General features: G+C 38.5%; 3 protein-coding genes across 7 annotated transcripts; 2 read left to right on the top strand and 1 right to left on the bottom strand.

Moving 5' to 3' along the window:
• The first annotated feature begins 548 nt into the window (after positions 1-548).
• On the top strand, positions 549-41,372 carry EOGT (EGF domain specific O-linked N-acetylglucosamine transferase). Of its 4 annotated transcripts, none has more exons than XM_047778998.1 (17): positions 928-1,013; positions 1,815-2,038; positions 4,524-4,747; positions 6,122-6,222; positions 6,805-6,913; positions 9,909-10,003; positions 10,620-10,724; positions 16,101-16,207; positions 19,049-19,152; positions 25,863-25,955; positions 27,860-27,931; positions 28,075-28,161; positions 28,936-29,004; positions 34,165-34,226; positions 34,958-35,077; positions 38,758-38,860; positions 39,700-41,372. In XM_047778998.1, exons 3-17 carry the CDS (start codon positions 4,538-4,540, stop codon positions 39,844-39,846), a joined length of 1,584 nt encoding a protein of 527 aa, XP_047634954.1. In that variant the 5' UTR covers positions 928-1,013; positions 1,815-2,038; positions 4,524-4,537; the 3' UTR covers positions 39,847-41,372. The 4 variants fall into 4 exon arrangements, with proteins under 4 accessions (XP_047634937.1, XP_047634954.1, XP_047634945.1 ...); XM_047778989.1 differs by having other exon boundaries at positions 989-1,099; XM_047778981.1 differs by lacking the exon at positions 1,815-2,038 and having other exon boundaries at positions 549-1,013.
• A 43,903-nt stretch (positions 41,373-85,275) lies between these two features.
• On the top strand, positions 85,276-296,323 carry TAFA4 (TAFA chemokine like family member 4). The gene is made up of 6 exons (XM_047752009.1): positions 85,276-85,488; positions 138,159-138,294; positions 140,500-140,615; positions 268,135-268,290; positions 291,324-291,448; positions 296,288-296,323. The coding sequence occupies exons 2-6, from the start codon at positions 138,281-138,283 to the stop codon at positions 296,321-296,323; spliced, it is 447 nt and encodes a 148-aa protein (XP_047607965.1). The 5' UTR covers positions 85,276-85,488; positions 138,159-138,280.
• A 204,354-nt stretch (positions 296,324-500,677) lies between these two features.
• On the bottom strand, positions 500,678-1,033,492 carry TAFA1 (TAFA chemokine like family member 1). Of its 2 annotated transcripts, XM_047754482.1 has the most exons (5): positions 1,033,012-1,033,492; positions 1,030,955-1,031,075; positions 634,959-635,099; positions 507,339-507,463; positions 500,678-501,803 (listed from the first exon to the last, which is right to left on the bottom strand). In XM_047754482.1, exons 2-5 carry the CDS (start codon positions 1,031,070-1,031,072, stop codon positions 501,786-501,788), a joined length of 402 nt encoding a protein of 133 aa, XP_047610438.1. In that variant the 5' UTR covers positions 1,031,073-1,031,075; positions 1,033,012-1,033,492; the 3' UTR covers positions 500,678-501,785. The 2 variants fall into 2 exon arrangements, with proteins under 2 accessions (XP_047610438.1, XP_047610447.1); XM_047754491.1 differs by lacking the exon at positions 1,033,012-1,033,492 and having other exon boundaries at positions 1,030,955-1,031,416.
• Between the last annotated feature and the right edge of the window lie 20,393 nt (positions 1,033,493-1,053,885).

Here is a 1,053,885-nt window from a genome sequence, read left to right as displayed (position 1 = left end):
GTTCCTGTCGTGGCGCAGTGGTTAACGAATCCGACTAGGAACCATGGGGTTGAGGGTTCGGTCCCTGGCCTTCCTCAGTGTGTTAAGGATCCAGCGTTGCCATGAGCTGTGGTGTAAGTCACAGACGCGGCTCGGATCCCGCGTTGCTGTGGCTCTGGCGTAGGCCGGCGGCTACAGCTCCGATTAGACCCCTAGCCTGGGAACCTCCATATGCCCCGGGAGCCGCCCAAGAAATGGCAAAAAGACAAAAATAATAATAATAATAATAACAAATAAAAATAAGCAATTACAATTCAAATCGTTATAAAATACTCAAATGATAAAAACCAAATTCCACCAAGTGGCATTTGAGCTTGGTGAGTTTCCAGATAGTGACGGAGAAGCAAGACTACTAACCACAACATAAAATGAAAGGACTCCAAAGAATCCTCACCACCACCAGAAAGTGCCGCCAATGACGTCTAGGCCCAAATACGAAAGCTAGGGCGGCAACCTCTGCCTTAATTAAGAAAACCATTAAAAATCTGCCTCAGAGCAAGGCAATTCATAATGACGAAGGGAAGGAGAGTCAGGTTTTCAACCTAACTCGTCCCAATGTCCTTAAAGAGCCTTGTCGTTTTCTCCCCAAGAGGACAGGCCTGCTTCTTCTCCGTCCGCTCTTCTCCGGCTCTTCGGGGGCCGCTGGCTCAGAGGTTCTGACCCCAGCGGGAAGGCGCAGGGAACCGTAGGCGGTGCCTCTCGAGCCCGGTCTCCTCGGCCCCACAGCTGGCCCGGCGCGCTCAGCGCCCGCCCGGCTGCCGTGCCCAGGCCCCTGCCCCGCCGCCCTCTGCGGGGCCCGCCTCCTGGAGCAGGCCGGCCTAGGTGTCCCGGCGGCTCCCGGGCGCCCCCTGGCCCGGCTCCGGCGCCCGAGGTTTCCGGTGAGCTGCAGTCGCCGGTTATGACGACTCCCTCCTTCGGAGCAGCTGCCGCCGTCGCCGCCTCCTTCTCTGCAGCCCCGGCTTCCCCGGCTTCAGGTGGGATTCGCAGCGCGATCCGCGGAGCCTTCACCTGCCCACTTTTCTGCCGCGGCCGCGCTGCCAACCTCTTGGCTGTGAGCGTGGTGGGTGCTTCCGTCCTCTCCCCGCGCGGCTCCCCGGCGGGCTGGCGCCTTTCCACCGGTTCGCCTGCGCCTTTGCATCGCCAGAGGGCCGAGGTGGCGGGCGTGGGGAAGCTTACCCTGACCTCAGGGTCCCAAGCGCTCGGTCCCTTCACGGTGCCTGCAGCGGCGCGCAGCATCCCGGGGGACCCGCCGGGCACGGGGGAGGACGTTGGGTCTCCAGGCCCGCGCCCCCTTGACCGGGTTTCCCAGCCCGGGGCGGAGCCGCTCTCCAGGCCCCTCCCAGGCGCTCCGGGGACTGGGGCGGGGGTGGTGCAGAGTGGCGGGCGGCCTTCGGGAATCTCTGTGCCCCGAAACCCAGCGCTGCATCCTGACCGCGGAAGGGCGCTCACTGCTGACCCCGCCGCTCGGGTTCCGCGGACGTTCTCCCTGACAGCTGATAGACCTCACCTACGCATCTCAGGCAGCCAGGCCTTTTCTCGCCCCCTGCCTGGTACCGACCGCGAGACTTCTAGCACTAGTTGAGGGGAGCCCTTTAGCAGTTCTTTTGGGTCTCAGGTGCGTTTAACTTTTCATCTGTCCACTGCCTTCTTTAAAGTTTCCCAAGCTCTGTCACGGAGCATCTCCTCCTCTCACCCACCGTGCTCCCTGTGAGCGGCGGGGTTTCACTTCTGATCATCTTTCAGGCTTTTTCGTTTTTTTCTTCCCCCTTTCTTAGGCCTGTGAAATCCAGTCAAGGGATACAGAGTGGAGGAAGCCAGCTGCTTTGTGTTGAAAGAAAAAGTAGCTAAGCCTCTAACGCTTCCGTCTGCTGAACTGCGGCTGCCCTTCCCTGGAGGGCTCTCCTTGCGAGAGGATTCAACACCAGGAAGGCTGTTGGCCAGGCCCTGGGGTTGTGCTTTCATGCACCAGCAGCCTCCTCCTTCTAGTTTGTGCAAGTGGGTACGTGCCCTCTGCAAAAGCCAGGTGTCTGATCTGAGTCTTTAGATGTTTCCCTTGCCATCAGCTTTGCTCCTTCTCCATGGATCAGTGGGTTTTAGTTATGGCTAGAGCTCAGTCTACCACAGTGGACTTGGACCAAAGGTCGGGACTTGGTCATAGTAATGACCTTATTTCTGGCACGTATGTGTTAAAGGATAGGCTATTCTGTCTGTTACCCCGGAGGACCCAAATGGTAATAAGGCCCAGAGAGCAGTGTGATTGTGAGATTGGGACTGCTGCGGTAAGAACCAGGCAGATTATTTGTTCCCAGGAACATTTTATCTGCTGAGTGTCCTGTTGGTCTGTACCACTTGGTTCCTGTATAAAGTGAACTGTCTCGTTCCTGCTCACTGTGAGAATCTGGTCTGTTAAGTCTAGTCTGTGAAAGTCTACCTTTGCATCCTTTTAAGGTAATATGTTTCATTTCTGACAGGATTGAGATAACTGAAACATCACAACAGCTTCTGGGTGGTTCTGAGGGTTGAAGAGGAAATGTTTTCATTACAAAGAAGAGTCACTGTCACCATTAAAATGTTTTTTTTTTTTCCAGTTCTTTCTAATTTAAATTAAAAAAAAATTTAAAATATTTGATGGCTTAATCTGCAGCATGTGAAAGTTCCCTGGCCAGGGATTGAATCCGAGCCACAGCTTCAACTTACACTACAGCTTCAACAACTCCAAATCCTTTAACCTAGCTAGGCTGGAATCAAACACGCACGTCTGCAGTGACCCAAGCAGCTGCAGTTGGATTCTTAACCCACTGTGCCACAACGTGAACTCCAACAGGTATTTTTAGGTTTTGTGAAATAGCTATCAACTGACTTTTGGGTCAAAGTCCTAATTAAAAATATTAATTCAGATCACCTGTACAACAGATAACAATATACTCTTCAGAGTCACCTGAAAAAGCCAGTATGTTTACCACTCCAGAGGGGAAAAGGATTTCTTCCTGGTCTCCCCATTATTCAGTTACAATTCCCTTGGTTGGAACTTGAGGCCTGATTGAATATAGCAGTCTATTTCTAAAGACCTCATTTTTATCATTGATAGACAATGAAGACTGATTTTGTACGCTGGGTTTTCCAGTTTGTCCCACTGTGGGGAGTTGCTAATGTGAACTAGGGCTCTATCATCTGGTAGAAAAAGCACATTAAAAAAAATAGAGCAAAGAAACCTAAAGTGAACCCAAAATGGCACAATTATTATCTGTCAAGTAAAAGCAAAATCTGGTTTAAGATTTAATCCTTCTGGGTTTAGTTAGAAATGCAGTAAGGTCTGTGACCAGTGGCTCTTTTCACAGTACTAAGGCCAGACAGGGTAAGTTTAAGGGCACAGCTTCTGAGGCAGATTGCCTGGATTTCATTCCAGTAGAGTTCTTAGTCTTAGTTGCTAATATCATAGATTGTTATTATATCCACCAGAATATAAGCTTCACAAGGGTTTTCAACTGCATGTTGCTCGATGCATCCTTGGAGCTAGAAAAGTACCTGGCACGTAGCATGCTCTCATGTACTGTAGAGACTGCTAGTTTTTATTCAGCAGGTACACACTTGCTCAGAATAATTGCACTTCCTTTCTTCTCTCTACCTGGCATGTTTCCCTGTTCGTCCTGCAGATGTCAGCTCAGAGGTTACATAGCAACCACACCTCATCCCCTGGAGCTTTAAATATTTATTTAATAAACACTTAGCATAGCATTTAGTGTGCCAGGTACATCTAGGCATGTTACCAATATTTAACTCACAACAACCCTATGAGGGAGATTCTTTCTGATTTCTGCTTTACAGCTGGAGAAGCTGAGGCACAGAAAGGTTATATAACTTGCTCAAGGTCATACAGCTTAGGAAGCGGCCTCCGTGGCCTAGCTTCAAAGCCCATGTGCTCACTCAGCAGATGATGTTGTCTACCATAGTACCTTACTCAGGCATCAGCAAATAGGGTCTTGTCAAGATGCTCCTTCTATCTTTGTCAATGAAATTTTATTAGTACACCCTACCCCACATTCCTCTAGCATAGCCATGGCTGCTTTACTGACAAAGGCCCTGTTGAGGAGTTGTCATGCAGACTCTCTGGCCTGCAAAGCTAATGACATTTACTACCTGGCCCTTTCCAGAAAATGTTTGCCGGCCTCTGGTTTATTTGATTCAGAGCCCTTGTCATCATCTGAAGTTATTTATTTATTTGAGTGTTTATTTTATGTCCATTGACTTGATTGTAAACTGGATGAGAATAGGGGCCTTTCCCATTCTCTTCTCCCCTCTACGCAGTGTCTGGCCTATAACCAGTACACAATCAGTATTTGTTGAGTAAAGGAACATTATTCAGTGAGGTAGTGAAGTTCATTGTCATTGTGCTTAGTCCTTGATTTCTGTGAATTTTGAATGATATGTCTTTTTTTTTTTTTAAGGATCTGTCTTAACGAGGATGTTTTCCATTTGACCTTTAGGTTTGGAGGTTGCTATGTTAATGTTGCTTGTCTTTGGAGCATTGCTTCATGAGGTACCCCTGAGTGGCCAAGACAAGGCTCCTCCCCAGGCTGATGGCATTCTGGGTGCCCCTCTGTTCAACTATGCCAGCCTCCGCCTGCCGGAAGAGCATATTCCCTTCTTTTTGCACAATAACAGGCACATTGCCACAGTCTGCAAGAAGGACTCACATTGTCCTTATAAGGTAAATATGATTTCTTCTCTTCTTGTATATTTTTAAACAGATGCAATTTAGCCTGGCTTACCAGTTCCTCTATGACTTGAACCTGAAGGTTGACTTTTATCTCTTGGTTGTTAACTGTGGGTCAGTCAGTGTTTGTATTTCATCTAATGCTTCTCAGTAACTCAACCTGGCTTAGAATTAGGTCTTGGTCCCAAGACTGAGATTTAAAATCTAAGACACTAGTAAAATAAATAGGCAGCCTGTACTATTTGTAGACTCTGTAAATAAAGTATATTAGATTTGATGCAGAGAAGAATAAAGGTAACTAAAGAATCTTACATTTCTTCTTTCTTAAACTGCACTCAAAGGGGTCTCTTAGCAACTTAATTTGGTTACTAACACGGCCACCTCTGCCTCCTTAGAATTAAGACTGTTACTGTGGCCTTCCTTCTGTTTTTAGAGTTGTTGGAAAGGTTGCAAATTGGAGCCCATTAAGACATCTCGGAGGCCTCAGAGATCAAAGCTGGGCCATGTGAGACATTTCCTTTCCCATGGTGGGGGCACAGGAAGTGTATGGGGAGGGCAGACTGGGAATCCTCCCAGCACTGCTCCTGGGGCTTTGCAGACAGCATTCTGGGCTCCCTGGCTGGCAACTGCTGCATCCCCCGAGGTCTGCAGAGCTGTGACATCTTCTGGAGTCTCTGTTGATCTTGATTATCAGGTTCTGAGCCATTCAATTTAGTTCTGATTCTTGCTGGTGATAGACATTCCAATCTTTATGACTTTCTCAGGACTGATTTTAGAATCCATTTACTCACTGATTTCATTAAGCTTTTTCAAGAAATTCCAGTTCAGGGGCTCCCCTTGTGGATCAGTGGGTTAAGAATCTGACATCGTGTCTGTGAGGATGAGGGTTCGATCCCTGGCCTCGCTCCATGGGTTAAGGACACTGCGTCGCTCCAAGCTGTGGTGTGGGTCACAGATGTGGCTAGGATCCAGTATTGCCATGCATGTGGCATAGGTCTGCAGCTGCAGCTCTGATTCGACCTCTAGCCTGGGAACTTCCAAATGCTGCAGGTGCAGCTATTAAAAAAAAAAAAAAAAAAAAGGAAAAGTAATTCCAGTTCAGGTGGTCTGCGGTCGTCTCATTAAAACCCAGACTTTTGTTTAGTGGACAGACATGGTGAGGAAGGATGGTGATTAAGGGTAATTATTGTTAAGGATCCCAGAACTGCTTTTCTTAGAATTTACTTATTTCTATTACATGGGTATGTATTGCAAAATGGAAAAGTGAAAGTTCTATAAAGATTTGTTTTCTTCATGGGAAAAATCTGAGTCCTCTCTAAAAGTCAGAGGAAGGTAAATCCGCCTAAACAGACATCTCTTATGTTCCAGAAATACTTAGAAAATTTAAAGTACTGCTGGGGTTATGAGAAATCCTGCAAACCACAGTTCAGGTTTGGTTACCCTGTTTGCACCTACGTCGACATGGGATGGTAAGTTTCTAGGAGGAATTCCTCTTCCTCTGTCCTTGATCTTCTTTCTCTGCAGTGTATGCTACTGCCCCAATTCCCAGCAGTATTAGAAAGTAATTCCTTTAGATATAAATTTGCTTATCCAGTCATGAGTTCAAGTTGACTGTCTCCCTCTGGGGCAGGAATATCTATCATTTCCTCCCACAGAGGGAGAAAACAAAATGTTTTCCTCCAACATATGCTAAAAAGATAAATGGATGATTTCCTCTTGATTCTGGAGGGGAATGTTAAGTATAATCAGTATTTCCAAGATATTCACGGTTAACAGAGTAAAGAAAATACATTAATTAACAGTTCATTGTCTTCATTTCCAGGTTGATCCTAACTTCATATGTTTCCATCGTGAATTTATTATAAGCGGGTAGGGTATTTATTAACTTAGTTTGCTAACTTTATGTCCTGAGGGCTAGTTTTTAAAAACTATGATAGTTTACTTTGAAAAAATCATTGACTGATTTCTAGAAGTTTAACATTTAGAAAGGAATTTCCAGGTCCAGAAGAAGTAAAAAGAGGAATGTCACAGAATTTTTTATATGCCAACAGGACGGATACTCTTGAATCCGCTGAGGACATATTCTGGAAGCAGGCTGACTTTGGATATGCTGGAGAGCGGTTGGAGGAACTCCATGTGCTCTGCCAGGCGGAGGAGATGGTGAGGGTTTAGCCCCTTTAGCAGTGAATATGTTTATTTAAAATACATGCATCAGATAGATCATAATGAAAAACAAGGTAGTTGGCACAATGAGAGGAGTCCTTTACTCTTGTATATATTGAATGGCTTAACATTTTATTTAACTTCCAAAAACAAGAGGTTCTGTTCAGTTGGAAGCCATGTCCTCATTTCCACACATATCATCAGATGGTCATATTTTGAGGCAGTTAAAATGTTTCTGGGTTTAGAATTATTCCCCCCAACATATGCTAAAGAAGGTAAATTGATGAATTACATCTTTTTAAGAAAAAATTTTGGAGTTCCCTCTGTACTGCAGTGGATTGAGAATCTGACTGTGGGAGTTCCCGTCATGGCTCAATGGAAATGAATCTACTAGCATCCATGAGGACACAGGTTCAGTCCCTGGCCATGCTCATTGGGTTAAGGATCTGGCATTGCCATGAGCTGTGGTATAGATTGCAGATGCAGCTCGGGTCTGGCGTTGCTGTGGCTGTGGTGTGAGCCAGCAGCTGTAGCTCCGATTGGACCCCTAGCCTGGGAAACTCCATATGCCACAGGTGCGACCCTAAAAAGACGAAAAAAGAAAAAAAGAAAGAAAAAAGAATCTGATTGTGGCAGCTCAGGTTGCTGTGGAGGTGTGGGTTTGATTCCCAGCCCAGCACAGTGGGTTAAAGGATCAGGTGTTATCATAGCTGCAGTGTATGGCCCTAAAAAAATTTTTTTTTAATGTTTTAAAATGAAAGTATAGTTGATTTACAATGTTGTGCCAGTTTCTGCTGTATAGCAGAGTGACTTAGTAATACACATACATATGTTCTTTTAAATATTTTTTTCCATCATGGTCTATCCAAGGAGACTGAATATAGTTCCCTCTTCTCTAGAGTAGGACTTTATTGTTTATCCATTCTAAATGGAATAGTTTGTATCTACTGTGCATCTTTATCAACTCTCTTGCAAGTAGTTTGGGACAGGTAGTATACCCGCCCCCAATGCTGCTCTGTGTTTGCTAGTACTTTTTGTTAGTTTACAAAAAAGCTTTTCTGTATGTTAGCTGGTTTGATTCTGATCTGCTCTCTACCCTAGCAGATAGACAGGGGAGGTATTAGTAATGCCACTTGACTGGAGAGGAAAACAGGATCCTCAGAGAAGTTAAGCAACCTTTCTAAGACTACACAGCTACTAAGGAGAACATACACCTAGAATTATAATGCAGATCTTTTTCTGTGTGCTTTCACCCATAGCACATTGCGCTCAGTGTGTAAGACAAACACATTTTCCAGAGGCAGTTTTGGGGGAGTAAGTAGAAGAGCAGGTCCCCCAGATGGCAAGGTTCAAATCTTGACTCAGGAGCAGGGTACTCCACCTTTGTGAGTGTGAGTTTCTTCCGCTTTAAAATGTCGATGTAAAAAATATGCACAAACTAAAGGTTAAGAGTTAAGTTTTTTGTTTGTTTTCGTTTTTTCGTCTTTTTTTTTTTTTTTAGGGCCACACCCACAGCATATGGATGTTCCCAGGCTAGGGGTTGAATCCTAGCTGCATCTGTACCCTACACCACAGGTCATGGAAATGCCAGATCCTTAACCCACTGAGTGAGGCCAGAGATCGAACCCTCATCCTCATAGATGCTAGTCAGATTCGCGAACTGCTGAGCCACAACAGGAACTCCTAAGAGTTAAGTTTTATTTGGAGCAAAATGAGTACTATAGCCTGGGAGGCAGCATTTCAGAGAGTTCTGAAATACCGCTCCAAAGAGGCAGGGGAAAATGTCAGTGTATGTGTGATTTGGGTGAAGGGGGAGGTACATGCCACCAAACATGCATTTCACGGAAGGTTACTGCTAGTCTCATGAAGGTTACTGCTAGTCATGAGAAGCAGACAACACCATGAAGGATTTTAGTGCTTTTCTAGATAATAGGAGATGCAAGAACTGGGCTTATAAAATCTTTCCTGAATATATCTAACCCTCTGAAGGCCTGTTCTGCCACTTTTCCCAGAGCACAGCATACCTCACTCCTGATCTCCACTCTGAGCTCTTTCAGGGGGTGTTGAGGGGCAGCAGCTGTAGTGGCTCGTGAGTCAATCAGCCATAGAGGCAGATGGCAAGTGTTGATCTCCAGTTCACAACCCCACCTTGCACACCTCTTCCAAGGTCCTTGCTTTGTAGAATGCTTTCCCCCCTGAGATCTACCACGATAGGTTTTGTGCCATCAGAGTATGATGCCTTACCAAGTACAGATTCCAGAATACCACGCCGGTCAAGATTAATGGCCTTTAAGGGTCATTGGGAGTTATGGGAAAAGCAACGAAATGGCATTTAAATCTAGAAATCCAGCCCAGGGTAGATAAAAGTGTTTGAAGCCCCTGCTCTCTCAGCACAAAGTAGAATGGGGGAAGTAGAAACAGACTGTGGTAGTTGACTCTGAAACTCACATAAGTGATTTAGAAAACATTGCTCCCACATTGCGTTGAAACAGAGACTCCCACAAGTTTTAAGTCTTGCAGAAAGTACCTCTTACTCAAATTGGCAAATTGCCCTTCCTGCCTTGCACTGAATGTCTCTGACCTGTGCCTTCTTCCTTGTTTCCTTTGGCTGGTCTTTGGAAAGTATTTTTTTCTCATAGATGTGGGGGTTGTGAAGGTTCTGAGTACTATTTTTTTCTTCCCCAAGAGGATGAACTGAACCATATATTCAGCTCTTGGTTTCGTAAATTTTGAGGGTGATAGTAAGTTTAGGAGTTCTTCACAGCAACCTCCAAGTGTGCAAATTGCAAAAGGATGCTTGACCAAGGTCTCCCTGGAAGAAGAATCCTTAAACAAAACCAGGTCATCGGGAAGCAATTTGTATCACATCGTGTGGTTGGAACCTGAAGGCTACATGCCATCAGCATGATGTCTAGCAAGTCTGGGTGTGTCTTTGAAGTGCTAATACTCAGAGTTATTATTATTTTTTTCTTGTTTCTCAACGTTCTTTCAGAATGACTCAAGTTTGGTGTGTTCCCGTTACCTTCAGTACTGCAGAGCGACCAATATCTACCTTGATTTGAGAAACATCAAGAGAAACCATGACAGGTACTTCAGTGGTTGATGTTAAAATCTCAGGGAGATCATGAAATATTTTCCAGTCCAGGGAGACACCTTGAATTTGCTTCCTAGTGATGTGGCAGTGAGGTTGGGGGATGGATGGGTGATCCACACTGGCCATAATGAGTTGATTGTTATGAAGCTGGGCTATGGGTACATCAGATTCCTTATACTATTCTGCTACTTTTGTATACGTTTGAAATATTCTGTTATAGAAAGTTAACTTCTGGCGTTCCTACTATGGCTCAGTGGTAACGAATCCGACTAGTATCCATGAGGACACAGGTTCGATCCCTGGCCTTGCTCAGTGGGTTAAGGATCCGGCATTGCCATGAGCTAGGGTATAGGTTGCAGATGAGACTCAGATCCTGTGTTGCTATGGCTGTACCGTAAGCCTGCGGCTACAGTTCTGATTCTACCCTGAGCCTGGGAACTTCCATATGCCATGGGTTTAGCCCTAAAATGACAAAAAATAAAAAATAAAATAGAGTTAACTTCTAATGATGAATTGATTTTGGAAAATGGTAAACCACTTTAGTAACATCTTAAGTGACATGGGTCATGAAGAAATTTTCTGAACTCAGTTTAATTTGTTACCCACCAGATTTAAGGAAGATTTTTTCCAGAGTGGGGAAATTGGAGGACACTGTAAACTTGACATTCGTACATTGATGTCTGAAGGTCAGCGCAAAAGCCCTTTGCAGTCTTGGTAAGATTTTTTTTTGCAAAATATGCTTCTGAAATATTTTTCTTTACTTTTGGTACTTGAAGATTTTGGTAAGGACTCTCATATGGAAAATATTAAGTTCACTTGTAGATAATTTGGTATGAACCTTCAGGGAATGGTAGCTCCATAGTGAATTAAATATATGAGTTAAATATATGTTGATAAAATATTAGAAAGTATGATATAGTATGTGTTATCTGCTCATGAAGGGAAAAAATGAATTTTTAGGGAGTTCCCTGGTGGCTAATTAGGTTAATGATCTGGTGTCACTGCTGTGGCTTAGGTTGCTGCTGTGTCATGGGTTCATTCCCTGGCCTGAGAACTTATGCAGCCAAAAAAAAAAGTAAAAGAATTTTTATTAACTCTTCATAATTGCTGCATGTGTTTTGGGGAACACATTATAACACATATTTATTTATTGCTTTTTAGGGCCGCACCTGCAGCATATTGGAAGTTCTCAGGCTAGGGGTCTAATTGGAGCTACAACTGTCAGCCTATGCCACAGCGACACAGGATCTAAGCCATGTCTGTGACCTACACCACAACTCAAGGCAATGCCTGATCCCTGACCCAGTGAGTGAGGCCAGGGATCGAACCTGCATCCTTCATGGATACTAGTTGGATTTTTTTCCTCTGTGCCACAACAGGAACTGTTATAAACACATTTATTGAAGTACATAATAAGCATATAGAAGACATGTACAATTTGGCTTATGAAAAAGTGAAACCACTTGATTAACTCTTGCCCGTGTCAAAAACAGACCATCTTCCACCCAGGGTCCCTCCCAATTACAACTCCCATGTTCCTTTCTAGAGGTAAACACTATGTTGACTTTCAGTACCTTTAATAAGCTTTTTGAACTTTATGTAAAAATTGGGGAACACATTTTGATTTAAAACATTTTAAATGTCAAACTAGTTCTATCAAGAAATTTGCCATCTTAGAAAATTAAGAAATTAGGATACTTTAAAAAGCTTTTTTTTTAAAATAATTTGAGATTTGAAGACATTTAAAAATAGTTTAAAAACATTAGAGGGAGTTTCCATTGTACCCTTATCCCAGCTTCCTCTCATGATAACATCTTACATAACTATAGCACAGTGATCAAAACCAGAAAATTGACATTGGTACAATATTACTAACTAAACATTTGGATCTCATCAATAATCACCTGCATTTTGGGGGGAATGTCTGTCTCTGTAAAATTTATATCATATTTTCAGGTACACTACTCTAATCAGGATACAGGACTGTTCTATTATCCTAGAAACTGTCATGCTACCCCTTTGTGGTCACTTAGGTCGCTCATATAATGTTCGTTATTCTAATTGAGGTATAGTTGATGTACAATATTGTATAAGATTCAGGTGGTTGTGAATAGTGATTCATAATTTTTAAAGTTTATATTCCATTCACAGTTATTATGAAATATTGGCTGTTTCCTGTGTTGTATAACATATCCTTGTAGCTTATTTATTTTATACCTAATAATTTTTACCTCTTAATCCCCTACCCCTATCTTGCCCTTTCACACTTCCCTCTCCCCCTTGGTAACCATTAGTTTGTTCTTTATATCTGTGAGTCTGTTTCTCTTTTGTTACATTTACTAGTTCTAGTTTTTAGATTCTATGTATAGGTGATATCATATGGTATTTGTTTTTTTTTTTTTTTGTCTTTTTTGTCTTTTTTGCCATTTCTTGGGCTGCTCCCGAGGCATATGGAGGTTCCCAGGCTAGGGGTCCAATCGGAGCTGTAGCCACCGGCCTACGCCAGAGCCACAGCAACGCGGGATCCGAGCCACGTCTGCAACCTACACCACAGCTCACGGCAACGCCGGATCCTTTAACCCACTGAGCAAGGGCAGGGACCGAACCCGCAACCTCATGGTTCCTAGTCGGATTCGTTAACCACTGCGCCACGACGGGAACTCCGGTATTTGTCTTTTTCTGTTTGATTTGCTTCAAATAAATACCTTCCAGACCCATTCTTTTTTATGGCTGAGTAATATTCCTGTGTGTGTGTGTGTGTGTGTGTGTGTGTGTGTGTGTGTTTGAATGTGCTCACGTGTGTGTCATGTCTTCTTCATCCATATCTGTTAATGGACACCAAGATTGTTTTTGTACCTTGGCAATTGTGAAATATGCTGCAATGAACATTGGGGTGCATGTATCTTTTCAAATTAGTGGGGGTTTTTTTTGGATACATACCCATGACTGGAATTGCTGGGTCATATAATAGTTCTGTTTTCAATTTTTTGAGAAACTTCAATACTGTTTTCTATACTGGCTGCACCAATTTACATTCCCAATAACAGCAGATAAGTGTTCTCCTTTCTCCACATTCTTGCCAATTTTGTTACTTGTGTTCTCTTTGATGGTAGCCATTCTGACAGCTGTGAGGTGATAGCACATTATGGTTTTGATTTGCGTATCCCTGATGATTAGCAGTGTTGAGCATCTTTTCATGTGCTGTTGTCCATCTCTGTCCTGTCTTTGGAAAACACCTATTCAGATCTTCTCTCCATATTTAACTGGGTTGTTTGGTTTTTCAGTACTGAGTTGTATGAGCTATTTATATATTTTGGATATTAACCCCTTATTGGTCGTATTATTTGCAAATATATTTTCCCATTATGTAGGTTTTTTCCTTTTGTTACAGTTTCCCTTGCTGTGCAACAGGTTTAGATTTTAATTAGGTCCTATTTATTTTTGCTTTTATTTCCTTTGCTTTAGGAGACAGATCCAAAAAATACTGCTATGATTTATGTCAAAGAGTTCCTTTTTGAGGTCACACATTCATGCTAAGCAAACTATTTAGGTTAACATTCTGTCATATGCTTATATGGCATTTTACATTACACAATACAGGATCTTACTTGACTTAAAAGACTTTTGAGATAGGAATTCCTATTTTCTAGTGGGCATTTTAATTGCTGGTACCCTTTGACAGCTGAAATCAAAAATCAAATATTTGCTATTTGCTTCCTAGTACTTTTTGATATGATAGTTCCTAAGGTATTTTGTCTTAATTATTTATTGCTGTATAATAAATTGCTCAAACATTTAGCAGCTTAAAGCAATAAACACCTATTATCTCACAAAATTTCTGAGAGCCAGGATTTGGAGGCAGCTTAGCTGGATGGTTGTGATTCAGGCTCTTAGAGGAGGTTGCAGTCAAGCCCTTTCCTTTCCTTTCCTTTCCTTTTTTTCTGTCTTTTTAGGGCTGCACCCATGGCATATGGGTGCCAGATCCAAGCCACGTCTGTGACATATACCACAGCTCATGCCACAGGCAGATCCTTAATCCGCTGAGCGAGCCCAGGGATCAAACCCACGTCCTCATGCATAGTAGTCGGGTTTGTTACCACTGAACCACAACAAGAACTCCCAGTCAAGCTATTTTCAAGGGCTGTAGCCATCTTTAGGCTCACCTGGGCCTGCAGAATCGGCTTTCTGAGCTCACTTCGGTTATTGTAATCCTCAGGTTTTCTTCTCTGGCCATTGGCTAGAGGTGACATTTCTTACCATATGAGCTTCTCCCTAGTGCTATTGACAGCATCACAGCCAGGTTCCCCAAGAGCATGTTGTCAGAGAGAGAGAGAGATGGAGAGAGAGAACAGAAGTGGAGGAGAGAGAAAGAGAATGTATGAGCTCATGTCCCAGGATGGAGGCCTCAGTCTTTGTATACCCTAATCTAGGAAGTGATAACCATTGCTTCTACCATATTCTGTTCATTAGAAGTGAATCACTAATTAACACGGACCTACTGTATAGCATGAGGAACTCCACTCAATATTCTGTAATAACCTATGTGGGAAGAGAATTTTAAAAATAATAGATGTATGTATGTGTATAATGGAATCACTTTGCTGTATGCTTGATATGAACACAACATTATAAATCAAGAACATTCCACTAGAAAATTAAAATTAAATTGAAAATAAAAAAAAGAAGTAGATCTCTAAGTTCAGCCCACACTCTAGGGGAGGGAATTCACCCCACCTCTTGAAGAGAGAAGTACCAAAGAATTTGTGGACATATTTTTGAAATTACTGCAATAAATATTACAGCCTCATGTATGTTTTAAAAGGATATATCTGATATTTGTTTTACCTCAGAAGTGGTCTCAAATATGGAGATTTACAAACAATCTTTAACTTGTGTTTTTTTAAGTGGCTGCACCCACAGCATATAGAAGTTCTCGGGTTGGGGATTGAACCCAAGCTGCAGCTGTGGCACTGTCATATCTTTTTTACCCCCTGCGCTGGACTGGGGATCAAACCTGTGTCTCTGCAGCAACCCCAGCCTCTGCAGTCAGATTCTTAACCTATTGTACCACAGCAGGAACTCCTAGGTTAGCTTGGGATTGTCTTCTTTTGTATGGAAGAAAATCATACCAAAGAGCTTCCAAAGTTGTTTGCTGAGAAAAAGATTTTCCTTTTCTCAGGGAAGCATAGCTGTCTGCTGTTTTTTTCCAAGATACTCAATCATTCTTGGAATGCCATCTGTCTCAGAATCCAAGAAAGTTCTCTGGGTCATTGTTCACGTCTGAGGCTCATCAGACTGCAAGAACCTTTTTGAATCTTCCCACTTTACTGGTAAATTTTTTAGCCAACTCTCTGTAAATTTCTTCTTTGACAGGAAAGTTCCCTGTTGGTTTTGCACATTAGGCTGAAATTTAAAATCTTTTTGTTTCTTATCTCTCTCAACATTTTTTTTTTCTTTTTTTGGCCACCCTACAGCATATGGAGTTCCTAAGCCAGGGATCAGATGGAGCTGCCATTGTGACCTATACCACAATCACAGCAACACCAGATCCTTTAACCCACTGTGCTGGGCAGGGGATTGAACCTGTGTCCCAGGGCTCCAGAGACACCACCAGTCACCAGTTGCCATAGTGGAAACTCCTCTGGTCTCAACATTAAAATCGATATCAAGTTATGTAAGTGTAATATGTTTGAGGAAGTTCCACATATTTTATAAGAGTTTTCCTAGAGATAAAATCCCCTTAATGAACAGATCTTAAGTTATAATGTTGCAATAGGGATTCCAGCAGGATCTCTTTGAAAGCATCTCTGGATTCTTTTTTTTTTCCTGTCTTTTTAGGGCTGCACCCACGACATATGGAGGTTCCCAGGCTAGGGGTCAAATTTGAGCTGTAGCTGCCAGCCTATGCCACAGCCATAGCAACACCAGATCCGAGTGGTGTCTGCGACCTACACCACAGATCATGCTAATGCTGGATCCTTAGCCTGCTGACTGAGGCCAGAGATCAAATCTGTGTCCTCATAGATGCTAGTCAGATTAGTTTCTGTTGAGCCAAGAAGGGAATTCCCATCTCTGGATTCTTCATTCCAGGTTTGCTGAGCTACAAAGCTATACTCAGCTCAACTTCAGACCTATAGAAGATGCTGCGTGTGACATTGTTATTGAAAAACCAACCTACTTCATGAAATTAGATGCAGGTGAGAAGTTAATATGTCCATTAATTACTTAGTGGTTAGTGTGGCTTTGTTTCCTTTTGTGAGATATATATTTGTATAACTTTGGGGGAAGCAGTGTAACATTAAACATTAGATTTGCTTTTTGCTTTCTTCTCTGGAAGAAATGATCCGATTTGAACTTCTCACTATGTTACATTTTTGGCATTTTAGAAGAAACTTTCACTTTGATATATCACATGATTCAATCACAGTCAAAAGATGATAGGAGAGGAGTTCCCGTTGTGGCTCAACAGGTAATGAAACCAACTTGTATCCGTGAGGATGCAAGTTCCACCCTGGCCTCGCTCAGTGGGTTAAGGATCCGGCGTTGGTATGAACTGTAGTGAAGGTCACAGATGCGGCTTGACTCAGGTGTTGCCGTGGCTGTGTTGTAGGCCAGCAGCTGCAGCTCTGATTTGACCCCTAGCCTGGGAATTTGCATATGCCTCGGGTGTGGTCCTAAAAAAAAAAAATAAATAAAAATTAAAAAAAGAAAAAAGATGATAGGAGAAAGCCTAGGTGCACTTTCTGTGACTACATTTACCCCAACTGGTTTCTCTATTCATTTGATTTAGATTGTGCTTCTGGAGAACTTTTTAAAATTAAAAGCCATGTGTATAGTATAGGTGGGAAAGGAATGCCCATGACTTCCTCTGGCAAACTTTCTGATATTTTCTCCATAATAAAAGAGAACTTAAAAATTCTTGGGGAAGTCAGCTCTGCCATATATTCTTGAAAAAAAAAAGTTAAAATTAAAATTATTTTTTTCTATTTATGCTTATAGCTTCTAACTCCCCACCCACAAGCAGAGATTTTCCTTTGTGAACTCATTGCCCTGGAGAGGAGAAAGATTATCTCTCTCATTACAAGAGATGGAACTTCTATGCCATATCACATCCAAATTCACCAGAGGCCGGGCTCACAGTGAAACACAGAGAGCCCCCTTTCACAAGTATTTCAGCATTCCTCTAATTGATTGATCATATTTTTAGTATGCTCTGCTTTCTGGAGTCGTAATTCTTCTCTTACAAAGTATGGGGCTCAGAAATCAGGCAAATTTAGGTTTCAGAAATTAGAGCAGGTTAAAAAAAATGCTTTATTCAAGGTCCTGACTCATTTTTAAAATATGCATATTAAAAAGGGGTAAAGAAAACACAGATCTGCCTGGAAAAGGGTTGAACATGTGTGAACGGTTAAATTTATGCAGCTACTTAGGCAATAAAGTATGTAAATTAGGAATAATAGGTTAGGGTAGACAGGTGTCATTTCTTTCCTATATTCATAACTCTACCTTTTTCTGCTAACTTATACTGTCATCCAGCATTTCTTTTCTTATTAACACTTACCTTGAGAGAATGAGCATTCCAAGGAACAAGACTCATTGGGGGCCCATTTCTTGAGGATGGAGCCTGCATTTTCTCCCTTTTATAAATCCTCCTGGCACCAAGTACTGTTTTGTGCATTCGGCATCCCTCAGTAAACATTATGGACTTGCTGAATGATTCATGTGAGAGCTAATGGGTGCTCTGTGCTAACCTGGGGAAAGGGTATGTGTTGTCATAGAACTTCCTTTTCCTTGTTGATTTGAAACTATGCTCTTAGGCAAGATTTTTCTGGGTGAGAAAAAAAAAATCCCTCCAAACATTTTGCTCAGATACCCATCTAAAAATAAGGCAGTATTTTTTTCCTTTTTCTTATCTTTGCTAAGATGTAATTGACATCCAGCCCTGTGTAAGTTGAAGGTGTGTAGCATAATGACCTGATTTCATCAATGGAGTCCTTTTTACTCTTTTTTTTTTTTTTTTCTGGCACACATTTTTATTCACTGTGGGAATGAAGTTGGAATACTTTATGGTTTCTGCTTTTGAGAGTCACCTTTTTTTTCCCTTAACATTTTCCCTTCTTTTACGTCATGTTTTAGAAGCTCCCTGGTGGCTCAGCAGGTTAAGGATCTGGTGTTGTCACTGCTGTGGCATGGGTTTGATCCCTAGCGCAGGAACTTCTACATGTCAAGGGCGCAGACACCCCCCCCACACACACACACCCCACACAAAGATATGCAGGTTTCTGTACCTGAAAGAAACCAGAGAAATGTTCTCACCTGGCCTGAGAGCTTTCTCCTGATTTCTTTTACTATATAGCAGTGCCCTCTGGCCTAGAAAACGGACGGAGTAGTTAATTAATGCAACCTCGAACTTTGATAGGCAAGTACAGATGAATATAGAAAATAAACAACTTCATATGGAGATCAACATCATTTGCTTCTTAGTGTATCTGGGAAAATGCATTCCTAACTTCCTAATAGTCATTTTAAAAATGAATCTTTCTTTCCTCCCTCCCTCCCTCCCTTCCTTCCTTCTTTCTTTCTTTCTTTTTTTTTTTCTTTTTTATGGCCAACTTGTGGCATATGGAAGTTCCCAGGCTAGGGGTTGAATTAGAGCCACAGCTTCCCACCAACACCACAGCCACAGCAACACCAGATCCAAGTCGCATCTGCAACTTACACTGAAGCTTGAGGCAATGTTGGATCCTTAACCCACTGAGCGAGGCCAGGGATTGAACCCACATTCTCCTGGATACTAGCCGGGTTCTTAACCTACTGAACCACAATGGGAACTCTGAAAATGAATTTTTGAACAGAATCTGTCAACCGTGGACTACCTGCGTATTAATCGTTTCATGTTTAGAAAAGTTCTTATTTTTCTTCCCATATATTTCAGCTGAAAGTCTATCCTACTATAAACATATGGACTAGAATCAAAATCGTGTAATCATTTGTTCTTTGGGGTTAATTAACATAGATTTCTTTTTTTTGAATACTAGGTGTTAACATGTATCACCACTTCTGCGATTTTGTCAATCTTTATATTACTCAGCACGTTAATAATTCCTTCAGCACAGATGTGTATGTCGTCATGTGGGACACTGTAAGTAAGAAAGTGCTCTCTGCTTCAGTGCCATCTTTGCCTTGCTCAAAACCTGTGTGACTCAGATCCTGTGTAATGGAATTTTCTAAGATGCACATAAGTGAATATACATTCATACACATATACAGCCATACCTGTGCAGGTGGGTGTGAATGCGTCTGTGTGGATGAATTTAGGTGTGGTTAATACATATAGGCAAATACACGTGTATGTGTATACCTTTGGTCCTTGAATTTTAGAATGGCTTTGAGCAGGTAGAGCTCAGGGTTCCTCTGAGACAGGTATAAAGGACTGTCATTCACTCAGCCTCTGTGACCCCCCACATGACCCAGGGAGGGAGAGCTTGCCTCTGATTACAGTTTGGCCTCTTGGAATTACCATCAGTTTTGCTTCATGACAGCTTTCCTATTGTTTCCCACTTAATGGCAAATGGGGGTGTTTGTATCTGTCTTACACCTGCATGTAAATATACACGTCAAGTCACAACTGTTTGCTTATTTGTTTTTAGTGCTATCTTTCCTTCTCTTCCTTAGCCTGCCTTTCCTCCGTGTTTTCCCACTGCCGGCCCCTGCACTGGCCAAGGTAACCCTGAGTTTGCCCTGGAACTCTCATCTGTGAAATGGGATCATTATAGTATCTGCTGCTGTGTCATCCTGAGGATAAACCATATCACGCATGAACAGTCACAGTGCCTGACCCACAGCACGTGTGCTCTGAATGTTACCCATGACGGTGACAGCGGGAAGGAGGACACGTGGTGTGTAGTGTATGCGAGAGAGGCTACCCAACTTGGGACGTGGGGACACCCAGGTTCAGCAGACATTCCATCTCATAGGATGCTCCAAGGCCCCCCTCTTGTCCTGAGTCAAGGGTATTGCAGGGGAACCACAGGGCAGCATCAGGCATCGCTTCTGGGGTTATCCTAGCCAGCATAGCTCAGGTGCAAGGAGATCTTGGGGCAGGTATATATCCCACAGGGGTCAGTATCTTCTGGAGCAGCTGTGCTGGCCATGCCCCCAGGATCCCCACAGGAAACACAGCCAGTTACAAGAGTCCTTGTCCTCCTTCCAGTCCAGGTGCAACGTACCCAGCAGGTGTCCTTTAAAGTCATAAGCAGCAGCTTTCCCTGTTCTCTGTAATAACCTACATTGGGAAAAAGAGTACAGATATTTGTATATATATAACTGATTCACTTTGCCATATGCCATATGAAACTAATACAACATTGTAAGTCAACTCTAATAATTTTTTTTTCTTTTTAGGGTCATACCTGCGACATATGGAAGTTCCCAGGCTCGGGATTGAATCAGAGCTGCAGCTGCTGGCCTACGCCATAGCCACAGCAATATAGGATCTGAGCTGTGTCTATGACCTGTACCACAGCTCTCGGCAATGCTGGATCCCCAATCCGCTGAGCGAGGCCAGGGATCAAACCCTCGTCTTCATGGTTACTAGCTGGGTTTGTTACTCCTGAGCCACAATGGGAAACTCCAGCTCCAATAAAAATTTTAAAAAATAAAGTAAAATCTTAAGTAATGCCACCTAGAACATAGTGGAGACAGGCCGTTTCGTTTCCAGATAGCAGAGTTAGATGGTTTACCAAAGGTCAGATTCTTGTACAGAAGAGCAGCTGTTTTTTTTTTGTTTTGTTTTCTTTTTCTTTTTGTTTTCTGCCTTTTTAGGGCAGCACAGTGGCATCTGGAAGTTCCCAGGCTAGGCGTTGAATCAGAGCTGCAGCTGCAAGCCTACACCATAGCCACAGCCACAGCCACAGCAATGCCACATCCTTAACCCACTGAGTGAGGCCAGGAATCAAACCCGTGCCCTCATGGATGCTAGTTGGATTGATTACTGCTTAGCCACGATGGAAATCCAAGAGGAACTAGTTTTGCTAGCACTTTTTTCCGTGATACAAGGCTGGTGGCTGAGCTGTCTGGAAAGGGTTTATCATTGGGTCTCCATAGACCTGTAGTTTGAAGTCTGATGGGAATTAGTTATAACACTCCTGGCATGTTAATGATGCTTTTGGTTTTGCACATATTTTCCTGTCCATCTGTTTTCCAGTTTTGCTGCCACCACAGTTCTATTTCTTGGAAGTGTTTCTCCAGCAAAGGGATCCTTCTGTGTAGGATTGTGACTTGAAGGCCATGTTATTAGCTATCGGCAGCCCCAGATGATTAACTCAGTGTTGTTGTACTTTTGTAACTTATTTTTTTAAAATGACACCTGATGTTATCTGAGTTAATGCTCACAACGCTCTGTGAATGAGTGTTTTTATTATTCTGTTTTACAGATGAGGAAGCTCAGGCTCTGAGCGGCAGGCAGTGTCTAAGATGACACAGTCAGCGAGGAGTGGTGTCATGGGTTCCCGTGCAGGCAGCCTGCCCCCAGACCTGTGCCCTGAAACTACCGTGCTGTGTGGCTTCCTTGTAGTTCCCTGTAAAACCCATTAAGCTGATGGAAAAACCTCTAGACACCTTCCAGAAGCTTCCTTGTATCTTCTTGCATGCGCTCCTATGTCTTCTGCTAATAGACTAAGTTAAACTGAGCCTACTTCTTTAACCCTCCCCTTCTTTGTGTAGCCTGGGGTGGAGTAAGTAGGATGCATGGCCCCTACGAGGCTCCGTGGTTATTGGGTTCACTGGGCACGTGACGTCAGTGCAGCCTGACCTCGACCTGCATGGTCAGACAGGATGGATTTAGCTGAGTGGGTTGGCTTCTCTGGTGTGACCTTCCTCCTTTGCTGCTCTCTCTGTGTCCATTTTGAACCTGCGTTCTTAGAGTTCCTGTTGTGGCTCATCAGAAGAAGAACCTGACATTGTGTCCATGAGGATGCAGGTTTGATCTCTGGCCTCACTCAGTGGGTTAAGGATCTAGTGTTGCTGTGGCTGTGGTGTAGGCTGCAGTTCTGATTTGACCCCGGGCCTGAGAACTTCCATATGCTGTGGATGTGGCTGTAAAAAGAAAAAGAAAAACAAACAAACAAACAAAAATCCTACGTTCTTGGTCAGAGAGGCCTTTGCTAGTTGCTTAGTCAGGCTCTCAGGATAGGAATCGAGGCCCACAGAATCCTGTAGGTTGGACGGGCTGAGTGGCAAAGTGTGTGTGGCTGCTGACTGGTCCTCTCTTGCTGATAAAGCCTTGAATCAAGCAACTTGTGCCCCCAAGGCTGACTGTGACTTGAACCGCCCACAGTGGACAATATTTCCACAGAGCTTGTTGTGAAGGCCTCGGACGAGCTTGTGCCCAGGGGAAGAGCAGGGAAGTGGCTGTGGCTGCAGTTCAGACCCTAGTGACATTTTACAGACTGTCCCCACAAAAAGTCTCTGAGGCCGTTCCTCTCATCCTTAAGAAGCTCAGCAGTCTGGCCATCCTTCCAGCACATGGCTTCTTTGGCGAGATGGACAGGGCCACCAACTTGCAGAGATTCCTTGAGGGATGCTCCTGTAGACGCACTTCTGGGCACAGCAGGGCTGTTCTTACTAACACAAGGAACAGAAGGGCACAGAGTTCTCATTGTGGCTCAGTAGGTTAAGAGACTGACTAGTATCCATGAAGCTGCAGGTATGAACATTGGTCCTGCTCAGTCAGTTAAGGATCTGGCATTGCTGTGAGCTACAGCATAGATTGTAGGTGCAGCTCAGATCCAGTGTTGCTAATGGCAGTCATGCAGGCTGGCAGCTACAGCTCGCATTTGAGCCCTGGCCCAGGAACTTCTGTATGCTGCAAGTGCAGCCTTAACAAGAAAAAAAAAAGAGTAAGCCCTGCAGGGTTTCCAGACCTCCTTATGTTGAGAGGTAGTAGAGAAGTCATATAGCTTTATTATTACTAGTTTTTTTCTGACTGTGCCTGTGGCATGTAGAAGTTTCCTGGGCCAGGGGTGGAACCTGAGCCACAGCAGTGACAACACCAAATCCTTAACCGCTAGGCCACCAGGGAACTCCTACTAGTACTGCTTTTAATTACACAAGTAAGACCAGGTTATAATGAATTCAACAACACGGAAGTGCATATAGTAAAAAAAAAAAAGACAAAAAAACAGTCACCTGCTTTGTCTTCTCCAATTCCATTTCCTTTTAGGGTAACTGTAGTTAACAGGAGTCCCTGGCAGGACTTTGTTTTAATATGTAAATATATTCTCATATAATACTTTTATAAGGATTTGTATAAGGATACACACACACACAAGCACACACACACATATGTATGTTTGGTGGATGCCTTAAGGCACATATTTATCTGCTTCCATCCCAATCAGATTTAGTTTGTTTCCAATTATTTGCTCTTTACAGAAATGCTACCCTGAACATGCTTTTTGTATATATATGTCTTTACACACAGTCATTCTGTATTTCTTTTCTTTTCTTTTTTTTTTTGCTCTTTAGGGCTACACCCGCAGCATAGGGAAGTTCCCAGGCTAAGGGATCGAATTGGAGCTACAGCTGCTGGCCTACACTGCAACCACAGCAATGGGGGATCTGGGCTGAGTCTGCCACCTCTACTACAGCTCATGGCAATACTGGATTGCTGATCCATTGAGCAAGGGCAGGGATCGAACCCACATCCTCTGCAGCATGAAGGGAACTCTCATCCTAGCATTTCCGTAGGGCACATTGCTCTCAGTTGAATTTCTAAGTCATAGGTTATGTGCATGTTTAAGTTTGAGACATACACAGGAGACAATTTTATGTTGTCTTTAAGAATATCCAAATATTCTTCTACATAAGACTAGAAAAATCCCTCCTTCCCTTTTGGCAGATAATTTGAGTTTGAGGGACATGGAAAAAAAAAGAAGCTTCTAGAAGTGGTTATCGCTGAATAATACAAAATTTCTCAAGTGGGATCAGTCAGGATTACCGTGTTTTATCATTAAAATTTCCTTTCAAAGGTATCTTATTTTATCCAAGTATTTTTTCTCAGGAAACTGTCTAGGATCATTTCATTTAATTGTTCTTTATTTATTATTGAACCAGAACAGGGACATTTAATTTTCGATGGTATTGAGAAGGAGCTTTATTAGAACAGTGCTGGTGAAACATCGAAGGAAAGAATTTTTATTTTTTATCACCACATCTAACAGTTCTCAATAACTTTGAAATAACAGTAATATGTGCAACATAAAATTTTCAAAATCTGAAGAAAAGAATGTTGTAAAGATAAAAAGATAAGAACATAATGAACACAATGTATAACTAACTGCAGACCTTGAGTGTAACCCTACAAATATGTATTCCTTGTTTCTTTTGGTTGGGTTTCCCCATCAACCTTCTACCATTTCAACATAAATTGACCTTCTTCCTTTAGCTGAAGGAGCGTGTAATTAATTTCTATTTTTCAAAAATGAAATGCATCAGGTAAATGTACCAGAAAGAATTAATCCCCATGGAAAGGGAACTGCCATATAGAGGTTACAAGCCTGGAGTCTGGGACCAAAGAGACTGAATTTAATCCCAGCCCTGCAAACAAACCAGCTCTACAGTTGAGGCAAATGACTTAAACTTTGCCTCCAGTTTCCCTTATCTGTAAAATGGGAATAATAATATTCCCTTGCTCATTAATTTAGTGGGGTGGTCTTGTCTTTTTGTTTTGTTTCATTTTCATTTTTTGCCCCCAACCCCTTGCCCTGCCCTGAGGCATATGGAAGTTCTTGGGCCAGCGATCAGATCTGGCCAGCTACTGAAACACTGGATCCTTTAACCCACTGTGCTGGGCTGGGGATTGAACCTTTGTCCTGGTGCTGCAGAGACACTGCCCATCCCTTTGCACTACTAGAGGAACTCCCTAAGTTGGTGGGGGTGTTTTAATGTGTTGATAATGTCAAGGTTTTAGACCAGTGCCTGGGATATAGGAAGTATGTAAGAGGATATTGTTATTATTGTTATCATTATTACTCTTATTAATGTTAAAGGGGAACTATCACCTTACTCATTAGGCAATTGGGAGATCATTTCCTAGAGTTACATTCATCATATTTTTAGCGTTAAAACCTTCAAGGCATTTTATTTTATTTTATTTTATTTTATTTTATTTATTTATTTACTTTGCTTTTTAAAGCTGCACTCGCAGCATATGCAGGTTCCCAGGCTAGGGGTCTAATCGGAGCTGTAGCCACTGGCTTACGCCACAGCCACAGTAACGCCATGTCTGAGTCACGTCTGCAACCTACACCACAGCTGATGGCAATGCTGGATCCTTAACCGAGTGAGGCCAGGGATCGAACCGCAACCTCATGGTTCCTAATCAGGTTTGTTTCCACTGTGCCACCATGGGAACTCAAGGCATTTTCTTGCTTTCCCATTTCTTGCCAAAAATGTGTTCTGTCTACCTTGATGGGTTTTGCTCCCTGAGTGTATCACGGTGTGTACAAAAGGAAGAGTATGTGTGTGTTGTATGTAGCTGTGATTTGGTTAGAAAATTCACTGGCAAAAATTTCCACAGCAACTGCAGTTTCAAAGACATGAGAGTAAACAGGCTAGGAGGGAAAATCAAAACACTTTTAGCAGACCAGAATTGTGGAGATTATTTCTCATATTACATGAAATTAGGAACATGATCAGGTCCAAGCTGAAAATCCATTTTTCTTCTTTTATGACTTTGTTTCGGTTTATTGGTTCTTAACCCTAACAAGCTAATTCAGGTATTTCGATGCATTTTTGAAAAGCCATGTCATAGCCTTTTAATTCCCTAACTTATTTTGTTTCCGCTTTCAGAGCTCCTATGGATATGGTGACCTGTTCTCCGACACATGGAAAGCATTTACTGATTATGATGTTATCCATTTGAAAACTTATGATTCCAAAAGGGTACTGGAAACTTTGCTGAAATGTCTGTAAAAAATTGTCATTACAGAAAGACTTACTCATCAAATCAATTTTTTTTTTTTAAGGGCTACATTCATGACATATGAAAGTTCCCAAGCTAGGAGTTGAATCTGAGCTATAGCTGCCAGCCTATACCACGGCCACGACAATGCAGGATCTGAGCCACGTCTGTGACCTACACCACAGCTCATGGCAATGCCGGATCCCCAACCCACTGAGCAAGGCCAGGGATCAAACCCGAGTCTTCATGGATACTAGTCAGATTTGTTTCTGCTGAGCCATGACAGGAACGCCTCAAATCCATTTTTTTTTTTTTTTAAAGAGTTTCCATTTTTATTATTTAATGCCAGGGGAATTTTTTTTTAATTTTTTTTATTTTCCCACTGTACAGCAAGGGGGTCAGGTTATCCTTACATGTATACATTACAATTACATTTTTCCCCCAGCCTTTCTTCTGCTGCAACATGAGTATCTAGACAAAGTTCTCAATGCTATTCAGCAGGACCTCCTTGTAAATCTATTCTAAGTTGTGTCTAATAAGTCCAAGCTCCCAATCCCTCCCACTCCCTCCCCATCCCATCAGGCAGCCACAAGTCTCTTCTCCAAGTCTATGATTTTCTTTTCTGAGGAGATGTTCATTTGTGCTGGATATTAGATTCCAGTTATAAGTGATATCATATGGTATTTGTCTTTCTGGCTCATTTCACTCAGTATGAGATTCTCTAGCTCCATCCATGTTGCTGCAAATGGCATTATGTCATTCTTTTTTATGGCTGAGTAGTATTCCATTGTGTATATATACCACCTCTTCCGAATCCAATCATCTGTCGATGGACATTTGGGTTGTTTCCATGTCCTGGCTATTGTGAAGAGTGCTGCAATGAACATGCGGGTGCACGTGTCTCTTTTAAGTAGAGTTTTGTCTGGATAGATGCCCAAGAGTGGGATTGCGGGGTCATATGGAAGTTCTATGTATAGATTTCTAAGGTATCTCCAGACTGTTCTCCATAGTGGCTGTACCAGTTTACATTCCCACCAACAGTGTAGGAGGGTTCCCTTTTCTCCACAGCCCCTCCAGCACTTGTTATTTGTGGATTTATTAATGATGGCCATTCTGACTGGTGTGAGGTGGTAATGTCATGGTAGTTTTGATTTGCATTTCTCTTATAACCAGCGATGTTGAGCATTTTTTCATGTGTTTGTTGGCCATCTGTATATCTTCTTTGGAGAAATGTCTATTCAGGTCTTTTGCCCATTTTTCCACGGATTGATTGGCTTTTTTGCTGTTGGGTTGTATAAGTTGTTTATATATTCTAGAGATTAAGCCCTTGTCGGTTGCATCATTTGAAACTATTTTCTCCCATTCTGTAAGTTGTCTTTTTGTTTTTGGGTTTCCTCAAATCTATTTTTAATCTGAGTTTCTACGAGCTATTACCTTTGATTTCTGATTATATTTCTTTTTTTTTTTTAGAACTAGAGTCATCCTGTTTATTAACCATGTAGCATTTAAAAACGTTTTCCCATAGCTTTTGCAAAAATATGAAGGCCAGTTGAGTGAAATAATTGGCCATTCAAAATATTTCATTTTTTTCTTTTTTTCTTTTTTGACTACCCTGTGGCATATGGAGTTATCAGACCAGGGATTGGATCCAAGCCATAGTTGTGACCTAAGCTGCAGCTGCAGCAACATTGGATCCTTAAACAACTATGGCAGGTTGGGGATCGAACCTGAGTCCCAGTACTCCCAAGATGCCACCAATCGCATTGCACCACAGTGGAAACTCTCAAAATATTTTAATGAAAAATATATTAATTCATTCTTTTATGTTTTGGCATGAAGGGTGCAAATTGTATTCTCTTACCTTTTAAAATATCTTCATTCTTAGGTATGTTTTAAAGAAGCTATTTTTTCCTTACTTCCTCGGATGAGATATGGGCTGTTCTATAACACCCCTCTGGTAAGTCTGTCTGTGGTTTACATTCATATTCTTAGACTTTATTCTTGATAGATTTTAAGATAACATATATAACTTAAGAACATCTTAAATAGTAATGTGGAAATTATTCATTGTAATAGGAAATAATTGTTTTTTTATTTTAGATATCTGGCTGTCAAAATACTGGATTATTCAGGGCATTTTCCCAGCATGTATTACACAGACTGAATATCACACAACAGGGTCCCAAGGTAATGAATACATTATTGGCACTGAGGTGGGTTTGACATTTCACCCCAAATAAAAATCACTACCAGGCGTTCCCGTTGTGGCTCAGTGGAAATGAATGTGACTAGCACCCATGAGGACGCAGGTTCCATCCCTGGCCTTGCTCAGTCGGTTAAGGATCCAGTGTTGCTGTGAGCTGTGGTGTAGGTCACAGACTCGACTCAGCTCCTGAGCTGCTGTGGTTGTGGCTGTGGCTAGCAGCTACAGCTCCAATTCAACCCCTAGGCTGGGAACCTCCATATCCCACGGGTGCTGCCCTAAAAAAGACAAAAAAAAAAAAAAAAATCACTACCAGCGCTTCAGAAACGGGAGATCATCAGCAGACAGTGTTTTCTGGGTTAATGTTTTCTCACCTGGAGTGATCGGAAATCATGTCAGAAACCTAGGAAACTGCGATAAACTAAGAGACAATGGAAGAATGTGCTTTTTTCTCCTTTTATTTTCTTTTTTTTCTCCTTTCTCTATATCTCCCTGTCCTCCCCAAACCCTCTACCTCCTGCATATAACCTCTGCCCCCAAAGCCACCCAACCAACCAAAGAGATGTAGTGGAATGAACAGGTTTTCCTTTGTAGCTAAGGTGGATACATTTTTATTCCCTGAGAAAACTGAAGAAATCGGGCTAAAAAAATATGAGTCTCCTTTATTGAGTTTCATCTCTTGGTAAAAATCACATTTTAGGTTCAGGTCTTCATTTATCTGTTGAGGCATACATAGCATTATTTTGCCTTTTCCACAGGATGGAAAAATTCGAGTCACCATTCTTGCACGGAGCACAGAATACCGGAAAATACTCAACCAAAATGAGGTTAGTCTTTGGTGTGCATTTTCAGTATCATCATATTGACTTTAACTTCCTATGACTGAAGTGTTTTATTTTTTCACATCATTCTGAATGCATTGATTTGAAATTATTAATGTTTTGAAAACTGTGATGGCTGTGCCCAGTTCACTTAATTCGATTTCTCCTGGAAGTCATCAAATCACCCACTGCTAAGCGAGTTTGCCTTAGTGTTGACATTCATCTGCACCAACTCAGAGTGGAAACAGAAAAAACTGCCTCTGAGTCCTGCTTTTGCTGCCATGGATTGCCAAACATTTTGTCTCTGGACAAGCTAGCAGCCAAGCAATTGGGAGAGTATCTTTTGGGAGATTGTTAAGTGTGGTAATATGGTGGCATCAACAGCAGATTAAGTTGGAAAAGTCTCTATCCTTTTCATGTATCTTAGAAGTGGTTCATCTCTTAGGCTCCCTGACTCATTTCAACACTATCAATTCATAAATTATACTTAACCCCAATAAGATCACCTTGGAAGGCCCCTCCCTGTGACAGCATAGCTGAACAATGTCCTTGCATTAGTTAAGATTTATTCTGGGAGTTCCTGTCATGGCGCATCAGAAATGAATCCAACTAGGAACCGTGAGGTTGCGGGTTCAATTCCTGGCTTCACTCAGTGGGTTAAAGATCTGGCATTGCCGTGAGCTGTGGTGTAGGTCGCAGATGAGGCTCGGATCTTGTGTTGCTGTGGCTGTGGTATAGGCTGGCATCTGTAGCTGTGATTTGACCCCTAGCCCAGGAACCTACACATGCCGCTAGTGTGGCCCTAAAAAGCGGAAAAAAAAAAAAAAAAGATGTATTCTAACAGGGATGGCTCCTAGATGCTGGAAAAGGCAAACATCTCACCTAGAGACTCTTGAAGGAGGGCAATGCTGCTTACATCTTGATTACATCCCAGTGAGATTTCTAGCTCCCTGTGTCAGCCTGCTGTCCTCCAGAACTGCAAGAGGATAAATCGTGTTGTTTTAAGATGCTAAGTTTGTAGTAATTTGTCATAGCAGCAAACAGAAGATGAAGACATAGAAAGAGGCATGAGCTGACTTATTTATTTTTAAATTACTCTGGCTGCAAGAGTAGGAGCAGGGAGATTGATTAAGAGCTGTCACCTCGATCAGAGTTGAGATGAAGGGGATGACAGTGGGGATGACAAAAAAAAAAAAAATGGTTTCACGATCTGTCTTGGAGATAAAGCCTGTGATACTTACTGCGGGAGTGTACAGGTATCATGTCAGGTAAGACCAGGAGAGATATTGAGAATCAAGTGTGAACTCCTGGGCTTTTAGCTTGAGCAATTCAGTGGACTTGAGCCAGAAATAACTTAGTGGGAGGGAGGTGGGGGTGGGGTTTGATGGGTAAAATGTACATAAATTAGTTTGGATGCCTAGCAGGCTGATCCACATTATGTAATTAGCATCTCTTCTTGAGACCCATATGGATTATGGAGGAGTTAGACATATGGTGTAATGAGGCACTGATTGCAGGCAGTGTGGATGGAAGAAATGAACAGTGTGTGTGGGGGATGGGGTGGGGGAGGTTTAAAGACCTGGAAACAAAAATATATCAAGTAATGCAATGTTGGGGTATATGGATGGGAAGCCTCATTAGCAGGCCGATCAACAGTATTTACTGGCATACGTAACACGCATTGAGTGCAATTGTGGGCCAAGCGTGTTGCTCTGTGTCCCCCATACATGTCTTCCAACTCTTCCAGAAAACCTGGAATATAGGTATTTTATTATTATTCTCTATTTTATACAAGAACAATGAAGCTTAGAGATTAAAAAACATGCCCAAGGTCGTTGCCATAGCTGTGGCATAGGTCATAGTTGCAGCTCTGATTCATTCCCTGGCCTGGGAAGTTCTATATGTTGCAGGTGCAGCCGTAAAATTAAAAAAAAAAAAAAAAATTAAGGCGTTCCCATTGTGGCACAGTAATTAACGAACCTGACTGGCATCCATGAGGACTTGGGTTCGATCCCTGGCCATACTCAATGGGTTAATGATCTGGCATTGCCGTGAGCTGTGGTGTAGGTCACAGATGTGGCTCAGATCCCACTTTTCTGTGGTTCTGATGTAGGCCAGAGGCTACAGCTCCGATTGGACCCCTAGCCTGGGAACTCCATATGCTGAGGGTACGGCCCTAAAAAAGACAAAACAACAACAAAAAAAAAAACAAAAAATAAAATAAAATTGAAAAAACAAAAACAAAAAACATGCCCAAGGTCCCCTAGCTAGTGAGCAGAGTGATGGGGGGTGGACTCTGGTAGTCAGACTCTGAGCCTGCTTTCTTCTGTTTTTGGCCATGCCCATGGCATGCAGAAGTTTCCAGGCCAGCGATGGAACTTGAGCCACAGAGGTGACAACATTGAATCCTTAACCATCAGGGAACTCCCGAGCCTGCTTCTTCTTCTTCTTCTTTTTTGTTTTGGTCTTTTGGGGGCTGCACCCATGGTACCTGGAAGTTCCTAGGCTAGGGGTCAAGTTGGAGCTGCAGCTGCTGGCCTGCGCTACAGCCACAGCAACGTGGGATCTGAGCCACATCTGTGACCTACACCATGGTAGCTCTTGGCAATGCTGGATCCTTAACTCACTGAGTGAGGCCGGGGATCAAACCTGCGTCCTCCTGGATACTAGTTGCTGGATCCACAGTGGGAGCTCTCTGAGCCTGCTTAAGCAGAGTGCTCCACTGCTCTAACACAAGAGGACCTTGGAGGAGGCTGACCCTCCTGCTTCCCAGGCCATCGGGAAGGGGCAGGCTAAGGAATAGCATCAACCTCTGGAAAGAAGTCCATTAGAAAGGTAGCAACTGGAGTTCCCATTGTGGCTCAGCAGAAAGGAATCTGACTAGTATCCATGAGGATGCAGGTTCGATCCCTGGTCTCACTCAGTAGGTAAAGGATCTGGTGTTGCTATGAGCTGTGGTGTAGGTCACAGACACAGCTCAGATCTGGTATTGCTGTGGCTGTGATGTAGACCAGCGGCTACAGCTCCTATTCGACCCCTAGCCTGGGAACCTCCATGTGCCTCAAGTATGGCCCTAAAAAGCAAAAAAAAAGAAAAAAAAAAGAAAAAAGAAAAAAGAAAGGTAGCACCAGCGGATGCTACACTGCAGCCATTGACGTTTTTGGACCCACCTTCAGGTTGCCCACTTGGTGGGATTTGGTAATTCAGCTCCATCTCTGAGCCAAAGAGTGCCCACTCAGCTGCTTGCATCCCTGGATTGGCATCCCTGGGAACAGCTGCTCCCAATCAGAGAGGAAGGCACCTTGCCCTTGGCTTGTGAATAGCTAACAAAACTCAGGTACCGTCGTTAAATGGTGGGACATGCCATCCTGCCCAACCTCACAGCTAGAATAATCATGCCACACCTCTCAGGTGTGACTAGAAATTCTGAAGAAGAGCGTGTTTCCCGTGGGACCCACAGAAACACGTGATTCCTTTTCTGTGGGCCCATCTCATTGAAAGACCAGGCTCATGCCCCCTGATTAATTCTCCCCTGGAAAATGGAATTCTAGATTTCTCACTCCAACTTATTGATAGGAGGAGTGTGCCTGTGGAATTCCAGGGGTTGTCTAGTGAGAGAAACTTCCATTTTATGACTCTGTGTGTGTGTGTGAGAGAGAGAGAGAGAGAGGGAGAAAGAGACAGAGACAGAGAGACAGAGAGAGACACAGGGGTAGGGGACTGGATTTTGGCCACTGCCTTTTCCTTTTTTTTTTTTTTTTGCCTGTTGCTTTTTATAAGCAGGAGCATGGAATGTGCTGGTTAAGAACACAGGTTCTGGGGTCAGATGACCTAATTTTGGTTCTTCCTTTTGTTAGCTTGGAGATCCTGGGAAAGTTATTTAACTTCTCTAAGGTCTCATTACACCATCTGTGAAATGCACACAATGATCATACTTCCTTGATGGGATTTTTATGAGCATTAAGTGGCATGTACCAAAAGCACTTAGAAATGCTGACACAATTTATGTGTATACTCAGTGCCGCTTCTGAAACTATTGCTGTTGCAGTAATAGTGTGTATCTCGAGGCAACAGGATACAAACGCAGGATGTTTCTGAAAACAGTGATCCATGGTGTTGGGTTGAGACAGCTTAGGTGTGAGGGACACAGAGAACCATGGCGATGTATTTATGATGGATTAATCAGGCTTAGTTGCTTTCTCTTTGCTGAAAGAATAGTTGTTTTCCTATGAAGAAATGTTGAAAGTGTCTTTCTGCCAATAATTTAGGATCTTCAGTTGGTGAAGAAAAGCACTAGGAGTTTATCTGAAATGAGATAATGGGTACGAAGAAAATTCTGGAACAACATAGGTGCCCAACAAATATGTGTTGAAAGTTGAGGAGTTCCCGTCATGGCTCAGTGGTTAACAAATCTGACTAGGAACCATGAAGTTGTGGCTTCGATCCCTGGCCTTGCTCAGTGGGTTAAGGATCCCGCGTTGCTGTGGCTGTGGCACAGGCTGGTGGCTACAGCTCCAATTAGACCCCTAGTCTGGGAACCTCCATGTGCCATGGGAGCAGCCCTAGAAAAGGCAAAAAGACAAAAAAAAAAAAAAAGATGCACTTACAGTGCATTGGTGCCAAAGCCTTTGCTCTTAGGAGTTTTCTCCTTTCAGTCTTGCAGCAAGCCAGGGCAGTGCAATTTTAGGGAGGTAGCATGTACTCCTTAAAAGGAAGGGGTGGGGAGTTCCCGTCGTGGCTCAGTGGTTAACGAATCCGACTAAGAACCATGAGGCTGTGGGTTCGATCCCTGGCCTTTCTCAGTGGGTTAAGGATCCGGCGTTGCCGTGAGCTGTGGTGTAGGTCGAAGATGAGGCTTGGATCCCACATTGCTGTGGCTCTGGTGTAGGCCTGTAGCTGCAGCTCTGATTAGACCCCTAGCCTGGGAACCTCCATATGCCACGGGAGTGGCCCAAGAAGAGACAAAAAAAGACAAAAAAAAAAGTAGGGGTGGAACCTGCATTTGAACTCAGTTAAGCATTAAAACAATAGACTGGAAGGATATTTCACATGTGAAAAATATTTTATATCAAAAATAAGAAATTTGGAAACTCCAAGGTAAGTAAAACAGAAGAGAAGGAAGGGAAAGTAATTCTAAATGTTTCTGTTTTGTCCCCCCCCCGCCAGCTTGTTAATGCACTGAAGACGGTATCTACCTTTGAGGTCCGGATTGTCGATTATAAGTATAAGTAAGTAATAACCTACTCTTGGGCAGACCCTGTCATCTTTTGCTGGATGAGTTAATGGGGGAGAGTAAGAGCTTTTCAAATGGGAGTTGCTGGTAGTCATAGACCCCAAAGGGGACAAGGAGACGCCATCAGTGAGTGAAGTGGGTGGGTGAGGAGCCCAGGCACAGGGGCTAGAAGCCCTTTAGTTATAGGTGGACTGATGTTGCTACACTATCCTTTTTTTTTTTTTTTGGCCTAGGAGAAATTGTCTTATTTAATTAAATTTGTTTATTTATTTCAGAGTATCTTTTTTAAAAAATTGAAGTATATTTGATTTACACTGTCGTCTTAATTTCTGCTCTATAGCAAAGTGATTCAGTTATACATGTATATGTTCTTTTTTAAAGTATTCTTTTCCACTATGGTTTATCCTAGTAGAGTGAGCTGTGCTATACAACAGGACCTTGTTGTTTATCCCCTCCGTGTATCACCGCTTACATCTGCTAACCCCAACCTCCCACTCCATCCCTCTCCCAAACCTATCCCCCCCCCACCCTTGGCAACCACAAGTCTGTTAAGTTATTAAGCAATTAAGTTGTTAATTCCTGGTGTAGGCTTGAAATTGGCAAAAAACCACGGTGGAATGGGATTTAAGTTGGGAAAGACACTTGTATAAATGTTGACATCATGAGTCAAAAGCTTACTCAATACTTTTCTCCCCTTCTTTCTTTTGTTGTTCTTTATGTGTCCAGAGAACTTGCGTTTTTAGATCAGCTAAGGATCACACATAACACGGACATATTTATTGGAATGCACGGAGCTGGCCTTACCCACTTACTTTTCCTTCCAGATTGGGCTGCTGTATTTGAACTGTAAGTGTTTGGGGACAGTTTTACACAGAGGCAGCTGATAATGCATTTTATGCATGCTGAGACTTTTGTTCAGAGCCTCTGAAGGCTTAATATTTAATCATTACAAAGAAGTCACATCGTATAGGCGTCTAGGAAGAAAAAGAGACTTGAAAAATGTGAAGTCTGCAGCCTGCCATTGCACTTAGCAAGCAAATATCCCCTTCCTCCCTCATCTCAGCATCATGCAGGAGATGTGACTCTGTTGTTTCCTTCCTCTGAGTGCATTGCTTTGTGCTTCTCAAACTGAAAGCATTTCCCTGCAGTCAGTGTCATTATTATGTTAAAAGAGGAGCTGTGTGTTGTACACCCATGTTCATGGTAGTGTTATTCACAGTAGCCAAGGCGGAAGCAACCCAGGTGTCCATTGACCTCTGAATGGATAAGCACACACACTCAAACACACACCCAGACTTTCAAAGGAAAAAATTCTGGGAGTTTTCGTCATGGCACAGCGGAAACGAATCCCACTAGGAACCCTGAGGTTGCGGGTTTAATCCCTGGTCTCACTCAGTGGGTTAAGGATCTGGCATTGCTGTGGCTGTGCTATAGGCTGGCAGTTGTAGCTCTGATTTGACCACTAGCCTGGGAACCTCCAGATGCCATGGATGCAGCCCTAAAAAGCAAAAAATAAAAAAAATAAAATAAAAAAATAAAAAGGAAAAAAATTCTGTCTTATGCTATGAAAGGAATGACCCTTGAGGACATTATGGTAAGTGACATAAACTATTCTCATAAGCACAAATACTGTATGCTTTCACTTACATGAGCTACGCAGAGTAGTCAGATTTATAGAGAAAGTAGGTGGGCAACTGGCAAGACCTGAACAGGAACTTAAGTGTTTAATGGGGATGGTTTCACTTTTGTAAGATGAAAGTGTTGTGGAAATTGGTTACACAATAGCTGCACCGCACTCTTAACAAATCATTAAGATGGTCAAGTTTATGTGATGTGTTTTCTACAACAATTTAAAAAGAAAATCAACTATAATTTAAAAATTCAAAAAAATAAGAAATAAAGAGAGAATTTGGAGGTTTCTGGTGGCTCAGTGAGTTAAGGATTCAACGTTGTCACTGCTGTGGCTTGGGTTGCTGCTGTGGCATATGTTCAATCCCTAGCCCGACAATAGGAATGTTTTTGGTCTTGATCATGGCCAAAAAAAGAAAGAGAGAGAGGGAAGGAATTTGAGGACATGTACAATGTACATATTAGGTAGAGAACACCGTTCCAGAGCATAAGCTGATCCCTTTGCCTAGGACTCCCTGATTCCATACACAGGGAAACTGAGGCCTCCAGGCGAACTGACTTTCCTAGTGTTCCTTTAACTCAGTGGTTCGTTTTAGAGACAGGGCCTTCTCTCCCATAATAATTCTGCTCTGAAGACCAAGAGCATTTACTGTTACCTGATTCTTCCCCTTGCATCTAACTATCTTGATTTTGGGAGTTCCCGTCATGTCTCAGCAGAAATGAATCTGACTAGTATCCATGAGGGTGTGGGTTTGATTCTTGGACTCACTCACTGGGTCAGGGATCTGGCATTGCCATGAGCTGTGATGTAGTTCACAGACACGGCTCAGATCCCCTGTTGCTGTTGCTGTGGTGTAGGCCAGCAGCTGTAGCTCTGATTCGATCCCTAGCTTGGGAACTTCCATATGCCTCAGGTGTGGCCCTAAAAAGCAAAAATAAAATAAAAATCTTGGTTTTATGGTTGCACTTTAAAAATGATTTGACTTGGCATTTGCTTTTTTAACTTTTTTTCTTTTTTGGCCGCCCTGTGGCATATGAAGTTCCCCAGCCAGGGATCAGATCTGAGCTGCAGTTGCAACCTACACCACAGATGTGGCAATGCCAGATCCTTAACCCACTATGCCAGGCCAGTGATTGAACCTGCATCCCAATACTTCAGAGATACTGCCAATCCCACTGTGCCACAGTGGGAACTCTTTGACTTGGCATTTAAATGGGAGACTGTCAAGAACTTCCAACAACCTGAGAAAACATTTAAAAAATATGTATGTTAGGGAAATAGCTGGATTACTTGTGGATTCTCTTTCAATTCCTCTTTTCTCCTCAGAGAGAAGGGGGAGGAGGGAAGGAGGGAAGGAAAGAAATGTAATTGAAAAATGTCAGGTCTTTGCGGGATGTGCTACCTGCCCCAAGACCATGTCCATGTGCACAAAGACCAGGGTGTTAGAAGCTAACACCAAGTTTACAGCCCTCTTGATAAAGGTCCCTTCCCTTCCTTGATCTTCTTCTAATTTTTGGAAGTTAAAGTAATCTAGTTACAGTATTATTTAAAAAATAATTTCTCACTTTTTTTTTTTTTTTTTTTTTTTTTGCTTTTTAGGGGCACACCTGTGGCATATGGAAATTCCCAGGCTAGGGATTGAATCAGAGCTTCAGCTGCCAGCTTACCTCACAGTCACAGGAACACTGGATCTGAGCTGTGTCTGTAACCTATACACCATAGTTCACTGCAACGCCAGATCCTTAACCCACTCAGTGAGGCCAGGGATCGAACCTGCAACCTCATGAATACCAGTCAGTCAGATTCGTAACCTGCTGAGCCACAACAGGAACTCCCTCTCACTTTTTTTCTTTTTTAATGATTTTTATTTTTTCCATTATGGCTGGTTTACAGTTATCTGTCAATTTTCTACTATACAGTAAGGTGACCCAGTCACACATACATGTATACATTCTTTTTTCTCACATTATCATGCCCCATCCTGAGTGACTAGATATAGTTCCCAGTGCTATACAGCAGGATCTCATTGCTTATCCATTCCAAAGGCAGTAGTTTGCATCTATTAACCCCAAGTTCCCAATCCATATCACTCCCTCCCCCTCCCCCTTAGCAACCACAAGTCTGTTCTCCAAGTCCATGATTTTCTTTTCTGTGGAAAGGTTCATTTGTGCCATATATTAGATTCCAGATATAAGTGATATCAAATGGTATTTGTCTTTCTCTTTCTTACTTCACTTAGTATTAGAGTCTCTAGTTCCATCCATGTTGCTGTCTTTTTTTAATGTGTTTTTCTCTAAACAGTTTTATGGAGACATAATGACCATATCAGACAATTCATTCGTTTAAATTGTATAATTCATTGGTTTTAGAATATTGATAGGGTTGTGTAACCACCGCAATTTTATAATATTTTCATTACCCACCAAAAATCTCAGTACGCTGAGTTATTTCTTATTCCATCCTCCCCGTAGCCTCTGGAAACCACTCATCTACTTTGTCTCTTTAGATTTGCCTATTGGACATTTCCTGTAAATGGGGTCATACAATATAAGGGCTTTTCTGACTGGCATCTTTCACGTAGCGTCATGTTTTCAAGGTTCATCCTTGCTGTAGCATAACCAGGACTCATTCCTTTTTATTGTCAGCAGTTCTTCCTTGAATGGCTATACTATGCTTGATTTATCCATTCATCAGTTGATGGAGATCCAGGTTGTTTCCACCCTTTGGCTCTTGTGAACACTGCTGCCATGAATGTGAATCTCTTTGCTCTTCTTCACTGTTTATAATACCTTTTGCAAGGACATATTTGGGAGGTGCATTTGTTTCCCTAGAGAACTATGGATTGGCTAGAAATCCCAGGCAAAAGCCCCCTCTGGGGATGCCCTTGTATCCTTAGGTACAACTGTGGGGACGAACGCTGTTACTTGGACCTGGCCAGGCTGAGAGGTGTCCACTATATCACTTGGCGAAGGCAGAACAAAGTCTTTCCTCAAGATAAGGTAAAGTTCAATGACAAAATTCACCTTGTTTTGCTTTTTTTTTTTTTTGTCTTTTTAGGGCTGCACCCATGGCATATGGAGGTTCCCAGGCTAGGGGTTGAATTGGAGCTGCAGCTGCCGGCCTACACCACAGCCACAGCCACAGCAATGTGGGATCTGAGCCTACACCACAGCTCATGGCAACGCAGGAGCCTTAACCCACTGAGCGAAGCCAGGGATTGAACCTGTGTCTTGAAGGGTAATAAGTCGAGTTTGTTACCCCTGAGCCACAACAGGAACTCCCTATTGTTTTGCTTTTTAATTGATATAAGGTGTCTAGATAACATGACAAACTGCCTTTGAACTTGGAAGATAGACTGGTCTTCTCTGGAATTGTGAATTGTTATGTTTTCTATTCGAAAACCGGGGGAAAACGGAAATTAACTACTATCTTTACGTGGAAAAGACAACATTGTGACATCTGAGCCTAGAGAGATCTATTAAATTATTTAGAGGAGGGGGTCAGCAAACCATAGAGGAGGGAGCTAAATCTGGCCCACCACGTGTTTGTATAAATAAAGTTTTATTGGGACACAGTCCTGCTGCTCTTTTTATGTGTTATCTGGGGCTGCTTGAGCACTTCTGTGTCAGGGTTGACTAACTGTGGTGAAGACCATATATATGGTCCGCAGAGCAGAAAATACACGTTTTCTGGCCCATTAACGGAAAAAATGTGTCAACCTCCGAGATAGAGCATAAATTAAAATAGTTGCTTTGCCTGAAGCAAAATAATTGTCTTCTGGTTCAGAAAACTATGTCCTTAATGGCTTATGTATTTGTCTTTTGCTTTGGTTTTGCAGGGTCACCACCCAACTCTGGGGGAACATCCAAAATTTACCAACTACTCTTTTGATGTAGAAGAATTTATGTTCCTTGTCCTTCAGGCTGCAGACCATGTATTGCAACACCCAAAGTGGCCTTTTAAGAACAAACATGATGAGCTCTAAATGTGTTGAGTCTTTTTGCCAAAAGGGAGTATTTAAATGGTCCCCGACCCCACTCACCTTCCAGTAAAATCAGTAAACCAGGCTTTTATTTCCTAGCCCCAAATTACCTTTTTTTAAATACCAAAACATGCCTTCAGGATATTACTTATGTGTTTTATAGTCTTTAACTGTTTCATGTGATTTTTGTGTCATTACTATTTATCAAAATACTATTTTTGCACTGAAAACTGTAATTTGTATATAGTTCAGAAATTGAGCGTGGGCTCAAGATGTAATGGAGCCTTCTTAGGGGATACCAAAGTTGGCAACTTTCTTCACTTTACAATTTGTAAATGTTTTTAATCAAATAATCATGGGATCATCATTCTAGAGGCTTCCAACTTATTAATGATGTATTTGATGATGTATTTGAGTCAATTCACACACTCGTATATTTGCCAAGGTTTGTTCATAGCACTGTGTGTAGTAGAAAAGGAAAACATGCAAACACACACACACACACACACACACACACACACACACACACACGGTTGTGGTTCTCAGTACCAAGCTATAGGACCTTGTTATAGATCAAACAGTATTATAAACATATCTCTTTTACTCGATGAGTCCAAACTAACCTCCATTGAAATCTCTGCAATAATCTTTTTAGTCAAGCCAGGTTATATGCATCAAGAACCTGAATAAACCATGCTCTTGCATTAATTCATGTTCACACATTTCATATGCACATCATGTTTTCCCCAAATGTAACAACCACATATGATAAAAACAAATGAGAATGTGTTCTTTAGGACCGTTTGATGTACCTTTTAGCTGGTTCCTTCTTAGCCGTGAAGAGCATTTATTATCTCAAATAGTGGCTCCATTGCGCACATATTTGTAACTGTATTTGCCTGTGTGTATGCGTCTACCTCTTTTAGCGTGGAAGTATTTTAATCTTTGATTTCGCAAATATCAAATTAGCTGCCAGAAGATTATTTTTCCCTATAAAAGACAAAAAAAAAAAGGGTAAGGACACACGTAAATAATCTAATTCAACACAAAAAAGAAGCCATAGGAAAGTGCCAGTGATTAAAATGGCTATCTGAAATGCAGTCTCACTCTTTGGATGGAAATCATTTCTTACTGTTTATGAAATTTCAATTTAGTGGTTGGCAACCATGGATTTATTTTACTGCAAAATATGAAGTTTACATTTTATTAACACTTGAGTAGTCTAATTTAGAGACTAATGACTCCTATTTTTTTAAGTAGAGGACTAACAGTGTACAGCAGAGCTAATTTTTTTAATGTATTTTAAAGTTGTAAAAAAATGAAAAAGGGAGAATATGCAACAGAGAAGTGACACAAAAAACCTAAAATATTTATTATCTGGATCTTTACAGAACGTGTTTGCTGACTCTTGCATTAAAGGATTATGAAAAGTCTTCTAGAGTTTAGGAATCTTTATTAAAATACCTGTAAAGGAAATAGTTACTGTAGTGATAGCTTTGATTTGTGATCTTAATATTGTTTAAAAAGACTTATAACAGATTATTTTTTTTTTTGTCTTTTTAGGGCCACACCTGCAGCACATAGGGGTTCTCAGGCTAGAGGTCAAATCGGAGCCGTGGCTGCTGGCCTACACCATAGCCACAGCAACACCAGATCTGAGCCGCTTCTGCATACTACACCACAGCTCACAGCAATGGTGGATCCTTAACTCACTGAGCAAGGCAAGGGATGAACCTGCATTCTCATGGATGCTAGTAATATTCATTTCCACTGAGCCACAACATAAACTCCAACAGATGAATTTTGAAGTGAGTGGTATTGCTGCTTTTTTTGGTCCAGAATACTGAGTAAACACTAAGAAGACAATTCACTGGAAAGGAATTGTCAAGGCTGTGTTGTACTTTTAGTCAGAGAGGCATAAACATCTGAAAGTGGCCTGAAAAAAACCAGTCTCAACATTTATCTCCTTATCTCATTTTAAGAAGCAGGTGGCAGTGTGATTCTGTCCATGAGTGAGAGTTTCCCACATTGAGGATAATTTCATAATAAAGTACTACATTTGCATTTGCCTATTTTGCATTTAAAGAAAATACGTTTTATAGAAACGAGTAAATATGTTAGCCACTTTATTGGAATTGTTAGAAAATGTAAAATGTAATGATTGTGCTTTTTATTAAGTCTTTGAAACAGATGCATTTCACCATTTATACCTGTTGGGTATGGCTTTGGAATAAATCTTTTTATATTTTATTTGAACACTGGGCTGTTTTCAGGGTTTTTTGTGTCTGAATGTCAGAAGCTTTTTCTGGTAGTCTGGTAGCTGGAGGTTATACAAATTGAGTGGCTCACTGACGAAAAATTCTGTTTAAGGAAAAATGGTATCTTACAGTTATTTAGCAGTTTATGATCTGATGCTTTAATAAATGTTTATATTGCATAATTTATACAAAAACTATGTAAGAATTTTTTGTTTTTGTTTTTGTTTTGGCTGTGCCCGTGGCATGTGGAAGTTCCTGGGCTAGGGATGGAACCCTGCCATAGCAGTGACCTGAGCCACTGCAGTGACAACACCAGATCTTTAATGCATGGAGCCACCAGGGAACTCCAGAACTGTTCCCATTTGCATTTTTTGTTTATCTGTTTTTTCTTTTTTGTTTGCCCTATAGCATATGGCGTTCTCAGGTCAGGGATTAAATCTGAGCTGCAGTTGTGACCTACACCACAGTTATGGCAACACCAGATCCTTTAACCCACTGTGCTGGGTGGCGGATTGAACCTACATCCCAGTGCTGCAGAGATGCCACTGATCCCATTGTGCCACAGAGAATTGTTCCATTTTTAATATGAAGAAAGTCAGATTCTAATTTTATTTGTTTTAAAGACTACTTAGAGGTGATATTTATGTGATAGCAAGCTAGAGTGAGCCCTCTGGGCCATAAGTGTTCTCTGAAACATATTGGCTCCCCATCCTCACCCAACTCCCTGCCTAATCTTTTAAAAATGTGAAAAACCAGTCTTTGGGTGGGTTTTTTTTTGTTTGTTTGTTTTGTTTTGTTTTGTTTTGTTTTGCCATGCCTGCAACAGGAAGAAATTACAGGACCAGGGATTCAAGCTGCTGCAGTAACAATGCTGGATCCTTAACCCACTGAACTACAGGGGAACTCCTGGGATATTTAAACTCAAAGCCACACAGCCAGTAAGTAACAGATGAATTGGATATAGAGCTTTCTTTGTAAAGGAACTGAAACAGGGAAGGTAATGAAGGAAGGAGGGAGGGAAGGGAGAGTGGAAAAGAGAAGAGAGAGATTAGGGGGAGAAGAAAGGAGAGAAAATAGCCCTGGAGTTAAGACCTGTCTTACAGCTACGATATAGTTTTCTTGATATTCTCGTGGCTCAGTGGATTAAGAATCTGACTAGTATCTATGAGGATGTGGGTTCCATCCCTGGCCTCGATTGGTGGGTTAAGGATCTGGTGGTGTCAGGGCTGTGGTGTAGGCCAGCAGCTGCAGCTCCAATTCGACCCCTAGCCTGGGAACTTCCCATATGCTGCAGGTGTGGCCCTAAAAAGAAAAAAAGTATATATATATATATATATATATATATATTATATATATATATTATTTTCTTTGAAGCATAGTCAATGGTGAGAGAATTTGGCATACACTAGCTTTTTCAAAATTAGGAGTAGAGAAGCAAATCAACAGCTGCTTTGAAGGAACCAGTGGTTAAGGTAACCTATTCCCAGGAGTTGCGTTGTGGTGAAGGGGGTTAAGGATCAGCACTGTCACTGCAATGTCTAGGGGCGCTGCTGTGGCAAGGGTTCAATCCCTGGCCTGAGAACTTGCACATAACTTGGGTGCAGCCGAAAATATAATAAAATAACCTATTCCCGATCAAGGGCTATTGCCAGACACTTTAATATCACCTACCTCTTTTAGCTTTTTGGGGCACGGCGAAAGATGTCATGCGCACTGTTAGCATGGAAGAAGCTGTTTGCAGCAGGGTACGTGTTACGTAGGCTCTCGCTTTGGATGGTAATGCATATTTTTACCACAAGGTGGCAGCCAAGCCCTTCCAAATGGCCTCTTGGTGCCCCAAAGCCCAGGTTTAAGAAGTTCGTTGTAGATTCCAGACACCTGAGCGCTAGGAGTAAGGTCTTGCTTCTGCATGTGAAGGATTTTTTTTTCACCCCTGATTTGAGGAAAAGTGGGAAAATTATTGTGGACAGTTTTCAGGTTTAAGTGTGGGATTTCTTAGCAGCAGCCAATTCCCAAACCTGGTGTAATATCTCCTAGTCATCTTGTGCAAAGAGCATTCGGCCCTGGGAAGATGATTCCATGTGACATAAGCTGTTAAGTGGAATGTATTCTCATTGATGTGCAGAGGAATTTTCTTGGGATGACAAGAGATCTATTGTAGGGTCTATAGATAACTCATAGTTGCTCAATACTATTTAGGAACTAAATTCATTCTTATTTGGCTTTATAGGTTATTGCATATGCAATTGCTGTTATCATGTCATTTGAATAGCACCAAACTATAAGTGAAGCAGTTCACTGAGGTCTAAATGTCTGAGAATGGTGCCATGTTAATTAAGGGGGGCTTTTCAGCACAAAGAGGTGTTGAAATTAACCTGGGTCTTTACAGGGATCTGAGATAATACAGTGCTCCATGTATTTGCTGTTATTTATTTTTCATAATCATGAGTTGCAGAATTTGGGGATATTTTTGCTGAAAGTGACCTTGGATATTCTTCATGGCATTGTTCATTCTGCAGTGGGTTGTTAGTCAAACTGAAGTGCCTGTACCTGGTGGGAGAGAAGGTTCCTGGGAGAGGCATGCTGTGTATACCCAAGAATTCAGGAGGCCCTAATTCCTCAGCCTTGGCAGCACAGAAGTTGTGCAATCACGGGTTCATGGCTTAGCCTCATGAAGCTTCAATTTTCTTATAAATTGGTGGCAACATGTATTAGGCGCTCAGGCACGGTAGATTTAAGGATAAAGTAGGAACATAAAATCACACTTGTTTAGGGCCTGGCCCACAGCATGTGTTCAGTAAATGCTATTATTATACCATGAAACCATAGACTCATAAATACTTAAAGCTCTAGTACCTGGGGACTATTTAAATTCTAATCTCCAGACCTCTCCCCAGACCAAGTTAATTAGAATTTCAGGGATATAATCGTTGGCTGACTCTATTGGGTCAAATGTTCCCAGGTGTTCCAATGCATAGGCGTTGGGACCTGTGTCTGTAGGAGAGAGTGACAGCTGATGGCAGCTGACAGGCCATGAGGTCTAAGCCAGTACTTGTCAAAGTCTCTTCCACTGGGTATCCTTAAGACGTTACATTAAAAAATGGTTTACTAGGGGGAGTTCCCATTGTGGCAGAGCAGAAACAAATCCAACTAGTATCCATGAGGACATGACCTCCAGGACTTTGATCCCTGACCTTGATCAGTGGGTCAGGGATTCGGTGTTGCTGTGAGCTGTGGTGTAGGTTACAGATACAGCTCAGATCCCACCTTGCTGTGGCTGTGATATAGGCTGGCAGCTACAGCTCCTACAGGACCCCTAGCCCGAAAAAAAAAAAAAAAAAGGCCTCAAGCTAAATAGAATAGAGCTGTTTCTTGCAGGGTTTCTGCCCATCTTTGATATGCTAATGCACACTGTGAATCTCTAAAAAGGAAGAGGTAATAGAGGCCGTTTCCAAATTTATTTGAGTACCGGGTCTTTTTCTCAGTGAGCAGAAGGACCAGAGTGCAGAAACGCCCTTTAGAAAGGCTGCCATTAGTGCTGACCAGGGCTGTGTCCACCTTCTGGGTAATGGGTACCAGGCAGTGCTTTGGACATGAAGTTGCTCTGGCTGGTTGCATCTTTTTGTGAATTAAATCTACTGTGAAACCTGACCACAGCTGACTGGACCAGGAATATGGCTGAGCTGTGTTCTATCCAACTGGGACGTTGTAAGAGAAACAGTAAAGAAAAGCCCCAAGCAGAGCCCTTTAGCCTGACATCTGGACATGAAATGTACAGAGAATGTCAAGGTTCCTGGAACCAAGACACCAGATCTGAGCTACTGGTGCTTCTTCTGTGTCAAGTTCAATTATGAGCTACTCTTCAGTTATCCAAGAGGCCACTTGCACATTCACATCATGCAATGGAGTCCTTATTCCTTCCAGTCCAAAAACCTAACTAACACAGCCATGCCAGCACTCCGGCTCTGATTATCTCCGTGCTACACCATGGCCCTGGAAGGACTCGGACCCAGGCCTTCTTATTCCAAGTTTACTTGTTTTTATTTTTGGCTGCATCTGAGGCACATGGAAGTTCCTGCTCCAGGGATGGAACCTGCACCACAGAAATGACAACACTGGATCCTTAACCGGTTGGCCATGAGGGAACACCCAATTATTATTATTATTGTTATTATTATTATTTTGGCCATACCAGGCCAGGTATCGAACCCAAGACACATCAGTGACAACGCTTATTCCAAGTTTATTGCCACCCAGCTATCTTAACACTATGTTGCCTATCAAGTTTAGGTTACTCAACCAGCAGGACAAGTGGTGAAAAGTAATGGCTGGGGAGTTCCCACCGTGGCATAGTGGGTTAAGAGTCCAACTGAAGCAGCTTGGGTCGCTGTGGAGTCGTGGGTTCAATCCCCAGCCTAGTGCAGTGGGTTAAAGGATCCGGCATGGCTGCAGCTGTGGTGTAAGTCGAAGCTGCAGCCCTAGCCTGAGAATTTCCAAATGCGTGGATGTGGCCATTAAAAAAAAAAACAAGTAATAATTGTTTTCAGAAAATCAGCAAAGTAAATTGCAAGGCCACAAGTCTGTAGATGTACCTATGGTCTTAGGTAGAAATTGGAGCTGGCACAGGGTTAAGTACATGTGCCAGAGAAATCAGGCCACTTTGCTAGGAGACAACTGGATGAGGAATCATCAAGGAGGAGATGAAGTTAAAGGTGAAAGTTGCAAGTCCCAGAAGAAAACCCGCTCTTAAGGTGGAATAGACACACACATACAAGAAAAAATTATAACATAGGAAGATCCATTTTCTGCACAGAAACACAAGGAGGTCTGCCATGTTAGAAGTAAGAGGAGAGGCATAAGAATAAGCTTTGCATATAGGAATAAAAAGTGTATATAAAAAAAGTGGAACAGACAGTAAATAAAGCCAATGACTCCAGTGACGTAAGCAAGTATTAGACACATTGAACAGGCCAAAGGAAAGCAGGGGGAAGCCAGGATTAATACTATAAAAATTGCTGAAGGGGAGGTTGGGCAGGACAATGGAAAAGCCGATGAAACAAGTACACTCTAAGGGCAGTAACCACTCTAGGCCCTAAGGCCGGCAGAAAACAGGGACAAGAGCAAGGAAGCAGTGATTCACAGGAAGAGCAATTCTACGCTGATAGAAAAATGTAAATCCTCCAGAAATACCTTGGTCTATGTACCATTTTTCAAAAATGCAGCAAATATTCAGCACCTTTCAGGGAGAGAATTTACACAAAATGCTTTTAGAGAGTTTATGGTTCACTTGGTGGAAATGGGACTTGGACATTTTCCTCCTCCGGTTCACAAATATGTCAATACATCTACTTTCTTATAAAATTAAAAATAGGATGGGAGGGTGGAGCGTCCCATGGAGCCATCACCCAACCAAGACTTGGAGCAGAGACAGGAAGGACTAGGTTCTGCCTGGCAGGTGTCTCTGTGCCAATGAACTGCCTTTCAGAAACTGCCTGGTAACACTATCATATTTATCATATTTACTTTTTACTAGATGATATGTTCTTGGAGAGCCTAGCGTTTGCAATTCAAATAGCAATCTATTGAAAAGAAGAGTTTTATGGTGGCTGCTACTTGGTGCAGGCAATACATCTAGGGGACAAGGGAATAAAAATAATAGGCAGAAAATGCACCCCTTCTTTTATGGCTTTCCTTTCAGACTAGTGAAAAGGACTAGCAGCTGGGAAGGAACTTATTTTCTGCTTTTCTCTGTCCTTTGGCTTGTCCTTCCTCTTTAGTTCTCTTCCTCCTCCTCTTCCTCTCTCCTCTTTCCCCTTCTCCTCCTCCCTCTTCTTCCTTTTCCTTCCATTCCTCCCTCTCCTCTTCCCCCTCCCCCTCTTCCACCTTCTTCCTCTTCTTTTCCCTCCCCTTCCATGCCTCCCCCCCCAACTCCTGTGTTCCCTCTCCCAATATTAGCATGTAAAAGCCAGCTTTTTGGTGGAATAGCACCTATTGGCCAGGGATCCTGCAAAAACGTCTGGACTAGTTGGTTCCTAGTGGACAGCATCGTGGTCGAAGTGGTCCCCCATGACGTAAGACACTGTAGCCGATTCTGGACTCTGTTGGGCTGCGCCTTGGAAGAGGACCCATAGGACCCAGAGGACCCAAGGAGAAGTTCTTCTACAGCCACTCAGGCTTCCTGGGACCCACCAAAGGTCTTCTGCAGGGTTATGACGTGGGGCAAGCGCACACACGTGACATCTCACGAATTATTAGAGGGTTTTGCGGGGCCGTGATGAGGGGCAGTATGGCTGAGCGGGGAAGGGTGCAGGCTCTGGCCGGCCACCTACTGCCCAAGTGACCTAGGGCCAGCCACTGACACTCACAGAACCTCAATGTTCACACCTGTAAGTGGAGGCTATTCAGGACACCAAGCTGAAGGTTGTTGTGACGATGTATCTGGTTGGTCTATCTGTAAAGCACTTTGCCTGGCACACACTAGTGAGGACTAGAGGAGTCTGATCTTAACCAGATAATCACACAGGTGAGGGTAAGGAGGAACTGCGGGGGTGCCCGTAAGGGGAGGAGCGTGTTACCAAGGGAGACATCCTGGCCAGGGCCCTAGAGGGGCCGAGGCAGGTTATGTCCAGACAAATGGAAAATCACACCCCTAATGTCTCCCATACCTGGAGACCTCCGTGAGCAGGGAGGTGAGCTGGGAGATGAAGAAGGAAGAGGAAAGAGGAGGAAGAAGACACAGACACACGAGACCACGGTCTTAGGCCCAGGAGCACCAGAGAAATCTCTGTGTGAGGACGACCTTAGCCTGAAATGCTCCGAGGACAGTGGCCACGCTGGTCTGCAACCCTGGAATGCTCCATCCAGCCATAGGCTGGCAGGCTAAGAGGTGGAGGACCTCAGGGAGACCAGATGGTCCACGGACAAAAGTTGCAGAGGCTCTAGGGCTGTGGGATTTGAACCTTTGCTTCCCACCTGAGAACTTCACCCACCATAACGGCCTGGCCTCCGAGTTCTCAGCTGCTGTGCGAGGAGTTTGGACCCACGTCTAACCTCTGCTTCTGCTCATTACTGCTGTGATTGACCAGTGAGTGGTAAGTGATGTATGTACCTATGTGAATCCACCGGGCAGTTATGCAAGGTGGCCAAGGGGTGGCTGTGATGGGAGGGTGGTCTTCTGGGCCTCCTCCTAAAGTATTTTCTACAAAATGTGTGCCTTCTTAATCCTGGGGGGAAGGATGGATTTATTCATTTGCTAAAATGTTTAAGGATAGGCTAAGATTTAAAGAAATCCTGGGGACTTCCCGTCATGGCTCAGCAGAAACAAATCTGACTAGCATCCATGAGAAAGCAGGTTCAATCCCTGGCCTTGCTGCTCAGTGGCTTAAGGATCTGGCATTGCCGTGACCTGTGGTGTAGGTCGCAGACGCTGCTCGGATCCTGAGCATTGCGGTGGCTGTGGCTTAGGCTGGTGGCTACAGCTCCAATTTGACCCCTAGCCTGGGAACCTCCATATGTCACAGGCGTGGCCCTAAAAAAAAAAAAAAAAGAAAAATCCTGGTAGAGTCCAGAATTTTGTTATATATAGGAAAATAACTACTGGGGAACGGGGTGGGGGGGGGAACGAAAGTTGTGTGTGTGTGTGTTTATTTAAGAGATAAAATGAATTGCTGTCTGGTAGAGGGTGAAGGGAGCTCCCGAGGCACGTGTTATTAATGATGCTTAATGCTCAGGTCACGTGGTTGATTAGGCCTCTGCCTGGAAACTGGAGATTTGTGTCAATGAAGATCCAAGCCTGCCTTTTTCATTTTTTAAATTTTTAAATTTTGGGGGAAGTTCCTATGCCACAGCTATGGCAATGCCAGATCTTTAACCCAGTGTGCCATGGTGCGAACTCCCAAGCCTGCCCTTTTTAAAATTGAGGTGCAGTTGATTTACAATCATATAATTTTCAGGTGTACAACACAGTGTTTCACAATTTTAAAAGTTATATTCCATTCATAGTTATTAAAAATATTGGCTGTATTCTCTGTGATGTACAGTATATCCTTGCAGCTTATTTATTTTATGCATAATAGTGTGTACCTCTTAATCCTCTACCCCTATCTTGCCCCTCCTCGATTCCCTTTACCCACTGGTAACTGCTGGTTTGTTCTCCATATCTGTGAGTCTGTTTCATTTTTTTTATATTCACTAGTTTGTTCTGTTTTTTTAGATGCCACATATAAGTGATATCATCCAGTATTAGTCTTTTTCTATCACTTATTTCATTAAGTATTAATAGCCTCCAAGTCTGTCTGTCTGTCTGTCTACTTATCTATCTATTCCATGTCTTCTTTATCCATTTATCTGTTGATGGACACCTGGGTTACTTCCATATCTTGGCAATTGTAAATAAGGCTGCTGTGAACATTGGGTACATGCATTTTTTTAAATTAATGTTTTGATTTTCTTTGGATATATACCCAGGAGTGGACTTGCTGGGTCCTATGGTGGTTCTACTTTTAGCTTTTTGAGAAACCTCCATACTGTTTTCCACAGTGGCTGCACCAATTTACATTCCCACCAACAGCGGATAAAGGTTCCCCTTTCTCCATATCTTCACCAACATTTGTTATTTGTGTTCTTTTTCCATGATGGCCATTCTGACAGGTGTGAGTGATATCCCATCATGGTTTTGATTTGCGTTTCCCTGATGATTAGTGTTACCCAAATATCAGCTGCCTCTGTACATCAATGCAAAATAGAAACTCAGAGACAGAGTTGAAGGAAAAAGAAAAAGTAGCTTTAATTGCCAGGCAAAGAGGGGAACCCAGCGGGCACATGCCTCAATGACTCTGCCCCTCTTGGAGGGGGTGTGAGGAGACTTACAGTGTTCAAGAGGCAGGTGGTGATCAGCTCATGGACATTTTCCTGACTGGTGGGTAGTGAGGTAATTGGGAGTCAGCATCATCAACCTCCTAGTTCCAACTGGTCTGGCGTCTACATGCTTGTGGGCAGCACAGAGTTGACTTCTTTCACCAGGTGAGGGCTTTGGCACCTGCAAAACCTTCAAGGACATGACTTAGAATAGTATCTGCGGTCCTTGAAGAAGAACTAACTAAAGGTCCTTGACTTTGTTGAATGGCTAAACTATTACTATTCTGTCTTTCTTGACTGTTTTCCTTTTCCTCTGTATTTTTTTTCTCACTTCTCTGATTACATCAATTCTTCGACTAAACTTTTTCTAGGAGATCCTATAGTGGCTCAGTGGTTAACGAATCCAACTAGGAACCATGAAGTCGAGGGTTTGATCCCTGGCCTTGCTCAGTGGGTTAAGGATCTGGCGTTGCCGTGAGCTGTGGTGTAGGTCGCAGACGCGGCTGGGATCCCGCGTTGCTGGGGTCCTGGTGTAGGCCGGCGGCTACAGCTCCGATTCATCCCCTAGCCTGGGAACCTCCTTATGCCGCTGGTGCGGCCCTAGAGAAGGCAAAAAAAAATAAAATAAATAAAATAAAAATAAAGTTTTTCTATAGCTGAAAATTTAGGTGGAGGACATGAGCAGGGGTCCACTCTGGGAAGGCCTCACAGGCCTGCTCTACATTTGAGATGTTGAGCATCTTTTCACGTGCCTGTTGGCCTTCTGTATGTCATCTTTGGAAAAATAGCTATTCACGTCTTCTGCCCACCTTTTAACTGGGTTCTTTGGGTTTTTTTTTTTAATGTCGAATTGTATGAGATGTCGATAAATTTTGGAAGTTAACCCCTTGCCAGCATCTCATTTCAAATATGACAGAGAAACTAGAGCTGTGTCTCAGTGAAGGTCCAAGTCTGCCTTTCAAACACAGAAAAAAAGTTCTTGACATGAACAGGAAGTTCCTAACACATTACCACCTCTGTGGATGCTGGCCTTTGTCAGTGTTCAGCATTTTGTCCATCTCGTGCCTTATAATTATTAAGGACTCCTGCCAAGTCTGCTCAGTGGGTCTTCAAGCCTTCAGAAGGTGTTCCCTTGGCTCAAAAGTGTTAGATTTGGCCCAGCCTACAGATACAGAAGTGGTTGATACCTTAGGAAGAGGTTGTCCCGTGCTGAGGACAGCATCCACATGGTTTTGATCTGGTGGCCTTCTTTTGGCCTTGCTTGTCTCTGAGTGGGAGGAATTGAGTTTCTGAGTTGAATGCAGCAGCAGCACATAGGTTACAAGTCAGAAAGAAAAAAAAAAAAAAGAGAGAGAGAGAAAAAAAACATAAACCTTTCCCCTCTGCTGTGGCTCAGTGGTAACAAACCAGGGGTTTGGGATCTGGTGAAAACAACAGTAACCAAAAAAACCTTTCAGAGCAAGAAGCAGAATACTACTCAGAAGATGTTGTTTCACTGGAATCATGTGAAAATGTGGACTCATGTGTATTTTTAATTACAGAATGTAGAGGATATACCACCATCACGGCTGACCTTTACTGTGTCCCAATCCTCACTCCACTCTTCCCTCCATCCCTAAACCTCTGTCCCCTTCTTCAGCAAGTCCCTGCACCTGACTTCACCTTCCTGGTTTTATCCACCAGGGAAAGAATCGCAGTGTCATTCATCACCCTGAAAAATGCTACATGGAGCCCAAGGGTTGTGCGCGATGGTGATGTCAATGGGAACAATTCATTATTCCATCAAGCACTTGGCATGTCAGTCAATGAAAAAATATGTGCTTTAGAACTGACAGCTCAAAATAGTCTTTTCAGCAATTGGCATGCCAAGATCTTGATAGTATAATGAATTATTCTTTAAACCTCTGATTTCATGTCATCAATTTGGCCATGGAGGCTTTTCTTTCAGTGGGGGGAAAGAGGACAGGACTAAGTTATAAGTTATCTGAAATAGTGAGCAAAATAACTTTGCATCCAGGGAAGCAAGAACTGGAGCTATAAGAAGTAGAATTAGAAAGAATATTGGTCAGAAAAATAGTGAGGTAAACAGAATTATAGTGCATGAAAGTATGAGAAAAGTTACCTGATGTCAGATAACTTTTGGGCATGAAAAATAGTTCTTTCTCATTGACCACTTGTAGAATAACACTGAAATTTCATCCTAATTTTCCATAATAAGGCACTGGGAAAATATAATTTATGATTCTGTTTGCATTGTGATGTGAGTTTGCTGAACCGTATAGTTCCTGATTATTTAGATCATATGGGTGTTGAGGGTAGTCTTGTATTTTTTTTTTTTTTCTTTTTAGGGTCACACCCATGGCATATGGAGGTTCCCAGACTAGGGTCGAATCGGAGCTACAGCTGCTGGCCTACACCACAGCCACAGCAACGCCAGATCCAAGCCAAGTCTTAGACCTATGCCACAGCTCACAGTGACGCTGGATCCTTAACCCACTGAGCAAAGCCAGGGACTGAAGCTGCATCCTCATGGTTACTAGTCAGATTCATTTCCCCTGTGCCACGACAGGAACTCCTGGGTTGGGTTTTGAGTTAAATTGGAAGGTCATTTTCTTCCCAGTTAACCTTTGTACATAGATTCCTTTTCTCACACTTGATGTATTTTTTTTTAACACTCCTGTGGCTAATTAATTCCATTCATTCACAAGTCTGAGCTCTTCGAAGATAGGCACCCATCTCTTCTCCTCTGAGTATTTGGAAACCAGGGCTGAGGAATTACACAAACCAGTGACTTTATGGTGGATATTTAGGACCTTGGCATGCATTTTGGGTGACTTCTGAACATGGCACAAAGCACGTCGAGGTTTCAGCTGGTCAAATTGCTTTCATCCTAAAATGTCAGCTTTATTTCTAGGATCAGCAGCTGCTACAGACATTTTTTTTTTCACCCTCAAATATCTCCACTGAATTGCTTGATGTCAGTGGTTATTTTCTGTCCTGTTAAGTAATGTCCCATTGCTCCCGCGATGGTCATTTTAATGCCATCACAAATAACAGCAATGCCAATTTGTTTTCAGAATTGAGTCTTAATTGTTCACCATTGTTTGAAAATAGGGAACAGCCTCATTAATCCACAGCAGAATATTAAGCATTTCATTAAAATATTGCCCGGAAAGGAGAGTTACTTCAAAACCCCTTCATATGTCCTTCACGGGCAGCAAAATGATCTATTCTGCATTTTAACTCTCAACCTGGAGAAAAATCTGGGCATCCGTGACCTTTTAATTTGTGCTTCAAAGAAAACATTTCTTAATGTTATGTAATAAATCAATCATTACTTGCTTAATAATCTTAATGCATGTCTTTGAAGTCAGCAAACCACAAGAGAGGCTGGGATTTTTAAAAATTGACAACTCTCCGGTCATTTGATGTAAACTGTGTTTTATTGATTAGCAGTGGAATGGTACTTGATATCATCTGCACGTAAAGGCATGCGATTGTGGGGGAACAATGAAAAATGAAGACTAATTTATATATATGCATATTTATATGTCTCTGAAGTACATAGGAAATATGACTTTTTAATATTTTAGTGTTAGAAATTTGGCAGATAATACTGACTTCCCTTTAAGTCTATCTTATCTTTGTATGCCAACATACTAACATACACAGTATTTGTATATTTCATGGTTTGTATAATCTTGCAATGACAGTTTTTGCGACTGTATCTTTTAATACATGTTTGAGAGCCATTATTTAAAATGCAAATTTACCGATGTTCCTCTTTTATCTGTTTGCTTTGATTTCTTTTGTTACCTGAAGAATTTTTCACTTTAGACGTTTCTCAACTTAGAAGTAATATCCTGGTTAGTTATTATTACTCCTCTGTTTATCATCCAAAAAAAAAAAACCCAACACCCAACCCTGAATTTTTGTTTCATTTTGTAGATCATCTTCAAATAGCATAGTTGCAGATCTGCTGTTACTTTAATGACTAACTGCTGAATTATAAGTTTCCTGATTTGAAGTGTACTTAGAAAAAGCAACAAAATGCAATTAATCTGATAGTAATAGGAATGGAAGTTAATATTGGCCTGAAGCTAGACTGCTCATTGTAAACATCTAGCCTGAATAATTTACAGTCACAAAGGCTCACTTCTGGTTCCTGAAACAGTCCTCTCATTACTGCCTGTACAACTCAGCTTGACCTCATTCCTCTTCAGAGAATCCGACCCGGACATCACCAAGGTCCTGTCTTGGTGACTAACACAACAGTGACCATGCTTCTCTCTGAGCTGTCCTGGGTCCCTTTCCTCTCTCATGGAGATCCTCTGAAGCATAGTGGTAAAGGGCACACCTGGATTCATAACCTCAACTCCAGGCTTCCAGCTCCATGACCTTGAACGAGGCATGGAACCACCAGGGCCACCCTTTGGAAGAACCTACCCTGAGGGGTTGCTATAATGGTCAGCAGATAATGCTGGCTTATTCGAGGAGCTCCAAAGAGCTTTGACAGCCTAAAAAGGAAGAGAAAATATGTTAAAATATTTCCCTATTTTTTTTGGGGGGGAGGTGAGTCCCACTCCAAGCTTTGAATTGGTAACAATTGTGTATTCTTACCAATTGCAAGATAACTCTTCCCTTTTCTCTCTGCTCTTTTCCTCATTACCTTTTCCATTGTTTCTATTCAATAATTAATACTGAAAGGCTTTTCGTTATTGAGACTAGGCTCCCAAAAGGTTTTTAACATCTTCTCTGGGTTATTTCCTTTTATCTGAACTCTTGAACCACATTTAGACAGAATGTGTATTATCTGCTATTTTTGTTTACTTTTTCTTTTTTTTACCTAACTACTAATATTCATTGTAAAATATATGAAAATATAGATGGGGGAAAAACCACTTGAGGAAAACTCTAGTATTTATCAGTCCAGACCTAGGCTGTGTACACACCACCAACACTCCCTCAAACACACACACACACAAATTGTACACACATGTATAGATATAATTTATTCATGCTAAGCTATATATGCATATTCATGCTATGCATATTTCTGGGTAACCTACTATTTACTAACAGGATTTAAAGGACCCTCCCCCATAAAAATATTTACATGAACATTTTTAAAGTCTCCAGTTCATTTCATTAAGCCAATCTCATACTGTTGAACAATGAGACTCTTTCTAGCTACTTATTATTACTAAAGAAGGAAAAAAACCATGCTTTGACTATCCTTACACGTACATCTTTATGAATCTGTGAAATTATTTTCTTAGGATAAATTTCTAGATATGGCACTGCAAAATGCCAGGATATGCACATTTTCAGAGATTTAGCTACATACAGATCCATTTTCATCCAGAGTTGTGGTTCTTTTCATCTAACCCTTCAGCAGGTATCTGAGCATCCAAAAATCCTGCATGTTCACAATACTGGATATTGTAAGTTGGTGGCAGGGTTTTTAAGCAGAGTTGCAGAACAGCTTTTCCACAAAAAAGCTGAGAGAAGAGGACATATTAGATCAATCTGTGTTTCATATATTGAAACACTTCTCAACCCTCTGGTTAGCAAGACAAGTTGCAACACTGACGTTGTGACAAGAATCACAGCTGAATAGAAAGCATTACCAGCTCTGGAGAGCTAACTGGACCACACACCAGGAGCTATTGTTTTGATTGAATAGACCTGATGCAGGAACAGTGGAGAACATTATTTAGACAGGCCAAGTGGCTGTCACTTCTCAAACTAGGTTAAGTAAAAAAGGCTACACAGGTTAATTAAAAGATAACACCATGCAGTTGGACACAGCGCCGGGAGTAATTGTTTCTTCCAGTAAGAACAAGTATGCAATGAATATTACAGAGGTCTTGAAAAAAAATAAACTTGGGGGACAAAGATGAAACACTTGTATCTAAAGCTGGACTACTCTTCCCATATCCCCCCATATTAGGTATTTGTAAACCTGGGTGCATAATGGAACATTTTGAAAGTGTCTTCCAACATTGAATGGCTTGGGTTGTTTTTAACTGCATGGAAAAAAAATATGACATTTTAAAAGCCCAATGTTTGTTTGATAACTTTGAAATATTCACAGAAGTAGAATGAGTAGAACAGCCACATACCATTACCCACTTAAAATAATCATCAATTTGTGGCCACACTTGTTACATTTAAATCCTACCCATTCTGGCAAAGAATTTTTGACATCATATCACTTTACATATAAATATTTCAGTGTATAAAAAGGTGATTTGGTGTGATGAGTCCTAATCAATTGAATTTTCCCATGTAGCATTATCAAAATATCCTTGTAAAATGTTAATTAACTGTATGACTTCAGCAAAATGACTTCTCTGAGCCTCAGATTCCCCATCTGTAAAAGGGATACTAATAATACTTATTAGTGTTATTACTAGACATTGTAGCAGTATTGTGAGGATTATAGAAGATAGTGCAGAAAACAGAACATCAAAGTGATAAAAAAAATGTCAGCTAATCATCATTGCCAATATCATCACTGGAATTCAGGTCTTAAATGCAAATGACATAAGGAAGCTTTGGGAAACTGAGTGATGAGACGTAGGGGCCTAAGAGGCTGCTGGAAAAGGAGAAGAGGAAAATGTGGCAGATATGTCAGAAAAACATAAGGAAAGCAGGAGATCTGTGAAGAAGTAACATTATAGGAACACCCAGTTGCCCAGGCATAGGGGTCAGTGAGGTGGGGTTCTTCTGATGGTGTTGGCCACAAGTCTCTTCCTTTCTTGGCATCAGGATAGATCCTTGGAGAAGTGAAACATCAGTAGAATATGGACAAGGCAGAGACAGGTAACTTGAGTTCTTTAAAATGTTAAATTGTATTAAAGGTCAAGTCAAACAGTAGTAATAAATACTTTTACAATGTAGAGGTTGAACTATATAAGGAAATAATTTTTAAGTCTTACCTGATGGGTCCCTAATTTCCAGAAATGATTGATACTTCAAATTTATATGTGAACCATGCATATAAGTCATCCATGGAATTTATTTTGGGGGGATTTAATTGATTCTCTAATGATGCTAATCTTACCAAGTAAAGATGATTGGATGATTCCCCAGATAATTTTGAAATTTGGGATCAAAGGTGGCTGTCTCCACTCTTCCATTCATTGGACACCTGTTTTATTTTTTGACTAATATTGATTACTCTCTAATTTCTTCATCCAAAAGTGGCATGCAGGATAATTTCAGTGTACAGAGTCTCTCCAGATGCTCGAGTATTTTATGTATATGCGTAAGTTATTTTAACTGTTATGCATTAGAAATGGCTTCAAGCACTGACTTTGACAACCCTTGCCTTATTTCTTTTTTGTCTTTTTAGGGCCATACCCATGGCATATGGAAGTTCTCAGGCTAGGGGTCGAATCAGAGTGGCAGCTGCTGACCTGCACCACAGCTCATGACAATGCCAGATCCTTTAGCCCACTTAGCGAGGCCAAGGATTGAATCTGCATCCTCATGGATATTAATCGGGTTCTTAACCCATGGAGCCACAATGGGAACTCCCAACCCTTGCTTTTTCTCAAAACTTACCTATCCTGTGACCCATTCCCAAAGAATCGAATGGTCCCAGAGATACTTTGATGAATAAACCCCAGTAAAGGAGTTAATGGTTGATATGGGGTTAATTGGGGATACTCCTCTTAGATATACCAATTGCAATCAACAGACACGCCAAACCCTTTGACTAGAAGGAATAGGTCCTTGGGACCTTTTACTGGCAATGCCAATTTGAGAACAATTTTGGGGCAGGATAGCATTTGGATGTCTTCAAATTGAATTACACAGCACAGAATTTGTAAATCACATTAAAGAGTTTGGATTTTATCTTTAACAGTATATCTCCCATCTAAAATGGGAAGTGACATAATTGTATTTAGATTTTAGAAAGGTCAGCCTGGATTGTATGGAAGCAAGACAGGGGACATAGAAGAGAGGTATAGATAGGATTCTGTCCGTAGTGTCAGTGAGGGAGAAAGGAAGTGAGGATGAACTAGGACAGTGAGAGTGAGAATGGAGGGAAGTGGGCACATCTTAGGAGTTAGAATCCATAGTCCTTGATTTATCAATTTAATGAAGAAAATGAGGGTGAAGAGGTCACGGATGACCCTCAGGAGGCAGACTTGGAAAATAGGGTGGATGACTGTGGCACTTGGCGTAACGGTGAAGGTAGGGGGAGAGGCAGGCTTTGGAGGGAAGATGGTGAATTCCATTTTGGAGGTGTTAAGTTGGAGGTGCCTGTGAGGTAGAGGTACCCTTTGGGTCCAGGAGTCTTGGGAGCACAGATGCCCCTGGTGTAGCAACAGTGGATGAAGCCTTGGGAATGAATAGGATCAAAGGCAACAGCCAGGAGAGAGTACAAGCAAACACACAGGTGCTGAGCCCTGCTGGCATCAGCCCTCTCAGGTTTGGGGGGTGAAGCTGCCTTGAATCCTCTGACACAGCCAGCAGCTGAGTATCAGAGGAACACCTGCAATTCCAGTGAGTGCCATTGCTCAGCCAGGCTCCCCCTGGAGTCCTATCTCAGTACATTATGAAGTACAATGCAATAGTTACTGTTTAAGTCTCCAATTTTGGGAGTCTTTTAAGCCGTAGAAAACTGAAAGAGTTGTCTGTGCCATACTCACTCCTGATCCAACTTTGTAAAACATGATGCCATCAGTTGAATATTCTCTTGAGCCAAAGGATAAAGCCTGTGTTTTTACCTGTAAATCAAGGATGATAATATCTGCCACCTCTTCTCAGAAGAGGTGAAAAAAATATATGTGAATGCACTTCATAAATTATTAAGCACTCTACAAATATAGATGAATTTAAATCGAATTGTAAAGCACTCTATAAATGCAGTTGAAAGATTTTTATTATGCAAAGTTTTAAACTGATCTCACAAAAATTAAAAACAGTATTAAACATTCAATGTTAATGAATGTCCTTGTAATTTTTAGTTACATTAGGATCATCAGAATGACTCGGACTCTCCATAAATCGATCTGGAAGCTTTTTATCACGTCTCCCTGTCTGTTTAGTATTTTGGGTCTTTGTATAAGGATGGGGGTTGACTCTTGGCTCTTCTTTTGCCTTATGTGAGTCTGAAAGGTTCTTATATAAGGGAATTGAGCAAGTTCCTTTTGGTGGATAATAAGGAGTAGAGTTGGATCCAAATTGACACCCAGGAAGAAGAGACTTTGTTGCATAGCTTGGAACTGGTTGCAGTTGACTAACTTTTAAACATTTGTCACATTACCTCTTTAGTAAATTGAATTACCAAATGAGCATCAGTTGCTCAGCAATCTGGTGATTTGGTACCAGTGTTCTTCGGGGTAATTGAATTAATCTGTGTAATTTAAACGACCACCAGTCTTGCAGTTTTTCCATTACGGTGCCTCTGAGAATGTGGGTGGATGGGGAGTTCACTTTGGTGATCCTTAATAGAAATGTAGGGAAGGATGCTTTCTCAGGTTTGTCTTTAGTCATTTGACATATACCTATCATAGCCAATTCAATGTAAAAGCAAAATAATGTCAAATGTTGGGTGGGGGTCAGCTGGGGTGATTCCTATAGACCAGGGTTTCTTAACCTTGACACTACTGACCATTTGGGGCCAGCTAATTCTTTATTGGGGGGAGGGGCCCTGCTGTGCCTTGGAGGATGTTTAACAGCATCCCTGGCTGTTAAACACTCATTAGATGCTGTGGCCATTGCCATCCCTCAACCCAGTTGTGACAACCAAGAATGTCTACGGACATTGCCAAAGCTTGCCTAGGGGCCCAATTGCCCCTTGTAGATAATTATTGCTATAGATAGCAGAGTGTTTCTCATAGAAGGAAGCAAAAATATTTTGCCCCCAACTCTTCCATCCTTCCCATCCCCACAGCTTTGTGTATCACGCACATTTCTGTTTATTCAGCCCATCTGCAGGGGTGCTTTCCAGGGCAATGATCTCATGTTTACCTCCTGGCTGTTTGACAATGGACTGCTCTTCATCCGACTCGATTGGAAACTGACATCCACATTTGAAAGTGATTTTTTTTTTTTTTAAAGAAGCCATCCTTTAAAAGGCCATAAAACACTTGGCATTAGGTTCTTAGAGTGTGTGATGAATATTTTAATAGTTAAAAATGTAGCTAGGCAGCAAGGAAATGATTTAATGCTGTAAATAAATCTCTTTGTGGGATTTAATGTGCAAAAATGGACAGCTATGGCTTTAAAAAAATCATTCCCCAAATGATGGGATCTATACAATGGTACACTTTATATGTTGGATCCATATCTGGAGACTGTGTTCACTGTATCTTTCTTAGTTATTGCAGGAATACACTAAGATCATTTTCTCTCTTAGGACCCCTGCCTATTTTTCTCCAAAGGAGAAGCCCAGACGATCAACTTTCTGGGAAATAATACTGATAGGAGACCCCTGGAGTGTGTATTCTCTGTTGCATTAATCACATTCTGAGAGGTAATAGTCACACATCATAACATGGAAGTAGTGTTTATGATGTGTCAGGCATAGATCTAAGAGCTCTGTATGTGTTAATATTCTAACAACCCTGTGAGCAAATTCAAGAGTTGATGCGCTACGGCCCACAGACCACATTTGGCTGCTGCCTTTTTTTGTACAGCCTGTGAGCTAGGAATATCGTTTATACTTTTTAAAGGGGTTGGAACAATCAAAAGAATATTTCCTGACCCCCTAAAATTATGAGAGTCCTCTTTCACTGTCCCTGAATAAAGTTTTACTGGGACACAGCCATGCCCATTTGTTTGCATACTGTCTGGGGCTGCTTTGATAGAGCTAAGTGATTGTGACAGAGACCACACCATCCACAAAGCATAAAGGACTTAGTTTCTGGCCCTTGATGGAAAAAACTTGCTGACCCTGAGGTGGGTGCCAGAACTGCCCTCATCCTACAGAGGTGGAGCTGAAAGTACAGAGAAGTACTGTTCAAAGTGTGTTCAAAGTCAGGTATCAGGGAGTTCTCATCATGGCACAGCAGAAATGAATCTGATTAGTATCCATGAGAATGTAGGTTTGATCCCTGGCCTCACTTAGTGGGTCAGGGATCTGGCGTTGCTGTGAGCTCTGGTGTACGTCGCCGATGTGGCTCGGATCTGGCATTGCTGTGACTGTGGTATAGGCCGGCATCTGTAGCTCCACTTTGACCCCTAGCCTGGAAACTTCCATATACCACAGGGGCGGCCCCAAAAAGCAAAACAAAAACAAAAACAAAAAAAAAACAAAAAACAAAAACAAAAAAACAAAGTCAGGCATCAAGTATGTGACAGAGCCAAAATTTGAACTTGGACGGTCTGATACTGTTGTGGAAACTCGGCCTCTGTCCACGGGTGCTGAATACAAACTTGAAGACAGAGTTTGGGGTCAAGGAGAAAAAGATGGCTTTATTGCTTTGCCAGGCAAAGGGAGCCACAGCAGGCTAATGTCTTAAAGACTGTCTTCTCCCCCGCCCCACGCACCTTGGGGGAGATTGGGAGGTGGTTTAATAGTTTGGGAGTGAAAAATAGGGCCATTGATAAGGATCAGGGTAGTTGTGAACTTGCATTGTTTTTCGTTGGTGTCCAGGTGCTCCCAGGATTGGTTCTGATGATCCTTATTTTGGAATGAAGAATGCTTCATCGATGTCTTCCATTTGTTGGGGGGGGTTCAGTTCTGTGGAAGAACTCAAAGATAATGTTATATATATTTGTTATGTATATTCCTTGAGGAGGAACCGGGCCCTGTCCCAAGACTGTGCCATTTTCTCTTGACTCTTCAGGTAGGGACCTTCCCTGATTAGCAACTGTTTGAATCTGCTTTTTTTGGAACTCAGGGAAAGTCATGGAGGCTAAAGCCCATTTCCCAAAAATAAGAAATGGGGGACACAGAAAAGCTTGTGTGCCTAGGATCCCCACACATACGTGGATGGTTTCAGTACCACAGTGTAGTGACAATAAAACTTACAAGGTTAGAGCTCCTTGTTTTAAAAAACAAGCCAGCAGAGGAGTTCCCATTGTAACTCAGCGGGGTAGGACCAAGTGTAGTCTCCATGAGGATGTGGGTTTGATCTCTGGCCTTTCTCAGTGGGTTAAGTATCTGGCCTTGCTGCAGATGTGGCTTGGATCTGTTGTTGCCGAGGCTGTGGTATGGCCCCAAGTGCAGTTCCCATTCAACCCTTACTGCTGGAACTTCCACATGCCACAGGTGCCATAAAAGAAAAAAGAAAAAGTGCCATAAAAAGAAAAAGGAAAAACAACAACAGCAAAAAACAGGCCAGCAGAAACAACTTTGCATAATTTGGCTTTTTAAAAATTATCCTCTACAGTCTGTTCAGTTTCTGTACGTAGTTCCCCGAGCAGCAATACCCGAATGAAGCGAAGAGCACTTTGCCTCTTTAGGCTGTATCTGTACTAGAGTCCCTGCAAACTTTCTCAGAATGGGTGTTTATCATTCACCTTTTGTGTAACAGGCCCTCTGCTTTACAAGGAAGTGCCCCTGAGGGGCAGAATCCTGACTGAGGTCTGGGAATTGAGGTGGAGAACCGATTTTCTGCTATACAGAAACTTATGAGGAAGGAGGAAATGTCAAGGGCAGAAGGACAGCTTCTAGGTCTGCAGTAATCAAAGTTTTAATGTCTATGTAGAACAGTTAGGAACTTAAAAAAAAAAAAAAAAAGAAAGAATCTCGTCCAACAGTCTGGCCCAGAATTGGCCTTGCTTCATTCAATTTATCCATTTCAGAAGATCAAAGGCTGTGTCATCTGCCAGGATTTAGTGTCTAGTCCCAGGGAATCATTGTATTTCTAATCTGATGTTTGGGTCATGACGCCTTCCCCTTCTGCCTGCCGGTCAAGATCAGTTCCTTTTTTTTTTTGTTATATTGTTAAAAGGCCCTGGACGTGGACTGGTTTCAAACAGCATCTGGCTCCCTAGGGAACCAGGCTTTAGGTCATTGGTTTTGTTTCATTCCTTTTGGATTTTAGAGTGGAGTTCCCCCCAAGTAGCAGAGGGCTGCAATAATGCTCATATTTTAAAAACAGCCACTCGCAAAAAGGGTTAAGACTGGAGAACGTTCTAGATCTTGATTGGAGCAATGGTCCTCTGAGTGTATACATTTATCAAAGGGTATCCAACTGTATACTGAAGATCTGAGCATTTTAACCTCAACCAAAAGGGCATTAGAGGGAAAAAATATGGAAACCATATTAAAAGAAAAAAAAAAGAATAGTCAGTTATAGTACCTGTGTGAGGCTGGGTAAACCCAGAATCACTCTCTAGTAATCACTTCTAATTCTTTAGATTTCTTGAATCCTAGATCAAGGTATCTCCTTGCGGGAGGCTTAAATTCATTCCCTCTAATTTGTGTTCTGCATTCCTTTGAAGGCAGTCTTTCTGAGGCCTCGTAAGGATAACGGATATTTATCCCTATAAATAGTCAGTGTCAGAAAGGTAATCTTTACCTTTGAGTCTTTTTATTATGCCACACTGGATTTACAAATAAATAAAGATAGAAAATCTATCTGGGGTGGGGGCAATGAGAGTATTTAGGGCTTATTTCCTCCAGCTTGTGAGCAAAATGAAGTGTAAAGATAAGAAATATGACTTTAAAATAAAAAGTCTTTGGGTAGAATCATTCATCATGCCTCTGATACAGATTTCTAGTCTTAGATATAAATATTTCAGTATCAAGAAGCTTTCATCTTTCTCTGCCTTGCAAGAAAGGGGAGATTGGAAACAATCTTCCTGAAAGTAAGCAGCTTTAATCATTGTTTCTAAATCAACTGAACTGTGCTGAGAAAAAAAAAAAAAAAAAAAAGCAGAAGAAGAAGATGTAAGAATCCTATAATCCCTGGTTTAGTTGTAATGAAATTGTCCAGGCTGAGAGGGAACAGATGGATTTTGATTAATTTCTACTAAGACCAGCAAGTATCGGCCTCAATATTCTTTATAAACTTGTCAGGGTAAATGTCATATAGTCATAAGAGGATGAAGGAAAAAAAGACATAAAATAAACATGAACTTATAACTGGGTTATGAATAGTTAAGAGCAATGTACTTAAAAACACCATCCTCAGCAACACATCAAAATTGAGATTCATTGAATCAGGGTGATTTTTTTTTTTTTTCGGAGACCATTACAGATTTGATTCTGTAAAAATAAAATAGTTTTCTTAAAAAAATTTTATTTCATTTTTTCCAAGAGGGTATTTGTAGCTCAAGTATCCAGTCAAGTGGGCCATCACGTATCATGGGCTTAATAGTGAGAAGAATGCAAACAAGATTCAGAGAGCTGAGAAGCTGTACCTGAGATTTGACATTCATGAAACTAGGATGATAATTAAAAACAAAGATGAACTTTACCAAAACATCATTTAGAATGAAGTTAGACAATTCAGTTGCCACAGTTCATTAGTTTTATGGTTGATATCTAGGGTGCTGAGGGGCAAATGCTCAGCTTCCCCTATCCTTTTCAGGACCTTCTCACTCCTCTTGTACGTCAAGGAACCAACTGGCAAGGGGATGCAGAGAGATCTAGAGGCTTAGAGATTTCAGTTGGGAATTACCTTGAAATTAGAACTGAAGGTGGAAAGAAACAAAATAAACCTAAGGTGGCATTGGTTCTACATTCTCTTAGTGGATGAAGCGTTCACCTCCTATAGAAAATCAATCACTTTGCCTTAGATTTAGAAATATATCTGCTGTCTAGCAGATGTAAATACAATCTTCTTTCCAGCATAAAGAAGCAGCATCTAGCAGATGTAAAGACAATCTTCTTTCCAGCATCCTTGTACATTATCCATTTTCCTCTCCCTGGACTGTGAGGTGGCCAAGGACTGCAAGTTGCCTAAGCACATAGAATCCTAAATACAACCTTCACTATCATTAATACTTAACCAATGACCAATGAAAGGCCATGTGCATCATCAAAAAAATCCCAGTTCTCCCTTAAAGACAAAACAAAACAAACTCTGACCTTGCTCTTCACTCTTGGGAGACCTCAAAATTGGGGTCTTTGTGAGAACATGGAGAAAAAGTTCTCTCCTTCACACCTATAGAGTGATAGATTTACCTATAGGAAGGCGAGGTTTATTCATGAAGTCTCCGATTGTGGTGTCTTCAGTCGCTGGAATGTGGTGAGTAATAAATGAATTAGGAACGAATTCAACACTAGATACTCACTTTCTGTTACTATCTTGTCATTATAGCTATGACTTGGAAATAGGATCTGCTTAGGGACAAGGACTCTGGGTTTACTGTAATGGAATCAATATGTTGGGGAAATTTGATCCAAGGATCATGATTTTAACTTGATAGTAGCCTATCTACCTGGGAACTCTTATTCATTTTCTGTCTGTTAGGTAGACAGAAGAGATTGCATTTTCAAAATCCTGGCAGAAAACAATGAGGGCCAACTTAAACATAGCAAGCTCAGTGGCTGGGGCCCATCATATTTTACAAGCCCATGAAAATGTTTTAATTTCTTTGAAAACCAGAAGGAAAAAAGTGGCTATAATCCAGCCTGGATTATATTCATCATTTCATCATTATGTCATATAAAAATAAATATTTATAAAAATGTAAAATAAAAATTTCCAATTTTTTTTTTGTTTGTTTGTTTTGTTTTTTTTATGAAGGAAGAAATTCACCAAGGTGGAAATGCTGAGGGACTGTAGAAGTCATCACACGAACCTGGAAACTGATGGCAAACTCAAGGATTTGTCATTGAAGAGCATGGGGTGAAGGGGCTCTTTGCAAAGTTGTGGGTTAAGAAACCCTCTTACACTGTTGGTGGGAATGTGTACTGGTTCAAACACTATGGAAAACAGTATGGAGTTTCCTCAAAAAACCAAAAATAGAACTACCATTTGATCTAGCAATCCCATTCCTGGGCATCTCTTCAGAGAAAACCATAATTTGAAAAGATAGGTGCACCCCAGTGTTCATGGCAGAGCTATTTATAATAGCCAAGACATGGAAGCAACATAAATGTCCATCAACAGATAAATGGATAAAGAAGATGTGGTACAGAATACAGTGGAATATTACTCAGCCATAAAGAGAATGGAACAATGCCATTTGCAACAACATGGGTGGACCTAGAAACTATCATACTAAGTGAAATTAGTCAGACAGTGAAAGATAAACATCATATGATATCACCTATATGTGGAATCTAAAAAAAAAAGGGATACAAATGAACTTATTTGAGAACAGAAACAGATTCATACACTTTGAAAAACTTACGGTTACCAAAGGGGTGGTAGAAGGAATGGAGTGGGGGTCTGGGATTGGCATATGCACACTGAAGTACATGAAATGATTGGTCACCAGGGACCTGCTGTATAGCATAGAAAACTCTACCACATATTCTGTAATAATCTATGGGGGAAAAGTATCTGAGAGAGAATGGATATGTGTATCTGTATGATTGGGTCACTTTGGTATATAGCAGAAATTATTGCAGCCTTATAAATCAACTATACTTGAATAAAAATTTAAAAAAATGAAAAAAGTTTAGGAAAAAGAAAACCAACTAGAGGGGGTGAAGCACTCAAGAACTAGAAACCATGGTAACTGTCCCCACCTGTGGGCCTGAAGGGACATGGGCAGTGACCATTGGCCATACCCAGCTAGAGGTCAGAGGAAAAAGTAATCCAGAGTTCAGTGTACATAGGTCAGCCTCAGGGCACACAGATAAGGACAGGCAAGAGCAGAAAATAGACTGGGGATGGGAGATGAAATTGTCAGCAAAGAATAACCAATACTGGAACTCATATTCCAACCAGGTTCTGTCTCCAGAATTTTTAAGTGGGTGTAACTCCTGACTTTGTGTTGGATTGAGAGGATCCATGCATGAATTACAGGAAAAGGAGCTTATAGTATGCTTCAAAAAGAAAGGCATAGATCTGAAATGGGAACTTTCTTGCGCATTTGTTCTAACTTGAAGCACCTATCTTTAGGGTTCTTACCCCTTTGCACTTGGGGCTCAACCTCCTTTGAGCCTCCATTGAGGGGGCAGTTTGGAGAAGTGGTCAGGAAAAGACTTTTGAATCAGACTGCCTGGTCCAGCTTGGTGATTGAGTAGCTATCTGACTTCCCTGTGTCTCAGTTTTTTTTTCTTTTTCATTTTTTTTCTGCATATATGGCTTATGGAGGTCCTGGGGCCAGGGATTGAACCTGCACCACAGCAGTGACCTGTGCTGCAGTAGTGACAGTGCCAGATCTTTAACCTGTGGAACCACTTGGGAACTCCTCATTTTTTAGTTCTACAAAAGCAGGACACTAGTGGTACATGCTTCATAGAGTGGTGGGGAAGGTTAAATGAGATGATAGTAGCAAATATTTATACTCTGAGCCCATAGCTATTCTAACACTATTCAATGTATGTTAATTTATTCAACCACACAGAGAAAAGTAGAGCTTAAGGTATAAAGAGAGACAGATTTATGATGGCATTATTTAGGTATCAGAATACAGCTGTGCTTAAAACTAAACTGCCCCTGGATTTTGCATTTATGTGAATTGGCAAATATTCTCTAAACTTTTGGAGGGGTTCTTAGCCAGTGAAATTGAATTTCTGTCACTTGAAACCAAAGCAGTTCTAACAAAGGAGATGCTATATAGGTAGGTATGTGTATACATATCTATGTACGTTGTATGTGGGTTTATAGATACATAATTATATAAATGAGCTAAATAAATCAAGGAAGCAAAATGACACAATTCATAGGCATTGTCTGTAAACTTTTAGGGATGTTACTTTAGAGAATCTTCCATTAAGAGAATTGATGAAAGTGACTTCAAATTTGTTCCATATCTGTGGTGCCAAGTAACTGTGTGTATATTATTTGCAATAGTTATCACAACCACCCTAGGAGGACATTGTTAAAACTGTGTGCACTTTATGGAGGAAAACACAAAGCACCAGAAAGCTGGAGTAACTTTCTCAAAGTCACTTAGCTTGATGGGTTGATTGAACTAGGATTCAAACCTAAAGCCCATGCTCTTTTCTCATAATAGGCTCTCTCCCCCTGTTGGACTCAGAGCTCAGGAATGGCTGGACCAGGGGTTTGAGCCAGTGTAGTTTTTGGCATTGTCTTTTGTTCCATCAGGGAAGGCTGAGATAACCACAAGCTCAAGGCAAAGGAAGATGGGGTGAGAATTGTGGCAGTGAACACAGCTCATAATGAAAAATGAACACCAGGCATTAGCTTTGAAAAGGCAGTCATCTCTCCTACAGCATAATTGTACTTTTAGAGGCTTTCCCCTACCTGTGGCCATCCTGTACGTGCATTAATAATAGCACAGCTCTCTGTGTTTTCTTCTGCGGCAAACCGTCTTACTGTGTTATGTGCTTTGGCAACAACAGAAGAGTCTGAAGTGGTACCCACTGGCTCCGATCCAGAAGCTAATTCCTTCCTAATGATTTCCATTTGTTAACAATCTTCCTGCCTTTATGGAAACAAAAAGCTGGCCCTAATGGTGGGTGGACATGGGTGGGTGGCCAGGGGGAGTGGACGGCATTTCCTAGGTCCAGAGCCTGTAGCCCCTTTGCTTCCCCAGAGTGGGCCTGGGGGAGGGGTTTCGGGGGGCAGGGGCTAATGAGTCTTGAGGCTCCAGCCAGCCTTTCCCATGACCTCCAAGTCAGGAATAAAGAATGGACAGACATCCTCAGGCCTTTGGAAGCCCAAGATTGCCATCTCTTGGGACTAATACCCAATGATTGCCTGTCCAACTCTCTCTGATTTTCCTTAGCCCTAACTCCCTTCTCCTTCTGCTGTCCTTCTGTAACTCTAATAGGGCACTTATTATATTTTTCTCTCTTACTTTTTAATTAAAAAATTTCCTTCTCTTTATAATATAAAAAGTCATTATATTCTAGAGAACTACAAAAATATTTGTAATTCCATCATCTGAAAAGAATCATTCTTAACAGTTGTACTCTCTTCCTTTACTTTAAAAAATATTTTGTTTTCTAGTTAAAAGCTTGTGACTCCTGGAGGGCAGTAGTCTCTATATTTTGGGTAGCTAGGAGGTGCTGGGCAATATCTGCTGAATCTAGGTGAGAACAGATCCATTGTTGATGTTATCTTTAAAAAAATTTTTTTAAATTTTTTATGGTGGTATCTGCAGCCTATGGAAGTTCTTGGGCCACAGACTGGAGTCAAGCTGCAGCTGTGACCTACACCATAGCTGCACATCAACACTGGATCCATTAACCAACAGAGCTGGGCCAGCATCAAAACCACACCTCTGTGGCAACCTGAGCTGCTGCAGTTGGATTCTTAACTGGCTGTGTCACAGCAGGAATTCCTATCTTTTTTTTTTTTTAATTCTAATTAGTCACATCAGAGTTGTCTGGAAACCTTATCTACTTAGATCAATAAGAAGAGAAGCTTCTCCTTGTGACTGAGGTTCCAGTACCTCTCAGCCCCCCTGGGTCTTTTCTTCTGATTCCTTCTTTCTGTCTGCCTGTTTTGTTGTTGTTGTTTTTAAGCATTATTGAGATAAATTCATATATCATAAAATTCACCTATTGAAAGTATATGGTTCAGTGGTTTTAGTATATTGACAGAGCTATACAACCATCACCACTGCTTATTTATAGAACATTTTCGTCACCCTAAAAACAAAACCCTATATCCATTTAGCAGTCACTCTCTAATTCCTCTTCCACCAGGCCTTGGCTATTGGTCTGGTTTCTTTTTTTATGGATTTGCCTATTCTGAATATTTCATATCGAGAGAATCGTATACTACGTAGACTTTTGTAACTGGCTAGTTTTATTTATTTAATTATTATTTTTAAAAAATTAATTTTATTGAAGCATAGTTGACTTACAATGCTGTATTTGTTTCAGGTGTATGGCAAAGTGAATCAGCCATGTATATAAATAGATCCATTCTTTTCTCCCATTGAGCTTATTATAAATGATTGAGTAGATTTTCCTGTGCCATATAGGGGGTTCTCGTTATGGTTTCATTTAATAATAAAATCAAGCAATAGTCTTAAGGTTTATCCGTGTTATATGTATCAGTACTTCATCCCTGTTTATTGTCGATCTGCCTGCATTTTTTCCTGTTTGTTGGTTCCTCAGTTTCTTTGGGAGGTCCCTAATGGTTTATGTGCTCAGATGACTGCAGCTATTTGATATTTGCTTTTACCCAGGCAGTGTCACATCAAATGTATCCCTTTGTTCCAGACTCCAAGGATCAAGTAACGACCATGTTATAATTTGTCAGACTGTTCATTTCAGGTTTATATAGTGCACATTTACACAGTTGGGTGTCTTACTGTTAGAAAGGAAGTGTGTTGGAAGGTAATCATCTTAAACACAGAGAGAAACACAATCAGAAGAGCTCCAAGGACTAGATAGGCAACTGGGAAAAGTTAAATAACATATATGGATGAATGGGTTGAATACTTTGTATATGTGCTGCTAAAGTGAGTACAATCAGTTGAATACTTTGTTAAAAAAAGTACAACCTTGCAAAAGAATTGTAATTAGCTAAAGGGAGGATTGGCATCAACTAGGTTCCAGAAAAAAGAAAAGCTACATGATGTTCCAAATTGTGCTTATTTTCTAGGTATTGTTAGAACCGAAGAAAATTCAAGGTTTATCCGGAATTTTAACACTCAATTGATTGGGTGCCAGTTACCTCAACATATGCTGCCAAGAAGATCACTTATTATTAATGGTATTAATGATAGTGGAGTGAGTCACTGGGGTGGCAGGACAATTCTTCGTTGGAAGTTTGTCTCTGAGTGCCATTGAGCTGTTTTCCTGATTTTATTTCAGAGGTCTCAGATATTTCTGTATCTAATCAACTCATTCCTTTTTTTTTTTCTTCTGTATATTATTAAGGCATTTATTAGCCTTCAGTGGCACTGCATAAGTTGGCTTTGGTTTGAAATTGTGCCCATGGTAGAAGGAATGTTTCTGCAAACCACTTAAAACATTATTAAGCTGTACTCTTTTCTCCCTCAGAATTTATTTAATCTCATTAAACTTAAAAAATGACTAAGCAGTGGGTAGCATTTTCATTTCTTTCTTTTTTTTTTTGAGGATCAAAACATGAAAAAGAATGCAAACATTAAGGGGTAATGAACATTGGATGCACTCGGTAGTCTAACCATTCAGAGTTAAAGTAATATAAAATCCTTAGATGTCATTATCTCAAATACTTACGATGGGGTTGTTTTTCCTCGATAAGAAATTAATCGGTAATAAATCTGTGTCAGACTATAACTGGGAGTAAAAACAGACTGTACCAGCATAATCTGGCTTCAGGGATAAAAAGGAAACAGATGTTAGAATTAGCATCTTTAAATATTATCTAAGTCAGCACTGGGAGATGAGATTGGTTGTGGAATTTTGCATGAGAAGTGGTAAATTCACTCTTCTAAGGTTTCATGGCCTTGAGTATGTTTTGGGACCTCTAGAATCTATACAAAGTTGTGCTTAGAGACACAACTCATAACCAAGAATTATCTTAACATCCATGAGTGGGGAACATACTAATCACCCTGGATTACTTCACTTTTGGCAGTATGTACATTGCCAGTGTGAGCAGTAATGAAAACCCAGGGCTCAGATGAGATGGTGTTGTTCAGGTATTGCTAAATAATTGTGTTGCTGTGGGCCAGTCATTGAACTGCCATGAATACCAATTTTCTTATCAGTAAAAAGGGACAGCTGGTAGCTGCCTTGCATACTTGGCAAAATGGGAAGCACTGTGGAAAGGTAAAGACCCTAGAGGAATAGAAGGTTACATTTTAAATCAGCAAACTATAACTTAAAACAGTGAAATAGTAAAAATTGTAGACAGAACTGCCAAATAGCAGTTTTCACTAGTAGCAATATTCCTTAGGAATTTATCCTAAGAAAACAATCAAAGAAATATAGGAAGATGTTCCTCAGAGCATTACCGATGATGGTGAAATTCTAGGAGTAACCTAAATGTTCAGCAGTTTGGAATTGGCTGATTAGATTATGAGTGTGTTAAGGAATGCTATACCCCTCTGAAATTTCATAATATCTTGTTAAGTAAAAAGAAATCACAGGTTATATGACATATGGTAATAGGGCCCCACTTTTGGGTTATTTGGGAATAAATAAATATATATGAAAATTGTAGACAAAACATGAACAATAATGATTTCTGAGTGAATACAGTTAGCTAGTTTTGTGGAGGGTGATTTTTTTGTGTTCTTACAGTTTTCTGTATTAAGAACATGCAACTTTTTTTTTTAACTAGAAAGATATGTATGTGTATATAATCTCTCTCTCTCTTACTCTCATGCTTGCTCTATCTCATTGGTTCTCAACTCAGTAGAGTTTTGGCAACTTCTGGAGTTAATTGTGATAGTCAAAACTTGGAGGTACTATGAGCTTCTAGTAGGTGCAGGCCCGGGATGCTGCTAAACATACTACAATGCTGAGGGCAGCCCCCACAACAAAGAATTATCCAGTCAAAATATCAGTAATAACAAGGTTGAAGAGCCCTGTGCAATTCCATCCTGGTCAGACCTCTGGTCGACCTCATACAACTCAGGGGCAGCTATCCACAGTGGTGTCTCTCTGTAATGCTCACCCTCGTCTGGGTTTCTTCTTTTCAAACTATCTCTTCTATCCAGCCTATGAAATCTGGCCCTCAGCTGAAAGCTAGAGAGGAGGCTGTATTTTTCCCCAGTCTATTGTTCAGGGTATATGGTGGCCTTTTGATATTCAAAAAGCTGGCTCTGAGACTCAGAAACCCTTTAAAAGCTATTATCTCCGGCATGGGTTTCAGCGGCCTACTTTGAAACTCACAAGCCATGGCTTTGTCTCTTTGTTCTCTGAGTTTTGCTTTGGTGTATCTTTCCCTAGGGTTGTAAGCATATTTTCTAGCTTGCTCAAATTTGTTGTGGGTGCAGATGGAGAGCAGGGTCATAGAGTAAAAGGAAGCAAAGGGAATATTTTAAGAATCATCTCAGCACATTTATTTATCCCTTAAAATTTATGTCACTGTGTGCTAATAACCTTACAAAATAAAGCGCTGACACGATGAATCATAATTTATTTTGTATTGCTTTAAAAAAATCTTATTAAAATGCTAGAATATTCTAAATTCAGCATGGGCAAAATCAACTCAGTGTGGAACCTTGTTTTTTGAGATTGGGTGGATGTGTTTGCCTCGGAGGTTCTCCGTATTTGACCTGACACCTACTCCTAGACATGTCATCTCATTCTCTGCCATCTGGCTCTAAAGGCCTGTGCTCATTTGCAAGGTTTGTTTAGGAATTCATGTGTAAAAGGGAGATTCTCTTGAATTTTTTAGACTTGGCACAATGTGAGCATGAAACCACATAAGCATGTCAGAACAGTGACCCAGTCCTCCAAAAGAAGTTATTTGAAGTTCCTTTCGTCTTATGGCACCTAGAAGCATGACCACTGCCATCTCCCCCAGTTCTGCCTCAATCTCTTTTTTTTTCTGATTGAGTACGGAACATGCAGGACCTCAAGCATAGGGAGTGCACAAAAGATGAACTGTCACCTGCCTCACTCCTTTCCATGGCTTTAATGAGTATCACTAGGAGTCTAAGTAGGTGATTTCCAAATCCATCTCCCTAGGCCAGATATTTTTCTGCTACTCAAGCTTCTGAGGCAGCTTGGAATAGGGGAAAAACATTCTCAAGCTGGAGGCTTTCTAGATTGAAAAGTCACATGAAGAAAAGTCAGATAGGTTCTCTGAACTTTACTTTCTCATCTGAAAATGCAGACAATAAAACCTTTCTAATGGAGATGCTGCCATGAGATAAATGAAATAGGGTGAGTAAAAGCACTAAATGTGTTAGCCAGTTCTTACGTGGGTACCCTCCTTATATCACAAAATTTTCAGGCACTGAAACTCCCAATAAACTGAACTAGCAACTCCTGAACTTATCTTTTCACAGGGGATGTGGTCTCAGAGTCAGTGTTTCTCTCTGCTCTGATCTCCAGTTTCTCTAGGCTGGCTTCTTCAAAACTCAGTTGCGCATTGCCCATAATTGTCTGTCATGTCATTTAAAAGTTCAACTGCCTTACCTAAAGGCTTAGTCTCTTGGGCTCCCGTATTCAAATTCCAGGGAATAGTCCGATGGGTCCATGCAACCTTTTCAGCCAGACCACACAAGTCACGGGTATTGGATGGATGGACAGTTCTTGGTTTAGGAGCTCAAACTAATCTAATTAGCTATTGTCAGATGGATTGGTCATTCAGGGAAGCAGACAGGGCAGACTCCTGCCTGGACATTAGTTTTTATTATCCAGAACTCCTTCTTTTGGAAGAATTTATAGCTGTGTGATTATGGGACTCCTGTCTCCTATGCCCAACTTGGGCATGGAAATAGGCTAGTGAAACAAGCTAGGCTAAACTTCTTTTTGTTGTTGTTTTTTTTTTTTCTTTTTTATGGCCGTACCCCTCGTATACGGAAGTTCCCAGGCTAGGGGTCGAATTGGAGCTGAAGCTGCCAGCCTGCACCACAGCCACAGCAGTGCAGGATCTCAGTCTCATCTGTGACCTTCACCACAACTCATGGCAACGCTGGATCCCTAACCCTCTGAGTGAGGCCAGGGATTGAACCTGTATCCTTATGGTTTCTAGTTGGATTTGTTTCCGCTGTGCCATGACAGAAACTCCAAACTTCTTTAATTTGAAGCTAAAGAGGTATTCTTGTTGCATTTAGGGTCACTTGGCTGGAAAAATATTGAGCTGTTGAAGGATTTTTTCCCTACCTTTTGAAAGAAGCCTCTTTTGGTTGGAGAGAATAAGGCCAATCCATGCAAACAAACAAAGGAACAAACAAAACAAAGCCGAGGGATGGGGAAGATGTGGGTCCACATTCACATTCACATACACATGCCCTCCCTTAAGTATCAGTATCCAATGATACTTCTGGAGCATCTCAGTTAGATCAACAGACAGTGCCTATATCTGTCTGTTGTGTTGAGTTACTGTCACTTATAATCAAGGGTTCTGGCTAGAATGCTTTATCAAAAGGGGATGTTTGGCAGGCAGGCACATGTCTAGTCCTTTACTTTCTTAAAATCCATGAGATTTGAGGTCCACTGATAGATTTGGCTTCCCTGGTGGGTAAGTCCCTGATCCAGAGATTTCCAAATGTCAGATGTCCAAGTGAAGCCTTTTCAATCCTACTTTAACATTCATGACCTTTTACTAAATAATGTTCTTTCAAGGTAGAGGCAAAAAACCTTAAGTCCAAAATAGAAGTCAACTGGCATGTGGCTTTTGCGGCATGTATTAAAATAGGGTAGATGAAAAGAAAGTTGGAATAAAACCCAATACTTATTTTTCTGCTTTGCCTAAAACTTTGCACTAGAAGTCTAGGAGAGTAAATAGGACAGGTGAGGACTGGAAATGTGATTAATGTTTCCAGTGTAGTTTGCTGCAATATCAACTTGCGTGATACAAACTCAGCACGCTCAGAACCCAGGACTAAAGATATTTCACCATCTTCCATTCTTTACCACCATTGTCCTCTAGATTAAGTCTTTTCAGAGGAAGTTGAGTTGGTGAATGGGGAAGGAAGAGGTTCTTAGTACATGGTATCACCCAGTGTTATGTGGAGTGATTGTGTCTCAGAGTTGCAGAGTTAGAAAGGGAAGAGACCCTTAACAATGGAGGCAGGCTTGGCTGTGGTGGGATATACTGGTGACGATGAAACCTGTATTTCCTCAGAATATCATTCTCATCATCCTATCATTGATCAAGCATTTCTGCCAATAGAGCCACTCCTATTTTTACAAATGTCAGCTCTGTTTTTGATTTTGTTCCGCCTCACCTTCCTGATTTTACCATGTGCCTAAATTATTATTGTTATCATAACACTTTTCTTCAACTGGAGTCACTTTTTAATCTAACTTCATTCTTTTTTTTTTTTTGTCTTTTTGCCTTTTCTAGGGCTGCCCCCATGGCATATGGAGTTTCCCAGGCTAGGGGTCTAATCGGAGCTGTAGCTGCTGGTCTATACCACAGCCATAGCAATGTGGGATCCGAGCCGCGTCTGTGACCTACACCACAGCTCATGGCAACCCCAGATCCTTAACCCACTGAGTGAGGCCAGGGATCAAATCCGCAACCTCATGGTTCCTAGTCAGATTGGTTAACTGCTGAGCCACGATGGAAACTCCAAATCTAACCTCATTCTAAATAACAATTTTCCACAAAGTCACTGATGTGATATTATCATTTAACTTTTTTTGGTCTTTTTTTTAGGGCCACACCTACAGCATATGGAGGTTCTCATGCTAGGGGGTCCAATTGGAGCTGTAGCTGCCAGCCTACACCACAGCCACAGCAACGTGGTATCCAAGCCGCGTCCTAGACCTACACCACAGCTCACGGCAATGCCAGATCCTTAACCCACTGACTTAGGCCAGGAATCGAATCTGTGTCCTCATGGATGCTAGTCAGATTCATTTCTGCTGAGCCATGACGGGAACTCCATCATTTGACATTTTTTTCCTAATCTACACTAAAGTAACTTACAGCTGTTAATATAATTCTTCTGAGTTTTAGCTAAAATCATTTTGCAAACTATCTTTGGGATGCAAGCCACCTTTTGGAAGAAAAACAGTTTAGTATATTGTTTATATTACTGCACACATATGTTACAGATACGGGAGGGAACACAGTTAGAAGCTTTATGCCTGGATGTATTAGTAGACTTCATAAGGTCACTTTTTAGAGTCTAGGTAAGAACCAGTAAATTTTGGTGGGCAGAGAAGTCATAGAAACAATAATTTCATGTGTATTATCTTTTTCTCCTGCTAGATTGCAGCCCTTTAAGGATTGGTTCTGTATCTATTTTGTTCACCAGTGTATCTAAGCAGGTACCAGAGAGCCTATCCCATAGTAGATACTCAAAACATACTCATTGGAGGAAGAATGTGAACTGAATAAAGGATTCCCTCATGTCATCATGATGTTCTTTTCTTAAGTTTGTTGAAGTCAGGGATTATGAATGTCTTTCTTTTTTTAAATGATTTTAACTTTTTCCACTGTAGTTGGTTTACAGTGTTCTGTCAAATGAATGTCTTTTTACAGCTGCATCTCAAGTGCCTACTCCAATGATTAGCACACACATGCAAAAAAAACTTTAAAAAATGTTTTTTGTTAGAGTTCCCATTGTGGCGTAGTGGTTAACAAATCCGACTAGGAACCATGAGGTTTCGGGTTCAATCCCTGGCCTTGCTCAGTGGATTAAGGATCCGGCATTGCCGTGAGCTGTGGTGTAGGTTGTAGACGGATCCCAAGTTGCTGTGGCTCTGGCGTAGACGGGTGGCTACAGCTCCGATTAGACCCCTAGCCTGGGAATCTCTACATGCCGCAGGAACAGCCCCAAAAAAGACAAAAAAAAAAAAAAGTTTTTTGTTTACACAAAGTGTGTTTGATTTATATCTGCTAAGTCCTGATACAAATCAGATCCTATCTCATATTTTCAACTTTAACACTTTTCCATTTTAGGTTGATTTAGAAAATTTTCTGTTAGTTTTGAAAATTTTAAAAGGTTGTAGTAAAATATACATAAAATAAAATTTACTCACAACCATTTTAAAGGATAGTTCAGTGACACTAAGTACCTTCTCACTGGTGTGCCACCATTGCTACCATCCATCTCCTGAACTCTTTTCCACTTGGGAAACTGAAACGCTGTACCCATTAAACACTAACTCTCCATTCTCCACCCCTCACCCCTGTACCCCATTCTTTCTGTTGCTACAAATTTGGCTGTTACTCTCAGTATTTATAAAAGTATTTGGTTTTTTGTGACTGGCTTATTTCACTTAGCATAATGTCCTCAAGGGTCATACTTGAAGCATATGTAAGAATTTCCATTTATTTATTTATTCATTTTTAGGGCCACACCCTCGGCATATGGAGATTCCCAGGCTAGGGTCGAATCAGAGCTACAGCTGTTTGCTGGCCTACACCACAGCCACAGCAACGCAGGATCCAAGCCATGTCTTCGACCTACACAATAGCTCATGACAACATCCGATCCTTAACCCACTGTGCGAGGCCAGGGATTGAACCTGCAACCTCATGGTTCCTAGTCAGATTCATTTCTGTTGTGCCCTGACAGGAACTCCTTCCTTTTTTTTGAAGGCTGGATAATGTTACATTGTATGTCTGCACCACATTTTGTTTATTCATTCATGGACACCTGGTTTGCATCTGCATTTTGTTGTGCGTAATGGTGCTATGAATGTGAATGTACAAATACGTCTTTGACAAACAAAAATTTTATATAAATTAATAAAGGAATCAATAAAAGAATGAATTAATAAATGATAGCATCAGTTTTCCACATTGCTCGGGGCAATATGACTACTTTGGGAGATGTTGGGTGGAAGGGAGGAAGAAGAAAGTGTTCTAAAAGGAGCATCATTTCTTTGATGATTCTACCTGAGGCTGGTCCTGCTTGGGACCAGCTCATATTGTTCTGTGCAACAACTCTTGTGTGATCTCTAAAAAATAAATGCCTTCCCACTGTGGTTTCACAAATCCTTCTTATACTAATTTGCACCGAAGTGCTGTGCTTTTCCAGGGCATCAATTATTGAAGCAGTTGTGGTCAGTAAAGGGAAGGATAGTGAAACCCACCTGATCCTTCCAAAGTGAACGGCCAGACACCTTGTCTGAGTTCCAGAAGTTTAGAGCCAGCCTGAATGAGCCATCCCAGGCAGGAAGTCATTTAACTGCAAAAACGGCTGCCCCCTTTCTAAGTGAGGCAGGGGAATCTGGGATCCAATGAGAGATACCTCACATCTTTTCACCACTGGGATTTTCTCGGGCTTTCTCATGGACCGGGATTTTGAGGCAAGCTGTGAGAATAGAAAGTGATTCACAAAGACCAGCTGAAGCCATTTTTAGATCTTCACTCTCAGGCAGGAGGAGGATCTATCAGTATCCATGGGATGAGGTCCAGAGCTGCCATGGCATGTTGCACACAGCATTTGGACCGGCAGGGGGTGTGACGCTCCCTATGAGTTGAGTGAGGGGAGAGACCCCCTTTGAGATGGGGAGCTGTCAGTGTGTGAGATATGGATGTCTGTCAAAGGAGGCTGATCTCTAAGAAGCTTCACTCACATTTCCTTAGAAGATGCTGAAAAACCGACAGGCTGAAAACAAAAAAATATATCTGTCGTTTCATTTATCAAAGTTCTTGCACTTCCCGGTTTAAAGCAAGGGAAAGCCAAACATATATCTGGCTAGAAAAGTGAACTTGGAAGCTAGAGGGCTGGGGTAAATAAAAGAAAAAAGTTAGCAAAACTGTGCTTTGAACATTTTAAAGACAAATGCAAAACAATAGACAAATGCTTTTTGCTTGCCCACTCTAGCATAAGCCTCATGTTTGCCATTTAACAGTGATTTAAGCCCTGGCCCTATTACTTCACCTTTTTGAGCCCCAGTTTTCTCATGATCTTATAAAGAAGATAATTTACTTACCTTGTAGGGTTGTAGAAATAATAATCCATGGGAAACACTTAGCAGAATGAGCCACACACAAGCCCCCAATTAATGTTAACTGTTATTCTTATTAGTCTCCTAAGTAAAAATTACCTGCAGAGTACATGGGCATTGCAAAAATTTAAAATGAAAGCTTCACTGGATAATAAGAGGATTTTATAAACAGGCCTAGGAGAGTTGGTATGTTCCTTCGAAGGCATAGTTGCTCATCAGTGTATTGATTAAGCACCAGGACATGCCTGGAAGTGTTCTGGATGTTATGCAAATGAGGAAAATAAACATAATATCCAAGTCATGTGATGTCACTACATATAAACACAGAGGTGCATCACAGGATGTTTTGTGAATGTGTGTGTGCGTGCAAAACCTTCTCAGCATGACCTTCACAGGTTCTTGCATAAGAAGATAAATACTTCAACCCCATTTTTATGAAAAAGACATCTATTGATATTGTACCACCTCAAAGGATGCAAAATGAGTGGCAAAGAGAGAAAAGAAGGGTGTTATGGAATAGAAGCAGTGGTATTTTCTTATGAGAAGTATTGTTATCTCTACCTGTAACAATTTTTACTGTATCTTTGCTTGGATGGCCTTTTGCCATGGAATTTTTAGCTCAAATATCATCCCCTCATAGGGACTTTCCCTGGGCAGCCAATTGAAATTAAACCCATCCTTCCTACATTGTTGGTGGGAATGTAAATTGGTATAACCACTCTGGAGAACAGTATGGAGTTTCCTCAGAAAACTGAATATAGAACTACCATATGATCCAGCAATCCCACTCCTGGGCATATATCCAGACAAAGCTACAATTCAAAAATATTTATGCACCTGTATGTTCATAGCAGCACTATTCACAATAACTCAGACATGGAAGCAACCTACATATCCATCAGCAGATGAATGGATTATGAAGATGTGGTACATGTATACAATGAAATACCACTCGGCTATAAAATGAAATCACGCTATTTTCAGCAACATGAATGCAAGTAGAGGTTCTCATACTATAAAATGAAATCACGCCATTTGCAGCAACATGAATGCAAGTAGAGGTTCTCATACTAAGTAAAGTAAGTCAGAAAGAGAGAAACAAATACCATATGATATCAATTATATGCGGAATCTAAAATGTGGCACACATAAACCTATTTACCGAACAGAAACAGACTCCCAGACATAGAGAACAGACTTGTGATTGCAAAGGGGGATGGGGAGAGAGAGTGGGATGGACTGGGAGTCTGGGGTTAGTAGATGCAAACTATTACATTTAGAATGGATAAGCAATGAGGTCCTACTGTATAGCACAGGGAAATATATCTAATTTCTTGGCAAAGACCATGGTGGAATGGAAGAAAATATAAGAGGGGATATATATATATATATATATGTAAATATAAAACACCCCTGCCTCTATTCCATAACACCCTTCTTTTTTCTCTTTGCCACTCATTTGGCATCCATATATATATATATATGACTGGGTCACTTTGCTGTACAGAAGAAATTGGCACAACATTGTAAATCAACTGTACTTTAATAAAAAAGTAAAAAAATAAAATAAAATTAAAAAACCCCATCCCCCCATTCTTTTAAAACTTTAGCCTTATTTATTTATTTGTTTTTTTCCTTTTTATGGCTGCACCTGTGGCATATGCAACTTCCTGGGCTGTGGTCTAATTGGAGCTGCAGCTGCAGCCTACTCCACAGCCATGGCAACACCAGATCTTTAACCCACCAACCAAGGCCAGGGATTGAACCCTCATCTTCATGGACACTATGCTGGGTTCTTTACCCACTGAGTCACAATGGGAACTCCTCGCCTTACTTGGTTTTCCTGTAAATACTTATTTTGCTCTGAAATTATCTTGTTTATGTATTTGCTGATTTGTTTACCATCCAACTCTTCCCATAAAGATATATACAAGTCACATGAGAGCAGAGACCACATCTGCCTTGTCTGTCACCATCTCAGAGCATGGCATATAGCAGGCATTTAATAAATAGTTGTGGAAGAAATAATTGAATAATTGGGAATCCTTTGGCTTTATTTAAAAAAATACAATTTGCCTTTTCTTGTGGTGTTTTGCTTGGTAAATCTCACTTCAGATCATATTGGCTTCTTGTTCTTACACAAAGGACATCTGGTCATTGGAAATTTGTAGATGAATCACTAAACTGTACCATCTTATCTTAGAAACATACTTTTATTAGTTAGGCTAGCTGTGACAAAGTGCTACAAACTGGGTGGCCTAAGGAGCAGAAATCAATGATCTCACAGTTCTGCAGGTAGTCATCTGAGATGAAGAAGTAGGTAAGGTTGGCTCCTTCTGAGAGCTGAAAGAGAGAATGAATCTTTTCCATGCCTCTACCTTCTTCTGGTGGATGGCCCACCATCTTTGGCATTCTTTGCCTTGTAAAAGCAGCACCCCGATCTCTGTCTTCATCTTCACAAGATATTTTTCCCTTGGCACATTTCCTCTCTTTATAAGACTAGTCACATTGGATTAGGGTCCATCATAATAACCTCATTTTACCTTGACTACCTCTGTAAAGACCCTGTCTCCAAGTAAGGTTGAATTCTAAGGTATTGGGGTTTAGGACATTCACTTTTGCATTTTGGGGACACAACGCTCTAACAATCCTGAACATCCAGGATACGAAAATATGATAGTAGGTTGAGCCACACAAAAGTGCTTATATTTTCCCCCCTCAATAGGACAAGGAAACTTTAGTCCAGGTGAACTTGGACAGATGCAAAACAGCAGGGCTGAAGTAAACACAAAACCCATGCCAGAACCATGCTTGATACACAGTGCTCAATCAATATTTGGTGACTAAATGGGTATAGCGTTCTTCTAAATGACTTCGATTCCTCAGCTCTTCCAAGTCTTAGTTCAAAGGTTACCTTCTCAGCGAGAACTGGCCTAAATGCTACATTTAAAATCCCAACCTCCTGGAGCCTATTTTCCTTTCTGCACTTTATTTTTCTCTGTGACACACTTTCTGTCATGCTCTGTACTTCATTATGTATCATGTTAATTGTCTTTCTCCCCTTGCTAGAAGATAAGCTCCTCTGTAGGGGCAGGAGTTTTTGCTGTTTTTTCTTTGTTTATTTTGGTCTTTTTAGGGTCACACCCATGGCATATGGAAGTTCCTGGGCTAGGAGTTGAATTGGAGATACAGCTGCCAGCCTATGTCACAGCCACAGCAATGCCAGATCTGAGCCATGTCTACAACCTACACCACAGCTCACTGGAACGTCGGATCCCAACTCAGTGAGGCCAGGGATCAAACCCTCATCTTCATTGATACTAGTCAGATTTGTTTCATTTCACCACAAGGGGAACTCCAGTTTTTGCTCTTTTATTTGCTTCTGTGACTTCTGTCTATACCAGCACCCATTACAGTGCCTGACACAGAATATGCCCTCAGTTTCTTTAAGCGAATGAACATATGATGACAAGAGAAAACACTGGCATCTCCTATCATGTCATTTCAGGTTTTCCTTGGATCTGCCTGTGTCCTTAATAGAATCTCAGTGCTGAGCGTACTCCTCAGAAATTAAGTCTGTCTCTGATGCTTGAGCTCTGTCTTAGACTGGTGACAGCTTGATAAGATGACTGTCTTTCAGAGCCCCAGCTTTGGGAATAAAAGAGCAAAAACTTGAAGAGGTTAAATGATACATGAAATAGTATGATATGACAAACGTGCCATAGAACAAAGGCTATGGTAGGTCAAGCAGTAGGCTCACAGGAGGGCAAATATATTTTGGAATGCAAGCGGGACAAGATGGTGCATAATTATATGTCAACACAGAGTAAAAGGACCAGAAGAGGATAAGCAAACCAGTGACAGTGAATAGCACAGTGAAGCTCCTCAAACTTTAGGCAGTTACTAATAACCTGGGTATCTACAAGATTCTGATTCTGATTCTGGGTGGGGTCTGAAATTCTTCACTCTAAATGAGTCCTCAGGGGAAACCTCTTCTGGATTACACTTTGAATATCAAAAAACATGGGTTCTGCAACCAGACTTCCAGGGTTCGCATTACACACACTCAGCGCTGCTTAACTATGTGATCTTAAAGAAGTTATTTAACGTCTCTGTGCCTCAGTTTTCTTGCCCATAAAATGGAGCTCAGATGCAAAATGAATGATCTTTAAGTGTCAAGAGTTATTAGTGTTATTTCACTTGGGGAAGGTAGAGGGAGTAGGATTTGGTATGGGGTGCGAGGCAAAGAAATCTTAGCTGTACTTTCATAGTTTTTAAAATAAGAAAGTATTCAGGTAATGACTGTGTGTGGATTCCTCTCCTTTTCCTTGCATACAAGTTACATAAGAAACCGGATTAGCTATGCATATGTTACAGTCAGGCCAGCTAAGGAAGCTTGTTTGCAAGCTGCTTTCAGTCCTTAGATGGAGACATCATGCCTAGGAATTGTTTTCCATTGGGAGCCAAACACTTAAATTCCCCTTGGTAAGGCAGGGCTAAAGGAGGTTCTCAGCTATTCAGAAAGAAGACCTTTTCCACAGCTTACCTGCTGAGCTGTGGCCACAGCGAGGCGCCAGGGAGAGGCCGGAGGAGGCCGGCAGCTGTGCCAGCGAGAGGACAGAGTAGGGGAGCTGGGCGGGGAGAGGGCCGGCCCACGTGGACCACCGGGGGTGGGAAGTGGGGGTGGGGTGGGGAAAGGAGGCTGGTCTGGCCAATCAGCATGGCTGGCGGCGGCCTGGCCCCTCCCCGTGGGCGCGCTAGCCTAGCTCTGCTCGGCACTGCTGGCTGCGCACTGCTCTGGACGGGGCGAACCAACACGTTGCGCAACTGTCGCAGGACCCCAGGAATGGAGTTGCCAAGGCTGCTTCTGTAGACATCGGTTCTCTCAGTGCAGTTTCGGGCTTGTCTTTGGAGAGACTTGAAAGTTTCCTTTCACAGAGAGTCTACGGAGGTGATGGGCCACTCCCGGGGCGTCCTCTGGGAGGCAGCAAGGTGAGTGTTCCTCCGGGTAGAGTGCGGTATCGGTGCCTCGCTCTGGACGTGCGGTTCCGAGTTGACTGCTGGCTTTAGTTGAGTAGGGAGGGTTGAATGGGGAAGGAGAGGGCAGGCAGGCGAATTGGGGTGGCTTTGGACCCGGTGCTCTCAGTTTCTGTCTCGTGGGCAGCAGCTGCTTCTCGGGCTGATAGGGAGTTAACTCGACTCCAGGCAGCCCCTCTCATCATTTTGCTCTGGAGTGTGGGAGTCACCTCCTGTGCCGTACACCTCTCTTGCACACCGAAGTTAGAAGCCGCGCTGAGAAGTGGGCATGTACGGCTAGGGAGGAGCAGTGGCCGCTTCCAACTTAAGGGTTCCAGTCTGCATACAGAGATCCTGGGGGTGCTCTGTGGATACGGAAGAGGCCACTTGATGGACTGGTATGAGCAGGGAGAGGGCAAACTTGCCCTTGAGCTCTTATTTTGAAAAAGCCAGCTTTGGGGCTTCATTTCTCGGGTCTGAGCCAGGACCTTTATAGGAGCCTTCAAGAGGGAGCAGGTTAGCCTACACCTGAACTCCTGGTTTCAGGGCTCTTGATTGAAGGACGTTGCGTGCTCCCGCTTCCAGCTGTCAGCGCAAAGCTTCCTGCGCAAGTGGAGAACTGGAGCGGGTCTGCAAGTTCCATCTCTTCCTACATTGGGTACCATGGATTTGTCCACCAAGTCAGTCATCTTTACATTTCTTCCCCTCTTTTTCAATTTCGTCTCCTGCTTCCTCATTTGCCCTGTTAGTCTGCTCCTAAAAGGAAGGGCATCTTTAACCCTGAACCGTGAGCTCATCCTCAGGGAGGATGGGAAGAAGAAAGCCTGATATTCCGCACCTAGGGAGGCAGCCCAAGCCAGACGCGGTGCCACTGGTGTGTTTTTCTCCTGCATCATTATCGTTTAGTCTTTGGAGGCTCCACGGACCACTTAGCCAGCCTGTGAATCAACACCTCAGCGAGATGCACAAGTTCATGGTTACTCACTGAAAGCTACCCATGTCCCCCTACCCCCAGGATTTAAAGACCCCCCTCTCCCCATTGGTGAAGCGTCTGTATCCCTGTACTCCTTTCCCCTTTAACTTTTAAATGGCGTCCCTCTGAGAGGGTAAGGTTGATGTGATGTGACAGGCGATCCCTGAGTGTGGGAATGGACGTGTTGTAAGCCTTGGCTTGGTTCTTTCTGTAATATCCGTGGTCCGGGGATTTTTGCAACAACCCGAAGCTCATCACTGCACACATTGATGGGTTAGTGTTCTTATCATACTGCCCTCCTCCAGACCACTTGCTAAGAGATGAAGTGGGGCAATTTATTTGTGTGTCTTAGCCCCATTCAGGCAGTTCTTGAATTAAAAAAAAAAAAGCCAGAATAATTTTAGAGTATCCATTTCATGCTATAATCTGCATTTTGCATTCAGTCCTTTGAGGACGGATGTGTGACTTGAAGAATTCTTCAAAAGCTCACTGTGGGTTTTACAGTGAGAAGCATTTCTGCTAAAGTTTGTAGTCATAGATCAGTGTGTAAGCCTAACACTTCCTTTGGATTGGAAATACAGTTCTTAATAAGGCTGTGTGAGAGCAATTTTCAGAATTTTTATGACTAATGATGACTTATGTCCTCCCAAACTGACCTTATGAGTTGGCATTGCTCATTTGTACAAAAAGCATTCTTTATCTGTGTGGTTGTTTCTTGATCAATATTCTCCTAGCTGAAAGCTGGATTTCAAGGTTTTCTTCTTCAGTTGTTCTGTCTCATTGTTCAGCTTTGGATGATTTTGCTGTCTTCCTTCTGTAGCATCTTAATTGCCCCTTGACACTTTAAAATGTATTAACATTTTAAGTCATGGTTTGACGTGGCCCATTTTCCTTGTTAAAAGATAAGAAAGTTCTCTTCCCAGAAAAGCAGTGGCTGACAATTCACTTACTTTTGAATGACCATTTTTTTTTTATTTCTCCCCCAAACACATACCCTACAAAATCACACAAACCCTACAAATATCTCAGTTTGATTATGGAATATTTTTTATTGGAGGCAACCTTTCCTATTTCTAGTACTAGAATATTCTAGGTCACTTGAATTTCAATATTAATTTTTGGCTCTTTTTAGAGATGTGTATTGTTGGCTGACCTAGTTCCATTTAGTCACACATGCACACACACACAAAGATTCTTAGCTTTGTCCCCCTACCTCCTTTTCAGTGGCACATAGCCTTTCTCTAATAGCTGCTTTTATCTGCACAGCTCATTTGTTTGTACACTTAATATAATACTGTGTTAATGTAAATGATGGATGAGTGCATATGATATTAAAACTGCATCCACTGGAGATTAACCTGTGGGTATGACATCATTACCAGCCAATCCTCTATCTGATTTGAACATGCATTGACAAAAGTCACATTATCATACTGAACAAGGGTTTCTATATTGCCTGTGATGAATCAGAAAAAGAGGGATGTCCTTTGGCTCTTCCTAACTCTCAATTAGCTGCCCAGTTGGAGAGTTTTGGGGATTTCTCTACTAAGAAGCTTAGCTTAATAATAAAATTCTCAGATTGCAGTTTTATAGGTCTCTTTAGAATTTGCATAAGTATATTTCCCCCCTTATGCTTTCTTCCTCTTTGGGAGTTTTTCACCCTGTGTTTTGGTTCTCTTTCTATACAGATAGGGAGAGACATTATAGTAAACAGAATAACCTTTTGATTTTTTTTTTTTTGTCCTTGAGATAGATGGAGCATCTAGGTGATGGACTTACTTGTGTGCATTTCATCAGGTGTTGGATACAAATATTCTAGGATTAACAACATAATTACAAGCCCTGAAGCCAATCATGAATGTTTGGGAGATCATACAGTGTACTTTATCCTAATTTGTTAAGAAGATGCAGGGTTGAGGGTGGAGGAGAAACAGTAGGAAAAAGATGTCCATAAAGGGATTGGTAAAGTGATCTTGGCTACAGTAATGACTTCATAATTATTTGTTTTGAAAACATTATTAGAAAAAGCTCACATCCTTCTTAGGCTGCCCTTACAGACATAGGCTTGAATGGGTGTATGGAGTTGGGCTTTGTAATAACACTGACTCTGTGAACTCCAGCAGCCAACCTTTCACAAGGTAAGCTTAGCTTTGGTTTCCCATGTATTTAATATCTATTGAAAAAAATTAAAGTAACTCTTCCTGATTTACAGTGGCCATTCAAGTTAAATCCATTTTCCTCCCTAAAGTCAATGAGGATAGCTCTTGTATGTGTGTTTAAACATAAATTTAACTGTGCAGGGTGATTTAAGGAAAGATTCAAAGGCTCATTGAATTTTAAATCTGAAAAGTACCTCAGAGTTCAGTTTTCCAGAAGATCAAGGGTAGGAGGTGTTGTGACTTGCATCCAGTTTGGGCTTAGAATCCCATGGTCTTTACTCCTAGCATGCTGCCCTTGCCAATAAAGCCCTAGAGGGAACAGCTTTTTTTTTTTTTTTTTTTTTTTTTTTTTTTTCCTTTTTATGGCTGTACCCATGGCATAGGAAGTTCCCAGGCTAGGTGTCAAATTGGAGCTGTAGTTGCCAGTGTACATCACAGCCACAGCAACTCAGGATATGAGCCACATCTATGACTTACACCACAGTTCATGGATTCTTAACCCACAGAGGGATTGAACCCTCATCCTCATGGATACTGGTTGGGTTCATTACTGTTGAGTCATGATGGGAACTCTGGGAATAGCTATTGTGATGTGCTAGGACATCTCATTTCAGCTCTCTCTATGGGGTAGAACCACATCCACTTCTTGTGTTATCAAGGCTCAGTTAGTTAGAACATTATATTAATTGAACCCAGCTCAAATGTTTGATAATTGTATGCACCAGTAAGCTTGGGTCACTTCCTGGTCGCTGTCATAGTACCTGTAATTTTATAAGAGATATTTAACTGGGAGGTGGTGGTGGATGAGGATTGGATAGGGTGACTCAATTTGGACCTATTTGAGCTCATGAAGAGATACTGATGTTAAAATGATGCTGAGGCATAATTTAAGGTCTAAGAATTCAGAACATGTATTTATTGTGTAATAGTCTCTTCTTTCACACTTTGAGTTTCTAGTTGCTGTAAAACCGAACCAATAATTTGAAATAGAACTCTTTTTTCTAGCATGGTTGTGAATAATGATAACTGTATCCTGTCTTTGTTGAATAGTTAGTGTGTACCAGGTTTAGGGTTAATAAATGGCTTCCTCTGTCTGGATGAACTACTGATTTTCAAAGAGTCATGAATTTAAAGCCACGTTGAATTTTTTTGTCATTCTTTTTAATTCAGAAGATGTCAGGGTCTTGCAGTAGCAAGTCATTAGCATGAGCATAAATAATGTTAACTCAGAGATATGGTAGTATCAGATATTAGGAAGTTCTTGTTAATAAAATGGCAAATAAAAGGAAGATGCTGTATTTAAAAAGATAGTAAAGATGTAGATCATTTATCTCCTTTTATGAGCTTGTTCATAGTATCAGTGCAGAAGAGTACAATTTCCATTTTAGAAAGACATGAAGATATCTTTGTATTTCTTACAAAGTAAAAATAAAACACTAGCAATTTTTTAAAAATGAAACTACGACCTTCCAGAAAAATAACTTATGTTGGTTTTGTTAGTGCTGTAGGTTCATTACAAACAAGAAAGCAGTTGAACATTTCTGCAGTATTTCACTTGTCTTAATTGAAGCTGGAACTGTCAAAAAGTAGAGTTATTATTATTATTAGTTTTTAATGACCATTGTGTCTGCTTGAATTCTCTTAGTTTTACATTTATACCATGTGCCCTAAAGTTTTCTCTGAAAATTCATGGTTTTGAAATTCCCATTGTGGCTCAGTGGGTTAAGGACCCAACATAGTCTCTGTGAGGGTGCAGGTTTGACCCCCTAGCCTTGCTCAGTGGGTTAAGGATCCAGTGTTGCTGCAAGGTATGATGTAGGTTGCAAATGTGGCTTGGACCTGGTGTTGCTGTGGTGTAGGCTGCAGCTCTGATTTGACCCCTGTCTCAGGAAATTCCATATGCTGAGGGTGTGGCTGTAAAAAGAAAAAAGAAGAAAATTCATGGTTTTACTCTCTTATTCATTTTCATATCATCCTTTGCTTAATGAATTATTAAAATATTGATGTGTCCTTGGTATAACAGAGGTACTTCCCTATGTGTCATTGACCTAAAATCTTAGACTTTAGATATAGCTCCTAAAATAATCAAGGAAGGAAGGATTCCAGCAGGGAAGAAACTTAAAGTTTCTTAGAGTTTCTCAACTGAGGGCAGGTTTGCTTCCCAGGGGTCATTTATGGAGTCATTTTTGCTGTTAGAAGTTGGGGTGGGATTAAGTGGGTCTGAAATGGGTAGAGGTTGGGGATGTTGCTGAACATCCTATCCTTTGTAGCCTGTCTTTGTGGACAGCCCTAGCAGCTAGTCTCTAGCTAGCCCTAAATGTCAAAAGTGTCAAGGTTGAGAAACCCTGCTGTAGTACAACTTTTTGGGCCCAAAGTCATGAAATGGCTTATGCAATGTCCCCAGCTCCTTATTTCTGGCAGGGAACCTAGGTCCCTAAATGCATAAGCCAGGATTCTTTTCATCACTCTAGGCTTCTATTTGGTAGAGTTCTTTTTCTATTTCTCTCTTTCTTTCAAATAAGTTCACAAAGATAATTCCTATTTGGGGTAGGAAATTTCTAACTCTGTAGAAGGGTATAAAAAGTAAAGAAAAATGAACCCAACTCTGCCACTAAGACAGTTTCTTTTTAAATAAATTTTTTTTAAATTAGAGTTGATTTACAACGTGCCAATTTCTGCTGTACAGCAAAGTGACCCAGTCATATGTGTGTGTGTGTATGTGTGTAATGCATATGTGTATATGCATCCTTATATAATTTTCCATCATGGTCTATCACAAGGGATTGGACAGAATTCTCTGTGCTCTACAGCAGGACCTCGTTGCTTATCCATTCCAAATGCAACAGTTTGCATTTATGAACCCCAAACTCCCAGTCCATTCCACTCCCTCCCGCCTCACTCTTGGCAACCTCAAGTCTGTCTCCAGAGACAATTCCTTTTCCAGATCCCTCCTTCTTCTTTCATCCATATACCAATATTTAGACCAAATCATTTTAGATTAAATGGGATCCTACACCATGTAATTTCTGTCCTGTTTTGTTTACCTGGCAGAGGGCTACTGGAGGGCCTTTAGTGGACCCACAGCTGGGGAAGGAGGCTGACATCCATATGCTCAGCTGACATCCATGTGGTCAGGCAAAATCCCCTTGATTGTGGAGACCTCCTGTACAGTGGTGACCGTTTTACGTGCATTCACACGAGACTCAGATATGCTCTGGGGCCATTCAAGGAAGGATGGTGAATCAGTGAAAAGATTGAAAACCATCCTTTTTCACAGTTGTATGTTATTCTACTTCAAAATGCATCTTAATGCATTCCTCTTTGTCAAAGACAGCAAGTTTCATAATGTCAGTGCTGGGATAGTCCTTGAGTTCTACCTTTATTTTTCTTTTTCAGCTGCACCTGCACCATATGAAGTTCCCAGGCCAGGGACTGAATCTGAACTGGAGCTGTGATCTACAGAATGGCTGTAGCTATGCCAGGTCCTTAACCCACTGTGCTACAGTGGAAACTCCTAGCTTTTCTTTTTTTTTTAATTGGTTTAAGATTTTGAGTAACTTAAAAGCCAAAAATATTTTATTTTTTATTTTTTTTTTTTCAAAAAATTTTTTATTACTCAAATGAATTTATCACATCTGTAGTTATATAGTGATCATAACAATCCAATTTCACAGGATTTCCATCCCATAACCCAAGCACATCCCCCCACCCCCAAACTGTCTCCTCCAGAAACCATAAGTTTTTCAATATTTCCAAAAATATTTTAAACAAAGAGGTGTTAAATTGAGGCCATCTGAAGAAAATATCATTGAGGTGATTTCTCTGCATGTATCAGTGGGGGCAGCAAATCACTGGGGCCCTGCAATCTTGCCATCTTCGTCACTATTTAAATCATTTGGCAGCTCTTCCAGAAGCAGCCAGATTGTAATGTAAACATCTGTTACCTTTTCTCTGCTTTCAGAAATGATTATGCAACCCGGCCTCACATCAGAGACACACAGCTTTCTTCATCTATATTTTTGGATTAATTCCTTCACACACACACACACACACAGACACACACAGACACAAATCAAAAGAACCATAAAATTGGTTACCATGGGTCCAGTCCTCCCAAGATAAAACTCTCATCTTTTTTTGTGCTCCATTCTGCTCTTTGCAGACAGTTGGGTCAGCTCAGGAGCACAGAGTTCCATGAAACAAGCTGAGGATGGCTGTGAGTCTGTCCCTTGGTACTAGTCTCATTCTGCTTACGTGCTGAATTTTCACCACCTCAAAGCCTAGGGGCTGATGTGCAGCTGAGGAGATTGAGGAAACTAATTGGTTAATATTTAAGCATCCCCTTAAAGTAGCATATAGTGTAGGGGTGAGTGGGGATGGGCAGGGAGCTGTTTAAATGGAATTGGACATTGGCTAGCCAATGTCTCTTTCACTAGAGTTTTCTGCTGGTATTTTCCTTTTTTTACATTAGGGAATATTTGTTAAATGCTTGCTTTGTTGATCTTTCAAAAAATTATAGTGGCAACAACGGCTGTCATTTGTTGAATAAGGATGTTGCTGGCTACTGCACTAGACATTTACAGAATTGTGCTAAAATGCAAATAACGTAAAATTTACCTGTTTCAATGTGTTAAAGTATATAGTTCCATGGTATTAAGTACATTTGTAATGTTGTGCAACCGTCACTTCATCCATCCACAGAACTCTTCATCTTGCAAAACCGGAACTCTGTACCCATTAAACAACAAACAGCTCCCCCTTTCCCCTCCCTCCACTCTCTGGCAATTACCATTCTGTTTTGTATCTCTATGGATTTAGGTGCTCTGGAGTCATACAGTATTTGTCCTTGGGTGACTGGCTTATTTCACTGAGCACGATGCCTTCAAGGTTCATCCATGTTGTAGTTGTGTCAGAATTTCCTTCTTTTTTAAGATTGGATAGTATTCCACTGTGCATACAGAGTTCCCATTGTGGCTCAGCAGGTTAAAAACCTGACTGGTATCTATGAGGATGTGAGTTTGATCCCTGGCCTCGATCAGTGGATTAAAGATCTGGCATTGCTGCAAGCTATGGCATAGGTTGCAGATGTGGCTTGGATCTAGCATTGCTGTGGCTGTGGTGTAGGTGGCGGCTGCACCTCTGATTTGATCCCTAGACTGGGAACTTCCATATGCTGCACCTGTGGCCCTAAAAAGAAAAAAAAAAAAAATTCCAGTGTGTATATACACCACATTTTGTGTATCCATTCCTTTGTCCATGGATACTTGGGTAGTCTCCACCTTTCAGCTATTGTGAATAATGGTGCTGTGCACATGGGTGTACAAATATCTGAGTCTCTGCTTTTAATTCTTTTGGGTAAATACTCAGAAGTTGAATGGCTAGGTCATATGATATAATTTTTTTGGGGGGGGTCCTTTTGGGGCCACACCCATGGCGTATGGAGGTTCCCAGGCTATGGGTTGGGTTGGAGCTGCAGCCACTGGCCTATACCACAGCCACAGCAACACCAGATCCAAGCCATATCCGTGACCTATACCACAGCTCACGGCAATGCTGCATCCTAAATGCTGGATCTTTAATCCACTGAGCAAGGCCAGGGATTGAACCTGAGTCCCCGTGGTTACTAGTCAGATTCATTTCTGCTGAGTCACGATGGGAATGCCTGATAATTCTATTTTTAATTTTTTGAGGTCCCGCCACTTTGTTTTCATGGAGGCTGTATCATTTTACTACACTGAGTATATTTATGTACTGTCTCATTTAATCCTCCCCCCGTCTCTACAAGGTAGCTATAGCCATCATCTCCATCCTATGCATGAAGCCATCTAGGCAGCTTGTGAAAGGGCCATGATTTGAACCCAGGCAGTGAGGTAGAGCCAAATCTCTTAATAGAGTATCCATTCTTCCAATTCAGGAAGGATTAAACTCCTCCTATGTAAGGCCCAGGTTTGGTCAGGGGTAAGAGATAAGTAACCAGCATGTATTTCAAAGTAAAGCTCTAAAAGTCCTTGGCCAGACAAGCTTGAATGAGGCTTGGGTCAAAAACTCATTGAGAAATAATTGGTCTTTGGAGTTCCTGTTGTGGCTAAGTGGTTTATGAACCAGACTAGTATCCTTGAGGATGTGGGTTTGATCCCTGGCCCCATTCAGTGGCTTAAGGATCTCTCATTGCTGTGAGCTGTGGTGTAAGTCACAGATGTGGCTCAGATTTTGTGCTGCTGTGTGGCTGTGGTATAGGCCGGCAGCTACAGCTCCAATTTGACCCCATCCTGGGAACTTCCATATGTCATGGGTACAGCACCAGAAAGCAAAAAAAAAAAAAAAAAAAAAAAAAAAGAAAAAAGAAAGAAATTGGTCTTTGTTCAAAATAATAGGAGGCCAGTAGATACACACTGTGGTCATTTTTTTTGGCCTATGTCACAACCTCAACAATGCCAGATCCAGCCGTGTCTGTGACCTACACTCCAGCTCACAGCTACTCCGGATTGTTACTGTATTTTGCAGAGACAGTGAACAGAGGACATGGGCATTTCCACCCCCCAAACAGAGCTTAATGGAGTTATTGCAAAAGAAGGCATGTATAGTCACTTCAGAGAATTAACAATTGATCAGTTTTGTGGTTCCTGGGTCCTTTATAAGCACCCCATGTTTATTCATTTTTGTGATTACACAGTAGACACGGCTCTGCTTGATGTGATGATCAATATGTGAAAACATTTGAATATACTTGAAATTAATGTCTCATAAATAGGTATCTGACAGGATGTTCTGATTTGACTCTACAGGCCTAGAAATAAGCTTCTACCTAGGTTTGGGGGTTTGTCCTTCTGGACTCCTAAATTAGATGTGTGGAGTTCATCTGCAGGGTTTCTATGTTGTTAAAAAGGAAGATGGCAATTAGAACACATCAGCTCCACATTCTTCCTGAGGGAGTCAGGGGAGCAGAGATTACCTATATGGCCAAAGATATGGGGCTACTATCTTGGGTCACCCTATTATGATGGGGCAGCAAGCTCTAGTGTTCTTGGTAGAAGTGTGGAGCCAGGTAGTCCTGACATATGCATGATCACTGTACACTAATCATCTTACAGAAGTATTAATCAGGAAGGGAAGATACTCCTCAGGTCTGAAAGGTAAAGTCACCCTGAGACAAAGGACTGGCAAGATTCCTAGAAAACTCCTGTGTCTTCAAGATACTTTGATTCTGAATTGACTCTCTTCACATTTACAAACAACTTGGGATTCCAAGTGTAAACTCAGATTCTGGTTTGATGTGCAAATATTTCTGAACCACAGCATAAATAGACATGAACTTACAAGCAGTTGACTGTATCCATATACGAGTTTTACTGCTTCATTTACTTCGAGGTAAGTGAGGAGGGGAGATGAATATAGAGCTCATGTTGATTGCAAGATATTTTTTTTGTTCTTGTTTGTTTGGTCCTCTGCTAATTCTGGATTTTAAAAAATCAGTTTCATATTATCAACCTTGCTGAGCATGCATATCCCCCAATATTGAGATTCTTAATATTATCAATTATACCAGTACATTAAAAAAATAACCTGGAGGGCATTGTTCAAACACATTTCCAGGCCTCACCCCCAGAATTGTGGGTTCAAGAAGTCTGGGATAGAGCCTGAGAATTTGCATTTCTGGCAATTTTTCCCAGAGCCCTGATGCTACCATGCCTTGGACTATATTGGGCCTGACACTTCTTTTTACTGTTCATCTTTAAGAGTTGGCAATTTTTTTTTTTTTTCTTTTTAGGGCTGCACCTTCGGTATATGGAAGATCCCATGCTAGGGGTAGAATTGGAGTTGTACCTGTTGGCCGATGCTGCAGACACAGCAACTCAGGATCCGAGCCACATTTGTGACCTATACCACAGCTCACAGCAACATCAGATCCTTAACTCACTGAGCAAGGCCAGGGATCAAACCTATGTCCTCATGGATACTAGTTGGTTTCGTTACCACTGAGCCATGACAGAATCTCCCCAGAGTTGACATTTTTAATACAAAGATTTTCCAAAAACAAGGCTGTGTTGATAGGTTGTGGGTTTTGTGTTTTGTAAATTGATAAGCTTGTCTAAAATAGAATGATTCTGAAGTTTGGTTTAAATCCCAGAGCCAAAAATACAAAGTAGATAGATGTTGTCTGGATTGGTATTATGGATGAGAAACTGATGTTGATTATGTCCCTAAATTTCTAGTTTGTTTGTTTGTTTATTTCTTCCTTTCTTTCCTTCCTCCCTCCCTCCCTCCCTCTGTTCGTTCGTTCTTTCTTTCTTTCTTTTTTCTTCCTTCCTTCCTTTCTTCCTTTCTTCCTTCCTTCCTTCCTTCCTTCCTTCCTTCCTTCCTTCCTTCCTTCCTTCCTTCCTTCCTTCCCTCCTCCCTCCCTCCCTCCCTCCTTCCTTCCTTCCTTCCTTCCTTCCTTCCTTCCTTCCTTCCTTCCTTCCTTCCTTCCTTTTTTAGGGCTGCACCTGTAACATATGGAAGTTCCTGGGCTAGGAGTCAAATCAGAGCTGCAGCTGCTGGCCCACACCACAGCCACAGCAATACTGGATCTGAGCCACATCTGTGACCTGTGCTGCAGCCTGCAGAAACACCAGATCCTTTACCCAGTGAGTGAGGCCAGGGATCGAACCCGCATCCTCATGGACACTCTGTTGCGTTCTTAACTCACTGAGCCCCCTGAGTTTCTTTTAGAGCATAAGATGCATCCTCTGTAGTTGAGGGCTTTAAAACTAAGAATCAGTAGTTAAAACAGATGTTGAGGAAGTTATGCTGCACTGAGCATGTAGCCAGCATTTTGCCGCCTTCTGTCATCTGGCTGATGTTTGTATTGACCAGGAGAAAAAAAATATGGCTTCTTTGTCCATATACTTTTGAGTCTGATTTAAATTGTAATCCTGTCGGCAGGTGACATAAAGGAATTTCGTCTCTATTCCCGCAGAGTTAAGACTCAGCAGATGTTAAAAGCCGATGTGGATTTGAGATTTCATCCATCCTGAGAATAATTGAAGATTTAGTCAAGACCAGAAGATGAAGTTGTAGACAGAGTTATAGGACTTAAGGGGCTATGGAAAGTTTCTGGACAGATGCTTGGCTTCTTGTATTCTCCTGCCACTTTGGAGGAATAAATTATCTTCTCTGTTTGTTTAACTGAAAAGCTTTCGGTGGATTTGACTTTATCTTGCACTATTAAAAAAAGTGAAGTTTGCAAACTGAAGCCTCCTCTGAGTAGAAGACAAATGTAAAAAGCTTGGGGTTAGTGGATGCAAACTATTGCATTTGGAATGGATAAGCAATGAGACCCTGCTGTATAGCACAGGGAACTATATCTAAGCACTTGTGGTGAAGCGTGATGGAGGATTATTTGAAAAAAAGAATGTATATAAATGTAAAACTGGGCCACTTTGCTGTACAGAAGAAATTGACAGAACATTGTAAACAAACTATGATAAAAAATTTAAAAAATCTTTAGTCCTTTTTCAAAATTGGGATTTTGTGAGATTTTTTAGAGATAGCCAGATTTATAGAAATGTGTAGGTGCTGGCAGGATGGGTAGGGCTGGCAGCCACCAAGAAGAGTGGATGGGCTGGGTCAGAGGTATTTAACCTCCTCTGTCTCCAGAGCTGTGTTTTAATTACTTAGATGGCTTGTGGAATGGTGGTGCTTTCTTGAAGGCTGTGGAGCGTTGCGTATGACTAGGTTTGTACCAACATTTCCTTAGGACCCATCCGTCACTGTTGTCTCTTTGGCAGGTTTCTACTTTGGTCATCTCTGCTCAACTGTCAAGATGCTATGGCTCTCCTCCCTGGCCGCCTGCCACTTTGCCCTTTGTCCCCCTCCAGCATTCAACTCCAGACAGTTCAGAGATGAGGCTTCCAAGTTGAGTGGCAGATGAGGGCACAACAGAAGATAGCTTACATGGAAAACTAAGCAACAGAAGCATCCAAACAATGAAATTGCCTGATTTTTTCCCCTTAAGAACAAATATCCACTTAGGAAAAAGAACATGGCCTTTGATTTACTGTAGAGTCTGGTGCTAGTAGACCATATTTTCTGCTGGCTAGGAATGGCTGGTCAGTGTTGTTGCAGCTGCTAACATTACATCATGTGGACAAGGGTGCCGTTTGTCATAATACAGGGTCCCAGTGGCTTTGGGGAAGCTCCGCTGGTAACACATAAGTTCAAAAAAAGCAAAATTAAAATTAGAGTTAGATTAAAAAAATACACATCACTTTTAAATATCTCTCTAACCCATTCTAGTCTTTACCCCCTCCAAATTCTATTAAGAGTTTGGTTTAGGAGTTACTCTTGTGGCTCAGTGGGTTAAAAACCTGACTAGTATCCATGACGATGTGTGTTTGATCCTTGGCCTCACTCAGCGGGTTATGGATCCAGTGTTGCTGCAAGCTTCGGTGTAGGTCAAAGATGTGGCTCAGATCTGGTGCTACTGTGGCGTAGGCTGGCAGCTGCAGCTCTGATTCAACTCCTAGGCTAGGAACTTCCATGTGCTGTGGGTGTATCCCTAAAAGGAAAAAATAAACATAAAAAAGTTTGGCTTATATTTCTCTGCATATCTTTAAAATGTTTAATATGCATTATGTCTCAAAGATATCCAGATGTGAAGAGAAAGAATGTACTGATGGTGTCCTGATATGCTCTAACCATCTGAAGTTGATTTGTCAGTGCTCGCTGGTCAACAGAAATAGTAAGCATATCTGGCATTAAACTTTATTTAAAAAATGTAATGCAGAGAGTTCTCGTTGTGGTGCAGAGGAAACGAATCTGACTGGGAACCATGAGGTGGTGGGTTCAATCCCTGGCCTCAGTGGGTTAAGGATCTGGCATTGCCATGAGCTGTGGTGTAGGTCGCAGAAATGGCTCGGATCTGGCATTGGTGTGACTGTGGTGTAGGCCGGCAGCTATAGCAGTGATTAGACCCCTAGCCTGGGAACCTCCATATGCCACTGGTGGGGACCTAAAAAGAAAAATAAATAAATAAAATAAATGAAAAGTGTAATGTAGAAACATCAAAATAAATTAAACTGTTCTATTTTTTTATTTAAACACTAATCATATTGTGTGTGAATTTCTTTTCTTAAATAATAAAACACTATATATCTGTTCAATACTTTGCTACTCTTTTTTCTTTTGGCTGCACCCCTGGCATGCAGAAGTTCCTAGGCCAGGGATCAGACCCAAGCCACAGCAGTGACAGTGCTGGATACCTAAACCATTAGGGCACCAGGGAACACCTCTGTTTCAGTAATATGCATTATTCACTTACGATTGTCTTCAAGATTTATCCATATTGATACATGCATAGCTCTTGTCCAATTCGTTAACTGAATTAATGTTCTATTATTAATTATGTTCAATTATGAATGTACTGCATTTTAATTAGCTGTTACCCTATAGAAGGAATTGCTGTTTTCTCCATTTTTTTCTATCATAGAATACTATGAGGATATTCTTGAGCAAACTCATACCTGACACTGAGACCCAGGGTTCACTGTATAAGCCTTCTCGTAATTGCAGGCCTGTTTGTAGCCATGTGTGCCTTTTTCTAGAGTAGAAGTGGAATCACCCAGTCAGAGTAGGTTTGAGAGCATTAAGTTGCTTAAGAATGCGTCTGGAGAATGTGGGAACTCCAGAAGGCCTCCTTCATCATTAAGTTCTCATGGAATGAAGATGTACAAACTCCAGAGCACGTCAGGGGCTGGACATTATAGGTAAAAAATCTTATAATTCCCAAAAGAACTGTCTGTGATGAGGGAAATGTTCTAAAGTCTGTGGTGTTGGCTATCATAGCCACTAAGCCGCTTGTGACCGTTTAAGCACCCGAAATGTGGCTATAGTGACCAAGAATCAGAATTTTAAAATTTATTTAATTTTAATTACTTTAGCTTTAAATTGAAATAGCAATATGTGTGACTCTCATTTTGAACAGTGCAAATGGAAGGTAGGCAGCATCCTAGGAATATAGCTACTATTTTGCTTCTGTCCCAAAATGTTTCAGAAAGTGACTCATGCCAGGATAGAAGTGTCAGGTTTTGTTCAGTAAGAGGCCTTAAGACCTTTTGACTGAAAATAAAGAGATAAATAATCTAATGAGAACAAGATGCTGTCATTAAGATTTATCAGGTGTTTTCTTCCACTTGTTTAGAGACTTGTCGCTCTGCCTGGCTGGGCTGCCTGCTGGGAGCTGCACCTTTCTACTGGGACAGTTCTTTGTGAAGTGAATTGATGGCTATGTAAATACAGCCATTAACCTTATGCACCTCAGACAGCTCCTTGGGCACTGCAGTTCTCTTGCCCTTGAAAACGTTGGTTGATGGATGCTAGGATAAGAAAAAAAAAAATTTTTTTTTTCTTTCCTCTAACTGGTTGAAGCAGTGCAACTTGCAAGTTACTGGCCAAAGGAAGCAGTGAAATTGAGGGCCTACTAGGTATAAGTACTATGACAGGGATTGGGAGTTCTGTTCTCGAAGAGAGATATTTTGAAGGTTTACTCTTTCTTTTTTTTTTTTTCAACATGGGCCTCATATGGAAGTTCCCAGGCCAGGGACCGAACCTGAGTTGCATCTGTGACCCACATCGCAGCTGCAGCCATGCTAGATCCTTAACCACTGTGCCAAGAGGGGGGATTGAACTCTTGCCACTTCTGAGGCAGTGCCAGATCTTAACCCACTGCACCACAGTGGGAACTCCTTAAAGGTTTATTCTTGATATATAAAAAAATAGGATTCTGTGTATTTGTATGTACATCTGATTTTTAAAAATACACAAAATGAGGTTAAAGGATGTTTATGGAAAACCTTCTTTTAAGGCAAATGGTATTTTATAATTCTAGAATCTGTATATATTTTAAAATTAGGCAGAGAGTTCTGCCCTGGTTCAGCAGGTTTGGTATTGCCACTGCCTCAGCTCATTTTGCTGCTGGGTTCTGGGTTTGATCCCTGGCCTAAGAACTTTTGGCATGGCCAAAAAAAAAAAAAAAAAGCTAGACTTTGCCATTAAAACAATACTCCTTTCTTCTCTTTTTTTTTTCTGTCTTTTTAGAGCCGCACCTGTGGCATATGGAGGTTCCCAGGCTAGCGGTCTAATCAGAGCTATAGCTGCTGACCTACACTACAGCCACAGCAACAATCTGAGCCACATCTGTGACCCACACCACCGCTCATGGCAACCCCGCATCCTTAACCCACTGAGTGAGGCCAGGGATCAAACCTGCAACCTCACGATTCCTAGTCAGATTCATTTCCACTGTGCCATGACAGGAACTCCCTCCTTTCTTCTCTTTCAAAGCAGATTGAATGGGGATGGTGGAGACAGACAGTTGATAGATAAGATTCCCATGTTGAAAATGCATTCGGTGGCAGGAAAAACCTATGTTTTAGAAGTAGTGTCAAAACATGGTGGTTGCCAGTGTCTTGATTTTCTGTCTAATATCATCTGAGATCTCTCCCCACTTGCTTACTTTCCTGTAACCACACTAGCCATCCATCTTTTTTCTAAAATGTGGTAAACTCAATCCTCCTTTAGTGGCTCTATACTTGACGCTTTTTTTTTTTTGTCTTGGAAGGTACATCCTGTATTTTTTTTTCCCTTTTTTTCTCATCGGCTCCATCTCATCCTTTAAATGTCAAATGTTACCTTGAGTACTTACACCTCTTACCTACTTGGAGCAACAGCAATCTGTCCTCTATAAAGCATTGGTGGGAGTTTCAAGTTGTTGACTATTATGTGGGAATCCTTTGAAAACTACAGCTCAGGAGTTCCTGTCGTGGCTCAGCAGGTTAAGATCCATGAGGATACTAACTTGATCCCTGGCCTCCCTCCTGGGTTAAGGATCTGGAATTGCTGTGGCTGTGGCTGTGGCTGGCAGCTGCACCTCTGATTTGACCCCTAGCCTGGGAACTTCCATATGCCATGGGTGCAGCCCTAAAAAGACCAAAAAAAAAAAAAAAAAACAAAACCTAAAAAGTAAAAGCCTCTAAGAAAATAAAACTGCAGCTCAGGGTGTTAGGACACCTTGTTATTATTCCTGAGGTTCTGCCCGAGGCCACATTCCTTCTGCCAAGTCATAGTGATCTTCTATAAGAGTGGGCAATGGAGGGAGTTCCTGTTGTGGCTCAGTGGTTAATGAATCCGACGAGGAACCATGAGGTTGCGGGTTCGATCCCTGCCCTTGCTCGGTGGGTTAATGATCCAGCGTTGCCGTGAGCTGTGGTGTAGGTCGTAGACCCGGCTCGGATCCCGAGTTGCTGTGGCTCTGACGTATGCCGGCGGCTACAGCTCTGATTAGACCCCTAGCCTGGGAACCTCCCATATGCTGCGGGAGTGGCCCAAGAAATGACCAAAAAAAAAAAAAAGTGGGCAATGGAATGGAAACTCAGAGGTGTTGAATTCAGTTTGGACTTCTGCCTTCTCATCTCATCCTTAGTAAATGTTCATTTCTCTGAACTCTTAGTCCTTTTCCACATTGACACAGGTGATAGAAGGCTTTGATTCTGTTCTTGGGGTTGAATGAGATAGAAACACCCATGGTTTTATCAATAAATTTCACAGAAGGCAAAAACTAAAAATTTGATCCTTAGAACACCTTAGTCTCATGATAAGTGCAGCTGCGGTACTATTTACATCTAAAATCTGTTATTATGTTTATATGATAAGGAAGTGTTCAAGACTGACTAAGCTGAGAAGAAATACATGCAGTGATGAATGTTGCCTTCCAGAAAACATCCAGAATTCAATTTTCTGGGAGGTTCTCTGGGGTGATGAAAGGCACCATGTTGAAGAATCTACACTTCTTTTATTTATTTAACTGTTGATGGGCATCCATATGAAGTGGAAATATACAACACAGGATTGTGGAGGAGATACTAGATGTCTACCTCTTTCCCCTTCTTTTGTAGTGGAACACTGATTTCTAGCCAAGCGTGTGCTGCACGGAATCGGGACTGCGTTTTGCAGCCTCTCTTGCAATGTGAGATAAATGTAGAAGTGTCAGGTGGTATTTCTGGGGAGTCTACCTAAAATCAAGAATGGAGCCCTTTATGGATCTCTTGAATCCTCTTGGTGTTCCAGCAGCCATGTTCAAGTCTGAGGCCTCCTTGAGAATGAAAGGTAGATGGCAGAAGAGAAAAATGGAAGTAGCCTGAGGCCCTGATGTATGGAGCTGAGGTACCTGCTTTGGCCTGCCTACCATTTGACTTCATTTTTATAAAATATTGAGACTTTATTTTTTTATGTCATTGTTATATGCATCAAGGTGAAATGATACAGGCCTAATGTAAGGACAAGTAAGAACTACCCTTAATGAGTTTAATGTGGTGGAAGGATCTATAGTCTGTCAACCCAGAACACCCTTTCATGTGATATGTAGACAGAGCTTTGGTTCTGGAAAACCTGATTGATGGGAAGCCTACACTGTACAACAGACTTGGAATTGGAGGAATGACTCTTACACAGAAACATCCTGAGAGCCATTTCTGGGGAGAGTTAATTGGATATACTCTGTGGTTTGGAGGCAGGAAGTGAAGAAAACAGCCAATGCTATTAAAAGCCATCAGAGACTTCTCCAAATTGCCAGTATTGAAGTTAGTTACAACTCATTCTCAAATAAATTGAAGACTTAACCATTTGATGTGTTTTGACAGGAAATGTATATTTACTGCCCTAAATGACTCCAACTGCTGAGCCCTGAACCACTGTATCTCATAAATGATTAATACTAGACAGAGCCAGTAGGAACCTCACACCTTTTCTTAAATAGCATTCCACAAGAAAGAATTGCTCATAAGAGCAAGGTATTTACCCTATTTCCAAAAGTACACATTCATCTTGGTAGATTTGGAACTTGTCTGTCAAAAATAGTTCTTGCTTTTGCAGATAGAGATGTAGTCCCTTAAAATATAAGGAGGTGAGCAGATAAATTCAGCTTACTTTGACCAATTCAATATTAATTGAATGATAATAGGACTTTCTCTAAGAAGTGTCTTCCTTTCCGTATGTATTTTTCAGATACATATTTTATATAACATGGTGGGCCAGGTATGATTCTTTTATTTTTTTATTATTTTATTTTATTTTATTTATTTTATTTTATTTTATTTTATTTTATTTTATTTATTTTATTTTATTTTATTTTATTTTATTTTATTTTATTTTATTTTATTTTATTTTTTGTCTTTTTGCCTTTTCTAGGGCCGCTCCCACGGCATATAAAGGTTCCCAGGCTAGGGGTCTAATCGGGTCTACGCCAGAGCCATAGCAACTCGGGATCTTACACCACAGCTCAGGGAAACGCCAGATCCTTAACCCACTGAGCAAGGCCAGGGATCGAACCCACAACCTCATGCTTCCTAGTCGGATTCATTAACCACTGAGCCATGATGGGAACTCCTATTTTATTTCTTATTAGAGTGTAGTTGATTTACACTGTTGTGTCAATTTCTGTTGTATGGCATAGTGACCCAGTCATACATATGCACACATGCTTTTTCTCATACCATTTTCCGTCATGTTCTATCCCAAGAGGTTGGACTATGATTCTTGATTCTAACATGGATTTCATAGTCAGTGAGCTTTCAGTGTGGCAGAGGACATGTAACTTCAATGAAGCTAGGATGAAGGATGTTCCATGTGGAGGAAATAAGCCTACTCAAAGTTCAAAGGTGGGAAAATTCATTTTCCATCACCCTTGGACAGTTAAACTTTCTTGACAGCCAGTTAGCATCTCAATTATTTTCTTTTGGTACATTTTCAACAATAGCCTTAAATCTTTGTACTTTAATGATACACTAGTGGCTTGAAAACAAACAAAGACTCTACAGTTCGTTGGCTCATAAGGAAGAACTAACTGGAGGGTAGAGTAAACATTCCAGATTAAAAAAAAAAAGATAAAACAAGACTATCTTAAGGGTGATACAAGAAACTAAATTCTAAAATTTGCTCATGAAAGCTTGAGATTGTATTATCTTTTGTGGCTAGGATCTTCTCACAATGCTCTGGTTGTCAGGTTGTCGGTGGATCAGAACTCAGAGCTTTGACACATACCATGGTCATTATAAAGTCAGAATTTGGAGCAAAGGGGCTCATCATCGTTGAGTATTTGAGGACAGCTTCTCCATGAAGAAGGATTAGAAGAGTAGGTAACTTAGGGGCAGCATCAGTGGCTAAAATGGAAATTAGCTGCCAGAGCCAGAATCAGGAAACTTTTTCTGTACGTGGCCATGTAGTAAATATTTTAGGTTTTGTGGGCCACGTGGTCTCTGTACAGCTATTCAGCTCTGCTATTGTAGCAGGAATGGAGCCAGAGACAATATGTAAATGAGTGAGCAAGGCTATGTTCCAATAGCATTCTGTTTATGAAGACTGAAATTTGAATTTCATATAATTTTCATGTGTTAAGAAATATTATCCTTTTGATTTCCCTCAACCATTTAAAAATGTAAAAACCATTCTTAGTTTCCAGGTTATAGAAAAACAGACAATGGCTGGATTTGGTCTTTGGGTGTAGTTTTCTTTTTTTATTCTGGACTAGAATAAAGGCCCTTTTGACTTCCTTCCATAGCTAAGGTGTGTACTGCTCATAATCTAGTGATTTCCAAATTTCAGTCATTGTCACACTGCCTTCAAAGAGTTTGTTTTGTTTTCCCACATTTTTTCATGTTTTTATTGAAACAGAGTCTCATCTTAAAAAAATTAATGAGCTATTGCATTTGATCTTCTGAGTAAATACAGGCTAAATGCGTTACTACTTAAATAGTAATTACTAAAATGAAAAAAATTTAACTTTTTACCTAAAAGTGCATCATATACCATGCTGACTCATTTTTTGTTACTTTAAAAAATTGAGGTGTAACTTCTAATAAAGTACCCAAATCTTAACCACGAGAGCTTATTGAATTTGCGTATATGTACTGTTGGGCTACCTCATAAGTTGCTCAGCCTCGAGACCAATGAAAGAGCCTGGAGACAGTGACAGAGACATCAGTGGTTTATTGGACAGGATATCTTAAGCAAAATGTCCTGGAGTGATGCCCTACCATTAACCACTGGCAGGACATGGCAACCTTCTTGGCTACTCAGGGGAGAAGGCTACCATTCTTTGGGGAATTGACATCAGGTTGGCTCCTCAATTACCAGGGAAACGGGCAGGGGGCAGGCTTGTAGGCAGTTACTGATTAAGCATATGATTAAGAGGATTGGATAGTCATATAAGTGAGGCAGGGCCTGGTTGAGCGGAGGATGTCCAGAGAGCAGGAGGACAGCCATCCTGAGTGTCCTGACCATACATGCACCCATACATGAAACTACTGCTTAGATAGAATGCACAATTTCTAGCTTCCAGATGGGTCCCTTGTATCTGCTGCTAGACATTCCCACCCCTCTTGCATGACCACCTCTCCACCTCTGCCAACAGAGCTTAATTTTCCTCTCTTTTTAGCTTCATGTAATTGGAAATATATGGTATGTATTCTTTCCTATCTGAGTTTTTTGGTCAGCCTTATGTCTGCTATTGCATGTAGTGGTGGTTCTTCACTGCTATGCAACCTTTCATTGTATTAACAAGCCACTACTTAGCCATCTAGTGTTGAACAGTTGGGTTTTTTCCTAGGTTTTGGATGCTGTGCATTAGGCTTTTTTGAATGTTCTCATACATGTGTTTGGTTGATATACACTCTTGTCTCTATTGCATAGCCTTGTGTTTTTCAGATTGTTGGATATAGGGCTATTTCTTTCCAGAATTGTTAAATAAAAATAAAACAAAGCTAACACTCACATAGCATTTATCCTGTGCCAAACACTATTCTGAATCCTTTGGATATATCATCCCTTCTAGCTAGGGAGAGTAGGATTATTGTCTTCATTTTACAGATGAGGAAACTGAGGAACAAAGTGATGGGGATGGAACATTTGGTCAGGGTCGCTAGCTAGTAACTTACAGAACTTTAATTTCTTTCTTTCTTTGAAATTTCTAAGTGGTTCACTCTGCATGATTTTCTGTGACATTTTTTTTTTTTCTTTTTAGGTCTGCACTGGCAGCATTAGGAGGTTCCCAGGCTAGGGGTCCAATTGGAGCTGCAGCCACTGGCCTATGCTGCAGCCACTGGCCTATGCCACAGCCACAGCAACACAGGATCTGAGCTGTGCCTGGACCTACATCAGAGCTCACAGCAACACCAGATCCTTAACCTACTGAGCAAGGCCATGGATCGAACCGTGTCCTCATGGATACTAGTCAGATTTGTTTCCTCTGAGCCACAATGGGAACTCCGACGTGGTTTTTTTTTTTTGTCTTTTTGTCTTTTTTGTCTTTTTGTCTGTTGTTGTTGTTGTTGTTGTTGCTATTTCTTCGGCCGCTCCCGCGGCATATGGAGATTCCCAGGCTAGGGGTTGAATCGGAGCTGTAGCCACCGGCCTACGCCAGAGCCACAGCAACGCAGGATCCGAGCCGAGTCTGCAACCTACACCACAGCTCACGGCAACGCCGGATCGTTAACCCACTGAGCAAGGGCAGGGACCGAACCCGCAACCTCATGGTTCCTAGTCAGATTCGTTAACCACTGCACCACGACGGGAACTCCCCGACGTGTTTTTTAATTCAGTATTATGTCTATAGTATTTGTTTACTTTGCATATAATTTTAGATAATTCAGTTTCACTAATAAGTGGAATTCCATTCTATTAGCTTGTCAGAATTTATTACCCATTCTTGAATTAATGCACATTAGGTTTTTTTACCCCCCTAATTTTTTTTTTCTTTTTTGGCTGCCCTGAAGCATATGGAATTCCTGAGGAAGGGATCAGATCCATGCCACAGTCATGACCTAAACCATAGCTGCAGCAACGACTGTGCTGGGCTGGGGACTGAACCTGTGTCCCAGCTCCCAAGATGCTGTCAATTCTGTTGTGCCACAGCAGGAACTTCTTCAGTTTCTTTCTGACTCTCTCTGTCTTTCCACTTCTCTCTTTCTCTCATTGAAAATGTCTTTCGAGCGTTCCCATTGTGGCTCAGTGGGTTAAGAACCTGGCATAGTGTCTGTGAGGAAGTGAGTTCCATTCCTGGTCTTGCTCAGTGGTTTAAGAATCTGGCAGTGCTGCAAGCTTCAGCAAATGTGGCTCAGATTCGGTGTTGCTGTGGCTGTGGTGTAGTCCCCAGCTATGGTTCCAATTTGACTCCTAGCCTGGAAACATCCATATGCCACAGGTGTGGCCCTAAAAAAAAAAAAAAGAAAAAAAAAGAATAAAGAATAAAAAAGAATGTCTTACAAATATTGATCAGATTAATTAAAATAATTTCTTCAAATAGTTCCATTGTGTAGGACCCTGTGCTAGAGTGTGGGTGAGTGGGGAACAGCATCATAAATTGACCTCCAGGAGCTTGCAATATGGGCTGGAATTTGAACCCAGGACTTATGGCTCCAAAGGCACTGCTCTTAAATATTGTGCTAAATAAAACAAGCTTCAGCTTTGGCAGCTTTTTCCTGTCCCTTTCAACACACCTTCCTCCGTCTTCCTGGGCTCTTTGCCTCCCCATTGGGTAGGGCTGCCTTCCCCAGGCTCTCTGTTCTCTTTCTGATGGGGCAGCTTTGTTTTGCACCCCCACCCAACTAAGTGTGAAAGGGGCAGAAATGGGTGGCCTTTTCAAAACTGGGCTCTAGTATCACTTGCTTGGATTTAACCCTTGGCTTCATTCCTAACTGTGCAACCCTTTCAGGTGTCCTCATTCATTAAACAGAGCACATATCAGGTGAGAAGTAGATGGGAAATGCATATGCAGCTCACAGCCCAGTGTTTGACACACAGGAAGTTTTCATTAGATATAATCAGCCATTGTGTTTATTATTATTTATTTTGGTTGTTGTTATTCAAAATGAGTGTCACTAGGACCCTTTAATTAATTAATTAATTGTCTTTTTAGGGCTGCACCCGAGGCATATGGAAGTTTCCAGGCTAGGGATCAAATCGGAGCTGTAGCTGCTGGCCTACACCACAGCCACAGCAATGCAGGATCCAAGCCACATCTATGACCTACCCCACAGATCACAGCAATGCTGGATCCTTAAACCACTGAACCAGGCCAGGGGTCGAACCTGCATCCTCATGAATACTAGTCAGGTTCATTACCACTGACCATGATGGGAACTCCTCATTAGGGCTCTTTAAATGAATGACTGGGCAGCTGAAAGTCTTCCCTTGTTAATACCTCTAGGACAGAAAATTCCTTAATAACTCCAAGAGTTGATCTTTAATAGTATAACCAGGCTGTGGAAATATGTGGGGGCAGGGGTTCCTTTCCCCATTGCTTTCAGTTGCACCTTTGCCAGCAGCCAGCCTGCATTAGGAACTTGGGTAAATATCTTGAACCTCAAAGAGAGATCCTCAAGTGATTTAACATCCACCTAGAGGAAAATAACAGAGAGCCTAGCACCTTTTGCTTCAACTTTGTTAATCTCTAGTGGTTTTTTGAAGCCTAGAGAGGGTATTCGTAGGGCTTTCCAATATTCAGGCTGTAGCAGAAGAACAAGTGAGTTTGAGCTCTTGGGACTTAAAAGAACACCCACGAATCTGAGCACTTGAATGGGAGCCAGCAGTGCCTTGGTCCTCTGGTTTTCAGCCCAAGCCATTATTAATTCTCTCTGAATGCAGCGGCACACACAGATGAGTAAGACTTGATTAACAGCATCCTGCATGCTTGCTGGTCTGGTCCCAAACACTTTGAAAATGTAGTGGGATGGGGGTGGGGGAAAGCAGGGGTGTTTATTGTACAGAAAAAAGTAAAGACCTGATGTGGTGTTGTTCATCTCATTGCTCATTTAATGCTACTCTTTTGCATTTAATTAGCGGCCAGTAGTTAAATCAGGTATAGGTAACATTTTGGTTGTGTCCTTGAACTGCTCTAGCCTTTTAATCATGGCCATCCATCCCCCTTCTTTTGATGTACTATTCTGCAGGCAAATAAAAACACCCAGATTTGATTTGATGGGACTGGTGAAAGTGGGAGGGGGATTTTGCTTTGCAAGTCTTTCCCGATGTTTCATGATTAAAAGGGCCCTGGCAGGTGAAGAAAAGGAAATTGACTTGTATACCCTTTAGGAGAGGGCTTCTCTTTAATGTCTCAGGAAGTGGGAAACAGACAATGGGAAAAATAATAGAATGGCAATAATAGAATAAAGGTGTGGGAAATATTCTGTGAGCCTTGACCAAAAGGATGAAGGAGAAGGATCAGCGATTCGCTCGAATGTGGCAGATGAGACATTGATCCAGGGGAGCTTACAGGTGGGGGGGGTGGGGGGATGCCTCGGAGGTGAGGTGCAGAGAATTGAAATGATTTGAGAGCACTTGGCTGGTGAGCTGGGTGCTAAAGCCCTCTGCATGGGTAAGAAACCTCTTACTACGAAAAAGGGTTTTGCACCAAGGCAACCCCATCTGCTGATGCATACATCCCACATACATACACCCTCCCAAGGAAGGTCTATGGCATTTTACTTTTCTGTTTAACCTTGTCTGACATACTGCTTTAAATGAAGTTATCTTCCTTCCCTGTCCCTTACCTGCTACCCCAAGAAGGTGCGTTTCTGTGTCTCCCCTGTTTATTGATTCTGTGATTTCTTTATAAGCTGTATAGTGGGCAGTGGTGTCCAGCACATACAAGACTTTTAGATATTTGTTGAACGAATTATTGGTAATGGAGATTCTCCTGTGCTGAAGCCTTGTTCTATATTTAGGGGATCCTGTTCTATGGATCTAGCTTCCAGTTGCTGTTTGGGGAGTGTGTGTGTGTTTAGACAAACCATTTAACCTCTCCCACAGCTTCTGTTTCTCCAGCTGTAAAAACAGAGTTGATCATACCCATCACCTAGGCTGGATGTGAGGGACAAATGACCTAGCAGGGGATCTTGTCCAGCACAGTGCCTGACACATAATGTCATTGTTCCCTTTCTCTTTACTTTCTCAGTCTGAATGCCACAGGGAATATAAATCTTAAAAAAAAAGGAATTCTTGTTGTGGCTCATCGGTAACGAACCTGACTGGTATCCATGAGGATATGGGATAGATTCCTGGCCCGTCTCACTGGGTTAAAGATCTGGCATTGCTGTTGCTGTGAACTGTGGTGTAGGTCTCAGATTCAGCTTGGATCCCGCGTTGCTGTGGCTGTGAGCTCTGATTCGACCCTATCCTGGGATCCTCCATATGCCGCAGGTGTGGCCCTAAAAAGAAAAAAAAAAAAAGGAACATTTGGCTATAATTGGAGAGCATCTCTTAATTGCTGATGTTTTATCTTTGTCTTATGAGAAGGTGATAGAAGCATGGGCGAAAGCTGCAAGAAATCTCCAAATACGGGCTTCTATAGAGGAAAAAAAATGGATTACAGAGGATTAATCTTTACAGTTCATTTTATCGATTGGCTTGACGTAATTGCTCTTCTCTCAAACATCAGCTGCATCTTTGCTCTCGGCAGCAGGCTGCTTAGAATGTGAAGTGTCCTTACTGTGTTTCAGGGCTACTGTTATTGAAATGTAAATTCAGCAGAAGAGAAAGATACAGAGTTTGCCCCTCTTTTTGGGAATGTGAAATTAATCTGAGCAAATAGTTCAGGCAACATCTATCATCAAGCCTTCTGTACATGCTTAGTCATTTGTGAGAGAGAAAAGTTGATGTTCACCAAACAATTAGGTACCATGTGTTAAATTACCCTTTTAATGATGTTTTATTAGGAGCAACCTATGATGTTGGAGCAGTGGAATCTGATTGCATATGGGATTTGGTGCTTAATTAAATGTGTAAAAGAAGACTCGTGTATAGTCAGAATTACTCCCTGTATAATCCCATAAGATATTTTTGTATACAATCCTCTAAAAGAGTCGCTATCCCCAGGGCTTGAGAACCTCTGAGCTAGTCCATGGGAGGGAACAAAAGGTACGTCTCCATGCAGAAGTCTGGGCATTCAAATTTATTGAATACATGAATGTTGGATGAATTCTGCTTGTAACTATCAAAGTTCTATCGATGGGTGATGGGTTGAGAATTCTTAAGTATTTCTCTGACTTACAGTGTTGGCTTGCTTCTCTTTTAGTCTTCAGCCTTTTTAACCTAAATCTATCCTACTAGATTTGTTGTTGTGAGGTTTAAACACTATCGTGGAAACAAACCTAACCTTCGTTACATTCTAAAGTGTGTTGTACATTAAATGTGCCTCTAATGACTTCCTTGTGCTCTTAGGGGCCTCATTTTTATGGAGGAGAAGCTGGAGTGTGTTAAGTGACTTGCCAAGGTCATGCTCACAGACAGACACTAGGGTTGCTCTTCATGATCCCTGCCTCCCAGCATTCTGCCTCCCCTTGAATGTGGGTGGGACCTGACTTGCTTCTAACCAGAGCAATACAAAGGTGATGGGATGTTATCCCATTATGATTATGCTACATTTGTATACTCTGTTGGTGGCAGACTTGCTGTAGAGACTCTATGATGGCTCGGATCTGTAAATGGGCATGTTGGGAAAGACAGGTGGCAGAGAAATCCAGATGGCCTTTAGAAGCTGAGGGAAGCTCAGTCTGAGAGCCAGAAAACAGTCCTGAAGCCACGAGGATGAGGGAATGAATGTTGCCAACAGCCACTCGTGTGGGTAAATAGACTCTTTCCCGATTGAGCCTCAGGATAAGAACCCTGCCCTGGTTGACTTTTTGACTGCAGCTTCTTGAGACCCTAAGCAGAGTACTCAGCTAAGCTAAGAAACTGTGGGCTCATCCACATGTGCTGTTGGAACTCACTCAGTTGATAGTAGTCTGTCATCATGCAGTGATAGGTATCTAACACAGTCCCGTAAATAGTGAGTGTCAGGATTGGAACCCAGTCCCATCTGAGGGTAGACACGAGGCTCTTAGTAGATCTGGAGGGACCTTAAAGTCATCCTTTGCAGCTGCCTTTTGGTGGTTGCCTGGCTTTTGTACGTATCCCTGGCAAGTGGGCAGCCAGCTCCTGTGGGACTCCTCTAGACTGGTGTAATTAATTGTCTTTTGAGGCATTTGTGTTCCTTTTGGACAGCTTCCTATTTCATTGATCAATTGATTCATTTACTTATTCGATACAAATATTTCCTGAGAGCCTCCTTATTGCTAGGTACTGGGGAGTGAGTGCAATGGCCATGGATTCTGCCCTATAGAACTGACATTGTCATAATTATTAAACATTTACTTCTATATGGCCATGAATTTTATCTTACTCTAATTTCTCCAAGTCCTAGTTCTGCCCATTTGGCTCCAAAGAATATTTCTAATCTTTTTTTCCATGAAACCTCACTTCAGATAATAAACACTGTTGTCATTTTGTCCCGCTGAGTCATTTTTTCAGGGTTGCTAACCTCCCAGTCACTTCCACCTTTTGGCATATGACTTTGTCTAAAGTGGAACAGCCTAATATGGTAGCCATGAGCCAGAAGTGACTCCGTACATTTTGATTTATTAGAATTAAATAAAATTGGAAAAATTCAGTTTCTCAGCCATATTTGCCACATGTAAAGAGCTCAGTAGGCATGTTTGGGTAGTCAATGCTGTACTGAAATAGAACATTTCTTGATGGAAGGAAGTAGTCTGGGTCAGTCTTGGCTAGAATTTCTCCTCCATCCTGGACACAGATGCTGAATGAATACTGACATTCTTATATTGAACGGAATGCTATAATATCTTTCATTCTGGCCTAATTCAGAGTATAACTGAACTATATCCCTTCTCTAGTTTTAACTACTATGATTTTATTAATGAAACATAAGGTCAAAGTAAAAATTTTAGCAGTCATTTTATATTTCCCTTTTTTTCTTAATCTTTCTTATTTTGGCTACCCCATGACATATGGACTTCCCAGCTAGGGTCAGACACAGTTGCCACTGACACCTCAGCTATGGGAACACTGGATCCTTTAACCCACTGTGCTGGACCTAGGATTGAACTTGCATCCTGGTTCTGCAGAGATGCCACCGATCCTGTTGTGCCACAGCTGGACCTCCCTTATGTTCCTCATTTTAAATTCAAAGTCAGTAAGACTTTTACAAGAAATCTTTATCGGGGGTGATACTAGTGAGTATTGCTTCTGTTTTTAGACCGAAGCTTCATATTTTGCCTTTACTTCTAGAGAATTTAATTTTGTTAGCTTTCAATGGATTAGTCACTGTATTGGAATGTTTTTCAGTTTTCCTTCCAGTATTTCAGAATTGCAATTATCCTTCCAGGCTTCAGTTCATTCCCAGATTTGAGCATAATGCTGGCAACATTGACATCTAAGTTATTGATAAGAAGACGAACAGAATGGGGCTCTGGATGGAGCCTAAGTGTATATGCTATTAGAGATTGCATTCTAAATTGACAGAGAGGAGTTCCCATTGTGGTTCAGCAGGTTAAGAATCTGACATAGGATCCCTGAGAATGTGGGTTCCATCCCTGGCCTTGCTCAGTGGGTTAAGGATCCAGTGTTGCTGCACGCTCCAGTGTTGCTGCAAGCTGCAGTGTAGGTCACTGACGTGGCCTGTATCTGGCATTGTGGTGGCGGTGGCTTAGGCCCACACCTGTAGCTCCAATTTGACCCCTATCCTGGGAACTTCCATATTCCCCTAAAAATGGGAACAAATTGATAGAGATAATTAAGCAGTACTTTGAGAGGAAAGCATTTAGTGAGTTATTTACCGTACTTATTTCCATTATGTCTAGCCTATATATTTCTTTATATTTTTATATTGGAGTTTTATGAAAAACTTAGAATATTTTGCTGAATTCTTTTATGATCGTAACAGTCTCTTGATTATCACTTTCATTGAGTAAGGAGAAAGGGAATGAGCATTGCCTGGTATGAATTATTCTTGAATCCTTGCATATTCTAAGTAATCATTACTGTTCCATTCCTGCCCTCCCCCCACGCTAATAATGGTATTTGAAGATTTTTTTTGGATGAGACTGGCAGATGCTTACTGAATTATAATTGACAGAAACATTTATTATCCATTCCTTTTCATTCGTTGCCGTGTTTCCTATTCTTCAGTATTCTTCAGAGTTTGCCAGCGATGTTTTTGCCACCTGCCACCTCGTGCCATAAGTAGCATGGAGTTGAATTCATCAGGGCCAGGAACCTCAGACTCATTCAGAGGGAGCAGGCACTCTGACAATTGCAGCACCTTTTTTGGACACCCCAATTCCCCCTAACCAGGGTCCCCTGTATTCGTTATGGAAAGCATCTCATCTCTCCTGACAATACAGATGCAGACTGGAGCTTGGGTCATTCTGCTTTCTCTCACACATGAGTGTCACACCACCCTCTCTGAGCAAGAGACCGATGTCTTTGTGTTGTTCTCCTTGCCCTGAGCATAACAAAAATAGCCCTTTTGTAGTCCTGTGAATTTTCTGCTGGGCTCAGCTCATTCCAGCCTTTTGCCCTCCTGACAATCCTATCAGAAGCTGGAAGATTTTTCATTTGAGGATCAAGGCATCTTCCAAAGCAGATGACTTTACAAGAGCCTGCTAGATGGAAAACAATTATATTGAGAATGACAGTTGGTGCATATCTTTGCCTCCACCTTCTCTTTGAACAATGAGCATTAATTTCTTGGACTACTTTGGGTATTAGTGGAAGATCATTTTCTTCAAACCATCTCTCCTGTGGTGGCTTTTTTTTTTTCCCCCTCTCTCTCTTGGTTAAAATCACTTTATTGAGACCCTTTTAAGATGGGTGCAGTATGTTGTGGGAATTGGTTTTCAGGTAGCAGTGAGTTCTGATAAGACACAGGGTTTTTGCTGTAGAGGGTCTTCCCATACCTTCAAAACGCCATCATCTGGCCATGTCCGCTGTTCGGTTCCCACAAATTTAACAAAGCCTTAGAGCTTATGGTCAGGAGAGGGACTCTGGAGTCAGACCCTGATTAGTTGAAATCACAGCTTTCCTTCTTAACCATATGCCCTTGCTCAAATGTTTAACCTTGAAGTATTTGAATGTCCTCTGAGGAGGTCCCTACCTCATAAGATTATGGCAAGACTCTGAGTTAATGTTAAAAGCAACTTTTAAGCATTGTATTTGGCACATAGATCCTGCTAAATAAAAGCTCTCTTGTGGCCACAAGTATGATTTGCATACCAGATCTCCCAAGGCTAAAAGGCCCTGAATAATTGAAATTGAAGAGCAGTCATGTGGCAAGATCTTCAATTATGCCCAGAGAGGGACACGGGAAATCAATACCTGATTTTCTGTTACATCGATTGACGTCTCATCACCCAGGATGTGAGAAAGAACCTAGATGCAGAGCTGGCTTGGCCACTAAGAAGCCACATCCTGTTTCCTTACCTGGCCAACCGTGTATACAGAATGTTATTTCAGTCCATGGGTACTGATTCCTACTTCCTTCCTTATCTTCTTTTCCTGGAATGTGAAAGTATTTTATGGTTTACTGTTGTTCTGTTGTTTGCTAAATGCCCTGGGACTCCAGGCAGTTTGGGATTTTTCAACTTTGGCTCAAGTACTATGAAACTCCAAGTTCCGTAATCATGGATGAAAATGTGTTGAGGAAAAGAAAAAATAAAGGGGGGGGGGGGAGGAGAAAAGCTTTGGTTTCGCTGAAAGTCTGCCTAAAGAGAAGACCCCATGTATTGTTCAGAGCTCGTTGCCATCCGAAAGCAAATTTCCACACTCTGCTTGTTCTTTGACAGAGGAGAAACCCAGATAGTAATAACTGCCGCACCCCCACCCCCAGCCTTTGGGAACTTGAGCTGACTTGTGCTCTAACTGGCTTCTTTTCACCTCAGAGCCTTTGCTCGTGCTGTGCCCTCTATTTAAAAGCTCTTCCTTTGTATGTCTCAAGGGCTGATTCTTCATCTATCTGGGTCCAAATCAAAGTGACAATTTCTAGCTCCCCTTGCTAAGTTAACTTCTCTGCCCTCTCCCGTTTCCTCATCATTCTTTCTCCTACTATCTCCTTCTGTCAATTTCTGGAATACTCATTTCTCAGATGGCTGTTGTTGGAATATAGGGTGTAAGAGGGCGTAGACCTTGCCTCTCCTGTTCATTCCTCTGTCCCAGTGCCTGGAGGCAGTGCTTAGTGCATAGGTGGGGCTCAGAAATATTTGGTAAGTGAATGAAATTTAAAATTCAGTGCAGATATAGGTGAGGAAGATGAAGAGGTACAAACGTTCACTTACAAAATAAAGTCACAGAAATATACAGCATGAGGAATATAGTCAATAACTATGTAATCTTTGTATGGTGATATATAGTAATAGACATCATCATGATCATTTTGAAATGTATCGAATCATTCTCTGTATTCAAGGAACTAACAAGGGGTTGTAGATCAATTATAGTTCAGAAATAAAGAGACGCATAGAAAAAGAGGTCAGATTTGTGGTTACCAGAGGCAGGAGGTGCAGAGAGGGGGAATTGGAGGAAGGTGGTCGAAAGGTACAAACTTTAAATTATAGCATAAATAAGTACTAGGGAAGTAATGTACTACATGACAAAGATAATGAATACTGCTCTACGTTATGTAGGAAAGTGGTTAAAAGAGTAAATTTTATCCATCCAAGGAGAGGATGTTACTATTGTCAACATATATGCCCCAAATACAGGAGCACCCAGATACATACAACAAATATTAACAGACATAAAGGGAGATATTGATGAGAATACAATCATAGTAGGAGACCTTAATACCCCACACACCCCAATGGACAGATCCTCTAGACAGAAAACCAATAAAGCAAGAGATCCTAAAGGCAACAATAGAAAAGTTAGACTTCATTGATATCTTCAGGACACTACATCCCAAAAAAGCAGAATACACATTCTTCTCAAATGCTCATGGAACATTCTCAAGAATCGACCACATATTGGGACACAAAGCGAATCTCAATAAATTTAGGAGCATAGAAATTATCTCAAGTATCTTCTCTGACCACAATGCCATGAAATTAGAAATCAACCATCGGAAAAGGAAAGAGAAAAAACCTACTGCATGGAGACTAAACAACATGCTACTAAAAAACCAATGGGTCAATGAGGAAATCAAGAAGGAAATTAAAAACTACCTTGAAACAAATGATAATGAAGACACAACCACTCAAAATCTATGGGATGCTGCGAAAGCAGTGCTCAGAGGGAAATTTATAGCAATACAGGCCTTTCTCAAAAAAGAAGAAAGATCCCAAATGGACAACTTAACCCTCCATCTAAACGAATTAGAAAAACAAGAACAAAAAAGGCCTAAAGTCAGCAGAAGGAAGGAAATTATACAGATCAAAGAAGAAATCAATCAAATAGAGACTCAAAAAACAATAGAGAAAATTAATAAAACCAAGAGCTGGTTCTTTGAAAAGGTAAACAAAATGGACAAACCCCTGGCCAGACTCACTAAAAAGAAGAGAGAAAGAACCCAAATAATCAAAATTAGAAATGAAAAAGGAGAAATCACAACAGATACAGCAGAAATACAAAAAACCATAAGAGAATACTATGAACAACTACACGGCAACAAGTTTGACAATCTGGAAGAAATGGACAATTTTCTAGAATCTTAGATCCTGCCAAAACTGAATCAAGAAGAAACAGACCAACTGAACAGAATGATCACTAGAAATGAAATTGAAGAGGTCCTAAAATCACTCCCTACAAATAAAAGTCCAGGACCAGATGGCTTCACAGGTGAATTCTATCAAACATATAAAGAGGAATTGGTGCCCATCCCCCTTAAACTCTTTCAAAAGGTGGAAGAAGAAGGAATACTCCCAAAGACATTCTATGATGCCACCATCACCCTCATTCCAAAACCAGACAGAGATACCACCAAAAAAGAAAACTATCGCCCAATATCATTGATGAATATAGGTGCAAAAATTCTCAACAAAATCTTAGCCAACCGAATCCAACAACATACCAAAAAAATTATACACCATGACCAGGTGGGGTTCATCCCAGGTTCACAAGGATGGTTCAACATATGCAAATCAGCCAGCATCATACACCACATTAACAAAAAAAAAAGTCAAAAATCATATGATCATCTCAATAGACGCAGAAAAAGCATTTGACAAAGTCCAACATCCATTCATGATCAAGACCCTTGCCCAAGTGGGTATAGAGGGAACATTCCTGAAGATACTCAAAGCCATTTATGATAAACCCACAGCAAATATAATCCTCAATGGGGAAAAACTGAAAGCCTTCTCACTCAAATTGGGAACAAGACAGGGAAGCCCACTCTCACCACTGCTCTTCAACATAGTTTTGGAAGTCCTAGCCACAGCAATTAGACAAACAAAATAAATAAAAGGCATCCATATAGGAAGAGAAGAGATCAAACTGTCCCTGTATGCAGAGGACATGATACTATACATAGAAAACCCTAAGGACTCAACCCCAAAACGACTTGATCTGATTAATAAATTCAGCACAGGAGCAGGCTATAAGATTAACATTCAGAAGTCAGTTGCATTTCTGTATACCAGCAATGAAATATTAGAAAAGGAATACAAAAACACGATACCTTTTAAAATTGCACCTCACAAAATCAAATACCTTGGAATACACCTGACCAAGGAGGTCAAGGACCTATATGCCGAGAACTATAAAACTTTAATCAAAGAAATCAAAGAAGATGTAAAGAAATGGAAAGATAGTCCATGTTCCTGGATTGGGAAAATCAATATTGTAAAAATGGCCATGCTACCCAAAGCAATCTACAGATTCAATGCAATCCCTATCAAATGACCCAGGACATTTTTCACAGAACTAGAACAAACAATCCAAACATTTATATGGAACCACAAAAGACCCAGAATCGCCAAAGCAATCCTGAGAAACAAAAACCAAGCAGGGGGCATCACTCTCCCAGACTTCAAGAAATACTACAAAGCTACAGTCATCAACACAGTGTGGTACTGGTATCAAAACAGACAGACAGACCAATGGAACAGAATGGAGAACCCGGAAATAAACCCTGACACCTATGGTCAATTAATCTTTGACAAGGGAGGCAAGAACATCAAATGGGAAAAAGAAAGTCTATTCAGCAAGCATTGCTGGGAAACCTGGACGGCTGCATGCAAAGCAATGAAACTAGAACACACCCTCACATCATGCACCAAAATAAACTCAAATGGCTGAAAGACTTAAATATACGACAGGACGCCATCAAACTCCTAGAAGAAAACATAGGCAAAACACTCTCTGACATCAACCTCATGAATATTTGCTCAGGTCAGTCTCCCAGGGCAACAGAAATAAAAGCAAAAATAAGCCAGTGGGACCTCATCAAACTGAAAAGCTTTTGCACAGCAAAGGAAACCCAAAAGAAAACAAAAAGACAACGTTCAGAATGGGAGAAAATAGTTTCAAATGATGCAACCGACAAGGGCTTAATCTCTAGAATATATAATCAACTTATACAACCCAACAGCAAAAAAGCCAATCAATCAATGGAAAAATGGGCAAAAGACCTGAATAGACATTTCTCCAAAGAAGATATACAGATGGCCAACAAACACATGAAAAAATGCTCAACATCGCTGGTTATAAGAGAAATGCAAATCAAAACTACCATGAGATATCACCTCACACCAGTCAGAATGGCCATCATTAATAAATCCACAAATAACAAGTGCTGGAGGGGCTGTGGAGAAAAGGGAACCTTCCTGCACTGTTGGTGGGAATGTAAACTGGTACAGCCACTATGGAGAACAGTCTGGAGGTACCTTAGAAATCTATACATAGAACTTCCATATGACCCCACAATCCCACTCTTGGGCATCTATCCGGACAAAACTCTACTTAAAAGAGACACGTGCACCCGCATGTTCATTGCAGCACTCTTCACAATAGCCAAGACAGGGAAACAACCCAAATGTCCATCGACAGATGATTGGATTCGGAAGAGGTGGTATATATACACAATGGAATACTACTCAGCCATAAAAAAGAATGACATAATGCCATTTACAGCAACATGGATGGAACTAGAGAATCTCATACTGAGTGAAATGAGCCAGAAAGACAAAGACAAATACCATATGATATCACTTATAACTGGAATCTAACATCCAGCACAAATTAACATCTCCTCAGAAAAGAAAATCATGGACTTGGAGAAGAGACTTGTGGCTGCCTGATGGGAGGGGGAGGGAGTGGGAGGGATTGGGAGCTTGGGCTTATCAGACACAACTTAGAATAGATTTACAAGGAGATCCTGCTGAGTAGCATTGAGAACTTTGTCTAGATACTCATGTTGCAACAGAAGAAAGGCTGGGGGAAAAAATGTAATTGTAATGTATACATGTAAGGATAACCTGACCCCCTTGCTGTACAGTGGGAAAAAAAAAAAGATTAAATTTTAATAGCTTTCATCAGAAGGATAAATATTTTTTTTCTGTATCTTATCTTTGTATTTATACAAGATGATGTACATTCGTTGCCCTTATTGTGGTCATTTCATGATGTATATAAGTCAGACCATTATGCTCTGCATTTTAAATGTATATGGTGCTGTATTTAAGTTATGTCTCAATAAAACTAGAAGGAAAAAAAGAAAGAAAAGTTATTGAAGGGGAAGCTCCTGCGGAAGCGAAAAGCTTACATTCCTCCTTCGCTCTGGGTAGCAGCGAGCTCTGGTACCTTGTGTCCTAGCTCTCAGCTCCCCACAGCTACGGAGGACTGTCCTGTATACATTCATGGTAGCTCTGTGGGGAGCAGAGGAAATGGGGTAACAGCTGGGATGAGAGACTCATGTTTTGTCCCTTACATTTGCCAGACATCGTCTTATCTTCATGCTGGACCTTCCCTGATGCAATGATGTCCAAGCAAAGGGATCCCAGAAAACCTAGGAGTCATTGCTTTTGATGGCAACCTGATGTTCAAAACCACCTTCTGTCCTTGAGTGGCTGATTCTGGGAGCCATTCTCTACTCTTCTTGGGAGGCCCTGGGGGAACCCAGCCACCATTACTCACTCACATCAGCAACCTCAATCACATGCTCTTACCTTTTGTCCTTGTCTCAGTCTCTGCTTTGGGGAGGACTCACCCTGGGACTCCATTCACATTGACACCTTGACTTCGTTGTTGCCTGCCCTTCATCATAGGTAGTTACAGCATAAATCCGAAAAATTTTTGTACCTTTTTATGAATGTGTGCATGCTGATGGCTTTTATCTCTTTCAGCATGGCAGGGGTCTCTTTCCTCTGGGGCTTCTGAGACCTCTTATCCTCAAAGTCTAGAAACTTCATCTCCTTTTTCTTATAGCTGTTCCCTGAGCCAGCCACCAAATTCCCACTTTCCCAGATTTTTTATGAAGACACATTCACAGAATGCAGCTTGCTGTTGCTTTCCCAGGCCATGTGTATTTATAGCACCGGCTTTTAGACAGTGGGCCAACTTTCGGAGGTACTTGTTTTTTTGTTTGTTTTTTTTCTTTTTAGGGCTGCACCCGTGGCATATGGGAGTTCCCAGGCTAGGGGTTGAATCAGAGCTGCAACTGCCAACCTATGCCACAGCCACAGCAACTCAGGATCTGAGCCTCCTTTGTGACCTACACCACAGCTCACAGCAACTCCAGATCCTTAACCCATTGAGCAAGGCCGGGGATTGAACGCACATCCTCATGGATACTAGTCAGGTTCATTACACCTGAGCCACAATGGAACTTCTGAGTGTGCTTGCTTTGAATTAGACTTTCTGAAGGATCCTCTGTTGAGATAATGAGGCCATTTTTACATTTGCAAGTTGGAATACATTGCATATAGTGGTTGCAAGAAGTACTTGAAATGACAGTGCTTTCTCTACAGGACAGATTGTTTTTCTTTCTTTCTTTTTTTTTTTTTCCCCAAACCTTCCCCAAATTGTTCTGCAGCTGTTACCTGGTACTTCTTTGACTGGTTTATGCCCTTACATAGAAGTCATTACATCATCTGTCAGTTTTCTTTCAAACATTGTGTGTCAGTCCTGGCAGAATTGATGGATAAAAGGTTCAGTTTACATAGGGTGGGGGTGGGGGAAAAGGGACAAGGTAGCTGTGATATTGCACATGGAGATATGGTTTTACACATTAGTTTGCAAATCCTTTAACCTCTTCTTTGCCATGAGTCCTTTGGGAGGTTTGGTGAAGCCAGTGGATCCCGTCTCAAAATAATATTTTAAATCACCTAAAACAGAAGGATTATAAAAGAAGGCAACTCTACAGAAATGTAGTGATCAAAACATGATTTTGTGATGTAGAACACATGTGCTTCTGCATGAGTGCATTAAACAACACGATCTACAGGCCGATCCACTAACTATATACTTATGAGGTTGTGATGGGCACCTGTTTTGAGGTGTCTGCAACAAGCCGCGATGGTTTGAAAATGCCTGTGCTTTCTGTTTGGGACTGAGTCATAGGAACTGCTCAGTATCCCTCTGGTGTGTGGCTGACACGACTAATCAAAAGGAATGAGTTTCAAATAGGAGTTAGCAAAAATGAAGATGTCTTTTTACCCTCGTGCCAGTTCATGGACCCCTGAATTCTATCTGAGGGCCCCAGATTCAGAAGCCCCGTTCTCAGGATTGGCAGGCGCTTCTAGGCCTAGGCCGAAGCTCTTGTTTGCTGGATGAGTGGTAGTCTTTTGCTCCAGCATCTGCCTCACAAGAGATGCTTGGCGTATTTTGGTTGCAGGAAAGCATCATCTTGCACTGCACCTGCTGTTGTTACAGGTCAGGGAGTGTTAATGATGAGAGTAATGATTCTGGGATGTTATCTCAGGATTTATGTCTCTGCTTTTTTTTTTTTTTTGGTTCCTTTCATTTATTGTAGAAATGACCATTGATTGGGAGAACCAATGGTGAAAAAATTTCTTAGTAGACTGAAAATACTTTGGAAAGTTATTTTACTAACTTGGTTTGTCAAGTTTTTGCAAGCAGGATCTGTTCGCTTATTACTCCTCTGTAGAATGTCATAGAGTAAACAAGCCTGCTTTTTTTTTTTAATTAAAAAAATTTTTTTTTGTCTGTTATCTTTTTAGGGCTGCATTCTCTGCACATGGAGGCTCCCAGACTAGGGGTCTAATTGGAGCTGTAGCTGCTGGCCTACACCACAGCCACAGCAATGTGAAATCTGAGCCATATCTGTGATCTACACCACAGCTCATGGCAATACCAGATCCTTAACCCACTGAGCAAGGTCAGGGATCAAATCTGAGTCCTCATGGATCCTAGTTGGATTCATTAACCACTGAGCCATGACGGGTACTCCTCCCTGCTTTTTGTTTTGACATTTTGTGTGCAGTAAGCATCTCATACCTATATACAAAAATGTATACACATGAGATAAAAATATTAGAAGCAAAAGCCCATAAGACAAGATTATAACTGGATTGTGCATATATGAATTGAATTGTATAGGTATTAGCTGAAAAAATGGTGGTGGGTGTAAAAGGGAGGGAGGGGTACATGCCCATTTAAAAATTATTGAAGTGTGGTTGATTTACAGTGTTGTGCCAATTTCTGCTGTACAGCAAAGTGACCCACACATGCCCATTTTTAGATATTGGAAAGGTGGTGTACCCAGTAGTTGAGAGAGCAGCTTCTGGAACGTGGGCTAAGATTCCAGCTCTGCCACTTGGTCATTGACCTTGGGCAAGTCAAATTACTTCCCTGAATCCATATTTGCTTCTCTGTGAATGAGGATAATTATAGGAACTAAAAGCATGTGGAGAAGATGAAGTGAGTTAATGCATAGAAAACTCTTAGAATAGAGCCAGGCTTTATTTTTTATTAAAATTTTTTTTTTTTGGCTGTGCCCTTGGCATGCAGAAGATCCTGGGCCAGGGAGCGAACCTGAGCCACAGCAGTGACAACATTGGATCCTTAAGCCAGTGAGCTACCAGGGAGCTGCTAGAACAGAGCCAGGCATTAATATGGGTTCTGGAAGTGGTTGGACACTGCTGCTCTTAATCATGATAAAAACTCATGTTAATACAAGTGGGGTCCACAAAGCCTTCCCTGTACCAGGCCTCATTTGAATCCACAGTAACCCGAGTAGCTATTTTAACATCCATATTCAAGATGAAGAACTTGAGGTTCAGAGAGTTTCAATGATTTGTCTATTGAAAGGATTGGAAACTATGCAGACAAGAACCCAGACTTTGGCATGGCCAGACATCTCTCCACATTCCAGTGGGTACCACTTCATCTCTCTCTCTCTCTCTCTCTCTCTCTCTCTCTCTCTCTCTCTCTCTCTCTTTAGGGCTGCACTTGTGACATATGGAGGTTCCCAGGCTAGGGGTTGAATTGGAGCTGTAGCTGCCAGCCTGTGCCACAGCCACAGCAATGCCAGATCTGAGTCACGCCTGCGACCTACACCACAACTCATAGCAAACACAAGATACTTAACCCACTGAGTGGGGCCAGGAATTGAACCTGTATCCTCATGGATACTAGGTGGGTTCATTACCGATGAGCTATGATGGTGAATCTTCCCATTGCTGAAGTGAGCATCTGCAGTTCATTTCAGATTTTAGAAATTAAGAGAATTGTTGCGTCAGGTGCCTAGCACTGTCCCATGGAAATTTCTGCAATGGTGAGATGTTCTGTATCTGCTGCCACAGCAGTCATCACATGGAGCTACTGAACACTTGAACTGGAACTAGTGTCATTGATGAATTCAATTTTATTTTACTTTTTACATTTTAAAAATTACAGTTGATTTACAATGTTGTGCCAATTTCTGCTGTACAAAAAAGTGACCCAGTCGTACATGTATATGTATTCTTTTCTCATAATATCATTGATAATGGTCTATCCTAAGATACTGGATATAGTTCTCTGTGCTATACAGTAGGACATCATTGCTTATCCATTCTACATGTAATAGAATTTGCATCTACTAACCCCAAACTCCCCATCCATCCCACTCTCTCCCCCCTTCTTGGCAACCACAAGTCTGTTCTCTATGGATGAACTCAATTTCAAATGTGACTTCATTTAAGTTAGTTTAAATGGTGGCTTAGTAGCTGCCAATTGGACAGTACAGACAGAGTTACCCATGTTGGACGGCTGAAGTAGGAAGCCCAGCTCCACTACTGATTAGCTTTGCAGACTGGGGAAGGCAATTCCTGGCAGCTCAGTTTCCCTACCAATGAAATGGGACCATTTTCTTCGGATTCAATTAAAAATTCACTGCAGTGAGGCCAAAGATGAAACCTCTTATTATTTTAAAAAATAGAACAAAGGGTGGGGAAAAAATGTAATTGTAATGTATACATGTAGGGATAACTTGATCCCCTTGCCATACAGTGGGGAAAAAAAAATGTATATATAAAAAGAAAAAAAAATAAAAAACATTATAGCCATTCTTGTGGAATGCAATGAAAGGGGTGTAGACAGGCCAAGGAAAGGCTAAGAATAGAACAACCTTCAAGGACACGATTCTGCTCCCCTGGGTCATTTCTGCTCTTTGCGGATCTGTGAGATCTCATCTCTGGATGATGAGCTTCCTTTGTCTCCCCATGTATGTGATGAGAGAAGGATGGTCGTCCCATAGCACCCAAATGTCTATCTCCCTCCTTCCACAGCTTATTTCAGAATGATCAACTGTTTCTTAGTCTCAATTCTAAGGCTTAGAAAGAGGAAACTTCCCTTGGTTGATATTAGAACTTTATGGTTTCTGCTTCCCTGGCCCCAGATACCAAAAATACATTGACATTGACTATAATTGATGGGTTTTCAGGGGCCTCTGGTATTTTAATTAAAGGGTGAAGGTCCTGTGGGTCACAAGGATAAATCTGCATGGTGTGCATTTTTATGTTATGCAGCAGATTATGATAATCTTAGTTTTCACATTGCTCCCTTTGGGGGATTAAGAGTCCATTTATTATCTTGAGGGCCTCAACTCATATCTGGAAAGGGAGGTCATTCTTCCTGGCTTTGAAAGTCTTCTAAAGTGGAGTTCCTGCTGTTGCTCAGCAGGTTAAGAACCTAACTGTCTTCGATCTATACCACAGCTCTTGGCAATGCTGGATCCTCAACCCACTAAGGAAGGCCAGGGATCGAGTCCCCATCCTCATGGATACTAGTCGGGTTTGTTAACCACTGAGCCACGAGGGGAACAGCCTTACTCACTTTAAACCAAATCTTACTTAGTCCTCTGTTCCATTCGCTCATGTTCTGCTGTCTACCAAGAAAGCCATCAATGAATCCCAAAGTGGTTCGTCACCTCTTAGTTCCTATGCTATGTAGTCTAGGTAGCCTATTTCATTTTATTATTTGGAAATAATGCTTTTCCCTGAGGCAACCATGGCAAAGTGGGAGTTTTGAGTTTTGGTCTGGCAAGTTGAATGGGTGGATGAAAAGGAAGTGGATGAGGAGACAGGACAAGGTGAATTCTGATCTTGTTAAAGCTTATGGTGTCTTGTTTATATATTCACGTATTTGTACTTGCCCCATCCAAGCAGATTTGAGAAAGCCTTTAAAAATATTTTATTAAATTGGATAAAAGGGAAAATATGGACAACGAAGCAGAAGGTTAGTATATGAAATGCTTGGCAAAAGGTCCTTTTCACTTACTGAGGGTGGACTCTAAATTTGGCTCTGATAGCCAAAGGGAAGAGTAAAAATGTTATAGGGTGAAAAGTACTGTAAGATTAAGAACCAGTGTTCTTGGTACCAACACCAGAGACTTGAACCTTGTGAGTTAGTTCATTATTTGACCCTGATGGAGTGTCTCAGGGCGTGAGAATACATCTTAAAGGGGCCTGACTTTATCAGTGCTCTGCTTTGAAACATCTTGTCAAATTCATTCTCTTGTACTTCTAGGTTGAGACTAGACTGACTCCCCCCGATCCCCAGCAAACAGTTGATAAAATGTTTCACCAGTTTTTCTTTTCTTGAGGGCCTCCAGAAGGCAGTTAGTAATTACGTTGCACTTACGTGTAACAGAGTCTCCAGCCCTAGGCAGAATAGGGAGATTGCAAAATGGGACTTTTCTTGCTGGCAGACTTAAGCACTCACTCATTCATTCACATGTATTTATTTATTTTTATAATTTTATTTTTTATTGCAGTATAGCTGATTTACAATGTTGTGCCAATTTCTGTTGTACAGCAAAGTGAGATAGCCCATCATGTTCTATCCCAAGAGATTTGACGCAGTTCCTTGTGCTATGCGTAGGACCTAATTGCCCATCTATTCTAAATCCCATACATGAATTTACTAAACATCTGTTTTATGCTAGATAGTGTTTTAGGCTGGCATTGGAACATCAATTTTTCTTGGGCTCTTCTGTCACTGTCCTATTTCAGTCCATCCCTCTCTCTGGCTTGGACTGCTGTAGTAGTCTCCCATTTTCTACTTGTGCTCCCCAGATGGCTTTCTCCATCCAGCCGTTGGACAGATCATCTGCAGACCCACACCATGTTCTGTTTCTCTCCTGCCTACAACTCTCGTATCACAGTTGGCATCAAGTCCCAGCTCCACACTGTGACCTGCCAGCTCCAGTGTGATCTCTTCCCGGGACCCCCTTGACCTTTCTGTGCCTCACTCGCCTTCATTTAGCTGCTCTGACTGCCCCTTTGCTCCATGACCACACCCAGCTTGTTCTGGCTTTAGGCCTCTGCAGGACTGTGCCATTTCTCCACCTAGGACACTCTTCCCTTGGGAGTCCTCTCGATATCATTCATCATCAGGTTTAGAGTCACTTTCTCAGAGAGGCCTTCCCCGAACACCCCATCCTTGTAACCTCTCCTCCTCCAAACCCAGCCACACTCTTCAACTTTTGCTTTCTCTCTCACAGTTATCTCAACCTGCAGTTATCTTAATAATGCTTATGTACCTGTTGTCTTTCTTCTCATGCTACAGTGCAAACTCTGGAACACCTGGGACCCTATCCATCTTCTGGGCCCATCACCCAATACAGGGCCTGGTGCAGATGAGTTGCTCAAAAAATACTTGTTGAGGGAATCATGCAGAGGTGACTCTGCAGTGAGCATGGACAGAAGGTGGGAGGCTGCTCACCTGTTTTGTGTGACTTCCCCCCGTGGTCAGCCTGCCTTCCCTACTCTCTCCCTTCCCCCTTTCTCTGTGTGGTTTCCTTCAGAGGCCCTTCCACCTCCTCCACCAGATCAAATTAGAACAAAACAAAATAGACTCACATGCATATGCAGGTTTTTCCCCCTCAAGAAAAACCAACCAACTGACCAACCAAACAAAAATTAAAAAATTCCTGAACACATCTTTACTCTTTCCCCAAACACATTTTTTAAAATTAATTATTATTATTATTTTTTAATGGCTGCCCATTCCACATATGGAAGTTCCTGGGCTAGGAATCAAATCAGAGCTGCAGTTGCAGCCCTATGGCATAGCCACAGCCACACTGGATCTGAGCCAAATCTGCAACCTGTGCTGCAGCTTGCAGCAATGCTGGAAGCTTAACTCACAGATCGAGTCCAGGGATCGAACCCTCATCCTCACAGAGACAATTTGGGTCCTTAACCTGCTGAGCCACAGTGGGAACTCCCTCATAGACTTCTTTATTCCTTTTATTCCTCCATGTTGTTGCCTCTTCCGGGTAGTTTTCCTGGATTACAGGCATCCTCACTTATCTTACTCTTCTTAACATTGTCAAAGTCTTTCTTCTCATTATTCCAGAAAACAATGGCAAATACTAATGACCTATTCTCTTGGTTGCCGCAATTCCTTTTCCAATTAGTTTGTCACTTTTGCATAGACAGGAACAGGTCTTATTCTTAATTTCCCCAGCATGTCCTGGCATAAAGCATACCTGGTATGCTTTCAGTATGTATAGGCCGAGTGTTTAGAGCATCTTTAAATAGCTTGGGGAACTTTGATAGATAGTAGCATGGATTTATGTTAAAGAAGTAACAGGGAGAACCAATAAATACTGAATCCCATTATGCTTGTGCTTATTATATGTATGTATGTGTAATATATATGTGTATGTATGTTCCATATAAATAATTACCATTTCACTTGGAAGCTCTTATTGTATTTTGATTTAACTTTTTGTGATGCCATTTAGTGTGAAATTATTTAAATTATATAGTGTATTATGCTTATTTAAGGATAATTACATTCTATTTATGAATATTATTTTATTAAAAAATAAAACACATAATAAAAACATGTAAATTAGTTAACACGCTAGCACTGTCAAGAGATTTCCTTTGTGTTGCCACAGGAGGGCACTGTTGTCAAACGAAAGATAATTTTGAGGTCAGCAATTTAATAAAGGTTTAGATTAAGCTTTTAAGAAGCATTTATTCCACGAATGGATTAAAGTGGCCAATATTGCCTGCAGTAGTCATTGTCTTGCTATGTAATCCTGCTGCAGTTTAATTTACTGTGTATATATGTCCGTGAGCTAGCTGTAGACTATTAATAGCTGAATCTTACCGTATTTCCTAAAATGCTCTGGGAGTCATTGTTACAGTTGGAAATCACCTTGGTGATTGTCTTGTTGAACTATGTTAGTTTCCAGGTGAGGAATTAGGGGAGCATAGAAATGACATGACTGTTCATTTTGCAGTAAAAGTAGAGACTTACAGGTATTCACTTTTTAAACAAAACACACTTAACACCCATGGTGTACAGGGCATTATGTTTGAGATTAGGGTAAAGAGAATTAAGAGACCATCCTGCCCCTCAAGAGGTCTGCATTCTGTTTGTCAGTGAACAGACAACCCTCACCCCAGAAGTGTAACCATCAACATCCTAGACATGCTCTTATTGACATTTAGGTACAAATTATTTTTATGACTCTTATACAGTAGTTAGATCATATCACATAAAAACTTTGTAGATAAAACTTCAATTTTTGGCAACTTGTGGGTAACCTCCAAAATGGTATGCTGGTGATTATCCTAAATAAAATCCTTGGACACTGTTTTGATTCTTGGAAAAATTAGAAATGAGAGGAAAATTCCCAATTAAAAAACCAGTCTAATTAAAAGAAATAAACCCTTTGCAGGAAGGATAATTGGGCCTTAAGAGATTTATGGCTAAATTGCCATCACAGCTCATATTTGTTCAGTCCAAGACCTGGGCAGTGTCTCTTGGACAACAAGCTGTGGAGTCATACTGGGTGTCCCCGAAACTGGTGAGCACATTTTATTTTATGTAACTTGCAGGTTTGTTATCTCTGTTTTATGTATACTGGCTCTCCATGAACCATTATCAATTAGTAATGATTGCTTTTATATATTTCCTGGTCACTCTTAGGCTAGACTTTTCCTTCATTAACAAAAAGCACTGTTTGCCCACACTTCCATTAGAAAGGAATGTGTCACTGCACAGAAAGATGCTGTGTGTGGTTGTAAGGAATTTCTCAGTTCTTACAGCGACCGAGTATGAACCTTATAAAACCACAGCATGTCTATTTATTATCTTTCAGTCTTCTCTCCCCAGAAGAGCACTTTTGAAGAACTCTACCACCTAATTTAAATGAGATGGTGTTGGCAACACTTGAAATTAAAATGCCGTTTATAAAATTTTACACAATTCTTTACTATTTAATAGACACAGTTATTGTCTTTAATGGCTCACTGAGAACATGCTTTAGTATGTTGTAAAATGAAGGGCTAAATTCTTCATTGATGTTTTTAAGCAAGCAGTAAAAAAAGTAATCTCAGATGTTCGTTTTGGTGGACAAACCTGCTCGCTTTAATGTACGATAGTGAACATGCACTAAGACAAAGTAATTCCGTGCATCATGTGAGTTGTAATTGGTAGCTCAGCTGGGCATCAACAATGTATCAGTGCTTGAAATATATTCACAAAAGCGTCGATAACCTATTAAGTACATTTGCTTTCATCAGCTCCCTCTTAAATATAAGATGCTCATTAATACTTGTCTTGTTCCAGGATAAATTTGTCAAAAGAGAGGTTGCATTTGGATGGCATACTTTTGTGGAAAAGCTGTAAATTTCCAGAAGACAATTCAGTGTGGTTGTGTTACTTAGGCAACTAAAAATGGAAGCATCTTTCTTCCTTTCTCTCTGAAGAAATGATGAATTATTTTATGGAGGCAACTTCCGTTTCAAAATTTCCATTGGTTTTCAAGCTCTCACAGTGGGACCATCTTTTCATCCCCTTTCCACTCAGAACTCCCCAAACCCAAGTGCTCATTTAGGAAACATTCCTCTCTTCTATCATCTTCTGTCTTGATGGATTTGAAATTAATGTGGAAAAATAATTCACCATGATATCTAAACTCTTAAGGGCATCGACCTCTTACATCGTTAGCTGGAAGAATTATTTCCACCTCTGCCCTGATGCCTGAGGGGCTGAGAACTGCAGTTCCCAGGCCGTCCCAGTAGATCCCACCCCGGGAGGTGAGATGAACTGATGGTGAATCTGGAAGTAGCTAATTATTCGAATATTCCCCACTCCATGCGAGTGATGCAAGATGGGCTTGGAAACCTAGGTGAGTGGGGGCAGGCAGGAAAGGACAGTGCTGAGGAGTTGCTGGAGGACTCTTTGTTTTTAAACGAGACTCTGCTGTGCTGTATTCAAAATGCCTCTGAATTGGAGTTTGTCAGGAAGTGAGTCTGAGTGGATGCACTGACGAAAAATCCATTTTGTTTTTGTTTTGTTTTGTTTTATTTCGACGCTGAATGCCTTCATAGAAATCGACAGAAGTCATTTAGCCTTTGTGGGTTATGTTCTGGCTCTGCTATCTTCTCCCTGAAGTGTTTTCAAGGAGTTCTGATCTCAAGTGCCTTTGTTTTCCATCAGTTTGAAAAATGGCAGCCTGAATGCTCAAGGTCTTCAGAATTTTTGTATGTTTAGTCTTAATTTGGAAAATGACATTAAGCCTTCAATAAATCTGCAGCAAATCAGAATCACTGTTTTTCACCAGCTTTTCAGAGATGGGGAAAATTTTATTTAGGGGTTAATCTAAAATAGTTTAGGCTCCAAACCAGGGTCTGGTTGCTAATTCAGTCCAGTGGTCTACACATGTGGGTCTGCAGACAGAATTTTTATTTTTAAGTTGATCACAAATTCTTGAATTCCTGAAGAAAGGTAGCTTTATTTTCAGTCTATTTACTAAAGCATGCAAAAGGACTAATACTTTTTGAAAGTATTTTTACAAGAATTGAAACAGTAGGTACTTAGGTGCCGGAGGCTCGAGTTTGAATCTTGGCTGAGCCATTTGCCAGCTGAGTGACCTTGGGCAAGTCCTTTGTCCTCTGGATGCCTAATTTCCTCATTTCCACAGCAGGATATAAGTAAATCCTAAAGTTAGTACTTTAATGTGTTTAATGCAGTGCCTATCCCATATAAGCACTATGTAAGTACTTTTTAAGTAAAAACAAATAAACTCCATCTGGGCATTTGGGTGACTGTTAAGAGAGTCAAATTAGCCAGAACATTCCAATTGTCAATTCTCCTCTTGTTTAAGATTGATAGTAAGTTTTAAATCATTTTAGTATATGTAATAAGCTGAAGCCTTTTGACTTTTTTTTTTTAAACCAGTTTTTTCTTTTTTTTTGTCTTTTTAGGGCCACACCCACGGCATATGGAGGTTCCCAGGCTAGGGGTTGAATTGGAGCTGCAGCCCAGGTCTACACCACAGCCGCATCAGTGCCAGATCCGAGCCATGGGTATGACCTACACCACAGCTCACGGCAATGCTGGATCCTTAACCCACTGAGCAAAGGTAGGCATTGAACCTTGGTCCTCATGGATATAGTCAGATTTGTTTCTATTGAGCCATGACGGAACTCCTTGGCTATCTTTTTTTTTTTTTTTTTTTTGGGCCTTGCCTACAGCATGGGGAAGTTCTTAGGCCAAGGATCTAACTCATGCTGCAGCAGTGACAATGCCTAAGTCTTAACCTCTAGGCCCCCAGGGAATTCCAGCTGAATCCTTTTTAGTGAATATTTAATGTATTCTTTGGATATCATTTCTGACTTAATGAAAAGTTGAAAAACTAAAGAATTTCTATATATCCTTTACTTGGATTCACCAATTGCTTACATTTTGTTGGTTTGTTTTTATGTTCGTACATTCATTCATTCTTCCTTCCCTACTTTCCTTTCCTCTTGCCTTTTTTCCTCTCACTCTTCGCCTCAGAATCACTTGAAAATACATTGAAGACATTTGCCCTTTTATTTTTAAATATCCCAAGGAGTATTTTTAGTAACGAGGACATTCTCTTAACTATAGTGTAATGATGAAAATTAGGAAATTTAATGTTGATGTAGCACTGCAATTTAATCTCTAGGCTATATTTAGAAATTGTTAATTGTCCCAGCAATGTCCTTTATAGCTCTGTGTGTGTGTGTATGTGAGTGTGTATATGTGTATGAGGTATATGAGAATATGTTGTACAGTTCATTCTGAGAATGTGTGTAGTTTTCCTAGTTCAAGATCACAATTTCATTTTGTTGTCTTGTATTGCTCCTTTATTAGGAATAATTCCTCACATTTCTTTTTTGTCTTTCATAACCTTGACACTTTTTAAGAATACAGAGCAATTATGTTGCAGAATGTCTCTCAGATTTGAGTTGGTCTGCTTTTTCCTCCTGAGTAGGTTCAGGTTTAAGGTCATTGTGTCTTATGAGTTTAAAAGGAACTGTGTGGGGTTCTCATTGTGGCTCAGCGGTAATGAATCCGACTAGTATCCATGAGGATGTGGGTTCCATGCCTGGCCTTGCTCAGTGGGTTAAGGATCCGGCATTGCCGTGAGCTGTGGCATAGGTCACAGATGTGGCTCCTATCCTGTGTTGCTGTGGCTGCAGTGTAGGCTGGTGGCTACAACTCTGATTTGACCCCTAGCCTGGAGGCTTCCATAGGACATGGCTGTGGCCCTAAAAAGATGAAAATAAAATAAAATAAAAAATAAAAGGAACTATGCTCTTTTATCATTGTAGATTTTAGAATGAAAAGATGAGGAGTATGTTATGCTGTTCAGATTGACGTGTGTGCAATGAGATGGGTGTAACCAAATTGACCTCAGAGACTTTCTGAAGGTGCTTATCTATAATGAGTAAATAGCTGTATTTCCAAAGAATAATCCTTGTAAGGAATTCACCCTACTAATAGTAAGGGAATTAGGTTAAGAGAAAAGAAAGGTAGAGGTCGCTATTTCCATGGTAAGAAATCAAGCACAGGCAGAATTCTTTCTTGTGTACAACAGGAATAAAGTAAACATCTGGAGAATGGTCTCCTCTGCCTGCGAAGCTCCAGATTTCTTGGTATCGGGAAACATAAACAGGCATTCTGATCTTTTGTTGTAAAAGAACGATTCCACAAAATACCAACATTGTAAAGTGAAAGATGAAAAATGCAAGCTAGCATTCACATGCTGTCTTTGTTTTCATTCTGAGAATGACTAGACATGTTATTTTTTTTTTTTTAGTCCTGGGTATGAGCAATGTCTTTCATCATTGTAAACATCTAGACTCTTTAAAAACTGACGACGTTTAAAGCAGAGTGATAGAAAGGGTTGTGCTATTGTTGGGAAACAACCAAGAGGGAAATAAAGTGACTGGAAGTAAATGGTCTTGGTGTCATGCACAAAATTATTATTTGTTTAAATTTTTATGGCTGCACCTGTGGCAAATGAAAGTTCCTGGGCTAGGGGTCGAACTGGAGCTGCAGCTGCCAGTCTGCATCACAGCCATGGCAACAGTGGATTCCAGTCACATCTGTGACCTACACTGCAGCTTGTGGCAACACCAAATCCTTAACCCACTGAGCAAGGCCGGGATTTAAACCCACATCCTCATGGACACTATATTGGGTTCTTAACCCACTGAGTCATAATGGGAACTTCCACAAAATTATTGGTGGTCTTTCATGTACTGAAGTTAGGAAGTGACAAGAAAGAGTTAATTCTTTTAAGCAAGTGCCCAGGGTAAAGTTGGGGAAAATTTGATTGAATGCGTTACTGCTCGGCCTAAAATGAAACTCCCAACTTTTTGTCTGGTGTATAAACTATTAGATCACATTTCTTTTCATTGATGGATCCATTCTTTTTTAATGAATTGAAAAAAGAATCCCCAGTGGTTCCCTTTGTGTGAAGAACCCAAGATAAATATTAGCTATGAAAGGTCATTTTAGTTTCTAATATGTGGGGAGTTCATTATGATGGGTTCTGATAAATTATACTGTGTTCTTTCTTTCTGATAATAGAAGGTCACATTGTCCCCTTGGGTGGACATTAGGATAAACATATTTAATAAAGTTGGAGGATCTGGGAGATGAACATTTTCCAGTGGGTTTTTTCGAATAACTTATATTTATGTAGTTATTCAAAACCACTTCCCTCTCATAGAGCTAATCACTCAAGGCCTGTCACCTAAAGTATCCTCTAGACAAACATCTTTGGGGACATCTAAAGAAGAGAAAAATCTCAGTTGTGCTTTGTGGTGATTTGTAATGGGTACAACAGGATTCAATAGTAATTAGACTATATTGCAAAGATCATTTTTATGTTATATTTGCAACTTAAATATTTACTGATGCCTATCATTATTTCTCTCTGATCTCTACCCCAAGAGGGATGTATTTAACTTAACAATGTTAAAAATGGTTTAGTTTAGGAGTTCCCACTGTAGTGCAGTGGGTTAATGACCTGGCTTGTCTCTTTGGAAGCACTAGTTCAATCCTCAGCCTGGCACAGTGGGTTAAGCATCTGGCATTGCTGCAGCTGTGGCGTAGGTTGCAGCTCCAGCTCAGATTCCATCCCTAGCCAGGAATTTCCATATGCTTTGGGAGTAGCGGAAAAAGAAAAAAAAAGAATGATGTAGTTTTGTGTTCCTTTTTTTTTTTTTTTTCCTGAGATGTCTTTTGGTTTGAGTCATCTGAGTCCTTCTTGAAAAATGTTTTGATGAAGTAGGAAAGTCCTTTTAGGTCTGTGCATTAAAGGGGAGTGTTGGGTCTCAATTACAGCATTAGCACATTTTTGTGTGTGTGTTTGTTTTTGGTATGGTGTTTTATATTAGAAAGACTTTTGCCCTCTGCCTCCCATCAACATTTTTCAGAAAGTATCCTTGCACATTAGTTAGCATCATCTTCAGGTTTATATCACAAAAAGACAGGAACTCAGATATTCATGCAGGCTTTTCCTCTGCCTGTGAGCTTGGGCAGGTTATAGAACTCTTGCGATTTGGTCATCTCCAGTTTCATTTCTTCTCATGATTAATGAAGTGAGAGAGTGAAATTTTGCACCATGAATGGTTGGGGACTCACTGTCAAATGTGAGATGGCTTTGCTTCAGGAGGAACTTTTCCTTTAAAACTGTATTCTGTTAACTAATATATAGCTAGTTAATGAGTGCAGAATTTTGTAACCTTCCTCACCCCTGATCTATTAGGATATACTTTACAAATATGGACATGTTTGGCTGTCTACCACTTGCCTGAAGGTGGAAGTGTCATTGTAAAAAAAGCATTATTTTGCTACTGGAAATCTGTATCATTTTAACATTAAAATGCTAATGGCATCCTGTTTTTTTTGTTTGTTTGTTTTTTAAATAGGTCTTCCAAGTTAAGGTAATTTTTTGACATTGCCGAAATTGTTGATCCTAGCTACAAATGGGAATTTGGAGTCACTCTGAAATATATCCTGGAATAATTGTGTTAGACTGGAACTAAATCTTATGAAGTCTCCAAGGTAAGGTGATTTTAATACATACCTAGAGATGATACCTTTATGAAGCATGAAGAATTTAGCAAAACTGAGCATCTTAGAGCTGATGAGCCTTTATAAAAGCCTTCTTTTACATTGAATTTTTTGGAATTTAGGGAGTTTTAAAAATTTTAGCTCTTATCTTTGACGTTATTTCAGTTTGTATAGCAATGTTTTAGCTATTCAGCAGGGTAAAAGGTGAGATTTTTAAGATAAAACCAGTTTTGTTTTACATTTGTACAAAAATGTTGAATGTAGAAGAAATTTCAGTATCACAGTAGACATAGTACTGTGAAATCCTTTTACTGGGGATCTGGATTATTACGATTATTATTTTTTTTTGTCTTTTTAGGGCTGCACCTGTGGCACATGGAAGTTCCCAGTCTAGAGACTGAACTGGAGCTGTAGCTGCCGGCCTATACCGCAGCCATAGCAATGCCTGATCCTTAATCCACTGAGTGGGGCCAGGTATTGAACCTGCATCCTCATAGATACCGGTCGGGTCCATTTGTTTCTGCTGAGCCATGACGGGAACTCTGAGTCTGGATTATTGAATGAAATAAAGAATTATTGCTGAATATCTGCCTACTTCTCCATGGACATATTTCCAAGGAATGATAGCTATTGTTGAGTAAATACTTGCTGTAGGTCCTGGGAACTTGTAGCTATATTTGCCCTTGACCCTGGAATAGAATTGTCTGTAAAGAAGAAGTCAGATCAGGAATTACCCCTGAGATCTGGAACAGTGGCCCTTCAGACTTGTGATTTGGGATTTGTTGTTGGGATCCAGCCAGGGAAAGAAACCATTCTGATAATATGGAACAGAGGGAATTGAATTCAGGGCACTGGTTTCCCACGTGATGCACGAGTCAGAGATGGTCAGAGAGTCAGAGAAGATACAGAGGCAGCCCAGAGAACAGCAGCAGCAGGAAGCTTCTGCCATCCTGAAACTGGTGGGACAAAGGAAGGCAGTATTCCTTGCCAGTCTCAGTGGGAGCTGAAACCGTAGTGGGCCCTTCTGGTGGGAGTTGACGCCATGGAGGAGAAATGTCCACTCCATAGTCCCTGCCAGGACAGAGGAGGTGGGGAGAAATTCGCTTCCAGCCTCCAGGAACCAGCCAGTGTCTCCCATTGGTTAAATCCACCCTCCAGGACCCAGTTGGTGTCTCCTATTGGTTAAATCTACCCTCTGGGATTCTAATGGTATCTCCTGTTGGTTAAACTCAGATGATTCAGGAGCCTGGGAAATGCAGGGTGTAGGAATCAACCAGGACAAGGGGAAAGAATGGATCTGGGATAGGGTTTATATTTGAAGTCTCTTTCCATGAGATTTTAAGGAGCATGGCATGGGTGTTTTCATACCTCAGAGGATGGTCTTTTTCTTGAGACTGTTTCTCACAGCCCCACAAAGTAAATCATGCATATGTCCTGGAACATTCTAGTTGAAGCTGGACAGACAGGAGTAGACACTATGTGCATTTTCCAGACTATGATGTGGACATCAGGTCCCCAAGGCTGTGGTTTCCCTTAAGAATGGAGTCAGGGTTTTGGTTGCGGTGCAGTGGGGCTGCGAGTTGCAGGTTGTTAGACCCTTCCCTCCACAATTTCCTCAGAAGCTTTGCCTCTAGCATTACCCAAACAGGAACCCAACCCCATGGGCCTTGGCTTTATTGTTTGCCCATAAGTATTTATACATCTTGTATATATGAAAAGGGGGTCCCTTTGATCCACTGCTGTGGATCTATTATGATAGACATCATGAGACATGTGGCAGGCAGAACCTAGTATTATTGGAATTTCAAATGCTAAGACCTTTATTTGAGCAAACCCACATATCTTTTATTTGAATGCAGCTCTAAGTGTGTAGCTTTTCAAATTTCATGGTATCAAATAGTGTATAACCCTCATGTTTTATCAGGGTGATCCAAGTTATACCCTAGGGATTCAAAGACTTCTCAGCGAGGCTTGTAGCTAAGCTGGAGAACTTTTAATTATAGAAGATTTTTATTGAAAATTGAGTTAATGCACAGTGCAAATAAGGTTTGATTGGCCTTCAGTTTGCTTGGGGGAAAAAGAAGTCCATCATCTAGCATCTTCCTGCTTTCCCCACCTTCTCAGGGTTGTGTTTGCTGAAGAGCCTCGTGTCATGTCACTCAGCCCTCACTGACTTTTGCCCTGCTTTCTCTGCAGGATGAGAGTCTGGGCTAGGTCAGTTTTGCTGTCACACTGGCTCTTTCTGGCCTACGTGTTAATGGTGTGCTGTAAGCTGATGTCCGCCTCCAGCCAGCACCTCCGGGGACACACAGGTAAGCCCTTTAAGCTTGTTATTTGCCTCTGAGATCAATTAATAAAACGCTTTCAAATGTCAGAGTCCATATTTTAGACAAAGGTAACTGACAAGAGCTTTTGGTGGTGTGTAAATAACCAGAGGAAGCATGAAATACAGCAGAATAAAGCAGTTTAACAATTTGATGCTTAAAGAGTATTGCTCCAGATGTCTTTTTAGGATGTTCTCCAGGTTTTCCTTTTTTTCTTTTCCTTCCTAAGTACACTTGCATTTTTTTTTTGGTAATGATTTTCCTCAAAGAGTCCTGGAAAACCAGCAGCACTCTGTAATTATATACTCCAGCCTCCTTTGAGGAAAAACATCTTTATTGATAAACTTAAATGAACACTTCTAGAGCTATAGTGAAGGGAACTTTCAGACAATTTTATATCCTTTTATGAAAAGGTGGTGAATGGTTGAAAAAGAAGAAAGAAAAGGGGGAAAAAGCTGTGGTAATCTTTGTACAGAAACTAAAATGCAATGTGTCTGAAATTTTAGAGAATCATTCCAATAATTTCTAATGAGACCCATGGCTGTACTTTGCTTATTTCTAAAGAAAGATTAAAATACTCAGTTAAGTGTGTGTATGTGTTTCTTTTTTCCTTTCCTGGTTACATCTATGTTGAAAGTGACATAGACTTGGAAACTCCCCAGTGAATTGTGTTTTCCTGAATAATTCATATGTGTCAGCAGACTCATTGCCAAACAATTAATTTACTGTCTCTGCTTCAGTAATTGGAGGTGTGGCAGTGCCAGGCATGCTCTGACTTTCTAGTGAAACAGCGATGTTTGAACCCTAGACTATGTGTGAGTCAGAATTATAAAGTCTCTTGCCAAGAAAGTATTGTAGAGACGTTTGGTCAGTATCCTGACCCTTAGGTACACAGCAGGTCAAGCTTTCCACTTAGTTATTCTGCTAATTTAAGATTAAGACAAAATTTTAGGCTTAAGTTTTTAAACTCTCTCATGCCTCAATTTTCCTTAAGTGACAGTTTCAAGAAGACAGAAATAATGATTGAAAATGTAATGGATCAGCATAAAATTAGCACCATTTGGCTGTTGTGAAGATGCCCAGGGCTAGTTGGTTATTATTCTGTGTGTCTTTTGATGAGGTTAGTCTCAAGGATTGAGCATTTGAAGTCATTAGTCTTATCTGTTTAATATACATCTCTTTTCTTGGGTGCAGGTAGAGAGTCAGCTGGTAAAAATACAAAGCATTTCAGTGGTCCTGGTTATCCCCAGCACACATCCAGATTTCCAGGAACTAGATTTGAGGGATTATGACAAAAAGTGGTTAAAACTTGAAGGAAATGGGGGACATGACTGAACCTTCCATTTTTAATCTTCCTGACAAACTTCATTTTGTACCATAACCCTTTAAATTTGTAAAAGGTGGAACTGTAGAAGTAAATCTAAATTATTATTTGAATTGTGTACACAAGAGATGCAATATCTTATGTACAAGCAAATACTCAGCCGCGGCAGGGGAGGTGAGAAGTCGGATGGAAGCCTTGAGTGGGTAGTATGTAAACTGGATATTCTCCTCTACTGTAGTCTTTTTGGAACCACCATGAGCTTGCGGGTTTGATCCCTGGCCTCACTCAGTGGGTTAAGGATCCGGTGTTACCGTGAGCTGTAGTGTATGTAGTTCGCAAACTCGGCTCGGATCCCACCTTGCTGTGGCTATGGTGTAGGCCAGCGGCTACAGCTCCAATTAGACCTCTAGCCTGGAAACCTCCATATGCTGTGGGTGTGGCCTGAAAAGACAAAAGACAGAAAAAAAAAAGAGAGAGAGAGAGAGAATGCTGTGTACACTTGTTCTTTTGTGCTGTAGTGTAGTACCAAGGTGGCAAGTATATATTTGATATCAGGAATGACCTTGTAGGCAAAGCAGATGGCCAAATAGGGGAAATTTGAGAATTAAAAGGAACATTTCTTGTCCATCAATTTTATCATCTAGTAGAGATGCGTGAAAATTTGAATATTTATTATTTTGATTTATTTAAGGCTTTTCTACTTTAAAGTATGTTTTGTAAATGCAGAAAACATTTTTTCCTTTTTTAAAATGAAGTACAGTTGATGTACAATTAAAAACATTTTTCTGGAAAAAAAAAAAGAAAAGGTTCTACTACATTCAACCTGTGGTCTCCAAGATTGTTTTGGAGTCATCTCCATCCCCGCCAGCAGGAAGGAAAATGGGCTAGAGGGTACACCTGTGAGGCGTTGATGAACCGGGCTAGATGCTGCCATTGGCTGGAGCTGAGTCCCATGGTCACGCCTAGATGCTGCCATTGGCTGGAGCTGAGTCCCATGGCCACGCCTTACCGTAGGGGCTTCTAGGAAACATACCAGGAGATCGTGAGTTTTGGTGAGTGTCCTGCAGCGTCTGACGCAATGCAGTAAAGTTTTAATAGTGCAAAGTGCCCTCCAAAACTTCTGAACTTACTTCTACTTACATCGACAATAATGTTTCCCCAGTCTGTCATCAACTCTGGGTGCTGTCAGGTTTTACTGTTTTGTGGCTATGGTAATGAAAACTGCCTTCTAATTGTTTTGACTTGCATATCTTTTTGACTAAAGACTCTCCTAATGTGCTGGGGGGGAACTATTTGCATTTGTTTTTCTCTGCACTATCTTATCCTTTATCCATTTTTCTCTTGGCCTCTCTTGATTTTTTACTTGTCAATGTTCAAATGTTGTTTGTAAATTGAGGATACCTGAGTACTTTGTGTATTATTTTCTTGTTTCTTCCTGCTTTTTCTTTGCCCACTACTCTTGTTCTAGGGAGGCTGTCTAGTCCAGCAATGGTGTGTGTGTGTGTGGGGGTGGTGGGGTGGGGTGTGTGTGTGCGTGTGTGTGCGTGCGTGCGTGTGTGTGTGTGTGTGTGTGTGTGTGTGTGTGTGTGGTGTGTGGTGTGTGTGTGTTCAACGGAGAAGGGGCAGGGCAGGTGTTGCAAATTTTCTATGGGCCTTGCAGTAGCCCTGTGGCTTTTATTTCCAGAATAACACTCAGCTGGTGACAAAGTCAAGCATCAGACTTGAGAAACTCTGGTCAGGTTTTTGGGTGGATCCAAAACAGCCTGAGAGCAGGAGCAAGCTGCAATGAGTTAACTGCAGAAGCCTGTGTGCACTGTCCAGAAGGACTCCTGACACCGTCCCAAGAGACTTGTGGTTCGTGCTGGCCAATTAAAGGAACTACGGCCCTAGGAAACCCTAGTTGGAAGCTTATTAATGCTTTTAATGGCTTAGATTAGAAGAGTGGCTTATTGATGGTTGTGTATAAACAAGGAAATATTCTTACGATCCCATCTTCACTCATCCCTTTATGATAGAGACAGAGGAGAAGCTGGGACCCAACTGCTAATTAGGGGAGAATAGATGGGGTGCTAGGTGTGGTTTGAAGTTTCATTTTAACTTCCACGTTAAAAAACACAAAATAAAAATGCACCTCAGTTTCACAGGTTGGGTGGTGGGAATCTTTCTTTAAGGCAAATGGCATTGGTAATGTTCCACAAGAGTCTAGCAGTAGTATTTTTAAGGAATTAGAAAACACAAAAGGCTACCTTTGTTGTTTTAAAAATTCTACCTGACAGTAATTGAGGAGACCACATGGGCCTCTGTAGCCCCAAACCCCAGGTGCAGGGGCCAATTGGTAGGTCAGTTTCTTTTCAAAGGAAGCCAGAGTTGGAGTTCCCGTCCTGGCGCAGTGGTTAACGAATCCGACTAGGAACCATGAGGTTTCGGGTTCAATCCCTGCCCTTGCTCAGTGGGTTAAGGATCTGGCGTTGCTGTGAGCTGTGGTGTAGGTCGCAGACGCGGCTACAATCCGGCGTTGCTATGGCTCTGGCGTAGGCCGGTGGCTACAGCTCCAATTCGACCCCTAGCCTGGGAACCTCCATATGCCGCGGGAGCGGCAAAAGAAAAGGCAAAAAAGACAAAAAAAAATCTATATGTCAAAGGAAGCCAGAATTAACTCCTTTATTTCTTCAACTAGAGATTTGTTCTTTGTCCTTTTTTCCCCCCCGTATGCTGCGTTATTTCTCCACCAGAGGGCAGCAAATGTAACGTAGTGGAAGGATGCTGACAATTTCAGAAACCTGAGTCATTTGAAATGAACTATCTAGGGATCTTTGTGAAATTGTCATCAGATGTTCACATGATGAGTTTGGGACACAAAACAACTTGCATCCTGGAGACCTATCCCTGGGAATATTTGTCACTTCAAAAATGTGAATTTCCCCTTTGAAGACAGAATCATAGCTTCTTTTCCGATATAGCTGAAGAGGGTTGTGAACTTGGGTTGGTTTACAAGTTCGTTTTAATAGTTCTATTTTCCCAGAGAGCTTTAAGTATGATTTAGTTTGAGGTGTTTTCCAATATATATATATATATATTTTTGACCATGCTCATGGCATGTGGAAATTCCTCATAGATCAAACCTGAGCAGCAGTTGCATCCTGTGTCACAGCTGTGGCAACATGGGATCCTTAAGCCAATGTACCAAGTGGGAACTTTTATTTTTTTAAAAAATTTTTAATGAATTTTATTACATTTATAGTTGTACAATGATCATCACAACCTAATTTTATAGCATTTCCATCCCACGTGAGAACTTTTGTTTGGGGTGTTTTAATTCCAGCAAATGACATTGTGCCTAGCTACCATTTAATATACTCCATTCTAGTGTAAAGCCTCCTATTTAATATATTCTGAGTGTTAAGGCCCCGAGAAAATGGAGCACAACTGAGAAGGAGGCAGCAAAGGGTAGGGAATCTGGGGTCAAACATAACCCTGGTTCTGCCATATCCCTGCTGTATGACCCTGTCCAGGCCATGTAACCTCTCTGAACCAGCTTCATTATTTGTAAAAATAGGATGATATACTACCTTATGGGGTCGTTGGGAAATAACCAAATAATAGGAAAAAATAAGAAAGTAGTTGAAAGAATTTACTATGAATGTTTCATAGTAAACACTCAGTAAATGGTAGTTATATTCATGTTTAGAGGCATCCAGAATGAGGAGGAGTGTGGAAATTTTCAAGGAATGACTGAACACTCTGTAGCTCCAATATGTGTAGGGAGATAAGGTCAGTGGCTTAATATTTGAAGCTTTATCATGGACAGGGAAAAAAAGCTTGTTTTTCATTCTTTTGAAAGGCTGACTATAATGATGAGAATTTATAAAGACTGGGTTTTCAGCTCAACCTTAAGAAAAAAGAAGTTTCTAACAAACAATACTTCACCAAGCTGGGGACAGAGTGATCCAGGTGTACTGAGAGCCTTTTACCTGGTGGCCTTCAACTAGATCTTCTGTAGAGGGGGGACACCTCATGGATTGGGAGCTGGTGTCAAGAATCGTGTTGGGTCTCAGGTGTCACCTTACTTGCAAACCGACTGGGTTGTCTGTCAGTTTCCTGGATGCTAGCAGATGACATAAGATCCCTGGGTCAGAGACAAAGGATTTACTCCTCACTGCACAGTCAACAGCAGAAGTTGAGGTTAGTGTCCATTCTCCTTACTTACTTGGGGTGGATACAAAACCTCTTTGGGACTCAGTTTCTTCTTTTGTAAAGTGGGGAGAATAAACAGTAAAAGTCATCTTCATTGGGAGTTCCCATTGTGGTGCAGGGGAAATGAACCCAACTAGTATCCATGAAGATGTGGGTTTGATCCCTGACCTCGCTTAGTGGGTCAGGGATCCTGCATTGCCATGAGCTGAGGTATAGGTCACAGACTTGATTCAGATTCTGAGTGGCTGTAGCTGTGGCTGGCAGCTGTAGCTCTGATTCAACCACTAGCCTGGGAATTTCCATATGCTGCAGGTGTGGCCCTAAAAAGCAAAAAAAAAAAAAAAAAAGAAAAAAACCATCCTCATTGAGTCATAATGAAGAGTCAGTCAATGTCTGGCAAGTGTTAAGAATTGTGTTTGTATAATTTGTTTCAATAAATCTTATTCATCTTTATTGAGAACTTCCTTCCCCTTCAGAGCATAATCCATTTTACCGAAGTTCTGTAATGTTTATATAGTTTGTGAAATTTTATGTTTTTTCTTTTGTTATAAATGATAATGCAGAATATGAATGTAGAACTTGTGTGCTTGGGTGCCTTGTGTTGCTTTTAAAGTCAGTTAAATTGGCTTGAAGAGTAACTGCACTTAGGTTTGGGCCCATGTTTCTGTCCCCTTTAATGGGTGAAATTTTACAGCAACCGTATGGATGATTTTGATTGGGATGACTACTGAGCCCTAAATTTCCATAAGAAACTTCTATTTCTTTCAAAGATAATAGAGATGATTTTGAAAAATAATTTATCTGCATTGCCAGAGTTTTGACACTAGGGGGCAGGCAAAGCTTAGAAGAGCTAAATTCCAAGACTTAGGACTATAGACTAATGCAGCTGTGGTCTAACAGAAATAAGAGAGCCATATGTGTAATTTTAAATGCTCTATAACCACATTCAAAAAGTGAAGAAACCACTTGAGATTAATTTTAGTATTATATTTTATTTAATCAAATGTATCCAAATATGATCATTTCAACCTGTGGCCCAAGCCACATCCCAAGTGCTCAATAGCTACATGCAGACAGAGGCCAGTGTAGTCTGTTTAGTACAGGGTAATAAATTGGGTCTTAACATTAATTTCTGAAAGATTAGAATTATGAGTTATTTTCATGTGTCAATCCTAGGGCACAGTGTTTTATCTTCCTTTATTTCACTAATTTCTTTTCTTTTTTTTTCTTTTTGTCTTTTTAGGGCTGTACCTGCAGCACATGGAAGTTCCCAGGCTAGGGGTTGAATCAGAGTTGTAGCTGCAGGCCTACACTACAGCCACAGCAACATCAGATCCCTAACCTACTGAGTGAGGCCAGGGATTGAACCCGAGTCCCCATGAGTTGGGTTCTTCCCCTCAGCCACTACAGGAACACCATTTAAATTCTTTTTACGTTTTTTACTTTCAGCTCTTTTTTTTTTTTTCCCCCTAAGTGACCGCTTCTAAATTTACAGAAAGTGAAAGGGAAGTGGGGTATATAACCCTCATACAGGGTGGGGAGGGTGATTTCGTTTGCCGATGAACCACCCGTAGTATTGATCATTCTTTGCAAGAGCATTTCTTTAGGGAGAGAGAAGTGGCAGTATAATTGGAAATTGTGTGTGTATGTATGTCTTGGTGTGAGTGATGACTTCAGCCATTAATTCTTCGAGTTACTCTTTGGAAGCTTATTTTGATCTGTAATGGGCATTTATCTACTGGAGTGAAATCCGATGGTTTTCATATGGTTTCTTCCATAACTGTCCCTACCCTCCTGCTCCCCGCCAACCAAACAAAAGAAAGTTCACTTCTTTTACTTCTTTAACTGTATGGGTATATTCTCGTAGGCCACTCTACGGGAATACCCTGTAATTTATAAACATGGAAGAGGTTCTGGAATGATCAGAAAACCCGTGTGTGATGGTGAGGAGGGCATCTCTATGACCATGCTTCCTTGATTCTCTCTCTGGGGGCTTTTATACTAAGAAACATAAGAGGTCCCCAGCATAGCTGTATTGTATCTGAGTCTTGCAAGGTGGAGTGCAGGCAATGGTTTTACTTAATAGTTGCCTGGTGATTATCAGAACCACTGATTCAGAAGAAAAAAAAAATCATGAGTTCCCGGGTGGTTAAGGATCCAGCATTGTTGTCACTACTGTGGCCTGGGAACTTCCACCTGTCACAGGTACTGCCAAAAAAAAAAAAAAAAATTCCTGTTTTGGTTCAGTGGGTTAGGAACCTGACTAATAACCTTAAGAATATGGGGTCAATTCCTGGCCTTGCTCAGTGAGTTAAGGACATGGTGTTGCCATGAGCTGTGGTGTAGGTTGCAAATGTGGCTTGGATCTGGTGTGACTGTGGCATAGGCTGGTGGCTGTGGCTCCAATTCTACCCCTAGCCTGGGATCTTCCATATGTGTGGTCCTAAAATGGAAAAAAAAAAACCCAAACAAACAAAAATTGCAAGTTTGATTCGAGCTCTTGTCAAGCTACAGTTTGATCGCAGTGGCAAGGAATCCCCATTTCAGTCTCACTACATACAACTTGGCTCAGGAGAAGTCTGTTTTCTCCCTATAACAGTGACCTCCATCTCTACCTTTTTGGAAGGACTGTGAAAATAATCATTTTGCACTGGTGTGACTGTTCCTGATGCTAAGAGCTTGGAGCATGAAGGATTCCATTGACCTCTCTTGGACCCTACATCATTTTTCTCCAGTGCCATTTTGATGGGCTCATCCTAATATCAGTGTTTCATGAGAAGGGAAAGGAAAATATTATGTGAGGGGTTGCTAGTTGACTTCTCATCTCCTTGGCTGCAAGTTCAAGTCCTAATGCTACTGTCAAAGTCAGCCTTGCGAAATACCTGACAAATGAGTGTGCTTCATGTTCTTTTTCATGGGAAGGATGGTTTGCTGCATTGACAGAGAAATAAAGAATTTCAGTTCCTCAAATGTGTTTTTGAGTATCCTATGTGGCAGAGAAGGCTTTTTTCCCCCATCCCCCTGTCTCTTGTTGAGTCTTTGAGGCAGAAAAGGCAATGTGGCCTTTGAAGAGCTCTCTGGGTAGTTAGGAAAAAGATTTTCTTACCCTTGAGAAGAAAGTTCCTCTTTCTTCTTTCAAACTATGCACTTAAACTTGTCTAAACAAAGCCTACAATTTGGGGTTTAAAAGGCCAGGGGCCAATATCTCATCTACATGTCAGTGTTATCCAAGGACATCAGAATCTTCTGTCCCATATAAAGAAAATAAAATCTTTTGGTAAGAAGGAGCCAGAGGGGCAGAGATGGGGCTGGAAGAAAAAGGAGGTTTTGTGTTTGTCTCAGTGTGACTTGGATACTCAAAATATTTTTGCCCATGTGGTGGTCTCAGGATAGCACCTTGGAAGTAATGTAATTGAAGTAATATTATTGAAGGGATTAAAAAACCTATTAAAACATCTACTAACTCCTAACTACCAGTCTTTGAATGGATAAGCAGAAAGGTCCTACTGTATAGCACAGGGAACTATATTCAGTATCTTGGGATAGAACACAGTAGAAAATGATATAAGAAAGGGAATGTATGTATATGGATGACTGCGTCACTTTGCTGTATGGCAGAAATTGGCATGATGTTGTAAATGAACTATAATTAAAGTTGTAAAAGTTAAAAAAGCCTATTAAAACAGATTAATTCATTCTGAGAAGACTGTTTGTGCAATAGTTAAAAACTTTTCTACTCCCTCTGCTATGTGCCATCAATGCGTATGTTTTTGGGAAATCAGGTAAGAACTGTAACCACTTTAAACAGGACTAGGAGGGCCTGAAGGTGGTGGCATCTTGGACTAGGCTTTCTTTTCCTGTTTCTTCCCTGTTAGGGGGAGTGTAGTGGGGGAGTCACAAGGGGAAACATTAGGGAACTTTGTTTCAGGGGGAAAAATAATATAGATGCAACATGAAATAAATGAATAAATCCACCATTGGATCATTTTTCTTTAGTCTGTCACTGACCTTGCATACCTACCTTCTAAAAGGCTGCAGGTAAATACCAGTGATCCAGGAATGGGGCGACAGGGAGTGGGGGGCACTTGAACAGCTTGAACTTGGCACAAAGTTAAGATGTGTGTCTTCTTCCCCCAAAGCAAAAATAGTTATAAATTTTGCTATTGGGAGATCACTTGCAAGGAATGGTGGAAGTAATTTCTTGCAAAAGGAGCATTGAAAGGCTGGTTGGATGTGAGCCAGGGAAGTGAACATGTTGCTATTTTCTCTGCCTGCCGCCCCCTCCCCAGATGTCCCACAGTCATTTTATAGACTTCCAAGGAAGTGTCGACAGTGGAGGCCAGTGATTTCTAACTAGGGTTGTTCTGTGTATTTGAGCTGTTGCTGGTCAATCATACTTGATCGGAAATAATGACTGTATGTAAAGCAGAACAGTGACAATCAATACCTAATATTTTCCTAGTTAGTGTACATCTAGAAATTTGAAACATCCACAGAATGGCTAGTTAATCATTTTGATTGCCAGCTCTGTGTGTGTGTGTGTGTGTTCTGTGGAAGAAAAGATATGGAGTTTGATCTCCCCATATGGGAGCAAAAAGATTACTAGCCTATCTCTTCTACCCTGTGTTGGCTGATCTTGAGTTTGTTTTCCGATGAGCCTATCTTAGTGACTCTTGGGTGTGTAACACATCAGAACCTGGATTTCTCTTAGTCGCTGGAAACTTAAATTGAACCCTATTAATTTCAGAGTTTGTGATAATCCTGAAATTAGAGCGTTGACATTTACCCATGCACTGTCTATGAAAGGAGATTTGCTAAGCAAATAAATAGTGTAAATATGTTTGCCTGGGAGCTGTTGAAGTTATCTTAAAAAATTGTCAAGTGCTTTGGAAGCATTACCGTGAAATCAAAATCCTTGTGCCTTGGCTGTTGAGTCCTAGCTATGTGAGGTGTTGAATAACAAAGTTATTCCACCTCTCTGAGCCTCAGTCTCTTTTTCTTGGAAATGGGTATAAGAACACCCTCTATCTCAAAGTGTTTTTGTGAGGTTTAAATAAAATAGTTCAGATGAAGAGTTGGGTATTACATTACATTGGGAATTTCATGCCTTTTTAAAATTTTGGTTTTCTAAGACAGCTTTATTGAGATGAAAATGGTAGACAGTAAACCACATATTTACACTTGTAAAAATTTTTACACTTGTAAAAACTTTGATAAGTTTTAACATATATGCATATATATATATATACCTGCAAAACCATCTCTATGATCAAAATATGAGTTACTCATCACCCCTGAAAGTTTTCTCATGCCCTTTTGCAATCAATCCCTCATGCCCTTACCTCCAGCATCACCAGGCAACTCCTGATCTTTTTGTCATTATAGATGAGTTTGCATTTTCTAGCATCGTGTTTAAGTAAAATCATACAGGATGTATTCTTTTTTTGTTTCTTTCTGCATAGTTGCTTTAGGATTCAGCCATGGTGTCACACGTATAAGTAGATCATTTCTTTTAATTGCTGAATAGTATAGTCTGTCATGTGTTCCACAGTGTTTATCCATTCATGTGTTGATGGACTTTTGGGGTGTTTCCACTTTTGGCTATTCCAAGTAGAGGTGTTCTGAACATTTCTTACAGGGGCTTATATGACTACAGGAAAGAGAAAAAATACCTAGGAAAGAGAATTGCTGTCCATATGGTGGACATGTGATGGACTTTTCAAGAAACTGTCAAACTATTTTTCAGAGTACTTATATCAGTTCCCAACCTCACCAGCAGAGAGTGGAGACTCCTGGGAGAGTGTTAGTTCCTTCACATTCTTGTCAACACTTGCTATATGATCTGTATTTTCACTTTTAGTCATTTCGGTAGGCAAGTAGTGATAATTTGCATTTCTTCTGTGATGTTGTATATCTTTTCATTGGCTTTTCTGTAAATCTGTGGTGAAGATCACTCAAATCATTCCCCCATTTTTAAGAGTTGGGTTGTTTTCTTAATATTGAATTTTGAGTGTTCTTTTTATATTCTTGATACAGTTCTTTGGTCAGATAAAGAAATGGCAGGTAAGTTCTCCCAGCTTGTTCATTCTCTTACCAGTGTCTTTGAAAAGCAGAAGTTCCTTGTTTTGATGAAGTCACTTTTACCTCTGTTTTTTTGAGTACCAAACTTTTTTTTTTCTTAAAAAACAAAAAAAAAAAAAACAAAAAAAACCCAGCCACACCTGCTGCATGTGGAAGTCCCCAGGATAGGGGTTGAATCAGAGCTGCAGCTGCCAGCCTACACCACAGCCATAGCAACACCAAATCTGAGCCACACCTGTGACCTACACTGCAGCTTGTAGCAATGCTGGATTCTAAACCCACTGAGCTAGGCCAGGGATCAAACCCGTATCCTCATGGACACTGTGTCGGATTCTTAACCCGCTGAGCCACAATGGGAACTCCTTGTGTAGTGTACTTTTGATGTCTTAGAAGTATTTGCCTGTAACTCAAGGTCACAAAGCTTGTTTTCTAAGCAGTGTTTTAATTTTAGTCTTTACATTTAGGTCTGTGATCTATTTTTGAGGTAATTTCTGTATATGATGTACTTTAATGCATTTTGAGTAGGTAAGAAAATATTGCTCATTAGAAATTCTCTTGTTACCTGGGTGAAGTTGCTGAGAGTACTTGAAGATAATAAAATCATAGATTTATTTTTAAATGACTTTGACTTTTTAATGAGCCAGACTGATATTCCCACACTAATTAGTCTGAATTAGTGAGTTAAAATAAAGATGTGCACTAATTTAAATAATACAGCTTTTCAGGTAAGAATGTTTTCAACAGATGGAATTTGTGTAGCTCTGAACAGTGAGAAAACCACCAACCCAAAAGCCAGGAGACCAGCTCTTCTTCCAGACTTGGGTAATAACTGGGTGTTTAGACCATGACAAATGGTTTAATCTTTTGGCCTCAGTTTCTATAGCTGTCACACTGAGAAGTTAGATGAATTTTTTAAAATTTTATTTTATTTTTATTAAAGTATAGTTGATTTAGAGTGCAGTGTCAATTTATGCTATATAGCATAGTGATCCATTCACATACATATATATATATACATTCTTTTTCTCATTTTGTTGTTTTTTTTATGTTTTTAAAATTTTTTAAATTTTACATTATTTTTACTAAGGTATAATGGATTTACAGTGTTGTGTCAATTTTTCCTGTACTGGTTTTTACATTCACTGTGTATAGCTCTGTCCTCTAGATGTGGGTCAGATTCTTGGGTATCTTTACACTCATCTTGGACACAGTAAATGTCTAGATTGGACAGATCTCCACCAACTGTATATAGCTCATTCTTCTTTTTTAAAAATTTTATAGCATTTTTTATTACTCAGATACATTTATAGTTGTACAATGATCATCACAAGCAATTTTTTTTAATATTTTAATTTTTTATTACATTTTCTTTTTTTCAACTGTACAGCATGGGGACTCGGTTACACATACATGTATACATAATTTTTTCTCCCATTGTCGTGCTGTGTTGTAAGTGTCTAGACATGGTTCTCAGTGCTACACAGCAGGATCTCATTGTTAGTCCATTTGAAAAGCAATAGTTTGCATCCACTAACCCCAAGCTCCCAACCCCTGCCACTCCCACCCCCTCCCCCCCGGGGCACCCACAAGTCTATTCTCCAAGTCCATGATTTTCTTTTCTGTAGAAAGGTACATTTGTGCTGTATATTAGATACCAGATATGAGTGATATCCTATGGTATTTGTCTTTCTCTTTCTGACTTATTTCACTCAGTATGAGAGTCTCTAGTTCCATCCATGTTGCTGCAAATGGCATTATTTCATCCTTTTATATAGCTGAGTAGTATTCCATGGTGTATATATACCACAACTTCCTAATCCAATCATCTGTCAATGGACATTTGGGTTGTTTCCATGTCTTGGCTATTGTGAATAGTGCTGCAGTGTACATGCGGGTGCATGTGTCTTTTTTATTTTAATTTTAATTTAATTTTATTTTTGTCTTTTTGCCTTTTCTATGGCCGCTCCAGAGGCATATGGAGGTTCCCAGGCTAGGGGTCTAATCGGAGCTGTAGCTGCTGGCCTACGCCAGAGCCACAGCAATGCAGGATCTGAGCCGTGTCTGTAACCTACACCATAGCTCATGGCAATGTCAGATCCTTAACCCACTGAGCAAGGCCAAGGACTGAACCTGCAACCTCATGATTCCTAGTCAGATTTGTTAACCACTGCACCACCCACAACAGGAACTCCCTGTATGTGTCTCGTGTGTCTTTTTTAAGGAAATTTCTATTAGGATATATGCCCAGGAGTGGGATTGCTGGATCATATGGTAGTTCTATGTATAGATTTCTAAGGTACCTCCACACTGTTCTCCATAGTGGCTGTACATTCCCACCAACAGTGCAGGAGTGTTCCCTTTTTTCCACACCCCCTCCAGCACTTTGTATTTGTGGACTTATTAATGATGGCCATTGTGATTGGTGTGAGGTGGTATCTCATGGTAGTTTTAATTTGCATTTCTCTAATAATCAGGGATGTTGAGCATTTTTTCATGTGCTTGTTGGCCATCTGTATATCTTCCTTGGAGAAATGTCTATTCAGGTCTTTTGCCCATTTTTCAATTGGGTTGTTGGCTTTTTTGCTTTTGAGTTACATAAATTGCTTGTATATTCTAGAGATTAAGCCCTTGTCAGTCGCATCATTTATAACTATTTTCTCCCATTCTGTAAGCTGTCTTTTTGTTTTCTTTTTGGTTTCCTTTGCTGTGCAAAAGCTTGTAAGTTACAACCAAATTTAATAGCATTTCCATCCCAACCCTTAGTGCATGACCCACCCCCTAACCTATCTCATTTGGAAACCATAAGTTTTTCAAAGTCTGTGAGTCAGTATCTGTACTGCAAAGAAGTTCATTGTGTCCTTTTTCCAGATTCCCCATGTAAATGATAGCATTTGATGTTGGAGTCTCATTATCTGACTGACTCACTTAGCATGATAATTTCTAGGTCCATCCATGGACAAATGCCATTATCTATTTACTTTTAATGGCTGAGTAATGTTCCATTGTGTATATGTACCACATCTTCTTGATCCACTCCTCTGTCAATGGGCATTTAGGTTGTTTCCATGTCTTGGGTATTGTAAATAGTGCTGCAATGACCACTGGAGTACATGTGTCTTTGAGAGTCATGGTTTTCTCTGGATAGATGACCAGGAGTGGGATTGCTGGATCAAATGGCAGTTATATTTTTAGTTTTCTGAGGAATCTCCATACTGCTTTTCACAGTGGTTGCACCAATTTATAATCCCACCAACAGTGTACTAGGGTTCCTTTTTCTCTACACCCTCTCCAGCACTTACTGTTTGTAGACTTTTTGATGATGGCCATTCTGGCTGGTGTAAGGTGGTATCTCATAGTGGTTTTGATTTGCATTTCTCTAATAATGAGTGATGTTGAACATCTTTTCATGTGTTTTTTTTTTGCCATCTGTAGCCCATTTTTCAAGCAGGTGTTGATGGCATTTTGGTGAAGAAAATAGAAATGGACTTAAAAGGGCTTTGACTTCCTGTTAATGCTGTGTCTGTCTACATTTTCATAATCCAAGGATACAGCAATGCAGCCATATCTGATGCGGAATCCCCTGTGAAGTTTATTCTTACTTTAAATGTAATCTTTTTATAGCTAAGACACCTTCAGGTAAATGATCCGCTAAGGGTCTGCCAAGCTTTGAGGGGTAGCGAGGCCATGATGTATAGTGGTTTCAGCACTGATAAGGTGCTGCTTTGTTCCGATGGTTCCAGTCCCAGGTGAGTAGATGTCTCAGCTCTCCTCCCTGGGCCCTGACAATTCCTCACTCTGCTCCATCCACACCACTGATAGCTCAAAAGGTGGCGTGGGTGGTAGGTGGAGCAAGGTATTTCACTATTAGGGTATATATCGGAACCTTCTTGAAGGGCAGAGTTAGAACTTCTCTCTATGAATATCCTGTTATTTGTACCAGCTTGGAAATTTTTGGGAAATAGGTTAATTAAGAAGCATCCCTATAGAGACTGTCATGTGATCTATATGCTGCTATCTGCTTTTTTTGGCCGCCCTGCTGGCACATGGAGTTCTGGGCCAGGGATCAGATCTGAGCCACAGTTCCAACCTAAGCCACAACTGTGGCAACACTAGATCCTTAACCCACTGTGCCAGGTGGGGGAGAAAACCTGTGTCCCAGTGCTCCCAAGATGCTGACAATCCCACCGTGCCAAGGTGGGAACTCCTGTTACCTGCTCATTTTTCTTAATGGTTACATGGTTACATGTCTGTATACACATGTCATAAATGGTATTTACAAATTGCTTGGGTTCTTGGAGTATTTTAATATAACTGATTTCCTTCACCATCCTTGGAATTTTATTTTATGTGTTTACAATATGTGTTCTGAGAGGAAGTTTGTAGATTCACCATGGCACAAAAAAGAGGAGGAATTGCTGGGAGTGTTGACAGCTGTGTCTTAGCCTGCCTACCCTTGATAAGTCCCCTAAGGTGGGGAGGGTTGTGGGCAGCATAGGCCCCACTGGGCGTCGTCAGAGGACTCTTCCTCTGCCTCCCCCCCACCCCCCACGCCCCGCCAGGAAGGGGATTGTTGGTCATGTAAGGAGTTGCTTGGTCAGGACCTCAGATTTCCACAAAGATGAGCTGCTCCTCGGGCTATCAGGGAAAGGGGACAGCAGTGAGTACCAAATTGGAATGGTGGGCCATGGAGCTTGCCTGGTACTAATTTGTGGACATCAATGAAGTTTTTATTGTAGCACTGCCCTCCCCTGCCCCTCTTCCCCCATCAAGTGTCCAGTACTGAGTCTCCATTCCTGACATTTGTCGGCATCAATCTGCATTTCCAGCAAGAGGGGGTCAGGTACAGGTCACAGATAGCTTGGTCTTCTGGTGAGGCCTCATACCCCTTTCTTGTAGTGGATTGAGGAGGTAGCAAGTACTTGAACACCTCCAGGGCTATGGGATTTTCCCTGAGGCTGTGGAGTGGGGCCACACGGGAAGAAGGTGCTCCGCCCCTCCATGGTGAGTTCCAGCGGCTTGTTGTCCTCTCTGTGGGCGTCCTATGAGGGACCCAGCACCTCCAGAACGTTCCCTGCACCGGGTATACACGATTTATCATTAGGTCTAAGCATGATTTCTGTCTGTCTCCCTTTCAAGGCAAGAGTTCCTACAGGGTAGGCAGAGGGATCTTATTTTTGTTTCTCAAGGTACTTGGCACAATATAATTAAAACAATTAACAGAATGAGTGACTGTTGAATATAATAGGAAATTCTCTTTCCTTAAGTCAAATTTCTCAGGGCCTGTCATCTCAGATTTTCAGGATACCAGTGGGAAAGATTTTCCTGAGTTCCTTCCTGAGAGTGAGGAAAGAAAAGACCCAGATTCCAATTGCTATGGGTGTTCCGTTGTGAACGCCCATCACAGGTGAATTCTTCATTCTCTTAGCAATGGACAGTTAGATTGCTCCAGCCCTCCACTATCCCAAGACAGAAACAAAACAGGCAACAACAAAAAGTGCATTGGTGATAATCAGTGCAAAGGTCCCTGTGTGGACCTGTTCAGGAATTTTTGGGATATGAGGATGGATGGGAGGAATTACTGTGTTGCTGGGAAAGGGGGTGCATACTTAACATTACAAAATGGTAACAGGTGGCCAGCCACTGTGGCTACTCTCCTTTATAGTTCCAGAAGCTGTGTGTCAGATGTCTTCTTTGAAAGGAATTTTTTTTTTTTTTGCTCAGACAATGACCATATTTATTTGCTTCCATTTATATTATTAATTTAAATATTTTTAATTCATTTTTTAAAAAAATACACATTCACAGGGTTCAAAATTAAAAAGGGATAAATGGATACAAAGTTTAAAAAAAAAAATCTGTCCCCTACCCAGTTCCCCTTTGAAGAGGCAAATTTTATTACCAGTTTCTTTGGTATCTTTCCAGAGATCATCTTCAAATATAAAAACAAATATTTGGGAGTGCCTGCCCATCTCTTAATTTCACTGTAACAAAGCATTATCTTTGCTAATCTTATAGGATAACAAGTATTTCAGAGTTGTTCTAGTTGGCACATTAACTTTTTATGAGAGAAGTTGATTGTCTTTTTATGGTAGGGCTAGAAAGGAAGGATTTTGAAGGCAAAGATTTTAGAAAATATTTTCTCTGCTTTGCTTGATCAGTTTCAGGGTCATAGGCCACAGATGAGCATATTGTGATTAGCATTTTGGGTTGGGGACCTAAGTGCTACATGAGTGTGTGTGGACTTAAACTCTCAGAAAATTCTTTACAGCTATAGGATTCGGGCTTTCTACATATGCATGAGACATTCAATTTTAATTTCATAGTATTTAAGAAAATCTGGTTCTAGGAATGCCTAAAAGGTGGGTGTTGGCCACCTGTGATTGACATATTAGGTATTCTTTTTGTTTAGAGTTGCAAGTGTCCACACTGATTGGGGTGCTCTTGCCAAAGCTGTGTGATGGGCCGTCTTGGTGCAGCATTCACTGCTCAGATGCAGTGCAATTCAATGTGGTTGCCTGGTTGGGAAGTCCTCTGCCTAAATTATTTCCATTATTTCCCAAGTCTCAGTCCATTAACTAACTTAGTCAAAAGGCCAGGAAGAGAAATGGCATTCTCGAAATATTATTAGCATTTTGCGGTAAATGCTAACTACTGTACATTCATAGCCGATTAAGTTTTGCTCTCTCTATTTTATTATGGATTATGACAGGGATTTCGAGACTGAGTTCTGTTAAATAATAAATAGAACCAGCAAGGTCATTTTCTACCTGACCAGAGGTAAACTTTGCAGCACGAAGACTGAATGAAGAAACATGTCAAGGGGAGGGAGGGGATTCAAGATTCTCAGAAACAAAGAGAATCATACACCATGCCAAACAGCTACCTGCAATGAAATGTGACTGCTACCAATTATTTATTGCCAGTGATTTGATACATTTTTTTCTCACCAAAGTTTGATAAAGTTATAATTTGAAGCAGGTGTCTCAATTTGGTGGCCCACAGATGTGTTTTGTTTGGTCCAGATTATGTTTAAGAATTATTTTGAAAATTGGTTACATTGTTTGAAAATCACAGGATTTCAAGTAAAAAAATGCAGATTTGGGGCAACACTGGGTGTTTCTTTCTGCTTTGAAACAGTTTGCAATAGCTGACTGTGAGCTGCCCCCAGCAGACAGGGCATTCTTCATCCTCTTTGTCACCTGCTTCCCTCATTTCTGTTGACCCCGTTGACCTGGAAGTATAAGCAGTTGAATTGGAGAGCCTTGGCTCACGTGTTCCAGAATGAAGATTAAATAAATAAAAGATACATGTACCTCTATGTTCATTTCAGCACTATTCACAATAGCCAAGACATGGAAACAACCTAAATGTCCATCAATAGATGAATGGATTAAGAAGATATGGTATCTATACACAACAGAATACTACTCAGCCATAAAAAAACAACAAAATAATGCCATTTGCGGCAACATGGATGGAACTAGAAACTCTCATACTAAGTGAAGTAAGTCAGGAAGAGAAAGACAAATACCATATGATATCACTTATATCTGTAATCTAATGTGTGGCACAAATGAACCTATCTACAGAAAAGAAACAAACTCATGGACTTGGAGAACAGGCTTGTGGTTGCCAAGAGGGAGGGGCAGGGAGGAGGATGACCTGGGAGCTTGGGGTTAGTAGATGCAAACTATTGCATTGGAGTGGATAAGCAATGAGATCCTGCTGTATAGCACAGGGAACTATATCTAGTCATTTGTGATGGAAGATAATGTGAGAAAAAGAATGTATATGTGTATATATATATATATGTGTGTATATATATACACACACACACATATATATATGGGTAACTTTGCTGTACAGCAGAAATTGGCAGAACATTGTAAATAAACTGTAATAGGAAAAATAAAAATCTTAAAAAAATAAAAATAACCAGAAGATTTTGTTTCTGGTTCCAAGCATCTTTGTAATTTTATAGCCCAGTGGTTAAGAGTTTGGGCTCCGGAATTCAAATTGGGTGGAAGCAAGTGCTGACTTCTTACAGATTAGCTGTGTGACCTTAAAATGGTTATTTGACTTCTCTGAACACTTGTTTTTTTCACGTAAATAAGACAGTAGTTGTATCTGCCTTACAATGTTGCTGCAAAGATTCCATTTACATCTGTTTGGATGTGTAGCCATTAAACAGTAACATACTCAGATAAGCATACACTTAACACTTAGAATAGTGCCTTCTTCATGTTACCTCATCAAAAATGGGCATTTTTGGGGCTTTTTGGAGGCAAACTGTTATATTTGGAATGGATGGACAATGGAATGGATGGAGCACAGGAAAATGTTTGTGATTGGGTCACTTTGCTGTATGACAGAACTTGATGAAACTTTGTGAATCAACTATACTTTAATAATAATAAAAATAAATAAAAAAGAAAAAAAGAAAAGAAAATTTAATTGGCCAGTAAAAGGATAATTTGCATTTCCCATCAGCTGAAAAAGGCAAAAAGTGATATTTTTATGGCCTCATGTGATGTTTCTTAAGGGGCAGATATGCTGGGTTGACAGTATATTAACTCTATTCTAACTTAAGTACAAAAAAAGAAATTGTCAAAGCTGATGGACATTATCTTGCTCTTGGTATCCTTCCAGGCAATGAGACTTGCGGGGGTGGTACCTGCATAAAGGATGCCAAGCATTTCCATGAAACATTTTACTAGTGTTCATGAGCCTTGTTCCTTATGTGTGAATCAGTTCTCTTGAAATGACGGCCTCCACGCTCCACTCGAGGAGATGGAGATAATAATGCCAGGCGAATGTATAAAGCGAGCAGGACTGACAGTCTGCAGGGGAAAGAAAAGTAGGATCTCTCTTGCAGACCGCGTCTTGTGGTGGTGTTTGATAAGCAGATGGAGAATCAGAAATCAGATTTAAAATACTGGATGATGGAATGAGATGGAGATAAATTGGCCAGCTTTAGTCATTACATCCTCTCTTGACTAGAATCGGAGCTTAATATATTGTATTTCTTCAGCTAATATGGCTTTTCCCCACCTCCCTTCTTATTTTAAAAAATGACATAGGTTTCCAAAGTTATTTAGCTCTAAAACTAAGTACAATTTCTGTTTTTTTTTTTCCCTCTAAAGCTCTAACATTCATGGAAAATTAATAGCACTTATGTATAGTTTGTGTGTGTGTGTGTTTGTATATGGACTTTGTTTTACAGTGTACTTCTACATAACTTATTTTTAGGTAATGATAAATTGGTAAAGCAATCATAGTTTCTGAAATCCATTTTTAATTTCAATAATTTGAAATCATTTTGATGACAATTAGCATGATCTGGGTGATTAAACGTTTCCATCCATGTGTTCTAATTTGCTAACCTCTACCATTATTTCCTGTTTATCCTTCCTTCAAATTAGTTCCATACCTTAGGGTATAGCATTGTGTTTCCATCTTTACTCACTCTGTGTGTGCTTAATGTGCTTAGCTCATTGACAGGCCATGCTGTTCCTTTATTAAGAGGGACTTTATCCTTTATCTGTGCTATATTATTTAACAGTTGTGCCACCAATATATCTTTGAGTTCTCAGAAATAGCAATGTGGCTACATTTTGACAGTTGGCACAAAGTGGGAACCATCATTGAGTGCCATGACAAAAGGCAATCTGATTGCCACACTCTGAACATGTAACAGGTGCATGGAAGCTGATAACAAAGATGCTTGGGAACTTAAGTTTAATTCAGGAGAATGTTATGTACCTGCTGATGAGTTTAATTATACTAATACCTATCATGGTATTATTAACAGGCACTGGGGCAGATCCTCTACCCAGTGTGCATCCCCTTTGACTCATTTGCTATTCTAGAGGTCTGTGTTGTTATCCCCTCTTATCAGCCCTGAGGCTCAGACCAGTTCAGTGACTGACCCAACATCACACAGCCAGCAGGTGGTAGAGCTGGGGTTGGAACTGCACCAGTTTTCCCCCAGAGCCCATATCCTTCCCCTCCACACACGAGTGCTATACCAGTGACAGAGGTATGGTTCTCACCTGCACCTCTTTGAGATTGGGTGAGGTAGAATTACCGGTCCATCCATAGGAATACTGACAACTATATCATAGGTTGAGTGACTTTCCCAGAGTGCCAGCAGTGAAAAGTGGAACTGTGTTTGTTTCCTAGCTTAAGCTTCCTGCCTGAGTACCACTCATAGGAGTGGATTTGAAAATCATGTGAAGCTCACTGTTCCATAGCCTGAAAGTCTGTCACCCCAGGAGGGTGCCTAATGGGTTGAAAACACAGGTCAAAAGAAGTTTCCCCATGACTCTGGAAGAATATTCTAAGGAGGATTAGTCAGACAGGTTAGGCGTGTTTGGGAACATCTCATTCTTTGAAGAGGGATGTCCTGTAAGGCAGCCATAGTGGCTGTCTTATTCCACTGGGCCATATTATTCATGGACTCTCAGAATGATCATTTCCTCTATTATTATTTATTTTTTATTGAATTACAATTAACTTACAGTATTGTGTTAGTTTTAGGTATATAACATGTGATTTGATATTTTTATACATTACAAAGTATTCACTGCAGCAAGTCTAGTCACCATCTGTTATCTCTTTTTTAATTAAATATGACAGAAATAATACAGCATCATTATTTTAAAACATTTAAAAGGATAAAGCTGCCTTAGATCTCCCAATTCTCTCCTCCTGTTGTGTCCTGACCCAGTTTTCTCCTCAGCGTAACCACTGCTATTAGTTTGGTGTATGAATCAGGATTGTACTCATCTGCATGTAATCAATTAAACTTAAGAAATCAGTTTATTTTTGCCTCCTAACAAGAAGCCTGGGGTGCATAATCCTGTTGGTACAACTCTTCAAAGATCCAGCCTCCTCTCTTTCTGCCTCACCATCCTTAGTGTGTGACCCTTGTCAGGGTGGAAAGACGGCTGCTCTGTTCTGGACAGCCTGTGTGTGTGTTTTGGACTGGGCAAACAGAAACAAGTGCCTGGCAACAGATTCTGGTCTTTTTGTTAGGAAAACAATAGCTTTTCCAGAGACTGTGTGCAGTGAAATCTACTTACATTCATAGGTCTGAAGGTTGTCACATGACCACTTGGGAAAATAATCATGTTTCTCATTGTAAGGAAGATTGGGCAAAAGGATGTTGGCTTGGTGTTTACCAGTGCCTGCTTATCCATTCATTTTTTTTCCCCATTAATGGAGTACAGTTGAGTTACAATGTTGTGACAGCAAAGTGAATCAGTTGTGTATATATATATATCCATATAGGTTATATCCATTCCTTTTCAGATTCTTTTCCCATATAGGTTATTATACAGTATTGAGTAGATTTCCTTATGCTGTGCAGTAGATTCTTGTTATACATCTATTTTATGTATAGTTGTGTGTCTATGTTAATCTCAACCTCCTAATTTATCCCTCCCCTCCAGTGTTTCCCATTTGGTAACCATAAGTTTGATTTTTAAGTCTTGGAGTCTGTTTCTGGTTTGTGATTAAGTTCTTTCTATCATTTTTTTTTAAGATTCCACATATTAGTGCTTTCATATGATACTTGTCTTTCTCTGTCTAACCTACTTCACTTATCGTGATAATTTCTAGGTTCAGCCATGTTGCCACAAATAGCATTATTCCATTCCTTTTATGGCTGTGTAATATTCCACTGTGTGTGTATGTGTGTGTGTGTGGATACACATCTTCTTTATCTAGTCCTCTGTTGATGGACATTTAGGTTGCTTCCATGTCTTGGCTATTATAAATAGTGCTGCAGTGAATTTTGGAAACATTGAGATGCATGTTATCTTTTCAATTATGGTTTTCTCTGGTTAGATGGCCCAGGAATGGAGTTGCTGGATCATATGGTAACTCCATTTTTAGTTTTTTAAGGAATCCCCATACTGTTCACCATGGCGGCTACACAAATTTACATTCCCACCAACAATGTAGGAGAGTTCTCTTTTCTCTGCATCCTCTCCAGAATTTTTGTATGTAGACTTTTTGATATTGGCCATTCTGACCAGTGTGAGGTGATAACCTCATTGTAGTTTTGTTTTGCATTTCTCTAACAATTAGTGATGTTTAGTATCTTTTCATGGGCTTTTGGCCATATGTCTGTCTTCTTTGGAGAAACATCTATTTAGATCTTCTGACCGATTTTTAAATTGGGCATTCATTCTTTTTCAGTGAATTTATGTACCTACATAAGTACATATAAAATCTCTCTCTTTTAACATAATGGCATATACTCTAGATATTGTTCTGCAACTTATTTTCCCTACTTGTCAGTTTTTTTATTTTAGTAATTTATTGGGCTTTGTTATAGAAATCAAATTTTCTTCCCATTCTGTGTAAAGTACAGGAGTAAATCAAACTGTTTCTATCATATACCAAAACTGCTTAGTTTAACCATTTTGCTTAGAAATCCATCTAGATTTTATGGTTTGTTTTTTTGTAAATTAAAAGATACAGAAAATAATTGAATTCTTGGGTGTCACCTCCTTTAGAAACAGCTAGTTTTGAGTTTGGTGGGAGCACTGAGCACAGATCTCTTGCAATTTAAATTTTCTTTCTTACTTAGCTTTCGTAGAATCTTCTGTTATTTATCACTGTTGGTGTTCTGGCCCCTAAGAACTCCGCTATCCCCTAGTATGATTTTTGTTCTGCTGGAGGTTGGGGACCAAGGGTTTTAGGATTGTATGTTAACCAGAGGGTGAACCAGAGTAAAACAGATATTGTGTTGGGAAGTTATGATTGATTATTGGAGAACTCAGTGGACTGTTTCTTGTTTTGTTTTTCAAGAATGTTCAAAAAATTTAAGGTTGCTGGTAAATGGACTTTTGCGAAGGTGAAATTGTTCATCTTTCTCTGAAAGTTGGTTAGGAAAGCAGACGAACAAAGCAAACCCACCAAAACACAGAAACAGGGAGATAAACATACTTGGGGATTTAAAAAAAAACTGCATCAAATGAGAAGTGAAGACCATTTTAATTCACTGAGTAAGGCCAGGGATAGAACTCACATCCTCATGGATCCTAGTCTGGTTTGTTAACCACTGAGCCACAGAGAGAACTTCCAAAGTCTGTTCTTTCAAGCAGTCAGGCTTTAGTCACATATCTGTTCCTTACTCGATATAAACTGTCTGGGATCCCAAGCACCATAAAAAGACTTGGTGCCTGCTTGCAAGGAGCTCAGAGAACTCATAAGAGCAACTAGTGAATGTACAATGTTTTGACAATTAGTGAAAATGTGTGTGATTCTAGAATATTCTGCACATAGCAGATGATGTCATGCCCCTGACTTGTAACCCTTTAGCAACTTTTCATGAACCTTAGAGTAAAGCCATTGTCCTTCCTGTGACCTCCTAGGCCCATTTTGGCCAAAGCCCTGGGTACACCCTAGCATTATCTCCTGCCTTTTTCTTTCTTACTCGCTTTTTCAGCCACACTGGCCTCCTTGTTCTTCCTCAAAAGTCATTCTCATCTTGGGCTTGTGTTCACTCTGCCTTAAACCCTTGTTCATGGTCATTGTCCCATTTCACTGAGGACTTTGCTTAAATGTCATCTCTTTTGGAATCTCCTTTCCTGCTACCTCTCTCTCCCTTACCTGCTTTATCATTCTTTATGGAACTCATCATTATCTGACATGCTATTGTATCTTAATTTATTTTTTTACTGGTTATTGTTTTTAATCTCTCATAGAGAAAGAGAGTTTTCACGGTTACATCCCTCTCAATAGTGCCTGGCACATAGTAGGTGCTCAGTTAATCTTTGTTAAGTCAGTAAATGAGTTCTAAAATATGAAACAGGCCCTGTGCCCTATTGACTTCTGTATTCTCAGAGGCCGGAAATAGGCTTAGCAACAGTGATAATAGTAACAGTTAATGTTTACTGAGGCTTGCTATACTCCAGGCCCTGTTCCAACTGCTTTGCGAGTATTAAGGTATTTAAAGAGTCTTTGAGGGAGTTCCTGATGTGGCTCAGTGGGTTAAAAACCTGACACAGTATCCATGAGGATGTGGGTTCCATCCTTGGCCTTGCTCAGTGGGTTAAGAACCTGGCATTGCTGCACAGATGCAGCTCAGATCTTGTGTTGACATGTCTGTGGCATAAACCATAGCCACAGCTTTGATTCGACCCCTAGAGCAGGAACTTGCATATGCTGCAGGTGTAGCCTTAAAAAAAAATTCTTTGAGGTAAGTCAGACTCTTAGCTCTCTTTGTACAGATGAGGATGTGTGGGCATAGAGGATGAACAGCTCACCCAAAGTTATATGGGTGGTAAGGAGACATCCTTCTGGGATCTCTTAGCCACTTCGTGGTACTGTCTTTGCCTGCAGTAGGCATTCAATAAATACTTACTACATTGAAATGAATAATGTGCATATTATGGAAAATGAATGGTAAGAGATGGCAAAAGGAGCATGCAGAGAGATGCTAATTGTGTCATATAAATTAGAAGTAGGGTAGGAATTAGGAGTTCTCTAGCGGTTCAGGACTTGACATATTACTGCTATGGCTCAGGTTGCTGCTGTGGCTCAGCTTTGGTCCCTGGCCTCCTGGAACTTCTGCGTGTCATGGGTGTTGTCAAAAAAACAAAGTAGGATAGGAATTAGCAAAGGTAGGATCCGTGGAAAGGAACATCATGACCCAACCTCTTCCTCACCAACTCCCACCTCAAGGAGAGTTGAGTTTGGGCTTACGTGAATTTTAAGAACAAGTAGGTCTCTGGAGGGGGGAAGGTGGGCATTCCAGGGGAAATGAATAAAAATGATAAATCATGTGTTTAAAACATTACTTAGAGTAGACTGAAAGGTAATAGAAGGAAGATGGATATCATGGAGTCACACTCTCCTGTATTAAAAACACAACTGAGTCATATCTATTAACACCTGAAATTTTATTTTTAGAACACTAGCAAGGGAAAAAGTTTTTTTTCCTCAACACTGTAGTAGATAATGATAATAATTAAGCCTACTAGTTATATAAACATTGTGACAGTCCAACTTTATATCTTTTTGACATTGTAAATTAAGGTATAATTTGCTTATTCAGAAGTTACAGTGCTTCATACGTTCTTACCATGTTCTTGCGAAAGACTAAAGTGAGTCACAGTTGAGCCTTTGTGTTTCTGTGGAATCTAACAAATACAACAAACTAGTGGCTGTAACAAAAAAAGAGACTCAGAGATATCAAGAAGAAACTAGTGGTTACTAGTGTGTGTGTGGGGGGGGCAGTGTAGGGGTGGAAACCGCTGAGCAGGAGGTACAAGCCACTGGGTGTAAGATAGGCTCAAGATGTACTGTGCAACACAGGGCATAGAGCCAATATTTTGTGATAACTGTAAATGAAAAGTAACCTTTTAAGAACTGTATATAAAATTAAAAATTAAATAAATGAACTCACATAAAAAAAAAAAGAACCCTCAGTTTTCCTTTGAAGGGAGAAGAGCTTATTAAGGAGGAATTATTTCAGAACACTGTTGGGAAGCATGTAGGGATTTTAGATTAAAAAGGATTATTTAATGTGATCACGAATATGAGATGAGATGATTGGGGAGTTTTTTTGTTTGTTGTTTTGTTTTGTCCTCCCCACCCCCACCCTCTGGGCTCACAAGAACCAAGGGTCTCAGTCTTGCTGGTTGGCTTTTTTTCTAGTAGATGATGATGCTAAGTTGAGAATGGACTAATAGTTTTGGGGAATTTGGTTGACAAATTTCAATGACTAAGGATCCAGGCTTAGTAAATCTGAAAGGAAATTGGTGATGGGTGTGTATTGACTTTTGTAAGGAAGCTGAAGCTTTTCCAATTCAATTCAAAACTTGCGGTTGGAGTTTTGGGAGGCCTGGTGACTCACACCCACAGCCCTGGGTCTGAACTGGTTGAAAGGGAGCTACAGAGTCAGCACATGGAGATGAGCAGGTCACCTTGGGTGCCATTCAGCCGGTTGGAAAGTGTGCCTTCATGTCTGTAGCCAGAGGAGCTTGCTGATGCCTCTGCTGGAATTAGGCGGACTGGACTTCTCCACCCTGTTGCTGGAGGAGTCGCGGAACTACAAGCCCATGACGCAGGAATGACCCTGACCTGACTCAGAACTGACCCAGTACAAGTGTCCTGCGGGAACTTGAGCCCCAAAGTAGAAAAAGGAAGGAGCTGGGCTCAGTTTATTCTCCAAAACTTAGTATTGCAGTTAATTACTTCTATTCTTCTGCCTGGTTGCTCCTAATTTTATCTGGCATGAAACGTTACCTCCCTCTAAACGCCTCCCTTCCTCCTGATCGTCCTCGTCCTGCTTCTGCCTTGGCTTTACTCAGTCTTTTTTTTTTTTTTTTTTTTAATTTAATGGCTGTACCTCGGGCATATGGAAATTACCACATTAGGAGTTGAAGTAGAGCTGAAGCTGCCAGCCTACACCACAGCCACAGCAAGACCAGATTTGAGCTGCACCTGTGACCTATGCAATAGCTTGTGGTGAAGTTGGATCCTTAACCCACTGAGCAAGGCCAGGGGTTGAGTCTGCATCCTCACAGAGACAACGTCAGGTCCTCAACCTGCTGCGCCACAACTGGAATTCTGATTTTACTCAGTCTTGAGGCTTGAGACTCAGTGCTGATTCATCATTTCTTCTCATCTTTCTCACTTATCAAGTGCTAAGACCTGGAGCAGAGATTCTCCAAGAGTGGTCTGAGGCCAAAATATCAGAATCACATGTTGCTCTTAAAAATACACATTCCTGGGTTCCAACTCAGATGTTCTGAATCCGTCTCTTGGTATGAGCCTAGGAGTCTGAATTTTAAGACAGTCTCCTTGTCCTTCCGAGGCCTGCTGAAGCACGCCCAGTCCTATAGGTTCAACCTTAACACTACGTCTTGAAACTCCTCCCATTTCTCCTGCTACCATCTGAGGATCCAGCCTCATATATTTTTCCCCAGGTTGTTTCCCCATCTAGTCGTGCCTTTCTTTGCTCTTCCATACCCACTATGACTATATCAGTGAGTTTTGAAATCAGATAACCCAATTTCTAAAGCTGACCACCAAGTGTTTAGTATAAAAAAGAGTTGCATTTATTGGAAGGTATATGAACCCTTAGCAGATCAGATGGGATTTGAAGAGGAGGGCATGGATCTGGTTGTTTCACACTGCACGAGGCAGTTTTGTGGCCCAATGGTAAATGGCAACCAGCAAGCCAGACACCCTTTCGTGAGACTGAAGGATGGGGGATTTTCAATCAGATGAACCTGCTGAGGGTGGTGAGTGAGCTGTTCAGTAGTGGATCCCTTGGGAGAAGAAGGCAAGTGAGGCAACATGAATGGAAGCTGGGGTTTTTTGGAAGGACTGGTGTTCCAGTTATTTCATGCTACGTAAGTAATGACTCCACAACCTAGTGACTTCAAACAGCTTTTTGTCACATGTTGGGATTATGGATCGGGAATTCCAGACACTCTCTTAGGGCTTGGTTCTCCACATGGACTGGGTTGCTTGCTGATACTCAGATGACATCTGGCTAGTTCAAAGGATTCAGGATGCCTTCATTCATGTTTATGCCCCTTTGCTGAGCAGCTGAGAGACAGAACTCAGCTGGGCCCCTTTTCATGAGTCTTAGGCCCTCTCGACATGGTCTTCTGGGGTGGGGGGTTATGGTGCTTCTCAGTATTGGCCCCAGGCTCAAGAACCAACTTTTCAAAAGCCAAGGAGTGGGAGATGCCAGTATCTTAAGACCTGGGCCCAGAAACTGGTACAGTGCCCTTTCTGCCATATTCTGTTATTCAAAGTGGTTACAGAGCACGTCTTGTAATCTTCATGGGGACTCAGACCCAACCTCTCCCGCAGAGGAGCATCAAAGCATTTATGGCATCTTTAATCTGTCCCAGTGACTTTCTAGCCACCCCCTTTATTTTCTGCTTTTTATGGCTGCAAGTATGGCATATGGAAGTTCCCAGGCTAGGGCTCTAGTTGGAGCCACAGGTGCCAGCCTACACCACAGCCACAGCAACACCAAATGTGAGCCCCATCTATGACCTACACCACAGCTCCTGAAAACACCAGATCCTTAACCCAGGAGTTGAACCTGAATCCTCATAGGTACTAGTCAGGTTTGTGATAGGCTAAGCCACAGTGGGACCCCCCCCCCCCCCGCCAACCCCGTTTTGATGCATCTCTTGGCCAAAAAGAATTTAAGAGATCTGAGAAGAAGGAAAAAAGGGTTTTAAAGCAAGAATCCTACTTGCTTTAAAAGGTTAAGGAAAGCTACATACTAGAGAAACTGTATATGCATTACATTCATCATTGGTAGTTTTCATTGCTGTATGTCCCTGGGAGGATAGCTTGTGCTAAAGGTAGAAAATTTGTTTTGGAGAGAACTTTTAGAGGAGTGTTTGTGTTTTTATTTCCCTTCCTAGGTTTATTTATTTATTTTGAGTTGGCATTCTCCTTGGCAAACCATTCCAATGAATCAAGCTGATTTTTATTGGGAGCTAATGAGGTGGAAAGGAGCCAATCTGCCACATTCCATGTACTGTGAACTGTGTGTGTTCCTGTCCTAAAAAGGTCCTGCCTGAGAAAGTAGTAGAGGAGGTTAGGGACCTCAGTGGTCTTGGGGTAGGGAGTGATGTAGTGTGGCCTTGTTTCCTCTGGAGGTTGCAATAGAAATGATTGCCTGAGCCATTGGCATTTTTGATGTGGGGGGTGTTAAGAGGGCATGGCGGCAGTAATGACATTAAATATGCATGTCCATTTTAACCTTTCATCCAAGCTCCTGGTACCATTGACACCAAGATCACTTGACCAACTATAGTCCCTGGAAAAGCTGAGCAGTAGGATGAAAGGCTGTTGAAAGTTTCTACCTTATTGACCTAGGCTACTTGCTTCAGAGGGAAAAGGCATACGGGTCATAGGAAATGCCAGTTACATCTTGTGCCTAAAAAACTAAAAAATACAAGTGGAGACCATTATTTTTATTTGCTGAAAGGAGAGGATTCTGTCTTATTCATTATCTCTTGTCCAACATACAGAAATGGAGTCATATACAGGGTCAAGCCTCAGAAAATTCTGGACAGGTTAATTTTGTGTGTATTCCATTTAAATATGGAAAAGACAGGTATCCAGAGGTGTCAGAAGGTGGGATCATGGGGTAGTTAATGGCACAGGCCTTGGAGCCAGACTTCTTGTGTTCAGATCTTGGTTCTGCCATTTACGAGCTGTAGACATGAAGATTAGTTCCTCCATCTTTCTTTGCCTCAGTTTCCTCAGCTATAAAAGAAGGCTCACAATAGCATTGACCATTTAGTAGAGGAGGGAAGATATTACATATAAAGTGGAAAAGTGATAGCTATGAGCAGTAATAATGTTTATCTCCTCTAGAGCAATTGCTAGCATTAATTCTTGGCACAAAGTAGGGACTTCAGAATGTTAGATAAATTAATTCTGCATGTGTTTCACTTAACCCTTTGGAGGACCAGTTCTAAGTGGGAAGTGCAGGCAGAAGTAGTAAATGTCTCCTAAACATGCTGTACACGTGGGAAATTAATGCTGATTTTATAACCAAGTGATTTCCTACCTATGCTCAAATCTACTAATTTGTAACTGGTGGCCTTTGAGAAGCTCACTTTCTCCCAAACTCCTCTAGTAAATCAGTTGGAGGTGACATTGCATAAATTGTGTAGGGTAATAGTCATGCCTTGTGATTTAGCTCAGGGGCTGGTGGCCTTATGCTGTCAGGAAACAAAGGCAGGAGCAGTGCCAGGTGATTGTGGAACTACAGAGACCTAACGCAAATGAAAAGTTTTGTGGGTTTTTGTGTGTGTGTGTGTGTATGTGTGTGTGTGTGTGTGTTGGGGAGGGTGCACGGGCGCCTGGGCGTGTGTGTTTAAGATCACCTTCAATTTAGATTTATCAAGAAGTGATGAAAGCCTTTGAGTGGTATTAGGTTTTTTTTTTTTTTTTTTTTTTTTTTTTAACTGATTACATTGTTACTATCTTGACAGCAGAGGTGGGGAATGTGAGACAGGGCAAGTCCAGGATTAGAAAGAAACTCCACTTAGGGCAATATTTCAGGAAGTAACAGTAGCTGAAAGAAGAGTTATTCTAGCCATAGTTGGGGCAACGAGCCCAGTTGGGTGTCTGGTAGGCACAGTGGCACCCAGGGACAAGCTGTGAAATGCTCGTCACTCAGGAAGAGTGTTTGCTGCTAAGCCAATGTGGAACTATAATTTTTCCACATTGGGAAGGGGTAGGGCTCTATTTTCCCCTTTTCATTGCTGTATTGGGTCCACATAAAGGTCAACTGCCAGCTTCTCAGTTTCTGCCTTTGAGTATTGAAGGAAAATTTAAGAGCTTTAAATTAGGAGTTCTTGCTGTGGGATAAGGATCAAGTGTTGTCTCTGCAGGGATGCGAATTTGATCCTGGGCCCTGTTCAGGGGTTAAAGGATTTGGCATTGCTGCAGCTGTGGCATAGGGTGCAGCTGTGGCTTGGATTTCATCCCTGGCCTGGGAACTTCCATATAACATGGGTGTTGCCAAAGAGGTTTTTTTTTGGTTACACCTGCAGCATGCAAAAGTTCTGGGACCTGGGATCGAACCCACACCACAGCAGTTACAACACTGGATCCTTAACCCACTGATCCACCAGGGAATTCCTAGTTTAATTTTTAAAAGTTATGTGAGTTATATCTCTCCAGCACTTCTTGGAGAGATGACTGACCTAGTCTTAAAGATGGCTTTTGGAAACCCACTAAATGGCAAGACCTTGATTTTCAGTCAGGGAAGGTTTACTGATGCAGCCTATGTTTGCCACGAGAGCCTGTGAATCACAGTCTCCATCTTTTCTTCAGGCCGTTGCCTAAGGCAAAAAAGCATCTCTTTGGAGAAAAGATAGTGTCATATCACAGCTTCTTCCTGGAAGCCAAGGGTGGTGAAGAGAGTGTAAGAAAGCCTTCTGACTGTGGCCAGTGCTGTATTTTAGTGAGAGACCCAACGAGGGCCTCTCCCATTTTCCTCCTATCGCAGCCCAGTGTCTCTGTGACTACAGGTGATGACAGCTCTGAGACTTCCAGCAGCTTAAAGAGTTGCTCTCTTTAGATTTTCCCCCTTGATTGTAACTTCCAAGACCTGGTATCTCTTTTGCAACAAACTTCTGTGGTGAAGATTTACTGATCTCAAAGTTACACTTCTAATGGATTGATGGGAGGTTAGAAAGGAGAGCAGCAGGCCATAGGTTATGGAAAGGAGTAATTAGAATGGTTTTTTAAGAGGCAGGGGAACTGTTTCTCAGTCTGAAAAGATTGTGAATCCCATCTGGCTGGCAGTGAAGCTTGGTTGGTGCTAAATTTTCCAGGCCCTGTTTGAAACGTTTGCATTTACATCATGCAGTGAAAATTTCTCTTCCACCTTGTCTGTTCATATTTGTGGCCTGAAGCCCATCTCAGGATGAATAACTTCTGTTTGTTTTGGACATTGTTTCCACTGTTTGCAAATGGTGTTAATGTTATTCCCCACAATGATAATTTAAAACAATTATGGTGTGAGGTCTTAACCATAGTTGGAAGAGGAGTGACCTTCATTCAGATCTCTGCTTAAATGTCACCTTTCTTGGCTACTCTCTGGGAAAAGTTGTCTGCTGTCACTTTTTCCTTTTGTCTTTTTAAAATTTATTTATTTTTGTTTTTGGCCCACCCCACAGCATATGGAGTTCCTGGGCTAGGAATCAGATCCCAGCACAGTTGTGCCCAACATATGTGACAGCTGTTACCTACTTACACCATGGGTGTGACAACACTGGATCCCGAACCCACTGTGCCAGGCTGGGGATCAAATCTGTGTCTCAGGTTCCAGAGATATTGCTGATCCCATTGGGCCACAATGGGAACCCCTGCTGTCACTTTTTTTTTTTTAAGATTTTTATTTTTTCCATTATAGTTGATTTACAGTGTTCTGTCAATTTCTACTGTACAGCAAAATGACCTAGTCATATATATAAATATATATTCTTTCTCTCACATTATCTTCCGCCATGTTTCATCACAAGTAACTAGATATAGTTCCCTGTGCTATACGGCAGGATCTCATTGCTTATCCACTCCACATGCAATAGTTTGCATAGACTAACCCCAAACTCCCAGGCCATCCCCCTCTCTGCCCCTCTTTTTTGGCAACCACAAGCCTGTTCTCCAAGCCCATGAGTTTGTTTCTTTTCTGTAGATAGGTTCATTTGTGCCATACATTAGATTCCAAATATATGATATATGGTATTTGTCTTTCTCTTCCTGACTTACTTCACTTAGTATGAGAGTTTCTAGTCCCATCCATGTTGCTGCAAATGGTAGTATTCCATTGTGTATATACACACCATATCTTCTTAATCCATTCATCTATTGATGGACATTTAGGTTGTTTCCATGTCTTGGCTATTGTGAATAGTTCTGCAATGAACATAAGTGTGTATGTATCTTTCTCAATGAAAGTTTTATCTGGATATATGACCAAGAGTGGGGTTGCTGGGTCATATGGTAGTTCTAAACTTAGTTTTCTGAGGTACCTCTCTACTGTTTTCCATAGTGGTTGTACCAGTTTACATTCCCACTAACAGTGTAGAAGGGTTCCCCTTTCTTCATACCCTCTCCAACATTTATTATTTGTTGACTTGTTAATGACGGCCATTCTGACTGGTGTGATGTGGTACCTCATTGTAGTCTTAATTTGCATTTCTCTAATAATTAGTGATGGTGAGCATTTTTTCATGTGCTTGTTGACCATCTGTATATCTTCTTTGGAGAAATGTTTATTCAGGTCTTTTGCCCATTTTGCAGTTGGGTCTTTGGGGGTTTTTTTTTTGTTGTTTTTGTTGAGTTGTATAAGTTGTTTGTATAATTTAGAGATTAAACCATTATCAATTGCATCATTTGAAACTATTCTGTAGGTTGTCTTTTTTTTTTTTTATGGTTTCCTTTGCTGTGCAAAAGCTTGTCAGTTTGGTTATGTCTCATTGGTTTATTTTTGCTTTTACTTCTCCTGCCTTGGATGTCTGACCTAAGGAAACATTTGTACAGTTGATGTCAGAGAATATTTTGCCTATGTTCTCTTCTAGGTGTTTTAGGATATAAGTCTTTAAGCCAGTTTGAGTTTATTTTTGTGCATGGTATGAAGGTGTGTTCCACTTTCATTGATTTACATGCAGCTGTCCAGTTTTCCCAGCACCAATTACTGAAAAGACATTTTTTTTTCTCATTTTATAATCTTGGCTCCTTTGTTGAAGATTAATTGACTGTAGGTGTCTGGTTTTATTTCTGAGTTCTCTGTTCTGTTCCATTGGTCTGTATTGTCTGTTTTGGTACCACTACCACACTGTCTTGATGACTGTAGTTTTGTAATACTGTCTGAAGTCATTATCATTTGTCTGAAGGTATTTTTTAATTTCCTTCTTGATTTCCTCATTGACCCATTGGTTTTTTAGTAGCATGTTGTTTAGTCTCCATGTAGTCAGTTTTTTTCTCATTTCTTTTCCTGTGGTTGATTTCTAGTTTCATGCCATTGTGGCCAGAGAAGATACTTGAAATAATTTCTATACTCTTAAATTTGTTGAGATTATTTTTGTGCCCCAGTATGTGGTCAATCCTTGAGAAGGTTCCCTGTGCACTTGAGAAGAATGTATATTCTGATTTTTTTGGATGTAGTGTCCCGAAAATGTCAATTAAGTCTAACTTTTCTATTGTGTCATTTAGGATCTCTGTTGTCTTTATTGATTTCCTGTCTAGAGAATCTGTTCATTGATGTCAATGGATTATTTAAGTCTCCTACTATGATTGCATTCCTACTAATTTCTCCTTTCATGTCTGTTAATATTTGTTGTATGTATCTGGGTGCTCCTATATTAGGGGCATATATATTGTCGATTGTAATGTCCCTTTCTTGAGTGGATCCTTTTATCATTAAATAGTGACCTTCTTTGTCTTTCTTTATGGCCTTCATTTTAAAGTCTATTTTGTCTGATACGAGTATTACAACTCCTGCTTTCTTCTCTTTTCCATTGGTATGAAAGGTCTTTTCCCATCCCCTCATTTTCAATTTATATGTGTCCTTTGCCCTGAGGTGAGTCTCCTGTAGACAGCATATTGTAGGCTTTTGCTTTTTTGTCCAGTCTGCCACTCTCTTTTGATTGAAGCATTAAGTCCATTGACATTTAAGGTAATTATTGATAAATATATATTTATTGACACTTTAATACTTGTTTTCCAGTTGATTCTGTGTTTCTCCATTGTTCCTTTCTTTTTTGGCTGGATGATTTCCTTTTATTTTATGCTTATGTCCTTTTCTTTTTAGTTTTTGTGAATGTAATGTCTGGTTTTGATTTGTGGTTGCTCTGTTTTTTTAAGTATCTTAACCCCTTCCTATATCTGCTTGCCTTAGCCTCATGGTCATATATGCTCAAACACATTCTTAAAAAAAAAGTCTAGATTTTCTTACTTTCCTTCCCCACATTTATGATTTTGAAGTTCTTTTTTAACATCTTCATGTTTGTCCTTTTGCTGTTTCTTGTGTTATTGTTACTTTTACAATAGGTTTTTTTTTTCTTTCTTTAGATCTGTATACTGGCCTATGCAAGTGATTGCTTTCCAATTGTGGTTTTCTCCATCCTATTTCTTCTTACTTTTTTATTTAGAGAATAAATAAACCCATTTCTTTTGAATGGGTTTAGTATTGCTGTACACTTTTAGTTTTTGTTTGTTGGAGAAATTCTTTATTTCTCCTTCTATTTTAAATGCTGTTCTTGCTGGGTAGAGTATTCTAGGCTGCAGTTTTTTTCCCTTTTAGAACTTTGAATATATCTTACTACTCTCTTCTGTCCTATAGTGTTTCTGTAGAGAAATTAACTAATAGCCTTATGGGGGTTCCCTTATAATTAATACTTTGTTTTTCTCTTGCTGCCTCTAGAATCCTTTCTTTATCTTTAACTTTTGCCATTTTTATTGTAACATGTTTTGGTGTGGGCCTGTTTGGGGCCCTCTGTGATTCCTGTATCTTGATATCTGTTTTCTTTTTAGATTGAGAAAGTGTTCAGACAGTTTCTTCAAATATATTTTCAGTCCCCTTTTCTTTTTTTTTCTCCTTCTGGAATTCCTGTTATGCTTAGACTAGCCCATTTTATATTATCCTGTATATCTCTTATATTGCTTTCTTGTTTTTTTCATTTGGTTTTCTGTCTGCTGTCCTGATTGGGTGATTTCTATCTTCAAAGTCACTAATTCATTCCTCTGCATTATTCATTCTTCTTTTTAGTGCCTTTAACTCAGTTGCATCTCTGCAAATGAATTTTCCAGTTTTTTTTTGGTTCCTCCTTATATTTTTTAGTTCCTTTCTAAAGTAATGTGCATCACTGTTTATATCTGCTTTTAATTCCTTCAAATTCACCCTTAATTTCTTCAGTATTTTCACTATCTCCTTTTTGAACTCAGTGTCTATTAGACTGCAGAGGTCTGTTTCATTGTTTGCTGCTTCAGGTGGAGTCTCCTATTCTTTTAACTAGGAATGGTTCCTGAGCATCTTCATTTTCCTTATATTTTTCTTATTCTGTGAGTTTAGGGAATCCAACTCCTGTTGTCTTGGAGGGCTATTTCTATGCAAGGGCACCATTTTCTATTTTGTGGGGAGTTACTACTTATTTTTGGCATGGGAGTTTGAATATTTGCTGTCTCTTTCCTCAGGGTGAGCAGGCTATTATCCCCTTGATAGGGTTCTGTGTGTGTTTCCAGGGAGAAAGAGGCAGTGGGCAGGGCTAGTAGTCAGTGTCTGGTTGCTGGGCTCTTGACATTAGCAAGGACCCATGGGAAGGTGGCACAGGCTACACCTCATTGCAGGGCCCTGGGAAGTGGTAATGAGCCACGGGCAGATTTAGGCGGTTCCCAGAGCATTTGGCAGTGTCAGTGGCAGGGTGTGTGGGTTCCCAGGGGAGTGAGAGCAACAACGGGTGGTGTGTGGTCACAGTGCCCCCTTCTGTGGTGCCTTCTGAAGTGATTGTGGCTGCAAGTAGTGCTGGTTCACAGACACCTAGTGGTGGTGGGCCATGCCAACCTCTGAAGTCAAAGATAACTGGGGTGCTTTGCCCCTGCCACCTGTAGAAGCACCCTGTCCCCCTTAGTCCACACAGGAGGTTCTGCACAGGCTGCTTCTAGTTGGAGGGTCCTGGGAAGTAACAGTGATTGGGCATGTGTAGGCAGTGCTCCAAGCACTTGGCATTGGTGCAACAGGGTGGGTGCGTTCCCAGGGGAGTGATAGTAACAAAGGTGGTTGGTTGGTTGCAGTGACCTCTTTTTTGCCAACTTATGAGGTGACTGGGGCCACAGATGGAGCCTGTTCACAGACCACTAGTGGTGGCAGACCATGCCTCCCTCTGATTTCTGAGATTACTGCTGTGGTTTGTTCCCACTTCCTGTAGATAATGCAAGAAGTGCCGTGTTGTGCCTAGCCCCCCAATGCCCTTAGCCCACACATAAGGTGCCTGGCCACTTGTAGCCTGCATATCATCTAGGTAAAGACCTGAGGATAAGTGGCAGCAAGTCCTCCAGATGGGGCCACAGCATATTGAAGCTGTGAGAGAGGAGGGAAAGGAATAGAGTTCAGTGGAGTAAATACAGCACTTCCCACACTTGGATGGGGATGTAGATAGTATTTGGCCTCACAGGCCACTGTGAAGACTTTGGCTTCTACCCCAAATAAGATGTAAGGTCTTGTTTTGAGTAGGGGGAGACACCTCTGACTTGCACTTTAAAAGCGTCACTCTGGGGAGTTCCCTCATGGTCTAGTGGTTAGGATTCAGTGCTATTACTGCTGCAGCCCAGTTTCCATCCCTGCATTGGAAACTGAGATCTGACATCAAACTGCTGCACACAGCAGCCAAAAAAAAAAAAAAAAGAAAAAAAAGCATCACTCTGAAGGTGTGTTGATAAGTAGAAGGGCAAGAACAGAAACAGGGAGACCAGTTAGGAGGCAATTGAAATAATCCTTAGCAGGAAATGTGGGGGCCTTGGATAAGGGTAGTAGCAATAGAGATGGCAAGAACTGAGTAGAGTCTGAAAATGTTGTGAAATGGAGCAGCACAATTTTGCTGACAGGTAGAATGTTGTTTGTGAGAAAAAGCACAGGATCAAGGATTTGAGCCTGAGCAACCAGGAGGAAGCCCATGCCGTTTCTGAGATTAGGAAGTATAGGGGAGGAGCAGGGGGTGGGAGTGACCATCCGGAGTTTGATTTGGGGCATGTTAAGCTGAAATGCTTAAAGAAGATGTCAGGAAGGCACCTGGATGTGTAATGGTGAAGATGAGGTAGGTGGATTTGGAAGCTGATGGTGATGGTAGTGACAGCAGTTAGGATTGTGTGCCGATTAATTGGGTGGTATGAACACAGTAAAGACCATTCTTTTCCATGTATTTGAATTCATAACCGAATGATACATTAAAACAAAAACGCTACAGTTAGAGAATTGAAATTTCAACTTTATTGCTGTTAATGGCAGGATGAGAGAACGTGGCTTTTGATTTATGGCAAAGAGGACTTGCCTATACTTTACTCTTGCCTGCTTCTTTCTTAAACTTGCCAGTCAGTCAATTGCATAAGTCATTCTTACTCTGAGGAGGGTCTCCTGAGGTTTCCAGGAAGAAGCCAGGGTGAGCATTAATTCTACCTAATGGAGTATTAGGAGTTGGGAATATTTATCTCTGGCACCCATCTAGCTGAATGTTAGATGATTTACCATAATTGTGTAAAACACAATCTTATCACCATTTTACAGATGAGGCAACTCATGCTTGAAGATGTTACTTTATCTAAGGTTGTAAAGCTCAGGATGGAAAGACCTCTGGATGCAGTTAACATGGGTTTCTAATTTCTCTGCTATGTTTTATAAAGAAATGAATTACCGAAGGGGGTACTCATTTTATTTTTTAAACTCATACACACAAAAGCATTTGCTTTTGGTTATTGTTGATAGGATATTGGGAGTGGGATATCAGTTAAGAGAAATGTTTATTCACAGTCACAAAAGAACTAAGAAGAATAGTTTGAAAATATTGAATTAAATATTTGCATGCAATCTAACTAAAAAAGACTCTGGACTATCCATTCTCATTGGACTTATTTTTAGGAAAACTTTTTACTCTCAGTTTTATTCCCAAGTGCCTGAATGCTCTAGATATTTGAAATCATTTTTATATTGGCATTGTTTTGGGGGCTCCTTACAAAGACATGCTACTATAAATCTTGGTGCTATATTTTGTACAAAATCGGGTTTCATTTGTGGAAAGTTCTAGACCCAGGTTTCTGTATATCTGCTTAGTCTGTGATTATTCTATGGTCTTTTGAGGAACAGAGAACTTCCTTTAAAATGGAAATCTGAAATAATGCAAGACCTGTTATTTTTTCTCATACCTTGTTGCTCTTGTATTACTGAAAGAGGATGGAGTAGAAATATATTGAGTCTTCAGAAGGAAGGTGGGTTTTCCTTATTCTTGAGCCTCTGAAGACTGTACTGTGTCTCTTCTTCTCCTTCCTTCCAGATGATGTTCTTTTCCTGGGATCTTACCCTCCATTTCAGATGAACATTTACACAGACTTGCTTACATTATTTTATTATTTTTACAGAACACCCCTCTGAATTAACCTCTCTTGTCCCTTTTTATGGACGAGCAAACTTAGGATAATTAAATCTTTGTGGTTACAAAGGGCGTGGCAGAGCTAGTGCCTCAAACCCCAGTCTTCTGATCCCAGGTCCAGTGTTCCGTTCTGGTCTTATTTCCTGTCTTCAGCCCAAATAAAACTCTTCTCTGAGCCATGCCATGATTTATACCCAACAGCCCTCGCTCTTCCTCTTCCTTCTGCAGAGCGCTTGGATTTGATTTGTTCACTTATTAAAGCTGCTTTGTTATGTTCACCTGTAGTCTGGGTCACTGACCATGTCCCTCCCTGTTGCATGGTCTTTTTTGCATTGGTTGATTTCTACTCCCTCCCTTTGATATCCCACATGTGATAAACAGTTGGTGAGCAGGAATGGACACCTTTCTGTGTCCCCATCCCCAAATAGAATCCAGGATATCATCTTGCACCAGGGGGCACTTAATGGTCTTTGACTTGACCTGAGATTCCCCACATGAACTGAGAAGTTCATTGATGGATAAAGAAGCTTCTAGGTGAGCCTCTCCGTTTTGCTTCCCCCCTCTGCCAAAGTATGTGCATTAAGATAAAGTTAATAATGGATGAGTAAAGGTAAAATTCAGGGACTGAATGGGGGACATGCTGGTGAAGGTACCAGGCCTCCAAGAGACATGCAAGAAAGCATTAAACCTTGCATCCCAGTATCAATGAGTTAGTCTAGAGAGTATGGGACAGAAAGTCTGGTATTTTATTTCATTGCCTCATCATTGAAGGAGTTTCTAGATTTCAAATCGAGGTTAGTGGAATAAAAATTAACTTTTTTGGGGGGTTCCCATCGTGGCTCAGTGGGTTAAGAACGCAGCCAGTAACCATAAGAACGTGGGTTGGATCTCTGGCCTTGCTTAATGTGTCAAGGATCTGGCGTTGCCATGAGCTGTGGTGTAAGTTGCAGACTCAGCTCAGATCTGTCATTGCTGTGCCAGTGGTGTAGGCTGGCAGCTTCAGCTTTGATTCGACCCTAGCCCAGGAACTTCCATATACCACAGGTGCGGCCCTAAAAAAAAGAAAAAAATTAACTCTATTTTCTTCATCCTGGTTTATTCACCACGTTCCCTGACCCCAATTCTGACTGGACCCCCTTGAGGCCTGAAGGCCGCAGGAATGAATCCCTGGGAAGGGTACTGTGGAAAGACCACAAGGCAGTACAGTGAAACTTCAAGATCTTCATACTTACATCAAGAGGCAGTGTGTATTCTGTAAATCCTTGGGGATTGAAGGGGCCCTAGGTCTGTTAGGATAAGAAAATGACTGCTCTGTTTCATTTGGAAAAGGGCAAAGCCATTCTTGTAAACCAAATTGAATTTATTTGGGTTTCATGGTTGGAAACAGCATTTGTAAAGCTAACTTACCTGAAGAGAGGACCTATCAAATAAAGAGTTTTAGAGTAGGGTAGGGTGGTGAGAGTGAATGTAATTCCCTGTTAGCGAAGCATTAAACACAATGAAAGGAATGAATAGTGTTATAAGAATTTCAGTGAAGTTGCTCCTTAGAGGTCATTTTGGATAAATAACAGTGCTCAGGAAAATTTCCTTGACCAAAAATGAGTAAGAAGGTCCAGTCAATTGTCCTGACCATTGTCACTGAGAAACATCCACAAGTGAGCTTCAACCAGCTGTCCTAAGAGGAAGCACTCATTGGATAGCATATCAAATAGCTTATCTGGTGGGAGTTCTAGGCTTACATCGGCCACCTGCATTTGCACATATTAGGCATGCTCATGTTTGTCACATTGGTCTGACTCAAGAACACTTTACACCCTATTCACCATTTGGATTACATTTTTTAAAAAGTCCCTATTTGTTTGCACTGGATAATTTAGAAAGACAGCTATGGCAGCCACAAGTAAACAAGATCTGTCCACACCTGCCATATCACAAGAGTGAGCATAATACATTTTTATTTTGTTAACATAAGGCTCAATAGGATTGCAAAGTTAATAGCAGCAGAACTTTTCTGCAGGTGGTTTCCATTGCAGATTCTCTGGAGAAGGACCTGCCTGTATGTTTGCAAGTGATAGATTTTACAGCCACGGCTTAAAATAGAAGAGAGAGAGCTGTTAGGTACTTACCATAGTTTAAATGGTCAATATTTTCTCCTTTTTCTTTTGGAGAAAAAGTTACATAGGGGCAAAACAATCCAATGAAGTGTTGTTATAGGGAATGTGCCCTCATGGATTCACTCTTTGTGGCAAGGTTTAAAATTCAGCATGGCACTGAATCTGTTGTGAAGGATGATAACCCAAATAATTCATGTAATTCACGATGCATGATACATCCACAACTGACTTTCTCCTGGAAAAAAAAAATCAAACAGGGTTGTCTTTGTGGTCCTTAAATCTAACCCGTCATATCTTACCATTGCTTGGATGCTATGTTTATATCCTCAGTATTATCTCTAATAGCTTAGAGTTTGTAGTTAAATTAACAACATGGTGTATGTTGGCAGTGGTTCAAAAGTTATTGATTTTTGGCCATGTTTTTCAGCGTTGGTGAGTTATTATAGATTTTTAAAAAATTTTTAATTTCTAAGTATTTACTGTTAGAACAATGGCCACAAAAGTTAGTAAAATAATTTGCAGAATTGGTTTCCACAATGCTGAAGTCTGTGTATCTGCATACCAGCTAAATTGGCACCTTCATATGGTGTAGCACAAACTGATTATAGTTTCCACAGCTCACCAACTTTGAAATGAAATTCTTTACCTTTTGTTTAATTGTGAAGGTTTTACATTGTTTCTGATTTTGTACATAACGTGAGACTTTTTTAAAGATAAATTTTATTGGCGTATAGGTGACAGAATATTCTGTTAGTTTCAGATCTACAGCAAAGTGAATCAGCTATACACATACATGTACATCCATTCTTTCTCAAATTCTTTCCCCAAATAGGCTATCACAGAGTACTGATAGATTTCTCCAAGCTATATACTAGGTCCTTGTGAGACTTTAATAATATTTCATATCTTACTGTATCAAATTTGTATGTTTCAGAACTGCCAGAAAGAAGCAACCAAATTATGTTGGCAACTGGTTATATTTCTAGACAAATAATTCTAAGCTCTATACTGTTGTAATGAACATTAAATCCATGTCCAAATTATTTTGTTGTACTAGAATTTAATTGCATTGGTAAACTAAATTCACAAACTGGCAATCCAAGAGACATTATTGCTTGTGATTCGTACTCATCAACTGTGCTTTCAGGGTTTCAATGAATGTACAAATCCACTGCAATCATCATTTTAGAATAGAATACAGGCGTACCTCAGAGATGATGTAGGTTTTGTTCCAGAGCACTGCAATGAAGAAAACATTGCAATATTTTTGGCTTCCCAGCACATGTAAAAGTTGTACTTACACTATGCTCTAGATTATTAAGTGTGCTGTAAATAGCATTATGTCTAAAACATGTACATGCCTTAAAAAATACTTCACTGCTAAAAAATGCTAACCATCCTCTGAGCCTTCTTCAAGTCATAATCTTTTTGCAATAGTTGCATCAAAAATAGCGGACCACACATTTTTCCAAAGAAGACATATAGGTGGCCAGTAGGCACATGAAAAGATGCTTAACATCACTACTTATTAGAGAAATGCAAATTAAAACTACAGTGTTCTATCACCTCACACTGGGTCAGAATGACTGTCCTTAAAAAAATCTACAAATAATAAGTGCTGGAGAGGGTGTGGAGAATGGTGAACCTTCCTGCACTGTTGGTGGGAATAGGTTGGTGCAGCCACTATGGAAAACAGTATGCACATTTTTCAATAAACTAAAAATAGAATTACCGTATGATCCAGCAATCCCACTCTTGGCGTATATCCAGACAAAACTGTAATTCAAAATGATAATGACCTCTTTGTTCATAGCAATACTCTTCACAGTAGCCAAGATGTGGAAACAACCTAAATGCCCATCAACAGATGAGTAGGTAAAGAAGATGTATGTGGTACAGGGGAGTTCCCTTTGTGGCGCAGTGGTTAACGAATCCAACTAGGAACCATGAAGTTGCGGCTTTGATCCCTGGCCTTGCTCAGTGGGTTAAGGATCTGGCGTTGCCATGAGTTGTGATGTAGGCCACAGATGCGGCTTGGATCCCACGTTGCTGTGGCTCTGGCGTAGGCTGGCAGTTACAGCTCCGATTAGACCCCTAGCCTGGGAACCTCCCATATGCACAGGAGTGGCCCAAGAAATGGCAAAAAGACAAAAAAAAAAAAAAGATGTGGTACATACATACAATAAAATACTCCTCAGCCATAAAAAGAATGAAATATGTCATTTGTAGCAACATGGATACAAAGAGGGATTATCATACTAAGTGAAGTTAAGTCATACAGAGAAAGACAAAGACAATATGATATCAATTTATATGTGGAATATAACATATGACACAATGAACTTATCTATGAAATAGAAATAGACTCACTAACATAGAGAAGAGACTTGTGGTTGCCAAGGTGGGGAGAGGGATGGATAGGGAGTTTGGGGTTAGCAGACACAAACTAGTATATATGGAATAGATAAACAACAAGAACCTACTATATAGCACAAGGAACTATATTCAATATCCTGAGATGAATCATAATGGAAATAATATAAAAAAGAATGCATATATATATGTGTAACTGAATCCCTTCACTGTACAGCAGAAATTAACACAACATTGTAAATGAGCTATAATTAAAAAGAGGTGGGAAGATCACAGATCACTGTAACAAATACATAAATAATGAAGAAGTTTGAAATTTTGTGAGGATTACCAAAATGTGATCCAGAGACATGAAGTGAACAAATGCTATTGGAGAAATGGCACCTATAGTCTTGCTTGAGTCATGGTTACCACAAAGTTCAACTGTGTACAAAACCCAGCATCAGCATAGCACAATAAAGTGAGTTCTGCCTGTATCTACTAATGGCTTGTTGCCCACCTAGGAATTTGTACTGTACTCTAGAGATATGAGGGTATTCCTGCAAAGTGATCACTCACTATGCAAGTTGATTTATTTACTGCTGATTTTAATATTATGGAAAATATCTGCTGTCCCTCCCCTTCCTGTCTCATTGACATCAGGTTTGGCTATGTGGTTTTCTTCTGCTGATGAAATCTGAGTGAAGTGACATGTGTACTTTCTGCGCAAAGTTGAAGGGTTATTGGGGGTTCCCATCTTCTCTTTTCCTTCTGTCCTGATGAGCATCAGTAATTCCAGATAAGGACTTCTCCCTTAATGTGTGTCCTGGAATGGAGGTAATGTGGAGCCAGAAGCATCGTTGATCTGCACAGGGCATTGGACATAAGTGAGAAGTAAAACCTTGTAAGCCATGGAGATTTGGGGGGGCTGTTTGCTATTGTAGTGTAATTTACCCCTTCTGATTGCTGTACCACACTTAATTGCTCCCTCTAGGTTTTTAGAGGAAGAAATGATCACTTAGAGCTTCTATACATGGGATTCAAATTGAACCAGGAGGGGAAATGTAGAGTTTAGAATTAGAGGTGAGGCTGGGTTTTGTCATAGGGAAATTAGAGAGGGTTAAAGTGTGAAGACGGGATTTGGGATTGCTTGTGACTTATTTAGGGAAAAAAAGCAGAATAGGGTGGCTCACTAGGAGGCCTTGGGTAGGCAATACATTATTTGGAGAAGGTAGGTTGGGTCTAGACTGTGAACACTTTCAAGCAACTGGAACTTTGGGATGCTTTCAAATAAGAGGTCTTTACTAATGATGAATTTTAGGGTGACTGTTATGGCAGCAGGATGGGTAGAGGGATCATGAGATGGAGGTGAAAGCTGTTCCCAGTGGCCTCACCTAGGTGGGAGGGTCAAGGAGACAGGACCAGTTGGAACCTGTCATTGAAGAGCCATTTTCGGGTTCTTACTCATGAATGTGAACAGTCTGTCTTGTGGTATTCTGTTTTTCTTATATGTTCCTCCTCTCTTCTGATTGATTTCCTAACTCCTTTTTTTTTTCTTTCCCAGTAGTGTTCAACCCCATCAGATCCAAACCTCTTTTTTTTCCTGATGAATATTATGCAATACCTCCTTTGTTGTTCTAAGCCAAAATTCATGAATAATACAGTGCACTTATAAACCCATCCAGTGTGATGTCTTAATCTCTTATAAAGGAGAGGCAGAAGGGAAGTAATAAAATAATCTGTAGTTCAAGTGCTCAGACAGGACAACACTGGAGGACACAGAATATTAACAGATACTTTAGTTCTATGTAGAGTCTCTGAATGCAGCCATTTCAGATGCAGATCAGCGAGGCATGTTAGGTTGGAGAACTTAATACAGGGAAGTCTTGTATAGGTATGATAGAAATGAAATGGAGAGCATCTTGATGACAAATTGAGATTGTAATGGTGTTATCATGTTTCAGGCATACATAATGGGTTCAGTCAACCCTTGAGGATCTGGTCTCAGCAATGTCCCTGTACCACTGAGAGCTTGAATTTTGTGAACTGTACCAAAACCCAGGATTCTACCAGCCATTTTTAGAACAACATCCACCAGCTGAAACTTACAGTGTCTCAAGCTTCCCCTTTATAAGTCTGCAACAATTTTAGCCCCTAATGAATCCTTGCTTAACAAGCACTATTACTTCTTTGCGGCTTTAGTCAAAATAATAATTATTATTTTTTGGCCATGCCTGCAGCATGTGGAAATTCACAGGCCAGGGATCAAACCTGTGCCACAGCAGTGACCCAAGCTGCTCCAGTGACGACACTGGATCCTTAAACTACTGTACCACAGGAGAGCTCCTAGTTATTTTTCTTGATGAACAACTTATGTAACCAATGGTGGCCTTGCAGTTTTTGCCTTTATAAACTTCCTCCACTTTGTAGTCCAGTAAGATACTCTTCAGGTGCTTCTTTAATCTGTGTCTTGAGCTGCAGTCCTAACAGCCCCCAAATAATTGCGTCTTTATCTCAATCAGGTCTTCATCTCTGAAAATTTTGGTTAAAAATCTCTTGATAAAACTCTAAACCAGATAAAACAACCCTCCATAGATTTAAATGGTGGTGCACTCTACCTTCACGTGCAAAATAGAGTCAGGCTCTAAGCAGTGATAATTACAAATGGATTTTCACCTATGTGAATGTCCTAAAGGCATTAAAACACATGCAGGCTCCAGGACAGTTCTTCATTGTGCTGGAATTTAGTGCTCATGATGTCAAGCACTGTTGTCTACCCGTTTTTTGTGACCTGAGAGGCCCATATATTTCCAAAATGTCTACCTGTGGGCAGCCTGTCCCTGAGTTGGGAATTACTGTTTCTTTTCTTTTTTTAATTATAGTTGATTTACAGTGTTGTGCCAGTTTCTGCTATTCAGCAAAGTGACCCAGTCATACAAATATATGAATTCTTTTTGTCTTAGCATCTTAAATCATATTCTACCCCAAGAAATTGGACATAGTTCTCTGTGCTGTAGGACCCCATTTCTTATCCATTCCAAATGTGATAGTTTGCATCTTCTAACCCCAAACTCCCCATCCATCCCACTCCTGCCCACCTCCTCCTTGGCAGCTGTAAGTCTGTTCTCTATGTCCATGAGTTTGTTTTTGTTCTGTGCCATATTTTAGATTCCACATATAAATGATATCATATGGTATTTGCTTTCTCTTTCTGACTTCACTTAGGATGAGAATCTCTAGTTGTATCTATGTTGCTGCAAATGGCATTATTTTGTTCTTTTTTATGGCTGAGTAGTATTCCATTGTGTATATGTACCACATCTTCTTAATCCATTCATCTGTTGATGGACATTTAGGTTGTTTCTATGTCTTGCCTATTGTGAATAGTTCTGCTATGAACATACAGGTGCATGTATCTTTTTGAATTGTACTTTTGTCTGGATATATTGCTGGATCACATGTTTGTTCTATATTTAGTTTTCTTTTTTCTTTCTCTCTCTCTCTTTTTTATGCTTTTTAGGGCTGCTGCATATGGAAGTTCCCAGGCTAGGGCTTGACTCAGAGCTTCAGCTGCTGGTCTACATCACAGCCACAGCAACAAGGGATCCGAGCTGCATCTGTGACCTATACCACAGCTTCTGGCAATGCTAGATCCTTAACCCACTGAGCAAGGCCGGGGATTGAACCTTTGTCCTCATGGATACTAGTTGGGTTTTCTACTGCTGAGCCATAAAGGGAACCCCTATATTTAGTTTTCTCAAGTACCTCCATACTGTTTTCCATAGTGGTTGTACCAATTTACATTCCCTCCAACAGTGTTGGAGGGTTCCCTTTTCTCCACACACTCTCCAGCATTTTTTTATTTGTAGACTTATTAATGATGGCCATTCTGACTGGTATGAGGTGGTACCTCACTGTAGTTTTGATTTTTATTTCTCCAATAATTAGTGATGTTGAGCATTTTTTCATATACCTGTTGGCCATGTATGTCTTTGGAGAAATGTGTACTTAACGTATTCTGCCCATTTTTTGATTGGGTTATTTGTTGTTTTGTTTTGATTGGGTTATTTTTTGTTTTGTATATTTGTATATTTTGGAGATGCAGCCTTTGTAGATTGCATTGTTTGCAACTATTTTCTCCCATTCTGTAAGTTGTCTTTTTTTTTTTTTAATGGTTTCCTTTGCTATGCAAAACCTTGGGGAGTTATTGCTCTTCATTACTGCTTTTGTATGCTCACTGTTTCTGCTGCGTCTTAATATAAACTTTCATTTGCCTTATCAAAACCTCACTGTCTTCCCTATAGAAAGAAAGACATCAAGAACTATCAGCTTCAGCTGCCGTTGCTAAATACTTTTGTTTCTTGATAGTTTCTAGTTCAAATTCTAAGGGTAGAAGATGATAAACCCACCTTGGTATGTTTTTGTTTTTAATGCTAAACCAAAGGTCTTAGTCACTAGCCAGGCTACTGGTCAGCTGACCGAGACCAAGCAGCTGTCACAAACGATCAAGGTCATGGAAAACTGAACATGAGCAGAGAGCAGGTAAGCAGGTTATGACTGACCTGTCTGATGTTGTTCCCATCTTCCTGTCTGTCAGTAAAGAGCAAGCACATTGAGTGTAGGGACTTCATCTGGTTCCCTCTCTTATCCCCAGTTCCTAGAATTGTTTCTGATACATGTCAGTACTCAGTGAATGGCTATTGGATGAATATTGGTGACCTTTGTACATTATCAATGTCTTATATACTCTTAGCCAAGTCCTGGATGGTAAGCTTTTTGTAGTCAAAGTCTAACTACTGAATAAATAATACATGACCTAGATATGTAACATAGGATGGCCAATTAAATAGCGAGAGCTTATTTCTTCCTTAAAGATGTCACTTGAATTAAAACGGTTTTCTCTCTTGTTGCTTTTGACAATTTTTAAAGCAGGCAATTATAATGTGTAGAAAGCAGTAGAAGAATGTCTTCTACCCACTAGTGAATTTGAAGAAAACTCTTTTTCTCCTTACTTAGAGGGAAAATACATCTCAGACTTCAGTCATAGTCTTTTTCTCAGCCTCCCTTCTTCCCCACCCTGGTCACCAGGGCATAAACTATAAAATAAAATACTGCTCAGGTCATTGGCATATGCCTCTTATACAGTGTTCATATTACCTTGTGCTTAAAGTCATCCAAATCCAAGATACCTTGTACTCAATTTGTTGTTTGGGAGTTATTTTCTCATAATTATGTAGTATTTAATATGTAACTAAAGCATTTTATGTATTGACGTATACGAGGCCATGTTCTTGGATGTCTTGTGGTATAGACTGGTAGTTGCTTTAAAGGGTTGAATTGATGTTTCCTGAAGAAGTGGACCAGCCCTTGTTTTCTGCTCATGCTTTAATTATGTAAAAGACAAACAAAATGAAAACAAAACAAAATGAACACTGGTATATCGAATGACTGGACAGTTGGGATCTGCCGTATAGCACAGGGAAGTGTACCCAATATTCTGTAATAATCTATATGGGAAGAGAATCTAAAAAAGAATGGATGTATGTATATGTGTAACTGAATCATTTTGTTGTACAGCAGAAATGGTCACAACATTGTAAGTCAACTATACTTCAATAAAACTTAAAAAAAAAGAAAGCATCAGTGAAGATCCTGGGGAGCTCTGAGCTTGTTGGATTTTGAGAGATGTAATGAGTCAAACCCCTCTTTTTCCCCCTCACATACTGAACATATTGAAAAGCAAACACAGGCAGAGCAAAATCAAAATAACACCTTCATCTTTGATAAAACAGGGTTGAAGAATGAGGCTCAGATTTCTAGTCTCGATGGACTTCTTCATTCCTCCCTTCTCACCCCAAGTTTCCTCCCTGGGACTCACACATGGCAGGACAGACATATCCAGCAACCCATGTGCAGCATCATGGCGGATCATGCCTTTGTCATCCCCTTGAATGCAGAGACCACATCAGCAGGACACTTGTGGATAAATCAACCTTGCCCAGGACAGAATTATGGACCAGGGATTTTGGACTCTCATTATTTCATCAGTTAAATAAATTCCTCCTTTTCCCATTTGGAGGAGTGAGTGTGAGAAGGCTGCAGTTTCCAATCAATTCCGAAGCAACATAGGGAGAGGAGTATTGTTTTCTCTAAATTATTCATCTTTACATTTCTAGTTATCTGACAGCATGTAATAGGCATTAACAAATAGATGGCTGCATCTCACATGTATTTCTTTATTGAAGACTGGTAACTGCAAAATATTATGGCAGAAGCTGCCATAAATTCTAAATGGGCTAACTTTGTAAGTCATCAATGAAGGAAATTTTCTTTTTTCCTTTTTTTAATATTGTAAAAATTGAAGTGTAGTTAGTTGATTTACAACGTTGTGCCAATTTCTGCTGTACAGCAAAGTCACCCAGTCATATATATATTCCTTTTCGTATATTGTCTTCCATCATGCTCTATCCCAAGAGAATGGATATAGTTCTCTGGGCTATACAATAGGATCTCGTTGCTTATCCATTCTACATATAATAGTTTGCATCTACTAACCCCGAACTCTCCATCCATCCCACTACCTCCCACCCCCTTGGCAACCACGAGTCTGTTCTGTATGTCTGAGAGTCTGTTTCCGTTTTGTAGAATGAAGGGAATTTTCAATGAAAATCACTTAGGGTGACATATCAGGTTCCCAGTTAGGCAGAGGGGAACAAGGAAAAAAAATCACAGTGCCTTAGAGAAGGGTGGAAATTACACTTAAGCTGAAGCAAACCATCCTATTAAAGTTCTTCTTTGCCACGTACAACTCTTTGTCTTAATAGTAAGCTTTGATTTTTACAGCAAGTTTCCAAAGAAGAAAACAGTTGAAGTTCTATTTCAAATTCTGTTGTGAAAATGTGGTAATTTAAGGGAAAGAAAGGCTAACTTCCCTGCCATGGAATCTTTTAAAAATGGGGCTGCTCTAAGTGTTACTGCAGTGTGGGAAAGCTCAGTGACATCTCAGATGTTCTGCCGTGCTTAGAAATCTTACTGTACGTGGGGTGGGAGGAAGGATTTTCATTTTGCTCTAGGTGGCAGACGGTTCTCCCTGTGCTCTGTGTTGTTCAACATGGTTGCATTTTGGCTGGGCCTCAATGCAGAGCATTTCTGGGGCTTACATATTTATGATAACTTCAGGCCATCTGCTGCTTGACTACTATCAGAACGAAGAAGAATTTTCAACTTAAACATAGCCATATTCAGCACGCCAAAGCACTTTCCATAGTATTTATCTTCCAGTGCACTAGATTTTGTTGTGGCAAACTCATATTGAGTTAGGACTTGCTGCCTTTTTTTTTTTTTTTTGAATTATCCTTCCTGCAAAAAAAAAAAAGAAAAATCAACATGCTGCCTATTATTTCTGGGCCAGTGTGCAGGGCTCTAAATATGATAAAGATTCATTCTGACCTTGTGATTTAGCATGTAAATTAGGATACTTGAGGCAGAAGACTCAGTATTTTCTTCCAGTTCATGTGTAATGCCAACAGATTGGTATGAATCAAAATGGAACACTTAGAAGCAGATACCATTTATAAAATGTCAATTAGAGGAGACAAAAACTGCATTTAAAAGTTAACTGGCGATACCAATTAAAATAGTTTTTCCTGTTGCTTAATACCATTATTCATTTTGCATTCAATCAAAATATAATATAGTCTCCATCCTGTTATTTCAAAAAACCTCATGAACATACATGTGTGTCAGTATTCTTTAATTGCATTTACCTGGAAAAACCCCTGAGCTTGCAGGGATTGGTTTGCTCCTTATGCTTATACTCTATAGATTTCTGGGCTCCAGCGGGGGAAAAAGCTACATGGAATTTTATGTAAAGAATTTGAATGATTAAGGGAATAGTTCAAAATTCAAATTCCAGGTTCCACCCCCACCTCCCACCTATGAATAGGTTTCTTCTTTTTTTAGGGCTGCACCCATGGCATATGGAAGTTCCCAGGCTAGGGGTCTAATCAGAGCTACAGCTGCTGGCCCACACCACAGCCACAGCAACGCCAGATCCGAGCCACGTCTGCGACCTACACCACAGCTCATGCCGGATCCTTAACCCACTGAATGAGGCCAGGGATCCAACCCTCAACCTCATGGTTCCTTGTTGGATTTGTTTCCAATGCACCACAATGGGAACTCCCATATGAATGAGTTTTCTTAATTATCTAGATTAGAGCAAAGTATGGCATTTATGCTAACACTGACCCACTAAATCTTTCTGAATTCTTTACATTTTTTATTTTGGCCACCCCAGGGCATATGGCATTTCCAGGCCAGGGATCAGATCCATTCTGGTTATAACCTATGCCACAGCTGTGGCAAAGCTGGATCCACTGTGCTGGGGCCAGGGAGTAAACCTGTGTCCCAGTGCTACAGAGATGCTACAGCGAGAACTCTTATTCTTTACATTTTTAAACAGGTGCATTTCAAATTCTTATTTAGGCATTGATAAAATAGCCTTGATTTTGTTGGTTTGTCCTTAAAACTTAACATACTTACTCTTCGGTCTTTTAAAAAAAGTTCGCCAGCCTCTGTTCTAGATTATGGTGATGAGACTGCCTAACTGCATTGCTATGATAGAGATACATAGGCAAAAAATGCCTTTCTGGGCAAGTTCCTGTTGTGGCTCAGCGGAAACAAATCTGACTAGCATCCATGAGGATGCAGGTTCCATCCCTGGCCTCACCCAGTGGGTTAAGGGTCTGGCATTGCCATGAGCTGTGTTGTAGGTTTCAGATGTAACTCGGATCTGGTATTGCTGGTCTGTGGTGTAGGCCAGCAGCTACATCTCCAATTCGACCCCTAGCCTGGGAACCTCCATATGCCACAGGTATAGCCCTAAAAAGACAAGAAAAAAAATGCCTTTCTGGGCTCCATTCATGTTGTGGTCAACCGATATTTGTAGTAAGCAGAACACCACTGTAGTTGGTGCTGACAATGAAGAAACTTTTTTATTTTATATTTTTAAGATTTTAATTTTTTTGTTATAGTTGACTTACAAATTCAATTTGTCAATTTTCTACTATACAGAAAAGTGACCCAGTCATACATTTATATATATATATATTTTTTTTTCTTTTTTTCCCCCTCACATTATCTTCTATCACGCTCCATCACAAGGGACTAGATATAGTTCCCTGGGCTATATAGCAGGATCTCATTGCTTATCTACTCCAAATGCAATAGCTTGCATCTACTAACCCTAAACTCCCAGTCTATCCCCCTCCTTCCCCCTTCCTCTTGGCAGCCACAAGTCTGTACTACAAGTCCATGAGTTTGTTTCTTTTTTGTAGAAAGGTTCATTTGTGCCATATATTAGATTCCAGATATAAGTGATATCATATGGTATTTGTCTTTCTCTTTCTAACTTGACTTAGTATGAGAGTCTCTAGTTCCATCCTTGTTGCTACAAATGGCATTATTTTGTTCTTTTTTTATGGCTGAGTAATATTCCGTGTGTATTTACCACATCTTAATCCATTCATCTACTGATGGACATTTAGGTTGTTTCCATGTCTTGGCCATTGTGAATAGCTCTGAAATGAACATGTGCATGTATCTTTTCGAATGAAAGTTTTGTCTGGATATATGCCCAGGAGTGGGATTACTAGGTATATGGTAGTTCTATATTTAGTTTTCTGAGATACCTCCATACTGTTTTCCATAGTTGTTGTACTAGTTTATATTCCTACCAACAGTGTAACAGGGTTCCCTTTTTGGAGAAACTTGATAAACTAAGAAGCTACTTAATGCCACCTTTTCATAGAAGTCTCTGAACAGCCATCAGTGGAAAAGAGATGTGAGTGGTTCCCAGCCTGGATCTGCACATTACCTTCAAAGCCTGCCACAAAATCCATGGGGATTCTAGAGCCCGCTCAGAGTTACAGGGCAGTGGCCAATTAGGAAAAGACAGAATAAAACAGGTGTACCTCAGCAAAACACTAATTCTTCCTAATATTTTGGCCAGTGAGGACATGAGTGTAAGTTTCACCTAGAAATCTACATGCTGGTGACTAACTGAAAACAATGTTTATTAAACCCCCTCTTTCTATAAAGATAAAATTCATGACCTTGGTAGAGGGGTTGGGAACTTAAATCCAGAACAGATCTGGCTATGGAACTCTGGGTTTTGAGGGCTTGCTCATTAAAATTACTGGGGTGGGGGATGCTCCTCCATACCAGGCCACTGTGGCTATTTGACACTTGCAAGCCCATTTAGATTGGCAACTGTGGAAGGGCTGGCATCTGCTCTCTTCCCTTCGATTATTGCCACACGGCCATGGCTTTGGTGACATCCCGTTACTTTGATCTCATGGCTTTGACCTCTTCTTAGCCTTATTTCCAACTCTACGTCTTATTAATAATGATTCCATCTCATTACTTATTCTGGGTTCTCATTAAATGTGTGGAAGATGTACCTAGCAGAAGAACTTGGTTTTCTTTCTCCCTTTAAGTTTTGACAAGTCTTTCAAACGTGCCTTAATGCAATTCCTCAGAAGCAGCCTTTGCTTTCTTGTGCCAGGTCCTGGAGAGCACTAAACAAGAGTGGAACAAACCTGTTAGAGAGTTGAATGTGAGAGGAGAGCCAGAGATCTCACACTTTCTGTGTTTGGCAGGTTGCCTAGACCCTCCATGGCTCACTTTTTGTCATATAAGCCAAACTGAAGATCTGAACATGGACTCCATGTTTCCATCTGGTTTGAAAAGTTTGGTTCTGTAAGTAACACTAGGATACAGTGTCTGTAAGTAACACTAGGATACATTGTCTGTAAGAAAATTGGCTTTATGCCACAAACTTAACTGCTTAGAATAATACAGGTGTATCACTTTATAGCTCTAGAGAGGAGACCTAAAATCATGGTCAGTTTCCTTCTGGATGATCCAGGAGAGAATTCATTTCTTAGATCCTTCTAGCTATGAGGGGCTATCCTCATTCCTTGGTATGTGGTCTCTCAATCACCTTGCCTTTTTTTTTCCTTCTGTTTCCCTTGACACATTGCCCTCTTCCCAACTCAAAGCCTCCTACTTCCCTCTTATAAGAACTCTTGGGATTACTTAGAACCTACCAAAAGAATCCGTTTCAAGATCGTTAATTTAGTCACTGTTGCAAAGTGCCTTTGTCAGATAAGGTAATGTATTCACAGGTTCTGAGAATTAGGATGTGGACATTGTTGACTTAAAAAAAATGTATGTACAACTCAGAAGTTGAGAGTTAAATTTTATTTGGGGCCAAATGAGGACTATAGCCTGGGAGGCAGCATTTCAGATAGCTCTGAAATACTGCTCCAAAGGGGCAGGGGGAAATGTCAGTATGTATGTGATTTTGGTGAAGGGGGAGGTACATGCAACCAAGCACACATTTCACAGTAGGTTACTGCTATTCACAAGGAACAGACATCACCATGAAGGATGTTAGTGCTTTTCTAAATACCAGGAGATGTAACAATCAGGATCACAAATTCTCCTGAAAATATACAACTATCCAAAGGCCTGTTCTCCAAGTTTTCCTAGAACACAGACTGCCTCACTCCTGATTTCTACCCTGAGCTCTTTCAGGGGGTGCTGAGGATTGGCAGCTGCACTGGCTCATGATTCAATCCATGTAGAGGTAGACGGCAAATGTTGATCTCCAGTTCACAACATCCTGGGGATTGGGTGGGAGAGGGGGAGAGGTGGCTTTATTCTGTCCACCACATACTCCTAATATGCCTCTTTTTAAAAACCCTTCAATGATTCCCTGTTGCCTAGAGAGTATTTTCAAGACGCATGTGTCTTTTAAAAATAAAACAAGGACTGCAAGAGAACTGATGAGCAGCAAACTCAGTGACAAATTTAAACTTAATTACAATAACCATATGGAAATTTTTTTTTTTTGTCTTTTTAGGGTGGCACCCACAGCATATGGAGGTTTCTGGGCTAGGGGTTGAAACGGAGCTGTAGCTGCTAGCCTATGCCACAGCCACAGCAGCGCAGGATCTAAGCTTCATCTGCCGTCTACAACACAGCTCACGGCAAAGCTGAATCCTTAACCCACTGAGCAAGGCCAGGGGTCAAACCTGTGTCCTCATGGATGCTAGTCAGATTAATTTCCACCGAAACATGACGGAAACTCCCATCATGTGGAAATTTTAATTTGCATATTTTTTATTTTCCTTGGTCTTCTTTTATTTAATATAACTTAATTCTACTAGTTTTGCTTTTCTGTAAAAGGAAGTTGATGATTTTATTTTGGTATATGGAAACACTCTGTTTTCCATCTTTCTATATAGGGAAAAACCCAGTTCTTCCCTGGCATGTCTTTCTTCCCTGGCATGTCTTTCTTCCCTGTATGTCTCCCTGACCTTCACAGAGAACATTTCTGACACTTTCGGTCGCCAGATGTGTGGAGGATTTTCCTCACACCCAGCAATTCTCTGTGACACTAGCTGGGTGTCCTATAATATAACCCATTCTGACACTACCTTCCCAGAGATGGGTTCAGACATCACAATTAAGGACTTAGTTCCACAAGACTGCCCCTCGGGCTGCTCCCCTCCACCAGCTTCCACCTCCCTGCCCTTGCCAGACATCCATTGCAAGCCCAGGATATTGCCTGTATTTCTGTCTAACTGATAATAAGATGGAGGTTCCAGCAACCCCTCCTTGGGTTTTATTTGCTAGAGTGGCTCACAAAACTGAGGATGCAGATGCACAGCCACATGGAAGAGATGTGCAGGGCATAGTATGGGGTGGGTTGTCAAGTTTCCATGCCTTTTCCTGGCTGCCACTCTCCCAGCACCTCCATGTGTTCAACCAGAAGCTCTCCAAACTCAATCTTCTGGGCTTTTTATGGAGACTTCATTACAGAGGCAAGATGGATTAAATCATTGGCTATTGGTGATTGAACTCAATATCCAGCCCTTCTCAGAGGTTAGGGGAGGGTACTATAAGTTCTAACCTTCTAATCATATGGTTGGGTCCACTGGCAACAAGCCCCCATCCTACAGACAGTCCAGAAGTCACATCAGTAACGTAACAAAAGACACCTTATCTTGATCATTCTTAATTCTTGGGAAACTCCAGGGGTTTGGGGAGCTCTCTGCCAGAAGACTAAATATATGTTTCTTATTATAAATCACAATCATTTATAAAACAGAAAGAAACTAATAGATTTTAAAATCAATCTTATTATTATCATAAGTGAAACTGTTGGGGTAGAGAAGAATTGGGAGGCTGGGATTAGCACACACACATTACTGTATAAAATAGTTAATAAGAACCTACTGTATAGCACAGAAAACTCAATAGTTTGTAATAATGTACATGGGAAAAAAGAATGGATATATTTATATGTATGACCAATTCATTTTGCTGTACAACTGAAACTAATACAACATTGTGAGGTAACTATACTCCAATAAAATTAAATAAAAAATCACAGTATCACCATTCTATTTGTAGATTTTTAAAATATTCAGTAGCATCCCTATATTATTTTTGGAAGTCATAAATTATCTGAACTCTGTAATCTTTGCCTTTGCTTCTCTATAGTTTGGCCACAAAATTTTTATTTTTTTGAGCATCCCCTAGTCACCAACTTATAAATCTTCTTGGCAAGCAGCATGTGGTTTATTTAGGATCTGGAACTTTTATAAATTTGCTCATATAATTCCTTATCTTACTTAGGTCTTTTTCCAAGTGGCAGAAACTCATCCAATTTGTCTAAAGCAAAAGGAGAATATGGTGGTTTGTGTGAAGGCAGAGTTTGCTGTTTTAAGCTTGATTGACCATCAAGCAATAACTCAAAGATTCAGTTTTTCTCCATCTTTTGCCTCTGCTTTCCTCTGACTTTTCGTTTTATTTTTAGGGTCCAGGTGGTGGCAAGATAGTGGCATTAGCTCAAATCTTACATCCTTTTGAGTTTCATTTTCATGGGATAGAGCAGTATACTCCTAAGTTGGGTACAAGACTGGTTAGCTCTAACTGGGCCAGTTTGTGTAGACTTGAACTCATCACTAAGCCAATTATTGTTACGTGGGGGCAAATGCAAGACATTGACATCTTAGGTCCAGGTGAAAGGATCTTTAGCTGGAGCTAGGAGGTAGGGCTCCCACCTGAAAGACAGTATTGAAAATGGGAAAGGTCTTTTAACTGAAGGAAAATCAGGTTCTTAGTAGCATTGCAGTCGATAGATGAGTGGATGGCCCCAAATTAACAGCTGTTGAAACTGTCCCCATCTAGAATGTTTTCTGCCCTCTCTGTTATTAGTACCCACATCTGTTCTTTAATATATAGCTAAAATTTTACTTCTTCTTAGAGTCCACCTGCAGAATTCCTAGCACAAAATGATCTCAAATTTATCTGATCATTTATGGAATCTATCTGTTCATTTAACAAACATCTAGGGTATGTTCCTTTTTCAAACCCTGTGGGCTGAGCACACAAAGGTTGATTATTTCCTCTAAGGGACTTGTTATGTCATGGAGAAGACTGACATTTTACAGGTAATTGTAGGTGTGATGAATGTTACAGAAGAAGAAGTGGTAGGAGAGTTTAATGAGAATGTTTGGTCTGGGAGTTCTGAGAGGGCTTCCTTGAGGAGGTGTTATTTAATGTGAACCCTGGAATTAAGATGAGATGAATGGAATACTGTAGAGTGAAGGAAGTAGAGAGACCCAAAAACTGTTGTATACTTGGGGTCTCAAACTCCTGTGTCTAGGAGGATGAATAATTGAAAGAATCAGGCCAAGATTCAGACAATACATGTTGGCAGGATTGTGAATTGGTCATTTCAAATAGCTTTGTCCTCTTGGCTCGAATTTGGGTTGCTAGATCTTCTGAGTTTTCATTTCACTTTTGCCAATTCAGAAATCTCAGCAGTGGATTAAAATTTTACAAACACTACATGGGTGCAATAAAATTCTGCTGGCTGAAATGGTCCTGTGCCTAGTTTTCTGTCTCTGCTACACACGAATCTGTTCAAGTGGTTAAAACTTGTGATCTCTGGACTCTACTCCAAAGAGATCACTAGGATGAAGCTTTGCTATCCCATTTTTTTTTATGACTATACCCACAGTATAAGGAAATTCCCAGGCTAGGGATCAAAGTCGAGCTGCAAGTAGATCCTTTAACCCACTGCACTAGGCTGGGGATTAAACCTGCACCTCCAGAGTGGCCCAAGCTGATGCACTCAGATTTTTAATTGACTGTGCCACAGTGAGAACTCCTCTTATCCCAACCTTTAACCAGTATTTCTTCCATGAGATTCTTAGGCCACTGTTTTCAAGCCCATGCTTTGAGAGACACCATTAAAGGAAATGAAGGAAATTCAAAATGACTAGATTGCAAAACTTGAAAAGGAAAGAGAAGCAAAGTCTGGTTCCTACAGGCCTTGTAGGATATGGCAAGTAAACTTTTGATTTTATCCTGAGTTTAATGAGAAACTGTTGAAAGTATTAAGGACAGAAGAGAGAGTATTGTGCTATAGTTGCCCTGATATTGCCTTGTGAAAACAGTTCCTTTTTCAGAATTCTTGCGAGCAAGTGGTTAAACCATTGGTAGCTCGAAATCTGCTGCGGTGGGACTATTTATACCATGGAAATTGGCACATGCCACAAATCACTCTTCCTGCCCTTGAGATGGTTGTTAAAATATTTACTATGCTGGAAATGAAAATGTGATTAAAAAACTTCCAAAAGCAAAAGTGCAGGACTTGGTGGCTTCCCAGCTGAGTTCTACCAAACATTCAGAGAAGAGTTAATACCTCTTTTTCTGAAACTTTCCAGAAAATTGCAGAGGAAGAAACACTCCCAAACTCATTCTATGAAGCCACCATTACCCTGATACCAAAGCCAGACAAAGATACCACAAAAAAAGGAAATTAAAAGCCAATACCACTGATGAACATAGATGCAAAAATCCTCAACAAAATATTAGCAAACTGCATACAAATAATCCATTAAAAAGATCATATACTGTGATAAAGTAGGATTTATCCAGTGGATGCAAGGATTCTTCAGTATCCACAAATCTATCAATGTGATACACCACATCAACAAACTGAAGAATAAAAACCCTATGATCATCTCAATAGATGCAGAAAAGGCACTGGGACAAAATTCAACACCTGTTTCTGATAAAAACTCTCAGTGGGAATAGAGGGAACCTACTTCAAAATAATAAACATATATGAAAAACCCACAGCCAACATCATTCTCAATGGTGAAAAACTGAAAGCATTTCCACCAAGATCAGGAACAAGACAAAAATGTCCTCTTTCACCCATGTTATTCAACATAGTTTTGGAAGTCCTAGCCATGGCAATCAGAAAAGACAAAGAAATAAAAGGGATCCAAATTGGAAAAGAAGAAGTAAAACTATCACTGTTTGCAGATGAAATGGTTCTATACCTAGAAAATCCTAAAGACACTACCATAAATCTATTAGAATTCATCAATGAATTGGGTAAAGTCTCAGGATACAAAATTAATACACAGAAATCAGTTGCATTTCTATATACTAGCAATGAAAGATCAGAAAGAGAAATTAGGGAAACCATCCCATTTACCATTGCATCAAAAAGAATAAAATACCTAGGAATAAACCTACCTAAAGAGACAAAAGACTTGTACTCTGAAAACTGTAAGATGTTGATGAAAGAAATCAAAGAATACACAAATAGATGGAAAAATATACCATGCTCTTGGATTGGAAGAATCAATATAGTCAAAATGACAATAGTACCCAAGGAAATTTATAGATTCAATGCAATCCCTATCAAATTACTAATGACATTCTTTGCAGAACTAGAACAAAGTATTATAAAATTTCTATGGAAAGAAAAAAGACCTCTATTAGCCAATACAATATTGAAAAGGAAAAAAAGGAACTGGAGGAATCAGGCTCCCTGACTTCAGACTACTACAAAGGTACAGTCATCAAAACAGTATGATACGTGCACAAAAACAGAAATATAGATCATTGGAACAGGACAGAAAACCCAGAAATAAACCCAGACACATGCAGTCAATTAATCTATGACAAAGAAGGCAAGAACATACAGTGGAAGAAAGAGAGTGTCTTCAGTAAATGGTACTGGGAAAGCTTGACATCCCCATGTAAGAGAATGAAATTAGAACATTTTCTAACATTATACACAAAAATAAACTCAAAATGGATTCAAGACCTAAATGTAAGGCCAGAACAATGGGACCTAATCAAACTCAAAAGCTTTTGCACAGCAAAGGAAACCATTAAAAACAAAAAGACAACCCAAAGAATGGGAGAAAATTTTTGCAAATGACTCAACTTACAAAGGTTTAATTTCCAAAATATACAAACAACTCATACAACTCAACAACAAAAACCAGACAAACAAATTGAAAAATGGGCAAAAGACCTAAATAGACATTTCTCCAAAAAAAAAAGATATACAGATGGCTAAGAGGCAAATGAAAAAATGCTTAATATCACTAATTATTAGAGAAATGCAAATCAAAACAACAAGGTACCACCTCACACCAGTTAGAGTGGACACTATTAACAAGTCAACAAACAACAAATGCTGGAGAGAGGATGTATTGAAAAGGGAACCATCCTTCACTGTTGGTGGGAATATAAATTGGTACAACCACTATGGAAAACAGTATGGAGGTACCTCAGAAAACTAAATATAGCAACCTATGAATTGATTAGGAAGATGTGGTACATAAATATAGTGGAATACTACTCGGCCATAAGAAGGACAAAATAATGCCATTTGCAGCAAGGTTGATGGAACTAGAGACTCTCATACTGAGTGAAGTAAGTCAGAAAGAGAAAGAGACACCATATGATATCACTTATATGTGGAGTCTAAAATATGGCACACATGATTTATCTACAAAACAGAAAAGATCATGGACATGTAGGACAAACTTGTGTTTGCCGGGGGTGGGGGAAGGGGGGGATTGGGATGGATTAGGGGTCTGGGGTTAGTAAATTAATCTGTTGCATTTGGAGTGGATGGGCAATGGGATCCTGCTGTATAGCACAGGGAACTATGTATCTAATCACTTGCGTTGGAATATGATGGAGGCTAATATGAGAAAAAAAGCGTGGTTTAAAAGACAAATATCATACAATGTCATTTATATATGGAATCTAAAATATGATACAAATAAACTTATTTACAAACAGACAACTCACAGTCATAGGAAACAAATTTATAGTTACCAAAGGCAAAGGGGGTAGGGGAGGGATGAATTAGGAATTTGGGATTAGCACATAGAAACTACTATATATAAAACAGATAAACAACAAGCTTTTACTGTACAGCACAGGGAACTATATTCAATATCCTTCAATAAGCCCTAATGGAAAATGATATGAAAAAGATATATATGTAATATATAATATATATACATACACACATATATATAACTGAATCACTTTCCTGTACACCATAAACTTACATAACATTGTAAGTCAACTATACTTCAATCAAAAATTTAAGCAAATACTTACCACACCCCGTTGTGTTCATCAAATGCATATATGTTTGTGTGTGTGTATATATATATATATATTTGATAGAAATGTGCCTACATACTACATATACATATATATGTACACACATATGTATATATGATTTCAAAGATCAATCTGGCTGTATTGTGGAGAGTGGACTGGAGCAGGCAAGATGGAAGATGTGAGAAATGATGGTGACATAAGAAGGAGGTGAATAAATAGATAGATAAACTTTTGCCTCAAAACTTAGGGCTTAAAGCAACAGCATTTATTTAGATCACAGTTCTTCTAGACAGTTCTTTTGATTTATGGTAGGCTGTTGGTTTAAGTGGATTTGCTTATTTGTATCTGGTCATTTAGATAGTCAGTTGGGGGCTGACTGGTAAGGATGGTTCCCCTTACATATCTGAGGTAGACTGGTGGCTGGCTGGGTGAGAGGGTTTCAAGGTGTTTTTTGTCATCCAGAATTATCCAGGTCTTGTTCACATGGTAGCCAGTTGAAAGAGCAGCAAGAAAGCAAGTCTTAATGTACAAGTGCTTTTCAAATGCTTACTCATGTCCCATTGGCCAAAGCAAGTCACAATTCCAACTGTGGTTCAGGTTTAGGAAGAGACTCCACCTCTTAATGGGAGAAGCTAGGAGTTACATTGCAAGGGCATCCGTTAAGGGTGGGGGGGATGTTGCTCTTTGGCCATAGTTCCTGTGTGTGTGTGTGTGTATGTATGTGTACAGGTCAAAATGGTTTATAATTCTACTAATAATATACAGTGTAGTGATGTCCACTGTTAGGAGTTACATTGCAAGGGCATCCGTTAAGGGGGGAGGCAATCCACCATAATGGACTTAGGAGATAGTTAGGAAATGGTGTTGTCAGGACTACTGGTGATGGAATGTGGGAGGTGAGGGAGAAGTAAGAGTGACACATAATTAATTAACTTGTGTGTGCATGTCATCTGTGCTCAACCAGAATATAAACACAGGACAGAGAGCATTATAAAGTATAAGCAACTATTGCCCAAACCCTTGAGCAGTGATTTCTACCTCTTAGGTACATAGTTGTTGCCTAATTAAGTAAAGTCATCCTCTTCTCAATTTTGCCAGCTGCCTGAGTTTGAGCAAGTCACAGCACCAGTTTTGCCACACATGCAATATTATTCCATGTTCTTCATTTCCTTACAGATAAACTTTGTTCAAAATTTCCCTGTTCCAGGAGTTCCTTTTGTGGCTCAGCAGGTTAGGAACCCAAGTTATTGTCCATTGGGATGTGGATTCAATCTCTGGCTTTGCTCAATGTGTTGAGGATCCATCATTACTATGGCTGTGGTGTAGGCCTGCAGCTGCTGCTTGGATTCGACCCCTAGCCTGGGAACTTGTATGTGCTGCAGGTGCTGCCGTAAAAAGAAAAAAAAAAAATCAAAACTTCCCTGTTCCAGAAAGTCCTACCAGAAAAATAACAAGCTACATGCCCTGGTTCTTGTGATGCATTTGATAATTATGTATGTTGAGACGTTGCTCTTTGGCCATAGTTCCTATATGTGTGTGTGTGTATGTGTACAGGTCAAAATGGTTTATAATTCTACTAACAATATACAGTGTGGTGATGTCCACTGTTAGCTCAGATTCGTCCTGTGAATGGAGTAGAGAAGCACGTATGTTCCATGGGGATTGGACTCAGAGCTGTGTCCCTGGTACCTGCACAGTGTCTGATGCACAGTAGTCTGCAAATACCTATTTGTTGAAAGAGAGAGCCTTGAAATTTATTCTGAAGTTCATGGACTCATGTATGTGACTTTCTTCTCTAAATAAGAGATGTAAAAGCCTATCAGAAAACCGGCTTTCACTTGAAGGCTGCTTCCTTACTCTGATTCCTCAGGAAATTCCATGTCTGGGGAAACACTTTTGCCAGAAAAGTGTGTTTTATGCTTATTCTTTCTGTTATCTGTGGTGGTTATTGTCCAAATCACGATAAAGGTAAGTATGTTTTTAAGTGCTAGTAAATCAATTATAGATCTCTGAGTTTTTCAAACTTAATTGTGATTTCTTTATGAAAGCATAAACACTGTTCAAAAAATACAGGCTTAGTTTAGGCTTTATAGTTCTTGGTAGAGTATGTTTTTTTTTCATCTGTATTTATACTTAGTTCTTCAGTAGCTGTGTTTTTGTTCTTCTCTTTGTCTATTGGGGTCACTTCCTCATACTCTTTGCCCTAGCCGTGTTAAATAGATGATTATTAAAGATAATAAACGAATCCAAATCAATGGGCCACATTCAATAGAGGGGTCATGGGCTGCTTTCTGAGGTGTGGAGTGTTTATATAGCCCCACCCCCTGATTCCAGGTGATTAATAACAAAAACATCATCTTGGCTCTGTTATGCTGCTAACTGCAGGTAGACAAAGTGACTGGTGACATCAGTAGACAGGGTGGAATTTTGAAAAATGTGAAGAAAGGAAGGCACTGTGGAAAGCAGGAAGAAGTGGTATAGAAATGTAAGGAGGTGGGAGACCCCTTGTGGTCAATGGGGGGAGAAAAAAAAAAAAGTCATCTGAAAGCCAGAGCTGTCCCTGCTATTTTTATTTGAAAGTGAGGCCTTTATTTCAGGTCATCTTGAAACCGCAGAATACATTTTGGGAATCAGTAGAGCATAGGTTTTCAGGGCAGAAAGAATTCAGTGAGAGGCAGTGACAGGTAAGAAAAAATTTATTAGTTTAGGATGCTTGTGAAAGATACAAGTGGACAGGTGAGGGAATGCTGCCTCAAGAACTTACTGGGCTAGAGTTTTATAATCAAAGGAGAAGTGGGGATGAGGAGGAAGTTCATCTTGTTCCTCATTCTCGAGTATATGTCTAACTTCCATCATCAGCTCCTCCTCCGAGTGGGGCAGGGGAGTTTTATCATCCCCATATTGTCATGGTGCTATGGAAATGAGCAAAAATGTGGTAACATACACTAAAGTGTGGTAAATCATCTCAAGTTTCAGTATGATGTAACCTCTCTCTCTATATATATTTTTTTATTGTTTTGGGGCAGGTCTCAAACTTCTGTTGCATGGTTTAGTTGTTTAGCAAGCCTTTCTTTCTTTTTAAAAAAATTTAAAAAGTTTTTTTAAAATTATAGTTTATTTACAATGTTCTGTCAATTTCTGCTATACAGCAAAGTGACCCAGTTATATATATATATATATACATATATATATATATACATATATAAATATATTCCTTTTCTCATATTATCTTCCATCATATTCTTTCCCAATGATTGGACATAGTTCCCTGTGCTACACAGGAGGACCTCATTGCTTATCCAAATGCAGTAGTTTGCATCTACCATTCCCAAATTCCCAGTCCACCCCACTCCCTCCCCCTACCCCTTGGCAATCACAAGTCTGTTCTCTATGTCGAGTTTGTTTCTGTTCTGTAGACAGGTTCATTTGTGCCATATTTTAGATTCCACATATAAATGATATGATATGGTATTTGCCTTTCTCTTTATGACTTGCTTCACTTAGTATAAGAATCTCTAGTTCCATCCGTTACTGCAAATTCAAGCCTGCTTTCTCAAATGATCATTAACTTACAGAGGTCTCCTATATTTTCTTCTCCACTTACAATCCCCTAGTGTGATTAACTATTTAATCACCTGCTTTGTACCTTTACTTGGTCCCTATCAATCTCATGTTAGTTTGTGATAATGCAACATGTATTTACCCTGAGTCAAAATCAGTGATCTTTATATACACCTTATAGCTTTTCAAAATACAAAGGAAGAAAGGAAAGTAACATTGACCTTTAGAAAATTGACCTCCCCTAATCAACTCTACTTCAACTAAACTTTTAAAAATGGGGAAAATGGAAAGAATTTTATAGACTTAAAAAAATAGACCTCCCATGTTCACTATTAGTTCTCCAGGAAGGGCTAAGTTGAGGGAAAAAATAGGACACAAATTCGCAGGTGCCATCTTCCTTTAGCTTCATGGACACTGACTCCTTATGACATGAAATCTGTGTTCTCATCAGTGGCAAAATATATCATCATATGCCTAGCAAGTTCTGATAAAAAGATCCTAGAATTTTCAGGAACACCTTTTATTCCTAACAGAGGAGTTTGAAAAAATAAGAGATTGCATAGGTTGGAATCTTAGAAGATCCTTGAGGATAAAAGGTGCTTATGTCCCACTGATTTTGACAACTTCCCCACTTTTCAGTGAGTCCTTGGGGACAGGGTATAAGTGAAGTAACTTCGTGATTCCAGTTTCTTGACTTTTTTAAAATTATTAAACCATTAAACAGAGTAAGGGTACATCTTGAGATATTACATAGATTTGCAGGTAAAGAGATAGCGTTTTCCGAATTTCACTTTATCTGATTTGGAATCCCTCTTTATATGCCTGCATTTGATTCATTGTTACAGGGTGAATTAAACTTGCATACAAAATGTAGTTTTTAAAAACCATAACTCAAGCACAGCAATAAAAATGACAGCGCCCTTTTAAAAAAAAACTGGCTCAAAGTCGCTCTCATTCCTTTTGCAAAAGATCATAATTGTTACTCTCCATGAAGTTCAACTAACTATTACAGGAGAGTTTTGGTTCATGCTAAATGTTTTTTTTTATTTTTTATTTTCCCACTGTACAGCAAGGGGGTCAGGTTATCCTTACATGTATACATTACAATTACATTTTTCCCCCAGCCTTTCTTCTGTTGCAACATGAGTATCTAGACAAAGTTCTCAATGCTATTCAGCAGGATCTCCTTGTAAATCTATTCTAAGTTGTGTCTGATAAGCCCAATCTCCCGATTCCTCCCACTCCCTCCCCCTCCCATCAGGCAGCCACAAGTCTCTTCTCCAAGTCCATGATTTTCTTTTCTAAGGAGATGTTCATTTGTGCTGGATATTAGATTCCAGTTATAAGTGATAGCATATGGTATTTGTCTTTGTCTTTCTGGCTCATTTCACTCAGTATGAGATTCTCTAGCTCCATCCATGTTGCTGCAAATGGCATTATGTCATTCTTTTTTATGGCTGAGTAGTATTCCATTGTGTATATATACCACCTCTTCCGAATCCAATCATCTGTCGATGGACATTTGGGTTGTTTCCATGTCTTGGCTATTGTGAATAGTGCTGCAATGAACATGCGGGTGCACGTGTCTCTCTTAAGTAGAGTTTTGTCCGGATAGATGCCCAAGAGTGGGATTGCGGGGTCATATGGAAGTTCTATGTATAGATTTCTAAGGTATCTCCAAAGTGTTCTCCATAGTGGCTGTACCAGTTTACATTCCCACCAACAGTGCAGGAGGGTTCCCTTTTCTCCACATCCCCTCCAGCACTTGTTATTTGTGGACTTATTAATGATGATCATTCTGACTGGTGTGAGGTGGTATTTCATGGTAGTTTTAAATTGCATTTCTCTAATAATCAGTGATGTTGAGCATTTTTTCACGTGCTTGTTGGCCATCTGTATATCTTGCTTGGAGAAATGTCTGTTCAGGTCTTTTGCCCATTTTTCCATTGATTGATTGGCTTTTTTGCTGTTGGGTTGTATAAGTTGTTTATATATTCTAGAGATTAAGCCCTTGTCGGTTGCATCATTTGAAACGATTTTCTCCCATTCTGCAAGCTGTCTTTTTGTTTTCTTTTGGGTTTCCTTTGCTGTGCAAAAGCTTTTCAGTTTGATGAGGTCCCATGGGTTTATTTTTGCTTTTATTTCTGTTGCCCTGGGAGACTGACCTGAGCAAATATTCATGAGGTTGATGTCAGAGAGTGTTTTGCCTATGTTTTCTTCTAGGAGTTTGATGGTGTCCTGTCGTATATTTAAGTCTTTCAGCCATTTGGAGTTTATTTTTGTGCATGGTGTGAGGGTGTGTTCTAGTTTCATTGCTTTGCATGCAGCTGTCCAGGTTTCCCAGCAATGCTTGCTGAATAGACTTTCTTTTTTCCCATTGGATGTTCTTGCCTCCCTTGTCAAAGATTAATTGACCATAGGTGTCAGGGTTTCTTTCCGGGTTCTCTATTCTGTTCCATTGGTCTGTCTGTCTGTTTTGGTACCAGTGCCACACTGTTTTGATGACTGTGGCTTTGTAGTATTTCTTGAAGTCTGGGAGAGTGATGCCTCCTGCTTGGTTTTTGTTTCTCAGGATTGCTTTGTCAATTCTGGGTCTTTTGTGGTTCCATATAAATGTTTGGATTGTTTGTTCTAGTTCTGTGAAAAATGTCCTGGGTAATTGGATAGGGATTGCATTGAATCTGTAGCTTGCTTTGGGTAGCTTTGCCATTTTTACAATATTGATTTTTCCAATCCAGGAACATGGACTATCTTTCCATTTCTTTACATCTTCTTTGATTTCTTTGATTAAAGTTTTATAGTTCTCAGCATATAAGTCCTTTACCTCCTTGGTCAGGTGTATTCCAAGGTATTTGATTTTTTGGGGGGTGCAATTTTAAAAGGTATCGTGTTTTTGTATTCCTTTTCTAATATTTCATTGCTGGTATACAGAAATGCAACTGATTTCTGAATGTTAATCTTATATCCTGCTACTTTGCTGAATTTATGAATCAGTTCAAGGAGTTTTTGGGTTGAGTCCTTAGGGTTTTCCATGTATAGTATCATGTCCTCTGCATACAGGGACAGTTTGATCTCTTCTCTTCCTATATGGATGCCTTTTCTTTCTTTTGTTTGTCTAATTGCTGTGGCTAGGACTTCCAAAACTATGTTGAAGAGCAGTGGTGAGAGTGGGCATCCCTGTCTTGTTCCAGATTGGAGTGAGAAGGCTTTCAGTTTTTCCCCATTGAGGATTCTATTTGCTGTGGGTTTCTCATAAATGGCTTTGATTATGTTCAGGAATGTTCCCTCTATACCCACTTTGGCGAGGGTCTTGATCATGAATGGATGTTGGACTTTGTCAAATGCTTTTTCTGCGTCTATTGAGATGATCATATGATTTTTGACTTTTTTTTGGTTAATGTGGTGTATGATGCTGATTGATTTGCGTATGTTGAACCATCCTTGTGAACCTGGGATGAACCCCACCTGGTCATGGTGTATAATTTTTTTGATATGTTGTTGGATTCGGTTGGCTAAGATTTTGTTGAGAATTTTTGCACCTATATTCATCAATGATATTGGGCGATAGTTTTCTTTTTTGGTGGTATCTCTGTCTGGTTTTGGAATGAGGGTGATGGTGGCATCATAGAATGTCTTTGGGAGTATTCCTCCTTCTTCCACCTTTTGAAAGAGTTTAAGGAGGATGGGCACCAGATCCTCTTTATATGTTTGATAGAATTCACCTGTGAAGCCATCTGGTCCTGGACTTTTATTTGTAGGGAGTGATTTTAGGACCTCTTCCATTTCATTTCTAGTGATCAGTCTGTTCAGTTGGTCTGTTTCTTCTTGATTCAGTTTTGGCAGGCTGTAAGATTCTAGAAAATTGTCCATTTCTTCCAGATTGTCAAACTTTTTGCCATATAGTTGTTCATAGTATTCTCTTACAGTTTTATTTTTCTTTTGTATTTCTGCAGTATCCGTTGTGATTTCTCCTTTTTCATTTATAATTTTGGTTATTTGGGTTCTTTCTCTCCTCTTTTGAGTGAGTCTGGCCAGGGGTTTGTCAATTTTGTTTACCTTTTCAAAGAACCAGCTCTTGGTTTTATTAATTTTCTCTATTGTTTTTTGAGTCTCTATTTGATTGATTTCTTCTTTGATCTGTATAATTTCCTTCCTTCTGCTGACATTAGGCCTTTTTTGTTCTTGTTTTTCTAATTCATTTAGGTGGAGGGTTAAGTTGTCCATTTGGGATCTTTCTTCTTCTTTGAGAAAGGCCTGTATTGCTATAAATTTCCCTCTGAGCACTGCTTTTGTGGCATCCCATAGATTTTGAGCGGTTGTGTCTTCATTATCATTTGTTTCAAGGTAGTTTTTAATTTCCTTCTTGATTTCCTCATTGACCCATTGGTTTTTTAGTAGCATGTTGTTTAGTCTCCATGTGGTAGGTTTTTTCTCTTTCCTTTTCCCATGGTTGATTTCTAATTTCATGGCATTGTGGTCCGAGAAGATACTTGAGATAATTTCTATGCTCCTAAATTTATTGAGATTCGCTTTGTGTCCCAATATGTGGTCGATTCTTGAGAATGTTCCATGAGCATTTGAGAAGAATGTGTGTTCTGCTTTTTTTGGATGTAGTGTCCTGAAGATATCAATGAAGTCTAACTTTTCTATTGTTTCCTTTAGGATCTCTGTTGCTTTATTGGTTTTCTGTCTAGACGATCTGTCCATTGATGTGAGGGGGGTATTAAGGTCTCCTACTATGATTGTATTCTCATCAATATCTCCTTTTATGTCTGTTAATAATGTTGTATGTATCTGGTGCTCCTGTATTTGGGGCATATATGTTGACGATAGTAACATCCTCTCCTTGGATGGATCCCTTAATCATTAAGTAGTGTCCTTCTTTGTCTTTCTTTATGTCTTTTTTTTAAAGTCGATTTTGACTGATATGAGCGTTGTGACTCCTGCTTTTCTGTCATGTCTATTGGCATGAAATATTTTTCCCCACCCCTTCACTTTCAATCTATATGTGTCCTTTGTCCTAAGGTGAGTTCCTTGTAGGCAGCAGATTGCAGGTTTTTGCCTTTTTATCCACTCAGCCACTCTGTGTCTTTTGATTGGAGCAATCAGTCCATTGACATTTAAGGTGATAATTGATAGATGGTTATTTATTGCCATTTGAACCTCGTGTTCCAGTTGATTCTATGGTTCTCCATTCTTACTTTTTTTTTTTTTTGGTTGGATGGTCTGCTGTTATTATCTGCGTGAGTGTATTTTTTTTTCATTTTTTGCAAATGCAATATTTGGTTTTGTCTTGTGGTTGCCCTGTTTTTTAAGTATGCTAACCCCTTCCCATAATTGTGTGTTTTAGCCTGATGGTCCTGTAGGTTCAAACACTTCATTACTATATTAAAATTAAGAAGAGAAACATACAAACAAACAAAAAGGATTATTTACTTCCTAACATCCCTTGCCCACATTTTATGGTTTTGATGACTCTTTTTTATTTTTTTCTTTTTAATTTTATTTTGTTTGAGGCCTGTTCATGATTAAATCTGTATGCTGGCTTATTTGAGTGACTGCTCTCTGATTGCGGTTTCCTCAGTCCTAGTTCTTCCTCTTCTTCTTTTTGTTTTTTTTTTCTTTTCTTTTTTCTTCTCTTTCCTTCTAAATGTTTTTAATGTTCTCTTTCTCAAATATAAGCTCAAAATTAAAATGCCATTTTTTGCCATGTAGCTTTATGACTAATCATTGCATAACTGACAGTTGGATTTTCAAATTGGGCTGCCTAACCCTGAACCACCAAATCAGCAATCTGAACAGTTTGCTACAAAATCAAACCCCGAAACGAATTATAAGCAAGCAATTAAAACAGAGGGTGTTTTTCCATGGAGCAGTTTGAGTACAGTTATTGGCCAGATATTCTCTTAATTGTGCAATCTGCTTAGTGGAATTTAAAAATGGTAGTCCGCTCTGCTCTGCTATTTAATAAGTGTTGAGGTCATGCCCTTGGGCCATCTTCTTTTTCTGAATTGGCTCAGATGACCTCATTCGAAGATATGTCTCCCAGTGGGGGATTTGGGTAAGTCAGCTGCTACTTGCCTGAAATCAGAGAGAGATTAACTATCTGTATTTGCCTGCCAAAGTTGAGACACTTTGCAAAGTCAAGAATAATAAAAACAGATATATAGGAAAAATGTAATCCCACTATTAAGAGACAATATAACTCCTTGATCTCATGAAGCAGTAGCACAGCTGCTCAGGGATAATGAAGAGAATGAGGAGGCTTTTTCCCTGTATATAGATGGCCATCAATTTAATAGAAATATGAAAGATTCAAACTCATTTCATTTTAGTGTTTGAGATTATGCTTGAATTTAAGATGAAAGGGCTGAGTTTCATTAGGAAGGGAAGCAAAGTTGTATCTATCTTCAAAACACATTGTGTTCATAATAAGTGGCATTTCTTTTAATCTAGTTAATTTGAAAACATTTTAGATGAAAATTATTGCTGCATGAAGAACAATAGTTTTAAAATGACATGGGCAACTGTAGAGCAATTTGGGAACCTACAAGATTTTCATCAATCCAAATCAGGGCAAGAGACAGCATAAATCAATCTGATTTTTTTTTCTGAAACTTTGAAAGCTTTGAGGGGGATCATCTTTGAGGTTTGAGTGCATTATATTTTGAATTTTAAATAGAGAGTTTTCTCTCAGTGCTAGAAAAAGCCCTTCATTCTATTGCCTGTTGTAGAGGTTTGCAAACTTTGCTGCATGCTAGGATTATCAGCAGAGCTCTTAAAAATCCTGATGCCTAGGCCATAATCCCAGACCATGAAATCAGTATACGTGTCACTGAATTTGAAATTTCAGTTCTGTCTCTTCCAAAAAATTTCCTCGATTTGCTGAGGAAGAAAATGATTGTCAGTGGGTAAGTCTGCATAAGCAATTGCAGCTAATGTTCTCAACCAAAAAAAAAAAAAGAAATCAAAATAAGATTATAGATTATAATTGCTATTTTCTCTCCACTAGTGATGATGAGTTAAGGGTGGTTTTTTTTCATGATTAAACTTTATCTTTGATAAGAACTATTTAATGATGTAGTATCAGTCTGGCACTTCATTATATGAATAAGTGAAATGAGCTAGCAAGGATGGATGTCAAATGTATTTTTCTAAGAATAATTAAGATTGTTTAATACTTCAGAAACTCTAGACTAAACTAGTGAAATCCACTGGTAGGTTGTTAAATTTTGAAAGTACTGTGACTTTTCTGCTAGTCTCAGAATTTTGTTAGAATGAATCTCTTCCTTGGGTTGCAGGGGTATGATTGACAGGAAGGATTATAAACTGGTAGCTTGTGGCGTGTATTTGCCCATATATGTGCTGTGTTCAGCCTGCACAGTGTTTCAATGCAGGAGTCACATGTCACAATCCTAATTTCTGAAGTTCCCTTTGTGGCTCGGTGTTTACAATCCTGGCTAGTGTCCATTAGGATGCAGATTTGATCCCTGGCCTAGCTCGGTGGGTTGAGGATTTGACGTTGCCATGAGTTGTGGTGTGGGTTGCAGATATGGCTCAGATCCCACATTGCCATGGCTGTGGCATAGGGCACCAACTGCAGATCTGATCTGATGCCTAGCCTGGGAATTTCCATATGCCATAGGTGCAGCCCTAAAAAGCAAAGGAAAAGAAACAAACACCCCCTGCCCCAATTTTTAGTTTCTAACAAAATATTAGCATATCTTGTTAGATTAGGTGGACTTAGCAAATATATACAGAACATTCCCTCCAAAAGCAGCAGAATACATATTCTTCTCAAGTGCACATGGAATATTTTCCATGATATCTCATATGTTAGGCCACCAAACAAGTCATAGTAAAGACTGAAATCATATCAAGTATCTTTACTTTGTAGTCTTTGAGGCTTAAAACTGCTGCTTTATATGAGGCAGGGTATAGTTTTTTCTCTTGGGTTCTTCTGATGAAAACAAAGGCATATCTTTTATTTTCCCTCACGCCTTGCAAATGATGGTGTGTTCCAAAGAGAAATATCATCCTTTGCTGTATTAGTTTCCTAAGGCTGCCATAACAGAGTATCAGAAAATGAGTGGCTTTAAACAACAGCAATGTAGTCTATCATTTCCTGAGGCCAGAAATCAAAAAGTGAGGTGTTGACAGTGTCATGCTCACCTTGAACGCTCTAGGTGAGGATCCTTCCTTGCCTCTTCCAGCTCTGGGTAGTCCCAAAAGGGTTGTCCTTGGCTGGATGTTGTAACACTTTATAGTCTCTGCCTCCATCATCACATTCTGTGTGTCTCTTTCTTCAAAATGCATTTTCCTCTTCTTATTTATAAAGACACCCGTAATATTAGATTAGATCTCATCTTAGCTTGATTACATCTGCAAAAACCCTTATGTCCAAACATCGCCACACATACAGTTACTAGGGGTTAGGACTTCAACATGTCTTTTGGGGGGACACACATCAACACATACCACTTGTATTGAACAGAGAGCAGAACTAGCATGACCAAAAGTTCCTGGTAGTCAGGTGATCCATGTTGCTTAATATCAGTCTAGAGTAAGAAGATGACTCTAGCATCTTTTTTTTTCTTTGCCATGTTCTTTCCTGTTTCAGTCACGTCTCTCTAAGAGTCTCCATCTATATACATTGCCTTATCTTCTCATTAAGCCACTATACATATGGAGTGGGGTGGTTTGCCATTCTTCAAAAGGAAATCATTGTGCTGTTAGGGAGTGGGCATGGATGTCAGGGAGCCCAAAATTACCAAAGATTCCTAAGGCTTCCTTCTATCCATTAGTGCTGAGGTGATAAAAAAGGTAGGAGAGACCCTTTTCAATTTTTCACTGATTCAGGTTCTTTTTTCCCATTCTCCCCAACTCTCCAAATCCAATGATTTCAGCCATTGGCTTTATTACTGTGCCATTGTAATAGTTTGTTTCCTAGCTGTGATGTCTCTCCACTCATGTCTAATTTGAGGTCATTCACACAATTAATTCAGGGGACTCTCATTTCTCTGTAAATGTGACACTAGTTTTCCACCAGAGAATTTACTGTGTGATGCAAGTTACCTAGTATACTCAGCATTGTCTCTTTCTTCAACACATAAAGGGTTCTTTTGTTAAATTATGAATATTCCTGTTTTAGCTAATCTTATCATCTCTGTGATGTGTTTAGATCATTTATATATAATGTAATTATTGATATATTTGGACTTGGACCTACCATTTTGTTCTTTGTCTTCAGTCTGTAACTTTTGTTTTTTTTTTGTTGTTTGTTCATTTCATGTTCCCTTCACATGCCTTCTCATGTGAATAATTTTTAATGTTCTACATTAATTTATCTATTGGATTTTTGGCTCTGTCTCCTTGCATCTTTTTTAGGGGTGACTTTAGTGCTTAAAGGGAACATACCAATCTTTCACAGTTACCTTGGAATTAATATTTTGACACATTGAGCAAAATGTAGAAGCCTTACAAGCATGCAGGTCATTTATCCTCCTTTCTTTATGTATGTATTACAGGTGTAAATACATTGAAAACTCTAACAGATAATGTTTCAACTTTTGCTTTCAAAATTTATCCGTATTTGAAAAATTGAAGAGGAGAAAAATAGACTATATTTACCTAGATATTTACCATTTACCTGTTGCTATTCCTTCATTGATGAAGTTCCAGATTTCCCTCTGTTAGGATTTCCCTTCAGTGTGAAGAATGTCTTTTCATATATTCTTTTCTCTTAGGGAAAATCTATTCTGATAAATTGTACTCTCCTTTGAGAGATATGTAGTCACCATGGTTTCATTGATGTGTTTGAGTTTGTATTAAATGTGTGTTTTTCTTTTGTTTCCTGATGAGAAACAAAGTTAATTTGTTCAATGGAGATGTTTTTCCTCTTGCCTCTTGTGTGTCCAACACTGATATTCATCTGACAATTGATGATAGAGCAGTGAACAAAACAGAAAAATATCTTTGCTCTCTCAAGGCTTATGTCATATTTGGAGGGATATAGATGACAAATAAACAAATAAAGCACAGTGTATTACATGTCATGAGTTCTATGGGAAAAATAAAGCAGAGGTTAAAGATAGACCTTTTAAAAAGGGTGGTCAGAAGTTCCTGTTGTAACACAGTGGGTTAAGAATCCAACTGCAGTGGCTTGCATCATTGTGGAGTCATGGGTTTGATTACTGGCCTGGTACTGTAGGTTAAAGGATCGGCATCACCACAGGTACAGCATAGGCTGAAGCTATGACCTGGGTTTAGTCTCTGTTCCAGGAACTTCCATATGCTGCAAATATGAAATAAAATAAAATAATTAAATAAAATAAAATGTCAAAAGTTGCCTTGTCTGAGAAGGGAATGTAAGATTAAATACTCAAATCAGTTGAAAGACCCAGCCCTGATGATATCTGGGGGAAGAATGTTCCAGGTGAGGGAACATCAAGTACAGATGTCCTGAAACAGAGGTTGACTGGCAAGTGTGAGGAGCAGTGAGGAGGCCAATGTGGCCAGGGTAGTGAGTGAGTAGGGTGGTGAGGCATTCAGGAATAGGCCAGATAGGTGAAGCTGGGGTCTTAGAGATGGTGCTGTGAAAAAGAGGTAAGAAAGACCAACTATCTGTTACACCACAGATTGAGACTGATGTAGGGAAAACTGTATTTTATTTTCAATACTTTGCTCTTCTAGGGCTATAATAAGGGTCAAAAAACCTCACATATCTGTGGAATCTAAAATACAAAACTCAACACATTTACGAAACAAAAATAGACACACAGATATAGAGAAGAGACTGGTGGTTGTAAAGGGGTCGGGGGAGGGAAGAACTGAGGTGTCTGGGATTAGCATATGTAAACTAGTATGTATAGAATGGATAAACAACAAGGTCCTACTGTATAGCTCAGGGAACTATATTCACTATCCTGTGATAAACCTTAATGGAAAAGAATCTGAAAAAGAATGGATGTGTGTATATGTATAATGGAATCACTTTGCAGTGCAGCAGAAATCAATACCCCACTGTAAATCAACTATGCTTCAATAAAATTTTTTAAAAAATCCCCAAATACCTAAGATAGTATTGTCTCCTGTTGAAATATGCAAGTGTAGGTGTAGCATTGCAACCTTCCACATTTGCCAGACAAGCTGGATTTAGACCATTCATTTACTTCTCTTGACTTTTAAAGATTGACAACAAAAAAATATAATTATTTTGGAGCTCTGTGCAAAAACCAACAACCCCACTGGTCAGAATTGGGCTGCAAGCTATCTTTGTGTGAAAGCTGGCCTGGAAGCTTTATCATATAACAAACTTCTCCATTCTGTTACTTTTTAAGGAAAATAATAGTTTGTGCCCAGACTGTTTTTTTTTTTGCCTCAATGCTACTCAGCAGGATCTCCATGTAAATCCATTCCAAGTTGTATCTGATAACCCCAAGCTCCCAATCCCTCCCACTTCCTCCCTCTCTCTCTGGGCAGCCACAAGTCTATTCTCCAAGTCCATGATTTTCTTTTCTGTGGAAAGGTTCATTTGCGCTGTACATTAGATTCCAGTTATGTGATATCATATGGTATTTGTCTTTGTCTTTCTGACTCATTTCACTCAGTATGAGAGTCTCTAGTTCCATCCATGTTGCTATAAATGGCATTATGTCATTCTTTTTTATGGCTGAGTAGTATTCCATCGTGTATATATACCACCTGTTCCGAATCCAATCATCTGTCAATGGACATTTGGGTTGTTTCCATGTCTTGACTATTGTGAATAGTGCTGCAATGAACATGCGGGTGCACGTGTCTCTTTTAAGTAGAGTTTTGTCCGGATAGATGCTCAAGAGTGGGATTGTGGGGTCATATGGAAGTTCTATGTATAGGTTTCTAAGGTATCTCCAAACTGTTCTCCATAGTGGCTGTACCAGTTTACATTCCCACCAACAGTGCAGGAGGGTTCCCTTTTCTCCACATCCCCTACAGCACTTGTTATTTGTGGACTTATTAATGATGGCCATTCCGACTGGTGTGAGGTGGTATTTCATGGTAATTTTAAATTGCATTTCTCTAATAATCAGTGATGTTGAGCATTTTTTCACGTTCTTGTTGGCCATCTGTATATCTTGCTTGGAGAAATGTCTATTCAGGTCTTTTGCCCATTTTTCCATTGATTGATTGGCTTTTTCGCTTTTGAGTTGCTAAGTTGCTTGTATATTCTAGAGATTAAGCCGTTGTCAGTCACATCATTTGAAACTATTTTCTCCCATTCTGTAAGTTGTCTTTTTGTTTTCTTTTTGGCTTCCTTTGCTGTGCAAAAGCTTTTCAGTTTGATGAGGTCCCACTGGCTTATTTTTGCTTTTATTTCTGTTGCCCTGGGAGACTGACCTGAGAAAATATTCATGAGGTTGATGTCAGAGAGTGTTTTGCCTATGTTTTCTTCTAGGAGTTTGATGGTGTCCTGTCGTATATTTAAGTCTTTCAGCCATTTGGAGTTTATTTTTGTGCATGGTGTGAGGGTGTGTTCTAGTTTCATTGCTTTGCATGCAGCTGTCCAGGTTTCCCAGCAATGCTTGCTGAATAGACTTTCTTTTTTCCCATTGGATGTTCTTGCCTCCCTTGTCAAAGATTAATTGACCCTAGGTGTCAGGGTTTCTTTCCGGGTTCTCTATTCTGTTCCATTGGTCTGTCTGTCTGTTTTGGTACCAGTGCCACACTGTTTTGATGACTGTGGCTTTGTAGTATTTCTTGAAGTCTGGGAGAGTGATGCCTCCTGCTTGGTTTTTGTTTCTCAGGATTGCTTTGGCGGTCTTTTGTGGTTCCATACAAATGTTTGGATTGTCTGTTCTAGTTCTGTGAAAAATGCCATAGGTGATTTGATAGGGATTGCATTGAATCTGTAGCTTGCTTTGGGTAGCTTTGCCATTTTTACAATATTGATTTTTCCAATCCAGGAACATGGACTATCTTTCCATTTCTTTACATCTTCTTTGATTTCTTTGATTAAAGTTTTATAGTTCTCAGCATATAAGTCCTTTACCTCCTTGGTCAGGTGTATTCCAAGGTATTTGATTTTTTGGGGGGTGCAATTTTAAAAGGTATTGTATTTTTGTATTCCTTTTCTAATATTTCATTGCTGGTATACAGAAATGCAACTGATTTCTGAATATGTCTTATAGCCTGCTACTTTGCTGAATTTATGAATCAGTTCAAGGAGTTTTGGGGTTGAGTCCTTAGGGTTTTCTATGTATAGTATCATGTCATCTGCATACAGGGACAGTTTGATCTCTTCTCTTCCTATATGGATGCCTTTTACTTTTTTTGTTTGTCTAATTGCTGTGGCTAGGACTTCCAAAACTATGTTGAAGAGCAGTGGTGAGAGTGGGCATCCCTGTCTTGTTCCCAATTTGAGTGAGAAGGCTTTCAGTTTTTCCCCATTGAGGATTCTATTTGCTGTGGGTTTCTCATAAATGGCTTTGATTATGTTCAGGAATGTTCCCTCTATACCCACTTTGGCGAGGGTCTTGATCATGAATGGATGTTGGACTTTGTCAAATGCTTTTTCTGCGTCTATTGAGATGATCATATGATTTTTGACTTTTTTTTGGTTAATGTGGTGTATGATGCTGATTGATTTGCGTATGTTGAACCATCCTTGTGAACCTGGGATGAACCCCACCTGGTCATGGTGTATAATTTTTTTGGTATGTTGTTGGATTCGGTTGGCTAAGATTTTGTTGAGAATTTTTGCACCTATATTCATCAATGATATTGGGCGATAGTTTTCTTTTTTGGTGGTATCTCTGTCTGGTTTTGGAATGAGGGTGATGGTGGCATCATAGAATGTCTTTGGGAGTATTCCTTCTTCTTCCACCTTTTGAAAAAGTTTAAGGAGAATGAGCCCCAGATCCTCTTTATATGTTTGATAGAATTCACCTGTGAAGCCATCTGGTCCTGGACTTTTATTTGTAGGGAGTGTTTTTATGACCTCTTCAATTTCATTTCTAGTGATCAGTCTGTTCAGTTGGTCTGTTTCTTCTTGATTCAGTTTTGGCAGGCTGTAAGATTCTAGAAAATTGTCCATTTCTTCCAGATTGTCAAACTTGTTGCCATATAGTTGTTCATAGTATTCTCTTACAGTTTTTTTTTTTTTGTATTTCTGCAGTATCCGTTGTGATTTCTCCTTTTTCATTTATAATTTTGATTATTTGGGTTCTTTCTCTCCTCTTTTGAGTGAGTCTGGCCAGGGGTTTGTCAATTTTGTTTACCTTTTCAAAGAACCAGCTCTTGGTTTTATTAATTTTCTCTATTGTTTTTTGAGTCTCTATTTGATTGATTTCTTCTTTGATCTGTATAATTTCCTTCCTTCTGCTGACATTAGGCCTTTTTTGTTCTTGTTTTTCTAATTTGTTTAGATGGAGGGTTAAGTTGTCCATTTGGGATCTTTCTTCTTCTTTGAGAAAGGCCTGTATTGCTATAAATTTCCCTCTGAGCACTGCTTTTGTGGCATCCCATAGATTTTGAGCGGTTGTGTCTTCATTATCATTTGTTTCAAGGTAGTTTTTAATTTCCTTCTTGATTTCCTCATTGACCCATTGGTTTTTTAGTAGCATGTTGTTTAGTCTCCATGTAGTAGATTTTTTTCTCATTTCTTTTCCGGTGGTTGATTTCTAGTTTCATGGCATCGTGGTCAGAGAAGATGCTTGAAATAATTTCTGTGCTCCTAAATTTGTTGAGGTTAGCTTTGTGTCCCAATATGTGGTCGATTCTTGAGAATGTTCCATGCGCACTTGAGAAGAATGTGTATTCTGCTTTTTTTGGATGTAGTGTCCTGAAGATATCAATTAAGTCTAACTTTTCTATTGTTTCCTTTAGGCTCTCTGTTGCTTTATTGGTTTTCTGTCTAGAGGATCTGTCCATTGGGGTGTGTGGGGTATTAAAGTCTCCTACTATGATTGTATTTCCATCAGTTTCTCCTTTTATGTCTGTTAATAATGTTGTATGTATCTGGTGCTCCTGTATTTGGGGCATATATGTTGATGATAGTAATATCCTCTCCTTGGATGGATCCCTTAATCATTAAGTAGTGTCCTTCTTTGTCTTTCTTTATGTCTTTTTTTTAAAGTCGATTTTGTCTGATATGAGCGTTGTGACTCCTGCTTTTCTGTCATGTCTATTGGCATGAAATATTTTTCCCCACCCCTTCACTTTCAATCTATATGTGTCCTTTGTCCTGAGGTGAGTTCCTTGTAGGCAGCAGATTGCAGGTTTTTGCCTTTTTATCCACTCAGCCACTCTGTGTCTTTTGATTGGAGCAATCAGTCCATTGACATTTAAGGTGATAATTGATAGATGGTTATTTATTGCCATTTGAACCTCGTGTTCCAGTTGATTCTATGGTTCTCCATTCTTCCTTTCTTTTTTTGATTGGATGGTCTCTGATTATTATCTGCTTGAGTGTATTTTTTTTTTCATTTTTGTGAATGCAAAATTTGGTGTTGATTTGTGGTTGCCCTGTTTTTCAAGTATGGTAACCCCTTCCTATAATTGTGTGTTTTAATGTGATGGTCCTGTAGGTTCGAACACTTCGTTACTATACTAAAATTATGAAGAGAAAAAAAATTTTTTTAACAGAGTCTATTAATTTCCTTACTTCCCTTGCTGACATTTTGTGATTTTGATGACTCTTTTTTTCTTTTTCATTTTATTTTGTTTTAAATATGTTCATGATTAAATTTGTATGCTGGCTTATTTGAGTAACTGCTCTCTGATTGTGGTTTCCTCACTCATCATTTCTCTTTGGTTTAGAGAAGCCCTTTCAATATTTCTTTTAGCCTGGGTTTTGTATTGCTGTATTCCTTTAGGTTTTGTTCGAAAAATTTTTTATTTCTCCTTCTATTTCAAATGATATACTTGCTGGATAGAGTATTCTAGGTTGCATATTTTTTCCTTTTAGCACTTAAATATCTCTTGCCATTCCCTCCTGGCCTGTAGAGTTTCTGTAGAGAAATCAGCTGATAACCTTATGGGTATTCCCTTATAGGTAACATTTTGCTTTTCTCTTGCTGCCTTTAGGATCCTCTTTTTATCATTAACTTTTGCCATTTTTATTGTAATGTGTCTTGGTGTGGGTCTATTTGGGTTCAAATTGTTTGGGGCCCTCTGTGCTTCCCGTATCTTGAACTCAGTATCCTTTAGATTTGAGAAGTTCCCAGCGATAATTTCTTCAAATATATTTTCCATACCCGTATTTTTTCTACTCCTTCTGGAATTCCTATTGTGTGTAGATTGGCCCACTTTATATTATCCTATAGGTCTCTTATATTGCTTTCATGTTTTTTGATTTGGTTTTCTGCCTGTTGACCGGATTGGGTGATTTCCATTATTCTATCTTCCATATCACTGATTCGTTCTTCTGCATTATTCATTCTGGTTTTTACTGCCCTTAGCTCAGTTTGTATCTCTGCAAATGAATGTTCTAGTTTTTCTTGGCTGCTCCTTATATTTTCTAGTTCCTTTCTGAGGGCGTCTGCATTACTGTTTGTATCTTCTCTTAATTCCTTCAGTATTTTCACTATTTCCCTTTTGAACTCCAGGCCTGTCAGACTGCAGAGGTCTCTTTCATTGTTGACTGCTTTAGGTGAGTTCTCCTGTTGGTTTAACTGGGGGTGGTTTCTCAGCTTCTTCATCTTGCTTGTTGTTTTCTTTTTCTTGGTGGAGTTGTTCTCCCCGTGGCCGTGCAGGGTTTGCCTTGGCACCACTGTGGAATGTTTCCCATGGACTGGTGTTGTTGGTCGTTCTTCTTTGAGGCAGCGTGGCTTTTTATGAGGGTGGGTGGGGCTGACAGGGTCTCTCTGAAGCAAAGGAGGACTTCCTGAGGGCAGACAGGACTGGGAGGTCTGCACTGAGATGGAAGCAGATTTCACGCGTCTGGGCAGAGCTTACTCTGGTGTTTCTGAGCTTTGGGGCTGTTCCAGGGAACTGGTGGTGCTGGACAGCTGTTCCACAGGAGTGCAGCACTCCCTCCCCCAAGGGTGTGAGCAGCTAGCTGGGCCACTGAGAACCCAAGGCGCTCTTCCCCAGGGTAGCTGAATTGGGAGGACCACCTGGGGATGGAGGCAGATGTTGCATGGCTGGGCCGAGCTTGTTCTAGCTTTTTTGGGCTGCAGTCCTTTTCCAGGGGGCTGGCAGTGCTGGGTGCTGGTCCATGGGGGTGTAGCCCCTCCAGGGGGCAGGCAGGCCAGGGCAGAGAAAGCCCCTACGTTGGGCGACTTCCCACAAATGGTGAGGCCAGCCCTCCAGGATGGCAGGCAGTCTCAGGTCCTGCGAGCGAGCATGGGGTAGGGGGAGGAGGGGTGCATTGGGAAGCACAGCTTTCTGATAGCTGGTGGGAAGAGAGCTCGCTGTGCTGTGGGGAGTATTCTATGGCGGCCCACCCCTCCTCCTCCCCCCTCCCCAACACTGACGCCTTGTCTCTCCTGCAGTTCCAGCTCTTCTGCCAGGTTCCCTCTGATGAGGCTTTCAGCTCCTCAGCCCTTAGTGTATTGCTCCCTCCACCAGTGACGCTCCCGCTTTCTAGACTCCCAGGCAGTCTCTGCCCCGCCAATCCAAAAGACCACTTCCTAGACCCCAGGGGCAGTATCTTCCCTGAGAACCCGACCTACCAGTTCCTAGTTCCCCAAGCAGTCTCCACGCCATCCACCCCAGCCTGTTCCTGGGGACTAATCTCCAGAGCCAAGCCCCCCACCCAAGCGTCTCAGTTTTTGGTGACTGTGCCAGTAATTCGGATGATCTGTTCGGTTCTCACTCTCCTCTTCAGATCTCAGACTTAATGCTGCACTCTTCTCTGCATCTGGAGATCCCTCTGATTAGGTTGATCTTTCCATTGATTTGGTGACTTTCCAGCATGTGGGATCCCTTTCTCGTCCACACTTCCCTTTCAGGAATGCCCGTCCAGTCCCAATTCCCCGTGTCTCACTCTCCTCTTTTCTCTTGTTTTACCCAGTTATGTCTTGCCGTTATTGGAGTTTAGGTTCTTCTGCCAGTGATTTTTGCTGTTCTGTGTGAGTTGTTTCACCTGTAGATGCGTTTTTTTTTTTTTTTTTGTGGGAGAGGGTGAGCGTGTCCCCCTACTCTTCTGCCATCTTGTCTCTCCTGATCCTTGGTGGCTTCCAGACTGTTTTTTTTTAAATTTTTTATTATAGTTGATTAACAATGTTCTGTTGATTTCTACTTCACAGCAATGTGATCCAGTTATACATATATACACATTCTTTTTCGCGTAATATCTTCCATCATGTTCTATCACAAGGAATTGGGTATAGTTCCCTGAGTTATACAGCAGGACCTCATTGCTTATCCACTCTAGATGCAATAGTTTGCATCTACTAACCCCAAACTCCCAGTCCATCCCCCTTGGCAACCACAAGTCTGTTTTCTTATGTTTTCTTTTTCTGTTCTGTAGATAGGTTCATTTGTGCCATATTTGTCTTTCTTCTTCTGACTTATTTGACTTAGAGTCTCTAGGTCCATCCATGTTGCTGCAAATGGGATTATTTTGTTCTTTTTATGGCTGAGTGGTGTGCCGTCGTATATATACACCACATCTTCTTAATTCATCTGTTGATGGACATTTAGGTTGTTTCCATGTCTTGGCTATTGTGAATAGTGCTGCCTTGAACACAGGAGTGTATGTATCTTTTTGAATGAAAGTTTTGTCTTGGTATATGCCCAGGAGTGGAATTGCTGGGTAATATGGTAGTTCTATATTTAGTTTTTTGAGGTCCCTCCATTTTCCATAATGGTTGTACCAGTTTACATCCCCACCAGCAGTGTAGAAGGGTTCCCTTTTATCCACACCCTCTCCAGCATTTATTTGTAGACTTAGGAGTTCCCGTCATGGTGCAGTGGTTAACGAATCTGACTAGGAACCATGAGGTTGCGGGTTTGGTCCCTGTCCTTGCTCAGTGGGTTAACGATCTGGTGTTGCCGTGAGCTGTGGTGTAGGTTGCAGACGCGGCTCGGATCCTGCGTTGCTGTGGCTCTGGCATAGGCCGGTGGCTATAGCTCCGACTGGACCCCTAGCCTGGGAACCTCCATATGCCGTGGGAGCGGCCCAAGAAATAGCAAAAAGACAAAAAAAAATCTATTTGTAGACTTATTAATGATAGCCATTCTGACCAGTATGAGGTGGTACCTCATTGTAGTTTTGATTTGCATTTCTTTAATAATTAGTGATATTGAGCATTTTTTCATGTACTTGTTAGCCACCCATATGTCTTCTTTGGAGAAATGTCTATTTAGGTCTTCTGACCATTTTTCATTTTTTTTTTTCTGTTGAATTGTATAGGTTGTGTATATTTTGGTGATTAAGCCCTTGTTGGTTGCATTGTTTGCAACTATTTTCACCTGTTCTGTAGGTTGTCTTTTTTTTTTTATGGTTTCCTTTGCTGTGCAAAAATCTTGTCAAATTTTTAAGGTCTCATTGGTTTATTTTGTTTTTATTTCTATTACCTTGAGAGACTGACATAAGAAAACATTTGTATGGTTGATATCAGAGAATGTTTTGCCTACATTCTCTTCTAGGAGTTTTGGGGTGTCTTGTCTTACATTTAAGTCTTTAAGCCATTTTGAGTTTACTTTTGTGGATGGTGTAAGAGTGTGTTCTATTTTCATTGATTTACATGCAGCTGTCCAGTTTTCCCAGCACCACTTGCTGAAGAGACTTCCCCATTTTATATTCTTGCCTCCTTTGTCAAAGATTAATTGGCCATAGGTGTTTGGGCTTATTTCTGGGTTCTCTGTTCTATTCCATTCGTCTATCTGTTTTTGTACCAGTACCTTTCTGTCTTGATGGCTGTATCTTTGTAATAGTGTCTGAAGTCTGGGAGAGTTAATGCTTCCTGCTTGGTTTTTGTTCCTCAGGATTGCTTTGGCAATTCTGAGTCTTTTGTGGCTCCATATAAATTTTTGGGTTGTTTGTTCTAGTTCTGTGAAAAATGTCATGGGTCATTTGATAGGGATTGCATTGAATTTGTAGATTGCTTTGGGTAGTATGGCCATTTGTACAATATTTATTCTTCCAACCCAGGAGCATGGAATATCTTTCCATTTCTTTGAATACACTTTAATTTCCTTGATTAATGTTTTATAGTTCTTAGCATATAAGTCTTTCACCTCCTTGGTCAGGTTTATTCCTACGCATTTAATTTTTTTGAGGTGTGATTTTAAAAGATATTGTATTTTTGTATTCCTTTCCTAATATTTCATTGTTAGTGTACAGAAATGCAACTGATTTCTGAGTGTTAATCTTGTATCCTTCTGCTTTGCTGAATTTGTTGATCAGTTCCAGTACTTTTTGTGTGGATTTCTTAGGGTTTTCTATATGTAGTATCATGTGCTTTTATGCCCTCTTTTGTCTAATCTAATAGTCAAGGACTGTGTATCACAGAGTATAACTTGGTGCTAAATATTTTCTTTGCAGGTGTGGCTGCTTGTAGTGTAGATGAAGTATGACCCAGCGGGGTGGCTCACAGAGCTTTACTTTGTAAGTGGCTCAAGGACATGTGCCACGATGCTGCTGGACCTCACCCAGCCCTTCTTTCCTCCTTAGGTGGCAGAATTTGGACATTCATCTGACTTTATTGCCTAAGAGGTTTATTATACTTAGCACAGCTTTCTCCACAGCCTAGTGTTATAATTATAATTGTTGTCTTCTTATCTTTCCTCTCTCTCCCTTGCAGGAGATGAAAACCTCTGGTATAAATATGTGACAGTGAGGGCATGCATTTTTTTTTTCTTCTCAGCTTAATGGATGAACAGCTGGGAGTTAATGAGCTTTTAATAGTGAGTGTAGGGGGTTAGTTTGCTGCAATTTTAGTCTCTGCTGAATACTCTGAGGTCTCATTGTTTTTCTATTTCTCCTTAACATTAGCTTTATTGATACCTGCAAACACCTGTTAAAATTCACTCAGCATGGAGGGAACATATTTCTTTTTGGATCACCTTGGCCTCAACTGACTTTCCTTTAATTATAAGGCTCCTGTGGAACTTCACATACAATTTTTATCTTCATTTTTAAGGAATTCAAAAGTGTTATATAGGATTAAGTTTTTAGATAGCAGAGAATTGTGTTTTAAGTTCGTGAGCATTTGTATATATCTTTGATCTATTTTATTTTTCTGCTTTGACCTTAAAGGCCAACAAGACAAATACCTTTTTTCCACTAATATATTTTATAACAATGTTTTTAGCCTTTATTTCTCATTTGTCTTTTTCCTCTAAATTTTCCCCGTACCTATACATTGTAAATCCTGGGTCTTAAAATGATTTCTTAAGGCTAAAAAAATGATGGTTAGCAATTATACATAACTTTTATGCAGTTTATGCATCACTACATAAATGCTGGAGTCCAGCTCCAGCAGCCAGGGTACCCCTCTGGAGATGGACAATGTTGGCGAAGCACATGGAGACAGCCTCTTTGTCCCTTCTTTCAGGGCGCTGGACTACTCAAATTTTATTAGCATAGGTAACAGTTTATACAGACAGCTTAATTGTAACTTACACCACAGTGCTTAGATCATATTCTCAAAGGTTAAATTTTAGACTACATGGTACAGTAGATATACATTGTGTTCTAAGAATTTTAACTAAAACTAACAGATACAATGCATCATGTAAAATTATAATGGGTACAAAACATTATGTGGAAAAATCATTATATGAAAATAAGGCAATTTGGTATAAAATGTCTTGTGGTTACTCTTAGCAAGCGCCACCTGTTATTGTTTTAAGCTAATCTTTAACAACTAGAAAGGTCACAAGCACATGAATTTAACATTTACAAAAACTAACTTTTTAGATTAAAGCTTGGGGTACTAACTTCAAAGCATTATGGTCAGGGGACAGTATGAGAAAATACTTTTTATATCAAAGCAACTTAATTTCATAAAACTTAAAATCTCCCTACAAAACTTATTAAAAGCAAGATTATTATTTTTCCATCAAGAATGATGTATGTCTAACCTATTCTAACCTATTGTACACTCCACAATTACCTAACTCTAAAACCTATTCTTATTGTAACAAACCAATGAACACTGTTTTTGCTTACATTAGATCTGAATAAGGGGAATTTCACCAAGGTGAAACTCATTATTTTATTACTGTTGCAATTTTTGTTGTTCCAATTTTATTGAATCGCAAAACAATATCGAAAAATAACAGAAAAAGCTCAATAATAATAACAGGAAAGACTGAATTTTCCAAAAGGCAATTTTTATTCTTGCACTGTTGTGCAAAGCCTTCATTTTGTTATTGTTGCTGCTGTTGTTGGGTTAGCAGGTGAGCCTCATTATTTTTAGAACTTGCCCTCGGAACTGTGCCTCTGGGTAAGTCCTTTTCCCTATATCTAAACCTGTCCTTGGAACTGTGCCGGCAGGTAGGCTTTTTTTCCTCGGTTAGGAACCATGCCTTCGGGAATGTGCCGTCAGGCTGGTTCCCTTCCTTGGCCTCCTGTATCTCCTAGGGACATAAAGCTTACTAAAACACTTTCAAAACACTTTCAGTGCATGTGCATTTTCTCATTTAGTATTCATAGTTAACTTTTGAGGTGAGCTGGATAAATATTATTACCACTATATAAAGTAGAAGACCAAGGTTTTTGGTCAAGGTGAAATGGTAAAAGTTCATACATGTAAATGGTAAAATTTGAAATAGTACAAAGGATATACAAAAGTTTCCTTACCTAGAGGTAACAATGCTTAATCATTTTCCTACAATTCTTCCAATAGTTTTCCATCCATGTTCAAACTTGTGTCTACTTTTTAAAATTTTTTTATTTTTTAAATTTTCTATATTTATTTGTTTATTTATTTTTAGTGATTTTTTCCCCCATTATACCTGGTTTACAGTGTTCTGCCAATTTTCTACTGTACAGCAAGGTGACTTAGTCAAACATACATATATACATTCTTTTTCTCACATTATCATACTCCATCATAAGTGACTAGATATAGTTCCCAGTGCAATACAGCAGGATCTCATTGCTTATTCATTCCAAAGGCAATAGTTTGCATCTATTAACCCCAAATTCCCAGTCCATCCCACTCCCTCCCCCTCCCCCTTGGCAACCACACGTCTATTCTCCATGGCCATGATTTTCTTTTCTATGGAAAGATTCATTTGTGCTGTATATTATATTCCAGATATAAGTGATATCATATGGTATTTGTCTTTCTCTTTCTGACTTGCTTCACTCAGTATGAGAGTCTCTAGTTTCATTCATGTTGCTGCAAATGGCATTATGTCATTCTTTTTAATGGCTGAATAGTATTCCATTATGTATAGATACCCCATCTTCTTAATCCATTCATCTATCGATGGACACTTGGGTTGTTTCCATGTCTTGACTATTGTGAAGGGTGCTGCAATGAACATGCGGGTACATGTGTCTTTTTCAGGGAAAGTTTTGTCAGGGAATATGCCCAAGAGTGAGATTTATGGGTCATATGGAAGTTCTATGTACAGTTTTCTAAGGTATCTCCGTACTTTTCTCTATAGTGGTTGTACCAGTTGACATTCTCACCAACAGTGCAGGAGGGTTCGCTTTTCTCCACACCTTCTTCAGAATTTGTTATTTGTGGACTTATTAATGATAGCCATTCTGACTGGTATGAGGTAGTACCTCATAGTAGTTTTGATTTGCATTTCTCTAATAATCAGTGATGCTGAGCATCTTTTGATATGCTTGTTGGCCATCTGTATATATTCTTTGAAGAAATGTCTGTTCAGTTCTTTTGCCTATTTTTCAATTGGATTGTTGGCTTTTTTGCTATTGAGTTGTATAAGTTGTTTGTATATTTTAGAGATGAAGCCCTTGTCAGTTGCATCATTTGAAACTATTTTCTCCCATTCTGTTGTCTTTTTTTTTTTACGGTTTTCCTTTGCTGAGCAAAAGCTTGTCAGTTTGATTAAGTCCCATTTGTTTATTTTTGCTTTTATTTCTGTTGCCTTGCGAGACTGACCTGAGAACACATTTGTAAGGTTGATGTCAGAGAATGTTTTGCCTATGTTCTCTTCTAGGAATTTGATGGTGTCTTGTCTTACATTTAAGTCTTTAAGCCATTTTTTAAAAAATTTATTTTTTATTGTTATTTCCTCCAACATAGTTTTTTTTCCCCACTGTACAGCATAGGGACCCAGTTACACATACATGTATACATAAATTTTTCTCCCAGTGTCATGCTGCATTGTAAGTATCTAGACATAGATCTCAGTGCTACACAGCAGGATCTCATTGTAAATCCATTCCATGAGCAATAATTTGCATCCATTTACCCCAAGCTCCCAATCCCTGCCACTCCCTCCCCTCCCCCCAGGCAAACACAAGTCTATTCTCCAAGTCCATGATTTTCTTTTCTGTGAAAAGATTCATTTGTGCTGTATATTAGATGCCAGAGATGAACGATATCATGTGGTATTTGTCTTTCTCTTTCTGACTTATTTCACTCAGTATGAGAGTCTCTATTTAAATCCATGTTGCTGCAAATGGCATTATTTTCTCCTTTTTTATGGCTGAGTAGTATTCCATTGTGTATATATGCCATTTTGAGTTTATTTTTGTGCATGGTGTGAGGGTGTGTTCCAGTTTCATTGATTTACATGCAGCTCTCCAGTTTTCCCAGCACCAATTCATGAAAAGATTGCCTTTTTCCCATTTTATATTCTTGCCTCCAACAAATTCAACAAAGTAGCAGAATACAAGATTAACATTTAGAAATCAGTCACGTTTCTGTACATTAACAATGAAATATTGGGAAAGAAATACAAAAATACAGTACCTTTTAAAATTGCACCTCAAAAAATCAAATATCTGGGAATAAACCTGATCAAGGAGGTGAAAGACATATGCTAAGAAGTATAAAACATTAATCAAGGAAATTAAAGTGTATTCAAAGAAATGGAAGTGAAATATCTTTTCATTTCCATTTCCATGTTCCTGGGTTGGAAGAATAAATATCATAAAAATTGCCATATTACCCAAAGCAATCTACAAATTCAATGCAATCCCTATCAAATGACCCATGACATTTTTCACAGAACTAGAACAAACAACCCAAAAATTTATATGGAGCCACAAAAGACCCAGAATTGCCAAAGCAATCCTGAGAAACAAAAACCAAGCAGGAGGCATTAACTCTCCCAGACTTCAGACACTATTACAAAGATACAGTCATCAAGACAGCAGGGTACTGGTACAAAAACAGATAAATAGACGAATGGAATAGAACAGAGAACCCAGAATAAACCCAGACACCTACAGTGAATTAATTTTGACAAAGGAGGCAAGAATACATTTTTTTAAAAAAACACCAACAGATCATGTTCTCCGTGGTGTCCTGCAACTTGCTTTACTTAATTGTGTAGGTGGAAATTAAACATATGTAATAGCCAGCCCTGTAACTCTCCCTTCTACATTGTGGGAACTTACCATAGTTTATTTAACCAGTCCCCTATTGATGGACATTTAGGTTATTTCCAGTTTTTTAGGACAACAAAAGAGGATTGGTCTGAAGAGCCTTGTACATAATCTTTGCCTATTTATTGCAAATATGCCTGTTCCTAGACAAATTCTTAGGAATAGAATTGCTGTGTTATTTGGTAGATGCATTTAAAATTTCAATGCATATTTCTAAAAATGTCCTAATACTTCATTACATTATTTATATGTTATTTTCATGTAAATATAACAATTTACATGAAAGATTATGCCTTCCCTTACAACTAGTCTGATACCTTAAATCAAAAACTTTTTATTATTATAGTTGATTTACAATGTTTTTTCAAGTTCTGTTGTACAACACAGTGATGCAATCACACATTTTCCTGTGCTGTACAGTAGGATCCCATCTCCCATCCATTCCAGATGTGACAGTTTGCATCTCCAAAACCCCTAAAATGCCCATCCATCCCACTCCTCCCCTTTCCCCCTGCAGAGCCCCAAGTCTGCTCTTCTTATTCATATCTGTTTCTGTTTTTATTTGTATTTTTTTAATATTTTTAGATAGGATCATCTGTTCCTTATTTTAGATTCCACAAATAAGTGATATCATATGGTATTTGTCTTTTTCTTTCTGGCTTACTTAGTATGAGAGTCTCTAGATCCATCTATGTTTCTGCAAATTGTATTAGTTTTTTTTATGGATGAGTAATATTCCATTGTATATAATATATGTACTACATCTTCTTAATCCATTCATCTGTTGATAGACATTTAGGTTGTTTCCATGTCTTGGCTATTGTGAATAGTGCTGCATTGATCATAGGGGTGCATGTATCTTTTTCAATTAAAGTTTTGTCCAGATATATGCCTGGCAGGGAATTGCTGCTGGATCATATGGTAGCTCTATATTTAGTTTCCTGAAGTACCTCCATACTGTTTTCCATAGTGGTTGTACCAGTTTACATTCCCACCAACAGTGGAGGAGGGTACCCTTTTCTCCATACTCTCTCTAATATTTATTTGTTGACTTGTTAATGATGACCATTCTGACTGGTGTGATGTGGTACCTCATTGCAGTTTTGATTTGCATTTCTTTAATAATTAGTGATGTTGAGCATTTTTTCATGTCTGTTGGCCATCCCTATGTCTTCTTTGGCAAAATGTCTATTTATGTCTTCTGCCCATTTTTCAATAGGGTTCTTTGTGATTTTTTTGTTGTTGAGTTGCCTGAGTTGTTTGTATATTTTGGAGATTAGGGACTTGTCTGTTGCATCACTGGCAAAGATCTCCCATTCTGTAGGTTGTCTTTTTGTTTTTTTAATGGTTTCTTTTGCTTTGCAAAAGCTTTTGACTTTGATTAGGTCCCATTGGTTTATTTGTGTCTTTATTGCCATTATTCTAGGAGGTAGATCAAACAAGATGTTGCTGTGATTTATGTCAAAGAGCCTTCTTCCTATATTTTCCTTTAGAAGTTTTACAGTGTCTGGTCTTATATTTAGGTCTTTAATCCATTTTGAGTTTACTTTTGTATATGGTGTTAAATAGTATTCTACTTTCATTCTTTTTCATGTAGCTTTCCAGTTTTCCCAGAACCATTTATCAAAGAGGCTATCTCTCTTCCACCGTATGTTCTGTCCTCATTTGTCAAAGATTAGTTGCCCATAGGTACTTGGGTTCATATATGGGCTTTCTATTCTGTTCCATTAGTCTATTTCTGTTTTTGTGCCAGTACCATATTGTTTTAATGACTGTATCTTTGTAGTATTGTCTAAAGTCAGGAGGCTTGATTCCTCCATTTTTGTTTTTCTTTTTCAATATTGCTTTGGCTGTTTGGGGTCTCTTGTGTTTCCATAAAATTTTAAAATATTCTGTTCTAGTTCTATGAAGAATGTTTTTGGTAATTTGACAGGGATTGCATTGATTCAGATTGCCTTCAGTGGTAGTCATTTTGGCAATATTGATTCTTCCAATCCAAGGGCATGGTATATCTTTCTATTTGTTTGTGTCATCTTTGATTTCTTTCATCAGCGTTTTATAGTTTTCAGAGTATAGGTCTTTTGTCTCTTTAGGTAGGTTTGTTCCTAGGTATTTTATTTGTTTCGATGCAATTGTATAGTTTCTCTGATTTTTCTTTCTGATCTTTCATTATTAGTAAAAGAAAGGCAGTTGATTTCTGTATTAATTTTGTAGCCTGCAACTTTGTCAAATTCATTGATGAGTTCTAAGAGTTTTCTGGTGATGTCTTTAGAGTTTTGTAAGGATGTATCATATGGTATCATGCAAACAGTGACAGTTTTGCTTCTTATTTTCCAATTTGGATTCCTTTTATTTCTTTGTCTTTTCTGATTGCTGTGGCTAGGACTTCCAAAACTATGTTGAAGAGTAGTGGTGAGAGTGGACCCCCTTGTCTTGTTCCTGATCTTAGTGGGAATGTTTTCAATTTTTCACCATTGAGAATGATGTTGGCTGTGGGTTTTTCATATATATTTTTTATTATTTTGTTGTAAGCTCCCTCTATGCCACTCTCTGGAGAGTTTTTATCAGAAACAGATATTGAATTTTGTTAAAAGATTTTTTTTTTGCATCTATTGAGATGATCATAGGGTTTTTATTCTTCAGTTTGTTGATGTGGTGTATCATATTGATAGATTTGTGGATTCTGAAGAATCCTTGCATCCCTGGAACAAATCCTACTTGATTATGGTGTATGATCTTTTAAATGTATATTTGTATGTGGTTTGCTAATATTTTGTTGAGGATTTTTCATCTATGTTCATCAGTGATATTGGTCTGTAATTTTTCTTTTTTTTTGTGGTATCTTTGTCTGGTTTCAGTATCAGGGTGATGGTGGCCTCATAGAAAGAGATTGGGAGTGTTCCTTCCTCTACTATTTTTTGAAAGAGTTTCAGAAGAATAGGTGTTAACTCTTCTCGGAATGTTTGATAGAAATCACCTCTGTAACCATCTGGTCCTGGACTTTTGTTTTTTTAGAAGTTTTTAAATCACATATTCAATTTTGGTACTTGTGACCATTTTGTTTGTATTTTAAGTTTCTTCCTGGTTCAGTCTTGGTAGCTTGTACCTTTGTAAGAATATGTCCATTTCTTCTAGGTTGTCCATTTTATTTGCATAGTTTCTTAGAGTAACTTCTTATGATCCTTTGTATTTCTGTGGCATCAGTTGTAATTTCTCCTTTTAAATTTCTAATTTTATTGATTTTTGCCCTTTCCCTTTTTTTTGAAACTTGGTAGTGGTTCATGGTTCACAGGATTGCTTTCTTCGTGGTGGTGGGTGCTTTCTTTAACAGGGAGGTTCTAGGGATTTCTCTCTGTAGCTGGGATGGCAGGTGCCTTTCTGCAGTCACTCCATTTCTTTGTCCAGTCTAGGGGGCATTCTTTGTAGCTCCAGGGGCAGGAGCTGCCCCTTAACTGTTGCTAAAAGGCTTTCCCTGTAGCCGAAGGGCCTTACTGTTCCAGTGTCACTCTTTCTGCCAGGCTGGTGTTAGAGTGCTCCCTGTAGCTGTTGAGCTATAAAACCAGGCACCAGTACGCCCCTCTTGGTTCTTTGGCTAGATGTGCAAGATACTCTGCTTCCATGGTCTCCTGGCTGAATGTTGGCCAGGATTCTGGAGGTTATGCTTTTCCTGAGATCACTCTGCCCATACATTGTCTGGCAGACTGTCTGGCAATCTGTGTCTCCTGGGCTATGTGCATGGTTTCCAGGTTTACTTTGCCCCTTCACCAAGCCTTTCTGGGTTTTCCACATACCCTCCTGGGCTCTTTTGACTCACAGCATCCGTTTGTGCTGTTTCTAACTTCTCTTTCTCTGTCTCCTGTGTAGATTGTGGCTCTTTGCCTGCCCAATAGGCCTTTTGTATCCTCAGGACCTTTTGTGTTCTTGAAACAGCTTTACCAGTTCAGTGGGTTTTTCACAGCTCTCAACCCTCCTAGGAAGACTCTTGCAGATTTCCAGGATTCTCTGTGCTTCTTCTAAGATCAAAGCTTTTTTTTCAATTGAGTCTGAGTTGTTTTAATTTGCATCTCTTTAATTAATGAAGTTGAACATCTTTTCATATGGTTATAAGCAATTTGTATTTCATTTCCAGTTCTCTGTTTTATATTATTCATGTTCCTTTGGATTCTCAATAATCTTTTAAAATTGACTTTAGAAACTCTATGTATTGAAGAATGTATATCTGTCTGTCCTGTTGTAAATATTTTTCCCAGTTTGTCATCTGTGTTTTGACTTTTTTCACTGAAAAAACCAATTTGTATTGTAAGAGCACACATGGTCATTATAAGACTAAGTTGGGAAAATCTGAAAAACACAAAGAGGAAAATTAAAGTATCCCATATTTCTGTTAGTGACAACCACTTTGGCTATTTTGTTGTTATGTTTTCTTCTTCTTTCTAGTGTGTGTGATAATTGACTTTCAGTTTATTTTATCTTGTAATTTCTAGAGCCACCTGAAGTGTCAAAAAAAATAGGCAAGAAGCTCTAAAGTAGATCCATCAACTTGTTTGTATAACCTTCCTCTTTTCATTTTCTTTAGGAAGGAAAATACTTGGCAGTGCTTACCAAGATCCTTCTCTTGTTTCTTGTGGGAGGGGATAAATGGACCTCTCCCTCTTTGGTCTTTACTCACATTGCTGAAGATCCCTAGGTGAATGGAGCTCCTTTGTTAATATTTGTCTCTTGGACCCTGAGACAGTCTGCCTTTATTTTGGTTTGTTATTGGGGATGTAATTATTGGACTTGAGGATCAATCTTTCCCTCTCAGCCTACAGTATTTTATAGTCAGATTTATTAAGACATAACTTACATATACACAATTACCCCTTTTAAACATACAGTTTGAGTTTGATGAGTTTTGATAAATATATATAGTAAGTGTGCTTATCATAGTCAAATTGCAGGAAATTTCCATCAATACCTCAATTTCCTTGGGCACTTATGCAGTTTACCCTTTAACCCAATACCTAGCTCTGACTTACATCATTATAATTTTTTTATTTCTAATTGACATATAGATAAAGTCATACACTATGTGGAGTCTGAGTCTGGCTTCTTTACTAACATAATGCACATAAAATTCATCCATGTTCATAACAGAGAAAATAGACTTTAAAATGAAGAATATTTTAAGGGACAAAGAAGGTCATTACATAATGATCAAAGGATCAATCCAAGAAGAAGATAGAACAATTTTAAATATCTACGCACCCAACATAAGTTCACCACAATATATAAGACAACTGCTAACAACCTTAAAAGGACAAACTGACAACAACACAATCATAGTGGGGGACTTTAACACCTCACTTACAGCAATGGACAGATCATCCATACAGAAAATCAATAAGGAAACACAGGCCCTGAATTATGCATTAAACCAGATGGACTTGATAGATATTTATAGGACATTCTATCCAAAAGAAGCAGAATACACATTCTTCTCAAATGCTCATGGAACATTCTCTAAGATTGATCACATCCTGGGCTACAAATCAAGCCTCGGTAACTATAAGAAAAATTGAAATCATATCAAGCATCTTTTCTACCACAACGCTATATGACTGGAAATCAACAACAGGAAAAAAACTGCAAGAAACACAAACACGTGGAGACTAAACAACATGCTACTAAACAACCAATGGATCACTGTAGAAATCAAAGAGGAAGTTAAAAACTACTTAGAAGGAAATGACAACAAAGATACGACACTCCAAAACATAGTGGATGCAGCAAAAGCAGTTCTAAGAGAGCAGTGTATAGCAATACAAGCCTACCTCAGGAAACAAGAAAAAACTCAAATGAACAAGCTAACTTTATATCTAGAGCAGCTAGAGAGAGAAGAACAGACAAGACCTAAAGTTAATAGAAGGAAAGAAATCATAACGATCAGAGCAGAAATCAATGAAATAGAAATGAAGAAAACCACAGAAGAGATTAATGAAATGAAAAGCTGGTTCTTTGATAACATCAAAAAATTGATAAATCCCTAGCCAGACTTATCAAGAAAAAAAGAGGACTCAAATCAATAAAATTAGAAATGAAAAAGGAGAAGTAACAACAGACATCACAGAAATACAAAGGATCATAAGAGACTACTATTTGCAACTATATGGCAATAAAATGGAAAACCTAGAAGAAATGGACAAATTCTTAGAAAAGTACAACCTTCCAAAACTAAACCCAGATGAAATAGAAAAGATTAGTGGACCAATCACAAGAGCTGAAATTGAAACTGTGATTTAAAAACTTCCAACAAACAAAAGTCCATGACCAGATGGCTTCACAGGCGAATTCTATCAAATATTTAGAGAAGAGCTATCACCTATCCTTCTGAAACTATTCCAAAAAATTGCAGAAGAAGGGACACTCCCAAACTCATTCTATGAGGCCACAATCACCCTGATACCAAAACCAAAGATAGCACAAAGAAAGAAAACTACAGGCCAATTTCACTAGTGAACATCGATGTAAAAATCCTCAACAAAATACTAGTAAACCTCATCCAACAATACATTCAAAGGATTGTACATAATGAGCAAATGGGATTTATCCCAGGGATGGAAGGGTTCTTCAATATCCATCAGTGTGATATACCACATTAACAAACTGAAGAATAAAAACCACATGGTCCTCTCAATAGATGTAGAGAAAGCCTTTGACCAAATCCAACACCCATTTCTGATAAAAACCCTTCAGAAAGTGGGCATAGAGGGAACCTACCTCAACATGATAAAGGCCATATATGACAAACCCAGAGCTAACACCATTCTCAATAGTGAAAAGCTGAAAGAATTCCCACTGAGATCAGGAACAAGACAAGGATGTCCGCTCTCGCCAGTACTGGTCAACATAGTTTTGGAAGTCCTAGCCACAGCAATCAGAGACGTAAAAGAAATAAAAGGAACCCAAATTGGAAAGGAAGAAGTAAAACTATCACTATTTGCAGATGACATGATACTATACCTAGAGAATCCTAAAGACTCTACCAGAAAACTGTTAGAGCTCACCCACGAATTTGGCAAAGTCACAGGATACAAAATTAATGCACAGAAATAGATGGCATTTCTAACAATGAAAGGGCAGAAAGAGAAATTAGGGAAGCAATCCCATTTATCATTGCATCCAAAAGAATAAAATACTTAGGAGTAAACCTACCTAAAGAGACAAAAGACCTGTACTCTGAAAACTATAAGACATTCATGAAAGAAATCAAAGATGACACTGATAGATGGAAAGATATACCATGCTCATGGATTGGAAGAGTTACTATTATCAAAATGACTATACTACATAAGGCAACCTACAGAGTCAATGCAATCCCTAGCAAATTACCAAGGGCATTTTTCACAGAACATGAACAAAATATTTTAAAGTTTGTTTGGAAGCACAAAAGACCCAGAAGAGCCAAAGACATCCTGAAAAAGAAAAATGGAGCTGGAAGAATCAGGCTCTCGGACTTCAGACTATACTACAAAGCAACAATCATCAAAACCATATGGTACTGGCACAAGACAGAAATGTAGATCAGAGGAACAGGATAGAAAGCCTAGAATGAAACCCACGCACCTACAGCCAACTCATCTATGACAAAGGAGGCAAAGATGTACATTGGAGAAAGGACAGCTTGTTCAATAAGTGGTGCTGGGAAAACTGGACAGCCACATGGAAAAGAATGAAATTAGAACACTCTCTAACACCATATACAAAAATAAACTCCAAATGGATTAAAGACCTAAATATAAGACCAGACACCATAAAACTCTTAGAGGAAAACATAGGCCAAACACTCTCTTGACATAAACAATAGCAACATCTTCTCAGATCTCTTAGAGTATTGACAATAAAAACAAAAAAAAATCAAATGGGACCTAATCAAACTTAAAAGTTTCTGCATAGCAAAGGAAACCCTAAACAAAATGAAAAGACAACCCACAGAATGGGAGAAAATCTTTGCAAGTGAATCAACTGACAAGGGATTCATCTCCAAAATTTATAAACACCTTCTGCAGCTTAATACCAAAAAAACAAAAAACTCCATCAAAAAATGGGCAGAAGATCTAAACAGACAGTTCTCCAAAGAAGACATATGGATAGCCAAAAAACACATGAACGGATGTTCAACATCACTCATTATTAGAGAAGTGCAAATCAAAACCATTATGAGGTACCACCTTACACTGGCCAGAATGGCCATCATCAAAAAATCTACAAACGATAAGTGCTGGAGAGGTTGTGGAGAAAAAGGAACCCTGTTACACTCTTGGTGGGATTGTAAACTGGTGCAGCCACTGTGGAAAACAGTATGGAGATTCCTCAGAAAACTAAAAATAGAAGCAGTTGATCTAGCAATCCCACTCCTGGGCATCTATCCAGAGAAAAGCATGACTCGACGAGACACACGTACTCCGATGTTCATTGTGGCACTCTTTTCAATAGCCATGACATGAAAACAACCTAAATGCCCATTGACAGAGAAGTGGATAAAGAAATGGTACATATACACAATGAAATATTACTCAGACATTAAAAGGATTGAAATACTAGCATTTTTAGCAACATGGATGGACCTAGAAATTATCGTGCCAAGTGAAGTCAGACATACAATGAGACACCAACATCAAATCCTTTCACTGACATATGGAATCTGAAAAAAGGACAGCCTGAATTTCTTTGCAGAACAGATGCTGACTCACAGACATTGAAAAACTTATGGTCTCTGGAGGAGACAGTTTGTGGGGTGGGAGGATGTGCTTGGGTTGTGGGGTGGAAATACTGTGAAATTGGATTTTTATGATCATTATACAACTACAGATGTGATAAATTCATTTGAGTAATAAAAAAATTCATCCATGTTGTGCATGTGAGTAATTCATTTTTATTGTTCATTAGTAGTATTCCATTGTGTGGATATACCACAATTTATCTATTCACCAAGTGATGGATATTTGCAGTGTTTCTACTTTTTAACTATTGGGGGTAAAAACCCTGCTATAGCCATTCATATATAAGCCTTCATATAGAAATATATTTTCATTTTTCTGTGGTAAATACCTAGTATTTGGATTGCTGTGATGTCTGATAATTGCATGGTTAACTTCATAATGGGCTGCAAACTTATTTCCCACAGTGGCTCTACCATTTTGCATTCCTACCTTATAAGATAATTCTCATAATAATACATGAAAATTCTAGTTGGTCCTCGTTCTCACCAGCTGTTGGTTTTGTCACTTTTATGATTTTAGCCATTCTAATAGATATCTTACCATACTTTTAATTTGCATTCCTCTGATAATTGTGCATACTTTCATATGCTAAATTGCTCATCACAAATTTTCTTTGTTGAAGAGTCTCTTCAAGTGTTGTGCCTATTTGTCAGTGAGAGGAGGTGTTTATTTTTTTCTTTTGTTACTGAGTTGTGAGTGTTCTTTATATAGCCTGGTTAAAACCCCTTTGTTAGATATGTTTTCCAAATCATTTTTCCTAGTGCGTTTGTCCTAATTTAATTTTTAAATGTCTTTGAGGAGCAAAAGTTTGTAATTCTTACGAAGCCCATTTTATCTATTTTTGGTTTCTGGCTTATACTTTTGATTTCATATACATATCTAAGAATCCATTCCTAAATTGATGTCATGAAGATTTCCCCCTATGTTTTCCTGTAAGTTTTATAGTTTTAGCTCTTATTGATTTTCTTGATTTTGAACACACATCTACATCTATGTTTATGAGAAATACTGGTGAGTAATTTGCTTTGAATGTAATGTTTTTGTTTGGTTTTGGTATCAGGATAATGCTGGCCATATAAAATGAAGTAGTAAATGTTCCCTTATTTTCTGTTTCCTAGTAGAGTTTATGTAATATGGGCATTAACTCTTCCTTAGATGTTTCTAAAAATTCAGCAGTAAAATCAAGTAGCATCTGGTTTTCTGGAAGGTTTTAAAATTAAAATTCAGTCTTTTAATTAGGTGTAAGAATACTCAGCTTATCTATATCTTTTTGAATGACCTTTGGACATTTTGTGTTTTTCAGGCAGTTAGCAAATTTTGTAGCATGAAGTTGTTCATGATATTCACTTATCCTTTTAATGTCAGTTCAACCTATAGTGATATTTCTTCTTTCGTTATTGATATTTGTATTATTGGTATTTTTTTTCTCTTGTGTTCTTGATCATACTGCGGAAATTTAACGACTTAATTGGCCTTTTCACAGAGAAAACTTTTATTTTTTCACAGAGAAACTCCTAGTTTTTTCTTTGTTCTCTGTCATTACTATTTGCTCTTACTGTTATTTTCTTCCTTTTGCTTACTTTGGCTTTAATTTGCTTTCCTTTTTTTAATAGCTTCTTAATATAAAATCATAACTTTAAACTTGAGACCTTTCTTCTTTCTTTACACGAGCACCTTAGTTATTCAGGTTCACCTGAGTGAGCTGTGTCCCACAAGTTTTCTTCATGTTGTGTTTTCACTTTCATTCAATTCAAAATGTCTCTGAATTACCCTTCTGATTTATTTGACCAATTTAAAAAGTTACTTTAATTTCAGTAGTTGGGATTTTTTTCCAAATATGTTCCTATTATTTCTAGTTTAATTCCTTTGTGGTCACAGAACACATCCATATCCTTTTAAATTTTTGGAAATTTTTATGGCCTAGGATATAATTTATCTTGGTGAATATTCCATGTGCACTAAAAAATATGTGTGTTTTGGTGCAGAGTTGTTTTGTAAGTCTCTGTTTTGCTCGTTACTTGTTTACTGATTTATTCATTACTGAAAGTAGAGTTTTGAAGATTCTACTTGTAATTGTGAATTTTTTAATATATTTTCTGAGTTTCATGAGTTTTTGCCTTGTGTTTTTTGAAACTCTGGTATTGGATGCATATATTTAGGATTATTATATCCTCTTGTTATTTGTTGACTCTTATGATCATGAAGTTCCAGTTTTTACTTCTAGAAATGGTCCTCTCTCTGAAATTCATGTAATCTAATAACAATATTAACTACTCCAGCTTTGCTTTCATTAGTGTTTGCATGGTATGTTTTTTCCTCTAAGCAATCTCTAGGTATATATTTAAAGTAGACAGCATATAATTAGGTTTTGTTGTTCAGACATCCTTTTAATTGGTATATTTAATGGTTTATATTTAACATAATTATATAAATGACCAGGTTTAAGTCTATAACATTACAATATTTTCTCCTTTCATATGTTTTAAATTTCTTTTGTTTCTTTTTCTGCCTTTTGAACAAAATATTTTTCATGATTCTATTTTTTTTCTCTGTTATTACTATATGTTTGTTTGTTTGTTTGTTTGTTTTAAATACTGTTTTTTTAGTGGTTGTTTTTAACTGAGTCTGATCATTCTAGGGATCATTCTGGGGAAATTTAACAGTTTTTGATAGTGGGACTGCATCATCCAAAATCATAGGCACTCTCCATATATGGCCAGTTAAACTTAATTTTTTATTAATTAAAATTAAATACAATTAAAATTTCATATCTTTAGGGGAACCAACCTCATTCAAGTATGCAGTATTTACATGTGTCTGTGGTTATTGTGTTGGATAGGACAAATATGAAACATTTCCATCATCAAAGAATGTTTTCTTGAATAGTACTGCTCTAGCATTTAACATATATATTTTTAACTTCTCACAGTCTAACTTCACATAATGTACCACTTCATGTACAGTGTAAGAGCCTTACAGTAATGTCTTTTCATTCATTTGTCTTCTGTGTCAGTACATTACTATTTTGATTTAAGTGGTCAGTTTAATTCAAAGAGATTAAAAGTAAGAAAAATGTCTTTTGGGAGTTCCCACTGTGGCTTAGTAGGTTAAGACTCTGACTAGTATCCATGAGGACACTGGTTCGATCCCTGGCCTCACTCAGTGGGTTAAAGAGTTCATCATTGCCGTGAGCTGTGATGTAGGTCACAGATGCTGCTGGGATCCTGTGTGGCTGTGGCCGTGGCTGTGGCTGTGTCCTAGGCCAGCAGCTGCAGCTCTGATTTGACCCCTAGCTTGGGAACTTCCATATGCTGCAGGTGTGACCCTGAAAAGCAGAAAAAAAAAAAGAAAAGAAAAATATCTTTCTTATTGACTTATATTTCTACCATTTCCAATATACCTTATTTATCTGTGTGGATCTGAATTTCCATCTAGTGTTAAATTCCTTCTCCCTGAAGAAGTTACTTTATTATTCTGGTCTCTTGACCTACTGGCATTAATTTTGGCTTTTGTTTGTCTGATAAATTTTTTATTTTTGTCTTCTTTTTTATTATCATTCAGATAAAAATATGTACTCATTTCTTTCAAGATTTCCTTCTTGACTCAGTGATTATTTAGTAGTATGTTGCTTAATATCTAGTTTTACTGGTTATCTTAGTATTAACAGGTTTCCAGTTCAATGAAATTGTGTTCAGCTATTATGCTTTCTTATGATTTTAATAGTTCTCAATTGAGACTTATTATATGGCACATAATATGGCCTATTCTGGTAAACTTACTATATATGTCCAAAATGATGTATTTTCTGTTATTGAATAGAGTGTTCTTTAATTATTAAGTCAAGATGGTTGATAGAGGCTGTTCTGATTTTCTATGCCTTAGTTGTCATTCTAATAGTTGTTGAGAGAAGAGGGAGGAAATTTCTACTATGGATGTAGACATCTAATTTTTCTTTTATTCCATAACTTTGCTTCATGTACTTTTTATTTATTTATTTTTATTTTAACTTTTTTGTCTTTTAGGGCCACACCATTGGCATATGGAGGTTCTCAGGCTAGGGGCCAATTGGAGCTGTAGCCGCTGGCCTACACCAGAGCCACAGCAATGTGGTATCTGAGCCTCATCTGAGACCTACACCATGGCTCATGGCAACGCTAGATTCTTAACCCTCTGATCAAGGCCAGGGATCGAACCCATGTCCTCATGGATGCTAGTAAAGTTCGTTAACCACTGAGCCATGATGGGAACTCTGACATACTTTTTAAATATAAATTTTATTTGTGTATAGGTGACTTATGATATTGCGTTAGTTTCAGGTGTACAGAAAAGTGAATCAGCCATACATAAGCATGTATATTCATTATTTTTCAGATTCTTTCCCCATATAGGTTATTAAAGAGTATTGAATTGATTTCTTCAAGCTATATAGTAGGTCTTTGCTACAGATGATTTTGTATATAGTAGTGTGTATATGCCAATCCCAACCTCCCAATCCATCCCTCCCCCCAGTGTTTCCACTTTGGTAACCATAGTTTGATTTTGAAATCTTTAAGTCTGTTTCTGTTTTTTGTATAAGTTCCTTTGTTTCATTTTTCTTAGATTCCAGTATTAGTATCTCATATGATATTTGTGTTTCTCTGACTTACTTCACTTTGCATAATAATCTCAAAGTCCATCCATGTTGCTGCAAATGATATTATTTTGTTCTTTTTATGGCTGAGTAATATTCCATTATATATATGTACCATATCTTCTTTACCCAATCCTTTATTGATGGACATTAGGTTGCTTCCATGACATGGCTGTTGTAAATAGTGCTGTGATTATCTTGGCATACATGTATCTTTTCAAATTACAGTTTTCTCTGGATATATTCCAGAAGCAGAATTGTTGGATACTCTGGTAACTCTAGTTTTAGTTTTTTGTTTTGTTTTGTTTTTATTTTTTCTTTTTTGTCTTTTTGCCTTTTCTAGGGCTGCTCCTATGGCATATGGAGGTTCCCAGGCTAGGGGTCTGGAGCGGTAGCTGTCAGCCTACACCACAGCCACAGCAACGCGGGATCTGAGCCGTGTCTGAAACCTGCACCACAGCTCATGGCAATGCCGGATCCTTAACCCACTGAGCAAGGCCAGGGATTGAACCCTCAACCTCATGGTTCCTAGTCGGATTCGTTAACCACTGAGCCACGATGAGAACTCCTAGTTTTAGTTTTTTAAGGAACCTCCATACTATTCTCAATAGTGGCTGCACCAGCTTACATTCCCACCAATAGTAATAGAAGGGTTCCCTTTTCTCCATACCCTCTCCAGCATTTAGCGTTTATAAAATTTTTTTATGCTAACTGTTTTGACTGGTGTGAGGTGATATCTCATTATAGTTTTGATTAGCATTTCTCTAATAATTAGTGATGTTGAGCATCTTTTCATGTATTTTTTTGGCCATATGTAGTGTCATATATTTTAAGCTCTACTGTATACACATTAATTTTTTCATGTCTCTTTGTTAAATTTTCCTTTTTATTATAATGAAATGTCCCTCTTTATTCAGGGCAATGCATATTGTTTAGTAATATAACTTATATACTATTAGTAAAGTAATTTCAATCTTTTTATGCTTACTTTTTACATGATAAATCTTTTTTTTATTCAGTTTCTTTCTACCTTTCTGTTTCTTAAGGTGTGCCTCTTGTAGATAGCCTATATTCGGGCCTTGTTTTTATTTTGTCCATTCTAACAATCTCTGCCTTTTAACTGAATTCCATAGTCCTTTACCATTTACCGTAAGTATTGATATGTTTGGGTTTGAGTCTACTAGTTTATTTATTTTTTCTTGTTACTTCTCTTTTTATGTCCCTCCACTCCTCTTTCCTGATATTTTTGAATAATTTTAAAAAATTCTACTTTAATTTTCCTGTTGTATTTTGCCTTCAGTTTGGGACATGAAATTCTGCATTCTGGTTTTTCTCCCAGTACTTTCAAGATGTTGCTCTGTTGTCCTCTGGGTCATTTTTTTTTTAAATTTTCATTATTTAATTTTAATTTTTTAAAGTGTTTTTGCTTTTTATTTTTAAATGTTTTTGTTGTTTCAAAATACTTTATCATTTACTTATATATATATTTTCTACTGTACATTTTTTTGATTTCTTGTGTGAGTTTAATTTTTTTACTCAATGTAAGACAGTGTGAACAGAACAGGAGACTGAGATAAACATTTGTGAGCAGAAATAAGCCTTTCTCTACTATCAGGCAATGCGTCGAATCAGTCTAGTCTGTCAGCTGAGCTGGATTTTATTTTTGGTGTTGCCCTCATTACCCTCAGTGCCTCATAGCTGTCCTATACCTTCAGCAGTGGACCAATGCTACCTCATGCTTATGTGGGACCTGTATGACCAGAGTATTTTCTCCCCCATTGTTCCCACTTCACCCCCAGTCCGTCCCATACACCTGTGGCATGGAGGTGGCCTCCCCCTATGCTTTTGTCCCTTTCCAATGACCAGTGTTGCTCATTATTTTTGGTATGTCTTATAGGGAGCAGGGTTTCTTGTCTCTCCTACTTTAGCATCAGGTCTGTATACCTGAGCTTCAAGGGTGGGGCTCTTCTCAAAGCTCCTGCTCCTTCTTCCATGGTGGCTGAACTTTCCCTGGTATCTGTCAGGGAAGGTGACATGAGAAGTAGCAGGTTGCCTCTCTATATCCTCTGCCCCCTCTGACCAGTGGCTTTTATCATGATAGGATCCTGGGAATGAGTGGGTTTTCCCCGTTATCCCCTCCCCCAGTGGCGGGTGGCTTTCATCTAGTAGCAGTGTGGGCAAGGGCACTCAGGTTTTATTCCACTTTGATAGTGATCATTAACCTCTGGGACTGCACATAACTTCCACACAGTATGTGAGAAAGTTCTAGAACAATGAATTGTGTGTGTTCTTCAGTGACAGCTGAGGACCAATCTCACACCTGTACGGCCTAGGGAGTTTCTCTATCTCCTAGTCTGTTCCCAGACCTTCTCATGAGCTCCCAGTAGTAGATCTTGGAAAAGAGTGAGTTAAAGTTTCCCTTGTGCCTGGGGCTCTCTGCTTACATTTGATCTTTAGGAAATGGTTAAAATTTCAGTTCTTTTCTCATTGTCTGCTTCTATGGCAGCCACCTTTTTTCTCGTCTTTTCTGACAAAAGAAAAACAATTCATCTCCTCAGAGGTATTTTCCATCCTTTGGAATTCATTTCACCCATGTTATTTGTGACTCTTGGATCTGCTCAAAAAATTTTGATTCTATGGATTACTAGGCTTTTCATTTGTTATGGTGGGAGTGGCTTTCTTTTGCCATTTTCAGAAGCAAAGCCTTCTCCTCTGTTTAACTCTGTTTATTTTTGGTTTTGCCATATAATTTCATTTTTACACAAATATATAGTTTTTCTCTCTTACACCTCTGGATTTTATGTTTTGATTAGAAAGGGTGTCCTTACTACAAAATGGAAGAAAAAAAACCTCTCATGTTTTCTCACATACCTTTATGTTTTATTATTTTATGTTCAAATTTTTCATCCATCTTGAGTGTACGTTGCTGGGTAGCATTGCATATTAATTCAGATTGGTTTTTTTTTTCCACGTGGCTATCTCATTGACCTAATACCATTTGTTGATTAATTCATCTTTGATCTACTGCTTTCCACGTATGTGCTATTAAGGGGGGAATTCAGGTTGCGTGCTTTACTTTTGCTTGTATTCAATTTAATCACATTTTCTTCTTTTACTTTCTTATGTTTTTTGCTTGAGAGTGCAGAGCATGAAGAGTTTGTCTTTTCATAAGCAATGGCTTTGTGGTCATGGTCTTATCTTTCTTCCCTTCCAGTTCAAGAGCTATTTCAAAGGGGATGATGTGTATTAAATACTCAGTAAAGTGTAGTTTCCTAACAAAACAAGTAGTAATTAACACTTTCCTAATCTATGGGACGGAATGAAAGGATTCTGTAATACTAACAATACATTGTTAAGTGTTTGGCATTGTTTGTGAATTTCAGTGTTTTGTTGTTGAGTGAACATAGCGGGTATTTCTAGGAGTGAACTCTTCCTTTCAGAGGCTTCCTTTCCAAGTATTGGCACCCCTCCTAGTATTGGAGCTTGACAAGGGGACCCCTACAGTTTTTGCTAGCCTTCCCAATATCTACCCTAAGTCAGTGAGACTATTCTAGATTCATCTCCTAGAGGATGAAGCAAGGTTCTTTTATGTTTGGTTTTTCCCCCCAGTTGCTTTGTTCTGGCACAAAAATATTGTTTTTTGAAAACATATTGACAATACTTTCTTGTCTTAGTCCATTGTTGAGTCCTTAATCCATCTCTATCACTGGTTTTGTGTTCTTGCATCACTGTTAATTCATTTGTGCTTTCCTGTCCTCCTTACCTCTTCTTAAGCTCCTCTACTCTTAGTCTTTACTCAAAATTTCGTTAAAATTTGAATGACAGTGTCCCTATGACATAATTTTAATTTACCTGTTGTAGATAAATAAAGGATATATCTGGTCTTTTCCCTGATTCCTGGCACACAGTTTCAGAGACTCTTGGAATTTCCTGAGTGATAGGACTGCCATTGTTTTCCTAATGAGGGGGCTCATTGGGCCCCAACATAGCTCTAGGATGGAGACTGGTCATCAGAAATGCCTGGCATGTGATGAGAAGGTTGGAACATTTAGCTGCCCAACCTTTGGGTAGAGGAGGGGAGCTGGAGATTGAGTTCAGTTACATGGCCAGATTTAACCAATCATGAATGTACAATGGAATCCCAGTAAAAATTGGACACCAGAGTTCAGTGGAGCTTTTTGGTTGGTGAACTTACTGATGTGTCAGGAGGGTAACATGCTCTCTGAAGGAGAGGGTGTGGAAGCTCTTTGCCCAGGACACTTCTAGACCTTGCCCTATGTGCATTTTTTAAAATATGTAATAAAACTATAATTGTAGGTATCCTGAGTTCTGTGAGTAGTTTTGGAGAATTGTCAAAACTAAGGGGCTCTTGGGAACCCCTTGAATTTGTAGCCCAAGTTGGTCCAAAGTAGAAGGTGACCTGGTGTCTGAAGAGGGAGCAGTGCTGTAGAGTTTACCCTCAACTTGAGGGATTGCATTGTAGAATTGTATTAGAGTACAACTCAGTTGGGCTGGAAACTGAGTGCCTGGGACTCTTGCCTGTTATAGGATATACAGTGTACTCCTTGGGGAATGACTGGGCTGAATTTCTCTAAGTGACTTTCTCACTTAACCAAATAACTAAACAAATAACTAACCAAATAAGATTAGAAGACTGTAGATGCTTTCTTACCTAGGCGATTGAGACCAACAGTTGTTTGGTTAAGTGAGAAAGTCATTTAGAGAAGGAATTGTTAAAGAATATGTCTAAATATTTTAATTTAATACCTAAAAATATACATTCATTTAGAAATCATTTGATGTTAGATGAGGGTCTTTTCTTTGAGCATGTATCTAATATTCTGAATTCCATATTGTCTTGTTGTCATAAAGGTCACCTATGCTAAATCATTCCCGCATTCAAGTTTCTTTGTAAAAATGAACTAAGGACCTAAGATAAGTGTGCAGCCTTACAAAAATAAAAGAAAATCTCTGTTGCTTTCTTTTATATTTGTCTTGCCTACATCTTACTTGATTGCATTTTCACAGTTTGCCTTTGAACCTTTCCAAGCATTTGGTTTAATTTTGGAGAGGGAACAAGTCTTTCAGCTGATATTCAGTTGGGTTGCATAATTCCTAATTATATGACCAATGGTATAAGTGCATTTGGTAGGACAGAATTAATTTTGATGAGTATGCAGCTCAGTTGCTGCTCTCCCTGTGTGAGAGCATTCCATGTGCTGTGGCAATCTATGAGAATATTCTAGAAAGTCATCGAGTGGTATTGTCTTCACCCTTAGAACAAATGGGAACTTTATGCACATTTTAGGTTGACATTTAAAATTCTTCTTCATTAGTAAAATTTTATTGGAATTTCATCTGTAAATGAGATGAATGTTGGAGAGTAGACTTTGAATAACTCCACATTTAAAACTGTCCTTTTCTTAGGTATTAATCCAGAAATGTTTATCATAGTGAGACATGGGTCACCCAAAAGTTACTTCCTTTTTCAAGTTAGAGATAGTGAGGTAGTTCTGGAGAGCAGGTATGTGCCTCCATCATAGGCACATCCTATGTTTTTAGGTTAAAAAAAACTTTGGTGGATAGTCTAGAAATGGATTCCCCTCAAGTTGTATGTGGGTGTAGCCATTGGAAGGTCTTTGTCTATTTCTAAGCATTCATGTACCCTCATTAGAAAACTACTCCAGAACATTGGTTAAAAGAGCCTCTCTTCTTTATGGACTTCCATTGTAATAATTGCCTTTATTTTCTTTAATTATTAGAATAATTCCTTGCCCATTCTAAAACTTCTCTTTCTCCATCTCATTTCCTCAGAAAGAATCATTGTGATCAGTAGGGTTTATTGTATTCAATTTTTATGGCCATTTCATAACATGTTGTCATTAATTTTTCCTGAGTGGTCACAAGCTTTTCTACCCATACAGCATTTAAAATGCATTATCCCCCAGGTTAACCCTACTTTTTACCCCTATTTGGATATCATTCCTAAAGCCATCATGTTTTTAGGTGGGAGGCATTTTTGACAAAGTATTTTTACCTAGAGTTTCAATAAAAGCAAATGAAACAAATATCCCAAATGCAGGATATAAAAGGTTTGGAATTTGAATAAGTTTATATTTGGATTTTTAAAAATGAGTAAGAATCCTTAACTAGTCTAGAGAATGCACATATCCTCATGCAGGGAAATCTTCCCTGAGTTTTCATAACATAAATGTGCAAGTGGTTCAGGTTTGTAGTCCATCGATGAAGTTTTTACATAGCAGTTATCTCCTATTATTAGTTTAAACCATGTATGTAAAAGACCATTACTCCTTAATTCAAGAAGAACTTACTTCTTACTGTAGGGATCTGATCATGAATAAGGAAGTTGTGTTCCCTGACCTGATGAAGCTTACAGTTTAAGAGATGGTACCCAGGAAGAGATTAATGTCAATTAAATATTATTCTATACTCAATGGGATTTCCTCTTTTGTCTTGAAGGTTTTAACAATAGTTTTAAGTCGGTATTCATGTAAGGAATCATGTATGCATGTGGGTGTATGACTGCCAAGTAGATCTGAAAAATGCACATAAAATATTTTTTACCTAGAAATAGCTGTAGTAGTGTAGAAAAAATTTACAAAAATAGAAAACTTAGACAATTATCAAGTGCTAACAAGTCAATTAATGTATGTATGTGCATATACATGTATGTATGTGTGTGTGTATGTATGCATATAGGTATGTAAGGACTTAGCTTTGAATGTAAGATACTATGGCTTTGGAGTCATCTGGTTGGTTAGAATTTCAAAATACACTATTAAATTTATCAAAGTAATGCTTGTATATATTTGAAAATCAAGAGCTTCACCTCTCTGTCTCCGGTCTCTTTATCCAGCTATAATTACTGTTTTCTTTCTCGATATCTTTTTTTTTTGTCTTTTTTGCCATTTCTTGGGCCACTCCTTCAGCATATGGAGGTTCCCAGGCTAGGGGTCTAATTGGAGCTGTAGCCACCGGACTACGCCAGAGCCACAGCAACATGGGATCCAAGCCACTTCTGCGACCTATACCACAGCTCACGGCAACGCTGGATCCTTAACCCACTGAGCAAGGGCAGGGGTCGAACCCGCAACCTCATGGTTCCTAGTCAGATTCGTTAACCACTGCACCACGGTAGGAACTCTATTCTTTCTCTGTATCTTTGATTTTCTATTATTATCACATTTCAGAACACAATGAATATCCTGTGATTTATCAATTCATCAATTGTAGATCTTATATATTAACATTCTGTTATGCTAGATAAAGATTACATATCCTTTCTTGCATGGTTTTATTGTTTCCAACTGTTTGGTTAATTTGTATGCAGAAAGGTTTTCAGCTTATGCATCCCCAAATATTCCCTTTATTTCAAAGATCTCCATTTTGGCTTCTTTTTCTGTGGCTTTATTTGACCTGTCTTTTAAATTCAATTCCTTCCTTTCCCTTGTCTCTCTCTTTCTAACTTTACTCCTTTATTTTGCTACAGCATATCCTCCAGTAAATTCCTAAACCATTGGGTTCATGAAAATGAAAGTTTTGAGTCAATGTCTGAAATATTTTTGTCTACATTTTATCCATAGTTTTGTTGGGTATAGCAATATTTTCCCAAGAAACTATGAAAGCATGATTCATTTGCTTTTTGGCATATAGTGTTGCTTTTGAGAAATCTAATAGAATGGTTCTTTTTCCACAAGTTAGTATTTCTCCACGACTTCTCTAAGCTCTTACCCTTTTGTTTTGCTTTGTTTTGTTTTGCTGTGGTTGTTATTCTGAGATGTTTAAATTTCATGCCAATGTGTCTTGGTGTAGGTCACTCTTCATTCTGTGTTACTGGGTATTAACTGGATTCAAGTCCTTCTGATTTTGGACAGGTATTTCTTTGATGATATCCTCACTACATTTTTGGTTATTGTTGTTCTTTAACTCTAGAATAGGATATTGGGCCTTATGGGTTGTTGCTTTAAGTATTTACTGCTTGCTTTCATAATTTCCATCACTTAATCTTCATTTTTTTGAATTTTCTAAGAGATTTTCTTTGGGAAAAAAAAGGTTTCAGCTATTAAAAAATTCTCAAGAGTGCTTTATTATTATCAGATTGATTTTTTTTATCATAGCATTTGGCAGGGGCAGATTACCTGGATTTTAGATGTGGTTTGTTGTTATTTTTTGAATACTTGATAGATGGTCTTGTAAAGCTTTGTCTTATTCCCTTTCCATACTTATTGTCAAAGCTGTAATGATAATATATATATATATATATATATATATATATATATATATACATATATATGTTCTATAACTTTGAGATTTTATATATAAAATTGTAGGGATATATGTGTTTATTACATTAAATATTAATAAACAGAATATTTGGTACATCATAAGGGTTAATCCTATCTTTCTCCCCCTCTTCCTCCTCTTTTTCTTTTGGAGCCATGCTGCTACTATTGGTACTCTTAGGTCTTTGTTCCTTGCATTAACTCTGTATCCTCTAGCCTTATTTTGTCTATTTGTTTACCTTGGTTCTTTTCATTTTGGAGACTTTCTCTAAATGTTGCACCTCCTTTATGGGAGAGTGGAATCTCTAGGTAGGTGTAGGACTTGGTGACTGGTGGAATTTCTTTTTGAGTATGCTGGTGGTCAGCTAGGTCTCCTGCTTTGAGTCCCATCCCTTGAAGAACCTACTGAGGTCTTTGGAAGTGTGCCAGTCTCATCCCCCACTTCTGCTGTCTCAATCAGTCAATGCTAATCCATCTGCTTTCCATCTCCCAAAACAGCATTCAATGTTTCTCACTTGATGATGGTTCCACTTTTATTCTTGACTCCTGTGAGTGTGGATCTTTTGTCTTCCTTAACTGTAGCTATGTCTTAGGAAGGAGAGAAGACCAACATAGGTGGGTAACTTGCTATATTTAACTGGAATTAATAAATGAAAACATCTATTGAAAACTTCTTCTGCTAAGTTGCTATTAAGGAAAGGTTCATGGTGACATGTCAGTGTAGCATATTGGAATGCTATTTTAATTCTGGGCTTAGATACTTAGTGGCATGTATAATGTGTCAAAAGTTGTGTTTATAAGAGATAATTTAAATAAAATATTGTTTAGGTTATGATAAAAAACATTATGCAGCATATTCTCAAGTCTATTTTAGTTAGACGTAAATTAGAACAAAATTTCTTAAGGGAGAATGTTAAAAACTACATATATCCTTTTTATGTTTTAAATGTACAAGTTGATGCTTATTACCAATTTCTCTATGCACATAATTTTATTTATTTTTGTCCACTGAGATGGTTCTGCATATAAATTTGGTAGAATGATTCAGAAATCTATCCAACTGTGTAAAACCTTGTTGAAGTCACAGATACAGATATTGAAAGGAACTTGCAGGGACTAAAGCAAATCCTTTTGTTTATTTTTATCTTTTATTTTTCCATTTGGCTTCATTCTAACTTTAGCATGTATACACAGTAGTTGTGTAAGAGGTTCTTTGAAACTGAGCACAGCAATTACACTTCTCCTTCTATTTTCTTTTTCTTTCTTTCTTACAGTTAGCTGTTCCCCTGATTTGTTGGAGTGCTATGAAAGGGGGGAAAGTGTGTCAGGGGCTGAAAGGCAAGGGCCAGTGAATCATGGTATCATTTCTCTGCTTCATCAACTACCTCTATGGGAGAGGCTTTTTGCAATCTCTTTTCTGTCTCTGCAATTATGTTCCTCTTGCAGAGGAAAAAGGTACATCTGATCAACTGACCACGAGGAGCCACTTTATTTGATTTCCTGTCCCCAGTGGTCCTGACGAGTTCAAAACCTTTAAAAGTCCTAGGCAATAATGAAAGCAGGGGCCAGAGAAACAGAAACTGGGTGCCCAGTATATACAGTCCAGTGCAATGGGGATGGGAGTCATGACTTACAACATTGGAGATTCCCTAAATTTGGCAGCACCTGGCTTCTAAGAGGAGAGCTAAAGGTTTAAGGAAGCATTGAATGACTACCTCTGGTGAAATAAAAGAATTCATGCACCAGGTAGGGAAAAATTAAAAAAAAGATTGCTGATTATTTCAGGTCTTAAATTCAATATCAGTTGGTAAGGGGACGATTATGAGGTGGATGCTTCACTTTTAAAAGATATTTACAATTTCCTTATTCTGAGAAGTGTGATTTAAAAAAATGAACTGAAATAGGTTCTTTGCATTTCTTCCTAGATCTTACCAGTTTAATAGTTATTTAAATAGTCTATAATAATAATAACATAATGTTACTATCATACTTATTATTATTATCACTGCCAGTACTTATTTAGCACTTACTATACACCAGGCATCATTCTCACCACTTTAGCTATATTAATATTTATCCTCATATCAGACCTCTGAAGGTTTATTATTTTGCAGATATGGAAACTGAGGCAAAGAAAATTAAAGTCACTTATTTAAAACCTCCCAGAAGTAGAAAGAGGACAGAGTAGCTATTTCAGTAGAGGAACCTGGAATTTTTAATGACTCTAATGACTTCTAGTTATTTCTTGTAGTGTTAACCCCCCCCCACCAACTTCTTACTTACTTGCAAACCTCTCAAATCTAAAGATTGAATAAAAAGTACTTTATGTCCGTTATGTTATTTACCACCTTTTACATCCTATCATATTAGAACTGCCAATTAAAAATTTCTATGCCTATCTAACTGTTCTTTTTTTTCCCCTGAATTGTAACTGCATATATTTTCCAAGAAAAAGATCACTCTTCAGTATAGTTTGGTATTGTAATGAACTATGTTGCTATAAACTAAGGTGGATTATGAATTTGGCTTAAAAATTCAATTTACTGAAGTTCCTATTGTGGCCCAACAGGTTATGAAGCCAACTAGCATCCATGAGGATGCGGGTTTGATCCCTGGCCTTGCTCAGTGGGTTAAGGATCTGGCATTGCCATGAGCTTGGATGTGGTGGTGTGTGGCTTGGATCCAGTGTTGCTGGTGGCTGTGGTATAGGCTGGCAGCTGCAGCTCTGAATCAACCCCTAGCTTGGGAACTTCCATATGCCGTGGGTGTAGCCCTAAAAAGAAAAAAATCAATTTTCTGTACACATAGAAACAGAAATGTTTTCAGAAACGTGAATGATCCCAAAAGATTTATCTCATTCAACCATATTTCCACTGTGATACCCCTTGATGTGAAGCATGTCACCTTTTTCAGTCCATGGGGTTGGAATTAATGTGATAATGTGTGAGTCATCTCAGGCTGCCATAACAAATCACCACTCAGTGGGTGGTTTAAACAACAGAAATTTATTTTCTCACAGTTCTTGATGTTATAGTCCAAGATCAAGGTGCCAGCACATTCATTTCCTGTTGAGGTCTCTCTTCCTGGCTTGTAGGCAGCCCCCTTCTCAATGTGTCTTCATACAGCTTGTTCTGTGTACATGTGTGTATCTCTTCCTTTTCTTAAAAAACCGCTCATTCTTTTGGGTTAGGACGCTGCCCTTAAAGACATCATTTAACCTGAATTACTTCCCTAAAGTCTCTATATCAAATACTGTCACACTGAGGTCAGAGAGTCAATTTATAACAGCTTTTTTTTTGGGGGGGGGCATAATCCAGTCTGCAACAGACACTTTGAAGGAATACTTCTGAAATATGGGATGATTACTAAAAACTAAGTAGCATCTCAGTGTAACATGTGAATGTGTATATTACTAACTAAAGACAGCTTTTATATTATCATTAAACTGGAAACTATTTCTGGTTTATACATATATAAAATCAGAAATACTATATATATTATCCACAATATATTTGTCTAATGATGAGATCCTCTTAGAGCATTTTTGCTTATCTTCTATGTATATGTATCTTCTAGTTGATGGTATTCTTGACAAGGAATGGCAAAAAGATAGCATATTTGATTAAGAAAAGTGTGGAGGGAACATCTTTAGAGTGTATTATTTTGTGTAGTGAAAGAAAAAATATTTGGTTAAGATAAATTAGGAATGTCAAGCATGGGAAGTTTTCAGATATCCTAAAAACTAAGGGAAGAGACTAGGGTGTGTTGGATTAGAATGTAATGTTTTGTTTTGATTTCCAATCAGTTACTGAAAAATTATATATGTAATATCTATTAGAACAGAGTAATGGTAGTTTTTTTCCACAAAGACAGTGTTACAGGCAGCTGGACCATTTTCCTTGAAGAAAGTTGAGAATATGTTGTGTTTCTTGAATATAGTAGGGAGATCTTGAGGGGAAAAGGAAAAAGTAGCTGGGTTATCATTCTTGGATTAGATATGGCTAAGTTATATCTTTTCAGAGAAAATCCTTCATTTTATCATTGCCTTTTAAAAAACAATTTTATTGAAGTCTAGTTGATTTAAAATGTTGTGTTAATTTCTGCTGTACAGCAAAGTGTCTCACATATATATTTTCATATTCTTTTCCATTATGGTTTATCACAGTATATTGACTATAGTTCCCTGTGGTATACAGTAGGACTTTGTTGTGTATCCATCCAAATATTCTAGTTTGCACCTGCAAGCTATCATTACCTTTTGCCGCAGAATATTTTTTTTCTATTTAGGGGTGTACCTGTAGCATATGGAAGTTACCAGGCCAGGGGTCGAATCAGAGCTGTAGCTTGATTCTAACAGATTGCTCCCTCATCCTTTATTCCTTTGCCCACTGAGCCTCCAGAACACCACACATTCATCCTCACCTCTCTTTTTAGGTCACTTCCCACCCCTTCTCTTCTTCCAAACTCTTAACACAAATGATCCTTTTAGAAAAATTCTTAGACTGTGGTTATTTCCTTGGGGATTTTATTCCAGGCCGATGGCCTTTTTTTCTTTTCTTCTTTTTATGGCCAATTGTGGCACATGGAAGTTCTCAGGCTAAGGGGTGAATCTGAGCAATAGCTGCTGACCTATGCCACAGCCACAGCAACGCCAGATCTGAGTCAGGTCTGCCACCTACACCACAGCTCATGACAACACCAGATCCTTAACCCACTGAGCAGAGCCAGGGTTCAAACCTTCATCTCCATGGATAATAGTTGGGTTTGTTTCCACTGAGCCATAACGGGAACTTCAGGGCTGATGGCTTTAAATGCCATCCGCATATTCTAATGGTGAGCACATGTTCCTCTTAAAACTTTCTTCTCTCTTAAGCTCCAGACTCACATGTCTAATCTGACTGTATTTGACCTTCCTCAGTTAAATAGCTAGTCAGCACCTAAAACCTAACAAACAAGCTCCTGGTTTGCCCTCATTTATTTAAGGGACAACCCCACCCTTTTTGTTGTTCAAGGGAACAACTCTGGAGTCTGCATTGACTCCTCTTTTCCTTTTACATCATATGCTTAATCTATAAACACACTCTGTCACATCAACCACTAAATATATTCAGAGTCTGACCTTTTCTTATACCTCTGCTTCTACCACCTGGTCCAAGCCATCATCACCTCTCCCTGGATTATTGCGACAGGTGCCGTGTCCCTGCTTCCGTTCTTATTCCTTTTAGTCTGTTATCATCATAGTTGATCCTTTATAAATACTTGTCATATCAGGTCATTCTAAGTTCAGATACTTCAGGGGTTTCTCATTAGATGTTAAAAAAACCCTGAGCCCCCACAGTGACCTGTGAGGCTCCTGGTAAACTGCCTATTCACCCCCTGTTATCTTTCTAGCAACCTCTTCTATTAATCTTGCCTTCTCTCATATGGCTCCAGGTATCAGGGCCTCTTTCCCTGAGGTGTCTTAAAGAATTATTCTCTTACGTGCTTTAATTTCACACTGACATGTATGTTTCTTAGCCCCCCCATTCTATTTAATTTTTTATTATAGTTAATTTACAATGTTCTATCAATTTCTGCTATACAGCAAAGCGACCCAGTCATACATATATACACATTCTTTTTCTCATATTATCTTCCATCATGTTCTACCCCAAGAGATTGAATATAGTTCCCTGCTCTATATAGCAGGATCTCATTTCTTATGCGTACTAACTGTAATAGGTTTAATCTACTTAACCCGAAACTCACAGTCCATCTCATTCCCTCCCCCTCCCTCTTGGCAACCACAAGTCTGTTCTCCATGTCTGTGAGTCCATTTCTGTTCTGTAGGTAGATTCATTTATGCCACATTTTAGATTCCTCCTGTAAGTGTTATCATATGGTATTTGTCTTTCTCTTTCTGACAATTTCACTTAGTATGAGAATCTCAAGTTGCATCCATGTTGCTGCAAGTGGCATTATTTTTTCTTGTTTATGGTTGAGTAGTATTCTTTTGCATATATGTGCCCCATCTTCTTAATCCATTCATGTGTTGATGGACATTTAGCTTGTTTCCATGTCTTGGCTATTGTGAATAATGCTGCAATAAACATAGGGGTGCATGTATCTTTTTGAATTATAGTTTTGTAGACCCTCCTTATCTTAAATTGCATCTCCCCTGCTTTGTTTCTTTCATCACTAAAATAACAAACGCCCTTGAGGAAGAGAATTATTTTTTTTGCCCTGTTTTTTTTGAGTAGTATGTTTCCATGTACCTAGCACAGAGCAAGGGCTTCACAAATATTTATTGAATAAATATATAAACAAAAGCCTTAGAGTCATTAATGCAACATCTATGGTGTTTCCAGTAGCTCACCGTGTATTCATTAAGCACTTGAATGGAAACTTCATAACCGTCATGTGAGATACATAATATATTAGTTGTATATGACAAAAATGAGACTGAGTTACTTGGTTGAATTACCCAAGTCTGGGAGCTGGCATTCCAGCTCAGTGATTCTGACTCCAAGGCAAGGGCTCTCTTCTTAGTTACCTTGGTCTCCTTGGTAACCTTGGTTACCTCTCTTCTCTCCTTGATCGGAGAAGTCCATTTATTCCTTAGGAGAATTGTCAGATATTTTCATACAGTATCTCTACTTGTTTAGGCCAGAGGCATCTTTCTTCTTTGCTACTATGTTCTCAGCCCCAGCAGAGGGCCTGGTGCATAGTAGGGACTCAGAGCATATCAGTCTCTGCAACCAAGTTACCTTGTTTGTCCAACTGATGGTTGGCTCTAGGACAGGGGAAGAAGCTTGGGCATTGTAAAGGAAGCAAACCAGTAATTTTGGGCATGTTTCCCAAAAGCAAGTGATAAGCCATGGCCTCATTCTCTGCTCTCATTTCATGCAATCTTCTTTTCAGCCTTCTCTTTCCTCTGTTCTGCTCCCAAGGAGGAAAGGCTGAGAATGCTGTAGAGAAAACGTTGCTCAAATCAAATAAAAGTCTTCTAAGATCCCCGGAGTGTGAGGCTTACCTCTTAGGGTCTGTTTTCTTGTGCTAGGCTGGAGGAGGAAGGGGAAAAAGGATTGGAACAAAAGGAAAAGGATGAAAGGGAAATAATAGCCTAAAGAAAGTTGCCCCAATCTGATGCCTTCTGTCTCACTATGAGCTTTCAAATGGTTTGAGCCAAAGAACTTCTGGTGCAAGTGTGGTTTTGTATTTTATGCTTTTTACAATAGAAAAGTCCCAACTGCACTGGGGCAAACAGGTACTTACCCTGTTGTTTGCAACTTTTCTTAAAGGCATACTTAATAAGAATAAAAGGATGTGTATTTAAGCAGATAAGTTTAATCCATCCTCTGTAGCAATCCCAAAGCAATCCATTTTTTGTTGTAAGGATTGTTATAACACTTTTCACAATGTGTACATTGATTATTCAGGTGAATAAGGAACCAGGTATCTTAAAGTTTACCATTCTGCCAGTGTTCGAAGTTACCTTTTTTTGAAAAGAACACACGCAACCCTATTGCAAATTCATAAGTGTGGAAAGGACTAGTTTCAAGTTTCCCCACTTATAACATATATCTCCAGGAGCACTGAGAATGGTGTCTGGCACACAGTACACTATACGTAAGTACTGGTTAAATAAATAGAAATAAATATGCTTCCATCTACCTAACCAGAAAAAAACTGGAAGGGAAATGGCTCAGCAGCTGACAAGGATTAACGGCATATAAAGGATAGTTTTTTTTTTCCCCTCTTTGGCCAGTTTCTGGCCAGTGAAACTGGCAATACTTATGAATAACCCAGTCTTATCTATTCCAGTTCACACCTTGAAACTCTAAAGTAAACCTCAGAAGAGAAATGTCAACTACAACTTTTCACTTACTGCATAGCTGTTATGTGATAGGTATGTATGTAGCTGTAGTTTTCAAGACAGTTCCCCAACCAAAATGTTCCTCACTATTTAAGAGAGTAGATCCATTTTTGTTTTAAGTGAATTTATCTGAAGTGATCATTCTCTTGTACTAAGCTTATTTGAATAAGGCATCTTTCTTGTACCTTTTCAAAGAACTAAGTTTACCATGAAAGCAACTAGTTTCTTATTTATTCTCTGCTTTCATTATTTTTCCCCCATCCAGCAACTATACTGCCTAGCTGTATGATATTTATGATGCTCAAATTTATATGTTGGCTTGACTAGTGCGGTGACTAGATAGTTGGTTAAACATTATTCCGCATATGTGTGTGTGTTTGTGAGAGTGTTTTGGATAAGATTCGCATTTAAATATATAGATTGAGTAAAGCAGATTGCCCTCCCTTATGTGGGCAGGCCTCATCCAATCAGTCGAAGGCCTGGATAGAACAAAAATCCTGACCTTCCCCCGAGTAAGAGAGAATTCTTCCTGCTTTTCTTGCTTTTGGACTCCAAAGGCAACATCAGCTCTTGTTCAGTCTTGAGTCTGTCTACCTTTGAACTAGAATGACGCCAGTGTCTTTCCTGGTCTCAATGTTTTGAACTCAGACTAGAACTAAGCCACTAGTTCTCCTGCATTTCCAGCCTGCTAACTCACCCTGAAGATCTTGGGAATTGCCAGCTTCCGTAATCACAAGAGCTAGTTTCTTATAATAAATTTCTTTATATCTATGTACACACATCTCATTGGTTCCCTTTCTCTGGAGAACACTAATACAATGTGATAACACGAGCTGCTCATGCATGTGTAATCATTGATAGCCCACTGGATCTCTGCCTTTTGCCATCATTCCTTCAGCAATTTTAAGTATCTGTTTCTGAGAACCCATCTTCTGTGCCAGGAACAAAGATTACAAGGAAACAAGGTATATCATTATTCAAAGATTACTGTCTTATGTCAACAATACACACAATTGTTGAAAGATTGTCTAAGTGGAGCCACACAAACACTGTCATCAAGTAGAAAAGATGTTTTAAGTGGGAAACTGAGCCAGGTCTTGTGAGTTGCTGAGAGATACTATTTTGGCTCCACTTGGCAAAATATCACCTACCATGGCCACTATGTTTTCTGACATTCCGTGAGAGCATAGATACTGCAGAATGCCTCCTCTTTCCATTAGATAGTTGTATTAACTTGGGAAAATTAGTTTCTGAACATTTTGTTACCTCTAAAATAGGAATAAAAAGAGTACTTACGTTATGGCATTTTTTAAAGATTACATAGGATGATATTTGTAGAAAGTTTAGAACAGTGCCTGCAACCTACCATATTTATTAAATCTAAGAGGCTGTCAATTGTGAAATATACTGCTATTTTGTGTATTTCAAAGAAAAAAAGCAATGCCAATTATAATGGGAAGATGCTATCAGTTGTGACACCTCCTGACGTGTTAAAAGATGGAAAAAATATGTATCTTAAAATCAGTCAAGTACCATAGTCGATGCTTGATAAGAATAAAATCCTAGACCAGACAAACTGATTATTCGGAGACAAGATTGAATAGGAAAAAAATCTATTTGCATTCATGGATGGTTATCTAAATAGCAACAGAATTCTAAGCAAACTGTAATATTAATGAATGTTCAAATCACTTCTTGACTATTCCAAGAAAGTACTAACGCGTATTTCTTTTATTTTCTTAATGAGGTTTAGAGCTGCTTTCATTATAGACTCTCTAGGGCTATTTAAAATCTAATTAAGGCATGATGACTGTTATAGACCAAGTGTTTGTATATTGTGTTTCCCCTCCTCTGCCAGTTCATACGTTGAAGCCCCAACCCTGAAATGTGACTGTATTTGGAGATAGGGTCTCTGAGGAGGTGGTCAAGGTTAAATGAAGTCAATAAGGAGGGGCCCTAGTTTAACAGGGCTGGTGTCCTTAGGAAAGAAAAGGGACATCAGAGCACTCTCCCCCTCTCTCTCTCTGCTGTGTGAGGGCACTGTAAGAAGGTGGCTAAGCCAGGAAAAGAAGTCTTACCAGGAGTTGAATTGGCCAGCACTTTGATCTTGGAGTTCTGTCTTCTACAACTATGAGAAATAAATTTCTCTTGTTGAAGGCACCCAGTCTGTGGTAGCTGAGCAAACTGAGACAGTGACCATCAGGGAGGGCAGTCACTGAGAGGGCAGAGGCTGAATTCACCCTGTGCCTCCCCTGTCCTCCACTATAGCCCCCCTCCGCTCCCATGGCTAGCTATTACCTATCAAGGGGTGTTTGACCGGAAGGTGCTTATTTGCAGTTGGAAACAAGAGAAGGGTCTCCCCATGAACTCTTGCCAGTCTGCACTTTTCTGCTTACTCCCTGCTGAAATCCCATCTACTTGACCAACATTGTAATTACCCTTTATTTTAATTTCTTTCTTTCTTTACAATTGTATACAACTACCTGTGGGAAATAAACACTCTTCTTATGAACATTTAATTAGGTTTATAGTTTTAATTACTTCTTTCATATTTATGTTTTCTTCTGTAGTGGGTGGATTAAAAACATTCTCTCATGCTGGTTGCTTGACTCTCTGGGTATTCGTTTTGCTTTTATGGATTTTACAAATGAAACTTGGCCTCAGTACTTGTTCTCACCATTAATTGGCTTTTGCTTTCACATTTAGGATGGTATGACAGGGAAGGACCAGAAAAAAATTCAGCATATATAAAACCTATATTTTGTAGAAGGCCTACTTTTATGGATTAAAAATCTGAAATATGGAATTTTTAAAATGAGTTTTGTTATTTGAAGCACATACACCAAACAACAGAAACCAAGCAAAGCATGAGAATCCTTGGGGAAACCTGTTGTAATAAGTAGATGAGATTTCTTCTAATTCACAGAACAATTTACATGTAAATGGTGTATCTGAAAATTATGAGAGTACTCCAGGGTACATGAAAAGCTTGACTTTCATTAATAACTTCTAAACATTGCCTCTACAATCTTGTTTACATTTTTTTTATCAGAGTGAAGGTAAATCTTTCCATCCCTGTATATACTAGAGTTTGTGTACTGGTTATCTATTGCTGTGTAACAAATTAGCTTTAATTTTAAATGCTTAAAACATATAGTTGACCCTTGAGCAACACAGGTTTGAGCTGTGCAGGTCCTCTTATACTCTCATTTTTTCCACCGAATTATAGTACCATATGACCTGTGGTTAGTTGGTTGAATCCATGGATGTGTTACTATAGGTACGGAGGGCCAACCATATTATACTCGGTTTTCAACTGTGTGTGTAGGGATTGGTGTCTCCAATCCCCGCATTATGCAAAAGCCAACTGTATGTTACTTTACACAGTCTTTGAGCATCAGGAATCTGGGAATGGCTCATCTGGTTGGTCCTGACTCAGGGTTGTTGGGTTACAGTTGAACTGTTGTCTGGGATTGCATTCTTGGAAGACTAGACTAGGGCTATAGAATCCACTTCCAAACTCACTCTTGTGGCTGGTGGTAGTAGACTTTAAGTCCACAGGGGCCTCTTCACAGAAATGCATATAAGAGAGTTTCCTCCAGAGTGATTGGTGAGCAAGCAAGTACACCATTGTTTTTTATAAGCTAACTGTGGAAATGCTAAGCCATCACTTCTGATGTGTGCTGTTGGTATTAGCACATAGACCAATGCTGGCCCAATGTAGGAGGAAATGTACTTACAAAGTCACTTTCAGAGCTATTGGCAGGAGACTTCAGTTCCTTGCCACATGGGCTTTTCTACAGGGCTGTTTATGCCATAGTTTCCCTCAAATGAGTGGTCCAAGGGGCACAGAAAGAGTGGTCACCTAGTTTTGGAAGTGATATATCACTTCTGCTGCATGAGGTGGGTCATAAAGACCAGCCCTGTTACCACAGGAGAAGGAACTGCACAAAGGCATAGATAGTAGGAGGCTGGGATAATCGGGGACCATCTTAGCCTTGAACAGAATGACAGACAGGTTGAGTGGAATCATTTCCTCAGGTCTAGCCATGAGAATACGACTATTAAGCAAAGTTCTCTGGTGGGTCTGCAATCTCCTGATAATCCTTCAGTAAATTCTCTTTGGATTAATTGAGTTCAGATCAGTTTCCATTGTTATAACAAAAGATTCCTAACAGATAAAATAGACTTCAATACAAATTAAACTGCTTTCTGTTTGTTATAGGACTATGGAAATCAGATTTGTCATTGTTGGTGATGGGACATACAAATACAGAATTGATGCAAGAGTAGTGAGAACCTGTGGTGCTAGGTTGGAATTGGAGATACCAGTTTGGACTTATGCTGTGTACACACAGATACACACACACACACAGACAGAAGGCTAAAGAATTGTGACCTAAATCTAATGTAGTTCACAAATGGATCCTGAATTGGGGGATGAGGGAGAGGGTGGGAGAGTGGCCCTAAAGGACATTTTTGGGACAACTGGCAAAATTTGACTATAGATTATAGATTATGTAACAGCACTGTATTGGCGTCACATGTCCTGAATTTGTTAATTATGTCAGAGTGTCTTTATTCCTAGGAAATACACACGAAGTATTTAGGGATGAAGGAGTATCATGTCTGCAACTTTCAAATGGCTCAGAAAAATTTATGAAAGACAGTGGATGATAAAGTAAATAGGGTCATATGTTAAAAGTTAGGAATCTAGGTAAAAGTTCTTATATCAGTTTGCTATTGATGCTGTGACAAATTACATAAATTTAGCAGCTTTTGTATGTAGTTGAAATGTCTGGTATAGTGTAGCTGGTTTCTTTGGGTTAAAATCTGGGTTATCAGCAAGATGGCATTTCTTTATGGGGTCCCTGGGGAAGAATCTGCTTCCAAGCATGTCCAGATTTTTGGCAGAATTCATTTTCTTGCAGTTTTAGGACTACAGTCTTCATTTCCTCAATCTGTGGCCCAATGCTGCTTTGGGTCCTCTCTCGTTTTATTTTATTTATTTTATTTTTTGTCTTTTTTAGGGTTATACCTGCAGCAAATGGAAGTTCCCAGGCCAGAGGTCAAATCAGAGCTGCAGCTGTCGGCCTACGCCACAGCCACAGTGACGCTGGATCTGAGCTGCAGCTTGTGGCAATGCCAGATCTTTTAACCCACTGAGTGAGGCCAGGGATGGAAACTTCATCCTCATGGATACTAGTCGAATTTTTAACTCACTAAGCCACAATGAGATCTCCCTCCTAATGTTTTAAATCAGACTTCTCTTTCTGCTTCATCTCTCTGCTTTGAAAGCCTCGTGTAATCATACTGGCTCAGTGTGGATAATCCAGGATAATCTACCTCTCTTAAACTCAACCAATTATTAATCTTAATTTTATGTGCAAAATCTCTTTTGCCATGTAAATATCATTAACAGCCATGGGTGTGATACCAGGAGCTAACAGTTCTAGAAGCCAAATTTATGTCTATTTTAGTTATTCATAGGAAGTTTTTTTTTTTTGCTCTATCCTTGACACAAGTAAACTTAAAATTATATTAAAAAAAAGTTAGAAAGATTCATAAACACAGTATGTGGACTTGGAAAATGAAATCAAGGCATTGTTCAAGTTGTTGGTACTTTCATTTCTATCTAACAGCACTGGATCTCTTTTTATCCCCCATTATCTACCAGGTCACCACCAGATCAAGCAAGGGACCTGTGAGGTGGTCGCAGTGCACAGGTGCTGTAACAAGAACCGCATTGAGGAGCGATCACAAACGGTCAAGTGTTCTTGCTTCCCAGGACAGGTTGCTGGCACAACTCGGGCCCAGCCTTCTTGTGTTGAAGGTAAGATCCTTCTGGTCAATTTCTCCCAGATTTCAAAGGACCTAACACGACTAAGACTCTCCCTGCTGTCTTCACAATTCAGAGAAAACTCAGCTGCATCTAGGACAGTGTCATTTAAAAAATGAACAAAAATATAACTCCACACATTTCTTGATGAGTAAGGTCAGCTGTTAATGATGTCTTTAAGAGGTACTTGTGAGGATTTCTATTAGTGGACAATCAAGAAGATGTGTTTTGATTTCTTATTGCGGAACTGTCTTTCCAAATCTCACGCATCGAAGCAGCTGCTTTCCTGGACACGCTCTTCTTCCCGCTCTCAGACTCTCCTCAAAAAATGAGCAACCTGGTTTTCTCACCTCATGTTTCATGTTGCAGACTAATATTCTCTTTATTTCTAGTTTTCTCTTTCAAAAGACATTTATAAAACACCTTTGGAGAAAGTTCCCTGAGAATAGTTTGGGACTCTGCATCATTTAGTTGTTTTTTTCCAAATTCCCTAGCAGAGAACTGTCCCAGTTGTTAAAAAAAAAAAAAAAAAAAAAAAAAAAAAGAAGGAATGTTGATATGTTGATGTTTGTAGGTGCAGGCCTGGGATGGATTCCTTTTGATGCTTCTGGCTCCTTCCAACAGACATCTTGTTAGAAACAAGTATCAGTCCCCAGGGGAACAGATACATGAGGTTAAGCCTTGTAGCAATTTCTCTACAATGGTGTGAAACCTCCCTGAAAATGAACACTTCGTCTTATCTGATGCGTGTCTAAAGGTCATCGCACACACCACACATTTCTTTCCTCTGCAATCACACAATTGACAGTAATAGCTGACTTTTCCTACATCCTCCCTCCCCTACCAAAGACACAGATTTATGGGCTGTCTGGTATACATGTAGGGTAAACATACCAGTGGTGTGTATTTATATGATCTTAGCCATCTTTCAGGCTGGAAAGAGAATGCGGAAAATTTCCCATGTGCGGTTCCTCATCAGAAACTCTGGAGGCCAGATGTGTTGCTGAATTCAGATTTTGTCAGGTATTATCAAGGTGACTTAAAGTGTATGCCATCTATTACCTAGTGGACCTCATATCTTCTTTAGTTTCACCCAATCATCACAGATACTAATATTTATACAGTGAAATATATGAATATTCATGTGGGGTGGCATAAAGCAAAATGAAGATCCTCATGTTAATTCAAGTCAGGTTTTGCTGCCATCATAAAGAAATTCTTGTCATTTTCAGAGCTTACTGGATTTGGGGATTAGAGATAAAGGAGTGTGGACCTATAAAAAAAAATGAAGATTTTTAACATTAAAAAAATTTTGCTAAGTTTCTTATCTCTCAAGCTGGGACCGTTTAGTGTATATATCTTAATGATTGAAGCCAAAACATGCCCATTGTCTCCTTGCTGTCTCTCAAATCAGTCTACTTTTCTCTATCCCACTGTCACCTTCACAGTCTAGGTGCCTAATTACATTTTGCTGAGCTGACTACTCATAGTCTTCCAATTGTCAACTTGTAGCCAGAATGATCCTGCTACAGAAACAAAACTTACCACATCACTTCCATATTTAAAACCCCACTTCAGTGCCTTCCCACTATCTTTAAGATGAAATCCAAATTCCTTACCATGGCTTGGCTGATGGAGATCTGCCTAATCTGGTTCGAACTTTCTTTTCTATTCCAACTACCTTAACCCAGCCAAACTGGAGTCTTTTTTTGTTCCATTTCTCTACTCCTGTCTAAATCCTTTTCCAGAATCATTGCCCTCATCCCTCCAATGCAATGTAAGATCCTTCTGGTCAGTTTCTCCCAGATTTCAAAGGATGTAAGACGACTAAGACTTTCCCTGGTGTCCTCACAACTCAGAGAAAACTCAGCTACATCTAATGCCCACTCTCCTTTCATATCGTCTATATTTTCTCCTATCTCCTCACACTTCCAGTGCATGATGTGTTATCTTGTTTTGTTGTAAAAACCTGTTGAATGCATGCCTACCTGTAAGACTGCAAGTTGCTTGAGGATGGGAACTGGGTCTCCTATTTCCATCTACCTGTACTGGCTAGTGCATGGTTAAGTTTTACCACTGGAGAGAATGATTTCATCTTCACTAATTACAGATTGATTTCAAAAGGTAACAATGTTTGTTTTTCCCTGTAGATTTTAATTTTTTTAATTAAAATTGTAAAAATTTTTGTTTTTATTACAGTATCGGTGATATACAATATTATAGTAGTTTTAGGTGTAAAACATAGTGATTTGACATTGGCATACAGTAAAAATTGATCACTGTGATAAGTCCAGTAATGATCTGTTGCAGTACAAAGTTAATACAATATTATTGACTATATTCCCCATGCTGTATATTACATCCCCATGGCTTATTTTGTAAGTACTTCTTAATCCTTATTACCTGTTTTGTCCAGTCTCCCACACTTCTACGCTCTGGAGACCACCAATTTTATTTCTGTAGACATGAGCCTTTCTGTTTTATTTATTTGTCTTATTTTTATTTTTTGCTTTTTAGGGCTGCACCTGCAGAATATGGAAGTTCCCCGGTTAGGGGTCAAATTGGAGCTACAGCTGCTGGCCTACACTATAGCCACAGTGATGTGAGATCCAGGCCGCATCTGCAACCTACACCACAGCTCATGGCAATGCTGGATCCCCAACCCACTGAGTGAGACCAATTTAAATTCCCGCCAATACTGGAGGGTTTTTTATCCCACTGTTTTCTTACTTTTTCTTTCTGATAGTTTGTTATTAGTTTATAGAAATATAGTACAATTATATATATTGATTTTATATCTTGCAACTTGACTGAGTCCATTTATCAGTTCTAAGAGTCTTTTAAGATTTTCTTTACATAGGATCATGTCATCTGCAAATAGTGACAGTTTTACTTTTTTTTTTTTTTCTGGTTTGGATAACTTCTCTGCCTTGTGTGACTGCTGTGACTAGGACTTTCAATACTGTATTGAATGAAAGTGCTGATAGTAGGGATCCTTGTCTTGTTCCTGATCTTAGAGGAAAAGCTTTTGGTTTTTCACCACTGAGTGTGATGTAGGCTGTGGGTTTGTTGTATATGGCCTTTATTATGTTGAGGTATGGTCCCTCTATATTCACTTTGTTGAGAGTTTTTAATAATAAGCCGATGTTGAATTTTGTCAAGTGCCTTTATCTATTGAGATGATCAGGTGATTTTTCTCCTTTATTTTGTAAATGTAGTATATCATGTTGATTAATTTGCAGATACTGAACCATCCCTGAATCCCTGGAATAAATCTCACTTGTTCATGGCATAAGATCCTTTTCATGCATTGTTTAATTAGGTTTGCTAATATTTTGTTGAGGTTTTTTTGCATCTACTTTCATCTGGGATATTGGCCAGTAATTTCCTTTTTTTTTTTTTTTTTTTTTTGTAGAGTCTTGTCTATAGTTTTAGTGTAAGGATAATGAGTTTGAAAGCATTCCTTCCTCTTAAATTTTTTGGAATAATTTGAAAAATATAGGTATTAACTCTTCTTTAAGTGTTTTATAGAATTTACCTGGGAAGCCATCTGCTTCTAGACTTTCTTGTGAATTTTTTTGATTAGTAATTCAATTTTAAAACTAGCAATCATTTTGTTCAGATTTTCTACTTCTTCTTGATTGTCTTATAAGAATGTCTGTTTCTAGCAATTTATCTCTTCAAGGTTGTTGAATTTATTGGGGTATAATTGTTTGTACTAATATTAATCATTCTTCATATTTCTGTGGTGTCTATTGCTGCTTCTCCTTTTTCATTTCTGGTTTTATTTTGGCCCTTTTTTTTCCTTGATGAGTCTGGCTAAAGGTTTATCAATTGTGTTTTTCTTTTCAAAAAACCAGCTCTTAGATTCATTGATCTTGTATACTGTTTTTTAGTCTCTATGTATTTCATCTCTAATCTTTATTATTTCCTTCCTTCTGCTGATTTTGGGCTTTGTTCTTCTTTTTCTAATTTTCTTTAGATAGTAAGTTAGGTTTTTTGATATTTTTCTTGTTTCTTGAAGTAGGTCTGTGTCACTATAAACTACCCTCTTAGAACTGCATTTGCTGCCTCCTATAGGTTTTCAAAAGTTATATTTTTATTTCTTTTGAGCTATTTTCTATTTCTCTTTGATTTCTTTTATTGACTCACTGGTTTTTTAGCAGTATGTTGTTTAGTGTCCACATGTTATTTTTTCCCCAAGTTTCTTCTTGTAATTTGATTTCTAGTTTCATAACTGTCAGTTAGAAAAGATCCTTATTTCAGTCATCTTAAATTTATTGAGACTTGTTTTGTGGCATAATATGTGATCTGTCCTGGAGAATGTTTCATGTGTGCTTGAAGAGTGCACTTGAAGTGTATGTGTTTTTTCTGCTTTTTTGAGGTGACGTGTTCTGTATATAACTATTAAGGTCATCTGATCTAATGTGTCACTTAAATGTCAATGTTTTATTACTTGTTTTCTGTATGGATGATCTGTCTTTTGATGGAAGTGGGGTGTTAAAGTACCCTTATTTTATAATGGATGTTAAAATATACCTTTATATCTGTTAATATTTGATTTATGTGTTTAGTTGATCCTATGTTGGGTGTATAAATATTTACAAGCATTATACCTTGTTGGACGAATCCCTTTTTAATTAGGTAATGCCATTCTCTCTCTATTTACAGTTTTTGTTTTGAAGTCTGTTCTGTCAAGGATATCTGATGTTGATGGCCTTTAGTATATTTTTAATTTAAATTACTGCATTATTTAGTTCTTTTTAAAAAATAAATTATATTGGCATATAGTTGACTTAGAAAGTTAATTTCAGGTGTACAGCAAAGTAAATCAGTTATACATATATCCATTCCTTTTCAGATTGTTTTCTCATATAGCTTTATTATACAGTATTGAGTTGATCACTCTGTGCTATGCAGTAGGTCCTTGTTACCTATCTATTTTACATATAGTAGTGAATATATATCAATCCCAACCCCCTAATTTATCTCTCCCACCCCACATTTTCCTTTGGTAACCATAAGTCTGTTTTCAAAATCTTTGAATCTGTTTCTTCAAATTCTCATCTGTTGAGTTTGTTTCTGTTTTGTAAGTTCTTTGGTATCATTTTTTGTTAGATTCCACATATTAGTGATCTCATATAATATTTGTCTTTGACTTACTTTAGTATGATAATATCTAGGTCAATCTACATTGCTGCAAATGGCATTTCATTATTTTTTATGGCTGAATTATGTATATATGTACCACATCTTCTTTATCCAGTCTTCTGTTGATGGACATTTAGGTTGCTTCCATGTCTTGGCTATTGTAAATAGGGCTTCACTGTACACTGGGGTGCATATATCTTTTCAAATTAGGGTTTTCTCTGGATATACTGAGGAGTGGGATTGCTGGATCATATGGTAGTTCTATATTTTAAAGGAACCTCCAGGAGTTCCTGTCGTGGCTCAGTGGTTAACAAATCCGACTAGGAACCATGAGGTTGAGGGTTCGATCCCTGGCCTTGCTCAATGGGTTAAGGATCCGGCATTGCTGTGAGCTGTGATATAGGTCGTAGATGCGGCTTGGATCCCGCATTGCTGTGGCTCTGATTAGACCCCTAGCCTGGAACCTCCATATGCCACAGGTGTGGCCCTAGAAAAGACAAAAAAAAAAAAAAAGCTTAAAAAATATCATGATGCATGTAAAGTTAAATCACTATGTATGTGGTACACTTTAAACTTATACAGTGCTGTATGTCCATTATATCTCAATAAAACTGGAAGAAAAGAAGAAAAGGGGGAGAACCTCCATACTGTTCTCCATAGTGGTTTGCACCAGCTTACATTCCCACCAACAGTGTAGGAAGGTTCTTTTTTTCTTCACTTTGTAGGTTTTTTTAATGATGGCCATTCTGACTGGTGTAAGGTGATACCTCACTGTAGTCTTAATTTGCATTTCCCTAATAATTAGCAATGTTGAGCATCTTTTCATGTGTTTTTTGGCTATCTGTATGTCTTCTTTGGAGAAATGTCTATTTAAATGTCCTGCCCATTTTTAAATTGGGTTGTTTGGGGTTTTCATTTGCTATTGAGCTGCATGAGTTATTGGTGTATTTTGGAGATTAACCCCTTATCAGTTGCTTTATTTGCAAATATTTTGTCCCATTCCTTGGGTTGTCTTTTCTTTTTATTTATGGTTTCCTTTGCTGTGCAAGAATGTATTCTTTAGTTTTGATTGGTTCTTTTTTATATTTTCTATCCCTTTTTGGAAGTACTGAGTTCATCCATTCTTCTTCTGTAGTCAGTGAACACCTTTATGACTATTCATTTAAACTCTTTAGCTGGTAAGTTGCTTATCCCCTTTTCATTTAGTTTTTTTTTCTTTTTCCTGTGGTTCTGTCTTGCTTATTTCCATTTGGAAGGTATTTTTCTGTCCTCATTTTGGTTGTCTATATGAGGTAAATTTAACTCTCCCAGTCTTGAAAGAGTGGCCTTACATACAAGGTGCCCTGTAGGGCCCAGTGCTTCAGGCACTCTTGATCCTCAGAGCCAGCTGCTCCACGTGTCTCACCAGTGTGGTCTGCCTGCACCTCCTTTTATGGTTGGACCTCCATTGCTGTAGACACATTAGTGGTCTACACCCAAGCTGGCTGGTTCCTTGAGTTGGCCTTGACTATCCTGGGGCACACTGATATGTGAGACTGGTCTCTGGTACAGCTAGCTGTGAGGCCTAATCATGACTCTTGTGGGAGTGCTGATGTGTAGGGCTCCCTGAGTGGGATCTGGTTTTGAGGAACGCCAGTGTTGGCCAAGGTGGTCTGCTGGGTAGGATGGGGGGCAGAAACCATTTTGGAGGGGTGCTGGTAATGGCTGAGGTGGCCCACTAGGTAGGGTGGGGTCTACTTCAGAGATTCTGACCACAGTAGGATAAGGTCCTTGGGGAATGCCAGGGTGGGGCACACAGTGTCAGCTGGAGAGTCAGAGAGTTACAGAAATGGTGCACCTCATTACCAGGTCAGCTGAAAAAAAGGAGTTAAAAAGTTCCTGCCAGCACTTCTGTCCCAGGAGAGAGTTCCAGCAGATCCCTGCCCAATTCATAGGTGATGAATTTCCTTCTCATATGACACAGGCACTTTTCAAGCTGCTGGCTCTATACTGGGACACTTGCAGAAAGTTAGTTTGTGTGTGAGCTGTTCAAGAATGGAATCTTAGTTTTCTCCATTCCTCCAGCTAGACGTACACCCCACTGGTTTTCAGAGTCAGGTGTTGTAAGGTTTCATCTTCCTGTTGCAGGACTTCTGGGCTGCAGGGTTACTTTTGGCTTGAAGCCAGTGGGGACCATCATGGTCGTGACATCCCTCCTGATTGTGGGTCCCCGTACCAGGAATGTGGGTTCTGATCAGAGCACATCCCTATCCCTCCTACTTGTTTGAGTGTGGCCTTTTATTTATTTAGTTGTAGAAAATATGTTCTCCCAGTGTTTAGGTCATTCTCAGAAATAGTTGTTCTGAATCTATTTGTAGTTTTGGTATATCCTTAGGAGGAGGTAAGCTCAGGATCTTCCTACTCTGCCATTTTGATGTAGGTTTTAAACTTCTGTAGGTTTTAAACTTCTGCAGGAACTCATGAATCATAATATCAACTATATTTATTCTCAATCTAGCTTAGACCATTTGGATATAAAAATCTAAAATATCTAAATAATGTTTTATAATACTCAAAGCACTTTTATTTGTGCCTGAAAAATATAGATAGGGCGGAGGTTTCTCTTATTATCTGTCTTTTCATAAAGGAAATCTTAATACCTTACCATAAATGAGCTTGTTTTAAATTTTATATATGGGAAAAATCCCTTTTTGGCCTCTACTTTATGGATAACTACATAAACTATTTCATTAAATTTACATATATATTTAATACATATGTATATTTTCCATGTGTTTGTGCATTTAAGACAGGTCTCTAGTAGATTTCAGTATGAATGTGTGTTTTACACAAATGGTATCACACTGGATGTTTCTTAATCCTGTGTGCATTATTCCTGTCAATATTAGGTTGTGGAGATCCTTGTGTTCAAGTACGTATTGGCCTGTTTTTTTTTATTATAGTTGATTTACAATGTTCTGTAAATTTCTGCTTTATAGCAAAGAAACCCAATTATACAAATATATACATTCTTTTTCTTACATTATCCTCCATCTTGTTTCATCACAAGTGCTTAGATATAGTTCCCTGTGCTTATACAGCAGAATCCGATGGCTTATCCATTCTAAATGTAATAGTTTGCATCTACGAACCCCAAACTCTCACTTGCTGCATAGCATTCCATTATATGAATAAGTTATAATTTATTTAGCCATTCTTCTGTTGACAGGCATTTTGCTTGTGTCTATGGCAAGGAAAGGAGACTTATAGGGTAACTCAACAATTTCCCTAGTGCATAGGATAAGTAAGTGACAGATGCCAACTATCTGGTGTCAGAGCCATCTGTGCAGTAAAACTTCCTGTGATGATGCAAATGTTCTTTCTGTACATCTCCATATCTGTAATGGCATGATGTATATGTATGATTAGTAGCCACTAACTACATGTGGCTCTTGAGCATCTGAGATGTGACTAGTGTAAAGTTAAATGGGAATTGTGACTAGATGCTTCTTTATTGGACAGTGCAGGATAAGAAAGTCAAAAGAGAAAGACAGATACCATAATGATATCATTTATATGTGGAATCTAAAATGTAGACAAATGAACCTATCTCCAGAACAGAAACAGACTTACAGATGTAGAGAACAGAGTTGTGGTTGCCAAGTGTGAGAGAGGAGGGAGTAGGATGGACTGGGAGTTTGGGGTTCATAGATGCAAGCTATTACATTTATAACAGATAAGCAATGAGGTTCTGGTGTATAGCACAGGGAACTATATCCAGTCTCTGTTCTTTATGCATAGACCGTAATGGAAGATAGTAAAAGAAAGGGAATGTAGGATTTCCTGTCATGGCGCAGTGGAGATGGACCGACCAGTATCCATGAGGATGCGGGTTTGATCCCTGGCCTTGCTCAGTGGGTTAAGGATCCAGAGTTGGCATGGGCTGTGGTGTAGGTCACAGACGTGACTCAGATTCTTCGTTGTTGTGGCTGTGGCTGCGGCTGCAGCCAGCCACTGTAGCCTAACCTGGGAACTTCCATATGCTGTGGGTGCATCCCTAAAAAGCAAAAAAAAAAAAAAAAAAAAAAAAGCAGTTGGTGTCACTATGCCACCTTAAAAAGAAAACCAGGAATGTATACATATATATGGCTGGGTCGTTTTGCTGTGCAGCAGAAATTGGCATGACATTGTAAATCAACTCTACTTAAAAAAAAAAAAAAGAAAAAAATGCTCACAGGAAAAACATTAACTGGGAACTTGTGACTAGATGCTTCTTTATTGGACAGTGCAGGGTAGGCTTTATGTAAACATGTAACTTTAGTGCAACGTGGGTGGCCAGAGCATAGCAAAACTCTGAACGATGGGATTAGGACTGTACCTTCATATTTGTGTCCCCTCCACCCAGCACTTCCTGGTGAATATTTGGTATTCAATAAATGTTTATTGGCTCGAAGTCACAGAAGAGGTGTAGGAAGCTGTAGTTAAGGCTCTAGTTAGGATGTATATCTGTGTCATATCTCCTTGATCTCCTGTTCCTTATCTGGATATGTTTTGATTAGGGCTTTTTAGCTTTACCTGCTTAATCTTTATCCCATAATAATTATGCAGTATCATGCTGCTAATTGGCATGTGGGAAGACCTAATCTCTGCTGATATGTTCCTCTTATCTTATTTGTCAATAAGAATAGAGAGGATCTAAAATATAAAATTTACTTGAATTTACATTTAAATTAAAACAAATGCAGAAGACATGGGAGGGGGCTGCTAATTAATGTTGATATGGAAATTGGAATATCTTTATGCATTTTTATTAATCCATACCATACTTATCTAGTGTTTTCATTGCTTTTCCATAAAAATCATAGCTTTTACTCTTTAAAAAGGGAAAAAAATTAGCTTTTTCTCCTCTCAAGTTTTTTTTTTTTTTGTTATAATTAACTTGTGAAATCCTTCTGAGTTATTGAAATGTGTCTGTAATACATATTTGGGATTTGGGAGAAGGGATGCAGAATTATTTGATCAAAACTATTATTAGTTGGATCCTAAAACAGAAACTATTCAGATTTTAACATTCTTCCTTTTGAATCTTCTTCTGGCATATACAAGGCTATTTTGTGGTAGGAACTGTAATTTACAAATTTGTCAAAATACAGCTCTGTAGAGATAATGCTGAATAGCTTTCTGATAAAATGAGATAAATGTGTAGGACAGTGAAGCTTAATTTATTTTGTCAAAGTGAATGGTTTCTAAGACCTTAGGTTTGAAAAATGTTAACAAGGAGTTCCCCCTGTGGCATGGCAGAAATGAATCCAACTAGTATTCATGAGGCTATGGGTTTGATCCCTGGCCTTGCTCACTGGGTTACAGATCTGGCATTGCGGTGAGCTGTGGTGTAGGTCAAAGACATGGCTTGGATCCTGAGTTGCTGTGGCTGTGGAATAGGCTGGCAGCCACAGCTCTGATTTGACCCCCAGCCTGGGAACTTCCACATGCTGTGGGTGCAGCCCCCAAAAGCATAAATAAATAAGTAAATAAGGTTAATAAGACAAACGTGTTGGAATGGAAGACAGTTACTCTTTAAAGCTCTTTTTTCTTTCGATGATGCCTGAATGTCTTTTCTGAGAGGTCAGATTTTGCTTAGTTAAGGACAAGAGTTGCTGTATATACTGCCATCTTCTTTCATGGCTTTATGGATTGTGGGGCAGGGTGTAGGGTCTGGCTTTGAGATATGAGTTCACAGCATTTTGCAACTAGCTATGTTCTCCATGCCACTTGAAAGACACAGCACTTTTCTGAGTTTCTCTCAGTGGTGGTCAGCTGAATGACAGTGGGTGTCCTTTGAAAAACCCCTTTGGGAGTTGGGAAGGCATGCCTCTGGCCTATGTTGGCTGATTCATCAAGTTTTACCTTAGCCCCTTTCTCCCAGGCATGTCCTAGATGCTGGAGGATAGGACGATAATTAGACTCGGGTCCTGATTTGAAGGAGCCCAGAGTTTACCAGGCAAAATGGATAACTCTAGGAAATGAATGACTCATAGGGAAAGCAGAAGAGGTCAAGGATGGTGCCTGTGAGAAGCCATGGGTCTGACTTTCCCACGAAAGGGGGAACTAGGGAAGGGAGGAATATATAGCACCTGAGAATGAGCAGGGTGAACTTGGAATGTGGAAGCAGTTCATCTGGCTCAGAAATGGTAGAAGAAAAAGTTGGAGATGTAAAAAGAGCCTGTGATTTGGCCTTAGAGCAAATCAAACTTAGGACTTAATGCCTGCCTTCTGGGAATTTGTATTTTAGGAGAGTGGATACAGCAGATCTGCCAATAGGGAAGGGTATGAAGTGCTACTAACAAAGTGCATGTGAAATACCCTGAGATTTCTGAGAAGGAAAAATGTGACCTCCGACTGTAACAGGTCAAATGGATTGTCAGCATAGGTGTCATGGTGAGCCCAGGATTAGCCAGGATTTTTGTGTCTGTGGGGGTTGGGGAGTGGTGTGAGAGAGAGAGACAGAAACAGACACACTGAGAGACACATGCAAACATTAGAGTTGTGTAACAGTCCACAGTGGAGGCAGGAAGGAAGACAGGGATAGATGTGATGTGGTATATCCTGTGAACTAGCATTATTTCCCCAGCCAAGGCTTTGATGAGCCTGATGAACTGTCATGGCCTCTTGTTATGGTCTGAGTACATCCAAGTGGTCCCCATGGGTAACCATAGATCAATGTTTCTCAACCAGGAGTGATTTTCTCCACCTTGGGGACATTTGACAGTGTCTAGATACCCTCTTGGTTGTTAAACTGGGAGAAAGAGTCTAGCAAGTAGAAGCCAGGGATGCTGCTAAACATCTTAAAAATGAGCAGGATACATCCCTGCAATAAAGAATTATCTAGGCTGAAATGTCAGTAATGCCAAGATGGAGAAACTCTGCCTTGGAGTTCTCTGTACTTACTAATTAGTAGTACTTACTAGTCCAAATTCTTTTTTTGTTGTCTTTTTCGGGTTGCACCCGAAGCAATGTGGAGGTTCCCAGCCTAGGGGTCAAATCACAGCTGTGGCTGCCAGCCTACGCCACAGCCACAGCAACTCGGGATCTGAGCCACGTGTTCAACCTACACTACAGCTCCTGGCAACACCAGATCTTTAACCCACTGAGCAAGGCAGGGGATCGAACCCACATCCTCATGATGCTAACTGGATTTGTTAACCATTGAGACACAACAGGAACTCCCTAATCCAAATTCTTACTCTGAATTGTTCTGTAAGTAGGAAGACTGATGGGCACTGAGTGTACTTGAGTGAGAGGGCATTTTGCTAAGACAAACTAGATCACAAAAGATGACCCTTATGTATTCCTCCACAGCCTTGCTCTGCACTCTTTGTACTGGGTGGAAATAACAGTACTGTGTCATTTTTGAAATGTGTGAACAAGTAAAAGATTCTTAAAAAAAATCATGGTCCTCTCACTCCTGCTTTTATAAATGTTAGCTGGGTTAGATGGGAATGGGGAATGGCTTCCTTTCTTGAATAATAAGAAATATAAATGGGTAGGCCTTTCCACCTACATATCTTGAAAGGTAATAAATGGCTTAATTTTTAAAGAACATGGTGTCTTGAAATAACAGTAAGAACAAAATAGTTCAAAATAAAATACATTAAAAACTCAGAACATATTCTTGTGACTCCATTTTCTTGGTGATAAATATTCTAGGAAGATGTGTTTTTAATCTTTCTGTCCATAGTTTCAGTGTTAAAATACACTTTTCTTTAGAAAAGCCTTAACTCTGTGTAAATACAACCAAACTAAATCAGCAAAGGAGGCCAACTGTTGCCTGTTGAGAAGTGAGCCTGTTAGTTTTATTAGAAGGTGGGCTTATCGAAATAGCTATATAAATACATATTGTGTTTTATTTAATGAATGATATTTACTTGGGACAAAGGATAGAAACAAAAAACCTCCATCTATTTTATACAACAAGGAGTGAAGAAAATGAACCAGGACAAAATAGTTTCTTAGTTACATTATGGTTTCGTCTAAAAAACAACATTACGGGAAGTACTAGTCTCACTACCATAAAACCAAGGCTTCACTGTATTTTTTTAAATTTCCTTTCTGCATGAAACTAGAAATTTGTTACAGCTTGGCAGCTTGGAGCTAGGGATATTTTGTGTTTTCATAAGTCAGGAAGGCATGGGGCTTTTTAAAGAGTTTTATTTTAAAAATAGAAGTGACAAGACACTTTCTCATTTAAAGCATATCATGGTATTTTGTAACAGGAAAAAAAAGTATGTATGCCTCCTACAAACTTATTTTCCTGTAGAGACAAGACTGAGTTAAGTGGGCAGATGTTCTCAAGAGTTATTTTAACAGAATTCTATTTCAGAGTGCTTTGTCTCAGCTCATAGTCCTACTTAGTATGCACTCAATGCTTAAACTTTGGGGCTGTTTAATTTGTCTTCACTATCAGGTCAAACTCTTGGTTGGTTTTCACCCTAGCTGTGAGATGCTCAGTCCATCCTTAACTCATAAAGGGATGTGAAACTTGAAATTTGGCTACTGTGGCAGCCCTTATTTTGTTTCTCGTTTCTGAAAGAACACTTGCCATGAGGTCTTTGACAAAAGAAACTATCCTGGATAAAGCATCTGCTGACAGGGCCCCTCACTCAGCATATTCTATCAGATAGGTATGTGGTTTCTTTCCTACAAATAGAAATATTTTAATTTCCAGGGCAGCTTGCTATTTTCAGGAGCCTGTTAGGGATCTCTCTTTAAAAATGTCACTGCATATTTTCCAATAAAATGAAAGGACAGTGGTACATAATTTCATAAAGGCTTAATTGTGTATTCTTCCTTCTCTGATTGATTTAAATAAATTACATGTAAATTCTTACACAAAATACTAGGCAGTTCTGTAGCTAAGAACTGGCATATTTTTTCTTTTGTGATGACTGACTGTTTCATTTCTTTTCTTCCCTGTGAACTCCTTCTCTAGATTTGGCGTCAGAATTCTCTTGAATCCCCATGAGTCCAGTCAGGAAGTACTAGCATTTCTCTGCTGTGAAGTTGAGATAGTCTGATTACAGCTATCTCCTCTTCAGGTAGTTAATTCCCAGGTTTTTTGCCTCACTCACACAATTGGTCTTCTCTTTCAGACTCCTTTCTGTTCTAAATTCTCTCATCATCCCCTGCCAGACTCACTGTTCTGGGAACACAGGTGTTCCTGGATTATTACCTTGCTCAGAAACTTTCCATGGCTCCCTTCTGTTTAGAGAATCAAGTCTTGAGTTGGCCTTGACTGCCTCTAAAGTTTGCTTCCCAGTCCACCTTCCACCACTGAATGTCCACTGCTTCCTTGTTGAACCCTCACTTCAGCCACATGGGTCTACTGGCTTCCAGGTGGCCATTTACTGCTTCATTGCCCCTCCTGCCTTTACCTGGAAAGATTACTAACCATCTGGCAAGGCTTGTTTTAAATTATCCATGAAACAAAGAGGGCGGAGTAGAAGGACTTAAGCTCACTTTCTCTCATGAAAACATCAAAATTACAACTAACTGCTGAACAAGCATCAACAAAATAGAATTATCCACAGAGCTCTGATTCTCTGATGTCAAGAATCCATAGTTTTCCAGTGCTGAGTGGAAGAAAGTTTGTCTAAGGAACAGTCTTCAAGATTAAAAAAAAAAGTATTTCAAATTCAGCTTTAACTCTGTGTAAATATAAGCTCTGTCAACACATATATAACTTTTCCAGCTGCAGATGGTATTTCAAACTGAGGATTGGGACCTTATCTCTTATCTTTGTATCCACTTGGGTCCAGACTAAGGTATTCAGAAAATAATGAATGACTGGTCAGCACCATGAGTATGATCAATTCTGTAGAGTAATTACTAATTTAAACTCTTACTTTAGTAATAGTGTAAGTAGAAAGACTGGTGGGTACCGAGTCTAGATTCAAATACCTCCTCCCTAAGTTTACCTACTTTGTGGAAATCTCTGGTTTTTATGTCTGGAACTGTCTGCCTCCCCCCTTGCTTTTTTTAAATTTTTTTTTGTAACAGTGTGGAGTCAATTTCTGCTGTACAGCATAGTGACTTGGTCATAAATACACATTCTTTTTCACATTTTATCTCATTTATTTTCAAGTATGGTCTATCTCAAGAGACTAGATACATTTCCCTTTTCTGTACAGCAAGACCTCTTTACTTGTCCATTCTAAAGCTAGTAGTTTGTCCCAGGAACTTTCAGAAGCAAAAGGGAAGTTTGGGGTTGGTAGATACAGTCACAATAGGAATAGTATGAAAAAGTACTTTGAAAATGACACAGCTCCTTACAACTTTAAGAAGAAATCGTTGTGAAACAATGTAACTTTCCCAAACTTTGCCCCAGTGTGTCCACCCACTCAAGTTCAGTGTCAGTCTCTGGTACCATAAATAACGTATTGAGCTATATGTCTTTCTCAGAGTTGGCACCTTCTGACTTAAATAGCAAATGGTTAATCAAGATCACAAATCTGCCTTACTCTGGTATTATTGGCTTGGATGAGACTAAATGGATAGTGGCTCAGTATTTGCCCAGAATTTGGAACAGTGTCTGCATGTGGAGAAAACACAGCATCTGGTCACTTCAGCCACTAATGGGACGATCCTGTGCCCTCATCGTGCCTTATCATCGCATTTGCTTGACAGGAGAAGAATTTTGAATGCACTGGCTTGCTCTGTTACCTAATTCTGATATGGCCTTTAGTAGAGATCTCTGCTGTGAGAGAGTGGGTATATATGCAGCATTGGCATGTGGGCACCAGCATTAGATTTCCTCTGTTCAAATGCCACTTGCAAAATGTGTGACATTGGGCGAGTCACTTAATACCACCAGACCTCAGTTTTCTCTTCTCTATAAAATGCAGAAAAAAATAACCTCTTTGACTTTGAAATTTGAAGTTAGAAAATGCAAGAAAGACATCTGGCAATATGTCCTGCCTTTAAGAAAAAGTAGCTATTAGGGTTTATGATTTACCTCATTTTATTGTGCTTTGCAGATACCACTTTTTACAAATTGAAGATTGAGGCAATAGTGCATTGAGCAAGTCTAGTGGTGCCATTTTTCCGACCCCATTTACTCACTTTGTGTCTCACATTTGGTAATTCTCATGATATTTCAAACCTTCCATCAGCAAAAAGAATATGACTCACTAAAACCTCAGATGATGGTGAGCAATGAAATATTTTTACATTAAAGTAGCAATAAAATATTTTTAAATTAAAATATGTACACTGTTTTTTTTTTGATAGTGCTATTGCAGTCTTAATAGACTACAGTGTACTATAAATGTAACTTAAAAAAATTTACTGGGGTATAGCTGATTTACAGTGCTGTATTAGTTTAAGGTATAAAGCAAAGTGAATCAGTTATACATACACCTTTATCCATTCTTTTTCAGATTCTTTATGATTTAGGTTATTATGGAATATTGAGTAGATTTCCCTGTGCTATATAGTAGGTCCTTGGTATTTATCTATTTTATATATAGTAGTCTGTATGTGTTAATCCCATCTTCCCAATTTATCCCTCCTCCCCAAAGTTTCCCCTTTGGTAATCCTAAAATTGATTTCAGAAATCTGTGAGTTTGTTTCTGTTTTTATAAATAAGTTATTTTGTATCATTTTAAAATTAGATTCCACGTATAAGTGATTTCATATGATCTTTGTCTTCTCTGACTTACTTGACTTAGTATGATAATTTTTAGGTCCATCTATGTTGCTGCAAATGGCATTATTTCATTCTTTTTTTATGGCTAATGTTTCAAAGTATATATATACTACATCTTTATCCATTCCTCTCTCAGTGGACATTTAGATTGCTTCCATGTCTTAGCTATTGTAAATTGTGCTGCAGCGAACATTGTGCTGCATGTATCTTTTCAAATTATGGTGTTCTCTGGATAGATGCCAAGGAATGGGATTGCTGGATCAGGTGGTACTTCTATATTTAGTTTTTTAAGGAACCTCAATATTATTTTCCATAGTGGTTGCACCAATTTACATTCTCACCAACAGTGTAGGAGAGTTCCCTTTTCTCCACACCCCTTCCAGCATTTATTGTTTGTAGACTTTTTAAAAATACTAAATGATTTATTTTCATAATTTTTTGTTTAGCTTTCTCAGTTTATTATTTTCTTAAATTTAATTTTGTCAGAGTATAGTTGACTTACAATGTTAGTTTCAGATGTACAGCAAAGTGAATCAGTCATGCAATAAATATATCCATTCTTTTTTAATAGAGGTTATTACAAATTATTGAGTAGATTTTCCTGTGCTATTTAGTAGGTTCTTATTAATCATCTGTTTTACACAGTAGTTTGTAGACTTTTTGATGATGGTCATTCTGACTGGTATGAGGTGATAGCCTCATTGCAATTTTGATTTGCATTTCTCTGGTAATTAGTGATGTTGAGCCTCTTTTCAGTGCTTTTTGGTCTTCTGTTGTCTTTGGAGAAATGTCTGTTTAGATCTTCTGACCATTTTTAATTGTATTGTTAATTTTTTGATATAAAGTAGTATGAAATGTTTGCATATTTTTGAGATTAATCCCTTGTCAGTTGCTTTGTTTGCAAAGATTTTCACCCATTCTGTGGGTTGTCTCTCTTTTTTTAAATTTTTAAAAATTTTATTTATTTATTTATTTTCCTCAACTTTATTTTTCATTTTTTTATTGTTATTTCCCCCAACACACTTTTTTTTCCCCACTGTACAGCATGGGGTCCCAGTTACAAATATATGTATATATAATTTTTTCTCCCATTGTTGTGCTGCATTGTAAGTATCTAGACATAGTTCTCAGTGCTACACAGCAGGATCTCATTGTTAGTCCACTCCAAAAGCAATAGTTTGTATCCGTTAACCCCAAGATCCCAATCCCTCCTACTTCCTCCCCCTCCCCCCGGGCACCCACAAGTTTATTCTCCAAGTCCATGATTTTCTTTTCTGTGAAAAGGTTCATTTGTGCTGTATATTAGATACCAGAGATGAGCGATATCATGTGGTATTTGTCTTTCTCTCTTTTTGACTTACTTCACTCAGGATGAGAGTCTCTAGTTCCATCAACGTTGCTGCAAATGGCATTATGTCGTTCTTTTTTATGGCTGAGTGGTATTCCATTGTGTATATATATCACATCTTCCTAATCCAGTCATCTGTCGATAGACATTTGGGTTGTTTCCATGTCTTGGCTATTGTGAATAGTGCTGCAATGAACATGCAGGTGCATGCGTCTTTTTTAAGGAGAGTTTTGTCTGGATATATGCCCAAGAATGGGATTGCTAGATCACATGGTAGTTATATGTATAGATTTCTAAGGTACCTCCATACTGTTCTCCATAGTGGCTATACCAGTTGACATTCCCACCAACAGTGCAGGAGGGTTCCCTTTTCTCCACACCCCCTCCAGCACTTGTTATTTGTGGATTTATTAATGATAATCATTCTGACTGGTGTGAGGTGGTATCTCATGGTAGTTTTAAATTGCATTTCTCTAATAATCAGTGATGTTGAGCATTTTTTCTCGTGCTTGTTGGCCATCTGTATATCTTCCTTGGAGAAATGTCTATTCAGGTCTTTTGCCCATTTTTCCATTGATTGATTGGCTTTTTTGCTTTTGAGTTGCATAAGTTGCTTGTATATTCTAGAGATTAAGCCGTTGTCAGTCATATCATTTGAAACGATTTTCTCCCATTCTGAACGTTGTCTTTTTGTTTTCTTTTTGGTTTCCTTTGCTGTGCAAAAGGTTTTCAGTTTGATTAGGTCCCACTGGCTTATTTTGGCTTTTATTTCTGTTGCCCTGGGAGACTGACCTGAGAAAATATTCATGAGGTTGATGTCAGAGAGTGTTTTGCCTATGTTCTCTTCTAGGAGTTTGATGGTGTCTTGTCTTATATTTAAGTCTTTAAGCCATTTTGACATTATTTCTGTGCATGGTGTGAGTGTGTGTTCTAGTTTCATTGATTTGCATGCAGCTATCCAGGTTTCCCAGCAATGCTTGCTGAAGAGACTATTTCCCATTTTATGTTCTTGCCTCCTTTTTCAAAGATTGATTGACCATAGGTGTCAGGGTTTATTTCTTCATTCTCTATTCTGTTCCATTTTTTTTAATGATTGCTTATGTTATGCAAAAGCTTTTAAGTTTAATTACATCTCATTTGTTTATTTTTGTTTTGATTTTCATTCCTGTGGGAAGTGGATCCAAAAAGATATTGCTATGATTTCTGTCAGAGCGTATATTGCCTATGTATTTTTCTAGGAGTTTTATAGTATCCTGCCTTTCATTTAGGTTTTTAATCCACTTTGAGTTTATTTTTGTGTATGTTGTTAGAGAATGTTCGAATTTCATTTTTTTTACATGTAGCTGTCAAGTTTTCCCAAGTGTCAAGCACCACTTATGTAAGAGACTGTCTTTTTTCTTTCCCTCTTTCCCTCCTTTCTCCCTCCTGCCCTCTCTCTCTTTTCTTTCTCCCTTCTTCCCTCCCTCTCCCTGTTTCTTTTTTTCTCACTTTATTTCTCCCTCCCTTCTTTCTTTCCTTCCTCACCTGCAGCACTTAGAGGTTCCCTAGCCAGTGACTGTATCTGAGCAAAAGCTGCGACCAACTGCAGTGGGCTAGGGATGTAACCCATGCCTCTGCAGCAACCTGAGCCTCTGCAGTCACATTCTTAACTCACTGCACCACACCAGGAACTCCTGCCTTTTTTCCACTGTATATTCTTGTCTCCTCTGTCATAGATTAGTTGACCTATGTGTGTGGGTTTATCTCTTGGCTTTCTATGGTGTTTCACTGATCTGTATTTCTATTTTAGTGCCAGTACCACAGTTTTGATGACTGTAGCTTTGCAGTATAAAGTCTGGAGCCTGATTCCTCCAGCTCCATTTTGCCTTTTCAAGATTGCTTTGGCTATTTGAGGTCTTATGTGTTTCCATACAAATTAAAAATTCTTTTGGTTTTAGTTCTGTGAACAATGCCATTGGTAATTTGTTAGGGATTACATGGAATCTGTAGATTGCTTTGGCGAGGTAGTCATGTAGACAATGTTGATTCTCCTGATCTAAGAACATAGGTAGAGGTATTTTATTCTTTTTAATGTGATGGTAAATGCGATTGTTTCCTTAATTTCTTGCTCTGATCTTTTGCTGTTAGTGTATAGGAATGCAAGAGTTTTCTATGAATTAATTTTGTATCCTGCCACTTTACTAAATTCATTGATGAGCTCTAAGAGTTTTCTAGTAGCATCTTTAGGATTTTCTATGTACAGTATCATGTGATCTGCAATGACAGTTTTACATTTTACTTCTTCCTTTTCAATTTGGATCCCTTTTATTTCTTTTCCTTCTCTGAGACTAGGTTAGGGCTTCCAAAACTATTTAAATCAAAGTGGTGAGAGTGGACATCCTTGTCTTGTTCCTGATCTTATTCTTACAGCTTTTTACCATTCTTTTCACCATTAAGAATGATGTTAGCTTTGGGTTTGTCATACATGGCCTATATTATGTTGAAGTAGTTTCCCTCTATGCCTACTTTCTGGAGAGTGTTCATCATAAATTGGTGTTGAATTTTGTCAAAAGATTTTTCTGGATATTGAGATAATCATATGATCATTTTTATTCTTCAGTTTGTTAACGTGATGTATCACATTGATTTGCAAATAGTGAAGAATACTTTCATCCCTGGAGTAAATCCCACTTGATCATGGCATATGATTCTTTTAATGTATTGTTAGTCTCAGTTTGCTAGTATTTTGTTGAGGATTTTTGCATCTATATTCATCAGGGATATTGGCCTGTAATTTCCCTTTTTTTGTGATGTCTTTGTCTGGTTTTGATATTAGAGTGATGGTGGCCTCATAGAATGAACTTGGGGGTATTCTTTCCTCTGCAAGGTTTTTGTTTGTTTGTTTCAGAAGGATAGGTATTAACTCTCCTCTAAATGTTTGATTGAATTCACCTGTGAAGCCATATGGTCCTAGAGTTTTGTTAAGTTTCAATTTCAGTACTTTCAATTGGTCTATTCATATTTTTTTACTTCTGTCTTAGAATGTTGTGCCTTCTAAAAATGTGTTCATTCTTTTGAGGTTGTCCATTTATTGGCCTATAGTTGCTAGTAGTAGTCTTTTATGATCCTTTTTGCGGTATCTGTAGTGATTTTTCCTTTCTAATTTTATTGATTTGAGCCCTCTCCCTTTTTAAAATGAGTCTAGCTAAAGATTTATCAATTTTGTTGATCTTTTCAAAGAACCAGCTTTTAGTTTCATTGATCTTTTCTACTGTTTTCTTTGTGTCTATTTCATTTATTTCTGCTAGGCTCTTTGATTTTTCTTCTCCTCACTTTGGGTTTCATTTCTTCTTCTTTCTCTAGTTGCTTTAGATATAAATTTAGGTTGCTTATTTGAGATTTTTCTTGTTTTCTGAGGTAAGATTTTATTGCTATAAATTTCCCTCTTAGAATTGCTTTTGCTGCATCCCATAGATTTTGTATTGTCATGTTTTCATTGTCATTTGTCTCTAGGCATCCTTTTTATTTCCTCTTTGATTTCTTCAGTGATCCATTAGTTGTTTAATATTGTTTTGCCGCCACATGTTTGTGGGTTTTGTTGTTGCTGTTTTTTCTTGTAGTTTATTTCTAGTCTCAGCATTGTGGTTGGAAAAGATGATTGGTATGATTTCAATTTTCTCAAATTTACTGAAACTTGATTTGTAGCCAGAGATAACTCTTATATGCACTGGGAAGTCATAACATAGATGTGATTTACTTGATCATGGTGGTCTGGATTTTCCAAGCTAGGACTGTGTATGCATTTCTTAAACTTGTTTCAGATTTCTCATTCAGAAGTGGTAGTTGACATTAGATCCATTGGGGTATCTTTTAAAAAATGAAATTGTTACTGTTTAAACAAGTAAAACAAGATTAAACAACCCCATACCTGAATCCACACACCCTCAACTTCAACACTCTGTCCTATACTGTCTACTTGGTGGGTTCACCTTTAAAAATCAGTCACAATCCTTTTTGTCCTTTGAATCTATCAGAAGAATCAGTCAAGTTGATGGTGTTTTTCCTTAATTCTCTTCATGTTCCTGCAAACCTAGAGAACTGGGGTACTATTTTCTGCTTCATGGGCTTAACACATCAATCACTGTATTGGCAGACTGCTGTGGGGACTGTCAGATGAAGAGGAAAGGGGCTCACAGGTGAGTGACTAAGTCTAGAATGTAGGCATGTGAAGGGGTGCCAGGCCCTCCCATCTTCACTTGGTATCTCATAGTTAACTCAGGTGGAATGACATGGAGAGATGATCACCCTGTGTGATGAAAATGTTGACTGTTTCTAGTGTTTGTTATTGACAACAAAGAGCATCACAATGCAATAACTGCAATATCAGCATCCACCATTATTACCTGCAACCTAAGGTGGAGATCACAATAATAGCTAATATTTTCTGACAATTTAGTGATTGGCTCAAAGTCAGCCAGGACTTTCACATAAGTTGGCTTTATCCTCTTGCCGTATTTTGGTGAAGCTCCATTTTTATTCCCATTGTACAGATGAAGAAACTGAGACTGAGATTAAAATAGCTGGTCCAATTCATTTCAAAAAGGTAGCACAGCCAAATTCAAACACAGCAGGTATAGTGCACAGTGTGTGACCTCACTAACTACATCACAGTTAGCCAATTGCCAAAAAAAAGGAAATGGTTTTATTTTGTAAAGTATACAACTGATTGGATTTTTCATTTATGCTGAAATCTTACTAGCAATCTTTGAAACTAGTGTACTAATCTGTGTGGAGATTTATGTTATCCATAGTTGGAGGAACAAAATAGCATCACAAACATTATGTTTTATGGCTTTTGTTTTCCAGCTTCCATTGTGATTCAGAAATGGTGGTGTCACATGAATCCTTGTTTGGAAGGAGAGGATTGTAAAGTGCTGCCAGATTACTCAGGTTGGTCCTGTAGCAGTGGCAATAAAGTCAAAACTACAAAGGCAAGTATAGAAAAGTCACAACTGTAACTTACAATGCCAGTATATCATTACCTATGGGGTTTCTCCCTTCATTTCATCCTGACTTCAAGAGATCAGTGTTATTTTATGGTGATAAACTTGCTTGGGAAGTGTCCCCCCTATGACTTTGGCCTTTTGAAAAAAGTCCATTTCTCAGCATCATCCTTAGTGTCAGATTTTCTACAGCAGTGATATGCTGAGGGAACTCATTATTTTAGGTAGGGCCGCTGAGCTCATTTCAGCTCCTTCATGGGCCAATTTAAAATGAGGGCTTCAGAGTTGACAGTATTGTGTATCAAAACAGCAGGGCAAGAATCGACCTCCAGATGATTTACTAAAATAGAAATGCCTATGCCTGGGATGATATTTAATGGTTGAAGACTCTAATTCAAGCCTTATAAGTCAACAGTTTCCTCCCCAAATCATCCTCTTCTCAGTTCTGTCTCTGAAGGACTCCACTGTCTATTCTTTTTTTTTCCTTTTTTTTTTCTTTTGTCTTTTTTAGGGATGCACCCATGGCATATGGAGGTTTCCAGGCTAGGGGTCTAATTGGAGCTGTTGTCAGCTGTGACCTACACCACAGCTCATGGCAACACCAGATCCTTAACCCACTGAGCGAGGCCAGGGATTGAACCCGCAACCCCATGGTTCCTAGTCAGATTTGCTAACCACTGAGCCACGACGGCAACGCCCACTGTCTATTCTTGACCTAGAAATTTAACCTCGTCCTTTTCTCCCCCCTGTCCAGTCTCTTATTTTGTCTCTGGGACTATTACTCCCAAATCCCCTGCACAATTCTGTGTCACCATATTTATAACTGCTGTGCCATGCTGTCTGCCATCATGTTTCTTCCAGAGGACTGAGGTTGCTGCCTCACATCGGCTCTTGATCCCTTCCAGTCTGTTCTCCATAGGAGGACTACATTCATTTTTGTTAACTGCACATCTTCTAAGCTAGTCCACTCCCAAACTTTTCAGTGGCTTCATTCTTTAGTCAGCTAGCCATTGCTTGTCTGGCCCTTAATAAATAACCTCAAAGGCTACTGCTCTTCATTCTTTCTGTTCCAACCATCTTGGCCTTCTAATAGTCCTCACTGTGGTGCCTTTACAGTTGCAAAGGAACGTGCTTTCCTCTATTCTTTTCTAGTTAACCATTATTTCTTCAGGAATCTTTCACCAGTAGGATTCATGTTCCCTATATCTCTGAGCACGTATTCTGGCTACATTTTACATGGAGCTTTATCCTTACTGGTTTAATATTGACAGCTTTCTGTCTAGGAGGAGAGCTGTGGAGTCGGGGCCCCTTGCTGTCTTGATGATCCTCATACTCCCAGAGCCAGCTGAATGTCTCTGCAACTAGTTCTTGAATGAAAATGAATGAAAACAGGTCATTCTCAGAGTATAATGAGCTCAACACAGTGGAATAGAATGACTGTTTAGTTCTGGTTGCTGTGTCAGTTTTGGCCCCTGAGGAGGTATAATGTCTCTTGGATAGTTTCTCATCTTGCTTGCATTTTCCCTTTTATGACTATTTTGAATTACTCGAGTTCTCAGTCATCTTCAGCTACTGAGGTCAAGAGCAGGTGAGTTCTCCAGTGTGTGTACATGAGATATGATAATATGATTTTATAAAATAAATATTTAAATGTGATATCATTAATAAAAGATTAAAACACAAATTAAGATTTTATAATAAATGTTAAAAAAATATAAATTTAAGCTGACATTTATCATATCCCAAATTCCCAACAACATAGTTAATTGATTAGTTCCTTATTATTTAGGTAAAACAATTTCAAAATCAAAACACTTTAGCATTAATTACAATTATCAACTAACTTGTCCTTATTAGTGATACCATGACAGCTAGGTTAAAGAACCTGATATATGCTTTTGTATCTAGGGCAGTAGAAGTTCATAGAGTCATCTGTTGGTAGAGGAGGGAAATTAAGGCTCCTGTCGTTATTATCAGCTCCTCTTCTAAGCTATTCTCCATAAACTTCCCATCTGTGTAAACCCAAGTGTGTTTGTTAAGCAAATCCTGCCTTAAGACAATTCCACTATCCTTTCCCAAGGGGCCCTTTTCAGCCTTTCTTCCAGAATCTCCTCCTCCTCCTAAATCAAAATCTTGGAGTGGCCAATGAGCTTAGGGTCTTATGTCCATCAATGATAAATTTTTCCTGTCATTGTTTTTCCTGTAGACTAAGAAATAGCATTGTGGAAGATTATACTTGTATTGATTCTTACATACAAATATGAAATAAGAACATAAGCCCCAGCCAGCTGTTTTCCGGGAAAGAATGTGTTGAAGTAGTCTCTTGCTCTGGTAGCTCCCTCTCTATTTATGTACAGTTAGCAAGGGTGTTTGCAGGAGAAAACCTTGAGGGGCATCTTGGCTCTGTGTGCTGGGAATATGAGTTTGCTCTAGCTAAATCCTCAGTGGTAGTGACATTTCATTTAGCACTTTGGAAAGTTGTAGAAGTATTATACAGTTCCCCCAGCCATCATGATATGGAGCTACCCCCCCGCCTTTTTAGTGATATGGCACTGGAGAATAATCTCAAAGTCATAAAACTTTGTTTCCTTTATTAATCCAAGTCAGTGTGACTTGAACTGCATAAAACACTTTATGTCTTTTATGGATTTTATGCACACAGAGTAAATTCATTTGTGGAGCTGCGAAGAGCTTTGTGCCCACAGAAGCTCTATCTTTTTCTTAAAAATTGACACTGGCCCTTAGACCGCAGGTGACATAGCGATCCTGTAAAAGTAGAGCAATGATCTCCCTTGAGAGGGTATTATCTATATAAGAAAATAGTTTCCATTTTCCTTAACTGTTCATGCACAGCACCACAACACAGAAAGGCTCAAAAATGTGATTGTCTACAGTAAGTCACCTATGTCAGAATTTCGTTTTCCATTTAAATGCAAATGTGACAAAGTTAGCAGTCAACTTGAGATATTAATCACTTTAGATGAAGATCTGAACACAAGAGGGGACAGTTCCCTAACCAGGAAGGTTAGCACAGAGTTTATTCCTCTAGTATAATTTTCAGTATCCCCAGAGAGGGTGCAGCTAGTACTTTGTGGGAAAATAAAACCCTGTCATCCTGCCTCAATTTTCCTTAATTTAATTCTGATTTTTCCTACATACTTTGTGCTAAATAAGGTTCCTAACAAGTGTACAATGTCTTCTCAGCACCAAAGGCAATCATTTGCCAGGGCTGTTGTTGGTTCACAATAGAAGTAAATCACATTAAATTTCATGACATTTTGGGGTTTTACATATTCTTATTTTTAAAACATCTAACAAGGGTAAAAAGATATGCTTTTACAGCAGTAATTCTCAAGAAGAGGCAATTTTGTCCTCAAGGGGACACCTAGCAATGTCTGAGGACGTATCATGTTATCACACTTTAGGGAGGGGTTACTATGGGCATCTTGTGGGTAGAGGCCGGAGATGCTGCTTAGTTAGCATCCTAAAGTGTCCCCACAACAAAAAATCATGTAGCCCCAAATGTCTGAGGTTGAAAAACTCGGATGGACAGAATAGTATATTTTCTTTTCAGTAGCTATCTGCAAGCATTCCACCTGATTCTATCACTTCATTTTCTTCTTTTAAGTTTCTAACAAGTGTCAAAATGCTTCCCATATTTCATGTTGAAAACACTAGAGCTAGGAGTTAAGAGATTAACCAATAGGCGTTCTCTTCAAGACCTCCCTCACCCTCAAGATCTAAGATGATTAAGTCCTTCTAGCATCTTCCCCTTCCCCCCACCTCTAATTTATACGTTTCTCTCTGTCCCTTGGGTTGTCACTACGAGTCATCCTCATCCTAACACAATGTTATAATAATGTGAGGGTGTCAGTGGCTCTAGAAATAGTGGAAATGTGCTAAAAACACACTATTTTGAACCTCATTGTAAGATGTTCTGGGATAGGGCTTAGAAAACCAAACTTTAGAAAACTTGTTCTCAAGGTGATTCTGATGCACAAGCAGGATGTGGGAACCACTGGTTTTCTGAGTTCGCCACTTGTTCTCTGTTCTTGCCTTTAACTGGCCTAAACTCTGCTTTCTCTGCTATCAGGGTAAATGTACTGCCCACAGACCATCAATGGATCCCCTTTGGTGACTAATAGAAAATGAAGAGTGTAAGAACCCATGCCACTCACCAAATAGGGCATGTATTTCCATACCCCATTGCCTTCATCTTCATCTCCTCCCAATTCTAAGGTCTGGCTGAAATGACTTCTTTATTCTAGAATCTTAGCTCCCCTGATGCCTATACAGCCAGAGCCTGACTGGTTCAGGGTACCCTGTCATATGAGAGAGGAGCTAATTTAAACATGATAGCATCCTTTTATCCACCAAAATAACAATGACCCTTCCATGTACAATCAGTAAAACAAAAATCTATCCAAAGTTATCTTATCATTCATTGTTCAGTGGAGAATAGGCTCCAGAATGAGCTTCCTCAAATAGGATGCTTTTGAGAATTATATCCTAGGTGGAAATTGATACTGGGCTGGCTGTAAACACAACTGGATTTTAAACAGATGCAGGTACGATCTAGAAAGAGCTAACATGACAGTAGCTGCCATTTCCTGAGCAATGACCACATGACAGGTACCAGACCATGTACTTCACCCAAATCACTCTCTCTTCAATACAAGTGATGGGAGCAGGCACTACTGCTAAGAACCTTAGGCTTAGGGAGAGTCCTCCCATCTCAGAAAAAGACCAACTCCATCATCTGGATACTGTAGCCAAAGACCTTGGAGTTGTCCTTGATTCCTCTTTCTCTTATATCCTTTGTTACAGGTCCTGACAGCTTCCCCTGGGATCATTTCAGCCTAAGTGATGCCTTTAAGTTAACAGTGTGGCCATGCATTCCTTGTCTCATCTTTGTGCCTCAGTCAGAAGAGGGCCAAATTCTTTGCATTAGCCTGAAGACCCCTTGTGTTTACCTCTCCCTGCAAAGTTCTTCCCCAACACAGTCAGGGCTCCCTTCTTTTGGTCAACTATCTCTGCAAACATCTTCTTCCCTGACCACCCTCTATGAAACAGTAGTCTTCCCCCTCCCTGCTCCAGGATTTTTTTTCCATTGTATCACTTTACTTTTCTCCATAGCTCACATCACCTTTGAACATACTGTGTATTTACCTGGTTATACAGCTCTTTCCTCTAGAATAGGAATCAGCAAGCCTTAGCTCTCAAGCCATTAAAAGAACAAAGAATGAGTTTTACATTTTTAAATGGGTGAAAAAAAGCTAAAGTAATATATTTGATAACACATAAAAATTACATGAAATCCAAATTTCAATATCCATAAATAAAGTATTATTGAGATAAAGGAGTTCCCATTAATTTATGTATTGTCTGTGGCTGCTTTTGTGGTATGAAAGCTGGGCTGAGTAGTTATGATAGTGACTGTATGGCCTGCAAGACTGAAAATATTTTATTATTTGGTGTTTTACAGAGGTATGTCAACTCCTATCCTAGCTAAGTTTCATGAGGACAGGGTTTTTATCTAATTTATTTTAAAAGTATTTTCCAAGTCTTACGCTTTTATTAATTTTTTTCTAGCTGTATTGATCATCTAACTTATAAAATTGCTCATATGATGAAATCAAACTATCAAAAGTGCAGGGCTGTTTTCTTAGATCCTAAATAATGATCAGCCGCGATGCTTAAAAATGGAAGAAACAACAAACTTCTTAATGAAGGCACGTTTCCAATAAATACGGTAGTTTTATAAAACAACCTATTTTTAAAAATGAGAGTCAGCTACCCTTAACAAAAATAGCAAAGGCAACCTTCTGATCTTGACATGCACTGACTTAAATCAGCATTCATTTGAAAAAATTTTGGCACCATTAACAAAGCATGGTTAGCACGCATGAGTTAACTTGATGGGCAATGAATATACCTAATCTGATGGGATTGTTATAACCCTGTAAGATACAGAGCTAGGACGCATAACAAATACCATGTTGCAGAAAGCACTGGATGTATTTTTCTTTACAATCTAGGAGCAAGAAATGTAAAGAAGAACTTGAGTTGAACAGCTGATTTGGTGAGCGTGGTTATAGGTAAATGCACCAACTGTGAAACTCTGTATCTGTGATACAGACAGGGACTTAGGGGTCTGGTAACAGGAAGAATTATCTTTGGTGGGTATGGTGTTGTTGAATGCTCACTTTTCAAATTCATTTTAGGTAACACGGTAGCAAAGATGTGCTTCAACCCTAGAGGAGCAACAGGATGCAGAGCTCTCTTGTCTGGACTGCTTGTCTTGGCCTCTGTGGGAAATTGTCTTGGATTTCAGCAACATCCTATTTGGATATCCGGGCTGTGAAGAGTGGCATTCACTTAACTATCCCAGCCTTGTCTACTTCATGATTTTATTACAGGGAATTATAACTATGGGCTGCCACACAGTTGATAGGATAAATAAGGAACCCTGGAGGAACAAACTAGACACTTCATGATGGATCACCGCAGCATGAATATTGGGTCTTCTGTTTCCTTCTGCCTTTACAAAGGAGCAAGGACATGTTTCAGAGGATCCTCATTCTCTTCCTCTCTTGAACTTTTCCTTCAGTTCTTGTGTTAAAGTCCTTTGAAAGGGGGTCTAAATAGCCAAATATTTTGGCAAAACTTTTTTGCAGATGTACATCAATGAACTCTGATGAACTGGTGGTAGAAATTTATTTTATAAACCTTGATGAATAGAAGGACTAATTAATGTTACTGTGTATGCATTTCTATTATTGCTTTTGATGATTTTAAATCTTTGAATTTATAAGTTCTATTGGCAGATTACCAGAAATAAAACGGGAGCATTTTAACTTCGGTGCACCATTTTACCAAGTGCTGAGGAAGCATATTAACTCCAATATTTTATAACCAAAGCTCTATCATGACATACCCACAACTGAAGTAAAGCCTGTTGGGATTTTCATGGCTTTAGTGTAGTCAGAGAGGTAAATCATTAAAAATATAAAAGTCTCTGCTTAGATCAAGGGTGATTTCTTAGATTCAGTTTATGTCAATTATATTAAAATATTAAAACAAAAGTCTTTACATGCAGAATTTTTAGACTGTAACTGATTTATTCTGAGATGCTTCTCTACCTATTTGTCAGTCATCTCATTTATTTAAATGTAAATAAAATCTGAGTATTTTTTTTCTAATGATCTTGCAGCAGCCATGTCTCCACTTAGTCTCAGATGCTGTCACGCAGAAACATATTAGAGATGAAAAGTTACTGACCCAAATTTTAAATGGATAACATCAATCAAACACATATTGCTATAATAATATGGGATACATTTTATATATTAAAATGCCAAAAACATATTTTCTACATTGTTAATTATCCCTGTCTTTGCCCACTTATGGGGAAAATAATACTATCATGTTGTTTGTAGCAGTAACAGTTATGTCTATTTGATTTTATTTAATCTTATTCTTGCAGAAGGAATGCAAAGAGGTGCTAGCCATTTGTTTGCTAAATTTTGTTTGAATCTGACGAGATGCTTAGCAGAACTGTTACTCTCATATTAGTAAGTAAAAAAATCCATTCTACCGATGGTGTATGGCCTATATGTTTTTGTGATTATGTCATGCCTAAAGAGTTGCTTGATGTTAACATCTTAGGCTTGCAGATTTTTATCATAAATGTGAGGAACAACTTTATGTAAAGTTTATTGTTGGGGATGTTTACTCTATGGCAAACTCAGCATTTATATAGAGTACTATTTTGTTGCTTCTCCCAAACCTATATAGCAGCAAGGAGAATTTAAAATGTAGGGAGATTTAATTAAGTTGAGGCACATTTGAGGTGTTTTATGTGTATTCTGCTGCCGTTAGTGTAAGACCTTCCATTATGGGAAAGCCAGTTAAAAAAATAAGATTTTATGGTACATGAAAAAATGTCTTAGTTTTTCAGCCACACATCTCATCTTGTACCCCAAATAAGATCACATAAAAATGACACTGCTTCACCTTGAGGTTCGTTTCTAGGGTATAAACTACTTCCAGGGAATAAATCGTCCATTTGGGAAAATGGCAGGTATCAAAGCTGCCATTTCATCCATTATTGCTTCAAAGTGTACTTTTCACCTAGTCTACAAGTTAGCCCTGAAATGGAGCTTTCTCTGAGAAGCATTTTAATGTTATCATTCCTATTCTTTTCCCGTAGGGAAGTAGGTATATAGAAGACTCTCCTGTATTTTTACAGAACTTAAAGCAAGGATAGCAAAGGAAGATGCCAGTTGTGTCAGCCTCAGCCATCTCATTGTGGCATGTGGGGTCTCAACACCCAAGAGACCTTCACTTTTTATATCTTGGCATTTTCAGATGCTCAGCTAGGGCTGTGGACTCAGCCAGGGTCTCTCCAAAGGAACCAACAACTTCCTCAATTTTAGGGCGCTCCCTCAGGTTCACCATTTGCTGCTCTAAGCCATATACATCCTTTTAGCATCTGCCCTTGGAAAAATGGAACTCTGTTCACATGTTAAATTCAGTAGCACTCAATGAACCTTCCCAAAACACCTCAGAGTTGTTGCGGGGAAGTTATCCACACTTATACACACAGATCCATTTTTCCTACTCAACCTGGGATGTCTTTATGACTATTTCCATATTGTAGAGGAGAATATAGGCCCCAATAAAATTACATTTAATATTAAACTCATACAGCTAGTGACTCTGGAGAATTATGCAATGGAGAGTCATAAAAAGAGACAGGAAATTATAAATCTGCTTTTCTTTGCTTTTTTTTTTTTTAAATCTTCTTAGGGCCGCACTCGTGGCATATGGAGGTTCCCAGGCTAGGGGTTGAACCAGAGCTACAGCTATTGGCCTACACCACAGTCACAGCAACTCAGGGTACAAGCTGTGCCTGCTACCTACACCACAGCTCATAGTAATGCCGGATCCTTAACCTACTGAGCAAGGCCAGGGATTGAACCTGTGTCCTCATGGATGCTAGTCAGATTAGTTTCTGCTGAGCCATGGTGGGAACTCCTTCTTTGAGTTCTTTTAAAATAACATCTACTACTCTGTATTCCAGGTGTCAGACAGATGGCCTAGCCTTAGAATCTGGCTAGTATCTGACCCTGCTTTATCAGGGTCAGATGTGTTTGTGTCCTTCACTCTTTGTCACTCTCTTACAATGTGCCAATACACTGATGAAAAATGTCATACTCCTAATATTTCAAAAATTGGGTAAAAAATTCACTATTGAATATCAAGAAACCATTCTTTTTTATTTATTTAATAAAAGACTGTTGGACTGGGATAATATGAAAAAATTGACTATTCAGTAACTAGAAATAATCAGCCATAAGATTCCATATACTACTATGCACGTTGGCAGAACACTAGCCCTTCTCCATCTCATTTTTAGAGGCTGTATGGCAGCAGATATAGCCCCAGTATATGTTACACGGATTTTCAAGACTTCATGAAGAAAATGCAGCAACACTGAGGCCATAATCTTCCACATCAGTGCTATTGGCTGGAGTAGAGACAGTAGCCCCTTCGATGGGAGTGCCCCCACCCCAGTCCCAATACTGTGACTACTTGGCCAGCTCCTCTTGCTTCAAGTTTTGCTCATACTATGGAATTTTGCAAAGAATTCACTGGTGCACAAGGTTGAGAAGTGACTCCTGCAAATGTCAATGGAAATAATCTCACTGAAATACCTATGTACAGATAATTTTTCCAAGACTGGAAAATGCTTCTGCTGCAAATTCTTAGTGATGAGCTATTTAGGGACCCACTGACCAAGGATGAATCCAGTGCTAGTAACTACACCATTTTTGGTCTCTTTGAAATAGGCACAGCATTATTAAGAGTTGTACTGAAAGCATGTGGACTTTTTTGTTAGGGGTTGGCTAAATGTGGTCAAATCCAGCCTGCCCAGTTTTGTTAATAAAGATGTATTAGGACACAGCCAGGGCATCCATTTATGTAGCATCTCAGGCTTTGCCCTGTACAAGCAGAGCAGATTAGTTGTGACAAAGTTCACATGACCCACAAAGTCTAATGCATTTACTTTCTGCTCCTTTGTGGAAAAGGCTACCGAATTGTGTTCTACACAATGGAAGAAGATGATTTTTTTTTTTTTTTGTGAATTCATTGGAACACTGTAAGAGAGTGGCAAAGAGTTGAGGTACTGGAGGAAAACAAATCAGTTTGGATATAGGCTCTGCTACTCATTTTTCAGAGCTTTCTACTCCATACATTTCAATTTCTTTTTAAAATGGAAATAATGTACATACATCCTACAGAAGTTTTTTGATATGAATTTTAAATCAAACTGTTAGCATGGTGGTGAGCAAATAATAAACTCTTGACAAAGATGTGCTTCTGTTATAAGTAATTTGTAATCCAAGTAGTGACCTCATAGAAAAAGAGTACCAAACAGCACGGCCTGACTTCAAAACTGGGGTGTAAGATTTAAGTGGACACCACTGACAGAAAATTGGGGGCAGATAAGACTAGACTTTAAAGTATTTTCTCCTTGTTTCCAAGTCAGTGAGAACTCTGAGAAGGCAGAGCAAGGACAAATTCAGCAAACAATTCAAGGAACATTGCCTTCCCTTGACCTTGGCTGTCCGTTTGGCAGAGTATTGAAAATACTTATGCTTTCCCTCTGGACAAGTCAATGTCCTGAGACTATAACACCTATCTGGTGGAAGTTGGAGCACCAATGGAAAGAAAGATAGATCGCACGGGGATGCTGATTTGAATCTGCAACCCAAGATGACAGATGTAACAGATACACACAAACACCATTCTTTCAGGCTCATCTTGTAAAAAATTCCAGCCCTATCCAGAAGCCACATGAAAGGAAGCAATCCTTTCAAGTTACAGAGTAATCTTGTAAACATAAACTTTGAACAAAAGAGCCCCTTCAATAATTGATGAACAGTTACTGAAGCATGTTGGGCAGTCTTTGTAGTATTGATTTGGGCTGGGAACAAAGCGGGTCTCTGCATGCTCATGCTTAAGTCCTTTTCTCTCCTCTTTCGTGCTGTTAATATGCATAGCTTGCTTCCACGTGAGGGATGTGCAACGATATCTCTTTCATATCTCTTTCACTTGGGCCTTTGCTCTCTGTGGGTAGGGTCTCTGACCCATTCTTTAATTATCAGCTTTTATTCTCTTAATGAGGAGTTATCAAAATAGTTTAGGACACTGAATTATTAATTGAAGAACTGTAATTAATGATCAAAGAATGGAGGCAAGCAAATGAACTTTGGTTCTTTACTTCCAAATCTGAAATCCTCCTCTCGGGAGTTCAGTTTGCATCTCTGAACTTGCCTGCCCTCTTTTTGAATTGCATCTTCACCCTTGCGTTGCTACATATATTAAGTTCAACATTCAGTGTTTTATATTTTATAGACCATTCAAAGACACCATAGAAAATATAATCATGCCCTTACTATTTTAGCATTCCCATAACTGAAAAGAAAACATAAAAAAATAATCCATACTTTTTCTCTTCACACACAAATCAATAGAATGGACTGCTTAGGTCAGCTCAGTGGGGACATGGGTTGAAATAGGAATCAGGACAATACTTTAGAACATTTAAATATTTATGAGCGCTATCTATCTGACAGAGCACTGAAATGGATTCTTAATGCCACAGTAAAGAAAGGGGAGTAAAACCACTGAGTCTTAGCTTGAGAAAGTTAGTGACAACTCTTGAAACTGTCAAAGTCAGAAAAATTGGTATTTGATGCTGCTATATGCCATTTCAATCACTGTCTTCCCTGATTCACTACTAGAGCACAGATGAAGAATGAGGATAAGGGAGGGGATCTTTAAAAGATGCTCTATCTCATATTCTCAAGGGAAAGGGACTTCGCCTCTGGAAAGTCAGTGCAGATGGCTCTGATTTGGTGATGTCGGCACTTGTGCTGTGGCCAGAGAGAGTGAAGTAGCAAGGCACTGGAATATGGTTTTGGAGGGCTTGTATTTCACTTCTGATTAGACAAAAGATGGGTGTCAAAGATCTTCCCATGCTTTAAAGAGAGCTATGACATTTCAAACACAAAAAGGGGTCAGTAGTGTGTGTGTGTGGGGGTCCCTTCATGCCCAGAGTAGGACCTGGGAGGCAGATCCACTCAACAGGAAAAGATTTGTCAAAATTGATAGATTTGACTACATGAAAAGCAGAACCTTGTGTTGTTCATGGCTAAACCACATAAAACCAACTAAAAGTCCAACTGGGAAAAGTATTTACACCTTCTGTGGGCAGACAAAATTATGGATATCTACATATGCAAAACTTTTACAAACCTGTAAGCAAAAGATGAGCCTCTTGAGAAAAAAGCAAAAAAGGGTATAATAAATCACAAAGGAAGAAATATAAAAAGGGCCATATGATGTGCCATTTTTGCTGAGTAGGTGAGATTGAACAGTCTTTTGTATCAGTTTGGCTGATAGTAAAAAAACATAGAATATTTAACAGTAGTTGCAGGGGTGTGATGTTATCCTGTACATATTGCATCAAGGGCCTTAGCAGTGCAGTACTTCTTGACTTGAAGTTTCCACTTATAGACATGTAAGAAATTAATAAGAGGCCAACTGGCATGAGCAAGACTATGAATAAGAATTGTTCATAGGGAAAGCAATCAGAAATCCTACATCAGGACCGAGATCAAGATGGTGGAGTAGGAGGATGTGGAGCTCACTTCTTCACACCTATTCATCAAGAATACATCTACAAAAGGAACAGCCGTCGCAGGACATCTAATGAACACTGGCAGAACTCAAAACACCTGAAATGACAAGAGTGATTCTCTACTAACTGGGTAGAATGAAAGAGAAAAAAATAAAAGCACAAGGCAGAACTGGGTTGGGACCTGCACCCCAGGGAAGAAGCTGAAGGAGCAGAGAAGTTGCCATATGTTGGGGAGTCCCTCAGCAGCAGGGAGACAAGGTGGGACAGAAAAGGACTTTGGAGGTTCAGAGGAGGAATTCGCAGCAAGCTGGTCTGTGGCAGGCAGGGCAGAATGAGGCATACAGAGATGGTCTGTGCAACTTCCCTGTGTGTCCCAGCCTGAGATGTGCATCTGCAGATATTGGGAGCTGAGTGCCAGAGCATGGGGCTCAGAGAACAGACCTGGTGATAGGATGGCTGTTGGCTGTGTGAGACAGCCTGGAGGAGGGGGAGGGCAGAGCGCCACAACCAGGACAGGGAGGAGGCCAGGGCCACCATAGAGGCTAAGTGCCACTGTTAGATGGTGTGAGAGGGGCAGGGCTGCCATCACAGCCTTCTTAGCCACACAGGCCCCTGTCAATTCAGGCTCTGGGGGAGGCTCCCACCTACGATGGACAGTGCTTCCCCATCGCAGCTCCATTCCCTCCTACCCAGGGCAGGCACATGTGCACCCCAATAGCCACCCTGCCCCACTCTGTGCACTGATTGTATTGCAGTCACACCCTCTGTGTACCTGCTGCCTCAAAAGCAGTTTGTGGTGGGTTTCTGACATATAGAGGTGGAGCTGAAACCACAGTTGAACTCCAGGGGCCCTGCCACTAAGGGGGAAGAGCTGAAATCTCTCCTCCCAGCTGTACTAACCAGGGATTTACACCTACATTGTGGCCTTATAAATTCAGTGCTGGTGGAACATCTGAACAGATAACGAGTGTTCCCACAGCTGAAAGGAGGCTGGCTTTAGCAGTGGTGGCCTTTGTGTGTGTGCACACACAGGGCTTGGACCAGGCCAGAGTCTGGACTGACTCCATAGCTCCCATAGCAGGCCCAGGGGCATGAATACTACAGCCCCGTGTTCTGACCTCAGTGAATCTGCACTGGTGGCCAGGTGAAAACAATGCCTGAGAGACACCAGGACCAATTACCAACACATATATGGTCAAGGTAGGACCCAAAGCAGTGCCAACAGCAGTATACTTTGTGAACCCACAGAATGAGTGAAAGGTGACCCAACAAAACACACACACAGGTGGACAGCTCCAGTGGAAGAATACTTAGTGGCTCCTATCCCAGTGGGAGTGCTGTAATCCCTCCTACCTCACACCTCAGGTCAGTAAATAGTTCAGAAACAGATCTGGGGGCTTAAACTCCAACAGCTAGGGAGCAGACACTGCACCTTATAGGCCAGTGACAACCACAGATCAAATAAGAGGCCCTGTTCAATAGCCAGTACAGGCTTTGGTTACCACATATTCAGTCACATCTCCTGTCAGGAGATAATGGCCAGCACACACCGAGGGAAAAGGTAGCAGGCATCTAAACTAAAAACAGCCCTTGCATCAACAAAACATTAAACCCAGACAGGCTGCTTAAGTCATACTGAGCCAACAGCCACCTTTAAACACACCCCTTGACATAGCCCTGACCACCAGAGGGACAAGTTCCAGCTCAACCCACCAGTGGGAAGGCACCAATCCCTCCAACCAGGAAGCCTGCACAATCCCCTAGACCAATCTTACCCACCAGAGGATAGACACCAGGAAAAAGAGGAAATAATACCCTGTGGCTTGCAGTAAGGAGACCACAAACAGGAAGGTAGGCAAAATGAGATAATAGAGAAATAAGTGTCAGGCAAATGAACAAGATAAAACCCCACAAAAACAACTAAATGAAGAGGAGATAGGCAATCCACCAGAAAAAGAACTCAGAATAATGATAATAAGAATAATTCAAGATCTCAGAAAAAGAATGGATGCAGAGATCAAGAAATTATGAGAAATGTTTAACAAAGAACTGGAAGATTTAAACAGCAAATAAAGAAAAACAATACAATACAATATCTTAAATGAGAATACACTAGAAGGAATAAATACCAGAGTAACTGAGGAAGAGGAATGAATAACTGAGGTGAAAGAAAGAGTACTGGAAATCACTACCATGGGGAAAAAAAATAAAAAAGAATGAAATGAGGACAGTCTAAAAGACCTCTCAGACAACTTTAAATGTATCAACATTCACATCATAGGAGTCCTAGAAGGAGAGAGAGAAAGGTCCTGAGAAAATATTTGATGAGATTATAGCAGAAAACTTTCCTAATATGGGAAGGAAAGACTTACTCAAGTAGAAGAAGCACAGAGAGTCCTATAAAGGATAAACCAAGGGAAGAAATGCCAAGGCACATATTAATCAAACAGAAAAAATTAAATGCAAAGAAAAATAATAAAAGAAACTAGGGAGAAGCAATACATAGCATACAAGGGAACCCCCATTAAGGCTATTAGCTGATTTTTCAGCACAAACTCTACAGGCAAGAAGGGAGTGGCAAAATATATTTAAAGTGATCAAAGGAAAAATCCTTTAACCAAGGATATTCCAAAGAGCAAGTCTCTCATTCAGATTTGACAGAGAAATCAAAAGCTTTATAGACAAACATATGCCAATAGAATTCAGCACCACCAAACCAGCTTTACAACAAATGCTAAAGGAACATCTTTAGGTTGAAAAGAAAAGGCCACAACTAGAACATGAAAATTACTAATGGGAAAGCTCACCAGTAAAGGCAAATATAAAAAAGTGGAAAATCATCCATGGACAAATATGATATCAAAACCAGCAACTGTGAGGACAAATGCAGAATTTTGAAAATGTACTTGACATTAAGAGACAAGCAACTTAAGATAATTTTATATATATAGAGAGAATGCTATATCAAAACCTTGTGGGAATCACAATCCAAAAAGCTACAATACAAACACTCATAAAAAAGAAAAAGTGATTCAAGTATAACGTTAAAGGTAGTCATCAAATCACAATAAAAGAGAACAAATAAGAAAAATATCCAACAATAACAAATCCAAAACAATCAAGAAAATGGTAAAAAGTACATACATTTTGGTAATTATCTTGAACATAAACAGATTAAATGCTGCAATCAAAATACATAGGCTGGATGAATACAAAAACAAAACTAGTATATATGCTGTCTATAAGAGACCCATTTCAGATATAGAGACACTTACAGATAAAAATGAGGGGATGGGAGAAGATAGTCCACACAAATGAAAATGAAAAGAAAGCTGGTGTAGCAGTACTTATCAGACAAAAATAGAATTTAAAGAATATTACAAGACAAATAAGGACACTACCAAATGATTGAGGGATCAATCCAAGAAGAAGATAGGTATTTGTAAATATATATGCAGCTAACATAGGAGCACCACTATATAAGGGAACTACCAAAAGCCATAAAATGAGAAATCAACAATAACCCAGCTGGGGACTTTAACACTCCACTTACATCAATAGATTACCCAAACAGAAAATCAATAAAGAAATACAGGTCTTAAATGACACATTAGACCCTTCAGACTTAATTGGTATTTATCGAACATTTTATCCAAAAGCAGCAGAATGTATTTTCTTCTCAAGTGTACATGGAACATTCTCCAGGATAGATTACATCTTGTGCTGCATATCAAGCCTCAGTAAACTTAAGAAAATTAAAATCATAGCAATATTTTTTTCTGACCATAAAGTTGTGAGACTAGAAATCAAACACATGAAAAATACTGCAAACCCCACAAAAACGTCAGGGCTAAACAGTATGTTACTAAACAACTAATGGATCACTGAAAAAATCAGAAAGGAAATAAAAAAATACCTAGAGACAAATGGGAAATGAAGACATGATGATCCAAAACCTATGGGACATAGCAAAACAGTTCTAGGAGGGAGTTTATGGAATTACAATCTTACCTCCTCAAACAGGAAAAATCTCAAATAAACAACCTAAATTATACTTAAAGCAACTAGAGAAAGAACAAACAAATCCCAAAGTTAATAGAAGAAAAGAACTCATAAAAGGTCAGAGCAGAAATAAGTGAAATAGAAATGAAGCAAACAATAGTAAAGATCAATGAAACCAAAAATTTGTTCTTTGAAAAGATCAACAAAGCTGATAAATCTCTAGCCAGATTCATTAAGAAAAAAAGGGGATAGGGCTCAAACTGATAAAATTAGAGGGGAGTTCCCATTGTGTCATAGCAGAAATGAAGCTGACTAGTATCCATGAGGATGCAGGTTCGATTCCTGGCCTTGCTCATTGGGTCATGGATCCAGCACTGCTGTGAGCTGTGGTGTAGGTTTCAGACACGGCTTGGATTCCAAGTTTCTGTGGCTGTAGTGTAGGCTGGCAGCTGAAGCTCTCATTTAACCCCTAGCCTGGAAACTTCCGTGTGCCACAGGTGTGGCCCTAAAAAGAAAAGAAAGAAAGAAAGATAAAAGGATAAATTATAACAGATACCACAAAATTACAAAGGATCACAAGAGACTACTACAAGCAACTATAGGCCAATAAAATGGACAACCCAGAAAAAAATGGACAGATTCTTAGAAAGGTAAAACCTTCCAAGGAAGAAATAGACAATATGATTAGAGCAATCATAAGTACTGAATTGAAACTATGATGTTAAAACTTCCAACAGCAACAACAACAAAACTCCAGGACCAGATGCCTTCATAGGCTAAGTCTCTGAAACACTTAGAGTTAACATCTATTCTACTGAAACTATTCCAAAAAATTGCAGAGGAAGGGACACTCCCAAGCACATTCTATGAGGCCACCATCACTCTGATACCAAAACCAAAGACACCATAAACATACACACAAAATTAAAAGCCAGTATCACTGATGAACATGAATGCAAAAATCCTCAACAAATTATTGGCAAATCAAAAATTCTCAACAAATTATTGATCATACAACATGATCAATTGGGATTTACTCCAGGGATGCAAGTTTTCTTCACTATTTGCAAATCAACAAATGTGATACATCAAATTATCAAACTAAAGAATAAAAACCATATGAACATCTCAATATACATAAAAATGTTTTGACAAAATTCAACACATGTTTATGGTAACCCTCCAGAAAGTGGGCGTAGAGGGAAACTATATCAAAATAATAAAGGCCATACTTGACAAACACACAGCTAACATCAATCTCAATGCTGAAATGTGGGAAGTATTTCTGCTAAGATCAGGAATAAGACAATGATGTCCACTCTCACCAGTTTAATTCAACATAGTTTTGGAAGCCCTAGCTAACTGCAATCATAAAATAAATAAAAGGGATCCAAATTGGAAAGGAAGAAGTAAAACTGTCACTGTTTGCAGATGACATGATACTGTACATAGAAAGTCTTAAAAATTCTACTGGAAAAGTACTAGAACTTATCAATAAATTTAGTAAAGTTTTAGGATACAAAATTAATACACAGAAATATCTCACAATGCTATACACTAACAACAAAAAATCAGAGAGAAATCAAGGAAACAATCTCATTTATCATTGTATCAAAGAAAATAAAATACCTACCAATAAAACTACCTAAAGAGGCAAAAGACTGTACTCTGAAAACTCTGAGGCACTGATGAAATAAATAAAAGATGACACAAAGGGATGAAAAGATATGCCATGCTCTTGGATTGGAGGAATCAATATTGTTCAAAATGACTATACAATCCAAAGCAATCTACAGATTCTGTGAAATCTCTATTAAATTACTAATGGTATTTTTCACAGAACTAGAACTAAATTTTTAAAATATGTATGAAAACACAAAAGACCCCAAATACCCAAAGCAATCTTGAGAAAGAAAAATGGAACTGGAGGACTCAGGCTCCCTGGCCTCAGACTATTCTACAAAGCTACAGTCCTGAAAACAGTGTGGCACTAGCACAACAATGGGCATATAGATCTGTGGAACAGGATAGAAAGCCCAGTTATAAACCCAAGAACCTATTGGTCAATTAATATAACACAAGAATATATGATGGAAAAAACACAATCGCTTCAATAAGTGGTGCTGAGAAAACTGGACAGCTACATGTAAAAGAATGAAATTAGAACATTCTCTTACACCACAAACAAAAACAAACTCAAAATGGATTAAAGACCTAAATGTAATGCAAATGCTATAAAACTCCTAGAGGGAAACATAGGCAGAATACTCTTTGACATAAATTACAGCAATATCTTTTTGGATCTACCTCTTAGAAGAATGAAAAGTTAATAATAATAATAATCAACACATGAGACCTAATTAAATTTAAAAGCTTTCACACAGCAAAGAAAACCATAAAAAAGACAACCCAGAGAATGGGACAAAATATTTTCAAATGAAGTGACTATGGATTAACTCCAAAATATACACACAGCTCATACACTTTATATATATAATATATAAACCCAATAAAAAATAGTCAGATGATCTAAATAGACATTTCTCCAATGAAGACTGACGGATGGGCAAAAAACACATGAAAATAGGTTCAACATCATTAATTATTAAATAATTGCAAAATAGAAACTATGATGAGGTATCACCTCACATCTGTCATATAAAAATCTACAAACAATAAGTACTGGAGAGGTTGTGGAAAAAAGGGAACTCTCCTATACTATTGGTGAGAATGCAAATTGGTACAGCCACTATGGAGAGCAGTGTGGTGATTCCTTAAAAAACTAAATGTAAAACTACCATATGACCCAGCAATCCTACTCCTGGGTATGTTTCCAGAGAAAACCATCAATTTGAAAAAATACTTGCACCCCCATGTTCATTGCAGCACTAATTACAACAGCCAAAGCATGGAAGCAACCTAAATGTCCGTCAACAGAGGAATGGATAGAGAAGATGTGGTATATATATACAATGGAATATTACTTGGACATAAAAAAGAATGAAATAATGCCATTTTCAGCAATATTGATAGAACCAGAGATTATCATTATACACTGAGTCAGTCAGAGAAAGATATAATATGAGGTCACTAATATATGGAATAGAAGAAAAATGATACAAAATAACGTATTCACAAAACAGAAACAGCCTCAAAGCTTTCAGAATTACACTTACCATTTCCAAAAGGGAAATGTTGGGGAGAGGGATAAATTGGGAGATTGGGATTGACATATTCACCCTGCTGTATTTGGAATGGATGATTAGCAAGGATTTACTGTACAGCATAGGGAAATCTACTCAATACTCTGTAGTGACCTATATGGGAAAAGAATCTGAAAAGGAATGGATATATGTGTATGTATAACTGATTCACTTTGCTTTATACCTGAAACTAACACAACATTGTAAATCAACTATACTGCAATAAAATTTAAAAAATTAATCCTATATTACCACCAGAAAGGGCTGTACTTTATGATTCTGACCAAAGTGCATTCCATTTTACACCTGCTGATTTCAACAGTAATTCATGAACAAACCACATTCAAAACCTGGTAGTGTCAAGGATGGACGGCAGGCAGACTAGCTGGGGACCTTGGGACTCAACTGCCAATTGAAAAAATTGTCACTTACCATCTGATTCTTTAAGATTGAAGTCATTAGCCACTGCAATTGCCTAACCTTGAAAGGAGTTCAGGGCAGAGATCAGGAAAGAGGCACTCTGTGTTTTGGGAAAAACTGGCAGAATAAGCCTTCATAAAGTTGGATATTTTCAGGAGATTTTATGAGCCCAATTTCTGGCATCTTCTTGTATCTAGAAAACACTAAAATCATTAAGGGAAACATCTGCTCCTCATGACTAGCAGCAACCTTCTGCCAAAATGTGTGCTTAATTGCATGTATCCCCCTTCACCAAAATCACATATATACTGACCTACCCCCTTACCTCACCAGAGCAGTTCCTCAGAACTACTGGGAGGCTATCTCCTAGGCTCTAGTCCTCATTTTGCCCCCAATAAAACTTAACTTACAACTCTTTACTCTCACATTGAGGTTTTTTTTCCCCCAGTCAATACAAGGGGCAACTCAGCAATGAGGTTCTGGGCTTTTTTTCCCCCTTATGTTGTATGTAGCCCAGCTAGGGTGTTGGAAAAGCCTGGAATGGAGAAATGCCAAAGGGTGCTGAAAAAATATAGCACCTCCCCCTGCCAAAAATAAACCTATTTTCTTTCACACAAAAGATTGAGAAAAGGGATCCAACAGAACAAAAACCTTTAACCATATCTGCCTATTCGTGAGTGAACACCATGAAAAGCATCTGCAGCCACCCTCCCCCCAAATGGGTATGGCAGCTGGGGGGTCTTCAGGTGGAACTCTGACCTGCATTCCTGTCTCCCAGTGTTGAGTCTGTCCTTCCCATCAGGGGTGATGGATGAACTTAGACTTCCTTCACTCTCTTGTATTGTGGTCAGGAAGTGTGCCCCACTCCTATGTAGCCTACGGGCAAAGCCCTGCCTCTCACATTCCCTATGATAATCAGACAGTACTCCATCCCCACAGAGCCTGCTGGTAAAAATCTGATCCTATGGATTCTGCTCTAAATAAGAAGGCAACTCTCCTCTTTCATTAGCATATATCTGACTTGTAGCCTTACTTTACCACAACGGGAATGAGGAGATACTTTGGCTCTGTGGGCAAGATTGTGATTCAATTCTCTCTGCAGGACGAAGGTGACACACCCCCACCCCAAGTGTGTCAGCACATAACACTCTGTCCTCTTTCTCCATTTGGCAAGAATGAGACATGTCTCACCCCTTCCCACGTACACCCACAACTGAGGATACTTTAGGGCTGACTCCTGTCATCTCAGTAACATTCAAGTGGGGGAAAGAGAAAGGCACTACAGAGGCTTTATAAACTAAACTGGCATTTAATTCATGAACCACAGAGGAAACTGGAATATTTATATAGAACCTAATAGGCTGATTAGAAGATTTAAATAGGGACCAGAGTCTAATAGTATAATACTCAAAAGTCCATAATGCAGTCCAAAATTACTTATCATATTAAGCGAAAGGAAAATATTCCATGAGAAAATGTGATCAATAGATGCCAATACCGAGAAGACACAGATTTTGTAATTTTCTGATGTTTTCCAAGCAGCTGTCATAAAAATGCTGCAACAAGTAATTATAAACACTCATGAAGCAAGTTTAAAAATATCCTATTTCAACAATAAAATAGAAGATGTAAAGAAGAACCAAATTAAAATTTTAGAATTGAAAAATACATTAGATAAAAAAAATTTTTAAATATCATTGGATGGGTTTCATTGCGGAATTGAGATGAGACAGGAGACTCAGTGAATTTGAAGACCGGGGAATATAAATCATCTAATCTGAACAAGAGAGAGCAAATTGACTGAAATAAAATAAATTGAGCATCAGGTACTTGTGATGCACTAACAAGAGATTTAACATTCACATCCTCGGAGACCTATAAGGAAAGGAGAAAATATGGAACTAAAAAAAAACCCCTAAAATATGGCTGAAAATATCCCCAAATTTGGCAAGAAAATATAAAATGACAAATTCAAGGGTACATATGTGAATGTAAGTTTCTGTTTCTCTGGGATAAATACCCAGGAGTACAATTGCTTAGTTGTATGGTAAATGTATGTTTAACTTTATAGTGAAAACTGCCAAACTTTTTCAGAGTTTTGGTACCATCCTACATTTCCACCAGCAATGTGTGAGAGATTCAGTAACTCTATATCCAGGACTGTCCAGGTGACTCTGATTATTCATGGTAGGTCTGATTTACAATGTCACTAGGAACACTGAATTAATGAATGCTGAATCAATGCTCCTATGAGTGATATAACACTAAGTTCCTATGAGCCTCACACCACAGCATTTTCATCAAATGATCAATACAATGCCTTGCTTTACAAATATTTCTCTTTACGTACAACTCATGTGACACATTAAGATTGGTCGGTTAACATTAAACTCTTGGCCAACAGTACTATACCTTGTGCTTGAACAAAGCTTACTTAACAAACACGTTTTTTCCATAAGGCTTATCACAGCCTTCTTGTGTGTAGGAGCATGAGCCAGCACTTGAGCACTATGCTAGGGGGCCCTCAAACAGTGAATTAACCAACAACAAGCATAAGGATACAAGAGAATGTGGTGCTAAATGAAGTGAATAAAGGACACTTGTTTACAGTATGAGAGCTGAGACAAGAAGGCAGAGTGTCCCAATGTTCAATCTCTGCTATGAACATTTGGTTTGAACAACTAAAATTTTTCACCATTCTGTGCAGATCCATGTCCATTTGGACTGTGAAAGCATTAGGAGTACTACTGAGATGGGGTGACAATATTTAGCCAGTGGACAAATTCACAAATTTGAAAACTTCACTATTCAGAACCCATAAATACTTTCTGGCTTTGACATGGTATTATACTTATGTCAGACATCATTAGTGGAAGAATCTGGTTACAAGCTACACATAAACTCTACTATTTTTGATAAAAACAAAAATAAACAAATGGGACCTAATTAAACTTAAAAGCTTTTGCAAAGCAAAATGAAACCATAAAAGAAAAAATGGAAAAGACAAACCACAGTATGAGAGAAAATCTTTGCAATGTGACCAATAAAGGATTAATCTCCAGAATGTATGAACATCTCATACAATTTTATTTAAAAAAAACAAAACAGCCCAATCAAAAAATGGTCAGAAGATCTAAACAAACATTTCTCCAGTGAAGACAGACAGATGGCAAAAAAAACAAAAAACAAAAAAACAAAACGAACCAACCAAACAAAAAAAAAACCCACACGAAAAGAGTCTTAACAACATCACAAATTATTAGAGAAATGCAAATCAGAACTACAATGAAGTATTACCTCACACAATTTAGAATGGCCATCATCAAAAAGTCTACAAACAATAAATGCTGGAGAGGGTGTGGACAAAAGGGAACTCTCCTGCACTGTTGGTGGGAATGTATGTTGGTGCAACCACTATGGAGCATGTGGAGGTTCCTTAAAGAACTAAATGTAGAATCACTATATGCTCTAGCAATCCCACTCCTGGGTTATATCCGGAGAAAGCCATAATTTGAAAGGATACATGTACCCCAGTATTCACTGCAGCAGTATTTACAATAGCCAAAACATGGAAGCAACCTAAATGTCCATTAACAGAGGTTTATATAAAGAAGACATGGTACATATATACAATGGAATATTACTTGGCCATAAAAAAAGAACAAAATATTGCCATTTGCAGCAATATGCGTGAACCTAGAGATTATCATACTAAGTGAAGTAAGACAAAGACAAGTATCATATGCGATCACTAGCATGTGGAATCGAAGAAAAAATGGTCCAAAAGAACTTATTCACAAAACAGAAATAGACTCAAAGATTTCAAAACCAAACTTATGGTTACCAAAGGGGAAATGTTGAGAGAAGGGATAAATTGGGAGGTTGGGATTGGCATATGCACACTGTCATAGACAAAACTGATAGGTAATAAAGACCTACTGTATAGCTTGGGGAAATCTATTCAATATTCTTTGATAGCCTATATGGGGAAAGAATCTGAAAAAGAATGGATATATATGTACATGTATGGCTGATTCACTTTGCTGTATACCTAAAACTAACATAACATTGTAAATCACCTATACTCCAATAAAATTTATATATATAAAATTCTATTTTTGTGAGTCAAACCATTTCAAAATAAGAAATTATAGGAGTTCCCACTGTGGTGCAATAGAGTTGGTGGTATTTCTGGGACACTGGGACACAGGTTCAATCCCCAGCCTGGCACAGTGGTTTAAGAATCTGGCATTGCCATAGCTGTGGCATGAGTCTCAACTGTGGCTTGAATCTGATCCCTGGTCCAGGAACTCCAAGTGCCATGGGGTGGCCAAAAAGGAAAAAAAAAGTTATTATAAAGAAGGGGTGGCTAAATATGGTATCTCCAAATAATAAACATTGTAGAGCCATTAAAATGGTATTAATATATACTGAACTACCTATTATAATCCCAATTTATTAAAACATGCACCAGGATCTCACATATAAAATGCTCTAAGGGGGGATTTCCCATTGTGGCTTAGGTTAAGAACCCAATCACTGCTGTCTCTGTGAAGATGTAGGTTCGATCCCTGGCCTTGCTTGGTGGGTTAAGGAACCAGTGTTGCCACAAGCTGTGGCAAAGGTAACAGAAGCAGCTTGGATCTGGCATTGCCGTGGCTATGGCATAGCCCTGTAGATATAGCTCTGATTCAACCCCTGGCCTGGGAACACAGGTAAGGCCATAAAAAGATAAATTAAATTAAAAAATAAAAATAGAATGTCAAGGGGGGAATGAAGGGTGGTTTTAAGTTCTTTCTTCATATAATCTTTGATACAGGTTGACTAATACATTTACTCTCCAACTGGTATCCCTTCAGATATTCTGTTGGTTTACTGAGTCATTCTAACTTAAACTCAGTTATTATTCCATGGCAGGGAGAACAGTCTGGATAGCAAGAAATGACATCTTGTTTGACTGTCAAAACTCTCCAACAAGAGTGCTGCAACTTGATCTCTCAAATGTGAGTCTCACCAACCCAGAGATGTCATGTACCAGCATGTTCGGAAAGATATTTGTGTAGCCATCAGAATTCACCCATTACCTTTCTGTATGGTCCCTCACATTATAGATTTTGATGCAAGCCTAAAACATCTTTGGCTCCAGTGTACAGAAGTCCCTAGAGAGAGAAACAGAACTGGTATTTCTTGAACACCCAGTATGTGTAAAGCACAACACCGCAGTTCACCAGTATTTCTAAGTGAAAAGAATGAGTCTTAGGAAGAGTGAAAAGCTATCCTCAAGACAAAGTATCAAGCTGAGAATCACACTTTTGTCAACATCAACCCCAGGGAAGGCATGGTAAAAATAAAGCCACACCAGGGTGGTGAAAATAGAAATCAAAAGGAGAAAGATTTGGAGCCTAATGCTGTAATTAGTTTTGTAATTACATAAGACTGTCCAGAACTGGGAATGTGAGCTCTTAGAAAGTAAATAAATTTAAATGAGAAGTACTTAACTAAAAATTTTATAAGACACTAATTGATTTTAGTAAAAAGGCATTATGTAAAGTGTAGTCAGCGGGACTACTGAAATGGGGAAGTTCGCATCTTAGAGTTTAATGGAACATCATCCTAATTGCAGAAACCCAGTCTCAGCAGAAAATAGGAGCCAACAGTATGTGATTAGCTAGAAGGAGGTTGTTTTTCATGGCTGAGAGGAAGAGAAGGCAGGGCCTGGAGGAAGAAAATCTCTTCTGGTTTTGCAGCTACGCAAGTGATAACCAACTGATTTCTGACCAAACTCAAGAATTCCATAATCAGTCAAACATTTCTTGGTGTTAGAGAAAGGTATCCCTTCAATCTGGGCCACTGGTTCAAGCATTGGTCCAGAGAAGCAAGGACAAAGTCAAGACCTGGGAGAAAGTGAGGCATATTTTTACTTTTTCTCCTATGAAGACTTGAAGCCATATTTATTTTCCAATAAATATCCTCATTCTACTTTCTCACAATCTTTCTCTAACAAAGGATAATTCCCTGTTATCTTTTCATCTAAAAAGTTCCTCTCAAAAAGGTAGTAAAATTGTTGTGTTAACATGAGCAATACCAAGTCAGTTCTAATGATTGAGTTTGAAATGAAATATAGTTATTCAGAAGGACATATTACAAAGCCGAGCTCTGTTTTATGGTATCCCTAGGGAGAAACCCTAGTGGATATTGATTTAATGAGTCAAAGTAAAGGCTTTGTAGGTAAAATTGCCTAATGATATAATTAGGCATTTGATCAAATGTAATGTTTGAGTTCTCCTTTAGTATTGCAATGGACATGTAGAAACAATAGTAATTCTTTGGTTCTCAATTAAAAAACAGGATGGGTCAATAAACAAAAACGTTTCCTTTTGTTTTCTTCTGATCTTTAGAACATCTGTGATAAGGTATAGATCAATTACTAGAGATGCCTTTAGACCTGACGTGTGTTCAACAGGTACATTGATTTAATCATTCAGGATAATTCTGTGCTCACCTAGTGCAGGTTAGGATTCAGATTGATAGATACACACTACTAATAAATAATAGATGGGTAACAAGGACCTACTGTATAGCACAGGGGAATTTACTCAATTCTATGTAGTAACCTATATGGGAAAAGAATCTGAAAAGGAATGAAATATATCCATATATAATATATGGATACATATATACTCATCTATAATTTCCTTCACTCTGCCTGAAATTAAAACAACTTTGTAAGTCGACTGTATTTCAATAAAAAAATTTTAAAAAGATACTACAATCTTCATTCTTTCAGTTGCATCCGAAACTTAATTGTCTGGACAGCACCAAGATACCAAGGAGAAATGTACTCAATTTACCCATTAGACTCTGAGAGGTTTTGAGGGGTAGGCAGATTAAGCTCAGGAAACTTGACTCTTTGAATAATGGCGACAGTTGTTAGGAAAATTGTATGTTGACAATCTAGCCCCTCCAGGGTGATGAATGGTTTTCCTTTGGATTTATTTTTTAATTTATTTTTAAAATTTTTAATGATTTTTATTTTTTCCATTATAATAAGCAAACTATTTTTTAACTTTGAGATCATTACAGGGGTTACCAAGATAGCAGAGATCTGGGTCCCTTCTATCTTTTACCCAGATTATACACAGGTTCCATCTAACATCTCACACATCGAAAGCAGGAATTTCACATTGGCACAATGTCTGTGTGTGTGCACTGTGTTAGATAGAAAACTATTCAATTACCACAGATCTGCCACTCTCCATTCCTAATCCTTGACAGCTGCTAACTTCAAATTCCATCTCTATAAAAATTCAGCCTGATGCCCTTGAAATCTATCATGTGTCAACAGTTCAGGCAATTTTATTGCTGAGTAGTGTCCCATGTACAATGATACACAGTTTGTTTAGCCTATTTATCTATTAAGGTGTATTTGGATTGGCTGTTACAAATAAAATTGCTATGACCAGTCATGTACAAGTTTTTGTGTGAACATTTTTCCATTTGTATGTGACAAATGCCCAGGAGTACAATTGCTGGGTCACATGCTAAGGGTATGTATAATTTTTTTTTTCAAGAATGGTTACACCATTTTACAGGGTGAGTTTTGAGCGTTCTTTATGCATTATAGATATGAATCCTTTGATAGCTATGTACTTTGCAAATATTTTCTCCCCATCCGTAGCTTGTCTTTGCCTAACTGTATCTTTCACAGAGTACAGGTTTTAAATTTTGATGAAGTCCAATTTATCAATTTTTCTGTTTGATCATGCCTTTTGTGTCAGGTCTAGCAACGTTCCATCAAGCCCTAGGAGGTCCTAAAGATTTTCTCTCATGTTGTCTTCTATAAGGTTAATAGTTTCATGTTTTATATTTAAATATATAATCCATTTTGAGTTAATTTTTCTGTAATAATATGTGAGGTTTAAGGTTCATTTTTTTTTTGCCTATGGATGTCTAATTACTCCAGTACCTTGTGCTGAAAAGACTATACTTCCTCCACTGATTTGTTTTTGCACCTTTCTCAAAAATCATTTGGCTATAACTGTGTGAGTCTATTTTGGGATTCTATATTCTGTTCTGTTTATCCATGTGTCTATCCCTCCACCAAACATAAGTCCTGATTGGCATACGCATACTATGTTATATGGAATGATGGGTCAGCAGGGAACTTCTGAATAGCACAGGGAGGTCTACCCAATATTCTGTGGTGGTCTCTAAGAGAAAAGAATCTGAAAAAGAATGGATGTGTGTATATGTATAACTGAATCACTCTGTTGTTCAGTAGAAATTATCACAACATTGTAAATCAACTATACTTCAGTAAAGCTTAAAATGTTGTAATTACTACATAATCTTGAACATGATAAAGTGATTACTTCCACTTTATTGTTTTTTTCCAGAATTATTTTTAGTTATGTTAGTTGTGTTGCTTTTCCATGTAAATTTTATAGTTGTCTCTATCTACAAAACTATGATTTGTCAAATCTGTATGGTAATTCTAGGAGAGCTGGTTTTTACTAATGGGAGTCATATTCTGTGAACATGGAGTATTTCTCCGCTTATTCAGATTCTTTTGTAGCATTGTTTTTAGCTTACAAGTCCTATACCGGTTTTCATAGATTTACACATTAATTGTTTCAAGTTTTTGGAAATTGTAATTGGTATTGTATTTTAAATTTCATTTTCCATGTATTCATTGGTAGTATATAGACATATAATACAGTTAATTTTTGTGTGTTTATCATGTATTTAACACCTCATTAAACTTATTGCTATTAGGAGGTTTTGTGTTTGTTTTATAGATTCTCTGGGGTTATCTATGTAGAACATCATGCTTTCTACAGAAGAGACAGTTTTAGTTCTTCTTTTTTGATACATGTGCTTTTTCTTTTATTTCCTTATCAAGCTGGATAAAACTCCCTGTACCGTGGTGAAGAATAGTGGTGAGGGCAGTCATCTTTGTTTTCTTCCTGATTTTAAAGCACAAGCATTTAGTCTTTCACCATAAAGTACAATATTAACCTTAGTCGTTGTTGTTTTTGTAGATGTGCTTTATCAATTTGAGGGCATTCATCTCTATTCTTATTTTTCTGAGAGATATTTAAAATTATAAACAGGCACTGAATGTTGTCAGATGTTTTCTTCCTGCCCTGACTGATACGATCTTGTCATGTTTTCTTTCATCTGTTAATAGGGTAAGTTATATCAGCTGCTATCTGAGTATTTTGACAACCTTGCATCCCTGGAAGAAACTGCAATTGGTCATGACATATATTTCTTTTCATATATTACCGAAGCCTATTTGTAAATATTTTGTTAAGGAATCTTGGGTTTATGTCCATGAGGGATACTGCTGTATACTTGCTCTTTTATATCGCCTTTGTCTGGTGTGGATTTATAGTAACATTAGTTTCATAAAACGAATTGAGTAGTGTTCCCTTCTGTTTTGTGTCAGAGACTTTTTTTGTGTTGATATTAGTTCTTTTTAAAAATTTGGTAGGGGGAGATCCCGTAGTGGCTCAGTGGAAGTGAATCTGACCGGTGTCCATTAGGATGAAAGTTTGATCCCTGATCTTGCTCAGTGGGTTGGGGATCCGGTGTTTTTGCAAGCTGTTCTGTTGGTCACAAATGCAGCTCGGACCCTACATTGCTATGGCTATGGCATGGCCGGCAGCTGCAGTTCTGATTTGACCCCTATCCTGGGAACTTGGTGGGGCACTTTAAAGCAAAGAACAAAAACAAAAACAAAACAAACCCAAACAACAAAAAAAAAAAACCCAAAAAAACTTGTAGGCTTCTCTAGTGAAACAATGTGGGCCTTGCGATGTCCTTGTCTGCACCCATTGGTGTACCCAGCTTGCTGGCTTCTCCAACAGCCAGTATGAGATGTATGTGAGGCAGAGAGAAAATGCAGGGAACTCACTACCATATTCCTGGATCCCATGCTCCCTATTTTGTTTGCCTTCTTCTTTCTACTTTCTAGACTTTGGTTATATTTTCAGTTTTTATTTATACATATTGGGAGAAATAAGGAAAAGCATATATATTCCATCTTCCAAGAATTGGAAGTCTCCCACAGGATTTTAACCTGATGGGTATCCTAGAAGAAATATGTTTATAGTAAGAGGAACAATGTAAATTGTTCTGAATTATGTATAAATGGATGGTGAGGCTCCGAGTCCAATGATGAACAACTTTCTCCACCTGCTTTTTTTTCTAGTGAGATACAATTCATATACCATAAAATTCACCATTTTAAAGATGTAATTCAGGGTTTTTTTTTAGTATATTCAAAGGGTTCTATAACTACCATCACTATCTAATTCAGAACATTTTGTTACTGTAGAATGAAAACCCATATCCATTTATAGTTACTCCATATTCCTTCCTTCCCATACCCCCAAGTTACTTGCTATCTTCAGAATTGACTGTTCTGGACATTTCCTATATGTAGAATCATAAAACATGCCAGGGTTCTTTTATCTAGCATAATTTTTGAGGTTCATCCATCTTGTAACATAAATATTTTATTCTTTTCATGGCTAATTAATATTTCATTGGACAGATACTATTTATCTAGATTTTTGTTAATTCAATCAGTTGATGGACATCTACATTGTTTCTACTTTTGACCTGTTATGAATAATGCTGCTATGAAGATCTGTGTTCAAGTTTTTATTTGAACACATGCTTTCAGTTTTCATGGGTGTGTACCTAGCAGTGGAACTGTTGGGTCCTGTGGTAACTCTATTTTTGAATTTTTTGAGGAATTAGAAAAGTGTTTTCTAAAGTGACTTTATTATTTCGCATTCCCACCAGTAACAATGTATGCGGGATCCAATTTCTCTACACATTCTCATTTTCCTTTTTTTTTTTGATTATAGCCATACTCGTGGGAGCGAAGTGGTATCATCTGTAGTTTTATTTGCATTTCCCTAATGACTAATCATGCATTTTTTCATGTGCTTATTGGCCATGTGTATATTTTCTTTGGAGAAACATTAAATACTTTCAGCCATTTCAAAAAACAATTTTTTATTGAAGTATTGTTGCTGTACAATATTATGTAAATTACAGGTATATAATATTGTAATCCATAATTCCATTTTTAGTTATTATAAAATATTGGCTATATCACTTGTGTTTTACAGTATATTCCTCCACCTTGTTTTACACATAAGTGTTTGCACCTCTAAATATGCTACCTTTAAATTTCCCCTCCCTTCTTCCCTCTCCCCTTTGGTAACCACTAGTTTGTTCCTATATCTGTGAGTTTCTTTTTTGTTATATTTACTAGTTTGTTCTTTTTTATCCAGTATGGTGATATCATACAGTATTTGGCTTTATATTGCCACAAATGGCAAAATTTCCTATTTTTATGGCTTAGTACTATTCCACTGTATATACATAATACCTCTTATTTATCCATTAATCTGTTGATGGACAGATAAGATTGATGGACAAGATAAGTTTGCTTCCATATCTTGGCAATTATAAATAATGCTAGTATGAACACTGGGATCCATAAAATTTTTAATTGTGATGAAGTTCAAATGAAGTTCAATTTATTTTTCTTTTGCTGCTTGAGCTTTAGATGTCTTATCCAATAAACCATTACCTAATAAAAGGTCACCCAAATTTATGTCAGTGTTTTTTATTTATTTTTCTCTTGCTTTTTAGGGCCACACTTGCAGCATATGGAAGTTCCCAGGCTAGGGGACAAATGAGACCTACAGCTGCCAGGCTGTGCCACAGTCATAGCAAGGTTGGATCTGAGCCACGTCTGCAAACTACACCACAGATCATGGCAAAGCCGGGGCCATGACCCGCTGAGCAAGGCCGGGGATCAAACCTGCATCCTCATGGGTACTAGTTGGATTTGTTTCCACTGTACACAATGGGAACTCCCTATGTAAGTGTTTTGATTTAACTGCTAAATAGTCTGGACTTTTGTATTTTAGTGTTTGATCTATTTTGAGGTAATATTTGTACATGATGTAAGATAGGCCTAGTGGTTTCTTATGGCTTCTGTAACAAGTTATTACACTCTTGGTGGCTTAAAATAATAGACATTCTATCCAGAGTAAACTGTAAATTTGAAAAGATACCTGCACCCTAAAGTTCATGGCAGAGCTATTTATAAGAGCCAAGACAGGAGAGAGGACAAGATGGCAGAGGAGTAGGGGGACATGCTCGCCCTCTCCCACAAACACAACAAAAAAAGCACATCTACAGAATAAATGACTCACACAGAACAGCAACCAATCGCTGGCAGAGGAACCTAAACTCCAATAACGGCAAGAAGTTCGTGACATTACTGGGCAGATCGGGAGAAAAGAGGAGCGTGAGAGAAGGTGAATCCGAGTGGGACGGGCGCTCCCGAACGGGAACTGAGGAGGAGAAAGGGATCCCGCACCCTGGAAAGTCACCTACTCGGGGGAAAGATCAAATGAACTGGAGGAATCTCCAGATGCAGAGAAGAGTGTAGCAGTAAGTTGGAGTACTGAAAAGCTGATCAAGAACAGAACGGACCATCTGAACTATGGGCACAGTCACCAAAAATTGAGATGCCTGGGTGGGGGCTGGGCATCGAGACCTCGACTCCAGAGGTTAGTCCCCAGGAAAGGGCCTAGGGATGCCTGGGGGGGGGCGGGCAACAAGACCTTGGCGCCAGAGGTTAGTCCCAGAGAACCGGCTGGGGGGGCGGGGTGGAGCAGAGACTGCTTGGGAGGTCTAGAAACCGGTCTGTGACTTGATGGGGTAGAGACTGCCGGAGAGACTAGAAAACAAAGCTCTCGCCGAACCTGGGGCTGCCTGCCATCCAGGAGGGCTGGCCTCAACAATTGCCTGAAGCCTACCACTGCAGGGGCCGTCCCTGCACAGGCCTGCTTGCCCTTTGGAGGGGCTACACTTCCGCAGAGCAGCACCAAACACCACCAGCCTCCGAGAAAAGGCCTGCAGCCCAGAAAAGCTAGAACAAGCCTAGCCAGGCCGTGAATAGATCTGGCTACTTCTAGGACGGTTTTTCTGAGTCGGGCTGCCCTGGGGAGGAGCCTCCTGGGTTTTCAGCAGCCCTGCTACCTGCCCAAGACCCCAGGGGGTGCCAAGACCTAGTGGATCAGCTGCATAGGACTGCCAGCTCCAGGCAGGACCCCCTACAGCCCAGAAAAGATGCAACAAGCCTGGCTGAGTCAGGAAAAGATCTCAGACAGTCTCTCTGAGTCAGGCTGCCCTGGAGAGGAGCCTCCTGGGTTTCCAGTGGCCCTGCTACCCGCCGAAGCCCTCAGGGGGTGCCGAGACCTAGTGGATTAGCTGCATAGGACTGCCAGCTCCAGGCAGGACACCCTGAAGCCCAGAAAAGCTGCAACAAGCTTGGCTGAGCCGGAAAAAGATCTAAGACAGTCTTTCTGAGTCAGGCTGCCCTGGGGAGGAGTCTCTTGGGTTTTCAGCAGCCCTGCTAGCCACCCAAGTCCTCAGGGGTTGCCCCACTCCTGCAGAATATCTGCTCAGCACCACCAGCCCCCTAGAAGAGCCCCTGCAGCCCAGAAAAGCTGCAACAAGCTGGGCCAGACTGTGAAAATATCCGCCTACATTTGCAGGCCTTCCTTCTGAGTTGGGCTGCCCTAGGGAAGAGCCTCTTAGGTTCTCAGTGACCCAGATAGCTGCTCCAGCCCCCAGGGGGTGCTGCACTCCTGAGGAACAGCTGCCCAACACCGCCAACCCCCTGCAAGAACCCCACAGCCTAAAAACACCAGAGCAAGCTCTGCATGACCAAGTGAAATCTGCTACCATCGTGGTGTGGACCTCCCAGTCCTGTCTGCCCTCAGGAAGTCCTCCTGTGCTTCAAAGAAACACTGTTACCTCCATCAACACTCCAGAAAAGCCACACTGCCTCAAAAAAGACTGACCAACAACACCAGCCCTCAGGAAATATTCCACAGCAGTGACAAGGCAAACCCTGCCCAATAACGGAGAGTACAACTCCCTCGGGAGAAAGAAAACAACAAGCAAGATGAAGAAGCTGAGAAACCACCCCCAGTCAAACCAACAGGAGAACTCACCTAAAACAGTCAACAATGAAACAGATCCCTGCAGTCTGACAGACCTGGAGTTCAAAAGAGGAATAGTGAAAATACTGAAGGAATTAAGAGAAGATCTGAACAGTAATGCAGACGCCCTCAGAAAGGAACTAGAAAATATAAGGACGAGCCGAGAAAAACTAGAACATGCATTTGCAGAGATACAAACTGAACGAAGGGCAGTAAAAACCAGAATGAATAATGCAGAAGAATGACTCAGTGATATGGAAGATAGAATAATGGAAATCACCCAATCAGGTTAGCAGACAGAAAACTGAATCAAAAAACTGGAAAGCAATCTAAGAGACCTATGGGATAATATAAAGCGGGCCAATCTACGCATAATAGGAATTCCAGAAGGAGTAGAAAAAGATAAGGGGATGGAAAATGTATTTGAAGAAATTATCACTGGAAACTTCCCAAATCTAAAGGATACTGGGTTCAAGATACAAGAAGCACAGAGGGCCCCAAACAAACTGAACCCAAACAGACCCACACCAAGACACATCATAATAAAAATGGCAAAAGTTAGTGATAAAGAGAGGGTCCTAAAGGCAGCAAGAGAAAAGCAGAATGTTACCTACAAGGGAACCCCCATAAGAATATCAGATGATCTCTCTACAGAAACACTACAGGCCAGGAGGGAAAGGCAAGAGATATTTAAAGTGCTCAAAGGAAAAAATATGCAACCTAGAATACTCTATCCAGCAAGAATATCATTTCAAATAGAAAGGGAAATAAAATTTTTTTCCAGCAAACAAAAACTTAAAGAATACAGCAACACTAAACCCAGGTTAAAGAAAATAATGAAAGGGCTTCTCTAAACCAAGAAGGAAGGATGGAAAGGAAAGAAAAAAGAAAAGGAAAAAGAAGAAGAAGAGGAAGAACTAGGACTGAGGAAACCACAATCAGAGAGCAGTCACTCAAATAAGCCAGCATATAGATGTAGTCATGGACAGGCCTCAAACAAAATAAAATTAAAAAGAAAAAAATAAAAAAGAGTCATCAAAAGCATAAAATGTGGGCAAGGGATGTTAGGAAGTAAATAACCCTTTTTGTTTGTTTGTTTGTTTGTTTGTATGTTTCTCTTCTTAATTTTAATATAGTAATGAAGGGTTTGAACTTACAGGACCATCAGGCTAAAACACACAATTATGGGAAGGGGTTAGCATACTTAAAAAACAGGGCAACCACAAGCCAAAACCAAATATTGCATTCTCAAGAAATGAAAAAAAATTCACTCAAGCAGATAATAACAGGAGATCATCCAACCAAAAAAAAAAAAAAAAGAAAGAAAGGAAGAATGGAGAACCATAGAATCAACTGGAACACAAGGTTCAAATGGCAATAAATAATCATCTATCAATTACCACCTTAAATGTCAATGGACTGAACGCCCCAATCAAAAGACACAGACTGGCTGAGTGGATAAAAAGGCAAAAACCTTCAATATGCTGCCTACAAGAAACTCACCTTAGGACAAAAGATACATATAGATTGAAAGTGAAAGGGTGGGGAAAAATATTTCATGCCAATAGACATGACAGAAAAGCAGGAGTCGCAACGCTCATATCAGACAAAATAGACTTTAAAACAAAAGACATAAAGAAAGACAAAGAAGAACACTACTTAATGATTAAGGGATCCATCCAAGGAGAGGATGTTACTATCATCAACATATATGCCCCAAATATAGGAGCACACAGATACATACAACAAATATTAACAGGCATAAAGGGAGATATTGATGAGAATACAATCATAGTAGGAGACCTTAATACCCCACACACCCCAATGGACAGATCCTCTAGACAGAAAACCAATAAAGCAAGAGATCCTAAAGGAAACAATAGAAAAGTTAGACTTCATTGATATCTTCAGGACACTACATCCCAAAAAGGCAGAATGCACATTCTTCTCAAATGCTCATGGAACATTCTCAAGAATCGACCACATATTGGGACACAAAGTGAATCTCAATAAATTTAGGAGCATAGAAATTATCTCAAGTATCTTCTCGGACCACAATGCCATGAAATTAGAAACCAACCATGGGAAAAGGAAAGAGAAAAAACCTACTGCATGGAGACTAAACAACATGCTATTAAAAAACCAATGGGTCAATGAGGAAATCAAGAAGGAAATTAAAAACTACCTTGAAACAAATGATAATGAAGACACAACCGCTCAAAATCTATGGGATGCCACAAAAGCAGTGCTCAGAGGGAAATTTATAGCAATACAGGCCTTTCTCAAAAAAGAAGAAAGATCCCAAATTGACAACTTAACCCACCATTTAAACAAATTAGAAAAACAAGAACAAAAAAGGCCTAATGTCAGCAGAAGGAAGGAAATTATACAGATCAAAGAAGAAATCAATAAAATAGAGACTCAAAAAACAATAGAGAAAATTAATAAAACCAAGAGCTGGTTCTTTGAAAAGGTGAACAAAATGGACAAACCCCTGGCCAGACTCTCTAAAGGAGGAGAGAAAGAACCCAAATAATCAAAATTATAAATGAAAAAGGAGAAATCACAACGGATACAGCAGAAATCCAAAAAACCATAAGAGAATACTATGAACAACTACACGGCAACAAGTTTGACAATCTGGAAGAAATGGACAATTTTCTAGAATCTTACAGCCTGCCAAAACTGAATCAAGTAGAAACAGACCAACTGAACAGACCGATCACTAGAAATGAAATGGAAGAGGTCCTAAAATCACTCCCTACAAATAAAAGTCCAGGACCAGATGGCTTCACAGGTGAATTCTATCAAACATATAAAGAGGAATTGGTGCCCATCCTCCTGAAACTCTTTCAAAAGGTGGAAGAAGGAGGAATACTCCCAAAGACATTCTATTATGCCACCATCACCCTCATTCCAAAACCAGAGATACCACCAACAAAGAAAACTATCGCCCAATATCATTGATGAATATAGGTGCAAAAATTCTCAACAAAATCTTAGCCAACCGAATCCAACAACATACCAAAAAAATTATACACCATGACCAGGTGGGGTTCATCCCAGGTTCACAAGGATGGTTCAACATACACAAATCAATCAGCATCATACACCACATTAACAAACAAAAAGTCAAAAATCATATGATCATCTCAATAAATGCAGAAAAAGCATTTGACAAAGTCCAACATCCATTCATGATCAAAACTCTTGCCAAAGTGGGTATAGAGGGAACATTCCTGAAGATACTCAAAGCCATTTATGATAAACCCACAGCAAATATAATTCTCAATGGGGAAAAACTGAAAGCCTTCTCACTCAAATCTGGAACAAGACAGGGATGCCCACTCTCACCACTGCTCTTCAACATAGTTTTGGAAGTCCTAGCCACAGCAATTAGACAACCCAAAGAAATAAAAGGCATCCATATAGGAAGAGAAGACATAAAACTGTCCCTGTGTGCAGATGACATGATACTATACATGGAAAACCCTAAGGACTCAACCTCAAAACTACTTGAACTGATTAATAAATTCAGCAAAGTAGCAGGATATAAGATTAACATTCAGAAGTCAGTTGCATTTCTGTATACCAGCAATGAAATATTAGAAAAGGAATACAAAAATACAATACCTTTTAAAATTGCACCTCACAAAATCAAATACCTGGGAATACACCTGACCAAGGAGGTCAAGGACCTATATGCCAAGAATTATAAAACTTTAATCAAAGAAATCAAAGAAGATGTAAAGAAATGGAAAGATAGTCCATGTTCCTGGATTGGGAAAATCAATATTGTAAAAATGGCCATACTACCCAAAGCAATCTACAGATTCAATGCAATCCCTATCAAATGACCCAGGACATTTTTCACAGAACTAGAACAAACAATCCAAACATTTATATGGAACCACAAAAGACCCAGAATCGCCAAAGCAATGCTGAGAAACAAAAACCAAGCAGGAGGCATCACTCTCCCAGACTTCAAGAAATACTACAAAGCCACAGTCATCAAAACAGTGTGGTACTGGGATCAAAACAGACAGACAGACCAATGGAACAGAATAGAGAACCCGGAAATAAACCCTGACACCTAGGGTCAATTACTCTTTGACAATGGAGGCAAGAACATCAAATGGGAAAAAGAAAGTCTATTCAGCAAGCATTGCTGGGAAACCTGGACGGCTGCATGCAAAGCAATGAAACTAGAACACACCCTCACACCATGCACCAAAATACACTCAAAATGGCTGAAAGACTTAAATATATGACAGGACATCATCCAACTCCTAGAAGAAAACATAGGCAAAACACTCTCTGACATCAACCTCATGAATATTTTCTCAGGTCAGTCTCCCAAAGCAATAGAAATTAGAGCAAAAATAAACCCATGGGACCTCATCAAACTGAAAAGCTTTTGCACAGCAAAGGAAACCCAAAAGAAAACAAAAAGACAACTTACAGAATGGGAGAAAATAGTTTCAAATGATGCAACCGACAAGGGCTTAATCTCTAGAATATATAAACAACTTATACAACCCAACAGCAAAAAAGCCAATCAATCAATGGAAAAATGGGCAAAAGACCTGAATAGACATTTCTCCAAGGAAGATATACAGATGGCCAGCAAACACATGAGAAAATGCTCATCATCACTGGTTATAAGAGAAATGCAAATTAAAACTACCATGAGATACCACCTCACACCAGTCAGAATGGCCATCATTCTGGAGGGGCTGTGGAGAATAGGGAACCCTCCTGCACTGCTGGTGGGAATGTAAACTGTGCTGGAGGGGGTGTGGAGAATAGGGAACCCTCCTGCACTGGAGGGGGTCTGGAGAATAGGGAACCCTCCTGCACTGCTGGTGGGAATGTAAACTGGTACAGCCACTATGGAGAACTGTTTGGAGATACCTTAGAAATCTATACATAGAACTTCCATATGACCCCACAATCCCACTCTTGGGCATCTATCCGGACAAAACTCTACTTAAAAGAGACCCATGCACCTGCATGTTCATTGCAGCACTCTTCACAATAGCCAGGACATGGAAACAACCCAAATGTCCATCGACAGATGATTGGATTCGGACGGTGTGGTATATATACACAATGGAATACTACTCAGCCATAAAAAAGAATGACATAATGCCATTTGCAGCAACATGGATGGAAGTAGAGAATCTCATCCTGAGTGAAATGAGCCAGAAAGCCAAAGACAAATACCATATGCTATCACTTATAACTGGAATCTAATATCCAGCACAAATGAATATCTCCTCAGAAAAGAAAATCATGTACTTGGAGAAGAGACTTGTGGCTGCCTGATGGGAGGGGGAGGGAGTGGGAGGAATCGGGAGATTGGGCTTATCAGACACAACTTAGAATAGATTTACAAGGAGATCCTGCAGAATAGCATTTAGAACTTTGTCTAGATACTCATGTTGCAACAGAACAAGTGGTGGGGAAAAAAATGTAATTGTAATGTATACATGTAAGGATAACCTGACCCCTTTGCTCTACAGTGGGAAAATAAAAAAAGTTATAAAAAAAAAGAGCCAAGACAAAGAGGCAACCTAAATGTCTATCATTATAGGAATGGATATAAGATATGGTATATATATACAATGGAATATTACTCGGCCATAAAAATAATGAAGTGATGCCATTTGTAGCAACACAGATAGACCTAGAGATTATCATATTATGTAAAGTTAGTCATATTGTGAAAGATAAACAGTGTATTATATCACTTATACGTGGAATTTAAAAAAAGGATAGAAATGAACTTATTTGCATAACAGAAACAGACTTTTAAATCCTTATGGTCACCAAAGGGGACAGGCAGGGAGGGAGGGATGGACTGGGGGTTTGGGATTAGCATACACACATTGACGTATATGGAATGATTGGCCAATGGGGACCTGCTGTGTAGTACAGAGAATGCTACCCAACATTCTATGATAATCTATATGGGAAAAGAATTTGAAATGTGTGTTCATGTACAACTCAATTACTTTGTTGCACAGCGGAAATTATCACATTCTTGTTAATCAACTATACTTCAATCAAACTTTAAAAAATAAAAAAACACAGAAATTTATTCTCTTATTGTTCTTGAAGACAGATGCCTATAATCTGTTTTTCTGGGCCAGAATCAAGGTGTCACCATGTAGTGCTCTCTCTGGAAGCTCAAGGACAGAATTTCTTCCTTTCTCCACCTCTGGCATTTTTTGGTTTGTGACTGTGTCACTTCCATCTCCACCCTCATGGTTTCCTCCCTTCTACTCTTCTGAGGATGTCAAGCTTCCATCTGCTGCCTTTTTTTTTTTCCTTTTTAAGGCCACACCTGCGGCATGTGGAAATTCACAGGAATGCAGGATCCATTTGAACCACATTGCTGACACAGACCACAGTTCACAGCAACACTGGATTCTTAACCCACTGAGCAAGGCCATATCTTCATGGATAGTAGTTGGGTTGATAACCCCTGAGCCACAATGGAAAATCCCTCATTCTGTTGCCTTTTTATAAGGATATATGTGATTGCATTTTGGGCCACCCTGATAATTCATAATCTGCACATCTTAAAGTCCTAATCACACCTGCAAAGACCCCTTTCCCAAATAAATAACATTTCCAGATTCCTAGGAACAAGACTTGAATTCTTTGGGGGTCATTATTCAGCCTACTACAGTAGGGTCACTACTTCACTGTTTTTGCATGTGGATATCCAGTTGTCTTGGCATTTTTTTCCTTGTTGATTGCTTTGTCATGCTTATTGATAGCCAGTCAACTGTAAATATATGTTTATTTTTCTGATCCCTCAATTCTGTTATACTGATCTGTATGTCTCTCCTTATGCCCATACCACACTTGTCTTGACTATTACCTAGATTTTTATTAAATTTTGAAATATGCAACTGTGAGTCTTCCAATTTTGTTACTCTTTTTCAAGATTTTTTTTCCATTTTTTTAAGTCTTTTTCATTCCCTTATGAATTTTTGGATCAGCTTGTAAATTTATGTGAAACAGTCAGCTGAGATTTGATATACAAATTGAAAGCAGATCTGATTTGACCCCTGGCCCAGTAACTTTCATCTCCCACTCTTGTGGCTATAAAAAAAAAGAAAGGAAGAAGGGAAAAAATTGAATGCAATCTATCAGTTTGGGGAACATCATCACCTTATTATTAAGTCTTCTAATTCACAAATATGAGATCATTTTTCATTTTTTTAGGTCTTTTAAAATTTCTTTCAATGATTTTTTGTAGTATTCCATGTAAAAATCTTACACACTTCTTTTGCTAAATTTATTCCTAAGCATTTTTTTTCATTTTCATGCTGTTGTTAAGTGAAATAGTTAATTTCAATTTTTTATTGTTCATAACTAATGTATAGAAATACAACTGATTTTGAATAATGATCTTGTATCCTACAAACTTTGTTGAACTTGTTTATCAGCTATAACACTTTTTTTGTGTGGATTCCTTAGTATTTTCATTATTTAAGATTTTGCTAACTGCACACAAAGATAGCTTTACTTCTTTCTTTATAATCTGGATGCCTTTTATTTTCTTCCCTAATTGCTCTGGCTAGAGCTTCCAGGACAATGTTGAACAGAAGTGGAAAGAATAGACATCCATGTCTTGTTCCTGATGTTACGGGAAAGCTTTCAGAGTTTGATCACTGAGTACCATGTTGTGAATTTTTCACCTGTGGCCTTAATTAAGTTGTTTCCTTCTATTTCTAGTTTGAGATTTTTTACATCATGAAGCAATGTTGGAATTTATCAAATGTCTTTTACATATTGATTGAAATGATGATGTATTTTTATTGCTCATTCTATTAATATAGTATAATTACATTGATTAGCATATGTTAAAGCAATCCTGTATTCCTTGGGTAAATCCTGGTTGGTCATGGTATACAATCCTTTTTATATATTACTGGATTTGGTTTGCTAATGTTTTGTAAAGAATTTTTACATGTATATTCTTAAGAGATTTTGGCCTGTTAGTTTTAATTTCCTGTGTTGTCTTTGTCTAGTTTTAGTGTTAGGATAATTCTGACTCAAAGAATGCATTGGAAAGTGTTCTTGTCTTTTCTATCTTTGGAATAGTTTGAGAAGTGTTAATTATTCTTTAAATATGTGATAGAATTTACCACTGAAGCCACTTTCTCTTTGACTTTTTACTGTGGAAAGTTTCTGAATACTAATTCAATGTCCTTACTTGTTACAAGTCTATTCAGGTCTGTTTTCTGTTTCTTCTTGAGTTAGTTCCAATAGTATGTTTCTTTGTAGGATTTTTTAAAAAATTTCATGCAGGTTATCTAATATACTGGCATACAATTATTTATAGTATTCTGTTATAATCCTTTTTCTATAAATTTCATAGTGGTGGCCCTTCTTTTATTTATGAATTTAATAATTTCTTTTTTTTTCCCCTTAAAGCTATACCTGCAGCATATGGAAATTCCCAGGCCAGGGGTAGAATTGAAGCTGCAGCTGCCAGCCTATACCACAGGCATGGCAATGATGATCCAAGCTGAATCTGTAACACATGCTACAACTTGTAGCAATGTGGATTCTTAATCCTCACTCAAGGCCAGAGATCAAGCCCACATCCTCATAGACTCTTAGTTCTTAGCCCACTGAGCCACAGTGCAAACTTCTGAGTCTTTTTTTTTTCTTGGCCAGTCCAGAAAAGTATTTGTCCATTTTGTTGACCTTTTGGTCAATTCTTGGTTTTGTTGATTTCCTCTCTGTTTTATTCTACTCTCTATTTCATTTATTTTGGCTCTTATCTTTATTTTTCCTTCCTTATGTTTGTGTTGGGCATAGTTTGCTCTTCTTTTTCTATAATCATAATATGTAAGGTGAGGTTATTGACTGGAGATTTTTCTTTTTTAATATAGGTGTTTACAGCTATAAATCTCTCTGTTGAATTTCATAAGTTTTGGTACACCCTGCTTTTGTTTTTATTCATCTCAGGATATTTTCTCATTTCCCCTGTGATTTCTTGTAACCTCTTGGTTATTTAGGAGTATGCTGTATGCTGTCCACATATTTATGAAGTCCCTAAACTTTCTTCTGTTAATGATTTCCAATTTCATTCCATTGTGCTTTAAGAACATATTTTGCATGATTTCAATTATTTCAAATTTCTTAAGATCTATTTTATTGCCAAGCATATGGTCTATACTATACATTAGGCCTCATGTACACTTGAGAAAAATGAGTATTCTTTTCTTCTTGGTGAAATGTTCTATAGGTATCTCTTATCTTAGTTGGTTCATAGTGTTTTTTTCCAGTCTTCTATTTCCTTTTTCATTTTTTTTGCCATGGCATGGCATGCAAAAGTTCCCAGGTCAGGGATTGAACTTGAGCCACAGCAGTGACATTGGATCTTTAACCGCTAGGCCACCACAGAACTCCTCCTTGTTCATCTTTTGTCTAGTTGTTCTATCCATCCCTGAAAGTAGAATATTGAAGTCTCCATCTATTATTGTTGAATTTTGTCAGTTTTTGTTTCATATATTTTGGGACTCTGTTCTTAGTTCACCTGTCTCCTCTCAGCACCTCTTCTGTGGTAAATGACCCTGTTGTGGCTTAAATACAGATACTGCAATATTTAAATGTATTTTTATGTAATTATTTATACAAAGGTAATTTAATAACCAGTGTTCTAGATCAGGGGCCTGAAAAACCTTTTCAGTAAAGGACCAAATATTATTTTAAGTTCTGCCAGGCATATGGCTTCTGTCACAATTAACTCAACTCTGCGGTTGTAGTGAGAAAACAGCCATAGATAACATGAAAGCAAGTAAGTGTGATTATGTTCCAGTGAAAAATTAACAAAAACAGGCAGTGGGCTGAGCCATATTTACCACCCCCTGGTCTAGAGAAACAGTTTTTGGCAGCGTGATTTATTACCAGAGTCCTTTATCAATATCATTCTCTCTGTTATTTTGGGCTATTTCCTCTGCATAATTCCAGGAAGTAATTTGATTTTGTAAAATTTACTGAATTGCAGAGATTCTAACCTACCAATTAGTAGTGAATCTGTTTATAAGAACAATTCTTCCTTCTATAGTGTCTCCAGTTTTGAAACATGGATGTGAAAATACATTTCCATTTTCTTTGCAAGCCATGTCTATGTTACTGAAAATCTGCATATTGACGTTTGACATATAATGAATCTGAGACAACATAATATTCTCATCTCAAACCAAAACATCCTTATGTGTGGATTTGAATGAGTCGCATCTGTTTTCAGAACAAATCCCAGAAAATCAATTACAAAAGAGCATTCTAAGATGCAGCATATTTAGCTGAGAATGCATGAAATCATGTGTTAGAAAATATTTGGCAAGTACTGAGCCTTCAAGATTCCAAGAATACTCCTGAGGTTTCAGAGGTGCAAGGCAGGGGAAACTGTGCCCATTCCAACATACAGGTGTGACAACAGGAAAATTAAGTGCTAATTGATTACTTGCTGTTCAGCGGTAGGAAGCAGTCTGTAGCAGAGTCCAAATGAATAAATAATCAAATTCCACCTATCAAGTAATGGTATGATAGATTGCTCAGGAAGTTTCTGTTATCAAGTCATGTTAGAGCAGCAAGAATACCTTTATGCTTTGGGAGGAAACAAGAGACATGGATACTTAACACTACATGATTATCCCATGACATATTTTTTCCTTGAACTTTGATCTGCTGCCGCAAACTTCCTCAATGAAAGGAGGTGTAGGGAGAGGCTGTCTCAGTTTAACAGACTTGAAAATGAGAGCCCATGGAGCTTAGCGACACACTGGAGAGCTTATTCACTTCAGGTCTGGAGCACCTCCTGGGACAAAACCTGGCAGCTTTCCAAGCTACCTGCCTGCCTTATGTTACAGCAACAGGTATTTATCTGGCATTATCTGTGCCTGGTGTAAAGGGTAAGGAGGATGATGGCTGATACCAGTTGTTGCTTACCTGGTACCAGGTCCCGTGCTAAGGGCTTAGCTTACATTATCTCACTTGTTCCTGTATAGTGAAGAATAATGCTGTATAGTGATGAAAATGATCCCCATTTTAAAGATGAAGAGACTGAGGTTATGAACAATTAAAAGATTAGAGAATGTTGGAACTTTCTCTCAATTTCCAAATTCTTTCTGCATTTACCTCAGACAACACAGCAGTTTTGGTCTGCCTGGTGGTATTATTTTGTGCCAAAAGATAGTGATGTCATTCTTGCTTACTCTTGTGAGCCTGGGTAGCCTACATTCCACTTTCAGAGCCAAAGAGATGACTATATTATGTTGACCCAAATGGTACCCTGTGGCTTCTTATGACCCACATGAATGAACTTGTCTTTAGGGTTTAAGAGCTGCCCATTTGTTCTCTCTTTTCCCTTGAGTACTACTGTGGGAAGTTCTCAGATGCTAAGTGCTGTGTAAACTTAAAAGACTGAAAACTCAGGACAGGTAGAATTCTGCGATGGTACCACACCCCCAGGTGAGATTCCTGCACCTGGTACTGCATACCCGGTACAATCCTCTGCCTTTGCATAGAAGCAAGATCTGTGAATATGATGTAATGTCACTCCTGTAATTACCTTATGTGTCCAAAAAAAAAAAAAGAGAGAGAGAGATTTTACAGATGTAATCAAGGCCCTGATACAATTGGTCTTGAATTAATCAAAAGGGAGATTGCTCTGGCTGGGCCTGACTTAATCAGAGGAAAGAACTTAAAAGAGCTTCTGGCCTGTTCTGAAGAGACAGATTCTCCTGCTCATCTTGAAGAAGTAAGCTGGCATATTGTGAGAAGTTCACACAGCAGGGACTGCAGGCACTGAGGATTAGCCCTAGCTTACATCCATTAAGAGAATAGGGATCTCAGTCCTACAATCAAAAGGAACTGAATTCTGGCAACAAGCAAATGCACTTAGAAGAATACTCTGAGCTCCAGAAAAGAATGTAACTCTGTCAACACCTGAATTTCAGCTTGGTGAGACCCTGAACAGAGGACTCAGATAAGCCATCCTGGGACGCCTGACCCATTGAACCTGTGAAATCATAAATAAGGTTGTTTACAACCACCATGTTTGCATACTTTTGTCATGCAACAACAGAATATGAATACAGAAGACTTTTTGGATGAGAGGTGTATTAACCAAGGATCCCCAGAGAAAGTCCTATAATCTGCTGTTTTCAAGCGGGAGAACCAGGAAAGCAGGTGGTTCTCAGACTGAAGACTCAAGACAAGAAAGGCCATTGTCCCAGGGCAGGAACAGATGCACATCTCAGCTCACACAGAGGGCAACTCTGTCCTTCCTTCACCTTTTTGTTCTATTCAGGTCCTCAACAGATTAGATGACACCCACCCACATTAGTGACAGTGATTTTTATCCAGTCCACCAGTTCAAGTGCTAATCTGTTCTGGAAACACCCTCGCTGATGGCATCTGGAAATACTACTTTGCCAGCTATCTGGGCATCTCTTAGCTCAGTCATGTTAATACATAAAATTCACCACCACAATTGGCTTTCTCCCTTGTCTCTCTCTAAACCAAATGTTCAAGCATCGGCCAGAATGATGTTTCAAAAATGTACAAAACACCATTTCTCTCCTTACTTAAAACTCTTTAATGGCTTCCCCTTGATGAGAGTCAACTCTCAACTCTACACAGCTTATAACTCAGTGTACTACATGGACCTCTCTCCACCTGCATTCATAATGCCATCCCCTCTCTGGCAATTCCAACCTTCCAAGCCTTCCATAACTTCCTCTAAGGCACTACCAACTGCTCTCCTTCACACCAGTTCTACCCTTTGTCTAAAACATTTTTTATCTAACTCTGAACCACTCCATACTCATCATTCAGTTGTTTTCCCACACTTTCCTACTTCCCTAGCTAAACTATGGCCTTTATTTACAAGGCAGTTATTTTGTCCCAAAGATATGTAACCACACCTTTAGTGTGCATTTTTTATTTTTATTGGTTTTTTTATTGTTTGCACTTAGGGAAAAAGAAATCTGATTTATTACATAAAGGTAAACCATATCCAAAGACACAGAATCATATAGTCTGAATTAACAGTGACTATAACATACCATTGAAACTGTAATGAATAGCTTAAGAATGTAATAAAATTTCATTAAATTAATCACCCCCATTTTACTTACTCAATATAGAACTAGGATTTGAATCCAAGTCAGTCGGCTTCAAGAGCCCAGTCTCTTAATCACATTTAAAGCATGGTTAAGGAAGTTGTGTACTTTAAATGATCCTCTTGTCCTCTTTCCTGTATTTGACCCTAAGCTCCAGGAATGCTGGCTCATGTTTGTTTTACTTTGCACTGAATATCCAGAATGCTGAACAGTGGTGCTGTGTAATTCATGAGTGCTTTCCACTGATACTTTTGTTTCTCCTCCTCGAAGGGCAAGATGGAACAGCTCCGTCTCACCCCTGGAAACTAGATGTGGACATGGGTCTTTGGCATATTAATGTGAGACAGTGTGGCAATTATTACTTCTGAGTGGAAACGTTTAAGGACCAGAGTGTAAGTGTCCATGTTTCACTCTCCCATAGTATCACATGATGATTAACACCCACACTTGATAAAATAGTAGCCACTAGTCAATAGTAGCTGCTGAAATCATACTGAGTGATGTAATCCAGAGAAAGAAATATCATATGCTATTGCTTATATGTGGAATATAATAAAAATAATACAAAGGAACTAATTTAAGAAAAAGAAACAAGTTCACAGATTTCAAAACCAATCTGATGGTTACCATAGGTGAAACTGTTTGGGGGAGGGAAGAATTGGGAGGATGGGAATATCATATACATAGTATTGTATAAAATAGATTAACAAGAACCTACTACGTAGCACAGGAAAATCGACTCAATAGTTTGTAATAATCTATATTAGAAAAAAGAATGGATATATTTATATGTATAACTGATTCACTTTGCTGTATGCCCAAAACTAATACAACATTGTAAATCAAATATACTTCAATGAGATTAAATTAAAAAGTGAAATTAAAGTAAACAAAGTAAAACAAAAGTAAAATTCTGTTCTTCAGTCACATTAGTCACATTTCAAGTATTAAATTGCCACCTATGGCTAGTGGGTACCATTTTGGGCAGTACAGATAGAGATCATTCCCTTCATCACAGAAATATCTACAGAAAACAACTGCTACGGATACTGAAGACTGAGTTTCTGAGTGAGGAGGTCATGGAGCAGAGCCCCCAGCTTATTCTAATATACATTTTATATGAGTATGAAATAATCTGTCATCAGCCTCTTATATTTTGGGCTTGTTACTGCAGCAAAATCCAGCTTATTCTAACTGATAAATGTAGTTGTTAAAAAAGAGCACATTTACTAATTTGATTATTGCTTTTCTTCTGGGGGTTTTGGGAGAAGAAGGAAGGGACGTCAGCCACATAAGCAAAGGCTTGGATCTTGGAAATTAATAATAAGATGTCCAAGAGTAGCAGGGTTTATATGAAGAAGCTTCTGACAAGAGAGAAGTAGGGAAACTAAGAGTAAGAACTGGCACATAGAAAATGAGGAGAGGTAGACCCTCAAACTTGCATCTGACTTAGATCAATTGAGTAGTTATAATTTACTGAGCCTGCTACTTGAACCCAGTCTGACACTGCTTTGCTCATTTAACAGCTAGAATATAGACACCAGAGTGTGTTACCTCCCCAAACCACAGCATCTAATTATGACAACAAGCCTAGTTCATAAAGTTAGTATTTGCTGAGAAGAGCATATATAGAGAAACTGGATGATGCTTGGTACCTAGGAGACTGCCCTCATCATGCCAGCAGTATGACTAAAGCCCACAGCTGCAGAAGACTCTGGAAGTATATTATGTACTGAAGTCAGAATTGAAGAGAGCAGCTATTTCCATGCAGCACTTGCTTAAGGGCATTGTGGTGGAAGAAGTGCTCTTTTTCTCCACCTCCTCAGCTGTGTTACCCCCCTCTGTGAGACAGGTACAGCAAGAAGAGCTATTTCTGGGGGCAGTGGGGAGGGATAAATTAGGAGGATGGGATTAACAGATACACACTACTATGTATAAAATAGATAGCCAACAAGGATATACTGTACAACACAGGGAACTCTTCTCAATAGTTTGTAATAACCCATAAGGAAACAGAATCTGGAAAAAATAAATATATATGTATATATAACTGAATCACTTTGCTATACACCTTAAATTAAGACAACATTGTAAATCAACTACACTTCAATTAAAAAAGAAAAAAAAAAACACCAAAAAGCTATGGAAAACAGTATGGAGGCACCTTAGAAAACTGTACATAGAACTACCATATGACCCAGCAATCCCATTCTTGGGCATATATCCAGACAAAACTTTCCTTAAAAAAGACACACGCACCTGCATATTCATTGCAGCGCTATTCACAATAGCCAAGACATGGAAACAACCCAAATGTCCATCGACAGATGATTGGATTAGGAAGATGTGGTATATATATATACAATGGAATACTACTCAGCCACAAAAAAGAACAAAATAATGCCATTTGCCACCACATGAATGGAACTAGAGACTCTCATCCTGAATGAAGTAAGTCAGAAAGAGAAAGACAAATGCCATATGATACCACTTATATCTGGAATCTAATATATGGCACAAATGAAACTTTCTGCAGAAAAGAAAATCATGGACTTGGAGAATAGACTTGTAGTTGCCAAGGAGGAGAGAGGGGAGTGGGATGGCTTGGGAGCTTGGGGTTAATAGATGCAGACTATTGCCTTTAGAATGGATTAGCAATGAGATTCTGCTGTGTAGCACAGGGAACTATGTCTAGTCACTTATGATGGAGCATGATAATGGGAGAAAAAAGAATGTATACATGTATGTGTAACTGGGTCACCACGCTGTATAGCAGAAATTGACAGATCACTTTAAACCACCTATAATGGAAAAAAATAAAAATCATTATATATAAAATTTTTTTAAAAAAACCCACCAAAAAACCAAAACCACCAGAAACCTAAAACAACCAACAACAAAAACAATGGGGTTGTGGAATGGAAATCCCATAAAATTGGATTGTGATGATCATGGTACAGCTACAAATGTAATAAATTCACTGAGTAATAAAACAAAAAACAAACAAATAAAACAAAGGAACAAAAGAGAGCTAATACCTCTACGTTTCACCAGGGGTGGGTGGTGGAGAGTATTTCCTCTCTGTGGAGTAAAGAGACAGTCCTTCAGAAAAGCACTTTTAAAACTTTTGAACAAAAGAACTACTTTCTTTCTAGATTTGGGAGAGGTTCAAGACAGAAGTTTCTCTCCTAAGGCTGGTGAGATCAGGACTGGGACAAAAAGAAAAAAAGATGAACGACACTTTAAAGCAACCAGGACTGAATCTCCACACAAATCCCCAAGAGACTGCTAGAATAAGTAGAAAATAGCTCATATGTGTGGGATTCAGCTTAGATACTAAGGGAGATGTTACCCAGCTTGGAAATACTAGAAGAGGTTTTATACCTGCTCCTTGAAGGATACTATTAGGGGAAAAAAGTTTTCCCCTGAAAGTTACCCCAATAACTTGTGACTCTTCAATAAGCCAATTTATACTAGGGTGATGCTTGAAACATAGAAAGCCCTCAAGATATTTCCAGGTGCTGCTGCTGGAGAGATATTTAAAAAATTGGCTCTTGATGGCTCTTCACTCTCATACTTTAAGCTCTGAGTTGGTGAAACAAAGTTATTATTAAAGGAAAATGTGAGGGATACAATTTGATATTCTTAGAGTATTTCTAGTTTTATAATTAATTCATGGATGAGAGAGCCATTATCGGATAGCATCCAGAAATGAGGAAACTACTCGTTTCAGACAGACACCCCTGGTCCTGTTATAGGTTTTGATTAAAATGAAAACTTACCAAGTTTTATTTCTCAAAATATGATAGCTTCACGGGCAATTGGAATCAGCTAGTTCCATTGTTGGGTTTCTAATTCCAGGGCTTATAATAATATTTTTTGGAGTCAAACATGACATAATTGCTAGGACTCCTGGAGCTAGCAAAGATGATAAAATGTTTTAGCCTCAGCAGGTGCTCTGCAGAATCCTTTATTAAAAAGAGCTGCCACACACAGGCTCAGAGTGTGATGGATTGTATAGAAATTAGGAGTGACATGCTATGAATTTACAACATTAAATTTTTCCTCCTAATTAAAGCAACGGGAATGGCCTCCAAACAGAATCTGGCTGGAGCTGGACAAAGAATGATTGTATTCCCCAGGACTCTAGAGTAAGGATTCTTGACCCAGTGTTTTCACAATGAGTGCTTGAATTAAACTATGAGCTGACGGCAAAAGATAATGGACATTATTTAATTAAAATCCTTGCTTTTCTGTTATACCTTGACTTCTCTTTCCTTCTTGATATGTGGACATTTTCCTGTTTTTTTTTCATGTGTGTAATTATACTCAGTAATGTAGCTGTCCTGTTGACAGAGCAAACTCTCCTAACAGTAAGGGTGGCTGACTTCCAGACATCAGAAGGATTCACAGAGTAATTCAAACTGTGCCAGTGTGTGCATTAGCAGTGACTAAGAAAAGCGCCATGGTTGCTGGGGCTGGTGTTGCAAGACTTGGCTTCATTGGCATGTTTTTTCACAGAGGGAAATGAAGGTGTATGTATGTCCCTGGGAGAAGGTATTTAATGAGCTGCAACTATGATGCAAGAACAGACAAATGTACTTTTCAAAGGTTTTGGAAGAGGTACTTGTACCAGGTAGATCATGTCTGGTACAAAAGTTACTCAGAAACAATAACTTTATCCAAGAACAGACTGAGACTAACGAGCTTACTTCCCCTCTCAGTTGTGGATCTCCTAATTGTTTTTCCCAGACTGATGCATTTGGGGACACCAGAGTGTTTCCTTCATCCAGCAGATTTATAGTCTTTTTTTCTCTTCCTCAGAATTCTGAAAAGAGGATCACTAGGGAAACGCACTCTTAAAATCTTCCATCCACTCCCATCTACATACACAGTAGATTTTAATTTCTCACTGTTCCTTAAATACATCTATATTTCTCATCATGATAAATCATTTATTTAATTACCTTTCTCTACTAGGATGAACAGCATTATTATTCATAGCATGGATTTCAGGGCCAAGAATCTCCATGGTTTTCTAGCTAGATGATCTAAGGCAAGTTACCTAAGTCTCTTTTGCAAAGGAGGGATGCTAATAGTGACTATTTTCAAGGAGTTGATGAAATAAAGTTACACAGGTACACTGAACATGTGGCATGCACCCACTAAATGTTAGCCCTGAATATTTACCATTATTATAATTATTAATAAACTGAGACCTGAAATCTCTCAAACTAATAAAAAAATTACACAAGAGGGATGCTGAAATTGGTAATGAATTATAAAACTAGTTTAGGAAGATGAAGAGAGGCCTCTGACTTTATTCTTAGGCCTCTCTTTTCAGTAATTTCATTGTTAGGGATGGGTGATGAAAAGAGAAGACAAGAAAAATTAGAAGAAAGAAAAGGGGGAAAAATTGAGAAGATGACTTGGATAGGAAATTCCAGAATGTGGGGAATAAGATGTGGGAGTTTCTGCTATGGCACAGTGGGTTAAGAATCCAGTATTGTCTCTGTGGTGGTATGAGTTCAATCCCCAGCCTGGTGCAGTGGGTTAGAGATCCAGCATTGCCACAGCTGTGGTGTACATTACAGCTACAACTCAAATTTGATCCTTTGATCAATGTGCACCCCCTCCAAAGAAAGAAAACAGTGGGGGTACATAATTCTAAGACTACACTCTGATACTTTCTTCAAAACTGCAACTTCTCTGATTGGTCACTTATTTTAACAAAACCCCAGATTCTCACGCACATGCTTTTTAAATCTTCTCTGCATACATTCCATTAACTATCATTTTAAAGTGTCACTCTCAGACAAACAATATCCCTCTTGCTACCAAACCCACACCTACCCATTAGGCTAGTCTCTCCAAACCTCTATGACCTCTGCAGTCCAAGGATGGCAAAGAGAGTACATCTCAGATATGTTTTCCCATTGAGTGGTTATGGCCACTTGCATTGCTTTGTTGCAAAGATTTCTGAGTCCATGTCTGGGTACAGCAGGAAAGAGTAACATGACTCCTGTTTTGTCTGCCTCAGGCATGGGAGTGGGGAGTGAAGGTGACATTGTTAAGTATTATTGTCCCTCTTTTGACCCTTACCATCCATTGTTATCACCTTAATTGGTTATAAATCCCATCCTACCTTGAGCTTACTCTTAGGTAAGATCATTTCACCTATTTCTCAAACTTGGAAGAATTCAGAGAAGAGTTTTTCCTCCCTTGTATTGAGCTCCACATGAATGCTTTGCATGTTGTATTGAGCTCCACATGAATGCTTTGCATGTTGTAAATAGTTGGCAATTATACATTAGGTGATTGACACCCAGGAGCAGAAATAAGGTGTTTGAGAGAGGAGAGGCAGCCATATGACATCTATTCCTTTCCTCTAGAATTTGTTCTCTCTCAATACCCAGAATGTAAAACCTTACCAGCTCCCTTGGTGCTTTTCAAATGGAAGATACCTACCTCATACCTGGAAAGAAAGATATTTCTGCCACATTCTGCAGAATTAGTCTCTGGAACACAGAGTTACTGATTCTGAATAGTTCAGTGCTATTTTCTCTGTCCTGTAAGCCATCAGGAATGGCAGGGAGAAATGTAAATCTCCTTAAAGGGAAGTGACATACACTCATCTCCACAGGAACCACACTGAAAGGGTACTCAAAAGCGAGGGGTCCATGAGCGGAAGCTTGGCAAGAATCACAGCTAGCCTTGAAAACAAGCACCTTGTAGTTTCCCTATTCCCCAATGCTTCTCTCATTGGGTTCAATAAAAGTCACAACCAAAACCAAAGATACCACAAAAAAAGAAAACTACAGGCCAAGTTTACTGATGAACATCGATGCAAAAATACTAGCAAATCTTATCCAACAATACATTCAAAGGATTGTACATTATGATCATGTGGGATTTATCCCAGGGATGCAAGGGTTCTTCAGTATCCACAAATCCATCAGTGTGATACAACACATTAACAAACTGAAGAATAAAAACCATATGATTCTCTCAACACACACAGAAAAATCCTTTGACCAAATCCAACACCCATTTCTGATAAAAACCCTTCAGAAAGTGGGCATAGAGGGAACCGACCTCAACATGATAAAGGCCATATATGACAAACCCAGAGCTAACACCATTCTCAATAGTGAAAAGCTGAAAGAATTCCCACTGAGATCAGGAACAAGACAAGGATGTCCACTCTCACCACTACTCTTCAACATAGTTTTCAAAGGCCTAGCCACATAAAAGAAATAAAAGGAATCCAAATTGGAAAGGAAGAAGTAAAAGTATCACTATTTGCAGATGACATGATACTATACCTAGAGAATCCTAAAGACTCTACCAGAAAACTGTTAGAGCTCATCCACAAATTTGGCAAAGTTGCAGGATACAAAATTAATACACAGAAATCGACAGCATTTCTATACACTAACAATGAAAGGGCAGAAAGAGAAATTAGGGAAGTAATCCCATTTACCATCGCATCCAAAAGAATAAAATACCTAGGAGTAAACCTACCTAAAGAGACAAAAGACCTGTACTCTGAAAACTATAAGACACTCATGAAAGAAATCAAAGATGACACTGATAGATGGAAAGACATACCATGCTCATGGATTGGAAGAGTTAATATTCTCAAAATGACTACACTACCTAAGGCAACCTACAGAGTCAATGCAATCCCTATCAAATTACCAAGGACATTTTTCACAGAACATGAACAAAATATTTTAAAGTTTGTTTGGAAGCACAAAAGACCCAGAAGAGCCAAAGACATCCTGAAAAAGAAAAATGGAGCTGGAAGAATCAGGCTCCTGGACTTCAGACTATACTACAAAGCAACAATCATCAAAACCCTATGGTACTGGCACAAAGACAGCAATACATATCAGCAGAACAGGATAGAAAGCCAAGAATGAAACCCACACACCTACAGCCAACTCATCTATGACAAAGGAGGCAAGGATATACATTGGAGAAAGGACAGCTTGTTCAATAAGTGGTGCTGGGAAAACTGGACAGCCACATGGAAAAGAATGAAAGGAGAATACTCCCTAACATCATTCACAAAAATAAACTCAAAATGGATTAAAGACCTAGATATAAGACCAGACACCATAAAACTCTTAGAGGAAAACACAGGCCAAACACTCTCTTGACATAAACAATAGCAACATCTTCTCAGATCCACCTCTTAGAGTAATGACAGTAAAAACAAAAAAAAATTCAAATGGCACCTAATTAAACTTAAAAGTTTCTGCATAGCAAAGAAAACACTGAACAAAATGAAAAGACAACCCACAGAATGGGAGAAAATCTTTGCAAGTGAATCAACTGACAAGAGATTCATCTCCAAAATTTATAAACACCTCCTACCACTCAATACCAAAAAAAAAAACCCCATACTACCCCATTAAAAAATGGGCAGAAGATCTAAACAGACAGTTCTCCAAAGAAGACATACAGATGGCCAAAAAACACATGAAAAGATGTTCAACATCACTCATTATTAGAGAAATGTGAATCAAAACCTCTATGAGGTACCACCTTACACTGGCCAGAATGGCCATCATTAAAAAGTCTACAAACAGTAAGTGCTGGAGAGGGTGTGGAGAAAAAGGAACCTTAGTACACTGCTGGTGGGATTGTGAACTGGTTCAACCACTGTGGAAAGCAGTATGGAGATTCCTCAGAAAACTAAACATAGAACTACCATTTGATCCAGCAATTCCTCTCCTGGGCATCTATTCAGAGAAAACCATGACTCGACGAGACACATGTACTCCGATGTACATTGCAGCACTCTTTTCAATAGCCATGACATGGAAACAACCTAAATTCCCATTGACAGAGGAGTGGATTAAGAAGAAGTGGTACATATACACAATGGAATATTACTCAGTCATTAACAGGAATGAAATACCGGCATTGTTAGCAACATCAATGGACCTAGAAATTATCATGCTAAGTGAAGTCAGCCATACAATGAGACACCAACATCAAATGCTTTCACTGACATGTGGAATCTTAAAAAAAGACAGCCTGAATTTCTTTGCAGAACAGATGCTGACTCACAGACATTGAAAAACTTATGATCTCCAGAGGAGACAGTTTTGGAGGGTGGGGGGATGTGTTTGGGCTGTGGGATGGAAATCCTGTGAAATTAGATTGCTATGATCATTATACAACTACAGATGTGATAAATTTATTTGAGTAATAAAAAAAGAAAATTAAAAAAATAATTCACAATGAACCAACAAGGCAGGAGTGTGCCATCAGCAAGTCAGAATAATCGTAGCAACTTTTGGGCTGCCTGGATGTAGGTAAGAGAGATAGGCTCTATGATGGTGTTCAGTGTTTGTGTGTGTGCACGTGCACGCACATGTACCAGTGAAAGTATAGATTGGATCAGATCAACCACTTCTGTTTCTCAGGACATTGCTAATTTAGATCATGCCAGAGAGGGATGCACCATCCAATATGTAGCTGAGATGCTGCTTGGGTAGCTATGACAATGGGTAGTAGCTAGAGGAATATGGATGTCCACACTTCAAGTATATGAAGGAGATCTATATTCTTCAGATCAGACAGGGGTTTCTCATCCTTACTGCTACAGGTGGTTTTGGACAAAATTTTTTTGTTAGGGTGAGGAGCTGTCTGGTGCACTGTAGAATGATGAGCAATATTCCTGGTGCCTCTACTCAATGGATGCAGTAGTACCTACTCCTTAGCTGTGATAACCACAAGTGTCTCCAGATTTTGCAAAATGTTCCCTGGGGTAGAAAATCATCCCTGTTGAGAACAAGTGGACCAGTTCTCTTTTAGTTACCCAATAGGGAGAGAGACACCAAAGCAACACAGGTTCCTTGGTGATAATTTCATAAATTATATACCTCTAACTTGTATTTTACCACCCAGTACTGCCTTAGGAGAAATTTGAATCTGTTCCAAGCAGCAATTGCATTAAAAATGTCTTTAGCATATTAAATACCTGCAAAGGACATGACATTTTAATTTTAAAACATATCAGCCTACATTTATCAGAGCATTTTTTGTGCAGATAGAAATACATATCCCAAATACAGAAGTTATAACCATAAATCATGGGAAAGATGGCACTGTAACTAAATTGGAAATGAGTTTACAAAATAAATGAAAACACAAAAACATATTATAGAATAAGTGTGTCCCTTACTGCATTCTTTTTTGGGACTGTTATAAATTGGAAATAAAAGAGAAATGCTTACAGTGGGAGTTAGCTTACAGTACATTCCACCTGTCAAAACTTATTAACACAAATACATCTATAAGCAGTTGTAGCTAACTGCTGCTGTCATTAATCTGGATTTACAAACATCGTGACTTTCCTATGAAAAGGTGAATAAAAATAAGTGAAATCCTCATCAGTATTAGTTGAATGATAAAGCAATGTGACAGTTACACTATATTACAAACTTTCAATCAAAATCTTTCTCCCTTTCATTACTAGACATTCATTCAAGTTCTTTAAAGTTTGGCTATTATTAATTAACTTACTAGACAGGATGTAAAAAGAGGATGAACATAGGCAAATGACTTGAAGGAAGCTTTTTAGTTCGCTGATACATTTTCTCTAGTACAAAGATAAGCATTTAGTCAAACTGTTTTGCCAAGTAAATTGACTCTTAATTTAGCAGATTCAAGGCTTGGATAATGGTTGTTTCAAATGTAGTTCTTATCACTAGAAAAAAAAGGGAAACACACAAAGTCACCTGAACATTATGATGAAATTGGATAATTTAACTGAGTAACAATTCTATAAAATTCAATTTATATTGTTCTTTCCCATTCTAAAACTAAGGACATTTTAAAAATCTAAGTTGAATTTTTTTCTTAAACTCCCAACACCTCTTCTGTGCTCACAGTTTAAATCTTTAGTTTTTTTTTTCCATCATAGGAGAAAGGCTTCCCACTTTACCGGATTAAATTATAGACTGTTTTATTCTTGTGGTGTTTGGTATGTTGCTTGATAATCAGGCATCTGTAATTTAAGGAAATAATCCGTGTACTACACTGGTAATCTGTTTATGCTCTTATTATCCCATGTTTGCTGAAGTATCTCCTATGCCTCCATTCCAGTTATCAGTATGTGAAACTATTAACAAACTCTTCCCTTTTTCTAAGAATGCAGCCAGCTAGTCCAATTCAACTGCTAATGTACTTGTGAAATTTCATTTTATTTTGCTGACTGATGTAATGTCTTCCATGAGTCTTAGCACATGACCAAATGACTGGAGTTAGAAATGGAAGTAATCCCTCCAGACTGAGCTCAGAGAATACTGTCTCTACAAACCACCAGGGGCAGTGAGCTCATCCTCCCTCTCACTGTAGCATTTTGAATACAACTCCTGCTAGCATTTAGCTAATGGTATCAAGACTATTTATTTTCATGTCTATCTTCCCTAACAGGCTGTCAAGTCCTTGAAAGCAATGAATATATTTTATTCATGGGTGTATATCTCAGAAACTTCCTAATGGTTAACATGATTATGGTAATTTGTCTAGTGCCCCTCTTCTCTGCTGCACTATCACAAGATGGCAGATGCTGACAATAATAACTTACACTTATATGGTACTTAAAATGCGCTAGGCATTGCTAAAATATGTTGATACATTTAATTATATTCTATGTAATACAACATATGAGATAAATACTATAATCTTTGTGTTATTATTAAGAAATATGGACCCAAGTAATTAATTGACTTGCTTAAGGTAGTGCAGCTGCTAAGTGACAGGGCTAGGACTTGAACCCAAGCACTCTGGCTTCAGAGGAAACCGTGCATAATCATTGCATTATGCTACATACCAGGGTCCTCAACAATACTTGGGAAATGAATACAAGAAGCAAAAAGAAAGAAAGAAAATGAATAAATAAAGAACGGAGAAAGTGAATAGGAAACAGGTAGTTATTAAATCTTGGTTTACATACATTAAAAAGATCTTACAACATCATCAAGTAGCATTTATCTCGAGGATGCAAAGATTTCTCAATATCTACAAATGAATGTGATACACCACATTAACAAATGCAAGAATAAATGATCACATGATCATCTCAATATATGCAGAAAAGACGTGATAAAATTCAATACCCATTTATGATAAAAACCCTCCAGAAAGTAGGCATAGAGGAAACATACCTCAACATAATAAAAATCATACATGAAAAAACCACAGCTAATACCATACTCAATGCTGAAAGGCTGAAAGCATTTCCTCTAAGACCAGAAATAAGACAAGGATGCCCACTCTCATCACTTTCTTATTCAACATAATTTTGGGATAGGATTACAATGGCAGAATAGAAGGACTGGAGCTCAACATCTCTCCTAAAATCAACAAAATTACAACCAAAAGTTGAGCAACCTTCAACCAAACGGCCTGGAAACTTTCAAAAAGATATCCTACTCCAGAAGACAAAGAGGAGCCCACATCAGGAGGTATGAGGGGCAATTATGTGATATAAGCAACTCCATACCTCCTGGGTGGGAAGCTCCACAGACTGGAAACTAACTGTATCACAGAGACTCACCTACAGAAGTGAGAGGTCTGAGTCCCACATCAAATCCCCATGCCTGGGGATCTGGCATTGGAAGAAAGAGCCCCCAGAGCAACTGGCATTGAAGGCAAGTGGGGCTTGTGCACAGGAGCTCGATGGGACTGGGGGAAATGGAGATCTTGTTTTTGAAAGGTGCACACAGACTTTCCTGTGCACTGGGTCCCAGGGCAAAGAAAAGGCTCCATGGGAATGTGGGTGGGACCTGACTTCAGTTCTTGGATGATATCCTGGGAAAACAGGCAGTGACTGTGGCTTGTTTTGGGGGAAGGGCATTGGAGACAAAGCTTTTGGGAATATTCACCAGTGTACATTACTCTGGAGGTGGCCATTTTGGGAAAATCTGGCCCCACCCATCAGCACTGAGAAGCCCCAGGGCAAACAACCAACTAGGTGGAATCACAGTCCCACACATAAGTAAAAAGGCTGCCTAAAGAACCCCCCCCCCACACACACAGCTGCCTCTAATCTCACCCAGAGTCAAAGGCCAACCCACCAGAAGGATAGGAATCAGCCTCACCTAACAGTGGGCAGTCACCAGTCCCTCCCATCAGGAAGTCTACAGCAAGCCCCCATACTGACTTCAGCCACAAGGGGGAAGACACCAGAAGTAAGAGAGGCTACAACTCTATTATCTATAAAAAGGTCACCACACCAAACACCTATAAAAATGAAAAGACAGAGAACTATAACTCAGATGAGGGAGAAAGAAAAAACCCCAGCAAAACAGTTAAGTGATCAGGAGATTCTCAGCCTCCAAGAAAAAGACTTTAGGCTGTTGAAGATGATGCAAGACATCAGAAATAAACTGGAGGCAAAGATGGATAATTTATAGGAAACACTGAGCAAAGAGATACAGATATAAAACTTAAAGAAGAAGAGATGCAAAATATAATAACTGAAATTAAAAAAATCACTGGAAGCAGCCAACAGCAGAATACAGGAAGCAGAAGAACAAATAAGTGAGGTGGAGGACAGATTAGTGTAAATCACAATGCAGAACAGAAAAGAGAAAGAAGATTGAAAACAAATGAAGACAGTCTCAGAGAATTCTGGGACAATGTTAAATGCACCAACATTCATGTTATAGAGGTGCCAGAAGGAGAAGAGAGAGAGAAAGGGACAGAAATATTCAAGAGATAATAGCTGAAAATTTCCCTAACATGGGAAAGGAACCACTGACTCAAATCCATGAAGCGCAACAAGTACCATAAGAAATAAACCCAAGGAGGAATACACTGAGACACATATTAATCAAACTGACCAAAATTAAAGACAAAGAGAAAATCTTGAAAGCAGCTAGGGAAAAGAAACAACATACAAGGGGCCCCCAATAAGGTTATCAGCAGATTGTACAGCAGAAACTCTGCAGCCCAGAAGGGAGTGACATGATATACTTAATGTGATGAAAGGAAAAAAACTCCAAGATCACTTTGCCTAGCAAGGGTCTCATTCAGATTTGAAGGAGAAATTGAAAGCTTCACAGATAAGCAAAAGCTAAGAGAATTCAGCAACACTAAACCATCTTTACAACAAATACTAAAGGAACTTTCTAGGCAGGAAAGAAAAGGCCACAACCAGAAACAAAAATACCACAAATGACAAGGCTCAACTGTAAAGTCATATATACAGTAAAGATATGAAATCATCCATGCAAAATTATGCTACCAAAATCAGAAATCAAGAGAGGCAAGATGGCGGAAGAGTAGGGGGACACGCTCGCCCTTTCCCACAAACACACACACACAAAAACAACATCTACAGGATAAACGACTCACACAGAACAACAACCAATCGCTGGCAGAAGAACCTAAACTCCAACAATGGCAAGAATTCCATGACATTACTAGGAAAAACAAGAGAAAAGAGGAGAGTGAGGAGTTCCCGTCTTGGCGCAGTGGTTAACAAATCCGACTAGGAACCATGAGGTTGTGGGTTTGGTCCCTGCCCTTGCTCAGTGGGTTAACGATCCGGTGTTGCTGTGAGATGTGGTGTAGGTTGCAGACGCGGCTCGGATCCCACGTTGCTGTGGTTCTGGTGTAGGCCGGTGGCTACAGCTCCGATTCGACCCCTAGCCTGGAAACCTCCATTGCCGCGGGAGCAGCCCAAGAAATAGCAAAAAGACCAAAAAAAAAAAAAAAAGAAAAGAAAAGGGGAGAGTGAGAGAAGGTGAATCTGAGCTGGACGGGTGCTCCTGAAAGGGAACTGTGGAGGAGAAAGAGATCCCACACCCTGGAAAGTCACCTACTCAATGGAAAGATCAATCAAACCAGAGGAATCTCCAGATACAGAGAAGAGTGCAGCAATAAGTCTGAGATCTGAAAAGCAGAGTGAGAATTGAACAGATCATCTGAACTACTGGCATGGTCAACAAAAATTGAGACACCTGGGTGGGGGCTGGGCACTGAGACCTCAGTTTCGGAGGTTAGTCCCCAGGAAAGGGCTGGGGGTGCAGAGTGGAGAGGAGACTGCTTGGGAGGTCTATAAACTGGTCTGTCAAGCTTGACTTGGCAGAGACTGCCTGGGAGACTAGAAAACAGAGCATCGCAGCAGGAGGGAACAATATGTTAAGGGCGGGGAAGTGGAAAACCACATCAGAGGGAACCTGGGAGAAGAGCTGAGTCTGCACCAAGGTTGGGGAGGGGAGAGAAGACAGGGTGGGTCCCCATAGAATACTCCCCATGCCACAGCAAGCTTACTGGCCGGCTAGCTATTAGAAAGCTATGCTTCCCAGTGCATCCGCTCCCCCCGCCCCTGCCACCCCTTACACACACGCCGGACCTGGGGCTGCCTGCCATCCAGGAGGGCTGGCCTTAAAAATTTCTATAAGACTACCACTGCAGGTGCTGTCCCTGCCCTGGCCTGCTTGCCCTTTGGAGGGGCTACACCCCCACAGAGCAGCACCATACACCGCCAGCCCGCAGGAAAAGGCCTGCAGCCCAGAAAAACTAGAAAAAGCTTTACCGGGCATGAAAAGATCTGCCTAATTCTCGGAAAGTCCTTCCCAGTCTGGCTGCCCTGAGGAAGAGCCTCTTGAGTTCTCAGTGACTCAGCTAGCTGCTCCAGCCCTTGGAGGGTGCTGCACTCCTGTGGAAGAGCTGCCCAGCACCACCAGTTCCCTGGAAGAGCCCCACGGCCCCAAAACGCCAGAGCGAGCTCTGCCCGGCCGAGTGAAATCTGCTCCCATCGTGGTGTGGACCTCCCAGTCCTGTCTGCCCTCAGGAAGTCCTCCTGTGCTTCAAAGAGACCCTGTTAGCCCCACCAACACTCCAGAAAAGCCACACTGCCTCAAAAAAGATTGAACAACAACACCAGCCATCAGGAAACATTCCACAGCAGTGACAAGGCAAACACTGCCCAGCCGCAGAGTGGAAAATTCTACCAGGAAAAAGAAAACAACAAGCAAGATGAAGAAGCTGAGAAACCACCCCCAGTTAAACCAACAGGAGAACTCACCTAAAGCAGTCAACAATGAAAGAGACCTCTGCAGTCTGATAGACCTGGAGTTCAAAAGGGAAATAGTGAAAATACTGAAGGAATTAAGAGAAGATACAAACAGTAATGCAGACGCCCTCAGAAAGGAACTAGAAAATATAAGGAGGAGCCGAGAAAAACTAGAACATGCATTTGCAGAGATACAAACTGAGCTAAGGGCAGTAAAAAACAGAATGAATAATGCAGAAGAATGACTCAGTGATATGGAAGATAGAATAATGGAAATCACCCAATTAGGACAGCAGACAGAAAACCAAATCAAAAAACATGAAAGCAATATAAGAGACCTATGGGATAATATAAAGTGGGCCAATCTATGCATAATAGGAATTCCAGAAGGAGTAGAAAAATATAAGGGGATGGAAAATGTATTTGAAGAAATTATCACTGGAAACTTCCCAAATCTAAAGGATACTGGGTTCAAGATACAAGAAGCACAGAGGGCCCCAAACAAACTGAACCCAAACAGACCCACAGCAAGACACATCATAATAAAAATGGCAAAAGTTAGTGATAAAGAGAGGGTCCTAAAGGCAGCAAGAGAAAAGCAGAATGTTACCTACAAGGGAACCCCCATAAGGTTATCAGATGATCTCTCTACAGAAACACTACAGGCCAGGAGGGAAAGGCAAGAGATATTTAAAGTGCTCAAAGGAAAAAATATGCAACCTAGAATACTCTATCCAGCAAGAATATCATTTCAAATAGAAGGGGAAATAAAATTTTTTTCCAACAAAAGCTAAAAAAATACAGCAATACAAACCCAGGCTAAAAGACATATTGAAAGGGCTTCTCTAAACCAAAAACAAAGAAAAGAAAGAAAGGGAGGAAAAAAGAAAAAAAAAGAAGAGGAAGAACTAGGACTGAGGAAACCACAATCAGAGAGCAGTCACTCAAATAAGCCAGCATATAGATTTAAGTATGAACATGTTTCAAACAAAATAAAATTAAAAAGAAAAAAATGAGTCATCAAAATCATAAAATGTGGGCAAGGGATGTTAGGAAGTAAATAACCCTTTTTGTTTGTTTGTTTTGTTTGTTTCTCTTCTTAATTTTAGTATAGTGATGAAGTGTTTGAACCTATAGGACCATCATGTTAAAACACACAATTATAGGAAGGAGTTAGCATACTTGAAAAACAGGGCAACCTCAAGCCAAAACCAAACATTACATTCGCAAAAAATAAAAAAAAAAACCCACTCAAGCAGATAATAATCAGACACCATCCAACCAAAAAAAGAAAGGAAGAATGGAGAACCATAGAATCAACTGGAACACAAGGTTTAAAATGGCAATAAATAATCATCTATCAATTACCACCTTAAATGTCAATGGACTGAACGCCCCAATCAAAAGACACAGACTGGCTGAGTGGATAAAAAGGCAAAAACCTTCAATATGCTGCCTACAAGAAACTCACCTTAGGACAAAAGACACATATAGATTGAAAGTGAAAGGGTGGGGAAAAATATTTCATGCCAATAGACATGATACGAAAGCAGGAGTTGCAATACTCATATCAGACAAAATAGACTTTAAAACAAAAGACATAAAGAAAGACAAAGAAGGACACTACTTAATGATTAAGGGATCCATCCAAGGAGAGGATGTTACTATCGTCAACATATATGCCCCAAATACAGGAGCACCAGATACATACAACATTATTAACAGCCATAAAGGGAGAAAATGATGGCAATACAATCATAGTAGGTGACTTTAATACCCCCCTCACATCAATGGACAGATCCTCCAGACAGAAAACCAATAAAGCAACAGAGATCCTAAAGGAAACAATAGAAAAGCTAGACTTCATTGATATCTTCAGGACACTACATCCAAAAAAGCAGAATACACATTCTTCTCAAATGCTCATGGAACATTCTCAAGAATCGACCACATATTGGGACACAAAGCTAACCTCAACAAATTTGGGAGCATAGAAATTATCTCAAGTATCTTCTCGGACCACAATGCCATGAAATTAGAAATCAAGCATGGGAAAATAAATGAGAAAAAACCTAGTATATGGAGACTAAACAACATGTTACTAAAAAACCAATGGTCAATGAGGAAATCAAGAAGGAAATTAAAAAATACCTTGAGACAAACGATAATGAAGACACAACCTCTCAAAATGAATGGGATGCCACAAAAACATTGCTCAGAGGGAAATTCATAGCAATACAGGCCTTCCTCAAAAAAGAAGAAAGATCCCAAATGGACAACTTAACCCTCCATCTAAACAAATTAGAAAAAGAAGAACAAAAAAGGCCTAATGTCAGCAGAAGGAAGGAAATTATACAGATCAAAGAAGAAATCAATCAAATAGAGACTCAAAAAACAATAGAGAAAACTAGTAAAACCAAGAGCTGGTTCTTTGAAAAGGTAAACAAAATGGACAAACCCCTGGCCAGACTCACTCAAAAGAGGAGAGAAAGAACCCAAATAACCAAAATTAGAAATGAAAAAGGAGAAATCACAACGGATACTGCAGAAATACAAAAAACCATAAGAGAATACTATGAACAACTACACGGCAACAAGTTTGACAATCTGGAAGAAATGGACAATTTTCTAGAATCTTACAGCCTGCCAAATCTGAATCAAGAAGAAACAGACGAACTGAACAGAACGATCACTAGAAATGAAATTGAAAAGGTCATAAAAAAACTCCCTACAGACAAAAGTCCAGGACCAGATGGTTTCACAGGTGAATTCTACCAAACACACAAAGAGGAATTGGTGCCCACCCTCCTTAAACTTTTTGAAAAGGTTGAAGAAGAAGGAATACTCCCAAAGACATTCTATGATGCCACCATCACCCTCATTCCAAAACCAGACAGAGATACCACCAACAAAGAGAACTATCACCCAATATCTTTGATGAATATAGACGCAAAAATTCTCAACAAAATCTTAGCCAACCGAATCCAACAACATATCAAAAAAATTATACACCATGACCAGGTTGGGGTCATCCCAGGTTCACAAGGATGGTTCAACATATGCAAATCAATCAGCATCATACACCACATTAACAAACAAAAAGTCAAAAATCATATGATCATCTCAATAGATGCAGAAAAAGCATTTGACAAAGTCCAACATCCATTCATGATCAAGACCCTCGTCAAAGTGGGTATAGAGGGAACATTCCTGAAGATAATCAAAGCCATTTATGAGAAACCCACAGCAAATATAATCCTCAATGGGGAAAAACTGAAAGCCTTCTCACTCAAATTGGGAACAAGACAGGGATGCCCACTCTCACCACTGCTCTTCAACATAGTTTTGGAAGTCCTAGCCATAGCAATTAGACAAACCAAAGAAATAAAAAGCATCCATATAGGAAGAGAAGTGATAAAACTGCCACTGTATGCAGAGGACATGATACTATACATAGAAGGCCCTAAGGACTCAACCCCAAAACTCCTTGAACTGATTAATAAATTCAGCAAAGTAGCAGGATATAAGATTAACATTCAGAAGTCAGTTGCATTTCTGTGTACCAGCAATGAAATATTAGAAAAGGAATACAAAAACACAATACCTTTTAAAATTGCACCTAACAAAATCAAATACCTCAGAATACACCTGACCAAGGAGGTAAAAGACCTGTATGCCAAGAACTATAAAACTTTAATCAAAGAAATCAAAGAAGATGTAAAGAAATGGAAAGATATTCCACGTTCCTGATTGGGAAAATCAATATTGTAAAAATGGCCATGTTACCCAAAGCAATCTGCAGATTCAATGCAATCCCTATCAAATGACCCAGGACATTTTTCACAGAACTAGAACAAACAATCCAAACATTTATATGGAACCACAAAAGACCCAGAACTGCCAAAGCAATCCTGAGAAACAAAAACCAAGCAGGAGACATAACTCTCCCAGACTTCAAGAAATACTACAAAGCCACAGTCATCAAACAGTGTGGTACTGGTATCAAAACAGACAGACAGACCAATGGAACAGAATAGAGAACCCGGAAATAAACCCTGACACCTAGGGTCAATTAATCTTTGACAAGGGAGGCAAGAACATCAAATGGGAAAAAGAAAGGCGATTCAGCAAGCATTGCTGGGAAACCTGGACGGCTGCATGCAAAGCAATGAAACTAGAACACACCCTCACACCATGCACAAAAATACACTCCAAATGGCTGAAAGACTTAAATATATGACAGGACACCATCAAACTCCTAGAAGAAAACATAGGCAAAACACTCTCTGACATCAACATCATGAATAGTTCCTCCAGTCCGTCTCCCAAAGCAACAGAAATAAGAGCAAAATAAACCCATGGGACCTCATCAAACTGAAAAGATTTTGCACAGCCAAGGAAACCCAAAAGAAAACAAAAAGACACCTTACAGAATGGTAGAAAATAGTTTCAAATGATGCAACGGACAAGGATTTAATCTCCAGAATATACAAGCAACTTATACAATCCAACAGCAAAAAAGCCAATCAATCAATGGAAAAATGGGCCAAAGACCTGAATAGACATTTCTCCAAGGATGACAAGCAGATGGCCAGCAAACACATGAGAAAATGCACATCATCACTGATTATAAGAGAAATGCAAATCAAAACTACCATGAGATATCACCTCACACCAGTCAGAATGGCCATCATTAATAAATCCACAAATAACAAGTGCTGGAGGGGGTGTGGAGAAAAGGGAACCCTCCTGCACTGCTGGTGGGCATGTAAACTGGTACAGCCACTATGGAGAACAGTTTGGAGAGACCTTAGAAATCTATACATAGAACTTCCATATGACCCCACAATCCCACTCTTGGGCATATATCTGGAAAAAACTCTACTTTAAAGAGACACATGCACCTGCATGTTCATTGCAGCACTATTCACAATAGCCAGGACATGGAAACAACCCAAATGTCCATCGACAGAGGATTGGATTCGGAAGAGGTGGTATATATACACAATAGAATACTACTCAGCCATAAAAAGAATGACATAATGCCATTTGTAGCAACGTTGATGGAACTAGAGAATCTCATACTGAGTGAAGTAAGTCAGAAGGAAAGATAAATGCCATATGATATCACTTATAACTGGAATCTAATATCCAGCACAAATGAACATCTCCTCAGAAAAGAAAATCATGGACTTGGAAAATAGACTTGTGGCTGCCTGAAGGGAGAGGGAGGGAGTGGGAGGGATCGGGAGCTTGGGGTTATCAGACACAAGTTAGAACAGATTTACAAGGAGATCCTGCTGAGTAGCATTGAGAACTATGTCTAGATACTCATGTTGCAACAGAACAAAGGGTGGGGAAAAAATGTATACATGTAAGGATAACTTGATCCCCTTGCTGTACAGTGGGAAAATAAAATTAAAAAAAATCAGAAATCATGAGAAGAGGAGGGTACAAATCCAGGACACTGGAGATGCAATTGCAATTAAGAGAACAACTACTTAACACAATCTTGAATATATATAGACTCCTATATCAAAACTAAAGAGCAACTGCAATCCAAAAATCTACAACTGATACACAAACAAATAAGAAAAATCAACTGAAATACAACACTAAATATAGTCATCAAACCAAAAGAGGGGAGAAAAAGAGAAGAAGGGATGAAAAAAGAGCAACAAAAGCAAAACAAATTAATAAACAGTCAATAAAATGGCAATAATAACATACATCTCAATACTTACCTTGAATGTTAATGGACTAAATGCCCCAACCAAAAACAAGATCCATATTTACGCTATCTTCAAGAGACCCACTTCACTTCTAGGGACACATACAAATTGAAAGTGAGAGGATGGAAGAAAATATTCCATGCAAATGGGAATCAAAAGAAAGCTGGAGTAGCAATACACATATCAAACAAATAGAGTTTAAAATGAAGAATATTTTAAGAGACAAGTAAAGACACTACATTAATGATGAAAGGATTAATCCAAGAAGGAGATACAACAATTTTAAATATCGACTTCCCAACATAGGATCACCACAATATATAAGGCATCTGCTAACAACCTTAAAAGGAGAAATAACAAACCCTGCTTACAGCAATGGACAGATCATCCATACAGAAAATCAATAAGGAAACATAGGCCCTGAATGATGCATTAAACCAGATGGACTTAATAGATATCTATAGGACATTCCATTCAAAAGCAGCAGAATACACATTCTTCTCAAGTGCACACAGACATTTTCTAAGATTGACCACATCCTGGGCTACAAATCAAGCCTTGGCAACTTTAAGAAAATTGAAATCATATCAAGCATCTTTTCTACCACAACACTATACAACTGGACATCAACAACAAGAAAAAAACTACAACAAACACAAACACGTGGAGACTAAACATGCTACGAAACAACCAATGGATCACTGAAGAAATCAAAGAGGAAGTTAAAAACTACTTAGACGGAAATGACAACAAAGATATGACACTCCAAAACATAGTGGATGCAGCAAAAGCAGTTCTAAGAGAGCAGTGTATAGCAATACAAGCCTACCTCAGGAAACAAGAAAAAGCTCAAATGAACAAGCTAACTTTACATCTAGAGCAGCTAGAGAGAGAAGAACAGACAAGACCTAAAGTTAATAGAAGGAAAGAAATCATAAAGATCAGAGCAGAAATCAATGAAATAGAAATGAAGAAAACCATAGAAAAGGTCAATGAAATGAAAAGCTGGTTCTTTCAAAATATCAACAAAATTGATAAACCCTTTGTGAAACTTATCAAGAAAAAAAGAGAGAGGATTCAAATCAATAAAATTAGAAATGAAAAAGGAAAAGTAACAACAGACATCACAGAAATACAAAGGATCATAAGAGACTCCTACATGCAACTATATGCCAATAAAACAGAAAACCTAGAAGAAATGGACAAGTTCTTAGAAAAGCACAGTCTTCCAAGACTAAACCAAGATGAAATAGAAAAGATGAATGGACCAATCACAAGTACTGAAATTGAAAATGTCATTAAAAAACTTTCAACAAACACAAGTCCATGACCAGATGGCTTCACAGGCGAAGTCTATCAAACATTTAGAGAAGAGCTAACACCCATCCTTCTGAAACGATTTCAAAAAATTGCAGAGGAAAGGACACTCCCAAACTCATTATATGAAGCCACAATCACCCTGATACCAAAACCAGACAAATATACCACAAAAAAAGAAAACTACAGGCCAAGTTTACTGAAGAACATCAATGCAAAAATACTAGCAAATCTTATCCAACAATACATTCAAAGGATTGTACATCATGATCAAGTGGGATTTATCCCAGGGATGCAAGGGTTCTTCAGTATCCACAAATCCATCAGTGTGATACAACACATTAACAAACTGAAGAATAAAAACCATATGATTCTCTCAACACACACGGAAAAATCCTTTGACCAAATCCAACACCCATTTCTGATAAAAACCCTTCAGAAAGTGGGCATAGAGGGAACCTACCTCAACATGATAAAGGCCATATATGACAAACCCAGAGCTAACACCATTCTCAATAGTGAAAAGCTGAAAGAATTCCCACTGAGATCAGGAACAAGACAAGGATGTCCACTCTCACCACTACTCTTCAACATAGTTTTCGAAGTCCTAGCCACAGCAATCAGAGACATAAAAGAAATAAAAGGAACCCAAATTGGAAAGGAAGAAGTAAAACTATCCCTATTTGCAGATGACATGATACTATACCTAGAGAATCCTAAGGACTCTACCAGAATGTATGTATGTATGTATGGAGATTCCTTAGAAAACTAAACATAGAGCGACAATTTGATCCAGCAATTCCTCTCCTGGGCATCTATTCAGAGAAAACCATGACTCGACAAGACACATGTACTCCAATGTTCATTGCAGCACTCTTTTCAATAGCCATGACATGGAAACAACCTAAATGTCCGTTGACAGAGGAGTGGATTAAGAAGAAGTGGTACATATACACAATGGAATATTACTCAGTCATTAACAGGAATGAAATACCGGCATTGTTAGCAACATCAATGGACCTAGAAATTATCATGCTGAGTGAAATCAGTCAGAAAATGAGACACCAACAGCCATTGCTATCACTTACATATGGAATATAAAGAAAGGACAGACTGAACTTCTTTGCAGTAGAGACAGTGATCACAGATTTTGAAAAACTTGTGGTTTCTGAAGGAGACTGTTTGCGGGGTGGCAGGATGTGCTGAAGGTCTGGGATGGAAATAGTATAAAATTTGATATTGATGATCATTGTATAAATATAAATGTAATAAATTCATTGAATAATAAAGGAAACTTAAAATTAAAAGAAAATATATTTGAAGAAATAATTTCCAAAAACTTTCCAAATCTAAAGAAAACAAATATCAAGATAAAGGAAGCACAGAGGGCCCCAAACAAGTTGAACCCAAACATGCCCACACTAACATTAAAACTGGCAAAAGTTAAAGAGAGCATTCTAACAAACTGAAGAATTCAAAAAAATCAAATATTTTTCTAAATATAGTTTCTATATGTAAAAAAAGCTTTAGACAAAATTCAACTCCCATTTTTTATAAAATTCTCCAGAAAGTGAGCATAGAGGGAACAAACGTCCAAATAATAAAGGCCATATGTGATAGCTAACATCATTCTCAATGGTGAAAATCTGAAAGAATTTCTGCTAAGATCAGAAAAAAGACAAGGATGTCCACTCTCACCACCTTTATGCAACACAGTTTTAGAAGTCCTAGACATGGCAATAAGAGCAGAAAAAGAAAGAAAAGAAGCCAAATTGGAAAAGAAGTAAAATTGTCATCATTTGTAGACAACATGACACTATACATAGAAAATCATAAATATGCTATTAAAAAACTACTGGAGCTCATCAATGAATTCAGTAAATTCGCAGGACACAAAATTATTACACAGAAATCTCTTGCTTTTCCTATACACTAAGAATGAAAGATCAGTGAGAGAGACATTAAGGAAACAATCTCATTTACTATCTCATCAAAGAGAATAAAATACTTAGGAATAAATCTACCTAAAAAAAGCAAAAGATCTGTACTCCAAAACCTATAAGGAAATGATGAAGGAAACTGAAGGTGACACAAAAATATGCAAAGAATTACCACGCTGTTGGATTGGAAGAATCAATTTTGTCAAAATGACTACACTATCCAAGGCAATCTACAAGTTCAGTGCAACTACTGTCAAATTACCAATGACATTTTTCACAGAACTAGAACAAAAAATTTTAAAATTTGTATGGAGAACAGACTTGTGGCTGTCAAGCCAGAAGGGTGAGGGAGTGGGATGGATTGGGAGTTGGGGGTTAGTAAATGCAAACTATTACATTTGGAATGGATAAACAAGGTTCTACTATATATCACAGAGGACTATATATAATCTCCTGGTATATAAATGTGTAACTGAGTCACTTTGCTATAGAGCATAAATTGGTACTACATTGTAAATCAGCTATAGTTTCCTATAAAAAATCCAATTAAGAAATTAGGAGTTCTCATTGTGGCACAATGGGTTAAGAATCCAACTGCAGTGACTTGAAGCATGGTTTGATCCATGGTCTGGGAATATCCATATGCTGTGGGTGTGGCCATAACAAAAACAAATAACTAAAATTTTTATTTTTTATTTTAAAAATAATTATTATTTTTTCCATTTTAGTTGGTTTACAGTGTTCTTTCAATTTCTATGGGACAGCAAAGTGAGCCAGTCACACATATATATACATTCTTTTTCTCACATTATCTTCCATCAAAAGTGACTAGATATAGTTCCCTGTGCTATACAGTAGGATCTTATTACTTATCTACTCCAAATGCAATAGTTTGCATTTATTAACCCTAGACTCCCAGTCCATCCCACTCCCTCCCCCTCTCTCTTGGCAATCATTTAAAAAAAATTGTAAGGAAACACAAAAGACCCTGAAAAAAAAGAAATTACAGACCAATATAATTCAAGAACATATATGCAAAAATACTCAACAAAATATTATCAAACAAAATACAAACATATATTAAAAGGGTCATACACCATGATCCAGTGGGATTTATCCTGGGGATCCAACAATACTTTAATATTCAAAAATCGATCAATGTGATACACCACATCAAACTGAAAAATAAAAACCATATGAGCATCTAAGTAGATGCAGAAAAAGCTTTTTGACAAAATTCAACACCTGTTTCTGATAAAAACTCTCCAGAAAATGGGCATAGAGGGAACCTGCATCGATATAATAAAAGCTGTATATGACAAATTCACAGTTAGCATCATTTTCGGTGGTGAAAAACTGAAAGCATTTCTGTTAAGATCAGGAATATGACAAGGATGTTCACTTTCACCACTATTATTCAAAATAGTTTTGGAAGTCCTAGCAACAAAAATCAGAGAAGAAAAATAGATAAAAGGAGTCCAAATTGGAAAAAAAGAAGTAAAACTATTATTTTTGCAGATGACATGATACTATATCTAGAAAATCCTAAAGACACTAAGAAGAAAATTGTTAGAACTCATCAATGAATTTGGTAAAGTTGTAGGACACAAAATTAACACATAGAAATTGATTGCATTTCTATATACTAACAATGAAAGATCAGAAAGAGAAATTAGGGAAGCCATCCCATTTACCTTCACATCAAAAAGAATAAAGAACCTAGGAATAAACCTACCTAAAGAAGAGTTCTCACTGTGACTCGATGGTAATGACTCTGACTAGTATCCATAAGGATGTGGGTTCAATCCCTGGGCTCATCCACTATTAAGGATCTGGCATCTCCATGAGCTGTGGTATATGTCACAGAAGCAGCTCAGATCCCATGTTGCTGTGGCTTGGCATAGGCTGGCAGCTGCCATTCTGATTCAATCCAGCAAAGGAAACCATTAAAAAATGAAAAGACAACTCACAGAATGAGAGAAAATCTTTGCAAATTATGCCACAGGCAAGGGCCTAATATCCAAAATATGCAAATAGCTTATACAACTCAACAACAACAAGAATAACAATGACAACCCAATAAAAAAATGGGCAGTAGACCTAAATAGACATTTCCCCAAAGAAAACATGTGGTTAGCCAGCAGGCACATGCAAAAATGCTCAACATCACTAATTATTAGAGAAATGCAACTCAAAACTACAATGAGGTACCACCACACACCAGTATGAATGACCATCATTAAAAAGTCAACAAATAACAAATGCTGGAAAGGGTGTGGAAAAAAGGGAACCCTCCTTCACTGTTGATAAGAATGTAGACTGGCACAACTACTGTGGAAAGCAGTATGGAGGTACCTAAGAAAAGTAAATATAGAACTACCATATGATATAGCAATCCAATTCTTGGGCATATTTTCTGGACAAAACTTTTATTCAAAAAGATACATGAACCCCATGTTCATTGCAACAATAATCACAGTAGCCAAGACATTGAAACAGCCTAAATGTCCTTTGACAGATGAATGGATTAAGAAAATGTGGTACATATATATAATGGAATACTACTCGGCCATAAAAAAGACAAAACAATGCCATTTTCAGCAATATGGATGCAATTAGAGATTCTCATACTAAATGAAGTCAGAAACAGAAAGGCAAATACCATATGATATTATTTACATGTGGAATCTAAAATATGGCACAAGTGATCCTACCCACAAAACAGAATCTGATTACAGACATGGAGAGCAGACTTGTGGTGGTCAAGGAATAAGTGGGGAAGAAGTGGGATAGATGGGGAGTTTGGGGTTAGTAGATGCAAACTATTACATTTAGAATGAATACGCAATGGGATATTACTGCATAGCACAGGGAACTATATCCTATCTCTTGGGTTAGAAAATGATGGAATATTATATGAAAAAAAGAATGTATATATATGTGTGTGATTAGGTCACTATGCTGTATGGCAGAAACTGAAGGAGTAATTGTAAATCAACTATACTTTAATAAAAATTTAAAAAATCAAAGAACTAAAAATTAAAATTCTATGGAAACACAATATACCCCAAATAGCCCAAGCAATCCTGAGAAAGAAAAATGGAGCTGGAAGAATCAGGCTCCCTGACTTTATACTATACTGCAGAGCTGCAGTCATCAAAACAGTATGGCACTGGCCACAAAAAAGAAATATAGAACAATTGAAGAGGATAGAAAACTCAGAGATTAACCCAAGTACCTATGGTCAATTAATCTAAATCAAAGAAGGCAAGATTATAAATGGACAAAAGACAGTCTCTTCAATAAGCATTACTGGTAAAACTGAGCAGCTACATGTAAAAAATGAAATTAGAACATTCTCTTAAATGAACAAAAAAATTCAAAATGGACTGAAGACTTAAATGTAAGACTGGATAGTCTAAAACTTGGAGGAAAATTTAGGCAGAATACTCCTTGACATAAACTGCAGCAAGTATCTTTCAGATTCACTTCTCAGAGTAATGAAAATAAAGCAACTTATACAACTCAAAAGCAAAAAAGCCAACAACCCAATTGAAAAATGGGCAAAAGACCTGGATTGACATTTCTCTAAGGAAGATATACAGATGGCCAAAAAGCACATGAAAAAATGTTCAACATCACTGATTATTAGAGAAATGCAAATCAAAACTACCATGAGATACCACCTTACACCAGTCAGAATGGCCATCATTAATAAGTCCACAAATAACAAATGTTGGAGAGGGTGTAGAGAAAAGGGAACCCTCCGCACTGTTGGTGGGAATGTAAGCTGGTACAGCCACTATAGAGAACAGTATGGAGGTGCCTTAGAAATCTATACATAGAACTACCATATGACCCAGCAATCCCACTCTTAGGCATATATCTGGACAAAACTCTACTTAAAAGAGACACATGCACCTGCATATTCATTGCAGCACTATTCACAATAGCCAGGACATGAAAACCACCCAAATATCCATCGACAGATGATTGGATTAGGAAGATGTGGTATATATACACAATGGAATACTACTTAGCCACAAAAAAGAACAAAATAATGCCATTTATATCAACATGGATGGAACTAGAGACTCTCATCCTGAATGAAGTAAGTCAGAAAGAGAAAGATAATACCATAAGATATCACTTATATCTGGAATCTAATATATGGCACAAATGCACCTTTCCACAGAAAAGAAAATTGTGAACTTGGAGAATAGACTTGTGGTTGCCAAGGGGGATGGGGAGGGAGTGGGGTGGATTGGGAGCTTGGGGTTAATAGATGCAAACTATTGTCTTTGGAATAGCAATGAGATCCTTCTGTGTAATACTGGGAACTATGTCTAGTCACTTAGGATGGAGCATGATAATGTGAGAAAATAGAATGTGTACCTGTTGTGCAACTGGGTCACCATGTTGTACAGGAGGAAAAAAAATTGTATTGGGGAAATAACAATTTAAAATAAATAAATAAATAAAATAAAAAAGGAAGGCTATCCACAAAAAAACCCCCTGAAAACAAACAAACAAAAAAAACAAATGGGACCCAATTAAACTTAAAAAGGTTTGTACAGAAAGGAAAACCAAAAAGACAACCCAAAGAATGGGAGAGAACCTTTGCAAATGAAGTGACCAACAAGGGATTATCTCCAAAATATACAAGTATCTCATATAGCTTTATATTTAAAAAAAGCCCAATCAAAAAATATTAAAAGGTCTAAAAAGACATTTCTCTAAAGGAGACAGACAAGTGGCCTGAAAAAAGGCTTGACATCACCAATTATTAGAGAAATGAAAAACAAAACTATGATGAGGTTATCGCCTCACACCAGTCAGAATGGCCATCATTAAAAGGTCTACAGACCAAAAATGCTGGAGAGGGTGTGGAGAAAAGGGAACCCTCCTTCACTGTTAGTGGGAATGTAATTTTGTGCAGCCACTATGGAGAATAGTGCAGAGGTTCTGTAAAATACTAAATATAGAACTACCATATGATCAAGGAATCACACTCCTAGCATAAATCCAGAAAAAACCATAATTCAATAACATACACAAATGTTCATTGTAGCAGTATTTACAATAGCCACGGTGTGGAAGCAAACTAAATGTCCATTGACAGAAGAAAGGATAGAGAAGATGTGTTCCACATGTATGATGAAATATTACTTGGCCATATAAAGGATGAAACAATACTATTTACAGCCACACAGATGGATCTAGAGATTGTCATTCTAAGTAAAGTAAATCTGAGAGAAAAAGACGAATACCATGTGATATTGCTTACTGTGTGGAATACAAGAAAAAATGATACACAAGAACTATTCACAAAATAGAAACAGACTCAAAGATTTTGAAACCAAACCTATGGCTACTAAAGGGGAAACTTTTGGGGAAAGAAACAAATTGGAAGTTTGAGATTGGCATGTATATACTGCTATATACAAAACTGATATTGCTTTTGTAAAGCACAGGGAAACCCAATAAATACTCTCTATGTATATGTATGTATAACTTATAATAATAATCATTATATATAATAAATTATAATAATTATAATATGTATAGGTATAACTGATAGACTTTGCTCTAACATAACATTTTAAGTCAACTATACCCAATAACATTTTTAAAAACTCAAAATGATTACAGATCTAAATTTAAGACCAGTTACAATGAAACTCCTAGAAGAAAACATAGAATACTCTTTGACATAAATCATAGCAATTTTTTTAGATCCACCTCTAAAAGTAAAGAAAATAAAAGAGTAAATAAATGGAATCTATCTAAAAGCTTTTGCACAGCAAAGGAAACTGCTGACAAAACAAAAGGACAACCTACTAAATGTGAGAAAATATTTGCAGATGGTGCTACCAACAGGGGATTAATTTCCAAAATACACCAAATGCTCAAACAACTTAACATCGAAGAAATCCAACAACTTGATTAAAAAATGGACAGAACTGAATAGACGTTTTTCCAAAGAGGAATTGCAGATGGTCAAGAGGCACATGAAAAGATGCTCAACATGACTAATTATCATGGATCAGCAGATGAATGGATGAATAAGATGTGAGATATATATATAGATGACAAAATACTATCTAGTCATAAAAAGAATGACATTTTTGCCATTTGCTGCATTATGGATGGATTTGGAGGGCATTATGCTAAGTGAAATTGAAATAAGAGAAATACAAATACTCTATGATATCACTATATATATGTAATGTAAAAATACAACAAATTAGTAAATACATTAAAAAAGAAACAGACTTACAGATAGAGAACAAATTAATGGTTACCAGTGGGAAAAAGGGAAGGGTAAGGGCAATGTAAGGGGAGAGGATTAAGAGGCACAGATTATTAGGTATAAAATAAGCTACAAGGATATATTGTACAACAGAAGGAATATAGCCAATATTTTATAATAACTAAAAATGACTTTTAAAAATTGTGAATCACTATATTGTACACATGTAACATATAACATTATATAGCAACTGTACTTCAATAAAGAAGCCTATAAAATTCCTAAATTTCTATTAAGTAATGGATAATTAAATTATAGAATATTCCTTAATTAAATTGATATGAAGCTATTAACAATGTTGAACTAATTCTACAGACATCATCAGGGAAATTAATTGTTCTTCCTTCTAAGTTAAAAAAAAACAGGTTAACAAGTATTATCAACTTATTTATGAAACATACATCACATCTGCATACCAAGTCTAAAAGGAGATATTTCTCAAATATAAGAAATGTTTGGAGTTAGGAAAAATATCAATACAGCAATTATTTCTATGGCACTGTACTGTTTCCTTTTTTCTTGTATTTTCTGATTATTCTTTAATAAAGTTTATAGAAATTATTTTATATAAAAATCTGTTTTAACAGTAAGAAAGGCAGCAAAAAATGATGAAATATGCCCAGGAAATCAGTTATCTCAGAATATAGCAACCTTGTTAAATACACTCAGAATTCAGGCAAAATAAACAGATAAAAATGGGAGAAAAGGTTAGAAACATGGAGCAAGACATATGAGGATTCCCTGAAAACAAGAGAATTGGTGAGGCAGAATGAGTAACAAAGACAACAGTATGTAATTTTCCTGTCTTTAAGAAAGGCTTGAAGAAAAATTAATGAAAAGAGCAGAATGTCTAGGCTTAACCTGTGACATCTTTTGAATTTTGTAGATTTAATAAAGCATCTTATAAGTAACCAGGAAAAATGTCAGTTACAAAGGAATGAAATGGTAGCTGTATACAGACTCCATAATACTAACATTAGACAATAGGTGAATCACCTGCATTTGAGATAAACAATTCAAGAAATCTACTTCTGCTTAAATTATTTTTCATCTCTGAAGATAATAGCAAGATGGTCTTAGATATTTATGGGCTCAGGAAGTATACCCACACATACATCTTCATTTAAAACAATTACATATATATATACACACACACACACACACACACTGTATATATATATATATACACACACACACACATTTAAATTTAGATGTATATGTAAAATTTACACATATAGATGAAAACTTGAAATGAATTACTTATGGTATAGAAACAATTAGCACTGAAATAAAGCAGGAATGCTACATAACTAACCTTAATGTGGTCACAAAACAATGGAGTATTAAATATAAATCTTGAAAGAGAAGATGTATAGTATTTAAAAAATCAATTTAGTAGGTAGTAGATAAAGAGAAGATATAAAAGTATGCTTAGCGATACATTTCCATAGAGCCAGGGCTTTTTTTTCATTTCCAATACTGAAAAATTCATAGTAGCAACTTAAAATTTTTTTAATGTTAAAAGTAATAATTAGTCAGAGGGCAGGGCAGAGAATGAGGAATTTACATTAGGCCATAAAGAAAATGTTCACTGCAGCTTTATTTACAATAGCCTTGATATGGAAGCAACCTAAGTATTGAATGATGGATTAATGGATACAGTGTATACACACAATGGAACATTAGCCAAAGAAGAATGAAATCTTGTCATTTGCAACAACATGGATAGATCTAAAGGGTATTATGCTAAGTGAAATAATTCAGAGAAAGACAAATACTATGTGATCTCACTTATATGTGGTATCTAAAAAACAGATGAACTAAAAACAACAACAACAAAAAATAAAAACAGACTCATGGATACAGAGGACAAATGGGTGGTTGCCAGAGGGGAGAGGGATGAGGATGGGTGAAATAGGTGAAGAGAATTCAGAGGCACAAGCTTCCAGGTATAAAATAAATAAGTCCAGGGGATGTAATACACAGCATAAGGAATGTAGTCAATAAAACTATAGTAACTCTGCATGGGAACAGGTGGTTATGAGACTTACCATGGTGATCATTTTATAACATATTTAAATGTTATACATGTGAAACTAACATAATACTGTACATAAATTATATTTAAATCAATAAGTCAGTCATTTCCCAGAAGCTTTCTAAACACCTGTAACTACACAATAGATTTAATCCAACCAAATGGATGAATATTTATACTTTTCCTCCCACTAGTAATTAGAGTGGACTATAGTTTTTCCATCAGATTTATTAAGTGAGTTGAGAATATAGGGATTTTCCACCGACCACAAATGATGGAAATGATCTTACACACTCCATCATGGTTTATTAACAGTGAAACATCCAATGGGGAAACAAAAAAAAAGGTAGAAGACAAAATTGGGTGATTTGCTTAGCTGACCAGTTTTTCTTCCAAGGTCGACCCAAATTAAAGTTGTGTCTAGAGCATAATCACGAAAGAATGACATAAAGAATTATACATTTAAAACAACAATAAATCAAGAGGATGTCTGTATCAAGTTTTCTATTTCAGTCTCTTGAGGCCAAAGAGCAGGTATTTCTGAAATGGCTAAGTAAAAAATCCAGGGATGAAATTTCAGACAACTCTTCTCAAATTCCAAACCTTTTCAATGCCACAGTTGTTTAAGGGTAAGTAGTTTCTATCTCTACAGAAGTGAACTTCCCACAGACATTTTTTTTAAAATGCAGAGAACTATTATATTGAATTCACACAAATGGGAGCATCACTTAGAAAAGCAAGGCTTATACTTAAAGAATAAAGATCATTCCTAATTATCAGAATGCCAATTAAATACATTAGTGGTCTTATATAAATGAGAAAGGGCACTGATTTTAAGGATCTAAAATTTTTTGTATTTTGGAATTGCAAGCTCCAAGTCCTGGCCTGGGAGATTTGAAAGTCCCAGGGGTAGGAGTTCGAAGGCTGGCCTCAGTTTTGGGGCCGTCATTGGGTGGACATGAGAAAATTAAGTCACCTTTCAACACCCTGGTTCCCTAAATCCCTGTTATTGTCTGCTTTCCAAAAACTCCCAAAAGGACCAATGAACACCCATCAGTACATGGTACTGGATAAGAGATCAAGAATTTTGTTCAACAAGTTTAGTTCAAATCCCTTTTGACCACAGGGTAGCTGTGAGCCAAGAACAGTCATATAATTGATCTCTTTGCATTTCATTGCTCTTATTTGCAAAGACAGCCATCACCCCAATATTATCATTACATATGGAAAAAAGACAAATATTACACATTGTATAGATTGAAAGTTAGCTGTTTAATAATTTAGTCTCTATCAGAAGGAAAATATTCTTGAAATAAGAGAAAATCACTCATAAATTCTTTCTTATGTGTAGGCCAGGCACTTAATTATTACCTAAAAAAAAAAACCATTAAAAAGTTCTTATCATTTCCATTTTACTTATCACAAAACAGACTGGAGGGGATAAGAAACTTTCTCAAACAGTAAACAGAGGCACAGAGTTTCTATTCTACTCCATGGCTAACTTATTCCAGAGTTCAACTTTCAGTTACTACTATTTAATGTCTTAATAATTACGTATGTAAGATTTTTGCATACATTACACATTTTTACCTAAAATGACATTGCTGAAATAAAGGCTCAATTTTCCTTTCCTGATTTTAAATTGAGGCTGCTAGTTCAGTGGTATGCAAAGCTGGTTCCTTAGAGAGTTAGGACAATTATAAGCCTCTAAGGAATCAGTAAATTAAATTTGCCAAAAAGTAAAATTTTACAAAGGCAGTTGCTATTAATTTTTAAATAATTGCTGGGTCCTAGTTCCATCATCAAGCAGCTCCATATCTATTCTGCCTAATTTGATGGGGCTGAACTTCAAAAACAGATTAAGTCTCTTTGGTTTTTCACCTCAAAGATAATTAGCTTGAAATATAGGAGATGAGAATAAATCTCAGATACTGTTATTTCAAAGACATTTCCTTTCACTTGATCCTGATTTGCTTGACGTTTCCATGCCTGAAAAATAATGTTCCATCTGTAGGCAAGTTTTGCACATTTTGCTCACAAATACCATTCTTATATTTTAGCCCTAGATGGTAATCTCTAAGGTTCATCTCCTCTCATTTGACAGCTCTTCAGCAATTGCTTGGAATCTCAAGAGTATAAACATCCAGTAAGGAAATGTGGTACATCTGAGAAATATCAGGAGGTCAAAGATGAAGTCAGGGGCTTTTTCTCAATAAGCATGAGAGAAATAGTGCAATCTCCTTTCTGCATGGGAAGACCAGGAGCCATTCCCAAATCCTTCTCCTGTGGTCTGCTTGTGTCAGCCTGAACTCTCATTGGCCTAAAGGAAGTTCAAGAGGACATATATGTCTGCTTGAGAGTTTCAAACAAAATTTCCCCCAATATACCAGCAAGACATCTGGGCAGTGCTTGGAAATTGAAATGAACATTTTGTCAACAAAGCCCAAAGTGTGCCTTAAAGGACTACATTTTTCTTGGCTTATCTCATTTCTAGAAAAATCTCTGTTTTGAGATTATGTTTAGGGGCCCTAGACAAGTTCAAGTAAATTTTTCTTTGTCTCTTTGCATCATGCTCTCTCCTCACTGTTCACCACGTGTGAACAATTATTTTAGCCATTTCAAGAATTACTCTGAACATCCTTCGTGTATTTGATCCTAAGGATCACTGCCAATAACAAAATACCAAATGGAATAATTTTCTCAGTTTGTCATTCCAGTTGGACTTACCAGCCACATGCTTACAGAAGTGTTGATATTTGGTGGCAACAATGGACAAGAAGGGGAAAAAGTAGCATATATTTGCCTTGGAAAAATTATCCACCATTTTCCCAATCACAAACTGTTTGCCTGCCCTTTAATGCAACATTTCTAAACTTGACCAAACTGCTGCAAAGAAATCTGTAATAAAATCTTGCCTTTTGTATTTTTTCACCTCATTATTATGAGAAAAAGTGTCTTAGTGTCTGAACTCTCATCAGTTCTGGGAAATGTAGCTGCAGGCAGTTCATAAAATGGAAACTGGTAACTGGTTGGATTCCTTATTTGCATGTGTACCACACCGAGTATATAATTTGCATTGAATTTGCACACTTTGTGCTCAAATCTTATACATATGTACCGGGCTGCAGGGATGGGATTGGTTGGAGTTGATGGAAGGAGGGTTTTTTTTTTCCTTTTTTCTTTTTTTTTTAAGGCCACAGCCCCGGCACATGGAAGGTCCCAAGCTAGGTGTTGAATTGGAGCTGCAGCTGCTAGCCTACACCACAGCTACAGCAATGCCAGATCCGAGCTGTGTCTGCAACCTACACCACAGCTCATGGCAACGCTGGATTCTTAAACCACTGAGTGAGGCAAGGTATCAAACCCATGTCCTCATGGATACTGGTTGGGTTTGTTACCACTAAGCTACAATGGGAACTCTGGTGTATTTTAACATATAGTTTGAGAGTTGATTTGGTGTTGCATATACAATAGGCAAAAAACCAAAACATACGAAATATCCTACTATTCTTTTTTTTTTGTCTTTTGTCTTTTTGTTGTTGTTGTTGTTATTTCTTGGGCCGCTCCCGTGGCATATGGAGGTTCCCAGGCTAGGGGTCGAATCGGAGCTGTAGCCACTGGCCTACGCCAGAGCCACAGCAACGCGGGATCCGAGCCGCGTCTGCAACCTACACCACAGCTCAGGGCAATGCCGGACCGTTAACCCACTGAGCAAGGGCAGGGACCGAACCCGCAACCTCATGGTTCCTAGTCGGATTCGTTAACCACTGCGCCATGACGGGAACTCCCTACTATTCTAAAGTAATATCTTATGTGTCCTCTTCTTTTATCACTGGTAATTATATTCTAACTTCCCCAATTCATTTTAAGGCTGCGTTGAGTGGATTATTCCCCTGAGTGGATCAGATAAGGGAACTGTTGCCTAATTGCCTACTTGAAGTGTTAGGGTAGAAAAAAAATTGATCATGGTCAGAATGCTCTGCATAAATCATGGAGGCAACTCTAAACAACTCAGTTTTTTGCTTCTGTGTCAGAGCTCTAACCAGACAGGTAAGGCCAGGAAGACCTTCACAATTCTCTCTCTCTCCCTTTTTTTTTTTTCTTAGGGCTGTACCTGTGGCATATGGAAGTTCCTGGGCTGGGGTCGAATCAGAGCTGTAGCTGCAGGCCTATGCTACATCCGTGGCAATACCAGATCTGAGGCGCATCTGCAACCTGCACCACATCTTACACCAAAGATAAGCAAGGCCAGGGATCTAACCTGCATCCTCTCCGACACTATGTTGGGTTCTTAACCCACTGAGCCACAATGGGAACTTTCACAACTCTTGTAACACAAGGTATGTTCTTTTCTCAGCAAAGATTTTTCTATAGGATAGCAGATAGTCACTGTGGTATCTTTACTACCTCCTACATGGGACAGGCTTTGCAGAATGTTAAAATGATACACACACCTATATCCAAATATAAGCTTTGGCATTAGCTTTCCAAAAGGCCCAAGGTGGGGTGATTACCCTGACTTATGTTCTGGTAAGTAGGCCTGTATTACTATACCATCTCTGATAAATTCCAAGTGATTATGGAAGGTCTCAGGACATGGATGTGTTCTCCCATGGTTTCTATTCTTTGCTTGCAGACTTGTGGCCCTTCATCATATTGTTTGTCCCATCAGCAAAGTTGCAAGAGTTGCAATCAATCTAAGCTGTTGCCAATCACCAAAACTTAACATGTACTTGTACTAAGCTGGGGGTAACCTCATCCCCCTCAAGGGTGAGTGAAGAAGACACTGCATTGCCAACTTACTGACCAACTTACTGTAGAAGGATGGGGACAGGTGGCTCTGGGGGTTCAGGAGCCTGAGAGGCACAAAAAGTAGTAACTAGAGTTATTCGGGGCAGGCACTCATGTGTCCCCTAGATGCCTCCTTTGTGTGTTAGGGCAGCTCAGGAAGGTTCAGTATTATACCATAAGTGACGGTGACAGAGATAGGGAGCTCTGAGCAGCTGAGAACTTCATAGCAGATGAGAACAAGATGGATAAGTTGGTAATAAATTTCCCATTGAAGAAACTGGTGATTCGTTCCGCTATTTTTGCTTTGGTAAACCCTCAAAAGGAGAAAAATCTACCCTAGTGAAAAGACTTCTAAAATATTAGTATCGAGCTAATCACATTAAGGGGGTTGGGCCGGGTGGACTCATATTTTGGATGGACACCAATCTATCTCAATGTTTAGAAAGTATTTTTTCCTTTTCAATTTATTTATTGTTATATTTTTTTTTGATTAACTTCAACATAAGGTTCAGTAGTCTTGAGATTTTTTTTTTTCATTTTCCCACTGTACAGCAAGGGGGTCAGGTTATCCTTACATGTATACATTACAATTACATTTTCCCCCCAGCCTTTCTTCTGTTGCAACATGAGTATCTAGACAAAGTTCTCAATGCTATTCAGCAGGATCTCCTTGTAACTCTATTCTAAGTTGTGTCTGATAAGCCCAAGCTCCCGATTCCTCCCACTCCCTCCCCCTCCCCCTCCCATCAGGCAGCCACAAGTCTCTTCTCCAAGTCCATGATTTTCTTTTCTGAGGGGATGTTCATTTGTGCTGGATATTAGATTCCAGTTATGAGTGATAGCATATGGTATTTGTTTTTGGCTTTCAGGCTCATTTCACTCAGTATGAGATTCTCTAGTTCCATCCATGTTGCTGCAAATGGCATTATGTCATTCTTTTTATGGCTGAGTAGTATTCCATTGTGTATATATACCACCTCTTCCGAATCCAATCATCTGTCGATGGACATTTGGGTTGTTTCCATGTCCTGGCTATTGTGAATAGTGCTGCAATGAACATGCGGGTGCACGTGTCTCTTTTAAGTAGAGTTTTGTCCGGATAGATGCCCAAGAGTGGGATTGCAGGGTAGTATGGAAGTTCTATGTATAGATTTCTAAGGTCTCTCCAAACTGTTCTCCATAGTGGCTGCACCAGTTTACATGCCCACCAGCAGTGCAGGAGGGTTCCCTTTTCTCCACAGCCCCTCCAGCACTTGTTATTTGTGGATTTATGAATGATGGCCATTCTGACTGGTGTGAGGTGATATCTCATGGTAGTTTTGATTTGCATTTCTCTTATAATCAGCGATGTTGAGCATTTTTTCATGTGTTTGTTGGCCATCTGTATATCTTCTTTGGAGAAATGTCTATTCAGGTCTTTGGCCCATTTTTCCATTGATTATTTGGCTTTTTTGCTGTTGGGTTGTATAAATTGTTTATATATTCTAGAGATTAAGCCCTTGTCAGTTGCATCATTTGAAACTGTTTTCTCCCATTCTGAACGTTGTCTTTTTGCGTTCTTTTGAGTTTCCTTTGCTGTGCAAAAGCTTTTCAGTTTGATGAGGTCCCATGGGTTTATTTTTGCTCTAATTTCGATTGCTTTGGGAGACGGACTGGAGGAACTATCATGAGGTTGATGTCAGAGAGTGTTTTGCCTATGTTTTCTTCTAGGAGTTTGATGGTGTCCTGTCATATATTTAAGTCTTTCAGCCATTTGGAGTGTATTTTTGTGCATGGTGTGAGGGTGTGTTCTAGTTTCATTGCTTTGCATGCAGCCGTCCAGGTTTCCCAGCAATGCTTGCTGAATAGACTTTCTTTTTCCCATTTGATGTTCTTGCCTCCCTTGTCAAAGATTAACTGACCATAGGTGTCAGGGTTTATTTCCGGGTTCTCTATTCTGTTCCATTGGTCTGTCTGTCTGTTTTGATACCAGTACCACACTGTTTTGATGACTGTGGCTTTGTAGTATTTCTTGAAGTCTGGGAGAGTGATGCCTCCTGCTTGGTTTTTGTTTCTCAGGATTGCTTTGGCAGTTCTGGGTCTTTTGTGGTTCCATATAAATGTTTGGATTGTTTGTTCTAGTTCTGTGAAAAATGTCCTGGGTAATTGGATAGGGATTGCATTGAATCTGTAGATTGCTTTGGGTAACATGGCCATTTTTACAATATTGATTTTCCCAACCCAGGAGCATGGAATATCTTTCCATTTCTTTACATCTTCTTTGATTTCTTTGATTAAAGTTTTATAGTTCTTGGCATATAGGTCCTTTACCTCCTTGGTCAGGTGTATTCCCAGGTATTTGATTTTGTGAGGTGCAATTTTAAAAGGTATTGTATTTTTGTATTCCTTTTCTAATAGTTCATTGCTGGTATACAGAAATGCAACTGACTTCTGAGTGTTAATCTTATATCCTGCTACATTGCTGAATTTATGAATCAGTTCAAGTAGTTTTGAGGTTGAGTCCTTAGGGTTTTCTGTGTATAGTATCATGTCGCCTGCATACAGTGACAGTTTTATGTCTTCTCTTCCTCTATGGATGCCTTTTATTTCTTTTGTTTGTCTAATTGCTGTGGCTAGGACTTCCAAAACTATGTTGAAGAGCAGTGGTGAGAGTGGGCATCCCTGTCTTGTTCCCAATTTGAGTGAGAAGGCTTTCAGTTTTTCCCCATTGAGGATTATATTTGCTGTGGGTTTCTCATAAATGGCTTTGAGTATCTTCAGGAATGTTCCCTCTATACCCACTTTGACGAGGGTCTTGATCATGAATGGATGTTGGACTTTGTCAAATGCTTTTTCTGCGTTTATTGAGATGATCATATGATTTTTGACTTTTTTTTGTTAATGTGGTGTATGATGCTGATTGATTTGCGTATGTTGAACCATCCTTGTGAACCTGGGATGAACTCCACCTGGTCATGGTGTATAATTTTTTTGATATGTTGTTGGATTCGGTTGGCTAAGATTTTGTTGAGAATTTTTGCGTCTATATTCATCAATGATATTGGGCGATAGTTTTCTTTGTTGGTGGTATCTCTGTCTGGTTTTGGAATGAGGGTGATGGTGGCATCATAGAATGTCTTTGGGAGTATTCCTTCTTCTTCCACCTTTTGAAAGAGTTTAAGGGGGATGGGCACCAATTCCTCTTTATATGTTTGATAGAATTCACCTGTGAAGCCATCTGGTCCTGGACTTTTATTTGTAGGGAGTGATTTTAGGACCTCTTCAATTTCATTTCTAGTGATCGGTCTGTTCAGTTGGTCTGTTTCTACTTGATTCAGTTTTGGCAGGCTGTAAGATTCTAGAAAATTGTCCATTTCTTCCAGATTGTCAAACTTGTTGCCGTGTAGTTGTTCATAGTATTCTCTTATGGTTTTTTGGATTTCTGCTGTATCCGTTGTGATTTCTCCTTTTTCATTTCTAATTTTGGTTATTTGGGTTCTTTGTCTCCTCTTTTTAGTGAGTCTGGCCAGGGGTTTGTCAATTTTGTTTACCTTTTCAAAGAACCAGCTCTTGGTTTTATTAATTTTCTCTATTGTTTTTTGAGTCTCTATTTGATTGATTTCTTCTTTGATCTGTATAATTTCCTTCCTTCTGCTGACTTTAGGCCTTTTTTGTTCTTGTTTTTCTAATTCATTTAGGTGGAGGGTTAACTTGTCAATTTGGGATCTTTCTTCTTTTTTGAGAAAGGCCTGTATTGCTATAAATTTCCCTCTGAGCACTGCTTTCGCAGCATCCCATAGATTTTGAGTGGTTGTGTCTTCATTATCATTTGTTTCAAGGTAGTTTTTAATTTCCTTCTTGATTTCCTCATTGACCCATTGGTTTTTTAGTAGCAGGTTGTTTAGTCTCCATATACTAGGTTTTTTCTCATTTATTTTCCCATGCTTGATTTCTAATTTCATGGCATTGTGGTCCGAGAAGATACTTGAGATAATTTCTATGCTCCTAAATTTATTGAGATTAGCTTTGTGTCCCAATATGTGGTCGATTCTTGAGAATGTTCCATGAGCATTTGAGAAGAATGTGTATTCTGCTTTTTTTGGATGTAGTGTCCTGAAGATATCAATGAAGTCTAGCTTTTCTATTGTTTCCTTTAGGATCTCTGTTGCTTTATTGGTTTTCTGTCTGGAGGATCTGTCCATTGATGTGAGTGGGGTATTAAGGTCTCCTACTATGATTGTATTCTCATCAATATCTCCCTTTATGTCTGTTAATATTTGTTGTATGTATCTGGGTGCTCCGGTATTTGGGGCATTTATGTTGACGATAGTAACATCCTCTCCTTGGATGGATCCCTTAATCATTAAGTAGTGTCCTTCTTTGTCTTTCTTTATGTCTTTTGTTTTAAAGTCTATTTTGTCTGATATGAGCATTGTGACTCCTGCTTTTCTGTCATGTCTATTGGCATGAAATATTTTTCCCCACCCTTTCACTTTCAATCTATATGTATCTTTTGTCCTAAGGTGTTTCTTGTAGGCAGCATATTGAAGGTTTTTGCCTTTTTATCCACTCAGCCTCTCTGTGTCTTTTGATTGGGGCGTTCAGTCCAATGACATTTAAGGTGATAATTGATTGATGATTATTTATTGCCATTTGAACCTCATGTTCCAGTTGATTCTATGGTTCTCCATTCTTCCTTTCTTTTTTTTTTTTTTTTTTTGGTTGGATGATCTCCTGTTATTATCTGCTTCAGTGTATTTTTTTTTCATTTCTTGAGAATGCAATATTTGGTTTTGTCTTGTGGTTGCCCTGTTTTTTAAGTATGCTAACCCCTTCCCATAATTGTGTGTTTTAGCCTGATGGTCCTGTAAGTTCAAACCCTTCATTACTATATTAAAATTAAGAAGAGAAACATACAAACAAACAAATAAACAAAAAGGGTTATTTACTTCCTAACATCCCTTGCCCACATTTTATGCTTTTGATGACTCTTTTTTATTTTTTTCTTTTTAATTTTATTTTGTTTGAAGCATGTTCATGAGTAAAACTGTATGCTGGATTATTTGAGTGACTGCTCTCTGATTGCAGTTTCCTCAGTCCTAGTTCTTCCTCTTCTTCTTTTTTTTTTTCTTCTTTTCTTTTTTCATCCCTTTCCTTCCTTCCTTTTTGGTTTAGAGAAGCCCTTTCATTATTTCCTTTAACCTGGGTTTTGTGTTGCTGTATTCTTTAAGTTTTTGTTTGTTGGAAAAAAATTTTATTTCCCCTTCTATTTGAAATGATATTCTTGCTGGATAGAGTATTCTAGGTTGCATATTTTTTCCTTTGAGCACTTTCAATATCTCTTGCCATTCCCTCCTGGCCTGTAGTGTTTCTGTAGAGAAGTCAGCTGATATTCTTATGGGGGTTCCCTTGTAGGTAACATTCTGCTTTTCTCTTGCTGCCTTTAGGATCCTCTCTTTATCACTAACTTTTGCCATTTTTATTATGATGTGTCTTGCTGTGGGTCTGTTTGGGTTCAGTTTGTTTGGGGCCCTCTGTGCTTCTTGTATCTTGAACCCAGTATCCTTTAGATTTGGGAAGTTTCCAGTGATAATTTCTTCAAATATATTTTCCATCCCCTTATCTTTTTCTACTCCTTCTGGAATTCCTATTATGCGTAGATTGGCCCACTTTATATTATCCCATAGGTCTCTTATATTGCTTTCCAGTTTTTTGATTCAGTTTTCTGTCTGCTAACCTGATTGGGTGATTTCCATTATTCTATCTTCCATATCACTGATTCGTTCTTCTGCATTATTCATTCTGGTTTTTACTGCCCTTCGTTCAGTTTGCATCTCTGCAAATGAATGCTCTAGTTTTTCTTGGCTGCTCCTTATATTTTCTAGTTCCTTTCTGAGGGTATCTGCATTACTGTTCAGATCTTCTCTTAATTCCTTCAGTATTTTCACTATTCCTCTTTTGAACTCCAGGTCTGTCTGACTGCAGGGATCTGTTTCATTGTTGACTGTTTTAGGTGAGTTCTCCTGTTGGTTTGACTGGGGGTGGTTTCTCAGCTTCTTCATCTTGCTTGTTGTTTTCTTTCTCCTGAGGGAGTTGTACTCTCCGTTATCAGGCAGGGTTTGCCTTGTCACTGCTGTGGAATATTTCCTGAGGGCTGGTGTTGTTGTTCAATCTTTTTTGAGGCAGTGTGGCTTTTCTGGAGTGTTGATGGGGCTAACAGTGTTTCTTTGAAGCAAAGGAGGACTTCCTGAGGGCAGACAGGACTGGGAGGTCCACACCACAAAGGTAGCAGATTTCACTTGGTCATGCAGAGCTTGCTCTGGTGTTTTTAGGCTGTGGGGTTCTTGCAGGGGGTTGGCGGTGTTGGGCAGCTGTTCCTCAGGAGTGCAGCACCCCCTGGGGGCTGGAGCAGCTATCTGGGTCACTGAGAACCTAAGAGGTTCTTCCCTAGGGCAGCCCAACTCAGAAGGAAGGCCTGCAAATGTAGGCGGATCTTTTCACAGTCTGGCCAAGCTTGTTGAAGCTTTTCTGGGCTGCAGGGGTTCCTCCAGGGGGCTGGTGGTGCTGAGCAGCTATTCTGCAGGAGTGGGCACCCCCTGGGGGCTTGGGCGGGTTGCAGGGCTGCTGAAAACCCAAGAGGCTCCACCCTGGGGCAGCCCGACTCTGAAAGACCATTTGAGATCTTTTCCGGCTCAGCCAAGCTTGTTGCAGCTTTTCTGGGCTTCAGGGTGTCCTGCCTGGAGCTGGCAGTCCTATGCAGCTAATCCACTAGGTCTCGACACCCCCTGAGGGCTTGGGCAGGTAGCAGGGCCACTGAAAACCCAGGAGGCTCCTCCCCAGGGCAGCCCGACTCAGAAAGACCATCTGAGATCTTTACCAGCTCAGCCAAGCTTATTGCATCTTTTCTGGGCTGCAGGGGGTCCTGCCTGGAGCTGGTAGTCCTATGCAGCTGGTCCACTAGGTCTTGGCACCCCCTGGGGGCTTAGGCGGGTAGCAGGGCCATTGGAAACCCAAGAGGCTCCTCCCTGGGGCAGCCTGACTCAGAGAAACCGTCTGAGATCTTTTCCTGACTCTGCCAGGCTTGTTGCAGCTTTTCTGGGCTGTAGGGGGTCCTGCCTGGAGCTGGCAGTCCTATGCAGCTGATCCACTAGGGCACCCCCTGGGGGCTTGGGTGGGTAGCAGGCCCATTGGAAACCCAAGAGGCTCCTCCCCGGGGCAGCCCGATCCAGAAAAACTGTCTGAGATCTTTTCCCAACTCGGCCAGGCTTGTTGCAGCTTTTCTGGGCTGTAGGGGGTCCTGCCTGGAGCTGGCAGTCCTATGCAGCTGGTCCTCTATAGGTTGGCACCCCCTGGGGGCTTGGGCGGGTAGCAGGGCCGCTGGAAATCCTAGAGGATCCTCCCCGGGGCAGCCCGACTCAGAAAAACCATCCGAGAATTTGGCAGATCTATTCACGGCCTGGCTAGGCTTGTTCTAGCTTTTCTGGGCTGCAGGCATTTTCTCGGGGGCTGGTGGTGTTTGGTGCTGCTCTGCGGAAGTGTAGCCCCTCCAGAGGGCAAGCAGGCCTGTGCAGGGACAGCGCCTGCGGTGGCAGGCTTCAGACAATTGTTGAGGCCAGCCCTCCTGGATGGCAGGCTGCCCCACGTTCGGCGAGAGCGTAGTGGGTGGTGGGGGTGGGGGGAGGGGATGCACTGGGAAGCACAGCTTTCAGCTAGCTAGTGGGCCTGTAAGCTTGCTGTGGCATGGGGGTTATTCTATGGGGACCCACCCCTTCTTCTCTCCCCTCCCCAGCATGGGCGCAGACCAGGCTCTTCTCCCAGGTTCCCTCTGATGCGGCTTTCCACTTCTCCGCCCCTAGAGTATTGCTGCCTTCCTCTGCGACAGCTTTGTTTTCTAGTCTCCCAGGTAGTCTCTGCCCCGTCAAATGGTTTCTAGACCTCCCAAGCAGTTTCCGCTCCGCCCCGCCCCCCCCAGCCAGGGGAGTAACCTCTGGAGCCAAGGATTCGGTGCCCAGCCCCCACCCAGGCATCTCAATTTTTGGTGACTGTACCCATAGTTCAGATGGTCCGTTCGGTTCTTGATCGGCTTTTCCGTGCTCCAACTTCCTGCTACACTCTTCTCTGCATCTGGAGATTCCTCCAGTTTGTTTGATCTTTCCCCCGAGTAGGTGACTTTCCAGGGTGCAGGATCCCTTTCTCCTCCTCAGTTCCCGTTCGGGAGCGCCCGTCCCACTCGGATTCACCTTCTCTCACTCCTCTTTTCTCCCGTTCTGCCCAGTAATGTCACGAACTTCTTGCCGGTATTGGAGTTTAGGTTCTTCTGCCAGCGATTGGTTGCTGTTCTGTGTGAGTCATTTATTCTGTAGATGTGCTTTTTTTTGTTGTGTTTGTGGGAGAGGGCGAGCGTGTCCCCCTACTCCTCCGCCATCTTGTCCTCTCTCCATTCCCTTTCAATTTAATTCTGTCTTGCTTTTTCCCTCCTTGACAGAGAAATAAAATTTATTCTATTCCATATCCAATGAGCCCACAAGTACCACATGACAGAGCTTTCAGTGGATTAGCCTATTTACTCCAGAGAATACAAGATCATGATGCTCAAAGGGATGGATAGATGAATAAAGAAAAACTTGATACTCAGGAAACAATGAATTAGAGAATAATAATTATGATTTATGGGTATTTCCAGAGATAACTGCATTCTGGGGCAGTCAAAAAATATTTCATAGACTGTTGGGAATTGAGCTTTGAAAACTAAATAGAATTTAGGTAGGCATTTTATTGCTCTATTTTAACATCTGGCTGGCTCTACTGTAATTTACCTGGTAACACAGTAATTTACCAAGTTACATGTTTTTCACTCCTAGAAAAGTGACCCTCAAACTTTGAGTGTTAGGGTCATCTGAGGAATGGGTTAGAAGTACAGTATGGGGTACTCTGATATTGATGTGCCTTCTCATATTCAGAAGCATCTCTGAGCCTCTTCTTGAGTTATACTCTCTTAAGAAGACACAAAATATAAAGTAAAAATTTCTCCTCAACAGAAATACAAAAATATTAATGTATGTCTACCTACAACCAATGGATTGGAAATCTAGTATTCAGATAAAGATCCTGACTCTGGGTTGCTCATCTTGGGTAGCTGGTTCAAGGCTGGGCAGGGCTCTCTGGGTGGGTTGTTGCTGAGAGGGAGAGGAGATGTGCCAACTGTGAATAGATGGATCAGGGAGGGGAAAGGAAGGGCCTAAGGGAATTTGGTGGGACACATTTTTATTGGGAAGTGTCAATACTCAACTCTCTATGTGAATACAGACTGCCGCATCCTAGCCATGTGACCCTGTGCAAGCTCCTGAGCTTTTCTGGAAGGTAGTTCCTTCAAAAACTGGATTTCCATGCTGTTTCTCTGAAATTAGTATTAATATGAGCAACATTTCCTCAAAAGCCTTGTTGTGCCCATTAAATAATGTAGCATCTAGGAAGCTTGGTGGAATGAAAGTCAATTATATTTACTTTGTTTATTTAGTTCATTTAAAAATTTTCAAATAGTCTATATCAATGCTTTTTATTTCATTGTATTATTAAAAATGTTTATATGGCATGCAATAGATGTGTTCCGTTTTCAATAATTAAAAAAAATTTAAAGTAGGAAAAAGCAAGTTCAATTTCTTGTTGATAAAATATTTAGCAGCATCTCTGACCTCTGCCACTATATGCCAGTAGCACCCCCTCCAGTTTGATAACCAAAAATATTCCCATGTACCTCCTGGGGGTGAAAACATGCTGAGCTTAAGACCACTGTCCTAGACTGATGCACAGCAAAAGGGAAAAACCCCTAGCACAATGTGTGTCACCTAATAAACATTAAGCAAACACTGGCACCATTGCTCAAAACTATTTGGGATGTTGAATTACTGATGAATTGGAGGAAGCTCAGACTTGAACATTCCAAATGGAAATTGCTATGTGGTATTCTGCAAGCCTTCTTATAAGGTTATGTAATTATTTTATCCTTCAGACTGGTTATCTGAGTATGGTCATAAGAAAAAAATAATTTTATTTTGAGCATCCCTAGTGGATGTCTAGTCCTTTATTTAAAAAAAAATATTATGTTGTAATTTACCAGTGTGATTCTTATTAAGTCAGTGGGGAGTCAATGAATAAATCCATACACAAGACTTGAAAATGTAACCTCAGATGTGATCCACTTGTTATATTCATCAGAATTATAACTGATTGCCTGCATATGGACACCTGTTTCTCCACCTTCCCCTTTAAAAATTTAAAACCATACATGTTTTGCCAAAGGAATTCACTTGGTTAAGAAACACAAAATTGAAGTAGAAGAGATTAGTGTCATAAATATTTTCACTTCATTCTTAAAACATATGGCCACTCCAAGAGTTTCAACCAAACATACAAGTTTCCCTGGGGTCAGGGCAACTGACAGCTGAGGGTGTGATGTGAGCTTCAAGGAGGTGTGGCTTTGTTCTTGTCCGTCACAGGAGAACAATGGTGATTAGGATCCTTGTAGAAGCACACACGGACATGGATCTCAGAGAGAATTCTGCCTTAAAACTTTAGAGTTCAAAATAATGAATTTGAAACTCCAGTAAGACAGGTAAAATGCAAGAAACCCTCAACAGAGAATTGAGCCTGAGTTCTGCCCAAACTCTACCCCAAGAGGAGTGACTGCTAGAACTACAATGATATCCAAATGATATCAACAGCAACTGTGACATCAACAACCACCACCAACAATGCCTATTTCTCTTACAAGAGCTACCCCAGCACTATAAATTTCTCCACTACAACTGCTGTTACTAACACAATCACAACATGCACTATCATGACTGTAGAGCTGCAAAAGCAGCAGTTGCAATGACAACAATAACCACTCCTCTAAAATTGCTACTACTGTTTGACTACTGCTGGGGAAAAAAACCTATTGAGAGGCATTATATTCCATTCATGGCTGTTAAATAATACTGCGTTAAATACTGTAACTCCATTTTCCAAGACAGTCTTAAGAATTTGACTACTGAGCTCACAGAACTCAGTTAACCAGTGTCCTGGGGAGTCCAATCAAGAGGTGATCTTGGATCTTCAGTTCACAGAGGTGCTGCAGACTGGGGCAAGATGACTGCAATTTCCTGGAATGTGGTCATCTTGTTTATAAAATGCAAAGGATGGATGAGATGATGTGTTAGTAGTTTCCTCCTTTCTCTCAGGTTAACTGCATCACATCATGTGAGCTCAGAGCACATGGCATTACACAGCGACACAAAACTGCATGTTTAGCTGTGTCCCCCAGGTTGATCAGAGTCCCCCATGTCCATACCAAGGCTGTCTGTAGACCATTTTTATTTCAACTTTGAGAGTAAGTAATGATGACTATGGAAACATCATAGACACATTTCAAAAACATGTTGTCTCAAGAAGAAAGCCTAAAGGAGGATTGGAGAGTTGGAAGAGAAAGTGAAGGCCTGTTTGTAAATAACAGAATTGGGAATGACAGCAATATTCCTGGTAGGGTTGTTTATAATAGCAAAAAAAAAAAAAAAAAAGGATACCACTTAAGTGCCCATCATAAGGGGAATGGTTAAATTATGAATCTCTCAATACTGCACAGACATTAAAAATAATGTCTAGTTTTACATTTGACACAGAATGGTACTCATTTTACACAAACGACAAGAGCAATTATCGTAATAATTCCATTTACAAAGGAAAAGTCCTCATTTCATAAGGAGTATGAATAAGGAATAATTTGAAAAGATATACACCTGAATATAAATCACAGATCCCTCTTTGCAGTGGGAATACACTGGATTTTTATGTTTTCTGTATAAATTTTAAGTAAGCAGAAAAAAGAAAAGATATAAAACTATCTCTAACTAGGGGGAAATCTAGATGTCAAAGATTACAACTACATTTCAGTGATGATTTTCCATCATATCTCAATTGTTGTAGATTTAAGCCTTCATAGAGAACAGACTTGTGGCTGGCCAGGGTGAGAGAGTGGGATGGACTGGGAGTTTGGGGTTAGTAGATGAAAACTATTACATTTAGAATGGATAAGCAATGAGGCCCTGCTGGATAGCACAGGGAACTATATCCAGTCCGTTGGAATAGACCACGGTGGAAGATAATATAAGAAAGGGAATATATACATATGTATGACTGGGTTACTTTGCTGTATAGCAGAAATTGGCACAACAATGTAAATTAAGCATACTTAAATAAAAAAGAAGATATTAGTAAAATTATTCCCATACCCTTAAAAAAATAAAAAAGAAACCCTCTTTTCAAAATTTCAAATCTCCTAACTGATCAGCCATGTTATTTGCTAGCTTTGACTCTGAACAAGTGGCAGCTTCTCACTGACATCAAATCCCTCAAAAAAGGAAACATACTGTGAAGCTGAGAGGTACAAAATGATGTAACCTAGTAACCTATGTTATGACAACATCTTACATGACCATCACTCAAGTAATTGCTCAACTTCAAAGGCAACTACTTTGAAGGAAACAGCTTATTTGGATACATATATTACAAGGGGTGAGGTAAGAAAAGCATTCTTTTAAAGGACATAAGGAACACACAAAAAGATAGTCAGCTTTTTCAGCCCAAGTTTTATATGATTTTCAATCTCTAGTCTTGCCTCTCAGACCCGATTTGGTTTGCAGATCTATTTTCATCCATCAATTTTCTCTCTGACTACAGCGTGTTTGGGGCTTAGCTCTTAGAGGCCTGGAGGCATTTTAATAGGATGAGTCAACAAGTGAGCTTAATTGATCCTGTTGGGCCTTCCTTTATGCAAGGATGCTGAGAAGCTGCTGGCTTAGACCTGCTCTGAAAATGATAACTTTGGAAAAATGCATTTCCATGTCATTTTCTTTGCTGAAGGGAAAGTCATCTATTATTCAACACATATTGACCACTCGATTACAAGCATCTCCCACTTTAAAAGACAAGTTGCCCCAATCCTGTTGGTATTAATGCTGGAACAGCCCTTGGTGATGTACAGCAGTTGTTCTCCAAAGAGAGTCAATGGCATTCGCATCCCTTCCCACAGATACCCCTCAAGAAAATTTTGGCGTTGTGAGGGCAAGAAGGAAAACCTTATATCCCAGAGGATTAAGAAGTAGCCCAAGACCAATAGCAAACTTAGCCCATAGAGCAGAGCAGGATATGTATATATATATTTTTTTTTTCAGGGGCCTCCAATTCTAATTTTGCCTGCCAGTGTTTGCTCTCCCCACCATACTTTGCCAAAACTCAATGAATTACTTAGTGTGTCTGGAACGCATTCCTCAAACCAAAGCCCAGTACCAAAGCCTTTACCCTGTCCCTGCCTTATTCCCAACACAACCCATTAGGAAGTGACTCCATCACTTTCTTATTCTTTGACCCACCTTCTGGTGTTAAGCCATACTCCTGGCATTAGTACCACATCATTATCACTCCCAGTTGCCTCCTAACATCTCCCTTCTCAAAATGCTAACATCTCTGTCTGCTCATCATTCTTAGAAGATGACCTGGCTGTTTCCTCCTTTGAGAAAATTAACACAATAAGAATAGAACTTGCACAAACTCCCAGGGCCACAGGCACTCAACTTCAGTGTATTTCTTCTTGTCCTTGCAGGTAAATGTCCCATGCTCCTCTCCAAAAACAACACATTTCCTCCTGCACAGGAGCCCCGACCCTCTCTCCTGCTTGAAAATGCCGCTCCTGCGACTCCCTCCTCCCTCCCTTGTATGTCATCAGTGCGTCCCTTTTTACTAGATTGTTCCCAGCTGTGAAAACATGTGAACCTCTTTCCCACCTTAAAACAGTCTCGCTTGACACCATTTCTCCTTCCCCCTTCACTTTTCATCTCCCTTTAGCAAGCTTCCTCCAAGAACTGTTTCTGCTTATGGTCTTTACTTTCCCTCTCAACTTATTCAAACAGTTTTGCCAGGCTTTTGCCCAGATCAGACACTGAGAGCACTCTCAGTGAAGTCACCCATGAATTTCTTGTAACTCATAACCTCCTAACCCGTCTGGCTTTTCCCACTCTTGCCTCCCTTACAGTATTTTAAACTCAGCAACATGATGTTAAGTCATATCATGTCACACCGCTGCTCAAAACATGCTGCAGGCTTCTCATTGTATGTTGTCCATTTAATTTTATACAAGGTTCTATGTGATATTCTTCCTGCCCCACCAGTAACTCTCAGCCCTCATCCCCTCCTCTTCTCCCTCTTGCTCACTCTGCCTCAGCCATGACATCACCTTAATACTCCTTGAGTAGGTCAGGCACGCACTCACTGCAGGGTCTTTGCACTGGCTCTTTTCTGTCTGATCTGCTCTTTCCTATGGTGCATGGAATACTTCCTCAAATCCTCCAGGTGCCTGTTCTCATGTTACTCTCCTGTTGAGGTCACCCGTCTACTCCATTATCTCTACTCCTGGGATTCCTCTCTACCATCACTCCTGCCCCCCATTAGGTTTAATGTTTCTTCATATCACTTACCATATTTTATTATACTACATAATATATGTATTTATTAGGTTTATTGCCTGTCTCCTCCACTAGAATGAAAACTCACTGAAGGAAGTGATATGGGTATTTCTTCAGAACAATTCTTGGCACAGTACAAGCTCAGTAAATACATCTTGATTGGAGGAACTAGTGGCAAAATGCCCAATAGTGCTCTATAGAACTTGGTCTCAAAGTGCTTACAAAAAAGGCAAATTCACACATGACTACTGAATTATGGTCTCTGGAGGTGGACCCTGAGAATCTAATTGATTCTTATGCATCATGATTCCTTATAGTGATGCATCTAAGAAGATTAAAGATCCAGAGCTACAGGATTCTGAATGGCTATTTGGTAGTTAACCAAGGAGATGAAGGCCACTCAAATGGCTTGACTAGGCCAATGATTCTGAATCAGGGGCAATTTTGCCCCCTAGGAGACATTTGTCAATATCTAGAGACAATTTTAGTTGTCCAACTAAAAATGGGGGAGGTGGGAGGGGAAGACTACTGGCCTCTAGTCAGTAGAAAGTCTAAGGGCAGACCTATGAATAAGGCTTGACCAATGAGCATCTTATTCTGCTGACCACAGTGACTGAAACTAAGCCAATAGAAATCTTGGAATTTTTGCTGATGCTATTGGAATACTGAATCTTGCCTATTGCTGATGAAGCTGGGACCATGTGACACTGTGGCTGTCAGGTGTCTTCACATATCCGCCAGATAGGGAAGCAGAACCAGGAGACAAACTTAATCCTGATGACTTGTAACCAGTTAAGTCCTGCCTCTAATTTCCTTGATTATAAAATATAAAGAGGTAGATTTATACTGCACCTCAAAACTGATAGGATGCACTAAACTGGATTGAAGAGCCAGTAGAACTAATAGGATCACAGGCAAGTTGAGCTTTGGTCCTGAAGAAATGATGACCGGGGATCAATTTTGAGGCATAAGGTGGGGATTCAAAGACATCCCAGGATTCTACCCTTTGGTAATGGTTAAATTGGAAACAGAAGGGGCTCTTGTAATATACACAAAAATTAAAATTCAGGTGGTGAGGAAAGCCAATTCTGGCCTGTGAGAAGAATAGAGAAGGAAGGAGGAGAAGAAATACAAGAGTCAATTATTATTTAATGTGTGGTAGGCCAACTGGTGGTACTGGTAAGGAATCATGTATTACATACCTTCCATGATGGAGCCAGTGTGGAAAGATGGTTTATTGGCCCAGGGAGAAGACAGTCATAACTCAGAGCTATTAACAAGAAAAATAGGGCTGGGGCCCAGAGAAGATTTTCTTAGAATGCCTGCACACATTCTACCTAACCTAATTTAAGCAATGTCATGAGTCAGAACATATCTTCATCATGTCTGTCATGCTTGTCATAACACGGCATTTGAAAAGAAGACATCCCGTCCCAGGAGATATTCCTGCTAAGGAACTGTGTTATTTAATGGGGTTTAAAGACTCCTTTTAAATTTCAGGGTCTGTTTGTATGAATCTGTATTGGGAAAAAAAAAAAAAAGAAAATTTGGGCTGAACTCCACTTAAATGGAAACAAGATTTTTCCAGTCTAGGGTTCAGAGGGCAAGCTCCACAGCTCTAATGATGGCCAGGGAATGGAGCGTGGAAAGGAATAGGGGTTTTGGTTTGAATTTGGAATTATAGACATGGATTTTGAAAAGCTGCCATCTGTGATTCTGAATTACTTCCAAAATTACCCTGTGGTTATTAATTATGATGTTTGTATTTCCGGGTGTCGCCCATCTTGATGAGTTGACTAGATCAGAGGTGAATATCTAGCCCAGTTTGGGGCATCAGATTCTCTCAGGATTTGGAAATGAGACCCAAGGCATGCTGATCTGTTTAAGGTTATCATTTCTCGAACTTGAGACATACACATTTCAAGAGACATGGGCTGATGTTGGCTTCAGTCCTGCAATTCCATTTAGCTTGGAGGAAGGAACAGAATTAGCTTTGGAGCCTTTGCAGGAAGCCCTGGAAAAAGTAGAAAGGGTTCTAAAGAGAGAAGGTTCCAGTTACCCTTAGAAACCATAGTCTCTGGTTTCTAGACACATAGCAAATTACTTACTAGGTTAGCGATTTTGAAACTAGTCAGTGTTGAGGAAAAAGAGCCTGTCTAATGCTCAAACACACTTTATATTTTCACTTCAAAAAACACCCTTCCAAATTCTTTTTTTCTTTTTACGGCCACACCTGAGGCATATGGAAGTTCCAGCCACAGCTGTTACCTATGCTGCAGCTGCTGCAACGCCAGATCCTTTAACCCGCTGTGCCGGACAGAGATAGAACCTATGCCTCTGCAGCAACCCCAGCCACTGTAGTCAGATTCTTAATCCACGGTGCCACAGCAGGAACTCCCCACATTCTTTCTTTGCATTCCTATTGGCATAAAAATGATAGAATGTTTGGAGTTACTTAAGCAAAGAATTATGGAGGCATCTACATCTTACCCATCTTTCCTTCTTATCTAAACTTTTTGAAAGGATAGTTACTCACTCAGGACACACACACACACACACACACACACACACACACACATTTGCTTAAAATATAGATAAATTAACCAAAGTTGTACCTAAGTAAGAAATATTGCCAGAATAGTACAGCAGAATTCATCTGACATAATTCATTACATAATTCACAGAGAAGGGTATCCAGTCACAGAAAGGTAGACATTTATGGCTTGGTAGTCAATCCTGAACCCAAATATTGCTGATTCCTAAATACCTGCACTTACCCTGATGTCTTGGGCTGGGTCAGTATCCAAGTGATTCATTATTCCTATGGACATGTTTCTCAAAGTTTATCTGGTAGTTGAGTAACAAGATGAAGTTACACTTTTCACATCAGGAAAAGTACATGAATAAAATGAAACCTCTTCTTAGCAACTCTCTAAAGGCTATGTTGCCACATTTATCACAAATCACAGCAGCACATCCTGTAGACCCTATGCTCATACTTCTGCTTCCCTTGCTTGCTTTTCTGACCATTGTGTTATCTGTTTGTGTCATCTTTTCTGTCCATTGTTTAAACCTCTACGATTAGAAAAACTTTCAAATACTAAAATAGAAAAAGTGCTGGCTGGGCCTTCTGAAAGAGACGATGGTGGAGTAGAAGGGAGAAAAGTAGTAACCCCTACCGTTTCATGTTTGAGGGACTTCAGGCAGCAAATAATAGCTGGAATCTTTGTAGATAAATAAAATTATGCTATCTCTCCATCCTCTACTCAGTGTCACATGGAAGCAAGGAGACTTTTCCTTGTTTATTAGAAAGAATGCCTTAGCCTTAATAGTTTTGAGAGGGTCAGGGCATTGTTTGTCTGACAGTGAAACTTTACAACTAGCACTGAGACAGTGGCTGTGGATGGTTTCCCAGCCATATTAAGGTGGTAGTAGGAGCTCAGTCACTAGTACACACTCTCTACCAATTAGCCCTGGGGTGGTTCTAAGTGCATTTCAACAGGAGCTATAGAGTCTACTTTTGGCTGGGAAAAAAAATTTCCGAACACAGGTAATCTTGCCCCAAGATGAAATCCTGAAACACTTGTGGGGCAGTATATTTATCAGGAGGCTTTCTGTAGGGAGTGAGAGATAGCAAATTCATTCTGGCTTAAACCTAATTTGGTTCAAACCCCTGGGAGATCGAAGGACCATCAAGGCTTCAGGAACAGCTGGATCCAGGGGATTTGTTTCTATTAGTTTCTCCCCATCTCTCAGTTCTGCTTTCTTCTACCATGACTTTTAAGTTTTATACTAGTCTTCTTATCATGGTGGCCCCAACAACTCCAGGCTCATGCTGCAATTATAATGAGAAATCCCAGCAGAGAGAGATCTCCACCTCTTTTAAGAGTTCTAAAGGTTTTTTGGTAGTGTCTTAAGGATTTTCTAGGTGTGTTATCAAGTCATCTGCAAACGGCAGAAATTGGCACAACAGTGTAAAGCACCTTTAATAATAGATAAATAAATAAATAAATAAATTCTAACAGTATTCTTGAGATTGGTTCATTCTGGTCTGGTTTGGGTAATGATAAATAAACTTACTGGCCAGACTCAAGAAAGTGTTCTTTCCTGGAGTTAGGGGTGTGTGTGTGTGTGTGTGTGTGTGTGTGTGTGTGTGTGTGTGTATGAGAGAGAGAGAGATGGATGTCACCTTCACTGAAGCCCATAGACAGAGAATGAGTAAAAGGACTCTTTTCAATGGAGAATCAAGGTAAAATTACCAGGAGAATGGGGGCTAGAAAATGGATTTACAGAAGCAGTGTTTTCAGATATTAACCACAAGAAGACCCTTACAAGAACTACCCTTCATACCTGAGTACAGTAGAGTTGATAACTATCCAAATGAGGCATAAATTTTCAAAAATATGCTCATTCACATTCACATGGTAGCTAAACCTGCCTCATTTTGGTTTGACGTATTTTAAATTGACCAGGATGAGGCTAGGTGGAAGGGCAGCAGTCTTATCTTTACTGGCTGTCTATCACATGCCCATCACTTTCATACATATGATGTCATTCTCTTCTTATGATGCTCTTTCAAGGCAGGTGTTATTATTTCCATTTTAATATGGAAAACAAAAAGGGAAAACAACAAAGTGACCTGCCCATGTTCACACAGCTAGTGAGAATTTAGTCCACAACCTAGCACATTCTTCTCATGCTTACATAATTCAAAGAATGCAAGAAAAAGCCAGAGGTCTTATGTCTGGGAGTGATAGTATGGGTCCTGCCAAGAGACTCCAGTGGGTTGGTATCTTTCTAGTGCTTGATAAAATTTCTGTGGTTCGGTTGCTTATCTTAGTCTGCTCAGACTACTGTAACAAATAACAGAGAATGGGTGGCTTAAACAATAACATCTATTTACCACTGTTATGGAGGCTGGAAAGTATGCAACCAGGGTGCCAACATAGTTTGCTTCTTGGTGAGGGCTGTCTTCCTGGCTTGTAGGTGGTCAACTTTTTGTGGTGTCTTTGCTTGTTGGGGAGTGAGAGAGTGAGCTCTGGTCTCTTATAAGGACACTAACCCCATCATGGGGGTTCCACTCTCATGACCTCCTGAAAAGCTAATATCGCCCAAGGGCCACATTGCCACATACCATCACCTTGGGGGTTAAGTCTTCAACAGGAGCATTTTTGAGGGGATGCAAATATTCATCTATAACATCATTCTATGCTCCCATCCTAGCTGATCTTAACTCAGAGTCATTTATTCTCTTATCCTTTCCCCACTCCTGACTGACTTATCTCTACCAAACCTATCCATGGCACAATATGCATTTCTTTTGGAAAATGAATTATTTCTCCTTCTCTCTTTCCTGTATTCAGGCATTCTTTGGCAGGTATGTGAACCCAGATAAGGGAGAACTGGCTTTCTAGAGGCTGCTTCCTTCCCCATCCAATAAGGCCCGCACATACCTTGGAAGCAGGGGATGCACAGACCCCAACCTCTCCTTTACTCAGACTTTATCATGTTTCATCCCAATATATTTTGGGATTTTTGAACCAATAATAGTTATGAATTGGATTTCTGATTAACTGCCAGGAATAATGATGAGGGACACAAAGCCACTTCATTCAATTTGATAAAATGCTTCTGTTTGGCATTTACTGAGAGTAACAGGCTTAAAGTGTTAGCTGGCTGGACTGAGTAGATTAATAACTGACCTTGGGTTATCAGTGGAGTTTTATCCACCTAGAAATCCTGTCTGATCTCTTGGTACAAGCCATGAAATTATTCTATATAGTCTAGAGGCAAGGATTTTTTTCCCTTGTAATAGAGCAGCAAAATGACTGATTAAAGCATATTTTGTGTGTTTTAGAGTTTTGCTAATTTATAAATTAGGATCATGAGAGAATGATGGCTTGCTCACTCTCATTGGAAATTTTACAATCAAGAACAATAGGATCAAGCTAGAGCAGTGGTTCTCAGCCTGAGGGCAATTTTGCTGCTCTTCCTCTCCCCAGGGGGGCTTTGAAAATGTCTGATTGCCATGATTGACAGGAAGAGGTACTATTGTCATCTACTGGGTAGAAGCAGGGATATTGCTAAGCATCCTACAATACACAGGACAGCCCCTCAAGGAATTGTCCAGCCAGAATGTTAATAGCATTGAGGTTGAGGTGCTTGAGAACCCTAAGGTAAATCATAAATAACCCAGGATAATATTCAGGTTTCCAATCAGATAGAATATTTTCTGAAGCTTGTATCAGAAAATACCCTCCTCCTGCCCCCTTCCCGCCCTTGGGGTATTTTATCAGAGGCTGCTGATGAGGGACTTAGCTTTTTATATTAGTTAGTTTTTATATTAATTAGTTATTAGTTTTCTTTCCTTCCTTCCTTCCTTTCTTTTTCTTTCTTTTCTTCCTTCCTTCCTTCCCTCCTTTCTTCGTTCTGTCTTTTTAGGGCCGTACCCACGGCATATGGAGGTTCCCAGGCTAGGGGTTGAATCAGAGCTGTAGCTGCCAGTCTACACCACAGCCACTGCAGTGCCAGATCCCCGCCATGTCTGTGACCTATAGCATAGTTCACAGCAATGCTGGATCTTTAACCCACTGAGTGAGGCCAGGGATTGAACTCGTGTCCTCATGGATACTAGTCAGATTTGTTTACCCTGAGTCACAATACGAACTTCTTTGTTTTTTTTGGGGGGTGGGGAGAATTTTTTTAAAAAATTATTAGTGCATAGTTGATTTGCAATGTTGTGTCAATTTTTGCTGTACAGCATAGGGACCAGTCATACACATATATACATCTTTTTCTCATACTACCTTCCATCATGTTCTATCCCACGAGATTGGAAATAGTTCCCTGCCGTACAGTAGGACTTCATTGCTTTTCCATTCTAAATGTAATATTTTGTGTCTACTAAGCCCAAGCTCCCCATCCATCCCACTCCCCCCTACCCCTTGGCAATCACAAGTGTCTTCTCTATGTCCGTGAATCTGTTTCTGTTTTTTGTAGATAGGTTCATTTGTGCCAAATTTCAGATTATACATGTAAATGATATCATATGGTATTTTTCTTTTTCTTTCTGACTTACTTCACTTAGTAGGTGAATCCCTAGTTGCATCCACTTTACTGCAAATGGCCTTGTTTTGTTCCTTTTTGCTTGTCATAACAAATTACTACAAATCAGGCAGATTAAAGAATACATGCATTATGTTATGCTTGTGGGGGTCATAAGTCCCACTATTTTCCACCTGGAGGTTTCAGAGGAGAAACCGCCTCTTGGTTTCAGGGCTTCTCCATGCTGCTAGCATCCCTTGGCTTGTGACTCTCCTATCCTCCAATCTCATCTCTCTGACCTCTGCTCACATCACCTTCTCTAAAACCTTGCCTCTGTCTTAGAAGGATCCTTGTGATTGAGCCCATCTGGATAATCCAGGAAGATGTTCCCATTTCAAGACTGTTAACTTAATCATCTTAAATCTTTAAACATCTGAAAAATCCTGTTTGCCATGTAAAGGTAACATATTCACAGATTTAGGGGATTAAGACATACATATCTCTGAGGAACAATTAATTTGCTTACTTTTCTCCACTGCAAGAATCTATAAACAACCCCTGACTTTTCAGACACCTCTACCCCAAACCCTCCTATGTTACTAGAATCCTTTGATGACAGAAAAATGAAAAGAAGTTCTAGAAAAACAAAATCAAAACGACCACACTCCTAACCACAAAAAGGACAATTCTGTTATAGAAGTTTCTGGCCACTGGTCCAAGCTGCTAAGCCAATTCTACATAAGGGTGACTAGAACAATGATTATAATTTCAAGATTTCAAGATGATGGGAGAATTAAACCATTCTTTTGAGCTTCCACCATTTCTAATTTCTGTATATGGATTTGCGGTAAACAGAGTTTTGTTTTTGAAGTTTCAGTCTCTAGTCTTTATCCTCTCAATTCTGCTTCATCAAAATTGCCAAGAATTCAAGCCAACTGAGTGAAAGTTTATGGAGCATGTACTTTACACCAGCTTAGCATAAAACACTAGAATGTAAAGATAAATACACTGATGCTTCTCTTGAATTTAGTCCCCAAAGGGATTTTCCCTAATCTTTATCATTGGGTCCTCTTTTCTTAGGTATTTCCATAATAGCACGGCTTCGGTGTGTCCCTATCTCTAAAAAAATTACATCACTACCCAAATGTGACGTTGTGCAAAGAAAATCAAAAGCCATTTCCCCATAATCGGGGCTTCATATCCTAGACTTTCTCTTGTTGTCTCTTTTTAGAAAGGCAGCATGATGTGGTGGGCAGTGTGCTGGCTCTCACATACACAGACCCCAGTATGAACCCCACTTTGGCCTCTTACCAGGAAATAGGACCTTGGCAGGATCACTTACTATCTCTCAATACTAGTTTCCTCATTTGTAAAATGGGGTCCATAAGGGAACTAAAGCAATTTAGGAAGAACCAGAAAAGATGTTGGGAAGGACTTTACACAGAACTAGGCACACAGTGGGTAGTGGATGAGTAGTGACTAACCATCTCTGGTCACCAGACACACTGCTTACTTACATGCAGACTTAGCGAGTTTAAGTCAGGTGGCTTGCTTATCCTTCATGGCTTCTTCACCTCCCCATAGGCTTGGGAAGAGCTTAATATGAGGAATAGTAACAACTACTCACACTCCTCATTTCACATTTGAAATCACTTTTTTCAATACCTTTTAAACGTAACTCACTTGTCAGGTAACCGGACCCTATAAGGGCCTCCATTATTTTTTTTTATTACCAACTGAGTATTTTCTGAAAGTGCTGACTCTGCAGTTTTAAAAGCCTATTACTAATAGAGTCATTTTTCACTTTGAATACGAGCTCTCATTTTCATGGAGCACATAGGGTTGGCCTTATGGCCACCTGGGAACATTTACGATTCTCATTTCATTTATGCAGTGCTTCATGTGGGATTATTTTGTTTTGAGAAAAAAATGGTATTGGCATTTTGGATCCATCCTATGTTTCTAGAAAATTTCAACACCAACGTCTTCATTTTATGGTGCAATATTTGTGTGGTTTTCAGTTGTTGGGCAATTGAAAGCTTGGGGTCTGGAGTTAGGGAGGATGGAATTTGAACTCTAACTCTTTCACTTGCTAGTTGTGTGACTTTAGGCATAATGTTTACCCTTTATGTATCTCAGTTTACACATTTGCAGGATAGAGATTATAACAGAACTCACTAATAAGGTTTTGTCAGATTAGACATGTTACTATAGTGTTAAGTGCACAAATTATTGTTATTATTTTGGCCATATTATTAATACTTTTGTCATTATTGTTTATTATTACTATCACACTACTGTTTATGTTTGGAATAAAATTATCTGTTAAGTGTAAAGTGCTTAGTATAAAGTCTGACACAAAGTAAATTCTTACTAAAAGGCACATATTATAATTATTATTATTCATACTTACTCATTGAAGACTATAATAAACATTAACTTGTATAATCATTACCCTATGTGTATGTTCCATTATCCCCATTTCAAAGATGGATAAACTGAGGCATAGAATGGCTAAATATTTTCCTCAGAGTCACACAGGTATTAAGTGACAAAGTTAGGATTTGAACTCAGGCGGTTATTAAACAGAGATCCATTTTATTCACATGGCTACAAGATTCTGCTCCAAATAAGATCTCTCCGCTCATCATCACTAATTATTAGAGAAATACAAATCAAAACTACAATGAGCTACCTCCTCACACTGGTCAGAATGATTATTATTAAAACATTTATAAGTGATAAGTGTTGGAGAGGTGTAGAGAAAAGGGAACCTTCCTCTACTGTTGGTAGAAATGTAAATTGGTATAATCACTATGGAAAACAGTATGGAGGTTCCTCAAAAAACTAAAAATATAGTTGCATATCCAGCAATCCCACTCCTAGGCATATACCCAGACAAAACTATAGTTTGAAAATATACATGCATCCCTATGTTCATAGAGGCACTATTTGCAATAGGCAAGATATGGAAGCAACTTAAATGTCCACTGACAAATGAATGGATAAAGAAAATGTGGTACACATATACTATGAAATATTACCAGCCACAAAAAGAATGAAACAATGCCATTTACAGCAACATGGATGGAACTAGAGTTTATCATACTAAGTAAAGTAACTCAGGAAGAGAAAGACAGATACTATATGATATTATTTATAAGTGCAATTGAAAATATGACACAAAGACAAAACAGAAGCAGACTCACAGACATAGAGAACAGACTTGAGGTTGGCCAGGGGGGTGTGGGGGAGGGAATGATTGTGGGTTTGGGATTAGCGGAAGCAAACTAGTATTTATAGGATAGATAAATAACAAGGTCCTACTGTGTAGCATAAGGAAATATATTCAAATCCTGTGAGAAATATAATGGAAAAGAATATGAAAAAGAATATATATATGTCACTCTGTTGCACAGTAGAAATTAACACAACATTGTAAGTCAACTATACTTCAATACAATTAAGAAAAAACAAGATCTATTGGGAAAATGCCCCTAGTGCCTCACTTAAGTTGAGCTATGCTGAAGGGCCAGTTCAGTTATCTCGGGCCAGGCAAGAGAAATTGACCATAAAAATATTACTGGACTTAATGTGGTCCCTCTCCTTCCAGGGAAGCACACTGTACAGATGGCCTAGAGAAGACAGGATGTCATCATCCTTAAAAAGCTGGCACCCTCAGTGTGGAACAGCCATGAGTTAAGCATCCATGGAAATGAGTCAAACAGACCAGTTCCTTAGTAAGAACGACTCACCTTTTCATTTTTTTTTTCTTTCTAGGGCCGCACCTATGGCACCTGGAAGTTTCCCAGGCTAAGGTCGATTCTGAGCTGTGGCTGCCAGCGTACGCCACAACCACAGCCACAGCCACACCAGATCTGAGCCATGTCTATGACCTGTACCACAGCTCATGGCAATACTGGATCCTTAACCGACTGAGTGAGGCTAGGGGTTGAATCTGCATCCTCATGGGTACTAGTTGGATTTGCCTCCTCTGTGCCACAACAGGAACTCCCATCACCTTTTAATTGTTTTGATGGCAATTTTAAAAACACAAGCAATAGCAGCCTCACTTCCTTTAGAAGAAATATGTCCTTAAAGAGGCACATGAAGTTTAGGAACACAGCTTTTGATTGAAGCTGAGGAGAGAGATGACATCATGATGCTGATTGGAGACATCTTAGTGATAGTGATTGGCTGGGAGAATTCAGAGGGCTCCTGAAAATCAACAGGCTGGGTAACTCTGCAGGATGGAGATGCTGCTTCTCCCAGAACACTTCTTTGCTTGGTGTAATCTTCTGTGGGACCCTGCATTTTATTTTATTTTTGCCTTTTAAGGCCGCACCTGCAGCATATGGAGGCTCCCAGGCTGGGGGTCAAATCGGAGCTGCAGCAACGCCAAATCCTTAACCCACTGAGTGAGACCAGGGATCAAACCTATGTCCTCAAGGATACTAGTCAGCTTTGTTTCCACTGAACCATGACAGGAACTCCCTCTGCATTTTTCAGTGCAGTAGCAATGATTGATTTCACAATATTATTTGTAATGGACATCATTTAAAGAGTATTTACCAAATGCTTGGCCCTTTCTGTACTAATTCTCACTGAGCCCTCATACTAGGGACTTGAAGAGAGTAGGACTGTTTTTACCATCCCACAGAGGAAGAAATGGAGCCACAAAAGCTAGAACACTCCCATGTAGCAGAGTCAGGATACAAACCTAGGTGTGCCCGACACCATCACTTGCAGGTCTAATTATTACTCAGCTGCACAGGAGGCAAAATATGGCAGAAAGAGATCAGAATTTTAGCCTGCCAGGAGTTTTATGGGATGGTGCTTTGGTTTTCTCATCCCTACAAGAAGGAGTTTCTGTCATGAACATCTTTGCTCAGTCTGTCTGTTCTTCAGAGAGCTGTTCTGGGGAACAGAAATCACCATATAAGTCAATATGTTATGGAAATATAAAGAAGGATTCTATTTTTTTAATTTAATTACAGTTGATTTATAATATTTTGTCAATTTCTGCTGTACAGCAAAGTGATCCAGTCATAAATATATATACATGTATTTTTTTCTCATTATTTTCCATCTTGTTCTATCACAAGTAATTGGATATAGTTCCCTGTACTATACAGCAGGACCTCATTGCTTATCCATTCTAAGTATAATAGTTTGCATCTACTAACTCCAAACTTCCCAATGATCCCACTCCCTCCCCTTCTCCCCTCCTCCTTGGTAAACATAAGTCTATTATCTATGTCTGGGAGTCTTTTTCTGTTCTGTAGATAGGTTCATCTGTGCCATATATTTAGATTCCACATAGAAGTGATATCGTATGGTATTTTTCTTTCTTTTTCTGACTTACTTAGTATGAGAATCTCTAGTTGCAGAATTCTAATTAAGGCAACTTAGCTAATTTTCCAACTATTAGAACAAAATGATTAAAGTTAGAATGAGAAAAATAAGAACCAAATTTGGACCATCTTTACTAGGAAAGGCATAGGTGGGTTTGTACACTGAGGACCTTGGAATAATTGTACTTGAGTTGAAACAGCTGACTTCCCATTAGCATGCTCTATTGGCCAACAGCAGTGCTTCTCCAACTTTAGTATGCATCCGATCCCCAGAAGGCTAATTAAAATGTAGATTATAAATCCACAAAGAGTTCAGAGTCAGGAAGCCAGAAGTGGGTATCAAATAGTTTGCACTGTTAGACAAGTTCTCAGAGAAGGCTGACTTTGCTGGTCCAAGGACCGCATATGGGAAAGCACTCATTGAAAGACTGTAGTATATTCCAAGTGAGGTTTCATGCAAAGGCAGAGACAATGTCACCACCACCCAAATGTCTCTCCTTGGTCTGGCACTTCGCAGAAATTTCTTCACCTTTGGACTCTGCATTTGCCTTTAGCACCTTTTCATGCTAACCCTAACCCCAGCAGTGTTTCTATAGCAGAGCTTGATTCTACCTGCTCACACCTTATTTTATAGGGACTGAGAAAGCCAGGGTTGCTCATTCCCAGAAATACCCTTTCTCCCTCCAAAATACTTTCCTATATCTTGTTGGCTCTGATCTGGTCAGGTGCTCAAACTTGAGCCAATCCCTTGGGGGTTGGGGAGTTTATCTAGGCCAACCAGAGACTCTGATTAGAAATAAAGGTGTGAGGTGAAGCCCACCTAAAATAAGTGACTGAGAATGGCTGAGGGATAAAATCCCCAAAGAAAAATCAGAGACTTGATTTTTTGTGGAGTAGAGCAAGAACGGAGAGTGGAGAGACAAAAAATATATTCCCACAGTTTTATAACATGATGAGATCCCTTGACAAAGTCAGAGCTAGTCCTTGCCATGCAGGAATTCCATTAGGGAACACATTTGACTCTTCTTAGAACACTAGCTGTGCTCAGGTGGGATTCTGCTGCATTTTTATCACTTATTAACTGGGTATCACTGGCTCAAAATAAACCTTCTCTTTTCCTTATTACAAAGGTCCAGAGTACTAGAAAACAGAAAGAGATTTTCTGGCCAAAAGGTACAAATTTCTAGGTATAAGATAAATCCTGGGGATGTAATGTACCACATGGTGACCCTAGTTAATAATACTGTATTTTATATTTGAAAGATGTTAAGAGACTAGATCTTAAAAGTTCTTGTCACAAAATTAGTAGCCTAAAGAAACATATGTTCATTATCACATAGTATCTGTTGGTCAGGAATTTGGGAGCAGCTTAGCTGCAGATAAGGTAATGACCTGTGCTGCAGTAATCTGAAAGCCTTATAGTGAATGGAAGATCCATTTCTCAAATGACTCACTCACATGGTTATCAGCAGGAGGTCTCACTTCCTTGCCTGTCCATAGGGCTACTTGAGTTCCCTTCCAATATGGCAGTTGGCTTCCCCTAGGGTGAGTGAGCCGAGAAAGAGCAAGACAGAAACCTCGATGCTTTTTCTGATCTAGTCTCGGAAATCATACTTCATTCTTTCCGCAGTATCCATTGGCACATAGGTGGGCCCAATTCTCTGTGGGAAGGGACTACACAGCAGGGTCACTGGAGGTCATCTTAGAAGAGTGTCACCACATAGTATGAAACTACCTACAAGATAAGCTTTCAGCAAGTGGGAATGAATGGTAGGCAGAATATGTTGTCATTCGTTCTAATTTTATGGATACACATACATACATACCTGTACACACACGTGTCTAAAAAATCTCTCTGAAAAGACATCTAATAAATTAATAACAGAGGTCACCTCTGGAGTTGGACTTAGGGGAGCAAGGAATGTACATTAAAAGAGTAATACCTGGGAGTTCCCTTCATGGCTCAGTGGTTAATGAACCTGACTAGGATCCATGAGGATTCAGGCTTGATCCCTGGCCTCACTCATTTTGCGGTGAGTGGTGGTGTAGGTTTCAGATGCAGCTCAAATCCTGCATTGCTGTGGCTGTGGCACAGGCTCAGAGCTGTAGTTCAGACTCAACCCCTAGCCTGGGAACTTCCATATGCTGTGAGTGTGGCACAAAAAAAAAAAAAAAAGGAGTAATACTGATATACTGATTTTTTTCAAAAATATTTTTACTCTTGTGATTTTTACATGTACTTGATCATAATGAATATATTCTGAAAAACTCACTATCTTTTTCACTAAATATTTATAGACAGTGCACATATATAGATGTAGCTTATTCATTTTCAAAGATGTGTATTTGTTTATTTCTCTAATTGTGGACATTCCCAGGGTCTCAATTTTTTTTCCTATTATAATTTTCAAGGTTTAATGGCAAAATTTTCTTTAACTAACAAGTTCTTCTAGAGGCCTGGCATGACTTCAGCCAGTCACTTAAGCTAGATTTCCTTTAACTCAGTTTCTTCTTTGGAAAATTATTCATATGAACCATGTAGTGCTCCAGCAATTAGCTAATTGATTTTGCAAGTGTATTAGATTCTACTTCCCTCTATTTTAAGCAGAGAAGGGAAGGCCATATAGTCTCTTTTGTGACTATAGTTTCAATGACTTAATAACATTTTCCTATTCATAATAGTAATATCTTTCATAATATATAATTTTATACAATTGGATTGATGGATCTATTGACAATGTTTAGTGAAATGAAAACACTATTTTTATTAAAAAGCCAACCAAAAATAATCAAATAACAACAAAGCAACCAAAAACTGTCATCCAAACTTGAGTCCAAGATATAAGCATTCCTAAGGAAGCAAGCTAGTGTTAGAATTTGAGCTTGCTTGTTTTGGTTTTTTTCCTCAGACTAATAACTGAGTCAAATAGTATGTTATTTTTACCTAAAAAGCAGTTTCCCAAAGCAACAACTTCCTTGCAGAGTTAATATCTTTGCTGTAATGCACAAATAATTGAAAGTTGAAGTCGGAAGTGCAGGAAAATACACGGTGTCATCAATAGCAAATATGTTCAGTATGCAGATATAACTAAGAAACATAATGAAACTTTTAGAAGAACAACTTATTCTATGTCACCAAAGGCATTTAAAATGCTCTTAATTGATATGGTTTCCATCTTGAAACAAAGCAGCCCATGTCTACAGAATTGCAAAGTTATTTGCAAACAATGAACAAACTCTGTTCCCTGAGAGTTTATTTTAGATAGTGTTCTTCAAAAGAAAAAGGGAGATCTTGGAATTATGCATAATACTTAGTTTGCAGAAAGAATATCAATTCTTTGTTTAGGACCCAAGGGCTGGGTTATGTAAATAACTAGGGAAAATTCTGAGATGGCAAACTTTTTTTTCCCATCTGTGACAATTCACAGCCTGTTAGTCATGTCAGTCATCTCAGATGACCTCTGAAGTCAAAGTGTTTTAAAACTTTCCAATCCATGGTATGACCAGGGCCACAATTGACACACCAGATCAGTTCAACAACATCCAAACCAGCCTATTGCCTTTAAAAGAAAGTCCACTGACTACCTCCTCCAAGGCAATGGCAATGGCAATGTATAGATGCTGTGGAAGTTTCTAAAAGCTTAGTCTATTTCTATACTTATCATGTCCAAGACCTAATCAGACAGTTCATAAAAGGCATCTGTCACCAGGCCAGACACTATGTAAAAGTGAGCTAACTCACGGTTAAATGGCTGAGGGGTGATTTGGCCCAAACAACTTATGGTTGGATGTGTTATGTTTGTCTTCTACAAACTCTTGTAGGTTAAATTGCTTCCCCTGAAAAGATACAGTCAAGTCCTTACTTCCAGTACCAGTGAACAAGACAATTTGGAAATAGGGTCTTTGTAGCTATAATCAAGTTAAGATGAGGTCATAATGAATTGAGGTGGGCCCTATATCCAATGATGGGTGTCCTTATAATCAGAGAGATAAGAAGACAAAAGGAAACACAAGGACGAAAGCCAGGTGAAGGCAGAGGCAAAGAATGAACTGATGCAACAGCATCTCCAGGAACACCAGGAGAGCTTTTTATGGCCAAAAGAGTTTAAGTAAAAAATTAAAGATTTAATCTCCATAAAATTTCAGGGCTTTTTTTAAATTTATTTTTTATTTTCCCTCTGTACAGCAAGGGGATCAAGTTATCCTTACATGTATACATTACAATTACATTTTTTTCCCCACCCTTTGTTCTGTTGCAACATGAATATCTAGACAAAGTTCTCAATGCTACTCAGCAGGATCTCCTTGTAAATCTATTCTAAGTTGTGTCTGATAAGCCCAAGCTCCCGATTTCAGGGCTTTTTAACATAACATTAGCAGCTTCTGTTGACTAAATTCTCTCTTCTCAGAAGGTGTGTCACAAATGCTACGCATGTTAACTCATCTGATTGACCCTCTGAGGTTGTGGAATATGAATCTCCCCATTTTAGAGATGAGGAAAGTGAGGCACAGAATGGGAAGATGACTTACTTAACCACTGAGGGACGGTGGAGCCAAGATTCAAAGCCAGCAAGTCTGAGTCCAGAGTCTGGGCTATCCTGGCATGTAAGTGGCATTGGGTTTCCTATGGTGGTGGCAGAATCTTTTTATGTGTGTGTGCAGAAGATTCATAGGCTGAATGTTCAATGGGAAATAAATGCAGCCCTGTTACTGGATAAATGCTCTACTGCTGAAAGCATTCCAGGGATCAAGCAGTTTAGTATCTCTGGGAGACTAAGTGAGATGATTATCAATGGCTTCCAGTGGTGCAGACATATTAAAAGAGCTGAACAATTTATTTTTATATCTAAATATTCCTGTTTGGAATTAGCACTTTTTTTTTGTCTGCAGGATTTGGGAATCGAACAGGGAGGCACACCTTGGTTAGCAACAAGTACATCACGACAACAGCATAAGAAAAAAAAACCTGCTCTAACAAATGGAAGAAGGAGCTAAAGCAATGGACCATGAGAACTGGAGGAAAGTGACTCTGGTGTGAAGAAACAGCATGGGTATGAGTCATGCCACATTGTCAGCAGGTGAGCTCCTAAGAAAACATGAACGAGGCAAAAGAAAACAGGGAGACCCTGATGCCTGACCAGGAGGATACAACTACTGCAAAAGGGAAGTAAAGTGAGATGTGGCCAGTCTCAAACATTTCAAAATCTACCTGTTCACTGAGGAGTGAAGTTGGGGGGATGACTACAAAGGAGAAAAGGATGATACTCTTGGCATTAGAAGGTCAAGATCTTTTCCCCAGTCTCAGATGATGACCTTGCTACTTAATTCATTAAGCATAGCAGAGAAACCAGAAAACAAACCCCTCATGTTTCCACCACCAACTCTACCACCCACCTGCATCTGTACCTGTTTCCTTTCTTTCTCTCCTGATACATGGGGTAAACTGTACCTTCTCACATTCAGTCCTTCCATCTGTGCACTAGCTGTGGTTACTTTTCGCCCACCCTAGGACTTTCCTCCCATGATCTTTCTCTTTTCCTTTTGTGTCATTATTTTCCCACTGCCTGCAGGATCATACCTATCAATTTATAATCACACTGAAATTATTTCCTTCCTTCAAATGCTTTCCCTTAATGGAGTTCCCATTGAGGATCAGTGGGTTGAGAACCCAACATAGTGTCTGTGAGGATGCAGGTTCAATCCCCGGCCTTTCTCAGTGGGTTAAGGATCTGGCATTGCTGCAAGCTGTGGTGTATGTTGCACATGCAGCTTGGATCTGGTGTTCCCATGGCTGTGGCATAGGCTGGCAGCTGCAGCTCCGATTTGATCCCTAGCCTGGGAACTTCCATATGCCATGGGTGTAGCCATAAAAAGAAAAAAAAATGCTTTCCCTTAACTTTACTTCTCCTTCCAGCCACAACCCCACTCCTCTCCCTTCCTCTTTATAGCAAAGGAAAAGAATTCTTCCTACTCCCCTTTCCCACTTCTTTATATCCAGTCTATCTTGAAAACACTTAGACTAGGTTTTCTATCCAAACCATCCCCCTGAATCATTCTTGTCAGGTTGGCCATGATTCTGTATTGCCAAATCTAAGAATTACCTCTTGTTCTCATTGTACTCAAGCTCTCAGCACACCGAAATGGCTGATCACTTCTTTGAAACTATTTCTTTCTTGGATTTCTAAAATACCAAATGCAACCGGTTTTTCTTCTAATTCATTGGTTGCATCTTTTTGTTTCTTTTAAAAAATTTTATTGGAGTATATGTTGCTTCTTTTTCTTTTCTTTTCTTTTTTTTTTAAAAATTGGCATGTATGCACAGGTAGCTAATTGTGATTAAAAGGAAAGAGATCGCCTTAGATATAGATAGGCCTTGGGCAAAATTTGTTATAAGCTCCTTGCCAAACTTTTAAGTTATGTTTTTCTGTTCCCACAATTGTATTTTTTTTTTTTAATTTTCCCACTGTACAGCAAGGGGATCAAGTTATCCTTACATGTATACATTACAATTACATTTTTTTCCCCACCTTTTGTTCTGTTGCAACATGAGTATCTAGACAAAGTTCTCAATGCTATTCAGCAGGATCTCCTTGTAAATCTATTCTAAGTTGTGTCTGATAAGCCCAATCTCCCGATTCCTCCCACTCCCTCCCCCTCCCCCTCCCATCAGGCAGCCACAAGTCTCTTCTCCAAGTCCATGATTTTCTTTTCTGAGGAGATATTCATTTGTGCTGGATATTAGATTCCAGTTATAAGTGATATCATATGGTATTTGTTTTTGGCTTTCTGGCTCATTTCACTCAGTATGAGATTCTCTAGTTCCATCCATGTTGCTGCAAATGGCATTATGTCATTCTTTTTTATGGCTGAGTAGTATTCCATTGTGTATATATACCACCTCTTCCGAATCCAATCCTCTGTCGATGGACATTTGGGTTGTTTCCATGTCCTGGCTATTGTGAAGAGTGCTGCAATGAACATGCGGGTGCACGTGTCTCTTTTAAGTAGAGTTTTGTCCAGATAGATGCCCAAGAGTGGGATTGTGGGGTCATATGGAAGTTCTATGTATAGATTTCTAAGGTCTCTCCAAACTGTTCTCCATAGTGGCTGTACCAGTTGACATTCCCACCAGCAGTGCAGGAGGGTTCCCTTTTCTCCACAGCCCCTCCAGCACTTGTTATTTGTGGATTTATTAATGATGGCCATTCTGACTGGTGTGAGGTGATATCTCACGGTAGTTTTGATTTGCATTTCTCTTATAATCAGCGATGTTGAGCATTTTTTCATGTGTTTGTTGGCCATCTGTATATCTTCTTTGGAGAAATGTCTATTCAGGTCTTTTGCCCATTTTTCCATTGATTGATTGGCTTTTTTGCTGTTGGGTTGTATAAGTTGTTTGTATATTCTAGAGATTAAGCCCTTGTCGGTTGCATCATTTGAAACTATTTTCTCCCATTCTGTAAGTTGTCTTTTTGTTTTCCTTTTGGTTTCCTTTGCTGTGCAAAAGCTTTTCAGTTTGATGAGGTCCCATGGGTTTATTTTTGCTCTCATTTCGATTGCTTTGGGAGACTGACCTGAGAAACTATTCATGATGTTGATGTCAGAGAGTGTTTTGCCTATGTTTTCTTCTAGGAGATTGATGGTGTCCTGTCGTATATTTAAGTCTTTCAGCCATTTTGAGTTTATTTTTGTGCATGGTGTGAGTGTGTGTTCTAATTTCATTGCTTTGCACGCATGTTGCTTCTTTTTCAATCTCCTTAGTTGGATTCCCTTCCTTCTGACCTCTAAATGGTAGGGCTCAATCCTTAGAACTCTTTTCTTTGCTATCTATACTTACTCTGTAAGAGTTCTCATCTAGTCCCATGGCTTTAAATACCATCTATTAAGTTGTTGTTTTCCAAATTTGTTTCTCCAGCCTTGACCTTTCCCTTGAGCACCAGGCTCATATATAGAATTGCCTCCTTGGCCTCCCCCCACCCTCCAGCTGTCTAATAGATACTTTGCACATGTCCCACCTAAAACAGAACTCTTCGTTTTCCTCCCTCTCTGCCCTCAAACCAGCTCATACAGGTTGCATTCTCTGTGATGTTGAGATGGAGTTTGGTGAGCATGGTATTTATGAGGGATCCACGTCTGTGGGTGGGAAGGGAAAGAGGGTGAGAGAAGCATGATTGAAAAAATGGAGAAGTTATGCTGTGAGGCAGGCCCAACAAAGTCTCAGCCCATCTGGTATGGAGCTTTGGAATGCCTGAGACCCAGAGGCATTGTGCCAGGCTGGGCCAGGCCTTTATTCTCCCACTACATCCGTCACTGAAGGTCAGCTGCCCTCAGCTGCCTGTCCCTTTGGATGGGGCATCTCTCTGCAGGTGAGCAAAGCATGAAGATGATGACAGCTGCTACTTTGTATCTCTCACTCACTGTCTCTGTCATCACTAGAAACATTTTGGGTCACCTAACACTTTTCTAGAATATATCACCTTTGTAGCTTAGTTTAACAGGCAGCCCATGGACAATCCAGATACTTTGCTAATTTTGGATATTTTATCCCAAGCTATAAGAAGTCTTTGCATAACCTTAGGTCACTGCACTGACTACACTTGGGATTTCCTTAATACCACTACTATATTTTATTTTAAAGAGTTTTTTTTAAACAGATATATTTATGACACTGAAACTTTGTAATCATGAGGGACATACCTCCAGAAATACTCAATATGGGTATAAAGACAATCAGAAATTAAATGTAAGAAAGTAACCTTGCCTAGGGACTGCTATAAGATTCTTAAACTAGAAACAACTGAGTGTCTTTCAGGATAGGTTTTCACCAAGTTATACTTGGTTGCTTTTTTTTTTTAAAGCAATTTAGAAACATTGTGTGAACTTGTATTGTAGGGTGATTCCCTATTTTCTGAATGGTGAATTTTGAAGAAAATACCTTGCCTTATATTCAGGCACATATGTTATTTAAGGTTACATAAAAACCAGATAGATAGATCTGTCATAGTAGTTGAAGTAAACTTTATATACTGAAGTTGATTCCACAGACCCAAATAACAAAATCACTTTTCTTCAAAGCAGTACATCTGAAGAAAATCCTGCATTCCTGTTTCACCTCTATTTCATTTGCCACAGAAAGCCTCTCTTGAAAACACAGGCATCTCAGGGAACCAGTGACAGGCCCTTAATTCAAGGCCCAGATTTACTATTCCCGTAACACATGGGCCCAAGAAATGAATTTCATATTTTATAACCTGCTTTTAGAAAACTTTGTCTGTCTCTTCTCTTCTGGGGTTGGTCTCCTCATCTAGGACATTCAGGTTGTCTTCTGAAGTCAAGATATAATAATGAGAATGCTTGGGGTGGGGGGGAATTCCTAGCTTTAGCACAGGTCTCTGAAGCCCACACACAGTATACTTGGTTTCCCAGGGAAGTTATGAATATTTTTGCCACCATACTCTGCCATCTCACAATTTGTCAAGACCTCAGAAAGGGATGAATATAGAATCGAGAAATGAACATGTAGAGTAGATATGTTCCTGATTAGTAAGTTTTATTTTTAAAAAGTTCAACACATGAAGAACTTTTAAGCCATTCTCTGCTTTTTAAAGCTTTCTCCCAAAAGAAATAATGTTTTTAAGTGTCATTCCTGGACATACCCCGACTTCACTCTGCCTGCTGTTACTAAAAATTTAAAAAGTAACACCACACATAAGAATGGGTTATATGATGTAATTTATCACATGATTTCCCAGGATGGCCTGAGGTCACATGGACCACCATGATGCCTGACTGGGAGCTCACCACTGCCCAGCATCCTTTTCATATGAATTGTCTCCTATTTTATTTCTCTTCCATCACATCACTGGTTTTAAAAACAGAAACCAGTCATTTTTACAGAAGGATTGAAAGAATATCAGCTGTTATTTATTGACTATATGTTATGTCTCAGGGGGCTTTAGGTAAACTATTTCGTTGTGAAATGGATGCAATTATTAAGCCCATTTACCAGTAAGAAAACAAAGTCTTAAAGAAGTTAAGAAACTTCAAGACAAAGCTATTTAAGTTGGAAGGCTTGGCCTATCTGCCAAAATCCATGCTCTTCTGCTTATTGCTCTGTGCTCAGAACTAAAAGGCACCCAGCAAATCATCTATTCTAGCTGCCTCATTTTCAGGACAACAAAATGGAACCCCAGAGGGGTAGAATGTCTCATCTCTGGTTACATAATAGTAGATTCACACCATAGCCTGTATCTTTTTTAAGTCCAATGATCGAGGTACCATATGATGCTGCCTCCAGCATGGTTAGGATTCTGAAATAAGGGACTCATGGCTCACACTGGCTTGCGACTCAAAGAAAAAAAATGACTTGGAATTGTCATAGAGTTAAGTACAGGCAGACACTTAGGAAAGAAAGTAGTGACTATTCAGTTCTAGTGAATGTTAAGCTTCTTTTAGTTCATTCCCATTGTGAAATGGTAAAATGGTGCCCTGTGGTGATGCCTATATAAAGTGCTCTCACTGATTTAGTATCCTAACTGTGGATGTTTGGGGACAACTAGGAGGAAATTCCTTTTGCTCATCTCATCCCTTATGGTTTTGCTCCAACTTCATTCATTGTGCTTGTTCAGAAAGTGAGATAAGTGGAGTCACTAAAATGAATTTTTGATATATTTTATATGCTGCATCTTAATGCTAATTTTCCAAGGTTATATAAAGTGTTTTTTCCCTCCAAGCTTCATATCATGTCCATCCAATATCTATCTATCTATCCATCCATCCACCCATCTACTGATATATTTCCTAACCTATCTGTGTGTAATTATATTTATATTTCTGTGATGGCAAGATGAGAAAACAGATTCATATACAAGACCAAGTATGATTAAAAGAAAATTGGTTGTCTCATATAATTAATAGTTGGCTTTCTACACACTCTGATTCTCCTATGTTTTTGCTAGGCTTTTGCTGGAACATTTCACTAAGCACGATGCAGAATTTCAGAACCACTTGTGAGGTTGACTGCCAAGCCCACAAATTAATAAAATTAACAAGGACAGTGACTACATGCAGTGGTGGCACAAGAAAGGCAGTGTCACAATGTATGCCACAGATTTTCATCTGCAAAATGTTGCCTGGATGGAATTTCAATTCTTATTTGCCATAGTGTGAATGCATACTATTTTTCATGGATGAAAACAAATGATTGTGTTGAAGAATGATTTGCCATTTCAAGTGGAGTTTGATAGAACTATTCAAAGCCATGTGATCAATGAATTATTTATAAATGACAGCACTAACGTCTGATAGCAATGCTATTGTTAAGGGTCTCTCAGGCTTTCCAAAAGAGCTTGGCTTTATTTTATTTTTTTTCTCCTAGAGTGGGGATCACTTGCCCATTTTAAATTGTAACAAGGGGAATCTTGGTGGAGAGAATGATATTTTATAACAAAAATCACCAATGGCTCAAGAGATAGCAAAGAAAAATTGCCCCCCCATCACATTTAAATTCCCAGGCACACAATTTTTTGAGGTAAAGGAGTTGGAATAAGCACATATTTTCCTCAAAATAATACCAAGTTGGTTTATTATCAAGGAGAATGATGCAATATGTTTTTATATAAAATTTAAGGTAAGGTGAATATTCAAATAAAATTCCAGGCAAACTCATTCTCATGCTACTCTTTCCACATTTATAGGGATCATTGTCCCCTAACAGAGAGTCAGACCTACATCCTAACAGCCCCTTTTATGAACACCTTGAACTGCCCTTCTTTAGGAGGAGGAAAATGAGATGCCCATGGCCATGACAGACATCACTTATCAACTGCAGCACTATTACCACCTTTGCTGCTGAACATGGCTTGGCCAGAAGGTAATTAAGCTTTATCAGTTGTCTATGCACTGGTATTCACTGAAGATGCACTGCACTACTTCCATTTTATAAGAAGGGCAAACAAAAATTTAAAAGTTTTACAGCCAGGACTGGAAGCAATGTCTAAATCCTACTTTAAGTCAATTTAACAACTACCCTGGACACTGTGAAGATAGGCACTGTGGGGATTATGGGAGAAGAACAAGATATTATCCCAGTGCTCATTAGCACTACATTATTGTCTATATCTGAATCTCTACCTATATAGATATGGATACATATATAGACCTATTGTTTATGCTTGTATGTATGTGTGTATATATGTATGTATGTAGCTATCCATCCTACCTTTTTAGAGTAAAGCACCTAATTCCTGACCTTAAAATCTCAGATGCTCAAATAATAATAGGAATAAATAGGATTTGAACATAAAGGCCAGGCCCTGGGAGTCTGGTTTCAGAAAAGAGTAGCCAGGTATATTAAAATGAACTGAGTTTCCTTCATTCCTCCCCGAATTCTACCAAACCAACCATAATCTAGGCCATCATCATCTCCTACCTGGAATAATGCAATAGTATTATAACTCATGAATTCTTTTTCTTTTCAGTCAAACAATTTAATTTTTTAAATTTTATTTATTTTCACCTTCTCATCTATTTATTAGCTAGTCCCAGTAGAGATGTGCGTAATTCAAGGTCTTTTTAAAAATGATATCTTGATATTTTATTATTATTATTACTATTTTAACAAGATGACCTGTGGTTTCTTTTTTATTTTCCTGTTTCATTGAGATATAATTGGTATATAAAATTACTTTTGTCCAAGGTACACAGCATAAGTAATTGATGTATGTCTGCATTGGGCAATGACAACCACAATAAATTGAGGTAACATCAATCACTCATAATTATAGAAGGTTTTTCTTGTAATGAGATTTTTTTTTGGTCATGGCCATAGCCTATGAAAGTTTCTGGGCCAGGGATCAAACTCATGCCACAGCTGTGACTCAAGCCACTGCAGTGAGAATACTGGATCCTTAAGCTGATGTACACAAGAGAACTCCATTTCTTATAATAAGAACTTTTAAGATCTAATCTCTTAACAACTTTCAAATACATGATACAGTATTTTTTTAATTTTTAAGGTAATAATCTATGTATAATTATTGTAAAATATGAGCTATATTCCCTGTGTTGTAGAGTATGCCCTTGTAAGTTATTTTATACCAAATAGTTTGTAACTCTTAATTTCTCACTCTTATATTGTACCTCTCCTTTTCCTTCTCCCTGGTGGCAACTACTAGTTTGTTCTCTATATCAATGAATCTGCTTCTTTTTTTGTTACAGTCATTTGTTTGTTGTATCTTTTGGATCCCACATATAAGTGGTAGAATATAGTATTTGTCTTCCTTTATTTGACTTATTTTACTTAACATAATGCCCTCCAAGTCCATGTAGGTTGTATAAATGGAAAAATTTCATTTCTTTTATGGCTGAGTAGTATTTGAATTGCATATGTATATCACATGTTTTTTATCCATTCATCTGCTGATGGACACTTAGCTTGTTTCCATATCTTGGCAATTATATATAGCACTGCTATGAAAATTGGGGTGCATGTATCTTTTCAAATTAGTGTTTTCATTTCTTTTGGATATATTCTCAGGAGTGGAACTGTGGTGTCATATGGCAGTTCTATTTTGAGCTTTTTGAGAAACATCCACACTGTTTTCCACAGTAGTGGCACCAATTTATATTTTCGCCAACAGTGTCCACATCTTTGCCAGTATTTGTTCTTTGTCTAACTCATGGATTTTTAACCTAGGTTTATGCAGAGAATTCAGAAGGGAGCCCTTGAGCTTTAATGGAAAAAAAAACACATCTTCATTGTTACTAATTTCTAAGTGAAACTGAGTAACCCTTCTATCATGTCTCTAGATGGCAAACCACAGTACTATAGGTAGAATCTGTGATTCGCTATCAATAAAAAACACAGAAATTTTCATATGTTACATATGTTGAAGATCCCATGAAATAATTTTTATGTACATCATGTCTCTGAAGGTGTGGTAGACTCACCACCATATTCAGTTATTTAATGTCTTCATGAAGAGACATATATATTTCTCAATGGCAGTTTTAATATTTTGCTAACTTCATTTTGTAGAACAGTTTCCTTTGGGAGCCTATGTTTTGTTGTGTGTGTGTGTGTGTGTGTGTGTGTGTGTGTGTGTGTGTGTGTGTTTGGTCTTTTTAGAACTGCACCTGTGGCATATGGAAGTTCCCAGCTAGGGGCTGAATCAGAGCTGCAGTCGTCAGCCTACACCACAGCCACAGCAATGCAGGATACTTAACCCACTGAGAAGGGCCAGGGGTTGAACTCATGTTTCCATGGATACTAGTTGAATTTGTTACTGCCAAGGCAAGACAGGGACTCCTGAGCCTATATATTTTACAAACAAGTAAAAACATTTTTTTCTGAGAGCTCAGATGTCAAAGGGACACATAAAGTTCAGACCCTTGTTCTTAATGGTTTCCCTGTTGTCATCTCCCTTCTCTGTTGTTTATGCTCCATGCTGCAATCTTGGTGAATTATTGCAAAAAGTGAGCTACATCATATCTTTCCATTGCTTCTGTCTTCTAATGGCTTCCCACCAGAGAATGAAAGCTAGAATCCTTGCCATGGTCTACATGGGACCCTATGTGACCTACCCCCACCTTCCCATCTTCTCAGACTCCATCTACTGTGTCTTTTGCCCACAATAGCCACTCCACCTGAGATCCCCGCACTGACCCCTTAACTTTTCCTTTGTTCTTGCCTCCAGATGGAAACCTTGTCTCCTGGATATCCTCATGGCTCCCTCTCTATTTCCTTTAGATCTCTGCTCAAATATCTCTTTATCAGAGGGACTTCTCCTGACAATCTTATTTAAGGTTCTTTTGCCAGTGATTGGTTGCTGTTCTGTGTGAGTCATTTATCCTGTGTTTTTTTTTTGTTGTGTTTGTGGGAGAGGGCGAGCGTGTCCCCCTACTCTTCCACCATCTTGTCTCTGAAAAATCACAACCTTATTTAAAATAGCCCTTCCCACCCCATCACTATCTTTCCTCATCCTGCCTAATTTTCTTCATTGTTTTATCACCCCCAACATATTATGTATTCTTAGTCTCATCCACTGGATGCCAGGAACTCAACTTTATGTCAAAAAAAAAAAAATGAAATGGTAAATAATGTAGGGAAAATAAACAGGTCAGTAATGTACAGGTCAGACACAGCAATGGGATGCTCAAGGGCCAAGCAAAACAGTCTCACTATTTCTGTAGAGTGTCCTCCTGCCCAGGGGGAAATTCAGGTGATATGATGGTTCTACGACAGACCATTTTACCTCGGTCCTTGGTATGGGGAATTCTGAAAAGTCTGGGCTGGATGAGCATGTGGCCTGGGGAAGAACAAGGCTTAAAAATATTTACTGGGGGTGAAGTTATAAAACCTTTCAAAGGCCCTTTCTCTCAGTTGAAAAATGGGGATAATAACACTACCTAATCCTCTAGGGAGTCCAAAAGAGAGATAAGGCAGGTAAGAAGTTTAGCCTGGTGTCTGGCATGTGGCAGGTGCTCAGAAAAAGTTTAGTTGGAATTTTATTGTTGTTTTTATGAAGGAAATGAATAGTCTGTCTACTCCACTGTAAGCTTTAAATCAAGTATTCTTCACCCAGGAACCTGCAACAGGCTTCATAGAAGGTCACATACTTATGGCATGAGCATGTCTAGATTTATATAGATGGAGTTCCTGTTGTGGCTTAGTGGTAACGTACCCAGCTAGAATCCATGAGGACTAGGGGTTTGATCCCTGGCCTTGCTCAGTGGGTTGAGGATCTGGTGTTGCTGGAGATGTGGTGTAGGTCATCGACACATCTCAGATCCCATGTTGCTATGGCTGTGTCATAGACAGGCAGTTGCAGCTTCAATTTGACTCCTAGCCTGGGAACTTCCATATGCCACAGGTGCTGCCCATCCCTATTTTTTTAGACCAAAAAAATAGATTTACCTAGAAAAGAGAGTATAATAAACCTCTTACCTTTTCTGTCCTTTCCTGACCACTAGAAAGGTCCATAATCAAGGTGAAGGCATAGAGGGACTGTCAGGAATGCACAGTAAGTGATGCACAAAACTGCTGACTCAGAGAGTTCCTTGGTAGTCTGGTGGTCTAGTGGTTAGGTTTTGGTGCTTTCACTGCTGTGGGCTGAATTCCATCCCTGGTCTGGGAACTGAGATCCCACATCAAGCTGTTACACACAGCAGCCAAAAAGAAAAAGAAAAAAAAAAGAAAGAAAAGAAAAAAAAGCTACTGACTCAACGTAGCAGATGATCATCAATTTAACTAAAAGACTAAGAGAAAATACTTGTCTTTGATGTATCAAATATATTGTGGAATAGAAGGCTAAAAATACTCACTCCATAGAGAAAACACTAGAAGTCAAAGAAACTTCCTCTTGTAGAGCTTTAGAATGATGTGCCTATTTCCTCAGAGAGTAGAGCACCCCTCATGGTTGCTAAGGGGTGGTGATGATAGGTGCAACTGAATATAAGAGTGGGAGAAGTAACAAGGGTGCTTTGCATTTTATTATGCATCAAAATTTTCTGTGATATCCAGACATTCCAAATCAGTGGGTGAGAGGTGAGACCCAAGAATCTGCATTTGTAATAAGCACACTAGAGAATTCTGATACAGGTGGTCCAAGGTCCACTCTAATAAAGATGAGCTGGAAGGAAAGAGTTTATAAAGCAGGAGTCTCAGCATATCTCAGCTTATCAGAAACAGACACAAAAGAATTTAGGGCAAAATCCATAGGTAACAGTAAAGAGATGCATTTGCATGGAGTATCTTTTGTCTCTACAGTGTTGGAAATCTGTGCAGTGATGAGAGGCTAGGAGATCTTTACCCTCTCCTCAGTGGGGACCTAGCTCATATCCACTGCATTTATACAATTCATTTGTAGTCCTTTTTTTCCAGAATAACTTTTGCTCTGTGTAGTAATCCACAAGTAAGGTCTGAATTATTTCCCAGAATCCTGGATTTAGGATTCTAATTCTGAATTCTAGCATGCAGACGCTACCAAGGAAACAAAACAAAGTGTGGTAGATAAGGTTATTATTCAGCAGAAATCACTTGTTTTTACTCTTCACTGACCTCCATGAGAGTAGTATATTTCCCAGCCCTGTTTTGTTTTGTTTTGGACCATGCTTGAGGCAGGAAGAAGTTCCTGGGCCAGGGATCGAACCTGAGCCACAGCAGTGACAATGCTGAATCCTAAACTGCTAGACCACCAGGGAACTCTCAGCCCTGTTAATGCTGGGTTTGACTCAGGGACTTGATTTGGCTAAGACAAGGTAGGTAGATGTGATATGTGTGAATACCAAAGATATGCTCTAATATTTGGTATCTTTCTACTCATTTCTGTATGTATTAGTTTTCTCTGGTTGCAGTAATAAATAACCACAAACTGAGTGTCTTGAAACAAAAGGTTTTTGGTTTTTTTTTCCTTTCACTATTTTGGAGGTCAGAAGTCTGAAATCAAGGTATCAGAAGGGATAGCTCCTTCTCACGTTACTAAGGGAGAAGACTTCCGTGCCTCTTTCTTGGGGCCCCAGGCGTTCATTGACTTGTGGCTGCATCACTCCAGTTTCTCTCATCTTCACTTAGTCTTCTCTTTTGTGCCTGTGTCTTCTCCTTTCTTGTGTCTTATGAAAGGTTAGGACATGGACTTGTTGTTTTGGGGGCCACATTCAATTCACTATATGCTGGGAGCTTCTTATTTCTATGATGACTATGAGAATATGACTCAGTTCTCCTGTCTAGGCTTCAGGGGACTTTAACTTAACCTATAGTTGGAGTCAAAGCACACCAGATCTAGGAGTTCTTACTGTGGCTCAGCAGAAAAGAATCCAACTGGAATCCGTGAGGATGCAGGTTCAATCCCTGGCCTTGCTTAGTGGGATCCAGCATTGCTGCGAGCTGTGGTGGAGATCACAGATGTGGTTTGGATCCTGTGTTGCTGTGGCTGTGGCTGTGGACAGCAGCTTTAACTCTAATTTGACCCCTAGCCTGGGAACTTCCATATGCCCTGAGAATGACCCTAAAAACAAACAAACAAATAAACAAAAACCAAACAAAAACAAAGCACATCAGATCTGCTGAAACTGAAACAAGAGATAATTGCTAATTCTTGTGTGCCACTGAGACACTATGGTAACTTGTTATGCAGCAAAAGCTGACTAATACAGGAGGTATGAAAAATATAGCCACTTCTTTCTCTCTTGCCAACCCGGAATTTATAAATATGCCACGACATAAAAACAGTACAAAGTGACTTTGTGTCATGGACGTTATTAGGGAGCCTGGTTTTGGGCACCAATAATTTTTTTTTTTGCCGGATAATTTGCCCCCAAGGTGGCCTGAGAACATTTATTCTGCCTGAATATTCATGTAAGATGATATAACTGCCAATTTGGTGGGGGTGGTGAAGGAAGTTATTTTAGCACTCTTGCTTGCTTTGGCAAAAAGCTACGCTTAGGTACAAATAGTGATAAAGTCCCTTTGGATAATTCTTTACAGAGAGAGAAACTTGCCTTTGAAATCTGATTAAATGTGTTTTGCTTTTAGCTGAATATATACCAGTCCTCGTTCAGCCATAAGAAAGGAGTTATTAGTCAGATTAGGGAAAGTAATGGATGAGACTGTGAAAAATGTGTTTGCCAGCAAGCAAGCAGAAGACAATATATAGGAATAGTGGGGGCACTCAGCAGTGGACTAAAATTATAGCCCCACTTATTCACAATCCATGTTCTTTGCCCATGGACTGAATTGAATAAGATATTTACTCATTTTCATAGCAACTTGTATAAATAGCTGCTGCAGAGTCCATGAATTGAAAAAAGAAAACAGTTTTTTTTTAAAATTTGTCCCTAATACATGGCCTTGAGCCCGATACTAAATGTTTGCTCACTAAGCATTTTTCAAATAAACACATAGGAATCGAATGAACTTCTTAAAATATAAGACCTAATCTGTCTCTTTTCTGCTCAAAACCTTTTAGTGCCTTTCATCTCATCCATGGGGACTTTCAAAGCCCTGTGTGGTATGACCTTGAACTCCTATTCTAGGTTCATCAACTCATTCATTCTTCCCAAGACACACATTCCTACCCTGGTTTCTCAAACTCACCAAGCTTAATTCTGCTTCAGGAACTTGGTCCTTGCTACTTCTTCTACTGGAATTGCTCTTTCCTTAAATATGTGCATGGCTCACTTTCCTACCACCCTGACATCTTTGTCTTCCATTTGATCATCCATGGCCACCATGTATAAAATTGCAACTCCTGGCCTCACTTTCCAATACTTCCTGCTCCCATTGACTGCTTTGCTGTTTTTCCTTTTTTCTTACGCAATATAATAGATATTGATATTTATCTTTCTTTCTAGCTAAGTTGTAAGATTACCTAAATGAAGAAATATTTCTATTTTTTGGTTTATTGTTAGATCCTAAAACAGTCCTTGGCCTGGAACAGTCATACAATACATATTTGTTAAATGAGTGATAAAGTAGCAGTTTATGCCACAAGCTGGAGGTGATTCTGTGAGCAAATAATGCATCTTGGCAGTGAATTCTATTGCCTTAGCTGAGCAACAAGACTGTCTCTGCAGAACTCAATGTGAAAGGAATGCTAGCCATTTTGTTTGTTTTTGCCACAGCATGTGGAAGTTCTAGGGCTAGGGATTGAACCCATGCCAAAGTAGTGACCTAAGCCACACCAGTGACAAGGCCGGATCCTTAACCCACTAAGCCATGAGGGAACTCCAAAAGGAATGCTAATTTTAAGACAGGTGGAAGGTGTGTAATAGGTAGTTATTCAAATTGTATGTGATTATTGAACCCTGACAGCTGGAATAATAAACCAACTTGGTGCCAATGTGCAGTGTAGTGGCAGCAAGTGTGTTTTAGCTCAAATTACAGATCAGTCTACAACTTTGCACCAGTCAATGGGAAACAGCCAGGTGAATGTTGTGACTTATTAAATGAAATAGTTAATGCATTAGTATTTTCCCTCTCTGCTACCTGAGTTTTAGGAAGAAGAAATCCAGTGAGAAATAACCACATCCCTGCTCCAGATTTAATGAATTATCCTAAGATAGAGACTTTTGAAAAGCTGATTCTTTTCAGATGGAAAAAGTAGTTAGAGACACCCTAGAAATTCTGAGCTCTGTAAAAGATTGTGGTTATATCTTTGCTGTTATAAGAAGTTTTATAATAAGGCTCTTAGAACCGATGTTACTTTGCTGGATCTCTGAATGGAAAAGATGGAGACTCAGGTAAATGGTTCAGAAAATGCATTAATGTAGATTTCTCCAAGTCAAACCAAACCTGAGGGGAAGGGATCACAGAGCTTTGTTTACCATCAGTGTCTTCTATCAGTTTCATCTTTATATTTTTCTGTTACATATATATCCACACATTCCTTGAATTAGCTTTCTTGAATATTAGGATTAAAAAATGCTTCAGTCTGATAAAGCAAATTGATGGGCTAAAGAAAACTCAAAGACACTGTAAAGTAATTTTGAAATAAGCCAAATGATACAGTGTAAAATGAACAGTGATGTAGTATGCAAAGAGAAAATTCCAATCTATCAAATCCTGGATCATAGACAGGAGATTTCTCAAGAATTCAGGGGAAGTATCAGCACTTACATTTATTGAATATTGGCAATGTATGGGCCAGGTGCATTCAGCACTTTATCTAGCATAATTCTCTTTATTACAACCTCATTAAGGAGATAATATCATCTTAATTTATTGATAAACAACATAGGCTAATTATAACTTGACTAAGTTATTATAATCTTATTTTTTTTATCAATTAGTAAGCATTTGTAGTGAAGCCAGGTAATTTGTTAAAAGTCAAACAGTTGGAAGTGGCAGAGCCATGATATAAATCTGGGTCTTTCTCTTCTCACCTTCTTGTCACTATACCCCATCATTTCATGGCAACGTGAGAGGACTAACTTGACAGAAATTAAAAACAACAACAACAAAAAACCATTACATAGAAAATTGTCCATTATGAAACTCATCTTTTAAAAGCAACATTATTGGAAAGTTCAAAGTCTCAAAAAGTGTTCTGAATAAATTCAACATTTATCTACATCTTTGACCATGTGTCATATCTTATTTAAATCTCTAGCTGAATACTGTTCCCACAGGACTTACCATCTCTATGTCGCTGTATGGAAATTATTCTTTCACAAAGGATGCCTCAACCTTCAATCCAAAGGCTACATATTTTCCAAAACCCAGATAAAATGTCTGTTTTTGAAGCCGTCCTATATTTACTCAGGAACTTAGATACTTGCCTGTTGATATACCTGATTGAGACCCAGATTTCTTCCCCTGATTTATTGTTGTGCATAGTAGACACCAAGAACATGGTTATAATATGAATGTATGAAAACAGATGCAATACTATGCTGCAAAGAGAGATGAACCACAGCTGTTTTCGTGGACATTCCCCCTGATCAGAACCTTGGAGAGCAGCCAGAACTTTTGTGTGGACCCCTGGCTTCATCCCTATTTACATCTGTGCGTGCCCTTCTAAAAATTCTCTCATTTGTTATTAAGGAGGTACACATAAAATATTGACTATAATTTACAAAGTTTTTTTTCCCCACTGCAAAACATTGCATCTATTGATCAGTGTTTTTGTTGCCATGGTTTGGTTTACATCAACACATGAATCAGAATTCAGAGAAATGTTCTTCTCCTAGGAGAATGTGAAGAAATTTTGTAGAAGGGAAATAACACAGGTGTAGTAGTCAGGAGTTATAACTCCAGATATGCAAGTTTCAGCAATCATTTAATCTTACTAAACTCAATTTCCTCATTTGTAAACAAAATTAATCATAATTTTTTCCTGCCTACTTTAGAGGATGATTCCAGGAAGCTTATAAAAACTTATGTTTGTTATGCTCTGTATAAGCATAGTTTATTTTTTTGCCAAGTAATAAAACGCCATAACTCTTGTTAAGACAATCATGATCCTGTAAACGCCAACATGGATTGACAAGCCAGTCCATTAGACAGTTGGGATTGTGTGGGTGGAAAGAGAATAATTAAATCACAAATCAGACTTCTTTTAAATGAAGCACTGTCTTATTCCCAAAATTGTCTATTGCTAGTAATACTACAGCATTAAAATTCAAAGAGTTACTCTTTTTCTTTTTGTAAGTTTTACATATCTCACAGGTGAATTAAAAGGAAAAACAACTCCATGTTTAATGTAGTTTCCAAGCCAGCATTTAAGACCTTGTCTCAAATACTTCAATGGAAGGTGAAACTGTGCTAACTAGAATGTGGGAATTTAGTTATCTAAATGTAAGGATCCTTTCAGGAAAGGGAGATGCTTCCTTGGGAAGCTCTTCACTCAAGTGGGAGTGGAAAAAAATACATTGGGAAAGTAATAAAGTTTTACCGCCCTATGAAACTATATTTAGAAGGCACTATTTCCCCTTCTGCTTGAGGAAGATTTAAAGTTGTGACCAAGACTCTGAAGGATTTCTCAGGGGTCTGAAATCAATTGATAGTCCCCTATCCCTCAATCTGCTGTGTAACTCTTCCCTTATACACACACAGACACAGACAGACAGACACAGATGTCCCTCTGCAATGCCTTTGGATCTCATTTTCTCCATTAAGCCTGTGTGCATGAGGATAGCCCTGCATGTCATACAGAACTCATCAACCTTCTTTATCACCCTTTTTGTTGCTCCTCCCAAGAAAATGAAATACTCATTTTTTTTTGTCTTTTGTTTTACTAGGGCCGCATACATGGCATATGGAGGTTCCCAGGCTAGGGGTCTGATTGGAGCTGTAGCTGCTGGCCGGCACCACAGACACAGCAATGCATGATCCAAGCCTTGTTTGTGACCTACACCACAGCTCACGGCAACACTGGATCATTAACCCACTGAACAAGGCCAAGGATCAAACCCAAAACCTCATTGTTCCTAGTAGGACACGTTTCCTCAGTGCCATGATGGGAACTCCAAAATGGAATATTCATTTTATTGGTCAGATTCTAGATTATGTTAAGGAAATTTATCAGCAGATGGAGCTACTGCAAAATAAGAGGTTACACATATGATGCTGAGGAAAAGTAACAAAATTCTATCAAAATGGGTACCTGCTTTATAGCACAGGGAACTCTACTCAATATTCTGATAATCCGTATGGGAAAACAATCTGAAAAAGAATAGATGTGTGTATATGTACGGCTGAATCACTTAGTTGTGTAGCAGAAATTAGCACAATATTGTAAATCAATTGTACTTCAATAAAACCTTAAAAATAAAAAAATTATGAAAGTTCAATGTTAAAATAGACTTTGAATGAACTAAGGCAGATTCTAAATCTTGAATTCCTCCCATACTATTTCTCACATGTCTACAAAAGTGGATCCCTTATAGCAGCCAGATAATGGCAAAATCAGTTTTCTTGTTTTCCTTTCCTTCCCAGATAACTGAGTTTGATTTTCTCCATTATTCTTATTTTCAGTCCTGAGACTTAATTACAGGCCACTGTAAACAAGGGTTTAGGTATTAAATGTGAATATAAGTAAGTTTTCCTGCTTGAGGAATTTATTTTTATTATTTTATTTTATTTGCTTTTTTTTAGGGCCATACCTATAGCATGTGGAAGTTCCTGGGCTAGGGGTTGAATCAGACCTACAGCTGCCAGCCTACACCACAGCCACAGCAACACAAGATCCAAGCTGCATCTGCAACCTACACCACAGCTCACAACAATGCTGGATCCTTAACCCACTGAGTGAGGCCAAGGATTGAACCTACATCCTCATGGATACTAGTCAGATTCGTTTCTTCTGTGCCCCAACCAGAACTCAGAAAAATTTATATTTTTGAAGTTTTATTATTGGATTCCAAGGAGTTTACTCTTCTATCTTTGAAATATTAAGTGATAAGCTATCTCAGGCTTCCTCTTCTCATTCAGTCTTAGAGATGTGGGCATTTATAGTCTTTGGCTGAAGGAATTAGTGGGAACAAGTATGTTACTTGCTATCAATGCAGAGTTTATAAAATTCTTGTGAAAATCTTTATTTCAGAGTCAGCCTGGGACTGGGAATTTTCTTGACACTTATGATGCAGGATATGCCACTAGGAAGAGCAAAGTCCAACTCCTGCTAAACTCATGGTCTCTTTCTTAGGGACGTCGACTGGAGGGGAAAGGGTGGTACATGTGTTTCCTTAGACATGACAAGTGCTTGCAGCACTCTCTCTTGTTTTTTCTCTCTCTCCTCCTCCTCCCTCTCCTCCTTCTGTTCCTCCTTCTCCTTCTCCTCCTTCTTTTATCTTTGAATGGCCTCACCTGCAGCATATGGAAGTTCTGACAAATGAGAGCTACAGCTATGGCCTACGGCACAGCCACAGCCACACCAGACCTGAGCTGCATCTGCAAACTATGCCACAGCTTGAAGCAATGCTGGATACTTAACTCAATGAGTGAGGCCAGGGATCAAACCCACATCCTCACAGAGACAACATTGTGTCCTTAACCTGCTGAGCCACAAAGGGAACTCCTACTTTTCTCTCTCCTATATCTTACTCCTGAAATAAATATGTATACAATCACTGCAGGGATCTTGTTAAAATATAGGTACTGATTCAGGAGTTTTGTGGGGAGGAGAAGGATTCTGTATTTCTAACAGCCTCTCATGTGATGCAGATGCTACTCATCTGTGGACTACACATAAGAACAGCCCAAAGCTTCAGCTGAGCTTGCCAGGAAGTGCAGCTCTCTGCTAGGGTAGCAGGCACAAATTCACTGACCAGGAAGTTTGTATGCTTCTTTCTTCTGCTTCTATTCCTTGTATGTACAACTTGCTCAAGCTCTTTTTGTGATTGGGAAGGTAGGTAGGGCCTCCTGTTCTAAGTACTATACTGTACTTTCAGGATGTTACTACTCTTCTTGTACTTCACTATTACATTAAAAATACAGATATAAAACAGCAGTAGTGAAGTACTTACTATCCAGAGGATGATGGCCAATGGCCAGAAGGATGTCATTGTCACTTTTATTCTTTTTCACTTGATTTACATTTGTTTCTTAAGACATCCAGTCTCCATGGAAGCTATCATCAGTTAAGTTGCTGATATTTTTGGAGAATCCTATTCAAGGGCTAGTAAAGCCTTTTTCAAATTAATGGCACCTGAATGAAAATGACATTCACAAACACAGCTTTAAACAAAAATGGAAACTCAGCAAAGCTGTAGAGGCACATTAACCTGTTTAACTAGGTAGGTGGGGAGTTAGAAAATTATTCTCGTTGGACTGAGAATGTTAGCAACCTCCATCAAATGCATTTTCCTTGGTACCAGTAATAATAATGAATGCTATTTCTTTATGGGGTGGTTCTTTTCATAAACATTACTGAGATTTGCTTTGTGTCAGGACCACATGAAGTATTATGGGAGTGAAAAATATAAATAAGACAAGTACCTGGTTTTGAGAGATCTACATGTGGGCCAGAACTAACGTATTAATAACATGAGTTTTTAAAGGATTTAGTTGGACATGATTGTATTCATCTAATAGATGTTTATTAAGCCACTACCATGTGCCAGGACACATTAATTATCATCATGTCCCTTATTTTCCTTTATATTCTGAGATCAGGTCCTCTGAGGAAATGTGAGTTGAAGAAAGAGTTTTAGAGCATGTCCTCCAGTAAAGAGTGTGGGTTTTGGAAATGACTTAAAATACACAATACATTTTAAGCTATCCTTTTGGGTAAGAACAATGCACTAAGTGTTGGGGAACTTGAGTTCCCATTCTCATTCAACCATTTGTTCATTGTAACCTTGGGCAGAATACTTCTTTTTCTCATGTAAAAAGGAAAAATATTGAAATAGGTAATCTCCAAGGCCCTACTCAGCTATGAGTTTTTTCTGTGGAAATCAGCAAGAGGTTTGGAATCAGAGAACCTGATACTTCTGCTCACTAGCCTGTGACCTTGGCAAAGTGACCTGAGGTTCCTGAAACCAGGCTTCTCATCTAAAAACGAAGAGAGAATGACTCTATCTAGAATTGCAGACTCAGCGTTTTTGCACAATGCCTGGCACTAAGAACTACAAAGCTCTTTTCTTTTCAACAGATGGTTGCTTTTCCAGCTTGTGGAAATTAAATGAGATCATGAAAGTGAAAGAAGTTTGGAAACATTCTAGCACTGTTTCAATAATGGCCATATACTTATTATTAACTCAATTTACATTATTTATTTTTTAAAAAAACCTCTCTGTGTTCTGAGCTGAGCATGGCTCTTTATCCAGCATTATTTGCTAAAATGAGGGTGCATCTCCAAATTCCACAACACACATTAAAAGAGCAAAAAGTAAGGGTAGGAAAAAAATGACAGGCTTTGCCATTTAATGAGCTGCTAAACTTCCCATCAGAAAGCCAGAAACTCAGAGGGAGTCCAAAATAGCAACTTATGCATAACTAGCCAAATAATAAACTATATTTAAAAGCCAGCAATCCATTCTTAACATGTTTACAAGATAAATTAAACAGGAAAAAAAAAGCCAGCTTTGACTCAGAGAACTCCGTGTGAGGTAACTGTATTCATCACCTTTAACTCTTCCAATTTCCAGGCAATGGTTTCTTAATATGAACTTGCAGGTCTCATATGAGAATGACAAGAAGTTTAAGGTATGAACAGTCGTTTCTATTGCAGAGACTTTGTCTGAATGGAATTTCTCTGAAATAATGGTTTGAGTTCAGTCTGTCAGTGTTAGTTTAATGCTGGGGTAGTTTTATACTCTGGTCCCCACCCCCTATCCCACCACTCTAGTGTTTCAACTGCTGCTTTCGTCTTCTTGAAAGGTTTATAGGGGGAACCAGCTGCAGTTTGGTCTGGCTTTAATGTTCAGTAGACTTCCCATGTTTTCCATGAATGATTTCTCTCATCGAGGGTTGCTTTGAGCTTGAGGGAGAGTTGAATGGTCTCAGAAGACTAAAAAAAAAATTCCCTTAGGTATGTGTCATAAAGAAAGAACATTACCTCCTTATTTCTGCTCCAGTTCATCTATCTAGAAAGGCAAGCCAGTGGGAAGGCTGGAACAAAAGTTAGGCTAAATAAACACTGGTTCCAATATTCACTATTTATATATTGTACCAGGAAACCAGCTGGGGGCCTCATGGGGTGGGCTGGAAAGGAGAGAAGGCAAAGATGGCTGTGAGTAAAAAGGGCATAAGAGATAAGAGCTAATGTTTCCTCAGGGGGTAGTATGGGCTAGATATTTCACTGGTAAGAACAGCAGCAAAAATAGAAGCTACCCCAGTAACAACAAAGCAGCTACCATTTAACTGAGGGCCTACTATGAGTCAGGTACTATAACAAGATTGATTATGTACATTGGTTTCCTTATTCAAAAAAAATAAAAAAACATGAGATATTTTCACAGATGAGGAAATGGAGGTAAAAAGAGGTTAAGTGATTTGCTCCAAATTATGTAACTAGGATAATATAGAATTAGACCTCAAGCCAAAGTCCATCTAAGTCTATATAGCCCAGGGTCTTTCCATTTAATCATGCTCTAAATTATGAGGAAGGGTCTCTAAAACTTGTACAGTGGCCTTATCTTTCTCACGCCCTTGATTTCCAGGGCTTATGTGAGAGAGGAAGGAGTTGCCTTTTTGCTGACAGAATAAGAGAGCTTATATATTTTTTTCTTGTTTACAGCTGAAACTAATCTAAAAGATCAGATGTTAGCAAAAGGAAAGAGAAGTGGTAGTAAAAGTAGAGAGCATCTTGATGATGTTTGCAATATAGCAGCGAGTGCTAATATACCAAGTGTACATATGTTTAAAGGGGAGACACAAAGCCCGTGGGAGCATTAAAAGCACAGAAATAAATTATATCTGGTTAAGTGAAAGTTATGAACTACCAGAGGAAGGCAAGATGGCAGAAGAGTAGGGGGACACTCTCATCCTCTCCCACAAACAAAACAACAAAAACCACATTGACAGGTTAAATGACTCACACAGAACAGCAATTAATCGCTGGCAGAAAACCCTAAACTCCAATAACAGCAAGAATCTCGTGATAAATGGGTAAAACAAGAGAAAAAAGAGAGTGAGAGAAGGGGAATCGGGGCTGGATGGGTGCTGCGGAAAGGGAACTGTGGAGGAGAAAGGGATCCCACACCCTGGAAATCACCTACTCGACCAAAAGATCAACTGAATTGGAGGGATCTCCAGATGCAGAGAAGAGTGCAGCAATAAGTCTGAGATCTGAAGAGCAGAGTGAGAACCGAACAGATCATCCAAACTACTGGCACAGTCACCGAAAACGAAGATGCTTGGGTGGGGGCAGGGCACCGAGACCTCAGCTCTGGAGGTTAGTCCCTGGGAGCATGCTGGGGTGGGCAGTGTGGAGACTACTTGGGGGACTAGGAACCAGTGGTCAGGTTGGGTTGGCAGGGCAGAGAGCTCCCCAGGGGACTAGGAAGCAGTCTGTTGGGTCGGCGGGGCAGAGACTGCCTGGGAGACTAGAAAGTGGAGTGTCATGGGTGGAGGGAACAATACCCTAAGGGCTGGGGAGTGGAAAGCCACATCAGAGGGAACCTGGGAGAAGAGCTGGAACTGCAGGAGAGACAAGGCGTCAGTGTTGGGGAGGGGAGAGGAGGAGGGGTGGGCCACCATAGAATACTCTCCACAGCACAGTGAGCTCACCCACCAGCTATCAGAAAGCTGTGCTTCCCAGTGCATCCCCCTGCCTCTACCCTGTGCACGCCCTGGACCTGAGACTGCCTGCCATCCCTGAGGGCTGGCCTCACCATTTGTGGGAAGCTGACCACTTGTAGGGGCTTTCCCTGCCCTGGCCTTCCTGACCTCTGGAGGGGCTACACCTCTGCGGAGCAGCACCCAGCACTGCCAGGCCCCTGGAAAAGGACCTCAGCCCAGAAAAGCTAGAACAAGCTCGTCCCAGCCATGCAAAATATGCCCTCATTGCAAGGCAGTCCTGCCAATTCTGGCTGCCCTGGGGAAGAGCCCCTTGGGATCTCAGTGGCCCAGCTAGCTGCTTCCACCTTTGGGGGGTGCATCACTCCCGTGGAACAGCTGTACAGCACCACCAGCTCCCTGGAAAAGGAATGCAGCTCATAAAAGCTAGAACAAGCTCGGCCCAGCTGTTCAAAATCTGCCTCCATTGCGGGGCAGTCCTGCCAAGTTCAGCAGCCCTGGGGAAGAGCCCCTTGAGTTCTCAGCAGACCAGCTAGCCGGTCCCACACTGGGGGTTGCTGCACTCCTGTGGAACAGTTGCCAAACACTGCCAGCCCCCTGGAAAAGGAATGCAGCCCAGAAAAGCTAGAACAAGCTCAACCGGGCCATGCAAAATCTGCCTCCATTTCAGAGCGGTCCTGCCAATTCTGGCTGCCCTAGGGGTGAGCCCCTTGGGTTCTCAGTGGCCCAGCTAGCTGCTCCAGCTCTTGGGGGGTGCAGCACTCCCGTGGAACACCTGTCAGGCACCTCTAGCCCCCTGGAAGAGCCTCACAGCTCAGAAACACCAGAGCTAGCTCTGCCCGGCCACGTAAAATCTTCTTCCATCTCGGTGCAGACCTCCCAGTCCTGCCTTCCCTCAGGAAGTCCTACTGTGCTTCAGAGGGACTCTGTCAGCCCTGCCCACCCTCAGGAAAAGCCATGCTGCCTCAAAGAAGACTGACCAACAATGCAAGCCCTTGGGAAACATTCCATAGCAGTGCCAAGGCAAACCCTTCCTGGCCATGGGGAGAACAACTCCACCAAGAAAAAACAACAAGCAAGATGAAGAAGCTGAGAAACCACCCCCAGTCAAACCAACAGGAGAACTCATCTAAAGCAGTCAACAATGAAAGAGACCTCTGCAGTCTGACAGACCTGGAGTTCAAAAGAGAACTAGTGAAAATACGGAAGGAATTAAGAGAAGATATGAACAGTAATGCAGAAGCCCTCAGAAAGGAACTAGAAAATATAAGGAGGAGCCGAGAAAAACTAGAACATGCATTTGCAGAGATGCAAACTGAGCTAAGGGCAGTAAAAACCAGAATGAATAATGCAGAAGAATGAATTAGTGATGTGGAAGATAGAATAATGGAAATCACCCAATCAGGTCAGCAGACAGAAAACCAAATCAAAAAACATGAAAGCAATATGAGGCCTATGGGATAATATAAATCAGGCCAATCTACACACAATAGGAATTCCAGAAGGAGTAGAAAAAGATAAGGGGATGGAAAATGTATTTGAAGAAATTATCACTGGAAACTTCCCAAATCTAAAGGATACTGAGTTCAAGATACAGGAAGCACAGAGGGCCCCAAACAAGTTGAACCCAAATAGATCCACACCAAGACACATCATAATAAAAATGGCAAAAGTTAGTGATAAAGAGAGGGTCCTAAAGGCAGCAAGAGAAAAGCAGAATGTTACCTACAAGGGAACCCCCATAAGGTTATCACATGATCTCTCTACAGAAACACTACAGGCCAGGAGGGAAAGGCAAGAGATATTTAAAGTGCTAAAAGGAAAAAATATGCAACGTAGAATACTCTATCCAGCAAGAATATCATTTCAAATAGAAGGGGAAATAAAAATTTTTTCCAACAAAAGCTAAAAAAATACAGCAATACAAACCCAGGCTAAAAGACATATTGAAAGGGCTTCTCTAAACCAAAAACAGAGAAAAGAAAGAAAGGGAGGAAAAAAGAAAAAAAAAAGAAGAGGAAGAACTAGGATTGAGGAAACCACAATCAGAGAACAGTCACTCAAATAAGCCAGCGTATAGATTCAATTATGAACATGTTTAAAACAAAATAAAATTAAAAAGAAAAAAATGAGTCATCAAAATCATAAAATGGCAAGGGAAGTAAGGAAATAAATAGAGTCTTTTTAAAAAAAATTGTTCTTTTCTTTTTTTCCTCTCTCTCTCTCTTTTTTCTTTCTTTTTCTTTCCTTTTTTGGGTTTCTCTTCTTAATTTTAGTATAGTAATGAAGTGTTTCAACCTACAGGACCATCACGTTAAAACACACAATTTAGGAAGGGGTTAGCATACTTGAAAAACAGGGCAAGCACAAATCAACAACAAACATTACATTTGCAAAAAGAAGAGAAAACCAGTCAAGCAGAAAATAATCAGAGACCATCCAATCAAAAAAAGAAAGGAAGAATGGAGAACCATAGAATCAACTGGAACATGAGGTTTAAAATGGCAGTAATAATCATCTATTCAAGTATCACCTTAAATGCAATGGACTGAATGCTCCAATCAAAAGACACAGAGTGGCTGAGTGGCTGAAAAAGCAAAAACCTGCAATCTGCTGCCTACAAGGAACTCACCTTAGGACAAAGGACACATATAGATTGAAAGTGAAGGGGTGGGGAAAAATATTTCATTCCAGTAGACATGACAGGAAAGCAGGAGTTGCAATACTCATATCAGTCAAAATAGACTTTAAAACAAAAGACATAAAGAAAGACAAAGAAGGACACTACTTAATGATTAAGGGATCCATCCAAGGAGAGGATATTACTATCATCAACATATATGCCCCAAATACAGGAGCACCCAGATACATACAACAAATATTAACAGACATAAAGGGAGAAAATGATGGGAATACAATCATAGTAGGAGACTTTAATACCCCACTCACATCAATGGACAGATCCTCCAGACAGAAAACCAATAAAGCAACAGAGATCGAAAAGGAAACAATAGAAAAGTTAGACTTAATTGACATCTTCAGGACACTACATCCAAAAAAATCAGAATACATATTCTTCTTAAGTGCGCATGGAACATTCTCAAGAATCGACCACATATTGGGACACAAAGCTAACCTCAACAAATTTAGGAGCACAGAAATTATTTCAAGCATCTTCTCTGACCACAACGCCATGAAATTAGAAATCAAGCATGGGAAAATAAATGAGAAAAAACCTAGTACATGGAGACTAAACAACATGCTACTAAAAAACAAATGGTCAATGAGGAAATCAAGAAGGAAATTAAAAAATACCTAGAGACAAACGATAATGAAGACACAACCTCTCAAAATCTATGGGATGCCACAAAAACAGTGCTCAGAGGGAAATTCATAGAAATACAGGCCTTCCTCAAAAAAGAAGAAAGATCTCAAATTGACAACTTAACTCTCCACCTAAATGAATTAGAAAAAGAACAAAAAAGTCCTAAAGTCAGCAGAAGGAAGGAAATTATAAAGATCAAAGAGGAAATCAATAAAATAGAGACTCAAAAAACAATAGAGAAAATTAATAAAACCAAGAGCTGGTTCTTTGAAAAGGTAAACAAAATTGACAAATCCCTGGCTAGACTCACTAAAAAGAGGAGAGAAAGAACTCAAATAAACAAAATTAGAAATGAAAAAGGAGAAATCACAACAGATACAGCAGAAATACAAAAAAAAAAAACTGTAAGAGAATACTATGAACAACTATATGGCAACAAGTTTGACAATCTGGAAGAAATGGACAATTTTCTAGAATCTTACAGCCTGCCAAATCTGAATCAAGAAGAAACAAACCAGCTGAACAGACTGATCACTAGAAATGAAATTGAAGAGGTCATAAAAACACTCCCTACAAATAAAAGTCCAGGACCAGATGGCTTCACAGGTGAATTCTACCAAACACACAAAGAGGAATTGGTGCCCACCCTCCTTAAACTTTTTCAAAAGGTTGAAGAAAAAGGAACACTCCCAAAGACATTCTATGATGCCACCATCACCCTCATTCCAAAACCAGACAGAGATACCACCAAAAAAGAAAACTATCGCCCAATATCATTGATGAATATAGACGCAAAAATTCTCAACAAAATCTTAGCCAACTGAATCCAACAACAAATCAAAAAGATCATACACCAAGACCAGGTAGGGTTCATCCCAGGTATACAAGGATGGCTCAACATACGCAAATCAATCAACATCATACACCACATTAACAAAAATCAAAAAACATATGATCATCTCAATAGATGCAGAAAAAGCATTTGACAAAGTCCAACATCCATTCATGATCAAAACTCTTGCCAAAGTGGGTATAGAGGGAACATTCCTGTACGTATTCAAAGCCATTTATGACAAACCCACAGCAAATATAATCCTCAATGGGGAAAAACTGAAAGCCTTCTCACTCACATCTGGAATAAGACAGGGAAGCCCACTCTCACCACTGCTCTTCAACATAGTTTTGGAAGTCCTAGCCACAGCAATTAGACAAACAAAAGAAATAAAAGGAAGAGTAGAGATAAAACTGTCACTGTATGCAGGCGACATGATACTATACATAGAAAATCCTAAGGACTCAACCCCAAAACGACTTGATCTGATTAATAAATTCAGCAAGGTAGCAGGCTATAAGACTAACATTCAGAAATGAGTCGCATTTCTGTATACCAACAATGAAATGCTTGAAAAGGAATACAAAAATACAATACCTTTTAAAATTGCTCCCCCAAAAAGTCAAATACCTTGGAATACACCTGACCAAGGAGGTAAAGGACTTATATGCCGAGAACTATAAAACTTTAATCAAAGAAATCAAAGAAGATGTAAAGAAATGGAAAGATAGTCCATGTTCCTGGATTGGGAAAATCAATATTGTAAAAATGGCCATGTTACCCAAAGCAATCTACAGATTCAATGCAATCCCTATCAAATTACCCATGACATTTTTCACAGAACTAGAACAAACAATCTAAATATTTATATGGAACCACAAAAGACCCAGAATCGCCAAAGCAATCCTGAGAAACAAAAACCAAGCAGGGGGCATAACTTTCCCAGACTTAAAGCAATATCACAAAGCCACAGTCATCAACACAGTGTGGTACTGGTATCAAAACAGACAGACAGACCAATGGAACAGAATAGAGAACCCAGAAATAAACCCTGACACCTAGGGTCAATTAATCTTTGACAAGGGAGGCAAGAACATCAAATGGGAAAAAGAAAGTCTATTCAGCAAGCATTGCTGGGAAACCTGGACGGCTGCATGCAAAGCAATGAAACTAGAACACACCCTCACACCATGCACAAAAATAAACTTGAAATGGCTGAAAGACTTAAATATACGACAGGACACCATCCAACTCCTAGAAGAAAACATAGGCAAAACACTCTCTGACATCAACCTCATGAATAGTTTCTCAGGTCAGTCTCCCAAAGCAATCGAAATTAGAGCAAAAATAAACCCATGGGACCTCATCAAACTGAAAAGGTTTTGCACAGCAAAGGAAGCCAAAAAGAAAACAAAAAGACAACTTACAGAATGGGAGAAAATAGTTTCAAATGATGCAACTGACAAGGGCTTAATCTCTAGAATATATAAGCAACTTATACAACTCAACAGCAAAAAAGCCAATCAACCAATGGAAAAATGGGCAAAAGACATGAATAGACTGTTCTCCAAGGAAGATACTCAGATGGCCAACAAACACATGAAAAAATGCTCAACATCGCTTATTATAAGAGAAATGCAAATCAAAACTACCATGAGATACCACCTCACACCAATCAGAATGGCCATCATTAATAAGTTCACAAATAACAATTGCTGGAGGGGGTGTGCAGAATAGGGAACCCTCCTACACTGCTGGTGGGAATGCAAACTGGTACAGCCACTATGGAGAACAGTTTGGAGATACCTTAGAAATCTATACATAGAACTTCCATATGACCCTGCACTCCCATTCTTGGGCATACATCCAGTCAAAAGTTTCCTTGAAAAAGACAAGTGCACCCGCATGTTCATTGCAGCACTATTCACAATAGCCAAGACATGGAAATAACCCAAATGTCCATGGACAGATGCTTGGTTTAGGAAGGTGTGATATATATACACAATGGAATACTACTCAGTCATAAAAAATAACGACATGATGCCATTTATAGCAACATGGTTGGAACTAGAGAATCTCATCCTGAGTGAAATGAGCCAGAAAGACAAAGACAAATTCCATATGATATCACTTATAACTGGAATCTAATGTACAGCACAAATGAATATCTCCTCAGAAAAGAAAATCATGGACTTGGAAAATAGACTTTTGGCTGCCTGATGGGAGAGGGAGGGAATGGGAGGGATGGAGAGCTTGGGGTTATCAGATACAACTTGGAATGGATTTACAATGTGATCCTGCTGAGTAGCATTGAGAACTATGTCTAGATACTCATGTTGCAACAGAACAAAGGGTGGGGAAAAAATGTATACATTTAAGTGTAACTTGGTCCCCATGCTGTACAGTGGAAAATAAATAAATTAATTAAAAAATAAATAAATAAAGGAAAGTTATGAACTCTCAAAGAGCTTCATGGAGGAGGTATTATTTGAACTGTTCTTTGAATGGGAGGCCGAATTCTGGGAGGCAGAAATGGATGTATTCCCCAAATCTAATAATGGGACTATTAATTGCATCCCAAACAATAGAGTGATTTTAGGTAAGAGAAACTCATACCATTAAAGCAGTTTTTTTTTTCTCAACAAAAAGGTAGTCCTCAGCACCCTGAGCTCATCCTCCTTGCACTGCAGCTGAGCTGCATCTGGGCTAGGTGAGCACCCAGAAACTTACCATCCTTAGGCAGCAACTTTTCACAACCAGGCTGGTCAGGTGCCTCCAGCCTTACTCCTTCTATGCAGCCAGCAAGCCATTAGTGGGATGGGCAAGCAACTCAAACCCTGCCCTCTCCCTGTAGTGGCTGAGCTATAGCCAGACCAGACCAGTGCCCTGAGCCCCATCTGCCTTGTGCAGCAGCTACAGCCCTTTAAGCTGGTGGGCACACACAATGCACATGAGTGCCTAGCCCTGGTGGCCAGGGAAACTGTGCTTCTAGGCCACATGGAATAACTCTTACACAAGAAATGCTCACTGGTATCAGGAGAAGAATGAATGAATACAGAGAGAACTTCAATAAAGATAAAATATAAGAAAGTAGCACACAAAAATATAATTGAACTTAAAAATACTCTAGAGGTGTTCAATAAAAGAATAGAAGAAATAGAAGCATGAATCAGCAAGCTGGAAGACAAAGCAAAGGAAATCACTCAGAGCAGCAAAATTAAAAAAAAAAAAACAATAAAAGAATGAGGGTACCTTAAGGGATCTCTGGAACATTATCAAGTGGAATAATATAAACATTATAGGGATCCCAGAAAAAGAGAAGAGGCCAGAAAAACCATTTGAAGAAATAATGGCTGAAGAGATCCCTATTCTGGGAAAATAAACAAATAGCCAGGTTAAGGAACTCCAAGTGTTGCAAGTAAAATGATCCCCCCTGTCCCCCCCCACCAAAAGCAACAAAAAAATAAAATTACAGGGCAATATCCCTGATGAACACAGATGCCAAAATCCTCAACAAAATTTAAGAAAGTCAAGTTCAACAGTACATCGAAATGATCAGAACCATGATCGAGTGGGATTAATTCAAGGATGCAAAGATTTAACATCTGCAAGTTAATCAACATGATATACCACCACAACAAAAGATAAAAATCATATGATCATCTCAATAAATAAAAAAAGCATTTGACAAAATTCAATATCCGTTTCTGATAAAAAAAAAAAACCTCTTAACAAAATGGACATAAGGCAGGCACCTCAACAAAACAGCACACATGTGACAAATTCACAGCTAACATCATACTCGACAGTGAAAAGCTAAAAGCTTTTCCTCTAAGATCAGGAATAAGGTGAAGATGCCCACTCTCACTACTTTTATTCCACAAAGTACTTGAAATCCTAGCCATAGTTATCAAATGAGTAAAAGAAATAAAAGGAATCCAAGTTGGAAAGGAAGAAGTTAATCTATCACTATTTGCAGATGACATGGTACAATATTTAGAAAATGCTAAAGACTCCACCAATAAACTATTAGAACCAATAAATGAATTCAGTGAAGTTGAATACCAGCAGGATACCAAATTAGTGTGAGCTGCAGTGTAAGTCACAGATGCACCTTGGATCCATCGTTGCTATGGCTGTGGCATAGGCTGGCGGCTACAGCTCTGATTCTACCCTAGCCTGGGAACCTCCAATAGGCCATGGGTTCGGCCCTAAAAAGCAAAAAAAAAAAAGCAAAAAAAAAAAAATCCCACTGAAAGTATTTTTTGTGTGTGTGTGTGTGTGTGTGTGTACACGGATGTTTGCCACTTCTTGGGCCACTCATGCGGCACAGCCACAGCGACAGCTGCAGCAACACGGGATCTGAGCCACGTCTGCAACCTACACCACAGCTCAGGACAATGCCGGATCCTTAACCCACTGAGCAAGGCCAGGGATCGAACCCACAACCTCATGGTTCCTAGTTGGATTCGTTAACCACTGAGCCACGATGGGAACTCCTGAAAGTATTTTTTTAATGTGAGTAAATCTTTAGACTCTGGCACTGCACATGAAATGGAGCACTGAAAACAATGCAGGGGCATAGGGAACATGAATTGGAGTTATTTTATTTATTTTTTAAGTTTTTCTGTGTTTAGCAGGTAAGGTAGGAGTTATGGAAAGATGGAACATGCATGCATTTAATCTACAAGCTGAATTTTGATCTTTTTCCCAGCTCTACCTCCCCTTCCCCACCATAACCAGATTCTATTCTATAATCTCTTCAAATAGGTTAATGTTAGGTAGTTTTAGTGGGAAATTGGCTCAAACTTTCAACAATTAGGTGCATTTTAGTTTTTTTCCCCCACATATCTCACCTTCTGCTAAGGATTTTTTCTAGTAGTATTAAATGCTGAAGGGTTTGAATGTCCAGGGATCTACACAGAACCTTTTGTTTCTTCCATCAGGGGTTCTTGGATTTTAATAAGTATATAATTAGAGTGTGTCATCTAATATTCTTAACATCCAGATATGGCATCTGGAAGCACTCTCACTTTCATACTTGATTTTGCCTTGCTTTGAGCATTACAATTTTGGATGTGTTCATTAGTTTGGATTTCTAAAAAGTGTCATTCCAAGAATTTTATTCATAAGTCACAAACCTGTCTAGACACAATGGCTTAGGACCTAGACAGCTCTCAGAAAATATCAGCTCTCTTTGACTTTGTAAAATTGTGATCAAATGCTAGGTTGGGAGTTTTGTGCACCAATATTACAGTCTATGTGGTCTAATCCCAGAAGCAATAATTGCTGTTTGAAATCAAAATCAGGAGTCTGGTGACAGTCTTCACTTTAGAAGATATCAAAGGGATGTCATGAGATTACCAGTGTGCCTGACTCCTTCACCTGTTTGCCTTCAATTTTTTTTTTGTCTTTTTAGGGCCACACCCACAACATATGGAAATTCCCAGGCCAGGGGTCAAATTGGAGCTACAGTTGCCTGCCTATACCACAGCCACAGCAATGCATGATATGAGCCTCATCTGTGACCTACACCAAAGCTCACGGCAATGCCAGATCCTTAACCCACTGAGCGAGGCCAGAGATCGAACCTGCAACCTCATGGTTCCTAGTCAGATTCCTCTCCATTGGGCCACAATGTGAACTCCCCAAATTTTGGTCAGTATGTACAATTAATTTTGGGTACAAGTGATGGCTCACGTGCATATAGTGATTTCTGTCAGATATAAGGTTGTGATGAGTGAGACACTTAGGAAGCTTTTAAGTAGAGAAAACATGCTGACAGTCAGAAGAGGCTAATCATGATATCAAGTCAGCATGAAGAGAAGAGCTTGGGTTTCTTAGACTACTCAAGAATTTGTCTTCTGGGTCTATTAGGGACCTAAGTCAGGGAAGTAAACAGTCTGCATGAGGTGGAAGAACAATCAACAAAGAGGAAAAAGCAATGGTTATTTTGGTATACATTGAAATAATATTCTAATAGAACCACACTGTAATTATTACAGACATTGTTGTCTTCAATCTCTCTCTCTCTTTTTTTTTCATCTTTTTTTTTTGTCTTTTCTAGGGCTGCACCCACAGCATATGGAGGTTCCCAGGCTAGGGGTCTAATCAGAGCTATAGCTGCTGGCCTATGCCACAACCACAGCAATGCCAGATCCGAGCCGTGTCTGAGACCTACACCACACTCATGGCAATGCCGGATCTTTAACCCACTGAGTGAGGCCAGGGATCGAACCCACAACCTCATGGTTCCTTTTCGGACTCATTAACCACCGAGCCATGATGGGAACTCTCCTGTCTTCAATCTCTTAATTGCTTTAATATGTGGCCAGAATTTCTGGGATTTTAAAGGTTGAGAATCACTAACTCACTACCACAAAACCTTTTTCTTCAAAGACTGTAGAGAGTAGCTCAGTATTTACCCAGTGAATTGGGGATGTATGATTTTGGTGCTTATGTGTGGAATATTCCAGATTCTTAGGAGGGTTTAGGGTTTGAGGAAATGCAGAAGTACTGAGGAATGGCAAGTTTGGAAATTCCTTGTATTAAAAAGTTGGGAAAGTATGACAGGAAATCAACTGCTCAAAAACAATAGAAAATAATACATAACTAATCAAAATTTCTCCATGCAGGACTTTGAAGGGTCAGAATACCAATGGTATAATATGCAAAGAAATTAGTGAGTGTGTCAGTGAATAAATAAGCTTTACCATGTATTGTGTATTTCCTATGTACCTTACATGTGCATGATCTTACTTCAGGAGGGAGGTATTATTATGTTCTCTCTGCTGTCATTAAGAATGTAAGACAAGAAATTATGTAACTTGTCTAAGGTGAGCTAGTAAATGGTAGAACTTGGATCTGAACTCAGAACTGCTTAATCACCAAAACCTATTCTATCAAGCTATTACACATTCGGCATAAGCCAGAGATCTATTTACTACAGATCAGTTACAACTTATTAAAAAGATTAAACTGGATCATATCCTTCTCCCACTAAATGCCTATGATGATTTTCCATCATTTAGAGAATAAAACCCAAAACCTGATTGTGGCCGTGAAGGTCATCCACCTCTGGGTCCTCATTTTTTTTTTTCTCCGCATTGGATGCTTTTTGTTTTTCTAACCAATCAAGCTTGTTCCCACCCTCAGAGGGTTGCCTTTGTTGTCCTGTCTGTCTAGAATATTCTTCCCCCAAATCTTTTCAGATCACTGCATAAATGCCACCTCTTAGAAAGGCATTCTATGATTACCCTAATTGTACACTATATTTCTTTTTCACTGTATGAAATTAGGTGTTTTAATTTGCTTGTTTATTGTCTTTCACTTTTAGTGGTAAGTGATTTCCAAAGATTCCCTCAGTATTATCGCTGCAACTGTAGGGTCTAAAAATAACACCTGACATATAGTAGGTACTCAACTAATGGTATGCATTAAATGAATAATGAATTCATCCTCTCAAGCAAAGACTGAATGCTGGTTCTAGTCCTAAAGACATTTCTATTGTCTAGAAGATAGATAATATCTTGTAAGCTTAGGGAGGTGAAAAATAACGTCTGGGTAAAACACTGTCACTTTATGAAAGCACAAGATTGATCAAGGAACATAACTCCCCAGCCTGTAAGAACAAGGCAGCCAAAAGATGAAGTTGAAACACTGAATTGAAAAGGGTTGAAAATGTGTGGTTATATTCTCACCTGTCAGGTTAAACTTCATGACCTCAAAATGGTGCAAGTAAAAATGAATTTTGACCAAAGTTAGCTGATGACAAATTTGGCCACAGGTTCACAAGGCAGACATCATTTTAATGTAAACAACCTTCCTCAGAGATTGCAGTGTCCTATTTGTGAGTGTGATGCCAATGTAATATTTTAAGGAGGTGCAGCAATTTTGGCCGGACAGAACCATACATCTCTAGTTCAGTTGAAACCACTGCAGAATGTAGAATATGCCGTATGAGTGTCAATTTGTGAACTCTTAGCATTTATAAGTTTTAAAAGATGACAAATCAATTCCCATTCAGCTACCCATCCCAAGGTTAAGGGATCTCTGAGGCACGATGTCCAAGACTCAGATAGAGTTGGAATTTAACAGTTATTGTTTCAGGTTAGAGGTATAATCTAATGAAGTGTGCAGTAATATCCTGCGGTGAGCACCTGAACGTTAATCTGCTTGGAATAAGGCAGTGGGTCTCATCCGACCTTGTCATCTCTATTGAATTTAACACTCCCAATGAACACATTTTGAACAGCCCACCTCAAATGGATGCGATCTGTTTCGATTTTTATTCTTCCTCTTAATAGTTTAATACAGCTGAGCAACTCCTGGGGCCTTGGTACAAATCAGCAGTGTTGCTCCCTGCTGCCAGAGGCTGGTGCATGATGTAGCTAGAAATTGACCTTCATACAATACCTCTCTATTTCTGTCTCAGATCCTAATTCCAGGAGGTGATTGAAAAACCCAACAGATAATTTTCCCTCAAGGGTCTCCCCCCACCAGCCCGTGGAGGGTCTTGGCAAATGTAAGATGTGTGGGAGATAGGAACGGGCAACATCTGTTTCCTTTTATAATTAGAGAAAAAACTGCTTGGAGAAGGGGTTTAAAGCTGTGGGGTAACATTACACAGTAGTGTCTGCTTTCCGTATTTGGTAGAGCATAGAGAATAAGGTATAATTTAACACGGATCAATTTCATTTTCCTAGATGAGCTGGTTACTGCCAAAGGCTAAGACACAGCATTTACTTTTTCAGGATATTTGCATGCATTCTACAGGACAGACTCCATCCAAAGTGTGGGAATGATAGCTTTTTTCTACCTCCCATCCCTGTAATTATTAAAGAATTTTTAAACTAATCTTACTGCATAGGCCAACTGGAGAATTCAGGTCTCAAGAAAGAGGCTGCTTATATGAGTTTTGTTGAGAACAAATATCTTTTTTTTTGTCTTTTGTCTTTTTAGGGCCGAACCTGTGGCGTATGGAGGTTCCCAGGAGGGGGGTCAAATCAGAGTTGTAGGGGCCGGCCTACACCACAGCCAAAGCAACATGGGATCCGAGCCGTGTTTCCAACCTACACCATAGCTCATGGCAATGCCGGATCCGTAACCCACTGAGTGAGGCCAGGGATTGAATCCACGTCCTCATGGATACTGGTCGGGTTCATTAACCACTAAGCCATAATGGGAACTCTGAGAATGAATGTCTTAATCTAGAAAGTGGAATGGGTAACTTTGGCCAAAATTCCCTCTTGGGATTTTAAGGGGGATGTGCTAGTCTCTTTGTAAAAATTAAAGTGTATACATTAAAAAAACCCAAAAAAACAGAAAAACAAAAAAAAACCACTTTTCTTTCTGATATACATTACAAAGGTTTACTCTCTCAGGGAAAAGCTGTAATCTACTTACTCAAAAAGACAGCAAAAATGGGTTAAAAGGTCACCCTAATCATTTAGGGAGAAACTGTTTTGGGCTAAACTATGTTGGATATGACAGGGGAGAAGTCTAAGGCTGGGAAAGGTTAAATGACTGCCACAGTCTCATAGCTAGTCCCTGGTAACACTAGGATTTAAAGCCAAGTTCTTTCTGATGCTGAAGTCCAATATTTTCCCAATATCTATCTGCAATTGAGTTTTGGAGTTCTATCTACTAACCATGATCTGAATCCCTAAAAAGATAAGCTGTTTCTTAGGAGGGGCTCTGAAATTTCTTTCCCAGGTACTACTATCAGGTGCATTAGGCACTGAAATATTTTGAGAATAGTCTCTGTATACTCTTAATTTCCATTCAAATGGAACTCACATCTGTTTTACCCACTGTATATTCTTCGTGTCTGCCACATAGGAAGTGCTTACTAAATAAGAACTAAATAATTGTGTGCATGAGTAAACAAATGAATGAATAAACAAATGGTCCACACAAGCAGAGTTTAAATACCTCCCTAAGTAGGAAGAAGTTACATGATCAGATCTGGGTAAGGGGCACTCAAAGTCGAAAGTGAGAAGAAGTCAAGCATATCCTTAGATCAGGCTATTGGCTCTACCCAGATAATTGTACAAAACTTTGCATATCTTTACTTTTGTTTTTTATTTTTATTGTTTATAAACGGCTGCACCTGCAGCATATGGAAGCTCCTGGGCCAGGGGTTGAATTGGAGCTGCAGCTGCTGCCCTATGCCACAGCCAAAGCTAAGTGGGATCTGAGTCACATCTGTGACCTACACTGCAGCTCACAGCAATGCTGGATCCTTAACCCACTGAGCGGGGCCAAGGATTGAACAGGTATCCTCATGGATACTATGTTGGGTTCTTAATCTGCTGAGCCACAACGGGAACTCCAAACTTTGCATATTTGTCTTGTCCTCTCCCTTTAGAATGTATCTCTAATGCCATCTCCTCAGAGTTCCTTTCCTCAACTCTGTCTCCATGTTACCTCAAATTTAGTTGCTTGATGTACCCTGCCTGATTTACTTGCTTTAGAAAGCTCATCACCAGGTGTCTTTCCTTGATTATTGTTTTCCTACCTTAAGAAGACCAGCTACCATCGTGCTTGTTTTTATTACTTTATCTCCAGGGCCTAGGCACACAGTAGGAAATTAATAATTATTTCTTGAAAGAATGAAGCCAAATTCTGGGAAATGGGCTCAAATTTGAATTTCAGAGGTCCAAGAGAAGTGTTCATTTCCAAGACACTGAAGATTAGCTAATGCTGGAGTTCCTGTTGGGGCTCAGCAGTAACAAACCCGACTACTATCCATGAGGATGCAGGTTTGATCTGTGGCCTCACTCAGTGGGTTAGGGATCTGGTGCTGCTGTGAGCTGTAGTGTAGGTCGCAGATGTGGCTCAGATATGGCATTGCTGTGGCTGTGGCTGTGACTGGCAGCCATAGCTCCGATTCGACTCCTAACCTGGGAACTTGCATATGCTGCAGGTGTGGCCCTAAAAAGGAAAAAAAAAAAAAAGATTAGTTAATGCCTTCAAAGCCCTATACAGCAATCTCTCTGGGAGCTGGGGGACCTACGCTCCATCTCACACCCTCTTTTGGAGCTGACCTGCTCTCCAGCACCTCATCCCCACCAAGACTGCTTGGCCTAAACCATTTCCATCAGAGCCTTTCCAATTATTCCTCAGTAACTGAACACAGGGGTGTGAGAACAGATTTCACCCCATGACATCAGCATCTTCCTACATCAGTCCAAAAGGGATAAGGTCTCTCACTGGTCCCTGGCTGGAGAGAACTAAAGCTCTCTTAGCAGACTGTTGTTTTTGTGTTCCTGAACTTCAGGAGGTATCACCAGGATGGGTTCATCTAGAATCATCATCTCTGACCATTGTTGCCATTTTGGTATTTTTGTTTTCTCTTTATAAAAATCCCTTTTTTTATTCCCCACAATAACCCCCATTTTATACAGGGAGAAATGGAGACTCAGAGAGGGAGCAGAGCCTGGCTTACAGTCACCGGGAGGAGTTTGAAACCAAGTTAATCTAACTTTAAGAATCCTATTTTTCTACATCAACCTGTAGATTAAAGGCTTCCCAATTCTGTGATAATCTATGTGGGAAAAGAATCTGAAAAAGAGTGGATGTATAACTAAATCAGTTTGTCATATAGCATAAATGATCATCACATTGTAAATTAACCATAATTCAATAAAACTTAAAAAAATAAAAACAAAGCAATAAACCTGAAAACAGACAATGGGATGGGGACTGTATAAAACAAAAAATGCATAAAATAGACACTTTGAAAAAAGTATGTTATATATATATGTATTTGTACATATATATATTTAAAATATGTAAAGTATGTAATATATCTATAGTTAAAAGAAAAAGGCTGCCCAGTGCTGACCTTTCCACTTAGTCTGGTAGACTTCATCCTGCTTTATTCTATATCCTTTTTGAAAATGTAAATTGAATGGCTTTCTGTGTTTTCCTTAGCCCTAAACTCCCTAACAGTAGAAGTCATTACATATAACTAGTGTTGAGTCCAGGATGCTGAAAAGTGGGTGGTTAGATGACTAAATGTTCCAACACTGAGTAGTCAGAGGGTAGATGGGAGACATTTTCCAGGGGCTGAGCGACCTAACAGATCCCACATCAGGGCTGCCCTTCATGCAGTGGAGCCTGATCTTCTCACTTCCCCATCCTGACTCCTCAGCCAGATGGATGGCCTCATCTTCCACTTGTGTTACCATGCTGCCTTTCTCACCCTGGGATTCAATAAATGAGTCTAATCCAAAGAAATTTGATGCAGGATGGCTGGGCTGACTCAGTATTAGGGAAGCAAATGCCACCGTCGATCATTGTTTGGGCTTTTCTTGAGAAAGGCTGCAGGTTCGGGGGAGAGTTTTATCATTTTCTAAAAGGCACATTCTGTTCTTCAAGGAAAGAAGGCAGGTTTTTCTAAATCTGGTTTCCCCTCAAGATAGTTTTATATTCCTGGAGCCTGATGGTCTAGGAACAAATAGGACTGGTCCGTAGCGCATTAGTCATACAAGGTGAATTGATAATAATAATGATTGTGATTAGTGTTACCAGTGCTGATGTTTATCAAATGTTTATTAAATGCCAGACTGCACATTACATTACTTTATTCATTCTCAAACTGATCTTCTGAGGTAGGTATTATTGTCCCCACTTTTCAGAAGCTCAGAGATGCTAAGGAATTTTGTCAAGGTCACACAGTGGTAGATGTGAAACTTGATGTGAAATATGCTATAGCCATGGTTCTCAGCTTGGGACTCCTCTGCTTCCCATTGCAACATTTGGCAATATCTGGAGACATTTTTTTAATTAGTTTTTTTTTTTGTATTTTGTAATTGTTTCAAATTTGTAGAAAAGTTTCAGAAATAGTAAGAAATTCCCCATATATCTCATGCCCAGTTCCTCCTGTTAACAACATCTTTCATTTTAATAACAAGTATGGTACATTTGTAGCAGTTGATGAGTCAATATCAATACATTATTATTAAATAAATTCTATACTTTATTCAGATTCTCTTTGCTTTTATCTGATGTCCCTTTTTATTCCAGGATCCAATATTAGGTTTAATCACCTGTCTCCTCAGGCTCCTTTTGGCTCTGACAATCTCCCACAGAGATTGTCCTTGTTTGTGATGAACTTGGACAGATTTGAGGAGTACTAGAGAAACAGTTTGTAGGCTATCCCTCAATATGGATTTGTCTGTGTTTTTTCTCATGATGAGATGTGGGTTATGGACTTCAGAAGGAAGACAACAGAGGAAACATTCCATTCTCATCATATCCTATCAAAAGTGCATACAGTCAGCACGACTTATCACTGCTGATGTTGACCTTGATTCCCTGGCTGAGAGGTGCATGTCAGATTTCTTCACTGCAAAGTTACTCATTTTATCCTTCCTTTCTTTATTGTGCTCTTTGGAAGGAAGTCACTAAGCACAGCCCATACTTAATGAGGGTGGGAGTTACACACACCATCTTCTTGAGGACTTGAGGACGACCTAACTTATTTTATATATATACTCATGAAAATGAGTGTCAACATAAATTACTCAAAATTCTTCTGCAGAGGAGAGAGGACAAGATGGCGGAGGAGTAGGGGGACATGCTCGCCCTCTCCCACAAACACAACAAAAAAAGCACATCTACAGAATAAATGACTCACACAGAACAGCAACCAATCGCTGGCAGAGGAACCTAAACTCCAATAACAGCAAGAAGTTCATGACATTACTGGGCAGAATGGGAGAAAAGAGGAGAGTGAGAGAAGGTGAATCTGAGCGGGACGGGCGTTCCTGAAAGGGAACTGCAGAGGAGAAAGGGATCCCGCACCCTGGAAAGTCACCTACACGGGGGAAAGATCAAAGGAACCGGAGGAATCTCCAGATGCAGAGAAGAGTGTAGCAGTAAGTTGGAGCACGGAAAAGCTGATCAAGAACCGAACGGACCATCTGAACTATGGGCACAGTCACCAAAAATTGAGACGCCTGGGTGGGGGCTGGGCACCGAGTCCTAGGCTCCAGAGGTTAGTCCCGGAGAACGGGCTGGGGGGGGCGGGAGGTCTAGAAACCATTTGACGGGGCAGAGACTGCCTGGGAGACTAGAAAACAAAGCTGTCGCAGAGGAAGGGAGCAATACTCTAGGGGCGGGAAGTGGAAAGCGCATCAGAGGGAACCTGGGAGAAGAGCCTGGTCTGCGCCCTTGCTGGGGAGGGGAGAGAAGAAGGGGTGGGTCCCCATAGAATACCCCCCATGCCACAGCAAGCTTGCAGGCCCACTAGCTAGCTGAAAGCTGTGCTTCCCAGTGCATCCCCTCCCCCCACCCCCGCCACCCCCTATGCTCTCTCCGAACCTGTGGCTGCCTGCCATCCAGGAGGGCTGGCCTCAACAATTGCCTGAAGCCTACCACCGCAGGGGCTGTCCCTGCACAGGCTTGCTTGCCCTTTGGAGGGGCTACACTTCCACAGAGCAGCACCAAACACCACCAGCCCCCACGAAAAGGCCTACAGCCCAGAAAAGCTAGAACAAGCCTAGCCAGGCAGTGAATAGATCTGTCTAATTCTCGGATGGTTTTTCTGAGTCGGGCTGCCCCGGGGAGGAGCCTCTTGGGTTTACAACGGCCCTGCTACATGCCCAAGCCCCCAGGGGGTGCCCCACTCCCGCAGAATAGCTGCTCAGCACCACCAGCCCCCTGGAGGAACCCCTGCAGCCCAGAAAAGCTGCAACAAGCTTGGCCAGACTGTGAAAAGATCCGACTACATTCTCAGGCCATCCTTCTGAGTTGGGCTGCCCTAGGGAAGAGCCTCTTAGGTTCTCAGTGACCCAGATAGCTGCTCCAGCCCCCAGGGGGTGCTGCACTCCTGAGGAACAGCTGCCCAACACCGCCAACCCCCTGCAAGAACCCCACAGCCTAAAAACACCAGAGCAAGCTCTGCATGACCAAGTGAAATCTGCTACCATCGTGGTGTGGACCTCCCAGTCCTGTCTGCCCTCAGGAAGTCCTCCTGTGCTTCAAAGAAACACTGTTACCTCCATCAACACTCCAGAAAAGCCACACTGCCTCAAAAAAGATTGACCAACAACACCAGCCCTCAGGAAATATTCCACGGCAGTGACAAGGCAAACACTGCCTGATAACGGAGAGTATAACTCCCTCAGGAGAAAGAAAACAACAAGCAAGACGAAGAAGCTGAGAAACCACCCCCAGTTAAACCAACAGGAGAACTCACCTAAAACAGTCAACAATGAAACAGATCTCTGCAGTCAGACAGACCTGGAGTTCAAAAGGGAAATAGTGAAAATACTGAAGGAATTAAGAGAAGATCTGAACAGTAATGCAGACGCGCTCAGAAAGGAACTAGAAAATATAAGGAGGAGCCAAGAAAAACTAGAACATTCATTTGCAGAGATGCAAACTGAACGAAGGGCAGTAAAAACCAGAATGAATAATGCAGAAGAACGAATCAGTGATATGGAAGATAGAATAATGGAAATCACTCCATCCGGTCAACAGACAGAAAACCGAATCAAAAAACTGGAAAGCAATCTAAGAGACCTATGGGATAATATAAAGCAGGCCAATCTACACATAATAGGAATTCCAGAAGGAGTAGAAAAAAATAAGGGGATGGAAAATATATTTGAAGAAATTATCGCTGGAAACTTCCCAAATCTAAAGGATACTGGGTTCAAGATACAAGAAGCACAGAGGGCCCCAAACAAACTGAACCCAAACAGACCCACAGCAAGACACATCATAATAAAAATGGCAAAAGTTAGTGATAAAGAGAGGATCCTAAAGGCAGCAAGAGAAAAACAGAATGTTACCTACAAGGGAACCCCCATAAGGTTATCAGCTGACTTCTCTACAGAAACACTACAGGCCAGGAGGGAAAGGCAAGAGATATTTAAAGTGCTCAAAGGAAAAAATATGCAACCTAGAATACTCTATCCAGCAAGAATATCATTTAAAATAGAAGGGGAAATAAAAATTTTTTCCAACAAACAAAAACTTAAAGAATACAGCAACACAAAACCCAGGTTAAAGGAAATAATGAAAGGGCTTCTCTAAACCAAAAAGGAAGGAAGGAAAGGGAAGAAAAAAGAAAAGAAAAGGAAAAAAAAAAGAAGAAGAAGAGGAAGAACTAGGACTGAGGAAACCACAATCAGAGAGCAGTCACTCAAATAAGCCAGCATACAGATTTACTCATGAACAGGCCTCAAACAAAATAAAATTAAAAAGAAAAAAATAAAAAAGAGTCATCAAAAGCATAAAATGTGGGCAAGGGATGTTAGGAAGTAAATAACCCTTTTTGTTTGTTTGTTTGTTTGTATGTTTCTCTTCTTAATTTAATATAGTAATGAAGGGTTTGAACTTACAGGACCATCAGGCTAAAACACACAATTATGGGAAGGGGTTAGCATACTTAAAAAACAGGGCAACCACAAGCCAAAACCAAATATTGCATTCTCAAGAAATGAAAAAAAAATACACTGAAGCAGATAATAACAGGAGATCATCCAACCAAAAAAAAAAAAAAAAAAAGAAAGGAAGAATGGAGAACCATAGAATCAACTGGAACACAAGGTTCAAATGGCAATAAATAATCATCAATCAATTATCACCTTAAATGTCAATGGACTGAAAGCCCCAATCAAAAGACACAGAGTGGCTGAGTGGATAAAAAGGCAAAAACCTTCAATATGCTGCCTACAAGAAACTCACCTTAGGACAAAAGATACATATAGATTGAAAGTGAAAGGGTGGGGAAAAATATTTCACGCCAATAGACATGACAGAAAAGCAGGAGTCGCAACGCTCATATCAGACAAAATAGACTTTAAAACAAAAGACATAAAGAAAGACAAAGAAGGACACTACTTAATGATTAAGGGATCCATCCAAGGAGAGGATATTACTATCATCAACATATATGCCCCAAATACAGGAGCACACAGATACATACAACAAATATTAACAGACATAAAGGGAGATATTGATGAGAATACAATCATAGTAGGAGACCTTAATACCCCCTTCACATCAATGGACAGATCCTCTAGACAGAAAACCAATAAAGCAACAGAGATCCTAAAGGCAACAATAGAAAAGTTAGACTTCATTGACATCTTCAGGACACTACATCCCAAAAAGAGCAGAATACACATTCTTCTCAAATGCTCATGGAGCATTCTCAAGAATCGACCACATATTGGGACACAAAGCGAATCTCAATAAATTTAGGAGCATAGAAATTATCTCAAGTATCTTCTCGGACCACAATGCCATGAAATTAGAAATCAACCATGGGGACTAAACAACATGCTACTAAAAAACCAATGGGTCAATGAGGAAATCAAGAAGGAAATTAAAAAATACCTTGAAACAAATGATAATGAAGACAAAACCACTCAAAATCTATGGGATGCTGCGAAAGCAGTGCTCAGAGGGAAATTTATAGCAATACAGGCCTTTCTCAAAAAAGAAGAAAGATCCCAAATAGACAACTTAACCTTCCACCTAAATGAATTAGAAAAACAAGAACAAAAAAGTCCTAAAGTCAGCCGAAGGAAGGAAATTATAAAGATCAAAGAAGAAATCAATCAAATAGAGACTCAAAAAACAATAGAGAAAACTAGTAAAACCAAGAGCTGGTTCTTTGAAAAGGTGAACAAAATTGACAAACCCCTGGCCAGACTCACTAAAAAGAGGAGAGAAAGAACCCAAATAACCAAAATTAGAAATGAAAAAGGAGAAATCACAACGGATACAGCAGAAATCCAAAAAACCATAAGAGAATACTATGAACAACTACACGGCAACAAGTTTGACAATCTGGAAGAAATGGACAGTTTTCTAGCATCTTACAGCCTGCCAAAACTGAATCAAGTAGAAACAGACCAACTGAACATACTGATCACTAGAAATGAAATTGAAGAGGTCCTAAAATCACTCCCTACAAATAAAAGTCCAGGACCAGATGGCTTCACAGGTGAATTCTACCAAACACACAAAGAGGAGCTGGTGCCCATCCTCCTGAAACTCTTTCAAAAGGTGGAAGAAGAAGGAATACTCCCAAAGACATTCTATGATGCCACCATCACCCTCATTCCAAAACCAGACAGAGATACCACCAAAAAAGAAAACTATCGCCCAATATCATTGATGAATATAGATGCAAAAATTCTCAACAAAATCTTAGCCAACCGAATCCAACAACATATCAAAAAAATTATACACCATGACCAGGTGGGGTTCATCCCAGGTTCACAAGGATGGTTCAACATATGCAAATCAATCAGCATCATACACCACATTAACCAAAAAAAAGTCAAAAATCATATGATCATCTCAATAGACGCAGAAAAAGCATTTGACAAAGTCCAACATCCATTCATGATCAAAACTCTTGCCAAAGTGGGTATAGAGGGAACATTCCTGAATAGAATCAAAGCCATTTATGAAAAACCCACAGCTAATATAATCCTCAATGGGGAAAAATTGAAAGCCTTCTCACTCAAATCTGGAACAAGACAGGGATGCCCACTCTCACCACTGCTCTTCAACATAGTTTTGGAAGTCCTAGCCACAGCAATTAGACAAACAAAAAAAAATAAAAGGCATCCATATAGGAAGACAAGAGATCAAACTGTCCCTGCATGCAGATGACATGATACTATACATGGAAAACCCTAAGGACTCAACCCCAAAACTCCTTGAACTGATTCATAAATTCAGCAAAGTAGCAGGATATAAGATTAACATTCAGAAGTCAGTTGCATTTCTGTATACCAGCAATGAACTATTAGAAAAGGAATACAAAAACACGATACCTTTTAAAGTTGCACCTCACAAAATCAAATACCTTGGAATACACCTGACCAAGGAGGTAAAGGACTTATATGCCGAGAACTATAAAACTTTAATCAAAGAAATCAAAGAAGATGTAAAGAAATGGAAAGATAGTCCATGTTCCTGGATTGGAAAAATCAATATTGTAAAAATGGCCATACTACCCAAAGCAATCTACAGATTCAATGCAATCCCTATCAAATTACCCATGACATTTTTCACAGAACTAGAACAAACAATCCAAACATTTATATGGAACAACAAAAGACCCAGAATCGCCAAAGCAATCCTGAGAAACAAAAACCAAGCAGGAGTTATAACTCTCCCAGACTTCAACAAATACTACAAAGCCACAGTCATCAACACAGTGTGGTACTGGTATCAAAACAGACAGACAGACCAATGGAACAGAATAGAGAACCCGGAAATAAACCCTGACACCTATGGTCAATTCATCTTTGACAAGGGAGGCAAGAACATAAAATGGGAAAAAGAAAGTCGATTCAGCAAGCATTGCTGGGATACCTGGACAGCTGCATGCAAATCAATGAAACGAGAACACACCCTCACACCATGCACCAAAATACACTCAAAATGGCTGAAAGACTTAAATATATGACAGGACACCATCAATCTCCTAGAAGAAAACATAGGCAAAACACTCTCTGACATCAACATCATGAATAGTTTCTCAGGTCAGTCTCCCAAAGCAATAGAAATTAGAGCAAAATAAACCCATGGGACCTCATCAAACTGAAAAGCTTTTGCACAGCAAAGGAAACCCAAAAGAAAACAAAAAGACAACTTACAGAATGGGAGAAAACAGTTTCAAATGATGCAACTGACAAGGGCTTAATCTCTAGAATATATAAACAACTTATACAACCCAACAGCAAAAAAGCCAATCAACCAATGGAAAAATGGGCAAAAGACCTGAATAGACATTTCTCCAAAGAAGATATACAGATGGCCAACAAACACATGAAAAAATGCTCAACATTGCTGGTTATAAGAGAAATGCAAATCAAAACTACCATGAGATATCACCTCACACCAGTCAGAATGGCCATCATTCATAAATCCACAAATAACAAGTGCTGGAGGGGCTGTGGAGAAAAGGGAACCCTCCTGCCCTGTTGGTGGGAAAGTAAACTGGTACAGCCACTATGGAGAACTGTTTGGAGATACCTTAGAAATCTATACATAGAACTTCCATACGACCCCACAATCCCACTCTTGGGCATCTATCCGGACAAAACTCTACTTAAAAGAGACACGTGCACCCGCATGTTCATTGCAGCACTCTTCACAATAGCCAGGACATGGAAACAACCCAAATGTCCATCGACAGATGATTGGATTCGGAAGAGGTGGTATGTATACACAATGGAATACTACTCAGCCATAAAAAAGAATGACATAATGCCATTTGCAGCAACATGGATGGAGCTAGAGAATCTCATACTGAGTGAAATGAGCCAGAAAGCCAAAAACAAATACCATATGCTATCCCTTATAACTGGAGTCTAATATCCAGCACAAATGAACATCTCCTCAGAAAAGAGAATCATGGACTTGGAGAAGAGACTTGTGGCTGCCTGATGGGAGGGGGAGGGGGAGGGGGAGGGGGAGGGGGAGGGAGTGGGAGGGATCGGGAGCTTGGGCTTATCAGACACAACTTAGAATAGAGTTACAAGGAGATCCTGCTGAATAGCATTGAGAACTTTGTCTAGATACTCATGTTGCAACAGAAGAAAGGGTGGGGGAAAAAATGTAATTGTAATGTATACATGTAAGGATAACCTGACCCCCTTGCTGTACAGTGGGAAAATAAATAAAAAATGCTTCTGCAGAGGAGACTTATCCATTATCTCCATTTATGTAATTGTTCAATCATTTTTTTATATCAATATGGGTTTATGAATATTTATTTTATAATCTGGGTTATAACCCCATACTACTTTACTTTGTTGCTTATATTGTTCCAGCTTTGGCCCCTGAGAGCTCTGCTGTGTCCCTATGACATACCCTATCACTGATTTTGTGTGTGCATGTGGGTGTGTGTGTGTGTTTGTGTGTGTGTGTATTATTTTTTGGTTTTGTTTTTTGTTTTTTTCCTTTTTTTGTCTGTGTCCACAGCATGTGGAGGTTCCCAGGCCAGGGATTGAATTTGAGCCACAGAAGTGACAATGCTAGATCCTCAACTTGCTGCACCACCAGTGAACTCCATGTGTGTGTTTTGATAACTATCTTTTTTCCCCCTGATGCTATGAGATGCACTGGACTCAACATGTATATTCCTTTCCTGGCCATAGAATCACCCATTTCTGCAGAGGCATTTTTGATGGTCATGACTGAGAGGAGGGTGCTGTTGGCATCTTGTGGATGGAAGTCAGGGGTGGGTGGAAGCCTGTGTGTCTTGTGATACACAGGACAGCCCCCACAGTTAAAGAGTGATCTGGTGAACATGTCAAGAGTGTCAAACTGAGTAGCCCCAGTCTACTTCCAGAAATCAAAATGTATTGCATTGACAATTACTACCTACTCTATACAGTCCTTCTAAGTGAAAAGGCAGGAAAGGTGAGCATGTAATCCATGGACACCACACACTGTTCCAATGAAAAGGAAAACATCAGGCTGATTCAAAGATTTTTTTGTATTTGCATGGATTTTCCTTGCATTTCGGCTTGTCTTGAAGAGTGAGAATGTATCTGACAAAAGGAGAAAGGGTTTTCAAAGTAGAGCACATAAGACAGAAAGCACAATGAGGAATTCCCGTCGTGGCGCAGTGGTTAACGAATCTGAGTAGGAACCATGAGGTTGCGGGTTAGATCCCTGCCCTTGCTCAGTGGTTTAACAATCCGGCGTTGCCGTGAGCTGTGGTGTAGGTCGCAGACGCGGCTTGGATCCCGTGTTGCTGTGGCTCTGGCGTAGGCTGGTGTCAACAGCTCTGATTAGACCCCTAGCCTGGGACCCTCCATATGCCGCGGGAGCGGCCCAACAAATGGCAAAAGACAAAAAAAAAACCCCAAAAAAACAAAAAAACAAAACAAGAAAGCACAATGAATGGAAAGTGGATTTAGCATCTGCTAAATTAAAAATAAAGCTGTGTCCCTGGGCAGTTCTACTGCCTGTCCCTCTTTCCTTCTAAAAAATTCTCTCAAGTATGAAGAAGTAAGACTCCTCCCCAATCCTCCTCTGTAGGAGGATATTTTAGAATTTACTCTGGGGAAGTCAGATGGCTTGGAAAATACAACCCAGTTCATGGTAAGAGGAACAGACACATTGCTTTTCTGTGCCTTCTCTTGATGAAGTACCATTAATATAGAGTGAGCAATGATAACTTCTTTAGGTTTGCTTGTCACAAGTTCCTAACACTTGTTCATGTCAAATTTGTCTTTGTAATTGATTTTCAGGTCCTTACTTTTGGCTGATAGAGCTTATGAGTTCTCTCCTCTGTGTGCGTTCTCTCTCTCTCTATAGTACAGGATGGGTGCTCCATCGCTTTCTCCATCTTTCTCCTACCACTACTTCTACTTATAGAACATGAAAATTCTTGCAAAGAAAAGGACAGGAAACAAAACTACAAATGGAGACAAAGCTGGGTCATTCAGAGAAATCTCATGAAGTTCCATCACAGGGACTTCCACACGTGTCTATAGCAGATTGAAACAGATTCAGAGAGAACAAATTACCATCTAATGTGGATAATCCTTACCCTTCACCCTTACTCCAACACATGTGATGACTCGTGATTAGAAGCTGTCTATGTGGAGGGAAAGGTCCTGAATATAGACACATTTCTAATCCTGGCTCAGTCACTGCCTAACTAGTGACCCAGGGCCAGTCACTTAAACTCTTCAGCCCTCTGGATACTTATTGGTGACACTGAGCTAATTTTACCTACCTCATAGAATTGTGAGGATTCAAAGAAATTATTAATATATAGCACTTTTCATAGAGCTACACATGTAGATATTCTAATTTTATTTTTAATTTTTTGTTAAAGTATAGTTGATTTACAATGTTTCTTCAATTTCTATTGTATAGCAAAGTGACCCAATTATACACAGTTCCCTGAACTGATGATATATACATATATTTATATTTATATATATATTTCTATATGCACATTATATTATTATTGTGATTAACAGATGAATACACTTCTGAGAAAAAGTGAAGCTCAGACAAGTTAGTTCAAGGCTATTATCTTGGTTTCTTCATTTATCAAAGTCAGAGTGGGACAAGATGTTCTTTAAACTTCCAGAATTATTAAGATCCTATGATTCTATTAAATATGCACTGAAGTAATGAACATTAGCTACTTATGACTGATATATAAACATACATATATAATTATTATTTCTATTATTTATCATAGGGATATCCATAGATCTTACCCATCCTTATAGCTGCACCAAAAGAATGCATAATTCCAGCTCATATTTTCTCTTTACCACCCCCCTCTCCACTTGTGATCCACTCCTTGCCTTTCAGCCGGGAGACCTGGGGATAGAGATTCAGCAAAGGGCAGAGGAGGAAAGATCCAGAGGGGTTTGAGGGGGGAAGCAGAACTTGGTGAGAGGTTCAGTGAAATCATGACGGAAGCCTGGGTTTGCAGAGGGTGGGAAGAGGGTAGACAGTAAACAAACAAGAACTCCAAGGAATCTCAGGTGTGGGGAGAAAAGAAAACATGGGATATAGAAAATGTTGAAAGTTTTGGATTGGATCTCTTGAGTCTTATGGATTTAGGTACGGGCAAGGTCTCTCACTTTGAACTTCAAATAGTATATTTAGGAGCTCATTCTGTGGTGCAATAGGATCAGTGGTGTTTCTGGAGCAATGGGATGCAGGTTTGATCCCTGACCAGCATACAGTGAGTGAAGCATCCAGGGGTGCTGCAGCTGTGGTCTAGGTTGCAGCTGCAACCTGGATGTGATTCCTCCCTGGCCCAGGAACTCCATTTGCTATGGGGTGGCCAAAAAGGAGAGAGAGGGAGGGAGGGAGAGAGAGAGAGGGAGAGAGAAAGAGAGCGAGGAAAGCAAAACAAAAGAAGAAGAATATATAACGGTTTGTTCTACTGCCTTAATTCATTTGTGCTGCTATATCAAAATATAACAGACTGGGTAGTTTATAAACAGCAGAAATTTAGTTCTTACAATTCCAGAGGCTGAAGGTCCATCAAGGTGCAGATATGATAGCATTCTGGTCAGGGCCCTCCTCCTGGTTCATTGTCAGCACATTCTGGCCATATCCTTATTCAGTGGAAGGGGAAAAGGATCTCTGTGGGGTTTCTTTTATAAGAATGCTAATCCCCCAAAAAGCGAAAAAAAAAACCCACAAAAAAACTAATCCCATTCATAAGGGCTGCACCTTCATGATCTAATCCCTAAGGCTCTAGCTCCCAACATCATGACAATAGGCATTAAAATTTCACCATAGGAATTTGGGGGAGGAAGAAGCACAAATTTTTTTGTAGTTATTTTATTTTTTAATTTTTTATTTCATTGTATATATATTTTTTCTACTGCACAGCAAGGTGACCCATTTACACATACATGTATACATTCTTTTTTCTCACATGACATGTTCCATCATAATTGACTAGACAGAGTTCCCAATGCTACACAGCAAGATCCCATTGCTAATCCCTCCCAAAGGCAACATTCTGCATCTATTTACCCCAAGCTTCCAGTCCCTCCCAGTCCCCCCACCTTCGCCCTTGGCAACCACAAGTCTATTCTCCAAGTCCATGATTTTCTTTTCTGTGGAAAGGTTCCTTTGTGCCATATATTAGATTCCAGATATAAGTGATATCTTATGGTATTTATCTTTCTCTTTCTGACTTACTTCATTCAGGATGAGAGTCCCTAGTTTCACTGATGTTGCTACAAATGGCATTATTTTGTTCTTTTTTTATGGCCAAGTAGTATTCCATTGTGTATATATACCACATCTTCCTAATTCAATCATCTATCAGTGGACATTTGGGTTGATTCCATGTCTTGGCTATTGTGAATAGTGCTGCAATGAACATGTGGGTGCATGTGTCTTTTTTAAGGAGAGTTTTGTCCGGATATATGCCTAAGAGTGGGATTGCTGGGTCATATGGTACTTCTCTGTATAATTTTCTAAGGTACCTCCATACTGTTCTCCACAATGGCTGTATCAGCTTACATTCACATCAACAGTGCAAGAGGGGTCCCTTTTCTCCAAACTTTTGGACCTTTTGCCTCTACTTTGCCACTTGGGTGTCTAATAAACCTTTTAATATCATCTGTCCAAAACAGCCCCTATTCTTTCCCCTGAACCAGTTTTTCTCACCATGTTTCTTTTCTCAGTTGGGGGCAACTTAGGACAAAGTCTTAGAGTCCATCCTACTGTAATCATTCTTCCACAGTCACAGGTAATCAGGAAATTTACTCAGTGCTACTATCAAAAACCAACTTAATTATTGCTCAGAGTAATAAGAATCTGGTAATTTATCACCACCTCCACAGTTACCAACTTTGTCCACACCACCATTACCTCTTGCCTGGAAAACAGAAATAGCTTCATAGCTGGTCTCCTTATGTCTATGTTGGCTTACCAGTTAGAATGATGTGGTTAACACATAAAGCAAATTTTGTCATTTCACTGTTCAAAACCCTTTAATAGCTCTTTATCCCATGTAAAATGTGGTTTATTTGATGTGTCAATTTGACTGATTCACATGGTGCTTAGATATTTGGTCAAACATAATTCTGGCTGTTTGGTGATGGTATTTTTGGATGGGTTTCACATTTACATTGGTAGACTGAGTAAAGCAGATCATTGTCCTAAATGTGGGTGGGCCTTATCCAATCAGTTGATGGCCAGAATAGAATGTAAGGGCTGATCTCCCCTGAATGGAGGGAATTCCTCCTGTATGACAGCCTTCAAACTGGGTGAGACATCAGGCTTTCTCCTGCCTTTAGACTAACATTGAAACATTGAGTCTTTCTTCAGCTCAAGGCTGCTGGTCTTCAGACTGGAACTATATCCCTTGCTTTCCTGAGTTTCAGGCCTTTGGATTTGGTTTGGGGTGATACCATCAGCTCTCCTGGATCTTCGACTTGTCAACTGTAGATATGGGTACTTGTTATCTTCACACACACACACACACACACACACACACACACACACACACAAATCCTATTGGTTCTGTTGGTAAATTTATCTGGAGAAACTAACATACAAAGTAAAATCTAAAGTTATTACCATGATGTATATGGCCCTGCACATTCAAACCTCATTACCACCTACCTATAACTTTAGACTAAGGTCTGTTGTCTTTGGCAGTTTTCATACCACAGTGCTTGGGTTGAGGGATTATTATGGGGACTATATTGCCCTCAAAGCTGAAAATCTTTTACCATCTGGTTCTTTATAAAAAAGTTTGCTGATCCCTGCTCTAGTTGTGTATTAGCCTCCTTGCAGTTCCAAGAAAGGTCCAGCACTCTCCCACCTCAGGGCCTTTGCACTTGCCAGGTATCTACACGACTAGACTCACCCCTCACCTCCTTTGGGCTTTTGCTCAAAAATCATCATCTCAAAGAGGCCCTCCCCTCCCAGAACTCCTGAGTCATTTTTCTTGCTGTATTTTTCTACATATCACTTACCATCATCTAATTTATTACACATTTTATTTATTTTGACTATCACCTGTCTTTCCACACTCAATGAAAACTCTCTGAGGATATGATTTTTATTTAGTCTGTTTACAGTTGAATCATTAGTGCCAGGAACAGTGGCCTTCATAGAAGATGTTCAAGAGAAATGTGGCTGAATGAATGGAATCCATCTTAATCTATTTCTAGACTGATGAACTGTGACTGCTGAATAAGACACCATAGATTAAACCACATGGGTCACAGGTTATAAAGGGTTTCATACACTTAGCCTAAGTAAGCATGGATAAGCACAGAATCACATTGAATGAAATGGCAGTTCAAATAAAAATATAAAAGAAATGTACTCAATTTCCTGAGAGAACACACAAAAGGGGAAGTGTGTGCTCAAGGCATTATAAAAATTTTTCTTTTATCTTTTTTTCGACCCCATTACCACTCTCATAAGTGTGTGTCATCTTTTGCTTATTCCCTTGACTCTCTGACTTTCCCTGAAATGACTACATTTGGTTTTCCTGGTCTTATTATCTTCTGATCCTCTTCTATTTGTCCAGACCATCTCAACTCTAATCCTTTAATTCCATTCGGCAAATAGGAATGGAAAAATGAGAAAGATAAACCCCAAGCACAGAGGTTGTGGACAAAAATAAGTGCTCATGAGGAATAGATATTTATCTCTTTTATTAAACAGTTTCTGAGAGTCTGCGGGGCAACTTTGCACAGTTCCTTCTTTTCATGGAAGCAGGCATTGATGGGCTTTCGGTTGTGTATAGATGGAAGGATTGCAGAGATGTGTGACTTTTCTCTGAGCTCCCTCATTAATTATTATTTAACTCTTTGTGTACCATTAAAAACCAACATATTTATGTATCTCTTTCCAGGATGCAGCGCTGACCCCCTCCATATAGATATAAAAGCAGATAGAGATGCTATATAGGCTGTATCTATATCTAATACTGATGATACATGTGATCTATATTTGTATATCTATATCTATATATACTCTAAGGCATATTATATACCCCCAAATATTTATCAGACTATCTGATGAATCAATAGCAGTAGAAAATAAATGACAACTTCCCATGTGTTTTCTTTAGTCCTTGATTTATACGGTAAGAAGCTTGGCTCATGTTGATTTAAGCAGTTAGGAAATTTGTTGTCTTATGTTGCTAAAATGTCCATGAAATGACTTCAGGCACAGTGTGATTCAGAGGGGCAAACTGAGTCAAATAAGGCCCTGGTTTCTTCAGAAACCTAAGAAGGAGACTAATGAAATTCTATGGTAGGAAAAATGTAGATATTCCACCCAGTTCCCTATGGATCTTACATCAGTGCAATAAGCCCTGACTTCCACATTCCAGCATCTGTATCTCTTTGCTTGCATTCATCCCTTTGTGGCTGAAATAGACACTCTGTTAGTGCTCAGGGCAGGTCAGAAGACGTAGGGATGAACCCCTGAGGAGTAGCCCTCAACCAGTGACTCCTGGGGTTTGTATGCACACCTGTGGTGGGTTATCTCTGAGGCTCCTGTTCTACACTGGCTCTCAGGGTCTCCAGAAGAATGAAGCACCAGTCCCTTCAGTGGTGCCTTGCTGACATCAACCAGCATTTCCTAGGAGTACTTCTCAACAACAACAACAAAAAAAACCCAAACAACTTACACTCAAACCTTTGTCTCTGGGTCTGCTTTTGGAGAATTCCTCCTGGTTGAACACATCACATCCCTCACTCTGATTGGACAAGTTGGGACCACTTCCCCATCTCTGTAATAGTCACTGTGGTGAGGGGGATAGATGTGTTCCTTGGTTAGATTTGGATCATATTCTCTACCCATGAGGCCAAGAGTCCAATCCAAGCAAAAGCATGAGGGCTGAGAATGGTGTAATCATGGTTCCCAAAGGGCAGTAAGGAAAATAGATCCTAAGGAGGCAGTGAAACAAAACCAACACTGCCACTGTTACCTATGTCTGCTATATTCACCTATCAGTCAAGTACATGCTTCTGTCCACACTGTTATCTATGCCAGACCAATATACTTCGGTGCAGGTAAACAAGTCTAGAGGTCAGAGGTCAGCAAACTGACTTGTGAGCCAAGTCCAGCTACTGATTGTTTATATTTTGCTTTTTTTTCTGTATTTTTGGTAAATAACTTATTATTGGAACCCAGCCTTGCTCCTTTGTTTATACTGTCTATGGAAATTTTCATGTTGAGTAGTCGCAACAGAGGTCTTATGACTCACAAAGCCTAAAATATTTACTACCTGGCCTACTATGGTCTGAACATTTGTGTCTCCCCTCACCCCACCCCATCCAAATCCATATGTTGAAATTCCAACCCCCTTATGAAAGAGGCTCCTCAGAGCTCCCCAGCCTCTTTTGCCATATGAGGATATAAGAAGTTAACTGCTACCCAGAAGAAAGTCCTTACCCAACCACCACGGTGCTGGCACCTGATCTTGTACTTCAAGCCTCCTGAACCATTAGAAATAAATGTCTGTTGCTGACAAGCCACCGGTCTGGGATATTTTGTTACAGAATCTCAAACTGACAGAGACATGCCCCTTTGCAAAACAAAAAACAAAAAACAAACAAACAAAAAAATTGCCAATCTTTGAGCTACATAGTAACCACTTTGATTTCTAGGAGTTGTCTCCTAGGTTCCAGAGCAAGCACATGGACAATTGTTATTCTTGCCCTTTGTTTTCCTTTTCAGTTCCTTCAGACTGGCCTCCACCTGAGGAGAAACACTTGAACAAGAGGTGATTAATTTTCCAGATTCCACTTGTCATATTTCTCCAAGCAAAAACTATGCCTTAAGTTAACAAGCCCTAGTGAGTCTTTTCAATAACCCAGTACCTATGTACTGCTAATGGAATATACTGAATCAAAATGAAACCTGAATGCTTCTAAACACAGCTGTCACAAGTACAATTAATTCAGTGAAGCCCCCCATTTTTAGCCAGAGAAAATGAGTTGCAGAAAGGCAAATGTTGGTAGGTTATTCACCTGAGGTCATGATCTCAGGTGTGTAAAAATGAACTTTATTTAGACAAAAATTTCTCATTTTATGATTCAAGAATTCCCCAGTGAGAAAAATTAAACTAACCCTTCCCAGGGTTTTCTCAGGCCAGTCCACAGATTTTTATTTACATTACCTCAGGGTTAAAACTCAGGATCATTCAGAAAATCCCACTCAATCATCTTGAGGTTCTCTCATTCTCCTTCATTCAATACTGATATCTTTTTTCCCTCCCTTTTCACAGTTGCACCTCTGGAATATGGAAGTTCACAGGTTAGGGGTCAAATTGGAGTTGCAGCTGAGGTCTACGCCACAGCCATAGCAAACATGACCCAAACCGAATCTGTGACCCATGCTACAGCTTGAGGTGACACTGGATCCTTAAACCACTGAACGAGGCCAGGGATAAAACCCACACCCTCAGAGACAACGTTGGGTCCTTAACCTGCTGAACCATAATGGGAATTCGCAGTACTGATCTTAAATATCCCAGGGCTAAGACAATTGTTGTAAGATGCCAGATCTTAGACATATTCTATCTTGGTACTTTGTTAAGAGTTTTTAAATATGCAAAAATTTGAGTCCTGGGTGTGCTAGCCAGTGTATGATGACCTCCATAGCTTATGGTCATCGGCTTCTAGCAGCTCTATATTGAGATGGTCAAAGTTTGCGCTAGCTCTGATCCTTACCCTTTCAGGTCACTCTCCATTCTTCATGTCCATGACTCCAGAATCATTCATATTTTTCAGCCTAACCTCTGTCTTTTGGAATCTCTTCTAAAGGTTTAATGGTTGTCCTTTATCTTTTGGAGGTTCCCAGGAGATGGGAATTACTCTTTCCCTAACTTCCTTTTTCAAGTATTTGAGACAATTAATGACCTGAGTTTAGGACAGAATTGGTAGGTTGCCAATCCTCTCCATCCCAGATCCCAGATTAAAATACATTGTGAGGTTGGTTCCCCCCCTCCATCCTCAGGATTTGTTCCAGTGAGGGGAGACAGAGTAAATGGCATCTGCAAGGCCTCATCTCTCTTCTCATCCAAATTTTCTTCTCTATCTGCAGCTTACAGGAGGATCTTTTAAAGAATGGGGGGAGGAAGAAAACATCTTTTTCTGCTCCTTCCTCCCTTTGGAGGCTTAAGTAGTGGAATGTGTGTCTTCTATCACTGGTGTTCATCTGTTGGGCTCCTAACATGGATGGTCAGCAACTATACTGGAAAGTAGTAAGTAGTGCTTTGGTAAATACTTTGAAATTTTATTCTCTTATATTGAGTAATGACTTATTTTTAACATCTGAAAAAAGCAAAGGATTATCCTAAATGATAATTATAATTAGCATATCTTTGATGCAAAGAATATGCTAGATCTTAAGCTAAGCTCTTCATAAATCTCATCTAATTTTCATCAATCCCTGTGGGATAGGTGTGCTCCTAATTCCCATTTTCAGAAGGGAGGGTTTTTTAAAATTCAACTTCCTCTGGCACTTGTTTTGTTTAATAAAATACCAAAATGTCAAACAGATTTATAAAAATACATGTATCACTTGATAAATAGTAAACATAGATTATTCACAGGCAGATACGATGCAGAATAAAACAATCCGAATTGATATGATTTTTGTTTTCTTCCCCATTACAGAAGTAGTTAGTATTTGCTTATAAAGTTTAAAAATATATGTATTTTTCTTTTTTTGTCTTCTGTCCTTTTAGGGCTGCACCCACAGCACATGGAGGCTCCAAAGCTAGGGGTCAAATTGGAGCTGTTGCTGTCAGCCTACGCCAGAGCCACAGCAATGCCAGATCTGAGCCTCATCTGCGACCCACACCATAGCTCATGGCAACACTGGATCCTCAACCCGCTGAGCGAGGCCAGGGATCAAACCTGCGACCTCATGGTTCCTAGTCAGATTTGTCTCTGCTGAGCCATGATGGGAACTCAGTGTTTAAAATTTTATTTTCCAGGTTGATTAAGGTATAATTGGCAAACAAAAATTTTATGTATTTAAGGTGTATAACCTGACGTCTTGATACTCATGTGCATTGGGAAATAATCACTGCAATCAAGCTATTTGACATATCAATCTCTTTACATAGTTGTCATTTTCTTTTTTTTTTCTTTTTTTGTTGTGACAGCACTTAAGATCTACCTATGACACTGTTAGCAAATTTCATGTACGGGGTATAGTGTTGTCAGCTAGAGTCACACTGCTGTAGGTTAGGTCTCCCAAACTTATTCATTCTCTGCAAGTGAAATTGTGTGCCCTTGACCAACATGTCTTCATTCCCCCTGCTATACCTGGGAATCATCTTTCTACCCTTTGCTTCTATGAGTTTGACCAGTTTAGATTCCACACATAAGTGAGATCATGCAATATTTGACTATCTGCTTTTGGTATATTTTATTTAGCATAATGTCTTCTAGGTCTACCCATGGCACAGATGTCAGGATATCCTTATTTTTAAAGGGTGAATAATATTCCTCTGTGTGTGCGTGTGTGTGTGTGTGTGTGTGTGTGTGTCAGAGAGAGAGAGAGAGGTTTGAATACATTCATCTGTTGATGAACATTTAAGTTGTTTCCGTATCTTAGCTACTGTGAATAATGCTCACGTGAACATGGATGTGCAGATATCTTTTTGAGATAATAATTTCATTTCCTTTGGATAAATGAGGAGGATTTTGTGAACATTAAATTAGATCATTTAAACAAGACAGCATGACTCCTACGTGGCAGAGATAGGGCTTAATCCCAAAGCTCTGGCTTTCTAACAGGTGTACTTAACCACTAAATGGCACTACCTCCTCAGAGACACTAACAACGTGTAGTTCTTCCCTTCTTTATAGAAGCATGGCTTTTCAAAGAGCCTTCATGGATTCCAGAAAGACATGAAAAATTTTTCTTTCATTTATGAGAACAGCACCTATTACTTTTGATCAATTGCTGAGTTCATAAAACAGACAGCTCCTGAGTGGCAAAAATGTAATTTCTCTTATGGCCCTTGGACCTGACACACAGTAGGTAGATAACATTAGAGTGTTGCATGACTGAGAAAATCAAGCACTGGTAGGAAAAAGGCTCTATGACCTGCAATCATTCTTACCTCTTGCAGAACAGTGTTTACTCTTGGTGTGTTCAAACTGTGCAAACATCCTTTTAGTCACATTAATGCATTTGTTTAAAATGGCTATGGACACTATCATCTTTGAATTGGGATAGCAATAGTTTTCAAACATGTGATCTTTTACTCCACCCACACAACCTTCAGCAAATGCCTACCATTTACATGGTTCTGGACTGGGGGCTGAGAACATAAACCTTGCCCTTTAGAAGCTCTCATTTGATTTGTGGAGCTAGAAAGTAAAGAGAAATTTCAATGCAATATGATAAGGGCAAAGGAGAAGTATAAATTGAGGGTTATGGGAACCCAAGAAAGGAGCAGCTTCTTGTTCATGAAAATATTCATAGGAAAATTAAAGAAGGCAAATTTCCTGTAGAAAGTTGACAAAATAATACAGAAGTTAGGAGAAGTACTGAAGTGGGCTTCCCAAAGATGTCCATTTCTATTCTTCAGAACACGTGAATATGTTTCCTTATGTGGTAAAAGGGATTTTGCAGGTGTGATAATTTAAGAGATGAAGTGGGGAGAGTATCCTGGATTATCCAGTTGCACCCAATGTAATAACAAGGGTCCTTTTAAGAGAGAGGCAAGAATGTAGAAGTCACAAAAAGGGATGTGACCATGGAAGCAGCATCAGGGAGAGAGGGAGAGAAAGAGAGAGAGAGGGGTATGCTGGCTTTGAAGATGGAGGAGGTTATCGTGATTTCATGAGCCACAGACCCACAGGCAGTCTAGAATCTAGAAATGCCAGGGAAAAGGTTTCTCCCTTAGAGTTCCAGAAGGAATGTTAAGTGATGCTGTGTGCCTAGCACTAAGATGATCAGTAAAATCATCTTAACACAGTAAAACTCCCTTTGAACTTCTGCTCTGCAGAACTGTAAGATAACAAGTACATGTTTTTTTAAGCTACCTAAGTTTGAGGTACTTCTTACAGCAGCAATAGGAAACTAATACAGCTACTCTGGAGTCAGAATCTCTGATTTGAATTTTCACTGCCCCTTCCTGAACATCTTTCCTGGATGTGAATCACTTTGTTGGGTTCCATATTGCCAAGCCTCAGACACCTTCTTACACCTGATAATTGTACTACATCATAGAGTTGTTGATCATCTTAGTGCTGGGCACACAGCAGCACTTAACAAATATGAGCTAATAAGGTGACCCTTGATCAAATCTTTGAACCCTCTGCAGGAACATTCTAGGCAGAGAGAAGAGAATATAGAGGGCTTGATGAGCAAGTGGGGTACAGTGAAAAATTTTCTATGGCTGCAGTAAAACACTCAGGGTGGGAAGAATACAGATATGCAGCTGAAGAGGTGGGAGAGGAACAGACTGTAATGCATTGTATGGCAGCTTAAGGAATTTCAACTTTACTGGGTTGACTAGGAAGCCAGGAGTGATTTTTAGAGAGGGAAAGCCATGATGAACTTGGGTATGTATTTGGAGAGATGGCTCTTTTGTCCACAAAGGGTGTAGGTATGGAAGAGATTTGTCTGAGGGAAATAAGAATGTAAAATACCCTACAGTTTTACAAAAAATGATGATGGTAATGATCATCTGATGATGGTTTGTGTCACCATCATCATCAATATGCAAGTATTTCCTGAGGGCTTCCTCTGTGCCAGTCACTGTACTAATTGCTTTCTAAAGGTTATCTCATTTAAAGATTCCCAGCAATCCCAAAATTTGGTACATTATTACCCTCAATATACAGAAGGAGAAATGTATATTTAAAAAGATTAAGGAGTTCCTTTCATGGCTAAGTGGTTAATGTATCTGACTAGGAACCATGAGGTTGCAGGTTCGATCCCTGGCCTTGCTCAGTAGGTTAAGGATCCGGCGTTGCCGTGAGCTGTGGTGTAGGTCACAGATGGGGCTTGGACCCTGTGTTGCTGTGGCTCTGGTGTAGGCTGGCGGCTACAGCACCAATTGGACCCCTAGCCTGGGAACCTCCATATGCCGTGGGAGAGGCCCAAGAAATGGCAAAAAGATAAAATAAATAAATAAATAAATAAATAAATAAATAAATAGATTAAGTGATTTGCCTGAGGTCACCCAAGTAGCAAGGAATGGAGAGAGAATTCAAGTTCAAGTTTTCTGATGCCAAGGGTTATTATTTTGCCTGCTGTAAAATTTCACTTTTATCTCTGTGTAACACTATCCTAAATGGAACCATCTTTTGATGAAGTCCTTGGGTCCTTAAAAAGTAGATCAAGGCTCCATGAAGGACCCTCATTCTTTATATTGAATCCCATTCTTTTGAGAACAACACAAGAGCCAGGTTTCAGTGTAATAGTTTCTCTATGAGCTCATCCTTCAATCGAGCAGTCATACATTCTAGAGAATATTTAACCACTGCACACCTTTATTGCTGTGGATTTATGCCCTCCTCTGCATTCGGCAGATGAAATAACAGCCATTGATGAACCAGCAAAGCACTGCTGATGGTGGCATTCTAGAAATATAGCCAATTAAATTCATTGGGTATAAATGAATGCTATCATAACAGTTGATGGTGACAGAGACTGCTGTTTGTCTTAGTGTAGGAAATAAACATAATCAATTTTGGATTATAAAAGTGCATCAAAGATAGCATCTGCCCTTCTGGGTGCAGAAGATGCTGTGACAGCAACTTGGGATCTTTCCTTTGGTAGAATGGGTGAGACAGGAGATGAATGGAAGGCCCTTGGGTTATAGGGATCATATAAGATGCCATTTATTAGGGGTTATTAAAGATAACCTGCCCAACTTCCATCATATGGCCTTAAACAGTAAATGTACCAACCCCCAGATAATCAGAGGAAGAAATGACAGTTGGGAATCTGAGGTAACAAACTTAAGGCCTAAATATTGAAGAGTGACTTCAAAAACAAGGGAAGACACTTGTGGTTCATAATACCAAAACAGGTAGAATACATTGAAAAAAGAGAAATAGAAGAAAAGAGAGGGAAATATGGAGTCATGGACTTTAGAATTAGGAAGTTTGAGCTAATCCAGTCCAGGATTAGCAAATAGAGGACATTTGGTCCATCCAATGCAACTCTGCAGGGAGATTAATACTCTAACCTCATTTTTCTCCTTCCACTTTCCTGTTCATGCTGTTGGCTGAGCCAAAATGACTGCTAGAAATTAGGTAAATGTACAGGTCAGCCTTGAGGCAGAGATGTGGTAAAAAGTAGACAGGCAAAAGTGGGATATCTACAATACTGTAGTGGGAAATGAATCTCTACTCTAATGATTAGGATATATTCTTGAGCCCCTAGTATAGTGAAAGGGCTGTGTGAAGCCCTCTGATGACCTGTGTATCTCAGTTATGTAAGCTGGTCACACTAGGATGGATAGTCACCATTTTGGTAACATCTCCCTCCCCTTGTAGAGAAGCATGTAGCACTATGGTGCTTCTCTTTTATTAAGACATTCATCTTAATAAATAATTGGTGACCAAGATTTTACTGTTATTCATGAAATAGACCCAAAGTCTGACCCATGCTAAATAAGTTACAAAGCCTGCTTGCCTTGAAGAGTTGATAATTCAAGAGCTACAGACATTTAGTCCCTGTTTCCATCTCCCCTTAGCTCTACCTCTTAAAAATTTCCTCAATACATTTCTACCAAACTATTGTCTTCTTCAGGCTAAGCTGTGTAGCTGTTTTTGAACATAGAAAGCACTTCTTAAACTTATGGGAAGAAATGAAACCCTACCATATAATTTACAACTATGCATTTGTGAAATGTGTACATGGATGCATATGTATACATATTATGCCTCAATAAAAATTTTAAAATATTAACTTGAAGAAAGTGATGCTTCCACATAAAATGTATGTACACATTGTTCTAAACTTTAAATGTGGGTATTTTAATGTGGGTTATCTAACAGGATATACATCTGTTAGAATCAAGAAATATGGATATTAACTACTCATTGGTCATATTATTTGCAAATATATTTTCCCAATCAGTAAAATCAGTAAAAATGCCTTTTCATTTTGTTGATGATTTTCTTTGTTGTGCAAAAGCCTTTTAATTCAGTCCCATTGATTTATTTTTGCTGTTAGAACAGATAAAAAAAATATTGCTAGAATTTCTGCTGAAGAGCATTCTGCCCATGTTCTCTTCTAATTTTGTGGTTTCAGATTTTACATTTAGATCTTTAAACAATTTTGATTTTAGTATTGTATATAGTATGTGGAAATGTTCTAATCTCATTCTTTTGCAAATAACTGTTCAGTTTTCTCAGCACCACTTATTCTTGCCTCCTTTGTTGAAGATTAATTGACCACAGATGTATGAGTATATTTCTTGGTTTTCTATTCTGTTCCATTAATCTATGTGTCTGTTTTTGTGTCAGTACTATGCTATTTAGATTACTGTAGCTTGGTAGTATAGTTTGAAACCAGGGAGCATGATAGTTCCAGCTTTGTTCCTTTTTCTCAAGATTGCTTTGGCAATTTGGGGTCTTTTTTAGTTCCATTTAAATTTTAGGATTAATTTTTCTAGTTCTGTGAAAAATGGGTATTTTGACTGGGATTGCATTAAGTCTGAGATTTCTTTGGGTACTATGGACATTTTAACAATATTAATTTCTGGTTAAGTTTATTCCTAGTTTTTTTTTTTTTTTGATGTGATTTTAAAGGGGATTGTTTTTTGCCTTTTTCTTTCTTATAGCTCATCATTTGTATATAGAATTGTAACAGATAACATATTTTTATATTAATCTTGTATCCTAGAACCACACTATATACATTTATTAGTTCTATAATAGGGTTTTCTTTGTGGAAACAACTCAGTATAAAAAAACCAAACAACTCAATTAGAAAATGGGCAGAAGACCTGAATAGACAATTTTCTGAAGAAGACATACAGATGGCTAATAGTCACATGAAAAGATGTTCAACATCACTAATTATTAAAGAAATGCAAATCAAAACCACAATGAGTATCACCTAACACCTATAAGAATAATTATCATCAAAATGTCTATAAATAACAAAAGTCGGTGAGGATGTGAAGAAAAGAGAACCTGTGTACAAGGTTGGTGGGAATGTAAATTTACACAGCCACCATGGAAAACAGTATGGTGAGTTTTGGGTTGGTAGATGCAAACTATTACATTTAGAATGGGTAAGCAATGAGGTCCTACTGTACAGCACAGGGAACTATATCTAATGTCTGGGATAGAACACGATGGAAGATAGTACAAGACAAAGAATGTATATATACGTACGACTGGGTTACTATGCTGTAGAGCAGAAATTGATTGGCACAACACTATAAATCAACTATACTTAATAAAAAAGAAAAAAGAAAAAAAAGTATGGTTGTTTATGAAAAACCTAAAAATAGAAACACTGCATCATCCAGCAATTCCTGTTCGGATTATATATCTTAAAAAAAATGAAAACAATAATTCAAAAAGAAACATTCACCCCAAGGTTCATAGAAGCATTACTTACAATAGTCAAAATATGGAAGCAACTCAAGTGTCCATCAACTGATGAATGGATAAAGAGGAAATGGTATATGTACTTATGATGGAATATTACTCAGGCATAAAATATAATAAAAATTTTCCATTTATAACATCATGGTTGGACCTTGAAGATATTATGCTTAGTGAAATAATTCAGACACAGAAAGACAGCAAAATAGAAGTAGACTCACAGATATAGAAAATAAACTAGTGGTTCCCACTTGGGAGAGGGAAGGGGGAGGAGCAAGACAGAGTCATAGAATTAAGATATAGATACTACTATGCGTAAAATAGGTAGGAAACAAGAATATATTATATTGCACAGAGAACTATCACAATTATTTTTAATAACTTTAAATGAAATGTAATCTATAAAATATTGAATCTCTATGCTGTACACTTGAAACTAATATACTATTGTAAATCAACTACACTTCAATTAAAAAAAAGAAAGACAGTTATAGTGGACCCTTATGTTTTTGTCTTCTTAGTTCCACTTTCTTGTGGGACCATCCCTCTCTTTTTCTATGCAATTTTGTGTGTGGCTTCCTCTGTGTTCTGTGCCCAAGGATGACCATATTATCTAGTTCTGGACAGCACAACTTCTCCCTCTGACTGCAGTGACTGGTGTGGAGATAAATATACAACTTAAGTAGGCCGATAACATTTCTCCTTGGACATCTTTGCTGAACTTTGAAGAAGATGCATCCTCTTATGCAGGGATCACACATTGTAGAAATGAATGATCTACACCTAGGAATGCTGGGTGTCATCTATCCAATTATGTGATAGGAGAATAAAAATGAGGCCAATTCATATTGGAGGTAGAACTAGAGATGGAGAGACAAAGGCAAGTGCACATAATCTGAGCCCCTGGAATCGACTATCCCTAACATGTTAATATACTCTATGCCTATGTCCACTCCTTGACTTCAAAACTTAAATGAGTTAATACACTCTTTCTCTGAATTAGAGTCATTTATTTCATCAGTTTTAACCAAAAGAATCCCATCAATATACTGGTATCAGGAGTGTTACTGTACATAAACTTATTAGCTTTATCCCCCCAAAGTTTGAAATATATCTCGGGCCTCTACTTTTCCTTGGAAATAAAAATTAAATAATAATTGCCCCCATATCATCTAATCTCATTGTGCCTCACATTGAAAGGAGAATGATCTTAAATATATTAGCATAAACTAAGTCCAGTTTCCATACCCCAGCATCATTATTGTTTAAAGGTAGATAAAACCCTAACAAAAGCACAGAGCCTTTGGATTTCAGATTCCCTGCAATATTTTTGAGACTTTTGACTTAGAAATTGCCTCTGAGACCATGCCTCTCAGAAGCCATTCAACTCAGTATAACTTACCTCATCTTTCTGAATTTGTAGGGAGAAAGAGAAAGGAATACCCTTCAGTTGGAGAAAGAGAAGAATGCTTATAAGTGGCCTCCACTGACAGCATGAGGGAGTAAAGCCCCCAAGAGGAGAAGATGCATGAATGATCAGCAAAGATATCCCAATGTGTGGAAAAATCAACCCTTAGGATCTGACCAAGAGCCTTCATGACAACAGCTGGCTGTTTCCTTAGGCTCTTCCCTCACCTACTCATGTCTGCTCCAAAAATCCCTACTTTCTGGAAATCCCTTTGTTCTTTGGCCTACATTAAACCCTTAATTTTTCTATTTAAAAATTGCACATATTATTGGATTATTTCTTAGAATAATTGCAAAGAAAAACTTATTTCCTTCTCACAGTTTGACTGTTTTTACAACAGAGCCTACAAATAAATATCTAAGATGGCAGTTCATGAGAACATGGTTTTGATCTTAAAATAATTCATAAATCCTTATCTTAAGGGGTTTACCTATATAGAATGTGATTTCAGATATTAACATTTATTTTCTGACCTTGGCCTTTCTTTGAGATCTGTAGGTCTTCTTTTAACACATTTTCATCATTTTTGGAATAAGATGATGTTTCATATGGATTGGTATATTGGAGGAGTATCAAAACTGGTTTTATCCTCCTCTGGCTTTTTATAGCCTCTATTTCTTACTACCCTGTATTAATCAGTTTAGACTGCTGTAGCAAATTACCATAGACTGGGTGGCTTTAACAACAAACATTTATTTCTCTCAGTTTTGGAGGCTGAGAAGTCTAAGATTAAAATGCTGACAGATCTGGTGCTTGGTGAGGGCCCTCTTCTTAGTTTGAAGATGGCTGTCTTCTAATTGGATCTCCCATGGTAGAGAGCAGGGAGAGAAATCTTGCATCTCCTCATCTTTTTATAAGGATAATCATGCCATCATAAGGTCCCCATCCTTATGACCTAATCTAACCCTAATTACCTCCTAAAGCCCCTACCTCCAAATATCATCACTCTAAGGGCTAATATTTCAACATATGAATGTGGGGTTGGTGATATAAACATTTACTCCATAACACACCCCCACACCTACCCCTCTATTCTGGGCCAACATTCTATCTCACCTGGATTGGATCTTAATCTCCTAAGTGGTCTAACTGCTTCTATTCTTATTATTCTCCCCCTATAATCTCTTTTCAACAGTGAGACTAAAGTGATTTTGTCTTAAAGAAACTCAGGCAACATCACACTTCTGCTCATGACCTTTCCACAGCCTCCCTCTCACTTGGAGTAAAAACCCAAGTCCTCATTATAACCCACAGTTCACATATAATGAAGGTCCTCTTGGCCTTCTTGCTCTTTTTTTCCTTTTTCTTTTTTTGGCTACACTTGCAGCGTGTGGAAGTTCCTGGACCAGGGATCAAACCTGAGCCACTGTCACTGCAGTGACAAAAGCAGATCCTTAATCCTCTGAGCCACCAGGGAACTCCAGGTCCTCTTTAACTTCTAAATGCATCTGTGCTGCTCTTTTCCTTGTTCACTTTGCTTCTGCTACATAGATCTTCCTGCTACCTTTGATCTTGCTTAGACTTACCAAGTATACAGCCACCTCAGGGCCTTTTCACTTTGTACTCTCTCTATTCCAGCAAGTCTCCCTTCAGATGTTCTCAAGTCCAGCACCCTTATTTCCCACAGGTCTTTCCTCAAGGCTCTTTCTTCAAGAGTCACTGTCTCACTGAGGCCATCTACCACCAGATGATCTCAATTTCAAGCCCTACTATTTGACATTTCCTTCCTTGCTTCATATTATATTTCACTTGTTGGTTCTGTTTCTTCTACTAGAATGTAAGCTTTATGAAGCAGGAATTTTGAATTCATTCTTGAATCCTCAGGATTTAGAAGAGTACTCAATGTATAGCATGTGTCAAAAAGAATTTGTAGAGTGGATAAACAAATGGATGGATGTTGAAAATAGAAGACAAAGACAGACGGTTGAAAGCTAAACTAAGGACATGTGTGGGAGAGTCTTCAGAGAAGGTGTTGCTCTAAACTGAAGAGAAGGCAATGACTTTATAGATATGAGGGATAGAAAATATATATGAAATACTACTAGGAGTCAAAAAAGAAGTTGAGAAAATATATTGACTTAGAACAATCTTTAAGATATACTATTAAGTTTTAAAAAAGAAAGTTGCAGAGCAATGAACAAATACAACCTCATTTCTATAAATAGAAAAATGAAACGGTGTGTCCATTTGTGTCTTTATATGTCCACACACAGATACATACCTAGAGAAAGGTCTGGAAGTCTGTATCAGTAAGCAAATATATTTTGTTAAGGAACAGATAACTACTTTAGGCTTTTCAAGCCATCTAACAGTTTCTTTTGCATATTTTTATGTTTTTGTTTTTAAACAACTCTTTCAACATGTAAGAAAAATTCTTAGTTCAAGTAATATATACAAATAACATACTATGGGTTCACTGGTTGTTGACTTCCAATCTAGGTTTAGTTAGTTATGATGAGGGCAGTGGCATTGAAAAAAGTGAATGGAGATTCTATTTTTTTTCTTTTTTAATGAATTTTATTATGGTTGTAGTTGTACAACCAGCATCACAATCTAATTATCTTTTTTTTTCCTACCGTACAGCATGGTGACCCAGTTATACATACATGTATACAATGATGGAACATGAAGGGAGATTTTAGAGTTTTTTCCGTCATATGCTTTCTATTGTTTCAATTATTTTTTTTCAAGGAATATATTACTGAAATGCATGGGCAAAACTTATGTGCGATGAAATAAATGAATGGGGAAACGCTTGGTGTGTAGCAAGTATTCAAATAATATTTGCAAAAAAAGTGAATGAATTTTGAATGAATGAATAACTAAATGTTCACAGGAATAAATGAATTCATAGATTCATGTGTTTCTGGTTCCTTTGCTATTCTCTGTGTGGAAGCAAGGAAGTGGTATGTGAATGTCTTGGACTAAAAGAGCAGGCCTTAAGAAAAATCACACAAGATTTACAAGTCCAAGCTACCAACTTTACATTTTTCATCACTATCAGTTCTTCTACTATTAATATTGGAAAACCTGTTAAGTCAATTCTGTGTAATAAAAACCCTTTTACCTAATGCATTGCATTAACCTTTGATTTGCATCAAGTTTTGGTAAAAGACACCAGAGGAAATCTTATAATAAATAATATTTGGTTACTTTCACATTTTGTTCCAGGCTTAAGTGGGTATTGGTCCATGAATATTTATTCATATTAAACTCACCTGTCTAGGTATGAGCTGCTTTATAGGCTCAATATATCAAACATAGTGTAGAATAAACATTTAAACCTTAGATTTTTGCAAGAACCTGTTGTTCAACAGCCTTTTGCAAAGAAGCAAAGCAAATCACATACACATCTGTGTCCTTGTGGAGAGAGGAGTTTATCTTTATTTTCACTTTAAAATGCTGTTTAGATTTTAATAATAATATAAATTTAAAATTGTTCTTGAGATTAGTGTCTAAATTGCTCATAACTGTATAAAACATCCCTTTACCATGCTTTAGTATCTATTCCACATGGTTTCACAAAATGGCATATTTATCATTGTCAATATAAATCTAATTAAAAACACACATTAGGCACCCATCTGCACTGTTCCAGTACTGTACCCAAGGAATTTGGGCAAAAGAAAACCAATAATAAGTCTGGGGAGGCCTTTAAAAAAGTCACTATCAAGATTTATTTTATTTAATTAATTAATTTATTTATTTATTGTCTTTTTGCCTTTTTCTAGGGCCACTCCCACAGCATATGGAGGTTCCCAGACTAGGGGTCTAATCGGAGCTGTAGCCACTGGCTTATGCCAGAGCCACAGCAACGTGGGATCCGAGCCATATCAGCAACCTACACCACAGCTCATGGCAACAACGGATCCTCAACTCACTGGGCAAGGCCAGGGATCGAACCCACAACCTCATGGTTTCTAGTCGGATTCGCTAACCACTGAGCCACGATGGGAACTCCTCAAGATTTATTTTAATTTCTGAAGGATTTTAGTCTTTTAAATATATTTAGATCCCCCTCGCTCTACTGAGATATAATCGACATATTACATTGCATAAATCTGAGGTATATGATGTCATGATTTGAAAATTAAATACCTAGATTTTCTTTCCTATATTTGTACAGAGTTTTCACTTTCTATTCAGTTGAGTTCCTAATTTCATTTTTGAAAAAGTGTTTGAGCAAAGTCCACATTCCACTGTTTTAGGCTAGAAAGTTAGCATTGTCTTATGAGAGTTTCCTGTGGCTTTAACTGAAACTGCCAAATTTGATGCACTGAATTTCCCTCAAGATAAATGTTAAAACACAGTATTAACTATCTATGAAAAAATATCCTACTACAATATGTGAACTACTCAATATTTTCTTATCATACTAAAAAGTATGAATTAAATTATAATATAATGAGAAACTAACAATTTGTTGTAATTCCAAATGTGGCAAATCTTCACCAGTGCATAAACATTTTCAGTGACTGTGAAAAAGCAGAATGGTTTGAGCCTTGAAGCTTTCTCCCAACAACCAAAAAAGGACCCAAACAAGCAAGCATAGCTAAGCATTTCATCCTGGAAGCTGCTTACTGAATTAATAAGACAAGTCAATTAATGTAATACTCTGTTGCTTCTGGATAAAACATGAAAATGGAAAAATGTGGAACTGTTTACCATATTGAGATCAAGCCACCAGAAAGATTCTGAACAAAACATCCTCTTTTCTCTTAGTCTTAAATAAGAACTTAGCACGGCTTCTGCTATGGGCTGAAATGTTTTCCCAAAATTCATTTGTTAAAAGACTAACCCCCATTGTGACTGCATATGGAGATGGGGCCTCTGCAGAGTAATTAAGTTTATCTGAGGTCCTAAGAATGGGGCCCTGAACCCGTAGGATTAGCGTCCTTCTCAGAAGAGATACCAGGAATCTCATTCTCTCTATTGTCCATGTGAGGGCAGTGAGAAGGTGGTCTTCTACAAGCTAGAAGGCGGGTTCTTACCAGAAGTTGAATAGGTAGCATCATGATCTTGGACTTCCAGACAGAACTGTGAGAAAATAAATTTATATTATTTAAGTCACTCATTCTGTGACATTTTATTATGGAAGCACAAACTGACTAATACAGCTTCCTAAGGTCTTCTATTTAGTGCTTGGACAAGATGCTGTGGTACAGAACAGCTGAGGGTTCACCTAATGAGTTTCTTCTTGCCAGAATGGGACTGCATTTCCCAGCCTTCTTTGCAGGTAGGTGATCCATAAACAAGAGCTCTGCTTCATGGAATGTGGGCTGTTGCATTTTCTATCACTTCCAGGACTGTCCTGTGCTTACTCTCTCTTCCTGACAACTGGTGGGAAGCAGAAGCTCAAATGGGAGTTTCTGTGGGCCCAGAAATTCTCTCAAGAATTTTTAACCTTGAGTACATGGATATCTGATTTATAGATAAAATTCAAGAATACATGAGCTTGGCTAGAAAAACATTACATCTCTGTTTTCATGAAACCCTTAACTTAAATTTAGCATTGTTTCCTATTATGAATGTTGATAAATAACCCTAATGATTTAAACACTGACCATGACTTGGTCATCTCAAGAAAGCACAGATTTTTCATCTCATGTTGCAGTTGCTACAGACATTTCAAATTTTTTTACACTTATTACTGTTTTAAAATTATGATAGTTATTAAACCTGTGGATAGATTTTGTTACTTAATTCTTTAGTAGAGAAGAACATATATAATTGGCACATTTCAAAAATATTTAGATTATTGGATTATGGGATAATTTTCTTAAATCCTGTGTATTTTGTTTTATGTATTTAAAAACTATTATCTTGAAAAAGGGTTGACAGACTCCATCAGACTGCTCAAAGGGTCTGAAGCACAAAAAGTTTAAGAATCTTAGTGCCACATGGAAGGAACCTGTAACATTAGAGAGTGGTAAACATTTGTTGGGTTAACCCAATGAGACTTTGAAGTAGTTTATTACATTTGTTAGTCTTTTCACATAATAGCCTGCACCCTCCAAGATGAGGGTTGGCAAAGGTTTTCTGTAAACGGTCAGATAGTAAATATTCTGGGCAGTCCACACAGTTCCTGTTACAATGATTCAACTCTGCCCTCTCAGTATAAAGGCAATCACAGGCACTATATAAAAGAACAGGCATGGCTATTTTCAAAAAAATTTTATTTGTAGACACTGAAATTTGAAGTTCTTATAATTTTGATATGTGGCTAATATTTTTTTTTAGATTATAGTTGATTTACAATCTTCTGCCAATTTTTGCTATACATCAAAGTGACCCAGTCATACATATTTATATATACATTCTTTTTTTTCATATTATCTTCCATTATGTTCTATCCTAAGAGACTAGATATAGTTCCTTATGCTGTACAGTGGGACTTCATTGCTTACCCATTATAAATGGAATAGTTTGCATCTACTAACCCCAAACTCATGTTCCATCCCAGTCCCTCCTCCATCCCCCTTGGCAACTATAAATCTGGCCTCTATGTCTGTGAGTCTGCTTCCGTTTGTAGATATGTTCATTTGTGCCATATTTTAGATGCCAAATGTAAGTGATATCATATAGTATTTGTCTTTCTCTTTCTGACTTACTTCACTTAGTATGAAAATCTCTAGTTCCACCCATGGTGAAGTAAATGGCATTATTTCATTCTTTTTAATGGCTGAGTAGTATTCCATTGTGTATATGTACCACATATTCTTAATTCATTTATCTATTGACAGACATTTAGGTTGTTTCCATGTCTTGGCTATTGTAAATAGTGATGCTATGAATATACGGGTGCTTATATCTTTTTGAATTGTAGTTTTGTCCAGATTATGTTATTAATATCATTTTAAAAATTTTTTTCAGCCATTTAAGAAACCATTCCTAGATCCCAGGCCATACAAAAGCAGACAGTGGACTGTAGTTTGCTGACCCCTGATTTGAGACATGGGTCAGATGGCAATTTTGGGAAGGATTAGGGAGTGTAATTGTGTTAAGCACTGAACTTGCTGAATGATGCCTCTAAACAACATCTTATTATTGGAGACATCCCTGAATGGCAATCTGAAACAATTCTGCATTGCCTGCTCTTTGTAAACCTAAATATTCTCTTAATAGAACATTTGCCCCTAATGTTTAGATTAGTATTCTCTAACTTGGTTGTGCTTTTGAATAACATGGAGGGCATTAATGAAATCTAGAGGTCTGAGACTCACACTGGACCCATTATATCTGAATCTCTGAGCTCTGACTGCACAGTGAGGTTCTTACAAAACTCCCAGATGAGTCATACATGGCAAGGGAGAGAATACTATTATACATGCACTGAGGCTGAATTTCGATGTTAATGTCCACCATGGCGGGCATACACAAAAATGGAAAAAATCTCCCCCCAGGGTCTTGGTCTTCACTTTATTTCATTTCTAGGAGGTTGAAAACAGAACACATCAAGACATCTCTTTTCCAACACATACCTCGTCATCAGGCCAGTGCAATTGCCAAATATGAATGACTGGGCTGTAGCTCAAAGTTTGAAAACTGGTGGTTTAAGGAATGGTGGTGTTCACTTGTCTCCTTTTCATCTTTTTTTGTATTTTCCCCTTTCTCCCCCCCTCCCCCAACTCTCAGCCTCTCTGCCTTGATTCCTCTTTCCTTGTTGTTTTCCTCTACTTCCTGCCCTTTAAAGATGTATTTATTTAGAATCTATTCTGTTTCTAAGAGATACTTTTCTGGATGCCCTGAGGTTTGTTTGGGTTTGCCATTGCATTGTCTTAAAAATGTTTATTTTTCCAACATTTAAAAATAGGGAAATTCCACTGAACCATTAGAGGAGATGGAGACACTAGAAATTTCCACATGGTGACAGTCAGGTACAGCTGAATGACAGGGTCCCTTTCAAAGATTTTATACATACCTATGTCTCTTCCAAAGATTTTATACATACCTATGTCTCTTCGTATAGCTGAAAGTTTTCACCTTGTGGAAATTTGAGCTGTGACCTCCTACCTGAGCCACTTTAAAAAATTTCTATAATCTGCACCTTCTCACTCAATGAACTGCCAAATTCCCACATGAAAGCAAGATTTCTGTCATCATCTATATCAGAAGTCTGCCAACTATAGCTTGCACACCAAACCTAACCTGTCGCTTGCTTTTGTAAATAATTTTGGAAATCAATAATATCGGGATACAGCCCAGTCCTTTTGTTTATGCATTGTCTCTGCCTCCTTTCCTGCTCAGACAATTCAGTAACTGCCTGCAAAGTAATCTAAAATGATTACTTTTTGGCTCTTTACACAAAAAAGTGTGCTGACCCATGATCAAGCTATTTGGTGTGAACATTTTGTTTATCTAAACATCTGCTAAAACCTGGTTGCTTTCATTTTTAGCCTTTTCTATTTCATATTGTGTGATATCCACTTTTTTCCATGAAGCACATTAAGCAACCCAGAGGTCCCTGGTAGGAGATGCCAGCCTCACTCTCCCATTTATTAGGAGATGGTTTTAGTAATAGGGAATGAATGTGGAGAGACATCAGTAGCATTTGTTGTCATTCTTTTCCTGAACTACATTTTTGCCTTCATATTCATTTGTCACAGTTATTTTCTTCAGTCATTTGTTTCTTCAAAGAGTCATTAAAAGAAACATTTGATTTCATCTTATTATGTAAATGTTACTTTGCTAGAGGAACAAAATCATTGCTTGACTTGACAACAAATTCCCACTTACTCCCAAACTCGTCAAACCATACTGTGTAATAGGAACTGTGATGGAGGAAAAGAGCTAATGGTTGAAGAGCATTAGACCATTTTAAACACTAGGACAGCGGCTGATCTACTTGAAACACAGTTAAGATATTGTGCTTATTTTATATCTCCAGTCAGCAGGGAAAAATCCTGTTTATTGGGTTAGAGCAAAATGCTTGACACTGGTATGAGACCTATCACAGGGTTTAATCCTCTCCCAGAAACAGCTAGTCTGACCTAAAAAAATTAAAGTATTTTTTTTTATCATCTCCATCTTCTCTCTACCTCTGCTCAACCAAAAAGGGCTTGCGAAAAAATTATTTGTTCCCTATAAGTGCTGACTCAGTAACACATTCTCAATCTTCTTCCATCCTAGGGAATGGGCTTTTTGATGAACTTCATGGGTTGCGGTTCTAATTAAGAGAAAGTATAACAGGCTATAATCCACCATGTTCATTCACACCAACCCCCCACACCAATTAGTTTGAAGCAAATCACACCTTCAATCAATTGTCATGGATGTAATTCTTTGAATCTAGACTCAAGCAATTTAGTGAAAAATTAGAAGACAATCAGTAAAGGACAAATATTGATGATATTCGATTATTTTTTAATTTATTTTTTAAGGAAGGATTGCAATTTTATTTTCCTTTTTTGATTATATTTTTAACTTATTTTTTAAACTAAAGTATATAGTTGATTTACAATGATGTGCCAATTTCTGCTGTATGATGATATTAATAGCATTAATTGTTTATTAGTTTTGATAACCTTGTGATTGTTTTTTTAAAATAAATGCCTTATATAGAGTCTGATATAATTACAAATGAGATGATATGATTTGCTTCACAATAATCTGGGAGGAGGAGTTGGTGGGGATATGGCTGAAACAAGATAGGCCATGAAGCAGTATTTGTTAAAGCTGGATGGTAGGTAAACAAGTGCTCATTATTCAATCTTCCTTCGCTTATGCTTAAAATTCCTTCCTTCGCTTCCTTCGCTTATGCTTAAAATTTTCTGTAATAAAAAGTTAATATAGAAAAAGAGCTCTAAAATTGATTTTGAAATCTGTTTGGTTATCATAACTGCAACCATTGGGGAGAGGGAGGAATTGAGTGGGAATAACATATACACTCTGCTCTATAAAATAGATGATTAATGAGAGGTTACTGTGTAGCAAAAGAAAATCTACTCAATAGTTTGTAATAACCTATATGGGCATAAAGAATAGATATATTTATATGTACGATTGATTCACTTTGCTGTACACCTGAAACTAATACAGCATTGTAAATCAACTATACTCCAATAATTTTTTTTTTTAAAGACAGAAAAAGTTTCAGCATGGAACAAAATGGAACTAGATATCCTTCACCATATTCAGGGGCTTTGGCCTTAGAGATGGTAGTTTTAAGAGCATACAGGGTAAGGTAAGGACTTGAAAGACTCACTTTTTTCTTTTCTTTTTTTTTTTTTTTTTGCTTTTAGGGCCACACCCATGGCATATAGAAGTACCCAAGCTAGGGGTGAAATCTACAGCTGCCAGCCTACACCACAGCCACAGCAACGTGGGATCTGAGCAGCATCTGTGATTTACACCACAGCTCACAGCAACACCGGATCCCCAATCCACTGAGGACTGAAACAGCCCATCCTCATAGATGCTAGTCAGATTCGTTTTCACTGTGCCATGATGGGAACTCTGGAGAGACTCAATTTTTAATCAAATGCTTGATTTAGATTTTCAGTTGCCAAATCCAAAACACATGGAGTTTCCAAATCTCCTCTGTAAAATCCATGTACACATATTTCAGATGTCACTGAAATCTGTTAACTATCTCAGAAGTTATAAAATCCACATAACGATCACGGTTTTCTTACAAATTGAAAGACTCTCCCCAAGAGACCTTCAACCTATTTTGAAATTCTCTCAGAATGGGTTTGATCTGACCCAAATCTTTACTATTTCAGAAACATGGGGAAGGAAGTGGAATGGACAGGGAGTTTGGGTTTGGTAGATGCAAACTATAACATTTAGAATGGATATGCAATGGGGTCCTACTGTACAGCATAGGGAACTATGTTCAATCTCTTGGGTTAGAACATGTTGGATGAAAGTATGAAAAAAAAAGAATGTGTATATATATATATATGTGTATATATATATGTGTGTATATATATATATATATATATATGACTGGGTCACTTTGCTGTGTAGCAGAAATTGAAGGAAAAAATTAACCATAATAAAAATTTTTTTAAAAAAAGCAGTTCTCTTGAACAAATGTGAAATGCTGAATGAGCAATTTGAAAGCTAGATGTCACCTTATTCAAGGAGGTAATGAATTACATGGTCAGATTAAAATACTTAACAAAAATAGTTCTTATTTCCAGGTGTAGAATTCATAGTGCTTAGGTTAGGCACCCAAATGGAATTAGCATTGAAAAATACCAGTCTGGTTTCTAATCCTACTATGGAATTTAAAAATCCAATATATGTTTAGAAAGAGAATGACATTTTTGAATGCAATGCCTTCTTTTTTTCCCTCTTTGGAACTATAATCAATGTGTAAGCTGAATAAGAGTTTCATCAAAATCCCATCCCTCAAGTGGAAATGGTTCACAGGAAGCTGCATTCTCACAGTGATTTCAGTCAGTGGCCAGCAGGCTGGGATATTGCTTTTGAGAAAATCTGGGATACATTGCATTGCCCACCTCTTTTAAGTTTCTCTGGGGCATATTTTATTTTGAAAATGATTGCAAATGAAAATGAAATATTTTGAGAAATTTATTTTATTTTGTCTTTTTTTTCTTTTTTTTTTTTTCTTTTTTTTTTTTTTTAGAGCTGCACCCATGGCATATGGAAGTTCCCAGGCTAGGGGTCAAATTGGAGCTGCAGCTGCCAGCCTAAGCCACAGCCACAGCCACAGCAACACCAGATCTGAGCTGTGTCCATGACCTACACCACAGCTCTCTGTAATACTGGGTCCCTGACTTACCAAGCAAGGCTAGGAATCAAACACACATCCTCATGGATACTAGTCAGTTTGCTACCACTGAGCCACGATGGGAACTCCAAAATATTTTGAGAATTTGAGACTCTCCTTGAAACCATTGGAGATCTCCTTATGTGTCTCAAAACTTGGTTGGGAATTGAAATTGAAAGAATCTGACTTCAATCCTGATTTTAAGCCTTCAGCAATTGGAAGGGGCCAATTCATGAAACAAAAACCTGAAAAATTCTTTTCTTTGTGTGTGTGTGTGAGAGAGAGAGAGAGAGCGCAGAAGACTCTGGTGCTTCTTCATCTCTGCAAATAGATATAAATTCAGTTTCACAAGAAAAGCCCTTCCCATGCCTTGAGGCTCTCTTAACTGCTGGTTTAAATGCAAAATCAAGTAAGAATAAAAAATCTTAGAGAAACAAAAAAACACCCTAAATACCTGGGAAGCTTTGTTTTTTTATCCTTCTACCTCAAAGCACCATTGAACTATAAAGTTGCTGAGCACCTTCTTGAGAAACACAGCATCACTGAACTATAAAGAATGTTGCAAGTTCTGAGAAATACCACACATAATATTAATTTAGAAAAAAAAAACATACAGAATCTTGCAAAGTATTTCATGGATCACCTGGCTGGGGTATATTTGGGACTGCTGCCTTAAAAGTCAGAGGGAGAGTTCCCGCTGTGGCACAGAGGGTTAAGAATCCAACTGCAGCAGCTTGGTCACTGCAGAGGTGTGGGTTACATCCCCACCTGGTTCAGTGGATTAAAGGATCCAGCATTGCTACAGCTGTGGCAGAGGTTGTGACTGTAGTTCGGATTCCATCCCTGGCCCAGGAATTTCCATATGCTTTGGGCACAGCTATAAAAGGAAAAAAAAAGTCAGATGTAATGGGAAGGAGAGGCAGGTGAAAGGACCAACTAATACAGCTTGAATAGTCCTTGAAGTGATTTCTAAGTGATGGTGAATGATGACTGTCAGTTTGGAAACCCAGAAAGTCATACTGCAAATTATATGGTTTGATTATTTTGCCTGCTATTATGACTGTAGTTCTCATCCAGGACAGTACCTTACCCTCAAGGGACAAGTGGACATTTGTGCAGTGATTTTTTTGGGTGTCACAAGGGTTGTAGGCTGCCACTGATAAGAGGTGGTCAGGGAGAAATGCTGTATGCCCTGAAGTGGAAGAGATATTTCTGTTCACGATAGAATTACTGTCCCAATGAATTATTAGTGTTGCACTGAAGATTACTATCAGTGAAAAACCTGTTTATAATGATCTGAGCCCAGAACTGGACTCAGATGCAAAAAGGAATATTTTTGCATATTAAAGAAAATCAAGGCATAATTAGCATTCTATAAAATTCACTCTTTTAAAGCAGTGTACAAATCAATCGGTTTTTAGTATATGTACAATATTGTTCAACTATCACAGCTATGTAATTCCAGACCGCTTTCATCAACCTCATACCATCAGTTAGCAGTCATTCTCCCATCCTCCTTTCTCTCCATCCCCCGGAAACCAATCCACTTTCTGTCTATAGATTTGCCTCTTCTGGGCATTTCATAAAAATAGAATCATATAGTATGTGACCTATGTGTCTGGTTTCTTTCACTCAACATGATTTCCAAGTTCATCCATGTTGCACAGTAGTTCATTTCTTTTTACAGATGAACCGTATTCTACTGTATGATAAGCTACACTTTGTTACATCTCTTCATGAAGTGACGGACATTTTTGCTGGCATGATCTTGATATATACTAAAATTACTCAGAAGTGTGACTACCCTGTAAGTGAGGGAAAGACTGTTCTGTTTTGCTCTGAATTTTACTAGGAATTAGCCACCATTTTAGAAAAATCACATTACCAATAGGAACCTGGATTATGGATTTGAGTTGGTAATAACACTATCTGTTTCAATTTATATTTCTAGATGTTGTAGTCTTAGTTTAAGGTATGCAGACCTTTTCTTTTATTTAGTCTGTATTTAAAAGTAGATGTACACATCTGCTTTCACTTAGCCTGTATTTGAAATGTAGTATGTTGACAGTGTCTGGATAAATTTTACTTCTCTTGAGTCTAAACTTACTATGCTCAAATCTTTAAGCATTTCATTATGTCTTCTGATATTATATGTTAGAGCATTTACAAATTAAAAGAAATACTTTATTATAAATCGATTTTATTTCATTTCTATTATGTTTGTGCATTACATCATTTTGCATTTCCCACTATCCATACATCTTATTGCCTTTTAAAATCTAGTATGTAATTAGATGATCTCTATATTCTGATAAAACACTATAAAGGTAGTAGAGACAGTCTGGGCTAAAATATTCAGTGACTTTCTCAGTTTGACATTTTTAAATCAATTCCTGCCTGTAACCATTTTGTTTTTAACGTATTTGGTTTTGGTTTGCTTCTGTTCTTAACCTTCCAGCTGGTTCCTCCTTGCAGTTGTAAGTTTTACCTGACAACATCCCTGGAGTCTTCTGGCCAGTCTCCATAACAAGGACTGCTGATTTATTATAAAATTCCTATGACTTCAGCTCATTTCCATCAGCACCCCATTATTGCTCTGACTGATTCGTGTCGAAGCTGGCTTATTCTATGTGTGACCAGCTTGCTTTGCAGAAACAGATGCCACTGAAAGTGGGAAGGTGGACATTTTTTTTTTTTTTTTTTTTTGCTGGTGAGCCATGCTTCTGAGGCAGTTAAGGGACATCTGTACATCTAAACCAAGCAATATGCATGTAGGCAGTTTGAGCTACTCTTCAAAACTTAAGAATTTGTTACATCATATGTGTCTGACATTACAGAATATTGCTAATTCTATTTTCACTCTATTGATAAGAAATCAGACTCAGATAATCACAAATCCTGAGAAGTACAAGATTCCTTAGGCATGAATCCTTCCCCAATACCCTACAAGTTCTCCTGGTCTGTATTTGAATACCATTCCTAATAGGAAATGCATCACTTACTAAAGAAAGTCAACTGGGCAAATTGTTCTTAAACTGATATGTTTAGTTATAAATTCCACACATTCTCTAGAAACTAATTTATTCCCTCTTCTAAATGAAAGACCTTTAGTATTTAAATACAACTTCTCATTTTTGATCCATTATTTTTTTCCCATGAATGTAAGCATCAACTTCCTTCAACTGCTTCTAATCACCACAAATGCTTTTCTCTGTCTACTTGCTTAAACTTGATTTAACCATGCTAGGTCGTCAATGACCAGTTCAACTCTGGATCATCTGCAAAACTAGTCTACCTAATATGTCAATACTCTCTTTTACACAGTTGATAATAATACAATGCACAGAACACAGCCAGGACAGAACCTAGGATTCTGTGACTAGAAATCTTTCTCTAAGATACAATTATTCTATAAATTAAGAACATGTAAGTATGACTATTCATTATGGTTATGAGCTTACGCAATTTTTACTATCATCCAGCCTTCTCCAGAATACACAAGCAAAATATAAAGAACCAAATATAAATATTTTAGACTTTCTGAGCATAAGATCTCTGTTGCAGCCAATCAAATGCTTGTAGCACAAAAACAGCTATAGCCATTATGTAAACAAGTGACTGTATTACAAATAAAACTTCATTTACAAATCAGACAGCCTGCTAGACTTAGTGTAAGGGCCATAGTTTATTGGTCTTTAGCCTAGAATCACACCTTGCTAATGTCTAGCCATCATACATCTATTAATTTTTTAAAATAATAAATGCTGGAGAAGGTATGGAGAAAAGGGAACCTTCTTAGACTGTTTGTGGGAATGTACATTAGTGTAACCACTATGGAAAACAGCATGGAGTTTCCAAAAAAAACTGAAAATAGAACTACCATACAATCCAGCAGTCCTAGTCCTGGGCATCTATCCAGAGAAAACCATAATTCAAAAAGATACATGCAACCAGATGTTCATTGCAGCACTGTTTACAATAGCCAAGACATGGAAGCAACCTAAATATCCAGTGACAGAGGAATGGATAAAGAAAATGTGCTACGTATATTCAATGGAATATTACTCAGCCATAAAAAGAATGAAATAATGCCATTTGCAGCAGCATGGATGTACCTAGAAATATCATATTAAATGAAGTCAGACAGTGAAAGACAAACATCATATGATATCACCTTTTTTGCAGAAAAGAAATAAACAGACTCAGAGACTTTGAAAAACATATATTTACCAAAGCAGACAGGTGGGGGTGGGAAGGATGCCCCGGGGGTTTGGGATTGGCATATCCACACTAGGGTATATGGAACAATTGGCCAATGGGAACCTGCTGTGTAGCACGGAGAACTCTGCCCAGTATTCCATGATAATCTATGGGGGTAAAGAATCTGAGGGAGAATGGATGTGTGTATATGTATGACTGGGTCACTTTGTGGTATAGCAGAAATTAGCACAACCTTGTAAATTAACTATACTTCAATAAAGCTTAAAAAAAAACTAAAAAAAAAAAGTTTAGGCTAGTTAAAGAAAACAGTGAGGTTAATGAAAAAGTTGTCTGGCCTGATAGTTTTTCTCAGTGAATCCAAGTTGGCTCCTGGTGATCGTTGTTTTTCTAATTATCCGAACTCCCCAACCTCTCCAGCCTTTCCTTAAATGATCAGCTCTGGGATCTTTTTGCCCTAAGGTTGACTTCAGGCTTCCTGGTCTACAGTGTTCAGAATCCACTTTCTCTTTTTCACTATTGTAACTATACTAACCCATGCTAGATTTCTGGCATGTCTCACCCAGATAGTTCTCAGTTCCCTAGCACTATTGTGGTGATTTTTCTTTTTGGTCCTGAGGATGTGATTTCCTTTAGGCAGACAGTGATATGCTGAAGCTGGCCCTCACTAGCTTGTGATGGCCAATTACGTGATCGAAAGTTGGTAGCTTTCAATCAGTCATAGTGGGAGTATTTACAGCTCAGAAATCCTAAAGTGTACAAATCTGGGCTTTATTCCTTTTCCTGTCACTGCACCCAGGATGCTGGCATCACTAGGAGAATTAGATGCTGTCTTAAAAATCACAAATCTCTTCCCCATCACGAGTTTATTTTTCTCTCTTTTTGGCTGTGCCCAGAGCATGTGGAAGTTTCTGGGCCAGGGATCAAACCTGAGCCACGGTAGTGCCAACGTTAAATTCTTAATAGCTAGGCCACCAGGGAATTCCTATTTCCCTCTTAACTCTATCCCTTCCAGATATTTTAGCCAGAAGATACATTTTACTGACATAGAAAACAAAGACAACATACTTGCTTGAGAAAAATCTGAATTCTCTATAACCTATACATTATCAGCTTCACGCAATACATGTGTCCTCCTTGCTTTGAAAATAGCTACAAAAAGATTTTTATGCTTATGTTAACATTTCTGATAGTCAATTTAAGTCATAAGTCAATGTAACTGTCTAAATACTATATTCTTAGAGGTCTGTCACTTTTTTTTTTTTTTTTGGTCTTTTGAGGGCCGCACCTATGACATATGGAGGTTCTCAGGCTAGGGGTTGAACTGGAGCTGTAGCTACCAACCTACATCACAGCTACAGCAACGCCAGATCTGAGCCACGTCTGCAACCTAAACTGCAGCTCATGGCAATGCCAGATCCTTAACCCACTGAGCAAGGCCAGGGATTGAACCTGCGTCCTCGTGGATGCTAGTCGGGTTCGTTAACCACTGAGCCATGATGTGAACTCCCTCTGTCACTCTTACCCATAGTCTTTCCTGATTATTGCCTTTGTAAAATCCTTTGCCTATGTCCTTTAAAATTTCAAACTGGTTTAACTAGTTCACCTTTCCCCCTGTTGTGAGAATTTGCAGTTGCCTGCACACAATGCTATTTCTGAGAACCAGTTCAAAGTGTTTAAGTAATTTCCTAATTCATGGCTAGAGATCAGGGTTCTTTTAACACAATGCATTTTCTAGGATGCCACATGTGTTTTACAATGTGGTTTTTAGAAAATACTAGGATTAGAGACAAATGAAATTTTCTCCTTAATAATTCAATTTGAAATTTTTTCATTGGCAGTGATGCTAGGTATGTGGAAAGAAGCAGAATCAGAAGGGACTAAAGCTTTCCCACTATCACTTACTTCTAAGAGATACAGTACAGCCTTACTCTTATTTCATCCCGATGGCCTTGGAGGATTGGGTTGATGAAATGGCAATTGACTGATGTAGCTGAGACCTGAGTCTAAGCTATCAGCTCCTTCATGAGAGGAAAAGCATGATTCAGGGCTTTGTCCTTGGGTTCTGACAAGGAAGTCCTTCATATTTGTGTACTAAATACTATAAAAACCTGCTTAATGGCCCTCTCAGCTCCATGTATGTGTCCTGCCCATTTTTCTCCATTCTGGAAATAGAGTGGTCATGTTAAATTATTATGTTATGTGAGTCTCTTCCCAGGAAGGCCTTGAGACAGAGATTTCAATGTAAGTGGTGCATTTGAGAGGTGAATCCAGGCAGCACTGGTAAGGTGGCAAGGAAGTGAAACAGGAAATAAAAGGAAGCCAATACATCAAGTCCTATCTGCCAATGGTTGCTGGTGACTCTTCTAATTCCCTGCTACATCTAGTGTGATTATGGGCAGATGATGGTTTAGGGAAAGTAGGGCTCAGTCTCACTTGGTCCCTCTACAAGACAAAATAGAACTGTGTTGTCCAATAAGAAAGCCACCTAAATGCATCTGGCTATTAAGTTAATAAAACTAAATAAAAAGAAAAATCACTTATGTCACAGTTGACATACTCCAAGTGCTCAGTAGCTGCATATATCTAGTGGCTACCATGTTGGACAGCTCAGCTATAGAACATTTTCACTCCACGGTAAGTTCTACTGGACAGCCAGGGTATAGACCATGCCTAGCAGTGGGAGTTGTCCCACTTGGGAGCATGGAAGCTGGGCAATGTATACATCAAGTCTGATCTGCCAATGGTTGCTGGCGGCTCTTCTAATTCCCTGCTGTATCTAGTGTATGGGCCTACATGTATATGGGACCAAGGAGTGACTATGGGTGGACACTAACAGTGTTTGCTATAGGTATAAATCAGATTGTGTCTCTCCTTGTTTAAAAACCCTGTTTAGGGAGTTCCTGTTGTGGTTCAGTGGTAACAAACCTGACTAGTATCCATGAGGATGCGGGTTTGATCTCTGGCCTCGCTCACTGGGTTAAGGATCCAGTGTTGCTGTGAGTTGCAGTGTAGGTCACAAAAGTGGCTCGGATCTGACATTGCTGTGGCTTCAACTTAGGCTGGCAGCTGCAGCTCCGCTTTAGCCCCTAGCCTAGAAACTTCCACATGCCTCAGGTGTGGTCCTAAAAGGCAAAAAACAAAAACAAAAACAAAACAAAATCCCCCAAACCAAAAAAACCCAACCAACCAAAAAACAAACAAATGCCCTGTTTAGAGCTTTCTGCTAAAATTCAGACAAAACACACAAGTTTATCATGCTCTATGTTGTTCCATGACTCCAAGGTTATTTCTCCAATCTCAGGCCACACTGCTCTAATCACACTGCTTTGACAGTAAACTAAAAGAGACTTTCTCTCAGTCTGGAAAATACACTGCAGTCTTCATTGGCTAGGGTCTTGGCACATACTAAACTGTGGTCTGGCAACATGCTCACTTCATCACTCCCCATGCCCTCTTTACTCTCTGCATGGCTATTTCCTACTGTTCGCTTGTTTTCAGACTAAATGCCAATCCAAGAGATGTTCCCTGACTATCCTACATAAGATTCATGTCTCCCTCACAGTATTTACTTTCCTGGATCCCTTTGCATTTCTTTTATCATGATTTATGATTATTTGTTCCCTTTCATTTTTGCCTTATTCTCCTGGGATAAAGTCTGAAATCATTCCCCAATATCTAGTACTGTGCCCGACACATAGTAGGTGGTCAGCAGTGTTTGGTTATGGAATGAATGAGCAGGTGAATGAATGAAAATCATCTTTACCAGTAAGGTGGGTGTAAGATCTGGCATGAAAAGTCATACCTCTGTCCTGATAAGGTGAATTTGCATGGATATTTAGCCTGAATGACAAAAGGACTGGGAGTGGGAAAAGAGAGGCCTGGTGACGACATTGTATAATTGCCAAACATTGTCGTACATGCCAGATGGCTCAGGCCATTAGCAATTTGAGTTCTGAATAAACATTCTGGACACAAGCAGGGTGTCTTCTCCAACATGCAACTACTTGCCTGTGTCAGTGGAAATGCTCAAATATGGGTTATGTTGGCATTTTCTAGTGGTTGAAAAACATCAGCAATAGTAACAGCAAATGGAAAATTCTATAAACCAGAGCAAGGATCTGTCTAGTTTTTGAGCTTTCTAGAAAGAGAGTGTAAAATAATATTTGTGCAATTTCTTCTAAGTTTTTCTTTCTTTTTTTTTCTTTTTTCTTTTTTTGCTTGCCCCAGGTGAAGCTAGCACTGACAAAGGGAGCTTCTGGGTGACACATAGCAGGGGTATTCTGAGAATAATAATAATAATAATAATAATAATAATAATAACAATCAACTTACCTATTGCTTTATGTTTATTGAACATTTCTATTTTCTCTATTTTCCTAGTCTTCCCATAATGTTTATACTATGTACAATGATCTGCTTTTTTTTTTTTGTCTTTTGTCTTTTTAGGGTCACACCTGCGGCATATGGAGATTCCCAGGCTAGGGGTCTAATCAGAGCTGTAGTCACCAGCCTACACCAGAGCCACAGCAACATGGGATCTGAGCCGCATCTGTGACCTACACCACAGCTCACGGCAACTCCGGATTGTTAACCCACTGAGCAAGGCCAGGGATCGAACCTGCAACCTCATGGTTCCTAGTCAGATTCGCTAACCACTGCGCCACGACGGGAACTCCTGATCTGCACTTTACAAACATGAAAACTAAGAGAGAGTGGTTATAAGCTTTTCTATGTAAGTGGAAGGCAAAGACATGAATCTTTGGGTGGGGTAGTTGGGTTACAATTCTAGAACTCTTTTCAATAGGCATAGTCCTTTTCAGGCCTGCCATGTGAAAGGGAGAAGAGGAAATGGGACAAGGGGTAAGCTGAATGACACAGGTGAGATGGAAGGAAGAGAGGCCTGGGGAGCACTGACAATGAACCATCCTGAGGAAGATCCAGATCAGGGGACAAGAAATCAGGAATTCACATGAACAGGTGTGGGAGGGTATGTAGAATGAGGAAGGTCATTTGAAATGGGGAACAAGTACCAAGTTTGTTTTTTTTTTTAACTAGATGTACAAGTTCCTCAAGTCTTTAAGTAGCAGCTGGCCTTAAACACTTCTTCCTTCCAGTCCCTAAAATTGGCTCCCACACTGGATTGGTGACCCCAAGTGTAGAATCTATGGAAGATGAACCCACTTACTCTATTCTAGCAAAGTGGCTGACCTGTTTTTTGTGACATTGGTGTGACCCAATCAACCATTACTGCTATCAACTGCTGCATGCAGTGTTCCCAGTGGCCCAAAGTAGGAGAGATTGCAGATTATATGCAATGGATTAAAAATCAGCTCTACCTCTTTTGTTTTATTCTGGCCAACAGAGGAAGCACATGAGGATGCAAATCCATAAGAAAAATGTCTAGGAAACTGAACTTTGCTACTGCTGCATGGATCCTGAGTCCCCACATTCCTTAGGATGCCTTTTATCTTGTTTTCTTATATTTATAAACTAGACGGAAGTGGCTTGAGCCCTAGAATTTTCTAGACAATAAATCTTTTATTTAGAAGGTAGATAGCTCATGAAAACAAACATGACACACTTCTTTGTCAAGCAAACCTGGATAGAATTTGAAATGGGACTGTCAAATTTAATTAAAAGAGAACCTCATATTATGACACAATACAGAACCTTCTAGGAAGAAGTGCACATGCCCTGTACGTGAGGAAGGTGTGGATCTCCTCATATAAACAGCTTTTATACCCTCCATAACTTATTTTACCAGTGACAATGGCAGGATGGCAATAATATACTACACTATAAAATCACGATATTGCTTGGTGAACGTTACACTAGATTTGATCAGTAAAAGATGTGAACTGTGGGTTGGTGAAACCATTCTTCATCATTCTATGATGGAAAAAAACGATAGTAAACTTTGCAATGTGCTTTCCAAGTCCATTACCGAATACATGTAATTACATACAAAAAGTCAAAAAATAAGCTTTCCCTTACATAAAAATCTTTATCTTAAGAAATAAGCCATATTTATCTTTTTAACCAAGAGAAAGGCTCTGGATGAAACCCTTGGCATGTGCTGTAATTATGTTATAATATTATTCACCGTGCTTGACGCGAAAGCTCGAAATCAGTATTAGTCATACCACACTGAGCTCTTTATTAACTAGAAATACGTAATACAAGTTTTTAAACCATAAATGTTCAGATTCAATAGGCAGATGGTAGCTACTGAAAATTCCCTAAACTGGTGCACATTCAATTTAAACACAAGTTGATGGTTCACACATTTGTGTTAAGTGACTCGGATAACTCGAAACTGAATTTGATGACATTTACAAATATTTGCACAGTTTTATTGGATGGCTGCTTGATTCTCATGTGGGCTTTTTTCCTCTTCTCTCTTCTTTTGGGTCTTTCCAGGAAAGCTATTGCATCATGTGACCAAAAGGAAATGAACCAACAGACCTGGATTTCTAGACTAGCTCCTCCATTGACTTACAGGCTTTGCTTGCAGAAAATAAAAATCTGTAAGCCCCACATATGGTAAATTATAAGAATAGCCTATATGTTGAGGCCATAGAAGAGAGAATACCCTTTTTTCTTGTCATTGGATTTTTATTCAGGATCAACACTTTTCAAAGGGTATTCTGGAAAACACTCATCTCATAGAAAAGGCCACATAGTCAGGACATCTTGGGCAATAATAGCGCTTGCAGAGGTTTTTTTTTTTTTTAATGGAACTAATCTCATTTTGGTTAATCTTAAGGATGTTAGGATGTTTAATGTAAAAATCAAGATTTTTGATTCTCTTGAAAAAGTCAAGGCATGACAATGCAGTGAATAGATCCTCATACAGAAATAATACCTTTTTCTTTTGACTATTCCTGTGGCATATGGAAGTTCTTGAGCCAGGGATCCCCAAGCCAAAGCAATAATCCAAGCCACAGCAGTGACAATGCTGAGTCCTTAACTGCTAGGCCACCAGGAAACTCCCAAAAATAATTTCTTGCAGCTTCCCATTAGGCAGGCAATGAATTTTTCTATTAGTCAAGAAATCATCCAACATGCCTGGATTCTGGAAGTTTTTTACTAGGCTTCCCCTGATTTAGTCTTTCTTGAAGACACATAGGATATTTTGAAATATTAAAGGCTCTGAGAATCCCTCAGTAAATATTACTATTTTGCCTCCTAATATATTTTATTGTAAATTTTTTTCTTCTACATTTTAGGATGTATTTTTTTAGATAAGACTTTGGGTTTAATATTTCACTTTTGGAGTTCCTGCTGTGGCACAATGGGATCAGCAGTGTCTCTGCCACCAGGATGCAGGTTTGATCCCTGGCCCACAAGGATCCTGCATTGCCATAACTGCATCATAGGTCACAACTGCAGCTTGGATCTGATCCCTGGCCTAGACAACACCATATACCACAGGGAGGCCAAAAAAGAAAAAAAAAATGATTTCAATTTTTATTCTCAAATTTACAGATGAAAATCAATATTTAAAGTATTACTTGATACATGGATAAAGACCATAATATTTAATGAATTCTGGTTTGTTGATATGAATTTTACTGGCCTTTTGGCAAATATCTGTAAAAGTATTTGTGAAGCTCAGATTTTGCAATGAGGATTCCATTTCCATTTTTGGTTACTTTTGTAGGCATTCCAGATGCAGAATAAATCTACTTAGTGAGAATGTTTATACATTCAATCAGACTTCAAGGTATATTGATAGAGATGAAGGAGCTTCTGGATTTACCTGAAAGTTTAAGTTAAAAAAAATCCATCCTAAGGGACCCACTGAGCTGCTTGATCTAATAACAGCCCATAATAACATGTATTCTGGAGAAAAATATTTGGAGAACAAATCACATACACTTGCAATATGATAGGGTAAACAACAGGAATGTTTAGTACTATCACACTTTACTAGGTCAACTAGAACACTTTTAAGTAGATAGTTCCTTCTTATAAGCATCAGCTGAGTAGTGCTCATAAAAAGAAGATGGACACTTTTATTTTTTGGAAGGTGAGCCTAATGTATATCATCTAAGTGATCACTATAGAAGCCTGATAATAGGAGTTGACATTTCATCTTGCTGGCTGGAGACACTGAACTTATAGTAATGCATTTCTAGTTTTCAAATTATTAGAATTGCAAACACTGCTTGTAATAGTAGCAGTGACCTCATGCAAAATATTGTGGCAGACAGAGTGTTCCTAGGTGGGTGTTCTCTGGATCTGGCTAAAGTTGATTCAGGAAAAACAAATGGCAAATAAAGAGGACAAGTATATTTAGAAAGAAGTTATTTACCACTTTAATAGGGCTGTCCAACATTTGGTCACAGAGATCATTCTGAAACCTAATTGCTTTAATGGTCTTCCCATCTTACCAGAAGAGATCGGAAATAGTCTTAGAAAAAGCGAATCAAACATAGAAAGAGGTGCCATGAAAAGACTTGTTGCTACAGCACTATGTACTTAATGATGCCAGACTTTGGATTTAATCAGAGGACGTTTCTGCAGTCTATGACAGCTATACAAAGCCTTAAGACATTGTATTTACAAAACTTAATACAGGGATCCATATTCTACCATAACTCTGCCAGAGTCTCTATAGCATCGAGCGGCTCCCTCAAAAATCCTCATTTTTTTCTTATCTGTGGAAAAACTAGTAGTTCTAAAAATATTTTCCTGGAAGAGGTTAGAATGGTTATTATAGATCAATTGAATATAAAGGATGGTTATGTAAGCCAAGCTTGCATGCGGATATTGCACAGGGTAGAAAGCAATAAAACAGGATGATGTACTTCCTTGAGCCATCTGGTAGAAACAGAAGGACGCTCTTGATTCATATTGTTATGACGCCTCAGATTCCAGGAGTCCACCTGTAGCTGGCCTTCCCATGTGAGTGCCAAGTTGACCTCTCAAAAGGGCACATGTTTTCCTTGCTGATAGAAAAAGAAATGACAAGAAAACAAAACAAAACATCCCTAAACTCAAAGAGGTACACCAGCCGCCTCAAACTGTGGTACTGTTCATTTTTTGAAGAGAATATATAATATTTCAAAATATTATATATATACATATATTTCAAATGGTATAAAGTAACTATAGATCCAAATTAGAAGATAGTTGACCATTCTTCATAATCCCAAAAATTTGCATTGAGAAAATCCTTTTTTTTTTTTTTTAAACCTACTTTCCATGGTGTTGCCCCAAACTCTGGGTCTTCTCACTATAGGATACTTCGTGACACACAGTAAAAGCACTGTGATTATCTGGTAATCAGTCAAAGTGCAAATAAATCCATTTGGCTTCTAATGTATAAGATGTTTTAAATTCTTAAAATGTATTTTCCGCAGAGTTGGTTTTCCTTTGTTACTATAACAAATGCTTCTGTTAGGTTCTTGGGTGAATCTGAAACCAAAGAAAGAAAGAAATTTCAGGGAGAAAAGAACAAAATGAAGGCAGAGAGAAAGGTGATTAGGCAGAAAAAGAGGACGCCTTAAATTTTTAGGAGGCTGCTGCTTTCAAGTGAACTCAAGTAAAAAATATTTAAGTCTAGAGCATGAGTTCTCAAATGGTAATTAAAGCACATAGACAGGCCAACATATATTTTTATCAATTTGTTAAATTAATTTTTCCACAATTGAGGAGACAGACTCTTGGAGCAATGTCTAACCAGGACTGAGGTCATGGGCATGTGACCTACATAGTTGCAGGGAACCCTGTGCTGAAAAGGGTCCCACATTTGGTTCAATGATCAGTGGTCGTCATCTTGAAATTATTAGTAATTTTTGAACCTGTGTTTTAATTTTTCCCATCTTACCAGAAGAGATCGGAAATAGTCTTAGAAAAAGCGAATCAAACATAGAAAGAGGTGCCATGAAAAGACTTGTTTTAATTTTTCACTGGGCTCTCCCTGTAAATTATATAGTCTTTCCTATGTTTGTCTGATGAGAATTTCATGAGTAGAAAATTCCATGGCCTTGTCATGTTGGTCTCTTGGAAGATGTCGGGGGCAGCATAAGGTGAAGTCAATATCAAGGTAAGACCACATTTGTTGAGGAACATGAGACATTTGTAAAGTGAGAAACTTTTCCACTCAGACGATGACACAGTGTTGAAGGGCAATCAAGGGTATATTCCTATAACTATTGATGTTATTTAACCCATTCAAATATGGTGCCAAAGAGTCATATTCAGAAGGATGCATGCACAATCACTGGTTTAGAGCATGAATGATGGTTCTATAGAGTTGAAGGTTCTACTTTAGAGTTCTAGGACATAAGGCATTTTTCTTCATAATCTCAATTCTTTATAATCTTATTAGAAATTGAGTTTTCTGAGCCCAGGAGTGAAGTCCATTTTATAGCTTTCAGGGTTAGGTAGGAACAGAAATACATTCAAATTTTGCATTGAAAATTTGGTTGGGCCAAGAATGTATGAGAAATCTTCACACATTTATTTTTTTATTCTCTCTGTATAAATAACAGATCCTTCCAAATCTTGGTTTCCTATATTCCGATGGTGTTTATTGCATTTTGTTTTTATTGTCTTCATTTTCACCAAAAGGAGGAAAAAGTGACATTTCAAAAACTGAGCTGGAAATTGACTATCTTTTATTTGTACTGACTCTCCACATCCCCTGTCCCACCCAACCTTAGACCCTAGCCTCCAAGAAAGACCAGGGGCTATGTCCAGTCCACCATCACATTCCCAAGACTTTAACTCTAATAGTAGAGTTTTAATATTATTTATTAACTAAAGAAATGAATGAGCACACTTAGATCCAGGGGCAACTGTGAGAGCATAGTTTATTCTTTAAGATAGTTTACTTTTTCTTCCTGCAATCTCAATCTCTAAATTACCCCTAGATATCTCTCCCTCTCACTCTCAAAGGCATTTTGTATAAAATGAATGGACTAGAGATCCATATCATAAAGGCTCTCAGACCTGGTGGAATTTTGAGTGAAGAAGTTGGAATGTGTCAAAGCTGGTACTTTACCCTTTAGAAATATAAAACATAAAAAGCATAGCAGTGATTAGAATGGGCAGATATATATAATATCAGAGTTGCCATTAAGAAGATGGCCCAGGGAGCTGTGGACAAATGATTATGGTGAATTGTGTTAGGCTAACCACACAGAACACCAAATTTCACAAGATGGGTATTGTGGTTAGGCATGTAATCTGAGGTCTATAATTTACTCTTTTAGAGAATGAAACTTGACTCTGTGCACTAACTGTTGATTTTCCTCATTAGTCTGAAAGGTAAAAACATATTGGGTTGAAGGAAATCCCAAAATACTTGCTGCTTCGCCAGGTTTTGGACTAGATTATGTTCTGGTCTCTTAACCTGCTAATTTTTCTTTCCAAGTAACTTTGGTTTTCTCCTCATTTTATTTCCCTCCTCTTCCTGTTCTCAAATAACCCATGTTCACTTTTTACTTGTAAATTATTACAGCATTGAGAAATAACTTACTTCCTCTACAGGGAAGTCTATCTTTCTAAATTAAGTCATTGTTCCTACCTACACAGGGTATAGATTTGTTCCAGAATGCATGGAATATAACCTCCCTACCTTTGGAGGGAATATAGCCTCCCTACCTTATTTTTGATATATAAATTTAAAAAAAAAAACATATAAACCAATGGGTGACTAAAACTATAGGGAAAAATCTCTAGTCAGTATTTAGGTTAGTTAGTCTTGCTACAAACTACCGACAAAGCAATTTAATGAAATAATTAAAGCCATGGTCAAGTAGGACAGGGTTAAAATGTAGCCAAGAAACTTCACCCAAATGTACCAGGCTTCTCCCTGGAATGTATCTGTAACAAGCTTAATTATACCCCAGGTTGGGTTTTTGGGAAACCTCTCAAGCCTGTTTATTTTATCTCTGAAGGATGGCATTCAGAAAGCTTCCCTTTTCCCTATTATTTATTCTTCTGTATCTTCTGAAAAGGAAGCCCTTGCTTAATTCCACTTATCTTTTCTCCTTCCTTCTGAGTTATACCATTACTCAGGTCCAATTCCCCCAAGGCTTTCTCCTTCAGATTGTAGCCAGAGAGCCTGCCAGTTCACCTTGCAGAGCCTCTGGTTATTTAAATGAAACACTGAATTTCTACTCTCCTCCTTTCTTAAAAAAATGAGCATCATAACAATTTAAATTAGGCCACATTTTGAACCATCTTTGGTTTATCCACATTTCAAAGACTGCTGAGAATTTTGGCTTAGGGTGATTAGTTGGAAAGTAACCCATTATAACAGGAAGATTTTAGAAAAAACGACCTAGGGAGAGAGAATGACATCTTAGGAAATTTTCTAGCACATTTCTTGACATTGGAGTTATTTTTAAAAAATAACAGTGTGAAGGAAACTCCCAGTCAACATTAGCAATCTGGGCGTGTTTCTTCAGTTTTTGTTTTTGTTTCTGTTTTGTTTTTTTTTTTCCCTGAGAAAACTCTTTGACTCAGTCTTACACATAAGAAGAAAAGAGGTGATTTTCTTTATTTTTCCTTTTACTTTAATAAGATCTTAAGTTTTTTACCCTAAAGTCTACCTCTTAAAGAATAATGAAAACATATGATTTATAATTAAAGTACTCTGTGAACTAAACTGTTTTAAAAATTAAATTGCTAGAGTCCATATCCGAAGTGTGTGGGCATATTTTCACTCTGACAGGAAAAATACACAGGGCATACTAGAAACATTCATATAAAACCTATTTTTAGATCATATGACCTAAAGGCTGGTGTTGGCCATTTATATAGAATGGACCTCCTGAGTGTATCATAGGGACTCAATTAGTGCCTTTTGTATTTAAAAATGTTTATTTCATTGTGAATTTCTTTGTAAGGAAGTGGGGAGAGAATGTGAGTCAGTAGTAGCATTTGGGTTTTCCTCAAGGCTTAAAAAAATACAGATTTTTCCTTCTCTATAGAGAGGCGAGAATTCTTAATTGACTGATATGCCACTCACATAGCTGTAGAGTCCTCTCTTATTTCCTTGCCTGAAATATATTCACATGTCAGAACAGGTGCATCCTCTGCATTTAAACTGGCTGCAAGATTTACTTTTGCTCACTTAACTGTCTTGATTGTGTTCAGCCCACCCAGGGCTGTAGCAAACAGTGTGTATTGGCCTCTGTTACCATAATCAGATTCCTCACCATACTTCTATGATGCTGGAGAATGTCCAGGATATATTCACAACACACCTGATGGTTTGAAAACATACTCGACAAAGGCCAAATAAATAAAGTGACAGGGGTCACAAAAAAAAGGAGCATTGACAATTTCTGTGTTTCTTGTGTTTACTTTCTATCTACCACAGAGTCTTTGGAATTTTCTGTATCTAAATCCTGCAATATTTTGACTAGCATTATTGCTCTTTATGGAGTTTCAAGTCTGGAGGCACCGTTTTAGCAGGGCTGACCATCTATAAAAGGTGGTCAGTTATCATTTGGAATAGGGAATAGAGGTTTGTAGAGGATATGCCAGCAATGTCTTTAAAACAGTGGTGACTGGATTCCAATGATAATGCCCAAAATTCAGAGTAGCTTAAAACTAACTTGTGAGGATATCTTCCAATTATTTGGTAAAATCATCTTCAGGCAAAATATTACCAAAGGGAAATCTAAAATCCATATTCCACCAGCTAATTAAGGTGATTTCGGGGGGGCGGGGGGTAAAAAGCTCAAACTGGGCACATTTTTGAATACTCTCTTCTGTAGGTGTTTCATTGACATACAATAATCCAGGCTGAGCCACTAGGCACAAACAATTTACATGTTAACAAGCTAGAGTGGTTCAAGCTTCTCTCCTGGCTCCAAGCCAGGGGGGTATGGCCATTTACTGGCTAATGTGATCAATGCAGGCAACTACATTTGACACACAGAGTCTCCACTTATATGTGAAAAAAATGTTTAATGTTATGTTTTCTGCATCACAAAGATGCAAGAACCAGTGTTATTTTTTGAAAAGCCAATGGTGAGAAGAATGATCAAGTTAAAACTCATAACACAGGGGCTAGAAACAGAAATGCTCTTTTAAATTTGGCTCACCCTTTTAGAAGCCTCTAAGTTCAACATATTGGAATTTTAACCAGTGGATCTTGCTTTAAAAAATACCCAATACTTAAAACACATAGACATAACAGGGCTGATATTCACATGGTACATGTACATATCATCATATTAGTTGTTAAAATATTGATGTATTTTTGTATTAGTGAATAAAGAGTTCTCTCTGAAGGGCCCTGAGTAACCTCCCTGCATGTCCCCATTAGAGCTTCCAGACTTTCCTATGGTTCAGTATCCATAGGGTCAATGGCTGGCCTAGCTGGGCTTTGCCAACTTGTTCCAGCCTCATGACACCAATTCTAACAGGTTGGGTAGACTCCTATATATATTTTGTTATATATTTTGAAGCCAACTCTCAGTTTAACCACAGAAAGCAAGGGATGACTATTCACTTGAGAAAAATCTTTCACTTCCCTAAAAGAACATGAAAGTATTACTTTAAAGAATCTTTAAAAAAAAAAAGATGAGAAAAAAAAAGAATCTTTAGAAGATGACTGTACTTAAATGCAGAACTTTTCAGCAGACCATCTGGATGAACAGGCAAGACCCTTATTTAATATCTATTCTGAGCTCCATAGATGTTGGATGAATTATCCAAATTACTCCTCACTGCTCCTCTTCTATTTGGCTTTGGCAACCTAGCTTATTCATGAGTCAGTAACAGAAACACTAAACTCTTCAGTGTAGAAAAGTCAGGTTCAATCTTTAACTTCTCTTTGAAGGATAGATGCTGATCTAAATTATTAAGAATAGTTTCTGTTGGGGTAAAGGCTTCCTTTTCTTCTGTTTCTGGGTGCTGTTTGTACAACACAAAGGCAAACAGTACAGTTTGTAACATGCATGAGACATTTGAAAAAAATGGACTTACTCTTGTGGTCTTAATTTTATTGCCTGTAGCACACATCCATCCAGAATTATCAGGGAGTGTTTTGCATTCTTCTCCTTCTAGACAAGGCTCCATCTCACACCACCATTTCCCAATCACTATGGAGGCTGTGTCAAAACAGGAAACAGCTGTGTTTACAATTCATCCAAAACACCTGGGCACAAGGCTCTTTCCCCCTGGAGATGTTCACGTTCCTTGAAATACTTTAGGTCCTTTTTAACCTTTTATGATTGGCTAAGTACACTCAATGTAATAAATTCATTGAGTAATGAAAAAAAAAGAAAGTTAAAAAAAAAGATTTTTAACTTACACATCTACAGTGCAAATCTAATTATGCTGTTTGATTTCATCAAGGTATATTTTATCCCAAGTCTCTTTGTACGACAAAAACATACTGAATGGGGACACTTACTTTTTGAGAAACCTCTGAGCTCATTTTATAGATAAAGGACCTGGTACTTCCTTTTCAGTGAAAAGGACACAAGTGCTAAATGTTCTTCAGAACCACTGACTAAGCTATTCTTTTCAGAAAGGTAGTTTATCCACCCAGCATTATGGTTTATCTCCCAGTTTAGGGCCTTTGAGAATTTCAAAGGTCTACCAAAAGAAAAAATGAGTTGACTGCAAGGACAAAAGAAAGTCTGCAAAACAACCCAATAGTCATAATAAATGAAACTATTTGTTTATTGTCAAAAGTATATTAGATATGAGCTGTGATTTCCTTTTAATATGTTTGATGTGATATGAATGGAACTTTCAAAATTTGACCCTCTGATAAAACAGCCCTGCTTTTTAGGGTGATATTAAGGGTGACCCCATTAGAAACTGACAATGAATTGAGTGGATGTATTTACAGCATGCTGTTTTTGATATTGAGATTTTATAAAACTATTGACTAGATTAACCCAATACAGATAAAGCAATTCCACTTCTTCCTTAATGCCTTGCATGGACATTATTTCTACATAAGCACTGGTCACTTCTGAAGCTACCTAAGGCATTTGTTTTTCACAAATCCACCCTGGCTTTTTTGGCAAAATCTTCAACATGTCTGTGAGTGTTTTCTTCTGTGATACCTTCCAAATGGCTGCCATTACATGGGACTGGAAACCTAGTTCTTTAGATTGTCACCTTCCAAGCCCTCACATCTCAAAGATGAGTCTCTACCATGATGTTTAATTCTCACAACAACAAAGGACTCAAATGACCTCTCTTACCATCACTGAGGCTTGATATTAAAATGAAATGGAGTCCACGTTGTGGCGAAGCAGGAGTGCAATAAAATTCTCTATCTACTTGGCATTCACTAGAGGAATTAGATTACTACCTTAAAAGCAAGATGGTTTAAACATCCAGGTATCTGTATTCAGGCTTCTTCTTTTACAATTTTCTTATTTGTCTTTCTCTATTTTATTTATTATTATTATTATATTATTATTTTTTTTAATGGCTTCCCCCTCAGCATATGGAAGTGTCTGGTCCAGGGATTGTATCCAAGCTATGGCACAGCTGCGGCAATGCTGGATCCTTTAACTTACTGCACTGGGTCGGGGTAGAATCCACACCTCTGCAGTGACTCAAGCCACTGCAGTAGGCTTCTTAATCCACTGTACCATGGCAGGAACTCCTCTTTAGAATCCAGTCTTCCTTAAACTTTTTTTTGAATAAAAATTACTCTGCAGGACTATATATGCAAAACCATGTTCACTCTATTACATGGTCAATTTAAGGAAATTTTCAAGGGTAACTTTGCCTGTAACTGATGTCCACCTTTTATGTGGACCACACCAAATCACATAAAATGCAACTCCATTGGATAGGGCAAACACAGGAAGTAAAATCTTGCAAATAATCCTATCCATATGCAAGACAATGTCATATTTTGGTAAAACACAGACTAATAACAAAAAACACAAATCCTCCACAGGGCATGAGTATGAACTTTTTATTTTTTTATTGTTTCATTCTTGCATATGGAAGTTCCTGGGCCAGGGACTGAATCCGAGCCACAGCTATGACCTAGGACCTATGCCACAGCAGATCCTTTAACCCACTGTACCACAATGAGAACTCTGAGTAGGAATGTTTTGAATGATTTTCTTTGTAATAGCAGGGCTCAGGATCAGGACGTGGAGTAGAGAAGATTCTAGTCTTGAGTCAAGAGGCCTTATTTGTGTAAATGAAAAGGTGACGATACTAAATAGAGAAGCATATATTTGGACAGCAAGAAAAACATATGTAACACCAAAGGGGAACAAAGGTAAATGGCAAAGCTTCCAGTAATGTAAGGTACAGTCAGTGTTTGGCAGTGTTTACTGAGAGCCTCCAGTTTGAAGTTCCCTTCTGGCTAGAGCTCAGTTACAAACAAACCCATCGCATTTGCCATACTTGTCCCCTTAAAGCTCAATTGATATTTTGATATTGCTGTCCTGAATTTAGACCACCCAGAATGGAAACCCTCTGATCTTAGCTCCGAGGGGAAACTGCCTTTTCCAAGTTCTTGCATTTAGCATTTGTTCCTCTCTCTCTCTCTCTTTTTTTTTTTTTTCAGAGACACACAAGCAATGAACAACTGCTGGTAAGGTCAGGTGTTAGTATCTCTTTCTAAAGGACTCCGTTCCCTACTCTTTAGGCTGCTTTCTGCCCTCTCACAGCTGACCTGCTTTGCTGTAAGCCAACAAAGCAGTTCCTCTTCTTTCTCTCCAGAATTAATGTCTCCTAAATGAAAACATAAACAGTTGGGGAATTTCCCATTGTGGCTCAGGAGTAATGAGCCCTACTAGTATCCATAATGATGTGGGTTCAATCCCTGGCCTTGCTCACTGGGTTAAGGATCCAGCATTGCCATGAGCTGTGGTGTAGGTCCCATATACAGCTGGGATCTGACATTGCTGTGGCTGTGGCATAGGCTGGCAGTTGCAGCTCCAATTGGACCTCTAGCCTCGGAACTTCCATATGCTTCAGGTGCAGCCCTGTAAAGCAAAAAAACATCTCAAAGCCTGCCTATAACCTTTAATTCACATTTATAAAGACTCACTGGTTTAGGGGGAAAGAGAAAAGGCCTTCTAAGAATTGAAAGTGTCCCAGACCTGCCTTGAGTCTCTAAAAATTCATATCACTGTTGTCTTTCCTAAACAGAGTTTGAGGACTTGGTACTACCCTCTGACTTATTAGCCTCTAGTTCATTTTTCCAACGTTGGTTTTTCAAAGATGCTATTAGACCTACTTTGTTTCTGATTTGGGCATTACACATCCATCTTCATATACATTATTTTATGACCTGTAAAACTAGAGTCTCTTATCCTATTTTTTTTTCTTGTGCTCCTATTTCATGCAATATCTTTTTTAAAAATTCATGGAAAGCGGATTTAAAAATTGTTTCCTATTTTTCCAAATTGGAAGCTACTGAAAACTTTCTGATTATTGAGCAAGGATTGATCAATTGGATTTAATAAAAAAGAGCTAATATCAATGCTATTTAGTTGTTTTGTAAAATATTTTTTCTTACATGGATAATTATAATAAGAAAACTGTAAATACAAATAATTCTAAAATAATTGGAATTATAATGGTCAGTTCAATCCTGAAAATGGTAACTGACATTTCTGAAAATGCTTCTCATGTATTTCTGTATTAGGTATTTTTAAGTGTGTTATCTCAGTCTTCAAAGCAACACTATAAAGTTGATATTATGAGCCTTTTTTTTTTAGATGAAAAATCTAAAGCCCAAAACAGTTAAATAACTTTCCTAAGCTTACACAGGTAGGAAGCTTGGCAATTAACACAAAAACAGACTGCTTAATCAAAAAATCCATGTTTTCCAACATGATAGTTCTTCTAGCTTTGTGTTCAAAATTCACAGGTCTCTTTTAAATAACTATTTACTGCTGAGTGGACAAATTCTATCTGCTCTATTATTTTTGAAGATAAATTTCATGTCAACGCAAACATTCAGGAAAAATATAAACATTTAGTTTCTTATAAAATTAATTTTAAAAAATAATTCGGGCAAGAGACAATTGATCACACTCATTTCTTTCTAGTCTGAGTATTCATTGTAGCATTTTAAAATTCTCACCAGTGAACACTTTCTGAATCCATGAGATATTTTTGAGGTAGATGTATAACAGCTCAAAGAATTTTATACCTTAGAAAAAGATGAGTTAATTAAATGTCAGCTGCAAAACTCAACTCTCTCTTATCTGTAGTGATTATGAAAGAGGGTCTTAAAAGTTCCTTTTAACCCTGGATTCTGGGATTCACTCTATGAATGTACCGTGTTCAGGAAAATATCTGATCTTCAACTTTATCAAGAATGTTCATCTTTCTTGAGAGATTCTTAAAATCATGAGGACCACTTTAATCATGAGTCTTGATTTCGCCCTTATACAGGTCATTGCTGTCGAGCAGAAGAGAGACTGTAAAAGGAGAGTCAATCCATCTTCCAGTGATAAACCCTAAATTGAGCAGAAATCCTTTTTTTTTTTTTTTTTTTTGGCTGTTGTTCACTTTGAAGAAGTTTCCCATGGAAAGAGAACAAGATATAATAAGCAATGGGCTTAATAAACGTAGAAATAAATATCATATTGTCTAAGAACTTGTGGTCCTTTTTTTTATCATTTTAGTAGATAACATCTGAGATGCAGTTCAGCAAGTAGTTATTAAATGCTTTGCATAGTCAAAGCACAACCTGATTACTGAGAGGAATAAAATAATGACCATGACATTAGTTCCTGCACTCAGAGCTTACAATTTAGCTCAGGGTTTCTCAATATGTACTATTGGCATTTTGGCATGAATTATAGTAAAGAGATCTCAGTGAACAAAACGTGCTCATCTAGTAGTAAGTACATTACTGTGCTAGAAGAGCAGGCTAACAACAGAGATTAAGAAGAGAAACCCTTAATAAGACTGTAGAAATTCCTAAAAGCATGGACCTTGAGGTTCACAAATTTATTGTTAATTAATTTTTTAAAAAAGAAAAGTAATTTATTGAAGATTCTGTATTCTGGGCAAAGGGAGGATATGATGACAGAGGTAGCTGGGGAAGATGAATTTGGCAGTGATGTACCAAACGGAAGAAGGAAGAAGCAAGCACCTGAAATGCCACATAAGCACCACTGCATTTGAAAAGACAATGGGTAGGTCTTGAATTTTGGATGCCTGTTCTAGAATTGTGAAGAAGGGCAGAGCTGAAAGTGATATGAGAAACAATGGAGGAAATATTGTTGCCAACTCCTCAACTATATTCACTGTAACTCTAACCACGCTGAACTCAAATTATTAGCTTATTAGCCAGGTGCCTGCCTTCTCACTAAGTAGTGACCTCATCCAGGGCATAGATCATATTGCATTCATCTTTGAATGACATAGAGTAGCTCAAGACAGGTTTGCTTTTGGTAAATGAATGAATAATAAAAAGAGACAAGGAGTTCCCAGGTGGCTCAGTGGGTTATGGATCCAACATTGTCACCAAAGTGGCTGGCTTGGGTTGTTGCTATGGCAAGAATTCTATCCCTGGCCCTGAAACTCTTGTATGATGTGGATACAGCCAAAAAAATAAAAAAAAAAATAAAATAAAAAAATAAAATAAAATAAAGAAGAAACAAACAAACACAAGAAACAAAAAGACAAAGAAAAAATAGTGCCTCTATCAAAGTATTGTGAGGATCACACGAGAAAATTCATCTCATCACTTAGTAGAGTGTCTGGCACTCAGCAAATGTTTAATAGTTAATAAACATTAGCTATTATTGTCATCATCAGCATCATCACTTTTATTATTCTAAAGGTAAAGTCATTCCCAAAGAGAAAAGGCCATTCTTCACAATGTTTGTGAGTACACTATTTTTCTTTGATATTATAACAAACTCTCAGCTCACTTCTATGACTTATGAGTTTGAGCATAAATTAAATGATTGAACATATGATTGCATTCATATTCCCAGAAGTAGATTATAAGTACATCAATCAAGACAAATTTCCAGGCTCATTTTTGTGCAACTTGTCATGCAATTTAAAGCAGTGGCTGGATTTCCACAGAGGAATGGGACAGCTCTCCAGCCTCCCTTTTTGCATAGGTTTTTGGAACAGCTGTTTCCATGTTCTTCTTCAAAAGACCTGCAGCGACTCCTTGTGTGTGATTGTTTTTATCAAAACAAACAGAAAATTAAAGGCATTGAATAACATTGTCTGTAGAAATTCCAAACTCCCCTGTTCCTGTGAGCACACATTTAAGGATAGGATCTAGTTTGGAGGCATTGTGAAACAGTTAAGACCCTGAGCTCTTGGAGATGTGATAGAGGGAGCTAGGTTTGAATCTTAACTCTACCTCTCACTGGTAGAATGGCTTCAGAAAGTTCTTTGGTTCAAGTCTTGGGATTCTGAGTTATAAATGGAGTTAATAAAAATCAAAAGTGTTTTTTGCAAATTTTGGATGAAATAAGGGCACTAGCACAATACCTGATAAACTTTATAGTCAGCACATGACAATTATTCCTTCAGAGGGAGTACGTGCCTTATTTTTATTAGATGTATATCCTAGTTCTGGGATGTATAAATATATTTTTTAGCTGATTAAATATATTGTAAACCTTTGTAGGGTTTACAATATATTTCAGTATATATACACAATATATTAATTTAAGGAATCAATAGATGAGGATAAGGTTGATTAGTATGGATTCTTGTACAAATTCTATTCTAGTGCTTTTCAAACTGGGGCAATTATATCTTAGTGAGGGTGTAGGTGGGGATGTGGACTGTGAAATGGGTAGTACTTAAAGCCCCAAGATAAGTGTGGTACAATTTTCCTGAGTGATAGTTCTCCTTGAAGATATTTGAAACAACTATTCTCTTTTATTCATTCAAAAGCTATTCATTAACTACTGTGCAGGACATAAAAGAGGCACAGTTCCTACATGAAAGTAGCATACAATCTTTGGTGGGAGATAAACATTATATGCAATGATGGGATAATGTGTATTGACAAAGTGTGATCTGTAAAATGTAGGATGTGCTTTAAGGGAAAGTAAGTGGATCTGATTTAGGGTGTCAGGATGATGTCAGTAAAGAAGTCCTCAGTGAGGAAGTAATTTAACCACCAAGTAATCAGCCAAATTATTTTCATATTAAAACAAATAAGCATATATATTAATATTATGAGGTAAAGGGTAACTTCACATGAATTTTAAGATAAAACCCAAAACATAAAATAATATTTTACTTGTCCTGGGTTATCTTAATAGAAGGCAGGGTTACAGTTCCTACTGCTCTGATAAAAGCTGTGTGCTGGGTGAGGCAGAATTTCCAGACTTTTTGCCAACTTAAGGGAGCACTCTTTATTCTTGCCAACAACAAAATTCCTCTTTGTGTGCTGAACACTAGGGCTGGAGTCCCTGGCTTAATTTGCACATTTAATACGTGTTAATTCTATTCATGTGTCCACTCATAATTCAAACACTGGATATTGGTCTTGCTTTTACTAAATTGATGGTTTTATTTTAGAATTAAATTCAGGGTTTTTTTTTTTTTTGCTTTTGTGTACATACCTAATTAAAATATCTGTTTAAGAAGGGATGCAGATAATCACAGCTATTAGACAAATTTCCTACTGTCCATCCCTTGTATTTTCAAATTTAACATTCTATGTTAAAGAGTAACCCTAAAGTTTACAGTAGAAAGTAAGTGTAATTTTGTTGAGACAAAAATATTTTGATGTTCTTATTTTTGCCAACCACAGAAAACTTAACATTTTTCCTCCCATAATTTAAAAGTAATATATATTATTTTCCAAAATTCAAAGTACGTGGATAATTAGTGAAATAAAAATAAACATAATTGCATTAGGTAGAGGTAAACTGCTATATTTGGGTATGTTTTTCCCAGATTTTCTGATTATTCCTGACACAGCTTATAGAATGGTCTTTAAAATTGCAAATAATTTCATAGCACTCATTTGCTTAAAACTCTCCAACCATTTCCATCTTTCTATTTTATTCCATAGACTAAGTTTTTTTTATTTTTTATTTTTTTGGCTGTGCCTATAGAACTTCCCAGGCTAGGGAATTGAACCCACACCACAGCAGTTACAATGCCGAGTTCTTAACTGCTAGGCCACAAGGGAACCCCAGAATTCTTAATGATTTCAGTGATACATGAATTTGGCTTGTCTTTCCGAGGTGCAGAAACATGTTACTTGGCTAGTGAGCCCAGCTAAACAACAGCTTTCATATTCCAATTTGACTATCAAAATAGAGACCTACTATAGTGCAAAGGCCTCAGTTTCTTTGTGAATAATCCCTCCTCAAAGAAATCCAACTGAGAGAGCTGTCACAGAATAAAGAGAGAATAAAGAGGGCAGGTGAAGTGAAGGCTCTAAGACAAAACACTATGTGGTATTCCTTAGCTGTATTGATATTTCTTGGAGGTCCCTAATGAATGGTATGTACCTGCTATATACATGGATCTCTCAGGTTTAGTCAACTCAGTGTGGAGAATCTTGCTATTTCAGAATAAAGGCATTTATGTGCTTCTGGAATTCTGTATCCCTGTGGATGTAATTCTCTTCTGTCCATTTGCATTCATGGCAATAAAATGGGGAGGGGGTTAACCTTGATGTGAGTATAAAGAAGAACTCTAAAATGATTGTATATGTTATATTATATTATTAGTTTAGTTGATTTATAACATTGAGCCAATTTCTACAGTACAGCAAAGTGACCCAGTCATACATATATATGTTCCCTTTTTATGTTATCTTCCATCATGTGCTATCCCAAGAGATTGGATGTAGTTCCCTGTGCTACACAGTGGTACCTCAATGGTTATCCATTCTGCGTGTTAATGGTTTGTGTCTACAACCTCAAACTGCCAGTCCATCCCACTCCCTTGCCCCCTCCCCTTTGGCAACCACTTATCTGTTCTCTACGTCTGGGAGTCTGTTTTTGTTCTGTAGAAATGTTCATTTGTGCCATATTTTGGATTCCACATATACATGATATCATTGGCATTTGTCTTTCTCTTTCTGACTTATTTCACTTAGTATGAGAATCTCTAGTTGCATCCTAACTGTACAATTTAAAACAAAGGAAAAATCAAATTTTAAAATGATATTTACAAGCAACTTTTAAGCCACGTATCAATCCATCTATATACATTTTGGGTGCTAGCGCTCCATGTTCTTACAACTTCAGAAATGGCTCCTTTGAGGTATGTGTTTATATCCAAGTATTTTCTTAATTTGAATAAGCAACTTATAAGGTTATTATTAGATTCTACTATACAGTTTTTTTCCCCTATAATGGCTATAGATTTACCAGAATCAAATAATGTTAGTTAAGTACCTGTTTTTCTTTTCATGTAACAGGTAATCACTTTTATAGTTACTTATATATAATATCACTTGTGGTTGATTCATTTTGCAACCAATCCCAAGTATTAGATTAGATTATTTCCAGGAAATTCTTGGCATCAAGTGCCTTTGTGAAACCAATGCTCGCAATCTTGGCAGTAATGGGAAAGTTGTAAACTGATTTTGAGGTCTTTCATTTTAATCTTGCTTCCACTAGAGAAGATTGATATAAATAAAATTTAAATAGAAAAGACATTTCAGATGCCAGCAGTGAAAAAGACCTTGTCAGCCTAATGAAAAGGTATCAATTCTCTTGATTTTATTCCATAAATTGTGAGTCATTTTCTAAATGGATTAGATTAAAGGAAAGTTCAAACTCCCAGTGAGATGCTCTTGGTGCTGATGAAAACTAGACAAGGCAGAGAGAACAGGGCACATGGAACCTCTTGGGCCTCTTAAGATTTATAAAAATGGATGGCAAGTAGAAGAGAAGTGTCTCTAACCCTGAATTCACCTGCTGCCTTAGAAGCCAAATCCTGTGGAATTGAATGGAAACACTGTTTCTTTTATTTTATTGGGATGTCATGCAAGGTTGATCAAATTACAACTGAGAACATGGAAAATTTGGAAGGAGTGAGGTTTAGATGAAAATCCTGTGGTTCTCAGTGCCTTATATGCCTGTCTCACAGATGTTTGATAAAAATAAGACAAAAACACTCTACCATGCTACTATGCTCACAAAATCTTCCAGGAAGACTTTGATGCCTTCTGGTTAATTACAATTAATTTTAACTTTAGAAAATATGACCCAACTTTTATATGAGGAGGAAATGTGTAAACCTTGATCACAAGGCACGCTTGACTCTAATTTTATTTGGGTGTATGTGTTTGAAATGGAAAAATAATTAGATAATTGGTTACTTGCATAATTTGGCAAGAACTATCCAGGATCTTTTTGGCTTATGCCTTCACTCACTAATTTCTTGAGAAATGGAAAATAATAATTAAGTGCTTCCTTTATTTTCTCTTACACAATGTCATACAATTAGCATGGTTATTTCGGTGAAACTGTCTGGATGGTTTGGAAGAGTTCAACTTTACTTATTAGAAAGTATTATAAATGTTATCTGCTCCAGGCTTAGCACCACTTAATATAGGCAGTCTAAGTGACATAAAAGCACGTCAAAGCTTTCACATGAGTTTTAAAGCAGATGAGCAAATGAGAGATGATATAAAGTCCTTAAGTTTTAACACAATTTCTACAGCAGACAACTTTATTTAAACAACCAGATTGAGCCTTGAGAAGCTGCCAATATACATGGGAAAATTCACATTATTGGCACTTTGCAAACTATCTTGTTCATGTCAATGATGGGATCAGGGAAAGTAAGAAAATCAAAGAAAGCCAGGAACATAAATGTAACAATGTTTTCAATGCATCCAATTTTAAAAAGTTCAGTCGGAGTTCCCGTCATGGAGCAGTGGTTAACGAATCCGACTAGGAACCATGAGGTGCGGGTTCGATCCCTGCCCTTGCTCAGTGGGTTAAGGATCCGGCGTTGCCGTGAGCTGTGGTGTAGGTTGCAGACGCGGCTCGGATCCCGCGTTGCTGTGGCTCTGGCATAGGCTGGCAGCTACAGCTCCTATTAGACCGCTAGCCTGGGAACCTCCATATGCTGCGGGAGCAGCCCAAGAAATGGCAGAAAGACAAAATAAATAAATAAATAAATAAATAAATAAATAGTTCAGTCACAGTTCTACTGCCTCGAGACACATATTCCCTACTCTTGCAATTTAGCAAGAAATTTAGTTTCTTTCAATTTAGAAAAACTCTTAAGTTTAGCTAAATCAGAAGCAGGGTGTAATGCATTCCCAAAGTTCAACGGCAAAACCTAGAAACTAGAACTTCCCCATCTGAGGGCTTATTATCTCTGAAGAAGGAGAGGAGGATTATGGTTTCCATGGTAGTTTTAAAAGCTTTCTTAAATGGCAATAGTCCCTTTGTGATTCTGATTCAGTTTTATTTTTGTATTTTCCTTCTCTTTATGTCAAGTGATATTAAATTTTCATTTTCCAATATGGAAATGGTCATACATTCATCCTCTCCCTCTCTGTCCATACCTTGTAAAGTGACTTTGTCTTCATCAGGAAGTGAAGTCTATTTCCCCAGTCCTTCTATCTGGGTTTGGCCATGTGCTTTGTTTGACTAATTAGAAGTCAGCAGACATGACACAAAAAAAGGTTAGACAGTATGTTTGCTTGAGCTTGCTTCCCCTTGGAAACCTGAGCTGATCATGAAGAAAGTTCACATGGAATAGAGAGTAGTTAGCCCATCTGATGCCCTCCTGGACTAATTAGCCTGCCAACAATTACACACAGAGCTGAGGCCATCCTAGACTCCAGCTCTACAAAATTCATGCTAGCCTGCTCAATGTTCCCACTTCCTGTCTTGAATATTTATATGATAGCTGCAGTGTGAATGGCTATCATGAAGGGAAGTTCAGGAAAATGCCTGCAATCCTGCACTTAGGTTGTTAAATCAATGTCAACAACCCATACCTCTGGACTTCCTGTTATCCAAGAAAAATCAATTTCTATTACTTAAGCTATTACACTTGGGCATTCTATTACTTGCCACCTAATACAACCCAAAGTAAGACTGAAGATACTCAACAAATATTTGTGGACTAAATGAATGAAGGAATGAATCTACGTATTTGTACCAAGGCCATATCACTGCCATTTCTATCCAGTTAATACTAAATACTCAAGAAGGTTAAAGAGGAATTTTTTTTTTTTTTTTTGGCATTCAAGTCCAGAAATTCAACTGACCTATAGACAATTCTGAGAGTGGCTTCTGTCCTCATTATGTGTCTCTCCAATTTGCATGCGTAATCACACTGCACCAGATGTGGAAGATACAGAACTGTCATAGCTGTATGTAAATTAGGCATTTTCCCAGAGAATTTCAGTGTCAGTGGTAATGCCGAGTTTTCTTAATTACAATCCAGATATGCTCACAATGGAGTCATACTAACTGTTATGGTCTAGAGAAGCTAAATTCAATTTTACTAAACTATTAAGATTCATTTGGAAATACTGTTTGGGCAAGAATAGGATAGCATATAGAAATTGCTCTCATGGTGAAGCATTTTCTGAGGCTTGCTGTAGCAATGAAAGAAATTGGGAGAGGCCTGAAAATCAGCCATCAAAAGAGAAAGGGGAACAGAGCAACTAAAGCAAAGGCTTTTCATATTTATTTTTTGTTGATTTAAAATCATCTCTGTTCTACCTGCAGCAGCCTGAAATATATCTCTACCTGAGTCTGATCCATTGGGTCAGAGTCTGAAAATCTATTTGAATTGATATGATTTTGGGAAAAGACAGACCTCAAGAAATTTTTTTTTCTTACGCTCTGAGTTTTTAAGTTAGTTCTAGCCCAAGACCCAAGCTCAAAAACTATTTTTGTTCCACTCTCTGAGATGACAAGTTTTCTCAAAGAAAAAACCAATCACTGTAACAACATAGCTTAACATGAAATTTTGAGTAAAGGCGTATTGCTTTGTATTACAGGATTTTTTTTTTGGGTCATAAGAGCCCTTTTTCACAGGAAGGAATATACCAAAATTATCTCCTTTCAATTATTAATCTTTATTATGCAAACTTTCTTGAATAATTTCTCCCCTCAATTCAGAAAAGTAAAGCACATAGAGTACAGGCAAGCTGATATCAATTCATTTTTCAAATGCATCAGGCTATGCAAAGGAATGATACAAAACGATGAGGCAATCACTAATCTTCTAATTAGCCTTTTCCCATTTTGTAATTTAGAAGCTCAACATCTTGAAACATATAGACATGTATGAACTATTATTTGCTAGTTGAGAAGAATTATTGATATTCAGAAATTAAATTTAGTCTCATCATTTATATGTATTACTAAAGCTGTTACCATGTAAAGATCCAAGAAGCAGGCTTTATGGAAAAACAAAAATTCATCTGAAACCAGTGTTGTTTCTGTTATTTGGCCTCCTCAGCAATAATTCAACATTTTCCCCCCTGATAATGATGCTTGGGTTTACCGTAGGGGAAACAATGTTCTCTTGCTTTTTCAGTTCATGTGGTCATGCGACCTAGTTCCAACCTCTTCGCATATTCCCTCCTCTTTTGCCTCAGCAGCTGGTTCAGATGTGAATGAAGTTAGTCAATGAAGTGATTCTGGGACTTTGACTGGCCCTTTTGGGCAAAAGAAGCTCACTTTCCCGTAAGGTTGCTAAGCTAATAAGTCATAAATCAAAAGTGTACTGGACCCCCACTTAGAATGGTGCTACTTGAGAATAAAAACATACAGGAAATCACAGCCAAGAAATGGTGACTGTGAAACCAAGTATTGAGCTCTGCTTGATGGCCTGAGTGCAAATATACCTGAAGATATCTTGACATTTGGGCTTTTTAGTAGGAAGGCACTGAATTTCCTATTTTGCTTAAGACTGTCTGGTATCTCTGTAACTGACAAATGGAAAGAATCCAGACGAATATAATTAGGACATGCTTTTGATGCAAATAGTTGTATCACTGTGAGCCTCATTTAAAAGTTTATCTGAAAAGTTGACAACAATCTGTTACATATACTCACATAGACATCTATGTATTCTTTGAATTTCCTGAGTAGTAAATCATTAAATCCTAGTTGTTTAGAGTGAAATCTCTGGAATTAGATTCTCTTGCTTCAGATCCTGGCTCTACTGTGTAATCTTGGGAAAAACATTAACTTCTTTCTGCCTCAGGTTTTTAAATCTCTAGGATGGGGATAATAATAGAATCTAGGAGTTCCCGTCGTGGCGCAGTGGTTAACGAATCGGACTAGGAACCATGAGGTTGCGGGTTCGGTCCCTGCCCTTGCTCAGTGGGTTAACGATCCGGCGTTGCCGTGAGCTGTGGTGTAGGTTGCAGACGTGGCTCCGATCCCGCGTTGCTGTGGCTCTGGCGTAGGCCAGTGGCTACAGCTCCGATTGGACCCCTAGCCTGGGAATCTCCATATGCCGCGGGAGCGGCCCAAAGAAATAGCAAAAAGACAAAAAAAAAATAGAATCTAGCTTAAAGAGTTGTACAGTTGAAGGGTTTAATAAGGTGTCCCCCAGTATCCTTGGAAGATTTGTTCTAGGAATCCCCAGAGATAACAAATTTATAGATGCACAAGTCCCTTATATAAAATGTATATTCATGTAACCTACACATATCCTCCTGTATACTTTAAATCCTGCCTAGATTATTTATCCTAATACAGTGTAAATGCCATATAAATAGTTGTAAATACAATGTAAATACTACATAAATTCAATTCTTTCATCTTGAAACTTTCTGGAATTATTTTGCTGGAATATTTTTCATCTGTGGTTGGTTCAATCCATGGATATGGACTCCATGGATATGGAACCCATGGACATGAAGGGCCGAGAGTACACATAAAGTCACAAATCAATGCTGATAAAAAGTAAGTGCTCAGTATTTAAACATAAATATTTTGGATTCCTGGTAATATACTGGGGCTGAGGACAAAATGAATGTATCTCAGTTCATGCTGCTAAGGAGTTCTCAGTTTGATAAAAGATAGTATAACAATTGCAATCAATGTAGTCAGTACAGTGACAAAATACATATTTTGAAATCACAACATTTATGGAGAATTTACTGTAGGCCAGGCGCTGTGCACATTGAATTGTTTGGATTCTATAATTTAATCTCTGGGATGTGAACAATGTTATTATTCCATTCTAGAGAGGAGAAAATTAAATCAAGGAAAACTGACATAATTCACCTATGCTCACACAGTAAGGGGTAGAATTCTGAATCAAATGAAGCAACTTTCCCAGAGCTGATTAAGGGTTTGGGAAAGTGATGTCTGAGATAGGTACTGAAGGGTGAACACTAATTTTCAAAGTAAGCAAAGGAGAGATGGGTAATCTAAGTGGAGGCAAAGCTGTGTGCAACCCAGAAGCGTGAGCTAGAATGCTGAATTCCGGGGACTATTGGTGATCTAGCACTTCTTGGGTGAAAATGCATGTATGTTTGTGAGTGAGGGAGGGAAAGTGAAGCTGGGTTTGTTTTAGATAGTGCAGGATTTGATCAAGGTCTTCTTAATTAAGTTGGCTTTTCAAAAATGCAACTGTAGGATGTCATGAGGATAACGGAAAGGATCGATCACTTTTATCCAGAGCAAGCTCTCTCTCATTTTAGGTGATATTGTTTCACTGTCAGATGAATTTCTTCTCCTGGGTCATGGTTCTGCATTTGGAAAGTACAATTTAGTAGATGGCCCTGGGGATGAATTAATTCCTTTGGCAGAAACAAGCCCTCACCAAATATTTCCTTCAGTTCAGATCTCCATCAAGAGTAGCCTGGAGGATGTCTGTTCAGCATCTGTATCAGGCCTCCCATTTGAAGTCACATGACCCCAGGTTTCCACAGCTTCCCCTGTACCCAGGATGCAAAACAAACTGGATATCCTTGGATTATAAACAAGGAACCAGGAAAAAAAGTGCAGGAGGCCATGACCAAGTAAAGAGCTCTATCTGAGTTTTAAATCATAGGGTGTCACTTTTAGGAATTACTCCTTTTATTTGAATCTATATAAAAAGGGAAGTTTATTTACTTTCTATAAGTGGTAAATTGGTATCGTTTCTTTTAAGGTTAAAATATAGGCTCCCTTCTCCCCCCCACCCCCCTACTGCCAAAGAAGTTTACTGCATCCAGTTAGATACTACTGCTGACCTAAATGTCATGGTTCGTGCATGTAGGTTGGAAAAAGAATTTTCCAGCATGGCTGGGTAAAGAGAAAGAAGTTTATTGAGATAAGAGATGCTGCTTGTGCAGTCTTATGATTTCCTTATAATCAGGGAGAGCCAACCTGGGGCTCCTCGTTGTGTGTTTTTATAGCCCTGGGACAAGAAGAGGTCTTGCAATATACCTGCTAAACTTCTCCATTTGCTGGGGAAGGATGGGGTCTTCTGATACACTTGCTGGTTGGTTGGGGTGTATAAAGCCCCTATGGGGCAGGGTGAGGAGTGGGCCACATATCTTTTCTAGTAAAGGGCAGAAAGGAATAGGCCAGGTTGCTCAAGGTTGGGGAGAGGGGATTACAAAGAGATGGGTGAGGCAATGACAAGGGTATGGTAATTCTTGTCTTGGCCAGAGGCTTTGAGTTCTACCTCCTTGAAGGGGCCTTCAAGTCCACACTAAACTGAAGGCTTCAGTCTGCTTTTGAAAAATTCATGATGAGTCAATTTTAGAGAGGTGTTAAAGGCACATTACTACCAAACTGAGCTCTTCTCCTTCGAGATATCGGAGCAACAGAAAGAAACTGAAAAATGAGTACTAATTACACTTTCTTCATTTCTATTTAGTGCTGAATCTGTTGTTACCCAAAATGATATCATTTATCATCAGTGGTGTGACCCTTGTACACTGAACACAATGAAATAATCTCTGTCGCTCTATTTCAGTCTCTCCTCTTTTATTGCCTCTTTCAGTAGTAGGAAGGAGAAAGAACTCCTACTATTCTAAAATACCTTACAATATCCTGCTTTCTTTCAGTACAAGACCACTTTTATTTAGATCACATTCAAGAACTAGACACATTAATTAGAGAGAGAAATAAATGAAATTGTAAACCATGAAAGAGCTGCAACATAAATAGCTTAAGTTTTTCAGCTGACATTCACATTAAAAAATGGATTAACCAAGGCTAACATTTCTTGAAGGACAGCTCAGTTTCAGCCCTGTCTCCATGATGAAAAGTACCAGACTGAGAAGTCATTGGAATGGTATTTTAAGACACATTTAATCGCTGAATTTTGAAGACAGCTTCTACTACCAGAATGTCTAGGAAAAAATATTAATCAATCAAGTTTTATTAGTGATGACCAATAAAAGAGAAAAACTAAATTCAGCCTTAAAATTTCATTATTACAATGGGTTGAGTGGCCTCCGATATTTCTTAAAAGACTGATGACCTTGGATGCTTAGGATTCTGACAGAATGGATTTTGAGGATGAAATAGGAAATAGTATGTCACTGCAAAGATGCATAGAGTTACTCTCTCACATGAACAGAGACCAACCTGTATCTGCTTTTATTGATCAAAGTGAACAATGTGAATTAGATTTTGGAAAGTAATGGCTGATGTAGCCTGTAAGCAATGCTTTGTTTCTACACATTTGAAACTCCCTAGGCTACTGTAATCTACGCTACTCTCAAAGGGGGTACAAATTTCAATAGAAGCTCATGTCCGCAGTTGAAAAGATTTCATCAGAAAAGAAAAAGAAGGGATAACATTTGTTGAGTAAATATTAAGTACTTTTTACAAAACATTTCATCTAATGCTGGTAGAAACTATGGGGAAGTTGTTATGACCCACATTTTACAGATGAACAAGGTAAGATTCAGATTTTAGGCAATTATCCCACGGTAATGACTGGCCAAGTTATGACATAAATTCAGTCTTTTATGTGTCCCAACATTTGATGTAATTTTTAAATTCTAGAATATCTATTGAAATCACAGATTTGGTGGTTCCAACATCAATATGTGATAGAGCTTGTGTTTCTACAAACACAGCATTTGCTTCTCTGACTTCTGGCAAAAATAGCCTGATTTTCCTTAGGGAACTAGTCTCCTCACAATGTTAGTCTTCTGTTTCAGATGGAGCTGGCCCCACCCTTTGGAAACAGAGACGGCCCTTGACCAAGTTTGTCCAATCACATCACTCCACCTCATTGGAGGTTAAAGATTGCTGCAAAAAAATTAGCCACTTCTTTTATTGGGAAGTAAAGTATCATTTCCCTTCTGCTGAACCTAGGACGGCCTTAGTAACTTGCTTGACTAACCAAATGCGGTGGAAGTGACATTCTAGGATCTTATAAATTGGTCATAAAAAACCTTTTACATTCTATTTATATTTCTTGAATCTTGCGTCTCATGTCCTGAACCATCCTCTTAGAAGTTTGCCTACCCTGAGAATACATGTTGGAAAGGGCATAGACATCATGTTGCTAATCCCAGCTGAACCATCCTTCCAGTCATCCACTTCAAGCCACAGTAAATGAGCCATTTTGGAGCAGACCAGTCTAGTCTAGTCACCAGCTAAATGCCATGGAGTGACCTCTGTCATGCCATGTGAAACAGAAGAATCTACCTACTGGTACATCCAAATTATCAACTATTAAAATCATAAGAGGTAATAAAACTCTGATTGTCTTAAGCCACTAATTTTGGGGGTCATGATGCACCATTAGAAACAGTGTCTTTGGCCACAATGATTGGTTTGGAGATGAGCTGTGACCTAAGTCAACCAATGACATTAATTCCAGGAGTTTTGTTAATTCTATGGGGATAAAGATATTCTCTTTTCATTGTGAGGTGGTGATCTGGTAAGATATGAAAATGGGGCTTCTGGCAGGATTTTTATTACTATTGGAGCACCACTTATTTGAGACTGAGGCCAATATAGAAGAAAATGGTATGGAGAGAGACTGATGTCTGAAGAGAGTCACAGTCTGGACCTATTATTTCACAGCAAAATAAACTTTTGGTTTAACTCAGTTGAATTTCATTTCTTGCCACTGAAGAAGTTTCAACCAAGGAAAGCTGTACTGGGATACAGGCGAATGAAAGTGGGATACAGGCGAATGAAAAGGAAAGGTTGCCAACAAAGAAATGAAGGACCTCTGTGTGTACATTGGTTCACATATTTTAAAATTTATAGGAAGGGGGCATTCTCATTGTGGCTCAGCAGAAACAAAGCTGATTAACATCCATGAGTAGTGGGTTCGATCCCTGGCCTCGCTCAGTGGATAAAGTATCCAGCATTGCCGTGACCTGTGGTGTAAGTCTCAGACATGGCTTGGATCCAGTGTTGCTGTAGCTGTGCTGTAAGTCATCAGCTGCAGCTCTGATTCGACCCCTAGCCTGGGAACTTCCATGTGCCATGGGTGTGGCCCTAAAAAAATTAATGTGAGGTCAGAGTGTCAGAGGGGGAGTCATTTTGCCAGGCCTACATAGGAGGGCTCCCAGTTCAGAGGTCATTTTGATCTTTGCAATTGTACTCCTAAACAGAAAAATATAGATGCAATGTTTGATCAAAAGTTATTGGAGGAAAAATAAACAAGTGCAATAGTAGGATGGTGAAAGCCATTAGCCTATGTCTCAGTAGGCAAGTTACTTGGATGATCTACTCAGGCAGGATGGTTAAAGGATGTAACGGGACTTCAGATGGTGGGTAAAGAAAATTACAGACAGCTAATGATATGAGTATCTACTTTTTTATGAAGTACATTTTCTTAAGCTGCTTGCTGATTATGTTTCATGTTGATAAAAATCTCTACTTTTAAAAGTTAATGATTTTTTTAAAAAGTAAGTTTTTTTGGAAGTCCCTCAGTTCTATTCTCTAAGAAGTCCACTATATAACAAAAAGAACGGGATGAACTTTTAAAACAAATTGATATAGGTCACATGCTCTGTGGCAGCGTGTGAAGTGGTTGAAACTTTAACTGTGGAGTCAGTGAGGTCTAGGTTTACATAGGTTTACATAGGTCCAGGTTAAGTTATATGACTTCTATAAACCTTGATGTCCTCTTTCATTAAATGGAGATACTCTCAGTATTCTTACCTCATAGAATTATTTGAATGATTACATATTAAACAGTTAATATAAAAGAATTTAGAAGGAGCCCTGTCATATGTAAGTGCAATATATGTTATTAATTATAATGACCACCATAATGACTTATATTTCCTAGAACCATTTCTGGTGTATAACATGTGCCCAATTAAACAGTGGATATCACTTCCAATTATCTATCATAATTTTACAATAATATATTTGGTTTTAATTTGAATAAACCATATTGAGAGTTGTAATAAACATAGAAAAATGATTTCAGCAAGTTAAGTTTTTCTGTGGTAACTAAAATGACCAGGAAAAATTTAAAAGATTGTATATTTGGGCAAATATTAATCTATATTTAACTAATAATATTCTTTTAAAATTTGAAACCATGTATATTTTTACCATAAAATTCTTAACATCTATTTTCTTAGGGTAATTAAGAGAGTCCTGAGAACCATTCTGCAAGATGAAAATGCATATTTACCCAGGCCACACACCATTGCCTCTGTTAAATTGATTTAGATTTTAGTGTTCTGATAAAAGAAAAATGGTCACCTTTTTTTCGAGTATTTCTAAGCAAGTTCCAGAAGAAATAAGTAATTTCAATTTGTCTACTAGTAGAAATATATGGTTAGAAACTTAGCACAGCTATAAAGATAATTACACTAATAACATTTATGGCAGCTGCATTTGCTAATAGTATTATTTTTGCATTTGTTTTCATACCTATTCATGTTTAAATTTGTCATTGCAAGAGGCTGAGCCTTATTTCCATATTTATTGCCATTCAGATATTTATACTATATGTTTATTTAAAAAACAGCAATGGGCGTAATCTTGAATGTGCAAAGCAAATGAGATATGATTACAAAAGATCTAATGAGTTTTCTCCCCTTTCAGGGCCAGGAAATAGCTGTCAGGGTGGAGAAAAGCATTTGCATTTGAGTCTTCTTAATATATGTTCTGGAAAATCAATACTATAGATACCTGACCTTCCTCTTATTCTGAGTAAACAAGAATACAATGACATCAAAAGGTATAATAGCTTAAGGACTGCAATGAGCTGATTTACATCAGAGAGCAAATTTCTAATGTATATTTACGTGATAGCCAAAGAAGAATAATAACTTGCCTTTTTCTTCCCTTTACTCTCTTGTAGAGCTCAATAAATCCCTACATTTTTATTTTTGTTTTATTAATATTTTCTCTTTATAAGGCAAAATGATATAGTGGAAAGAATATTGACTTGGGAGTCAAAATTCCCCAGTGTAAGTCTATACGCTGTTGTTAATTAACTCTGTCACCTTGTTTGACTTACTCAACTTTTCAAAGTCTCCATTCCTTTATCCTAGAAGTGGGTGAATGTGAAATTTTAGATGTAGTATAAAATTCGGTAGCTTCATATGGATAGTTGGGTGCACAGATGCCCTGAAACACAGAAGTGGAACATGCAATTGTGCAGAAAGTCAATCATGTGTGGCTCTCTGGGTTAACAAGAAAGCAAGCTACTTATTAGGAGACAGGAGGATTAAATTGTGCTTCCTATAGCTCAAGGTGGCATGGCTTGGCCAGAATTTTCTCTTGAGAAGTCTCCACTTTCCGAATGGAAGGAAAAATAACAAAAAGGGTTATGTACATGTGTGTCTCTGTATTAGTATGTATGTGGTCAACTGATCACCTGAAAGCCTACTAGTACCAGGAAAATTATTAAGCACTGGGAATACAGTGTTGGTCAAAACACTGTTTTCTCCCTTTGAGTTCCTCAAAGTCTAATGGGGGACAGTCAAGTTAATGGACAATTGTGGTTTAGTGCAGTAAGTTCTACAGCAGAGTAATCAGGACAGATGAAGGGCACCAAACAGCCTTGGAGGGTGGTTATGGAAGATTTCCATTAGGAGATAGTTATGCAAAGGAGGAAAGGAAGGAGAACTAGAGGCAGAGGGACAACTTTCACATATGTTTGCATGTGAGAAGAAGCATGGAGCAAGGAGGTGAGTACAGATCATTAAGGATATGAAAAGGCAGGATATGGCATTGGACTTTATCCTAAGATAATATATGTCTTTCCCACTTTGAGTCCAGAAAGAACATAAACTAATTGTAATAGCCCTCAGAAGCCAAGTGCCTTGGCAAAATGGCTCTACTTCCTTTCTGTTTCATTTTATTCTCCCTTTCAAGACCCTATTTCCTTGTGGTTTATCTCCCATTCTGGGGACCTTTATTTGCTTTTCTTTTTATAGTTATCTGTCACTTTCTGAAAGGGAATGAACCAAGAAAATACTCTCGTGATAATGGCTGATACGTCTAGATAAGTCATATTTACAAGGTGCTTTGGGTTTTTAAAAGATACATGCACCCCAATGTTCCATTGCAGTACTATTTACAACAGCCAAGACATGGAAGCAACCTAAATATCAATTGAGAGAGGAACAGATAAAGAAGAAGTGGTATATATAATGGAATATTACACAACCTTAAAAAGGAAGAGGAATGGATAAAGATGTGATATATGTGCAATGGAATATTACACAGTCCTAAAAAAGAAACATTGCAGCAACATGGATGGACCTAGAGATTATCATACTAACTGAAGTTAAGATAGCAAATGACAAACATCACATGATTACCACTTACATTTGGGATCTAAAAAAAGGATACAAATGAAGTTATTTGTAGGAGAGAAACACATTCACAGACTTTGAAAACAAACTTATGGTTACTAAAGGGGACAGGTGGGTTGGGTGGAGGGATGGACTGGGAGTTTGGAATTGACATATGCACACTGTGGTATATGGAATGACTTGCCAAGGGGGACCTGCTATATAACACAGGGAACTCTATCCAGTATTCTGTGACGATCTATATGGGAAAAGAATCAAGAAGAATGGATGTGTGTACATGTATAACTGAATCACTTTGTGGTACAGCAGAACTTATCACAACACTATAAAACAACTATACTTCAATACAACTTTAAAATCAATGAAAAAATAAAGCAATGAGGATAACACCAGTGATGATTTTTTTTAAATGTCCCCTATTTTTCATAGTATCTATTAGTCTTTGTCCTTAAGTGTATCTAATTTTCACATGACTTAAATTGAAATTCATATAATTCTATGAATCTTTTCCTGTTTACCTAAAATTAGGAATGTTCTAATATTGTCTCACTAATGGCTTAACCTAGTGGAGAGTGAAATGTGAGATTCCAGGGAGGTATACCTGGATAGGACCGTGAGGGAAATCTGTCCAGTGGCCTTTGGTGAAATTTACAACTGCTTTTCCCACGACCTTGGAAAAGGGTAGAATGGGCATGACATGAGATTTAGTAAGGCTACATATACTGATGACATCTCACTGATTAACTTGTGTTTTTTTCTCTCCCCAGGACTATATAACACACTTTCCTCCAGGCTCTCCTGGAGACTTGTTTGTGAAAAATATGAAAGTGTATATAGAATACTTAGCACAGTATCTGACACATATTAGGTGCTCATTAAATCATGGTCATAGAATAGAGCCATGATATAATAGTCTAGAATCCTTATAAGAAGAGACACCAGAGAGCTCACTCTCTCTCTCTCCCTGGGCATGCATGGAGAAAGGTCATGTACAGATATAACAAGAAGGTGGCCATCCACAAGCCAAGGAGAGAGCCCTCAACAGAAATAAGAACCTTGAAATCAGTAGAGGGGTATCTCTGCCTCCACCCCATATCATCACTGTTTTCCATCAGGCTATCTGCTTCAGAGCAAATTTATCTTATCTTTAGTTTAACATAAGGCCCAGAGGTGGCTCTATAGTAATAAGGGTTAGGTGGTTGTCTAGTCAACAGGTGTCCAAGAGGCTTAAACTCAAGTTTTAATCCAGTCATTGCTAGTGGCTGCTGGGCCCACAATTTAAGACCCCAAAGGGGAGTCTAGACTTGAGGAAAAAGAGTCCTGTGATTATCAGTGTCTGCCATGGTGAGAAGGGCAGAAAGGAAGCAAATTCATAGCTCTGGATTGCCACGCATGTTCTACAATGTCAAATATCTGAGACCCTTCCTGGATCACAGGCCTTATGTGAGGCCTTAATAAACACCCTTCCAGCTCATAAAAATAAGGTAGAGTATTTTACTGCCACAGGAATATACAATTCTAATTCATTTGCAGAACAGCTGATTTTGAGAACAACTCAAATGAAAGGAACAGGCATATTTCAGTCACTTCTAAAGGACATTTTCAGAAACATTTCATCTGGAAAATTTACTAAAATGGTCATCATCAGTCACTAAGAACAACCTACAAAACTAACTTTTATGAACAATATTTGAAAACATACATTTTCTCAATCCAAGAGGAATTATTTTATCCCAAATTACTGGGCATTATCCAATCAATCAGATCATAGCCAGATACAGAGCAATGGAGCTCAGTGTTGCCCTTATTATGTCCACAGAGGGTTTACACCATTTATCAGCTGGTGGAAACTACCATGGAGTGTAAGCAGATACAGCATATTTGCTTTATGTGTGGTGTGTAGGGGACACACCTTAAGGTGACCGCTAATGATTCATGTCTTTGTGCAATCCCTTTTGCTTGAGTGTGGGCCCGACCTGAGACTTGGTTTTAAGAAATAGAATATCATGGCAAAAAAAAGGATTTGTATGCCACTTCTATGACTGTACTTAAATTTAAAGGACACTATTTTGGCAAACTGGAGAGAGAAATTCAATCCTGACCTGCCTATGGAATTGCCACATGGTAGGGAACTGCAATTAACTTTTAATATGCAAGAGTCACTTCCATGTGGTATCCATCAAGAGGATAGGTAGGTGGAGTTCCCATAGTGGCGCAGCGGAAATGAATATGACTAGGAACAATGAGGTTGCCAGGTCAATCCCTGGCCTCGCTCGGTGGGTTAAGGATACAGCGTTGCCGTGAGCTTTAAGGATCCAGCTTTTCTGTGAGCTGTGGTGTTGCTGTGGCTCTAGCATAGGCTGGCAGCTACAGCTCCGATTAGACCTCTAGCCTGGGAACCTACATATGCCTCAGGTGAGGCCCTAAAAATACATTTAAAAAAAAAAAGAGGCTAGGTAGGGTTCCCTGTTGGACAGCTGTAAGGAAATAAATTCTCTCAACAGCCTGAATAATCTTGGAAATGGATTCTTCCTTAGTTGAACCTCCTAATGAGAACAGAGGCCAATTAGCACTTTGATTGACCCTGATTAGACACTGAGCAGAAGATCCAGCTAAACCATGCCTGAACTCCTGACATAAAGAAATTTTGAGTTAATAAATGCATGCTAAGTTGCTAGATTGTTAGGCAGAAATAGACAATAACATAAGGTAATGGAGGTAAATTTAAAATGTAGTTCTTGTAGTTCACTTTGTGGTGCAGCAGAAATGAATCTGACTAGGAACCATGAGGTTTCGGGTTTGTTCCCTGGCCTTGCTCAGCAGATGAAGGATCCGGCGTTGCTGTGAACTGTTGTGTAGGTCACAGACACGGCTTGGATCTGGCATTGCTGTGGCTGTGGTATAAGCCAGCAGCTGTAGCTCCGATTGGACCCCTAGCCTAGGAACCTCCATATGCCACGGGTGCGGCCACCAAAAAGCAAAATAAAATAAAATTAAATAAATAATAAAAAATAAAATTCAGCTCTTGGCGTTCCTGTCATGGCTCAGTGGAAACGAACCCAACTAATATCCATGAGGATGTAGGTTCCATCCCTGGCCTTGCTCAGTGGGTTAAGGATCTGGCGTTGCTGTAAGCCGTGGTGTAGGTCAGAGATGTGGCTGGGATCCCGTGTTGCTGTGGCTGTGGTGTAGGCCAGCAGCTGTAGCTCCTAGCCTGGGAACTTCCATATGTAGCACATGTGGCCCTAAGAAGTGAAAAATACATAATGAAATTCAGTTCTTGAACTCGAAAAATGTGATTATAAGGTAATGGGTTAAGGTTGAATCAAAATGTCAGGGAACATGAGAGAACCTGTTAAAAAGTAAAAGACTCTGGAAGAATATACTTGCATCATGTGTAACTAACTTCTGGGCATAGGTTCTTAACTTTTTGTGTTTGCTAAACACTTTTAAACACTAGACATTTTGGTTAAACACTTGAAAGGATTAAACTGACTCTGCCTCTGCAGTTTTCTTATTTTCCTCTTGGGCATCCTCCAAAATCTTGTCAGTGTTTGGGTAAAGCCACTTGCTGCCCTGACTCCCCTCTCTCACATCCAAAGGAGGTGGATCTCCCATGTTTCAGGAAACACACTCTGACCTTTGGTGTATGCCTAACAGAATGTCACACTTATTTTTCTCTTGCAGCAAGATGCACTCTGTTCTTACCATTCCATACAACCCACACATTATGCAATATGACAACCCTTCTCATTGTCATCTGTGTTTTTGAGTATATATCCTCAGTTTTAGCAGGAATAACATTTGTATCTTGATTGTACATCAATTTTGAAGGGACTGTGATACACCTGTGTACCACAGCACAGGGTTCAAACTAGCATTCCTTGCCCCTTCTACCTTTGGAGAGACTTTTACTTTTACTGGCCTTTCATATTTTTGTTGATGAAGATGGGAAACATTTTAAAGCTCATTAGCTTAAACATTAAGAAATTGGAAGATAAATATGTAATAAAAAAAGAATTGGTAGCCACCAATCAGATTTGGTAGAGGATTTCCTTTTGCTTTTTTGGGGGGGAGGATTTGAATCAAAAATTTTTTTTATTAAAATATGATTGATTTACAACATTCTGTTGATTTACAATGTTCTGTCAATTTCTGCTGGACAGCTAGGTGACACAGTTATACACAAACATACATTTTTTCCCTCATATTGTCTTCCACCATGCCTCCATTATGTTCTATCACAAGAGATTGGATATAGTTCCCTGTGCTATACACTAGGAACTCAATGCTTATCCAATGCAAATGCAACAGTTTCCATCTACCAACCCCAAACTCTACTCCATACCCCTTATTCCTTCCTCCCCCTTGGCAACCACAAGTGTGTTCTCTATGTCTGTGAGTCTGTTTCTGTTTTGCAGATAGGTTCATTTGTGCTACATTTTAGATTCCTCATATAAGTGATATGATATGGTATCTGTCTTTCTCTTTCTGACTTGCTTCCCTTAATATGAGAGTCTCTAGGTTCATCCTTTTGCTTTTAAAGAGATTGAGTCAATCTGAAGACACTGATACATAGGTCTCTTGTGACTGTGCACTTAAACGGATTGGATAAAACTAATCAAGTCAGTTGAAAGTCCCAGTGGCAGACACTGCAAGACAATGTGGCTTCCATGCTTAGAATCCTGGTTACAATCCTAGCTAAGATGTTCCAGGAACACAACCTGAGTGCAGAGAGGTCCTTTGCATTGTGGTGGCAGACAAGCACATACGGCCTGCTCTATGAACAATCTGTGCTTAGAGCAACCCAGCTTAGGAGGGCAGCAAGGGAGCCCTGCTGGTTTTCAGAACAAAGACGTAGTATGCATTTTCTCTTCGGCTCAATGTAGAGAGCTGGGCAAGGAAAGCTTGGATGTATAAGAAAAAATCCTTATGGGAAGTTGCCTATGGCTGACTAAGAGGATATACAAACTCCATGACTAGAAAGATTTACCCTTTGCCTTTTATTTGGTTATACATAAATGAGACCTAAATATGACTATTCTTATTTTCCTTGTCCCTTCACCACAAATTTATGTTTTAAATATAGAACACTCAAAAAGAAAGGAGTCAATTAAGTATGCACTAAAATTCAGTTTGCTGGGAAGTGGATTACTTCGTTGTGTGATTATCAAGTTTATCCAGATTCTATGATGTTATAAAGATGATGATGATGACCACTGCCTTCGCTGTCATGGTGGTCAACATCATCATCAACTATTTACTTCATCACTCTTTCTACACGGAGCATTTAGTTCAAACACAAAAACAAATCCATTAGGGCAGTTTTACTGGCATCCTTTCCAAAATATGTATTATTAGAAAATGATGTCTCTTTCTGGGAAAATGGACACATATTAGTTTCTTGCTAGAAGGACCTCCCTAGCAGGAATGATTTTTTTAAATTCTTAGAGTAAAATTCACTTAACTAAAACACACCATTTTACAGTGGATTTTAGTGCACTGATAATGTACTTAACACCACTACCTAGTTCAAGAACATATTCAGGATTCCTAAAGGAAATCCTGTACCCATCAAGCATCATTTCCTATGCCCCTCTTACTGCAGCCCAGGACAACCCCTAGACTTTTTTCTGTCACTAGGGATTGCCTATTCTGGAAGATAAACAGAGTAGTACAATATATGGCCTTTTATGTGTGGATCTTTCAAAAAACTTTCAAAGTTCATCCATGCTCCCAAAGGTAATCCATGTTGTAGCATAAATCAGTACCTTATTCCCTTTTGTGGCTGAATTTATTCTAGGTTATATCACATTTGTTTATCTGTTCATCCATTGATGGACATTTGGGTTATTTCTACCTTCAGGCTATTATGAATAATTCTACTAGGAGCACTTGTGTAAGGAATTTGATTTGAATATATATCTTCAGCTCTTTTGGGTCTTAGAATGATTTTATGGTTTGATTTTGAGTATTTTATATAGTCAACACCAGTTTTGGGAACACTGACATTTTTTGCATGTTTATTTCTTTTTTTATTTCTATTTTTAAATTTTATTTATTTATTTTTTTCTTTTTATGGCCACACCTGTGGCATACGAAAGTTCCCAGGCTAGGGGTTGAATCTGAGCTGTAGCTGCAGGCCTATGCCGCAGTCATGGCAACAATGGATCTGAGCCACATCTGCAACCTACACCACAACTTGCAGCAATGCCAGGTCTTTATCCCACCAAAGGAGACCAGGAATCAAACCCACATCCTCTCAGAGACTATGTTGAGTTCTTAACTCATTGGGCCACAATGGGAACTTCACATGTTATATTTCTAAAAGGATCAAGAAACCCTCTTTGGACATAGGGAATGGACTTGTGGTTGCTGGGGGCTGGTGATACAAATTATTATATATAAAGTGGATAAACAACAAGGTCTTACTGTATAGCACAGAGAAATATATTCAGTATCCTGTCATAAACCATAACGGAAAATTAAAAAAAAAATAGATAATAGAGATAAAAAGGAGCTAAAGAAGCATTTGATTTGGCAGATTGAAGGTAGCAGGTGAAACTGAATGCAGAGGAGTCAGGAAAGGAGGGAGAAGCATGCAGAAAAAGGAGTCTGGGACCTTTATGAATAAATATAGTTTCTCATAATCTGCCATAGTTGTAGTATTTGAGGTAGTATCTACTTGCCTACGAGAATTAGTTTGACTGTCTATATTCATTTGTGTTTCCAGGAATGTGTTCTATTTTTATCCAGTTACTCAGTATTTAGTAATTCACCAGCAGTCTGAGATAATTAGAATTAATAATCACAAATTAGGATTTTAGGCACGGTAGCCTATGTTCCATTAACAATGATTTTCTGTTTGATGGCATTCTTGGTTGTATGTGTTCTAAAGCATAAGAAGACCCATGTTGATTTTTCCTAGCAGGCAATAAAAAGTGTAATTATAATACTTATTTGTAAGTGGAGTTTATAATAGGGTTAGTGTGAGGATTAAGTAACTTAAGACTTTTCACTTGAGACATTGTCTTTAATGAATCAACCATTATTATCATTATTATTACTCATTCAATACACAGCAATAAAAGTGATATTTTTAAAGTAAATCAAAGCATGTCATCCATTGGCTTAAAACCCTTCAATGCATTTCCAGTTTACTGAGTCAGTAAAGAATTTGCATGTACTAAAGAACTGCCTGAATGATTTGGCTTCTAACTTCTGAAATGTTTTTGGAGTACTTTTCTTCTTGCTTACTCTGCTCCAACCACACTGGCTTTATTTCCTAGAACAGATCAAGATTTCCCCCACCATGGGGACTTGGCGCCTGCCTCTTCCTCTGCTGGGAATATTTTTACTCTACTCATCTCTTGGCTAGTTGTTCCTTTTTCCATGGGACTTTGCCTCAATGCCATTTTCTCAAAGATGCCTTTTGCTAAAGGAGATCCTCCATTGTTAATCCCCATTTCTTCTCCCTTTTCCTATCATCAAATGATAGCCAAATTATAACCTGTAATTATTTTACTTAATTACCCACTGACTACACTTTTTGTTTGTCTTTCCAAACCTCTTAAAAGGATTAATATCTATCACAGTGTTTAGATATTCATGGTCTATATTTATTACATTTTTTTTCATTTTTAAAGGTTTTATTGAATTAGTTGATTTACAATATTGTGATAATTTCTGCTGTACAAGTTATTCAGTTATACATGTACATGCATCCATTCTCATGTATTTATTACTTAATTTCTAAATAAATAAAATCTCCAAATAGTTTTTATTTCTGTTTGTGGAAATTAGAGTTAAATAAGTACTTTCTAAGTATAATTACTTTACACATGGTGGGTCTCATCCCTTCTTTTATTATGATAATGTTATTTATTTATTCCTTGGCATATTTTATTCTTTTTCAACCCTCATAGGATTTGAGATGACAATTCCTTCCTCCCACCCCTCTTTCCCCCCTCCCTTCCTTCCTTCCTTCCTCTCTCTCTCTCTCTTTTTTCCATATCTGTGGCACATGTAAGTTCCCAGGCTAGGGGTTGAATCCCAGCTACAGCTGAGTCTAACCACAGCAATACTGAATTCAAACCACATCTGTGACCTATGCTGCAGCTTGCAGCAACTCCAGATCTTTAACCCACTTAGCAAGGCTAGAGATTGAACCTGCTTCCTCAGAGAGACTATGTCAGTTCCATAACCTGTTGAGTCACAACAGGAGCTCAACACAATTTACTTAAGGCATGTTTTGACTTTATAGTATTCATTTTTAAGCAGAATAAAAAAAGGAAGAAATTCAGGGTAAAAAGATATGAATTTCTGTAACAGATATTTGAAGGCACTTAGCTTCCTAGAATAATATTCCCATTCTTCATTTTGGCCATGTCCACAGCATACAAAAGTTTCCAGGCCAGGGACCAAACCTATACCATGGCAGTGACCCAAGCTGCTGAAGTGATAATAGATCTTTAATTTATTGAGCCACAAGGGAAGTCCAATATTCCCTTTTTTTCTGGGAGAATTTTCTTTGAAGAATCTTCCCATTGCTATTCCCCAGCCACATGCTTCAGGCAAGGGCATATAACTTTTTCTAGGCTGATCATTAATCATGGTCCTCTAGTCACAGTGACTGTTTAAAGTCAGAAAGAGGAATTAGGGAAGCAATCCCATTTACCGTCGCATCCAAAAGAATAAAATACCTAGGAGTAAACCTACCTAAAGAGACAAAAGACCAGTACTCTGAAAACTATAAGACACTCATGAAAGAAATCAAAGGTGACACAAATAGATGGAAAGATATACCATGCTCGTGGATTGGAAGAGTTAATATTCTCAAAATGACTATACTACCCAAGGCAATCTACAGAGTCAATGCAATCCCTATCAAATTACCAAGGACATTTTTCACAGAACTCAAAACAAAATATTTTAAAGTTTCATTGGAAGCACAAAAGACCCAGAAGAGCCAAAGACATCCGAAAAAGAAAAATGGAGATGGAAGAATCAGGCTTCCAGACTTCAGACTACACTACAAAGCAACAGTCATCAAAACCCTATGGTACTGGCACAAAGACAGCAATATAGATCAGCGGAACAGGATAGAAAGCCCAGAATGAAACCCACGCACCTAGAGCCAACTCATCTATGACAAAGGAGGCAAGGATATACATTGGAGAAAGGACAGCTTGTTCGATAAGTGGTGCTGGGAAAACTGGACAGCCACATGGAAAAGAATGGAAGGAGAACACTCCCTAACACCATACACACAAATAAACTCCAAATGGATTCAAGACCTAGATATAAGACCAGACACTATAAAACTCTTCGAGGAAAACATAGGCCAAACACTTTCTTGACATAAACGACAGCAACATCTTCTCAGATCCACCTCTTAGAGTATTGACAGTAAAACCAAAAATAAACAAATGGGACCTAATGAAACTTCAAAGTTTCTGCACAGCAAAGGAAACCCTAAACAAAATGAAAAGACAGCCCGCAGAATGGGAGAAAATCTTTGCAAGTGAATCAACTGACAAGGGATTCATTTCCAAAATTTACAAACACCTTCTGCAGCTCCATACCAAAAAAACAAACAACCTCATCCAAAAATGGGCAGAAGATCTAAACAGGCAGTTCTCCAAAGAAGACATACAGATGGCCAAAAAACACATGAAAAGATGTTCAACATCACTCATTATTAGCGAAATGCACATCAAAAGCACTATGAGGTACCACCTCACACCAGCCAGAATGGCCATCATCAAAAAGTCTGCAAACAGTAAGTGCTGGAGAGGCTATGGAGAAAAAGGAACCCTAGTTTACTGCTGGTGGGATTGTAAATTGGTGCAACCCCTGTGGAAAACAGTATGGAGATTCCTCAGAAAACTACACATAGAACTACCACTTGATCCAGCAATCCCACTCCTGGGCATCTATCCAGAGAAAACCAACCAAGACTTGCAAAGACACATGTACTCCGATGTTCATTGTGGCACTCTTTTCAATAGCCAAAACATGGAAACAACCTAAATGTCCATCGACAGAGGAGTGGATTAAGAAGAAGTGGTACATATATACACAATGGAATATTACTCAGCCAATCAAAAGAACGAAATACCAGCATTTTTAGCAACATGGATGGACCTAGAAATTATCATGCTAAGTGAAGTCAGCCATACAATGAGACACCAACATCAAATGCTTTCACTGACATGTGGAATCTGAAAAAAGGACAGACTGAACTGACTCACAGACATTGAAAAACTTATGGTCTCTGTAGGAGACAGTTTGGGGGGTGGGGGGATGTACTTGGGTTGTGGGATGGAAATCATGCGAAATTGGATTATTTTGATCATTGTACAACTACAGATGTGATAAATTCATTTGAGTAATTTTAAAAAATTAAACAAATAAAAAAATAAATAAAGTAGGACTTGGCAAACTTTTTTTTTTTCTGTAAAGGGCTGGATGGTAAATATTTTCCCCTTGCAATCTACACAGTCTTTGTCCATTTTCAACTCTATCATTGTATCGTAAAAGCAACCTGGACAATATGTAAAAAAAAGGGTATGGCTGTATTCTAATAAAACTTTATTAACAACTGGTAGGGGACCAGATTTAGTCTGTGGATTGCAGTTTGCTGGCTCCTGGCTGAGAGCACTGGTCCCTAAAGTGTGATGGTATGTTTCAAGTCTACAAGAAAATAAGTGCCAAAATTGAAAGTAAATGTTTAGAAAATTTTATGTAACTCTGGCAGAGTAATTCTGTTTGTGAAATCTAATAATAATTTGGGCTTATATTTTATGTCTATTTATGTTCCTTCTCTTTTCATGCTAATTCATTTTTAATTATATTTTATAAAATTATTGGTCCATGACATATTGACTGCTATAAAAAAACATAATAAAAAGTCCTTATGATGGCAAGTTTAAGAAGTACTGGCTTAGAACCCAACATAGCTTAAGCCAAACTCATCAGCCTGAACCAAGCTCATCCCAAGACTTAGATGAAGAGACTAATTTTCCCCCTTGGCACTTAAACCCAGAAAATGTGAGCCTAGAGCTGTCCAGGGCCACTTCAAAGAGCCAAGCAAGGAGGGAAAGATATTGGGAGACACAAACAATTTTCTATCCAGAAGTTGACCATGATGACATCATTTGAAACTTTGATAAAAACTGCAGTTTGTTACTGTTTACTTGTGCTTTGTCTGTTTTCCTAATAAGTTTTACCACTGAACATTACTTGTATATAAGCCAGTATATCCCTCCACCTCCTTAAAAAAAAGTAGCAGTTTTCATAGGGGTTTTGGTCGCTTGCTACCAAGAAAATTCTGCCAAATGTAAGTTTGCTTACCTTTCATTTCCATGAACTATGAGCTATTGGGAGAGTCACCTCCCTTATTCATTTTTTGTTTCCCCAACTATAAAAATAATATAATTTTACCAAGGTAGTTCTATGAGAACTCTAAGATATATTATCACATTTACATTTTTATGGTTAAAGTATTTATGGCCAAAATTTAATGTGTGAACTTAAGAATTTTGGTTTGTAGTGTGTATTCTAAGGAAAGACAAGGAAGGAGGAAGGAAGAAAGGAAGGAAGGAGGGAGGGAGGGAAGGAAGGGAAAAGGAATCAAGGAAGGACCTCAAAACAGTAAACAAGACAAAAATAAAAATAACCCCTTTCTGGAGAATTTAAGTTTCAGTTTAGTCATGTCATTTCCAAAATATATTAAGTAGATTTGAATGCTTCAATAAACAATAGCTTAAAAAATTAACATACAAAGTTTCCAGAGAAAATACTGCTCCAGATATTTGTTATTTCTCTCAGTTTAGCCCTAACAAGTAAAATGAATTTCTTGGTATAAGTGACAATTTCATGGATCTTAAAAAATATTTTAATATCCAGGCTGCTTTATGAGAGTTGGAAGAAAAATTTATCTCCTGGATAATGTCTCCAGTTCCATTTTAATGATACGACATTGACGATTTGGCTTCTACCTGGATAAAGGGGAAAGATTGTGGCAAAAGCAGGAGAGAGAAATTTACTTCTAGGCTCCAGCTAATATATGTCAAAAATCCCATTTGCTGGAGACAGGCTTTCAAGGCCCCAGTTCCCAAGAAATGTTAAAAAATATCTCCTGTACTCATGAAATTCCCTAAAGACCATTTCAAAGTCAATCACCCTGGCAGCTGACCTACTAGACTCAGGCTCAACTTCAAATGTTTCCTTCTCTATGGTGGCCACTAAAATAATTTTCTCTTAAAAAAAAAAAAGGCTACCAAAAAACTTTTGGAGGCATTTTATAATCCAAAATAGCCTTTTAAAAAATCCTCCTCTTTAAGCAGCTTTTGAAAGAAAACAATCTTCATGTCTTGACATCATCTCGCATTTCCAGTGACATCTTGGGCTTTGCAACTACCACGTTTTCTTAAAATAATAAACTCTGCCTTAGAGAGATGCAGCCTCTTGGACCTACATAGTTACAACGTGCTTTTCAAACTTGGTATTTCTGGCAAAGCTGAAGCAGTATTCTCGGCTCCCAGCACCATGCCTCCCTGTGATTTATAACCCCACATTTGTAGACTGTCAGCATCTTTGAGAGTGAAGACATGAACTAATTCATCTTTGAATCCCAGTGCCTGGCTCAAGATATAGAAGTAGAATGAATGATAATAAAATAATAATACTTATTATTGAAGATTCTCTCCATTCCAGGTGCTATTACAAATATTTTCCATATGTCTAATCTTCCCTGAAACCCCACTAGGTAGACACAATTCTTATTTATTTACAGATGAGGAAACAGGCACTGAAGTGATTTTTCCAAGGTCATATAACAACCAGTAATTGCTGAGCCAGGATTTAATGCTGACTCAAAATCTTTCAAACGTTTCATAATACCAAGGACTGAATTTCAAGCCATCATTAGTGATGAGTGTGCTTAGTACCAAGCAAGGGACTAGTAATCAGAATCACTAATAGGTGATGTTGTCTTGAGTAGCATCATATCCAAGTGGATCCTTTAGAAAAATTACATTAGTCGGCTACCAATTGGGGATAATTGTCCACTGGCAGGGGACTCCTAAGTATTTCTCTCTGCCCATGCCGACGCTTACTAGTCCAAGCTCTTATCCTCATCCTCCTGGGCTTCAGCTATTTCCTCTAGTATTTTCCCCTCCAGTCCTTTCTATATACAGGAACCAGAGCCATTAAAACACACAAACAACACACCATTCTAGATCACTTTCCTACTCTAAAAAATTCATTACAATGGACATACCCTTAGGAAAAAGTCAAAATCTTCATCTGAGTGTAAGAAGTCCTATGTTGAACGATGCTGTTTACTTCTCCAGGTTCCTCTCAAGCTTCTTTTCCTGTATTCAGTCACACTCTACTTTCATTTCCTGGAGGGAACACGCTCTTTCCTAGCTGAGGGTGATACTCAGGCTGCTTCTTCTGCCAGGCACACTACCACTCGATGCTTCTGTCTGCCCAACTCTGTCACCTTGACCTGCTCTCATATGTCTTTTCATCCTTCCTTTTGGTCTCAGCTTGGCCAGAAAGGACCAATCTTTTGATGCATTCCAACCTCAGGTCATATTACATTCCTCTAATTTGTAAAAGCACAGCTTTGTCTTACTTCTATTAAAAAAAAAAAAAAACTCATTATACCCTTATAGTTACTTGTTGATTATCTGCCCCCTTTCCTTTCCATATCTTCAGTATCTACCTTAAGGTCTACCATCTTGCTGATTCACGGTAGTTGTTAAATGAATTAATGAACATATATTAAATAATTAAACTGTGCCACTTCTAAGAATCATTGCCTTAGAGATGATAAAAGGTTTAAATACGTGTTGAAAATGTGAATATTTGGTAGAGTCCTGGATTGGTTTACCCAGGAACATTGACAATTAGAAAAGAGTGGTATTATAATAATGGCTACATATACCAAGCATTTACTATGTAAAAGTTACTCTTCCAAAAATTGAAGAAAATTGCCATTTTGGTTTGTGTTCTCACTGGCTTTTTGCTACAGACCAAGTCAGAGATCTCTTTTTCCTCCTAAAAGCTGGTAAGAAATGACAACGATATCAACAGTAGTGGTATGTTGTTAATAGTAAAGATGATGATGATGGTGGTGATAATGATTGTGTTACTGTTGGCATCTTCCAATATGATATGCTATGTTCTTTATATGCAGCATAATCATATGTAGTCCTAAGGATCACTTTGATATAGATAGTATTATTATCCACACCATAGAGATGAGGAAACTGAGACACAGCAAGGTTAAATAACTGTATTTACATAGATAATATGGGCAGAGTCAAGATTCACATCAACCCAGGATTCCCATAAACCCAACATTCACTTAGTAGCTGAAAGCAATGATGTGGTATTTCCATTTTGTGGGTTGACTGGGCCCAGCTGCATGGCTCTGGCTTAGTGTCTGTCATGAGGCTATAGTCAAGTGGGGTCTTCAGTCATCTAAAAGTCTTGACTGGACATACAGGATGGCTTATTGGGAGGACCAGCCGCTGATGCTACTGTTGGTTGGGAGTTGTCCTTGAGACAGTTGGCTGGAAGACCTACACAAGGCCTCTTCATGTGGCTTTGGCTTCTCACAACACTGAAGCTGGACTCAGACAGGGATCATCCCAGTAGGGGTATTCCATGACAGCAGGGAAAGCTGCAATATTTCTTATGACCTGGCCCTGCAAGTTCAGAACATGACTACTTTCATGTTCCATTGGCTAAGCACACACTAAGGAAACCCTAGGTTGAAGGGGAGAAGAATTAAACTCAACCTCAGAACATGAGGAGCAGCATAAGTGCCCAAAGAGGAAAGAAAGTGATGAAGACTGTCTTGGCAACTATCTACCTTAACATGCTATGGTTTTTCCTAATTTATTTACACTTAGTGCTGATAATCTTAAATACCAAACCTGTTGGATAAGAAGGCAGGCCTTTCTACCCTTCTTCCAGGTTTCACAGGAGAACAATTTCAGGCATCCTTTAGATGAACCATAGACAAAGTGGTATTTGATTTGAGAAGGTCTGTTGCCTTTTTTTTTTTTTTTTTGCTTGAGGGAAAGAAGTTTCATGATCATTCCATTTCAAGAGGCAAGTGGGAAAATCCTGCAGAACAAACAGGAGCCCTTCAAAGGATGCCTCTTAAACCACTGTTCACAGAGATCTCTTTTTCCTTTAAGCCTGTGAAGAAAGTTTGGCATTGCCTAACTTGCTTTGATGTAAATTGCTTTCTCAGTTTCCTTTATTTCTTGATCCACAAGGGAGCTCAGGGAGCATGTGTCTTTCTGAACCCTCGTCAACTGTGAGTTGCTTTAGATATCTGTCCTCGGGCAATGCCTGCAGCAGTGTGGACTCTGGATGGGACTGAAAAAATGTGCCCCCATTCAACATGATGGAGAATGGCAGTTAGTAAGTGGGATGAAAAATTCAGTGAAAGCTATAAATGGCAAGTTGATACACACACATCATATACATCTCTGTGTAACTCAACAAATTTGGAACTTATTTACCAACTTCAAAATGTAAAGCCAAGGATTTTCTGGGATTAAGAGTCCAGATTTCAAGGTTCCAAGGAGTCATTCTTGCATAAATTACATTTATTTTGCATCATCCTTGATGCCATTTTTGTTTTAACATAACAACTTAAGGCAGAACACAAGATACTTCCAAGTTTTTAAAAGTTTCCCATGTGCAAAAGGATAATGTTTCTCTTCAATGTCACTTTTCCAAAAATTATGTATTTTATATAAAATTCAATTATGTATTTCAGTAGCAAATGCAACAGGCATGAACAGATTTGGAAACACTGAATCTTGCTAAGTAAATAACTCATTTGGTGACAAAAGCAGTGCTCAGATGAGCTAGAAAGGGACCTGCTAGTCAGAAGTCTCACTGTGTTGCTGGTGTCGGTTGGGATTTTCAGAGAGGGAATGGAGAGTCTCCATTCACTTGGTGTTTGGGTTAGAAGTCAGTAAAGAGAGCTTCTGCAGTGTTCTTTTGTTTATCACTGTGGAATCAAGGCCTAGTTTAAGAAAAAATTTTCAGTTTCTAAAGCATGTCCTAGAAGTCCAATTTTGGCTCAGTGTAGAAAATCTGATTGCATCCATGAAGACTTGGGTTTGATCCCTGGCCTTGCTCAATGGGTTAAGGATCTGGCATTGCTGTGAAATGTGGTATAGGTCAAAGACTCAGTTGGATCTGGCATTGCTGTGTCTGTGGCTCTGATTTGATCCCTAGCTTGGGAATATCCATATACCTTGGACATGGCCCTTAAAAAAAAAAAAAAAAAAAAAGCATGTCCTATATGCTACTGTTCTAAGTGTTTCACATGCTTTATATAATTTTATCCTTACAAAAGCCCTGCATTAAACTCCTAGTGCAGGAATAACAGGGGCTGAAAAAGAAGTTTGGTTGTCTTGTAAGGAAAGTAACTTAAAACGTAAACAACCCAGGGCTTGGAATTAGGAATTCATTCATCATGGATGACTTCCATTTTCAAGATTATTGCATGAATCAAGATGAAAATTGGTATCTTACTATCTGTTTTCTGGCAGCAAATGGTAGAAGGGAGGACAGTCCTTTGGGAGAACTATCTAAGAGTTATCTACTATCTCTGTTGTACAGAGAAGGGAACTGAGGCTTATCAATTTAGATCTTGATCACCAAGGCAGTTAAGCGAAAGCCTGGATTTATACCAGGTGTGGTATTATATTTAATCCTTACCAACTTTGTGCGTTTGATAGTATCACCTCTAATTTTCAGGAAACCTAGCCTTAAAGAGGTTAAGTCCACAATTACATGCCAAATAAGATCAGAGATGAAAACAGAATCCTGGAGGATCAGATTCCAAAGTGGAACGCTAAACCATTATATTATACTAATACCATTGGGTGCTTTGGGGAAGAGTGAACAAAATTACCTGATACCATCTCATCCCTCTGTGCATGAAGCACCCCTGCCCCGAGCATGTTGCTCAGTGCAGGAAAATATTGTGCATTTACAACATGCAATTAGCAATCTGGTTCATTATCCTTAAATCTGTTTTCAAACTTTCCAATCACTCAATGTCCAAATTTCTCTGATCAAAAAAATCACCTGAAGTATTTTTTCAAAATATTAATTCCCAGTTCTTTTTCCGTAGAAATATAGTCAGTAGATCTGGGATACAGCCAAGAAATCTATATTCAAAAACTGCCCCAGCTCATCCATATGATCAGGCTAATGTGGGAAATAGAACTTTTACATGGTTTAATCAAATGCTTTCTCTTTTACTGCTATATCTCAGGAGCTTGAAGGTGAAAATGTCTTCCCAGAATAGATTTTTTTTAAGGCTTTCATTCCAACAAAAAGAAAATAGCAACAAAATGTTGTTTCTTCTTGATCCTCTGTTTTCTCTACAAAATAAAAATAAATATGGAAACAGCACAAGCAAACTGTCACTGAAACTCCAAAGTCCACTTATCTTGAAACTTCAGGATTAAAAAGTCATTCATGAATAAAGTCAAGAATGAGAGACTAGAGGGAAACAAAAGAGAACTTGAGAAAACACTCCTTTCTGATTCATTCATGGGTTTCTTCTTTCATTCATGGAGAGATCAGATGAATTCAGGGAGAAAGGAGGGAATACAGACTATCAGAAAAGCACCTTACTCTGAAATTCTCTGTGTAGTCTGGCTTCTCTTTGCTTTGTTGCCTTAACTTTTTATAAAACAGATTCTCAGTGACAGAGAAACCTCCTCTGACTGTTTTCAAAAAGGCTTGATGCAAAAAAGGGCATTGGTTGAAAAAGAACAGGGTCAGAAAGGGGCACAGCTTCTTAATTTATCAAGACTCAAGAGGAAAGGGAGTTTTTACAAATTCATTTATGGAGCAATGCAATTATAACTGGGCACCCACATGGATCAATCTCTATATAGAGCTGCAAAATACAGAACAGAAAACATCTCATTCTCTGATTTCTATTTTTGTGTGTGAATGTTTCAGTTTCTATCTGGCATTCATAAAACATTAGTACAGAAGTGCTATTCTATAGACTAGATAAATATATACATAAGTATACATAAATTGACAGCATGTCCTCAAACTTTTTTTTACTAATCAAGTAGGTGACCAACATGGTTTGATGCATAACAATGCTTCATCCAAAATGAGCTTCAGCATCACCTGAAAGTCTTGTTAAAATGCAAATTTCTGGAACTCACATCCAGAGATTCTAATTTACTAGGTCTAGGATAGGGCCTATGAAATTAAATTTTTAACAATTTCCTAGATGGTTCTGATGCTGCTCGTCCATAAACATTTTGAATAACACTATTCTAAAGTGGCAGTTATATGATTTGGTCTCAGGATATTTTCATATTCTTATAAATGGTTGGGAATCCCAAATAACTTTATCTACTGCTATTTATTCCTAGTTAATGAAATAGAAATGAAAACTGAGGAATTTAAAAATATATTAACTTCTTAATTCATTTAAACATAATAATAATATATTTCATGTTAAAATTTATTTTAATGAAAAATCACATTTTTCGACACAAAATAATTAGCAAGAAGAGTGGCTTGTTTGCCTACATTTTTTTTTTTAAGGATGTACCTGTGGCATATGAAAGTTCCCAGGCTAGGGGTTGAATCAGAGCTGCAGGGGCAAGCCTACGCCACAGTCATAGCCATACCAGATCTCAGCCACATCTGCCAAATATGCTATGGCTTGTGGCAATGTGGGAGCCTTAACCCGCTGAGCCAGGCCATGGATTGAACCTGCATCATTACAGACACTACAATGGTTTTTTAACTCACCAAGCCACAACGAGAACTCCAGTTTGCGAATCTTTTTAATGTCTGGCTTAGCAGAAGAAAGTTGTAATTTCCTATCTGCTTCCATACTCAATCTGTTGTGAAATGTTGTTCTGCTTGAAGCAGAAAAAGAAAATCTGGCTTCCCATAGATATGTAATAGGAAAGGGTGAGACAGGATATTATATAATACTATCGTAGCATCAGAGCCTTTAAAGATAGTATTGGATATCTTTGGATAATCAAAACTCAGAAAGCAGTTATTTCTTAAAGTTAAATTTCACTATAGCTCTGGAACTGTGTCATTGAACTTCCCATACACATGAACAGGCTCCTTCATCTATCTTTCACTTTGAATGATCTTACCCCCATGCAAGATTCAGTAGCAACATGAATTGTTTACGGGAATATATTCATTTACTGAGTTGAGAAGATTTTCCAAATGTTCCTGTATGTCTTTATGCTATATTTTAAAAATTGCATTTCTTAATAAAACTATCAATCCCACCAGTAAAGTCTTTAAATATTGGGAATCTGCCAAGATTAAGTTTTCCAAAATTTTAATTTTTCACCCTAAAACTTGAGCTTTAGCATTGGCAACAAATATTGTCAGTTGTTTTCCTTGAAAGTGACAGGCACATTTTTTTTTTTGAGAAAATATCTACCAAATATCAAATCTGAATGATCATAATTTGTCAACATTTTGAGTAAAAATATTGTTCCATAAAAAAGGTGATTAGTTCAGCTTGCTATCTGATCAATTACTTTAGTACTTTCCCTAAATAATTTTATATAAACTTACCATTTTATCACATGGAATATTTATTTATTTATTTATTTATTTATTTATTTATTTATTTATTGCCTTTTTAGGGCTGCACCTGTAGCTGTTCCCAGGCTAGGGGTATAATGAGCTGTAGCTGCCTGCCTATGCCACAGCCACAGCAATGTCAGATACAAGCTGAGTCTGTGACCTACACCACAGCTCACCGCAATTCCAGATCCTCAACCCATTGAGCAAGGCCAGGGATCGAACCTGCAATCTCATGGTTCCTAGGCAGGTTTCTTTCCACTGTGCCACAACAGGAACTCTAACATGGACTATTTAAAAGATATGTGCTCGGAGAGGACAAGATGGTGGAGGAGTAGGGGGACACACTCGCCCTCTCCCACAAACACAACAAAAAAAGCACACCTACAGAATAAATGACTCGCACAGAACAGCAACCAATCGCTGGCAGAGGAACCTAAACTCCAATAACGGCAAGAAGTTCGTGACATTACGGGGCAGAACAGGAGAAAAGAGGAGAGTGAGAGAAGGTGAATCTGAGCGGGATGGGTGCTCCCAAAAGGGAACTGTGGAGGAGAAAGGGATCCCTCACCCTGGAAAGTCACCTACACAGGGGAAAGATCAAACGAACCGGAGGAATCTCCAGATACAGAGAAGAGTGTAGCAGTAAGTTGGAATACGGAAAAGCTGATCAAGAACCGAACGGACCATCTGAACTATGGGCACATTCACCAAAAATTGAGATGCCTGGGTGGGGGCTGGGCACTGAGACCTAGGCTCCAGAGGATAGTCCCCTGGCTGGGGGGGCGGGGCAGAGCGGAAACTGCTTGGGAGGTCTAGAAACCATTTGAAGGGGCAGAGACTGCCTGGGAGACTAGAAAATAAAGCTGTCGCAGAGGAAGGGAGCAATACTCTAGGGGCGGGAAGTGGAAAGCCGCATCAGAGGGAACCTGGGAGAAGGTGCGCCCGTGTTGGGGAGGGGAGAGAAGAAGGGGTGGGTCCCCATAGAATACCCCACACGCCACAGCAAGCTTACAGGCCCGCTAGCTATCTGAAAGCTGTGCTTCCCAGTGCATCCCCTCCCCCAACCCCCACAACCCCCTACACTCTCGCCGAACCTGGGGCTGCCTGCCATCCAGGAGGGCTGGCCTCAACAATTGCCTGAAGCCTACTACCGCAGGGGCTGTCCCTGCACAGGCCTGCTTGCCCTTTGGAGGGGCTACACTTCCGCAGAGTAGCACCAAACACCACCAGCCCCCGAGAAAAGGCCTACAGCCCAGAAAAGCTAGAACAAGCCTAGCCAGGCAGTGAATAGATCTGCCAAATTCCCGGATGGTTTTTCTGAGTCGGGCTGCCCGGGGAGGAGCCTCTTGGGTTTCCAACGGCCCTGCTGCCCGCCCAAGCCCCCAGGGGGTGCCCTAGTGGATCAGCTGCATAGGACTGCCAGCTCCAGGCAGGACCCCCTACAGCCCAGAAAAGCTGCAACAAGCCTGGCCGAGTCGGGAAAAGATCTCAGATGGTTTTTCTGAGACAGGCTACCCCGGGGAGGAGCCTCTTCGGTTTCCAGTGGCCCTGCTACCCTCCCAAGACCCCAGGGGGTGCCCCACTCCTGCGGAATAGCTGCTCAGCACCACCAGCCCCCTGGAGGAGCCCCTGCAGCCCAGAAAAGCTGCAACAAGCTTGGCCAGAATGTGAAAAGATCCGCCTACATTCTCAGGCCATCCTTCTGAGTTGGGCTGCCCTAGGGAAGAGCCTCTTAGGTTCTCAGTGACCCAGATAGCTGCTCCAGCCCCCAGGGGGTGCTTCACTCCTGAGGAACAGCTGCCCAACACCGCCAACCCCCTGCAAGAACCCCACAGCCTAAAAACACCAGAGCAAGCTCTGCATGACCAAGTGAAATCTGCTACCATTGTGGTGTGGACCTCCCAGTCCTGTCTGCCCTCAGGAAGTCCTCCTTTGCTTCAAAGAAACACTGTTAGCTCCATCAACACTCCAGAAAAGCCATACTGCCTCAAAAAAGATTGACCACCAACGCCAGCCCTCAGGAAATATTCCACGGCAGTGACAAGGCAAACCCTGCCCGATCACGGAGAGTACAACTCCCTCAGGAGAAAGAAAACAACAAGCAAGATGAAGAAGCTGAGAAACCACCCCCAGTCAAACCAACAGGAGAACTCACCTAAGATAGTCAACAATGAAACAGATCCCTGCAGTCAGACAGACCTGGAGTTCAAAAGAGAAATAGTGAAAATACTGAAGGAATTAAGAGAAGATCTGAACAGTAATGCAGACGCCCTCAGAAAGGAACTAGAACACATAAGGAGGAGCCAAGAAAAACTAGAACATTCATTGGCAGAGATGCAAACTGAACTAAGGGCAGTAAAAACCAGAATGAATAATGCAGAAGAACGAATCAGTGATATGGAAGATAGAATAATGGAAATCACTCCATCTGGTCAACAGACAGAAAACCAAATCAAAAAACTGGAAAGCAATCTAAGAGACCTATGGGATAATATAAAGTGGGCCAATCTACGCATAATAGGAATTCCAGAAGGAGTAGAAAAAGATAAGGGGATGGAAAATATATTTGAAGAAATTATCACTGGAAACTTCCCAAATCTAAAGGATACTGGGTTCAAGATACAAGAAGCACAGAGGGCCCCAAACAAACTGAACCCAAACAGACCCACAGCAAGACACATCATAATAAAAATGGCAAAAGTTAGTGATAAAGAGAGGATGCTAAAGGCAGCAAGAGAAAAGCAGAATGTTACCTACAAGGGAACCCCCATAAGAATATCAGCTGACTTCTCTACAGAAACACTACAGGCCAGGAGGGAATGGCAAGAGATATTTAAAGTGCTCAAAGGAAAAAATATGCAACCTAGAATACTCTATCCAGCAAGAATATCATTTAAAATAGAAGGGGAAATAAAAATTTTTTCCAACAAACAAAAACTTAAAGAATACAGCAACACTAAACCCAGGTTAAAGGAAATATTGAAAGGGCTTCTCTAACCCAAAAAGGAAGGAAGGAAAGGGAAGAAAAAAGAAAAGAAAAGAAGAAAAAAGAAGAAGAAGAGGAAGAACTAGCACTGAGGAAACCACAATCAGAGAGCAGTCACTCAAATAAGCCAGCATAGAGATGTAATCATGAACAGGCCTCAAACAAAATAAAATTAAAAAGAAAAAAATAAAAAAAGAGTCATCAAAACCATAAAATGTGGGCAAGGGATGTTAGGAAGTAAATAATCCTTTTTGTTTGTTTGTATGTTTCTCTTCTTAATTTTAATATAGTAATGAAGGGTTTGAACTTACAGGACCATCAGGCTAAAACACACAATTATGGGAAGGGGTTAGCATACTTAAAAAACAGGGCAACCACAAGCCAAAACCAAATATTGCATTCGCAAAAAATGGAAAAAAAAAATACACTCGAGCAGATAATAACAGGAGATCATCCAACCAAAAAAAAAAAAAAAAAAAAAGGAAGAATGGAGAACCATAGAATCAACTGGAACACAAGGTTCACATGGCAATAAATAATCATCTATCAATTATCACCTTAAATGTCAATGGACTGAACACCCCAATCAAAAGACACAGACTGGCTGAGTGGATAAAAAGGCAAAAACCTTCAATATGCTGCCTACAAGAAATTCACCTTAGGACAAAAGATACATATAGATTGAAAGTGAAGGGGTGGGGAAAAATATTTCACGCCAATAGACATGACAGAAAAGCAGGAGTTGCAATACTCATATCAGACAAAATAGACTTTAAAACAAAAGACATAAAGAAAGACAAAGAAGGACACTACTTAATGATTAAGGGATCCATCCAAGGAGAGGATGTTACTATTGTCAACATATATGCCCCAAATACAGGAGCACCCAGATACATACAACAAATATTAACAGACATAAAGGGAGATATTGATGAGAATACAATCATAGTAGGAGACCTTAATACCCCCCTCACATCAATGGACAGATCCTCTAGACAGAAAACCAATAAAGCAACAGAGATCCTAAAGGAAACAATAGAAAAGTTAGACTTCATTGACATCTTCAGGACACTACATCCCAAAAAAGCAGAATACACATTCTTATCAAATGCTCATGGAGCATTCTCAAGAATCGACCACATATTGGGACACAAAGCAAATCTCAATAAATTTAGGAGCATAGAAATTATCTCAAGTATCTTCTCGGACCACAATGCCATGAAATTAGAAACCAACCATCGGAAAAGGAAAGAGAAAAAACCTACTGCATGGAGACTAAACAACATGCTACTAAAAAACCAATGGGTCAATGAGGAAATCAAGAAGGAAATTAAAAACTACCTTGGAGCAAATGATAATGAAGACACAACCGCTCAAAATCTATGGGATGCCGCAAAAACAGTGCTCAGAGGGAAATTTATAGCAATACAGGCCTTTCTCAAAAAAGAAGCAAGATCCCAAACTGACAACTTAACCCTCCACCTAAATGAATTAGAAAAAGAAGAACAAAAAAGGCCTAAAGTCAGCAGAAGGAAGGAAATTAAAAAGATCAAAGAAGAAATCAATAAAAATAGAGACTCAAAAAACAATAGAGAAAACTAGTAAAACCAAGAGCTGGTTCTTTGAAAAGGTGAACAAAATTGACAAACCCCTGGCCAGACTCACTAAAAAGAGGAGAGAAAGAACCCAAATAACCAAAATTAGAAATGAAAAAGGAGAAATCACAACGGATACAGCAGAAATCCAAAAAACCATAAGAGAATACTATGAACAACTACACGGCAACAAGTTTGACAATCTGGAAGAAATGGACAATTTTCTAGAATCTTACAGCCTGCCAAAACTGAATCAAGTAGAAACAGACCAACTGAACAGACCGATCACTAGAAATGAAATTGAAGAGGTCCTAAAATCACTCCCTACAAATAAAAGTCCAGGACCAGATGGCTTCACAGGTGAATTCTATCAAACATATAAAGAGGAGCTGGTGCCCATCCTCCTTAAACTCTTTCAAAAGGTGGAAGAAGAAGGAATACTCCCAAAGACATTCTATGATGCCACCATCACCCTCATTCCAAAACCAGACAGAGATACCACCAATAAAGAAAACTATCGCCCAATATCATTGATGAATAGAGATGCAAAAATTCTCAACAAAATCTTAGCCAACCGAATCCAACAACATACCAAAAAAATTATACACCATCCCAGGTTCACAAGGATGGTTCAACATACGCAAATCAATCAACATCATACACCACATGAACAAAAAGAAAGTCAAAAATCATATGATCATCTCAATAGACGCAGAAAATGCATTTGACAAAGTCCAACATCCATTCATGATCAAGACCCTCGCCCAAGTGGGTATAGAGGGAACATTCCTGAATAGAATCAAAGCCATTTATGAAAAACCCACAGCAAATATAATCCTCAATGGGGAAAAACTGAAAGCCTTCTCACTCACATCTGGAACAAGACAGGGATGCCCACTCTCACCACTGCTCTTCAACATAGTTTTGGAAGTCCTAGCCACAGCAATTAGACAAACCAAAGAAATAAAAGGCATCCATATAGGAAGAGAAGAGATCAAACTGTCACTGTATGCAGATGACATGATACTATACATAGAAAACCCTAAGGACTCAACCCCAAAACGACTTGATCTGATTAATAAATTCAGCAAAGTAGCAGGCTATAAGATTAACATTCAGAAGTCAGTTGCATTTCTGTATACCAGCAATGAACTATTAGAAAAGGAATACAAAAACACGATACCTTTTAAAATTGCACCTCACAAAATCAAATACCTCGGAATACACCTGACCAAGGAGGTCAAGGACCTATATGCCGAGAACTATAAAACTTTAATCAAAGAAATCAAAGAAGATGTGAAGAAATGGAAAGATAGTCCATGTTCCTGGATTGGGAAAATCAATATTGTAAAAATGGCCATACTACCCAAAGCAATCTACAGATTCAGTGCAATCCCTATCAAATTACCCATGACATTTTTCACAGAACTAGAACAAACAATCCAAACATTTATATGGAACCACAAAAGACCCAGAATCGCCAAAGCAATCCTGAGAAACAAAAACCAAGCAGGAGGCATCACTCTCCCAGACTTCAAGAAATACTACAAAGCCACAGTCATCAAAACAGTGTGGTACTGGTACCAAAACAGACAGACAGACCAATGGAACAGAATAGAGAACCCAGAAATAAACCCTGACACCTAGGGTCAATTAATCTTTGACAAGGGAGGCAAGAACATCAAATGGGAACAAGAAAGTCTATTCAGCAAGCATTGCTGGGAAACCTGGACGGCTGCATGCAAAGCAATGAAACGAGAACACACCCTCACACCATGCACCAAAATACACTCCAAATGGCTGAAAGACTTAAATATACGACAGGACACCATCCAACTCCTAGAAGAAAACACAGGCAAAACACTCTCTGACATCAACATCATGAATAGTTTCTCAGGTCAGTCTCCCAAAGCAATCAAAATTAGAGCAAAAATAAACCCATGGGACCTCATCAAACTGAAAAGCTTTTGCACAGCAAAGGAAGCCAAAAAGAAAACAAAAAGACAACTTACAGAATGGGAGAAAACAGTTTCAAATGATGCAACTGACAAGGGCTTAATCTCTAGAATATATAAACAACTTATACAACCCAACAGCAAAAAAGCCAATCAATCAATGGAAAAATGGGCAAAAGACCTGAATAGACATTTCTCCAAAGAAGATATACAGATGGCCAACAAACACATGAAAAAATGCTCAACATCGCTGGTTATAAGAGAAATGCAAATCTAAACTACCATGAGATACCACCTCACACCAGTCAGAATGGCCATCATTCATAAATCCACAAATAACAAGTGCTGGAGGGGCTGTGGAGAAAAGGGAACCCTCCTGCCCTGTTGGTGGGAATGTCAACTGGTACAGCCACTATGGAGAACACTTTGGAGATACCTTAGAAATCTATACATAGAACTTCCATATGACCCCACAATCCCACTCTTGGGCATCTATCCGGACAAAACTCTACTTAAAAGAGACACGTGGCACCCGCATGTTCATTGCAGCACTCTTCACAATAGCCAGGACATGGAAACAACCCAAATGTCCATCGACAGAGGATTGGATTCGGAAGAGGTGGTATATATACACAATGGAATACTACTCAGCCATAAAAAAGAATGACATAATGCCATTTGCAGCAACATGGATGGAGCTAGAGAATATCATACTGAGTGAAATGAGCCAGAAAGCCAAAAACAAATACCATATGCTATCACTCATAACTGGAATCTAATATCCAGCACAAGTGAACATCTCCTCAGAAAAAAAAATCATGGACTTGGAGAAGAGACTTGTGGCTGCCTGATGGGAGGGGGAGGGGGAGGGAGTGGGAGGGATCGGGAGCTTGGGCTTATCAGACACAATTTAGAATAGAGTTACAAGGAGATCCTGCTGAATAGCATTGAGAACTTTGTCTAGATACTCATGTTGCAACAGAAGAAAGGCTGGGGGAAAAATGTAATTGTAATGTATACATGTAAGGATAACCTGACCCCCTTGCTGTACAGTGGGAAAACAAAAAAAATACCATAGGTAGCTGAAAAAAAAAATCCTGGATACCTCATAAAAAAATTATGTTTTTGAACTTGTGTGATTGACTTACAGAGTCTCTTTGATTGCTGGATGTGATACTCAGTCTCAGATTCTGTGACAACAAAGCCATGAGCTCCTTAATATTCTCATAATCAGAATACCTGTCATGGCTCAGTGGAAATGAATATGACTTACATCCATGAGGATGCAGCTTTGATCCCTGGACTTGCTCAGTGGATTAAGGATCCAGCATTGCTATGAGCTGTGGTGTAGGTCGCAGATGCAACGTTGATCCTGCATTGCTGTGGCTGTGATGTAGGCTAGCAGCTACAGCTCCAATTCGACCCCAGCTAGGAACCTCCATAAGCCGCAGGTGCAGCCCTACAAAGCCAAAAAAAAAAAAAAAACAGATAAGCTCACCACCAGTCTTTGAATTCTGACTTTATCAAGGAAATCTACTGAGGTCTTATTATACCAATAATTATTGGGGAGGCTATAAGCAGTGGATGTTCTGATCAATCTTCCAAAGAACATTACCAGAAACAAGTTATGTATTGTTCAAAGTATTGAAACTAGTGTGGACTGGCATTCCCAGAGTCACTCAATTTGGAACTTAGATTTTTAGAAGAAAAATCTTTTGCATACCTCTTTTGGCCTTATCAACAATGCAATCTTTGGAGGCAGATTTTCACTCAGATCTAGATTTTATCCCACTTCACTTTGGCCAGTTACTAAAACTCTCTCCCTATCTCTAAAATTAGAATATTACTTTTTCTTTTTTTCCTTTTGCCTTTTCTAGGGCTGCTCCCGTGGCATATGGAAGTTCCCAGGCTAGGGGTCTAATCAGAGCTGTAGCCACCAGCCTATGCCAGAGCCACACCAACGCAGGATCAGAGCTGCATCTGTAACCTACACCACAGCTCATGGCGACGCCAGATCATTAACCCACTGAGCAAGGCCGAGGACTGAACCTGCAACCTCATGGTTCCTAGTCAGATTCGTTAACCACTGAACCATGACAGAAACTCCCTAAAATTAGACTATTCCTTAGCCCATGGATGTTTCAAGAGACTTTAAATTATTTGCTTACATAAAGCAAATACATGTGTCAAACACATAGGCAAATACCAATGAACAGCAGCTTTTTTCATTGGTCTAAGTTTTAGATCAAGAATTTAGAAAATTTGTTTCTATATGAGTGATAAATAAAGAGAATTTCTAGACATCAAGTTCCTTCAGCTCCTTTCCTACTGTCATGGCCCAGCTTCTCTCATCCCTTCTTCATCTCACTCTATAATTTATTAGTGGTCTTATAGCTACAATCTTGCCAAATTTACTGTGCAAGTCACTGCTAGAGTAATTCTCCTAAAATACAATCTTTGCACATATATGCCATAAGAAAAGAGTGGTTAAAGTACATATTTATAAATATCTTATCAGCATGTATTGGGCTCCTTCTGTATACTAAGCACTGTGTTTGGAAACTCTGGATACAAAGAGCAAAGTCCTGTTTCAAGAAGCTGGAAGCCCTTGCAGGAAACAGGCCAGTTAACTACTTATTACCATGAAGGGTGAGCAGTGCTGACACAGAGGAAAGCCCAGGGCCATAGGAGACTGGACTGGGTTTAGGACTCAGCTAGAACAGTGGTTAAAGACTTCATGAAAACACTCAAAAGAAGGTGATAGCATTTCCACTAAGACTTCAAAAACAACGTTCTTGATTATTGCCGCACAGTTTTCATTTCCTGCTTCCCCTGATTACACCATCCTGATATTTCCTCAGGAAGATCATCTCCCTACTCTCCCCCTTCAGGTAGAATGGGCCACAGACCTCAGTCAGCAGGTTGACAATTAACCTAGATTTGAGCCAATTAAAGAAATGCATTCTTTGTCCAGGAATGGGCACCAGGTCCAGACGTGGGCATATGGCTCAATTAGAACCAATTCAGAACACACTCCCTGGGACTTCTAGAACCTTATAGCTGTGGGAGCTCTCTGAAGCCTTTCTGCAACCACAAGAGGAAAACCTGCCTGAGATGAGAACCAACACACAGGAAGAAAAACACAGCAATTGAGAGAAAGAAACCAGCTCCTGTTGACATAGTTTAAACTCCTGGACCAGTTGGTGCCTCAAGTTACTCTTATTCCCAGACTGGTTAATGGAACCACTGAGTTCAACCTGTTTCTTAAACCAGTCAGAATCATTTCTGCTGCCTCTTGCAGCTAACATAGGACTTTACCAGATGTAGGGAAGAAAAATATTTCAGAAATGATTGGAAAGTTACACCTGGGGAGAGGATGGTGCATGTAGCCTCTGTGAGTGGTCTAGGTTGGATGCAGCATAGGATGGAAGAGAGGAAGTGACTTGAGAAGACACAGATGAGACAGAGCCAGCTCATAAAGGATCTTGTATTACTTTTAAAAATAGGTATTAGCAGTCAACATACATTATCTGAGCTAAATATAAAACTTCCATATGACCCAGCAATGCCACTCCTAGGCATCTACACAGAGATAACCATAATTCAAAACCATACATGCACCCCAATATTCATTGCAGCTCTATTTATAATAGCCAAGACAAGGAAGCAACCTAAATGTCCACCAGCAGAGGAATGGATAAAGAAGATGTGGTACATATATACAATGGAATACTACTCAATCATAGAAAAAAAAATGAAATAATGCCATTTGCAGCAACATGGATGGACCTAGAAATTATGATAAGTGAAGTAAGTCAGACCTAGAAAGACAAATATCATATAAAATCACTAATATGTGGACTTTGGCAAAACCTTATAAGAACTTACAAAACAGAGACATGCTCAAATATTTTGAAACCAAATTTATGGTTACCAAAGGGGAAATGTGTGTGTGTGGGGGGGGGGTGATAAATTGGGGGTTGGAATTGACATGTACACAATACTATGTATACAATAGATGGGTAACAAGAACCTACTGCATAGCACAGGGTAATCTACTCTATACTGTGTAATAATCTATATGGGAAAAGAATCTGAAAAGGAATCGATGTATGTATATGTGAAACTAACAGCACTAATAACCTGAACCTAGCTAGAACCTGGACTGGGACTTGAACCCACAAGCTGGGTCTTGAACACAGCCTAAACCCAGATTGGGACTTGAATCCACAGTTTTTAAACTAGAATCACTCACCTGGTTTCTGACTTAACTGTGGTTCAGGGTTCTTTGTGCCTCAGCACTGAAGGAATTCAGCAAGAGACAATGTGATAGGCAAGAAATAGATTTATTAAGACAGGATGCTTGTGAGAGATGCAAGCTGGCAGGAAAGAAGGCTCTGCCCTGAGGATCCGGTGGGGCTACAGTTTTATCATCCAAGGGGAGTGGGAGTGGGAAAAGACCATCTCTTCCTCTTTCTTTTAGTAGTAGCTCCTCCTTCATATCTTGTAAGAGAGTATTTGACCCTATGAGGTCAGACTAGGACTGTCACGGTGCTTATTCAAATCAATAGAAGGACAGTCCTTAAACTCCTGCCCTTGATCTGAATCTGAATGCAGGCCTCACTCCATCCCCGACCCAATGACCTAAGGTATATCTCACACCTTCATTAGTCAAGCAAGCCTGCCTTGTTCTGATGGCCCTCTTGAGCAGTTATTAACTTACAGTGATCTCCCAAAGTTCTCTAGGTTTCCCTCCCTATCTTATGGTCCCTTATTGGGACTTCTACAACTACCTGTGTCTACCCCATCCCTATCATATGTATAACTGATTTACTTTGCTGTATAGCTGAAACTAACACAACTTTCTAAGTCAACCATACTCTGGTAAAATTTATTTGAAAGTATATTTTGTAAAGGGCTAGATAGTGAATATTTTCAGTCCAAGAGGCCACACGTGGTCTTTTTCACAAGTAATAAACTCCCCTTGGCAGCAGGTGAGAATCCATTAAAGAATATGTAAACAGATGAGCTTGGCTAGAGGGGAACATGACAAGGTAGAGTTCACCTGTGGGTCATAATTTATCAACCCCTGATCTTCATAACACTTCATAGGGCACAAAGCACATTTACAAATGGTCCATTAATCCATTAAACTGAATATATTGTTGAACACTTTCTATACAACAGATTCTGTGTAGCCCTTAGCTGTGAAGGTACATTTATCACACACACTGTCCTGCTTTTTGTCCCAGTTTCCATGGGTTGTGGATGGGCTGGACTCTGGTTCATTTGACAGCAAACAAATGACCAACAAACTAGTTTGAGATAATGCTGATTGTTGTGAAGAAGGGCAAGCAGGGTGATATGATTGGAAGAGTCAAGGGCTTACTTTAGCTGAAATGGTTTGGAAAATTAACTCTCTGAAAAACAGTTCTTAGGGTTCAGACTGGTCAATGCCTGGGAGAGAAACCTTAAAAGTGGAGAGAATGGCAAGAAAACTTTACGAGAATATCTTTCACACATTTAAAAAGGAGGCAAGGATTTCCTGTCATGGCGCAGTGGTTAACGAATCCAACTAGGAACCATGAGGTTGTGGGTTCGATCCCTGGCCTTGATCAGTGGGTTAAGGATCTGGCGTTACTGTGAGCTGTGGTGTAGATCGCAGACTCGGCTTGGATCCTGTGTTGCTGTGGCTATGGTGTAGGCCGGCGGCTATAGCTCCAATTAAACCCCTAGCCTGGGAACCTCCATATGCTTTGGGAAGCGGCCCTAGAAAAGGCAAAAAGACCAAAAAAAGTAGTAATAATAATAGTAAATAAAATAAAAAGGAGGAAAAAGGCCAGTGTAACTAGGGCTGAGAGCTCATAGAGGGACAAAAGAGAAAGTCAACAGTCTGGTCACTTAGTGCTTTATAGATTGTGATATGGCTTGGAATTTTGAGCCATGGGAAGGCATTATAAGAACATGATCTATTTTTTTTTCTTTTTTAAGGCTGCACCTGCAATATATGGAGGTTCCCAGGCTAGGGGTCAAATCAGCTACAGCTGCCGGCCTACACTACAGCCACAGCAATGCCAGATCTGAGCTGTGTGTTCAACCTACACCACAGCTCAGGGTAATGCTGGATCCTTAACCCACTGAGTGAGGCCAGGGTTTGAACTCACAACCTCATGGTTCCTAGTCAGATTCATTTCTACTGCACCTCAGTGGGAACTCCTGATCTATTTTATTATGGTGTTATCCAATAGAAATATATGATTTTAAATTTTCTACTAGCCACAGGAAAAAGTAAAAAGAAACATGTGAAATTAACTTGAATAATATAGTTTATTATATGTTTTCCAAACATATCTGGAATATTAGAATTTCAACAAGTAATCAATATAAAAATCATTGAGATATTTTCCATTCTTTTTTTTCCCCTTGTACATATTCTCCATATTTCACACCTACAGCACATCCCATGTGGAACTAGCCGCATTTCTGGGGCTCGATGGCCACTTCTATGCATGGGTTACCATGTTGAATAGTACAGTTTTAGAGAGACCACTCTGACTGCTGGGCAGGGAATGGATTCTCAAGAGTCATAGGGGAAGGGCTCAGTTAGAAAGCTGTTACTCTGGTCCAGATGAAAGGGGAAAGGGGATGGTCCACCAGATGAAAGGGGAAAGGGGATGGTCCACCAGATGAAAGGGGAAAAGGGATGGTCCAGTGTTATAGCAGCAGAGAGATTAATTTGGGATGTGTAGTAGAGATAAGTTCTAAGGAACTGGATTTGGGGAGTAGGGTGAAGAGAGGAATCAAAAATGCTCTCTAGGGGTTGGTATAAACCACTAGGTAGTTGGGTCCATTTTCTTGAGTAAGCACAGCCAAGGAGAGAAAGAAGCTGGGCAGAAGTAGAATGAAGAATTTAGGCTTAGCTATATTAAGTTCCAGATGCCTATTAGGCTTCTAGGACAGCAGTTAAACAGAGTGGTTCTGTCCCAAAGATCCATCATTAATTTTAGAGGCAGAGGTGGTTTCTCATATTTCAAAAATCTCTGAGAAAGCAAGTTTTAATCTAGATATACTTGGCTCACCTTCTCCCCTTTTCCCTTTTCCTCCTCTTGTTCCTAAAGTGGCTGATTTCACTTTGCATGAGATTCTACAGTATTTTCCATTTAAATAGAAACCTCAAATAAATTGGATTTAAAAATCTTCTCAGAGGGAAAAAGGAAACAATTTGTTTGCCGGCAAGACTCATACCAGGTCTATTTTCACCCATCCCTTGATTGCCTTCCTTGGCAACTCATGCCCTCACTAAAGTAGAGGGATTATTGAAATTTCCAGGAGAAAGATGCAGTTGGATCTACCCACTGAAAGAAACCATAAAAGGCCTCTTTGGTTACAGTTCCCAGCCTCTAGGGCTTCTAATCCACCCAGAACAGATAACTGTCTTTTCTTAACGATTTCCACAGCTTCAGGCTACAAAATCTCTCTTGATAGTCAAGTCCACTATCTTATCACACAGAAGCCAGCTAGGGGAGAAGGGTAAAAGCTGTCAACCCACCAGCTGGTTTAACCAGATGTTTAACTGATCCCAGCCAGTTGTTTTCAAAATAACCACTTTTTAAAATTAAGTCACTCTAGCCCCAGACACACTGCCACTGTGTTTGTAACCATGGCCTAAATAAATCTCAACATGTTTTGTTTTGTTTTGTTTTCTGCTTGGCTACAGGGCTTCTGCTTGGCTAGAGAATTAGAAAAAGTCAATCCTTTTTCCCCCTACTGACAAAGCCAGGATTTAGATATTAAGACTGATGTACCTGGTGGAAATGTACTGAACTAGTCTTGATATTACATTTGAAACCCAGTCTATACTTACCATATTTATCAGGGAATATCTAAGATGTTTTCATTCTTTTCTGACACTCCAAATAATGCAGGCAAACTAGAACTATTGTAAAAGGATTTGTATCTCCCAGATAGAGAATTCATTATCAAGTCCATTAAATTTGAATGCCCAGTTATTCATTCATTAGTTGATTCAGGCCCCCTCTTTGGTCGCTTGCCTAGGGCAGTTCACCACTGATTAACACCTTGAGCTCTAATTTCCCTGGAAACTTTAAATACAGAAAGAGGCTTTTTGCTACAGTAAAAAAAAAAAAAAAAATTAGTGCAAGGGTTTAAGAAGAGAGCTCATTATCACTGACTCCACTCCTGGCACTGCTTTAAAAAGTTTAACCTACATTTCATTCAAATGTGGTGCAAGAAAACCTTTTATTCATTGCTAAATTCTTATTAAAATGGATTTCAGTTGCCTAAACAACTAGGTTAGGCTAAGTGAAAATTGCTAAATAAAAAAAGCAGCTCATATTTATGAGATTGTTTTGGCTTTGTTTTATCTACTTCAGAGCAACAAACTAAAGAACTAGGAAGATTAGGTTTTATTTTGCCTACAGAGTGATTTTACAAAATTCGGATTTGAAAGCTATTAGTCAATGTATGAAATCTCCAGTTCCTTAAAGTTCTGGCCATTCCCTGTAATTTGAAACATGACCATGTTCCCAACCAAGTTCAGGCCATCTGTTTGAACCATGAGAGCATTTCCATTGGCCGCACTTGAATTACACCATGCATTGACCCTAAGCAAATGCTGGGCGTTGAAATTGAATAGACACGGGTTCAAATCTAAGCCTTACCATTTACTAGCTCAGTGGTTTCTGCAAACTTTATTCATCTTTCTAAGCCTTAGTTTTCTCATCTATCAGTGGGGATCATAACTACCTTTTTTTAGCAGGAAGGTCATTGTTGTATGAGAGAGTACATTATTTTTACCCAATACGGGGCATGTAGCAAAGCGCCTAACAATGATGACCTCTCAAATCTGTGAAACAGATTCATGTTTAAGGCTGTCAATACAGCAATAATACTTTAGTGAATTAAGCATTCACTAAACATTTAGTGAATTACCCAGATGTCTTGACATCTGGGCATTTGGACAATTGAACTATCTATTTCTCATTTGGCTACTTGGCGTTTTGTCATCATAACCAGGGCTTTTTACAAGGTTTTTCAGAAGCTGTTTGGTCTTACCCTATGTGTTATTGGTATGCTTCTGAAAGCATTTACAACTAAATATGACTTTATCATAATGCTTTATTTCCAGTAAGTTTTGACAAGCAACCAAGGACAAAATGAAATAAAATACCAAAAAATTACAACCCTTTGGGATCCAATTAACCCAAGCAAAGCTATTGTTAAATTTATGAAAAGATGGAAATGTTATGATGGGTCAGAGAATATTTGCAAACTTCAGAATTTAACTGCAAATAAGAGAGAATGTCAGTTGCCCAGGAATGTGACCTAAATCCAAAATATTACAATGTCAGGAAAGGTTTTGGGAAATTTGATAGTACGTGACAACAGAGTTCAGGTGGTTGTAATTACAGATAGATCTTTTTATCATACTGTGAATTCCCTCCATTATTTATTTCACAAAAGCATCTTCATGGTTTTAATTTTTCACAGCCAATTAATTATGCATTGTTATATGATTCACAAACTGTGGCATATTTGTGAAGGTGGACGTGTGTGTGTTTATTTCTATAAATGTTGAAACTTCTGTCAGTGTCAAACTGTTCTCTCTACCAAAAAAGGTGATGCGATAAATTATAAATCTATCTTACTGGAACATGTAGTCTTTCAGATGTTTCTGCTTGCTCTTTTCATTGGTGTGTGTTGGAGAATTTCTATAGGAAAAAAAATCTCTGTGGATTGACTTCCACAAGCCTGCAGTAATTAGCACAGATTTCTTCCCTATAAGCACCCACAACATTGATCATCAGCTGACCAGTAGAGATGGATGCACGCTGGATAGATGGATATTTATTCAGCACATACCAGTGTAGAGCTCTTAAAAACAAAAACTTCAGAGCCCTGAGTTAACAACCAGGCTCTACTGTTGTTCTTGAGCAGATTCCTTAAATTCTCTGAGCCTCATTTTTTTTCCATCTGTATAATGGAATACCCTATCACAGGGTATTGTAAATATTAGCTGAAGAGTGCCCATTGTGGTTCAATGGGTTAAGACCCCAACATAGTGTCCTTGAGGACACAGGTTCCATTCCTGGCCTTGCTCAGTGGGTTAAGAATGTGACGTTGCTGCAAGCTGTGATGTAGGTCACAGATGTGGCTCAGAACCAGCATGGTGACTATGGCGTAGGCTGGCTGGTGCAGCTCAGATTCGAACCCTAGCCCAGGAACAGCCATATGCTGCAGGTATGGCCTTAAAAAAAGATTAGCTGAGATGATGGATATAATATAATTAGCATAATACCTGCTATATTGTTAGTGCTCACTTCTTGGCATTTATTCTCATCTGGTTTTTATGTCAGGAGTATTAGAGAGGTTCCTGGTTATTGACTGCCTTTCTGTGCCTTATCTTCCTCATCTCTAAAATGAGATCACATACCTTATAGGGTTCCTGTGAAGACTGAGTACATGGCTCTGTCATAATTGGTGCCACCAATAGAACTAAATTAAATTATGTGCTTATGGATTTGACAGACTCTGACCAAAATTCTTTACTTTCATAATTTCATTTATTCTCACAACTTTCACAGGATTATCCCCATTTGGAAGATAAAAAAAACTGAGACAAGAAAGACTGAGTTAACCTCACCAGTCACATAGGTAGTCCATAGAAAAACTGGGATTTTTAACTCTTGCATACACAACTACGAAGCTTTTGGTTTTTACCATTTTATCATAATACCTGGATTTACAGACTCAAACTGCTTTGTCACTCGGAAGGTAAATGTAATGAATGAAGTAAGTTGAGTGGGGATTATTGCAAATGGGAAGGAGCCTGCTACATGTAAAGTGGTACCCAATTCATTATCACCATGAAGGAATGAGGATCTAGTGCTATCAGGTCTGTGATCCTTCAAGAAAAGCCTTGAGCTCAAGTTTTGATATGAAATCTCCTGATTATTAAAAGCTTACAGACTATTTATATTATTTTTAAATACCATGATGGCCAAAGAAAATACATCTGCAGGCAAAATTCAATTTGCTATGTTGGCACTATATTACTTTCTAGAATGGTGATTCTCAAAGTATGATCTGCGAAGCTCCACTGATGGTCCCCTAGATCGTATTAGGGTGACTGCATGTTCCAAACTTCTTTCACAGTATCAGTAAAATATTTTTTCTATTGCATTTACATTTGCATTAATAGTACAAAAGAAATCATGGGTAAAATTGGTGTTGCCTTAGCATGAACTAAAATGATTTCAGCAGAACATATGAGTAACCATTGTTTTATTCACCAACATGCTCACAGTAAAATTTTGAAAATGCCAGTTTTGCTTAAAAATACCACTAGTAAAGTTGCAAAAAGCTATTTATTTATTTCAATCTAAACCCTTGAGCACATATCTTTTTTTTTTATAATTTTTTTTGATTTTCCCACTGTACAGCAAGGGGGTCAGGTTATCCTTACATGTATACATTACAATTACATTTTTCCCCCAGCCTTTCTTCTGCTGCAACATGAGTATCTAGACAAAGTTCTCAATGCTATTCAGCAGGATCTCCTTGTAACTCTATTCTAAATTGTGTCTGATAAGCCCAAGCTCCCGATCCCTCCCACTCCCTCCCCCTCCCCCTCCCATCAGGCAGCCACAAGTCTCTTCTCCAAGTCCATGATTTTTTTTTCTGAGGAGATGTTCACTTTGTGCTGGATATTAGATTCCAGTTATGAGTGATAGCATATGGTATTTGTTTTTGGCTTTCTGGCTCATTTCACTCAGTATGATATTCTCTAGCTCCATCCATGTTGCTGCAAATGGCATTATGTCATTCTTTTTTATGGCTGAGTAGTATTCCATTGTGTATATATACCACCTCTTCCGAATCCAATCCTCTGTCGATGGACATTTGGGTTGTTTCCATGTCCTGGCTATTGTGAAGAGTGCTGCAATGAACATGCGGGTGCACGTGTCTCTTTTAAGTAGAGTTTTGTCCGGATAGATGCCCAAGAGTGGGATTGTGGGGTCATATGGAAGTTCTATGTATAGATTTCTAAGGTATCTCCAAAGTGTTCTCCATAGTGGCTGTACCAGTTGACATTCCCACCAACAGGGCAGGAGGGTTCCCTTTTCTCCACAGCCCCTCCAGCACTTGTTATTTGTGGATTTATGAATGATGGCCATTCTGACTGGTGTGAGGTGGTATCTCATGGTAGTTTAGATTTGCATTTCTCTTATAACCAGCGATGTTGAGCATTTTTTCATGTGTTTGTTGGCCATCTGTATATCTTCTTTGGAGAAATGTCTATTCAGGTCTTTTGCCCATTTTTCCATTGATTGATTGGCTTTTTTGCTGTTGGGTTGTATAAGTTGTTTATATATTCTAGAGATTAAGCCCTTGTCAGTTGCATCATTTGAAACTGTTTTCTCCCATTCTGAACGTTGTCTTTTTGTTTTCTTTTTGGCTTCCTTTGCTGTGCAAAAGCTTTTCAGTTGATGAGGTCCCATGGGTTTATTTTTGCTCTAATTTTGATTGCTTTGGGAGACTGACCTGAGAAACTATTCATGATGTTGATGTCAGAGAGTGATTTGCCTGTGTTTTCTTCTAGGAGTTGGATGGTGTCCTGTCGTATATTTAAGTCTTTCAGCCATTTTGAGTGTATTTTGTGCATGGTGTGAGGGTGTGTTCTCGTTTCATTGCTTTGCATGCAGCCGTCCAGGTTTCCCAGCAATGCTTGCTGAATAGACTTTCTTGTTCCCATTTGATGTTCTTGCCTCCCTTGTCAAAGATTAATTGACCCTAGGTGTCAGGGTTTATTTCTGGGTTCTCTATTCTGTTCCATTGGTCTGTCTGTCTGTTTTGGTACCAGTACCACACTGTTTTGATGACTGTGGCTTTGTAGTATTTGTTGAAGTCTGGGAGAGTGATGCCTCCTGCTTGTTTTTGTTTCTCAGGATTGCTTTGGCGATTCTGGGTCTTTTGTGGTTCCATATAAATGTTTGGATTGTTTCTTCTAGTTCTGTGAAAAATGTCATGGGTAATTTGATAGGGATTGCACTGAATCTGTAGATTGCTTTGGGTAGTATGGCCATTTTTACAATATTGATTTTCCCAATCCAGGAACATGGACTATCTTTCCATTTCTTCACATCTTCTTTGATTTCTTTGATTAAAGTTTTATAGTTCTCGGCATATAGGTCCTTGACCTCCTTGGTCAGGTGTATTCCGAAGGTATTTGATTTTGTGAGGTGCAATTTTAAAAGGTATCGTGTTTTTGTATTCCTTTTCTAATATTTCATTGCTGGTATACAGAAATGCAACTGACTTCTGAATGTTAATCTTATAGCCTGCTACTTTGCTGAATTTATTAATCAGATCAAGTCATTTTGGGGTTGAGTCCTTAGGGTTTTCTATGTATAGTATCATGTCATCTGCATACAGTGACAGTTTGATCTCTTCTCTTCCTATATGGATGCCTTTTATTTCTTTGGTTTGTCTAATTGCTGTGGCTAGGACTTCCAAAACTATGTTGAAGAGCAGTGGTGAGAGTGGGCATCCCTGTCTTGTTCCAGATGTGAGTGAGAAGGCTTTCAGTTTTTCCCCATTGAGGATTATATTTGCTGTGGGTTTTATCATAAATGGCTTTGATTCTATTCAGGAATGTTCCCTCTATACCCACTTGGGCGAGGGTCTTGATCATGAATGGATGTTGGACTTTGTCAAATGCTTTTTCTGCGTCTATTGAGATGATCATATGATTTTTGACTTTCTTTTTGTTCATGTGGTGTATGATGCTGATTGATTTGCGTATGTTGAACCATCCTTGTGAACCTGGGATGGTGTATAATTTTTTTGGTATGTTGTTGGATTCGGTTGGCTAAGATTTTGTTGAGAATTTTTGCATCTCTATTCATCAATGATACTGGGCGATAGTTTTCTTTTTTGGTGGTATCTCTGTCTGGTTTTGGAATGAGGGTGATGGTGGCATCATAGAATGTCTTTGGGAGTATTCCTTCTTCTTCAACCTTTTGAAAGAGTTTCAGGAGGATGGGCACCAGCTCCTCTTTATATGTTTGATAGAATTCACCTGTGAAGCCATCTGGTCCTGGACTTTTATTTGTAGGGAGTGATTTTAGGACCTCTTCAATTTCATTTCTAGTGATCGGTCTGTTCAGTTGGTCTGTTTCTACTTGATTCAGTTTTGGCAGGCTGTAAGATTCTAGAAAATTGTCCATTTCTTCCAGATTGTCAAACTTGTTGCCGTGTAGTTGTTCATAGTATTCTCTTATGGTTTTTTGTATTTCTGCTGTATCCGTTGTGATTTCTCCTTTTTCATTTCTAATTTTGGTTATTTGGGTTCTTTCTCTCCTCTTTTTAGTGAGTCTGGCCAGGGGTTTGTCCATTTTGTTCACCTTTTCAAAGAACCAGCTCTTAGGTTTTACTAGTTTTCTCTATTGTTTTTTGAGTCTCTATTTTATTGATTTCTTCTTTGATCTTTATAATTTCCTTCCTTCTGCTGACTTTAGGCCTTTTTTGTTCTTCTTTTTCTAATTCATTTAGGCGGAGGGTTAAGTTGTCCATTTGGGATCTTGCTTCTTTTTTGAGAAAGGCCTGTATTGCTATAAATTTCCCTCTGAGCACTGCTTTTGCGGCATCCCATAGATTTTGAGCGGTTGTGTCTTCATTATCATTTGTTCCAAGGTAGTTTTTAATTTCCTTCTTGATTTCCTCATTGACCCATTGGTTTTTTAGTAGCATGTTGTTTAGTCTCCATGCAGTAGGTTTTTTCTCTTTCCTTTTCCGATGGTTGGTTTCTAATTTCATGGCATTGTGGTCCGAGAAGATACTTGAGATAATTTCTATGCTCCTAAATTTATTGAGATTCGCTTTGTGTCCCAATATGTGGTCGATTCTTGAGAATGTTCCATGAGCATTTGAGAAGAATGTGTATTCTGCTCTTTTTGGATGTAGGGTCCTGAAGATATCAATGAAGTCTAACTTTTCTATTGTTTCCTTTAGGATCTCTGTTGCTTTATTGGTTTTCTGTCTAGAGGATCTATCCATTGATGTGAGTGGGGTATTAAGGTCTCCTACTATGATTGTATTCTCATCAATATCTCCCTTTATGTCTGTTAATATTTGTTGTATGTATCTGGGTGCTCCTGTATTTGGGGCATATATGTTGACGATAGTAACATCCTCTCCTTGGATGGATCCCTTAATCATTAAGTAGTGTCCTTCTTTGTCTTTCTTTATGTCTTTTGTTTTAAAGTCTATTTTGTCTGATATGACCATTGCGACTCCTGCTTTTCTGTCATGTCTATTGGCATGAAATATTTTTCCCCACCCCTTCACTTTCAATCTATATGTATCTTTTGTCCTAAGGTGAATTTCTTGTAGGCAGCATATTGAAGGTTTTTGCCTTTTTATCCACTCAGCCAGTCTGTGTCTTTTGATTGGGGCATTCAGTCCATTGACATTTAAGGTGATAATTGATAGATGATTATTTATTGCCATGTGAACCTCGTGTTCCAGTTGATTCTATGGTTCTCCATTCTTCCTTTCTTTTTTTTTTTTTTTTTTGGTTGGATGATCTCCTGTTATTATCTGCTTGAGTGTATTTTTTTTTCCATTTTTTGCTGAATGCAATATTTGGTTTTGGCTTGTGGTTGCCCTGTTTTTTAAGTATGCTAACCCCTTCCCATAATTGTGTGTTTTAGCCTGATGGTCCTGTAAGTTCAAACCCTTCATTACTATATTAAAATTAAGAAGAGAAACATACAAACAAACAACAAAAAGGGATTATTTACTTCCTAACATCCCTTGCCCACATTTTATGGTTTTGATGACTCTTTTTTTATTTTTTTCTTTTTAATTTTATTTTGTTTGAGGCCTGTTCATGATTACATCTCTATGCTGGCTTATTTGAGTGACTGCTCTCTGATTGTGGTTTCCTCAGTCCTAGTTCTTCCTCTTCTTCTTCTTTTTCCTTTTCTTTTCTTTTTTCTTCCCTTTCCTTCCTTCCTTTTTGGTTTAGAGAAGCCCTTTCATTATTTCCTTTAACCTGGGTTTTGTGTTGCTGTATTCTTTAAGTTTTTGTTTGTTGGAAAAAATTTTTATTTCCCCTTCTATTTTAAATGATATTCTTGCTGGATAGAGTATTCTAGGTTGCATATTTTTTCCTTTGAGCACTTTAAATATCTCTTGCCATTCCCTCCTGGCCTGTAGTGTTTCTGTAGAGAAGTCAGCTGATATTCTTATGGGGGTTCCCTTGTAGGTAACATTCTGCTTTTCTCTTGCTGCCTTTAGCATCCTCTCTTTATCACTAACTTTTGCCATTTTTATTATGATGTGTCTTGGTGTGGGTCTGTTTGGGTTCAGTTTGTTTGGGGCCCTCTGTGCTTCTTGTATCTTGAACCCAGTATCCTTTAGATTTGGGAAGTTGCCATCGATAATTTCTTCAAATATATTTTCCATCCCCTTATCTTTTTCTACTCCTTCAGGAATTCCTATTATGCGTAGATTGGCCCACTTTATATTATCCCATAGGTCTCTTAGATTGCTTTCCAGTTTTTTGATTTGGTTTTCTGTCTGTTGACCGGATGGAGTGATTTCCATTATTCTATCTTCCATATCACTGATTCGTTCTTCTGCATTATTCATTCTGGTTTTTACTGCCCTTAGTTCAGTTTGCATCTCTGCCAATGAATGTTCTAGTTTTTCTTGGCTCCTCCTTATATGTTCTAGTTCCTTTCTGAGGGCGTCTGCATTACTGTTCAGATCTTCTCTTAATTCCTTCAGTATTTTCACTATTTCTCTTTTGAACTCCAGGTCTGTCTGACTGCAGGGATCTGTTTCATTGTTGACTATCTTAGGTGAGTTCTCCTGTTGGTTTGACTGGGGGTGGTTTCTCAGCTTCTTCATCTTGCTTGTTGTTTTCTTTCTCCTGAGGGAGTTGTACTCTCCGTGATCGGGCAGGGTTTGCCTTGTCACTGCCGTGGAATATTTCCTGAGGGCTGGCGTTGGTGGTCAATCTTTTTTGAGGCAGTATGGCTTTTCTGGAGTGTTGATGGAGCTAGCAGTGTTTCTTTGAAGCAAAGGAGGACTTCCTGAGGGCAGACAGGACTGGGAGGTCCACACCACGATGGTAGCAGATTTCACTTGGTCATGCAGAGCTTGCTCTGGTGTTTTTAGGCTGTGGGGTTCTTGCAGGGGGTTGGCGGTGTTGGGCAGCTGTTCCTCAGGAGTGAAGCACCCCCTGGGGGCTGGAGCAGCTATCTGGGTCACTGAGAACCTAAGAGGCTCTTCCCTAGGGCAGCCCAACTCAGAAGGAAGGCCTGCAAATGTAGGCAGATCTTTTCACAGTCTGGCCCAGCTTGTTGCAGCTTTTCTGGGCTGCAGGGGTTCCTCCAGGGGGCTGGTGGTGCTGAGCAGCTATTCCGCGGGAGTGGGGCACCCCCTGGGGGCTTGGGAGGGTAGCAGGGCCACTGGAAACCGAAGAGGCTCCTCCCCGGGGTAGCCTGTCTCAGAAAAACCATCTGAGATCTTTTCCCGACTCGGCCGATCTTGTTGCAGCTTTTCTGGGCTGTAGGGGGTCCTGCCTGGAGCTGGCAGTCCTATGCAGCTGATCCACTAGGGCACCCCCTGGGGGCTTGGGCGTGTAGCAGGGCCACTGGAAACTGAAGAGGCTCCTCCCTGGGGCAGTCCGACTCAGAAAAACCGTCTGAGATCTTTTTCCAACTCGGCCAGGCTTGTTGCAGCTTTTCTGGGCTGTAGGGGGTCCTGCCTGGAGCTGGCAGTCCTATGCAGCTGATCCACTAGGGCACCCCCTGGGGGCTTGGGCGGGCAGCAGGGCCGTTGGAAACCCAAGAGGCTCCTCCCCGGGCAGCCCGACTCAGAAAAACCATCCGGGAATTTGGCAGATCTATTCACTGCCTGGCTAGGCTTGTTCTAGCTTTTCTGGGCTGTAGGCCTTTTCTCGGGGGCTGGTGGTGTTTGGTGCTACTCTGCGGAAGTGTAGCCCCTCCAAAGGGCAAGCAGACCTGTGCAGGGACAGCCCCTGCGGTAGGTAGGCTTCAGGCAATTGTTGAGGCCAGCCCTCCTGGATGGCAGGCAGCCCCAGGTTCGGCGAGAGTGTAGGGGGTGGTGGGGGTTGGGGGAGGGGATGCACTGGGAAGCACAGCTTTCAGATATCTAGTAGGGCCTGTAAGCTTGCTGTGGCATGGGTGGTATTCTATGGGGACCCACCCCTTCTTCTCTCCCCTCCCCAGCACGGGCGCAGACCAGGCTCTTCTCCCAGGTTCCCTCTGCTGAGGCTTTCCACTTCCCCGCCCCTAGAGTATTGCTCCCTTCCTCTGCGACAGCTTTGTTTTCTAGTCTCCCAGGCAGTCTCTGCCCCGTCAAATGGTTTCTAGACCTCCCAAGCAGTTTCCGCTCCACCCCGCCCCCCAGCCTGGGGAGTAACCTCTGGAGCCTAGGTCTCAGTGCCCAGCCCCCACCCAGGCGTCCCCAGGCCCTTTCCCTGGGACTAACCTCTGGAGCCGAGGATTCGGTGCCCAGCCCCCACCCAGGCAGTCTCAATTTTTGGTGACTGTGCCCATAGTTCAGATGGTCCTTTCGGTTCTTGATCGGCTTTTCCGTACTCCAACTTACTGCTACACTCTTCTCTGTATCTGGAGATTCCTCCAGTTTGTTTGATCTTTCCCCCGTGTAGTTGACTTTTCAGGGTGCGGGATCCCTTTCTCCTCCGCAGTTCCCTTTTGGGAGCACCCGTCCCCCTCGGATTCACCTTCTCTCACTCTCTTCTTTTCTCCTGTTCTGCCCAGTAATGTCATGAACTTCTTGCTGTTATTGGAGTTTAGGTTCCTCTGCCAGCGATTGGTTGCTGTTCTGTGCGAGTCATTTATTCTGTAGATGTGCTTTTTTTGTTGTGTTTGTGGGAGAGGGCGAGCGTGTCCCCCTACTCCTCTGCCATCTTGTCCTCTCTCCAAGTTTTTATATTACATTTGCCTTCTTTATTTGCTATGTAAGGGCAATAGTTACTAACAATTAATGGGATTTCTGGCCCACTTCTTATTCTCATAAATCTTTTAATCTAAAAGGAAGGAAAGAGACTCTTCGGGTCTTGAAGATTTGAGAAGTTTATAGAACAGAAGAGCTGGAAAGTATTTTCCAGATCATTTAGGCCAATGATTCTCAGACATCAATGTTCTTACGAATGACCTCAGGATTTTGATGAAACACAGACTGAACCCCTGAGTTCTGACTCAGGTGGTCCTGAGCAGACCCTCCAAATTTATACTGCTAACAAGATTCCAAGTGATGCTAACGTTACTGGTATGCAGACCACTCTCTGAGAGCCACTGATTTAAGCTAAATTTCTCATTTTGTAAATGCGATAATCCAAGCCCTGAGAAGTCTAAGACTTGTCCCAAACTATGTTAGCTAATGTCACAGATGAAAATGATGCCAATGAAAATGTGTGCTCCTCTCTAACATGCAGATGTGTGTATATGAGTTTGTGTATGTGTGTGTGACAGTTTGAATATCAATGTACACATGTATATATGCATGTGCTTATTATTTTTTGGCCTATGAAATATCCATTAGTCCTTTTGGTCAAAACAATGCCTCTCATTCTCTTTATTCCTACAATTTGAGTGGAGCTGATATTATGCCCACCAGCATGTGAAGAAAGCCCGGAAATATCTCTAAAGTTCATGTAACTTCTGATAGAGTATGCAAGTTTTTCAAAATCTATTCTGAAAATAGTGTCATCCTATATAAAGATATCAAGTATAGAAGTTCATTAGAGCATTGTTTTAATAGGAAAAAAACAATAAAGATACAAATAGGTCCATCAAGAATAGTGTTCAGATGGATTATGACAGATGCCTGCAATGGAATCTTATGCAGCCACTTAAAAAATGAGACATGTACTGACACTGATTCCTAAAAGTCTTACAGAACTCTTATTTAGGGCATTAAAAGAGCTATAAGATCTAAGAGGTGAGAAAAAGCAAGATATAACAGTGCATAGAGCTATCATTTATACAGGGTATAGAAATACATGTATTCACATAAATACATAACATCTAAGTGTATATGTATGTATGGAGCTACAATTTTGTAGGGTAGAGCATACATATTCTGTTTTTTCTTTTTTCTTTTTTGTCTTTTTAGGGCTGCACTCATGGCACATGGAAGTTCTCAGGCTAGGGCTTGAATTGGAGCTGCAGCTGCCAACCCTACACCATAGCCACAACAACATGGGATCCAAACTGAATATGTGGCATACACGACAGCTCACGGCAACACTGGATTGTTAACCCACTGAGTGAGGTCAAGAATTAAATCACATCCTCATCGTTAATAGTTGGGTTCGTTACCGCTGAGCCACAATGGGAACTCCCATATTCTTATAAGCATTTTTATATGTATATGTATGTGTATGTATATATACACACACACACACACACATACTTATATAACATAATATTTGTGATTCATGTGACAATGTATTTCGTGAGTTAATTTTATTTCTGGAATCTCTTACAGAAGTACAGAGTTTGGTATTTGCATACCTGACATTTGCATGCATTTTTCATTTAATTATTCACTCATATATATAGTATTTTTAAGCTTTTTTATGCTAACATGTTAGAGTTCAGGGTGTCCTTCCGTTAGTGAAAAAAATGTACTGGTTGCTTCAAAGTGGAACAGAATTTGAGGACCACTTGTAATAATGCCTTAGAATTCCTAGGTTCAATCTACATAAACGCATATTTATTCATTATTTCTTATAGCTTATAAACTACCATAGCACAGAGATGATTCCAGAATTTGAGGAACGAATGATTATTTCAGCTTTTGGCATCTTATGGGAGGTGAATAAATATACATTGAGAAGAGTTCCGTGCTTTGCAGATTCTAAGCCTAACTGAAAATAATTTTCACTTGTCTTTTTTTCTCACTTCTCCTTCATGTCCTAGAAGTTGCTAGATTTTTTTTTCCTCAAAAAGATTGCTGAAAGTCTTCCAGATCTCTCATTTAGGAAGAGCCTGCTGACTTTCTTTCTGAGGAGCATTAGCAGACCAAATAAATATGCACAGGTGTCCTGAGCATATAATAAGCATCACTGAGAATTCTCCTGAACATTATTGTGAATGTGCCATGTTCTAATTTGTTAAACAAAGAAAGTGGCAAAGTTGGGAATACCTAAAGAGAAAGTTCCCCCAGTCACCTGTGAGAATCCAGGAATCACAGGGAGTGGGTTTACTCAGACCTCCAAGTACCAACTTCAATCTTCATCTCTGAGGTTCCTTCTAGCTCTAAAATTTCATTTTATGATTGAAAAATTCCCTCCCTTTTCTTGTGACTCAAGCACAAGATCCAAATCTCTAATAGACGAATGTTTCCTAAGCCATTTAGTAGAATGGCTTTTACATTACTGATGGTCCATGCACATCTTTCTAAACTCCAATTCTAAAACTCAAATTAAAATGACAATTGGATACTGTTATACATGAACAGTATGAATAATTCCTCCCAACCAAAGTGGTTAAAACCAAGTATTGGCAAGTATGTGGGGTAATTCGAACTCTCGTTTACTGCTGGTAGGACTACAAGTTGGCAAAAGCTCTTCAGAAAATTGTCTGGCAGTGTCTTTTATTTTTAAATTTTTTTTAATGACTGTACCCTTGGCATATGGAAGTTCCTGGGCCACACATTGAATATAGATCCTTTAACTCACTGTGCTGGGGTGGAATCAAACCAGCACCTCTGCACCTCTACAGCAACCTGAGCTGCTGAAGTTTGATTCTTAACTCACTGCACTATGGCAGAAACTCCAGGTAGTATCTTTCCAAGTTGAAAAAAAAAAGTGTGTTCTTTTACCCAGAAATTTCACTCTCGGGTTTATATCCAAAATAAATATTTACATATGTTTGCAAAAAGGCATGATTGTCTCTCAACGTGCTATTCATAATAGTCTCAAACTGAAAACTCCTTGAATGCCCAAACAAAAGTAGAATAAGTCATTAAAACATGGTATGCTCATTTTCTGGAATAATACTACAGAGCAACGAGAATTAAGACACAGTTACTCTCCCTAACATGGATGTATCTCACAAATTTAAAAAAAGACATAAAAGAATACATAACTTCATTCATATAAAATTTTAAAAAGAGTTAAAATTAAAGTATGATGTTAGAAATCAGGAGAGTAGATAGACTGGGGGAAGGAGAAGTTGAAAGGAGACACAGGAGGCTGATAATGTTCTGTTCTTCACTCTGGAAATATGGGTGTGTTCACTTCATGTAAATTATAGCCGCTTTTTAGTATGTATGTTATTAATTCAGATAACACAAAATGTACTCATTTCTAATAACCGTTAATAACATTGGTATGACATTTTTCAGGTTACAAACATGTTTTATATCTATAGCAAACATTTTTTTTAAATCCTGACCACCCCCCAAAAAAAACTTCCTATGAACTTTAAAGGACAGATATTAGGAAACAATCTACTCTCGGTTAATTTAGGTGAAGCACAGGTCATATCACATATTCTAGCCTGAATTCTGAACAAGAGTCAGGTATCTAACTATGAAGCCATCCTAAGCTAATTCAGAAAAATGGGATTTATTGGGTTTTCTCAATCATGTGAATATATTTATTCTTACTCCATACTTTCAGATATGTAGTGAATGGGAAATAGGTGTAAATTTTGAGATGGTTAAACTTGAATACTTGGCATATTTGCATTTCATCTTCAATTCTCTGATGCCTGGTCTCTATTTTAAAAGGCCAGTTGCCATTTGCAACAATGTGGATGGAACTTAAGGGTATTATGTTAGGGAAATAAGTCAGATAGAGAAATACAAATACTGTATAGTATCACTTATATGTGGAATCTGGAAAAAAAAAAGACTCATAGAAACAGAAAGGAGAAAAGTGGTTATATGGGCTGGGGAGGGGGAGGAAGAGGGGAAAGCGGTCAAAGGGTACAAACTTTCATTTATAAGATGAATAAATTCTGAAGGTCCAATCAATGTAAAACGTGGTGACTACAGTTAATAACATTGTATTATATAATTAAAATTCGCTAAGTGAATGGAACTTAAATATTCATACCACCAAAAAAGAGATATTTATGTATATCAAATTGCCACAACATTCACCTTAAATTTCTTACAATTTTATTTGTCAGTTATACTCAGTGAAGTTGGGGGAAAAGACTAGTTGAGTTCCACGCTTCTCTTTTATAACCTCTGTGCCAAACAGGACAGGTTCTAAGCACTTTCTTACTCTGTTGAATGGCTGCATGTTTGTGAAGACAGCAGTTATCTCAGACTTACAAGCTTATGGTTAGCCTTTTCAAATGAGAAACCAACATTGAAAAAGTGGCTCTAGCAGGTGGTACCAGAACCTTTTCACATTTGACCCTGAGCAAGAGAGATATTTCAATTTCAACATAAATAGTAAGTCAAAGGCACAGATAAGTGCCTTTATGATATGAAAGTAGAACCTTGGGTACATGGTTCATCAGATCACATCCTGGCTATGAGAAACTCTCCACATTTCTAATATTCAACAGGAAAAAAAAACAAAACACAGTCATGCAAACAAACAAACAAAACCCCACAGCCACACTAATGTGATAAACAAGATCTTTGTCCTAGGAGTCAGTTATTTTTGCTACTTATATTGCTTCTCTCTCTTGTGCTATTTCCGCCCCCCCTGCTAGAGACCCTATCTTAAAGATGATTTATTTGGCTCCTTTTGTCTTAATTTTTTGTGTGCCATTCTATGAATGACCCCTGTCTAAATTGGTTTTCCATGTGGATATAATATAAATGGTTTGAAATATAGTTAGGGAAAGAATCTTTAAGGATTTATGAAACTAAGATGCTCAACCTGCAATATGTCCATGTAAACTTGGTTCTCTGGACAACCACTGCTCCCTGGAAGCTGCATTTAACTATTTCTGATTAATGAAGACCAAGTTTGCACAGTGAGTTCATATCTTACTCAGCTTGACCCTGGTAGTGCCTATCAATGTCTAAAGCTTCTGAATGAGGATAAACTTCTGATATCTGGTTAGCTCTGAGGTCTGCCTATGGATGGTACAGACAACCACTGTTTCAGTTTTAGGACACAAGTGTGGAAATAAAAACTTAGACCAAACCTCCTATTCCAAATGGATGGCTGGACAAATATTTCATTCTTAATGCAATCCCTGTTTCTAGCCCCTCCGAGAAGTGATGCAGCTTGGAAAAATGGTGAAAATACAGGTTCTGGAAACATACAGACTCGTATGGTGAGTAATTTTAGTAATCTTGATTTATTTAATCTCCTTAACCTTTGTTATCTACATATGGGATCAATAATACCTACATAGTGGTACTATGATATTAGAAAACACCTGTGTAAAGTACCTAGGAAATGGTTAAGCACTTACATTGCAGTTAAGACTTATAATCATAGCTTGACATATTATTTATTTGGGTGGTACATTTTCTTGCCAGTGTACCACTTTATATTAGGCCGTCAGCCAATCCGCCTTGTCTATGGTGACTTTTCTTTATGCAACAAATATTTATCTTGTATCTCCTATGTTTCAGGTGTTCTAATCACTGGAGATTTAGATTAGAACAATTTAGAAAAGGTTACACCATTCATGGAAATTATATGTAAGGGAGGACCTGAAAACTCAACACACACATAAGTAAATAAAATGATTACAGATTGTGATAAGCTTAAGGAAGGGAATAAACAAAAATAAAAATTAAAACAAAAAACTATTGTATTTGATAGAGTAACTGTGTTGGGGAACTTAAATAGGGAGTCTTCTCTGTGCCTGTAGCAAATTGAAAGCCAGGTAATTAAGACTTGGAAAAACATTTTCTTTGCCTGAGGCTCTTTGCTTGCCCAGTTTACCATGGCAGGTAGATTATAACCCGAGGTTCCTTAACTCACTCAGATAATCATTCTACTTTTGACCAATTCCACTTGGGAAGGAGGCTAACCAAACAGGTAAGGCTATTGCTATGTGATGACAAATCTCATTATGGAAACAATGCCATCCACTAATAAGACCACTAGATCCTTGGTATCTGGTGATAAATTCTAAATATGAGAAGAGATTGGAAAGTAAACAATCCACTTACCAAGTTATGCCATTAGAGACATGGCAGAAAAGTCTTCATTTTCTATCTGTCCTAGACTTCCCGTCATTTATTGACATCACAATCATCATCACTATCATCATCATCATTGTTGTCCTTGCCTTTATTGTCATCACCATCAATTATCATCATCCCTTTCCACATTTCCTATTTGTCACTGGGAAGAAATTTAGAACACTATGTTTTAGAAGTTCACTTCCTATATGTGTTCTAATTAGTTACACTCAGTGAGAGGCATTTGAATGCATTTATGAAGGTGGAAGAGAAAGAGAAGCCATCATTGTCTGGCGGAAGTTTCAGACAGACAGTTCAGATCAACAGCTTTCCTAGGCTGCTGAGGATTCCCATGTAGCTGAGGTTTGCTTTATTAGCTATGGGTTCTTCTGAAAATCAACTACTTTATCTTGAAAGCAGATGTGATTATTGGCTTCAATTTGTTGCAAATATTTCATGATTTCTTGCAAGTGGTCTCCTAATCATTCCCTCAATCCCTGCCACATGTCCCTCATATCACTTGGGTAAGCCTAAAATTCCTGTTATTAAATGTCTAGCTAGTCAAAGTACCTAGAGCGGCTTCTATTTTTTTTCTTTCTTTCTTTTCTTTCTTTTTTTTTCTTTTTTTGTCTTTTTAGGACCACACCCATGGCATATGGAAGTTTCTAGGCTAGAGGTAGAATGGGCGCTGTAGCTACCAGCCTATGCCACAGCCACAGCAATGCAGGATCCGCACCACGTCTGTGACCTACACCACACAGGTCAAGGCAATGCTGGATCCTTAACCTACTGAGCGAGGCCAGGGATCGAACCCATTTTCTCATGAATGCTAGTCAGATTCATTCCCACTGAGCCATGATGGGAATGCCCTATTTTTTATTCAAAGCCTGACTGCTAGATAGATCATTCCTCATTATTTGCATTGTATCCCATACATGAAGTAATCTTAGTGAAAGTAATTCATTTGACAAGCAGACACTTGGCTTAAAAGTAGCTAACATTAACTGAGGACTTAGGAGGTTTCAGGCATTAAGCTAGTTACTTTATATGATTTTTATTACTTTTTAAATTATATAATTGTATATTTACATGCACTTTGTAAAAAAATAATTGAAAGAGATCCCATGTATCCACTATGCAATTTCCTCTAATAACAAACTACAGTACAATTTCACAAACAAGATATTGATGCTGATACAATCCATAGATCTTATTCAAAAATTCCTAGTTTTTACTTGTATGTGTGTACATACACATGTGCATTTACTCTAAGCAATTTCAGCATATGCTCTAGGCTTGGATATCCGCCACTAGAGTCAGGATAACAAACCATTATTTCCATCACTATGAGGACTTTATATGTACTTTCAAAGTTCAATCCTTATTGTGTACCTATAGATGCTCTTATTATCTCCACTTTTCAGGTAAGAAAACTGAAGCTTAGATACTGTAAGTCAATGGTCTAAGATTATATAAATAAAAAGTATTAGAACTGGAATTTGAATCCAAATTAACATCAGATCCAATAGGAGAGTGGAACTGCCTCTGTAAGACAGCCAGTGAAGCTCCTAATACCTCTCTGAACATCTGACTTCTCAAAGAAAACAAGAGAACCAGACTTGAAAGTGAGCAACAAGTGATGGGTGAATAAGGCTTCATGCTTCATGGTTAACATGCCTCTTTTCTATTTGGAGAGCAATTAAGTCTCCTGACTGTTCTTTAACAAAGATTTCCTTTCAACATCCTGTACTACCCAATCAAATCAAAATGAAACATAAAAATAACCCCAATATACTTTTTTCTCTGACTTCTTAAGCCTTTGCCAGCTTTGATCTTAACAACTGCTTGGTAAAGCATTTCATCTTGAGCTGTTGCGGTGTATTACTTATTTCATCTTCTTCTTTTCTTTCTGTAACTTTCCAATGAACCAACAACTTCGACAAGGAATAATTTGACACTTTGTGGAATTCATTTTTTACTAAAAATGATGTAGCTCTTGATGAGTTGGCAGTTTTCAAAGTCATGCAGGCAGCACACATATGTCTTTCTTAGAAACCGTATTTGAGGACAATAGAACTGTGCTGGTAATATGGGGCCCAGCCTGGGTGTAGCTAACCAGTGAGGAAGCATCATAAATCTCAACAATATTGCCAACTTTCAACTACTAATGGTAATAGGGGTCTAGGAGAGCACAAATACTGTAATTGAAATTCAGTGATAATCTAAAAACTTCATTTTATTCAATAGTTTCAGTGCCCTCTTGGGCCAAACTCTTGACAGGAATGGATAATAAGTAGTCAGAGTGACCGATTTGAGTTTCATCTTCTTCTTCTTGTCTTGGCATAACCTAGCAGAGGAAGTACTTAGCTGAAAAAAAATGCAAAAAGCAGGAAGAAGGGTCTAGTGTTGAGGGACTGGGAGCATAATTTGGCTCCTATCCTACAAGTACAAAAGTATCAAGAACCTTAATATCAACTTTTGAAAACATCTCTGAATAAATTTTTGTACACATAGTCACAATGTAGGATTGTAAGAAGAAGTAGGTTTTTTTGTACATATTTAAACTAATATGCCCTTTCCAGACCACCACCTCCCTAGTCTAAGTACCATGAATTAATGCTTTTTATATTTCCCATTATTATGGTGTGAAGAATACAATTATATTGAATTACTTTCATTTTGCATTTAAAGTTTAGATCATTAAATAAAAGTCTTTAGGGTATTCCAGAAATTCTGAAACTCTTTCTTAGTATCTATTTTTTCATGTGTCATAACAATCATAAGATAAAAGTGGCTTGTGACACTAGAAGAAAATTTAAGAGAATTTAAGAGTAACTGAAATAATTATTTCTTGGCATCACTGGAAGGTATATAGTTATCTTTGCTTTTCCAAAGATGGAGGCTACCCATTATATCTTACTATAATTAATGTAAGATTTATAAAACATGTGTCAACTACATGTTGGTTGGAGTGTCTGTTCCAACTCATTGTTGTTCATACTCTAATCATCAGACCAAACAGAGCAGCCATCCTCTAGGATAACTACCATGGCAGAGGAATATGCTCTCTGTATAATCTTACATCAGTAAATGGTGCCTTCTTAAGAAGTGAAGCATGTCACTTCAGGCATACCTTTCTCAACCTCAGAAGTGTGAGGAAGTTCATAAATCTACCATATGCCCAGAAATAGAGAGAGAAGTCAAATAATTGGCAGCCAGTTCAAGTACAGACAGATTCATCTATGGTAGCTATTACCATAACAGTTCCCCAATATAATCAGTTCTCAACATAGTGATAATTGCTAGCATTTGATACAGGTGTCTGTGGCAGAAAGACTGCCTGCTAGCCCCCTATTCCCTCAATATGCTATCTTATCCTTCCTTTTAAAATCAATTCTCCAAATATTACTTCAATACATAGCTTCCTAGCTAAAAGACAACATTTTCCAGCCTTTGCAGCTTCATGCGACTAAAGGCAAATCAGATGGAAATGGAAATGATTTCTCTTAAAGGTAAAGGCCATATCTTTTCTTTCTCTGTCTTCCCTCTTTTCTGAGAGTTGAAATATGGACCTGGTTTCTGCTGCTGGAGCAGATACCTTGTTCCACAGGTAACTTTGGAAGAGAGTTCACCAATGGTAGGAGAACAAGATAGAAAACCCACCATTTTAGCTTTGGAATATTTACATCTAGACTTTAAATCACAAGTAAACTGCTATATTTTTTAAATCACTACTCTCTGGGGCTTCACTGTTCCATTCACTGTCAATTATAAAGAACTGGACAGGGTTTAGAAAATTTACTCACAGATATACCAACTAGAAAGTATATGGCAGAGTGATGTAAGCATTAGAGCAGTGAGTTTTTCCTTTTTTCTCTCCCCTTTGATTTACAACTGCACATGCATAACCAAAAAACAAACAAACACGACCACAACAAAAAACCTGGTACAGCATATCAGGTCATTCAAGAGATCCATACATCTATGAACCTAAAAGTGGACCATGAAGGAGGCAGTGGAACAGGGGGAGTGGTGGCATAGCTGGAGGTAGCAAAGTTAACAGTGGCAGGTCCAGCAGTAGGAAAGTACAATCTTTCTGACAGAGGAGGTGGAATGTTAAGGCAGTGAATGGGGTCTATGTAGTCATATGCTTTGCAGCTGGAGGGACCTATTGCTATTTCTGCAGTAACTAGGGGGAGGAAAAAAAAAGAGAAAGAAACAAAGAGATCTAAAGTAAAATGTCTCTTGCTGTCTGCCCCAGCACTTGGGCCAATGGACTTCTGGGTTCTCCCCATCAGAGGATCCCCTGACTGGACAATCCTCCAGGTGCTAAATAACACCTTTCTCACTGTGCCACCACTCTTTATTTTTAAAGTGCACTCCCGCTCCCAACTTCAGCGGTAGGTCAGCTCTGGTAAGGAAAACCCCAAAATGTGCCATAGCACCATCTCCTATAAAATAATATAATATAATGATAACTCATCAGCAATCTGTCCAACTGTAAGAATCAAAGTAAACAAAACTTTGCCTAAATAAGAAAAGTGTTTATTACTTAAAAAACAAAGAGATACTTTTCATCAAATACCATGAAAAAAATTACAATAAAATATCACAAAAATAATTTTCCAGCAATTGAGCCCTAAAAGATGGAGTACTGCAATATTACTAATAAAGAATTTAAAATGTCTGTTATTAAGAAAATAGATGAGTTATAAGAAAAGTCAGAAAAGCAATGCAATGACCTCAGGAATAAAATTAATTAATAGGAGGAGATAGAAATTCTAAAAAAGAACCAATCAGAAATTCCGGAGCTGACAAACTCAATAAATGAGAAGAATGCAACAGAATGTATTGGAGATAGGGCAGATAACATGCAAGAGAGGATCAGCAAACTGGAGAATAGAAATCTAGAAATGCTTCATGAGGCAGAGGAGAAAGATCTGGGGATTTTAAAATAGCAAAGAAACCCCTCAGGAACAAACAGACTCCATTAGAAAAGTCAATACAAGAATAATGAGTATTCCAGGAGGAGAAGAGAGAGAGAAGACGTCAGAGAGTTTATTTTAAGAAACAGCATTTCTATACACTAACAATGAAAGAGCAGAAAGAGAAATTAGGGAAGCAATCCCATTTACCATCACATCCAAAAGAATAAAATACCTAGGAGTAAACCTACCTAAAGAGACAAAAGACCTGTACTCTGAAAACTATAAGACACTCATGAAAGAAATCAAAGATGACACTGATAGATGGAAAGACATACCATGCTCGTGGATTGGAAGAGTTAATATTCTCAAAATGACTATACTACCCAAGGCAATCTACAGAGTCAATGCAATCCCTATCAAATTACCAAGGACATTTTTCACAGAACTCAAAACAAAATATTTTAAAGTTTCATTGGAAGCACAAAAGACCCAGAAGAGCCAAAGACATCCGAAAAAGAAAAATGGAGATGGAAGAATCAGGCTTCCAGACTTCAGACTACACTACAAAGCAACAATCATCAAAACCCTATGGTACTGGCACAAAGACAGCAATATAGATCAGCGGAACAGGATAGAAAGCCCAGAATGAAACCCACGCACCTAGAGCCAACTCATCTATGACAAAGGAGGCAAGGATATACATTGGAGAAAGGACAGCTTGTTCGATAAGTGGTGCTGGGAAAACTGGACAGCCACATGGAAAAGAATGGAAGGAGAACACTCCCTAACACCATACACAAAAATAAACTCCAAATGGATTCAAGACCTAGATATAAGACCAGACACTATAAAACTCTTCGAGGAAAACATAGGCCAAACACTTTCTTGACATAAACGACAGCAACATCTTCTCAGATCCACCTCTTAGAGTATTGACAGTAAAACCAAAAATAAACAAATGGGACCTAATGAAACTTCAAAGTTTCTGCACAGCAAAGGAAACCCTAAACAAAATGAAAAGACAGCCCGCAGAATGGGAGAAAATCTTTGCAAGTGAATCAACTGACAAGGGATTCATTTCCAAAATTTACAAACACCTTCTGCAGCTCCATACCAAAAAAACAAACAACCTCATCCAAAAATGGGCAGAAGATCTAAACAGGCAGTTCTCCAAAGAAGACATACAGATGGCCAAAAAACACATGAAAAGATGTTCAACATCACTCATTATTAGCGAAATGCACATCAAAAGCACTATGAGGTACCACCTCACACCAGCCAGAATGGCCATCATCAAAAAGTCTGCAAACAGTAAGTGCTGGAGAGGCTATGGAGAAAAAGGAACCCTAGTTTACTGCTGGTGGGATTGTAAATTGGTGCAACCCCTGTGGAAAACAGTATGGAGATTCCTCAGAAAACTACACATAGAACTACCACTTGATCCAGCAATCCCACTCCTGGGCATCTATCCAGAGAAAACCAACCAAGACTCACAAAGACACATGTACTCCGATGTTCATTGTGGCACTCTTTTCAATAGCCAAAACATGGAAACAACCTAAATGTCCATCGACAGAGGAGTGGATTAAGAAGAAGTGGTACATATATACACAATGGAATATTACTCAGCCAATCAAAAGAACGAAATACCAGCATTTTTAGCAACATGGATGGACCTAGAAATTATCATGCTAAGTGAAGTCAGCCATACAATGAGACACCAACATCAAATGCTTTCACTGACATGTGGAATCTGAAAAAAGGACAGACTGAACTGACTCACAGACATTGAAAAACTTATGGTCTCTGTAGGAGATAGTTTGGGGGGTGGGGGGATGTGCTTGGGTTGTGGGATGGAAATTCTGTGAAATCACATTGTTATGATCATTATACAACTACAGATGTGATAAATTCATTTGAGTAATACAGAAAAATAAATAAACGAATAATAAAAAAAAAAGAAATAGTAGCTGAGAACTCCCCAAATCTGGGGAAGGAACAAAATATACACATCCCTGAAGCTAATAGAATGTATTACCTCAATGCAAAAAGACCTACTCCAAGACACCTTATATTAAAATTGTCCAAAATCAATAATACAAGACTTATTTATAATGGCAGCTCAGGAAAAAAAGACAGTAACCTATAAAGGGACCCACATTGGGCTACCAGCAGATTTCTCAGCAGAAACTCTATAGTCCAGGAGAAAGTGGAATGGCATATTCAAAATGCTGAAAATTTATTTAAAAAAATGCCAGCCAAGAATAATCTTATCTATGAAATTATCTTTCAGATGTGAAGGAAAGTCTGTTCTGAACAAAAAAATCTAAGGGATTTACCACCACTAGACTTGCCTTATAAGAAATGTTGAAAGGAGTTCTTTAGCTGAGATAAAAAGATGAAAATACACAAAACTCTTATTAAGGTGATATGGTTGGAATTAGAAAACTACGACTATTTTTTGGAGTAGTATATTAAACTCAACTATAGCATAAACATTAAAGGAAAACAGCATTAAAATAACTATAGCTAGTATAACTTGTTAATAAAATCACAGCTTAAAAAGAGAATTTTAGAAAACAAAAATATAAAGGGTAATGAGTAAAAGAATGGCAGCTTTACACATAAACAAAGGTAAATTGCTATCAGCAGTAAAAGGACTAGTCTACCTATAAATTTTCTTTTTCCTTTTTTTCTAGTTTTTTTCTTTTGGTAAACCTCATGGTAACCACAAAGAAAAAAATTTAGAAAGAGACATACAACACTGAAAAAAGGGGCAGATTGAGCAAATCACCATGGAAAACCACCAACTTACAAAGGAGGACAGAAACAGAAGAAACAACAAAGACGAAAAATAACCAGAAGGCAAAAGGTAAAATGGCAGTAGTAAATCCTTACATATCAATAATTACCCTAAATGTAAGTGGATTAAACTCACCAATCAAAACATATAGAATGGCTGGCTTTTTTTTTTTTAAAGCAAGATCCAAACCTATGCTGCCTACAGAAAACTCATCTCAGCTCTAAATATATACATAAGCTCAAAGTGAAAGGGTGAAAGATAATATTCAGAAAATATCCCAAAGAATGCTGTGTAGCCATACTTATCAGACAAAATAGGTTTCAATCCAAAAAGGGTAACAAAAGACAAAGAAGGTTTGGATATAGTGATAAAGGGGTCATCAAGAAAATATAACAACCATAAATATATATGTCCTCCAAACTTGAACATCAAAATATATTAAGCAATTAACAGATTTTAAGGGAAAAATAGACAACACAGTAATAGGAGAGGACTTCAATACACCACTATTAGCAATGGATATATCATCCAGACAGAAAATCAACAAGGAAATGTTGGAATTGAACCACAGTTTAGAACAAAGAGACTTCATAGAAATAAACATTTCCTCTAAAACAGCAGGTTACACATTCTTCTCAAATGAAACATGGAACATTCTCCAGGTAGAATCATATGATAGGCTACAAAAGAAATCTTAACAAATTTAAAAAGACTGAAATCATACCAACTATCCTCTCTGACTACAACAGTATGAAACTAAAAATAAAAAAAAAAATGGAAAGTGAGAGGATCTACAAATATGTGGAAACTAAAAAACACATTTCTAAATGACCACTGGGTGAAATAAGAAATCAAAAGGGAAAAAGATTATCTTAAAACAATTGAAAATGGAAATACAACATATTAAATACTGTGGGATGAAGAAAAAAACACTTCTGAGAGAAAAAATTATGGAAATAAACACAGATATTAAGAAATAAGAAAAAATATTAAATAAACAACTTTATACTTCAAAGAACTAGAAAAAGAACAAATTAAGTTCAAGCTTAGTGAAAGGAAAGAAAATTTTAAAATAAGAAAAAAAAATAAATGAAATAGAGACCACAAAATGATAGAAAAGATCAATAAGACTAAGGGCTAATTATTCAAAAATATAAACAAAATCGACAAACCTTTAGGTAGACTAAGAAAAAAAGAAAGAAGACTCAAATAAATAAAACTAGAAATTAAAGAGGTAACATTACAACTGATACTACAGAAGTACATGGAGCCATAAGAAATTACCATGAGCAGTTATATGCAATAAAGTACATGGACTAGAAGAAATGTGTGCATTTTTAGAAACACATGACCTAGTAAGATTGAAGCAGGAAGAAACAGAGAATTTGAACAGCTTGCTAATGATTAAAAAGATTGAATGAGTAATAAAAAAAAATTCCCAACACAGAAAACCCCAGGATTAGACAGCTTCACTGGAGAATTATATCAAACATTTTACCATCAATGTTTGCAGAATTAACGTCCTCCTCAAACCCTTCCAAATTATGGAAAAGTAGATAACACTTCAAAACTTATTCTAAAAAGATATCATTACTTTTATAACAAAACTAGATAAAGATAGATACTGAAAGAAAAATATAGACCAATATCCCTGAAAACAGATGCCAAAATTCTTAACAAAATATTGGCAAACTGAGTTCAAGAATACATTAAAAGGATTATACACCATGACCAAGTAATATTTATCCCTGGGATGCAAGGAAAGTCCAACATACACAAATCAATAAAGGTAATACATCACACTGATAAAATGAAAAACTGGAAATCTCAACAGGTGCAGAAAAGTAGTTGACAAAATACATCATTTCATGATTAAAAAATCCTTAATGGTTTGGGTATAGAAGGAATATACCTCAACATAATAAATGCTATACATGACCAACCCACAGCTAACATTACACCCAAGGAAGATCAATTTAAAAAATTTTCTGTAAGAGCAAGGAAAAAAAAAACCCACTCTCATCTCATTATTCATTATAGTACTGAAAGTCCTCATTGGAGTAATTAGGTAAGAAAAAGAAATAAAGGCACCAAAATTAGAGAAAGAAAGAAGTAAAATTGCCACTATTTGCTGAAGATATTATCTTAAATACAGACTATTCTAATGAATCAGTCAAAAAACTGCTGAAAGTAACAATTTATTAGAGTGGTAGGATACAAAATCAATATGCAAAAATAAACTGCATTCCTTTACACTAATGATGAAACATCTGAAAAATAAACAAAACTATCTCATTCACAATAGAATAAAAAGCAGTAAAATATTTAGAAATAAATTTTACCAAGAAGTGAAAAATCTATACAATGAAAACTACAAGACTTTGCTAAAAGGAAATGAAGAAGACACAAACAAATGGCTAGACATTCCATGTTCGTATGTTGGAAGAATTAATACTGTTAAAATGGCCACATTACCCAAAGCCGCCTACAGATTCAACTCAATCCCCCATTGAAATATCAAAGACATTCTTCAGAGAAATAGAATAAACAATCCTAAAATTTGTGTCAAACCAAAGCTATCTTGAGAACAAAGAACAAAGTTGGAGGTGTTATGCTTCTAGATTTCAAAAAATATTACAAAGCCTTATTAATAAAAACAATATGGTACTGGCACAAAAATACATCACTCAGTGGAACAGGAGAAAAACTCGAGAATTAAATCCCAGTATTTAGAGTCAAGTAACATTTAACAAGAGAACCAAGAATGTCTCATGGGGAAATGATAGTCTTTTCAGAAATGGTGGTGGGAAAATGGGAGAAGCAGAATGATCCATATTTCACATCATTGCACAAAAATTATCTTGAAATGGATCAAAGATTCGATTAAACATAAGACCTGATACCATGAATTCCTTGAAGAAAATGTAGGAAGAAATCTCATCAATATTAATTTTGGCAATGATTTTTTTGAACATGATGACAAAAGTACAAATAACAAAAGCAAAAATCAACAAATAGGAATACATCAAACTCAAAAGTTTTTCTACAGCAAAAGAAACAACAAAATGAAAAGATAACCTACAGAATAGGAGAAAATCATATATTAATAAGGGGTTAATATCTAAAATATATAGACAACTCAGTTAACAAAAAACACACACACCAATCTTATTTAAAAATGGACAAAAGAACTAAACACATTTTTCCTAAGAGGACCTCAAAGTGGCTTATAGACACAAGAAAGGATGATCATTATCGCTAACCATCAAGGCAATGCAAATCAAAATCACAATGACCTATCACCCCAAACCTGTTAGAGTGGATATCACCAAGAAGGCAAAAGACAATATATGCTGGCAAGGTTGTGGTGAAAGGGAATTCTTATATTTTGTTGATGGGAATGCAAACTGGTCCAACCATGATGAAAAACAGTATGGGATTTCCTCAAAATATTAAAAATAGATTTACTATCTGATCCAGCAATTATACTTCTAGGTATATACTGAAAAGAAGTGAAAACAGGACTTTTATGAGATATATGCATTCCCATATTTATCTTAACATTATGTCCAACAGCCAAGAAAGAGAAAAAACCCAAATGTTCATCAACAGATGGATAAAAAAGATGTACTTTTTAAGAAAACTCTTCAGCCAAGAGAAAGGAGGCTATCCTTCCATTTGAAATAACATATATGGACCTTGAGTATATTATTTTAAGTGAGACTAGAAAGAGAAAGACAGGGCTGTATATCACTTATATATGGAATTAAAAAAAGTTAAATCTGTAGAAAACAGAAAGCAAAATTGTGGTTACCAGGGAAGGGAGAAGAAGAGTGTTTACGGGCACAAACTGGTAACAAGTAGTAAATAAACTGTAGAAATCTAATGCATAGGGTAATTATATAGCTAATAATAGTGTACTTTTAGTAATATAATAAAATATTGCTAAAATGGCAATCATATTATAATATATACATGTATCAAAGTAACATGGTATACATTTTAAGCCTCTACAATGTTACATGTCAAATTTATTCAATACAATGAGTGAATGTATGAATGTATTTTGTTGCAAGTAATGCAACACTCAAATCAAAAATGACTTATATAAGAAAGATAATTAGAAGAGTCTGGATGTGGACAATTTCACAGTTTTGATGCTCCATGAATGCCAATTCTTTCTTTCTGATCTATGAGCCTCAACATTTGAGATTTGGTCACTGTATGGTTATAAGATGGTTGCTGCAATGGCAGTTATTTTTTAATAGTACTCAAGGCATAAAGAGGAAGGGGACCTCTTGTTACCCATATTTTCCAGGAAGCAGTATCCTTTACAGGAGTTTGTTACTGCTCTCTGCTCCTCTCCTTTCCACCTCACAGGAATCTGCTTTCATATTTAGAATGAAGCTACTTGGCTTCCTCTAAAACAATTATTAGCAAAGGGGACTGGAACTCCTCTATATGGCTTAGGGCATCATGACTCATCTCCCAGGCTGGAGAATGGATGCAGCTCCCTGAGCAGACAGATGTTCAAATGAAATAAGGATTCTCTAAACTAAGGCAGGGGGGGAAACTGCTGCCTCAGCAGTTAGAGAAGCTCTTTGATTTCTCCTCTCCTACACTTAACAAGTCATAGATCTATTGTTTTTATTTTTTCCAAATACAGAGAATGACAAGAGAAGACAGAGACTTAAGTTAGACTACCTCATTAGTGCACTGCCTTTCACCCATCCTCCTCCCTTTAACTTATTCTCAAACAGCAGGCATTAGTTACATTGGGGTTTTTTTTGGTTTTGTTTTTAAATCATATTATCTTACTGCCCTTGCTTAAAATCTACCTAAAACTTCCCATTTCCTGGATGAGAACAGCCTCACCTCTGTGTCCTCCAAGGTCCTACACCATGTGACCCTGGCTTCCCTCAATCCTATATCTCATGTTGCTCTCTCCTTCTCCCACTGTGCTCCAAACAGCAAGAACTTGTGATTGTACTTCAAAAGTTATGAACTCATTCCAACCCTGGAGACTACAAACCTGCTATCATACCTCCCCACAAACTTTTTACTGACTTCTTGTGAATTCACCTCTCACTTCAAATTAACTTCTCCAAGAGATCTTCTCTGGTCATTCAAGGTAAATTCTCTATGCCATAACATAGAGGCAGTGTTTTCTTCATGGTAATTTCAGGATTGGAAATAATATTAATTATTCACTTATAAATTGTTTTGCATTCTTACTTATTGTTCTATCCCCACCAGACTGCAAGCTAAGAGAAAGCCAGGGTGTGTTCAGTTTTCTTTACTTACATAACTCAAGCACGTAGACCATTCCCTTGTATGTGGTAGGTCCTCAACAAAATGAACAAAGGAATAACAATTTGGCTGCTAATGATGGTTTTCATAGATCATCCCTATCTGGCTAAAGAAAATTGTGTGCAACAGAGTTTCCTTTGCCTACACAAATGAATTGACACACCCTTATCAAGAGTGTGCTGACTCAAATCTATAAAGGGTTAGGTGAAGCACAGTGTTTTTTGTTTTGTTTTGTTTTGTTTTTTGTTGTTATTGTTTTGGTTTGGTTTATGGCAGTGCCTGCAGAATGTGGAAGTTCCCGGGCCAGGGATTGAACCCATGCCACAGCAGTGACCTGAGCCACAGCAGTAACAACACCAGATCCTCAACCTGCTGTGCCACCAGGGGATACTGAAGCATAGCTATTTTTGAAGTAAAGTGAAAATCATAAGCCTATCCATTCACTTAAGAATATTTTTAATACAGGTATCTCACTGAATTTGTTTTCAGCCCAATAATCTTTTAATTACTTATTTTTAATAGCAGATATCTTATTTATGATGGCCATTCAAGGGACTATGAGATTACTTGTTAAGCTATACCCCGTAATTCAGCAGGAATGGCTCAGGGAAAGGAAACCTGAATGCCAATTCCACAAATAAAAATGAAATAAGATTTTAACTTTACCAGATACCACCAAATACCAAGTGGCAGAGTGTATTCTTGGGTATATGGACATGCTCAGTATTTATATTGAGCTGTCCTTTTCTGTGTCAATATGGAACATAGGACACAGATTTAATGTGGAGCTGGAAAGAGAGACTACTTGGGACAAAGATGGAGAAGATAAGTGGTACAGTCCAGCAGGCAAGCATAACTGGGGGCAGCTCTGAGGAGAAAACTGATTATACAACTAGAATTTCCATTTGCTTGTCAAGAAAGGAGATAAATTAAAAAAACAACAACTAAAATGAAACTTTTTGATAAGAACCTGGTAAGTCACTGAATTTGAAATGCAAGTTGTTTGCATCAACTCTGAGATGAAACAGTGGTTTTTCCATTATGCTCCAGGAAATAGATGCTTGGTAAATAACTCCTTTAACTTTTCTCTGGCATTTATTGATTACATCCACAGAAATTAAGAAGAGAAGGCAATTAAGTTTAAAATTTAATGGTGTTCTGCTGCTGTTAATTTACTGGCTGACTCAATCAATGCGTCACCCTGGATAGAAATCTATGCCCCCTCCATGTACTGGAAAACTCTATGATGCCCTTTCAGCTAAAATTATAATAATCACAAGAAATCAAAGAACCAAGAAGCAGGTACCACATAAAGAGGTGAGAGAGTGACTACATTTGCTTACAATAGTTTAATCCATAGTTTTAAAGAGGCCAGTTAACTTCAAAATAACAAACCTTTGAGTGGTTTTGTTTACTTAAGTACCTGCCACTTTGGAATTCATGAAACAGTACCTCAGCTACACTCATAACAAAAGGTAAATTTTCTCTACCAAGGAGAGTTGAAATATATATGTGCCATGAAATTTCAATTTGCTTGTCAAGTAACAAAAAAGAGTCATGGGTGTATGTCATGATTTAATCTGGTAATGCATGGTTACTCTCAAAGGAGATTATTCTATTTATGAAAAGATATTAGCATATTAGATAAGCCCAAAGCTTAAACAATTCATTTTGTGAAATTAACTTTCCTCATGATGAAATTTAAGACAAAACTATTGGTAATTATAAATAACTAGAATATCTTACTTTCTACAATGTGAATCTATTATCTATTAGGTTTGCCTAAGTTTTATTTTCTACTTAATTATATTTTATCAAAAATCAAGTTTATGTTTCTATGTGTATATATTCATGAATATTCAAAAATATACAGAAAAAAGAAAAAAATCATCTAGTCTCCTAAGCTCCCCTTTTTACCTACCACTGCATTGAGAATTTTTCCTAAAGTCTTTAAAATTTTACCTTCCATGAGCCAAAATTTATTCTATTTTTTCAATGCCTCATAATCACTAACTTTTCTACTGCTGCACAGTGTGGTTTTTCCCATTTTTTCTTACCAGGAACTTCCTTATTGCAACCCAGAAAATGGCTCTAGGAACAACTGTTTCTTTTCTCCAAAGGCATTAACCCGTTATGCATTAATAGACGAATGTGCCCCCAAACCTCTGACTGTCAAGGGAAGAGCAGGCAGGCAACCAGCAGAGATGGATATATCTACTGTTCTGCTCTGAGTCACAGGACAGCACCACTGGAACTATCCATGATTCCATTGGAAGAAGGCAAACAGGACTATAAGGGCAGCTGCCTCCTGCTTGAGAACAGATGAACATAACAACCAAGAGAATTTTCATTCTTCACGACCTCATGCTGATATGTTGCCGTAGGTTTGTGCTCTGTCTAGCACCAGAGTTTCCACAAAAACCTTAGAGGCTATTGTTACTGAAGGGACATAGAAATAAAGTGAGGGAGGTAGATGGTTCAAGGCTTCAATCCCTCTTCAAACTGTCACCCCATTGAGATTTGGTATTCAGCAAGGACAACCAGGGAAGCTGACAGTTGGTTAGACTCCAGTGGGGGAAAAAAATAGACATAAAAACTAGGTCTCACAACACTAGCTAAAAATCTTTACATGGATGTGTACATATAAGTGGTGAAATTAGTGTAGAGCCTTGAGGACATCCTTGCCAGGTTATTTTTAATTCTTTTTTTTTTTTGTCTTTCCAAGGCTACATCTGTGGAATATGGATGTTTCCAGGCTAGGAATCAGAGCTGTAGCTGCCTGCCCACACCACAACAACAGCAACATGGTTGGAATCCAAGCATCTACACCAAAGCTCACGGCAATGCCAGATCCTTAGCCTACTGAGTGAGGCCAGGGATCAAACCTGCATTCTAATGGACACTAGTCTGGTTCGTTACCACTGAGCCACAGTGAGAACTCCCATACTCATTTTTTCCCCTCCTGTCTTGGACCCTGAAAGTAGATCTTTATCTGTTTTATACTTCGGGTTTTGGAGAAAGATTTCCCTTTAAGATATCTTTTTATTTTTAAATCTATCTTTAAATTATTTGGAGAATTTCTAATACACTGGTTCTGTGTGGTCTCAGGCTGGAAGCATCAGCATTGCCTGGGAACTCTTTGGAAATGCAAATCCTTGTTGGAAATGCAAATTCCAGCTTTTGGGGGAAACAGAAACTCTGGCAATGGGTCTCAGCAACTTGCCTGTTAACAAGCCCCTCAAAGTTGTGTCTTCCCTTGTCCCTGGCATCTCTGTGTGTTTCTGGGCTCCACTCTTAGACTCTTAGGAAAGAGCTTGGGATGCTTTGAATCCACAGCATAGAGGAGAGGAAGACATTCACACAGAGATCTCGCCTCTGAATGGAGCATCTAAAAATATAATTCAACTTCTTTTACTGTAATTGTTATGCTCCCACTGGCATCTACCTTGTACCTTATTATGTGAAAAAGTCAGCCTCTTCCCTGTGACAATGTTGAAAAATAAAAATCCCTTATTTGTGGAGGAACTAGACCCCAGAAAGTGAATCATGAGGGGAAAAAAAATCATCCTGCAATTCTTACAGTGATTTCTTCTGTGAAGTTATGAGGGAGAAGCCTAATGCATCAGATGGGCTCCAAGGTTTCCTTCCAAATCGGAAATTCTGAGATTTGAAAATGGACATTTTGTTTCTTTCCTTATTTAACTTCATCAAATCTACCACTAACCATTTACCATCTAAATTATTTTTTAAAACATTTTTATTAGACTATAGTTGATTTACAGTGTTGGATCAATTTCTGCTGTACACACAGTGACCCAGTCATACATACATATTCTTTTTCCCATACTATCATCCATCATGTTTCATCCCAAGAGACTGGATATAGTTTCCTGTGCTATAGAGTAGGACCACACTGCCCATCCATTCTAAAGGAAATAGTTTGCATGTACTAATATCAAACTCCCAGTCCATCCCACTTCCTCTCCCCTCCCCATTGGCAACCACAAGTACCTTCTCTATGTCTGTGAGTCTGTTTTGTAGGTAGGTTCATCTGTGTCGTATTTTATTTATTTGTTTATTTATTTATTTATTTACTTATTTACTTTTTATGGCCACACCTGTGGCATATGGAAGTTCCCAGGCGAGGGGTCAAATTGTAGCTGCAGCTGCTGGCCTATAGCACAGCCATAGCAACCCTGGACCCAAGCCACATCTGAGACCTATGCTGTAGCTCATTGCAACACTGGATCCCTAACCACTGAGTAAGGCCAGGGATCAAACCCATATCCTCATGAATACTACTTGGGTTCTTAATCTGCTGAGCCACAGTGGGAACTCCCTATGTCATATTTTACATACCACATATAAGTGATATCATATATTTGTCTTTCTCTTTCTGACTGACTTCACATAGTATGAGAATCTCTAGTTTCATCCATGTTGCTACAAATGGCATTATTTCATTCTTTTTATGGCTGAGTAGTATTCCATTGTATATATGTACCACATCTTCTTAATTCATTCATCTGTCGATGGACATTTAGGCTGTTTTCATGTCTTGTCTATTGTGAGTAGTGCTGCAATGAATATAGGGGTGCATATATTTTTTTAATGAAAATTTTGTGTGGATATATGCCCAGGAGTGGGATTCCTGGACCATATGATAGTTCTATATTTACTTTTCTGAGGAACCTCCATACCATTTTCCACACAGATTGTACCAGTTTACCTTTCTACCAACAGTGAAGGAGGATTCCCTTTTCTCCATACTGTCTCCAACATTTACGCTTCCACCTAAATTTTTGCTGTAGGTAGAAAAGGCATGAAAAATAAGATTCATTTCCCTTTCCTCTGAGACCTAAAAAAGTTATTTCTAGGAGTTCTCACTATGGCTCAGTGGGTTAAGGATATGATGTCTTGATGAGGATATGGGTACAATTCCTGGCCTCACTCAGTGGGTTAAAGATCCTGCATTGCTGCAAGTTGTGGCATAGGTTTCAAATGCAGCTAGGATCCAGTACTGGCATAGCTTTGGTGTAGACCTCATCTGCATCTCCTATTCAACCCCTGGTTCAGGAACTTCCATGTGTCACAAGTACAGCCATAAAAGGAAAGAAAAAATTCTAAACTGGCACAACATTGTAAATCAACTATACTTTAATTTTAAGAAAGTTATTTCTTAAACCCACTTTGAGATTGGGAGAAAGGCCCTGAAGTAATCCTTTCAGAGGTTATGGAAAATTTGTTCATTTCTCAAATGCCAATAAAGGGCCTTAAGTGCATTTGTTTACATAAATAACAAAGCAGGGGTTAATTACTGTGTGAATCTGAACAAACTAATTCTGAAAACACAGAGCAGGTTTAAAGATAATGAGTCTATCATAGCTTCATTATGTATTCCAGAGCTTCAGGTATTTCTGATTACACATGAGAAGTTCACCTTTATTTATCATTTTCTTTTATTTCATCGGGGATGATATTACTTCGTGAGCATTTGACTGGGGCATCTTCAAATCAAAGTCTTATATCGGCAAATAGGGAATTAGGGAAAAAGCAGCAGTGAGATTTCTTTGTATTGATCTTATCACTCATTTCAAAGATGAGATAATACTTTCTATCAACTGCAAACACTTTCATTTAGCTCCCATAAAACTAGTATTAGTTCCATTTATTTTGTCCTCAGAACTAGGATTTAGATATATTTATTCAATTTTCAGAACTTGTATTTGGCAAAAATGAACACTCAAAGCTGAACCATTGCTTACTTCTCCTAGTGCGTTAAAAGACAAAGAGAAAAACAAACACACAAAAACTCATGCCTTTGAAATTAGTCCCTGCTTAAAAATATGTATTTATTTTTCTCTAAGATGTAGATTCTGAACTCAAGATCAAAGTATAACATACAAATTTTTCAATAATTTCAAGGGCTCAATACTCTAAAACTTATCTATTATTTTTCTATTTAAATGTGGTTAATACTTACTGTTTAAAGATTAGGGACCTCTTACTTGGGGTGGATACTGGGCCTCAGATTCCCCCGCTCCAGACCAAGAGGTTCATTCACTTGGCTCCTGAGATGACTGAGAATTGCCCTTGGCTGAAGAGAGCTTCCTTACCCAAATTCATACTTCCTCCCAGGAGACAACCTACATTCAATGCCTGGCAAATAAAAGGGCCTGCCTGATTCCTTGCCTAAGAAAGTACACTTCGGAAGTGCTGTCCCTGTGGGTTGGCTAAGGCTTTACTATGGCTGTCTTGCCACCTAAGTGCTCCTTCTGCCAGTCCTGCTTCTTTACCCCACCTCTCCCACAGATGTTGATCCTGAGGACATTACTTCAAACACCTCTTGCAAGCAATTGTGTCTTAAAGTCTGTTTCCCAGGGACCCTACCTAAATTATTCCCAAATATAACATGATTTGCCTTTTCTTAGAGGGATAGGGATAGCATTTTGAAACAGTGAAAAACACTATTCAAATATGTCTCTACTGCAACCATATACAATTCTTACCTAAGAAGCTCTAAGTGACCTGCAGCTCTAAGTGACCTTCATCTCTCAGTTTGCATATAAAACATCTGGAAATGGCACAACATTTGCTATCATTATGTCAATAATTCCCAGTTGAGAATCTATAGAGCTTCTTAGGAAGACTGGTGTGGATGATAAACTTAGAAGCAAAGTTCTGGGTTCTGGTACTCAGAGACATAGAGGATAGACTTATGGTTGCCAAGGGGGAGGAGGGAGGGAGAAGGCTGCAGTGGGAGTTTGAGGTCAGCAGATGTCAACTATTATACATAGAAGGGATAGGCACAAAGTCCTACAGTATAGCACAGGGAACTATATTCAATATTCTGTAATAAACCATAATAGAAAAGCATATAAAAATGTATATTTATGTGTAACGGAATCACTTTGTTGTATAGCAGAAATTAACAGCATATTATGAATCAACTCTATTTCAACAAAAAATTAAAAAAAAAATTTTAAAAAACCAAAGTTCTGTCTCCTAGTATTAAATTGAGTTGATGCCTTTGGAGAGAATATTAAAGACTATTTAACTTTCCTGAGCTTTCTTAGAAATGATAAAACAGCAAAAATGTATATTATCCTTGGGAAAAACAAAACTATTCTAGCTTATCAAATATCCATTTATAATTCATATAATATGCTGCTATTGTAGAATAAGAACAGATGACTAAAATGTTTCATGGGTAGGAAGCCATAAGAGTGATAGGGTAAACTATTTCAAAGTATAGTCCACAGGAAAACTTGATCATAATCTTCCAGCGTGTTTGTTTAAAATGCATATTCTTAGATTGTGAGCCTACCGGATCACAATTTCTTGGTGGTTGTGCTAGGGAAATAGCATTTTAAGTAAACATTCTTGATGACTCTTAGGCAACCTGAAAATTTACAGAACAGGCGAAGGTGTCCTGGCTTAAGGAGGGAAAGAAGGTCAGAAACAACTATTAAGGATTAGCTACAAAAATAGCAAAGACTTGCCACTGAGAGCAGAAGTGAGGATAGATGAAATCCTTTTACATAGTGTCCAATGGGTTACTATATCAATAGGATACAGTGATAGAACTTAAATATGGGCTGCCAAGCTCATAGTTCTGGTGCAAGGCTGATGAAAATAGCTGATTCTGAGATTAAGACTGACCAATTGGGAGCTGATAGACTGGGGAAATCCAGAGGGGCCAAAGGGTCTCAGGAGTGGTAAAATCAAGTACAGTAGGAGTGACAAAGGAGATGAAAGGAACAGAAATTTAAAGCCAGAGGAGAATATCTAAGAGTCGAAATACATATGGCAAACACTACTTCTTATACACATGATGCTAGAAGACTGGAAAAGCTCCCACTTTTTTGTTGCAGTTCCTGGGTTAAGTAGATCTCACATTTTGAGGTTGCAGAATTCTCAATTTAAAACATGATTGCAGCCACCATTATAAATTTCCAAATTGCTACTGGTTCCCCGTTGTAACGAACATCTGTTAACCTGCTTCTACTTCCATGGGATGTGCGAAGAATTAATTTTTCATTTCAGTCCTTCTCCCTAAGCTTCATTTATTCAGATGCACCTGAGAGTTGGGTTCAGATTTCCAGCAGAGTGCCAAGGTGAGAAACCATAGAAATTATGGCATCTTTATGAAAAAAAAAAAAAAAGCAAGCAGAGGACCATGGGAAATGTGCACTCAATTGCAATGTAAACCTGGTGGCTAATTGTCATTTAAATCATGGGGTTGATGAATAACATCCCCAGAATAATGAGGATTCAGCTTGACAAACAGTTCTTTAAAAATTATCTAACACGGTTTTGGCATATTGCTGTTTGTCAAATTATTCCTGTGCCAGATGCTTACACAAAATCTGTTGCCTGTTGCCAAATGGCCTAGCTGCACATTTTCTCATTAGATAGCATTGATCGTCTATGTGGAGAATTTATCAAAATATAATTGAGGACAAAGAGATTTGTATTTGTATTTGATACTGACAATGCCTGTTGTCACTCTACCCCTGTACTCACCTGGGTGTTCCAGCACACAGCCCATCTTCTTCTCATTTGGGGCATCCAGAATGTACCAGTCAGTGTTATAGGACCATAGTGTGCATGTTTGATCAGAATGGGAGTGAAAAGTGGCTTGAAGAAGAAGTGTGTTTATAACGTGCACAATTTCTGTCATTTTTGAAACATGCTGTACTTTCTGATTGGAGATGTTTTCAGATCCTCATATAGGAGCTGTCACTCCCCAGCACAAATTACACAAGGGCAAAGCAGTCTGCAATGGCTTTCTTGTCAAGACAGAGGATTTGGGGCACTACTTCCGACCCAGTCAAACCCCATCGCTATTAGAAAGAATTTGAAAATCTTGAGTTGGGTAACTCTCAGGGTTAGCAAGCACTTAGGTCTCTCTAGAGATTAATTCATTTTTCCAATCTTGGTGAAATAAAGCAAAGCCATAGCAAGGAGGGGAAAAAATGAGTATCTGGCTACCAGAGTATTTCAAATGAATTTATATTATCATTCAGAGGTGAGTAGATGAGCCCATGATTGACAACTACAGTATTCAACATTTACATTTCTCTCTTCAGGGATATTCAGAATCAATTGAGAAGAATGTAATGTTTAGGAACTCCTCAGGGGTACTCTCAGTAAAATACTTTAAATAATGACTTCCCAAAGCTTGCTGGACACTTTGCAAATGTTAGAAACACATTAAATATGTTAAATGGGCATATTCAATATCTAGGAAAAACGCAAGTGATTTACAATCAATTTCACACTTGCCCAGGAATGGCTACTCAATACACAACAGGGGGCATTATCTGGAGAGTAAGATTTATGCTTTGGAACTGAATAAAATTCGAGCTTCAGTGCACCCTCCACAGCTAAGTAAGAATAGTAGTAGATACATTCCACTGAAGTAGGGTGTGAGAGAAAGTCACTTTCCCCCTTGGAGTTAAATTCCTATTCTCTGACCATAGAACCTTCTCCTTAGGGCTTTCTCAGGCTCGTCCTCTCACCATTCCTCCTATTCACCATCCTCAAGACACTTGGGTACTTGGTCCTTTTGTGTTTTCCAAGTCCATCATCCTTTCCTCTGGCTGCTTTTTTTTTTTTTCCTATTTCTTGGGCCGCTCCTGCGGCATATGGAGGTTCCCAGGCTAGGGGTCGAATCGGAGCTGTAGCCACTGGCCTACGCCAGAGCCACAGCAACGCTGGATCCGAGCTGCATCTGCAACCTACATCACAGCTCGTGGCAACGCCGGATTGTTAACCCACTGAGCAAGGGCAGGGACCGAACCCGCAACCTCATGGTTCCTAGTCCGTCAACCACTGCGCCACTACGGGAACTCCTCCTCTGGCTTCTTAATCTTTCTTGGGTGGTCATCTAAGCCACCCTATCATAAGCCATCTGGATTCCTTTGCAGTTCTAATCTACCATCACATGAAAAACCTTGATGCAGAAAAAGCATTCAACTCATCTTCTTACCCTAAAATATTTGGTTTCCCTCCCCAGGCCATCAGAACTGCCCTTCATCAGTAAACTCTCCATTTCATTTTGCAGTGGTCACTGACTATTCTTAACAACCCCTCTCTCTCCTCAAGCACATATGACTCTCTCTTGGCAAATGGCTCTAACCCCTTTCTCATGGAAAAAAAAAATGTAATTTATCAGTATGGTTTTCTTCAGCTTTCTTTCCTGTGTCTTCATATGTCTTTCCCTGTTTTACCTGTTGCATAAGTTGAGTTTTACTTCTTTTTGATGTTAAATCCAACCCCTCCATGCTTAGAATATTATAAGTACTCAACAAATATGTTTTGAATTTACAAACGAATGTACACATGGAGAGAGAAAAGTTCAGAGATAAAGGTCTAATAGCCTTTATTTTCTTTGTGATGTAAGACAGCCTTTGTCACCAACTCTTTCTCCCTTTGAGAGATCATGAATCAGTCACTCTCTGGTGTATTCTCACTAGTTTCTCCTCTACTGACAATTTCCTTTAAATCTTAATATGGTCAAGACTTTATCATTCTAGGTACCAATTTCTCTTCTCTTGTAATTGACATTTCTCACACATCGCTTTAACAAATGTTTCTCGAGAGCTGATGAACTGAGACGCAGCATGGTTTAAAGAGCCATCAAGGCTCACAACACTTATTTCCTGACTGCCCATTCATTTCATGAGTGATGTGACCAGATGTAATTTATCATCTCAATTTGGAGAGTGCTGCTTCTTAGATGGACAGCAGCCATAAACTGAGTCGCCCTATTTATTACCCACTGTGGTATGAAAAGATGGTTTAGTGATAGGGATGGAGTAAGATAGTTACACAGGTAGTTGTAGAAGTCCCAATAAGGGGCCATAAGATAGAGAGGGAAAACTAGGGAACTTGGGGAGATCACTGTAAGTTAATAACTGCTCAAGAGGCCATCAGAATGAGGCAGGCTTGCTTGATTAGTGGAGGCACAAGATGTGCCTCAGGTCATTGGATGGAGGATGGGGTGAGACCTGCATTCAGGTTCAGACCAAGGGCAGGAGTTTAAGGACCACCTTTCTGCTGATTTGAATAAGCACCATGTCAGTTCTAGCTTGAACTTATAGGTCAAATACTCTCCTACCAGATACCAAGGAGGAGCTAAGAGGAAGAGGCAGTCTTTCCCCACCGCCAACTCCCCTTGGATGATAAAACTGTAGCCCACCTAATCCTTGGGGCAGAGCCTCCCTGCCTGCCTGCTTGCATCTCTCACAAGTGTCTTATCTTAATAAATTTATTTCTTGCCTATCAGTTTGTTGCTAAAGTCCTTCTATGATGAGGTACAAAGAACCTGAACCTCAGTAAGCCCAGACACCGGTGGAGTGATTCTAATTTAAAAATTGTGGGTTCAATTTCCAATTTGGGTTTAGGCTGGGTTCAAGTCATAAGTGCTGTCAGTTTCAAAAGAACCTGGACTCTGGAGTTATACTACCTGAGTCTGAAACTTCACTTAGTTGTTGTTTCCTTAGAAAAATTACATAAACATCTCTGTCCCTCAGTTTCCTTGCTGTAACATGGGGATAACCATAGCACCTCATAAGCTTACTGTTTTAACTGGGTTAAAATGTAAAACACTTAGGACTCTGCCTGCCATGTATTAAGTGCTATGTAGTTATTGTTATCTGGCATTGTCATTGTAATGCCAATGAAATTGCTTTTGCTAAGATTAGCAAAGAACTCCAAATTTCCAAAATGAATGAATCATTTTCACTTCTTTTGGCATTTGACACTTCTTAAAAATCTACTTCCTTGGCCCCCTCAATATCCTCATGTCTTGATTCTTTTCGTTCCTTTTTTTTTTTTATCCTCTGGGTTTATTTTGTGGGTCCTTAAATATGAAGTTTCCTGGGTATGGGCCCACGAGCCATTCTTGAATCTCAGGCTCTCCCTGGCAGACAGAAATCACTCTTAAAGCTTCACCTACCCATAATCTGCTGCTAACTAGTTAAATCCAACCTTTAACCTGAACTCTCTGCTTATTTCATACTCATATATCTAACTTTCTACTCAATATCAGTACTGCGTGACCCAATTTACCTCCAACTCTATCTGTCAAAATGGATCTCATCTTCTTCACCCTAAATCTCTCTTTCCTTTCTTATTCCCTGAGTTAACTGAACCACCAACAACCTCAATGTACAAAGTAGAAACCAGAGAAATCATCCACTTTTCTCTTACCCTCAAAGCCAATGGATGATGAATCCTGTGATTACATCACCTGTGGATTTTGTTAAGCCGCACCTCCTTTTCAGGCTCAGCACCATAGTTTTAACTCTCTTATCATTCCTTGCCTGCATCATGGCCATCAGACAACTGTTCTCCTGTCTCCAGTTTTGTTTAATGAAATCCATCTTTGAATCCATCAGTCCACTCTGTCTTAGGGGCCGCAAACTCAAGTGTCAAGCTCAAAGGCAGGTACTGTGAGTGAGTGAAGCACACTAGGATAAGAAAGGAAACACTGTATCTCCCATATTTCTTGAAACTTATGTTCCTTTTGATCTATCTTTCACTTTCCCCCTGTTGACACAGACACGAGTATGGAAAAATATTTCTTTACTATAAGAAAAACATGCTGTAAGCCTGTTGACAAATGGCCTTACTTGTGTGGGCTCAGTGTTGGCAAGGATACAAAGACTGGTGGGAGCAACGCCACCTGGAGAGCCCATGTTCAGTCTAACTGTGACAGTTACTAGTTACCTAAGGTAAATAGATGCTGTATGGAATAGGAATTCAGGGATGTTGGATCTTTCTATTTTTTGGAGGGATGGTAGCCTTCTGGTTTTTAAGTATAAGAAGAATTTGAGGCAGTTCCCATCATGGCTCAGTGGTAATGAACCTGACTAGTATTCATGAGGATGTGGGTTCCATCTCTGGCCTCTGTCTGTGGGTTAAGGATCTGGTGTTGCTGTGAGGTGCAGTGTAGGTCACAGATGTGGCTCAGATCCTGCATTGCTGTGGCTGTGGAATAGCCCAGCAGCTGCAGACCCAATTCAACCCCTAGTCTGGGAAATTCCATATGCTGCACATGTGACCCTAAAAAGCCTAAAATAATAAAATAATAATAATAATAATAATAATAATAATGTTAATAATAATAAATTTGAAAAATTCAATACACTAAATTCATATGTAAACTAGATTTTTCCAGAGGGTTACCAATTTACAATCTCTTTCTAAAATGTAAATTTGACTATGTATTTCATTTATTCAGAAGACATTAGGGTATTCCATTCCCTACAGAACATGGTCTATGATCCTTAGCACATCAGGTAAAAACTTCCATGTTCTGATCTCAACCTCTAACCTCTTATTTCTCAAGAATATCTGACTAGAACTTTATGCTCTGGCAACAGCAAAATGAGTCTAACGTTCTGAATTCATAAGCACATCTTACTTCTGTGCTACTTTTTATGCTCTCCCTCTAACAGTTATGTCAATATCTCTTTTTTTTCCCCTAATTTCTATTCAATCTAAGTCTTGGTGCATTCCTCCTACAGGAAGCCTTCTCTGCCTTTTCTCTGTGCATTTCCTCCTCACTGCACTTTCTTCACTATTTAATGGAGATGTGTCTATATTTCCCTCAGTAGACACCGACCTCCTTGAAAACAATCTGTTTCATTCATTTGTACTTGAGCATGAAACTTAACCCAGTGTGGACACACAGTAGCCATCCAATTAAAACTCTTTTAAATTGTAAGAATGAAAGCTGCATAATAGGTAACTCAAATTCTTATACTACCTTGTAGTTGCTTCTCGAGTAATCATCAAGGTATCTTAGAATTAATAAAGGGATTTATACCTGATAGAGTCATTTTCAGCTATGTTTTTTTTCTTCACCACAGTCCTGTGAGAGAGGTTTATTCCCATTTTACAGTGAGAAAATGAAAACCCAGAGAGGTTAGGAGACTTATTCAGGTGATACAATTACAAAGAAGTTATTAAATTCTACTTCTTTTTCTCTTCATATTTGGTTTTCCTTTTATAGCATCAGAGCTACTCTTAATGTAGTTCAAAGTTTCAATGGATAAAATTTAGAGGGTCTGTGACCCTAAGTGGGAAAAAATGGTATCTTCACTTTCATTAAACTTTAACTGAAATTTAGCACCTCCTTAAATTATCTAAGAAGGAAACAAATCAAACTAGACTCAGCAGCCTATGACTTTGTTGCAAATGGAAAATCACAAAGACTTTCATATAGTACAGTTGTTGCAGATTCTTTGAGATACAGTTTTATGCTCTTCATTATTCCAACTATGGCTTCTATTAGATTCACTGATGGGTCCTGGAAGTAAATGCATTAATGACTCTTTCACAAATTTACTTCTTAAGATAAAATGTATGGAATGAAATAATGGCATTTGTAGCAACATGGATGGACCTGAAAATTACCATGCTAAGTGATGTTAGTCAGACAGTGAGACAAAAACATCTTATGCTATCACTTACGTGTGGAATCTAAAGAAAAGGATGCAATGAAGTTTTTTGCAGAACAGTAATGACTCACGGACTTTGAAAAACTTGTGGTTATCAAAGGAGACAGTTTGAAGGGATGGGGATGGGCTTGGGGTTTGGGATGGAAATTTTGTAAAACTGGGTTGTGATGATCATTATACAACTATACATATAATAAAATTTATTGAGTTAGGTGTAATGTGTGTTACTCTTTCACAAATTTACTTCTCAAGACATAATTCAATACCTGTATTTTAATATGTGCGACTTTCTTAGCTGCTCCCTGTGTTTTGTTTTATGCATTTAAAACATTATTCTGAGAAAGTGAACTGTGGGTCTTCCAAGATCATTCAGGGCTCCATGGCACAAAGCTGATTAGGAAAGCCTGAGCCTTCCTTCTTTTGTTCCCTCTTCATTATCAGGGTACAGCAGGGATGCATATCCCCCCACTCCCCACTCCCTCTGGCAGAAATGATCACACACTCCAGAGACTGCAGCAGAGTTTCTGGGCTCACAGCCCAGCTCTGCTACTTAATACGACTGAATTTGTGAACTGGGCAAATCATTTAACCTTGGTGCTTCAATTCTCTCATTTGTACCTATTTTATAGGATTGTTTAACGATTAACCAAGTGAATATGTTTAAAGTGTTTAGTCCCATACCTGGCAAGTTGTGTGTTATGTTTGATTCTTCTGATTACTAGTTATCCTGCTCTTTCCTTCCAAGCCAGACCATAGCTTCAGAATCCTTCTCAGTACAGCATTGCATCAGCCATGAACAATTGATCAGAGGTGACTGGAGAAGTAGAAATTACTTGTCAGCCTTGGAGTTACTCTGTTGGTAGGCCTGGCTATACTTCTCCAAATTTTTGAGTTCATATTTTCAGTCTATGAAAACACACACTTTTATAGTTTTCAACCACCATCTACACTCATCTACATACTACCTCCATCTTTGAAATGAACTGTTGGCTTATTAATGATCGAACCAGAAACTAGAGAGTTTAGGGGCAAAGGTGACAGGGGTCTGGGGCCAGATATTCCTGTAGAGTAGATAAGAGGCTCACTAGTACAACAAGGAGAACCAGAGAAAATAATGCATTGTGGGTGAATCTAGTTATCACATCCAGAATATACAGGGTTGGAAATTTTCAGTGGATAGAGCAGAACAGCTGTAACCAAGCAGGACCCTGTGGGGCTCCTGGGCACAAAAGTCATTCTGTTTCTCCCATTTCTTTTTAGGAAATAGGCCTTATCCTGCCTCCATGACCTTCCTTGAGTTCAAGAGCAGGTTCAAAGAGTTGCTAATCAGGGAAGGAAGGAGATGCAGAGACCAGGGAGCAGCAGTCAAGAAAAGATAGTGCAGACTTAGGGCAGGGTCCCAGTACCTCATCAAGGAATATACATAACAATATCTTTGCACTCTTCTGTAGAACTACAACCCCTAACAAATGGAAGATTTAACTACTTGATGAAGCATTCTTCATTCCAGAAAGAAGAAGGACCACCAAAACCAATCCTGGGGCCACTAAACACCATCTTCGAAAAATAACAAAAGCCTGCATCTACCCTGATCCTTATCTGCAGACCAATTTTCTACTTCCAAACTATGAAACCACTTCTTATTCCCTTCCAAAGGAAGGCACAGTCTTTAAGGCATTAACTGCCTCCTTAGCCTGGCAAAATAATAAGAAACATCTTTTTCTCCTTCACCCCAAAATCTGTCTCCTCATTTCCATTCGGCACTGGAGGACAGAGGCTGAGTTTTGGCAACACAGCCAATTGTTTTGTTGTTGTCAGTTTGTGGTTCATTCTGGCTCTGGCGTTCACTTGTGGGTGAACTTCAGGAAGTCCATTGAGCAATCTAAATCTCAGTTTTCCTTTCTATAGACTACAATAATAATTCTACAACAAATGCATCATGCGGCTGCCATGATGTGTGTTGGATTTGATATCCCAAGTACAAGAAGAGGACATGGCATATTTAGGGTTATTCAACCAATGCTTGTTTCCATTCCTACTCTTCACTTCAAAGCATGGACATAATTCCACATCATAAAATCCTCAATTTTTTTTTAAATTCAAATGTCAAGAGCAGATGAATTAATACCACCAAGAAGAATCTGATTCCTCAATGTTTACTGATAGACAATATAAAAAATGCAATGGACAGATATTTGATGTCTGTAGGTATGGCAATCAAAAGCCAAGAAGTCACCACAAGGAAAAAATACCTCCCTTTTTATTACCCACACCACCAAAGATAACCTCATAAAGTAGAGATTGGCAGATTACCTATTCTGTCCAATGGACACCTTGTTCTACTTCTTGCGCTTCAGCTAGAAATGAGCATGTGTGTCTAATCAACTCGTCATGGCAATGAACCATTTGTCATCTTGTTGGAGCCCCCTTGTCATTTCAGGAGGGAAATTCAACCACTGTGTCTTTTCCATAAGAGAAAGGATTGAAATGAAGGTTGACTTTGTGATTCTTTTTAGATGTCAGTTTTCAATCCATCTAGTAGAAATTGGGTACTGAAGTGTGTAATTCAATTCCCTTTAATTTTCCCTCCTTAATGACAGGCATATATAAATGATTTGTCCTTATAATTGACTGTGCTGCCAGAGAGCTTATAGATATTCCCTAAGTCAAGGCAATAAAGGGAACTTAAATGAACTGGAAATAAAGGGGCCAGGTCTCTCGCCATCTTCTTCTACACCCGCTCCTCTATTCTTTAGCCAGGGCCCAGCCAACATTCTGCAAAAGAACTGATATTAAACAGTTTTGGATTTGCAGACTGTATGCTCTCTGTTGTGACTATTCATCTCTGCCATTGTAGTGTGAAAACAGCCCTGGACACTGTGTAAACAAACAGGAGTGGCTGTATTCCAATAAAACTTTATTTACAAAAACAAGTGGTGGGTCACACTGTGGGTGTGAGATGTAGTTTGCTGACCTTGGCTTCAGACTAGTCTAGAGAGATCTCCAGAGCAGCAGAAGTAACATCACTTGAAGAATTTTTTAGAAATGTGCATTTCTGAGCCTAGATATTTAGAATCAGAAAATCTGAAGGTGAAGTCCAGCACCCTGTGTTTTAAGAAGCCACCTAGGTAATCCTAATGCACAAGAATTACTGCTTAAACCTAGAGAACCATAGATCTGATCCAGATTGAATCGCCTCTTATCCAGTTTACAGTGAGAATTCATTTCAAAAAATTTTCATGCTGAATGATAATTTTAATGTCTGTAACTGCATCAGTGTTTTTATATTTGTTCAATATAAATTATCCATGGAGAATTCCTCAGGGAAAATTAATTTGCCCACACTTCATTGCATAGAACATTTGTTCATTTGTTGACTGATTACAACAATAATCTTGTAAAGCAGATAATCCTTCAGTGCTAAATTTTACAAAGGTACACATCTTACCACCACACAAATTTGGACCAAATTATTCACTGGTGTGCAGTCAGAAGATTTTCTTCTAAGTGGCTTGGAGTAGTTCATACCACTTTCACAAAATGCAAAATTAAAAATGGCAGAAATAGACCATATATCATGCATAGTCTGCTGAACAGGTCTTAGTAAATCAGTTAGTTTTGCAGTAAAGGAAATAAAATACTCAAAATTAAAAGTTTATGAAACATGAAATACCTTAAAGTTATAAACAGCACATCAAAGTCTTGTCTAGTTATCATTGGGTTACTACAAAAACTAAACACAGATAGTGACTATAGTTATCAAGATAATGTCACATTCACTTAAAATTACTGGAAGTTACTTGTTAGATAAAGAGATCATTTTAATACATTACTCAATAAAACAACTTTTTAAAATATGTGATATTCAGAAAGGATAGAGTAAAGCTTAAGCTTTTAGGGCTTACAAATGGTAAATATGGAACTTGAACCCAGATTCATCTAATTGAAAGATGAGCTAGCAATAGTAGCATCTTCTATTACATGTACATCACAGAGTATTCTTATTCCTGCAAATATTCTTAGATATGGTTCATTGGTAGGCTCTTCATTGAAGATTTGTACTCCCCTCCATGGTGTAGCACTGTTACAAAAAAGCCCAGGCAAGGACAAATTTCCCAGGTTCCCTTCATTTACGAAGGGTCATGTGACTGCTCTTGGCCAATGGCATGTGAGTAAAAACAGCATGTGTCACAGGAGGGTGAGAGAGCAAAGAAATAAAGCAGACTTAAGAACTATTTCTGGGAACTAGCATTGGAAGTAGTCACTGGTGGGTAGATGTTACTGAATGAGGGGAAAGTATTGCCCCCAACAAGAGCAAGCTCAGACTAAAAAATAAATTTAATTGTTTGAATTTAAAACAATTCTTGGGCTCCCACATTAGTCTGAATAAGACGTATGCTATAAAAGCTGCAGAGCCCCAAGGAGAACATGTGGCCTGCCACTCCCTTCAGATAAAGCCATGGAGGATGATGGACAAAGAAAACCTGCCAGAGGGCAGGGGCAGGGCCATGGAGGAAAGGGACCAGGAGGTTTTCCCACACTCCCAAGGCAGGCGTCCCAACAATGCCCATTGGGCAAGATTTTAGATTATTAGGCAATAATGATTACCATTTTTTCTCCTTTATTTTATCCTCTGAAAGGGAGTTTTTAAACTAATTCTGCTCCTGCTCCAACATCTATATAGTTGGATGCGTGGTGGGGTGGGGTAAGGAGCAGGTCCCTGATGTTAGGGTTTCTAGGAGGCCAGCCAATAAAAGGCATCTCATTTAGACCTGATGAAGAAGCTACTCATGACTTGGAGACTCTGAACTTTGGGCTGTCTCTCTCGGTGAGAAGAAGGGTGTGCTGTGTATATGGGGAGACACTGGGTGGCTGGAGATAAATATTGTGAAAAACACAGACAGCTGCCTCCCAGAGCCCTTGTTCTTATTCCATAGTGGAGGGATGTGACTGAAAGAGACTGCCTTGCTGGGGACTCTATTTTCCAGCTGCCTTGTGGGATTATTCACCAAGGCAATATGAAGAGAAATGAGGTGGGTCATTTCTGGGCCAAGGTGGCTTAGAAGTTGGTTGGCCTTTTTCCTTGGTTGTCACTTGATATGGATGCCCCAGCAGCCACATGTGATAAAACCACAACGGGGACAGATGGAGGCTTCCGAATCTCCACGTGGCCAAGAATCACCTGTCGTTCAAGTACACATGAAACATAGACAACAGACTTGTGGTTGCCAAGGGGGTGGGGGTGGGAAAGGGATAGATAGGGAGTTAGGGGTTGGTAGATGCAAACGACGTTGTTTAGAATGGTAAGCAATGAGGTCCTACTACACAGCACAGGGAACTATATCCAATCTCTTGGATTAGAACATGATGGAAGATAGTATGAGAAAAAAATAAATATAGATGTATGTATGACTGGGTCACTATGCTGTACAGCAGAAATTGGCACAATACTGTAATCAACTATACTTTAAATAAAAAATACATTAATGGGAAATTTCACATGCCATGGGTATGGCCCTTAAAAACAAAACAAAACAAAACAAAACACTACATTAAAAAATACACATGAAGCAGGGGTGATGTGAGTGAGAAGTAAACTGCTATCACGTTAAGCCCATGAATTAAGCACCTGGAGTTGCACAGGAGTACAACATCTAATAACTGCCCCTCAACCCTTACTGGCTGCCTGGCAGAAAGTCTTGAGGGAAGTCTGTGGGAGACTTAATCTATTCCCTCTTCTAGGCATTCAAGTCTCTTTCTGGTTTCAGCCAGCCTAGCTGACTTCTGATGCCTGCACTGGGTCCTTTTGTGAACACAACCTGTCGAGAAATATTCTTATTGACCTGTGGGGGGCCATCAGCCCACTGAGGAATGTTGGCAAAACGTCCTTGAATGTTGTGATATATAGAATAGGTTCCCTCCCCCCTTTTCTTTCATATTCCTTTTATTCACTAAAAGTGTACTGGTAGCTTCCACGTATCATGCACTTTACTTTGCGGGTGGTGTTGGGATGTGATGGAGGTATTACTATTTTATACAGTATCCTCTTGATTTAAACCCAAGTGAGTTCTCTCCTGCATTGTTCCAGAAATAGCTGTTTCTCTCTTCAGCAATTGCCCGGATTAAGCTGGGAACCTTCTAAATCTTGTAAGCAATCTTGTTTCCCTCTTTGCACTGCCTGTTAGAAGTCTTCGTGCCAATTTGTGGCCCACTGCTGGCAGATTGATAGGTCCCTATGGCCTACTCTTCAGCATATTCACTTCCCTCAAGGCCTCCTCTTACATCTCCTACCCTCAGATTCCCTGCACCCTGACTGCTTTCACATTTGTATTACATTTTATCTCTCCCTGCTGTGCTGGGTGCATCCATCTTGGTCCCCTTTACTCTTATTCCCCCCTGCCCCCCGAAAGTTTATAAATGAAAAGGGAGAACAGTAACAATTTTCAGCACCATTTAGAGTTGCCGATGAAGTGGGCTGAGTCTGGACAACAGAAGTGGAGTAGGCTCTGTCTGTGAATGAGAGCTGAGGTGTCATGAAGATGAGCATCTGCCTTCCTGGGCACCAGGGATTGTGAATGCCCAGTGACTAGCTATTCAGTTTGGAAGCTCTTTGTTGACTTAATGTCAACTGTTCAGAGATTTCTGTTGGTTCTGCATTTGCATTATGGTCATATCAGAGCCCAAGTTTTGGAATGGACTCTGAAGAGTCCTTTAATTTATTCTATCTTGTAGTAGATACACCTACTTGCCTCCTATTTGGGGACTATGTTATTAGATGATCAATTTGTGAACACTTGGTCAAATTTAAACCTTAGCCTGGAACTCAAGAAAGCAATTTGGCCCCAACTTGCCATTCCAAATGTTTTTTTCCTATTACTCCCTGAGGCACCAGCCAAACTAATTGGTGTCCTTGGAACATGCCTTATGATATCCATCTCTCTGTCCTTGTTTCTCCTATTAACTGCATCTGGGTTAAGAACAATAGCTTACATTTATTGAGTACTTGTCTGCCAGATACTGTAAATTACTTTACTTGTTAACTCATTTAATCCTTGCCTTGACTCTCTCAGGTAGATGCTACTGTTTTACCCATTTTTACAGATGAGGAAAGAAAGGGCAGAGGGGGAAGAGCTCAATTCCTTGCATGTCTCTATTGCATTTTATAATATGTTGTGTTGGATATTTATATAAGCTACTTTTAACGTTTTATGGAATGTTTACAAATTAAGCAAATTAAAATTAGAAGAGCAAAAAAAATTGCATTTCCAGAAAGAGCTGGAATTCCAACTCACACTGCCTGCCTTCCCAGCCCATGTTCTTGGCCACTACATCTTTGATTCTCAACTCTGGTTATATCCCTCGCAGAGCTTTAGAAAAATACAAGGGACCTACTTGAGCTCAATTAAATAAAAATATCCAAGGATGTGGTCAAGACACTGATATTTTTAAGACCTTCTCTGGGTGATTGGAATGTGCAGCTGAGTGAATTCATTGCACTCTTCATCCTCGAAGCATGAAGAGTCTCCCTTTCCCATGGTTAAGACATCTTCATTCTAGTCCTTCTCACATTTCCTAAGTGGAATCAACTCTCTCCTTGGCATAGTGATTCTGCTGCATTATCAAAAGTTTTCCTGAAGAATTTTGGAATCTTTTACTAGACCATCTGAATATGCACAAGGTAGGGCTTTCCAGTCCTGCGACTAATTCGATGCTAAGAGTTTCTTCTGGGAGGCACATCCTCTTACATAATCTTCAGTCTGAGTTTTTGCCTGCAGATCTGATGTAGTTTGCTGACTGAGTGCTGACTTAAATGTCAGAATTGACCTGCCTTTTTTGGGCATTTCTTGGGTTTATTATCTCTGTTGCTTAGAAATATAAGCCTAAGTACAATGAATACCAGTTATAGCAGAACCAATTTCTTTAATTCCTTTGTTAGGCAATGATAAGCTCTGATTATGTTATTTTCCAGTTATGTTATTTATCCACACAAAGTGTTTTAGTGCCTAAGTCTATTGCTTTTGGACAGTTTTCCAACATCTCAAAGTAGCTACCAGGGTGCTGCATGAGCTCACCCTAAAGACTTTTCTGGTTTCACCTCTTCCAGATCTATCAAATGCTCTTCTCTCCTCAGGCACATTGAACATCTTTCAGTTCCTTGGACTCATCAGGCTCCTTGTTGACTCCAGACTTTTATATACACTACTCCTTCTGCCTTAAACGATCTACCATATCATTTTTTTTCCTTTGTATGGCTGTACCTGTGGCATATGGAAATTCCCAGGCTAGGGGTCGAATTGGAGCTGCAACTGCTGGTATATACCACACCCACAGCAATGCTGCAATCAAGTTGCATCCTCAATCTACACTGCAAGTTGCAGCAATGCCAGATCCTTAAGCCAAAGAATGAGGCCAGGGATCAAAGCCACATCTTCATGGATACTATTTCAGGTTCTTAACCCACTGAACCACAATGGGAATTCCTCTACTGCATCATCTTACCTGGATACTTAGGGTCTCTGTTTGGATGCTAATTCTGCTGGGAAGCCAGCCAGAGTCTTCCCCTGTGATGAATTAACACCCTCACAGCTGTGGTCAGATCATCCTGGGCTAATACTATGGTTTTAAGATCACCAATTTAATTGTCCTCTCCCCTGAATCTCATCATCATTAAAGCAAGGACAATATCTTGTTGGTCACTCTGTCTCTGAGGTTCAGCATCAAAGAAGATGAGTCAGTATTTGTGGAATGATTCTTCTGATTTGGGAGTTTTCTTAGGCCCTTTTTTATTTTTGGTTTAGACAGGAAGTAGTATTAGATATTTGCTATTGAATTCTACAGATCCTGCAAGATGACATCCTCAAAAGTGACAAGATATTGACAAATGCTGTTAACTCTGAAAGACAATCCAAAATTCTGCCTGTCAGTCAGCAGGCTGCAAGGCCATTTGTAGGGTTTACCCATCTGAACAATTGTTGAGGATATTGAATAATTCCACCTTTGATCAAAATTTCTGCCTAAGTTTTATCTTTGTATTTGTTTTGTCTCCACCCAGAACATCAAGAACAGTCAATGATGGAATATATTTCTGCTTGAGATCTTTTTTTTAAATTTGCTTTAAAATGTAATAAAAATTTTCAGCATAGGAATACAAGAAAAGCAGTAAATAATGTCACATTCCATAATGTCCTTTAAACAGCCATGTGAAGTTCAGGATCTGATGAGGTTCTATGGATGAATCTTTAATACACAATTTCTTTTAAGTAGTGGCCAAGAGAATATTTACACCATCTTCTAATGAGCTTATAATAATCTCATATCTAGAAGAGGCTGCATTTAGACAAATGCAGAAGCAAGGGATAGACAGACCTTCCACAGAAAAAATCCTCTAAAATTGCTGCAAAACTAGTCCACACTTACCCAAATTACCACAGCACACAACGCTAGCAACTTCAAAGTAACACAACATATAAACTCAAGTTTAATTTTATATTATACAAATATTTAAAAGAGTTTAAGTAAGGGTCAATTTAGTTTTGTTGATAGTGATTATTATCATCTCTACAATGTTAACAAAAAACACCTTGGCTTCACCCAGTACAAAGACTTGGTGTTTCCTCTGCTTTTACAAGGGAGAAAAATTAAAGGAGCAGAAGAATTCATTTGAATATGTACACTATTCAGGCCAAAAGAATGTCCTATATTGCATAAAGAGCATACCCTCAGCTATAAGTCTGGGAGTTGCTGTGTTGTTTTATCTTTCCATACTAAGAGTAGAGTGCCCCAGAGGTTGACCCCTAAATTTCTACCAACCAATCCTCTCAATTCTTAGAGCTACTATTTATTGAGAACTAATTTTTTTCATTTATAATGATTTTTATTTTTTCCATTAGAGCTGGTTTATAGTGTTCTGTCAATTTTCTTTATGTATATATTTTTTTCCCCTACTGCACAGCAAGGTGACCCAGTTACACATACATGTATACATTCTTATTTCTCACATTATCATGCTCCATCATAAATGACTAGACATAGTTCTCAGTGGTATAAAGCAGGATCTCATTGCTTATCCATTCCAAAGGCAATAGTCTGCATTTATTAATCCCAAATTCCCAATCCATCCCACTCCCTCCCCTTCCCCCTTGGCAACCACAAGTCTGTTCTCCATGATTTTCTTTTCTGTGGAAATGTTCAAATTGTGCCATATATTAGATTCCAGACATAAGTGATATCATAAGGTATTTGTCTTTCTCTTCCTGACTGACTAGACATTTCTCCAAAGAAGATATACCAGTGGCCAATAGGCACATGAAAAAATGCTCAACTGATTACTAGAGAAATGCAAATCAAAACTAGTATGAGGTACCAACTTACAACAGTCAGAATGGCCAGCATTGATAAATCCACAAATACCAAATGCTGGAGAGGATGTGGAGAAAAGAGAACCCTCCTGCACTGTTGGTGGGAATGTAAACTGGTACAACCACTATGGAAAATAGTATGGAGGCACCTTACAAAACTTATACATAGAACTACCATATGACCCAGCAATCCCACTCTTGGGCATATATCTGGACAAAATTTTACTTGAAAAAGACACACGCACCCAAATGTTCATTGCAGCACTATTCAAAATAGCCAGAACATGGAAATAACCTAAATGTCCATCAACAGGTGACTGCATTAAGAAGATGTGGTATATATATACAATGGAATACTACTGGGCCATAAAAAGAATGACATAATGCCATTTTCAGCACCATGGATGAAACTAGAGACTCTCATACTAAGTGAAGTAAATCAGAAAGAGAACTAATTCTATCTTAAGTGTTCTCCATGTATTTCCTCAAATAACCCCCATGATCATACCATGAAGTTATATTCTTTTGAATCCTGTTTTCAGATATAGAAACAGGTTTCAGATCATAGTAGAGCCAAGATTGGGACAGAAATCTGTCTGATTTTACTACCTAGGTGCAAAAAGGCATGAATTATTGGAGGATTTATGCCAGGCATTGTGTTAGGCACTGGAGTATAGCCATGAAAAAGACATTCGCATAGCGTCCATTGTACAGCAGTGAAGATAGCATTGAAATGTAATTTAAAGTAGGAATTACGTGACAAAAAGAAAAGGACAACACTTCATACATCAGGAGGAATTAGATTCCTTTCTAGAGGTCACATACAATAAAAAGTTTCAGGCAATAAGAAGGCAAATCTCTCAGTAATCACAGCGAGGGATGATAATGGCGTGAGCTTGGTTGTTGGAAATGGGGATGGAAAAAAAGAGAAAAGACTGGATAGATGTTTAGCCATGGAATCAAGGAAGTCTGATAGAATGGAGGTGTGCTATAAGGAAGTAAGAAAAGGCAAAGATGTTTCTCATGAAGATCACTTGAGCAAGGAGCTGGTGATCTTAGCCCTTTCAGGCTGCTATAAAAAATATCATAGATTGGGCATCTTATAATAGCAAAAATTTATCTCCCACAGTTCTAGAGGCTTGAAGTCCAAGTCCAGGGTAGAAGCATGGTCAGGTTCTTGTGAAGGTCTTCCTCCAGGATGCATTCTGCTGACTTGTCTTTTTATCTCATGTGGCAGAAGGGGTGAAGCTCCCTTTGGAGCCTCTTTTATAAGGAACCTAATTCCATTCATGAGGGTTCTGCTGTCATGACCTAATTGCCCACAAAAGACCCTGCCTCCTAATACCATCACCTTGGAGCTGAGGATTTCAACATATGAATTTTGGTGAGAGGACAAAAACATTCAGTCCATTGAAATACAGGTGCTAATGTGAGAATGATGAGTAGGTTACCAGGTTGATAAAAATATGTGCTCTATTTTGAATATCCTGAATATGGGTGTCTTTGTGACATCCAAATGGATATGTCTAATAATTGCCTGTACAAAGGACCTGGAGTTGGAAAAATGGATTAGATTAGATGGGAGCTGTTTGGGTCTCTGAAGCCATGAAAAATGAATGAATCAAGTCACCTAGGGACAGTGTCTATAGTGAGAAGAGAAAAGATAGCTATCCTGTGAGGACTGAGAGAAAACCAAAGGCAAGGGCAAGCCAGTCTATACCAAACGAACCTCGTCTCGATGAAATGCACCCTCCTTGTCCCTTTCTGAAATCCATCATGTATATGAGATTTTTTGATGTCAGAGATGCTTGGGTGTATCAATAGGCACTTGGAAAAATGAGTGTCTTCTTTCACTTGGATTGGGATTAGAAAAAGATGTCCTCAATATATTAACTTCTTTTTTCTTTTTATGGCTACACCTGTGGCAAATGGAAGTTCCTGGGCCAGGAGGTGAATCTGAGCTGCAGCTGCAGGCCTGCATCACAGCCACATCAATCAATACTAGATCTAAGCTGCATCTGAGACATAAGGCGGTTTATGGCACTCCACTGAGTGAGGCCAGGGATTTTACTTGCATCCTCACAGTGACAACATCAGGTCCTTAACATGATGAGCCATAAGAAGAATTCAAATTTTCAAATATTTTCCCTCCTTTTTTTTTTTTTTTTGGCTGTCAGGAATCACATCTGAACCACAGCTGTGGCAATGCTGGATCCTTAACCCACTCTGCTGGGCCTGGAAATCGAAACCTTGCCCCAGTGCTCCTAAAATGCTGCCAATCCCATTGTACCACAGTGGGAACTCCTAATGTCTTCACTTTTGAATGGAAAACAAGCATATGACACTCAGCTTGTCTTCTCTCGTCATGCTTCAATGGAGACAATGTAATATATTATGATCCAACCTGTTTTTGTATCCCTGCACACATTTTTAGATGTTTGAAAGCCTTGCTTATGGTTGCAGTATTCAAATGAGGAAGAGATAAGTAAGTAAAAGCGTTACAACAAAAACTGCCATTCTGACTCGTGGTTTCTTAGCTCCAAATCTAGATGTGCATGCATTAATGAAGACATCAATTTAATATTATTTTCTTAAAATAATCATGATTTCATTATGGCTAATTAAGGACTCACTATATGCCTGGAGATTGAATGACAGATTTGTAGTTTTTATGAATTATTTAATATTCCCATAGACTCTTTGACCTCACACTCTTTTCATTTCCTTTTTTTAGGTGAGGAAGCTATAGTTCCAGGGGAATAACTTCCTGAAGGACTAATGAGTGGCAAAACCAGGGTTGAAATCCCACTCTGTGTGTTCCAAGGTACAGTGACTCCATATTGCTGTAGAAATTTCCATCTGTCTATTTGGGAACAAATGCCATCTTAACATCTTCCATGGATGCTTCTAACAGACGTCCTAGTTTGAACCCTGGTGCTATGTTCTGGAGCTTTGTGACCATCAGCAAGCTCCTTCTCATTCAATTTCCTTATCAGTAACATGGTGCTAATACTCACAGAATCCATCTCATGTGTTGTAAAGATTAGATGTGAAAGGCTGGTAACATTCTCAGTGGGGTGCTTGAGACACACAGTGCTCCACAACTTTGAGTTCCTGTAGTCATTATCATTTTTCTATAAGAGATGTTAGTCCAGTAGAGAATTTTTATAGCATGGCTTTATTACATTGTTTCTTTCTTTTCTTTCTTTCTTTCTTTTTTTTTTTTTTAGGGCCTACACCACAGCCACAGCAACACAGGATCCAAGCAACTCCTGTGACCTACAATGCAGCTCATGGCAAAACTGGATCCTTAACCTACTGAGTGGGGCCAGGGATCAAACCTGCATGCTCATGTATACTAGTTGGGTTCATTACCACTGAGTCACAACAGGAAATCCATTACATTGTTTCTTAGCCACATGTGCTTGAGGAGTCTGAAGGGAGCAGGGCTTGGCAATGTGAAAAATAACCATTTTTCCATTATTTCCTTCACAAAATAGACTCATATAAAGCTGCCTACCCATCTGAATTTTACACAGTACCCTGGATTTCAGGAATGGGTTTGTCAAGCATCCTTAGGAACAGATGTTATGGAGGGTTTTTTTGTTTGTTTGTTTTTTCCCTGCATAGAACACGATATTGTCAGTTAATAAGGAAATGAATTGGGAGTCAAAGAAGATACATGTTTATCAGGAAGAAAACAAACTGACATGAACATGTAGTTATCAACCATGTTTAAATATACCTCAAGTTATCAGTCCTTTAACCTGATGCCCTTCACTCTATAATGAACCTAGTAGTTGAAACGTTATCTAAGGTCAGGCAGCAGAATTGAGAAGCAGTGACTGAAAATTTCTGTCAAAGAGTTTGGCTTGTTTGATTTGGGGGTGGGTGTGATCATTCTTTGCAGCAGTGTGAGTGGCTGAGCTTAGAGATAGCATGGGACATTTAGGTGACAGCAACCATGTGGATGGATAACAGTGTGTGTGGAAGGTGGTGATATCAAAAAGGCATTTTGATGTGCTTTGCCTTGGCATTGACTGAAGTGCTAGAGTAGGGGTTTTGAAATATGTTGTCAGACACTACACAGGGAGATTTTTGTCTGTGTAGAGGGCTCTCTATGCTCTAGCCTCACTCACAAAATTCCAAGTTGACCATCCCATTTCCCACAGCAGATTCCCACATTGCTACCTCCTCTAAGGACTTGATTAGCACATCTCACTTGCAAGAACCCTACTAGGAACTGGAGATGCACAGCTCAGTTCCAACACTATTGTTTGCTCCCTGCCTATGTTTTCAGCCTCTTCTGGTAGATTATTTCATTGTTCTTTGAGTTTCAGCCACCATAGTTTTCTCAAACTATTGATCAAAACCCAAGGCTTTTGCCTATGCTGATCTCTACCTGGAACACTTCACCCAAGTAGCTTAAGTCATACCTCACATCTTAGACCTCTTGGCACTTCTCCCCAGAAGTCTCAGCTTCCCGGCCTCCTTCAGAGTCTTTGTTATTACATCCTTTCCAAGGGCTGAATTCCTTTGCTTCAGAACATGTGGTTTCTACTTAAACAGTTTCACATATGATTAGAGTATGGTCTGTCTCCCTGGCTGAACTGTCAGCTCCAAGAGAGAGAAGGTCTAATTTTGTTCATCATTATGTGACCAAATGTTTGTCAGAATTCCTGGCACATGGTCAATTCTCTGAAAATACCTGCTGAATGAATGGGTGAGTCTCTCTAGTAGCGAAGGCCACAAGTCAACAGAAGATTACACTACATTAGGGTAAATTATTATAAATATTATACAGGCTGTGCCAGGGAGGTGGGGGGAGGGAGCATCTGTTCATTTTGAGTACAGAGGTTTGAAGGAGGACCTCTGGAGTGGGTGATGAAACTTGGTGAATGAAGTGGGAGTCAGATGGAGCAGGGAAGCAGGGTTGAGGGTGCATGTGAATCAGAGGGATTAATTATGGGCAAGAGAAGAGTCTGCATTGCAGCAGCATTAAAATTAGGAAATGATGAGAAAATGATGGATCTGAAATATATGGAATGTGAATGAGGATATGTTGCAGAGGATCCTTAAGTAAGAGTTAAGCATACCTGCATGGTAGTGTCATTCTCCAAGGAAGGGAAATACAAGAAGTGGCACATGTACTCTGAACATTTGCTACCAGTGTTTCTAATGCTACCTTGTACCCATCATTTCTAGCAGTTCTTCATTTGAGGTCTTAGATATCCTGATTAGATGATTTAACTTCTCTAAGGCATGAAGTTCTTCTTCCATAAAATGGAGATAAGAATAGTATCTATCTTATAAGGCTGCTGTTGTTAAAATTACGTAGAGGAATACATGTAATGCACCAGGTCTGGCACATAGAAAGGATTCAATTATAAACCAGTACAATTATTACTTTTAAACTAGTGCTATAACTAGTATCCCATGTACTTGAAAAGACCACTGTCAGCTGACATGGGCAGACTTAATCTCCCTCATTTTCAGATAGAAGAATGAGGCAGATATCAAGAAAGCACCCAAGCAGAAGGGTATATATCATCCATGACTACTACAATAATGAACACATATGGCCTAGGTCAATTTTAGCAGCTTATAGGTCTTTTATTGTGCACCCTCCACTCTTGGATACTGTGACCCCTGTGTATTATCATGACAACTTCTCTTTTCACTGGAGCCACTATTGAGAGGGTAGATGAGAATAGGTACCTAGTATAAAGTGCAGTTAGTATGTAGGCACTAAAGGAGATCATAAATTATCCTTTCTGAGTTGGCGCAAGTATGCCACTCTCAATTTGAAGACATGCGATTGTCCCAATTATTTAACCAGAATAAGTAATATTAACTGACACTGAATTTGAGTCCACTGAATTTTACCATTAAATTTTTAAAATGATCCAATCATGAAAATACTAAGCAGCGTCAGTAAAATAGATGGGTTGGGGAAGGTGAGAATGTTCTTCCAATGTCCTAGCTCAAGTAGAGATCTTGACTCCATCTGGTCTTGTTTATTTGGTACATAGAATTTCCTTTCTATGTCCATGACCCCATTAAGGAGCCCAGATTCCTCTTCTTACTTCCTGGACTTCTTAAGGATCTTAGAGGTCATCTACGCAGGATGGAAGGGTAAGGAGGCTTTAGGATAATGGTGGTTAGGACTCCTGATGGACAATCACTGTGCAATATGCTAGCTTCTATTCCTAGACAGTCTTCACTGGAAGACAACCAAAAGGATATAAAAAACATGTTGAGCTATTGTGTACAGGGCTCTCTTCCTGGCTGGAAGCAGGAGAGGTGGGTCCAGAAGTGGTAACACATGTCTGTGGTAGAAGCGGCAGATAGCCTTTGCTCAAGTGGACCATATTTTTTCCTACCCCTGTGGTCCTTCCTTTCTCCTTCTCCAGGCTCATGGCATCCATATGAGTTTGGGGGAAAAAAATCCTAATCCTTCCATTTTCTACCTCAGTGTCTAGATAGATTTTGAACTGACACACTAAATATTTGGGCCTTATATTCTTTGATTAGTGGGTAATTTCTGTCTTGTTGTTTGGTTGGGAATAGGCCCTCAAAAATTCAAGGAGCTTGAGAGGATAGAAGAATGCATTATTGCATTTTTAAAATATTATTCATCTGCATACATTTCTACACAGGCCTCAGAAGGGGACATAAGTTTTACCACTTCCTTAGATGAAGTTATCAAAATCTTCCACATCAAAATGGGCCAATATCCTCAGCAGCTTCTAAGGGCTGTTGCAGAAGGACAAGGCTATAGATTTTCCTAGAAGTGTGAAGTAATTCACAAGCCTTGCTCGTTATTCATATGGACAGCACATTAATAACACAGGGCCCCGAGATCTTGCCTTATCTAGGCTAGAGCCCAGCTAAAGGGATGAGGAGCTGACTCCTTAGATTTAGAACAACATTTTTCCCTCTTTCTGAAAAAAAAAATGATGAAAAGTGCTCTCATATCAGACAAGAACAGGTCTTTGAAAACACCTGAGCTCTTTGGAGATAAATGGAAACCAATAACTCTGAAGCTGTGTTAGGGAAATTTTCTTGTTGATGAATTTGGAGTTCTGTGTGACCAAGTCAAGATCAGTGACAAGGATTTGGGATGAGATGCACCATAATTAGACACACACACACACACACTCACTTACACTATATACACCATGATAAATGTTTGTGCACAGAGTTTTGTATGCTCAAGTAGCTACATAGACAGGTTTTAGAATGGAGCTTAATATATTTAGATGCAAGTATATGCACTAAATATACTTTTATATTTACTTTCCTCCCTGAAAAGGACATCGAAACCCTTAGAAGATTTCTTAGATAATATCCAGATTCACAAACCCAATCCTACTGAGGGAACACAGGGAATTATATGCCTAGAAAATGTGGCTAAATAAAGTCACTGTAAGGAGTTGTAATGCATGTGATTTGTTTTATGCTCCCCAAACATCCAGTCTCATTACAAAATCTCCAATTTATCTTCTTCCCTTTCGGTGAACCAAATAAAGAAAAGTGGCTAACTAATTGAGTTTGTAAGCCGTTTATCATCAAGTATGATTTATATGTAATTTTCCTCTCCACCCTCCTTAGTACTGGGTATTACCAAACTTTTCATCTCTGCATGTATTTGACTGATGAAACATTACATTTCAGGGTTTAATTTACATTTCTTCACTTGAGTGATGATGAGCAATTTTTTTTTCTGTGTTTACCAGCCATTCTTTCATGAAAACAGTGAAGTATATAAGATACTGCCTTATGCTGAAAAAAAATATAGGTTCAGAGCATTTTTTAATAAGCTGACATCATTTTGGCTTGTTGAGTTGTGTGTGTATGTCCATAGGCCTGCATGTGTAGATATTCTCTGTATGGCTGCACAGAAAGCTGGTAATGATGGTTCTCTCTGGCAATCAAGATGTGAGGATTAGTAGGAAAGGAGAGGAAAAGGAGGGTTGGCCTTATTCTCATCCTTTCTTTGCTATTTTGGCATTCATGTATTTCCATTTACAAGGGGTTATAACTTTTTTGAAGAGAAATTCTTTTTCAACAAATTAATTTGCTTATTAACTTGAGAAGAGTAGAAAAATGACTGTGTGAACCAAGAAACACACATGACACTGTCTCTAGGAATCAGGTAAGTGACATTGATGTTCCAGAGCCAGGTGTGTAAGGGAGTGGTGAGGCCTGCGGGAAACCGGACTTTTCCATCTTAAGAGCATGCAAAGTCAGTTTTTCCATTACTCTCCACCTAAGGAACAGGACTGAGGGTAGTTTCTGCCAGTGGGCTGTCAGTTGTAGCCTACTGCTTTAAATTGAAAAGAAAAAAAAATTACATCTCCTCAGAGGTATGGGAATATATGAAGACTGAACTCCCATTCTTTTCATCATGACAAGGAACAAAGAGAGACAGCCTTTTATTAGACAGTCTAAAAAGCTTTTCCAGTTCTTACAAATCCTTCTTCCTCTTACTAATGCAGACTTGGATGTCTTATGTACCTGGGTAAGAACAGGTGCCAAGTAGGGAAGCAAAAGAAAATTTACATATACTTCAGAAAAGATGCCTGAAATTCCACAATTTTACTAATGGTGCCATAGAAGATCTTCATCTAATAAGAACAATGGACTCTTAGCGATGCCTTGTGATGGAGCTGTTGAGCTCAGCATTCCATCTATTAAACAAGGTAGAGTTTGCCTTGAAAGAACAAGGTAAGTTTCAAATAGAGATGGTAATAAAGGGGCCACAGGCAGTTATTGTGGCATATGGCCCTAACTCACCATAGCAATTCATTATCTTGGTATTTTACTATATGTGGATGACTAGTAATAAATGGTAGAACCAAAACAGGTCATCTTCCCAGTCCCCTAAAACATTTAATATTTGTGAATAAAAAGGCATAAGCTTTTTCATACTACATTCCTCTGGAAGATCTCTGGATGATTTGCAAACTGCAGTTGCACCTGACCTTGCACTAAGATATTATAAATCACATTAGTACTGGGACCCATTGGGTAATGTTTGGTCAGCCAGTCTTAGGAAGAACACTGAGCTCTGGGCACAGGACTTACCAGTAGGTCTCAGAAGACCACTGGAAACAAAAAAATAAAACCAAAACAGAGTCCATATAGTCTACTATTAGCATAGCAAAGTCTGTTTCATGGAACAGTGGTTCTGCAGGATGTGAATATATGTTACATAAGAAAAGGTTCTATGGTCAAAAATGTTTGGAAAATATTGGACTAAAGTTCTGCAAGTTTCTTCTCAGAGAAACCACAGAACTTCTCAGAGCCTACAATATGCTATCATGATTTGAAGGCTAAGAGGGAGTTATTACATGCAATATTTCTCATACATAGTGCATGATATTCTATAGAAAACTGTTACTGATTTCAAATTTATTTCAATTCTTAGACCTTTTTGTCCACCGTGGCCATCTCTAGGGAATACAATGGTATGCAGTCAAGAAAATTTTATTATGTATTTTCCAAAGCAGCAATCTTCAGAAACAATTGTTGTAAAGACTCTGGTGCTAGAATGTCATACAATGCAACTTGAAAAAAAAATTCCAGTATCAATCTACCAAATACATTTTATTTTGCTAAAATTAATTATACACTATGAGACTGAATGTAGACAAGTTATCTGGAAAAATGAATAAAGTCATTTTATGGGCAAATGCTTTAATATTCCTGCTAAGGATCCATTGTTTTCTTGCTCTCTTTTATCCCTTTCTCTCTAGTTTCTCTTTCTCATGCCCTTCTTTGTATGTCCCTTTGTCTCACTGACTGTGGGTCTCCTTCCCTGTAATTCTGTCTGTCTTACTGGGTCTCTTTCTGTATCTTTCCTTTTGTTGCTTTTGTTCCTGTCTTGGAGACAAAGTAGGATAAGCCAGGAGCAAAATATCCTGGTGTATTGCAGGGGTTTATGTTCACATAAATATCCAGGAGTATGAAGACTTTTTCATTATATTAACTGTTTATTTATGGTTAAAAACAAAAAATCTAGGGTTTCTACAGCTGTGGAAGTTAGAAGGTTTTTGTGATATAAGCTGATCTCTTCTTGCTGCCCTCTCTGGCTGTTAATCCAGCATAAGAACACAAGAATATCAGGTAAAATTTCTAGGAATCAAAGTCATTGAGATGGACATTAAATTCTACTGAATGAGAAGGGAAGGCCTATCAGCTTATTATGGAGATTTTTCTTAATTAGACAAATGTTGAAAATCTACAGTGAATTAAAAGACCTCCTCTACTCAGCAGTAGTGGTAATGATTTTTTTTCACATATTTGTATAAGTTAGGCCTATACGTAAATTATATGAGAATGAAATCCTAAATAGATAAAACTGCATGAAAATTTCTCCAGCAAACTGTCATTTTATCCCCGAATGCCTTAAACAATGATACTACTGTCATTCTACAAAACTGAAATCATTATTTATAAAAATGATTCTAATTACTCAATGACAATGACTTTAGGAAGGGGAACCAATCAACATACTCTAAGACACAGAAAGGGAACAGGCAGGTATTGTCCAAAATACAGAATGTTTCCGTAAGTAGACACATGGGTGGACTTCCTTTCTCTTCTCACCTAATATATTGGCATCTTGCAAGAAAGCCTTTGGACTGGGAGTTCCCACCATGGCTCAGTGGTTAATGAACCTGACTAGGATCCATGAGGAGGGGGGTTCAATCCCTGGCCCTGCTCAGTGGGTTAAGGATCTGGTGTCACTGTGAGCTGTGGTGTAGTTTGCAGATCCAGCTCGGTTGCTGTGGTTGTGGCTGTGGCCGGCAGCTGTAGCACCTATTTGACCCCTAGGCTTAGAACCTCCATATGCCATGGTGTGGCCCCGAAAACCAAAAAATAAAAAATTAAAATTAAAAAAAATCTTTTGGACCACAGCATGCATTTATGTTAGAACTTGGTTTGCCTATGCTTGATAAATGGAGGCTTGGAGTCCACCCAGGTGAATCTTCCAGCTCTGCTATAAGATTTTAAGGAAGTTATCCCATCTCTATGCCTCAGTTTCTTGGAGAGCTAAAATGGAAATAAGACAGTGCTACATTTTATGGGGTTGGTCTTAGAATTAAGTGAATAAACAGACTTGAAGGACTTATAAAAGTGGTTTAAGGTAAGCCTTTAAGAAAATGTTAGTCATTATTTTACTACTGTTATCATTATGTTACTAATTATATTCCATTATTTTTAAAGCTGAGATGGATACTCTTTTGATGTTATCAAAGATCAGTTAGAACAATAAAACATCACTAACCCTAGAAATTTTTTATTTGTTTTACATCATCTGGCTTCGAAAAACTCTTCTCTTAAATAAATAATTATGTCTGAATCATCATCTTCTTATTTGTATTTTATTTTAAATGTGGGCCCTGGAATAATCAGAAATATGGAAAGACTGTACATGATATTCTTAGTTGGTATCAAAGATATTGAGTAAGATAGTCTCCCTTCTATTTTGAGTTATAGAATAAATAACAAAACACAACTTAATAAGAATTCAAGTATGACAACCTATATTCCCTCAGAATACTGCCAGGCACACCTCCAAGGGCAAAAACCTTTTTAAAATATTTGTAGATGACTACACCAAAAATTAAGTTGTTGTGATTTTTTTGGTATTTTCTGTTATTAGGTAACAGAATATCACTTTTAAACTAAACATCCACTACTTATGCATTTCTCCAAATATCATGTACTATAAGTTTCTAAGATTATACTTCAAAATATATGTCCCATCTGAAATAATCTAGTCCCAGATTTTGAATCTTAAAACAAGTCAACACAAGCTTTTTTAAAAAATCAAGCTGTTCTTCTGTTTTTGGAATCACTATAAAAGGCAACTGGCCTGCAATTTCAGAGGAAAGCAAATAACAGTAATTGGAAAACTTACTATGGCAAATGCAGTATATAGAACCAAATATATTTAGGACAAATGTGGTATATGGATTGTCAACTGCCGTCATGGAGAGAAACTGGTTTCTATATGTTCTTAATAGGAAAACGCATGAAAAGTCATAAATGTGTCAAACTGGAGAGGATAATTAGATAAATGAAATCCTATGTAGCAATTAACAATAATGTTCTTTAAGGGTATGTATTAAGTTGGAAAATGTTCGCCATGTATTAAAGGAAACAAGCTGTCTATAAAATAGTACTATAATATTTTGGTTTAGTAAAATACCTACTATGAGAATTTCTTTTCAACGATGGGTTAAACGTCGAAGGATGTAGATTGTTTTACGAAGCAATGATAATCTGAGCATAGTGATTTTAATGCATGGATGTATTTCTGTATTATTCAAAGTCCCTATAATGAATGCACATTCTTGAAGAAGATTACCATCATTACTGATTCCCAGGCTAATTAGTTAGAAGCAGTTCCAAGAAAAGATGGTGGATAAAATGCTACTGTATTGAATTCATAGGAGAAACAACTTCATAAAATAATGTCCGTGTCTAAGCATTACACATACTTATTATATTAGTGAGATAAAAAACTGTTACCATCATTTATTAAGCACTTGAGGAGAACTAGATACTATGCAAAAACACATTATAAACAAGGTTTCCTCCATCCTCACCACAACCTAATGAAGCAGAAACAATCATTATCCCCATTTTACAGATGAGGAAACAGGTTAGTGAGCAAATGTGACTTGCCCAAGGTCATTTTATTAGTAACTGGTACAGCTGGGATTCCACTCATATCTGTCTTATTTCACAGTTTGTGGTCTTAATAACTATGCTGGAATTGTTCATTTATATACCTACTTCATATTTAATTTGCATGTAGAGATCTAGGCCATTAAAAACAGTTTTGATCAAAGCAACACATAGACTTTTCCCACATGTGCCAATGGATTTCCAAGATTTTGGAGTAGAACGCTATGGAAATTATAAACAATCCACTTGAGACTACAGAATACTCTACACTTTATTGACTTTTGCCTGGAAGATTGACACTAATAGCTCTCATGCATACACCTGCCACACTAAGCGGCTCCGAGTTTGCAAAGTCAAACTTGTTCTGAGAGACAAAACGTTATCATTAGGTGGCTTAACTTCTCACAGGAACTTAGAGCCAGACACCATTTTCCCCCTCTGCCAGCATAGACAATGCATCACTCTCTGTGCCTTGCATCCAAATCCTGAAGGCAATTCTATTTCTAGATCATTAGTGATAAAAATGAACTGGAAATAAAATGGAGATTTATAGCTAACAGACTCAGTGCTTTCTTTGGCAGAGAATAGGAGAAATAATCATGGTTTTATAATGTTTATTCGCTTCTAGGGCCAAGAGTTTCCTCCTAAAAGATGGTGAAATGGCTTTTCTAGTCTAACCTGCCTTCCCCACAGTGGAAGTGCTTTATGGCACCAACTGTGACCTAGAATAAGTAAATAATTGTAGCGCAAGTTTCTCAACATCAGGTCCACTGACATTGGAGGCAGGACAATACTTTTTTGCAGGGCTGCCCTGCACATTGTAGGACATTTAGTAGCTTTTCTGGATTTTACACACCAGATGCCAAGAGCACCCCGCTTAGTTGTAGCAAATGTCTAGGCCGAAACTGACTCCAGACATTGCCAAATGATCCCTGAGAATTGCCCTGATTGAGAACTACTGATCACAGCATATTCCAGACATTGCCAAATGATCCCTGAGAATTGCCCTGATTGAGAACTACTGATCACAGTGTATTCCTAAACCTGGCTTTTTCACATTTTTCAGATGTATAAGTATGTATAAGTAACATACACTAACCGATTGGGGCACTGGAACTTCCACTGGTATAGAATACCCTAATCGGTTTGTCCCTCTGGCTGCAGCTGATTGAGCAAAGGTGAACCAATGTGACCCAAACTGGGTCAATCCTATTTAGTCTTTCAGGAGAAGGCATTGGAGATACAGGGAGTGAGTCAGATCTATTTGGGCTATACTGTACTGCTGAGTGAATTCCAAGTTGATACTACAAAACAAAAGCTTCACACACCAATTCCTAAGTTATGTGAGAGCAAAAGCTAAAATGCTTAAAGAGGGAACCCATCTACATGGAGGAGAATGAGGGCAAGAAAGATCAGAAACAGAAAACAAGACGGAAGCTGCCAGAATAGTTTATGAATTCAACGAGGTTTGACTGAATTTCCTGTAAATGGGTTCCCTAGGAATCTTCTTTGTTTTTTTTTAAAAAATAACTTCCTCCTTCCTTGGTCTAGCTTGAATGTGTTTCTTTTCTAACCACCTAATGATTCATAATAAAAATACATAACACAAGCCAATCTAGAAGATATCCTTCTCTTTCTATATCTAGAAGTAGAACCATGGACCCTCAGTCAAGAGATTTAGATTCTAATTCCTTCTGTGTGACTGACTGATCAAGTGACTCAATTCTCTGAGTCCTCATTTTCTTACCAAAGAATTTGAAAGTCAGCTCATATCTGGATCTGAAGTTACGAAAGATGAATTTGGGGAGAGATATTTGTTTTCCCTTTGAACCTTGGACTCTCTGTTTGACAGGGCATATAAAATTGTTTAAAGGTAGTAGTCAAGCCATGGTATTAGAGTCATTTACCTTCAACTCAGAGTTATTAGAGCTACAACTTAGCAGTCATGGGACCAATGGACTGAGCTTTTAAGCATCAGTTTCTTCATGTTCAAAATGGGAGGGAAACTGTACCTGCCCCAGTGATTCCTGTTTCCAGATTTTCAAGCCTTTATTATCCACTCCCATGCTGACTGATAGGGGTGACTTCAATAACCAATAAGACATTGTAGAAACAATGAAGGATAACTCCTGAGGTTGTATCAAAAAAGAAAAAGTCACTGTGGTGTCTACATTGTTCTACTGAACCACTCACTCTGGGGGAAGCCAGGCGCCATGTTGTGAGGACACAAATCTCCTTTGAAGAGGTCCATGTGGCAGGGCACTGATGCCACCTGCCAATAGCTATGTGCTTAAGCCATCTCAAAACCATCCTCCAGCAGCAGTCAAGCCTTCAGATCTTGACTGTACCACAGAAGGGACCCTAAGCCACAACCATTCGGATAAGCTGAAGTCCCGACCTATGGAATTTATGAGACAATATTTGCTGCTTAAAGTAGCTAATTTTGGGGGCAGAGCGTCAATTGGTATTGTTACACAACAAAAAATAACAAAGATGGGGTTGGGATGAATGCATAAAATAATGTATGAGAAAAGTATAGGACAGGGCTTGGCACATGGTGAACTCTCAGAGCACTTCTATCTGTTCGTGAATATATGTGAAGCCCTGGAGCAGTGCCTGGCACATAGTAAATGCTCATAAGCATCTATGGGATGAATATTAGATACCAGATCATCAGCATTATATACAAAATCAATTCAAAATCACTTCCCAAATGAGATGGCCTCTCAAATTTATTGACTTGAAAAAATTCCTTTACCTTATGTTTTCTAAAAAAAAAAAAAAAACACAAAATTTCACATACAGCTATTAGAAAATACCAAAGCCAGAAGAACAAGAATTCAAACCCTATGCAGAGGGCTGATATTTGTGTAACTTTCCAGCACTTTTGATGCACCTTCTTCATTATCTTGAACAACATTTAGATGAAACAAAGCATGCATATTATGCATGGTGAAGATGAAGATGAATCCTCAAAGAGAGGTGTGAGACCAGCTACTTACCATCAACACAGGAAGGTCGGTTTCTTGTTGTTCCAGCCACTTTCCCAGGTAGACAGGAACACTTGACTGTTTGTGACCGCTCCTCAATGCGATTCTTATTACAACATCTGTGTGCGGCAATCACTTCACATGTCCCTCCTTCTGGCAAGAGAGAAAAAAACAGGATGCTGATTAGAAATAATTCAGTGGCTGTTCAGGCCTGTAGGGGTATGTGTGGAGGGCTTGGGGAAAGGGAGTTGCAATTGCTATGGGATTCTCTCCTACAGCAGGTATATATACATGTATGTAAGATTACATACAATGGATGTGTAATCTCGAAGATAGGCATCACAGCACAAAACTTTAAATATAACAAAGAACCCCAAGGAAGAGCCCTCAAGAGGCAATACTTTTGGGCTATAAGTACTGAGAGACAGCAGAGCAGTCAATGCCTGGGGTTAATACAGAATAAAGATGCTACCAGATTTAAATGCACTATATTTGGGGAGCTCACCCCTGTGTTATCTTTGCATTTGGAATTCTCTGCGCTCCTGTTCATGACAAGCAACTGACACTCAAATGATACAAAACCTGCCGTGGCAAGGAAAATGCCCAGAAATGAGCTCTCCCTCCCAGCACCTGCTCAATCTCAAGGGGGTTGAAAAGAAAATCTAGTTGGGGAGTCATTTCCCAAAGCCAGATTTCATGCAAAAGTGAGAGAAGGAATCACTGGAGAAATTCCTATGTGCTTCCAGTGGAATCTCAAATGACAGACAGAGGCATTGAGCATCACTTAATTGTTAGAGGTCAGCCATGCATTCATCAGCATTTAGTGACAACCAAATGTATGCCACTTTCTGCTAGGTTCTTAACAGGTACTCTGCTGACTCTGTCCAAAGGCTGGTAAGAGCCAGGCAGGTCTTTCTGGCCTGCGGGACACCAGCTAAGCCAGTTCTCCAGGGACACAAGAGATGTTCCAAGTGGTCAGAAACCAGGAATTAACTTTCCCAACATCAAATTTTGCATTCAGGAAGGATATGTATAATTTGACAAGAATGGGTCATAACGCTTATGATTCATGTCATCCAAGAGTCAGTTGGCAGCAATTCCTCAAGCATTTGTCAGGCAACCACTGTCTGCAAGGGATTGTGTTATAAACTGTAAGGGATATGTATCCATTGAAAAAAAAAAAGAAGAGGGATGGAAGACAGGAAAGAGGGAAGAATTTAAATATAACTCCATTCCATCCTGAGAACTTAAGAGTGTTAACTCAGTGGTTCTCAATGCGGGGTACTGGATGAGGTGATTTTGTTGCCCTTCCCACCAATTACATGTGACAAAGTTGGAAGATATTTCTAATTGTCATAGCTGGTAGAGGGTGGGAACTAAGGGCATCCTGTAGGGTCGAAGTGAGGCAGAATATTAACTTAGGTAGGTAGTGTAGAAGCATGGCTTGGATACATTCTTTGATATGGATCTTGATTAACATTTGTGACTTAAGGGCTTGAGGGAGTAACACCTCCACAGGCCTTGTTTTATTATAGGAAATGCGCATTCCCCACAGGCTTTGTTTACTATAGGGAATTTGAATCTCTAGCCCACTCCTCAACTGATTAAAAGAAATGAGAGGAATGGTGACTTAATCTAAGGAAAGAAAAGGACAAAGAAACCATAAAACTTACAGGACATTTCCAACCCTAAAAACCTCTGTTGGACCAGGACTGATACAGGTAATTGAGCAAGGCCAATGGGAGAAAATTATATCTTTCCAGGCCCATGTTGGTGCCCCTCCCCAGCTTTAAGAGATAAAAATCCCTATAGGACAATAGAGAAGGGGGCTCTTCTCTCCATCCCAGCAGCCCTGGGAGCTATTTGCTATTCTTTAATAAAGACTTTGCTTGCTTGCTGCCTGTGTGTTCATGAACAAGAACCTGGATTCCGGCATCAGAGGGCATTTCACCAGGTATGCTCCAACATCCCACAATACACAGGACAGGCTCCACAATAAAGACTTTTCTGGATCCATATGTCAATAGTGCCAATAACCCTGGTTTAATATGAAGGGAACACTCATAAGAATCTCTGACTGAAGGCAGATTGACTGTGCATCCCTAAATAGGAGGAAAGAGCTTGGGCTTTCACACCAGCCTGTTCTAGTCTGAATCTCAGCTCTGTCACTATTTAAGTTCCTCAGTTTCCTTATCTGTAAAATGGAAAAAAAAATAACACTGCCTCCTTGGGTTGAGTGAGTGTAGACCAAGATAATACAAGTATAGGGATTAGAATTGAGCTTGACACACAGGGAGAGTCCACAATGCTACCTCTGATGATAATACCCAGTCACACTGATGTTATATTTCTCTGAGGGTGCATCCTTCTTTCTGCCTCAGAAATGGGCAAATAGGATTTTTCCTGGAATGCTCTCTCTTTCCTTCCAACCAACTACCCCCAACTCAAACACGTATACTTAGTTCTTCTTTGAACTGACAGCAAGTTTTTTCCTTAGAAAATATCCCCTAACTTCCACCATAGTTCATTCTCTTAGCACACTACACATTTCCTTGCACAATTGTAAACATGTGTCTATCACCCTAGGCAATCTGTAAGCTTGGTCAGGGTCAAGGTTGTTGCTTATCTCCTCACAGCCCTATTGTCAATAACTGGTATAGGTAGTCCAGAACTGCTGGTTAAATGAATGAAAGAATCAGTACATTAATGAAAATTAACACCGTACCATAAAGATCAAGTTCTTCAGACACAGAGGAAAGGAGAGATCCATTCATTTTCGAAGAATTATGAAGGTTTCTTAAGTTATGAGATGAAAGGTAGGGCTTCCACAGGGAGTGAGGAAGGGGAAGCATTTCATTCATGTGAGAGTGTGGGCATTATTTTAAAACAACTTTTTTTTTTTGTCTTTTTGCCATTTCTCAGGCCCTTCTTGCGGCATTTGGAGGTTCCCAGGCTAGGGGTCTAATCGGAGCTGTAGCCACTGGCCTACGCCAGAGCCACAGCAACGCGGGATCCGAGCCGTGTCTGCAACCTACTCCACAGCTCACGGCAACGCCGGATCCTTACCCCACTGAGCAAGGGCAGGGACCGAACCCACAACCTCATGGTTCCTAGTCGGATTCGTTAACCACTGCGCCACGATGGGAACTCCTAAAACAACATTTTAAACATGGAACAGTTTTAGATTTATAGAAAATTTGTGAGGATAACTCTAGGAATTTACATATATGCCGCACCCTATTATATAGTTCCTATTTTTATTCCCTTAATGTTAACATCATATGCTACATTTGTTACAATTAGTGAAATATTATTATTAAATAAAGTCTAGGCTTTATTCAGATTTTCTCAGCTTTTGCTTAATGTCCTTTTCTGTGCCAGGACCCCATTTCAGGATCCCACATTAATTTTAGTTATTTTTTCTACTTAGGCTCCTCTCAGCTATGACAGTCTCTCAGCCATTCCTTCCTTTTTGATAACTTTGACAGTTTTGAGCAGTGTTCATCAGGTATTTTAGAAAATGTCCCTCAATTGGGGTTTATCTGATGCTTTTCTCATGATTAGACTGAGGTTATGCTTTTGGAGGAAGACCATGGAAGTCAAGTACCATTCTCATCATATCTTATCAAGGGTACATACTATCAACATGAGTTATCACCCTTGATTTTGACTTGATCTCAAGGCTGAGGTAGTACTTCTCATATTTCTCCACCATAAAGTTACTCTCCTTCCTCATTCTCCATACTGTCCTCTTTGGAAGGAAGTCACACCCTTAGAGAACAGAGAGTTATGTTTCATCTCCATCTCTGTGAGGAAGCAGTATCTGCTAAAACATTTGGGAATTCTTCTGCATGGAATATTGGTCTCTACTCTCCTAATTATTTACTCATTCAGTCATTTATATCAATAGGGCCCATGACTCACTGATATTTATTTATACTTTGGGTTATAATCCTATACTGTGTTGTTTATTTTGTTGCTCAAAAAGGTACAGCTTTGGTCATTATGAGCTCTTTCAGTTGGTTTCTTTGTCTTTTTTTTTTAAAGCACGTCCTTACTTTCTGGTCCTTTAAGAGGGTCCTGACTCATCTTGTCTATTTCCTGCCTCAGTCCTAAAATCAGCTATTTCTCTGAGGAGCCAAGCCAGGGCATTTGAAAGAACACATTGGAATAGACAGAAGTTAGGACCTGACATAGGATTGAACAGAAGAGGGTTTCACTCTCAAGGGTGAGGCTGCAGTGTGATTCACAAGCATAAATGGGGATTGTGAAGCTAAGCACTGTTATATGGATATTGCTCTCGAGTGATGACTGTGTCCACTGCATACAGGAGGGTTCAGAGAGGGCAAAGCAGAAGAAACAAGAGACTGCAGCAAAATTCTGAGCAGAGGGTAAGCAGGCTTGAACTTGGATCATGGGCAGATATCTCCCTCTCACCACTTGCCCATCACTGAGATGACAGTTATGGAATGACAGGGCTAACTGCATATTTCACTCTGTAATCCAGACATCCACAAACAGGTCACCTTAGCTTATAATTATCAGCTACAAGTATCCCCAGTCAAGTCAGTAATAGCTGGTTCTATACTTCATGAAAATCTCTCCAATTTTAAAGTCACCACTTGGCTTTAATACAAGACAAGAGCAACATTTCTGATTGAAAATGGCATGAGGCATAAGAAATCTCCCTGGATGTAACTTGACTCTCATTTGATTTATAGTCAAGCCAGCTGACACAGAGACAGATATGCCAGATCATCTGAATTACTGACTGAGTTAAATAATTTGGAATATGAGGTGGCCACTGGTGGCCCAGAGTCAGTTCCTCACTGCACTATTGCAGATGACCATGAACAGTTCTGAGTCATCTCAGCCCTCACTGCCATTTTCTGAGTTCTGATTTGCATGTTGTACGTGGGCACTTTGCCTATATTAGCTGTAAACCTCCTAGAAATTGTACAAGGCATTTCCCCACTTTACAGATGAAAGGGAAGTTGAATAACCTGCCCAGAATCACACACGTGTGACCCACATCTACTGGACTCCAAACTCATACATTTTTTACACCTTGTCATAAGCAGTCATCCTTTGTTGATGCTGAACTTCCAAAAGGAAGTCTCATACTTTTCTTAGATAGATATCAAGGTTAAGTATCTAACCTGCCCCTTCTTCCCTAACTGTGCCTTTGACCTTGTTCTTCCACCTTTCTCTCCATTTCTCTGCTCCAGGGACAATGGTTGTGCAGGCTATTGCCTGAACATGGTAGGCAGGATTCCCCCTTGAGGGTTGCTCTAAACCAGGTTGCTCTAAATAACAGATTCATCTGGTTTCAATAAGGTGAACCATGTACCACCTAGGGTACCCTTCTAGTGGGTCTCTGGCTCATTCTCAACTCTTCCACATCTTTTCCCAATGTCATTTTATCACAGGCACATTTGACCACCCTACTGAAATCATAATTCCCTTAGTCAGCAGCCATGATTTCACTTTGTGCTGCCCCCATAACCCCACCCCCACAGTACCGTTAACTTTCAAATTTATTTATTTATTTATTTATTTATTTATTATACTTACTGTGTCTTCCTCACTGAAATGTAATTTCCCCAAAGGTAGGAATTCCTATTGTTTTCCATTAACATTACCTGGCATATTATAATGATTTCTGAAGTACTTTTAATACATATTTCATTTAAACTGCAAAATTATTTGAGGACAAAAAAAAGAGGACCACTATTATCTGTACTTTTTAGTGAGGATGAGGATTTAAAGCAGCCAAATGACAAAGCCATAAAACGAATGGTGCTAATAATAGTATTATAGGACTTAACCATTTGTTGAATATTCACCAAGTACTTAACATCATGGTAGATACTACATAAACCTTCATTTATTTTATGCTCACAAAAGCCCAATGAGATTGTAATTACCTTCATTTTACAGAGAAGGCAACTGAGATCAAGAGCCCCAAAAACACTTTCCCCCATTTTACTTAGCAAGTACCTGGCATTGTCGGGACCAGAACCCATATCCTCTGACCCCATATAAATGTTCCTTCTGCAGTTCCACCCTGGCATCCATACTGCCATTTCCCTGAAAGGGAGCCCAGTGACTGGGAATTTACGAGTGCTCCATTTTCATTAAAACCTTGTATATAAAGTCAATGACCCCATACCACATCTTCCTCAGGCTCATGGATGATGGATTTGCACACTGGAAGCCAGAGAGGTGGTGCTCTAAATAACAAGCTCATCTGGTCTTGACAAGTTGAACTATGGCTTCAATTACATCTTCCTCTCAGGTATACCAGTGTGGAGCCCAGAGCCTAGTCTTAGAGGACCACAGGACCCTGCCATTTAGAAAGTCTGATTGGCCCTGTCATACCCAAATCTCCTGATTCCCACGCTTTATACTTGTGACTGACCTAGTCATGGTCAATCAGAGAAATTGAATCTTTCAATTTATTCTAACTACAAAACCCTAGTCCACTGACATAATGACAAAGAAAAAAATAAAATAAATTAGAACTTTGATAGGAAGAATCTCATATATGTAGTCCTTTGATTAGCAATTTTCAAGTCCCTAGTGGGGCTTCACAGAGAGATAATCTATGACAGGGAGGGCTCAGTTACACCCACTGGAGGAAAGGAGAAAGCAACTCGAGATAATTTATTTTTGAGATTCAGTACAGGACTTGAACATTTTGTTTAAATATTTATTTAATATTCAGTATACTCCTTTCTCTATTTTCTTTTTAACACTCAGTATTATCCTTCAAAGGGATTCCTCACCTAAGGAAAAGTGAAAGCAACTATACTTAGCTAATGATCAGCTCTAAAGCTAATATCAAATGAAAGTACTTGTTGGATGGATGGATGATTGATCAAGATGGAGAAGGAATTACAAACTTATCGTAGATTATTGCATAATCAAATAACAATGAACACACTGTTTCTTGAGATGCTTAGATATCTAGTATAGTAGTGTATAGTAAGCTGGTACGATACACACTTCCTTTGCAATTTCCATGTGTTTTTTTGTTTTGTTTTGTTTTTGTTTTTACTTCTTGGTTTTATCAGAAGCATATATTTACTTTTGTCCACCCAAGACACTGGACTTCTATAATAACACAGGGATACAACTTTTCAAGGCCCTCTGGTACTGCCTATGATCTTACTTACCTATTGTCCTCAGTTACCTGGCTGCTTGAAAAGGGGACTAGAAATCAAAATAATCTAAGTTTTGCCCCCACAAAAGACAGGAGTTAGGTTGGTAACAAACAAAAGTTTTGCCACTCTTTCTGGGAACCAAGAAAGTGTTCCTATAAATCTATTTTATTTGCATTTTCAGAATTACCTAGTGAACTGTTCTTTCAAACCTGACTGTCAAGGTTACTGCAAAATCAGAATGATAATATTTGTCACGTAAATGCCTTTCAGTCTTTTCTTTGGTACCAATGCCTGTCCATTCCTAAATTTTATCTCATCCAAGTCAAAATCATTTCAAAGTGATTTATGGCCTCTCAAAGCAAAGTCAGTTAAGTGCTCAGAAAACTGAGCTTTCCTTTCCTGCTTATGGATTACCTGGAAACTCACATCTTTTCTGGATTTCACCCAGCATCTGTAGATATGGCAAAGATGACAAGAAGTAACATATTTGTTAATGGCAGAGAATGTGTCATAAATACAAGTCAGTATAGAATTTGTCTACTATTCAGTTTTCCAGACGGTTGTTTATATCTTCACTTTTCTTTGTCTATAGAAAACACACTTAAGGTAAAATATAAGAAATTACTCTTATACCCTAAATCTGTATATTAGACACTAAATCTATTCATTTTACCCTATAGTTATATATAATATCCTAAATCTCACCGTATAAGGGGACCCAGTATTCTTTCAGATTAGAAGGTAAATACAGATTACAAGGTAAATATAGATTTGAAGGTAATTATCTGGCAATAAGAGCCAGTCTAAAAAGTCAGATGTGTTTGATATCAATTTGACAGTTGTCCCTCCATCACAATTTTTTAAATGGTGGCCTTGCTTCCCACTCCCTTTGCCTGTGTCCCCAGGTGATGACAGGAGAGTGCCCTGCAGGGAAGGAAACTTTCCACTTCCCCTTTATGCTCTTTCTCTTGGATTTGTCAGAGCTCAGAGTATATTATCAAAACTTATTTTTAACAGAAAGAGAAAGTTTCTAATATTAAAAAAAAGACAGCATTTCAAGATTATTTCTGGCAGCAGCAACTCTCTGAGTTGAAGTTAAAAAAATGCCAAGCCCAGTATGCTCCCAGCCCTGATCCCCCCTTCCCACTTCAATGAATCACTGTCTTGCCCTGTGCAAGTGAGGAAATACAAAGAAGATGAATTACTAAGGATAATATTTCTTTTAAAAAAGAGTCCCCATGGATGACAATTATATGTCATGATGGAAAGGAAAGATGAGATGGGGATTGACTGGCAGGCAGATGGCTAAAAACTTGAAGACTGGCGTCGTAAAACAGTTTGGCCCACAAATGAACATCTCATAGAAATAGTTTATCCCAGCCAACGTGCTTGCTCTGAGCTGCAAACTGGGTCAACCATTTGAAAATGGACATTTGTGGGAGATTGCTCATATCTGCCATGGAATTTGGCATTTGGTAGTGTCTTTTGGTGTTGATAGTTTCATGTCCATGACCAAGCATAGCCAAGCAATTCAAAATTATCACAAAATTAGGTCTTCTAGGAAAGAAGATGCTAGGGTAGAATGTAAAGTTGAAATGGAAGAGAATTATCTCTTTTTTTAAAGTTAGCATGAGTCCAAACTTTGTATTTTTTGGGGGGTGGTGATGTTCCCTGTATTCACTATTCAGGTCTTCTTTTGGTGGTCCCTGTACTCGGGTCTTGCTTTGGTGGTCTCCTTGAATTAGACTGTAAGTTAGATTCCCCCTGCTATATAATCCTATGATCTCAAATAATTATTGCATAGTAATATTCACCATGCCTTATTTTGACATTTTTAAAAGAATGTGTCACTTTTCTTGTAGAGGGTAAGAAAAGAAAGTGCTCTGTTCCCCGATATTGAGTCTACATTTGCCCTATAAATATTTGTTGAACGAACTTTTTCCCTAAAGGATAGCTTTTGCCCCCCCGCCCCCGCTCCCGCCCCCCATATTCTCTCTTAAGTGAGCTAGAAATTTTGTTTCAGCATGTCTCCTAATTGGAATGACTGGTTCACTACCTTTCCATCTTGTTGGGCTGGATACTCCATGATGGCAGGGAGCACATCTTATTTACTTTTTTATCACTAGTGCCTGGTATACATTCACACACTTGCTAAATTACTGAAAAGTTATATGACTGGATAGAAGAAAGGGAAGAAGCAGAAGAAAGAAGGAAGGGAAGGAATGAGATGAGAGAAAGAAAGAGCAAAAAAAAAAAGAAAAGGGAAAAGAAGAGAAGAAAGATTAAGAATAAATTAGTCCTTTCTGGGGAAATTTTCCTGAGTATCCATTATGTGGTCTTTTCAGAAAAAGAACTCGAATGATAAATGTAGCTTTTGCAAAGAAGTGACCTTCTAATACACCTCAAAAAATCAACTTGGAACTTTGGTTTGGGGGAGAGCCAAAATGAACAAAGGAAAAGCTTTTTATTCTAAGTGAAATGACTGGAAAAATGAAATAGCAATTAAGAGTAACCATAAGGAAACTTCAGCCCTCATTAATAGTTAAGCCTATATATCTGCTTATAGTCAAGGCCAATTTTTGGAGGAAATGAATAAAATGTGATTACAGATTGTTAAGACTGACATGATTATTTGGATCCTTGCATTTTCACTTTATTGCAAATGGTTGCTTTCTGTAAAAGCTGTTAAGTGTAAGAAAAAGCACAGGTGCTTTTGAGATTCACTTTTATAGGACTTCTTGATCAAGGCCTTATAAAAAGCTCTCTTGGAATCTATTGTTAGCGGATGTCAGAAATGCATATTTAAGACTGTGTTAAAAATGCTTTATTGACCCGATGGACTGGAAGGAAGCTCCAAGTGTCTTTGTAAATCATTGACAAGAGAGACACTAATGGATCTTTAAACATGCCTTGGTGGAGGAGGGCAAAATGTCTACTTGATTTGTTTATGCTTGAGATTAAACAAATTATCATCTCCTCTGTCCTAAACATCTGGGGTATACAGAGGATAAACAAATGTTGGAAAAAGCAACAAATTCTAGGCTGGTGAGCCATGTTTGAGGCTATATAGCAAAATGAATTTTATATATATATATAATGTAGATTTGGGCCCCCAAGTTTCAAGTCCTAAATCATCTGCTTCCTCTTATTTTCCATCTGATATTCCAGGGTTCTCCTCTGTGAGGTGTGGAAAGTAATAGCATTAACTTATTAAAGTTGCTTTGAGGACTAAATGGGTCTGAGAATTAAGTGAGCACAGGTGAATTAACTATAAAAATACTTGTTTCAGAGTAGTACTAAAAGATATTCTGTTGTTCGTTATGCAATTGGGATCATTATATTTGACTAGACCAGGATTATTTGTGGGAAAAAAAAATTGGACTGTTCTAATTTTTCCCTTCTTTTGACCAATGTGGACCATTTCCTATATCCTACACCTTACTCTTACCCCAGGCCAGTCGGGGGAAACAACATTTAACCTCACTATTCCCCAGAGATAAGATTGCTAAAAGTAATGTATACTGCAATAAACTGAACACACATCCCCTAGATTTCTCCTTTATGGTTTTTGAAGAAGAAAATGGTTCAAGCATTGACTATGTTAACTCTACTGTAGAAATTATTTTTAATAACTGCTCTAACAACATGGAAGTATATTTTGCTCAAAGATATATTGATGAAGTTACAAGAACATTTCTTAATCATTACTGTTCTTGGTGTACTACAGAACTTTTACTTTTTTTCAGGAAGGATGCCTTAGGTAGTAAGGAGGGGAACCCAAGTAATGATTTGAGCATCTGACTGTCGATGTGCTAGTCTCAGGTCTACCTGAGATTTTTTGTTAAAATCACTGTGAAAATGTAATATCTCCTGTCTACTTTCTGGTCCCAAATTTGCTTGCCTGATCTGGATTTGCCTTTAATCCATTGCAAATTAATGCAATCATGGGAATGAATTGCTGCCCAGTAGGGAAAGCCATTGAAAGGCTGGGTGGCTGCTGAAATGAGTGAAGGGGAAGTTTTTACCTCAAATTCAGGCATTCACCCCAGATGGTGATGTAAGTTTATGGAAACTAAATCACAGTATTAGTGCCCTTCAGCTTCCCTGGGCCATGATTTAAAAGAATCATCAAGTTCTATTATTATGATTAGGGAAAGAGTTGGAATGAAATAAGGCTCAGAAAGATAGCTATGTCCACTATTCCCCTCTAAAGTAAAACATACTCAATCTAAATCCTGCTTGGATTTCTCCCAACATTATCCTTCAGCTGACATCATTGATCCAGCTGGGTGATAGTTTATCAGGTTTTCCTTCTCCATTGCTAGCCTTCAAGACTAAAAACAATAGGCAAACAATTTATTGGAAAGAAACAGGAAACTTTCTTTTATAGGAGACATAGCCCTGCCTATGTTAATTTCAAATTACCTGAAACACTAACATGAAAAGTTGATTATAATCATATTTAAGTGATATTTCCAATAATCAACATCACCCGAGTTACTAGCTGGGTAATTTGGAACACGATGTAATCTCTAAGCCATGGTAGCTTATGACTAAAATGCCTAATTTAAGGAATGTTGTGAGGATTAGAGATGGTATATTAATATTAACTAATACACTGAGGAGAACACAGTATATATAAGAGCTAACATTCTTCTTACTGTTAACATAAAAAATGAAACCCAGTTTTAAAGAAAATACCAGAGGCAATTACATGTGACATGAGTTTTGATGGAAGGCTAGAATTCTGAAAGGCTGGAAAATAGAGGCATTTACCTTTCAAGCTCCAGAACCCTTCTGTCAAATGTCTGAACTCTTTGTGCAATGGTGGGTGGTCTAACATGCTTTCCACTTTGCATCTTTTCCTCATCTGTTCTTATGTCTTTTTTCATTTTTATTCTGTGTTTCTCTATGATGTTTACTTAATGGCATACAAACAGGAATACACTCTGTGGAGGACTGTAATAATAACTATAAACTTTAAAAAATTCTCTTGAAATGAGATTCTCCTACTGTCCTTCATGGGTAAGTGTTGTGGATGTTAAAAGGAACATAGGTGATGTTAATACACAAACTCCATTATTAAAACCTAAAAGAACAGCAGGCAATGTGATAACTTGAAATCCATCATCTCTAAACCATAACTATTGTATGACATTTTCCCTTTGAGCTAAACCAAAATATACACCCATGGAACAGCATTCCTGAGTTGGCTTCGAAGGAAGCGAAGACAAAAAGATCAAGATACAATTTGAGATCATCAAGGGAGAAATGGCTGTAAAGTACTATTCCCTGAAAGAAATATTTTCACTTCAGGGTCTGAGGTGCCCTGGTGTGTTCTCTTGCTGAGTCTTCAACTGATCTTAAATTCTAACTCCCTTCTTGGATACCCATAAAGAACTGCATGAAAATCCACTGATAGCAACTTTTACTTCTGTCTATGGTCTAATTACTCCCAAACTCCTAAGTGAATTATTAAGTGTTATGGAAATCTGTTATACAAACACTAAAATAAATATTTTGTTTGTGTCTACTGAATTCTATAATTAAGGGTTTTATGAAGAAATTGTCTCCACAGAGGTCAATGGCTTGGACTTTTGTAGGTCCAAGAGGGTTCATGTGTGGGAGGAAGGTTGAGAGCTTAACATCTGAGATTGCGGCGTTCCGTCGTGGCACAGTGGTTAACCCATCCAACTAGGAACCATGAGGTTGTGGGTTCAATCCCTGGCCTCCCTCAGTGGGTTAAAGATCTGGCATTGCTGTGAGCAGACATGGCTCGGATCTGGCGTTGCTGTGGCTCTGGCACAGGCTGGCAGCAACAGCTCCAATTAGACCCCTAGCCTGGGAACCTCCATATGCCATGAATGTGGCCCTATAAAGACAAAAAAAGCCAAAAAAAAAAGAGTTTAACATCTGAGATTGGATTTTGGAGTCATAGTGAATGGATTTAAATACTGCCTCCGCCCTTTATGAGCTGTGTTATCTCAGGAAAATCATTTGAGTTTTCTAAATTTCCTCATCTGTAACATGGGGAAAATAACAGTCCTTTTATAATGAGGTTCCTCTGAGAGTCAATGAGTGAAAACTTACAATACACTTAGGACAGGGTCTGAATTCTAACAACAATTCAAGTATTTGCTATTAAATATGTTATTACAGACTCTATCTTTTGTAACCTGAGGGCTTCTCAATGATTATCTCTGGTTTCCTTCCTCCTGGCTTATGGTAGTTCTTAGTCCCTTTGGGGTGGGGGATATGTGACTATTACTTTGGTAAAGGAAGTGATGTGTCACCTTAATACCAAGCTTTTAATTCCTTGTGGAAGACTCTCAAGGACTCTCTTCCTGCCAGTGTGGCAACTAGAAGTATTTTCAATCAGGGATCAGCAAGCTTTTTCTATAAAGGTCCAGGTAGAAAATATTTTTGGCTTTGTTGGCCATCTCATCTCTGTGGCAACTACCAAACTCTGCTGTTGGAATATAACCATAAATAACATATAGACACAAAGTGTGACTATGTGCCAGTAAACTTTTATGTATGGAAACTGAATGTTGAATTTCATGTAATTTTTAGGTATCACGAAATATTCTACTGATTTTTTTCCAGGCAATGAAAAAGATCAAGATCATTCTTAGTTTATAAGCTATAAACAAACAGTGAAACAGATATGGCCTATGGACCATCATTTGCTCATCCCTATTTTGGATATCGGCTGCTTCAGCAGTTCTAATTCCTGGGTATCTTCTCCAAACAGAAACCCACTGATGAACCACAATGGGAATGCTGCTTGATGAAGAAATAAACCTTCATTGTTTTAAGCCAATAAGAGTTGGGAGTGGTTTGTCGTTAGAGCTTATTACAGTCTCATCAGACTAACATATTATTCTTTAAGGTGATAGGAATAAAAGATGTCTATTACACCTTTAAGAGTGGTTAAATAACTTCTGTAAATATGTTTAATGATAACAAGAGTGGAACTATTCCAAGACTTTTACCTGTGAAATACAATCTTTCAAATCGATGCCTTCCATGAAGAAGTGGAATGAGATATAGCTGATCAGCTCCCTCCTCTGTGCACATACCTCATCCAAACCAAGGATCTGGCCCTTGTCATCTTGGTATTTTATTGGTTTAGCTGAGAGGTAATCATGAAAGTATATATTTATTTATATCATGAGATTGTGCCTCTTATCCACAGTCAGGGAGACCAGAAAACACATATTTAGGGGAAAAGAAGGCAAACAGAAATGCTGATTTGTGTTACACATTGTAGAAGTCATTAACTATGACTCAGGTAGAAAAACATATTACTTCTCTTTTTTGACAGTGATGACAATTTAATAGTTTTGACTCTACTGAGTTACATAAAGCGTCCGGAGGCACTGAAAGGGACTGTTTATCAAGATGATAAACAAGGTTTCATTTCTTCCCTGGCTGCATGGATGTGATCAGAAGTCTAAGGGCATCCGAAATCACAGTCTGCCCACCAGACAGGAGCTAAACTACTTGGGGCCATCTACACTTGAAATGAGCTTCACTTAATGGACCTGCTCCATCAGGTCAGCACCAAGGGAGGTATATTTGCATGCATGCATGTAGGAGCACTGGGGCATTCAGTGTGGACCTGGGGGCAAGGGAAGGGTATTTGTCCTACTAAAACCTTGCTTTCCGGGAATCTCATACTCACTAATATGGAACCATAGAGCCAGTTTTATTTTCTGGGTTGGATAAAGTAGGCTCCATAAATTATCAGCATGCTAAGAATGTAGAGTGAGTTTCTATGGGTAAGTAATAAAAAACACATAAAATATTTTATTTATAATAAAAAAACACATACGTATTTGTTCTTAGTGTTATTGTTATTATTGGTATTAACTGTGGTAGTCATTAATGCCATTAGTTGTTTTTACTCTGTTGTAGGTCCCTGTTCTTTTCTTCTGCCCAGCAAACACTCCCACCTCTGTTGCTGACTGCTTCTTTGTTTTCCTCAGGGAGCAAGGGCCTTCTTCCCATTCTCAGCTCATGGAGTTTTAAAGTTGTTCATTCTACCCCTGATCCAGGAGAGGGCACAAGACTCAAGACTAGCTAAGTGAATTATGTGCTCTCTAGTGACCAAGTGATTGCTATATGGACCCAGTACCGAATTCAATCTGTACATAGTGAGATCCAATTGTAAAACATTTGTTCTTGGGAAAACAAAATTATTTTCTACAAGTGTTTCTGATGAAAAGATATAAATATGGAGCTTGCCACTAGCTTAGTACCATGACAGAAAAGTGTGCAAGTGAATGAAATCAACAGAAGGAAGCCAAGTTGAAAAGTGGAGAGCTTACTGCCACTATAATTAGTGCTACTTGATATAGCTATTCCTGAAGCTGGGAAATGAACTTTAGCCAAATAAATAAATAAAATAAAACTCTTTTTTTTAATTGAGTTTGAATTATTTTTCTACCACTTGAAATAGCCATGAAGTAGTTATACTAAAGGCATTAAAAATTTTTCTGCAATTATCCTTTCCTCTATTCTACAAATTTTATTATATGCAGAACATTATGGAAGGCACCAAAATTGAACTAGATATCACCCCATCTGAGTGCTACTTCCTGAGAGAAACATCCCTTTACTTCCCTTATTATGTCATTCACATATCATACTTCCCATCCTAGATTCTCAGAGCACTGTGTCCTTTCCCACTTCAGTACATTCACAATTGAAATTTTACATGTGTTTATTAAATACTTTTTATTATTGTCTATATCCTCTAAGAAGTAAAACGTTTTATGAGACAAAGATCATATGTACTGTCATTGATCATGTTACCCTAAGTTCCCAGAACAATACCTAACTGGGAACGTCACCTGAGGCATATGGAAATATCCAGGTCTACACCACAGCCACAGCAAATGGATCCGAACCTCATCTGCCACCTTCACCACAGTTTATAGCAATGCCAGATCCTTAACCCACTGAGCAAGGCCGAGCAGGGAACCCACATCCTCATGAATACTAGTCAGGTTCTTAAACCACCGAGCTACAACAGGAACTCTGAGAATAACAATTGTAATCAGAATGACCAATCACCCATACATTCAAAAATATCCTTTTCTTCCCCTTATAGATATGATGGACACAAGGCACAGTTCTTATCAATGGGATATAAATGAAAATATACTGAGACTATCTAGGAACACTTTGTTTTCTTTACATAATAACTGCTCCTTCCTACTTGCCATTTTTTGCTTCTTCCTACCTGAAACGCAGGCTGATGGCTGGAACACTCAGTAGCCACTTGGTGCCAATGAGAAAAGGAAGGTCAAAGAAAAAGGCCTCTAGCATTTTAGAGTTTGGGGCAACTGAGCCAAAATACCTCCAAACTGTCTATTTCATGAGAAAAAATAAATATCTGCCAATTTGCTTAATTCACCATTCAGTTGAGGTTTTCATTACTTGCAACCAAATGTAGTCCTGATATATGGGTACATGTTAGGATTTTGATAAATACCTTTAAAATATATGAGTAAATAAAAGGAAGGAAGAGTCCTGGGCTTCAAATATCTAGACAGAGAGTTAAGACAGAGAACAAAGATCTAATCAGAGATTTAAGACAGAGAGAAAATAAAACTCAATAATTCAACGTAGAAAGAAATAAATAAATGTTATGAGAGTATAGACTCTCTCCGTTATTGGAGATTTCTGAGGAATTAGAATATACTACCTTTATCCTAATATGTTAACTAAGACGTTGGGGTATAAGAATTTGATTCAGGTACTCTGTCTTTCAAAGACGATTTGTTCTTGAGGTGATGGGATATGGACTCTTTGGGTACAGAGAAAACTTTGATCAAATGCCCAAGGATTGAGCCTGTGACAGACTTTAGAGTGGTCTCCTGTTCATGCTCTGTCTAATCCCCTCCCCAGAGTGAGGAAGTGATAATTCAATTCTGTCATGAACTGCCTGGAGTTAGAGCAGACCCCATAGGTTGAAGGGATCAGTCCTACAACACTGACGTCACTTGAGACAAGAGATGCAAGTGGGGTGTCCAAATCACCTGCACTTGTGCCTACTTTGTGATAAACTCAGGAGTTACTAGGACATGCCAGATTCAATAACTTGCCAGAACAGTTCACAAAGCTCAAGAAGACAGTTTACTTATGCTTCCTGGTTTATTATAAAGGATTCAACTCAGGAAGAACCAAATGGAAGACATGCATAGGATAAGGTATGGTCCAGGGCAAGGGGGAGGTGGTAAGTGGAGTTTCTATACCTGTTCCAGGTGCTACTCCCTCCCAGCATCTCAATGTATTCAGCAACCAACAAGATCTCAACACTTCATTTTTTTTTTTTTTGTCATTTTAGGGCTATACCCTCTGCATATAGAGGTCCCCAGGCTGGGGGTAGAATCACAACTGCAGCTGCTGGCCAGCACCACAGCCATAGCCACATGGAATGTGAGCCACATTTGCAAACTACACCACAGCTCACGGCAACGCTGGATCCTTAACCGACTGCACAAGGCCAGGGATTAAACCAGCATCTTCATGGATATTAGTTGGGTTCATTTCCACTGAGACACAATGGGAATTCCCACCTCATTTTATAGAGTCTTTATTACATGGACATGATTAATTTCAATACCTGGCAATTGGTGATAAACTCAATCTCTAGCACTACTTTTCTCCAACACTATACTTAAGCCTTGATCTTTCTGGTGATCAGCTACTGTTCTGTACTATCTAGGGGTCCCCAATCACCAGTCATCTCATAAGTACAGAAAAGACATGACTTACTTTAGAGAATCCAAGGGCTTTAGCAGTTATGTGCCAGGAACCAAGTACAAAGGTAAAACATTTTTCTATAATAACCCAGGAATTATGTTTTAGGGTTCTAACATTCTAATTTATAGAATCCATGTAAAACAGAATTTTTAAAAACATACATAAAACATTTAGAACTGGGTCAATATGCTGTAATGGAGAAATTGACACAACATTGTAAATCAACTTTAATTTAAAAAAAATAAATTCCAAATAGCCGAGCCATGAAAGGCAAAATACTAGAGTGAGGACCCTCGGGCTCAAGAACCTGCCAAACACAAGTTCCAGTCCCAACTCTAAACTTACAGGTCTTTTAATGGATGCATTTCCTAAATTTTCTAAGCTTTGTAAAATGGGCTTTCAGAGCAACTTCATAAGATAATTGGGGAGAAAAAAAGGAGTAATAAATATGAACAGCTCAGTACAGTCTGATTCAAATTATAAAACTTCATAATCATCACTTTTTGATGTTTTAATTATATTGACTGACAAGAACACACTAGTGCAACTGTAAAGTGATGTAAATGAGACCTTAACATTTTTATAAGCAAACAATATTGATTAACTGTCATTTGAGCAATGTAGAAGAACCATGTAGAAATAGATTAATTTAGACTTTAAGTTATTTAGATTAAATGAGAGAGAAATTTTCCCACCTAATGTAAAAGAATGTCATCTTTTAGAGTCTTGACTTAGGTCTTTAGAGAAGTCGTATGTAAAGAATTAGTGACCTTGCAGTGAGAAACCTGTAAAAAAATCACCATTTTTTCTTTGGTTAGATGTCAATTTGTCAGCAAACATTTTATAAGTGATAATCTGAACAGTAGAATATGGTTATTGAAGTTTGGCGCTCCCTGAAGAAATAGCCATGTAAGGTAAGGATCATAATGAAATTAGGGAAAAGCTGGCCAAAAAGTACATAAATTTCAACCTAAGGCTAAAGTTTTCTTCTTCACAGCAAATTATATTCAGTTTAATGGGGTCAACATGGGAATTGAAGCTATTGAGGAGGCCTCAACAGCACATACTGAATTTCTGCTGCATTCAACAATGCATGAAAGATATTTGGAAGGAGATGCTTTCCAGATGGTGCATGTGTGAAAATGCAAAGTCTTCAGAGAAGAGACTTACAGAGGAATGTCTTTCTCCTTTTTCCCTCCATAGATTTGCTTAGACCTTTGTCTTAGCCTAGACTGTCTTCCTGTTCAATCATTCTTACCTTGCAATCTCCCTCCCACAAGCTCTCCACTTCACTTGGTCCTCTGTTCAATCCTTTGTCTTTGGATGCTTAGAGAAGAATTCTAAAATGGTAGCCAAGAGAACAGATTCTGACTATTTGAGGTGTTGTGTTATCCTCAGTCTGGGGATTAATTTAGCTAAGGAATCCTTGATAAACTACTCTAATGGTTAGTTTCCTGAACTGTTAAGAAAAAAGTTAATTTTAAAAGCACACAGAAGAATAGCCAAAAAGAATATTAGGTCAAAATTACCTTAGAAAATCATTAAACTGGACAGATGCTAACAGAGTAGGAGGCAAAAAGAACTAAGAAATAATCCCCTAGTATACAAAAAACTCATACAACTCAACAACAACCCAATTGGAAAATGGGCAGAAGATTAAATAGATTTCTCTGGAGAAGACATACAGATAACCACCAGGCATAAGAAAAAAATGCTCAACATCACTAATTATTAGAGCAATGCAAATCAGAACTACAATGGGGTACCACCTCATACCAGTCAGAGTAGCCATCAACAACAAGTCTACAAATAACAAATGCTGGAGAACGTGTGGAGAAAAGGGGACCATCCTACACTGGTGGTGGGAAGGTAAATTGATACAACCACTATGGAAAACAGTATGAAGGTTCCTCAGAAAACCAAATATAGAACTACCATATGATCTAGCAATCCCATTCCTGGGCATATATCCTGACAAATCTTTATTGAAAAAGATACATGCACCTCTATGTTCACCACAGCAGTATTCACAATAGCCAAGGCATAAAAACAACCTAAATGTCCACTGACATATGAATGGATAAAGAAGACATGGTATATATATATACCATATTATATATATACCATATATAATATATACCATTATATATATATTCCATATATATATAATGGAATATTAGTCTTAAAAAAGAATGAAATATTGCCATTTTTAGCAACATGAATGCAACTAGAGATTTTCAGACTAAGTAGAGTAAGTCAGAAAGAGAAAGACAAATGCCATATGATATCACTTATACAGGAAATCTAAAATAAGGCACAAATGAACCTATCTACAAAACAGGAACAGACTCCCAGACATAGAGAACAGACTTGTGGTTGCCAAGGGTGGTGGAGGGGCGTGGTAGAGAGAGTGGGATGGACTTGGAGTTTGGGGTTAGTAGATGCAAAATACTACATTTAGAATGGATAAGTAATGAGGTCCTACAGTACAGCATAGGGAACTCTATCCAATCTCTCAAGATAGAACATGGTGAAAGATAGTATGAGAAAAAGAATGCATCTATATCTATATCTATCTATATGTATGTATGCCTGGTCACTATGCCATACAGCAAAATTTGACACAACACTGTAAACCAACTATACTTTAATGAAAATAAAAAGAATAAGTGGAGAAGAGTAGACTCAGGCCTACCATCCCTTGACCACTCAAGGACATTCATTCCTGAAAATAATTCTAAGAGTGAGCACTACATAAATTGTTATTCATTTCTGTTGGCTCAAGTTCTTTTTCTTGATCAGATGTGATTGAACTGAGTTAAGTTCAGTGCATGTAGAGAGGCAGTGAGGCTATTTGTGTGGGAAAATTACAGAGAGAATCAGTTTTTCTCTTTCATTGTATTTTACATTTCTCCAATAAAGGTTTTGTGGAACTGTGGTTTCTCTTTACCACATTACTTAAACATCTACTTAACTATCCTCACTTTTGCTTTTGGCCCATAAAGCCTAAACTATTTTTATCTTGCCTTTGTAGGAGACAAAAACTTTCTCCTTCTTTCCTTATAGGTTTTTGGGCTAGTCTAACAATTAAATTGGCATAGGAAGATTAGGAGGAGAAAAACAAGTTTAATTTCATGTGTACAGGAGCTCATAGAAATGTGAGACTCAAAGGGCAACAAGGTAATTAAGGTTTACAAAACATCCTGAGCTAAGGAAAAGGGTAGGGATCTGGAGTTACAAAAGGAAGCTACAAAGGGCCAGTCACAGGACAAAGAGAGAAGTTGTTTTGAAGACAAAGCTCCAGCAGGTAAATTGTCTAGGTGAACAGGTCTCCCTGGTGACTGCTCTCTCCATGGTAAGGACCCCTTTCAATGTAAATTTAGGCAGTTAATGTTGAGGAGGTAATGAGCTGTTCCTGAATCTGCTGAGTTTTGATTGCCTTAGCTCAAAATAATCCTTATGCAAAGGTGATATATTTGGGAGTAGCCAAATCTAATCCTTTTTACTCATTACAAACAAAATTTTGCTGTTTCCTGTTCTAGGTGAATTCAAACTCAAAACTTTTCCTTAGGCATTGGATAACTGGAATATAGACAGAGGGAAATTATCATTTTTGCTGTGGAAAAAAACCACCAATCTGCCCTATTCTTCCTCCTTTCAAGGTGTGTGCCTGAAGCTAGGAGAGCAATGGTGACCACTAACACTGGTAGATGAGGGTGGTTTAACTATTCAGACTCTAATTCTTTTAATACTACAACAACCTGTAGACTTAGTTACTGTTACTATGTGTTTTGTAAATGGGAAAACTGTGACTCAGCAAGACCGACTCAAGGACACAGTCAAGATTAAAACTAGGATTTTAACCCAGTTCTTCTATCTACAGCCATAAACAGTAGTGAAGTGGTACAAAATTATCTCTTCACAGTGGTCTAAGATTTTTAGCACTTACTTTGTATGGGGTATATTATTACATTCGGTTTAGTGAGAGAGGGTTGGGAGCTACAGAGCATAGTGAGTAAGCAATGCTGGAGGGGAAAGTAAAATACAAGTGAATGCACATTGGAGTTCCCGTTATGGCTCAGTGGAAACAAATCTGACTAGGATCCATGAAGATGAAAGTTTGATCCCTGGCCTTGCTCAGTGGGCTAAGGATCCAGCATTGCCATGAGCTGTGGTATGGGTTGCAGAAACAGCTCAGATCTGACATTGCTGTGGCTGTGGTGTAGGCCAGTGGCTATAGCTCTGATTCTACCCCCAGCCTGGGAACCTCCATACGTCATGGGTATGGCTCTAAAAAGACAAAAGATCAAAAAAAAAAAAAAAAGAAAAGAAAAGAAAAGAAGAAGTGAATGCATAGAAAGAGGCACCCTGGAAATGTTTTCAGAAATTCAAGTAGAAAAATTAAGATGTTATAGGTCCTTATTTTATCCAGCAGTTCTAGGCACTGAGGCATGTAACTAATTTTTGCCTGTTCCTTTACACAACCATTCACTCAGTATGTTACAGCAGGAAGATAGTTAGTCATGAGGAGACAAGGTGGGCATGGGGCCAGGTGGCAGGAAACTGCATCATGCAAACTACAGTGTCCACGGGCAGACAAAGAAAAGCAGAAACGTCCAGACCGACAGGAAACTGCATATTTTGGAGTGATAAATGCCATAGAGGCAAAAAAAAAAAAAGGTGGAAAAGGGCATGAATCTCCAGAGTCCAAATGTAACCTGCTGCTCGTTATGCCCTCCTTATAATAAAATTATAATAAAATTAGCTATGCAGATAAGAAGCACCAATCATGCACTAACATGCATCATGACACTTCCAATAAAAGCTAAGTAAGGACAAAAATCCCTCCTTCCTTTGAGAAGGTGGAGCTAGGATAGAAATTAAGAAATATGATCTAATCCTCAAACTCCACCTTCCCAGTGAATATACCATCCATGCAGTTGGATGCCCCTCATAACTGGTGTGCCAGAAAAATACAGGACAACTGCTTACCGCTCTCCCATCTCTTTTTAAGAGGTGTATTTCTCAATTAAATAAATCCTCACTTTTCTTTTTCAATTTCCATCATGTCTCTGAATTCCTTCTGTGACAAGACAAGAACCTAGACTTTGGAAAAAATTCAACCACTATCTTGATGATAAGCTACTCTTTGCCCTCACTGTGCTAGGCAGGAGGATACAACAATATAAATATCTCCAAAGTATTTTTTTAGTTTAGGGGGAAATACAGACAAGGAAATCTAATATAGTCATCTAAATGCTATGAATGTGGTTATACCTGAGGGGAACCAATCTGTTGGTTGGAGAAAGACATTTACATATCTTAAGACCTAAAAGAAGAGCCAGAACTTCTAGGCAACAGGGTGAAAAAAAGAGATGAGAACTTCCTAGGAATGGTACCAAGTGAGGATTTTTGTCCTAGAAAATTGGTATGGCTGGAGATTAGAGTGCTGAGGTCAATATGAGGGAGGTGCTATCAGAGATGAAACTAAGGGAAGGGATGAAAAATTGACTTGGTATAAAATCCTTAAAAGCCTCGATAAAATGTTCTTAGTTTATTCTAAGGACAGTGAGTAAAATGACCTGATGGAAGTAGTGTTTCAACAGAATTGATTAAACTCCTGTGGAAAATTTTTATCTGTCTTCTAGGCATTATATGGGAAGAGAATTGGCTGCTCCAAAATATGCCTCTTTGGCATATGGATTGTTTTAAGAAGGTATTTTTAAGAAACTGGAGGCAAAGAAAAGTTCTGAAAACCAAGTAGAAATCACTTCATAAAAAAATAATTACAATTATAAGGGAAGTCTCCACTTGTGGGGGTGTCTCCCTTGCTGTACCAGGAAGGAGAAGATGACTCAATCTCTAAAAACTATCAGTGGAGAAGGCAAGAACTTGAATCAGTGGAGAAGGCAAGCACCCTTATCCTTGCTTATTGTGCTTTTCCTGGTAATCTCCCATATCTTTGCCCCCAACCCCAGTATCTTTTGTCTTTAGCTGAAGATGTTATGAATGTGATGGCTTTGGCCATCTTGGAAAATTAATCAGTTTTCCTGGGTCTCTCCCAGGTATACAGGAGGTACACATGTAATTAAACTCAACTTTTCTCCTGTTAATCTGTCTCAAGTCAGTATGGTTATTAGACCAGCCAAAGAACCTAGGAAGGCAGAAGGAAAATACTTCTTCCCCAATAGTATATACCCAAGGATAATTAATGCATCCATCCAAGAACTGTTCAAGAATGTTTATAGCAACTTTATTCATTATAGCCTCAAACTGAAATAACTTTAATGTTCATCAGCAGTAGAATTAAATTGTGATATATTTATACAGTAGAAGTGATCTCAGAGAGATGGCAGTGAGTGAGTGATGGCTTTAAGAGAGATCTTAATTCCCTGCTCAGGAATTGAACCTGGACAGCCTGGGTGAAAATTGAAATCCTAGCCACTAGACTACCAGAGGCTAGAGGCTAGAAGCAGAGTTGCCCTGATTTTTGCCCCCATTGAGATCAAGAATCATTCAAGGAGGCAAAGACTATAAAAACAGGTACAAAGTTTATTACTAGAGACATAATACAACATGTGGGAGAGTACACAGGGAAGCAGTTTAGAAGCAAAACAGGAGTATGGATGCTCCTGCTAGTGGGAAGCATGCCAAATTGGTGATTTAAGTCACTTATATAGGGGCAATTCTTCTGGGTCTTTGTTTTCCTTTGGTCAATCATCTTGCTCTGTTTCTCACACCTATTGAACCCAAGACCTTTCCTAAAATGCATGTGCATTTTTGGCCAAGATGGATTATAGAGCAAGGTCCTTTGGGAAGGTTACCAGGACCTATCATGGTCTGGTGCCCCCTATATTTTTGACCCCAAAGACTCTATGTGCACATGTGTAATTGGGGGTCTCCCTGACCCCAAGGATGAGAAATATGTGACCTCTTGATCTTAGCCCCTTTCTGCCCCTGCCATTACCACTATTTAAAGGGTCCACAGAAGGCAAATACCAGTTATTTACTTTGTGCCTATTGTTATTTCTATCTTGAAGTATAAACAGGTGGCTAGTTGTAAATGTATCCTGGAGCCCATCTATCTCCTGCTTCAGGAGAGTGCAGAGAAATGAGAATAAGCCATCTACCACTGCATGCAACAAAGTCAATGAAAGCAGCCAGACAGCAAAGAGAATGCAGTCTATTAAATGAATTTAAATTAAAAGTTTTTTTTTTTTTTTTTTAAAGACAGCACCTTTTGCTGTTAAAATTAGGAAAGTAGTTACCTTGGGAGAGGGAGAAGTGACTGGAAGGAGTCACTAGGGATGTTTGGGAATTGCCGGTAATGTTCTGTTTCTTCATGTGAATTGTTGTAAGCAGCTTTTGGTAGGAAAAGGCTCTCTACAGGGGAACCCCTTTTGTCTTGTCAGTCTTGTCACTAACCTTAAGCCAGGCACTAGTGCACCTTTCAAATCCTTTGATCAGAGAATATCTTGCCTAACATGTTGGTTCTTTTTATAGATCAAAGTAGAAAATGAGAATAAGTGAAGATCGCTTTTCAGGCTTCCCCTTCAGTAATCCCACGAACAAACTGTGTGAACAACATAGAATCTAAAGAAAGATTCACAAGGAGTTAACAAGTTTGCACACACGACTGCATGCAGTGGGGGACGGCAAGGACTCTGACTCTTCATCTCAGTGATTAACTGAGGTTACCTCCCTCCTTCCCTATAAAGCTTTCATGGTGGAGCAGAATATTTAGAGATGGTTTTGGGGGGAAGCTGAGTCCCCATCTCCCCATATGTGCTGGCATTCTGACTCAAGGCAACTTTCTGCCAACATTGTGAGCATTCGTTTTGTAAGCAGTGAGCATCAGGGCCCAATTCGACAATATTGTGGCATCATGGATGAATTCAGTTAATTAAAGTTCATTGAGCTGTTCACTGGTGACTTGAATGCTTTTCTTAATGTATAGTATGCTTCAATTAAAAAATTACTTTCAAAGGAAGCAAACGCTGGAGCCTTTTAGATTTCCTACTTATAAGACACCACACCATCTCAACAGAGTTTTTATTCTAAAATAAACAAAAATAAATAAATAAAAAAGATCCACACTTATAACAAGGAAACATAAAGATAGAAGTATTTTTTCCTAATCAGTTTCATAAAGACAATAAAGAAGGCTAATATCCAGACTATATGAACTTATGTAAAAATACATACTCTCAAACACAGCTACAGATTTATTAACAGACATTTTGTGGGTGATATTGACCAATATTTAAATGGACATACTCTTTGACCTCATTACATCAATTCTAAAAGTCTCTTCTACTGATAGACTTCCAAAAGTTTACAGAGCTCTATGTACAAAGTTATTCAATGTAGGCTTATTCATCATAGAAAAATGAATAGTGATTAAAGATGATATAAAAATGAAAAGAATTATGACAAGGCCAGGCTGATGAAAACTTTTTATGTGTTTCCTCTGGTAAAAAAAAAAATATGAGCTTAAGAAGCCCTGTCAAATATCTATTATGTTTAGGCACAGGTGGAATAATTAATAAATCAAGGCAAAACCAAACACAGACTTAAAACTATACCCAAGGTCTCCTTGATGCAAGTAGAGATCGTCCAGGCATACTTTGAAGGATACATACATACATACAAGTATAAACTTTAAAAATGTAGAACTGTCCTTATCAATATGGATTGCAGGCTAGTTGGTAGAATCCACAATGTTATTTTTTTTTATTTTTATTTTTTGTCTTTTTGTTGTTGTTCTTGCTATTTCTTGGGCCGCTCCCGCGGCATATGGAGGTTCCCAGGCTAGGGGTTGAATCGGAGCTGTAGCCACCGGCCTACGCCAGAGCCACAGCAACGCGGGATCCGAGCCGCGTCTGCAACCTACACCACAGCTCAGGGCAACGCTGGATCGTTAACCCACTGAGCAAGGGCAGGGACCGAACCCGCAACCTCATGGTTCCTAGTCGGATTCGTTAACCACTGTGCCACAACGGGAACTCCCACAATGTTATTTTTAATTAAAAAATTATTTGTATCTTTTGACTCCTGATCAGAAATCATTGTATTTTCATTATAGAAAAAAATTAATGTAAAAATGTAATTAAAATGACCTGTATTACAGTTCATTAACTTGCCCAATTGAAAAGCCTTTTCTAAACTACCAATGTGTAGTAACCCACTGGGCCAGTTTCCCAGATAAGTAAATATCACTTATCAATGCAAAAAAAACAATAACCCAATTTTCTACAAAACAGATTTTCTAAGTAAAGCTAAAGCATCGATGGATAATCACATGGAGATCTATATTCCACTGTGATAACATTGTTGGCTAATTATTAAGCTTTAGAAACACCATTCAAAAGGCCACTTTGGCCACTTAAATCTATATTCAAAAGATAACATATGGCCATAAACTCTAAAAAGGAGCATGTTTTTATTTATTAAAAATGGTTTTATCTAGTGGCATTTTTTGTCAATTTCACAGTTTGGGGATAAAGGCCCAAAGAAGTCCAGGACTTGATGTGATGAAGATCCAGTTGCCATACTATCTAAATCTGAAGATGATGGCCACCTATGAGGGGAAGCAAATAAATAGGATGCTGGTGGTAAGATTTGAAAAGAAACTCATAAGCGGGATGATGAGCTGAACATAGAAAGAAGAAGTGATATAGAAGAATGTTAGATACGACTGTGTTAGAAAAAAGGGTGTGCATATAAGGGGAAAGAGGCTTAGCAACACCCTTAAAAAGAGAGAGAGGTTTAAACTGACAGTGAATTAGAATGAGGTCTCTATGTTACATGGTTACTAAAGTTGCTAGTGTGCTTTTGGGCTCCATTAATGAAAGTTTAAGACCTAGACTAATGATTCCAACCACTTTTCCCCTTAAATTCATATTACCTTTTTAAGTCTAGTGATTCTAATATGCATTGATTCAGGGGCATATTTCCTGTGACCCCCCGAATCCCTTCTAAAAAAGATTTTTTTTTTGCTTATTTCTTCCAGCTAAGATTTATTTGACCCTAACTTTTTGTCAAGTTAAGACATTAGCAATTGTATTTGATTTGAAATAATTGTGCCTTTGAAAATTATATTGAATATACTTAATTTGTGATTAATGTTTACTCTTTTTGTTTTGTTTTGTTTTTTTTGTTGTTTAGGGCCTCAGGTATGGCATATGGAATTTCCCATGCTATAGGTCAGATTGAAGCTACAGCTGCCACAGCAATGTCAGATCCAAGCCTCTTCTGCTACCTACACCACAGCTCAAGGCAATGCTGGATCCTTAACCCACTAAGCGAAGCCAGGGATCAAACTTGCATCCTCATGGATACTGGTCAGGTTTGTCACTGCTGAGCCACAATGGGAACTTCCAATGATTACTCTTCATTAATAGAATAACACGAGTTTCTTTCATGGAATGAGGAAATGTTTTCTTAAATCTAAAGCATGAGTTTCAATGAAGGAGTCAGAGAGTGTGTAATACTTTAAGGAATATCCTAATTGTTTTGCATGAAAACCCAGAGCTGAAAGAGGTGCATATTATCAATAATGTTCCAAGGCCTGTGGTTTCAGAAAGCAACTGTTAAGCTCCTTCACTAAAAATAGCTTTGTTTTGTTTTGTTTTTTTAAGTTTTTTATATTACTGTCAAAAACTATGTGTGTTACTAATGACCGGGTCAAGGAATCCTTAACTAAGGAGGAGTCATAAAAAAAGTGGTTTTGAGGCAGGAGATAGCTGGGCTCCAGGCCAGATATTTACAACTAGCCACCTATCTATACTTTCTGATAGAAAGAACAACAGGCACAAGGCAAATAACTGGAATTTGCCTTCTGTGGACATGTGAAATAATGGTAATGGCAGGGGCAGAAAGATCAAGAGGTCACAAACTTCCTATTTTCAGGGTCAGGGAGGCCCCAAGTCCACATGTGCAGAAAGACCTGTCTAGGTCAGAAGGTGAGGGAATGCCAGACCATAATAAATCTAGTTAACCTTCCCACAATGCCTTGCTTTGGAATCCATCTTGACCAAAAGATGTGCACCCATATCAGGGAGGGCCCTAGGTCTCACCTGCTGTGAGAAATAAAACCAGGTAATTGGGCAAAGGAAGACCAAAGACCTGGAAGAACTGTCCTATATATGGTGAGCTCCTCATTCAGGAGGATGCATGCCCCATACTCCTCCTTTGGGAGTGTATTACTGCTTTGTTTCTGCCTCCCATATGTTACAATGTGTTTCCAACAATAAACTTTGTACCTGTTTTCACAGTCTTTGCCTCCTTGAAATATTCTTGCTTCCAAAAGGCAGCAAGAATCAGGGCAATTCTGCTTTATGTCTCTAGCTGGTCTAGTGGCTAGGATTCCTGATTTTCAACCAGGATGCCCAGGTTCAATTCCTGAGCAGAGAAATAAGATCTCGCTTCTAAGCCATCACTCACTGCTGTGTCTCTGAAATCAGTGCAAGTTTCAACTTTGTTACCTATCAGTTGTGTAAATGGTTATGATTTTACATAATAACTCTGAGCCTTGGCTTCTTCTTATGCAAAATAGGGATAACAATCCTAACCACCTAGTGTTATTAACAGAAAATATTTTTTATGCTGTGGAGATTAAATTTATTCAGTGCCTTGTTTATAGCAGAGGGCAGCAAGCTTTCTCTGTAAACAGCCAGCAGCCAGAGAGTAAATATTTTAGGCTTTAGGGTCCACGTGGTCCCTGTCCCAACTATTCAACCTGCTCCAAAGCAACAAGACAATACATACATGAATGGTGTGACTGTGTTCTCATAGAACTTTATGTACAAAAAGAGAAAGTAAGCTGGATTTGGCTCAGAGGCTTTAATTTGTAATATTAATAATAATATTATGAATAAAACTGATGATATCACATCTTTGAAATTACAGTATGCCACATGCTAAGTACTAATATGCTAAGTGCTTCACCAGGACTAATTCAGTTGTCATAAGGTAAAAACTATTACTGTCTCCAATTTGACAGGATGAAATAGGCCCAGAGATGTTAGGGAACCTGCTTAAAGTTATACAGGTAACAAGCTGAAAAGTCAGGGTGTGAACTCATATCCTCAGGCTTTGGTGTCTGTCCACTGTGACATTGACTGTTACCTAGTAACTCCTCTAATAGAATGCAATTAAATGCCAGGGAAAAAGCTAGTTTGTAATTGAAGTTCAAGCAAAACACTAATGTAGTTCAATTTTGAAAAAGTGCATCACCCATATTTATGATGATCAGGCAGGTGACTAATTTTGATGAATTTCAATTAGCTTTATCTTTGATTTCTACCACCATTACATAGTTTTTATGGGAAGGCAGTCTACCTGTAAGTCACTGTGTTTTTGCTCAATGCTGCAAAATTACTTAAAGGAAAATGAACTCATGATGATATTAATAAAGATGGAGAGGGCTAGTCCAAATTAAGCCAAAGAGAACTTTAAAATGATTTATTATAGAATATTTTCACTTGAATAAAACAATGTTTAATAGTTTAGAATTCATTTAAAAACACATAATAACATTTATTTACCAAGTGCTTGATTCTTTGACAAGGATTTATCCTAAAGAAACATGAGAGCTTTTACAGCCATTGGAAATGTTTCAAAATATAAAAGCAAAACATTCTCCCTTCTGTGGGCAAACAATGTGGAAGTTAGTTCTTTCTTTCTTTTTTTTTTTCCCTGCATCCACAGCATGGAGAAGTTCCTAGGTCAGGGATGGAACCCGCGCCACAGCAGTGACCCAAGCTGCATCAGTGACAATGCCAGATCCTTAACTCATTGAGCCACAAGGGAATTCCTCCTTGTTTTTCATAACAGCTTATGTGCACACATTATCTCATTTAATACTCAGGCTCTCTTATTATCTCCATTTCACAGATAAGGAACATGAAGTTCAGAGAGGTGAACTTGCCCAAGTTCACATAGTAAATTACAGTGCTGGGATATAACCCCAAGATACTGGGTTCCAAAGTTAAATGTTGAAGCACTTAAACTCCGCACTGAAGTGTCTCTTTTCAGTTCAAGAATTTCTTAATTGATAGAGATTGAGAATTTGCCACCTTCCACTTAAAACCAGAAGACAAATTAAAGATAGTTTGAAATGGAGCAAAAGATCAATGCGAAAACATCACCTCATTAAGACGGTGGTTCTTAAGCACTCACTGGGCAATGTCTCTGAGAGGCTTTAAACATATATTGATGCCTGGGCTACGTGGCCGGAGATTCTCATTTGTTTTGGACTGGGGTGGAGTTAAAAGCAGAAGATTCACCCTTGATGATACACTGGAATCATCTGGAGGATTTATGTATTTAATGTATACAAATGGGCTACCACAAAGGTCTCAAACCTGACCACACATTTGAATCACTTGTGTATGTAAAGTACTTGGCACAGAGCCTGATACATAGTGCTCAAAAAATATTAGTTAATATTGTTAATTAAAAAGGTTAAAAATGAGGAAGAAGATCTCATATCTGTTTTAATGAATCAAGTTAAACCAGGAAAAATAATTCATAGTTGTCCTTAGAAATTGCCTATAAGTTAACCTGATATTGACTATTTCCAGACAGGAGAGTTGACTGGACTTATTTATATATACAGAAGGTGTAGATTATGATTGCCTTAAGGTCAGGGACAACATCTGATTCAACTCCATTCTTTTTGCTCAATAACCTGTAAGGCATAAGTACACAGTACATACTCGTTGGGTTGATTCAAAATGTGCTTTATGTAGGGAAGCCAGAACCCAGGATTTTAATTAACTATATCAATCAAAATAGGTTTAGATATTATTTACAAGGTACGAGAAAGTCCTGTTAAGAGATTACCATCTAATAACATTGGTGTCTGGAGGAGCATACACAATGGAAAGCTGTCCTTTCTGGAACAAAAGGAAGCTCTCAGCTTAGATGATATTAGCTGATCAGAAAGAGAGTGAAAAACAGATGAGAAGCCTAGTATGTTGGGAGGATTAGAGATCAGCTGGGTGCACCTTTTGAAAAAAAAATCTGGTTGGTAGTGTCATGTCAAAAGAGGATCTTCCACAAAGATTCAGTTTTGATAAGATCAGCACCATATAAATTTATCCCTAAATACAATGATTCTGAAATGAGATTAGCTTGTGGAGTCGACTGAATCATCATGAGAATAAAAACGTGGTTGTAGATAAGTTTTTTTTCCTAAGCTTTTCTACTGAAGGGGGATGATTTTACAGGCAGAGAGATAAGGAGATGTTGAAAGTAACAAGATCCATCCCAAATATACAGAGACAGAGCTCCTGAGATCATAGAGAAAACACTAAAAGGCTGAGCTAGAATTCCTAGCAGGGTTAAAGACATTTATCTCACACAAAAGCATGGTAAGTAACATAACAACTAGGAGACCTGGAAGTAAGTGATTCTCATCAATACAAAACCCAAATGCATGCTTACTATGATCCTGACTCATTATGGTGATTCTTAGAAATAGATGAGGGGGAGTTATATATATGGTTGTGGAGGATTTTTAAATAGTTATTTTATATATCAAGGCTCACTAAATCCTAGAGTGTTCAAAGAGCCAATTTATCTTAATGAATATTAATCTGTAAAAATCTTTACAATCAGGAAACTCTCCGAGTTCCATTCTGTATTTGATTGGACATCGTACAGATATTTTTCTTTTTATAAGTGCATATAGATAACAGCACAGAGGGCAACAGAATTCACTCTCCCTCGCTCCCCTCCTTTCAAGCCCCAAGCCCCTTATTCTTCTACTCTATCCATAGGGTTACAGTGCAAGCAAACATATTCATAAAATATGACCTCTGTCTCCCCAGTTGATTGGCCAGGAATGGGCAATGGACCCAAATAGACCAAAGGGGAGATGGAATTCTTATATCCATATGGTTGGTCTCTTGAATAACTGGATTTAATCACAGAAGGTGTGGGTTGAGAAGCAGAGAAAGCTAGTTTATAGAGTAGAGAGATACAGAGAGGAGGGTGACCCCATCTTTATTCTATTTCTGAGTCTTAGATGCTTCCTGCCCTTGGGTTTGAGGAGACACTCTATTTCTTTATAATAAATTTCCTTCTTGTGTTTTATTCTTGCTCAAGTGGGTTTCTATTCCTATCAAGCAAGAGTCTGAATTAACACAGAAATGGGCTCTAGCTGTTTGCAGAAGTCATTCGTTTCTGCTCATGAAAGAGGGCCCTGAAAAAATGAATGTTTGCCAGGCAGAGTGACCCAGGTTTTCAGTTTGAATGCTGATAAGTATTTCCCTCATGCTAGAACAAGATTTGAAAATTCAGTTTCAAATTAAGATTGGCATATCTGGTCTTCCAGATGGTGGTTCGTGTCTTAATGTAAAATGAAATGACTTCTGTCTCTTATGGTAGCTCTGACATCAACATTTATTACACAGCCAGTGTTTGCTCATGGCTGATGTTTACAACATGCTAAAAAGGTACTGTTTGCTGGGATTTCCTTGAGGAAAACAAAGCAGCTACTGGGTCTAGGATTTAAAGGCAGATGGGTTAGAATAGATTACCTGGATTTAAGTCTTAGTCTCTTTCAATAGCTTAAGCCATCCCACCTAAGCTTATCTGAATGAAGCTGAACAGAATGGTGTAAAGAAGTATGCTTTTAGAGTTAGCAAGTCATTGGTTTGAATTGCACTTCTACCATTTACTAGTAGTCATGTGACTTGAATTCAGTCCCTCACACTTTCTTAGCCTCCTCTGTTGTCTGAAAATCATAATAAGAAACACAGGGGGATTTGGGCACGTAGTAGTTATTCATCACACAGTAGTTACCATTATTAGGCCAGATGGAGCTGTTGGATTTATTTTTTTAATTCATTTACTTATTCATTCCACAAGTTTGTTTTTTGTTTGTTTGTTTGTTTTTGTTTTTCTATACCCTCTATGTGTCAGGCCCTGTGTGAGTGGCTGGAATTGAATCAGTGAGTGAGAGCAACACCTGTGTCCTCTTGGTACTTAAAATCCAGGAGGCAATAGAGACATGAGATAAATGTAATGAAAAGTCAAACTGCTTGGTCTTTGGGGACCCCTATGAGATTCTGTCTGAGCAGCAGTGGTTTCCTTGTTTGCCAATTTTTTTTTTTTTATTTTAGTGAAGTATAGTTGATTTCCAATGTTGTGATAATTTCTGCCATACAACGAAGTGATACATGTACACACATCCATTCTTATTCAGATTCTTTCTCCATACAGATTATCACAGAATATTGGGTAGAATTCCCTGTGTTGCACAGGAGGTCCCTGTTGGCCAGTCATTTCATATACTACAATGCATATGCCAATCCCAAACCCCCAGTCCATCCCTCCCCACAACCTGTCCCATTTGGTAACCTTAAGTTTGTTTTGAAAGTCTGAGTCTGTTTCTGTTCTGGAGGTCTGTTCCTTTATATCCTTTTTAAAGATTCTACATATAAGTGAGATCATATATATTTGTCTTTCACTGTCTAACTTCACTTAGTATAATCTCTAGGTTCATCCATGTTCCTGCAAGTGGCATTATTTCATTCTTGTCATAATTTTAAAGGTCATGTGTACAAACTTTTTTTCCCTCATGCTCATTTTCAAGCACCTGCATGAGGGTTTAATCATTTGGATGATTTTCTCTTGGCTACAGTTGCAAGGCAAAAATCTGTATCTTCTTTGTAGGTAGCACCCTGTACTTAATAAATAGTAGTGGAAACTTGCAATTTAAAATGGGAAAGATACATTAACTGTGAACTTTACATATTGAGGGGCCAATTTCTTCCCACTGTGATGGAAGCCAAACAAATCCATTTCCATCCCTAGTGGGAGATTTGCCTGCCGACAAATTGGGGACCTTGCACACTCTGCTTCTTTTATAAACTTTGACAGTTTTTCAAATAAGTTTTGTATTTTCCAATATACAAACAGCATCCCTGGGTTTAGCTTCTCATTGTGGTTATTCCTTTGTGTCTTCCACTTTTTTTTTTTTCTAATCACCGATTTCTTCAGTGCTGTGTTTATTTTATTTTTTTCCTATCTGATTGGCTGTGCTATTTCATTTCCTTAATTCAACCTTTGTTTTGTGCAGGTCTTTGCAGTTTATTCCCAAGATTGTGTTTTTCTTGTTCAGCTTTGATCTGCCTCTATCTGACAAGGCTATCCTGTGTTATGCTCTCAAATCTCTCTGCCTGGCAATTTTGCATCACCTGCTGGTTCCACATGAGGCTATTCGTCATGTGATTAGCAATTAGTAAAAATGGCATTTTGAGCACATGCCCAGAGGAGCACCAAAGATTTGTAGTCCATCTGCAAATCCACCTGGCCCCCTTCATCAAAGTGCTCATTAGCTCACAGTTTGGGGTTCCAAGCTGTCAGATTCTGGGATTGACTATTTTTCATTTGTATCTAGATCAGCATCCATGACAATCTTGCTCTTTACTTGCATGTACATTTTCACCTGTGGTTGACCCATTACACTGCCACCAGAGTCTAGAGGATCCCCCAATACTGCAAAGTTATATTCTTCTATTGGGAGTTGGCCAGACCACAAACATTCCAACACTGCCCTCGTATTTCCAAAAGCAACAAACATCATTTAACTTGTTTGTATTTCTGGTCTCTTATTTTTAACATAGAGGGACATCTTAAATAACTTAAATATTTAGCTGATATTCAAATAAAAGTGAGAGAAATAAGGAGAAACTTTAATTAAATACCTTTTATGTTTTCAACCTCAGATCTCCAACTGCCTACATAAATTGGTCCATTAGATACTGGCTTGCTTTGACAGTTTTGAATGATTTGGTCACAATCTAATTTCACCTAAGAATCTAGATTTCAAGTTTCTCTAAAAAAATATCTGAATGTTTGCCAACCTTGGGCCATTATGCCCTCAGGGGAATCATTAGCTTGTGCTGAAGCTGACTAGCAGCCCCCTCCCAAAGAAAATTACCATGTGCTCTCTTGTTTGCCATAGTCTCTACCACTCCCTTCTGTCTTCCATTTGGCCACTGGGGTTACTTTTTAATTTTTTGCATTCTGTATGCATTTGAGGTGGCAATATCTGCATTAGGTAATTTCAAGCATTTCAACTTAGGCTCAGGGAGGATTTGTTTCTGAGAACAGTGGACTCATGCTTATTTATATTTTATCAATGGGGAGAGGAAAAAAATTACAATCTTTTCTTAACAGAAGAATCAATAAAGAAAAATAGCATGTTTTTGTCTTCCTTAGCCTGCTTATGTATATTATTCACCAATTTCTATATTATTATACTAGTTTAGTATTACTGTTACAGGAACAAATAACTAAGAATAGCTAAAGGAGGGAAAATGAAAAGGGCAGTTCTGGAAGATTATACCCACAAATATCTTCTTCAAACCAGAAGAGTCAATCACATGATGAGAGCCAATTAAGTTAATAGTTTTTTTTTTTTTCTCCCTCCACTGGGTCAGACCACTCTATTTATTTCCTTATTGGCTAGAAACTGGAACTGACTGAAAGGCATTTCAGCAAACTATATAAGAGGAATAGTGTTAGCCTCAGTTCTAAGTGTTCCCAGCCTTCTTCCAAGCATTCCATAACTTATCAGTGATCAGAAAATTCAGGCAATTAAACAAACACAAAAAAAGGAAGGAGGTTTCAAAGAGCCATATTCTCCAATTTCCTAAGAGAATTTTGGTGGTTCTTACATGTGGTTTTGTAAACACAATTCCTAATTCCTGTAAGGTTTTCGATATCACTTCCCTTCTCTCTCACACTTGAAAAAGAACTCCACTATCCTGTATATAACATCTATTTCCTTTAAGTAGTCAACAATTCATTTAGAGTTTTTGGTAAAGTTCAGCTATTTCTTTTACTTTGGTTAAATTCATACCACAAAGATTAAAAAAAAAAATGAATGGTATAGGAGTTCCTGTCATGGTTCAGTGGTTAACAAATCTGACTAGCATCCATGAAGATGCAAATTTGATCCCTGGCCTTGCTCAGTGGGTTAAGGATCTGGCCTTGTCATAAGCTGTGGTGTAGGTTGCAGACTTCAGATGCAGCTTGGATCCTATGTTGCTGAGGCTATGGTGTAGGCTGGCAGCTGCAGCTTCAATTTGACCCCTAGCCTGGGAACCTCCACTTGGCAGGAGTGCAGCCCTAAAAAGCCAAAAAAAAAAAAAAAAGAAAAAAAGAAGGTTCTATAATTTAAAACAAGTATGTATTCAGCCACTAAATCTCATGGGTGTTTTAAAAGCATGTGGGTGGTCTTTTCTTTTCTATCATCTTAAGGAAGGATTTCCTTTATCTTTTGAAGGCATGGCACTTGCAAATATTTTGAGAGGGAACCTAACTTGTTCTCAATAAGAATTCTAGAAACCGAAGCCCTTGTTTAACAAGAAGACTATTTGGAGAAACAATGCAAGAGGCAGAACCAATTTATATTGAGATTGAAAACAATGTGAGAGAGAGTGATGGAAAATCCCTAAGAAATTGAGGATTTAAATGGAACAAGAGCTATAAAAATAGAATCAGCCAAGGTACAAAGATCACTCAGAAACCAGATAGGACAATATCATCTTTGATCTGTGACTACTGTTTGGCTAATAACCAATGGCATAAAGATGTCGATGGTACTGATTTTTAAAATCGGATCTTATAAATATTTTTCCAATTTAAATAACTTGTTTAAATACTTATAATACCTTCACTGAAGGCATGATTTCTTTGCAAAGAATAAACAATTCCATTTATTTTTATACAATTGTGCAATTGTGTTGAACTTCATTAATGTATTGACATATAATGTGTGCCAATAATCACCTTTTTTCTCACAGCCACTATGAAAGAAATTCAGACTGAAGGATTTGTCAGAAGCTCATTAAAATGTTACAATGGCTGTTGATCTAAAAACTTTCCATTGCAAAACAATTTATATATCAGATGATTTATTTCTATTTTTTTGAGGGGCGCATATATGTGTGTGTGTGTGTCTGTCTCTCTGTGTGTGTTGTGTGCACACATGCATGCTATACTGATGTCCCAGAATGTCTTTCTCCAGATTACACATGCAGTTTTAGGATTACAAAACCTACTTTAAGAGAAGTGAAGGATTTGCCATAATAAAAGCTACATATTATACATGGTATCACAAGTTCGTATCAAGTAATAAAATAGCCATTTATGTATAAATGATGGCCTTGGTGTCTCCTACACCATATTTTTTTAGCTTTTAATAGAGCTTTTTTGAGATATATTTGGCATTAAAAACCATATATATTTAAGGTGAGGAATTTTATGTTTTTTTTACTTGCATAGTTTACAATTTTGTGCCAATTTCTGCTGTATAGCATATATATATATATATTCCTTTTCTTAGATTATCTTCCATCATGGTCTATCACAAGAGGCTGGGAATAGTTCCCTGTGCTAAAAAGCAAGACCTTGTTGTTTACCCATTCTAAATGTAATACTTTTCATCTACCAACTCCAAACTCCTGTCTATCCCACACTGTCACGAGACATGTTTCTACAATATTTTCTTAGCTTCTTTGCTGAAAACTCCATCTTGTCCTGCTTTACTTTACCCCATATTCCTGCTTGAAAAACAGTCGCAGTGCTGGTAAATGACTTAAGCTTAAGCACAAAGACCTAAAGGATAAGTTATTCATAGGGTCAGCTGAATGAGGACATAATGCATTGGTCTAGGCACGCTGGACCTGTGCAGATTGGCACACCGTTTGCACAGCATGATATGTCCTCTTAAGAATAAGAGAAAGAGGGACCTCATGGCCCCAAGTGTTTATGAGCGGTCATTAGCAGAATATACATTAGCAAAGAGAACCAAGGTGCAAACCTAGGCACGCAGGGTTGCTGCAGATAGGTATGCCTTTGCAGAAGCACTGTGATGATTCTCTGGAATGCTATGCATAGATAGCTAACCAAGCTTCCTCAAATGCTAATGACTGTTAAATGACTAAAGGTCAGAGTAAAAGCTTAACCATCTACCAGCTATATGACTTTTAAAATAATAAAAGAACTTATAAAATAACTAAAAAAACTATATCCTGCACCTAGAGCCCCCTCCTCACTTGAAGCAATCCTAAAGAGCACAATAAAAGCAGTGTGGTTTCTTGAGGTGGTGCTCTTGGTCCCTAAGACCTTGAGTCCCCCTGTTCCCACCTTTACTTAAGATAAATGTCTGTGTCTTTTTTTATGTGAATTTTTTTCCTTAAGTTATATAGCACCTGTTCTTCAGCCCCAACCTGCTGAGCTGGTCCCAGGACCACCCCCTCTCCCCACCCCCTGGGAAACCACAAGTCTGTTCTCTAGGTCTCCTACACAATAAATTAATTTTCCTCAGATACTTTTCTTAAGTCAGTTTGTAACTGTTCACCACACACATGTTCTGGATCTAATACAAAGTTACTCACAGGGGAAATATTAGAGAAGAATAGGTGTAAATCAAGAATTCAGAATACATTCATGCATAATGATGACTTCTAAATTTCAGCTGATGCCACTGATGTGTTGCCCCCCATTTCCATGGGTTTGAAAAAGGGTTTGTTGAGGAAGCTTCTTGTGGCACAGATGGAATAGATTACTAATTTGTGTTCTTCCATTTTTACCTGTGCAAATAAGTAGACCTAAAACTGATTCTGAGGAAATGAAGGAAGGAGTATAAAAGACAATCTAGAGTTCCAATTTTTCATTACAAAGAACACTAAAAATCTCAAGATGTTCTCAGATTATTCATCAGCTGGACATTCCAACTGTCCTTAGAAAGTTCTTTTTTTGACCTGTATAAAGGGGTTTTATTTCTTCAGACTATATCAAAAAAAGGAAGGATGTTTAACAAAGAGAAGAGCCATTCTTTAGGGGATACAGAAACATAAGGGCTTTAAGGCACAATGGAAATGATTTCAAGGTCTAGTAATGAGGTCATTGATACTTGTGACTCTAAATATTATTTCTCACTGGGAACTAAGAAACTTCTGCTCTTTTCATTGGACAAAATTCTGTAATATTCAGTGCTTCCCTAGACAGAAGGATAAGAAACTAGAGAAAAGCTATGTTAATGTTAATCTACTAGATTCATTTCATCTAATACATTTTTGGGGGGTAATAAATTATAAGAGGAGTTCCCGTCGTGGCACAGTGGTTAAGGAATCTGACTAGGAACCATGAGGTTGCGGGTTTGATCCCTGCCCTTGCTCAGTGGGTTTACCATCCGGCGTTGCCGTGAGCTGTGGTGTAGGTCTCAAATGCGGCTCGGATCCAGCGTTGCTGTGGCTGTGGCGTAGGCTGGCGGCTACAGCTTCGATTAGACCCCTAGTCTGGGAACCTCCACATGCCACGGGAGCGGCTCAAGAAAAGGCAAAAAGACAAAAAAAAAGAAAGAAATTATAAGAGACAATAATGAGGTTGAACACGTTTTCAAAGACTACCCAGGTTGTCTGTTACTTGGGGGGTAAAACTCTGAGCTGTTTCACTTGGGAATGTGGACAACATGAAAATTCCAAGCAATGAACCAGCAGAATTACACGACTATATTCACAGACAGGATGGCTTCTTTTTCATTGTAATTAGCTTTTAGAGCATCACTAGGGATTGAAATAAATGCATGGGAATGTGTACATGTAAATAAACTGTTTGCATTTGAGTTCATTTGCTTCACTATAAGACATAGTAGCTAAGTGAGCCATTAATGTTGAACATTTGTTTTACAGACAAGACAACCACTCCCTCCATCCAAGCAGTTTCCCTTTGTTGTTTTGTCTCTATCCTAGAATCTGCCTTACTAGGACTCATGTGTCCCAATTTGTAACTTTTTCTTAATCACTGAAAGCACCTGGGAGCTTTACAACAAATAAACAAAAAAACAAATGTAGGTCCTACCCCAGAGAGCCCTGTGTTTTGTTTGGGCTGTGGTTGGGCTATGGTATTTCTTAAAAAGCTTCTCAGGTGATTCTCATGTGTGTCTGAGGTAGTAGACCACAGAATCTCACTTTGAGTTTCATCAGATTTTAGAAACATCACCTTGACAAGCACAGTTCTTCCATTCTAGTCTCCTCACTTGGAGGTAACGTGTTGTCCTTGACCAGTTTATCCTTTGCCTCCTCATGGAGAAAAATCATAGCATATGAACTGAAGGACACTATAAGATATAACTATACTAGATGGTTAGAAGCTTGTTTGAGCTAATTTTTGTTTCCTTTGTCCCTATTTTAATCTAACCATTGCAACATAATTAAAGCTAAAAGAGATCATGCATGCTTGTTAAAACAACTGTACCCAGTTAAGCAAGGGGCTGCTCAATGGATTGTGATGACTCAGGATTGGCTCTAGTCATTTATGAGAATTTCCATTTACAAAGGGGGATCTATAAGACATTAGACTCTGAGAGACTTCTATGCCAGAAACATCCCATTTAAACTTCAGGTAGGACTTTAAAACAGACAACATGACCATTCACATGCTGGCATTGTCTAAAGTACTTTATATGTTATAACTAACTCAATATTTACAACACCCTCCAGAGGTAGATTGTCTCTGTTCTAATCCCTCTTTAAGAGGCAATGAAACCAAGGTTAATTTAGAAGAAGTAGAAGACATAGTAAGTTCTAAAAGTTTGGCTGAGTCGTGGTCAATGTTCAGGGGTAATAACTGACAGAGAGGTCAGAATATAAACACCCTTAAATATATCTGGCTTCCTAGTTTTCCCTTCTAAATCTTGCTGCTAATAATTACAGTGGGTCCTACTGGTTGAGCATGTACTATTCCTTAGGCACCATACTAAGCACTTCATATTCATTATTGTATTTACCTCCACAAATCCTAGATAAGTAGCATTATTCTTCTTAATTTACTGAAGAAAAAAATTTAGGTTTAGAAGAACCAAGTTACTTGTCCAAACTGCTCAGTTGGGTTTAAACTGTCTGGACTTGAAACTTGTATTTGGAAAATGCCACAGTCTTGTATTTTGAAACTGCTATAAAGGAAGGGACTAAATAGATCTGTATCCATTATATTTCACTATTTCCTGTGTCTTTACATTCCATCCTGTGAAGTCCTTATTTCCATTCTGAAAATGTCTGCTTAAGAAGAATCAATACAACATTGTTTAATAGTCTGAAAACAGGGGAATGATGTAAAGATGTTAAAAGAGGGCTGTTAATTTCTAGGTTTACACCCATGTCATAGGGCTTGTTACCTTTTTCTGGAAGTGAGGATTCAAGCCATTTTACTTCATGTTCAGTCCTGCAACTACTCTGTGAGGCTCAGCTACCAATGCCAGAGAGAGACTGGAAAGGACTCTGACCATCTTTATTTGAAATGCCCTGCATGGTAACTTACATCCTTGATATGCTGGGTCATTGTCCCCTCTCCCTCCTTCTACAACCCTCCCACGGCCAAAAGGTTTCCTATGTTGTTGATAGAGCATCAAAACCACACACCCTGCCTTCTTCTGTTATTTGGAAGTTCCACAAACTCATTCAGATATATAGATGCCCTTGGTAGCCATGGTCCTTGCATTAAAAGTCATGCATAACTCTTGTGTCTCAAATCTTTTCAGTGCCAGTATTAATTCCTTAAGAAGCAGCAATATAGTGTCTGAGAGAGCATGAACTTTGCAGTAAAACAGACCTATATTCAGAACCTGGATCTATCATGACTACCTGTGTGATCTGAGAAAATTTACTGAGGATCTTAGAAAAAAACAGTCTCAGTTTCCCCATCCGCAAAAGAGGCCTAAGCATACTTACTTCACTGGGTAATTCATAAGACAATGCATATGAAGTTGTTAAGTATAGTGCTTGTTTAGCATATTTTAGATGCTAAAACAAAAATGACTACAATTGTTATTATCCTCCCATCTCCACCACTAATAAATGCATCTTTTAGCTTTATGATCAAAATTAAAAGCATAAGATCCTTTATAAACAAGAGGATGATCATCCAAACTAAAAATTTTATGCGGCAGACTCCAGAGCTAGATGTCTGAGTTTCAATCTCTGCCCTGGTTCTATGTGACTTTTGTTTTTTTTGCTTTTTAGGGCCACACCCAAGGCATATAGAAGTTCCCAGGCAAGGGGTCAAGTTGGAGCTACAGCTGCCAGCCTCCACCACACCCACAGCAACACAGGATATGAATCGTATCTGTGACCTATACCACAGCTCACAGGCAATGTCCAGACTCTTAACCCACTGAGTGAGGCCAGGGATCAAACCCACGTCCTCCTGGATACTAGCTGGGTTTATTACCACTGAGCCATGATGTGTAACTCCCTCTCTGTGTAACTTTTGATAAGTTAATTAAATTCTCTGTACTTTAGTTTTATCATCTATTTAATGATAAAAATACTTACATCATACGGTTGTTCTAAAGATTCAAAACCTAATATGAAAATTAACAGGATTAAAGGCACATGAAAAAATGCTCAACATCACTAATTATTAGAGAAATGGAAATCAAAACTACTATGAGGTACCACCTTACACCAGTCAGAATGGCCATAATTAACAAGTCAACAAATAGCAAAGGCTGGAGAGGGTGTGGAGAAAAGGGAACACTTCACTGTTGTGGGAAGGTAAATTGGTACAATCACTGTGGAAAACAGTGTGGAGGAACCTCAGAAAACTAAATATAGAACTACCATATGACCCAGCAATCATACTCCTGAGCATATATCCAGACAAAAGTTTCATTTGAAAAAGGTACATGCACCCCTATGTTCATTGCAACACTATTCACAATAGCCAAGACATGGAAACAACCCAAATGTCCAACGACAGATGATTGGATTAAGATGTGGTGTATATACACAATGGAATACTACTCAGCCATAAAAAAGAACAAAATAATGCCATTTGCAGCAACATGGATGGAACTGGAGACTCTCATACCAAGTGAAATAAGACAGGAAGAGAAAGACAAATACCATATGATATCACTTATATCTGGAATCTAATATATGGCACAAATGAACATATCCACAGAAAAGAAAATCATGGACTTGGAGAATAGATTCATGGTTGCCAAGGGGGAGGGAGTGGGATGGCCTTGGCGTTTGGGGTTAGTAGATGCAATCTATTGCATTTGGAGTGGATAAGCAATGAGATCCTGCTGTATAGCACAGGGAACTATATCTAGTCACTTGTGATGGAATACAATGGATGATAATATGAGAAAAAGAATGTATTTATATGTACGACTGGGTCACTTTACTGTACAGTGGAAACTGACAGAACATTGTAAATCAACTATAATAAATTTTTTAAAAAAAGAAAATTAACATATGTGAAGTCCTTAGAATACTACCTGGCACATAGTAAGCCATATGTCAGTGTTAGCTATTTTTATTATTATTTCAGTTACTTTCACTCCAGATTTATACTGCAAGAGAGAATTGAAGAATATATAGTCTATGATATTCTTAGGTACATATCTAAGTTTCCCTAGAAACCTGTATGTTTGTAGGTTATAAACTTTTATGCCTATACATTTATAAGCTTAAAATTTCCCTAGAAATATTTTTCCCTTGAAATGCACCCTTTTCTTTATTATCCTTACCCACTTTAATTAAGTCTTTGTTCCAAATTATTCTTTAAGGTGCTCATCCCTGTCACTTGGTAACTTATTTTCTGAAATGTTGGAGATGTGCTCCAGGTGTCACACACAGGATTCAGCCTATGAAATGCATATTAATTTCCATGGATCATTGTCTCCTAAAATTATCTGTCAGGAATCATCAAAAATGCTGGTGTAGTCCTCAGATTACCTCATCTTTCCCTGGAATATCTGACCTCAACAAGTTCATGTTGGATCCCAGGATTTTTTTTGTATGTGTCTGACTTTTTAGGGCCACACTCCTGGCATATGGAAGTTCCCAGGCTAGCAGTCGAATATAAGCTACAGTTTCCAGCTTCCACCACAGCTATAGCAATATAGGATCCGAGGCGCATATATGACCCACTGAGCAAAGCCAGGGATCAAACCTGCGTCCTCATGGATACTAGTTGTATTTGTTACCACTGAGCCATGAGAAGTACTCCCCAGGAATCTGTATTATAAACAAATACCCCAGGATACATATTGCTAGATCTTTCTGTTGTTAACTGCTAACACAGAGCTGAAGTGGGAAATGGTGACGAGACCTCCAGTTAGAGTCAATCTCAATTCACTCTCTGTTATTACTCATCCCAGCCCCAATGGGTATATTTCTCAGCTTTTTTCTGTGAGCAATTACTCTCAAACACATTGTGCAATCTTCGTTTCTGAGCGTCTTAACCTCTGGTAGATCATGCTTTTGAGCCCCTCAAATCCATCAGGTGGAAACAGTTTTCTTGGCATGTTGAACAAGACTGAAACAATGTGACTCCCAAGACTACAGAGTGGAGGAAAAATAGGTAAAAGTCTTATGTTGGCATCATTGCAACCTTGACAAATCCAGCAAGTTTGCCTGTATCGAATTGGGTACCCATAAGGAAAAAAAGCTATCACTTGCCTTCTGTTCAGGTGCACTGGAAAATTTCATTGGTTATTCTAAGCAAGAAAAAAACAAAACAAAACAAAACAAAATAAGCTAGTGCTTTCAAGAGAAACAGGATAAGAACTGGAAGCAATCTTCTCAAGAAAATCAGTCAGAGGCATTTAAAAAATGGTGAAAAAAAATCTTTGTTTGTTTCCTTCAAATTGCCTTTTCTAATGAAATGATTGGAAGAGGCAAGGATTTCTTTGCCTTGCTCTGGGTAAGACAATTTAGCTTAGAGATCAAGAGAATGCCATGATTCTATGCATTAGCTATGAGAACTTAGAAAAGTCCCTTGGTTTCTCTGAGGATTGGTTTGCTCATCCACTAAGTTGGTACAGTATTATTTACCTCAGAAGATTTTGTTCAAATTGGATTTTGGATTTATACAAGTCTGCAGCTCACTATCTCTGCGCAAAATTCATGATCCTCTCAGAGACGACGTTTCATGTGTCAGATGAGAATAAGAAGACATACCTCACAAATGCTTTACATCACAAGTAAATGAAGTAATGTGCAAAATCATCCAACATAGTAGGTCACAAATTGTTCATGCTCATAAAATGTTGGCTCTTTTGCTCTTTTTCTTATGTCTTACCCAAGTCTGATGTGTTACAGTTTAAACCTGTTTATTCTGACCCAACACTTACTAGAGGCAACCAGTGGATCCGACAACTCTCCTACAATTATTTATATACTTGAAGACTGTTGGGAGATCATTCTTCAGAGATATTAGTATTAATTCAAGTTTCCAGGAAAAAGTATATTTTGCTGTATTCCTTTTTTAGCATAAAATTCTACCACACTTTTATCCATCATCACAATAGAAAAGATGGGAATCTTATTTCTTATGAACATTCAATGTAGTGATTTAAAAGACTTTCGCCGGCTCTTTCTACTATTCAATGAATAATAAACTGATATGAATAAATTTCAGTTTTCATGAGAGTACTATAAAATATTTTCAGGGTCGCACCAACATGTATGGTACAGTGATTTCTGATTTAGTGTAAAATGTAAGCATTTCCATATGAGTCAGTGATTAGAGCATTGTTGCATCTTCACATGAGGCCAAGCTGTGAATTTAGATAGTAGCATATGCCATACTTATGTGTACAGATAGTATTTCAAATGACTAACTGTGACAATATTAGTGGTACCCATTTGAAGTTTTCAACCCCAGTCAATATTTGTGAGTCAAAAAATCTACACTAAATGACAGCCAATGAGAAACTAATAGGATGAATTTTGCCCTTTTCCTTCCACTTACAGCTTCTTTCTCTGTAAGTGTATGTGGAGTTACAAGGGGAATTGGCATCCTACTCTGGAAGGAACACTGGAATTAGTGAGCTGACAATAGTCATGGGATGTCATGATGTCTAGCATGTTACAAATTATGACTGTACCTAGGAAGACAGATTTGGAGAAAGGATAAGCCTGATGTTCCACAAAGCATTTAAATTGTTAACCATATAAGATTTGCATTTACTGAAGTGGTTGTTCAAAAGGGCTACTTTTAGTTGTGCAGTCAACATTCTCTGGATGTTGTGGGCTTCAATGAGGATATGTTGAATAAACATTCTTTGGCAAATGACCATGTCAGTTAACATCAGAAGGCATGGAATTGAAGAGTCATTGAAGTGGTTATCCACTCATATCATTTAAGGAGGGAATCTGTACCAATATGCAGTCATAGCTGTGAATAATACAGTGGCATGGATTGAATTCTGAAAAATATAAACTGGGGTCTAAAAAACATACACTGCTACCAATAAGAATGGCAAACTCACAGTCTTGATGAAAGATTTCATAAGAGAGAGAAGACTCAAATCTTCTTGTTCAAGTTATGTTTTGTTCGTACATCTAATATCAAGGTCTCCACTAATGGGATCCAGAAAATGGCTCATTACAAAAACATAAAAATTCCTTGGCTTTGACAGTAAAAAAATTCCTTGGCTTTGACAGTAAAATAATGTTTAGCTCTTGTTATGGTCTGGTAATCTATGAAGGGGTTGTCTTACTTTTCTATTGCTATTGTGACAAAGTACTTCAAACCTGGGTGTTTAAAACAACATGAATTCATTATTCTACAGTTCTGAAGTTGAAGTCCACAATGGGTCTCACTGGGCTAAAATCAAGGGGTTGGCAGGGCTGTGTTCCTTCCCAAAGCCTCTAGGGGAGCATCTATTTCCTTATCTTTTCCAGCTGTTGGATGTTTCCTTATTCCTTGGCCCAAGGCCCCATTACTCTATCACCAAAACCAGCAGGCACACAGTGAGTCTTTCTTATATCCTATTACTCCCATCTTCTTTTCTGCCTCCTTTCTCTATTTTCAGGAACATCTGTGATTACATTGGTCCCACCCAGAAAATCTAGAATAATCTCCCTATCTTCAAGCCAGTTGATGAGCAACCTTAATTCTACCTGCAACCTTAGTTTCCCTTTGTTGTTTAAGGTAACATACTCACGGTTCCTAGGATGAGGAGGTGGACATTTTGAAGCGGAGGGCATTATTGGACCTACCACAGTGGGCAACCTAAGAATTACCAGAATCTCTTTGACAATTTCTGATAAGCATGATTTTTTGAGTATGCAGTTTTTTCCACAATACATAGGGAGAATTTCACATATATGCACCATTTGTGAACAATAAAAAAAGGGGATATCTTCATGGAGAAGGGTCCAATAATGGATATATATCTGGTCCAAAAGTCATCAGTGGTGCATTGGGCACAAGATTTATGTTGTCAACTGGATTCATGCAAGAAAAAGACTTCTTTAAAGCAATGAGACCCAGTTCTATTTCAGGGGTGGATTAGACACAACCTTTACAGAAGAGAATACCTGATTAATTCTGTATGTTAAAGGACCTTCTTCCTTAGGTGGGGTTAAAGGAAGACTAAAGTTGAGAAGAAGAAAAATCAATTCAACGAACTAAATGGGTACCAACAACTTAAAGTAATGATTGTGGAAGGATTCTCATTTTCTCCATTAATGCTCCTGTACGTTTTCTACATCTATTTCTAAGTAACATAACAATATCACTTAGCTATGTCACAGGGGCTGTAATTTTGAAGGCCATGAGATTTTATTTTAAAAGAAAAACAGCATTCATTTATCAGCAGTAACTGCTGTTCAGAGTGTGGGTGGCTGCACTGATGTGGGCAGAGACTGAAGTATAGAGTTGACTAGAGATTTAGGGGGTGGGAGATGAGGGCAATCGGGTGGGGAATGGGATTAGTCCAAATCATGGGGTGAATAATGAGACATCCATATATATGATGGAATAATATTCAAACACGTAAAAAGTAAAGCCATGTCCTATACTGTTTGACGGAGTCCATCAGTTACTAGATGTGTCTTTGAGCAAGTTACCCTACTATCTAAGCTTCAGTTTCCCAGACTGTAAAAGAGAGATGATAAAACTGGGATAATCCTCAGATGTACTAAAATGTTAATGAGATATTTGATGTACTTATCTCAGTACAGAATCTGACATATGGTATGTCCTTAATAATTACTGGTTGTTTTGGGCATTATAATTATGAATATTATTATTAGCTCAGTAAGAAGACACGAAAAGACACTCAGGATAGCAAAGAAACGTAATGTAAAGAACTAGAATAATTCTATTTTTTCTAAAAACAACTTAAAATTATGTATACACAAAGCTCATTTATGTATAGAAAAATGTCTGAAAATATACATACCTGTTAATAATAATCCTTGAAGTAGTGTTGGATACAGACATGTTTTTATTACCAATATAAGAATAAACAGCTTTGTTGAGTGCTAACTCCCTGAAAATATCACCAAAACAACATAGATAAGACAAATGTTTAACATGCACATAATACTTTTGTAAAAACAGTCACAAAGCACATAGACCAATATGTAAAGTATATCTAAAAAGTTTTGTGGAATATTTGAAGTCTTTTCAGAATCTGATATCCTTTTATCATCTTTCAAAGAAAAACCTCTCTTCAATTTACAGGATTCAAAATCTAAAACAAAATGGAGCACCTTCCTCATAATTCCTTGGGAACCAGAACAAATATAATTGGAAATCCACAAGTTGAAAGAACATTTGCATCTCCATCAAGGATATTAAAGTGCTTGGTCATCGCACCCTCAGGCTGCCTTTTGAACAGCAAACAAAAATCAGAATGCTTGGACAGAATGAAACTGCCAGCAGCCATTTTCTTCCCTTGTGTTCAGTCTGAGCAATGCCTCTTTAACTAGCCAATTGTGTAGTTTATGGCTGATTTAGCAAAGAAACTTGCACTGACTAGCTTGGAGAGATCTATTTTCACAATAGAAGGGGTAGAAATTGCCTAAAAGTAAACAAATGGCATCTAGTCTTTTTTTTTTTTTTTTAAGTCTTTTTAGGGCCACAGTCACAGCATATGGAAGTTCCCAGGCTAGGGGCTAGGGACTAGGGGTCGAATCAGAGCTATAGCTGCTGGCCCATACCACAGCCACGGCAATGGCAGATATACACCATGGCTCATGGCAATGCCAGATCCATAACCCACTGAGCGAGTCCAGGGATAGAACCCATGTCCTAATGGATGCTAGTTAAGTTGGTTACCGCTGAGCCACAACTGGTACTCCTGGCATCAGAGCTCTTTAAGGAATTAGACAACAGCAATAAAATAAAACAAAAAAAGTGCCACCAGGTCCTTTAAATGCTAGGTGTTTTCCTCCTTATACATAGCCCTAGTTTTCTTTCTGAGAACAGACCTTTCCACCTCGATGATAGGCATCTATCAACAATTAAAATAATAACAAATATACACATAATGAGTGCTGCTTTGCTGAATAAGAAACATTTCTTAGTAAATCTGTCCTTTTTTTGAGAATTTACCTGCATTTAACTAGGAAAATATTCAATTTGTGAATGTTCTGCAAAGTTCTGGGACACACTGATGAAACAAACGTTACATATATAATTCTAGTCTACCAAGAGTTTGCAGTACCATTGGGATGGACTTGGCATCTTTACCTCTGCATGACAAAGTCCAGAGATACATCGCCCTTAAAGATTTTTTTGCTCATTTATCTTAAAAACAAGGAGGTTAGGCTAGGGGCACAGTGGTTATACACCTGATACTAAAGAGATTTGGGTCCATATGCCAGCAGTGCCAGTTTCTCTATATAAATTGTTAGACAGGGTATTTACAACTCCAGAAAAAGAAAATTGCCTATAAAATAGCTAGAGGAACTAAGTGAGATGACACATTCACTGAGGTATATGGAATGATTAGCCAACAGGGACCTGCTGTATAGCACAGAGAATTCTACCCAATATTCTGTGAGAATCTATGTGGGAAAAGAACCTGAAAGAGGATGGATGTGTGTACATGTATAACTGAATCACCTTGTTTTACAGCAGAAATTATCACAACATTGGAAATCAACTAAACTATAATAAAACCTTAAAAAATGAAAAAAAGATGATGCAATAATATTCTTAGCACAGAATCTGTCATATGTAAAAATCTATGCATATATCTTGATAGTTATATATTGCAACCCCTTGAGTCAAAAAAATCCACATTTGAATTCTGTATCCAGAATTGGGTACATCACACAGCCTTGGGTAGATCAGATAATCTCTCTAAACTTCAGTTTCTTTAGTATGAGGATGGTATGATAGGCCACCTCACAGGGTGGTGTGGGGAATTCAGTGAAATAATAATATAACAAAGAATTTAGCTGTGAACCTGGTATGCACTGATGATAGCTAATGATTCTGGAAACATCTTGCTCTCTGGGAGGTTGGCACAAAGTGGCTGCTTTGCTGGACTTGAGATCACTGCCTCTACAGGATTCCTTCCCTTCAGCTAAGGAACAAAGGCGAGCATCTGTGTGTCTTGGTTGTGCCAGACGCCGAGTCTGACTTTTCTCCATTTACACTTATAACCACGCTCTGGGGCAAGTTTTAATTATACAGCTGGGGAAACTGAGACTCAAACAGTGCTTTACCCGGAGCCATGCACCAGTATGAAATCCAGGAGTCCATGAGCAAGTAAGCTTCATAGCACTCATGATCTCAATTCTTAAACCAAGCAGGGGCCCACGGGCTCCTGGGTGCACAAGCCTTTCTGTGTCCCCCATTTATTGTTTCTGGGGAATAAACTTCAGCCTTCATGACCTTTCCTGAGTTCCAAAGAGCAGGTTCAAACAGTTTCTAATTAGAGAAGGGAGGGAAGCAGAGACTTGGGAGGAGCAGTCAAGAAAAAATAGTGCAGCTTTGGGGCATGGTCCTGATGCCTCCTCAAGGAATAGAGATAACAATATCTTTGAGTTCTAAATAAGTAACCCTCCCCCTTGACAAATAGAAGATGTGAATGAAGTATTCTTTATTCCAGAAAGAAGACCACTGAACACCAGCTTTGAAAACAATGAAAGATTCTCTTTATCCTGAATCTTATCTGTGGCCCTATTTTTTCACTCCCCAAACTATAAGATCACCTCCCAATCACTCTGAGGATGGGGGTACAGTCTTTAAGACATTAGTCAGCTGTGACCCTCCTTTGCCTAGCAAAGCAATAAAGCTATTTTTTTCCTCCTTGGCCCCAAACTCTGTTTCCGAGTTTCTGTTCGGTGCTGGTGAGTAGAATCTGAGTTCTGGCAACAATTCTTTCTTTATTCCTCTTCCATGCTCCCTAAACTGACCTTTACCAAATTGACAATTTCAGAAATCCAGTGCAGGACATCCCTCTGAAATGTGCTGTTCCATGGAGCTTTCTGTGATCACGGAAATGCTCTATTTCAGTTCTACCCAATAAAGTAGCGACAAGCCACCCACAGCTATTTTTATTAGCACTCAAATGTAGTTATTATAATTGAGGAGCTGAATGTTTAATTTTATTTAGTTAAAATTTTTAATTTTATTCAATTTTAAACAACTAATTTAAATACGCAGATGTAGCTCCTGGCTACCAACTTGGAGAATAGATCCACAACATTCCTGGCAGACAATCATCCAGTCTGCTCAAACAGAATGAATGATGGGTTGTTCATCAGCCTGACAAAGAGCCCATTCAAGTGCTGTCTATCTATGAATGTAAGAAAGGCTTTTGTTGGGTTAAACCAACATCTGTTTCCCTCTAACTTTTACCTACTTGATCTGAATTTTCCCCTGGAGCTACATAAAGCATGCTCTATCAACTCTGCAAAATAGTAACCCCTAATACTCTTCACCATGTACATAACTTCATAATGACAAAGCATTCTGGGATCAGGACTTTTTATGGGGTTACTGTGGGGTTTCATCATCCTGGGATGAGGATGACATAATGAAGGTAATAATCATTACCATGTCCTAAGCACTTGGTAAATGCTGGCATTGATTTGATCCCTTTACATAGTTTAGCTCTTCCATTCTATTACAACAACCTTAGAGGCTAGGTCCTTTTTCTTAGCTCAATTTTAAAGAAAGGAAGTGAGGCAAAGAGAAGTTAAATAAAGTGACCAAAGTCATACCCCTTGGAAATGCTGAAGTCGGAATTTGAAACTGGGTAGTTTGAATTCAAAACCCATAGTCTCAACCACACTGCAATATGGCTTCTTGAGACCCAAGTTAAAGGAAGTAAAAGAATACAAAAATCACACTGTGGTGATTTAGGGCTTGGAACTCAAAAACTCCTATGTTCAGTAAGAGAGGGTTTAAAAAGAAAACATAGATTCAGTGTGCAGGAAACTTATATTTCCCCAAGAACTCTGGCCTGACTGAAAGCACTACTCTCTCAAATGGCCACAATGAAAGGAACTAGAAAAGTTTCATTTGCTCAGGGATTTCAAACCAAAATGCCTACAGAGGACAGGAAACTTGAGTACATGAGGGAAGTGGGTTGGTTATCTAAATGTGTCTTTATTTTTGTCATTTCATTTTTGTCATTCTTTTTTCTAGAATCAGGCTATCTTCTGAATTCTCACTTTTCATAGAGTTATGAGTACAATGAATGGTCCATAGCCTTTGATTATACTAAAACTGGAGGTGGCAACTGATGGTAATGGCTACTGTCACATAGCCCCATTGCTCTGGAGGCAACAGAGAGTAGAGTAGACTGTGGCAAACTAGAAGGCACATCCCCTGCCTACAGGGGCAGTGGCAATACTACTTTAGCTTATCATTTATATGATTAAGCTTATTAAACCTTCTGCACAGGCTCTTGACATTAGATCAACTGAGCCTTCAAGGGACGTGTGAAATCTGGATCTTTTATGTGAAATATTTCTTTTTTTTTTTCCTTTTTAGGGCCACACCTAAAGCATGTGGAAATTGTCAGGCTAGTGGTTGAATTGGGGTTGCAGCTGCAGTCCTACAACACAGCTATAGCAATTCAGGATCTGAGTCACATCTGGTGACCTATATCACAACAATATAGGATCTTTAACTCACTGAGTGAGGCCAGGGATCAAACCCATATCCTGATGGGCACTATGCTAGGTTCTTAACCAGCTGAACCACAACAGGAACTGTGAAATATTTCATTTTTAAATAGTGACAATTCCACTTAAAAAAACCACCCTGTTCTCACTGAATGCATTGTGGTAAACTAAACTAGATATTGGGATAGAGAAAGGACACTAGTAGAAAAAAAAAAGAAATTTGTATTAAGTCTGGAGTTTAATTTTTAAATACAATTAAACAACAACAACAAAAAGACCCTGTGGCCAAAACTTGAGGGTCACTGCATACATATGCAGCCCTTAGGCACTAATATGTCATCTCTAATCCAGTCCAAGTGCCACATTTAATGATGAGGAAGCTGAGGTCCAGAGATCAAAATACTTCACTCAAAGACACATGAATTAGCTGCAGTGTTTTGTCTAGAAACCCTATTTCATACTGCTCAGACCAGGCCTGATTAATTCTGGAATTGTAATAGAACCTTCTCTTTTTTATTCTACACTAGGTATAAACCAAGCCTTTTGCATTTCACTTGTGAAGTACTTCATGCAAGGTAAGACATTATGTGACCGAAATGTGGTGCAATTTTGCTATAGTTGAAGATGGTTCCTCCTCTTCCTTCCCCAGTGGCCTTCCTCCTCTGTTCTCCACCTCAGGCTTGATTTTTCTCTTTACTACAATTTTGTGAATATTTAAAATTTTCCTTCTATTGTTCCCTCTTTCCCTATAGCCACTGTTGCATGAAAAGCCAAATTATGCAGCAAATAGTAGCTATGAATACAAAACGATGTACTTATCCATAAACATAGTTCAGAAACACTCATTCCTTTAAAGCATCAAGAAATTTTCAAGCCACCAAGAATTATTACTAGAGTGCTTATGCTACAAGAGTCACAACATATGCCTAGGCAACTGAGTATAAAATGATAAGGTCGGGATCAGCTCTAAATGGTTAACAGATATATGCGCCTTCACTTAGGATAGAGAGGATTGCCTGCAACTCCATCTTGACAATGTGACTCCTAGGAAACAGAGAGGACTTCAGAATATAGACTTCTCATTTGCCCAAAGATGGAGCAGAGGCTGTGGTGAATTGCCCAAAGCAGGTGGGAGACAAGAGAGGGAAGATGCAGAGCCTGGGGTAAACGGCTTGATTTCAGTGGATAAGAGAAGCAAACTTATGGAGCCAGATGTTCTTCTCCACTGGGCACAATTCAAGAACAGAGAAGGGATGAGAGGATTAAGATGGCAGATTAAAAGGACTAGAACTCAATTTCTCTCCTAAAAACAACAAAACTCACAACTAAAGATGAGCAATCTCTACCCAAATGGACCGGAAACCTTAAAAAAGATATCCTACTCCAGAAGAAAAAGAGGAGCCCACATCAAGAGGTAGGAGGGGCAATTTCATGATATAAACAACCCCATACCTCCCAGGTAGGAAGCTCCACACACTGAAAACTAACCGGTTCACAGAGACTCACCTACAGCAGTGAGAGTTCTGAGCCCCACATCAAACCCTCATGTGCAGGGATCCAGCACTGGGAGAAAGAGCCCCTGGAGCATCTGGCATTGAAGGCCAGTGGGACTTGTGTGCAGGAGCTCCATAGGACTGGGGGAAATGAAGACCTCATTCTTAAAAGGTGCACACAGACTTTCATGTGCACTGGGTCCCAGGGCAGAGCAAGGTCTTCTTCATAGGAATGTGGGTCAAACCTAACTGCAGTTCTTGGAGGACCTCCTAGGAAAACAGGGGTGAATGTGGCTTGTTGTGAGGGACAGACATTGAAGGCAAAGCTCTTGGGAATATTCAGCAGTGTGCCTTTCTCTGGAGGTGGCCATTTTGGGAAAATCTGGCCCCACCTGTCAGTCAGCCCTGAGAAGCCCCAGGGCAAAGAAAAACACAGGTGGGAACACAGCCCCCCTCCTCAGTAAGCGGGCTACCTAAAGACCCCTCAGGCACACAGCTGCCTCTAATCCCATCCAGAGATAAAACCCCACCCAGCAGAGGAATTAGAATCAGCTCCACCCACCAGTGGGGAGGCATCAGTCCCTCCCATCAGCAAGCCTACAGCAAGCCCCCATTCTGGCTTCAGCCACAAGAGAGGCAGACACCAGAAGTAAGAGAGGCTACAACCCTATTATCTGTAAAAAGGTCACCACACCAAAAACCTATAAAAATGAAAATACAGAGAACTATAACTCAGATGAGGGAGAAAGGAAAAACCCCAGAAAATCAGCTAAGTGATGAGGAGATTCTCAGCCTCCAGGAAAAAGACTTTAGATTGTTGATGCTAAAGATGATGCAAGACATTGGAAATAAACTGGAGGCAAAGATGGATAACACAGGAAACACTGAATGAAGAGATACAAGACATAAAACTTAAACAAGAACAGATGCAAAATAAAATAACTGAAATAAAAAATTCGCTAGAGGCAGCTAACAGCAGAATACAGGAGGCAGAAGAACTAATAAGCGGGGTGGAGGAAAGATTAGTGGAAATTATGGATGCAGAACATAAAAGAGAAAGAAGATTGAAAACAAATGAAGAGAGTCTCAGAGAACTCTGGGACAATGTTAAATGCACCAACATCAGTATTATAGGGGTGCCAGAATGAGAAGAGAGAGAGAGAGAAGGGGACAGGAAAAATATTCCAGGGATAGTGGTTGAAAACTTCCCTCACTCACTCAAATCCAGGAAGCACAATGAGTACCATATAATATAAACCTAAGGAGGAATACACCGATATACATATTAATCAAACTGACCAAAATTAAAGACAAAGAGAAAATCTTGAAAGCAGCTAGGGAAAAGAAACAACATACAAGGGAACCCCAATAAGGTAATCAGCAGATTTTTCAGCAGAAACTCTGCAGGCCAGAAGGGAGTGGCATGAAATATACTTAACATGATGAGAGAAAAAAAACCTCCAACCAAGATTATTCTGCCCAGCAAGGCTCTCATTCAGATTTGAAGAAGAAATCAAAACCTTCACAGAGAAGCAAAGGCTGAGAGAATTCAGCAACACTAAACCAGCCTTACAGCAAATACTAAAGGAATTTCTCTACGCAGAAAAGACAAGACAGCAGCAGGAAACAAAAATTCCACAAATGACAAGGCTCACCAGTAAAGGTATAGATACAGTAAAGATACAAAATCATCCATGCACAATCATACCACCAAAATCAGGAATCCTGAGAAGAGGTGGGTACAAATGCAGGACACCGGAGATGAACTTGCAATTAAGAGAGCAACAACTTACAACAATCTCATATACATATAGACTCTTATATCAAAACTTCAGAATAACTGCAAACCAAAAATCTACAATTGATACACAAACAAGGAATCTCTCTCTGGAGAAGAAAGATATCTCATCGGAAATAAGTGCATAATCCACCATGAAGGGGGTCATTTGACATAATTCTTGGAATGCTGAAGTCTTCTTACATCTGATTCTGATTTCCTCTCCATCAAAGAATTTATGATAATTATAATTAAATAATGCAACTGTACAATTAAATAATACAGTTCTACAATTGTATTATGAATAACCATTTCTCTCCATGGTACAATGTAAGGTCTACAATGTCTTGTTTATCACATCACCTAGAATGGTGTAATGCCTATATTGAAGAATCAATAAGATGTAACAAATTGTGAGGACATATTTATATAGTTACACTGTTTTTTAACCAATTTATGCATTTTATATTTTACTTATTTTCAGTGGGTTATTATTTTTGTTATTCTTACCAGCTAAGTTATTCTTTTTATTATGCTACATAAAATATTTAATGGTATATAAGGCTTTCGTCTTCATAAATTTTAGTTGCATAATATACACAATTTTAATATAATGCTAATTTTTAAAGAAAAATTGAATGTAATAGATAATACTAAATAGTAAAGATGAAAACCATACAAAATGGGATAAAGTATAGAATAGATTTCCCATCTGTCTCAGCATATTTTCCATTCTACTTCTCTAGAGGGAGTCAATCTGTTTCTTAAGATCCATGATGCAATAATCTGTATGAATGTAATTATGTTTAAATATATGTATTTTATTCTGTAAAAAAATTAAAAATAAAATTTCAAAAAATAAAAAATAAAAAACATAAAAGTCAGCATTTTGACCTTTTTAAAGTGGAAAAAAAAAAAAAGAACAGGGAAGGTCATGAGGCAGGGGCTAGGTGGGCTCCAAGATAGACATTTATAACCAGCCACCTATTTTATACTTCGAAATAGAAACAACAACAGACACGAGGCAAATAATTAGTATTTGTCTTCTGTAGACATGTTATACAATGGTAATAAAAGGCTTGGAAGAGGGGCTGAGCCTGCTTGGACAAAAGACCAAGAGGTCACATACTCCCCAACCTCATTTTCAGGGAAACCCCAACTCTACATGTGCAGAGAGACCCCTCTGGGTCATAAAGTGAGTGGATGCCAGGTCATAATAAGTCTGGACAACCTTCCCACAAGGCCTTTCTTTGGAATCCATCTTGGCCAAAAGATGCACAGGCAGTTCATGGAGGCCACCGGGTCTCTTCAGATATGAAAAGATAAAACAGCATAATTGGACAAAGGAAAACAAAAACCTCGAACTGCCTCATATAAGTGGTTTAAATCACCTTGCTGGTGTGCTCCCTATTTAGAGGTTGAACATACCCCTACTCCTCCTTTGGGTGTGTATTACTGCTTTGCTTCTACCTTAGATAAATAGACTACTTCTCTCTGTGCTCTCCCACAGGTGGTACTGTTTCTAACAATAAGCTTTGTTCCTGTTTTCATAGCCTTTGCCTCCCTGAAACATTCTTGCTTTCAACAGGGGGCAAGAATCAGGCAATTCTCCTTTTAGCCTCTAGCTGGTCTAGTAGCTAGGATTCCTGGTTTTCAACCAGGCTGCCCAGGTTCAATACCTGAGCAGAGAATTAAGATTTCACTCCAAGCCATCACTCACTGCTGTCTCTCTGAAACCGGTAGTAACTTCATTTGTGAAAAGGAGTGAAGTTAGGGTGACAAAGAAGACATTTTCTAAGTGTGGTGGTTTAGTGCCATGTCACCTTGGTTGATCTGGAACTATATTTTCCAGATTCTCCTTTGCTTTTTGATTCTAAGTCACAGTTTGTCAGAACAGAAGTGTGAGTGAGATTCTGAAGCCATCATGGCTAGAGGTCATCAAAGACAGATGTGGACTCCTGGTTGTCCTTGCCCCCCCCTGCTGACCTGGATGGTCATCAGTGACTCCACCATGAGACTCTGGGACCACAGTCTTCCTTTCATGGGCTTCACCAGTGCTAAAGGAACCTGCCTTCCCATCTTCCCATGCAAGTGCCTCCTTGTCCAACTTCACAAGAGCTTCATAAGAACTGGTTAGTGACTTTTCTCAGGTCTTCCAACTCCTTCAAACCCTGACCTCTCCAGCTTCTCCCACAATTGTGCAGCCATATTCCTATTACACACCTCTTATTCTCTAATCCACAAAGCAGTTCTCCCTCTCACATTGAACTCTGCTTGATACACTAGTGAGAAATAAAATATTGCCTGTCCCTATAAGTAAACAAGGGATGTCACAGTCATTGGCAATTGCCATCCACCTCTGAACTGGTGAGCCTTGAGGGAATTCAGGAAGGAAACAAAGAATATCTGCCATCTACCAGACATCAAACGGCAGTCATTCCTTACAGGGAGACCGTAGGATGTGAAAAGTACAGGACACTGGCCCCAGAGAGCTGAGGTGCCTATCAAAGGAATGATTTCAGTGAGCCCAAACTTTTGCATCTTCCCATAGGTAGAAGAAAAGTGTTAAATTTCTTACCTTGAGATGTCTAGTTTGCTTTTATTAACAGTAACCTTTTGTTCCAACTACTTACCTAGCTCCCTGCCTTGCATTCTCAGAGCAGTTTCTTCAGGGTTGCTTGAGTTGCTGCCTCCTGACCTTGAGTCTTCAGTTTTGCCCACCAAATAAACCAAAACTCCCAACTTTTAGGTTGTGTATATATGTATATATATATATATATATATATATATATATATATATATGTATATATATATATTTTTTTTTGGTTGACACCAGACAATTCTCTGGATGATCCTTCCTCACATTCACTTGACCATAACAATCACTTCAGCTACTTGTTTATAACAGAGATTCCCAGGACCCATCCCCCACACAAGGGATTAGAATGTCCAGGACAGGGGTTTGTGTATTAAAAGCATCCCAGGTAACTCTTGTCATCAAATAACCTTTTGGCTGTACATTCAGTACCTTTGGCTGCACATTAAAACCACCAGAGGAGATTTACCAAGAAATATTGTTGCCTGGTTCCCCTGCCCAGTGATTTGGATTGAGCTGATCTGGAGCATGGCCTGGGCATCAGGATTTTAAAGCCCCTGTGTATGTCATTGTGAGGCCAAGGGTGAGAGCCCTGTTCTGCTAGAACAAAGGTGAGATACTTATTAAGAGGGAATCATTTTTTTCCAACTTTCTAGCAAAATATGACAGGCACCATATGCTCCAACATGGGATTTCTTTTATAGAATTTCAAATTCAGTACTCCAACTACACAGGGTCTCTGTGGTCATTTAGCAAAGCCCTCATTTCTGCCCTCAGGTTAGAATAGTGAGGACAGGGAGGTTAAGGGGCTGTTCCAAAGCCACACAGCTAGTTATTAAAAGACCCAGTGCAGAGATCTTTCTGCCACAGGTAAGCAATCTTTTCATCAATGCTTAATTGTGTCTGGAATAAATGTTCTTATATGTAATTGACTCTGTTCTGAGAAGTGCTCTACTGTTTTTCTGTTAAAAGTCAGTTTAAATTACATTTAATAAACAAACAGGAAGTACAGTACCTACATTTGTTTCATAGGAGCAGTTTTGTAAATCCTGCCACATATATAAAACACCTTGGGACTTTTCAAAAATGCAGATCTTGGAAAGTTCTTTTAGGAAATCTGTGTTGGGCCTAGGAATCCACAGTTCCTCTCCAACTATAAGCAAAACCTTCCCAACCTTCCTAATTCTGATGCAAATAGTCCAAGGGCCAGATTTGGAGAAGGTCTCTCCTGTCATTTGATTTCAAACACTGGTATAAAATACTTAAATAAAAAGAGCATCTATCTCATTATATATCATACAATAGTCAACTTTCTGTTTTGCCAAATTTGTGCAGAACGTTAAACTCTCAGCAATTCTAGATTTGACAATATAACCACAACTTCTAAAGTAATGCTTTATCAAACAAAACCAATTAAATCACTGAATGTGTATATATAAATTTCTCCCTAACTGCAGTTTTGCCATCATTTGTACTTTGGCTCACCAGCATTTTAAAATAATGTTTGCTATTTATATACCAGTATTTCTGCATATGCATGATTCAGTTTGCAACTTTTAAACCAGTCAGAGACTTCAAATTCTATGGAGGCCAGAGAAGCATTGCTAAGGAATCAAGCCAACTGGGTTGGGAGTTTCATAGGAAGTAGTGGGGACCGTGATAAATTTACAGCTCAGTTGTGTCTAAAATGAAGAGTTCATTGGCTCAGGGCTGTTATAGTACTATGGGAATACAGACCCAGAGGTGTTGATCTTTTAGTTTGTGCCCCCAAAAGAAGGTGATAATCTAAATTAAGAGTGTACAAACTCAGGTCTTAGAGCCAAATCTAATACTCCATCTTCATTTTTGAATAAAGTTGTATTGAAACACAGTCACACTCTTTTGTTTACATGGTGCCTATGGCTGTTTCCTCCCTCCAATGGCAGGGAGAAATATTTGTAGCTGAGAACTATGGCCCTCAAAACGTAAACTGTTTACTTTCTGGCCCTTTGCAGTTTTCTGATTCCTGACCTAGACTTTTTTGTGTGTGAAAGTTTTCAATGCCAGGTCAAATTCTAAAAACACTATATGGCCAAAGAAAATAGATAAAATAGATATGCTAAAGAACTAAATATAGGTGATCCTTAAACAATTTGGAGGTTGATTTACATATAACTTACAGTCATCACTTCAAATCAACACTTCCTCTGCATTCAAAAATTCAATCAGCCTCAGATGGTATAGTACTATAATATTTTCTATTGGAAAATATCCACATATAATTGGACTCATATAGTTCAAACCCATGTTGTTCAAGGGTCAACTTTAATACTTTTCATGAGAATGTAAATTGTTATATCCACTATGGAGAGTAGTATGGAGGTTTTGTAAAAAAGTTAAAACACACAGCAATTAGACAAACAAAAGAAATAAAAGGCATCCAAATAGGAAAAGAAGAGATAAAACTGTCACTGTATGCAGACGACATGATACTATACATAGAAAACCCTAAGGACTCAACCTAAAAAATACTTGAACTGATTAAAAAATTCAGCAAAGTAGCAGGATATAAGATTAACATTCAAAAATCAGTCATGTTTCTGTATATTAAAAATGAAATATTAGAAAAGGAATACAAAAATACAATACCTTTTAAAATTGCACCCCCAAAAAATCAAATACCTGGGAATACACCTGACCAAGGAGGTCAAGGTCTTATATGCTGAGAACTATAAAACATTAATCAAGGAAATTAGAGAAGATGTAAAGAAATGGAAAGATATTCCATATTCATGGATTGGAAAAATTAATATTGTAAAAATGGCCATACTACCCAAAGCAATCTACAGATTCAATGCAATCCCTATCAAATGAACCATGATATTTTTCACAGAACTAGAGTAAACAATCCAAAAATTTATATGGAATCACAAAAGACCCAGAATTGCCAAAGCAATCCTGAGAAACAAAAACCAAGCAGAATGCATAACTCTTCCAGACTTCAGGCAGTATTACAAAGCCATAGTCATCAAAACAGTGGTACTGGTACCAAAACAGACAGATAGAACAATGGAACAGAATAGAGAATGCAGAAATAAACACTGACACTTTTGGTCAACTAATCTTTGACAAAGGAGGCAAGAGCATAAAATGGGAAGAAGAAAGCCTATTCAGCAAGCATTGCTGGAAAACCTGGACAGCTGCATGCAAAGCAATGAAACTAGAACACACCCTCACACCATGCACAAAAATAAGACAAGACACCATCAAACTCCTCGAAGAGAACATAGGCAAAACATTCTCTGACATCAACCTTTTTAATATTTTCTCAGGTCATTCTCTCAAGGCAACAAAAATAAGCGCAAAAATAAACCAATAGGACCTAATCAAACTCATAAGCTTTTCACAGGAAAGGAAACAAAAAAAGAAAACAAAAAGACAACTTACAGAATGGGAGAAAATAGCTTCAAATGATGCAATGGACAAGGGCTTAATCTCTAGAATATACAAGCAATTTATACAATGCAACAGCTAAAAAGCCAATCAATCAATGGAAAAATGGACAAAAGACCTGAATAGACCTTTCCCTGAGGAAGATATACAGATGTGCAACAAGCACATAAAAAAATGCCCAATATCCCTTATTATTTGAGAAATGCAAATCAAAACTACCATCAGATACCACCTCACACCAGTCAGAATGGCCGTCATTAGTAAGTCCACAAATAACAAGTGCTAGAGGGGATGTGGAGAAAAGGGAACCCTCCTGTACTGTTGGTGGGAACATAAGCTGGTACAACCACTATGGAGAACAGTATGGAGGTACCTTAGAAATCTATACAGAGAACTACCATATGACCTAGCAGTCCCACTCTTGGGCATATATCCGGACAAAACTTTCCTTGAAAAAGACACATGCACCCGCATGTACATTGCAGCACTATTCACAATAGCCAAGACATGGAAACAACCCAAATATCCATCGACAGATGATTGGATTTGGAAGTTTTGGTGTATATACACAATGGAATACTACTCAGACACAAAAAAGAATGACATAATGCCATTTGCAACAACATGAATGGAACAAGAGACTCTCATACTGAGTGAAATGAGCCAGAAAGACAAAGACAAATACCATATGACATCACATATCTGGAATCTAATATATGGCACAAAGGAAACTTTCCACAGAAAAAAAAAATCATGGACTTGGAGAATAGACTTGTGGCTACCCAGGGGGAGAGGGAGGGAGTGGGAGGGATTGGGATTTTGTGGTTAATGGATGCAAACTATTGCTCTTGGAATGGACTAACAATGAGATCCTGCTGTGTAGCTTTGACAACTATGTCTAGATACTTACATCACAACACAACAATGGGAGGAAAAAGTATGTATACATATATATGTAACTTGGTCCCCATGCTGTACAGTGGAAAAATAATAAAAATAAAAACAGGGCTACCATATGATCCTGCAATCCCACTCCTGGGCATATACCCAGAGAAAGCTATAATTCAAAAAGACATATTCACCCCAATATTCACAGCAGCACTATTTACAATAGGCATGACATGGAAGCAACCCAAATATCCACTGAAGTATGACTAGATAAAGATATATATCACACACACCACACACACACATACACACAATGGAATATTAACCGGTCATAAAAAGAATGCAATAATGCCATTTGTGCAACATGGATAGACATAGAAATTATCATACTAAGTAAGACCAAGACAAATATCATGTGATTTTGCTTATATGTAGAATCTAAAAAAAAAAGATACAAATGAACTTATATACAAAACAGAAATATACCCACAAACACAGAAAAAAAATTTAAGATTATCAAAGGGAGAAGTGTTAAATTAGGAATTTGGGATTAAGATCTACACACCACTGTATATACAATAGATAACCAACAAGGACCCACTGTATAGCACAGGGAACAATACTCAATATATTTTTTAATAATCTATAAGGGAAAAGAATCTATATACATAAATATGTATAACTGAATCTCTTTGCTGTACACCTGAAACTAATAGAACATTGTAAATCAAGTCTACTTCAATTAAAAAAAAAGAAAAAAAGAATTAACTGTAATTATTATTCACCCTTCCCTTGTCTACATTTATTCAAATATGACTCTATAAGGTATAGCAAAGATAGTATATTTCTGTAACATCTTTTCATAAGATAGTGTCATGTCCAGAAAAATGGGCACTTAAGTACTATGCTATTTAGTGGAAAATTTTGGCAATTAGAAAACACTTTGCATGTGGAAACAAAGAAAAATCAAGTAAAAAGGACTTTGTGTTTGAAGGGAGTAATGACTGATTTAATAAAAAAATTAAAGAAAATGTCAATTTAAATAACAGAGCCTGTGGGAGAATTTACCTCAAATTTTATGATGCCTTAGGAAAATCGGCAAAATTTCCTGAATACATAAAAAATGATTCAGGAGAACTTTCCAGAAAGTAAAAAAAAAAAAAAAAGGAACAAGAACAGGTTGGTATCAGCCTTCTAATAAGATTTTAAAATATTTTTTCCAGTTTTATTGAGAAATAATTGACATACATCACTGTATATGTTTAAGGCATACAGCATGATGGTTTGATTTATATATTTTGTGAAATGATTACCAGTAATAAAGTTTAACATCAGAAATCCAGTCTGGTTTTAGACAGAAAAGCCTCCTGGAACTTTTATCAACCATGTTGTAAAATGATTAAAAGTTGTTCCTATTGCTTTACCCCCAACCTTCTATTTTATAAGAGTCCTTGATCTTTTCTGCTGCAGTTTTTCCACTCATGCTACTTTTCATGAAGGAACGTGATCCCTGTGGCTGGTGGGGGATTGCAGTGATTCATTCTTACATTTCATGTGGAGTTTTAAAAATTACTTTCAGAGGTTTTAAAGGTGGAGGAGAGAGGAAAGAAAACCAGGGTTATAAAGAAGCTCGGGTTGAACTATTTCTGAATTGTAGCAAGAAGAAAGTCCTTAATAATACTTTCCTGTTTCAGGATCCAAACTTAAAATTTAACTAATAGTTAAGGGAAAAAAAAGCCTAACTTAAGACTTATAGTCTTATGTCCCTCTCAAATATACCCAAGTTTAAAATTAGGAATAAAGATCCCAGGTAGCTTGAAACTAGTATTCCATTCCCTTAATTTCTAGCTCAAGAAAGCATTTGAATATGACAAAATAAGCCCTGTTATTCAAGAAGTCAAATATATTTGATGGTAGAAGATAAGTTAAGCAGCTGAAAGTATACCAGCTAGAAAAAATCTAAACAAGAGGAACACTGAGAAACATGTCAAAATCTGTTCTCTGACTTAGAAATTATGAAGCATTACATCATTATAAATAGAATGACAAATAAAAATAAGTTCTCTTAGACTTATTATGTATAAAGCTCTGCAATAAGCACTCTACATATGGTATCTCATTTAATTTTTACCAGATATTATCCTGTGTTATTGGCAATGACACTGAGGTCTAGAGAGGTAAAGTAACTTTCTCTAGGTACAGCTTGCAACAGGTAGAGGCCAGAATAAAACAAACAACAACAACAAAAAAAACCTCTTGCCCTTCATACCTTTACTTTTCCACTATCCTAAGAAGTATGTCTGTTTTACAGATAAAATATGCAAACACTCTGAGGCGTCAACATTGTGGAGTTTGTAAATGGCAGGACCAGGAATAGAACCTACGTCTTTTGACACTGGTACATTTTCCACAATACCACCCATTTCCCACCTGAAAATCTCGCAGGCAGCCATTCAAAACAGAGAGGGGTAGAGAGACAGAATTTCAACAGAAGATTAATTATTCAGAGACATGACCTGTGAAAAAGTTGCAGAGAAGGATAATACTGGAGATTCCAAAATAGACCCTTTCAAAAGGCAGATCATGATGTACTGTTGCTGGAATATATGTGATTAAAAAGTAAGACTCTTACACATACACACAAAATAATGCCAGAGTCAGTGATTCTAGAGAGGAGATCAGCAATCTGTAGTTCCATGAACCAAATCATCTCCATGGGCCAAATGAAGTTTCAGATCTGCTACTGTGAATAAAGTTTTATTGGAACACAGCCCAGAGCTGTTCATTTACATATTGTCTGTGGTTGCTGTCACATTACCACGACAGGGTTGTGCAATGGCAACAGAGAGCATATATCCTACACAACCTAAAATATTTCCTGTCTGATCCATTACAAAATAAGGCTACCATGCCCTGTCCTAGAGAAATTCTAAATGTGTCACACAGGAAGTGTAATGGTACTGCACCACAGGGAAACAGGAAGTGTTATGGTGCCATATTTCACAGGAACTGTTTTCAGCTTGGACTGAAGCCAGAAGTGAGGTCTCCTGCAAAGAGGAATGGAAGCAAAAACCTCACGTGCTAGTGCTGGAGCCATGGAAAGCACTCCGTCTTTGTAGGATGAGTGTGAAAGCAGAAGGGAGCATGCATGAGGCATTCCTATTAATTGGTAAACAGACAACTAGTATTTGCTGATTATGTTAAAAGAAAGCAAAACCTTTCATAAAGGCTCATAAAGTAAAGATTGTACTTTCTGCTAAAGTATAAGCACCAAGAACATTCTAGATGAATATGATACACAATGATGGCTGTAATTTTAGAACTGGACATCTCAGGGCAGGTGGCATGGGATAAGGGTAAGATCCCAGAACTCAGTGGGGAAAATAGACTGGAATACTGCAAAGAACCTTCTTTAGTTAAGGAATGATAGTTCTCCCTTGGAAGATCTGGGGATTTTTACCAGGATATTTTCTCATGCTCTCTATAGTCTAAAAGGTGACTCCATACTCACCTTTTTGTAGGTGAGTATGTAAAGTAAAATGTTTTCTGTTCTTCCCCCTCAACTCCCCACCCCAGCCTGAACTGAGAACTTGGAAATTTACATCACACAGATCTTTGTAATGATACTGATTTCATCAGCTTTTTTTTTTTTTTTCTTTTTAGGGCTGCACCTGTGGCATATGGAGGTTCCCAGGCTAGGGGTCTAATCGGAACTACAGCTGCTGGCCTACGCCACAGCCACAGCAACACCAGATCCTAGCCATGTCTGTAACCTACACCACAGCTCACAGCAACGCTGGATCCTTAACCCACTGAGCAAGGCCAGGAATCAAACCCGCAGCCTCATGGTTCCTAGTTGGATTCGCTTCCACTGCATGACGATGGGAACTCCCTCATCAGCCCTTTAAGCTGCCTTTATTAACTGAATGATTTTACCCTAACTTGTTATAAAACATATATAAATTATATAAACACACACAGATTATACAATTACATGTTTACAAATTATAAATATATAGATTATAATTTACATATAATAAAATGTAAAGTATATGTTTATAAATAAAAGTATATAATACAAATAAAATATGTAAATATATATTTTATATAATAAAATAAATAAATTGTACCAATATACATAAATATATCAGGGAAAGAAGTTGGGAAGCAGGTACGGCTCATAATTTAAGACAGCGGAACAACTCTGGTCAGAAAAGGTAAACCTGTGGCAGTTATTTTGTGGCTTGGAGCCTCTGAAGGCTGGCTTGGCATTTACATGAGATGATGTGTACCAAGCACTGAGTACAGCAATGGTCAGAAAACAAGGGTTGAAAAAATGTCAGCAATTGTTGTCAATCAACACATCTACTGTCTTCAGAAAATCGTGACTTAAAAGAATCTTGCCAAGGACTGTTGCTTGGAGATGTGTATGCTGAATGGCCCCTTTGTGTCCATGGTGGTAAGGATTCTGGGGCTCAGAGAAGAAAAATGTCAGGTAAAACAGCATCCCTGCTGAAGAGTGATAGATAAAATTAATCCCATTTTGGTGAGTTAACCATTCCTCTAGTTCTTTTAATTATTTTACCTTCTCAATTAGACAAATCTATGTGTAGCTAAAGAACCCAGAAACTGTGTGTAAAGAAGAGCAACTAAGCAGCCAGCCATTCCTTCTAAAACAATTCTAAGCAGATTTTTAGTTGGCTGGTAAAGCCAGATATGTAACGTAACAAGCTACTCTCTCTGGCCAATATTTCCCATCTTTGTCTCAAAGAAGGAAAATGTACATTTCATTATCTTCTAACTTACTTTTTCTTACTTCTACCCTCTTCCACCCCCACCTCTAAAAGTACAAATTTCCAACAGGATACCTCTAGTTTTCTCAAATCTTCATTAAAAAAAATTCCAACACAGTCATTTAGTAAACACACTTTTTGACTGAGACCTGTTTTTTCTTCTTTTCTTTTTCTTCCCCCCTCCTCCCCTGCTTTTTAGGACCACATCCACAGCATAGGGAAGTTCCCAGGCTAGAGGTCAAATAGGAGCTACAGCTGCAGGCCTATACCACAGCCACAGCAATGTGGGATCTGAGTCATGTCTGTGACCTGCAACACAGCTCATGACAGTGCCGGATCCCCAACCCACTGAGCGAGGCCAGGGATTGAACCCACATCCTCATGGATACTAGTTGGATTCGTTTCTGCTTCACCACAATGGGAACTCCTCTTTTCTTTAAAAAAATATTCCAGGAGTTCCCGTTGTGGCGCAGTGGTTAACGAATCCGACTAGGAACCATGAGGTTGCGGGTTCGGTCCCTGCACTTGCTCAGTGGGTTAACGATCCGGCGTTGCCGTGAGCTGTGGTGTAGGTTGCAGACGCGGCTCGGATCCCGCGTTGCTGTGGCTCTGGCGTAGGCCGGTGGCTACAGCTCCGATTTGACCCCTAGCCTGGGAACCTCCATATGCCACGGGAGCGGCCCAAGAAATAGCAACAACAACAACAACAAAAAAAAAGACAAAAGACAAAAAAAAATCAGCTGTAAGAGTATATTCCAGGACAGAACAAAAATTTGAAGGAGATGGTATCTCTCTGCATTAACGAAATGCTTGAACATGACCTCCTGGGTCTCCTTGTCAAGCATAGATGTCACTCTACCATTCTTGTCAATGTACGGCTGGTTTCTTACATCCTTCAGTTCTTCTCTGAATTCTTATCTCTGAGTGCTGTTAATCCCTTTTCTATTTTCTTTGAGTCTTAGGCTTTTCCTGCTTAAAAGAACAGCTCTCTTTCTATACCGTCTCAGTATGTAAGGAAATGTTGCAGTGATGAAAACTATAGGCAAATGGGAAACAGCTGTGATCACCTGGTCCTGGATTCAGACTTCTTCTAGGCTCTTTGTCTGACATCCAGCCCTGCTTGCCCTCCGTGTTCCAATCCATTGCAGCCTCCTGCCTGGATGACATGTCCATGGGGAAGCAGCAGGATGCACTGTCTTGAAAAGTCATCGCTTGGTCTCATCCAAAATGATGATCTCTTCCAGGCCCTAATACAGACTATAAGTAAAGCTAACATTTTATTAGACTCCATGTGCTATCAGTCTCCTGAGATCTAAATATTAATGAGGCACACGATTTTACTTTTTCATTTTAAAAACCATAAGGGAAGTTAAATCAAAATCAATTTATGTATCACTCTAATAGTCTGGGATTAAGAGCACATGTTCTGGTGTGGAAGAGCTTGTGTTAGCTATACCTCTCTATTTGCACGTGTGTGAAATAGGAATAATAAAAGAACCGAATTCAGGGATACTTGAAGATTAAACAGAAATAATGACACAAAGCATTTAGCAGAGAGCCTACCAGGTACAGGCACATAAGATGTTTATCACTCTACTCTTTCCTATCTCTGTTATTAACTAGGATAGACTCAACTATAACCTAAAAAGCAGAGAGGCTAAGTGACTTAGCCCAAGCCACACAGCTAGATAAGAGCGAAGTCAGGGCTAGAATCAAGGTTACTTGAAATTCAGTTCAATCTGACCATTTGTGGTAGATGGGGGAAATTCTTATGCTAATGGCCCCTCAGAGCCAGCTCATATACACACCTCTACTCTGGAAACCCTTGGTGAGATTATGATACTAAGAAGCACTGGCAGAGAGACAAAGCATGTAGAACTAGGTAGGCTCAAGTTCATACATCTTTTTCCACAAATTCATGCCTTAAACCAGAGGTTCTCAAATTTGTCAGGTCATGTGGTAGCCACAGTATCTTAATTGTTTCCCGACAATTCATGCTAGGTCCAAAGAATACTTAACATTTCCATTTGTAAGTAGTTAGACCAAACAACCTAACAGATGTTATGCCACAATGGCTTATCAATCATTTGAAAATATAATATTCATAATCAGAAGATAAATTATGAGGTGTTGCATTTTATATACAACAAAATAAGTATTTCATATATTTTAATATGTAAATATATAAATATACCCAAATTATCAAATATGTACACTATATGTAGTATGTGTACAATATTATAAATGTATATTATATAAATATGTAAATATTATAAAATGTAAAATAATATTGCTGCCTAATTTCTCAGATGTCAGAATCAGATTAGACCACATCACTTTTATTTCTTGTCCCACATTCATTTTCCCATGGTATGTGCTTTGCATTGTACCAACTACTGAAAACAGAGCTATACAAAGATCATCAAATATATGCAGCAAAATATACAAAAGATGAAGTTTGAAACAGAACTACCTTGAGCTGGCAGTTGGTTCAATATTCAAGAGATGTCAAGTATCACTGTATCTTTCTGGAAAACTTAAAATATCCTGCAGTGGCATTCCCTTGTGGCGCAGTGGAAATGAATCTGACTAGGAACCATGAGGTTGCAGGTTCAATCCCTGGCCTTGCTCAGTGGGTTAAGGATCTGGTGTTGCCATGAGCTGTGGTGTAGGTAGCAGACTAGGCTTGGATCCTCAGTTGCTATGGCTGTGGCATAGGCTGGCAGCTGTAGTTCTGATTTGACCCCTAGCCTGAGACCCTCCATATGCCGAGGGTGAGGTCCTAAAAAGCAATAAATAAATACATAAATAATAAAAAAACTAAAATTAAAATAAATAAAATAAAATATCCTGTAGAGTCTATGAGATCAGTTCAGTGCCCAAGGGTGACTTGGTACACAGTTTGCAAACCATGGACTTGAGCCGTTCTTGACCTCATTGTCCTTCCTATACAAATATGTGTGCATGTATTTGTGTGTATGTGTGTGTGTGTGTGTGTGTGTGTAGTGTTTGTGAAGATAAAATTAAATAATGAAACTGCCATGTACAGAAACTAGTGTGTCTCAGCTGTTAATGTGCCTAAGAATCCCAGGACTGCTTCTTTTTTTTTTTTTGTTAAAGTGAATTATTGGAGCTCTATCCCCAGAAATTCTGACTCACTGGGGTTGGGAGTGATGCCAGGAATCTGCATTTTTATTCTCACTAGGAGATCTCTGGGTAGGTGGTCTGAAGACTATGCTTTGCAGAAAAACTGGTTGAGATATCGCATTTATTTGGGATGCATGAAAATGCCAGCCACTTAAAGAAGAGAGTTAGCCGATGACATTTTCTTCTTAATGGGTAATGAGAAAGCTCAAAATGACTCCAGGGGCTTGCTAAGTAAGTTTCTTTCATCGCATTCCCCAGGTAATCAATCTATAGATTCTCACTCCCTTCTACATCATTCACCTGATAGCACTTTGTAAAAACAACTAACCTATAGGAAATTTGATCCGTGAATAAGAAAAGGCCTTGAAAGAAAAAAAAAAACACTTTGAGTGTGTGAAGAATCTACTATGAAATCTTAAAGGCTGCACTGCATAAAGCAAAATTATTGTTATTAAATTTGCCACAGATTACAAGGTAGCAGCGGCTCCCATTGTCAAAGCCAGATTGGGCCTTTGTGATGCCTAACACTTTAAGCACAAGGGAGGGGACTTGGCCTCTTGAAGGATATTTGCCTACAGCGTAATAGCAATAATGGAAATAATATCAGATCATATAAAGTTGAGGCTTTTATTCTCCGCAGAACTGAGAAATGATGAGAGAAGCTCTCTGGGAATTTTCCCTTTAGATTAAATATTTGAATCATGACTGTCTGAGACAATCACATTCAGTTTGAAAATTACTTTGCTATCTCAAGCATGCTGAGAATAAAAGATACTTTTGGTATCACAATTAAGACATGAAAATCTTATTTTCTACGGGATTTGTACAGTTAAGGAAAGAGGAAAAAAAAACTACTTGAGTGGTACTTAATGTTTTAGCTAAATTTAACTAGCTCTATCTTGCTGTTGTGATATGGGAATAAACAGGCTCGCAGGCTTTTGGAGGTGATTAAGGAGATTCTGCTGAAGCTCTTAGTTCTAAAGAGGATCAGACAAGAGAAACAAAGGCCAAAGGGTTAACTATTTTGCTTTTTCTGCATCAAGGTGGCAAAACTTAGATTTTCTAGCATCTTGTCATGTATACTCCCAAACTGGATTGGGTCTCCAACGCCGCTGATATTGCTACTGAGGCCATGGAGGGCTGGAGCAGCACTTACTTCCTGGGTTTATCCCCTTTGTCATATATATATATACATACGTAATACTTTTTTTGCCAAGGTCAGTTGACATTGCTTATAAAGACCAGTTGCCTTGCAGAAGAATTGGTCAAAAGGATAGAAACATTCCATCTATCCATCTGTAAGTGTGACTGGTTTTAGGACAAAGTGGTAACCATTTGATGATGTGATTTCTTTAGCAAGGTACATCCCCTTCCCAAATGCACCCTCACTCAACTATCAACCCTCAATGCACTCTGTTCCCAAATCACCTTGGTATTAAAGGTAGAACTTTAATTCCACATCTCCCCTTTGCCTTTAGGCTACAGCCAACTTGAATAAACAGAATTTCTTGGTCTTTACATGCTAGTCTCCCATCTCTGGACCTTTACCTCTCTGACTTTCTCTTTCGGAAGACAGTTGTTGTGCAGTGGCTTGATATGACTTCAAATTCCCTTGTTGATGACAAAAACCATGTCGTTTTTACAAGTAAAGTTGTTTTGATATAAAAGTGAAATTATTTTATCAGAATATCATCACCAACAGGTAAAGTTGCTGGTCAGCACTCGTTAGCTAAGCTGCTAAAAGGCACTGCTAGGGCCTTATCAATTAGAACACATGAAGAAGCAACCATGGTGAGAAGACACTGAAACTATAAATACTCAGAAGTTTTGAAGTCTATCTAGGAATGTTCAATCTTTGCAGATCTAGATAGCTCTCTGAACAACTTGGGGCACTAGCTCCTACCTGGGAAAGAACTGCCAGCTAGCAGTGAAAATGACACAAAAGCCCCCACAAATGACATCATCCTATCTTGCCCATCAACACATCTTTTTTCCCTAGAAACATGTTCTTAGCAATAGAGGGGCTTTTGCTTTTGCACTGCCAACTGGATGTCAGCTTTTGGGTGGCTAAGCTATCTCTCCTGAGAACCAACTCATAAAAAGGTACACCTCAAACCAAATTTGGACTTTATTCCTTCCATCTTCCTTGCCTGGAATAGGAGTGTAATTGATCTATCATTGGTTTAAAGTACATTACTTATTTATTGGCTTATTAAGAGACATTATCATTTATGCTATTAGCTTGTGAAATTTTTATAATTCCTGCAGTGAACCTGTATTAGACAAAACATTGGCAAAGACAATCTCAGTCTGTGAGCATAATTTGCGTTGAAACAAAGGTCATATCACAGTTCTGCAGCTTCTCTATGTTAACATCTTACCCATTATTAATGCTACCTCTTCCAGAAAGGCTTCTCTGACTCCCAACAACCCCATGATGAAGTCTCTGATTTCTTTGATCTGAACCCAGAGCCCTGATCTCAATGGGACCACTGCTTTCTTCTGGATATTATGGAAATATGGGTAGAGGTCAGATTTACACCTCCTCCATTGGATGATAAATTTCTCAAAGGTAGAATTCACTTTTGCATCTTTTCCAACAGATAAGACAGGGCATGCAGTATGCTATCAATAAGTGGTCAGTGAATTAATGAATTACAGAAAAGAACTGATCTGCAGTTACCCCTGGAAATCCTTCAAAGACTCTAATATACCCAAGCTATAAATGAGTGAGCTTTCCTGTTTCTGTGCAAGGAAATACTAATGGGAAGAGACTAGGAGGAGAATACAAAGAGTATGAGGCCAGAACTCAACACCAGGAAGTGTCTGTAGAAGGAAATTGTCATAGGGAGAATGTTTAAATGTTAAACTTAATCTAATTTAGTTCTTTTTCTTATCACCTGGCAAAGAAGTGATTATTTTCCCCCATTCCGATCTATGTCCGTTCACATAAAAAAAGGCAAGAAAGGCGTAGATATATATATCTATAATACTGACCACATCCCTCAATTTAATCAGCAGAATTAGTGATCTGGATTTCACATGGCCCATCTCAGATGTAAAAAGCAGGTAGAAAAGGAGAGATCCTCTTTTGGTCCCCTGAAACCTTGGCTACTCAAGTTCCAAGAGAACATTAGTTTCTTTCTTACACCATGAGGAACATGTACCAAATTTCATGCCACAATATTTTATAATTCTAAATTACCTTCTACCAGAGAATATATAATTTGCATGTATATCAAAAACATAGTGGCTTATTTGCAAGGCTTCAAGCACAATATTTCATACTGATTTTCAAAAATCACTTAAGCCCAATGCAGTATTTTGATGGTGTGTGGGAATAAACTCAGGAGATATGAAAGAATAATTAGAAAGAAATGAAAGAGATGAAAAAAATTGCTCAGTGGAATAAGTAGTATTATTTATAATAGGAGAGGTTTGTGAGCAGGTTGTTAAGTCATTGGCAAATTGAAAGCAGCCATAGTGAGAATATTTACACCATAGAAATTAGCAAACATTACATTTAAAAGTCTATTTTTAAAATTTTTTGGAGAGCTGGTTTACCATCTCTCCATCACTGAGTACAGGCTAGTAGAGTCATAGTTTGCAAAGAACAAAGTAGACAGATATTCTTACTGATGTTTTGTTTTCTCAGAAATCTCCATAAAGAACAGTGTCAGTGATTACATATTTAAGAATACTGACAATGCTTAATTAAGCAGAACTGTACACACTGCAAAAGTATGATTCTATTTAAAACAAGAGGATTATATCAGCTGTAACAAAATAAAGCATCAAAAGAGCTTTTAATAAAATTCCTTTTTTAGTACACAAATTTCCTATTTTTCTTGTTTTATATATATATATTCAAAAAAAGAATGAAACGTAAATTAACTTACCCTATCAAATTTAGTTAGCCATTATCATGCATATTGTCATCATCATCTTTGTGACAGTAATCATGGTAGATACCGAATTTCTGTTTCTAATAATACAATTCTTTATATCTTTGTAACTAAATTTTCTGTGGTAAAAATGCTATAAAATGATGATGGAATAACTTTAGTAAGAATCACAAAATAAAAATCCTATTATGCCTTATAGGCAAATACAGTTCTGGTAATGCTAGGCTCTTTAGAATCCAATCGCGTTTCTTGAACAGGGAGGAAAAAGAGGGAAGGGTCGTTCTGGTATATTTCCTTATTTCTGTGATTCTTTCAGACCTGCCCCTCTCCCAGTATTTACATTCATGTCCCTATTTCCCATCACTCTGATGTTGTTCTTGACCGTATTGAAGGAGGGAGCCCCGGTGGAGCTTACAGTGTGTTTCTTCTTAGTCCAAGCCCTCAAGAGCCATTGTGTATTTATCTTCTCTTCCTACCAATGACCATGAGAAGACTCTGCCTTTGGAAGCAGCCATCCTTTATCCTGAGCCCCGGAGTGAGAAACATGGCATAGACATAAATCCAACTGACAGCGTGGATCCAAGCTTAGACAAGCCTAGCTAAGATCAAGGAGACTTCAGGCAACTCCATGAGCTTTGAATGTCCAATAAATACTTATTTACAAAAATATTTATTTTAAGCAGATGAATTTTGAAGTAAAGTGTTATGTAATAGTGTCATACCAACAGCTGATTACTATAGTTACCAGACACTAGGTGGAAGTAAAAATTACTTGAACATTTTTTTTAATGACAGGTTATAGAAATCAGCTCTGTTCAGGTTTTGGAGGGCAAGGGAAAAGTTTTGGATCCTCGTTCAAATATTTATAGCTCTTCTAGCCTTTATTTTGTCATATTAAAAGAGGACAATAATACTTATTTTACAGGTTTCTGGAAAGGATGAATGGAGAATCCTCACCAAAAAATGATCCTTAATAAAGGGCTCAACATACAATATAGGACATAATAAAAGCTGAAAAAATTGAGAGCTGCTAAAGTATGATTTTTATTAAATAGCATTCATCAAACATTTACTATTTATAAAAGCACCAATAATAACTGAAATCTGGAAAAAAGCAAAAAGGATATTTTTGGTTTAGAGTCAGAAATCACTAATAAAAAAATCACCTACAAGGCAACATATTCCATATTGACTGTAGAACATGGCCAGAGGCAATTGCTTTGGAATTAAACACAGGTTTGGAACAGGAATTTATTTTTTGAACACTGCTAAGCACTGACCATATCAAAAAGTCTCTGTGAAATGTTATGGATGAGTTCCATTATATAAGTGAAAATTAAGGCATGGCCTTGTCTGAGTATTGTTAACAACAGGCACTAAAGATCCATAACAGGTAGCCCAGAGCTCACCAGGGGAAGAGAGTTTTCTGCACAAGCTGGTACAGCAAAAACAAATACCCACATCATTAAATGAACTCCAAGCCAAAGGACTTGAAGCTTTTTACTTGAACATAGACTAATCTAATTTGACAGAAACCCACTAGGTGATTAGAAAACCCAACCATGTGGTCTTCAGTGAATTAATGAAATTAGTCAGGAACTCCACATCTCAGACTTGCCCTAATGCTCTTTTTCAGATGGAGGAAAGAAAATACGTAAATAGGAAAGAATGTAAATTTAGGTGGATGCGTGCCTCATTTAGTAATGATTCTCCTTAAAAGCCGCAATGTCCCCTGTTCCTGTCTCCCAAATCCTGTTTTGTGATTACTTTTGAAGGGCAGAACTTCAACTAGTCTAAGCTGTCAAACAACAGAGGGCATAGGATCACCTGAAAGTTTATTTAAAATACACAGCCTGCCCAGCACCTGGGTATCCTGATTCAGTGGTCAGAGTTAAGTGAACTGGAGTGATGATGGGGACTTCCTTTTCTTGCCACATGTACCAGGTAACTGTCAAGCAGATAGTTTCAAGGCTGTTCTTCAAGGAGTACTGAACTAAACTTTATTGGGGGTCACAAACTAGAGGTCCATGAGCCTAAGTTGGTTTTTTTGTGCCCTACAGATCTGGTGTTTGTTTGTTTGTTTGTAATGGGTGCCAAAAAGTAGGAAATTTTACAAAAGCCTATTTCTGGCTTTTCTTTAAAAAATAAGGAGATATGGCAACTCTCAAGCCAGGTTTCTGCATAATAAATATACACTGAAGGTGAATAGTGACAAGGAGGTCAGCTGGGAAGGTACTGAAAGCGTAAAAATGAGAGACCAAAGGTACTGTCCTGCTATAGGATGTCAGGGTTGAAAGCCCAGATCACATGACACTAGAATAATAGCTACATTTAAAGATTGCATGCCATGAATTGGACCTTCTGCTACAGGGTTTATGTACATTGTTTCTAATCCTTACAACTGCCCTGGAAAACAGATATTACATTCTTTATTATAATATTAAAACTCAATCATCAGAGAGATTAAGTGTTTTACCTAAGGCCACACAGCTGGCAAAGGATGGTGCTGGCTAATCTGCCTAGATCCAAGACTCCCTTTTCTTAATGATCCATTGCTTCTCTAACTCAGTATATTAAGGAAGAAGATCAATGCAAACCAAATGTTGAAAGCATTAGGTTGGAATTTAGGAACTGCAAAAAAAGGTTCACAAATGAAAACTTGAAAAGGCAACTAGGAAATATTTTCTGTAACTAAATTTTGTTACAGTCATGTGATTTTCTTCCTTTCTACCAGCATTTCTGTTTAAGGAAATAAGTCAAAGACAGCTTGGTGCTCATTCTGGCTAGTGACGCCATCCATTATTATCATGCAATTTTTAGAATGAATGGAAGTTCTTAGAGTAAGTAGACTCAAAGTCCAGCCAAGCTTGGAATATGATTATGTGCCTTCTGATGCCATCATGTGTGTTTACCTGTGTGTGTGAAATCATTTGTTTAAATTCTTTTTTTTCTCTCTCTTTTTTGGCCACACTCACAGCATGCAGAATTTCCCAGGCCAGGGATTGACCTCTGTGCAACAGCAGCAACCTGAGCCACAATAGTGACAATGCCAAATCCTTAACCCACTGGGCCACCTGGGAACTCCCATATGTCTTAAATTTTGTAGGATATCCTCCAATTAGAAACAGTTAGTCCCATCATGCCAATAAACCATTGGAATGACCTGGAAATTTCAGTAATTCAGCATCTAAAGTCCATTTTAATTCAACTATTCTAAAATTAAAAGGGACACAAAGTTCTTTATAAGATCATGTGTTCTAACCACGAGTATGGAAAAGTTGGTCTCTGTTCATTCAATGCCACTGATCAGAGTTAAAATTGGTGAGAACTCAAATTGCCAAAGCAAACCTGAGGGAAAAAAATAAAGCAGGGGACCTAACTCTCCCAGACTTCAGACAATATTACAAAGCTACAGTAATAAAAACAGTGTGATATTTGTACAAAACATACATATGGTTCAATGGAATAGAGAGCCCAGAAATAAAACCCAGACACTTACAATCAATTAATCTTTGGCAAAGGAGGCAAGGATATAAAATGGGAATAAGACAGTCTCTTCAGCAAATGGTGCTGGGAAGACTGGATAGCTGCATGTAAATCAAAGAATTAAGAAGACACCATCACGCCATGCACAGAAATAAACTCAAAATGGCTTAAAGACTTAAACATAAGACATGACACCATAAAGCTCCTAGAAGAGAACATAGGCAAAACATTCTCTGACATAAATTATACAAATGTTTTCTTAGGTCAGTCTCCTGAGGCATTAGAAATAAAAACAAAAGTAAACAAATGGGAACTATTCAAACTTACAAGCTTTTTCATAGCAAAGGAAACTTTAAAAAAACCCTACAGAATGGGAGAAAATAGTTACAAATGATACAACTGACAAGGGTGTACTCTCCAAAATATACAATAACTCAAAAAAAAAAAAAAAAAAAGCAAACAACCACCCAACTGAAAACTGGGAAAAGGACCTAAATAGACATTTCTTCAAAGAAGATACATGGATGGCCAGAAGGCACATGAAAAAATGTTCAACACCACTAATTATTAGAGAAAAGCAAATCAAAACTATAATGAGGTATTACCTCACACAGTCAGAGTGGCCATCATTAACAAGTCTACAAATAACACATGCTGGAGAGGGTGTGGAGAAAAGGGAACTTTCCTACAGTGTTAGTGGGAATACAAGTTTGATATTTTTTTTCCTCTGTCCAGAGTCCCTTCCTTCTTTGATTACAGAAATCCTCTGCACAGTAAGAAATACATTTTATGTAGTTTGATGAGACTGGCCTCACACTCCAGTAAAAGGAATAAATACCTGAACAAGCTTGGCCAGTCCAGGTACTATCACATCAGGGAATGGCCAAGCTGAATGGGAGTCTTACATGAGCTTTTTTTTTTCATAAGGACTCTGGCAGAGAAAAGCATCTCTAGCATCTCCAACCAGAAGAAGAATGTAACATGTAACTTCTTTGGGTCATGTGACTATGCTGTATGGACAAAGCCAGTTATGAAAAGAAAGAATTAAGGCAACACACACTTACAAGCAGTACTGAAAGATGAAGTTGGAGAATCCATTTTTCAGAGTCCTGGAACCGACTATGACTAGCTATGCAATTAGACACTAAGAGATACCTCATTTACTTGAGTTTATGTACGCATGTATTTATTTATTTTAAGTCAGCTTGAATTGAGATTCTGTTACCTTGAACTTAAAAAGCCAAGACTAATGAAAATTTAATGCAGAAGCAGTAAATTAGCCTGTTAACATAATTCTAAATTCATGAAGAATGAGAAACCTGCTATCTCTCCATCTCTCTGCCCAGAGCATCATCATAAACTTGACAGTTCAGAGATCACTCACACACTGCCACAGCCTATGGTTCTCCTGTTTTCAGCTTTACAAATGTAAAAGTCTTCCAAAGTAAAGGGTGTAGCTGCAGCTAGTACTGAAGATTTGTGCCCAAGCCTTGTGGAAAGCCAGTGTCATCATGTGAGAATGAGGGCATTAAAACTAAAACAAAATAGCAAATATGCAGGAATTTTGGTTAAATGAAGAAGAAAAAAGATTTTGAAGGTCACTGTGGCTTCTGAGCTTTCAAGTCAGTCCTTTTATTTTATTATTTTTTTAAGTCTTTTGTCTTTTCAAGGCCACACCTGGGGCATATGGAGGTTCCCAGGCTAGGGATCAAGTTGAAATTGCTCCTGCCGGCCTTTGCCAGAGCCACAGCAACATGGAATCTGAGCCATGTCTTCAACCCACAACCAGTGTGATGCCAGATTCTTAACCTACTGAGTGAGGCTAGGGATCAAACCCACAACCTCATGGTTTCTAGTCGGATTCATTAACCGCTGAGCCACAACAGGAACTCTTTCAAGCCAGTCTTTAAAGCATCTATAGCCATCGCCACCTAGTGCAGACTTAGCCAGTGACAGGACCTGGTTTGAATGACTGTGCTGGTGCAGATTACCCACAGGGCAGAGTTTGGAAGGTGAGGCATCACACGTGGTAGATTAAACCTTAAAAATGGCCACAAGTGAAATTATGTTCTGTTTCTCCAAGAATAGCATCATACTATCTAGCAGCATCACAATGTTCTAGTTTTCCCTTTTTGCACAGCTTGGAACCAGCCTGCCATTTTGTTTTTGCCTTCCTACATGGTTTTTATTTCATTACATTCTGTCACCTCTTTGGTTTACCACTAACTCTCTTATTTATTGGCTTCCACACCATACCTTTGTTTCTTACCATTAAGTTCTAATTTCTATTTCAATTTTATAGAATCTGTAAGGCTATACACTCTTTCATTATATATAACAAACTTATTCTCTGAAATGAATGAAGAAATAAAAACTGCCCAGAAATCACTGTTATCTGTTAGTTGATGTTCAGGCCGAGAGAATTCCAAAGCAAGCTGCCCAATAAAAACTAGGTAATGTTAGCCTGCTGGTTTCTGCGAGTTCCTGGAAAATGCTCTAAACAATTTGTGATAATCCACCAAAGTTGAAATGTGCACAGGGCAGCCACACTGGTTTGTTACCTCTCAGCAAACAGCTGAAATGCTTCAACTAGCTTCCTGACCCAGCAGACACTTTCCTCAGGAATTTCAGCTCAAGGGGCTTCAAAGCTATGTAATAACTACTTTCCCCAAATACAAATCTGAAACTAAATAGGATCATCAAGAAAAAGAGACTGTCCTTCTGAAACTGGGTAGCAATTGCCATATTCAATAAAAATAGCATCTTACCCAACATCAAAAGCAATTTTATGAAATTGGTAATTTGAACACTCCACACAGCCCAGACCAGACACTGGGGAATATATTTGTGACCATGGCACAAAACCCCAGTTGATCACCAACCCGCTGATTTATGAAAATGAGGCATGTAGAAAAAAAAAGTTGAGGATAGATTTGCAGTTAACCCAGATAAGAAAACTGAAATCTTAAGCAGCAAAGGGTAGCATCTTTCCATACCAACAGAGTCATAGGTCAATAAACTATGTTAACCGAAATAAGTGGTGAATATGCCCTTGAAGACACCATATTTTTAAAAAGTTAACACTCTATAATCAGCTATTTCAATATCCAGATGTGGCCATTTAAAACTGTCCTCATATTGCAAAAAGCTAAAGTGATAGCTGTCAAGGATTTGAAGGATGTCTAGTTTGTAGGTTATCTTTGTCCATTTATTTTTCCTGATGGAGACTGTTAGTGGACTAAGGCAGCCTATGAATTGCTTTAAATGATACAATCTATTTTAAAAGAACTCTTCAATGAAAAGTCCTATCATTAATGAGAGGTTGGAGATTTTCATGCATTTTAGCTAATTACAAATAAATGATATCGAACTTTTCACAGAGCAATAACAACACTTCAGTTAATACCCTTTGTTGAGTACTTATTTTGTGGCCAGCATGGTGCCAAGGAATTACATGAATTAACCCATCTAATCTTCTCAACAAGCCTATGAAGTTAGTATTGATGTCTTCAGCTTACTGACAAGAGAGTTAAAGCCTGGTGATGTTAAGTATTCTGACCTGAGTTTTACGATGCTAATAAGTGGTAGAGCCAGTACTTGAACCTAGGATGGTCTAACAAAAAGCTTTTGTAAAATTTACTTCTAGCTAAGACCAAGTGGTAGTCCTCAAAGGCTTAAAATAGTTTCCCCTTTAATATCAAAATACTCTTGAGGAAGATGGCAATTTTGGCAACATATCCTCTGGTCTAACAATTGGAACGCTCTCTATTTTTTTTTTCATCTTTTTTTTGAGGGTCACACCCATAGCATATGGAGGTTCCCAGGTTAGGGGTTGAATAGGAACTGTAGCTGCTGGCCTATACCACAGTCACAGCAACAACAGGTCCGAGCTGTGTCTGCAACCTACACCATAGCTCACGGCAACGCTGGATCTTTAACCCACTGAGCAAGGCCAGGGCTCAAACCTGCGTCCTCATGGATGCTAGTCAGATTTGTTTCCACTGAGCCATGATGGGAACTCCTGGAACCCTATATTTGAAGTATGGTATACAAACTCTGTTTTAAGGTTTTAGGGTTTGTCACATAACGTCTCTCAGCCCTATGTCTTCATCGATTGAAAGGAAATGATAATACCTGCTTCCCAGAGTTGTGAGGATTAAATGAGATAATATTCATAAATATATCTGATAATGTGTGTATCTGGTAATAAGAAACTCTTTACATTTTAATTTTCTTTCCTTCTGCCATGGCCACTCCATGATTAAAAAGTTCACGTATCTTTTTAAACATCAGTTTCTGATGATTCGCTGGCCATGGACAGGGGGCAGTTAGCTAAAGGGTGGCATAGACTGAACAGATATACAGGGCAGCAGAAAGGGTATCTGCAACATAAACTCTCAAGTAATCTTACCCCAGGCTGATGTGAATATAAGGATAATTTGAATGGGAAATAACTATGTGGTACAGATAATATTAGTGAACCCAACAAAGTCCCAATTATTCTTATTCCTTCTATTCTGTTTTAATCCCTCCCTCTTCCCAGGCTTAATTTCCAAATGTGATTGTCAATGACATAAGCCAAGCATTGCAGCAACCAAAGCTCATTTAAAATAATGGAAAATACTTTTAAATTCAAGCATATAATACAAGAGGCACTTCACGAGTTGGTTTTATTCAACACTGGCATCAGCAAATGTGAAATCCAGTATTCTCTATCAGCCTGGAAATTTCAATTTCTAGTTTGTCACATGAAAATAAGAAAATAAGCAGCTTCAGAAAAACAGCATTTGGGATTTGGATGCACGATAAATTCTGCTAAAGCTTTTACTTATATTTTCTTTGAAATGGCCATTTTCTTGCATTCTCAGACACTTTAACTTGTCCTAAATCTATTTCAAGTGACCTTCTTCAATGCTATGACCAAAAAAGTCATATCAATTCCCCTGTAATGCAGCAGCATCATAGTCACAGAGGCATGATTGAGAGTATGGGATGTGAGTTCAAGACTCGTTTATCACTTGCAAGATGTACATCATTGGAAAGATTATTTAACTTCTTTCAAGTCTCAGCTTCTTCACTCAAGAAAGCAGGCTTAGAGGAGCCTTTGGGGTGCTCATAGAGTTATGAGGAAGGCATTAAAGAGATGATTGCAAAATATGTCAGATATTACACATGATTAATACAACTACGATATTAAAACCTCAACTAGTTCATCCTACAGCTCACTGCCATTGTAGCTTCCAGAGGGGAATTTGCTAGGCTGTCCAGCCCAGCACTTGAAACATAATAGGTGCACAATTAATAACTACAGTCATCTACATAATCACCATCGTAGTAGTAGATGCAAATGTATTCTGAGCCCTTAGTGCTAGGCACTGCTCTAAAACCTTTACCTAATCACCTAAAATCACCTAATTAAATCATCAAAACAATCCTTAGGAATAGACACTAATATTTTCATCAGTTTAGAGATGAGAAAGAGGTTAAAAACTAGTTCAAAGGTCACATAGTGTGTGGGGGTCAAGATTCAGTGTAAACAAGGGCTCTTCCTCACACTCTTAACTACAGGACTTTACAGGGAATAATATATCTTTAATTCAACTTCCTCCTACAACAGATGACATCTAGTGCCATTAAATAACTATCCTAAGATTACACATCTAGCAAGGGACAGAGAGAGACTCAAACCCATCACTTCTAAGATCAGACTTCTCTAAAGCAAAGTATCCCAAACTTGGATTTCATGAAAAGTTGTAATATTGAGAGTTGAGAAACAGACAAACAGAAAACCCTGGGTCATATTCACGTCAACTTGAATAGATCTAGCTCTAAGTGTTAGACTACATGGTTTTCCTGCTGAATATAAACAATTCCATGGAATACAAGCCAACATTGGGTAAATGTACTCTGTGACCATGAAGAACAAGAAAGAGTCCAGCCTCTCATCACACCTGATCACAGATGAAAACAAGAACATGATCTAAACAATTGTCATGGCCAAACCTGCCTTTGCCTGACCCATATGACTGCTATTTCTTTACTGACTACTACTTTAGCCCCACTTTGTTCCTCCCATCTACTTATGCAACTTGTCAGGATATCCAATCATAGAATGGCTTGTACATTCTGAATGGACCCAATCCAGAGCAAGGCCATGAAATATTCCCCAAATAAAATACCTAACAAGCCCAGTGTTAGGGCCAGCCCTTCTTCCCAATCCTGCTGCAATGCCCTGCACTTTCCCCAAGGTATGTGGTCTCCCAAGAAGCACAGGTTTTATTGCAATAGTATCCTGGTATCCTTGGGTGCTCTTTGGCTGTACTGACAGAAAATTTTGAAATAACAGTTGTCCCCTGGAATCGGTGATGGTACTGGCTCTAGGATACCCTGAGGATACCCAAATCCCCAGATGCTCAAATCCCTTATATAACGTGGCATGGTATTTGCATATACCTTAGGCACATTCTCCCTTACCTCTTAAATCCTTCTAGATTACTAATAATATCTAATACTAAATAAATGCTTCATAAATATTTGTAAATAAAATGTAAATTCTATGTAAACAGCTGCCAGCACATATCAAAATTATGCCTTTTGAAACTTTCTTGAATTTTTTTTCCCAAATATTTTCCCATCCATAGTTATTTGAATCCATGGATGTGGAACCCCTGGATAAAGAAGGCTAACTGCCTATTTTCTAATAGGTGAAGATAGGTTTAAACACCTTACATTTCCTATCTCTGATCCTAATTCCTAAAATAAAGCACATTTATCATCAAAACATAGTAAGCAAATACTGTCTGCCTGCCTCAATTAAAAACCACTACAAAATTATGGTTAATATTATTAGCATAGCTTGATGACAAGGTCTCTATATTGTTCTTAGTTTTTCCCATTTCTTACTGACAGAGCCAAATCCTTACCACAGACCAGCACTGTCAGGAAGGGATCTGGGTTTTCAGAAATCTAAAACTAAAATTTGGGGGTGGAGGGAACTCTTTAAGAAAAATACAAAATTAGACAAGAAGGGTGATGTTTACTGAGAATGAGAAAATAAGTACAAGAATTCCTGGGGTCTTGGAGATAGAAGTGCCCTTTTCCTGATATTCCTTTAGTCATTTCATCAAAGATGCTTAGATAGAAATTACTGCTGGTGGCAATGTGGCAACCCCTGCCCGACCTGGAACACAATACAGGGGTTTGTGCAAGCAGAGGTTCCAAAGCTAAAGTTTCATTTGTTTCATAGCAAATCCACCAAGTACTGGCATTTGGTAAACATTGCCTTATGTCATGCTGCTTTTGAGAATTATTTTTCAAGAAATGAATTCCAACTGATCTCACAGGCAAAAGAAATAAACAAATATCTGTACCATTTGATTCACTTTCAGTCTCAGATACTTGGCTTTTCTTTTCCCTTCCCTTTCAGCTTAAGACAACCATAGGCATTTCAGTCTTGAGAAATGATAATTTTGACAGCCCAAATTACCTAGTTTCATATACGAGGACAAGAAATTCAATAAATTTTGACCAGCAAACTGTCAATCACTGACCCATGGCTAACTTGGATGTTTTTGATTCTTTTCTTTGTAAAAGTCCACAAGATTTTATCTTGTTTGTTTTCTAACTGCCTGCAGTTTTTTTCATTGCATTTGTGTTGGCTCCTATTTCCTGTCTCTTCAACCTGTTTCCAAGTTCTGGCCACTTGAATCTATTCATTTCAGTGAATTTTACACAGCTGGGTAGGTCTGCAGGTGTCAGCTGATGTATTATACAGGTGGCTGCATAAATCCTGATTCATTTCATCTGGAGGAGACAGTGTCTCTCACTGGGATATGTTTAGTTCACTCAGATCTAGGGCAGACAGCTCTAGTCAGAGTGAAGCCAGTGTTTAAGGTGAGCTGAAACTTGGCAAAATTGCATTAGGATTTTATGTATAATTAATTTCTCAAAACAACTTTTCATAGCAGTACTAGTGATATTTCATATGAGTACCACTTACATTATATTTAATATAAATATCATTTCCCAGGCATTATCATGATTGATTATGGATTCCAACTGGTTCTGATTTTCCTTGAAGCAGAGAGGCTGTGTGATGTAATGGGAGAAACTTAGAACTTACTTAAGTCACTTAATGTACTTCACTCTTGTCCAAACTTTGTCTCTAGTCATACGAACTTGATTGGGCAAGCCACCTCACTTCTCCAAATCTGCAAATGCCAATAAAACAAAGACAATGGCACTGATATTTTAGGATTATAAAAAATTAACTGATATAATGTCTCTTTGGATTTCTTAAGGGAAGTGTGCCTTTCTAAAGGAATATGATGGTTTTGAGAAGAATAGGAAGACTTGGGTACAAACTCAGTAGAATCTTATTGAAGTATTAATTGTACTTAAAAATGGAGCTCTAGGTCATTTAATTAGTAGGTAGGTTGAAATCCTATTTGTGTACTAAAACAATTATTATCGAACTTGAAGCAAAATGTGAATGCTTTCGATAAATATACCTAGTAGGTAATTTGGGTTTATGGCCTCAGGCCCATGAAATTAGATAAGTAGCCTTCTCTGCCCTTAAGGCGTTATTTGCGATTTGTGTTTATAAGGTACTATGTGAGGTTCTGGAACAATCTTAATGTATACATGGCTGTGGAAAAAGATCTCTCTGCCTTTGATAATGGATAGAACTGAAATGCATGGGAACTCATTTTAAGATGGAAATATATTTTTTATGCTTGATATTACCCAAGGGGAGGAGAAAGTGATTATTCATATTTCGGGCTTTTCAGAAAATCTTGGAGTTTTCTGTAGGTTATTTCCTTTTAAATGACAAGTGACATCCTCTTGTGGTTTTCATAATCTCTAAGTCCTGATAAAGACTAGAGTGGCTGACAGAGGTAATAAACTTAGAAGACAGGTGGGAGGAGGTGATGGGGATGGATTAAAAATGGGGGAGAAATTGTGGGGGGAGGGTCAGAGAAGGAAGGACCTAGAGAGGAAAAGAGAATAGTATCAATAAATAGTAGCAACACAATATCTTCCTGTTAGTCAAATGCTTAGAAAATGTGCAGTTCCCTGGAAATCCATAGGATTTTTTATTTTATTCTTGTTTTACTATGATAGACCATTCTTACCTAATGATTCTCAGATAAACCAGGGATGCTTTCTTACACCTCCAATGTGAATGAATAAAAAGTGTTAAATATTCAATTCTTATGTATTTAAAATTTTAATTAATCAGTTAATTATTATTTTTTGCTTTTTAGGACTGCATGTGTGGCATATGGAAGTTCCTAGGTTTGGGATTGAATCAGAGCTGCAGCTGCTGGCCTACACCATAGCCATAGCAATGTGAGATCAAGCTGCATCTGCAACCTACACCACAGCTCACAGCAATGCTGAGCAGAGCCAGGGATCAAACCTGTGCCCTCATGGATACTAGTCAGGTTCATAACTGCTGAGCCATAACAGGAACTCTGTAAAATTTTAATTTATTTATTAACATACTTTTACTTTCCTATTTTTTCTCTTTACCATCAAGAGGAATATATAAATATTTTTTGTCTTTTAAGGGCCACACCCACAGCATATGGAAGTTCCCAGACCAGGGGTCAAATTGGAGCTGTAGCCTCCAGCCTATACCACAGCCACAGCAACTCAGGATCCAAGCTGTGTCTGCAACTTATACAACAGCTCACAGCAACACTGGATCCTTAACCCACTGAGAGGCCAGGGATCGAACCCACGTCCTCATGGATGCTAGTTGGGTTCATTAACCTCTGAGCCACGACAGGAACTCCAGGAGGCATACCGATTAAAGACATTCCCAATGAGGGGATAATAATAACAGCTCATTTACTGAGTACTCATTACGTGCCAGGCACATGCATTATCCCATTAAGTCTTATAAATAACCTATGAAATAGGTACTATTATCATCCCCATTTTACGGGTATGACCAAGATGGATACTAGTAGCTTATTTTATAGGGGGTTCCCATGTGCCAGGCAATGATCTAATTGCCATTGTGTAATAGATTATTAAATATCTTGAAATAATCCTGTGAAATAGACCATATTATTCCCTATTTTATAGAAAGAGACTGAAGTAAACAAAGATTAATTTACTTGTCTATATAACATAGCCAGTAAGAGGCAGGTCAGAAGTCTGAACCCAGATAGTCTAGATTTGGAGGTCATTCTTGTCTATGTCTTGACCATAGACTATGGTCTATGTTGTCCTCAAAGCAGAAGAAACATGCAAATTTCCAGCTCACTCTCTAGGAGGAGATCAATAGGGTAGAGCTTCTTCAGCTTCACCGTAGCACCTTCTCTCTTTGTCCATGCATGAAGAGGGGTTCTTATGTGATGGGAGAATCCAATCTGGGGTAAGAAAATGAGCAGGCACATTTCTTCTGGCTCCCAATGAGAAAGAGCCTGTTCTCAGGTTGTACACTTACTTTCTCTTTTCAAGATGCTGCCTCTGTGGGTGCAAACTTGAGATCTGGGTGAGTGTAAGTGAGAAGTTGTAGGTGAGTATAGGTCTGAGACAGTCTTTAGCACATGGCTTTTACCAGAAAACTGGTTAGAGAAGAGAGAGAAGATGTGTGCAGCTACAAGAGAGATGGGAACTGGAAGCAACAGGGAGTCCCCTCTGGTCTTGGGTCCAGAGAGTGAAAGGAAGTGCTTTTATGAGGGCTTGAGTTCCAAAAGCTCTCAGTGGCAGGTGGAACCATGCAGGTGTCTCCAGCAGGGTCTAGGGCTGTGGAAGGGAAAGAGCTGCTGGGGAAAATACTACAGAGGCAGAGAGGGAGAAACACCTTTGATTTTCTTTTCCCAGCACTTTCCAACCTCCTATCAATTGGATCCAGCTGGCCCAGGAGCCAGGTAAATGTATCCTCACTACACAGAGCAGAACAAGGGAAGGATGATGCACAGACCTGAGGGTAGAAAGAACCCGGACCCACACACTGGGCAAGTTTAACGGGGAAGGAAAGATGTAAAGAAGGCTGATTGTGGCCATGTACCTAAGATCCGTGTTCTGAATGTGGTTTTACCATTAATAAAGCTAAAGTAGTATGATTTTCATTTGTATAGCTTATTTCTCAACTGACTTGGAATTTAGGAGAGAAGAGATAGAGCTTAATTATTACTCTCCATCCCCAAACTTATGATTAAACTGTAAGCATTGAAGGATTTATTTTGCTCAAATACACACACACACACACACACACACACACACACACACACATCCAACCACACACACACACACACACATCCACACCACACACACACACATACATCCATATACACACACACACATATATACACATGTATATATATTTAAATTTGACATGAAGTATTTAGGTGAAATCATTTTAGAAGAAACACTGTTTTAGTAGTATTCTCATCACTTGCTTTATCAAAGCTAGCAACCATTCTAATGTCACTATGAAAATACCAATTATTTTTATGATAATGAAGAGTTTAAATAGCTCAGTAGGATAAATTGGATCCAAACTATGGCTTAGCTAGTTGCTTCCATCTTTGGAATGCTAAACTAGAATGAGGATTTAATCCTTCTAATATAGAAATGTCTCTTTTGAACTATAAAGAAAAGAAGAGCTACTTCTCATTCTGTTTTGAGGATGATGAATTCATTGTGAGATGGGAATGTGGAAAATTGGTTTTTACTTGAGGGACAAAACTCAGAAGGAATTTAACTTTGCCACACCCTCAGCGGCAATAATGACAGACATCACCAATGCATATCCAGGTGGTGTTGTTGGATACACTTTGACAGCCTTTTTATAAGCTACTCCTTGATGCCTCAGATGGAACCTCTAGGTCAGGGTTTCTCAACCTCACAGTAATAATAATAATAAAGTCATTGCATACTCCCCAGAGGCTGGAATGTGCTTTCTTGGTTCACAATTAGGTCCCCCAAAACTAGCATAGTAGCTGGGACATGCCAGATGCTCCATAAATACTTGTTGATGACACAGTCAGCTACATTTTCAATTGTTTGTGTTGCCTAATGCAAAATGAAAATGCAAGGCACTTTACTTCCAATCTGGGGGGTAAAACACCATTAGAGTTATGAAAATATAAAGTAATTTCCTTTCTCCCCACCTCTCTCTTTATCAATCTCTGACATGGTGTTTTTACCTGCTTTTTAATGTCAAGGTTACTCAGGCACAGGGATTATTGCTGGAAGTAACAGACTTGCACATGTGCCTGGGAGACCAAATCCATAACCAGAAACTGCTCAGTTCCCCTACCTACAGTATTTGACTTTGACTTTCATCTTACTGCTGAGGAACCAAAATCCACAGAAGTAAGAGTAATATATCTGCAGTCCTACTATAATGCTACGGATAGACTTGACAAGGATACAGTTCTCCTGACCATCTATCTAATGTTACACTGTTTTGACTTCTTATTCTGTTTTCCTTCCTACTGGAGTATTAAATTTGTTTCTTTTTATTTCCAATTTCCATTAGAAGTTACAGGAGAGAATAAATATTCTTTAAGCTATTTGAGAAATTTGCTTTACATGAAACCTAGTTCTTTGCACATCTGAAGAATATGCTTTTCCTTATGATTGCTTAATGGATTCTAAGTTAATCTGGTGTGTATAGGCTTATTTCTCCGAGAATTAATTGAATTTAAGCCTTTTGAATTACATCTTCCTCAATGGACATTCATCATGTAATGTGCCTACTAATAAAATAAATGAATCCAAACACTGAAACTCATAGCTAGGAAAGAAAACACATAACATGGATAAAAGTCCACTTTTGTGAGGAATTACTCCAATGGAACTATCTCAGAAGACAGCATTTTATTTGAATATTTCTCCTTCTCTTCCTTTTCCCTTACTACTTAAGCATCCTCAGCACATGCATACTTTTTACTTGAGGTACCTTGGGTACCATTAGGCACATTCAAACTAAAATTTTGGTCCACTTTAACAAATATGGGGTAATTATGAAAACATTTAATCCTACAAAGAGATTTGTTCCTTGGATAGTACATCTGTAATTGTAGAATCCAGTTCAACATGTAAGATTTTTCAAGCTAAAAGCTGAATTAATGCAACAGCCAACTATAACATGAATGAGATCACTATAAATACCTAGAACAGAAATTCTCAACTGGGGATTATTTTGCCCCAGTCCTACCACCCTCATGTCAGGAGACATTTAGCAATGTCTGGAGACAAGGTTGTCATGGCTGAATGGGGAATACTACTGTCATCTAGTGGGGAGAGGTCAGGGATACTGTGAAGGATCCTGTGTTACAAAGGCCAGCCCTCATGGCCAACGAATATCTATGTGACCCTGAAGTGTCAATACAGTGAGATTGATAAACAGTGACTTAGAGTTCTCCTGACACTCCTGGTCAAGATTTCTGATAAAGACATTCCTTCCATGCTGATGAGAAATTATGAAAATACATTATGGTAGACTGAATTACTAGCTTATCAAATACTCCATTTCCGTTTCTGTGTATCCCTCCCAGGAGCAGGAATATACTTCCTCTCCCTGATGAACTTAAAAGTGGCCATACAGCTTGCTTTGACTAATGAAATGTGGGCAAAAATGTTGTTGGTCACTTAGGGACACAGGCTTTAAGAGCCAGCACATAGTTCTCCAGGTCTCTTTTATTTCTGCTATGATGACTGGCAATATTCTTAAAAGGTGTGGTCCTTTATCCTGGGTCCTAAAGGGAAGAGACACAGAGCAAAGCTAGAGATGACATGTAACTTAATTGAAAAGAAAATCTTGGTCAAGGCAAGTAACTGAGATAAAAGGGTTATTGGTTAATGCAGCATAACCTAGCCTACTCTCACTCATCTATGGCATTTCACTCAGAGAGAAGAATCTCTATAAAACCCTCAGAGATTTAGCACAGAAAATGGGACCTCTAAACACATCAGGTCTCTACTATAGTAGAGAAAACAATAGTCTTTTGAGTAGAGCATTGAAATCCTTTTTTCCAAATAATCACTTCACATCAGTCATCTTTATAGGCATCTCTTTCCACACTTCGTCACCAAATTACTGATTCCTCAGTGGATATATATTTAGTTTATTTTTTTTCTTAGCTAGCACCATCTATTTCAAATGTTAATTTGACTCTGGGTCACACACATGCCACTGAGATGTTGTAATGGAAAAAATACCAAAGGAAATAAAGGAAGCATAAGGCTATTTTCCCATTAATCAAAATACTTGTGAAATGTTTATTTATTAACTATGTTCTCTCTACTTTTTTCTATGTCTTAAAAAAGCAGACCAATAATTGATTCAAGTTGTCAAATTCAAATAATGACAGAGTTCTACTTCACTGATTCATTCCATACATATCTACTGAGATCTACTATGCACCAGGCATTGATGTACACATTAAACACCCCAGCCCCACCCAGTGCCCAGTGCAGCATCATGTGTGCACAAAGCATCATGTGTGGTCAATAAATATTTGTTTAAAAACTGAGAACCGAATTAATTTTAGTATATAATTAAACCACCTCATGAAAACTAATAAGGTTTTTCAAGATGTTCTCTAGAAACCTTACTTTTCCTTGTCTGAAAAAAGACAACAAGAAACAGGAGAGAGAAAAGTCCAGAACATTGCAAGATAGTAACCTAAAAGGCAGAGCATTATGAAAAACCCAAACATTATGAACACATTATTCAGTGGAATATTTACATCTAAAGCAACATGAAAGAGCACTGGCAAATAATTAGTTTTGTTTCCTTTCCACCTGAGGGTAAATTGTGAGTTATTTTAGGGCAGGTGAATTTTCCAGGCCACTGTCATTTTATTTAATCATCTGGATTTTTTCTAAGGAAGAGCATTCTCTTTGGGGGATGGGGGGTAAATTGCTCCACCCCCAAGGAATTGTTCAGTTTTTTCAACTTTACAAGCCAAGCAGTGCAAGGCATATTTAAAATAAACCATCTTAAAATGTGCATTAGTATGGTGATGGAACAAAATAGTCTTTACTCAGCTTAGATTAGTGAATCCCTCATTTAATTACAACTGGAAAGGTTAGAGACTTTTTATCATACACACACATTCTCTGGGAATTATCTGGCTCTGAAATATAATTAATCATTCTCTGTCATCCTTTCACTATATGCACTAATCTCCAGAGCCATCGCTTTCTTCTTTCTTCATTCATATTCCTCTGACCCTCCTCCTCACTGTTACCACAGACCTCAGGTGAATTCTGTCAACAGCTCAGAAATGACTGGATATTGTTAAACCCATTTGTCAACCACATTATCAGCTCACCAACACGAGATTTCTGCATATGTTTAGCCTTTCCCATATAGAGCAGTCCAACTATTAACATGGATGGCATCTGTCAATGTTGACAAAAATTAAATTTTGAAACTACTGTAAATAATAAAGCAGTCATATAAAGATTATTTCTCTGGAGCATAAGCTACTAGTAAACACAATTTGCATATTGTGCTTACAGCTGTTTCAACACTAGCTGTTTGCTGTGGTTCATTAAAATGATTTGATTTGTCAGATTCAAGGAGAGGTGGAAGTTTGATGTGAAATTCTTTAAGGAAGTTCAGTGAAATTTTTGATTTTTAGAGCTGTTCACATCTGGCATAAGAAGAATAAAATGAACCAAGCAATGGATCTCAGGGAGAAATCATTAGAGTTTTAAGGCATGAAGATTCATTATTAACTTGATTCTGAAGTTTCAGGGAAAACCAGGCTCATCATTGTAGCAAAACTCATGCCCTTACCACACACAGTTCATGGAGTAGGATGGCTGAATTTTCCACTCTTACCTCAAGGTGAAAGGACACTTTGGCCTTTCAAACCAAGCACCAAACCTGAAAGAAGCAAACCTGTGTTTACCAACCTGGGAACCACATAAATTTTTCTCTGAGTGTTTTGTGTGAAACTGATTTAATGTGACAATTCTGTATCTCTCCTAATTCTTCACTTTCCAATTGGAAATCATAAACTCAAATTGCCCCCCGTAAGCAATAAAAGACATGTGGGTTGACATTCTCTTCCAGGAAGAACAGAACTAACTTTTTTAGAAAAGTGATTGAAAAGTCTGGTTCTCCTCATTTTCAGGGAAGAATATTCCATGGTTTCTTACTTACTGAAGTCCTCTTTAACAGAGAAGAAAGATTTTCTATGTCTAATGGATGATTTTCTTAATATATTTTATTGTCTTACTCAAATGTTGATATATATGTAGATGTATATAATTATCACTGACACTGTTTATTTAATTATCCTGAGACCCAAGAATAATCAGATTAAGTTTAGTTTTAGCCAACTGTTTCAAACTATGGACCTGAGTATATCTTTATTATTTGTGGTCTTCTTTAATTAGAAGATGTAAAGAAATGGAAAGATATTCCATGTTCCTGGATTGGAAAAATTAATATTGTAAAAATGGCCATACTACCCAAAGCAATCTATAGATTCAATGCAATCCCTATCAAATTACCCATGACATTTTTCACAGAACTGGAAAAAACAATCCAAACATTTATAGGGAACCACAAAAGACCCAGAATTGCCAAAGAAATCCTGAGGAACAAAAACCAAGCAGAAGGCACAACTCTTCCAGACTTCAGGCACTATTACAAAGCCACAGTCATCAAAACAGTGTGGTAGTGGTATCAAAACAAACATACAGACCAATGGAACAGAATAGAGAACCCAGAAATAAACCCTGACACCTATGGTCAATTAATCTTTGACAAGGGAGGCAAGAACATAAAATGGGAAAAAGAAAGTCTATTCAGCAAGCATTGCTGGAAAACCTGGACAGCTGCATGCAAATCAATGAAACTAGAACACACCCTCACACCATGCATTAAAATAAACTCAAAATGGCCGAAAGGCCTAAGTATAAGACAAGATACCATCAAACCCCTGGAAGAGAACACAGGCAAAACTTTCTCTGACATCAACCTTACAAATGTTTTCTCAGGTCAGTCTCCTCAAGCAACAGAAATAAAAGTGAAAATAAACCAATGGGACCTAATCAAATGGATAAGTTTTTGCATAGCAAAGGAAACCAAAAAGAAACCAAAAAACAACTTACAGAATAGGAGAAAATAATTTCAAATGATGCAACTGACAAGGTCTTACTCTCTAGAATATGCAAGCAACTTATACAACTCAACAACAAAAAAGCCCACAACCCAATTGAAAAAATGGGCAAAAGACCTGAATAGACATTTCTTCAAGAAAGATATACAGAGGACAAATGAGCACATGAGAAAAAGCTCAACATCTCTGATTATTAGAGAAATGCAAATCAAAACTACCATCAGATACCACCTCACAACAGTCAGAATGGCCATCATTAATACGTCCACAAATAACAAGTGCTGGAGAGGGTGCGGAGAAAAGGGAACCCTCCTGCACTGTAGGTGGGAATGTAAACTGGTACAATCACTATAGAGAACAGTATGGAGGTACCTTAGAAAACTATATAGAGAACTACCATATGACCCAACAATCCCACTCATGGGCATATATTTGGACAAAACCTTCCTTAAAAAAGACACATGAACCTACATGTTCATTGAAGCACTATTCACAATAGCCAAAACATGGAAACAACCCAAATGTCCATTGACAGATGATTGGATTTGGAAATTGTGGTGTATGTACACAATGGAATACTACTCAGCCATAAAAAAGAATGACATAATGGCATTTGCAGCCACATGGATGGAACTAGAGACTCTCATACTAAGTTAAGTAAGTCAGAAAGAGAAAGACAAATACAATATGATATCACTTGTATCTGGAATCTCATATATGGCACAAATTAACCTTTCCACAGAAAAGAAGATCATGGACTTGGAGAATAGACTTGTGGTTCCCAAAGGGGAGGGGGAGGGAGTGGGATGGATTGGGGGCTTGGTGTTAATAGATGCAGACTATTGCCTCTAGAATGTATTAGCAATGAGATCCTGCTGTGTAGCACAGGGAACTATGTCTAGTCACTTATGATTGATCATGATAATGTGAGAAAAAAGAATGTGTACATGTATGTGTAATTGGGTCACCATGCTGTACAGTAGAAAGAAAATAAATACAAGTTAAAAAAAAATATTATTTGTGGTCTTTTCTGTACTAAATCTTCTCCTGTTTCATTAAGAAGAAGAAGACAGGCTGAAGACTTTTATTATAGATCATGCATTTAAAAAGAATATTAATATTTTGAATATAAAAGCACTTGATAAACACATTGGCAAATGAAGTAACTAATATTAGTGACAAAATGACTGTCATTAATTGACTAGTAGTGACCTAAATAGCGACTTTATGTGTGCACAGCCTCCTACTTACGTGCACTGCAATGCTTTCTCTTATAAAAATTGATCTCATCAAAAGAAAAACTTAGCAACATTTTCTTAACAAATATTATATAATTTTACTTGTAGACATTAATTTATGGGACACTAATAGCAGGAGAATCAGAGGACAAAGGACGGAGGAAGTTGCAGGAATGGTTAGGTGTGGACAGGATGAGTTTGCTGTAACTCTACTCTAAAAAGGCAGATATTGATTTCTTTTATGAATTAAAGTATCCAAATAAAACTCAGCTCTGAACACAGGACCAACTCCTATGTGAACAGGAACAGGTGTTTCTATTTGAATTTTATAAAGAAACATGTATTTGCCTACTTACCCACATGTCAACTAAAGCTATCTAATTGGACCAGGTGTTCAATGTACAGGGTCATTTCTTCCTAAAGATCTTTCAGAGGCTATCATGGGAAAAACAATGCTCCAACAACAAACTAAACAAAACCCTCAAGTCTAGGAAAATAAAAAAGAAGAACTAGAATCATTTTAATTCCATGCAGGGAGACTCAGAACTAATAGAGTGGAAATTGTGGTTTTACTTCATGTCGAAAAATGATTCCTTCCTCATTTCTACTTATTTTTGTCATCAAAGGTGCAAGGCACATTTATTATTTCTGCAGGCTAATATTTATGTCCCTTTCTTAAAATGAGACCATCCCTCTACTCCTAGGCCTTGGGCTTCTACTAAAACTGACAATGACTCCAAACAGAGTAGAGACAAGGGATATCACAAGAGTCCATGCCCCAGCCTTAGGGATTGATTTATGCAACTGACCCAAATCAGCTAACTGGGGCCAAAGAGATTGAGTTGGGGGGCCTTTTCTGCACTAATTTAAGGGCAGTTGTATACACTTACCCAGGCTGTGCAATGAAGAAGGACATTAGATCTGAGGGGGTACCATTTATATTGATACATCTTCTTTAGTTTGACTTTAGATAGTATTTTATCCTAACTTTGTTAACTTCAGCGTAAGTGATTTACATATTTATTTTAAAAATTTGTGAGGGCAGATGGTACTAGGATGCCTTGTTCTAAGAAAAGTAGCATATTAGGGTAATTTTTGAACAGATCAAAGTAAGACTACAGTTCCAAGGGTGTAGATATAGATCATTATGCTTTGACTTATGAAGGATAAGCAAGTATGAGAATTAAAAGACTACAAATCTAGCATCAGCAAAAATAATGTGTGATTCTAATCAAGGAAGAATAGATTTAAAAAAAGATAGATTTGGGGATGTAAGACAACACCGTACTGGAGTTCCCTTAGTGGCACAGTGGAAATGAGTCTGACTAGGATCCGTAAGATTGTGGGTTCAATCCATAGCCTTGCTCAGTGGATTAAGGATCTGGTGTGGCCATGAGCTATGGCATAGGTGGCAAATGTGGCTTGGATCCCACATTGCTGTGGCTGTAGCTGTAGCCAGCAGCTGCAGCTCCGATTCAACTCCTAGCCTGAGAACCTCCACATGTCACGAGTGCAGCCCTAAAAAGCAAAAAAAAAAAAAAAAAAAAAAAAAGACAACACTGTACTTCCAAAATTATTCACTTACAAATATATTTGCTTAATATTAACTTGGTATGTTATTTTATTTTATTTATTTTTTATTTTTTTTATGCTTTGCCTTTTCTAGGGCTGCCTCCCACGGCATATGGAGGTTCTCAGGCTAGGGGTCGAATCGGAGCTGTAGCTGCCGGCCTACTTCACAGCCACAGCAATGTGAGATCCGAGCTGCATCTGCAACCTACACCACAGCTCATGGCAACACCGGATCCTTAACCCACTGAGCAAGGCCAGGGATCAAACCCACAACCTCATGGTTCCTAGTTGGATTCGTTAACCACTGAGCCATGACAGGAACTCCGGTATGTTATTTGAAACAAAAATAAGGTTATAAGTAACATGATGAAACCAAAATTCAGCATATATAAAGCATATAGAATCACTAAAAGAAATGAATTGTTTGGAGAAAGATGAAGTAATGTTTTAAAAATACATACAATTGAAGGTACATATGTGTCAAATATTTTAGCATTAACATTGACTTTTTCATCATAGAAAATGTGAAACATTTCAAATATGAGTATCATGATTATAATTTCTATGATTCAGAGCTAGATTTTAAATATATTTCTCATTATACTATATTTTACCTTTAAAACACAAATGTGTAATAGTTTATCATACTGTTTGATATTGATATAATTTGAAAACTTGCAATGAATATGAACCATTATAATGACACAAAGTATAAACTTGAAATTGAGGAACAGAGAAAGGAATGTGATAATGAGGAGACGTCAGAATATGAAAAGCTAAACTTAAACATAGTTCTCTAACATTTGGAATGGATCTTGTTACAGTAAATATTCATGATAATAAATCACCAGGAAAAAGTTCCAAATGCTTTTATTTTAAAACATTTAGGGTATAGTTAACTTAGTCAATATTGGTCACTGTTTAAGATGGTGACTTCCCAAAATGAAAACTACTTAGTCTCTACTATCACTAAAACAATGGTGAATCTATGGTTTGTTGGTATAGAGAATCTCTGAAACTATCCTGTTTTGTTTTTCTGAAAGAAAGACATGTAATTGAGCATACTAATTAATATATGGTAGTGTCTTTGGATTTTTCATTTTGGGGATTAAAAATTTATACCTTCTACTGTATTATTTTCAATAGTATGATTTGTGTTGCTTTTTAGAGGGTTTTATGTATGTTCCAATAATTATTATTGATAAATCATTCACCACTTTTGGAAATTTGAGAAAGGGGTCCCTGTTTTCTAATTTGCACAGATGTGCCATATGGGCTGGCAGCAGTCTTGGCTACTGGAGAAGCAAACTTCCTCATTCCCACTGTCATGAAAGGGAATATCTAATGCCTGAAGCTGCTGGAACTACCCACCTGCCATGCTAACACCAAGGAAGTGGAGTGTAGAAATGAAGAGAAAAACTGGGTCCTGGTGACATAATTTGAGCACTAGATCAAGCCTCCTTTAGAGCCATCCTTCCAATCTGTTCAGTTTTCTGGGCTGATACATTTATTTATCTCATTTTATATTTTAGCTCAAGCAGATTTAAGTGGAAAATTCTGGCACTGTTAACAAAAAAATATGAGATAAATTTCATAAAGAGTATTCATTCACAAATAACCATCTCTGGTGGCTGGAAGGAAAACTGTTAGGTATATTTCTTTTTGAGTTTCCTATTGTACGTATGCTAGTTTGTTTTTTTTTTTTTTCTCACATTTAATGACATAGTTTTGTCTTAAGACAGACATGAGTTCAAATCCCTGTAAGCTATTTATTAGTGCTATGGCACTGAGATGATGTAAAAATTAAATGAGATAATTTAGTCATAATACCTTGGTTTTAGTAAGTGGTCAGTAAGTGTTAATAATTACAGCTTATTTCTTTCTTTCCTCTTCAAGATACTAATGTATTTGGACATACTAGGACTGATTATTTTACTACTAAATTATAAGTTCATTACTGCATTTGACAAATATTCCATGAACCCCAACTATATGTTTGGTATGTTCTAGATTGAGGATATAGTGGTGAACAGAACAGACAAGACACAATTTCCATGTTCACAGAGCTTCCATAGAGTGGCTAAAAATGGATAAGAAAGCAAACTAGGAGTTCCCGTGGTGGCGTAGTGGTTAACGAATCTGACTAGGAACCATGAGGTTGCGGGTTCAGTCCCTGCCCTTGCTCAGTGGGTTAACGATCCGGCGTTGCCGTGAGCTGTGGTGTAGGTTGCAGACGCGGCTCGGACCTGTTGTTGCTGTGGCTCTGGCGTAGGCCAGTGGCTACAGCTCCGATTAGACCCCTAGCCTGGGAACCTCCATATGCCATGGGAGTGGCCCAAAGAAATAGCAAAAAGACAAAAAAAAAAAAAAAGTAAAAGAAAGCAAACTAGCAAAACTTCAAAGAGTGATAAGCATTATAAATATAATAAAACAATTATGTGAGATTTAGAGTGTCTGGGGTAAGGAGCCCTTTAAAGTGCAAAGACTTTTGATCTTAGATATAAGTGGTATGCAAGAATTAGCTAAGTGAAGATCTATAATGAGAGTATTTCAGATCAGTGTCAAAGGCTCTGAAGCATGCTTGGCTTTCTAGGAAGAGTAAGAACTGGTGTGGCAGTTAACATACTGAGAAAACAAGATGATAAAGATTAGCATTGTAGGGAGATCATCAAAGCTGTATAAAGGCCAAATTTTGATTCCATTTTAGTACAACCAATGCTTCTCAACAATTTGATATTTTTCATAATTGTAGGTGTATGTCTGTGTGTGTGTATAGGATGGTTCAGATAACTTACTACTTTCTAATAGCACTTTTTTTTTCCTATGTGGGAGTGACAAGCTCCTATGCCTATGTGGAAAGTGATGGGAACAGTCCCATTGCTGCTGAAGGTAGAGTGTATCATGGGGTTTTATGAAAAAACTGGTAAATGAGAAGCTTTTCTTTTCTATATTGTTATAAAGGCATCAACTTACTACACTACCCATTTTATGCAGTCTGTACAGGAGATAGAAAAATTCAGTAGGAAAGGCATGAGGGAGTATGGGGGGAAAAACACAAGTACAAAAATATTCTTTTTATTACAAAATGAACATAAGCTCCTCTTTAAAGAAAAAAAAAAAAAAAAAGATCAGTTACTCAGAGTATGACCACTTGAGGAGTGGGGGCATTTTAATGATGATAGAGTACAGCAGAGAAAGTAGATTTTAGATATCAACCAGTATATATGAGATGGTTACCTTGTTATGAAATCTTCATGGGGTCTCTGAATTCACACAATATTAATGGTTTGTAAATCCTAAGTTTTCAGTACATAAATGTTCCATTATTTTAAAGCTCATTTCAAGTTAGAAAGTAAAATTTCCATTCATATCGCCCAATTTATTACTATATTTGATATTTTGGGGAATGACTTCACATGTTTATCCAACACGTATCAATATTAAAAATTAGTACTCTCTTTTTAAAGTAGATAATTATTTTGGAACGTTTAGTAATACTAACACAGTAGTATTAAAAACCAATGAAGTAACAAGGGCAATTATGGGTCTCTGGTGCAATGATTAGCCATTTCTTATGCTTCCATACATATTTCTAACCCTGACCTCAAGCTCACCATCTCATATGGAGTTCATGCCCTCATTATGTCTTTGCAGTCCTGGGGAAGCCACTCTCATGAATGCTTAAATTATCCAGACTGAAACTAATATGCTACATCAGGAAAGGAGTCTGGGGTGTACTTCAAATTTCCAGTCCTTTCAAATGTTTTGCTAAGCAAAGTAATGATGAGGTAAAACAGATAAAATACAAAATTGTTTTTCAAGGCAAAGTGGAGTCACATTTCCAAAACATTCCCACAAATGGGAACTGGATGAATGATAATCCAGTAAATTTGAGAAAATTAAAATGCTGTATTATTCAGATGTATCAGTAGAAGTTACCACTGAATGCAATAGATGTTACTGATCCAAATATCATATTGGTGGAACTGTAGAATTTGTAGCTATTCTATATTTATATACTTGGAGATGAATTTACAAGACCACTCTAGAATGGCAAAGGGCTACTAGGAAAATTATTCAAACTCCATCTTCTTTCTCATTTTGCATTCCAAAATCTGGCAAAATTTCTTCCTCAAACCAACACAAATAATTCTCAATTTGTGAATAATGAGGTAAACATAAATACTATAAGAAATATGCTTTTATCATTATATCATAAGATGGACTTGGAAAATGTGGGATGAGAAATAATAAAGTTAGTGATGATTAGGCACATTACTATGTGCTGGGCAATATTTTAAACTTTTAACATAAATTATTACAATTACATGATTATTACTAGAATTTACAAATAGAGAAACAGAAGCCCATATAAATTAAATGGCTTTCCAATTTCATATGGCACAGCTAGCATTTGACCAGTCCTTTCTGGCTCCCAAGATTATATTCTTAACCACTATATAAATGCTGCCTTGAAATGTCACCAAACATTTAAAGAAAGGAATGTGCAAATATTTGGCACAAAATACTTGAAAATAAGCAAATTAACCATAATTGGTCTTGTGGGGAAGCTTGAGGTGAGGCTGGTGCTGGAATGTGGAACCACTAGAGAAAGACCCCTTCTTATACAGTGAAGATTCAGCACCAAGAATACCAGGGCTGCACTGGGCAGGCTGGTCCACAGGAGTCTGCAATGTAGTTCAAATACTGGAGACAAATAATGCTGTTGTTGGGACAGGTTTTCACATAATATGGCTCCAGGGACTATCTGTATCTCCTCTGTTATCTCGATGTATCCAGTCAATGCAATCAATTAACTTGTATGAGACCAAATTTAAAATGTTCGGTCAAAATATATTATTGACAGCAGGTAAATTTAAACACATGCACACACACAATAGTATGTTTGAGTTAAAAAAGAGTGTTTCTTCAAGTATGAGCATTAAGCTCAGGCAAACTTTAGAGGTACAAAAGTCTTGGATGTTTCAAAGTTAATAGCAGCCTGATAATTAATGTCATTTAATTACATTTTTTGCAAGGTCAGACTCACAGAGTTACTTGTTATTTCCCTTTAGGCACTAAGTCCACTGAAAAAACAAATCCCACTCAGTAAAAATGAGGTATATTGTAATACAACTTAAAAAAAATGCAACCACTTAGGTAACGAGCCATGAAGTCCCTGACTAGACAATTATCAAGTACAATTACACTATCTCTAGTGAGCTCCCAACAGCTGGATCTCCACTTGAAATCTGCAGTTTTCTAGTTTATATTTTCTCTGCAGGGAAATCTTCAGACTTTCAGAATTTTCCTTTTCCCTAAGCCTTTGTTACAGGTTCAGTTGTGATCTATCACCACCCTCCGCCCCTGCAAAAAAAAAAAAAAAAAATGGTATATTGAAGTCCTAACCTCTGGCACCTGTGAATGTAATTTAACTTATAAATAGGGTCTTTACATATAGATTCAAGTTAAGAAGAGGTCATTAGGGTTGGCTCTAATCCAAGATGATCAGTGTCCTCATAAAAAGAGGAAAACAGCAAAAGAGACACATTGAGAAGTTCCCGTAGTGGTGCAGTGGAAACAAATCCAACTAGGAACTATGAGGTTGCAGGTTCAATCCCTGGCCTCACTCAGTGGGTCAAGGATCCAGTGTTGCAGTGAGCTGTGAACAATAGACATGGCTTGGATCCCGCCTTGCTGTGGCTGTGGTGTAGGCTGGCAGCTGTAGCTCTGATTTGACCACTAACCTGGCAACCTCCATATGCTGTGGGTGCAGCCTTAAAAACCAAAAAAAAAAAAAAACAAAAAAAACAAAAAAAAGTCACAAATAAAACAACATGCGATGACAGAGGCAGAGATTAGTGTTATGCAGGTACAAGCTCAGGGATGCCAACAACTGATAGCCCTCACTAAAAGCTAGAAAGAAACAAGAACAAATTTCTACCCAGAATCTCAGAGGGAACACGTCCTAGCCAACATAATGATTTCTTATTTCTAGCCTTCAGAAGTGTGGGAGAGTGAATTTGTGGTGTACTAAGTCACCCAGTTTATGGTACTTTGTATTGGCAATCGTAGGGAAATAGTACAGTCTTTCTCTATTTTTGCTGGTTTGCATGAGAGGTAAAATGGAGACATCCTCTTAGAGGTTAGCTACTATTTTATATGGTCTTCTCCAGTGACTTTTTGCTTGGCCAGCCAAAACACACAAAACCAATGAAAATAGCCAAACAACCAAATAACACCTTCTTTGGCAAACTTTTCCCCCAGTAACATCATTTTTACTTCGTGTTATGTACTAACTAAATGATTCATTAGCATCAAAGATAATTTTATTTTCTTGGTTATCTATTTTAAAATTGTGACCTTGCCATGTCTCTTCAACTTATTTAGGTAGTTAAGTATTCTTCTATTATGTTTCAGTGGATGTTTGAATGTTTGAAAAGAATAAACATAACAATTTTATATAAGATTTATCTCATTCCGGGATACCCTAGGAACAGTTATCACTCCATTATTAGTACACAATTATCCTCAAACTCCATGGATATTCCAGTGTCTAGAGGGAGCACAAACATATTGCAGATCTAAATCCCATCCCTAATTTATATTACTTATAAAAGAGCTACATACTGAAAGAACTAGCAACAATACAAGTTAAAATGTTCATCAGGAAGAATTTTTAGCTCAGCTCATATATAAAGAAAACTTCAAAAACCTTTCTTACTATGGTTAGATATTGGCTTATGTTGACTTGGGCTTTTACAAATAAAACATAAAGCATTTGGATTTTAGATCGTTTATTCTAAATGCAACCTTCTTCTTTATATATGCTCACATCAGGTATATATCATTTAAATCACGTAGCTGTTGAATACTTTCTACTTTAACATGAGACAGGATGAAAACATGGTAAGAATGCTGCCACATGTTTTCAGACACCTTCATTTGGCCATATTTAAATATCCAATTTCAGATTTCTATCACTTGGAAATAGCTTTGCCTTATTTTTTGTGGGTGAAAGTATTATCATACACCTCAATTTTTCACTAATGTAATGTACACCTTTGTTAAGCAAGAACTATATTGTTGGTGCAGCCCAAATGTTTAAAATTCTAGTAGGTATATTTTCAAAATAATACAGGGAAATTAAAAAAATATTTTTTCTTTAAAAATGTTTTAATAAGAGGAAGGACTATGGTTTTCTAACTGCTTTTCAAATACATGTCAGCAAACCAGGGGTTTCCTGTGAGAACTTTGCCTCTTTGTAACATATTTTGAATTTTTCTTAAGAATCTCCATAGCCAGCAGAGTTGGATCAAAAGGCATTTTTTTTTTTTTGTAGCTCTTTAGACAGGGTAAATGGCCGCCTTTGAAATATTACATTAGAACTGATCAAAAGCCCCTTTTTCTAAAATTTCACACAATCAGTATGCCAGTATTTGGAAGGGTCTTCATTATACCTACGAGTTTTGTTAAAAGCACTGTGGTTCTAGAAACCTAGTACTAGAAGACAAATGTGTGTCCTTGAGAGGGGTAATGCAGTCATAATGAAATACAGACCTGTGTAGTTACTTACATAGTGAAAACACTTTCACTACATTTCATATGATTCTCACAATAATGCTGGTCATAGGAGTGGCTCATATTTATGGAGCATTTACTATATTCCAGGTACCTTGCAACATATGGTGAAGGGACTATATGGTCCTCCCAATAATCTTATGAAGTAGATTATTCATATTTTATCCCATTTGAAGAATGAGACAACTGAGGTAGAGAGTTTTAAGTAGCTTGCTTACATTCATACATAGCTAGTAAGGAGCAGAGTTGCAATAGAACTTGGATACTCTGGTTCTAGAACCTGTATTTTGGGCCTGAGTCATTGATCCCATTTTATAAATGTGGAAACTGAAGCTTACTTTGTTGGTTTATATAGTTCGCAAATGTCAAAAAGGGGATGGGAATTAGGTTGCCTGGAATGGAGGTCTTTTCTTCAGGATAGACTGCTGCCTCTGTCTTATTAATTCAGAGGGACTTATTGAGTGCCTTTATGTGCCAGACTTTGTCCTAGATGTGGCGGGATGGGATAGTGAACAAGACTGGAATGGACTTTGTTCTCTTGGAACTTTCATTTTCATGTGTGGGAATAAATGATAGGTAAACAAATGAATAAGTGAACAGAGATTCAAAAAAAAAAAAAAGGCTACAAAGAAAAATTTAAAAGATGATGTGTTAAGTAGCTGGGAAAGCTCATTGCCATTGTCACCCACCAGCACATAAACACCACTCATTTGCTCAGAGTCATTAGTTATTATTTGGAAATAGCAGCTCTGCTTGAAAAGGTCGTGCTAAATTTTGGTGGAAGAGACCTGGGGATTCTTTGAATAAGAAACTCCCCCTTGGACATGTGTAAATGCAAGAGGTGCTCACAAAGATTCATTAAAGTTAACTACCTTTCTAGGGAAGTGTTGGAATCTCTATAGCTGTAAACAATCACTGGGCTGGGCTGAGAATGAACATCTCTCTTACTATAGTCTTTAATTAATGAGTTGAGGTTTAATAAAGTATTACCTTACCCTTTCCAACTCTAAGAATATGTATCTCTTCCTTTCTAACAAGTTAAAAGAAAACATCTGATCTTTGGTAGTGATCACCAAAGGTTTTATTTTTTTTTTTAATTATACAATTTTAAAATGTTACTTTCCATTTTAGTTATTGCAAAATATTGACTATATTCCCTGTGTTGTATAATACATCCTTGAAACTGTAATCCCAGCAGTTTATACCCTCTACTCTCCCAACCCAAAGTGACCCTCCCCCAACTGGTAACTACTTGTTTTTTCTCTATATCTGTGAGCCTACATTTTTTTTGCTGTTGTTGCTATAGTCACTAGTTTGTCCTGCTTACTACATTCCACATGTAGGTGATATCATATAGTATTTGTCTTTCTCTGAAGATATTTTAAGCAGATTTAAGTTCATGTTAACTACAAATATGCATATACCTTCAAGAAAAGCTTTAGAATAAATCCTGAACACCTTTTATCACAAAAATATAGTAACAAAATTAAAGTGATTAAGCAAAAATGAACTAGGATAAGATGAAAAAGAACACAAAGGGAATAAATGTACCAAAAAAGTCTATCTCTTAAATATGTACATTTGTTTCATCCTATCTTTCTGAAACACAATCTCTCTTTCAACTTGGCCTAGGGAATGAAGTGATATTCTTTTCTGCTTTCCCACATAAGCACCAACTGTCAGTCATCAGCCAGACTTCTGAAAATGTTCAGAGTGTTGGCTGAGTGCCCAATGCCAATTCTTAACTCAGTTATGATCCCATTGTCTTAAATGGTTCAGGTGATGTTCTCTTTGATTTAAAAAAAAATCACCTTTTCAGTGCAGGGATGTATTCTTGCCTTTAATTCTGCTTTACTTTTCCTGCTCCAGCCAGGTAGCCACTTTGCTCCTCTCCATCTGACAGAGTTGTCCTAGTTTACTGGGCACATTTGGACAACTTCTCTTGAGCATTCCTGAGACTCTTATTTTGTCAGATGTACTGCATCTTGGTTTTCTGGCATAAAAAGCCACTACAAGTCTACTTAGGTAAATTAAAGGTGCAGTGTACATGCAATGGGATACTGTGTACCCATAAAACACACAAGGACCTCTGTATAAAAATATGAAAAGATCTTCATGGTGCATCAACTGAAAATAGTGAGGGGCAGGATTATTTCTATGAGTGAGATAGCCATTATATAAGGAGGATAAAAATAAAAATACACATTATTTGGCTTTTTCTTTCAAGAAGAATGAATGGCAGGAAAACAATAGAAAATAGTAAAATTGACCATTATGGCAGGGAACAAGATGAAAGGGGGTGGGGGTCCAGTGAGGATTTAAACGTTCCACTGAATATCTTTTAATGTTATTTTATTTTGTTTTTTTTTAACCGTGTGAATATATCATCTTTTTTAAAAAAACAATGTGACAGATTTTAATAATGGTTACATGAATCCATGTCCTATTTTTTTCCAATTCCATGAGTCTAAAATTATTTCCAAAGAGAAAGTGAAAACACCCAATGTTACAGAGTTAGCTTGGAATTTCAAGACAAGTGATGGCTTAAGTAGTTGCAACAGCTTTAGTCAATGAGAAGGAATGCCTTATTAGAATGGGTTTTGGAATGAAAATCAGATTAGATTTAGATGAAGACTGAGAATAAAGATCAACATTTGAGACAGAGATGACCACGTCTTGCAGAGTCTCATCCCTGTCTACCCCTCTGTGTCATCCTGTGTCATACTTCTTCTTGCTCCCTAAATGCCAGCTATCTGGGCTTTCTTTGACTTCTTTGAAAGAGCAATCAGGCTCCATTCTACCTCAGAGCTTCCACGCATTTTATTCCATGTACCTGCCAAGATCCACTCTCCTCCTTTCTCCTCTGACCTAATTAGCAGTTTTTCATACTTTGGATCTTAGTATAATCACAGAAGCTTTCAACATCACTGTTTGCCTCACCTTTTGCGCTACTTATTACAGCTTCATTTTTCCATTTGATTATTTAATGGAAAGGTCCACCAACAATAACAAGCTTCCTAAGGGCAGCAGTCGTGTCTGTCTGTTCACTATGTGTCCTGAGTACCTAGAACAGTGTCTGCACATAGTTAAGTGCTGAGGACTGAATGTTCCCTCAAAATTCATATGTTCAAGCCTAAATCCCCAGCATGATGGCATTAGGAGGTAGGGGGTCTTTGGAAGGTAATTAGGTCATGAAGGTGGAGACTTCACTAATGGGATCAGTGCCCTTTTAAGGAGAGGTCAGGAGAGGGATGACTGCTCTCATGCTCCCACTATTTAAGGGTACAATCTCCCCACCAGGAGGAAGGCCCTCACCAAGAACCTGATCTTAGTGGTACCCTGACCTCAGACATCTAACCTCTGAAATCATGGGAAGTAAACTGATGTTGTTTAAGCTACCCACTCTATGATCTTTTGTTAGAGCAGCCCAAACCAAGGAAGTACACAATTTTGAGTATATTAATATGAAGGAGCACAGGTGAACAACGTGTATGGTAAATGTGGAAGAGTTTTCATCTGGACAAGTTAGTTCAATAGAGACCAAAGGGCAAAGTGGCTGAAAGCCAATGCAGGGGGTATTTTTAAGCAGACATTTTCGCCCTTAGAAAACACTTGTTATCTTGTATTCTTTTCAAAGATAATCTAAATACATTAAGTTGATTCTATCTTTCTGTAGCTGCTTAGCATGAAAACACCTAGGTGGATTGCCATCAAATTCCAATGTAAATGTTTGGGATTATGTGGTCTAAATAGAGATTTCAAGGTACATGTGACAGAAATCCATTTAGCAGGCTCTAGGGAGCAATTCAGCTCAATAGGTAATAACTCTCCAGAGAGGCAAAAACTGAAATTCAAGAAGATATACACATGGAGAGACATGTCACATGCCTTAAAAGCCTGTAGTGAACAAAAAACATGGATGTCATAAAAACTCAAAGAAAAAGTTAAGAGAGCAGGTGATCCAAATATTAAAATTATACATTTGGCTTATATTTTACTTCTCTTGGGTAATGTTATTCTGAATTACACTGTCCTATTGATTCCTTGACCACTTGGAGAATTATGTATCAAGTATTAAAATTTGAATTTTTGTTTACTGCATACTTAGACAAGTATAGATATTCTTTTTTTTTTATTAATTGTTATATCCCCAATACAATTTTTGTTCTACTGCACAGCATGGTGACCGAGTTAAGTATAGATATTCTAATGTGCTCCCTAAAGTAAGAGAAGATTGATCCAAGCAAGAATCAAATCAGAGGCAATTTTCTAACTGCTGAGAGGATGTTTTGATAACATTCCTCTGCACCTATTTCATGACAAATCAGCAAAAAATAAAAAAGAAAACTCTAAATCTTAATTGATAGATTGCAGAGAGTTTCTCTGTGCTTTGATCAAGTTCTGCTTCTTTGCGTTTTTCAACAAGGTTCGTTTTTCTCCCTGACCTTATTCATAAGAGGGCTACAGGGAGAACCCCGTAGTTGGCCTGGAAATGAAATGAAAAGGGCTTTTCCTACCACAGTTCTTGACCTGGAAATTACTCTTCAGATTCCCTCAGAAGTCTCCAAAGACCAGTTTCTTTGCCCTGGCTTCCATTCCTACTGAAAAGCCTGAGACACTAAACAAATACAAATGCTTTATGAAGGGAATAATAGCAAACAGAGATTAACCCCTGTGCCCAGCAGCAGCTATGCCCTATTATAAGCAATATCTCACTGAATCGTTATGGAAACCCAAATACACAGATGATAATATTAACTAGAAAAATAGGAGCAGATAGTGTATCCATGATCACAGATCTAGAAAGAGTAAGGAGGAAGCTATAGTCCTTGTCTGTCTAATATTTTGATGGCAAATTATTATCTTTCCCTAGGGAGAGGGCCTATGACTTTCATTATGCTATTATAGCACCTTATCAGCTAGGGAGGATTAAGTACCATCGGTCTAAGGAGAAGTGAATCTTCCAGTCAACTCTTTCGGCTATCAGGTTTCAGTCATTAGTACCAACCCAAGGCATTTAGAAAAAAAGAAAGGCATCCTTTTATACCAAGAGTTTAGAGAAGTACAAAACTGAATATGTATATTTTTGGAATTCATGAGGGAGCAGAAAAGAATTAATCAACTACACAACCTCAGATGTTCTGAAACATTTCTGGGACTGATGTATGGTAAATGAGCAAAAGAATTCCAAAAAGAAAAGCCGTAGAGAAGATGGTATGGGAAACAGATGATGCCTGGTCAATCTTTTCATCTCTAGGTAGGCAAGAATAAACAAGTGCACACAGCTACTAACAATTACATAAACAGAAGTCAAGTGTGAACTAAGTATGCTTAACTGGCTATTTAGAAATACAACAACTGATGTAACTTGTATGGAAGAAAACCACAACTGATGCCTAGGTTGATTTTGGCTGGCAGAGAAAATGATAATTAGAGAGTATATAACGTGAATGAAAATTGAAACCATATTTGTACAAATGCAGAAATAAGGTTCTAAAATTTTGAAGGGTATATTTCTCTGGAACATTGCTGAAATCCGTTAGAATTCTTACAAAGTTACAAGTCAAGGACATTGTGCAACTTAAAAAAAACTTGAAGAGCTTGTTTTCCATAAAGTATGAACTCTCTGTCTTGGAAACTTCATTTTTGCTCTTGCCTCCTAATGGATTTACCCCCAGGCAGGCTGATTATCTTGTCTCCTCAGGACAAATGATAAGTCCACACTGTAGACACATTCTTGTGTACAATTACAGCCAAACTGTCCAGTTAGCTTACCTATTCTAATTTCATTCAGATGAAGGGCCATCTCTTCTAAAACACTTTTAGAAAATACCCAATTTCTCCTTGTTCATGTTCTTCAAGAAGGGTTTCTCTACCTTATAATTTTTTTTTTTAGTATTCCTGCATTTTTAAATTTTGTTATTATTAGAGTTGATTTACAATGTTTCATCAAATTCTGTTGTACAACAAAGGGACCCAATTACACACATTTCCCTGTGCCATACAGTAGGATCCCTTTGCCCACCCATTCCAAATATAGCAGTTTACATCTCCAAAACCCCCAAAATGCCCATTCATCCCACTCCCTCCCCACCCCCCCAAGCCCCAAGTCTGTTCTTCTTGGCCATGATGTTTCTGTTCTTTGTTTGTTTGTTATTTTTAGATAGGATCATCTGTTCCATATTTCAGATTCCACAAATAAGTGATATCATACAGTATTTGTCTTTTTCTTTCTGGTTTACTTCACTTAGTATGAGAGTTCTTAGTTCCATCCATGTTGCTGCAAATGGCATTAATTTGTATTTTTTATGGCTAAGTTTCCATTGTATATATGTACCCCTCTTTTTAATCCATTCATCTGTCTATGGACATTTAGGTTGTTTCCATGTCTTGGCTATTGTGAATAATGCTGCTATGAACATAGGGGTGCAGTATCTTTTCAAAGAAAGTTTTGTCCAGATATATGCCCAGCATTGGAATTGATGGGTCATATGATAGCTCTATATTTAGTTTCCTGAGGTACCTCCATACTGTTTTCCATAGTGGTTGTACAAATTTATATCCCCACCAACAAATTTTCCTCTACACTCCCTCCAGTATTTGTGTTTGTTGACTTGTTAATGATGGCTATTCTGATTGGTGTGAGGTGGTACCCCATCATAATTTTGATTTGCATTTCTCTAATAATTAGTGATATTGAGCATTTTTTTTGTAGGCTTTTTGGCCATCTGTATGTCTTCTTTGGAGAAATGTCTATTTAGGTCTTCTGCCCATTTTTCAACTGGGTTTTTTATTTTTGTTGTTGAGTTGCATGTATGTTTTGGAGATTAGGCTCTTGTTTGTTGCCTCATTGGCAAATATTTTCTCCCATTCTGTAGGTTGTCTGTTCACTTTTTTAATGGTTTCCTTTGCTGTGCAACATCCATTGAGTATGATAAGGTACTTTGGTTTATTTGTATCTTTATTGTCATTATTCTTGGAGGTGAATCAAACAAGATGCTGCTGTGATTTATGTCAAAGAGCATTCTGCCTCTATTTTCCTCTGGGAGTTTTATAGTGTCTGGCTTTATATTTATCCCAGGGATGAAATAATACTTCAATATCCACAAATCAATGTGATACACCACATCAACAAACTGAAGATTTAAAAAAAAGGTATCATCTGAATACATGCAGAAAAGGCTTTGACAAAAGTCAATACCCATTTCTGATAAAAACTCTCCAGAGAGGGGCATAGAGGGAATCTACCTAGACATAATATATATATGTGAAAAACCCACAGCTAATATCATTCTCAATGGTGAAAATTTGAAAACATTCTCACTAAGATCAGGGAGAGGACAAGGATGTCCACTTTCACCATTATTATTCAACATAGTTTGGAAGTTCTAGCCACAGCAATCAGAGAAGAAAAAGAAATAAAAGGAATCCAAATTGGAAAACAAGAAGTAAAACTATCACTGTTTGCAGATGACATGATACTATACTTAGAAAACCCTTGGAGTTCCCATCATGGCTCAGTGGTTGATGAATTTGGCTAGCATCCATGAGGACACAGCTTCGATCCCTGGCCTTGCTCAGGGGGTTAAGGATCTGGTTTTGCCATGAGCTGTGGTGTAGGTCACAGATAAGACTCAGAATCCCACATTGCTGTGTCTGTGGTGTAGCCGGAAGTTGCAGCTCTGATTTAACCTATAGCCTGGGAAACTCCATATGCTGTGGGTGTGGTCCTAAAAAGCAAAACAAACAAACAAACAAAAAACAAAACCCTAAAGAAGCACCAGAAAACTGTTAGAACTCATCAATTAATTTGGCAAAGTTGCAGGATACAAAATTAATACACAGAAATCAACTCCATTTCTTCATACAAAAAATGAAAGGTCAGAAAGAGAAATCAGATAAACCATCCCATTTACAAACATGTCAAAATGAATAAAATACCTAGGAATAAACCTATCTAAAGAGACAAAAAATCTATAATCTGAAAACTGTAAAACGTTGATGACAAAAAACAAAGATGACACAGATGGAAAGATATACCATGCTTTTGGATTGGAAGAATCAATATTGTCAAAATGACTATATGACCCAAGGCAATCTTCAGATTCAATGCAATCTCTATGAAATTACCAAAGACATTCTTCAAAGAACTAGAACAGAATATTTTAAAATTTGTATGGAAACACAAGAAAACCTGAATAGCTAAAGCAATATTGAAAAAGAAAAACAAAAATGGAAGAATCAAGCTTCCTGAATTTAGACAATACTACAAAGCTAAAGTCATCAAAACAATATGTACTGGCACAAAAACAGAAATCTAGACCAATGGGGAATTCCCATCATTGCTCAGTGGAAGTGAATCTGACTAGTATCTGTGAGGATGCAAGTTTGATGCCTGGCCTCACTCAGTGGGTTAAGGATACGAGGAGCTATAATGCCAGGAGCTATAATGTAGTTCATAGACATGGCTTGGATCTGGCATTGCCATGGCTGTAGCATAGGCTGGGAGCTGCAGCTCCAATTTGACCCCTATCCTGGGAACACTCAGGTGCCATGGGTGCGGCCCTAAAAATACCAAAAAAAAAAAAAAAAAAAAGAAAGAAAGAAAAGAAATATAGACCAGTGGAAGAGGATAGAAAACCCAGATAAATCCCCCAGTACCTATGGGCAACTAATCTATGACAAAGGAGGACAGAACATATGGTGGAGGAAAGATAGCCTCTTCAATAAATGGTGCTGGGAAAACTGGAAAGCTACATGTAAAAGAATGAAACTAGAATGCTATCTAACACCATATACAAAGATTAACTCAAAATACATTAAAGACATAAATATAAGTCTAGACTCTACCTTATATTTTACATGTGTTTATATTCTTTTTGTGTGTGTTGGTCTAAAATGACCACATTCATATATTTATGGAGAAAATAATATGTGTCCAGCAATGATATACATATCCCCACTAGACTATTAACTTTTTAAAGGAAGGAAAATATATTTTATTTCTGTTATTCCTTGTATGGCAGCTGACACAGAATTTTCTAAGTAAACATGTATTTATTTGAAAGGTAGTATCCCATTGAGTGGGATTTGTGGTTCTATGGATAACAGTATCATTCTGGTGTATAAAATTTTAAACATTCTTTAGGCATGATCCAGATTCTTTTTGTGGGGAATGGACATAGTCTTTCCATTTGCACTATTTGAAAGTGTAGATCCTTCTTGTCTTCCACTTCCTCTTTTATACAATGACTTATTTTCACAAGATTCTTTCAGTAGTAGTAGTAAGGTTGAGAGTATACGGTTTTGCAGGCTGACAGACTTAGATCAAAATCTACCTCCACTACTTACTAGCTCTTTGGTCTTGGGTATGTTACTTGGGGGCATGATTTTATTGTTCTTGTTGTTGTAAGATGGAATTAGTGATAGTGTCCATCTCATAGGGCTCTTGTGGATATTAAGTGAGACCATGCCAGTTAAGGGCTTAGCACAGCATTAGGCAAGTTAAAGTACTCTATATGTAGAAGCCTTAACATGGTTCTCAAAAGCGTCTTCCAGATCCACTAATTGTTCCTGGTTACATTGCCAGTTGTGTCTAGGGCTAGATAACATTCCCATGACTCTGGTTCTAAGTATGTCTTAGTTTACTAATGTAATAGGGGAAACTTCCAGGTGAGTTTACTATTATTTCCATTGAATAAATATTTATTGACTCACATTACTGTCAGATACAAAAATCTTGATAACCGAGATAGACAAAAGTAACATTCCTTGAATGTTTGTTATGGGCCAGATTCTGTTCTAACCCTTTTACATGCATCATTTTTACTTGATGTTCATGGTGACCCTAAGATTATTATTTTTCCCATTCTACGGATGAGAAAAATAAAACTTAGCAGGTGAAATGAAAGATGAAGAATACATAGCTCTTAAATGGAAAATGAGGTAGATATTGAAGGAAAAGGGGAGTTTGCTTAAAAAAAGGATTCAATGCACTGGAGTTGCAGATTTTAGATTTATCTATTATTGACATCATCATGGTTGATAATGTGAGTAATTTCTTTTTATAATTATTTCTCACAGGCAGATCAAAGGTTACAAATTAATAGTTAAACATAGTAGAGGAGTGCAATTTCTTTTTAAAGCAGCAATACAGATATCAATTAAATAGCAAATTAGATATACCTTTTGACTTATGTGCAAAGAAGAGAATTGCTACAGTATTAAAGAGTTCTTAACTACTGGGTAGTCAGGTAATTAGGAAGCTGTCAAAGCTTGTTATGTTATCTTGCAGCTGTTGGCGTTCAGAATATTTCTTGCTACTCCTGTCTGAATGGGATGTGGTTAATATGCAGCTTCAGTCAACAAAGGTTCAAAGGGGACAATTTAATTATAACTCTGTAACTTCTTAATTTTCAATTATTATGACATAGAGGAACTGCCCTTGAGAGAGGGAAGTTAAAAGACGTTTTACCACTTGCATGAGATTGCAGAAATAGACAAACTTAAACAAAAATGATGTTTACTGCTTGCACATTTTTTTTGTGTGTTGCAGTAAGGACATAGTCTCATGTATGTGTGCATTTTGACTGTTATCATGGTAGCAAATTGAGGCAAAACTTTTCCTCAATGTCATTCCATAGAACGTAGAACATTAATACTAGTTTTGTGGAGATTTTAGAATGTCATCCTCTAAAAATGCCTTTATGGAAAAAAATCTGAGAAATATTGGGTGAAATGAAGACAAAAAATATTTTTTCTTGCAGAATTTCTTGAAGATTTAAGTAATGTATATATGAAATCATCAATGGACTTAATATATAAATTATCACAAATTACTTGACTATAAGACCTTTACTTTGTTTTTCTATAATGCTTTGAAACTAGACTTCAATGTAATAGTTTCTCGATTATGTTGGGATAATGGATAAAAATGAAGCACTTGGCTACTCTAGTTCTACCAATGACTTGCTTATTTATCATGGATGAGACCACCCATTCACTCACTCATTCACTCATTTATTCATTTCCATTTAGAGAAGTCATCTCAAACTTACCTGAACAAAATACAATTCTGCAGTTTCTACACATCCTTTCTTTTGGTCTGTTCAATGACAGTCAATAATAGTATCACTTACCCAGTTACTCAAACCAAGAATCAAGAACACATTCTTAATCACAATTTCTCTCTCCCTCCTTCTATAAAATCTGAAGGTTCAACTTGTCAACCATACAGCGAATCAGGCCAGTCCTTTCTACTTTCAATGCTACCACCTAGTTCCTATCCTTAGTCATTTCTCACTTGAACTATTGAGGCAGAATATTCAAAATGTTCTCTGTGCCTCAAGTCTTGTCCACCTTCCAAGTTGCAGGCAGAAAAGTCTTTATAAACTAGCCATGCCAAACCTCTTCTTCGAATATTGTAGTGTCATCCTGTGCCTCTCACACTAAAACCAAAATAAATTTCTGGTAAATGAAGGTCTAACTACAGAAGTCAGGTAGTAAATCTTCTAGAAGTAATAGTGAAGACTAACTTCATGACTATGACATAGGGAAAGATTTTAAATACAGGATACAAAAAAAAAAAAAAATCACCCACTAACCATAGGGGAAAAGCTTGATAAATTAAATTACAATAAAGTTAAGAATTTCTATTCATCAAAAGTCACCATTACAAGAGCAAAAATGCGGTTTACATAGTGGGGTTTTATTAACACATACAATAGACAGAGGATTCATATCTAGGGCTTATAAAAATGTATAAAAACATCACCTATAAATCTTACAAAAAGCAGAAACAAGCCAATAAAATATGGGTCAGAGACATGAACCATGCCCCTTAAAACATACTATTTATTGACCATTTACTTTATGATAATTCACTGAGCAATATACATTTATGGTATGTGGTTTTTACTTTGAAAATGTTTAAAAAAAAATTTACGGAGTTCCTGTCACAGCACAGCAGAAACAAGTCCCACTAGGAACCATGAGGGGCGGGTTCAATCCCTGGCCTCACTCAGTGGGTTAAGGATTTGGCACTGCCATGAGCTGTGGTGTAGGTTGCAAATGCAGCTCAAATCTTGTGTTACTGTGGCTGTGGGGTAGGCCGACAGCTGTAGCTCCAATTAGACCCCTAGCCTGGGAACCTCCATATGCTGAGGGTATGGCCCTAAAAAGCAAAAATAAATAAATAAATAAATAATGTACCCATATACTTCAAGACATGAGTTAACTTCCTCGGAGACTGAACTAACTTGGCCTAGTTTCAAGACTTAGTTATCTCTACAATGGTCTTCACAAAGCAAGTCATTTTTTTCTTTGAAAAGATAGACATATTTCATTTTTTCCCTACAGGGTAGTACTAGCAGAGCATTTCTGAATAAGAATTGCATGATTATATAAAGCCCTCGCTCTCCATAAGAGGGAAAAGTCATTAATAAGTCATTGAATCTGCCCACATAGTAGCATTTAATACAGATGGAGGTCTCAGTGTTGTGTTTTGCATAAGATGAATAAACAAAGAATCAAAGAGCAGGGGATATTAATATTTTAAGTACAATATTTAATTTGAAAAACAGGACAGAGAGGCATTAGCATTGAAAGCAGATAGGGAAAAATGTCTGAGTGAGAAATGGAGTAGAGACATCATTAAAAACATGGGCTAGGTAAGAATACAAATACAAAGAATTCTACCCTCCCTTGACAAACAGCTGCTCTAACTTGGTGCAAATGGCAGCATAATCTTCCATGGGCCAGCACTCTGGTAAGCAGAGCCAAGAAGATGGAAGTTTCCCAGAATCGATCTGCATTTTATTTGCCTCATTTCTGCTTTCGCCGACTGCTTTAGCACAAACACTGGCCCAAGGAGATCGCCATCTTTGCAAAGCCGCTTTAAGAAAAATAAATGTTCTTTCTGTGCCTGTGGCAATGTCAGGGATCACACGTGGGCCTGGAACCACATTCTCTTTTGCACTGTGACAGGTGAGCAGCCTCAAACTGCAGAAAATGATTACCTTAAGGAGCCTACGTTTCTATTTCTGCTAGTTCCGAATTAGAAACAGCTGTGAACTCTCTCAGCCCTTCAAGGAGAGGAGAGATCACCCATAACCAGAGAAAAAAGTAACAGGAACTGAGACCAAAGGGGCTTTCAGAACCCAAGGAAAGAGCTTCACTAAAGGAAGTCTGCAGTAGCTCCTACAGTGCACTATGAAAACTGGTGTTAAAATAAGTGAATTCTACTCAATATTCCATATTAACCTATATGGGAAAAGAATCTGAAAAAGAATGGCTATATGTTTAACTGAATCACTTCACCTTACCCCTGAAACTAGCAACATTGTCAACCAACTATATGCCAATATAAATTAAAAATCAAATTAAAAAAAGCTAAAAGTCAATCAATCACTTACAGGCTCTCAGAAAAATAAGAAAAATAATCCCCTTCCTACAGGAAAAAAACATAAACAAAATCACTATCACCAAACAAAAATCTTCCAGACATGAAAAATGGACCTGGTGAAAGATCTAAAAATGTCCTTCATTTTCCAGGAATAAGCAGATATAATTAGATTTCAAAAATGATCCTTGCTTCAGGGCACGGTGGAGGGAGGGATAAATAGTCCTAATTGGAAGTATATATAGTGTGTGACACAGGCCGGGGAACACCCACTCTGCAAATCATTTCCTTGGCTATATTTTTAACATACTTAAAATGCATAGGAAAACATCAGGAGGGATCTTTAAAGCCTTCAGCAAGAGGGACCATGCAAAGCTGAGGTCCTTTGGTCTGAGTGTCTGATAAGATGGTCTCAGAGGGTGCCTAGTAGCCAGGGGCTCTGTTTTGGACTTTTAAGGGACAGAATGCAGTGCTTAATTCTTCCTGTCCAATCAAGGGCAAGGAAAAAAAATCCCCTTGCCCCTAAATGTGATTTTCATGCACAATAACTTCAGCTCCAAATGAAACTTATCTCTCTTCTTACAAGTGGGGTTGGGGGGCGGGAGAGGGGGACAGCACAGGTCAGGGCAGAACAGCTGTCCTTAGAACAAAGTGGCTTCATTAGGTTTTCATAGTTAGCAAGTGATGAATGAAGGGCAAACAGAAGCCTGTTCCTCGGGTAATTGGGTGATAACAGGAGCCTCATTTGGGCTGCTCCAGTCCACTTTGGCTGGTGTCAGCTTTTCCATTACACTGCGCAGGTTTTCGGGGAAGGTGATGATCATTCAATCAGGAGTAAGGAAAAATAAAATGAAAGTAAATTAACTGTGGGCTGATGCTTAGCAAATAGGGTCTCTACTTGGGCATGCAGAGCCCAGGGAAGTATGAAAGCAGGTCACTTTTAATTCTCTGCTGGAGAAAGTACTGTTTTGTGGCTTTTTTTTTTTTTTTTTAATGTGGTGTGGTTGACTACAGGGCCCTCGGATGAGTTTCCCCGTTTGGAACACAGTGAGCTTCTGTTCCAACTGTAGCACACTAAGGATGACCCTGTGCAATTGCCAAGGGGCTCAGCCCTTCCAGTAATGTAGGCTCTTCTTGTATCAGCTCAAGGAGTAGAGACCACTTTCAAATTTCCATCACCAGCTCACTCTGCTTTCTCTCTCTGATAAGAGTTAATATGCCATGTCTTAATAGCTCGGTATTGCTGCCACTCCATGCTTGTCCCTTAACAGCTTACTGGGACGGCTCTGGGAAGATGTCAGTGGTGATCTTTCGACAGCCTAATTCCAGTGCCTAGATAGTAGGTGCTCAGATAATATTTGCTGAATTTTGGAAGATAACCTTTTTGCAATTCCTCACTTTGCTGGGCTTTCTGCCTTCTACCCACCCCCACACTTGTCAGTTCTTCCTCATTAATCCTTCTTAACACCCTTGAGGGGCCCTATCCCCATTGCCTACTCATTGAGTACTGAGGGGCTTCAGCATCTGCTTGCAATTTGTTCTCCGTATCTGATTTCCTTCCTTCACAGAGTTGCACCGTGAAGGACTGGAGATCCTACATCTTCCTCTCTAGTCCAGACCTCAGTGATGAGCTCTTGGTCCATATAGCCAAGAATCTCCTCTTGAATGGCTCTTGGGAACATTAAGTTCTGCCTCAAAAAATGGACTAATTCACCCTTTGTGCCACTTTGATACCACTTTATAATTTCTGTGCCACATATTTTAGTCACTCATGTCATATAACTGGGCTTTAATCCTGAAATTCAACATTTTGACCCTTCTTGTTTCATTTCTCTGCTCTCATTTGGTGAGTTGAAATATTTGGTGCAAATCCCAGATAAGCTACCGTCTCACCTTGAGTCACACTACCATTATCACACCCAAACAAAATTAATTCTATACCCTTTATATCATTTAGTAACCAGTCTATGTTCTACTTTCCCCAACGAATCAAAAGTAACTTCAGTTTAAACAAAAATTTGGAGCCAAACAAAATCTACATAAATTGCATTTGATTGATGTTCATGAAATAATATTTAATCTCTAATAGTGGTACTTTATCCTTTTTTTTTTTCGGGCAATGTATTTGTTGAAGAAACTGGGTATTCAGAGGGTTTTTCATATAAAGTCATTAATTCCCCATGATATATCTGATGTTAACAAATCTCATAGTTCAATGTATAAGTTATTTGAATTTTTTGAGATATAATGTGGATATAGTAAAACCTACAAATCTCTAGAGCACATCTTTATGAATTTTTACATACTGGTACCATCTAGATGAATATTTAGAATATTTTCATCCCCCAGAAAGACCTCTTGTGCCCCTTCCCAGTCATTAGCTACCCTCCAGAGCAGATATTATTCTGACTGCCAGTAGTGTAGATTGTTTTGCCTGTTCATGTAATGTTAATGGGATTATTCAACATGAACTCTTTTGTACCTTCTTCAACATAACATTTTTGAGTTTCATATATGTTGTTGAGTGCATTTGTAGTTTGCCCTTTTTTACTGCTGCAGAGTTTTCTATCATAAAAACACATCATCATTCCGTAATGATTCTCCTGTTAGTGGACTTCTGGATAGTTTCCAGTTTTGGTTATTGTCAATAAAGCTGATGAAAACATGCATGTTCTTTTTGAAATCATATTATTGACATCTTGTGGACATATGCTTAGTAGTAGGATTTCTGGGTCATAGGGGAGGGATAGGTTTTGTTAAAGATTGCTAGTTTTCTAAAGTAGTTTACCACTTGAAAGTCTTGCCAGCAAAGTACAAAAGTTTCAGTGATTCTACATCTTCTCCAACAGGTATATTATCACCTCTTGAAAAATTTGTGCATTCTGAAGGATCTGCACTGCTTAATGTACATAGAGTGCTAGCATTTACTTTTAATTTCCAAAGTCATAAAAAATTAAGAAAAACCTAACAAATTTCTTAGGTGTTGAGACTTTAGTAGGAACATACTCTTTCAAGTGATATCCTCTGGCATTAGTAAAAGTGCAATTAAGGTTGATGGGGCTGAAAAACCCAGAAAGACAAAAACTCAAATCTCATCTAATTCTTCCCTCTCTAAAAATTCTTTGGCTGGGAGTCCCTGCTGTGGCACAGTGGGATAATGATCTGCCATTGTCTCTGTGGTGGCTTAGGTTTGCTCCCCAGCCTGGTGCAGTGGGTTAGGATCTGGAGTTGCCCCCAGCTGAGGCATAGCTTGCAGCTGCAGCTTGGTTTCTTTCCCTGGCCAGAGAACTTCCATATGCCATGGGTGCAGCCAAAAAAAAATTATTTGGTTGACATAGGCTTCTATGCAGATTCAGTATCAAAAGCCTGTGAGCCTGGTCAGCTGTAGAAAACATTAGACAGAACAGCAGGTGTTCTCCTGGGGAGATCTCAGGTCTTGGCTTCTGGTTAGAGTTGTTGTGCCCATTTTTTTTTGTTTATATAGTGTTTACCTATCTTGAAAAGATGTGCAAAAATACAGAAATATTTATCCAACAGGGGATTCAACTAAACAATGAGTATTTTGCAACTTATGCAGTTGCAATTTACAGGCAACTGAAAACAGCTACATGCTCTTGAACCCAGGAATGACTCCTGCTTTGTGGCACTGAATGGATTGTAGGGTGTAAACTGGGAAGGGAATTAATATTTGCTAAGAACATACAGTGTGCCAGCCATTGAACAAGAGCTTTTATTTAGATCTAATCTTGATTCTAATTCTAATCACTAAAATATTTAAGGGGGGTTTTATTAATCCATTTTACTGAAAAAGAATCTGAGGCTCAGAGGTATTTAAGTACATACTCAGGCCAGAATATACCCAGGAATGTGGTAATTCCATGGGGTTTTTATTACAAGGAGGATGAAGTATAAATAAATTCAGAGATTAAAAAATTATGCATAAAGTATTTTTAAAAATCCTACAAAGTAGGGCAAAGTGGCTTGGTAGATATAAACAGTAATACTTAACACATACTAACTAGCTTACTGATTCTCAAGTTGGCAGACTAAAAAATCAAAAGATATCATATGAAGTTTCAAATCTCTCTGCCATTTTTTATTTTAAGGGACTTATAAAATCTTTGCAGTGAACAGGTATGGCAGAAGAGTCTTAAGCATTCCTCTTTGTGGGCAAGGTTTACTCATTTGGTTTAAGTATTTATCCTCTATAATCACGAAACTTATTTCACCTATTTGTTATTCTAAAAATTTTACACCATAGTGGAATCACAGCTGCAAAGAAGAAGATTATCTTCCAAAATCAGCCCAGAAATAAAATACGTACACAATATGATTCCTTTGTATTGCTACTATATTATGATTAAAACTGAGGTTCGGGGAGATTTAAGTTATGTTCCCAAAACTTTAGTACATACTAGGTGAGAAATTGATCCCAATTATCTACTGTAAGCTCAAATTGAAGGCCCTTCCCAGGAATGAGGCAAAGCCAGAATCAATTACCCTAGAATATGATACACTTCAAACCATCTCACCAGAAAAAAAAAAAAAAAAAAAGGTGGTACAGAAGCTTACACATGGAATGATGGTGCACATTGGGCAAACACTTGACTCATGAGAGAATGAGGACCTACACCTCTCTGGACTGATTAGATGCTTTGGGGCAACTCTTCCCAGCCTTGATTCTGCTATGAGGCTTGCAATGGCTGGTGCTATTCAGGGAGCAGGATATGGCTCCCTGAGTTGCACTTAGGCATGGGTTTCATGACTTTGTGCTAACTTTGAGAACAGAGTCAGACTGATTAGATTAAATCTCAGCTCTGTTTTGGACTAGCTGTTAGACCTTTGACGACTCAGTTCAACTTTTAAGCCACAGTTTCCTCATCTGAAAAATGAGGATACAGTCGTGCCTACATTGCAAGGCTGTGGTGAAGACTAAATAAAATAACACACATAACATGCTTAGAGTGCTTAGCACACAGAAGTGTTAAAAGTGATGAGGAAGAAAATGGTGCATGGCAAAAACAGAGAAGCAGAGGGAAAAATTGGACAGAACCTGGCCATCTTAAGTTATCGGCCTTAAAGAGACAGCCCACACATTGAAAAGAACCTTAAGACAGTTTTTATTTTCCTGATGCATGAAGGGGTGGTTAGAATGACTTTGATAAGAAAGAAACCAAGAAACATAAACATATGATCATAGGATACCAGAATCAGAAGAGAATTTCTTTAAGTACTGAAGAGGCCCACAGCTTTGTTTTACATTATATCAGGAGAGGCAGCACAATCTAGTCTCTAAGAGAATGGGTGCTGGAGCCAGAAAACCAGGGTATGAATCCCAGTACTGTCATTTACCTGCTATGTCAACTTGGACAAGTCTCCGAGTTGACGCAGCAACTACCCCTTCAGTCTCCGTTTCCCCCTCTGATACCTGTACCCCAGAAAGCAGTTGGGAAGATTAGGTACACATATAAACACAGCAATCAGAACAGTGCCTGATCCACAGCAAGTTCTCATCATCTGTTGTCCATGTTCATCACCATCAGGCATCAAAATGAGATGCTAAAAAGTGATCTCACTCCTTTCCAAGGATCAAAAATAATACCAATAATTTACTCTAATGGAAATCAAAAAAGTAGAATTATGGTGCCACACATCTATCTGCATGTATAAGTATCATGAGCAATAGAAAAACTTACCATGAAGATGAAAGCACAAATTTATCTACACAGAGATACCCCATTAAATAAAAGGTCCCAAGGCCTTTAATTGAATTTCAGAGCTGATGACAGATTCTTGTGATCAATGGCCCAGATGATTGGAAAATCTGACTATGAATGCAATGTGTATTGCAGTTCACGTCTATCGCTATTGTGCTATACATAGAATAGAATTAAATATCATAATTGCATTCTCATGTTCTTTCTTTCACAACAGTAGCTGTATGCTTCATTAGAATGGCTAATGTGGAAATTGGTGCCTAGCAAAATCAAAATATCTTAAATGATTCTAGGGCTTGATGTCGCAGCATGTTTTCAGGATTTCTGATTTGAAAAACACTAAATATAAAATTTCAGTATGTTGGAAAGTTAACCTCAAGGGCAAAATTGTCTCGTGAAAAAAGCACTGAGTCAGAAAACGAGGGTTTTAGCCTCATAACATCATTTCTTCTTGTGCAATTTTTAAGTTGTTCTGTAATGTATTTGGCTGCCAATTTAGTACCACTCTTCTCTTTAACTTCTCTGAGCTGCAATTTTACTCATCTGTAAAAACCTCAATTAAAACATTTATCATGCCTATTAAATAGGGCTGTCATAAAAATGGGAGACTGTATGTATAAACTTTAACTACTAACATCTTATAAAGTGTTTTATGATAAAGCCCTAGGTTTCTAATTCTTTAAGAATATTCCAAATATTAAGAAATAAGTGCATACCAAGATCAAAATCTTTCTGACCATATGACTGTGTAGCAAAGAAAAGACAACCAAATCAAGGACTTGATCAAGACTAGGTCAACTCCTTATCCTGCTGTGTAGCACTGGGAACTATATCTAGTCACTTATGATGGAACATGATAATGTGAGAAAAAAGAATGTATACATGTATGTGTAACTAGGTCACCATGCTGTACAGTAGGAAAAAGAAAAAAGTAAAAACTCAAAAAAAAAAAAGTGGAGGCAGAATTTTCTAGTGATGCTTCCTTTTAACTAGAAAAATATTCTGCCTACACATCACTCTATACCACCTGAAGAATTTCCCTAATTCTCTTACCAGGCTGCATTCCTTCAGACAGAGCATTTAGACTGCCTAACACTGAGAAAAACAGGGCAGAAGGAATGCCACTAACATTGTAACCTACAAAGAGTGATTGCCAGCCAATGCCGTTAAAGGGATCAATGGTATTGAAAGAATGAATTGTGGCGAGTGGAGTATCGACCATTGAAAAGAGTGATGGACAATTACAGTCCCAGACCAACAGCAGTGTTATAAAGGTCAGTGCTGAAAGATGTCTCAGTCCCCCTTTGAAAACTCCTTTGATGCTTGATTACTGGTCTTTTTCCTCTCCATTATTCTGTTTTCTCACAATCTCAAAGACAGTGAAGAATATCATCCAGGAGACGGTGACCATATCACTTTACATTATTAGCATTTCGTGATTTTTATCACCTTGTATAGAAAGCTATGTAAAAAGAGAATCTGAGAAAATAAGAAGATATGCAAGACAGCAACTGACATATTACTTAAAATGCAAAAACTACGGTTTTACATTATTAACACTAAAAATTGAAATTCTCCCAAAGTCAAGGAATGAAGGAAGTTATGGTTCTCTAGGTGGTATTCATTTCTCCACTGCAGTATGTGCTAGTAATGAACAACATGTGTTAGACTTCCAAGCCTAGGTAATAATCAGGAATACAACTTGTGTGTAAACCCCATATTATGACTTAATGTCACATGAAAAACTATCCCCTTGACATTGCTATGCTTTTTGTGACATTTATTTTTGTAATGGGAAATTTTCTATTAAATGTACTGAATAAAATTCCAAAAAGGAGGAAAGCAAGAAAATATTTTCTTTTCCCTGATTTCTTATATGTGTTGTGTATATATTTTTATGTTTGTATCTTTAACTAGATAATCAGATATAGAAAAAGAGGGACATCTCTGATTCAACTCCTGATTCATTTCTGCATGGCCCACAGCATCCAGCAGTCATGTAAAAGGTTAATGCAAACACAGGTGTCTTGATAAGATGGATGTTTTGGAGAGGGATCAGATGAATCCAAGAAAGAACACCTGTGCATCATCATCTGTGGCTTGGAACTCAGTGGCTCAAATACTTTATCTGTGCCCCCAAATTGACAAAAGAATGAAAAATAGATCCTCAGGCCCCACTCCAAACTCCGTCAATCAGAATTTCTCATTATAGAGTCCTGCAATCTAAATTTCAAGAACATTTCTAAGGTGAGCATTTTGTAGCCTGTTTGGTTCCGGTCTGCACAGTAATATTTAGGAATCTTTAAGATCAAGGAGGCCTTTTTGTTTAGGTCAGGCATAGCCAATTGTGTCATCTCATAAGCCATCCTGATAATGGCCATTGAAGATCTAGATACTCAAAGTGGTTCTCAGGACCAGAAGTATTACCCGGAAACTTGTTAGAAAAGCTGAATTTTAGGTTTTGTAGCAGACCTACTGCATAAAAACCCCCCTGCATTTTATCATGACCCCCAATGACTATATCCACATTAAAATTTGGAAGCACTGCTTAGAAGAGCAGACAGGCATTATCAACACTATCCGGCGGGTTGTTAAAAATGCAGAATTTTAGGTGCCACCTCAGACCAACTGAATGAGGATCTATGGTGGAGGGATCCAGTTCTGCATGTTTTAACAAGCATTCCAGGTAATGCTTAGACATGTTGAAGCTTTAGACCCACTGGCCTAAAGCACAATGTATCTTACAATGAGTTGTAAAGATACATTTGGGATTACAGTGAACCAATGGACTCATCTGTTAATGACACCTATCCCAGTGAAGAAGAGGAAAAGTGGTAACACTCATGCTGCATGTTTATCTCTGCTCTAGAAAGAAAGCTGGCCTCATGGACATGATGCTTTAAAATCGAATAGGACTAATCAGAATTGTTACCAGGATGAAAAGTGAAAGATGAACAACCTCACCTCCCCCCAAAAAACCCAACCCAGAAGGAATAAAGAATATGGCAGGAAAATTAAGGAAAGGATTAAACATGAAGAAGACAAAACAAGTATGACACTGTATTAATAATTGTTGAAGCTGGATAATGGGTAATGGAAATTTATTATTTATTCTATTTTTGAGTATATGTGAAGTCCTTTGTAAGAAAAAGTTTAAAAAAATATAGTCATCCAGAGATACATTATTGCCTATATAGTTAGAAAACATTAAAAGATTGATAATATCCATTGCCAATGAAGGTATGAATAAAACAAATTCATACACTGTTGGTTGGAGTATTCATGATTATGACCTTTTGAAAGACAATTTGACAGTAAATGTTAGATTGTTTAAAAATGTTTCACACACGTTGATCCAGTAACTCTATTTCTAGAAAGTGTACCTACAGAAGAAATTACCGATTTGCATAGGGATACAGTACAGAGATGCAGATGATGGCTTTATTTGTAATAACAACAATTTGGAGTCTATATTTCTTTTCTTTTTTTTTTTCTTTTTTCTTTTTTTTTTTTTTGTTGTTGTTGTTGTTGCTATTTCTTGGGCCACTCCCGCGGCATATGGAGGTTCCCAGGCTAGGGGTTGAATCAGAGCTGTAGCCACCGGCCCACGCCAGAGCCACAGCAACGCGGGATCCGAGCCGCGTCTGCAACCTACACCACAGCTCACGGCAACACCAGATCATTAACCCACTGAGCAAGGGCAGGGGCCGAACCCGCAACCTCATGGTTCCTAGTCGGATTCGTTAACCACTGCGCCACGACGGGAACTCCTAGAGTCTATATTTCTAATAAGAAGAGACACACTCAGTGAGGTCTATTGTACAATTGTTATTCCTAAATGGCATATCCAAATGTATTGATCTACAAGGTGACTAATGATATACTGTTGAGAAGATGAAAATGTCTATCATACCATTTTAATGGGGGAAAGATCCTACTGCTTAGGCGTGTGGCTCTCTTGGTATGTAGATAGGCAAGCACCTGGAAGTCTAACACTGAACAGCTAATGATTAACTTGGGAAAGGAACATGTCTACTTTTGGGAGGATGTCTCTATTGCTTTTGACTTTGTACACTTTTGTACTATTTTTACTTTTGGTATCTTGGTCTATGTGCCAGTGTTCTTGCCCATGAGATAAATGAATGGCAAAAAGAAAGTTTTCTTCAGTTCAGAGAAAGCTGGGTGATGGGGTCAAATTCAGGTGACCCCTGCCTTTTTCTCTTTGCTCTTCCCCTGTCTTCCAGTTTGGAATGTGAAGGCATATCTGAGATGGAGAGGCTGTTTTGTAAGCATGGGGATAGTGGATCTATGCTTAGAAATGGCACAGTGGAAAGCCAGAAGGAGGCTCGATTGAAGTGTAGAATGAATCTGTCCTGAATGGTTCTTTTTAAAACTTTGTATTATATAAATAGGAGAAAGCCATTAACTTGTTAATAATTTTTCATATTTCTGTCACTCACAGTCAAACAATTCTCCACTCAAGCACTATTTACCAATCCGTGTATCCAGGTACTTCTGGTAAAAGTAGAAGCAGGATATATACAAATAGGTTTCACCTAAAGAGGTGACTTGTACATCTGATCCACCACGAATTCTCAGCCTCAGTGCAGTGCTAGGTACATAATTTAGTTAAAGAGTAAGGGAAATATACAAGAGTAATGCACATAGTTACCTCTAGATTGTGGGATTATGGATGATTTTAATTTTCTTTTGTATATGTGCCTATATTTTCTGAATATTTAAAATCAGAAAAAAAAACCAAACTATTTTTAAACATTATTAAAACTGTATAGGAAAGCTGTGTGGTACAGCTTAATGATAAGAACTGCATTATTCCATACATTTCAACATATTGCAAATCAAATTTTTCCCTGCTCCTCCCTCCCTCCACAAAGTACTTAAAAAATAGAATAGAATCCTGATAAAACTCAATATACAATACAATTATTGGAATGATCCCCCATCAGGATGATAGAGGAGCTTTACTTTACAATTATATTATATATTTATAAAGAAAATTTTTGAAAGCGGTTTCTTTTACATTGATGGATGTCTGAACATTCACCATAAAAAATAATAAAAAATTAAGCGTCTTTGCTTTCTGCTGCCACAAATGCATGTATAATGTACAGTATTTCAATTCAGGGGACATATTTATCATACCTCTTGGGAAAACTTTGCAGACAAATCTAGTGAAACCCCCTGGGTAGTATGGTAACTTCTGAAACATTTCAAAAAGCATCATGGCACGAATAGTTTTACATCAGTGGTCTCAACTGGGCCATAAGGCACTATCTGGAGATACCTGAGGCTGTCACCACTGAGGGGATGCTATTGGTAGCCCATGGATGGAGCAAACAATGCTGCTAAACAATGCATGGGACAGCCACAATGACAAAGAATTATTCCAGAAGTTTAGTAGTACTGAGGTTGAGAAAGTCTGCTTTATATATTTTTTTCCTTGTCTTGTTATTTAGGCTCTATCTACACCTAAAGCTTTGACGTTTGGATTTTTAATTGGGTTATTAGATTACTGATTTTCAACATCGAAGTTGTTTTCCAGTCGTAGAATCCTAACACTAGATAGGTGCCCACTTTAGCTTAGAGATTCTTTCATGCAACCTACATTCTTTACCCAGTGTCTGGAAAGTACTAGCCAGTGCTCAGGCACTGAGCCTATAGATATGTGTAAGCAGACATGGCCCAATGTCCACGTATTGAGCATGCACTGAGACAGGAAATGCTCCTCAATCTCAGGGGACAGGAGGCCCAGTCAGTTGATGGTGTTTGGGGGTAGTAAAATGAACTCTGAATGTGGACTCAGGGCCTAGGTCCAAATTCCAGTTAACCGTTTCCTCATTTCTGTTTATTAAACACACAGGGCTGTTCAGCCCACGTCCCAGGCTTTGCACCCTTTACACTTCTGCTGGAATTACTCTTTTTCACATTTCTTCTCTGTTGAATCTTCTGTGCCATTGAGGTCTCTGTGCATATGTCACACCCTCAGAGAGGCTGTTCCTGATCATCCCAGCTACTGTCTCCTCTAAGCTTTTTTGTCCCACTGCCTTGTTTTGTATTCTCTATCTAAAAATCATCTTGCGTGGTTAGCCTCTCCATCAGTGACTTTTCAGAAAAATGTTGTTCCCTGATCCTTCAAGCCCTTGGATACTGTAATATCTGAGGACTTGGATATTAGATTGGAAGGCTCTGCTGCCTTCCTTCTCTCTCCTTTCCAGCCACACTGGTCTTGTTCTAGTTCTTCATCTGAACATGCTGTCTCTGAACCTTTGGACATCTCTTCTCTCCTCCCAAAACTCTCTCCTCATCTTCTGACTGTTATCTATTCAGCAATTATGTTTCTTTTTTAAAAAATTAAAGTTTAGTTGATTTATACTGTTGTGCCAATTTCTGTTGTACAACAAAGTGACTCAGTCAAATATGTATATACACAGTTTTAAAATATTATTTTCCATCATGGTCTATCCCAGGAGATTCAAGAGAGTAGGACTTTATTGTTTATCTGTTTTTTTTTTTTTTTTTTTTTTAGGGCTGTACCCATGGCATATGGAAGTTCCCAGGCTAGGGGTCGAATAGGAGCTATAGCTGCCAGCTTACACCACAGCTACAGCCACAACAACATGGGATCCAAATAGTATCTGCAACCTACACCATAGGTCACAGCAATACCAGATCCTTAACACACTGAGCAGGGCCAGGGATTGAACCTGAGTCTTCATGGATATGAGTTGTGTTCGTTACCACTGAGCCACAATGGGAACACCTGTTTATCCATTCCAAATGTCATAGTAGCAATTACCTTTAAACATGACTTCTTCCACTATCCACAAAGATTGCTCTCTACATTTCTCCCAAACATTACTTACTAAGCTTTAATATTTGGCCCCTTTTAATTGTCTGCCTTCTGTTCTGGCTAGAAAACCTTAGGAAGGCCTGTGCCTTTGGGTTAACTGCTGCCACCCCAGTTTCTATCATAATTCTTTCCTTATGTTAAGTGCTCAACAAAAATATCCTGATTAACTTACTCCATCTTGCAGATCTGAAACTGATTTTTAAAAAGTAAAAGCTAATAAAGCATTAAGTAACACTTTTATCTAGTCTGCTTTTCTCATGAAATTATAACTCTATAGACCCACTTCTACTGCAATTCTGTAAATCACCTATGGACTAAATATTAATTTTGCAATAACAACAAAAATGCTAAAAAGGTCCTTTGCTAAAGGAATCTTTTATAGAGAATATAACTAAACAAGAGACAAAGAGAGTGCATATTGAGTCATAATCTCATTAAACTGAAGCAGAAATATATAACAAAACTTCCAAGGCTGGAGCCACACACACAAAGTTATATGCAAAAAAAATACAAGCAACAAAACCATAGCTATTTTTGTGTGGTTCTGATGATTAAGGAATGATGTAATTATATAATTCCCCAAAGTCCTTCCACTGGAAAATATCACTTCCCACAGCAATCCAGGCAAACTCCTGGAGTAGTCACATCTCATCCCTGAGGATATCAGTTGCAGAACAATTTTCACAGCACACACTGAGAAGCTCCCATTGATCTGCCAAGTGTTTGAATCTGCAGGAAGAAATGAACTTTGGCTTTTTCTCAAAAGTATTGGCATCCCATACTGTTTTGCTCTTCCATTAATTTACTATTTTCATCTGAACACCAGAAAGAGAAATACTGGAGGAGGTTTGGAGAATTTTCTCTTTCGGATCCTTCATTTGATGAAACTCTCATCGTGGCTCTTTTTCATTTTTGCTCTTCCTCATGAAAACAATCATCCTAAATACCATGAGTGGAATTTAACATTCATAATCTGGATATACGAAACTTACAGTATGAATTTGGAACTGGAAATGCATTTGTGTATGTGGCATAGTGGACTGTTTTGAAGCCGTTTCAAGTGTAACAGAGAAGATAACCACATTTCAAGGCCAGCTAATTCCCACAGTTCTCAGTAAGATGTACTGATGATGATGGACAAATATTCCCACATCTGTGCCATGGCAAGGTGGGGGGTACAGGCAACTGGTCATAGCAAATCACTGTCCCCTACCAAAGTCAAATGGATTTGATGGAAGTGTTAACCTGGCTTGGAAATATCCATGATCTGATACAAAATCTTGGTCTAAGAGTCTTTAGAGGTTGCATTCTACGTGTTTATATTACGCTAAAACTGAGTCCCAGATATGGAAAGAAATTTAATCAAGTCACAGACAGAGGTAAGGCTGAAACATTTGTTCCTATGCATTGCATTGTCACACTTAATGTAATCCCCCACACTCTCTTCTTCTGCTTTCCAACTGGTCTCCCTGCTTCCACTGTGTATATGCTCCCATCTGTTTCTCTATAGTACCAAGAGCGGTTTTATTTATTTATTTATGTATTTATTTTAGGGCCACACTTGCAGCTTATGGAAGTTCCCAGGCTAGGGGTTAAATCAGAGCTACAGCTACCAGCCTATACCACGGCAACAGTAGTGCAGGATCCAAGCAACCTACGCTAAAGCTCACAGCAGCACGGGATCCTTAACCCATTGAGAAAGGCCAGGGATCGAACCCGCATTCCCATGGATCCTAGTTCAGGTTCGCTGAGCCATGAAGGGAACTCCCCCAAGAGTGGTTTTAAATGATAACTTACATCATTCTAATCCCTTGCAAGAGTATTTCAATGCAGAAAGAAAACAGTGCAAGTTCTTGACACCACCACAAGGTCAGGTATCATCTGGACCCTTCCTTTCTCCAATCATATATCACATATCACATTACTTTGTCTTCCCAACTCACTACACTTCGGCCATTCTTGCTGTTCAGTTCTTCAAATATATACAGATCTCTCTTACCCCAGGACCTTTGCACCTGCATTACCCTTTGCTTGGAATGCTTCTTTCTTTTCTCTCTTTTGCATGTTTGGATTCTTTTTACTTTATATCTTAGCTTAAGTATCACCTCCTTTTAGAAGCCTTGCTAAATGAACATAAAGCTGTCCCCATTATTAATATTTATTTCTCTTGTTTTCTTTCTTTCATAATATTTAACATAATTTATAATTGTTTTCTGTTACATATCTTGACTCTCTTACCCTTGTTAAAATATAACACCTGTGCTTATCACCGAGTGAAGGACAGAGAGGCCTTTATTCACCCTTGTAGAATAAAGGAATGAATGTGATTTGAATTCAAAGCTTTGACTTCCCAAACCAAGGCACATCCAACTGCATGGGGGCAAAGGTATTAATAGAAATGCAATTATAATATTTTAGCAGTCCCAGCCACTACTAAATCAATGCTTAACATGACATAAATATTAACTCTGTTTCAGAAAAATTCAGCATGTTCTTACAATGCACAAAAACTAAAGCTATCAAAACTTTTCACTGAGCATCTTAAGAGTTTTAAAGTCTGAGAGTTCCTAAAGGTCATATTTGAATCTCTCATGTCATAGATGAGCAAACTGCAGTCCAGATAGATGAATTACAAGTGTCACAAAATCTGTATACTCTCTTAATCACTTTTTAAAAAATATCTAGTCAGTTTCTGAAAAAAGAGATTGAAAGTACTATTTTGCTTAACTTGGACTGAAATATTATAGTCCATTTACTGCATTCCCGTACACCTAATCATCACATACTCATCCATTACCAATAGTTTGTGTCTTTTTAATATGCTGCATCCCATGTTACATGCTTGATGGGTTTTATCTTGTTTCTGTCCTCATGACTCCCTTTGGTTTAGGTAACTTGACTGTAGTCATTGAAAAGATGAGAAAACTGATCCTTATCCAGCTGAGCAAGTCCTTAGGGGAGAAAGGAGCAGTTGGTACCCAAGTAGATAGTTCTAAACTTTCTACTCCCTGCCTCATTGAATGGTGCTCCAGTGGCTCACAGGAGCTGATGTGCTTTTCCAGAGTAGTGTGCTTTATTATAAAAGAGAAGTTTTTCATCTGGTGAGAATAAGGCTCTTTTTATGTAAAGTGATTTTTATCTTTGGCAGAAAGTAACTGCAATACAAAGTCATATTTCACTCTGCTCAGAGCTCAGATCTCCTCATACATCTCCATAAGTCAACAGGATCGGGGAAAGAGAATTCTCCCCTGAGCACCTATTTATAGTTACATAGCACAAATCGCTGTAGACTTGAAAATCACTTAACCACATTTCAATCATTTGGGTAAAACCCACTGGCTAGCATCACGTTCCTATTTCTGTGGTGAATAAGTTTTTTATATACATTAAATATATATATATACATGTATGTATGTATATATACACATATTACACACACACACGCACACACACACAAGTGTGAGAGTAAAACCTGATATGGAAATTGATAGACAAAATACAGGGAGTTGTTACCCAAATGTTTCCCCCACCCTCATCTTCTGAACTATTAACTCTTTGCAAACACTAAAGTACTTGCTAAAGACAAGGCCTTTGTGACAGACATCAAAGAATGCTGCTCATTCTCCTGGTTGAAAAACCTTGGAATCTCTATCTCTTGTCCAAGTTCTTTAAAGGAATATACACCTTTATTCCCTTTTGGATCTTAGAAATGAATTGTTTCCTACCCAAAATTCATTCTTTTTTTCTTTTTGGAACAATACCCCCATTTTATTAGGAAAATCATCTTTGTCCCATTTTTAGTGGTACCATTTATGTGGCCAAGGCCTGGCCCTCTACTACAGGGAAATAATTCCATTTGCTGGTCCACAGAATTAGTTCAGGGATGCATGTGTGACAAAGCCAGGCCTACAAAACTTGATCTCAGAACTTCTATGAGTCCCTTCGGGAAGCAGGAGTTCTATGTTTCGTGGGAATTTTATGACCTGGTGGAAAATAGACCTGGAGTGGCTAGTGGCCATTCTTTCCACTTCATGGAGAGATCATTCCTGAAGTTGAAACCAATACAAGAGATTGAAAAATAGGGCAGAAGTGGGTGATGATAGTGGAGAGAGAGATGTGTGTGTGAGAAATGGAACATGATCTGTTTGATCCCTTACATTCTGCATTATCCAAACCAGAGAACCTACTATGTAATCTCAACAAATTCTACATCCCTTTTTTTAAAAAAACTTTTGGCTCAAGTAGTTTTGTTTTGTTTGGGTTTATATTATTTCCAACCAATACTCTTAATATAGATTGAGAATCAGTGTTTTAAAGACATCTTCAATAGAAGAAAGAAATTCAGTTATTTTTTTATCACTCTGAGTTAATTTCTAAAAAGCTCATATATGCTCAATGGCTCCTAGGTACTTCCCTATTGAGTTTTAAATTGTGAAAATGTTTCTGTTTAGTCCATTGATATGTCTTACAACAGCTGGTAAGTTAGTCTACCACATCTCCCAGGAAATAAAATTATTTTTGACCCTCCTTCTGATGCCTTTACCCAAAGGATCAGCTCTAATAATGGAACCTCCAGGCCAAGGGGAAGGGTATTTTTGGTTGGATGAGCCTTTTGATAGTCTCACATTATACCTTTGTACTTGGTCCCCAGATACTCTGGTCTTCTTGATAAATCCTTTACATCTACACTAAGCAAATTTCAAATAATTGTACTGACGGGCAATCAATGACACATTAAAAACATCTAGATAGCTGTAATACATTGCAAATTATCTAGTTCACGGAAGATAACACTAAATTTTTTCTTCAAGTATAGTCAACATGAATTATTTTTGGAATGTTCTCCAATCATCTTAACTGGACACAAACGTTATCAAACATGAAAAAATCACTTCAAAATAGTAACAGTTTGCATTTCTGTATTCTGATGCTTGCTAACCCTTGAGGCCCTTATACAACCTTATTAGGTAATAACTACTTTCATCCCTATTGTAAACAGGGGCTTAAGTAAGAAAGTAAGAAAATGATGGAGCAGAGATTCAAATTCACCATTGTCTGCATCTAGACATCTCAGATGCTTCCATTCTGCAGCACACCAGAAGGGAAGGGTACATTTGACTGGGGTTCCCTGTAGCCTGCCATCAGCAGTGGGGAAAGGAGGCACAAATTTGCCAGGGTTGGCATGAAAATTGTTTTACCAGATGAAAATGGGAGCAATGGGTTTCAGCACAGTGTTTGGTTGGGTTAAAAGTGGTTATCTCCAACAGAACTAGACATGGAGAACTGTCTGAAACCTCTCAAAGTCCAGTCCCAAGATCATTGTCACCATCATCATTTCCTGGAACATGGATAGAAAGGCAGAATCTCAGGCCCTACTCTAGATCTACTATATCAGAGTCTGCATTTCAATAAGGTCCCAAGTGATTCACATGCCCATTCAAATTCAGAATAGACTGTTCTGGAACGTTCTGCTCAAGTGTGGTCCTTGCACAGGCAGCATCAACTTAAATGGGAGTCTGTTAGAAATATGGAAGGAAGGAAAGAAGGGAAGGAGGGAGGAAGAGAATTATAGGGTAGTGAAGGGAAGATAGGAAGAAATAGCTACATTAGCTGAAAACTCTTAGATGCCTAATGCTTGGATATGGGAATTAATGTTAATTTAGTCAAGCAAGGCAACTTAGTGTAATGAGTTAGTGTCAGCCACTCTGAAAGTTTCCATCTTTTTTAATTATCATGATTACCCAACTGACTGGTTTCTTTCTAACAGCAGGAAAATGCAAGAAACACATGAGTTAAGGCCCTACAGCACAAGGAAAGCAGAGTGGAAATGTCAATCAGGCAAGAGGTGGCTATTTTTAAGTTTCTAGAAGAAAACCAAAGGGCTTCATTTGACCCTCCTCTCCTGATGTTAGGGCATCTGGCCTCTACTACTATTCATCCATTCTCTTCTTTTCTATCGCTTTCACCTTTCATTTCCTTCACTGTCTATTCTCCCAGTGGGGGGAAAAATGATGATAATGCCCATCAAAGAGAGGTCAAGTAGCACAGGAAGAAAATACCTCAAGGACTCTAATATTTAGCTGACAATTGAACTGTCCACCCACCCTCTCCACTTCTCAGAACCCACAGCACACTGAGTCTTCGGGGCCAGGTGTTTTTGGTCTCTGGTTTGGATCCGTTAACCCTCAAAATGTCAAAGTTTAGGCAGCACTGGAAAGTATTACCTTTCCTCATTGAAACTGAAATGGTGCTCCCTCCTTCTTATTTTCTTATATCTTGACCTGGCTCATCCATTTTTAGAATATTATCTTTTGGAGACCAAATTTTAGACCTCTTTTCACAATAACAAGGACTCATAATGGCAGTCAAATACTTAAGAACTCTATTTTTGGAGCTGGTGCTATAAAAGTGAATGATTCTGGAAATAGGTCTCACCTTTTAACACCTCTTCAACAGAGTCAAAAAATTCCAACACAAAGAGCAAGTAAAATGCATTGTCTGGACTGCCAATGCCAAAGGGATATAGCTTTTCTAATGAGTTCATGACCATGAACAACTCCAGAACAAAGTGATCTTTGCCAGCTCATATGCATAGTAGCAACCAGAAATCTTAATAATACCTGACAATTGTCTAGCAGAGATTGATCATGTGCTAGAAATGCTCTCATTGCAGGCTCTGTATGTGAAGAAATGAGTTGCAGAAAAGGCACTCAGAGGAAAACAAAAGGTAGAATGGAAAAGTTACCTATACAAAGAGTATGGTAAGCCTTGGATCTTCACTCCTCTGCCTTTAAATATTCAAAAAGAAATCCTTCAAACAACATGTGCAGGATGGAACAAAATTTCTAGGGTCAAGAGATAAATTGCAACAGAATTAATTAACTTTTCATGAAGCAAAGTCTGCATAAATATACTACACAAACTCACATAAATCAAGGTGGTGATAGAAAGCTTTCCAGGCTTAGGGTGGAATCATTCCTGTACACAGGCTCTAAGATCCCACAGCTGCACTTCAAATTTTGGCTTCACTTTTGATTTTCTGTGTAACATGTGTGAGTTACCTGTGGTTTTGAAGATCGGTTTCCTCATCTAAAAGGATAGTATTGCATCTGCCGTAGCTCTGATGTGGGATTGTTTTGACTAAAATAATACACGTGAAATGCTTAGTCTCTAAGTATGGGTTTAGCAAGTCCTTCCCTATGTGTTCTGATGGATGAGTTTACACTGATGCATGGGAATAAATATGGTGAGTGTGAGGGGGAATTCAGCTTTCTTTGGTTAATGTAACCCCTGGGAAGGAGGATCCTTTGCATGCAGGAAGTTATCAATGACAAATATGTTTTTACTGCCACCCAACGCTCACCCCCCCGATGCACCTTTGCAATATTCACAGGAGAAACTCGGAGTATATTAATCCACAGAAGCCTCTTTTGCTTGACTGAGCCCAAGAGTGGATGTGCCTCATTAAAGACTAGTCAGGCAGGACACATAGCTTCAAATTATGGTAACAAGCCAATTAAAACCACACATTTATTCTTGGGAGCTGGGGAGCATTCCCTAGAGGAGGGTTGCAGAAAGCAGATACATTGCAGGATGAGGGCAGCCAGACCCTTTGGCATTTCTTTTTCCATCCTGTGTATGACCCCACACATCTAGGAACTGTGATTTCCCAAAGTTTCCCCATGGACTGCTTCCTGTGTCACCTGGAATATCCCAGGCTCCCAATCCACATCAAAGTGTTTGCAGTTCTACGTCCTAGAAATGCAGACTTTTAAACCTGAAACAGACCTTAGTAAAGAGAGACTAACAATACTGTGTGTACTAAAGAGGTGTAAAGGTGAAATAAGCTTTTGTTTACGAAAGCTCTCTGTAAACCATTAAAGAATGAACCAATTGTCAGCACCATTAAAGATGAGATGAATGTAGGGCAGAGAGTTACTTAGGGCAACTCTTAGGGTTGCTTTTAGGTAAAGACAGTAGTTATTTGTCTTATAAAACTCTCGACTTCACCACACATGCAATCCACTTTTCTTCAATTAAAGTTTTTTTTTTTTTTTATCTCAAGCACATCCTTTAAACCAAATATCAAACTTCCCTCTCCACCAACTGCAGGGACAACTTTATTACAGGGTATAAAAGTTTAAATGATCACCCTGGCCAAGGATTAAATTGCACAACCTGAAAAAAATGCCGTTCTGTTTCTGTGTCAATTCAGTCTCAACACTGACCACTTTTTAAAACCATTATCCTTATCTTAGGTGCTCCCTTTTCCTTATGAAGGAAATGTTTTATGTCCTCAAGTGCAGCATCCAGGCACATGCAAAAGCAGTAAGAACTTGCTGACTATGTCTAGGAAGCCTAATCTAAGGGCGCTATTCAGTTTAGAAACTCAAGGTGTTAGCATTCCACTGACTGCATATTGTTTTTCCTTAATATTCATAACTTCTACTTCCAGATATAAACCTTTTAACAGGACACTCTAGGGCTGTAAAGAGTCCTGGAGAAATAGCCCAGTGCTACTCAGTGCTACTGGCACTTTAATTAGACATGTCCTGGCCAGGCAACCCGGACCTTTCCAGAGGGCTGAGTTAACTTCCTTGGCACTGGGTAGCACACACAGACCAGGGGAATAAAGGGATTTGGGCATCTCAGACTAGTTCTTTAATAAGCCTCACAGAGACACTCCTTCCAACTGTCTACAAAGCAATGCTTTTCTGTTCCTGTGATGTTTCCCAGGTCTGGAGATAACCCAGTTAGTTCAAGCTTGATGTTGCACCTGTGTCCCAGGAAAGTTCCTGTCCCCAGAGGGACAGACCAAAAACATCTTCTCTCTCTCTCTCTCTCTCTTAAGGTCACACCTGCAGCATATGGAGGTTCCCAAGCTAGGGGTAGAATTGGAGCTACAGCTGCTGGCCCATGCCACAGCCACAGCAATGCGAGATCTGAGCTGCTTCTGTGACCTACACCACAGCTCATGGCAATGCCAGATCCTTAACCCACTGAGCAAGGCCAGGGATTGAACCTGAAACCTCATGATTCCTAGTCAGATTTGTTTCCACTGGGCCAAGACAGGAACTCCCAAAAACATCTTTCAGAGACTTCCAAAATCAGAGAAACTCCCACCAGGAACATCAAGTGTGATGTGGCCAAAGGGTCAATAGGCTAGTCTCAATAGGATGCAGGGTTGGTGTGCATAATCATCTTTAATTAAGGGATGAGTTGCCCTTGATAGTGGGGAGTCATTTTCACATGAAAGGACCTCTCAAACAAGGTTGATGCTGAAAGCAGCAGGGCCAGGGCCCCTTTGGAATACACAGTGAGAATGCGTGGTTAGATTTCCTAGAAAGAAATGATTAAGACAAAGAAAATAAAATCAATGCATAGTAATAATGGCTGGGGAAAATTAAATAGAGATCTAAGTGACCAGAACCTCAGAAAGGGGTTTTGATGAGACTTTGAAAAAAAGGTTCCAAGTTCAACAGAACCATGATGAGATGAAAATAAAAAAACTGGGGTGATGGAAATTATCCTAAACTGACCAAGTTTCTTATATTGCCAGCTAAATAGCATGTGAGTTTCTAACTTCAATATTTTGTAAAAATGCCCCAATTTGGGTTTACATTTTCATAGAAATATGCTAACTTCATATGTTACTATGCAGATTTTAATAATTATCAAAAACTCTTAACACCTTTTTCCCTAGCATTGAAGTATAATTGACAAATAAAATGCTAAGATATTTAAAATGTAATGATTTGATATGTGTATACACTGTGAAAGAATTCCCCATCACATTCATTATTACTTAACATATTCATCACTATACATATTCATACTATACATCTGTATCTCTTTTTGTGTGTGTGCAGGAAACATTTAAGTTCTACTATCCTAACAACTTTCAAGCGTACAACACAGTGTTAATCAACTATAGTCACACATTATACTGTAGATCCTCAGAACTTACTGATTCATTGCAGCTTCTGACTCAATGATTACAAGGTGGGGGTCTGAGGTTCTTAATTTCTAGAAAGCTCCCAGGTGCTGATGGTGGACTCTGGAATGCATTTGGAATAGAAAGATGCTAGGATATCTTTCGTAATATCCTCAGCAAAGCATATTGTAAATGATGTTGGAGAAGATGCCTTCCAACATTTGGCATACATTTATATAGTTGCTATATAACTTTGAAACCACACCCCCAGCAGTTGGTTTTTCTTGTGCCCTGGCATTCATTTTATTAGAAATTTTGATTTAAACACATCAATTGAACACTTAGATTCACCATGACGACCACTCTGTTAAAGAGAATGACTAAAGTCATGTAACAGTTTATTGTTCTGAACAAAGTATTTTAAGGAAAACATCTATAGTAAATAGAAAGTTGATTATATATATATATTTTTAATAAGAGATAAAGTAGTGCATACTTGTAATATTCAAAGTCAGGGACATGCTACACAGGAGCCATGATTAATCAAAATCAACACGAACATCAACTTAAATCATGGCAGCCAGAAGCAACTGGTGTATACTAACCAAAGGTCACCCCTAGCTTCTGACTCAATTTAACTATTTATTTTTTTTTACTTTATGATAAAGCTTAGATTTACAGAAAGTTTCAAAAAATACTAGAGAAAACTCTTCTATAACCTTTATGTGGTTTGCCATCATATTGGCATTCTATGTAACAGAGTATATTTATCAGAACTAAGGAATTAACATTGGTACCATACTGTTAACTACAGGCTTTATCTGGATTGCATCTGTTTTCTCACTTTTGTCCTTTTCCTTTTATAGGATCACACACAGTATTTAGGACTTATGTCTTCTTAGTCTCCTGATCTCTGACTGCTTCTGTCTTTCCTATTTTTCATGATTTTGAGAGTTCGCAAGAAATATTTAGTAGAATGTCCCTAAAGCTGGGCTTGTCTGATGTTTCCTCATGATTAAGCCAGGGTTATGAATGTGGGAGAAAGATATCTAACAAGTGAAGTGCATGATTATCAACACCTTAGCACTGATTCTGTTAACCTGGATCACTAGGCTAAGGCAGTGTCTTTCTGATTTATCCACTGTGAAGTTCCCATTTTACCATTTTTTCCCTTTACATACTCTATTCGTTGGAAGCAAGTCACTAAGTTCAGCCCATACTCTACAGGTAGGGTGGTCACTTTTTAGAGGGATCTAACAATCCCTTTCAATGCCCACCGTGTGAAGATATGATATCACTAGTAAAATGGGGTGGGTACAACCACTACCCCATCTGTCTGCTGCCTCCATCTATAGTGGTAATTAACACAAAAGGTTACTGGGTGTGTGAAATCAAATCATGAGTGTTGTGCACTTTGCCCAGTGCTTGGCACACAGCAAACATTCATGTATCTGAGGCATTATCCTGGGAGTCAGGATATAAGTTTAAAAAAACAGACTCAGTCTCTGCCCTTATGGAGTTAACTGTCTTTATTAGAGAAGACAGATGTTAGCAAACACATAGAAAAGCATAGCACTAAAGATTAGAATAATTCATACAAAGGAAAATGTCAGAAAATTAACATTATGGGGGGACTAGGCTTCAAAAAAGTACTAAGAAAGCTATATTTAGCTTAGGACCGAAGGATGAGCAGGAGTGAGAGGTAGAGGCATTGGAAGACCTCCATATAGAAGAACAGATGTACACATGTGCTGAGGCTAGAACTGGGACCAGGTCTTCTTCCAAAAACCAGGGAAAAGGATGGGAGATTCAGAGCTTTCTGATTGAGGGGAGATGGGAGATGAAGCCAGAGAAGGAGGCAGAAGCTTGCTGCTTTCTATTTATCCAAAGTCTAACCAACGTGTGATATGTGATGCCAAGTATGGTAGTGATATGAGGTGAGGGATAATCATAAGAAACTATACCAGCTGCTGTGTGCGAAACAGGGTGGAGGAGGAGATGTGACCATTGGGCGAGTACAAAGATTCACAGGAAAGATGGAGGTAGAAGAAAGAGAGGGAGAAGTGGATGTACCCCCTTGATAAACATCCATTAACTCTCCTCCAATCGTCTTTCCCCATATCAACTAGCTTGACTTATATTATTATTAACCCACTGAAATTATAGCCCTGCAATTAAAGCTCCTGTCCTCCTATCTCACAGTCTCCAAATAACATTCTTCACAAAGCCAAGGCCATCTACATTTAACTAGATATAAGACCACGTACTTGAAAGAACTCAAAAAGAATTTTACAAATAGGATGCTCTCCATGACATTTTTATCTCTTAGAATAGGCACCTGAGGCTTTTAACAGAGAGTCCTGTTCATCATCTCAACAGAGAAATTATTCTCCCAAAAAGACTGTAACAGCACATAAAAACATTATAGGTCAAGCACTATTTTAAATGTGATTTTATACTATGATACAAGGAGATGAGTACAATTATCACTCCCAGTTTACAGATGTGCTGAGCTACAAACCTGGGAAAAGACGTAATCAATGTCTTGATCTTACAGCCTGTCTATTTGCTCTGAACCAGTATGACCTATCTCAATGCTAAGGGAGTTTTGGTTTGAAAGAACCCCTGATATTTCCCTGTGGCTAAAGGTAGACATTCTAAGGTGAGAAAGTATATTTAGAAAATGTGGAAACAATGTAGCAATTGGGCACCAAGACATCAGGCTGGAAGTCATCTCCAGACCAAGGGAGAATAAAAGTCCTCTGATTCTACTCCACACCTGAAAGGATTGTTCTAATATCCCAGCTTAAAGGTAGCTGGTATAGCCATCTGGCCTGATGTTGGAATATAATATTTGGAAAATATTTTCATGAAATTTTCTAGCTTTGAAAAATAGGAAGCATTGTAACAGAGGTAGTATTCTGAAAGTGAGCCATATTAGTAAATAAATCATTTACAAATGGATTCATTAGCCACTTCTCTAATAATTAAAAATATGTTTGGTGAAACTGAAATTTCAGGGTTTTTTTTGTTTTTTTTTTTTGTCTTTTTGCCTTTTGAGGGACACTCCCCCAGCATATGGAGGTTCCCAGGCTAGGGGTCTAATCGGAGCTGTAGCCACCGGCCTACACCACAGCCACAGCAACTCGGGATCCAAGCCGCGTCTGTGACCTACACCACAGCTCACAGCAACACAGGATCTTTAACCCACTGAGCAAGGCCAGGGATCAAACCCGCAACCTCATGGTTCCTAGTTGGATTCATCAACCACTGGAGCCATGACAGGAACTCCAGGGTTTTTTTGTTTGTTTGTTTTTTTAAACAGATTTAACTACCTTTGTCAGCCGGAGAAAATGGATGACTGTTTCAATTCCTATCAGCCTGCCTCCAACCATTTCTTCTGCAGACACATCAGACAAAAGCAAATTCCAATAAGCTCAGGGTTCCCTCATAAATAAGTCATTATCCCTTACAAAACAGGCAAACAAACAAACTGTAAAAATCTCTACCATGAGCTTTACTTTTTCCGTAGTGATTTCCTATACATTACCCTAGTAACCTCTAAAGGAACCTGTAGATAAATGGATAGCTTCTCAACAGTAGAAACAAAGTGGGGTATATAGGTTCCTTCCCAACAGATATCACATTTTAGAAAAAATAAAATACTGGTGACTGATGATGACACGTCGAGACCTTAAACAAAGTCCTCAATTCACAATTTTTTTTTGGTTCACTGAATAATGGGCCAGTGTCCTTAATTATCTAGATTTCATGTCCACTTACAATCAGAGTCAAACCAATAAATGTAAATGGATTATGTTTCTCTAAATTATACATAAACCAGATTCATAAATTCATAGAAGGTATTAAAAGAAAAAAGAAAAATATTTATTTAATAGACAGTTATTTGAGAACTAGAGGGTTTTCTTTATTTCTACCCAATCATACTTCTCAGACTGAACCATTCTATTTAATCTAGTAGTTTGGGGTTATAGACCTAAACATGAATGAGTATTCTGCATCTGTTTCACTAGCACTTATTTGATTTCTTGCTTACTTTTTGGCAAAATGACCTCTCTTTGGAAGGGGTTATTATTTCCTACTGTAAAACCAAGTATCTTTTGAGTGACAAGTAATTCATTACAAACTTCATTTTCTCCCCACCTTTTCAATGGGGTCAAGTAGCTGTCATTTCCAGAACTAGGTTTAGCCAGAGTATAAAATTACCTTTTTGATTTATTTTGCTATTTAAGTTGGCAATGTGGGTTTGGATTGCTGCCAGCCGGATTAATTGGGCATTCTCTGATTCACCAAAAAAGCTCATTACTCCCTTCTCTCTGTATGGTACCATGACCCTTGATAGAGTCAGACATGAACATTCTAGAAGGTCACTTTCAGAAAACGAGGACTTAATTGTGGAAGACCCACTGCTAAAACCTAAGGTTATTTGTTTATTCCTGTATATATTTCACTTTCCTCCACAGAGGTAATAACTGTTTATCACAGGATATCTTTAGTTCCCATATAGATAAATTCCAGCAGTAGCATTTAGAAAGTGGCCCCAGTAATTATAGCCCCACTCCCCACCATTACGGCATATGGAAAAGTGTTTTATTTCAGAGATTTCTGCAAATGATGGCACATATCTTCCTTTCAGGTTTAAATAATTCTTCTGAGAGTTGACTGAATTTTAGGCACTCATTCACTGACATAAGTGAAAAAGTATACTTTGAAATTTCCATCCCCACTAACAAACATCTTGTTTGGTTCAATCTTGATATAACTGATTTTCACACTTTCCCAGTAACTAATTTCATTATCTCCATTGTATAACCTATTGTATGTTGAATTCTCATCTTTTGCTTTTATCCATGTTGAAGACCAAGGCTTGAAATGAATCATACTAATTGCTCACCATTAATATACTGTTTCCTGTATAATTTTTAGATCTCAAAGAAACTGATCCCCTGGTCATTCTTACAGATTTGCCAATTAGGTTTGTAGCTTTTATAAGGTAGGAAAGAAGTAAATCACAACACAATTACTACATGATAATGACCTTCGATTTAGAAGTAGTGTTACATAGAAATGACCTTCAATTCACATCACGCTATATTGGAAGTGGTGAAAAACTGTTTCAACCTCATAACTGTGTTATTTATAACTGGCTATTTCACCATTCCACTGATTGGACAGAAACCTGACCTTCTAACTTCGTTTTGTTGGCCGAGAAAAATGTCATGATAAAATTCCTCTCATGAGATTTCAGAAAATAAATTTTGTATTCTGCAACATTGGTGCCAACTCTCTGCCAGCAAGTTGAAACATGACCTAATCATCACCTGTCATGCATCTCCATTAAGATGCTCCAATCTGGTTAGAAAGATAAAATATCAACACATGACAGTTAAATGCTAGTGCAAAGGAATAGGTGAGTGTACAGTGGGTAGCACACAAAATCAGGGGTCAGGCAGTGAGCAATGATGAACAGCTAGAGTGGCCAGTGAATGCTTCATAAAGGGGAGAAAGTTGATGTAGATTTTAAGAGATGGATAGAATTTGGGAATCACAGAAGATTGGGTAGGCCATTTGGAATAGAGGATTAAGGTACACAGGATAGAGAGATGTGACTGTAAAAGGTATATTCAAAGGGTCAAGTACACCAACTTATATACAGCAGGAATTATAAACAGCAACCTATGGAGTACTTACTATGTCCATCCCTTGTTCTAAATGTTTGTATTTGTATTAACTCAATTAATTGTCACACCAGGGATGTGAAGTAGGTATCACATCACCTACATTTTACCAGGCAGCCGCAGAGAGTTTAAGTACTTACTCAACTTAGGAAGGTTATTAAGTGTTAAAGGTAGAATTTGAACCCAGGTATTTTGGCTGCAAAAAGTACTTAGAGCCTAACTATTGCCAAAATATGTGAGAATGCCTATGTATGATCAGGCCACCCAAGATATTCTCTTGCTCTCTTTACATCCCCTGCTCAGCCTTACCTACACCCTACTCACCTGACTGAACTTCCCTCTTAAGCATAGAGACTAATGTATAAATGCCTATGCACTTGCCCCTGGTCCCAGCTAGTGTATCTTCTAATCTTTAGATCAGAACATCTCCATTGCATATAGCTTATCAAAGAGGTGGTAATGGGTGTGACCCTCTCCTGATTCTGTGGTAACCAATGAGCCAACCTGAGTCAATTCCTTCTAAAATCAGTGATTTCCTTCTCCCCTATAGTTAATACTACTGTCATGTCCTACCTCCCACGCCCCAACCCCCATGTGCCACACACAGGTTTCCAGACCTTGCTTCAGACATCTAAGATCCTCCTATCCATTAAACTGCTGATGTCTCCAGGCTCTTTCTTTGGTCCTAAGGCTGGGCAAGCACAGAGCAAGCATGTCTGCAGGGTGCAGCCCCAACAGCCTGTGAGGACCAGACAGATTATAAGTGATACCTGTGGGTGTCTGAATATGGTCAATGGGGAAAACTGGAGAGTTCCTGTCCACACAAAACTGGCAGCCATTGCTCAGATTTGATCTTATAGGAACACGGCCTCAGTATTGTTACATCTGATTTTTATCAAAAAAGAAAAGCCAGGAAATCTAATTTTGTATGTGTGTGTTTTTTTTTTTAAAGAGCCTAGGATCAGAATATAGCCTGCAGTGACCAATATGGGACATCAGACAATAAGGAGGGGTGACTCTGAAAAGGTACACTTGTACAAAAATGTTGAGAGTTCAGAAATCTTGAGAAGATGAGCATATACACAGCTTGAAGAGTAAATAGTGGGAGGGCCAATGGAAAATTTTCTAAGAAAAAAATTGAGCCTGTGACTGGAGTAAACTTAAGTAATGAGAAATAAGCCAGGTGAGATTTGAATAAGAGATTATCAATAGAAGAACTAGTGAGTTTCAAGGGTTAAGCTTATTTTTATAGGCAATAACAGAGGACATATACATGGAATTAACTACTGAGTAACTGCAAAAGTTATGCTGTGGTTAAAAATGACTAAGGCCTTAGTATTGCATAGATCCTTTCTCAGTTCTCAGTTTCCCCAACATGTGCTATCAATGAGTTATTTAATATTTCTTTAGTTTCAGTTTCCTCATAGGTAAATCACGTCACTCCTTTGACATCAGCGATGTACGGCTTCTCATTATCCTCAGAAAGAAATCCAGAATTTTTAACTGGCCTATAAGGCCCTGGATGATACCTTCTTATAGTTCACATCCCTCCCACCTTCTCAGCACATTTCATTCACAGAGGCTACATTCTAATCTGACCAACCCTGTCTCTACCTCAGGACCTTTCCACATGATGGTTTCTGCCTGGAATACTTTCCCCTTGAGTTCATGCCATTGCTCCATGTAGGCCTCTGCTCAGATAGCCTCTCCCTGACTCTTTCTCCTCCTCCTTCACTTTCTTCATCTTCCATGTACTGCCTTTCTTCCCAAATGAAATGCAAGCTTTAGTTCTCATTGCTCTATCCATAGCACCCAGGGTATGGCCTGGCATTCTGTGAATATTCGGATGTGTATGAATGAATGGAAGGAACATGCCGAAGAAGGGAAAAATAGAAATCCTAACAGAAGAGTATGTAGATTAAATCAAACAATGCATGTAAAGCATTCAACAGGTAGCCCAAGAAAATATATGTATTTTTTAAAGTAGGTGAAAAGGATAGGAAAAATCAAGATGGGGGCAGGGAAGTGGAGGTGAGCCCTGGAGCTTGGAGTCTGAGACTGTGAACAGGCTTCTGGGCAGCTCAATCTGGATTTTCTGTTGCCACCCAAACTCTCCAAGGCCTATCTTCTGAATTCTGGGGGATACTTCTGAATATATGTTATCCAATGAAAAGTGGATTAGACACAATGTTGTTATTAACTAATCATTCTTTTTGTTTTGCTTTCTTGTTTAAAGATAACCTACAACCTGCCACTTATTATTGCTTTGTGGTAAATTGGAGATTTGGGAATGATATGGTATTAAATTAAAAGCAATGAGAAGTTGAAGCAAATGACATTTCTATCACATGCATTGTAGTTCTTAAAAAATTACTATTACATTACCATAATAACAGAAATTTGGTTCCTTTTCTGATTTTTATGTAATTATGCCCTTCATGAATAGTAATTTACTTGAGAGAATTGTGCCTTGTCCTACAGGGTCCGGCTCAAGAGAAGAAAGAAATTGCTAAAAAAAAAAAAAATTGATCAAAGGATCACTTAGGCTTGCCCAATTTGACTAAGAAACTCCCCTTTCTCTTCCAAATTCCCACTCAAGCAATTTTCTTTTTGCCTTAGAGGCTGGTTGCCTGAAAAAGAAATAAGAGGTAAGAATTTTAGAGTAAGCAAGATAACTTATCATTGAGTACTTGAGAACTAGTCTCTTGAAACTAGGAAATACCATTGACTATTCCTAGGAAGCCTGGGCAGATAAGGTGAGGGCAACCCTTGGGATAAAATAGGTGTCAACAGTCAGGTTGAACTTGGAGTAGTTCAACTCTTGGTGAAGTTCTCAAGACCCTAAAATTGAACATCAGTTTACTAAAACTTCTTGGATATGAAGCAAGTATGATTGATTAGTTCTGAGACCATTTCCAAATGAATCTGAAATGCCTCAACAACAATTACAGCTAACACAGGATTACCCTCTGTCAGGTACCGTGATAAACCTCTGCAGGGGGTATTATCATTATCTCCGTTGGGTAGATAGGCAAACTGAGAGCCAGGTTTCTCAAGGGTTACACAACTAGCAGGTGGAGAAGTTTAGAATTTGGGTTATTACACAGACAATGAGGAAGGAATAAAACTAGAGGTGATGAGACTTCATTCACTGAAACAGTTTTACCTTATAATGAATTTATTGTATGCTTTAACATGAATAAAATCATCTCAATATACATTTGGGAGATAGAGAAAACTGAAGGAACAATAAATGTTTACAGAGCCATTTTTCATAGTTAGTGTTATTAAAATATGTGGCCTTCAGAGGATATGTGCTGGATACAAAAGTGGTCCACAGTTGACTCTGGAGGGTACTTAACAAAATACCCAATCAATCTCCTAGTCATGGATTCACTTCAGGACAATAGTGTGTGTTCTATGCTTTCAGCAACACTAATTTAATTCTTCTCCTTTATTTCTAAGTAGGTGAAATGATCTTGAGGTCAGGGGGCTTCCTGTTTCTCCCTTCTCAGTTTTATTTTCCTTTATGTGTCCTACTTGCTCATAGCCTTACCTTCTCCTGAAGTCTGCCTTTCCAATCCAGCCTTGACAGATGAGGGGTGGAGCTCCCATATTGTTTTATATCCTGAGTGGCCCATTCCCCCCTTTCTGGTAACAGAACCTTAATTTTCCTTTGGCCAAGCACCATTCTTCTATTCTTACGCCATTAGAGACAAGGGACAAACAGCATTGAAATCAAGCCTGGGCATCTATGAGTTTCCTGGGGATGGTCACTTGACCCAAAATAGTTAACTGACACTCAGGCTCAGAATTGTTACTAGCACACATGGGAAAGATATCTTTCCCAAGTGCGATTGCTCAGCATAGTAGTAATAGTGGGGTTTAAGTCTCAAACTCCCTGAGTATCTTGACTTGAGAGGAAGGTTCTTCCCATTAGTGAAACCCACATAAGGAAGGCACACTTAGGGAATGGAAGAGGTCAGGTCCCAATGACATCATCTAGTTCCTAGGTCTGGATATGTTTCTGGTTTCTCTTAGTTACTTGAGCTACTACATTCTTTTTGGTGCTTAAGCTCTCTTCACTTGGGTGTTGGAAGGCAGGGGGCTTAAGCGTGGGTGATCTTTTGACTAGGCATGCTGATTTTATTTTATTTTGTCTTTTTTGCCATTTCTTGGTCCACTCCTGCGGTGTATGGAGGTTCCCAGGCTAGGGGTCTAATTGGAGCTGTAGACGCTGGCCTACACCAGAGCCACAGCAGCGTGGGATCCGAGCTCCGTCTGCGACCTACACCACAGCTCACGGCAACGCCGGATGGTTAACCCACTGAGCAAGGGCAGGGATCGAACCTGCAACCTCATGGTTCCTAGTCAGATTCATTAACCACTGCGCCACAATGGGAACTCTGGCATGCCGATTTTAAAAAGATGTTTACTTTGAGGTCTGGTTTCAGTCACTTGATGAAGTTCTTTCTTTCCAAGTGATTTATCTCATCCTAAATCTTTTCTCAATAATTTAATTCTAGAAATGTCAAGCCTAAGGAAAATTGAAGTCTTCTCTCTGCTAGCTACAATTATGTAGCTTTATCAAGTGTTTTCATTTAGTGGTTCTTATTAGAGTTTTGAATGAATGGAACTGGGAATTTCTACGTTTTATACGGAAGTAGCCCCACCCTCAGACATTACAAATAAATCTTTATGTGATACTGCCACTACATAATGGTTGTTAGAAATTCCTATGAATATATTTAGTGTTTTATAATCATTTTAGCTTTTCTTTCTAACAATCATGCATTGATCGTTATGTTCTAAAGGCTCACATTTACCCTATGCTCAATATCCAGATCTTAAAAGGATTTAAAAATGAGGTCTCCCCCTGCCCCAGTAGTTTTGCACCTAAGTACTCCAGATGGGGTCATTCTTAATGCTTTCCAGTAGCCATGAGTGGTATGAAAACCAAATTAGCTTCATTTTATAAGGAATATAGACCACAAATCTGAAATTTTAAGTCATCTTTCCAAAGTTACCTGCATTATTAACAAGGACAGAATTTTGACTCATTTCCACACAAATGAAGAGAAAGAGTGATCGGTTTAATTGATTTGGACTTAGTGCACAATACTGCAGAGAGCTCAGAGCCCAAAACACCCAGCAGAACTTGATTTAATCATCTGGTTGAGATTTCCAGCCCACCCCCCACTTCCCACTCTTTGGTAGAGTCACAGATGTGTTGATTTAAAAACAAAAACAAAACCCAAGACACTGTACTATGATATATCTTTCTCCCATAGGGCTGTGTTCTGACCCTGGCTAAATGGAACTTGTAAAAATGAAAAGAATCTTGAAAGTTCATAAAAAAATGGTGATGGGGGTGTTGGAGAGTAGAACAGGACCATACTTAAAGCACTGTAGAAACTGGTCCCCGTGGGAGTGGATCCTGATGGGCCCATCACCTGGCTGCAAAAGCTCAGCAAGACCTGGGGAATGAAGGACTTCAGGTGGCTTCAGGCAAAAAATACTGCGGAAGTGACAAAGTCGCAAATACGGTCCTTTTGAGGAAGTCCACCAGAGTTCCCTAGGGCTGAAACAAAGACAGGTGTGTGCTCTGATGATGCTTTGAGAAAAGAAATAAATAATCCTTGAATACAATTTTTTCTGTTTTTTTTTAAAGCAAAATAAATTTGAGAATTTCTAACATAAGGGAGAGAATTTCCTCCAAAGAAACCATGAAAGAAAGGGAATTAGTTAGTATATGATGGAACATTCCAGGTGGACTTTCGTCAAGATGATACACAACAGAATTCTCTGTGTTTTGAATCCCATTCATCTTGCAAGTTCCAGGGAGGAGGAGAGAGAACCAGGAGGTTTTAATAATGGTAGTATCATAACTCATATTTATTGAAGTCTATTTGTGCCAGGCCTTCTGCTAATCATTTTAGGCCATTTCATTTCATGCTCAGGTCAACCATGTGAAGAAGCTTATCATCTGGGACTTCACTGACAGAGGAACGGAGAAGCTCAGTAAGCAGCAGGGCCAAGCTTTGAACCCAAGCAGCCTGATTCCATGTTCTAATATTTATCATCCTTCTGAATACTTAGGTTTATCTAATCTTGGCAGTATTTTACATCTGGGAAAAATGAGACTTTACCCATTTTCAAAGTATTTTAATACTGGCCTTATAACCAAGATGTGAACCAGTCAATCTGAGTAGAAACATGGTTCTGATGCTACGTCACTGTCACAACAGTGACAGTCCTTTTTAGAACTGGGGATAGCACTTTGTCATTTGGAAAATCCTTTTGTTGCACAATCTCATTTCATACTTTCAACAGACCAGTGAAGTCCAGAGTCATTTCCTCTCTTTATAGGCAGAACAATGAGACCACTGGAGGAAAAATTGATATGGCTAAGATCATCCAAGACTCCTTTGACTTGGTTCAATTTTGTTTCCTCAGGAAGGTCAGGACCACTTTGGAGGTTTTGAGGGAGGGAGCACAGTGAAGGCAATAGATATCTGAGGAATGGAGGAACTGCCTAGGGATGGAGTGTGTAGTTCTAAGGCCCCTGTGGCTTATAAGAACAAAGGTGAAAGAGAAGACAGAGGGGTGTGCCTGATACTGTTGAGGACTCTGGAGGTAGAGCAGGGAACAGAACACATGGATCTCTTGTCCTCAGCTTCCATTACTGGAGACTCTTCTGTGCCATAAATATATTCCCCCCCGCCGCCATGTCTTGCTTGCTGCCTAGACTGGCCCTCTCTCATGGCTCTTATAAAAGACCCACTTACTTACTCTTGCTTCCAAAATTCCACCTTATCCATATCGTAAAACAAGCAAGCAATCAAAGCTAACTCTCAAAGGCAAAGCATTTATTTCCTCTGTGATCATGCACTGGCAAGATGAGCAAGTTTAGAATGGGAGGTTACTCAAGGTCACTTCAGCCAATAATCAGTAGAGGAAGCAAAGCAATTCATCTTCTGATTGTTTTGCTTTATTCAGGAGATTTCCTATTTGCTAAAGGTGACCAAGTACCAAATGTTTACGAACGAAAGTAGAACCATGATTAAAAAAAAAAAAAAAAAAACAAAAAACTGCTAATCCCCTTCCAAGCAACATATGGCAGTAAATGACCCTGTTGTTTACTTTGCTTTAATATTCAACATCTAAGCAAGCCTCCATGAAATAAAGAGTAGCACATCAGAAATGCATGTAAATTGAGGTGTAACATGTACATCACAAAGAAATCGTTACTACAGGTTAATGTCCAGGAAAATAGCCTATCAAGATTTTTAGAGAAAGAATTAGACTCAATAAATAAGGAAAGTCATCCTTAGCTATGACCTTTGTAAAAAATAAAATGACTCTGAAAGAAGTTCTGTTAAATTACAAACTGGATAAAAAGAAGCCAAAATATATCAGATGCTCTGACTGTCCCTATTGGCATAGCAAAGAGTACTGTTAAAAAGTGATACTGGATGGAGGTACCATTTCATTTTCTAAAATGGTTAATATGGCAAATGCTTGGTCAGATTACATGACCAGACTCCAAACTTCCAGATCAGTTCTTGAGCTAGAGAAGCATATTTTTAAGTGTCTGCCAAGAAGGTCATCGATTTTTACTATACAACATAGTAAGGACTTGAGAGATGAAAAACTTTGAGCTTCCTTTGGTGAGAAAACATTTTACCATTAAGGATGGTATGTGCTTTCAAGTCAGACAGACCTAGATCCTAGTTCTTCTATCTGTACTTCACATCACCTTTGTGACCATGAGCATGTCAATTAATGTTTTTCAAACCTTACTTTCCATATCTCTAAATGAAGATAATAACATTGTCCATATGTTTTTTTCCCTACAAATAATAAATTAGCAATAATGTAACTAACATGCCTGCACAGTTAATATGCTTGGCACAGAGTAGGTGTTCAAACATTTCTGTTTGTCATTATGTACTACATGTAAATTATTTAAGGTTTTTATATATATATATATATATTTTAAAAAACATGCTAGAATTCAGTGGAGGAGGAATAACCTTTCAACAAATGGTACTAGAGTAATTAGATATCATAGGCAAAAATAAATTAGCTTAAGCATAAACCTGATATTGTATATAAAAATTAACTAAAACTGGATTATGGACTTAAGTCTAAAACATAAGTCTCTAGAAAAAAAAAAAAAAGAGAGAGAAAATCAGGAGTTTCTGTCGTGGTGCAGTGGTTAATGAATCCGTCTAGGAACCATGAGGTTGTGGGTTTGATCCCTGGCCTTGCTCAGTGGGTTAACAATCCGGCGTTGCCGTGAGCTGTGGCGTAGGTTGCAGACGCGGCTCGGATCCCGCGTTGCTGTGGCTCTGACGTAGGCCGGTGGTTACAGCTCCGATTTGACCCCTAGCCTGGGAACCTCCATATGCCTCAAGAGTGGCCCTAGAAAAGGCAAAAAGACAAAAAAAAAAAAAAGAGAAAATCTTCAGGACCTAAAACTAGGCAAAGAATGCATAGTTAGACTTGACATCAAAAGAACAATCAATTAAAGGAAAAAATTTAAAACTTTTGTTTTGCAAAAAGACCTCTTAAAAAGATGAAAAGAAAACAGAAACTGATTGTTTGCAAATCGCGTGTGTAGCAATGCACTTGTATAGAGAATAGATGAAGATGCTCAAAACTTAACATTAAGAAACAATCTAATTAGAAAATTGGTAAAAGACATCAACATACTTCACTAAGAGAAGGCTATCCTCTTCAGTGAAATTACAAGTAAGCACATGAAAAGATATTCAACATCATTAGCCACTAGGAAAATGCCAATTAAAACACCAGTGAAATATCACTACACATCTATCAGCATGGCTAAAATAAAAAATAGTGATCACACCTAACACTGGTGAGCACTCAGAGAAATTGGATGACTCAAACAATCCTGTTGGGGATGTAAAATGGCAAACCCATCTGTAAAACAACTTGGCAGTTCCTTTAAAAATTAAAAGCAGGCTTACCATATGATCCAGAATTGCACACTTAGGTATTTTCCCCAAAGAAATGAAAAAAAATTTTTTTTGAGAATGTTCACAGCATCTTTATTCCTAATAACCAGTAACTGGAAACTATTCCAAAGTCCTTCAAACAGTGCCCCATCCATACCACGGGATGTTACTCAGCAATAAAAAGGAATGGATTATTGATACACATAGCGTTCTGGATAAACCTCAAGGAAATCATGCTGAATGGAAAAAGTCAATCTCAAAAAGTTTCATACTGTATGATCCCATTTATGTAATATTTGTGGAATAACACAGTTATACAGATAGAGCAGGATTTGTGGTTGTGAGGGGCTGGGTGGGAGGAAGAGTGCCTTGACCATAAAGGGATTGCATTAGGGAGCCTTGTGGGGACAGTGCAATTCAATTAAGCATCTTCATTGTGGAGGTGGTTGTTAGTGAAGCTATATATGTGATGAAATGGCAGTGATCTCTACACATATACACAAACACAAGAGTATTATGTAGAACTGGTGAAATCTGGATAAGCACAATGGATTGTACCAGTGTCAGTTTCCTGCTGTTGATAGACTATAATCATGTATAAGGTGAACACTGGGGGAAGCTGGGTGAAGGGTCCATGGGACCTCTCTATGCATTTAGTTACAACATCCTGTGAATCTATTATTATTTCAAAATAAAAAGCTTTTAAAAATTATGTGGCTTTCAAAGCTATCCACATTATGCAAAGTTCCAGTATGTAGCCTGAAGCTTCCTAGGAAACAGGAGATAGAAAATGCAGCTTGTTTCATTACACCTCTTCCACTGTACGTGCATACACATCTCCACACCTCACATCGTCACTTAAGTGTCACCATATGCTCCATATGCTCCATGTTATGTACAATACATACAAAAAGATTTTATGTAGTCTATATCAAATTACAAAAATTACAGTTTATATGACAATATACGCCTGCACTTAATTCTCACCAATAACACTGACATAGGGAAAAGAAACCACATTTTCAGTTTTATAACTCAATTTGTGATGATAGGTGAATCACTTCAGCTCTCATATAGTTTCAATGTGGTAATTACATTAGGTGATATTTAAGATTCTAACTGTAATTAAATAACACCTAATTACTAGGACTGAAAATCCATTAGGCACGAATACCAGCGATATACTATACTTAATGTACAGTAAAAGCTCATTAATTAGGACTTCCATAATTTAGAACTTGCAACAAGTTATGGTGGTTCCTATACATACCACTCTTTTTAATGTTTAAGAAAAGGATTTACTAACTAAACAGATTGTGCACAGAAGTATCTAAGAAGAATTTTTAAAAGGAGCCAACTTTTTAAAGAATCAGTGAGCACTTTAGAAGTTCCTATGTGTATGCAAGAATGGAGGGGGTTATTAGAAATCCTTCTTATCTATTCATTGGGTCATAGTGTGACTTAGGATAATAAAAGAGCAGGGACCAAACTTTAACAAGACATTCCCCTAAACTCCTTCATGCCAAAGGAATCCCTTACTCTAAAAAGCATCTCCAGGTTACCAGTGGACCAACACAGCCTCAGGCTCTATTATTGCACATTTGGGCAGAACAAAAGGTCTGTCAGGCCAAAACTCAGGGCTGGTGGGATAAGAAACAAAAATAACAGGACAAAAATAACAAAATGAAATCTCTGAATCCAAATTTGTAAGTGGCACTCCTTGGATAATTAGAGAAGTTGCAAGATTTTCCAGTTACCAATTTTTTTCTTTCCTTTCCTTTCTTTTGTTTTTTTTTTTTTCTTTGTCTCCTTTTTTTTTTTCACAGGCACCCATGTCATATGGAAGTTCCCAAACTAGGGATTGAATCAGAGCTGCAGCTGCCAACCTAGGCCACAGCCATGGCACACTGGATCCGAGCCACATCTGCAATTCATGCCACAGCTTGCAGCAACAATGGATCCTCAAGGCACTGAGTGAGGCCAGGGGTGGAAACTGCATCCTCAGGGAGATTATGTCAGGTTCTTAACACTGAGTCAAAACAGGAACTCCAGTTACCAATTTGTTTATGTCTTTCTCACACTCTATGCTTCCTATTGGTCTTGGTTTCAACTTTGGCTTAAATTAATTGGACTTGTTATGGGGGGGTTCATTCTGTTGGGGGAGAAAAATAAAATTTTTGAATCAAGCGTTACGTTGTTAAATTGACAGTGCTGCCCACATAACTTCCACACTCTTTTCTCTGCTCAGTCATAGATTTGCCTATTGACCCCCAAATAGGAACAAAGTTAGGTCCGTCTCTGAAAAAGAGTCCTCTGAAATTTGAATGGTCAATTCACAGAAATCTAAGATATTAACAACCCAAGTCCCACCCAAGCCATGTTGGAAAAAGACTAATTATATCCCTGGAAGAGCACTGTCAATTGGAGTTTAAGGTCATATTTTGTTTCAGTTAAAATTGCTATTATCCTTTGCACTAATTTATTTGTGAGCTGAAACCAAACTAATTAAAATTGTGAAAAGATGGGATTCTCAACAGTTTCTTCCATTACATACTGCGTCTAGAGAGTCTTAAAATATCATTGGAAATCAGTGTCCAAAAATATCCCCAAAAGATACTTGTGCAATCTCAGGGTATCTGGAAAAAGACAGAAGATCACCAAGAAGCTGCTGCATTCTTTTTCTTCTACTGAAATCTATAAAAAAACAGACATCACTTATTTTGTGCTCTTTCTGGTAGAATTAAATAGCACATTTTTATAGGGAGTAAGTATCCTAATAGGCAATTTTATGGAAAAAAATAAGGTTATTTGCAACCCCAACTCTTTCCTTATACATTTGGAAACTGATCTAACTGTGGTGAATCTGTAAAAATTTCATACTCTAAGTTTTCAAAAGGCAAGCCAAAAATAGACTATGATGGTTTATGTCTGTGGAGATCTTTCCCCCACCCCACTCTCATTCAAAGAAAAATATGAGAATATCCATACCAGACCTGATTTTATAATCTCAAAGCTTCCTTAGGCAGAGATAAATGTGGCCTAAACTCAGAATAATTCAATGTGTCTTACAATTCTGTGTCTGTAGCTAAGTTGCTTTCTGTCTCTGGGCAACAAAGCCTAGACTCAGAAATAGAGGCAATTCTGTGGGGTTTTGTTTGTTTGTTTATTTGTTTTTTCCTCCAGGCTAGGCAAATAAATAAGGGACGGTCTATGAGTCTTTGGGGGGAAAAAAAGTCTTTGTAAAAATACACAGCATCTTTAGAAGGTGTGCTGAACTCTAATGAAGGGATGCAACCAAGGTTTTTCCTCTCCTTATTCCCTGCCCACGTTGTTCCTCATCAGAGAATGATATACAATCAATAGATCAGATTTCGGGACATACTATGTGTATGTTACAGATCCAGGACTCCTGAGCTCCAATAACTTACTAACAACCTTCCTAACATCAGCTTAAGTTAGCGCTGAACCAATTCATGAACTTACTTTCTTCTTTATTACATTTATTAATAGTAAATTCTTAACAAATAAAAGTGAGGTAAAGGGGAGAGATGGAAAACTAAGAAGACTTGTTACCTCCTGTTTGATTAACGTCTTCATTCAAGTTAATTTTTGTCCAAATAAGTATAAATACACACCTTCTGCTGTTATTCAAGTCTGTGCCTCACAAAATCCCTCTCTTGCAAAAAGTTAATATGCCAAAGGCAATATTTAGCTTAAGTATATCCATCTGGGAAAAACTTCTTGGAAATTAGCCTAAATCAAGCCATAAATAAGAAAAAGTGGGGCATGTCTTAAAGTTTTCACCCCCAAAGAACTCCACAGACCATTAATTTCCACATATTTCAAAGCTAAATATCTATCTAAGGCAAATTAACCTTAATCTATGGATTTAAATCATCATTCAGAAGGTAACATTCCCTTTGGTGTAAAATTTTCTCTTACAAAAATTAGGAATGTTTTAATCTGAGAGCCATGGAGAGAAGAGAGACCAAAAATGGATTGAACATTACAGTTATCTGAAATGTCCATGGTTCTGTTAAGATATTACAAAATATTTAATCACCAACCATCATTTTGGAAAAAAAATGATTAACAAAAACCAATTCCACTTCTCTCTTTGGTATTTAGTCACTTTCTGGCAGCATCTCATTCTGCCACAGTCTCATGAAAACCTCTATCAAGTTTTTATCCTCAGAAAAATGAAATTTTCAAAAATTAGCTGAATTACTGGCTCACATAATGTATTACACATGCAACATAAAAGCTTCATTTCTGGACAATTCACCTGAAGGAAATGCTTTAATTGGTGGTAGATTCTTACTGCCTGTCATGACATTTAGCATCAACTTGCCAATCCGTCAAAGAGGAAATCCTGAGTTTCTACTCTAGCAAGTGTATGTAACGAATAAGGAAAATTAGCTGCTGAAATTAACAAGGGCCATGAAACCCAGAAAGGTCTAGATCTCAGCCTGTGGGGAGGAAGGTTCTTCCCTGGCGCTCTCTCACAGCCCTAAGGGTGCTGAATATTCCTTATGTCTGCTATTCTGATATTAATTAGGATTCTCTTTAACTCTTAGTAACAAATCCCTTGATACTCCAATCTCCTCTTACAATGCATAGATTTTTATATTAAACTTCCTGTTCCAATTACTGTGTGGTTTCTATTTTCTAATTGGACCCCTACTAATTCAACATCTTTGGAAATATTTTTTTTTTACAATGAGTAAGGATATATTTATAATTGAACAAAAAACAAGAAAAATTTTAAAGCAAAAAAAAAAGGGGGAGGTAAGAAAAATACAGATTGTAATTTTATGTTTATTATGAGATAATCTGCCTCTCAGAGGTGTCATTCCCCAGAATTCATGAGTTACCTTTAAATACACATGAATTCCAAACTATATTTAGAATGGATAAGCAATGAGGTTTTGCTGTATAGCACTGGTAACTATATCCAATCACTTGGGATAGAACATAATGGAAGGTAATATGAGAAAAGTAATGTATATATATGTATGATTGGGTCACTTAATAGCAGAAATTGACAGAACATTGTCAATCAACAATACTTTAAGTAAAAAATTAAAAAAAAAATCCATGAATTCAAACATACATCCTGAGTTATCCTTAAGTACCTGATGTGTGGGTGGCATTTAAAACAAAACAACTAGGGGTCTTTAGCCACTTGAAGATCAATAGTCTGTCTTAGTTACCTGTATTACAATGCTAACATTTGCTAATGCTATTATCGAATGGTTTACTGTTTAGTGAACACAATCTAATTTTGATTAGAGCAACTCATTCATCTCTGAGATTCCTGTCGAGGCCACATTAATTCCACCACTCATTTTATAAGCTCCTATTGATGTGATGTCAATAATCTTCCACCAAGGATTCCATGGCCATGATCTCCTGAGAAAGCACTGTGTTTCCCAGCATTCCTCAGCTCAGAGGTTCAAGGAAGCAGTTTGAGCGTTGACATCCTTCCCAAAACCACATTTCTGCAACTAGACAGGGACAGTCTCATGGAGGAATAATTAAAATCCACTTTAAGAGGCACATTTTCCCATGAAAAATATTAACTTGCTCCGAATATGAAAGACTACAATTAAAATATCTGGTGCAATGAAGAGGTTTTCAGCAGTTCCACCCTATCATATTTTCCCATCATGGTACTTTGTTAGCAAATATCAGTTAGCTGAGTAGGTTGGGTCCATTAAGATTTCCTTTCAGCTCATCTTGTTGTTACTATAACTCCATCACAGAGTATATTATCAAAAAATGAAAGGGAATGGGTTTAACTGATCTCAACACAGTATTTTAGTCTATGTAAGAATGACCTTTCCAAATTCAAGTAATCATACTAATTACAAATTCATTCTGAATAAGCTAGTTGGTGGAAATAAATTTTTTTAAAGAATGAACTATTGAAATCAACCTCTAGCCAAAACAATCTTTCCAGTTTTTCTTTGGTTGTTGCTGTTAACCAAAAGCTTAGAGTATTATCCAATATGCCTTGAGGAATTAGAGGTATGAAATATTAAGGGGCTCCAGAATTTCCACCTTTTTTTTAAAAAAATAATGTGATTATTTCCCTTGGTTCTACTCTACTTAACTAGGAGGTTTTAGATGATCAGACTTTATGAATCATCAATCTTGCAGAACCCAATAGGCTGACAGAGGCATGTGATGCTGTGGTTGGTTCACTATTAGTAAGTAGAGCAGTTCATTAATGAAGAGTCCCAGTTGAAGATGCCCCAAACCCAAATCAAACTAACTTAACCAAATGAGGTAAATTATTTACTTATTTATTTTTGTCTTTTTGCCATTTCTTGGGCTGCTGCCACAGCATATGTAAGTTCCCAGGCTGGGGGTTGAATTGGAGCTGTAGCCACCAGCCTATGCCAGAGCCACAGCAATGCAGGATCCAAGCTGCATCTGCAACCTACACCACAGCTCATGGCAATGCCAGATCCTTAACCCACTAAGCAAGGCCAGGGGTTGAACCTGCAACCTCATGGTTCCTAGTCGGATTTGTTAACCACTAAGCCATGACAGGAACTCCAAATGAGGTAAATTTATAGTGATTAAAATGAAAAAGTCATTTAATGTTTCTAATTTTCATGAGTGACTCTAAGACACTCAACCCATGTGATATGGAACCCATCTTTCTCTTGGCCATATCTCAGCTCTAATTTTCTATGTTTATCTTCACTCTGAAGAAGTTTCAAAGTATGCAGTGGTCCTTGGAGGCTCCAGGGTTATGCTCTCCCAGTTTTACATCCAGTGGAAAGACAGTTTTCTTTTGCCAAGATATCAAGGAAAAGTCCCAGGACTGAGTCTCACTGAGCTACTATGGTCAGAGGAAGATGCAATTGGCCAGGTATGCTTGATGAATAGAGTGCAGATATAACTGCACCAACCAGATCATAAGGTCTACCCACTCTTTGGAAAAAAATGGAAACACAGATTTTGTAAAGACCTAAACAAAATTCTCAATTTCAACCAGTTGTAATTTATTTTAGCTAAGTATCAATTTACAGGGCAACATTTAATCCTCACAATAGCACCTATTTCTTAGACTCATTCTATGTGATTTAAGGATACTCCAAAAATATTTAAATAACATACCCAGAATTTCATAGCTGGTACATGTTAGCATTGCTATCAACATCATAGAGGCAAAGTGATTACTTCTGAGGAGCTCTAGTCCATAAGGGCCTGATCACCAAAACACTTTCTGCAACTAATATGGTGCAATATGAGAGGGAAAGGTGTTTACTTCAAAATAATTCACTTATATTGATTTCAATAAAAGAAAGCTTCTATCCAACTAACTGAACTCAAAGTCTTTCTATAGAGGTGCCATATTGAGGCAGTCAAATACTATGACCCTAACAAAAGCAGCAGACAGCCTCTTCACCTTAAACTGAGATGAAAATGCATACTAGCCTTTAAGAGCTAGACCTTTAAAACTCCAGGGAGTGTGTGTGTGCAAACATACACCCACATGCACACTTGTGGGGCAAGGAGTCAAGAGTGATTCAAGTGTTTATTCAATACAATGGAATGTTCATCTGTACCTCTCACTCATTCCTTAAAGGGTGTTTGCTGAACATAGATGCTATGCCAGAAATTCAAAACCAAGTGGCACAAAATAGACACTAAAGCAATACTGCTTGAATCAAAATTGACTGGTTCTGCCACTTTGATTTTCACCCTGCAATTTTTCAGAGGCTAATTAGTCAGAGGAAATCTAATTACACTGATTATGACCATCATAAATACTGTTTTTGTTTGTTTCATGAGACTTTTGTAGGTTCTCAAGGTTGAAAAGAAAATACGGGAGACACAACATTGTAAATCAACTATACCCTTGATGAAAAATTTTAAAAAGGAGTTCCCACTGTGGTTCAGCAGGTTAAGAACCCTACATAGTATCCATGAGGATGCCAGTTTGATCCCTGGTCTTGCTCAGTGGGCTAAGGATTTAGCCTTGCCACGGCTGTGGCATAGGTCACAGATGTGTCTCTGATCCAGTGTGGCTGTGCCTGTGGTGTAGACCTCAGCAGCAACTCTGATTTTACCCCTAGCCTGAGAACTTCCACATGCTTCAGGTGTGGCCATAAAACAAACAATTTTAAAAAAGGAAACTATGGGGAAAATTAACCTGTTAGTGAAAATGTGGGCAGAGATGACTCTATCTTGGAAGGTAGCACTTTGATGGGCCAGGTGACAGTCATGAAAGGGAACCCGGGACAGGGTCACCTGTGAATGAATCAAGAGCCAATATTTTGAGAAATAGAAAAATGGGAACCTTGGAGGCACAGTAAGCTGGAGGGATTGGTGCTTTTTTAGACTTTAATGGCATCCAGAGCTGATAAATCCTAAATAGTCTCCTTTGGGTTAGAGCTGACAATTTTATCTCCAAAAGAGAAGATACTCAGCCTGTGAAGTTGATATTCCTACAGCTCCCTCTCTCCCCCATGCCTATCTTGGGGGGATTTTAATGTAAAAGAAACCTAAATCTGTCTGCTTGGAATCATGCCACTGCAGTAACTGCCCTCTGAGAACACCATCGACATCCCTCATCACCCACCAAGTCAGCATCTAGCTCCTTTCTGTAGAAAGACAATTTCAAATGCCATTTCCAAACACCTGCCACTACTGTTCTTTGACTTCACTTGCAAATACCATCCTGGGCAATATGTTCAAGCAATCACCACCCCAGCCAATAACCCACAGAAATATCAGCAGTTGGATGATCTGTATACATTCCTCCCTCTAGTGATGCTTCATAGAAGGACAATGATACTCAGCAAAGCAAGCTTCAGAGTAGTGAGCAAAGTGGTAAAGGAAAGTCTCCTGGATAGATCCCACCACTACCAAAGCTTTCTGGCCACTTTCCGTTTTCCCTACCCCGCTTTCTTGACTTATTGTCTTCTTATCAGTAAAATCTGCAAACAGATTTTTCCGAATACAACCTCTGATTCATGAAAAAAAAAAAAATGAGGTCCCTCTGGTTTGAGACAGTTTCTTCAAGATCTTTGTAATCCTGGGAGTCATAGCACAGAAGTGCCCCACAGATCCTTGTTGTGTTGGTTGAAACTTATGGCCTTTCAAATCTATAGAGATGAGCAAAGTAGATGAGCAGTTGCCTGGGGCTGTGGCTGAGAAGAGGAAGCAGCTGCAAATGGGTGTGAGAGATCTTTTTGAGAAGATGGAAATGTTCTAAAATTGGAGAGTGGTGATGGCAGTGCACTCTGAAAATTTGCTAAAAATAATTAAGTTGCACATTTAAAACAAGTCAATTTTATGGTGTGTAAATTGTATCTCAATAAAGCTGTTAGCAAAAATAAGATGGATTGGGGGATGGATAGATTGACCAAAATGTGGTAAAGCGAGTTGAATAAAATGTTAATTGTGCAAGCTAGGTATTTGTAGTGGGTATTTATGTTATAAATTTTGTATTTTATGAGTATTTGAAATGTTCATAATGAAAATTCAGGTAAAATATATTACAAAAATTGGTGTCTCTGCACTTGGTGGAAAGTATTGGATCTTCTACTTTTTATTTCTATGTAAATACACAAATACATATACTTAAAGATGTAAATAAACAAAACTCTCATTGTCTGAAAAATATAATATTGTAAGTTTTTTTGTGGTTAGAGATGGCACTCAATAAAGAGAGATTGACAGGTTGGGGGAGGGGTGGACTGGAAGTTTGCAATTGGCATATGCACACTTAGTATAGGGAACGATTGGCGAATGGCAACCTGCTGTATAGAACAGAGAACTCTACCCAATATTCTGTGATCATCTATGTGGGAAAAGAATATGAAATAGAACAGACATGTGTACATGTATAACTGAATCACTTTGTTGTACAGCAGAAATGATGACGACTTTGTAAATCAACTATACCTGAACAAAACTTAAAAAAAGTAGAGATTGAATGATACTTAAACAGTTACTTATTACAGCACTGCCATATCTTCTTTGCTGTTCCAAGGATTTTACATACATTATCACATTAGTTGCCATTAATAGCTGTTTAGGGAAGGCACTATAAATATCTCCATTATACAGATGAAGAAGCTGAGGATTTAAAGCCGGGGTTTAAAAATGCACAAGTAAGTGGAGGAGTTACAATCAGAAGATAGATCTGACTCAAAAGAATTAACCATACTCTGTTCTAACGAATGCACCCTGGAAGCGGCTAAAATCATAATGATCTCAATTTCATCAGTCTACTCTTTCCCCGTCCACCAAAACTTATGATTAATAATGTGAAACAGAGCCTTGTCACTGTATTATAATGATTTTGGTCTTGCTATGGTTCCAGCCCATGTTTCTATGTGTGAAAATGTATTTTGCAACATTGCCAATTACTTTGGTTACTGTGGGGATTTCCCCCTATTTCAACCATAAACCAGGGAGAATGGTAAAGAGATATTTTAGACGGTGGAGCATCAGGGGAGGGGGTTTGTTTGTTTTAGAGTAAGATACCCTAGCAAGAATTTACATTTTTCCATCTAGGATATAAAACTATCTTATACATATTTATTTCACAGATGTAAAACTGTTGTTTTTGAACTTTGAAAAAAGATAAGGAAGAGCAATGAGAAATCCTAGTTATGGGCCTGACTGCCAATAAAGAAAACCAGTGAAGAAACATTCAGTATGACTTCCAAATCTACTACCACACAAAATGTTGCTGAGACTCTTGTGTCTACTTGGTTCAAAAATCTCAAGTCAGTAGCCAAGATTTCTCGCCTATGATGAATATCAAGCCACCTGTTTTTCAAAAGTTAAGTCAGATGCCATATTTGAAGGGGGCAGAGAGTAGGCGGCCCTGAGGTTAGAGGAGAAAAAGTGAGTGGTAAACTATCTTGGAGAAAACACATTCTTCTGAGGCAATCCTTCTGCACACAGTCCCGCACAGTGTTCCTTTTTCCTTCTTCTTTCTCTCAATTCTTCTCCTTACTTCAGCTTTCACTCAACCATAGGTCTTCAAATGAGACCCAGGGTAAGTAAAAGAAGGGATGCCATCTTGAACTGTTTCCATTTCAAGCTTGACATCAGATCAGATGGTTTTATTCCACTCTTGACATGTTTTCCCAAACCGGTTTTACTCAGAAGCATAGAATTGCTGCTTTCAAGTCCATTAAACTTGAGTATACTGGGAATAAGTAAATGCTAAGCCCTGTGCCAGGCAATGGGACTGGAGAGACAACAGGAATAAACCTAGTTCATGGAACATTCATAGAATAACAGGGGAGTTGGGCAGATCAACAAATTACTAACCAGACAAGCCAGAGCAAAAGAGACAAAAATGTAGAGCTATATGATAGTACTCTATAAAACAGAAAATATATGGTAATAATGTATTTATTTCCTATATAAATATTTTTGAGTCTAGTTATCAGGCAACTTTGATTTACTATCAGTTAATATTTCTCAAGGGCTTACACTTCTCAGGTGATGTGATGATGCTTTACATTCATGACCTCATTTTATTTCCACAGTTACCTCAATAGGTCACAACTTTTATTCTCTCCATTTTTGCAGATGAGAAAGCCTCAAATATGCATGCTGAATGAGGCTGTGTTCTCTCCAGCCAACCTGGAGGCCCAGTTGCAAGCTGGATGCTAGTGCACTTGGTCAACCTGTCTCCAAGTTCAACACTTTGCTGTTTTCCCCACAAAGCAGCCTCCAAAATAAAGTATCTGCTCAACTCTGAGTTACAGCTCATGATAAAAGATTTCCTTCTGGGGAATCACTTTTCACTTATAATATACAGACCTTGCTCCATGAAGTGTCTATCTTGGGGAAAAAAATTATTTTAATAAAATGAAAAGCCCCAGATGCTCCCAATATTGAGTGAAAAATTACACCTGTTTGGGAATTCACCAGGGATTTAAGCCAGATCTGAAGGGAGAAAGTTAATATCTCTGACCAAATTTAGAAGAAAAAATCCAGGAGCTCCCACTATGGCTCAGTGGGTTAAGAACCTAACAAATATTAATGAGGACAAAGGTTTGATCCCTGGCCTCACTCAGTGGGTTAAGGATCCGGCATTGCCAAAAGCTGCAGCATAGGTCACAGATGCAGCTCAGATCTGGCATGGTTGTGGCTGTGGTGTAGGCTGGCAGCTGCAGCTCCCATTTGACCCCTAGCCTGGGAACTTCAATGTGCATCAGGCGTACCAGTGAAAAGAAAAAAAAAAACAAAATTCAACACTCTCTTCTATAATATAAGTGATCAGTATTATTTTTTTCTATTTTCCATTCAGCCCTTCACTTATCCCCCCCCCCATCTTGTAGTCTTTTTATGATTCAGAATTTCCCCCAATTTGCTCTATGGGGTCTTGCTGTGTGGGAGGTGGCATTCTGAGTTCCAAGTACTCATCCTCCGAGTTCACCTGAAGATTGGCTGTCTCCAACCAGGCAAAGCTTGAAAGGGCCTGGCTGAATCCCAGCCCCTGAATTATCTTCTAATCTGTCTTTATTCCCTCTGCTCATTCTTCATGTAAGGTTCTTAACACAGCTAAAAACCACAATTTCGTTGCTTTTTAGCAGGAAGGGAAATTAATGGATGCTGTGAAATTCTCTAATAACATATGATTTATTTTTAGTCCTACTCCTGTTATATGAAACCTAAACTGAGCTTGATAGGATACAAACTAATCCATGTTGAAAAAATAAATATTTTTCTATATGAACTATATTAACATTGCATATAACTAAGATAATATATTATACAATATATGTAATTATATATTATATGATATGTGCCCCCCTGTTTTAAGAACATCTTAAAATATTTAAGGAATAAGTGATACCACTTGACTCCAGACTTACAGCAGCTCATGGTTCTATTTGTGTGCCTCTTGGCTTCCTCATAATAATTCTCTAAATGGCAAAGGCCAAATCAGTTTGTCTCATGTGCCCTGCAGAAGCTAGGACGAGGCTAGGTACCATCTGCTCACCTTAACTTCCAGTTGACTTCCTGGAGGCACTCCTTGGTGGTTGCTGCCCTTTGAAGAAATCATTTTCCCAAGTGTATAGGTGGTGGGTGTGGTAAAATAAAGATGCACTGGAAGCAGGAGGGGCTGAGTGGGGACGTAACCAGTCTCTTTGTGTGAATTACCAGTTCTATGACTTGGACCAAAACACAAGTTTTTCATATTTCAAGACAAAGATCATAATTCATCCTCTGTTTATATCTCAGTGCAATTGAGAATCTTAAGTAATATCATATACATCAGGTAGCTTGTCAAATGTGCTCTACAGTAAAAGTTACTCTGAAGAAGAGGAGGGTGAGGGAGAAGGGAAGAAATGATTAAGATCTCCTCTCCTATTTAAATTACAAGCTCCTTAAGGTCAAGGGGAATATAGTTCACACTTTATTTTTTGTTAATGCCTTGTGTCCTGTATTTGAATCTCATAGAAAGACATGATAGAGATGGGAATAAGTGGTGGTGGGGGGGGGAGCAAGGAGGGGGCAAGAAACATTTTGCAATGATGATTCATAAGCCCATATAAACCTACATCCATCAGAAGCATGGGAGTCATTTATGTGGATATGTAACATAGGAACAGAAATCCTGTGGTTGTGAGAATATGGTTTGATCCTCTCTCTCTATAAATGGGCAGGAAATGTGGCCAAGCACTTCTTACATCAGCCTGCCTAGGAGTGGAAAGCATGTGTACATGACACAATCCTTTCCTTCTGAGCTATAACCTGACCCTTGCTTTTAATTGTTTGATCAAAAAGTGCTAAGGGACAGTGGGGAAAGGTGGGCCACTTGAGACCAAGAAAAATCACAACGGGTTGCCATCAATTAGTCCATCTTTCTTTGAAGGCAAGTACATCGAGCTCTGAAAATGAAACCTGAATTATAATTCTCTCATTGACAGCCGGCCAAGGGAGTGTTTTCATATAACTACTCCTTTTTGTGAAACAGCTTTCTCCATCATGTTACCACTATATGCTATCAACAGGACAATATTTTCTCTCTCCATAGGGCTGGATGGTTTTCAAAGAATTTTCACATGAATTATATTGATTTGATGCTCATGGTCACCCTGAGATGCAGGTATTATGGTTTCCCTTTCACAGATGGTTTATCTGATGCTTAGAGTTATAAGAAAGCTGGCTCAAGATTCCACAATTTGCCCACAAAGAATGAAGACAAATTGGAGATGTGGAAAGTCAAGCACAGAGAAATGAAATAGCCTGCCTGAAGGCTCATCAGTAGTAAGTAATAGAAGCAGGACTTGAACCCAGAGAAACTGATTCCGTGCCCTACTCTCTTCCCACACTTCTACCTACTCCTGAATCCTGGAGACTCAATAGGCACCCAGCACACAGTAAGCACTCAGGAAATAGGCATATTCTATCACTACTGGCATCCACACCCTGAGACAAAGAGGGCAGATCTGTTTGGAGGAGACATGACATCTTCAAGGTCACCAGCTGGCCCTCCTTCTGTGGTACCACATATTGCCACCACAGGAAGGAACTCTAAGGTGATCTATTTGGACTGTTGCCCTCGATGGATTTGTTTGGTGGAGGTAAATTTATTTTAAAAAGATGACCCTGTATGAGATGCATAGGATCCAGATAAGACATTATAGATTGTTGCAAACTCCCCTGGTAAGTAAGCCTACCTAAGTCAAACCTAGCAGTGTTCACTGCCACCCAAACACAAAGTGTCAGAGCCCAAAGATGTCTGAAATGTGAAATACCCAGGAGCATGATCACAGACCCACTCAGCCCTGTCCCCCACCACCTGCCCCATTACAAGACTGAGATCCCTTCTTTTACTACTGACTATCCATAATTTCAAGGCCTTCCTTCCCAAAATCATCTGGGCTAAATGGCTTATTTCAAAGAGGGAGAAATTGAGGCCCAGGGCAATGAAGGGAAACAAACCTGACTAGTATCCTTGAGGACGCAGGTTTGATCCCTGGCCTCACTCAGTGGGTTGGGGATCTGGCACTGCTGTGAGCTGTGGGAGAGCTTGCAGAAGCAGCTCGGATTCTGCATGGTTGTGGCTGTAGTATAGGCCGGCAGCTGTAGCCCTGATTAGTCCCTTAGCCTGGGAAGCTCCATATGCCAGAGGTGCAGCCCTAAAGAGCAAATAAATTAATTAATTAATTAATTAATTAAATTAAATAGAAAGAGCCTGTGAAACTCAGCTGGGAGGGTGACTGTGACCAGTCTCTTGGCCTGATGCTCCTACCAGGCTGTTTGCTGTACCTTGTGACAACAACAAAAAAAGCCACAGGCCACAGAGTTATTGGGATCAGCAGTGTCTTTGGAGCACTGGGATGCAGTTTCTATCCCTGGCCCAGCACAGTCGGTTAAGGATCCTGCATTGCTGGCCTGGGAACTCCATATGCTATAGTGGGGGCAGGGGCAGAAAAGAAAAAAGACAAATAAATAAAATAAAATAAAATAAAATAAAATAAAATAAAATAAAATAAAATAAAATAATAAAATAAAATAAAATAAAATAGAAACAAGCACATATCTCATAATACCTCTTCAACTTCTAGATTTCTAAAATGTCCAAGAGTTTGCCACAGAAACTCAAATTAAAGAAGTCCCCCTTGTGGCTCAGTGGGTTAAGAATCCAACTAGTCTCCTTGAGGATGCAGATCCTATCCCTAGCCATGTTCACTGGGTTAAGGTTCCACCATTGCTATGAGCTGTGGTGTAGGTCACAGATGTGGCTTGGGTCCCTCGTTGCTGTGGCTTTGCCTCCATTCTGACCCCCCCACCCCAAGAAACTTCCATTATGTTGTAGGTGTGGCCATGAAAAAAAGACTTAAAAATTTTAAAAATCCCTAAAATTAAATTAGTAGCCATTCAGCTTAGATTACAAATTTTTTAAAGCAGAGTTAAAATTTATTCAAATGACGTGATTGCTTCTGTCACAGCTGGGACCCTCAAGAATTGGAAGATCAGTGTAATCTTTCACATTTGAAGTTGAGCTAAATGAGCTGGGGGTCAGTGTACTGGGCAGGTAGAAACCCACTTGAAGAAGAATCAGTGCTACTATTAATCTTAATTCTTTTGTATAAGCTGGTCTTAAACTTGCCTACATTTACCTTTATTTACTGAAGGTGATTTGGACATGCATTTAAACCTTTCTAAAGTGTTTTAGATTTTATGTTCAATGTGAGCAGTAAACCAGCAAACACTGGTCAGGGAGGGAGATATAAAACACCCTAAAATACTAGCAGTTTGTCAAGGCTCACATGGTTAATGGCCATACAATTTGTGCTCAATAAATTTTATTCTCATTAACTACATCCTGGAAAAAGAAAACAAGGGATTAAGGTCTAGTCAAATTAATTTCCTTGATGTTGAGGCATTCACATAAACATAGCCTATACAGCCTTGCACTCAATTTTAAATACAGAAGTTAAAATAAACCAGGGTAAAACCCAGAATGCCTTGATCCATCATAAATTTCAGTCCAGGATTGCTAATAACTTGGGTGGTATCATGAACTACGTTTTCCCTGACCAACATCCATCACAGCACAAGATGAGTAACCATTATTGATAAGACTCTTCCATTTGTCTAAATTTTCTCATCCCATCAATGTTCATGAGGGAAAAAAATATTCTTGGATGGCTGCATGTTTGGGACATCATATAGGAAGCTTGGTGTATCTCTTAAAAATTGCATGCTATCTATCTCTTTGTAGGTGAAATTATGCAAAGGCTTAGATTTTTATTACAAGAACATGGCCATAACACGAAATGTACATAAGAGTCTTATGTGTGTGTATATATATGTGTGTGTGTTCTATGTATGCACACCTTGAAAAAAATTAGTAATGATTTTCAATTTGCTCTGTTTCTATGGTTCAGCTACCTTGGCTATAAATGCTAGATGATACCAAGAAATAATATAATATGTATAAAAAGCTTGGCATTGTGTCTGGGACATTTTAAGTACTCGTTTATTGAAAGAAGACTTTGGGTGGAAACTATAGTTTGCTTATCAGCAGAGATTTCCTTCCAAGTGCATGTGGAAATTTTGAAAGGCTTGGGAAGTTATCTCGCCTTAATGTATTTTGCAAGTACCTAAAAAAATCCTTTCATAGGCCCTCAAGAAAATCACACTGATTGATCACCCTTCTTGATTACCTATGTTCATCACCAAACTTGGCTCTGAAAGACTTGCTTTCCTCCAAAAAGGAAATCAAGCCTTAAGGGTAAAAAATAATGCCATAATTAAGGATGCTCAAAAGAACATGAGTCCTATTTTAAAAACCAATATTCTTTACTGCTGAAAAAAAAGGGAGTAATTCTAAAGGTATGGGTTAAAGTAACAACCTATCAGGGAATTAAGATTGCGAAGGAAAAAGGATCCTGTGCAAATAAACTCAGGTAAGTTAATTCAATGACATTAATGGATCAAATAGATATTGAATACCCTCTAGGTGGAAAAAAGAAAAAAAAAAACAAAACTAGGCTAGGAACAGCAGGGTTAAGATGGCATGGAAATACAGAGAAATGTAGCCCCACTCATCATAGAACTCAGAAGCTGTCAGAGAAGGAGACAATCAGGTAAGGACCTACTTTAATTGCCTTACTTGAAACTCTGCAAATAAAGATATATCAGAAGAGGCAATGGGAAGGACAGTGAAGTGCTTTCCTATCTGGCATGAAATTTATCTTGAGAAAAGAACAATTATCTAAAGGCAGACTTCTTTCTCAATGACATCAGATAAAGTTTGCTCTTAAGGGCAGGAGTAACCACGTCAGCCTTTATTCCTCAAGTTTGTGGCAGTTCTTCTAAAAATGCCTGGCACTGCCTGTGTTAACTTTTCCCTTGTAAATTACAAGCATAGCCTTAAATAAGTCAGTCTTTCGCTTGCATTCTTGACACCCTTAATATAATCATGAAAGTAAAATGAAAAAGTTAGAGTGTTTGAGGCTTGCTCAAGACCAACAGTTATTCAACTTGAGAGAATAAGCTCTTGACAATTGGCCCCAAAGCAACCTCTAGGTGTCATTCCCCATCAGAGTTCCGTGTTCAGCAAATACATTGTGAATCCTCATTCTGCTACACACATCGGTAACAATTCTTGTGTTCAACTTCTATGGCAAATTATTATGATTTTTAGTGGTGCATCTTAAGGCAGTGGAAGAATCAAACAGCACAGTCATATCATATTTATTCGGTATTAGATTCACTAAAAAATCTCCACACTGTGGATTTTCTCATTCTGCTCTGGCTCCCTAAATACTTGGCTAGATGAGATACTATTTACCCTTCTTTGAAAGCATTTTCAAAAATATGAATCTGCTTTTCTTCTTTTCACTTTGACTTTTTTTTTTTTGCCTTTGCTTTCAGTTGGTTCCAGTGCATCAGATTATTTTGAGGTAAAAGAGGAGGGGTGTTAGGAGTGTAAAAATAGAAGCCAGACAGGGAGAAGTTTAAATTTTTGCTTCTGTTATTAAAAAAGAAAATCGATGTAGTTGCAGAACACTTGTCTTCCAAGCCAGGCTATTTTCTTGAGAAAATATAATCAAAATTATTTTAGTCCTCCTTTAACATACCAAGAGGCAATCTAGTCTCTTTGTGGCAGGGTTTTATGAAAGGAAGATTCATACAGAGGAGGAATAGGGGCAACCCTACCCCTTTTTTGGCCCTAAGAACCAATGGGAAAGAGAACAGATAAAAGAAGAGAAAAATTGGGCCCCAGTTATTGTTACTCCAGCCAAAGCCCAGTGAGGGGAGGTAACGAGATAAATAAATGAAAAATTCTGACAGCACAGAGAAGAATGTGAATGGGAACACTGATGATCAAGGGAACCAACTGTGGAGTTCCCTGGTGGCTCAGTGGGTTAAGGATCTGGCATTGTCACTGCTGTGGCTCATGATACTGCTGAGGCAAGGGTTCAATGGGTTCAATCCTTGTACCGTGAACTTCTGCATGCCTTGGGCACAGCTAAAAAAAAAGAAAGAAAGAAAAGAAAAATGGCATTCCGTACTAGAGGCATTTGGTACTAGAAGAAGATGGCCTATGGGGGCCTTTTCCACACCATTTTGAGGACATTGTGTGACACATGTGCAGGTAGAGAGAAGTCTTGAGGCTTAGCATCCCTGAGCCACATTTGATTCTTGTGTGGTAAATATAGGACTAGAGGCTGCTAAGGGTGTGACTGGGGATGCTGCTGTAGTGGGGGTGCGGTAGCAGGAATAAGAGCTCTATGGCTAGGACTCGAATGCAAACTGTTAAAGCTGGATCTTGATGGAAGTTGAAGCTGGTCTGCTCCTTGGTGCCAGTGGAAATGATATAAGGCTAAGTCAGCCAAGAGCACCAGTCAAGCTGAAAGAGACCTTGTCAAGACGACCATCAACCACTCCCCCAAGCCAGAAGCACAAGCAAGAAAGAGATGAAGGACTGTTATTCTGTGGAGAGAGGAGCCTGAGAACACCTGACCCAAAGGCTTCAATGCATCGTCTTCACACGGAGACTGAGTGAACCATACCCCTCCACCCACACACCAGGTATCATCTTGGAGAGTATCTTGGAGGTAGTAGTGGAGACCTGAAAAGCTGAGTATTTTTCCCCCTGGTTATTTATGTACAAGATACTGAACTCTCCCTACAGAAACTGTTTGAACAAATAAATCAGATAGACCTGTAAACTTTATTGGACAGTCACCTGGGGTAATTTCTTTTGCACTTCACTAATGAGTGGGTAAAGGATTTAGGAAAAAAAGACCATATTAATTATAAACAAAGTAAAGAAATGACATGTTCTCTGCACATTCAAGGTACAGTGAATATTACACTTGTTACTCTGTTCTGTTCCCAGCCTCAGCACAAACGTCCACACCCCCATCACCTGTGGGAACTAACTTAGTTTGAATGAATCACTTTCTCATCTGAGAACCACAAGATCTTACTTTACCACTGATTTCATTCAGCCCTGTATTGCAGATAATATTTATACATTTATGTCACATAATTATAAGCTCTCTGAGGGCACTGATCCCAGTGAACATACAGTATTTTGTCTTACTGAGTTAATAAATTAAGTGAATTTAAAAGCTAAATGGCATTCTAATTAAGAATGTTTGGTTTCAAAGCTCTAATTCATGCTCTACTACAGTTCACATTGTGACTTGTGTAATCAAGCACCACATAAATGATATAATTAATAAATAATTAATGGGCCACATGGAACTTATAAACTGATTTATCATACTAAATCCACCAATGATTGGGAGAAAAAAACCTCCTTATGCTTTGATAACGATTGCAGCTCTTGTTTACTGGGTGTGTGCAGTAGGTATAAGGTCTTCTATTTGTCTGTTAACAAATTATAATTCCCAGACTCACAAGCAATGCTGAGCCAAACCTGGTGCCCATCTGAGACAGGCAGCATTGAGACTGGCCTCTAAGGTTCTTGCACTCTGGTGGATACACCCTGTATAATCTTTCCCTTTGAGTATGGGCAGGATCAGTGAATATGATGGGATAGCATTCCCTTATTAGATTACATATCATTTGACTCTGAATTAATCCAAAGGGAGATTACACTCGATTAATCTGACACAATCAGGTGAGCCATTTCAAAGGCGAAGTGTCAGAGACACTTTCTCTGGCAGGCCTGGAGAAAGACAAACAGCCCCATGTGAAGAGAGGGACCCCCTAGGGGCGGAGAGAGACTCCTGCATTACAGTCAATGAGAAAGCTGGGTGAATGGACCCTGATGTGGAAGTAGGGCTAATGTGCGAGGTTATGAGGGCACCTGCATTTATGGACAAGTGCTGTTGGCAGAGCTGACAAACCAGAGTCCAAGAGTGTTATGAAATTACTACTTCCTAAGTACTGTGCTTTCTAAATTCTATTTTGATACTCAATAATGTCTGTATTAGTAAACTACATTCACAGGTGGATTTAACTCCTTTGGGTTTTATTTTACTATAGTTCTTGTCAAATTAAAATACTTTTAAAAAATGTCTTTGGGTTATAAGGAAACCTATTTTGGAGAGGAATATAAATTCATCTCTCCCTGGCAAGCTCTGCCTATGATTTATTTTTTTAAGATATAATAGCTGCAGCCATATTTCCCTAGTGAAAAAAGAAATCCCCTTAGTAATCCCTACAAAATCCTAAAGTGCTAAAATGCAATGAAGAGGATTTCTAATGGTAAGTTATAAATCCTTTTAGAGAACATCTTGGTTTAAAATAATTTCTGAAAAAAAAAGAATGCTTAGAAATTGAGTAGTACTATTTAGACATCCTTCAGCAACATCAAGGACACTCAAAAGGATTTCACATTCTGAGTCAAAATGATGAAATTAAGTTATATTTGTGATAGTCATGGGTAGTAAGAAACTAAAGTTACCAGAGAAACACAACTGTGCACTCAAAGCTTGAAGAAAAGCAGGGGCCATTCTTCAGTTCATCCCAAATTCAGATAATCCTCTATACCTGCCACTTCAGGCAGAGATCTACACCTCATAAGTCAACATATTCCTCAGGTTAATTAAGTGGAAACTTAACTCAATGTAAGCGCTAAACTTTATATATAAATTTTGCTCTCTGGCACTTGAGAAAGTTCTCTATGTGGAAGCACTTCAAATATTGGAACATAGCTGTTACTAACCTTCATCAACTGGACACCTATAGAGCCAGGCAAGAAATTAAACACAGACAAAGGTACAAGATATAAAGATTCAAGACAATGGGAGTGACTAGCACTGTAGCAAACTGTAAAACCAACACCACCTTCTAAAGGAGCAGCTGCTACTCATTCCCCACCCACAGGTGGTAATTCAGGGATGAATCACAATAAACCAGAAATCTGGGTTATCAAGAATAAAATTTTCCCTTTAACAACAGTCATAATTAAGGAGTTCCTGTTATGGTGCAGTGGAAACAAATCCAACTAGTATCCATGGGGATGTGGGCTCAGTCCCTGGCATCCCTCAGTGGGTCAGCGATCTGGTGTCACCGTGAGCTGTGGTGTAGGTCACAGTTGTGGCTGGGATCCCTCGTTGCTGTGGTTGTGGTGTAGGCGGGCAACTACAGTTCCAGTTCACCTGCCTAGCCTGGGAACCTCCTCATGCCACAGGTGTGGCCCTGAAAAGGCAAAAAACAAACAAACAAACAAAAACAACCAAAAAACCTGTCATAATTAGCCTCCATATATGGGCAACAGGGCCCTACTCTACAGCACATGGAATGGTGTGTGATTGGTTCACTTTGCTTTACAACACAAATTGAAGAAATATTGTAAATCGACTATACTTTAATCAAAAAAAAAAGTCATATATGGTTCCCCTAAACACAGTATTTCATCAAAACCTCCTGTAAGCTGAAATTTTAGAACACCAATTATATATATATATTTTTTAATGGCCAAACCCATGGCACATGGAAGCTCCCAGCCCAGGGATCACATATGATCCATAGCTGCGAACTACACCACAGTTGTAGCAATGCAGAATCCTTAACCCACCATGCCACAGAGGGAACTCCACCATATATATCTTAAAACTATTTGTCACCCAAGGTGAAGACAACCTGAAATCTATATCTATTTAAATATGTAGAAATGGAAACTTTAGAAGCCTTCATTAGGTTGCTATGTATAAGACCTGGAAAGCTGGAATTTTCTTTTCCTTTTTTTTTTTTCAGCTTGCAGTTGTGGTCTATGGAAGTTCCTGGGCTAGGGGGTCAAATAGGAGCTACAGCTGGTGGCCTACACCACAGCCACAGCAATGTGGGATCTGAGCCATGTCTGTGACCTACACCACAGCTCACGGAAACACTGGATCCTTAACCCACTGAACGAGGCCAAGGATCCAAACTGCCTCTTTAAGGATACTAGTCGGGTTCGTTTCTGCTGAGCCACAACAGGAACTTCCTGGAATTTTCTACATTGAATTAATGCTGAAAATTGAAACATCAAATCCTGTGGATCTTTAAATTGCAAGGGAACACATTATTTAAATACCTGAAGACCTGCTAAGTGCTTTGGGCACTCTCCCCTGAAAGCTATACAAGTACACAGCCTCTAGCCTATTTTTGGAGGTTTATCTTAAAAGGTATTCATTTTCTTCAAGTGGCAATACTCTTCAAAATAAAAAGGGTAATAATAATACCTCCTAACACATGTTAGGCAATGCAAAGGGTTATCATGAAGGTTACATGAGATATAAGTTCGCTTAGATTTTGCATGAATGAAATAAATCCATACATGTAAAATATTTAGAAAATACGTTTTATTAATTATACTCTCTACTTGTTTCTCAAAATTAACTTTATTTTTTGAACAGAAAAATTATGACTATAGTACAGAGTTCCTACATGGTCCATATCCAATTTTCCCTCTTATAATTATCTTTCATTAGTATGGCACATTTGTTATAGTTTATGATTCAATATTGACACATTATTATTAACAAAAGCCCAAAGTTTAATTAAGTTTCCTTTGGTTTTCCCCCAATATTATCTTCTGTTCTGGGACACCATCCAGGATCCCTAATATTTAAACATCCTATCTTCTTAGGTTCTTCTTGGCTGTGACAGTCTCTCAGACTTTCCTCGTTTTTTGATAGTCTTGACAGTTTTGAAGAGTACCAGCCATATAATTCATAGAACACCCCCAATTTAGATTTATCTGATGTTTTTCTAACGATTCAGCTGGCTACAAAAGCTCCTATTCCACAGTGCTGGCGCAAGACTCTGAGATCAAGCTTCCTGATGGCATGGTCCAATCAGACCCATTCCTGACTGCTTGTCTCTTACATCCCCTTGTTCTCAGGTTCTTTTGCTCCCTCCTGACTAAAACCCAGGAAAGTCCACACATTTCAAAAGATGGAAACCCATCAGTAACTGTTAACCTGAGTATGGACAAGGAAAGGAAGCTGTGTGCTAAGCATTGGTTCCCAGTGGCCTCTGCTGGACAAGAGTCTGGAGGTATGGTGAGTGTCTTCCTGAAAGAAGCTATTTTGTCTTTGGAGAGTCTTTCCTTAGACTAATCTTCTTATCTTGCCCCGACCCCACCAGGCACCACTCTATGTGTCATCAGCTGTGTTGCTTTCCAGCGAGCCTCTTCGCCCCAGTATTAAATGACCATGTCTCACCCCACAGTTTGTCCCCTTGTCTTGTCTTCCATTGTCAAAAAAAACTTTCACATTCTTTCATTTTTAATCAGATCTCACTTCATTTGTTTATATTAGTATGGACTCAGGAATATTTATTTTAATCTTCGGGTTATAATTCACTACTATTTTGTTTTCTTGCTCAAGTTTTTTCCAGTTTTGGTCATTGGAGTTTGACTCCGTTAATGCGGGGTGTTTGCTTCTTTTGGCACGCTTCTTTACTTTCTAGAATAAGATGTTCTAGGCTCATCTTATCTATTTTCTGCCCCAGTCCTTGGTTTAGCCAATTCTTCAATGGGCCCTGGATCCTTTTATCAGAGAGTGGTATTAAGAACCAAGATCTGAGCATTAAATGTACTCACTGCCAGGGCAAAAAAAAAAGTGTTTACAACATACACCTATGAATATAAATATTTAACCATAACTCGCGTATATATATATACACACACACACACACACACACACACACACACACACACACACACACACACACCTATATACTAGAATAGAATGTAGGGCTTTTATATTTTGTTTTATAAATTTCACTTATTTCCAATATTCCTTAATGTTATTTCCCTCAATCCTTTCAGTGAGGCCTTTTTTTTAAAATAAATTTTAATATTAGTTTTTAAAATCATTTCTATAGTCATCCAGGATTACCCTGACCTCTCCAATGACGTCTTTAGATTTGCACACATTAAGGTTTACTCTTTGTTTTGTAAAGTTTGGTAAGTTTTGACAAACATGTAGCTTAATGAATCCACAAGTACAGTATCATACAGAATAGTTTTAGTGCCTAGAAGAAACAAAACAAAAAAAACCCTGTGCTTTACCTGTTCAATCCTCTTCCCTCCACAATCTCTGTCAACCACTGACCTGTTTACTGTCTCTAAAGCTTTACTTTTTCCAAATATCATATAGTTGGAATGATGCTTATAACTTTTTCAGACTAGCTTCTTCCATTTACTAATATGTATTTAAGTTTTCTTCATATCTTTTTGTAACTTGCTAGCTCCTTTCTTTTTATAGGTATGGCTTTTGTGGTATGGACATAACACAGTGTGCTTATACATTCATCTGTTGAAGGATATCTTGGTTGCTTCCAGTTTGGAGTGATTGTGAATAAAGCTGCCATAAACATTTATGTGCAGGTTTTAGTGTGGATACAAAGTTTCAAATCAGTTGGGTAAATATCTAGGGGCATAATTTCTGGGTCATATGGTAAGATGATGTTTAGATTTCTAAGAAACTGCCCAACTGTCTCTCCAAGGGGATATACCAGTTTTTACTTACACCAGCAATAAATAGAGACTTCCTGTTGCTCCATGTACTTGCCAGCAGTTGCTAATGTTGACTCTTAGGATTTCAGCCATTCTAATGGTTTGCTGTCCTTCACTGGATATTTGTTTTGCACCTATTTTCTCTCAGTCTGTGGTTTGTCTTTCCATTCTTTCAACCAACTCTTTCATAGAAGACAAGTTTTATTTTAATAAAGCCGAGTTTATCAATATCATCTTTCATGGATCAAGCTTTTGGTGTTTCGTCTAAAAACTTGTTGTTAAGCCCACTTATATTTTCTTCAATCCTCCATTTTTTCAAGAATTATATACGCCTTTGTTCAGATGGCAAAAATGGAATATGAAGAATAACTGGGCCAATGCTACAAAGCCTGAATTGCAACTCAGATCACCAGATCCTCAAATCCTATGTTCTTAGTATACTTTTATATCGTTTGAGAAACATGTCACTTAGTGTGGCTATTAAGTGAGATAATGCATGGAAAATACTCTGAGTACAATCTGTCATTCTATTTATTATTATGTTTGTTTTGTTTTGCTTTGTTATTATTATCACTCCTCTTATGCATGTACATTACCTCTGGTTTTGATATCAGTTATAACAACACTAATTCATAATGAAAGTTCCTTGGCACACCAGACTAGTAATGTATCTCTGAATTTAAAGTAGTTTTATGGAGCTTTATATTGATATGATTAAATAATGCAGAAATCTGAGTGCCCTTCATTTCACAGATCAGCAACAGTACATACAGCCTCTAAGCTAAACTCGAACTTTCCTTCTTATTATGACACTTGAGTTAAGATTGCAGCAAGTCCTCACTTGCTCCCTAGGGTCTCTCTTTCCTCATCACTATCCAAAGAAAACATCTGGGATTTATTATTTAAAAGACTGGGGCAGTGGATTCTCTGAAGAGTGTAATGAATAACCAAAGACCGTTTGTCTAAGAGAAGACTGGGAACTTCATGTGAAGCATGTTATAAGGGAAAACTGAAGTGGCTTCTGCTAACTTGAAATATTTTTTGATCTCTCACTGTGTGCTAGCCACAGTAATGAGAAGTTAACATACATAATATTACTCAATCTCAGCAATATTATTTTTATTTGACAACTAGGAAACAGAGGCCCAGAGAAAGTAAGTAACTTGCCCGGGGCACACTGTGAGAAAGAAATGGCTTAAGGATTTGAATTCATCTCTCTCTAAATCCCAAGCCTGTACTCTGAAGCACTCTGTTCTTCTGCCAGTGGATGTCATGTTGTTAGAAGGTTAAACATTTATGATCCCAAGGTTTTTTTTTTCAAAAGGAAATATCTCACAGTGCCTATGGAATTGAATGGAGCAATTTTGGAAACTATCCAGAATGTTTCACCAATGCCATGTGGCCAAGAGAGTGACAAAGCACAAAAGCTTCTATACACCAACTTAATTCCTAATTGGTTTTATAAGAGAGCTATATTGTTGCAAGAATGCTTGGCAGGTTAGAGAAACAATTATATTCTACAATTAACTAGAAGGAATGAGAAGACAAGCAAAAGGACCTGGGCCATGTTGAATGGTGAGTTGTCAATGTGTGTCAAAGAAAGGATTAAGAGCCTAGCTGATCTATTCTTTCTAACAAGTGAATCCATGAAATCAATCCTCATGTGTTTGACTGGGATAGTTAGAATCAATTGAGAAACTGCTTGAATACAACCCCGTGGTATAACACAGTAGACACATGTATAGCTGATACTGAGAATAATATTATCTATTTTGAAGTTAACTCTTTCTCAGATAGCCACGTTTTATATATAATAATACCCATCTGAGGTCAAGATAGGAGAAAGTCAAATACTTTTTTATTGAAGTCAAAGTTGAATTGATTCAATATTTGAAGAATGTGCTAAAGGCTCTTCTGGATTTAAGGAGAACTTTTTGGGTGGCTCTAATGGTAAGAAGATTTAAGCTGGGCACACCCTCTGGTCTCAAGCATTTACTGTGGGTAAAATTCCTAAATTGGAGGTTTATTGCACAGAAAGTGTAGCATGTGACTTTTTTTGTAGTTTACTAATCAAATTACCTTGAAATGTAAATTGTGCATCTTCCTGGCTGGGCATGGAATGAAAAGAATCCATAGCCTTGATGACATTTTCCCTAAGTTTTAGAGTATTTTATACACCCAATATCCTACCTCCTTAACTTGTAGGGATTTAAAAGTAGAAGGCAGCAAAGTAAAGGAAAAGTATCACTTCTGGTAACAGAACCCTGATTTCCTTCTGAAACTTGGCTTATCTAAACTACATACTGCCAAGCTAAATAAGCTCTCTATTAAGATGTTTAATATTAAAAAAAATGATTTTAAAAAATGACAACAGGACATTCCCGTCATGGCCCAGCAGTTGGCGAACTCAACTAGCATCCATGAGGACATGGGTTTGATCCCTGGCCTCGCTCAGTGGTTTGGGGATCTGGCCTTGCCCTGAGCTGTGGTGTAGGTCACAGATGTGGCTGGATCCTGCATTGCTGTAGCTCTGGCTTAGGCCAGTGACTACAACTCCAATTCAACCCCTAGCCTGGGAACTTTCATGTGCCGTGGGTGCGACCCTAAAAAGATGAAAAGACCAAAAAAAAAAGACAATAAAAGCAAAAATGGTGGCATCCATTCATTCCAGAAATGACAATTTGAAGAGATTAAACTAGGTGTTATATCTTAATTCTTGGACAGAGGCTGATTTCTGGCTTATGTTTTTTTGATTTTTTTCCCCCCTCAAAGTTGTACTTCCAACACTCTCTTCAATTTCCCAAGTCTCATGGTAGTCATCCAATAAATTAATTTTCTACTTGTATTAGCTAGAGTTGGTTTCTTTTATAACGGCAACAAGGTACCAAAACTGATTATATCACCCGATAGTATCAAGTAACAATTTCTGTTGAAGTGCAGAGTAATTAGTAACATAACTAGGTTTGTGTCATATTTTTCTCTGCCTAAAATATTTTTACACCATTTGCAATTTGGAGATACTGAACCCCAAAGGAATGTTATTGAGGGAGAGTACGGAATACCCCGAGAGCTTCTAAAGATGACACCTCCCCCTTGGACTGGGAGGGTGTGCTATAATCTCATTTTACAGCTCAATGTCTGATCAGCCACAGGGCTGAAGGAACACATGCAGAACCAAGCAAAGATGCTTACCTGGTTAAGGGATGAATATCTCCATAGCAACCATCTCCTTTCTCCAACCTCCCAGCATTACCTCAACTTCTCACTTGGACTGGCCTCATTTAGTGACTGATTTTCAAAAGTGATTATAGATATAACAGTATGCTACTATCAGGAGGAAAGGTGCACATTGCAAGGTGAAGATGTCTCATTCTAAAGCTAAAGACACGTGAACCTCTAAGAAGGCAAAAAGAAGAAGGAAGATAGCAGTTGAAACTGACCATCTGTTTTCTACCTGGTGGCAAGACTGATCAATCCAAAATATAAAAAAACATTTTATTAAAACTTCTCAATGTTTCCCATTGAATTTAGAAGTGGCCCACAGTGTCCTGTAGCATCTGGCCTTTTTCTCCAGTCTTATCTCTTCCCATTCTCCCCTCCATGCAGTGTACTTTAGCCACCCTGTTAATTTTTCAGCTCTTGAACAAAGCTTTTTCCCAGAAAGCACATGTCTGTGCTATTTTCCCTGACTTGACCCTACTCCCCTAAGCCAGACTTGCCTGTTTTTAGATCATAGTTTCCATAATGATGCTTTTCCTCTTGGGTTAAGTGTTATCTATTCATCTATGGCTATCCTATTTCACGGAACCTCCACTTCTCAGTTACTTCCTTTCTTTTTGTCTTTGTGTGTGTGCGTGTCTTTTTAAGGCCACACCCATGGCATATGGAAGTTCCAAGGCTAGGGGTCAAACTGGAGCTATAGCTGCCGGCCTACACCACAGCCACAGCAATGCCAGATCCAAGGTGCACCTGCGACCTATACCACAGCTCATGGCAACGCCCGATCCTTAACCCACTGAATGAGGCCAGGGATCGAACCTGTGTCCTCATAGTAGTCAGATTTGTTATCACTGAGTCATGATGGGAACTCCCATTTCTCAGTTATTTTCTATTTCAGCACTTATTTCTTTTCATTATGATCCTCATCTTAACATCTGTTTACTTGTTTAGATTCCCTCTCCCCTTAATTATAAGCTCTATGAGGGCTGGTGTCCTGTCTACCTCAATCATCGCAGTATCTCTGGTGCCTAGAATGGTGAGTGGCAGTCAAATTTCAGTAATTATTTTTAAATACCCAGGTTTACACAGATTCAGGCATTAGTATCATGAAAGAAAAGCTGCTAATTAGTATGTTCAGAATATGCTTTCTTAGGTACATCCTTCAAGCCAGGGAAACTATCTAATCATTGAGAAGAACATGCACAAAATATACTCTGTAAGCAAAAACTAGGATATATCTACATCTGGTAGTCATCTTCCAAGATGGCCCCAGTGAAACTTGCCACCCAGTTACTTGCCTGTGTTCTCTTCCACACCGAGTACAGCTAGCTCATGTAATATTATAGAAATGGTGGTGCACTATTTTCAAGGCTAGGTTACAAGATATAGAGCTATGACTACCTTGCTCTCCCTTGGATCACATGCTTTGAGGGAAGCTAACTGTCACATTGGGAAGAGCCTCCAGTAGCTCCATGGTGAAGTCTGTCAGTAAGAACTTTTCCCAGTAATTGCCATCAACTTGCCAGTCAGGTGAGTAAGTGAATTTAGATTTGGATTCTCCAGCCCCCATCAAGTCTTCAAAGGACTGTGGCCCTGGGCTCTGTCTTGACCACTACCTCTTCAGACACCCTGAGATATAACCACCCAGCTAAGCCAGTCAATATTTTCAGCCCAGAGTAGCTGTGTGAGGTAGCAAATGTTAGCTACAAGTTTCAGGGTGATTATACAGGGATTGCTGACCGGTATACTACCAAAAAGTGTCTGGAACATAATAAATATTACAAAAATGGTAACTAGCAGCTGCTGCTGCATTAGATAGCCAGGACAGCAGGGCAGCTACTTGAGACTGGGAAAGAATGGGATGTGTGTAGGGCATAGAAGTTTTATAGTCCTGGTCAGTTTTAGGAAGCTGAGACAGTACATGGCAGACATCACATTGGCTTCCTGCATTATGCCAAGTCAAGGGACAGAAAGAGGTGACACAATGGAACCTCCAGATGGTTCAGTCTATCAGGTGATCCCACAGGACATGATCACCTGGGGAGAAAATGCCAAGGTGACACCCATGAGATTCCACCAAGGGATGAGCAGCCAGACAATCCCTTGATCACACAAGAACCCAATGACTGTTTATAAATGTTGATGATCATGGTGCTAAAACCTGGACTCAAAGGATGGTCCCCTGAAGTGACATCTATTTAGACCAATTGCCATTTTTGAGAAAAGGCCTGAAGAAATAGGCCTTGTGATGAGCTTGGTTTTCCTGACTTGAGATATTTGTGATGAAATCTTCTAAGATTCAATTTCTTCAGATTCTTATAACTGAACCACACTTATGAGGTAAAAACAAATGGAAGGTGATAAATAATAGAAAAATCTTCAGAAATCGGACTAGGTGGTTAAGAGGAGGGAGACCTCCAATTATTTTCTCCTTTTCTTCTTCTCTCAAACATAAGCTCATTACAAATACAGGGCAGCTAAATATAATGGAGGGTACTTTCAAATCATGGTTAACCATGCTGAATGAAAAAATTAAAAACTGATAATAAACATAAATTCAGGCCTTACAATTTCAGAGTATAGGTTTCACATCTTTTAATTTGGACTAGGATTTTTGAATTTCAATTGGAGACATTAAATTATACATAAATTGTGTTGGATTTTATACTTTTTATTATGGTTGTCTCTGTATTACAAAACAAAAAAAAAATAAGTTCTCTAACAGATAATATAAAGGAAAAAAATCTTAGGGATGCTAACAGTAATTGTTGGTAAAATGACAGCATTTCGACAATTCAAAAAATCAGAATATAATACTGCAATTTTGAATCATTTTCTAAACACCATGTTGGAAGCCAGAAAATCACAAACTGAAACTGCAGAGAACAGACATATAATGTAATATTGCATTGGGAAATGACAAGTAAACAGGTTAAGAACCAGGAAGGGACAATAGATAATATGATGTGCCACCCTCTTAACTTAAGTATCTATGAGAATCACAACATTTCTGTGTTGCATTCCATTTGTTACAAAACCACATTATCTAGTTTTTGTCTAAGAATCTTAGAAATTACTGCTACATAATATAATATTCTGGATTGACATTTAAGCATGGTGAACACTGTATTAGTTTTCCATTGCTGTGTAACAAATTACCTCAAATATAGCAGTTTAAAACAACACACATTTATCACCACAGTTTCTGTGTCAGGAGTCTGGCACATTTCAGCTGGGTCCTCTGCTCAGGGTCTCATACAGAGAAAACCAAGGTATTGGCTGGATGTGTCCTCATTTGGAAGCTTGACTAGACTAAGGTGTGCTTCTAAGCTCCCAAGATTATTGGTATAAATCATTTCTTTGCAGCTGTATGATTGAGGCTCATTTGGGGACCTCAGCACCCAGAAGTCATAATCAGGTCATTTCCACAGGAACCTATTCATTAAATAGTACTTTAAAAAGCATATGTCTCCCTAGCTTTGAATTCTCAATTTTTTTACTCTGAAAATTAGATCCTCTTTTAAAGGGCTTATCTCATCAGTAAAACCTACCACACTTTGGGGGCATGCACGTGGGGAGTGAGGATCTTCGGGGGCATCTTGGAATTATGCCATCCACATAGGCATATAGTTTGGAGGGAATTCTGCACAGAAGGGCACCACGTGCAAGCAGGAGACCTGGCTTGACCCTTTTTTTATTTAGGGTGATAGGCTTCCTGGGACACTGAAAAGATGGAGGTTAAAATATTATTCAGGGACAAGTAACATTGCTTTCTTCTCACAATAAGAACAAAGTTCTGGGGGAGCTCAGGTCAGCTCAAGAGCTTACCATTCCCCAAAGAAAGAATTCAAGTTGAGTTGCTTCTCCCCATTGCTAACAAAAGGGCAGTGGTGCAAAGGATCCTTGTCTTTCTGCAAATCTGGCAGGACCCTACATGCACAGAAGGGGTTCTCTGGAAATACACACCCTGAAGGGGACTAGGGCCAGAAGGAAAGCTATGTGCAGATACACTGCACCAATGCTGCTTGCGAAAAGAATGTGGGAATCTCCTTGTCAAAAGAAGCGGGAACTTGGCTAAACCTTTGCTCCAGGCAACATGGTGCACCTTATTACTATAAATGCACAGTGGGCTCTGCTGATGCTGCATGTTGCTTAAATAAAGTGACTAAGTTTGTACTGATGCACGGGTCATAGACACATGGAAAGGATGGCTCTTGACTTCTGCATCCTCTCCACAGCAGTGACTGCCATGGTGCATCTTACAAAGGAAAATAAAGTGTTTACAAATAACTCTATCTTCTCTGTATCCATACAACTAAAAAGGTAAGTGGACAAGGTTTACATTCAAGTGAACATAAAGAATAAGAGTGAGGGATCTTTATACCTCTAAAAATCTGAGTCTATAATTACCCCTTTGCTACTTGAGGAGAGTTACCTTTCCAAGGGACAAAATTATAGAGTGGATGATAAAGAAATGATATTTGCTAGCTCTGTGATCTTGAATAAGCACTTCCTTTCTTTCCCTCAGTTTCCTCTTATGTCAAAAGGGAAGAATAAGAGTACCTAACTTCTACAGGTGTGCTGATCAGATGAGATATGCACCATGTCTGACATACTATGATATTAGTAGTGAATTACTACAACTGCTACTGTACTATCAGAAAAAAACTAATGGAATTTTTATTGCTATAAAATTGGTGATAATAAGTTGCTTGTTTATGCTCAGTTGGTGGCTCTTAAACCTTCATGTGCAGTGGAATTACATGGAGGTTTTGATTAAACAGAGATTAGGGAACTCACCTGGAGTTTTTGACTCAGTAAGTCTGAGGTGTAACCCTGAGAACCAGCAAGACATGTTCACCATCACTATCTTATTTTTAACATTTGTCTCTTTGTGAAGGGAATAGGAAAAATTCCAGTAGTCAGATGATATTCTGCTGCACAGGTAAACTTTTAACATGTGATATTTTTCACTCGTATGAATTTTTCTGATGGTCTATAGAAACAGTACTAGTTTTAATTACCTTAACATTTTAGTATCATTTAATTTCAAAAAACACAGAGCAAGTCTAGTGTATTGGATCTTGAAGCCCTGCTTAAGAATAGAAAAATTTCAATGGTAAATTTAAGGATCTTGGTTATCAAGAAGTCACTCTATATTATCCCATAGAGGGCAGCATCCTCATTTTTGGTAACATGAGGCTGACAAACACCTATTTTCTAAAAACCATCCATCATACAGTTTGGTAACACTCAGTGTAGCTGTTACCAGACAACTTGGTATTAACTTTGATCTTAAATGTTTAGTTTACTTTACACTATATCTAATTTCTGGATTTTATTGATGGGAAACTACTACACCTTCTTGGAGAAAGCATCTCTATCACTTTGAGAAAGTCATCTCCACTGTTTGTCAATATGATTTGTGTGTGACTGACCCCAGCTCCCAGCTTTTGTGGAAGTTATGTGACTTATGTCTGACCAATCAGCATAATTCATTCTTCTAACTACAGTATCTGGTTCAGGCACGTAGCCCAAGTTGGTTCAATGAGATATAACACCAGTACTTTGGTTAGAATACTCTGAAAAAGAGAAGTTCTCTTAGGGTCAAGTAAATTAAGATGATAGGTTGTAAATCAGGAACTGAAAATAGCTATCTTGTGTTCATACAAAAAGACCTCACCAGGTAGCAACACTAACTGAGAGGATAGTAGAGCTCAGAGATGGAGCATGATTCATAGTAACATTGAGTAACTGGATCCAACTATACCTGAAGTCATGATATCAGTTTTATTTTTTTCATTTATGTGTATCAATAAATCCTTCTTATTAAGCCATTTTAAGCTGATTTTTCTATCTGCAGCTGAAAGATCCCTGAATAATATCATTTAGAAATTGTTTTATCATTTATAAAACATGAGTTGCTTAATATCTATGCATTAACAACACTATTTTATAGCAACACTGGGTCCTTAACCTACTGCCCCAAACCAGGGTATTGAACCCATGCTTCAATAGTGACCTGAGCCCCTATTGAGACAACACTGGATCCTTAACCTGGTGTACCACAGCAGGAACTCTGTGTATCTTTTCTTATGTCATAAAGGTAGACCTATTTTAAAACCTACCCCCGAATTCTTTACTACTCACCAAAGGCTTCTGGTTATTTATGTGTAAACCTGTGGTTTTAAAATAAAACACAGAACAAAGAATGACAACACTTAAAATAATTCCAATATTCTGGGGACATGTGGAACAATAAAAAAATTTTGGATCCTTAATCACATGGTTTCTGTGTCAGGGTGACAGTATTCTCACTTCTGTTGCAAAGAATTCCAATAGACTGTAACTACAAAATGTTTTTGCATGTTTCCTGAAAGCTGAATTCAACTTAAGAGCAAATCTGTACATTACTTAATTTTTACCCTTTCTCCATCTTAATATTTTGCTACTCAATGTTTTTATTTTTAATGATTTTTATTTTTCCATTATATTTGGCTTACAATTTTCAGTGTTCTGTCAATTTCTACTGTACAGCAAAGTGACCTAGTCACACACACACACACACACATATAAATATTATATATAAATAAATATATATATAAAATATTTTATTAGAGTGAGGAGGAAAATTTATGACTAATTACTCTTTATTTTATCCATCCCTGGGTGAATGGCAATGTTGGTTTTATGGTACATGGCTTGTAATATTGGCTTGTAATTTATGTTATTTATAATCTGTTTCTGTGGAAATTCACATCAATTACAAACACTTACAGTGGTTTGAGGAAAAAATAAGCTAGGGATACTTTCCAATTGCCATGAGTCTAAAATCAGACTAAGATCACCTTTGCCTGATAATAGGAATTTAGCTACCAAATACTGATGCCCAACATGTGTGTTTAAATATGCACATTTTACAGATGGAAAAGTGAGACTCAGAGGTGATGTGCCTTGTCCAGAGTCACATAGTTCTGAGGGACTCCCAGCCCTACCTTCTTTTCCATTCCCTAAACTCCCTTAGTTATCTACTGCTTCATAAAGCTTTGAGGACAAAGTCTAAAATATAGCCATGGACAACACAGACTGTTAAGAGGGGCTGGAAATGAACACAGCCAGAGCCTTGTTCCTTGCAATGATTTCCATTGGGTTTATCGACTAAGGGTTTCAGCTCATAAAGCACAAACTCCCGTTATTGAACCAATTTAAATCATCTCAGGAAGAGTGTTATGTCTAAAAACCACCCATATCTTATAGAATAAGTTAAAAAGAAATCCTCCTTCACATAATCCTTGCACGGCAGTATTATTAAGTCATGGTTGACTTTCTTGGGCTTACCCAAGTTATGGAATTCCAACACATTATATACAAGGTCAGTTTTATACTGTATGTGGAACTGCAATTGGCCAATCTACTTTATAATTCTGTAATAAGATATGATTTACTAAATGGGAATAGTTATGCTTGAAGTGAAAGGAAAAAAGGGAAGTGAGTTTAGAGGGCAACTGGAAGGCCAAGTGATACCATGGGATTAGGCTTTAGACAGGAAAATGTAGATGTTGGTTATCTCATAGATTAATCATTAACTTACTAGATGACCTTGAGCAAATCACTTCAGCCTTGACAATTTTGGTTTGTTCATAAGGCAGTTGGAAAAGTTCACCATCAAAAATCAATGACAACTCTACACGGGGAGCTTATTAGAGGGAATATAATGGACATCTGGACATTTGTGGTTGTTGCCTTTACTTTGTCCTTACTTTTGGGATCTGCCCCCTTTCTAATCCCTACCCCAGTGATGACACATGATTTAGGCTGATCTACCAAAGTACCCCACCCTTCCTCCTTCTGGACATAGTTATTGGTTCAGAGGTGAACAATATCACAAAAGAGAGCCAATCAGAGTCACTTTTGGAAAGGCACATGTATCTATGGTATGAAGGACTGGAATAATTTCTCTGGGATCACTAACTGCAAGGCTACTGTAAGCATGGACCTTCCTACCACCATCTTTGCTATCAGGTGAAGAGATTCTATCCAATAATTAAAACAACCCAGAGAAAAGTAGAAAAGAAAATGGAAAGAGAGAGTCAGAATCCAAGTTCTATCATTAGGACCTCTGGACTCAGCTATACCTGAGGTCATTTGTCCCTCTCCAGATTTTCCAAAATGTAACCCATAAGCTCATTTTCTTCACTTAAGATAATGTGAATTAAGTTTTGGTCTCTTGCTTATGATCAAGTTCTGATGGATATGTTCAGAAATTATGTTATTTAATCTGTAGAAATGAGAGCCCTGCTGCCATGAAGTAGTTACTCATTAAACATATGCTGATAAGTGGAATTAATTCAAATATGCTATGAAGGGGTCTATGGATCTAGGAAATATACATATGTCCAATATTTAAGTCTATGTTATTAAGTAGCATGTGAAGATCTGTGTTTTAAAAGACTAATCGGGAGAGAGGATTAAGATGGCAGAATAGAAGGACTGGAGCTCAACTTTTCTCCTAAAAACAACAAAATTCACAACTAAAAGCTATGCAACCTCCACCCAAATGTACCAGAAACCTTAAAAAAGATACCCTACTCCAGAAGAAAAAGAGGAGCCCACATCAAGAGGTAGGAGGGGCAATTTCATGATATAAACAACCCCATACCTTCAGGGTAGGAAGCTCCACACACTGAAAACTAACTGGTTCACAGAGACTCACCTACAGGAGTGAGAGTTCTGAACCCCACATCAAACCTTCATGAGTGGGGATCTGGCACTGGGAGAAAGAGCCCCTGGAGCATCTGGCATTGAAGGCCAGTGGGGCTTGTGTGCAGGAGCTCCATAGGACTGGGGGAAACAGAGACCCCATTCTTAAAAGGTGTACACGGACATTCACGTGCACTGGGTCCCAGGGCAGAGTGAGGTCTCCACAGGAATGTGGGTCAAACCTGACTGCAGTTCTTGGAGGACATCCTGGGAAAACAGGGGTGAATGTAGCTTGTTGTGAGGGACAGACATTGAAAGCAAAGCTCTCGGGAATATTCAGCAGTGTGCCTTTCTCTGGAGGTGGCCATTTTGGGAAAATCTGGCCCCACCTGTCAGTCAGCCCTGAGAAGCCCCAGGGCAAACAACAATCCAAGTTGGATCACAGCCCCACCCCTCAGTAAACAGGCTACCTAAAGACCCCTCAGCACACAGCTGCCTCTAATTGCATCCAGAGACTAAGCCCCACCAACCAGAGGGATTAGAATTAGCTCCACCTACTAGTGGGCAGGCATAAACCCCTCCCATCAGGAAGCCTACAGTAAGCCCCCATACTGACTTCAGCCACAAGGGAGGCAGACACCAGAAGTAAGAGAGGCTACAACTCCATTATCTGTAAAAAGGTCACCACACCAAAAGCCTATAAAAATGAAAAGAAAAAACCCCAGAAAATAAGCTAAGTGATGAGGAGATTCTCAGCCTCCAGGAAAAAGACTTTAGACTGTTGATGCTGAAGATGATGCAAGACATTGGAAATAAACTGGAGGCAAAGATGGACTACTTACAGGAAACACTAAACAAAGAGATACAAGATATAAAACAAACAAGAAGAGATGCAAAATACAATAACTGAAATAAAAAATTCACTAGAAGCAGCTAAAAGCAAAATACAGGAGGCAGAAGAACAAATAAGTGAGGTGGAGGACAGATTAGTGGAAATTACGGATGCAGAACATAAAAGAGAAAGAAGATTGAAAACAAATGAAGAGAGTCTCAGAGAACTCTGGGACAATGCTAAATGCACCAACATCCGTATTATAGGGGTGCCAGAATGAGAAGAGAGAGAGAAGGGGACAGGAAAAATATTCCAAGAGAAAATAGCCAAAAACTTCCCTCACATGGGAAAGGAGCCACTCACTCAAATCCAGGAAGCACAATGGGTACCATATAATATAAACTCAAGGAGGAATACACCGATATACATATTAATCAAACTGACCAAAATTAAAGACAAAGAGAAAATCTTGAAAGCAGCTAGGGAAAAGAAACAACATACAAGGGAACCCCAATAAGGTAATCAGCAGATTTTTCAGCAGAAACTCTGCAGGCCAGAAGGGAGTGGCATGAAATATACTTAACATGATGAGAGAAAAAAAACCTCCAACCAAGATTATTCTGCCCAGCAAGGCTCTCATTCAGATTTGAAGAAGAAATCAAAACCTTCACAGAGAAGCAAAAGCTGAGAGAATTCAGCAACACTAAACCAGCCTTACAGCAAATACTAAAGGAATTTCTCTACGCAGAAAAGACAAGACAGCAGCAGGAAACAAAAATTCCACAAATGACAAGGCTCACCAGTAAAGGTATAGATACAGTAAAGATACAAAATCATCCATGCACAATCATACCACCAAAATCAGGAATCCTGAGAAGAGGTGGGTACAAATGCAGGACACCGGAGATGAACTTGCAATTAAGAGAGCAACAACTTACAACAATCTCATATACATATAGACTCTTATATCAAAACTTCAGAATAACTGCAAACCAAAAATCTACAATTGATACACAAACAAGGAATCTCTCTCTGGAGAAGAAAGATATCTCATCGGAAATAAGTGCATAATTCACCATGAAGGGGGTCATTTGACATAATTCTTGGAATGCTGAAGTCTTCTTACATCTGATTCTGATTTCCTCTCCATCAAAGAATTTATGATAATTATAATTAAATAATGCAACTGTACAATTAAATAATACAGTTCTACAATTGTATTATGAATAACCATTTCTCCCCATGGTACAATGTAAGGTCTACAATGTCTTGTTTATCACATCACCTAGAATGGTGTAATGCCTATATTGAAGAATCAATAAGATGTAACAAATTGTGAGGACATATTTATATAGTTACACTGTTTTTTAACCAATTTATGCATTTTATATTTTACTTATTTTCAGTGGGTTATTATTTTTGTTATTCTTACCAGCTAAGTTATTCTTTTTATTATGCTACATAAAATATTTAATGGTATATAAGGCTTTCGTCTTCATAAATTTTAGTTGCATAATATACACAATTTTAATATAATGCTAATTTTTAAAGAAAAATTGAATGTAATAGATAATACTAAATAGTAAAGATGAAAACCATACAAAATGGGATAAAGTATGAATAAATTTCCTATCTGTCTCAGCATATTTTCCATTCCACCTCTCTAGAGGGAGTCACTTAATCTGTTTCTTAAGATCCATGATATAATAATCTGTGTGAATGTAGTTGTGTTTAAATATATGTATTTTAGTCTATAAAAAAATAAAATAAAATTTCAAAATAAATAAATAAATAAAAGACTAATTGCCATGCATTCATTGAGTACTGAACAACTTACATATGCTACATCCTGAGGCTACAGTACTGAACAAAACAGACAGTCTGTGCACCTACTAAGCTCATATTTCTGGCAGGACCAGACCCACACTGTATTTAATTGCATATAGTGCACATCTCATAAACATTCAAGGCATCCATATTCAGGAATAATTAAACCTAGAATACATAGCAACACTATATGATTAAGCTTTTGAAATGATTTTCTTTCACCAGTGAATTTGGAACCAAGTTTACCATCAGAGCCTAAAGGTACAATATTTGCTATATTTTTTAACAAAGAACTCCTGTTTACCATTTTTACAAAGATATATTCATACCTCGTCTGATTGCACATTTCTGTAGGATAATCTTGAATAATTTCTGTCAACAAAGTTAGATTTAATACAACTACCCTGCCAACAACAACAACAAAAAAAAACAAAAATGACCTCTCCTTCTTTGTCATTAGATGTTGCCATTGATATGGAGGACAGGGACACAATAGTTCTGAATTTCAATGGTTGCCTGGTAAAGTACTCATTTCATTTCATAAACTCCAGAGGAGCTTGACCTGGTTAACTGTCTAAAACCTATCAGGTAAAAATCAAATAATTAAAATACCCCTGATCTGACAAAGGCAGATGTTCCATCTCATGCCCACTAAGTTCTCTTCAATTTCACCATTGCATTATTAAGAAAAGCAAAACAGCATCCTGAGGAAGACCTGTTTTAGCAGAGCATAAATGTTCTATTTATGGGCTAGAAAATTTTTCATGCACTATGCTGGCAAAACATCCTAAATAAACCACTGTGTTGGCAACACCTAACAGAGTAAATTATTACACGTTTCTTCAGTTCGTGGTTATATATATATTCACCAATTACTGCTGGGGAATAAAGTATGATTTCAGGCTTTGCCAAAGGCATCCACTATGCTTTCTTGTCCAGCAATTTTCTTGTACTTTCTCCTAGTGATGAACACCTCTTCCTTCTCTGAAATCCACTCCAAGCACTTGGCTAGGGTTATCCCTACCTGTCCCCACTACCAGTCAGAAGGATGCTCCTGTAGTTGGCTCTGACCCCATGATACCATCCTTGTGGCCAATGTGATTGGCACAACTGCTGATGAATGACCCACATTGGGTGACTTAACCTTCTTCTTAGGACTGTTCTAAAAAAGTTATGGGGCATTATTACTGAGCAAGGACTGACCATCTTGCCCACTAGGTAGAGAGCCAGTCTGTGAGCTGGGCAGAGACAAGGAGAACTGCCAATAGCAATTTGAGCCCTTCGTTCCAATTAGAAATAAAATGTAACATAGAAAACCAGGAGGAGAAGGAGAAATGAGAGACAGAACTATGGCAGCATCATTTTTTGCTCCCCACATGCAATCACATGCTGCATCTTCGAGAACACCTGAAGCAATAATCCTCCCTTTATTTTTCCCTTTGGCTAATTGGAACCTTCTTTCCTCAGCCAAAAGAGTGCTGAACATACACTGGGAAACAGGTGAGCCAGAACAAATAAAGATCCCATGTATATATCATCCAAATTGATGGATTCATTTACAGATTGAATGCCTGCTTGATTGATTCACCCATTCAAATATGCACTGATCACCTACTTCCAGGTACTGGAGAAAATCTTTACTTATAAAGTTAAGTAAGATACAAGCCCTTTAGGAGTTCAGTGTGGAGAGGGAAAGGCAGACATACCAATAATGCATTTTAATATAATGTGATAACAGCTTTAATTGCAGCGTGCAGAGTAGACTGAGGACTTGAGGGTCTGATGAGAGTGTTTCTAGAGGCGGAGAATGCTTCTAGGAGGACAGAGGCACAGGACAACCAGCTAAATCAAAGTTATCCACTGAGAGGAAAATATTATTACCACTGAACTCCTGTTGAGGGACTGGAGGAAAGGAACAAGTTATATATAGCAGAGGAATGTTTGGGCGTGATGGGAATGGCTTCCACAGATGGGAATAGGAGAACCCCATGCCTAATATTTAATTTACCAACTTCTGCCCTATCCTTGCTCAAGGATCATTTTCCCCCTAAAACCTCAGCTATGTGATGGTGACCCACCTTCTAAAAATCCTGATGCTCTGAAATTCTATGCACTTATGATGCTATTTAAATCCCAAGAAGAGAGAAAATTGTTTTTCTATCTGTGAGTGGCCCAGTGTTATGGGCACAGGTCATTTTCATAGCAGAAAATCCCATCTATAAATGATTACTGAAATCTACTATTTTCCAGGACCAGTGCTAGGAGCTAAAGGAAATACACAAATGCATAAGATATAGATTTGCACAGAGAGAAGGATGAAAAAAATCAAACACATGGTAATGACCTGAATGAAAAGTAGACATCTCCAATGGCCCAACACAATCAAACACAAATTTATCATCCTGGGCCTGGCTTAGAGAAGGGTTTCTCAAACTTAGCACTGGTGACATCTTGGGCCAGATAATTTTTGCTGTGTGAGACCATCCTGTGCACTGTCGGATGCTGTAGAGAATCTCTGGCCTCTACCCACTAGATGCCAGTAGCATCCTCAGCTTTAACAACCAAAAATCCCTCTAGACATTGTCATCTGGGGAAACCAAGAACCCCTGGTTGAGAGCCAGTGGCCTAGGGGTACTGATGTTTATAAACAGAAAGGTCATAATCTGGAATTCCAGTTAAGACATGATCATAAACTTCTATAGAGAAATTCTCAAATGCTAATTATCTAACTAGGATGTTGATAAGCCCAGGAGTTTACAGCAGTGCACTAGGGGTAGGTGGAATGAATAGGAAAAAGAAGCCAGGGCCTGAACACTTCCTTTGAGGATTTAAAAAGAAATTAAGCAATTTAGGTAGTTATTCAGAGTGCCTGTATTTATATTTAAACAAATGCACATACATTATAGAGTAAACTCTAACTTAGCTGAAGCTTGAAAGATGATTTCTAAATTCTGTGGGCTATTTCTGACCATATTCCAAACCCCTTCAAACACACACTCATCTCCTCTGCCATCAAGAGAAGCACATGAGAACACAGACATAGATTAGCACAGAGGGGACAAGCCTACTTTCCACAGATTGGTAGGAAAGTAAATGGTTGTACTTAAAGACTGATTATCAGAGAAAGGTCTGGGAGAAGATAATTACCACCAATTGATGATGATGGCTATGATGATGATGTTGATGACAGCATCAAAAAGCTTCACCTGTAATGAATATTTCCTATATGCCAATCTCTAAACTATGCACTTGACCAACAAAACCTTACACCAACCCAATGGGTTAGCTACTGGTATCACTGAAATTTAAGGAGAAGAAACTAAAGTTTCATGTATTGAAGTGTGAGCCCTAGAGCTTCTATAGCAAACCACCCCAAACTGTGTAGCTAGGAAAAACAGAAATGTATTCTCTCACAGTTCTGGAGATAAGACATCTGAAATCAAGTTGTTGGTGGGGCCATGCTCCCTCTGAAGTATTTAGGACAAAATTCTTCCTGTATTCTTCCTAGCTTCTGGTGGTTGCCAGCAGTTCTTGGTGTTACTTGGCTTGCAGCTTCAACATTCCAGTTTTTCCCTCCCTCTTCACACAGGGCCTTCTTCCAAGTATGCGTGTCTAACTCCAAATCATGCTCTCCTTATAAGGACATTTGTACCCTTGGAGTCACTGGACATAAGTCCCACCACTAATCCAGTACAACCTCATCCTAACCTGACTACATCTGCAAAGACTATTTTCAAATAAGATGTCATTCATCAGTACAAGGAGTTAGGACTTTAAGATACCTTTTGAGGGGACACAATTCAACCCCCAATAGGAAGTCAAGGTCAGAACAAGGACACCCACTCAGAATTCATCTACAACCTCTACCTGTAAGCCTTACTATTTAACTAGTACTTATTTATTAAGAAACATTGCTTGTGAGATGTTTTCCTAAGTGTGTTAAAAGAATTCATTATATTAATCCGTGCAATAGCTCTGAGACGCGGGTGCCACCATTATCACCACATCACTCAGGAGGTATGTGACACACAAAGAGATCCAACACTTAGCTAAGGTCTCTCTTAGTCTGGCTTATAGCCATTCTCCCATCGTGATTGTTCAATTTGCAAACTAAATTATAAATCACAGTTGAAACCTGTGGAACATAACTGAGGGTCACTGCAGGTAAACAATATAGATATTCACAAAATGTAATAAAAGAGTATATAGGTAAATGGAATCCATGACTAACACGCAACCAAACTTAATTCTCTTTTTTTTTTTTTTTTAGATCAGTTTATCCGTAAGGTGACTCTTAGTCCTGACCACCTCATCACTACTTTTAAAAGCTTCCACTCTCTTAAAGAGAACTAGGAAAGTGAATTTATTGAGTACTACAAGAGGCTACCCATGTCTTCCCCTTCAAAAGTAATCTTGATTTTATTATTCTTCAGGAATCCTAACTCAAACTCAATCTTGGTAAAACGACTTACATTAGCTTAAAGTGACAAGTTTCTTATTTGAAAAACTCTCCTGATATTACATCATTTCTGAAAATGATTCAATTCTGATTTTACATTTCTAACTGATTTACAGCACACACATATTCTTTATTCCTGGAATAACATACTTTTTAAAGTGGATATTATGTGGCTGTAAATCAAGCCGTTAGATCATATGATTTAGTTAAAATTTTTGAGTGGAGTGTATCTTTGATAATGATTAGCACAGCTTTTGTTAATCATTTGACATCAGATTATCCATTAGCATACCTGTAAAGATAATTCTTTGATTAGTTAAATCCCTTCAATTTTTTTTCATGGTGGTTAAAGAGTTCTAGTGTGTGCAGTGGGATAATCTAAGTGGAGAAAGCAAGAGAAACTTCTATTTAAAAATACTTTAGTCACCAAGGCAGACTGGGTTATTGTTATCAATGCCTCACTTTCTCCTTGTGATAGAATTGTACCTGCTCTTTGTCATATGACTTAGTAGTGAGTCACTTTACTGGAGACAGTTATTATCCCTGTCCTACAGATTTTGAGTCTGGCCATTTAAATTGCTTTAAACCAGTGGTTTAAGCCATGGTTTTAAGATGCACTGCAAGATTCCATCAGCCCTCTTGAGTGCCAACTCTTTGCCAAAGGAAAAAGCATATCCCAGATACATGTTAATCTTTCCTAAGTCTCAGAACAAAGACACATAAGATCAATTGAACCTGAAACCAAGCCTGAAATACAGCCTAGCCCAGTCATTGTCAACCAAAACCAGCTGAATCACAACTGAACTGCAAAGCTATAAGCCTGTAAAATAAATGTTTACAGCTGTCAGAAACCAGGATTCAGAAGATTGTTACACATTATAAGAACAGAAATCTGACTTATAAGTAACTGTATAAGATAGATACAGAGGTGACTTGCTCACTTTTTGCAAACTAGCTTTAACGCCTAGGTAATCTGAGAAACTTAGGAAAAAAAGAATTTCTGTAAACAAAATCATATTTTCCTATTGACTCACATAATTACTATGGAAATGTTTTTGCTTGGGGGAAAATGTTGTCTTCAAAATAACTGTGAGAGCCATACTCTCAAGAATAAAGAACACAGTCAACTCAAGAACTCTGCCTAAGTCCTTGACCTTGACAGTGCAGAAAAAAATAAATGCTGAGAATCAAAAGATGCAGAGGGGAGAAGGCCCAATGAAAGAATACATAGTCTGACTTTCTTTTTTTTTTTTTTTCTGCTGTTTAAGTTTCAGAGGAAACTTTTGGGGGGCAAGTTTTCTCTGAAAATTCTATTTAACTTCTTTGTTCCTTTCTTGACATTTTGGTGAAAATGTTGAAGCTAGGGGACAATGATTTAGTATCTCAAACTTGACTTAAAGTTTTTTTGATGCAAAGATAATACATATTTGAAACATAGAAAAGTGCTTAAAGTAAAAATTTCTCTCCCACCAGATCCCATCCACCAAGTGCCACTATTAATACCATGAGGCACAGATTTAAGACTTGTCCAAATCTCCTGTTACTCTGACATACACTGAAGTTTATTTTCTGCTTAGGAGGAAGAGGGAGGTTTTGTGACTGATGCCTCATGCTTAGAACACTTAAATAACTTTTCTGCCCACTTAAGACAAAGCTCAGCATCTTTCATAAAGTTTAAGAAGCCCTGAATGATCTCTCCTGCCCACCACATAGACCCATAGTCTCTGCTATTCTTTGTACTATGTGCTTTTCAACCACCCTGGACTTCTTTGGGTATACTGTTATGCCCTGTTCCCTCTGCTGGACTATATCATAGCCCAGTCCCTCCATGCCCGAGTTAACTCTTAGTCAAGATTTAGATGATCAATCACACCCTCTAGAACCACATCTTTCATTTCCTTGGTCTAAATTAATCCCCTTGTTATCAGCTTTCAGAGCTTTTTCTACTTCCTTACTAAAGCATCCATTATAATTGTAATCATATTTGTTTACTTTTTTCAAGCTTTATTGATGAAAAATTGACAAAAGCCTATAGTATATCTAAGTGTACAATGTTATTTGATCCATGTATACATTGTGACATGATTCCCACAATCAAATTAACACACCCATCACCTTACAATATAACCTGTTTCTGTAAGAATGCTTAAGATCTTCTTTTAGCAAATCTCAAGTACAAAGGACAGTTTACTGGCTATAGCCATCATGTTCTACACCAGATTCCCCAACTTGCTAATAACTGAAAGACAGGTTTTTAAATTATAGTTGCCCTCATGAGAATAGAAGCTATGCTGCTTATTCCCTTATAGTACCTGTATTTAGTACATAATACTAATAAATAGTCATTGGGCCAGAGGGAAGAGAACCCTCTTTGCTCAGAAGACAAATACAAATTAAAGTGAATGATACTTTTAGGCAGGGCTTTGTAAGGAAAGGGGACTCAAAGCAAAAGCAGAGAAAGAATACAGAAGGAGGCAATGAAGGGACAATGAGAATTCATCTAAGAATGACTGAGGCAAAGGAAGTGAGAAATTCCTTCAACACTGAAGAGATGACTCAACACCATCAATTCAGGCCCTGAAAAATGATTACCATGATCAGTCCTCCTAAATTGCTCATAGCGAAAACCAAGTGCCCATTACCATGTACCTTATGGACCCCAAACCAACATGACATAAAGTTTACCTGTCATGTTGGGACTTTAAGCCAATTAGAAGCCCTGTGTAATGAACCTTTTCTACCCTTGTTGATTTCTACTGCCTCAGATGTAATAAAACATACTGTGGTGACTAGAGAATTAGGCTGAGCCAATGAGTAAAGTCCAACTCACTAGAGTGGAACTTGACCTGTCTACAAGTGTTTCCTCAGATGTTTCACTCCATGAGTTCTGCAGTCAACTACACTAAACCTAAACCAGTATAGACACAAAAAAGTAAAAAATACTTAGATACAACACTAATGTGGCATCATTAGTGTACCGCAAAATACAACTTCAGTTTACCTGTGAAAATGATTCACTTTGACTGTAGTCATGGTTTTTTCTGCTTGAACGGGCTTAATAAATGCTTCCATAGCGATCGTGTGGAAAACATTTTTAAACTCCAAATTATTGATACATGCTATTCTGAGTATACCCTCTGTTCTTTGCTTTGTCGTCAGATATCCCATAAGAGGGATATTAGAAGAGAAAATACATCATACAGATAAAAAGCATTCATACATTTGCCACTAAATTTAGAAATGAAGAAACAGAATGAAACAAACCACACCAAGACTCATCATCAAACAGCATTCATTATTCCATTTTCTAAGTTAGTTGGAGGACCACTCACTGGGGTTTTCTCTGGGGCATGTTTGAAGGTCCCACCTCAGACTAGCTGAATCCAATTCTTAAATTCAACCAGCTATATAGATGAGTTTTTAAGGTCTCTATTATGTGTATGCAACAATATATGCAATGACTGAGACTACTAAGAAGACAATGTGAGGTAGAAGCACTTGATAAAATTGTATCTTAGGATATGTACTTTATGTTATTCATAATGTGGTCTCACTGGAAGTTCTTATTACTTTGAAGAAGCACCAGATACATATAAAATCGGAAATAAACGAAGAATTAATATTTCCTGATTCATAAAGATATATTAAAAAAATATTAACAGCCCATGTGGTGAACTTCTCTCACAAAATCCTCTTGGTGCACAGAGATTTATTTACTACTGTCAAGGGTTAAGGCTTTAGTTCTCAAAATTAATCTACAGCCGATCACATGGGTATCTACTCCCACTGAGAAAAAGCAGAAATGGGAAGACTGGAGCACAGCCTAGAATTGGGACATTTCACTCCTATCCCAAATGACCCTGAGGCAAGTGGCGTGAAGAACGTACTGTAAGAAACGCAGACTCTCTAAGAGGGTAATAATATTCCTATCTCAGTATTTTCTCTTCAATTCAAAGGGATGAGTGGATGCACCTGAAGAAAATATTTGGAAATGTTTTCCCAATGACATGCTGGTATCGTCTAAAGCTTATCCAATAGTGTAGAGAACCTCTCCATATCAGAAAGGCTGCCAGGCTATAATGTAGTAAATGCTAGATAAGCTGTGATCTAATTAATCATTTCTTTCACTGCAGAATAATGTAGCCACAAAAGAAACTGTGGTGACTGACAGTGAATACTGAAGGGGGGAAAAAAGAATGACAAAATGTTAGGATCCGTTAGTACCTCTTTCCGACACAATTCAAAGCAGAGAGCTGGCTGATTCCACATGAGTAATAGTTGTTCTTTTGACAGAATCTCCTTCAAGTGGAGGAAGACAATTTACTTAGTCACCGTAGCTTGACATAAGTATATGTGAAGTTTACCAGCTTGCTTTGTTCTAATCCATGCTCCCCAAGCAACCTTCTTTGTAACTGGGTCTTCAAAGCTCACTTACATGCTAGGAGAAATTCCCTGCTGCAGATGACTAATTATGCCAATGGTGCCAATAAGAATTACCAAAATGACAAGAGCAATATTAATAGGAGCTCCCTTTGTGCCAGGGAGCCATATCCTGCATTATCTCATTTCATAGTCAATACATCCTCTCTGAAGGAGGTAAAATTATTATCCTCATTTTAGAGATGAAGAAACTGAGGCTCAGAGAGATTAAATAATTTGAATGAAGGTCACATAGTAATTAAATGGATGAACCAGTGATTCAGATTATTTTTATCTAAATTTAGAAAATACCTAGCTTAAATCTTAAATTGTTTCCCCTTCCTTAATACAGTACTGGTCATTGACTCATTCTGTGAACTTCTAAAGGGCCAGTTCTGGAAGTAGGAAGCTTTCCCTGAGGCCAAAAAGTCAGGGTGTTGTGTAGAGCTTTGTATGGGAAGCCATATTTGATACATGTAATGGGTGGCCAACCCCAGAGCTAATATTTAAGCTGGGAGTACAGAGACAAGAATTAATGGGAAATGGACATAAAAAGAACAAGAGTGTGTTGTTATTAAAAATCAACACAAAGCAACATTTAAAATAAAAGTTGCTCTCTGGGGCTAGATTTCTTTGCCAGAAAACAGTTGCATGAGAGTATGTTGAATTTAAAGAGTGGAGGATAGGATTGGCAGTGCTAGTACATCATGCTTTCTTCCTTTCATTGAGCTAACACTTACTGACCACCTGCCACGTGACTAATTATTGGAGATATAATGCTGAATAGGACTTGGGCCCCCAACTTCTTGGAACATCCATCCTATGATTTTATTTTCCAAAATTTGAGATCATTCTACAAGGATTATATCTGGTATAAATCAGCTCCTGAATACAGATTCACTAGTGGTAATCCAATATGAAATTTGTCTAAAACTGATAACTACAGCCAGGACCTAGAAAGACTTGGACATGGTTATAAACCCCCACCCATGAATCTCATGACATATACCTGTCCCATATCCATTAATGAAATAGAAATGACAGGCCAAAAAGTATGTATTTGACTAAAATTACCTTGGACAATAAAATTAACCAGAATAAGCATCACATAAGATGTTGGTCAGTGTCAAAAGCTCATCTTTCTCTACCCATTTGTGATTTTGTCCTTGACATGTAAGAGTATGGAATTTAATTTGTAGTTTTTTTTTTTTTTTAAAGAAACCTATCCTTCTTTCTCTCTAAACCACTTAACGTTTAATGGATATCTGAGGACTGCTTTGCAAGAGTCAAGATTACCTTTAACAACATTAACCAATATGAGATACCAGTTTCAAGTGACTATATGGAAAAATATTAAGAAAGATTTATTTTACTTGCTTTAAAACTCAAGAAAGAATTTTAAAACATGCAGAACAGGATTCAAGGGAAAATAGTCAATTTCAACATTCAATTTTTTAAGGCAAATGACTTTCATCACCTAAAATAATTAACCTACTAAATGATATGGGGGACAAGCATTATAAACTTCCTCTTACCCATGTCCAAGAAAGTTAGGCAGTGTTCAAATTAGTTTTTCCTAACTCAGAATTTCCTACACAGGATGTATAGAGTACTTAGAAATTTAACTGCATTAAAGTTAATTTTTTTTCATTTATTTTAAAAGCAAGCAAGCAAGAAAATACCCTTAAGACAATGAAAAAGCAATCCACAGAATAGAATATGCAACACAGATAAGAAAGGTCTTATACCTAGAATATAAAGTAACTCCTACAAATCAATAAGATAAAGCTAGACAACCCAAGAGAAAATGGGCAAGAAATTTAAAAAGAGATCTCACAGAATATTCCAATAGCTGATAACTATATCAACAAATGCTCAACTTCATTAGTAATTAGTAAAATGTAAATTAAAGCTGAAATACCACTGTAATACTCACTAAAATGGAAAAAACTAAGACCACAGAACCAAGCACTCACAAGAATGTAAAGCCAAAATAATTATAATATTCTGCTTCTAGCATAAAAATAAACTTGCACAAAATGTTAGAAAACTGCTTCCCATTTTCTACTAAACAAATGCTTATCGCACATAATGACCACAAACCCCACACCTAAGCATGCACCCAATAAAAATACATAATTCTAATACACATACAATAAAGTTCATGGCCCTGTTATTTATAATAGCCCCAGACTGAAATGGAATATTATGGAGGGTATCTAGAAACTACTATGTAATCGTAGCATGCAATGATGAAATGCACTGCTCAAGATAATCAATTTCACAAACATTTGGCTGAACAAATGGAGCCACAGTGTGTTAGCCCATCATATAAAGTTCAGAAATAGATAAAACTCATCTGTAGGGTGAAAAGTTATGATAATACCTTTGGCCAGGGCTGGGGGGTGATTAGGTAGAACAGGAGAAAGGTTTCAGAGTCATGAACAGTGTTTGCTTCCATGATCTGTGTATGTCTACTTTGTTATCATTCATTAAGCTTTAAGATTGATACACTTCTATGTGTATTATATTTCCATAAAAAAAATTTAAAGATATCTTGAGAGGCCGCTTATATAGCAAAAATGATCTTAAATTACGTGAGAAGTAGATGAGATGGCAATGCTCATGTTTTATTCTTTATCCATACCAAATAACAGTAGGCAACATGAATTAAGCATGGGGCTGAGGGCTTCATTATTGCAAACATACACCTCATTTCCATGAAAGTTTGGCCTGAAACAAAGAGGGAAGACTTAAAGATAGAATGGATAGTTGGGCAACTGGCCTAACTGGTTGCCTTCCCAAATTTTACACATTTCAAAGATCTGCTAATTACACACAGAGGCAAGGGTGACAGATGATTTTTAGGAGTGTGCTTTGTGGGCTAGGTTGACTGGTATGTTTTGAAGGAATCCATGCCTAGCAAAGGGGAAATTAACATGCCATTTCCTAAAGCTTGAGCTTCCTTGGCAGCCAAAGAATTCAACACACCCTGAGCACTTAGTAAAGAGTCTGGCATACATTAATATTTAATGAATGAATTCATGAATGAATGAACTTGAGACAAGGAGAAAGGCAGAGAGGGAAGCATGGGAAAAGGAAGTGAGAAAGACAGCAGGAGGAAGAGGAGGAGAAGGAAATAAAAAAAAAGAAGAAAGGAAATAGCCCAGGCAAGTTAGGTCCCTGAGTAAAAGAGGAAAGTGAACAGGAGGTAGACACCTACAGCAGACTCAACAATGATTTCCAGCTCCAAGTGGGGGTGAAACAAGTACTCTTTTCAGCAGTGGACACCTGATCCACAATTCAATATGTGAAACATAGAAGCTGAGTTGCTTTGGTTAGAGTGAATAAGGAGATAGCAGAGTTCTGCTTCCTTAGTAATTGAAGCCACCAAAGACTGCATAGAAACATATTTTAAATATAGAAGTATCAATGTACTGACAATTCAAAAGCATGTTTTCCTTCAGTATGAGAAACCTAAAAATGTATGTGTTACAGATCTCTAAAACTTCTCTCTAAACCCAATGAATGTGTCCACTTATTAACATCTATTCACTGAACACTGCTGTGTGCCTGTCTCTGTGCAAGTGATGAGTGGTACATTGGTGAAAGATCTCTGTGCTCACATTTAGCAAAACAGGTTTTACTCAATGGTTTATTATTATTATAATAAAAATGGCCTGTCTTGTGCTTTAAAGGACAAGATCACATGTGAATATTGAAAAGAGAGCAGAAAGCATGAGAACTCAAACATTTCAATTTGCTTCTCTGGCTTCAGGCTGTTCTGGGCACTTCTCTGGAAGAGTTAGAGAAGCATACCATGAACTGTTTGAAAATCCTCCAATGGTTTCTAATTACCTTTGGAACAAAATTCACAATCTATAGGATTTATAATAATTATGCCCCCATAGTGAGAAATGTATTATAGAAGACCTTCAAGCTAATAGTCCTCCAAGGGGGTGTCACTATTTATGAATTGCATGATGAGAAAGTTGTTTGGTTTTCACCTTTCTTTTACATGCACAAAGTCTCCTAGTGGTGTTGGAATAACTTTAACTCCTTCCTTACACTTACTTGCTTTTTGACAAAGAGCAGCCTCCATGCTCAGCATCTTCCAACGGTGACAATGTTGAGTTACAATTTAACACCTCTGTTTCAGATGAGTTCATATTAAAAGTGACCTTCTGTTTATATGAGATGATACTGGTACCACATTAATGTAGTGATGTGAAGCTTTCTTTCCAAATAAATTCATTTAACAAGAGATGCATGGACTGGGGTTTGGGGGCTGGCATATGTACACTGTGGTATATGAAATGATTGGCCAAGGGGGAACTGCAGTCAGGCACAGGGAACTCTACCCAATATAATGTGATAATCTATATGGGAAAAGAATCTGAAAAAGAATGGATGTGTGTACATGTATAACTAAATAACTTTGTTGTACAGCAGAAATTGTCACAACACTGTAAATCATTTATACTTCATTAAAAATTTTTTAAAAAGTAGATAGACAACAGTATATTAAGGAAAATACAAGTGGCACTCAGATGGGCCAAGACCATGACAATGTTATGAAAGTACCCAACACTGGTGAACATAGGTTTATAATCTCCAGTAGTTTTCACCTCTATCCAATGCTTTTTATGCCTCTTCTACTCCTCTTTTCCAACCATTAAGGCTTTCCCTCTTTCAAATTTACTGTTACTATTAACTCTGACCCATGAATGTGATTTTCTCAATTTGGCAAAATCCCTTTTCTTTCTCTTCTCCTCCTTGCCTTCCCTTGACTGGCTTCTATTCATCCTTCAAGAGCCCTTTGAATGTCACACCTTTAAGGCTGCTTTTCCTGCTGTCCCAGTGAGGATTAGTTCATGTACATGTTTACAGTGTGTTCAGATGTTTGTCTTCCCTAAGAGCCTGGGAGTTTCATGAGAACAGGGACTTTGAGACTACTCTGGGGAGAGTGCCTGTTACAAAGCAGAGTTAAATATTTATCAATTTGAATTGAATGGAGAGAAACAGCATCTCAAGGAGGAAGTGAATTGATACCAATGATTGCTCAAATAAAGGATACAGAATGATTTCCTTGGTATCTGATTAGAATACACATTTCCAGACTTCTGTCCCTCTGAATCTGCTTCATTAAGTTGGGTTCAGTGACCAATGAATTTTAGAAGTACAACAATGGCCCACCAGCCACTGTGGGAAATGTTAAGTCTATACATATCACAGTTAACATACTTTGGGCTTGATGTCTTTCTTTTCCCAGAGCAATTCCACATGACGGAGTAGTTAATCTTTGCTCATTTACTTAAACCTAATATTTATTCAACACCTGCTTTGTCAGCCAAGGGGAGTTTCTAGTTCCAGGTCTACAGTGGAGCTAATCAATAGTCCTGATATAGGGAGAGAAGAAAAGACATCCCTTGAAATAGCATTGTAACATTTTAGATGACTTTCTTGGGGTAAAAGGTAATTTTTATACATACAAAGGATAAAATCACCTCTCATTCTGTTTTTCTTATACTGACACATACATGCACACACAGAGATCTTTTCGTCTTAAATGTGAAAAAATATCTTCTAGCCATGGTGTTTCTAAAATACCAACTGTAATAATTTTCTAAGCCTCCAGCTGAGCAAGGCTCATCAAACCCAATATTTGCTTTTGTGTAGGATTTAGGATGAGATTGCTGTGATGTATCTTGTAGAAGTGATCTATTTCACCAGCATAGCCATCCTCTGTCAATCATCTGAGTTATAAATGTTGGTGTCAATTCACCCATTTGATTCCTTATTCACAGAAATGCATAGAAAAGTTCAGGGAGACCATAGCACATAAAGCACTTTTTACTGTCCATTTACTCTCTGAGGCATATGAATGGAAAGTATCATATTGACATCCTGGAGAAAAGCAGCTTAATGTTAGTGTTTGGATAAGATGTTTGCATATATTGTTCAGGTTACGGATTAGGAGTAATTACACTAAACTGTGATGAAGGGCAGTATCTTTTCGAGTCTATTAGCTTTGCATTACAGAAGGCCAAGATTAGCTCATTATCCCGCATTGGGTTTATCTCTGAGGCACATGGCTCTACACTACACATTTGTGCATCCATTTCCCCTGACATGTTAACTATAGTTATGACTGTTCTCTATGCATGGATTCCCATTCTCAGAGCAAAGGGAAACTACAGCACTGACTCTCATCTAAATAGGATGTGCTCAGCAGCAAATACTCTATTTTAATCCCTTGCATTACCAAACTGGGCTTGAAATCACTACACAGGAAATGAAGAAATGGACAGTTGCTAAATTCAAAAGTGATGCATGACCCCAAAGCTATGTCTCATGTGAATGGCACAAGCTCTGAATGAGCAAGTAACCTTGTCTCTCAAGGTTGAGGGCAGCAAATAAATAATAATAAAAGGTCAGCAAGACCCAATAGCATCTTCCAAAGAATAACCGTTCAAGTCAGCATTACACCAAAAAATATAGTTCATTCTCAAAGTGGGAACTTGACCAAGCTAATAATATGCACCTCACTTGAGACAATACACCTGAAACATAATAAGGTGCTCGAGTGTTCTAATGCATGATAATGCATGCCTTCCAGTTCATTATTTCCTGATGTTATGACATTGCTGTCCAATTGCTGTCCAATCCTGGGGCATAATGAGAAGCTCGGGATCTTATATTATCACTTAATGAAGTCCAATTAAGAATCGTTAACCTTTGATCTACTCTGCATACTTAACAGACAATGAGTGGTCATGGGAAAACTTTAAAAGGTGAACTTGGGCACGATTAGTCAGTAGATTTTTTGAAGAGTGAAAGCCCTCTCAAAGTACCATTTTCACCCAAAGTAAGTGCCTGATGATGCTGTTGACTGATGATAAAACTACATACACACCCTTCAGGTCAGATGTGCTGAATACTGCAAGGATATTATGGTGGGATAGTTATTTGGGAGGGTTTGTAAAACCAACTGATAATACAGAAGCATGATTTTGATGATTTATATTTTTAAACTTTTATCTGTGAACTGCCTGCACTTATATACAAATCATATTTATTTTCAACTAAACCCAACCCATGTTTATCACCACTGCATATATGCATAAAGTAATAAATACCATTCATAAAACATGATACTATTACTAAGTTAGAAATGATCAGTCAAAATTACTAATAAATATATATAATGCATAAAACAAGATGCTTTTCATAATGTTTATAGGATTGCAAGGTTTATACAAGGAAATAGTTTGAGGAGTATAAGACATGGCATTAAAATACACATTGAAATCTGTGTATATGAATATCATTGAATCTTAAAAGGATGTTCAGGTAATCTAAAAATTTCAATATTCTATAGGAGCATAGAAATTAAGTAATAGCAGAGATACAACTGAAGCAACAACCTAGCACTAATAATTCCTCTCCATTTCTGTATTCAAATATTTGTAGCTGTTGAAGTAGTTTTGAATAAAATACTACTGCATTGTATGCAGCCTTTACTCAAATATCACAGCCTCATAAACTGAAGACATTATACATAGTGCTCTATATCTTATTCATCTTTATTTCCAAACTGAACACAGTTACTTGTACAATGTGGGGCTTGTACAAAGCTTGCTAAATACAAAAATGAACAGAACCCTATTTTCCAACTGAGAAAGTGATACTGAGTAATCCAGTAGGGTTACTGGGCTTATCAGCAAAGAATCACACCCAGTTCTTTGTCGACTGTGTTTTAGCCCTGCTCTCCTTCTTTCTTAACTTAGATTTTACCCTATTCTACAGACTGAAGGAACTGCAACCTCCACTCTTCTCCCAGTGCTTATAGCATGAGGCCATCCCAGATGTTTGGACCGTTTCTAGGAGTTTCCTGGAGGAGTCTGGTATTCTGAGACTTGTCATGATCAATAGCTTCCAGCCTTTTTGTGTCTGAGACATACTTTTGATCATTGGAATATTTGGAAGCAAATTTTAAAGAACTTAAAGAACAAACTCAAACAATAATGAAAAAGTAATACTTACCTCCAAGCAACATTTTAGTGTAACAGTCTCTTGCAGCAGTTAACTCCCCAATGGTCCCCCTTTACTCATTTCATAATTCCTATAAGCAACATTTTATTGTAACAGTCTCTTGCAACTGTTAACTCCCTACTGATCACCCTTTATTCATTCCATAATTAGTACCTCCAACATCAGCCATGATAGTCATAGGAATAGAAAAATTTTCTTCTCTGATTTATATAATCCTGAGGCAAGTTTTTTGGTCTGTGCTAGTCAATGCAATGCCTACCTCTAAACTATTTCTTCTTTACCTATTGTTGCATAACACATTACTCTAAAATTTAGCAGCCTGAAACCACACAGAGTTTCTGTGGGTCAGAAATTTGGGTCCTCTGTTTCAGGGTCTCTCACATGGCTGAACTCAAGGTATCAGCCAAGGCTATGGTTCCATCTCAAGGCTCAACCAGGGAAGGGTCTGCTTTTCTGTTCACTCATGTGGTTGCTGCCTAGATTCCATTATTTGTGGGCTGTTACACTGTGGGTCTGGGTTCTTGACTGGTTCTTGGCCAGAAGTCACCCTCAGATCCTATTTAGTGTGTTTCTCCAACAGGGCAGCTTGCTTTAAGAAAACAAGCCAGCTGCGAAGTCAAGACAGAGAAAGCCAGTGAGATGCAAGTCACAGCCTTTTATTGACTAATCTCAAAAGACAGATCCCATCACATTTGCTGATTCTGGTTTTTTGTTTGCTTGTTTGTTTGTTTTTAGAAAATGGTCACTAGGTTCAGCCTACACACAAGGGGAGGGGATTATACAAGGGCATGGCAACGAACAGTAGAGAGAGAGAATCATAGGTGGTGTTACTGTTCTGTTGGTCAGACAAATACTGTAAATAATTAAAGCCTGTCAGGTATTAAGAGAAATGAGGGGTGGCAGAAACTATGGCAAACTAGTGGGTATGTGCCTCCTCTAGAGGGGGCCCATACTACACAGCTCCTGATGATGTTAGCCAAGCAGGAATCACAGCTCGTTTTTGCCAACTGACTGAATTTTCTAGGGAGACTGTAAATCCTAGCTGCTGTCTTAAATCATCTCAATCTCAAATGCTGGGACAGTATGGGCTGGCCAAACAAAACTTGCCAACATGTCCTTGTTCAGCATTTTTTTATCTTGTATATGTTACAAACTCCTCTGACATTTCTGCTTACCCATTTACCCAGCTCAGTATGAGTTTCACAGCTATAATTAAAATCTATGTCCTCATCTCTAGTCAGGAATAAATCTTAAACAACTATCAAAATTTGATGTACACTGTTTGACTTGCTTATAGTGCTTAAAAATGGTTGATGATTCAATTGCTTTCACATAAACACACGAAAGAATGGGTAAGTTAGATAAAGAACATGCAGGAGGTTTTGTCCCAAATTTCAAGAGGATTTCTCCAAGCAAACTGACCTTATTTGACTCCCAACCCAATTCAAGAGAAGCCATTTTCTACTCCAATGAGGAATATCATATAACTCAGGTTATCTGATAACTAATAAATGGAAAATTCTAACATTGTGGGCACTGCATCAAAAAGAGAGTGATTAGCTGATGTGCCTTTGGAAACTATGAAGAGAAAACATTTTCAGTGTTCTCCAGGGGCAGAGTTGCAAATAAGAAGTCCTAGAATAAAGCACTAGATAAGTGCTTTTATTACATTATTACTTAATAATTCAGCGACCTAGAGTACAAAAAAAGAAAACCCTCAGTTCAGTTTTCACAACTTCAGTTTCTCTAAAAATATGAGCTAAAGTAAAATAAGTAATGAGGAAAGACAACAAAATAAACAATGAAAATAAACTACAGCAAAAGAACAAGTTACAAGCCAAAAAAAAAAAAAAAAACCCTAATGACTCCTAATATGACTATGTGATACTTACACACTCAAATTAAATCTTGAAGGTCATTGAATAACAGAGTTTTGTAACATGCCTAAAAATATTTTTGACCTAGAGAGGAGAAAATCAGAGGAATTGGATGGTCTGTTACATGTCCTTGAATTTTAAGTTAGAAAAAGCCCAAAGCGACATTTCTGTGCAGGTAAGATGGGGGATGTAAAATACAGTTTTCCTGGAAGTAAGATATAATCTAATGAAATTATGAATGATGAGTTGAGCCTGAAAAAAAACAGTTAAGAACAATCTTCAGTGGTTCTGTTATAAAAAGCTGCTCTTACTTACCAAGTAAGTGCCTTCTGAGCACCACCTTCCCCATTTCCTGATACGTGCATAATGAAAACATCTAACATTTGAGAATTCATCAGCTACAGAATAGCCCCAGGCATGGAAGTTTGAAGATCTTCTCTGTGATCAGTATGGAGAAAGCCCAGGGAGACATCTTTGAGGTTCTCTAATTTCTAAAATTAAAGTATAGTGGATATACAATATTATATGTTATAGCTATGTAAGAGTGATTTACCAATTTTAAAGGTTATACTCCATTTATAGTTATTATAAGACATCAATTATATTCTCTGTGTCATACAATAGATCCTTATGGCCTACTTTATACATGTTTGTTCATATCTCTCCCTACTGCTGTATTTTCCCTCCCTCCCACAGATACACAGTTTGTTCTGTGTATCTGTGAGTCTGTGTCTTTTTTCTACATTCATTAGTTTGTTGTAGTTTCTGGAGCCCACATACAAGTGGTATGATATAGTATGTGTCTTTGTGTGACTTATTTCACTTAGCATAACAGCCTCCAAGTCCATCCACATTGTTGCAAATTGCAAAATTTCATCCTTTCTCATGGCTGAGTAGTATCCCACTGTGGTGTGTGTGTGTGTGTGTGTGTGTGTGTGTGTTCTGTATCTGTAAGAGAGAGCGAGAGAGAGAGAGAGAGAGAGTTTGCCACATTTTATTCATTTGTTGATGGATATTTAGGTTGCTTCCATATCTTGGAAATAGTGAATCATGTTGCTGTGAACATTGGGGTGCATGTATCTTACTGAATTAGTGTGTATAAACTTCTTACGTGGGTAACAAAGCCCTTGGCTATCTTGCCCTAGTTTCCCTCTTCAACTAATCTCATCATTCTGACTTACCTTCACTGTGGTAGGCCACCTGTTCTTCTTCTAGATCCTTGGGGATACATGTAAGTTCTTTGCACCTCAAGGCATACACACATGCTGATCCTTTAGCAGGAATGCTTTTCCCTGAGCTGTTCTTCCAAGCATTCTTTGTTCCTCAGTTATCAGTTTTATAGATACTGGAAGTCTTCTCTGAAAATTCAATTAATTATCATGGCTCTCTCCCCTTGTTAATTTCCATCTTAACCCCTTGTCTACCCTGTTCACCCTTGAACTAGCATCTAATCAGTATCTGGAACACTGGAAACAATTGATAAACATGTGAATGAATGAATGAATAAATTACATACAAAATGCTCACTTTGTTTAGGCTACCAAATAACAACATAATAGCCCTTGTGTCCCAGGCACTCTGCTTTGCAAGGTTATCTTTTTAAATTTTTTAACCACCCTCCGGAGTAGCTACTATTATCACCAATTACATTATAGAAACAGAAACAGAAATTTAAAGGCTGTAAGTTACTTGCCCAAATCCCAGGCAGACACTAAAGGGAGTAGAAACAGAGTCTGAAACTAGTTCTGTCTTACTCAAGATTTCCTATTGTAGCTACTACACATGCCATTAATGTTAAATCCCTTGTGGAAAATCAGGAGTTCCTAATTGTTTAGATTGGGACTACCGTTTAGATAACCACATTTAAACTTGTCCCCATGATCACAATATGTCTAATCACAAATTGATTATAGTAAGAGTTCACTCCTATTATATTTTTCATTACTACAGATAGAAGTCTCAGGATGCCAAGTTTCTCTCTTCAGAAGAGCAAAATGATAGCCAAGGAGCACAGAACCCCAGCATCTCTCTTATTTAGTGAAGTTTTCCTTTTAGTTACTAGCTCTGTAACTACATCTAAGGGAAGTCAAATGTGAATAAGCAGTTTTCTTAAAAAGCTAGATCTAAACTTTTCTAAGAATTAATGTTGATGTACCAATTAAATATCCCCAGTCTATAGGAGTACGCCTTGGTGTCTCCTTGGCAGAAAAATACAGGCAACTAAGGAATTAACTGCAACCTACTTCAATGAAATATGTTACAGTTTCTGCCTAATTAGAATTAGTCCTTTTCCCTTTTAATTGCATTCCTATGCGCATTCATCCCCATGTATGTACTATAAACAGTGGCACTATCTGAGTTACTGTAATATTTACAGTTTGAGTAAGGTCTAGGAAGACATCCATGAAAATACCAGTTCATGATGATCACCAGTCCATAAAACATCTTAATTCAAATGCCATGGAGAATCAGATGAGAAGTATAGCGAATTATAAACAAGAAAATGAATTTTCCCCCACATTCCTCCCAGATCTGGCAAACAATCTACTCCCAGGTGGAGCCTTTGTGCTGAGTTTCATTCTAGATTACAACTTTGCAGCAGAGTTATAAACCCCTAAATTGCTGATATAGCCTTAATTATTGCTATGCTGGTGACATTGTTCTAATGAACTCTTTGCTATTTTATGTGGCCAGGGTATCCCAGAAGGAGCATTGCCTAAATGTATAAATGCACTGGTGAGGGTTTAGTGGGATATTTTTGGAATAGAGTATTGGTAAGAGTGAGTGTGGGCATGGATGTGTAGCTTTTAATGCAAATATGAGTTATGCAAATTTTAATAAGTGACATCAAAATGGTGACAGTGTTCACCATTATAGAAAACACTTGAAATAATATAAATCCCCTCAATTAAAAAAAATTTACCAAGATTAAAAAAGAGACTAAATGATCTGTAGATTGTATTTATATTTCCATCATTTTCTCTATTGCCGTCGACAGCAATAATTTAGTTTTCAAACTGTAACACCAGCCACCATTTTTTCAGTTCCATGCAAAGCAGTACTTCTCAAAATGAAGTGTGCTAACCAAGTACAATCTGATTAAAATTCAAATTTTGATTTTTGCTTGTCTGTAATGTGGCCTTGGACCATGCATTACTCCCAAGTAGCTGGTCCATATTACTGTTTACTTAGAATGTAATTTTTATAGGAGATTTTAGTTAACTGTTGTACTATTTTTATAACATTCAAAAGTCACTTTGGAAATATGTTAGGTCACAGATTCACAAGGAAAAATACATTTTCTTGAAAATTGGAGGCACTTTTTAAAAAAAAAAAATTAAAATCTTACAACTTGTTACCTAGACATTAGTTTAGTGATTCTAGTATTGTTTTAAAAACCCACATCTTCTGAAAATCAGTGACTCTGGAAATGAAAGGAGTTACTTTAAAAAATCATGAAAAAAAGGCCAACAATCAGTATGACACAACAGATTGCTACATAGGAACAGACTCCTAAGAAAAAAATTAATGCCAAGATGACAAAAACAGGACGAAAGCAATTATTTGAGGATTCCCATCCCCAATCCCTTAAATATACTCTCATAGGAAAATGAATCTTGAATCCTTATAATCTTGAATCTTGTAGGTTTATTAAGTATTTGAGGTTTTCAAAATATACTTTCTGCATAAATACATGGGCCCTTATAGTCTGAAAATCCAGCTAAAGATAAAATAAGGAACCTCACAATATACTCTTTCTCTGGTCCTCTTTGTATCCTTTCAAGTTTGATGTCTCACAATGATTAAATGTTCTTTTACAACATTAGGATATCCCACTGCCTTTAAGGAAATTTTAGCAGGTGGGTTGACTGAAAAGCTATAGTCCTTGAGCTCAGTGTGAAAAAGCATCACACTGAAATGAGCCCACATTCTGTAACTACTGATTCTTTCATTTCTACTCTGAAGAAGAAAAATAAAATGGAAGCAATGAACACAGAACACTGCTTTTAAACTTGAAGGGTTTGTTCCCACTATGTACCTTTATTCACAGATAACTAGAAGATTCAAAAATCAAGCTACACAGGAATGTGAAGAGGCTATTAAGTGCCCTATAGATATGAATATGTATTATGTTGTATTTATTGGAAGGATTATATCTCTAACTTGTCAGGAAAACACAGAGATTTCTAGGTGTGAACTGCCACTCAGATATTTGCAAAATGGCTTTCAAATGGTTTGTGTAATTCACAGTGTTGACACTGCATCAAATGACATGTTAGTGACAGAGCAACACACACATTAATTAATATTATATGCATTCAAAGTTTCTGGTATTTCAGATAGTTTAGTTTACCTTTCAGGGACCATGCACTTTTGTTGAGAAGGAATGCAGGGATTTCAAGGAAAATATTCGAAAGTGTACAGATATATTTTTAAATAGAAAGTCCTTATAGAGAGACTTGAGAGTAATACAGCTGAAAAATACTTCAGAAATTATCTAGTCTGGAAGGTCTTTTTTTTTTTTTTTCCTTTTTTATTTTTCAGGGCTGCACCCACGGCATATGGAGGTTCCCAGGCTAGCAGTTTGATTTGGAGCTGTAGTTGCTGGCCTATGCCACAGCCACAGCAGTGCAGGATCTGACCCTACACCACAGCTCACAGCAACACTGGATCCTTAACCCACTGAGCAAGGCCAGGGATCGAACCCATGACCTCATGGTTACTAGTCGGGTTCGTTATCCACTGAGCCACGATGAGAACTCCCTAGTCTGGAAGATTTTTAACTTTTTTTTTAGCCAAGAAAAACATTGTAGGATACATACAACAGATAAAATCGGATTTTGTTTGAATGGAGTACCTTCAGCTCTTTTGCCCTCTCATAGTTTTCCTAGAATGTGACATCTTATTCAGCTGCTAAAGATGACAACGTGGAATACATTGTTACCCCACTAATCTAATGCATCCCCCGTATTTTACTCCACAACTATGAAATGAGTTATCCAATAGCACAAATGTACTTGCTGTCAAAACTTAAACTAGGATTCTTTGCTGGGTTGTGCTTATTCTTGGTCTACAGCTGTGATCCACCTTGATGCTATGTTGCACCAGTGGATAGGACAGTTTTAAGTCTCTATGGAGAATGTTCAGTAAGGCAGTTTGCTCAATGTACACATACACCAGGGCAGTGATTTCATAGCTTTGTTCTGGTAACTGAATGCAAATGGCTATGCAATGCAAATTACTGGTTTTAGTGACATATTAGTGAAGAATTTAAAAGGTTTTTCTTTTTTAATAACAGCTTTCTTAAGATAGTCAAAAACCATAAAATTCACTCTCTTAAAGTATAAAATTCAGTAGTTTTTGTAAATCACAGTTTTCCATCCATCACTGCTATCTATTTATAGAACATTACCACCCCCAATAATTGATTGGCCCCTTATCAATTACTACACCAGTCACTCCCTATTCTTCCCTACCTCCAGCCCTGAAAACCACTAATCTACTTGCTATCTCAATGGATTTGCCTATTCTAGGCATTTCATATAAATGGAATCACATATTATGTAACAGTTTTGACTGTCTATGTTCACTTGTCATAATGTTTTCAAGGATTATGCATGTTATCATGTATAACAGCACTTCATACCTTCAGATGGACAGTTCATATTTATTCTAGGGTAAACCACCTAACCATTCAGTAGTTGATGGACATTTGGATACTTTCATTTTTTTACTATTATAAATAATGCTGCCATAATTTTTTGTGTACAAGATTTTGGGTGAATATATATTTTCAGTTCTCTAGGGTATACACCTAGGAGTGGAATTGCTAAGTCGAAAGGTAACTCTATTTTTAACATTTCAAGGAATTACCCACCTACTTACAAAATATCTAACCATTTTACAAGATAATCAGCAATGTATGTGTGGATGAGGGTTCCAGTTTCTCTACATCCTTTCCAATCTTTCTGTAATTGTCTTTCTTTTTATTTTAGCCATCCTGATGGGTATGAAGTGGTATCTCATGGTAATTTTTACTTCAATTTCCTGAATGACTAATGATTTTTGATCATCTTTTCAAGGGCTTACTGGCGATTTGTGAATCTTTGGAGAAATGTCTTTTCAAAGACTTTACCTATCTTAAACTGAATTGTCTCTTTATTGTTCTCATTGATGAGTTTTGTATTCTCTCCATATTTTATTTTATTTTGTCTTTTTTGTCTTTTTAGGGCTGCAACCGCTGCACGTGGAGATTCCCAGGCTAGGGGTCAAATCAGATCTGCAGCCACTGGCCTACACCATAGTCACAGCAACATCAGATCCAAGCTGCATCTGTGACCTACACCACAGCCCATGGTCAATGCCGGATCCTCAACCCACTGAGTGAGGCCAGGGATCTAACTTGCAACCTCATGGTCTTAGTTGGATTCGTTGCCACTACACCATGACAGGAACTCCTCTCTCTATATTTTAGATGCTAGGCACTTATCAAGTATGTGATTTGAAATTATTTTCACCCATTCTGCAGTTGTATATTCACTTCTTGCTGGTTTTCCTTAACCATAACATTTTATTAATAAAAATTGATAAATTTCATTTTTTTTCTTTGGCTGCATGCATATCTAAGAAAATATTGCCCAACATAAAGTCACATAGATTTACTCACATTTTTCTTCTAAAACTTTTGTAATTGGTATACATAATATATATAGCATAAGGATGGAAATTATGTAGTAATTCTGGAAACACACTGTCTTGTTTTGGCTATTCTGGATCACTTGTATTTCCATATGAATTTCAGGAATCAAATACTTGGAATATACCTCACCAAGGAAGTAAAGGATTTATATGCTGAGAACTATAAAACATTAATCAAGGAAATTAAAGAAGATGTAAAGAAATGGAAAGATATTCCATGCTTCTGGGTGGGAAAAATTAATATTGTAAAAATGGCCATACTACCCAAAGTAATCTACAGATTCGATGCAATCCCTATCAAATTACCCATGACATTTTTCACAGAACTAGAAAAAACAATCCAAACATTTATAGGGAACCACAAAAGACCCAGAATTGCCAAAGCAATCCTGAGAAACAAAAACCAAGCAGGAGGCATAACTCTCCCAGACTTCAGGCAATATTACAAAGCCAAAGTCATCAAGACAGTGTGGTGCTGGTACAAAAACATACATACAGACCAATGGAAGAGAATAGATAACCCAGAAATAAACCCAGACACCTATGGTCAATTAATCTTTGAAAAAGGAGGCAAGAACATAAAATGGGAAAAGGACAGTTTTTTCAGCAAGTATTGCTGGGAAACCTAGACAGCTACATGCAAATCAATGAAACTAAAACACACCCTCACACCATGCACAAAAATAAACTCAAAATGACTGCAAGACAAGATACCATCAAACTCCTAAAAGAGAACACAGGCGAAATATTCTCTTGACATCAACCTTACAAATGTTTTCTCAGGTCAGTCTCCCAAAGCATCAGAAATAAGAGCAAAAATAAACCAATGGGACCTAAGCAAACTGACAAGCTTTTGCACAGTAAAGGAAACCAAAAAGAAAACAAAAAGACAATTTATAGAATGGGAGAAAATAGTTTCATATGATGCAACTGACAAGGGCTTAATCTCTAAAACATACAAGCAGCTTATACAGCTCAACAGCAAAAACGCCAACAATCCAATTGAAAATTGGGACCTGAATAGACATTTCTCCAAGGAAGATATACAGGTGGCCAAAAAGCACTTGAAACAATGCTCAACATCACTGATTATTAGAGAAATGCAAGTCAAAACTACCATGTGATACCATCTCACACCAGTCAGAATGGCCATAATTAATAAGTCCACAAATAACAAATGCTGGAGGGGGTGTGGAGAAAAGGGAACCCTCCAGCACTGCTGGTGGGAATGTAAACTGGTATAATCATTATGGAGAACAGTATGGAGGTATCTTAGAAAATTATACAGAGAACTACCCAGCAATCCCACTCTTGGGCATATATCCAGAAAAACTTTCCTTAAAAAAGACACATGCACCTGCATGTTCATTGCAGCACTATTCACAATAGCCAAGACATGTAAACAACCCAAATGTCCATTGACAGATGATTGTATTAGGAAGATGTGGTATATATACACAATGGAACACTACTCAGCCATAAACAAGAATGAAATATTGCCATTTGCAGCCACATGGATGGAATTAGAGACTCATGCTGAGTGAAGTAAGTCAGAAAGAGAAAGACAAATACCATATGATATCGCTTATATCTGGAATCTAATCTATGGCCCAGAAAAGAAAATCATGGACTTGGAGAATAGACTTGTGGTTGCCAAGAGGGAGGGGGAGGGAGTGGGATGGATTGGGAGCTTGGGGTTAATAGATGCAAACTATTGCCTTTGGGATGGATTAGCAATGAGATCCTGCTGTGGAGCACTGGGAACTATGTCTAGTCACTTATGATGGAGCAAATAGAATGTGTATATGTATGTGTAACTGGATCACCATGCTGTACAGTAGAAAAAAATTGTATTGGGGAAATAACAATTTAAAATAAATTAATTAATAATAATTAATAAAATTATTAATTATAATTAAAATTTATAATTAATAAAAAATAATCTCAGGAACAACTTGTCAAAATACAAAAAAATGGTAGCTTGGAATTCTGATAGAAATTACATTAAGTCAGTAGATTAATTTGGACAGTATTTCTTTTTTAACATTAACTTTCAATCATGAACATATAACGCTTTTAATTTAGGTATACAATTTCTTTCAATATTTTTTTTTAATTTTAGTATACAAGTCTAGCACTTCTTGTTAAATTTATTTCTAAGTATTTTATTTATTCTTTTCATTGCTACTGTAAATGGAATTTTTTTTTTTAGGGCCACTCATATGACATATGAAAGTTCCCAGGCTAGGGGTGGAATCAGGGCTACAGCTGCCATCCTACACCACAGCCACAGCAATGCAGGATCTGAGCCACATCTGTGACCTACACCACAGCTCATGGAACTGCTGGATACTTAACTTGCTGAGTGAGGCCACTGCATCCTCATGGATCCTAGTCAGGTTCATTACCACTGAGCCACAATGAGAACTCCTGGAATTTTTTTTTTTAATTTTATTTTGGGACTCTTCATTACTAGTACATAGAAATACACTTGACTTCTTAATATTGATCTTATATCCTATAACTTTTCCATACTCATTTATTAGTTCTAAAAGGTTTTAATGGAGTTCCTAGAAGTTTCTATATGGAAAACATATCATTTGCAAATTGAAATAGTTTTACTTCTTCCTTTCCAATCTATATGCCTGTTATTTCATGTTCTTATATAATTTCCATGGCTAGAACCTCTAAAACAATATTGAAGAGAAGTGGTGAGAACAAATATCCTTCTCTTATTCTTCGAGGAGAAATATTCGGTCTTTGATTATTAAATGGGCTGTCAGCTGTGGGAGTTTTGTGTATATAGTTTATTAATTTTAGGAGATTGATTTCTATTTCTAGCTTTTTTTTTGTTATGAAAAGGTATTGACTTTTGTCAAGTGTTTTTTTCCTGTATCTTTTAAGATGATCATATGATGTCGGCCTCCATTCTATTAATAAGGTTTATTACACAGAATTATGTATATTAAACCAAACTTGCATTCTCAGGATACATCCTATTTTGTCATGGAGTATAATCCTCTTCATATGTCCCTGACTTTTGCTTGTTAATATTCTGTTGAGAATATTTTCATTTCCATTGATATGGAAGATGATGTCTCTTCTTTGATCTATGATTTTCATAATTTGAATTTTCTCTCCTTCTCTTGACCAGTCTAACAAAAGGCTTGTCAATTTCATTGACTTCAAAGTACCAAGTTTTGATTTTTATTGATTTTCTCTAAGGTTTTTATCCTCTCTATTTATTTCCACTATAATCTTTATTATTTTCTTCTTTCTAGTTACTTTAGGTTTAGCTTACCCTTATTGTTCTTGTTTCCTAAGGTGGAAAGTTCGGTTGTTGATTTAAAATCTTTATTTTTAAATATAATTTTTGTCTTATTCCTGATCTTAGCAGAAATTCTTGCAGGTTTTCACCACTGAAAATGATGTTTGCTGTAGGTTTGTCATACGGGCCTCTATTATGTTGTGGTGGGTTCCCTTTATGCCCACTTTCTGGAGAGTCTTTATCAAAAATGGGCATTGAATTTTGTCAAAAGCTTTTTCTGCATCTACTGAGATGATCGTATGGTTTTTATTCTTCCATTTGTTGATATAGTGTACCACACTGATTGATTTGCAGATACTGAAGAATCCTCGCATTCCTGGATAAATCCAACTTGATCGTGGTCTATGATCCTTTTAATAGATTGTTGGATTAGATTTGCTAGTATTTTGTTGATGATTTATGCATTTATGTTCAGTGTTATTGGTCTGTAATTTTCATTTTTTGTGGTATATTTCTCTGGTTTTCATATGAGAGTGATGGTGTGGCCTCATAGAATAAGTTTGGGAATGCGTCTTCCTCTGCAATTTTTTGGAAGAGTTTCAGTAGGAGTTAACTCTTCTCTAAATGGTTGATATAATTCACCTGTGAATCCATCTGGTTCTAGACCTGTTTCTTGAATGTTTTTAAATCACATTTTCAACTTCAGTACTTGTGATTGCTCTGTTCATATTTTATAATTCTTCCTGGTTCAGTCTTGGAAGCTCGAATTTTTTTTTTTTTTGTCTTTTTAGGGCTACACCCATGGCATATGGAAGTTTCCAGGCTAGGGGTTGAATTAGAGCTACAGCTGCTGGCCTACGCTACAGCCATAGCAACGCAGGATCTGAGCTGCATTTTCAACCTATACCACAGCTCATGGCAATGCCAAATTCTTAACCTACTGAGTGACACCAGGGATCGAACCTGTGTCCTCATGGTTACTAGTCAGATTCATTTCCGCTGAGCTACAATGGGAAGTCCCAGAAGGTTGCACCTTTTAATTTGTCCATTTCTTCTAGATTGTCCATTTTATTGGCATATCATTGTTTGCAGTAGTATCTTATGATCCTTTGTATTTCTGTGGTATCAGTTGTAACTTCTTTTTTTCATTTCTAATTTTATTTATTTGAGCCGTCTCCATTTTTTTTTTTCCTTGATAAGTCTGGTTAAAGTATTAGCAATCCCACTCCTGGGCATCTATCCAGAAAAAATCATAATTCAGAAACCATACATGAACCCCAGTGTTCATTGCAGCATAATTTACAAAGCCAAGACATGGAAACAAATGTCTATCAAGAAAATAATGGACAAAGAAGATATGGTACATACATACAATGGAATATTACCGAGCCACAAAAAAAGAATGAAATAATGCCATTTGTAGCAACATAGATGGACCTAGAGATTATCATACTTAGTAAAATAAGTCAGACAAATTACCATGTGATATCACTTATATGTGAAATCTAATAAAAATGACACGTAAGAACTTAAAACAGAAACAAGCTCACAGGCTTTGAAATCAAACTTAGGGTTACTGAAGGGAAATTGTGGTGGGGAGGAATAAATTGGGAGGATGAGATCAACACATACACACTACTACATATAAAGTATATAATAAACAAGCACCTACTATATAGCACAGGGAGGTCCACTCAATGTTCTGTAATAGTCTATACAGTAAAAGAGAATGGATATATGTATATGTATAACTGATTCACTTTGCTACAAACTTGAATCTAATAGAACATTGTAAATCAACTATACCCTAATAAATTTTTAAAAAATTAAATTTTTCTCCATATACTTGAGGAAAGTATACATATTCTATTGCTGGTTACAGTATTACATAGATATTTCTTACGTGTATTTGGTTAATAATATTTTTCCAGTTTATCCTATTCATTTTGATAGTGAGGCAATGAAGTCTCCAACTATTACTATTGAATTGCCTATTTCTCTCTTCAGTTCTGTCAGGTTTTTCTTCATGTATATGGGGGTTCTCTTTTTAGAGAAAATTATATGTTTGTAATTGTTTTGTCTAATTTATTGACACCTCTATTACCATTAAATGACACCATGAGATGTCACAAAGCTTGCTTTTCTTATTTATGTTCAGATGCTTTCTTGAATAAGTCCTTCTTTTGTGGAGAGGAAGATTTTTGGAGACCCTTGCTCCCCTATTCTAGTCCTTTTTATCCTTCAAATTTTACCTTTTATGCAAATAACATACTTTATCATTACCAGAACAGCAAAACTTCTGACAAACCACTGAAGGCAACTTGCCTTCCATCTTTTGAGAATTTACCACAAATTTAAGTTTCTTTTTTTTCTGCCTCACCACCATAACCTATTCTTGTAAATATAGTTAAAAAACTAATCTCTCTTCATAAAACCAGCAGAATAAGATACAGATTCATGATTACCACAGAGATTGGCATGCGCTTAGTAATTTGTAACGTTCATGTCATACTCAATACTTTGGATATGAAATTCTGTATTTCTTATCTACTGTTAAGAAACAAGTTACCCCAAAATATATTGGCTAAGAGCAATGGTCTTCATGTATAGGCCATAAAAGCCTATCTATTAGACCAATGTTGAGGGCTATATGACCAAGCAGCTATTGCTGCCTGGTTTCTTTGGTTAAGGAAAATAAAGCTGCTTAGTTGATAGATTCCAGATTTGAGGGGTCTCAGTTTCTCTCCATATGGTCATCATCACAAGGTTGTTTGAGTGTTACCATGACAGAACAGCTGGTATTCTCCAGAGGTAGTGATCTAAGAGAATGAGGAAGAAGCTTCCATGGCTTTTATGACCTAGCTTTGGAAGTCACACATCAACACATCTGGAGCATTCTTTTGGTCATGCGATGCCAGTTCCAATTCAACATGGGAAGGGCACAAACACAAGAAGACACAAATCATCTGAGGACACTATGAAGGCTTACTGCTACAATACCTATTTTCCTTGAGACTCTGTGTAGGAAGAGGCGTGTGTTCCAGTAATATTATGATTACAGATAAATAATGTGTAGTAAATGAAAGAAAGATTATATACTCTGAGAATTCAGAGAGGGTAAGAGATGGCATTCATCTTCTTTAATGGTGGATTTGGACTGAGAGAGATTTTGACTATGACTGAGCAATCAGAAAACAGTTGTCTATGTATTAGTCCAAATAAATTCTTTCTCAGATAGAAAAGAAAATGTGCTTATTTGAATTTCTTGGGTCAGAAGCAAATTTAGATCACTTGAACTAAGGTTTTGTCAAAAGACTTTCAACTTCATCATAGACAAGGAAACTTCAAACTACCACAGATAATTTTAACTAAATCATCAATACCAGAAGTCATTAATCTGCCACCAGGATCTAAAGAAAAACTAGTATCTTCTGAATTTCAACTTTCCTAGACTGGAGTAGAAATTAACCAGGTATTGTTTATAACCAGTCAATATCAAACTATGACACTTTCCAGAAATGTAAGGCTGTGTAGTATTTAACTTTTTTCTTGGAAGCTTGGAAATTATGTAAATAAAAAAACAGAGAATGAATGTGTGGTTATGACATTATCTGCTTGAACATTCTGATACTTCAGTAAATAGTTTGTTCCAACAACGTTAAGTTTGTTCACAGGCACACACGTAATCATCCAATTTTGAAATAAAATAACCTGTAGTTACAGCAAACGCTTCCAGACTAAGAGAAACAGAGCTCAAAATAATGTGTAGTGATTGTTACAATTTGCTATTGAACGCGGCAAATCAAGCCTATTTTCTTTAGTATCTAAGGAGAAGTTCATTAGGACCAGTAGACAAAGTATTCCAAATTCATAAGAGTAATCAAATGCTCCTAAAATCAAAAAAGTTTGTCAAAAAACTGAGTAAAAGAGGACTCTGTTCTCTGACTAATGACATGGAAAGGAACCTTTAGGTCTACTCCAAGTTGACTGCCATTTTACAAGCTTCTCCCTTGTTTTTTAAGATTTATTCTGGGAATAATCTTAGACTTTTAGAACTTTCACTAAGTATCTCAGCCGATCCGATGTTAGGTGTCTTTTGGTACAGTCGTTCTCAACATTTTCTATGGTAACAATTCTTTGCAGTGTTGTTTTTAAAAATGCAGATTCCTGGGACCTTATATTCATAGAGGTTGTTGGGTGAGGGCCTCAAATTTGCATTTTACCTCCAACCAGGTGAAGCAATCTTCTAATCATCTGCTGTATAGCAGTTACACCCTCAGGGCAGAGAAGGAACATCATATATACTTTTGTTCTTTTATGGTCACACCTGCAGCATGTGGAAGTTCCTGGGCTAGGGGTCAAATTGGAGCTGCAGGCCCACACCACAGCCAAGGCAACACTGGGTTTGAGCCACAACTGTGAATTATACTGCAGCTTTCAACATCAGATCCTTAACCCACTGAGCAAAGCCAGGGATCAAACCCACACTCTCATGGAGACAACATCAGGTCCTTGACCTGCTGAGTCACAATGGGAACTTCCAAGGATCATCTTTTATTTTGATCCAGCAGACCTGAGTTCATGTCCCAACTACAGTACTAATGAGCCATGTGACCTTCAATGGTTCACTTAAACTTTCTAGGACTCCTAACCATGGGGAAAATTTCTGTCTTTTGCTTGTTACTGCTGAAGTCAAAACAGACAATGTTAATGAAAGCCTTTGTAAACTGTAATGCTTCCCTAAACAATATTAAGAATATTCTTACTGCTGAGGCATCTGCTGTAAGTGGCCAGTTTACATCCTTGATCTTATTTATCATTTAGAAGGTATTTACTGCCTGTCTTCTCTGCATAAGGCTTCATGGCGGATGTACTTCCCCTGGCCTTTATACAACCCCATAAGGGGATTTCAGGACTCACAAATGGGCAATTAAACCCCAGCCTCTTCCTGTGAGTTCTGTCTTCCATTTGATATGCAGAACTTCCCTTTAATGATTACATTGGCACCCTAGTAAGAAAACTTTCCCTTCCTATCCTGCAGGGAGGGGTGCTTTCTCCCATTATCAGCTCCGCAAGGGAGGGGCGTGGCAAGCTTTGCTGTTAATGTTTAATGTGGCAAGCCAGACTCTGCCGGCTTTCTTTATATTGGCTTTCTTTATATTACTGATTGTGCTGTGGACCTTTCACCCACTATGTGATTCATTCCTTTAGCTGTTCCAGATAGGTGGCTTTTCCTTGCTAGAGATCTCAGGATGGCAAGTTGTTTAGTTACTGTCCAAACAAGTGGACACAGGGTGGGACTCTGCTCATTGCAAAGGAATGGTCTGAAAAAGCCTCAAAGGAATGATAGGTTGTATAAGTGGCTGAGAATAGAGAGAAAAAAATGCGCTAACAGGAAGGAAAAAACACCACCAACTATGATGGGTAGAGTGACCCAGGAAAGCAGGAACCCTTAAATGTAAATAGGTTCAAGATACACCCTACTTAAAAAACTTCCGGTGTCTCCAATCGCTGTATAATAGCAAAAGCTAGTTCCTGGCAAGTAAGACCTTCACAATTAAGTTGCAACCCACCTGTCTAGTCACCGAGCTCTGGTCGCAATGAATTTTAGTGACTGAAATGAACTATAGTCATTTTTCCCCCCTTTTATGGCTGCCCCACACATATGATCCTGTGCCAGGGGTCAGGTCTTAGCCGCAGTTGTGACCTACGCTGCAATTGAAGAAATGCTGATCCTTTAATCCACTGTGCCAGGCTGGGGAATGAACCTGATGGTGCTGAAGATATGCCACCAACCCGTTGCACCACAGTAAGAACTCTAGAGTTATTTGACACCTGCCGTTGCTTGGACTTTTCCCTCCTCCATCTGCCGCAGCTATTTCCACTTTTTTTTTCTCTGGCCCCTGCAGACAAAATGGACTGTTTCCACTTCAGTCCTCCCCAACCACCTTCACCAGATCAAAAGTTCCCCTTCTGAAGCACTTGTAGCCCATGTTTTACTCATAATTATGTGTATCCAAATTTTCCAAATATCTGCTGAGTACATAATATGTGCCTGACACTGCCCTAGGTGCTGGGAATATAGCAGTGAACAAAACAAAGCCTCTTGCTTCCCAAACTTAATGACTTCTGTCTTGCCTGTTTTTCCTGGGAGACAGGAGAGCAGGGTCTTGCTGTTTAGTGCATCACTGTATTGCCACAGCCTAGGGTAGTGTCCAACACATGAAAAACAATGAATTTTTGCAAAATTAAGAAGCTTTACTTTAATACTAAATTGCACTAAAAGATGCTGGTCAGGTATCTGTTTTGTGTAACAGACTGCAGGCAATTTGACGGCAGAGGCCACATATTCTTTACCTTTTGCATCTGCAGAGCAAAGTCAAGTACCTGGCCCAGAGCAGATGTCCTTGAATAAATAAACCATCTAAGCTTATTGTTTTACCTATATGCATGCCCTTTATATTCAGAAGTTAGGTGGCCAAGTTAGGTGATGATTCATCCTGAGGCAGCTTGAGATCAAAGTGTTACCCTAGAAGTCTTTTTCTAAATTTAGGATTTCAGACAGATGTAGAAATAAAGAGAATCTATGTTGGTGGGGGGAGTGTCACAGCTGCCAATTAGGCAGCTTGGCTAGCTTAGGGCTTTGGGGCTTTCCACCTGTTGCTCTAGAGCCTGCTGCAAACTCATCACTATTTTTCAGTGTTAAGAGGGGTTGCTAGATTTGGGGCATCACTCATCCCATAAAAGATTGTAAATTTCCAACAGGTGATGGTTCTCCATGAATAAAACTACATTGACTTCTTGGCTATACAATTATCTTCAAACTCTTTTGCCCTGACATTTATCCTCCTTTCTATCCATCAGGAACACTTATGCAAAGAGTTCATGTATGATTGGTGTAACCACCATGGAGAACAGTATGGAGGGTCCTTAAAAAACTAAATATAGAACTACCATATGATCCAAAAATCCCACTCCTGGGCATATATACAGAGAATACCACAATTTTTAAAAAAAATACTTGTACCCCAATCAATGTTTGTTGCAGCACTATTTATTTTTTAATTGTTATGTCCCCAATACAATTTTTTTTTTCTACTGTACAGCATGGTGACCCAGTTATATATACATATATACATATTTTCTCTCACATTATCATGCTCCATCATAAGTGACTAGACATAGTTCCCAGTGCTCCACAGCAGGATCTCATTGCTAATCCATCCCAAAGGCAATAGTTTGCATCTATTAACCCCAAGCTCCCAATCCATCCCACTCCCTCCCCTTCCCCCTTGGTAACCACAAGTCTATTCTCCAAGTCCATAATTTTCTTTTTGTGGATATTTAAAATAGCCAAGACAGGGAAGCAACCTTAATTTTCAGCAACAGAGGACTGGATAAAGAAGATGTGGTACTTATATAAAAAGGAATATTACTCAGTCATTAAAAAAGAGTGAAATAATACCATTTGCAGCAACATGGATGAACCTAGAAATTATCATAGTAAGTTAAGTAACTCAAAGATAAATATCTCATGATATCACTAATATGTGGACTCTAACAAAAAATGATACGAAAGAATTTATAAAACAGAAACAGACTCAGATTTTGAAACCAAATTCATGGTAACCAAAGTGGAAATGTGGGGCAGAAGGAATAAATTAGGGGACTGGGGTTGACCTATACATGCTATTATATTTAAAATAGGTAACAAGGACATACTGTATAACACAGGGAAAACTATAAATACTATGTAATAATCTATATGGGGAAAGAATCTGAAAAGAATGGATATATGTATGTGTTTAAGAAATTTACTTTGCTCTACATAGGAAAGTAACACAAAAATTGACTATACCCCAATAAAACTTATTTTAGGTGTTCCCATTATGGCTCAGTGGGTTAAGAACCTGACGTAGTATCAGTGAGGATGTGGGTTTGATCCCTGGCCTCACTCAATGGCTTAAGGATCTGGCATTGCCACAAGCTGCAACATAGGTGTTGCTGCATAGGCCAGCAGCTGCAGCTCTGATTCAACCCCTGGCCTGGGAATGTCCATGTGCTACAGGTGTAGGTGTAAAAAGAAAAAAATATTAATAAAAAAGAGTTCATGTATCAAAGTCACCCTTTGTTTGTCACAATATGTAAGGAAGAGGACCCAAATACTACAAAGTAGTGGCACATACACAGCAGCATTTGAAGAAGTGCCTTTCAATGCATTTTATGGAGTTTGGGGGACAAAATATATTCCTGAAATAGTACATCTCAGACGATCTACAAAGGTCTTTTCAACCACTCAATGTGTATTAGAGAGGGGGGGAAGAGGTGATTTGGTTACAATCCAGATAAATGGGAAAAGTAAAATTGCAGAAAAAAATACACCATAGACATTTCACCAAGTGGTTAATCATATGTGGACATTAGAGAGCAGACCGTCAGCACTATATATTAATTTAATTCTCCATGTAGAGACCTCTTCTACACACATTTTGCCAGGAGAATGAATGTGGTAGGTGCGATCATTAGGAAAAAGCTGACTAAGAGCAAAAGCCAACGGAAAAGTGAGAGAGAATGTAATGAAAAAGAAGAGATTCTGCAAAAATGAGAATCTGTTGAGTTTACAAAAACTAGACATAGTCTACATAATAGACCCCAGGCAAGGAGCCAAGAGGGTAGAAAAAGATCTATTCAAAACTTGCCTGATGACACCCCCATGACAAAGTGTCAACGTTTCAGCTAACAGTATAAGTTACAACACCTTAAAGGTCCTTTTCAGAATTCCACTGGAATGTTTTCGAACCCCCCAATAGTTCACACACACTAAACAAAGTGCTTTGCGATTCTATTTGGAAAAAAAAGTTCAGAATCAAGACCTCCTATGATAAGTTCCTACCCTGAGTGAATTTTTTGTTTGTTTTTTGTTTTTGTCTTTTTGCCTTATAAAGAGCCACTCTCACAGCATATGGAGGTGCCCAGGCTAGGGGTCCAATTGAAGCTGTAGCCGCTGGCCTACACCAGAGCCATAGCAACACAGGATCCGAGCCACATCTGTGACCTACGCCACAGCTCACCTCAACACCAGATCCTTAACCCACTGAGCAAGGCCAGGGATTGAACCCGTAACCTCGTGGTTCCTAGTCGGATTCGTTAACCACTGAGCCACGACGGGAACTCCCTGAGTGAATTTTTATGGCCAAATTAGAAACCCTGGAAGAGAGAGACTGTAAGGAAGGTGCTGACTCAGGAGTGAACTGCAGAATGCCAAAGGGATTGTAGTTTAATGATGCCAGAGCTGAAATGCATCATCCCCAAGATTAGCATATCTGTTAAAAATTAAAAAATAAGAACATTCGGCCACCCAAGCTAAAGCATTTTGCCAGTGGTCAGCAGAAAAGGGATTTTTGCATAAAAAGAAAAACTAGGAGATAAGGTCAGGAGATTTAAAAGGGATTATACAGTTTATACACCTAAGCATTTAAGCTATGAAACTCCAGATTGGATTTAGTTTCTTTTTGCCTAATATGCTCCAGAAGGTGTTTTTTAGCACAGTTCTTGACTGATTTTCACACTGCTTACATGGTCATTCCTATCCTTACAGTGGCTCTTCCTATTAGCAAAACCACTCACTTTATTCAGCTCATCTATCTGAAATTTATTTAGCCTCTGCCATATCCCAGATACTTGGGATACTCTGAAAATCACAATTAGCTCCTCCTTTCATGAACGTCATGGTTTACCAGGGGGAATATAGCCAAAACAAGTGATTTCAGCCCAGAGTGGACTAGGCAACAAGAGCGGTGAGTAAGCAGAGAGGACTATGGGAATGCAATTAAGATACTTGATCTGGTAGGTCAATTAACTGAAAATTTTAAGCCTTGACTTAAGGACCTTAGGGTTGACTTGGCCTTTAGCACACTTTTCTAGAATGATTAACAGGTTCAAAGTGCAGCATCCACTTCAGACTTTAAAACCAGTTTAACACCTATATATGGGTAGAAACAGTGATGAAGTGGAGGAGAATACGCATTGGCCTTAGAATCAGACCATGACTGCAACCTGGTTCACTATTTACTAGTTGAATGATCTTCAGCAAGTTTCTTAGGCTTAAGTTCCTATGAAATAGGAAAAATGAAAATACCAATAACACCAATTTTAAAGAAAATAATATATGTGATGCACCCTATGGAGAGCACTAAGAATGTATGCAATAAAATGGTAGCTGCAGTACTGCATCTGCTACTGAAGTTGCTATGTTTAATAATAATATTAAGACATAGGTAATTGTGGTTCTGCATGGTGAAGTCACCAGGTGCAGGAGAATTTTTAGAGCTCGCTTCTACTCCTACATTTCTTAATGTAGGGTGGAAGGACACTGCTCATCAAAATAGTTTAAGGTAGTGCTTCCTGATAAGCTTTCTGTTGATAAAATTATTTGAATAGTAGTTATTAGCTACACATGGTTACTGAATGCTTAAGATATGGTTACTGAATGAGGAATTGAAGTTTTCATTTCATTCATCTTAATTTAAATAACCAAGCTATGATTGATATGTTGTAGATCCCTCCCTAATTCACTTGTTGAAATCCTAATCCCCAAAAAGAATGCTTACAGGAGGTGGGGGCTTCAGGTAGGGGTGAATTCATGAGGGTGGAGCTTCATATGTTGCATTATGCCTCCTAGAAGAGGCTCTAGAGGGATTCTCATCTCCCATGCTGCTATGTGAGGATACAATGAGAAATCTGTAGCCCAGAAAGGGGGACTTACTGGATCACGTTAGCACCCTGATATCAGACTGCCAGTCTCCAGAACTGAGAAAAATTAATGTTTATTTATCAGCCACCCTGTTGGGAGGTATTTTGGTACTATGACCGGATGGACTAAGAGAAATTATGTGTAGCTACTGGCTACCAAATCAGACAGTGCAATTTTGGGGTGATTGTTAAACACAGACATACCCAGATCCCACTGTAGACTCAGTCAATCAGGAAGAATGATGAAAAATGTTTAATTAAACACACCAGAAAATCCTTAATCACCCAGATATTCAGGACCACTGCCCTCTGGTTCCCTGTGGTTTTAATGTCATAGCCGTGTCTTTGTAGAAAGGCCCTGAGGTTATTAATTAAAATAAATATTTTTCCTTGAAGGGTATTCCTATGTCACATACTGTAGGCAGAACAGATCTCAGTTCTAAGATCTGTTTGCTATTTTAAAGGAATTATTGGTATTCCATAGCCTAGCTAAGGCTTATGCAGGTGGACAGATACTCTGCTGTGAAGTAATGAGAAAAGCCATCTCAAGGAGGCAAGCATGAAAACAGAAACTCAAAGGGCAGGAGTGAGTGTGGTTAGAAAGCTAATTCAGAGACAAATGCAATAATACTAACAGCCTTCATTGTCTCAAGTAAATAAATGGAATAATTATAGTAAATGTTAATTGATCATTTACTTTATACTGAGACACTTCACCTGTTCTAACTTCATTTCCCCAATGACCCTAAGTATAGGTACTACTATTTTCCATTTCACATCTGAGGAACTGAGCTAAGTAACTTTCTCAAGATCACAGAGTTTGACCAGTAAGAACTATCAAAGGCAGCCAGGGAAAGCAGTAGAGACCCAGAGTTCAAAAGAAGCCATTAAATCTTTTTTTTTTTTTTGTCTTTTTAGGGCTGTATCCATGGCATATGGAAGTTCCAAGGCTAGGGGTCAAATCAGAGCTGTAGCTTCTGGCCTACACCACAGCCATCGAGACGCAGGATCTGAGCCACATCTTTGACCTACACTATAGCTCATGGCAATGCCAGATCCTTAACCCACTGAGTTAGGCCAGGGATTAAATCTGCATCCTCATATATGCTAGTCAGATTTATTTCTGCTGAGCCATGAAGGGAACTCAAAGCCTTTAAATCTTAAATGTGCTGAAATGAAATACCAGTCGAATATTTGTTGCAGAAGAGATAATTTAAAGACATAAAAAAATGGAAATGGTAACATTGACAACAAAATAATAGCTTCCACTCATGGAGCACTCACTACTGCCAGGCACTCTGGTAGGATTTATATTCATTATTCACAGATTTCTCCCAACAATCTCTAAGATAGGAAGTGAACAATCAGAGAAATCAAGAAAATTAGCAATTATGCACCACAATTGACATGGACGGGAACCATTTCAGACGAAGGGAATTTTCTCTCACAGTAGTGGACCAACGTGTTCCTTGATGTAGGACTTCAGTATAGAAAAACACACACCAGTGAAGAAAAGCATGTACTCATTTAATAGTGCTGACATTACAGCTCAGTTCAAGCTTTTGTGCTCAAATGATATATCTTGCTGACCTTTTAAACATTTGGTGTATCTGTCACCTCTGGGTCATGAGTGAATTCAGGAACCTCTGGGAATTTCTTCTGTTATACCAACATCTGCATGTAGTTTTCCATCATTTGATAGTAAGGGATTCCTCTGCATCCCCACCCAATCCAATAAGGAAAACTGGGAATAGAGACATAACTATAAAATAGATTTTGGATAAATTGTATTTTTTCAGTAAGTACATGACTCTTTATCTTAAGGTATGGCCTGTATAATAAGAAAAACAATTTTACCAAGACACTTAATATAGCTTGGGGTTAGTTTCTTCATCCCCACAATCTTTTGAACATTATACAAGATTCTCCAATATGTTAAGCACTGGGCTTCAAACAAAATATATAATATTTAATCAGGGATGCGTGCCAGGCTCATGCTTCAACAGCAACCAATGCTAAGTCTATTTTAACAACTGTAATTGCTGTATCTCCCACGTCTCCTAGGAATTTCTTTTAAGGACCAGGCAAAGTATAAGCTTTCATTGTAATTTTCTTCTCCCCAAAATAACCAAAGAATAACTATTCATTCTTCCGGTTTCTATCCCCATCTTTACAGTCTTTAAAACATGCGTTTATAAGCAGAAGGTGAAACTAAAGATTATAGATGAGAAAAAACACATTCTTATGATACATCACATCATCAGAGAAACCAGAGACCATTTACATTTTATTGGCATATGGTTTCAGTTTACATAGCAGTTCCTATTCCTTTATATAAGCTGCTCACAACACACAATGGAGAAAAATATCGAGATTGGTTCTGTGGAGAAAAAAGATCTTGGTTATCAATGTGTGATATCTGCCACGGTGAAAGCAATAGAAATGGTGTGCCATTGTTTTATTCTCCTTGCAACTGTATTCACACCTTTCCTTACAATTATGAAATGACTCTCACATGGAAATGTAGTCTAATCAAGATTCTAGGGCAAGATGACAGCAGAAATGGTATAAAGATCCCTGATGACAAACACAACAAAGTCTGGCCCACTGCATCAAGTGGTAGTCAATCTTTCTTTTTCTTTTTTTCTTTTTTTCTTTTTTTTTTTTTTCCAAAATCAACAGTACTTTGTTATAATGCAACTAAACACACTGGAAAAGGCTGATCAATACATATACAAGAACAGTCCTTTAGAAGATTACACAAAAAGGAAAATAAATTGCTATGCCCTTGAAAGAAAAGCTACTTTTATTTACGTTAATAAAGCTTTATTTGTTCTCTAGCCGTTAAGTTTATAGAAATTAAAAGTCTTGACTATTTGTCTTTTGCCAACATGAATTTAAAAGTGGCTTTAAAAAATCTCATTAACATTGTGCTTCTTTTTTCTGTCCCAGGCTGATTCAATACAAAACAGATTACCTCCTGTCTGTGCCACTAAAGTGCACATAAATATTTCACAAACCAATTTATCCAAAAATTTTGTCATTCCTCATTCTGAGTCTGGACACAGAGCTCACTATAAAACACTTTAGGTTTTTCAGATAACATAATCATTGAAGCAGGAGTATATTTCCTTATTTGATTCTTGCCTGGGCTTAAAATATTCCTCTTGGAGTGTTTTCAGAATTTCACTCTGTTGGATTAAGTCCACACATAGTTAACAATATAATTCCAAAGAAAAAAATGGAAAAAAACTGAGGTCATTTGATGGTCAAAATGCTGATAGAGTCCACACTACCGAGCAATATGGGAAGCAGAAAATAAATTTAGCTGTTACTGATTGAGGTGGAAAAAAAAAGATAGCCCTCACGTGAACAGTCTCCCAGCACACTGAGAAACACACAGATAAGAGCTGAGGAACCTTTGTTCCTGAAGTTACTATCAGGAAAGTGTCACTTTTTTCCTGCTATTTTACCTATCAAAAGTGATGTCAGATTATCTGCTGCCCCAGACTAGTGATTGGCCAACATTTTTTTCTGTAAAGGTCAAAAAGTAAAGAATTCCTTATCTGTTCCAACTATTCAGTTCTGCTCTTAGTTATGGTGTGTAGCTAACATGAGACAGTTGCTCACGATACATACACACTACTGTATAAAAGAGATAATTAACAAGAACCTAATGTATAGCACAAGGAAATCTACTCAATAGTTTGTGGTAACCTATGAAACAGAATGGATATATTTCTATGTATGACTGAATCACTGTTGTAAATCTGAAACTAATACACATTGTAAGTCAAAGATCAAAATAATGCCATTTTCAGCAGCATGGATGTAACTGGAGATTATCATACTAAGTGAAGTAAGTCAGAAAGAGAAAGACAAATACCTTATGATATCATTTCTATGTAGAATATAAAATATGGCACAAATGAACCTCTCTACAAAACAGAAACAGACTCACAGACATAGAAAACAGACTTGTGGTTGCCAAAGGGGAGAGAGGAGGGAGTGGGATGGCCTGGGAGTATGGGGTTAATAGTTGTGAATTATTACATTTAGAATGGATAAGCAATGCGGTCCTGCTGTATAGCAAAAGAAGTATATCCACTCTTTTGGGATAGACCATATTGGAAGATAACATAAAAATTTATATATATGTATGATGGGATCACTTTGCTGTATAGCAGAAATTGGCACTTTGTAAATTAACTATATTTTAATAAGAAATAAACTATACTTCAATAAAATTAAAAACAAAACAACTGCTCTTAGTTCTTACACAGATGAGTGTGACTGTGTTCCAATATGTCTTTATTTACAAAAATAACTGCAGAGCTGCCATTGGCTGACTTACACACCTGAGGACTAAATGTCATGGATCTCTAGGGCTCCACTCCAGCCCCAGGCTCCTACTCTTTACTCTTTATCCAGGGCTCCCCAGACTAATCTAGTCACATAGCTTTCTTGCTGTCCACCTACTCTTTCTTCCTTCAGAAAAGACTGTGAGATCTTGGGGACCAGAGTTTGTATCCTTCTCCCTTCAGTCCCTACCTAGCAAACTCATCAAAGCTTACAGTATGGAAGGTGCTCAGGAATTGCTTACTGAGTGATTAGGTGATTGAACAAAACCAAGCCAATATTTGGGATTTCTCCCTTCAGTCAGCAACTGGCTCGGCTAACTTCAAAGATGCACATATTCCCCACGCAAACTACAAGATTCTCTCCTTACCTCAGTGCATGCAAAATACCCTCTCCTGATATAAAATACAAGTATCAAGTTATAGCATATATTTATTTAAATTGCATGAAATCAAAAGCTCTTACTTTGTAAAAGAGCAAAAGAAATCATGAGTGGAAGAGAAAAAGCAATGAGAAAAGCAATTTAATTTGATTGCAAAAACCTGAACTCAAATTTAGGCCATCTCATCAATGATTCCAAGGCTTAAGGGTATATTTTTCATACTGCTTAACCCTCTGTGCAAGCCATCAACATCATCTTATATTTAATGGAAGAAAGAGTAAACTTGACTGACCTGAATATTTTTCTGAGTAGGACTTTCTGACTGATGAGCTTTCATAGACATTTCCAACCTGGCCATAATGAATCTAGTATCTATGTCATCGAGATTCAATAAGGAGAAATTTACATCACCTTTATGAGCAATTGATTTATTTTACCCATTGCAAGTTGAATTTGAAATCGACAGCTGCAAGAGAAGCAATTTCACAACACTATGTGCATCATATGTTCAGGGTTGGCTGAGGTAGGAATACCACTTGGAATTTTGGAAAGCTAGCTGCTCGGACCACGCAATAGAGTGGGTGACACTTCTGAACTGGCAATGCCGCAGAGCAGCTTCAGCAGGATGATTGCCAATGTGAAAGATGTGCTGCATACAATCTGAAGCCTATTTCCCATCAATCTCAGTCATCTGTCAGGAGAAAAAAGGACCGACCAAACCATTTGACTGGAGCCTGGAACTTTGGGCTGCTCTTCAGGGCTGGTTTTGTAAGGGGGGTTGGGTGAAGCCTCAACACAGATTTTAATTTCAGCTGATGCTTACTGAAGCTATTGATCTTTGGAACTTGTTAAATCTAAGGCAGAGAGGATGCATCTGAGAGTGAAAATGACTCAAAAATGTGAAAGTTTTTCAGGTATCACGGAGGCTCCCTGTGGACCAAAAAAAGAAGGCACATTTTTTCAAGATCATAACCCAAAGTTTCGTTATTTTTATAAATAACGAAACTAAAGGTGATGACTTGCTATCCACCAAGCAGGTGATGGGGGATAATGAGAGGTCTAAAATGAAATTTGCAGCCAAAGCCATTTGGAGATAAACTAAAGATGCCAGGCCTATTTGGAATGATTGAAGAGACCACATATGAGTTTTTATTATCTTGGTTAAATAAATGGGGAACATAAAACCTGTGAGATGAGACCATAGGATTTTTTAAGTCATTTCTATTGATTGGAAGACAGCACCAAAAGGACTCCAAACTATTTAAAAACAAACTGTATTTTTCCAGTTTATATGGCTTCTAAACAAGATTCCACTCCCCTCTCTACAACAGTTGGGAGAATTCCATTTCCAGTAAAGAAAACATTTATTTATCAGATGTTCTTGATAGAGTAATGATCACCTTTGTCACAGCTATTTTTAACATTCTGTGGCAATGACTTTCTGATTTAAGATCACAGACCCAGCAAAGTTTCTGACCCATCACTGAATACTGACTTCAGCAGGTGTTTCGATGGAATGATCTTTGTTTTAAAGCACAAAGATAGCAAACAAAAATAGAGAAAATTCACTAAATAAAAAGAAATGAAGTAGCAAAAATAATAATCTCCCCAGATCCTTTCTGAATATATTCTAAACATACATTTTCAAAACCATACTGATTGCCTGTGAAGTCAGTCTGAATTAAAACATACATGTTAAGCTAGCATTGTCTGTCACCTCATCACAAAAGCTTGCTAATACTGCAAAAGAGAACTTGAGAAAAAATTTCCCCAGGATTTATGAAGTCAGATAAGCCCAATAGTTAACGGTGATGGACTTGAGATATCTAAATTGTAACTCATCTTCCTCATTTAGTACCTAAAAATAGGTATAAACCTGAGGAAAATAACAATTTCTCTGTACCTCAGTTTTTCATAAATAAAATGGAGATGTTAAGGATAACATGAATTAAATGTAACATATACTTAATGTTTTCTTTGGTACAAACTTTATACTTAATAAATTATGGCTATTATTATTTTTAAAAGGAAGAAGCTAATATTTGGTATTTCAAAGTTTCAATTTATTCTCAGTCAACTTAGTTCCAACTGTAGGTCACTGAACTGTTTTCTCTTTTAGAGAAAATATAGGTAAACAGGTTAACATTAAAGGATCAGTTTACTGGACAGAGGACAGCAGTCAACGTGCTAAGCAGTGTTTACTCATTTTCTCATTTAATGGGAAGAACAGCCATATTTTCCATTTCCATTTTGCAGATGAGAAAACTGCGGCATGATAAAGTCATGCAATTTGCCTAAAATCTCACATTTAATACAAAGCCAATCCAGGAAGGAAAAAAAAAAAAAAAAGCCTCAAACAAGGGGACAAGCAAACAAAATACTGCCTGATTTCAAATGACATATATGACCACTAAGTAACATTGCTCATAAAGTCAGATTATATGCCTACCTTTGAGTCTTCATCCTTCCTTGCTCCCCAGGCTCTGCTTTGAAGGGGGGTAAACCTGAAGGTCGAAAACTCAGAGATGAACTGTCTGCTGATCTTATTGTTTCTCCCTTCCTCCAGACCTTATCTCAAGATCTTCCCCAATCTGTCCCATAAAGCCAGTTAAGTATTTGTGTTTTTTTTTTTTTAACCCTATTCTCATCTAGTGGTGTGTTCCACCACAGCTCTTAGTTTCTTCAGAAGAACTCCAGAAACAGAAATAGTACCCTTGGATCAAATACGACCTGCCTGACCTGGGGGATTGGGCCACGTGATACTCAAAGGGGCAGGGGGAAGTAATAACCTAATTATTGCAACCACCTGCCTGCCATCATGGTTGTGTTTCTGACTGCTGCCAGGTGATAAGCTGGCAGGCTTGGATCACTTAGTAATTGTAAATGAAGCTGAATGCAATTAATCACATAACTTTATGAAACTATCACTTTATTTTTTTAATTTATTTTTTATTGTTATTTCCCCCAACACATCTTTTTTTTCCCCCACTGTACAGCATGGGGACCCAGATACACATACATGTGTACATAATTTTCTCTCCCATTGTCGTGCTTCATTGTAAGTATCTAGACATAATCACTTATGAAACTGAGATGTAACATAGCATTGCAGCAAATAAAGGAAGATAGCTATGAGTAAATCTCTTGTAAGTATTTTCTTCAGGTTTGCCTCTAATTTAATCCTCATATATCTTGTGCTTGCCCAACTCATAGTTTACCTCTTACTGATAAAATGATTTGTTAATTTCCAACTTTTGGCTCAAGACTGAAAAAAGATGTAGTTATTCCTCTCATAGATAAGAGGGAGGGTGACTTCTCTCTTGGGCCATGCTGTGATAGGTCTTCAGGAAAGTACAGGTGGGTGGAACTGATTACAGACAACAGGTCATAGAGTTTAGGGTTTGAGCCCTGGCCCCAAACTTAAATAAGCAGGCAAGTGATGACTTCACTCAGACTCCATTTTCCTCCTCTGTAAAGTAGGGATAATACTAACTCTGGAGAAACTAATCAAGACAGAGTCTACAAATTGATTGACCTAATGTCTGGCAAAAAGTCAATACCTGACAAATGCTAAGGTGCTACCACTGTCTGCTAACCTCTGCATAGTTCAGGGGATTGGCAAGCTTTCTATTGAGGCTTTGTCATTGTTATAGCTTCTACACTGGCCAGGTACTATAGTGTGATAAAATTATTAATGACTCAGGAGTCTAGTGTTCATCATGAGTTCTTGCCAACTAATGAGGTGTACATCCAAGGACCAGTAACGTAACTTCTTCAAGTCTCAGTTTCCACATCTGAAAATGAAGAGGAATGTTACCTAGTTCTGAGGGTTGGTTTGATGATTAAATGCAGCAGGGCATGGGCCTGATCTATGTAACCAATACATGCTTATTTATGGTATAATACTTTACTAGAATTATAATGTACATATTTTTTCCTTTTGGTATTTTCCCATCTTCATTCCACAATGGGAACCAAGGCCTTCTGTGATTCTTCCTTCAAGGCTTTTAGGACAGAAAGTAGAATTCAAATTAATTGTCCCAAGTGCCCAGGAGAGATGATACTAGAAGTGTGTGTGTGTGTGTGTGTGTGTGTGTGTGTGTGTGTGTGTGTGTGTAAGCCTTGGGGAAAAGTTATTTGAGAATGTCAACAGTTCAAAGAGAGACAAAGATAGGAGAAATTAGCTCCAGGACAGTAAAGACAAAGGACATCTGTGGGCCTCCAAAGCAGGCAAGCACACACATTTTCCTTGGCAAAGCCTAGAGCAGCAGCAAGAAGACTAGATAGATGGCTACATGGCTCCTATAAGAAGGATGGACCAAGAGGATTGTAGTTTCCATCCTTGGCATGAATCTCCACATGGGGATGAGAGGAAAGAAACATGAATCTCAAGAAAGTAGCATGGGCTTGGATCAGAGGATAAAAAGTTTTCTAGCTGCAATCATAATAGGCTACAGGGCCCCCATTTTGAAGCTAAGTTCCCTAGATTTCACTGTAATCTAAAAACAGAAGAAAGCCCCAGTAATAACTACAGCAGGAACTGGCTGAATGCTCACTAAGCACATTTCTTTTTCTTAGATGGACAGAGACATTAACTTTATTAGCTTTCCTTGTAGTTAAGGTGGGCCTTGCAGCTAGATCTGTCCAATGGACTATGGGCAGAAGTGATGTACACAATTTCCAGGCCTCTAAAACTCTGAAGGTGATGTACTATGCTCTCTTCGCTCTTTAGCTGACTGAATGCCTAAGATGCAGTAGAGGAATCTGAGGATGTCTTAGAAAATAGATGGAAGGATCCAGGGTCTCTGAACCACAACATGAAAAGTCATTTGCCAAATATGCAATCAGACTATGATAAAACAAAAACATATAAATGTATATGATATTAAGCTACTAAGAATTGGATGCTGTTTATAAGAATGGCTAGCATAATATTATGACTAATAAAATGCCTGACATAGAATTTTTCATTGGCCCTAAAAGGTGGAGGATAAAAAAAAAGAATTAATTTAAGGGAAATGTAGAATATAACATGACTTACATCTAAGTTTGGGTATAGCTTTATTATTACAAAAACTAGATTTTTCGTGCAGCGATCTGAGTAACAGGTAGGCAACAGGTATTACAAAAGGGAGGTTTCTGACACCATGGGTTGTTCTAATAATTACTTCATTAAAGTCATATGAAAGGGTTCTCTCACTCAAGAAAAATGTCAAGGTTAGAGTGGGCTATCTCAGCCATCTCAGCAGGAGAACACCATCCATTGCTCAGACCAGCATCTGAATCTTAACCACCCCATGAAGTCCTCTCTGCAAATATGCATGATGCTAATACCTGGAGGTTTAAAATAAATAAAATATGAACAAACAAAATCAACCTGTCATTGAGAGCTCAATTCCAAAGCCCTTCAAGGCTATAGGAAAGCTTTTCAAATCAAATCTAAGAAACACTATTCTCTGTCGTTGTCTTTCAGCTTTCCCAACAAAGTTCCCATTCTCTCGAGCCCCTTAGCTCCCTTCTTTCTCAGCCTCTAGTTATGACCAACCTGTTCTCAATCCGCAGCAGTTTGTACCTGGTCTATGAACATGTCCTCTGTCCTGTCATAAACCACTTTATCCATGTCACTGATTTGAAGCATCTGGGACATAAATTCCATTAGAACACTAATCAAGTCTGCTGGGAATTGTTCACTATTGATATATAGGGAGACACCTCATAGAGCAATGAATCACATTAGCTTTTATGACATTTTAAAATATTTGCTAAGAAAATCATGCTACATCAAAACACCTAGGAGAAAATAGCAGTGGAGCTATGAGCAGAGTGTGGCTTATTTTATCCACTCAGGGATAAGAAGGATATCTGCTGATTAACCTGCCCATCATTCCCCTTACTTGCAGTACTAAGACTCAAATTTCCTTTGTGGAACCAAGCCTTCCTCACTCTCATTTGCTATGGTTCATGAGCGGCTGATCTCATCTTTCACTGCCTCTTCCTCCCAGTTTCAGGACGGTGGACAGGACCCAAGTTTGGCCAAATGTGGGGAGCATGCCATCCCTGTCTTCTCTTTGGTTCAAGGAGTTTTGGGAATAATCCAGCTTTTGAAGGAATTAAGTTGAAAGATGGACTCTTCTAATCAGAAAGTCTACAACCTGGCAGAGTGAAAGCCTGAAGGTAGTGAAGGCCACCTCATTACTACTGGAAAGGGGCTGCCTAAAGTGAAATCAAAACAGAGGAGAGTTTTGTCCGGATAGATGCCCAAGAGTGGGATTGCGGGGTCATATGGAAGTTCTATGTATAGATTTCTAAGGTATCTCCAAAGTGTTCTCCATAGTGGCTGTACCAGTTGACATTCCCACCAACAGGGCAGGAGGGTTCCCTTTTCTCCACAGCCCCTCCAGCACTTGTTCTTTGTGGATTTATTAATGATGGCCATTCTGACTGGTGTGAGGTGGTATCTCATGGTAGTTTAGATTTGCATTTCTCTTATAACCAGCGATGTTGAGCATTTTTTCATGTGTTTGTTGGCCATCTGTATATCTTCTTTGGAGAAATGTCTATTCAGGTCTTTTGCCCATTTTTCCATTGATTGATTGGCTTTTTTGCTGTTGGGTTGTATAAGTTGTTTATATATTCTAGAGATTAAGCCCTTGTCGGTTGTATCATTTGAAACTATATTCTCCCATTCTGTAAGTTGTCTTTTTGTTTTCTCTTTGGTTTCCTTTGCTGTGCAAAAGCTTTTCAGTTTGATGAGGTCCCATGGGTTTATTTTTGCTCTAATTTCGATTGCTTTGGGAGACTGACCTGAGAAAATATTCATGATGTTGATGTCAGAGAGTGTTTTGCCTATGTTTTCTTCTAGGAGTTTGATGGTGTCCTGTCGTCTATTTAAGTCTTTCAGCCATTTGGAGTTTATTTTTGTGCATGGTGTGAGGGTGTGTTCTAGTTTCATTGCTTTGCATGCAGCTGTCCAGGTTTCCCAGCAGTGCTTGCTGAATCACCTTTCTTTTTCCCATTTTATGTTCTTGCCTCCCTTGTCAAAGAGTAATTGACCATAGGTGTCAGGGTTTATTTCTGGGTTCTCTATTCTGTTCCATTGGTCTGTCTGTCTGTTTTGATACCAGTACCACACTATTTTGATGACCGGACAAAACTCTACTTAAAAGAGACATGTGCACCCACATGTTCATTGCAGCACTATTCACAATAGCCAGGACATGGAAAAAACCCAAATGTCCATCGACAGATGCTTGGATTCGGAAGGTGTGGTATATATACACAATGGAATACTACTCAGCCATAAAAAAGAATGACATAATGCCATTTGCAGCAACATGGATGGAGCTAGAGAATCTCATCCTGAGTGAAATGAGCCAGAAAGACAAAGACAAATACCATATGCTATCACTTATAACTGGAATCTAATATCCAGCACAAATGAACATCTCCAAAGAAAAGAAAATCATGGACTTGGAGAAGAGACTTGTGGCTGCCTGATGGGAGGGGGAGGGAGTGGGAGGGATCGGGAGCTTGGACTTATTAGACACAACTTAGAATAGATTTACAAGGAGATCCTGCTGAATAGCATTGAGAACTTTGTCTAGATACTCATGTTGCAACAGAAGAAAGGCTGGGGGAAAAATGTAATTGTAATGTATACATGTAAGGATAACCTGACCCCCTTGCTGTACAGTGGGAAAATAAAAAATAAAAATAAAAATAAAAGCATTATTAAACTTAAAAAAAAAAAAACAGAGGAGAGATGAGCAGAGGCACAATTCACAGTGATAGTGTTTGAGTACCTGGGTCTAGGTTTGTTGTATGGAAGCAAATACAGTTGGAATTAGGTTTCCCTAAAAACATCAAGTCTAATATCAGGGGACTGAATTAAACTGATAGCATCAGGGTCTGATTTTCCTGGCATGGTGGCGTGTATTAGTCATTGTATATATTATCTGTCCAAAACTGGTACTACTTTGTACCACTGTAACCAGAGTAGTAGTTACTTTTGAGGGACTTTCCCAAAAGTCATGAACTCTTTGCCTGAGTAAAAGTTATATGGATTCCAGGGAAGCTAAAATTGCAGATTTCCTAAACCCTTTATGGATAGATTCTGACTTAGGAGGTCTTTTGAGCACCCTACCAGTCACATTAATAGCAAGCAGCCTAGAAGATTCTGATACAGTTAGTCACACTTCACAAAATCATACTGTGACAAGCAGATCAGAAATCAGTGACTAAAATGATATACAAATGAATTTAAAATTGTTTTTCTACTGCCTACAGGCTATACTTTGGACAAATGGTTTAATCTTTCTATGCTTCAGCTTCCTAATTTACAAATGAAGATAATAAAGCCATCATAGAGTGCTTTGCAAGATAATGTTTATGAAGTATTTAGCACAGAGCCTATCACACTACAAGGCACCAATAGATGGTATCTCTTGGTAATTAATTTACATGGATTATCCTCTCAGATAAACCAATTATTATTAACTAGAATCTAGAAACATATAAGGCCTTGTAGCAATGACCCATAGGATATATAGGTTTTGGCATGGAAAATAAAAAGCAGACTCTACCTCTCAGCCTGCTAAATGTTCTGGTATACAAAGGACAGAAAATTACCAAGAAAAAAGGTGTGCCTTACCTATTATCTTTCCTAAAGCCACTTAGGACATTAAGCTTACCCTGAAAAGACTGAAAAGTTTTGTTCATTAAATAACAATGGCCTAAACATGGAAGTGAGTAAGGCAATGGAACTTGTTTAGCAGCCTGTTTAATAGGCATAGCTAACTATGGAGGATGTTGATGGCAAAAGCTGTGGAGGAAATAAGAATACCTGAACAAGGTACACAGCTACACAGCATTCTGATATGGAGGGCAACCTTTGAAGGGGATCAGTTGTCCTGGGTTTAAATTACTGAAGCCCCATTTACTTGATGAGACATCACATGGGTGAGTCACTTAGCTTCTGGTTCTCAGTGTATAAACGGAGGAAAATGAAGCCAATCTTGTTAGGTTGTGTTGAGGACTCAACGAAATACCTGGTATAAAAGGTTTAATAGAATGCTTGACATAGATGCATGTGCTAAAATGCAGTCCATTATTATCACTTGTTGTTGTTACTGTGGCTTTATGCTGGAGATCTTATTTAAAATAATAACTGGGACGATTAGGACAAGTTTTTACACAAAAAAATACAAAGTATTTCATATTGGACTTCCCATGTGGCTCACAACATAACTACTTGGCGTTACTTCTACAGTGGATGTGGCTTGATCCCTGGCTCAGGAACTTCTATGTGCCGCAGGTGCGGCCACCTGTTAGAAAAATAAAAAAAGAACAAAGTATTTCATATTTCTACAGACATGTTAGTGAGGAGAAAAAACAATCAGAACGAACACAACCCATTCATTTCAATGCATGTCAATAAGTAGAAAAAGAAATGAAGAAAAGGAAGGCTTAAAAGAGTACTTCCAGCCATTCTAGTGTTGCACAACCTCATCTCCTAGGTCACCGTTTGCCTGGGGGCATGGTGGAGCAGCAAGAATCCACCAGCACCAACACTAGCTCTGATGTTAATGGACTTCCAATGGTTATTTCCAAAATCCATTTTTTAATGATTAGTGTTCACTACATAACAGTCGCAAAAAAAATCAATTCCACAATTTTCTCCTTTTCCAAAATGCCTGGGCTTTGGCTGATAAAACAATGATTTAAGTCAAGGGTTGAGGTGGGAATTTGAGTATGTTCTTAAAGGATAATCACAGGCTCCTTCTTGGGATGCATCTGTTTTTAACCAATTTCTCAACCTCTTAGTGTGGTAATTAAACACAGAGGTGTATGAAACATAAATAGAGAAAACAGAAAACCAGATTCATTAGTCTCTGTATCTTAGGTAACTGCAGGTGTGTGTTAATGAATTACGCGACTTGTAAAATAAAATTAAAGGCAGCTGCGTGTGTTTACAAAACTGCAGCCGCAAATTACAGGTATCTGTAGCATCCATAATTCATCAGTAATTGACAATTTGCGTATTACTGGAATAAAGAATCAAGTCATGCAGATGATTACAGTATTTGCCTCTCAGTGCTAGAGAGTTTGCTTCATTTCTTCTGCAGCATCTGCAATGAAATAAATCACAGTTTTTCAGGTGGCAGTGAATCTCAAGGTAAAGAACCAAGGTATTGCAGACAACCTGGACCCCGTGTTTGTCTGTCTCCCATGCCACCAACTTCTAGTTTCCCTTCAAGAGAAAAGTGAGCTCACACACAAACTTTAGAAACACACAAGCTGGGTCCCATTTTGACCTTGCTACCTAGCTCTGGAAATCTAAATTTCCTATTGAATGAGATTGAATTAATGCATTAAGGTGCCCCAGAGTAATGCCTGCACTGAGTAAGCAACTCAGTGAATATTTAACTACGAATGACCCTAAGCCTCAGTTTCCTTAAGCATAAAATGGGGGCAAAAACATCATTTGTCACATATAGTTGTCAAGACAATGAAAGGGCCTAGTTTACTTCCAGGTATATGTGAAGCATGCCATATTCTAGTCAGTAGCTGACACCGTAGTAATGGCAGAAGCAGTATCTCAAATAGACAAAATAAAATAATATTGCTAATTTATTAAGTGTGTAGATGTGTGTGTGTGTGTGTGTGTGTGTGTGTGTGTAAAAATCCAAAGTCTTGGACTTACAATTTACTTAGGAGACTTCTTTCATGTAGGTATTCAGATGCAGATACTCTTGGGGGATTGGGGTTTTACAAATTTTATCTTTGGCTTGAATAAATGTAATCTTGGTAAACATCTACTGTGTGAGGGATTTCCTGTGCATTGCTGGGAGGCCTTCTAGCCCCACCTTCCCAGACAAGGCTGACCAGAGCTAAACACAGGCGGCTCTGCTACTTTATGAGGATGAATCAGGAAACTGTTATAGAAAGGCTATCAGATTTGGAAGGAAAGCTGAACATAGTAGGAGATGTGACAGAGACAGAGCTGAGAAGCCAGAGGAACACAGGCCAAATGTTTTTCTGAAATCTCTACAACACTCCCTAAAACTGACTTTCTCAAATGCCTATCATTTCATAGATGACAGGTAGAGGGTCTGCCTTGATGTTCAGTGTGCTGCTTCCTATCCCTGAAATTGAGGAAGAAAGGATAACACAAATACACAGTAATGCCAACACAAAATTTATTAAAGTAATCTGAACATGTGTCAAAGTTTATTGCCTGGTAATGAGGGACCCAGCAGGTAGAGAATGCTTATTCAAAATGACCTTGAATAGAGAGGTTAAATATATAAGGCTTCTAGCAAGGTACAGACTGCTGTGTTACCTCAAATGGTCATAAGGGGTCATATTTTTGTCAGTGGTGAGGTAAATCTGTGGCACAGTATAGAGCTATCTTGGGACGTGATCCATCAGTCAGAAACCAGTAATCTATAAGAGAAGCAAGTGATAAGCAAATCTAACTATGGCTATTTCTTAGACACACCAGGTAAAAAAATTCTCCTGCCTATTCCACATAGAACAGATTTGTTCCCCAAGCACTGGGCAGAAATCAATTACAAGAAGGCTGGCAGAAGCAGAGTCATGCCTTTTTTTTTTTTTTTTTTTTTAATGGCTGCACTCACAGCATGTGGAAGCCCCTGGGCCAGGGATTGAAATCGAGTCACAGCTGTGACCTACGCCTCAGCAGAAGAAATGCCAGATGTCTTAACCTATTGCATTGGACAAGGAATAGAACCCATGGCTCTGCAGTGACCTAAGCCACTGCAGTCAGATTCTTAAGTCACTGGACCACAGCGAGAACTCCCAGAACCCTGCTTTTACTCAAATATCTGATGTATATAATCAAAGATATCAAACAGTGTACTTAATTCTCAGAAAGGAATATGAAATTTTTCTTTCACGATAGGAAGAAAATTTCTTAACATTTTACATGTGTTTGGTACAATATTTTACCAAGTGTTTTCTTTGCACAGGGTCACACTGACTTTGTACAACAGGTCCGAGAAGCAGACAGGGCAGGTGTCAGCCCTACTGTAGACCCAAGAAACATGACACCAAGAGGAGCACTAGGTCTTTGATAAAAGTCTACTGTTAAATGGATAAAAGAGCTGGGAGAGGAGCTTATGTCCAGTATAGCTATGAAAAGTATTTCTCCTTCACATGTTTTAAAGATGGTAAGGAAATTCTCAGATCAGAGCCTAGAGTAGACCCAGAGACATGCATTCAATAGCATAGAGGGTTTTGAGGGTATTTAAAGGTCCTTGTGCTCTTTCCCTACCTAATGTGTCAGCTCCAGGGTCCCCATATTCCCAGCTTGATTTAAGACATCTGCCTCTGTTTAAATGACACCTATTGTAGAAACATAGGCCTAACACTTCAGGAGTTATCATCATTCACTTTTGACCACCAATATGTTTTAGATGAAGTATTTCAGCTAATGGGCCACCCGCAAGTGAGCTGTCTTAGTAGAATCACCTCCTCCTGCCCACTGTCCTTGCCTCACAGTGGAATTGTCTGGTGAGTGTTCAAACACAAGAGATGCCTGGTGCCACCCCTAAGACTCTGATATGATCAACTGAGTCTAAAGATACTTGCATTATATGTAAAGAAACTCTACATTGAACTATGTACAATGTGTTTGTTTGCTACTTTCTTCCTAGTAGGATTTCTCAGAGCTTTTAATAAATCCATGCATCAAGTAGGTTCCTGGATGGGAAGTTTGTAATGACTGACAAATTTATTTCACTGTAGAGTCCTTTGGGTGCTGAACATCTCCTAGGATTCTTGTTCCACAGTGACTTAAGGAATTCTGGCAGAGGAGAAGGGATGTTTTGATGGTGTTAGAATTCAGTAAGAGCCATAAGGCACCTCCTACAAATCTGGACTGCATCTAAAGAAAAAAGATAGGATGAAGACAACATTTCTAGTCTAGAATCTCACCACACTGTATGGTCCCTGCACCAGCCTCAGTGGCACCCAAGAAAATTATTAGAAATGCAGAGTCTCAGGTCCCATTCCGGACCCTCTCAACCAGACTCTGTATTTTGACAAGATCCTCAAGGGAGTCAGAGACATGTTAAAATTTAAGAAGTGTTACTCTTCCACCATTTTTAAGCCCCTTTCTTGATTTCATCACCCTGGTTTTGAGGGCAACTTTATACATCAATGGTAGGTACCTCTGCAGCTAATCTTCAACATTTCACCAAAAGGTGGGAAAAGCCATAACTGTGGCTGTACAACTCCAGGGGGCACCAGTAACATAGAACATCATGTGCAAGGGGTCCCTAGAGTAATATAAAGAGTTTATATAAACCAAAGGAATATGCTGTGTGGAGGATAGAGACTTTGTATATCACTTTTCTCAAGGAGTTTTTACTAACTCAAATTTATCAATAATAAACACTTTTTGAGTACTTAATAGGGTTCAGGCATATTGATGCCACTTTACAGTCTTTATATTATATTATCAACATAACACTCTAAGATATAATTTATTATTAACCCTGCTTTCTAATAAAACATGTGGATTCCAAAGGGTTTATAAAAGATGTCACACTCAAATTCAAAGAGCATAAAAACAGCAGAGTCAGTATTTGATCCTAAATGTAACTCTAGAAAGTATGTTCTTACTACAGAAAAACTTGAATTTTTAAAATATGTAGGATAGGGAGTTCCCATTGTGGCTCAGCAGATTAAGGATCCTACATAGTCTCCATGAGGATGCATGTTTTATCTCTAGCCTTGCTCAGTAGACTAAGGATTTGACATTGCCACAAGCTGCTGCACAGGTCGCAGATGTGGCTCAGATTCACTGTCGCCATGGCTGTGGCACAGTCCTCAGCTGCAGGTCTGATTCGACCCCTAGTCTAGGAACTTTCACATGCTGCAGGTGCAGCTATAAAAACAAAACAAAAAATATCTGTAGAATAGATTACTGAGGTGGGAAATTACAGGAGAGTTTAAGAATTACATTTGGCAATAGTTATTGATTGTAAAAAAGTGTGGCAAGAATGTGTTCTTAGGGGACATAATCTTGCTTTTCCCCAATTTTTAATGAATGAACTTGCATAAATAGATGATGGGGAAGCAAGCATTTACTACATGATTACAATGTTTAATCTTATTGATGAATAATTTGCATAGTCACTTTGAAATCTACAAATAGTGACAGTTTTATGCTCAAAGCGGTCTGATGGAAAGTTTTACCATCTCCATTTTAGGGACAGAGTAAGGCAGAGAGATTTAAGAACTTTTCCTAAAATCTCCATCCACATGTGATAGTGATAATGTTCATAACCAGGTCTTTGCTTTTGGCCACCTTGTGGCATGTGGAGTTCCTGGACCAGGGATCAGATCTGTGCTGCAACTGTGACCAACACCACAGCTGCATTAATACAGGATCCTTTAACACACTGTGCTGGGCCAGGGATCGAACATTTGTCCTGGCACTGTAGAGATGCCACTGATCCCATTGTGCCATGAAAGGAACACAGTGGAAATTCCCATAACCAGGTCTTAAAACTGTAAAATCTTGAGCTTCTTGTACAGTATCACAACCCTCTTCCCAACTACTGGATAAAGGTAAGGACCTTAAGAACAGAAAACCATAGGTACACTTCTCATATTGGCCTGCCCAGCCTGGAGAGCTGAGAGACAGCAAACAAGAGGGTCCATGGAAATGAACTGAAACAACAAGGACAAAATTTAGAAAATGCCTTCCAAGAATTTTTCACACTTTAGCAGACATTTGGTTCTAACAAATGGTCGATTTTGGTACCTAAGAACACAAAGTTATTTTTCCATAGCCCTTAGATTTGATTTTTTTCTCTCTCTCTCTCAAAAAAAAAAAAAATGTTTCTGCCAAGTTTTCTCAAAAAATCAAAATAAAAAAAAAAAGAGAGAGAGAAAGACTCCTCCGGGCTTCCTGTCGACATAAAGGGCATGCTGCATGGTGAGACTGCCTGACAAGCACCATCATTAGTATAGGCCCGCAGGGATAGAGAGAGAGGAGAATTAGGCCAGGTCATGGGTAAACAGTGTCCAGGACTAGAGTCAGCAAAGATCTTGGGAGGTCAGTTAATCCACCCCTCTGTCTCCAGGAATGACTCCCCTTTCTCCATGAATTTCGACCACCTGAGAACAAATTCATTCTCTTTTAGAGAATATGGGAAGCAGATTTTTCTGTGAATCAGCACTAGAAAACTCCACTCTTACACACCCACTCGAGGTCTTAATTCTCAGCTGGGGGTGACCTTGCCCTTCCTCCCCTCCAGCTAGGGGATGTTTGACGATGTCTGGATACTTTTTTGATTGTTGCAACTGGAGAGGAGATTGCTACTAGCATATAATAGGTAGAGGCCAAGGATGCTGCTCCACACAGACAATGCCCAGGACAGCCCTACAAAAAGAATTATCTGATCTCAAAGTGAATATGCTGAGGTTAAGAAACTTAGAAGAGAGAAAGGGAGGGTACATTCCTGGCATATTGCTATACAACACAAGTACCTACCTAGTGTGGGAGTAAAGTACTGTGGTTCAGAAACACATTGCTTCACAAAATAATGTGAAGTCCCTTCTTTTGTTTTTATTTTATCTATTTGTTTATTTTTGTAAATAGAATGATGTAACTCTCTACCGACTAGCTATTCGTAGCTATTGGATGGTAAGTTTCATGAAGGCAGAAACCATATATGGTTAATTTCTATTTCCCCAAGGCCTATCACAGGAAATGGCAGAGAACAGATATTTTTTGTAACTCTCTATGCAAAAATTCAAATCGCCTAGTTATATAAGAACAGCCAGAAAGATTTTCACAAAATTAAGGGCATGTGCTAGAGATGGACTATCTTACACTTACAGGCTATTTGGCAGACAGGATGTTTTGGGGGTCCCTGGGCAAAGGCCTGTCACAAAGATGGATAGTTGTCCAGAGCAGTTAAAACCAAGGAATCTTTGTGATTGTAAATGGGGTACAATGTGCCATACATATGAAAATTTTGCAGAGTAAAAAATAATGGTGCTTTCCAAAGTGAGTCCCAAAATTAAAATCACAGGGCCAGATTCTCCAAATGTGGACACTACTCTGCTTGCCACAAGGGCAACCCTATTTAGTTATGAACTGGTCTACTCCTTGGAAATGAGCCACCTCTGAGAGGAATGACTTAAAGAGAATCAGAGCTGAGCAATTCATGGCACAGGGTATATTTAAAGTGCTCTTGGAAAGCTACCAACTACCAATATCACAGACACAACCCATTTCTGTTTTAACAGGAACTGCTTTAGCCCATCCTGTTAGAGTAGGAGGTTTCGCCAACTTCCTTTAGACTTTAATTGATAACACACAAATCTGTTGCCACAGATGGTTGGGTGGGCAGCAGCTGAAGCTGAGGTCTGGAGAAAGCCTTCCCACCCCCAGCAAACACCAGAATGTTCAAGGAATGTAGGGTGCACCATGGAAACAGAAGTGGGGAGAGAGCTCTGGGCTCCACACTAAAGCATAAGGTCTGGATTAAAGGTGCCCCTGCATGAGGAAGGTTATAGGTTTCCAGCTTGCCTTTCTGTCACATGCAAATAAGATTATATGGTTTTGAATCCCAAACACACCAGCTAGTAACTATGTCATCTTGGGTAGCTTATTCAACTTGTCTCAGTTCTGCTTTTCCTCACATGACATAGAGATGGATATTCATACTTCTCTTTTGGGACATTAAAGACCTTAAATGAGATACAAAGAAATTGTCTATTAACTATTAGTCTTTCCTCATGTATGAAATAGGACTATCTCTATTCTTTTTATCATAAAGACTTTTCATTTTTTCCCAATATAACTTGTGTGAGCTCAGAAATACTGAGCAAAGTCCAAGAGTCAAGAAGCTCAATGACCTCAGATTCCTCAAAGACAACTGATAGAATCTCATAATTCCAAGTGCTACAAGATAGAAAATTACCATGGAGGACAGATATCTTAGAATGAAGGTAAAATTTGCTGAAACAGTCTCTTTCAGTGGCAGGTGACTGAAAAGTCTACTAAAACTACCTGAAGGAATAAATAAGAAGACATCTATTAACTCTTATTGTAGACGAGAAGCCCACTGGAAGGTTTCAGCTAGGCAGTATTCATTTATCTGCTTTTCCCTCTCCTGGATTCTCTTTATTTGGGGTTGGCTTCACTCTCATCAAGGCCCTCTGTGGTGGGGACCCACATGAATTCCAAACATACATTCTTCTACTGTCAAGGCCAGCAGACCTAAATGTATCTTTCCTAAGCCCTCCAGTGACTGTCTCAGGACTTGGTCTGATTTGCACAGGCCTGGGTCATGTGCCTAATCCTGTGGTTGACACCACACCTGGGCCAGGTAGACTGCGAGGGGAGAGGAGTAACCAGAATAGATGTTAGGCAAAGACAGAGGCTTCCCCTGCACTTTCTGACCACCAAAGTTCTCCTTCTTGATTAAAGACTTACCTCCTTTCATTCCTCCTTTTATACAATGTGGGTGGTTACAGAATTGAGTTGAGCAGGAGAGAAAATGAGAATAGATTATGCAAAGCTGGACTGGAAGAAGTTTCTTGTGAGCTATTTAAGTCTCACTTTACACTGTCTTCCTTGGAAATCAGTTTCATGGGCCATGTTGCCTGTCTCTAAAGGAGCAGTTTGGCTACATGGGAAAAGTAGACCCTTGCAAGTTCCTGCCATTCCCTTACTTTTGGCTTCCCTTTGGTTATTCTCAGACTCTAAAGGTCTCAGGCTATCAAAACAAGAGAGGAGACTTAGCTTAGGTACAAGATGCCAAACATAAATTCATGGACTGATAACCTCACAAGTAAGGAGGTATTTGAACTTGTTCTAGAATGTTTCTGCTATGTCTTTCTCAAACATAGGTTTTACGCATTTCTTCTTAAGCTCACTGGGGTCACTGCAACTGGCATCAAGGGCCTTTTAAGGATGGTAGTCCCTGGATTCTTACTTACTACCATGAGTGCTAGGAAGCAGGGCAGTAAAAGAGCTAAATGCTGAGATTTTAAAGGCAAGCAGAGTGGTCTCTAAACTCCTAAGCAAACTCTCTCTCTTGGGACAATTTTCTCTTCTTTAAATAGAAACCATGGTAATAATGATTACTGCCCCCAAGCATTTCCAGTGTGGCCCCCACTACTCTAAAATGTGCTTGCATGCATTGAATCTCCTACCAAATTCCATGAGATAGGTACCATTATTATCTCCATTTTACAGATGGTGACACAGTGGGTTCAGGAACTTGACCAAGGTTGCACCTCTAGTAAGTGGCAGGAAAGTACTCAGCACATAGTAAGTGATCAACAAAAGGTCACAAAAGGGAAGAGTTAGTGATACACACACTTCTCATTAAGAAATGTACAATCCCAAAGTAGTAGATATCATTTCAGATGACCAAGGAGTAAAGGGTATGATTCTTGATTGGGAAATGTGGCAGTTTAATCTGGAAGTGTTTTCTGGAAGAAGAGATTTGTTTGATATTCTAGTAAGACTGAATTATACTCATATGCCTCTGAGAAAAGCCTTGTCTTCTTCCTTCAAAGTTTGAGGAGCAGATCCCCTTTATATGCAATGAGTGAGAGGGGCACTGGCCCCCAACCTGGCTGCATCTTCTGAAGCAAATTTGAGGATCAATGTCAAGCACTGCTGTCACCATATATAACCCTCCCACCTAAGTAGTGAAGAGACAGATGGTATGGCAGCTGAAACATGCGACTGCTTTCAATCATATCTTGTGTTATTCACTGGAATTAGAGATCCAAATCTGAAACTCAACCCAGTATATAATAGGCAAGCAGCATTTGAGTGGCACCTAGGGTTTATGGAGGACTTAGTATTTCACATGCATCATTTTACTTAGTCCTGAAAACTGCCCCATGAGTTAAGTACTATTATCATCCCCATTTTGCAAATAAGAAAAATGAGGCTCACTGAGGGATCTGGTCAAAAGTTACCTATAGCTAGCAGGCAGAGGAGCCAGCCAATCATGAAGAGGCTGTACTCTTAACTACTATGTGCTCAACTTCCCACCTTGATATCAATTAAGCTAGAGTAGGAGATGAGTGTAAATAGGTAGAGTCTTGCTATTAGGATTCCTAGTCCAAACTCCAGGCATAATCAAAAGGTAAAAGCTAAATCTGGGATAATTGTGTGAGCTCAACTTTTTCATGACCTTAATATATCTGGGTCATTAAAAAAAAAGTGTCAGGTTCCAAGAAAATTTCTAGTTCATTCCATCAAAGGAAGCATTATAAATGTTCCAATTACAACAGGTAATTCCAAATATTCGGTTTTTCAAAACAAGAATAAAATGAGAGAAGAAATGGCCACAGATTCTGTCTTTATCATAACTAAACTCTCTGTGCCCACAGTGAATCAATATTTTCCCATAATGTTATTTGTCTCCCACTGAATTCCTGGCAAATTCTATAGAAGAAAACAATGCTTACAGTACATTATTACTTTGGTTCTTTCAAGGGGAATTATTCATTCCTACATATTACTGAAACAGTGTTCACTTTACAGAACCCATTCCCAACTCTAATTTGCAATGGTGCATATTACTCCACTTACTGCTATTTAAATACACAATTAATTCCCAAGGTTAATTGACTTGGTATTTGGTATGTCAATGTTTGCATATGTTAACATAAATAAAAATGATATATAAGATGGATGTAATAACAAAGAAATTCATTTCCCAGCAGAACTCCTTAACAATTGAAATATGTTGACAGTTCCCAGAATTCTACAGATACATTGGTGCAAATCTAAAATATAAGACAAACAATCTGATTCTACATGGCTACACTCAACAGCAGGAACTTAAAATGCAGAGGAACTATTACATCCTGATTAGTTCAAAATTTCTCCCTTTGACAGTAGCATTTAGAGTCCCAGTTCTACCAGTTCTAGAAATGTCAATATATAACACTGTCAAATATATACTAATTCTACACTGAAAAGGTTTGCAGTGATTGAGTTTTTGATTAAATGCAATGTCATTATAGAAACAGACTAGTGAAAGTAACAAGGACAACTACCAATATAACAATACACACCACATGTTCAGCACTAAATTCTAAGTGGTTTACACTAGTTATTTCAAATAAACTGCTCATGTGTAAGAAGTTTCTATATTATACATAAAGTAACTCAGGCCCTGAGACAGTAAATAACTTGTCAGTGGTTGATCAACTCATAAATTCGGATTCCAATCCAGCTCTGTTAAACACGTTTACAATATTAACAACTGCTCTATGCTTCCTTTATACAAGTGTCTGAAGAAATTCAAACTTGGTAACAAATGTTTCAGGTTTATTAGTGAATAGGAGAAACTGTGCTATGGTAACAGGGAAGCTCCAGAATCTGACAACACAACATAAAATCTGATGCAAGATAGGCACATTTTCCAGACTTCTGTATTCCATACTCTTATGTCTGTATTTTCAACCTTCTACCTTGGGGCTACACCATGTGTCATGATTCCCATGGCAAGGGAAGTAAAACCTGGAGGATTTTGCATTAGCTCTTAAATGCTTCAGCCCACAAAGAACACACTGATTCTGCCCTTAGCCCATCAGTGAAAACTAGTCACATGGTTCTGCTCAACCCAAGGAGATTGGAAAATATGGGTATGGGGCATATGGATATCCAATGAACATCAAATGTCTCTACCATGCAACTCTTCATGATCCCTAGGTAGGAGGAGACTTATTCATTGGGCACATGCAAACATATTCCATTATGCATGTTCAAGTTCTTTGTCCTAATATTTGAGAGGTAAATATCTGTTCAACGAATTCACATTTTTTTTTACTCTAAATGTTAGCTTAGAGTGTTAGGCTATTTGGTGACAAGAAAATACCTGTAATAAAGGTATTGGTGAGGAAGCAAGGAATGGGTTTGGACATCTTTATTACTCCATTACCAACGTAGCAACAGTCCCATTTCTTGCCAAGTATCAGAGATCCAATTTTCACTCAACAGTTTTTATGGGAAAATATCAAGCTGAAGTGTCAGCAAGATGTAAGGATGACCCAGTTGGGCCTTTCTTACATCCCTCCTATGATTTACTGTTCATACCCTCCCTTTCTAACTATACACAGCAGACCAGCATGACTACAGGTCCAAAAGACATTCATATCAGGGAGATAACTTGTATAATAAGCATCTTTTCCATCTATTCTACAATTTTTCACTCTAGAGCCAAGTATTCCAAGTAGAAAAACCTCTGCCTCCATCGATTTGCTGATTTGAATTTCTTTTGCTTTTTGTATACCCCAGGACTTCCTATTTTCTAGAAATTTCTACTGTGCAATACTGCATCTCCCACTGCTGTTGTTACTTACAAGAATGCTGTAATGTGGGATCCACATTCTTGCTTTAAAATCCAACTCTCTTTCACTGAATATAATCTGATAGGATAAATTATTTGAGAAAGCTATAGTATTGAAGGAAGGTCAAAACTGAGTCAATGCTTGTTCCTCCATTTAATCATAAAATTGAAAGACTAATGAAAAATAGAAGATTTGGAAAGGAAAAACCAGGGCTATTTCACTTATTATATGCAATAATTTGAAGTGACTGAATTTCTTGAGGGTTTTCATTTGTTTTGTTTTTCTGTTTAGAGAAGCCTCTTAACTTATACCATGTGAACGACAAGATTTTCCTACAAAGTACTCCTATCTCTAGACCTTGGGGAAAGAGTTTAGCAAATATTCCCCTGACATAATCAGAAAATCATTCATTACGGTGCTTTTACTTTTCTCTTTTGAACACTAACATCTTTGAAAACACCATTCTAAGATGTTCCCCTCAGTGCAGTGCTCTGGGACTGAGTTATTGTCCTTAATGAAGAGGTGAAAAGGAGACTGAATATCCTTTGAAATATCAGCAAACCACTGGGCCAAAGCTTAGTATCAAGAGCAATACAAATTAATTGATCCAAACCACATCTCATCAGGAAGTTCACTGATGGAAGAGAGAATCCAATGTACCAGGTGATTTTTAATCACTTTTTTTTTTTTGACCCACATCAATCCAAGGAGGAGGAAAACTGAAAGAAAGAAAAAAAAAAAAAACCCTTTGTTCTTTCCCCAGTGTCTGTAGCTCCCTCCCTTTCTCCTTTATGAACTCAAAACATATATATTCCACTCCCTTTCCAGCGTGTTCGTTTTAAAAAGAGAAGTACTGAAGCACCCTGTGAATGGGGTTACCATGGAGAAGCTGTTCCAGGTGAAGAATAGTCACTACAAAGAAGTGGCGTGGAACTTGTCAGCAGAAATGCTGGAGCAGCCCCAGAGAGATCATAATTTCTGCCCCCACTCATTTAACTACAACATAATTCTGCTGGGCTCCAGAAAAAGACTCCTTCTGTGAGTGTGCCTTGCTTTACAGAAGAGTCTGTGTCCTGACAATTTGGATTTAAATCAAAGCACACTTCAAAAGCATGTACACAGTGTCATATTTAACAGAATCCTAATGGCAATCCTTTGTTTCAAGACTTTTCCCTTCCTAAATAGGGTTTCAGTGTATTGGGTTTTCTCATGATGAGATTAGCCTATTAAGTTGCCTCCTGACCTTTCTCAGAATGAAGAAAACATGGGCCCATCATGTGCTGCCTCAGTTATACTTTTTTTTTTAATTTAAAGCATACTTCCTTTTTTAACAGAAGTATAGTTGATATAAATATTATGCAATTTACAGGTGTGCAATCTATTACTTTCTCATTTATCATTATTATTACTATATTTATTTATTTATTTTTGCTTTTTAGGGCCACACCTGTGGCATATAGAAGTTCCCAGGTTAGGGGTTGAATTAGCTACAGCTGCCAGCCTACACCAGAGACACAGCGACATCAGATCCAAGCTGTGTCTGTGACCTATGCCTATTTGTGTCAATGCTGGATCCTTAACCCACTGAGCAAGGTCAGGGATCAAACGTGTGTCCTCATGAATGCTTGTCAGGTTCATAATTTACCAAGTCACAATAGGAACTCCCATTTTTTTAAAAAAAAATTAAAGTCATAATTTTTAAAGGTTATATTCCATTTATAGATGTTATAAAATATTTTCATTGATTTCCATGTTGTACAGTATGTCCTTGAAGAAATATTTTACAGTGCTTTGTACCTCTTAACCTCCTACCCTATATTACCCCCTTCTCTCTCCACACCACTAGCCACTAGTCTGTCTCTCATTCTTGAAAGGAGGCATCAGCCAAAATCAGAGCAATATACACATGTTCATCTTTCTGAAATCTTATCTTTTCTCTGCTGGTTGAGACATTTAAAGAATATATATGCAAAACTAGGTTCCTTTATTACATTTCAGCATAACTGCCTGGTTTTAGTGAAATATGTTTAGGTGCACATGAGACACAGGCATACACCCCAAATATGTGTGAAATATCTATCTGTAATCATGCCTATGGTTGTCTAAATATAAAATGAAACAGAGAATCTTGATAGATTGAAAGGAAAGAGGAAACGGTGATTGTGATTCAATAAGAACTCTCTAAATAAACAGCTATTCAGTCAGTTCAAAAGATTTCAGCAAGCTTAAAGAATCAGCAGCTTCCAACTCAGAGCATTCAACAGATACTACTGAAATTTCTTAAGCATCTATAACATTCCAAGCACAAGGCCAGATCCTTTACATTCAGAACTGCATCTTCTCCTCAAAGTAACTCTAGGAGATGGTGAATTATACATAAGAAAATAGAGACTTTGAGAGGTTAACCAATTGGCCCAAGTTTATTCTGTACTATAGTCACACTGCAGGTTTGAACCTGAGTCTTGGACACTCAGAAGTCAGTGCTTCTTCCTCCATGCTACCTGGAAATCAGGAAATGCCCAAATTTAAATGCAAGACCTCAGAAATGCAAAGCACGTGTTGTGCCCCATCACTGAGTATTGGGACAACATCAGAGATGAAATTATAGGCTTTGTTTTGACAGAAGTAAGTACCCATGGCTGATATTGGTAGAAGACTCCCCAAAATCCATCCCCCCTCTTTTATTAGTAAGAGGTGGAAATGCACTCAACTAAACAACTGCCTTTACCAGGCTCCCTGATGCACATGTTTGCTGAGTGAGATATAATCAGAAGCTTTGGAGTAAGTTTTTCAGCAAAGCTTTTTTTTTTTTTTGTCTTTTTTTGCCATGTCTTAGGCCACTCTCATGGCATATGGAGGTTCCCAGACTAGGGGTCGAATCGGAGCTGTAGCCACAGGCCTAAGCCAGAGCCACAGCAACATGGGATCTGAGCCGTCTGCAACCTATACCACAGCTCATGGCAACGCCGGATCGTTAACCCACTGAGCAAGGCCAGGGATCAAACTTGCAACCTCGTGGTTCCTAGTCGGATTCGTTAACCAATGAGCCACGACAGGAACTCCAGCAAAGCTTTCTAAAGTGTTCTATTTGGTGGGCATGTGCCCTTTGAACTTTTCCACCTGCTTTGGTCTTACTGTCTAGGACACCTATGCAATGCTGAAAGGTGAATCATCATCATCATTATAAAAATCATAAAACAATAAGGTAGAAACCACACAATAAGAAACTATACAAACCTGAGGACAACGATTCTTCAAGTCCAAGCTTCAAGTTACACAAAATAAGATTACCTCTATCTTATTTAAGCCACTATTATTTGGGGTTTCTGACAGACAAAGCCAAAAACTGATCCCAAGTAAAATGTATGTTAGAATAGGAGAGAAAAAATTAGGATTCATGTTCTTGTCTTCCAATTCAGATGATAATCTCCTGGAGGTAAGAGACCTGCCTCTTATATCTACCTTTATATCGCTCCCAGCACCTAGAACTTTCCATGGAAACCATATGGGGTCTACGGTTACTTGTTTACTTAAACCAGGTAGATAGGTTAGAAGCAACATTGAGGAAGGTCTAACTTTCTAGATGTCATTTTTTAAAGCTAAACCCAATTTAAATACTCTAAGAAAACATATTCTGGACAGATTCAAGCAGGCTGCTAACACTGACTGATCGTAAGAACCAACTATTCCGCAACCTGAAGATAACACAGCATCAGATTTTCCCCTAAATGACAGTGGCTCACAAAGGAAGTCTTTGGATCTTCAAATTACACCTGACAAAGAAAGAACATTTTATTCACACACATATATACACACCAGAGGTCTTTTCAGAACCTCATCTCATTAAGAATTTTAATGCAACTTGAGTATTGGTCTCCTGGCTTAACCCTCTCCTTTCTTCAGACCAACAGATCTATTTGCTGTTGAAATCTCCAAATTCTCCTCCACCCCAGTGCCTCATTTGCATTCTTTCTCTTCCATTTTGCACATGCCATTCTAGAAGAATTTCCTCTACACTTATAGAATCTTCTCAAAAGCTACATTATCCCCAACAGTAATGGGAACACCAAGAATACAACCTCATCTCTTTGACGGGAAGATTAGATGAGGTCACAGATGAAATTGCTTGGCATTGCATCTGCTACATGAAATCAATCAGGAAATATGGTGGCCTTGATTATACAACTCAATTAAAAATCAATTCTACTGGGTCAACCATTTTAGCTTTCTTCAGCTCCAACCAGTCAACTTATCAATCAATCAATCAATCAATCAATCATAGGTTCTCTACTAGTTATCATCCTGCATTGCCCATTTCAACTAATTCCTACCCCTGTTCTGAGGTTCAGCCCAAATCCAGCACTCTCCAAGAGGTTAGTTCTGACTACTATAACCTCAGAAATCTGTCCATCTTTTGTCATTCCTTCTTTCCTTAACTCTCTGTCCAATCAATTGTATTTTTACTTAGACCTGTCCTTTTCCCTAAGAAAATATTATGTCCCCTCAGCTGGTTTCTAAGGCTTTTGAAGGGAGGACTGTCTGCTTCACATCTTTGACCCCCACTGTCTGGCATGGTGCCTAATAGCCCAATAAACTTTGTTAACTGAGAGCAATTTGATTGTTTGCTTTGGGGTCTTACTTTCAAAATTGGGAACAAGGTAGCTTTCTGTGAGTGGGAAGTAGAAACACATATGATCCAAAAAAATGTCAGTGTTCACTGCTTCCTAAGTCACATTTTGAGTGCTTAGTGTATGCTCCGTACAGTGTTAAATATTTTCTTTCATATGCTGCCTCTCAGCAGATGGGGAGAGGCACTCCCCCCCCCCATAATTACAATTATTTCTGCTTCACAGAAGAAGAAACTCAGGCAGGAAACTAAGTAACTCACCCAAGTCCACACCTAGCAAATGGCAGAGCCAGAACTCCCATCCAAGCCCTTGGGTTCTAACAAATGATCTCTAACCACAATGCTATAGTGATTCTAAGGTAGGAGCTTGAAAGCTGAAGGTTTTGTGCAGCCCAGCACCCTGCACTGGGACTCACAAACCATCCCAACTAGCCTGCTCTATAGCTATGCCTGTACTTTTTGTGGATTTAATAGCTCAGAGCAACACCTAAAAAGTTTGCTTAATCTACTTCAGAGCAGCACTAATAAGTATAGTAGCAGATTAAAGAAGGGCAGCAGCATGGTGGTGAGAAGTCTAAAAATAAAAATAAGGATGCAGAAAAGGTGAGACTTGGAGGTAATTAACCTATGCTCTTCCTCTGGGGAGAACAGATATCAACTAACTGGCCAACTTTAACAGTCCTGACAGCCACCTTAAAGTCAGCCTCTCCTTTAGGGGAATGAGTGTGTTTCCAGGGATGATTGTGGAAAGATGACACTATACATCACCCAGGGTGTGGGAGAATGAGGATTCCCCTAAGAGGAGCTATAACAGAGTCATTGATGAATAAGAAAAATAACCACCACTTAATGATATTTTCAAAGATAACATGTATGACCAGTCATATATATATGGTGCAAGTAATTACCTTGGGAAGTCATAATTCAGCAATTCATTCATTTAAAATGGATTTGTTTCCTAAAATATTTATTAAGAGCCACAAACTATGTAGGTACTTTGATGAAATGGTGAAGAGTCAGAAAAAGTCTCTGCCTCCATGGAGCTTGCCTTTTATTTGGGAGAGGTAGTTAACAAACTAGCCAGACAATGGATGAAGAAAAATAATGCTGTTATGAGGGAAGGTACAGGGCAGTGGGCTAGACAGGGCCTGGGGAAGTGACAGGCAAGATTTTATGAAGGAGGTAATATTTGAGCTGAGATGTCCAGTATTCAAGGGAGCCACGTGTACAAGGATTCACTGTGCAGAGAACCTTTCAAGCAGAGTGATGCAGAGGTGTAAAGGCCCTGAGGCAGAAAAGCAGATGTGCCTAAGGAAGAGAAATGTGAATTGAATAGGAGGACAGGGAAACTGACATTAGGGGAGTTGGAAATGGACAGGAGCCAGATAGGAAGAACTTTGTAGGCCGGGGAACAAATGTAAGGGTTTATTCTAGGAAAAGGGAAGTCTTAGAGAGTCATATGGGAGAATACCACACTGCTGTGGACCACTATTTAGTATCTGGATGGAAAATGAGTATTCAGTGGAGAAAGAAGAGAAACATGGAGACTCATTAGGAAGCTGGTGTGGAGGCCCAGGTGGTGTGGGTGACTGCGGCAGCAGCAGAAGTGGAAATAAATGAAAAGGCTTTAACTGTATCTTGAAGAAAGAATAACTTGTATCTTTTGCCCAAAGGCTTCACTACTCCAAATGTCAGCAGCAAGCTGCTCAAATGCCTGAAATTTGGGGAATTAAATAATTAAAAAGATAATGAGTTATGTTCAAAACTAATTCAAGATAAAGATGTTAAGTAGTTTTGCTTCTAGCTTCAGCTTCCTACATGAACGGCTGCTTTGTTGTAGGCTGACTCTTTAACCTCACTGAAGCGCCTTGGGCTCTACATCTACAATCCTAGTTACCTGGTAGGGTTGTTGAGAAATTTTAATTTAGGAATAATAAATAAAGTAAAAACCTTGAAGCCTCCATGCCAGTATTTCTCAAAGTGAAACATGTTTGCTCAAAGAAATATGAAAATAAGAATTTTAAAATCAGGAGCTCCCATTGTGGTGCAGTGGTTAACAAATCTGACTAGGAACCATGAGATTGTGGGCTCGATCCCTGGCCTCGCTCAGTGGGTTAAGGATCTGGCATTGCCGTGAGCTGTGGTGTAGGTTGCAGACGTGGCTCAGATCCCGTCTTGCTATTTCTCTGGTGTAGGCCAGTGGCTACAACTCCGATTAGACCCCTAGCCTGGGAACCTCCATGTGCCGAAGGAACTTGCCCTAGAAAAGGCAAAAAGACAAAAAAAAAAAAAAAGAGAGAATTTCAAAATCAAATACATGTCTAGGCTTCCATGTTTCAGGACTTATCAGGGCCTTTAATGAGCTAATGAGTATGGATTTTTAATGAATTAATGAATGAGCAATAAGGTACTTCATTTCTCACTTATTTCAATAAGGAACTTTTTTTTGTCCTTCAGACCAGCTGGTTAAAACTCCTGTGGAACACATCTTGGCAAACACTGTATTATAGAGATATAAAAGATTCTTAATGATACAACAGGGGATCTTCTAAAATTCAAAATCTTCCAGCAGAGGAAATATATCCCACATATATTATAATCTTTTTTTGTGCTTTGGAGAAGAATTACTAGGTCAGGGAGCCAACATCTTGCCTAGGTACCAAAAACATAAGGTACTGATCACAGAATGAAATAAAAAGGGAGGCTAAGGTAAGATATCGTGGGAATTCAGCCTTTCCAATCTAATAAGAAGCCATGAAGTAGGCATTATGATCTCCATTTAACAGATGAGAAAACTGGACTTAGAATAGGTTGAGTTCCTCACATAATTTCCTCCAACTGATCGGCAACCAATATATGTAGTTCTAAGCAGAATACCAGATGGCTCCTTTTAAAGTGGGGGACTAGATATGGCAATACTTAGGTGAGTGTGACTTCTGTTCTAATTCTAACCACAAGAAGCAGCAGAGAGCAGAACAAGGCAGTCAGGGCTTTAAATTCTAGTTTTAATTTGAAAACTATCTCCTGTGTCATATTAGGTGAGTCACTTAACCTCTCTGATCCCTGGCTAACTTATCCCCACCTGACACATGACAGCAATGACCCCACCCACACTTAAATTTTTCATGAGGATGAAATAGAACAATACAAATCAAATACTTAGCCCAGCTTCTGGCCAGGTGGAAGCCCCTCTTCAATGTTTGGTCTTACTATTTCCTACAGAATCGTTTGCATTAATTTGGAATTTTTGAGGGGATGATAAGCCTCAGGTTGGGTACCAAAAGATGAGGAAAATTTCTGTCCTTTGGAGTGTCTTAATGGAATTTATTCTGATGTCAAATTCTGGGCTTAAATGACAACAGACAAAAGCTGCACAAAATCGCTTAATCTGGTGAAACCACCTTTTGCTAGAAATCAGCCTTGAGTAAAAGCCTTTCTTTTGCTTTTTTCTGTTCTTCTTTTTTCAAATCTGGGAGTACTTTGTTTGGGGTTAACTCTCTGAGCCTGAGTAATATGAGGAAAATTGGAATCCCAGTGAGAGTTAAGGGCAGAGCTGCTGATGGCTAAGTGCTTCCCAAGATATGGCTCTAAGTACCACAGATTTCCTCTCCATAGAGGGATCCACATTATCTCAGGTGGCGATAAGAGCAGGGAGGGCAGATGATGAGACTTTCCAGACAATCAGGAAGGACACCTGTGCCTGTGTGAGGATGGGGGGTCTGCTCTGACTATGAAGAAAGCTGCTGATTTCAAATCACACTTTGTTCTTGCCTTTGTTCAATCTACAAGAAACCAGTTTTTGACCTTTAAAACACAATACCATCTTGCTCACAGTCCCTCTGCACGTTGCTTATCTGCGTAATGATTGTTGCCTGGATAATAAAGTTTTGGTTGAAGTCCTGCCTTTTAGCCATTAACTTCAGGGTCTGAGCACAGTTTTCTATTCATGACACTCTTAAATCCCTTAGCTGTGGGATGTAGGGTCTTGCTGAGAATTGAATTTGGATGGTCTCTGATCTTGATGAGTTTATATTAGAGCACAAGATGTTGATTTGTATAAAGACTATGAGGTTTGGTGTTAGTAGATGCAAACTATTGCATTTGGAATGGATAAGCAATGTGATTCTGCTGTGTAGCCCAAGGAAGCATGTCTGATCAGTTGTGATGGGACATGACGGAGGATAATGTGAAAAAAAGAATGTATGTATATGTATAACTGGATCACTTTGCTGTACAGCAGAAATTGACAGAATATTGTATATCAATATTTTTTTAAAGACTATGAGGAATTAAATGTCTGGCATCTGGAGTCAGCCTGCCTAAGCTTGGGTCTTGGCTTCATGATGAACTGTGTGACTCCTCCAAGCCTGTTTTTTAAACTTTAAAACTTGAACAATAACAATAATAATGATGATACCTATATGCTTTATAAAAATTATAGGAGAGACAGTGGCTGGACTGTAAACACTAGCTGTCACTGTTATCACCACCATCATCATAACCATCACACTATCACCATCACTACCACCATCATTACCACCATAATCAGCATCAGCATCATCATCACTACCATCACCTTCATCACCACTATCCTCATCATTTTCATCATCACCATCATCAGCATTATCAGTAGCAGCAGCAGCAAAAAAATGTTGTGGTCCCCCCAAACCCATTAGCTCAATTCTTCATGACCCACTTAATGTCTTTTTCTCTTCTTCACCACTGTCAACAGCAGCAGCAGCAACAAAAATGTCATGATCTACCCAAATCCATTAGTCCAATTCTTCAAGACCCACTTAATGTCTTTTTCTGTTCTTCTTGAATCCAAATATTTTTCTTTTCTACCAAATCCATTTCACCTATGCTCAAGTTTTTCCACATTACAACTAAAAGCAGCTTTAAAGCTAACAAGACATTAAGCAAAAGCCATTGTGGCAGCTAGCTGAAGTCATTTAACTCATCCAATTTTTGTCGCTTTAAGATAGCATACTTCAAATGTTCTGCCCTTGGTCCACTTTCTGTCTCTCATATATTGTCAATGGCCTGAATATTTTATTATAAATCACTAAGTTAGACTCATTCTCTTTTTAATGTTTATCTATAAAGACTTAGACCTCTTCTTCAGTGACCCAGTGAGTCACAGATCTGCTCAGGAACTCCAGAATTCTGATTTGCCTGTGTTTCCAGCAATCTGATCAAGGCAAAAGTCAGTTAATAAACCTTACTAATGGGTTTCCAGTTTATCCGAATTGTTCGTTCAGTGAAGCTGTGTTGTACACATTTTATATATTTCGGCTAGGTAGAAATGTCATTGTTTGCAACCAATATATAAAAACACTGAGCTCATCAGATTCTGAAGATTAAATGTTCTGAAACCTAAATCTTCTCCATTTAGGAGAATGAAATTATGACCCTATTGCATCAAGGAGCTCATGCAAATGAATTTGTGTAAAGAAGCAGGGACATCATGACCACACATCACAGAGTATTCCACATTCTCAAGTAAAACTGGGAGGGCTGTTATTATAGTTAGCAAGTGAGTTATGTGGTCAAATAAGCTCCATAGAACATGATATCCCTTATATTAGAATCTCTTAGTGCCCAAATATTGCCCCATGATGTAGTATTGACTATGTATTTGAGCTATAATCTCCCTCTTAAAGGTGTGCATCAAACAGTCCATCCTTGAAGATAATATAAAAAAAGGAAGGTATACTGTCTATGTATGTATGACTGGGTCACTTTGCTGTATAGCAAAAATAGGCATAACATTGTAAATCAACCATTCTTTAATTAAAAAGTATTTAAAAACAAACAGCTCATCTTTTTCTCTTATCCCAGCCCAGGGTGGGGCCCAAAACAGAAACCTGATGAATATTTGTTGACACATAAAACACTATTATCTTTAGAAATATATATAGCAAGAGGACCATCAAATTCACCATGTTTTTCCCTTCAGGATTTCAAGGGAAAGTGGAACATTTGCCAGGACTAAAGATGGAAGTAACCAGTTAAGACATTAGAATTCTCCAAGGAATACACTGACAATTCTGTTGCCATGTTTCTGCCACAGTCTTTAGTAAATAAAATTCAGTAGTACCCAACCTATGTGTTCATTATCAAGTTCTAAGAAGAAAGTTTATTCATTTGTTCACTGATTCTGTTGTTCAACTACCATTTACTGAATTCCTGTGGTATGTCAGATGCTGTGCTAGGCACTGGGAATTTAGCAGCAAAGAGAAGAAACAGAGTTTACAGATTTGCACAATGACACCGGCTTCAGTATTAAGGCTTTAGAAGAGCACACGTCTTAGTTTGGATCCCAGAAATCAGAGGCTAGACAGGGACTTATGTGCAGGTAGTTTATTTGTAAGGTAATTCTGAGAGACAGAAGGGAAGTAACAGGGAGAGTGGTACAATAAAAGCACAAACCAGTATTAGGGAGTGTCTTGGGTTTGGGGATTTTTTTTTTTTTTTTTTTTTTTTTGCTTTGTAGGGCTACACCTGTACATGTGAAATTTCCCAGGCTAAATGTCCAATCAGCACTGTAGGTGCTGGTCTACACCATAGCCACAGCAAAGTAGGATCCAAGCTATGTCTGCAGCCTACACAGCTCATGGCAATGCCAGATTCTTAACCCATTGAGTGAGGCCAGGGATAAACCCTCATCCTCATGGATCCTAGTCAGGTTCATTACCACAGAACCAAGAGGGGAATTCCCTTTTTGTTGTAATTTTTATGGTCTCACCCACAGCATATGGATGTTCCTGGTCCAGGGACAGAATCTGATCTGTAACCGCTACCACAGCTACTACAGCTATGGCAACACCAAATCCTTTCAGTCACTGTGCTGGGCCGGGGATTGAACCTATACTTCCACAGCAACCCAAGCCACTGCAATTGGATTCTTCATCCACTGCACCACAGTGAGAACTCCTATTAGGGAGTTTTTTGAATGTCTCAGTCGCAGACAGTGGGTGCCTCTTATAAGCATGCAAGCACCTTCTAGAATTGTCTGTCTGTAAGGTGGGGAGTAGCCCCACTGGTGAAGGATTGCTTTGGGCTACCCTTACATACAGGCTGCCTAGGTGTAGGAAATGACCTTGCAGCAGACAATCTGAGCACCTGTGGCAGGTGCTGACAGTATGAAGTGATTCTGAGACCCCAAGGCAATGCCCATCACAGCTTTGGCTAAAATCAGGGTTAACCTGAGGGACTGAGACATGGGACACGAAAGAGTGACAATCATTCTTGCACTAAGATTTTAATGAGAGCTGCTTCACTGACTGGCCCTGTGCCAGGATCCTGTATACAAGCTTAAAAAGACAAAGGGCTTCTACACCTCAGATCCTACATGTCCATGGGCAGGGACCATGTTTCTCTAGCCCATTTAAAATACTCTTCAGCTCACAGCCATGGACCAAATAACCAGGTTTAGCGATAAGATTCACTTTCACTTTTTTTTTTAAAAGGAGAAACAGGTTTATTTTTCTTGCTACTTGTTAGTCCTGGCTTTTTCTATGTACAAAAATATCAAGACCTAAGCCAAACAGAAAAATACAAGAAACCAAACACAACTTATTTTTAACCTGATTTTCACAAAAGCAAAACAAAAGTAATAATAATAGCAAACATAAAAATAGTGGCACAAGTCTCTCTATGTACCAGGCTCTGATCTAAGTGCTATACATAGATCATCTCTTTTAATCTTCACGATAATGCAGTGACATAAGTACCATTATTAGCATTCCCACTTTACAGATGAGAACACCAAGGCACAGCAAAATTATAAGATAAGCCCAGGGTGAAACAGCTAGTGAGATACAGGGCAAAGTTTCAATCTCACACAGTCAGATTCCAGATTCTATACTCAATACCTCTTTCTATCTGTCTAAGCCTAATGGAAAACCCAAGCATCACCCCTATTTCAATCACCTGCATCCTTTTCCTATCTATTTCTAGTATATAATCAAGAGTTTTCATATATCACAAGAGCCCCAGTCAATATGTGGTGAGGGCAGATTTAGTTTGGTTTTATGCCAGAACTGAAAGGAGATACAGAGCTCTTCCACTGAGATTGCAACCAACCCTTCACCCCTTATTCTTACCCTCACATCAATATTAACAGATGCTACCAGAAAGCAAAATTTCTGCTCTTTTGAGTAGTGACGCATCATAAGTGGGTAGTGTCAGAGCAGGTGCCAGAACCTTTGTTCTATTAAGGGGCTAGGACCTCAGGCTCTAGACTCACATTTTCTGGGTTCAAAGCTTGATTCACATTAAGTTATCCAAAGCATCGGTTTCCTTACCTACAATACGAGCATTATAACAGTGCCCAATGTATTAGATAATATTTTTAAATTCTGCAGCACATTGTCTTAAATGTGGAAAACATTGGCTATTATCATTTTTTCCACTGCCACACGTTCTTTGTGGAAGAAGCTCATGCTCTTAACTTAGAGGGCCATGTCTCCATTTAAGGGTTCATGATGCTATGGACAGGCTTCCCTCACAAATGCACATATACACATTATTTTGTATAGTCTCAGAGACATTGCAACTCACTAAACAGCCCTGTGGTCCACATAAGGATATTTGCCTGTGAAAACATTTCCCATAGTGGCCAGTCCACAAGAAATCTTACCTAGGGAAGTGCTGCAAAAAATACAGGATGACCAGAGTCTGCAACTGCTAAAAGCAGTGGGAACAGTAAGGAAAAAAAAAAAAAGAGAGAAAGAAGAAGCTAAGAAGCTTCTCTCATTTTTTAGTCTCTACTAATTATGAAACCCCTGTCGCCAGTGAGTGGTGAAGCCAGCACAATTAAAATTTTAATTAATTAAGCTGGAGGCTACATTAACTTATTAAAAAATACCCTCTTTACATAGTGATTAACATAGGTCAGCAAATCAGTAAATATTGCAAGGGTTTCAACATTAAAAGGACTCTGAATCCTCACACTTGACTTGTCCAATATAGTTTGACTTAAGGAAATTATGACAAACTCAAGAGAGCTAAAGGACAGCAAATCCTAAAGTTTCTAGTGAATCAAACACACTTTTTAAAAATGTTGTTCTTCATCAGAGTACAAAAGCAGTGTAAATATTCCTATAGCATAGCTGGTTAAGAAAGCAAAGTTGGCCCAAGGCAGCAGTACAATCACTCTTTATTATCAAATTTACAACCAAATTTCAGGCAAATATCTCTATGGCTTTAGAAGTATTTCTAGTGGACATACCGTTAGACCAGCTGGTTATTAAACCAAGTCTAGACCAAGCCATTATATTAATTGGGAATTGATGAAATGAAATATATTCAAATGTCGAGTTAAAATTATCATCAAAAACAGACCATCTGCCTTTTCAGACAAGCAAAGATGTCTTACCAGACCTGGAGGTCACCACAAACATGACTATCCATCATACTATCTTGGGCATACAGTATGGAAAGTTCTGTATCACTTCAGACAGGATCCCTCTAGGCCTGGGAATGTTGTTCAAGAGGACATGACTGTTTTCTATTCTCCCTATTTTCTCTTTAGTTCTCTTTCCATCTCTCCCTGTTAGATAATATCCCTCTTGGTTCTCTGAGAAATATTTAATCTACATGGAGCCTTTCTTAAACCTTTAAATGGTATCCTAAAGGCAACAGCACAATTTTTCTATGCTTCCTGTCAACCTTGCCCCCCAGTGAGTACCTCTTACCATCTTAACTTTTCTGCACTCAAAACACATTTTAGCATCTAAGTAAGAGAACCTGAAAATGAGCTTGATGGAGAGTTGACAAGGGAGAAAAAGAACATACTTTGCTATAGCAAGAGGAAAATCTTGTGCAAGAGTTGTCTGGGGGAAGGAGGGGAGGAAGAAAGGAATAAATCTACAGAAATATTTCTGAAGGAGAAGGTTCTAAGCCTTGTTATTTTCTTTACTGCTGTGTCTAGTGGGTCAGGACCCACTGTCCAATGAGTCGTGAAATTTCAATTATACACACACACACACACACACACACACATACACACACACACCATGAAGTAAGTCGCAATGAAAAAGAGCAGCTAAAATCAATATACAAATAAATTTCTCATTTATTTCATGTTCTGCTTATGGAATTTTAAGCAGCTTGCTTTTTTTCGGGCTTTGCATTTTACAATAAACATATAAACTATGCCAATGGCAAACTACTAGGCTTATCTTGACGCTGGTTTTCCTTAGAACATGGTCCTAAATTCCCATTTAACTCATTTGCTCTCCTCACTCAGGAGTAAGTGTCCCTGCCATGTGGATTGCTTAAGCTGCACATTACATTTAGCTCCATATAATCTTCTCTTTCTACGATCTTCATCTCATTTATAATTCTTTTCCAATCTGTGTTTCTCCAAGACATATGGGATTATTTAATCTTTTTCTAACGTAAGTTGCAAAGAAGGAAAAACTCCCTCTGGGCCAGTGCATCTATACAAAAGATGAAATTTATAAATGATAAGGATAACTCCTCTGAGTATTGGTATCATGAAGGAGTTGAAAGACTGGCTATATATTTGAATGGGAAATCCTCAAAGTCATTAGGAGAGTTAAATTATGTTGAGAGACTCAGAACTAAATTACACAAAGAAAAGTTGTATCAGAGACCCAGATATAACTTGAAAATTTGATTCTGGAGTTAGATGAAATTAAGCCTGAATTCCAAACCCATGATTATGAGCAGACCTCAGCTTTCTTCTTTATAACATGGAGATTTAAAAGAATGCTTACTTCATGAAATAGATGTGAATATAAAAAGACTAAATACCTAAGGGCCTAACAGAATGCTTGGCACATACTGAGTACCCTAGAAATATTAGTTGGCATTATTACAGATACAAAGGGCCAAAATATTAAACATCCCACAATTCATCTCATCTCTATGCTTTCAAATGATGATTTCCTGCAAAATTCAGGCTCATATCAAGAATCATACTTAAGCTTCTCAAGTGAAGGACACTCCATTTTAAATGCACTGTCATTTGTTGTTAGAAATCTCAGTGCATGCTGTATTATGATTGATCTAAATGACAAAGGTGTAATATTGAACTAAATAGTAAATTATGTCCATTTTTGTTAATATTTTCATATTCAACCATAAGCACTGCCTCATTTTGAAAGAAATGGAAAACACATGATTATTGAATTAGGGACACCATGGAGAACTTTGTGTCCCAGCTGGTTCATTCATACTCCAAACACATACTGTTCTTATTCAGTTACAGCCCGTACATTCAGTTCAAGAGTGTTCTTCAAAAATCTTGTTAGTGAACTTCAGATTTCTTGGAACACCGAAAATAAGCTTGCATATGTGCAAGATCCACTGACACAGAATAATGAGTTCTGCTAGGGTTTTAAAAAACAGATGGAAAAATTTTTATTTCTTCACTATCATTTAATAATTATTGAGCCAAAATGTCCTAAATTCACTCTTATGAGCCCCCAGCTCTAGTAAGGTCTGTATGTCAACATTCATGTACAACATGTGAAAATTCTAAATCAAATCATATCCTAAGAATAATTAGGATGAAACATATTATAAAAAGCATTGTTAGCCTACATTGAAACATTATTACAAGGGAACTAAAATAATAGTTCTTTATTAAGACTTGGAGAAATTTGCATCCTGGTTTGTTATTCCAATAGTGCTAAGTTAGTAATAGAGATGAGCTGAAACAAAGCAAAAAGCTACTGGAAGAAAGAAGAGATTATTGACTCCATGCAGGATTCCAACTGTGATTTAGCTCTCAATCCAAGCTGCAAATAAAGTTCTTAGATGGTCTTTAATTAACTTTTGAAGCACTTGTCAATAAAAAAATGGAGCCAGACCCTCACATTCCTAAAGGTGATAGATAGGTCTTTGGGAAAGTGTGTTAACCCTTTTGGTACTTCATACAGTCCTTTACATTCTCTTAGGAGAACCAAGTCCCCAGAAAATATCTATTATCATAGGTTCTAGAATAATGCTCCCCAAAGACTCATGGAAAAATAAGCTCCCTCTAAGAATTTTCATAAAAGAGTAAGCCCATCATAAATATCTGTTGCCTATAAACATGAAGATGGACAGCGATGTCTCAAAAGGTACTTTACCCCAAGGTTATGAACTTCACTTCACTTAGGGTGAAGTTATATCATTTCTATAACCCAAGCTAGTGTAAACAGATTTAGACAAATGTTAAGGCTTGGAGGCTTAGTATGAAAACTGACTTTCAGAATTTTGCAGGCAAAAAGGGCTACTTGAGGACACTCTTCACCCACAATTGGTATTAAGGATTTCACAGTTCTCTTAAAGGAAAAATGAATTGAAAATTCCTACTAGACATTTGCATATGGACCTCCTTTTTCCCCCTTTTTAAATTCAGGTCAATAGTCCTATAAAAACCTAAATTTGCCTTATAGGTTTGCAAGAAACTATGCGGGTTAAACTTATGGGTGACTCCAAATATCCAAAAATAATAGTGAAAAAGAAAAACAAAGAGGTCTCATGCTTACTGATTTCAAAGTGTATTACAAAGCTACAGTAAACAAAATGGTGTGCTGGAAAAAAGAAAGAAAATTCTGACACATTCTACAACATGAATGAATTTTGATGACATGATGCTAAGTCATATAAGTCAGTCACAAAAGACAAAAATAGCATGATTCCTCTTATAAGAATGGTTCCTAGAGTAGTCAAATCCATAAAGAGAGGAAGTGGAATGGCTATTGCAAGGGGCTGGAGAGAGAGGGAAATGCATATTGTTGTTGACAGCATGGCATTTCAGTTTTGAAAGATGAAAAAGTTCTGGAGATTGATTACACAATAATGTGAATATACATAACTGCTGAATCGCACAGTTAGAAGTTGTTACATGGTAAATTCTATGTGATGTATGTTTTACCAAAATTAAAGAAAAAAACTTTGTGGGTCACTTATGAAAAAACCAAAGGTAATTTTGACCAAATGAAAATTTCCAATATGCAGTAATGAAAACCTCTACAATCTAACCCTTACACTAAACTGTGATGCTACTATATTTTCTGGCCATTACCAAGTTTCATATTTATAAAAAAATAAAATTATAAGGAACTATAAACATAAACTAACCTAGAATTTTATAGTTCCTAAAGAAGAAACCAAAAACATTCACTTGGAGAAATGGTATATAGCCCAAATTTACAAGCAGCTAATGAGATTACAAACCCAGAAACCAGTCCACGTGGTACTTCCTGTTAACTACCGATTAAAGACAGTGTACTTCAACCCTGGATGTTCATAAACTATCATTAAATACAACTGGGGATTATAACAAATGATACTTACCACTCAAACACACCACATTCCATCCTTATGAACTTGGCTTTCCATTTAACTCATAATCTGATACACTATTGAATGATACACTTCTGAATGTAAGAGAGGTAAGAGCTGGAACAAAACTCATATAGAGTGTCATTAATGTGCTCCTGTGAAGTTGTGTATAAACTGACTGACATACTCCCATATCTCATTATACTTGAGCTCAACCAAAACCCCAGATTGGCTCCACGGGAAAGTGAAAGGCACTTAACAACCCAGTGAAGGGAGTAAGTTTCCAAACAGAAACCACAGTATAAGAAAGCAATTAATTGAGGGTAATATGTAAGAAACTTATTTGGGGGAAAAAAAGGAGTTGCTTAGAGACACTAAGTAATTACTACATTTATTCAATATTTAACACCTATGGAGAACTCACTGTAATATAACCATTTTTCTAGGTCAGGGATCAGTAAACGGTTTTTGTAAAGGAGCAGATAGTAAATATTTCAGGTTTTTCAGACCAGATGATATTTGTCTCCAATTTATTCAATTCTGCTACTGTAGCATAAAAGCACCCATGGATAATACTTAAATCATTGTGCAAGTCTATATTTCAATACAATTTTTTTATAAGAATGGGCAGGTGGGCTGAATTTGGTCCATGGTCCATAGGTGCCAATTTCTGTTCTACATATTAGAAAACAGTTGTGAACTACGTCCAGAAGACTTGTTTTCTTGAAGCTTATACTTCAACAGAAAGATAAGGGGAAAGCAGAAATAGGGAGGGGGGAGAGGGAGGAAGGAAGGAAGAAAAAGGAAGGAAGAAAGAGAGAATGAAAGAAACAAAGTTTCAAATAATATTAAATGAAATGGAGTTATCTCCTTTTAAAAAGAGATTGCTCCAAAATCTTCCAAATGAATGGTTTTCAACCTGGCAATTCAATAGGCTGTCAGAAATTCACATTAAAAGACTTCAACTGGGAAAATACTTCATTTAATCAGTGCAGGGTAGAGCTAAGGGAGCATTACTTTTTAAAAAGTTCTGCAGGTAAGAAATCTGAGCAAACAACATTTGTTTCTATAGGTATGGTTGAGAATGATTAAATTATTAATGCTAATTTCACTGATGGAGAAACAGAGAAAAAGCAAAACTGAATCAATGATCTACTCATGAATTAGTTTCCTTAACACACAAAGGACAATACATCTGCACTGTAAATAACATGGCTAAGCTAATAGGAATACTTACACTTCACTTACATAAGAAAGCTAACTATATTTGCATTACATGTATGATGTAAACTCCATGTTAGTATTTAAGATATTTAAGAATTTTGCAAACTGAGATTTTTTTTTCTTTCTTTCTTTTTTTTTTTTTTTGGATGAACCCACAACATGTGGAAGTTCCCAGGCCAGGAACCGAACCCATATCAAAACTGTAACCAGAGTCATAGCAGTAACAATGGCAGATCCTTAACACACTGAGGCACAAGGGAACTCTGAGGTATTTTTATTAGACGGTAATTTCACATATAAATATTAGAGCGTAATCACCCCCACATTTTGATTTTACCAGGACTGTTTTATGGTGATGAGAGGACACATGTTATGTAAGTATTAAAGGCAGTTCTAAATCACCCCTAGATATGCTGAGAAGATTTTATCTTTTTTTTTTTTTTTGGTCTTTTCAGGGCCACACCTGCGGTATATGGAGGTTCTCAGACTAGGGGTCTAATCGGAGCTGTAGCCACTGGCCTACGCCAGAGCCACAACAACGCTGGACCCAAGCCGCGTCTGCGACTTACACTGCAGCTTATGGCAACAACGGATCCTTAACCCACTGAGCAAGGCCAGGGATCGCACCCGCCACATCATGGTTCCTAGTTGGACTCTTTCCTCTGTGCCACGACGGGAACTCCAGTACTGAGCAGATTTTCAATTAGAAAAATAAAAAAATGTTCTTGTCACAAAAAATAAAATAGAGGAGCAGCATATGGGGAATGAACTATTCAGCTATAGGCACCTTCTGATATGCCTCCTGCTGACAAGTTGTGAGCCTGGAAGGCAGGGAGGGACATAGCTGTAGCATGACTCAATCTGCCCAGGAAGCATGGACCAAAGCCCTATAAGGCACCTTAGCTAATGAGGTTGTTGCTCAGATCACAGCAAAACCTCAACCTTATCCATTAGATGTCATTTCTCACTAATTCTGGGGAGAATTTTTGGATTGTGTGTTAAAACAGGACCCCCACAAAATTTGTGGTTGCTGAAGTCCCTTACATAAAATCATGTAAAACTGTCCACATGCCCTACCCACAGATTCCACATCCGAGGGTTAACTGAATCCTTGAATATGGTGAGCCAATTGTACTAGCATTATACTTGAGCACTTAACATCCCCAAATGCTAAAGACAGACTTAAATCCATCTGGTCAGCCAAATGTCTGCTTGGTGGACAAAGTAGTAGTGGTAACAACACAGGGAGCACTCACAGGTGGTTGGGTTTCAGCAAAAGATGTACAACTGCCAATCGTGAATTCTCGAGAGGCCTCTCTGTCTCTAATATTTCAGGGATATAAAACACACTGACAGCAAGTGCCTAAAACATTACTGTATTAATTAATAAATTACCATATAGCATGTCTTCATGAAATTTGCTCAAATTAAGAAAGAAAACTTTGCCAGCATCCCAGAAGGCTCCTGGCTGTCCCTTCCCAATTACAGCCCTTTCTCTCCTTGATAAATATAATCACTGTCTGACTTTCAGGCTTAACATTTATTTGCTTTTCTTTATATGTTAGTCTCCTATGAATTATAAATTATACTACAGTTTGATTTTGCCTATTTTTGAGCTTTATATAATTGGAAGACTATATATATATATAAATAACTATATACATAAAATATGTATCATAAATATACAGAATATGTTCTTCTAATTATATAATATATAGTATATATCTGATTTCTTTTACTCAGTTCAAGTTTCTGATTTTAACAGCAATTTCCTTTTCCTAGTTATAGTTTTTTTCACAAATGTATAGTATTCTGCTGTAACAGTGTATCCCTATATTTTTATAAATTGATGTATACTGGGTTCTAACTTTGAGACTATTATAAATTATGCTGAATTAAACATTTTTGTGTGTCTCAGTATACAAATGCATGTTTTTCTTTTAAATATGTATGTAGAAATGAAATTGCTTATTCACACGACATTTATATTTTCAGTTGTGTTAGGTAATGCCAATCTGTTTTTCAGTGTTTTTTATGTCAGTCTACACTCCAACTAGGGCTGTATGAAAACTGAAGTGCTAGAGTTCTCTTCATGGCTCAGTGGTTAACGAATCCAACTAGGAACCATGAGGATGCGGGTTTGATCCCTGGCCTCACTCAGTGGGTTGAGGATCTGGCATTGCTGTGAACTGTGGTGTAGGCTGCAGACGAGGCTTGGATATGGTATTGCTGTGGCTGTGGCGTAGGCCAGCAGCTACAGCTCTGATTAGACCCCTAGCATGGGAACCTCCATCTGCTATGGGTGCGGCCCTAGAAAAGACCAAAAAAAAGACAAAAAAAGGACAAAAATAAAATAAAATAAAATAAAAAATTACAAAAAAAAAGAAAAGAAAGAAAACCAAAGTGCCTACACAACTTTATCAGCACTGGCATTGGTCTATTTAATTTTAGCCATTTTTAGTAGAACCCTCACTGTGGTCTGGTATTTCCTTGATGAGTAATGAGATTGAGCATCTTCTTATGCTCAATTGGACATATGCTTATTAGTCATCATAATGCTCTTTTGTTCAGCACCTGTTTAAGACCCTTGCTTTTTTGCATCAGTTAACTCTTTCTGAAAAACGTCTACAACTTAGTAATTTAAACTCAAAGGAGACATTTTCATCCCTTACCATTTAGTATACATCTACTTGTGTTTTTTGTGATTAGAATGTATTAAAGAAATTCTCTTTTTGTTATTCCCTAAGAATTTTTTAAACGATGAAATAACATTTGATTTTGTTTAGTTTCCTTGATGCCTGGGTTCTTTCATCAAGTAAATCAACCAAACATTTAGAAAAGAATTAACAGTCACCTTAAACAAATTATTCCACAGAATATAAGAGATGGCTACAATACCCAGTTCCCAAAGGAGGCCTGTTAAACCAGCCAAAACCCCAAAAAAGGAAATTGCAGAAGAGAAAAATTATAAAGCAGTCTCATTCATAATACAGATGCAGAAATCCTAAACAAATATCAGCAAACTGATTCCAGCCATATATCATAATTAAAACTTGTTAAAGGTAATTTTTTTTTTTTTTTTTTTTTTTGCTTTTTAGGCCTGCATGCACATCATATGGAAGTTCCCAGGCTAGGGGTCGAATCAGAGCTGTAGCTGCCAGCCTATGCCATAGCCACACTCACACCAGATCTGAGCCATGTCTGTGACCTACACCACTGAGCAGAGCCAGGGATCCAACCCGAGACCTCATGGATACCAGTCGGGTTCGTTACCGCTGAGCCAGAACAGGAACTCCAGTTGATTGATTTTTTTAAGAGTAATATACCATATCAGCAGAATAAAAAAGGAAGTCATTTTAACTAATGCAGAAAAGTGACAGAATTAAATGTTAACTCACAGTTTAAAAAATTCTTAGGAAACAACAAAAAGAGATCACCTTTAATCTCATACGTAGATCATATTTGTCTAAAGCACAAGTATATAATTTACTTATTGGATAAGTGCTGAAAATTTTCCCTTTAAGTTTGCTACCATTTGGTTCTCAATTTCTATGTTAATTAAACTCTAGGCAGAGGACACATACCTTATACATTTATTTTTTGAAATTTGTTAAGACAGTATAAAATAATGTACATGTTATAACTGTATTACATGTGCTTGGAAAAATAAGGTTTCCTGCAGTTATTGGGTCCTGAATTTTTCAAATCTTCTTTACCCTTACTGATCTTTGGTCTGCACACTATATTAGCTACTGGGCAAGAGGTGTTAACACTTCCCACTATTTACCAGAACCCACTGATTAATCATATGCCTCATGAGGAGTTGCAATAAAAAATATACAGTACCAACCAAGAAGCAATCTACTGTAAAAGAAATTGATCCTGAGTGAAATCATGTATCCAGAACTATCTACCTACTTACTGGGAAAAGAAAGGTAGAAAAATAAGAGTGAACAACATTATGAAGAAGTAATTAGTCAAATACAGAATATAGGCATTTCAGAGGATGAAGAATGCTGTTTATTCACAAGAACAATGGCATGGAAAACAAACAAAAAGAACAAGGATTGTGGAAGAATAGAATACGCTTGAAACAAGTTTTTAATCACTTACTATGATTATGAGTGTGATTATTTCTGCTTGTAATTGTAACCATTCTTATGTATTTTGAGCCATGTTCCTAAGTGCACACATATTTAGAATTGTTATATCTTCCTGGTGATTTGAGTGTTTTATTATGCTACTATTCCCCTTTTTGCCTCTGGTAATGTTGTTTTATAGTTAGTTTTATATTTATGATATTACTATGGCTTATACCAGATCAATTTAATGTTTTATGAAGTATCTTTTCCTATTGTTTTAGTAAAATAATCATCCCCAAATTTATTGCCCTTTAATTGGGTCACCTAATGCCATTACTGATATATTTGTGCTTAAATAATCTACTGCCTTGTTAGTGCTTTAAATTTGTCCTGTCTGGGAGTTTACATTGTAGTTCAGTGGTAAGGAACCCAACTAGTAACCATGAGAATGGGGGTTCGATCCCTGGGCTTGCTCAGTGGGTTAAGTATCTGGTATTGCTGTGGCTGTGTTGTAGGCTGGCAGCTGCAGCTCTGATCCCCTTCCTCTCTTTCCTTCTTTTTGTGTATTTACTATTCTTTTTAAACATCATATTTTTGCAATTATTTTAATGGTTACCCTAGAGATTAAAACATATATTTTAGCATACTTTAATCTAATGTTAATTGGTATTTTAATTTGTACCTTCTTCCACAGAAATTCCAGAGTTTTAGAACACATTAACCCAACTAACTTCCCACATAACCTAGACACTATAATTACCATTTATTTTAATTCTATATATACAGTTTATTCTCATAATATGTTTACCACTTCACTTATTCTTTATGCCTTCTTAAGTCTCCAACATTCTCTCTGGGAACATTTTTTTCTGTCTGTAGAACTTCCTTTAGCTTTTAGTTTGGTATTAGTGACAAAATCACTCATTCTTGTCTACTAATATCTTTATTTTGTTTTTCCTTTGAAGGCCATTTTTATTTGCTATAGAATTAATTATTGTCAGATTTTTTTTTCTTTTGGCATTTTGAGGATATTATTTCACTGTTCTCTGGCTTCCATTATTTCTGTTAAGAAGTATGCTGGTAGACCTTTCATTCTCAAAATGTAGCCCAGGAACAGAAGTATATCATATCTTCCTATATGTTTGGTTATTTTTTATTGTGTTACAAATTTTTTATTTAAAATGCAATTTGTAGAGATGATTTGGGCTTTCGAAATATCCTCTATTTCTATAGGAAAGACAATCATTTTTTTTTTTCAGCCAGGCATCTGGACCCTAGAAATTTAGCAACCTGTTATTTCCAGTGTTAGTGACTGAGATTTGAGGGGTGACTCAAACATTTCATACTATGATACAGTCTATGTGACGTCTTATGGCTCAATCCTGGAATGCCACCCTTCAGGATTCCAGTCCAAAGTAGAAAGGGTTTGCAGTGGACTCCACCCCTGGTGGATTCTGGACTCTGACTCTTTCCATCTCCTAAATACTATAAACTTTTAGAAGTACTTCTCTATCAGAGTAATTCCTTCTTGAGATCGAAGAAGGATACAATTCATCTCTGCCCATCAAACTTCACAATCAGTTCATCAGCAAGTCCTATCTAATGCTTGCAAGATATATCCTTAATCTTTGACTCCCCTCCATCTTCAACGCCCCCATCCCCTCTTTGCTGCATGACCTCAATATCATCCTTCTTTCCACCTTGCCTTTCTTGACCATTCACCAAACATGTAAAATCAGCTGCACAATCACATAAACCAGATTACGATGCTCCCCATTCAAACATCTCTAAGAGCTTCCCACTGAACTTGGAGTGACTTGTTTTTCTAACATCCAAACTTTTTACTCTGGTCTTCCATACATTCCATTGTCTGGACCCTGCCTTCCTCTCTAGACATATTACTATATTTTTTCTACCAATAATACAAATTAGTTCCTGCCTTAATTGTACTCATAATTTCCTTTATCTGAAAAAGCAATTTCCTTGTATAACTCAGGGATGCTCCTCTTGGTCATTCACTTTCTACTTCAATGTTACCTCTTACAAGAGGCCCTCACTCACCATCCCATATAAATTACTGTTCCCTCAGCAGCTCTTATGCATTATTTCATTTGATTTTGTTCATAGAATCTATCACTCTCTGAAGTTATGCTTTTTGGTTCATGTAACAAACCTCAGCCAAAGATAATGTGAAAAGATGTATTTTTTACATAGAGAAGACACTGTTGAAAATGTCATAATTATTTATAAAACTAAGTCAACAAAAAGAAAGAAAAGCATGTGACACAAAATTGGCACATAGAAGATATTTTAAATACATTTGCTGAGAACACAAAGCTCTGTATATCAAACATAAACATGAACCCAACCATGGTCTTAGGAATTCATTCTTCCCCTTTATCCTTCATTCCAAATCTCTCTTTTGATACCACCCAATTTCTTTCTCAAGAAAACACCTTTTTTTCAACCTAAAAGGGCCTGCTACTAGTAATATATTCAAAGAAAGAGTCACATTAGTAAGCAAATAATTGGTACAAAAATATATACTGTGATAGGGAAAAATGGAAAAATTAAATCTTTTCTAACAGAGGTTCAGCTAAGTACATCATAGTGTATCACAGAGCTTAATTATATGCTGCCTTGAGGAAGACCTGTAGGTATTTTTATGAAGGAAGTTAATAAGTTGTTCTCCGAAAAAAAAAAAAAAAACTGTAGCAGTAGATACACAAAATGATAAAGCTTTTATTTTGAAACAGATTTCTCTATATATGTCTGTATATGTAATTTATGTCTACTGAGTGAAACTGGCATTGAGTAACAATGAATATTTTCTATTTCTACATCTCTGTTTTGTTTCCATAGTTTATTCTACGTATTGTTTTTTTATATTAACAAAATACCAAAAGCTACTCAGAAATTTAAAATATCCTATCCTAGTTAATTTTCAACATCTTATCTAGCCGTATTTTTACATCTTCATCTAATCAGTAATGACACAATTCTCAAGGTGTTAAAAATTACAAATGCACTTGTAATGCTTTTGCTGTCTAGATTAATTTGTTCTTCTCACTTCACATCTAGTATGGTAACCTCTTCCGGGAAGCTTACCACTCACCAACCAATGCTGTGACATTCCAGACACAAATACATAAGCATATTGTAGTGCTTAAAACTCTATTGCATAAAAACATTCAACTCAAATATTTTCCCTACTACTTTAGCTTTGTTTTATTACACTGGATATTCCAGAGGGAAAAGTTACCTAATTTCAACATATTTTGATCTATTTGTGGGAACTAAAACATTAGAAAAACACATTACTTACTACAAGTCAGTTCAACTGGTATAGCGCATTAAAAAATAGCTCCCACTTGTCTGAGCAAGTTTCTACATCTTACGATTTTAAATGAATACTTTAGAGAACATAAATAATAATCTAGCATATACTATCACATACTTCCCATAGAGCTATCCAATCATCATTTACTAAAAGTGACTTTGCTTTTATTAACACAAAATTCTTGAAAAACTTGGACAAAAATATTAAAACACAATGTGATTGGGAAAATCCATTCACCCTGTTAATCTTTATATCCATGATCCATACATTTTAGTATTGAATCACCAGGGTTAGGCATCAATAGATAATTTGGTTCATAATAAGTGTTCAATAGGATGAGTATCCTAATAACTAAGACAGAACCACTCAACCACCCAAGAACCCCTATAAAATCTATAAAAACACAAGCAGTAAACTGGAACAGACACTAAATTATGGGCTAAAAGACTTTAGACCTTTGAATTTAGATCTGTAACTAGATTTTGTTATTTGATACTATCTTCTTAGTATCAGAAATCATATGAAATCAAATCACTCCCAGAAAATTGATAAAGGAGAATTCTGAGCTCTCAGTTTAATATAAGATGTGACATCTTTAAAAACCCACTTGAGGAGTTTCCACTGTGGCATGGGGGGTAAAGATCTGGTGTTGCTGCAGCTGTGACCTATACCACAGTTGGAAGATTTGATCCATGACGAAGGAATTTCATAAGCTGTAGGTGTGGACAAAAATTAAAATTAAAATTAAAAAATTTAAAAAAACTCACTTGATGGATTAATAGCAACTATAGCCTGTCTGGTATCTTAGGAATATGTTTCATGCTCAAAGAATTGGGACAATGTGGAAACCATTAGAAGAAAATATTGTAGATTCAAGTCCCAAGGGGAATATTTAGCTTAATTTATGTTTGCAGTTTTATTTTTAAATCAGAGGGGCAAAGACAGATTTCATTATCAAATTCTTGACTTTTATTATGCATTGTGGTTATCATGTAAATTTTCAGAACAGTTTCTCTACAAGAGAACCAAAAAGTACAACACATATTTTTACAAAAGAAATTTGTTTTTTTCTCAAAGTGAGATTTAATGAGAATATACTTTAGATATAATAAAATGCACCTGTTTGAAGCATACAGTTCTTTACATTTTCACAGAGGTATATAGAGTATATTTTCATCACTCCCAAATTTCTTTGTGCTCCTCTTAGTTAATCTTCTCCCCTGACTCCCAGGCCTTGCAACTACTAATTTGGTTTAGGTCCTTATACTTTGGCCTGCTCCAGTAGTGATATAAATGGAATCATAAAAAATGTTATCTTGTGTGGCTTCTCTCACTTAGCCTAATCCTTTTGAGATGCATTTATGTCATTGCATTTATCAGCAGTTCATTCCTTTTTGCTGTTGAGTAGTATTTCATTTATAGATATACCAGAGTTTGTTTATCCTTTCAGCAATTGATAAATATTTTGTTTGTTTCCAGTTGGGGGCAAGTATGAATAAATCTGCTATAAACATTAATGCATAGGCCAGATTTTTAATTTATCTAGGATTACAATTTCTAGGTGATATGCAGGAACATGATGACAGATATTTAATAATGGTTTCCCTTCAAATTAGCATTTGCTAATTCCTACAGTGTAAATACTCCCACCCTAACCTATCTCAAGCTTCCAAAGTGGCATCTAAATGTGGAGTTGGATGAGTGGTTTTCATGAACTGGTAAGGACTGACTCCAACCTAGCACTGGTAATTTAATTTATGAGAAACTGACCAACTATTTTCCAAATGGGCTTTGACATGTCATTTACACAGCAATGTGAGAATTCTAGTTGCCCTACATTCTAGCTGGCATGTGTTATTGTCCAGATTTTTAAACAATTTATTTTAGCCATTATATCAAGTATGTAATACTATGCCATTGTGGTTTTAACGTGACTTTCTCTAACAACTAATGATGTTGAACACTTTCTGTCATGCTTCTTTGATATTTGTATCTCTTTTTGTTAAGTGTCTATTCAAATCATTTTCCCATTCTGTTTTCTTATTGCATGTTGAGAATTTTTTATATATTCTTAATACAAGCCTTTATGAGGTATTTTGCTGTAAATATTTTTTTTAGTTGTGAATTATTGTTTCATTTCTTATCAAAGTCTTTTAAAAATCACAAGTTTTAATATTGATAAAGTCCAATTCGTCATTTCTTTCTTTTATTGTTTCTGCTTTTTCATCCTAAAGAAATCTTTGCCACACATCAGTTACAAATATTTGTTACTGAAATTTCTTCTATAACTCAGATGTCCAGTATAATAGCCACCACCCACATGCAGATATTTTAAGTTCAAATTCATTAAAATTTAATAAAGTTAACACTTCAGTTCCTGAGCCACACTAACCTCATTTCAAATGTTCAGTAACCTTATTGGTTAGTGACTATCATATCATAAGAGTAGCTATTGTACACTTCCATCATGATTTGCTCTTCCGTTGGACACTGATTTTCTAGAAATTCCAGTTTTAGGTTTTACATTTAGTCTCTGTCATTATTCAAGTCATTTTTGTATATGGTGTGAAGCATGGATAGAGTTTTTCTTTGGTTTACATATAGATTTCAAATTGCTACAGCAACATTTTTGAAATCTACTTTGATTTTTATTACCATAACAATTTCTGCATGTGAAGGTTAGACACAAGTTTTTAAAAAATTTCTTCCAAAAAAGGAATACCTGAGGATAAAATATTAGAGACCAAAAACTGTGCCTGTGTTAGGACCACCAAATTTACTAGGTGAAAATTGCATTCTCTACTGCTTTCTGTGTCCTGAACCAACATCTTTTTCTGATATCTTGTTTTCTAGGCTTTAGGGGATTAATCTATGAATACAATTGAGGCATGATAGATAAGGCCTGGTTTACATGGGGAGGTAACTCAAATGCAAGGGAAATCCTACCTCTTGAAAAGAAACTAATTGAATGATCTAATAAAACTTGGAAAATACCACTTTGCCCCTTCATTGTTTAGAAATGGGCTTCTGCAAATGGACTTTTATTATTGGGGAAAAGGTGCTTATTTACTTTAAATAAGTTTATTTAATAGGAAAGATCTACTTCTTACATGAAATAGATTGGTATTTATCTTTTCCCATTTTAATTCTGCTTTGGAGCAAAAAGTAAATACTGGATTCTGGGCTTTATCACAAAATCTCCCATGGGTTTTGTAGCCTTTCATTTCCCTTTAGTAAGCAATTTGATAAACATATTTTTGCTTAAAGAGCAGCTGTAGGATTGAGGTAACCTCACCTGGATTTTGCAAGATTTCTAAGATCAATGTGGCAAGAAAATAAAACATTTTTTTTTTAAACTGGATGAACATCTGAGAGTCCAAAATTTGTTTTGACACAATTGTGTTTTAGGCTATTTGGAACACCTCCTGTTGAATGGGAGTTTTACATCAGTACTGAAATATATATCAACAAACATTTCAGTTTGGAATGTTGTTTAGAATATGAGTCTTCAAAATTTTCTACAAAGGACTGTATAGTAATATTTTAGTCTTTGGGTGCCATATGATCATTATCACAAGTACTAAACTCTGCTGTTGAAGAACAAAAGAAGCCAAATATGATATGTAAACAAAGGAGCTTAGTTCCCCCCCCCACAAAACTTTATTTGTAAATACAGTTGGCCCATGGTTCAGAGTTACAATTCTTCACTTCTGCTCCATCAAAAGATAGAAAACTCATTCCAGTGAAATTTAGTATAAAATAAATGAAATGTAAAGGTAATTAATTTCATTGAAAGGTTACTGTGAATATTTTGGGATTGTTATATTTTTAATCATAATATAAAAATAATGAATTTTTATGTTAATGTATTTTTACAATTTTTACATATCTTTTTCTGATACAAAAGTTCTGTTTCCCCTCCACATTTAAAAACAATAAAAACTTAATTGAATAATTCTTAGGGAACTGTCCTTAGAAATTTTTTTTTAGTCTTTTTAAAAATTTTTTATTATGATTGATTTACAAGGTCCTGTCAATTTCTGTTGTAGAGCAAAGTGACTCAGTCATACATATATATACATTCTTTTCTTCCATTATACTCCATCATGTTCCATTACAAGTAATTGGATATATAGTTCCCTGTGCTATACAGCAGGACCTCATTGCCCATCCACTCCAAATGCAAGAGTTTTCTTCTACTAACTCCAGATTCCCAATCCATCCCACTCTCCTCCCCCTCCCCCCAGCAAACAGGAGTCTGTCCTACATGTCCATGATCTTTTCTGTTTGTAAATCATTTGTGCCATATTTTAGAATCCATATATAAGTGATATCATATGGTGTCTGTCTTTCTCTTTCTAACTCACTTCACTCAGTATGAGAGTCTCTAGTTCTACCCATGTTGCTGCAGATAGCATTATTTTGTCCTTTTTATGGCTGAGTAGTATTCCATTGTATATATGTACTACATCTTCCTTATCCATTCATCCATCTATGGACATTTGGTTTGTTTCCATGTCTTGGCTATAGCGAATAGTTCTGTGATGAACATACAGTTGCATGTATCTTTTTCAATGAAATTTTTTTAAGAATATATGCCCAGGATTGGGATTGGTGGGTCATATGGTAGTTCTGTATTTAGTTTTCTGAGGTATTTCCATTCTCTTTTCCATAATGGTTGTACCAATTTACATTCCCACCAACAGTGTAGGAGGGTTCCCTTTTTCCCACACCCTCTCCAGCATTTATTTGTTGCTTTGTCAATGATGGCCAGTCTAACCGGTGTAAGGTCGTTACCTCATTGTAGTTTTGATTTACATTTCTCTAATAATTAGTGATGTTGAGCATTTTTTCATGTGCCTGCTGGCCATCTGTATGTCTTATTTGGTGAGATGTCTATTTGGGTCTTCCTCCCATTTTCAACTGGGTTGTTTGTTTTTTTGTTCTTGATTTATAAGTGGTTTTTGTATATTTTGGAGATTACACTTGTATCAGTTGAATTTGCAAAAATTTCCTCCTATTCTGTGTGGTTTCTTTTAGTTTTTTAATAGTTTCCTTTGCTGTGCAGAAGATTTTGAGTTTAATTAGGTACCACTGGTTTATTTGTGTCTTTATTGTCTTTATTCTTGGAGGTGGATCAAACATGATGTTGTGTTTTATGTCAAAGAACGTTCTACATTTTCCTCCAGGATTTTTATAGTACATGGCCTTACATTTAGGTATTTAAACCGTTTTGAGTTTATTTTTGTGTATAGTGTTGGACAATGTTATAATTTCATTGTTTTACATGCAGCTGTCCAGTTTTCCCAGCACCATTTATTGAAGACACTGTCTTTTCGCCACTGTCTCTTCTTGCCTCCTTTGTCATAGATTAATTAGCCATAGGTGTTTGGGTTTATTTCTGGGCTTTCTATCCTGTTCCATTAATCTATATTTATGTTTTGTGCCAGTACCATAATGTCTTGATGATTGTAGCTTTGTAGTAGAGTCTGAAATCCATAAGCCTGATTCCTATAGTTCCATTTTTTTTTCCTTTTCAATATTGTTTTGGCTATTCAAGGTCTTTTGTGTTTCCATATAAATTTTAAAACATTTTGTTCTAGTGCTGCAAAGAGTGTCATTGGTAATTTGATAAAGATTGAATTGAATCTGTAGATTGCCTTAGGTAATATCATCATTTTGACTATATTGTTTATTCCAATCCAGGAGCATGGTAGGTTTTTCCATCTATTTGTGTCTTCTTTGATTTCTTTTATCAATGTCTTATAGTTTTTAAAGTACAGGTCTTTTGTCTCTTTAGGCAGGTTTACTCCTAGGTATTTTATTCTTTTTTGAATAATGTTTTTTATTTTTTTCATTATAGCTGGTTTACAGTGTTCTGTCAATTTTCTACTGTACAACATGGTGACCCAGTTACACATACATATATAGATTCTTATTTCTCTTATTAACAACCTAAATGTCCATCGGCAGATGATTGGATTAGGAAGAGGTGGTATATATACACAATGGAATACTACTCAGCCATAAAAAAGAACAAAATAATGCCATTTGTAGCCACATGGATGGAACCTAGAGAGTCTCATGCTAAGTGAAGTAAGTCAGAAAGAGAAAGGCAAAAACTATATGGTATCACTTATATCTGGAATCTAATATACTGCACAAATGAACCTTTCCACAGAAAAGAAAATCATGGAATTGGAGAATAGACTTGTGGTTGCCAAGGGGGAGGGAGTGGTGATAGATTGGGAACTTGGGGCTAATAGGTGCAGACTATTTTTTTTTTGATGCAATGGTAAATGGGATAGTTTCCCTGATTTCTCTTTCTGATTTTTTTCCTTGTTAGTATAGAAATGCAATTGATTTCTGTGTATTAATTTTGTATCCTGTGACTTTACCAAATTCATTGATGAGTTATAATCATTTTTCTGGTAGTGTTTTTAGGATTTTATAGATATGGAATCATGTAATCTGCAAAGAGTTTTACTTCTTCTTTTCCAGTTCAGATTCCTTTTCTTTTTTTCTTCTCCAATTGCCATGGCTAGGACTTCTGAGACTGTGTTGAATAACACTGATGAAAGAGGACATCCTTGTCCTGTTCTTGATCTTAGTGGAAATGCTTTCAGTTTTCACCATTGAGAATGATGTTAGTCATGGGTTTGTCATGCATGGCTTTTATTATATTAAGGTAGTTCTCCTCTATGCCCACTCTCTGGAGAGTTTTTTTCAGGAATGGGTGTTAAATTTTGTCAAAAGCTTTTTCTGCATCTATTGAGTGATCTTATGGTTTTTATTTTTCTGTTTGTTGATGTGGTGTATCACATTGATATATTTGTAGATATTAAAGAATCCTTGCCACCCTGGGATAAATCTTACTTTATCATTGTGTATGATCTTTTAAATGTATATTTGTATGAGATTTGCTAATATTTTATTAAGTATTTGTGCATCTATGTTAACCAGTAATACTGGCCTGTAATTTTATTTTTTATGGTATCTTTGTCTGGTTTTGGTATCAGGGTAATGGCTTCATAGAATGAGATTGGGAGTATTCCCTGCTCTGCAATTTTCTGGAAAAGTTTCAAAAGAAGAAGTATTAACTCTGAATGTTTGGTAGAACTCAGATGTGAAGCCATCAGGTCCTGGACATCTTTATTTTGGAAGGTTTTTAATCACATTTTCAATTTCAGTACTTGTGATTGGTCTATTCATATTTTCTATTTCTTCCTGGTTCAGTCTTTGTAGGTTGTACCTTTTTAAGACTCTGTCTATTTCTTCAAGGTTGTTCATTTAATTGGCATACAGTTGCTCATAGTAGTCTCTCATGAGCCTTTGTATTTCTGCAGTGTCAGTTGTAACCTCTCCTTTTTAATTTCTAATTTTATTGATTTGAACCCTCTCCCTTTTTTCTTGATGAGTCTGGCTAACGATTTATCAATTTTGTTGATCTAGTCAAAGAACCAACTTTTGGTTTCATTCATGTTCTCAATTTTCTTTTTCTCTATGTTATTAATTTCTGCTCTAATCTTTATGATTTATTTCATTTTACTAATTTTTGGCTTTGTCTGTTCTCCCTTCTCTAGATGTTTAAGGTGTAAGTTTAAGTTGTTTATTTGCATTTTTTCTTCTTTCCTGAGATAAGATTTTATTGCTATAAATTTCCCTCTCAGAACTGCTTTTGCTGTGTCCCATAGGTTTTATATTGTTGTATCTTCATTATCATTTGTTTCTATGTATCTTTTAATTTCCTCTGATTTCTTCAGTGATACATTGATTGTTTAGTAGCATATTATTAGGCTTCCAAGAGTTTGTCGTTTTTGCTGTTTTCTTTTCTTGTTTATTTCCAGTCACATAGCATTGTGATAGAAAATGCTTGAAATAACTTCAGTGTTGTTTTTTTAAAATTTATTGATGCTTGATCTGTGGCCCAAGATGTGATCTATCCTGGAGAATGTTCCATATTCACATTGAAAAGAAAGCATATTCTGCTCCTTTGGTGTGAAAAGTTCTATAGGTATCAGTTAAGTCTATTGGTCTAGAGTATCATTTAAGGCCTGTGTTTCCTTGCTGATTTTCTGTTTGGAGGATCTGTCCATTTCTGTAAATGGGGTTTTAAAGTCCACATTGTTATTGTATTACTGTCAATTTCCCCTTTTATGGCAGTTAGTAGTTGCCTTATATATAGTGCTGCTCCTGTGTTGGGTGCATATACATATTTAACATTATTATTTCTTCGTGTTGATCCCTTAATCATTATGTAATGTCCCTTGTCTCTTGTGACCTTCTTTATTTTAAGATCTATTTTGACTGATATGAGTATTGCTACTCCTGCTTTTCTGTATGTGTGTGTAATATTTTACTCCATCCCCTCACTTTGAGTCTGTATGTGTCCTTACATCCGAAGTGGATCTCCTGTAGATAGAGTATGTGTGTGTGTGTTTGGTCTTTTTTTTTTTTGTCTTTTGTCTTTTTAAGGCCACACCCACAGCATATGGAGGTTTCCAAGCTAGAGGTCCAATTGGAGCGTTTTTTTGTCTTCTTCCTTTGTCTGAGAGATGCTTGTTTAACATCTCAGAGCCACAGTGACTTGGGATCCAAGCCACATCTGTGACCTACACCACAGCTCACAGCAACACCAGATCCTTAACCCACTGAGTAAGGCCAGGGATCAATCCTGCATCCTCATGGATGCTAGTCAGGTTTGCTAACCACTGAGCCATGGCAGGAATATATATATATATGTACATATAAATTTTTTATATATAATATGTCTTGCTTTTGAATCCATTCAGTTAGTCTTTTTCTTTTAGTTGGAGCAATTAATCTGTTTACATTCAATATAATTATGGATAACTATGTATTTATTGTCATTTACTGAAAAAAAAATTTGGATTGCTATTTTGGGTCTTTTTTCTTCCCTTCCTCTTTTTGATGTCTTTTCTTGTGATTTGCTATGTTTAGTGTTATGTTTGGCTTTGTTTTTCTCTTTTATGTGTGAGACCATTATAGTTATTCGACAATCATTCCCCTTATATATATATTTTTTTAATTTTTTTTGTCTTATTGCTATTTCTTGGGCTGCTCCTGCAGCATATGGAGGTTCCCAGGCTAGGGGTCAAATCGGAGCTGTAGCCACCGGCCTACGCCAGAGCCACAGCAACGCAGGATCCGAGCTGCGTCTGCAACCTACACCACAGCTCACGGCAACGCCGGATTGTTAACCCACTGAGCAAGGGCAGGGGTCGAACCCGCAACCTCATGGTTCCTAGTCGGATTTGTTAACCACTGCGCCACGATGGGAACTCCCCCCTTTTATTTTGATATATCCATCTGTATGTGTGAGGAATTGACTTGTCTTGCTTGTCTCCTTAATTTCAAATGCACTTTCAATGTTCTGCATTTGTACTCTCCTCTTCTCATTCTTGCTAGTTTAGATATCATATTTGTTGTTGGGTGATTTCCTACTTTTAAATTATCTTCAGCTTTACCAGTGAGCTTCTTCATTTTTAATATTCTTGTTTTTAATTGTGGCATTTCCTTTTCTGCTTAGAGAAGTTCCTTTAGTACTTGTTGTAAAGCTGGTTTGCAAGTGCTGAATTCTCTTTGGATTTGCTTGTTTATGAAGCTTTTGATCTCTCCATTAAATCTGAATGAGAGCTTTGCTGGGTAGAGTATTCTTGGTTCTAGGTTCCTCCTCTTCATCACCTCAAATATATTTTCCCACCCCCTTCTGGTGCGTAGTGTTTCTGCTGAGAGATCCAACTGTTATCCTTATGAGAATTCCCTTATATATGATTTGTGGCTTCTCACTTGCGGTTCTTAACATTTTTTCTTTGAACTTAATTTTTGTCAGTTTGATTAGTATTTGTCTTGCTGTTTCTCCTGGGGTTTATTTTGTATGGAATTCTCTGTGCTTCCTCTACCTGAGCGAATATTTCTTTTCCCATATTTGGGAAATTTTTAGTTACAATCTCTTCAAATATTTTCTCTGTCCCTTTTTCTCTCTCTTCCCCTTCAGGAATCCCTGTGATGTGAATGTTGGTACGTTAAATGTTGTCCCAGATGTCTCTTAAACTCTCTTCAGTTTTTTTTTTCATTCTTTATTCTTTTCCTTAGCAGTGATTTCCACCACCCTGTCTTCCACCTCACTTATTTGTTCTTTTGCCTCTGTTAACCTGCTATTGGCTCCTTCTAGATTATTTTTCATTTCAGCTATTGCACTATTCATTTTGGTCTTCAAATCCTCTATCTCTTTGTTAAACATTTCTTTTAAGTTCTTGATTTGTGTCTCCATTCTTTTTCTAAGATCTTAGATCATCCTTATTATCATCACTCTGAATTCTTTTTCAGGTAAATTGCCTATCTCCTCATCATTTAGTGGTGTGTTTTTGTCTTCTTCCTTTGTCTGAGAGATGCTTGTTTAACATCTCAGAGCATCTACCCTTCTGTTTATCGTGCCTTGACAGTTGGTATGTAAATGTTGAAGCAAGTGCCAGTAGTCCTGGAGTTCTCAGGGATGGTAGTGCTTCATGTGTACCTCTTTGCTGGGTAGGCTCTAGGGACTATTCTCACTAGGTATAGGAGCAGGTTACACTGTTCTGCCAACATTCTCCTTGCTTGGCCTCTTTAGTGATCCCTCTCTAAAGCCTCAGGTGTGTGTGTGGGGGGGCATCTCCCTAATTATTGCTCACAGGTTCTCTCTGTAGCTGCAGGACATGTGTTTCTGGCAGTCCCTCCCTCTGCCTTACTGCTGGTAGGAGTGCTCTCTGTAGCCCTGCAGATTGGAATGTGGGTTAATGGGCCTCCACTGGCTCCCCTGGTGTGGTGTGGAAAGAATGCCAATGATGTGAGCCTTCACAGGACCACTGGCAGGGGTTCTGTATCTTGTGCTTTTTGCAGGGTGGGCAGCCCACAGCTCCATCAGAGATCAGGCACTGGCACATCTCTTATGAAAATGGGCGTTGCTACCAGCAGTTTTTCTGGCTCTGTTTTGCTGGTGCAAGTTTCTGTAGATGCTCTGGGAAGAGTCAAGGTGCCTGTGTTTTCTGTGATCAATAGGGAGTGGGCACCAGCAGCCCTCTCATGGAAATGGGCACTGTTGTGCTTGTACAAGCCTCTATAGATTCTCTGAGCAAAGCTGAGACACCTGTGTTTGCCTGTGTTTTCCCTGCTCTAGCAGGCCACTGCTTTTGCAGGAAGTAGGCATTGCCATCAGCAGTTTTTCTGGCACTGCTTTGCTGACATGAGCCTCTGTAGAATCTCTGGGTGGAGTCAAGACACCTGTTTTCCCTGATCGGCAGGGAGTGGACACCAGCAGATCTCTTGTGGGAATGGGTGCAGCCTCTCTGGGTGGAGCTGAAACTCCTGTGTTTTCTCTGCTAAGGCAGGTAGTTGCTTTTGCAGGAGGTTGTCACTTCCACCAGCAGCTTCTCTGGTGCTGTCCTGCTGATCAGAGCCCCTACAGATTCTCTGAATGGAGCCAAAGCACCTGTGTTTTCCCTGATCTCTCAGGGGATGAGCGCTGCCACCACCAGCAGGTCTTCTAGCTCAGGTTGGGCTCCACTAGTGCACCCCCACCAGAAGGAACTGGGAATTTGTGTTATTCTCCCAGGTGGTTACACCACCTGCTCTAAGAAGTCTGTAGCCCTACGGGTGGGGCTGCTTCCCAGCCATTGCTAGGCAGCCACTATGGCCAAGTAGCTCCCGAGCTGAGGAAGTCAGGGTCCTGCAGCTTAAGAAAGTGGGCATAGGGAACAAGGCTGAAGGGGTGGATCCTGTCCCTTCCTTCAAGCACCCCCAAACAATAGCATCTAGTCTCTAAGCCCAACTGGGTTGACTCTGCTTAGATGCTCTCCATTGTGGTCACTTTATACTCTAGTCCCTCCAGGCTGTTTCCACATGAACAACCCTGTTTTTTCCCCCACATAGTCAGCCCCAGATCCCTCTTTGGTTTGACCTCTAAGGCCAAAGTTTTAGTTCCCAACACCTGCTAGCACTCACCTACAGTGCCTATTGCACTGACCCTTTGTGGGGAACTGTCTCCTTAATTGCTTCAGGCTATTTGTCTGGAATTTCTCCTCCATTTTCGGCTGGTCTTATTGCAGGTGGTGGAACTTCCTGGGGTGCAGGAGCTATCCCTTTTTCCAGCTCTCTCCTGAGAGAGCAGGTCCCATCTCATTTCCTTTTGCTACTTTTTCTCTTTTTCTTTTTCTTCCTTCATTCTTATGTCCTATCTGGTTTTATAATGTTTTTCTTGTTCTGTCATAATCTTGAGGTCTTTGGTCAGTTTTTCTCAAATTTTCTGTGCAAATAGTTCCACATATAGTTGTGTTTTCAATGTATTTGTGAGAGTAGATGAGTCTTACATCCTGATACTCTGCCATCTTAGACATCCCCCCTCCCTTGGAATTGTGTGATGCCAGTCTGTCACTGTGGTGGTTAGCAAAATAAACACAGCACACCCATATTAGTATAAATGTTGGCAATCTCCCAAGCCTCTTAATGACCAAAATAGGAGACTGGTATAACAGTGGCTACTGAGTTTAGAATATGACAATTATAATAATAAAGGCAATAAAAATTATTATATGCAAGATGGCCTAATGTTAGACTTCAAATTCCCACAGTGCCATGGAGACACATGAAAGATAAATCAGTAAGCTGGGTTGTCAAAAGACACACGCAAATAAAGTGGGAGTCCTAAGTGGACAGAAAGGAATAATTGGAGATGTGTGTTCAAAATTTGACACCACTACTTATTAGCTCTGGGATTTTGGAAAATCATTTATACTCTCTGTACCTCAGTTTTTCTCATCTTTACACTAGAGGTAAGAACCAACCCTTAGGTTCCATGAGGATTGAAAGATTCGAGGCATGTAAGGTTCTTAGAACAGAACCTGATACATATCAAATCCTCAATGGATATTAACTACTGGTGCTCCTAATCATCTTAGTGCTAAAGCTGCAGCTTAGAAATTCAGGAAATTCCAAACTCTTCCAGATACATTACTTCACCACCAATAAAATTTACTAAACCTAGAGCATTTCCTCTGAGCCTTGACAGGGGATGGGTTAATGGGACAAATACATACAAAAATGTGAATTACTGCTGGTGAGAAATATAGATGTATTTTCACCTCTGAAGAATTATCCGTTTTTCAACAAATAGTCAATGTCAAAACTCCAGGAATGCATTTCTAAGGCTGGCATCACTGTGACATGTAGTTAATATGCATATGCGGGAACCAGAAAATTTTTAAACACACTTACCCCATAACACTTCCTCCACTAAAGAGTCCGGCTGCCCTTCCTGCTGCTAATTCCCCTTCATCTCCTCCTAAAGGGTGAGCACCTTCAGGGCTGAGCATGCTCATCACCACCCTCACAGGGCTAGATACAAAAGTACAAATGGAAATCTCCTCTCCAGCCCACCTCCTTCTCCTTCTCCCTCCCTAATAACAGCCTCCACTCTACTGAGTTGAGCATGTGATTTCAGACACCAAAGCCCTTCATCTCTGCTCCACTCAGAAATATTTATCCTTTGGTCACGCCATTCATGCATACCCTCAACCACCTTTCCTTACCTTGAGATAATAAACCCAGGGAGAAGAGAGCCTGAGAAAAGGTTCAGGGCCATGTGTACTGAGACTCCTAGAATCTCAAATATCCAGAGCATGGTGTGAGAGGGAGAGCATGGTTCTAGATGGACACAGTCCTTGGCCCAAAGATTCCCATGGGGATGGGCACAACTGGAAGAGGGCAGAGCTAGACCCTAGAAGCCAAAGCTAGAGCAGGGCTAGTTGACCTTGGTGGGAGGGTGGTATTGGCTATAAATAAGTGATGAAAAATCAAAGAACCAGAGAATCATATGACCTTTTTCCTGGCAAGTTGTTGGAGTAATTACTAACTGAGATGGCTTGAAAGTTCAGGCATCTTTTCTCCTATCTTCCAAGAAATTGATTGGTAAAGATTTGATGTAGAAAATAGCAAATTATAGATTTTTAAAAATATAAGTATGGGTTTGAGACTCAGTCTTAGCTAAAGTTTTATGTGTGTATATAGCAATTTAGTATGAGGGAAAAAATAATGATAGTCAGTTTCCTATGTATATTAGTAGTTAACTGACATTAATGCTTCTACCCAGTTCCCCTATTACTTAGAATAGTGTAAAAAAATCCTGTTATATACATAACTGAATGCTTGTAGAGAACTATAGGATATTGCAGGATTGTACTATCACAGTTACCTGAGAGAGAGATAAGTAAATAGTAATAAACCAGCAGGTTTTTAAATCCTGAGCACAGGATATTTAAAAAATTGGAAAGTAATTTTAGAACTTTTGTTGGGGGAGAGTATATAAAGCTTTCTAAACTTGAAGAGATACCATCAGGCTCACAGTTCAAGACAATCCTAATGTTTCTACCTGAAATTAATTAGTACAAAAGGAAATAAAGAGAGCATTTCCACTGTAGCTAAAGCCATAACTTTGGAAATGAGGAAAAAGTTAGTAGTTACTGTAACACTTTTTATTTTTGTAAAAAGTAAAACAAAGTCTGGGATGCATTTTTATGTTGGACAAGGCATTTGATGCTGACATTAGTCTGACCCTAAATTCTACCCTGAAAAAAAAAAAAAAAAAAAAAGAGGCCAGGGGAGTCACTTAAAACTCCTCAGGCAAGTTCAAGTTCCTTCACTTCAGATTTGACCACATTGAGATCCCTGTGAACCTGGACCCCAGAAATGTGTTCCAGGAGGAACTGTCCAGCTAGGTATTGGGAGCTGTCCAGAGATGAGAAATTGTCTGCTTGCATGTAGGGAAGTTGCCCAAATCCAATATGGCTCTACTTGGAAATGCCTAAAACTCCCCAAGAGAAACTGCCCCCCCCCAAACAGGACTTAGCAGTGACACTATTCTTGGCCTTCTCACAAAAGCTGAGCAATGCTGCTTTCCAGCTCCACTTTTGCTTCTCTTTCCTCTCTGCTTCAAAAATGTGGGAGACTCTTTCTACTGCATAACCTGTCAAATTTGGCATCTGATGACTTTGAGATCTCCACTGCCCTAGGGGCCTCACCTGTCTTCTTTCCCATAGCCAGAACCTAGAGTGGTTGGGCAGGTAACTAAGCACATGGCACAGGCAAGATATGAAAACACCAGCTTATGTTGTTTCTGGACCTTCTGCTTCTGCTCCCGGTTTTACTATATTCTGACTTGGGCTGTAACAATCTGAATTTTCCTACATGATTTCTTAACCTGGGAGCTTCTCAAGGAGAGCATGGGATTTTATTTAGCCCTTATTTCAGAGCAAAGTATGGGAAATGCAATACATGCTCAGGAAACATCTCTTTATTGATTCATTGAAAGGAATATCAGGAAATATCCCTTTATTGATTAATAGATTGATGTTGGGTAAAGAGATAGCTGGAATAATTAATGATAACCAGGGAAATAATTGCTTAGCATTGAATTGGGCTGAGTACAGTCTAAACATTCACAGCAGATCTACTGACAAGTAGTATCAAACACTGAATTTAGGGTTGGGATTAGGAAAGTACAGGATCCATTTGGTGAACCTGACAGTCCCAGGCTAAGCCAAGACCCTCTTTACATATGTCTATCACTCTTAGGATCTCTCTCTGCCATAATTATCCTCCCTTATAATAATGTGCACGTGTCTGTTTCCCCCACCTCCCTACCACATGCTTCTTCAGTGCATGTATCCCATCTTATTGCGGGCATGAAGCATTGCATGGAATTAGTAACCAGTAAAAGTTTAATGAATAGATGAATCAATGAAAGAGACCCTAGGCAGACAGAGCTTCCTAAAAACTCTTTGAGATAGAGACATAAATGCCTTTATACATTTATTTTTATTCTTTGTATTTTATAACTTTGGGAACTGAAGCTTAAGGAGTTCTGGTAGCTACCCCCAAATCACAAGGGGGAAGCCGCCTAGCGTAATAGAAAATTTTGCTCTTCTCAAAAAAACGCTAGTCATTTGGATGCATTCAACAGAAATGTTTAAAAAACAGTCACACTTGAAAATATCTTGAGTTGGGAGGTTGTGATTTTTTTTTTCTATCTGATGCATTCAATTATCAACCTCTATCATGAGTCTGTTAAGACACGGACTCCACTGCAAAGTTTCACTGAAGGGAATAACATGATTCTGCACAATGAGAACTCAACCAATCCTTTGGAGTTAATGGCAATTATGAAGTAATGACTACTTGGCATGTGCTGGCCACCTGGGGCATCACATGAGTCATTTGCCATTCTACATGTGAGAAAATAGGAGGAGCAGCCTGTCAATGATTTCTTGCCTAGCATGTGGGGAATCAGGATCTGGATCCATATTTTTCTGACACTGGAGGCATGTTCTGGACCGCCATGCCATGGGGATTCTCTTCCAGTAAGGCTATCAAAAATGGCAAAGAGACCTTCTGCCTGGGACCACTGACAGGGAAATTGGTCCAGTACCATACATTTTGATGGCTGTCTGGTCATCCTTCTATCATAGTCCTTACCATACTTCACTGTGAATATACTCATGCAACAAGTATTTAATGAGCACTTATTAAGTGCCAGGCACTGGGCACAACGGTCAACCAATAAAATTTCCTGATCTGTCCTTCTGCTACACTATAAGCTACATAAAGGCAAGAGGCACACTGAAGGAATGAGATGATTCATTCTACATATTCAAAGCACCAAATAACTGTTCTAAGACAACAGAATATAAGCCCAAGCTGAGCATAAAGAGACATTTCATCTGATGCTCCTTTTAGGACAAATGTGAAATGTTGACTATCGGTGTGTCATACAACAAACACAGATTGTGATGGAAGACAGAGAAAATTTATTGTGTTTATGCAAACATAAATAGAAACGAATTGTTCTTCAACCTGAACCTAACTGTTGTGGCTGTGTGGCCAAAAAAGTGTTTGTTTCAAATAATGGTTATTAGGGCAAAGAAGCAAAAGCATGGTGTGTGTGTGTGTGTGTGTGTGTGTGTGTGTGTGTGTGTATGACAAGGTCACTATGCTGTACAACAGAAATTGACACAACACTATTAATCAACTATAATAAAAATAAATATTTTTAAAAATTAAAAACAAAGAAAAAATCCACTGTGTTAATGAAGCTGAAATCTGTCATCATCTTCACAAGAAACCCACACAAGACCACACTTCCCACTGTGCTCTCTACTGTGCTTATGCATCAGGTGATCATATCTCTGAAGGTGCGCAGACCGTGAACACAGGCTGGGAAATGCATATATGGTGACGAAAGATACAACTCTTTTGCTTTAATAAGAATGATCCCAGAGCTTCAGTTTTTAAATCCTTCAGCTCACAGAAACACGGTACATAGGGAAAGGCACATTTGGGTAAGGAAGTCTTTGCTCAGGTCCCCAGACACCATTTTACCTACTGAGTGTGCCTGGGGGTATACACCTGCTGGATGGGAATTTGATGTTCTCAAAATCCTCCTCTTCACCACTGCTCTTCACCATTATCTCTGAGAATCACTTCCTGAAATGTTCACCTGTAACCTACATAAAAGTCTTCTGTCATTAAAATTCTCTGAAGGTACAGGATATGTACATGTGCAAACATACTATTTAGACATGTTCCACGGTGATACGGTGTTTTTAAATTGAAGTATTGATGTATAGTATAAGTTATAGGTACCCAAAATAGTGATTCAGTTTTTAAATGTTATACTCCATTTATAGTTATTATAAAATATCAGCTATATACCCTGTGTTGTAAATATACCCTTGTAGTTTATTTAATGCATAGTAGCTTGTACCTTCTAATTCCCTACCTCTAAATTGTTTTTCCCCCTTTCTCCTTCCTTCTCCCCACAAGAAACAACTGGTTTGTTCTCCATATCTATGAGTCTACTTCTTTTTTGTTACATTCACTAGTTTGTTTTATTTTTTATATTCCACATATGATATCAAACAATATTTATCTTTGTCTGTCTGACTTATTTCACTTAGCATGACATCCTACAAGTCCATGCGTGTTGCTATAAATGGAAAAATTCCATTTTTAAATTTTTTTATGGCTAAGCATGTTGTGTGTGTATATATATATAAATAAATATAAATAAATCATCTTCTTTATCCATCTTCTTTGTCCATTCATCTGTTGATGCTTCTATATCTTGGCAAGTGTAAATAATGCTAAGAATAGTGGATTGTTTTTATGGAGGGGGTTAGACTTCAAACTCTTATAATAGTTTAATCTAACTTTTTTGTTTGTTTTTTAGGGCCATACCTATGGCACAAGGAAGTTCCCAGGTTAGGGGTCCAATTGGAGCTGCAGCTGCCAGCCTATGCCACAGCCACAGAAACTTGGAATCCGAGCCATGTCTGTGACCTACACCACAGCTCATGGCAACACCGGATCCTTAACCCACTGAGTGAGGCCAGGGATTGAACCCTCATCCTCATGGATCTTAGGTTCATTACCATTGAGCCATGATGGGAATTCCTAATCTAAAATTTAAGATTAAATTTTAGGCTTTGTTGTTTCAAATTCTAGCTCTGCCATATAAACTGTGTTATCTTGGAGGCATTATCTAACCTCTCTGAGCCTTAGTATCCACAGCTAGAAAATGTAGCTAATTATCCTATCTCACAGAGTTGCTGGAAGAACTGAATAAGATAAAGTATCCAAATCATTTTTAGTACAGTGAGAGGCAGGACATTCTCTGAAGTCTGCTCTACTATTTTGGCAAGTTATTTAGCCTCTTTGAGCTCAGTTTCCTCATCTGTGAAATGGGGCACTAAGTATCTAATGCATTGTCCATTTTGCCAGGATTAAATTAATTCGTGCATGGAAAATATTTAACAGAGTGTCTGAGACACAGTAAATGCTCCATTAATACTGCTGTTAATGTTACTATCATCATCATCACCATCACCACCAACATTATCTGATAATCTTCTGGAGGGCAGGGACCATGGCTCACAAAGGTTTCTTTAGCTCATATCTTGGGGAGCTAAGATTTTTGAATGGTTATCATGGGAAGTGGAGGGTGAAATATCTATGGAGTGAAGGCATGCCACTGGGGAAGGAGGGCCCGGACATTAAATAATCAGACATTAAAATCATAATATGAAAGCCAATGAGTTCCAGGACAAATATAACAAGTCTGAGTGCCCACAGGCTTGAATAGCATAAGGCAAAGGTACCTCATTGCGAAAATATCTCTAATCCTACTCTTTGAATTAATAAAAACCTTTTATTTGAATGGCAACACCACTTAAAAGAAACTCAAGCATCTTTCCATTTGAACTAATATCAAGATCCAGGAATTTTACCTCATGGGAAGGGAGAAACAGAATCTGCAAGCAGCAGAGTTCAGAGCTAAGAGCACTATAAAACATGGGCAGAACAAGAGTGTCCAGGGAGCTGTAAACACACTGTGGAAAACAGCTAATCAGATCTTTCTGGCTTGAAGATGAGCAAGAATGCTGCTTGCTTGAGGCCAAGCCATTGAGGAGCTTATGAGAGGGTCACAGCGCACTGTCTATGATGGGTGACCTTGTTCACTGCCATAGAAGTAATTCTCTGAGATCAACAGTTACACTACAGGACAACTCCTCATGAAACAGAGAAAAATGACCACTAAGCATTAAAAGCAAATTCCAATTATGGTTAAGGACAAGAGTCCACGTTCAACTTTTTTCCTCCATTTTTTCCTCTGATTTTTCATATCACTTTATAGACTGATCCTTGGGAATATTAAACAAGGAAATTAAAATTTACTGAGTACCTGGGATATGCCATGTTCAACACTATAGGATAGATAACCCTACCTTCAATTTACAGATTCAAATACCAAGGCTCATAGGGGTTCAATAATTTGCCTGGTATCACAGAGATCATTACTGGCAGAGCCAGGATTAGCATAACGGTCTCTCCTTCTCTTCTTCCATGAGAATTGGCACGTGTCTGTTTCACATTGTAACTCCAGTACCTAAAAGACACTTTCTAAGCATCCTTCAATGAGCATCATTAAGCAACATACTTTATCACCTACACACAAGTGCTGACTTTCATTTTAAAATTTGTTGCTAAATGTGCATAGGGGAATCTGTTTCTTTCTTTTTTCTTTTTTAAGGCTGCATTTATGGCATATGGAAGTTCTCAGGCTAGGTGTCTAATTGGAGCTGCAGCTTCCAGCCTACATCACAGCCACAGCCACGCAGGATCCAGACCCACACTACAGTTCATGGCAATGCTGGATCAGATCCCTTAACCCACTGAGCAAGGCCGGAGATTGAACCCACATCCTCATGGATACTAGTTGGGTTCATTACCACTGAGCCACAACAGGTGCTCCCTGTTTCTTTTATTCAATCATTATTTATTCCACAAACAGGTATGCGATCCCACTATATTCTAGGCACCAGAGATACATCAGTGAGTAAAACAAAGATCCCTGCCCTTGTGGATCTTATATTCTAAAGGAGGAAGTGAGACAATAAGTAATACTCAACAAATTATTAAGACTGTCAGAAAAAGATTCATTGACTCAGATGAGATGAATGATTTGAACATCCATGAACCCATCAAAGTTGGAAATCATGACTGGATGGAATTAGAGTTTTGATAGATATAACATTTTTGAAAATATTAAATTAATGTACTTTTCATTCATCTTAAATCACAATACCCTGGGGCTCTCCTACCCTAATGGGTTTCGGTGCCTCAGAGAAAGGGCAGGCACTATCTAGAATAACAAAACCCATGCTTCATGTTCACTGTCAGATTAGATTTATTTTGAGTTCATAACAAGATAATAGTTCTGACAGTCAGGCCTTGTCAAAACAGAAAGAAAAAATTCTCAAAACTCCCTCTCCACATCAAGAGACAAGTCTGGTGACTATATCCACGGGGCTTTTCCATACTCCTTGGGAAGAGAAAATTCAGGCTAGAACATGGTAAGTCTCCATCTAAGGGGAAAGAGAATGTTTTCAGGGAGATCAGAAATTAGGGTTCTTATTTCTCATCAGCCCCTATCCACCTTTGGGGACCATTTCACAAGGAGAGTGAAAAAACACAAGATATATTGACATGAAATTTCAAAAGGAGATTTGTACCTGCAACTTGAAAACATACAGCTAGTAAGGTACACCCTTCTGATAGGCGGAAACTGTAACAGAATATAAACGGCCACATGGCACAGTTAGTCAGAAGGTAACTTCTTGGGGAGGAGGTAACTCCTTGGGGAGAAGGTAACTTCTGGAGAGGTAACCACTTCCCCAGAAACCACCATGGTATATCAATAATTGCTTATGATATAGGAAAGATCTGAAAGTATCTCTTGAGTAATAACAAATGGTACTGATATTTAAGAACCAAGAACCTGCCATGGATCTGCTAGGGTAATTTTCAGGGTCTGTCTTAGAGTTGAAATGAGGAGGATGGACATCAGTTTAACATTATCATGGCTGAGAACCAAGAAAAATCACAAGAGCCAGCAGGAGCTAAGTGGGACCAAGTTGTAGGATGGGAAATTGAAAGTGGAAAGGAGAGCCACTAGGGCCCAGTGCATGGAAAGAAGAGTTTTACCAGCTGAGAACTTTAAAAACATACAAAGAACAGTGCTCAGTCACCAGGCTGGACAAGTATGATCTCAGCAGAGGCCAACCTGAACCCAGGGGAAATGTGGCTACATATATTCACTTCAGCCTTCCTTTCTCCATCACCGTGGGTACCCAAAATCTTTTTATCTATACCTAATAGCACCTTGGGTGTGGAGGAAGGAGAGAGAAAACTTTTGAGAGAAAATAAACATATATAAAAATGACTTTCAAATATTAATTGGTGAATATTTTATCTAAAAGAGACTGTATAAATCTGAAAGAAACTGTTGAAAATTAGCAGTGAGTGAAATACCTAAAATTAAGCTATTCCTAGCCAAACTTGTTCAGCTAGAGACAACAGAGACAATAAAGCTGAATTATAGTATATAAATCTTTTGTTTGTTTTTTTGGCCACACTTGTGACATATGGAAGTTCCTGGGCTAGAGGTAAAATTGGAGCTTCAGCTGAGGCCTATGCCACAGCCACAGCAAAACCATATCTGAGCCACATCTAAGGACCTATAACACAGCTTGCAGCAATACCACATCCTTAACCTACTGAGCAAGGTCAGAGATAAAACCTGCATCCTCTTGGAGACAACATCGAGTCCTTAGCCCACTGAGCTACAACTGGAACTCCTGTAGTACATAAATATTGCTCCCTGGATAAAAGAGCTACTGACTCAGCTATTATGATTTATCCTGTCTTATTCTGTATGTCTGTGGATCTAGCTGATTTTATTTTGGCACATTTGGGGAGTGCAATTGCTATTCTGGTAGGTGTCCAGATATTAAGAATTTCTGTTTATGACTTCTGAGAGATGTCTTCTGGAAGGAAGAAGTGCTCTTGTGCCTGTCAAAGTACTTATAAACTCTGAGAAAAAAAATGTTTAATAAGCCCCATGAAAGATTTACTTGAGACAGAAGGAAGAATATATAGGAAGAACATGGCTCAGTTCCCTTCTTCTCTTGCTTGTTTGTCACAAGAGATCTCTCATTGGTCTAAAAACTTTTCTTTGAATAAGTTGAAATCTTTTCCCATGCTGGTATCTATTCCTCATAGTATTTACCTACACCCATGCCAACTTCTTCTCAAATCATATACTGGTCTCCACCTGCTCAGAGCCTTCCCTTCTAAGAATCACCTAGGCCTTCAGGTCTTTCTGACTTTTTTTCCTATAACAAGTTACTGTTGACTAAGCTATTTGCTTCTTTATGAATATTTACACTTTAGTAGGTTTTATTACAAAACTGACTCAGCAATTCAATCAGTGAAGACATTTTTGGGCATCAGAATAAAAGTTCTGTCTTTCATTTATCAAAGACTTCAAGGCAAAGAGCAGCAGGAACACATTTTATTTTATTTTATTTTTGTCTTTTTAGGGATGCACCATGGCATATGGAAGTTCCCAGGCTAGGAGTCTAATCAGAGCTGCAGGGCCATCCTACCTCACAGCCACAGCAATGCAGGATCCGAGCCGTGTCTAAAACCTACACCACAGCTAACAGCAAGGCTGGATACTTAACACACTGAATGGGGCCAGGATGGAATCCACATCCTCACGGATACTAGTTGGGTTTGTTACTGCTGCACCACAACAGGAACTCCAGGAACACATTTTAATTGAACAATGTTAGGTTCATTATCTTACTGCAAGGAGAGAGCGCTCAAATTATTGGAAACATAACAGCTAAGTGGGGTGGGGGAGTTGTTGGAAAGGGCTTATTATAGAATTTGGAATTCAGGCATTTGGGAGATAATTGCAGGAGCTGGGACTTCGCTTTGCACTGGGAACTGTCAGGATGCTGGGGGTAATTCTTTGAGGTATCTTAATAATTATTATCTAGAATATGAGAATCCAGTGCAAGGCTAAAACTGATTTGTCAAAAAGAAGCTGTCACTTACATTAAATATTATAGAGAAATATTTCATAATTTTTGTGGTTTGGACCATGTTTGTGATTTTGTGTTCAAAAATGATTACAGGGCCATTGCCTTGATCAGTTACAGTCATGGAAGACCTGGCCAGATGATGTTTTATGTAATTCTTTATGTTCAACATCAGCAAACGAAAGCCCACTTGTGTGTTGAGGCCAGTTCCAGCTTCCCAGTGCTACTGTTCTTTCTGTATTTTTATTCATTCACTCACTTGTAGTAGTTTATCAAAATTGATAATTATTTAATTTCTTAGTCTGATTACTTGATATTTTGTACATTCTTTATTCTAGAAAACAAGCTCTTAGATACCATGTCTCACTGGCTCTTCATTTTATCCCAAGTGACTGCCCAGTGCAAAGGAACAAAGCACCCACCAGACAGTAATCTTGGAAGGTCTCAGATCAGATCCAGATAATCACATTAAATCTGAAGGCTCAGAGCACTGAAGAAATGATAATGGCTAAAAAGTCAGCCAGTTATTCCACACTCCCAAAAGCAAAACTTTTCAATGCAAAGTTTTTAAGATATGTTTTTAGAAGCTAGCTATTAGGGTATATATTTTTTATTACACTATTTATGTCAGATAACCTGACAAGTTATTTAAAGTGCCAAATTATCAATGTTCCCCATAATCCCTAGAGAGAAGCCTGTGGGTGCCCTGGATGATCATAAGGAAGATTTGAGGTTTTAAGTTATATTGACATTTAAGAGAGGAAACCATTCAGCTATGATGGGTAAGCTGATTAGAACAATGCTGGAGAAACAAACCAAAAAATCTTCATCATGAAAGCTCTTCTGGGATAGATTATTTTTCACACCTGATTTCAAGACATTTTAGTAGTTGGCAAATTGATATTTAACTCTGATTATATTGTTTTAAAGAGTAATAACCTTTTCCCATGTATTAGAATACATATATATTTTGGTTGTTCTGATGGATGTAAACCTTTCTGAGGACAGATTTGAGATCTGAAAATCAAAGGTCTTGAACTGATCCTTTTATCATCAAATAGTATCCTTCTTTGTCTATTTTATGGCCTCCATTCATGATAAAAACTCTTACCAAAGTGGGTATAGAGGGAACATACCTTAACATAATAAAAGCCATTTATGACAAAACCACAGCAAATATAATACTCAGTGGAGAAAAGCTGAAAGCCTTCCCAGTAAAATCTGGAATAAGACAAGGATGCCCATTCTCACCACTGTTATTCAACATAGTACTGGAGGTCCTAGCCATAGCAATCAGACAAACAAAAGAAATTAAAGGTATTGAAATTGGAAGAGAGAGGTAAAATTGTCTCTGTATGCAGATGACATGATACTATACATAGAAAACCATAAGGACTCAACACAAAACCTACTCAAACTGATCAATGAATTCGGCAAAGCAGCAGATACAAGAATAACATTCAGAAATCAGTTGCATTTCTGTGTACCAACAATGAAATATTAGAAAAGGAATATAAAAATATAATAGCTTTCCAAATTGCACCCCAAAATTAAATATTAAATATTTAGGAATAAATATGATCAAGGAGGTGAAAGATTTATATGCTGAGAGCTATATAATATTAAGGAAATTAAAGAGGATTCAAAGAAATGGAAAGATATTCCATGATCCTGGGTTGGAAAAATCAATATTATTAAAATGTCTATACTACTCAAAATAATCTACAGATTTAATGTAACCCCTATAAAATTACCCATGGCATTCTTTACAGAACAAGAAAAAATAATTCAAAAATTTATATGGAACCATAAAAGACTCAGAATTGCCAAAGCAATCCTAGGGAAAAATTAAAGCAGGGGACATAACTCTCCCAGACTTTAGATAATATTACAAAGCTACAGTAATCAAGACAGTGTGGTACTGGTACAAAAGCAGACATGCAAATGGAACAGAATAGAGAACCCAGAAATAAACCCTGCCACCTATGGTCCATTAATCTTTGACAAAGCAGCAAGAATATAAAATGGGAAAAAGGCTTTTAAGCAAGTGGTGCTGGGAAAACTGGACAGACACATGTAAATCAATGAAACTAGAACACACCCTCACGCCATGCACAAAAATCATCTCAAAATGGCTTAAAGACTTAAACATGACAAGACACCATAAAACTCCTAGAAGAGAACATAGGCAAAACATTCTCTGACATCAACCACACAAATGTTTTCTTAGGTCAGTCTCCCAAGGCACTAGTAATAAAAAAAAAAAATAAAGCAATGGGACCTAATCAAACTAACAAGTTTTGCACAGCAAGGGAAACCATTAAATAAAAAGATGACAACTTATAGAATGTGAAAAAATAATTACAAATAATGCAACGGACAAGGGCTTAATCTTTTAAACATACAAACAACTCATACAATTCAATAGGAAAAAAAAACTACAATGAGGTACCACCTCATACCAGTTTGAATGGCCATCATTAATAAGCCCACAAATAACAAATGCTGGACAGGGTGTGGGGAAAAGGGCATCCTTCTATACTGTTGGTGGGAATGTAAATTTGTGCAAACATTATGGAAAACAGTATGGATGTCCCTCAGAAAACCAAGATAGAACTACCATATGACCCACCAATCCCACTCCTGGGTATATATTCGGACAAAACTTTCATTCAAAAAGATAACCCATATGTTCATTGCAGAACTATTTACAATGGCCAAGATATGGAAGGAACCTAAATATCCATTGACAGATGAATGAATTACAATGTGGTACATATATGTAATGAAATACTACTTAGCTATAAAAAAGAACAAACTAATGCCAATTGCAGCAACATGGATGCAAATAGAGATTCTCATACTAAGTGAAGTAAGTCAGAAAGAGAAGGAAAAATACCATGTGATAAAACTGATGTCTAGAATCTAATATATGGCACAAGTGAACCTATCAACAGAAAAGAAACAAACTCATGGACATGGAAAATAGACTTGTGGCTACAAAGGGGGACAGGGAGGGAGTGGAATGGACAGGGAGTTTGGGGTTAGTAGATGTAAACTATTGCATTTGGAGTGGATAAGTAATGAGGTCCTGCTGTATAACACAGGGAACTATAACTAATCACTTGTGATGGAATATGATGGAGGATAATATGAGAAAAAGAATATATATATGTATATATATGTACATATGTATAACTGGGTCATTTTGCAGAAATTGGCAGAACATTGTAAATCAACTGTAATAAAAAAAATTTTAAAAAAAGAAAAGCAAAGGTCTCACAGACATTCATTTTGAAGTAGCATCACCACTCACATCCTAGTTTTCTGTGACCTGTGACAGGATTGACTAAATGATTCTTTCATTCAAATAAAACTCATCCAGACTCTCTTACGGCCAGATACTTATCCAGACACCATAGAAACAGTAGTGAATAGTAGATATAATTTCTGTCCTCTGAAGTTATAGTCATAAAAGAAAGCAGACAATGAACAAGGAATTACCTGTGAGCTGAGTTTACAAAGGGAGAGGTTATAAAAGTCTACTACCACAGCCCATATTAGAGGCCTGTCCAGATTCAGTTGCATAGGTGGAGGGGAAGAACATAGGGTACAAAACAGGGAAAACTGCATTAGCTAAGACGTCTTTTCATGTATTCGGAACTATAGACTTATACCTTACATTTGTAATCCCAACAATTCAAGTCTTAATGTAGTCTTAAGATTCAATTTCTTTTTCTTTTTTTTTGTCTTTTTTTGCCTTTTCTAGGGCCACTCCTGTGGCATATGGAGGTTCCCAGGCCAGGGGTCCAATTGGAGCTGTAGCTGCTGGCCACAGCCACAGCCACAGCAACATGGGATCTGAGTCACGTCTGCAACCTACACCACAGCTCATGGAAATGCTGGATCCTTAACCCACTGAGCAAGGGTAGGGGTGGAACCTGCAATCTCATGGTTCCTAGTCAGATTCGTTAACCACTGCACCACGACAGGAACTCCAAGATTCAATTTCTTAATGTAAAAAAGAATTGTCACTATCCTGGCTGTTATATTATCTAGAGTCCTTCAAGATGTTATTGCTGGGGAAAAATAGGTAAAGGATATGTAGGAGCTTTTTGTATGCAAAATTACAATTATCTCAAAATAAATGTTTATTTTTTAAAAAAATGAAACATCTGTCTTGCAGAAATGGGTTTGTTTCAATGTGTCAGTTAGAAGACTTTTTTGAGTGATCAGCCAGTGACAACTGGGCTATCACAACTTCCAAAACTCTGAAATTCTCAGGAGGCAGGATTATGGCTCATATTCATTACTCTTCACAGCTTCAATGATTGAATGAGAGTGAATTCTTACTAGGTCAACAGGCTCAGGCTGCTAACTTCAACTGCAATGTCTTGGTCATTATAGTGAAATATTCACTTAGTGTTTGAGAGGGGCTCTTAGGAGGTCAGCCAGCCCAATCTCATTTTCAGAGATCACATCTTTAATAGCTTCTGTGAGTCATGAACACATTTTTTAACTAGAAATTTTAATTCAAGTCAGGATTGTTTATATTTCTCCCTGTCATATTTTATCCTATATTCCTAACAAGGCCTAGCTCAGGCATCGAGGGACCATGTAAATACCATTGGCTGAATTATTAAAAGGAATCTCTCTGAGAACCTCAAGGACTACACAAGGCTTTTCTAGTTAACATTTCTATCTAGGTGAGGAAGGTCAGGACCACACATCAACCACAAAGATTACAGTTGGCATAGTCAATTGTGACAATAGGAACCCTGGGACATATTCATGGCTTAGTGTCCCTGGAAAGTGTAATTAACAACCCATATTACTGAACCTCTAATTTTAGAATCTGATTTTTCCTTATACCCCCCATACCCTACACTAAAACTGGATGAACCCACTATTTTCCCACATTCTCTGAAATGGGTTGAGCCTCTGAACTAGGTTTTAAAAGTGTTCATGTTAATTAATTAAACTATCAACAATGCAGCTGTCCACCTAACCATCCATTCATCAGCATAATGAGGAGGAGGAGCTAATATTCATTATCTACTTATCATATAATAGGCAGTGTGCTGAAAGATTTATAAAGTTTACATTATTTCATTTATCTTTCACATAAAAGCATTATACCCGTCTCACAGATGATTAAATTGAGGCATAGAAAGACTAACTGCCTTGATTAAGATCACTTAGCCAATGCTGATAATTCCACAGTTTAAATTGCCAGCTCTGACCTTTCTCTCTCTTGAGTTTTAGACTCATATAGCAAATTTCACATTTGAAAATTTCCAGTTCTAAGTCTGGTAACTATTTCACAACCAAACTGTTGACCACTCTCCAGAGTTCCTATCATGGTGCAGTGGAAACAAATCTGACTAAGAACCCTGAGGTTGCGTGTTCGATCCCTGGCCTTGCTTAGTTGGTTAAGGATCTGGCATTGCCATGAGCTGTGGTGTAGGTCGCAGACATGGCTTGGATCTGGGCTTTCTGGGGCTGTTGCGTAGGCCAGCAGCTACAGCTCCGATTAGACCCCTAGCCTGGGAACCTCCATATGCCACGGGTGCAGCCCTAAACCACCACCCCCCCAAAAAAAAAAGCCAAAATGAAGAAAATGTTGACCACTCTCCTCTTTACCTCTATGAAATTTTTGCTCCCTCCTATCCTCCAATTCAGTGTTTGACAACCAGCCACTGATTATCCAGAGGCTTTGGCCGAGAACTATAGAGTCCACTTAAACATAGCTTTCCCTCTCACCCTACATTCTAGCTATCAGCATATCCAATTATCTCTACCTTCAAGAAAGATCCAGAATATGACCATTTCTCACCATCTCCTGTGATACCAGTCATCTCTCAACTTGTCAATGGTAATTGCTTTCTAACTGGTCTTTTCATTTCCATGTTTGACTTTCTACGGGCCATTCAAATACACATAGTGATAATAACCCTTCAAAAATATAAAAATCAAAATTACTCCTTGGTCCAAAGCTTATACTGTATTTATTACTTTGTCATCCCTCTTAGTGCAGCTCTGAAAAATGACATCAATATTTGCAATAGGGCCCTGGACCATTTCAGTAGTATTACTATAGGACACAATACAATTCCCTGAAATGCCATGTTTAAAAAACAATAATAGATGGATGGATGGACAGGAAGGAGGGGTGAAAGAAGAAGGAAGGAAAAGAAAGGTAAGAAAGGAGATAAGTAAATGAAGAAAAACAGAAAAGAAGTCTGAGTGTTCCTGCTGTGGTGCAGTGGGTAAAGAATCTGACCACAGTGGATCGGGTCACTGTAGAAAAGCAGGTTCAATCCCCCAGCCCAGTGAGTTCAATGGATAAGGATCTGGCATCACAGCATTAGCTCAGATTCAATCCCTGGCCTGGGACTTCCCAGGTGCCTTGGGTATAGCCAAAAAAAAAAAAAAAAAAAGAAAGAAAGCAATCTGGAAGGGTATTTTTGAAAATATTTTTCTCTAAGTGATAAGTGTAAATAATCTTTGGTTTATATTTATGCTTTTTCATTAATAAAAAGGATTACTTGTATGAACATTAATCACTTCTCTAAAAAATATGTAACAGACAAATTTTATATGCAAATTTTATGTCTTCTAAATAATATATAAAATATTAACAGTAATTATTTTCACTCATCACCACAAATAACACCAACCAGCAAAAAACCCTCTCCACACAAAATGAACATCTATTTCCCAGTATTTTCAACTATTATCTCAAATAAATTTCTGCTAAAGTACCTGGGTAAAAGAGTTTTATAGATTTTGTAAATCAGATTCAGTTTCTTTCTAAAAGCAATTCCTGTACAACAGTAGGCATCCAATGATAACTAAGCAGGGTTATTTGAACAAGGCATAAATATTTCATAGTGTGCAAAGAGCCACAAATGCCAAACTCTAAAATGTCTGCAAACATGCAAGATTTCCAGTTCCGAGAGTATAATTATTGGCTTGGGATTTGTGGGGTGTCTTGTTGAAGACTCTTTTTGTTTTGATAAAACGATGATCTTGCAAGAAGAATAATGCTCTAACATCTCACCTTAACCTCAGTGATCCTGATCAAGGAGAAAGCTTCTTTTTATAAATCATTTAAGAGAACACTACCTAAAGCCTTTTGTTATCTGATAACATCAAAGAATTCCTCTCCATCAGGCCACTATCTGGGAAAATGGGTTTCTTACACAACAGGCTATTTGGCCACAAATCTGACAATTTTGAAATCACATATTACCGGCAACAAGCTGCCATCATTCTTTAGGCTAAATTAAAAGTAAATAATGGTACTTCATCGCCCCTTCACAATACAGAATTAAAGATTTTTTACAAGTAAGCCAACAATTCAGATACAAATTTTGAAACGAGGAGAAATTGTAGTCAAAATGCTTTTTTTATGCAGGTGGTCAGTCTTACGACTTAAGAAATGAACATGAGAAGCAAGATTTTTCTTTTTAACATGCAATAGTCAACAAAAGAGAGACACTCAACAAAAATGGGCAATAGAGACATAAAATTCATGGCTCACACTGCTGCATGAAAGAGCAAAGAAAAGTTGAGAAGTCCCCCACCCAGAAGACTACTCGCATCTCCAAGACACTCCAAACACACCCAGGACCCTGGACGGTTATTGATGTCTGACTCTGGTGGGGCCCTTTTCCTGGATGAAGGCCATGATCAGTGCCCTCAATGTGGATCATATTCTAGAAATACTTGTGACCAAAGAACACTTTGGGAAATGAGAGGAAGTGGCCTTGTGAGGTCTTCATTCTGGACTACCAATCAAATCAGAACACCAGATAATCCTCCACTACCAGATGTCTTGATTGATGACTGGCCTTTTTTGTTCTTTTTAGGGCCGCATCTATAGCATTTCTAGGCTAGAGGTTGATTTGGAGCTGCAGCTGAGAGCCTAAACCACAGCCACAGAAATGCCAGATCCAAGTCACATCCATGACCTATGCCACAGCTTGTGGCAATGCTGGATCCTTAACCCAATGAGCAAAGCCAGGGATAGAACCTGCATCCCCACAGACATTACATGGGTTTCCTAACCCACTGAGCCACAGCAAGAACTCCTGACTGGACATTTTAGTATTTACGAGTGGGCTATGCCTCTTGTGAACAGAGAAAATCTCTTCAGGGCAGAAGGGAGGATTGTGAATTTCAAGTATCAGATGTTGGGTTTGTTCCCCCCCCTACCCAAATACCAGAATTACTGCTCAGCTGTGCAATAAAGATCAACACTTGTGGCTATAGCTGTCCATGCCGCACACATTTGCTCCAGCAGGGATGTATGTGATGCTGTAGTTGCAAATCACCTGGTACACCGAGTGTGGAGAGAGATTGAGGGGAAATCACACCCCCATAAGAACGCTTTAGAAGAATGATTATCAAAGTTCACACATTGGGGGCATTTACTGAAAACTTGCTCAAAGTACCCTAGACTCTGAGTGGATAAGATTTCTAGTTAATTTGAAATATGTGACAGATAACCCTTGACCCATCACTTACACTTCTAGGACTTGAACCTACATTTTATTCCCCCCAAAATGTGCAAAGTTATGTGTACAAGGATGTTTGTTACTGCAGAGTTGGTTATGATTAAAAAAAAATAAACCTGAAAATGGAGGATGATTGTGGCATAATCACTCACTGTGACTATTCTGTACTGACTTAGAATAAAAGGTCCATTAGATAATTATTAATTTTAAAACTAAGGTGTAGAACAGCATATATAATATCAGGGGTTTTTTAAGTATGAACAAGAATGTTTCTGTTTATATATACTGAGAAAATGTATGAAAGAATACCTCACAAACTGTGACTAAATTTACTTCTGAGGAATGTTTTGTTAAAAAAAAATATGTGACAGAAACTTACATTTATTGGCATAGGGAGATACACTCTTTGAAATGCATAAAAGTTAAAAACAAATAAAATTCACCTTTAAGCTCTGCAGAAAGCAGGATCTTTATCTTCAGTGTCTCATAAGGGTCAGAGGTGGTGACAAACAGCAAGAGCCATATCTGATGACTAACTAAGGAACTCCATTTGGGTGAGTGAGCTGAATTAATGAAAAAGCAAAGGCCATGAGGACACAGAAGCCAAGAGAGAAAAATATCAAACAAAAATTGAATGAAGGCTGGAGTTCCCACTGTGGCACAGTGGGTTAAGAATCTGACTGCAATGGCTCAGGTTGCTATTGAGATGTGGGTTTCAATCGCTGGCACAGTGGGTTAAAGGATCCAATGTTGCCATAGCTGCATGGAGTTTGCATCTGTGGCTCGGATTTAGTCCCTGGCCTGAGAACTTCCATATGCCTTGGGTGTATTAAAAAAAAAAAAAAAAAAAAGATTGAATGAAGGCTACTTGATAATGGACCAGAAGCAAGAATACACCAAAAGAAGCCAAGAGCAACCAAGTGGTTGAAGCTTGTAACTGCCAGAGAGAAGAAGGAATGACCACAGAGGTTTGCAGTGATGCTTTTCATTCATTTTCATTTCCTACGACCTCAACTCAACACAAGTTCAGATGCTCAGAACAGACCCATTGCCCTCGAGGCCCTAAGTATTCACTCAGTTGCTCCAGTCTGAATGAATATGTTCCCAGCCACTCAAAGAGCCTACATGAAAGCAAGTTTAGAATAAGAAAGAACAAAGAAATCACTTATAATCTCAACTGCTCATACATAATGATCATTTAGGGGTCTGCATCTATGGTCTTTTTGTCATATAATTTTATTTTAAATGATTTTCAAATAAAAATCACAGAAAAATCACATAAAAGTCTACAGAAAGCAGCAATTAAAATCTAGATAATGTAAGTGACAATAACCTAAAATTTTTAACTACTTAGAAATTAATAGGTGAAGTTTAGGGTCTTAGTGCAGTTAAGTGCCCTGATTCATTTTCTTACAGCTTGAAATGCTTCAGTGCTTTTCCTTCGTAGATAGAGCTCTCCTTTGATTTGAGAGGCACTCTTTTATTTGGTATGTGCATGACTTAAGGCATGGCCTTCACTCTCTTTCATTCAGACTCCTTTATGCTGGTAAGCATTTTGTAACACCAAAAATAAATGAATGAATGAATGAATAAATAAATAAATAAATAAAGTAAAATTGAAAGCTATAAACTTCATTAACATTAAATATTAATCCCTCATAAACTAAGACACAATTTTCCTTTAAATGTTAAATGCACTCTTATAACATGGCTGAACAGCAGGTAGGACACCTCCTTTTTACATATGGAAAAATGGATAAACCAAGAGTGGCAGTGGTTTCCTCAATGTCAAACAGCAGTGTCATCAGTAACAACAAGCCAGGCCTTAACTTCTCTGGAACTCCAATTTATTCAATTCACTCCTACATTTATTATATGCCCCCCAAATAGACAAAACTATGTCAATCTCTGGGGACACACATAAACACAATTGCCCCTGACCTTTGAGGCTGTCACTGTTGAGTAGGACAGGTAGACAGAAACAAATTATTATAACACAGTATACAAAGGAGATTATCATCATCATCATCCTCACCATCATTTTCAACAATTTGAGTATGCTTTGAAACTGTCCTCTTTTCTTCACATGAATTCTATCTTTCAATCCTTATGCAACCAAAAGAGTTTAAGCACTATCAACGGCCCCAGTTTACAGATGTGGAAACAAGACTTGGGGAGATTATTAACTTATCTGATGTCACAAAGTTAGACCATGTCATGCTTAGAGCCTGAACCCAGGTTTATCAGCCAGCAAAGTTCAGGCTTAGAAGCACTATACTGATGTGTCTTCTATCTTTAAGGTTTACATAAATGCTCCAGGAACAAAAATGAGGAATATGTTTAATGAGGAAATAGGAATAATGCAAAGACTCCAGATAGCTTATGGGTTTTTGTGAGGGCATTTTGTTATGTTGCTCTCTTCTAACAAATTCTTGATCCCCAAAGACAGCTTGACTGAGACTCAAAAGACTTGGGCTACAGTCTCAGCTCTTCCATTCTACCTTCACTAAGAATACTCAAAAGGGAATGAAATAACAACAAAGATATCACACCACATTCCTATGATGCTCATTGAATTTTGCTGATGTAGATTTATCTTAAAGGATTGGGAAGAATTTTTTTTCAATGAGAGATAATGGTTCTTGGTCCATCAGCAGTAATGTTGACAGTGGCTTTACTTTTCAATCCACTTGAGAGAATTGGAAGATGTCTATGGGTGAGAATGTTAACTTACTTAGACAACATCTTAATTACTGCTTCCTCACAATGTGTAATAAAATAGCATTTACTTTTAACAACCCCCTTGTTAAAGTCCTTGGAACTTAAAATGGTATAAAATGAAGGCAATTCATTAGAATTCTACAGAAGTGATCTTTTCTTTGTGGAGTTGAATATAACATCCTAGTTAGGTTTTCAATATTCTTATCACAAACTGCAAGTTGGTTTCTGAATCAGCTTATGAAAAAAGAACAGAGAGGAAGAAAACTCATTGAAGGGGACTAATAGTCTATTAGCTTAGGAGTAAGAGTCAGAGTCACAGGGGTCCCAGACTTCAATAGAAAGCCAAAAAGCAGCTAATTTTACCCCCAGTGCCAATTAGTAGGGAAAGCAGTGACTATGCAGCTCCTATAAAGCAGAATCAAATGGGGACCAGTCTGGATGCAATGCTGTACACAAAAAAGTAGTCAGATTTAGTTTTAAATACTGTTCTAACAACAGTATTTATTGACACTGGATCTATCTTCTGTTAACACTTCAGTGTCTACCACCTCAGTTTGCATGTTAAATGTGTACTTCTGTCAACTGTCAGTTTCCTGGGAAAGGCCAATCACCCATGATCAAAGAACTAATGTTTACAACTGAGGAATTTGGATACAACAATTCAAAAGGATTCAGAAACAGAACGCTACATTTTAAAAAATGTCCTGGAATAACAAAGGCAAAGATGCTCAAATAAGAGGTTTTTTCAAGATTTACGAAGCAATATTCAAAATTCAAGACTGAAGTAAATTAGTCAAAGAACAGGTACAGTTGTTATGGACAAACCCAGAGGTCAGATAGACCTGGATTTGAATTCCAGTTCTGCCTTAAAACAGATTGGGGATTATTTCACTTCCCTGAGCCTCTGTGTTCACATATGTACAATAGGGGTAATAATAAAGCCTCTCTCACAGAGTTTGGGTTATAAGCTTTGGCAGATGCTTTATATATATTTTATATTTTCCTTATTTTCAATGGTGTGGAAATGGAGACTTCAAGACTGTGGAGTAAAAAATATGGCACAAATGACCTATCTACAAAACAGAAATAGATCATGGACATGGAGGGCAGACTTGTGTTCGCCATTGGGGAGGGGGGATTGGGGGGGCTGACAGGGAGTTTGGGGTTGTTAGACGCAAACTGTTACATTTAGAACACATGGGTAATAAGGTCCTGCTGTATAGCACAGGGAACTGTATCGAGGCTCTTGGGTAAGAAACTGATGGAAAAAGAAAAAAAAATGGCTATGTATGGGTGGCTGGGTCACTTTGCTGTACAGCAGAAATTGAAAGAACATTGTAAATCAACTATACTTTAATAAAAATTAGAAAAAAATAAAGATTTATGATTTGCAAAAAAAAGAAGTTAAGTATTTCCTCAAACTCATATTGCTAGGAAATGTTTGCACTGGGCTAAATACCAGGAATTTGAACTTGAGTATTCAAGTTTTCAATTATATTCTCTACAGCCTTTTATGTTTACAGTGTCCAGTCTATAGGAAGTACTTAATAAATATATGTCATCATCCTCACCATCACCATCATCATCAACGCTGTTATTACCTCTGCTAGCACCATTCTGCTATAGTTACTACTATTACTCCTACTACTGTTCAGTATTGTTTCTATTGCTATTGCTACCTACTATCACTAATACATATTCATGCAAGAGATTGTGACATTCATCTTTTAAATATAGAAACTTCTTGGAGTTCCCGCTGTGGCTCAGCGGAAACGAATCTGACTAGTATCCATGAGGACACAGGTTCAATCCCTGGCCTCTCTCAGTGGGTTAAGGACCAGCATTGCCATGAACTGTGGCATAGGTCACAGACATGGCTCAGATCTGGCATGGCTACAGCTCTGGTTGAACCCCTCACCTGGGAACCTCCATATGCTGCGGGTGTGGTCCTCAAAAAGATAATAAATAAATACAGATAATTTTTTTCTTTCTGTAGTCACACCTATGGCATGTGGAAGTTCCCAGGCTAGAGGTCGAATCAGAGCTGTAGCCACAGCCTACACCACAGCCACAGCAATGCCAGATCAAAGCTGCATCTGCAAACTACACCATAGCTTGCGGCAACACTGAATCCTTAACCCACTGAGCAAGACCAGGGACCCAATTCGCATCCTCTAAGGACTATGTCGGGTTCTTTTATTTATTTATTTATTTATTTATTTATTTATTTATTTATTTATTTATTTTTGCTTTTTTATGGCTGCACTTGCGGTATATGGAAGTTCCCAGACTAGGGGTCAAATCAGAGCTGTAGCTCCCGGCCTACACCACAGCCACAGCAATGCAGGATTCCAGCCACATCTGTGACCTACACCATAGCTCTCAGCAACTCCATATCCTTAACCAAGTGAGTGAGTCCAGGAATCGAACCCATGTCCTCATGGATACTATTAGGTTTCGTTTCTGCTGGGCCACAACGGGAACTCCTGTGTTGGATTCTTAACCTGCTGAGCCACAACGGGAACTTTGAAACATTTTAATCCAACGCAATTCTATAATTAAACCTTATTGGACAGTTTGAAACAAGCATGCTATGGTTTGCTGAGAAAAACTTTCCAAGCCAACATGTCCACCCTGGTAATGCTTGATGCCTATTTTTATGTTCTCCTTAGATATAAGATAAATAATAGAAAAGGATGAAAAGAATCAAGGGGTGTAAAGATAAATAGATAGAGAGAGAGAGACAGACAGACAGACAGACAGACAGAAAAACTCCTATCAATAGTGAAAGATCAGAATTAACACGGACCCCTGGAGAAACCCAGTATCCAATCAAATGGACTTCACTCCCAGAGCCTCGTCCTCATATATTTGCTATGAAATCGAAAGTAAAATCAGCCTTAGGGGTCCTCTGTTTTTTGGGGGTTTTTTGTTGTTGTTTTTTTTACCTATAATACCAAATCAGTTTGCCTCTAACTCTAATATTCTGTAAATCCATTAAAATGCCATTATCTTATAATAAAGCCATAGGTATAAGTAATCCTCCTGGAAGCCCATAACAAATGGAAGAGTCTACCCAAAAGTGGTCTCCTCTGGTGGTATATCTTATTTTCTAAGTAACCAAAAATGAGGATGGCCTGTCCGAAAATATCCTTTGGAAATCTAGAATTTAGATGTGTGTCACTGTACAGTGTTTTCTCTTCAGAAATCCTTCTGATGAGCTGGGGGAAGACTGTATTGTTCCCTTTCAGAAAAAAATTTCACTGGAGTTCTTTGTATTCTAGTATAAACTAATCATTTCTGAAAACTGCAATAATAGGATAACATGCTCTGAATGCCTTATATTTATAGCATTCTTTTCAGTTTACTCAAGGTTTCATATATATTAAGTCATGTGTTTCAAACTTCAACCCAACCGGTGACTCAAACTTTAGACTCAAACTTAGTCCAGCTGGGTGTAGACATCCTTATGTGGACATCTTCCAGATACCACAAACTGCACAGTCTGAAACTCACTGAACCTGTAAACACTCCTTAATGCTTTAGCTCAATTAGTGGCATTGCTGTTCACCCAATTTTCAAGACAGAAACCTGACTTTTAGCCTTATTTTTTCTTAACTTGTCCTCAATCAAGACCTGTTTATTTTTTTTAATTTTATTGGAGGATAGTTGACTTACATAGTTGTGTTAATTTCAGGCATACAGCAAAATCAATCATGTGTGTGTATATATATATATATATGTATAGGCATACAGCAAAGTCAATCAGTTTTATATATATATGTATATGAAAATCTTGTATGTATATATATATATATATATTCATTTTTTTTAGATTCTTTTTACATATAGGTTATTATACAGTATTGAGTAAATTTCCCAGTAAGTCCTTGTTACCCTTACTATTTTATGTATAGTAAGACTTGCTTATTTAATCTTATGAGAATTCCTTTTTATTTATTTTTATTGAGTTACGTTAACTTCCAATGTTGTATTAGTTTGAAGTGTACAGCAAAGTGATTATATATTCATATATATTCATATATATTCATATATATTCATATATATATACACACACATATATATAAACATGTATACATGTATATATACATGTATTATATATATTCATATATATATATATATGAATATATATAATACATGTATATATACATGTATATATATATTCATATATATATACACACACATATATATAAACATGTATACATGTATATATACATGTATCAACGCACATATATATATATATATATGTCTTCTTTTTCAGATTCTTTTCCATTAATAGGTTGTTACAAGATATTCAGTATAGGCCCTTGCGCTATACATTAGGTCCTCGTTGTTTACCTATTTTATAGGTAGTAGTGTGAATATGTTAATCCAAAACTCCTAAGAATTTCCTACATATCCTCTCTCCATCCTTTCCCTGGTGTTCATGTTCCATCTCTTCACCATCTGTCACATGGATCTCTGCAGGACCTCCTTAATAGTCATTTGGCTGGTCATCTTATTTCCTTGAAACCCAGGATCCACAAACCCACCAGAATAATATAAAAATATCATCCTCTGATAGCTCTGTGAAATAATCCACAATATAAAACTGAAAGACCTTCATAACCTGATCCTTTTCTACTTCTGTAACCTCACATCCCCAGCTTTCTGCTCTAGCAACAGGAGTCTGCTCCCATCTCTACATTTTTGCCCATAATGTCTGCTCTGCTGGAACTGCTACCTGCTGTTACCACATCTGGTAAGTGACATGGCAGGCTCCTCCTCATCCTTTAAGCTTCAGCTCAAGGATTATACCCTTGAAAATAGAGTAAGAAAATAATTAAATAGCACTGATAATATACTAGGTTAAGCAAATCACAGACATTAACTCATTCAGTTCTTCCAATGACCACATTAGTCAAGGACTGTTTTTAATCCTCATTTTACATGTGAGAAAACTGAAGCACAAAAAGGCTAAGTGACTTATTCAAGGTCACACAACTAACAAATGGTTGAGCTGGAATGGGAATTCAGCCTGCCTAGCTCCAGAGTTCTGTTCTTAACTACCACACCTCATCTCATCTAGTAAGCCTTCCATGATTTACCAGTATCACTCTACCCATTCTACTGGTAAGACATAGTTACTAGCAGTCTCAGGATCTTATTTTCCATCCTAGTGATTCATGGTGTATACATACCAGTGTTTCCCAAAGTGAAGTCCTAGCAACACCTTCATCGGAATGATCCTGCATATGTGTTCAAAGTCCCAGAGTTCAAGTTTCTCTTTTTCTGAAAATCATCCAAAAAAATCAGAGTCCTGCACCTCACTTCAGATTTGAAATCTCAAAGGAAAAGAGCCTGGATATCTGCACTACAAACAACCTACATAGTAGATTCCTGTGTGCAAAAACATGGGGATTCAATCAGATAAGGCATGTAAGACATTCAGGCTATGACTTTTCACATAGCAAAGACTCAAAATGTTATTTCCTATTATTACCATGGTTGTCTTTACCACTGTGTGATCCAAGGAGAAGGAAAAACAACTTTTCTATTCACTAAGAAAAAAAGGTGGAAGAGTGAGACAGCAAACCATGCCACTAAAACCATAACATGTGGGATCTTCTTTGATCAAAGACTGATTTGGAAGGAAATAAGTTTGTGGCTTCCAGTTCCATGTTCTTTGGGGTTTGTTTTCGGGAAACCACAGGGGAAGAGAAGACACAGTTACATTTTTATTTTAGCGGCTCTGTTCCTGAGAATAGTGGCGCCTACTTAAGTAACACGACCTTCTGTACAGGAATTAGAGTGATTAAAGATTTAAAAGCTTAGAGCCATCAGCATTGTCATACTATGATGTCTCAAGCCTCAGAACAGCAGAAATAGCCAGCTAATACACTAAAAAGAGGAATCTGTCTGAACTAGAAATAGGTTTCTGATTCTTAAAAATATACAAGAAAGTTAACCCTATGAGGGCATTTAAAGTCCCTGATGGAGGGAAATCCCATTGTGGCACAGTGGAAAAGAATCTGACTAGTATCCATGAGGAGGCAGGTTCCATCCCTGGCCTCACTCAATGGTTTAAGGATCGATCCTGCATTGTTTTGCCATGAGCTGGAGTGTAGGTTGCAGATGTGGCTTGGATCCTGAATTGCTGTGGCTGTGGTATAGGCTGGCAGCTACAGCTCCAATTTGACACCTAGCCTAGGAACTTCCATTTGCAGTGGGTGCGGCCCTAAAAAGTGAAAAAAAAAAAAAAAAAAGGCTTTCATGGACAGACTGACGTCTGGAGCAGAAGTTCAAAATCTTGCTCCATGTTGTATTTCTTATTTTATATGCATCCTTTATTTAACTTATCTAACTTATCTATGAACTACTAGTGAGTTTGATACTTTTTTTTTAAGTCAGAAGGGTTCATATAGTGTGAATTAGTTCTTAATCTCTAGTTACCAGTGTCCAGAGCCAGTGGCCAATAAACTGTGCCTACACATTGAAACCTCCACAAGAATCTTTAAACAACAGAGTTTGAAGACCTTCCCATTTGGAGAACACAGGCATGTGCAAGAAGTGTGGTACACTCCCACATGAGGGGGAGAGCGCTTCTGTGCTGGAGACACTTCTGGACTTGGCCCTGTGTACTACATTTGGCTGTTCATTTGTATCTTTTCTAATAAACTGATAATAGTAAGTAAGGCATTTATCTTAATTCTGTGAGCCATTTTAGTAAATCATAGAGTCTAAGGAGGGGGTTGTAGGAACCCAATTAATCACAGTCTTGGGACTTGTGATTGGCATGTGATGCGGAGGGGGGAGGGGCAGTCTTATGGGACTGAGCCCCTAACCTGCGGGGAGAGGGGGGGTCTATGATAACTCCACGCTGTCAGTCTCAGAGCTGAACTGAATTAAAGGACATCCAGTTGGTGACCAGAGTTAGAGAATCAGTTGTTGTGGAGAAAACTATCTCATACAGTTGGTGTCAGAGGTGTGGGTAAAAATACTTTGAAAAGAATTAAGTTTGAAAGACTATGAGTCAGATTTAAGCATTAGGCCAAAAAGGTTGCTCAATTATCACATTGGTATCTTTTTATTTTATTTTATTTTATTTTTCCTAAGAGTCCTCCCTATCTCTTTATGGTTTTTTTTTTATTATTTTTTTTATTAAAGTATAGTTGATTTACAATGCTGTGCCAATTTCTGCTGTATAGCCAAGTGACCCAGTCATACATATATATGCACATTCTTTTTCTCATATTATCTTCTATCATGTTCCATCCCAAGAGACTGGATATAGCAGATCCTCACTGCTCACCCATTCCAAATGTAATAGTTTGCATCTACTAACCCCAGGGAGAGATACTTGGTGCCATTGTAGTGGGTTTCCAGGACACCCAACACATCACCCATCATAGTCAGTTGTTCTCATTCTAGTTTAGAAAATCTGCTTCCAGAGATATCATGTTCACATTTATGTGATCAGATAAGCCAGTTGGCAGTCACCCTTGGTAATCCCATAGTAAAACAAACTGAGACAAACAAAACAGCTGCAATATACCAGGAAGATAAACCAAAACTGAAAAACTACAACACAACAACAGAAAGTAATGGACTCTGAGAGGTGTTTCCTATCCCTGGTAGAGAGAGCAGCTTTCTGGTCTCCTTAACTCATTCAGTGGATGTTATGATTTGGTTAAAAGACAAAAACTAACTGAATATACAACCAATAGAAAATTATCCACTAAGTACAAAATCCATAGCTTCATACCTATTTTTGCTCTACTCAGTGGCTCTGGATTCACTCATGACCCCAAAGCTCTGGGAGCCAAGAGTGTATATGTATAACATACACTTACCACGGCAAGTGATAATTAGCTAAGATGTACATCCCAAGGCAATTTTTTTCTCTGAAAAATGCAGATACTTCCCAGAAAGAGTAAGAAAAAAAAAAAGAGTCTAAATGAAGAAAACAAGGCACTCCTAGAGCTTGCATCTTTGCCTCTTTTGTTAATTTACAATGTGAAATAATTTTACCATCAAAATTGTGTAATGGCATAAGCCACAATAGGATACTTCTCCAGCAGAAAATGGAAAAAACATACACACAAAAACACATGAAATGTTTTCCAAGGAGTTAAGAAGCTTTCTTGGACAAGTTATGTTACAATAAAATATTAATGTGTGCTCATTTGTCATGTGTTAATTAGCAGAATAAGCTGTAGGAAGTCCGGATTACCATGCAAATGTTAATTAGGTCATAATTTATGTTAAGCATTTCTAAGTTTAGGAGCACTGCGTCTCATTTAGCAGCAGTTGAACTTTAGAAATAATTTGCATGTGCAACTGCTCGTTTTCAATTTTAATATGACAGTCACTTCATTTTAATAAATACAAGGAACTGCATTTAAATAATAGCAAATTCAAAGCTAATTTGGTCACAGTCAGTACATTTTCCTGGGAGATGGAAACTCTGTCCTTTAATCACCACTCAGGTGAAAAAAAAAAAGCTTCAAGAGATACTTTTTCTAAATAGCTAAGAGAGCCCACCTCCCCCAACCCCACACCCAACAACTGCCCAGAATATTGATGCTCTACTTCATTTTTAGAGAAATTGTACGCTTCAATGATTTTTACATGGTGCAGCTTGACCAACTTTAGATCCCGTGTGATCACGTTTTTATCTCCTTATTTTGGTTTGCTACAGACTCAACCACATAGCAACATTGTCAGTTCTCCCTTATTCTGGTTTTATGTATTTGAACTTAATTTTTTTCAAAATTCTTTATTATTATTATTATTACTATTATTATTATTACTTTTTAGGGTGGCACATGGATGTTCCCAGGCTAGGGGTTAAATCAGAGTGGCAGCTGCCAGCCTACACCACAATCACAGCAATGCCAGATCTGAGCCTTGTCTGTGCCCTACGCCACAGCTCGCCCAATCAATGAGGCCAGGGAATGAATCTGCGTCCTCCTGGATACTGTTTGGGGTTGTTACCACTGATCCACAGTGGGAACTCCCCCAAATTCTTTATTATTAAATTCTTTGTTATGGCGGTGGTAGTGTTTCACAACAAAGAATGATCACAACTACTCTTGAATTTTTGTAAGCAAGAGGAAATGCCTGTTGGAAATATTGTCCTTATCCCAGGTAGGAAAGCTTGAAGAAAAAAAAAAGCAATCCTAGCATCTCTAGGGTGGATAACCTTTCTATCTACTGGTTCAGAGCAGGGCTTTGTAACCTTTCCTATGTTATAAATCCCTTTGTTGATCTGATGAAGTCAATGGACACTGCTCAAAGTAAGGTTTTTACACTTAAAATATGAGAATAAAAATGGAACTAATTATAGGAAGTTTTTTTTAATATGTGACATAGTAGTATATGCACTTTTTTTTTTTTTAATGGCTGCACCTGTGGCATATGGAAGTTTCCAGACTAGCAATCCTATCAGAGCTGTAGCAGCAGGCCTATACCACAGCCACAGTAACACCAGATCCAAGCCTCATCTGTGACCTATGCTACAGGTTGCAGCAACACCGGATCCTTAACCCACTGAACAAGGCCTGAATCCACATGGACCTACATCTTCCTGGATGCTATGTTGGGTTCCTAACCCGCTGAGCCACAACAGTAACTCCTATACTTCTTTATTAATGCATTGAGGAATATGATCCAACAGCAGGTCTGCTAACTTCTGCGATTTTAAGTATCTGTAGTACTAAGCCTAACTGTTATATCCAGCCATCTGCATTAAAACAGTATGAAAATAGCTGGGATTTCTATTGGTAACAAAGTCACAGGGGGTACCATTATGCTTCTGTGGTTTGTTAACTATTTCATAATTGAAGGAAATGTTACACTTTAGGTAGAGGCTAATGGAAACAAAGATATAATTATGTTCAAGTTCACAAACCTGAATTCTTGCTGGTTTTTACTACTGAAGGAAAAATTTTTCATAATGTCTAAAAAGATATTCATTAATGTTTTTCTAATTTAAAATTCTACCCAACATTTGGAAAAAAAATCATCTTTTTATGCCCCAAATCTATGATCATTTTAATACTTCTTGTCCATATGCATGCATCTCTTTACATGTTTATAATTATAACACATACCAGATTTATTACATCTTCAGGCTTTTCCCTTTACAAGTATCAGTAATATTTAACAGCCACTCTAAGATAAGAGACTCATTATGGACTCAAGAAGGAAAGAATTTAGGCTCATGACTAGGTCATGGGTAACCTTCCCCTCATTCCCCAGCAAGTTTATTTTACACATGGGCTTCCAAATAAGCCTTGATTCACACTTTTCTTTTTTAATGTGAATATGCTGCCAACATTTAAAAACCGTAAGTTTCAAATAAAAACTGAGATTTCAAATTTCTCGTTGCAATGCTGGCACTGCATTTATACCTGGCAACAATCCACTGGAATTGAGCCTACTTTCTTTTTCTTTTTCTTTTTTTTTTTTAATCTAGATACAGTGGCCTCCTCTCTGAATTAATTTCTCTTTTAGGTTACCTGCCTGGCCCTGGTGGACACTGGAGTTGGCCACCATCTGATAGAGGATGAAACTCACACTCCTTGGCCTGTCATTTAAAGCTTTCAACAACTCATGCCTGCAACTAATTGTTTTGGTTTTGGCTTTTTTTGTCTTCTCTAGGGCTGCACCTGCGGCATATGGAGGTTCCCAGGCTAGGGGTCTAATTGGAACTGCAGCCACCGGGCTACGCCAGAGCCACAGCTTCTTGGAATCCAAGCCGCATCTGTGACCTACACCACAGCTCACGGCAACGCCAGATCCTTAACCCACTGAGCAAGTCCAGAGATCAAACCCGCAACCTCATGGTCCCTAGTCGGATTCATTAACCACCGAGCCATGACTGGAACTCCACAACTAATTGTTTTCATGAGTATTTTATTTAAATCAAAATGGTGTTACCAATGTCCCAGGGAAGGAATTGATAACTTTTCCAACCATAGGCTTTCTTTGCTTCATTCAACTCTCTAGAACTGCTTCTTCATCATCATTTTGCTCTTAACGAGTGCATAGCTATATTTCAAGTCATAATTCAAATATTAATCCCCCATGAGTGCCCCTCTCTACTCCAAACTGAAATATTTGACACCACTCTCAATGCATAACCAGCTCAGAGTACATATTTTGGCTTAGGGTTTCACATGTTCTAGCAGACAAAACCTATGGTTTCTGCATATATAGAAAGTCCTCAATTGTTGATTTTATTTGAATTGGCTTAGTCAAAAGCCAACTCTTTGTTTACAGTTAATTTTCTCTTTAATAGATTGCTCTCTAGGAGTTATAAACTATCATTTTGGGGCCCGTGCATTATTTCAAATGACAGAAAACTGCATTTCTTTGACCATATTTCTGGCATTTCTAGAAAATATTAAATTCATAACGTTGGGCCTCCAGCCCCATTAAATTCATAATGTTGGGCCTCCAGCCCCATGTGGCAACTGTTGGCTGAACCTGAATGCCAGAAGCCTCCCTGAACAAAGGAATACAACCTCCAGTTTGCTCCGGTCTCCACCATTCCCTACTGTACATACTTGATTCACCTCAAAGTCTATATTACTTTCCTGTCCCTCTCCCAAAAAACCATCTTGGTTGGAGACCATCTAGTCTACACAATTATTAAAGAAACAAATAAGTAATAATCCACAAAGAGGTCTTTCCTGTTAGAAATATAATAGCAGAAGATAAATTAACAGCTTCCAAAATAAAATATCACTTTCTTATGCCTAGTATATGTTTGCTGAAAGTATTGAAACCCCCACCATGAATTTAAGAACAGAGACTATATTGCATAAGTTGTCATTTCTACATTTGCCAAAAAAGAGGAAAATCCCATTGTGCTCAAGGATAAATGTCATAAATCCAGGAACATAAAAAGAGAAAAACCATGCTTTAAAAGTGGTTCAACTTCCCCCTCCTTCCCTGAAAGGTGTTTGGTGGAGAAAAAAATGACTTCATCCTCAAAAATAGAGATATTTCCTGAATGTCCTTAATGCACCTTTAATTGTCAACTACAGTTTTATTCTTTGCTTATTTATCTGCTCCTCTTTGAAATTTACTTCTCTTTTGAGCCACTGTACATGATCAATAGTACTCGTGACCTATGCAAAATGAATCCATTATTTTAAGTCCTAAATTGCCACTTTCAGGCTCAGAACCAAACACTTGGTATTCAGGGATGTGATGAAAAAAGGCACATTTATCATAGTTGGCCACTTTCTAATTTTGTGGGTGTATGTGCTTTTCCTACTCGGGCCTAGGATCCCTATGCTAACTCCCACTGAGCTTTTTCCTCTGTTCTCATGGAGAAACCATCTCATCACATTGACGTTATTCAGTTGCTGTTCTCAGAACTTCTGTTTTCCCCACTCTCCTTGAAGCATACAGACTGAATGTAGAATTGTTGGTATGGAAGGTCCATATGAACAGAGAAATTGACTGCACACCATATTTTTTTAAATTGTATTTATGACATTGTCGAGATGTCAAACCTCTTAACCTGAGACTTAATAAATGTCCTCAGCTTCTGGCACCAGACCCATATCATCTCCACACAGCATTGGAGAGCATGACAGACACACACATGCCATATCACAGGGCTTTCCACTGGGAAGGGTTCACAGTCCCTGCACTGGCTCTTGTCCACTCAGTTTTGTTTTATCTTTTAAATTTTCTTTTTGTCTTTTTAGATACACATCCACAGCATATGGAGGTTCCCAGGCTAGGGGGTCAAATCAGAGCAGTAGCCGCCAGCCTACGCCACAGCCACAGCAACACCAGATCCACACCACATCTGTGATCTACACCGCAGGTCACAGCAATGCTGGATCCTTAACCCACTGAGTGAGGCCAGAGATCGAACTTGCGTCCTCATGGACACAAGTCAGATTTGCTTCCACTGAGTCACAACAGGAACTCCTTTGTCCACTCAGTTTAAGCAGATATTTATTTCCTACAACTGTTAGCTCTATTGCCAAAAATAATAATAATAATAATGATAATTCCAGGGAGAGAGAGAGCATGCATACAGACACTGCCGAAGAGGAATTTGAACCCATGTCAAAGATGAACCTGTGTCCAAGCAGCTGATGGGATCAACTTGAATCATTCATCTTGACAAGATGGCTTGTGACAGTAAGACTTGAGGGATCTGCATTTTCATTATATACAGCCTACCCACTAAGAAGAGCAATCAAAAACCAGCTAATTGAATTATCCATGAGCCCATTTAAAGAAGAAATATTGCTCAATAAAATTATACAGCCTCTCTCAAGCCCGCCCCTCCAACTCTTTTATCTTTCCTCTAAGGCAGCTATGCCTGACATCCATGACAAAGACCCAGGGCTCAACAGAAAATAGGCCCAGGATGCAGTCACAGTTGGAGCCAGCTTCTCTACCTTCGCAGGGACTAGGGCAATGCCATTCATAAGCAAAAAGGAAATTCACTATAAAAATACAATACACATTTTGGGGTACAGCAGAAATTGGCACAACATTGTAAATCAACTATATTTTAGTTAAAAAATATAAAAACCACAATGAGATATCACCTCACACCTGCCAGAAAGGCTATCATCACAATGGCCACAGTAACAAATGCTGGTGAGGATGTAGAGAAAAGGGAACCCTCTTACACTGTTGGTAGGAGTGTAAACTGGTGCAGCCACTGTGGAAAACAGTAAGGGGGCTTCTCAAAAAGGAACTAAAAATAAAACTACCCTAAGTCCCAGAAAAAAAATGCACAGAGTTCCCATGAAAGGTCCAGAATCTCACTTGCTGGTCCAGAATATTCCCTTCACAAATCTGCTTCTCTGCCTGAAACCACCCCCCTCCCATTCTAGCTTCTGTCCCACAAGGTAAGGTATCATGGCCTCCCACAATTCCTTTTGAAATAAAAATACCCATCCCAATAACAACTTGAAGCTGTATTAGTTATCTGTACAGCCAGCATCTGCACATGGGCATCCCAACCAGCTGGTGTAAGAGCAGTGACAGGGTGGCGGGGGGTGGGGAGGGCAGGTGGTAGGGGATGCTGTCTTCATGTAAGCACACATACATATGGTTTCAAAGGTGGACTTCTGAGGTAGGGGAGAATGTAAATTAAAGGATAATATGGAGGCATCAAAGATAAACTCTTCCTTCCCAGTTTTGCTTGGGCAAGCCTTGGTTATCACGGGCACAAACACTCTTAAGCATTCAGAACAAATTCTCCCATTTTAGTCTCTTAAATGGGATATCAAGACCCCACATGAGGAAGCCAGGAACAAGTTCATGGAGGCCCCCCACCCCCCCACTGTCTCACAGTAATAGATTTATTTGCACCCAGCAATTTGGGCTCAGGTGGTCTACTAGGTAAAAAGAGTGACCTCGCTCTGCCGTGGCACTTGGGTTAATAATTCCCAACTGAGTCAGTAAATCAAAAGAACACATTTTTACCAAGACCTTATTTCCTCTGACTCTTTCATGAATTTGTTTAGGGCCACCCCTTGGCTACATTGTGGAAAAGCTAAAGATTATCCATGTGGCTTCTTCTCTCAATTTATTTCCCCACCTCCAGGGCCCTTTCTGTCTCTGACTTTTTCCCTGATTACCACAAAGATTAGGGACCATGCATGTGATGGTACCTTATCTGAGTTTGTACTCTCTGCCCAACATTCACTCTCTCTCTCTCTCTTTTTTTTTTTTTTTGGTTTTTAGGGCTGCACCTGTGGCATATGGAACTTCCCAGGCTTGGAGTAGAAGTGGACCTATAGCTGCCAGCCTACACCACAACCACAGCAACCCAAGCCACATCTGCAACTTACACCACAGCTCACAGCAATGCCAGATCCTTTAACCCACTGAGAAAGGCCAGGGATCAAACCTTCACCCTCATGGATACTAGTCGGGTTCTTTACCGCTGAGCCACAACTGGAACACCAAATATTATCTCTTTTTGCTCTAAAAATTCACCTATCCTGCATTCTGCTCTCTCGGCAATTTGTTCTCTACCTTTCAAAGCAACTTATTACTGGGTAGGAATGTAGGCTCTGGTGCCAGGTCATGTGAGTTCAAATCCCACTTCTGTCACTTATTAACTCTGTGACCTTGAGAAAATTATTTACCCTCTCTGACTCAGTTTCTTCAGCTGTAAAATCAGACAACTAATTCCTCCTACTTTACCTGGTTGTTGTGAGAAGTAAATGTGTTTATATTCGAAAATATGATTGCAGTGCCTGATTGCACTTGCTGAACCCTTGGTAAGAGGTAGCTTTGCTACTATTGTTATAAAGGGCCTCAAGTACAAGATTCCTTTTATCATCTGGTCTTCTTTTTCAAGCCATTAGCACGAATACTCTCCAATACTTTTTCTCAGCTTCTGTAGGAAATATGAGGTTGCGGGAAAGCTGGCACTCTGATATCATTCATACACTGAAAGTAATAGGAACAATTACTTATTACTCAGCATGTAGGGATTTTATACATAATAGCAAACTTCTCTACAATTTGGTCCAATCTGCAGCAATCACTGGGTGGCTTCTGATCCTGAAACTTCTCAATTTATGACATTTTTTTTTCTACCACCAGAGCTCAACACTCTTGGTAGTCAGTGGCTGCACTCAAAGATAGAGCAGCCATTTGCAATATTATATGAGCCTTTTCCCATGGACTATTCATTTAAAATTAACTAAACCGTAAAGTTTCAAAAGTCATAAAACTTAGTACACATCTCTACCCAATAAGTAGAAGCCAACTGTATTCTAAAACAGTACTAAACAGGTGAGGCTTTGCACGTGCCATTGTTGAAGCACAGATGTGTTTTCTTTACCTCTGGGATTTTTCACCTGTTTTATCATATTTTCAGCATCAACCCTGGAGTGAAAAAGAGCACCAGGTTCAAAGCCATGCTCAGCTGTGTCTATTAATGACCAAAATGCCTTGTGAACATCCATTACGCCCTCCACCATTCTATGTGTCCATCTGGAAAATGGTGATGGGGGAAAAAATCTCACAGAATTTACTTAAGTTTAAGGTTATAGGAGAATACTTTGAAAATCCATGGGGTAAGGTGGGATCAAGATGGTGGAGGAATAAGACATGGCATTCACCTTCTCCCACAAACACATCAAAAAAAAAAAATCTACATGTAGAACGACTCACACAGAACATCTACTGAACACTGGCAAAAGATCCTAAACCTCCATAAAGAGCAAGAAACCCTCCACATAACTGGGTAGAACAAAAGGGAAAAAAGGAGAGAGAGAGAAGAGGGGAAAAAAAGGAATAAGGATGGGACCTGAGAGGCAGATGTGAAATAGAAAAGGAACCCACACCCTAGGAAGCCACTAAGTGACAGGGAGATTCACCAAGACAGAGGGACCACAAAGCCTTGGAGAAAAGCACAGCAGCCAGACTGGTGAGGGAAAAGCAGAGAGATATCTGCACAAACCATCAGCACCACTGCCTCAGATATCACAGCCTGAGATGCTTCAGCGGGAGCTGGGCACTGAGAATCAGATGCCATAGGTCAGTTCTGGGGAGAGGATTAGTTGGTGTGTGGAGACAGACTGAGGGGGGTCTGCTAGGGGGCCACGTGCCATGGGCTGGGAAGGGGAGCACCACAGCTAACGGAGCACATGAGGAGGCCTGGGCCTGCAGGAGAAACAAGGCACCATTATCAGGGAAGGTGTGTGCGTGGGGGGGGAAGACCACCACAGGAATATTTTTCTCTGCCCATATGCAGGCTCTCAGTGGTGGGGTGCCTCTGGTGTGGGCTACAGGTAGCTGGGAGCCTCATGTGAAAGGTAAGGGAAGCAGGGCAAGACTCTTACATAGGCTATGGGCTGTAGGGTCCCTCTTGCATGGGGGTAAACCACTGTAGTCATCTCAGGCTCCAAAGGTGGGCATGGCCAACCACCACTAGGGGTCTGTGAACAGGTACCACCTGCGGCCCCAGTCACATCAGGGATCAGTGCAGAGGAGGGTACTGCAACCAAGCACTACCCTTCTCACTCCCCTGGGAATGGAAATGCCCTACTGCTACTATTGCCAAATGCTCTGGTGTCACTTACCACCTACACCTGCCGGAGGGACACTGCCACTTCCCAGAGCTTATGAACCAGGAGCAGCCTGCATGACCTCTCCATGGGTCCTTGCCACTGTCAAGGGCCCAACATCTAGGCACTGGCTACTAACCCTGCCTCCATCTCTCTAGCAGCATGCACAGGCCATACACCAACATGAGGAAAGAGAAAGCAAGCCTCCAAACCAAAAGCACCCCTCATGCCAAAAAAAAAAAAAAAAGTAAGCCCTCACAAAATACCCTGGGGTGCTCTTGTATAGAAATAGCCCTCCAGGAGGACTATAATAGTTGTTTTCCCTACAGTAATTCTGTTTCCCTGGTTGCCCCTCCTTAACAAGTCAACAAATGAATGCTGGAGTGGGTGCGGGGAAAAGTGTATCCTCCTTCACTGTTGGTAGGAATGTAAATTGGTAAAACCACTATGGAAAACAGTATGGAGGTACCTCAGAAAACTAAATATAGAACTACCATATGACCCAACAATCCCACTCCTGGGCATATATCTAGAAAAAAACTTTCATTGGAAAAGATACATGTATCTCTATGTTCATAGTACCACTATCTATATTCGCAGTAGTCAAGACATGGAAAGAACCTAAAAGTCCATCAACAGATGAATGGATTAAGAAGATATGGTATATATACACAATGGAATACTACTCAGCCATTAAAAAGAACAAAATAATGCCACTTGCAGCAACATGGATGGAACTAGAGACTCTCATACTAAGTGAAGTCAGCCAGAAAGAGAAAGACAAATACCATATGATATCACTTATATCTGGAATCTAATATGTGACAAGAATGAACCTATATACAGAAAAGAAACAAACTCATGGGCATGAAGAACTTACCTGTGGTTGCCAAGGAGGAGGAAGAGGGAGTGGGAGTTTGGGGTTGGTAGATACAAACTATTGCATTTCAAGTGGATAAGCAATGTGATCCTATTGTATAGCACAGGGAACTATACCCAGTCACTTTTGATGGAGCATAACGGAGGATAATGTGAGAAAAAAATGTATGTATATGTATAACTGGGTCACTTTATTGTACAGCAAAAATAGACAGAACATTGTAAATCAACTATAATAAACAATAAAGAAAAAAAATTTGTAAGGTCATCATAAGCATAAAGATAGTTATTTTTGTTATGACAATAATAGTCAAAGTCTTGAGTTTTTCTTACAAATTCTTTTAAATGTATTATATAGATCATTCTGTTCAATCCTCACAGTAACTATGTAAGACACATACTATTAGGATTCCCATTTTACAGATGAGGGAAACAGGACTCAAAATTGTTACAAAGCTTCCTGAAGGTTACATTGCAAATAGGCCATGGTGTCATGGAATTTGAACTCAGTCACTAGATTCTTTAACATCTTATTAACATAATTACTTCCACCATAAACAGAAACATTCCTGCCTGCCTCCACTTTAGCTCCAAAGATGTCTGTAATCTGTTATACTGAATATATTAGTTTCCTATTGCTGCTGTAACAAACTACCACTCACCTAGCGGTAGGAAATAGCATCAATAAATTATTTTAGAGTCCTGCTTTGTAATCCACCTTCTATTGACTACCTTTCTTGTATTACTCCCACTCCTAAGGTGTGTGTGTGGTGGGGGGGTTCTTCAATGAAGAAAATATTTCAACCCAAAACCTTGCCTGAGAGTCTGCTTCTCAGACAGCCCAAAACAAGGCATGGAAGCAAATATCTCATGACTAAAACTTTAGAGCACATTTTTCAAACTTTCATTTCAACAATTCACAGAAAAAAGAGAAACATATTAAGCACCAGATTAAGAACTTGAAGATCATAAAACTGTTTCTCCCACTATTCTGCAATCCCAGATCTTAGAACACTCTGGCACACAGCAGCTATTCATCAAATATCTGTTCAATAAATGAATAAACAAATGGATAAATGAAAAGATTAACTCCCACTAATCATGTAGCTCAGGAGTTTGCAAAAATTTGCCTTTAAAGGTCTGGATCATAAATATTTTAGGCTTTTCAGGTCACACTGTCTTCACCACAACCAACAATCTCTGCTGTTGTCATATGAAAGCAGTCATAGATGATAAGTAAACAAATGAGTGTAACTATACTCCAACGGAATTTTATTTACCAAAAAAAAAAAAAAAAAGGCAGCAGGCCAATTTGACTCATGGGTCATAATTTGCCAATCCCCCTTCAAATAAATGAAGAGAAGTTCAGAAGAAATTCTCATTCATCTGATGGCAATTAGGATACTTTTTTAAATATAAAATTATTCTTTTTTAAAAACAGATTTGGAGCTCCCATCTTGGCTCAGTGGGAACAAACCCGACTAGGATCCATGAGGATGTGGGTTTGATCTGTGGCCTCAATGAGTGGGTTAAGGATGTGGCATGGTCATGTACTGCAGTGTAGATTGCAGACACTGCTTGTATCTCACATTGCTGTGGCAGTGGTATAGGCCAGCAGCTGCAGCTCCCATTCAACCCCTAGCCTGGGAACTTCCACATGTTGTGGGTGTGGCCCTAAAAAAATTACATAAATAAATAAATAAGAGATTGTTCTCGTTTTTGGTGGCCCTCCTTTGCTGTAAGTTTAAGTTGTCATTTGGGTAATTCTATACCATACAAACTGCTCTAAAATAAAATTTTACAAAATAAAGAGCAGAGACAGATTCCATTGTATAAAAATAAAATAAATACACCTGAAACTTATATAATATGATATATCAACTATACCTCAATTAAAAAATACTAAATAATTCTGAAAAATAAAATAAACTTTAAAAAATAAGAAATTAAAACTTTCCAAACAACTGAGATTTAAACATGCATCTTTTTTACTTAGAGGCAGCTTGTTCAACTCCTCCATCTCCAGTAGAGATAAGATAATTAAAATAGCATTAATAAGACAAACAAAAAAATAAAATTTAATAATTTTTTAATTTTACAATTAAAAAGTCAATATTTTAATTTTATACATTAAAGTGGTAAATTATTCTTTGGAAAACATGCTCAACTTTATAAGCAATCACCAATAATATTTAAGACAATTTAAGACACTGCTATATATTAACTAAAGTACCAAAAATTAAAATAAAATAAAACTGTGTTAACAGTTATAAAAAAAACATGGACACCAAATTTTGGGAGGAGAAATAAGAAGAGATGGAGTAAACTTGGTGAATCTGAATTTCTTCTTATTTGTATTGGTAAAAGTACCAGTGGAGTCCACCTGCAGCCTACACTTATACCTTAAATGTCAACATTGTCCACTTGTAAACTAAGTTCTTTATCACATCTGCTAAAGTTTAAATAGGTAACACTAGCAGTATTACCTTAAATAACTCTCAGTTGGATCATCTCTTGGCTATCCCAGCTAAAAATTGTCTCACACCCACCCAACCACCCCTTCACAGCACACTGCTTTGTTTGTCACTAGACTCATTAATATCTGAAATGATTATGTATTTGAGAACTGTTCCTGCTAGTGTTAGGAGAAGTTGTATGACTCTGAAATGAACCAATAACTACTGTAGAGTGTTGGGGAATATCTACCAGGTCCCTCAGAAATAATCTGGTCACTAGGTGTGTTCCTTTGTCTTTCACCAACATGTTCTGCAACTGTGAGAAGAAGTGAAATTTTAGATGATGCTGGTAATATAAAATTTTCCATTAGTGAACAAGGCAAATTATTCCTGCTTGTATAAAGGCAAATGAATATAATCCAGTAGGAATCATAAGTCTTCATAAATCCAATTCTCATTTGAACCAATTGTTAAATATTATTGGTTCCCTCATTAATTAATGAGTTAAGTAAAATCTTGGCATGTGTATATTTTTTACTTGTTTAATACGTGTCATGATTTTACCTTTTTTTTTTTTAATGCATTATCCTTTACCACTAGACACAAGATTCAAAAGTAAAATAGGTCAGGAACTTTGTCATGCTCAATGTTGTGCCAGGCACATAGACGGAACTCAGTAAGTATTCGTTGGAAAAATGAATAAATGAGCAAATAAATGAACAAATAAATTAAATGTGATGCCCCAACAGAAGAGAAAACCCAAGTATAAGCCCAGCTAAAATATAACTTTGAGGAGTGCCCTGAAAGAGTGTACAAGGTTGTGCATTGCCCAAGAGCACCCAGCCAAAGTTCTGTGTGCTAATCGATGGGGTGTATTTTCTTAAAGTAAAGGATGCCTTTCTTCCAGTCACCTAAAGTTTCCACATGGACTGGGGGAACAGTGTGAGGACACTGGAAGACCCAAAGTAGTCATAGAAATCTGGGGATATTTAGGTAAAAGCTGAGCACTGAAGCAAAAGAGACTGTCACTGTGAAGAGATGTTAGGATGTTTTGATGGAGATGACCTATTTAGAGCTGGTGTTTTTTGTTTTTTTTTCCCTGAATAAAAATTCTCCAGAAAATTCATCTTTCAAGTTGAGAAAAGATCTTAACACTGAAAAATAAGAGAAAGAGGAGGTCATGGTGATTTTTCAACAGTGAAGAGATATTAACAATCACTCCAGTGTGGTGAAATTTAGAATAGAAAGCATTTTGAATTGAGACAGTCCGTTTCAAAAATCATGCTGTCATAATATTGAGAGTTAAACAGGTATAAATAATAGCCTGGCACATTTCTCATTGCCAGATACCTCAGTAATTTATGAGGAAAAGGCTTCCTTGAATCAGTACAAAGATGACAGATTTGGGAGGCTGTCCTCCACCATCTCAAACTGTCCTAGATTGATGGAAAGATGTGGAAGGTAAAGAATATCATTTGTATTGTTAAAAAGATTCTTCCACAGTTAAAATTGCTTTAGAAGAAAATAAAGGATGTAGTTTTGTCAACTAGGCACCGAGCATATTTTTTAAAATGATAATGTCATTCAAAAATCCAGTACTCACACCTCAATCTAGTTAATATGACAAAATATTTCCATGCATCTTTCTGAATGCCTGTGAACCAGACAAATCATGATGACAATTTAAAACTCATGTGGAAAATTGTAATATACACAGTGCCAAATGTTAGAGGGTAAAAGTTTAGAAGTGATGTATTCTATCCAAACCAGGGTTTCTCAACCTCAGCACTAGTTGCATTTTGAGCCAGACAAGTCTTTGCTGTATAGAGCTACCCTGTGCATTGTAGGATGTTCAGCAACCTGCTTGCCTTTACCCATAAGATGCCACTAGACGCTTCCCTCCTAGTTAGGGCAACTCAAAAAACTCTAGACATGGCCAAATGGCCCCTGAGGGACAAAATCACCCCTAGCTAAGAACCAATGACCTGAGCTCACATAGTTTTAATATGTTATTCAAATTTAACATGTGAATATTTGTGCCAGATCTGAATCTTAGCATGGATCTCAAGAACTATATTGTTATCTTTTCCCCAACAAAATTCCAGTGGATTCTCCCAACGGAAAAGCAGAGCAGTAACAGAAATCAAAATTAATGTAATGGAAACATTTGTTGAGTTCTGATGACATGCCAGACACTATGCCAAGCCTGGGATAAGGATTAACTCATTTAATCCTCACAACTCTATGAGGCAGGTGTTCTAATCATGCCCATGTTATAGATGACAATAGAATACTGAGGGTTACAGAGAATAAATACTTGGCATAAAGTCATTGAAGTAGAAAGTGTAGCAGTTGAGATCCAAAACAAAGCAGGTCGACACAGACTCTACTTTTACCAAACAGTGGTCTCTGAGTCAAATTTAGCCCATCACTTGTTAGAGTTAAGCAAATTTTTATTGGAACATAGCCAAGCCCATTCATTTACCTTTTGTCTCAGGCTGCTTTTATTCTAGAAAGTCCCAGCTGAGCCATCCAGACTGAGATTATAAAAGAAATTATATAATGGAAAAGAATTACCATCTGGCCTTTTTTTTTTCTTTTAGGATAGCACCCGCAGCATATGGAAGTTCCCAGGCTCAGGGTTGAATCAGAATTGCAGCTGCCAGCCTACACCACAGCCATAGCAATGTGAGATCCGCTCCTTGTCTGTGACCTACACCACAGCTCATGGCAATGTCAGATCCTTAACCCACTGAGTGGAGACGGGGATCAAACTGGCATCTGCATGGATACTAGTTGGGTTTGTTTCCACTGATCCACAAGGGAACTCCACCATCTGGCTTTTTACATACAAAAAAAAAAATCAGTTGACCCTGGCTTTAGAGGCTGAGAAGCCAACCCCTCCATGGTGAGTGGGAGAACAACAACTTGAATCCAGCCCAATTCCCAGGCTCTAACCCATGGGGCTCTGATGCCACAGGAATTGCACCGGCAAAGGGCCAGAGCTAACTATGAGACAGACACTTCTCTTAGTGTCTGTATGTGTAAACTCATTTCATCCTCTGAATAACCCCATGAGAAATTGCAATGTACCCTAGCAGATGCTTATGGTGCCCAACCCATATCACCTGTGTACATTCATCTCTACACACTGTAGAGAGCACAGGTGGGAGCTCTTGGGAGCACATGTGGCTCAAGCACAGAGAATAAATGACACAAAAGCAAACTTCCAGGGCTAAGCAATAGTCTTCAGACTCTTTACCCCCTGTTGTGGGATATATATGAGTTCTCTTAGGCATTCAATCCCTAAGTTCCCTGTTTCCCACAGTGATAACTGGTGTGATAACACATATTTTATGGGCTTTTTTCTTTCCCTTTCTCATTTCCCCATTTCCCAACCTATGTTTCCTGGAACCATTTCCCATATAAACAACTTGTACTTGAACTCTTATCTCAGATTCTATGTCTGAGGGAATTAAGATTTCTGCCATGTTTATAGGCAGAAAACTAAGACCCAGAGAGGTTAGGTAACTAGCCCAAAGTCACACAGCTGGTAATTGTGTTATCAGGATTTGAATCTGGCCATCTGGCTCCAAAGTTCACATTCTTAATCAAATCACTTCCAAGTAGTAGCCATTTATGGGTTCATTGCGGATATTCCTGTTCTCCTTTCTCCACCATACAGGAAAAAGTGTTACCAACCCTGTCTTGGAGTGTTTTCAGGGAAGGATTAATATCATTTCAGGGGGAAACACACACACACATACACAAACAGGATGCCTTCTCTTTGCATCTCCCCCTCCCTATTTAGAAGGAATAGTCAATTTCCATGCCAATACCCAAGATAAAGGCCCTGACAAACTTTACTCTTTCCAGTCTTAGAGTGTAACATCTATATGGACCCTTGGCTTGTGCTCCATTTCCAGCCATAACCCAGAATATTCTCTCAGGCTCCAAGCAAACAATTGAGATTTCTATTTCTCTAGGACTTATAATAGATGTGAATCTCTGTCCAGATTCCATTACTGAGATGCACAATCCATGTGTGCCCATCAAAACAGATCACATTTCTATTCCTCTTTGATATGGGAAAACAGACTATCATTCTCTTTTCTCTTTGGAACTGAAAAAAAAAATCACACATTTGATTGATATACCACTACCATAACTTCTCATGCACAACCCATATAATGAGAAGCATGGAAATCATGCTGTCTTTCACACATGCATCCTGCCTGGGGCTGAGCTACTCCCTGAAGGGAAAAGTCCTCTAATAGATGCCCCTGACTTGTCCCTACCCCCAGGCACTATGGGCAAAGATTTGGGATTTATTTTCTTTTAATAGCCAATGTGTTGTGAAAAGCAAATTTCTGAGAACATGAGTGGTCTCAGAAAGAGAAAATAAGGAATTAAGCCAGGGCCAATACATAGAGTTGTAGACTGTGTAATTGGTGCTCCTTAGAAATGTACAGTGAAAAATCTGTCCAACTAGACATGGCATCCCCACCTGAAATCCATCTCCAAGGTCCATGACCCCTGTATGTATTTGTATTGCCCAATACATTCATATAATCACAACTATTATATTATTTAGTAATAGTACTTTTTAGAAAGACTATCAAAATCCTTCCACCTGACAGTAACAGAGTACTCAATTAACAAAAGTTGTATTTCATAAAGCAGGAATAAATGAAACAAGGTATTCTAGAGTTTGTTACCTTAATGATTCCACACTATCAGCACTCTGAGTTGATTCCCCTGCAATTACCTTGGCTTCTGCTTCTTGGTCACAAAATGACTATTGCAGGTCTCAGCATCATCTATCAAAAACACCTGGCCAAATTTATCCATTCACTTAACCTGAGAGGCCTTTACAGTAATTGAGTGTCCCTCTTTTGTAGAGCAATAAAGCCAGAAGCTTAGGTTTCTGAAGTTGGTAGAACTATCACATATTTAGAATCACCCAAGAGGTGCTATCTGCCTGAAGACTGGTAGTTTTGTTCCTTGGTTCTGTATATGCGAATCTTTCTAAAACATACCCATCCTCTGTTACTTAGTATAACTTAATGATTTCTGTTCCTTGTAACCAAATTACTATAACAACTTAGTTGGCTGCTACCAGAAAGGTACATTTCTCCCACTGCAGTCTGAATCCAGTGAAATTATATGGCATTCCAAATGAAAGAATAGAATCCATGAATTCTAATGCATTGCAGAGATGAGGGCTTTGACTTCTCATTAAAAGTACCTACTACCTATAAAAAAATAAATTTTCCCTTGCGGACTTCCTGAAAATTTGGTTGGCCACTGTGTTAATACTTTGTGATGAGCTGTGTCTTGAATTTATGCATTTTTCTCAGGTTATCTGTGTATTTTATTTCAACTGGAAGATTGTTTCAAAATTGTTTCACACCTGAGTTCAGGGACATGAATTTATGTTGCTATCGGTCATTTTGAATCTGTACATGAACTTCCTATGTTGAAAGATGTAACAGTACCCTATATCACATCCTAGAATTATCTGAAGGAGAGGAAAACTTTTAAGTCTAAATAATTAAATGAAGCTAATGAGTGCAAATCCACAGCTTTCTTACTTTCATGAAGATGGAGGTATCAAGGAGATAAAAATCTTTTGAACATTAAAACAGTTCTTCAAAGACCTAACACTAGAATGACTAATGAGGTAAAAAGTTCTAATTTTTAAGTTCAGCACTAAAATAATAGCTAACAAATTGTGATTCAATTGGTGTACATTTACCTGTATTTCTCGTTCAATAATCAATATGCTATATTGATACTACTTAACAAGGATAAATTCACATCAACCTGTTTTACCTTATGGTCATGTTACCTAGTAGCAGCATCTACAGCACAGCTGAGGATCTGGAATAAATCTACCTCCATTTAATTCCCAGCTCTACTACTTGTTGGCTATCTATCCAGGTAAATTACATAACCTCCATGGACCTGGCTTTACATATAAATTCAACTGGTGTACTTACCATCCAGAGGGCTATATGAATTAAATGAGATAATGCAGAGGCCACATTTATCATGATGCTTGAACTCAGTACACACTTAGTCAATGTTTACTGTCATCAAAGATTCAACATACTTATCATGGATCTTAACAGTAGGACAATTTGATCCTAATTTGGTCAATTTTGTAAATTTATTTCTAGAATGTTTATTTTATAACCAGTCAACTGTTTAAAAGGCTGAAAATGAATGATTGAAAACTCAGAAGCAGTTATGGGAGATTGTTCTAATAATGAAAAGAAAGTTTTAAAGTTGGAATTAAGGAAATTCTTGGATTAAGGAAGCTATAACTTTCAAGAGTCTACTTAGTTATGCCTTTGTTTTAAGGATGAATTATTTTATACCCTGCAATCAGAGTCACTTAAACATAAACCTATCATTTTAGGCAGCAAAAAAAAAAAAAAAAAATTTATGGAGACCTGTAATTGAATTTTTCATGTAGCAAGGATATTAAATAAAGATATGGATTTGTTTCAAATCCTGAAAACCACTGCCAAAATAACTGTATCCCATCCAACTTTTGTGGCTGCAAAAGCAAATATTCTCAATAGGAATATGGCTTACACAAATAATGGAGATAAGAGAAAAATGAAGGAATTACTGTAAGCCTAAGAGGAACTGTAAACCTATTAGGAAAAATATGCTGCCAATGGGGTAAGTTAATTAAAACATGTCACTCAGCTAATTCCCAAAACTTTAGTAATTAATTTATGACAATACCAATAGAACACTACTTCAGATTATTTACAAATCATAGTCATTTATGAATGAAACTTCCTCTAGAATACAAGGTTTTTGCACCATAAGAATGTTCCCCTTTCTTAATTTCGGCACATTTTCTCAATGGACTAAAACCTGGAAAAATAATAAGATGAATGATTAGCGAGCTAAAAAGGATTTAAGACATTATGTCGCAGCCACGTGATAAATACATCATAATAAATAATAAATACAAATTACCTGTGCTCTCACTCCCCTCTCCAGTGTCCTTGTCAGACATAATCAATCTGAGTAGAACGGTTCCCCAGCTCAGAGTCAAACTTCCCAGCCAAGATCTACTGACTCCCAGTTGCATAAGTGAGCTAGCTAAGACCAAGTGTACTGTGCTCCCAGTCAACTCACAGAAGCTTGAAGGGGGAAAAAAATGCTTATATTTCATGACCTGAGATTATGTGGCTACTTCTTACACAGCAGTAGCTGATTAATATAATTATGGTGCATATGATGAAGATGATGACTATCTCAAATAACTCCTCTGTGCTAGGCATTTCGCCACTTTATGTCTAATCCTCACAATACTTCTGCAACAACAGTACCACTATTCCCATTTTAAATTTTGGGAAATGAGACCCAGAAGGTTTTAAAAATGTGTCCAAGTTCCAACAACTAGTAAGTGGCTGGTCCATGGTTTGAACTCTGGTCCAATTCCAAAAATCCATGTTCATTTTTAAACACCAGACTTAGACTCTTTTTATCTCGCTATCAATATCAATATATCAAGATGAAACAATACAATCTCCCTAAAAAAAACACAAATGTTTCTTTAACCATAAGAAAACACAGCTCAAGGTTGAAGTGATCAAAGAGGAAAATAAATAGTAGGACATGAGGTTAGGGAGATGCCAGGGGCTAAGTTACCCAGGGCATTCCATGTCGTTGTAGAAAGATCAAAGTTCACACTTTGAGCACAATGAAGGGCCAAGAAATGGGGAACACAGAATATACTCATTCATGTATTTGCTCAGTAGTCATTTAATAAGCCCCAAGATAGACATCAGATTCCCAATGGAGAGCAATAAAAAACACAAAAGTCCCTGCCATCACTGAGTTTACAGTGCAGGAAATGAAAGCAAGATATTAATTGAAGAACCAAAAATTAAGGTAAAAATAGAATTTTCATAAGTGATAGAAGGAAGAAGAACATAATCCTTTAAGAGCTTGGAGTAGACAGTGGTTGAATGAATGAATAAATGAATGAACAAACTGATAGAAACCATTCCCACCCAAATCTCAGGGCATGACATGTTTGTCATACATGGTACCAAATGTGGGTCTTCAAAGAGTAGAGTCCTAATATTGAGCGCTATGAATTTTCACACCTTTATACTTGAGTGGAAAGAGTGGCTGGGACGATGGGGAAGGGATCCAGGTCAGAAGACAGGAATAAGATTTCCTTGGAATAATGCCCATATGCACCCCTTAGAGATTGCTTACTTCAAAATAAATACCATCAGCAACAGCATAGCCAGTTTTTTTCACTTATATTTTATTTGTTAATTTATTTGTTTATTTATTTATTTATATATTTATTTATTTATTTTGCTATTTATGCCCAGACCCCATGCATATACTAGGGGTCTAATCGGAGCTACAGCTCCTGACTTATGCCACAGTCACAGCAAAGCAGGATCTGAGCCTCACCTGCAAATTACACCACAGTTCATGGCAAGGCCATATCCTTAACCCACTGAGCAAGGCCAGGGATCAAACCCGCAACCTCATAGTTCCCAGTCGGATTCATTACACCTGCACCACGACGGGAAATCCCAACATAGCCAGTTTTGACTCTGACGAGCAGCATCCTATATAGAATGGCCCAGAAAGAAAGAAATCTAGGAGAGAAAAAAATGTTTGACACCTACAAGTAGCACTAGCCTCTTTTAGGATTCAGAGGGGGGAAAAAAAGAGAAACTTCAGCCTTGCTTTTAGATGCTGGAGTGAAGAACTCATAGAAAATTCTATGAATAATGAACTTGCATTTTTATTTTTCATGTTGTGAATTTGGCTTTTTCTTCAGAAGCAAAAGCAGAATCAATCCACTTTGAAGAATTCTGATACATATTAAGGGAAATGAGCTTAGTTTCTAAAATAGACTAAATGCTTATATCTTGGCTTGGCTAATCTTTTAATCATCTTTCTGAAAACCATAATTAAAATAAATATCTCACCAAATATATATTTCACCAAAAATAAAAATTTGTGAGTAATTTCCTAGAAAATGAATAATATTGTATATTCTATCTAGATAGCTCTTTATTTAGGAAGAAAATTCTTTTAGCAAGTTAATCTTCCAATCAATTCCTAAAAACAATTCTTCTCTCACCCCAAAAATAACTCAAAGAGGATCAGGAGAGCTAGGTGGATTTAAAGTAAACAGAGATGAGAAAATATTGAGAAGACAACGTTAACAATTTCTTCTCTCCCTCCATATCACCACTTTCCCTTTTAAGCAAGCAGTAGGAGAGTCACCCAGCAAACAGTGAGGACTACAAACTCTGAGCAGCACAACATAAATGGTGATTGAAATGGAAACTAACATACACATGAAATTATAGGGACTAAACTCACAGTCATAAGCCTTGGTACCTGTCAAGTGTAGGACAAGAGAAAAAAAGATCTGTTAGAAGAGATGTGTAATGCTTACATACATAAGTCATGCACACTATACCCAATGCTCCACTTAAATACAAATATATAAAATTCTATGTTTTCACTAATTAAAATTGAAAACAATAACTGTTATGCATAATTCACAGGAATGTAGTCACTAGATAAACATAAAGGATTATTATGGTCTCAAGAAACTATGAATATTACATATGGGTTTTGTTTCCAGATAGGAAATTAAGGCTACAAACAGAATACTCTATAGGATCAAGGCAGGTGGTATAACTTAGGTTAAGAGAAGAGTAGTCATTAAATAGGAGTGGTGGAGTCTACAGTGACTTGGCCAATTGTGGGGAAATAAAATTCATTGTTGCCAGATCTGCTCATTTTTCCAGAAGTGTTAGAACTCTGGATCTTTCCGGAATTTTTAAAATATTGGCAAAGAATTTGAAATTTTTCTAATGTGCTGATAGTATCCAGCAAAAACTCTCTGTGAGATATGTTTGCAACCTCCAGGCTAGGTCAATAGTTTTCAAACCATCTTCCATAGAAGATCAAGAACTAGCTGGGGAGATTAGAAATCACAATTTGTGCTCAATAAACCATACCTTCTTAGGTCCCCTAAAATCCCCTTTCTCCAGAGTAATTCAAATTTTGTCTTATAGAAATTGAACTTCTAGATAAGATACGTTCCGAATTAATGGGTTCCACTCCTGTAAGAAGGTGGAAAAACATTGGATGTAGAGGGGAAGGTACTTGGGAGCATGGTATTCATCCATCTTGGACTGGAAGCTCACTCTGTGTCCATTCTTTCTGCTAATGCAGCCTCAGTACTTGGCACAATGACTAATACAGGAGACATTCAATATTTTTCAATGACTGAATGATGTAATGAGCTGTTAGGTTCCAAACATTTTCTATCCAGGTTCATTTTCTGAACCTCCCCACAATGAGTTCTCCCTATCTATTCATATTAGGAAACTGGGAGACAATTACATATCTGTCACAAAGACTGAGAAAAGATTTAAGAAATAATCTTGATAAGTGGCTTCATGTCCTCAATAAGAGTGTTTCCAGATAAACTCAAGGCCATATATGTGTTTCCTCTCACTTTAATCCAAGTATAAATTCTTGGAAAGCACATAAATTGAATTTGGGTAAACCACATCAGTTACACTCATTATTTTTTAACCAGATCAGTTTACAAGCAAGAAGTATATGTTTTATGTAAAAGAACCTCAACAAGGCAACTATAGGGGATGTGAACAATTTCATATGATGGTGGGGAAAGGTTCCAGAATAAAAGATTTTTTTGTTTGTTTTGGATTGTAGATTTCTTTTATACTGAGGCACATGCCTTTATAATTACTAGCCATGATATGTGCAAATATAATCATGTCATTCTATTAAAATAATTTAAAAGATATAATCATGGGATAATTAATTTTATGGTTACAATAATCCTTGATGTGCTGGAAAAAACACTGGAAAAATAACGCTGTTTTCACAGTTGCATAGTCTGTAAATGTTCAGATATTAAAGGTATTGTAACATTTATTATAGATGTGCCATTAAAGGAAAAAAATGAAGCCTGGAAATGAATGTGCCATTTTTATCAAAAAGAAAAAATTTATTTTGTAAAAATTAATTGGCATAAACCCTTGGACAAATGCAAATTGTAAATGACTACAACTGTGGTTTTACTTTTTTCACTTTTTAATTTGTGGGCCACGCCCATGGTATGTGATAGTTCCTAGGGCAAGGATCAAACCTGTGCCACAGCAGTGGCTTGAGCCTCTGCATTAATGATGCCAGATCCTTTACCCACTGTACCACAAGGGAACTCCTACAACTGTGGTTTAGTGCTTATCAGAATCTCCTGGAGGCCTTATTAAAACAGATTGCTGACTCCTACCCCAGGAGGTTCTGACCTGGTAGATGTGGAGGAGAGAGAGCTCAACTATGTGCACCTCAAACAAAGTTCCAGATGATAATGACACTGCTGGTTTGATGACCACACTTCACAAGGCCTTGGACTGAAGGAAACCTAAAACCATTTCCAAAATGAAGCTGTGGAGTATAAATCATTAATCCACTACTGAAACACCAGCAAAAATTACATTCTGCTTAGTCAGTACTAAAAAATACATTTTTTCAGACACATAGGTTGAATTCAGCTTCAGAATCATTACAGCAGTGACTGCATTTCTTGAGTCTATTCACTTGAAGCCCACCTATAGAGCAGGAACCCTCCCCTGGGAGAAAGTTACAGAGTTAGATTGTTTATCAGGGGATCCAGAGAGTATTTTGAGACAATTAAGGTGGAACAGCTGACTCAGCAGTGGAGGAAGCTCAAAGGAATAGAAAGAGTTCTGTGTAGAACAGAACAATGCATCAGGTAAATCTGCCTTGCAAAGGAATGTTTTCCACAAGGAAACACAATGAGCCTAGACACAGGGTTTAGTTAAGAGTGTTAAAAGAATAATTTTAAAAATGTCCCCCCAACATTTATTAAGATACAGATACAAATTCACAAGAAGGCATGCACAGAAATGTTGTAGTAAATGTTCTTAATGCCCTGCACATATTCTTTCAGCAAATGCCATGCTCTCATGCAGACAGCTTCCTCCCATGAGCACATGATAGAGAACTCTCTGCAGACATGAATCAGAGGCATGCCCAACCTACTCATGGGATAGGTTATAAGTGCTCTGGGGTCAATACCCCTGGGAATAGCCTTAGGTATTGGAGTTGATGGATTCATATCTGTTTGCTCACCCTTAAATAAGACTTATCTGAGGCATAGTCTACACCATCCCCCAGAAGGAAGCAGTAGAATTGAGTCCCAGTTGTCTCAAGCAATAATCTGCTTATGGGAACAACACACATTGGTTTCCTCCCCTTTCTTGTCTCCTTTCCCTCACTCCCTTTCTGGTGTTTTCTGAGACAGTCAACCATCTTCAAGGAAATTATCAGTACTCTAGACTTTGTTTCAAGGTCTGTATCTGGGGGAATCCAGTTTTTCATTCAAACACTGCTTAAAAGAACAAGAAAAAGGAGTCCCTCTGTAGTTCAGTGGGTTGTATATCCAGCATTGTCACTGCAGTGGCTCGGGTCACTGCTATAGCATGGGTTTGGTCCCTGGCCCAGGAACTTCCACATGCTGTGAGCATAGCCAAAAAATTTAAAAAGTAAGAAAGAAAAATGAATTGTCTCTCACAATACAATCATAAAATGCTAATGAACATAATCATTGAGTGGGCACAAATCTGTCAAACAAGAAAGATGACATTCTATTAATTATATAAAACACATACACACAAAACAATAGTATATACACTTATGAGTATACAGCTATTATGTAAAAGCCAAAAGAGCAATCTACAAAGCTTCAAATTAGAGAGGGGCCCAAGATGGTGGTGTAGGAAGATGCCGAACTCAACCTCTGCTGTAGACACACTCAATCTATACCTATGAACAGAACAATTTCTCTTTGAAGAAGACATGGGGGCTGACTGAACAGTTTTGAAAAAAAAAAAAAAGAGGAACCACAGGGAGATAGGCAGGAGAAACAGAGACACAGTATTAATGGAACACCTCCCCTGTCTAGGTGACTTGCAGAAGGCAAGGATATTACTGAGGGAGACTTATGCAGACTTTCTTATCCTGGGGCACAGTGAAAAAATAGTAGAAAGGGATAGCTAGATTATACATGATGTAAATTTATTTACTAACCATATAGCACCTACCAAATGGGCATGGAAATTCTGGAATTCTATTTGAAGTCAGAGGTATTATAGGCAGCAAAGAGCACCATTTTTTGCCTTCTTCCTTCACCTTGACAGCACGGACAGGAACACAACCCAGGCACACTGGTTAGGCTGCCAAGGCTGTTCCACTACCCCAGGGGCATGGCTCAGACAAGCTAGAGCCAAGTCCTACAAGGCAGCCTTGGCATGCCCACCTCAGTTCCAGCCATACTACTAAGGCAGCCTGGGCACAGTGCCCTTCTGGACCTCCCAACATTAACTCACATCTGTTCCAACTCTAGTAATTCTGCCAAGGCAGTCCTATCACACTGTTCTCCAGACAACCTCCTCCATGCCCTGTATTGCACTTGTTCCAGTTCCAGCAGACAACTGAGGCTGCTTAGCACACACATAGTCTACACTGAGGATGCTCCCACACAAGGCCATGTCTTCAAGTCTAGTAGAGGTATCTATTTTACCTAATTCATAGAAACAAACACAGAAAAGTAAAAAAAAAAAAAGAGAGAGAGAGACAGAGTAATGTGTTCCAAATGAAAGAAGATATATCTCCACTCCCAGAAAACCATAATGAGAAGGAAATAGGTAACTTAACTGATAAAAAGTCTAAAGTAAGAAACATAACACAGAACTCAGATGAAGAAGGAAGCAACACAGTGAGAAATCCAACATAAATTTAGAAAATATAAGAAAGAGATAATCAGAGCTGAACAATATAATAAATGAAGTAACAATACACTAGAAGGAATAAATAGCGGAATAGATGATACAGAAGAAGTCAGTAATCTAGAAGATAGAATAGTGAAAAACACCCAATATGAGCAGTAAAAAGAAAGAGGAATTTAAAGAAATGAGGATAGTATAAGGAACCCCACATAACAACATCAATCATACTAACATCTATGTTACAGGGGTCTCAGAAACAGAAGAGAGAGAAAGGGGCAGACAACTTATTTGAAGAAATAATGGCGAAAAATTCCCTAACCTGGGGAAAGAAATAGATATCTAGGACCAGGAAGTACAGAGAATCCTAAACAAGATAAACCCAAAGAGAGCCATAACAAGACATGTCATAATTAAAAATGTTAAAGTTTGAACCCCCCCCCATAAGACTGATTTTTTTTTTCACCAGAAACATTGCAAGTGAGAAGGGAGTGGAATGATCTTTTTAAAATTCTGAAAGGAAAAAACAACAACAACAACAACAAAAAAACAAAACCAGTTACAGCCAAGAATACTCTGCCATACAAGATTGTCATTCATGTGAAATGGAAATAGAGAGTTGCCCGGACAAGTGCAATCTAAAGAAGTTTATCACCACTAAACCAGCCTTATAAGAAATGCTAATGAGTCTTCTTTAAGACAAAAAGAAAAAGCTATAAATATAAATAAAATACATGAAAAAAACTCACTGGAAAAGGCAAATATATAGCAAAGGCAGTAGATCAGCCACTTAAAAATCTAGAATGAAGGCTGAGATAAAAGCAGTAAAGTCAGCTGTAACTAAAATAAGTAGTCAAAGGCTACACAAAATAAAAAAATATAAAATATGACATAAAATACAAAACATGAGGAGAAATAAAAATGCAATGCTTTTAGAATGCATTCAAAGTAAAGCAACTGTCAGCTTAAACTCCTAGATACATACATGATATTAATGAAGTCCGTGGTTACCATAAACCAAAACCTATAATAAATATGGAAAAAATAATGACAAGGGAACCCTAATATAACACTAAGTGAAACTATAAAACCACAAGGGAAGACAAAGAAAAAAATGAAACATAAAAGAACTACCAAAACAATGAGAAAATAATTAACAAAATGACAATAAGTACATAGCTATAAATAATTAAATGTACATGGACTAAATGCTCCAATCAAAAGATATAGGGTAACTGAATATATTGTTTTTTAAAAATCTATATGCTACAAGAAACTTACTTCAGATCTAAAGACAGAGACACTGAAAGTGAAGGTGTGGAAAAAGATATTTCATGAAAATGGAAGCAATAAGAAAGATGGGCTAGCAATACTTAGTATCAGACAAAATAAACTTTTGAATAACCACTGTAACAAAAACATAAAGAAGAATATTGCATAATGATAAAGGTGTCAATCCAAAAGAATATGGCATTCATAAATATTTATGAAACCAACATAGGAATATCTAAATACATGAAACAAATATTAACAGATATTGAAAAAGATCGAGAATAATACAATAATAGTAGGGGACTTTAACACTTCACTTATACCAATGGATAGATCATCCAAACAGAAGGCGAATAGGGAAAACTTGGTCTTAAATAACAAATTAGACCATATGGACTTAATATAAACAGAACATTTCATGAAAAAATTACAGAATACACATTCTTTTCAAGTGCGCATGGAACATTTTCTAGGATAGATGACATGTTAAGCTAAAAAACAGAACACAAATCATACCAAGCATTTTTTTCTGACTACAACAATATGAAATTAGAAAGCAATTAGAAAAAGAAAACTGGAAAAATATAAACACAGGGAGACCAAAAAAACACACTACTAAACAATCTGAGGGTCAATAAAGAAATCAGAGAAAATAAAAAAAAATCCTTGGGAAAAACAAAAATGGAAACCCAACTTTCTAAAATCTATGGGATACAGCAAAAGCAGTTCTAAAATAGAAGTTCATGGTGATACAGGCCTACCTCAGGAGACAGGAAAAACCCCAAATAAACAATCTAACTTTACACCTAAGGAACTAAAAATGGGAAAACAAAGCCCAAAGTTAATAGAAGGAAGGAAATAACACAGATCAGAGAAGTAATAAGCAAAATAGTAACAGAAAAGCCTCACAAAATGTAAATAAAACTAGAAACTGATTGTTTGAAAGATAAACAATGTAGGTTAACCTTTAACCAGATTTATGAAGAAAGAAAAGAGAGAAGGTCTGAATAAATACAATCAGAAATGAAAAAGTTAAAATTAACACCACAGAAATGCAAAGAATCACATGAGACTGTTACAGTTAATGCCAGAAAAATGGACAACCCAGAAGAAATGGGTAAATTCCTAGAAACATACAGTCTTCTAAAACTAAATAAGAAATGAATATAAAATCTGAATAAATTAATCACTCACTAGTGATAAATTTGAATCAAAAAAACAAAAAATTCCCAACAAGCAATAGTCTTTGTCCAGACAGTTTCGCCAGTGAATTTTGCCAAACATTGAAAGAACAGTCAATACATACACCCCTCAAATTATTTCCAAAAACTAAAGAGGAAGGAACAACTACAGATTCATTTTACAAGGCCAGCACTGCCCTAAAACCAAAAACAAAGACACTATGAAAAAAAAATTACAAGCCAATATCCATGATGAATGTGGATGTAAAAAGCCTCAACAAAATATTAGCAAACTGAATTCAACAATACATTAAAAGCATCATATTTATGATCAAGTGGGACTTATTCCAGAGATTCAAGAATCAGTCAATATCAGCAAAACAATCAATGGTAGAGTCCACATTAAGAAAAAGAAGTGTTAAAAATCATATGATCATCTCAATAGATGCAGAAAAAACATTTGGCAAAATTCAGAGTTCCCACTGTGGCTCTGTGGGTTAAGAACTCGACATAGTGCCCATGAGGATGTGGGTTTGATCCCTGGCCATACTCAGTAGGTTAAGGACCCAGCACTGCCAAAAGTTGTGGTGTAGGCTGGCAGTTGCAGTTCTGATAATATCCCTAGCCTAGGAATTTCCATATGCTGCAGGTGTGGTTGTAAAAAGAAAAAAAAAAACCTCAATATTCATGTATAATTAAAAACTCTAAACAAAGTGGTGTAGAGGAAACATACCTCAATGTAATAAAGGCCATAAATAACAAGCCCACAGCTACCATCATACTTAATGATAAAACCTAAATGTTTTCCTTAAAGATTAGGATTAAGACAAGAATGCCCACTTTTACAATTTTTATTCAATATAGTACTGGAAGCATCTACCACAGCAATCATAAGAAAAGGAAATAAAAGACATCCAAATTAGAAAGGATGAAGTAAAACTCACTATTTGCAGATGACATGATGATGTACATATAAAACTGCCAATAAACAATTAGAACTAATGAATGAACTCCATAAAGTTTCAGGATACAAAATTAATATGCAGAAATCTATTGCATTTCTATACACTAACAATAAACTATTAAAAAGAGATATTTAGGAAACAATTCTATTTACAAGTGCATTAAAAATAATAAAATACCAATGAATGAATTTAACTAATGAGGTGAAAGATATATACTTTGAAAACTATAATACATCAATAAAAGAAATTGAAGATGACAAACAAATAAGTGGAAAGATGTACATATTCGTGGACTGGCAGAATTAATATTACTAAAATTTGCATATTATCCAAAGCACACTACAGATTCAGTGCACTCCCTATCAAAGTATCCATGTCATTTTTTACAGAACTAGAACAAATAATACTAAAATTTGTATGGTCCACAAAATCCCAATAGCCAAAGCAATCTTGAAAAAATAGGGGAGTTATATGAGGAATCTGTAAGTATCAGACTCTATGATTTCAAACAATACTGCAGAGCTGTAATATTCAAAACTGTATGGTACTGGCACAAAAGCATACATATAGATCAAGAGAGCAGAATAAAGAGCCCAGAAATAAACCCGCACTTACACTAGCCAATTAATCTATAGCAAAGGAGGTAAGAATATATAAATACAAGACAATCTCTTCAAAAATGATATCGGGAAACTGAATAGCTACATTCAAGAGGATGAAACTAGGCCACTTTATTATACTGTATGCAAAGATAAACTCAAAATGGATTAAAGACTTCAATGGCCTAAAATGAGGATCTTAATGGACATTTTTCCAAAGAAGACATACAGATGGCCAACAGGGACATGAAAATATGTTCAACATCACTAATTATCAGGGAAATGAAATATACAAATATAATGAGATATCACCTCAACATTTCAGAATAGCTATTGTCAAAAAGACAAGAAATAACAAATGGATAACAGAATGTAAATTCCTCAAAAAGTGAAAAATAGAACTACTGTATGATTCAGCAATTCCTCTCCTGGGTATCAATCCAAAAAAAATAAAAACACTAATTAGAAAAGATATATATGCCACTATATTCACTGCAGTTGTATTTACAATAGCTAAGATATGGAAGCAATGTAAGTGCCCATTGACAGATGAATGGAAAAAATGGTATATAAATATCCAGTGAAGTATTACTCAACCTTTAAAAAAAGAATGAAATCTTGCCATTTGCAAAGTCATGGAGGTACCTAGAGGATATTATGCTAGGAAATAAGGCAAATACTGATCATTTCACTTATATGCGGAATCTAAAAAACAAAACAAAATAAACATAGCAAAACAGAAACAGACTCATAGATACACAGAATCCTGGTGGTTGCCAGAGGGGAAGAAGGTGGGGGAATGAGTGAACTAAGGGAAGAGAATTAAGAGGTCCAAACTTCCAGTTAAAAAATAAACAAGTCGCAGAGGTGTAATGTACAACATAGAGAATACAGTCAATATTGTTTTAATAGCTTTGTGTGGTGACAGATGGTATCTAGACCTATTGTGGTGATATTTCAGAATGTATAAAAATATTCAATCATTATGTGGTATACATGAAACTAATATAATGTTGTAAGTCGATTACATTTAAATAAAAAATATTTAAATTAAACTGATACTACTACCTTCCCTTCAAGGAGAGGTGGTTGGTAAAAAGTATTTAGGTGTTATTTATAATATACCCATTTTTATACAATGAATGTATTCATGCATTATTCTATAATTAATAATTACTAAAATGATTGTAATACTGTATTAAATAATGTGTAATTCCTAATATTGATGTGAGAGTAAAATCACTCATAGATGCTCCCGTGAAAAATGTATTTTAAAAGTCTAAGATTCTAACAACAGAAGATTAAACAAATGAATGACAGTATTTTCAGAAACTAAGAAACCATGCAATCAATACAAACAAAACAGTAGTCATCTGTTAATAAATGCTGATGCTGATGCTGGCCTTGGACAGAGACAAGCGAGATACAGTTCTTGTTCACCTAGAGTTTTTAGTCTATTAAGGAAGACACTGAGGCGGATTCACATATAGTACAGGTTATATATGAGTTACTTGCAGATATATGTGATAGATTGGTACAAAAAATAGGCTACTAAACAGTAGGCACAATAGCATCCCATTCTCAGGAAAACAGATGTGAAAACAAATCTGTGGATGTACTGTAAAGAAGATGGGAGGCTATATAATGATATGATAATAATCATGGTCCTGGGTAGTGGGATTAATTCAAAACTATTTTTCTTAAACATCTACAAGTCACTAGAATTACTTCTTTTTCTACCTTTTAATAGAAGTTTTTTCTACCTTTTAATAGAAATTTTTTCCTACAAGCACTGACCCTAGGGTTTTAAAGGTTTTTGTTGTTGCTGTTTTGTTTTGCCTTTAAGATAGCTTTTACTTTAAACTACTTGTAGTTCAGAGGATTTGAACAACTGCCATCTTACTCCATCTCAGATTCTAGCTTTTCCTTTTCTCATCTCATCCTTGTTTTGAACCCTTCAGTAGTTAAAGCAATAATGTAGCCCTTTAGGCCTCATTCATTCATACAATGGACATTTACTGAGTTTCTGCTAGAGTCCATGCTCTTTGCCACATGCTGTGGATTCAGCTATAAGTTGAGAGAGATATATACTAGCTTCATAGAACATACAGTCCAGGAAAGAAGACTGAATATGCAAAACCCTACATAAATTGTTTTACTGCCCTCAATAGAGACTCTATTAGACTTTCCAACAACACTGACTAAAGATTCCTGTGACATAAAATTTTGGTTTTCAAAACTTTTTAATTACTTGTCTCAATTTTCTAAATGCCTTCTTTCCCATCACCTTCCCAGAGTGACTCATTAAAAAAAGTACAAGGAAGACTGTTCAGACTCAGTGATCTATTGTTCTTAAATGTGACAATGATGGTCTTTAAAATTATGATAAAATATGGTAAAGTATTCTACCAGGCAAAACAAGAGTACATTAAGCTAAATATACTGTAGGCAAAATTCAGCATTGCTCTGGAATTTCCTAATGCTTCTTCTGTGGTCTGTTAATGGTACAATCAGTTGAGAATCACGTATAATATAATAATTCAAATGACATCAGGCTTTTATGCAATTACATGGAAAGGTTCGTTGTGGTTTTCTTTGTCTTTCTTTCCCTTGTTTCTGTGTTTCAGAAAGAAAGTACAAGAGACCACACAATTTTGTTCTGATTGCATTCCCCCCGGCTTAGGATGGAATATAGTAAGAATATGTTTTCTTCTGTCATCCTGTCTGGCCATAAGATGCTTAGAAAGGATTTGCTTAAATTAAGCCTCCGGAGCAGTAAAATATATCTTGCCAGAGACCTTCCCTCTTCACATTGCCTCTGGAGTGATCTTTCTAAAATGCAAATTCTACTGTGTCTCTTCCCCGCCAAAAACCATTTACAAGGAGCCCTTCCACCTACTGCAGGAAAAGATTAAAATATTTACGGGCTGATTTTTTTTTTCCACTGAAACTGAAAATAGTCTTACTGAAGCCCATGCATGTACTGCATATTCTGCCAAAAACTGGATTACCTACTTTACTGAATAGAAGAATGTCACTGAGAAAGATGGAAGCTGTAGTTTTTCTACAAAAAGTTAAAACCCAGACAGTTTTGGAAGGTAGCTTTCTAATCTTTCAACCTGAAACTGGATTGTGGGCTCAGGTAGAGTCATATAGAACCTGTGGCTTGTGAGTGACTCACCCAAGACTTGTAAGATGCAAGTACTAATTCCTTGGCATGATAATACAAGGCTGTATAAATCTGGCTTTCACCTCTTTGGTGTCATCTCTAGACACAAGTCCCTTTATATGTCACCTTCCAGCAATTTTGCTCTATTGCTTTTCCCTGAACACATCATGCTTGGTGCTTCCCTACTGGTTCTTCCCTCTGTCTCAAGTACCTTTCTCCCACCTCTCTCTGCCTGGAAAAAAATGTACCCAAGCTTTAAAACTTACCACAGCTACCAACATTTTGAAAAATTCTGGCATAAATGATTTGAAGGTCACCTGCACCCAAACAGTGACATATGCAAGAATGGGTGGACTCAAAGAGTTTTACCCAATTCAAAAGATAGAAAGTTAAAAAAGAGAGATGTCAGACTCCACGACTTGAGGCAAAACATACAATCAAATTATAAATCATACAAAGGCATCTTTTTGTTTTATATTTTATTCACTATTTCCATACTTACAGTAAATTTATTCTTTTTGCTGAACTTTTCTGAGTTTTGACCAATTTCAAACAGTCATATAACCATCACCACTAGCACAATACAGAGCATTTCTATCACCCACCAAAATAATTTCCTCATCCTGCCTCCTTTGTAGTTAGAAGAGTTGCCCCTACTCCCAACCCTGGCCCTGGACAGAACTAAGTTTTTTGTCCCTTTATTTCTATCTTTTCCAGGATGTATTACAAGTGGTATCGCACAGGATTTTGCCTCTTGTATCTGGTTTATTTTACTCAGTGCAATGTTATTGCATATTTCAGTAGTTCATCCCATTTCACTGCTGTTCCCTTGTGTAGATGGACCACAGCTTTATCTACATCCTCCCACCCATTAAAGGACACTGGGAACATTATTCTTTATCAGTTACTATGAAGAAAACTTCTATAAATATTCATGTATGTTTTTTGTGCAAACATAAGTTTCATTCTCTTGGGTGAATACCTAGAGGTGGGATAGCTGAGTCAAGATGGGTTACTTGGAAACAGAGGGTGACATTTAAAGAGGTAAACAAAAATTATGTTTCATGTGATAAAATGACTTACTGGGATAATGATACAGTAACAAAAAAGAGTATTCTTTTTTATAACATGTTAAATATTTTAAAATATTAGGAAAAATGTGAGGAACTATAAACACAGAGAGTCTGGAGTTTAGGAAAACAGAGCATATGATTGTAGGTGGAGTGGGAAATGACTCTCTGGGTGTTTAGGGGATTTGGGGGCATTGGAGGGGCTTACGGTGAAGTTGGAATAATATACTAAGGAGACGGGGCCAGATTTGTTTTTTTTTTTTTCCTTTTTTTTAGGGCTGCACCCATGGCACATGGAAATTCCCAGCCTAGGGGTTGAATCAGGGCTAGAGCTGCTGGCTTATGCCACAGCTCAGGGCAACGCTGGATCCTCAACTCACTGAGCGAGGCCAGGGATTGAACCACATCCTCATGGATCCTATTCGGGTTCGCTGCCACTGAGCCACAATGGAAACTCTAGGGAGCCAGATTTTGAAAGGCCAATAACAGGAAAAAGATGATAAAAGGTGTATAGGCAGGTAGGTAAGGAAAATTTATAGTAGATTTTAACTTTAAGTCTGCACTTATGGCATACAGAAGTTCCTAGGCTAGGGATTGAATCGGAGCTGTAGCTGAAGGCCTACACCACAGCCACAGCAATATGGGATCCAGGTAGCATCTGTGGCTTACACTGCAGCTCACAGCAGTGCTGGATCCTTAACCCATTAAGTGGGGACAGGGATAGAACCCAAATCCTCATGGACACTAGTTTGGTTCATTACTGCTGAGCCACAATAGGAACTCCCGTGTTTAGGAACTCTCTTTTTAATGTTATCTTCCCATAGAAACCAATAAAATACTTGGATGAGAGCTCTCTAAATTTTTTTTCAAGTAAAGATGTTTTTCCAATTCAAAGGGAAAAAAGAAGTAAGAAATGCTTGGTTTCTTAAAATCTGTCTGAAGATCTGGGAAAAGAATTGCAATTAAAGGCTTTAACAACAACAATAACAAAAGCCAAGCTAGAATCTGTTGGAATAAAGACATTGTCAAAATCCACCACCTCAGCAGTCTTATCTGTAAATGTTGGATGGGTGTGTCAGAGGGATAATCTTTAGGTAAAAATAAAGAGAGTGTATGAATCAGCCCTAAGATGTCTCCAACCTGGGTACCAGTTTAAGGAAGGATGTATAAATAATAATTTAAAGATAAGACATCTTGGTGTGTAGACTTTTTTTTTTTTTATTTCTAGAGGCTCTGTCTCCTTTTATGCTAAAAATCCCATGGCTTTATTTCTCCTATAAGTTCAAGGTTCTATTTTTTGGCTCAATCTGTAACTATATCATAACTGCACTAAAACTAAGTATGGGCTAGTGAGGAGGCAGTGCTATACTTACAAAAGACCCTGAGGTGTCTAATTTAGATGTCAAAGGTGAAAAGTCATTTTGCATCTTTACTTCTGACTATAATTGCTCCTCTTTTGCCTGATTATGTTCTCATTTGTTTTATACTGATACTATCACATGTCTACCCTGATATTAAAATGACTGACTTGTAAAGTACACCAAACTCCAAACTGAAAGATTTTATTGGAAACCCAAAGAGAATGTCTATTTGTTCAACTAGTCTAACCCAAGAGAAGCTGTAAAGTATATTTCCAGCATTTATACAATAAAGGTGTCCTCTACTAAAGGTGTTTTTCACAGGGAAACATATTCCAGTTATATCAAAGAATAAATACTGCCTGCTTTAAAAAAAAATTCATTAAATGCCCATTTTTCTATTCTATCTATTGCTTTACCAAGGCAGCATCCAGCATACACTTAATCCAGCAAATCATAAAATGATCTCTGCCATATCATGTTGGCTTACATGTATATAAAGTACTATGCTATTTGAGGGGCATTAAAATTGGATGGAGAATATTCTTATTTAAAAGAGAAATGCCTAATATATAATGCAATATGCATATAAATGTCAGAAGCTAAATACTTACATTAGGAATGCTTTAAAAATACACATGCAAAAAAAAAAAAAAAAAAGCCCACACAACTACAAAATAAACCCCTAGTAATCCAATACTCCTAAAAGAAAGATATAAAGATGAATGACTTTGAGGTAGTTGTTCCAGATATTTCAGGTGTTAAAAGTAAAAGTACAGTCTCCAACTGTGAGCACAGAGAGAAGGTGAAGATTGGAATAGCTGAGAAAGTTGGCAGAAAAGGAAGTGAGTATGAAAGCTCAGCCACCAAAAAATATATGTTTCCACTTTCATACAATCAAATGGCAACTAGGTCAATGGAAAAATGTGGCAAAATACAAGAGATGTTATCTATTTCAGCTGAAAATTGAAGGCAATTTAGTCACTTTTTCATTATTGTAAAAGTGTTTCACAACTAGGCATTGCCTTCCTAAATGACTGTTAAGTATATATTTTTTTCATCGACTCTCTGTATAAATGTCCTTTTCACTGACTTAATTTTGGAAGAAATGAAAGGATATTACACACAGGAAGGAAAAGGAATGTAATGAAGTGGGCGGGGAGGAAGAAGGTGCAAGGTGAGGAAGTGGAAAAGAAAAAGCAACACAGCAAATGATTGATTTACAGGTATTAACATTAAACATATACATCCTAAGAAAGGTCCTTTGATTTTACTAGGCAGAATGGTATGGGGTTAGTCTCTAGAGGAGGAGATTTCTATACCTGAGTAATGGCTTGTGGCTCCCCTGAAGTAAACCAAGAAGCCTGGAGGGGAGAAGCAGAGGCAAGAGAGAGGAGGGAGGTGGAGAGCCAAGCGGAGCCAGGTGAAGGGAAGCAGGAGTGGCTTGGGGTTTGGAAAGACATGGACAAAGTCATAGACAGCTCCTGGGAGGACTGGGGTGACAAGGAGGATGTGAGCAGTCTCACTCCTTGTTAAAAAATGTGTTTCCAGAGTTCTGGTTGTGGTGCAGTGGAAATGCATCTGACTAGTATCCACGTGCAGATAGATGCAGGTTCAAACCCCAGCCTCACTCAGTGGGCCAGGATCCAGCAATGCCCTGAGCTGTGGTGTAGGCTGACAGCTGTAGCTCCTATACCACCCCCTAGCCTGGGAACATCTATATGCCATGGGTGCAGCCCTAACAAGCAAAAATAAATAAAGTAAAAATAAAAGCTTTTTTTTAAAAAAATGTTGTGTTTCCCTTTGTATTACTTCTACAAGAGGCTATCAACAAAGATGTATGTTACCTTCTAAAACTTTTGCTACCTGATTAGCATTTCTTTTGGATGTTTTAGGGGGATGAAACAGGGGCTTTGGGGTGGGAGCTAGATGTCCACAACTTAAATCAGGTGAGGGACAGAAGGAGGGAGGAGATGGGAATAAGAGATTAAAACAACAGCAAGCTAAGCTGGCTCCTGTTCCATGATTTTAGCAAGCATTTTCTCTTGCATATTATCCTCTTTGTGTGCTCTTGCTCATGTAGAGAGAAGATATGCCTACCTTCTAGAATGCTGTAAAAGTACAACAGTAGGAGTTCCCTTCGTGGCGCAGTGGTTAACGAATCCGACTAGGAACCATGAGGTTGCGGCTTCGGTCCCTGCCCTTGCTCAGTGGGTTAACGATCCGGCGTTGCCGTGAGCTGTGGTGTAGGTTGCAGACGCGGCTCGGATCCTGCATTGCTGTGGCTCTGGCGTAGGCCGGTGGCTACAGCTCCGATTCAACCCCTAGCCTGGGAACCTCCATATGCCGCGGGAGCGGCCCAAGAAATAGCAACAACAACAAAAAAAGACAAAAAAAAAGTACAACAGTATTTTGAGAGATTCAATTAATACATCTCAGATACAGACCAGATAACCTCATGGGTTTCTTCTGCAAAGAGGAGGCTGTCCAAAACCCAGAAGAGTCTGAACAGATACATTGGATACCTGCCTGGGGCTTAAGATTAAAAGCACAATCAAATCTCAGAGAAGGAAAAAATACCAAGACAATTTTTCATATGTCCAATGAGTAAATAAGTAAATAAACCCTGCAGCTTGGAGAAGGAAAATCTATAAGAAGATTCAAATAGGCATAATTTAGAGATTAAGTATGAAAACTGTGTTCCCTCAATTCTGGATCAGTTTATCACAATGGGATATGACTCAAGCAGTATTTAGATGAGATCTGAAAACAGAGGCTGCAGGAAGACACAAGTCATTGAAAGGAACCCTCTGACAAAAGAATATAGCTCAGCATGATTTGGAGCAGATGTTTACACAAAGATATGCTGCTTTTTTAAAAAAATAAAACTTTGTAAATTGCTAGTTTCATTTCTTCACTTTTTTTTTTTTTTTTATAATTGGCTACTCTGTGGTGCTAGGTTTTGGGATTTTCTTTTTTTTAACGGCCACACAAATGGCACATGGAAATTCCCAGGCCAGGGACTGAACCTGAGCCACAGCTGCAAGCTACACCACAGCTGGGGCAACGCCGGATCCTCTGGCTCACTGCGTGGGGCTGGGGATCGACTCCACACCTCCACAGTGAACCGAACTACTGCAGTCGGATTCTTAAACCACTGTGCCACACCAGGAGTTTCAGGTTTGGAGGTTTTTGACAAGCACCCAAATAGGTACAAGTAGACAAATGGAAATGATTATTCCCATCTAACTGCCCAGCCCACTCCTCTGCCATCTATCCATGAATTGGGTATTCCCTCTAACATAGGTCCAACCCTAGGTTAGAATCGTTTTCTCCTCTTCACACCTCTACTCAGCACCTCCTTCTCCTTGCTGTATCTAATTATTCTTTCTTTATGTATCCTTCACTGAATTCTAAGAGCTTTGGTGATGAGGTCTACTTTTATTCATCTTTTCTTTCAGCACCTAACAGTGTGAACACATATCTCATAAACCTGGGAAGGATGAAACAGAATCCAGGTAGGACATAAAATTAGTCACCAGCCATTCTACTAGAAAATTACTTTAACATCTGTCTTTCCAAATGGATAATTCCAGGCCTCAATACAGACTAAATATCTAGCCTTTTCTAATAATAATTGTATTAAAATATTTCCAGCTGAGACCTAAAGTTTTCTGCTCCTACATAAGCATTTTCCCTCTAAAATTTGCTGGAAATTGATTCTGAATAGGAACTTCTGAGTTAAGAAACAATTCCAAAGTTTGGCATTGATGCATACCAGCCAAATAGTAGCAACATGTTTTAGTACCCCTACCATCCCAGAAGCCACAACAATTTTTGTTGGTGCAAAGCTTTCTGGAATTGAATCTGAGGTCTTGTAATGTAATAAATGAGATGACTTGTGGTCTTTACCAAACCACTAAAAAGGGGACATCTCTTCTCTTCCTAAGAAGGGTACATTTCAGCCAAAGATTGCTATTACAATCAACATCTTATTTCAGAAAACTTGCAGGCAAGGCAATGTATTTTATAAAAGATAGAAAGCTCCACTAAATTATGGCTAGTCAAAAAAAAAAGGCACAAACTTGTTTTATCTTTATAACTTGTTTTAGTGATGTGACATTACTGTTTGCAGTTATTAATAATGCTATCCATTTTATTTCATTACATTGCTTCTTGACATTTTAAGTATATTCTCTTATTTCTTCATCTTACAAAACATCAAGTCAACATCCTGAAAAGAAGTTAATCAGAGGAACTTAGAGGGGCATTCAAATTATGCTTGATGGTAAGCTTGAAACAAAGTTTTGCCAAGGTTCAGAGCACAGGATTTCTTTAGACTAAACTGCCTTCATAGACAAACATTTTCAGATGTATTTTCCATTGGTTTTCTTTCCAATTATCCCATACCAACTTCTGTCAAATGGGACCATACGCAAGGTAAGAAAACCAATGGGAATTCAAACAGAAAACCCCATGAGGGAGTGATTTTGTCTGTCTTATTTATTATTGTATTTCCAAGTCCTCACACCCTGTGGGTGCTCAATGATACTTGCAGAATAAATGACAAAACTCAGTGTTACTTAGAAGTTGTCAGTACTTCATAACAGAGTATACCAGCTATTAGGCATTCCAATTAATATTAAATACTTGAAGCAAGCTCTAGCACTGCACTGTGTAACATAGTAGCCACTAGCCACATTAGCTACTAAGCATTTGAAGTGTGGCTACTGAGAGCAAGGAAAAGGGTTTCAAATTGTACTTAATTTATTTAATTCAAATTTAAAAACCGATATTTGATTTCTTACCAGAAACCTTCATATACGGGTGGAAAAATTCAAATATGTGAGTCAAATTTTTCAGCTTCAAACTTTATAAAATTTAAATAGGGATCAAGTCTTTACAATGAAAATTCAGTATCTGAATTGAGATGTGCTGTCAGTATAAAACACACACTAGGTTTCAAAGACATTACAGAAAAAAAGAATGCAAACTATCTCCTCAACAAGTCTTTGTATTTATTGCACGTGGGCATGATAGTTGTAGTGGGCTGAATGGTGGTCTCCCAAAAGATATGTCCATGTTCTAATCTCCAGAATCTGTGAATATCACCTAATGTGTCAATGAAGCAACACTACCTTACATGGCAAAACACATGTGGTTAAGAATCTAGAGAGGAGGCACTTATGCTAGATTCTCCAGGTGAGCTCTAATTCCAAAGACACGTGTCCTTTTAAGAGTGAGCCCAAGAGATATTTGACAGACAGAAGAGGAGGAGGCAAGGCACAACAGAGAGATGTGGACACAAGGTCAATGACACCAACATCCATGAGAAGCTGGAAGTGCAAAGAAGGGATTCTTCTCTAGAAGCTCTAGAGGGAGTGTGGCCCTGACAACACCTTGATTTTGAACTTCTGGTCTCCAAAACTGTGAGAGAAGAAATTTCTGTTTTTTCTAGGTATATATTGGATATGTTGGGTTAAAAACACTATTAAAGCTAATTTCCTTGTTTCTTATAAATTTTTTAAAATGTGGCTACTGGACCATTTTAAATTACTTGGTGGCTCTAGATATGTTTCTATTATACTGCCCTTATATAAAATAACCTATCAGAGATTCTCTATCTTTCTAAACAATATTTTTCCTGACATTTACATCTCTTAGATCACATATGTAATAAGAAGCTTAAAAACCTTAAGTTCATAAAATGATGAAATGGAGTTCCCATCATGGCGCAGTGGTTATGGAATCCGACTAAGAACCATGATGTTGCAGATTTGATCCCTTTCCTTGCTCAGTGGGTTAAGGATCCGGCATTGCTGTGAGCTGTGGTGTAGGTTGCAGACTCGACTCAGATCCTGTGTTGCTGTGGCTCTAGTGTAGGCCAGTGGCTACAGCTCTAATTGACCCCTAGCCTGGGAACCTCCATATGCCGTGGGAAGCAGCCCTAGAAAAGGCAAAAAGACAAAAAAAAAAAAGGGAAGGAAATCTTAGCATGCCTGATCAGTCCTAGAATGCGGTAGTGTTCAATTCATATCTAGGAATTAATTTTTATATATTTAATTTGTAGATTTATCTACAAATTCAAAAACATTAAGCTGGGCTGTGTAGTTAAAATATTAGATGAGAAAACTGGAATCTTGAAAGTTTCCAATTAGATGAAATGAAGGTTGAAATCTAACAAGATAGAAAGTAACAGGAACAAATTTAAAGTCCACACATAGGTCCAACTGTGAAAACGGAGATTTGAGGAGATGTGACTTTACTGTGGTGTGTGAAAGAGACCTGGGGGTGTTCATGGATGATAAACTCAATCTGAATTGGCAGCTTGGTAGAGCCCCCAAAACAGCTATTGTGACCTTGGGCTGTTTGAGTAAAAATGGGGTTCCACAGCGAGAGTCCTTTCCTAGTTCACTGCCGTACTATCTCATATGACAATAAATTAGCCTGGAAAAGGATGACCTAGGAGAGATACACCGTCTTTACAACTAAATGACTCTTTTATGGAAGGAATACTGAGCTTGCTCTGAAGCCTGCCACAGAACTAAAAACAATCCAGATGTTCTCCCCTAGGATTCTGCTAAGCATTACAATGGGGTAGAAATGTAATCATTTCTCTATCCAGTACTGAAACAGCCTACCGCAAAAAGGTAATACACATTCCAGGTCTTAGAGAAGATATGAAAAAGTCTGAGATTATTGTTCATTTTCCATAAGAGTGACACCCAAGGTAACTGTATACCCATTTCCAGAAACAAGGTTACATTCGTGAGAGTTAGGACAGTAGTTGTGAGCATAAAACTGTTGTTTGGGTTTGAGTCCTATCTCCGTCATTTGCTAGCTGTGTGACAGTGCATAAATTATCTAATCTCTCTGAGCTTCTATTTCCTCATCTAGAAAATTGGGATAATAAAAGTTCATACTTCCTCAAGTTCTTGTTGCACGGTTTGGACATGGACTATGGCTTTAGGCCACCCTGTGGCCGAGAAAGTCATACCAGTTCAGAGGGACAGGACCACTGAAACTCAGAATTTTCTTCTTAGCAGAGGCCTGAAGGCTGTAGGGAGCATATATGAATCTTTATTATAGAACATTTGATGGGGTGTAGAAGGAATGTCTCTATTATATGAGGTCCTAAAATGTCTTTTTAATTTATTCATTCATTTAGTTAACAAATGTGTCTTAAGAGCCTTCTTTGTACCCAGTGATACATCAGAGACTAAAATTGATAAAAAATACTCTGCCCTTGTGGAACTTAGATTCTAATGGGGAGAGACAAATAATAAAGTTGACAAATAATAAAGTTAGCAAATAAATAAATGATACATTACGTTAAAAAGCAACATGTATATATTATTTTTATATGTGTATGACTGGGTCACTATGCTGTGCAGCAGAAATTGACCCAATATGGTAAATCAACTTATACCCTAATAAAAATAAATTTCAAAAAAAGAAAAATAATAAGCATACTTTAATTTCACACACACACACACACACACACACACACACACAGAGCAACAAGTGCTACCACAAAAGGAGAGCAGGTTACAGGATTCAAAGCACTGGGAGGAGGATGAAATTAATATAAAGTGGATTTTTTGAGACTTGAGGAGATATTTGAGAAGAGACTCAAATGTAGCCCATGTAAACCTTTTGGAAGAGCTTTCCGGGCAGAGCAAGAGCCAAAAAACAGAAGTGTCCATCTTTGAAGGGACAACAATAACGCCAGTTTGGACACAGGAAATGAGCAAGGAGGAAGGTAGTAGAAGCCATCACAGAATTTATGGGGGAAGCTGAGGAGCAGCTGGAATTTGGATATAATCTAAAGTTAGGGAAGTAATAGTCTTGCTGATGGATTGAACATGAATCAGAGGGAAAGAAGGGAGCAGAGGGTGATGTCAAGGTTTTTGATGTGAAGAATGGGGAGGATGGAATTGTGAGGAACCGAGACAAAGACAGCTATGGATGGAAAATGTTGGAGGATGGGGGAAGATGGGTTTTATGATTAAAAGAACTAGCCAAAGAAAAGATCCCCGATTTCAAGAGGGCCCAAAACAATAAGTCAGAAGATTCAACAAGTGAAACCACAACAACTTGGCAGGGCTTGTTTTGAGATAAATGAAGTGTCTGATAAAACTTTGATCTAGATGACTACTAAAGTAATTTCTAATTCTTAAGTTACCTAAGTAACTGAACAAGGTGTAATGGAGTGTGTGGGGGGAGGGGAGAAAGAGATAGAGCACACTTGCACATGCATGCACATGCGTGCATGCATGGGCCTAGGAGATGGTCTTGAAAGTTCCTCAAAACCTTGACAAAATAATTACCTCAGACTTATTTCATCACTCAGAGGTGGGAGGTTAGATGCCAAAGGCAGGTTTAACAGAACTAAACCTGACATGTGAATCCTCTTCCTGAACCATCCATAGGAAGCAACACTTGCTAATGACTTTTGTGACAGATGTGTTGATGGACTAAGCTAGTCTTGCTATTTTTTCTTCTCTTCCTTTAGACACACAGTGGTAAATTACCACTTTCTCTACCCATTAACACACGTTTATATTTTAGCTAATAAGAAAAAAACCCAGTTTGCTAAAAACAGCTCTCAGGAAGCCTAACTCTCTCCAAACAACTTTTCTTCAGCCAAGGTCACCATGGATTATGAAAGCGCTTAATTTAAGGAAGGAGAGGAGCAATATTACCATACTGCTAGGGTTTGAGAATGTCATTTAGCACTACAATTGCAGTGCCCTTTGCTATCACTGTTTTCCCAGCTTCATTAATTTTTTTCCTTCCAAAGTTAGTGTCCATCCTTACAAACCTTTTTTCTCCTGCTGTCATCAGAGCATTTATATGCATTAATCCATGACACACAGGTGCATTTGATCCATAACTGTTTTCTGCACCTGCCAACTAGAAACAGATACATTTCTGAAAATAAAAATAAGTAGAATAAAAAATACCTGGGATAACATAAAAATAACATATACTTAGTTAATATGCCATATAAATGTTTCATCTAAAGCAAACAGCGGCATCCCAGATGGTACTGAATGTGTTGACCTTTCAGTCACAGGAGAGAATTCTTCATAAAACAGGGATCAGTTCATAGATTAGACTCACACAAATGAGAGGGTGGAGAGAGGGGAGGTGCGAGTGAGCAAGTAAGGTGTTTGCTATGGGAAAGACTCAATGGAGAAAGTGCAAGATCTCCCATGGCCTCCAATATTTGCTTCACATTCACTCACATAAGGAGCTGTGCCTTGTGACGTCAATGCATTCCAAAGTTGGCTACATGGGATTTCCCACTGTGGCTTAGTGGTAACAAACCCAACTAGTATCTGTGAGGATGCAGGTTTGATCCCTGGCCTCGCACAGTGGGTTAAGGATCCTGCATTGCCGTGGTGTAGGTCACAAACAGGGCTCAGATTCCAAGTTGCTGTGGCTGTGGTATAGGCTGGTAGGCTGGCAGCTTGAGCTCCCTTTCTACTGCTAGCCTGGGAACCTCCACATGCCATGGGTGCAGCCCTAAAAAGACCAAAAAAAAAAAAAAAAAACAAACAAACAAAACAAAAAAAAAACAAAAAAAAACAAACAAAACAAAACAAAAAAACACCAAAACGAAAAAAAACAAAAGTCAACTACGTGAAAATAATATAACAAAACTGTATGCTTGGTGTCGCATCATATTTTGTTTTGCATTTTTAGATTCACTAACTGGATTATCCTCTTCTTCATAGACTGAATAACTGAAATTTCGGGAGCATTATCCAAATACTCAAATCAGCTAAGCTATCTAAGCTTGAATATCAAAGAATGAAGAGAACTGTAACAAAGAATATAGTATTTCCTAACCACTAAGGTATTTGTGGTTGCCATGAATGCTGTTCACCAAATATCTCCTGCTATCTGCCTTCTGGGAAAATGGTAGGATTGCATTTGGTGGTCCCTTGCCACTGGGTTGGTCATAACGATCAGGTCTGGCAAATGAATTGAGATGTGTCATTTGCAAGCTGAAGCATTTATTTCCCAGTGTACCCTCAAATTATCCTTTTCTGCCATAATGAACAGCAGATGCTGCTCCTAATGCTGGGCGGCTGAAGATAACATGGAGCATAGGCTCCAGCCAGCCCCAGTGGACAGTACCTTTAGGAAGAAATAACTTCTGTTGCCTTAAGCCAGTGAAATATGGAGCCAGTCGATGACCACAGCATCACCTAGCCCATTCTGAAACATGTATGTCCTGCTTAATTTTGTCCATTACAACTAACTAATGATATTGCGAGAGGCAAAGCATTTTAGTATTATAGTCGTTAAGAACATGGGATCTATAACCAGATTACCTTGGTTAAAATCTCCACTTTAACACCTATTGCACTTGGGCAAGTTATTCACACTCTATGAGCCTTATTTCCCTCATTGGTAGAAAGAAGAGAACATGAGTAGCTAACTTCACAGTGTTAAGTAAAAAGATTAATGAAACAATACGGAGGTGCCAGGCACCTACCTCTTAGTACTTAGTAAAAATCTATATTTAATGTATGTGATAATCTTCAACACAATCAAGAAGGAGTGAAAAATTAATATTTCTCTTCCAAACTCACCTTACACTCTTTGTCTTCTATTGTGTTCAAAGCATTTACGTGTATTAATCCACGACAAAGAAGTGCCTTTTCACTGGTCTTCTGATCTCCTTCAGATTTTTCTATTGTATCCTCCCTTCTGACTCCAGAGCTCCTTAATGCTATTATCTTTGCCTGAAATTTACTGCTGTTCAAACTCCATCCATAACTTGGTCTGGCCCTTCCTACTTTATCAGGTCTCATTTAAATCATTTTTTCCACAGAAGACTTGACCCAGATCTTAGGCCCTCCCCCCAACTAAATAATCCCTCTAAAGAAAGGAAAGAGGGGTGCATAGATGGTCTTGAAACTCCTCAGGGTGCATAATAGAAAAACAGGAATGTCTGTCTTGGCAGGAACCCCGCGATATTTATCAAACACTGGATATAAGATTCCAAATACTATGTGAAGCTTCCACTTCCAAATGTTCTATTCTTCATGACAACTTTCTTGAATTAGCATTTTTATATTGCTTTCTGTTGATGAATAATACCATACCCACTAGAAAGAACTTTACATCAGATCTTATTCACACAAACGAGTACATCAATAGAGCTTTATGCTTACAATAATAATAAACCATCCTTCCTTGTTTTCAACAATTTAATTAAATACAATTAACTCTAGTTTGTTTTGGCAACCTATTAATGTCACAATTGAATATAAATAGGCTCATGAAAAGATTATAATTAATAAATCCTTTATACTACTGTAAAAGTGCTCTGATGCTCTGCTTGCTAGAAATACTTAACAGCATTTTTTAAGTATGTTAATGAGGATAGTAAAAAAGAGATAATAAAGTTTTATCAAATAACTCGTCACGACTTCTATAAGGCTTTGACCTCTTCGGTAGGGAGCTCATGCATGTTGAATATGGTTCTTAAGAGACTCTAAAACACTAATTGCAAATTCATCATCATTTTATAATATCTTTAATCCATGCTTCTAACTGTATAGGCTCTTAGCTCATGCTAACTCAAATTCCTCAGAGTCTTAAAACATGAAAAACTGACTGTTGGCACTTCATTTTTGTGGTTGCTTTTGCTAAGTCTCAAAATATAGACACCATGCTACTTAAGGAATCCAAAGATATCATTTTTGTATTCAGAGTAGAAAGTATGGCTGAAATCCAAGGACAATTAAGTACTGATGTGTTTTTCAGTGTATTCCTGGGTTTCTTCCTTTAGTAGTTGGGTCCTATGATAAAGAGGTGGTGGGTTATTGTAAGGACAACACTACTACTGGAAAAAGAAATACCCAAGGAAGTAGGGATAAGTGGTATAAGATTTACTATTTATAAATATTAAAAAAATTAAGATTTAAACAATGTTAAATTAACAGTTATGACTCACTCTGAGACTCACAAACTACCAAACTTATTGACTACAATCCCTTCATCAGCAATTACCTACTTATCCTGCTTCTGGAAAGAAGGATACAGTGAGTATTGACCTGATCATGATGGCTTAGGACTAATTGCTGACCATTACATATTCCAGAGTGAAGACTAGCCATAAAATCCCTACCTCCTGTATATTCTGAGTACATGGCTTTTATTAGCAGAAGACTCAGATGTGATCATAAAGTGAGTCAATTAGTACAAGCTCTAAATTTTCTATATGCGCCATTTTATATAGAATAAAACATTATGGGTATTATGTGCCAATATAAAGCAGTCCTTATATGCCATCTTTGCTTTAACATGCACATATTTACATAACAATATAATGAGATGCCTTGTGCCAGACACCTATTGTACAGCAGGTATAGAACAGACACCATTTCTATTCCTCAAGCTTGCAAGGTGGGAATTTATTTTATTTTATTTTATTTTATTTTATTTTATTTTGTTTTGTTTTATTTTATTTTAGGGTTGCATCTGTGGAATATGGATGCAAAAAAGAAATACCCTGGGCTAGGGGTCAAATCAGAGATGCAGCTGCTGGCCTACACCACAACCACAACAATGCAGGATCTGTGCTGTATCTGCAACCTATGCCACAGTTAAGCAGCAACAATGGATCCTTCACCCACTAAGCAAGGCCAGGGATCAAACGCACATCCCCATGGATACTAGTCAGGTTCTTAAGCCTCTCTGGCACAATGTAAACTCCAACAAGCCGGGAATGGGGATTTCATAGATGGGGATCACCATTTCATGAGTGAGGCAGGAAGAGTTACAATGACTTATCCACACCTGGAGTTAATATGATAGACCTAGGATGGAAACTCCTGGTTTTCCTAGTACATCAAGTTGCTCCAATTCATACAGCTTCTTTGCTAAGAGTCACTGGTGGCAAAGAGGGTAAAGTTAGGTAAAAAAACTTAAAGCAAGTCAGCTCTTTACCTGATTCCTGAAGATGATGTAGATGCTACAAACATGGGTGTCATTATGCTGTTCCAGGAACTACTGTACATACTTTGAATGTATTAACATGCTTAACTATTTAAATCACTGTTTAGGTAGAAACATGGATGCAACTAGAGATTCTCATACCAAGTGAGGAAGGTCAGAAAGAGAAAGACAAACACCATATGATATCACTTATATGTGGAATCAAAAATATGGCACAAATCTAAAATCTAAAATATGGCACAAATGAACCTATCTGCAAAAGAGAAACAGACTCAAAGATATAGATGACATAGAGAACAAACTTAAGGGGCAGGGGGGAAGAAGAGGGATGAATGGGGAGTTTGGGATTGGTAGATGCAAGCTATTACATTTAGGATGGATAAGCAATGAGGTCCTACTGTATAGCTGAGAAAACTATATCCAATCTCTTGGGAGAGACCATAATGGAAGACAACATGAGAAAAAGAATGTAGGCATTCTCGTCATGGCTCTGTGAAAACAAATCTGACTAGGAACCATGAGGTTGAAGGTTGGATCCCTGGCCTCGCTCAGTGGGTTAAGGATTCAGTGTTGCCGTGAGCTGTGGTGTAGGTTGCAGATGTGGCTTGGATCTGGCATTGCTGTGGCATAGGCTGGCAACAACAGCTCTAACTGACCCCTAGCCTGGGAACCTCCATATGCCATGGGTGTGGCCCTAAAAAGAAGAAAAAAAAAAGAAAAAAAGACTATATGTATATTACTGGGTCACTATGCTGTACAGAAGAAATTGCCTCAACACTGTAAATCAACTATACCTTAATAAAAAGCAAATTAAAAATAAATTATTATTTTAAATGAATAACATGGCCCACCTAGGTGGGGAATTCAATTACATTTATGAACAGCTTCAATCAAGAGTGGACAATATGTTTCATCGTAAAATTAAACAGGTAACTCCAGGTAAGGTACTTGGCAAAGTATTTGACATTACAGATGGTGGATGATGTTGGTTCTGGGGATGGTGGTTGTGGTTATTTTTGAAATCATTCCTCCCGCTTTTAACAACTCAATGATGGGAGCACTATGCTTGGAAGGATTCAGAGGTTAAGTCTAGGTTCAAATACAGAGAGTGACAAAGTTGCTTAGCAGTGTCTGTAATGGCATGATCATAGGCAGAGTGGGCTATGTGTCAAGAATTTGCCACCACTGGCCAGGGGGATATTTTGGAACAAACAAATGGATCTGTTTTGATGATGAGAGGAATTTTGAAAGGAAGACTTCAGGTCTCATTATGTATGCATTTTCTGCCAAACATGTTGAGTTATGAGTCTAGCACATTTCATTTGAAAGAGAGCAAATTCCTATTTTTGCAAAAATATACTGCTACAAATGATCAAACCACTTACCAGAAAGGTCAGCCCACTTTACAATATTCTAGATAATTTATAAAGTCTCAACATGATAAATGCCAAAAAATCTTATCAAAAAGTTAAATTGCAGTTAGAATTCTTTTCCGATGTGAATGATTTATAACTTCATTTTAAGTAAAACAGAAAATCTACATTGAGTCTTATAAGTACATATTCATCCTATGTTGCTGCTCCCCCACCAACAGCACAAAAAGGGCCTCCAAAGTCTAAAAATAATTTATCAGGAGACAATAGCCCTGTAAAAAATACTTGAAAATGAGGTGCTGTTAATCCAATAAGCAAAAGGTATGCTGTCAGCCAGGCCTGTTTGCAAAGCAAAATGAAGACTAAAGCATTATTCAGCCACAGTACTTAAAATTATTGCATGATACAGCCAAGCCCAAGACACAGTTGCCTGCTAATGCAGAACAGTGCCCCCACAACATAGAGATTTGTTTTGTAATTGAATTAAACCAAGGCTACCTTACTGATATTCCTAAAAGTAGCACTCTGTGGTAATGCAAAGGGCACCTGACTGAAAGTCAAGGCATAACCCAAGTTTTCCTCTCAGCTTTGTAATCCACCCTTTGTAGTGTTTTACATGAGAATAACTGAATGTCTATGTAGTGTTCAGCTCATGTATCCTATTGGAAGGAATATTCCACATCAGGGCCTACACACCACAGAGACTCAGGAAACCCAGATGTTATTCAGAGGCTGACAGAATTTCCATGTTTACACTCCCAAAGTAGATGACCTTGAAAACACAATTGTCTTATTCTTTACAGTGTTCTTTATGGGTAAAATGGAAAGATGTTCTACTTCATAAGTCCATTGTGAGGATTGTTTGTTAGGATAACCCTAAACATAAAATGCTTAGGGCCACTCATTCGTTCACTCGTTCATCAAGTATTTATTTGGCCCTTACCATGTGCCAGATACTGAGTCAGACATTTCCAGACTGCTGGCTTTCCTACCCTCACAGAGCTGACCATTTGATAGGTAAAGCAGTGTTAAACCAGTGATTATAATAAAGAGGCATCACTAATAATACTATTGGGGAACTGTAGTTTTCTGCACCATAAACATTTGTCAAATAACAAATACTGAATTTGCTGTGTGTTGAAAATAAAAATGATTATCTTTAGGTTTTGACTTAGAGACATGCAGTTTCCCCTAATATAATAACTAGTTTTAAAAGTCAACTAGTTGTAACATATTGGTATTAGATTACACAAAGTTAACCGTAATTCAAAGGTGCGAAAGGCCCCTTGGGATACAGAAAGTTGGCCCAGAACACTGTTGCTGCATTTTAGTTAATTAACTGATTTGATTTCCACAGAGACACAAATTGTGGATTTTGTAGCTTCTTTCTTCCAATTTAACTAACTGCCTGTGATCATCAGTATACACTAAGGCAGCCTTTACAAAGCAGTAACAACAACAGAATCTTGCTTTCATTTTAACTGCAGTGATATAAAGTTTCTCTAACTTAGGGCCTGTACCCACTTAGGACACTGCCCTGTTTTATTCTACTTACCTGCCACTAGGACTTTAATTGTTCTCTTCCTTTTTGATCAATGAGCTACACTTGACCCTTTCCTACCAGCTGACTTCCTACCCAACATTCAAAGCCCAGCATAAAATCCAGCCCTTCATGAGGGTTTCCCAAATCCTCTCTGCTCAGAATGAATTGCTTCAGGCTCTATGAACAAGAACACCTGTTTGGTTAGAGCTCATATGACAAATACCTTTGCCTCACTGACATATAGAGTAAGAGAAGAATGGAGAAAGGAATCAAAAATTTCTGGAGGTATTAAAAAGAAATTTCTGCAACTCTTAGAGGCTGACAGAATTACTAAAGATCTACTATCTTAAACAGGAGTTCCTAGACATGTGACTACTTAAACTTTCAATTTGATTTAGTCACACTTTGGTTCTTTTTCTTACTTTTTAAATGAAATGTTTCAGGGCCTGCCTTTTTGCACAGGAGAGGGATTCTAGAGATGGTCAGTCAATGAAGCAATAGGGACAGCCAGTCAAAGACTCTCAAATTGCACGCTGGAGTCAATCAATTGATAGGTGGTGCCTGGAGAAGGATTGAAAAAGACTGTGAAATCACATCCAGACTCTGTGGGAACAATCACTGTGATTGATTCCCTGGGCCTGTGATAGATAGAGGGCTGGAGATTGGCAGCATGTAGGCCATAAATCTGCTCTGACTTCTAAACAATCCTGGGAATAGCTGTCAAAAATATTGCCCTACAAATGTTCACCCAGTGACCTAGTTTTGCAAGCACATGTCCAGTGCATGGCATCTTGCATTTTCATCAGATAAAGAGATGTAAGAAGCTACAAAAACAATTCAACTTAGTAAGCCCTCACCAGGAAACTTCCAAATAGCATCTTCCCCTGTCTTATTGCTTAGCATTTTATGGCAGAAAAAAAAATGGCTTTAATTTTTTAATTTTTATTTTTTGCTATGTCACAATTCTTTTTTAATTCAGGGTCCCAGTAAGGCTGGATTCTAGTTACAATCTCCAAGTAAAACAGTGGTGTTCAAACTTTCCTGATCAGAGCACCCTGAAGAGGTAAAATAGCCAATTCCTACCTGTTTCCCTTCTGATGGGAAAATACTTAGGTAATAAATACTTGGAAAGACTCATTTATATGAATCACTTATTATTTTTATAAAATAAGATGAGCCTATTAACATGTTCATAGATTATAAAACAATGCCATAGAGACATAAAAATAATCCAAAAATGTTACTGACATTAAGAATTTATGTTGTATAGGTTCACCGGGACCATATAAACAATGTCACTAGACTAGACCAGAGTCACCATAAAAATTAGTTTGAAAGTGATGACATACATGTTTTACAATAAGGATATAGAGGAATAATTTCTGAACCACAACTCAAAAATGTCTTTTTTGTTTTGTTTTGTTTTGTTTTGTTTTTTAGGGCCAAATCCTCAGCATATGGAAGTTCCCAGCCTAGGAGTTGAATCAGAGCTGCAGCTGCTGGCCTACACCACAGCCACAGCAACACGGGATCTGAGCCACATCTGTGACCTACACCACTGCTCATGGAAATGCCTGATCCTTAACCCACTGAGTGAGGCCAGGGATTGAACCCGAGTCCTCTTGCATATTTGTCAGATTTGTTACCGCTGAGCCACAACTGGAACTCCCAAGAATGTCTTAAAGTCTAATCTTTAGCAAATTTTAAACCCCAAATATGCAAATACGAGTCATTACAGACTACAGGGTTAATGAAACAGCCCACAGCAAACTTAATTGATAATGATGAAACTAAACCAACACTAATTTATAATTAAAAAGCAAGGACCACAGCAATGGAAAATCACTAACAACTCAAACACTCAAGATACACTGATAACAAATTATCTCCCTCAAAATTGCATGAACTCTAATTATTTGCATGCAGGCACTTTGCAATGTTTCCAAGAGCTGGCAGCCAGTTTTCTTAGCAGAATACTGAATTAAGGAAGCTCAGTAAACCTTAGTTGCATGTCATTCCAGTAGAATGGTAACTCAGTATACTCATAAACACCCTGCATTCCTATACAAAATGAATGCACCTAAAATCTTAAATCATTCAGCCAAAAGAACAACAACAAAATTCTTGCATTTTAAGATAAATTTATAATGCACTAGTGGACTGCAAACCTGATCTGAAGAACTTCAATAAAGTATTAGAGAAAGGGTTTTCTTTAAGAATCACTGTGATATCTGATGCTTCCCTCATGTTTTATTACATTTATAGATTACCCTTTCTCCCTAGCTTTAATCTAAAAGAAAGTTCATTGATTTTGAACTGATTCAAATTAAACTTCTGTTTAGACCACTGCCTTCATAATACTAACACTGTCTGTTTATCAGACCCTGCAGTGATACCAGTCAGTTGCCTACTAAAGGCTTAGAGACACACAGTGTTTTAGAATGTTGGATATAATCTAACTCAGAGTAGGACTCAATCATAGGCATCATTTGAAAACAGGCCAAAGTAGCTCTGCATAGATGTTCCCCTTTTGGCCCACTGGCTTCACCTCTCTCCACTGTATTGCATCAATTCATGAGGAATCATCAAATTCTGGAGCTGGAGATGATCTTGTCTGAGGTCATTCACATGCAGCCTGCAAGTGGGATGGAGACCTGAGTCCAGTTTTATTTGGCCCTCTGGACATTTAAAAGATAAAGAAATTACCCATAAAGTTCTAGGTTTCTGACTTCCCTTGAAATATTGTATGATCTGGTCACACTGACATCTCAGGTATAGCTAAGGCTGTGCTATGCCTTCTAGATATACATGTGCTCTTAAGGCACCACAGTTTTCAGCATTTTGTAATATCTGGCTTCCAGGCTGATCCAATTATTTTTGTTAACTACTTGGTATTTGCCCTCTCCATCTATGAAGTCATCCAAAAAAAACTTTTCAAAAGAACTCTATCAGAAGGCTTTTTAACTATACAAAAGATATTTTGTATCGCCTCTTGCTCTATCAAGTAGATGAAGTCAATGAATCAGTTCCTTGGGCAGCTTTAGGCTTCCTTACTTGGCAGAATACACTTATACTATTTGTGGAATACATGGATCGCCTCCTTGGAGCTGCTAGGCACAATATGAAAACCGAAGCTTCCTTCCAACCTTCTCATCTGGAGCCTTGCAATTGACAACTTAAGTGAGATGCCAAAAGCTCCAGTGTTCTACTTCTACTCTGGTGCTCTTTCCTCATCATTCTTAGGTATAAAAAGGGCATGATGTGGTGCTTTTTCACAAATATTTGCATTTTTAAAGGGCATTACACCTTGCCTAGTTGATCAGGAAATATTTACTGAATACCTACACAATTTTATTCACTGAGAAGGAAGATCTGCTGTCCTGCTGACCCTCATCCAGGATATGTCATCAGTTTCAGGAGCACCTGAAATACTCCTTTCCATGCCCATTGTGTGGCAACTCATCTAAATATGGGAGCTGGAACTCATTCACTTCAAAGCATATGACTTAATAGGTCCATTCTTCATCCACACGAGTGGGAAATCAGGAAAATCCTCTGGATGTGTACAGACTCAGCTTGTATTTATTCCTGGGTATAAACAAAGCATGCCTAGAAGAGCAGGTCTGGTAAAGGCATGACAAAGGTAAACACAGGTAACTGAATCAAAAGAAAACTTTGGCCTTTGCTGAGGATGGAGGTGCTCCTTCTTCTAGACTGAGGGCAAGGTTTGGTTGGACTCCTTCCAGACAAGGAGGAAGGATTCGCTTAATGAGTAGGCTGATCACTCTGCACATCTATCCATCTTCTGAGACATCACTCATAATATCATTTCTCTTTTCTTTCTCTGGACCTTTATTATATAAAGTTGGGGAAGGAGAAAGAAATAGTGGGCCATGAGAGTTCCCTAAATGCTTTGGGGACATAATCTTTGGAGAATGCAATTAGTTTATACAAATTGTTAACAAAACTCATCTTGTCTTTTTCTCAAAGAAAGGAAAGGCTTGCCTGGTGTTATTTTCTCCCTGCTGCAAAGATGAATTGAATTTTCTCTTGATATCAAAAGATTTGAAAGCAGGAGCTCCCGTAGTGGCTCAACAGGTTAAGGACCTGACATTGTCTCTGTGAGGATGAGGGTTCGATCTATCCCTGGCCTCGCTCAGTGGGTTAAGAATCTGGCATTGCCACAAGCTGCAGTGTAGGTTGTAGATGCAGCTTGGATCTGGTTTTGTTGAGGCTGTAGCATAGTCAGGGCTGCAGTTCCGATTTGACCCCTAGCCTGGGAACTTTCATATGCTGCAGGTGTGGCCATAAAAATAAAAAGAGATTAAAAAAAATTAAAAGCAAAAGGCCTTTCCATATTTGCTAGGTGAAGTTCTTTTTTGGACCCTCAAGACCACACCTGTGACATTTGCTAAATCCATAGAAAAGAAAACTTACGCTGTGACTGAAAACCTTAGGGACTTAAGTTTTTACTGCACTTCTAAGTATATTCTAAGTATATACCATTTTGATTTATGTAATGGCTATCAAATATTAACTAGAGTTAAATATCTATCTAAAGATACTGCATAGATATATCACATACATATATATGTATGAGTCATATGCATATGTTATACTGACAATTTAATGTTTCTATTATTCACTGTCTCAGTTATCCTCTAATTATAAACACACACAGATACACATGCATCCAACCATATACAAACAAGCACTCACACACAAGTAGGAAAAATAAGGGAGAGTTTAAGATTCCACTGGAACATTCATTCCTTGTTTCCTTAATAATTCAACATACTTCCTGAGTATCTATTGTATGCTAAGTTCTTCATAGAAGTGAGAGAAAAAAAATGAATTTTATAGGATTCCAAAATTATCTTGGCCTATACTTCTCAAAGCACGTGATAGGAATAGGCTTTGTAGATGCTGCCCAAATTAAAAAAAAAAAAAAGTTTAGAAAAGTTTAGTTAAAACAATCAGGCTTCCTATCTACAAATCTTTCCAGAATGCTTGCACACTAACAAGCACTGCAAATCTCCAAAAGAAGAAACTATCATGCAGTGAATGTTTCCCCAATAGTTACTAGCTTTTTTCCAAGGAGCATATTGAGGGGACAGTGTTTTGTGAACTGGGAAATGCTGACCTAAACATTTTATTGGATTAAGTCTCTTAGAAGTAAAGGGCCTCATAATACTTTGCTACCTGTATTTTCCACTCTTTCCTTAAACTGGCAACCTTGTTTGATACATTTCCAATTTTACCATAAAACTCTATATTGCTACTATATTGAGCTTTTCATTAAAAATCGGTATATACCCATACTAAATATGAAACCCCAAAAGACAGCATTACAGCAAGTACAAAGGCTAAGTCATTCCAGGTCTCCCACCAGATTTAACCAACACTAAATAAAGAATGTTTATATCCTTTCTGACATTTTTTTAAATGTAGGTGCAAATATTTATTTTCTCCAAACCATTGGAGGCTGAGTATTCTGTTTCTTGTTTTCTTCACTCAGCAGCAAATCACAGGCACTTTTCCTCAAGAGTACATATACACATATCTCATTCCCTGCAATGGCTACATCGAAGGCCATTGAGCAGATAGACCATGATTTATTTTACCGTCCCCTTTTGATGAAGATGAAACTCTCTTCTAATTTTTTGTATTAAGATTATTGTTACAGCGATTAAACCTTAAACATATTTTTTGGCCACATCCATGGCATATGGAATTTCCCAGCCCGGGGATGGAACCAAAGCTGCAACTGCAAACTACACCACAGCTATGGCAACACCAGATCCTTACCCCACTGCGCTGGGCTGGGGATCAAACCCATGCCTCAGCAGCCACCCAAGCTGCCACAGAAACAAGGCCAGATCCTTAACCCACTTAACCACAGCAGGAATTACAAATATACATCTTTTTAAACTTGTCCAATCCTTTCCTTAGGATAAGCATCTAGATGTGGAATTGTGTCAGGATTTGTACATTTTACATTTTGGGAAAAACTGCAATGTTGTTTCCTAAAAACTGGTTTGCCAATTTATGTGCTCAAGCTTTGAAATTTTTAACAGAGTTCAAAATTGGAAAAATTTAAGAAGGTATTAAGCTTTCATCTTAAGTGAACTTTAAGAAAAGAACAATTGAAGGCTAATGCTCATTAGTGCCACTTCTAAAGATTTGCTTGCAGTGTCATAAAATTGAGGCCATAGGCTTGAGCTCACATAAATAACATTAATTATATTGCATTGTAATAATTCTCTTATAAGTCCACAGGATTGGCAGGAAATCATTATTTGCATCTCTGCCTGATTTTGATATTTGGGGGTCTTATCAAATGCCTGTAGCTGCACTCTGACTCTGGGATTAGGTCAATATCATCAATCAGAAGATCAATGGATTATCATCAGCACCAGTCACACCAAATAACAACCTGTCTGCTCCAATCCTTAGGCCAATTCGCTACACTTAGCAATCTGGTATTGGTAGACATTCTTCAAAAGGCAACATGCAACCACTGTTGCTCTCATGATTTCTTTTACCCTACAATTATAAAGCCACCCTGCGTTGTGATGCACCTTAGTATGCTAGTGTATATTCTTTAAGCATCTTTCAATAAAATAATTATTAAACAGTAAGGTAAAAATAAGTATAAGGGACACAAGGATGCTTTTTAATATTTTAACAAAAATCACACCTTAAAATGGATGATGATGGTCACCACGAAATAACTAAGTCACAAATGAATACCTCTAAATACCTAGTTTGCTTCATATACCTTTAAATCAGGCCAAGTATAAGTTACATAGATAATTCTATTTGGAGTCATCTTTTCATATTTCCATACACCCTTGTCAATCAAATAGCAATGACTCAAGAATAGATGATTCATTAGGCACTTACAACTTCTTGTCTCACATAATTTATCTTTATAATTTTAAATTACTAAAGAATTCCAAAGATCCTTTCTCAGTAAAGTATTCTGAAATGATCCTTAGTTTATTAAGTTTCAAGGACAACCCCCAATACCCAAACCTACACCCCCACACACTTGAAATTAAGTAACCATTAAAATTGCTGTCATCATTCATATTCCCATAAGGGGAAAAAAACTAATCCTATATTAGAAAGCTACATTTAGCAAACCATTCATCTTTTTTTTAATCTATTATACAACAACTGGTGACTAGAAAGAGTTGAAGCTGTCTGTTTTAATATCCTGAAACAATAGAACACCACTCTGAGTTTTCTTTGTTTGGTCTTTTTTAAATTAAGTGTCCTTCTTCAAACTTTACCACATATGTTAAAAAAAACCATGAGTATTCTTCAAGTTATTATGGTAATTTCCTACATCGTCCCCAAAATAAAAATATAATTTATCCAAATATTAAATTATTGATATTATGAATCTGTTAATTTATACCACATTTTACTTATTTGTGTAATTTTAAAATTCATTTTCATTTGATTGACTGTTTTAATCTTCCTTAACTAGTGAGTAACTGAAAATAAATGGTGCATTCCTAATACTATAAATATGAAAAATAGGAAGCACTTAGGGACTGCAGGGGGATATATTAAAATCACTCCAATTTCTAGTTAACATATTTTCATTCTGTTTGTGTACAAACCCACCGCACTGAGAAGACAGATCACAAATTCCCAGCCTCACAGAAACATTGCTCCAATATCATGTTCTGACAGCAGAAATTGGCCCAAATCTCTTAACTATTTCCCCTAAAGGACCCCGGCTGGCTGGTGCCATCCAGGTGCAGCCCAGTCTGAATGAGGAGAACATCACGTCAAATTCCACTCATCTGTCAGTGTAGTGGATTATTTCTTGAGAGACTGAGATTGGCTGCTTAGGATCGCAGCACCATCAATCTTACTGTATAGGGGCAGTGGCTCTGCCTCTAAGAGCAGGGAGAGAGGGGAACCAGCCATGCCTCAGCAGGTGAGGAGGCAGCTGGAAAACCTTTCCTCTCCCTCTGTTCAGGGCTCTGAGTGAAAGATGTGTCATTTTTCACATTTCCCAGATACTTGCTATGCACACCGTGTATGTCTGCTTCTGCTTTATGAAAGAGGCGATTTTTCAAGCTTAGGCAAATGTGGCAAAGCTCAGGGTCTGCTGGTGTCTCATTTTTTCTCATCATGTCACTTGTTTTAACCGATTTGAGAAAATGAGATTATGTTTTTCCTTTTTGCTCATTTATCCAGCTATTTATTTATTTATTTGCTCACTTAAGTGGGGGGGGGGGGTTGTCACAGATAACTGGCCCTGATTTCTCTCTTGTTTTCATACACATTTCATTAGTGTCCCTGAAGATTTAAGACTCACCAAGGGAACCATCACAACTCTCATCACAAAAAGCATATATTTACTCTTAAAATCAAAACAGAAGATTGCATTAAAGAAGATTGTATTCCTGACAGAAATAATCTAGACTATTGCTATGTCCAAGATCTATTGCTTTAATCTTTGCAGCTATTGTTGAAAAACCCAACAAAGTTGAATAAACCTAATATAAAGAAACATTGGACTTTAGTTTAATATCATTTTCATCTTTCTGCATCTAGAAAGGAGTATTTATAGTTTCTTCATTTCATCAATGAATCTAAAATAGGTCTCAAACATATAAGCACTTGGGGTTGAAATTGGTTTCAGTGATGCAATTTCTTGGGGTATCTGAGGTGGAGATGGACACTGCACTGGTGATAAAAAGCAATATTAAAAGTAGACAATGGAGAAAACAAATACTGAGTTTAATTGCAGCAGAAACTAATGGTGTATTTCCCAGTTTAATATCACTATATATCTATACATACCTACAAACTTACATATATACACTATATACATATATACACTTGTCTTTTTAGGGCCACATGTGCAGCATATGAAGTTCCCCGGGCTAAGGGTCGAATAAGAGCTACAACTTCTGGCCTCTACCACAGCCACCACAATGTGGGATCCAAGCCGCATCTGCGACCTACACCACAGCTCTCTTGGCAAAGCCAGATCCTTAACCTACTGAGCAAGACCAGGGATCAAACCCATGCCCTCATGGATACTAGCCCGGTTCGTTACAACTGAACAAAATATAATAAAATCATTATATTTTGACAATAAACACCATAAAGATACAAGTTGCTACAAGTAGCATACATACCACTCCACCAGAAAAATCTAATACATTTACTGATTAAGAGAGACCATTTATGTGAAAGCTCAGTGCAAACTATGCTGTATTTCTTGACTGGATATATGGGGCACAAAATAAGATAGGTGGCATTTGGTGGTATATGCTAGCCAGGTACCACATAGCTAAATACAATAGCAGGAGCAAAAACAAGATTGTTGTCAACTATGTTGATAATTAGCTGTGAACAGCAAAATGTCACTCATTCAACATCTGTGACATGCACATTTGCAGTCTATTAGGTGGGGATACCAGTAATTCCTGATATTCCTGAAGAGTTTTACAGTTTACAGAGCACTTTCAGGAAGTATTTTTATTTGCATTCCCCACAATATTCCTAAATGGGACACTGGGCCCAGAGAAGAAAAGTGACTTGACCAAGGTCATGCCACTAATATTTTTAAGTGACAGAGACAATGACCCAGCCTGAGTTATACCATAACCTCCTTTCAGAATGGGTTTGCTGTTCAAACGAGCTCAAGTACTGACATAACTTGAAAGTTTTTGCAAATTATGTGAAGGTGCTCACCCCTCAAAAAGGCCACTTGGAACCCTTATTCTTGCGCTGGGAGACATCCTCTTGGGAAACAGGCTGTAGAGGTGAAATCCGAACAACGACTGCAAAGGCAGTTATTAGCTATGTAACCTCAGACAAGTCACCCAGACCCTCAGAACTTCAGTCTCCTGAGCAACAGGGTGGGAAGTTATACCTATTTAGATAAGAATGGAGCCAAGCAATGCAAATTAACCTTGAAAGCCAGCCTAAAAACAACTCACAGGAGCTGTTTGTGTTACGCATGCTAATTGTTAAGTATTATCATGAATTCAGATTTCTCGCGTTATTTGTAGGGCTATGTAACAAGTAAAAGTATATATATTTTATATTATACTATGTTACAAAGCAGATTGGTGATCTACTGATTGCAGTTAATTTAGGGATTCCCAAACACACTTTTTCTTTTTTTTTTTTTTTTTCCTTTTCTGCACTGGAGCCTCGGACTCTGGTGTTGGCAGCTCCAGGCTCAGGACACGCGAGAAAGAAACACCAGAGCGCAGCATCTGCGGAGAGGTTTTCTTGCCCACCTGCAGGGGGACCAGAGGCCCCTCTCCTTCCCTCCTGACCCGGGGCGTGGAGAACAAGGGCGACTGGGGCCCAGAGGCAGACCCGGGCCTCTGCTCCGGAACACAGCCACCGCCAAACCCCTCCTCTCTGAGCGGCTCAAGGTCCAGCATCCTGCACTCTGGCGCGCTCGCCTGCAGCCCACGCTGGAGGACCCGGGCTGCACCCGCGCTGTTTCGATCCTACCCCGACTCAGGAAGCGAAGCCTGGGAGGCAGCAAGCAGCACCCCGAGAGGTGTGGCTGGAGGATAGTGCCGAAAAGCCCAGGATCGGTGCCCAGGCTGGCTGCGGAGCCAGGGAAAGGCAGAGACGTAGATGCTGGACCACGCAGCTGGAGGAAGCCGGGTGGATGGGAGGAGGCCAGAAAGGATTTGGAAAAAGGTGGAGGCTGGGGGGTGGGGTGGGGATAGAAGTGGGGCTGCCGGGGGCGGGGGAAAGCTAGTTGGGAGTACTAAAGAAGAAAGGATCAGACCTTGGGCGCGCAACTGGCCCCCTGAGCCCAGGAGACGGACTTGGCGATCGGGTGGGAGGGGTGGCGGGTGATGATGCGAAGGTGGAAGTGCAGTAAATGGATACGGAGGCTGAAGCTAAGCAAAAAATGGAAGGCAATCTTTCCGAGAACCAGGGCCGGTGAGGTTAATTGAGCTGGGGGAATGGTAGTGAGAAAGCTGGAGAGGCAAAGGAGTAGTAGAGAAAGATCCAGACTGAGGAGTGAGGCCATGGAAATCCAAGAAGTATACTTTGAACAGAAAAACGAAGGAAGCAAAATGCGTCTGGAACCCAAAATTCAATCTAGGGAGGAAAATCACTCTAAAGGGAACTTGTCCCCAAAACTGCGGAAAGAGAGGGAGGGAAAAGGCACTGAGCACACCGGAAGAACAGAAAGAGAAGGAAAGGAGAAAGGAGAGGAGACAAATTAAACCAGACAAGAAATAGTAAGTTACTTTTTAATTTCTTTTTCACTGACAAACTACTTCCAAAGTTAATTTTGGCACTAAAATCTCCACAGAATCCTTAGCCACATACACACAGAGATTATGGTACCTATACTAGATAAAAATGCATCCCAGGAACAGGGACACATTATTTTGTCAGTTGCAAAGATCATATTTTTGCCTCTTTAAAAAAATCCTCAAGTCTTGGAAGTTATCCCACCTTTTTCAGAATATTTCACTATTGGTCAAAATATCCAGAAAAAATTACTACTTATAAGGTGTGTGCAAGGGGGTAGGAGGGCCTCAGAGAAAACCACCTTTTCTGAGAAGTGATTAGAAATACTTTCAAGGCATTTTAGTATGCACCCCCCCCTTCCCCAAAGCATCAAGCTGACAATATGTCTTGGAATTCATAGGCAAACTGCCCACACTGTAGCATTTTCTGTCACTTGCCTTCAATTATCTGTTGGAAGACATCAGTGAGACTGGAGGCTGCTTCAGAGCCAGCTTCTGACTTACCTGGTCTGTGCAGGTGATGCTGCTGGAAAGTATGCTGAAGGGATCCATGGCAGAGCAGCATTGCACAAGTACTTATCCACAAATACAGGACCCAGGACATTGCAGAGACCATTGCCATTCTCTAAAGAGAACATTAGACAGGAAGGATTACCACCAGCTCCGTCAGTCCCACTGATGAGAAAGGGGCATCTCAGACGTCATGGCCCTTTGCTACTTTGCTGGCTAGAATGAATGACCCAGCAGAGGTCATGCCACGAAGTGGGATGGGGAAAATCACTGCTCTGGAGATCATATATCCATTTTTGAAATTCTGCAAAACCAAATGCCTAGAATTACCAAAATATAGAAATAAAGTTTTAAACAATCAAGGAGTCTGAAACATTGCATCCTGACTAAACATTCTTAAACTATAGTTATTCCAGGCATTGAAAAGCTGCATTCATTCTAACTCATTGCAAGTCTGACATAAGCCTGGAAGGAAAGAGTGGATTTTTTTTTTTATTCTACAATCATAAATTTTTAATTCTGAGGCTGTCTTCTAAACTAAGTAATTGTTTCTCAGAGGCATGTTGTAATCTCCTGATAGAAACCAGTCTTTTGGGCTGGACTTAAAATCAGAAAGAATTGTCTTCAGCCAGAATGAGTTTCAGATCCAAGATTTATGCTTCTCTCCCAGAGCGAGCCATAATTTACAATATTGCTTTGCCTCCTAAGGTTCTATTGTGGCATTTGTTGTAGTGTTGATGAATATGCATATACAGGTGGTGTTATATATTTATGGATGAACATACACCTTTTCTCAGGTGCTGAAACTTTGACAGCCTTATCTGCACCCATAAGGATCTTAGAAGCTACAGAGGCTCAACTGCGCTACATATTGTCCAATTTCTCCAACAACACCTTATGCTTCATTTTATATTTGCCAAATTAATCAAACTTGAAGCATCATCCTTACTCAGCCAGTGATACAGAAGCGTTTTGTACACAAGAATCCAGTTAAGGATATGTTTTTCTTTTAGCCAGAGAAAGCTTCAGAACCAAAATTGTTTCCTTCTTTCTTTCTTTCTTTTCTTTTTCCTATTTTTCCACTGTCAAATCATACACTTCAAGTATTTCAACTCTAGATTTAAAACCTCCAAGTGACCTCCCAGTGTGGCTTCTTTATTCATAGAAATTGGTACTCTTTCCAAACTATGATGTTCAGAAAGCAAAAAATATACTCTGTGTGTGTGTGTGTGTGTGTGTGTGTATTCAGATAATACAAGATAATTCATGGCCTTAGGAGTAAGAGGTAGTGTTTAAAAAGGATTTTAGTACTATAATAGACAAATGGTGACAACCATAATTAAGCGCAAAGTAGGAAAACATTATTTTAAACAGCATGGTGCCTTTTGAGCCTGGGTCTGTGACTCAGATGGACTATTCACTTTATGATTAGTTTCACAGCCCACTGTTTACTTTTGAGTACAACAAATTTGGCCTCATTGTCTTCAGAACCCTCAGTAACATAGATGCATTCTATTCAGTAAATATAAAGAGAAACACCCTTCCTTATGAATTCTGAACTGAATGCATTTGGGGGCCTTTTCAAAATACCCTGCAAATTATAGATAGACAAAACAAAACAAAACAAAAAAACAAAATAGAGGTGACTGTGGCATGCAATGATTGCTTGTGATTTTCAGTTAAAATGCACTAAGAATTTGTCTAAACTTGGAGAAAAGCCTACCACAATCAAAACTTAACAGTTTTCCCATGACTGCTTCCTTTTCTTCACCCCTTTAGATCTTGCACTCAAAAAGACGGCTGTGGCTTGACATGTGCAGCATTTTCCTTCTTTTTCCTTTTTTCATTTAACTTTCTTTAATTCTCAGCATTAGTTCCAAGGTTCCCGCATATGGCCCTCTTTGCTCACTCTCTTATCAAGAGATTGTCCCTATGTTAATAGGTGTTTTCTACCCCCAAATAATGCATTCAGCCTTAACATAGTTCTCTAGACATGACTGAATAGCTTTCAAATCTGCTTTCTGAATCTTAAATCCTTAAAGGCTTCTTACCTGAAAAATCCAGCCAGGAGCAGAGTACTCTATTAGTGTTCATTGGAAAGCTCTAACACTTTCTAAAATCCATCTGTGCCACAATTCAAGATTTTTTTTTTTTTTTGAAAGAGCTTCCCAATAATCTTCTTTATCAGGATTAAAAAAAAATATATGTTTTTCTCTTCCGATGCTATTTCCACAGTAAAGAAGACATTGGGTTCGTTCAGACTGTATTGTCAGAAAAGGAACCAAGGTTTGAGGGCTGGAAACCTTGTCATTTTCACCTTTAAATCATCTCTTGGCGTCACCTCTGCCTGACGAGACCTTTGAAGTGATGGTGAGATAATGTGCAGTTTCCTGATGAGAATCAGTTTATAGTTAATGACGGACCATCCCCACTCCAGTGCATTCGGGGCAGAGTAAGGCAGCAAAATGTAGGAGCAGGGCTGCTATACGGCGCTGTAAGTAGCAATAGTCTCTTTCAATACATCCCTCCTCTGTAAAGTATCACATGTCTTAAAGTGACATTACCCTCTATTACAGCTCCAGTGAATTGTAATACCTGCCCACTAACTCCAACAACCCCAGCAGCACTTTTAACACTGTAGTGCCCAGTATGTGGTGTGTTCTGTTAGATGTTTAATGGATACCATTCCTTTGCTGAAAGAGTAAAAGAGGAAAGGAGAAACAAAAGAAAAAAGCATTCTGCAAAATATTGATAGTGTTAGTGGGTGTTAGACTTCTAGCAGCAAATGGGAAAGTGAAATGTAAGCCATTTCTTACCTCTTAATGTTCTTTTAACCAGTAAGTTAACCCCACATATTGTTGAGTTGATACAAATTTAAGTCTGCCGATTGTTTTGGCAGCTAAATCTGGGAATATGGTATATCCAGAATACAGTATAGATATTTATATGCATAAACCCAAAACAAACCTTCAGAGGTTTTTTTTTTCTAACATGTTTGAAAAATAGAAATATGTCATTTTCAGCATCGAAGGCTTGATTTTGACAATGAAATATGCTCAAAGCGTTTTTTCAAAATTTTTCCTCAAATATCATGCTGGGGTGGGGAGAAGAAATACTCCAAAATTCAACATTCTGTTTCTAGCAGTATGGTTTAGATATTTTCTTCTGTGGAAATATATTATGATTGTATCTAAATAGCAACAATGCATATAAGGTGATCTAGTTTTCATTTACAGATTGCATTAGCGAGGGTCCATGCAAATAACTCAATCGGTTATTTCATGAATCACTTATAAAGCACCTACTATGTGTTAGATGCTTGGGGACAAGGTAGAAGACAAGATGGCTGTGATCGCCACTGTCATAGATCATACTATCTAGTCTTTAATTTTTTTTTCAAAATCAAGGTATTTCTCATAATATCCTTTCCTCAAAAACCTTTTCTAATGCCTCTGAATACTCTCTTGCCTCTCACAGGCATCATAAGGAAGGTTTGAGGCTGTAAGGTGACTTTGGAAGCCATTTTCTTCTCTCTCAGTATACAGAGTGAGACAGTGAGAGAACTTCAGACTCATCCACTGGTCTTATGCAGATGTGCAATACACACAGAAGAGCTCCTCTTAACAGAACTACTATGTACTGAAGTTCATTAAACAAATTTCCAGATAACAGTAAATACACATCTCAGACTGAGAATAAGTCAAGAGTGCCAAAGCTCCAGTTGGTACTGTGTGTTTCATTTCTGTGGTTCATGATTTTTGTGTGGGTATATACATAAAGTTGAGTATATACATAAAGTTTACACCGACTGTTTAATATCAAGGCAAAAATAATAGTAACAGTAGCAGCAGCTCAGGTTTATTAAAGCTTTAGCATCAGCTAGTGCTAGTCTATACTATGTTGCTTATAAGGAATAATTTAATCCTTTTTACCAATCTCATAAGATAGGTATCATTATTATTATTGTCTTCATTTCATGGATGAGAAAACAGAGGGTGAATAGGGAGATTAAGAAACTTGCTCAAGTATCATAACTACTAAGTGATAGAGATTTCAAACTCCAATGATCTGGGTCAAGAGCCCATTTCCTAAGCACTAGAATAAAGTACTTCATGGAAAAAACAGCCCTCTATTATATTTTCTTAGGTCTTCACCATTAAGACAGTTTAAAACAATATTATATATTCATTCAAGACTCATATACTGAGTACATTCCAGGCATTTGAAATACAGAAGTGAAGAAGTCAGTCTTTACCCTATTGGTTGTTTGGTTTGTTTTTGTGGTGCTATTGCATTAAAATTAAAAGGAAGTTCACATTTGCTTATAAAGGCTACCATTTTGAAAACTGTACATTGTATTTTTCATTTCTAGGGATTAAACTAAGGCTCAGCATAGTTTCTTATCTACACTTCAAATTAATAAACTTGAAACACATACCAATAGATTATGTTCAAGGAACTCAGACACTGTTAGATTTTTTTTTTTTTTTAAGACTGGAATAAATAATTTCTCTTTCAGGTTTACATGGCTTTTATATATGTGATGGAACAAGAATATCAGCTTATTTTCATTATTTTCTTCTGTATACCTTGCTGGCCACTGTATTGCGGGCAGTGACCACTTTCCCTAAAAATAGAAGTACCAATAGATATTGACATTTAAGACAATTCAGTTCATTCTCCTAACTCAAAGCCAAACTACTCACACCTTTCAAAGAAGTTAGGCCTTTTCACCTTCTGGCCTTGGTAGAATTCCATCTCCTGATCACTTTATTGCTGCATGGGCCATAATGTTCTAGCCCATGTGGTGTTAAGCAAAACTGACGGTATCTCTTTGAGGCTGGACCATTTAATTATTGAAGCAACACCCTCCAGATGTCTCTTTGCCTTTGGAAAATGGACTAGCTACACTATCTGCCTGGATCCTTGAAAGCCTACAAAGAGCAGAGGCCATCTCTTCCTCTTACCCACCCACAACCGATACACATATTAAGCAGGTGAAACTTGAAGGTTATTTATTGCAGTAGAACCTAGTCTATCCTGACTGATGAAGACTTTAACCTATATTAATCATATATTATTCAAATATTTATGTCCCATGTATTGCACCAAGCTCAGAGGAGTCAGCAGTTTACATATCAGACCAGTTTTGACCTTCACAGAGTCCTCTGCTATGGAAATCCATTAGAGATTTTTGACCAGAGCAGTGACAAATCCAAAGCATTGATGATTGCGGCTATAATCCCTTAGGGTTCTAATAAGTCAGGAATTATAAACTGACCACTCATGTGGCCCATGGCCATGGCCCACTCAGTCATTTGGTTATACAAGCACAACATTGCAAAAAGGCAAAGGACTACAACACCATTGTTTTAGCCCTTCTAGTTTCATGAATTCAAGATGCCTACTCAGTTGAGCCAAACTCCTAAACATGCACATGTCAAATACAGTATCCATGTATATGAACATTGGTTTATATAAAAAAGGAGAAAATCCTATTCATCAGAACTTCTCCCCACAAAGAAACCCACATTGGTACAGAAAAAAAAGCCCCAATGAAAATAACTGAGGATGAAAGAGAAAACACTCAGAATGCCTAAACTGCCAGGAATGTTCAGCGTATTGTCCTATGTAATAAAAGGTAAGGGGAGGGAGGAATAAAGGATAGAGGATGCAAAAGGGTGAAACCTGGAAGGAGGAAAAATGGGGGCGGGGGGAGGCAAAGAAGCAGAGAGAGAGATAATGCAGAAGTTCTGGAAGAAAGGTCTGAGCATAGAAATGTTCAAAGGGGATTTGCCTGATGGAAAACTATACTCCATGGAGTGTGGCTCTTCCCTGTGTCTTGTCAAATGATTAAAATTTTCAAATACCAAAAAAAAAAAGCAAAAAAACCTCACATGTATTTCATGTTATTAAGTTAATTGGGAAACCCATTGAAGGAGCAAAATCCTGGATCCAGGCCCAAAGTACCACCAGAAAATCCCTCATTCCTCTGATTACCGTACTTTTTGTTTCTTGCCATTAGAAATAAAAGCCATCCTTTAGTTTAAGAACAATCCATTTAATAATTTGGCTAATTGGAATTCACAAATGGGCAGGAAAACCATATTTGAGACATGAAAGATTTTCTGTCTATGCACATTTCTAAATTGAAAAACAACTAGAGGAATTTAAATAAATTACATCTGGACTGAGAAAGATGCCAAGTTTCAGTCCAATGCAAAGGAAAATGCCTTAGAAGTATGCCATTTGAAACAGTTCTGAGTGTTTCTTAAAATAACACATTTTGGTTGTGATTTCACAACGCCAATGTTTTTTCTTGTTCCATTTCAATTGGCTAATGGAAATGAAGGCATGGAAGAGAGGATCGCTGTCACTGCACCCTGTCTCTAATCTATGTGCCTTCTATAGCACTGAAGCCCAAGTCCTCTTTTCTACAGGGATGGGAGCTACCCACCAGTTCGATGATAATGTCTCTTTCAAGCCCTGATCATAAGAAGACAATATACCTTTTCCCTTGGCTAAGTAATAATGTCATTCTATCTTTCCCCAGAGCCCAACTGTATAAATCATGTGTGTTACATCACTCTTTCTGGAGCTCACTTGAAATTTTCCTATCTACCATGGGATCCTAGGTTGGGCCCCATAGTAGATGCACAGCAACATCCCTAGCTTGTCAGTCTTATTTAGGGACCAAATAAAGTGTATATGTTTGCCTTATTTACTTCTCTATTCTGTATTCTGCATTGTTTCAAAATATATTTAAACTAAGATGAGGAAAAAGATAATGAAGAGAAAGCAGACAGGGTACAATAAGAGAATGGAGTGAAAATAGTATATAATATTGATGATAATTGATGATCATATAATAATGATGATGATGCTATTGTGTTAATACCCTTTAGGGGGCATGGGGGGATTCTACATGCCAAGCCCTGGCAGGGTCTCATTTAATACTCACAAAAATGCTAATAGGTCTATATCACAGTGACCTCAATTTTATTGGTAAAACCCCAAATTTTGGGGAAATTAAGTGACTGAACTAATGTCACACTTCTAGTAAGATTGAAAAACTGTGATGCAAACTCATAGTTGATTTTCAGAGTATAAGCTCTAAGCAATCAAATTCTAGGCAAGAATATTGGGAAGAAACAAACAAACAAAAAGTGCTACATAATGAAGATAGAAGGCCAAATAAAAAAAAAGTAAGATGAGCCTGAGGTTTGAACCTGAACTGTAAGCCATCAGGAAACATTATTATAAGGAAGTACTACTGACTCCAAACTTCCTAGCAGGAAAAGTGAAGAAGAGAAAAATTACTTCTTAAAAAGTTATAGCATCCATAAGGTAAAAATACCAAACAGAAGCACACAAACAAACAAAAAAGCCAAATAATCAATAAAGAACAAAAATTAATGGGAATAGAGAATGAGCAGAGACTGAATCATTTTCTGTAAAACTGTGATTCTCAGTTACATAATTTGGACATGGATACATAAGGGAGAATATTCAGTAACTGTAAGAAAAGGGAAATGGAAGGCAAGATTTCTCTTTGGCTGGAAGAAAAGATAACCTTCATGTAGGAGCCTCATTTTTCACCTCCAGCAGCCTATCGCTATAATTACTTTATCAATTATAATTCCTCATTGCTTATCTTGTCTGTCTTCCATGGAGAAGAAAAAGAAAGAGTAAGGTCATTTCTTTTGTTCTTCCATGTCTAATCTCTTTATTCTCCTTTGAGAACAGAAAGTTGAAACCACAAACAGCTTCGCCTCTGTTACAATAATCAAAGTAATACATAAACTGTCCTTTTAGAGACCAAGTGGTCTCTTTATTACGTGAATATGAATTTATGTTATAAGCACAGAAAGGTTATGGGAATGACTGCTTTGATGATAACATTAAAACAATAACAGGATTTCTATAGTTTACAAAACTCTCAGACTCATAGGTAGATTCACAATCACCATCCCTCATACTGACCCTGATCTAAAAAATGACACTTCACGTACTCAACGGTTCAGCCAGAAACGAAGGCTGCCATCTCTGGCTCCCTGAACTCCTATATCCAATCTGTCACTTCCTATTAATTTGACTTCTGGTCTGTATCTTAAATCTCTCCACTCTCTCCCCCACCATTCAAACGTCTTTACCCAAGCTACCACCATCTTTCACCTGAACTATGATAATACTTTCCTGATTGGTTCACTTGCCTTCAAATGTATAATTTCCACCTGTCTCTTCCCTAGTCTACAGCCAGAGGAATGTGTCTGAGATGGGTATTGATCATGCTGGTCATACTATTTAAAACCTTTGCAATGGTTTATCATTGAACTTGATATAAAGCCCCAGTCATGACCATGGGTGACAGGGCTATGCATGAGTACTTGTGTACCTGTGTACTTCTCTAGCCTCATCTTTTTTTTTTTTTTAAGGCCACACACATAGCATATAGAGATTCCCAGGCAGGCTAGGTGTTGAATTGGAGCTGTAGCCACTGGCCTAGGCCGCAGCCACTGCAACACCAGATCCCAGCCTCATGTGTAACCTACACCACAGCTCACACAATGCCAGGTCCTTAACCCACTAAGCAAGGCCAGGGATGGAATCTGTGTCTTCATGGATACTAGTTAGATTCGTTTCTGTTCCCACTCCATTCTTCTCTTGGGTCCTTGAGTGAGATAGGGAAATTTTTTCTCAGTTGTCTTCTGGAATGCTCCAAACTAGATCAAATCACTGTGGCTTATGCTTTTACATCCCTCAAGATATCATCTCTACAGGCTTCACTGCCATTGTAAATAACAATTTCTGGAATTATTTAATTGATAGTTGATTCCTTACCAGAATTGCCATAAGAGATGGAGGACCAGCACCTTGTTCACACCATACCTGGCATATAGTGGACACTCAAATGCTTGCATGAGTAAATAAATAATAATAATAATAAAATATGAGGGGAGTTCCCATTGTGGCTCAGCGGGTTACGAACCTGACTAGTATCCATGAGGAGTTGAGTTTGATCCCTGGCCTCACTCAGTGGGTTAAGGATCTGGCATTGCCCTGAGCTATGGTGTATGTCAGAGACATGGCTCAGATCTGGCATTGCTGTGACTGTGGCATAGGCCACCAGTTGCAGCTCTGATTCAACCTCTAGCCTGGGAACTTCCATATGTTGCAGGTGTGACTCTTAAAAAAGATTAAAAACAAAAAAAAAAAGAGTTCACTCTCAAGATGGCATGCATGATAAACTGTTTTTCTATAAATAAATAGATTTTGTACCCTCCTCAGTAGCCTTTCTTAATTCTTTACAGTGGTATGCATTTATGAAGTGTTGATGTATATTTGGGACAATTTCCCTGTTCTCTCTTGAGGCTATGGTTATGACACTAAGTCAAGGAAATTGGCCCATAGGCTGTTTAAACCCTTACCTACTGGCCACTAATATGTGTTGGATTTTTTTTTTTTTTTTTTGCCAGAAGGAAAAAAAAAATGATACTCTCCTGAATTTTCATTTTCAGTCCTGGTTCTTAGTATTTGATATCCAAATATGATCTGATGGTAGAGCTAGAGCTGATCCCTGAAGAATAAAGTCAAGTCTACGAATGTTAAAAATCAAAGGAAAGTACTTAGAATTTCACTATACTGAAACAAGAGAAATGCCCCCTCCCCCACCCACACCAAAAAAACCTCCTAGTCCAGTCTCTCTGTTGTAATGGAAATAAAAAGACCCAAGAAAGGTAAGAGGCTTACCAGAAAGAATATATTGTGTTCACTGGTATGGGTCGCCTTAGAATACAAGTCTCCTCATTTGATGGTCCCTCCATAACCCTCCCCTAACACTCTCCCCTCTCTCTGCTTCTCTCTTTCTCTCAGCACTGTCCAATAGATCTTTCTGTGATACTGGAAATGTTCTATATCTGTGCTGCTCTCAATGGTAACTACTATCCACAGGCACTACCCACAAGCACGTGGTGGCAGCTGCAACCAAGGAAATGTTTTTTTGTTTGTTTTTTTTGTTTTTTTTAAATTTTTCATTTCATTTCATTTTCCCTGATTTAAACTTAAATAGCCACATATGGTTCCTGGATACTGTACTGAACAGCACATTTCTAAAATATACCAGCTAGGCTTAGGGAAATACAACCTGTAACATTGAATAATCTTCAGAAAGCTAGAAGAAAAATTTGAATTATCTGATAGTAAACTCCCAAAACAAAGATAACAAAGAAGAAGGTAGAATGCACTTGGTTACAACAGAAACAAACAGATAGAAGCAATGCAAACTGGAGTAGATAATAAAGAAGATGTATGGTTTCTTACAGGTGGTACTCACCTCCAGGTGTGGTTTGACTGGGTAACTCAACTAAGCCATCAAGGATCTAGCTCATTTTCCCCTCTCTCTTGTATTTTAAGATGTCATTTCAAGGCAGGCTCCCCACCTCAGATGAAACATAGCTGCCAACAGATGTCTGAGCCATGAGAGTCTTTATCCACATAGTAGCAACAGAAAGGTTGTTTTTCAAAAAGGTTTCTCAGATGGAAGATTCTTCCTTAGCTTCCCCCAGCAAACCACTGCTCATGTCTCCTTAGCTTGATTTGGGTCACTTGTTCCTCCTGGAGCCAGTTACTTTGTCTAAGGGGGAAAAGGTCACACTCTTAGACTTAGAGCCGCACCCACATCACGAGAGATATCATCTTCCTCCGACAGAGATGTGTGGAGTAAGGGAGGTTTGTTACTTAAATGAAAATCAGGGCAATAATGACAAAGAAGGGATGAATATTGAAGATGGTCAATGTGGACAAAAGCTAGTAATGTTTTCCTGTGTCCTTTTGGGACTAAAGTACTTTTCCTAGTACTTTTTGTAATTCTCTTTGTATAATTACAAATTTGTATAATTTGTTCTACTTGTAATGTATTTGTATTTTTGAAAGGTAGAAAACTTCAGATCTAAATATGAAAATTTTAAAGTCATCTAGAATCTGTCACACAAAAGCTACCAGTACTTATATTTAAGGGCATGTAGTCCTAAAACTTTCCAAGCACACCTATGCGGTTTTGTTGTTTTTATATATATGTGTGTGTGTTTGTGTGTGTATAATATATATACAAATGTATATACAACATATATACATATATATTTACATATATACAATTATTTCTTATGATGTGCTTCTTTTTTCTCTGAAAATACCACATTTTCTGATGTCAATAACTATCCCTCTAATGGTGACTTTGATCTATACAACCAACCTAAAGTACTTTTCTTTTTCCCTTTGTTGCTTGTAAATTGTGGTTAATCTTACCTTTGTGGCAGTACATTTCCTGCTACATAAGACAGAGAATTAACAAGAATATTTTTCTTTTCTCTATAGGATCCTATATGATATTAATGGTTAACTACAACAGGAAAACATAAATCCCCTTTGTGGGCTTAAATCCTATTCACTTTTCTGGACACCCTAGGTTTGTATCTGATCTGCCTTCAAGTAAATTTCTCTTCCAGTTTTTGTCTTATTATTAATATGTCTGATTATCTCTTGTTTTTTTATCAGGTTTGAATTTTAATTATGGGAAAGAGATAATTTTCAGGAATAGAAAAAAATATTAAAAAATAGAAATATCTATCTTTTAATCCATGTCTCCTGGGGCCCCCCTCCTTTTATTTATCCTTTGACTCAGTTGGTAATGCAGCATCATAGAAGGGCTAAGAGAAGGGACTCAGGGGTCAGACTGCTTAGGTCTTTCTCTCAGCAATGCCACTAAATAACTGTTGAATCCTATTCAAGTAACTCTCCCTGAGTTGCCTCACTGACACCTAATTCAAAGTATTATAATTAAGATGCATATCAGAGTGTCTGGCATATTATAAGTTTCTCTGAACTTTTCAGATTAAATTTGCTATCTATGTTCTAAGATCTAGCTAAAAATTTTAAGATGCTTTCTCACCTCTGTATGCCTTTGCAAACCCAGGTTTATAAATTGAATCATTCTTGCTCTCCTTCCCTTTCTACTTCACTTTTCTCCTCCCCTTCCTTCTCCTAAACCGACCCACTTGTCTTGATTTGATTCTGGTGCATCATTCTCCATGGAGTTTTACTTGGCCAAGTCTAGGGTGGACATCCCTCCTCTCCACCTCTGTGAGACTCAGGGCCCAGTGCATCTGCTACAGCATCTACTGCTCTGTGCCATGTTTGTCTATTTACTTGTCTCTTCACGTCACTGCATTATCTTTCATTTCCATATTCCCAGATAAAGTATAGTGCCTTTCTGTCCTTCAAACATAATGCTTTCTTGAGTCAAGGCTTTTGCACAATTTTTTCCCTCTTTCTGAAACATTCTCCCATCTATTCCTTTCCCAGAGGGCTCATTTTTATCCCTCTGGTTGGTCTCAGAGACATTTTCTCTGACCTTATCATTCCTTGTTTGAAAACATGCAATGGTTTCCCAATGCACAGAATATACTGTGGTTTAAAAACCACAGACCACAAGAGCCAGCACAACCAAAGTCTGCCCATATTTTCAATCTAAATATCATTCCATTCCTCTATACCTATGCCCACATTCACCATGTCTGGTCACTCTGGTCTTTTCTCAGTCAAGCATTCAGCTATTTATTCATTAAGCAAGTATTCATGCAACAAGCTGAGGACAGAGAACAGATCTCAAAAACCAGTACAAAAGTAATCACTGCCTCATGTCACACATGCCAAAATCTTTCTAGATTCAGGGCTTTGTACGTTCTCTGAACTCCTGTTTTATTCATCACTGTTTTCTCCACATTTGGCAGTGTACCTGGCATACAGTAGGTGCTCAATCAATATTTACAGAATAGTTGAATAAGTGAACGTTTGAGTGAATGAATAAACATAGCCATTTCTCATTTATTCATATTTTAGGTGTCTTATGAATTTGCAGCAATCTTCCAAGCAAGTGGTTGGCAGTGGGCTGAGCAGGGAGGAGGTTAGGAAGAATTTCAGATGATGTGTCTGTATGTGCATGGGTGTTTGTGTGGGAACCTGAGTCTGAGAAAGCCTAAATGTGCATCTCCAACCACAGCCCTGTGCCAGAGAAAAAGGCTTTTTGCCTTGCTTCTTGTTCTCTCTCATCCACCCTTTTGTATCCTGCTCCTAACACACCATATTGAAAGTAGGCCTTTCCCACTCTAGGTTTCCACCCTCACATTCATACTGTAATAGAGCATGTGGTACCTCTGGGAGTCCCAGCTAAGAGAGGAGAATCTAGCAGTTATTAGTTTAGAGTAGAGGAAAAGATAATTATAAAAAGGAGTTCAAGGGAAATCTTGGACAGGACTGAAGAGGGTAGGAAAAAGTACTGCAGCATGTCCATACTTGGATTCCCCAAACCAGAGGTCCTCAGTCTTGACTGTGAGTTACAATAACCTGGTAAAGTTTTAAAACTCTCAATGCTCAGGACCCTACCCCAGATCAATCAAATCAGGATCTCTGGATGGGGGGCACTCAGGAAACAGTATTTTTCAAAGCTCCCTGGGTGGTTCTCATGTGTAGCTGAGGTTGAAAACCACCGTACTAAAACAAAATCTTACTGTAGTAACTCTCTGGTCACTATGGCAACCCCATAAATACATGTGATTTCTTGTTAATTAGTTGCCAACTAAATGGCATGTTTTCTGTGTTTAATAGATTTAAGGCTAGCCCAGTGTGTGAATATTTATTGAAAGCTTATTGGGTGTTGGATATACTAGTTACCATATAAGAGCTCTATTTCAATAACTTGAGTTTTTCCCTGTCTCTTTTTTTTAAATATATAATGATTTTTATTTTTTTCCATTATAGCTGGTTTACACCCTGTCTCTTACTTAACTGCATAGATGATGTGAACTGTAGGTGTCCCAGGCAATGGTTAGTAAACTTCATGATGGCTCCCCTTACATATATCCTCCCCTCCTTGATTTTCTATCATTTAGCCTCAACACCCCATGCTGAGCTAACTGTTGATTCTAGGAGTCTCTCCTATGGCTCATGGTAGCCCTATTTCCTGGCCATAATCAGAGATGAGCACAAAAGTCAATTTGTGCCAATAATATGTGAGGACAGGTTGATAGAGATCTCTTGGAAAGGCACTTCTTCATTCATCCAAGACAGCTTTAGGAAGTGAGATTTTTCTTTTTGTCCAGACCTGAACAAAGAAGCAAGTCATTGACTAAGAGTCATTAATGGGCATTTGGAGATCCTGAGGGGGTGTCAAGCTTAGCATGAGGTTAATATCATGGAAAGCAAAGTGAACAAGTATGGAAAAATGTCTTTCCCTGAGTCAAGCAAACTCTAAAGTCCACTCATAGTTGCCCTGTATTAGTTTAAGGTAGCTTTCTGTTAATTGCAAACAAAAGCAACCTAATTGAGCATTGAGAGCCAGCCTACAACAATGGAAATATAAAACTAAAAATATCCCAATGGTGATTTAACCAAAACTCTCATTTTAAAAATAAGATCAAGACCCAAACAGCCAAAATGACTCATGAAAGTTAACACAATCTACTTGGCTTATGTTACCTGGAATTGGGCCTGGATCTCAGGTATCCTTGTTTCCAGCCCATTGTTCATTCTATTAAAAAAGAATAAAGCCTCCTTCATTGTAAACATTCACTTTAGTTTTCCAGTGTTGCTAAATTAGCTGAGATGACCCTAATTTTTAAAATGTCATTAAATTTCCTTGGAAGGAACTCTCTCTAGAAATAGACATTCTCACCGCTCTCTCAAAAGACATACTAAAAGCCTATAGAGACCATTTGATTTTCAAATGCAGACGTCATGAAAGAATATGCAAAACTGTAGAAAATATATATCACACAAGCCACCCCCAACCAAAAAAGAAAAAAAAAATTAAAGTTCTATCCAGCTAGGCTGCTTCAGTAAATGATGTTGCTGAATATATAAAATACTTGAATCTAAATTTAAAAATGCTCACCCCACCCCTTGATTAACCAGATTGTTCCCCTCCCCTATATATAGGAACGCTATGTGCCTGAGCCCACTTGCCATCTGTCACCACATTTTCCAAACTTCTCTTCCACCCCCTCCTCTTACACAATCTTATCACATAAAAATATTAGATTTCAGGGTTTTGTATAATTTCATTAAATTCTTCTGAGCCAAGTGAAAACAGAGGAAATCCTGGCATATCAAATGGACTCAGCTTTTTGAGTGCCCAGCACATATCCATGGTAGCCAGTGATGCCCCTTAGGCAGAACTCATGTGCCCAGGAGTCACAAGACTAAGTCTCTTCTCTTATTATGGCATTTCATATTAGGAATTTGCAGGTGTTCCCCCTACTGCAGAGAGGAATTTGGATAGCCTCCAGAGAGACCTGACTCATATACCATCATATTGCTTTGTTTATTACCTTTTGTTAAGTTTTGTGAGTTTTCTCAGATCATTAGAAAAATACTTACAAGCCATTTGGGGATTATCCATGTCGCTGCTTTCCCATCCACAGTTTGGGAAGCGATTTTTAACCACTGAATACAGGGCACCTCTACTCATCCAGTGCTTAAGACAGAAGTTAGAGAATCTTTTTTGTTTTCTCTCTTTTCTGCTTCTCGCAGACAATCCACCAAAAGTGCCAGCCAATGCTTTTGTTTCCACTTTGCACAGGAGGTCTTTGGGGAATGACCAGGGAGACTGGCTATAAAATATGAAGTCTACTACACAATGAAGAATAATTAGGGATGGCCCTCTGAACTGTAATCTTTCCTGTTTCGCTGTATATGAAGAAGAAATGAGGCTTGCAATGAGCATCCTATTATTTCCAGCAAGCATCCCTCTCTCTTCCATCTCTACCCCTGGTGGTTGCCAAGGTTTCATCCATTACAGTGCCTCAACCATTCACTAAGCAAGGTGTAGTCACATGATGCAGGCTTGACCAATCAGGAAACTTATGTCCTTTCAACAGAGATTGGTCCAAGTGTGGCATATTACCCAAGAAGAATGCCAGGAAGAAAGGAATTTGCTCCCTTTATAACATAGACTTGGGGCTACTGGTGGACTTTTCCATCTGCCATAAGAGAAATTCTGCCTGTGGCAACAGAGAGCACAGTCACACCCAGAAGAGAAAGAGACAACTAAAACTGAAAGACAAAAAAAGGAGAAGGGCAGAGGGGTTAAGAAGACAATCTAAGTCATAAGTCGGCAAGCTATAGTCTGCCTCCTTTTTTTGTAAATTAAGTTTTATTGGAACACAAATATACCCATTTATTATCATATTATCTATAAATATATTTTTGGGGCCTTTTTAGGGCTGCATCCATAGCATATGGAATTCCCAAAGCTGGGGTGAAATTGGAGTTACAGTTGCCAGCCTAAACCACAGCCACAGAAACACAGGATCCAAGCCACATCTGTGACCTCTACCACAGCTCACAGCGATATCAGATCCTTAACCTACTAAGTGAGGCCAGGGATCAAACCTGTGTCTTCATGGATACTAGTCAAGTTCATTACCACTGAGCCACAACAGGAACTGTCTATAAATACTTATATGCTAAAATGGTAGATGTTAATTGGAATAGATATTAAATCTAATTGAAAATGCCTGAATGAGGACATATGAAGTATTCGTCTTTTTCAAAGATCTTGTAATTTACTGAAGGGTCAGAAATACATATACGTATTTACAGCACATAATATAAAGGGGAAAAAAACAAAATACAGACTAAAAAGAACACATAGAATCTAACAAAGTAAGAATGGTAATAAAGATGATAATATATACCAGTGATGATGGCATCTACCTTCATTGATTGCATATGATATTGATGCTCTACATATATTTTCACTCATCCTCCAAACAATCTTGCAAAGGAAATGTACCAGTTAGAATAGGGCAGGTTTTGTTGCAATACAAACAAACTCAATATCTCTTGCTACATATCCTTGGTGGATTAGCAGAAAGCTCCATTTATCATTTGTTTGCTTTTTTTAGGGCTGCACTCATGGCATATAGAAGTTCTCAGTCGAGGGGTTGAATCAGAGCTACAGCTGCCAGCCTATACCAGGGCCACAGCAATATGGGATCTGAGCCATGTCTGTGATCCACAGCACAGCTCAGGGCAACACAGAAGCACCGACCCACTGAACAAGGCCAGCGATCGAACCCGCATCTTCATGGATACTAGTCGGATTCATTTCCACTGCACCACAATAGAAACTCCAAAGCTCCTCTTACTATTAACCTCCAAGATCTCAGGATAATGGAGGTTCCTTCTCAACATGTGCTTTCCTATTTGCCTAATTGAGGGAAGAGGCCATAACAAATCACAAAATGCCTCTAAAAAACTTGTGTCCAGAAGTGAAACACAGCACTTCCACTAAGATTGCATTAGCAAGAACAAGTCATATAACCGTGCCTAAAATGAAAAGTACTGGTGAAATGTAATACTACCATGTACTCAGAACTGGAAATATTTAGAGAATACAGGAATGTTTACTCAAATAAGTGCTGGGTAAACACCTTTTCAATGAGAAAACATAATAAGAGAAGTTAGGAGACTTCCTCAAAGCCAGAAGTAATAAGTACTAGTATTTGAATTGAACCCAAGTCAGCATGACTCTAAATTCCAAGCTTTTACGTTCTACCATGCCAATGTCCTTTCTCATCACCTTTGTGTTAAAAAACAGTAGAGTTTACTGATGAATAGTAGGTTTACATGATTGAGGGCCAAGAAAGAGATGTAAAATATTTAGACTTGTTGAGTTTGCAAAAAGGAAACTCATCTTTTTGATAAGGACATTTACATTATGTAAGCAATATTTAAGAAAGATATGGATGGATGTTTTGACTACAGAATTGGGTCTTGGGTGGGATGATTAGGGGGAGGGAAGTGCAATATGGAAATAGGAAAGAGATAATGCAGTTTGGAAAAGAAGGGATTGAGAGAGAAAAAATGACTGAGACCAGCCCTGTTCTTGAGAATGTTAAGTGTAATTCTTTCCTAAAAGGTTCAGGTTCAAATATTTATGAGACAGAGTTACTATTTCTTTTAGAGGCTTGTCAAGTGTAAAAGAGGAGGAAAAATCTGTTTGTGAAGGGAGTTTACAGTATACTTAAAGTTTATTTTAAAAATAAATAGGACTTGATAGATAGGGCAATAAACAACAGGCCCCACCAGGAACCTGCCAGGAGCACTAACAGGAAGCATCTGTAGGCTGCCAAGAGCCAGAAATAAGAATGAACAGTTCTTACTGTCAGAGAGTCACAGGGAACATTCACAAACAAAAAGGATATTTGGGGTGCAGCATCTCTAAGCCAAGTTACTCTCTGTCATCAACGCACTCACAGTTTATATAGCATACACCCACACAGGTAAGGCCACATCTGAATTAGATGCTGCTGGCTCCCTTTGCTATGAATTCCAGGTTTTCTTTTATCCTGAAATTGTGACATGGCAGACAAAACTACGTAGAGACCTTTAGGGAAATTTAACACCATAGGGGTATGATATTTTGCATAACCTCAACAATTAGGAAGTATATATGACCAGAAAAGAGTCCATGTGCTTCTCTCAAATAGTTATCATTTTAATATTTATATCTATTAAATTCACAAAGGTGTGATTAGCATAAAGGTGCTTGCCATGGGCTGGGTAGGATCACAGGAGCTAAGGATACAGATGTGAAGAAGAGAAACAATTTTGCCTTTGTGGAATCTCCTATTTTAGCGAAGAAGGAAAATGAGAAAGATAAACAAAGTGATAAAGACTAGAATAAGTTATATAAAGCTATGAAAATAATGATGCAATAGAAAACCCACAAGGAGGTGGGCTCAACCTTAAGCAGTGTTCTGGTAGCCCTTTGGAATGGAAAACTCAGAGGTAGGACTTGAAAGGTAATAAGTGAACCATGTGATGACAAAGCATGATATATGTTTGGTCCTGTTTCAATTAATAAGGAGTTTTTTCTGGAGACAAAAATATAATAGACCTGGCTTATAAAGTTCATTGGGTGAGGACTCGAGATCTTAGCCTCTTTTCTGCCACTTAATAGCTGTATGCCCTTAAGCTGGTCATAGTACACTTTATGAATCTGGGGTTCTTCATCTGTGAACTGTGTGGGTTGGGCCCAAGGATCTCTAAGGTCTCTTTTGGCACTAAATGTTTATACCCCTTCTCTCCTGTTCCTACTGCATGTGTGTGCGTGCGAGCATATGCACGCATCCACGTGCACGCTCTTGCACACACACACACACACACACACACACACACACACACACAACATACATAAGTCTTCTATTTTCAAACTGTTGTCTGGAATAATCCCTAGTCAAAGTAAGAATTTATCATGCAATGTGATTTCAATATGAGTGAAAACCATCATGTCTACCTTTAGCATCTTCCACAAGCTCAACCTTTGTTGAAATAATGCCTTAGCTATTCCAAGAAGGTCCCTAGGGACAAATTCAGCCACCTTATTTTAGAGGATAGATCCACACTCCTCTCAAACTACCTGTCGCTGGCCATAGCCTCTGGTACTCCAAGTGTGTGTGGCTCTTCCTCCATACTCTCCTCCCAGCACAGCACAATCCAACTTCAGCTGATTGGACCAGAAGTGAAAACCCAGTTCAAGGAAGAATCAACCACAGGGCTGACTACTGACCAGGGAAAATGAAGGGAAAAGGTGAGGTCAGGCCAACCAATCTACTTCCAAGGAATTTGGATTTGGGGTGGAGAAACTTTGGATAGGGTGGTGTCAGAGCAAAAAATTAAGGACACATAAAAGGCTGACAAAGCATAAGGGTGACAGAGCATTTGAATGAAATCTTTGGGCCCTGTGACTGTTGAGGCCCCCAGAGCTATTGAGATCCAGACTTACCCTCCAGTTTGATCTCCCAGGAGCACTGGCATTACAGTATTTCCTATCCCCAATCTCTGTGAAATATCTCTGTGTCCTATCAACAATCTCCATTTGTAATGAACTAGCTTACTGGATTTCTTTCAGCCAAATTGCATTCACTAAAACAAAGTGTGGCTCATTCACTAAATAAGCTTGACTCCATGGAGATTGTAATGGTGACCAGATTTAGAAGCAGGGGTAATAAATGAAAATGAGGGAAAGGCTCTGCTTTCAGGAAATAGAGGTCATGTGAACGGCACCTGAAGCAGAAAATGGATTCCAGAAAATATACAGTTTGGAGGATGCTCCAAAATTGGCCTGGAAGGACCTAATAGAGATGAATAGGATGGGAAAATTTGACCTACGATTTTGCTAATGAGCAGTGCTTAACTCCAAGAAATAAACAACCCCCCTCCAAAGCTCAAACATGTTTGTCTTTCTCTCAATTCACCTTCCTTCCAGTACAAGGCATAATATGTAATAAAAAGAAAAATTAATACTTATTAGTAGAGGCATAAGATTCTGTCTTTCAGGAACCACACAGGGAAGATATTTTCCCTCAGTCTCTCTTTAAAGAACACTGAATTTTCCCACCCTGAGTAACTCTTGAGAAGTTTTTTCTTAATTTGATGTCTTACGCTCTTCAACTTAGGGATCACAGGGAGGCACATCAAACTCATTTTTAAGAAGAGGATGGTATGGAGCGATGGTCCAATAATCACTTCCAACTGCCATCTGTGACAAGTCTGTAAAACATACCATGTGCATAATATATGGGAACTCTATTAAAATACAGCACACTGCTACAAGAAGTGGGAATATTCTAAGTCAAATTATGTCTCCTCATAAAACCATCCCCCTAGTCCTGGCAACAAAAGCAGAGTTCTCCTGCATTGCCTTAAATAAGAAAACCCACTGCTCCAGGAATTACTGAATAGACGCTAAACCTAGTTTAATCCAGTGCTTCAGACATGTTGGGAAGCTGAAATGAGAGTAAGGCTAAGCAAAGGTCATTGAGAAGAAAGATGCTGGTTTGGATTGAGCATCTTCTCTGCCCTAGGGTAAGCAAGGACAGAACAGCAATCAGTTTATAAAAGCAGGCACTGGGTGCCATCCATAATGTAGACCTATATATCTGACCTAAAAAGGCCACTGCTCGTGTTTTCAGAATAGAAAAATGTATATCAAATACCCTACCTGGAAGAAAAGATCTTTATGTTTAGTCAGAAATGGGCCAGCAAACTGATATCTTGACAGCATGCTGGAGAGTCTAGCAAAAGAGGACAGCAGCTACTTGGATTTTTCTTTTGCCCTGCCTGAATCTAAAATACCAGTGACACTCTTGCCTGAAAAAATGACACTTTGTCTATGTCTAAAATTTCAAAAAAAAAATGCTTTTATTCTCACAGCATCAAACATGATTGTGGCTGCAGATGTAGTTTTTCAAAAGCACCAGTTAACCAAAACCATGGCTGTTAATTAATGACCATTTGCATCACCCCAACATCCTAGCCATATTTCACTGTCCCTAAATCTCCAAGGGACAGGACAGGACAGGATGGAAGAAGGTTTCTTGCCTTCAGGGTTTCAGTTGGCCCAGTCTAACACAGTCATTTGAATTATCAATTAATGCTTTAAACTTCACTATCAAAGCATTTCTATTGAAATGCAATATATAGTTGGAGTTCTCATCATGGCTCAGCAGTAATGAACCTGACTAGTTTCCATGAGGATGTAGGATGGATCCCTAGCCTCACACAGTGGGTTAAGGATTGGTGTTGCCACGAGCTGGGTCACAAATGTGGCTCAGATCCCACATTGCTGTGGCTGTGATGTAGGCTAGCAGCTATAGAACCAATTCAACCCCCAGCCTGGGAACTTCCATATGCGTGTGTGCGGCCCTTAAAAAAATATATATATATATAATCTCTAGAAATAAACTTAGGACTTAGGAGACTTTTTTTGGGGGGGATGGGGGAAGCTGTACCCAAGGAGGCATATGGAAGTTCCTAGGCCAGGGGTCATATTGGAGCTGCAGTTGACAAGTTGACAGCCTACATCACAGCCCTAGCAATGAAGAATCCCAGCCACATGTGCGACCTACACCACAGGTCATGGCAATGAGGGGGGATCCTTAACCCACTGAGCGAGGCCAGGGATTGAACCCACATCCTAATGGATACTAGTTAGGTTTATTACCACTGAGCCACTATAGGAACTCCCATGGAGGAGACATTTTTTAATAGTTTGTTTCCAACTCTGTACAGGGTGCTCAACCCAAGGCTGAAAAAACTTATAAATCGTTTTCCTTCCCAAACAGTCTGAATGACAGCCAGTCCTATGTCATACTTCTCTCAAGACAGATGGTGAAGCACAGTTTTCTGTTCAGTTTCAATTCACTGCTGTTTTTTGGTAAGACAGCCTCTAAAGAGAAGGGCTAAAGCCATTCTGCCTCATTTTAGCAATACCCGGACGAAACCTTGTATTTTAATACCACGGGTCACTTTCCTGTAGTGTTTTATGAAACTGGCCTTAAATTTCTCACCCAAAGTTCATAACTACTCAAATTTAGACAATTTCCAAAAAAAATAAATACAAGAGAAGGTTATAATTCTCTGCCATTCCTGACACAACTGGCCACCCCTTGATTTGGGTGGGTGTTTCACATTTTCAGATCCCTGGCTCATGTTGTTTTCATGGCATCATTTCTTTTACACCTTGATGTCCCTCAAGGGAGCAAAGAGCCACCACATTCTCAAATATGTCACAACTGGATTTGTGTTTTCCATAACTAAGATGAGTGAGTGCTTCCTGTGGACCAGCCATTGTGCTAAATGCTTGTATTCTTTACCTGTGTCCACTCCACAACACAGAAGGATTAATGCCATTGTATAGACAAGAAAATGGAGTCTCAGACAGGTTAGGTACCATTTTCCAAAGTTATGTGGCTCACACATGGCTGAGCAGAAATGCAAACTTACAGCCCCACATTCTAACCCACCTCACTAAACAGCTCCTTCTTTAATTCCATTACTCAGGGGTATGTGTTAGTACTGAG

This window comes from Phacochoerus africanus, chromosome 1, assembly GCF_016906955.1.
Source record: "Phacochoerus africanus isolate WHEZ1 chromosome 1, ROS_Pafr_v1, whole genome shotgun sequence".
NCBI lineage: Eukaryota > Metazoa > Chordata > Mammalia > Artiodactyla > Suidae > Phacochoerus > Phacochoerus africanus.
This window is presented reverse-complemented; position numbering and strand designations above follow the sequence as displayed.

Coding starts and splice junctions, on each gene's coding strand:
- EOGT (XM_047778981.1), top strand. CDS start 938: ATGACGACTCCCTCCTTCGGAGCAGCTGCCGCCGTCGCCGCCTCCTTC. Junction 4,748..6,121: donor ACTCACATTGTCCTTATAAG/GTAAATATGATT, acceptor CTTATGTTCCAG/AAATACTTAGAAAATTTAAA. Junction 38,861..39,699: donor AAGTCTTTCCTCAAGATAAG/GTAAAGTTCAAT, acceptor TTGGTTTTGCAG/GGTCACCACCCAACTCTGGG.
- TAFA4 (XM_047752009.1), top strand. Junction 268,291..291,323: donor CCAGCCTTCTTGTGTTGAAG/GTAAGATCCTTC, acceptor TTTGTTTTCCAG/CTTCCATTGTGATTCAGAAA. Junction 291,449..296,287: donor ATAAAGTCAAAACTACAAAG/GCAAGTATAGAA, acceptor CCTTTGTTACAG/GTCCTGACAGCTTCCCCTGG.
- TAFA1 (XM_047754482.1), bottom strand. CDS start 1,031,072: ATGGCAATGGTCTCTGCAATGTCCTGGGTCCTGTATTTGTGGATAAGT. Junction 635,100..1,030,954: donor GCATCACCTGCACAGACCAG/GTAAGTCAGAAG, acceptor CTCTCTTGCCAG/AAGGAGGGACATGTGAAGTG. Junction 507,464..634,958: donor CCGACCTTCCTGTGTTGATG/GTAAGTAGCTGG, acceptor GTTTTGACACAG/CCTCCATAGTGATTGGGAAA.